The sequence below is a fragment of the Rhinopithecus roxellana genome, chromosome 10 (genome assembly GCF_007565055.1).
Source record: "Rhinopithecus roxellana isolate Shanxi Qingling chromosome 10, ASM756505v1, whole genome shotgun sequence".
Taxonomy (NCBI): domain Eukaryota; kingdom Metazoa; phylum Chordata; class Mammalia; order Primates; family Cercopithecidae; genus Rhinopithecus; species Rhinopithecus roxellana.
Window position 1 is genome coordinate 111,614,667 of NC_044558.1, and position 1,153,433 is coordinate 112,768,099.

General features: G+C 34.8%; 1 protein-coding gene and 1 pseudogene across 5 annotated transcripts; both read right to left on the bottom strand.

Annotated features, from left to right (window-relative positions):
• Positions 1 to 34,560: 34,560 nt before the first annotated feature.
• On the bottom strand, positions 34,561 to 934,846 carry MGAT4C (MGAT4 family member C). 4 transcript variants are annotated; one of them, XM_030939721.1, is made up of 7 exons: positions 934,653 to 934,846; positions 544,311 to 544,419; positions 414,506 to 414,568; positions 98,436 to 98,485; positions 44,381 to 44,533; positions 38,814 to 38,961; positions 34,561 to 35,733 (listed from the first exon to the last, which is right to left on the bottom strand). In XM_030939721.1, the coding sequence occupies exons 5-7, from the start codon at positions 44,525 to 44,527 to the stop codon at positions 34,592 to 34,594; spliced, it is 1,437 nt and encodes a 478-aa protein (XP_030795581.1). In that variant the 5' UTR covers positions 44,528 to 44,533; positions 98,436 to 98,485; positions 414,506 to 414,568; positions 544,311 to 544,419; positions 934,653 to 934,846; the 3' UTR covers positions 34,561 to 34,591. The 4 variants fall into 4 exon arrangements, with proteins under 4 accessions (XP_030795581.1, XP_010353831.1, XP_030795580.1 ...); XM_010355529.1 differs by lacking the exons at positions 414,506 to 414,568; positions 544,311 to 544,419; positions 934,653 to 934,846 and adding exons at positions 55,504 to 56,490; positions 66,672 to 66,779; positions 68,419 to 68,450 and having other exon boundaries at positions 98,436 to 98,499; XM_030939720.1 differs by lacking the exons at positions 414,506 to 414,568; positions 544,311 to 544,419; positions 934,653 to 934,846 and adding exons at positions 75,075 to 75,170; positions 323,362 to 323,435.
• On the bottom strand, positions 434,179 to 434,903 carry LOC104654929 (annotated as a pseudogene). The gene has a single exon (XR_746910.2). The product of XR_746910.2 is annotated as a single-stranded DNA-binding protein, mitochondrial pseudogene (transcript).
• Positions 934,847 to 1,153,433: the final 218,587 nt, after the last annotated feature.

Below are 1,153,433 nucleotides of genomic sequence, written 5' to 3' on the forward strand. Positions count from 1 at the left end.
CATTTAAAAAAAAAAAAAATTATGTGTATATATATATATATATATATATATATATATATATATTTTTTTTTTTTTTTTTTTTTTTTTGAGATGGAGTTTTGCTCTTGTTGCCTAGGCTGGAGTGCAATGGCATGATCTCGGCTCACTACAACTCTGCCTCCTGGGTTCAAGTGTTTCTCCTGCCTCAGCCTCCCAAGTAGCTGGGATTACAAGCATGTGCCACCACACCCAGCTAATTTTTGTATTTTTAGTAGAGACAGGATTTCTCCATGTTAGTCAGGCTGGTCTCAAACTCCTGAACTCAGATGACCTGCCCTCCTCGGCCTCTGAAAGTGCTGGGATTGTAAACATAGGCCACCGCACCCAGCCTATAATTTCAATTTTTATTTTAGACTCAAAGTGTAGATATGGAAGTTTGTTACATGAGTATATTGCATGATGCTGAGCTTTGGGGAATAAATAATCCCATCACCAGCCAGGTAGCAAGCATAGGGACCAACAAGTAATATTCCAGCCCTTGCACCCCTCCCCCTCTTTCCCGTCTAGTAGTTCCCAGTATCTGTTTATCCCATCTTTATATCTATGTGTACTCAGTATTAGCTCACACTTACAAGTGAGAACATGCAGCATTTGGTTTTCTTTTCTCACGTTAATTCATTTAGGAATGGCCTCTAGCTGCATCCATGTTTCTGCAGAGGACATAATTTCATTATTTTTTGTGATTGTGTAGTGTTTCATTGCGTATATGTGCCACATTTTCTTTATTCAATCCACCATTGATAGGCACTTCAGTTGATTACATGCCATTGCTCTTGGGACTAGTGCTGTGATGAACATATGAAAGCCCATGTCTTTGGTGGAACACTTGATTTCCCTTTGGGTATATACTCAGTAATAAGATTGCTGGGTCAAATGGTAGTTCTGTTTTAAGGTCTTTGAGAAATCTTCAAACTGTTTTTCACAGTGGCTGAACTTATTTATAGTCCCACCGGCAGTATATAATCGTTCCCTTATCTCTCCAGCCTTGCCAGAATCTGTTATTTTTTGTCTTTTAAGTAATAGCTATTTTATCTGGTGGGAGATGATATATCACTGTGGCTTTGATTTGTATTTCTCTGATGATTAGTGATGCTGAGCATTTTTTTCATGTTTGGCAGCCACTTGTATGTCTTCTGAGAAGTGTCTATTCATCTCATTTGCCCACTTTCTAAAGAATTTACTTCTTTTTGCTTGTTGAATTGCTTAAGTTATTTATAGATTCTGGATATTTGACCTTTGTTGGATGCACAGTTTGCAAATATTTTCTCCCATTCTGTAGATTTTCATTTACTCTGTTGATAGTTTCTTTTTTTTTTTTTTTTTTTTTGAGACGGAGTCTCGCTCTGTCGCCCAGGCTGGAGTGCAGTGGCCAGATCTCAGCTCACTGCAAGCTCCGCCTCCTGGGTTTATGCCATTCTCCTGCCTCAGCCTCCCGAGTAGCTGGGACTACAGGTGCCCGCCACCTCGCCAGGCTAGTTTTTTGTATTTTTTTAGTAGAGACGGGGTTTCACCGTGTTAGCCAGGATGGTCTCCATCTCCTGACCTCGTAATCTGCCCATCTCGGCCTCCCAAAGTGCTGGGATTGCAGGCTTGAGCCACCGCACCCGGCCATCTCCTTGTAGTTTTAATTTTCATTTCCCTAATGACTAAAGATGTCGAACATGTATTTTATGCACTTATTGAATATTTGCATGTTTTCTTTGGGGAAATGTCTATTCAGATCCTTTGCCCATTCTTAAATTGCATTACTTTTCTACTATTGAGTTATAAGAGTTCTTTATGAACTCTGTATACAAGTTCCTGATCAGATATACGATTTGCAAATATTTTCTCCTATTCTGTGAGGTGTTGCTTCACTTTCTTGATGGTCCCATTTGCAGCACAAACATTTCTAATTTTGATTTAGTACAATTTATCTACTTCTGTTGTGAGTATTGTTTGTACTTTTGGTGCCACATTAAGAAATCACCTCAGCTTAGGTTTGAATGATGAGTAAGAAGGAACAAATTTAGAATAGTGGAACCTTATTCGAGACAGAGATTAGCGAACAAGCAATATAATGCAACCATGATACACTGTGAATTCCTCTTTTGTTTGCCTAGAACAGGGTAGAGTCCCACAGAGCCACACCTAACAGACCAGACTAGACAGGATCAAACCAGACGAAACCAGACCAGACCAGATCAAACCAAACCAGACCAAATCAGACGAAACCAGACGAGACCAGATCAAACCAGAACAGACCAGATCAAACGAGACCAGATCAAACCAGACGAAACCAGACCAGACCAGATCAAACCAGACCAGACCAGATCAAACCAGAGCGGACCAGATCAAACCAGACAAAACCAGACCAGAACAGAACAGACCAGACTAGACAGGATCAAACCAGACAAAACCAGACCAGACCAGATCAAACAAGACCAGACCAGATCAAACCAGACCAGACCAGACTAGACCAGATCAAACCAGACGAGACCAGACCAGACCAGGACAGACCAGACTAGACAGGATCAAACCAGATGAAACCAGACCAGACCAGATCAAAGCAGTCCAGACCAGATCAAACAAGACCATATCAAACCACACGAAACCAGACCAGACCAGATCAAACCAGACCAGAACAAACCAAACGAAACCAGACCAGACCAGATCAAACAAGACCAGACCAGATAAAACAAGACCAGACCAGATAAAACCAGACCGGACCAGACTAGACCAGATCAAACCAGACAAAACGAGAACAGACCAGATCAAACCAGATCGGACTAGATCAAACCAGACTGGACCAGACTAGACCAGATCACACCAGACAAAACCAGACCAGTCTAGATCAAACCAGACTAGAGCAGACAAGACCAGATCAAACCAGACGAGACCTGACCAGACCAGATCAAACCATGCCAGACCAGATCAAACGAGACCAGACCAGATCAAAGCAGACCAGATCAAACCAGATGAAACCAGACCAGACCAGATCAAACCACACCAGACCAGATCAAACCAGACCAGATCAAACCAGATGAAACCAGACCAGACCAGATCAAACCACACCAGACCAGATCAAACCAGACCGGACCAGATCAAACCAGACCGCACCAGATGAAACCAGACCGGACCAGACTAGACCAGATCAAACCAGACGAGACCAGACCAGACCTGATCAAACCAGACTGGACCAGATCAAACCAGACCAGTCCAGATCAAACCAGACCCGATCAAACCAGACAAAACCAGACCAGACCAGATCAAACCAGACCAGACCAGACTAGACCAGACCGGACCAGATCAAACCAGACAAAACCAGACCAGACCAGATCAAACCAGACCAGACCAGACTAGACGAGATCAAACCAGATGAGACCAGAGCAGACCAGAACAGTCCAGACGAGACAGGATCAAACCAGACAAAACCAGACCAGACCAGATCAGATCAAACCAGAGCAGACCAGATCAAACCATACCGGACCAGATCAAACCAGACCAGATCAAACCATACGAAACCAGACCAGACCAAATCAAACCAGACCGGACCAGATCAAACCAGACAAAACCAGACCAGTACAGATCAAACCAGACCAAACCAGACTAGACCAGATCAAACCAGATGAGACCAGACCAGACCAGAACAGACCAGTCTAGACCATATCAAACCAGATGAAACCAGACCAGACCAGATCAAACCACACCGGACCAGATCAAACCAGACCAGACCAGATAAAACAAGACCGGACCAGATCAAACCAGACTGGACCAGATCAAACCAGACCGGACCGGACTATACCAGATCAAACCAGATAAAACCAGACCAGACCAGCTCAAACCAGACCAGACCAGACTAGAGCAGATAAAACCAGACGAGACCAGACCAGACCAGATCAAACCAGACGAAACCAGACCGGACCAGATCAAACCAGACCAGACCAGATCAATCCAGACCGGACCAGATCAAACCAGACCAGACCAGACTAGACCAGATCAAACCAGACGAGACCAGACCAGACCAAAACAGACCAGATTAGACAGGATCAAACCAGATGAAACCAGACCAGACCAGATCAAACCAGACCAGACAGATCAAACCAGACCAGATCAAACCAGACGAAACCAGATCAGACCAGATCAAACCAGACCGGACCAGATCAAACCATACCAGACCAGACTAGACCAGATCAAACCAGACAAAACCAGACCAGACCAGATCAAACCAGACCAGACCAGACTAGACCAGATTAAACCAGACCAGACCAGATCAAACCAGACCAGATCAAACCAGACCAGATCAAACCAGATGAAACCAGACCAGATCAAACCGGATGAAACCAGACCAGACCAGATCAAACCAGACCAGACCAGATCAAACCAGATCGGACCAGATCAAAGCAGACCAGACCAGATCAAACCAGACCGGACCAGACTAGACCAGATCAAACCAGACAAAACCAGACCAGACCAGATCAAACCAGACCAGACCAGACTAGACCAGATCAAACCAGATGAGACCAGACCAGACCAGATCAAACCAGACCAGATCAAACCAGATGAAACCAGACCAGACCAGATCAAACCAGACCGGACCAGATCAAACCAGACCGGTCCAGATCAAACCAGACCGGACCAGACTAGACCAGATCAAACCAGACAAAACCAGACCAGGGCAGATCAAACCAGACCAGACCAGACTAGACCAGATCAAACCAGATGAGACCAGACCAGACCAGTTCAAACCAGACCAGACCAGATCAAACCAGACCAGTCCAGATCAAACCAGACCAGATCAAACCAGACAAAACCAGACCAGACCAGATCAAACCAGACCGGAACAGATCAAACAAGACCGGACCAGATCAAACCAGATCGGACCAGACTTCACCAGATCAAACGAGACAAAACCAGACCAGACCAGATCAAACCAGACCAGACCAGACTAGACCAGATCAAACCAGACGAGACCAGACCAGACCAGATCAAACAAGACCAGACGGAGTCTTGCTCTGTCGCCCAGGCTGGAGTGCAGTGGCCGGATCTCAGCTCACTGTAAGCTCCACCTCCCGGATTTATACCATTCTCCTGCCTCAGCCTGCCGTGTAGCTGCAACTACAGGCGCCCACCACTTCGCCCGGCTAGTTTTTTGTATTTTTTAGTAGAGACGGGATTTCACCATGTTAGCCAGGATGGTCTCGATCTCCTGACCTCGTGATCCGCCCATCTCGGCCTCCGAAAGTGCTGGGATTACAGACTTGAGCCACCGCGCCTGGCCGATAGTTTCTTTTGCTGTGAAAAAGCTGTTTAATTTCATTAGATCCCATTTGTCAATTTTTGTTTTGTTACAAATGTTTTTGAGGATTTAGTCATAAATTATTTGCCAAGGCTGATGCAATGTCCAGAAGGGTATTTTCTAGGTTTTCTTCTAGGATTTTTATAGGTTGAGTTCTTACTTTTAAATTGAGTAAATTTTTGAGTTAACTTTTGTATATGATGGTAGGTAGAAGTCCAATTTTATTCTTATACATGTTGATAGCCAGATAATTCTGACGCCATTTATTGAACAGGGAGCCCTTTCCCCATTGCTTATTTTTGTCAACTTTTTTTGAATATAAGATGGTTGCAGGAGTGTGGCTTTGTTTCTGGATTCTTTCTTCTGTTCCTTCGGTCTATGTGTCTGTTTTTGTACCACTACTATGCTGTTTCACGGGCATCTGTGTGAAGAGACAACCAAACAGGCTTTGTGTGAGCAATAAAGCTTTTTAATCACCTGGGTGCAGGCAGGCTGAGTCCGAAAAGAGAGTCAGTGAAGGGAGATAAGGGTGGGGCCGTTTTATTGGATTTGGATAGGTAGTGGAAAATTACAGTCAAAGGGGGTGTTCTCTGACTTGCAGGGGTGGGGGTCACAAGGGGCTCAGTGGGGGAACTTTTGAGCCAGGATGAGCCAGGAGAAGAAATTTCACAAGATAATATCATCATGTAAGGCAGGAACAGGCCATTTTAACTTCTTTTGTGATTCTTCAGTTACTTCAGGCCATCTGGATGTATACGTGCAGCTCACAAGGGATATGATGGCTTAGTTTGGGCTCAGAGGCCTGACATGCTTTTATGGTTACTGTAGACTCATAGTATAGTTGATATAGGGTAATGGGATGCTTCTGGCTTTATTCTTTTTGCTCAGATTGCTTTGTCTATTTGGACTCCTTTTTGATTCCATATAAATTTAGAATAGTGTTTTCCAGTTCTCTAAAAACTGACATCAGTAGTTTGAAGGAACAGCATGAATCTGTAGATTGCTTTGGTCAATGTGGACATTTTAACAGTATTGACTCCTCCAGTACCTGAGCTTGGAATGTTTTTCCATTTGTTTCATCAATGATTTCTTTGTTTCATCGATGATTTCTTTCACTAGTGTTTGGTAGTTCTCTTTGCAGAGTTCTTTCATCTCCTTGGTGAGATGTATTCCTAAGGTTTTTGTTTGTTTGTTTTTTGCTGGTGACTATTGTAAATGGGAATGGGATTTTGTCATTGATTTGGCTCTCAGCTTGAATGTTATTGGTGTATAGAAATGCAACTGATTTTTTAAATGTTTATTTTGTGTTCTGAAAATTTATTGAAATTGTTTGCCACTTTCTAGGAGCCTTTTGGTGGAGTCTTCAGGGTTTTCTAAGTATAGCATCACAACGTCAGTAAAGAGATAATTTAACTTCTTCTTTTCCTATTTGGATACCTCTTATTTCTTTCTCTTGCCTGAGTGTTCTGGCTTGGACTTCCAGTACTATGTTGAATAGGAGTGGTGAGAGTCGAGTTCTCTCCAATTTCTTAAACATTCTTAAACCCATGGAAATAAGGTTAAAATGAATTCTTAGAAATGTTTGAACAGAAAAGTAAACAAACATAGATAGATTTGAGAAATGTAGGAGAACCAAGGTCACACAAACCTTATTGTATGGGGCAGGGGCGGGGGTAGTGATGGTTATGGAATGAGGAGTTTCAGTAACTCTGGAGATTTTTATTTTCAATTTCCTATAAGAAGAGTCATTGTCCATTCTGTGGTACAAACCCACCTATTCCAGAACACTTGTATCATAACACGTGCCTTTGTAATTAGCAAGAATGAGATTATATTTAGTAGATTTTAAGAAAAGGATATACTTATTGCCTGTTAATTGTGTTGAAAAATAGACTGTAAATGGTAAGTAACTTAATGAAAAATAAATATTCTTATTCTTGAAAATGGTGCAGTAAATAAATTTTGCCATAATTCTAAAACACAGATATATTTCCCCGACTCTTAGGATTATAATATCCATTATTGAAATTAAAAATTACAAATAGTTGATTCCTGTTGTGACAAAGGAGCTTGAAGAGAATTACTTCTAGCAAAAAGAGTTTTTCTAGTTTTTTATATAACCTAATATAAAAACCCCAAAGACTTAATGGGAGTGTAATAAATATGAATAAAATGTGTAAATCAAACACATAAACATTTAAAATATATATTTGTGGGAGAAGAAAGCTAGAAAGATAATAATTCATTGAGTAAAATTAGTACCTTCATGTTTGCCTGGCTTATTATTTGCATTACATTGCCATCTGGTTGATATCAGAAAGTCTGTATAAGATCAGATACATAAATTTACTGCAAGGGATAAGAAAATAACATATGTTGTTATTTTAAGTCCAGGATCCTATAAACAGTATTTTAAGATTGAAAAGAGGATAAACTCCTTGGGCACAAAACAGTGGAGCTACAATTAAGAACCTCAATTAGTCTATCTGGTATTTCAATTTACTGATTCTCTGGTAATGCTTAGTGCTTATTGTGTGTTCACAGGCTGAAAACATGGCAAAGTCACTCTTAGAATGATTAGGAAATGGTTGTGTTAGTCAGGGTTCTCTAGAGAAACTGAACCAACAGAACTTATATATCATATATGGATTCATAAGGTAAGATTTATTATGGGAATTGGCTCACATGATTATGGAGGCCAAGAAGTCCCACAGTATGCTATCTACAAGCTGGAGAGCAAGAAAAGTTGGTAGTGTTATTCAGCCAGAGTCCATAGGCCTAAGAACAGGAGCTGAGGTGGAGGTGGGGGGATTTTTGTGAGTCTTGGAGCCCAAAGGCTCAAAAACCACGAGTTCTGATGTCTGAGGGCAAGATAAAATAGATGTTCCCCTTAAGAAAAAAACAAATTTCCCCTTTGCCTTTTTGTTCCAACTAGGCTCTCAACAGGTTAAATGATGCCCAACCACATTGGTGAGGGTGATGTTCTTTACTCAGTCTGCTGATTCAAATGCTGATCTCTTTTGCAAACAGCATGATGGGCACACCCAGAAATAACGTTTTACCAGCTATCCTGATATCCCTTAATCCAGTCAAGTTGACATAAAATCAATCATCACAATGGTGATTCTATTTTAAGGCTTCATAATTGAGCTAACCCCATGAAATCCCTATTTCTAAAAAAACCAAAACAAAAGAAAAAATTCTTTTTTATATGACTTTTCCAACTTATTGTGCAGTTGCCTAATAACACGAACTCTGCTGGCTATGTTAATAAGAAATAGTTTATTACAGTTAAACTTTGAATAGCCTCCTTTCTTAAGAAAATAATCAAGAAATAAGGCATTTTAATGATCCAAGTCTGTTTTTATGTTAAAACTTGTTTTAGAAAGTAAAATCTTTACATCAGTATGTGAAGACTCAAACATTGATGAGAATGGTAAATTGCCAAATTTTAGTTGGATGGCTACTGGGCAAAAATCATATAATAAATGTTGAATTTTTTTAGAAAAAATATTACTATTAGTAACATATTTGTGTTTTCTTTGCAAAATTTGGAGTGAACGTAAAGGTTTCATTTTGATTAGCAGTTTATTTCATTACTTTTAAGGGCATCACAGAATCATATATCCTTATTTGTAAACATTAGGACATATAGAGGAAGAAAGAAAGGCTGGGATGTATCACAAATTGAAATATTCACAACTAATTTAGGAGCACTAGGATGTATGGTGACCCTAGCAATGGCCCATATTGACAATTTCCTGAATCTCATTTTGGCCACAGGTTAGTTTTTGGAAGTTATGTTAAATATTGTCAATTATTGTACTGAAAAAAGCTAAACGCTTTTTGTGCAGTAGTGCAATTTTTACCAATCCAAATTTATTTTTGGCTTTGTTAATAGGTGGTTCATTTATTGACCGATCAACCATTAGTTAGTAATCACTCTCAGCTCGGCAACATTATTGAGTGTAGAAAATTTTACCCTGGAATACTAAAGCTAGTAGTATTTTCAGTCTCAAGTAGCACATTTAGGTCATGACTAATGACATATATATATATACACACACACACACACACACACACACTCAAATATATATATATATATGAGTATCATACATTCATCAGAACTTTGGATATTACTCTTTTACATTTTTATGTTTTTTTTGTTTGTTTACTTGTTTTGTTCTTGTTACATAAACATCACTTGTGGTATGGAAGAGCAAGAAGACAGCATAAAATCTGAGGGTAAGTGATGAGAGATGTTATTGCTCAGGCATGCTACTTTAAGAGTGTGTGTGTGTGTGTGTGTCTGTGTGTGTGTGTGCCTGTGTTCCATCTTTCCTTTGTTTTTCCCTCTGATTCTCTTAGAGTCAGGTGGCTTTTATTCAATTTGCTAATTCAGTGAAGCAAATGCAGTCCTATGGTGGCCTTAGCAGTGCAGTTGTCCCTCAATATTTTACTAATTTTTCTGGTTGGTTTTGTTTTGTGGACAGAGATTCCTCTGGCTTTATTTAACAAGTCAGACTCCTGAAGACAATATGGGAGCAAGAGGAACAGGTATTCCTAAGATTTAATTTAGGTAGGATTAGAATCATTGGGTCATTTTTTGGGGAACATGCCAAGAAAGAAAATGGAATAAAATTTGAGATTACAAAGAAGTTAAGAAGATTTTTCTGTTAACACTTCATATAAGAATGAATAATTGAAATTTCAAATTGGAAATTTCTTAAACTAGTGGTTCAATTTAACCATCAATTTAAAATTTAAAATAAAAATTCATAAATAAAATAAAAATTTAAAATGAAAATTCAGATTCAATTTTGTCTGCCCCTACACCAATTCAGGGCTATTTCAATTCCAACAAAAACATCCACAGCTTCACAAATGTCTACTTGATGAATCATGAGAAAAGTTAATATGCAGCTTATTCAAATTACTCTTCATTAGGCATAGTTACCTTTATGGAGTTTCATAAACAGTAATATTGATAGCAAACTCCATTCACGTTTTTATTTAAATTTTTAAAATATTGACTACTGTTTTGTGTGACTTTTTTTTTTTTTTTTTTTTTTTTTGACAGAGTTTCCCTCTTGTTGCCCAAACTGGAATGCAGTGGCTTGATCTTGGCTCACTGCAACCTCGACCTCCTAGGTTCAAGCGATTCTCCTACCTTAGCCTCCTGAGTAATTGGGACTACAGATATATATGCCACCACGCCCGGTTAATTTTGTATTATTAGTAGAGACGGAGTTTCTCCATGTTGGTCAGGCTGGTCTCGAACTCCTGACCTCAGGTGATCCACCTGCCCTGGCCTTCCAAAGTTCTGGGGTTACAGGCGTGAGCCACTATGTCCAGCCACACATTCCTTTTTATTTATTTTTTTTCTTTTCTAATACTCTTACAAAGCAAAATGCTAACAATGAAAGTGAAACAAAATTAAAATTTTGATTTATATAATGCTATTGTAATTAATATATTTATGCTTTTCCTTTCTAAAGTAAGTAGTTGGTCATATAATTTGATTTTTTCACACACTTTTATAAAAAATTCAGAACTTCAAAGTATATTCAAAGTAAAATTCACTGGGAAAAAAAATTCTTTGGGGCATTCATATTGGGAAGTGTAAAATTCAACCACTAGATGGTGGAACTAATCCAAGTATCTATAATTAAATAGTCCTCACAAGATCTCTTCCAATTTTCCGTGATTTTATTCTTTTGAGCCAATTTTTACTTTTTATTTAGTATAACATTTAATTCAGCATATTAATCATTTCTGGTTTTGTGGTTTTTCATCTATTTATCACTCATATAGAAATTTTTATTTATATGACCACATGATTTAAAATGAAAGAATAGAATAAATATTTTCCCCCATTTCAAGTGAATCGAAAATTCTCTCATTTATGACCTTTAAAGTTAGCTTAAGACAAATGACATCTTTTTTTTTTTCTTTCGGAGACAAGTACAAGTTCAGAAGATGAAAGCAAATATTTATAAAAGAAACCACAATGCTTTTATGCTGTTTAGCCTTCATAATTTTGAACAATTCTGAATTTGTTGCTTCAAATGAATAATGAATTGCAGACACAGGTATTAAAGCCATCAAACATACTAGTTCACCATGTTGCAGACTTTAAAAAACACAAGACAAAGGTTTACAATAACTATTTGTGCTATCTAATGAAGAAACATCTAGATAATCAGTTTTACATAATTTTTGTATATATACATTTCAATCAGTAAATGTCAACTACAAGATCAGTGCAATTACACTTGTTAGGGCACAGAGAATACTGGTATTTTTGATGAAATTAAGTCCACAAATACATATAGTAAAATGTAGAGGTTTTCAACTGGTTTACAGGAAGCCTGATTTTTTACAAAACTAAATTAATGAAAAATCACAACTGAAATCACTCTTTCAGTAACAAAAGATATATTTGTATGGTAGCTAGTTTTAATTAATTGGATTTGCTTTTCAAATTTGGACATAACCTTCAACATTGTGTGGAACACAGTGGGAAGTATAATAATTTTTCCTGAAAACCCTGTTTTTTACTATGCAAACATGCAGGCATCAGATTTTTAATCAAACCAATTGGCTGCCATCTGTGACACTGGCAGAGAACTGAAAGTGTAGATTTATTTATTACTTGGTTTTGTTGAAAAATCTAGATGAGCCATTTATGCTAACGTGGGAATCTAATTCTCAATAACTTCCGTGTTTTGTTTGTCCTTAGACAATAGAGATAATATATTCATTATGTTTCCATTTTAGTTACCTCAAGGTAAAATTTATAAAACTGTTGGACCAATTGAAAAACTTACTAAAATATGGTTTTGGGACACCTGTTGGGAACATTTACAGATCATTTCTTGGATTACATTTCGTCTTTAGAAAATATTTGATTCAATCAAACAGCATTACTCGGTATGGTGTAGAAAAAACAAAAATGTCATAACAATTTCAGTTTTCAGTCTGATTTGTAAGATTTAACCCAAGCCACAGTGGGAAAACTACATAATTAGTCAATAAATCATGACCCCAAAGTCTGTCTTCAACCAATCTAATCATGCACATATGAAACAATATCAAAGACTAGAGAAGCAATTTATGACATGAGATTGAAGGTGATTCTGAATCAACAGAATTTTATTTTTCTTTTACCATGGCCCAAGTAATATTTGAAGTAAACTTGCTTGGGAAGCTTTGTTGAATTGACACAAACAAGCACAGAAATGCACCAATAAGCACATACCAAAGTCAATTCTGAAATGAGTTACAAAACTGTTCAGTGGTGGTCTTCCCATTGTAAAAGCTGATTTCATGGCTGTGTGGAATCATTGGTTGGACAGGTAAAATGAGAGAATGTAGATGCGAGCCCTTTGCTGCTGGCAAAACTTTAAAAATATGTTATTATTTTGTCATTATCTGTATTTCCTCATAGCAGCTCCTCTTAAAGACGGTTAGTCAGAATTCAGTTGTTTATAAAAGAGGTAGTAATAACATACTACGTGGGCTAGGAGCAGGAAGTTGAAGCATGTTTATGTTTAATTTTTATTTTATTTTTTCATCTGTAAATAAAGTCATATTATTTGTGAAAGACCAAGGCCAAGGATCTTGCATCTCATTCTATAATGAGGTCATCTCATATTATTTATTGTAAAAATCCCATAAATTAATTGTATTTGGGTCTTATTGAAGGGCATGGGCCAGAGATATGCATACAGAAATTGTCCCTCTAGCCTTCCTTTCATGATATGCATGAACTCTAGCAGTGGGTAGAAGGAACTTAATCATTTGGGAGGTTGAGCAACAGACTTTGAGAGTTAATTTTAAGTATCTTACATATATCTGTTAGCTGTGAAGGAAGACAAAAATTGACCTTTATTCTAGTATCCTTCTTCTAACTATGGCTGAAGATAGCTCTGTTGTGTCAAATAAAACCATAGATTTTCTTTTACTGTAGAGCTGAATAAGAAAGAAAAAAAAAAGAAAGAAAGAAAGAAAGAAAGAAAGAAAGAAAGAAAGAAAGAAAGAAAGAAAGAAAGAAAGAAAGAAAGAAAGAAAGAAAGAAAGGCAGGAAGAAATCTATCATTCCTGAAAAGAGTGAATCTAGACAGATCACATGGTAAAAATACAAACTGAAATCCATCAACTAAGGGGTTAATTGGTCAAGTGAGTGTAGGTGGTGCATGCCTTTAATAATAGTTTAAGATATTAAAGAATTAAATGGGTAATAGGAACCACCATTATTTATTGGCTTTTGTTGCTTTTACTCCAAGCAAATTTGGAATGTTTTCACCTGACATAAATTATTTCACTTAGGTTATCTTTATTTGAGTGAGAGACTTGTCATTAACGTACAGCAAAATTTACAAGTCACCATTCTTCCAAATACAAGACTGAATTGTTTAGAGTTTTTTTTTTAAGTGTTTGTGTGTGTGTGTGTTTGTTTGTTTGTTTTCGTTTTGAGACAGAGTCTTGCTCTGTTGTCCAGGCTGGAGTACAGTGGCATAATCTCTGCTTACCGAAACCTCTGACTCCCAGATTCAAGCAATTCACCTGCCTCAGCCTTCTGAGTAGACCTACCACACTCAGATAATTTTTTGTATTCTTAGTAGAGATGGGGTTTCACCATGTTGGTCAGGCTGGTCTTGAGCTCCTGATCTCAGGAGTTCTTGGCCTCCCAAAGTGCTGGGATTACAGGCATGAGCCACAGCGCCCGGCCAGGTTTTACAGTGTTTTATACAGTGTAACTCTAGGCTGTCAGAAATACCTGTATCTCAAATTCATTTAACTTTTCTATGAAGCAATCTTCTTATTTTCTCAGACATAAAAATTATCATAGTACTTTACATTGAGTCTCTACAGTTGACTATATCCTGTGAAGGACATAAATACATGTGAGAAACAATTAATTGATTTTTTTATACTAACTAGAAAGCACCAAGTTATTTGACTGCTAAATAAACAAAGTTAATTTTATATACCTGTTCAGTGAGTGTTGGCAAGTATGAATTAATCTTCAAAAAATTCACTTACAACTAGCAATTTTAAGGACTTAAAGGTTAATTTTATTATTAAAAGGGTATGATTATTTTTACTAAAATTAATAAAAAAGATTAACTGTTATCATTAAATTAAAGCTCCTTCAAAAACTGATAAGTGTATTCTTTAGAGAGTTAAAAAGTAGTAGCAATACATTTTTATTGTAGTTAAGCTTACTTAACTAATGATCAAATAGATTAAGTTGTGTAAAATTGTACAAACTTTATATTTTTGCATACACTTATCTTCCTGGCATTTTTGAAATAAGAAAAGTACAAGTGTGTGGGGCAGAGGAGGCTATTCAGTTACTTCTGCTATGTTATTAAATCTCTGGTAACCACTTAATACAATACAATACAATACAATACAATACAATACAATACAATACAATACAATACCTGTAGATTCAGCATCCAAACTATATTTTATCTTCAAGTTCTACCTGATAAAGTGTTGGAATAAAGATGGTATTTTCCATAACTGTTTAATAATAATCACATGTTTTATACCCATTGCTGTGAAGAAGAAACCTTGAGCAACTAGAAATGTCAATCTGAAAGGCAGAAAAGCTGCAAAAATCTCATGAAGACTAAAAGATTTACGCTCATAAGATCATTTAAATTTAGTTGGGTATGCTAAAAAAATAAGGGGTATAAAATCTAAAGTTTGGTAAATCTTTGCTTTACGGGGCTTCAAGTAATAGAATTTTGTTTCCCTTTCTCTTCCCCTTTCTCTCTCTCTCTCTTTTTTATTTTTTGCCATTTCTTCTCAGGGGCCCCTGCAATTTCAAACCTTGGAATTGAATTGGATTTGAGGAGGAAAATCCATATTCAGCTTTAATCCAAATGAATTTTACTACTTTAGACAAAGGTACAACACTCTATTCAAAAAATTTATTGAAATCACGTCTTTAAATCTGACACATTCACTTGAATAAATAAGTTGTGTTGCAGTTTCTCAGAGCATCTTCCATTCATCTTTCACTCACTTTAACAATTTCTCACTGTTTTCTGCTCTTTTTTTTTTTTCTATTTTCTGCTTGCTGAAATTGAGATCAATATTCATTGTTTTCTTCTGGGTTAACTCTTTTTTATGTTAACTGAATCAATTTTGACTTTGTTTCTTTATGAAATTACTTTTAAATAAAGTATTGATATTGTCATTTATCAATTTTATTGTAAGTCTTTTGCTTATTAAAGGATTAAAATCCACCTCTAAACTTATTTAGATCAAGGTCAGTTTTTTACTCCTCTGTAGAATTGTAAATCTAATATCCTATTCTCCTTTTCTTACAGTTTTATTGCGAAGATCTGTGCAAATTGCTGTATAAGATGCAATTCAGTGTTAAAGAAAATTGTTGCACTGACTACATTGATTAGAGTCTAATTTTTGGAAAGTATACTTCGCTTTTTCAGTAATTTTATTATTCTGTCTGTGGTGGCTGCAGTGTGTCACCAGCCAGCCCTGTGCAGACTTATAAAGGACTACCCACTAAGAACAAAAACCTGATACAACTTGAAGAAATTGTCATCAAACGTCTTTGTCTCATCCCCTTCTTATACAGACAAAGATGACAAGGGCCAACAAGGAAGTGATTTTCTCATTGAATAAGAGAATCTGAACAGCATCGAGGATATCTAATGTTGAGGAGAAAATTGAGAGAAGACAGAATTTCAAGTCTGAATTATGACTTCACTACTGTGTCATCATTGGTAGAATAAGGATAACAATACTTACCACACAGATTTGTGGTCTGAATCATGTGAGAGACATAGATGAAAAATGTAAAACAATAATTAGCATGTGACATGCTCTCAGCAAATCAATTGATCCTTCATTCCTTTTCTCTCCCCTTACTCTTTTGATTTGTAAACTAATATAGATTATGATTATTGGCATGTGTGCCACCCATTATTCACATGTAGAATGGGTTGCACTATCCCCTTCTTGGAAATATCTTTCCAAGTGGGTAATGGGAAAACTACTTTGAAGACTGTGCTGAAGGAATTGATGGCAGGAACAACTCTAGATATTTTTTGTTTATTTGGATATGACATGAATGGGTCCATACCATAAACTCCTATTAAGCTGAATCACCAAAAAAAATTTGATATGAAAGTTATACATTGAAAAAATTCACTCTTACCACTGATTTGATTGATACTGAGCCTGTAAGTATTCATTTATATGATGTTTGGCACTTTATTTTATAAAAGTACCCTTCACTTAAAATAAATCATTTTATTCACATAACTTTTCAGGGCACTATACATTTTTAAACAAGACAATCAACGTACTATTTAAAAAACAAAGTCATAGTCACCTCAATGACTTTCTGACTATAAATTAGAAAACAATATTCTCCTTGTAATATATGTGCCACCAGGGCAAGAATTACAAATTGGGAGCAGGTAAGAAAATGGTTGTTGACTCTCATTAGTATTCTAATTCTCCTTCAGTCAGATTTATAAAGTATGACCTATAGCATCCAACTCCATCATTTTCCAATCATTCTTGAGACTGTCAACTCTATGGGCATTGTTTAGCAGCCTCAAAACACTGAACATTTTACAGTCTTATTAGAGAGAAAAACACATTAAATTATCAATCTTTTATGAGCTCAGAAAAAAATGCCTAACATGAACATTTAAGTATCTTCTGTTTCTGTGATTCCCATTTTTGGAGAGCAAAAATTTAAGAAACAAAGGGAATGTGTCCGGGAATGGTACTAATAATATTGGGATTTTACAATTTATGTTATAATCAAGATAATTATATATATAAAGTATATAATTATATATGGTATAGTTTCAATTTCTAATCTTTTATCATCGTCTACCACATAACTCCTCCTATATTCTCTTTTTCTGACTGTGGCCTAGTACTTCAAGAATATTGCATATGCTTGTCACTATATAAACTTCACCCTAAGGAAATTTCTTTTTTTTTTTTTTTTGAGACGGAGTCTCGCTCTGTCGCCCAGGCTGGAGTGCAGTGGCTGGATCTCAGCTCACTGCAAGCTCCGCCTCCCGGGTTCACGCCATTCTCCCGCCTCAGCCTGCCGAGTAGCTGGGACTACAGGCGCCCGCCACCTCGCCCGGCTAGTTTTTTGTATTTTTTAGTAGAGACGGGGTTTCCCCTTGTTAGCCAGGATGGTCTCGATCTCCTGACCTTGTGATCCGCCCGTCTCGGCCTCCCAAAGTGCTGGGATTACAGGCTTGAGCCACCGTGCCCGGCCCACCCTAAGGAAATTTCTATGTCAGGTACAATAAGGGCAACAGAAGAAAATGTATCAAAACACATTTCCAATTTATTTGAATTTTTTTGGCCTAACTTTGTTTGCAAGAGAGTTCCCACTTTGTATTATACTAGGCAACTTGATATACACTTTTCATTTCTTCTAAATAATAGATTAGTATAGTCAGGAGGTTTGGATTGGCAGCTATTAAATACAATTTGAAACCATGGGGTTTTATTAGGATTCTAAGGTTATTCTGTGATGATGGAACTCATGACGTAAGAGTCGATTACTCATTGTCAAAAATAATTGCCCATCATATCAAAGCAGTGAGACTGTGTGCTGTCTCCAGTTTTATTCATTTCTTTGATGTATCTGAATGGGACGTGTGGTAAACACAACAGTAGAGTATACCTACAGTCCCCTTAGAAACTCTTCAATCTTCAATTTATAAAAGTTATCCAAGACATTAAAAATAACTTAGGAAAGGATAAATTCCAATGTCAATGGGTGAGATGTGCTCTAGCTAGTGTGCACGGAAGAGAATGTGGAGTTAGAATAATTATTGTAGGACTGTAGATTGTTATCTCAAGATCAGTGTCAAATACATTCATTCATGTAGCATTTTCACATGCATTCTGGTCTAAATATCCCACCATATCTTTCGTTTTGAGATCTGCAGAACAAAGTCAATGTCTGAATTTAGAGACTACTTTGACCATTTTGATTCAAATGTGTAAAGGCTAAACGGGAACAATTTACAACATCCAATGAAGTAAAATTATATAATTAATTAGACAATAAAATATTAACAATAATTGAACATTGTTTACTTTTTTATCCTCACAACAACTCAACATGATATATATGATTATTACTAAATGTATTATACAAATCACATTTGTCAAATAAGGAATGGCTGAATTAAATAATTGAATGAAAGAGTGAAACATGTAGATTGTTTAAATACATTCAACTTGTAATGAACTGTAAACTTCACCCATAACATTATTAATATATCAGTGCTATCAACTACATTTTACATAGGATGAAAAAAATCATTATTTTTATTAATCCCAAGATATTTATTTTATTATATAAATGAAATAATTTATCTATTATAAAGACCTTTATTTTTGTTCCACTCATTAAAGAACATGGTATGTTGTGTAATTGACTGGATAGGTAAGTCCAAATGGGTAAATAGCTGTTTATGTTAGTATCTCAGGATAGCTATTTGATAATGAAATATATTTTTCTTACCTACTTTCAAAAAAATTACATAAACAAGTATTTCATAGAATTCAAACACTGATCTTTTTTAGTAGCAAATTGTCCAAAATAATTTAATTAATATAAACTTAATAAATTCACTTAAACAACTATTTACATGCAAAAGTAATATTTTTATTCCCCATTTGGAAAATAGTTTTGCTTTCTGGTTTATAAGGAACTTTAATTGTTTAATTATTTAGGTGCTTTCAAATGTTTTTTGGAGGTTATTACAAAATCACATCCTTATATTTTAAATTGGAAACATTGTAAGAATTGAATTTTTAACTCCTCATAAATATTTTAAAAGTACACATTGTTCCATGGCTTTTGCCTTTAGAATAAATACAACATTTTATGTAGAAAAATATTCTTATAATGTAACTAGCACATAGTCAGTGTTTCTTAACCATTTTGGGGCCCTGAAAGTTTTCGATAGTGATGAAAGCACAGACATGCTATCAAGAAAAGTTTAACCACATGGCAACACACACACATACACGTAGACACACACAGAGTTTGCTTATCAGCTCAGAAAGTTTAAAGATCTGCTGAAGATTATTCTTGGGTTTGCCATAAATAATAAATACCAAGTCAAATACCTTTGAATTTTATTCTTAACAAATCTTTGTGACTGAGAAACCATGAGACCTTGGTATGTCCCCAGAATGTAATTATCAATGAAAAATAGTCATTGAAATACTCTGAACAGATATTATTGAGGCTCAAGATTGTTTAATGGCACAGATAACGTAATTCAAATCATGATCCTAGGGCCGATGAAGCCTTGTTTTAACATGTAAGTGGGATGGGTCATGGGAGAGAGAAAACAAAATAATTATTTATGTTAAATCATACATAAACAGTAAAGCCAACACAATAAGTAAAATAAGAGAAAGTAGAATGCTGTGGAGGTCATATGTTTCAAATGAATGCGTACACAAAAGAGTAAGCAACAGGATACATTAAGAATAAAATGGGAAAAAGTCATATCATATTGGGTAAATAGTATCACCCCAAAGTGATAGCCAAAAGTACCTATGTTTGCCTAGTTCTCAGATTATAACTATGATGATAATTAGATAAATCAAACAAGCAGAAAACAAAACTATAGAAAAAACGTCAAAGTGACATAAAACAATTACTGGTGTTTCACTAGAAAGGAAAGCAACATCAGGATTTATGAAATATATGAAAAATTATGAAAGATTATACAATGCCAATGATCAGATTATGTTATTATAAAGATGCTGTGAAGATATACTAAATGATATTCTTTTCATCTGTGGGTACTGCTAAAAAATTCTTTCACAGAAATTGTTAGATTTTGAAATAGTTTAATTCCAAAATATTTTCTCTATTTTGCAAAATTGTAAGATAAATGTATAGGATATTTTTCTCTGTGGTTACATAAGGATTTATTATCACATTGGCCAAAGAATACACAGAATGCTAGTTTTGAAGAAAATTTTAGAGATTTTAATACCAGGATGAAATAATAGCATCATTCTATTTCGGGTTCTTAAGCAACATTTCTAAGACTAGAACCTTATCTTGAAAAATTATGCTTTTAAACGTAAGGGGATTCAAGTAAAGGAAATTGACTAGGTTAAGGCAAATACATCATGTTTACTGATAAAGTTAACATTATTTAAGGAAGGTAAGATATTCTTATTCTATATATACGCCAGAAAAATTTCTTCTCCTCTGAAAATTACAATTATTTTTGCCCAATATTGTAGCTTAGTTTTAAGTTTTTCTCTACTGTTTCTTCTGACAGTTCTGTGGTAAGGAAGAAATATTATAGGCAGCATTTTCTTTTTTCCTACAGAGTCTGCCATATGGAGAAGTAGAATGAGAGGCCACCTAGGTAACGTGATTTATTAAAACTTCTCCATCCCAAAATAGATATCCCATCTGTGGGCTAATGTCTGAAATTCCTATTATTAAACTCATTTTTATGTAAGATAGTGAGGCCCCAGAGAGTCCTTGAGAAATGCAAATAAAGTATCACTGATCTCCCTTGGATTATGATGAAAACCATGGAGTCTTTCTATTCTCTGTCAAATGTGGAGATCATGGATCCTTCTTGGCACCTAAGGTTAAAACTCGTAGAATGTGCTTTAACTTCTGAGACGTTGAATCTTAAGAGGACACTATTTATAAAATTTATTGCTTGTAAGATTTGTTTGTTGCACTCTTACTATTATGAAAATCATGAACTTGGAAATAAGGACACTGAACAATTGAACGAGACTACACTGAAAGGCAGAGAAGAAGTAATTATGAACAAATTGTGCCTTTCATGAAGTGATCAATTGAATTTGAAACAGAAATTTTCCTAGCTTCTAAATGATTGGAAATTTCAGCTTTGGCTTAACTTAAAAACTTAACATTGTCAATTCTTTCCAAGTCTCTAAGTCATGTACAGAACTCAAATTATTACATCATTTTTTCACTTGTCTGTATTATTTCTCCATTTATAAGTGGACAAATTTTTATACTACATCCTAATAATGATACAAGGTAACTTGTAGGGCTCTGCATAGAAAGAGATGGGCTAGGATACAGAGGACATTCCTTAAACAGTTGCCAAATAAATGGCATTAAAAAATGTATAAAAAGGTATGTTAAGTAATTAAAAGTGTCAGGCATTATTTTCCTATTATGAGACATTTTATATTATGGTTATTCACTGTAATTGCATCCAAAATAATTCATAAAACATTTATTTTTGTATTATTAAAAATCTAAACAATAATAACAAGATGGAGGAAAATGATGCTATCTGACTTAATTATTAACTTGAAGGCCAGTTTCTACAACTTCTTCTCATTTACCTTTGTCTGATTTGGTCACAGTTTCTTATTTTCTCACATTTTGCTAAGCTTGTGGATGAAGCTGCAGGTCTTTTTTTTTTTTAAGCTGGAATATAACTTTGTCACTCTATTTAATTATTACTCATCATCTACCTACTTTGAAACCTTGGAGGTTTTATAAAAATTATGAGTATTTAATCAAAGTTGCCTCTTCATCATTTGTCAGTGAAAATATCAAACCTGACTGTTTTATTCTATTGTGCACTGTAATCACATAACCAAAATCTTTTTTAAAATTCTTAGTTCTTTGAAAATACAGTTTTTTTGAATTCACAAACTTGCAGAATTATGAAAAAATTATTAGATCCTGAAGAAATAACATTGATTTGTCTTTTCTTATTTTATATCAGTTAGTAGTAAAATTGTGACCAAATCTGGTAAATCTTGTGGTGTTGCAGGTTCATAATCTGTTAATTGAGAGTATTCAACTATAAATTGCTTTAATTAAGCAATGTTTGCCTAAGAACAAGTTTCATTTCATCTCATGAAAAAAGTGTTATTTTTTATATTAATCAGTGGAATGTTTAAAGAAAAAAACTGGTTATCTTGAAGCTATCAAATAATTACAAGAAATCTCTACACATTATGCTTTAAAATATATAAAATCCATAAATTTAAGCTTATTAGTTTCCATTTTCAGCAAGGTTTATATGAGAAAATAAGTAATACAAATGAGCTTTCCAGAAAATCTAATTTTATGCAGATCAAATCTGAAAATCGTGAGTCCAAGATGAAACTGATCTCAAATTATTATTTTGATGTGTTTCCATTTGTAAAAAAAAATGCCTCATTTTAGCTAGCAACAATGTATAGAATATTATTTTAAATAAGACAGGGCATTAAAATAATGTATTTATTGATCTCAAAAAGAATAGATGATCAGATTTTTTAAAAGTGATTTTAATTAAATGGACATGTTTCTCTTTAGCCAGATACGACTGAGAAATTTTGAGTTGGAATTGATATGGGAGAATCCTTGGAATTTTGTGTGAATATGTGTGTGTGAATTATGTATGTATATTTACATAATTTACACTATTCACAGTCTTTGCTTTTCTTGACTCTCTTAAGTTTCTCTTAAGTTTTTACACTTTTTAGATATCTGTGTAATTACGTTATTTCCTTTGTGGAAATATATTGAGGCCTATATCAATAACCTCAAACGTTTTAAACACTTAGAGTAAGTCAATGTGCTTGTTCTGTTTCAGCTATCTGAAATTTAAAAATTTGACAAATACATTTTTAAAGTACCCAGTTACTGGAAGAAGAAAAACAAATAAATTGGTGATTTGGATCATATGGACTATGACTAAATGAGACAAGGCATACGTGCTGACATTTGAAGGATTTATGAAAAAAAGCCCACTAAGGAAAACTGATAGTTTTTCTCCTTCTTTCTTGAATACGTTTACTTAATTTTATGGAAAGAGGAAGGTAGTTCAGCTTACAAACAGCAGTGGGTTGAAGGCAATGCTGTTTATATTCTTGAATTTAAATATCTACAAAGATGTCATCATTAGATTTTATGTGTTAGAAAGTGGATTTATAGTCTCTAATTAATAAGGTGCAAATGTCAAGACTCAGGAAAATAGATCACTTACGTAGTTCTCCAAAAATGAGAGTCCCAGATTCAGTAAAAAGGCATGCAGAGTTTCTCTATAAACCCAACAAAGCCATAAAAATTGACTGGAACCTTTATTTTTCAGTACAGCAATAATAGTATTGAAATACCTAAAAAGGGCAGGAAGCAACACAGAATAATCTACACTTGTCATCATGTTTTCTCAATCTATAATCTTTTCAACCTGGATAAATGAGAAGTTTTGCAATTTTACTGTGGTACAGTCTTTCTTAGTTCCTCCATGGTTATCAAATCTGTCTGCACATTAGAATCACTTAGGAAGAATTTTAAAAGTATGCTGATGCCTGGAAACTCCAGAACAATTATGATAACTCTGAGCATGGAGCTCAGGAATGGGTGAAATTCTTCCCCAGAGATGTTAATGAACAGCCAGACTTAAAAACTAGTAATTTAGACAAATGTGAACAGAGGTTAATAATGTTGAGATGAACTGGCCTTAAGATTTTACTAACAAGGTCAGAGTTTTGATGCATCACTTAACTCAAACTTTGAGATTCTTCATCATTGAAGTAGCAGTAATAATAATCATTTCTATTTTAATACTTCACAGACTTGTAAGGATTTAATGCAGTGTTTCTAAAAGGAGTGAATGCACAATCTGCATCAGTGTTAACTAAAATACATTAAAAGTGCCAATTCCTAGATCTATCCTAGATTTACAGGGAAGAATTCAGTAGTCTGAAACACACATTTTAAATACACTGAATAGGTGATTCTTTTGCATAATGACTTGTTATAATCATTACTTTAATAGGTAATGGAAATACCGATTAGGAGAGTACCAAATACATATTAAACACTCAGTACATGTAAGCTATAGGCCAATAAATACAACTTTGGGGTTTGCTGATGTTTTCCAACATTGGAAATAATAGCTGAAATTTAGAAACATAGTTAATCACACAAAAAATGTTGCATACATGTTGTCTAACTACCAATTTGGCGTGTTTGGGGCTGCTGTTATGAAAGACTATTATATGATTAACACAAAGTTATAATTTTTGGAGTCTTTTAGTACACCCAGAGCCCATGAGTTTTAATATTCTTTTTGGAATAACAGAAATTAGGTTGTGTTTCAGTGAAATTACAGAAGCAAGTTTTTTAGATGTTCAAGTTTAAAAAATGAGGAAAAAAGTTTTATATGAAGAAACTACTAATTATTTAAATTCATTTTTCAGCTATTTAATGTTATTTTAATATAGTCATATCTTCCATAAAATCCTATCTTAGACAAATAGGTTTTCAATAAATTATTATTATAGTTATGAGGCAATGTATAATAGTGATAAGGAGCATAGATTTTGAATTACACAAACCTGAAATCCAATCCTCTCTGTTTCATTTATCAGTTATGTGACCTTGGACAAGTTAATAAAATCCTATTTTTCATACTCTCTTTAGCTTTGTTAATAGCTCTTACCTTATATGGTTGTTTATTAAATAAGATAGTGAAATGAACACGAAATCTTCACATAGTGTATCATAGTGTCTCGGTACATATTTATGTAGTAAGTATTGTTCTTGGTGCTGAGCCTACATTAAGTGATCAGTAAATTAGAAGGTATTTGTTATATTTGTTTCCTTTCCTGATTGCTCTAGATGCCTTTTCTCTGCACCTAGATAATTTAGTCTCACTCTGTGGCCTTTACCCTTCAATCAATATGGATTATTAATAAATTTAACTATGTAATTCCTAAGGAAATATTAATTCATAAAGATTAATTGTCAAATGGAACTGAGTATCTTTGCCAAGTCACACAAATTGATTAAATTGGATTCATTTTTCCATTGATTTTGTTTATATAAATAGTATCAAATTATTTATATTCTTATTTATTCTAGTAGATTGACAGGCAGTTTTATTAAGAAATGCATCAAATGGTAAATTTTGAATCATCTGGTAAAAATTGACAAAATTTAGTTTTATCTTGTGGTCTGGAAATATACCCTAAATTATTGTGTCGACTTAGTGAAAGCTGTTAAATTGATTATGAACATAGGCACATTACTTATAAATCCCCTTACACTCCCTTAAAACCTGTGAATGTTTAGTGTTATCCAGCTATAACTCTTCTAAATATGTCTTGTAATTTTTAAGTTTGCATGAAAATAGCTACCATCCTGAGTATACTCATTTCAATAAATTATTTGTCCTGAGCCTATTGTAAGAAATTTAGTAAGGTATTAATTGAATTTACTGCGGTTAGACTATTACAAATTCACTTTACCATTCAGATATCATTTTGCTTTGAAGTCAAATAGAGGAACCTTGAAGAATTTAAATAAAAAGAATTAATGTTTTTATTAAAGCTTATACAGCAAGATAATAAATTCACTAATCTGAAATGTTGATAAAGTATGTACAACTTGTTTCTTAAGTTACTAAAAATGTGTTTTCCTACCTACATAATGTCTATCTCTAATTGCTTCTAACATGTGAGTAGCTAAAATTGCAAACTTAATCACATAAATAGTGAGATTAAAGTTAAAATGAAAAAGTGGCATGAGGACTATTGTTTGTGGTAAGTGAAATTGTACCTTGTAAAATTTCATATTATGAGAGCAATATGTAAATTTCATTGCAACAATAGTTATTCAATTTACTGATGAAAATCAGAAGAATGTTGGAAAATTAGTATATTTGTAAGTTTAATTATTCATAACAAAATTGAACATTTATAGAATATAATACATGTATTCATAGGAATAAAATAGATATCAAAATAATTAAACAAATTTCACTTTCTTCTTATAAAATAAAATAATTTTTAAGGTAACTAATTTTAGTAGTGCATCAAATCAACACTATTGAGCACCCACTTATTTGGTGGTATGCTGAGTGATAATATGTAGCTTTATCTACATTACATTGGTTTGGACAACTGAAAAATTTGCTAGGAAACAAATATTACAAACTATGTTGTTAACTTTTCAAAGATGATCAGTTTAGATTGCTTTAACTTGAAGGACACTTATATTTTGTATCACTTTTATAGCAAACACATGACTCATCATTGCCCAAATCAATTGCCCAAATCAATTCAAACATCTCATTGTAGTTCATCCCATGGCAGAAAATGTATTTATCCATTTAGTAAAATGGATAACACAAGAGCTTCAGGTTTAATTTGAAATTTTTTTTTTTTTTTTTTTTTTTTTTTTTTTTTTTTTTTTTGAGACGGAGTCTTGCTCTGTCGTCCGGGCTGGAGTGCAGTGGCCGGATCTCAGCTCACTGCAAGTTCCCCCTCCCGGGTTTACGCCATTCTCCTGCCTCAGCCTCCGGAGTAGCTGGGACTACAGGCGCCCGCCACTTCGCCCGGCTAGTTTTTGTATTTTTAGTAGAGACGGGGTTTCACCATGTTAGCCAGGATGATCTGGATCTCCTGACCTCGTGATCCGCCCGTCTCGGCCTCCCAAAGTGCTGGGATTACAGGCTTGAGCCACCGCGCCCGGCCTAATTTGAAATATTAACTTCATTAAGAATAAACTTGACCTGTTTGTTCAAGTAAGTAAAAACACTAAATATGTACCGAAATTGTCTTTTGACTCTCGCAGGCAGTCAAATTTTGATTTGCTTGAATACAAGCAAGTCGAGCCATGTTAATTTGCAGTGCTGACAGGAAAGAAGAATTTGCTTGAGGCAAAATCGTGAAGTACAACTTTTCCTTTGCATCCTTTTACCTCATGTTTGTAACATTTCCCCTGTTGTTATTTTTACGCATCTGGATGCTCAGCAAGGCCTACTTACCACAGTAACTGAAAGAAGTACTTTGTCAATAGTCAGAATTGAATGAGAGAGAGGTTGTTGGGAATATTCTGGGTGAATATGTCTTTTCTACTTTGACTCTATTTACGACTGACTACAGTAACTCAGCAGAAAGTTAGAGGGTAGAATACATACATTGGTTTATGGGTTTTTAACTGAAAGTATCCCCAACCATTACATTACAGAAAATTCATATACATGTCTTGAAAATCTTCTTGACAATTTGTGACAAATTTTCTAAATGTTTTTCCAAAAATAGTTGGTTCTTGTAAGTGATTTTGGTCATGACTGATTACCAAATTATGGTGGGTAAAGATGCCACATGCAATTAAAAAAGTGTTTAATTATGTTTGTTTCAGAGCTTAAGAAATGTTAAGAAGAGAAGTTACAACTGCATTAATAGGATTTTAGTTTTTATTCAAAATGGAAAACTTATTATGTACTTCTACATAGAGCTAAGCTTATAGATATTTTCATTTAGAGAAAAACTGTTCATTTTATTAGCAGATATCAAGTGCCCTTTTGAAAATTGAGACTGATTTCTAAATCAAAAAAACGACTTTTTTGGAGGTTTAATTATTTTTAACATGTTGCTTCTCTACTAAAAAGGAAGATATAATCCTTCAATGTCATTCAACAGTATTAGTTGTTAAAGTGTGGGATATAGTTTACATTACCGAGTTTATTTTCTAAGGGTAATGAATAACTCCTGACAACTACTGATATCATGTCACGTGGTCATTTAGTGACCAAAAATGCACAATTGTAAGATTGCAAGTGTTACTTGTATTGAAAACCAGATTGCATTAAAGGATGGACAACTATGATAAAGGATCTGAGATAATTATTCTAACTTTTTGGAACTATACTTTCACTCATTGATAAAGTAAGTAAACAATGTGGAATGACAAAGTTTAAGTGTGGCAGAAAATACATACATATGTTTAAAAGTAGGGAAAATTTTATCAATTGTTAAAGATGGAAAACATAGGACTATGTCAAATAGTTAAACAAATGTGGGGTACTTTCTGGGACAAAAGAGGTATGTACTACTTTAACCATTTTCCAATTGAGAACGTTTTCCAATTGAGTACATGCCAAAAGAGGCATGTACTACTTTAAACATTTTCCAATTGACAGATTATTATTCAATGAGAAACCTGACTCAGATGAAGTTACAATAAAAGTACTTTTTAAATATCTAGTTTCTAATAGAGTTAGAGCTTTGTTGATTGAGATGCGTGGAACTGCCACGTATCTCTGTGCCATACTTTAGGTACCTTCATAATAAATGGTAAAGTGAGGGAAAGGGTGGTAGAGACAAATCTCTATATTTCTTCCAGAATTTGAGTGCACTATAAATTAAATATTTAAAATATTTTTGCAATAGTTAGCTTTCAATTATGACCGCTCTTACCTCTATTGCTTTATATATGCATTGATTTTGGGAATTTTTATACATCAAAACTATAATTATCTGTATTGGGGCAGAATGATTTAGATTACGCCAGCTATTGTGGTTGAAGCTGTAGTAACTTACAGTACATTGAAATTATAGACTAAGCTTCTGAATATTGGTAATTCACTATTGTTGTGTACCCTTAAACAACTCTTAAGGTAATGTAAAGTAAATTAAATTCTTCATATTAAATTTAATGTGTGTGCCTCACGGAAATTTTTATTTTATAGAAAAATATTGAATATCTTATTATTATTTCTTTGGCTCACCTACTTTAAGGAGATGGCTATTTAGGGTACTTTTAAATCCAATATAATGTGAAAATGTGATCATGCTATATTTTTAACGTAATGGTACCTCTATGGTCATATACAATTTACCTATCACTTTATCACATGATCAATTTCACTTTTGGGTAAATCTTCCAAGAGAGCATCTAGACAGAGTGAAATGAAAGCTGAAGCAACAGTAAAATCAAAAACTGCTTTGATCTCAAATCCATGTTTTTCAGAAAAGATATTCAGATCCAGTTATCTGGCAAATGGTCTCAAATATACATTTCAATTTCAATGTTAAAAGTAGGATATTAAACATCTCAGAAAATATTGGGATTATTGAAGCAAATTCTACCCTGGACTTGGAGTAAGCATGTTGAACAGATTAATGAGGTGGAAGGGACTAGAACTTTGGGAAAGTGCAACCTTGTTATCTTAATATTTTTGTAGCTTAGAAAGAGAATGCTTTGCAGCTCATATTTTGATCTTTAATGTTAAGGAATTCAAATAAAAACTATAAACCTGAAACTCTAAAAGACAAATTCTGTTTTGAGAGAGAGAGCCTCCTCTAGTAAACTTTTAAGAAATTTAAAGTATTTAAAAGGATGCACAAAGATCTTTAATGTGCTATGCTTTTCAGAGGATGTTATGTATAAAATATGTGAGTGAGAACATGAAAGCAAAAGCAAGTTCAGAAGAGGAACACAGCCAGGAGGACAGCGTGTCAGAAAAATCCAAGAATAAGTGGAGGTGCAAAGGCTAAAAAATAATGGAAATGGTGCCTATCCTTCTGTCTTTCTCTCACACACACAGACACACTTATACAACACATATACAAATACATACGTGTATACATGCATATATATAATATATACTCACATATTCACATAATATTCAAGTATGTATACATATATACATACATATACATACACATACGTATATATACATACACACAGATTGAGAGATTAACCATATGTAGATACACACATGCACATATGCAATAATGAAAATATTTCAAAGCATGCCAAAAATATAATAAAAGATATATCTTCTGGGATAAAAAAAAAAGTTTAAAAGCAAACAAAAAATAAATGGCAATAACTAATCACATTGATTTTTGTTTTGGTCTTTTTCTTCCTAAAAAGAATAACCCCAATCTGAACAAAGAAATTCAAAGTAATGGAAAACTCAACAATTATACTCAAAGTAGTCTAGGATATAAGATATCTGTTTCAAACATCACTGCCAAGGTAATTTATAGATCAGTGCATTGATAACTTTTGCCAATGATAGAAAAGATGCCAGAGAGCCGGACCCGGACGTTAAAAAAATAAAAATAAAAAAAGTAAAAAGATTCTGAAAACTGCATCTCTGAGCTTAAGGTAGATTCTAAACAAAATCTTAGAAATTAGAAAATGACTTTATGTTTCTTTGTTTTTCAATGTAAATGGATTGAGGTTTCTTAAAATAGAAATGAATATTATTATTTGTAATGAGAGCACTAGGAGCAATTTTGATATTTTTGAAAAGGTTTCTAGAGTGATAAATTAGAATGACAGGAATATATGTTGATTTTAGAAAAGTGTTTATATAATTCCACATGACATTCTTTGGACAAAATATAAAAAGGTAGGCTGAATAACATTTTTAAAGGGCAGTAAATCTTATAATTGTTATTGATTAGGATGAAGGCCTCGGGTAACGTTTTCCAGGGTCATATTCTGTTACATATACATGACATGGATAAAAAGGAAACCAATATTTACTGTGTGCCTAGTTTATGTTATCTCAATTCCACCTCTACAAGGAGCTACAAGATAAAATTGCTACTTTTAAAAACCTATGAGGTAAAATTATTCCTATTCACAGATGTAGAAACTGAGTTTCAAGAAGGTTAAGTAAATTTCCTCATATCTGGAGGCTAGTAATGCAGAACTGGGTGTCAACATCAAGTCTGCATGAACCTTCTGTTTTGTCTCCCATGAAGACAAAAGGCATGCATATAAAATTTGTTGAAACACAAAGCTGGGAAGGTGTAGTAAGACATGGAATGACAGAAGCAAGATCTAGAAAGTTTGAGATCATGAATCAAAAGAAACAGGATAAAATTATCCTAAAATTAATATGAAATCCTACAAGAAACTCCTCCAAATCAGTTGAATTTGTACAAAACAGTAAATCATTTTATCAGTAGATCCAATAATAAATATTATAAAGTTTAAGTGTGAGCTCTGTTACTCAGTAGTATGGTACCATTACTCTATTGATGGATGTATTGCCAAGGAAAATAAAGAGAATTACACACTGTCTCCTTCAATTGTTAGATGACACTGGATGTACTGTTTTCAGTGTTAATCGTGGTATCATGTTCTTTGCCATAAACTTGTTGACAAATTGGCAAATATTGACAGGAAGTATGCTATTAGAGCATCTAAAAATATAGGTGCTTTCCCTACCGCATCATATATTATAATTTGCAAATGTTTGTTTCATTTATATACCATTATTATACAGAAAGAGTTTTCTATGATAGCATTACAAAAATTCCCAGAGAATACTGGCCCAGTAAGAAATGGAATGCCCACAACTCATAGTATAGCTATATGAAAGAAATAGATCTAAACGACACGTTGGTTTCCAAATTATATTTTCATACCTGGAAAATATCTACTTTATAAATAGCACAAGGTTATAGTTTTCAAAGAGTAGAAAAAAGTTCTTGCATTAACATATTTTGTGTATGGTTTTTGTATCCACATTTGTGATTGCTACTAAAATGTGTGTTTTTTAAAAATGTGTATTTTCTGAATTTCATTGTGCTTTTACAAGACACGTTTTTCCTTTGATGTCCATAAATGCTGAAAAGGCTCCCCTAAGGAGAATTTTAAGTGTAAGTAAGGTTGTTGGTCAGTTTAAATTATACAATTCTGAGGCATTATTTAAGGTATATACTGTATTTTTTGTTTGAAATCTGTCAGCATTTTATTTGTATGGCAACTAAATGACTCAACCACTCATGTCTCAAATGTCAGTCTTTTTCAATTGTTATTTTTAACAAAGAAAATTACATACATATATGTGTTATATATGTATATATATAAACTTACAGCAAAAATGTTTAAAAATAGCAAATAGATTGAGTATAGTTAAACCTAATAATTGTATTTTTGTTTCTATGACTCTGAGACAAGATTACTAGACCCTTATTCAAAGTTTCTAAATATAGGAAATAGAACATTGGACCATGCTAAAAAATGGTTCAGATTTTCTTTTGAAAGAGAAGAATTATTTTTCCTCTTGATCCCTAATGAAGAAGCTTTATTTGTCGAGGGGTTTTCCTTAGAAAATTGACCTAGTGTCAACTGTAAAGAAAGCACAAAGGATCCTTGGATGATTGGCCAACTTATCCAACACAGGTTTAGTAAACAGAGGATATTAAGATAAAATGTGAAATGACCTCTCTGAGTCACATTTGTTTACATAATTTCCTAGCAAACATCCAGCTTCACTGCTACCTTCAGCAATCTTTCCTGAAATATTTTTAAGACTTTGATAGACACCAATAGCTGATCTTCAGAAAGTCATCCCCAGAAGAATATGTAAAATGTTACAACTCATTTCAGAGAGTCTGCCTAGCTCTTGATATGATATATCTTTGGCATACAGTTGTGTACATTTTATCATTGACAGTGAAGAAAATAATGCCATTTGTAACTTCTGAGATATACACACAATACTATCAACTAGCCAGTTTAAAAAGATAAGAAAAATAAAGAAAATAGAACATTTTTAGGTGTCTGGCAAGTATCCTCTAAATCAAGGTAAAGGTAATAGTTTAGTGGCAGTGTTCATATTTTCCTATGACTGTTAAGATTTAGATGCCTCACAAAATATTAATATTTAGACTTTTATGAAAGGTTCATTTTTCTTCTAACACTTTAGTAGCTGGATACAAAGAAAATATACAACAGCTGTTTATAAATGAAAGAAAAAAAATCCATTTTTTATCCGAGTTTCTCATTTATTTGCAGAGAATGAAAAAAATAAAAATATCCTAGTGTTATTTGGGCCACAGCTTACCAGTAAATCTTAAGGACTGTGTTTCAGTATGAAAAGGAAGAGCAGGAAGATTTTCTCATTCCTTCTTACTAGCAAAAGTCTAGCCTTCACACACACACCCACACACACACACACACACACACACACAGAGTCATCTATATAAACATGTACTTGAGTTTCTTAAACATACATGAAGCACCTTCCATTTCCTTTTATAATAAATCCCTGTTTTTGCTGTTCATTAAAAAACAAAAAGGATGAAACAAGCTCAGGACAATCTGAAAACCAATGTCTTTAGGACACACTAAGGTGTCCTGAATTACTTTCATGAACACATTATAAAGACACACTCTCCAATCCCTATTAGGAAAAGTTTAGTCAAGTTTGCTTACTATTTGGGTGCATATACCTAAAAAGTATCATTTAGGACATTATTTAGGATAATATTATTTATGCAAGAATTGTACCACCTATTTCCAGATGGTATAACTTATTATCTGAGTGTCACATAGCAAATAGAACACAGAAAGCATAAACTGTGTCAGGAGAAATCATACGAGAAAAAGAGCATTGTCTGGTTATCAGAGTATTAGATCTCTCATTCTGGCCTTGCTAGGAAACAGATCTTTGATTCCGGAAAAGTCAACTAATTTCTATGGTCCTTTATAATATACCCATTTAAATTCCAAAAAAAGTGTATGATAAATCGCAATAATTTTAGTCACATGGATTTTAATACAAAATGTATAAAATCAATTTCCAAAAATTTTCTGCATATACTGAAAATGCCTGTACGAATGAGCTAACTACTATAGGCCTTCCCTAATTTATTCTATTAAATGTGGGTACTTAATGTAACCTGAAAATATTGAGCCTAACTATTCTTTTCTTTCTTTCTTTCTTTTTTTTTTTTTTTTTTTTTTTTTGGCAAAAGGGAAACTAGAAAAAGACTGCTTCCCCCAGAAAATTTATCAACAATAGGTGCTCAATTAAATGTTTTTAAACAATGAACAATGTCCCCTTTCGTATAAATAATCGGGGGAGAGAGATTTTTAAGTCTTTTTTTTCTTTTTCCATAGCCTCACTTACACAAAATATATGTTGTAAAGACACCACTTCTATAAGGAGGTATTCATTGTAGATGTACAGAAGTCAATGGAAACCTAAGTTTGCACAAGAAATAAACCAGATTATCATTCCACCCAACTGTATATTCCCACAGATGCTTAATAAAAGCTATCTGATGATATAATGAATTATCGATTCTTGAGGAAGGATATACAGTTGATGATTAATTTTCAAAAACCATCATCCAACAAACTAATTTGTTGATTTAAAATTTTTCATATTACCCTTTTGACAATCAGTTGAAATTTAAAAACTAAGAGTATTTAAAAATATAAATGAAAATAGCATTAGCTATAGACTTATATTCAACTTCAGACATTAAAATAAATACAAGTGTGTATTAAGAGTAAAATTATGTCAACAATGTATAAATAAAAACTACCAATGTAATTAATATTTCTTTTAACGTATCCCATCCATTGCTTTCCCTCCAAACGACAAAGGTGGCAAAAGAGGAAACAGGAGGACCTGTTTCAGAAACTGAACATATTGATTTAATTGGCTAAGAAGTCCAAATGCTAATACTCCTAATAATTAGCCATTCCTTTTGTGTTTTGGTGACATATATCCTCATACAATGTATATCAAATGGAATTTTTTGATTCACACCTGACATTTCAAAGTTTCCATTTTTGAATTCTCCTAGTCTTAAGTAAGTAGAACATTGTCTCCTTCGTTTGCTAGGCATAACATTTTCCCCAACATCTAGGGCTCCATGATGCAAAATATCATTTTGTCGATCTTCTGTTCCAGTATTTACTTTAATTTTTTTAATTATAATTGGATTTTCAAATACAATCACAAAAACATCTCCTGTTGAAGGTGGTTTCCCCCAAAAGTACTCATCAACACTACTGTAAGCCTTGCTTGCTTCATAATTTTCAAACACATTCATGTTGGTGTACAGACTTGCAGGGGGGTTATCAGGAATGTCAAATGACTCCTCTTCAAAATCATCATCCTTTAGCTTATTCTCTGTCCCTTTGTATGATGAATAATAGCCCATGTGCTGAAAGAGAGATGGTTTAAAACGGATCACATTTTTCTGAGCCAACAGACCCCGGAAATGAGTCAATAGCCAATCACAAGGCATTTCTTGATAAAACATTAATAAAAAATGTGCCAAACGTGGGAGATCATGAGAATGATAGAGTTTACCAATGTAGCCAAGCTTAGAGAATTCAAGAGTTACCCAGTAAGTTCCTTCTAGGGATGCAATGACTTTCTTGATGGCAGTTAAGAAATTTTTTGAACATCGAACATCATCTTCAAGCATTACATAATAGTCAGAAGTATTGGCACAAAAATTAAGCAGAAAAGCATAATCTACATTTTGCTTTGAACGAAATTTGACTCTATCTTCTGGATCATTGTAATTTCTTTTAAGGCCATCCAGGATTGGGTAATACTCCTCTGGGGCATGTATAACCATTAATCTTCCTGCAATAATATGGTGCGCAAATTTCTGTGTAATATCCTGGACCATGGCATCACGCCAGGAAGAATTAAAGTCTGCTAGGTGGACCACCACTGAAATTTCCTTCAGTTCTTCATAACTGGACTGCTCAAAAATTGACTTAATTGTCTCAAGTAAATAGTTTCCTTTTTTTCGCTTTACTGAAGAAAGTCCAATTGTAAGATACCCTGCAAAAAAGAATTCAGAAAGAATACAAATGTGAACTAGAAATACAGAAAAAGAAAAAGAGAGAAGATATTTATTCCTTAGACTTTCTACTTATTATATATTGAGTAAATATAGTAAATGACTATGCACAGAACATTTTATGATTAAAGTAATAAGCTAAATATATAAAGGCTATAAGTGCTTGGTACATAATTTATATTTTCTATGAAAAATATATAGCATCTTAAGCATAATAACGTATGAGTCCTATTACTGTGAACATTTATTGATGGAATTGTAAAAAGAAATGGTTTTAAGTGTTCTGCAGCTTAATACCCTCATATACGCCCATTAGAGAAGGTAGACAGGTATTTAGATAGCATGCAAGTTCCTTTTAAAAATAAAGTAAATAAAATGTTTTTTTCTCTTTTGCAAAAAGAGAAGAGTATTCACAGTTAAGGCTGATAAACTAGTTTCAAATGATACAAAATAAAAATAAGGGTAAGTCTTTCAATCATCTTTAAATTTTTTATAGAACACATCACATATTTTCAGTTTTCTTTTTTCTTTTTTGCTCTCATTATTTTGTACTAGACTTCATAATTGGACTTCACAATTTTATCTTGAAATGTACTTAGTATATTAATTAGAAAGCAAACAATATTATAAGACACATTCAAAAAACTTTAATGCTACATTGTTCCAAGACACAAGCATCACTTAAAAAACTTTTTGAAACACATTTTATAGTAATTTTGCCTGAATAAATTTTATTCAGATATTTAAAATCTAAAATTAGGAATTAGATATGTTTAGAGAATAAAATAAAACCCTGAGAAAAGACAGCTTGCCTCTGAGAAGGGTTAGAGGTCTTTCTATTGAAATATTTTTTAAAGCTCATTCTCATATGAATCAGAATTGAAAAACATTTCTAAGCCACTATTTAGAAAATGGGGAAATCTATATACAACAAGATCATTGTTTTAATACAGGCACCTGTATAATGTGGTTTGTATGATACTGAAAAAAGTCCCATTCAAAAAAAGAATTCTTACTAGTTCATCAGAGAGGTTGTGATTTACACATTTCGTTTAAATACTTTAGCTTACAACTCAGACTTCTATTGAAACACAATATGTTATCCAGTACCATTAAACTTGAAGCCACCAAACTTCATTAATAATTATAGTCAATGCTTATGAATTACTGTCTACATAAGAGGCAGGAGTTTGGGCATTTTATCTGTAATATGCATCTTAAATGTTTAAAATGGTCTTTTGGGATAGGTTTGCTATTACCATCATTCTGCTTTACAGATGAGGACACTAGGTCATGGTGAGATGATGTCACTCATTCAAAGTGGTACACTTAGTAGGTGATGTTGTGTCAGGATTCAAACTGTCCCACTCTTTTATCCTCTGTGTTACATTGCCTCTGGTAGAAAGCAGTTGGCATGCATGCCAATAAACATTGGTAAATTTAGCATGGGAAAGGGGAATCAGTAATGTTCAAGCTAAGCTGGTGTAACAGATGAAAAATGAATGGCAGTCTTAGACAATTAGAAAGAAGCCTAAGAACAGTAGACATTTCAAATGGTAGAATGAAAGGAAATGAGATCTAAAGAAATCTAAATTAATTTAACAATTTCCTCAACCTAGTGATAACAAATACGCTCACATAAACAAGTCTTAAAAGAGAGGCCAATTTTTGTGGTCTCCACATAATTTATTAAGATCATGACAGCACTGTATTTTATTCTAAGAGTCATGGTTTTTGTTTCTGTTTTTCTGAAATGGAGTCTTGCTCTGTTGCCCAGGCTGGAATGCAGTTCCACCTCCCAGGTTCAGGCGATTCTGGTGTTTCGGCCTCCTCAGCCTCCCGAGTAGCTGGAATTACAGATGTACATGACCATGCCCAGCTAATGTTTGTATTTTTAGTAGAGAAGGGGTTTCACCATGTTGGCCAGGCTGGTCTTGAACTCCTGGCCTCAAGTGATTCACTTTCCTTGGCCTCCCAAAGTGCTGGGATTACAGGCATGAGCCACCAAACCCAGCCTAAGATTTATATTTTACGCATTGAAACATTTAAAAATCAGGCTGCATACTGCAATCAATAGCATTATAATTAAAATTGGTAATGCTTATACTTTCTTAGTGGTACGCTGATTAGATAATGGTACTTTTTGTAAGCTATGGTGTCTTAGAAATGCAGTATGTCATTTCTTGGCTCCAAATATATATATATATATATTTTTTTTACCTGATTGTAGTGTGTTCAATAGTTTCCTCCAAAAATTCATGTCTACCTGGAATCTCAGAATATAAATTTATTAGTAAATTTGATCTTTGCAGATATTAGTTAAGGATCTTGAGATGCAATAATTCTGGATTTAGATGTGGACCCTAAATTCAGTAACTTGTGTCTTTATAAAAAGAGGAAAAGACACAGAAAGACAAAGAGAAGGCCACTGATGATGGAGGCAGGAATTGGAGTGATGCTGCAAAGCCAAAGAGTACCAGAAGCGCAGCCACCAGAAGCTGAAAGAGGTGAGGATTCTCCCTTAGAACTTCTGGAGGGAGGAAGTGGGGCCCTGCCAGAACCTTGATTTCAACCTCTGACTTCCAGAACCATGAGAGAATAAATTGGTCTTTTTTTAAAGCCAGTCACTTTGTGGTAATTCGTTATGGCAGACCTAGGAAACTAAAACACTGAGTTTCATTAATTAAAAAGTTGCGGTAAGTCATAAAACCAAACTGTTAGAGGTTAGAAAACGTAGCAATATGAACATAGGAATTTTTAAAAGTTACCTTCTAAATTTTAAAGTAAATCGATTTCTTTTCTAGTCACTCTATAACATCCTACAAGAAAATCTCAAAAGACTCATGATTAGGCATTTTATTTAATTTTTTTGTTATTAAGGGTACTGGGTCAGTGAGTATAGTAGTTGGCAATTTGTGAAGAAACATTGAAGCTTTCTCCAAATAATTTATTATATGAGTAAAGCCCTTAAGCCTTTTTACTATACATGTGAAACAAATTATCATTATTTTAATGCAAAATATTTTTTGTATTCTTTATTTAAATGTTTAAGGATACTTACGCTTTCTTTGTAAAGGTGTGGCAGCTAGGTAGCGATAGGTGACATTTATGGCTCCTGAGAAATTAGATAAATCCTTGAAAGTATGAACATAGCGTTCTGAATTCAGTTGATGTGTGGATGTTTCCCTTATAAGTTGTTTGTCTCCTTCCTAAATGCCAAGAAAGAGGCAAGAAAAATACATAAATAATAGATGGTCATGGATTAAATAAAGTTTCTTTTTTATACAATAAATGTATGACTACAATATATAGTATGCAGGGTTATATAAATCTCAATTATTGACATCATAAGCTATAGCTCATCATCACTCACCTCATTTTTTACCTGGAGGTTCTGCTCCAGTAGCTCGCTCGCCTATTTTACTGTATATACAATTACACTTGTTTTTCTACAGGACACATTAATAATGGCAATCTATTAAAAAAAGAATTTCTACATGAAAACTCCCACTGCCATTATGCTACTTTTCAAATTGTATTTTTGACAATCATTTAGGGATCTCAAAATTGACGGTAATCTATTTTATAGTTTAAGGCTAGTTCCTACCATATTGCCTGATTTACTCTTCCTCAAGCCCTCTCGGATAAAAAGATCACAGTGTCTCCATGATTATGAAACTATAGGAATGATTAGGAAGATGCGATAGTGGACATAATATTTGCATTTTGGATACTTTATTAAATAAGTCACTTATGTGGCTACTATCTAGCTGTTGAGAAGAGCTAGTTATGGGTGATATGGCAGTAATTTTTTTCATATGTCCTAAGGTAACCTCAAATAGGATACATTTGCACCAAATGAAGGTAATATGTAGAGATCTAGGACTAATATTTCTCATGATAGTTAAGTTTGTGTGTGTGTGTGTGTGAGAGAGAGAGAGAGAGAGAGATTCTATTGGATGTAATGCCCAATCCTTTCATAGTTTAGATCCATTTTATTTATTTGGTATTGGATTTTGCATGGCATTAAATCTTCAGGAAGGTTTATAGTCAAGAAAACATATTCGTATTCAGATTAAAATATGTCCTTTACCCATTAATTGCCCTTCTTTGATATAAGCTAAATGGTAAATTTTGATTATCTAATCATCATTTGATCAAGCCTTTATTGGTCATACACTATTTGGAAAATGACTATTTGTTTGACTCATATGTGATTTACTAGAATTGGTAGAATACGTTTGAGAACAACCTAATTAGAAAGAAATGTTTGTCTCTCTCTCTCTCTTTTTTTTTTAAATGTGCACTCTACTATGTGATTTTATTCATTTATTTTAATTAATTTTTTTTTTTGAGATGGAGTCTGGATCTGTTGCCCAGGCTGGAGTGCAGTGGCATGATCCCGACTCACTGCAACCTCCGCCTCCTGGGTTCAAGCCATTCTCCTGCTTCAGTCTCCCAAGTAGCTGGGATTACAGGCACACACCACCATGCCCAGCTAATTTTAGTATTTTTTAGTAGAGACTACGTTTCGCCATGTTGGCCAGGCTGGTCTCAATCTCCTGACCTCGAGTGATCCACTCACCTCGGCCTCCCAAAGTGCTGGGATTATAGGTGTGAGGCAGTGCACCTGGCCTTATGTGGATTTATTTTATTCAGTATAGAAAGTCAAGCTAGGCATGTGCTAGCTATTAAGACTGTAGAGAAAGTAAATGGATTAAATAACCTTGGTCCTGCTATTTTTTTTTTGTGGTCAAAATGTTAATTAAAGCCTTGTTCTAAAAAATTAGACAAAGCTCAGATATAAGTTTTACAACGAAAACATTCAATACTTTGCATCAATATCAAGTGCCAGTGAAAAAGATGACTAACTCAATCTTTCAAATCTATGGCCAGACGCGACTATTCTTAGAATGAAAACTGGAAGTAGGGACTAGAGGCTTCCAATATGGTCCTTACTAAATCAAGATTCATTCTGAATATCTTTTCTGTATATCCAATTATGTTTATAAATCTAAATTTGGTATTTAATAGTGTATTTCTCTATTTTATACTGCTTCTGATAATTTGGACCAAGAAATACTTTAGTCCTTTGTAAGTTCACAATGTGGAAAAGTGTGACTTTGTGTGGCTTTTACACAATGCCGTGGGTAAAAGCCATAAACATTCAAAGTACTTGAGATTAAACCTTAGATTCTAAATTACTTAGAAATATACTAATTGACTATCCACTGAATTCTGATTATTTTAAGTTCTTTATACATAAATATTTTCATTGGTGTCTATCTGCAAACCTATAAAACATCATTAAAGTTTAAAATAAACAAATTTAGAACTGCCAAAAAGTAACTAGTGACTCAGTTTAGTATCAATTATTTTAATATTAATGTAGTAGTGTACATAATTAATAATGCCTGGAAGAAATTTCTATAAAAAGCACAGTATTTACAGCACTAAATTCATTTTACCATTCTATTCTTAATTGATGTTACATCCTAAAGTAGGTGCAGGATATTGAATATCTCTAAAAACTCTATCCTGAACACATAAAATCTAGAAATTTTGTGTTATAAGATGGAGTGCATTCAGCCTGATTTAAGGACATAACAGAATATAAAAATAAATGGAACTTATATGAAATCACTTTATTAAATTCTCAAGAACAAGCTTTTTTACACTTTTCAGCATAAATAAATAATGCAACTTTCACCTGAGTCAGCCTTGTTGGCTGCTTTCCAGAGGCAACTACCTGAACAGTCAGGGTCTCCCTGGATACCTTCTTTCTGTAGCTACTATGCTGTAGTATATTTCTCAGTAATAAGACAAGGCTTTATGACAATCATTTTCTGGAAGGGAATGCAATTCAATGAACTAGCTACAGACTAAATATATACCCTTGTGGCTACTTTGAAGATGTTCACAGCCAAGAGGCTAAGTTCATTGGGCATGCAGTGTCTCTTCTACTTAGTTTGCCTTGTAACGGTGTTTGTCTCTTACACTAAGCACAGCTTCCTTTTTCACTTAAAGACACATATATCTCTAATACATAAGCAAATATGCTAAACTGCTAATATGCCTAGGGTTTCAGGCCACAAATGGATTTTCTAACAAAAAGAGGAGAATAGAATGTGTTAACTAACTCCGGAGACCTTACTAGTTCTAACTATCCACTTGAGATCTCCAAGTTAGAAGTATTATTTCCCAGTATTTAAAAAGGAAGACAAAAAGAAAGATCTACTAATGTGTGTGTTTAGCAAATTGCATACATTGTGATAATCGGGAAGAAAGAAGAAAAATGAGTTCAGATAATTTTATAAAAAAATGAAATAAACACAGGTAAAAAGATCAAAAGGGAGATGTGTTAAAAAGGAATTGCATTATATTCTTGGAGGAGGCCAGTTTCCCATGGATATTATTCATTTGTAGAAGAATAATTGTAGTGCATTTTAATATTAATCATTGAAAAAGTTTTCAATTTATAGCCTTGAAGCAAAATTCAGCCAAAATGCAATTTGGTTAAAAAACATCAGTCAGTAAATAGTAAATTGTTAAATAATAAAAATACTATCATCAAACATAGAACAAGGGATGAGTGCTGGAATTTAGCAATCACTTTAACTGATTTTTTCCAACTTTTGTAAGTATTTTAAAATAATAACTTTTAAAAGCTAAGAACCAATCTGTTTTCTGCACCTGGACTGATTTGCAAATTTGAGTAGATGTATTCCTAATACAATCAGAGAAATTTCATTGAGAAAGTAGCTTTAGTAGAAGAGCTCCTTCATTAAATCATACTATCTACATTTGATGGCTAGGACCAATGTTTAGATAGCACTGTAAAAATTTGCAAAACAGGAAAATAGCATTTTAGTTTCTAATTGACATATACTCTACTACTTCTTACTCATTTTACAGTGAATTTAAACAGGTTCTATTTCAAAAGACACAAGGGCATTTTGCACATTCAATGGTCCTTTGGGTTTGTTGAAAGTGAAAGATTAAAATTGCACTGGAAACTGCGTTTTAAATTCGACGAGTCATTGAACATAGCAAGCCTCCAACCAATAACATGTGTTTGATTTACAAGACTTTATTTGCTTCTACCAGTAGACACAGAATCAACAAATATATTTTTATTATAAAATTGAATCATTAAACAAAAGAATCTCTAGTTAACTTGTGATCTTTCATTATCTTAAGAAAAAAATACCAAGAACACATGGGCCTTGTTCTGTTGTCCTTATTATATCTCATATAACTAATAGGCTTTAAAAATATTCAAAAAAGCATAACGTTAGTATGTTTCTCCTATTTGCTAAGTTTGCATAATGATGCCTACTCAAATCCTGTTTAATCTTTGGTGATTTCAACCATTGTGCATCGAATGTGTAGAGAAACACAAAGGGTCCATAACATCCGAACCGCTATTTGAAGACAAAAAGCCTAGGCAAAGTCAAAATCTAGGATTCTGGCACAATTTCACCATCAAAGAACAGAGCTAAAGGATGTAAGATGTTTTACAGAGGACTTCTTAGGAATATCTGTACCAACTAAAATCATATGGTTGGATCATAGGATATAGCATAGTATCTGGCAAACAATAGTTAATAAATCATCTAAAACTTTTTTTTTTTTTTTTTTTTTTGGGGAAATACTCTGTCTCTTTTAAGACACTAATTTAAACTCTCAGCATTTTTGCATGTGAAAATCACTTTCTAGTTCCTGCTAGTTGTAAAGGTTTTGATTTCTGAAATATGTAAACTGTAATCAGGCTTTGATTTTCTGAAATCTATAAATATTAATAATAACATACAAATTAGGACAGATATTTTAGGCTCCATTAAGATAGAAAAAGTGAATAGCAATAATGACTATATTAATCTCATCACATATGAAATGATGTGACAATAACAATAAGAAAAAAGTCAAAACTAGCACATTAATTTTTCATAATTAGTCATATTAAGCCCTTTTGCATATTATCATATTTTCCCTAAAAGAATCCTATTCATATGTAATCACCTACCAATATTTGGCATCTCATTTAAACTACTGAATAATTTACACATCAATATCTTTATCTCTTGAGATCTTTTCAGTGGGTATAAATATAAAACAGAGTGGCCATCTAGGTCTATTCAAAATCCAAATAAGACGTTATACATTGTAATAAAATATTACTTATACAAATAGCACAATTAAAAAGCATTGTTAATTAGACAACGGAATTTTGAAAATTTCAGTGATAATATAAAAAAGTACAGGAAGCAAGGAGTAATACTTTCTAAGCAGATTTTGTTCATTCTATACATTTCACATGGAAAACCCAAAATCTTAATGGTTCCACATAATATTAATTCTGCATAGTGATGATAGCTAACTTATTTGTAATTATGTGTACACATTTGGAGCACAAAATAAACATCATTAAAATATTGGAAAATAATTCAAAACAAGTGTAATGTTGATGTATGGTTAATACAAAAAATAGACAATATACATGTTTTAATTTTGTTCAAACTAAGTCTTCTCCAATAGCTTGAGACTGAAGTTAGGTTACAGTGGGACTATTTCTTGTTTGACTTATGCCTTATTTTGAAGAAAAGACAATTAACCTCCAAAACTTACCAGAACATAGCTATCTTCAATGTACAAGTTCATAAAAAGGAGAAAAATGACAAGAACTCCCAAGAATGACACTGTAGAACGTTTTCGCAGGCATCTCATTTTATCAAGTATTTCAAAAATATGTTTCATTTGATGAAATTTAAACATTCTCTTCTGTGGAAAAGAGGCACAGAATTACTAGCAGTTGGTTTTGGATGAAAATATTTCTTTATCATATATATAAAAGTCAGGTCCTTGTAAAATCTTATCTTTCAAATGTTTGAATTAAAATTCTGTTCCCAATTTCAAACATAAGGTTGGCACAGATCATTAATTAACATGTAAACATAAGATCAATGCAGTGGTTTATATTAATGTGAGTAAATAAAAATAAAAAGCAAGCCTCATAGTTACCGATGAAAAAAAGATGAACTTTGGTCATAATAATGTAAAAAAACAGGCCTCTGATGAGAAACAGTACAAAAGCCCAATAGAGAAACAGTCAAGTCCACTGTCATCAGTGAGGTATAACTTCAAGGTAACATTTACCTCTCATATTGTAGCATAATGAAAATAAAAGAAAAAAGCAGAATTATGGGCCTAATATTAATGTCAGAGTAGATGTCAACTGAAAATATTTAACTGGGAATCTGAGTGGAGTAAAGAAAAGTGACAAAGAAGTGAAGGCTGTGGAGTAAATCCAAACATATGTTTGAAAGCTTCTGGGTTACAATTGCTTTGCTTATTTTTCCAATGATTCTTGTTAAATCAGGGTGAATCCTATAGTATTATATTAACATTTCCTTGATATCTACTAATTAGTAGTTTAGCTGTTTGAAATAATTCATGTACTACACAAAGGCAAAACGAGAGTCAGAATGATTTGTGAAAACCTAATTTACAAAATTTTACTCTTTTCTATTTTGTGTTATTTTCCAACCAAAGATTCCTTCACATTATTCACTGTTTTATAAAAAAAGTATAAACATATCTGAAGTGCTCAACGAACTAGAAAAATCACAATTTGTCTAAAATCAACACATTGATAACCTGAAAATAGAGCCACTTAGAGTTGTGTAATGAATCTCCTTGGGTTTATCTTTATGATGAAGTATTTATGCGTAAGGAAGACTTTAGAAAGTGAAAAATGTCTGTCCCCTATAATCTTAGAACTATTCCTAGAACATAGCTGGCAAATCTTCTCTTCAATGAATTAATGCAAGGGAGAATTCATGGGTCCTTATAAATTATAGTAAAAATATTAAAAATTAGAAGAAAGTCTTAATATATGTGAAGAACAAAATAATTCTAAAAAATAAAGAATTATGAAAATGTTATACCTATTACTGTCCATTTTCTTTGATCATATTTTTCTTAAGGGTTATTTTACTTATTAATTTGTAGAAATTGTAAATATGTGTATAAATACACAAACATAGATGCACATAAATGTATATCCTGAGGATTTGGGTGATATATAACATTTCAACTAGTATGAGAACTGGTAAATAATGCTTTGGAGGCAATACTGTAGTTCTGTTATGGGATCTTCGGAGTGTTACTTTTCTGATCAGAAACCTCTGTGGCTGGTGGCATCTTGCCAAAGTCCTCATCCTGCATGCAGGAAGAATGAGGTATCCAGACAAGTGGAGGGTGAGCAAGATGAAGAGGAGATTTATTGAGAGTTAGAACCACTCAGGCAGTGGGTAGGTCCTCTCTGTAGACAGGTTGACCTGTCAAGTGTTCAGCACTTAGTAGAGAGGGTAGTTCCTCTCTGTTTCTGGTTGATCCATCCTCTTCTCAGCAGACAAGGTAGCCCTTCTCTGCAGGTGACTACCCCATCATCTCTCCATCCTCTCTGCTCTGGCTGAACCTGGGGCTTTTATGGGCCTCAGACGGGAGGAAGCACATGTCAACTGATCCATGGACAACCATGGGCAGGTTCAGAAAAGGCACCACAAGTTCTCAGTCTGGTCTGCAGGACTGGCAGTCTGGCCCCCAGGCTTCAGGCCTTTACTGGCCTGAAGTTTGGGCTTCACTGGGGACCCACCTTCCTTCCCCCAGAAGTCTGTCTGCCTCCCACTACTGTCCATAGCCTCCAGGCTGCTCACACCAATGGGCACCTGCAGGTCAGTGACAAGACACCCTCAGCACCCTCCTTGACTATCCTTCCCACACTCGTGGGTGCCCAAAGCCTGGACAGTGCTGAGATGACAAGCGGCTGGCATGTCAGCACTGCCCAGAGCTGACATTACAGGCGTGAGTCTGAGATGTTGCACCTTGGTGGAACTCAGTTTCTAGGCATGGTGGCTCATGTCTCAAATCCCAGCTTTTAGGGGGGCAGAGGTAAGAAGATAGCTTGAGCCCAGGAGTATGAGACCTGCTTGGGCAATATAGTGAGACCTCATTCTCCACAAAAAGGAAAAAGTTTACTTCACAGTTTCCAGATGAGATTTCATCAGAGCAGGTCCTGGAAGTTTCCACCATCCTGATGACAATATGGCAGGGGTGGTGACCAGCAAGACATCTTCAGAAGTGGCCCTACCTTTTCAAAGGGCAGACAAAGGCACCACCAGCCACATACGTTTCTGGCCAGAAAAGCAACACCCCAAAGATCCTGTAACATTTTGGGGTCTCATCCAGGGTCTGCAGAAAGGTAAGTAAAAGTGAATCTGCTTTTACTGTCCTTTTTTTGGAGTCTGTAAATTCCACAACAGTCAAAATGAAAGAAAAATACTGGACCTTTGTCAGTCAGTTAAAAGTGACTAGGACAGCTACCAGGACTCAAGACATGGAGAACAGACTTTCTGGGGAGGACATTGTCAATCCTCCATCACCCTCAGGTGTTGAGAATGTTGGCTTTGTTTCAACCAAGTTTCTTTTCATGAATATCTAGCTGTCACATAGGACTGAAAGAAAATCTTGGTGCAACTGAGGGTATCTGGCCAAGGCTACACCTTGTGTTATCCAAAGGCCCCTGGACTAACTCCAGTCCCCGACTGCCCATTAGGGTGTTGGCACTTGGACCTCAGTTTTTCCTATCATTATTTCTTTCTTTCTTTTGTGGTTGTCAAGGTTCCCATCTCTTCTTTATATTCAATGTTAAATGTTAAAGATGTTGTTGCAAACCAGAGATATTACTGGGTGGAATGTGGAATTGGCTTAGTCATCAAAAGTATAAAATGGAAAGTTAAGAACACCACAGACAAAGCAAAGTGTGCATTGGCATCTGCACATAAATTTGTGGCAAACATGTTTTTGTCATTTCCTTTGTTGCCAACTTAGTGTCAAGCACCTTGAAGTACCAAACAGAAACATGACCTCAGGAAGAAATCTGTTCTGTGAATGTGAGGCCAAAATGGTCCAAGGTCCCATATGTGCAGGCCTTCTTTGCCTTGCAGGGCAATTCGGACCTTTGTCAAGATTTTAGGATTAATTAAGCCCTCCTAGTGGCCATCTCAGGAGAGGCTGCAAGAGAAAGTCCCAGGGATATAGTGAAGCAAACCCCAGAGGTGCCTCCAGCAGGGGAATCAACCTCCTTTGCTCTTGCTCTTTCCTATGCGAGTTCTCTCTTAAGCTTGTCCCAGCCTAAAAATCTTCGTTTTAGGCAGGTCACAGTCTCAACCGCTCCAATAACAGATGCCTGGTGAATATGGCACCATTAAGGTCCAGGTTCCCTTTTCAAATTAAAGGGGGTCTTGGCAAGTTTCCAGATGGTCTTGACAGGTATATAGAGGCGTTCTAGAACTTAACCTAAGTGTTTGAGCTCTCCTGGAAGGATTCATATTACTTTTGAGTCAAACCCTAACCACCACTGAGAAGTAGGGAATCATGCAAGTGGCAGAGAATTTTGGAAATGAACTTTATATCTTATATAGGGCCACAGATAGGGAGGAGTTGGAAGAACGGCAGTACCATTGGTGGATCAGTTGGAAGAATGACAGTATCATTGGAGGACCAGATGGAAGAATGGCAGTACCACTGGAGGACCCAAAATGAGCCCACAATGATACAATGAGAGAAAGGAGGAGGAAACACTTTTAGGTTTGCACACTGGAAGGCTTACAAGGGACAGGGTCCAGCCTCTCAATAGAACTGAGCCATCCATGGTAGACCAGGGATTTGATGGGAGTCACACATTTGATGGGAGTTCATCAGGGGGCTGGAGGGGCCTTGGTGAAATGTGATTCTCCATCTCCTGATTTGGTTAAGGGACAGCTGGTCCTAGGGGATGAGTTAATCGCACAGGTGGCCCCTGATGTCAGGAGGGGGCTGCAGAAATGGGTTGTGGGACCAGATGGTACTTTGGAGGGCCTCCTGGGAGTGGCCACTTCAGTATTTCACAGTGGGAACCATGAGGAAATCCAGAAAAGAGAGGGGAGATACAGTAAAAAGGCAGAGGCTTCCAGTAACCACTTTGTGGACTCGCGGACCCCAGAGTCCCCAAGATGCATTTGTTGATTAGTGCAAATGTGGTAGGAGGGACTGTCTAGACAGCAGGAGGAGGCCAGGTAGTGGGGGCAGGCATCACTGAGCCTATGTAGATGGTGGCATGGGGTCCTTTCTGGGTCCCCAAAGGTGCAGATTGCAGAGAAGTCTGGATTCTGCACCTGGGAGGGCAGCTGCAGTGGCTCCTAGGGAAGGCGAGGCTCCTGCCCAAGCAGTGGCATGGGAGGTCTGGGCCAGACTCCCTGCTGCAGCTGGCATCTTGGCAGCAGTCGCTCTTGATGGGCCACTGCTACCATTAGTTCTGTCAGCAATAATGTGAAATAGAACAAAACAACAACAAAACCTCAGGATATAATTCCCAAGAGTTGACAAAGAAATACAGAAGTCCTTAGAGAATAATGATGGTCTTCTAAATTCTAACATCCAAATCCTGCAAATTGATCCTCCCAAATCCATTCACAATACAGTATAGAAATTCACTTTCCATGGTATATATCCCCAGAGTAACTATGATACAGACAATTAGCACAAACTTTAACTTTCATTTAATTGAGAACATTTACACCCAGGGTCATCAGAATAGGCGGAGAAGCCCAAACCAGAGCAAACAAAAGATCAAAAGACAGAACAAAATAAATGTCATTTATTAAGCAAACTATGCTAGACTGCAGGCCATTAAAAGTTAAAGAAGCTAATAAAGTCATTCACACTCCTCCCCCACCTCAAACATAATTATTTTCTACACCTTGGTTCAGGAAAGGTTTTTTAAAAAGTTCCCTCCCATCCCCCCAAAAAAACACTCAGACACCCAAAATCAGACTGACAAAATTACTATGAAAAGGAAAACAAAATAGCTGATTTCAAGTAGGGAGAATGGACTCTGGGATTAAGCCATCTTTTTGTTGTGACATGATGCAAGAAAGCTCTCACGATTAGTGGAGACATATCTAAACGACACAGAAAATGGTTTGAAAAGGCTTCCATTAAGAAATTTTGGGAAAACTGAAGATAAAAAATAATGGGTTATGATTGATAGCAAAATATTGAATAAATATAAATTAATGATGAAATGGTAATTATAAATGGAAAAGAAAGAAAATGTAAGAAACCTCATTTGCTACTACTGAAGGTGAAAACTTTACCATCTTCAGTCACTAGAAATTGGTAATGGAAAGTATTAACATTTTTACCCAGCATTTCTAGAAGAAACTATGTTTTATCCTCAGTTGATGATTTTTTTTCTAATATTGGACAACAGACGGCACAGGGCAATATCCCCAAGTAAAGAAATGAAATAGGTAAGCCCTGTGATTTTTCCTGCTTGCTGTCAAGAGGCAGTTTCCAAAAGGCAGTACAGGGAGAGTGAATCCAAACAGAACCTAGAGAGCCTGCTGATTAGGAGACAGAAATAATAATCTGGGGGAGATAAAGGTACCTAGAATTTGAGGGGCAGAATATTTAAGAGAACAAGTGACAGAAGAGTGACTCAGAATTCTGCAGAGAGCCTCTTCGAATCTTTGAGTTGATACTGATATGTCATGTGTGTCATGAAACTCCATAAGACTAGAGAAAGAACCATAAAAAAGTAGTAGGCCAAACAGTTCCTGAAGCTTATACAGTGTTGGAGAAAGTTTGTGTGTCCATAAGCCAAGTTTGTGTGTCCATCAGCCAGCAGGATAGACCTGGACATTAAAAAAAATACTCCGAGGCCAGCTGCGGTGCCTCACGCCTGTAACCTCAAAACTTTGGAAGGCTGAGGCAGGAGGAAAGCTTGAGCGCAGGACATTGAAACCACCCTGGGCAACATACTGTGACCCAGTCTTTACAAAATATAAGAAAACTAGCCAGATCCAGTGGTGCACACTTGTAGTCCCAACTACTTGGGAGACTGAGGCAGGAGCATTGCTTGAGTCTGGGAGGTCAAGCCTGCATGCAGTGAGCTGTAATTGTGTCACTGCACTCCAGTCTAGGAAACAGAGTAATACCCTGTCTCAAAACAAACAACAACAAAAAGAATACTCAGAAGCAAATTACCTTAGTATTTGGGCCAATACTCTCTAAGCCTGTCCTAAAGAAAGCTTAACAATAAGCATCAATAGCATCAAAAGATTTTGCATAACTTAACTCCATACTAGTATAAAGTACAGCACTTTTTAAGCACATAGGACAATGTCTAGAACTTAAGAACATAAAAATCACAATATCCAGGATCCAGCAAAAATTACCATTTAAATCAAGGACAATATAGTCTATAACTAGGCTGAAACTAATCAGAGAGAAAAAAAATCAAGAAATAATTGAGATGATAGAATTAAAAGAAAAAGGATCCTAAAAAACTATCATAAATATGTCCCATAGGTGCAAAGTAGAAGAACAATGATAATTTTAAGGACAGAAATTAAATATTTCAATAAAAACAAAAACGGAATTTCTAGAGATGAAAATACGTGCAAAATGCAAATACACTGGCTAGTAGATAAGGAATAGCAGGAGAAAAGATGAGCCACCAAAGATACAACAGTAGAAATAATACAAATTAAGCACAGAGAGAGGGACAAACTTCCAGCCAAACTGCTGTCTAAATTATGACTCACAGGAAAAGTGAGATCATAAACGTTTTAAGGCATTAAATTTCAGAGTGTTTTCTTTGGCAACATTAGATAACTGATACAGCTATCTACAGGAAACTCATTTTAATGATAAAGACAAAAATGAGTTAATAATAAAGGGAAGGATAGGGATAAATATTAATCAAAGGAAAGCTGGACCAGATATATTAATATCATACAAAGTAAACATTTAGTAATTGATGAAAGTATTAATTTTTTGAAGGAAGCATAAATGTACATGCACTACATAAGAGTTTCAAAATACCTGAAGCAACATTGACATAAGGCAAAGGAGAAAAAAGGGAATAAATAAAGGAGGAAGGAAAGAAAGAGAATAAATAAATTCATTCATTTTCAATAAATGAATATTGAAGTCCTCTATTTCAATATTCATCCCTCAGTGATTGACTGAACATGCAAATACAAACCAGTAAATATCAAAGATATTTAAAACACTATCAAATAAATTAATCTACTTGGGATTTATGAAACACTCCACCAAACAATAGCAGTCTATAAATCTGTTTTCATACTGCTGATAAAGATATACAGAAGACAGGGCAATTTACAAAAGAAAGAGGTTTAATGGACTTACAGTTCCACATGGCTGGGGAGACCTCACAATCATGGTGGAAGGCAAGAAGGAGCAAGTCACATATTACATGGATGGCAAAGAGAGATTTTGCAGGGGAACTCCTCTTTATAAAACCATCAGATATTGTGAGACTTATTCACTATTATGAGAATAGCACAAGAAAGACCTGCCCCCGTGATTCAATTACCTTCCCCTTGGCCCTTCCCTTGATATGCGGGAATTGTGGGAGTTACAATTCAAGATGAGATTTGGGTGGGGAACCAGTCAAACCATATCATTCTACCTCCCAAATCTCATGTCCTCACATTCCAAAAAAGCTTGCCTTCCCAACAGTCCCTCAAAGTATAAATTCATTTCAGCATTACCTCAAAAGTCCACAAAAGTCTCATCTGAGACAAGGCAAGTACTTTCAGCCTATGAGACTGTAAAATCAAAGCAAGTTAATTACTGCCTAGATACAATGGAGGTACAGGCATTGGGTAAATACAGCCATTCCAAATGGAAGAAACTGGTCAAAACAAAGGGGGTACAGGCCCCATGCATGTCCAAAATCCAGCAAGACAGTCAAATTTAAGGCTCTGAAATTATCTCCATTGACTCAAGGTCTCACATCCAGGTCATGTTGATGCAAAAGGTTGGTTCTCATGGTCTTGGGTGGTCTTGGGTAGCTCTGCCCCAATGGCTTTGCAAGGTACAGCCTCCCTCCTGGCTGCCATCATGGGTTGGCATAAAGTGTCTGTGGCTTTTCCAGGTGCACAGTGCAAGCTGTCAGTGGATCTACCATTCTGGGGTCTGGAGGATCGTGGCCCTCTTCTCACAGCACCACTACATGGTGCCCCAGTAAGGACTCAGTGTGTGGGCTCTGACCCCACATTTCACTTCTGCACTGCCCTAGTGGAGGTTCTCTATGAGGGCCCCACCCCTGCAGCAAACTTCTGCCTGGACATCCAGGCGTTCCATACATCCTCTGAAATCTGTGCAGAGGTTCCCAAACCCCGATTCTTCACTACTGTGCACTCTCAGGCTCAATACCACATGGAAGCTGCCAAGGCTTAGGGCTTACACCCTCTGAAGCCATGGCCCAAACTCTATGTTTGTCCCTTTCAGCCATGACTGGAGCAATAGGGATTCAGGGCACCTAGTTCCTACACTGCACACAGCACTGGGAATCTGGGTTTCACCTGTGAAACCATTTTTTTCCTCCTGGGCCTCCAGGCCTATGATGGAAGGGGCTACCATGAAGACCTCTGACTTGACCTGGAGACATTTTCCCCATTGTCTTGGGGATTAAATTTGGCTCCTCATTACTTATGCAAATTTCTGCAGCCAGCTTGAATTTCCCTCCAGAAAATGGTATTTTCTTTCCTATCGCATTGTCAGGCTGCAAATTTTCTGAACTTTTATGCTTTGCTTCCCTTATAAAACTGAATGCCTTTAACAGCACACAAGTCACCTCTTGAATCCTTTGCTGCTTAGAAATTTCTTCTACTAGATACACTAAATCATCTCTCTCAAGTTCAAAGTTCCATAAATCTCTAGGGCAGGGACAAAATGCTGTTGGTCTCTTTCCTAAAACATAACAAGAGTCACTTTTGCTCCAGTTCCCAACAAGTTTTTTTCAAATGCACATAGAAAATTTATACACACACATATACACATGCACACACAATGGAATACTATTTAGCCATAAAATAGAAGGAAATCTTGTCATTTGCAGCAACACGGATGAACCTAGAGTGCATTATGTTAAGTGAAATAAGCCAGGCACATGAAAACAAAGACTGCATGATCTAACTTATTTGTGAAATCTAAAAAAGTTGAACTCATAAAAGCAGAGAGTAGAATAGTGATTACCAGAGGCTGGAAGGGGAGATAGAAGCTGGTTTGGTAAGAGGCACAGTTAGAATTAGACAGTAAGTATAAGTTATTGCAGTCTATTACACATTAGGGTGTCTACAGCTAATAACAACGCAGTGTATATATCAAGATATCCTGAAGAGAAGATTTAGAATGTTATCACCAAAAAAACTGTTTAAGGTGACAGATATGCTAATTACCTTAATATGACCATTGTACAATGTATACACAATCATTGAAATATCACACTGTACCACAGAAATATGTAAAATTGTGTCAATTATAAATACAAATAATTGTAAAAGAAACTAGAAAAAAAAGGCCAAATTATCCCTAAAGTAAGCTACAAGAGAGCAAATTAGGCAAAAAGTAAACAGACAAAAATGACAAAAGTAAAAGTAAAAATCAATGAATAACAAAAAAATAGAAACAAATGCTGGTCCTTCAAAAAGATCAATAAAATATATATTCCTCTAGCCATATTGATCAAGAAAAAAGAAAAGACATTATTAATATCATGAATGAGACCCATGTCATATCACTAAAGATTCTACAGGATAATTGTATATTTTGAAAAAATATGCTAATAAGTTTATCCATTAAATGAAATGGATAAATTCCTTGCAACACAGAATAATTATTTATGTATTAATAAAATTGAATAAGCAGTTAAAACATCCCTCTCAAAACACTCCATGTCTGTATGGCTTCACTAGTGAATTCTACCAAATATTTTAAGGAAAAAGTACACCTATTCTACACAAGCTACTCCAGAAAATAGAAGAGAAGTAAATAATTTATATTGTCTAGATCTAATAAAACATTTTTATTAAATTTTATTTGATAATATTTTAAGAAATTATATGAATAGTAGGAGTAAAAATGAGTATGTTGGAAACAACTTTATTAGAAATATTGTTAAGCATCTAAACATAGCTAAACGAGATTTTCTAATTTTTCCAATTTTAAAAGTATATGCCTACCAAATGTACAATGCCTCATCAACTGCTCCCCAATCATCATGCCAGAACCTGCAACATATCCTTCTTGTAAGCTGTGATTTCTTATTTCTAGTATATTTCTAACAGGCTCATGCATATCACTACTTTGGATTCTTCTTGCATTTGCACCATCAAGACACTATACTGTTGGGAATTTCAATGGCTCATAATTTTGTTGAAGAGAGGACAATTTGCTTATCCTGTCAAATCAGTTTAGCCAGAATCCCCCATCCTCCATATCCGATCCCTCAATATCTGATCAAATTTCTCACCCACCACTATCCCCCAGCTAATACATGATCACCCTGCCCTGCTATCGGTAAAAATCCTTTTAAGTCAGGTGAGCAAAAAATTATCTATCTTCTTAATGATTTTCAATCTACTAACTTGCATTCTTCTCCTTGGCTATAAATTCCAACTTGTCTTTGTTGTATTCAGCATTGAGAACAATCTCTTTCTTCTACTTCAATACCTCATGGCAGTAGACCCTTGAAATCCCTTGAATAAAGTTTAAATTGCCATCTTTAACAAGTGTTATTATTTTTTCTTTAACAGTTTTTGTTGCTGTGACTGTATAGGATCAAATTCATTATTGGATTCCCACTCTTCTGACCCAGAATCCCAAGCACCTACCTTTGAAGCTATTGTCTTCACTTCTGGTTGACTGATGGATGAGCCCTTGGTGATTTAGACTCCTGAGCCAGTGCTCCAAATGATAGTCTGTTGAAGCACAGTGAGGGCAGAGAGAGTCTGAGTATACTATACAGAGGCTGAGTTAGTCCTGTTTCTTTTTGTTAGAAGTTGGTTTAGTCACAGGCTTCTTTGTTAGGAAGGTACTGGCTGGATTGTAAGTCTTACTTCCTGTTTCTGTCGTTGAGTGGGAATTTACTTCTTGAATCCCTGAGCTGAAATATTTTCCTTGGTTATTTGTGAGGCAACTCTGTTCTATTTGATCCTATTTCTACCACGGTAACTTTTTAATCAACAGAAACCCCCTTCTTAAACCCTTACTGATCGTATACTCCACTTCTTTTCTTGTGGTCATGGTTTTGCTAAGGATAATTTGAGACTTCAGGATCTCTTTGGGAAACTGAAGATTTTCCCGAAGTGAGTCTTCTGAGATCTTTTCTTTCCCATTGTTTCTGCTTCCCATTCATCCTTTTACTACCTTCAATCTACCCTTCAACTTTCTTGAATCTTTTGACATGTGCCTCTTCAGACCTCTTACCTCTGCCTACCTGTCCGCCCAGACGTTTTTCCTTCCTGCTTCAACCATCCAATCACCTGAACTTTAGGTCTCCTATTTCCATCATAACTTTCAAGGGACTCTAGGACCCCAAAAGCAATTGTCTGAGGTTGAAAAAGAAAAAAAAAAAAAGGCTGATTGAAAGATAATTTGGTTATTTTATCCAGATGAGGCTTTGAAGACATCCAGATAGGTGCTTGATGTTCTTTCAGTCTCTTGCCTAAAATGTAGTCACAGCCTCCATAACATTGCATATACGGGCAAAAGAAAATCTTAAATGTGTCTTCTCCACAAATATTGGCTAAAAGCTTTAGCCTTCCTATTGAGAAAGTAACCTTAACTTGTTGCATCTGTCAGAAACACAATGGATAAAACTATAAAGTAGAGGACATAAGAGAGTATTACTGTGTTGTCAACCCCTGGCTAAAGTTTTAGAATAAAACCTTTAAGATCTCTTATAATATGTGTATACATTACATTATATATATGCAATATATATTCATAAATATTATACCTATATGTATAGAATATACACATCCCATTCTATGTATATATAGAATATATTTATATCCCATTCTATAAATCTAGAGAATATATATTACATATATGTATATGCAATATACATGAAAATACATATCATAGTATATATGAGATTTCTCTATGGATGGTATTATCAAATTACTTAGTACTTTCTTTTTGTTTTTAGAGACAGATTCTCACTCTGTCACTCAGGTTGCAGTGCAGTGTTGCAATCACAGCTCACTGCAGACTCAGATTCCTGCATTCAAGGGATACTCCTGCCTCAGCATCCCAAGTAGCTGGGACTACAGGCATGTGCAACCATGCCCAGATAATTTTCAATTATTTTTTTAGAGATGGGGTCTCACCATGTTGTCCAGGCAGGTCTAGAACTCCTGGGTTCAAGCAATCCTCCTACCTTTGTTTCCCAAAGTGTCAGGATTACAGGTGTGAGCCACCATACCTGGCCTAAAATTTCTTAAGTTCTGTTCCAATTTTCAGAGATAAATGTGTGCTTATATAAGGCAAATATTTCTAAAACTCTTAGAAACTAATTCAAATGCTTTTCAAATTCACATGAAATGGATGTATATTTGACAATTAATACAAGCTTCATATTGTTTGTTTCGTAAAAACAACTACATTTTCTGGTATATCAGCATTCAGTATAATACGAACATACATTTTTATTCTACTTAGGCTTACTAGTTGAATCAGGTAATATGTCTTCTAGATATTTAGGAATAAAAACAATTATCAGTTCAACTTTAGAATAAGTATACAAGTAAAGGTGCAGTAAAGAAGAGTTGTTTGATGCCCATTACTTCACATTTCTGAAGACAGCCATAAAACCCAAAACTGCATGTTTAACTTTGTTGGTTTTGCTTTTGTGATGCTTGCCTAACATGATGATGTTAACTGTAAAAACAGTTAACAGGGAAGTAAGTTGAGATTGTGGCTAGCTTTGCCTTGTATTACGATATCGTTGCTGAAAACAGTTTCCAAATTATTTTTGTTAACTTGAAGCTTTAAAGTTTTTCTAAGCTGTATTAAGTAATAAATATTCATTAAATATCTAGGTCATTTCTAAGTAATATGAACTACTGAAATACAAATTGTTAAGCATTAGGTTTAATTTTATAGATTTTTTGGCATTTTATTTTAAAAATGAGACTAAAGATATTTGAACCTGTTAATAAACATGTTATTTTGTCACATAAAAATTGTGCTATGAGGAAGCATGAACATATAAGAAATTTTGAGATGATACATTCATAAAATTTGCTAGTCTGCTACATAATGCAAGACAGACAATTTATAGTCATCTTCTTCCTAGTTTTCTCAGTCAAAAGAAATATTACTAATGGTCAAAAATGATCATCAATATATGTAATTAAAACTACTACAAATAACAACCATGAAGAGAAACATCTTTGTATGTAGAGTATGCAAGGAAAATAAAATATGTTTTCAAGAAAAATAATTCGATGTATGAAGAATGTATTTTTGTTAAGGGAACAGGAGGGTAATTTTGTCCTAAGGTAAAATGATTAGTTTTGCCAGAATCAGAAAAAAAAAAAAAAAAAAAAAAAAAGAGAGAGAGAGAGAAGGACAAAAGCTAAACAGATATAGAAAGTTGTAAAAAGTTCATGGAAGAAAGAATTTTATATGTTTAAGCTGGTAAGATTGAATAGATTTATTTACAAAGTTTTGTAAAAGAAGAGGAAGAAAACAAGACACAGAAAGAGGAGGAGGAGAAGGAGGAGAAGAAGGAGAAGGAGAAGAAGAAAAAGAAGAGAGCCCAATGCTATAATAATGCAAAACTAGATTTTTTTTCTGTTGAAAATGCCCGTTTTCTTGGATTACAGTAAAATATCTTTTTGTTTGTTTTATCTTTTAAGTAATCTTCCTAGGAAGCCAAGATTTTGTGTCTTATCAAGATAGTTTTCTGTGTTTATGTTAACCTTTACCGTTGGCCTTGATTATTTAAGAGAACTGAGAGCTTGCAATTTAAAAGCACTAAAGCATTTTACCTGTTTTACAGTGTTGCCTTTTCAAAACAAATCTTAAGCGAAATCTTGTTCTCAAACTGATCTTGAAATTTCTCGAAGGGACCCTGAATAATTTCAAAAAAATTGTTCTTTCACCTTGTAAAGAGAAATACTAAAAATAGTTTGGTTTATTTAATTGATACATTGCATTGCATGAAAAAACACTTTCAAATAAGATACTTAAACTTTCCCTAAGTTATATTTTTTTATGGACAAACATTAGGCATTTTAGAAATTACATAAAATTCCTAGAAATTTGTCAATGTCCCTTCTGTCCACAATATATCTTGGTATAATATCATCAGTGGTGGCTCTAATTTTTATTTAAAATATTGTATGCCTCAAAAATAGCCAAATTATCTTGTCCTTTGGGTCATTTTTATATTGAACTCTCATTACATGTTAATTTCCATTTTAAATTTTTTGTCATTCACACATATTCTGATTCTTCTCCGAAAATATTTGCAATCAGCTACAAGTCATAATGCTTCATGATGGTGTTGATTAATTTAGAGACCATAGTTTAGTACTGAATTAAGGATTTTCAGAACTAGAGTAGAGAAGCCAATGGGTTTATGAAATTTCTAACCCAAGAGCAAGGAGAACAAGAATTATTTGTTTTGATGGATGATAATGAACTGAAGAAGAGTGATTATGGTTTTGTTTGAAAGTTTGTTGGTTCTTTAATGTTCTACTTTCTGGATATAAGCACTCCTTTCATTTTTCTCATATTTATGGAACCAGAGAACAAGCCCAATCTGGTTCAACTTTGAATAATAAAATGGTGAGTTATTTTTCAGTTGCAATGGATTCTGGGTTGCAATTATGTAAACTGGTTATGTTCAGATGAACCACGTGTAACTGTAGTCAGAAACTAAATTCAGGGACTGTATTAAGAAGGGGCCATCTCATGACATAATCCAATCAGATCAAGTCCTGGCACCACCCCATGGCACAATCCATTCGGATCATGCCTCATGGCATCATCTCATTGTAAGATCCAATCAGCTCACACGTTATTACCCTCTGCCTATAAAACCTGCCCCAGTTCCCAGTCTTCAGAGGCAGATTTGATCACTGCCTTGTGTCTCTTTGCGAATTAACTCACAATAAAACCTTTATTTTCTCAAAGACTTGTGCCACATTGGGCAGAGAAGCCATTGCTTACTCAGTAACATTTACACTTGTAAAAATCAGTAGATTATACTTTTGTAAATATAATATTTTCTCCCCGATCCTTCCAGAATTTGTAAACTATTGAGTATTCTTGTTTTCCTGGCAATATAGTTATTTACCTGTATTTAATAAGAATCTGTTCTCTTTGTAATAGAACACAATTGGAAACATTGGTTATATTTATAAGGCTTTGACTTCAATGTCATATTTGAGAATGATGTGTATAGAATCCGAGTTATGGAACTGAAGTTAGCTTTATAGAACCAATTTTTACAAAGCTATCTTGAAAAAGCTGGCCCAATAATAATTGGCTTCTAGGGTTCCTAGCCTTACAGATGAGTAACGAAGACCACTTCCTGGCAGTCCCAGGGAAGATGGGCTATCTTGAGAACCTCAAGAAGAGAGGAATTCATTCAAATCTATAAGTACCAGAAGTGAAGTCTGATGGCTAGTTCTTGGCTTGACTTATTAGCTTCAAAAGGTTTTTGGAATTATAACCTGAGATTCCTTATGAAAAGTTCCAGCAAAGAAAACTCAAAAAGACCTATGTGGTCATTTACCATTCTTCCTTTCCTTATGTAAATAATCAGGTCAAATCTAATGAGACCAGATTTATTTTGTCTTTTAAAATAGAATAACCTCACTTTAGTTATCTTTGATAAAAAATGAGCGTGATTAGAAAGATCCATTTTATGTTTCAGTGGAAAAATACAGTGCACTCTTGTGAGTTCTCGATTATTCTAGCTTTTTTTTCCAGTATCCATCTACAGCTTCCAATTTTCTCTCACCCTCCTGACTTGGAGTCAATGAGATGTAAAACTGTCTTTTTTTCAAAACTCTGCAAGCTGAAGCTCGACTATGTGATATAAACTTCATGGAAATCACTGTAACAGATTATGAATAGACAGTCTTTGTGCTTGTTGCTGTGTGGGCCATGCAGAATGTTCATGGAAACACTTCATGCTATCACTGAAAACATTCAACCTGCAAACCGAGAAACTTTGTCAGTTTGCCACTGCCATCCCCACTTCACTATCTAAAGATGCTTCAAACTCAAATCAAGATGTCTTCTTGAATGGCGGCCCTGTGGAATCAGAAACTGGATTTCTAACCATTATTTTTTTTTTAAATTTTCACAGAAATTCCCCTCATTAAATTCCTGACTGCTAACCCATCCAGCAAATATACTATACTACCATCTCCCAACAGGTGCTTCAGCTTGTCCTCAATGAGCAAGAGATAACTCAAAAAGAAATGGACTTGTTTTGTTCAATGGAAAAAACAGCATTTCTTTTCTTGAACAAGAGAAGGGACTGACAAAGAATCTTTTCTTGACCAAACTTTAATCCGTCTCCTCTGAGCTGAACTAGGCCCCATGTTGGGCATATCCTCCAAGAGCCTAGTTTTAGCACTTACCCTGTAGAGTCAGCTTAGTCAAAATCCCTTGCTCTCCACATTTCATCCCTCTCAATATCTGATCAAATTTTTTATCCACCACCATCCCTCAAGTAATGACTGATAAATCTATCTTGCATTAAGCAAGAAACTTGCTGGGTCATTTTTGCACAAAATTACTCTACTCTCTTAGTGATTTTTCCATCCACTGACTCACATCCTACTCCTTGGATATAACCTTCTACTTTTTGTATTCAGAGTTTAGCCAAATCTATCTCCCCTATTACAAAATCCATTGCATTAGTCCCCATGAAGTTCCTTGAATAAAGTCTACTTTATGTTTAATAAGGGTCATCATGAATAATTTTCTTTCTTTAACAGCATCTAAGAATCTGATTCATCTAATAATTGTGAATCATATAATTCCTCTAATAATTATGACTAATATAAAGAGTATCTTTCTCTATTTATATTTTTCTCTTTACCGTTATCATAGGAAAATTAAAAATTCTGCATTTTCAATTGTGTTCAATGAATAGTTGAATACACAGATTAAAGGATAATGTCTTTAGAAGTTTACTTACTTACTTGAAAGACTGCAATACTTTGGGCAGCACAATACCAATAGTGAAGAATACTATCCTAAAATGGTTCATTATTTCAACACCGCATCTTCTACTTAGATGAGTCCATCATTCTTCCGTTTTCTAATTATTTCAATCTGTGCTTCAGCACAGTTAGAATAATTTATGTGTGATGAAATACTCTCTATTAATATGAAATAGTAAAATATTTCAAGATATAAAAAATGTAAGATCACCACGATCTGGTAGTATATCATAAGATTTACCAAAAGGTCTAATGGGCTCATATGTTAATTATAATTTATAATAAATGTGCCATTTAAACAAGAATAAGTATTCTCTTTTTTTGTCTGGTAGAATTCCAATGAAGTATAAATATCATCATACATCAAACTTTAAAACAAAAAATGTGTTTAAACAAACAGACAAAAAACCCAATAAAAACAAAAAACTAATTGGTTTCAACAGACTCTGATGATTTATCAAAGGTGAACAGTATTTTTTGATGAGCAGCCATTTTAATGTTGATGATAAAGTCAAGTTCATTAATTTTTTTTTGATATTGCTTTTGTGTATTCTCACCATTGCTTAATTAGTATAATGGAAATATTCTCATATGCTTTCTTCCAGAGGCTTTATAATTTTAGTTTTTACGGTAGGTATAATAACCATCTTAAATTAAGTGTATGATGTGAAGAAGAGGATGAAGTCCCTTTTCTACACTATTTATTCAGTCATATTGGGTGCCTTTGTTGAAAATCAAATGTGTATATATGTGTGGTTATATATTTGAAGTCTCTATTAGGTATATGTCTCTATTTTTCCTTATATCAATATCATACTATCTGGATTACTATCTGAAATATGATGATGTCAGTCATTTGCATTATTATGGAAGTTTTATCATCAATTATTAATTTTGACAAAAACAAACCAGAATTTTAATTAAAAATTTGTTGGGTCTGTAATTTATACCATCCACTTACCAGTTTCTACCAAAAAACTATTTAGAATTTGAGAATTTGCTGGATGTACAAATAAATTATTTGAATCTAAAAATATATTTTTCTCAACATGATATTTATTTACATTTATTCAGGTCATCTTTAATTTGAGCAATGGTTTTATTTTTCAGTGATTCTGACATCTTTCATGGCTTATAAAATTTATTCCTAATAATTTGGTCTTTTTTCTATTATTACAAGTGCTTTTTGCACATATGTTTTCTGCTACTACATAGAAATACAATTTATTTTTGTATATTGATGCCTTGGATCCTGTGACCTTGTTAAATTTAACCATCATGACATTGACAAGCAATAAACAGATTTAATACTTCTTTTCCAATCTCTAAGACTTCAACATTTTGTTGCTGTTATTGCTACCTTATTTCCATGGCAATAAGTAAATAGGCTTCCAGTCACATGTTAAATAGAAGTTATTAAAACAAACTTCTGTGCTTTGTTATGATGTTAGGAAGAAAACATTAAGTATTTCAATATAAGGTAAGAAGATAGCTGTAGTTTTCTTACAGATGCACCTTATCACACTGAGGACATTTCCTTCTATTCCTGGATTGATGAAGTTTGATATTGAGAATAACTGTGGGGTGAATTTTGTCAAATATTTTTTCTCCATCTGTTGAATTTAGGGAGTCTTTTTTCCCCTTTATTGTGCTATATGATGGATTATACTTGCTGATTTTGTAATTTAAACTAAATAGAAGTATACATTAAGTAATTATATAATTATTTTTATGTATTGTTGATTTGCTAATATTCTCTTTCTGCATTTATGTTCTTCAGAAATATTCATATGTAATTTTCTTTTTTATTTTCCAATATCTTTGTCAGCTTTTGCTATTGGAGTGCCAACCTCAGAGAAACCTTCAGTCTAGGGCTAATTTTGCCTTATAGCCAAGGCATACCCTTCTGAGTACTCTAATGACCCACATATTACAAACTTTTTCATTTCAGTTAACAGAAATAAGAGTTAGTCTTTTCTGTGTGTGTTGCAGAAGACATTGCAACTGTTCCTTTCCAGTGATTCTTTAGCAACCTTGAATAGTTTGTTCACACACATGCCATGATAAATGTTCAGACATAAAATAATCCCTTTCTCTCTCTCCCTCTCTGCAGTTGTGTTTTCCATGCAGCTTTCTCCTCTCCAGTATCTGCTTGAGAATTATAGCCACTGCAGAATCCAAGTATCTTAGCTATGTCTCTTCAACTCAGAGAGATCAGTTGTCTCTTTGACTTCACTCTGCTTGTATTGCAACCCAGAAACTGTAGCCAGTAAGCTATGAAAATAACCTCATTTCCACCCTCCACCCATCAGGAATCATTGTCTTGTTCTGCCTATTTTATAATGTCTAAATTTTGTTTTACTTATATTAATTCTGCTTTTTTTTAGTTGTTTAAGGATAGAAGTAACTCTGATCCCTATTTCTCCATCACGGTAAGAAGCATCTTTCTGGTTATAAGATTATTTGCCTACACATTCTTTCCTTTATTTTCTTGAAAAACATTGCTCCATTATTGTCTTGCTTTCTGTGTTAGTGCTGAAAAATCTAATCTTGCCTGCTTTTCTTTCCATTATAAATGACTTATCAAACATAAATGAGTTGGTTGTGTAGCTTAGAGGCTTGCTGAATATTTTATCTTTAAAGTGGAATCATATATGTCTTGTGGTTATCAATTCTTGGTTAAGTACTCAAGAATTACTGAAGAAAATCAGAAAAATCACTCTTGATCACTTGATATGTAATTGTGTATTTAATTCTAAACAGAACATAGGGAATATAGTGTAAGAATAATGCATAAATGTTATACATTCTGATAATGCCAAAAAATACCCAACTAAAAATACAAGGAGATAGAAAGGGGGAAGTAGTATAAACTAATACACCTACACTGTATAGATAACAGGTGTAAGTCATAAACTATTATTTAAAGCAAAACAGACCTCAGAAGCAAAGTTAGAAAACGAGACTAATGAAATAAAGATAATTGTAAAAGCTAACTACTTAAACAAAACTGCAAGAGTTCCTAAATACCAAAATGAATACAAGAAAAATATCTGCAAAACTACTAGTGCTATGGCTTGAATGTCTGTCTCTTTTAAAACCCATGTTGAGGATGGGAGCAGTGGCTCACGCCTATAATCCCAGCACTTTGAAAGGCCGAGGCGGGCAGATCACGAGGTCAGGAGTTCGAGACCAGCCTGGCCAACGTGGTGAAATCCCGCCTCTACTAAAAATACAAAAAGTAGTCAGGGGTGGTTGTGGGTGCCTATAATCCCAGCTACTCAGGAGGCTGAGACAGGAGAATCGCTTGAACCCATGAGGCGGAAGTTGCAGTAAGCCAAGGTTGTGCCATTGCACACCAGCCTGAGCAACACAGCAAGACTCTGTCTCAAACAAACAAACAAAACCCATTTTGAAAGATAATCCCCAGTGTAACAGTATTAAGAGGTGAGGCCCTTAAGAGGTGGTTGGATCATGAGGTTTCTGTCCTTGAGAATGGATTTTTTTTTTTTTTTTTTTTTTGAGACGGAGTCTCGCTCTGTTGCCCAGGCTGGAGTGCAGTGGCCGGATCTCAGCTCACTGCAAGCTCCACCTCCCGGGTTTACGCCATTCTCCTGCCTCAGCCTCCTGAGTAGCTGGGACTGCAGGTGCCCGCCACCTCACCTGGCTAGTTTTTTGTATTTTTTAGTAGAGACGGGGTTTCACCATGTTAGCCAGGATGGTCTCGATCTCCTGACCTGGTGATCCGCCCGTCTCGGCTTCCCAAAGTGCTGGGATTACAGGCTTGAGCCACGCGCCCGGCCCTTGTGAATGGATTAATCTATTCATGGATCAATGGGCTAATGGATTAATGGGTTATCACAGGAGGGGTTAGTTATCACAAGAGTGGGTCTACTATAAAAGTTAGCTTGACTCTCTTGTGCCCTTTTAGCCTTGTGATGGCTTTTGCTATGTTGTGATGTAGCATGAGGCCCTCACCAGAAGCCAACCAGATACTGCTACATGATATTGGACTTCTCAGACTCCAGAACTGTAAAAAATACATTTCTGTCTGTATAAATTACCCACTCTCTGTATTCTGAGATGGCAACAGAAAACACAACAACACAATCACAAAGGGAAATATTAATACAATGAGCAATTTTCTAAATCAGAAACACAGAAGATGCAAGAAGTCAAAATTCCTAATAATAGGGACATTTAATTTTCACAGTTCAATATAGGTCAAGAGGCCAAAAATTGCCAAATATCACCACAGTAAATTGCATGAGCCAAGAAGTTTTAGAGACATAAGCACAAGTTTATGAGTTCAAAAACAGAGTGAAGGAAATTAACATTCTCTCAGAATTTCCTAGTTTGAATAGTTTAAACATTAGCAAAGACAGAGAATATAAAAAATCCAAAGTTATCTTTTAGAATTTTAATTTTGTGTGAGTTTTGGTCAACAAAGCACATATCATAGGTAGAGATTAAAAAATATTTCATGCCTGACCATAAACCAGTATAATTCAGAATATAACAACAGAGGAGAGAACCACATTACATGAGAGAGATGTTGTTGGCTTATAATAGTATAGTAGAAAATGAGATGAGAGAATTGAAGATATTTGGAGACAAGTTAATTCCTAGGTAGTAGGATAGGGCTAATAGGTAGACATTTAAATTTATATTTTAAATCGATAGATGCAGTAAAAACATTAGTAACTTAGGGTACCAGTGTAAAAAAATGTATGTTAACATATTTTGTGAATAATACTGATTACTAGGAATAAACACTACATTGAACGTGGCAGACACAAACTCACCATTCTTTACCAGCTCCAAGTGTTAAAAGAAAGTAAAATTTTGGTCTCAAATTTGTAACCAGGTGAGCACACCTTGATAATATAAACTTCCATGTCACAAGCTACTGCCTGAAAATATCATTCATGCAAATGAAGACTACTTACTTGAGCAGTAGATTTTGGTTCCATGTTCAAATAACATTTTATCTGCTAGAATTTTTTCTTTGTTTTGGAATAATATTACAAAGGACAAGTATGTTTTTCTTTTAAGGTCATGAGTTGATTGTTACAGATTAGGCTCATTTGAAAAGTGGTAACTCATATTATCTTGATTTGAGTGAACTGTTTCTCAGGATGATATATCATCTTTATATATCCTGAATGTTATAGACATTTGCTTGCTAACGCCATATCCCGCAATACCTTCTATTTCTTTCACACCCAATGGGAAATAATGAGGGTATTTTGTTTACTAATTACGTTGCGTTTTCAAAAACAGCTTCATCACAACTTTCTGATCCAAGGCTATTGATTACAGGACACAGTTATGGAAGCAAGGCTGTAACAATATCCTTACTTCTCTGTACCAAATATATTCAGCATTGGCATGTCTGCTTCAATAAGACTTAATCAGTTTTTGTTTGAATCATACGCGTTTTCAAAGAACTGGGGGAGGCCGGGAGCGGTGACTCAAGCCTGTAATCCTAGCAATTTGGGAGGCTGAGGCATGTGGATCACCTGTGGTAAAGAACTTGAGACCAGCCTGGCCAACATGGAAAAACCCCATCTCTACTAAAAATACAAAAAAAAAAAAAAAAAAAAAAAAAAAAAAAAAATTAGCCAGGAGTGGTGGCGGGCACCTATAATCCCAGCTACTCGGGGGCTGAGGCAGGAGAATCGCTTGAACCCGGGAGGCTGAGGTTACAGTGAGCTGAGATCGCACCATTGCACTGCAGCCTGGGCAATAAGAGAGAAACTCCATCTCAAACAACAACAACAACAAAAACAAAAACAAACAAAAAAAAACCTGGGTGGTGGGCCTGCTGCAGTGGCTCATGCTCATAATCCCAGCACTTTGGGAGGGCTGAGTTGGGAGGATTGCTTCAGGACAGGTGTTTGCAATCAGCTTAGGCAACATAGTGAGGCATCATCTCCACAAAAATTAAAAAAAAATTAGTCAGGCTTGGTGGCACATGCCTGTGGTCCTAGCTACTTGGAAGACGGAAAGACTGAGGTGGGAGGATTGCTTGAACCCAGGCAAACAAGGCTGCAAAGAACTATTATCACACTACTGCACAGCCTGGGCAACGAAGAATTAAGACCTTGTCTCTTCAGAAAAAAAAAAAAAAAAAAAAAGTAAAAAGAAACAGATGAATGATGAGTGTTCACTTACATCAAAGTAATATTTCAAAATATAAACATTAAAATTATTTTGAAGTGATACTGTACCAAGTAATTCATTTTTAAAATAGAAATAAATCATTTCACTCTAAAGTTCCCCTCATAAAAGACTATTATATGTGAATATATGGATAAATATACTAACATTCAAAATGCATATTATATATTCATGCATTTACACTTAATTTTGAAATTATACATAATGTGGCATATATTCCTATACATATAAATGCACAATTATACATATATAAATAGAGCTATATTCACTTACAAATCTGTGAGCATGTACTATTCTTCCGCACCATTTAATACCGGTCCTATCTGAATTTTACCTACTGTTTACAAACCACTGACAAAAAGAATATACGGCTTTTCTAGTGTCATGACGGTCCACAGAATCTTGGTTAAAAAACAAACAAAAAAAGACTTTCTTAGTAAACTCTTTTCTCTCCTACTCCCATAAATATTGTCATTTTTCATCATTCTATCCAAGCTTTTCTTCTTTTTCTTTGTTACAGTATTTTTGGTATTACAGGACTTCTCCTGCAGCCATATTTAGAGCTTCAGCTAGGACTCCTTCCTGAATCCCAGTACCAGCTTTTGAATAACGACTATTCTCTTTACCTATTTTTCTGCTGACCAATAAAACACAATGCATCTAAAACTGTAATTTTCCTTTCCTGCCAGCTTCTCCTTCCAGATTCTTATTTTTGGTAGGCTCAGTTTTCTCAGAGCTAATTTTATAGCTTTTATTCTCTCATAATTAGAGACATGCCAAGTCCTCTGGTCCTCAATATCTCACCTGCCACAATGTTTCCTATTTAGTTATCACTGCCGTAATCAAAGTTCCCGTTAATACTTCCTTTAATTTTGGCAACAGCATTACATTACTGATGGTTTTCCCTACCTGTTCATTACAATTTTGAAGCATCAACCTCTAAACCGGAAGTGGGAAACTAGTTTTGGACGTTCCATCCCTAAACCAGAAGAGGGATGATCCGCCCTTGAGGGGAGATTTTGATGCACTCCCAGCCTACGAGCTTTAAGCAGATGCCTGCTTGACGATGTTAATGGGGGAAACGTAACAATCCTGCCTTGCTGTGCTGCGATGTGAATCAAGAAGGCTGCCTGCAAATGATCTCAGTTAACTCAGTAAGAAACAGTCATGGCAACATCATGTGTTAGCGTGAACTTCAGCCAGCCCTGTTCGGAGCTCGAGGGGGAGGTCCTTTCAGGTCAGGGTTTCCCCGGACCTCATAATTTATGCTGTGAAAATTGTGCAGAAGTCGGTCTGTTTTCGCCCTGCTCTTGGCAAGAATTGGGGGAAGAAACCTAATGCCCCCTCGAAAGTATGTATTTATTTTTCAGGGCCTAGAATTTGCTGAGCTTGTATTTGTACTCTGCATTTTATGAAAAAAATGACAATGAGGAGCGCCAAGGAGTACTTGGGAACGTGGAGGGCTTGAACAATTTATTATTATTATTATTATCATCATCATTATTATTTATTTTGAGACAGGATCTCTTGCCGGGTTGGAGGGTTCAAATGATCCTCCCACTTCAGCCTCCTGAGTAGCTGGGACTACTGGCATGCACCACCATGCCAAGCTAATTTTTCTTTATTTTTCATTTTCTTTTTCTTTTTCTTTTTTTTTTTTTTTGGAGAGGCGGGGTTTTGCCATGTTGTCCAGGCTGGTCTTGAACTTCTGAGCACCAGTGATCAGCCTCAGCTTCCTGAAGTGCTGGGATTACAGGTGTGAGCCACCACACCGGGCCTCTGTGACCTACTTCTGTTTTTTCACTTCTGATGTGGAATACACAAAGTTTATTCTGTTTTGTAATAATAAGAGTAGTTATATTAAATAATAGTAAGGCTGGTGCAAAAGTAATTGCGGAAAAAGCGCAATTACTTTTGCACCAACCACCAACGTGTGTGTGTGTGTGTGTGTGTGTGTGTGTGTGTGTGTGTGTATGTGTGTGCGTGCACACGCGCGCATTTTTTTTTTTTTTTCTTCTAGGAAATAAAAAAAAGGAACTGGGGCCCAGTGTCCTGGAAACTGGAGTACTTCTAGCACTGTCTCCCTTTGCTGTCTCCCAACAAGCTGTTTGTGCTATAGTCATGCCAGTCAGCTGGGCTTTGAGGAGGAACTGGAGGACCAACTGTGAATGCACTGTGAGTGAGCATCTCCCATCTTGACTGTATGGAAGGCAGAGGTCTGGCATCCTTTGTGTCAGGACACTGAAATTTATCCAGATTAAGTATAACCTTTGCCCAAATCCACCTGGCTGGAGGAAGCACATTGCACAGTTGCCACCACAGTAAGTCTTGGATTGCTTGAGACAGGAATTTTAGCAATTGCTGCAATAACTGGAGGAAGAAATAAAAATCCTTATCAGCTTCATATAGAGAGTTTCAAGATGGTGACTCAGGATCTGAGCTGTCAACTCCAATGGTTCCCTCTGATTTTTAATGACCTTAAAGTGCTTTCATTTAGTGCCTTACTTGTATATAATCTCACATATTTTGTAAATGCAAAGCAAGTAAGCACATTCAACGGCTATTGATCAATTACTTTTATTTCTTTGAGGTTCTGCACAATTGAACATCCCTGTGTTTTGGACACTTGAAGCTGGTAGGTGAGTGGTAATAAGTATACAATTCCAAATAAATGGGCTACATTCGTTTCTCATGCACAGCACCTAACCTACTATTATTTCACATTGAACACCAGTGGAATCATTCATAATCTTCCAGGTGACTCAAATAGAATAGGCAAGGACTGAGATTTGCTTGTAGGATAAACAGTAAAGAAAGAAATCAAGCATAACTTAAAAGTAATTACCCTTTTTTGGGAATGGAGCCCCAAATCTTTGATGAATTGCCATCACATATCAACTAAATGTACTCAACTGGGACAATTCTTTTTCTAGAAGGAAACACTAATGCAGTTTATTAGGACACTACTCTAAAAGACAAATGTGATGTTCCTGTGTCATCAAGTTTTGTCACAGGGTTGAAATGACCTATCCCAGTGAAATTTCAGAGCCAGAAGATTTTCTGGTGTCTATATGGAACCAGAGGAAGATAGAATGAGCTTGCCAGGACTTGGACTTGTTTGGCAAAAGCCCTGGTTAAAGCCAGACCCAAGCTGTGGAAACTAATATTTTGTGCAGACAGTATAGTTCCAAGGAAGCTGTGCATTTTCCTGATACCAATGTTATCATTCCTGTGCCTGAATGTGTCTCCTGGGAAAATGCAGCAGATATCTAGGAAAGTTCTGTTGGACTAACCTTTGCAATTCAGAATTGAGTGGTAGCAGTCCTGTATTCAAGGTAAGGACACTTAACACAGAAGTAAAAACCAATCTGTATGTTAGTTCTAGATTCCCCACTCCTTATTAGAAAAATTTAGGGATTCAACTACTTAGAAGCATGTAAAGCTGAGAAGGATGTTATTGGTGCAACACAGTGTATATTAATTCTCAAAGGCCTACGCGTAAATTTGTTTTTGGTATGCAGACAGGTTTTTCTACACAATTTCTTTCCACCTTAGGTGTGCTACATTTCTGTGCATTAACTTAAGAACACTAATGTTCTCCACATTTGTCTCTCATTTTAATATTCAGGGATTTGCTCTCTTCTTTGATCAATTATCTCATCGTAAAAGTTAATTTTTAAGTCAGCAAAATGTTACCTTATTACTGAAGATGCCTCTGAAGCCTATTTTCAGTCAGAAGTGGTTGTTCATTTTTTTGAACTCATACTATTTTATCTGTATGTCTCTTAGTTTCCTTAATACTTTCTACTTCTTAGAATTGTTATCTGTATGTCTTATTTACCCTTGGATTCTGATCTTCTTAAATTTGAAAATACTTTAAAAAAACTTTTATTATATCACTTGAGTACATAGGGGAGTGTTTAAAAAGATTATAGCTACCACTCTGGTTTGAGTATGTGTGTTTGTATGAGTGTGTGTGTGTGTTTACATTGCAGGAATCTTGAACTTGGAGCTATATGACAAACTACTAGCCATGAAGATTTGTATTTATTATTTATAGCACAGCACCCCTTGAAAACTTGCTTAAGACTTTCCCTGATATGACCCAGATCTGTAATGTTATTTTGGGGCTCTTTAATTGAAAAATCACAAATGAGCATATCAAACTTAACTTTGTCTACTAAGAAGGCACCATACATTTCTCTTTATTTGTTTATAACTTATTTAAGTGAGAAGTGAGGATAATGTCACTTGTTAAATTACATAATAAATATAAACATCTTTAACTGCTATAAATAAAAATCTTTTAAGATATTAAAAATGTAACAGAAAAAATATTGATGCTGTATACAGTTAGAAGATGAACAGCAAAACTGAGTACTGGGGGAAACTCAGACATGTAATCTAATCTGTCTAATATCAAAATTCATATATCATACAAAGTTTGAGGAGTCTCACAATTTAGGGACAGGTATTTTTGGAATCTGCTGGGCCATCTACTTGTCTTCACTGCCTCATACATATACATATATATGTAGAGAAATAACATTTTTAACTATTCTATTTGTCATTGGAACACAATGAATCTCTATTATTTACCTCTAATCATTGTTCATGAAGGCAGATAAAGTATTAGTTATACAAACGTTATTACATTTCTTCTTGGGAAGATAATATGTGGGAACTTGTTAGTTTTCATCAACTCAAGAAAAATGCTCACTTATTAAGGAATTGATGCTGATACGCAATGACAAGTGAATTATAACACTGTAGAGTGCTTTGCTTAGAATGCATATGACTGTGCATGTAATCACAAATTCCTCAGGTTTCTGGAGTGTTACTTGGACTATATGCGACAAACCACCAAACATTAATGAGCTCAATTCTTTTCCTTCAGCTCTTCAAGGTTGCTCTTCCTCAGTGCAAATTATTCTGTGGCCCTATGTAAAAGTGGGAAAGAAGAAAAACAAAATTCTACCCATCTAAATGAAAGTGGCAACGTTAATCTACCCCAAGGCACTAAACTGTAGTATTTTATTTAATCATTTATTTTAAAATCAACAGAATGCAACAGTAAATTACATTCCTCAAATCATAAGGGCTGGTATTCAACACTTAACCTCAAGTCAGGGAAAACATAAGTGTTGCAGTCAACTCGTCATCTGTCTGACATGGTCCACTGTTATGTATCTGACTTGCTTTGCTTGCTTTTTAAAATGCTTTCCCAATTTGTTTTTCGACTTTGCTTTGTGGAAGGCTGCGTATGCCCTCAGGGCAGTATTCAGTACTTTCTGACAAACAGAAAGAATGTTGCTGACATAGCAAAATCTTCAGAAAGCCAGAAAAATGAAAAGTTTTTCTGAAACATAATTATAATTACATTGTGTACAAAAATCTCAGATATTGATAGGAGCACATGTAATTGTTTCGCTGTTTCATATTTTTTTACAGTCCCAAGTTGTATGTTCATCTATAGTATAGGTGGTAATGCAATAGAAAATATATTATATATATAAGGAGAGAGACAGAGAGAGGCTAGAGTATCCCACAATGATGTCCAGCAAGATTTACATTAAGTTTCACTTTAAGCTTCAACATAAATGGAAAACGTATGGTATTGACAGGATCAAGATTTCCTGCCACTGATTACAGAAATAATAAAAGTTGAGATGAGGATTGGGAAGAGACAGTAAACTCTTCCAATATTAAAATTAATTGAGACAAGTTATGTTGTAACTTATTTACCAACTTCTCTTTTACGCTATCATTCTCTTAAATATTGCTTTCTTTTTTTTTTTTTTTTTCTGCGAGCTAAAAGAAGGCCTGGTTAGAATAGAATCAGTAGTAGCAAACATTGAACTAACTACATTAGCAAGAGAACAGGAATTAACTCGTTCTGAGAAAAGTTATGACTGTGAACACTGTTTTGATTTGTGGTGGGGAAGAGAAGAGTGACAATGATGATGAAAATAACTTAAGTCTTTCAAAGAGCTATAAAACATGCTTTGTTAAATCCTCCATAAAACTCATGAGGTAGGTAAAAATATATTCATGAATATTCTTACACTACAAATACAAACTGAACTAAGATAGTTTTAGTGGTGTGCCCCAGTATAATAGATAGCAAGTATGCTATCATACCTATGTATGATAAATGGCAATTCGGTTTCGACACAGGCCTTTGTAAATAAATCTCTGATGTTTTACACATCTTAGTCTACACAGAGTTTTTCAGAGAGATAACAATTAAGTGCTTCAAAGTCAAATTAAAAATTGGTTAAGCAAATAATATTGAAGAACACTAGCAATCATGTTTCCACCATTAATGTTAACACATAATACTCAAGATGATTATTTTTCCTTAAAGGATGGTATAAGCATTTATGTACAACCACTAGTATAGTATAAAAGGCAATAATATATTGTCTCAATAATATTGTTCCACATTTTCACCGTACATTTTCATATAATAATAGATCAGGTAAACTAACTTGAATTTGGTAGTACCAAATAACAAATTTGGGTAGATTTAATGCATGCATTAATATATTTTTACATTTAAGTAATATGCTCAGATTACAAATTATTTTCCTGTTTAAGTGTTGTTTTTCCTAAGCTTGTTATTAAATTCTAAAAATAATAAGAATTTTGTTACTGATAAATCATTACCATTCATTATTTCACTCAAACATTTAATGAGTTTATACTAGGTACCAGATACCTGTGCTATGCACAATGACTGCAATTTAATATGCATCTTAACTAGAACAGAAAAATATTACAGAGGAAGTACAGTATAAACACATGTTGTGGCTAGAAACGCTTTTAATACTTTCCTGATAGCTGTTATGAAGAATTTTTAAAATCATTTTAAATGGTTACTCAGTCTGTATTACCCAAGACATTAAGTATTGCCTTAATTCTTTCTGCACTTACTGAAGCCCTACTATGCACATGGCATTGTGCTAAAAAGAAAAGTAAATATTAATTTAAAGTCCATGTTCTTTCTGGTCCTGGTGGCTCACCATCTGTAATTTCAGTGTTTTGGGAGGCTGAGGTGGGAGGATGACTTGAGGCCAGGAGCTTGACACCAGCCTGGGCAACATAGTGAGAACTTATCTCTATGAAAAATGATAAAAAAAAATTGCTGCTCATAGTGGTGCACACCTGTAGTCCCAAATACTTGACAGGCTAAGACAGAGGATCACTTGAGCACAAGAGTTCAAGGTTGAGCCATGATTGTGCCATGCACTTCAGCCTGAGTGACAGACTGAGACCCTGTCTCTAAAATAAAATAAGTCCTTGTTCTTGCACTAATGTCTAGTGCAAGGCAAAAGGAAGGTAAATGTGCCCAAAAGTAGATCCATAAATTGTTAGAGAGGTGATGTTACAAAAATGCACAGGTTATAATAGAAACATAAAATAGGGAAATAAGGTACTTTTCTACTGGGGACTTGACTGTTTTCAGAGAATATTACATAGAGGAGATGAAGGCAGACAGGGGGTAAGACAAGAGTGGGAAAGACCCCAGGGTAAGAGTATGGCAAAAAAAAAAAAAAAAAAAAAAAAGCGACATAAGGAGTGTAACATTTCTATATTATAAAGTTGTTGATATTTCCTGTTTTCTTAAAATCCCACCACCATCTAAGTGGAAATAGTATAAATTAATACATTATAGAGCTCATGATAAACAAAATGAACAGCCTGGTTTCAGATTTATATTCTGTAATAACTTTATTAAATGAGAAGATAATAAGAAAATACCTTGAAATTTTTGAAGGGAAATGTTATGTTATTGTTCAATAATTGTAGTTCACAAAAGTTTTCTTTATTTTGCAGAGGCAAAGTAAATTTTTTTTTCTGATATTTAAGGTCTTCAGAAATAAAGTCTTGATTTATTTTCCTCTTTAGAAAATAATTAAAATTTTCACCAAGTCATTTTAGAGATGAATTAAGAACCAAGAATGGAGAGACTATGGTGAAAATTGACTGCAGTTTTTTCTTACTTAATTTTGATTCCAAATTCAAGAAACCAGTAGGATTTAGGTATCCTCATGTTGCTTTTAAAGCTAAGTGGTGAAGCTAGATTTTTATATTAAGTACTAGTTAAGACTTTATATTAAGCTTGGTTCCTGTTTTGTAACTTCGAATTTTGTAGAATCACAAAATATATTATATATATTATATAAATACTTATGTAATTATATATGTTTATATTATATAAATATTTATTATTATATACGTATAATAAAACTGCATCCAAGCTTCAAATAGAACACATAATACTGTTGTTTGTAGCCACTTGAAGCAGTAACTAGCTTTTTTTCCGTTCATGAACTCACTGAAAATGACTATAATATTTGCATAGTTTGTAGTTTATAAGAATGATTACAAAGTGTTTGTTCTTGTTTATCCCATTTAGAAAGTTAGAGCTGAGCTGGGCAATTTAAAGGTCACTTCCATGTCGAGAAACTTGAGAAATGATTTTATTATTTATCTTTAAAATTCTTCCTGAATGAACAAGTATAATATGTATCAAAAAAACTCCACATATTATCTTGCACCTAAGACCTCTAAATGTTCTTACATGTTTAATATGTAAAACTTTAACTATGAAAAAATGTATACAGAGAAAGACTAAAGAACTACAATGACGTATCAATAGTGATAGTATGCATTTTGTACAATTATGGATGGTTGTTACTTTTTTCTTTATACCTTCCTATATTTTGTAATTTTTAAAATATGTATATACCCATTAACCATCCCTTCTTTTCAGCTTCAGGTAATCATCATTCTACTCTGTATATGGGTAAATAATGTTAAACAGGGATACAGAATAGAATAATGGTTTTACTTTTGACACTTCCTTTTGTCTTTTCTCAATTAATAATTTTTTCTATTCAAAAAATATGCATATAGCTTATATTTAGAAAAATGCATTTGAAAAAGCCTAAAATTCTGTATATATTATCAAAATTATGCAAAAAATATAGAGCAAAAATTCTAGAAGGGACTAGATCTAAAGTTAAAAATTGTCTTCTAAGCCTAACAGGGTTTTACTTCTTTCCCTTTGTACTTTATAAAATTACTGCTCTTATACTGATTTTATAGAAGATATAATTTTCATTTATATAAAGACCCTTAAAGCTGAACTCTAACATCTGAATTGACAAATCAGGCCACAGAATTGTACATAATAGTGCATGAATGACAAGTAATTTCCGGTTGACTCAAGTTGGTAATTCAGGTTTAAGAAGAAAGACGTCATTGGCGATAATTCAGATAAAAGAAGAAAAATGTCATTAACTATCTTACAGCCTACTCCCAATGAGATTGAAGGAGTAATTTCCATAGTCAAATGGTCAAATGTGAAGAATAAGTATCTGTGCTCTAAGAACATTTATAGTAATGGTATAATTAACATTTAAAAAATTCATTTTAAAGTGTCAATTCCCATTTTTCAAGTTATTAAATCTTAAACATTTCAAATACCCAAACTAGGTTTTTTTTTTTTTTTTTTTTTCTGTTTTCAGACTCTTAAGTTTAGGATTAAATCTCGTTATATTAACAACTATATAACAATCTTGATTCATTTGGCTTACTTCAGATAAAACCAGAGTTCAAATATTGTCTTTTCCTGTTGGTCACAGATTCCTTAAAGTAAATTATCAAGTGATTTTTATAAAGAAATAACTGAATTTTAAAACAGACATAACCTAGATTTATTACCAGGTCCCTAAACATTACTTTTATACCAACATTTCAGTATATCTTTTTTCTTTAATTTCCCCCATGGTATAAATTATTTTATCGATTAGGAAAGAAGTTATGGTTTGAGACAACAACAAAAATCTGTAATGAAAAACTCTTTTTAGAAAGAAATTAATAATTTCAACAGTGAAAAATCAATTTTCCTATGTTCAATCTTATAATCTATTTTGCATTATTTCCCTTGTGGAATCGAAACATCATTGATTCATGGCATTATGTAGATAATCAACTAAAATGAAAGAATGACATACAATATATTTCTCTATGACCATCCCCTAGCAGTCTCATACTAAAATACTTACATTTCTATATTCAATAACTAAAGATGTCATGAGAGAATTAAAGAGTTTTAAAAATTTATTCATTGTTGAAAAACTCATAAAACAATATTCTTATATGTTGTTTCAAATATTTATAACTTACAAAGATAGGAAAAATAGGCTATTAATAAAAGCTATGAAGAAATACTAAAATTCTAAATTCTAAGGGAACTTATTTTATGATAGGCTGTGGGACTCTCTACATGAATTATCTATTTTAATCCTCCTAGGTCTCCAATTACTAGATATTATCATATCTATTTATTTATCATGGAAAAAACGAGGCTTTAGGGGATGTTTAATGAACTTTTCCAGGATTTCATAACTATTGGGACGAGGTGTATCTGATTCCCCAGACTGTCGTGTTGGACATCATGCTATGTTGTCTCTCTTCAAATAATGAAAGTAATTAATCATCGACTCAATCTTAATGCTTAGGGCTCCTGATATATACGTACATATATGTTTTTAATCTGATAAATGATTCAATATTAGTGAATATACAATGATACATTATGAGTAATACTTATAATACTGTAGATACATCCTGCAGTTATGATGGTGTCATCTGTCCTGAAATTTCATGTTCTTGCTAACACCAAAATTTTTAAAAATACTATGGTAACAAAGTAAGTGTCCAAGTCCTATTCGTAAGAAGTGGGGATATGAAATAAGAATAATTTTACTTTTATTTTTAATTACAAAAGCAATGCAAGAATGTAGAAAAAATAGAAGCAGTTGAATATTCTCCTCTACTCCCATCACTGTAATTCCTACTACTGATTACCATTGCTGCTACAATTTGTTTTTTAGGACCTTTTCTGTGCATTTGTGTGCACATACACACACACACAGATGCACACACAAATACTAAACACACACACACACTTGTTTAAAAATAACACATACGTTGAACCATCTCGTGTTTTTATTTCACTATATCTTGAAAATCTTTCCATATCAGCACAAATAGGTTCACTTTACTCTTTCAAATTGCTGAATAGTCTAGTTGAAACATGTATTTCTTTAACTCACTCACTTAGTTCCAAATATTATCTTACAAAAATGATACAATTAAAATTTATATAAGATATCTTTGTGCCTAATTTTTTGATATAAACATATTAGTAAAATTGATGGGTCAAAAGGTAGTCTCATTTATGAGAGATACTTCCAGCTCCCCTTAGTCTTGTAATATATTCTTGTGTATTGACTGTAACATTACAAGTGGTTCAGAGTTTATTTTCTGCATTTCAACTAGATCTTCCCCCAGTAAATTTAAGCAGATCTGAGATATTGCTGTTGACAGCTTAGTTAAATAAGCTTTCTCAGCTCTTCCAATTTGTGTGTGTATAATTTCTCTAGAGTCCAGAGGATTACTAAAAGGGATACTTTTCAATTAAAGTAGCAACAGTGAAGCATTTGTGTATGATACCATTTATTAAGTGGAAGGTAATCCTTATGAAAAATACACTTGTTGCAATCTATTTGGATTTAATTTCCAAAGTCATTATTAACCAGTTCTCAGTATACTATAAGTAGGTCCATATTCTAAAAGGAAAAACAGTGACAACACATAACTACAATGAATCATTATTAGGAAATCTTCAGGAAATAACGAATTTTTCACTATCACAGTGTACCTCACTTCATAAGCAAACCAAACATAACAGTAACGTAATAGAAGAGGAAAGGGCTACCTGGAGACCTCTGGGAAGCATATTCATGGGGATTTTCCTGGCTGTTGGCTCTTCTGATAACTAAACATTTGCTGTATTCCATGTTTTCTCAAAGACAATGGTTGTGACTAAGTTAAAATATCCTAGCATAAAGCATTATTTAAAGCTAATTAAAAATTTTTATATTTTAAGTAATTTCGTTACATTTTCATTTTGAAAATTGTAATTTTCTGTTTTATTGGCTACTCTAATATTGAATGTTTAATTATTTAGATCAAATATTATAATATGATGTACTATATTTCTGGCCCAGAGAACAGAATAGAAAAAATTTATTTTAAAATATACATGGTTTTTCATGAAATTAATATGATGAAAAACATTAACATAAAGTATAGGTCATTATACACTGCACATTATAACTGTATTTTATCTGATTAAGAATTGTGGTCCAGTTAAAATAGTTTGGTTAACGGGAAATTATCCATTTTAAAGACACATTTTGGAGTTTATGTGAATACATGTAATGCTGAAATATGTTAAGCATAATTTGATATTTCACGGTTTATCAAATAGTTCAAAAGCTTTCAATGCCCCATGGCCCTCATTATAGCTTTTACTATAATTTTCCAGAGATCTGACTAATTTCTAAAGTTCACTTCACTTTGCTAAATTCATCGTTGACATAACAGTGATGATCCATAATCATTTCATTTTTCCTAGAAAAAATACTTTATATATACAGTAATTATCATCAGTATAAAATATTATAGATCATAATAGCTTATCACCATCATATTGTATTTTATACATTTTCCATTGACCTACGTTGTATACATTCTCCAGCCTTTGAAAATCAAGGGCATCAAGTCAAAAAATTATCAAACACATGCTGTTAAATATTCCATCAACTACCTTTTCTAAATAGTATCTTGCATCTTTTGGATCCCTTTGCCACACTCCTCTGCACAGTCTTTCTTAAAACAAATCTGACCATGTCCTTCCCAAGCATGAGACACTCCAAGATTCCATCTGCTGATGGCAAAAAGTGCAAAATCATTTTCATTGTTATTAAAAGCTCTTATTACCTTCTCTTGCCCTAGTAATTGGCAGCATTCCATTGCAACACCATACCCTTTGCTGACATACCCTGAACTCCTCATTGTGGCAGGGCAAGTGATGCTCTCACTATGAAGTACTGCCGATTTCTCTCCTATAGGTAAGAAGTGATCAGTACCTCTTTGGTGTCTGGTGTCTAACTTGCAGCTTGTCCATCACATCACCTTTAACACTTTCTTACCCTTATTTCTGTACACAATATTTTTTTCCTTGATAAACTCTGGGCTCACTGAAGGCAAGAAATTAGGCCCAGGTATACCTCAGAAATGTTCCCTAACAGTTTTGATTAGAATTTTAATTGATAAATTTTACCATTTGAGAACACAGACAAAGCCATTTCTTTAATTAAAATTTGAGAAACCTTTAGTAGAACGTTAAGGAGATTGTTTCTGTCAGTAAGACACTGTGTTGCCATTCTGTCAGCTATGTTGTGTGGAAAAATACAGGTTAGGTTTTGATCCTGGTTCCCAGGGATTATAAATATTGGGGGTAGGATTACCTTATTAAAACAAAAGCACTGAGAAAGAAAATAAGTGGGGGAAATCCATCTTGTAACTGAGAAATGACATAAGATCTCACTTTACATATTCCAATTATCTATATTTTCACTGTACATGTAATTATTGTGCTTACTATTTTATTGTTTTATCATTCAAACTGGGGTAGTATGCACTGTCTTTTCTATTTTCTAATTATTGTTTGCAGTATTTATTATCGAGATGGTCTTATGGCTGACATTTATAAAAGACTGAAATGATTAAAGACAAAACATAGTAAATGCCGGATGCTATTTAACGGACAATAGTATAAGCAGTAAAGCCTGATGATCTCCAGTATTATATATATAACCAGCATATTTAACTTTTAGCATGTGTCAGGCTCTATGTAAGATGTTTACATGCTTCCAATTTTCATTAAAAAACTTGTTGTATGTCAATATCCGATCAAAAAGGACAGAGTCAAAATCCAGAGTGAGTCATGGGAAAGAAAGGAGTACTAAACATCAGTGTGCAGCCAATTTGAGTGTAGGACTGGATCTGCTCTCACTTATGAAAAAAACTATAACAGAAAGGTTGCTGATACCCTACGGACTTTAGTATGCTTTTTAAATAGTACATTTAAATACATATAAACTTATTTAAACTGGTTGGACAGAGATCTAACTTGCTAAAAACCAGCAGAGTAAAATCTTTTACAGTGTGAGAATGAGAATACAAACTTCCCTTTCAGCTTCTTTCCTTAATCACAATTTCCTGCCTTAAAGAAAATGTCAGGAGGCTGGATCTCCCCAAAAAAGTAGAGAGGAGAACCCGCTTAAATATTTCTTGACCATTATAAATTAATTTATTATTTTCTCTATTTTCATTTTCTTCAGCAAGGAGGGAGCCACTCTTCTAATTTAATACTGTTGCCCATGATATGAGTAATGACACTTTATTTATACCTAATGAGGAACTTTACAGGATAGATGTATTGCAATTCGATCCTCTCTCAGGGTTTTCTCTTTATTCATTGATGAATGTGTTTAATTCAAGAACATTAAAAACAACTGTGAAAGTATAATTATTACAGATGAGAAAGTGTCTGGGGATTAATTTTATTACATAAAACCATATTTGGAGGGACAGTATAGAAACATTTAATAATAAACATTAAATTTCTTAACAAGAAGTAGCAATTGACTTGAACAAATGTTTGTTGTGTCTATTAAAAAGAGCACATTAAAAATCAGGTAAAAATTACATCAAGCACATTTTTTTCCCTGTATTGGAAATACCATATTTCATGACAAAGACTTATAAATGAAGGAAGAAAAGAGATGGCAATAGGTGTGAGTTGTGCCATTTTACAAGAGAGACACAGGCGTCTCAGAGATTGAAATAATTTTCCCACGTAGATACAACTGTTAAGTCACAGAATAAAATTTGTACTTAGGTTTGTACATCTTGGAATCTCACGCCAACTGGTTAAAAAAATCCACGTGAACAATTTGTATGATGCTTATGTGTATAGAATGACACTGGAGTTGAAATCAGTATGATTGTGGAATTGAAAAGATGACAGTCTATGCCAGAATTCTTCACTTTATAGACTAAATATGAGATGATGTCTATACTATGACTTAATATTAGTGAGTATGACTACATTTACAGACTGTTACATGAGATAAAACACATTAAATGAAAAGGTTCACTGGTACACTTGTATTAAAGACCAACAATAATAAACAGTGAAAAGGTTTACTGGTATCAAGCACTTGTTGAGAGATCTATTAGTTGTAAAACATTGGATTGGGGCTTTTTAAAGCAAGGTTAAAGAGGCAAGATTGAAATTTGATTAGATGTTATAAATATTTATGCATTGTTTCACAATAGAATATTACTTATATTCTAATCCAGAAGGAAGTGTTTGTAATTTACTCAGTAGTTCAAAGCATATTTTATTAAATTATGAGAAATGGGCTAAAACTGATAATCACAGAATACTCAAGCCAGAAAAAGAGTAAAGATTATTAGTTCAATTATAACTTTGTGCAGAAGAAAAGTTCAATGCCAAAATAATCCAAGTGACCAATTTAATTTGTTATTGATAGGAAAAAAACTAGCCAGAGGTTTCTTGAAGTTTGATGTAGTATATTTGAAAGAATGCAAAATTGTACTTAGAGTCTACGGTAATAGTGTTTCTTGTAACCATTACATTTATTCACCAACAAAAGCATAAAACATGTATAATCAAATATGAGAGTAATAGCATGTTGGTGCCACACTTAATATTGACATTCTTTCTCAAATTAAATCTATCATAGTCAGTGGTTCTCTTCACATTATCCCATATTGGAAGTCATTATTGGTCTCCAGGTATTCATTTTCTTTCTGGTTCAATTTGGGAGGTTATGTCTCTCAGAACTGACCTATTTTTTTTTTTTTTTCAGATTTTCTACCTTGTGTGCATAGAAATGTGCATAGTAGTCTCTGAGGGGTTTTTGTTGTTGGTGTTTTAAATTTTTTTTATTATACTTTAAGTAGTTCTGGAGTACATGTGCAGAAAATGCAGGTCCATTACAGTGGTATACACATGCCATAGGGGTTTGCTACACCCATCAACCTGTCATCTACATTAGGTATTTTTCCTAATGCTATCCCTACCCTAGCCCCTGACACCCTAACAGGCCCCAGTGTGTGATGCTTCCCATCCTGTGTCCATGTGTTCTCATTGTTCAACTCCCACTTTTGTGTGAGAACATACGGTGCATGGTTTTCTGTTCTTGCATTAGTTTGCTGAGAATGATGGTTTCCAGCTTCATCCATGTACCCACAAAGAACCTGAACTCATCCTTTTTTATGACTGCATAGTATTCCATGGTGTATATGTGCCACATTTTCTTCATCTAGTCTATCATTGGTGGGCATTTGGGTTGGTTCCAAGTCCTTGCTATTGTGAACAATGCCACAGTAAACATACGAGTGCATGTGTCTTTATAGTACAATGATTTATAACCCTTTGGGTATATACCCAGTAATGGGATTGCTGGGTCATATGGCATTTCTAGTTCTAGATCCTTCAGAAATTTCCACCATCTCTTCCACAATAGTTGAACTAATTTACACTCCTACCAACAGTGTAACAACATTTCTATTTCTCCACATCCTCTTCAGCATCTGTTGCTTCCTGACTTTTTAATGATCACCATTCTAACTAGCATGAAATGGCATCTTGGTATCTCATTGTGGTTTTGCTTTGCGTTTCTCTAATGAACAATGATGATGAGCATTTTTTCATGTGTCTGTTGGCTGCATAAATGTCTTCTTTTGAGAAGTATCTGTTCATATCCTTTGCCCACTTTTGCTGGAGTTGTTTTTTTTCTTGTAAATTTGTTTGAGTTCTTTGTAAGTTCTGGATATTAGCCCTTTGTCAGATGAGTAGATTGCAAACATTTTCCCCCATTCTGTAGGTTGCCTGTTCACTCTGATGGTAGTTTCTTTTGCTGTGCAGAAGCTCTTTAGTTTAATTAGATCCCATCTGTCAATTTTGGCTTTTGTTGCTGTTGCTTTTGGTGTTTTAGACATGAAGTCCTTGCCCATGCCTATGTTCTGAATGGTATTGCCTAGGTTTTCTTCTAGGGTTTTTATGGTATTAGGTCTAACATTTAAGTCTCTAATCCATCTTGAATTAACTTTCATATAAGGAGTAAGGAAAGGATCCAATTTTCGCTTTCTACTTATGACTAGCCAATTTTCCCAGCACCATTTATTAAATAGGGAATCCTTTCCCCATTTCTTGTTTTTGTCAGGTTTGTCAAAGATCGGATGGCTATAGATGTGTGGTATTTTTTCTGAGGGCTCTGTTCTGTTCCATTGGTCTATATCTCTGTTTTGGTACCAGTACCATGCTGTTTTGTTTACTGTAGCCTTGTAATATAGTTTGAAGTCAGGTAGCATGATGTCTCCAGCTCTTTTGGCTTAGGATTGTCTTGGCAACGTAGGCTCTTTTTTGGTTCCATATGAACTTTAAAGCAGTTTTTTCCAATTCTGTGAAGAAAGTCATTGGTAGCTTAATGGGGATGGCATTGAATCTATAAATTACCTTGGGCAGTGTGGCCATTTTCACAATATTGATTCTTCCTATCCATGAGCATGGTATGTTCTTCCATGTGTTTGTGTCCTCTTTTACTTCACTGAGCAGTGGTTTGTAGTTCTCCTTGAAGAGATCCTTCACATCCCTTGTTAGTTGGATTCCTAGGTATTTTATTCTCTTTGAAGCAATTGTGAATGGGAGTTCATTCATGATTTGGCTCCACATCCCTTTTAAGTTGTGTTCCTAGGTATTTTATTCTCTTCATAGCAATTGTGAATGGGAGTTCACTCATGATTTGGCTCACTGTTTGTCTGTAATTGGTGTATAGGAATGCTAGTAATTTTTGCATATTGATTTTGTATCCTGAGACTTCACTGAAGTTGCTTATCAGCTTAAGGAGATTTTGGGTTGAGACAATGGGGTTTCTAAATATACAATCATGTCATCTGCAAACAGAGACAATTTGACTTCCTCTTTTCCTAATTGAATACCCTTTATTTCTTTCTCTTGCCTGATTGTCCTGGCCAGAACTTCCAATACTAGGTTGAATAGGGGTGGTGAGAGAGGGCGTCCGTGTCTTGTGCTGGTTTTCAAAGGGAATGCTTCCAGTTTTTGCCTCTTCAGTATGATATTGGCTGTGGGTTTGTCACAAATAGCTCTTACTATTTTGAGATACATTCAATAAATACCTAGTTTATTGAGAGTTTTCAGCATGCCTGTTGAGTTTTGACAAAGGCCTTTCCTCATCTATTGATATAATCTTGTGTTTTTTGTCATTGGTTCTGTTTATGTGATAGATTATGTTTATTGATTTGCATATTTTGAAACAGCCTTGCATCCCCAGGATGAAACCAACTTGATTGTGGTGGATAAGTTTTTTGATGTGCTGCTGGATTTGGTTTCCAGTATTTTATTGATTTTTGCATCAATGTTCATCAGTGATACTGGCCTGAAATTTTCTTTATTTGTTTTGTCTCTGCCAGGTTTTGGCATTAGGATGACCCTGGCCTCATAAAATGAGTTAGGGAGGAGTCCCTCTTTTTCTGTTGTTTGGAATAGTTTCAGAAGGAATGGTACAGGCTTCTCTTTGTGACTCTGGTAGAATTTGGCTGTGAAACTGTCTAGTCCTGGACTTTTTTTGGTTGGTAGGCTATTAATTACTGCCTCAATTTCAGAACTTGTTATTGCTCTATTCAGGGATTCAACTTTTTCCCGGTTTAGTATTGGGAGGGTGTATGTGTCCAGGAACTTATCCATTTATTCTGGTTTTCTGGTTTATTTGTCTATAGGTGTTTATAGTATTTTCTAATGGTAGTTTGTATTTCTGTGAGATCAGTGGTGATATTCTCTTGATCATTTATTATTGCATCTATTTGATTCTTGTCTCTTTTCTTCTATATTAGTCTGGCTAGCAGTCTATCTATTTTGCTAATCTTTTAAAAAATCCAACTCCTGGATTCATTGATTTTTTTTGAAGAGTTTTCTATGTTTCTATTTCCTTCAGTTCTGCTCTGATCTTAGTTATTTTTTGCCTTATGCTAGCTTTTGAATTTGTTTTCTCCTGCTCCTCTAGTTCTTTTAAAGGTAATGTTAGGGTTTCAATTTTAGATTTTTCTTGCTTTCTCTTGTTGGCATCTACTGCTATAAATTTCCCTCTATACACTGCTTTAAATGTGTCCCAGGGATTCTAGTATGTTTTGTCTTTGTTCTCATTGGTTTCAAAGAACATCTTTATTTCTACCTTCATTTCATTATTTACCCAGTAGTCATTCAAGAGCAGTTTGTTCAGTTTCCATGTAGTTGTGCAGTTTTGAGTGAGTCTCTTAATCCTGAGTTATAATTTGATTGCACTGTGGTCTGAGAGAGTGCTTGTTATTATTTCCCTTCTTTTGTATTTGCTTAGGAGTGTTTTACTTCCAATTATTTGGTCAATTTTAGAATATGTGGGATGTGGTGCTGAGAAGAATGTATATTCTGTTGATTTGGGGTGGAGAGTTCTGTAGATGTATATTAGATCTGTTTGGTCCAGAGAAGATTTCAAGTCCTGGATATCCTTGTTAATTTTCTGTTTTGTTGATCTGTCTAATATTAACAGTGGGGTATTAAAGTCTTCCACTATTATTATGTGGGAGTCTAAGTGTTGGGGTGATCAGACCCAACACCAGGTCGTGGGGGTTACAAAGTCCGGTGGAGTCAAAGGAATTTGAAGTGACAGTTTGAGAGAGAAAGTGGGCCCAGGGGGCCAATGCGAGTATGCAGGTTGCGAAGGCCCTGAGTTCTGGAAGTCCACACTTTTTATTGGTGATCAAACAAAGAAATAGGTAGTGAGAATGTGGGGGTCAAAAGGGCAAGCATGTGATCTACAGCTGTGATGGTTTAGCATTTCCTTTGAAGCATATGGAACATATTCTGCTACTTGAGATAATGGGGAGCATGTTCTTCTAGTTTAAGCTAGAAGCAAGGAGTCAGCAAGTCTAGACTCATTTCAGAGGTCACAAGGGGTTTTATGTCCTGAGCCCTGGACATTATGCCAGACATGCAAGCCCTGCCTCAGCCTTTTTCTCAACACTATATCTCTTTGTAGGTCTCTAAAAACTTGTTTTATGAATCTCTGTGCTCCTGTGTTGGGTGCATATATATTTAGGATACTTAGCTCTTCTTGTTGCATCAATTCCCTTTACCATTATGTAATGCCCTTCTTTGCCTCTTTTGATCTCTGTTGGCTTAAAGTCTGTTTTATCAGAGACTGATTTCAACTCTTTTTTTTTCTTCTTCTTTCCATTTGCTTGGTAAATATTCCTCCATCCCTTTATTTTGAGCCTATGTGTGTCTTTGCATGTGAGATGGTCTCCTGAGTACAGCACACCGGTGGGTCTTGACTTTATCCAATTTGCAAGTCTTTGTCTTTTAATTGTGGCATTTAGCCCATTTACATTTAAGGTTAATATTGTTATGTGAGTTTGTTCCTGCCATTATAATGCTAGCTGGTTATTTTGCCCATTAGGTGATGCATTTTCTTCATAATGTTGATGGTCTTTGCAATTTGGTATGGTTTTGCAGTAGCTGGTATCAGTTGATCCTTTCCATATTTAATGCTTCCTTCAGGAGCTCTTGTAAGGCAGGCCTGGTGGTGAGAAAAATCTCTCATCATTTGCTTGTCTGTAAAAGATTTTCTTTTCTCCTTCACTTAGTTTGGGTGGATATAAAATTCTGGATTGAAAATTCTTTTCTTTAAGAATATTGAATATTGGTCCCACTTTCTTCTACATTGTTGGGTTTCTGCAGAGAGATCCACTGTTAGTCTGATGGGCTTCCCTTTGTGGGTAACCCAACCTTTCTCTCTGGCTTCCTTAACATTTTTTCCTTCATTTCAACCTTGGTGAATTTGATGATTATGTGTCTTGGGGTTGCTCTTCTCGAGGAATATCTTTATGATGTTCTCTGTATTTCCCAAATTTGAATTTTGGGCTGCCTTGCTAAGTTGGAGAAGTTCTGGATAATATCCTGAAGAGTGTTTTCCAACTTGGTTCCATTCTCCCCGTCACTTTCAGGTACACCAATCAAATGTTGATTTGATATTTTCACATAGTCCCATATTTCTCTGAGGCTTTGTTTGTTTCTTTTCACTCTTTTTTCTCTGATCTTGTCTTCTCACTTTATTTTATTGAGTTGATCTTCAATCTCTGATATCCTTTCTTCCACTTGATCTGTTCAGCTATTGATAATTTTGTATGCTTCACGAAGTTCTCGTGCTGTGTTTTTCAGCTCCATTAAGTCTTTTATGTTCTTCTCTAAACTGTTTATTCTAGTTAACAATTCATCTAACCTTTTTTCAAGGCACTTAGCTTTCTTGTAGTTGGTTAGAACATGCTCCTTTAGCTCAGAAGAGTTTGTTATTACTCACCTTCTGAAGTCTACTTCTGTTAATTCATCAAACTCATTCTCCATCCAATTTTGTTCCCTTGCTAGCAAGGAGTTGTGATCCTTTGAAAGAAAAGAGGAGTCCTAGTTTTTGGAATTTTCAACCTTTTTGCACTGGTTTTTCCCCTTCTTTGTGGATTTATCTACCTTTGGTCTTTGAGATTGGTGACATTCAGTTTTTTTTTTTTTTTTTTTTTTTTTTTTTTTTTTTTAAATGGTTTGTGTGTCCCCAATTCTTTCAGTTCTGATTTTGGTTATTTTTTGTCTTCTCCTAGCTTTGTAGTTGAGATACTTTGCTGTTGTTTCTGCAGTCCCCCGAGGTCTGATGTTATGTTATTAATTTTAAATCTTTGTAATTTTTGATGTGGGTGTTTAGCACCATAAGTTTCCCTCTTAACATTATTTCTGCTTTGTCCCAGAGATTCTGGTATGTTGTATCTTTGTTCTCATAAGTTTCAAAGAATTTATTGATTTCTGCCTTAATCTCACTGTTTACCCACAAGTCGTTCAGGAGTAGGTTGTTTAATTGCCATGTAATTATATAGTTTTGAGTGATTTTCTTAGTATTGACTTAAATTCTTATAGTGCTGTGGTCTGATTCTGTGGTTAGCATGATTTTACTTTTTAGACTTTCCTGAGGATTGCTTTATGGCCAATTGTGCAGTCAATTTCAGAGTATATGCCAGTGCACATGAAAAGAATGTATATTCTCTTGTTTTTGGGTGGAGATTTCTGTAGGTGTCTATTAGGTCCATTTGGTTGAGCTGAGGTCCTGAATGTCTTCATTAGTTTTCTGCTCTGATGATCTCTCTAATGTGCTCAATGGGGTGTTGAAACCTCCCACTGTTATTGTGTGGCTATATTACTCTCTTCATAGGTCTCTAAGCAATTGCTTTATGAATCTGAGTGCTCCTGTGTTGGGTGTATATATTTTCGGGATAATTAAGTCTTCTTGTTGAATTAATTCCTCTACCATTATGTAATATACTTCTTTGCCTTTTTGAAATTTTTTGGTTTAAGGTCTGTTTTGTCTGGAATTAGAATAGCAACGTCTGCTTTTTTGCTTTCATTTCCTTGGCAGATTTTTCTCCATCCATTAACTTTAAGCCTAGGGATGACATTGTATGTGAGACGGATTTCTTGAAGACAGCATATCATTGGGTCTCATTTCTTTATCCAACCTGCCACTGCCTTTTAATTCAGGCCTTTAGCCTGGTTACATTCAAGATTAATACTGATACATGCAGATTTGATCCTGTCATTGTGTTGTTAGCTTGTTTTTATGCAAACTTGTTTGTGTAGTTGCTTTATAGTGTCAATGGTTTCTGTAGTTAAATATGTTTTTGTTGTATCTGGTTGCAGTCTTTCCTATCCATATTTGGCACTACCTTCAGGACCTCTTGTAAGACAGGTCCAATGCAAGGAATTTCCAAAGGATTTGCTTGTCTGGAAAGAATCTTACATGTCCTTTGCTTATGAAGCTAAGTTTAGCTAGATACAAAATTCTTTGTTGGAATTTCATTAAGCATGCTGAATGGGAGGCTGAGGTGGGCAGATCACAGGGTTAGGAGATCGAAACCATCCTGACTAATATGGTGAAACTCCGTCTCTACTAAAAAAAATTACAAAGAATTAGCCAGACATGGTGGCAGGTGTCTGTAGTCACAGCTACTTGGGAGGCTGAGGCAGGAGAATTGTGTGAACCCAGAAGGCAGAGCTTGCAGTGAGCCGAGATCATGCCACTGCACTCCAGCCTGGGATACAGAGAGAGACTCCATCTTAAATAAATAAATAAATAAATACACACACACACACACACACACACACACACACACACACACACACACACATAAATAATGCTGAATATAGGCCCCTGACATTTTCTGGCTTATAGGGTTTCTGTCAAAAAGTCTGCTGTTAGCCTTATGGTGTCCCATTGCAAGTGACCTTCTCTTTAGCTTCATTTAACCTTTTTTTCTTTCATTTCAATCTTAGAGAATCTAATGACTATGAGTCTTGGGGATGGTCATCTTATGTAGTATCTCACAAGGATTCTCTGCATTTTCTGAATTTGAATACTGTGTCCTCTCTAGTGAAGTTGGGGAAATTTTCATGGGTGATATAATCTGTATTAGTCAGGGATCCCTAGAGAGAAAGTACTAATACGATAGATGTATATATAAAAGGGAGTTTATTAAGGAATTTTGACTTACACAATCACAAGGTGAAGTCTCACAATAAGTCATCTGCAAGCTGAGGAGCAAGTCAGTCCAAGTTCAAAACCTCAAAAATAGGAAAACAGTGTAGCCTTCAGTCTGTGGTAGAAGGCCTGAGAGCCCCTGGCAAACCATTGGTGTAGGCCCAAGAGTTTAAAAGCTGAAGAACTTGGAGTCCAATGTTCAAGGGCAGGAAGCATCCAGCAGAGGTAAAAGAAGGATGTCAGAAGACTCACCCAGTCTAGTCCTTCCACATTCTTCTACCTGCTTTTATTCTAGCCACATTGGCAACTGATTAGATTGTGCTCACCCAGATTGAGAATGGGTCTGCCTTTCTCTGTCCACTGACTCAAATATTAATCTCCTTTGGCATCACCCTCACAGACACACACAGGAACAATACTTTACATCCTTCAATCAAATCTAGCAGACACTCGATATTAACCATCACATCCTCCAATATGGTTTTCAGGTTGTTTGCTTTCTCTCCCTCTCTTTCAGGGATGTCAATGAGTCAATAAATTTGGTCTCTTTACATTTTTGCATCTCTTAGAATACTTGAATTGGGTTTTGACTTTCTCCTGAATCTTCTTTCCTGTCCATGATCTGAATTCTATTTTTATCATTTCAGCCATTTCAGCCTTGTTAAGAACCATTGCTGGGGAACCAGTGTGGGTCATTTTGAGGTGAGAGGACATTTTAGTTTTTTGAGTTGCTAGAGTTCTTTCTCTGGTTTTTTCTCATCTGTGTGGGCTGATATTCCTCCAATCTTAGAAGTTGCTATCCTTTGAAAGGGTTTTGTTTTTATCTTGTTTGATGCCCTTGAGGGTTTGATTGTTGTCTAAGGTGGTTTCAGTTGACTGGATTTCTTTCTGGAAGATTTTAGGGGTCTAAGGTTTAGTTCAGCACTCTTGAGCTGTGTGTTCTAACTTTGAGGGAATGATACCAGGCTCCCAGCTTTGTTCTCTGGCCCCTCAAGGTTAGGGATCTGTGGTGCTGGAGGGACTGAGCTGTTTCCAGACAGCAGTCCGTAACAATCCAATAGATAGTACCAGCGAAAGTGCTTTGTCTGAGTGGTGATAGAAGAATTCATGTTTGTTTGCACATGCCAGCAGCAGTGGCAGCATGGTGGGTTACATGTTCATTTGTTGGGCTGGGATGTTGGTGGGTTTGTGGCTGCTAGCCTCTGTGTGCATGTTTGCTCTGAGGGCAGTTGCGTGAGGGGATGCATGCATACACATATTCTGGCAGAGGAAGGGAGACAAGTTCCCCTTGCATGCGTGCACACTGGAAGGACAGTGGGGTGAGTGACAGTGGGCAAGTGAGTGCTGGCAAAGCAGCATGGGGGAGGCTGTGGTTGGGGTAAGGGGCAGGTGAGCTGGTGTGTGTTACCAGGGCTGCTCTGCCAGAGCTCTCTGATGGTCAGGCACAGTCAGCTGATGAAGGAGCTATGATGTGGGCCCCTGGGAAGCACCTTGGTTGACTCTCCATCATTGCACTACAAGTGAGCTCTGCCAGGCTGGGGCCCTGGAACAGACCTAGCTGTGTTTTACTGCAGATGTTCCCACACCATACCCCCTGAGTTCAGCACAGGATAGAGTCCTGCTCCTATCAACTCTCTACACAGCTTTCCCTGCCAGCTCAAGTGTCCATGGGTGTTGTGCTATCTCTGGTTGCCAGGATTCCAGAGGTTCATGGTGAGGGCAGGTTGCTCCTCACCTGTTCAATTCACTCCTTCTCCAAGAGTTGTTAGGGGTCAGGAATAAGTTATAGTGCAAGGTAGCCCTGTTCAGGGTTCCTAGCCTCCTCCTCCTTCAGCCCAGGGTCTGTGTCCTCCCTCTGTCCACCCTCAATGCCTTCCCTCTGAAGATCTGCTCATAGTGCACCAGTTTTCCCTATGTCCCAGTCACTTGGTGGCAGATGTTCCTCCTGAGTGTGTCTAGTCAGGCATCTTTCTGAGACAACCTTCTTTTGTTTTTAAAATCAAAATATGTAGTAATAATGGATTTTCATTCCTACATTGCAGCGATTGACAGGACCTAAGTAAAAACTAATATTATTTATATCAGGAAGGCTTATTCTAGTTGCCTACATTCCTCTCTCTCCACAAGTACTTGACATTTTACTGCTGAACTACGTCACTGATTTACATTACTTGCATGACTCTAGACATTTGAGGAACATGTAACATCTGATCCAGAGGAAAGGGAGCCAAGCTATAAAATTCTGGTATTTCTCCTCTTAATGGTGTGATTATCTTTGAGGTGGAGAGAAATGTAGTATACATGCTTTAAGCATTTTCCATTCTGTTAGAAAAAGAAAACACAAAACCAAAACCCCCAAATTGTTATCATTAAATACAGCTTTCTTAGCTTGATGTTATTAAATTTTTACTTATCTGATCTTCTATTGTCTATTTTGATAATCAGAGAACAGTCTGATTTCTATATTTGTCTATGTGTAAGGAGGAAATACGCTCAACTATTATTTTGTTTATTTCTTGTCTCTGTAAAAGTGAAATAATGACAGCATATTCATAACATTCTTGGTGTTACTTGACTATAGTGAGAGATTTTGCTGATTATTTCCACACAAAATTCCATCTCAAATAATATCTATATTTTTTATTGTGAGTTAAAAAATTAGTAATGTTAATATTGTCATCAGTATCAATTTATCATGTATTTTATTAGTGTGATCCTGTCTCTCAGGGCCTGGTTATATTCAAGGTTATGGTTTTACCTGAGCACTTGCAGTGTAGAGCCCAAACTAATGAATTTTAGGTGACAGCAGTATTATTTATTAACATGTCCCTACAGATTTCTATAGTATCCACGGTGGAGTTAAATCATTTGAAGATGAGGAAAGAAAACTGTTTACCTTGTTTCTGTGTTGAGAATATCAGATGCTGTGGAAGACTGATTGACAAAATGTCTTGTATTGTTCATGCTCTGTATGTACCCCATTTCTGGTATGACTTTGTAACTTCTCCCATCAAGAAGTGAAATCTGTTCCCCACACATGAGTTCAAGCTGACTTTTTAATATGTTTGCACCAAAAGAATGCATTAGAACTGACAGCCTACAATTTTAAGCCTAGGACTGAAGAGTGATTTTATATTTCAATTCTCCCTTGTGAAACCCTTCCCCGACTGCCACAGAAACAGAGCAAGGCACGTTTGGTAGAGGTACAAAGTTCATATGGAGTGAGGTGCTAATCATCTTAGCCAAGATCATTCTAGAGCAGCCAGCTTTAGACAACCCAATAGCTGACTAGAAACATATTAGTAAGCTGTGTGAGATGAGTCAAGTCCAGCCCAGATTGAATTACCAGGTTCAGTAGAATTATCCATGCAACCTATAGACTCATGGGGCAAACTGTTGTAAGCTATTAAGTCAGTAGTTTTCAAAGTGTGATTTAGGGTCTCCTGTGGATCTCCAGCAACTTTTTTTTTTTTTTTTTTTTTTTTTTTTTTGAGACGGAGTCTCGCTCTGTCGCCCAGGCTGGAGTGCAGTGGCCGGATGTCAGCTCACTGCAAGCTCCGCCTCCCGGGTTCACGCCATTCTCCTGCCTCAGCCTCCCGAGTAGCTAGGACTACAGGCGCCCGCCACCTCGCCCGGCTAGGTTTTTGTATTTTTTTAGTAGAGACGGGGTTTCACCGTGTTAGCCAGGATGGTCTCCATCTCCTGACCTCGTGATCCGCCCGTCTCGGCCTCCCAAAGTGCTGGGATTACAGGCTTGAGCCACCGCGCCCGGCCTCCAGCAACTTTTGAAAACAACTGCAATATCAAACCTATTTCCACAATGATACTAAGATATTATTTGTCTTAATTCTCATTCTATCACAATACACAGGGAAGTTTTTCAAAGGCTACGTGATGTTTGGTATCAAAACAGAGTGGATACAGAAGCAGGTACAACACTCCAGCAGTCTTCTATTCAGTTTTCTATTGAATCATACATGAAAGAGATTAGCAAAAATACAAAGCAGTGCTAAACTTCTCATTAACTTTTGTTTTGTTTAAAAAATGCAGTTATTTTTCATAAAAAATATACTATTCCTGTTACAGATAATGGGTTTATTCTTAGTGGTAGAGGAAATAAATATTTTAAAATTTCTATTTTAGTTTACAATACAGCAAATATTAATGGATGAAAATCCTCAAAACAAAGCCGTTTGGAGTCCTTAATAATTCTCAAGAAACTGATATTCTGAAAGCAAAATGTTTAAGAACTGATGAACTTTTTTTCTGCAACATTTCTTTATTCTGAGTATAGCAGTTGTTTATAGAGAAATCACTATAAGCTTTTCTTAATGACTCTCTCCAAAATGTAAAGAATCAAATATTAGCATCTTTAGAAATCAAAAACATTTACTTTTCTGCTTCAAACCTGCATATTGGATCTATCTAACCAGAGTAAAGTTACTGATGAAAAAACAATTAAAATAAAATTACACACACACACATGTGTATGTACATTATAAGAATCTTTGATTTTGCATGAAGGAAAAAAATCTACAAATACTAAGATAACAATAAAAGCAGAAACCCTGAGAGGTGAAGTAATCACCAAAGCTAGCTTCCTGTGTGAAAAATCCTACCAAACTTTAGAATGTTTGAGATTACATTTTGACTGCTTCACGACGAACGGAATGCAGGAGATAAACCTTGTGGCCCATCCAAAGTGGAAAGTATAATAGAAAATGCTATCCCTCATAAAATGAGAAACAAATCTCATGGAGAAAAAGGGTCTGAAAAGAAATATTCATTCCTGAGTGCTGCCTGGAGAAAATAAAACCAAAACGAAGAACTTACAAAAACACATTAATCCTCATTAAAGATCTGAGATCTGAATGAATTCATGCTATTTGTTTGCTCAAAAATCAAAAGCAAAGAAGTTAGCATAAAATTGGTCTTTGGTTGATATTGCTCCTTAGTGACTGGCAGAAGCAAAAAAATTTAAGAGTAGAACTTCAAGTCTCGCCTCAAAGAATTTTCATAAGTAACATTTTATGTGTGTGCAATCATAGTTAAAACAACAGTGAAAACACACACACACGGAAAATAATATTCCATGAGTGTAACTGATCATGAACAACACAGAGTGTAAATAGAATCGCAAATAAAATAGAAAATTGGATTGAACATAAGAACAAGAAAAAACAGATGACTGAATTTTTAAAAGACTCAAACAGAATTTCTTAACACAAATGGAATACTCTGTCACCATAAAAAACAAAAGCACATCCGTTGCAGCAACATGGATGCTGCTGGAGGCCATTATCCTAAGTGAATTAACAAAGGAACAGAAAACAAAATACTCCATGTTTTCAGTTATAAGTGGGGACTAAACATTGAGTACACATGGACATAAAGATATCAGCAACAGACACCAGAGACTACTAGAGCAGAGAGCGTGGTAGGGAGGGAATGAGGGTTAAAAAACTACTACATCAGGTACTATGCTTACTATCTGAGTGAATGTGGTCATTCCTATACCAAACCACAGTGACACACAGTTCACCCATGTAACAGACCTGCATATGTACCTCATGAACCTCAAGTAATATTTCAAAATATACTAATACAAATTAGAATATTAAAAAAGATTAAATGAAAATATATCACCAATGCAGATAAAATAAGTGAACTAGATATAGTTTCAAAGTAATAAATAATGAAATGATGTGAAAAAAGGAAGAGGTATGGAAAATAAAGAAATGGAAGAGGTTACATTAAAGGACATGCTAACAGAGGAGTTCCAGAATTGCTGGAAACATCTACTGACAGTTTCAAGAAGGCTAACACATCTAAAGTGGGATGCATAACATATCCAGTCATATCACAACCAGTTTCAGATCACTAAAGATTAAGAGAAGACTTTAAAAGCAACAAGAAGAAATGCAAATTACCCAGACAGGTGTAACAACTGTCTGAGTTGTTACAATGAAAACAATTGAGTTTTCATTAATAAATGGAATCCAGGAAGCAATATAATAAACTATTCAGTGGTGCAAGCAAAATTACTGACAATCTAGATTCACGATGGGGGAAATTATTTTTCAAGAGTAAGAGTAAAATAAAAATACTTTCAGATAAAGAAAACTTGACAATTCTTTAGTAAAGGAAATGATAAAGTATATACTTTTAGCAGATAGATAAAGTGTAAAGTCCGATAAGAAATGGTAAAAACAGGAGTAAATGTGTGAGTAAATCTCATATGACTATCTTATAATACAATAATAAAAATTTCTAACTCTTGGAATAATAAAGAAGATAGAGCAAAACTACTCATGAACACAACAATCTGGAGGGCTTATGAGAACCGTAAGATTCTAATGGACTTGTATTTTAGGAGAAAGTTACAAATATTAATTACCATCCTCTGTGTGTGTGTGTGTCTGTGTGTGTGTGTTTGTGTATACCTACACAAGTGCGTGCACTCTCTGAGAGATGCCTTAATTGTATTAGTTGTATTAGAATGTTTTGCTGTTGTTCTCTAACTTGATTTTCTTATATGGTTAGCACATTTCCAAGTTTTAATCAAAGTATCAAGTTACATGGCTTGTACTCAGAAATGTCCAAGAAATGTTTAGAGTTTATCATGAAAACAGTACTATTAAGAAATAGAATTATGTACATAAAATTGATGAGAAAATATTTTCAATTTAGGAATGTGTAGCTACTCCAGGACAATTTTACTTATGAAATATTTTTGATAATACATTAAAAAAATGTGTAGTCCCTTAGAAAACTACCATGAATGACATCCAATCTCACCTTAAGGAAGAAGCTGTCATAATCTGTGCTGTACAGAAACCGTTGATACCCTGGAAAAAAGAAAGTCTAATATTACTAACACAACCCACTGGTTTCTTGCTGATAAAAGTAAAATAAAAAGTATTCTCTGTAATAATTTGCTGTTTTCCATCTAACTGCATTATGATCGTATTTATAAAATCTTTCTAACTTGACAGAAAAATGTAGACCAAACATTTTAACGTAAGTTATCCATGTATGCATATCATGAAATAGACATACCTTTGTATTAAGTTAAATTTTTCATTAAAAGTATCAAATTAATTATTTGAATTATATATAGCATAATATAAAGATACATACATGTAAGTCTCTTTTAATATCACCATTGATGTCTGTGTTAGTAAATAAATATATTTTATAATATTCCACTTAAGCATAAAGTTATTTTACTTAAGAATGTATTTCAGTCCATATCACTGAGCTTCACTTCACCAAAAAGGTGCACAGGCTAGTTTGTTACACATTTATCCATGTTATTGATTTTTCCATCACATATAAAGGGTTACAACATTCAAGAGATTGTTCCTGTTACAACAGTATAAATTCATTGCCTGGAACACAGTTTGCTATTGAATGTCTGCCAGACTGTGTTAACAAGGGTATTCAGAAGAAATCTGTGCAGGTATGAGACAATAAGTAAGTGAATAAAATTCTCTAAAGATAACATGCCTCTAAAATTATGTGCATTTTCTTTAAGCAAAGGTAGTTTGAGAAAATAAATATATTCTTATTTTGCATTGCCTTTTTGCACTATACATAAACATATATTTATATTTTTAAAAATTCAGTGCTACTCTGAGGCTATTTAAGTACCTCTGAGTAGAACCAATTATGCTGTTTTTCAAAGTTTGGTGTTATGCAAACATTACTCTTTCAGACAAGAGTCAATTATGAACATTTATATGCTCTTGAGGCACAGATTCCTCCAGCTCTCCTGATATCTCGCCATCAGCATTCCTCTCTCTACTTAAATGTGCTGTGGTCGGCTTCTGTGGTCAACAACACCTTCACTGGAATTTCCACATTTTGTCTTCTTCCGTAGCTTCCACAGACACCAAGAATAGTTACAATTGGAGACTAACATTTTGAAACAGTAGTAGGTATTTTGGGATTCTCATGTCACATAAACTCATTTTGTAACATGAAGTTATCTTCACAGCCAATTAGTTATATCACAGAACACAGAGGTTAGGACCTAAAATCAGATCTCAGTCACTGGCATGGAGCAGAAAGAAAGCAGGACTTAAGGAGACCCAACAATAGCTCTCAAGAAATTTGCTATTCAGAAGGCTATAGCAACAATTGGTTGAATCCCATGCAAGCATTGGGTATTTGGTCACAGCAAGGTGTTTGGTTTATGGAGTTTATGTTTTCAATATTACACATTTGGCACATCAATGAAGAGAATCTAAACATTAGAGATGATCATCAAATGATCAGGCAATCAGGAAAAACAGCATTGATTTTGAAAATATTATAACAATGTTCATGACCAGAAGTGTTGTAATGGGTCTTTTGACTCTATTTACTAGTGATGAGACTTTAAATATAATTCAGAATACATTTTAACAGCGTCTAATTTTTTACAAAGATTTCACGAATTTTGTGAAAGACTGATGAACAAAATGGAATTGCTGATTTATCTTTGTATGGCTATCATCAATTAGAAACTTTAACACACTGTAGGCACAGGACCTTAGAATTCCATTAGTGGTTTATGAAGTTTATATTTGGCTGATAATTTCTCATAGACACTGATGAAAAATATCATGTACCTGAGAAGAGATAATTAGTGAGCCAGATATTCAGTTAAATAAAAAGCAATTCAATTAAATAAAAAGTAATTAAGGAAAGATAATTTCATCTGGTTAAATTATATATTATTTTTAATAAATATTTTGTTATCAAATCAAAATAATTATAAGAATGTGTTCTATTTAGGTAGAAAAAGAGTATGAATCAAAAATAATATTTTATTTTTCTAATTATTAATATTTAACAAATTAGGTAGTATCTTCAATTTGAATGAAATTATGATAGATATAATTTAGTTGATTTTGGATCCATTTTTGTGTGCCTGTCTCCTTTCTGAAGCATTATTGTTAAAATGGTTAGTTTTCTGTACTATCACTCTATAGCATGACGAAAAATATTTTGAGTCATGTTGCAAATAATTGTGCTAGCATAAAATACTTCAAAAAGTTTTTAAAACAATTGGAGATATATTTCATTTAGAATTTTCTATAAATTGGCTAATGGAAGTATTTTATTATTTTCAAGAAATTTCTAACATTCAAATATCTCATAAATACCTACATATGTGTTCCTAAATATATGTAATATAATACAATGAATCAGGTTGCCATAATAAGATAATTATACATTTCTATCATTTTTAGATTTTATAAATGTAAACTTTGTTTCTGTGTAAAAGGAAAATACATGTTTAAAAAATTTCAGATTAATGGTAATTGATTTGCTGCCTCAAAAAGAGGGCCCAGAATTTTTTCCTTAATAAAAAAGGGTAAGTGACCAAGCCTTCTACAGAGAGAGTAACATAAAAATTATTGTTGATTTGTAATGGTTATAAAAAAGTTTTCAAGATAATAAAACCTGACAAGTGAAAGTGAAATTCTTCATTAATATATATTTTTGAATACACATTCAATAAATTTCTAATTTTGAGATAAACAAATTGTTTCAATCATATAAATGTCAGGTATTGCTAAATTGTATGTTCAATTAAATAATAAGAAATGCATACTTCCTGTATTATTCTCATAAAAGCAATTTCCTACATGAGCACATGAACAGCTTCAAGAATCAAATCGACCACACTACATCACTCAGCAAAATGTATTGCAGATTGGGAACACAAAACAAAACATGAAAGAAAATGAAAGACAGAAAGATAAGCTTTCCCTTAAATCTGTGCTCATCTGAATCTTAAATCATGTATTATTTTCCCTTTATATAATTCTTGACGGGAATCTTACAGAAAAAAAAATGAGTTAAACTGACAGTTCTTCACTGTCAAGAGAAACCTATGGTCAGGGATATATATAATTCCCAGAGCTTTCATCATTAATATTTTATGAGTCTTGCTGATCTGTCCCATCTGGAAGAAAAATTTATCTTTCATTTGTGCAAGCAGTGCCTGCCGAGTAATAGATTTCATCTCTATAACCTGAGTGGTGAAATGCAAACGGCAGCAAAGGTACTAGGAGGCAAAGTGTTCACTTTATTTCTTTTACTGGAGTCTGGATGCACTTTACTGGAGTTGCAGAGACAGCCAAGCAAAGCGAAAGATCTTTGGGGAACTACCAGTGTCAATTCCTTGCCAATATACCTCAGCCTACACATGTGAATGCCCACGTGTTCAATCTGACTTTTAAATGAGATGATTAGCCACAGTGACTTTTTCTTTTCTTTTTTTTTTTTTTTTTAACATAAACATATACAAGAAGCTTTGGTGATTGGCACATTGGAAAACCATTAGCTGAGTATTTGACTTTCTGTGTGTGTGTGTGTGTGTGTGTGTGTGTTTGTGTGTTTGTGTGTGTACATGAGATGACTAAGAGACAAATTAGCAATTTTTGAACACTTCTAATTTAAAAGGCAGGATGCTCTGTCCCTTGGTTGAGCATGACTTGCCTTAGCTGAACTAAGAATTTTGTGTAGTTCATCTGTGACGCTGGAGCTGAGTATCTCCTGGGCAGTATTCAAACACAGAAAAGCAAGCAGAGAAAGTGTTATAGAACCCCTTTTCAAAGACATAAACATAGGGACAATCTCTATAATATTGGTCTGGACAATGACTTTTTTGGGGGGGATTAAGACCCCAAAAGCATAGAAAACAAAAGCAAAAAATAGACAAATGGGATTATATCAAATTAGAAAGCTCCAGCAAGAGAAACAATGAACAAAACAAAAACATAGCCTACAAAATGGCAGAAAAAATTGTAACCATGTATCTCATAAGTTAATATTCTAAATGTATAAGGAAGTCAAATAAACTATTAGCAAGAAAACAAATGGCCCAGTTAAAAATGGGCCAAGGACAGGAATAAACATTTCTCAAAAGAAGACATAAAATGACCAACAGGTATATATAAAAAAATGCTCAACATAACTCATTAGCAGAGAAATGCAAGTAAAATTCACAATGAGTTATCACCTGGCCCCTGTTAGAAGGGCTATCACAAAAAAGATGAAAAATAAGTGTTGAGGAGGATATGGAGAAAAAGTGAATGATGGTGGGAATGTAAACTAGTATGGCCACTATGGAAAACAGTATGGTAGTTTCTCAACAATCAGAAAAAAAAAAAAAAAAAAAAAAGAAGTACCTTATGATCTAGCCATCCCACTACTAGATATATAATCAAATGAAATGAAATCAGTATGTCAAAGAGATACCTGCACTCACATGTTTATTGCAGCACTGTTCATAATAGCCAAGATATGGAGTCATCCAGCAATGGATAAATGGATAAAGAAAAACCATTCAGTCTTGAAAACGAGGGAATCCTGTAATTTGCCATATCATGGATGAACCCAAGGATATTTTGCTAAGCGAATTAAGCCCAGCACAGAGACAGGTATCACAGGTTCTCACTAGTGTATGGGAGTTATAAAAAAGCTGAACTCATAAAAGTAAAGGAGAGTAGAATAGTAGTTACCAGGGGCCGGAGTGGAGGTGTGGAGATAGAGAGATGTTCTTCGAAGGTTATACAATTTCAATTAGACAGGAGAAATAAGTTCAAGAGCTCTATTGCACAACACAGTGACTATAGTTAATAACAGCATATTGTATACTTGAAAATTGCTAAGACTGTAAAATGATAAGCATGTGAAGTAATGCGTATGTTAATTAGCTCAATTTAGTCATTTCACAATGTATATATTTTAAAACATCATGTTGTACAAGATAAATATATCCATTTTCATTTATCAGTTAAAAAATAATGATACATTAGCTTAAAAAATAAAACAATAACAACAAAAGCCAGAAATACAGTGAGTTTATCTAGTTCATAGGTCCACCATGAGTGAAGTATGGGTCCCTCATTCGGATGAAAAGAAATTTCTGGAGAAATGTATTTAATGGATAATCAGAAAAAACATATTGGTTTTAGAGGAGAACTTTCCTTCATTAAATAATGTAGAATTTAAAACTCCTTGAAACAGTTTCTCTTTTCTTCAGCAACCTTATTTCAATTTTTAATGAAATATTAAGGAGTGTGATTATTTAACATCTTTCTGATCTTTCAGAACATAAGACCCTTTCTATTTTCTGCAAAATTGTATCCCCAGAGTCTTGCACACTGTTGACAAGAAGTAAATATTCAGTAAGTTTTTGTTGAAAGATTTGCATATTTTTCATTTTTATCAGTAGCTTCCAACATGTTCTAACATAATAAGCCTCAACAAGGCTTGGGGTAAGAGTGATGATTTATTCAAACTACAGCTACTAATCATAAATTTACATAAAGCTCTGTGTTAGAAATTGAGTGATACTAAAATGCCTAAGATTAATTTCTGGGCTTCAGAAAGTTAACCGTCTAGTTGAGGGAATAAGATATATGTATAAAAATAATGCCAAATGTGAAATATTAAGTGACTAGAGAATATATGAGATGAAATTGTACATTAGAGAAAAGAAATGAAAGGGCATTCCTGATAAGGAGAACCACATGAGTAAATACATTAATATCAAAAGTCTCTAAACCATAAATCATATACGTGATGTTGAGGATGATGGAGCTTAGAATCACTGACAAGAGAACACTATCCCTGTCTATAAGAACTATCTACTCCCCACTCTTTAATTGATTTGTCTATTTACTCTTTGTCATAGAAAAGCATGTGATTTCCATGTATGGAAAGGATCAACACTGAATACTCATGTTAGTATAATATTACCACAAACGTATAAGGATTTTTTTTTTTTTTTTTTTCTGACACTCAACTGGCAGCTGGGTGCTTCAAACTTTTTGAATCTTTATTATCCTAAAATGGGTGAGGGTAAAGGGAGAATGGTATCTTGTTTTCATTTGAGCTTTACTTATGATTTAAGTATCTTTTCACGTCTTCATTCTCTCTTTCATCCTCAGCTCTTTTTCCATTCTCCTGTTATCCAATTCATTTGCCTGACTCCTTGGCATCAGATTCCAGGCTATGAAATCACAAGTGGAGCAGATAGTCATTTTCAGGGAAAAGTAGCCATTCATTGATACTCTTTAAGTAAAATGGTTGCTAGTTGTTACTCTTAAATGGCTTGGCTATACCACTAGTTTTAACAAGTTAAAATAAATTATTCCAGGCATTCTTCTGGATAATTTTAATGAGTTCTGCACTCATTAAAGCCCTTATTTTGCCATTAACTTGTTAGCTCTATTATTAGCTAAATTTTGTGCCACTTTGAAAAAAACTATTATTTGAACTTAAAAAGCAGGCCATATGTGAAATGAACGATCTACTTATTTATTTTATTTTGTAAATTATACTTTAAGTTCTAGGGTACATGTGCACAACGTACAGGTTGGTTACATATGTACACATGTGCCATGTTGGTGTGCTGCACCATCAACTCTTCATTTACATTAGGTATTTCTCCTAATGCTATCCCTTCCCCTGCTCCCCACCCCAGGACAGGTCCCAGCGTGTGATGTTCCCCACTCTGTGTCCAAGTGTTCTCATTGTTCATTTCCCACCTATGAGTGAGAACATGCAGTGTTTGGTTTTCTGCCCTTGTGGTAGTTTGCTCAGAATGATGGTTTCCAGCTGCATCCATGTCCCTGCAAAGCACATAAACTTATCCTTTTTTATGGTTGTATAGTATTCTATGGTATATATGTGGCCACATTTTCTTAATCCAGTCTATCATTGATGGGCATATGGGTTAGTTCCAAGTCTTTGCTATTGTGAATGGTGCTGCAATAAACATACGTGTGCATGTGTCCTTATGGTAGCATGATTTGTAATCCTTTGGGTACACACCCAGTAATGGGATCCCTGGATCAAATGATATTTGAGTTCTAGATCCTTGAGGAATTGCCACACTGTCTTCCACAATGGTTGAACTAGTTTACACTCCTACCAATAGTGTAAAAGTGTTCCTATTTCTCTACATCCTCTCCGGCATCTGTTGTTTCCTAACTTTTTAATGAATGAATGATCTATTTAAAGTGATAATATAAAAATTTAAAGTTAAGTAGGAAAATAAACATGCTAATATTGGAGAAAATATTTCTGTATTTCCTTGATTTTAAAATCAAAGTAGTTTTCTTTAAAGCTAATATCAAACTAGTTAACTAGTTGAACTTACATTATTTTTATTTAAAAAAATTCTTTTATATCCTTTAGAACTCAAAAATTTTTGAAATTTGCAGATTCCATAATAATGTATTTCTAAAATTATGTAAACTCTTAGTAATTATTATTATTTTCTTTTTTAGAGACAGGGTCTTGCTCTGTGGTTCAGACTGGAGTGCAGTGGTACAATCATGGCTCACTGTATCCTCAAATTCCTGGGCTGTCATAGTATCTATGCTTTTGGTCTTTTCAGTACATTTCTTTCCAATTATGTAAGTGAATGAAACTCTGCTGCCAAAAGGAAATTCTGGTCAGATCCCTCTTGTTTCTGATCCCTTTACTGGTTTCTTATTGTTTGAATAAATACATTTCTTAGCCATATATTTTACTCCCACCAATAATTCTATCCTGCAACTACACTGAACTACCTGCCATTTTCCAAACACATTTCATGTGAGCTTTCGTGCTTCAGTGACTTTGAACATATATTCCATTTTCCTAGACAATACTTTGATTAACTGTCACCTCTGCAGGAATGGCTGTGACCCTTATAACAATCTTGGTCTCTCTCTCTTCTTGGGACTACAATTAGAGGACTAAGTCCATCTCACTTCAATCTTTGTGTGAATGCCAGTATCTACCCAATGCTATAACCTCAAGGGCAGAAATCATAGCATGCCATTTTTGTGTTTGGAATACAGTAGATCTTCAACAATTGCTTGCTAAATGACTCCTATAATAAATTCATATAACATTTTCCCACTAATTGGAGTTTTTAAGGGAAATACTTTAATTCAACAAGATTTCTATAGCAGACAGATCTTTGACTTCTATACACTGCTATTTAAGAAACTAATTTTGATTTGGCAGTTGTTTCTGGATGTCTCGAATAACGTATTATTATAGACTTACTTAAAAGTAAAGGCTTTTTAAATGTAGATTTTAACCTACATTGCCACACTTCTTTGCTTAATGATTAAATGAACTGTTGCTTAGATTTTTACAAGAGAAAAGAGGCAGTAAATAAAATGCACATTTAATTAACACAGTGAATATTTTTTGTATCTACATATTTTAGTTGTTAATGGGATTTCATGACCTAAATTGACCAGAAAACTGTAATATTATTTTACAACACTCATGCATATAAATGCTATAATAAATCTACTATAAAGAGAGATAATGCAATCAAATTTAAAAGCCTCACCAGAAAGATGACAGTTTTCTTTCTAGTCATTTCTTTGAGTAGTTTGTGTAAGTGGTTTAAATCTCCAAAAATCTATAAAATATTTTACAGTCTGCCAAATAAAATGTTCAAATTCCTCTCATGACTTCTTTCCGCAAGAAAAAATGAACTCAATATTATGCTAATAGTAAAAAATATTTTCCCTAGAAATTTATATAATATTCAAAAAAGTTTAAAATTAATTATGCCTTACAATTTGCCGTTCTTTAAAACTGGGAAATGCTTTAAGCATATTATTTTAATCGACTCATACAATAGTTTTATGAAGCAAGTATAACAATTTGTGATATTAACTTTATCTTTCTCACTGAGAAGTGAAGTCCTAAAAAATTTGGTAACTTATCCAAGGCAACATATATATGACTTCTAGGTTTGCAATGAAATTAACTCATGGTATATAGTGTAGAAAAATGTCTTTCTCTCTTTTGTTGACATGGTGTTTCTATGATTTTAATAAAAAAGTAAAAGTTAATTCAACTCCAACAAAACATGCTTCAACGTCTAATTTAACATTTTATTTATCTTTTAGATGTAAAAATGTCTCATCTTTTTCAAGTTTCACCCTCGAATTCTCTACAATTCCAATCTTACTAATCAATGGTCTTACATGTATGCAATGCATTTACAAAGATATGCACTTTTTTTTTAGGAATATAAGTAGATTTAAAGAATATAACATTTTACACTAACATCTTACTCAATTCATGCCACAACATTCCATTTCCCTGAAAGATCGAACATGTTTTTTTGTTTTTATATGTTTGTTTTGTTTTGTTTTTTGAAACAGAGTCTCACTTTGTCTCCCAGGCTGGACTTCAGTGGCATGATTTTGGCTTATTGCAACCTTCACCTCCCAGGTTCAGGCAATTCTTGTGTGCCTCGGCCAACCCAGTAGCTGGGATTACAGGTGCCTGCCACCACACCTGGCTAATTTTTGCATTTTTAGTAGAGATGGGGTTTCTCCATATTGGCCAGTCTTGAATTCCTGACTTCAAGTGATCCACCTGCCTCTGCCTCCCAAAGTGCTGGGATTACAAGCATGAGCCACCACAGCCAGCCTTAACATGTCTTCTTTTTTTTTTTTTTTTTTTGCTATTTTATTTATTTATTTATTTATTTATTTTATTATTTTTTTTATTATACTTTAAGTTCTAGGGTACATGTGCATAACGTGCAGGTTTGTTACATATGTATACCTATGCCATGTTGGTGTGCTGCACCCATCAACTCGTCAGCACCCATCAATTCATCATCTACATCATGTATAACTCCCCAATGCAATCCCTCCCTCCTCCCCCCTCCCCCCTCCCCACGATAGACCCCAGTGTGTGATGTTCCCCTTCCCGAGTCCAAGTGATCTCATTGTTCAGTTCCCACCTATGAGTGAGAACATGCGGTGTTTGGTTTTCTCTTGGCACATATACACCATGGAATACTATGCAGCCATAAAAAAGGATGAGTTTGCGTCCTTTGTAGGGACATGGATGCAGCTGGAAACCAACATGTCTTCTTAATGTTCACAACAGTCCTTTCTTCATCATTTATTCATCTCTTTGTTTTAATATTTGATTATCCCTTTGTTGTTTTCTTCTCCTCTCAGAAGAAACCATAGTTCTCTGGAGGAGCTGGGCTCAGACCAGTGTTTCCAGTTTCCTTTCTGCTGGTTGGAAACTGACCTGTCTTCTGTGTCCTCTGTAAGATACAGATAGCGCATGCTACCCCTTTTCTCCCTTTTGGAAGATATATCTCCTGCTATCAGGGAAGACTAAGGATATTTAAAGCCTCAATCTAAAGTGGCCTGTATAGTTGACAGAAGCTACGTAGGTTGTAGCAGACAGATCTTTATCCACAACCACAGTGGGAAACTTCAATGTAGCTGATTACAAGGAGCTAAAGTGAGAAGGGTTCTGTCCCTTTGGTTCTTGCTCCTTTCACTTGACCGTCTTTCTGTATCAAGAACACCAGAGCAGCAGCCCCTAACACAGGACTCTAACACTGTGTAAGATAAGTTTTCAACCCAACACTGTCTACCATATACTACAAGTCAGCACACAGAAACTAACGAGAGGAATAAGAGACAAAGATCTGATACAGAACAAGAACAGGAATAAGGCAGAAAGATAAAGAAAAGACAGAAAGCATTTTCTTTCAAGACTTTTTTTCTTTTGTTATTTCTTGGAGGGAGAAAGGGAAACATGCAAATATGGCTATCTACTAGGAATAATTTAGTTAGTTGTAATATCAAATGAGGACTAGAACTTCACTTTTTCCAAAAAAACAAAGGAGAACTTGGGGTATGCCAGATCTATTTGTAGGTCAAGGACTCTACTAAGCTTTCTGACACACAAAGGTAGGCCTCTAGGTAGACTGACCTCTTCTAAATTGTCATTTCATTGAAAGGATAAAGAATTGTTTTCAATTATAGCATTTTCTGAGGCCTCCAAGTCTTTTTTGTTTGTTTATTTAAACAATAAATGTATTTAGGAAAAGTTCAAGCAACTTTTACAATTGTTTTATAAAGAGTTAGGAAAAGAATGGCTTCCACAGTTTAAAAAAATTATCTAGTTGTTTAATTATGCAAATTGCCTATTATAGCTTATGTTTATGGTTGGCTATTTAGTCACATCATGATATAATACTTGCAATAAAATACAACCTAAGGGGTCTAACAAAGTGGAAATAGTTCATTCATACAATCCTAATTAATCAATAATCTTTAATTAGAAAATTATATGCTAGCAATTAAACATTTTTTCAACCCTTGCATTGAGCAAATGTGTATAATCTTTTAATTTATAGTTGTTACAATCAAAGAGAGATAACAAAATGACTGAAAAGAAATAGAAACATTTATTGCTTAGATTCTGTATCTTCAGAGGAAAATTTATCTATAGAATTCAGCCCAAAAGTGGACTCATTTTTTTTTTTCAGGAAGTAGTTGCAAGGAGTGAAATCCTTGGTTTAAAGAAGGATCTTAAGAAAACCCCGTGGTGGCCAGACATTTCTGGTGCTACTGGGGGACTGAACTGGCCAGGATAATTCCATTCTTGAAACTAATAGGGGAAATTTCATATGCTTCTTGGGGGAAGATGTAGGGAGGAAGGAAATCCTGCTCCCATCAACTCACCCAATTTTTTCATTACCAACATGGGCTTTCAAATTGGTAATACGGTAGAGGAAGGAAGCCTCGGTCAGGTGCTTCACTTTCAAGAAAAGAGACGGATACTGTCTTTGGTGGCTGAGTGGGAACAGCTCTGGGCTGCAGCTCCCAGCAAGATCGATCCAGAAGGTGGGTGATTTCTGCATTTCCAACTGATGTAACTGGTTCATCTTATTGGGCTGGTTGGACAGTGGGTGCACCCCAAGGAGGGCAAGCTGAAGCAGGGTGGGGCATCGCCTCACCCGGGAAGTGCAAGAGGTTGGGAAATTCTCTCCCCTACCTAAGGGAAGCCTTGAGGTACTGTGTCTTGAGGAATGGTGCACTCCAGCCCAGATATTGCACTTTTTCCCATGGTTTTCACAACTTGCAGACCAGGAGATTCCCTCAGTGCCTATGCCACCAGGGCCCTGGGTTTCAAGCACAGAACTCGGTAGTAGTTTGGGCAGACACCGAGCTAACTGCAGGAGTCTTTTTTTTTTTTTTTTTTCCCCATGCTCCAGTGGTGCCTGGAACACCAGCTAGAAAGAACTGTTCCCTCCCTTGGAAAGAGGGCTGAAGTCCGGGAGCTAAGTGGATTGGCTTGGCAGGTCTCACCCCCATGGAGCCCAGCAAGCTAAGATCCACTGGCTTGAAATTCTCACTGCTAGCACAGCAGTCTGAGGTCGACCTGGGGTGCTCAAGCTTGGTCGGAGGAGGGGTGTCCACTATTGCTGAGGCTTGAGTAGGCAGTTTTACCTTCACTGTGTAAACAAAATCGCTAGGAAGTTTGAACTGGGTGGAGCCCACCACAGCTCAGCAAGGCCACTGTATTCAGACTGCCTCTCTAGATTTCTCCTCTCTGGGCAGGGCATCTCTGAAATAAAGGCAGCAGCCTCAGTCAGGGACCTATAGATAAAATCCCCACCTCCCCGTGACAGAGCATCTGGGGGAAGGGGCAGCTGTAGGCACAGCTTCAGCAGACTTAAACTTCCCTGCATGACAGCTCTGAAGAGAGCAGTGGATCTCCCAGCACAGCACTCTAGCTCTGCTAAGGAACAGAGGGCCTCGTCAAGGGGGTCCCTGACCCCCATGTATCCTGATTGGGAGACACCACCCAGTAGGAGCCAACAGACACATCATTTAGTAGAGCTCTGGCTGGCACCTGGCAGGTGCCCCATCAAAATTAAAAAGAACTAGAGAAGCAGGAGCAAACAAATTCAAAACCTAGCAGAAGGCAAAAGTTACCTGAGATCAGAGCAAAACTAAAGGAGACAGAGACATGAAATCCCTTCAAAAAATAAATGAATCCAGGAGCTGGTTTTTTGAAAAGATCAACAAAATACACTGCTAACCAGACTAATAAAGAAGAAGAGAGAGAAGAATCAAATAGACGCAATAAAAAGTGATTAAGGGGATATCACCACTGATCTCACAGAAATACAAACTGACATCACAGAATACTATAAACACCTCTATGCAAATAAACCAGAAAATCTAGAAGAAATGGATAAATTCCTGGACACATACACCCTCCCAAGTCTATACTAGGAAGAAGTTGAATCCCTGAATAGATCAATAACAAGTTCTGAAATTGAGACAGTAATTAATAGCCTACCAACCAGAAAAAGTCCAGGACTAGATAGATTCACAGCCACATTCTACCAGAGGTACCAGGAGGAGCTAGTACCATTACTTCTGAAACTATTCCAAACAATAGAAAAAGAAGGGCTCCTCCCTAACACATTTTATGAGGTAAGCATCATCCTAATACCAAAACATGGCAGAGACACAACACATAAAGAAACTTTCAGGCCAATGTTCCTGATAAACATAGATGAAAAAATCCTCAATAAAATACTGGCAAACTGAATCCAGGAGCACATCAAAGCTTATCCACCACCATCAAGTCAGCTTAATACCTGGGATGCAAGGCTGGTTCAACATATACAAATCAATAATCATAATCCATCACATAAACAGAACCAATGACAAAAACCACATGATTATCTCAGTAGATGCAGGAAAGGCCTTCGACAACATTCCACACCCCTTCATGATAAAAACTCTCAATAAACTACATATTGATGGAACATATATCAAAACAATAAGAGCTATTTATGACAAACTGCCAGCCAATATTATACTGAGTGGGCAAAAACTGGAAGCATTCCCTTTGAAAAACGGGAGAAGACAAGGGTGCCCTCTCTCACCACTCTTATTCAACATTGTAATTGGAAATTCTTGTCAGGGCAATCAGGTAAAAGAAAGAAATAAAGGGTATTCAATTAGGAAAAGAGGAAGTCAAATTGTTTCTGTTTGCAGATGACATGATTTTATATGTAGAAAACCCCATCGTCTCAGCCCAAAATCTCCTTAAGTTGCCGAAAAGCATCTTCAGCAATGTCTCACGATACAAAATCAATGTGCAAAAATTACAAGCATTTCTATACACCAATAACAGACAAAGAGCCAAATCATGAGTGAACTCCCATTCACAATTGCTACAAAGAGAATAAAATACCTACAAATCCAACTTACAAGGGATATGAAGGACCTCTTCAAGGAGAACTACAAAGCACTGCCCAAGGAAATAAGAGATGACACAAACAAATGATAAAACATTCCTTGCTCAGGAAGAGGAAGAATCAATATCGTGAAAATGGCCATACTGCCCAAAGTAATTTATAGATTCAATGCTATCCTCATGAAGGTACCATTGACTTTCTTCACAGAATTAGACAAAACTACTTTAAATTTCATATGGAACCAAAAAAGAGCCCACATAGCCAAGATAATCCTAAGCAAAAAGAACAAAGCTGGATACATCATGCTACCTGACCTCAAACTATACTACAAGGCTACAGTAACAAAAACAACGTTGTACTGGTACCAAAACAGATATATAGACCAATGGAACACAACAGAGGCCTTAGAAATAACACCATACATCTACAACCATCTTACCTTTGACAAACCTGAAAAAAAGGCAACGGGGAAAAGATTCCCTATTTAATAAATGGTTTGGGAAAACTGACTAGCCATATGCAGAAAACTGAAACTGGATCCTTTCCTTACATCTTCTACAAAAATTACCTCAAGGCAGATTAAATACTTATATGTATGACCTAAAACCATAAAAATCCTAGAAGAAAACCTAGGCAATACCATTTAGGACATAGGCATGGGCAAAGACTTCATGACTAAAACACCAAAAGAAATGGCAACAAAAGCCAAAATTGACAAATGGGATCTAATTAAACTAAGGAGTTTCTGCATAGCAAAAGAAACTTTTATCAGAGTGGACAGGCAACCTAAAGAATGGGAGAGAATTGTTGCAATCTATCCATCTGACACAGTGCTAATATCCAAAATCCACAAAGAATTTCAACAAATTTACAAGAAAACACACACACACACACACACACACATCAAAAAGTGGGTGAAGGATATGAAGAGACACTTTACAAAAGAAGACATTTATGCAGCCTACAAATATATGAAAAAAAGCTCATCATCACTCGTCATTAGAAAATTGCAAATCAAAACCACAATGAAATACCATCTTCTGCCAGTTAGTATGGTGATCATCAAAAAGTCAGAAAACAATAGATGCTGGACCAGATGTGGAGAAATAGGAATGCTTTTACATTATTTGTGAGAGGGTAAATTAGTTCAGCCATTGTGGAAGACAGTCTGGTGATTCCTCAAGGCTGTAGAACCAGAAATACCATTTGACTCAGCACCTCATTACTAGGTATATACCCAAAGGGTTATAAATCATTCTACTATAAAGATACATGCACACATATGTTTATTATGGCACAGTTCACAATAGCAAAGACTTGGAACCATCCCAAATGCCCAACAATGAAGACTGGATGAAGAAAATGTGTCGGAGGGTGAGCCCAAGATGGCCAAATAGGAAGAGCTCCAGCCTCCAGCTCCCAGCGTGAGCGACACAGAAGATGAGTGATTTCTGCATTTTCAACTGAGGTGCTGGGTTCATCTCACTGGGGCATGTGGAACAGTTGGCACTGGTCTGTGGGTGCAGCCCGACCAGCGAGAGTTGAAGCAGGGCGAGGCATCACCTCACCTGGGAAGTGCAAGGGGGAAGGGAATTCCTTTTCCTAGCCAAAGGAAATTGAGACACACAACAACTGGAAAATCGGGTAACTCCCACCCTAATACTGTGTTTTACCAAGGGTCTTAGCAAACAGCACTCCAGGAGATTATATCCCACACCTGGCCCAGAGGGTCCCACGCCCACAGAGCCAGCCTCCCTCATTGCTAGCACAGCAGTCTGAGATCTAACTGCAAGGTGGCAGTTAGGCTGGGGGAGGGGCGCTCGCCACTGTTGAGGCTTAAGTAGGTAAACAAAGCCATTGGGAAGCTCGAATTGAGTGGAGCCCACCACAGCTCAAGGAGGCTGGTGTGCCTCTGTAGACTCCTCCTCTGAGGACAGGACATAGCTAAACAAAAAGCAGCAGAAACCTCGGCAGAAGTAAATGCCCCTGTCTGACAGCTTTGAAGAGAGCAGTGGATCTCCCAGCATAGAGGTTGAGATCTGAGAATGGACAGACTGCCTACTCAAGTGGGTCCCTGAACCCTGAGTAGCCTAACTGGAAGACATCACTCACTAGGTGCAGATCGACACCTCATACCTCACACGGCAGGGTACACCCCTGAGATGAAGCTTCCAGAGCAAGATTCAGACAGCAACACTCGCTGTTCAGCAATATTCTATCTTCTGCAGCCTCCACTGCTGATATCCAGGCAAACAGCATCTGGAGTGGACCTCAAACAAACTCCAACAGACCTACAGCTGAGGGTCCTGACTGTTAGAAGGAAAACTAACAAACAGGAAGGACACCCACACCAAAACCCCATCAGTACGTCACCATCATCAAAGACCAGAGGCAGATAAAACCACAAAGATGGGGAAAAAGCAGTGCAGAAAACCTGGAAATTCAAAAAATCAGAGCGCTTCTCCCCCTCCAAAGGAACGCAGCTCATTGCCAGCAATGGAAGAAACCTGGACGGATAATGACTTTGACGAGTTGAGAGAAGAAGGCTTCAGTCGATCAAACTTCTCAGAGCTAAAGGAGAAACTACATAACCAGTGCAAAGAAACTAAAAACTTTGAAAAAAGAATGGATGAATGGATAACTAGAATAATCAATGCAGAGAAGACCTTAAAAGAACTGATAGAGATGAAAACCATAACACGAGAACTACATGACAAATGCACAAGCTTCAGCAACCGACTCAATCAACTGGAAGAAAGAGTATCAGCGATCGAAGATCAAATGAATGAAATGAAGTGAGAAGAGAAGTGTAGAGAAAAAAGAGTAAAAATAAATGAACAAAGCCTCCAAGAAATATGGGATTATGTGAAAAACCAAATCTACATCTGATTGGTGTGCCTGAAAGTGATGGGGAAAATGGAACCAAGTTGGAAAACACTCTTCAGGATATCATCCAGGAGAACTTCCCCAACCTAGTAAGGCAGGCCAACATTCAAATTCAGGAAATACAGAGAATGCCACAAAGATACTCCTCGAAAAGAGCAACTCCAAGACACATAATTGTCAGATTCACCAAAGTTGAAATGAAGGAAAAAAATGTCAAGGGCAGCCAGAGAGAAAGGTTGGGTTACACACAAAGGGAAGCCCATCAGACTAACAGCAGGTCTCTCGGCAGAAACTCTCCAAGCCAGAAGAGAGTGGGGGCCAATATTCAACATTCTTACAGAAAAGAATTTTCAACCCAGAATTTCATATTCAGCCAAACTAAGTTTCAGAAGTGAAGGAGAAATAAATCCTTTACAGACAAGCAAATGCTTAGAGATTTTGTCACCACCAGGCCTGCCCTACAAGAGATTCTGAAGGAAGCACTAAACATGGAAAGGAACAACAGGCACCAGCCATTGCAAAAACATGTCAAAATGTAAAGTCTATCAATGCTAGGAAGAAACTGCATCAACTAGCAACCAAAATAACCAGTTAATATCATAATGACAGGATCAAGTTCATACATAACAATAATAACCTTAAATGTAAATGGACTAAATGATCCAATGAAAAGACACAGACTGGCAAAATTGGATAAAGAGTCAAGACCCATCAGTTTGCTGTATTCAGGAGATCCATCTCACATGCAGAGACACACATAGGCTCAAAATAAAGGGATGGAGGAAGATCTACCAAGCAAATGGAAAACAAACAAAAAAAAAGCAAGGGTTGCAATCCTAGTCTCTGATAAAACATACTTTAAACCATCAAAGATCAAAAGAGACAAAGAAGGTCATTACATAATGGTAAAGGGATCAATTCATCAGGAAGAGCTAACTATCATAAATATATATGTACCCAATACAGGAGCACCCAAATTCATAAAGAAAGTCCTTAGAGACTTACAAAGAGACTTAGACTCCCATACAATAATAATGGGAGAATTTAACACCCCACTGTCAACTTTAGACAGATCAACAAGACAGAAAGTTAACAAGGATATCTAGGAATTGAACTTAGCTTTGCATCAAGCGGACCTAATAGACATCTACAGAACTCTCCACCCTAAATCAACAGAATATACATTCTTCTCAGCATCACAGTGCACTTATTCCAAAATTGACCACATAGTTGGAAGTAAAGCACTCCTCAGAAAATGTAAGAGAACAGAAATTATAACAAACTGTCTCTCAGACCACAGTGCAATCAAACTAGAACTCAGGACTAACAAACTCAATCAAAACTGCACAACTACATGGAAACTGAACAACTTGCTCCTGAATGACTACTGGGTACATAATGAAATGAAGGCAGAAATAAAGATGTTCTTTGAAACCAATGAGAACAAAGATACAACATACCAGAATCTCTGGGACACATTTAAAGCAGTGTGTAGAGGGAAATTTATAGCACTAAATGTCCACAAGAGAAAGCAGGAAAGATCTAAAATTGACACCCTAACATCACAATTAAAAGAACTAGAGAAGCAAGAGCAAACATGTTCAAAAGCTAGCAGAAGGCAAGAAATAACTAAGATCAGAGCTGAACTGAAGGAGATAGAGACACAAAAAACCCTTCAAAAAATCAATGAATCCAGGATCTGGATTTTTGAAAAGATCAACAAAATTGATAGACTGCTAGCAAGATGAATAAAGAAGAAAAGAGAGAAGAATCAAATAGATGCAATAAAAAATGATAAAGGGGATATCACCTCCGACCCCACAGAAATACAAACTACCATCAGAGAATAACTATAAACACCTCTATGCAAATAAACTAGAAAACCTAGAAGAAATGGATAATTTCCTGGACACTTACACTCTCCCAAGACTAAACCAGGAAGAAGTTGAATCCCTGAATAGACCAATAGCAGGCTCTGAAATTGAGGCAGTAATTAATAGCCTACCAACCAAAAAACATCCAGGACCAGACAGATTCACAGCTGAATTCTACCAGAGGTACAAGGAGGAGTTGGTACCATTCCTTCTGAAACCATTCCAATCAACAGAAAAAGAGGGAATCCTCCTTAACTCATTTTACGAGGCCAATATCATGCTGATACCAAAGCCTCACAGAGATACAACAAAAAAAAGAGAATTTTAGACAAATATTCATGATGAACATCGATGCCAAAATCCTCATTAAAATACTGGCAAACCGAATCCAGTAGCACATCAAAAAGTTTATCAAAAAGCGTATCCACCGTGATCAAGTTGGTTTCATCCCTGGGATACAAGGCTGATTCAACATACTCAAATCAATAAACGTAATCCAGCATATAAACAGAACCAAAGACAAAAACTGCATGATTATCTCAATAGATGCAGAAAAGACCTTTGACAAAATTCAACAGCCCTTCATGTTAAAAACTTTAAATAAATTCGGTATTGATGGAATGTATCTCAAAATAATAAGAGCTATTTATGACAAACCAACAGCCAATATCATACTGAATGGGCAAAAACTGGAAGCATTCCCTTAGAAAACTGGCACAAGACAGGGCTGCCCTCTCCTGCCACTCCTATTCAACATAGTGTTGGAAGTTCTGGCTAGGGCAATCAGGCAGGAGAAAGAAATAAAGGGTAGTCAGTTAAGAAAAGAAGAAGTCAAATTGTCCCTGTTTGTATATGACATGATTGTATATTTAGAAAACCCCATTGTCTCAGCCCAAAATCTCCTTAGCCAATAAGCAAGTTCAGCAAAGTCTCAGGATACAAAATCAATGTGCAAAAATCAAAAGCATTCTTATACACCAGTAACAGATAATCAGAGAGCCAAATCATGAATGAACTCCCATTCACAATAGCTTCAAAGAGAATAAAATATCTAGGAATCCAACTTACAAGGGATGTAAAGGATCTCTTCAAGGAGAACTACAAACCACTGCTCAGTGAAATAAAAGAGGAAACAGAAATAAATGGAAGAACATACCATGCTCATGGATAGGAAGAATCAATATTGTGAAAATGGCCATCCCCATTAAGCTACCAATGACTTTCTTCACAGAATTGGAAAAAACTGCTTTAAAGTTCATATGGAACCACAAAAGACCCCACATTGCCAAGACAATCCTAAGCCAAAAGAACAAAGCTGGAGACATCACGCTACCTGACTTCAAACTATATTACAAGGCTACAGTAACCAAAACAGGGTGGTACTGGTACCAAAACAGACATATAGACCAATGGAACAGAACAGAGTCCTCAGAAATAATACCACACATCTATAGCCATCTGATCTTTGACAAAACTGACAAAAACAAGAAATGGGGAAAGGATTCCCTATATAATAAATGATGCTGGGGAAATTGGCTAGCCATAAGTAGAAAGCTGAAACTGGATCCTTTCCTTACTCCTTATATGAAAATTAATTCAAGATGAATTGGAGACTTAAATGTTAGACCTAAAACCATAAAAACCCTAGAAGAAAACCTAGTAATACCATTCAGGACATAGGCATGGGCAAGGACTTCATGTCTAAAACACCAAAAGCAACGGCAACAAAAGCCAAAATTGACAGATGGGATCTAATTAAACTAAAGAGCTTCTGCACAGCAAAAGAAACTACCATCAGAGGGAACAGGCAACCTACAGAATGGGAGAAAATTTTTGCAATCTACTCATCTGACAAAGGGCTAATATCCAGAACCTACAAATAACTAAATCAAATTTACAAGAAAGAAACAAACAACCCCATCAAAAAGTGGGCAAAGGATATGAACAGACACTTCTCAAAAGAAGCCATTCATACAGCCAACAGACAAATGAAAAAATGCTCATCATCACTTACCATCAGAGAAATGCAAATCAAAACCCCAATGAGATACCATCTCATACCAGTTAGAATGGCAATCATTAAAAAAATCAGGAAACAACAGGTGCTGGAGAGGATGTGGAGAAATAGGAAGACTTTTACACTGTTGGTGGGACTGTAAATTAGTTCAACCATTGTGGAAAACAGTGTGGCAATTCCTCAAGGATCTAGAACTAGAAATACCATTTGACCCAGCCATCCCATTATTGGGGACATACCCAAAGGATTATAAGTCATGCTGCTATAAAGACACATGCACACGTATGTTTATTGCAGCACTATTCACAATAGCAAAGACTTGGAATCGACCCAAATGTCCATCAGTGGCAGACTGGATTAAGAAAATGTGGCACATATACACTATGGAATACTATGCAGCCATAAAAAAGGATGAGTTTGTGTCCTTTGCAGGGACATGGATGCAGCTGTAAACCATCATTCTCAGCAAACTATCGCAAGAACAGAAAACCAAACACCGCATGTTCTCACTCATAGGTGGGAAATGAACAATGAGATCACTTGGACTTGGGAAGGGGAACATCACACACCGGGGCCTATCATGGGGAGGGTGGTGGGGAGAGGGATAACATCAGGAGATATACCTAATATAAATGACGAGTCAATGGGTGCAGCACACCAACAGGGCACATGTATACATATGTAACAAACCTGCATGTTGTGCACATGTACCGTAGAACTTAAAGTATAATAAAAAAAGAAAATGTGTCACATATACACTATGGAACACTATGTAGCCATAAAAAAGGATTAGTTCATGTTCTCTGCAGGGACATGGATGAAGTTGGAAACCATCATTCTCAGAAAACTAACACAAGAACAGAAAACCAAACACCACATGTTCTCACTCATATGTAGGACCTGAACAATGAGAACACTTGGACAGAGGGATGGGAACATCACACACTGGGACCTGTCAGGGGTTGGGGAGATAGGGGAGGAATAGCATTAGGAGAAATACCTAATGTAGATGATGGGTTGATGGGTGCAGCAAACCACCATGGCACGTGTATACCTATGTAACAAACCTGCACATTCTGCCCATGTACCCCAGAACTTAAAGTATAAAAAAAAGAGACAGTGAAAATAGAAATTGCCAAATGCTTCTTTAGTATTTATTTCATTTTTGATGACATTATTTTTCATCATCAAAAAAAGCATGTAGTTGATAATGAATCTTGCTGGTCTCTGTTGATGATAAGATGCCAAAGCAGGAGTACATTTTCTTGACATGCAGAGCAAGAGCTGGAGCAGAAATTCACGTGTTATCTCATCAACACAGCATGTAGATCCTGGATCCATGAGCCCTGTCAGATGGACTCACTTCTTACCAAAAAATCTGGAAGATCCTCAGGACCTTTTAAGCCTCTGCTAAATGCTGCTCAGATACCTCTCCAAAATTTCAAATTTGACATCCACTTTAGTTAAGTTTGAAATGCTGTGTTTGTGTATGTTCTTTTCTTATACATTACTAAAGTTTCTCTGACCAACCTGGGCTATCAGCCATATATCACATATTTTGTTATCAAGGGCAACAAAGCAGATTTTTAAGGAACAAATAATTCTTTGTTTGTTGTTGTTCTTTTAAACTTTGGCTTGCCTTTTTGGCAGATGTTTTACTCTGTATGTCTTCACCCGCTTTGCAACTATCTCTAAACCATCTTTTCCCTCTATTAGGAAAAGTAGCTAGTTTTGTCATCATCATTGATATTAGTTTTTCATTTATTGTTATAATTCATTCACTATATTACTAATGAAGCTCTTGTATTTCACTTTCAGGGTTTGCATTTTCTGATTCCAAGGATTAATTCTTACTTTTCAGAGTTGATATAAGTCATAACTGCTTTTTTTTCTTCTTTAGAAACATAAATATATAGATAAATATGAATATAAATATATATAAGTATATTTATATATTACATATATAAGGATAACATATATATATTATATGTATATTTATACACACACACACACTTCTAGGAAATGCCTATTCTTTCCTCTGTTTGCTTGTGTGAAGGCTTGTGCCTGTCTAATCTATAGTTGAGTTGGCTCTCTGGGCTTTGGGAGTTATGAGGCATTCTCTTTACTATTCCAGCTTTTTATGCCTCTGAAGATGTCTCTCTACTTTGCTGACCTGCCCCCTTTTACCTGTAGCAGTACAGTCTATGAAAGCCCAGTAAGACTTGGGATGGGGCATTCTCTTCTCTTTGCTGCAATCTTTGAAAGGGTGTGGTCTTGCACTTTGTGAAGTCCCTCTGTAACAGTTGGTTGATAATATAATATTGCTTTATGTGGGAGACTACTTAAAATTCCAATTCACTGTTCCAACCTATATGTGACCATTAATAGTTTGTTAAAAATTGGACTGGTTTGTCCTCATTTCTGTCTAAAGCAGATTGCCTCCTGCTGCTGCGGTGCCCTCAGGGATGAAAACAGTTATGTGATCCCTTTATTCTGATAAGGTGTCTTTATTTCTGGAATTTGGTCATGTAATTTTGTACCTTCAGTTTTCTGAGTTAAAAATTATAGCATTTTAGTGTATCTTGCTTATTCGTAAGTATTCTTTTAATAGGTATCTCCCCACAAAACTCTTCTGTTTATCTTAAATGAGGACAGCACCACCAACAAATACAATAATTCAAGTCAAATCTGAGATAATGTAGATTTACTCCCCAAATGTATTCAGTAGCAATGGTGATCGTTCCATAAGTGACTAGGTTAATAACAACACTCCAAGCTAAAAGTAAATTAAAGTATATGTGTGAGTTTTAGATTTTACATGGGCTATTTATTTGCAACTAATATATGCAGTGGAAAAGTCTCCAATCTTAATATTCTATGCATATTATGGTACTAAGGTGGAAGTGAATAGTGTGAAGTATGGCAGATTAGGTAAGAAAATGAATCTGCACAATGTTCTTATTCTCAATTGATGTCTATCCTTCCAGTTCCCCAGGCCAATTACAGTCATTCTTAACTCCATCTTTAAATCCACACTCAATATATTAGGCAACTGTGCTGGTCCCATATTCAAAATATATCCATAACAATGGCTCACTAAAGTTACTACTAGCATCTTGGTCTCAGCAACTATGATTTCTTACTTGGTTTTAACTAGTATATTTTTAACTCATCTCCATTCTTTTGCTCTGGCAACATTTTTTCCTCCTCTCCCCTCAATGTATTGTAAATAGAACAACTAGAATGACTTTATTAAAATGGAAGTCAGATAATCAAGTTTTTCTACACAAAATCAAATAATACATTCTCATTTATTGCTAAACAAATGTGAATTACAATGGTATAAAAGGCCTTCTTCACCTGGTGCCTTCCTTGAACTCATCTCTTGCATCAGCAGCAGCCACGTTGTCTTCCTTGGTGTCCTGTGAATCATGAGGTCCTGATGTAGGAACTTTGCATTGGATGTTTTTTTTGTTTTGTTTTGTTTGTTTGTTTGTTTGTTTTGTTTTGTTTTTTATCTGGAAATCACTTCTCCTAAATATTCCCATGGTTCTAACACTTACCCTCCTTAAGTCAAATATAATCAACTCAACAAAGTCTATTCTAACCATTAAAATGCAAATTTCTCCCTCCAGACAAGAATTCTAATATACCTGAACTTAACCAATAGATTTTTTTCTCTATAGCATTTATCATTTTTTTAATATGCTATATGACTTGATTACTTATTTTCTGTCTTTTCACATTGATTGCCAAGTTTATAAAAACAGTAATCTTTCTTTTCTCTGATTGTTTGCTAGTCACCTGCTAAATCATTAAAAATTATTTGTTGAAAGAATGAATCAACAGGGAGGTAAAAGCTAGTACACCACTACTAATCCACTTTTTTTGTGTAAATTCAACCAAGATACACAGCAACAAATATTTTTTTCTCAAATTTCAATTTTAATATAAGTTGATGATCTTTAGGAAAAATTCGCTTGGTCATCCGTATCTGTACAGGTAGCAGCAGTTTTTAATGGGTTGTGGCTCTTTCTATTATTTTTAATGAGCTGGGATTTCAAAGTTCTATCTATCTCTAAAGAGATTTCTAGAAGCATGTTCAAATTTTATTAGATAATACAGGGATATACTTACCAGGACAGAGTAGTCACATTTCCAATAGGTCCATGAGCAATCAGATTCACAATCCTAATTTTGCACTGAGTTCTAATAATGTAGTTAATTATTGATTTTAAAAAAATTTGGCCAAGCAAGATAATTCACTATTTTGTCAAAAATAGCACATTCCTAATTTGCCTATGGAAGAGTACGCAATGCTTCTAAATGGGGATGAAATCTACATGATTATGTAGAAGATTGTTCCTTATTCTAAATTGCAGCTAAAGCAGAAATTCAAAGCTTATGAAATAAGACAGATAGTCTCAAGGTAAAACTCCTAAGTAATATTACGTTTAAATGCAGAGGTAGGCAATGGAGAATATGACATGGTAAAGCACAAAAAGAGTAAGGCACTGCACTCAATCTTATTAAATTCACTGTGAAAATACCACAGCCAGAAGCTATTCAATTTTTGGAGAAGATGGGAAAGTACCAAGGTATCATGGGAAAATGCAGACAGGGAAAAAATACAGATTCAAAATGAAATTCAAAGTTAAAAAAGGTAATCCTGTTTAAAGGAAAAAATAAATCACATAGGTACTAGAAACAAAATCCAGAGGATCAGACAAGGCAGAAATGTTTCGTTCAGATAGACCCAATTTTTTTTTGAAGAATAATACAATAATATAAATAATCTACGAAATGTGTTTTGCAGTTGGCTTGTAACGGAATACTTTAGGCCAAAAAATATTTGACGTCTTTACATATGGCTATTAACAAGTAACTATGTTGCTCTTTTATGGTTAACTTTTTTGCTCTTATGAAGGCTGCTAATTTGTGCAACTCCAGGAGCACATTCTATTCACATGTAACATAACACTATTTGAAATATTTCTTTTAGCATCAAGTAATATGGTAGCAATACTGCTTACTACGTATCATAGCTTTACATATTTTAAATCATTTAATCATCTCAATAATTGTATGAGTTAGGAATTCTTATTATCCCATTTTACATATTCAAGAAATAAAGCACAGAGTTAACTAACTTGAACAAGTTGAACAGTTAAACGTGTTAGATCCAGAATTTCAGTACAGGAAATCTGTCTTCCTGATCAGCGTTCTTAACTAGGCTATTATTCTGCCTCTTCAAAAGAATAATTATTGAACACCTTCAGTGTTTTGGGCACCAATTCTTAGTACTAGGAAATGGCGAGAAACATAAAAGCCCATCTCTTGCTCTCATTAGCTTTTATTTCTGTGAAGATACTCAGACCATAAGTAACAGTTAATGCATAGGGTGTGTGTGTGTGTGTGTGTGTGTGTGTGTGTGTTCCAACCACTGTTCAAATCGCTTTGTAAATATTAACACATTCAGTCCTCACAACAGCCATTTGAGATAGTTGCCATGATTATTCCTCTTTTACAGATGATAAAACTGAGGGCAAAAGGGTTAAATGATATGCCCTGAGGTCACAGAACTAGTAAAACACATTTTCCCTACTCTCAAATAGAGGACTGTCACTAAAGTAATTATACAGAAAAGTCTTTCTGAAGAAAGTGAAGTAAGAGCTCTTTTAGAATTTCCTAAATTTTTTAGCTTTTTTTCCCAAAAACACCTTAAAATTCCAGGACAACCCATGGTTTTTTATTACCATCCACATGAAAGAAGAGAAGAAAAAATTACAAGTAACTAATGAAAAATAAAGAGCCAAGTGTGTTTACAAGTATACAACATGCATTTGTATGTATATTTATATCTGTAAGGCTCTTTCTGGATAGAAAGGCACAGACAAGCCAAACACATGCACTTTTTTCCCCTTTTTGTACACCTCATATATTTCACACAATAAAGCAAAGGATGGATGAAAGGATGTTTGGATAGATGAATAGATGGATTGATTAGATGAGTAAGCAGGTAGATGGAGAGGGAAACAGAGTGGGGGAGGATGGAATGAAGAAAGTTGCAGGAGAGAGAGATTTACAGCTTGAACAAAAGAAATATACAACAGAATATAATTGAAAAGTAACTACACCAATATTTTTTACACCCCTTTAATATTGTGATAATAGATTTATGCGAATTACCTAGTTTCTTAGATCCTTACTCAGGTAGCTTTCTTGTTTGGAGAAGAAAAATGTTTGAAATTCATTAATCTTTACCTGATATCTCACATCATTTACAGTATTGTGATTTTGGAACACATGAGATGACTAGGAGTTACATTTCTATTCCTTTATGCAATGCATACTCCAAAACAAGTGATATGCTTTGGCTGTGCCCTCACACAAATCTCATCTTGAATTTTAACTCCCTTAATTCCCACATACTGTGAAAGGGACCTGGTGGGAGACAATTGAATCATGGGAGCACTTTTCCTCACACTGTTCTTGTGGTAGTGAATAAGTCTCACGAGATATGATGGTTTTATAAGGGGAAACCCTTTTCACTTGGCTCTCAATTCTCTCTTGTCTACCGCCACGTAAGACGGCTTTCACCTTCTGCCGTGATTGTCAGGCCTTCTTGGCCATGTGGAACTGTGAGTCCATTAAACATCTTTTTCTTTATAAATTACCCAGTCTTGAGTATGTCTTTATCACCAGCATGAGAACAGACTAATACAGTAAATTGGTACCATAGATTGGGGTGCTGCTCTAAAAATACCTGAAAATGTGGAAGCGACTTTGGAACTGGGTAACAGGTAGAGGTTGGAACAGTTTGAAGAGCCCAGAAGAAGACAGGAAAATGTGGGAAAGTTTGGAGCTTCCTGAAGACTTGTTGAATGGCTTTGAACAAAATGCTGATAGTGATATGGAAAATAAAGTTCAGGCTGAGGTAGTCTCAGATGGAGATCAAAAATTTAGGAACCAGAGATGAAGGTGACTCTTTAAAAATATGGCTATTCCACTGGATTTTGGACTTTCATGGACCCTGTAACTTCTTTGTTTTGGCCAATTTCTCCCATTTGGAATGGCTGTATTTACCTGATACCCATAACCCACATTGTACCTAGGAAGAAACTAGCTTACTTTTGATATTACAGGCTCTTAGGTGGAAGGGAATTACCTTGTCTCAGTTAGGACTATGGACTGTGGACTTTTGGGCTAATGCTGAAATGTGTTAAGACTTTGGGGGACTGTTGGGAAGTCACAGTTGGTTTTGAAATGTGTGAGGACATGAGATTTGGAGGGGCCAGGGGTGAAATGATATTGTTTGGCTATGTCCTCACCCAAATCTCAGTTTGAATTGTATCTCCCAGAATTTTCATGTGTCACGGGAGGGATCAGGGGAGGTAATTGAATGATGGGGATCCATCTTTCCCATGCTATTCTCGTGATAGTGAATAAGTCTCACAAGATCTGATGGGTTTATCAGGGGTTTCCGCTTTTGCATCTTCCTCATTTTACTCTTGCCACTGCCATGTAAGAAGTCCCTTTCACCTCCCACCATGATTCTGAGGCCTCCCCAGCCATATAGAACTGTAAGTCCAATTAAATCTCTTTTTGTTCCCAGTTTCAGGTATGTCTTTATCAGCAGTGTGAAAACGAACTAATACATGGGACCTTGTAATCGTGTGAGTTAATACTTAATAAACATACATATTCCATTACTTCTGTCCCTCTAGAGAACCCTGACTAATACAATCTCCATTACTGAATAGTATATCTTAATAAACATTTGGAGTTTGCATGTTGTAGAATAATCCATATTTTTATAGAAGTGAGTGCAAGTATAATTACATTCTATGTAAATCTCTTCTATGTCTCTTACAGTACTTTAGAGCCCTCAAAAATGGAATCACTGGCTGTTTTTGTTAATTCTTTCATATGGACCTGTATTAGTTTGTTTTCATGTTGTTGATAAAGACATACCCAAGACTGGGTAATTTATAAAGAAAAAGAGGTTTAATGCACTCACAGTTCCACGTGGCTGGGGAGGCCTCACGATCATTACAGAAGGTGAAAGGCACGTCCTACATGGTTTCAAAGCAGAGAGAACTGCGAGCCAAGGAAAATAAGTTTCCCCTTATAAAAGCATCAGATCTCATGAGACTTATCACTACCATAAAAACGGTATGAGGAAAACTGCCCCCATGATTCAATTATCTCCTACCTGATTCCTCCCACAACATGGAATTATGGAAGCTACAATTCAAAATGAGATTTGGGTGGGGACACAGCCAAACCATATCGTTGTGCCCCTGGCCCCACCCAAATCTCATGTCCTCACATTTCAATACCAATCATGCTTTCTCAACAGTCCCCCAGTCTTAACTCATTTCATCATTAAACCAAAAGTCCACAGTCCAAAGTCTCATCTGAAATAAGGCAAGTTGCTTCCACATATGAGCCTGTAATATCAAAAGCAAGCTTGTTACCTGCTAGATACAATGGGGGATACAGGTATTGGGTAAATACAGCCATTCCAAATGGGAGAAATTGGCCAAAGCAAAGGGGTTACAGGACCCATGCAAGTCTGAAATCCAGTAGTGCAGTGAAATTTTAAAGCCCCAAAATGATCTCTCTTGACTCCAGATCTCACATCCAGGTCATACTGATACAAGAGATGGGTTCCCATGGTCTTGGGCAGCTCTGCTCCTATGTCTTTGCAGGGTACAGCCTCCCTCCCCAGCTGCTTTCCCAGGCTGGCATTGAATGTCTGCTGATTTTCCAAGCACATGGATCAAATTCTCAGTGGATCTACCATTCTGGGGTCTTGAGGACAGTAACCCTCTTCTCATAGCTCCACCAGGCTATGCTTCAGTAGGTACTCCATGTGAGGGCTCTGATCCCACACTTCCCTTCTGCACTGCCCTAGCAGAGGTTCTCCATGAGGGCTCCACCCCTGCAGCAAACTTTTGCCTGGAAATCCAGGTGTTTCCATTCATCTTCTGAAATCTAGGCAGAGGTTCTCAAAACTCAATTCTTGACTTCTGTGCATCTGCAGGCTCAGCACCATGTGGAAGCTGCAGGCCTGGGGCTTCCATTCTCTGAAGCCACAGCCCAAGCTCTACGTTGACCCCTTTCAGCCACAGCTGGAGCAGCTGGGACACAGGGCCTTGCCCACAAAACCACCTTTTCCTCCTGGGCCTCTGGATCTGTGATGGGAGGGACTGCCGTGAAGACCTCTGGGCCTCTAGACTTGTGATGGGAGGGACTGCCATGAAGACCTCTGACATGCTCTGGAGACATTTTCCCTATGGTCTTGGTGATTAACATTGGGCTCCTTGCTACTTATGCAAATTTCTGCAGCCAGTTGAATTTCTCCTTGCAAAATGAATTTTTATTTTCTACCATAGAGTCAGGATGCCATGTTTGTGAACTTTTATGTTCTGTTTCCTTTTAAAACTGAATGCCTTTAACAGCACACAAGTCACCACTTGAATGTTTTGCTGCTGAGAAATTTCTTTTGCCAGATAACCTAAATCATCTCTCTGAAGTTCAAAGTTTCACAAATCTCTAGTACAGGGGAAAAATGACACAAGTATCTTTACTAAAACATAAGAAGAGTCACCTTTGCTTCAGTTCCCAACAAGTTCCTCATCTTCACCTGAGACCACCTCAGTCTGAATCTTATTGTTCCTATTGCAATCAATATTTTGGGCAAAGTCGTTCAACAAGTCTCTAGGAAGTTTCAAACTTTTCCACATTTTCCTGTTTTCTTCTGAGCTCTCCAATCTAATTTTACATGCCCGTATGTAATTCGTGCATTACTGCTAGTCAGCATGAATATTATATAGTACTATAAGTGCTTTACTGTCCATAGGACATACAATTACATATTTACTAGCAGTTCTCCCAGGACATGCTTACAAGCAAGGACTCCGTTGGAATAACTCAACTGTAACACATACCATTCAAGTACTCAAATTCTATGACACAGTCCACTCGAATATCAACTAACCCGAGAAATCCATTAGCGTACATAGTACATTCTACTCTTCACCGGACATAGCACATCATAACCGAGCACTCCCAAACTAATCCTTAACAATACGGATATTCCTGTCAGTTGGGTGTCCCTTGATCACCATCCTCCGTGAAATCAATATCCCGCACAAGAGTGCTACGCTCCTTGCCCCGAGCCCATAACTCGTGGGGGTAGCTACAAACCACATCAGGGACATCTGGTTCTTACCTCAGGGCCATGCCATTAAGATCGCCCACACGTTCCTCTTAAATAAGACATCTCGATGGATCACGGGTCTATCACCCTATTAACCAGTCACGGGAGCTCTCCATGCATTTGAATCTGCACGCGACCCCATTGCAGAATGCTGGTCTCGCCACAATCAATCCCGCAGCGCCTGTCTTTGATTCCTAGTCCATGCTATTATTAATCGCACCTACGTTCAATATTCTAGCCCCACATAAACCCTATAAGGTGTTATTTAATTCATGCTTGTAAGACATACAGATAATTAACCACACACAAACATCTACCACACCCCAGTCTTAAACCGCAGTAAACTATACTCAAATCCCCCCTCCACCATCTCCGACCACTCCCATATAATTTGCCTTTGCCAAACCTCAAAAACAAAAGCCTGTCACTTAGTCGAAGCTTACATTTTATCTTTTGGGTGTGCATAACCTCAACTGTCATCCCCTCAACTAATAAAAATTTATTTCATTTACCACCCTTAGCACCTCTATCCTCCCTTTATCAAACCCCCAAGCAACCCCCCAAAGATAGTATCCACAACACCCACCACTCCGTTTATGTAGCTTAACATATCCAAAGCAAGACACTGAAAATGCCTAGACGGGCTCACAGACCCCATAAACAAATAGGTTTGGTCCCGGCCTTTGTATTAACTCCTAGCAAGATTACACATGCAAGCATCCCCATTCCAGTGAAGACACCCTACAAATCATCATGATTAAAAGGAGTAAGTATCAAGCACGCCCAATGCAGCTCAAGACACTTTGCTTAGCCACACCCCCACGAGAAACAGCAGTGACTAACATTTAGCAATAAACGAAAGTTTAACTAAGCTATGCTATTCTAGGGTTGGTCAATTTCGTGCCAGCCACCGCGGCCATACGATTGACCCGAGCTAATAGACATCGGCGTAAAGGGTGTTTTAGATTAATCCAACTAAATAAAGCTAAACTCTTTCTAAACTGTAAAATCCTAGCCAATGTAAAATAAACTACTAAAGTGGCTTTAAAAACTCTGAATACACAATAGCTAAGACTCAAACTGGGATTAGACACCCCACTATGCTTAGCTCTAAACTTTAATAGTTAAAACAACAAAACTACTCGCCAGAACACTAAGAACAACAGCTTAAAACTCAAAGGACTTGGCGGTGCTTAATATCCCCCTAGAGGAGCCTGTTCTATAATCGATAAACCCCGATCCACCCCACCATCTCTCGCTCAGCCTATATACCGCCATCTTCAGCAAACCTCAACAAGAGATATAAAGTAAGCACAAACGCCCACGCAAAAACGTTAGGTCAAGGTGTAGCTTATGAGCTGGAAAAAATGGGCTACATTTTTTACCCCAGAAAACCTACGATAACTCTTATGAAACCTAAGAGTCCAAGGAGGATTTAGTAGTAAACTAAGAATAGAGTGCTTAGTTGAATTAGGCCATGGAGCACGCACACACCACCCGTCGCTCTCCTCAAATATATTTAAGAATTAGCTTAACTAAACACTCTAACATTTATATAGAGGAGATAAGCCGTAACATGGTAAGTGTACTGGAAGGTGCACTTGGATAAATCAAGGCATAGCTCAACACAAAGCATCCAGCTTACACCCGGAAGATATCAATATCACTTGATTGCCTTGAGCCAATACTAGCCCAAAAACCCAATCAATGCTACTACCAAATTTATATATATATATATATATATATATATATATATATATAAAATCATTTACAAATATAAAAGTATAGGTGATAGAAAATTTACTCTGGCGCTATAGATATAGTACCGCAAGGGAAAAATGAAAAAAAAATAATCAAGCACAAAATAGCAAGGACTCACCCCTATACCTTCTGCATAATGAGCTAACTAGAGATTATTTCGCAAAGAGAACTAAAGCCAAACACCCCGAAACCAGACGAGCTACCCAAAAACAGCTAAAAGAGCACACCCGTCTATGTGGCAAAATAGTGGGAAAATTTCTGGGTAGAGGTGATACACCCACCGAGCCTGGCGATAGCTGGTTATCCAAGATAGAATCTTAGTTCAGCCTTAAGCTTACCCACAGAACCACTAATCTCCCTGTAAGCTTAATTGTTAGTCTAAAGAGGGACAGCTCTTTAGACACTAGGAAAAAACCTTATATAGAGAGTAAAAACTCCAACTCCCATAGTTGGCCCAAAAGCAGCCATCAATTAAGAAAGCGTTCAAGCTCAACGTCAATTACTCGAAGAAATCCCAAACATCTTACTGAACTCCTTACATTACATTGGATTAATCTATTATATCATAGAAGCAATAATGCTAGAATCAGCAACATGAATAAATTCTCCTACGCATAAGCCTAAATCAGACCGAAAACTTCACCGATACTTAACAGCCTAATACTAATAATTATAAACAAGCCAGTATTATATATACTGTTAACCCAACACAGGCATGCTCTCAAGGAAAGGTTAAAAAAAGTAAAAGGAACTCGGCAAATGTTCTAAGCTCTGCCTGTTACCCAGTTCCAAAGACGCTTCCACATTTTCAGGTATCTTTTCAGCAATGCCCCACTCTGGTGGTACCAACTTCTGTATTAGTTTGTTTCATGCTGCTGATAAAGACATACCTGAAACTTGGAAGAAAAAGAGGTTTAGTTGGACTTACAGTTCCACATGGCTGGGGATGCCTCATAATCATGGCAGGAGGCAAAAGGCACTTCTTACAGGGCCGTGGCAAGAGAAAAATGAGGCAGAGGCAAAAGTGGAAATCCCTGATAAACCCATCAGATATTGTGAGTCTCATTCACCATCATGAGAATAGCATGGGAAAGACCGACCTCCATGATTCAATTACCTCCCCCTGGGTCACAGAATTCCCCTGGGAATTCTGGGAGATACAATTCAGGTTGAGATTTGGGTGGAAATATAGTTAAACCATATCATCACACAATAAGCCATCTGCAGGCTGAGGAGCAAGGAGAGCCAGTTCGAATTCCCAAACTGAAGAACGTGGAGTCTGATTTTCTAAGGCAGGAAGCATCCAGCGCAGGAGAAAGATATAGGCTGGGAGGCTAGGCCAGTCTCTCTTTCCACCTTTTTTTCTGTCGTCTTACATTCTAGCCCTGCTGGCAACTGATTAGATTGTGCCCACCTAGATTAAGAATGGGTCTGCCTTTCACAACTCACTGATTCAAATGTTAATCTCTTTTGGTAACACTCTCATAGACAAACACAGGATTAGAACTTTGTATCCTTCTATCCAATCAAATTGACACTCAGTATTAACCATCACAAGTCCACCACTTGCCAACTTGAACCCATACACATCTCCTGAGATTATATATAATCTTCAAATAAGGAAAATAATAAGTTCATAATTATACCTGACATAATGCAACTATCCTTCATTCAACCATAAATGCACCATTCCCCAACCCAATTACTATTACAGGAAGTCAAAAATACTTAAATGCTGATGTGAAGTTAATAAATCTTACATTACATGACAAAAAAGGAAATAAAATGAAGATACTTTCTTAGATACATGGCGTAAAGATAGTTTTAACAAAAGGAGTAGGAAAATACTCATGACAATTACAGTCCTCATTTCTGGAATTGCTCCTCGTTTCTGCAGCTGGTCACACGGTCATAGCTGGTATTGATGACTATTTTTTTCTACTCTCCATTCTGAATACCCTTTGCCTTCAGCAAGCACCTCAGCAGGTCATGGATTTTTTCTGGTGGAGTGACCCAAACCTTCACTTCTGAAAGGTCCAAGCCATTTGTAGTCCTACCTGGATTGGACTGTTGTAGTTTCCCATTGACCTTAATCACAGGGCATGGTAATAATACAAGATTCCCAAATGGATCTCCTGTATTCCATGCATACTCTTCCTTACCTCTGTTATGGGGTAGTAGACTGATTTCTTCTTATAAGTCCAGGTCAATCACCCCAGCCAACACTGTATCTCCCATCTTGGCCTGTTGACTTAAATGTAGAAGAAGTCCAAAGTGTCCAGGTAGTAATCTTAACTTCCAGTTTAATGGAATCATTGTTGTGTCTCCTGGTGGCAGCATTCCTCCCTCTGGAACTAAGACCTCTAGGCCAGCAAAACATAAAGTTATGGGAATAGGAAGCAAAAATTTTGCTGGTGCATCACTGGGGGTGATGGTGAGTGGTACCACATACACTTCCACCCCTTGATTCCTGGGCCCATAAATCCTGGCTATGGGAGAAACAGTATTATATATTGGATGCTGATTCAGAGCATCAGCCTTCTAGAGAACTTTGCCTCAGCCCTGCTAAATATTGCCACCTAGTTGGCATTGTAATTGTGACTTCAAAAGGCCATTCCACCATTCTATCAATCAAGCTGCTTCAGGATGAAGGGGCACATGGTAAGACCAGTAAATTCCATGAGCAATGGCCCACTGCTGCACTTCTTTAGTGAGCGCTTTGATCAGAGGCAATGCTGTGTGGAATACCATGATGGTGGATAAGGTATTCCATGAGTCCACAGATGGTAGTCTTGGCAGAAGCATTGCATGCAGGATAGGCAAACCTATATATGGAATAAGTGTTTATTCTAATGAGGACACACCGCTTCCCTTTCCATGATGGAAGAGGTCCAATATAATTAACCTGCCACCAGGTGGTTGGCTTATCACTCCAAGGAATGGTGCAATATTGAAGGCTCAGTGTTGGTCTCTGCTGCTGGCAAATTGGGCACTCAGTAGTGGATGTAGCCAGGTCAGCCTTGGTGAGTGGAAGTTCATGTTGCTGAGCCCATGCATAACCTCTGTCCCTGCCACCATGGCCACTTTGTTCATGGCCCACTGGGTGATGACAGGGGTGGCTGGGGAAAGAGGCTGATTGGTGTCGAGAGAATAGGTCATTCTATCTACCTGATTATTAAAATCCTCCTCTGCTGAGGTCACTTATTGGTGAGCACTCTCATGGGATACAAATATTTTCACATCTGACATGTATGTTCTTAGTGTATTACTTCTTTTATGTATACAAGCTATTTTGTAATACAAGCAAACACTTAAACTCATCGTATTAATATCTTAGTTGAATTCCTTTTTAAAATTAGACCTAGATGAGAACAGAGCTTAGAAGGAAGACCACATAAAGTAGAAAAGGCTTAGTAATAAAAATATGGTGTGGGATGAAAAGGCACTGATTACTTGAGGAAAAAAAAATAATGTTGGTATAGTGGTCAGAGCAGGTGGAATGCCCTGGTTGAAAGGAGTAGCATTTGTATGTTGGGTATGTAGTCAAATCCCAGCATAGATGCAGTACTTAGTTAAATGGGTTTTTAATAAATCAGAATAGAGGGATTTACTCCATGGAATTAAAAAGCACAGAAAACAACCTTAGTATGTCCTAGAGTTTTAAAGGGCCCAGGAGACCTTTCTCCTTTTAATTCATTTAAGAGTTGTACCTGGATATAGCCAACCTCAAGGCAAAGTGAGGAAACCCTAGTGGACTTGCTGAAGGTTTAGGAATCAGCCTCAAATTCTGGACTATGGGATCAAAAGAGCAAGGTCAAACTGTGAGTCCAGAATGGCACATTTGGAAGTCTCCTTAAAATATCTAAGGACACCCAATGGTCATCATTAAGTATCACTACATAGTATGGTCTTGTCTGATGAGAACATAAGGGTTGCAATGAGGGTGGATTCTATGTTCAGCAAGGAAAATAGGAATTTCCAAGGAAAATTACCCCAAAAACATTCCAAAACTCCATACTATAAATGATTTATGTATATAAGTTTAAACAATAATGTGTATGGGTAAATGGATTATTTGTATAAGTGTGTAAAAATAATATATATTATATATATAAATACAAACATATTTTTGAATCTTTAAACACTAGAAATATTCAAACATTAAGAATAAAGTGAAACGGAGACTACTGAGAGCAAATTTACAGCTCTTAACTCATTATCATTCCAGGTCGTGCTCATTGAAATAAATGATTAACTCATTTTGCTAGGTCTCTCTCTCTCTTTTTCTCTGTCACCTTCTTTCCATTTTTCTTTTTTTCTTTATACTTGATCCCCTACACTACTCCTGCCTAGACAGATCTGAAGTTTTCCCTGCTGTGTTCCGTTACACTAGGGGGTCATAGCTAAGATTCCCTCACCAAGCATGACCCATAGTGCCAGTGCTATGCTTCCATGCCACCTGTTTATCTCATTTTCTGTTTTGTTTCTGCCTATTATTTTTCCTTCTCCCTTCCTCTGCATTTTGTCTCCTGTTGTATCTATTAATAAATATTCTGGCTTTAGCTACAGAGATTCCTTTGTCTTACCAAATAAAACATATTTCCTGTGTCTGGGCAAGCAGTTATATTCACTATTCTGGGTAACTTATTTGTGTTATTTTAACCCCTAGTAACTAACTCCAGCTTTTATCACACACTTTTAAAAAATGTTTTCTTTATATTTTTAGCTTTTCTATTCTATCTTGATTACTATAGAAAATAGGCAATACGTATTTTCACACTGGAAATTATCAAATAGAGCATTTACAAAATACCTGAAAACATGTGAAGTGCTACAATAGCAACAATAGAAATAACATAAAGTGTCCCCCCAACTGTTTGTGCTTCAATCTGGTTATAAAAACATGTCAGAGCACATGCACCTGCATACCAAGACATTGCAACCAGAGTTTAATGTCTAGTGCTGTAACAATGGCTGATGATTGGAGCTATGTATTCTACTCAAAATTAACAGGCATGAAAGAAAAGAAAGAAGGAGGGACTTATTAACTGAAGGGAGAATATATTCAAATCAATGTGTTATCCCATGAAGCTATCGTCCCAGTGTGAGCATAATCAAAAACACAATTATGGTTTTACATTATAAAATATTTTTGGGTAACAAAAGTAAACAATTTAATTTTTAGAATAGAAATTATGTGTTCAGCATGAAAATACACTTTCAAAAGAAATTATACATTTAATCAGTCTATAAATAATGCATATGTTTTCTAAGCATTCAACTTAAAGAAAAAAGGTAAAAAGAGAATGGCATTTAGTTGATGTGAATAGGTTACCATTTGTTTCTCTATGATCCAAGGGGAAATAACCAGAGGAAGTATGCGCTTGAATAGTTTTAGCATTATGTGTCTGAGGAAACAAACATGGTTATTGTGGGTAAGAAAATAATAGTAGTGAAATATTAAAAAAAAAAAAAAAAAAAAAAAACTTGAACAGTTCCTGAATAATGAATTTTGCTCCCAAGATGCATCCTGGCACACTATAGATGGTAAGGAACAATAATGAATTGACTTTTATTGTTATCGATTTGTTGCTATGGTGACTTTTTGGGACAACAGAAGTCAGCACAGTCAAAGTGATTCTAATTTGGGAGTCTGTGATCCAAACCAGAGACAAACGAACATTGTACAGAAATTAGGGACCTCGTTTTAGTCTCCTATAGATGCTGTTTGTTATAGTATTACATTTGTTTTGATAGCTTTTGTTTGTTTGTTTTTTGTTTTGTTTTGTTCACAGAAATTTACAAATTCACCATTAATCCATTCTGGAATATTCAAGAGCTAGTGTTCATCTAGCACAACTGATAACACTAGGAAACAACGCCTAAAATAGCTTTTGGAACATAGAATGCAGAATATTTATTACAAGAATTGAATGAAGTCTGGAGGGTGACAACTTAGTGACAATTTGCCCTATTGCTATGCATGAAGCTTGTACATTGAGGCCTTGTTCAGTTGCTCAGCTACAGAAAGGACTGAAAAGAACGTACTGATATATAAAAGAAAAAAGAAAAAAGGTGCTCTAAACAAATAAAGCCAACTATCTGGAAATATCCCCCTGCTGTCCTAAGATATAACATTGCTGAACGTGATAGGCCGTGGTTCCTATCTCATGGGATGTGGTGCAAAGAGTAGACAACGGAAATGCTTGCTTAAAATCTTCATTTAAAAAAGTCCACATTATAAAGCCTCCATGTCACTAGAGAATGGAGACATTAAGTAGCTCATTATAGTTTGTGCAGCATTCTGTCTAGGGACCCCTTGCCCAGTGGGAGCTCTTAGTAGCAGAATCCTTGGCAGGCATTTCTCTGCAGGGAAAGTATTTCTGTTGGAAACATTGTGAATCATGTATAAACACTTTATAAGAACCCCCCTTCAGAAATGTCACAAAATGGACAACGGCACAGTATAAGCAAAAAAAAAACACTAGACTGAGAACCAGAAGGCAGTATTTCTAAGTCTGGCAATGCCATTCATTAAACAATCTAGGTGACCTTAGGTGACCTTAGGTTGGCCTCACTGTCCTCAGTTGCAAAGTGAAGGCTTTGGATTAAACCATCTCTAAGCTCTTTCACCTCAAAAATCTTAACGATTCTTTTCAGCATTGCTGTATGTCTTTCTTTCCCCAGAGAGTGTTTCCTTGGACTAATTGGAAATAAGGTAAAGGTTTATACTGAAAAAGGAATTGGTAGGTGACAATTCATTTGTATTACTATATTTCTTCAGAGACAATCTGGAGCATATCGTTTTTGTCAAATGTGAGATTTACTTAAAAGAGATTTAGTGCAACAGAGATCAACCACAATTTAGCCATCTTCAGGCAAAAGAGAAAATAAACACAGTTGTGAGTAGTAAATGGCATATTGTAAGTTGCAGCACAAAATGATCCAACAGAAAGTCTAATATAGGTATCAAACTATTACATATGATATGATATCAATTTACAACTTTTCTCTCCATAAAATACATTTCTATTGGGGTTTATTCATTATAAAAATTAGTGGTATGGGAAAAAATGGAAGGGTTTTTACAAATCCAAAGTTAATTTGGATTTTTCAATAGTAAAATAATTCTAACATGTTTTATTGACTTATACTTTCTTTTTTTTTTTTTTTTTTTTGCTTTTTACTCTTTGTCAAGAAGAATACCTTTTATTTAAGTTATCAGTGCCAATGGAAAAAGACAAGAAAATTATTTTCAAAGAGTATATCATGTCTTCATGTATCTATAATCACATAAAAACTACAATTGTTTCTTTCAAAGACAACTCAGTCTCAATCTACCCACAAATGAACTCAAATTCTCCTTCCCAATCATCCTCCTCCTTATGTGTCATTACCTACCTGTCATCTAGTCAGAAGCTTCATTTCATCATAAACCTCTCATTTTGCTCCATTGCCATCTAAATAATTTGACAACCTAAGGTCAATTTTAACTCTTTTACAAATTTTTAAGATATCATCTCCTCTTCATTCATAGGCACATTGACTTACTCTAGACATTCATACTCTCTCATCTGAAATAATTAAGGCCTTTACCTAGCTGATGTCTCTGCCCCTGGACTCAACTTTCTCTCATTGATTCTCAATACTGCTACCAGATTGTTTCAAAATAAGAATGATCATGCCACTATTTGGCTTAAAAGTGTCTGATGGCTTACTATTTCCTTCAGGATAAGATTCAGTTTTATAGTACTGTCCGCAGGGTTCTTTATGATCAGAATATTGTCTGCCCCTCTTCACTGTCCTTTCCTCACTTCCAGTCATTTCCTCACAAATATCTGCACTCTAGTTAAAATAATTCAGAAATCCTCATCAGCTTGTGAGTACAAATAAAATCACAGAAACATGATTGAGGATGGGCTGTACTAGATAACAATAATCATTGACGGTTAGAACAGAATGGACTCATACACAGAGTGAATTATATCCGAGCTATATCATAAATCAACATATCCTGGCTTATCACCATAATGTTCCTTGCCAAGTCTTCTTGCTCAGCTACATAGCTGTCTCATTATCTGATTATTAGCTTTCATTCATCTTCAGAAGACTTATTTCTCTGGTAACTTATGAGCAATATGAATCTCTAGAATCTAAGGTTGGCAAGTTGCAAAAAGAGAAGGAATACTCAACACCTGTCCAGGATCTATGTCTTCCCAGAATAATTGAGAGAAGAGATGTTTACCATAGTTAGTAAAAATTCTCCTCATGTTGCACAGAGGTATAGCTCTCCCATGGACCCCAAAAAAGAAGAATGTGAGAGAAAGCTCCCAAGCACATGGCTTAAGCATGGTAGTTTAGTACTGAGGTGATTTTTCATTCAACAACTATTTCTGAACATCAACTACTTATAAAATTTTGTCCTAGGAACTGAGAATAGAAGAAATCCCTGCTCTCAAAAAACTAACATTTCATTTTTGGTGACTAACAGGATAAAAATAAAGCAATAACTATAATGTCAGGTAGTGGTGAGCATTACATGGAAAAATAATTTTGGGCAAGGGGTTAGAACCTGATACGGTAAAAAACAAGGCACTTATTTTGGGGGAGGTGGTTAGAAAATGAAGCGTGAAATTAATTTTCCTGTGGTATATGAAGTATTGTACCAGAGTATTAAAAGATATGTAATATTTTATTGGTAAATCTATCCTTTAAAAGGAATACATTTTAGGATGTCATCATTTTGATGTGAATCATGTAAATGTTTATAATATGCTGTGTATTATACATTTAGTGTTTCAAGAGATTCACTTAATTGCTTTTTTGACATGTATATTATGTGGTCTATTTGCAACTGTTTTTTAAAAAAAAGACATTAAAAGAATAGTTATGTAGAGAAACATTAGTGGATGTTAATTGTCTCCCCACCTATATTTATGGGTGTTAGCGCAACTGCTTTTCCAGTTGCAAAGCTGTATTATCAGAGTAAAAGTGTATTTGTATACTGTATGGGAACTAAAAATTAAGAATAAAACCATTTTCTTATTTTAAAAAAGCAAAAGAAAAAGAATTCTGAGCAAATGAAGTTTGAGCAGATGCCTGAATGAAGTAAGGAAGTCCTATGAGACTATTTGGGGTGGCTAGATTTTGCTTGGAATGAAAAGTAAGTATATGTTTCTGAAACAGAAATTATCTTTGAGTGTTTGAAAGGTGGTTGTAAGGCCAGTGTAACCTGAGTAGAATAGGTTACAGTAAGGAAAATAGTAAGAGAGGTAGTGAGGAACTACGAGATACTGGGTCTGATAGACGTTGGTTAAGATTTTGTGTTTTGTTCCAAGTTATAAGGATGTGTGTGTAATACTTTTTAATATCTGAAAAGCCATGCACTCTCACAATTTCTATTTCAAAATATGTATACATTCTCTCATTAGTTTATTTTTTATTTATTTTTAAATGTTTTCTGTTTTGTTCTTTCTTAAAAAGTTATGGATAGTTTCTTTTACTGTACAGAAGCTCTTCAGTTTAATTAGATCCCATTTGTCAATTTTGGCTTTTGTTGCAATTGCTTTTGGTGTTTTAGTCACGAAGTCTTTGCCTATGCCTATGTCCTGAATGGTATTGCCTAGATTTTCTTCTAGGGTTTTTATGGTTTTAGGTCTTACATTTAAATCTTTAATCCACCTTAAGTTAATTTTTGTATAAGGTGTAAGGAAGGAGTTCAATTTCAGTTTTCTGCATATGGCAAGCCAATTTTCCCAACACCGTTTATTAAATAGGGAATCCTTTCCCCATTGTTTGTTTTTGTCAGGTTTGTCAAAGATCAGATGATTGTAGATGTGTGGTGTTATTTCTGAGGCCTCTTTTCTGTTCCTATATATCTGTTTTGATACCAGTACCATGATATCATCAGACTGAACAGGCAACCTACAGAATGGGAGAAAATTTTTTCAGTCTATCCATTTCACAAAAGGGTAATATCCAGAATCTACAAGGAACTTAAACAAATTTTCAAGAAAAAAACAAAACAACAACAACAAAAACTCCATCAAAAAGTGGGCAAAGTATATGAACAGACACTTTTCAAAAGAAGACATTTATGCAGCCAACAAACATATGAGAAAAAGCTCATAATCACTAGTCATTAGAGAAATCCAAATCAAAACCACAATGAGATATCTCATGCCAGTTAGAATGGTGATCATTAAAAAGTCAGGAAACAACAGATGCTGGAGAGGACATGGAGAAATAGGAATGCTTTTACACTGTTGGTGGGAGCTTAAATTAGTTCAACCATTACGGAAGACGGTGTGGCAATTCCTCAAGGATATAGAACTAGGAATACCATTTGACCCAGCAATTCCATTACTGGGTATATACCCAAAATATTATAAATCATTCCACTATAAAGACACATGCACAAATATGTTTACTGCAGCACTATTCACAATAAAAAGACTTGGACCCAACCCAAATGCCCATCAATGTTAGACTGCATAAAGAAAATGTGGCACATATACACCATGGAATACTATGCAATCATAAAAAAGAATGAGTTCATGTCTTTTGCAAGGACATGGATGAAGCTGGAAACCATCATTCTCAGCAAACTAACACAAGAACAGAAAACCAAACACTGCATGTTCTCGGTCATTAGTGGGAGTTGAACAATGAGAACATATGGGCACAGGGAGAGGAACATCACACACCAGGGCTTTTTGGGGGTGAGGAGCAAGGGAAGAAATAGCATTAGGAGAAATACCTAATATAGATGACAGGTTGAAGGGTGTAGTAAACCCCTGTGGCAGATGTATACCTACGTAACAAACCTGCACGTCTGCACATGTATCCCAGAATTTAAAGTATAATAATAAAAAAGTTATGGATATGTAACAGTTATACATATTTACAGGGTACATGTGAGATTTTGGTACAAGCAGTATATAATAATCCAATTAGTGTAATTGAAGTATCCATTTCCTCAAGCATTTATCATTTCTTTATGTTAGGAACATTCCAATTCCACTCTTTTAGTTTTGTGAAATATACGATAAAATATTTTTAACTATAGTCACTTTAATGTGTTACTGTACACTAGATATTATGTCTATCTAGAAGTATTTTTGTATTCATTTGTCATACCCTCTTTATCCTCCTCTCCCATTATATTTCCAAGTTTCTGGTAACCATCACTCTACTCTCTACTTCCCTGAATTCAGTTTTTCTTTTAGCTCCCACATATGAGAGAGAACATGAGATACTTGTTTTCCTATGTCTGGTTTAATTCACTTTACATAAGGTCCTCCAGTTTCATGTATGTCATTGTTAATGACAGGACTTTATTCTTTCTTATGGATAAATAATATTTTATCGTGTATATGTACCACATTTTCTTTATCCATTGAACCATTGATAGGCACTTAGGTTGATTCCATATCTTGACTATTGTGAATAGTGCTGCAGGAAACATGAGAGTGCAGATATCTGTTCCATATACTGATTTCCTTTCTATTGGATATATACCCAGCAATGGGATTCCTGGGTACTTCTATCTTCAGTGTTTTGAAGAACCTCAATACTGTTCTCCATAGTGGCTATAACTTCATTTTCCAGTTATTTTATATTTCTGTTAAAATTGCATCTTTTTGTATCTTTTAATTTTTTTTCTCATTTCAGTGATTTTGTTGCTTCTGTAAAATATTCTTTGATTTCTTTATCTTACGTTCAATACATTCTAATGCTTATACTATTTCTAGTATTTAATTAATTTATTTTACAATACCACCTTATAGTCTATAAGTAATGGCAAATTAGTCTCTTCTTGATTAGAATTTATCACTTATTTTGACCTGGCTCTCAGCTTGGACATTGTTGGTGTATAGAAATGCTTCTGATTTTTGTACATTGATTTTGTATCCTGAAACTTTGCTGAATTTGTTTATCAGATCTAGGAGCTTTTACGCTGAGACTATGGGGAAACACAGTGGAGTTCACAGCAGGCACAAAAATAATAAAATACCTCGGAATACAGCTAAACAGGGAGGTGAAAGATCTCTACAATGAAAATTACAAAACACTACTCAAAGAAATCAGAGATTTCACAGACAAATGGGAAAACATTCCATGCTTGTGGACAGGAAGAATCAATAATACTGCTCAAAGCAATTTACAGATTTATTGCTATTCCTGTCAAACTAACAATGATACTCTTCACAAAAATAGAAAAAAAGAAAAAAACACTATTTTAAAATTCATATGGAACCAAAAAAGAGCTTGAATAGCCAAGGCAACACTAAGCAAAAAGAACAAAGTTGGAGTCATCACATTATCCAACCTCAAAGTATATTATGAGTGTACAGTAATTAAAACATGGTACTGGCACAGAATCAGTCACATAGACCAACAAAACAGAACAGAACCAAGAAATAAGCCCGAATACCTACAAATATTTGTACTTCTATAAAGTGAACAAAAACAAGCAATGGGGAAAGGTGCTTCAATAAATCGTGCTGGGATAACTGGCTAGCCATATGCAGAAGACTGAAACTAGACGCCTTCCTTATACCACATACAGAAATCAACTCAAGATGAATTAAAGACTTAAATCTAAAACCTAAAACTATAAAAACTCTGGATGATAACCTAGGAATTATCATTCTGGACACAGGCCCTGGCAGATATTTCATAACAAAAGATGCCAAAAGCAATTGCAACAAAAACAAAAATTGACAAGTGGGACCTAACTTGAAGAGCTTCTTCTGCACAGCAAAAGAAACTATCAGCAGAGTAACCGGACAACCTACAGAGTAGTGGAAAATATTATATTTGCAAACTATCTAGCAAAAGTCTAATATCCAGAATCTGTAAGGAACTTAAATGTACAAGCACAAAACAAGAAACTGTATTAAAAAGTGGGCAAAGGACACAAACAGACACTTTTCAAGAGAAGACATATACACAGAGACAACAAGCATATGGAAAAATGCTCAACATCCTTAATCATTAGAGAAATGAAAATCAAAACCACAATGGGATACCATCTCATATTAAAAGGGCCAACTATGTTAATAGGGCTACTATTAAAAGGGCCAACAATAACAGATGCTGGAGATGTTGCAGAGAAAAGGGAACACTTATACACTGCTGGTGGGAGTGTAAATGAGTTCAACCATTGTGGAAAGCACTGTGGTGATTCATCAAGGACCTAAAAGTAGAACTTATTTTGCTGTCTTTTTCTTTTATGGCTTAAAATCTTCAACTTATAGTTTATATTATAGCAATTGTAAGTATCGTTGTCTTGTTCTTATTTTACTGAGGGGCATTTTAGATTTAAGCCATTGCATATGTTTCATATGGTTTGCTGATGGTTTCTAATGCATATTCTTCTTTATGTCAAATATTATAGTAAAAGAGATTAATACTAACATAGATGAATCACAGTTTAGGCATCTTCAGGTGAAAGACAAAGAAACCTCAGCAAAATTATAAATGGTATATTTTAAGTTTAATGCAAAGTTATCAAACAGAAAGTCTAATATAAGTATAAAGCTATTAACATTATATGAAATACATGTAAATGCTTCCATTTCCTCTTTTGTTTATAACTTAAGTAATTGTTGAAGAATATTTTGAAAAGTGTTTCTATTTTATTGTGCTTTTATTAAAAGATGTATCCTCTACCTGTTAATACAGTGAAAATGTATTAAAGTTTTATTTGTGTGCAATTATCTATTCAGATTTTATATCTGTTCTTTAAACATAGTACAATAACATGTACACGCAGTTATAGATTGAGCTTGTTGAGTTTTCCTATAAAAATTGTTCATGTCTTTCTCCTCCTCTATCCCACTGGTTGAATTGTCAGTTCTCAGGAAAACATCTTACAATTTTCTGTTATGTTTATTGATTTAGCAATTTCTCTGTTTATTTCCAAAGTGCTTTGGTTTGTTTATGTCTTGTCCTGATGATCATCTTGATGGGTTGCCCTATTATTAAAATTATTCTTCTTTTTACCATTTAAGCTTTTGTCCTCAAATGACATTATATCAAATTGAAAATTAATAACCATATTTTTGTCTATCATTTATTTTCAAGTCACGTTTTGCCATTTTGCTTTATGTGTGTTTCTCCTTGGCAGATTTTACAGTTTGTATTTGTTTAGTCAAAACTGAATCTTTATCTTTGAATAGCATATTATTTACCCACTCTTTTTCATGGGTGATGTAGTTGATTTCATTTCTTTGATAACAGGCATTTGTTCCCATATTTTAAAATGCACTATAAATATATTATTTATTTTTTCTTCTTTCCTGGAAAAATATTGGCTGATTGATTGGGTTTTCTAAAGTTCTATTTATCTCTACAAATATTGCTGCTCACAAACACAGTATTCTCTTCTATTTGGGATTAACCAAAATTTTGAATATACAATTATAATATAGAATTGTAAGTGTCATTGTCTTGTTCTTAATTTCATTCAGGGGCACTTTAGATTTTAGCCATTTCATAGAATGTTTGCTGATAGTCTCTAAGGAACTATCTGTTTATGTCAAATATTATGTTAAAAGAGATTAGTACTAACATATATGAAGGTACTAAACATATTTCTCATGCCATATTCATAGTTTATGCATATATTAATTTATAAACTTTATAAATTTATATTTCTCGTAAACACTATTTCTTATACTCAGTGTATTCCACCTTGAGATATTTCATCTTATTTTATTTTCATTTGGGTGCGGTTGGTCTTCTAGTAATTATCAACCAGAAAACTCAGGAGTGACATACTTTCTGAATAATTTTACGTTATATTGTACCTACTTTTAGCCCTTAAATATGTATCATACATTGGCTGAGAGTAAATATTAATGTTACAGTACTTTTCTCTCATGTTTCTGTAAATATTCTTTACTTTGTTCTAGATTCTAACACTGCAGTGAGAAATCTAATACCAATCTATGTATTTTTTCCAGAGTGCCAGGTTTAGTTCAAGGCTAGCAATTCTTTTGTGATCATGTATACCTCTAAACAATGACAACTTACACTGTTTCTTAAAAACTCAAAGTCACAATGAGCTTGGACTTATTCTCCAGATTCATTAGTCAAATCACAGTTTAACTACTTTCTTTATACATTTTGTTTGTTTGTTTAGAAGGTAGAAGGATAAAGAATAAGGAGCACATGCTTGGGCTACCTTCCTAGATTCTTTCTAAAGTATATTTTTAAAAATCCTGACAGACAAAACCAATTGTTTAATTTATCATTTAAGAAGAATAATTTAGAGGGAAACAAAAGTCAATTTATTTACTTGTAATGATTTACATAAAAAATCAAACACGTAGTTTTATCTTCCCTTTTCCTGTAAAATGTCACATTACGGACCAAGTGAAATGAGAAAACAATAAAAGCGTTAAAAACTGAAAGGAAAGAATCTAAAATACGTTGAACTACCCACACAAGAAATATTCTAATTCTTAGTGCTTCAGTAGAAATATTTTAAAATAAAAAAATGTTATCTTGGACATTTCTTTAAAAAATGGATTTATTAGGAAGGAAAGCATAAAAGCAGTATGCTTGAACAATAACTTCCTAAGATGTGAGTAAATGAGGCAGAAACACACAACCTCAATGTATAATTGTCAAAATTTCATAACATGAATATTGTGATGGGCTGTTAACCATTTCCCCCCCCCCCACTGGTCTCAGATATTAACATTACCATGAGAATACTTATGATATTTTTTTTTTTGTTTGTGAAGCATGAATGCATTTTGATATCACTAGCCAAATACAGAAAAAAGCAGAGCATAAAGTGGCTAATCGGGCAGGAGGAATTTAAATACCAATGTCAGCATCTAGAGAATATTAGATTTTTGTTCTGAAATGGCTTAAAGTCTTAGGCAAATAATAAACAGCAAACTCAGAGAAATGCTAAGGGATTGAAAGTGATAGCTTTATAATACCTCTTTTATTTTATGCTATTCTATTGAAAAGTGACTTAAATATAGAATTGCAGAAGAAAATAAAATGATGTTCCTTGACACAAAGGTGTGTTTCTGTATATCTCTCAACTCGATGGAGAGCCCTTGAAGTATATCATAACATCTCTGTACTAACACAGAAGCTTCACATAACCTACAAGTTCCTGCCTCTGGCATTCACCAGAGACACAAAGACATTATGAGAGGAAAGCTAGCCTTCCCAATAACAGTTCCCTTGAGAGAATCCCAAAGGCACTAAGGCATGCTCTCTAGTATCACAGGAAGAACCAGAAATTGCTTTTCCTTTTCTTTTTTAACTCCATTCTCTGCAGCAAGAACTAAGTATAGTTTTTCTCTTGTCACCCTAAAGTAACCTTTGGCCCTTCAGTCTTCTCTGATATATGACAGGATAAAAATACCTACAAAAATGTCAAGTGACCTTTTTTTCATTATTGCAGATCAGAATTCTCTCAAATAATCACACAACTACCTCATGCTCGAACAGAAATTAGTGATGGTTAGCTGCAAGCAAAAGTTTTTAAATTGCCAGCTGACATGCAGAAGCAATCATTGCACATAGCATACTTCACTTTCAACATGTTTGATTAAGTAATAATATCTACATATCTTGGAAGGAGCTGGAAGGTGGAGATAAATTACTATTATCCTATTGTTTTATTTATCCTATTTATTTATATAAATTACTATTATCCTATTGTTTTAAATTACTATTATCCTATTGTTATCCGAGGCCCAGAGGGTTTAAGTCATTTATTTCACAAGAACATAGTTATAATTAGTGATCCAAAACACTAAAAAAGATGCTAAAATATTATTTTATTAACATTGGAAATACGAATATGCAAAATACGTGTGCCCCAGGAAAATTTAGTACTTAGATTTAGTGCTAAAATTTCAACTAAGTCTCAATTAACTCTGTTTTTCATTTATTTTAGAGTTCCAAGAGGATGCTGCATCTTAACTTTAACCTTAACCATTATTCTCAAGCGTCTAGACCCATCTTCTTTTTATCATGATATTTAGTTTAACTGACTCTTAAGTGCCTGCAGGGCATAGGCATCTAAAGAGTTATTACAAGAGCACAGTATCTAGGAGGCATATGATGGTTCCTTTAACTCATCATTTAAAGCTATCCCTCCAATCACCCTCTTTTTTTTTTTTTTTTTTTTTAATTATACTTTAAGTTCTAAGGTACATGTGCAGAATTTGCAGGTTTGTTACACAGGTATACATGTGCCATGGTGGTTTGCTTCTCCCATCAACCCGTCATCTACATTAGGTATTTCTCCTAATGCTATCCTTCCCCTAGCCCCCCACCCCTTGACAGACCCCTGTGTGTGATATTCTCCTCTCTGTTCATGTGCCAATCACCCTCTTAATCTCATTGAAACTTTGTCTCTATTCATGCTTTTATCTGTCTACCGTATAATGTCAGAAAGAAATGAATATGTCCTTCTTTCAAAGCTGACCCTAAGCTTTCATCTGTTCCCCTTCAAAACATCACTTCCCTTATTATTAAATCTTCTTTTGAATTTTATCACTATGTTCCTTTCTACTGACTCTTTCCACTCTGACATCATATAGCTAAAGTTCTCATATTTTTTCAAATTATTTTACTTTATTGATTCTGCATAAGCAACTTTCTCTCTTAACTCAGGATTCTGTTTAATACTTTGACAGCATGCCTTCACTAAGCATTCCTAAATGCTTATGTAAGTTATTCACAGCCCTTAAAATGTCCTTTTAAGGCCAGGTGTAGTGGCTCACTCTTGTAATCCCAAAACTTTGGGAGGCCGAGGCAGGTGGATCACCTGAGTTCAGGAGTGAGAGATCAGCTTGGCCAACATGGTGAAACCCTGTCTCTATTAAAACTACAAAATTGGCTGGGTGTGGTGGTACTCGACTGTAGTTCCAGCTACTTGGGAGGCTGAGACAGGAGAATTGCTTGAACCCGGTAGGCGGAGGCTGCAGTGAGCTGTGATCGCACCACTGCACTCTAGCCTGGGCAAGGTAGAGTGAGACTCTGTCTAAAAACAGCAACGACAACAAGGTCCTTTTAAATTGTTCTTATTTACCTGGGAAACGTTTCATGTTTTCTCATTCTACAAATAGGTTACCTCCTTAAACGTAGTCTTAAATTCCTTGGGCAAAGTTAGTTACTACTATTTCTGTGCTTCTTCAATATGCTATATATTTGCTATATATTTTACATTTCTTGCATATTCTTGTAATTATTAGTTTACTTTATGTCTTACTCATAGACATTGAAGTTTCTTCACATGTATTCAACATATTTATTTCAAATTGCAAGGTGAATAGGATACTACCAGCTTTAGAGATTGTGTAAAGTATGTTTAATGAGGGAAACGAAAAAGGGGAAAACGGGTAACATGTTGATGCAAGTGAGAGTTCGATGAAATAATGTGTGAATCATGGAAGGACAGAAGAATTGAGCAATGTTATATGTACAAAACTAAAGGAGAGAGAAAAAAAGGTTGTAAAATTACACTGAAAAAGAGGATCTTGAAGATATTGGCCAACAAAAGGAACTGTAATGTTGGCATGCCATGATTTTTGTTCCAAAAAATTGATAGAAAAGACCAGTAAATAAATGATTTTTAAACATTCTCAAACGGGTGGAAAGGAAGTTGTCATGCATAAGTTATCCCCAATTGAAAGTAAGCTTGATGAAAACTCTGTTGTATCTTTGTAAATGCCATGTATATCTTATAATAATATTGATAGATGTGAATATGTATACACTGCTAAACATTTTATATACTATTTTTAAAAGACAAAAGTATATCCCAGAATTAAGCTATTCACCTAATGCATTGGCAGATATTCTCATCTTTTTTTATCTCTTTTATTACAAAAATAGGATTACACAAAGCCTTCTGCTCAGATGAATTTTATGAAGATATCTTTTTATTAAAAGTATTTTTTAATAAGTATCTGTCTTTCTTTCATTTCTCCTGAGTATGAGGCCTGGAAATTTGTGGTTGCTGTTTTTTTTTTGCTTGGTATCATCTTATGCCCTTTGTCCCTGTGAGGAATGATGTGGATTTATTCTTCTTACAAAGACTCAATTAGCACACTGTCTAACTTTCCTTGAACATTTAGTTATAGATTAAAGGATTACAGAGCCAATTCTTCCTTTAGAAAGAGACAAGAGTAGAGGCCAAGATACCTGCTCACTGTCACAGAATTCACTCAGCAAAAGCTGTGGTGGCAGAGAATATGAGCTATGTTCCCAATATCCATTCTCCCCTTCTTCCTAAGTTTCAGAAATCCAAGTTGAGGAGGTAGTGGCATTGTACTCAGATTTAAGAACAATACATTTTCTAGATTTACATACTGATATAAATGACTAATGAGATATAAGTTGTTGGTTGCACTTTGGGGAAAAACTTTATAAAGAGACTTGATGACTAGTGCATGCTCTTCATAGGAACGATGCTTGGAGATCCAGCAGTTATCTTGAAAGAATGAGGAAAAATGCCCTACTTTAAAGTATATATACTCCTAGGGATGAATACAGTCGAATTAAAATTTTTTAAATAAATTAAAATATTTTTGTCTGGTATGGTTCTGAATGCATATTAAGTATATTTTGTTATCTTTTTTTTTATTTGAAAGGATGCTTTTTAATTGCTTTTAACAATTATGGACAATATTTACCTGGTTTTAGAATCTTAGCTGATATTCTTTGAACATATTTCCTTTTATTGGCAACCACTTTAAAATGTTTGAAATGAGTTTTTAATGCATTATTTAGGCATGATTGCATTTTATTCTAGGGGCTACCTATCTACTCATGCTTTACGCATGCGTTTAGCTTTCCTTTTCTTTTTGAGTAGCGAAGACTATTTTCTTTGTTCTTTTTTTCCTTCTTGTAAGGAATACAGGAATTCGTGGGTAACTTCTTTTTACTACTTCTCTGCCTCTCCATATCATCTAATTTGAAGTAATGTCCTACTCCTATTCAATTCCTCTAAGTCAAACGTTAAGCTTATTCTACTTTTCGTATATTCATCTCCTGTGGTTTTTGTTATTTGTGTTCATTGTGTCAGAATATACAATCATTCCATTTTATGTTGACTATCACTTAGTCTTAAAATATAGACAAATACATATTTAATTATTACCAACACTGCTTACATTGATATTTCTCTAATCATTTGGTTGCCTAAAGGGTAGAGCTCATTAGAACAATATTTCTGAAATTTTCGAAGTTTATAGCAGTTTGCCTGTCACCTCTATACGTAAAGCAACTTTGGCTAGTTATAAAATTCTTGGCTTATATTTTATATCCCTGGTTATCTAAAATATATTACTCCACTGTTCCTGGCAAAAAGAAAAGTTTACTCTCAAAGATTTAGTAGCAGTCTCTGTTTTCCTTATAAGTAGTCTCATCATTTTTGCCTTAATGCCTTTCTAAAAAATTTTCTTAAGTTCAGTAGTTTTACTAGAATTGGTGTTATTTCTGGCCATTATAGGTCACATACATGGCATGACCTGTCAATATGTAGTTTCTTATTTCAGATTTTTAAACTTTTTTTTATTTTATATTTGTTTTGCTCCTTTACTTTAGTATTCTTCTATTACTTGCCTGTCTTCTATATTTTTTACTTCTTCTTGAATTAACTTCCACCCTCTCTTCCCTCCCACCCTCCCTCCCCTCTCCTCCCATTCCCTTCCCTTCCTTTTTTTCTTTCTTTCATATTAAAAAAATCCCTATTCCATCTTCTAATTTTAAGTCATTCTTGTGTTTCTTCAAGTTTTACCTTCACTTGTGAAATATTTTTCTAAAATAAATTTTTTTGAATGACTTTTTTTCTTCAAATCTTTTTTATGATCAATTTATCATTGCGTTTTTCTAATTTGGATTTATGTTGTTCTTTTATATCCTCTATCTCTTTTTACATTTAGTTACTTGAAAAGTAGAGGGTTTTTTTTTTTTTTTTCCTGCTGTTGGGATGCCATTCTGTTCCTTATTCTCTTTTCTTTATAATAATGTCATAGAGAATATGACTAAGATCCTTGCAAAATTATATTACCCTACTTTATCTGTGGAGGGGATTCTTCCACCTAAATCCCATATAATATATTTGTGGTTGTCTCAATCATCTGTTTGAAATGCTGATTTCCTTGTCTTCTTAGACTGTTTGTCTTTTTGTAATATCTCGGACTTAGTTCATTTATTTTGCTACTTTTCCAATTTATATAATATACGTATGCTGTAGATTCATATTTCTTCAGAACTGTATGTCCATGAAGCATACATTCATCTACCAGTCCTTATACAACCAAACTCTGAGCTTTCTTTCAAGTTCAAGTATATTATAATATATTATCTTCAGCTGGCATGTTTGCATACAATCTTGGTCTCAAAATTTCATCACTTGAAATTGTTTTGTCACCAAACAAGTCCTGATTCAACAGTCTATTGCTATAAAGAGTGTTGCAGCTTATTGTGGCTATTTAAGTGTTGTATTGCAAAAGCCATTGATAAGAGGAAAGTTATAAGGAGAAAAATAACATATATTAACTTTTGTAGAAAATAATTTGGCTTGAATTGATCACTTGTTTGCCAGAAAGGCACCACACTGACTTTAGAATAACAAAAAAATTGGCATCCTTGCTATAATCCTGGATACTAAGATAACATGCTGATTAATTACTGGTATCAACATTTCTTCTAGACATTACTCTTTTCAATATGATCTTTTTAGATTGCTTAATATAAATGGTTATGACATAAAAATACTCCATTTGCAAAGTTTTTGGAAGATTTCCATAGAAATATATGCTGGAAATTACCATAAGACTAGAGAGTATATATCTTTGATAACTTGTCATGGATTTAGAAATTTCATTATATTTCAGCATTTGTAATTCATTTAAAATTAGCCTATTATTTGCATTATTACAAGTAATTTTATGAGAAATTTTATTCAAACAAATTTCTACAACAATGGAAAGCCCCAGGTATCTATTAAGTAAGAAATATTCTCTACCTTGAAATGCTTGTGTTATATATTCTATTACTGCATCTTCCCTTGGAAAAACCTTTTAACTTTTCAATCAGCTAGTGTCTCACTTCCAAGATAATTCTAATGAGAATTTTAGTAAAATAGAGGGCAGCAACCTGTCATTTGACACTTACCCTGAAGGAAGGAACTCCTGTCTGAATTATATTTAGTATCAGTTAATAGACTCTTTCTCTACACTTTTCAAATGGCTCTGTGTTTAGAAAAACACTTCCTAAGAGAAGCATTTCCTGTACTCAAGTCATATTATATGTAATACATAAATTATAATTTACAGTGTTCACTAAAAGATGACAATATTCCTATGAAAAAGTTAAAGTCATTACAGTTTATTGTCCTTCTTCCTCCTGTTATGTGGCCCCTCATCAGTTTTTCCTTTTTTAACCTTTAATACTGGAGTATGTGTTTTCAAGGTAATTTGTTATTTTGTTTCTTTTTGCTCAGTTATGAATCTGTCTGAAATGATTTGGCCACATACTATGAAAAAAGTTTTGATGCAACTACCTGTAAATTTACATTTAGTTGGAATCATTGAGGCATGTGTGATTGAGTGCCAATGAGACGTTCTGGCACCGTCATATATTGGCTTCTTTTTGTGTATTGTTTCATTTTGGTTCATCTTGTTTCCACAGTGTGTGAATGGCTAGAAGGTAGAGACTATATATTAGATGCTTTTTGAAATCCTGGTATTTCTGCTACAGCTTTAGGTGACATATTAAGTAGCCCTCCTTCACTTCCTGTCCATCACTAATTTCTCCACAATTAACACAGTTCTTTTAAAAATATAAATGGAATTTACTATGCATATGTGTATGTGTGTACATAAATAAAACATTTTGGTGCTTCCAAACTTATATATTCCATGTATTCTTCTGAATAACTTAAAATTATTGCACATAATGTTTGTGAGAGATGTATGTATATACCAGGCTATTTTTTCTTTCTCAAGTGAATAGCAATTTTCTATAAATTATTTATCTTTTCATAGACAATGTCATGCCAACCTAAGAAAACTCAAATCGTAAAATATTCCATTCAGTTACAGATAACTTTTCTTCTTACTTAAAACTACTTAGAGTAGTTAGAAGAGAATAGTTAGGCATTTATAGAAACTCTATCTTTTTAAAATAAATTATATTATAATTCATTTATAATTTACATGAGTTTATATCAGAATGCTCTAATTTTTTTAAAATGTTTTATATATCTGTGCCAGTAAGTCCTTTATTCATTACATGTCGTGTGTCATATTTTTATGGTTTGTGCTTAGAGAAAATTTATACAGCTTTCCAAATTCCACCAGAAAGTGATTGCTCACCATTTTAAGAATTTTTAATGTCTGTCAGTGCGGATCGGCATTTTCATTTTTATTTTATTTTTTCATATAGGACTTCCATCTTTTCGTTTGAGAATTGTTCCTCGCTGTTTTTTGGTTTGGCTGGATTCCATTGTTATTTGTATTCAAAACTTTTTGATTATTAATTTCTTTTTTTTTCTTTTTGGATGAAAGAAGTTCTTCCCTCCCTCCCTCCCTACCACCCCCCCACCCCGCCTTCCTTTCTTTCTTCCTTCCTTCTTTCTTTCTTTCTTTCATTACACTTTAAGTTCCTGGATACATGTGCAGAACGTGAAGGTTCTACAAAGAACTTAAACAAATTTACAAGAAAAAAAAAAAAAAAAAAAAAAACATTGAAAAGTGGGCAAAGGATATGAACAGAAACTTCTCAAAAGAAGACATTTATGCAGCCAACAGACATATGGCTATTAATTTCTGAAGAAGCTGTTGTATTGACTTTTTTATTTTCTTAAAGTAAGAAATCAGTTAAAAGGAAATTTCCCTTTGAATTTTTATAATGTGTACATTTGTTGGTTATTTTTTTCATAGACTCACATTCCAATTTTTAGTTGTGTTTTTGCCAAAAGATCTGAAAAGTGTGGTTTCTTCAGGATATGTTGCATTTTTTTGTGGCATGAAACATGGCCAATTTTCACGAATATTTTAGGATTTGTTTTTAAAATTGGCACTGTTAGTTAATTTTTTAAGTGTGTTCTTAATCTGATTTAGGGGAAATGTAAGTTTTTCTATTAAACATGAATTATCATTTACCATTTTCTCATTTCATTTATATTAGTGTTTGCTCTCTACATTATGAAACTACATTATAAGTGCACAAAACTTTTTACTGCGTTAGTTTTTTGAATCTTTTATTCTATTAAATTTGAATAGCATTTCTATTTTATTATCTTTATGTTTAATCTGTATTTCACTTTATTTCATGCATGTCTCCAGAAAATAGTGTATGCCAGAAATTTTTTATCCTAACGTAAATTTTCTTATTCAGAGAATTCATTCATATTCAGGTTTATTACTATTACAATGCATTGGACTCAGCAATGACATCCTGTTTCATATCACTTATTCACTCTTTCCTGTTTTTGCTTTCTTTTTTCATTTTGTTTGATTGACCAAGGATTTTGAAGTAGTAACTTATTTTTATTTGAATAATTTAGAATTTCTACAACTAATTTCTGCTCTTCTTAAAGTTACCGTTAAATTATTAAACATAAAATTTTAAAATAGATTTTACATCAACATTCAAAGTTAATGATTATTTACAGGCTAATTCCAAAAAAGACAAGATTTTCCCCTTTTCCCTGCCCCCAATGCCCACCACCAATTCCATGTTGACATCAGCTATAACTTTTGTTAATTTAAAAAATATAATGTTATAGAAATTACTTTGACACATACGGTGGTTTGCTATTTTCATTATTCTTCCCTATTCATTGTGTAGAGTGTATATATTCATAATTGATAAATTTAAATGTGTATAAATTTAAAATTTTTATGTAACTATTCTTATTTTCTATCTCCAGGGTCCAGTTCTAGTTAATGTAAGGAACAATATTGTCACTTCCAGACAAACATAGTCAAATAAAATTTTGGATTTTTTTCCACCTGTTTCTTTACTGACAAATATTCGTAACTGGGGCTAGCACAATAATTGAATGTTATTAGAGAAAAGGGAGGAAAAAGATAGACTATATACTTCTAGATACTTGTGGCATACATAATTGCAAGATTATCTTCATAAGCTATTCATCAAATCTAAACTGCATAAAAATTAAGCCATTCACAGTGATAAAGTGATAACTAATAAGATGCAAGTGTATTTTTCCTGCTGTTTTTTATTCACTCTCAACTGTAATATAGAAATAGATTTCATATTCTTTTTCATTCTTTGCTAAGGAGACACTATTTTTCTTCAGAGATTCATTAAAAATAAACATTTACTGAGGATCTGCAGCATTCATTTTTACTCTGTAAGACATAGTTGCTGCCTTCAAGATACTTAGATTTGGGTCAGCAAGATGAGGGATAAGACTGAAAAGTTAATGAACAAGGGCTTAAGTAATACTTTGGAACATCAATGAAAGAACTCATGTGAACATTCAAAATTTACTGTGACACTGTTAGTTACACAGAGGGTGTCTGTTAGTGGAGTTCAAAAGAGGGCAAGACCATTGACCTTCACAAAGAATAAGTATTAAAGCAAAAACCTTAACTGTTGCTTGAAATACATCAAGGATGGCTGGAGATATTTTTAGATGAGGGAGTTGAGATAGTAAAGATAAAATAATTCACGAGATTAAAAAAATCCATAATTCTCAGTGTAAAATTATCTTTTAAACATGTCTTTCTACATGGATGCAGCTGGAAACCATCATTCTTAGCAAACTGTCACAAGAACAGAAGACCAAACACCGCATGTTCTCACTCATAGGTGGGAAGTGAACAATGAGATCACTTGGACTCGGGAAGGGGAACATCACACACCGGGGCCTATCATGGGGAGGGGGGAGAGGGGAGGGGGAGGGATTGCACTGGGAGTTATACCTGATATAAATGATGAATTGATGGGTGCTGACGAGTTGATGGGTGCAGCACACCAACGTGGCACAAGTATACATATGTAACAAACCTGCACGTTATGCACATGTACCCTAGAACTTAAAGTATAATAATAAAAAACAAACAAACAATGTCTTTCTTTTTTTTTTTTTTTTTTTTTTTTTTGAGACGGAGTCTTGCTCTGCCGCCCAGGCTGGAGTGCAGTGGCCGGCTCTCAGCTCACTGCAAGCTCCGCCTCCCGGGTTCACGCCAGTCTCCTGTCTCAGCCTCCCGAGTAGCTGGGACTACAGGCGCCCGCCTCGTCGCCCGGCTAGTTTTTTGTATTTTTTAGTAGAGACGGGGTTTCATCGTATTAGCCAGGATGGTCTCGATCTCCTGACCTCATGATCCGCCCGTCTCGGCCTCCCAAAGTGCTGGGATTACAGGCTTGAGCCACCGCGCCCGGCCAACAATGTCTTTCTAAACTTAGAGATTGTTAATAATGCATAGTCCTCCTTAGAGACACATAGTATCAACTTGACTGCTCCTGTCTGATTAAAGCACAACAATGTCTTTCTAAACTTAGAGATTGTTAATAATGCATAGTCCTCCTTAGAGACACATAGTATCAACTTGACTGCTCCTGTCTGATTAAAGCACAGTGGATACTTCACAATCATCTATGTAGGTAGCCAAAATGGTAGTACAGTAAAAGCTGAATTTAGTTTAGGGTGGTGCTGGTGTGAGAGAAGTGTAGCAGTGACATGATTTAGTCTAAATACTCAGAAAATTAATGCACCCCTGCTACTCCACCAATTGACTTGGAATTCAATGAAAATGTGTACGCATACAGATTTAAAGGCTATGCATTATGAATTTTTGTCTTTATGAACTAAAATTAATAGAATCAAAGTCTTAAATTCTCAAGTTGAAAACCTCCTACTGAATTTCAGATAACAAACAATATTTTTCCCAATCCTTTTTCTGATGAAAACTTCTCTTTGGAAAGAATAATGTTTGTTATCCAAAATGTAGGCTGACAACTGGCCTAATTAATCACAAATGACAGAGAAGAGAAACAAAATAAATTATAAACGTTTAACGCCTTTTATATCTCATTTGAAAGATTTAACCATCGCACTTCATTAGAATATAAACAGTGGGAGAGGAACCAAATGCTGATGTAAACTTGAATAACTAAAATATAGGATATCAACAAATACCTGCATGTTGATGTAGAAATGAAATGAACACTTTTTGTAATGACAAATCAAACTTCTTTAAAGCTGAAGATAAATTAAAGAGCCAAAGCTTTCCAAAAAATGTAGCATTAGTTGTTCTCCTAGTGATCTTAAATATTTATTTTTACTTAAGACAAATTACTTTTACTGCAGTAATATATGTTATCTAAAGCCATATCATTAATCTTGTAAAAACAAAACAAACAAACAAAAAGCACAGAAAGTATATTTACCTTTATGAGAAATTTTCAAAGCAACTCAAAAGTAACACCTATTGAAGTAAAAATTAATTAATGGAATATGGCATTAAGCTAATAAGTTCATATTAGGACATCAAAGTAATTTAGAAATGAAGTATTTTTAGTTCTCTAATCCATTAGTTTGACAAACGGTTTAATAGCTGAAAAGAGAAATCTCCTGGACAGTATCAGTTAACCCAAAAATCAAATGTAAAATCCTCATAAAGGAGAAAGAGGTGAAAGATATCATTCTAATATAATTATTCTTAGTAGTCTTACCCAACACTAATCAATCTTTAAAAAATAGTATTTTTTATGTTGAAGACTGCATTACAATTCTCACACATCTAATGTTTACCATTTTAACATTTACCAGTTTTTATAGACTTGATTTTTTTTAGAATAGCCCTTTAAATTTAGTAATTCTTAATTTATTTTTGTAACATGCAATAGAGAAACAGGAAAGTTAGCACAAATGTATCAGATATTTTGCATTTGCTTATATTGGTTAAAATGGCAAATATAATAAAGTATTTATAAAAAGAAATAAGTTCCTAATATTATGTATTTTTATTTTAAGAAGAAGAGCTGCATTTCAAATATTTTTAGCATTTTGAAGCAGTGAATATTGCCCGCATTGGCTCCATATTCTGATTGGAGATACAGTTGGTACCTTGACTGACTTAGGTAATAAAGGTTAGCTGGGGAGTTAAATCCCGGTGGGGGCTAAATGGTAGTTAAAAAAATCTATGTTCTAAACCCTGGAAACTAGGAATCTTACCTTATAAGGCAAAAGAATGAATAATATTTTACATGGCAAAAAAATATATATAATTAAATACAATAAAGCAGATTGAGACAAGGGAATTATCCAGTGACCCTAAGTATACTCATGGATTTCTTTTTAAGAGAGAGGCTAAGCAAGCTTTGAGACAAATACACAGAAAAGAACACACACAGAAAAGGAAGAGACAATGTGACTACAGAGCCAGAGACTGGGGTGCAACAAGTCAAGAAATGCCAACTACCAGAAACTGGAAGAGGCAAAGAACAAATGATTCTTCAGAGACTCTGTAGGGAGTGCCACTTTGCTGATGTCTTTATTTTAGACTTCTGATCTTATGCCACCTGGTTTGCACCAATTTGTTATGGCAGCCACAGGAAGCTGACTGATACACATGCTTTTCGTTTTTTTCCTTTGTCTGTCTAAACTAATATCTCCTTGTGTCCTGTGGTTTGAACTCGAGCTGCCACCTTCTCAAGATGGGGAAGGGAGAGGATATCTGACCCAAGCTATACCAATAATAGATTCTTCCCTCGCTAATGCAGGGCATTCCCTCGCTAATAGCCAATTAGGCAACCTGCTTAAATTTGAGATCCTCTAGTATAAGATTCTCACATTATTCATCTTTCATTTATTGTTTCATCTCTAGAACTTAGTTATGCCAGCCATATAGTAGGTATTAAATAAAAATTTGATGAACAAATTGTTTGTCTAAATTAGTTTTTCTTCAGTGTGAATTCTAGCTTTGACAAATTATTGGAAGGTCTTTTAAAAGACCTCAAAAAGTAAACATAGACATTTAAGGAGATCCCAAGTCCAGAGGTCTGAATTTCCTCTGTCTGGGCTCTTTATTTTTTATCAGCTTTATTGGACAAAACAGGACACACTAATCCAATGTTGGAAGTTGGGATAGATCACGTTTTGAAAACATTGTCTCTAAAGCCTGTAATCTCAGCACTTTGGGAGGCTGAGGTGGGCATGGATTGCTTGAGCCCAGGAGATACAGACAAGCCTGGGCAACATGGCAAAACTCCATCTCTACTTAAAAAAAAAATACAAAAAGTTAGGCAGGCATGGTGAGTCAATGCCTGTAGTCCCAGCTCCTCAGGTGGTGGAGGTGCGAGAGTCGACTGAGCCCGGGAGACAGAGGTTACAGTGAGCCGAGATTGTGCCACTGCACTCCAGCCTAGGTGACAGAGCAAGACCCTGTCTCAAGAACAAACAAACAAATAACAACAACAAAAATTGTCTCATAATATTTAATATTATTTTTCTAAAACTCTTGAGTAAGTTGATTTCTGGGGAGCAGGAGATGGACTAAAAGAGGTAACATATAACAAGCTGGAAGAAAAAGATAACTTTTGTTTTCAGTCTTAATATCTTCAGGGTTCAGTTTCACAATGCTCTCAATATCAAACATTCATACTTACCCTTTGCAATTGAAATTGCAATTTTACAGAAAATCAAAGTGAGTCATAGGTATTTGTTGAATAGTTCATATATAAGTGAAGTATGTTTTCTGAATTGAAAATAACCTTGCCATTAATGCAGATTATGTATCATCTTCTAATTTTATACACGTTAGTTATCAGAACACTTAGGTAACATTAAAGTCAAAATTACATGACAAACCTGATTTTTTTTGTTTTGTTTTGTTTTGTTTTTTACAGACTGTGTTCCTGGGTTGATGCATAGTTAATAGACTCCAATACTTTTAACAGGGTTCAGAGTTAGACACTATGTTTTGTTCCATCTATCCTCACCTCACCCATCTGTGGTACTAAATTTAGAACAGAGATGGACTTAATTACAAAGGCCATTACATCTTATTTAAATTTACATTCCTTTTTCATGAAAAATTCATATGTAAAGGTAGGTAAAATGTGATATACTAAATCAATCATATCAAGGCAAATGGTAAAATTACATCATCCACATTTTTCACAACTATTTCATCTTGGACCTAAGAATACATTGTTTAAATATCTGAGGAATGATCGTTTTGAAATTTAGGGAATCTGTTTTCTTCCTCCAATAAGATTTGGCTTTATAAACTCTGGGGTAAAGGGCAGGGGAGTCTGACTGAATATCAGATAATGTCTTAAAAACAAAACATTATGAAACAACAAAACCAAAAACCACATAATCTTCCAAAATCACATTAAGTATATCATCTTATAGGAAAAGTATTATATGTATGATTTTCTAATTTCTCACACAGGCCTCATTAGCATACATGTTATCAAAAACAATAAATTAATAGCAGTAAAATGTTTATCTCAAATAACCTATATTGATTGAGTTACATATATTGTGCAGCATCTATCTCACATTTCCTATAAAGGATAGGGAAGAACAGAATTGTGAGAAATACCAGCAAGCTACATATCAGAAAACGAATTCCATACAGTACTTTTTATTAATGCAAGTACAAATTAAGGAAAAATTATTAGCCACACACAACTCATGCTTTTATCTTCCATGTTAATAACTATTCCTTTATGATTCAATTCAGTGAGTAAATTTTTATAGATTATTTGCCATATAAAGTAATATATTTCTATTCCATTAGGATAATGGTTGGCAAAGAAAGTAAAATATGGTGGAATATTCTATCAACATAAGGGTTCTGCCCCAAACAGTTAAACGCAATAATTATTTTGTACACTTACCTTACAAATGTCTTCTGTCACTTATTTTACACATATTGAGTAAACTACACTGCAATGGGTCTGGGGAGTGGAAGACAACAAAATACTTTTAAAGTCTGAACCTAAACGGTAAATGACAGCTATAATCTGCAACATCATCTTCAGAAAAAAAAAAAAAAAAAGTGCTATATTCTTTCTAGTTTGAACTCCAAACCTTTCACAAATTTCTTTATGCATGGAATATTTACTAATAGTGCTTCCCCAATTGTTTTACTTTCATGCATTGTTTTTCTTTTTCTCACAATTACTGAACTCTGGATGATGCTAATAGGTGAGTTTTATCTTTTTTTTGACTGATTTGCTATCTGATCTGGTGTTTGATATATTTCTCTTCTTTTTTTTTCCATGTAAAGCAGCACTCTTCTTTAGTTTAGTTTAGTTTAGTTTAGTTTAGTTTAGTTTAGTTTAGTTTAGTTTAGTTTAGTTTAGTTTGGTTTAGTTTGGTTTTTGAGATACAGTGTCTGTTGCCCCAGCTGGAGTGCAGTGGCACAATCCTGGCTCACTGCAAACTCCGTTTCTCAGACTCAAGCAGTCCTCTCACATCAGCCTCTCTAGTTACTGAGACTGCATACCCCTGCCAGGATGGCTAGCTAATTTTTTGTATTTATTTGGTAAATACAGGGTTTCCTCATGTTACCTAGGCTGTTCTTGAACTTCTGGGCTCAAGCAATCCTCTCACCTCAGCCTCCTAAACTGTTGGGATTACAGGTGTGAGCCATCACACCTGCCTTTTCTCTTAAAGAGTATTCTCTTGCTTTGAATGTGTCAATGGTCTTTCACTTTTTTTTTTCCTCTAAGTGACTTAATTTTTGCCTTAATCCTTTAGTTATGTCTTTGTTTCTTTCTATATGTGAGGTGTTGACTTAGGAAAGTTTACTGTCATTTCAATGTCTACTAAATTCAATTTCTTCCGTTGGTCATGAGAAGTAATACATCTTCTGCTAAGTAGGACCTTGCTTGATTTTGTATTTGAAGTAGATTGAGAATAATAAGTTTTTCATATTTTCCAAATCCACATTTTCCTTAGAGAAAAAGCAATGAGAATCAATATTCTGTAGAGTTTTTGTGAAGTAGAGCAGTCCTTGGTTTCCCCAGACAGTGGCCTGAGTCTCCATGAATGAAGAGCACTCTTTTGTTAGGTCTATTAAGCCCTCAAGATTCACTTTTGTGGACCTGAAACATAAGTATTTTCCTTAGTAAAATAAAAAAGTTTTAAAAAAAGCTTTTATACTTACAGATTTTGCTTCAGTAAATGTGTATCTTGAAATTGAGAATTTAACAGGGCTGGATAATCTAGCTCGCATCTTCAGGTTAATCTCAAATTAGAAGTTTTAGTTGTATGAGCCTTGTACTTTTAAAATTGTTGTTTCAAATATATTTTAAAATCAAATGCATTGGTAACTGGGGTCATAGGCTGAGTAATAACAGTTTATGAATTCAAAGCCAGTGCTCTTTTTTGAAGTAGAATCCTGAAAATCATTGTGTGTGTGTGTGTGTGTGTGTGCGTTTAAGTTTTAAGGAATAAGATGATAATCCAGATGTAATGTTGACACACACTTCACACTACAGAATAAGTGTAAATCAGTTATATTATTTTGAGCAAACCAAATATAACAGAATAAAATATGAAACGTATATGCTCTGTTTTTCAGTATTCATATTTTCAGCACAGTTGAAACAAAAGATGTCAATATAAAAAGGATTTTCTTAGGCTTGGTAACGAGTCCCTCCATTAATTAGAGAACAAAATGTTGCACAACATCTCATGTGTTTTTGGCTTGGTAGTTGTTACTAATATGCTATATTTTCTGAATTTTATGTAAAATTGTTCTTAGTACATGGATTACCTTTTCTGGTTACTGGCAGAACCAACCGAAGTTGATGACAGATTTTCTTAATGAAGTCATGGATGCAAATTGCATACTAGGAAATTTCCAAAAAATATATTAGAAGTGCTTATTTTAAATGACTAAAAATGTTATATATTTTTTAAAATGTCTTAAGTGTCTTTGGATTTAGGAATTCTCACAAATGCTATTGTGGAAATGTTATTCTGATTGCATTATATTAAATAAATTTATTCTAGGGCAAACCAACATGAAGTTGAATAAAGCAGGGGCAGAATTAATCAACTGATGATGTTTTTTCCCTGTATGGAAAAGTTGAAAAACTTAACCTTCTAGAGCAGCTTTCACATCTCAGGTGGAGAACTGGAAAAATAAACTAAAAATAAAATCTAAACCGTCCCATTCACCAAACAAACCTCCTTGTGGCCAAAGGGACCACAGAAAAGCCTTAAAACTGAATTCTCTGTCATGATGAGATGGGAGGTCAGAAAAGCTCCCTAATACCCTGTTCCTTTGGCATTTAGACACAATGACTGGCCCTCATTAATCTTAAAATAGAGATTATAAGACTGAGAGAAAACACTCTTTGTAGCAATAAGATTCCAAATTATAAACAGGGTGTAAGGCCATGCCAGGCTACGGTTGAGTCACACACTCCTACATTTAAAGAATAAACTATATTCTAACTCCTCAAGGGTTTTCTTTTTTTTCTAGAAGCTAAACAACACTGGCCTCAAGATAAACAATATTAAAATGATTACAACTCATTCAGCTTACAAAGGCTGACCAACTGACCCCCTGTTCTGCCAGCCATAATTACAGACAAGAAACTGATGTTGGTAACTCTCTCCAGATAGGAAGAATACCCACCATGGATTGGTTCTGGCCGGATTTACAGAGGCTGACACTTGAGTGACTCTGTCTCTTGAAAAGACCTTTTGACATATAGGGCCTAATTGTAGTATAGTTAAATGTTAAGCCTCCACTCCACTTAACAAGGATGTATGTTGCATGGCTGTTTCATTCAAAATGCATGCCTCGGGACCACCATCATGAATATTTATAGCTTCCCTTATAACCTGTTCAGCATAAAGCTTCTACCCCAACTCCTCCTCCTTCAAAGTGTCTGTCTTCGGTCTTTACGAGAGACACACTTCCCAGCCTACAAGATGGCCACCTGTAGGCTGTAACCCTTCACAACAAAGAAAAATTCCATTCTCAGTTTATAAATTATTTTCTTAAAGTTAAGAATCACACAGATGACTATATATATATATATGGGAGCAGAGATCCTGTATGGTCAGTAAATCTACAACATGGGATTTAAATCAGCACTATTGATCATCTGCAGATCAGCAGCAGCCATAAATTTGTCAAATACTCTTCCTATCAAATATCCTTCAAAAATATATGTAATTAATTAGACACTAGCACCAAAGTTTTTCTATTTGTGTCTTCCAAGGCAATTTGTAATAACAACAACAGCAGCAACAACAACAACAACAACAAAAATTAATAGGTCACCTCTTTTTGTGGAGAGTTTCCAGAGAAACTGATATATAGCATGGTATTGTAAATTAATATAGCCTTTTGAGAAAGTTATTTGGGGCAATACAAAGATGTCATATTCTTATACTAGCTATTGTTTCTGAGTTTTCTTAAAGAGTTAAACAGAAGAAAACAGAAATCTACATGAATATATTCTTATCAATGCATCTATAAGGTCAGATATTAATGTTTAATTCAAAATTAATGCTTTGAATATCTATATAGATTAGCTTTGTAAATGATGTTATATCAGTATTATTATTATCATCATAGTTATCATCATTATTCTGATTAACTCATTTAAAATGATAACTGTTTACAAACATGGAAGAATATTTATAGTATAATCCTAGGTAGAAAATCCTAGGTAGAAAAAAGGAGAATGCAAATTATATTGACTCATTATTTTGACAAATATTTATTATGTCTACCATGTGGCTAGTCACACACTTTAAAAAAAAAAAGTCATAAGCAAAATGTATGAAATCCCAAGCTTTTACACTTGTGGTGGGTGCATATGAAAAAAAATGACCACATTGAGTTAATCCATTTCAACAGTACTGAGTGGTACTGAGGAAAGAGACAGGACCTCTGAGTGGATGTAACAAGAGAATCTAAATGAGCCTAAGATGAAAAAAAGCTTTTGTGGGAAAGGTGCCTGGAGACTGAATAAGAGTTATTCAGATGAAGAAGTATGGAAAGTGTTCCAAGTAGAAGAAAAGTCATGGGCAAAGGTCTTGTAAAAGTTTTAACTTCAGGAATTTTGAAGGTCAGAAGAAGGCCGAAATGATTGTATAATAGAGAATCAGGGAGGACTGCTGTTACCCCAGGGAAGCACTAGATCAAGCAAGATCTTTTAGGTAACATGTTAGGAGTTTAGTATCTAAATAATAGTAGCAATGGAAGTATCTTAAGCAAGTATATGCATTATGATTCTACCTCTGTAAAACAATAAATGAATATATATTCATTTGAATATATATGAATAAATATGAATAATATGACCATATATATGATTATATATGACTATATATGTATAGTCAAGGGGTTGAAATGAAATTAGTAATGATTCTAAAGGCAAAGGCAGAATTTGGGGGAATTTCTTTTTATAAGAGAAAACTAAACTATTATATATGATGCCATATCAACTCTTTAATTACGTTTAAATTTGAGTGAAAAAAGTATGGTTTTCTAAATGCAAATTAAGTGCTTTTAAAGTTCTTTAATGTCATTTTTAGGACATTAAACATTATGAGAAATTCTAACAATGCATTCTACAAAATAATTCCTAAGCCTCATAATCGATTTCTTCAGTTTTAATAAAACATTTCTATAAAAAATATATATTTATGTTTTTAATATAAAGTATAATCATGAAATATTTGAAAAATCTAAAGGAACTTTGAGACCAAAGCTTTGTTTATAGGATTTATAATACTCAGTTGAGGATAAGAATCACAGTTATATTACTATGTTACTATTGCACAGTTGTATATACTAATACTAATTTATATGATTACATATAACTATGAAAATGTATAACTATTATGCAGTTATATATACTACTGTGAATTTGAGATATGCAGATTGCAGTGAGACTATTTTTTGTTACATTGTGTTCTCTTAAAAATTTAAAGGTGCTAAAGATACTTATTTTTCATGTATTTGAAATGAATTATTTTTATTTCATATAAAAATATAAGCAGTAGAACGTTTTACTTTAACAAATGCTAATTTATTTTATGAATTTAATAAAATGTTGAAGTAACTTTTATAGTTTTTAAACCATAGAAAGTTTCTGGCATTTTAGGGAGACTAATTTTCTCCATATATTTAAAGCAATGATGTTGTCACATCGCACAAGAAACTTTATTATGCAGGTATAAAAATATAAAATGCATCAGTAAACTAACCTAAAAGTTAATGGCATAAGAAAATGAAGATGGGAATTTGTGTAGTGTCTATCAAGCATTTGTCAGGATTTCACAATCAAATAAGAAATGTTGCTATTTGTGGCCGTGCAGATAACATCATGTCTCACTATCCTGTTGCATTTGCAAAATGATATCAGTGTTATATGTGTATACATAATACAATACTATGGAACAAGAATTTGGCTCACTACATTTAAAGTTATATAAATTCAGATTTCATTTCTCAGTTTTCCAGAGAGATGACAATATGCCTAGCAATCCTCTATTTATTTTAGAGAAACAGATTTTAAAAATATTTTAAACAAAAGAACTAAAAATTACTTTTCCTGCACTGTATATATGTGTTTGATTCCCTTTAGGATTAGTGAGAATTATTTGTGCATGTTAAAGGAAGTCTATAACCTAAGCCTCAATTCCAAACCTTTCCTAAAAGCACTTTTGAAAGCTTAACTAGAGTGGCTACATGCTTTTAACCCACACTTATGTTCAAACACTTTCAAGGGGACCACACTTACTTTAAAAACCTAAAATCACAGAATCATGTTACATTAGCCAAGTTAAATAAAAGACAACCACAAATGGAATGCAAAATATCTTTTCGATCTTTCTGTAATCACTTTTGAATGGTAAGACAGCCTTCTGAGGGTGAATGTGTATCACCAGTCATTTGAGTAATGCAATTATTTGAAAAATGTAACTACTGGAAAATGCTGTTGGCATAAAATGCCAAATATGTATGCACATGTGTATATTGTACAAGTATACAAATGTATATAGGTAGAATCCACTATCTCACTACCTATGGGAACAGGTAAGTATAGGCTAAATACAATGGACAAAATGAAGACTGAAGTGCATATCATCTATGTATTATTCATGCTTGAAAAATCTTATAATCAGGGATAATAGTTATTGAAGTGAGATTCAGGTTTATGGCAACATTTAGTTCTCTGTAGATAAAATCTCTATCACCTTGAAAGGGTGGATGACATTTCAATATCCCCTAAGTGGTGCTATGTAATCTCGCCTCTCTTACTTATTTCTAGTCATTTCCCTCCCCACCCACCTTTTTTTGTTGTTGTTGTTACATTGAATGCGATAGACGTACTTAATGTCATTGGAGAGCTCATCTTTCTCTACAGAGACGGTTGGAAAACGCCATGAGTATCTTGGGAAATACCAACAGTGGCAGAGAGTATTACCCCATTCCTTATTCACATTTGCAGGGAAGCTTGATACTGATTAGCGAGATGTTATATATTAAAGCACCTATTATATGCCTCTTATTTTGCTAACTAACCACTGAGAACAACAGAAATAAGAAAAATGGTTTCTACTATCTACTATTTATTTTTAGCAAATGAATGTGCATAAAATAATGACCAATGAAGTATTAGCTGGGTAATAAACAGGATAAATACAAGTTTGACAATTAGGGAGATGACTGTGGGTTGTAGTAGCCATGAAATAATTAATGAACTAGACGTGTCCTCTAAAGTAGCTAGGAGGAAACAGAGTGAGTAAAGGAATGAAGATAGCATTGGTGAGTGACAATGGAGTGATAAGTCTTTTGAAACAAAGCTTATATTGGGGAGCACCATATTATAGGAAACAAAAAGAAAGGTAGGGGCTTGAAATGCAAAGGTGTTTGGGGGAAAATAGGAAGCCAGTGAAATTCTAGGGGGTAGTGATACACATTACTAAGTGTTTTCCTATCATTCATCTAGGAGTGTAAGAGAAAATACAACTGAAGCTGGAAACAAAAAATAAATAAATAAAGAGACCACCATAACAATCTTGGCATGAAACAGTGAGATCCTGACCTCAGGTGGAATTAATGGAAATTGCCAAAATAAGAGAAAAATATAACCTTGATTAGCAGTAACAAAATTGTTTGCCTACATGTTCAGGTCTTACTAAGCAAAATAAACTTTTTCCTTATTTTATTTTTAAACTCTCATTTTGATTCAGAAACATGAGGCTATAAATCCATAGCATTTTATTTGAAAAAAATGTCAAGAACAAATCCTTAAGAATGATCAAGAGTGACTTAAGCAGTATTGATGTAGAGATAATATTGTCACAATTATCAAGAGTGACTTAAGCAGTATTGATGTAGAGATAATATTGTCACAAAATCCAAGTGTTGTGCAATGTCTGCTTTTCTGCCTGAGCTGATTATTAGGCATAAATAATCAAGAGCAAGCTTTTTTTTTTTTTTTTTTTTTTTGGCTAAAGGTGATTTTGGGGGATTTTTTTGTATGGAAGCTAAAAGGTTTATATTCAAGGATGGGAATTCTTTAGGTAAGATAGAAGAAATGTTACAGAATTTTTAAAAAATTAAAGCATAAAAAAGAATGCAAACATGAAAAGGAAAAGGAGAAGTAGAACATTAAAGCCAGTAAAACTATGCAGTTTTTACTAAAATTTGGAGATTTATGGTTTTATGAGAATTTAGAACAGAAAGAAAAGTGAACTAGTAGAAAAACTAGATGCATCCTTGTCTGTATTCGAGAAACTTGGGTGAACAAGGGTAAAAGCAATTGCTCCTTAGTAAATTAAGATGCCTGCGCTAGTTGATTTCTAATTGTCTCATTTTAATTAAGATTTCACACTGCCAGAAACCGAAATGCATCCAGGTTAGTTCAGATAATGGATTGAAAATAACAAAACAAAACAGAAACATTTCCAGGAAAGTAAGAGAGACAAGAAAAGTCTCAAAAGACCTATAGTAGGTTTTATGAGGAAAGGAAAAATCACTCATTTATCTTTTACAATACAACAGGAATCTTAGCAGTCCAAAGCATGCTGTCGCCTCTAAAACCTTTCAGTGGGTTGATAAGATTGTGAGTTCTCTATATCTGCTTCTTTGTCTACTTTTTGCACTTGATTATCAACTAACTTCTCTAAGTATTTTTTCTAGGTGAGGAACTCTGCCTAATTACACATCTCCTCTTATAGCTTCAATTTCCTCGTGATTGATTTTTGTTTATTTTTATTAATATCCTGGTGTGTCGTCCCTTCTCTGGCCTCACGTTCTGGGCTAGCTTCTTCTTTTGGTATTCCTTAAATTGCTTTGTCAGTCATCAAAAAGGACACCTGCTGAAATGTGGTATACCTCAGAAGTCAATAGGTGGTTTATGGGTATGAATTCTTATTACTGTGACCTAAGTAGAGGGACTATGTTCTCCAGAGCATGGCAACCAATCAGTGTTAGCTCTTCAACAGAGGTCTGCACACATGGCATGCAACATGATATTTATTTAAAAAAATAAAATAAAAAAATTATAGTTACAATGAACAAGGTCATGATACGATCTGTTTCCTATGGGCTCTCTTGATTTTTTTCAAAATGAAAAGCAATAGAAATCATCATTAATTAGGCATTTATAATTTTTCTCAGACAGTATGTTAAATGCTTCAATGTATACTATCTGCAATTTTAATAGCAACGCATGCCAATTTAGTTTACTCGTGCTGTATTAGAAATGCAGAAATAGTTTCAGAGTTGTTCTCTGAGGTGCCCCAAGGCAAAATAATTGATGTTAGACAGCTGAGATGTGACAAACCATGTCTCTGACTCTAAAGGTCTACTGTCTCATTTCTCTTCCATGCCCCTCCTTCAGCTTTCCTTTTTTTATTATGGTTTTAAAGATGTTAACTATCACCTACCCTCAGGAAATAATGTGATATTTGGTGACAAGAAAGCTACTGAGATTTATGGAGGTAGTTTGGGGTAACCAGGCATTATAAATCATCTTTGAACCCACACCTGGAAATAGCAGATAACCTAATAGAATTAATCTGTTTTACTGTTTACTGACACCTCTATTTTATGGAGAACATGATACAATCAGAAGATCTCGTATGGGTATTTTTGGTAGTAATCTCAAAGATTTGGGTTATAGGTGGCATTTTGGTACCATTTCTTTGGGTACCAGTTGACAAAGGAAGAGTGCTACATACATTAAGCACATATCTCATTCTTTTAAGACAAAGATAAGATTGTTAATGAGTATGTTAAAAATAATATAAAGACAGGAGAAAAAGCTGAGTATGACAACGTGGAGATAATGATATTTTATGGATAAGAAAGGTTCACTGAGATTAAGAACAAACTGATTCAGGAGTGGAAAACAGAGGAAAAATTCAAGAAGATTTGTTAATCAATTAGGTCAGATACTTAAGATTTGGGGTAGAACTAAGGATAGTTTAATGATATAGTATTAATTTAAATGATACAATATCTTATATTCACATATTTACAAAAACAGTATTAATAGAATAGACTAGAAGAATAGTATTCATTTGTGTGAAAATAAGATGGTAAGGTTTCAATTGATTATAGAGAACATTAACTGTTGTTTTAAGGTAAATACAACTCTAAGTAGTGTTAATTAATCTAGGTCACTATAAATAATTGTCCCAATCTTCTCAGTGACAAAGTCATCTTAGAATAATTCATTATAAGTTTCTTATTTCAAAGGGGAATATAAATGAGATGTCAAGAGTTCTGAAAGAATATGTTAGAAGGAAGATAGAAGAAATTCAAGATGTCTGTTCTGGGGAAGAAGACAAGTAAGTGATATGGTAGGAAGACAGAGCACTGATCTTTTAACACTTATTTATTTAACATCTATCTACCTTGTGATAGGATTTAATGAACAAGGCAGCCAACATTCTGAATTGATTAAGGTCCACCATGATCTCATTTTAACTTAATTGCTTCTTTAAACTTTCTCTCTCCAAAAGCAGCCACATTCTGAGAACCGAGGGTTAGGATTTCAATATATGAATTTTGGGTTGACACAATTCAGCCCATAGCAGTAGCCATATGAAAAATCTGCAATAATATTCCAGAAAGTAAGAACATCCCCACAAAAGGCATATTCTTGATATGTCAAATAATAGCATAAAGGCTGCTCTGGCCTGAGTATAGCAGGAAAAATGACAGATAATGCAGTTGAATTGATAGTCAGGGACCAGATCACATTGGGCCTTAGAGGAAAGAGCCAGCATTTTGCTTTCTTCTCAATGGGAAGCAAGCATAGGGGTAGAAGTCGGGCATAATCTGAATTATGCATTAATGGGCACTCTGATTTCTCTATGAACAATAAAATACAGGAGCAAGTATTATCAGTCAGGAGTTGCTGCAGTAAGTAATCCAGATAGAAAAAGATACAAGGATATTGGCTTGGACTAAGCAGCTGTAAATTTGGTGAGAAGTGGCCAGATTAGAGATTTTTTTTTAGGTGAAACCAACAAGACATATGTTAGATTAGATGTTAAATAGAAGGCTAATGGAAGAAGAGTAATTATTCACATTTGCCTCAGCTCTTAAGTTGGAAAACTGAAGAAAACCCTAGATTACTGTGGAAAATTTAATAAGGACTGGTATGGAACTCATTTGCAAGTAGATCTAATCAGAGTTTAGGAAATTTTTTTAACTCAAATTGTCCAGTATTGGAATGAATTACATCATGGGAAAACAAGCATCTGTCAGTCAAGGTGAGCAAGATGGGGGGTGGGATGAAATCCAACTGTTTTCAATGTTAAGATGTATGGTTGAAAGAAATCTCTCCAGAGATAATACTCATGATAACGTACATGAGCTATCGACATCAATAATTTTGAGACAATTTTCAATGGATAAATATCAATGCAATTGAACATCAGAAGATCAAAATTTTAATTTGTATATAAGAGGAAAATGTTTCCATTAAAACATTGTTAGGTAAATTTGTATTTTCTATCAGTGTAAGGAGGGAAAGTTTATTTGTTAGAGTAATATTAATGGTAAATTATTTATTGAGGATTCTGAGAGTCTATATATGATAGTATCTTATTATACTTTAATCATTGCTAAAAAAAGTTGCACTATGCAACTGCATAGGTTCAATTAATTTCACAAGGGAATGTTTGTTCTACCCAAAGGTATACCTCACTTCTCATTTTCTTCAGACCAAAAAGTAAACCAGGCCATAAGTTATCTTGAGTACAAAATTATATCATGGGCTAAAGAAGAAAACCATATTCATACTGAAAAAAATGCATAACCTTACTAATAATACATACTGAAGTGAACCAGGAAAATATATGTGAGAGTGTATCAGGGATTTTGAGCAGGAAGGAGAATATAAGACAGGACAATTGAAAATGTATTATTTGAAAAAGCACTTTTCCATTTCTTATGCCATAAGGACATCTGGAGCTGGTCTTAATACACCACTGGAATGTTTTTTTGAAGCTTATACCTGACGATGGACTATGGCACATTAAAGAAGATGCATAAAATACCTTGACAAAATGTTAAGGATAGCGTCAGAAAATGCAGAGATACAGGAATGTTAGAATGAATTTATTATGTGAATGGAGAACCACCACTCTACCAAATTTCTCAAGGGCATAAATAAAACTCCTTTCACCAAAACATTAAGGACTGCACTGGTAATGAGACTACTGGCATTGTTGAGAAGGAAAGAGTGAGTGATTTCTAGAAACTGAGGTTAAGAGTAGGAGAAGCTGAGAAGCTTACTATCATTAGGGCTAGTAGGACTCCAGAATGTTCATGATCAAGTGGTACTAATTCATCCATTAGAGATAAAGTAGACTTAATCAACATAATGAGCTTCATGGCCAGAATGGTAGTCAAACTGCCTGGAAATAAAGGAATTTGTGGTGATGACTAATGGGTCATGATGTTCCTAGTGGTAAGAGAGATGAACAGCTGCCTGAATTGATTTTGACTTTCATAACTAGAAAAAAATCACAAACTAGAAAAAAGGCAGACCAGTCATCAAAAAAGAAAATTGCAATTTTTCTTTTTTGATCAAAGTAAGTTCAACTAACTACATTCAAATAACTAGAAGAAAAGGTTGCAAAATTATTTCTAAAATACATGAATAACATTTTCTGATTATTTCCCAAGGGGATTGAATGCCATTTCCTAGTGTAGCTGGACACTGGGCAAGGGAAAAAAAAAAAAAAACACACACAACTATTTTATCAGCCTTTGAAGGAGAAGTAGCCTGAAGAATGGGTACTCAAGACTTCCAGGAAGTTTGCAATGGCTTATCCTATTGTTCAGGGTCGTGCAAGGAACAAGATCTAAATGTTATAGATGACAAAAAATTCTGGGAGGGAGGCATTTTGGTAGGCACAGAGCACATGGGTCTTTGTATTTTATGTTAGTGCCCATTGAAGAGCATCTATCTCAGAAGTGCTGCTTAGTAATAATGTGGGCAACATGAAACATTCTGTGAATGTCAGCCAATTCTTATCCTTGACTATGCAGTACTGTTGCAGTGGGGCCATGAAAAGATTAGCCATGGGAACAGAGACATATGAGAGAGAGGAAGGCCAATACCAGGGATTTCTTCTCATCAAGCCATGGCCAATGCTGAATGCCAAAACTGAGCCATTTTTTATTAGTGAAAAATTATATGTTTATAAACCAAGGGCTTGTGACATTAAATTAGATATGTTGCTATATTAGATTTTTTAAAAGGATGGTTTATACCAACTTTAAAAATAAATAGAGATCACTATGAGCTAATGTAGATAATAAAAATGGAATTATAACAAATAAAATGCATTTATTTTGTATTGATAAAATTACTAAAACAGTAGATGACCAGAAAGCAATATAATTATGTTATAGTCTCTGGGAAGAGTATTTTCATGGTTTTCCTAATATTTTATGTAGATCCAAAATGATAATTTATTAGTCTAAAATGGATGTATAATTTCTTTTTTTTTTTTTTTTTTTTTTTTTTTTTTTTTATTATACTTTAAGTTCTAGGGTACATGTGCATAACGTGCAGGTTTGTTACATATGTATACTTATGCCATGTTGGTGTGCTGCACCCATCAACTCGTCAGCACCCATCAATTCATCATTTATATCATGTATAACTCCCCAATGCAATCCCTCCCTCCTCCCCCCTCCCCCCTCCCCATGATAGACCCCAGTGTGTGATGTTCCCCTTCCCGAGTCCAAGTGATCTCATTGTTCAGTTCCCACCTATGAGTGAGAACATGCGGTGTTTGGTTTTCTCTTCTTGTGATAGTTTGCTAAGAATGATGGTTTCCAGCTGCATCCATGTCCCTACAAAGGACGCAAACTCATCCTTTTTTATGGCTGCATAGTATTCCATGGTGTATATGTGCCACATTTTCTTAATCCAGTCTGTCACAGATGGACATTTGGGTTGATTCCAAGTCTTTGCTATTGTGAATAGTGCCGCAATAAACATACGTGTACATGTGTCTTTGTAGTAGACTAATTTATAATCCTTTGGGTATATACCCAGTAGTGGGATGGCTGGGTCATATGGTACATCTAGTTCTAGATCCTTGAGGAATTGCCATACTGTTTTCCATAATGGTTGAACTAGTTTACAATCCCACCAACAGTGTAAAAGTGTTCCTATTTCTCCACATCCTCTCCAACACCTGTTGTTTCCTGACTTCTTAATGATTGCCATTCTAACTGGTGTGAGATGGTATCTCATTGTGGTTTTGATTTGCATTTCTCTGATGGCCAGTGATGATGAGCATTTTTTCATGTGTCTGTTGGCTGTATGAATATCTTCTTTTGAGAAATGTCTGTTCATATCCTTTCCCCACTTTTTGATGGGGTTGTTTGTTTTTTTCTCGTATATTTGTTTGAGTTCTTTGTAGATTCTGGATATTAGCCCTTTGTCAGATGAGTAGGTTGCAAAAATTTTCTCCCATTCTGTAGGTTGCCTGTTCACTCTGATGGTAGTTTCTTTTGCTGTGCAAAAGCTCTTTAGTTTAATGAGATCCCATTTGTCAATTTTGGCTTTTGCTGCCGTTGCTTTTGGTGTTTTAGACATGAAGTCCTTGCCCATGCCTATGTCCTGAATGGTACTACCTAGATTTTCTTCTAGGGTTTTTATGGTATTAGGTCTAACATTTAAGTCTCTAATCCATCTTGAATTAATCTTCGTATAAGGGGTAAGGAAAGGATCCAGTTTCAGCTTTCTACTTATGGCTAGCCAATTTTCCCAGCACCATTTATTAAATAGGGAATCATTTCCCCATTTCTTGTTTCTCTCAGGTTTGTCAAAGATCAGATGGCTGTAGATGTGCGGTATTATTTCTGAGGACTCTGTTCTGTTCCATTGGTCTATATCTCTGTTTTGGTACCAGTACCATGCTGTTTTGGTTACTGTAGCCTTGTAGTATAGTTTGAAGTCAGGTAGCGTGACGCCTCCAGCTTTGTCCTTTTGACTTAGGATTGTCTTGGCAATGCGGGCTCTTTTTTGGTTCCATATGAACTTTAAAGCAGTTTTTTCCAATTCTGTGAAGAAACTCATTGGTAGCTTGATGGGGATGGCATTGAATCTATAAATAACCTTGGGGAGTATGGCCATTTTCACGATATTGATTCTTCCTATCCATGAGCATGGTATGTTCTTCCATTTGTTTGTGTCCTCTTTGATTTCACTGAGCAGTGGTTTGTAGTTCTCCTTGAAGAGGTCCTTTACATCCCTTGTAAGCTGGATTCCTAGGTATTTTATTCTCTTTGAAGCAATTGTGAATGGAAGTTCATTCCTGATTTGGCTCTCTGCTTGTCTGTTACTGGTGTATAAGAATGCTTGTGATTTTTGCACATTAATTTTGTATCCTGAGACTTTGCTGAAGTTGCTTATCAGCTTAAGGAGATTTTGGGCTGAGACGATGGGGTTTTCTAAATATACAATCATGTCATCTGCAAACAGGGACAATTTGACTTCTTCTTTTCCTAACTGGATACCCTTGATTTCTTTCTCTTGCCTGATTGCCCTAGCCAGAACTTCCAACACTATGTTGAATAGGAGTGGTGAGAGAGGGCATCCCTGTCTTGTGCCAGTTTTCAAAGGGAATTTTTCCAGTTTTTGCCCATTCAGTATGATATTAGCTGTGGGTTTGTCATAAATAGCTCTTATTATTTTGAGGTATGTTCCATCAATACCGAATTTATTGAGCGTTTTTAGCATGAAGGGCTGTTGAATTTTGTCAAAAGCCTTTTCTGCATCTATTGAGACAATCATGTGGTTCTTGTCTTTGGTTCTGTTTATATGCTGGATTACGTTTATTGATTTGCGAATGTTGAACCAGCCTTGCATCCCAGGGATGAAGCCCACTTGATCATGGTGGATAAGCTTTTTGATGTGCTGCTGAATCCGGTTTGCCAGTATTTTATTGAGGATTTTTGCATCAATGTTCATCAGGGATATTGGTCTAAAATTCTCTTTTTTTGTTGTGTCTCTGCCAGGCTTTGGTATCAGGATGATGTTGGCCTCATAAAATGAGTTAGGGAGGATTCCCTCTTTTTCTATTGATTGGAATAGTTTCAGAAGGAATGGTACCAGCTCCTCCTTGTACCTCTGGTAGAATTCAGCTGTGAATCCATCTGGTCCTGGACTTTTTTTGGTGGGTAGGCTATTAATTGTTGCCTCAATTTCAGAGCCTGCTATTGGTCTATTCAGGGATTCAACTTCTTCCTGGTTTAGCCTTGGGAGAGTGTAAGTGTCCAGGAAATTATCCATTTCTTCTAGATTTTCTAGTTGATTTGCGTAGAGGCGTTTATAGTATTCTCTGATGGTAGTTTGTATTTCTGTGGGGTCAGTGGTGATATCCCCTTTATCATTTTTTATTGCATCTATTTGATTCCTCTCTCTTTTTTTCTTTATTAGCCTTGCTAGCGGTCTGTCAATTTTGTTGATCTTTTCAAAAAACCAACTCCTGGATTCATTGATTTTTTGGAGGGTTTTTTGTGTCTCTATCTCCTTCAGTTCTGCTCTGATCTTAGTTATTTCTTGCCTTCTGCTAGCTTTTGAATGTGATTGCTCTTGCCTCTCTAGTTCTTTTAATTGTGATGTTAGAGTGTCAATTTTAGATCTTTCCTGCTTTCTCTTGTGGGCATTTAGTGCTATAAATTTCCCTCTACACACTGCTTTAAATGTGTCCCAGAGATTCTGGTATGTTGTATCTTTGTTCTCATTGGTTTCAAAGAACATCTTTATTTCCGCTTTCATTTCGTTATGTACCCAGTAGTCATTCAGGAGCAGGTTGTTCAGTTTCCATGTAGTTGAGCGGTTTTGATTGAGTTTCTTAGTCCTGAGTTCTAGTTTGATTGCACTGTGGTCTGAGAGACAGTTTGTTATAATTTCTGTTCTTGTACATTTGCTGAGGAGTACTTTACTTCCAATTATGTGGTCAATTTTGGAATAAGTGCGATGTGGTGCTGAGAAGAATGTATATTCTGTTGATTTGGGGTGGAGAGTTCTATAGATGTCTATTAGGTCCGCTTGGTGCAGAGATGAGTTCAATTCCTGGATATCCTTGTTAACTTTCTGTCTCGTTGATCTGTCTAATGTTGACAGCGGAGTGTTGAAGTCTCCCATTATTATTGTATGGGAGTCTAAGTCTCTTTGTAAGTCTCTAAGGACTTGCTTTATGAATCTGGGTGCTCCTGTATTGGGTGCATATATATTTAGGAGAGTTAGCTCTTCCTGTTGAATTGATCCCTTTACCATTATGTAATGGCCTTCTTTGTCTCTTTTGATCTTTGATGGTTTAAAGTCTGTTTTATCAGAGACTAGGATTGCAACCCCTGCTTTTTTTTGTTCTCCATTTGCTTGGTAGATCTTCCTCCATCCCTTTATTTTGAGCCTATGTATGTCTCTGCATGTGAGATGGGTCTCCTGAATACAGCAGACTGATGGGTCTTGACTCTTTATCCAGTTTGCCAGTCTGTGTCTTTTAATTGGAGCATTTAGTCCATTAACATTTAAGGTTAATATTGTTATGTGTGAACTTGATCCTGCCATTATGATATTAACTGGTTATTTTGCTCGTTAGTTGATGCAGTTTCTTCCTAGCCTCAATGGTCTTTACATTTTGCCAAGTTTTTGCGATGGCTGGTACCGGTTGTTCCTTTCCATGTTTAGGGCTTCCTTCAGGGTCTCTTGTAAGGCAGGCCTGGTGGTGACAAAATCTCTAAGCATTTGCTTATCTGTAAAGGATTTTATTTCTCCTTCACTTATGAAACTTAGTTTGGCTGGATATGAAATTCTGGGTTTAAAATTCTTTTCTTTAAGAACGTTGAATATTGGCCCCCACTCTCTTCTGGCTTGTAGAGTTTCTGCCGAGAGATCTGCTGTTAGTCTGATGGGCTTCCCTTTGTGGGTGACCCGACCTTTCTCTCTGGCTGCCCTTAAGATTTTTTCCTTCATTTCAACTTTGGTGAATCTGGCAATTATGTGTCTTGGAGTTGCTCTTCTGGAGGAGTATCTTTGTGGCGTTCTCTGTATTTCCTGAATTTGAATGTTGGCCTGCCCTACTAGGTTGGGGAAGTTCTCCTGGATGATATCCTGAAGAGTGTTTTCCAACTTGGTTCCATTTTCCCCCTCACTTTCAGGCACCCCAATCAGACGTAGATTTGGTCTTTTTACGTAATCCCATACTTCTTGCAGGCTTTGCTCATTTCTTTTTCTTCTTTTTTCTTTTGGTTTCTCTTCTCGCTTCATTTCATTCATTTGATCTTCAATCGCTGATACTCTTTCTTCCAGTTGATCGAGTCGGTTACTGAAGCTTGTGCATTTGTCACGTATTTCTCGTGTCATGGTTTTCATCTCTGTCATTTCGTTTATGATCTTCTCTGCATTAATGAGTCTAGCTGTCAATTCTTCCACTCTTTTTTCAAGATTTTTAGTTTCTTTGCGCTGGGTACGTAATTCCTCCTTTAGCTCTGATAAGTTTGATGGACTGAAGCCTTCTTCTCTCCTCTCGTCCAAGTCATTCTCTGACCAGCTTTGATCCGTTGCTGGTGATGGGCTGCGCTCCTTTGCAGGGGGAGATGCGCTCTTATTTTTTGAATTTCCAGCTTTTCTGCCCTGCTTCTTCCCCATCTTTGTGGTTTTATCTGTCTCTGGTCTTTGATGGTGGTGACGAACTGATGGGGTTTTGGTATAGGTGTCCTTCCTGTTTGATAGTTTTCCTTCTGACAGTCAGAAGGACTCTCTGTTGGTCTGTTGGAGATTGCTTGAGGTCCACTCCAGACCCTGTTTGCCTGGGTATCAGCAGCAGAGGTTGCCGAAGATAGAATATTGCTGAACAGCGAGTGTACCTGTCTGATTCTTCCTTTGGAAGTGTCCTCTCAGGGGTGTACTCCACCCTGTGAGGTGTGGGGTGTCAGACTGCCCCTAGTGGGGGATTTCTCCCAGCTAGGCTACTCAGGGGTCAGGGACACACCTGAGCAGGCAGTCTGTCCGTTCTCAGATCTCAACCTCCGCGTTGGGAGATCCGCGGCTCTCCCCAAAGCTGTCAGACAGAGTCGTTCGCGTCTGCACCGGCTCCCGCTACTTCCCCTGTTGGTCTTCAGCTGTGCGCTGTCCCCAGAGGTGGAGACTACAGAGACAGGCAGGCTTCCTTGAGCTGCTGTGAGCTCCACCCAGTTCGAGCTTCCCAGCGGCTTTGTTTACCTACTTAAGCCTCAGCAATGGCGGGCGCCCCTCCTCCAGCCTCGCTGCTGCCTTGCGGATAGATCGCGGCAGACTGCTGTGTTAGCAGTGAGGGAGGCTTCGTGGGCGTGGGACCCTCCCGGCCAGGTGTGGGATATATTCTCCTGGAATGCCTGTATGCTTACAGCGCAGTATTGGGGTGGGAGTTACCCGATTTTCCAGGTGTTGTGTGTCTCAGTTCCCCTGGCTAGGAAAACGGATCCCCTTCCCCCTTGCGCTTCCAGGTGAGGCGATGCCTCGCCCTGCTTCAGCTCTCGCTGGTCAGGCTGCAGCAGCTGACCAGCACCGATTGTCCGGCACTCCCTAGTGAGATGACCCCAGTACCTCAGTTGAAAATGCAGAAATCACCGGTCTTCTGTGTCGCTCGCGCTGGGAGTTGGAGACTGGAGTTGTTCCTATTCGGCCATCTTGCTCCGCCGGATGTATAATTTCAATAGATGAGCCATGTTCAGTAACAAAATTGGATTCATCATATTCTAAGAGTTGACTATGAAAAATGTGGTGATCACATTAAAAAATCACATTAACAGTAGAACTCAAGAGAGCCTAATTTATACAATGAAAGAATGTTATACAGTTTTACTTTAAGTGATATGATAAAACTTGAGATAAAACAAGGTTTAAAGTATTAAATACAAATTAAGATATCATTTTTAATAAAATGAGCCTAAAATTATCTTCATATTTTAATTTTTACATCAGTATATATTTATACAACAGTAGGAGATGGGGCCTAGGCATCCAGAGGAAAAGACCCACTTCTGGAGCAAAATTCCTAAGAAAATAAGATTATAGGTATATTTTATTTACTAACATCTATTACTAAATTTCATAGATAGCATTTACTCTAAACTCCATATTTTGTGAGGAGTGACAAACTCCCATTTTCATTAAGTATTTTTCTTCCTCTTTTTTTTTTTTTTTTTTGAAACGGAGTCTTGCTCTGTTGCAGTGCAGTGGCATGATCTGCAACCTCCACCTCTTGAGTTTAAGCGATTCTTCTGCCTCAGCTTCCAGAGTAGCTGGGATTACAGATGTCCACCTCCATGCCTGGCTAATTTTTTGTATTTTTAGTAGAGATGAGATTTCACCATTTTGTCCAGGCTGGTCTCAAACTCCTGACCTCAGGTGATCCACCGGCCTCGGCCTCCCAAAGTGCTGGAATTACAGGCGTGAGCCACCGTGCTTGGCCCCCACCTCCCTATCCTTTTTTTTTTTTTTTTTTTTTTAAATAGAAATAGGAGTCTTGCTATATTGCCCAGGCTGAACTCAAACTCCTGTGCTTAAGCAGTCCTCCCATTTCAGCCTCCCAAGTAGCTGGGACTACAGGCATGACCCACTGCATCTGACTTTTCCTTTTAATAATATATTAAAGTGAATAAAACTGGGTTCCAGGAACGTGTCAAAAGGAAATGCCATTTGAATAACGTCACTGTAGTAATATTTCCTTTATTTGGTGTTATATCATGAATTAAACTACTCACATTATTCAAACCTTATATAAAAAAGGTTTGGACATTGCTTTGCTTTTGTTTACAATACTAACAATTCATACAAGTTCAACTTTCCTGGGCCTCAGTCTTGTGATTAAATATATGTTACCTTTACAGAAAAAAGTAGGAAAGAAACATAGGCCATATGTTTGTAACAAGAGAAAATATATACATTAAAAGCAGATCCCTTTTTTAATTATTATTTTTGTTTTTGTTTTTTTTTTATTATACTTTAAGTTCTAGGGTACACGTGCACAGCATGCAGGTTTTGCCTGCCTCTGTAGACTCCACCTCTAGGGGCAGGGCATAGCTGAACAAAAGGCAGCAGAAACTTCTTCAGACTTAAATGTCCCTGTCTTTACAGCTTTGAAGAGAGTAGTAGTTCTCCCAGCACTGAGTTTGAGATCGGAGAACAGACAGACTGCCTCCTCAAGTGGGTCCCTGACTCCCGAGTAGCCTAACTGGGAGACATCTCCCAGTAGAGGCCAACTGACACCTCATACAGCTGAGTTCCCCTCTGAGACGAAGCTTCCAGAGGAAGGATCAGGCGGCAACATTTGCCATTCTGCAATATTTGCTGTTCTGCAGCCTCCACTGGTGATACCCAGGTAAACAGGGTCTGGAGTGGACCTCCAGAAAACTCCAACAGACCTGCAGCTGAGGGTCCTGACTGTTAGATGGAAAACTAACAAACAGAAAGGACATCCACACCAAAACCCCATCCGTATGTCACCATCATCAAAGACCAAAGGTAGATAAAACCACAAAGATGGGGAGAAACCAGAGCAGAAAAGCTGAAAATTCTAAAAATCAGAGCGCCTCTTCTCCTCCAAAGGAATGCAGCTCCTTGCCAGCAATGGAACAAAACTGGATGGAGAATGACTTTGATGAGTTGAAAGAAGATTTCAGATGATCAGTAATAGCAAACTTCTCCAAGCTAAAGGAGGATGTTCGAACCCATCGCAAAGAAGCTAAAAACCTTGAAAAAAGATTAGATAAATGGCTAACTAGAATCAACAGCATAGAGAATACCTTAAATGACCTGATGGAGCTGAAAACCATGGCACGAGAACTACGTGATGCATGCACAAGCTTCTGTAGCTGATTCGATCAAGTGGAAGAAAGGGTATCAGTGATTGAAGATCAAATGAATGAAATGAAGTGAGAAGAGAAGTGTAGAGAAAAAAGAGTAAAAAGAAACAAACAAAGCCTCTAAGAAATATGGGATTATGTGAAAAGACCAAATCTATGGTTGATTGGTGTACCTGAAAGTGATGGGGAGAATGAAACCATGCTGAAAAACACTCTTCAGGACATTATCCAGGAGAACTTCCCCAACCTAGCAAGGCAGGCCAACATTCAAATTCAGGAAATACAGAGAATGCCACAAAGATACTCCTCAAGAAGAGCAACTCCAAGACGCATAATTGTCAGATTCACCAAAGTTGAGATGAAGAAAAAAATGTTAAGAGCAGACAGAGGGAAAGGTCGGGTTACCCACTAAGGGAAGCCCATCAGACTAACAGTGGATCTCTTAGCAGAAACCCGATAAGCCAGAAGAGAGTGGGGGCCAATATTCAACATTCTTAAAGAAAAGAATTTTCAACCCAGAATTTCATATTCAGCCATACTAAGTTTCATAAGCAAAGGAGAAATAAAATCCTTTACAGACAAGCAAATGCTGAGAGATTTTGTCACCACCAGGCCTGCCTAACAAGAGCTCCTGAAGGAAGCACTAAACATGGAAAGGAACAACTGGTACTAGCCACTGTAAAAACATACCAATAGCAGATCACTTTTTAACCTCCTGTGTACATGTAACATATTGTTCCCATTTAATTAAAGAAAGCTTCCTTAGCTTTGGAATAGATTTTTCCCCAAGGGTCATACAGATTATTAATTTTAACAATATTTCACAATTGTGATCATAACAGCTCAAAAGAAAACGAGTAATGCATGTAAAACATTAACACAAGTATATTCTCTTTTAAATATTTGTTGTCTAGTTTTATTGAAATTGCTCAGAAATAACTAAAAATTTGAAAAATAACTGTAGTCATCAAACTCGAAGTGCTATAATTATAAACTGTTGACATACTATGTCATTGTTAACTATTGGAAAATCAATGCCATGTTTCTGAAAAGCCAATATATTTGTAATAATTTAGAAACTCCATTGCATATAAGTTATGATAGAAATAATTAAATGTACTCATTTTTAAAATGTATGCTTTTTTATTAGTAAAAACACACATTCTACCCTTCAGGCACTATAAAAAATGTGCTCTTTTTTGGTTATTACTTTCTTTCAACATCCTAACATGTAAAATCTAATACATTTGTGCCACTCTTATTATTACTGTCTTCTGTATTCTAAAGTATTTTTATGTGTCAACTTCACATTTTCCTTATACACTTTTATTATAATTACAGCTATGCAAAAAGTTATTATAGTTGTAATGTTTAAAATTTATATGACACTTTTCATCTTATCTAAGTTATAATATTAAATAAGTAATTAATCTATAACATATCTAAAGTGGTGTGCAAGCATTTCATCTACGTTAATTATACAAACAATGAAAGTAAACATTATACTACATATATATAAACACTGCAAGATGATCTAGTCAGATGGAAATGGTTCTATTAAGCTTCCAATTAATCTGCTAGGAAATGCTATAAAGTGCATAGAAGAGGAATCAACAAAACAATAAACAGAAACATATGAAAATACTTGAAAGTTCTTTTAATGTGTGTGTATGTGTATATATTCATGTGTGTGTGTGTATATATATATGTATAAGTATGCACAAAATGATAGTATTCTTAATACATCAAAGGTGATACAAATTGTGTCAACACAAATACATTTGTATTTTTACTTATTTCTAAGTAATTAATTTTAAAAAGAAAGAGAGATGCATAATGCATTGATAGCTGCATTAAAATATATATTGGGGAAAGATGGCCAGTAGGATATCACCGCTTTTGGTTGTATCTAGACAAGACAATATTAGTCATGATTAAGTCATTCATTCTACAAATATTTGATGAACTTCTACTCTGTGCTAGGCTCTGCTGTATGTGCTGAATGCAAAGTGCCCACTCTCACATAAATTACTTTCTACGCCACTCAAGATTTCTTTGTGAATGATATTTCTCTTTAAGCCATCTCATAAAAATAACAGATGAAAAAGAAAAGTTGTAGAACCCATAAACGACTGTCAAAGTTTAGTCCTAGATGACTGCAGGGTCCTGAGAGATTTGACAGTATAAGTTCTAGGAGTGATTTGAAACAAAAAGTATATTATTGCTGTTATTAAGAGTATTTTTCATGGGAGATTATGTCAGATGCATGATGGTAGGCTCATGATGGTAGACAATGAAAAAAAATATTATCCTTAGTTATTGGGCTTCAGATATATTCATAATCACCTGAATGTAGCTTGAGCACAGAGAATCTATGACTTCAGCCTTTTTTATCTTACACACATAATACCAAATCTACAACTGTATTTGCTACACTGGAGGACTGTTAGAATTAACAATAATGACAAGAATATCTAACATTTATTACTGAGTGCTTGCTATTTACTAGCTACTGTTTTAAGTACATTTCATGAACTATCTAATTGTATGTTCACATTTCTTTGAAATTCAAGTGTGAGGTTTTTCTTATCTGTAAATGTCTTTATAGTAAAAACCATTTGAATCCTAGACATGGCATCCTTGGTTCAGTTTTCATTCAATTATTTCAGCAACTCATTATCTGGTTCCATATTTGATGCATTTAAGAATTTTGAAATGCCTCGATAAGGTTATTTTATAAAACACTGAGGAAGGATAGGCTTTAATTTCTATTATGAAATTACTAGGAAATACTTGTATGTGTATTTCACTTATTTAATTCAACTATGAAATGAGATGTAGGAAAAAAATAGTCCCATCGTTATCCTTAAATTCCACTTTTAGTCATTCCCCAAATGATTCTACCGCTCTACTGATAGGACAAAATCAAAGCAAAATAAAGCAAAAGAAATAGACGGTGAACCTTTTGTCAGTCCCTGGTGATACTGAGAGTGATTTAAGAATTTTTCAAAGATAACATGGACTGTACACACTTTTCAAAATTATGAGCTAATTTAAAAATACAACCTCTGAATTACATAAAATCTTACTACACTACCTGTGTCATTAGCATCTGCTTCTCTCTAACACAGATTTGTATTCTCCAAACTCACCAGTCTATCATGTACACTTAAAACTAAAGTTACAATAAGCTGTAAAAATATTAATGATAATTTACTAGTAGGATAGACTACTTAAAACATGCCAAGTGTTATGCTGAGTGCAGAACAGAACAAGAAAACACAAAATAATGGAAAGCTATAACAATACTGTAAGTTAGTGAAAGATACATTTCACATTCTAAGAATTTTAAGGAATCTTTGATAGAAGTAGAAATATTAGGAAAAGTGTATATGAAGGTTTTGTTTGTTGGTTGGTTGGTTGGTTTGGGAAGTCCCATCCTGGTAAAACTCACAAAACATCCTAATGTGTAGGACAAGTACTAATGATCAGTGGAGCAGATGTGGCTCATAAAATGTGGGCTGAATATGACTATAATCATCAGTCTTAGAAAACAGTAGCATTCAGATATCTCTGTGGTCTTATACCAGATAGGCTATTCAGAGAGGTGGAAGAGGTTGCTTCAGGCACTAGGAGGGAGTTTTGGGAGACTTACAGTTTCTACCTGGCACAGAGACAGGGTCATACAGTAAATCTGGTGCATTCCTTTTAGTGCTATAATTTTACCAGGCATGGAGAAGATATAATGCTGAAATAAATTTCCCTGTAGAGGTGAGGGCATATTTCTGGGTCTATCCCCAGTCTCTTGTCATTGATAATATTTGTATCAGTCCTAAAAACCAGGAAAAGATGATATCCACATTCTATATACTTAAAGAAAAATAAGATGCTGTACAAGAGTGAGTGGAAATGTGACCAGAATGAAGAAAGAGTTTACACAGCCTATAACTCACCTGTTTGTATCTGACAACTGCTCTTATTAGGAAAGTTGGCCAGATTCTGACTAAGCCTCAATAACTATCTTATTTGGAAGGATGAAGGCTGGATCTGACAGTGTTCCAGTGTGTGTATAGAGAAGAATTGTGGGAGAAATGTGTTTGGTTATAAATCTGAATCTCAACAACACCTCTGGAACACACATCAGCTATTGGAGATCATATCAAGCAGGGATTACTCCATATACACTACACATATATACAGTAGCTATCAAAGAGAACTAGCATTTTACTTATAGTAGTTCTAGGCTGCTACATCCCACACAGGGAAAAAAGGTATAGCAAAAAGTAAATGCTCACTGTTTATGGTACCTTTGGGTCTCATTCATTTTTACATTACTGCGTCTGTGAACTGATGTGGTTCAGCCAGGTAAAATAACTATTCCCATTTTTTCCCTTCTTGACTCATATAATGTTACAGATCATCTCAAGACATCAGATGACCCCATAAACAAAGATGAAGATAAACAACAAATAAGAATGGCAAACAGTAAAATTACTAGGCATATGAAAACAAAGAGACTATATTACGGAAAAAGAATAGTTTCCTTTCAATGAAATAGATTTATTACAAGAAACAGGAGGGCATTTTAGAAAATGTCTAATTTTTCTGAAAATATAATTGGAGAGGATAGAATACCAAGAAATCTCGAGCAAGTTATATGTGATAAACTAAAATCTTGAAACGTGAAAGCCTTAATAGAGACAGAAAAAGTAATATCAAATTTTTTAAATAATAATCCCAAACGGAAGCAATGAGTGACAGCTGCATAAATTAAAAAAGAAGTTTAATATGAGTCTGAAAACTTATACTGGAAATCAGATTTTTTCTCATTTATTCACTAAAAGAAAATATATTCCACATAAAAATAAAAGAAAAAAAAAAGGTGAGAAAATCAAGTTAAAAATCAGAAAACATTAAATTACACAGAAGATTGAATCTACTAGTTATTAGTATACAGGAATCAGTTAAAATTACCTATGAAAAGACAAAGATTTCCAGATTTGATTGCAAAACAAAATTAACTATATATCATTTATTAAAAGTAGAATAAAATGCTTAAAAATTAACTTCAAATAAAGCCTACCTAAAATGCTATATGTAACTGCAGTATTAATATTTAATATTGAATAAAGCTGACTTTAAAAGTAAATGAAAGTGTCTCATATTACTAATAAAGAAAAATAATGGAAGCTATAATGAATTATAAGCCATTAGAGCACAGCAGATAATATTAAAAATAAAAAGAGAATTTAACAAAAGTAAGTACAGTGAAAGACTCTAGTGCATAACTTATTAGTCCTTAAGACATCAACAAAGAAGACAGACTACCTTAATTACACAATTAAAAAAAGCAATTTAACCGTTGTGCTAAATTTAGCATAGAACACACCAAGGATAAACATATTTTCCAAAAACTATTGCACCAAGTCAAATATAGAAACAAGATATCTCAGTTTTTGACATTGTGATAAAGCTGGATAATACGAATTTTAACAAACCAAAACTTCAAATACTGATAAATGCATATCAAAAGTCACTATCTTAAATAATTCAGTTTAAAGATAAACTCCCAACTATGATATGCAGACTAGTTAGAAATAATAGTAGATATATACAGTCATGTGCAGCTTAACAACGGGAATATGTTCTGAGAAAAGGCATTGTTAGGCAATTTTGTCATTATGTGAATGTCATAGTGTGTACTAACATGAATCTAGATGGTATAGCCCAGTGGTCCCCAAAATTTATGGCACCTGGGACCGGTTTTGGGGAAGACAATTTTTCCATGGATGGATGGGGTGGGCAGTGGTGGGGTAGAGAGCGGGGATGGTTTCAGGATGAAACTGTTTCACTTCAGATTATCAGGCATAATAGATTCTTACAGAGAACACACAACCTAGATCTCTCACATGTGCAGTTCACAGTAGGGTTCACGCTCCTGTGAGAATCTAATGCTGCAGGTGATCTGACAGGAGGTGGAGCAGTAAAGCTCACTAGCTGGCAGCTCACCACCTGCTGTGTAACCCAGTTCTGAACAGGCCACTGACTGGTACAGACCAGCAGCACAGGGATTAGGGACCCCCGGTATAGCCCACTACATACCTAGGCTATACAGTATAGCCTATTGCTCCTAGGCTACGAACCTGTATAGTATATTACTGTACTAAATAGTATAGGCAGTTGTAACACAGTGGTAAGTATTTGTGTATCCAAACATATCTAAACACAGAAAAGGTACAATAAATGTATGATATAAAAAATTTAAAAAATGGCTCAGCTGTTTGGGCACTTACCATAAATTAACTTTGTAGGACTGGAAGTTGCTCTAGGTGACTAGTGAGTAAACGTGAAGGCCTAGGATATTACTGTCCACCACTGCAGACTTCATAAGTGCTATACACTTAAGCTATGCTATATTTATAAAAAATAATTTTCTTCCTTCAATAATAGCTAATTACTTCAACTTACTTTATAAACATTTTAATATTTTTAATTTTTTTGCCTCTTTTATAATGACACTTAGCTCAAAACACAACCACATTATGCAGCTTTACAAAAATATTTTCTTTATATTCTTACTCTATAAGCTTTTTTACATTTTTATTTTTTTAAATTTTTACTCTGTAAACATTGTGTTTAAAACTAAGACAAAGACACACAGATTAGCCTAGTATGAAACAGGGTCAGGATCGTCCATGCAGTGTTTTCCAGCTCCACATCTTGCCCCACTGGAAGGTCTTTGGGGCAGTAACACAAATGGAGCTGTCATCTCCTATGGGAACAATTCCTTCTTTTCTTTTCTAATACCTCCTGAAGGATATGCCGGAGACTATTTTACAGTTGGCTTTTAAAAACTTAGTACACTCTAAAATGATGCTTAAAAGTATATTATAATAAATACATAAACCAGTAACATAATTGTTCTTTAGCATTATCAAGTATTCTGCACTATACATAATTTTATGTGCTATATTTTCAAATGACAGGCAGTGCAATATATTTGTTTACACCAGTATCATTGCTGACACGTGAGGAATGCTTGTCATTCTGACAGCTAAGACTTCTTCAGGCGACAGGAATTTTTGAGCTCCATTATAATCTTATTGGATCACTTTCATAAGTGCCATCCTTTGCTGACTGAAATATTATGCAACACATGATAATATGGTTTGGTTCTGTGTCCCCACCCAAATATCACCTTGAATTGTATTCCCGTAATTCCTATGTGCTGTGGGAGGGACCTGGTGAGAAATAATTTGAATTATGGGAGTGGTTTTCCTCGTACTGTTCTCATGGTAGTGAATAAGTCTCATGAGATATGATGGGTTCATCGGGGGTTTCTGCTTTTGCATCTTCCTCATTTTCTCTTGCTGCCACGATGTAAGAAGTGCCTTTCGCCTCCCGCCATGATTCTGAGGTCTCCCCAGCCTTGTGGAACTGTAAGTTCCATTAAACCTCTTTTTCTTCCCAGTCTCAGGTATGTTTTTATCACCAGTGAGAAAACAGACTAATACACATGACTATATATATCCAAATACATGGATATGTGTTCAAAGAATGATAAAGAAGGAAAATGCAGCTCAATAAACTACAGAAGGCCAAAATAACACATTATTTTCTTCAAAATATGAGCCAGAGTTTAGTACTTCTGCTGCATTTAATAAAGTATTATGGGTTTTTTCCAAAGTTATATTTTTAGAATTTTTATAGATTCAGGTCTTAGGTGTAAGCGCTTAATCCATATTGAGTTGATTTTTGTATAAGGTGAGAGATGAGGAACCAGTTTCATTCTCCTACATGTTGGTAGCCAATTACCCAACACCATTTGTTGAAAGGGTGTTCTTTCCCCACTTTAGGTTTTGTGTTTGCTCTGTCAAAGATCAGTTGGCTGTAAGTATTCGGGTTTATTTCTAGGTTCTCTATTCTGTTCCATTGGTCTATGTGCCTACATTCACCTCTGAGCAACAGGTGAATGGGATATGCTGAATAACTTTGCTACAGAATAATTAAGGAATCAGAGGGACTGAGGGGTTGAGGAGGAATTATTTAATTATTTAGGTGCACCGACCCAGTTGGATTAACATCCAAAGGACTGAGCCCCAAACAGTCAAGCTACCTTTTAAGCATTTCGTGGGGTGGGGGGAGTTCTGTGCAGGGGGAAGCGTATTACAGAAGTGAGAAACAAAGACAGTTATTCAATTAAGATATGCATTACATTATTTCTTACTTTTCAAGGAACAAAATGTTTTGCTACTTGAGATTATCTGTCTAGTGACCTTGCAGCTGCACAGCTAGAGAAACAGTCTTCACAATCCCTGGGAAAGGGAGAGATAAGGCTCACTAGCCACAGAGAGAAAAACAGGCAGTTAATTTTAAAGGACTCCAGCCCTTTTCTTTTCCTCAAGGGGAACTGGATTTTCTTACATACAGCTGAGTTTTTGCTTACACAATCTTTAATTTCTTTTAATTTCTGTTCCAACTTAAGCAAGTCAGTCTACTCCTACAACAGAAAGCACATGCACTGTGTGAAAAATGCCTGAGACACTCTGGAATTGGGATACTTTTACTGAGAGATAGAGGGCATTAAATCTGAGGAGTGATGAAAGTTGGTTATGTAGGATGTAATTAAGTTAAAGTTTTTAAACAAGTATCTATGATTGCCTATAGTGATGGAATTATATTCCCCGAAAAGCAGATAAACCATTTTATTTTATTTTTACAGCCCAAACAATAGATGACACCTGAATCTGTGGGTTTTTTAACAAATAATTTTCATAAAAAATGTAAACACTTAAATTTAGTCTTATAAAATATTCAATTATTTGACAATGTTGGTTGGTAATGACTAATAAACATTAAAGAGTGTTATCACAAAAATAAAGAAATCCATACTGAATATGAAATATAAGAAATGTGAGAATGATTGTTTCCATGCCAAATGTAATAAAATGGCTCGCAATACAATTTTAGAAGGATAAGCAACATGTGTTTTGGAATTCTGATTTCTTAGGGTAACTATAAGAAAAATAATATCTGTATTTTATAAAAAGTAGATAATATAAGGCAATGCTTTCCTAATTCAATACATATGACTGACTTGAATGTGATATCCGAATAAGAAAATTATCTAGTTTTGCTTTTCTTCTTTATTAAGAAAAAAAATTTAAAAATGGGTTATGCTACTATCAGGCACAAGAAACCCATGATTAAATTAAAAATTGGAGGATGAAAGATGCTCCTTAAATGTATAAACCCTAATTACAACAAAAAACACATCATATCAAAAAAATATTTCTTTTTCCAAACAAATCTTTTTATAGTGGGGTTGGGGCGGGAGATTCTGCAAGAAGAAATAACTTTAAAACTATAATAGCTAAAATTTTGAAGTGAATATAGATAGTAAGAAATTTATATAGTCCTATAATATTCTTGACATTTAAAATAAATATTGAATCCAGATATCAATATAAATTTTTAAGATTATGTAATGGATGTATTATTATAACTCATACCTATTTTGAAAAAAAATCATTGAAAACATTACTTCTACTGGAGTCTAAATTACTATATTAATCTTATATTTACTCTTTGTACATATGAATTTGTATCTACCAGTCTGGGCAAGTTTGTACATTTTTATTTTCATGATGAAATTAAAAACGAAAATCTCTTTGTCTTGACATTAACGTGAATGTATTCAATGGGTACTCAACAAATACTTTCTGATTTTCTGTCTGAAACATTTGAAATATTTTCTTTATTTGGAAGCAAGTATAACATGTGACTTATAACAGAATGGAATGAGCAGTTACGTGCCAAGGAGAATACGAACTTTCCTTTTTCAATATAAATTGATTCTAAAATTCAACAGCATTTAGATGATTTTTTTGCGTGAATTTTTCTATTGAGCTTATGAGTTAGAATAATTCTTCCTTTCATCACTTTTTCCACAATCTTATGAAATTATAAAACAATTACACTATTTGTAGAAACTTTCTTGTAATTAAAACACAAGTGAAAAACTGACAGTAGTGTTAAATGTTATTATTTCTCAAAAAGATCCCAAATTGATATATCAAATTAAATCACAGTACACATTTACTTCTAAACATGGCACCATTCATTTTTTCATTATATTGATGGATTCAGTTTCTTTACTGAGTCTATATATTTTCTTAGTTCAGAAACAAAGTGACTTGTTCTTTACATTACTCTCCTTGGGAGAAACATCTGCTAACTATTTGAGACAAGTATTTTCCTGTGTCTAGAAGAAGTACCTTTGTTATTGCTTTGCTTCATACCTATGTTTGCATAATTTTGTTTAACAGAAGTATACTTTCTTTTCCAGTTTTACCTATTGGAAAAATTATTAGAAAAATGAGCAGATAATATGTACTTAGAAAGTACACGTTGAGTAATTTGCTCATTTATATTTGATTGGATTGCTCTTTAATTGTATCTGGGAAGGTTTAGAGTGTAGAGTGGGAAACAAATACTTAGCATTGCAGTAGCCTGCCACCCATCAAAATCAAGTCACTTCTTAAATGTCTAGTATCCTTATTTGTAAATGAGGACTTTGTTACTTGTCTTGCCTTATAAGCTTTTGGAAGCATTTTAGAGTAAATGAGTTTATTGATAAAGTACTGCAAATTTAAGATCAGTTTGATAATTTTCTCTAATTTAAATGTACAATAAAAGATGGACAGCTTGTCTTCTATAAAGATTCCTTAAAAGCTCTAAATACAATCAGGGTTACTTCATTGGATTAATAAACAGAATTAAGTCAGTGTTTATTACACTAACTTCCTACATTTATTATAATGCAGATTATTACCTATGGTAACTTCTTTTCTAATAAATTGATTTAAAATCCGTATGTGTAAAGATCCAAGGAGCTGCAATTTACAATGATAAACCATTTTATGCTTAATAAATCTCCTTTAATAAGCATTCAGTTAAATATTAAAATTTTGGTAAAAATATCTGTAAGAAGTTATTCATGACGTTGTTGTACACATTTTGGATGACACATATTCAATTAGGGAAAAACAAGATGAAACAGAAACAAAGTAAACATCTTATTCTGTGAAGAACTTAGAAATAGGAAATTTAGTTGCTAAATTTAGATTTTATTTCAAACTTAGAAGATTTTATTCCTAATTTTAAGTCACTATAACAATAACTAAAAAATACTAAAAAGTTCAAATGCTACATTTGCATTTTTTGTTTTTCTTGAATTCAAGAAGAGAAAGCAGTATATAATTAATCACAGTAATCCCAGTTATGTGTTTTACAATTCTTTATTACTCAAAAATCGTGACCATTTTTGTTTTCAGTTAGGATAGCCTCTTAGACTCAAATGTTTTCTAATATTGCTGTCTAAATAATTCACAAACAGGATCCACAAGTTCCAAAATTTAATATTTTATTTGATTAACTGGCAATTTTTAGTCCTTATTTTTATCTGGACATAACTTTTGTCAAGAATATTATAGGACTATATAAATTTCTTACTATCTATATTCACTTCAAAATTTTAGCTAATATAGATTTAAAGTTATTTTTTCTTGCAGAATCTCCCGCCCTAACCCCACAACAAAAAGGTTTGTTTGGAAAAAGAAATATTTTTTTGATATGATGTGTTTTTTGTTGTAATTAGGGTTTATACATTTAAGGACCATCCTTCATCCTCCAATTTTTAATTTAATCATGGGTTTCTTGTGCCTGATAGTAGCATAACCTATTTTTTAATTTTTTTCTTCCTTTGTCACCCTCACGAATGAAACTGGTAATAGTCCTGAACCCCATGCCGTTTTGTCATGTAGTTACAGCTTGTCCTTTTATAAAAGGAAATTATAAAACTGCTGAGTGTTATAGATATTAATGGTTGTTAGAAAAGCATAATAAAAGCCTCTCTTTCTGGAGCATTGCTAAGCTTTTATGTCATTATTCATGAGTGACTAATGCATTCAAAGAAGAGTGCTGATCTCAAAGGCTGGGATGATGAACAGTGGAGAGGGACAGAATGGCTAAGAGAAAGTCGTTTGTCATATGTGAAGATTTAATAACAGGCTTGCCTACAATGAGATATTTCAGCTGAACTTAGAAAAATAAACTTTTTTATATATGAGGTTATTATTCATGGTATTTCAAATCACCAAAGACAAATCTATAGGATACTTTTGTTTAAATGAATATTTTTCAGGAACACACACAACCCCAAAATCCAGAAAGTAATAGCGTCTTATGAAATGTCATTAAACTATACCTGTTTTATTTCTTTTATCATACCATATCACATACATATTGCTCAATTTGTGGGTAGTTAAAAGAATCATAAATAGAGCATCTGAATTTGTTGGTGTTCTTTGACTGTAAGCAATGAAAACAAACTCAGGGTTTATATAAAACATGAGGTTATTAGAAGGATATAGAGTAGCTTTTGGAATCCTAGGAAAGTCTGAAAATCAAGAAGGACAGGATCAAAGACGTTTCTAGAAGTATGGTAGGAGGAATTAATGGGCAGTCTCATCAGGGTAATGCCATTAGTAAAAATCACCTCCCAACATTTTTGTTTTAAATGTTTTTCAGTTCAAATTTCAAATTCCAAGGACAGACGGCCATATGACTATCAGGGGAGAGTATGTGCATGATCTTATTTGTAAGGTTTCAGGCAAAGGCTGGATGGTGTAATTACACAAGCAAATATTGAGATAGTATTACTTAAAAAAGGAAGGGGGCGGACAAGATAAATGCTGGGAAGATAAAAGGATAGTTATGAACTATACCTGCCTTCTGAATATCTCTCAAGTCTATTTATTTTCTTTTTCTGCAACAAACACAGAATCATACTGACCATTTACATAGTGCCCTAAACTACATGCTTTCCTGTGACACTGATTAGAATCTAGCCCTTAGAGAATGTCAGCATCATCTTTGATTCAGCAGCATCTTAATGTCGTATAGAAGTGTAACAACTTACCAACTGCAGGATAAAATATGTTTTTCAGATTAAGGTGATTAACAATCTCTAATTCCAAACACATTGTTGCTAAATTAAGATGCATGTGAAATCTGGATACAAGTTAACTACTGATTAATTTATTGTGACTCGCTTGGCTTAGGGATACAGTTTAACCATGGAAAGATAATAGAAGAAAACTATTTTGTTCATTTGGACTAAAACTGTAGTTTTGATTTCTTTAGAATAATTCAAGAATTTATATTATTATTGGAGAATTAGTTTTTGCTTCATTTTCTCATAGATCAATAATACATAAAGGGAATTTGATTTTGCAAACATTATTGTTTAAAATGTCAATAAATAGATCTATAAAATAATCACCCTATTAGTCTGCTAGATATATCAGTCATCCATTAATTCAATTAAGCATTATTGAGTCTTTTATGTTCTAAAAAGTGTTCTAAAACCAGGGGTTCTATTTGGTGGGAAAAACAAAAGAAAATAAAATAAAACTCGGTCTTTATGTAGCTTACATTTTACTGGAAATATACAAGATAAATATACCCACGAATATATAATAAAATGCCAGCTAGTTGCATGTGCTGTGAAGAAAAAAGAAAGCATGGAGATGGAGAATAACAGATGTGGGGGTGGTGATATGGAGGACAAATATTTTAGATAGAGTGGTTAGGAAGGGCCTCTATAAGTGTGTCCTTTGAATAGAAATGACAATAAGAAGATTAGACAAGAAATTACATCATGAAGATATTATGCAATGTGAAAGAGTTGGTCAATTCATATCTGATAGGGTTTCATTATTCTTTAAGTGTTATATTACTCAAGATTCCATCAGTTATTTTGTTTCCTACCCTGCAAACATTTCCTACATTCTCTTATCCACTCATATCTTTTTTTGTTTGTTTGTTTTGTTTTTAGGTGCAGTTTTGCTCCTGTTGTCCAGTGCGGAGTACAATGGTGTGATCTTAGCTCACTGCAACCTCTGCCTCCCAGGTTCAAGTGATATCCTGCCTCAGCCTACCAAGTAGCTGGAATTACAGGCGCACGCTACCACGCCTGGCGAACTTTTGTGATTTTAGTAGAGACAAGGTTTCACCATGTTGGCCAGGCTGGTCTTGAACTCCTGACCTCGTGATCCGCCCACCTCGGCCTCCCAAAGTGCTGGGATTACAGGCATGAGCTGTCGTGCCTGGCTCACTCATATTTTTGACCATAAAAATATGATAAGATTATTATATGCAAAATCCTATCTGGTGTCCTAAACTCCATTACAAACTTCAGAATTAAACTGTTTAGTGTCTATCAGGATACCAGAATGTCCCAGAATCACCTTATATACATTCTTTCCAAGTTGAAATGAATTATTTTCAGCATCCCATTCACATTCCTCTCTTAACTCAGTAACCACATACAGAAACCTATAGCCATTTTTGACTTTTTCCTCGTGGAAACATAAGACTCAATTAATTTTGCATCTTAAATATTTCATAAATAAAAAATGCTATGTCTGTTCATTCTGACTACCCTCATCCTTTATCATCGAATACTTGCACTTTTGCAACAGCTTCCCATATATTTTCCTAGGCTTCAATTAAATAGCCTCATCTGTCCTTCCACTGACTTTATTGAGATAATTGTGTATATGACTTTGTCAGGCTTCTTCTTAAAACTATTCAGTGACTCTTATTGCCTAAAGTCCAAGCTCCTTATAAAACATTACTTCTTATATAATCAGTCCTAAGTTTAAACAAGCCCTTTGATTAAATCTAATAAAGTCTTATCAGTTCTTTACTCACCTTATACTCTCAAGAAAGGTATTTAGCAAAATTGACCATGTCTAGGACCTCTCTTTGGATTCTGTGATGCCATATTTTGCAGACATTTGTGGGTAACATGGCCAGATTCTTTCTGATTATTTTGATCATATCTGCATACCTATACTCCCCTCCCATGAAACTTGCTTCTAACTTCCTGCATTTGCAATTAAATTTTAAGGACTACCTACAGGCAACTGCGACCCTTTTTCAGAGAACAGACAGTACGTGGGAGCCAATAACCACATGGAGCTCACTTCGGCAAATACCCTATGAGTGTATAAAAGTTCAGCTCATTTGCATGGAGTTGGGAAAAATTCTGAGGAGCATTTTACCCTTCAGGTCTTGCCTAAGGAAGCAGGCTACAGTTGGGATTTTCCGAATAATCACACACTTACATGATTTCTTCCTCTTCCCAACTCCCTTACCAGTTTCTCCAGGAATACTTTTCTAATAAATCACCAGAATGTGAATCACAATCTGAAAGGCCTGCTTCTGAAGACATGACCTAATACACCACTCTATCCTGTTTCCTTTATTCTGCCTGGCTCCTCTTCCTTGCTCTCCACTACCAGCTTTTCTTTCTTCATCCAACATATAAATTCCTGAGTTCCTCAGCACTCAAACTCAGACTCATTTCTCATTGCACTCTATACCCCCTCCTTAGGCAATTTTGCCCATACCTGTGACTAATGTTACAATTACTTTTTTTTCACTACCCTAGACTTTTCTTCTCAGGGTTAAACAATATACCTAACTGCCTCCTCAGGATTCCCACTTGGATATCAGGCAACTCAAACTCAATGAATCTCAATGATCTGGCTCAACTCCCATTTGTGTGTGTGTGTGTGTGTGTGTGTGTGTGTGTGTATTTATATATATAACAAATTATCTCTATAGTAGGTACTCACACTATGGAGGAAAATTAACAAGAGAACTGCTGGCATAAGCAGGTATTCAGACTTGGAGGAGGAAGGTAGAAAGTTGTTTTGGACTAGTGTCAAGAAGAGAAGTACTTTCCTTATAAATTAGCAGCCACAAATAGCCTGCCTTGTATCAAGAGGGGTGGAAAGGAACAGTTAGACAATAATATCCCATGCAAGAGGATGTGGGGAGGAACAGCTGGAAGATCATGTGTGAAAGGCTACAGTGGAAAATGCTGAGTACTTTAGAGTTTTTGGCAACATCATCTTCCCTGGTCCTCTTAACTTCCCTTCATCTTGTTTGCCTCACCCTAGAGTAATTAACTATATTTCTACAGAATTTTTCTGATAATTTTTAAAACATTTTCTTTGCATCTAATCGTATCCTTCTATGATGTGTTTTACAGTGTTTTATTAAGTATTTAGAAATTATAAAAACATTAAAGGTTATAAAAGATAAGACTAACATGCCAAATGACTGCTTTATCCAGCAGCTTAAGAAACCTCCTGGGTACTTCTCTCTTTCTTCAGGCATGACCATTTTTGTGATTTTTAGTTTCATCAGCCATTCCCTTGATTTCCTTAAAATTTTATCATTTCTGTCTGTATCCCTAAAATATATTGTTTATTTTTCCTATATGTTTAAACTACTTAACTATAAAATAATAATGTATGTATTCTTCTATGACAACTTTTCACTCAAAATTATGTTCCTTATCTTCATATATGTTATATAAATCTTTTGTTTCTTAAAATTTTCACTGGGTTATAATATTTCATTATATATGTAAAATATAACTTGTTTACCCATTCCAATGTTGATGGGTATTTGGGAGCTTTTTGATTTCTAAAGATTAACTTAATAACTCATACAAATCATTAACTAATTTACGTTTTTAAAAAGGCATTTCAATGAAAATTTATATATATGCTTTCTGATATACAAATGTAAGAGTTTCTTCAAACACTTAAGAACAGAAAAAAAATGGTTCTTTGAGGATATGACTTAAACTTTACTAGACAATGCCAAATAATTTTCCACAGCATTTGTATCAACTTTATATTCATAATCCTACCTGCAGTGCATGAGAATTTTAGCTGCTCTGCATTTGCATTAAGACTAATCCATTCCTCATCCAGCAGTTACTATGACCTTTTACAAATACAAATCTGATTAAGTCACCCAAACCTTGCCTAAAAGCCTTTAATGGTTTCTCAATGATCCTAAAATAAATTCTAAAAGTTTAACATTGTTGAAGGATTCTTTTTGCCCTGACCTCTCCCTCATTTAGTATTTTATATCATTCTTCTTGCCTTCTATCTCTATACTGGCTTTAAGTTTCTTTTTTCTGCCCCAAGGGCTTCATATGATAAACTTCTTCCTGGAACTCTTTAATTCTACCTGTTCCTCTGATTAACTTTTCTCCTTTAGTCATATATTAAATGTCATTACAGCAAGGAAGCTTTGCTGGACTCTTTAGAATTGATTAACTCCCCTCATATTGCTGTAATTGTACATTTTCTAAATATAACATTTATCTCAAAAATAATGAAGAAACAATTGTGGTTTAAACTGTGCCCCTATGTCCTTTGCAGGGACATGAATGAAGCTGGAAACCACCATTCTCAGCAAACTAAGAAAGGAACAGAAAACCAAACACCGCTTGTTCTCACTGCATTATCTCCTATAAGTGAGAGTTGAACACTGAGAACATGTGGACACAGGGAGGAGAACATCACACACCGGGGCCTGTCGGGAGGTGGGGTCTAGAGGAGGGATTGCTTTAGGAGAAATACCTAATGTAGATGACGGGTTGATGGGTGCAGCAAACCACCATGGCACGTGTATACCTACGTGCCATGTAACTTGCACTTTCTGCACATGTATCCAAGAACTTAAAGTATAATAAAAATAAAATAAAATAAAACAAAATAATATGTGCCCCCTCCTAACCTTCACATTCAATAGGTTCAGTCATAGTTTCTTGTTCTGTGTTGTTCACAGATTCATTTAAAGCAACTAGAAAGTACTTGATAAATAGTCAATGTTCATTATACATGTTGAATGAGAATGACTAATCTCCTCAACACATACACATTATACTTTATATTAATCTTCATTCTAGAAGAGATACATTTTTATTCAATTCATAGTTATGTTATTCTTTTTTTTTTTTTTTTTTTTTTTTGAGACGGAGTCTCGCTCTGCCACCCAGGCTGGAGTGCAGTGGCCGGCTCTCAGCTCACTGCAAGCTCCGCCTCCCAGGTTCACGCCATTCTCCTGTCTCAGCCTCCCGAGTAGCTGGGACTACAGGCGCCCGCCTCGTCGGCCGGCTAGTTTTTTTGTATTTTTTAGTAGAGACGGGGTTTCACCGTATTAGCCAGGATGGTCTCGATCTCCTGACCTCGTGATCCGCCCGTCTCAGCCTCCCAAAGTGCTGGGATTACAGGCTTGAGCCACCGCGCCCGGCCATGTTATTCTTTTACTTTGAATACCCCCAACTTCCAATTGAGTGGTATGCTTTTCCGTGCCATTGATGCCATGATCTTCTTTGGCCAATGAAACGTGCATGGTATAATGAAATCAGAAAGGTGAAATGTCCTCGTTCTTTTAGGTGTGCCTTATTTCCTTCCACTGGCACCATGAGAGAGGAACATGGTTGAGCTAGCTTGCTGGACTCTGAAAAATAAGTGTCACGTCAAGACACTTATCAAGTGTCTTGTCAAGACATTTGTCAAGACAAATGTAGATAAGCCAAATACCATCTGATTTAGAGGAGGCTGTCATGCAGAAAAAGAGGGAAACTCATAAATAACAATCTATGACAACGTAATCGAGGTATAGATAGCTTGTTATAGGAGAACAAAAGAGTAACTCATTGGCAATAAAGGGAAAATTTATACTTAGGATACTTTTGGGAAAAGTGTAACCTTTCTCACCTGAACAACAGGACTTCAGGTATTTAAGGTTCTTTGCTATTATGAGATTTTTACTTTGGTTTACTTAATCAGCCTTAGTGTGTTAAAGAGAGGGATAAAAAAAAACAATGCAGGATATTCTGATAAAACACAGATACTTGAAAGCTTGAGTGGCAGAAGTTAGAAGTAAGAAGAAAAGAAAGAAGTGAAAAGTGTTTTTAATCAGAAACCCTGAATACTAAACATACTATTTTAGCAGGTTGTAGATATTGTTGAACCCAGCACATGAAGGCAATAGAAACTAATATGTGGAGGGCAGAGAAATAAAAAGAACATAGGCTAGTAAGTGATTTAGGTGCCTCACTTTTATGGCGTTCTTTTCCAGGATGGGAATAATGTTGATTTATCCTTTGTGATGTCAGCCCCTAGCACAGTGCCTAGCACATAATATGTGTTAAGTAAATTCCAGTCATAGGGATGATGCGCACAAGGAAGTCCAAGTATGTGGTTTGCTGAAGAAGGAGCCACTAGGTGACTGGGCATCCAGGAGAGATCACTAGGACAAATGCAAACAGAGAGGACAGAAAAGACCTTTCATGTACTTTACATTTTTTATATAAGCCTAGATATAATTCCTTTATATATCCTGGTCCCATATCAAGCCTTAAAATTAATATTTTTTATTTCAGCTTTAATATGCAGTCACTGTAGACCATGTTAATAAATATTCTTTATTTTAATAAGTAAAATATGTCTTTTACCAGGAAAGCTATAAGCAGTGAAAACGCTGATAGATTCTCCTAATTGAAACTAGATTGCTAGTTATACCCTCAAGTACAGGTCTTTTATCTACTTAGTATAGGATGCTAAGAATCATGACACTATTATTAAAATAGAGACACATTATTCTTCAGGTCAGAAAAAAATTAGTGTGTGTGACCGAGGGGATTATACATTACATTTCATCACAACATTGTCACTCTTATGATACAGTGCAGAACACTAAAAGCTATTGTTTCCATGAATTATAACCCCAAATACTTTCACTCTGCGGATTCATTTTATCAGGATCTCAGTATTATACATCACCACTGTAATGTGTAACATATTTTCAGTACATATCTTTATTGTACATTATAGGCTAAAATAGCGTAATTATCATTACAGTAAGATTTTACAAGAGATTTTATGTTTTAATTTTTATGTTCAAAGTTATTTAAGTAGTCACTGCAAGAAGAATGTTAAAAAATACTCATAAGTTATACTATAAAATCAGTCCTTGGAGATTTTAAATTAATTTCAATTTTTAGGAGGTCTTTTATGAGAAGAAATATTTTATCAATAAGAGAGTAAATATTTTCAATGCATGCTCTTCATTTCACATTGCTTCAGCTTGCACCAAGTGGCTATTTTGGAGGAAAACAAAACAAAACAAAAAAATATTAAAGACTCAACTCTGCTGCACTAAAGTAAATCAAAAGCAACTGCAGAAACAAAAACCTGTTTAAATGCAAAACCTTGCTAAGTTTTCTGTCAGGCTATACAAATTTTAAATGGTGTCTAAATATTTTAAACATAGTAAGAAATAGATCTGTAAAACTTATATCGCTATTCACCTCTAGCTTCTGACATAAATTCTGGCCTGGCTAACCATTAGTAGATAATTAGAAATGAAACAGGAGATCCAACATTCAACATAGACTTTCTTTTTTCTTTTTTTTTTTTTGGCTTAGGAGCCTCCTTTATGCAAATTGGTAGGAGACCATTTTCATGCATTTCTGGCAATCAGTACTTAATTTGTTGATAACCTTAACAGTTGTGGCCAGAGTATAATTGGTATGGGCCCTTGTGCAAAAAAATAAATTGGGTTGTGCACAAAACTAAACAACATAATTACCAACAATTAGACGTTAATTACAAAGCAGCAGATTCTCAAACCTTTCTCCTGAATTTGGCCAAAGCTGCTAGACCTAATTATATTTTAATGTTGTGAAAACATCCATGTGCCTGAGATAATCAGGTGTTCTGAAGATGCCTTCTGTAGATATGGTTTATGTTATGGATTCTCATGTCAGGAAATTAAATATGTTTATATTTGGGCTGATCTAATAATCATGGAAAAGTTGGTGAGGTGGGATTTGTGCTAATTTGGTAGTCATTTATCTACTTTACCTATTTAATTTGATCACTTCTGAAAATACCGACGTAAAAAGGAATGAAAGTTATTTTAGGATCATGAAAAGAAAGAATAGAAAGATTTTGCTCAGGCAAAAATAGAGCTTCTCCAAGTATCCTTCACTATAACAAAGAAACCTTTTCCAATATTAGACCCTAGAGGAACACAGCTACAGTCACAGTCTGCATAACAGGTTTTTACTACTAGATGTGACATGAAAAGTATTTATACCAAAAAATTCGCAGATCAAATATTATATTATAACTATGAACAAAAAAAGTCTAAGACTTTTTGGGGATCACTAAAAATAATTTGCAGACTTTCCTTTTGATCAGAAACATAGAATAATATTATCAAATTTTAACAGCATAGCAATATCTAAGTAAACATTTTCTTACTTCATTTTCTCTGATCTGAAGACCTGAAACCAAGGTCTAAGGGCTATCCTACGAGGGAGTAGTGGTAAAATCCACTTATTTTCTTATACTTATATTCTAATTATGGCTGGCAGCTTATTCTGTGTTAAGCTCACAGGTAAAATTAACATTTTTGCATTCTTGAAGGAATCCACATGTCCCATCGTGTTTTCACTTCAACACACATTTGTTTATTTAATTAGTTAGGAGATGCACACACCATTCTCTGAGGAAAATGAGATACAGTTTTCTTATTTTCTTTTTTATATTAGTCTTCCCGTTTTTTCATCTTCCATTCACTCCCTTGGATTGATAATTGGAAGTTAATTTTAAAAGTATTTTTAGTAGAAGGTTATCTACTGGTTTCTGTTCCATGTTCTCTTATTCTATTTCAATCTCTCTAAGAACTTGCAAGTTACCCCATCTAATAGCCTCTTCAAGGTCTTCATGCTAGACACTGCAGCACTGGATATTTTTGAGATTTTCCTATTTCTTGAAAGCTCCTCTTCCCATGAATTTTGTAATATTATTTTATTAATTAAAAATTTGATGTCTTCTCAATAGTAATCAGCAAAATGTGAAGGTTACCATCATAGAGATTCAAATCCTTTACAACTGGACAACAATCTACCTTATTTGGTACTTGCTTTATACATTCTAATCCTCTCCTTTTTTTTTCCAGATTATAACATGTACTTTCATATTCATTTACCTGTATCCTTGCATTTTCCACACCTGGTAATGTCCTACATATATTAAACTGAACCAACTCTGTAAAGTTTGGAAGTAATTCTACTGCACAACACTCATCAAACAGACTAAATTATCAGACCATCTAAACAACATTGGATGGATTCTTTCTTGTCTTTAGAATGTCTAGAAAAAGATGTGGAACACATACAATTATGAAATGTGTGTGTGTGTGTGTGTGTTTATGATTTTTATTTATTTGTTTTCAGCTAGAAGGGCATGCATGAGGTGGACCCATATATGTCTTAGAAAGGTGGGTTGATGGCCGGGCGCGGTGGCTCAAGCCTGTAATCCCAGCACTTTGGGAGGCCGAGACGGGCGGATCATGAGGTCAGGAGATCGAGACCATCCTGGCTAATACGGTGAAACCCCGTCTCTACTAAAAAATACAAAAAACTAGCCGGGCGATGAGGCGGGCGCCTGTAGTCCCAGCTACTCGGGAGGCTGAGACAGGAGAATGGTGTGAACCCGGGAGGCGGAGCTTGCAGTGAGCTGAGAGCCGGCCACTGCACTCCAGCCTGGAGCAAGACTCCGTCTCAAAAAAAAAAAAAAAAAAAAAAAAAAAAAAGAAAGGTGGGTTGAGTTTTCTAAGACTAGACGAGGTAAAGAGAAGAAATAAGACAGCAGAAATCTATTATTATTATTATTATTATTATTATTATTATTTTTGAGATGGAGTCTCACTGTGTCACCCAGGATGGAGTGCAGTGTCGTGATCTCAGGTCACTGCAAGCTCCACCTCCTGAGTTCACGCCATTCTCCTGCTTCAGTCTCCCAAGTACGTGCCTCCACGCCGGCTAATTTTTTGTATTTCTGGTAGAGATGGGGTTTCACCATCTTAGCCAGGATGGTCTCAATCTCCTGACCTCGTGATTTGCCCATCTCAGCCTCCCAAAGTGCTGGGATTACAGGTGTGAGCCACCGTGTCTGGCCTATTAAATGTTTTAAGAGTACATTTTTATCTATTACTTAGGATAGTTTTTCCTCCTAAATAACATATGTCTGGATGAATTATAATCCTAATTTGAGTGGAGCATTGGAGATATTTACAGAAGGAAAGTTGGCTCTCCTTTAAAGTTGGACAAATTGCTATAGTCTGATGAATTACTAGAGAGGAGGAAAAAATGGAAATCACATTGAAAGTTTTTCTATTTAAGGAAATAAATCAGTAGTATAATTACTTACATTTACACGAATATTAGTAACTTATAAAGAAGACACTGTAGATTATGATATACAGGTAAGGGATCCATTATTTGGCCAGCATAAAAGCACATACAGAAAAATAAAGTGGTCTCTCTAAGACAATATTTGAGAGACAAATCTTAGGCTAAATTTAAAGTCTCTTGATTTCAGAACAAAATATTTACTGGGTTCCAGTGAGAGCAAAACAAAGAAGAAAAAAATTTGAAGAACCAAAACAAAATAATATAAACAGAAACTACACCCATATTGAAGAATTTCATAAAGAACTACTAATTTTGATAATAATAAAGTGAATGACTAATTAAATGGTTCATTTTTAAAAGACTTCTTGCAAACACTTTTTTTGCTGTCACTTAAAATTGGTGCTCCTTGGAGAATGGAAGGAGAGAATGAGGAATCATTAAGCCTAGTACCATAATGAAATACCTGGGTGATGAAATAATCTGTACAACAATCTCTATGATGCAGGTTTACCTGTGTAACAAGCCTGTACTTGTACCCCTGAACTCACAATATCAGTTAAAATATTGTGTGTTTATCATAATATCTTGAAACAAATTGCATATGCAAAATTGTGCCTCTGCATCTGTTAAAATTACCCTGATTGGCCACTCACATTCTTAGAGAGAAGGGCATAGAGCTAACTGACCTTGCCAGAGACCAAGTGTACCTACTGTGTTTTAATTTGGTGTGCAATTCTGTGTGCAAATTTTCTCATGCCAATTATTGCACTTCAAAAAATCTGCATCCTACCAACATCTTTGCAACTGAACAGAAAGAGGAGAGAACATTCTCTAAACAATGCAGTTAGAGCAGTATAGGCAATTAACTTTGCTATTCAGTCAAAAGTAGAGAGCACTAGAGACAAAGTAATAAATATTCACAAACACTTTACCATTATATGGAATTGCAGAATAGACACACATTTTTAATACACAATACAGGCAGTCATATTATTAAACTTAATGACATCTGAGAAATGATGAAACGCTAAGAGCCTTGAGCTTGTAATGAGATAAACTTGTAGCCTGATCAGCTTGCATACAAATCATCTCATCTGAATAAAATTAATGTTTGATTTTTATATCTCTCCTCAAGCACTGCTGTGCCCCCTATTCATTTTATGAACAATTATTGAAAAGAAAATAAAAGTTTAGCCCTGATATGATATATCAGTGGGAGGATCTACAAAACGACATTTTTAAGTTCTTATTTCTGTTGTTGAATGTAAAATTTCTTATAGGTTAAAAATTGAAGAATGAATTATTGATGCTAAATACAATGTGAGAAATATTTTAAAGCTTTTATATGAATACAGAAACTGTTTAGTTTTAATCTTTTTCATAAAAATGTTTACTTTAAAATTTTTTTCATACTCCTAATAACAGCATGCCAGTATTTAATGTTAATTTTTTTAAAATTTTAATTGTGTTTCCATCTAAAAAGTATTTAATTGTGTTTCCATCTGAAAAAAAGCTATTCCCTCTAAATCCTCATTCTAAAATTATAATATTAAAGGAGATAAATGTGACATGGCTGTGTCATTTCAATATCAGTCAAAATAGAAAAATTATGTATTTCATTTTAACTTACATAACTAAAGTTTACATTTTAAGACAAATTGCAAGCATCTCAGGGCAGGATATTGCCCTCTTCTCTCACATTTTGTACAGCGTCTAGTAACATTTAGCATTCCATGGCTATGAAAGAGTGAAAAGCACAAAATCTAAATTTTCACTACAAATCTTAACTGAAAAAGAAAGCTGTAAAGGAATTATCTAAACTAGATACTCCTTGTGGGTTGATATCTTAGAACAAAATTCTTCAACAGGGGTCTCATATTATATTCATCCAAAATATGACTTACAGTTATTTGAAATATCAGTATGAAAATTTATCTTCAAAGACAACATTATGAAGAACTACCATGGTTCTCAATAAAGAGAAAATTTAAGCCATTCATAAATTAAAGAGAGTATTTTAGGAAAAGTAGATAAAAAGGTAAATTAAAAACTCGAATTTCTTTCTTGAAGTATCCTAGTTTACTTTTCGATATTAATTTCACTGTATTTGTACAGACATCTAAGTCAGTGGTCTCCAACTTTTTGTCACCAGGGACTGGTTCCATGGGAGACAATTTTTCCATGAATCGGGTGGTGGATGGGTGGAAGATGGTTTCAGGATGAAACTGCTCCACCTCAGATCATCAGGCATTAGTTAGATTCTCCTAATTAGAAGTACACAATCTAAATCCCTCTCATGGGCAGTTCACAATAGTGTTCTTGCTTCTGTGAGAATCTAACGCCCCCGCTGATCTTGCAAGACATGAACAGATAGTAAAGCTCACTCACTCTCCACTCACCTCTGGCTGTGTGGCCTCGCTCCTAACAGGCCACGGTACCAGTCTGTGGACCAGGGGTTAGGGACCCTTGATCTAAATAACATAATTGAGTATTAAATGGGTTGAAACCTTTCAGGGCATACAATACTGCTTGGCGAATAGTACACGTTCAATAAGTGTTAGTTATTAGTCAAGAAGTGTCCCTGCACGTCCATTCTCTTCAGTACTTTTATGCCCACCAAAAATCACTTGTGTTAGTTTGCATACATAGTTTTTGCAAGATGAACTTTTCCCTTAATTCAAAAATCATAAAATTTGGAAAGAATCTGAGGTCAGATTCCAAGTTCTATTAAGTGTTCCTTCTTCAAAGAAACAAAACCTGGAAATAATGGATGGTGCAGTATGTGGTGGTTTATATAGGAAATTGTGTTGGAGGTCCTGAAGATAACTTCAGGCTCAATAATTTGCTTGAAAATCTCACAGGAGTCAGAAATCTCCTATATTTATGGTTTATCACAGAGAAAATGCAGATTAAAAGCAACAAAGGGAAAAGGTGCAAGGAAGGAAGTCCAAGAGAAACCTGTAGAAGCCACCTCAGGGGTCCTCCCCCAGTGGAGTCTCATGGTGATGCGTTTAATCCTCTCAGCAATGATGTGTTATAATGCACGATAAGTGTTGCTAATCAGAGAAGCTCACTCAAGTTTTGGCATACAGGGTTTTTACTGGGGGTCAGTAATGCAAGCATGCAATGCCGGTGCAATGGAACTCAGCTACTCAGTCTCTCCCCTCCCTCAGAGCAAAAACAGGCATTCACCATAAATCACATTCTTAGCATAACCTTTACTGCTCAAACTGGTAAAGTATGTCCCAAGACCCCAGGTATATAAAAATATTCTTATCAGGTAGTATATTTCAAGTTTTCAGAGATTATTTCCTAAGATTCAGCCAAAAGTCAATACTAAAGACAGACCCTTCTTTGGAATGTGCAGTTTGTGAGCAACCAAGAATGCTGCGTTAACCTTTTTCTGCCTGAAATTATAAAACGGAAGTGAAATCAGTGCCCCAGAACACACAGCAGAAAAAAAAAATCTTGATGCTGTGTGTAAAGATTAGTCAATGAACACATCCATATGTTTTATTAAAATAAAATCTTGTTACCTAATTATAATCTTTTAAAATATCATGTTTTTATTACTTTTCTGACAAACTGAACAATTTCAGGAACCCAGGTGGCTCTTTCAAGATTGAGCATGGCTCACAGTCATGGCTTATGCCCTGGTTTATGCTTTAATGCCCTGGTTCCTAAGGCGGAGCCTTACATTGTTCCTATCACTAAGGCTATTCCATAACCTTGTTTTCTTCAAATTCCTGTATGAAAATTTAAGGCTGTGGGCCAGATGTCCCAGTTTGGTACACTAACTAATGTGATCCAGTCTGTCTTCCTAGTCCTACACCTGACACCATGCTCACATCTATCAAGTTCAGCAGTCCTGTTGGTACAATGACTTGTTGCTGGAACTCCCTGAGACTGCCTTCCTGAGTTGCCACTCTCACTCCAACACATCAGTCCCCGCTGCGTCACTTGACATATGGGGCTCCTTCCAAATCCCTGTAATTTTTCCTCAAGCTTTACCCTACCATGGTAAGTAAGCTTACTGTCTTAGTCTGTTTGTGCTGCTATAACAAAACGTCTGAGACTGAGTAGTGTATAAAGCCAGAAATTTACTTCTCACAATTCTGGAGGCTGGAAGTCTAAGATCAAGGCGCTGGCAGGTTCAGTGACTGGTGAGAACCTGACCTCTGCTTCCAAGATGGCACCTCATTGTGTGTCCACTAGAGGGGCAAATGCTGTGTCCTCACATGGCAGAACAGTGGAGGAAAGCAAAGCCACTCCCTCTAGCCTTTCTATAAGGGCCATTAATTCCATCCCTGAGGATTCTGCTCTCATGACTTAATCACCTTCTAAAGGTCTCACCTCTTAATACTATTGTACTGGTGATTCATTTTCAACATTTCAATTTTGGGGAGCACATTCAAGCCACAGCACCTACTTACTATTTCCATGTCCTCACATGGATCTCACTTTTCCCATCATATATCACACAGGGCTACTCTGTTCTTAGAGAAATCTATCTTTTATTCACGTGACATGCATTCAACAAGTATTTAGTGATTTAGTGAGTGGCCATTACATACCAGGTACTGTTCTACTATTAGGAAATATGGGAATATGTAGTTCTATCCAAGTAATGTCCTTGTTAACATATATGCATTTTTATAAAACACACAAATCCAAATATAAAGTCCAAGTCTTTCCCTTAATAAACACAAAAGGGTCAGAATATAAAAATGACTTCCAAAGTATCCTCTCTCGCTCTTTTTTTTTCCTTTCAGTCATCTGTGGGTCTATCTGTCTATCTATAATGTGTCCAGTACAGTTCAGATCACTTTTGTGTGATCTGATCCTGTAAGTACAAACTTACATTTTCCACTTCACAGATCCCAATCTGCACTACCGATTGTGAAACAAATATTGTTTGTTGCTGAATAACTGTACATGTGGTGGAGAGTACCAAAGGGCCATAGCCTCTCTCACACTAAAAACAAGAATAAAGCAGTGAGTTGCCTTCTCTCAATTCAAACAGCTATAAACCCAACAAGTACATAACCTCTAATTCTCCTACTCCTAGAGGAAATCTCTTGACTGCACTTACATTTAGGCCATTAAGGGGAAAAAAGCTACCCTCATATTAATATATCAGCACACAATAGAAATACAAAACAAAGTAAAATATTTAATAAATTGTTTGAGGTAAATCATGAACGTATAACCCTAAAAACCCCAAAATAGACATAGTATTGAACCTTTTGAAGACTCAATTTATAGTCCATCTCATGTGTTCAGTTATAAGTTACAAAAACAGTTACATCTAAAATATTGTTAAAGAATCAAATGGGTCCATGATACGGTTTGGCTGTGTGTCCCCACCCAAATCTCATCTCACATTGTAATCACCATACGTCCAGGGAGGGACCTGTAACCTGCATGTGTCAAGGGAGGGAAGTGATTGGATTGTAAGGAGGTTTCCCCCATGCTCTTCTTGTGATAATGAGTGAATTCTCATGAGATCCGATAGTTTTATAAATAACACTTTTTCCTGTGCTCTCACTTCTCTCTCCTGCTGCCTTGTGAAGAAGGTGCTTGCTTCTCCCTTTGCCTTCTGCCACGATTGTAAGTTTCCTGACACCTCTTCAGCCATGTGGAGCTGTCAGTCAATTAAACCTCTTTCCTTTATAGACTTCCCAGTTTGGATATGTCTTTACAGTAGTGTGAAAACTAACTAATACACTCCCCATGCTCCATTCTTATTGTGAGCATTTTTTTCTTTATAGCAAAAAATAGATTATGATGTTATAAACACATTTCAGGGATGTAGAACATTATCAATCAAAAGACGCTGAAAAGAGAAAAGGCAAGTTATAGGGATTCATATTGAGACAAAACACATTTATCATCATACAGTAGTACTTCCTTGATATTGTGTACTTTTTGAGTACATTCCAAAGTTCATTATCATGAATCATATTTGAGAAAGTGCAAGGCAGTTCTCTGGGTGACCTTGGACTGACCCAGTTCTACCCCCACCATTTCCTGCTTGTAGTTCTCAAGAATAAGTATAAAATAGGCTAGGAATTCAACATCCTGAGATAAGGGGGAATTGGCCAGAACAGCCTGGGCTTTGTTTCAGTCTACCCTGGAAAAGAGATGTTCATCAATGCTGTAGCCTCTGACGGTAAGGCATTGTCCCTTAGGTGCATAATTGGGAGTGGGCTGCCTTTCAGGATCCCGCAGCTCCAGTGTAAGTCAGGCAAGTGCAGGCAAAATGCCATTCACTGTGGTGAATGAGCCTTGGTGAATTCTATGCTTCTGTTGTCCCTCGCTGTCTATCTGTAAATAATAAACATGCTTATTGTAACTTCTTTTGTGTGTGGATGTTCTCTCTCACTAGGCTGAGATCAGTTGGTAACCTGTGCACAGTGAATCTGCCCAACTGAAATGGATATATTGGTTCTCACATTATACTAAAAAAAAAAGGATAAATAAATGAATTTCGATTTTGGCACACCAACCATTTTCTGCACCAAGAACCTTACTTTTATGCAGGATTAAGCAATATCTAGTACTTCATCTGTATCAGTCATTCATTTTATCTATCATTATGTGTTGAGAGCTTCCCACATGCCTGACCCTGTTCCAGATACTGAGGAGACTGTGCTGAATCAGACAGATAAGACAGCTATGCCCATGGAGCTCATATTGCGGTGGAAATAAGACCAACAAATTAAAAAGTAAGCTAGAAGTGTGTGTGTTCTGAAGAAAATAAAGTGGGATGGCATGACGGAGAGTAATGAGAGAGTGATAATTTAAATTAAGTGGTCAGGGAAGGCCTCTATTAAGAGGTGATATTTAAACAAAGGTACAAGCAGAAGATGATCCTGGATGTGAGAAGTACAGCAAGAGGGAATTAACTATTTATCAGGTGGGGAAGAGCTTGGAGAATTTAGAAATCAAAAATATCAATGTGGCTGTAGTACAGTGAGTATGTAGTAGAAATAATACAAGATGAACTTGGCAAGTTAGTTCAGAGACAGTTCATAGAACCTCGTAGGCAAGGGTAATAATTTTGTATCAAAGTATAATGAATAGCCATTAGGTGGTTTAGACATGTGTGTGGAAAATGGATGGGAAGAAATGAAGTTTGGAAGCTATGGTGCAGCAGTAATATGTGTGAGAGATGGTGGCACCATAGAATAGAAGGTATAGTAATAGAAAAATTACAAAATAGATACATTTGCAATGTGGTCTGGGTGCTCTCAACAGGACATGATTATGGTAGTCTGTGGGTTTAAAGGAAAATAAATAATTAAAGGATCATAGATGATCTTAGATTTGGAGCTTCAGTACATGGAGAGGTGGTGGCATTATTTACTGATATGCAGAGCTATGAAGGAACGGGTTGGTGCATTTGTGTGTTTCAGAAATGTTACAACAGATGACACTGCTAGATTGCCAAATGGAAATATCAAATAGGTGAAAACATTTATATATTCTATATAATTTTGTATTTGTGTGTGCCTCTAAACTTATGCGTGCATGTATATATACACACAAAATATGATGAAAGAAAGGTAACAAAAAATATTCTAAAGTTGGAAATGGGGAAAAGAGACACTTGGTGTTCTTTTAATCCAGTGCTGGCCTTGACTTTCTACTGACTAGGCCATTTTCCAACTCTGTAGGGATGGAGGCTAACTTACACCTTTGCTGTTGCTATTGTGTAATTATGGATATAATTTTAGTTTAGTGAAATAAAAAAAGTTACAGCTTATTGCCCTGGAAAATATTGATCAGTTTTGTCTCCAACCTGGAAACCTTAAAATTTCTTTATTAAATTGTGTATTGTATTAATACATGCATACATGTACATATACATAAACACACATATATAGTTATCTTCTCATATGATCTTTGTGTCAGTTTCAATATCTTGCTATTAATTAATGAGTTAAACGGAATCTTTGGCATGTGTTTATTTCATATTTGCCAGAGATTATTGTGTTTATCTTTTTGAAAATTATAATTAAATAGATATGAAGGTTAATGTATTAATCTGAGAGTCACTGACGTGGATGATAGCTATGAAACTGATGAGATTACTTTTTTTTTTCTTTGAGATGGAGTTCTGCTCTTGTCCAGGCTGGAGTGCAATGGCACAATCCTGGCTCACCACAACCTCCGTGTCCCAGGTTCAAGCGATTCTCCTGCCTCAGCCTCCTGAGTAGCTGGGTTACAGGCATGTGCCACCACGCCTGGCTAATTTTGTATTTTTAGTAGAGATGGGGTTTCTCTGTGTTGGTCAGGCTGGTCTCAAATTCCGGACCTCAGGTGATCCGCCCACCTTGGCCTCCCAAAGTGCTGGGAATACAAGTGTGAGCCACCGCATCTGGCTGAGATTACATTTTTAAAAAATACAGAAAAACATGATTTGTTTTGGTTCCAGAGAATAGAGAACATAAATATGATTTCACTATTTGTTTAGAAAAACTCTGTAAGGTTTTGATATGTTCGTTTTTCTACTGAGCAAATTATGGCTCAGAAAACTTGAGTAGCTCTCTCAGGGCTTCACATAAAAAAAATGTTAGTAAATGTAGCCCTGGTCAGTCTAACTCAAAAATTTATTTATTTTTCCACAAAAGCAAGATAATTCTCCAGAAGAAAATAGCTTAATTTTTTTATAAAGCTAATGGGCAATTTAGGCAATTTCCCTTCTCTTTATTCCCATCCCCCTCCTGGTGTGTGTGATTGCTATAATTTAGGCCCTGGATGCTGCAGAAATATTTCTTAACCTGTATAATCTCACCCAAAAGAGACATTTCAAAATGGTAAGTATAGATCATGTCAGAAATGCAAGTACTATCATGATATAAAGCATTTTGCTTTAGGCAAAATATGAAAAAAAAAAACCAGTTTTCACATGTTGTAATATTTTAAATACATACATTTTTAATTTTTTTAACTGCAAGTGCATTCATGAATGAAGTAGATGATTATGTTTTCCTCTTTTTAGCTTAGGACTTTCCATTATGTCATTATAAGTAAATGCATAATGATCATTGGTCGATCCTGAATCTAAAAGTATAATCAATTATATTCACATGGAATTTAAAATATAATAATTTTAAAATATTATTTAAGTGAAATAATTCATAATGAGATTAAAGGCAATGCATAAAGAACATATTATGTAATGCAGATTAAATGTGTCATTATTACCCTATTATTCACCACATTTTTAGTATGCATGTTCTTGTTATGCAGGTAGATAAAAATCATGTTAAAGAGCATAGAAAAATAATAAATCCTCTGTTATTAGTCAATTTTTACACTGCTATTAACAACTACCTAAGATTGGGTCATTTATAAAGAAAAGAAAAAAAAAAGAAAAGAGATTTAATTGATGTACAATTCCACATGGTTTGGGAGTTCTCAGGAAACTTACAATCATGGAAGAAGGCGAAGGAGAGGAAAGGCACATCTTACATGGTGGCAGGAGAGAGATAGTGGGTGAAGAAGGACGTGCCACACTTTTAAACCACCAGATATCCTGAGAATTTACTATCATGAGAACAGCATGGGGGAAACCGCCCCCATAATCCTATAACTTCCCATCAGGCTCCTCCTCCAACATGTGGGGACTATAATTCCAGATGGGATTTGGGTGGGGACACAGAACCAACCATATCACCCCTCTATGACTTCTACAATTCAGTAATAAAGAATATTAAACAACTGAAAAATATATTTTATTCAAGAAGCAGTAATGATTGAAAGTGATTGAAAATAATAAATCATATTGCCCAAATAAAAGTTTTAAAATATAATACCAATTATATTGAAAATGATACATCTAGCTAGATGTTGGATCATTACTTTACATATACATCTCCTTCTAATAAACCACAACCCTTTGAGGGCAGGCAAGGATCATAATCATATTGAACTGTGAGTTTCCAAAGCACATAAGGAGACTCTCATAAAAATACATGAATGTAGTCTATGTCTTACACATCATAAATCCGTAGCCTAAATCTTACTAGAACTCTAAAAATGTAACATTTATATCAGAATAAAATTCAAATTTTGACCATTTTTTACCTTTCAGAGATGTTTATTAATTATTTGTTAACCATTATGCATTATTAAAATAAAGCAAATCAAGGTTGGAACTTGGCTGCTCTAAACTAGGAATAAAATACTGAAATATAACTGTTAAAGGTATGGAATATATAAATGTTCAATACAACAAATAAGTAAAAATTTAAAAATTGTAACTTTATTTCTTTCTCTTATTTCATGTCTTTTATTTTAAAACAATCAACGACACAGAACTAGATGCTGAGGGTCTATAATGCTTTATTCCCATTTAAGTGAACTGTAAACTATTGCATATAATGTGAAAAATTCAGATTAGGAAATTTTGTAAAAACAATGAAGGTCATATGTAAGTTATACCATTAGAGAAAATTAAATATCCAAAATTTACTGTAATTATTCACAATTTATAATTACATTATATCTCCTTGGTTAGCTATATTCCTAGATATCTCATCTGCATTATGGCTATTGTAAGTGGGATTCCTTTCTTGATTTCACTGTCAGTCTAGATGGTGTTAGTGTATGTAAATGTTAATGATTTTTGTACCCCTATTTTGTATCCTAAAACTTTACTAAAATTGTTTATCAATTCTAGGAGTCTTTAGGTAGAATACAAGATTTTCTAGGTATAGGATCATATCCTCAGCAAAGAGAGACAGTTTGACTTATTTTCCTATTTTAGTGGATTTTATTTATTTTTCTTGCCTAACTGCTCTGGCCTGGACTTTTAGTACTATGTAGAATAGGAGTGGTGAGAGTAGGCATCCTTGTCTTTTTCCAGTTCTCAAGGGAAATGGTTTGAGCTTTTACTCATTTAGTATGTTGTAGTCCGTGGGTTTGTCATGCATAGCTCTTATCATTTTGAGGTATGTTCTTTTGATGCCTAGTTTCTTTAGAGTTTTTATCATGACAGGATGCTGAATTTTATCACATCATTTTCTGAGTATTGAGATGATTATATGGTTTGATTTTTTTACACAGTGAATCACATTTATTGATTTGCATATGTTGAACCTGCCTCACATCTTAGGAATAAAGTCCAGTTGATCATGCTGAATTAACATTTTGATGTGCTGCTGGATTCAATTCGTTAGTTTATTATTATTATTATTATTATTATTATTATTATTATTATTAAGGATTTTTGTGTCTATGTTCATGAGGGATTTTAGTCTGCACTTTTCTTTTCTCACTGTGTCTCTGCCAGATTTTAGTGTCAAGGTGATGCTGCCTTCATAGAAAGGATTAGGGAGGAGCCACTCTTCCTCAACTTTTTGGAATGGTTTTAGTAGAACTGGTATGATTTTTTTTTTTTTTTCTTTTTATACATCTGGTAGAATTTGGCTGTAAATTCACCTCAACCAGGGCTTTCGTTTTGGTTGGCAGATTCTTTAATACTGATTCAATTTCAGAAGTTGATATTGGTCTATTCAAGATTTCAATCTCTTCCTTATTCAATCTTGGGAGATTGTGTGCTTCCAGGTATTGACTCATTTCCTCTAGATATTCTAATTTATGTGCATAGTTCTCCACAGTCATCTCTGAGTATATTTGGGTTCTGAGTATATATTTGTGGGATCATTTGTAATATCACCTTTGTCATTTCTGATTGGGCTTTATTTGGGTCTTCTTTTTCTTTCTCTTTGTTCATATAGCCAGGAGGCATATCAATCTCATTTATTTATTTGGAAAACCAATTCTTGGTTACATTGATCTTTTTATAGATTTTTACATCTCAATTTCTTTAAGTTATTTTCTAATTTTAGTTATTTATTTTCTTTTGCTAGCTTTGGAGTTTATTTGCTCTTTTTTTCTAGTTCCTTTAGGTACAAAGTTACATTGTTAATTTGAGACCTTTCTATCTTCCTGATAAAGGCAGTTAGGACTACGAACTTTCCTCTTAACACTGCTTTTGCTGCATCCAAGAGATTTTGGTGAGTTTTTTCCCCTGTTTTCATATATTTCAAAGAAGTTTTTTATTTCTCCCTTAATTTCAATGTTTTCTCAACAGTTATTTAAGAATAAGCTGTTTAATTTCCATGTATTTGTGTAGTATTGGGAGATGTGTGTAGTATTGGGAGTATTGTGTAGTATTAAGAAATCAATAGGTATTGATTTCTATTTTCATTGCACTGTGGTCTAAGAGTGTACTTGGCATAATTTCAATTTGTTTTGAGTGTATTGGTGCTTGCTTTATGAGTGAGCATGTGATCAATCTTAGAATATGTTCTGTGTGCAGATGAGAAGAATGAGTATTCTGTGGTCATTGGGTGGTGTGTTCTGTAGATGTTTGTTAGGTCTAATTGGTCAAGTGCCAAGATGAAGTCTAGAGTTTCTTTGTTAGTTTTCTGTCTCAATGATCTATTGAACACAGTCAGAGGGGTGTTAAAGTCTCCCACAATTACTGTGTGGTTTATAAGTCTTTATAGGCCAAGAAGAAGTTGTTTTATGAATCTGGGCACTCCAATCTTGGGTGCATATATATTTAGGAGACTTAAGGCTTCTTACTGAATTGCACTCTTTATCATCAATGTCCTTCATTGTCCTTCTTAATTTTTAATGGTTTAAAGTCTGATATATCTGATATAACATTACCAACTCCTGCTTTTTTGTGTGTTTTCTGTATGCACGGTGGATCTTATTCTACTCTTACTTTTAGCCTGTGGGTGTCATTACATGTGAGATGAGTCTCTTGAATACAACAGATGGCAGGGTTAAGACAAATAAATGGGAAAACATTCCATGCTCGTGGATTGGAAAAATCATTATTGTAAATATGGCCATGCTGCCCAAAGCAATTGAAAGATACAATGCTCTTTCTTTCAAACTACCAACATAATTATTCACAGAATTAGAAAAAATGATTCCAAAATTCACATGTCAATAAAAAAGAGCCCAAAAGCCAGAACAATCCTAAACAAAAAGAACAAAACTGGAGCTATCATAGTACTTGACTTCAAACTGCACTGTAAAGCCACAACAACCCTAACAGATTGGTACTGGTACCAAAAACAGACACATAGACCAACAGATCAGAATTTTAAGAACTCAGAAAGTCACATACCTACAACCATTCTTTGACAAAGCTGACCAAAAAAGGCAGTAAGAAAAGGAATCTCTTCAATAGATGGTACTGGGATAACTGGCTAGTCATATGCAGAAGATTGAAGCCGGACCCTGCCTTTCATCATATACAAAAATTAACTCAAAACAGATTAAAGATTTAAATGTTAAAATGTGAAACTATAAAAATCCTGGAAGACAATGTAAGATATACTCTTTTTGACACTGGCCTTGGTAAATAATTTTTTGGCTAAGTTCACAAAATCAATTGCAATAAAAACAAAGAGACAACCGGGACCTAACTAAACTAAAGAGCTTCTGCATAGCAAAATCAACTGTTACCAGAGCAAACAGAAAAGTTACTGAATGGGAGAAGGTATTTGCAAACTAGGCATTCAACAAAGGCCTAATACTCAGAATCTATAGGGGACTTAAATCAACAAGCAAAGAATAATCTCATTAAAAAATGGGCAAAGGACATGAACAGACATTTTGCAAAAGAAGGTATAGAGGTTGCCAAGAAACACATGAAAAAATGTTCAGCATCACCAATCATCAGAGAAATGTAAATCACAACTACAGTGAGATACCATCTCACACCAGTCAGAATGGCTATTAATAAGACATCAAAAAACAAGAGATGCTTGTGAGGTTTCAGAGAAAGGGGAATACTTACACACTGTTTATAGTAATATAAATTGGTCCTGCCACTAGAAAGCAGTCTGGAGATTTCACAAATAACTTAAAACAGAGCTACCTTTTGACTGAGCAATCCTATTACTGGGTGTATGCTCAATGAGAAATAAATCATTCTACCAAAAAGACACACACTCACATGCTTATTGCTGTACTATTCAAAATAGCAAAGACATGAAATCAACCCAGGTGCCCATCAATAATAGATTGGATAAAGAAAATGTGGTATGTGTATACCATGAAACACTATGTAGCCATAATATAGAATGAAATCATGTCTTTGCAGCATCATGGATGGAGCTGGAGGCCATAATCTTAAGCAAATTAATGAAGAAGAGAAATCCAAATACCACATATCCTCACTTATGAGTGGGAGCTAAACATTGGATACACATGGACATAAATATTGGAATAAAAGAGAGTAGTGACAACTGGAGGGTGGAGGGGGAGTGGGTTAAAAAACCACCTATTGAGTACTATGCTCACTATTTGGATGATGGGATTCATACTGCAAACCTCAGCATCATACAGTATTCCCATGTAACAAATCTATACATGTACTATCTGTATCTAAAATGAAGGTTGAAGTAAAAATTATAATATTAATAATAGATTATAAATCCTTTAATATGTCAGGTCAGCAAATAGCTATTGACAGCCAATGCATCTTTAGCAAATGTTGTTAACTAGGAAAGCAATTACTCATTAAAATAAATTAAATTTGCATAGAGACTAAATGACTTGTTTGTTTTAATGGTTTTATCTACAGCCAAAAATAATTGGAAGTTTCTTCTATCACTGATACTTTGTGGGACATTCTACTCAGATTTTCCATAAATGTAGAAAGCAAACCTTATTTCTTATTTCCAAATACTATATACTTAGTTCTTAAGATAAAAGTTGTATAACTATATTAAATTAATGCATGTCTGTTATACACTCATGGAGCCTCTGATATCAGTAAGTCTGGGATGGGCCCTAGAAATCTGCATTTCAGATCTCATGAAAATCTGATCCTAGTACTCTGTGGAGCCTTCTGTGAGCAAAATCACTACAGTCAGTACCTAAATTCTGCCTTTACCAGAAAGCTTCTGCACACTAACTTTCCTCATGATATTGACATTACAGAACAACAATTAGTAATCATCCCCTCCGCACATTTTTTGTTGTTGTTGTTCTTTTTGTGACAGGGTCTCACTCTGCCACCAAGGCTGGAGTGCAGTGAGCAAACCTACCACAGGCTTCCTGGGCTCAAGCAATCATTCTGCCTCTCCAGTAGCTAGGACCATAGGCACACACCACCATGTCAGGTTAATTTAAAAAACTTTTTGGAGAGGCATGTCTTGCTATGTTGCCCAGGCAGGTCTTGAACGACTGTCCTAAGCAATGTTCCCACCTCAGCCTCCAAAACTGCTGGGATGGTAGGAGTGAGCCACTGTGCCTGGACAGTAACCAAAATTCCTTAGAAAAACAGACCTTCTTCATTTCACAAACTTTTATACCTTTAACAATGATCCCTTGCTTAAAACACAACAGATTTTTTTTTTGTTGAAGTATTGAATAAATCCATGTTATCACTAGATCAGTCTTTTAAATAAAATTACTGCTTTAAACAGATCATTCTCTACATAAGAATGCTTAATAAAAAATAAAACTTTGTGAAATTCTAACTTGATAACGTGAAACATTTTTGAACTAGATGGAATAAGACATCACATGAACCACTGAACCCTTATTTGTACCAAGGTTATGTTTCATAATTCCATAATTTCCATCTATCAATCAACTTATATTTTGCAAATCCTTATTAGGAAACTTAACTCGTCATAACCCTTACTCATATGATACTTTTAAAAATCTAATTGTAAAATACATATATGCACATCAAGATATGAAAGTACACAATAGAGTACATAGCAAATTTGCAGTTCTATGTATTTATATATGTGCAGTAGAGGTCAATGAGTATACCTGAGTAGGTTTTAAACGAGAGTTAGAATTAAATAAGCAAAGAGGGAAGAAGAGTTTCACAGACATGGTGAAATATAAGACTGTCAGATGCCTTCGAAAGAGAGTAAATCAACTCAACAAAAACAGAAGGTTTATAGAGAGTTAATGTGTGAAATAAGTTTTAAAGCACAGCTTTTAAAAGGTAGCTGTGTTTTAAGAGACTTATGTCTACCAGGCTGAAAGATCTGAAGTTTAACCGATAGGCTCTGTGTTTCCTTTATGATTTTGGTAAAGGTAAGTTGCCAGTAAAGTGATGTGAATTAGGTGATGTACAACATCTTTAAAATCGAAAATGAAATACTTTGCAAAGCTGAAATGCATGTATTTTACTATTTAATCATACATATTTAATCAATAACTTTTTACTGCATTCTGAGTCTAAGCTGTGCACTCTGCCAACCATTGGGGGTGCAAAGTTGAGCAATAACATGTACATAAGATTTAAAGTCTAATGGGAGAGATAGACATTAATCAACTAGTCACTAAATAGTCAAACTATTCGAACTGGTAGTTTTTCTATGGAAAAGTGAGTGATGTTTTAAGAGCGTATGTTAGGGATGGTTTCTCTGAATAAGTGACTTTGAGTTCAGTTCTGAATAAAGAATTAGGACACAGATAGTTATGGGCAGATGAAGGAGCATGTGCAATTGCTTGATGGGCCACAGAGCATGGTACCCTTGGGGATTTGAAAAAAATGCTAGTGTTGCAGAATGTGAGGGTGAGACAAGTTATGTGGCCAGAGAGGAAGGCAGCAGCCCAATTAGTAGGGCCATTTAGGCCATTTTAATGAGATGGGTCATGAAAAGACCACTGGTGGTGACGATTTATTAAAATCCCTCAGTTCCTGCTAGTAATTAAAGGATTTTAATAAAATGTTGACATTGAACTAAAAAATTCATTTAGGCTAAAATGTAGGAAGGGAATATTGAATGTCTGGGACATCCAGTTGTAAAATGAGTAGTCCATTAAGGTTTAAAATTATACTAAATTTTGAATATAATAATTTGGCAGATAGAAACAAGGAGGCAGATTTAAAGGATGTTTAGAATAAACCTTAGTCACATACTGGCTATTGGAAGTTAGATAAAAAGGGGATTTCAATGATAACAACTAGGTTTTAAGCTAGGATAATTAGATTGATTATGGGCTAATTCATTAAGACAACTAAATACATGTATAAAGTAATTAATGTAGATATAAATAATGCATTTGTTGACAACATCATAAATATACATAGTTAATATACTCTTTAAAAACTAAACATTCCACAGACATATAAATTATGGGTTCTCTTTTTTAATATCACATGCAATCTAAGCATAATTTTAGAACAGTTTATTATTATTTTACATGTATTTTGATAACACATTATCCTACAGTATATTCTTATGAACATCAAAGTCTATCTATGTGCTAAACATTTTGTTTCTTCCAAAGCATTTCCATTTGTTCATACATTCACAAAGGAAACTGTTTAGGTGAAGCTTCACAATATATTCAAGTAGATGGTAGGACACTTCTCTCTTCATTAGTCTCAAATTACTTTTTGCCTTTATAGGTTGGTCTATTATTTAAATCACTTTGAAAATTTTATTGTCAAGTGCTACTAAAATTGCCAATGGAACTTAACTGAAATCAATTTAAAACTATGATATAAATGAGAGATATCTGATATTTTTATATTATATTTCTGAAACTTATTTTGACATGAAAAACACTATAATTAGAAAATGTAATGGTAAACAACTCATATTTGTTATTTAATAAAATACGTAGCTTCATTTGTTTTCCTAAGTGCATAAAATTGTGATACAGACAGAAATTTAGTGGACGTAGTAGAGCTGATCCTGGCTTCATTAATGTCAGCATTTGAAACAGCTAAATGCTTATAGATTATTACATATGTCAAAATCACTAAATTTAAAACTTAAGCGGTGTCTAAATCACACTCTTAATTTTGAAAGTGTACTATGCATGCAAGAAAATAAATGTGCTCTAAGAATCTATATACTACTTTGCTGTCTGCAACTTGTTACTTTTATTATCTTTGAGTCACAGCAAAAATTATCTATATGTATCAAAAATTGAGGAATAAGTAGACCACATATATATAGAATTATAGTCAACTGTAATGGATTTACAATCTTTTGACAGGTTGGAAACCATTTACAAAATTATTAAGGTAATAAAATGCATCTTAAATTTTAAACTATTACTGATTCCAAACATGATGTAGCATTTCCAAGGTTGAATTTTACTTCCAAAAGGGAAACAAACAAACAAACACCAACAACTATGTACTACAATAAAATTTGACTACTAAGACGGGTGTGGTGGCTCACACCTGTAATCCCAGTACCTTGGGAGGCCAAGGCGGGCAGATTGCTTAATGCCAAGAATTCCAGACCAGCCTGGCCAGTATGGCAAAACCCTATCTCTATTAAAATTACAAAAATTAGTCAGCTGTGGTGGCGCAGGCTTGTAATCTCAACTACTAAGGAGACTGAGACACGAGAATCATTTGAAGCCAGGAGGCAGAGGTTGCAGTGAGATGGGATCGTGTCACCGCACTCTAGCCTGGGAGACAGTGAGACGGTCTCAAAAAAAAAAAAAAAAAAAAAAAGTATGTTAAATAGCTATTGTTAGATATTTCTTAATACAGATGTTGTAACAATACGTGAAAATTTAAATAATCCTTGCCTTCCTATCCTTCTATAAGTATAGCTGCAGCAGATGATACAATGTACATAAAAAATTAAATAAAGCAAAATAAATCAAACATGTAAAAACAATAACTCATGAAAATGATGACCAATATTCATATTAATTAACACTATAAAATAAAAGACAGCCAACTTGAAATATTAAACTTATATTTGGCAAGTATGCGTAATTATGAAATAATATATTTAACTTCATTTGCTGACTTGGAATTAAAATTATATACCTCACATTTTGGTAAATTATCTCATATACTTTAGTTCTCTCAACAACTCTGCTTATGAAGAAATGAAGACTACTGAGTTTATGTGAAGTGCTTAAAGTGACACTTCTAGAAAGACACAAATACAAGACCTAAAACTAAGTTTCTTATTCTATCAACAAAACTCATTTACTCAATAATTACTCTATGGCAAGTCTGGGGTTGAAAAATACATTTCCACTAAGAAATGTTAAATTGGAATTACAAAATGTGACAAATGAGACAATAACTCAATAATCATGATAGCTATAGTCATATAAAATTGTACATTTTTCAGGGCAGAAATCGTTTCTTTTTTTCAGTTCACAGTTTTTATTACAAATGTTTTGAGAATCACTGATGTAGATGGTGGGTAATAATTGTTTACTGAATTAGGCAACACAGTGAAACCTCATTAGTTTAAACTAAATAGAGAGCTTCATCTGAATCAGTGAATATCTTAGTCTGTTTCGTGCTGCTATAACAGAATACCACAAACTGGACAATTTATAATGAACACAAATTTATTTGGCTCACAGTTCTTGAGGCTGATAAGTCCAAGATCTATTTATTAAGAGGCTGCATCTGGTGAGGACCATCCCATAGCAGAAGGTATAAAGTCAAGAGAGCAAACACAGTTATATATGAGGGAGAAAGAGAGGGGCAAACTCACTTTTATAACAGGTCCACTCTCTGGAGCCCATTCCTGAGATAACAATATTAATCGATTCATAAAGGCAGAGTCCTCATGACCCAAACACCTGTTGAAGGTCCCTCCTATGAACACTGATGCACTGAAGACTAAATTTCAACACATGAACTTTGGAGGACCCATTCAAACCACAGCAGTGTTCATTTTCAATTTAAGTCTATCTTCTTAAAAGCGTAACTAAGTTCTACTAAAACATTTATTTCAAAAAATCTATGAGCTACCTCTTGAGTCACATAGTGAATAAGGTATGCTGTCTTGTGTCAGTGAGCTCACAACCTAGCTCAAGTATGTTAACTCTTACGATAAAAGTTTTCATAAGAAGGTAGAACAACTAGGATGCCTTTTAATAATAAAACTAATTGGATTTAAATATTCAAAACTCAGCGTTCTCTTTATCAAATACCATTTGTGATAAATTTAGAATTCATTCAAGAAATATTAAAAATATTCAAAATAGCACTGCTTTATAGTTATAAATCCCTTTTGTTCAAGTACACATCTGTATAAATTGTCTCTTTTCATGTGCACATATAGCACAAGTCAAATTAACCCTAGTTTAGTCTCCTTAACTGGGAAACTTAAACTCCCCAACTAAAAAGTTATCATGTTAAATTATTGAATTACTTCTTGAGAAATTATCACCAGTAATGAAACAAATCAAGACATGTGCCTTCCAATATGATGTACAGCATCACTTATTCAGTATTTTTTCTGTTACCATAATTAGAAAATTATTATGAGGTAACATTACCCAAATTCATATTGAGGGATATTGTATAAAGCAGCTATGAACTCTTCAAAAATGTCAGAGCCAGAGATAGAAAACCAAAAACAAACAAACAAAAAAGCAGAAAGACTCAGGAAGTATGTGAGACTGAAAGAAATTACAATAGGATAACTGGCTGCAAAGCATCATTCTGAATTTTCCTGTTCAACAAAGGACATTATCGAGACAAATGGAGAAATAAATAAAATCTGTAGATTAGATGATCATGTTGTGAAGGTATTAATTTTCTAATTCTGATAGTTGTACTGTGATTATGTGCTTTCCACTGTTCCTGCTGCCTAGGAAAAAAGAGTGGATGAAACCATGTGAGAATTTAGTAAATACAGATGACCTGACATACAGTGTCTCAAGTGATATTTTTATAATTACTTCAGAAAAAAGAGAATCTTTTCTTTTGCTGTAGTCCAGTTCCCATGCTATTACAGCTTATTTTCCTTCATGGCTGAGTACAACCTTATGAAATCTAAGTAGCATCAATAACTATGTTATTGATTATTCATTTGTATTGTTTTGTGTAGTTTTTTAAATGAGTTTCATGTTGGAGATAAGATTGTAAAAAAAATATGGGGGAAAACTGCCCCCAAAGCATGTCAACGTTTCTTGATAAATTCAGGCACCAGAAGTTTTCACTGTCTCTTATTATCTGAGTATCTTACTCATTAATAAATAGTGATATTAGCAAAGATAATGCATCACTTTCTTCTGTGGTTTCCACTCCTGAACTATTAAGTTTTGACACCATGAAAGAATGAGGAGACAAGCACAGTAAAGATGAAGGCAAAAAAAACATACAAGGGTTTCTTCATGTCTTGGGTCTTCGTAAGTTTGCCCTTGCCAGACTTCTAGCTCAATTTCTTGTTGAGTCTTACCTTTCTTCTTCTCCTATGCTATATCCGTCCTAAGTCACTTGCATTTGTGTGAACCATCAGAATGTCTTATAGCCACCATCTAGTTATCTCTCAGTATAAATAATCATTTATACTCTTCAAATTTCTTTTAATTGAAGGACAGTTATTCATTTTGCAGCTCAAGTTGAAACATCATCTCAATTTAATCATTTTGTTTTATTTTTCTTGCACAGGCAGATACATATCCAACAATTTATTCTATATTTTGTTTACCTTTTGGTACTCCATTGGTGTAGTTTCATTATTAATTCATCTCTCTACTCCCTACAACCTAACAGAGAGCTAAGCATATAGCAGATGCTTCACGGCTGACTGAATAAATCAGGAGGAGAGGCACAGAACACATAGAGATAAAATACACATCAACAATTCAGACCAACCTCTTCTGATAGACTTTCCTTTTACCTTTGAGGGGAAAACTGGAGTATATTTCACCCTCAAAATCTACCAAAGCCCAGAAAGAGAAAAGATATGGAGAAACCAGAATTTTTAAAAGTTCATGGAATGAAAAGTATATCAAAAAGGAGTTGCATATTTAATGGTATCCTCATTTTACAAATATTTCCCATATCAAAGGTTAGCAAAGGAAATGTAGGCAGCAAAACAAACAAACAAAAAGCATGCTATTTCTTACCAGGCCAGAGGCATTCCGATGTAAATTTAGTTCTTCCAAAAACCAGTATATGATTTAGAAAGGAAGAATTGATTGGGAACTTTTTACTCTCAGATGTGTCGCAGAAAGCAGAAGAGCCAGTATTATTAGTTGTTTGGCTAAAGGTTTCTTATATGCATAGAGTTTTTGAACATTCGTAACCCAGTTTTAATGCTGAGACTGGGACTGTCCTGAGCAAAAAGGGTAGTTGGTCATGCTATGAGAATCCTCATGAAAACTGCTGGACTTAGGAAATTCGAAGTGTTTTTTATAAAAGCTCAAAAATGTTCCTCTCACCTCCTAGATCATGTCATTTGAAACTTGATACTTTCAGAAAGTCTTCTGTCAGAGTTCCTGTTCTATGTTAAAGGGCAGATTTCCTTGGAAATTCTATGTTTTGATGTCATTAACACATTGTTAATAAGTTAATTCTTTTAGTGAATATTTATTGTTTAAATTATCTATGTAGAATATTATGTATTAGTACTGTGTGCCAACTGGTTTGCAAACATTGTTTCATGTCATGTAAAAACCTAATGAAGTAGTCACTAATATTATTTTTGACATGAGCAATGTAAAGTTCAAGAAACTAATTTTCCAAAGATAGCAGACCTAATAAATGATTATTCCTACGTTTAATAATGGTTATATAGGTCGGGCATGGTGGCTCACACCTGTAATCCCAGCACTTTGGGAAGCAGAGGCAGGTGGATTGCTTGAGCTCAGGAGGTCGAGACCAGCCTGGGCAGGCAGCAAGGCAAACCCCTGTCTCTATAAAAAATGGAAAAAAATAGCTGGGCGTGTTGGTGTGCACCTGGAGTCCTAGCCACTAGAGAGGCTGAGGTCGGAGGATTGCTTGAGCCCAGACTGGGTGATAGAGTGAGACCCTGTCTCAAAAAAAAAAAAAAAAAAAAAAAAGAAAAGAAAAGAAAAGAAAAAAAAACGGAATTAAGGAAGGAAGGAAGGAAGGAAGGAAGGAAGGAAGGAAGGAAGGAAGGAAGGAAGGAAGGGGATAGTGGTTATATATTTTAATCATAAAATATCTGAACTTGAATACCCGAACATTCTGTTCTCTGAGGTATATTGTAAGTACGATGCGTCTTGCTGGATACGCTGAGACTTTCCAAGATGCATGATGCTCTGTTCTTAAGATGTGTACTATCTTACGGCCGGGTGCGGTGACTTACGCCTGTAATCCCAGCACTTTGGGAGGCCGAGGCGGGTGGATCACGAGGCCAGGAGTTCAAGACCAGCCTGACCAACATGGAGTAACCACATCTATACTACAAATACAAAATAAACTGGGCGTGGTGGCACTCGCCAATAATCCCAGCTACTTGGGAGGCTGAGGCAGGAGAATCACTTGAACCCGGGAGGCGGAGGTTGCGGTGAGCCGAGATCATGCCATTGCACTCCAGCCTGGGCAACAAGAGTGAAACTCCAGCTCAAAAAAAAAAAAAAAAAAAAAAAAAAAAAAAAAAAAAAAAAAAAATAATAATAATAATAATAATAATATAATAAATAAAAGATGTTTGCTATCTTACATGGGGATCCAACATGCAAATAAATAGCTAAGATATTACTGAAAATTTGCATAGCACTTAGGTGTACCCAACCCCTTCACAAACAGTAAGTCAATTGACTGTTCTAACGGCTCATTAAAACAAGCATAACAGGAGTTTATAACTTCCATTTAGCAGATCAAGAAGCTGAGGTTCAGATAAACTAAATGACTGTTCAATGGCTATTGATATTGTAGCAGGGGTTTAAAATCCAGACGTTTTCCTTATAGACTGATGTTCATTTTACTTTATTGTGTGGCTTCAAATACACATTACCAAGTCATAATTAAATTACAGAAATTTCCCTTTGGCTCATGAATTTCAGCAACCTTTGTGATCTGCAACCCTAGTCACATCATACTTTTGAAACTTCATAAATGTTCGTATTTCCAGATAGTCTCACCCTTAGAATGTATTTTATCCACAATCAGTAACAATTTAGAGAACCACAAAACAATCACCTTATTCATAAACAGAGAGGAACATCTTGAAAAGCTGTAAAGTTGAGTGGCTGAAAAATCTTGAGAGAGACTGGCTTTATAATTGAGCTCTTCAGCTCTCTGCTGTGGTGAGTATGAGGAGGTTACTTACCATAACATTTCTTTTGAACCTTTCCTCAATATCTCCTCTGGTACAATTAGAGTAATATTCTATCTATCTCAGGAGGTTGTTATATGAATTAAATGAAGTAATATGAGTACAAATCTGAGAACAGGATCTGGCACTTAGTATTACATATCTCAGCTACTATTATCATGGACATAATAAGTATTATTTTACTCAGAAACCAGAAAAAAATAATACAGGCCCAGCCACTTGTTTTATCTGGGGAATATTATTTTCACCAAGATAAATTTCTTCATCTACATAATTGGACAATATTCAAATTAATATGCCAAAAACATTTGTTCAGTGTTAACACAATATAATTGTCCAATAAAATTTCTATATTCTTATTTCATTTTAGCAAATATTGAGTAAATACAGTATACCAGGTCATTTGTTAGTCACTTGGGATGGAACAGATTTTAAAACAGATAAAATTCATTTTTTCTTTTATTTTAATGGGGGATACGGACATAATACAGAAATAAACTATTTTCACAAATAAATTACATATACTGAATCTATACTCAGTCAGAACACTTAGAGCTTAAATATGCCACATATAATTTATCATTCATTTAACTTTTGAATTATGGTGTTTACTCAGTTTTCTGTACATCCTATAAGTTTACTAAGAGTATAAATTAGAGTTTCAACCCAGAGCAGAGACCACTTTACAGATAATATGTTTTTTAATGATTAGCACTTAATTTTTTTAGATTAGTGATGATAAAACAAAAATGAGATCACTTTTAATGTTGCTGACAGAGTCCCAAACCCAAGTGGTCTGAGTCAGTGTATTCTATAAATCCTTTTAATAATTAATATTAATGATTAACTTTATTAAAGTTATTAGAGCCATTGATGACTTTTCCAGGTTTAAAATTATAGAGTCATTACATTTTAAAATACAATCATAAAATTATATGCATACAGGGCCATGCATATACAATTTTGAATATGAAACTGTCATAGGGAAAAATGTTAGCTAGCAAAATCTACATTAATGCAAGCATTAACGTTCTGCAAGAGACTTCCAGTTCAGGCTGGGATAAATTGTGATCATAGTGCTAAATCACTTGGCAAGAGACAGAATAACCTAACTGGGATTCATACATTTCTTAGAAGAGCTTCCCATTATCCCTCAACTAATAATGATTTTTATTACTAAGAACACTTAATTTAACTCTGTATCAGCAACTTTCATATTAGGCAACTATATTTATTATAATTGAACACTTATCTATTCTGCAGACTGCTAAAACAATGACTTTCTTGTCAATTATTACATGAAGAGATATATATTTTTAGAAATGCTGATTTAAATGTTGTAATTATTATCATACCTTAAGCAGGAATGCCCATAATAGAACAATTGTTAAAGGATATTTCAATTAACTACTTTATTTTTATTAAAAATGTTGTTTGTTTTAAAAATGATATGCAACAGATCAGCAGGAATTAGTTGCAACGAGCCACAATATTTTTCACAATTATAAATACATCACATTTATTTGCATTTCCAAAAATATACTTTTGCTCAAAAATAGTAATCCAATATTTTAGTTGACTTTCCCCAGTGTTGTTTTCAAACAGTAGAACACTTTGCTATTCATTTGATAGGGCAATATTATATAATTTAACAAAGCTCTACATAAACGTGTGTGTGGGATATGTTATGCTGGGATACATTTTTTTGTAAATAAGAGTCTTAAACTGAAAAAAAAAAGGGATGGGGATTTCATTTATATTTCTTGTGTCTTTTTCCCATTCATGACTTTACACTTCATTTTTGAGAGCTACATAGTTATATCATCTCTAGAATTGCATTGGGTTTTTCCTTCTTCCTCTCTTTTTTATGTCCAAACTTCCTTGTCCTGTGATGCAATTGTGTTGTCTTTAACACCTAATATTGTCATTCTGTGTCCTCTAATGCAATGTTGTCACATTCACATACAGAAAGGAAAATAGCCAGTAGCACAGTATTTAGTAAATGCCCCAGATGCCATGATCTGTGTTTTTTACAGTGAAATTAAAAGTAGGTTATTCTTACCAAAAAAGACACACACACACACACACACACACACACACACACACACACGCAGAGAAAGAGAATAAAAAACTGAATTAAATGCATCTTTGTTTTTTGATATTTCTATTTTCCTTGATTTTATTATTGCACGGAATTTACCTTAGTCTGTATGTACTTCCCTAGTCACTTCTTTTTCTTTCTTTTTTTTTTTTTTTTTTTTTTTTTTTTTGCAAGATAATAACAAATGGTTGTTAAGGATTCAGAAGCAGAAACATTTGTATGCAAACTCCAGTTGTTTTTATCTTGCCAGTTGTGTGAATTGCATAAGTGATGGAAGTCTTAATTTTGTTATGTGCAAAATTTAGATAATAAATATTGCCCCGTAATTAGTGGTTTACTGAAATGTTAAATGTGACAATGCATATGACATTTTCAACAGTTGGTGAGCATCACTAATACATGTATTATCATTGACTTGTGCCCCTCTTCCTGTTGTTGAAATCCAAGCATTATTTAAGGTTCTACCATTTATTGCTCTCTTCTATTTTTATGGCTCTAGTATGCAGCGCCACTCATTGTCAAAACATTAGTAATTCCAATAATCAAAACATTCTCAATGAAGTGATATAAAACAAGCTTTATAAAACTCCATCTTAGGATTAAAGTGGTATCACTGATTTTAAAAGTTTGAGAGGTAAAAATAAATTTGTTATTTTAGAAACAAAAGATAAAGAAGAAAATGTATTGGTACTCACACATATTTATATTTTCTTCAGTAAGCTTAGAACTCATATTAGTTCAGTGACTTTGAAAGAATGTTAATTTAGCATTTAGCCTGCTTGGTATTTGGAATTAATTAATATAAAAATTAATAATCACTTTCATTTGTCTACAAAAATGATTTCAAGATATATCTGCTGATAAATAGAATTGCCATGTATAGCATAAATTTCTATAAATGCGAAACTCAGTAATCACCTAAATTATTGTAGATACATTTGCCTTAAAGAATGTATAGAAATTTATGGTATAATCAAGTTTTTGAAATCCTTGTAAAAAAGAATATGTAAATTGATAATATATACTAATAGTACTTGAGAGTATATATATTAAATAATTGCCTGAATAATATGACAGGTTTACTTAGTTTGCAAGGCTAGAACACTAGAAATCAATTAAAATTCCTTCCTTTACCTTATTCTTCTGTCTGTCTGTTCAAACATAGATTTTACATCCTAAATTTCTCTTAAATCCACTCAATCCTCTATATAAATGTATTTAGTACATTATTTCAGAACCTCATCAGTTCTCACCTGGACTAATGAAATATTATTAAATTCATTATTTTGTTTTTATTTATGTCTTCTTCTGGTGAATCTGCCAAAGGATTATTCTAGAGTTTACATATTCAGGCTTCTCTCTCAGCTTTGTAAGTACGTGGCTTTGTAATGACAGACGTATATTCAAACATTTTAGTGTGGTAGTTCTCAAACTTTAATATGTATCAGGGTCACCTGGAGGGCTTCTTAAAAACAAATAATTGTGGCTGGGCATGGTGGCTCACATCTGTAATCCCAGCACTTTGGGAGGCCGAGGCGGGCAGATCACGAGGTCAGGAGATCGAGACCATCCTGGCTAACATGGTGAAACCCCGTCGCTACTAAAAATACAAAAATTAGCCAGGCATGGTGGTGGGCGCCTGTAGTCCCAGCTGCTTGGGAGGCTGAGGAAAGAGAATGGCGTGAACCCGGGAGGCGGAGCTTGCAGTGAGGCGGGATCGTGCCCCTGCACTCCAGCCTGGGAGACAGAGCGAGACTCAAAACAAACAAACAAACAAACAAACAAACAAACAAAGAAAAAAAACGAATAATTTCCTGTGATTTTTTTCCAGAGTCTCTTATGCAGTAGTTTTGGGTGAACCCTGGGAAGGTGCAATTCTAACAAGTTTCCTGGTGATGCCAATATAGCTGATCCTGTAATCAAACTTTGAAAATCACTGCTTTAATCTGACTTAACACGTTCTCCATGACTTCTCTTGCTTGTTTCTCAAACCTAATTTCTCATCACTTTCTCAAACTTATTCACATTTCATATAGGCAGGCCTAAATAGTGTGAGCTCTAGTACATTTCCACACAGGATCGTATGTTCATTCTTTCTGGAACATCCTTTATTTCACTACTCCATTGCTTTGCAAACATGTTTACCTGGGTTACTGATAATCAAATTCAAGATTCAGCACGAACATAGTTTCAGCTTGGACACCTTCCCAAACTCTTATTTTGTGTAACCTTCTCATACGTAAGGGAGTCCCTGTGCATACATATATCCCAATACTTACCAAAATGCAATTGGCTATTTTTTTTCTGTTTTGCATATAATTTTTGTGAGCTCCTCATCTTATTAATTCCTATATATTCAGAAACATATCTGGCAATTTGACTCTATAGATATTTATCATAAAGTAAAATATGTACATGTCAATCACTGGAAGGAATATTAAAAATAATAAGTAAAAATATATCCATTACAGTAATGGCGTGCTTGTATGTTTTCTCCTTTAATAGTTTAAGGATATTCTGATTTTTTATAAATAAGGATACTTTCCTATATGTTGTGAATTTTAACAATGACATTAAAATATTGATGATATTATATAGTGTGTTCTATATAATCCTTTTTTAGGGTGAGGCCAAATTCTTTTTGCTATTTTATTTTTCTTATCTAGTATGTGTTGAAGTGGTAAGAAGAGATAATATTTCTTATGTATTAAGTGACTGTTCATTAATTTACTAAATTCAGGAATACGTATCAAAAGCTTACTATGTAGCAAGCACCGTTTAAAGTTATGTAATTTCCCCAAACTCAAAGAGATAACAGTAAACAATGAAGCAGCAGGTCAGTATATCTGACCCATTGCCATTTCACTGTCTATTCTTCTCCCTATGCACTCTGGTTGGTAAAATTTGTGTCAGAATACCAGCTTACTAATCAATGAAATTGACCTGCAACTCTCTCAAGAAACATTTATGCTAAGTGTAGGTCCTAGCAGAAGAATACGGCTACTGGGAAATTATCAGCAATAGAGCAGAGGATGCAAGTGAAATGAAAGACAATTGGGCAGCCTAATTGAGAAAGTAATAATGATACTCAGTATAAAAATAGATATTATGATGGAATTACCTTCCCTAGGATATTCTCACACTAATCCATGATATTTCTAAAGATGTATGAAGTGTTTTCACTATCTTTTTTTTTTTTTTTTTTTTTTTTGAGACGGAGTCTCGCTCTGCCACCCAGGCTGGAGTGCAGTGGCCGGATCTCGGCTCACTGCAAGCTCTGCCTCCCGGGTTTACGCCATTCTCCTGCCTCAGCCTCCCGAGTAGCTGGGACTACAGGCGGCCTGCCACCTCGCCCGGCTAGTTTTTTGTATATTTTTTAGTAGAGACGGGGTTTCACCGTATTAGCCAGGATGGTCTCGATCTCCTGACCTCGTGATCCGCCCGTCTCGGCCTCCCAAAGTGCTGGGATTACAGGCTTGAGCCACCGCGCCCGGCCTGTTTTCACTATCTTTAACCATAATTGATGTAGAAAACATTTAATAGAATAACAAGAAAAATTTTCAATGTGTACATAAAAAAAATTTTTGAAAACAAACTCAAAACATTCATAGAAATTTTTTCAAGTAAGCTTGCAAACTAGAACAGAATTATCTTAATAATTATTAGATTTCACCCAATATCTAAGAAATAGAGGTGGGGCATAATCTTTTTATACATCTAGAAATCATAAAATGAGTGATTTATTCTCTATGTCACCAACACCCTATATTTAATACATATGCCAAAAGGATTTATTGAGAAAAAGTAAAGTATTACTCATAAAATAATTACTATGCTGAAAAAGGATTTGCAAAAACAAATCCTATGATTACAGTGTCTAATATAATATATTTTGGATTATATCTCTACTAATCATTTCCATATGAATCTTAGCTTTACATTTCATGCTTATAAGGACAGATTCTTATATTGTGATTAGCCCACAAGACTGGATTTATAATTTAATATTAAATAAAAATTCTAGTCTATTAGGGATAGGCATTCAAATATATATATTCATTTACTACTAATACTTAGAAGTTAGTTTTACTTATTATTGAAAAACAGTTTCACATTTTTTATGATGATGTGAGAATATGAAAATAAAATGAAATTATAGTAAATACATTGATAGAAGATTAATTTGATAATTTGCATAGAGCATGTTGGCTGGGTGGAGCATTTGTAATCTCTATACTCCTTGATTGAGGGCATGGATGTTCACATTTATGCTGAGAATTTAATTATAAGCAGAATGTTGACTTTTTTATGCTCCCTGCTTTTACTATTTTCAGAAGATTAAAATGACATTTCTTGCCCTACCACATTTTGTTTATTCATCACATTTTTATTGTTACTGGATTTATTTGTAGTTAAGTAAGTCTGCAGAAATCTTCCTCCCAAACTCTTCTCCCTTAATCAGAGATGCCTGCTGATCCCATTGTGTTGATTAGTTAAGCTAATGACTGCTTGTCTTTAGATTTGGGTGCAGGGAGAAACACATTTAAAACTCTTGTTATGAAACCATTAAATTAATCTTAAGATACTCATATTAATATAAAAATTAGCTTGTCATCTCATTACCAGTCATGTCTTCAGCTTTTTAATTTTTGGGCCAGTATGTTTCTCAATAATGCCTAGCTTATTTGACTCATAGATCCCTATCTTCTTGACCAATGTCCCCGGACTCTGCTGTGATCTTTATGATTTCACCTTTATAAGATTCTGCTTTCTGATTTTTCTCCTGAATCTTTAGATTCAACCTATTTGCCTGCTATTTGCTTTTTTCAATACGACACTATTCACATTTTCGGATTATACCTGTAATACGGTTTGGCTGTGTCCCTAACCAAATCTCAACTTGAATTGTATCTCCCAGAATTCCCACATGTTGTGGGAGGGACCCACAGGGAGGTAATTAAATCATGGTGGCCGGTCTTTCTTGTGCTATTCTACTTACACTGAATACATCTCATGAGTTCTGATGTGTTTATCAGGGGTTCCTGCTTTTGCTTCTTCCTCATTTTTCTCTTGCCACTGCCAGGTAAGAAGTGCCTTTTGCCTCCCACCATGATTCTGAGGCCTCCCCAGCCATGTGGAACTGTTAAGTCCAATTAAACCTCTTTTGGCTCCCAGTTTTGGATGTGTCTTCATCAGCAGTGTGAAAACAAACTAAAACAGTAAGTTGGTACAAGGGTGGGATGTTACTGAAAAGATAGCTGAAAATGTGGAAGCAACTTTGGAACTGGGTAATAGGCAGAGGTTGGAACAGTTTGGAGGGCTCAGAAGAAGACAGGAAAATGTGGGAAAGTTTGGAACCTCCTAGAGACTTGTTGAATGGCTTTGACAAAAATAGTGATATAAACAATTCCAGGCTGAGATGGTCTCAGATGTAGATGAGGAACTTGTTGGCAACTGGAGCAGAGGTAACTCTTGTTATATTTTAGCAAAGAGACTGGTAGTATTTTGCCCCTGCCCTAGAGATTTGTGGAACTTCGAACTTGACAGAGATGATTTAGGGTACCTGGCAGAAGAAATTTCTAAGGAGTAAAGCCTTCAAAAGTGACTTGGGTGCTGTTAAAAGCATTCAATTTTTAAAGGGAAACAGAGCATAAAATTTCAGAAAATTTGCAGCCTGACAATGCAATAGAAAAGAAAAACTCATTTTTTGAGGAGAAATTCAAGCCATCTGCAGAAATTTGCATAAGTAGCAAAGAGACTAATGTTAATCCTCAAGAGAGTGGGGAAAATGTCTCCAGGCCATGTCAACAACCTTCACGACAGCCCCTCCCATCACAGGCCCAGAGGCCCAGGAGGAAAAAGTGGTTTTGTGGGCCAGCCCAGGGTCCTTGTGCTGTGTGCACCGTAGGGACTTGGTGCCCTGTGTCCCTGCTGCTCCAGCCATGGCTGAATGGGGCCAATGTAGAGCTTGGGCTCTGGCTTTAGAGGGTGGAAGCCCCAAGCCTTGGCAGCTTTCACTTGGTGTTGAGACTGTGGGTGCACAGAAGTAAAGAATTGAAGTTTGGGAACCTCTGCCTTGATTTCAGAAGATGTATGGAAATGCCTGGATGCCCAGGCAAATGTTTGATGCAGAGGTGGGGCCCTCATGGACAACCTCTGCTAGGGCAGTGCAGGGGGAAATATAGACTCAAATCTCCACACAGAGTCCCTCTTGGGGCACTGCCTAATGGAGTTGTGAGAAGAGGCCACCATCCTCCAGACCCCAGAGTGGTAGATACACAGGCAGCTTGCACCGTGCACCTGGAAAAACCTCAGACACTCAATGTCAGCCCATGAAAGCAGCTGGGAGGGAGTCTGTACCCTGTAAAGACACAGGGGCAGAGCTTCCCAAGACTATGGGAACCCACCTCTTACATCAATATGACCTGAATGTGAGACCTGAAGTCAAAGGAGATCATTTTGGAACTCTAAGATTTGACTGCCCTGCCGGATTTCAGACTAGCATGGGCCCTGTTACCCCTTTGTTTTGGCCAATTTCTCCCATTTGGAATGGCTGTATTTACTCAATACCTGTACCCCCATTGTATCTAGGAAATAACTAGCTTGCTTTTGATTTTCAGGCAGAAGGAACTTGCCTTGTCTCAGATGAGACTTTGGACTGTGGACTTTTTAGTTAATGCTTAAATGAGTTAAACCTTTGGGGGACTGTTGAGAAGGCATGATTGGTTTTCAAATGTGAGGACATGAGATTTGGAGGGGCTGGGATGGAATGATATGGTTTGGTTGTGTCCCCACCCAAGTTTCAACTTGAATTGTTTCTCCCAGAACTCCCACGTGTTGTGGAAGGGACCAATGGGGAGGTAATTGAATCATGGGGGCCAGTTTTTCCCATGCTATTCTCATGACAGTTAATAAGTCTTGAGATCTAATTGGTTAATAGAGGTTTCTGCTTTTGCTTCTTCCTCATTTTTCTCTTGCCATTGCCATGTAAGAAGTGCCTTTTGCCTCCTGCCATGATTCTGAGGCCTCCCCAGCTATAAGTCCAATTAAACCTCTTTTTGTTCCCAGTTTTGGGTATGTCATTTTTAGCAGTGTGAAAACAAACTAATAAAACATGTTTCTAGATTAAAGTCTATTTTGATGGTAACTTAACATTTAGCCCAGAGTTGATACTGATGTTGGTATAAAATCTGAAGGAGACATAGAATTTTGGTACAGTTTGGGGTAAGAAGTGGAAGTACTTGGGCAAAATTCAACAGATAAGCAGTCAATTCGCACATTAAGCCATATAGTATATGAAATTATTCATTACATTAATCAATATTACAAACAACTTTTCTAAGGAATCTTTGAAATGATGAATGATCAAGGATCCTAAGCATATGAACCTATACAATGCAAATTTTAACAACTTATGCAAGCAATTCTACGTCTATCTATCATGAGCTGCCATTATACAAAAACATAATTTTTAGTATGAATATCAGGGTCATCTAAACTTTTACAGACAAAGAAATAGATTGTGGAATAAATTTTTTCAACAAAACCAAATGTATATACTTTTGCTCATTTTTTTTTCCAGCAAATAAAAGCAATAGGTCTTTTTTCTTTTCAGCATTCAATTTTTCAATTAATTGTTTTTTGATGTGTTATGGATTATTTTTCTATTAAAATACATATTTTTAAACCCTTCTGAACTTTCCAGTATGCTTTAATATTATTTTATATCAATTATAGTCTCATAATTGAGTTAGATCATTTCCTCTATTGTTTAACCAACCACTGTTTGCATATTTTTTTAAATGCTAACACCACTCTATCTACTGCATTGTACTGCATTTTGCATAATAATTATATATTAAAACACTTTTCTAATATTGATTTTCTAAGTTGATTTTCTAATATCTAATTTCCTAAGTTGACATTTGTCTTCCCCATCCTCTTGGACATTGAATAAAATGATTACTTAGAAGATCAACATTTTATATTCCTTAAATATTTAAAGATAGCCTTCATTTCTCTCTTCTGTCTTTGTTTCCCTGGGCTAACCATTCTCATTTTTTCTCTTCTGTCTTTTGGCTCTCATCATCATTGTCTCCCTTGTGTTGGGGCCTATTTTCAAATAAAGCAGGTTATGTGCAAAATTAAATATACTGTGGTTAACAACTTTCCTAATTTGAACTCTATATTTCAACAAATGCAATGCATTATTAGATTCATGGTAACAAGTTTACATTTGTTTTTAACTAAAATTCCCTGAAGCTTGTTTATGTGTGCTAATGGTAAATCCCACCTTTCCCATTCTGTCTTGTCTATTATATCCCTATCCATTTGTCTTCTTTCCTCTCCCTTCCTACTTGCTTTCCTCTCTCTTCCTCCCTTCTTCTTCTCTCTCTTTCTTCATGTTCTTCCTATTCTCCCTTCCTATTTAGTTATTTTCTTTATTTCTTTCCCCATTTTGTTTTTCCTTTCTTTCTGCATTACCACCCTGTTGACAAAAGTCAGTAATAGCTTAGATTGACCTAAAGACAGCCACAAACAGCAATAGAGTATATCAAACTGCATTTTTATAAAATATGAAGAAGGAAGTTAGTATGGTCATGATATATAACAGTGAGAGCTACAGGATTATCTAAATCCTCACCATCATGTAGACAGTTACTGATTTTATCTGAGTTAGGGATACATAGATCTCCTGGAAAATTATCTCCACAACTTCAGGACCCAGCACTATATATCTGTACATTAGAATGGAACAGTTTTTTAAATGGGGGTGGTTTAGATTTGTGCCAGGGTTATCTCTGGGGTCTATTCTGATTATACAGTACTATAAAAAACTGTACTCTTAACCATTTTTCTTCATCATGTTCAGTTTTGCCAGGCTATACTGCTTGGTAAAAGTAGATTCCTGATTTTCATTCTGTGGAACTCATGCTTTACATGTTTTCACATATATTTTCTTTATACACTTTGAATTTCTCTCTTATGTTTTTCACATTATTGTGTTTGATTTTGATATTTTGCTTGTTCTGGAAAGGATCTGTATCTTTCAATGTACTCAGCATCTGTTTCCATCTTTGGAAGAAACTATTTAGAAAAAATACAGATCTCAACATGCAAGAACTGAGGACAGGCTTTGTTACATATTAGCCCTGTAACTTGAGCTAGTTATTTAATCTCTCCTATGCTTCAGTTTCTTAATCTGAGAAAAGGATAAAAATAATACTAATCTCATGCATTTTTATGATAATTAAAATACATAGTTTATTTCCAGTATCCAGCAAACTATCTGATACAGATACAAAACTTAATAAAAATAGCAATTAGTTTGATCAATTTGCCATTGTTTTAATCAGCTCAGGCTACTATAACAAGAATATCATAAACTGGGTGATGTAAACAACAGAAATTTATTTCCCCAAGTTCTGGAGGCTGGGAATTCCATAATCAAAGGACTGGGCAATTTGGTTCCTGGTGAAGTCTCTTTTCCTGGCTTGCAGGCAGTGGCCTTCTGACTTACATGCTGGCTTGACCTCATCATGGTGTATGCATGCAAAAAGTCAGAAAAATCTCTCTCTCTCTCGTTCTTCTTATAAAGCCATAAATTCTATCAACTTAAGATCCCCCACTCTATGACCTTATTTAAACCTAATTATCTGCTAAGAGCTCTGTCTTCTAATAAAATTACATTGAGAGTTTGGGCTTCAACATATTATTTGGAGGGACAAAATTCCACTTGTATCAGTTAACAAACCATTTCATCAAGCCATTTTAAAAATGTTAAAGAGAACAAGGATTTGGTGGTCTGTGTGTATTCCACATTGATATACACACATAGATCACACTTTCAGACCAACAAATGTGAATTCTCCTCTTTTCAAAATTTGCCAATCACTAGTCAATTTTTATGAGGTATTTTGTTGTAGCATTGATTTTTTTTGGCATTTAGAAAATGATATTCTATTTCTTTTTCTTATTATAATTACTAATCAATTAAAACAAGTTTTTGGTCTCTACTAAAAATAAAAATTAGCTGGTCATGGTGGCAGGTGTACCTATAATCCCAGGTACTTGGGAGGCTGAGGCAGGAGAATTGCTTGCACTTGGGAGGCAGAGGTTGCTGTGAGCTGAGATTGTGCCCTGCACTCCAGCCTGAGTGACAAAGAGAGACTCTGTTTAAAAAAAAAAAAAAAAAAAAAAAAGTTTTTGCTTTTATTTACTATGTGCCAGGACATTATTCTAAGAATTTTCACATGTAACAATTAACTTTTACAGGTTTTATACTCCTTTGCCTTTTTTTCTTGAAATTTTGATAATTTCTGTGTATCATTCTTGGGTCACCTCTTGCTGTGAGGCCATATAGAGGAGTGGAAAGGGTTATTAGTTTTGAAGTCAACTGGCTATACATTACTTAGTTTGTTGAATAAATTATTACATTTTCTTTTTTTTCTCTTTCTTCCATTCTCCTTTCCTTTCTCTTTTTGTTGGTTTCTTTTGTTTTCTTCTTTCCTACACTATTCCTTCCTTACTTCTTTTTCTCCTGTTAAAAAAATTAAAAAAAAAAGAAAACTATGGGAGGCCATTGTTTTGGACCAGCCTCCTGCACTAGGCTCCTGAAGACCAGACCAAACAGAAAGCAGTCATTTGTGCTAAGTACATATAATAAAGCTGAACTTTGAAATGGGCCAGTTCTCAGAAAAAAAAATCTGGATATTCCCATCAACCTATGTTAACATAACAAAATAGTTCCCACTCTGTCTTAACTCTATAAGGAAAGTCACTTTGAAATTACCAATCTACTTTTCGTTTCCTGTTTCTGTCTCTTCAGCCCTTTTCTGCCCATAAAGCCAACTTCCCCTGCTCAGCTCATGGGAACACTCATTCTAATTTATAGAATGTGGTTTTGCCCAACTCTGGAATAAGCAATAAAAGCCAATTAGATCTTTAAACACAATTTGTTATAATTTTGTCTTTTGACACTCCTTTCCTCCTTTTGTGTGACTGTATTCATTGTTATTTCCTTACTTGCTTGTCTTTACTCTTTGTAGATAGTACAGCTTTACTTCTTGTATTTACTATCTTCATTTTGGTAAGTAATTTAATCTTTTCATCATTTTTAAAAATGGGGATAATATATACGGTATACACAAAATATGTCTGATGCATTGTAGGCAATTCTCAAAGTTTATTGAGAAAAGTTTAACACTTGTATTTTAAAATTCTCTCAGTATTTTGAATGAGACTTTTGTGAGTAATCAGCATTTAGCAATTCTTGAGAGCATAGTCTTTCAGATTCTCTGTCGATATACACATAAGCACATGTTCTTTAAAAACAATGAGAACAAACAAAAAAAGAGCACAGTTTCAAACATGATCTAATTCTGCCTGATTCTAATTGTGGATACTCACTGATGACCAAGTATCACTTAAACATATATGTGACATCTTTACTATGACTTGAAATCAGCAATTAATTCCAGACTGAAAAATTTGAATCCATATGCCAACTTAATTTACGTAACTAAATTATCTTAAAGATTCTCTCTAATATTTCTCTATTTTGTTTTATCTTTCTCCATCAAACAACTTTTATTGTAAGAACACAAGTATTTTACAAAATTCAGGACCAAATCAGCAAACACATTTCTTAGGCAAAGAAATGACAGTTGCTCAGGAAAATTTAACAGGAGGTATGTTAAATACAATTTCTCCTCCCCACCCTGAAAAAAAAAAAAAAAAAAAAAAAAAAAAGCATTAAGGAGACTTAGCAGATAATCACTCAGACTTGATATCTATTTTCAACATATAAAATTAGTAAGACAAACCCTGATTGGCTCAACCTAGATGATTTGAAAAGAATGAAATCATTTAGCTATGGCCAGATGGCCAGAGGACTCAGACTTATAGGAGAGAGGAGGATACAGAAAGGTCTCAAATAAGAGGTACCTGTTGGACAGACCAATCAACCTGACACTACTGCCTTCCAACCATAAGACAACAATACCATACCTACTGTGACATATTTGACATGTCACCATATGTGAAATTTCAAGATCCTTTGTTTAAGCAAAAATGCAGATATTATAAACAATGAACTCAAGTCCAAGCTAACACCAATCTCAAAGCCACATCCCCAAAAGACAAATCTGCTCATGTCAATAAATAACTGACATGCTGAGGTCACTCACTGAGTTTAAATCATCCACATGGTGTTTGTGGCTTTCACAGAATTGTTGTGACTCTTTCAGATTCAGAAACCTATGGGCTAAACATTGTATGTAAATGCTGTAGATACAAAACTTTACATACTAATTGAAGAATCAAGCACACCAATTTACCAAGCTGTAAAACACATTGCTCATTACTCCTAATACAGAAATTATTCCCCTTGAGCTCTAAAATCTAAAAACATTTGAGTGAGGAGCACTCATCTTTAATCATGAGAGGCTCAATGCTCAACCGGGACCCCTAGTTGCACAGGAGAAGCATAGGTGCTTAGGTCTTGCCTAAAACCATATTCCACATTCTTTGGGCCAACGACTTGACTGCATAATCTGTAGTTTCAAGCTCATCATGAGTAGAGTCTGCAATAGGCCTTTCCAGCATTCTGTAAGACCAGTTACATCTAACTGGAGGGAAGAATAAGAAAGAGCCCACTGTTGTTCTTTCCTCAAATTAATAAACAGAAGTACAGTAAGTCTTCATGTGAATAAGAAGACACAAGGGAAGCTTAGCAAACCAACTCAAATCTATAGTGTTATCTGGCCAGGTTGGCAGCCATCAATAATCCATATATTGCATTACTGGAGTCAGAACAACGGGCAAAATCCAGACGAATCTAAGGAGATAATTCAAAGTGTATAGGCATGCATACACTCTGCACATTGTTTTCATGCTTTATATGAGGCTTTTACACTAAATTTTTAAAACACAGGATGTGATTCTTGACATTCTATCAACCATTTTATTAGGTGATATGTATCACAAATCATAAAGATCAAATCTCTACTATAACTCTACCACCCTGAATGCACCCAATCTAGTCTAGTATTTCTCTATTTTGATTCCACACAGCTGGAGCCCTCCATTATTATGAGTTTAAAGTTTTGTAAATCTTCCCTTTTTGTTTATTTAGGTAATATTTATATATAGTGAAATTCAGTCCTTTTAAAGTATACGATTTACTGAATCTTGATGAACTTACATAATAGTGTAACCACCACCAAAATCAAAATGAAAAATATTTCCATTGTCCGAAACAGGGTCTTCATTACCCTCTGCAGTCTCTCCTTCTTTCCTACATCACTCCAAGAATGTGGCAACTACTGGTATATTACCTTCCTTTTAGATTTACCTTTTCTAGAATGTCACGTAATAATAAATCTTTCCTTTCTATAGTGACTAGTTCATTGTTACTAACAAAAGGGCCTAAAATGGGCAAATAAGCAGAAAAAAAAATGTTCTAATCAGACGCAGTACTACTAATTGGCAGTTGGCTGTTAGGCATTATGTCTTCCTGCCTTCCAACTGCAAAAAAAAAAAAAAAAAAAAAAAAGTCATTTTTTAGGGCTCTAGGCTTGAATGTATTAAACATTGGTTGTTTATCTAAGGTGCACTTCACTAGTTATCTCAAGATATTCAAAGATATTCTTGAATTGGGAGGAAATTATCTCAACAAATAAAATGGCCACCAAAAGACCATTTTATCTGATGGTTCCTAGATGAAGTGAACAAAGCATTCACATCCAAAGTGTACTGAGAGTGAAGATGAGATATGTGTCCTGCTGAGATAAGAACCTGATGGGCCTTTGCCTGTCTTAAAGTAAATTCTTTTAGTAGAGATTGGCTTTCTCTTTTCTGCTATGATTTTCTGCTCAAGTTATACTAGAAAAGTATTTTTCAAATAGGAGTATAAAACAACTAGCCAGAATGATGATGAGAAATGATTACGAATTCTAGTGATTTTAAGGGAATAGAGTTTATATTACCCACTCAAGCATAGTGATGGTTTTCTAGTGGGAAAAATAGAACTGGAACTGCATATGTTGTGATAGTTTGGTGGCAGGATACAAAAGAAATTCTTTGAAACAGCATTTAAAATTCCCTCAGGAGTATAAACATTATTTCTTCCTTGCCTGTGGGCAGCAGGGTGTAACATATGGGACATACATACAATATGAGAGAAAACTGACAAACAGGAGGGACATGCTCATTCCCTCTCTGTGGTGCCAGTTTGGTCTTTAGATTCTTAGGCACTATTCCCACTCTAGACAAGCTGGAAATAGATTTAGAATACAGAAACATATGTGTTAGAGGAATATCCACAGAACTTTAAGTTCAAAAGAAATAAGAAATTATGTAGCTCCCAATTATTCTGAGAAAAAAAAAATTCTATACATGTTGTATTATGTGATACAAAATATGTGATATTTTGGAAGTTTGAACAATTGATTTGTGCATTTTACTTTATATTTATGACCTTAAGGAAAATTCATTAACTAATAAATTTTGTTAACTCTCTAAACTGCTGATAAAGAGCAAGGGACACTGTGAACTTTCGATTCCTTTGAGTTTATTGGAATGGAAAAAAAGGCACTCAAAATCCATGATAACGAAATTACTAAATGAATATTGAATAACCTATGATAAGTTATTGGTATAAATTTAGTAAATGCTACATTTTAAGTAAATAACATAAATAAGTTTATAAATAATGCCTTTAAGTAAATCATAAAGCATATGCTTTAAAATAAGAGTGGTTAGGGTAACTAGAGAGGTTTTTCTATGTTTTACATGGAGATAGAGGAGTGTATTTTAGAAATTAACCACTTTCTCTATAAAGTTAAGTCAAGAGATTATTTTAACTTTTTCCCTTTATGGTTAAGACTCATAAAATATTGTTTTATTTCTAGAAATAGGGTTGATTTTTACTGTCTTTTCCTTTTGAAAAATAACACTCCAAAGAGAACACTAGATTTCCTGCATCACTTTTCAACTTCTCAACCCATTTTAGAGGATAATTCTGCTAAAACACCTTAAATTTCTCTTAAAATTATTTTTACATTTTGTTGCTAGTCAAATGTCACCTAAAACATTTTCATATAAATTATTTATTAAGGTAACTGGATTCTCAAGGATGTAATATATTCATGTCTAACCTATAGCCCTTCATATTACAGTAGCAGCCTCATCTTGTAAAAAAAACACAATAAGCTGAAAAAAATACAAAAATGAATTAGCATTGTGACAGCAAAAACAAGGAGCACTAGGAAAATCAAGAAATAACATGACACTGAAAAACACTGTATCTTTTTGAATTTTTCTATTGTAGCCCTTCTTAGTAGAAGTTGAAATTAAAGCTACTGATTTCCTAATAGCAAATAAGGGAAACAGTCTAAGAGCACCTGAAAACTGGAAAATCTTTTATTTCTTAAAAGTTCTTTACCTTTGAAAACATCTTCATATGCAAACTTATGAACCCATTTTAAATGACTAATCCAATTATTTGCTTTGAAAGCAAAACCAAAAACAGAAACCAAAGAGAGTACTGAAGTGGAAAAACATGGGTAGTCTTGTATTTCACTCTCTAAGTCCTTTCGTATTCCCTCCAAAGCCATTATTTGTGGTTTCAGATAGAAAATACATTCAGGCAGCCAATCATGCATTCCTTTTGATCATATAACGTGATAATTCTCAAAAGGATCTCAGCTCCCCCATGTTCATATTTATACAATTAACTAGTCCTTTAAATGCTTAATATATCTCACAATAAAGGCTAAATATTTCATTTTCATAGGATTTCATTTGATTGGAATTTTGATTGTGAAGGACATTTGGTGACAACTTTTCTTTTCATGTCAAATTGCAGCTTATCAGTGGGAATTTCCACTTAGCTCTCAACAAATTTGGGGAATAAAGGCCAAAATAAGAAAACATTAAGGAAATGGAAAAGTCCTAACAATATTATAGGGTTGATAGCACCTTTTTTTATTACACCAGGGATTACTGAGAGGCAATGCACTTTTCACCTTTTTCTAAGTCTTTATTTGCTATTACAGTTTAAAAAATCGATTAGAAAGATTATGTCATTCAATAATTATGATCAAAAGTAAAGAGGATAATTCAACTTTTCCAGGTTTGCTTTGATAATCAAATTGGCATAATTAAAGTGTGTTTCTCCTGTTAATTACAATATTCAAGTAATAATAATAATCAATAATGAACAAATTTTCACATTATGGATGGTATAATTTCATCAGATCTCTACATCATTTCTTTAACCATCTCTGGAGTTGTTATCGGCCTTTGCTGACCATTGCTGCGCTGCCCTCTCAGTTGCTTTCCTCACGACAAATATACTATTTCTATGGAAATTTTGACTTGAGTTTGCAATAGCACATGTGACACCTATTTGAATATATAGCCATTTTTGAGCTCCCAATTTTACTTCTAAGTAAATACTCTGTGATGATGAATATTACACATCAATTTGGCTAGAATAAGACAAATAACGTGTCTTTTTTTGGTCAAACCCTAGTCTAGATGTGAAGATATTTTGTAGATAGGACTAATATTTACTTTAAACAACTCTATCTTAACACTTATTTTAAGTTGATTTAAAGCAAAGATATAATCCTCAGTAATTTGGGTGGCCTCATCTAGTCAGTTAAATGTTTTAACAGCAAAAACTGAGGTTTTCCAGATAAGAAGGAATTCTGCCCCAAGACTGTAATTTAGAAATCATTTCCCAGTTTCCAGACTGCCAGTCTGAGCTAAACATCAACTCTTAGCTGAGTTTCCAGCCTGCTGGCCCGCCTCACACATGTTGGATTTTCCAGGCCCTACAATCAAGAGCCAATTTCTTAAAAATCTCTCTCTCTACACACACCACACACACACACACACACACCCCTATAGGTTCTGTTTCTCTAAAGAATGCTGAGTAATACAAATGTTGGTACTGGGAATGGTTCTAGAAAAACAGACTCTTCAGAAAAAAATGTTCTGAATTGATTCTGGGATTTTCTAGAATTGGTGCTCAATCTGGTTAGATACAAAGGTACCAATGGCTCTATTTCTAGTAGTAAAGAGAACACTGATGTTTTGTGGTGCGATGTGGCAAGAAAACTATGCAAAATGTCTCCATTTATTACAACGGAAATATTTTAAAAAATTGAAAATATCTCCTAATCAAATACAAGAGGAAAGGTTCTGAATTATCATGTATTTGATATTTTAGGACATTCTATCAAACTAACAAGTAAAATAAGATTAGCTGATTGCTCCTAATTGTTCTGGACAAAGTGGGTACAGAAAAGGATGAGTTCAGGGTTTCAAATTCTCAGCTCAAGTACCACATACGTGATGTATGTTTCTCTATCCTGAAACATACACACACACACACACACACACACACACACAAATACACACACACACCCTTATCTCCTGTAGCAAACTTAACCCATATTCTCATTCTGTAAGTAGCTGAATTTCAACAAAAATATAATTTCCAAAATCAAAGGGTGTCTGCTTTAATATGAGGGCACTGATGAGGAAGAAATGGAATCCTCAAAATTAGAGTGGGACATATGAGCAGTTTTAATGAAGCTGAGGACACCGAATTCCAAAATTCTGCAGTCATCTTTGGCAGCAGCCCTTCCACACCTGTTTGAGGACATTAAACCTGCTTTAACTGAGGCAATTAAATGGACTTTGAGTTGCCTTGCAAGACTTTGCTAATTCTACTCAGAATCCACTCCCACCACCTACCTTGCTTCTAGATGTCTATCTAGACTCAAATCCTAGATGACCCAAAAATGTGAAGTGCAAAGTGTAGCCCATGAAGAGTTGCACTATATTGCAAAAGAACCACATGATTTTTCTAACTCATACAGAGAAATGTGAGGAATGTGTTTATTACTTAATATGTTTAACATTTTGGGTGATTTTTTTTGTTGTTGATATTGAGGTATCTTCTACATACTTATGTTTTTTGTTGTTTTTCCATCAACACGAACATGATATGTGTTAAAATCTACCATTATTATGGTAAGTTTGTCTATTTTCATTTTTTGTTATTTTCTTTAGGTACTTTATAGATATTCAAATGAATATATATATATATATATATATAAAACCAGAAATATATATAAATAGAAAATAACTATATATATTTTCTTTAGGTACATTCAAACTTAGCATTCTAATCTTTCCCTTGGATAAGTTATTGTAGCACTATGAAATGTGTCATCATCTGATATTATTACTCTATCAAATCTTTCTTGGGGTTGTGGAGCTTATCTTCTATTATTGTTTCCCTTTTCACTTTTGTATATATTTATTTTCAATTGTATCTCCCGTAAGCAGCATCAATCAGGTTTTTTTCTATTAATTATTTTAAACTTCAACTTTTATATGGAGTGCTTAATCTATTCAGATTTAATAAAAATCAGATATATTTGACTTTAAATTTAACACTTTATTTTTTCATTATTTCTATTTTTTGTTCCTTTGATTATCTTTCTTAGAACCCATGAAATCCTTTTTTTTTTATTTTCCCCTTTATTAGCATATTTTTACAATATTTTACTTTTACTTTTAGCCTAAAAATTATAGCATGCTTCCTTGGTTTAATATATTTATATAAATTAGTACATTTTTCACTTTAAACAACAAAAGGACCATAGAACTCCTCTCCCCACTTGTCCCACTATCTATTTTTATTTTTTCCTAAGTTCCTAGCTTCAGTGTTATATTGTCATGCATTTTAATTTTATATTTATCTACCATTATTATTGGTTTTTATTCTTCCTGGTATTTCTGTGTTTTCCGTTGTAATTATTTTCCTTTGCAGGAAAAAAACTCACTTTACTTGAAACAGCTGAAACAAATTATCTCAATTTTAGTTTTGACATAAATTCTTTATTTTCTTTTTATTTGGAGGATGTTTCTTTTAGGTGCAGCATTCTAGTCTGGCAGTTTTATCTTTTTAGCTCTCTAGTAACAGCGTTATATTATCTTCTAGTTTCCATTGCTTATGTTATAAAGTCAGCTATCGATGACATTGTTGCTCTTTCAAAGATAATGTGCCTTTTGTTTAAATAAAAATATTCCCTATATATTTGACTTTCAGCAAATTGAGGTTTCATTTGTATATATTCTGCTTTAGGTACATAGTTCCTTTTAACTTTCAGCTTTCTTGTCTCATTATTTTGGGAAAATTTCTAGCCACTGTTTTCACTTAATGCTTTTGCTTCATTCTTCTCTTACCTCACATCGTATCATCTTACCTAACCTCATTTTCTCTTATTTTTCTGTCTCCTTTTATTTGGGGTATTTAGAAGAGATGCTAAACCTTTTGAAAATGTCTAATACATCTTGTATGCTTTGTAATGTATTTTCAAGGCTTTTTTTCTGTTATCTACTCCATTTTCTGATGACTCATCTTCCTGTTCACTAACTCTTACTCTATGTTATTAATGTTATCAATTACTCTAGAATTACCATGTGATTCATACTATCAATGCAAGAAGTCTGCTGACATTATCATATACCTTGTTGCATACATTAATCATAGTTATTTAAAAATATACTTCTAGAAAGTCCAATAACCCTTGTTCTTGTGTATGTGTGTGTTTTTGTTTTTTGTTTTTTGTTTTTTTTTAATCACTGGGTTTCAGTGACATAGCCTTGCGTCCTTTTAAATCTGCTAGGTTTTGAGAAAATGTTGAATACTGTGTATGAAAGGTAATCTGAGATTTTTAAATGTAGGTATTTTCAGCCATAAGGGATTCTCTTTTGTTTTTAGGAGGTAGGAGAGTAGGAGCAAATCATTTTGTTTGTTTGTTTGTTTGCTCGGTTTTTGAGACAGAGTTTCGCTCTTGTCACCCAGGCTGGAGTGAAATGGCACGATCTTGGCTCACTGCTACCTCCACCTCCTGGGGTTAAGCAATTCTCCTACCTTAGCCTCCCTAGTAGCTGGGATTACAGGAACCTGCCACCATGCCCAGCTAATTGTTGTTGTTGTTGTTGTTGTTGTTTTTTTTTTTTTTGTATTTTTAATAGAGATTGGGTTTCACCATGTTGGCCATGATGATCTCGAACTCCTGACCTTAGGTGATCCATCTGCCTTGGTCTCCCAAAGTGTTGGGATTACAGGCATGAGCCACCACACCCAGTTGAAGCAAATCAATTTTTATCAGCCTGTAATAAGATTGATTCAAAGCTAGATTTTTGCCTTTGCAAATGGGCTTATGTGGGTTTGCTCTAATGCCAGTTGAAAGCCTGAAGTGTTTACTGAAGCCCATCTTCTTTGGCAGGTCTTGAACTAAATGTTTGTCTCTGCTACCCATGAAATTGGCAAACCTCCATTCAGCTTCTTAGCATTTTGGCTAAAATTAAAATATCAGTAAATGTTTAGAAAAGTGCCAAGTGTTAGGCTCCCCTCTTAGCATTCCTCTTGCTTTCTGGGATCTTGATGACTCAAGTTCTGGCTATGTTGGTAAACATCAGTCATTATTTTCACTTTTCTTATCCCAAGGTACTGTCCAAGGGTCTGATTGACTTCTTAGTACCTAGACCCTTTACACAAACAAGCAAGGGAAACGTGGCACAGAAATTTGGGCACTGCTTGGTATAATTCTTCTCTGCAAGTTCTTGGTTCCTCAAAAACCAATTGGTTAAGTAGTTATTTAATATTTGATAATAATTAAAACCATGTTTTAAGTTTTTATAATTGTTCTTCATGATCTGTTTTGTCTTCTGTAGGCTAGTCTTTCCTTATTGGATTATAGTGATTTTATTAAGCTATCAGTAAAGAAAACAAGGTATTTTTTAAAGGAAACATTGAATCACTCTATAAAATACCAAATAAACTCTTTTTTGATTAAAGTCTATGTTTACAAGCTGTCAGTTCTTTGCAAAATCATTATTGTAAAATATGATAATACATATTTGAAAAGGAAAAGGCTAAAATATAAAGATTTATTGGTTCTATCCCCTGAAAAGACAGCATCAATTCTATCACACACAGATACAGGTATCTATCTTCCTATAGATCATACTTAATATTCTCAGAGTTGATAATATATTAGAGAATTATAATGCATATCATATATGTATCTCTCGGCTTACAGAAATTTCAAATGGTGTAGTAAAATTTTCCACAATCTAATTTTTTGTTGACTAATCTGTTTTACTTTCTGATACTACCTTTCCATTTTTTTAGTAACCTTCTCTACAGTTATAAAACATTGCTTCTTTTAGGTGAATTTATAATAAAAATTATTTTGATAAATTTTATGATATATTTTTCTCACATTTTCATTGTTCGCATGCATAGAAATTGCTTCCTATTCCATCAGATCTTCTCATTTTACTGGAGTATTTTTAAGTCAGTTTGAGTAGTTGTTCATAAACTTTTAGTTTTATAAATTGTGACACTCTTGTGGGTAAAATTTACACTTTAATTAAGAATGACAGTTCACTATAGAATGATGCTTTTGTGACAGTTGTGATTTGAGAGCATGTCTCTGTTAACTTTAATTCCATCTCTTTTTTTTTTCCTGTAATGCTCAAAATGCCAGTACATCTTCATTTGCCAGTTGAAAATTCCTGTTCCCAAGGCACCAAGGGTCTACTAAAGAGTATGTCACTAAGAATGTTGCATTTTTGCAAGCTTGGGCATCACATATGGCTCACACTAGACTGAGATAGCTGTGTGGAGCAAATGCTCAAATCTGTGCCAGAATTTGTTCATTTTAACATCACTGGGACTTTCAAAGAACAAATACCATGTATGTGAAATAAAACACTATTAAAGGATTTGATAGTGTTACTCATAATGGTTATCTTAATGATCATGCTGAATTCATCTATTCTGAAATTTATTCCAGATTAAAACATCTTGATAGACTGTTGCTGCTACTGCTGCTGCTGCTGCATCCCTAGATTTTTCTTCATATAGCTATTACTTTTGATATGCCAATAGGAACCATATCAGTGACAGAAGAATAATGCTTGTGGAATCCTCAGGGATAGAAGCAGCAGTGTGTAGCAGCTGGAGTATGAAGGCTTATGGCAGAGGCAGCAGTGAGTGGAGGCAGAGACATAAAGAAAGGATCCAGGGGAGTGCGGGATTAGCAGGAGAGATGATAACGTTAAGGGACAGTTTAAGGGAAAAAGGTAGAATTTTGTTCTAAATAAGCTGCATATTCTGATTTCAGTGCTCAGTCCATTGCATTTTTTTAAGTTTTAAAAATATTCCAAGTTATGTTTTATTTCATCATTCATAATATAATAATAAGCACATATTAATATTTGATGTGTGTTTATTTTATGCCTTAGCTCTGTTGTAGATATTGGAGATAATTGTAAATTAATGAAATATTTTTAAAATGTCTTCCTAATTGAAGTTGGCATTCTGGTCTATGAAATCATATACTATAGAACAAGCATATATATTGTCATAATTAATACAATGAATTTAAAATGCTTAGTGAAATACATAACGTAAATGTTAATCTCTAAATAAATGTAACATTGTTATTTTTGGAAAATGTATATCACTAATGCCATATCAAAGAGCTAAAAACTCAAATATATAAACCACCTGCTAAAACTTACCACTGAATATTTTATGTTTTTGAATTAATGTTAATATTTACATATAATGAAATGCAAAACTCTTAAGTTGTATTAAGATGAGCTTTGACACATGAATGCACAGTGCAAGTAATAACCAAATCAGAATATAGAACATTTCCAACACCAGAGAATTTCCTTATGACCCCTTCCTGTCAAGCTCTTCTCTACCCAAGCCCTCTACTTTTATATTTCTATTATCATAAATAAATCTAGCTTGCTCTGTAACTTCATCACAATGGCACAAATAGTATGCATTTTTTTTTATTTTTTATTTTTTTGAGACAGAGTCTTGATCTGTCACCCAGGCTAGAGTGCCATGGTGGGATCTCGGCTCACTGAAACCTCCTCCTCTTGGGTTCAAGCGATTCTCCTCCCTCAGCCTCCAGAGCAGCTGGGATTACAGGCGCATGCCATCCCAATAGGCTAATTTTTGTATTTTTAGTAGAGATGGGGTTTTGCCATGTTGTCCAGACTGGCCTCAAACTCCTGACCTCAGATGATATCCCTGCCTTGGCCTCCCAAAGTGCTGCAATTACAGGCATGAGCCACCACACCCGACTGGCTCCTTATGCTCACCATAATAGTATTGAGATATATCCATGTTGTTGATTTTATTACTGAATGTATTATTGCATTCCATTTTGTGAATATACTATAATTTTTAAATCCATTATTCTATTAATGAACATTTGGTAGTTTCTAGTCTTTGACTCTTATCTATAAAGCTTTCTAAATATCCTTGTACAAGTAGTTTTATAAACACGTATTTTCACTCTTTAGTAAATACCTAGCTGCATCATGGTGCTTTGTAGGAAACTACCAGATACTGTTCCAAAATGGTTGAAATTTTTATACACTACCAGTATATTAAAAGAGTTTATGTTGCTGCACTTCCTCTACAAATTGAGTTATCAGTTGTTTTAATTTCAAGCCTTCTAGTAGATAAAAGGCCATAGTCACAGCTCACTGTGGTTTCAATTATTTATTTCCCTGGTGCCCTATCAAATAGCACCCTTTGATGTTCTTACTGGGCGTTTGTGTAGATTTTGCTCATTTTTTCACCAGGTTTGATTTTTCTATGCATTTTGCATACAATTTGTCAGAGAGATGGTGTTACGGGCTGAACTGTGTCCCCCAATATCCATATGCTGAAACCTAAAATCCCCAATGTGACTGTATTTAGAAATATTCATAAAGAGGTAATAAAGGTTAAATGAGGTCATGAAAGTCTTAATCTAATAGAACTGGTTTCCTCATAAAAAGAAGAGACACCAGACTTTTCTTTCTCTTTCTGAACAGGCACAGAGAAAAGACCATATGAGGATGCGGTGAGAAGGCAGCCATCTACAAGCCAGGAAGAGAGGCTTAATCAGAAACTGATCCTGGTGGCACTTTGATGTTTGACTTCTAACCTCCAGAACTACAAGAAAATAAATTTCTGTTGTTTGAAATACCCACTCTGTGATATTTTATTACAAAAGCTCTAGCAGACTAATACAGATTTTTAGCAAATACTTTTCTTCTAGGCTATGGCTTATGTTTTCAAGGGTGCAAAGTTATTTCCCTTATTTTTTCTTCTAGAAACTATTATTTTAAGCACTCTGCATGTATGCATGACCCATGCTAAAATATTTTTTATATGATGTGAGATTTTACCATTAAATGATCACAGCAACTTTGTTGAAAGCCAATTAGATTGTGCATCTTTGTAGACTAAGTGTAGACTTCCTACTATGATCCGTTGTTTTACTTGTTCATCATTGTGTCAATAACACCCTGTCTTGATTAATAAAGCTATATTATAAGTTTTATACTATTATTTTATATTTATATTTTAAAATTTATATTTATATATCTAATACATTTTTATATTATTATATTTATATAACATATACTATTTTATTGCATTTTTATATTAACTTTAAAATTTATATTTTATGTAGTGTTATATATTAAATACATAAATATAATTCTTATTATAAGAAATCAGGCAATGTATGTCCTCCAAATTTATGGTTGCTTTTAGTGTTGTTTTGACTATTCTAGGTCCTTTGAATTTCCAGAATATTTGGTTAGTCTACTTGCAACAAATTGGTTGTTGGGATTTTTTTATTGCGGTTTCTTTGAATCTATAGAATAATTTGATAACAAACATTCTAACGGTATTGAATCCTCCAATCCGTGAAAGTGATTTATCTTGCCCTAGACCTTCTTTACTTTCTCCCAGAAATGGTTTTAATGTTTAGTGCAGATACATTGCATGTTGTCCACTGAATTCATTGCTAGGATTTTATTGTTTTTATACCATGGCAAATGGTATTGTGTTTCAATTAAATTTTCCACTTGTTTATTGCTGTTACATACAATTGTTCCTTTATATATTGACCATGTATCCAGTCACTTTGAAAAAAAATTAAATGTTTATTACATTTATTAAATATATTTCTCATGATTCTTCACAAATCCAGTCATTTCATGTATGTGTAAAGAGAGGTTTACTTCCTTTTCAGTCATGATTTTGCTGGATAGCACTGGGAAGACCTCTAATAAAATGTTAAATAAAGCAATGAGAACTCACATCCTTGCCTTATTTGAAATCTTAGTAAGACTGCATCAATATTTTGCTATTACATATGATGTTAGCTCTAGGTTTTTCAAAAAAATCCTTCATCAGATAGAGAACATTTTCATTTATTCTCATTTTACTCTGAGCTATTAACATGACTAGGTATTAAAGATTGTTTAATGATGTACTCATAATATTTCTCTTTTATTAGAGCCGCATTTTGGATTAATTGCTCTTCAAAAGTTAAACCAATCCTGCATTCAATAGATACGTTCCACATGGTAATGGATTATGCTTTATAGTTATTATTGGATTCAATTTGCTAATATTTTCTTTAAAATATTTTTATCTTTGTGTGTTTCACCGAATTTCTAGATGTATAGGTTGATATTTGTCACCAGTTTGACAAGTTTTAAGCCATTATTATTTTCAATATTTTTCTCTATTTTTCTGTCTTCTAGAACCACACTCATTGCCATATTACTTGATATTTTCCTATATATTACTAAATCTTCATTTAATTATTTTATTATTTTGGAATCTTCACTTTAGGTTTCTATTGATCTGTCATCAACTTCACTTTTTCTTTTTTCTCTATTGTCTAATAAGCCATTTAACCCATTCAATGAATTTTCTTTCATTTATTGTACTTTTTTAGTATTTCCATTTTCTTTTTATAGTTTTCATTCTTTTGCAATTTCAAAATTATTCCTTCATATGTCCAAATTTTTATTTACTTTCCTTAAATATATTTTAACAACTGTATTACATCCATTTTGCTAACTCAAAATCGATCTCATCTGGTAATCCACTTTTACTAATTGCTTTTGCTGCTAAGTATATGTCACATTTTCCTTTTTCTTTCTTCTTTTTTTTTTTTACATAGCTGGTCCATTTTTTGAAATTCTGCATATTGTCAATGTTCAATGTTACCTTAAAAGGAGAGATAATTTATTTCTTTATATGGTACTGATTTGTTCTGACAATAAAACCCTAACAGATCTTCTGTATTTTATTAAGCTTTATTTATGATTAGTTAGGATGACTTTATTTTTGTTGTCTTCTTAATTCAAGGGTTATATTCTGATTCAAAGGTGGTGTCCTTATCCCTATAAAACTTTCTGGGTTCTTACATAAATTTCCAACGGTAGGCTAGAACTCTAATGGCTCCAGTACTCTATGACCTCTTATATTTACCAGTCAGATGTGAGCTGAACAGGAGCTACTGTCTACAAGGTAACAAGCAAAGTGCTCAGCATGAACATATGAAGCTCAGTTATTAGGTGAGTGCTCTCAAACATTTCCAGAAAGAACTTTGGAATCCTTCTTTTGCAGAATTATGTATCTTCTGTCTCCCTGATCAAATTCTAGGTGTTTTGGTAGCTCCAAACTAATTTTTTTCTCCGTATCGATGTGCACCAGACAAAATGCCTGATTAAATGTGGAGCTTGTCTGTATGTAGTTTCCTTCTTTCAAGGATATTTCAAGAAATATATATAGCCGGGCGTGGTGGCTCATGCCTGTAATCCCAGCACTTTGGGAGGCTGAAGCGGGTGGATCACCTGAGGTCGGGAGTTCGAGACCAAACTGACCAACATGGTGAAACCCCGTCTGCACTACAAATACAAAATTAGCTGCGCGTGGTGGTGCATGCCTGTAATCCCAGCTACTCGGGAGGCTGAGGCACGAGAATCACTTGAACCCGGGAAGCGGAGGTTGCAGTGAGCGGAGATTGTGCCGTTGTACTCCAGACTGGGCAACAAGAGCAAAAATCCATCTCAAAAAAAAAAAAAAAAAAAAAAAAAAAGAAATATATAAATAAATTAATGCCTTATAGCTAACTTCTAGAGTAACAATGATAAAAAAAATTAGAAGCAGAGGGACAAAGATAAATTTACTTCAAAGAGCCAACAGATGGTAGCAAACTTCTTCACAAAAATATGTTACAAGAAACAGAGTCAGATAAAAAGTGTCCAGACAACCAAAAATTGAGAAATGTTTCCACAAGCAGACATCTCACTCTAAAAACTTTGAAGATGGGATATTTAATTAGAAGAAAAATTTTTCCTGATGAAATTATTGAGATATAAGAAAAAAATTTAAAGAACATTAAAAGGTTATAGTACATGAGTGAATTTAAACAAATATTGATGATATAAAATAATTCTCATTGCATATTTTGGAGTTCAAGAGAAAGAATAAAAGTAAAGTAGAATTAAGATAAAAATAACTGCTACAAAGAAGCTTATAGAGATAAATGATATTAAAATGTTCTAAGATCGTAGATCATGTAAGAGGAGGAAAAACATGGATAAGTATATTATAAAATTAAGCACATATATTTCAATGACTAGAGTAACATCAAAACCATTGGAAACAGCATACAACTTTCAAATAGATAGGAGTTTCCTGTGGATGCTCTTTTGGCTATAATTTATGCTACTTTCTGTTCAAAGTATCTTATTTTCGATATTCTGAGTTACTTTAACTTCAGGCTGATCATTTTCCTTATGATTTTATTTGTACAAACATTTAAGACCCAGGATGATGGTGGGTCCCTACAGGAAAGGTGCGTAAATGTTTCTACCATTTACTTTGGAATTACAAGATATGTCAACACATGTAAAGTGTCAACAAAGTAAATAAATGCCAGATGTGAAAACTTTTAAGTAAAAACATTATTAAAAACTCCAAAGCATATGGATACACACATTTTTTTCAAATAAAACGATGATAATTCAGAGCATAGACTTTTTAAAAATAGTTGTTACATTTGTAAAGTAAGTTATGTGTTAAGAATCACATACAATATAAAATAATTGAAAAAAATTGCATAATGGCACAGACAAAAATGTTGAGCCTTGTACATATTACCAGTACAGTAACTCTATTCTGTATGTATATAAAAATAAAAATGTAAAAATTTGGATTCTAGATATTTACTGGAGCAAAAATATTAATGCTCAGAGCAGAAAGTTAGAAAACTCAGCAGTTTTATAACTCATGAAACATTTTTAATTAAACAGAAATGTAACATTATGAAATCTTGAGATAGTAGAAATGAAGTGTGATTAAACAATTTTAAATTTAGCCAAGATTCATATTCATATAGGCATTGAAAAATTATACCTTTTTCTAAGTTTGATTCTAGAAAATTATAATTAGTTTTAAATATTTATTTTTTCAGTGATTTTGTCACATTTAAAATTCCCCCTTGAAAAACTGCTTTCCTAAAGTGCAATATTTGAATATGGAGTTTGAAGAGTAACAAATAATTTATCTTATAATCAGTTGTAAAACATACATAATTTTCAACATTAGTTTAGCATCTACATGTATTTTAATCCTATAAAAGCAATATTTTTATTGTAACCAGAAATTAGATATTCATAATGCTAACAGATTTTTAAATAATATAGCTATTAGTGTATATAACTTAAATAATATTTCTAATGTTTGAAATTTCCTATAAAACTGGTTCTTAAACCCTTCAACTACTAGAAGACTTTAATGCAGATTGATAAATGTGTACTTTACTTAATCTATAATAAATATGGCATACTAAGTACATTTTCTTGCTTGAGATGGTATTTCCAGAATTTTAATTCAGATTTCCATATGAATCAGAGAATTGCTTACTTTGACCTAAAATTAATTTGAAACTCCCTACAATGGTACTTTGTGAACTTCATGTTTTTAGTTATTTCAGTTTCTGACATTTGTGTATCAATATTTTAAAAGTTAGTTTATTTTCTTACATGTGTTATATTCAGCACACTTCTATCAAAAAAAAAAAAATTAACCAATTATGGCTTTCTTCCATTTAGAAAATGTCAGCAGGTCTGTGGGGTAGTACAGAAGGTATATTTCATCTCAAACATAAACAGGAAGCCAGTGTGTTATGGAATGAATATTTGACCCCTGTGAAACTCATGATGAAACTTAATCCCCAATGTGGCAGTATTGAGAGACGAGGTCTGAATTAATTAATGTAAATTCCAGTAGACTCAACACACTGGCATCAACAAAATGGCAACAATTTTTACGAACTACTTATATTTTCAATACCTGTTATCCTTTTTGAAATAATAAGGACAGAGAATGTAAAAGGAAGTGGAAAAGCACAGTGTGGTTAAGAGATTCATAAAATTGTGTTTGGATTATAAAACACTTTAAAATATTTTCAGACATTTTTGAACCAAAGTTTGTCAGAAATATCTGTACGCATGCAGATAATGACAACTGTAAGTAAGCTAAGACAGGCTGGGCTGAGAAGGTGGTAGCAGGCATTAGGTTTTGGGTGTAGAAGTCTTTGCAGAATGTAGAGTATAATAGGATAGATGGTGTTTCAGTGGAAACCTACTGATTTTTTGTCTTGTTTTCCTGCATTCCTTTCACTTTCCTGTCTGTCACTCTTATTTCTTTCAATCCTCTTTGGACTTTTTTGTTCTTTTCCTTTTATTTCTCCTCTCTTGTTCTCCCACCCTCTCTCTCACACACTCTTCTTCCCACAGTACCTTCATCCCTCTTTTTCCTTTACCCCATCCCTTTCAGAAACCTTTATTGAAGATATATTATGTGAAAGGTATGAGGTATTCACAGTTGAAGACTATATTTTATGTTTCATATTGGCATATGCCATATTCATGTTCAGCCTCTGGCAGCACACTCCTAAAATATATGGTCAAAGCACAAACTGAAGAATAAACAAAATGTTCGCTTCACCTCAGTTTCTTTTTCTTCGTTTTTAATAAACATTTGCCAAATAACTGCCATATGCCAGGTACTTTTCCATGGTACTGAATGTAAAAAGAGAATTACAAATTGAATTTTGAGTATTTAGTAGTAGGGCTAAATAGTAATGTAAAATCTAAAAAAATCTTTACAGTTATAGAAAAAAAGAGGGAAAGAAGAAACCAGCATTTAAAGAGAACTTATGTTGGATTTTTTTTTTTTTTTTTAGCTCACTTAATCCTTGCAACTTAATGAAATAGTTACTATTATCTTCATTTTAGATGTGAAGAGAGGCTCACATAGATTAATTACCTTTACAGTGAGATTTTTCATGCATCAAATGCCAAAGACTATTTCCTTACACTCTGCTTTTTCTTTTTCTTTTTTAAAATTTTACTTTAAGTTCTGGGATACATCTGCTGAACGTGCAGGCTTGTTACATAGGTATAATGTGCCATGGTGGTTTGTTGCACCTATCAACCTGTCATCTAGGTTTTAAGTCCTGCATGCATTCAGTATTTGTCCTAATGCTCTCCCTCCCTTTTCCCTCAACCCCCCAACAGGTCCTCGTGTGTGATGTTCCCCTCCCTCTGTCCATGTGTTCTACACTATGCATTTTGAAGAATGAATACAAGTTTGTCAGGCATAAAATATGATGATGATGATGATTCCAACAATAAAAATACAATAACATTCTAATGAAGAAGGAGAAAGGAAAAAAAACAGCATGAACAAGAATTAAAAAAAAAATAAAGATTTGCTAACACTTATACAGCATATACTATATCCAATTATGAGTACTATAAATACAGCAAATAATTTAATTATCCCAATCCTGCAATAACTTATGTAGGTAATATATAGGATTCAAGGTGGCAGAAATAGATTATGTCTATTTTTTTTTAAAAAAGCAATGCTAAGAACTTTGATCCTTGTTTTCCTGAAAATGAAGAATTAATGAACATTTGCAATTCATGCAAATCACCAGAAAATATTTTAAAATAATATATATGGGATATAAAAATACATATTTAGTAAGAATCATATTATTCAAGTTAATGAAGTATTATGGTCTTCATTGATATTTTCAAAAATAGTAAACTACCTAAGATCAGATCAATGATGAAGTCCATTTTGGATTTTTTACAAAGCTTATAATTTATCAAGACAGCCTTAATGTTTTCCTAAGCTTGAGTAAACTTTAGATAAGCTTCTTCCTGCCTCTAGGTCTCTGACCTCCTTCTCATCCCAACCCTTATAGAATCCAGATGACTTAATCACAGAGGTCTCTTTCCTCTCTTAGACCCTTTACTTTAGAAAACCTGTAAATCCAAGCTGTGTGCAGTGGCTTATGCCTGTGATCCCAGCACTTTGGGAGGCCGAGGTGGGCAGATCACTTGAGGTCAGGAGTTCAAGATCAGCCTGGGCAACATGGCAAAACCCCATCTTTACTAAAATACAAAACAATTAGCAGGGTGTGGTGGCGTGCACCTGTAATCCCAGCTACTCAGGCAACTGAGGCAGGAGAATCACTTGAACCCAAGAGACGGAGGTTGCAGTGAACTGAGATGGCACCATTGCACCCTAGCCTGGGTGACAGAATGAGAGTGTCTCGACAACAACGACAACGAAATGTGTAAATTCTTTGTCCCTTTAAGATGCATTTTTTTTTTTTTTTTTTTTTAAAGCTTCTTGCCAGGTGTACAAATCAGGAATGCCTTTACCAAGAACCTGGGAGATCTCCTTTAGAAACACTCAGCAGGGCTGGGTTGAGACTGCTTTCTTATCTCTTTTCTCTACTGCAGTAGAGCTTTTTCTTGTTTGTTTTGTTTTTTGTTTTTTGTTTTAATTTTTTCCCTTTTTATCTTTGCACCAAGCAATTTTTGTTTTGATATAATTACAATCCTCCAAACTCTGAGGACAGTGACATTTTGAAGAGTAGATATCTAGTTTCAACATAATCCCCAAATTCCAAATTCTAACAGTGTATATAATGCTCTTAAATAATATACTGATTACTCCCAAATTAGATTTACTTAAGTAACTAATAAGAAGCCATGTAAGTACAAAATAAACTCAAAAAGGACCTATACACTCGCTATTTGCTTCTCTAATAACTTTGTCTTAGTTTCAAAAATGATTCTCAATTTTTCATTTGTATGGACCTTTTTGATCCCAATATTGCATTCAAAAATGACTCTACACTTCTCTGATGATAACGTTAGTATCAGTATGCATAAGAACCCTGCATTAATAGATTTTTCTTAGATCCTGTCCACAAATGAAAAAACATGGCTTAACAAAAATGGATGATATTCTGCACATATAATTTTTAGAAGAACTCACATTTCATATCCACCAATATTATACAATATTAAGAGCTTTTCCATTATTTTTTCTCTGAATGTAGCTAGCACTTAACAGTATTTGCAAGAATTACATAATTAAACAATTACATTGTGTTAAAGTCGGATACCACCCTTCTGAAAAAAAAAATCTCCACAATAAAATAAAGGTAATTCTATTTTGTGAGTTCTCATAAGTAATACCTTCAAATCCATAATCTTGTCAGTATTCGTTAGCCTAAGGAATTATTTTCCATTAAGAAAAATATGAATGTAAAAAGTCACAAATTTTGACACAGTTTATTTTTCAATTTGATTCTTATATTGTCAATCATGTTGTCCAAGCTACAATATGTTTAGCAATTTCCAAAATTCTTAATATCCTTAGCATCAGGTTTTGGGACACATGAAATTCTTTTCATCCTCATATTTAATCAAACTAAAGTTAAGCAGATCAATCTACATTTCTCAACATGATTTTAATAAAGGATTCTATATTTTCTACTCATCAGTGGACAGAAGATTCAAAGGCAGGCCTAGTCATTAAAGAGGAAGTGAATGAAGTAAGAGCATCAAAGATCTAGCTTGGCACAAATAAAAAGAAGGTAATTGTTCTCTTCTTCACTATACCATATACTTCCTAGAGTTCTCAGTTCTCTATTCTACAATTATCCAAAAAGAAGGTGAGAAAGAGTTCTAATTATTATTCTGTAAACAAAAACAACCTCTTAGGTAAAAGTTTTGGAATACCATTTCTATGCTTTAAAAATAGAAATTATAATTCCCTCACTCAATTGTCTTTCATTTTTGCCTCTTAATAATTATACAGATTATGCTTCTATTATTCTCTCCAAGATAAGGGCTGCAAATTCAGGCTCAACTGTTTCATTTACCTGTTTCCTGAAACTACTTTTGCTCTCCAATTTATCTTCCGAGCCAATTGATCACCATGACCTATCAATTTCAGAGCATGATTTTTGAAGCGTGGTCTTATTACACACAGATAAATACGCTTAAGATACATACAGTAGTTTTTTTTCCAGCAGATATTCCCTAATCAAGTTGTGGTGTTAGTCACTACCTTAACTATAAATAAAGCCATTTAAAATAAGTGGATTCATCTTGGGGCAGTCACTGGCTTGCAGGTGCAATGTTCAGCACATTTTTGTTTCAGACAGTAATGTCTAGAAATGCAGTAAACAAAAGTGTGCATAATACATTATTTCACTATTAAAACAAACAAACAAAAAAAAAAACTGTGATATGAGATGTAAGTCCTTGCCTTGTTTTTCATTGTTGACAGCTTTTACATCCTGTGATTGGCATCATCTGACATTCACTCCTAAGCTCAGGTTTAGTCCAGAGTTAGAAACACTCTAGATCTTGATCCTCAATGATTTCTTGAGTTCTAGGTTAACGGCTTCCAATTAGAAATCAGTAAAGTTATCTGGAAGCACTTATGAAAAAGTTTCAATATTTCAAAATACTTCATACACAGTCATCACTTACACTTACCTATAAGGCTTCATTTATCTGAGTTAATTAAAGTGCCAAACTTTTTTTGCATTTAATTGGAATTAATATTAACTCCATGTACTTCCATACTACCTCAGGTTTTACTCAAGAGTAACACATATTATTTTGGCTTTGGATGTTTAGTTGATTACTTTGTCTCTCTCAGGATAATAGTGTTAAACCTGGCTCATTTATTTGACAGATAGTTGATAATAGATTTCAGATCTTTGCTAGGCATTGGGGCTAAAGAAATAATAGACTTCACCTTGCTATCAGTCTGTTTCTAACCTGATTGGAGAGGGAGGTAAACCAACAACTATGATAGAAAGTGATAAGTATATTAGCACAGTACTAATCAAACATAGAGGATAGACATCTAACTCAAAATATGCAGAAACTGAAAGCAGCACATGTCAGTATACCTCTTTGCTTCCATTTGTCTATCAAGGAAAAACAGCTTCAAACTGCTTCTGTGGGTCTTTGCCTTTTAACTTTGGTTTTGATGGGCGAAAGTCCTTGTAAGCGTACACCACGCAGTCCAATATACACATATTGGAATATATACATATTGGACTGCATGGCATATGCTAACAAGGGCTTCTGCCTGTTAAAATCAAAGCTTATGGCCGGGCATGATGACTCACGCCTGTAATCCCAGCACTTTGGGAGGTCGAGATGGGCGGATCACGAGGTCAGGAGATCGAGACCATCCTGGCTAACACAGTGAAACCCCTTCTCTACTAAAAATACACAAATACAAAAATAAATAAATAAAATAAAATAAATAAACCAGGCAAGGTGGAGGGCGCCTGTAGTCCCAGCTACTCAGGAGACTGAGGCAGGAGAATGGCATGAACCCGGGAAGCTGAGCTTGCAGTGAGCTGAGATTGCACTACTGCACTCCAGCCTGGGCGACAGAGCGAGACTCTGTCTCAAAAATAAAAAAATAAAATAAAATAAAAAATAAAATAAACAAAACAAAACTTACATAGCTTACAGCTATTTCCAATCTCAACATTGTCTTCTTTTTTTTTCTTTTCTGTTACGGCAGCACTTTTATTTTTCCTTACACAATGACGTGTTGCTGGGGCCTAATGTTCTCACATAACAGTAGAAAACCAAAATTTGTTGTCATCTCTTTAAAGAATTGAGAATTGCTTAAGTTGGTTGTCTCTGCCAGTGCTTTTCAAGTTCCAACCATTTCCTTTGCTGTTAGTACCCGCCTTCCAGAGAAGCTGATCCATACAGGAGTTGTTGTTGTTGTTGTTGTCTGTTGTTTGTTTGTTTTTCTCCTACATGACTTTGTTCTCTCTTTGCAGCTGTTGGAAAGTAAACCCTGCTAATGCGATCTCAGCCATTTTCTTTGTCTACCAAGATAGAATCCTTTCTGATATTATCTTTTACACCATGTTTAGTCCTTTAACTTTGGAGCCGCTGGACAGCTTAGGAGTTGATATTCCAGATGCCTTTTTAGAGATTTGATCTTCTCAGAAAAGAAAAATATCTTATGCTACCTTGTAACGTTTCTATCGAAGAAATACTAACTGACTTTCTAAATCCAAAGAGTATAGCCCTAGAATCATCATCACTTTATGGCTAGTGTAGAGATAAGAAAAAAGAAAAGAATACCCATCTCCTTTACATATCCACTAATCCATTCTTTTCAAGTCAGTATAGGTTTTTCTCTAACCAAAGAGCATCCCGCCAAATTACCTATGAATCAACCCTACTAACATTCTAATCTACTCCACCCAAAGGCAGAGGGTATTACATTGAACTTCTTATAAAATACTTTTATCACAAGTTTTGGACATAAAGAATATATGTATCTTTAAAATACATTATCATTTAAAATAAGTATAGTAATTTTGCATGAAGAGAAGGAAAACATAAGAATGTCACAAAAGTATGCCAGAACCCAAATGTTTTCAAAAACGGAGGCAGCAGAAATTTTAATAACTGTTTTTGTTTATTGGGTTATATTATCACTACACAATTGATATTTCAATATCCATTCTTATTGGAGTCAGTTATATGAAAGCTTTAAATAGTTACCCAAAAAGGAAAGCAAAGGTAACAAAGAACATTCATTAACTGTTAGTGAGATTATTGTCTTTATAAATGGCAGCCAAAGTTACTTTCATGAACAGTGTCTTTAAAAGTAAGCTCTAAGTTGTGTGTTTTGTAGATTCAGCTTGCCATATTTCCCAACGGAATTCAGAATGTGACATTTCCTTTACCAACTCAATAGTTACACTCCTGGAACATTAGCTTTGTCTGCTGAGGGATAAGAGAATTTGTGGCTGGAGGATATGGTTCTAATTTACTTGAGATTTCCTGATAACTTTGCTTTTCTGGCTTTTGGCATCGGTGATCTAAATTGACAGATCAATTTGGGACAGAAACAGGCACTTGTCAAGTTGTTTCCAAAAGTGAATCTGAGACCTAATGCTGCTTCTCAAGAACTGCTGCTGCTCTTCCTATTCCAGGCCACCCCTACTGAGAATCACTGCAATAGATTGATCGGTTCACAGATACGGGGCAAAATGATTGCACAGGGACAAAGTCATGGTGGTATCATATGGTAAGTCAAGGAAACGAATACCTTGACTTAGGCATTGAATAAAATAGTTTTAAACCTCATGGGGAATAGAAATCATGTATAATATCATATTTTTTCACTAATATATGTAATAGTTAACAACCACAATCATAATTGTTTATGTTTAATGGTTCCTTAACAGTAATTATTTTTTTAAAAAGTATACCAATCTGAAAATGCATCAGGATGCTAGTCATTTTTATTTAAAACCTACTCAAGAATGTTTATATATTCCATACACATGTTGGACTGCATGGCATATGCTAACAAAGATGTTTGCCTGTCAAAACTGAAGTTAAAAGGGGATAGACCCATAGAAGCAGTTTGAAATGAGTGTATGGTTATGTGGAGACAGAGAAAGAAAATTTCTAGAGCAAGTTTCAATTTTCTGTATCTTTATGTGACTGCCTGAAATCAAATCCCATCACACCTTTACTTTAAACTGCTTCCTACATCTATTGTATGCCCATATGATTTATTCCACACATGGGAGTCTAAGTGATCTTGTAAACATACAACAGGTCTTACAGCATCCCTCTGTAAGTTATCACTGCATTCTTTAAAGTATACCACTCTTCTATGAACTCCCAGGCTCTATATCATCTTTTCTTGCATCCAATTCTGTGATATTAGCTGTGATTATACTTCCAATTACACTCCACAATCCAAATGCTGTAAATTGAATTTCTCTGTGTTTCTGTACTTCTCCAGGTTTGCCCTCATTTCTGTGTCTTTGTACATCTTGTATCCTCTGCATAGAACCCTTTTCTTCTGGACTATGTGTGTCATTCTCTGCTCAGATCAAAGCATCAGAGATACCTTCCCCTAGTGATACTCAGTTAGGTTACCTATGATAACCAGTCTCTGTGCCAATACCCAATTTCATTTTCTTCAGAATATTTGTCATTATCTGATTTTTACCTACAAACTATAAATACCTCTTGAAGGTTTTATGAGAATAGGGATTTTGTCTGTCTTTGTCTTATTCCATGTGGGCTACTATAACAAAAGGCCATAGACAGGGTGGCATAAACAATAAATGTTAATTTCTCACAGTTCTGGATGCTGAGAAGTCCAAGATCAAGGTGCTCTCTTACTTGCTTTGTGAGAGCTCTCCTCCTGGTTTGCAGGTGGCCAGCCTCTTGCTGTGTCCTCACATGGTAGAAAGAGAGATCCTCTCTATTCTCTTCCTATGAGCGCACTAATTTCATTATTTCTAATTTCACCATCATTACCTGATAACTTCCTAAAGAACACACCTCCAAATACCATCACATTGAGGATTAAGGCTTCCACATATGAATTTTAGAAGACAAAAATATTTAGTCCATATTAGTCTTATTCACTGCTCTTTTTGTCAGTGTCCACAGCAGTACTTGAAACATAATAAACATATACACAATGGATATTTGTTGAATGATGAATGTAAGTAACTTTCATTTGGTACCAATGATCTGATACTAAAGTTACGTTGTATTATATCAGTTGCTTGTAGAATCAATTTTCCAACCTATTCTATTTTCAGATTCTATTTTTCTATGACCTGCACAGGGTCTTCTTGACTTATCTCTATTTCTCAATCCTGGAAAATCCCCACACTAGATTTTCAGTTATGGAGTAGTGATTATTTCCATAAGAATGTTGTAATTAACAAGACCCTCTTACAGTGTTTTCTGGAGCAAGCTAGATTATACATATATTTTAAATTAAAACCCATCCATAGACATATGGAGCCACCTCATCATCTATTTTTCTGTAAGTTGTACATTTTGTATATATAAGTTGTGTGACTTAATTTCTAGGGTTTAAAAAAATAATAATCTCTTGCTTAATTCCATGGCTGCATCCATAATCCAAAGCAAGATCCTTGAATAAGAAATGGGGTATCTTTGCAATTTTCATGTTGTTTTAAAGTGTTAAATTTTATTTGGCTTATAGCTGCCCCCGCACATAACAAACTGCAACTTAATTTAGTATGTAAATGAACTGCAATCTAAATTAAGAGTATACTCTTTTAATAAGTAGCAGAATTTCAGCCAATGATAATAGCCATGTTTTAGCCAATCACAGGTTGCCAACTGATCATACCATGTTCAAATAAAGACAATGATGAGCTGTAACCAATCAAGCTGTTTCTGCATATTTCTTCCTTTTTTCTGTCTCCAAACACTGCCTGTTCACTTTGCTGTGTGTAGCTCTCTGAACTCATTCTAGTTCTGACGTTTTTAGCAACGCATGACTTGTTCTTTTCTCAGATAAACTCTGCTAAATTTATCTAGTTTTTTCTTTTAACAGTTTGTATCAAAAGTGGGATCTAAAGTAGACCTCTAGTGACTCCCAGGAGCAATGAGAGATCAAGCAAAGGTACTGTCAGGCCCATTATGCCCCTTGTTATCTTGCAGCAACTAGGGTCATGGATGAGTTCTCCCTCAGATTTGAGCTCCACAGATTTGCTTTTTGCTCTTCAAATTTATTTGAGCAATTTTTACTTAACTGGAATCTAGGATTGAATTGGATTCCATAATTAACTGGATTGAATCCAGCAAGAGGTCTCAGATACCTTAATGAAAATGGGATTTTTAAATCTAAGGAGTCTGAGCCTCCAGGAGTCTAGACTCCATTTTCTGGGATAGCGGCTAACTTTATGTGCAAAAATTATGAGCCCAGAATTAGTATATTTTTGGAGAAATGGGTTAACCTTACTAATGAAAACACAGAATTATGGTAACAAGTGGGGGGAAGTTTTAACTTAAATGTGTTGGTTTGTGAGGCGAGGTGCCTTAGAAAAAATAGACTGAAAAACACCAAAAAAGCAATAGAGTGAATTCTTTAATTGGTACACAGAGCAATCTAAAAGAATAAAGACTAAAATAATACCACATGAAAAGCTTCCCTACAGAAGGCAAATGAAGAAAATCTTAAGTCTGTTTTACAAATATTATTCAAAAGATGTAGCCCTCTGTGCGGAAAATCTTGTTCCATTTGCCAGTAAAACAGGTTGGATGTAGATATTTTTAAAGAAATTAGTGAGTTTTATAGTATTGACTTTGGTACATAACTAACATTTCTAAATTAAAACGATAAGAGCTATTTATGTTTATATATTTATGTATGTCACTATGTATGATATATATGTGTAATTTTTTCTATCTTTTTATAATATTGCCAAATTAAATTGTAAAAGAGCTCTATCTAATCTTAAAAATAAGTACTTATGTAAATCAGGTATTCTTTGAGAAAAACTAACCCAAATGCTTTTCAAATTTACATGACTTGGCTAATCCTTGGTAAAAAAAAAAAAATATTTTGTGTTGATTAAATCTGGTATATCTTCAAAGTTGTCAGCATTAAATATACTGCAGACATACAACTTTCCTATCTCAGTTTACTGGTGAAATCAGCTAATGTTATCTTTGTATTACACATTTTTCCAGCAAGAAAAATAACTTAAGATGATGACTAGCTGCTTTGTCTTATCTTTATAAGCAATCCAAGCTCAATAGCTAAATATAAGTAAGTTAAATAGCTATAAGATAAAATTCCTATGTGAAAGTTTCCTCCCTATAGCACAAGGTTTTAACATTCTTATCACCAAAAATTGAAAATTGTAGCTGAGAAAAAATCTTTACAAATAATTTAACTCTCAAGCCTAGCAAAGAAACCAAAAGACAGTGATAAAATGTTTTCCCTCTACAGTTTCTTTCTTTCTGTTTTTTTTGTTTTTGTTTTGTTTTGTTTTGGTTTGGTTTTTTTTTTTTTTTTTTTTTTTTTTTTTTGTGAGATAGAGTCTTATTCTGCCACTTAGATTGGAGTGCAGTGACGCAATCTCAGCTTACTGTAACTTCAGCCTCCCAGGCTCAAGCGATTCTCCAGCCTCAGCCTCCTGAGTAGTTGGGATTACAGGTGCGTGCCACTACTGCCTGGGTAATGTTTGTATTGTTAGTAGAGACCGGGTTTCACCATGTTGGCCAGGCTGGTATTGAACTCCTGACCTCAAATGATCCACCTGTCTTGGCCTCCCAAAGTGTCCCCTCTACATAAAGATGTCTGTGACTGTTAGTAAACATGTTTTTTGCCACATTGATAAATTGTACTATGAGAAAGCACATGCTTCTAAATACCACGATTCATAAATTTGCCAATCTACATGTTGCTCTGTGACAGACAGTTTACAATTGCTTGCTTCCCAGTGTTCACTGGAAATGAAGGTTACTAGAGTTAAGAATTCTAATTTACAGATGTTGCTTAATTTTTAAAAAATAACGAGGAAAACAACTCTATATGCAAATATGTAAGGAAGGTAAAATGTGTTCTTGGTAAGAAAAAGCTATCAAGTATGAAGAAATTTTGTTTTAGTCAAGGAAAAAGAAAGTATTTTTAGTCCCAAAGAAGAATGCCTATTGTTTTAAACAAAAGAATACAGAGAAAATAATTGAAGTGATATTAAAAAGTTGTAGAAGTTTGGTGGGAGAAGAATCTTGTGAGAGGAATTTAAAATGCAGTCAAGCTGACTAAGATTATAAGAAGATTATCCAGAATTTTTTTCTAAAATTTAGTATTAATATCAAAATTAAATGGGTAAAAACTAGAATCTGACTTCTCTACTAAAACAAGAAGGTTTTTTTTTTTGGAGCATTAGTCTGCTTTTTATAGGAAATTGTGAAAGGTTTTCTTTACTTTTTAGGTAATTGGAAAAAATAAAAAAAGATTTTGCATTTTACCAAGATAACTTTCTATGTTTTATATTATTAGTTTCTTTTTTTGGGGGGGGGGGTTAACACCTGTTTATTCTATTATTATGTTTTATAATTTACATTAGTATTATATTATTGCCTTATTTATAGTGTGTGCTCAATAAATTTTTATAAAACCCATAATATATACTTTTAATTCATTTAATATTACAATTCAGTAAGATGAAGAAAATATATTCAACATTAATAATATTTTAAAAACAATACTGAATATTATTTATAATTTTTGTCAGATTGTGTGTTGTTTCTTTAGGATACAGTATCTAGAAGTTGACATATTAAATTTGAATATTTTATAGTTTTCTTTACATAAATTGCCAAATATTTACTGAGTAGTTGTTTCAGTATTTTTTTTTAATTTATTTATTTATTTATTTATTATTTTTTATTATACTTTAAGTTCTAGGGTACATGTGCATAACATACAGGTTTGTTACATATGTGTATTTGTGCCATGTTGGTGTGCTGCACCCATCAACTCATCAGCACCCTTCAATTCATCATTTATATCATGTATAACTCCCAATGCAATCCGTCCCCCCTCCCCGCTCCCCATGATAGGCCCCAGTGTGTGATGTCCTCCTTCCCGAGTCCAAGTGATCTCATTGTTCAGTTCCCACCTATGAGTGAGAACATGCGGTGTTTGGTTTTCTCTTCTTGTGATAGTTTGCTAAGAATGATGGTTTCCAGCTGCATCCATGTCCCTACAAAGGACGCAAACTCATCCCTTTTTATGGCTGCATAGTATTCCATGGTGTATATGTGCCACATTTTCTTAATCCAGTCTGTCACAGATGGACATTTGGGTTGATTCCAAGTCTTTGCTATTGTGAAAAGTGCCGCAATAAACATATGTGTGCATCTGTCTTTGTAGTAGAATAATTCATAATCCTTTGGGTATATACCCAGTAGTGGGATGGCTGGGTCATATGGTACATCTAGTTCTAGATCCTTGAGGAATCGCCATACTGTTTTCCATAATGGTTCAACTAGTTTACAATCCCACCAACAGTGTAAAAGTGTTCCTATTTCTCCACATCCTCTCCAACACCTGTTGTTTCCTGACTTTTTAATGATTGCCATTCTAACTGGTGTGAGATGGTATCTCATTGTGGTTTTGATTTGCATTTCTCTGATGGCGAGTGATTATGAGCATTTTTTCATGTGTCTGTTGGCTGTATGAATGTCTTCTTTTGAGAAATGTCTGTTCATATCCTTTGCCCACTTTTTGATGGGGTTGTTTGTTTTTTTCTTGTATATTTGTTTGAGTTCTTTGTAGATTCTGGATATTAGCCCTTTGTCAGATGAGTAGATTGCAAAAATTTTCTCCCATTCTGTAGGTTGCCTGTTCACTCTGGTGGTAGTTTCTTTTGTTGTGCAGAGCTTTTTAGTTTAATGAGATCCCATTTGTCAATTTTGGCTTTTGCTGCCATTGCTTTTGGTGTTTTAGACATGAAGTCCTTGCCCATGCCTATGTCCTGAATGGTACTACCTAGATTTTCTTCTAGGGTTTTTATGGTATTAGGTCTAACATTTAAGTCTCTAATCCACCTTGAATTAATCTTCGTATAAGGAGTAAGGAAAGGATCCAGTTTCAGCTTTCTACTTATGGCTAGCCAATTTTCCCAGCACCATTTATTAAATAGGGAATCCTTTGGCTATTTCTTGTTTCTCTCAGGTTTGTCAAAGATCAGATGGCTGTAGATGTGTGGTATTATTTCTGAGGACTCTGTTCTGTTCCATTGGTCTATATCTCTGTTTTGGTACCAGTACCATGCTGTTTTGGTTACTGTAGCCTTGTAGTATAGTTTGAAGTCAGGTAGCGTGATGCCTCCAGCTTTGTCCTTTTGACTTAGGATTGTCTTGGCAATACGGGCTCTTTTTTGGTTCCATATGAACTTTAAAGCAGTTTTTTCCAATTCTGTGAAGAAACTCATTGGTAGCTTGATGGGGATGGCATTGAATCTATAAATAACCTTGGGCAGTATGGCCATTTTCATGATATTGATTCTTCCTATCCATGAGCATGGTATGTTCTTCCATTTGTTTGTGTCCTCTTTTATTTCACTGAGCAGTGGTTTGTAGTTCTCCTTGAAGAGGTCCTTTACATCCCTTGTAAGTTGGATTCCTAGGTATTTTATTCTCTTTGAAGCAATTGTGAATGGAAGTTCATTCCTGATTTGGCTCTCTGTTTGTCTGTTACTGGTGTATAAGAATGCTTGTGATTTTTGCACATTAATTTTGTATCCTGGGACTTTGCTGAAGTTGCTTATCAGCTTAAGGAGATTTTGGGCTGAGACAATGGGGTTTTCTAAATATACAATCATGTCATCTGCAAACAGGGACAATTTGACTTCTTCTTTTCCTAACTGAATACCCTTGATTTCTTTCTCTTGCCTCATTGCCCTAGCCACAACTTCCAACACTATGTTGAATAGGAGTGGTGAGAGAGGGCATCCCTGTCTTGTGCCAGTTTTCAAAGGGATTTTTTCCAGTTTTTGCCCATTCAGTATGATATTGGCTGTGGGTTTGTCATAAATAGCTCTTATTATTTTGAGGTACGTTCCATCAATACCGAATTTATTGAGCGTTTTTAGCATGAAGGGCTGTTGAATTTTGTCAAAAGCCTTTTCTGCATCTATTGAGATAATCATGTGGTTCTTGTCTTTGGTTCTGTTTATATGCTGGATTACATTTATTGATTTGCGAATGTTGAACCAGCCTTGCATCCCAGGGATGAAGCCCACTTGATCATGGTGGATAAGCTTTTTGATGTGCTGCTGCATCCGGTTTGCCAGTATTTTATTGAGGATTTTTGCATCGATGTTCATCAGGGATATTGGTCTAAAATTCTCTTTTTTTGTTGTGTCTCTGCCAGGCTTTGGTATCAGGATGATGTTGGCCTCATAAAATGAGTTAGGGAGGATTCCCTCTTTTTCTATTGATTGGAATAGTTTCAGAAGGAATGGTACCAGCTCCTCCTTGTACCTCTGGTAGAATTCAGCTGTGAATCCATCTGGTCCTGGACTTTTTTTGGTGGGTAGGCTATTAATTATTGCCTCAATTTCAGAGCCTGCTATTGGTCTATTCAGGGATTCAACTTCTTCCTGGTTTAGTTTTGGGAGAGTGTAAGTGTCCAGAAAATTATCCATTTCTTCTAGATTTTCTAGTTGATTTGCATAGAGGTGTTTATAGTATTCTCTGATGGTAGTTTGTATTTCTGTGGGGTCGATGGTGATATCCCCTTTATCATTTTTTATTGCGCCTATTTGATTCCTCTTTCCTTCTTTATTAGACTTGCTAGGGGTCTGTCAATTTTGTTGATCTTTTCAAAAAACCAACTCCTGGATTCATTGATTTTTTGGAGGGTTTTTTGTGCCTCTATCTCCTTCAGTTCCGCTCTGATCTTAGTTATTTCTTGCCTTCTGCTAGCTTTTGAATGTGTTTGCTCTTGCCTCTCTATTTCTTTTAATTGTGATGTTAGAGTGTCAATTTTAGATCTTTCCTCCTTTCTCTTGTGGGCATTTAGTGCTATAAATTTCCCTCTACACACTGCTTTAAATGTGTCCCAGAGATTCTGGTATGTTGTATCTTTGTTCTCATTGGTTTCAAAGAACATCTTTATTCTGCTTTCATTTCGTTATGTACCCAGTAGTCATTCAGGAGCAGGTTGTTCAGTTTCCATGTAGTTGAGCGGTTTTGATTGAGTTTCTTAGTCCTGAGTTCTAGTTTGATTGCACTGTGGTCTGAGAGACAGTTTGTTATAATTTCTGTTCTTGTACATTTGCTGAGGAGTGCTTTACTTCCAATTATGCTGTCAATTTTGGAATAAGTGCGATGTGGTGCTGAGAAGAATGTATATTCTGTTGATTTGGGGTGGAGAGTTCTATAGATGTCTATTCGGTCCACTTGGTGCAGAGATGAGTTCAATTCCTGGATATCCTTGTTAACTTTCTGTCTCGTTGATCTGTCTAATGTTGACAGTGGAGTGTTGAAGTCTCCCATTATTATTGTATGGGAGTCTAAGTCTTTTTGTAAGTCTCTAAGGACTTGCTTTATGAATCTGGGGGCTCCTGTATTGGGTGCATATATATTTAGGATAGTTAGCTCTTCCTGTTGAATTGATCCCTTTACCATTATGTAATGGCCTTCTTTGTCTCTTTTGATCTTTGATAGTTTAAAGTCTGTTTTATCAGAGACTAGGATTGCAACCCCTGCTTTTTTTTGTTCTCCATTTGCTTGGTAGATCTTCCTCCATCCCTTTATTTTGAGCCTATGTATGTCTCTGCAAGTGAGATGTGTCTCCTGAATACAGCAGACTGATGGGTCTTGACTCTTTATCCAGTTTGCCAGTCTGTGTCTTTTAATTGGAGCATTTAGTCCATTAACATTTAAGGTTAATATTGTTATGTGTGAACTTGATCCTGCCATTATGATATTAACTGGTTATTTTGCTCGTTAGTTGATGCAGTTTCTTCCTAGCCTCAATGGTCTTTACATTTTGGCATGTTTTTGCAATGGCTGGTACCGGTTGTTCCTTTCCATGTTGAGGGCTTCCTTCAGGGTCTCTTGTAAGGCAGGCCTGGTGGTGACAAAATCTCTAAGCATTTGCTTATCTGTAAAGGATTTTATTTCTCCTTTACTTATGAAACTTAGTTTGGCTGGATATGAAATTCTGGGTTTAAAATTCTTTTCTTTAAGAACGTTGAATATTGGCCCCCACTCTCTTCTGGCTTGTAGAGTTTCTGCCAAGAGATCTGCTGTTAGTCTGATGGGCTTCCCTTTGTGGGTAACCCGACCTTTCGCTCTGGCTGCCCTTAAGATTTTTTTTCTTCATTTCAACTTTGATGAATCTGGCAATTATGTGTCTTGGAGTTGCTCTTCTGGAGGAGTATCTTTGTGGCATTCTCTGTATTTCCCGAATTTGAATGTTGGCCTGCCCTACTAGGTTGGGGAAGTTCTCCTGGATGATATCCTGAAGAGTGTTTTCCAACTTGGTTCCATTTTCCCCCTCACTTTCAGGCACCCCAGTCAGACATAGATTTGGTCTTTTTACATAATCCCATACTTCTTGCAGGCTTTGTTCATTTCTTTTTCTTCTTTTTTCTTTTGGTTTCTCTTCTCGCTTCATTTCATTCATTTGATCCTCAGTCGCTGATACTCTTTCTTCCAGTTGATCGAGTCGGTTACTGAAGCTTGTGCATTTGTCACGTATTTCTCGTGTCATGGTTTTCATCTCTGTCATTTCGTTTATGACCTTCTCTGCATTAATGAGTCTAGCTGTCAATTCTTCCACTCTTTTTTCAAGATTTTTAGTTTCTTTGCACTGGGTACGTAATTCCTCCTTTAGCTCTGAGAAGTTTGATGGACTGAAGCCTTCTTCTCTCATCTCGTCAAAGTCATTCTCTGACCAGCTTTGATCCGTTGCTGGCGATGGGCTGAGCTCCTTTGCAGGGGGAGATGCGCTCTTATTTTTTGGATTTCCAGCTTTTCTGCCCTGCTTTTTCCCCATCTTTGTGGTTTTATCTGTCTCTGGTCTTTGGTGATGGTGACGTACTGATGGGGTTTTGGTATAGGTGTCCTTCCTGTTTGATAGTTTTCCTTCTGACAGTCAGGACCCTCAGCTATAGGTCTGTTGGAGATTGCTTGATGTCCACTCCAGACCCTGTTTGCCTGGGTATCAGCAGCAGAGGTTGCAGAAGATAGAATATTGCTGAACAGTGAGTGTACCTGTCTGATTCTTCCTTTGGAAGCTTCCTCTCAGGGGTGTACTCCACCCTGTGAGGTGTGGGGTGTCAGACTGCCCCTAGTGGGGGATGTCTCCCAGTTAGGCTACTCAGGGGTCAGGGACCCACTTGAGCAGGCAGTCTGTCCCTTCTCAGATCTCAACCTCCGTGTTGGGAGATTCACTGCTCTCTTCAAAGCTGTCGGACAGAGATGTTTGCGTCTGCAGAGCTTCTGCTGCCTTTTTTTTTTTTTTTTTTTTTTTTTTTTTAGCTGTGCCCTGTCCCCAGAGGTGGAGTCTACAGAGACAGGCAGGTTTCCTTGAGCTGCTGTGAGCTCCACCCAGTTCGAGCTTCCCAGCGGCTTTGTTTACCTACTTAAGCCTCAGCAATGGCGGGCGCCCCTCCCCCAGCCTCGCTGCTGCCCTTTCGGTTAGATCGCAGACTGCTGTGTTAGCAATGAGGGAGGCTCCGTGGCCGTGGGACCCTCCCGGCCGGGTGTGGTATATATTCTCCTGGTGTGCCCGTTTGCTTAAAGCGCAATATTGGGGTGGGAGTACCCAATTTTCCAGGTGTTGTGTGTCTCGGTTACCCTGGCTAGGAAAAGGGATTCCCTTCCCCCTTGCACTTCCCAGGTGAGGCGATGCCTCTCCCTGCTTCAGCTCTCGCTGGTCGGGCTGCAGCAGCTGCCCAGCACCGATTGTCTGGCACTCCCTAGTGAGATGACCCCAGTACCTCAGTTGAAAATGCAGAAATCACCGGTCTTCTGTGTTGCTCGCGCTGGGAGTTGGAGACTGCAGCTGTTCCTATTGGGCCATCTTGCTCCGCCCCTATCTATATTATTAGTTTCTGTATCACTTAAGAAAATTGAATCCTAATAAAAGAGCTAAGGTTTTTCCACTACCATGTAACTTTCTGTATTTCCTTTGAAGTCTTTGATTTTTCACTGTGGTTAAATGATTTACTATTTTTTCACAGTGATGTGCAATGCTATTTTGATGAACCCTTGATATTTTTGACAAACTTCCCAAAATCAAATTCTAAAATATTTCTTATTGTCCTCAGATTAACTTTGAGATTTTCCAGATGGGTCCTTGCAACACCTCAAAAGGCTCTCTCTCCTTAGATAGAGAAGAGTATTAAATTAATTGAGCTTATTTGATATATTACACTATAAGGAAAACACTGTGAAATAATAAGTAATGCTAAAACTTTTTTGAGTTATTTTGGTATGGAGTGTTATTAATGTGTGTTTGAGAAATTGTATGATGTTCGTAGAAATCTTATCATAACATTTAACTGAGTAAGAATTCCCAGAACTCTAATAAAACAACTGAATGTTTTCATGCTAACCCAATTTCAAGCAGAACAAGAATTATTTGATTACCATGCAACTGCTGCGGCTGGTTTTCATGCTAACTCAGACTATGCTGAATTTGTTAAGATATGCAATTGAAATGAACTCTGTAAGATTGATCCAAGTCAAAACGATCTATGTTAAACTATTTAATGAACAGTGTTATGCACTTGAGTTACAGAAACAAAACTGGTATTTAAAAGTATGTAAATTCAGGCCAGGCGCGTGGCTCACACCTGTAATCCTAGCACTTTGAGAGGCGTAGGTGGGTGGATCACAAGGTCAAGAGATGGAGACCATCCTGGCAACATGGTGAAACCCCATCTCTACTAAAAAACTCAAAAATTAGACGGTGTGGTGGCAGGCGCCTGTAGTCCCAGCTACTCAGGAGACTGAGGCAGGAGAATCACTTGAACCCGGAGGGAGGAGGTTGCAGTGTGCCGAGATTGTGTCACTGCACTACAGCCCGGCGACCAAGTGAGACTCCATCTCAAAAAGAAAAAAAAAAAAAAAAAAAAGAAGTATGTACATTCAGTGTTGAGTATGGACTCATGGAGAGCCTTAAATGGTTGCCTAATCCTTCCTGAGTATTTAAAGGTTCCGTTCTTCAAAGACCTGAATTACATGACTCATCATAAAAGAGAGAAAATAATATGTTATGAAAAAAATGATGAGGTGACTGTTCTAAAATTGCTAAAATGATTCATAGCCTATGTTTGATTTGTTAACCCATAATTCTGATAAGACAATAGAAACTTCAGATGGTACATTTCCTGCACCTGTACATCCTTTGAACACTTACAGAAACATTTCATTCAGTTGCCACCTTCAACGCATGTTTTCTGTTTGTATGGAAGATTTCTCTTACAGGAAGGCCAATATTATAACAGTAGCTAAAAGCTTATTAGTATCCCCTTATAGGGCATTTCTGGAAAAATATCCAGTGATAGAGGTCTTCATTTCACTGGACAAGTTGTAAAACAGTCAAATAAAGTATTACAAACACGATGGCATTAGGTGAAGCAAACTGAATCAATTAGATTTCTTTGGTCAAAGTATTACCAATTGATGGAAGTCAGATTCACTCCTACTGGAAAACATAAATTGTCCACTTATGAAATAGTTACCGGAAGGTCTATCCCCCTAATAATATGAACTTCATGTGATTCATGCTTTTATGAACTCTGACATGGCTCAACATTTTGAGACCTTAATCCAACATGCTAATGTGTATTTTTGCAAGATAAAATAAGGCTTCCATGCCCCACCAACTGAAGACAATCAGACCCTTCATGATCGAGAACCCAGAGATTGGGTTTTTGGAATTAGCACCAGAGAAAGACTGCCCTATAATTTAATTAAAAGGGACTGTAGCAAGTTCTTACCACCTACACATCAGAGCCTCAAGGATTGGCTTCACATTGTCTTAAATGACGAGAACCTAACTGAAGAGAACCTTAACTCCAGAATCTTGGAACTGTACATTAATTAGGGACCTCAAGGAATAATTAACCAAGGGTGTTTCTCCTCAGAAGAAGATGACATCCTAGATGTGGGCAGCTTTCCCAAGATCATGGAACAGGAATTATCTCCTCTATTACCATGAAATCATTGTCCCCTTTCCTTTTTCTCCTGTGTGTTTTCACATATACATGGCAAGATAATATGATCATTAAGATTTCATGATGAATAGCTTTTGCAGAGAACTTAACTGAATGTTAGATATGGCATGTTACTAACAGTAGGCAAAACTTATGGTGAGAATTTTACAGTTAAATTATTCCAGAAATTTAATAAGAAAGATAATTCAGTGGTTTGTAAACAAATTTACCACCCTAATCCCTTAATTGTCAGTAGCCTTCAACCGTGCAACGATTCAATAATTGAGCCTTAGACAAATACCACTAGTGCTTCCCTTCTGTGATTCCTAACGCACAAAGCATCCTACCATCTGTTTTGCCTCTCTAATATATGTTTTTGTCCATGTAGGATTTAGCAACCAACCCTATGTGTGGGCAACTCCCTGTCTCAATAAGTGAAAAATAAGGGGCTACTGTGGACTAAATATTCTGACAGTACCATTATCACTCCATAACCAATTGGAAACTGAACATTGGTCTACACCTCTTAACTTGCACTATCGAATAAAGAGGAATTAGATAGCAGGTAATAAATAACTCTGTTGGTAGGATGCTTTTTCCCTGGCTTAGCATAATGTAAGTGAAGTTATGATTAGAAATCTGTCTCAAATATTAGCTACTATAGCTGACTCTACTACAAAGGCTATATTTGCCCAACAAACCTATTTAAATTCTCCTGCTAAAATTGTTTTAGGTAACAGGATTGCTTTGGACTACCTGTTGACTGAATCGGGGGAATGTGCATGGTAGTTAACACCTCGTGCTAGACTTGGATAAATAAATCTGCTATAGGAGAAACTCAGTTGAACAGAATCAACAGAGAAGCTACTTGGTTAAAACAAGTAGCATCCTCTTCTGGCTCATTGTTGTTATATTTAATTCTGTTTTACTCATGGGGGCTTCTGTTATAGAGTATATTTCAGTCTCTTGGTATTATCTCCCTGATGACTATCATAATAGTTTTCCTGGTGTGACATATCCTATTAAGAGTCTTAAATACTTGTATGTAGCTACCTGTTGTACATCAAGTGGCCTCACAATGGTTAAATGACACAAAAAATGAAGAGAATATAAAGAATCATTCTTTATGTCATCAATTGTGAATTCCATACTGAGGACCAAACAAGCTCATTTAGTGATTGAGAGTAGCATCATGCCCAAGGATTTGGTCAGTCTCTCAAAACTGAGAGACTGACCAAAAGAAGGGAATTGTTAAATTAGTTATGTCCTAAAGCTGTCTCTGTACATAGTGACCTGCAATCTAAGTTAGTGTATATAAACAAGCAGCAAACTGACTTACGAGTATATTCTTGTAACAAGTAGCTGATAACAGCCAAGCTTCAGCCAATTACAGGCTGTCACTGATCAGACCATGTCTATATAAAACAAATACCTAGCTGTAACCAATCAAGCTGTTTCTCTATGTCACTTCCAGTTTCTATCTACAAATACTACCTGCCCACATTGCCATGTGAAGCTGTCTGAATCTCTTCTGGTTCTGAGGGCTGCAGGATTCATGGCTTGTTCTTTGTTCAAATAAACTCTGCTAAATTTAATTTGTCTAAAGTTTTGTTTTCTTTAACAACAGTATATAAATACATATATACAAACATACACACATATAAGAACAGTATTTGTAATAAACTTTGTTCATTAGATAATTATTCAGGATCTTAAATAATTGTTGACTGTATTGATGTTGTGATAAACAATGTGAAAGTCAGAAATAGACATTTTCAAAGAAACTCTGTCCTAGTACATATCATAGACATAATCCACAGTATAAAAACTGAAAATATAAGCTCTTGCTCTCTCTCTGAAAAAGAAAAATATGAGGTCAAAATGCACATTTTTCTTTTAAATCAGAATCATCTCGAAATGAAGGAAAACTACAATACAGATCACAAAGAATTGAAAATGCATTTAAAAATCTGGTGTGGTGCTTTAATGTGTCTCTTTGTGCAGACAGGAAACCAAATTTACAAGCTTTTGAACTAAACAATGAGCTTTAGTTAACTGAAAATCAAATGGAAACAAAGATCTCAAGAAAGACTAAATTTAATTATACTCTGCTCTCCATAGAAAGTGATAGATTTTTCTATTATATTTTCCTGACATTGAATGAAATAAGAAAAAAGTCTCTATTGGCACATTGTCTTATTGAAAAGTCTTTCTATCAACCTAAATTATACCTTTATGTTTATATGGAAGTCAAAGTTTGAATAACATGTTTGAGTTAATTATGGAACACCATAAAAAAAATCTCAGCTAGCTCAGAGATGAACTATTTGTAATTTTAATCTCTTTAGAAATGATCAAATTCAAAATAAACTTTTAAGATTTTGAAACTCTATTATAATATTATTCCTTTTTAACCTCCTAGTTTTTGTTTCTTTTCTAAAATCTATACATATCACAGAGAGATTTTACTTTTGATCTGGTTATTTTAACTTGTGCTCTTTGTAGAAAAGGTTAATGTCAAGAATAAATAAGGAAGAGAGAGAAGAGAAGCAACTCAATTGGCAGGGATTGTCTGGGAGCTGGAAGAAGCTTCTGGATGTGGGGTAATGGCAAAAGAAAGACACCCACAACTCCACACTCCTGCCATACCATTTTACAATCCTAACTATGGGAGAATTCCTCGACTTCTGTGGGCTTCAAGGCTAACATAGGGAGCTGCCTAGAGATTGCACAGAGGCATTGTTTGAGAGAGGGAACACATATGGAGTCCCACAGGCATCCAAACCCTGAGCAGGTGCAATTTGCTACTATTCTGAGATCCAAGTCCCCAAAGGAAGCCAACGCTGCTGTGACTGGGTCAAAAAGATAGAGGAGAAACTGGGAACTTCCATGAACAAATCCCAGCATTGCTGCTGAGGGTTGCTGAGGAACCAAGACATGAGCAAACTGCAATTCCCACAGCTATCTGCCTGTGCTGCTCCAGCTGAAAGGATCGCCATCCTCCCCAGTGGCAAGTCCGTAGGCAGCTCCATTCTGAGCCCAGTTGCCAAAAGTCTATGTCCTGCCCTGGGGCTAGTGCAGATGCTGCCACTGCTACCCCAAGGACAAAGAATGGTAGGGGAGGCCAGGCACTTTCACACACTTCAAGAACAAATTCTACCACAGTAGAATTTGCAGGCTACTGTGATTCCAAGGCACCAGGAAACCACAAGACCCACAGCTACCTCGCTAGCCTGCTTCCACTGTGAGTGCCTTACCCTACCTGGAGGGTGGCCCACTGTACCCACACCTGATTACTTACCCAGCAGCCTGAGAACCAGGCTGCCCTTGCCTAAGATAGCCAGTCCCTGAATTCACTACTGGGAGCCCGAGAACAAGACTGTGGCCTAGTCCTGTTCACCTTGTAATGATGTTCTCACCATCCAGGGACCTAGAAGTTGTCCAGACCATTCTAGCCCTGTCGGTGCCTGAACACTCCTTCTAACGTTCCTTCTAAGGTCTGAGGAATGGCAGACCCAACTTGCCCAGACTATAGCTTGCACTGACCTGTACATACCACCAATGAAATGGGGCCTTGGCCTACCCATTCTATTGCAGTCACTACTATCACCAGCACTACCACTTGTGTTCCAGTGAATTGTCCCACCACTACTACAGCCATTGACCACATCACACCAGATGCCCAGGGTGCTGAGAATCTGCCCAAAACCTGGCCAACAACTGCCACTGTGACCAGCATTTAAGCAAGACAACTGGAGGCCCAAGAATTGGCCCATGTGTACCCACTAACACTATGGCCAGCAAAGCTACCCACTAACACTACGGATCCCAAGACAGGCACACTTGTCCCACCTCTGCCACCAGGAGGGCCTGAAAACTGCCCACCTGGCATCCCAACAGATTATAAGTCAAAAACTGAAAAAAAGACAAAGAAGGTCACTATATAATGATAAAGGTATCAATCAATCAAGAGGATATATCAAACTCTAAATACATATGCACCCAACACTGAAGTACCCAGATTTATAAAGCAAATATTACTAGATCTAAATAAAAAACATAGACTGCATAAAATAACAGTAGGGGACTTCAACACCCCACCTGCATTAGATGGATCATCTAGACAGGAAAATCAATGAAAAAAAAAAAAGGGGATTTTAAACTAGGCTCTAGACATTTAGAAAACATTCTATTCCAAAACTGCAGAATATACAGTAATTAATCAGCACATGCAGTATTATTCAGAGTAAACTATATATTAGACCATAAAACAAGTCTAAATAAATTTTAAGAAATCAAAATGAAGTAAAATACCTTCTCAGACCACAGTGGAGTACAACTAGAAATCAACAACAGGAAGTACTTTGGAAAGTATACAAATATGTGGAAACTAAACATCGTGCTCTTGAATAATCACTGGGTTAATAAAGAAATTAAGCAGAAAATTTAAAAATGCTTGAAACCAATGAAGACACAACATAGCAAAACCTATGGGATACAACAAAAGCAGTACTAAGAGGAAAGTGTATAGCAATATATTCCTCCATCAAAAATGTAGAAATATATCAAATAACAATCTTACTTTGTACATTAAGGAACTCAAAAAGCAGGAACAAAGCAAGCTCAAAACTATCAGAAGGAAAGAAATAGTAAAGATCAGAGCATAAAGAAACCAAAATACAGAATTAAAAAATAATACAAAGATCAATAAAATGAAAAGTTGTTTCTTCAAAAAGATAAAATGGATAAATTACTAGCTAGACTAACCAAGAAAGGAAGATCCAAAAGAAAAGAAAATCAGAAATGAAAAAAAGAGATTTTATAACTGACATGAAATAAATACAAAAGATCATCAGAGAGTATTAGGAACAACTGTTATGTGCTAACAAACTGGAAAACCTAGAGAAAATGGGTAAATTTTTAAAAACACACCACTTATCAAGACTGAATCAGGAAGCGACAGAAAACCTAAACAGATAAACAACAAGCATGGAAATTTAATCAATAATAAAAAAGTCTCCAAACAAAGAAAAGCCCAGGACTGGATGAATTCATAGTGAAATTTGACCAAACAAAGATAAACTAATACCAATCTTCCTGAAACTATTTTAAAAAATTGAAAGAGAGGGGATTCTTCCTCACTCATTCTATGAGGCCAACATCACCCCAAGACTAACCATCAGACAAGGACATAACACAAAAAGAAAACTGCAGTATGATATCCCTGAACATAGATGCAAAACTCCTCCACAAAACATTACCACACCAAATCCATCAGCACATGCAAAAGACAATGCACCATGATAAAGTGGGATATATTTCACAGATACAAGGGTGGTTCAACATGCAAATCAATCAGTGTGATACAGCACATCAATAGATTGAAGGACAAAAATCATATAATTATCTCAGTAGATGCAGAAAAATCATTTGATAAAATTTAATATATTTTTATGATAAAACCTCTCAACAAACTAGGCATTGAAGGAACATACCTTTAAATAATAAAGGCCATATATGACACACCTATAGCTCACATCATATTGAATGGGGAAAAGTTGAAAGCATTTCCTCTGAATATTAGAAAAGACAAGGATGCTATTTGCGACATTTGTATCAAACATAGTAGTGGAAGTCCTAGCCAAAGCAAACAGGCAAGACAAAGAAATAAAAAGCATCCAAATTGGAAAAGAAGTCAATTTTACCTCTTTGCTGGGAGGAAGCATAAAACAAGGCACTTGCATGTAATAACAGATCCATATAATGTCATAATATGCAGTATTTTACCTATAGCTACTGGACATGTAATATCATCATAAAAAAAAATGGGCAGTTGCTGATATAAAGAAAAGTATATGCACTATAATATAATAAGTGATAGGATTGTGGTGATTTTGGGGTTTGCACAGGGAAGCCTTCTTGGAATTTAAATTGAGGTGTGAAGAATGGTTAAAAGTTACATAGCTCCCCTATCAGAATCATGGAATTTGCAAAGTCTTAAAATGTGATGTATATTTTAAAAGTATGAAAAAATCAATAAGGCTGGAATATAGTGAATGAAATGGAGTTCCTTGGAATTTGTATTTACTGGCAAGAAATTCTGTATCAAGTCATTTCTCATTTCCCTTCCTGCTTAACACCTAGAAATAACCCCCCGCTGGTAAAACTTGTGTTTTCATCTTCTTAAACTTCAAACATTTCCTCTCTCTACTCTCTGTCTTATCTGATATTTTTGTTCTTTGTTTTACTGAGAAAATAGGATAAATTAGATAAGGACTTTTAGATTACTGCCCTCATCACAACCCAAATGACGAAATCTACTAACCTACATTCACAGTCAGCTATATATTTTGTCATTTCTCGAATTAAAGTGGAGAAATCATGTTCCTAAGACCAACTCTCCCACTTTATGATCTGATTTCATCTACTTACACACACTCCCAGACATCTCTTTTACAGCTGGACTCCTCCTTTCTTTTCAGTATTGTCAAAAGTTTTTAAATTCTCTCCTCTCTACTATAATGTCCATATCATAATATAGTATTGTATACTGTTTCTCGAAAAAGAACTTCTTTGGACCCCCCAACCTACTCCTACTAGTGCTGTCTTTCTGTGTTCCTCTTTATAGAAACACATGTCCACTCCTCTAAAGTATAGTATATTTATCACTTCACTTTGTCTTTATCTACTCTTTAAACTTCTTTCAGTGAACTTTAAACTTCATTGCAAATTTTGCTGTCAAAGCCATTACTAGAATCCAGGCTGACATATCCAGGGGTCTTTTAATTTTTTTTCCAGACTATCTAAATCAGCTCCTCAGCTTTTGACACATTTCATCACTACATGCTTTTTGTTTTCTTTACTTGGCATCAAAGATGTCATTTTTTTTCCTCTCTTTCTCAATAAATGCTATTTTTAGTCTACTTTTTTGACTTTTCCTCATTTTTAAAACTTCCAAATAATGTGGTGGCCCAGCATCGAATCCTAAATTAGAATCAGTATCTAAACACTACATGTAGAATTCAAGCACTTTCCATTAGCTGTTGTTAAGGTCCTAGTTAAGTCACCATCATCTGTCACCTGACTTACTATTTCTCTCTGTATTTGTTTCACTACATATCCAATGACCTCCTTCAGTTCAGCACTTCAAGGCATTTGTTCTCTGTGCCTATTCTTACCTGGTTGTTTGGATACCACTTCTTTCAAAAGCCATCATGTTAGAGATATCTTCCTTTAACATACTATCTAAAATTAGTCATTTTACTTCCTTATCCTAATTTATTCTCTTCTTAGGACCTGTCATGACCTGGTGAAATTATTTGTTCATTGTTTTCCATATAGAGTCACTAGAACATAAAGCACCCCAAGAGTGTCTTTGTTTTGCTTTCTGATATACCCACAGACTTCAGAACAGTGCTTAGCACAGGGTTGCCACTCAAATATTTGAATGTAACTAATCATAATCTAGGTCTCACACGATGGGATAGAAAGGAACAGAAGATAATTTGGTACTCTAAAAGGGCTGGGAAAGAGAAAAATAAGTAACTGAAAATGAAACAGCCCTTTGCTTCCAACTGAGTTTAGTGTAATCGGATTCTAATGAAACATTCAAACATTAGTAGCTCTTTCTAAGAAAGGTATTGAGTTTCCTTATTTCTTTCTTTTGTTAACGTCGGTTTTCTTCAAACATGACAAGAATGGCTAATGGGACCTTTCTGTGTCTGAAAATAAAACAGATTCCTGATAGTAAAGTGTTTCAGGCATAAAATAACCTCTTGACTACCCATTACTCCAAATACTACCACTTGCCTACACCATCCCAAACCTCTGACATACACACAATATAAATGCCTGAGAATGTTTTGAATCACTTGATGACAAGGTTCATGCACTCACGTTAAATTTTTGCAACATTAATGTCACCAGATGGCCACTGTTTTAAGGAAAGGCCAGCTGCTTAACTCCCTGGGATTTCCAACAGATCAAATTATTTTAGAACTTACATTTAAAAATTTTAAAAGGAATGAATAAAGCCAGTTTAAATATTGTAAAAAGAATCTTTTTTTTTTTTTTTTTTTTTTTTTGGAGCTCAAATACATTTGCTATTAACATGCAAAGAGGGTAGGAGTTCAAGAAGGCATCTAAGAAAGAGTTCCTATGGGACCTCATGGCGTATTTGGTTGTATGGTATGAATTTGACTGTCTAATTCTAGTCATTTTGAATGAAATTGTGCTGTATATGTCAAAGTTATTCCAAATGTTTCTAATTAGCATTTGAAAGCCATCCTGAGTTCAGAAATCACCCTTTAAGACTTGGGATAATTGACCGGGCTCAGTGGCTCACGCCTGTAATCCCAGGACTTTGGGAGGCCGAGATGGGAGGATCACGAGGTCAGGAGATGGAGACCATCCTGGCTAACCACTGTGAAATCCCATCTCTACTAAAAATACAAAAAATTAGCCGGGCATGGTGGCACGTGTCTGTAGTCCCAGCTACTTGGTAGGCTGAGGCAGGAGAATCACTTGAACCCAGCAGGCGGAGGTTGCAGTGTGCAGAGACCACGCCACTGCCCTCCAGTCTGGCCGACAGAGACAGACTCTATCTCAAAAAAAAAAAAAAAAAAAAAAAGACTTGCGATAATGAGATGGAGATACAGAGGTGGTCAGAGCACAGAGCATAAGTTATTTGAATTACGGTAGTTTTGACTAGCTTGATTTGTTTCTTTTAAAATTATATTACAAGTAGGCAGAAGCATTTTTTTTTTTTTTTTTTTTTTTTTGAGACGGCGTCTCGCTCTATCGCCCAGGCTGGAGGGCAGTGGCGTGGTCTTGGCTCCCTGCAAGCTCCGCCTCCCGGGTTCACACCATTCTGCAGCTTCAGCCTCCGGAGTAACTGGGACTACAGGCTCCCGCCAAAATGCCTGGCTAATTTTTTTTGTATTTTTAGTAGAGACAGGGTTTCATCGTGTTAGCCAGGATGGTCTCGATCTCCTGACTTCATGATCCGCTCGCCTCGGCATCCCAAAGTGCTGGGATTACAGGCCTGAGTCACCGCGCCCTACCGGCAGAAGCATTATTTAAATGAGAAAATAAATTTAACTGTAGTACAGACAATTTTCAAAATAAAAAATATATACATGTGGCACCATAATGTAAACAATGCCATTTATTAATTTTGGGCAAATAATTCCAAATTTTATTTTTTTCCTATGTATGTTTAGATATATACAACTTACGTTTCCTTTTATCATGTTGATGTGGAAGTAATATATCAAAATGGCTTTCTCTGGATTACCACAATCTACTCATTTTAATATCTCTAGTCTCCTCGAATCCCTTCCCATCTTGTTTTGCTTTTTCCCAGGAAGTGTCTCTCCTATTCACAAAATAGTCTCCTTGGTTACCATGTGACTTCTATGATTTTCTTCCTCTCCGGGACAGGCTCATAATTTTATCTTCTGAGACTCCCTGTGCCACTGATCTTTCCATTTCTTTGGATTCTGAAGCCTAAGGATGTAATAAAGCTGAGATGCTGCTATGATGCCCACTGAATACATGTCCCCCAGGAACAATCTTCTCTCAGCGCTTAGAAAATGTCCACTTCATATTCCAATGAATATGGGTGGAGATTGTCATGTCTTGTTCAGCAGCACTGCTGTTATATCCTTCTTCTTTTTTTTTTTTTTTTTTTTTTTCTGAGATGGAGTTTCACTCTTGTCGCCCAGGCTGGAGTGCAGTGGCGCGATCTCAGCTCACTACAACTTCCACCTCCTGGGTTCAAGAGAGTCTCCTGACTCAGCCTCCTAAGTAGCTGGGATTACGGGCACCTGCCACCATGCCCGGCTAATTTTTTGTATTTTTAGTAGAGATGGGGTTTCGCCATGTTGGGCAGGCTGGTCTAGAACTCCTAACCTCAGATGATCTGCCCTCCTCGGCCTCCCAAAGTGCTGGAATTACAGGCGTGAACCACCGCGACTGGCCGCTGTCATATTCTTCTAAAGGTTAACATGTGTTCCCAATTACTCACACCCATTCATTTAAAACAGCAGTAAGTTTCTTGAGGATGGAGTAGCTATACTCCAAGTGACTTGGCTCCCATGTAAGTGAATTCTTGACAGGTCCACGGTGGCAATTCTACTATTGTGAATCAAATTTCAGTATTTTAGCACATATATAAAATATATTTTCATATTTAGGTTTTTGCTAAATATAGTTATACTCATAATATATTGCCCTAACTGCCTTTACTTAACATTACATTATTAGTATCTGTCATAACTCCATATTTGAATGTAATTCCAAAATTTTAATATTTCCATAAATATATTTGAGAGGATACAGTGCAAAATTAGAAATATCTCATACCAAGGATTCTCTATCCTGATGTGGAAACATCATTTTGTGTCTATGACGGCAGAAGTGAAGAATATAATAAATATTTTGACACCAGTATTTCCTAATGGAATTAAGTGATGTAGTAGTACAGCTAGAAATATAAACCAGATTCTTTCCCCATTTTAATATCAGGCTAGAGTTTACTGTTCCAAGTTTCTGAATCATGGCTTTTTAATATTCCTCATGTACCCTTTTTTCCAAGTATAATAACATATTGTTTCATTAGATGTTGCCTATGACCTCCTTGTATAGCTTATTCACTTCAATATTTATTGAACTACATTATGTATCAAGTACTGTATCAGATGTTAGGGGTACAAAGGATGAATAAGACATTGTTGCTGCTCTGAGCCACATAGCTACAGTTTTACTTGGAAACTACATGTCCACATTCATCACTTCTATCTCTTGACTTTTCTGTAGACCAAGAAAAAGAAAATAAAAGAGAGAGAGATAGAAAAAAAAAAAAAAAAAAAAAAAAAACACTAATATCTAATAGAAAGAGAAGATAAAACAGAAGGGAATCAGTATTCCTCAGGGAAGATTAGCAGTCTAAAATATTACCTGAGTGCACCTCTATTTTATCTATAGATAATTTTAATTAAATATGTCTTATATCTATATATTTTATAAACAAATCTAAAATGCATACAATAAATGTGTTTGTAGAAATATTTATCTAAGCCAGTGGAATAAATATATTTGGCTTGAACTAAGAAAATACCCTTCAAACACACAAAGAGAGTTTCTGCAGCTTTCAGTGAATCAGAGGAACCTCTTTTGGGGAGGAGAAGGAATCAAGAGAATTCTCACATACACAGGATTTTTCTGCACTGTCATAGAATGAACACTGTATTAGTCTCCCAATATTTTCTGTGTAAGAGAAATAAGGATTTGCCTTTGTGGAAAAAACATTTTTTATGCTGATAAATCCTGTTTTCTTTTTATGTATGTAAAACTCTAATTTCAAACTAAAAAAAATTTAGTCAGCAAGGGACAGTTAGATATATGTCATTATAGTATTTAGATATTCACTACAGCCAAGAGAATTAATTCTTGTTAAGATCAGCAAAGTGAAACTAAACAAATACCGCTTGTCAACTGACTAACTCTTCAGGGAACAAATATCTACTAGCTGGTAAATGTTATCTGGGATTATCAAAGCCATTGTCAAGAAAATATGAACTTGTGGCTTCTTATGTCTAGACAGAGCATGAAATGTGTGCAGATTTGGAAAGAGAAAATAATCAGCTTAATGCTTTTTCTAACTATTACAATGTATAAATTAATGATCAATCTGAATATTAATGACCATAAGGAAGTTCAAATAAATTAGAAGGCAAATGAATAACAAAGTTAAAATAATGAATAATTAATTTTACTATAGCCGTTCTCTCTCAAATAATGATATAGGTGCTTGCATTCACAAAAATACAGCAATCTAAGTAAATTTAGAAATGCTTAATGTCTTAAAACATTGAGTTGCAAGAAAAATGCTTAAATATATTTATATTAATACAATAAATAGCATATTTCAATCTAATGTTTTTTCTTTGTTCTCGTGAAAAATTGTTCAGTTACAGAAATCAGAACCTGTGGTTGTCTGTCTACTATATTGGGAGAATATAGGAAGTGTAAGATATTTATGTGGACAAAGGCATGTGATCCAAAATTATGCTAAAATTCAAATTGGAAATTGGAGACAAAGAATGAGGAATATTGTGTGTGCACGTGTGTATCCTTGCTCTAATTCTTAGTTTACCTTGGTTATATTCCAACTTAATACAGCAAATATCCATTCAGTATAAGCCACGCCCTGTGTTAGGTTCTATGCATAATAGAACAATGACTACAACATAGTTTCTTGCCCATAAGTAGCTTACAATCTAGTAACGGTATAAGGAAGTACATAATTATATACAAGCTAAAAACAAGATGGGCATCTTAAAATGGAATAAACCTGTCAGGGACAGTTAGGAAAAGCTTCGTGGTGAATGTGATAAAGAAGAACTTGGATTATATGGTAGGTACCATTATTTTACTTATATAAGCTTATATATAACTTTCAGCAAAGTACAGTATTAAAAAACACGATATGGAAATGTAGATGTCCTTTCAGTATGAGCAACATGAAATAATGTCTTTATTGCAGGGAGGAGAGAATGCTTCTGTTCTTCCACCACCCTCAAAGTCTGCTGATGTATGCCCTTGCAAATTCCCACAGAAAGAGACATTGTCAATGTAACTAATTAGAATCTGAAATATTGCAATTGCTCCCCAATGGAATGCAAGGTACACAAAAGGCAAGAATTTAGCTGGCTTTATGTATGTGTCTACATCCTATGATAGTGTCTAGTATATAATAGGTACTTTACAAATGTGTGTTGAATGAATAAAAAAACACTAAAAATGGCGGTTATTATTTGTTACTAAGTAGTTGTTTTCCTCTATCAGAATGTGTGCTTTTTGAAGGTAGGAACTACCTCTTACTTAACTATCAGAAACACATAGTTATTCTGAGCACTGTTTAATGTTTTAGAATGAATAGATGCCAGAAAAAATATTAACGAACAGCCCAACACTCTACATGAAAAGGGCAAATGTCTTGGCATTTCAGATAACATAAATATAAGTAAACAAGCTATCAAACATTTAAAGGAAGTCAAATAGGTTTTGACCTTTTCAATTACATCCATCCTTTAACTCAAAGGTATTATTAGCACTTAAATTACAGTGCTGTGTAAACAAATTTCAGTTCAACTAGTCATCTTCTGGAGGAAACAAAATGTGTCCAGGGTAAGTTGATTTAATTATGAAGTAGAAAATCAGAATTTGTCACAAAGGAGAAGCTGATGATGTCAACATATCATTTGCCAGTCTGATCAGGAAAAGGAACACAAAACACAGAAATATATTGCACTTTCATGTGTTTATATGGGAAAGGAAAAACTCCAAAGGGAAAATCCCTGAGCAACACAAAAGGAATTTCACCTCTGCCACTTGGAGGGTAAAACAAAAGATTTCGAATAATGTGTTTCCCCAGATTTGTAGCAAAAATGACTCTGGAAATTTGACCTTTAAGAGATGACTAACTACTTCAAACACTCCCCCTTTTTTTACTTTCTTCCTAATTTATGTGACAAACGGGAAAAGTGATTTCCATTATATTATGAACAGGTCATCCCCTCCCTCACTGCATTTTCCCAGGGTCAACAAAATCATGAGCAGTAATGGATGTCTACTAAAGTTGAGGTGGTAGAAAAGCCAAGTCAAATTGAAATAAAACCCTGACGAAAAATTTATGCCTCGAGTTTTAATATCATCGATGGTCTGGTAATCAGAGATAATGTGTGAGAAATCTGTGGAGATTATAAATCAGATTTTTCTCACTAATAGAAGCTTTCTAAAACATTCCCTTTAGCAAATTATTTTCTTAAGAAGTGGAAGAGATGATATTTTGCACGTGTTTGAAATGAGAACTTTTCTGGTGCAAAGCAATTTTTAAGCTAAAAGAGATAACTTATGCTTAGGCAAGATCCATTAAAAATGTTTTGATTCTTTTTATGAATTCTCAATATACTTGGGGTAGAGCAAAACTCCTACTTATAATATATGTGTACCTAACCAGTGGGTTACACTCTGCCTTTCTAATCATCTGCCTATCTAACTACCCATGTAACATGAACAAAGGATTGGCTTATTGTAAGGCAGAGGGTTTAATGAATCAAAGAAGAATCTAGTTCTAGAAATCAAGTATGTACAATAATCATCACAATCTAAATGTTAATAAATAATGTCTTTATATTGCTAAGTAGAACTGAGGAACCTCAGAACCTATGTATTTGAATTCCTCTGAACATAGAAGTGATATACAGGGTATGTATTCCTCTTTCATTTAAAATTATCTTAGATTCACCCAGCTAATATAGAGTGTAAAATTCTAACATTCATTTTGGTAATATAATAATAGTATACTGCATTTATATAGAAATGCGTTGTTGACAATGAATATGCTAATAATTATATTATTTAATACCAAGTAACAGCCTTCTAACAAAAACAAATGTCATTAGACATAAAATCAAAGCTTAAAGGGGTTAAGTGTGGCTCACGCCTGTCATTCCAGCACTTTGGTAGTCCGAGGCGGGGTGATCACTTGAGGTCAGGAACTTGAGATCAGCCTGGCCAAAATGGTGAAACCCGTTTCTACTAAAAATACAAAAAACATTTATCTGGGCATGGTGGCATGTGCCTGGAATCCCAGCTACTCAGAAGGCTGAGGCAAGAAAATCACTTGAACCCAGGAGGCCGAGTGAGCTGAGACAGCGCCACTGTACTCCAGCCTTGGCGACAGAGCGAGACTCTGTCTCAAAAAAGAAAAAAAAAAAGGCGGGGTGGGGGTGGTTTGGGTTGGCGGTTAAGTAACTTGCTAAAGATTGCCAGTTTCAGCAAGATGATCCATTTTGATTATTTATGTATACGGAAAAATTTTAAAGTTAAAAATCCTACACTTGTTTAACAAATAAATATTAGCCTGTTATCTATTCTCATTTTGGTGATTGGTTAAGATAACATTCACAAAAGAGTTCAAGAAATTTTTTTCTCAAATAAATTAACATAAGATATATTACCAACTACTTCAAATGTTGTCAGATTTGGAAGGAAAAACAGTGTAACAGAGTACTTGAGAACACAAGATCTGAGGCCAGTGTGTTTTGGTTTAAACCCTAACTTGGTCATTCACTCTCTGTTCTTAGACTATTTATTCTCTCTTACCTTCAGTAATTTTTCAGATGAATATGGGGAAAATGAACCTAACTCGGAGGGTTATGCTGCGGTTGAATGAAATAAAACATGAACAGATTTAGAAGAGAGCCAAATACAAGTGTTTCACCTACACATTGCCTGTTTGTTTATTCATACATCACCAAGGAATGCCAAATAAAGAGTTTCCCTTAGCCAGTCTCGTATTGAATCAGTGAGTATGTGTGTACATGTTAATGTGTGTGTCAAGGAGAAAAACAAATAATTGGCAGCTGGATAAGAGGAGAAAATCAATTTCACAAGTTTGAAGTTGAGGATGTGACTGGGAATGTCACCAATTGTTAACACAGAACACCTTTATCTGGACTCTGGGAGATGTTCTGTGGAGAGAAAAACACTCCCTAATCCCATACAGCAGTCAGTACATGGCATTTCCTATAACATTATAAGTAAAATTTTAATAATTTGTAGAATCAACAGCTGTAATCTGCCAGCAGTGGTGAAAAGACTCAATGAGGCAGGTAATCGTGGAGGTGGTCTCTAGGTTATTCTGTTTTAGATATTTTTTAAGTTAGATGTATTCTGTTGTATCACATGTAGTGTTAGGAATTTTGCATGACTACTGCCCTTGTGGTGCAATGTGAATTAAATGGGTTTTAGAAAAGAAAGTGGTATTTTGCAGGAAACAGTTTTCTTCATAAGCAGCTTATGTGCAAGTCTGTTTTCAAAGAAGTAAATTTATATGATGAAGTTTTCGTGCTTACTTGGTAAGCAACTAGGAATTTGGAAGCAACCCAAGGGGCCAGTACTTAACACATTTAAATCAAAACCAATATTATAGGCTAGCAGACACTTTGATGCTAATGACATATTACATTATTCTTCAGATCTTTATTACAAGGACTCCAAAGGTGCAGTCTTTGATAGGTGACAGGCTTGCTGGGTTTCAAGGAGTGAAAACTTTGATTCCTCAGAGTTACTAGGTTTCACAGTTGTAACACCTTGGACTTAATATTTTGTTGGTGAATTCCAGGACAATTTCTTCCTGCTACAAGTACAAAGAAGGGTGAATTAAGCACCCTTGTCAATAGCAAAGCAGAGGAACACAATTTCACTTATAGTTTTTTTTTTTTCTTTTGAATTTGATTAGGAATTCCCTTTCTAAATAGGTATGATATGAGTATCTAAAAATAGTCATAATTTAAAGAAAAACTCATGAAAAAACTATTTTTGAGCTGAATTATCCTTTGTAATGTTTCCTTGTGAAATAAAATTGCAGTAAATATATGTATATATTCATTTTATAACAGTTCTTGCTATCAAAATCAGTTAAAGACAGCTCAGCTCTGTTTGTTTTATTCTATTCTGACTTCAAAAGTTTGTGAGTTATTTTCTACTATATACAAGTTTATAATATGTATTATGTAATGAATTAAATGTTTTTATACAGAACTGGATATTTTATTCTCAAGTGATATTTGACATTAATTTATTTTATGTTTTTCAAATAATATATGCTATCACAGTAGCAATAGTAATAACAATAAAAAGGCATGAAAATGGGTCAGGATGAACATTTCTTGTTTAGTATATACAGTTCAGATTGAAAAAGCCATCTGGTTTAGTTTTTTGTAAAAAAATATGTATGTGTTTCCCTAAAGATGAATTCCAGAGAACATCCAATAATAAGATATTTAAATTGAATTATTTGAAATAGTGATATAACACTATCTTAGACTAATGGAGAGCCAGCATTTGGGGAAAAAATTACAAGTAAAGAAAACAAAGGATTTGAATTGAGTTTTATAAAATGAGAGGTAACTGGAAATTAAGATACTCAGCCCTTTATGTCATGTGGATGTTTATTGAAGAATGACTGTATGCCTAACATTGCACTTTGTATGCACACTTGAGAGAAACTCTCCATCAAGTATGAATCTCTGTGCTGAGTCAGCATGCTGCTGTGGTTTGAGTATCATTCTAAATGCAAAATAGGTACCAATCTGTGTCTGGTAAACAGTGTATGCAAGCATAAGTCCTGGTTTGCACTGACAGTTCTTGGGTACGTAGTCAGAAATCTTGACAACTCATACATCAGTGCAAAGCTCTTGGCCGACACTAGTTGTCCCCTCTACTTAATAACCTCTGTTTTCCCCTTCACATTAGTTGCTTGAGTTTTGTCTCCCCTAATTTACTCTAATTCATTCCTCAACCCTTTCTAATTTGTATTCTTCCCACACTACCCCACTGCAACTGCTATTCCCAAGGTCACCAATGACCTCCTTTTTGCTAAAACCAATCAACATTTCCAGTTTTTGTTTTTGTTTTTTTCCCACACATGAACTGGTACTTCATCTGACACCATTTCCTCCTTCCATCTTCCTGAAATACATTTTTAAATTCTTGTTACATCTCTTTTAGTGTTTTGTCTACTTATTTGAGCTGTCTTGCTTCATTCTGCCTCTTCTTAAATGTTGATATCTTTAAAAGACCTGTGCTTAGCCTTTTATTTTTTTCTTTTACTTATCAAACAAACAAAACCTCTCTTATTCCATTGCTGGGTTAGTTCATCCATCTTCATAGATTTATTTATATTCGTATGGTTCCCAGGGCAGCTTTTTCCCATGAACTCTGGGTCTATAGATTCGGCTGCATAATGCATATTCTTTTTACTCCACTTGCTCAGATTCATCTACTCTTCTTCTTCCCCCCTGCTATCACCTCTGTTTAGGTCACATCTTCTCTTTCCTCAATAAATTTTTAATGTACACTTGACTGATCTTCTGTTTTAAGATTGTCTAGCTTTAGTCCATCAATAATCAAAAAGGATTTTTTATAAAATATAAATGTATTCATGTCACTTTTCTAATAAAACTAAAACTCTCCAGTGATTTCCTCCTTCAAACAGGTTACAACACAAACTACATACTAAAGTGTTACAAGATTTATTTTGTAATAGTTCCTCTCCTTCCTCTCCTCCCCCTTGTTTCCAACCACTGTCACCTAACTCAATGCTATTGTCATACTGACTATTTTCAGGTTGATATGTACTATAAATTGTTCTCTCTGTCTCTGTTTGTATATGCTGTCTGAAATGCTGCATCATTGTACTTGGCTAATCCTGTTCATTGTTTCAGATCTAATCTTAGAAAGTACTCTTCTTGGACTACTTGCTCCACACACTGAAGACTAATTTAAGCACCGTTTCTGTGAATCTCAGTACCTAGCTCAGTACTTGCTTCCTTCATGAAAGCGTGATTCTGGAAGGCCAGTACTGAGTCTTACTTATTGTTATTATCCTTAGAGTTTAGCATAGTGACTGGAATAAAGTTGGTGTTAAATAAATATCTATGGTGTGATTTCAAAACCACTACTACCAACTACTCCAAAAACCTAAGAAGCAAGTCTACATAACAGAAGGTCAGCATACTTTAAGATATACTCTTGGATTAACATAGCATTATGTCACAGCTGTATATAAAAATCTAAATCGTCTTTGCAGCAGACTGAAAGGTCTAATTTATGGCCACTCAAAACGTGAGCACAGATATCCTACTGACATCACTGAAATACATGGTTCATGTGTCACTGAAAGTACATATGTTTTCAATGAAAGTACAAGAAAATAATGAAAGGTACAGTCTAATGTAAAAATTTAAAGGCACAGTGTGTTCAGGGTTGGTTGGTGTAGCATCTCTATAAAACTATCAAAGGCCTGGATTCTTTTCAGCACTCAGCCCTCCCATACTAATTGTCTTGGTTCTCTGGCTACTTATAGTTGGTAAGATATTTGTAGCAGTTCCACAAAAGATATTTCATTTATGTGTCTTAATTTTAGGAGAAAGAATTATCATTTCCACCCTATCCCAGCAGGTTTCTGCCTATACTTTATAAGCAAAAATTAGGTCTCAGTTTTATTTCTAGCAAGGAAGATGGGCTTATAACTATTGTCCTAAATTAATAAAGGGAGAAGTATAAATGGATGCCAAGAAGTTAAACATCATTGCTAATACAAAACCAAGGGTCCAAAATGTTGCCACTATTTAGGGTCTGAATCCAATACCAACACATAGGATGCTTCTTTATTAAGCATATATGTGAACACCATGAATGGAAACAGTGAACAGGGAGTTCTTATATGGTCAGTTAAAATAGTATAATTAAAAGCAGATATATAACTTACTAAATAATTAAAGGACCATCTCCAGTTCAATTAGAAAAAAACACAAAAGTTAATTCTAGAGGTGACAGAGATAATTGAACATAAGCAAAATATTCTGAAGCCAGGAGATTACAAAGCAGAGTTATTTAATGTGATTATCTTGGTAAACAGGTCCTGAAGATGGTTTCAAAAAACATTAGCCGAATTTGTATACCTGGTAAAGGCTTTATCTTAAATAAGAAAAATATATTATATGTCCCGTTAGCTCAGTCTTTAATATATTATATATAAATATCTATACATATATTATATATATATATATATTTATATATTTATATATGTATTCCAGTTCTAAATACATATTTTTAGAGAGGGAAGGTGGGGGAGAGAGAGAAGAAAGAAAGTGGATAAACAGTTTAATATAAACATGATAAGGATATAGAAAACACACACACACCACACATACACACAAACACACACATACAAATGAACAAAATGGCAATCTATCTACTTAATAAAACAGTGTGAATAAAAGTTCTGGATATAGATAACCTACTTATAAGTTGTTTCCTAGCTCTATTATTCACTAGCAGTGTGACTTTCCTAAATAATCCTAGGTTTTCTTATCAATAAAATTGTGATACTTTGCAGTTTAGGATTGTTGGGCAATTAAAGGGGAAAGTGTGTGAGTGTTCAACACAGTGACTAGCATGCTTTAAATCTCACTTGAAAATTAACTATAATAAAAAAATTACAATATTAGAATGCAATAAAGCCACCATAAAATTATAAGCAAAATTTTATTCATAAAAATTTTAAAATTGTCTATTAAAACCTTTTATTTAATCAGGTTCAATGAGCAGACCAAAACCATTGCTGCTATAGGTTTAATTTCTTTCCTTCATTCATATCTCTGTGGAAATTAAGCAGACAGATATGTCATACAGATGAATATTAGAAGAGAAACTTGTGTTGCTTTAAGTTCTTTGAAGCTCACAGTCTACTTACAATAAAGATTTCTGAAAATGTGAATCACAGATATGACATTAGGGAAGACAGAAAACAAGAGACCTACAAGAAAACAGGAAAAAGTGACATAGTATACTTAACTGTAACAATTAACTAGTAGATAATTTTATCTTTCAATATTGAGGGAAAATAATAACTAAAGTCTATCCAAATTTTCTTCCTTTAAAATCTGTGGTCTTGGCATCTCGCACAAATAAGCTTAAAATATCCACACTGGGGTTGTAGAGTCACTTGAAATATATGGAATTATTTTTGCAAAATTTGAATAGATTTTAGTTATCATTTACTGTGAAGTCAACATATTGACATCAATAAGTATAATGAGTTTGTTGAGTCATTTCTCTTTACTTTTTGATAAGCTGTATGAACCTAAAATAAAATTAGGAGGTTAAAAAAGAAAAACATACATTAGTGGTTTTTGTTCTCCAATGGAGTCACTGTTAAGGGGTATGCAAATCCTGCATGTTAGAGTTGACAAAGCTCATCTTCTGCCAGTACATTGCATAGTCGAGTAATACAAAAGACTGAATACATGGAAGATGCTTTGAGCTGTTTGCAAAGAATGACCCATGATAAAAAGAATTTACTTGTCTCGGATGTTACCATATTTTATTTTAATCATTTACGTAATTTTCTTATTATGCTATCTGATGTTTCCTAATACAATCATCAAGTTTACAAAATCATTAAAAAAATCCATTACGGTATAAATGTGGGCACATGCATTCTCCGTCATAGGGTTTATCTGAATTCAGCTTACATGGTTTCAGGGTTAGCAGTTACAAAGCTGTTAGCTGAAGGGGAAGTTCTAATGTACTGGAAAATTTGGACAGCACAGATATAGCTTCATAGTAGATCTAAATTTGTATTGTATGCCATCTTCAAATTCTTGAGCCTTTTTACTCAATAATCAATATTTCATCCAGCACAATAATAAAATATAGAATTATTTATGGTTATAATTAAGGTGTACTTTTTCAGTCACAAGAGGAAAGAAAAAGTGACTGGAGAGGTGATGTGATTTAGTGAAAAGGCCATTGAATAAGCAGCTAAGGCTCTCAAATGAGATAATGAATGTGAAAGGCTTTGAAAAAAAGATAAAGAATTATGCAAGCTCATAGTATTAATATTAAAAGCCTAAAATGTTCATTTCTAGTAGACCTCATGGGTTTTTTGGCTGTCTATCAGAATCACATTAAAAAGTATTCTATAAAAACAGTAATATTTGGTACCATATGAAAATCTAAGACTCATGTTTTAACGTCAAACTTGGAATTTACTGCTTTTATGATATTAAAGGGTGACCCTTAATATCCGTTCATATGTATCATAGCAACTGCATTATTAAAACTAGGTGTGTTCCAAAAAGGCTGTCAGAGACCATGACACACTTTGATTCAATCTCATTTGAGTAACTGCAATGTAATTGCCCCAAAGTCATCACTTTTTGATGTCTCAATAAATCTGGCTTTGATAACATGAAAATTTTTATTTAGGAAAGCTCGTGGAGGAAGGAACATGACTACTTTTGCTGTAAAATGCCAAATTACACAGAAACTTCTGAGGGTCAATGAAAGCCTTAAATTAAGAAGCCAGAAGTGGTCTCTCTCCCTCTCTCTGTTTATCTCTCTCTCTATCTCTCCCTCTCTCTCTGTTTCTACTTCAGCTGACACGTAAATGTGTTTCAAAGAAGCATGTTTTACAATTAAAATGAATACCGATTACAATTAATATGTATTTATTTCATATCCTTTCAGATATCCTTTCCAAGTGAAGTTCAAAAATCTTCATAAAATAATCCCATTAATCCTTAAATCATGCTTATGTGAAAAGTAGAGCAATGTTATTCATCCTTTTATAAAGTGAGAAAAATAAAGTATAAAAGATTTTAGATAAGCTATAAAAATTAAGTCAGTGGGAAATCCAGACATACAACAAAGGTTTTATAATTCTTTTTCTTTTATTTTTCTCTAATAATGGCATTTTTAATTATTTTACTTTTCTTTATTTATTAAAAGATCTTATCCCTCTCTTCTCAAGTAGAACATGTACTCCTGGAAGGCAGGAGATATAAAATATAATTTTAAAATTATATCTCTAATGCCTATTCTAATGTGCAGAAAGCAATTAATAAATATATTTTAAATTGCATTAACTCAAGTGTGCTTTGTTTTTCATTTCAAGGGTACACACACACATACACATATATGTATAATATATATTTTACATATATGTGTTTTGTTTTTATTCAAACATCATAAGAGTCACACAGTGAAAAGCAGGTATCTCTCCTATCTAGATATATACGCCCTGACCCAGAGGCAAATGTCTATCACTTTTTTACATGTCTTGGATGTTACCATATTTTATTTTAATCATTTTCATAAATTTCTTATTATGTTATCTGATGTTTCCTAATACAATCATCAAGTTTACAAAATCATAAAAAATATTCATTATGGTACAAATGTGGGCAGATATATTCTCAGTCATAGGGTTTATCTGAATTCAGCTTATATGGTTTCAGGGTTAGCAGTTACAAAGCTGTTAGCTGAATCTATCTATCTATATAACTTAATGTAAATTAATGACCATGTGTGTCTTTGTGTTTCTATTTATTTTTGAACAATTGGAAGCAAAATGAATATACTGTTCTACATTTGTGGGTTTTTAACAACAATATTTATTGGGTAACTTTTTAAGTAAACTCTTCATTTGGAAATAATTTTAAATTTACAACAAAGTAGCAAAAATTAAAAAAATGAAGAACATTCATCTGCTTTCAACCAAAATTCAGATTCTGCTCTTATAAATATTTTACCTTATTGTTTAATCATTTGTTTAATCTTTTTCTTTCTCCCTCCAGCCCCTCCCCTGGCTCTCTTTCTAAAATCATTTGAGGGAAGTTGTGTACATCATGGTCTTTTACTTCTAAATATTTATATTTTTATTGCCTAGAATGACACTTTTATTGTATATTACCACATTAAAATTATCAATATTATATTTAATATTGATATGATAATTTCACCTAATACATGTTTGCATTTCAACTTTGCCAGTTGAAATGTTTGCATTTTCACCCCTTCAGTATGGGACCAAGTCTAGAATAAGGTGTTACATTTAGTTATTTATTTTTAGCTTTCTTTAACCTGAATTATATCAGAGCCTTTCTTTGTCTTTAATGTCATGGATAATTTTGAAGAATACAATTTCTCCACTCTCTTTTTAATAGATATTCCTCACCTTCAGTTTGTCTGATGTTCATGATTAGTTTTAAATTATGCACTCCTGGCAAATAATAATACACAGGTGATTTTGTTATCTGGGAAAAGAATCTGGGGGTACATAATATCCATCTGTACCTCACTGATAATTTTTTTTATTATACTTTAATTTCTAGGGTACATGTGCAAAATGTGCAGGTTTGTTACATATGTTTACATGTGCCATGTTGGTGTGCTGCACCCATTAACTTGTCATTTACACCAGGTATATCTCCTAATGCTATCCCTCCCCGCTCCCACCTCCCCATAATAGGCCCTGATGTGTGATGATCCCCTTCCTGTGTCCAAGTGATCTCATTGTTCAATTCCCACCTATGAGTGAGAACATGCGGTGTTTGGTTTTCTGTTCTTGCAATAGTTTGCTAAGAATGATGGTTTCCAGCTGCATCCATGACCCTACAAAGGACACGAACTCATCCTTTTTTATGGCTGCATAGTATTCCATGGTGTATATGTGCCACATTTTCTTTTCTTTTCCTTTTTTTTTTTTTTTTTTTTGAGATGGAGTCTCGCTCGGTTGCCCGGGCTGGAGTGCAGTGGCCGGATCTCAGCACACTGCAAGCTCCGCCTCCCGGGTTTACGCCATTCTCCTGCCTCAGCCTCCCGAGTAGCTGGGACTACAGGCACCCGCCACCTCGCCCAGCTAGTTTTTTGTATTTTTTTTTTTTTTAATAGAGACAGGGTTTCACCATGTTAGCCAGGATGGTCTCGATTTCCTGACCTCGTGATCCACCCGTCTCAGCCTCCCAAAGTGCTGGGATTACAGGCTTGAGCCACCGCGCCCGGCCGTGCCACATTTTCTTAATCCAGTCTGTCACTGATGGACATTTGGGTTGAGTCCAAGTCTTTGCTATTGTGAATAGTGCCACAATAAACATATGTGTACATGTGTCTTTATAGCAGCATGATTCATAATCCTTTGGGTATATACTCAGTAATGGGATAGCTGGGTCAAATGGTATTTCTAGTTCTAGATCCTTGAAGAATCACCACACTGTTTTCCACAATGGTTGAACTAGTTTACAGTCCCACCAACAGTGTAAAAGTGTTCCTGTTTCTCCACATCCTCTCCAGCACCTGTTGTTTCCTGACTTTTTAACGATTGTCATTCTAACTGGTGTGAGATGGTATCTTGTTATGGTTTTAATTTGCATTTCTCTGATGGCGAGTGATGATGAGCATTTTTTCATGTGTCTGTTGAAAAAAATGTCTTCTTTTAAGAAGTGTCTGTTCATATCCTTTGCCCACGTTTTGATGTTTGTTTTTTTTTTTTGGTTTTTTTTCTTGTAAATTTGTTTAAGTTCTTTGTAGGTTGTGGATATTAGCCCTTTGTCAGATGAGTAGATAGCAAAAATTTTCTCCCATTCTGTAGGTTACCTGTTCACTCTGATGGTAGTTTCTTTTGCTGTGCAGAAGCTCTTTAGTTTACTTAGATCCCATTTGTCAATTTTGGCTTTTGTTGCCATTGCTTTTGGTGTTTTAGACATGAAGTCCTTGCCCATGCCTATGTCCTGAATGGTATTACCTAGGTTTTCTTCCAGGGTTTTTATGGTTTTTAGGTCTAACATTTAAGTCTCTAATTCATCTTGAATTAATTTTCGTATAAGGAGTAAGGAAAGGATCCAGTTTCAGCTTTCTACTTATGGCTAGCCAATTTTCCCAGCACCATTTATTAAATAGGGAATCCTTTCCCCATTTCTTGTTTTTCTCAGGTTTGTCAAAGATCAGATGGCTGTAGATGTGTGGTATTATTTCTGAGGGCTCTGTTCTCTTCCATTGGTCTATATCTCTGTTTTGGTACCAGTACCATGCTGTTTTGGTTACTGTAGCCTTGTAATATAGTTTGAAGTCAGGTAGCATGATGCCTCCAGCTTTGTTCTTTTGGCTTAGGATTGTCTTGGCAATGAGGGCTCTTTTTTTGTTCCATATGAACTTTAAACCACTGATAATATTAATTTAAAAAATGCAATTAACTATTTTCTGGTTTTCCACAGTAATGATTATTTTTGTTCTTTCTTGTAACTAATAGGAAGTCCTTTGGAAGTCACTTTATGACTATACATGTATCATGCCCCAGAATAAAATTAGTCCCTTGATTCAGCATCCATTGGTGACTCTTTACTGATCTGATCTTTACTACTATGGAAGCAAAACGACAATTTTCCAAGTATCTCTCCCTCTGCATTTCTAATTGGCTGTCTGAATTCTAATGTCAAAAAAGATTATCTCGTCCCCCCTAATTACTATCACTTTATTATTATTATGGGCTGGTAAATTTTATTTTGTTTGACAGCTTGTAATTCATTACTGTTCCAAATTGGATTCTGACATTTTTGTAGATTGGGTCATGACCCCATCCTTGCAAGTCTAGAAGGAGCAGAGTGGTCCCTCCTAAGAGGAAAAAAATAGCTGAGCTCAGTAGAGAGTGCATCAGCAGCAGTTGATTTCAAGCTGGCCTCAGATACCAGACCTGTTTGACTGCTTTATGTGGGAAAGCACTTCATAAAGTGCTTCCTAAAATGCCATGTAACCTCTTCCAACCTTCACTTCAGGTGGTTAACCACATGTCAAACGGCCTGGTCTCACAATGCTGGCAAGCCTTTAGCTTCATACTCACCACCTGTCTGACTTGGCCCAACAAACCACTCTTCCTGAGCCTTACCCGAACCTGCTTTGCCAATCCAACTCTCAAATCATCTGAGACTGGGGGAGGGGAGGACATTGAGAAAATATCACTGTGTTTACCTTTGGTAGCCTCCCAGTGTCTCAGAAGTTATCCTCACTCTACTGGCAACCTCCATCTTTTCACTATATCATCATACTGCCCAGTTGCTTCCCTTTGCTTGGGTCTTTTCATGGCTGAGGCTCTGGGAACATATTTAAGGACTTTGGAGTGATATTTAAATTCTGCCTAGGGCCTCAACCTCAAGTAGAACAAGTTCCCTTTTATGCAGTTATGCAGACATTGGTTATAGAGCTGCACCCATTCAATCTAACTCAAGAGAACATGTTAGAAAAACTCCCCAGTTGCAGGATCCTGCAATGCAAAGACATGTAAAACATTCCCCTTCAGCTCACTGGCTGCAAAGCTGGATTTGGTAAACATAGATACTGCCTCAGGTTCAGTCTATCTTTCCCTTGAATCTGCATCATTTCTTTTATTTAAATGACTTCTCAGATTCCTTTATGTTGATACTTTGTCCATGTGAATAGACATGGACCCTTTAAACAAGTATCTTTTTTGCTATTTCTTCTATAGAATATTTCACATGTAATGACTTCTTTTTAACTCCTGTACTTTCTGTTTATCAAGACACATTGACTTTGGACTAAAGTTTCAAGAGCCTTTACCAATTTTGTTTGATTGTCTGGGGAAGTACTTTAGAGTAGAAAAAAAAAAAAAAATAGGGCATTTCAAGGCAAATAGAAAGAACACAAGAGAAGGAAAAATAGAGGAAGGGGGTTGCTGAAAACCTAGCTCTCCCATTCAAACTTACCTTTATACAATGGCATGAGTAAGGCACTAATCCCCCACTCCCCATCACATATATAATCACACACGTACACATACAACACACACCTCCCAGTTCCTTATGGACTCTAATGGCTCCTCAGAACTTTCAGCGATGCAAGTTAAGGGAACGGACTCTAGCTACTAACAGAGCCCAAGAGATCTTTTAGATATTTTGCATTTTTAAGCACATTAACATTAAGGTGGTCCCAAGTGATAAAATCTGCAATGAGACTCTTGACTTTCCTCCTCTTTGACAATGGGTTGAAAATAGGGGTTTCTAACCGAAAATGCACTCTTTCCAAATAGTCTAATTAGTGGCAAACCCTGCAGCCATTTCTCCAGGTCTCCAAACTCAAAATGAGTACACGAGGGTACAATTTCCTTTTGAGCTCACAGGGTAGGCAGCTGGCCATCTCACCTGGTTCCAATCATCAATTTCTCTTGGTTACTGACAAATTTTTCCAAGCAAAATTACTCTTGTTGGGTGAGCTCTGCTACTTGCAAGTTTAGGGAAATTAATAGAATATCTCTAACAAATGATTCGGCAGTGGCAGCTGACAGTCACTTAAGAGGTCTCTGAGAATGTTCTGTGATTATTCCATGTGGTAGACACACCCTGAGGTGACCCTCAATGATTCACATTCTTGTCTTATTCCCTCCCCTTGAGTGTAGGCAGAACCTGTGACTTACAGCCAATAGAACAAGGCAAATGTGATGGGTCACTCCCATGATTTTATTAGACTACGTAAGATTCCATTTTAGCAGACTTAAGCAAGAGATTCTCCTGCTGGCTTTGAAGAAGTAAGCTTCACTGTTATGAAAAGGCCTGTGAAAGAGCCTCCTGGCAAGGAACTAAGGTGGCCTATAGATTCTGAGGGTGGTACCCTACTGAGCCATCAGGAAAAGAGGGACTTCCATTCTACAGCTGCAAGAAACATAATTCTGCCAAAAACTTGGTCTGAAAATGAACCCTGAACTCCAGAGATAAAAAAAGATTAGTAGACACCTCTATTCAGCCTCTTGAGACTCATGAATAAAAGACTTATCCAAGCTGTGTCTATATTGCTGGCCCGTAGAAACTGCGAGATAATGAACGTCTATTGTCTTCAGCATCTAAATTTGTGGTAATTTGTTACACGGCAATATAAAACAAATACATTTTTTTAAGCAGTGAGAAGAGTCCAGGAGGAGAAAAGACTGTCCACATTAAGCCTGGCCCTGTGACTTTTAAGGCTACAGTGCTGCTGGTGGCGTTTGCCATTTTTCTTACTAAGATAAAAAAGTGAATTAAGATGAAAGAAATGCAAGAGTAATGCTTATAAATACTAAGAACAGCAGCATCTTGCCTAGCTCATACCTACGCCTACATGCACACAAGCAGTGCACATCCTATAGTTTCTAGAATGCTTTGCACTGTTTAATGATCCTGGGCAGACATTTGCTAACTACCCTGTAGGCATATTTTTACCAACTCGATTGGGAAAGCGGGTGACTGCCACAGTAGCTCGGGGGTTGTGTCAGAAACTCTCAGCATGTAAGTTGTTTCTACCAACACTGTTGGGGCAGGAGACAGACGGATATTAGTGAAGGGGTGGATTTCATTGCCACCTTCTAAAAGCAGCTTTTTCTCTCACCTCAGACCTTCTAGTTCTGGTTCTAGAACTAAGTTCTAATCGAGCACCCCAAATTAAACTCTAATAGAGAAATCCTTTCAGATTATGGCTCCCTAAAGGGATCTAAGCCTGGGGTCTCTCATCATACATTCATTTAATCAACATTTAATGAGCTTCTACTCTGCGTTAGCACTGCTGATACAGCAATGGATAAAACTTATAAAATCCCAAAAGACATAGAGCCTACAGGATAATGGGGGATACAGAGAAGGCAATGGTCAATTTAAATACATTATAGGGAAAGTAAAAATGCTCTCTGAGCACAAAAGAGGGACACCTCACCCATCAAAGAGGTTCTAGAAAGAAACCCCAAACATCACAAGTAAAGATGAAAAGGAATTGACATAGCAGACTTCTTTAAACAGAAAGAATATGTGCCAATGCCCAGAGGTGAGTTTCAGGGAGCAGCAGAACTGAAGCATGGGATTTATGGGTGAGTAATAATAATTATAAGGTACAGCATTTATCCAGCATATACTGGGTCAGTGCAGTATTAAATGGATGGTATGCATTATCTCATTTGATCCTCAATCCCTCTGATTAGGCAACTGAGGCAGAGAGAAGTTAAATTCTTTGCTCATAGTCATGACACTGGTTAACTGGGAAGCCAGGAATTAATGCCTAGCCAACTGACCCCTAAGCCCACACTATAATGGCCCAGTCTAAACTCAAAAAAATACACCAGATGGTGGGATCAGCCCTCTACCCTTCACCAATAGAAACACCAACTAAACCTATGGGTACAAATCCACCAAGGTTCTACAACTCCCTGTTCTCAGACATTCTGACCAGTCCTCGAGTTCTCTTACCAAAAACAGAGAGGAATAATTAGGTCTCCTCCAGTTATTGGGTCCCAGGTTAGCATGTCAGTTTTCCAGATTAAGTTTCTGCCCTTCTAGGCTTCCTGGAAATCATAATCTTGTCTCTGAGTTCAGTCTTCTTGCCTAGATTCTCCTATCAGACCTCAGACACCATATTCTGCCTCCTTTTTTTGAACTTCTTTATATTTTGTTCCCATGGGCATCCTCAAATTGTTTTGGGGTCTCTATGCTTCTGTCTGGTTTCTACAGTCTAGTCATCTTCAGTTTAGCCTGAATACAAGAGATTTCTGAATGAATATCTTTGTCACATAGAGGTGACTGTGATCTTTCCTAGGCATAGCATTGTGGCTAACTGTTCCGGTTTCAAAACCCCTTTTGATCTCAATTTCTTGGAAACCACGGTACATCCCAGTGCTCCTTCCATGTTAGCTCCTAGCGTTAGTACTCAAATCCTGTTACTTTGTTTTTCAAACTATTTTGGAAAGAGGTAGAATATAATTTTTCACCTCTCTAGATTATTCAAAAATATCTTGTCCTCTTCCGTAACAAGAACAAATTAATTAAAGTGATTTCTTCTAAGTAAATCAGAAATTTCTTGAGAATAAATCTATAATCATCATAGAGCTACCAGAATAAATAACTCAATGTGTCACCAAATTTTAAAACAAAAGTTTTCATTATATAGTTTTACATATTTAAATTAAAATAATTTGTATATACATACACATTAATTGCACATTCATATTTATATATTAGGATGTAGTAGTATTTTCCAATCCAACAGATTTCTAAGCTGTGTCTAAAGCATACCTTTCTCTCTTTTGGTTTCAGTTAATTTCATCAATGTCTTAGAGTTTAGGAGCTCTTCTATTTAGCAGGCCATGAATATCTTCTAGTGCACCATTGCTTCTTAGAGTATCCTGCAACCTTTTAGAGGGTCTAGGTCTTCATGCCAGAGGTTTCTTTGTTTATTTGCCTATCCACTCATGAACAGTTTAACATCTATAAACATGCTTATAAATGGCTACTGAAAGAGTCATTTTAAAAGAATAAATTAACTGCTGAGTAAATGACTCCCACAATTTTCTATATTTTGGGATATATTGCTACCTTTTGTTCCAACTGTGCTTGAAATTTTTAAATGTAGCTGTATGTTCTATGAACATATAGCTTTATTTATTATAAATATGTTTTGTACAAGTTATGAAGACTAATTTACAAAGATAAATGTTACTTAATAATTCATATATCTGCCCACCAAATAAACTTTTTCCATTCCTGAAAGAGTTATTATTTGACAGTTCTGACCAGCAAGTCTGTATTCCTTTTCAGTTGGAAATTGCTTGAACATGACTTCAATGCCTAAGTATCAATTTCCTCCTGGACTCCTTGCTATCTAATATCTCAAACTAATTTCTTTAAGACCACCAGTGACCTTTCCTGCAATTTAAAGTTTAGTTTTCTTTGTTCTATATTTTGAGACTCTCTGCAGCCTTTCATATGATGGGACATCATATTCTCAATTACATTCTTTCTAGTTTTAGTAGCATCAATTATACCCTGGTACAACTGTTGTACAAACACACTCACATACACACTCAGTTTCTATAAGTCTGTATCTCTTCATATCCTTCAATTATCTGTGTGTTACAAATGACCATTAGGATACCATATTTTTTATTATTCTGTGCATAACTCAAAGGGCACAATCTGTTATCTTACTTAAATACTTACATAATTAGTTATAGGGTTACACACATATTAGTGGGAAGGAGGCTGCAGAGATGGGCAAGTATTTTATTTATGCTCTAAGAAAGTCCACTCAAATTTTATTTCTATGATTAACATTTAGTAGCATCTCAGAACTTTGTTGTTCCCAGGTGTAAGTACACCTTTTGCAATCTTCTGTTTACTCACAACATTTATTTACTTGACCATATTTATCTAGCTGATCTCCTTACTCCAGACACTGGAGATTCAGTGGTGATTTAGAATAGATTCTGGTCATTACTTTCATAAAGATTACAGTCCCATGGGAAGACTAGCATTAACAATTTAATCAACCAAGAAAGCCTATAACGGAAACTTTTGAAAGTGTTAAATACTGTGTTAAGAACCTGTAATAGGGATATCTGGCCTCATCAGGGAGGTCAAGGAGGAATTCCTTAAGGCTGTGCTTCTTTAACTGAGAACTGAATAATAAATTTGAAGTAAACATGTGAAAAATGTTCAGAGGAACCTGCTAGCCAGACAAAATGGCATAAACTAAGGCTCAGTGGTGGAACTGAAGAAGAAATTGTAAGAGAGATGAAAAGAAAGGAAATGTTGCTGGAACACACAGACCATCATTCTGGGCTTTAAGAAGCATACTAGATTTGTTATTATCCTATAAGTAATGGAAGGCCACTGAAGAGTTTTAGGTCACAAGGGAATGGAAGCGAGGTTATGGGGAAGAGAGGGGAAAGGTGTGTCATGTTCAGATTTGTATCTCCTGCATAGAGGTTTCAGAGGATTTTCTACCCTCAGCACCATCTTTTCCTTCCTAGTCTGAAGTTTTAATAGTCTAGATTTAGTTATCATCCTTCTTCAAAGGCTTTTTGATTCTGAGTCTCCTTTGTTTGTTCTTCCTCCTCTTCAGCAGTTTTAAATAGTGGAGTTCCCTAAGGCTTCTTGATAACCAATACCTACGTGTCTTATTTGCTCTTTAGTGGACATCTCAAGCATAGCATGCCTAAACTACACACACACAAAAATAACCTATTTTCCTTCCTTCCTTCCTTCCTTCCTTCCTTCCTTCCTTCCTTCCTTCCTTCCTTCCTTCCTTCCTCCCTCCCTCCCTCCCTCCCTCCCTCCCTCCCTCCCTCCCTCTCTTCCTTCCTTCCTTCCTTCCTTCCTTCCTTCCTTCCTTCCTTCCTTCCTTCCTTCCTTCCTTCCTTCCTTCTCCCAGGCAGCCAGACATTCATTCAGCAAACTGCTGCTGAACACTTTTCTAGGCCATAGGTATTCAGAAAAGAATTAGGGAGAATCTTTGGCCTCAAGAGAGTAAAATACCCTCTATGATTTGTTACTACAACCCTGTCTGTGAATTTTTTTTCTACTTTCCCCCAAATATTTCCCTTTCTATATCTCCACCTCCCTAATGCCTCACAGTTTATCCTATTTTCTACACTCAGGACCATGTTCTCTTTCTCTTGCACACTCTTATGCAAGATTGCTCTGAAAGTTAATATTAAAGATACAGGCAAGTGGGAAGCGATTCCCTTCCAAGTAGATGGGCAACTGTCTTGCCTCTTCTGTCTTGCCTTTTCTGTCCTATTGCCTGTTGTGCTCTGCTATGACACACATTTTCTTGATGCAACACCACCACCATGCTTATGTAACTTCACCACCTATCAGAGTGCATAACGCTATAGATGGGAGAGGTCATACATAAAGCCTAATCCGTTTTGCCCTCTTTGGATACCACGTAAATATATTGGAATTTCACCATGAGGAAATAAGTGAATAAACTTAGAATAAATTTCTGGGAGACAGCTTAAGAGACAGTTGTGAAACTGGCTAGTGTTAATGCTCTGTTCCCATGCTGAGGACCTCTTTCCATCTTCCCCCATTTATTTGTGTTCAGTATAAATCACATGCCACTTGAGAAAATTTTATACCAAGAAAAGAATGACACAATGCTTATTATTTTCTTTTAAAATAATTATTTAATATATAACTTTTATATAATGTTCAGATAACTTAAAAAATGAGTGCAATGAATTGAGTTATTCTGTAAGAAGGGGAGTTCCTTTCCCTGGATCTTCCCACTGACCTCAGCCCAATAGTAAAGCATTTGGTCATTCAGCATCATACAGTTCCTATCCTTAGTTCATGTTTGCTTAAGTTCATAAATAGTGAATAAATACTGATTTCAGAAACTCTTTCCCAAACTCTGGTATTCCTCTCAATTATGTCACGTGTGACCCACTTTTATATTCTTGAGTAATTAATCACCCCGTCTAATATTATCCATTATGTAAAATAAATTAATAGATTGATATACCTAGTAAAGTTAGTGGAAACTAATGAAGTGGAATGTCTTGACCATTCCTGTTCGTTTGATATATCAGACTGCTTTAAATAGTCCCAAATAATCCTGCTTCTTATCTCTTTTAGGAAGCATTCTTCATTTTCTCAAAACCACAGTGATCCATCTCATCACAACCCTTCTAGAGTATTTAAAATTTGAATAACCTAATTTAAACATCCAGCCAAGGATTAAAGTTATGTAGTTATGACAGTTGTCCTTACTGGTTATTTACAACTAGAATCTGTTCTGATACTTTGGTGCAAATTTTTAGCTCTTCCTCACTCCTGCCTTTGCTTATGATAAGAAACTTGACCTTAACCGAACACACTGTGCTTTCTCTTCTCATTTTGACTTTATTCTTAATGAGGTCCCTCTATCTGAAATATACTTCGCCCAACTGTACTTGAAAAGGTCTCTAATTTTCCAAAACTTAGCTAAGTGACCGCTTATTTTTAAAGATTTTCCAGATTTTTACACATAGAATAAATCACTCCTTGTGTGTGTCCCCTGAGCACTCTGTGCATATCTCTAATGTAAAACTTATCACAATGGATTGTAATTATTTATTTCCAACTTTGTGTCGACCACTAGACCATGAACCCCTGGAGAGCAGCGGTGGTGCTCTATTCACTGCTGGCATGCCATAAGTGCTCGGTAATTGAGTGGCTCAACTCTAAATAATTTGTAGAATGAGTCAGAACACTTAAAAGTGAAGGGAAAATACCTTAGGGGAATGAATAGATTTTTAAAAAATGTTTTACACATTCATTAATGCTTTGATTCTACAAGATTATAAACCATGGATAAAAATAACCTAACTTAAACATTGCATTTTTTATGCTTTTCTATTTGTATCTCTCTTGAGGTAATATTAGGTACATGTTAGATGCTTCATTAAAACAAAAGAAACAAGCGACATACACACACACACACACGCACACACACACAAATATAGGGTGAGAGAGGGACTGAGAGAGAGAAAAAGAGAGAGACAAAGAGATTTTTAAAATAAAGACATATTTTGCCTCTAATGAGTAGGTTAAGAATACAGGATGTCATGAGTAAAGAAGAATTGACAAACTTTAACTCAATTCTATACCACTTCATCACCAATATGAGACAATGGACTGTTGAAAAGCAGAGATTGTTGATCTCTACATATATCAGACAAATAAAACTTTTATAACTCCAGGTTTGAAACTCTCTTTGACATCCGAATAATCATAGAATAAAAAGTAGCGAAGTAACATAGAGTGAAAGATAAAAGGTAAAGCTATAAGACTTTCTATTTTATTATGTACTTACATTAGTATATATATATGATATCCCATATTATATCATTTAGAATTGGGAAAAGTTCCTAAAATTTATTTAATTCATTTTTTTACATCTTACAATCGTTAAAATTAAAACATCAGAAATTTTATATGCAGTAAATGATTAACCCATGTCTACTGATAAAATCTACAATCAGCATCTAGTTTCAAAAGTAATTAGCATGATTTGTTCCCAAAATTGTGTGTTTGTACTGTACCAGAGTTTTCATGTTAGTGAATAGCAATTTTTAATGAAACTCCTGAATGAACTGAAAGAAACACCCACACAATACTAAGTAAGTCAGTAACAATGAAAATACTAAAGAGAGGCAATACTAATTGAACATTTACTATATGCAAGGCATCGTTCTCCATGCTTATAAGATCAGTTCATGAAATTTTCACAACAACCTTATGAGGTAGCATCTTTTACTTCCCCCTCCCCCCCCACTTTTTTTTTATTATGAAGGCATGAAGCCTGAAAAGGGTGGAACAAGAAGCGGGGACCAGACTACCTGAATATAATTTGCACACAATTATTGCATATTCTTCCATGCAACAAGTGCATGCAAACAAACAAGAAAGTGTCTTTAAAAGCAACTGCTCTTTTCTTGCTCTGCTGAGCAAAACTGTTTTCTAGCCTGATCATAGCCTCTTCTGTACTTTGAACTGAGAAAAGTTGCTGGAACTTAACTTTACACCTTGCCTCTCATCACAGTAAATTGTGTCTTTTTTCCCCCATATTATTGATTTTACTCAGCTCAATGTTTTATCTGACTGACTGCAGTATCAATATGTATACCCAGTTTTAGGAAAAATACATTTTCCACATTGACCCAAATGTTAGGGTATATCCTTGAGAGTTTTATGGTATGCTATGGCACACAGGTAGAGAGCCACTTACTTGTGAAAATTTACCTAGACAACCTGTATGTTATGCTCAGTTCCATGCCCCTGAGACCAGTACCAAGCACCAAACAACTAACTCTCTGCTTTTGGCAGAATTTAGCATTAAAAAGTACTGTTGTCAGTTTATATTTTCTCATCAAAAATACTATTAAAATTAATTCGTTGATATAAGTAGTTACAAATAGCTAAATTCAAGGCCCAGTTCCTTGTAAAACTCCTTGGAAAAACATCTACTGCTTAATAGCTCTAGATTATATTTTCATTTTATGCAGTTCTAATGTGAACAAGCTTCTCTGTCTCTGACTCTGAAAGAAGCAGAAAAGTCTTTATAATATATTAACCCCTGAAAAGGGCACATTCCTTTGTCATAGCTTCAGAGGCAGAGAGAGAAAGCAGATAAAAAATCACATTCATACTTTCAATTATTGAATTCTAATTTTATTCTCTCATTCTGCATACTTCAAATGGGCATTACTAAAGGGACTAAGTTCACGGGTATTGTTTTATTATTATGCAATAGTACAAGAGTAAAATATTTTGAGCCAAATCAAGTGTGTTCAGCTAACTTTTGTTGTACAATTTATACGTATGTTCACTAGATAGATTCTTCAGTGGCTAATTAAATGATACTATCTAAAAATGGTTTATCTTCAACTGATAGGTTCTATGTACAGATTGATTTTCTCTGAGGAGGTTGTATTTTAGGCTTTTTATTTCTTTTAAGTCACTGAGTATGTGTAAATAAGTTCAATAGGGAATAAATATCACTTTTAGTGCCATTGTCCTAGGAACTACCTTTACTGTCTACCAAGATACTGAAAAAAATTGGCCTTAAAAGGTAGATTATCTCCAGTTTGCTTGTTCAAACACAAACTACTATCATTTGTGAGATATTAAGGTTTTTAATTAAAATAAAAAAATTCTTCATTTTTTTATTCTTTTGCTTAAACTTTAAAGAACCTTATCCAAAGTCAAACAACTGTAAATTTGGCATACTATTACCAGCAAATAATTGATTGTAAAATAGACAATAAAAATAAAGCTAGCTTGCTTCAACATACATTATAAATACAAGATAACTTTGTCCACAAATGCTTGATACTGTTTTTGGGATCCACCACAAACTATTTTATTCTTACAATATTTCAGTGACCACATGCAGAATCAAGTATGAGTTATAAAATATTTGACAGGCTTTTCACAAAACCCAAATATAATGTAAAAATCTATTTTGGATTAAAACATACCTGAGAACTTAGAGACACACAGAAACACTAGAAATGCAAATGAGTTTGTCCTTTAACTCATGTTTCCTATTTCCCATAAAGCTTTTGGTTTTAATTAGCCACACCTTAAAAATATATTCTACATTTGTAGTAATGTAAAGATGAGAATTTTTCAGATAGAAAAAAAATAATATATGCAAGAACAAGAATTGTTTTTCATTGTTCAGTTATAAATGCCAAGTACCTAGAAGAGTGCCTGGCATGGAGTAGATACTCAAGAAAAGTGACTGATTAGATAATCAGCTGTATTAAGGGAGGGAGGGAGAGAGAAAGAGAAAGAAAGTAAGAGAGAGAAATTGATTGATTTGGGGCACTGAAATTTGTAAACCTGTTTCTGGGTCCTAGATCCTCTGTTTACTGACTTACTGACTGGGTGATCTTTGGAAACAAGTTACAAATTATCAGTTTCTGTTTCCTTAGTTGCATAATATCAATTATTTTATCGCATACTAATTGTTAAGAATTAAATATATATGTAAAAATGTTGATAAAAAGACCTTTTAAACTTTAAAATACATAAAACATTACATTTATGTACCTAAAATATACACCTAAATATCCAGACATTCACACAGTAAGTCCAAGTTGTCCAAGATGACATCATAGTTACTATATTTTTTGTCTTAAGCAAAAAGTTGGCCTGGAATGCCCAGAATTTCACACTGTCAAGACAAGCATAGAATTCATGATCATTCAAGTGCTTGAACTGAGAAACTAAAAAACAAGCAGTATCGTGCATTCAATCACTACAAGAAACTAATAAAGGGGCTTACATTAAACTGAAATCTAGAAAAATATTAAAACATACAAAAAGTATTATTTTGCAATAGGTAAAAACATAATTTGAGAAGTAATTTTCAAAAGAAAAAATGTATCACTCCCAGTGTATGGAGTATGCAGAGAACTTCAGAAGAGTTAATAAGAATCTTTTCATGGCTATTTTTTTCCATCTCTTCTTAATATTGGTTACATAAATCAGACAAAGAACATATGTATTTAAAAGGAAGCAGATAACACAGTAGTACATGTAACATCACACACCATTTGTTTATGTCACTCTGTACTGAGAAGCCTTCCTAGGGACTTTGTGGCATAGGAATTTGCTATGATCCCATTGATGTCCTCTCTTACATTAAAAATAATAACAAAAAAACTTCCTGTGAAATGAATGAAGTCCATTAGCTAGGTAGCTCATATCCTGTGTACTTGCATTGCATAAAGTTGTCCAAAGGAAAAGGAGGAGATAAGCACTAAACACACTGCAATCACCATCAACATAGTGCATTTGTGACTAGCAAGGCTAATACTGAAAGAATGAATCATACACAGAAAAAAATACATTTAAATGTCTAGATCATTCACTAGCTGAATAAGATTTTCTTCATTGTTGACAGAATGATATAAATAGATTTTTAGAGAATTAATTATTGGGAGACAAATGCTTTTCCCTTAGTTAAGTTTAATCACCTGTGAAAATGACACAGTCAATACCACTGGGTTTTTCAACTCCACTTTAGAGTACTTAGGGAAAGAAAAAAAAAAAATCATTTCAAAGCAGTGACTCATTACGCTTTCAAGCTCACATTATCAAAACTTTTAGATTTCACTTTAAATTTTGAAATTCACAGAATATACCAACTTAAATTTTCCTGATTAAAAAGTTAACTCTAGATGTGTATTGGAAGCTTTTTGAGGTTTTGTTGATTATATATGGTTGTGGCTGAGACATTAAGTTCACTTGTTTAGATTTCATTAATACACATCTGACACTTTCTATAAACTTAGTTTTGTTCAGACCTGAATTGACGAAAGGAGACAATTCAAACAACAGTAATGTCTAGAGCTGCCAAATAGGACTGGGCTAGCAGAAGATACAGAGTGTGACATAGCTGAGAAACCCCTGCTGTCTTACAGCTCAACTTGAGAATCTCCAAATCCTGATTTTTAATTATCAAAATTACTAGTTTGCAAAGGCAGAAATATTCTATGTTAAAGGCAGAGTAAAAATAAATCTAAAAAGCATAAGCACATCAACGCTGGATGAACAAGCCATTATTCAAAAGTTTTATTACCCTAGGAGGAATGGAGATGCTATTAAAATAAAAGAGCATGTTAAATAAAATAACAGCTAATTATACTTTTCTGTGGCTTTATTTCATAAATAAATGCATTCAACTTTAAAATAACAACCGTGTGCTACTTTCAACCATAATAATAGACAACATTTGAGGGGATACGAATATTTTTGAATTCTTCATTCGTTAGCATGTGAACATTCTCAGTCAATTGAAAGCTTTTAGTGTAGTGACTTTTCAGGTTCTCTGTCACATTCAATCACCTATCCATAGTAATTCAACAGCTCTAAATATATTCGTTTTGCTACAATATAACAAGATCCTCAGGCATAAATGTTACTACTGACAAATGATTAAAGAATATAAAGTACACTTTTAGGATTTAAATATTTTCTGGCTACCTAAAAGATAGTATTTTATTTTGCACTAAAAAGCATAACAAAAATGCAATAAAAGATTTTAATATCCCTTAATTCCAGAAAGAAACCCTTACACACATTCTTAAAATTTTTCATTATTATTATATCCTTAGATTTAAATGGTAAATATGAATGTAAAGTCTTACAACTTTATTTCAGAAGCCAGAGCCTTTGCTCACTTGGTAAATTTTGTTTTCCCTCTATAAATGCAACTTTGCAAAACTGTCCCAAAGAACTGCCATTTAACAATTAGAAACTTTGACTCATTTTAAGTCTACAGCAACACTACTTGGTTGACCATTTCTACCACTATTCTTTAATACTAATAGAAAAATATAGAGAAATGATGCAGAATGATATACATGCACATATACAGCTTTAAAAACACATCCAAAATTGTGGTCTTATAATTGCAGTTACTTTCCTTTTTCTGAAGCAAAGCTAAATTTACCTGCCATTCATTTTCTGCTGCAAATTAGTTTGTCAGGTACACGTTAGCAAGCTCTTTCTTCAATTCATTTTGCTAACTCCATAGTCCTTTAAATAATGATAAACATTCCTGAATAAAAGCTTACCAGATAGTAATCCTCTTTGACCCTTATACCACTTCGTCTGTAAGACACATCTACCTTTATTTTAAAAGAGAAGGTAAAACGGAAGAAGCCCTTACCAGAGACAGAGAAAACAATTCGTTCAGCTAGATCCAACAGTGCTCTGTGCAGCCTGGCAGCATGAGTGATCCTTGGGCCTCACACAAAAGCGAGATAATTGGCTCTCAATGAAGAGATGTAAACATCCATCATAATGGCACTGTGCTGAAACTGAACGCCACCTCAGCTGTTCTATGTACTCCGACTGGAAGATGATGTCACAAACATCAACTGGGTGTACTCTCATTGGCTTCTGTTACCTGGAATCATATCTTAACCCTAAACTGTCAGCTGCAAATTAAAATGCTCATTTCTAACTATAATTTCTGCCTTTAAAAGGAGAGTGAAAGTAATGTTGAGCTCCTGGGGGATCACAAACTGAAAATACTGCCCTATAAATATGATAAGACTGATTTACCTAATTAATTAATCAGAATTAGTGAAAATGTTATTTTTCAAATGTGTTTTGTTAAGTAACAGTGTTTACAAAAGGTATTTGACAGAATGGATATTAAAGGACAAGATGTATGTAATCATAGCATCTGGAATTTTAAATTTTGTAATTACTTTGCATTGATTTTACAGTACTAGCCCCTGAGATTTAAGAAACTCAAATTGAGAAAAATTATAATATAGTCAATTGTAAAGTTTAGTCAATTTTTTCAGAGCAGCCATTTATGTTTTTAAATCTTCTAATAAAAACACAAAAATGTAAATACATTTTATTCTCTGAGTATTAAACACTATCTGCAAAGTATTGTATAATAAACCTTAAAGTATGAGATATTAAAAGCACAACATCACTAACATAATAATGTTAACTATTGATTTTTACAAAGAGTAATTTATAAGTCACTGGAACTTCAGACAATTCCATTTCAGTAACTGAAAGCTACTCTATGAGATAGTGCTGTTCTCTTTGAGCACACACGGGGTATAATTATCTATCTCTTACCTTCTACCTGACAAAAGCCCCAGATTTCTCCCTAGGCTTAAATTCAGTGGGAGAGGAGGATAATGGGCTAAGCTGGTTGCAGCAGCTTGCTGCCAGAGGGACAAAACTACAACCACCTTGAAATATACCCAAGCTTTCCCCACTGAAAGGAGCTGTCAATCGCATAACTGTGAGATGCAAGAATTACCAGAGCTATTCAGTGACCAGTTCCTTCTAAATCTAGCCCAGCCATATCCCAGGGCAAGCCCTTTGAAAGCTGTGCAGCTCAGCATGCAAACAGAACAAGCACCTGGAGAAAGAGCAAGGATTTTCACTTCAACCACCCCAACTTTAGGGCAAGGAAAGCCACCAACAGTGCGCTTGCATGCCTTTATGTTATTTCATTTATTTCTGAATAATGGATTCAGGGCAAATACTGGTTGCATTCCCTCCGCATTTCCAATGACAGAAAATTATTTTTATTCAATGGCCTCAATGAGAGTTCAAAAAGTTGATAATATAAGAAAATACACTTTCATATGTTCATATTTCTTCCCAAGTTCCGACTTTTATGATAGTCAGTTTATTTGATTACTTTGAGTAGCAAGCTAGCACGTGACGTGGGAGCAAGAGTTCTAGACTAGGGTTGAAATGATTTAGGCTCCAGTTCTTGCACCACCACTTACTATCTGTAAAAACTCTGGTAACGTAACATCTTTTATATATAGACTGAGAATGGTAATGCTACATACAGCAAAATAATAATAATAGATATAGGGATCAGATGAGACAATTCATAGAAGCTTGCTATATAAAATAAAACATATTACATAAACATAAGATATAATTAATATTATTGCTGTTATAAAAGCAATCAAATGTGTGCACTATAAAGACACATGGAAGACTTAAAATTTAAAGGTACTTTAGTGCCTTCAAAATAATGTTATAAATATCTTAAACCCTTAAAATTTCAACTCGAAAATAATGTTGCACATTAACTTGATTTATAATACTGACACTGACTCAATGTTTTTTTTTTTGTTTTTTTTTTTTTTTTTTTTTTTTTTTTTTTTTTTTTTTTAAGTTTTTAACCCTCCCAGAATAATTTGGAATTTAATCATATTAGTCGAGTGCAAGATTCTAGACTCAAGAAGACTATTTGTCAAAATGTACTTTGGGCCAACGTGAAAGACACTGTTCATTTAATTCTGCCTAAAAACATGGCAGTTTAGATGAAAATGTGTATAAAAAAAGATTCATTGCCATGCAAAGTGATATAACATTGAATTACAGATCAGAAAGATGAATTTGGACAATGTGAATGTCAACTGTATTTCTGGTAGACGAATGATAAAGCTGAGATATTATAATTGCTAAGAGGATATGGCAAGCAGAAAAAAAATTACACAATAAAATATAATCCTATATTGCATACATAATATAAAATTTTAATGGTATAAATTTTTAATGGCAGAGATAGAAAGCTAGCAAATTAGATCATATCCTGTTGCATGTAGAAAACATGCTGATATATAGATATATATATTCAGTTAATTTTTAAAGACAAATGTATTTTCTGGTGATTTTAGTGCACACAAATCATAACCTCTCTTATTTGTTTTGCATTTGTTTGGGTGACTGAATGCCACATAAAATGTCCCCAGAGAAATACAGCAATATAAAGATTGGGAAACTTAAATACTCCTAGTGCTCTGCAGGCATTTTTGTTTGTTTATTTATTTATTTATCTGTCAATTTCCACAGGTACCAATGTTTAGGCATTTTGTATCAATAACCCACATCTTACACAAAATTTGTTTATAAGTGAATAAGGTACTTAGTAAAGAATGCTGGTTATTGCTGGGCGCGGTGGCTCACGCCTGTAATCCCAGCACTTTGGGAGGCCGAGGCGGGTGGATCACGAAGTCAGGAGATCGAGACCATCCTGCCTAACATGGTGAAACCCCGTCTTTACTAAAAATACAAAAAAAAAAAAAAAAATGCTGGTTATTGTTATTAAAATATGTCAATGAGATTTTTTAAGAATATAGATTTCAATGTTTAAATATTATACAAGATGGAGTCTCTAATCAATTATTTAGTAAAATTTTAAGGAAATACACTTACTACATATGAAAATAATTTCATATTTAAAATTTGAGTTGTTTAGAAACTAATAAAATTATTGGTTTATACTTTAACTCCTAGGAAAATTGATAAGGAAAAAAGATAATGTACTAGAAATACTTCATATTAATGTTGGACTAGAATAATGAATGAATCTTTATCGCATATATTAATGTCAATTTCAAGTTTTGTTTTTATTTATTAGGACAAAATTTATATTTTAGTTTTAAATAATTACATCTATACACCCAGGAATGTTTCAGATAAATATAGGATATAATAGTTCATATATGAATATCAGTTCTATTACTCCAAAGTATGTTTTATACATAAGGACAGAAAAATTTATATACATATATTCTCTTACAGTGGGGAGAAATCATTAGAAAGTAATAATTAGTGGAATTTATAACACTTTTTTGTGATTCTTTAGTGGTGTTTCTTTTGGAAGAGTAGAGATACTAAATTTCAAGACCTTTCAGTAATTTTCAGAATGTCCTTTGGAAAAAAGTCTGATGATACTTGAACATCAGTCTGCATATGTATCTGGGTTACAGTCAAAAATAAGATAGTGTGTATGTGATGTGAATGTTGATAATAAGACATGTAACGATTTTCTACTATACTAAAATAATATTTTTAAGAAATGTAACCTGATTACAAAATGTAAAAAAAAAAAATTCTAAATATAAAAATGTTAAAACATTAAGAAACTACAAGAAAAAATAAAAGGATGGTGTCACTTTTTGAATGTTCTATTTAATATACACATGTAGAAAAGTAAAATGCTGCATATAGCTCTAATTTCATAAAGGAATAGTAACAAACACTGCATTTGAGAATGAATTTACCAACATTCTCATTATTTATTACATTACCCCAAATAAAATGGCCAGCTAGCATTTGTGAGTTCAGAGAATATAAAATATTTTAACTTTAATAGTGTGTAAAAGTTTAATATGGGGGGAAAAACACTCTATAGACATCAATTTAAGCTTCATTCTCAGTAAATGTATATTAGTAATTTTTGTTGTTGTTGTTGTTGTTGTTGTTTTGTTTTTTTGTTTTTTTGTTTTTGTTTTTTGAGACGAAGTCTCGTTCTGTTGCCCAGGCTGGTGTGCAGTTGTGTGATCTCGGCTCACTGCAAGCTCCGCCTCCTGGGTTCATGCCATTCTCCTGCCTCAGCCTCCCGGGTATCTGGACCACTCGCCACCACATCCGGCTAATTTTTTGTATTTTTAGTGCAGATGGGGTTTCACCATGTTAGCCAGGATGGTCTCGATCTCCTGACCTCATGATGTGCCCGCCTCGGCCTCCCAAAGTGCTGGGATCACAGGAGTGAACTACCATGCCCGGTGTAGTAAATGTTTTCTAATATGAATAAATTGAATCAATAAAATTATTTTGACAAATCAAGTTGAAGATGTTTTGTAGATTAAGCCAAGTACATCACAATTTTATTGTGGTACTTACATACTACTATATATTTCCCAGGAGCTGAAATCATTGCAATATTTAATTGCCTGACAATTATTTCTGTTACATCAATTTTGTGGTTAAACTAATTATTTATATTATCAAAACAAATCAGCACTAGAGTCTAATTAAACTAGAGAAACCATCCTCCAATGTTTCCCAACCTACATATTAATAGGGTTTAGTTTATTACTAACTTCAGAAGGAATGAACATGTCCTACAGGTGATAATTTGATAGGCAGAACTTAAGAATTTAAATAAGTTAAAAAATGTTGTGAATATTATTATCTCCTCTTGAGCAGTTGAGCATATATAGGATTTTACTACATCTTGCAAGATTGACTGACCTACTACCTAGTTATCCACAAGATGGCAGCTCGATTTATATGGCCACCAACAACTAATACACTGGTTTATCCTTTTACATTTAACAAAACATAATATGTAAAGCATATAGGTGACTTTTGTGAATGAATGATCACAATTAGGTAATTTTTCAGTTTATAAAGAATAAGCCATGAAAGATGGATATCTATTAAAATCTATTGAAAAGCAGGAGATTTAAAAAGTTCCTGCAGCAATTATTGAAAAAGGCAGAACTTTAAAACACTGAATTTTTACTAACACAAATTCCAACGTGTCATCCCAAATTTATTTCGGAGGTTAGTCTATTTATAATAAATTGCTTTTATTTTGTTTCTACAAAGTCTTATGTTGCTTTTAAAAAATGCAAAGTTAGTCTTCAAAATAACTATGACTACGTAGCAATAACTCACTGTTACAATAAGAGAGATCTAGGAATTGTATTTTCCATCTGGCAAATTCTAGATATAACTAAACCTCATAAGAATATCTATTTATTGGCTTCACTTGAATTCCTTTTCTATACTTAGTCATCTGCACTCTCATTTTTTTTCTCTATGTCTGCCTTAAATCTATTATGTGGCAGCTTCAGTATATTACCTTTATTTCTGTTTTCTGTGCAGATAAAAATTCTGAAAATACTTAGAATTATTAGGCCATATCACCTTTCTTTTCTGAGATTGGATAGCCCCAAGACATTTAACTATGTTTATGTGTCAGTAAATTTTACTCTGGAGAAAGAGAAAATGATTTAGTAAGGATGAAGAAAAGTTTTCCTGCTTCTATGTTAAAGAAATACCAATTCTTAGACATGAAAGTAAGAAGCTATTTCTGTTTTAGTGATTCAGCTTCTTGTTTTTAAATGCAAAGCGAAAACATTATCTTATTAAAGAGACCCCAATTTAACATAAACGTGAGTTTATTTGACTAGGTTTCCTTTGAATGTCATGGTTAACCTTTGTAAAAAATCTAGAGATCAATGAATAGAAGGATTTATTTTTTACCCTGTTCTCTGAACGACGGTGTCTTGTGTTTTCATATTGCTCCTTAACTAAGGACACTTTACTTGCTTTCTTATAAATATATTTTGCTTCATTCTTAATATAAAATCTTACAACTCTATTTGGCACTTTTTTTCATTCACCTCACTTTTCTTGCCTTTTGTCTTATGTAACCCAAATTAGATCAAATCAAGAATGACTGACTCCATCTTGACAAGTTTGGAACAACATTAGTCTCATAGAAACTTAAAATTGAATTCAGATCTTGATGAGGAGCATATGAACGCAACCACTTTGTGTTATACCAAAACGGGGGTTATTCATATAAAATCTGCTGTGCTCAAAACATTGCTTCAGACATGTGAATGTTTACACATGAACGAGAGTGAAAACCAACTGAAATACTAATGATTGTGTGTTATTTCACCTTACTATACCTTTGCAGTAGAATAGTCTTCAAATCCTTCAAATACGCGTTACCATATGGAGAAATGGTATTATTATAATTGTAAAGGAAAAGAAAAAAACATCATCATCATCATCATCATCATCATCATCATCATCATCACCACCACCACCAGTTGTTTGCTGACTTGGTGCTAGGCACTGTGCTCAACATTTTTAACTGGTTACTTAATTCATTTTGTTTTATTTAGTTTGCAACAAATCTATAAGATAAGTTAATGTTAAGATTTTCAAAAGAGCTCTTAAGTACTACAAGCCAGTATTTTCCAACCATATCCGCGTATTTGAATCTCAACTTGAAATTGAAATGTCAAAATACAGGGCCCCATCCAACTACCTGAAACAAAATATTTGAGAATGGGATGTAGGTGAGACTTTTCTATGTTACTCTCCACATGACTTTCTCTGTGGCCAGGTTTAAAAATCACTTCCCAAATCCTCAGGTATGTGAGCCACATGTTTTGATGTGCAACACCAGATTTCACTAAAATAAGTAAATGTGTTCTAAAAAATCTGAAATGAAAACTGTAAAGAAAGTAAAGCACAGTTTTTATGTAAAACAATAGGTCGTAAGGTACATGGAGAAAAATCCAGATTACTCCATCTCACTCAGGTAAAGAGATGGGTGTCAGTGGCATGGTAAGTTCGAGCAAAAACAGTAGATGGAGTCTAATCTTGCAGGAATTCAGTAGGGACAGAGAAAAATAACATGACTAGTAGGAGGGAAACTATATGAACAGGCGCTGATTGAACATGCAGACTGCCCAGTAACATTAGGTTCTAGTACTAGGGAGTCCTATGAAAGCCAGGATATCTACAGTTACAGTTCATCAGCCCCCATGTGAGTGAAGACTCCTCCTGCACACAAGCTAGCACAAGTAATGCCTTTTCTTAACGCAAAACATTATTGAGACTCACCCTAAATGTTCTATACTCTTCTTTTCAAAGACCTAGGATGCATACAAATCCACTGACTCAGAGGATGGTACCTAAATGAATGGTGGTTATGTGGAATGAAAAGGTCACAGCATCTGTATTTGGGTAGGGATGGACCCTGTGAAAACCAACTCTATGACAAGAATAACAGATGAATGCTTCTAAAGAACTCTATGATTCCATAGAATTCTATTCATAAACCAAGCTTTGTCTGCCCTCTGCATTCGCTTTACGTTTCAATTGTACTTGTTCAAATATATACCAGCACTGATATTTCCAGAATTAGTCATTAAGCATCATCTGTAATAAAATATAATACATTTCTGAAGGTGTAAATGAGAATACTGTCCTTGTTATACTCTTTATAATCAAGTACATGTATCTATTAATCTGTAGATATAATTAAATAAATCTTATAAAAAGGTTTTAAATAATCGACAATTAGACAGAAACCAGTTATAGAAATCCTAAAGAATTCTAAGAGTTGCTTTCAATGTCTGGTGCTATACGTGTAACAGGTAGAGTAAGTTTATTTCTCCTTACATTTGAGGATGTTGCAATATATTTATTTTAAAATCAATTGTTTTATTATTGTTTCATGAGAATCTGTCAACAGCAGCTGTAATTCAACTGTTCATTTAAATCTTACATTATTTCAGCTTTTTTTTCAGGACTTCCTTGTTTTCAGCAATATAGGGCTATGATAACTTTCTGTAAATTTGTTATTTTGTCAAACTTTGTTAAATAATCCTCCTTTTGATTTTGTGTAACTTTTTGCTAATTTTGCTATTAGCTGATATTAGGTAATGCGTCTTCCACTACACTTTACCTGCAACAATTCAGTAACAGTGTACTCCTACAACCGTAGGTCACCAAAACAGAAAATGCCTGGATGCTCCTTTAGCCATTTTTTAAGTGGTTAAATTATAGTCACCCTTTCTGAACACTGTAGCCAGGCAACATAAATTAATGATCTTAGACCAGATCTTGATTGACTGTTGTCCAGGAACACATTTTTCACCTTAATACATGAATTCAGCAAAAGTAAATGATTACTCTAATGGCTATGGGAACCTTATGAATTGCCAAGACAAATAACAAGTAGGTACAACTGAAGCCTCTGTGAAATCACTGGCATATTTATCTTTCATCTCTGTCACTCCATGTTTGAAACTGTAGACTTGGAAAATACACTAGCTCTTTCCAGGTTAGATCAGAAAAAAAAAAAAAAAAAATCACTAAGTGGACACTGTGCAAATGTAGGAGATAACAAGAAATTGCTTTCTTCTGCCAGAGGCTATCTGCTCCTTGTATATCTGAAGGTCAAAGTCGTTTGTAGCCTAGACGGAAGATGTTCCTATCTTTTCACCACTCTTGCATTCAAAATCAATTTATATAATGCTGGTTGAAAACAAATGGCCACACATACATCACACTTTTTTTAACTATAGACCTTACTGGAATACACAGTCTGACCTATAGGTACTGTATAACCTTCAGGTGCCTGACCAGGCTCCCAAATGCTCCCCAAATTCCACATCTCAGGATGAGCCAACTGTGGCTCTTGGGACTTTCTGATGTAGAGAGTGGAAGTGGGCTTAGAGTTCATCCTCTTTGTGAAAGGAACTACCCACTTCACCAGGCCTGCTAAATTCTTCTCATGCTCAAACAACTTACTCCTTCCTAAATACTGTCCCTAATATAGAGGCGTCTTTCACTGATTTTAAATTACTCTATTTAAAACCTATATGGTCCTCTGTTTAGTCTTGCTCTGTATAAAAACTGCCTCATGTTGCATTTCATACAAAATATGCTTACAGACCTTAAAATTAAAATCATGATATTGGACAAAAAAAAAAATTCCTTCTTGAGATTCCAGGGACCTCTCTCACAGGATACTTATGGTATTGCTTCACCAGTCAAAAACCTCTGTGGCTGGCAACATTTTCTGCCTGAGTATTGCCTGTGCCTGCTGGATTCATTCTGCCCACTTGACTTGGCAGGCTGCACTCAGCTCATACTAACAGCCTGAATCTCGCACCTGCCAAGGGCAAGCCAGATGCAGAGCGGCAAGGCGTGTATGTACAAGTGATGCGGGGTCTGGCCACTGCATACAGCCAGGCACATCAGCTACTGTGGCAGGGTGAGCAGCTCCACACACCGGCACATGTGCCAGTTCCATGCAAGGCTGTGGCTGGACCAGAGGTATTTACTGCGTAAAACTTCTGCTACAGGCACTCACATCTGGATGAGGGGAGCACGGTGGTGCCCAGAAGCCTGGAGATGCAAGGAACCACAGAGCCACAAAGAGGGTGTTACAGGCCTGACTAGGAGAGCCCCCAGGTCTGGACTCTGAGAAGGGCCGCAGCTCTTCTCTCCTTCTCGTCGCCTGCAATGTGGTGAGTGAGAGGGTGTATTTCAGCACTGTTTGTGTCACAGCAATTTCAGTCCCACCATTTGGTGGGTCACGAGTTCTTGTCCTGTGTCCAGGAAGAATGAGATACAAGGACAACTGCAGAGTGAGCAATGCAGAGAGGAGTTTCATTGAACGACACAACAGCTCTCAGGAGACCCACAATGGGTACCTCCTTTCTGTGGGCAGATCAGTCCAATGAGTTGAGGAGACCTGAAGTGGGTACCTCCTTTCTGCAGCTGGTAGTCCCCACATCTGTCTGAAGCTGGCTAAGTCTGGATTTTTCATGAGTTCAGAAGGGAGGAAGTGCGTCCTGATTGGTTCATGGGCAGCCATGGGTTGGGCCCAGGAAAATCACAAGTTCTCACTCTGAGCCACGACTCCCCTTGGAATGAGCAGCCTGCTCCCAGGCTTCTGGCTGTCCCTGGCTTGAAGGTGGGGTTTCACTGGGGACCCACCCCTTTCATCCCAGGAGCCTGTCTACTTCCTGTCGCAATCAACATGCCATCTATAGCACCCAGGTTGTTTGTGTGGAGGGCTGCAAATAGGCCCACGCTGAGCCACCTTCGGCATCCACTGGTAACATCACTCCCTAAGCTAGTTGCTGCGTAATGTCCAGAGGGGGCCAAGGCAGCAGGGAGCTGGCATGTCAGCGCCTTGCCGAGCTTGCTCACACCCAGCTGGGTTGCAGCAGCACTGGGAATCCGCCTCAACTTTGCTCCGAAATAGGAGCAATCGCCAGGAGCGAGGAGGAGCAGAAACAGGCACTTCCCACCCTGCGGGGACAGGGGGGCTTCCCAGGCCCCAGGAGCACAAGGATGTCCCGATTCGGAGCTAGGGCTGGGCCTGGGAGCGTGGGGCTCCCACACTACCAACTCAGTAGGGGGCAGGCCTCTCACCTTTTTAGGCTGCCCCAGTCATGCCTCCTCCGCTGCAGCCAGTGTCCCCGCATTGGCTGCCCCAAATTGGCCACCACCACCATCACCTCTACCATGATTCTTTCCACAAAGGAAACAAAGTCATTTTTCTGCTATGTATAATTACTAGAGTTAATCTATTACTGGAAGGACACATATTTCTACATTGATGAAACCTATGGAGGCCCTAGCAGAATGAAATAAAAAGACTTGAGATTAAGGGGCATTGTTAAAAAATTTTAAATTACTGGGGATAAAGAGAAGATCCTGCAAGTCTAATGTGAAAAAACAAAACAAAAACGAATCATAAAAATGTTCAGCAGTCAGACCATCACCATTTGCATGTCAGCAAATGGAGGGTGAAGGTATATAGTTTTGTTACTATATTGAAACGGTAGGAGAGACCAAGGACAAAAATACAACATTTGGGATTTTTAAAGATAACTGAGGAATTAAATGTATGGTTTCATATGCTTTTCATATATTCAACAGATACTACATAGAATGCTTGAGGTTAAACCTTGATCCTCTGTTTGCTGAGAAATTACTTAACATTTAGGTGAGTGAATAGTTCTGCTCTCTTCTTCACCAAAATATAGAAATTCTATGACATGCAACGTACAAGGCAGCTAGCATGTAGTAAATGGTCAAGAGATATTAGCTGTAATTTATATTATATTTATATCTATTTCCATATAAATCAGTTATGCAACTCAGGGTAATTCACTTAGCAACTCAGAGAAACAGATTTGCCTCTAGTATCATGACTATTCTAAAACTCAAATTTATTATTGGATTTCTGAATTATAAATGAGTGAATTTAGGTAAAGCAGCTTCAGTATCACAAGATCCTTTCCATAGTTTTCATAACTCAGCACCCTGACTAGTAACATACTAGCCCCATATCATAAAGCATACAACACTAGATATGGAATGTCTTATTTTGTTGAAGGTTCTGAATAAAGCCCAGATTATCTACTATAAAAAACTTCTTTTTTTTCCTTTTTTTTTGAACAACTCTATTACAATTACAACACCTGTAATTCAAGAAAAAAAGTTGTTGAATGTGTTGAGAAAAAGCTAACCAATTCCAATGTAGGCATTTTTCTATTCATTAGCATTATTTTACTACATAGATACATAATTAACAGATAAATAGGGTTTATTGCATTAGGGTACATTAAAGTTAAATCTGCTCAAAAAATGGAAGGACAAGTTGGAGTACCAAATAAAAATTTATATCAAATACTTATTAATATGTTTGCAGAGAATTAGGTGGTAAGAGAATTAAAAATACAAAGACAAAAGAGAAACATACTCTTGTAAAAACGCTTGTTGTCCACAGCTGACTCCCACGCACCTTTTATTGTTTCAACCCCTTGCTCCCACTGAAAGTAAGCATGTATGTGTCCCTTAAAGTACTGTCTTAATTCTCAACTAGTTTCTCAGTTTACCCTGTTTAATGGCTATGTGGTTACTTAGGACCTTTTAAAATTAGAAAATGATGCAGACACAGCCACACCCTGATAGCCAGAAATGGCCAGAAACCTACTACCTTTTATTTTTGAATTTATCAAAGTTGACATTGAATAATTTACAATGCGCTAAATTCCTAATAGAAAGAAACCTTCAAATCAAATTATTTGCATAGTAAGGTGTGTTTCCATAGGAAATGAAGCAGAGTTAGTTATTATCTGCACATACCTTCTCTAGAATCGCTCCATTATTAGAACTGGATCAGAGAATAGAGTGTAAGTCAGAGATTATTCTGTTCAATTATTGACTCTGTATTTTATGCACCATGACAAAGAGCAAGTTATTTACATTCCCTGAACAATGTTGCCTAACTTGTGATCTTTCTCAAAGGCTTCTTGAAGTTATTAAAAACTGTGTCTGAGAGAAGCAGCATCTGAAAACATTTGTGGGGCAGTTATCAGTACTTGTTTAGCACTATCTTGTGCAGAGTAGTAGCTCATTAAACATGTGTTGAATAGATTTGACATTTTAAGAATTGGTGAACCTCTGCAGTAGAACATATTTAAAAACCCAAATTGCATCAACTTCACTTCTATTCATTCAATAGACAAAAATTGAAGACCTTATATAATGCCAGTCATTGCATTAATTGCTATGCTACAAACACGAATACAATTCATACTTTAGTTTCAAGGAATTCTTAGGCAAGGGAGAGCTTGAAACCTTAAATAAAATACACCAGACCAAATTTCTTACTCGTCTGTTAACATAAACATAAGTTTACCTAGAAGGCTGAAATGTCAAATATTTATGTTCCTCACTTGAATAAGCAAAAAAAGATCAGCAAACTATTAGAAGCAATTTCCTGAGAAAAGTAACTTTTAAGATATATAATAATGTCATGACTGATTCAGACCAATATTTTGCAACCCGTGTATCCATAGTACTCTATTGATTTTCAATATGCACAACCAAGACCAAGAGGCATATCAAGGCACTCAAGTACCTTCTGAATCATCTTGAATTGATTAGGTGTAATAGAGTTCATGATTAATTGAGAGCATACCAGAAGTCTGTTGTACCTTAGGGTTTCACTCTGCCTTGCAAGGAAGTAAGAATCACAGTGAAGGGGAAGTAAGAATCACATTACAGAATGTAAATGAAGGAAACTCTTAACATCCCTCCCCCACCACATCCAGCCTTGTTTAAAATCCTTCAGAAGTTCTTGTTTTTCTAAGGAGGAAGGCAATCCCTTTAACCCATTTATGCCTGAGGTTGCAATTTTTTGAATGTTTGCAATCAGACCTTGGCGATGGCATTGAGCGGTAGGATATAAATAACTTCCACATGCTTAGCATTCCAATATTAGAACAGTAGGCATAAATTTAATATAGTTTACAATGTCCTGTATGATGATCACAATCACTCTAGCCTTACCTTCCACTATCCTTCTCATCTCATTGTTGTTTTTTTCTGTTCTCCATCACAAATGACAAGTTTCAGTCCCATTTCTTCCATAATTTATTTTGCTACAGAGCATGTTTATATATCCAGACAGTTGTTTCTACCTGGAATGCTTTCTACCCATTTTTCCTTTCATATTACTCCTTATTCTAACATGTCAAACCATTTGAATCTATAAATCACTCACAATCATATTGCATCTTTCAGCCACAGGTTCTTTGCATATGCTTTCTATTCTAAATAGTCTTCTATGCATGCCATCTTTCTCTTTATCTAGGTGTCTCTACTCATCCCAGATCAGCTATCCCTTTTCAAAAAAGTTATTCTTGCCTAACTTATTAAATCAAATCTCTCTTAAGTGACCTTATATCCTGATAGCTCTCTTTTGTTGCACTTATCATTGCAATAGATTTACTTCTGTGACTTTTAAAATGTTTGTCTCTTCCACTAGGTTCTTGAAAGCAGACATTCTGTCTGCTTTTGCCTACTCTCTTAGGCATATGATTCATTTTTAAGACTAACTCATATATAGATATTCTAGTATACTACATAAAATATGCATATAAGCTTAAAAACTTTGGCATGAAATTGGTATTTATTTTTAATTTTCTAATTTTAAACATCTTTGTATTTTATAAGCCCTTTAAAAGTAATTTCTATCTGAGGTCAGAATCAGAGAAAAGATAAACCATTTTAATATATTTTCTAGCACTTACTAAAATATTTTACTTATTATTTGTACTTCCAAAATTTTTGACTGACTGGATTTCCATATGGAATATTTTTCAACTTGCATCCTAGATATAGTAATGTTGACTGTAAAAACTTTGTTATTTGTTTAAAAGGTTTTATGTTATATATTTTCTATTAAAATAGTGACTTTGTAACCCTACTGTAAGGTGAAAACTTTATTTTTCAAATGTAACTAAAGGTTGTAATCCCATAAATTGGTACATGAAACCAAAGATCAGTGATATAGGTCTAGACTGGGAGAGTCAAATATTCTAAATTTTTATTTGTGTAAATTTATGGGTTGATACAAGTGCAGTTTTGTTACATGCATCCATCACATAGTGGTCAGTTTAGGGCTTTCAGGGTATCTATCACCCAAATACTTTACATTATACCCATTCAGTAATTTCTCCTCACCCACTCCATCCCATCCTGTCACCCTTCCAAGTCACTATTATCTATCATTACACTCTCTATGTCCATGTCTCTACAATTTTTAGTGCTCACTTATGAGTGAGAATATATAATATTTGTCTTTCTGTGTCTGACTTATTTCATTTCAGATAATGTCACCCGGTTTTGTCCATGTTGCTGCAAATGTCATGATTTCATACTTTTTATGGCTGAGTAGTATTCCATCGTGTATGTATACACCAAAGTTTCTTTACCCAAGTTGATTCAATGTCTTTGCTACTGTAAATAGTGCTGCAATAAGCCTATCAGTGTGGATACCTTTTTTATTCATTGATCTTTTTTCTTTTGGGGAGATACCCAAGTAGTGTGACTGCTGTATGAAATTGTAGTTATACTTTTAGTTCTTTGAGAAATCTCCATACTATTGTCCATAAAGCTTGTACTAATTTACATTCCCACCAACAGTATATGAGAGTTCCCTTTTCTCTGAATTCTTACTAAAATCTGGTAATTTTCTTTTTTTGTCTTTCTGATAATAGCCATTCTGACTGGAATAATGTTATATTTCATTGTGCTTTTAATTTGCATTTTTCAGATGCTTGTAATAAAATTTGAAATGCTCAACTAGTGATGTTGAGCATTTTTTTTCATGTATCTATTGGTCATCTGTATGTCTTCTTTTAAGAAGTGCCTATTAATGTCTTTTGCCCACTTTTTAATTGGATTATTTGTTCGGGGGGGGGGGTTGTTGTTGGGTTATTTGAGTTCTTTCTACATCCTGGACATTAGTCCCCTGTCAAATGCATGGTTTGCAAATATTTTCTCCCATTCAACAGGTTATCAGCTCTCTCTGTTGATTGCTTTTTGTTGTTGTTGTTGTTTGGTTTTTTTTGTTTTTTGTTTTTTGTTTTTGCTGCGCAGAAGCTTTTTAGTTTAAGTTCCATTTGTCTATTTTTGTTGCCTGTACTTTTGAAATCTTAGTCATAAATTATTTGCCTAGACCAATATTCAAATGAGTTGTTCTTAGGTTTCCTTCTAGTATTTTTATAGTTTCAAGCCTTATGTTTATGTCTTTGATACATTTTTAATTTATTTTTGTATATGGTGAGAGATAGGGGATAGCGGCTCTGTTTTGTTCATTTGTTTTTATTGTCTGTTTGTTTGTTTTTGAGACGGAGTCTCTCTCTGTCGCCCAGCCTGGAGTGCAATGGTATGATCTTGCCTCATTGCAACCTCTGCCTCCCAGTTCAAGTGATTCTCTTGCTTCAGCCTCCCAAATAGCTGGGATTACGGGCATGCGCCACCACGCCCAGCTAATTTTTGTATTTTTACTAGACACGGGGTTTTGCCACGTTGGCCAGGCGGGTCTCGAATTCCCGACCTCGGGTGATCCACCGACCTCGGCCTCCCAAAGTGCTGAGATTACAGGCGTGAGCCACCGGGCCTGGCACAGCGGCCCGGTTTTGATTGCAGCAGAGGCCTGTCTGGAGCTGCCACTGCGAAGACGCCGGCTGCAGCGAGGGAGGCAGGGCTAGCGCTGCGCACTCCACAAAGCCAAGGGAAGCATGGAAGAGGTGGAAGTCCCGTCCCCTTCCGAGTTGGCTGGGCAGGAGCCTCTTGCTCCCAAGTGAAGCTGCAGCCACCCAGCTGCGTGTGCGGACCCAGGCACTTCTGTGCGCTGGGGGTCCAGGAACAGGTGCCCCGCCCCCTGGGGTGCAGCTACAGCCACCCGAGCCATGGCTACGGACCCGGGCATCTCTGCACTCTCCGCGGCCCGGGAAGCAGCCCCCTACCCCAGCAGGCTAAGTGCCTGCTCTCACTGCCTGGCCTCTCCCGGCGCCCTCACAGATCTGCGAGTAAAGCTGAGGCCGAGCCCAAGTGCTGTCACAAACCCAGTGGACTTTGCCCACTCTTGGGGCAGTGCTGACACATCAGGCCCCTGCCGCCTCAGCCCCTTCTGGACTTTGGGCACTGACAGGCACGGGCTGTGACACCCTCTCTGGGGCTCTGCGCTTCCAGGCATCTACAATCTTCTGGGCGCTACTGCGTTCCCTCGTGCCAGCCATTGAAGCTGCTTGCAGTAAGCCTGATCTAACCGCAGCCTCGCAGGGAGCCGGCACCCGTGCGGGCACCTGGAGCAGCCCATCCCCCTACCTGCAGCCGGCATGCCTGGTTGTGCGCAGTGGCCAGACTCCACTTCGCTCCCTCACACATTCCTCACTGCTCCACGCCTGGCTCACCCATGTCAGGTGTGACACCGAGGCCAGTAGCGCGAGCCAAGCCCAGCCCGCCAGGCCAAAATACGAGCCCAGCAGGCTCCAGCAAAACTCAGGCAAAGGCGTCACCAGCCACAGAGGTTTCCAGCTGGCAAAGCGATACCTCAAGGATCCTTTGCCTGAGTTTTCTCAGGCAAGTTTCATTTTTCTGCATGTGGCCATTCAATCTTCCCACCATCGTTTATTGAAAAGAGTGTCCTTTCCCCAATGCATATTTTTGTTTACTTTGTCAAATATCAGTTGGCTATAAGTATGTGGCTTTATTTCTGGGTTCTCTATTCTGTTCCATTGATTTAAGTGCCTATTGTTTATACCAGTACCGCGTTGTTCTAGTTACCATAGCGTTGTAATAAATTTGGAAGTCAGGCAATGTGATGCCTCCAGCTTTTTTCCTTTTGCTTAGGATCACTTTGGCCATTCAGGTTCTTTTTGGCTTCATATACATGTTAGGTTTGCTTTATCTAACTCTGTGAAAAATGACTTTGGTATTTTGATATAGATTTCACTGAATCTGCAGATTCAATGAAAGTATGGTCATTTTAATGATATTTATGTTTCCAGTTCATAAGCATGGGATATTTTTTATTTGTGTCATCTACAATTTCTTTCATCAGTGTTTCACCAAAGTAAAGATGTTTTACTTCCTTGGTTACATATATTCTTAGGTATTTATATTTATTTTTGTAGCTATTGTAAATGAGATTGCCTTCTTGATTTGGTTCTAAGCTAAGTTGTTGATGTATAGAAATACTGCTGATTTTTGTATTTTTTTTGTATCCTTCAAGTTTACTGAATTCATTTATTAAATTTAAGAGCTTTTTCTAGAATTTTTAGGTTTTTCTACCTGTAAGATTATATCTTAAACAGGCAAAGATAACTTGACTTGCTCTTTTCCAGTTTGTATACATTTTATTTCTTTCTCTTGCCTTGTTACTCTGGCTAGGACTTCTAATACTGTGTTGAATAGGAGTCGTGAAAGTGGGCACTCTTGTCTTGATCCAGTTCTTAGGGGAAGTGCTTTCAACTTTTCCCCATTCCGTATGATACTGGCTATGGGTTTGTCATATATGACCTTTATTATTTTGAGGTATGTTCCTTCAATACCTAGTTAAATGAGGGTTTTATTATGAAAAGATGTTGAATTCTATCAAGTGCTTTTTTTGCATCTATTGAGATGATCATAGGGTTTTTGTCCTTCATTCTGTTTATGTACTGTATCATATTTACTGGTCAGCATATGTTTAATCATCTTTGCATCTCTAGTGTAAAACCCACTTGATTGTGGTGTATTATCTTTTTGATATGCTGTTGTATTTGGTTTGCTAGTATTGTGTTGAGAATTTTGTGTCTATGATTATAAGGGATATTGTTCTGGAGTGTTGTTGTTGTTGTTATTGTGTCCTTGTCTGGTTTTGTTATCAGGCTGATAATGGCCTCCTAGAATGAGTTAGAAAAAAATTCCCTCTTCTTCAATTTTTGAACAGTTTCAGAAGGATTGTTATTAGTTCTTCATACCTTTGGTAGAATTTGGCTGTAAATCCATCAGGCCCTGGGATTGTTTTTGTTGAAAGATTTTTTTTTATTATTATTATTACTGACTCAATCTTGCTGCTTTTTATTGGTCTGCTTGGACTTTTAAATTTTTTCTTGGTTCAATCTTGGGAAGTTGCATGTTTCCAGGAATTTATCTATTTCCTTTAGTCTTTTTAGTTTGTGAGTATATAGTTGTTCATAATATTCTCTAATGGTCTTTTGTATTTCATATCTCCTTTTTCACTTTTGATTCTACTTTTATTGTCTCCTGTCTTATTGGTTAGTTTATCAATTTTGTTTGTCTACTCAAATAATCTAGTTTTGTTTTATCTTTTGTAATTTTTTGTTGGTCTTTTTTCATTTAGATGTTCTCTGATTTTGCTATTTCGTTTCTTCTGCAGTTTTGGTTTGTTTTTGCTTTTCTAGTCTCTTCAAGTGTATTATTAGATTGTTAATTTGTAATCTTTCTACTTTTTTTAATGTAGACATTTAAGCTATAAACTTCTCTCTTAGCACTGCTTTGCTGTATCTCACAGGTTTTGGTAGGCTGTGTTTCCATGCTGAGGGAATTCATCATCACTAGACGGGACCTACAAGCAACATTCAAAGGTGTCTTAACTTGGAAGTGAAAGGTAGATGTTCACCACCATGAAGACACATGAAAGTATACAGATCACTAGTAAAGCAGTTACACAAAGGAAGACGAGAAAGGGATCAAGTGGCACCACTATAAAATTCTACCAAGACACAAAAACAGACAGAAAGAAACAAAGAATTTATAAATTTTAAATAACATTTAGATTTATTAAATCTATATAGTTCAGAGCTGTCTTTTTAATTCACAGCTGTTCTTTCAAATATTTTTATATGCACTAGACTGTAGTAATTAAATAAAGGGGGGACTAAATAAACCATAGAGAGAATGGAAACATAAAAATATCTAAAGTTGTTACAAGCTAGTAAGTAGGCCTAGACTGGAAAACCATTGATTAAATGCAGAGCAAAGATGAACATATTTTTAAAGTAAAAATTTAGACTTCTCTTGGTTTGGAAAGAAGTATTGTTAAGATCTTAGAACCAGATTTTCACTTATAATATGGAATTCATAGAATTATGTAGACATATCGATTGCAAACAAACAATGCAGTTCCTAAATAACTCTAATGTAATTTTTCTTACCGAAATATGACTAAGATAGTGGCAGTAGGACAGAAATAGGTTTTGGTGGCATTAGAATATATTGAAACTCACAGCGACATCCCCAGATTACTGGTGTGAAGTTGGCTTTGAATTAACAAGGGATCTCATTAGAGAAGATGCTTAGAAAGATGATTGCGTATGTCAGCCTTGAATTATAAGTTCTTTTAAGCCATAAGGAGAATGCTTTCATTAGTCTTACAGATTTATGGAGTTGTACAGCTACTGATGGCCTTAGAAATTATTGATCTCACCATCTCATTCAGCCTACACATTTTACAGATGTGAAAAATGAAATTTTTAGTCAACTAGCCCAAAGTCTTTTAGCTAAAGACATGCTTAATTGAAAGCCAGCATTTGGACTCTGGCTGTCAGCTCCCCATCTCTTTGTTACATACTTTTTCATTGTATTAATATATTCAACTGGCCCATCACAAAAGACTTACTAGGTCAAAATTTTGCTCATATAGATTTAAAAACATTGAAAAATACATAATACATAAAGGAGTTGTTTTTTTTTTTCTTCATCTTCTTTACTTCAGTAAATGTATATTGAGATCTTTTATTTTTTCCCTTTTAAACCTACTCTCTACCACACTTTTAGGGACTCACAGATTTTTGAAGGGTCCATTAAAAACATTAGTAAAGAGAAGATACAACCTTAATAAAATATTTTGTTGTACTTATTTAATTGGCTTATTGCTGAAACAAAAGGATATTAACCATATATATACACACACATATATACATACACACATATATATACATACATATATATACACACACACACATGTATTTTTGGGCTCTACCAACAAAAATTTCATTTTTATTGTTTATTTCAGTTTTTATCAATAAATATTATAATTCTGAAAGAAAGTAAAGTGGCACTTTTTTTCTTCTTAGCAATATGCATATACATTTAAAATAAAAAAGAAAGGAATTTTTGTGAGTGTGTGCCTGAAAAACAAGTAGAGAAGATATTACAGTACCCCTCTCAAACACCATCAACCCACCCTCACACACATACACATCTCATTTGCCTTTTGTATATATTCTTTCATACCTACATATATATATATATACTTTTCTTTTAATTCTCACACTATGTGGAGTTTTCACTAACCTCATTATATTTTATTTAATTGTTGTGAGCTCCTCATAGGCCTTCAATAGATATTTATGAGTTCTTCAAAAAATTGTAGAAGACAAAGTTGTTATAATTATATCTATTTGGAAATAACCTGCTTAAGTGTTTTATATCATCAAGTCACTTAGAATAACTTTAGATAGGTCTTACCTCATCTACATATTAGTCTTATAATACTGAGACTTGGGCTCATTTCTACTTATTTCCAATAAATATTTAAGTAAAATTAATTTTTTTTTTCTTTTGGTCATTTATATAAGTGTAGTTCTGCTCCTTAATTCTATTAACATTTCTTGACAGTAGTCAAGAAAATTTCAATTTAACTACAGTCATAAAATGTGATTGTTAGTGTATTCCAGTCCTGTGGTACTTAGGACAAAGACAGTTTTACAGTGGTAACTCAATTATAAACTCTCCAAATCAGTTTTTTTTTTTTTTTTTTTTTTCCTGGTTTCCAGGTGTAGAAGAGATCTCCAGTATATTTTTCACTTTCTCCTCATTTTCTTCTTAGAGAAACTGCCTCGAAATGGCAATATCTTCTTTGTGCTTAATGACCCTAACTTCATGAAGACTCATTGGCGTATAGGTGAGCACTTGAATATTGAAAATAAGAGATTATGAGATTTATACTATATTAATGGAGGAAAGAATGCATAAAAAGTCAATATAGTTATTTTGTTGATATTTTTTATGGTACCCTGGTTCCCAATCTCCTTGAAAATGTTACTTGATTCTTCTTGTATTTCCCATATGAATTGTACTTTTTTATTGTGTAAAATATATATAACATAAAGTTTATTATTTTAAACCATTTTAGTTGTACAGGTCGGTGTTATTAAGTATATTCATGCTGTTGTACAACCATCACCATCATCCTTCTCTAGCACTTACATCTCCCGTAGTGGATCTCTGTTTTTGTTTTGTTTTGTTTTTCTTTTGAGATAGAGTCTTACTCTGTCCTCCAGGCTGGAGTGCAGTGGCATGATCTTGGCTCACTGCAACCTCCGCTTCCTGGGTTCAAGTGATTCTCTGGCCTCAGCCTCCCAAGTAGCTGGGATTACAGGTGCACACCACCACGCCCAGCTAATTTTTGGCACTTTTTTAGTAGAGATGGGGTTTCATCTCTACTAAAAAATGTTGGTTAGGCTCGTCTTGAACTCCTGACCTTGTGATCCGCCCGCCTAGGCCTCCCAAAGTGCTGGGATTACAGGCGTGAGCCACCGAGCTCAGCCCACAGTGGAACTCTGTACCATTAAACAATAACACCCCATACCTTTCTCCTTCCGCCCTTAGCAACCACATTTCTATTTTCTTTCTCTATGAATTTGACTACTCTAGGAATTTCATATAATTAAAATCATACAACGTTTGTTCAGTTTTGTCTGGTTTATTTTACTTACCATATTTTTTTCAAGTTTCATCCATGTTGTGGCATGTGTTAAATTTTCACTTACTTCTAAATTCAGTGCAATCCCTATCAAAATATCAACATCATTCTTCACAAAATTAGCAAAAACAATTTAAAAATTTATATGTAACCAAAAAGGAAAAGTGCAAATAGCGAAAGCAATCCTGAGCTGAAAGGACAAAGCTGAAGGCATCACATCACACTACCTGACTTCAAAATACATTACAAAGGTATAGTAAACGACATGGTATTGGTAAAAATACACACATGGAACAATGAAACAGAATTTAAAAAGCAGAAAAAAAGAGCAAAGTATTTATAAGTAACTAATCTTCAAAAAAGATGACAAGATCTTACATTGAGGAAAGACAACCCTCTTCAATAAATGGTCCTGGAAAAATTGGATAGCCAAATGCAGATGAATAAAACTGGAATGCTATCTTCCACACAAGCAACAATGAACTTACAACAAATTAAAGATTTAAATGTAAGACAAAGAAAATACAAAAAATACTAAAATAAAACATGGGAAAAACTATTTTGGACATTTGCCTAGGCAAAAACTTTATGAAGACCTCAAAAGCACAAGCAACAAAAACAAAAACAGACAAGTGGGGCTATATTAAACTAAACAGCTTCTGCACAGCAGAGGAAACAACAGAGTGAAAACAAAACCTGTTGAATGAGAGAAAATATTTACAAACTCTCTATCCAACAGGGGCCTAATGTCAAGAATATAAAAGGAACAGTTTCAGAAGGAATGGTACCAGCTCCTCCTTGTACCTCTGGTAGAATTCGGCTGCGAATCCATCTGGTCCTAGACTTTTTTTGGTTGGTAGGCTATTAATTATTGCCTCAATTTCAGAGCCTGCTATTGGTCTATTCAGGGATTCAGCTTCTTCCTGGTTTAGTCTTGGGAGAGTGTAAGTATCCAGGAAATTATCCAAGTCTTCTAGATTTTCTAGTTTATTTGCGTAGAGGTGTTTATAGTATTCTCTGATGGTAGTTTGTATTTCTGTGGGGTCAGTGGTGATATCCTCTTTATCATTTTTTATTGCGTCTATTTGATTCTTCTCTCTTTTCTTCTTTATTAGTCTTGTTAGCGGTCTATCAATTTTGTTGATCTTTTCAAAAAACCAACTTCTGGATTCATTGATTTTTTGGAGGGTTTTTTGTGTCTCTATCTCCTTGAGTTCTGCTCTGATCTTAGTTATTTCTTGCCTTCTGCTAGCTTTTGAATGTGTTTGCAGAGAAATGCAAATCAAAACCAAAATGAGATACCATCTCACACCAGTTAGAATGGCAATCATTAAAAAGTCAGGAAACAACAGGTGCTGGAGAGGATGTGGAGAAATAGGAACACTTTTACACTGTTGGTGGAATTGTAAACTTGTTCAACCATTATGGAAAACAGTATGGCGATTCCTCGAGGATCTAGAACTAGAAGTCCCATATGACCCAGCCATCCCATTACTGGGTATATACCCAAAGAATTATAAATCATGCTACTATAAAGACACATGCACACGTATGTTTATTGCAGCACTATTCACAATAGCAAAGACTTGGAATCAACCCAAATGTCCATCAGTGACAGACTGGATTAAGAAAATGTGGCACATATACACCATGGAATACTATGCAGCCATAAAAAAGGATGAGTTTGTGTCCTTTGTAGGGACATGGATGTAGCTGGAAATCATCATTCTCAGCAAACTATCACAAGAACAGAAAACCAAACACCGCATGTTCTCACTCATAGGTGGGAACTGAACAATGAGATCACTTGGACTCGGGAAGGGGAACATCACACACCGGGGCCTATCACGGGGAGGGGGGAGGGGGGAGGGATTGCACTGGGAGTTATACCTGATGTAAATGATGAGTTGATGGGTGCTGACGAGTTGATGGGTGCAGCACACCAACATGGCACAAGTATACATATGTAACAAACCTGCACGTTATGCACATGTACCCTAGAAATTAAAGTATAAAAAAAAATCCATCTGCTAAGCGCCAAAAAAATTTTAAAAAAAAATTTAAAAAAAAGAATATAAAAGGAACTTAAACAACAGGAAAAGACCAACTAATTACAAATAGTCCTATACAAGAGTGAGCAAAGGACATGAATAAGGTATTTCTCAAAAGAAGACACAAATGGCCACAGGTGTATAAAAATGATCAATCAACATCACTAATCGTTACTGATTAAGTTGAAAGCACAATAAGCTACCATTTATACCTGTCAAAATGACTATTATTAAAAAGACAACAGATGTTGATGAAGATGTGGAAAAAAGGGAACACTTACATATTGTTGGTGGGGATGCAAACTATTAAAACCGCTATGTAAAACACTATAGAGATTTTCCAAAAAACTGAAAATAGTATTGCCATTTGATCCAGTAATCTCATTATGTGGGTATCTTTCTGAACAACAAAGAATCATATGTCCAAGGGAAACCTGCACTTGCATGTTTATCGCAGCACTATCCACAATAGCAAATATCTGGAACCAATTAGAGTTCATCAATAGATGATGGTGTAGAGAATATTTGGTATATATATACCATGGACTATTATTCAGTCATTAGAAAAGAATAAAATCCTGTCATTTGCAGCAACAAGGATAGAACTGGGAAGTCATTATCTTAAGTGAAATAAATCAGGCACAAATTGGCAAACATCACATATTCTCACTTACATGTGAGATTAAAAATATTTGATCATGTAGAGATAGACAATGAAACTAAGGAAACTGGGAAAGGTGAGTCAAGGAAGGGAGGAGGATGAAGAGAACTGGTTAAAGGGTATAAACATACAGCAAAATAGAAGGAATAAATTCAATATTTATTTAGGGTAACTAAATAGTAGGGTAACTATACTTAACAAAATATATTGTGGCTCATCTTATGAATATCCTAAATACATTGACTTGATCACTATGCATTATATACCTGTAACACAATTTCCCATGTATCCCATAAATTTGTGTAAATAATTATTTATTTATTCTTCAGACTGAATAATACCTCATTGTCTATACAGACTACATATTGTCTATTTATCCATAAATGGACATTTAGATTGTTTCCACATTTTGGCTAGCGTGAATGGTGCTGTTATGAACATTGGTATACAGATATCTATTTGAGCTTATGCTTTCAATTCTTTGGCTATGTTACTGGAAGTAGAATTGTTTAATTTTTTTTTTTTTTTTTTTTTTTTTTTTTTTTTTTTTTTTTTTTTTTTTTTTATTATACTTTAAGTTCTAGGGTACATGTGCATAATGTGCAGGTTTGTTACATATGTATACTTATGCCATGTTGGTGTGCTGCACCCATCAACTCGTCAGCACCCATCAATTCATCATTTATATCATGTATAACTCCCCAATGCAATCCCTCCCTCCTCCCCCCTCCCCCCTCCCCATGATAGACCCCAGTGTGTGATGTTCCCCTTCCCGAGTCCAAGTGATCTCATTGTTCAGTTCCCACCTATGAGTGAGAACATGCGGTGTTTGGTTTTCTCTTCTTGTGATAGTTTGCTAAGAATGATGGTTTCCAGCTGCATCCATGTCCCTACAAAGGACGCAAACTCATCCTTTTTTATGGCTGCATAGTATTCCATGGTGTATATGTGCCACATTTTCTTAATCCAGTCTGTCACAGATGGACATTTGGGTTGATTCCAAGTCTTTGCTATTGTGAATAGTGCCGCAATAAACAGCCGAGACAGGCGGATCACGAGGTCAGGAGATCGAGACCATCCTGGCTAACATGGTGAAAACCCGTCTCTACTAAAAAATACAAAAAGCTAGCCGGGCGAGGTGGCGGGCGCCTGTAGTCCCAGCTACTCGGGAGGCTGAGGCAGGAGAATGGCGTAAACCTAGGAGGCGGAGCTTGTAGTGAGCTGAGATCCGGCCACTGCACTCCAGCCTGGGCGACAGAGCGAGACTCTGTCTCAAAATAAAATAAAATAAAATAAAATAAAATAAAAAATAAAATAAATCTCTTCCAGGTGCAGCTCATGCCTATAGTTCCACTACTTGGGGAGGCTGGGGTGGGCAGATTGCTTGAGCTCAGGAGTTGGAAACCAGCCTGGGCAACATGGTGAATCCCCAACTCTACAAAGAAATACAAAAAAACAGTCAAGTGTGGTGGCATGCGCCTGTCGCCCCAGTTACTCAGGAGGCTGCACTGGGAGGGTCACATTGAGCCTGGGAGGTCGAAGCTACAATGAGCAGTGATCATGCCACCACACTCCAGCCTGAGTGACAACGTGAGGCCCTGTCTCAAATAAATAAATTAATTGAATAAATTAAATATTTGCATTCATTGTACAGATGGCAGACAGAGGACCTGATCTTCGGTTTACCTGACAATGACCCTCTACATCATAAACAGCAACATAGCTCTTCTTTAATATTAACGACATGTCCATTCATCATTTCCTGTTTCCTTAGAGCAGAAAATAAAAAAAAAAGGAGACTTTTTGGAGTTCTCTAAACTGGAGATATTAGTGGTGTACATAGCTTGTTAGCAAGTAGGATGGAGAAATATTTGGAAAACAAGAGATGGCAAGATCAATTTCCTGGATGAAGCATGGATGTTGATTAAAGAAACCAATTTTTGAGGTTAAATTACTGGATTACAATTCTGACTTCATCATTTACCAACTGTGTGATCTTGGGCAAGTTATTTAATTTTCCTGTTCATAATTTTATAAAATGAAACTAGTAATAATATTTATTTCTTTGGTACTTTATAAGAATTAAATAAACTGAAAGACAAGACTCTAAGACTAATGGAACATAAGAAAAAATATAGACATCTTTGTTAAATATATTTAGAGGAGAAAGATATATTGTTTCCCAAGTTAATGGCAAAATGAATGTTACTATTTATTATGATAAAAACCAACAAAAACGAATATATTCAGGAAGTATGTTTAATTTTAAATCTGCATGCAACATACATAATCTTTAACTTTAAGTGAAAATCAGACTGTACAACTATGAAACTGAGATAAGAGATGGGACTTGGAGTCACAATGTGGAAATTCATCAGTGTACAGATTATATACGATAACATAGGGTCAGTATATAAATAAAACGAGGGTCTTGTAGTGAGACCCCAGTAATCTACAAAACTTAAGCGATTTGCCAGTGTATAGATTGCATATGATAACACAGAGTGAGTATAGAAGTGAGAAGAGGGCCTAGTAATAAAACCCCAATAATTCAACATATCATGAAACCACAAATAGTTTTAATCTAACAGAAACTTTATGCAGCTCTGAAGCTCAAAAACTTTCATGGTAATTGCACCTGGTATTAGACTGTTCTGGCATTACCACAAAAAAAAATACCATGTAATTTATAAAGAAAAGAAGCTTAACTGGCTGACAGTTCCACAGGTGGCACAAAGCATAATGCTGGCATCTGCTCAGCTCCTGGGGATGCCTCAGGAAAATTACAATCGTGGCAGATAATTTGTAGGCTCCCCTAAGGGGCAGCACTTGTCTTACACAGCAGGAGCAGGAGCAACAGAGTGAGGGAAGAGGTGCTACACACTTTTAAATAACCAGATCTCATGACAAGCCACTCATTATCAGGAGAACAGCACCAACTGGATGGTGCTAAACTATGAATGAGAATCACCCCCAAGATCCAATCACTTCCTACCAGGTTCCACTTCCAACATTCGAGATTACAATTTGACATGAGATTTGGTTGGGGACACATATCCAATCTATATCACACTCAAAGACACTCTAGTCTTCAAAAAGTGGATATTGTCTAAATAACCATACAACTATGTATATATAGTAGAGTATATAGTTATATATGTTTCCCATAAATAAAACTGGCATTGTGCTGGAGATTAGATTTTTAAAAATATGAATATGTGTCAACATAATGTAAAGCAATAGAGGTAATCTTCATCAATTTATAGAACAAACTCTTGAAAGTAAATTTGTTGAGTTTTGCAACAGATAATAATGTTAAAAAATGACTGCTAGACAATAAGCAAGAACTCCTGGGCAGATTTACAGATGGAATGTTCCATAATTAAGTTTTCATGGGCCGTATGAAAAGCAAAAATAGCATTTAATATAAGAATGTGTAGCCATCCTCTGTCCACATTATATACCAGGTTTGCTGGAGTCATTCTGTTACATTAAGGTGAAACATAATACTGGGGTCAGTTGTTTGCCTCCAGACTTGCCAGGGCAGAATTCATAAACAGGTTTGAAAGTCAATTTTTGCCTAAAAGTTAACACCATTCTGTGAAAGGAAGAATGTGAGAAAAGTGAACATTTACAGAATAACAAAAGCTCTTCTTGCAGAAAAGCTTCATGTCATCAGACTGCAAAGAGTGGCTGAAGCGTAGTCGAACATATGGTAAGGGGCCCACAGACATTTTAGCATGGCCACTCGGGTTTTGGGAACCTGAAGTTGTTTCAAAAAGTAGATAAGGTTGCTCAAGGAAAACAAAGCTAACCTACAGTCAACAGTTCATTTATCTTGATTTAATTTAATACGACACAATATATACCATTCAGAACAAGTATCAAATGTCACTTGAAAATTAAATGACAACATGAAATTTCACAAATCATCAGATGGATAATACTATCACAAATCAATCTGATAATATTAAAGAGAGTAGATAACATAATGATTAAGAATAAGAGTTCTGGCCGGGCACAGTGGCTCACACCTGTAATCCCAGCACTTTGGGAGGTCGAGGCGGGCGGATCACAAGGTCAGGAGATCGAGACCATCCTGGCTAACTCGGTGAAACCCCGTCTCTACTAAAAATACAAAAAATTAGCCGGGCGTGGTGGTGGGTGCCTGTAGTCCCAGCTACTCCGGAGGCTGCGGCAGGAGAATGGCATGAACTCGGGAGGCGGAGCTTGCAGTGAGCCACTGCACTCCAGCCTGGGTGACAGAGAAAGACTCCGTCTCAAAAAAAAAAAAAAAAAAAGAATAAGAGTTCTGGAGTCATTCAGATAAAGGTTCCTTTTCTCAATCGCTCAACTCACTGTGATCTCATGTGGTCTCATTTATCCTTCTAAACTTGTGTCTTCTGTTGCATAGAGCCTATGTCATAAGGATTTTATGAAAGTAGATGAAAGAATTAATGTTAAGCAATCAGCATTATGTCCAGCTGTTGTAGTCAGATCATGACCCCCAAAGTTGTCCATGTCTTAATCCCTGGAACCTGAGAATATGTTACCTTACTTGGCAAAAGAAAAGTTGCAAATATGATTAAGTCAAAGCTCTTGAGAGGGAGAGATTATATGAATGAACCCAATGTAGTGACAAACATGTTGATAAAAAGGATAAAGAAAAGCCAGAGTCAGAGAAGGAGATTTGAAGATTAAAGCAGAGGGTGGAGTGATGCAAGACCATTTGTCAAATAATTCAGGCAGCCTCAAGGAACTGGGAAAGACAAGCATTCTCTCCTAGAATCTCTAGAAGGAACACAGCAGTACTGACCTGTTTTAGATTTCTAACCTCCAAAACTGTAAGAAAATAAATTTGTGTAGTTTTAAGCCATTAAGTTTGTAGTGACTTTTTACAACAAGAATAGGAAATAAATATACTAACATAATTACTTAAATTAAGCTATTATTATTGAAAAAGATATAGTGCTTTACAAGATGAGAAATCTATTTTTCAGTTTTTAATTTTGTAGGTATATGGTGTCTATATTTAATGAGGTACATGAGATATTTTGATGTAGGCATACGATGTGTAATAATCACAGCAGGGTAAATGGGATATCCATCACCTCAAGTAATTTACCCTTTATGTTACAAACAATCCAATTACACTGTTTTATATTTTAAAATATACAAATAGGTTGTTATTTACTATGGTCTCCCTGTTATGGTATCAAATAGTAGAAAGCATTCATTCATTCTTTTTTTTTTTTTTTTTTTGTACTCATTAACCATACTCAATCCCCTACCTCAACACTTGCACTGCCTTTCACAACTTCTGGTAACCATCGTTCTACTTTCTATCTCCATGAGTTCAATCATTTTAATTTTTACCTCCTACAAATGAGTGAGAATGTGTAAAGTGTGTCTTTCTGTTTCTGGCTTATTTTACTTAACATAATGACCTCCAGTTCCATCCATGCTGTTGCAAATGACAGAATCTCATTCTTGCATATGGCTAAATGGCACTCCATTGTGTATACATACTATGTGTTCTTTATCCATTTGTCTGTTGATGGACATTTAGCTTGCTTCCAAATCTTGGCTATTATAAATAGTGCTGCAATAAACATGGGAGTGCATATCTCTTAAATATACTGATTTCCTTTCTTTTGGGTGCATACCCAACAGTAGCATTGCTGGATCATATGGTAGCTCTATTTTCAGTTTTTTGAGGAACCTCAAAACTGTTCTCCCTAGTGGTTGTACTAATTTATATTCCTGCAAACAATGTATGAGAGTTCCCTTTCTCTATATCCTCTCTAGCATTTCTGGTTGCCTGTCATTTTAACTGGAGCAAGATGTTATCTCATTGTAGTTTTGATTTGCCTTTCTCAATGTTGAGTACATGGTTATATACCTGTTTGCTATTTGTATGTCCCTCTTGAGAAATGTTTATTCAGATCTCTTGATCTTTTGTCCATTTTTAATCAGATTATTAGATTATTTTTCTTATATATTCTGGTTATTAATCCATTGTCAGATGAATACTTTGGAAATATTTTCTCCCATTCATGGGCTGTCTCTTCACTTTGTTGATTATTTTGTTTACTGTGCAAAAAGCTTTTTAAATTGATGTGATCTCCGTTTGGCCATTTTTGTTTTGATTGTCTTTAATCAATTTTGATTTGAATTTTGTACATGACAGAATAGAGTGGGGTAGTTTCATTCTTCTGCATATGGATATCCAGTTTCCCCAGCAGCATTTATTTAAGAGACTATCCTTTCCCCAGTGTGTATTCTTGGCACCTTTGTTGAAAATGAGTTCACTGTAGATTCATGGATTTCTTTCTGAGTTCTCTGTTCTGTTCTATTGGTCTATATGTCTGTTTTTATGTCAGTACCATGCTGTTTTGGTTACTATAGTTCTATAGTATAATTTGAGGTCAGGTAATATGATTCCTCCAATTTTGACTTTGTTGCATAGGATAGCTATGGCTATTCCAGGTTCTTTGGGGGTTCCATGTAAATTTCAGGATTATTTATCTATTTCATTTAAGCATGTCATTGGCATTTTAATAGGGATTGCATTGAATCTGTAGATTGCTTTGAGTAGTATGGACATTTTAACAATATTGATTTGTACAATCCATGGAACTGAAATATATTTCCACTTTTAATGTCCTCTTCAATTTATTTTATCAATATGGTACAGTTTTTATTGCAGAGACTTTTTCACTTCTTTGGTTAATTCCTAGATATTTAATTTTATCTGTAGCTATTGAAATGGGATTAGTTTGTTGATTTCTTTCTTTCTCTCTCTGTCCCCCACCCCCCGTTTCTTTAGATGGAGTTTTGTTCTTGTTGCCCTAGCTGGAGTTCATTGGTGCGGTCTCGGCTCACTGCAACCTCAGCCTCCCGGGTTCAAGTGATTCTCCTGCCTCAGCCCCTCAAATAGCTGGGATTACAGGTGTCTGCCACCATGTCTGGTTGATTTTTGTATTTTTAGTAGAGACGGGGTTTTACCATATTGGGCAGGCTGGTCTTGAACTCCTGACCTCAGGTGATCCACCCTCCTTGGCCTCCCAAAGTGCTGGGATTACAGGCGTAAGCCACCATGCCCAGCTTTGTTGATTTCTTTTTCAGATTTTTCACTGTTGACATACAGGAATGCTACTGATTTTTGTGTGTTGATTTTGTATCTTGCTACTTTACTGAATTTGTTTATCAGTTCTAGTAGTTTCTTGGTGGAGTCTTTAGGTTTTCCAAGACATAAGAGCATATCATCTGCAGACAAATATAATTTGACTTCTTCCTTTCCAATCTGAAACAATTTTTTCTTTCTTTTTTTCTGATTGCTCTAGCTAGGATTTCCAGTACTATATTGAATAACTGTGGTGAAAGTGGGCATCCTTGTAATGCTCCAGATCTTGAGGAAAGCCTTTCTGTTTTCCCCCATTTATGATACTAGCTGTGACTCTGTCATATATGGCTTTTATTGTGTTGAGATGTATAGGGTATATTCCTCCTATACCCAGTTTTTGTAGAGCTTTTATCGTGAAGTAATATTGAATTTTATAAAATTTTTTAGCATCAGTTGAAATTATCATATAGGTTTTGTCCTTCAGTCTGTTGATATGATGTCTCACATTGATTGATTTATGTATGCTGAACCATCCTTGTATCCCTGTGATAAATCTCATGTGGCCATAAGGAATGAATTTTTAATGTGTTCTTGAATTTAGTTTGCTAGTATTCTGTTTTTGCATCAATGTTTATCATGGACATTGGCCTGTAGTTTTCTTTTCTTTTCTATTATTTTAATGTGTCTTTGTCTGATTTTGGTATCAGGATAATACTGGCCTTGTAGAATGAGTTTGGATGTATTCACCCCTTGTCTATTTTTTGGAATAGTTTGAATAGGATTGATATTAGGTCTTCCTCAAATGTTTGCTAGAATTCAGCAGTTAAGCCATCGGGCCGTGGACTTCTCTTTGCTGGGAGATTTTTATTATGACATCGATCTCATTACTTGTTATTGGTCTGTTCCAGTTTTGGATAAGTTGTATGTATCTAGAAATTTATTGATTTCTGTTAGGTTTTGTCACTGATAGGTATACAGTTCCTCATAGTAGCCACAAATGATCCTTTGATTTTCTGTGGTGTCAGTTGTAAGTCTCCTTTTTGTTTTTGATTTTATTTATTTGGGTCTCCTCTCTCGTTTTCTTACTCTGGCTAAAGTTTTATCAATTTTGCTTACCTTTTCAAAAACAAACAACTTTCTGTTTTGTTGATCTTTTTTTCTTGTTTTCTTCATTTTAATTTTATTTATTTCTGCTCTGATCTTTTTTTTTTTTTTCTTCTACTCATTTTGGGTTCCATTTGCTCTTGCTTCCTTATTCTTTAATAAGAATTGGTAGGTTGTTTATTTGAAGATTTTCTACTTTTTGAAATGTAGGTGCTTATAGCTTTAAGCTTCCCTCTTACTACTGCTTTTTCTATATCTCATAGATTTTGGTAAGTTGTGTTCCCATTACCATTTGTTTCAAGACATTTCTCAGTTTCCTTAGTTTCTTTATAGACCCATTCAGCAGCATATTGTTTAATTTCCATATGTTTGTATAGTTTCCAAAATTCCTCTTGTTATTGATCTCCAGTTTTATTTCATTATGGTCAGAGATGATTTATATGATTTCAATGTTCTTGAATGTTTTAAGACTTGCTTTGTGATGTAACATATGGTCCAACATTGAGAATGATCTATGTGCTTAGAAGAATGGGTATTCTGTAGCCCTTGAATGAAATATTCTGTAAATATTTATACGGTCAATATTTATTTGGTCAATTGGTCTATGGTGCAGATTAAGTTCAATTTTTTTTGTTGATTTTCTGCCTGAAAGATTCATCCAATGCTGAAAGTGAGGTGTTAAAGTCTACATGAATTATTATAATGGAGTCTATCTCTCTCTTTAGCTCTAATAATATTTGCTTTATATACCTACGTGCTCCAGTGTTGGGTGCATTTATATTTACAATTATTATATCCTCTCATTACAAGTCTATTTCTTAGGGGAAAGAGTTGTTTTTGTTTTTAACTAAATTTATATTATTAAAAGGTAACTATTTGAAAAATATAAAACCATATGAAATAAATGTAAACTGTCCTTTTGACTCAAGATTCACGGCCTACCATTTAAGACATAAAGCTTCAATAACAGATTAACGCATATCTTTTCAGAAATGTTTCAAAAATTTAGAACCATTTTCATGCTTTATTGCTTTCAAATTTCATTATATAGATTTGTCTATTTATGTCTTATTATTGTGTCCATTATTGCTATTTGTGTTTGGAACCTCTCTTACTAGTTTACACTTTGAATTTCTATCTTTTTTTCTTGAATGAAATAACCCTTTATAACTGTGAAATGATTTTCAAAAATATCTTTGTTAATTTTTGTTTTACCATGAATTTCACTTTTGGTGACTTTATTATAATCACTTTAGCTTTCTTATTGTTTACATTTATAAAGTGCATATTTTATCTTATTACTTTTAACCTTTGTAGTCTTTTATGTTTAGTATGTGCCTCCTGTACAGAGAATATAGTTGATTCCTTCTTTGTTTAATGATTATGGCAATTTTTGTCTTTTAATCAGAGTGTTTAATCCATTTACCAGTAATGTTATTATTGACATGGTTATGTCCATCATCTTGTTATTTATTCTTTGCTTGTCTTGTGAATTTTGTGTTTATTTGTTTTCTATTATCCTATCTTCTTTTTGGTTGCATACATATTTGTTATTTCCTTTTCTGTTGTTTATTGGTTCTTTTTCACTGTGCCCCTCCATTCTTTTGGTAGTTTTTATGACTTACAGTATACATCTTCTATTTATCAGAATAGCTGCTCTTGAAATCGATTTTATTAAAAATTTAAGAAACTTACATTGGCATACTTTCATTTTCCTTGCTAAGCCTCTGTGCAATCGTTGTCACACATATGTTTTCTCTCTTTTCCACTTCCTATCCCCCATTTCCTCCCCCTTTCCTTCCTCTCTCCATCCCTCTTAATATAAAACATATATCCATTTTGCTTCCCTACATACATAGATATGGATGTAGATAGAAATAGAGATATATCTATCTGTATCTCTGTATATGTATCTTCAAAATGTATCATTATTTTTATTAATTATATTTTGTAGAAGTTTTATAAATAATTATTGGAAGACTTCTATATTTAATTTTTAATTTTTCTATTTTTTTAGAGGCAGAAGTCACACTATATTGCCCAGGCTGGTCTCGAACTCCTGGCCTGAAGTCATCCTCCTGCCTCAGTCTTCTGAATTGCTATGATACAGGCATAAGCCATGATGCCTGAGTTATTGTTTTTTTTTTTTTTTTTTTGTATAAATTCCAACTTCTATAATGTATCATTGTATTTTAACTCAGCAAACCTGATTCCGCATTCTTATCATGCAGTACTGTTTGTGGTAGGTTTTCTGAGCTTTTGTTCATAAGAAAATGCTTTTATTTTGCCTTTTTTTGTGAATGCTATTTGAAGAACACTTATTTCTGGAGTATAAATTACATTTCAACAATTATATTTTCCCTTTCTTTAGCCTTTAGTTACATCATTTTATTGTTGTTTTTATTTAAAGTATGAGATCACAGTCATTATTCTTCCCTATGTAAGTAGAATGTTACTCACTTCTGCCTGCTCTTAAAATTTTCTTTATATTTCAACTATCACATTTTGACTATGTTGTGTACATGGGTGGCTTTTTAAATTTTACTTTGCTCAGTATTTGATGTGATTCTTTCATCATCAGACTAGTGTTTTCTTTCAAATTGCAAAAAGATGTTTTGCCATGAAGTACTTATCAGCCTCATACAATTTCTCTTTCCACCTAGAATCCCAATGGCACATAAATTAGATTGCTTAATATTTTCCACAGTTCCCTGTGGCATTCTTATTTTATTTAACACTCTTTTTCTCTGTGGATTACTTTCAATGACTTACATTTCTCTATCTTCAATCTGACCAATAATTTCTTATACAATATTCTATCTGTTGTTAAACCTAATCCAATGCCTTCTTTTTGGTTTTGAATATTGGAGTTTTCAGTTCTAGAATTTCCATTTAGTTCTGTTTTGTAATAGTTGTCATTTTTTCTACTGAGATTTCTTTTTGTTAATTTATTGTGTTTATGTTTTTCTGTAAATACTCATTTATAATAACAAAATAAATATTGAAACAGCTAATCCTGATATACAAGTCATAGCTATTTGTTTCTAATGATGATACTTTTTCCTTGCTTCTTCGGATATCTAGTAAATATTTATTACATATTGTGGATATTATACTGTTGAGAATCTAATTAAGTGTGCTCCTTTAAAGTATTAAATTTGTTCTGGCAATACTTAATCTACTGATATACATACAACCTTGATTATTTCCAGTCCTGTTTTTCAACTTTTTGTTTTGTTTTGTTTTTAGTGTGATTCTAGAATAAAGTTTATTCTAGGACTATTGCAGCCCAAGTACAAAGGCTTTTCTATATTGCATATCTTTTCTGGGCTCTTGATTAAATGATTCGGGTGTTTAGCAAAGCATTTTGTAATATTATACCCAGTGTGTCTTCTAGCACTATGAAACTTTAGATCAAAGCTACTCAGTATTTTTTCTAGGCAAAAACTTTCAATATATCATCTTGGGCATGTGCCACTCAGTGCCTGGTAAAAGACACCAAAGCAACATCATGCAAAGTCCTGGAGCCTTTTGTCTTCATACTTTCCATTTCACCATTGCTGAACTGTCATTTCTGCCTCCTCAGCACAATGAGAGCACTATGCTTTTCTTGGGTTCTACCATTCTGTCTTATATCACAATAATAAAAAAAAATTATTCCAAATAGAAAAGTGATGTAACTGTGAGGTTCACCTCTTGTACTTCTCACATCCCTATTCTGTTTGTTATTCAGATTCTAAACACTGTTGCTTCACCTATTTTGTCTGTTCTTACAGTGTTTTATAGTGCTAGAGCTAGCCTGTCATGGACACAAGTGGAAATTATATATTTATGTTATATCAAGTTATATTACATATAAATAATTTCCACTGTTCTCTTTAGAAATTCTTCTTCTTCTCTCTTAAATGCTGTACATATTTAGAACTTTTAATCTGATCATTTATTCTAAAAAAAAAAAAAAAAAAAAAAGACAGGAAATGAGAGAAGAAAAAAATATTTTAAAAAATCTCCAAAATGGAACAAGTTTAGTTTTTTCTTAACTATTCTAGTTTTTATTAGTATGATTAAATATGAAATCAAAATATAATAACTTAGCATTTCACATGCTTAGGCTAATTCTGATACAGTGACCATGGGTAATATACTGTTTGTTGATTATTTTTAGATTTTCAAAACTCTGAGATGTAAATGTATTCTGTTTTCAACTATCTGCCAAGAGCAGAAATAGTTGAGCTTTAAAATGACACTCGGCTACATCTCTATTTGTCTAAATAAATGTCTGTATATGATATGTTTATAGCTGTTGGAACACTGCTTTTCTTCACCCTGACAGTTCTGTAGAGACACAGTATATCACTACATGGAATTCAAAGCATGTTCAACACTTTGTGCTAAGGCATTGCTGCCTCAAAATGTTTACAATTTGATCCTCTGCTGCATCTATTGAATCTACTACAACCAACATTACATGTTGCGCAGGACTTTATATAGCTGAATAAAAGATAAGCATAAAGTTTTCTAAGACTGTGTTCAGACAAAAATATATTTGTATCATCTAAGCTAAATGCACTGGCTAAAATACCTCCAAACTGTTTTTGTAAATAAAGCATAACATACAAATACACTATCCAGGGTTGGGAAATATAAATCAATAATTCTATAACAGGTTGTTTCATTTAAAAACAATTTTCAAATATAGAATACACAAACAGACTTAATAGTAGGTAAAAATAAAGATGTCCTTTGGTCCTCTGAGATGAATGTTTAAATATATTAATATATATTAAATGAACATTTTTTCCTCTATCTCTTTACTTTGAGAAGATAAAAAGTAACAATGTGGTCCTTACAAAGCTTCTCTGGAGACCCTCTTCTAGAAGTAGTGATTTCACCTATTTCTAAGATCTAGCCCAGGATATATATATATATTTTAATTTATTAGATGCTTATACTGAAGTTTAAACTAGTCAGAAAAAGTCTGCCAAAAAAATACCCACAAAACAAATCATATATCCCTCATGAAAATATTTTCTAATTCCACTCTTATCCCTTATGTTTATTATGACTTAATAATAGTAGAAGCTGTCTTATTATCAAACACTTTGAATAATTGAAACAATGGAATCAAATAAGAAATCATGAAAAATCATATGTCTGCATTAAACATTTGTTTTGACATAAACCACATAAGTGTACACTTTTTTCTAGTTTACATTTAAAACTTCTTGTGGCAATAGTCTGCTGATTAGAGTTCCATGCAGCCTTCTCCCATGCGCAAACAACCATCATGAATATACCATAATCTCCAATTTCTGTTAATTTTAGATGGAAGGAAAATGTAATTCAGAAAATCCTGAGTGCATATGTCATCTTGACAGTCAATTATTTTTTCAGTAATTTTCAACCTTATGTAATAGTATTAATTTTAGCAACTAAACTTTGTTTCTCTAAATATTAGATACCATTTCATAGAAACAAAGTCATATTTCATTTGTGCTCATATTTTTAGTGTATATAATATTCACGAAAGTTCAAAAATACCATAACAGGAACATGTTGGGCAAACAAATTTGAGGTTAAACACATTTAAATCTTAACTGATAAAACAAGTAGAAGAAGCAGAAATGTACATGCTCTCCAGGTACTAGCCTTCCAGTCACAATTGTTGGGCTTCCTATAGATATTAGCCACCATGTTTTGCTGTAGGAATGAAGCGTGTTGATTAAATGAGAGTCAACTATGTAAGGGCCTGTTAAGAGAGCTTAAAGTACCACATTCAATGTTCCTTTTATCGTGTGGAATGTTAAGCTTTATAAGAGCAGGGAACTTGACTATTGTGTTCACCACCGTGTCTCCAGTGTGTAGCATTGTGCTTTGCTCGTAACAAAAATCAATATATATTTAATACAGAAAATTCATTTATACAACACACAACATACACACAAAATGCAAATAGCATACAAGAATATTTAACAATACAGTACGTCAAATAACGATTCTGGCAACTATCCAACTATCTAATTTTAACAAAATGGATTTGTTAAATCCATTTTGTTAAAATTTGTTAAATCAATGGAAAATGATTATTATTGTAATAGAAATGAGGAAGCAACACATTTGTATATTATTGATGGAAGTGTGAATTGATACATTGATTCTGAAAAATGAAATTTTAGAATAATATATGGGCTCAAAAGCCTCAAAAATATAAACATACCCTGATGTCTTTAGAGATGTATGTAAAGATCTGTGTAAGATACTTTTTACAGTTATACTCATGTCCATAAAACATTACAAATTGCCTAAATATCTAACAGAGGATTTATTAAATAAATAAATAACTTACATATGTAATAAAATATTATAATGAAATATGCATATATTTCAATCATGTATTCATAGATTCTTTAATGACATAAAAATGCTTACTAAACATGAGAAACAGAACTCCATATTTATAAAATCACATTGATTATGAGACATACCCACACATTCACAAAAGAAATACAACAAACCAGAAATCATTCTTTATTTTAAGGGTGATAAAGTATTTGCAAATGTTTATTGTTTCTCTCTATTTTTATTTTTTCTATAATAAACATACTGTGTAGAAATCAGGGCAATGCCTTTTAAGTCATTAAAAGGCAATTTTTATTTCTTGTATCTTTTTCTTGTCCTTTGAAATATCACCAGGAAACTGGTCTTGATTATTATATTTAGTGAGTTGGAGAGAGGATATGATGTTTTATACGTATTAAAATGCTAGTCTAGCATGACTTTGGCTTAAATTTGAGTGTGTCACATGTGATAAAATGTTAGCAGCAAAAATAACATTAGAGAGGCCCTAATTAAAATTCCATCTTTAGCAGTAAGTGGCCATGCACTATGTCCACATTAAGCTTTCCATCAAAATGTGTTTCAAAATTGGTAGTGCTTATACTTGTGTGAGAAAGAGAAATTGCAATACAGAAAATAATACAACTAATCAGCCAATATTCTTCAGAATAAGCATGTGCGTTTTAAAATGTGGCCGTAAATGAATATTAATTAGGCATGAAACCTTTACAATTGAATATTCATGACAGTTTGTAGTTTCTAAGTGAAAATTAAATTTTTCTTTTTAAATTTTATTTTAGGTGCAGGGGTACATGTACAGGTTTGCTATACTGGTAAATCGTGTGCTGCAGGGGTTTGATGTACAGATTCTTTTGTCATCCAGGTAATAAGCACAGTTCACAATAGGTCATTTTTCTATTCTCACCCCCCTCACACCCCCGCCCTCAAGTAGATCCTAGTGTCTGTGGTTTTCTATTGTGTGTCCATATGTACTCAATGTTTAGCTCCAACTTATATGTCAGAACATGTGGTATTTGGTATTCTGTTCCCCTGTAAGTTCTCTTAGGATGATGGCCTCCAGCTCCATCTATGTTTCTGCAAAGGACAAGATCTCATTCTTTTCTGTGGATGCATAGTATTCCATGAGGTATATGTAATACATTTGCTTTATCCAGTCTACCATTGGTGGACATGTAAGGGTGATTCCATGTCTTTAGTATTGTGAATAGTGCTGTGATGTTATGGTAGAGTGAGTTATATTCCTTTGGGTATTCAATAATGAGATTGCAGAGTCAAATGGTAGTTCCTCTTTGAGATCTTTGAGAAATCCCCAAACTGTTTCCCAAAGTGGTGAACTAATTTGCATTCCCACCATACATACACCAGGGAAGTGTATAATTATTCCCAATTTTCCCCAATCTCTCCAGATTCTGTTACTTTTTTACTTTTCTAATAATAGCATTTCTGACTGGTGTGAGATGGTATCTCATTCTGGTTTTGATTTCCATTTCTTTTTTTCTTCTTTCTTTCTTTTTTTTTTTTTTTTTTTTTTTTTGAGACGGAGTCTCGCTCTGTCACCCAGGCTGGAGTGCAGTGGCCAGATCTCAGCTCACTGCAAGCTCCGCCTCCCGGGCTCACGCCATTCTCCTGCCTCAGCCTCCCAAGTAGCTGGGACTACAGGCGCCGCCACCTCGCCCGGCTAGTTTTTTGTATTTTTAGTAGAGACGGGGTTTCACTGTGTTAGCCAGGATGGTCTCGATCTCCTGACCTCGTGATCCGCCCGTCTCGGCCTCCCAAAGTGCTGGGATTACAGGCTTGAGCCACCGCGCCCGGCCTCTTCTTTCTTTCTTTATTCTTTTTTCTTTCTAATTATACTTTAAGTTCTGGGATAATGTGCAGAATATACAGGTTTGTTACATAGATGTAAACGTGCCATGGTGGTTTGCTGCACCCATCAACCCATCATCTACATTAGGTATTTCTCCTAATGCTATCCCTCCATTAGCCCCTCCACCCCACCACAGGTCTTGATGTGTGATGTTCCCCTCCCTGTGTCCATGCATTCTCATTGTTCCATTCCTACTTATGAATGAGAACATGCAGTGTTTGATTTTCTGTTCCTGTGTTAGTTTTCTCAGAATGATGGTTTCCAGCTTCATCCACATCCCTGCAAAGGATATGAACTCATTTTTTTTTATGGCTGCATAGTATTCCATGGTTTATATGTACCATATTTTCTTTATCCATTCTAACATTGATGGGAATTGGGGTTGGTTCTAAGTCTTTGCTATCATGAACAGTGCTGCAGTAAACATACGTGTACATGTGTCTTTATAGTAGAATGATTTATAATCCTTTGGGTATATATCCAGTAATGGGATTGCTGAGTCAGATGATATTTCTAGTTCTATATCCTTGAGGAATTGCCACACTGTCTTCCACAATGGTTGAACCAAGTTACACTCCCACCAACAGCGTAAAAGTGTTCTTATTTCTCCACATCCTCTCCAGCATCTGTTGTTTCCTGACTTTTTAATGATCACCATTCTAACTGGTGTGAGATGGTATCTCATTGTGGTTTTGATTTGGATTTCTCGAATGATCAGTGATGAAGAGCTTCTTTTCATATACTTGTTGGCTGTATAAATGTCTTCTTTTGAGAAGTGTCTATTCATAACCTTCACCCACTTTTTGATGGGGTTGTTTGTTTTTTTCTTGTCAATTTGTTTAAGTTCCTTATAGATTCTGGATATTAGCCTTTTGTCAGATAAATAGATTGCAAAAATTTTCTCTCATTCTGTAGGTTGTCTGTTCACTCTGATGTTTATTTTGCTGTGCAGAAGCTCTTTAGTTTAATTAGGTCTCATTTTTCAATTTTTGTTTTCATCACAATTGCTTCTGATGTCTTTGTCATGAAATCTTTTTCAGGGCTTATGTTCAGAATGGTATTGCCTAGGTTGTTTCCCAGTGTTTTTATAGTTTTGGGTTTTGTATTGAAATCATTAAGCCATCTTGATTTTTGTATATGGTGTAAGGAAAGGATCCAGTTTCAATCTTCTGCCTACAGCTAGCCAGTTATACCAGCACCATTTATTGAATAGGAAGTCTTCTCTCCATTTCTTGTTTTTGTCAACTTTGTTGAAGATTAGATGAGGTGTGTGGCATTATTTCTGGGCTCTCTATTCTGTTTCACTAGTCTATGTGTTTGTTTTTGTACCAATACCAGGTTGTTTTGGTTACTGTTGCCTTGTAGTATAGATTGAAGTTTGGTAATTGGATGCCTTGGGCTGTGTTCTTTTTGCTTAAGATTACCTTGGCTATTCGGGCTCTTTTTGTTCCATACGAATTGTAAATTTTTTTTTCAAGTTATCTGAAGAATATCATTGGTAGTTCGATAGGAATAGTAATGAATCTGTAAATTGCTTTGGGCCATATGACCATTTAACAATATTGATTATTTCTATCCATGAACATGGAATGTGTTTCCATTTGTTTGTGTCACTTCTGATGTCTTTCAGCAGTGTTTGGTAGTTCTCCTTATAGAGATCATTCACCTCCCAGGCTAGCTGTATTCCTAGGTATTTTATTCTTTTTCTGGCTATTGTGAGTGGGATTGCATTCTAGACTGGGATCTCAGCTTGGATGTTGTTGGTATATACAAATGCTACTAATTTTTGTACACTGGCTTGGTATCCTGAGACTTTGCTAAAGTGCTATTTTCCTTTACTATTTTTTAATAGTTTAGGTATTTGCTGTTGAGGTAACTGTATTCCCAAATTCATAGTTAATTCATATGTAATAGTTTCCTTTGCATTTGCTTTGAAAATGTATAAAACGTTAATAAAATGTGAACTTATAGGCCCACCCATCAACACTCTTTAGGTTAGCATACATGCTTTATGTTTTCCTTAAAAAAGAGACATCATAGGTCATACTTAAAAGACAACGGAGTTACAAGTAGAAGGATGCTGAATATCCAAATCATTTTTTTTTTTTGAGACAGAGTCTTGCTCTGTCACCCATGATGGAGTGCAGTGCTGTGCAGTCTCTGCTTATGGCAACCTCTGCCTCCCAGGTTCAAGAGATTCTCCTGCCTCAGCCTCTCAAGTAGGTGGGATTACAGGCGTGCACCACTGCGCCCAGCTAATTTTTATATTTTCAGTAGAGACGGGTTTTGCCACATTGGCCAGGCTGGTCTTCAACTCCTGGCCTCAGGTGATCTGACTGCCTCGGCCTACCAAGGTGCTGGGATTACAGGTTTGAGCCACCACATCCAGCCTCTAAAGCACTTTTTAGATAGAAGCTACCCAGGAGAGCAGCAGCACAATCAATAATATCCCAATTCAAATTTGCATGACAAATATCACAGAGGTTTTGAGATTTGCAGTAGCCAGCATTGAGTATACAGACTAACACAAAAACTGGATCCTTAAAGTGAGATACTGCCATAACAAAATTGGAATACATATTATTAACTTAGTAGGGGGCAACAGATTGCAAGAAAATAGGTAAAGTAGGTTGGTCACTTGGTGATTGCAATGAAAACACATTTGAAACCATAACCTGACAAAATCATTTGTACATCAAACCCCAATGACATGCAAATTACTCATGTAGCAAACCTGTATATGTAGCCTCTGAAGCTAAAAGTTGAGGAAAAAATAAATAAATAAGAATAAGTTAAGGTAAACAACAACCGCAAGAAAGCATAACCTGTGGTAACTTGGAAGGCATACCAAGGCTGACTCAGTTTATAGCTCTAAAAGTGTTTGAAAAATACATTCTTGTAGTATGTGTTATTATTATGGATGATTTTAGCAAAGTATTACAAGAAAGAGATGAGCTCAGAAAATAATTAGCAGATTTAAAGTGAAGCGGAAGGGAATAAGGAAGCTCGGAAAAAAGGTTGAAATTTAAAATGTTTTGAACAACCAAGACCCAGAGAAATTGCTCAGCTGAACGGTGTCTCATATTTGTGCCAAAGATCAGATAAAGGGCATGCTCTGCCCATTCAATCTTGATGGCCACAAGCTTATCTGACTTTAAGTTGAGATAGAAATAGGCATGACAGCAAGATAGCGAAGAAATGAAACATAGTTGAGAATAATGTCTGGTGGTTTGAGCTACTTGTACCTGAAACTGACTGGAAGCAAATAGTTTGCCAAGTTCTTAAAAGATTTATATTGCCAAATAGCCACAAGTCCAGGTTAAACAGTATTTGACTCTGCAATCCTAGAAAGAACTCTTGGACGTGAGCATCAACATGAGATGGGTTCTGTAAGCTGGACAGCCAAGAAATAGATATTTTTCATGTCTAATTGAGATAAGGCATAGAGGATGAGAAGAAATAGCGCTCATTAAATTGGGTTTTCTTAACAAGGTAGTTCCTTCCAGGGAAGATGATCAGGTCTAATTGAGAAGCTTTCTTTTTTCACCAGGAAGTGGGTCCTCACAATATGTTCTTAGCTGGATTCCATAAATGCCATGGATCAATGACTTCTGTGTGCCTTCTATTCTCATGTTTTCCAAATAAGGGTTGTTATTGATATTACTGTGTCTCTATCTGTCATTATGGATACATGAAGGATCCAGGGGCAGAATAAATGGATTTTTAATTTGCAGATTACAGAAACATGAACATGCTACTACATGTGGACCTAACATAGGTATTAGGTTGGTGCAAAAGTAATGGTAAAACCACAGTTTTTTTTTTGCACCAACCTAATAACTGCAATTAGTCAAAGATTCCAGAAATAAACTGAATACTGTGATTGAATCGGATTTGGGGGTAATTGGAAAATAAGAAAAATAGCACTAATGAAATATTGGGTGGCCAAAGGGTAGGCTATAACAAAAACACTGCTCTATGTTTATCAAAGCATATCTATCTCCTTTTGGACTCACAACTAAAGCTATGATTTCAGGCCCCATTTCAATTAGCTTGGGATCATATGACTAACTTGGGTCCATACAATTTTATTCTTGATTCTCCACATTCATCTCTTTAGGTAAATACAGAGGCATTAGAAGATGGTAGGAGCCTGTTGTTACTGCTTGGAGGCAAACCACTCAGGAAGGAATTAGCAACAGATGAAGTTTATTAAGCCACTGAGATTTCTGGATGTTTGGTGGTGGTGGTGGGACAGCAATTAGTGTTAATAACTCTGAATAATATAAATACATTTTAGCAAAAATATTGATAATGAAAAATTATAATTTTATAATTAACTATTAAAATATTTTTATTTTTAAAATATATTTTAGATATGTAGATATAACTACTCTTTTAACTTACCACAAAGAGGTTTAAGCTTTTGCTATTTCTTTGCAAAGACATCAAAATTCATAATTTTTCACAGTCTATTATTTAAAGAATAAGAAGAAAAATTCTACTATTTTTTTTTTTTTTTAGTGAAGAGATCAGGAGAGCTATTCCATTTGGCAAACATTGATTTTCAGCAGGGCCTATTTTTCCTCAAATTCAAGGAACACAGAACAAGTTAATTCAGAAATGTGGGTATAGATGACTGTCTAGAAATAATTAATGATAACTTCTGAAGAGCTGTCATAGGTAATATGATGTGTTTAAATTAATAACAGTTTACATCACCCATATTGTTTTCCACGAAAGCTGCTGTTCCATTCTATTTGACCTTAATTGGTATAATTGATAACAGCTACAGCTTGGAGTGTCATTTTAATCATGTCGGTAGAGGTCTCCTGACAGAAGAAAATAAAATCACTGTTGTGAGTTATTTATTATTAGTCGGGAAATAGAAAGGTAAAAGAAATGACTGTTTTATTTTTAACCTGCAACTTTGGGACTTCTAAATTATAACAGGCAATTTACTAATGGGATTAAAGGGTTTGTGCTAATTGCTAAAAAAATTAATGAAAAATAGTTCATAATGTAATTTGACATAATTGAAAAAATGAGAAAATTAGTTGGTTGCAGGTTAGAGATATCAATAAACAATTCAAGATGAAGAGAATATTCTAAAATGTTCTAAATGTTAGTATGACTCCTGGTGAATAAGATTTCTATGACAGATATGCTGTTTAGCGCTGATTATTTACAAGTTTAATTTTTAAATTTGAAGTACAAATTGAAAATTATGCTAGTTATAAATGTGACTATTTCTTGCTGATTTTAATGGGTTATTCAGTGTGTGCATGGTTGCTGTGTGTAACTGGGGTTAAATGTTGAAAAAAATGGATATTGCTAGTTTAACAATCTTTTTGTGATAAAACACAGAGTCAATAGTGAGTCTCCTAAGCCCTTTTTCTACCAAATATTGCTGAATTATTACAAGATAATGAGCTGGTCTTTCCAATAAAATATTTTGTCTTTCACCTTTATCACTACTTTCAGAAATTTGTTTCTGTTTTTTAAAAAATAATAGGAAGGCAAAATTTATTTTAACAATACGAACTCAGGATTTTAATTTTTTGGGCAATTGAAAAATGTGTACTATATCTACCTATTGAAGAAATCTGAATTCTGAGCCATTTCTTATTTCTTGCTTTGTTCTTGTTTTTTAAATTTGAGTAACATTCATACTCTACTTTATGACTTGTAACAATTGAGTCATTATGATACGTTTGTATTTTAGTGTGTGATATGGTTTGGCTCTGTGTCCCTATCCAAATCTCATCTTGAATTGTAATCCCCACATGTCAAGGGAGCACCAAGGTGGAAGTAATTAGATCATGCTGTTCTTGTGATAATGAGCGAGTTCTCACAAGATCTGATGGTTTTATAAGTGTTTGGAAGTTCCTCCTGCATTCACTCACTCCATCCTCCTGACCTGTGAAGAAGGCATCTGCTTGTCCTTTGCCTCCTGCCGTGATTAAAGGTTTCTTGAGGCCTCCCCAGCAATGAAGAACTGTGAGTCAACTGAACCTCTTTCCTTTATGAATTAATCCATAACTCAATACTGTCTCACTTTTCTTCTTTGATTATTCTGCTCTAACTCCTAGCAACAAAATTTCCCATGATGCAGTGTTAACTCCACCAGTGCACACAAAGATCATGACAAATATTACAGGACATAGAATGGTGCCTGGCTCATGGCAGTTCAGAAATTAAAAAACAATATTAAAAAAAAAATCTATGCAGTTCAACTGTAACTTAGACTTCTTTAGAAGCTCTTTTACTTAGCTTACCCATAGCTAGTGAAATCACTACAGCAGTGGACATGTTTGGGGGCCTCCTTTCCCACCCCTGTCCTGGATTGTCTCTAATTCAATTCTTACATGTCTGTATCTTCTTAGCTTTCGTCTATCATGGGGGAAAAAGTGTTATTCACACTCACTAAAGTTCTTTTTTTTTTTTTCTAAATCCTTGCTTTTATCACTTTTCTTATTCCAGAACTTTGCTTCCAAATTTATTATCTTCCTGTCTAGCACCACATGCCTCTTCAATTGCGCTTGTTCCCCTCTGCATGCAAATACACGCAGGGCTTGACTTTTCTGAAAATCAAAGCAAAAAGAGAACAAAGTACTTCATTTTATTCAACTGCACTTTCTCCCAGACAATCTGGTTTTCTCCTTTCTGCAACTGTACAGAGTTACAAGTAATGGGAAATATTCAGTAAAGTTTTATCTCTGGTTTGTAGTCAACACATATTGGGCGAAAAAAAAAAAAAAGTTAAATACTTTTAGTTTTCCAGTTGTCTCAAACCTGTGACCCTTATTTCTTGCCCCAGTATCAGCAGACTATTTGGTTCCTATTTTGCAAATAATAGTATTTATTTATCAGAACTCCTTCAACTCATTACCTCCAAGATTGCAAATTCACCTACATTTGCTCCCACTGTTTTCCCTTCCTTCTCTGTTACAATGAAAGCTTTAACTATATTTCCTCTTGCCTAAGGTAAAATTCACTGGCTACCAGAGTTTTTATATCTCCTCCTACTCTCCCAATTCATCCCTGGCAAAATTTTAATTAACTCAAACCTGTACAATATTTAAAACAAAACAAACAAAATAAGTTAAAAAATAAAACTTTCCCCAGATGCCACATTTGCATGTCATTTTCCTTTACATGATCAGTTTTTAAAAGAATAATATACAACTTTCAATGATTTCAACTTAAACTTTTATTTTCCTGTTCGTGGGTTTTCTTCTACATTTAAAGTTCTTTTTAGTCTTTCACAGGCTTTTCTTTTGTCTTTTTTACCAAGAAACAGTGTTATCCATGCTTGTTTCACAGACCCTGCTCTTTCCTCTCTCAATACTTCCTAGTTAATCTTGTCCATTTCTTCATCCAGATATAGATTCCTTCATTCAAAAAATGTGTTTTAAGTCTAGGCACTACTCTAATTGCTGGTGATATGAAGTAAAGAAACTATAGTATATATGAGTGATGAAAAGTATGTATATGAAGGACGCCAGATATTATCTTCTATAAAGATCAATAATGAAGTAGCAGCTAGGGTAAAAAATCTAAGATATAAGCATTCTATATTCTAAGCCAGAAAGAAACTTCATGTAGTTTGGCTGCAGTGATGGAAGGTAAGAATAACATGAAGTGATGTTGGAAATATAGGCAGCTCTCAGATCATAGAGGAGGTTTTTCTAGAACTCTGGGTAAGAAACAATTGTGGTTTTACTTCCAAATACGTCTAGCTTTCTGCCAGACTTACTTCCTGACTGGTTTGTTAGGAATTTTTAATACAATGCACTTTTACATTCATAAACTTGATACAGCTCAAATAATGAAATTATATAATATTTAATGTAAAAGCTTTCTAATTTACAACTAAACTGTTTTTTATTCAACATATTACACAACAATATAAAAGGTATTTGCTTTGGGACAATATGCCAAATTATATCTTCTATATCGAGCAATAATTACATAAAGGAGTACATTTTACTTATGTGTGCAAACTGAGATAAAATTGTTTAAATATTTAACATTCTGTTTTTATTCTCATTTACCTAAGTAATAAGTACTATGTCAGAAAATCAAGTGGAAGAGGAGACTGGAAATAGGCAAGGAATCTGTAACATAAAATCAATATTTAATAAACTTTGCATTTTAAGAAAAGAACGAGTAAAGGATGAAATATGTCCTATGCAGTAGATTTAACTAAAACTTATCAATTTCAGACCTGAATTTCAATTTGCTGAGCAAACTTTCTCTATTTGGACATGTTTTCTTCTTTTCTGGCTCAGCTTCATCTCTACTGATGCCTAAAGGATTTGTGTGAGTTGGCTTACATTTACAAAGCACCCAGTGTGAAATGGCATTTTATTCTCTGTGCATCCAATTTTTTCTATTCTCTTTCTTTGTTGTTAGTTGGAAATTGACAGGAGTTTCACACTGCAATGCAGGTCATCAAAAATACCTATCATGGAATAAATACATACTTTCTTTGATTAAAAAGTAAATTGTAGCAGAAACTGGTTGTCAGCTTCTGACCATCCAGATGTTGTCACAAAATTTAAAAAATGAAAAGGACTTAGGAAACTCCATCATCACTTAAAGTAAAATAATAAAATTGAACATGGCTATTTAAATCAGTTAATCTGAAATTGATCAAAACCTATCTAGGTATATATAGAGTACGTATTTTAAAATGGAGTGGGAAAGACAGGAAAAAAAAAAAAAAAGAGAGAAAAACAGAGAAGAGTGGTTCCTTCATGACAAGAAGAAATTTGAAGTAATTGTTTTAACCAAGAAGTAATAGCACTACTAAACAACTTCAAGTTACATATATAATCAGTTTGTCAACATTCTGTTGTGAAAAAGCATTAGCTTGCATTGTAGTTTTTAAAAAATATATAACCTGCCATGTATCCAAAGATTCCCCCTACTCTAAATTTTTATGAAATCTGTTTCACTTTCATTTCATAGACTGAGTATAAAATAAAGTTGTACTGCAAAAAAATAGCAAATGAAGTCAATGGGAGCTACTGAGAGATACAAAGTTATGTTAGATATGATCCTTGATTAGGAATATTTATGTCATTTGTTTCAGTCTAAGGAGAGATATCTAAGAACAAGTAAATCAGTTCAAAACAGTGGGGAACTTGCTCTAAATCAGTTATTTATTATGTGCTCTAGAGTCATAGAAGAGAGACTCAAATTCAATCTTGCGGGAGCAGAAGGTAGTAGTAAGAGATGTTAACTCTTTTTAATTCTACTTTTCAATCCTTTACAATTTATCAAGTGGTAGTGCAATGTGTTGGTCCTCTAACTCATTCACACTCAAGGGCTCACTAACAATGAGAAGTGTGACATACAGACAATCTCAAAGGGTTGCTAGAGGAAAGAGATAACATTAAGCTGGTCTTTGTAACTGAAAGAGTCTTGCAATTACTTTCATAGATAAGAACCATTTATCATGAGCTCATTTATTTTTTATCAGTGATGTTTTCAAGCCTTTAAAAGTTTGCTAAACTTGACTCTTAAATATGATAAATAATTTCCTTGTTTACATGACCAATTTGCTTGGAAAATGATTTCTGTTTTATACAACATAGAAAGTCAATTCCAATTCATCATACTATGATTATGCTACTCTAAAATACATTGTACTTGAGTGATATGTTCCTTGGTGTAGAAATATTTCTGCTTTTACATTTGTGTGCTTCTCACCAAATTTATGAAACAGTATTTGTGTGGATGTATCGTCTAGTTGATTTTATTGTTGTTGTTTTGTTTTGAAAGACAAATTATCCTCTATTTTCATCTGACCTCTGTATATTGATGTGTGATATATTTCAGGATGACTGTACAATTCTGTAATAAAGTGTTTCCACTGTAATAAATAAAAAAGCAATGAAACATACTCTAAAATATCGCACTGTATTTCTTCACATATTATAAATAAACCTTAGGAGAATTTGATTGCCTCTATTGTACAAGAATCCATAATTTGTAGGAAATTGACGAGGAGACAGAATAGACAGTTGCAGGGGGTTTTTTTGTTTGTTTGTTTGGTTGGTTGGTTTGGTTTGGTTTGGTTTTCGAGATACAGTCTCACTCTGTCGCCCACGCTGGAATGCAATGGCACAATCTCGGCTCACTGCAACCTCTGACTCCCAGGCTAAAGCTATTCTCTTGCCCCGGCCTGCTGAGTAGGTGGGATTACGGGCACATGCCACCGTGCCCGACTAATTTTTGTATTTTTAGTAGAGACGGGGTTTCACCATGTTCCCCAGGCTGGTCTCAATCTCCTGACCTCAGGTGATCCACCTGCCTTGGCCTCCCAAAGTGCTGGGATTACAGACGTGAGCCACCGCACCAGGCCAGCAGCCTCTTTTATTTGTTGTTGCTATTTACTTACTGATCTCACCCGATTCATTTTCTACCTTAGGAAGATTACAGAACCTGAGACTGCCAGTCAACCAGTGATTTCAACAGTTGACACACTTCTGTTAGATCTATTTGAATTGAGGAACGGTGGTATGAGGGATGAAAGCTAAGGGATCAAGGTTCCAAGAAGCAATGACAAGTTTTACCTTGAAGAAAGGAATTCAGGGTCTAACTCTTGCCGCACATTTTGTGAATCAAATTCTCCTAAGGTTTATTTATAATTTGATGATTTTTTAAAAATTTCAGCTGTTTTAATTTAATTAGATGTTTCAAGGATTACATTTATTTGAATTATGCTACAGAGTCTTTATATCTAACCTATTTCTATTGCCATAAAGTTTGAATTCTTGTGTGCTTACACACTGGAGCAAAACACTGATTCTGAAAAAGAATAATTCTCACGACTGAATATGAAAGCTACTTTGAGGCTAAGATTCAAAAAAATTTATTTAAAAATAGATTTATCCTAGAGTTTCATAAGTGATTGAAATAGATTAATGAAATATTATAGCAATGCAGGACATACATAAATTTCTGTTTAGGAAGTCACAGGAGTTGATGTTGACTTTTCACCTATAGGCAAATATTCTTGTGAATACTGTATGCTATCAATTCTAAGATTCCATCAATATAAGATACATCATAAACCTTGATTGTACATTTTGTCTGCAAAACTGCATCAGTGCATGTAGCAATTTAAGATGGATCTTGATTTGAGAAATATTAAAATGAGAAAAATATTTTAATATGTGAAGAAATACAGTGCGATATTTTAGAGTATGTTTCATTGCTTTTTTATTTATTACAGTGGAAACACTTTATTACAGAATTGTACAGTCATCCTGAAATATATCACACATCAATATACAGAGGTCAGATTGTTGAAAAATAGAAATTGTTTTCAGCTTTCCAAAATGATTTTTGCTGGCAAATAAGCTTTTTTGTTGCAAACTTGTATAAGTTCACTCTTTAAGCTGATTTTTTCAATCAGTAATGTTCTGCTGATTTTGTGAAACAAGTTGTTATTGCTTTTGGCATTTTTTGAGAGAGCTTGAAAGAAACGATCATTTGCATACTCTACTTTCTATCTGATGGTTTCTAAAGCTATTAGATTAAGAGAAGAAGAAAAAAACAGCAAAATCAAAAATGTATACTTATTCCAACTGTCAAAACTTATCTGCATTACCAAATATCCTAATATATTTAAGAAGAAATGACCAAACTTTTAATCATGCCATTGTTTCTTACCTATTCAAAATGGAAAATACATCAAATGTCATGCATCCTATACTATGAATTTAATTGTGATCTTCCAAAAAACTATGTTTAAATTTTGACCCTATGTACCTGTGAAGATGACCTTGCCTGAAAATAAGTCTTTGTAGATTTAATAAGGTTAAGATGAGATCATTACTGTGATCCTTAATCCAATATGACAGGTGTCCTTATAAAAAGAGAAGAGATGCAGACACATGAGAGGAGAATGCCATATGGCAATAGAGCCAGAGATTAGAATGCTGAAGATGCAAGTCAAATGATATTACCAAATGTCAGCAAACCACCAGTAGCTGGGAAGAAGGAAGGAAGAGTTCTCCTCTATAGGTTTCAGGAGCATGGTCCTGCCATCACCTTGATTTCAGACTTGTAGACTTCAAAACTGTGAGACAATAATTTTCTGTTATTTTAAATCACCTAGTTTGTGGTACTTGTTATGGCAGCCATTAGGAAATTGATAGATATCATCTGGTCTTTATCAAAAATAAATGTAGTTTTAATTCTGATTTAAATTAGGTTTGGTTTAAAACTGAATATAATAATGTCCAACACTTCACTTGAATAGTAAGTTAAGAAATGTTGTTAGGCTGGGTATGGTGGCCCATGCCTGTAATCCCAGAACTTTGGGAGGCTGAAGTGGGCAGATCACCTGAGGTCAGGAGTTCAAGATAATCCTGACCAACATGGAGAAACCCCATCTCTACTAAAAATACAAGATTAGCTGGGCATGGTGGTGCATGCCTATAATCCCAGCTACTCGGGAGGCCGAGGCAGGAAAATCGCTTGAACCAAGGAGGCAGATGTTGTAGTAAGCCGGGATTGCACTATTGCACTCCAGCCTGGGCAACAAGAGCAAAACTCCATCTCAAAAAAGAATAAAAAAAGAAAAGAAAAGAAAGAGGAAATGCTGTTATATTTTGATTATGAAAATAAAACCTATATTATTTTTAACAAATGTTTTCAGTGTTCTATGAAGCAATTTTAAATTAAATACCTAAAATAGTATATACACTCATTCCTTGGTGTCCATGTGGTATTGGTTCAAAGACTCCCCATGAACACCAAAATCTGCAAATGTTCAAGTCTTTTATGTTAAGTGGTGTAGTATTTGCATATAATCTATGCATATCCTCCTCTATACTTAAGTTCATCACTAGATTATTTAGAATACCTAATATAAATTATATGTAAATAGTTTCTATGCTGTATTATTACACTTGTAATTTTCATTATTGTATTGTTATCTTTTATTTATTTATTTATTTTCAATCTGTGATTTGTTGAATCCAGGGAGGTGATATCTGTGGATATGGATGGGTGACTGCACTTACTTACTTTTATATAAAGTTGTTCATATTCAGCCTTTATGCATCTTTAAAAGAAATTGTTTTACTTTCAGATGTACATTACATCTTTAATGTATATCTCTCCTCTACCAAGGAAGAAGGAAAGATACATATTGCAAGAAAGGTTGAATTCATATTGATTAGGTAGGAAAGTCGAATTTCTTTTTTCTTTTTTTTTTTTCATTTTTTTATTATACTTTAAGTTCTAGGGTACATGTGCATAACGTGCAGGTTTGTTACATATATATATTTGTGCCATGTTGGTGTGCTGCACCCATCAACTCGTCAGCACCCATCAATTCATCATTTATATCATGTATAACTCCCCAATGCAATCCCTCCCCCCTCCCCCCTCCCCATGATAGGCCCCAGTGTGTGATGTTCCCCTTCCCGAGTCCAAGTGATCTCATTGTTCAGTTCCCACCTATGAGTGAGAACATGCGGTGTTTGGTTTTCTCTTCTTGTGATAGTTTGCTAAGAATGATGGTTTCCAGCTGCATCCATGTCCCTACAAAGGACACAAACTCATCCTTTTTTATGGCTGCATAGTATTCCATGGTGTATATGTGCCACATTTTCTTAATCCAGTCTGTCACAGATGGACATTTGGGTTGATTCCAAGTCTTTGCTATTGTGAATAGTGCCACAATAAACATACTTGTGCATGTGTCTTTGTAGTAGAATAATTTATAATCCTTTGGGTATATACCCAGTAGTGGGATGGCTGGGTCATATGGTACATCTAGTTCTAGATCCTTGAGGAATTGCCATACTGTTTTCCATAATGGTTGAACTAGTTTACAATCCCACCAACAGTGTAAAAGTGTTCCTATTTCTCCACATCCTCTCCAACACCTGTTGTTTCCTGATTTTTTAACGATTGCCATTCTAACTGGTGTGAGATGGTATCTCATTGTGGTTTTGATTTGTATTTCTCTGATGGCGAGTGATGATGAGCATTTTTTCATGTGTCTGTTGGCTGTATGAATGTCTTCTTTTGAGAAATGTCTGTTCATATCCTTTGCCCACTTTTTGATGGGGTTGTTTGTTTTTTTCTTGTATATTTGTTTGAGTTCTTTGTAGATTCTGGATATTAGCCCTTTGTCAGATGAGTAGATTGCAAAAATTTTCTCCCATTCTGTAGGTGGCCTGTTCACTCTGATGGTAGTTTCTTTTGCTGTGCAGAAGCTCTTTAGTTTAATTAGATCCCATTTGTCAATTTTGGCTTTTGCTGCCGTTGCTTTTGGTGTTTTAGACATGAAGTCCTTGCCCATGCCTATGTCCTGAATGGTACTACCTAGATTTTCTTCTAGGGTTTTTATGGTATGAGGTCTAACATTTAAGTCTCTAATCCATCTTGAATTAATTTTCGTATAAGGAGTAAGGAAAGGATCCAGTTTCAGCTTTCTACTTATGGCTAGCCAATTTTCCCAGCACCATTTATTCAATAGGGAATCCTTTCCCCATTTCTTGTTTCTCTCAGGTTTGTCAAAGATCAGATGGCTGTAGATGTGTGGTATTATTTCTGAGGACTCTGTTCTGTTCCATTGGTCTATAGCTCTGTTTTGGTACCAGTACCATGCTGTTTTGGTGACTGTATACTTGTAGTATAGTTTGAAGTCAGGTAGCGTGACGCCTCCAGCTTTGTCCTTTTGACTTAGGATTGTCTTGGCAATGCGGGCTCTTTTTTGGTTCCATATGAACTTTAAAGCAGTTTTTTCCAATTCTGTGAAGAAACTCATTGGTAGCTTGATGGGGATGGCATTGAATCTATAAATAACCTTGGGCAGTATGGCCATTTTCACGATATTGATTTTTCCTATCCATGAGCATGGTATGTTCTTCCATTTGTTTGTGTCCTCTTTGATTTCACTGAGCAGTGGTTTGTAGTTCTCCTTGAAGAGGTCCTTTACATCCCTTGTAAGTTGGATTCCTAGGTATTTTATTCTCTTTGAAGCAATTGTGAATGGAAGTTCATTCCTGAATTGGCTCTCTGCTTGTCTGTTACTGGTGTATAAGAATGCTTGTGATTTTTGCACATTAATTTTGTATCCTGAGACTTTGCTGAAGTTGCTTATCAGCTTAAGGAGATTTTGGGCTGAGATGATGGGGTTTTCTAAATATACAATCATGTCATCTGCAAACAGGGACAATTTGACTTCTTCTTTTCCTAACTGGATACCCTTGATTTCTTTCTCTTGCCTGATTGCCCTAGCCAGAACTTCCAACACTATGTTGAATAGGAGTGGTGGAAAGTCGAATTTCTAAATTAGAACTTGATAAAAGAATACAATTAGAGATTATAATCACTTTGAGAAAAAGATCTGGCAGTGTCCTATAAACCCCAAGATACACCTCTCTTATGACCTTACAGTTCCACGCCTAGGAAATTACTCAAGAGAAACAGAAACATAGGTCTACACACACTTATCAAGAAAGTTAATAGTAGATATAAGCAAAATAGACAAAAACTGAAATCTTCCTAAATTGTTATCATCAGAATGGATAAACAATGTGTAATAATAAAAAACTGTTTAGCAATAAAAATGAAGTAATTATTGATATACACAATAACATGAATTAATCTCATATAAACCATGCTAAATGAAGGAAATCTCATGCAAAAGAATACATGTAGTATACTTTCATTGATAGGAATTTCTAAAAGAGACAAAATTAATAAAAATATTGGTTACCTCTGGGGTTGGGTGGTGAAGTGTTTGACAGTAAAAAAGTATGAAGGTTTTTCCTTTGTGATGATGAAGCATGTTTTGTACCTTGATGGGTGTTGGATTGAATAGGTATATGCAATTGTCAAAATTAATGTAATAATATGCCCAGGATTTGTGCATTTTATTCTGTGGAAGTTTTATTGTAAAGTGAATTGTAAACAAATATTGACCTTTACATATATACATGTATACATGCTAAGGTATGTAGGGGAATAGTGCAGTGATTCTACACATATTTTTTGAAATGTAGAAAATAAGATGATTGAACTATAGATAGGTAAAGGGATACATGATAAAGAAAGTATAGTACAATGTAGCAAAATATTAATTAGGTACATTATAATATTAGTGAGTATAATAGGCACTATGAAATTCTATTTTTCAGTATGTTTGAAAATGTTCATAACCAAACGTTGAAAAATTTTAATAAGAAAAATTTACACAAATATATGCACAAATAATTTTTAGAGTGATTTTTCTAGTAGATACAATGAAAAATGTCACTTCTATGTCCAAAATTCTTCAATCATATTGATCCAGAGTCATTCATGATAATTATTTAAAATAGAGATATTCCTTGAATTCAAATCAGGTAACTGTCACTTAAGATAGTTTGGTTACTAAAAGGTTCTACTAACGTCTGTATTTATTATAATAGTTATATTAGATTTGTCTCATAATAATTATGAGAAATCATTTTTATAGTGTGTGGTAAATGTATAGTTACTAACTAGCAGAATTAGCATGAATTACATAAAATAAATTATTTATTTCTACATTGCTACACTGTTTATAATCTTATTTTAATCTTAATACATGTTTTATATAGTGGATTTTAAATAAATGTTTGTGGAAGAAAAGGATGGAGAGATGCATTCCATTTAAAGTGATAATAAGAATTATCACTCTCTAGCCATGAACTAGAAATAATCAAAAGGGTCTATTCGGATGCAAAAGGGGTGGATAAATGCTGTCTATGCCTGGGCAGCTGCTTTTCTGCAACAATTTTATATTAAATAGAGGAAGATCACGGTTTTCTGTAGAAAATTAGACATCTCGCTCACATTTATTTTGTTTTGAAATATTTTAAAGGCAGTCTTTTTCAGGGGCTTGTTTGGGTACTTTTTTTGTATTATTTTTGTATAATTTTTGTATTTGCATTATCTGTATATTTTTGTATTATTTTGTATTATGTGTATTATTTAGACGTACAATGTTTGACCTCTAAATAAGTATTTGGAAACATAAGTATATTTATGTACATACATTTGCACAGACACACAGACATGTATAATGTATATACAGGACCTTTGAACATCTTTCCTAATGTAATATCTTACTTAAAAAATGTGATGCATTTATTGAATATTTTATTCATTTAGAAAAGAATTTCCAAATGCCTATTTTGTTCCAAGTGCCTATTAGAGAGAAAAATGCAAATAAAACAGCAACCCTATTCCTGCTGTGCTGAGAGTTTTTATATCAGTTTCCTTACAAATATAGATTTCTGAAAAGTTTGAATTTATACAAATCTCTTAATGCTTATGACCAATAACAAATCCAAATTCTCTTTCACTTAAAAGACATCTGAGGGAAAGAAAAATAAAAGGACGTTTTCTTCTGCAAAGGAAAAAAAAAATAGGGATTTAGGCATTTATTTGATTGTTTGTTGTTTTAAGAAATGCTTGATTGGTTGCTTGGTCATGTTACAGCCTAACAGTGATGGTAATAATTTCAGTAAATAGCTTTTTTTTTTTTTTTTAAATGGCAAAATACACAAAAACTGAGAAGGAAAGTTAATACAAAGAAAGACATTCTTTCTTCAATCATATACAGGAGTCCCCAGTAGATAATCATATTTTTTTTCATAGTAATATTTAGTATGAACCCACTGTTGTTGACACACTGTGTTAAGTATTTTAGATACACTATTTCACTAGATGTTTATAACAATTTTTGATGTTAGATTGTGATCTCTGTTTTATAGATTTTTTTTAAAAGAAGACTTTGGGGAAAGGGACTTGTTTGGAGTCACCTGTGAAAGTTTGAATTGATTATCTGTAAACAGAGAGCTATATTTTTTGAAGAGACTATTTAGTGTTAATATTTAACTTAATAAAAAGAAAACTAAAATCTAACCTTTATTAATACCCATTCTGCTTCCATAATAATGATAAGTCTGATTCTATCAAAAAATTCTTATTTTATTGGTTGCTAACATGGTATTCAGATGATTACCACTACCCCAGTCTTCTGGTCTTTAAGTGGCTTGCTGATTCAGAACAAAATCAAATAAGTATTTTGGCCTTTCTTTATAAAGCGCTAAATATTGTGGATCTTCTGATGCACGCATAATTGAGCAAAAACTTGGACTCAAGGCAAGTGTATGCAGCTTACCACCACGAAAAACTTAGTTGTCAGATACAAGTGTCCTAGTCCATTTTGTGTTGCTATAAAAGAACACCATAGACTGGGTAATATATTGTAAAGAAAATACGTTTATTTTTCGTAGTCCAGAGACTATGTGCAGTCTACTATCAAAGTGCAGGCATCTGGCTTGGGCCTTCTTGCTGCATCATAACACACTGGAGGGAAAGTAGGTGAGGATGGGGGGCAAATTCATCCTTTAATCAGGAACCCACTCCAGGAATACCTAACCCACTCCAAGGTAACAGCCTAAATTCATGAGGGTTTTGCCCTTATGACTTAATCATTTTCTAAAGGTTTCATCTCTCTATGCTATTGCATTGAGAATTAAGTGTCCAAGCATGAATTTTTTTGGGATACATGCAAACCATTGCAACAGGTTAGTAAAAGCAAAATATAGATTGTTCTAAATTGGCAGTTGCAATATTATAAACTTCCTCCGAAACAATAAAACCTAGGGGAAAGCATATTAATAAATGGCTGTGTTGCTTATCTTATTTCTCTGATGACCTCCGTATTCATCAATATATTGTCCAGACTCCAACAGATTTTATCTCAAAAGAGTCCAAAATTTTAAAAATAATTTATCTCTCTCATGCCTTCTCTTGCACAATGTGCACAAAAAATAATTTATAAAATAGGCAAGTGTATAATCTGTATTGGTAGGAGAAGGAGAAGGAGGAAAGATAGGATAAAGCAACAAAAAGAGGATTTTATTAATAGAGTACTAGAAGACCCTATTAAAAAATAAATATAATAGAAAAAGAAGATGAAGAATTAAAGGGACAGTATGAAGTAGAGATACCAGTGAGCTAAGGGCAAGATGAGGGAGGAGTCAAAGTGTTAAGCTAGGATCTCAAACTCAATTTTTATTTATTATTTTTTTCCTGAGGTCAGACAGATAATGCAAGTGAGTAAATTGGGCTGATTGTAAGAAGAATGTGACCAGTGTTTCATTTATTTTTGTTTTGCTTTTAAATGAGCTTTCTTTCCTTGCATTTGATAGGGAAATAAACATTTCTTCTTGAAATAATCAATAATAAAAGTGAAATGATTAAAGGTAATGTTCTCGGTCTCTGGAAAACAACAAAGAATGGTGTGGCAAACCAGCATTCATACTGGCCCTGGAAGAGAACCGGTGGTAGGCACCATTCAGCTTTGTCCAGTATTGACACTAATTTTTAATGAGAAGCTGAAATCCAAATTTTAAGATAAATCTGAAATACTGACAACTCATAAAAAAAAAAAATGTTTAAGTGAATGTGAATATTCTCAAAGCCCTTATTGACTCCACCCCTACAGGTTGGGAATTGTGGCCTATAGCTACCAGACTGCATGCTTACTATTAAAAAGTTAAGTGGCCCGGGCACAGTGGCTCACAGATGTAATCCCAGCACTTTCAGGGGCTGAGGCGGACGGATTGCCTGAGGTCAGGAGTTTGAGACCAGCCTGGCCAACATGGTGAAAGCCCGTCTTGGCTAAAAATACAAAAAAATTAGCCAGGTATGGTGGCACGAGCCTGTAATCCCAGCTACTCGGGAGGCTGAGGCAGGGGAATTGCTTGAACCAGGGAGGAGGAGGTTGCGGTGAGATGAGATCGCACCACCACACTCCAGCCTGTGCAACAGAGTGAGACTTTATCTCAAAAAAAACCCAAACAAACAAGTTAAGCAGAAGGGAATAAAATGATATTGTAACTTAACCTCTAGCTATTCTCAAGGCCCGACGGGTCCTGCTGCTTACTCTGCTCTTCTCCAGATGACTTTTCTATAGGTGAGACTAGCACAAAGCTCTCCATCAGTTACAGTCATGCGTCACGTAACAATAGTGACGTGTTCTGAGAAATGTGTCCTCAGGTGGCTTCGTCACTGTGCAAACATCCCACAGTGTACCTGCACAAACCTAAATGGTGTAGCCTACTACACACCTAGGCTATATGGGATAGTCTATTGATCCTTGGCTACAAACCTGTATGGCATGTTACCGTACTAACTCTATAGGCAATTATAACACAGTGTTAAGTATTTATGTACCTAAATACATCTAAACATAGAAAAAGTACAGTAAAAATAAAGTATTATAATCTTATGGGGTCTCTGTTGTATATGCGGTCTGTCACTGACTGAAACGTAATGTGGTGCATAACAGCACTTGATTTTTAAAAGGGTTTTAGGATTTTGCTTTGGTCTAAACTAATTTTTTAATGAGAGCCATACAGTGTTCAATTCTGGCTTATTTGTTGTCATCTATTTTCTAAGATCAAGCCTATTCCAAGGAATAAGTCCTACAAACAGAGCTGGCTTCATGGGTATGGCATCACTGGAGTTGCAAAGGGTTCTGCACTCAGAAAGAATCCCTGTGTTTAGGGTTTAATAAAACTCTGTGAATGTTGTCTTAAAATTATTAGTAATTTTGTTTGTATGTGTTTTAGAAGGTTTGATGGGACATGGATCATGAGCTGGGGCTTAGAGTCTTTGCTCACAGGTTGTCCTGCCTCCTTCTGACCTCCACCATCTCCCCACTTCCCCAGCTTGGGTTCTTGGTTGGCAATGCCCCACTCCTGCAAAGATATCACTGGCACTCTCCATGCCAGCAAGGGCCTGGACACAGGTATTAGGAGAGTTAGGGTATGCATATATATTACAGGGACCAAGTCATGGGGCTTTGCCCAAGGCACCTATAAAGCCCCATGATTGAGGGGTCCCAATATTAAATAGGAAATAAAAAACACCACAGCAATTCAAGAAAGACCACAGGAAAAAAAAAAGTGAGTTTTGTTTTGTTTTGTCATTTTGCTTTTTGAACAATGTGTCCCATATTTTCATTTTATACTGGACTCTCAAAATAACGTAGCCAGCCTTGCTTCTCAGGGTGTTTTATTAGTGCTTACCTACTCTTTCCTTTGCACTCCACAAATCTCTTCTTTGCCTAAAATGTGCAACATCAAAATAAATAGTCCAGCAAAACCTGACAGTCCTTTAAAATGTAGTTAAAAGAAACAGGAGGCAATTCTATTTAGAAGCAGCCTTACACTCTACCCCAAATCCGGAAAGTGTGAAGAGCAAATGCCAGCATAATAGCTATCATTCTTTGTTATTAGCACACCTGCTTGTTCACTTTAGTTTTCTCACACATATAGTGCATATAAGGCAGAGCTGTGATGTACTCAGACAGATCACATTCAAATTCTCATTCTGCCACTTGCTAAGTGATGACCTTCGGCAAGTTGCTTAACCTTCCTTAGCCAGCTTCACTCTTACAAAACAGTTTTAATAATGAATGTTCTCGCAGTGTTGTTCAGGTTGAATCCAAGATGAAACAAATATGTAGCATAATGCCTAGCATATATTACAAGCACATTCTTATGAAATCCTATATATATACAATGTTAATAATAATTTATCTTTTTAGTATTTTAATGCACACAGGGTTAACTCCTTTTTGTGTCAGAGAAAAACAAACCTTTAATTTTAGCTGGAATGATTAGAAGTCATTATATAGCATTTCTAAGGTTGTGACTACTGAGTCTGCATTGGCCCATCAACTGTCATCATGGGGAAGAGATGAGTGGGCCGAGTGCCTTGCAGTAGCAAGCTTAAAGTTAATTTATGGTCTTTGGAAGAAGTGAGCCCTAAGAACAATATTCAAAGTCTTTAATATATCAAAAGGCTTTTTTTCTTAGATAACAAAAATCCCCTCCAGTTTTTTGACATGTGAAATTTTAGTGTGCATGAAATGGAACTCTATATTTGTCAACACTGCATGTTTTAATAGTGTTACAGAGGTGGCTAATGTCTATGATAATCAACAGTTAGCAAAAACATGAATTTGGATATTTTCACATTTATTACACACACATACAAAAACAGTATTTATGTAATCACAGAAGTTTAACACACAATACAATCAAATTCCAAATAAGCCATAATTTTTATCAGGGCACTTTTAAGTATTGTGTGTGAAAACATTGAGGGTACTCACAGATGATGCAACTAATTTGTTCAATCTTAAAATGAAAACTCACAATTCAGGTAAGAGATATGGAGAAACAATTTTTGCAGAGATAAATTTAACTTGTATTAAAATTTTACTATCCTCTTTTCAAAATCATGAAATCAACATATTTAGCCGTAATTCATATGCTGCTTACTAAAAAATTGTGTTGAAGTCAGTTGGTCAGTGAAGTCTATGGATCCATTAAAAACACAGATAGCTATTGATTAACAGAAATCAGCAAAGACCTATAAGGTAGTTAACTAAAAGCAGAACAAAACACATTCTTACAAGTGAGAAAAACCAGGAGAAGAATTTTAATTACTCTCTCACGAACTCATAAAAACAAACAAACAAATATGCAATCAGTAGAAAACAGATGTCTGGCTAGGCACAGTGCCTCGCACCTGTAATCCCAGCACTTTGGGAAGCCGAGGCGGGCGGATCATGAAGTCAGGAGATCGAGACCATCCTGGTTAACACGGTGAAACCCTGTCTAAAAAGTACCAAAAGAAAAAAATTAGCCAGGTGTGATGGTGGGCACCTGTAGCCCCAGCTACTCGGGAGACTGAGGCAGGAGAATTACATGAACCTGGGAGGTGGAGCTTGCAGTGAGCTGATATAGCGCTACTGCACTCCAGCCTGGGGGACAGAGCGATACTCTGTCAAAAAAAAGACAAACAAAACAAAACAAACAAAACAAAAACAAACAAACAAAAAAAACACCAGATGTTTGTCTGTGACTAGTTTAACTAAATTACATCTTAGCAAAGGAGCGAATATGATAAAATACCTAAGGTCTAAATACCAAGATATTTAGAAATAATTGTTTGGCTGGTGACAGATACTAGAATTAAATAGGAAAAACTTATGAATATCTAAAAAAAAATTTCCAAATTATATACAATGTCTGTGGAAAGAGAACTAGTATCATGAAATGAGATGCACAAATGTGAAACAATTTTAAATCATTGCTGAAACTGTAGGGACCTAAGGAGTAGTTGGAATTAATTTCCACTGAAGTAACTACATGAATTACTTCTGCTTCAATGAATTAAACTGAAACATATTTGCTCTAATTTAGGTTTGTGTCATTTCGTTCTGTATCAATGGAAATGGATAAGTGTTTCCTGTATTTATTATTTCAGGAACACAATAAATTCCCTGTCAACTTTCTCAAATGTTGTTTTTCATCTTTTGGCCCCATTCACTCTCCATCTTCTTATAGAGGTTATTTAAAAGCTTAGCACAATGTAATGAAGTTTGTAGGATGCTTTAATATCATATAATTGATATGATAAAAATAGAGAGATGGAGGAGAGAGAAGGGTAAGAGATAGGCTGAGTGTGGTGGTTCACGCCTGTAATCCCAGCATTTTGGGAGGCCCAGGCGGTCGGATCACCAGGTCAAGAAATCGAGACCATCCTAACCAACATGGTGAACTGGAAAAAGACAAGTATGCTCACTCTGAACACTCCTATTCAACATACCACTGGAAGTCCTAGTCCAGGCAATCAGGCAAGAGAAAAAAGTAAAAGTCATCCAAATAGGAAAAGAAGAAGTCAAACTATCTCTCTTTGCTGACAATGTGATTCTATACCTAGAAAACACTAAAGACTCTATCAAAAGACTTTTGGAACTGACGAAGGACTTCAGTAAAGTTTTAGGACACAAAGTCAATGTACAAAAATCAGTAGCATTTCTGCCAATAATCAGTAGCATTTCTGGCAAAAAACAGTAGCACTGCTGCCAATAGCACTTCACCAATAACATTCAAGTTGAAAGCCAAACCAAGAACGCAATCCAATTTACAACAACCCCCAACATTAAAATACATAAGAATACATTTAACTAAGGAGGTGAAAGATCTCTACATGGAGTACTACAAAACACTGCTGCAAGAAATCAGAGATCACTCAAACAAATGGAAAAACATTCCATGCTCATAAATTGGAAGAATCAGTATTGTTAAAATGGCCATACTGCCCAAAGGAATCTACAGATACAACACTATTCCCATCAAACTGCCAATGTCATTTTCCACAGAGTTAGAAAAAGTTATTCTAAAATTCATATAGAACTGAAAAAAACAAGCCTGAATAGCCAAGCAAACCTTAAAAAAAATAAAAATAAAAAACAGAACAAAGCTAGAGGACTCATACTACTTCAAACTATACTATAATGCCTCAGTATCAAAAAGAGCATGATACTGGTGCAAAAATGGACACATAGACCAAGGAAACAGAATGGAGAACCAGAAATAAAGCCACACACCTGCAATAATCGGGTCTTTGACAAAGTTAACAAAAAAATAATAATAAAGGGGAAAGGACTCCTGATTAAATAAATGGTACTTGGATAGCTGGCTAGTCATGTGCAGAAGAATGAAACTGGACACATACCTCTCTCCACATACAAAAATTAACTCAAGATGGAATAAATATTTAAATGTAAGGCCTCAGAGTATCAGAATACAAGAAGAAGGCAGGGCGTGGTGGCTCACGCCTGTAATCCCAGCACTTTGGGAGGCCAAGGTGGGCGGATCATGAGGTCAGGAGATCCAGAGCATCTTGGCTAACAGGGTGAAACCCTGTCTCTACTAAAAATACAAATAAATAAATAAATAAAAAATAAAAAATAAAAAATAAAAAAAATAAAAAATTACAGCCGGGGCCTGTAGTCCTAGCAGCTCTGCAGTCTGAGGCAGAAGAAAAGCGTGAACCCGGGAGGCGGAACTTTCAGTGAGCTGAGATCGCGGCACTGCACTCCAGCCTGGGCGACAGAGCAAGACTCTTCTCAAAAAACAACAACAAGAACAACAACAACAGCAACAACAACGACAACAACAACAAACCTAGGAAACAACATTTTGGACATCAGCCTTGGGAAATAATTTGTGATAAAATCCTCAAAAGCAATGTAGCAAAAACAAAAATTGACAAGTTGTACCTCATTAAACTAAAGAGATTCTGCACAGTAAAAGAAACTATTAACAGAGTACACAGATAATGTAAAGAATGAGAGAAAATATTTGAAACTATGCATCCAACAAAGGTCTAATATCCAGGTCTCTGAGTAAGTTAAACAATTCAACAAGCAGAAAGCAATTAATTCCATTAAAAAGTGGCCAAAAGACATGAATGGAAATTTTTCAAAAGAATATATACAAGCAGCCAAAAAACATATGGAAAAATGATCCACATCACTAATCATCACAGAAATGCAAATGAATACCACAATGAGAGACACCATCTCACCAGTCAGAATGGCTATTACTAAAATGTCAAAAAAAAAAAAAACAGCAATGCTGGTGAGGCTGCAGATAAAAGGGAATGCTTGTACACTGTTGATGGGGATGTAAATTAATTTAGTCACTATGGAAAGCAGTTTAAAGATTTCTCAAAGATCGTAAAACAGAACTACCATTCAGCACAGCAATCCAATTACTGGGTATATATCCAAAAGAAAATAAATTGCTTTACTAAAAGGAAACATGCACTCATATGTTCATCACAGCACTCTTCACAATAGCAAAGGCATGGAATCAATCTAGGTGCCCATCAATGGTGAACTGGATAAAGAAAATGTGGTACACGTACACCATGGGATACTATGCAACCATAAGAAAGAATGAGATCATGTTCTTTGTAGCAACATAGATGCAACTGAAGGCCATTATCCTAAGTTAATTAATGCAGGCACAAAACAACAACAACAAAAAACCCACGTTATAAGTGAAAGATAAACATTGAGTACCAATAGAATTAAAGATGGCAACAAGAGACACTGGGGACTATTGGTGGGGAGGGATGAAGAAAGCGGGGAAGGATGGGAAACTAACTATTGGGTACTATGCTCACTACCTGGGTGATGGAATCAATCACACCATAAACCTCAACATCACGCAATTTCCCCATGTAACAAGCCTGCCTACATACCACTGAATCTAAAATAAACATTGAAATTATAAAAAGTGAGAAGCCCTAAGTCAAAAAAGTAATGAAATGAAGCAAAAAGTTTTAACTGAAAGATTTAAAAATTAGTGCAATGTTTAAAGCAAAATCAAAAAAGGAATAAAGGAAAGAAGAAAGGACAGAAAAAAAGAAAAGACAAAAGAGGAAGGAAGGAAGGAAGGAAGGAAGGAAGGAAGGAAGGAAGGAAGGAAGGAAGGAAGGAAGGAAGGAAGGAAGGAAAGAAGGAAGCTTTAGAAAAACATAATACAAGAAGAAAAATAAAATAGTAATTGGCTCTATTTGAACAAATTTACATAAGGCTAATATTATATACTTTCAACTTTTATAGTCAATCTATTCACAAAAGATGGAAGACAGTATAGTTTCAGAAGAATACCTGAATATTATTAACAAAAAAAGAGCAAAAATGTTACTACAGATGACAGAGGTTGTGTGTTAGAAGGGAAGAGAGAGGTGAAGGAAGATAGGAGATATAATTTTAAAGAGGAAAGCCAAAAAATAATATCATTAGTTGAAGAAATAAGAAATGCAGGTTTGGATTAAAAATAGGGATATACATGTCTGGGATGTGTATAAATTTCTGCTAAGAGAAAGGCAGGTATTCTCTAAAAACTGGTAAATAAATTAGATTCAACAATAGTAACACATTATTGAGACATTTAAATGTGTCAGAAAAAATATAAAAATACACAGGTTTAAAGAAGTAGTGTGTTCTTTTGAGTGTGAGATTGCGAGTGGGAAGGATGTGTGACTGGGATGGTAGTTCTGACTTTGGGCATACTGTATGTAGATAACAAAGCAAACCTCTACTCTTTTGAGAAGTTAGGATATTTAGTCTGAGAAGTTTGAGTGTGGAGTATGAAGCAACTTTGGCTAAAAATACAGAAGGTTTTCTAGTGAATAACACTGGAATAAACCACTTTGTAAAAAAGTGAATTAATAAGATATTTAAGTAAAATTTCATGCATATAAGAGACATTATATTTGAGGTTCTATGGTCTAACATGCCTTTAGTAGAAGGATTTTCAAAGAAATGCTACTAGATGGCAAACTCAAGTTATTTTTTAAATATGATATTTTAACTGAGTTTTTGCAATAAGAAATCTCATAGTTATCCTTTACTTTCTCCATGTTTGTCTTATGTTAAAATAATTCAGCTTTTAGAAATAAAGCAACAAATTTAACTTAAGGCAAAATAAGGCCTCATATTAAATTTTCATGGAAGATAATTTTGATGAAAACCTTTTAGATAAATCAAAGGAAAAAGAAGCTAGAAGTAAGTAGAAATTGGTCCTGTGAGGAGAGATTTATTTGGTTTAATTTTCTTTGGGTAATATAAAATATGTACTCTATTTTATGAAGTTTTTTTGTCATTTTTCATATTCAGTTTGAATTCACACCTGAAAGAACCAGATGAATGTTACTATTTCTTTTGAGCCTGAAATTTCTTTCCAACACTCCTCACAGAAAAACATTAATAATAAGCAGTACTGTCTATGCATGAAGGAGCAGCCATCACGGAGCTAGTTGACACATCACTGCTCCCTGATGTCTGGCAATGTCCAAAATGGAAGCCAGCCCTCTGGAAGCGTTGGTGCTGGCACCTGTCAGCCTACTTCACTCTTCACAACAATTGTTGGAATTGGAACAGCCTTCCTCATATTGAGCCCAATTCTAGACCACATAAATAAAGCATATGGCTTTTCCTTAAAATATTATGTCTTTTCTTGTAGGGTGAATATTTTTTGTACCTTAAACTTACTGTATAGTTGGCTTCCAGATCTAAGTCACCAACAAAAAAGTTCTGACTGTATTATACTATGTTGTATGATGTTGTTTTTATTATATTATATTATATTATATTATATTTATTATATTATATGTAAAGTAAAATACATCCCCTCTCAGTATTCACCCAACCATCCTAATGGCACATCTTTAAGTGGCACAAACTTTCACTGTTTAATTATTTAGGATCATCCCAGGTTTGTTATTAATGGTTTTTAGGCTGCTGTTCTTTATCACTTTCAAGAGGTGAGCCTTCCAGTTTTATCTCTGACTTTTACCTATATGGTCTTATACCTCAGTCATTAAGTGTTAGTGATCAAGACATGTTTTTAAAGTCTATGCTTTTTCCCACTCTTCTTATTTTGCCAGGGATTTTAACATCTATCACCCAAGCTCTATTTCTCAAGATGTGACAAACACCTAACTACCCTCCTACAAGACTCAGGTAAAACGTTTCCTGTGAGAACATGTTTTCTGACAAACCACAGATAACTACCTACTCCTTTCTTCTCCTACTGAAGCCCATAATCATGTCTATGAAGGAATAGCTTATTACAAGAGGCTCCTAGATGACTTCCTATTTCCTCTATACACCAAATCATGCATAATTTCATAATCTCTTCCCATTGCTTTTAGGATAAAATTCTAAAGATTTAACACATTTAGCATGAAATATAAGGCTCTTCATGATGTGATCCCAGACTGCTTCTTTAGATATATTGATATTCCACATACATGCATAAGAAATCTCTCTCATGTCACCCCAGCAACCCATCCCATTTCCACATAGTCCATCAAAGAGGCAGTGAATAATTCCTTCAGGTAATTCAGATCTAAGTTTAAATACCTTACTATATTTATTGGTGCATTTATTGACTCCTGTATAAAATGATCTACCCAATCACTCATATCCCAGTTTTATATCACTTAGCATTTATTTCTGTCAAGAACAGTAATGCTTGTTTGCATTTTTCTCTTCCATTAAAAAGCAAGTGGAATGACACTAGGGATGTTGTCTCATTTTCTGCTGAATTCCTAACACTTAAAATGTTGGTTATTTTTTTTTAAGTGAGAAATGAATGAATGCTGGCTTCATGAAAAATGAAAAGTTTCTTTTCAAGTTACCTAGTAAACACTGTATTAGCATCTTGCATTTCCCCCTTTTCACATCAAGTATCTGAAAGTTGAAACAGGCTGCATTATTACCTCTCCCAAAGTGCCCAATATTTTAGGATTCAATAAATGATAAATTTTTTTAAAAAATTCACTATAATTTGAAAAGAAGAAATGAAATTTTAATTGTCATAAATTAGTAAGAAAATAAATTCATGATGTACTGAGTGAATTCAGTTTTACAGAGAAACTGTTCTGTGGTTCTTATTGTTTCTCCTTTGGAATACTGTAAACTTCAAGGAAGGACAGACTGATATCTGCAGTGCTGCCCTGGGAGCCTCTGACCCAGCCCATACTTCCTGATACTACAAGATCTCCTTCATCACATCTACCTCTAAATCCACTTCTTTTGTATTTTTTTTTTTTACTCTCAGTTCGGTGAAGGAAACTAATCTGATAATCCTGTCTGAGAAAAAAATATATATATAATTGATATCTGATAATGGCTTAATTCATCTTTTACAAAGGTTTGTATGTTTAAACCCAACAGCCAGTAGCCCAAAGGAATGATGAAATAATTTAATCTTTTGATTATAATTCCCAGTAGGGAAGGTGTTATCTTTCTTTCAGCTCCTTGAGTGAAACTATATAAAAAGATGTTCTGCATAAAGGTGATCTAGATTACCAAAGAGGGGCATTTTCTTTTAATATTATTAGTTTATTAACAAAATATTTTTCATGGTAAAAATAGTAATAGTATTAATAATATTAATAATTATGAGAATTAAAATTTATTGAGAATTTGCCATGTACCAAACATTATGCCAAATGCTTTTCAAACAGTGTCTCATTTCACCATCATAAATGTACTATAGAAAATCACTTTTATCCCAAATTTACAGGTAGAAAATGAGACTTCAATAGGTTAAGTAGCATGGTCAAAGTCTCACTGCTGGTCAGTGGCAGGGTTGGGATTTACATTATGATCTGTATAATTCCAAAAATCATGATTTTCTATAGCCTCTCAAGAAAACCCACACGGTTTTAAAATTGGGTTATGTCTTATCTGTCATTAAACCCTAGGCATGAATCCCTTACTAATAACTTTGAGTGGTGGCAAAGCCTTTTCTTTCTGAAAATGAAAAACTAAATGACATCATAAAGTAGCAACTTACTTTTTTATCCAGCTCTAATTGTTACCACATCATTTTTCTTAATGGATCAAAATCTACCAATTATATAATTTGTACTATTTAATCCCATTCTTGATCCTAAACAATTAAGCTAGGAAAAAATAAAAAAGTACCCTAAAAAAGCTTCTAATTTCTTATTTTAAAGATGTATGGAAATATTTTAATAGATAGAAAAAACTAGATAAATCTTAAAACCATCTTTATACATTTTTAAAGTCACTATACCTTTTTTAAAATTAAGGATCTTAACGTATCAATTTTTCAAACTTTCAAATTTATTACCCAACATTCTCTAAAATCTACGTGTGAAAAATTATTTTAAAAACTTGACAATTAAGAGAAAAAAGACATGATGTGAGAATTCTTTAGATAAAAGACCACTTCAGTTACATTAGCAAATATTTTGATTTAACATGTCTGCTAAAGTGTAGCATTCACATCCTTGTATTTCTATCTCTTTATTTTGATTTAATTTGAGATATGTTATGACATAAAATAGATCACTTACACTTGGATGGAGATATAAGAAACCTCTTTTGTTTTCCAGAGTAAACGAAACTTTTCAGTTGATTTCTACTGAGTTTCAGGAAGTATTTTGATAGTTTGGGATTTATTTATTGTTTTAATTTTAAGAGCTAATGAGAAAACTAAGACATGCCATTGAAAACAATACAAGCTGAATGCTTTTAAAATGCTGAAAATGGCCATTAGAAAATATATTTATTCAAATACCTCTATGTTCTTTTTTAAAAATGTCATCAAGTTTTACTTGTTTAAAAATCAGAGAGCTGCTTACATGTTTCATTCTAAACCATTGGTTTAGCTATTGAACTAACTTTGGTTACTATTACTTTTTTACACTTATAATCTTAACAGCTTTGTTTCTTTCCTTATTTTTCTAAAAGAATGAAGCCAATATTATATTAATTTATTGTTTAGAAAAAAATGAATATAGAGATTTCTTAATTTTTTTTATTTAAGGCATCTGCTGGTAGAGCTGTCATTGTTCTTAATTCATTGAAAATGGTCAATGGGAAGGCCAATTTAGTTGCTTTGACTTGAAAATACAAACTATTTTCCCTAAATATTACCTTCTAGCATTTTTACAAGTCCAATAATGTGTTCATATATGAATCATAAAGCATACATTTTTAGATTGCAAAATTATACTAGCATGAGACAAGGTACTTTAGATTTGGATTGTGAAAATATCAGTTTTAAATTTATAGTAATACTTGCTTCAGTTTCTGTATACATTGTCAAGTTTATTGCAGGAAATGAGGAGGAGTTAATTTTATATTTTATTCATTATTCAAATAATTATTAAGATGTTTATAAACTCATCACAAGCGTTGCTCATTTTTACTGGCTTTCAATCCGTGTTTAAAATCCTATTGTAAAACTGCAACACATGAGGTTTGATAGAGAATATAAGTTTAGAGGAATTTGAAAGATTTCACAAAACCCACAGAAATATTCTCTTGGAAGTTTTTTTTTTTTTTTTTTTTTTTTTTTATGTTAACTATACAATGCTCTTTAGTGATATACTGCTGCTGGCAAAAATTATACATATATAATTTTTATATTTCTCATTGCAACTCTAAATAAATACATATATTATTCAAGTTTTCTATACAAATTTAGTGTTTAGTTAATATCACATGAATCTCTCTAAAGTTACATGAAATCAGAGTAAATTATTATAATCACCTGTATTTTAATATTCAACCTGCTTTTTGTATCAGTGGTTAATATGGTAAAGTTTTAATATATTTCGTCTTTATTTCCTAAAATAATATTAAAGGGATAGCAATATGAAAAGAACCACATAGTTATTTAGGATCGTAAAATAAGATATTTTTCAATATGCAGAAGGCAAAGAAAAACACTAAGTATGTAAAAAGATGATAATACAGTTACATAATTTAAGGAAAATACAATATCCAAATCTCATAAGTGTTCTGTTTCAAATAATTACTTAACGGAAATTCGGAGGAGCAAAACAACGTAACTACCGTAGTAAATACATACATATACAAAAATAGACTAAATATAAAATATATCTTATTTTTGTATATTTACTAACACAAATTGTTTTAAAATAACATTATAGGTTTATGCTTCATACCTTCTCATTGAAACATTTTCCAATAAAATTGTTGATGCTTCCAACAATTCCTGTCATAGCAATTTGATATTTAAAATCAAGAACTATCTAAAGCTACTAAATCTTTGCCATTAGCCTTAATGAAGCAATATTCTTCTATTCCCATGAATTATTCAAGTTTATAATATGGTGAAATCAGATGACAAAATATTGTATTTTAATATGGACTATGTATTCTTATATAAACCATTACGAATCAAAAGAAAACTGGAAGTAAAAATGAAACTTCATGGCCGAGCGCGGTGGCTCAAGCTTGTAATCACAACACTTTGGGAGGCCGAGATGGGCAGATCATGAGGTCAGCAGATCGAGACCATCCTGGCTAACACGGTGAAACCCCGTCTCTACTAAAAAGTACAAAAATCTAGCCGGGCGAGGTGGCGGGCGCCTGTAGTCCCAGCTACTCGGGAGGCTGAGGCAGGAGAATGGTGTGAACCCGGGAGGCGGAGCTTGCAGTGAGCTGAGATCCGGCCACTGCACTCCAGCCTGGGCGGCAGAGCGAGACTCTGACTCAAAAAAAACAAAAAAAAATGAAACTTCATTTAGTTGTTTTATTTTCTTTAAATTGATTATCAGAAGCAGAATTTCTTTATTTTTAATTAAATTCAGCAATGTAAATTAAGCATACTGTCACAAACTAATTTATCTTAACTAGTAAGTAAAATCTCCATAGTTAAAAACAATAGCAGTTTCTTCTTCTATGGTTATATATTGCCCCTTTGTTTTAGTTATCTATTTTACAAATTTAGGCAGATTCTCATGGGTGGCAAAAGAGTGGTAGATAGCACCGTTTAATGCATCCTCATAAAAAGCAAATACATATTATGTTGTATTAGGGACCACAAATGAGCTTGGTTTTATTTCATGTTTTGTGTGCATAACTTCCATAATCTTATATTCCTTTAATTATTTTTGTGCATTTTGGTTACTTATTGATTAAACATATTCTACATTAATTTTATTTTGTTTGATTTTGATATATTTACTATTGCTTTTAATTGAATTTAATAGTAGATTTTATTGCTAAACATGTGATTTAAATCCAGGAGTAATTAGAGCGTATTTCATATGCGCCACTTTTTAAAATGTAAATTCTACAGGGAAAATATAACAGTAATTGGTAATTGTACCATTTAGAATATTATAATTTTGTATTAGCAGGTAAAGCAATGAGGATATAGATGCTTTGACAACTAATCCGCAGAGAAATAAGAGGTTTTTTTTCTTCTGCTTGTGCAAAGCAAATTAGAGAAACAATCAATATTTCTTTTCCAGAAGCATTTGCTCTCTGCCCCAGATTTATGTTGGAATGTTCATTTGGTTTGTATCATTCTCAAGAGATGTGGCTTAATATAATTACTTGGATAACAGTCTTAGAAAACTAATGACAATTGTTTGATTTTCCCAAATAACCACTTCCTAACGATTATTATTGAATCTTGCAGTGTTAAAATGACATATTCAGTTTTAGATGAGCATTTACAAATTATTTCAGCTATTCTGCTACTTGCTATAAAATAAATGTCATTTTTTTTTTTTTTTTTTTACCTATCTTAGATGTTAAGAAGCGGTCAATTGTTTTAATATAAATGTTGCATTGTTCACCTAGGCTTCACACAGGGATGAACAACAATTAGAAGCTACTAGATGAATTCTATGCATGTTATTTGCAGTAAGTAGACATTAAAGTACAGACCTTTTTTTTAGATTGGATTGTCTCTTGATATAATTTAATTCATAGTGACTACTAATACTGAGGATTATAAAAAGTTTTGTCTTCCATGTAAACATGTATTGATACTTTTCCAGATTTTTCCATATTAAGTTCTCATTAATCATTGTATATTCCAGCAGCATATCAAAAAATTAATAATTTATTTAGAACTTAGTAGAGCTACACTATGTAGAATGAAAAACAAAACAACACCTTATCCCAATTCACAAATAAGTGTACAATATTATATTGGCACATTTCTAATTTTGCAATAAAAAAGGATTACAGTTCAATTCTTACTTGACTACTTTGTTCTGTGCATGAGCAAATCCAAAGATCTCTATAGTTTATTATCCATAAGGTGGGTAAAAGAGATGTAGCATTAAAACAATAAAAATAGTGCCTGAGGCTGGGCACAGTGGCTCACCCCTGTAATCCCTGCACTTTGGGAGGCTGAGGCAGGTGGATTGCTTAAGCCCAAGAGTTCGAGACCAGCCTGGGCAACATGGCAAAGCCCTATCTCTACAAAAAATAAAAAAATTAGCCTGGTCTGCTGGTGCAGCCTGTCTCAGCTACCCGAGAGGCTGAAGAGGGAGGATCACTTGAGCCCAGGAGGTCGAGGCTACAAAGAGCAGTGATCATGCCACTGCACTCTTGCCTGGGCAACAGACTGAGACCCTGTCTCCAGAAAGAAAAAAATAATAATAATGCTTGACACAGGGCTCCCTATACAGTCATTTTTTATTTTATTACTGTTACATTCTTCATGTCAAAATGGCGTGGTTAATATTGCATGGGCTTTGAAGTTAGAAAGACCATCTTGACTCTGCTAACTATGTAACCGTGAGCAAATTATATTACTAACTGAGCTTGCCTATTATTTAGCATAAGAATAATATTTTATTTTACATAATATTGTTGGAGATTACGTGAGATAAAATAAATATGTATTTTATATTAAGCAGTCAACAAATATTTGTTTTATTTTTTACCCCATCACTCAACTGAAGAAAAAAATATGAGACCTAATGTACAGCTTGGTGATTGTAGTTAATAATGTAGTGTACACTTAAAATTTGCTAAGAGGGTAGATCTGCAGTATTCTCATCACACACACACACACACACACACACACACACACACACACGGTAATTATGTAAGGTGATTTATATGTTAATTAGCTTGATTGTGTTGTTCATTTCACAATGTATACCTATATCAAAACATCACAGTGTACACCATTAATGTGTACAATTTTATTTATCGATTATACCTCAGTAAAGGTGAAAAAAGAAAAAAATGAATTACAAAGAGAAATAAAGGATTATAAGCACTTAAATCTACTAAGCTTTTTAATAAAATAGTAACATTTTTATTGCAGAAAAGGTAGAAGAAATTATTGAAGAGTAAATAACTAGTTTAGATTCTAAATACATGTGGATCATATTTTATGTCAGAAAAGGTAAATTTTGTGTTTGTAAAACAAATGTATCTAATCACTTATAAAATCAAGAAAACCACTTGAGCTTTTACATTTGTCAAAGTGTGCATTGTACCATTTTCTATTTCATACAAAAAAATGTGAACAATCAAAAATGAAAGCAGTTAATAAATAACTAAAGGCAAAATATTTTAACTACAAAAGTCACTTTAAAGGAGCCTTACTCCACTCTTTAAACAATAATAACAAAAATAAGACACTAAGCTAGTTAAGAAGGATGATTCAGACAATTGGCAATTTGTATTTTGAAGTCAGGAAGCCTTTTATATGACTATTTCAAATAGCAGAACACTGGTCAGATGGCTCATCCACCCTTTCTAAAACTTTTTGCTAAAATGACTAGAACCATATCTTTATAATTATGTATGTACTCAAGATACATAATTAGACATGTAAGCTTAATAGACATGTAAGCACGAATGCAAAAAAAAAAAAAAAAACAAAAACGAAAACTGCAAAATATGCTTTTACCATTATCTTATCCTATTTTTCATTTATCTGTCTTTTTACTTTATTTCCCAGGAAGTACCCTCATTTATCCCCCAGCACTATATTGTAGTCCTGTGATAAGCCATATTGGAGCTGAGGCAAAAGGAAAAATCAGTAACATTTATCTTGTGTTTGTTTTAAAATTTATTTTGTTAACTTTGAATTTTTAATTTTTTTATTTTCATTGCATTATATTAAAATATTATTTATTTGGATTGCTGAGTTGATTGATGCATACTCAAACTTTCACTCAAAGTGAGTGCCTCACTTGCTTCAACCTAGTCACCACCCTGCTAACTATTGTTTGGTTTGTACACTTTCTTAAAGCTGGGTAAACCTGGTGTTGTTTGAAAACTTGTTATTTATGAGTTTGCTTGTTAATGCAAACCAAGAACATGACATTTACTGTAGTGGAATTGAAATTATATAAATCAAATTTGTTTAAGTGGAAACAAATTGGAGAAAATTGAGATAAAAAGAAAATGAAATTTCAAAACTGACTAAAACTCTGATTTATATATTTAAAGATACAAAATGATATTGTTGCCAAGAAGGAAATTCCACCTACAAAAAAAATTGAATATGCAGAGAACTGACAGGAATTCTTGGTTTTCAGTGAATCTGTTTGTTTTCTCCACCCTACTCCACCTTTTATAACCTGCACAAAAGGTATCTTTGCTGCAAGTTCCTGAGACTTTGAGGAATTCCATAGCATGGGATCAACGATACTATTTCTTATCTTTCCTCACTGACAGCTTAAGGTTTACTTTTTTTCAAACGTTTATTGTTTACCTCTAGTCCAGAAACTTCCCAGCTAGCAAAATGTTGTTGCATTGTTCTTGACCTCCAACTACCCATTTTGACAGTTTGTGTCTTGAAATGAAAACAAAATACTCTCCAGGGTCATTTTATTGGAGTTCAAGGATGGAAAGTAGATGTAAGTGTTCAATGTGTCACGTTTACCTTAAATTTAACTTTTTAAATGTTTAATGTATCGATAAGATCCTATGACTTTTTCAGTCAAAGAAATACAATGAAATGTAATGAGTCAAAATTGCTACAGTGAGATTCAAGATATTCAAGATATATAAATGAATTCATTTTATTCATTTTTAACAGAAGTTTAAAAGCATCTACTATGTGTCAAGTTCTAATTATACTCTTTATTGAACATACAATCTTTTGCAGAAAATAGACATATAAACTGCATATAAACTGGAATTTTCTATAGATTAATATTTTTATGTTGGAGAAAAATTTAAAGTTGCTACAGTTAAAAGTAGGGGAGTTTGAGTATGGCTCTGTAGTTCGGAGAAGTCTTTTAGAAAAGACTAATACCTAATACCTAAGCTGACTCATTACAGAAATAGGAACTAAGTGGTAAAAGAGGGATGGAGAATGTAAAGATACTATTTCAGCTAAATATAATGGCAATTCATGTGAAATTCTGTGCGAGTGAGAGAACGACAATGAGAGAAGCCTCAAAGTGTTCATTTAGCATATTTAAGGCTCAGAATAAAAGTCAAGAAGAAATAAAAATTGTGATGATACTTCCTTGAAAGAATAAGTCACCTATTCCTAACTTTATAAAGTTAAAAATATCTTTACTGAATAGCACTACAAATTGACTATAGAAGGGTAAACAAGATTTAAATGGAGGAATTTACTACTTGACTTCCAAACAGTATGACAAATCTATAAATTGTAGGTTTATTTAAGAAGACTATAATATGTAATACATACTACTAGTATATATTAGTATAGTATTATTAGCAAAGTATACTAATATTTATTTACTATTAGTATAGTATATATTATATATTGTATTCTTAAATATTAGTATAGTATATATACTAATGTTAGTATATATAATATGCACTCTACAAATATTAGTATAGTATATATTATATATTATACTCTTCTTAAATATATGTATAATATTAGTATATATTAAGTTTGTATAATATATTATATAATTATTGTATTATATATTATATATTAATATATATTAGTATATTAGTATAGTACATATTATGTATTATGCTCTTCTCAAATAACCATATAGTATATATTATATACATTACATATAATATATACTATACTAATATATGCTATACTATACACTATACAAATATATATACTATACTACTCTTCTTATAGGTTTTTAAAAATACTTTTATTGATGATATATGTACTCAATGTGCAAGAAACCTAAAATTATGCAACTCATGAAATAAACATGAAAAACCAATGCCAAAAATACTCTGTTTTATCTTCTGTGGACCTGATGTTAAGATATAATATTGTGTTAGAAAAAACACTGGGGGCATGAGTCAATTCTTGACTTTTCATTAAGATACTCAGGTTAGGATTTTGTCAAAGCTTTTTAATAAAGTCATATGACCTTCTATACCAGTGGGCATATTTCAGTTCCTTAAATGTATTATTATGGAAAAAACAATCAACCAAAGGAATTTGCAGCAAGTAGAATTGTTTAAACGTCTTGGTTTTCAGAAAGTAAAAGTATATTTCCACCTAGGTGCTAAGTGTTTTGCTTCTGTGATTTATTTATAAAATCAAACAAAACAAAATGGCTAAGAGTTCATATTTCTGAAGGTATTAACAGTGTTTTAATTGCCACCTTCCTGGTGCACTGCTAAGAATAGAATTTGAACATAATTGTTTTCTTCCAAGAAATTGTCATGGATATTTCATTATCTATGTATTCATGATTAACCCTTCATTGGTCCCATTTAAACAATTAATAGAATAGAGAGTTTGACATGTACTTTTAAAATAACTAAATGGTACAAAAATCATACTGTAAGGCACTCAAAATAATTATATCTACATTGGGAGTACACATGCAAGGACATGGACAAACAGTTGTATTTTCTTCTGTCTATATAACCATAGAAGTAAGTCTATTCTCTCTAAAGGATATTTTGGTATTAGTTTTAGCATGAATTGTATTTACTCAAGCTATTCTCTTCTCACTTTTCCATTATACAAGTAAACAGTCATTTACTCTTGAAAATATACTATTCATAGAACAGTGCCACTCAAATTGAAATCATACCTTTTTTTCCAAGCTAGAAGAAAACACAAAGAAAGATTTCATTTCCCATTGTGAATATGAGCATTTTTATAGCTGAGAAAAATAATGGAGATTAGGCACTTGGTTAAGGATATTATGATGATGATCATTTCTCTTTTTCCATCATCATTACATTTTTAATACTTCCAGTTACTTAAGTTGTAGATATATTCACAGGACCTTATTCATGAGTGTCAGTAGTTTGTTCAGCAAAGAACCTTGATATTCTAGACCTTAACAATATTTGTATTTGGGACAGTCAGATTTTCACATAATTTTTTCATGTATAAAAGGGCCCATTGAACACCAATGTGCTTATTAGCTGTAAATTCCTATCCATGGATTTTAATTATTTACTCAAGTCTTAAACTCTCTCCTTTAAATGTGTATCATTTTTTTATCTTGTAAAACTGAACATTCCATCCAACAGCAACAGAATACACATTCTTCTCAAGCACACAAAGAACATTCCCCATGATAGATCAAATGCTAGGTCACAAAGAAAAGCTTAAAAAAATTAAGAAGATTGAAAATATTTCAAGTATCTATTCCAACCACAATAAAATGAAACTAGAAATCAATAACAGAAAGAAAATGGTAAAACTCATATACATGGAAATTAAATAACACATTATTGAACAACCACTGGGTCAAATAAGAAATCAAAAAGGAAAAAAAAAAAATTCTGAGACAAATGACAATGAAAATATAACATACCAAATCTTATGGGATGCAGTAAACTAGTACTCAGGAGGAAGTTTTTAGTGATAAAGATCTACATTAAGAAAAAAAGAAGGCCGGGCGCGGTGGCTCAAGCCTGTAATCCCAGCACTTTGGGAGGCCGAGATGGGCGGATCACGAGGTCAGGAGATCGAGACCATCCTGGCTAACACGGTGAAACCCCGTCTCTACTAAAAATACAAAAAATTAGCCGGGCGAGGTGGCGGGCGCCTGTGGTCCCAGCTACTCGGGAGGCTGAGGCAGGAGAATGGCGTGAACCCGGGAGGCGGAGCTTGCAGTGAGCTGAGATCCGGCCACTGCACTCCAGCCTGGGCGACAGAGCAAGACTCCGTCTCAAAAAAAAAAAAAAAAAAAAAAAAAGAAAAAAAAAAAAGAAAAAAAGAAAGATCTCAAATAAAGTCTAATATTACATGTCAAGAAACTTAAAAAGGACATACTAAGCCCAAATTTGGCAGAAGGAAAGAAATAATAAATATTAGGACATCATAAAAAATAAAATAGAAAAACAATAGAAAAAACTTGAAAATAAGAGTTACTAGTTTAGAAAGGTTGACAAAACTCACACACCATTACCTTAACTAAGAAAAAAGAGAGGGTGCTGGGAAAATTAGCTAGCCATAAGTAGAAAGCTGAAACTGGATCCTTTCCTTACTCCTTATACGAAAATTAATTCAAGATGGATTAGAGACTTAAATGTTAGACCTAATACCATAAAAACCCTAGAAGAAAACCTAGGTAGTACCATTCAGGACATAGGCATGGGCAAGGACTTCATGTCTAAAACACAAAAAGCAACAGCAGCAAGAGCCAATATTGACAAATGGGATCTAATTAAACTAAAGAGCTTCTGCACAGCAAAAGAAACTACCATCAGAGTGAACAGGCAACCTACAGAATGGGAGAAAATTTTTGCAATCTACTCATCTGACAAAGGGCTAATATCCAGAACCTACAAAGAACTCAAACAAATTTACAAGAAAAAAACAAACAACCCCACCAAAAAGTGGGCAAAGGATATGAACAGACATTTCTCAAAAGAAGACATTCATATAGCCAACAGACACATGAAAAAATGCTCATTGTCACTCACTATCAGAGAAATGAAAATCAAAACCACAATGAGATACCATCTCACACCAGTTAGAATGACAATCATTAAAAAGTCAAGAAACAACAGGTGCTGGAGAGGATGTGGAGAAATAGGAACACTTTTACACTGTTGGTGGGATTGTAAACTAGTTCAACCATCATGGAAAACAGTATAGCAATTCCTCAAGGATCTGGAACTAGATGTACCATATGACCCAGCCATCCCACTACTGGGTATATACCCAAAGGATTATAAATCATGCTGCTATAAAGACACATGCACACATATGTTTATTGCGGCACTATTCACAATAGCAAAGACTTGGAATCAATCCAAATGTCCATCAGTGACAGACTGGATTAAGAAAATGTGGCACATATACACCATGAAATACTATGCAGCCATAAAAAAGGATGAGTTTGTGTCCTTTGTAGGGACATGGATGCAGCTGGAAACCATCATTCTTAGCAAACTATCACAAGAACAGAAAATCAAACACCGCATGTTCTCACTCATAGGTGGGAACTGAACAATGAGATCACTTGGACTCGGGAAGCGGAACATCACACACCGGGGCCTATCATGGGGAGGGGGGAGCGGGGAGGGATTGCATTGGGAGTTATACCTGATGTAAATGACGAGTTGATGAGTGCTGACGAGTTGATGGGTGCAGCACACCAACATGGCACAAGTATACATATGTAACAAACCTGCACGTTATGCACATGTACCCTAGAACTTAAAGTATAATAATAATAATAAATAAATAAAATTTAAAAACAAAAATGAAAAAAAGAAAAAGAAAAAAGAGAGAAGACTCAGGTAAATAAAGTCAGAAATGAAAAATGAGGTATTATAACTGATGATAAATTTTTTAAATAATCATAAGGAACTATTATGAATATTTATGTGCCAATAAGTTGGACAACAAAGAATGGATGAATTCCTAGAAACCTACAACTTACCAAGATGGAATCAGAAAGAATGAGGAAGCCCGAACAGATGGATAACAAATAAGGAGACTTAATCTTTAATTAAATGTCTCCCAACAATAATAACAACAAAAGCCTGGGACTAGATGGCTTCACAAGTTAATTCTTCTAAAAATGTAAAGAAAAATTAATAACAATAATTCTTCATCTCTTTCAAGAAATAGTAAAAGAGGAAAGATATCCTAAATGATTTTATGAAGCCAGCATCAGCCTGATACCAGGGCTATAAAGACTCTTAAAGAAAAATATAGGGCGGTATACCTGATTAAATGCATGCAAAAATTCAATTCACTATACAGATGAAACAGATGCAAAATTTCAATTCACATTTCTGATGAATTGGATGCCATAATCCTAAGCAACATATTAGCAAGCTGAATTTAAGAGCATATTAAAAGGATCACATCCCGAGCCCAAGGGGGCTTTATATCTGGGACACAAGGATGGTTCAACATAAGAAAATCAATTAACCTTATCACACAAAGAAAAGGAAAGTTAAAATCAGATGATCACCTCAATAGCTAACAAGATAGCATCTGATAATATTCAACACCCTTTCATGCTAAAAACTCTCAACAAATTAGGCATAAAAGAACTTACCTCCGAAAGTAAAAGTTGTATGTGAAAAGCACACAATTACCTTTGTACTCAGTGGTAAAAGGCAGAAACAAATTTTCTAATATTTGTAACTAGGTAAGGATGCTTAGTCTCATCACTTCTATTTATGGTAGTACTAGAAGTCCTACACAGAGCCAATTAGAAAAGATGAAGAAATAAGAAACAGCAAGATTGTAAGGAAACCATAAAATTTATTTTTGTACATGACAATTATTTGCAGAAAACATCCAAACATGTTAAAATTAATAAACAAATTCAGTAAAACTGAATTAATATTGCTTCATTATTAATAAACAAATTCAGTAAAGCTATAATTTGTCTATAGCCATGAAATTAAATTAAAACATTTTTAATGTTTTTAAACATTAAAAATTAATTTCATGGCTATAGACAAATATCAAACCACCCAAAAGTAAATCAAGAAAATAATCACATTTATTACAGGAACAAAAAAGAGTAAAACATTTAGGAATACCTTTAACCATGGAGGTGAAAGACTTAACCATTGAAAACTGTCAAACATTGGTGAAGGAAGCAGCTGATTACACAAATAAATGGAATGGCATCTCATGTTCTTGGATGGAAATAATTAATAGTGTGAAAATGTCCATAGTACCTAAAATAATCTGCAGATCCAATGTAATCCCTATCAAGATTTCTGTGATAATTTTAATTGAAATATAAAAATAATTTTAAAATGTGTATGGAACCACAAATACACCAAATAGCCAAGGCCATTTTGAGCAAGAACAATGTTGGAAGCATCAAAATTTCTGATTTCAAAACATTACTAAACTAAATTATTTAAAACAACATAGCACTGGCATAAAAACAGACATACAGACAAACAGAATAAAATAGACAGCTTAAAAATAAACTCATGCATGTATAGTCAATCATTTGGCAACAATGCCAAGAATACATAATGGGGAAAAAAATAGTCTTTTCAATAAATAATTCTGGGAAAATTGGATATCCACATTAAAAGAAATAAAATAGACTGTTATTTTATAAAATCCATAGAAGCCAACTCCAAATGAATTAAAGACTTAAATGTAAAAGCTACAACTGTAAACCTCCTAAAAGAAAACATAGGGAAAAGCTTCTTGACATTAGGCCTGGCAGTGATTTCATGAATAAAACCTCCACAATCACAGGTAACACAAACAAAAATAGAAAAATGAGATTACATCAAAATTTGTGAGATTCACATTGTGAAGACTACAAACTGCTTCAACGAGAAATAATATAAGACAAATTAAAGAAGAGGCATATCATCTTCACAAACAAGACTTGATGTTTCTTAACATCTTACTTATCTTTGATTTGTTAGCTTTAATGCAATTTTAATCAAAATGTTATAAGAACTTAAAGAAACTCATAAGGTAACTTTAAAATAAAATAGAAAGGGCCAGGCCTAGTGGCTCACACCTGAAATCTCAGCAGTTTGGGAAGCCAAGGTGGGCATATCATGAGGTCAGGAGTTCAAGACCTAGCCTGGCCAACATGGTGAAACTCCATCTCTACTAAAAATATAAAAATTAGCTGAGAGTGGTTGTGGGTGCCTTTAATCTCAGCTGCTTGGGAGACTGAGGCAGGAGAATCACTTGAACCCAGGAGGCAGAGGTTGCAGTGAGCTGAGATCATGCCATTGCACTCCAGCCTGGGCAACAGAGCAAGACTCCATCTCAATAAATAAATAAATAAATAAAGTTAAATAAAATAGAACAAGATCTAGATAGTAAAAATAATCTTGAAAATGAACACAATTGTTAGAGTTACATAACCTCATTCCAAAACTTGCTCTAATGCAACAAAAATAATGGAAAAATTTGGCCGGGCTTGGTGGCTCATGCTTGTAATCCCAGCACTTTAGGATTTACTTTCTATGCTTCTAAGATGAGAGATGGTTCAGTGGACATAGTTACATTCCAGCAGAATCCAAACGCCTTAAGCTAGTATTAATCTTCCACAATCTTGTCCTAATCTACTTTAATATGTAACTTTTATCCATAGCAGCTGTCAAACATAATAGTTTCTATCCTTCTACATTTAGTTGACATGGCTGCCAAAATAAGCAACTAATTCTTACTAAACACCTTCTTCATACCTTTCCTGATTGCATTTCCTATGCCGAAAATCCCTCAGTTTTCTTCAAAACTTAGGTTCAAATCAACATCAGCAATGTACTTTTGCTGCTTCCCTCAGCTGAAAATGAAGTCTCATCCTTTTTATTACTATAAACTTTATAATATACTCTCATATTAAGTAATGCTTAATACCTCTTAATGAATATTGACATTTTAAACTTTCATTTTATAGTTGAAGCTCTGCTGCATTTTTAAGTGTATATTAAATTTCCCTACTATGTATCATTTCAATGGTGTTAGAGTTAAAAAGTTACAATGGTAAATCCCCTGCAGATCTCTGCACAGTTTCATACATAGTTAACCCTCAACAAATACTTGTAAAATAAATTAATGGATGCTTTTAATAATAATAAGTGTTTGTGTGTTTCTTTAAACTATTTCAAAAGATATCCACAGAAATTTTCATAATTTATCCTAGATAATACTAGTTATGTATTCCCTGTGATAGGTCACAGGAAATGTTACCTCCAAATATAGAATTATTGTAGACTGAGTATTTTAAGCTGAAGGAAATTAAGAAAACCATAGAAGTTGAAAGATCTCTCTGACCTTCTCCTGTCCCCTCTTTTGAGGACCCTAATGTGATATGCACTTACTCATATCTATAGGGTAGGAATGTTACACAGAGAGGCCAAAAAGAATCTGAAAAAAGAGGCCTTGCCAAGTTACTCCCCAGTTTATTGCCGCTAGTACATACCATTTTTATCAAATTATTCTTTTACATAACTGCCCATTCTTCATTCCAACCCATGGATAAAAATACATTTTTCACCATTTCTCTGGGTCTTTATTGCTGAAGCCTCCTATGTCATGTAAAACTCTGGATAAATAAATTTGTTATACTTTTCTCTTGTTAATCTGTCAAGCAGTGCCAGCCAGAAATCTTGAGACCAATGAGAAAAATATATTGGCATATATATGGAATTTAATATCTAATAAGTTTTTAGTAGCTTTTGTTGTCTACTGAGGTAAGATGCTTACTAAATTCTCTATTTACAAAGTCTATCTGTAAATATTTTGTTAAATAAACCTGTGATAATATAACTTTTGGATCTGTGTGATAGTCTTATTTATAGAATTATCTGGTTTTCATTATCTGATTTCAGTCAGTCAACAAAATGTTTTGATTACTTATTATATTCCAGGCACTATGCTAGGCACTGTATATAGCATTTAAGTATTATGGGAGAGATATACAAATAAACAATAAACACTTATATATTTTTAAATACTTAATAATTATGGTAAGTGTCATGAAGTGGAAGAATTCTATGAGAGATAATGGCTAGATTGAAATGTTAGGAAAGGCCTTTCCAAAGAGATCTTCAAATTACTTCAGCAGAGACTGAGAAACAGGGAGCTATCATATAGCAATTAATATCCCTATATATATGTGTGTGTGTGTGTGTGTGTGTGTGTGTGTGTGTGTGTGTGTGTATATATATATATACACGTTAGCAGTGGTGAATCCATGTGGGTCTGGGGCAACCTCAACTCTGGTCTTCTTAGAAGAAAGAATTCGACCTAGGGGCAAAAGGCAGAGTGAGAGGCCAAGGCAAGTCTTAGAGCAGGGGTGAAAGTTCATTAAAAGTTATGGAGAAGGAAGGTAAGCAATGAAAGTAAGTAAAGTACACTTGGAAGAGGACCAAGCAGGCAACTTGAGAGATTCAAGTGCGTCGTTTGAGCTTTGACTTGGCGTTTTGTACACTGGCATGTGCCCAAGCTGTTGCATCCCTTCTCCCTTGATTCTCCCCTTGGGGTGGGTTGTCTGCGTGCACAGTGGCTTGCCAGCACTTGGGAGGGGTTGCATGAGCAGTGTGTTTACTGAAGTTATATGCATGTACAATTGTGGCATTTTTCCCTTACAAGTTGAATGTTTAAACTCCACCATTTTGCTCCTTAATGACTTGAGGCATTTTTTCCTTCCCAGTTGAGTATTCCTAGAGGAAGGTCATACACCTGTTAAACTATACCATTCTGCCTCTTAGTGTGCATGCTTGAGCACATTTACTCAACTTCTGAGATCTTATTGTGAAGCTGCTGATCATCAGTTTCTGGTGTTTCTATCTATTGGGAGACTGTTTTTCCCTGGCATGGGCTGCGACCAATAATTCTTTTAGAGAGACAGTTTAACAACTGCCTGATCATAACCTGATCATCGCCTGGCATTCCTGGTGGTTGGTGCGGAGGGGCCTCTCCTGCCTTGCTCATGTCTGCCTGACTATCTAATGTAACATGTAGATCAGAGGAAAATTTACGAAAGATAGAGAGAACTATTTAAAAGTACCACTATAATCTGAGCAGCAAAATGTTTGTGAAATCTTTTAAATGTCTCTAGCAAATACAACCTAATAGGTTGTATATTTATAATGGTATTTATAAAGACATAAAAAAATTAAAGTGTATAGATTTTTTATGCTGTATAGAAAACAAAATTTTAGAATGGAAAGAGCAGGGCAGAAATATGCCTACGTATATGTACCTTGCAGATGGTATAATAGTATTTTTTTCATATTTTATGAACTAGTTTTCTTTCTTTGCCTTTTTTTTCCTTCAGAGAGATGTTTACCAGAAGATTTTGAAGTTCTAAACTAATTTCACTAAAAATATTGATTTCACCCTCCTGTTTATTAGAAAGCCTTACAAGATTTTAAGGTCACAGTCTTAATTTAAGGATTGGGAGATGTGAAGAATATCTCATTTAATTATGGTGAATTATGCATGAAAGGTCTAATAGGTTCCCTACAGTAATGCCCTAATTATGCTTTAATTCATCAATAAGAAAATTCTTGTTTATGTTGAATGTTCCACTTTTAAACAACTGGGACAAAATTAAAAGATTATACCATGTGAATGCAGCACAAAGTCATCATTTGTATCCACTTGAAAGAGTCTTCTTTGCAACTTCATGAAATGATCACATTTGTTTTGGATTGCAATACAGAATATAATGAACAATTTTAAATTAAAAAAAATAGAAAAAAAACAGTTTATGTTGCTCATTTACCCACAGTAAAGACTTTTGTCATGGCATGCTAAAAATATTTTAGAAAGATTTTACTGATTGCTTTAATTTAACTGCCACTTTGCCATTTATTGGCTTAATTTTGCACAGAATGAAGCACACTTAAAACTCAAGGAAAGATATTAGGTTTTAGTTTTACACAGTCCATCATGAAAATAATAAAATGAAGAAAGGACTTTTTTTTTTCTTTTTTTAGTATTTGCCAAGTATTTCTCAAAAAAAAAAAAAAAAAAAAAAAGCCCCAAATCTCTCAAGTCACTCAAGACAATCTAAACACACACAAAAAACCATATTTTCCTTTTATATTCCTCTCAAATTCAAACCAATATCTATCTCATTTTACAAGGCATGCCATTGTCTCTCAAAATATATGAAGTAATCAAGTAAAATTTCCACAGTAAAAAGCCATATCGCAATTGGGAAAAATCTTTATTTTTTAAAGGTTTTTGTTTGTTGGTTAGTTTGGTGAGACTTGCTTCAAAGCAGCTCTCAGTATAAATTAATTTTTTCAGTATAAATTAATGAGCTTAAGTGAATATCCTTTTGTTTAAATAAATAAAGGAGCCGTGAAAGTGCATTCATCAAGATCTAGGTCATTAAATTGAAACATATCTATAACTACTTAATTATCAGAATAAATGACTGTGCTAAAAGAGGACAGGTTGATTAACATTTTTTTGTTACAAACACTTCCATATTAAGTGATAGTCAAGTTTTTGTGAATCCTTTTGCTATTCAAATGTTTCAAGGGATCATCTAACATATGTTCAAGTTACCAGCAGAAAAAGGCTATATGAATCAAGCATACATCATCCAATAGCATGAGTCTTACGACCCCTGAATGTGACCTGCTCCCAGGGGAAACCAATTTAATGCTCTATCACACACAGAGTAGTATGTATGAATCACAAAGCCTCCTGATAAATTAATGACAGGTACACCTGAACAGGATTCCTTCTAAGTCACTTATCTGCAGCCAGGCAAGCTTGTTTCACCCTCACTTTCAAAGATAAAGCCACATGGCATGTTTCCTTGGCAGATTCTCACAAAGCAAACAGCCCCCATTGGCATTATTGGGGAAAAACATCCCCCTTATTATTTCAGGTACTGTGACAGCAAATGGTATAAAGTGCAAACTATCTTCCAGTTGAAAATTCATCATTTACCCATCTCACTCAATTATCAGGCCTTATGTCTTCTCTAACTTTCACAGGCTCTGTGCCTCTTGCTCTTTTACTTTCATTTTTGACAGTTCTGCTATCCCAGAGTCATAGCCATGGCAGGGTTCAAGAACAAAACATCAGGCTATCAAAGACAATTTATCAGAGGCCAAACAGTGAGAAGAGATGGCCACCATTAGCAAGTAGCCAAAAGACAGATCGATGACAGAGCAACGAAAAGTGCACTAAGCTTCATCATTAACTGATAGCTTATTCCATTTGGAAAATCCAAGAGAAAAACTGAGATAATAAATATATGTCCTAAGTATTTAGGCATATTCGTGACAGAGATTTTAAAATTACGTTAAAAAAAAGGCATGGAAAATGTTTATTTGTGAGGGATCTTATTTACACACTTTATCAACCATAAATACATTGGAATATCAAAACCTTAGAAAACCATATGCCTTAAACTGAATATCAGCTAACAGCACAAATACATTATCTTCTTTAGAATTAAGTATCTATTATTCTTTTAAACTAAACAATAAAGGAAACATATCAATTCTCACTTTCCATATTCCTTATAAAAATGCAGAAATTGCACTTAATCAAGACTATCTCATTATATATCTTAAAAATGCCATATCATATCACCATGGTAGTTACATAGCATAGTAAAATTCAGTAACACAAATCAACAGGACTCACGTTTTAGTTTCTGTAGAGATAGCCTTTCTCACGCAGAATCAGGGCTGTGCTTCCAGGGTGAGTCTGTGTTAAATTAAAATGACAAAAATCTTAGTTTCTCATTCCAGTGTCACTTAGAATGCATGCAAATAAACTCCCAGTTAGTCAAGGGGAAAAAAATTGCATTAAAGAGTACTGATTTGTAAATTCGGTCTTTTCAAATGTAGATGATGTTTACCCCTCTCTCTCCCCCAATATCTTTGCAAAATTTCAGCCCAATGAACTCATTACTGTAAAAACTTAACTAAGGCTATGGTCAGTTAATGAAATTCAAGTCTGAGATTAAGCTCCATAAACATGCAAAATGCCTGGGCATCTGGAATTGGGAGAGACGTGGATGATGCTGGAAAGAAAAAGAAATAAGCCATATAATTTAGAGAATGTACAATATGATCAATTTAGCTAAATTATCTGTTGTCCTATACATGAGGTGGTTCACAGTACCCTAAATGTGTAAGAAATAAAAGCAAAATGCTTTGAAAATATTACCAGTACCATATCCAATGACACTTTGTGGGATGTAAATATAGCTACTAAATTTACCTTCTTTAAAATTACACAGGTTTAATTAGATTGGATTTTTTTCTTTATAGCCACAATAATTTAAACAACATTAAACACCATTCAAAATATGAAAGAACTTCAGTTAGTAGGCAACAAAAATTATTATTTCTGGTCTATCTAGCTACTATGTTATAGTGTTACTTGATTTGCAGTGTACTTCAAAGTCACCAGTAATTTCTTAGAAGTTTTAGCAAATGCAGAACTAAGATGTTCAATTAAAACATTAAACTCTACCTGTGAACCTCCATATTATAATAATGTTATTTTATTTGTTATGAGTTAGAAAATGTAAAAATGTATTCAGAAAAATTCATTTGAATATTTAAAATTTTAAATCTTATGCATTATTCCCCAGTTTATTTAAATTATATAAATGCATAGTCACAATAGTTTTTCCATTATTACATGTCAAGAGTTTTATACTGTATTATGGAATGTTTTTGAATTTTCTGGTTAACTATCCATTAACTCAACAAATACAGATCTAGACCAGGAGGCCCTTAACATTCCCTCTGCTTGACTGAACTATAGATCGGTTTCTTTCTGACTCTAGGCCCCTAACCTCTTTTTTCTTAGAGCATTTATTTTGCAACACTTGTTATTGTATTATTTTTCTACCCCTTTGAGATGTAAATCTTGTCTCTGCGCCTTGCTAGTTTTACAACCCAGTAAAGTCTTTCTCTAGGATCTGGGGATACATCCCTTTGAAATGTAAACATAAAGAAAAATAATGACCTGATCCCCCAGTCTCTATGGAAGAATATAAGCCTAACTTAGATGAGCAATATTAGCAAACACAGATGGCCTAATAACATTGGCAAATCTCCTCACTAATATCCTCTGGTAGAGTAGTTTCTTGCGGTTGGTTCCAGGAACCTCACAGATACCAAAATTTGTAGATGCTCAAGTCCCTTAAAAATCATATCTAGATTGAGGAGAGTCAAAATTACCTGGTGACCATCCAAAGGCAAAACTCTTTATCTGAGGAATTCAGAAGTAATTATACTATTATTTAAAGGCCACATCTAGGTTTCTTTGCAAAAAGCATATAGTAACTAGAATTTCTATACATATCTGGATTACATGCCTATCAAAACTCATTGTGCAGACCTTGCTGGCATTAAGGCACCAAAATGTCTACAAATGTAATCATTTATCATGACCTACATGGCTAACATGGTCCAAAATACCCTTAACCTCCCACTTTAAGGTCCATAAATACCTCTAAAGAAAAATCTGCTGTGGCGTGCTCACTCCTCTCTTGCTGAAGCTTCCCACTGCACTCTTCTGCAGTGTTCTTTCTTTCTAATAAAACCTTCCTTTTGTAAACCTATACTGATGTTGATAAATTCTTACCAACCCTTGAGTCAACCACTTTCCGATGCCTGGACTTTACCACCTCCCTGGCATAGATTGCTTAATACAATGTAACTGTTATGAAAATAGTTGCTATCCTGTATTGTCTTTTTTTTTTTAATTTGTATTATTTTTATTGTTGTATTGTTACTTTTTTTTGTTTTCCAAGTATTTTTGATTCACAGTTGGTTGAATCCCATGGATGAGGAACCTGCAGATACAGAGAGACAATTATACTTTCCACTAGTTCATCTAAGTTCTGAACAATTCTACCACCTTGTGTTTCAGTAGAGTTCAGTTCAATGTTTCTCCTTCTTTGTAATAAATTTTGAATACGCTACAAATCTTATACATCTTCCTTACCTGTTTAACTCTAAGTGCAATTTTTCTTTCACATTCTCAGGTGTCTATTATGTGCCAGCAGGCACTCTGGTAATTCACTGCTTACAAGTTAGACACTGTATGCCTTGATAATACCTACAATCCAGTGGAAGACAGAGACAAATAATTTGATATTTAAAGGAGAGTGTCTGGGAAAACAGAAGGGAGGTGCCTGATAAAAGAGGAACAGAGAGAAAAAAAAAAAAAAAAACCATAACAGGAGAAATATCATCAAAGCTAGTCACTTCATGGTATTATCCAGGCAATTTGCAGTAGGGAAAACACTCCAGGAGGACATCCAGCACATATGAAAATCTAGAAAGAAGACGAACATTGCAGTATGAAGACAAGAAAAACTGGCCGGGCGCGGTGGCTCAAGCCCAGCACTTTGGGAGGCCGAGACGGGTGGATCGCGAGGTCAGGAGATCGAGAACATCCTGGCTAACACGATGAAACCCCGTCTCTACTAAAAAATACAAAAAACTAGCCAGGCGAGGTGGCGGCGCCTGTAGTCCCAGCTACTCGGGAGGCTGAGGCAGGAGAATGGCGTGAACCCGGGAGGCGGAGCTTGCAGTGGGCTGAGATCTGGCCACTGCACTCCAGCCTGGGCGACAGAGCGAGACTCCGTCTCAAAAAAAAAAAAAAAAAAAAAAGAAAAATCAGAATGACTACAGTGTATTCAGTGAAATGGGATGGGTGTCAGGAAATGAGGCTAAAACAAAATAAGAGAAAGATAGGGAAGGCACTTATTTTTTTTAATATTTGTATACGAGTTCAGTTTTATTTTAATCAATAGATTAATGAGCAAGACAATATAACTTAATATTCACTCTCAAGGGCTTTGGTGTCAGACTAACAGGTTTTGAAATTTGACTCTCTCTCTCATAAGTTGTGTAGCATTAGGCAAGTTGTCTAACCTCTCTAAACTTCAGCTTTTTCATTTCATACATAAGGATAATACTTGAAGTTTTATGTGGATTAAAGGGAATTGTACCTAAAATGTTAACGTAAGTCTTGGTACACAGAAAATGATCGATGATGATGATGATGTGGTGATGATAATAGAAACCAATCAGTGATACTGATAATGAAGTACACATACTCTATACCGTGTCCTGGGATTTATGAAGTGTCTGAAGAAAACATAAATTGCCGGAGTGTTTTTACAATGGAAATGTACTATCTAATTTACATTTTTGAAATAAAATTCTGATGTTTTTAAAGTTGGGAAGTGGCTGGGCATGGTGGCTCATGTCTGTAATCCTAGCACTTTGAGAGTCCGAGGAAGGTGGATTGCTTGAGCCTAGGAGTTCAAGACCATCCTGGGCAATATGGTGAAACCCTGCCTCCACAAAAATGTAAAAATTAGCCAGTTGTGGTAGTCCCAGCTACTTGAGAGGCTAAGGCAGGAGAATCATTTGAGTCTAGGAGACAGTGGAGATTGCAGTGAGCTGAGATAGTGCCATTGTGCTCCAGTCTGGACAACAGGAATGAAATCCTGCCTCAAAAACAAAAACAAAAACAAAAAAACCTGGGGAAGGGAATGCTGTAATTCACACAAGATACAACAGTGGTGCGAGAACAGGTAGTAGAAGCTAAAACTTTGAGTAAATATTTGCAGATACATTAACTAAAAGTCGATATGTACTGAAATGATGGGTTTATAATAGAATGACCTAATAATAGGATCAATGTACTTCTGCTTTTTAACTGTTGTCTCCATGTAATTATTAATAGCAGAGCCTTCTACTTATAAAAGTATCTTTGTTTGGATGATGAACTATATTGTAGAAGTCTTTGTAGGAATCAGTTCATATGTTTTATAAGAGAGTTGTTTAATCGAGCCAATCAATCGAGTGGATGACATCTTCAAAATATAATATAGCAACAATCATAAGAGAAAGAGCTTTCAGGACCATGTTATAACGGCCCAATGGATTCACCTTGCCTGCACCCTAGACAGAGCTGATTTACCAAAACAGGGCAATTGCAATAAAGAAAGAGTAATTCATGCAGAGCCCACTGTGAGGGATATTAGAGTTTTATTATTACTCAAATCAGTCCCCCCCCCCCGGAACATTCAGGAAGCCAAGTTTTTAAGTACAGCTTAGTGGGTGGGGGTAAGCCAGCAAACTGGGAGTGCTGATTGGTCAGAGATGAAATCAAAGGGAGTCAAAGCTATCTCTTCATGCTGAGTCAAGTTCCTGGGTAGGGGCTACAAGATCACATGGGCCAGTTTATCAATCTGGGTGGTCCCAGCTGATCCATTAAGTGCAAGGTCTGCCAAATATCTCAAGCACTGATCTTGGGAGCAGTTTAGGGAGGGTCAGAATCTTATAGCTGTGGAACTCCTAAACCATAATTTCTAATCTTCTGGCTAATTTCTTTCTTTCTTTTTTTTTTTTTTTTTTTTGAGATGGAGTCTCGCTCTGTCGCCCAGGCTGGAGTGCAGTGGCCGGATCTCAGCTCACTGCAAGCTCCGCCTCCCAGGTTTTTGCCATTCTCCTGCCTCAGCCTCCCGAGTAGCTGGGACTACGAGCACCCGCCACCATGCCTGGCTAGTTTTTTGTATTTTTTTTTTTTTTTTTTTTAGTAGAGACGGGCTGGCTAATTTCTTAGTCTTACAAAGGCTGTCGAATTCTGCGGTAAGAAGGAGGTTTATTTTGGGAAAGAGTTGTTATTGTCTTTGTTTTAAATTATAAACTATAAATTCCTCCCAAAGCTAGTTCAGCCTATGCCCAGTAATGAACAAGGACAGCCTGGAGGTTAGTAGAAAGTTGGAGTTGGTTAGGTTAGATCCCCTTCACTTTGTCAGTCATAATTTTGCAAAGGCAGTTTCAGTGGCTGACACCTTTAATCCCACAACTTTGGGAGGTGCAGGTAGCTGGATCACTTGAATTCAGGAGCTTGAGACCAGCCTGGCCCACATGGTGAAACCTCATCTCTACAAAAATACAAAAATTAGCCAGGCTTGGTGGCACACACCTGTAGTCCCAGCTACTCAGGAGGCTGAGGCATGAGAATCACTTGAACCCAGGTGGCAGAGGTTGCAGTGAGCTGAGATAGCGCCATCGTGCTCCAGGTTGGGTGACAGAGTGAGAGTCCATCTCAAAAAAAAAAAAAAAAAAAGAGAGAGAGAAAGAGCTATTTTTTATTTGAGCACATTTATCTGTCAGATGCTGCTTTTTGCTGATAACATGCATTATATAATTTAATGCTGAAAAAAACCCTATTAAGCATGTGTTATTGTTATCCCTATTGTACAGATGAGAAAATTGGAGGACAAAGAGGTTAAACAATCTGTTCAAGTTACATAGCAAATGAAGGGACGTATATCCAAACCAGAGTGTCTGCCTCCAGAGCCTGTGCATTTAACTCCTATGCAAAAAGTGCCAGAATAGAGTGGTTTTAAGATCAGGCAATGCTCATATAGGTCTACTATTATCTAAGAAGATAGTAAAGAATCAGATGAAGAGCTGTGGGCAATAGTAGAATAAACTATTTCAGCAAGGTAGAAAGCACAAAGACAATAATATCAGAGTAACTTCAACTAGGATATGATATTTCAGATAGATTTTAAAGAATGAAAAGAATATTTGTCTCCTTAAAAGGTCTACTTCAAATGAAAATGTATAAAGATACATGTTTTTCCTTTATTATTCGAAGCAAATTTGATCACTCAATCTTCTGAATGTCTTTGTATTAAACATATATAAAAATATGTTTTCTTACCACAGACAGATCTGAGATCAGCAACATTCTGAGAGACTTCTGTACACTTACATTATTTATACGAAAATTTACAATTGAAACTATCTTAGCCTCTCTGATTAATATTCTGTCCTATAGCATATACCCACACACCTACACATGCACACACAAAGACACACAGAGCAAATTTTAGTATCCAAGACACTCTTGCCACAATAGTTTTTCTTTTCCTCAAACACGCCAAATTTTGGCCTTTTTCCTTTCTCTGTTTAATCTTTTTCAAATCTTAGATTGTCAGCTCTTTTCTGATGTTTCTTCTAGGCTACAGTACATAGAACAGCACTTTGGTTTTATTTTTTAAAATCTTCTGGGGACAAAGCCTTTCTTTGCATATTGCAGCTTCTCCTCTGCTCTATTTCCTGTAAAGACTCTTGTCCCCATTTGAACATTGAATATATTAATAACTGAGTAGATAAATTTGGTTTAATTCTGAAGTTCTTGTCAACTAATATAAGTTACAATCTCCAGATTAGCCTTTATAAATAACAGAAGCGTTCATTTTGCTTCGTGTGCTTTTATTCTTTATCTCAGTCAGATATTAAGTAAATTGTCTTAAAGAACATAACATAATTTATATCTTCAAATTACTTCTATAATTTTTATACACAATGTCTGACACTCAGAAATAATCAAGTAAAAGGGAAGTCAAGACTTGATTAAATACCAAGAGAAAAATAAAATAACCAGGGAAATTAGAAAATGTTTTGTATCAAATGAATGAAAATAAAGCCGAGTTTTAAAAATGTTTAGCTTGAAAGCCTATATTCGACAAAAAAAAAAAAAAAAAATGATTTAAAATAACCAAAGCAGACACATTAAGAAACTAACAAAGAAAGGCTGATCTAATTTCCAAACAAGAAAATACAAGGAAACCACAGAAATTCTATAGAAAAATAATAAAATAGAAACAGAAAAATAAAAATGTAGTAAAATCAATTAAAGCAAAACTTGACTCGCTTTTCAGATAAAAACTTTGATAAATTTTGGTTAAACTGGCAAACAGAGAAGACAGAAGACACAAATTTTAAGAATCCAGAATGAAAGGATATCATTATTGATGACTCTTTGGAAATAATACAGGTTATAAAGACACTGTGGCTTGGAATTAGAAGACCTACACAGTGGAATAACCAAATAGAAGAATCCTGGGTTCCTCATACAGTGAACATGATAGTGTGTGTATACTGGAGAAACATAAAGGAGTTCAGAAGAAGGCTTCACAAGAATACTTTGAGGTTAATCTCTCACCTTACGGCCCAAGTTTAACCTGGTTGATTTTAAGTTCTTTAACAAGAAGTTTCCAAAATATTTAAAAAGGACTTATAAAAGTAAATATTGGGGAATGGCCAAGATTGCTGACTATAAGCAGCTAGTGCTTGTGGCTCTCGCGGAGAGGAGCAAAAGGGGCAAGTAAATGCAACACTTTCAACTGAAACACCCATGTACTCACATTGACATTAATCATAGAAACAACTTGATGCACAGAGAATGAAGCAGAGCAAGATAAGACAATGGCCCACTTGGCAGCCACATGGAATCAGAGGATCCTCCCTAGCCCAGGGAAGTCATGAGTGAAAGAACAACCCCAGGAAACTACACTTCTCCCACAGATATGTGCTACCCTAGGGTCAAAAGATCTCCTTGTGAACCCACTCCACCAGGGCCTTCAATCTTCAGTCTGTCAGACAGAGCTACATGGAGTCTCAGCAAAGCAGCTGCTTAGATGTGCATGGAGACCCTGGAGCCTTAGATACTTTGACTTTCTGGCAAAAGTAGCTGCTGCTCTAGCAAAGTGGGAGGTTAAACTCCTGTACAAACCCCCAGGCAAGAGGCTGAATCCAGGGGGCTGAGCAGCAACAGCCCATAGACTGCATTTCCAGAGCACCTCACAAGATTAGACCCACTTGCTTACAATTACAGTCAGCTACTAGTAGCAGCATTGCACTCGCCTAAGAAGGAGCTCCCAGAAGGAGGGTCAGGCTCCCATCTTTGCTGTTCAGGCGCCTTTGCCATTCCAGCCTTCACGCTTTGGAGAGTCTGAGCTGACCCAGGGCAGATGGGATTCCTACAGACAGCACAGCTGCTCTACCAAAATGTGGCCAGAATGCTGCTTCAAGCAGGCACCCAATCCTGGGCAGGACCTCCCAGTCAAGGCCTTCACACCCACCTGAGCTCTCTACATCAGAGATCTGAATTCCCCTAGGACGGCACTCCTAGAGGAGAAGGTAGGTCGCCATCTTTGCTGTCTGGGTGACAACCATTCGAGCTTTTGAGCATTGGAGTGTCTGAGGTGACAAAGGACTGAAGTGGACCCCCAGTGCAGCAGAGCCGATCTACCAAAATATAGCCAGACTGCTTTTTTTAAGTGGGTCCCTATCTCCTTCCTTCTCTCAGGGTGGGACCTCTCAACTGGGGTCTCTAACCATTTCTTACAGGTGCCTATAGGCTGGCAACAGGTCCGTACCTCCCTGGGTCAAAGCTCCCAGAGGGAGGGACAGGCTGCCATTTTTGCTGTTTTGCAACCTTCACTGGTGATGCCTCCAGGTTCTGGAAAATCAGAGATGACTAGGAATTGGAGCAAGCCCCAAGCATACCATAGCAGTCCTATGGAAAAGTAGACAGAGTGTAATGTGGGTGCCTGTTTCCATGTTTCCTCACCAGGCAGGTCCTTCAGGTCTGGGACTCCAGCCACCCCTGACGGAACTATCCAGACAGTACCAGCTCAGCAACTCCCTGGAAAGAGCCTCCGGGGCAATTCAAAGCCTCTCTGCCACTGCCTATGCAATGGAAGTGCCCTTGCTACTCTTTGACTAACCAAGGAGCAAAGACCCTAACTAAGTGCCTCATCCACACCTCCATCCAGCTGCAGCCAATCTGAGGAGATGAGTCAGTCTCTCTCCCACAAGTCCCACATACCCTCCATGGCTCATCACCAGACAGAAAACCCATAGCTTGGGCCCACAGCACAAACCTTTACTCTTGGACTGACTGTACTGAGTAATTGCTGCATCTCTCTGGGTACAGCCCCCAGGAGCCAAGCAAACAACCCTTGGCAACAACCACCACAAAGATCTCTTCTTCTGTTGCCTCTAAGCTGGGGAAGGGACACACACAGTGAGATCACCCCAGAGCTGCAGTGGGCAGCTCAGGAGTGCCAATTTGTGAACTACAGTCAGCACTCAAGGGAGAGAGGAATCCACACCTTCAAAGCACTGAGAGGAAACATAGCTGCAACTGTGAGGAAACATAAGGGAGCCTCACAACTGAGCAAGAATCTACCAACTGATCAATAAACCCACAAGTCACCTACTGGATCACACCCCAAAGAGTCAAAACTGAAAATGCCTCACTAACACATCCACCTCTGAAACAAGAGACAAGAAATCAGCTTCAAATAAAGACCCTACACAAAGCCTCAGCCTGGTTAAAACAACAGGAAGTTTCATGACTACTCAATATACACTGCAGTTAAAGAAACACCCACACACAGAGATGGGAAAGAAAAAATGTAAGACTTCCAGTACTTCAAATGGCCAGAGTGAAATATGTCCTCTAAAAAACCATACCAGTTCTCCAACAAGAGTTCTTAGACAGGCTGAACTGGCTGGAATGACAGAAATGGAATTTAGAATATGGATAGAACCAAAGATCATTGAAATTCAGGATAATGGCAAACCTAATCCAAGAAAATAAGAATCACAATCAAGTGGTATAGGAGCTGAGGGATGAAACAACCAGTATAAAGAAAAAAACAAAACAAAACTCTAACTGGTATGACAGAGTCAAAAAACACAATACAAGAATTTCACTATGCAATCACAAATATCAACAGCAGAATAAATCAAACTGAGGAAAGAATCTCAGAACTCGAAGAATGGCTCTCTGAAATAAGACAGTCAAACAAACAAACAAACAAAAAACAAACAAACAAAAAAACAGAAGAAGAATAAAAATAAATGAACTAATCCTCCAAGAAGTATAGGATTATGTAAAGAAACCAAATCTATGAATCATTGGCATCCCTGAAAGGCTGAGGGAGAAAGCAAAGGAAACAACTTGGAAAATATATTTTAGGATATCATCCACGAAAATGTCCTCCATTTTGTAGAGAGGCCAATAATCAAATTCTGGAAATACAGAGAACTCCTGCAAGATTCTATACAACAAGATAATCCCAAAGACACATCATCATCAGATTTTCTTTTTCTTTTTTATTATTGTACTTGAAGTTCTGGGATACATGTGCAGAACATGCAGGTTTGTTACATAGGTATACACGTGCCATGGTGGTTTGCTGCACCCATCAACCTGTCATCTACATTGGGTATTTCTCCTAATGCTATCCCTCCCCTAGCCCCCAACCCCCGACAGGCCCCAGTGTGTGATGTTCCCCTTTCTGTTTTTCTAAGGTGGAAAAGAAACAAAGAATGTTAAAGGCAGCTAGAGTGAAAGGGTGGATCACCCACAAAGGGATCCCCATCAGGTTAACAGCAAACCTCTCAGCTAAAACCCTTAAGCCAGAAGATATTGGGGGTCTATATTCGACATTGTTTTTTGAGACACAGTGTCACTCTTTCACACAGGGTGGAATGCAGGGACATGATCTCAGCTCACTGCAACCTCCACCACCCAGGGTTAAGCAATTCTTCTGCTTCAGCTTCTCATGCAGCTGGGATTACAGGTGTGTGACACCATGCCCAGCTAATTTTTGTATTTTTAGTAAAGGTGGGGTTTTGCCATGTTGGCTAGGCTGGTCTTGAACTTCCATCTTTAAATGCTTCACCTGCCTTGGCTTCCCAATGTGCTGGGATTACAGACATGAGCCACCATGCCTGATCCCCCTACACACTATTCTTTTGTTTCCTTGTTTGTTTTTGCCTTTTTTTTTCAAATTTTTGAGACAGAATCCGGCTCTGTTGCCCAGGCTGAAGTGCTGTGGCACAATCGGCTCACTGCAACCTCTGCCTCCCAAATTCAAGCAATTCATCATGCCTCAGCCTCCTGAGTACTTGGAAGTACAGGCACACACCACCTGTTTTTGTTTTTTTTCAAATTTTTGAGACAGAATCCTGCTCTGTTGCCCAGGCTGGAGTGCTGTGGCACAATCGGCTCACTGCAAACTCTGCCTCCCAGGATCAAGCAATTCATCCTGCCTCAGCCTCCTGAGTAATTGGAACTACAGGGAGGCACCACAATGCCTGGATAATTTTTTGTATTTTTAGTAGAGACGGGGTTTCACTATGTTGGCCAGGCTGATCTCAAACTCCTGACCTCAAGTGATCCACCCACCTCAGCCTCCCAAAGTGCTGGGATAACAGGTGCAAGCCACTCTGCCCACCCAGCTTATTCAACATTCTAAAAAAAAAAAAAAAAAAAAGTGAAGAATTTCACATCCAGTCAAACTAAGCTTCGTAAGTAAAGAAAAAATAATATAATTTTCAGATATGCAAATGCTGAGGGACTTCATCACCAACAGAACTGTCTTTCAAGAGATCATGAAAGAAGTACTACATATAGAAAGGAAAGACCACCACCAGCTAATATAAAAACACACTTAAACACGCAGACCAATGTCACTGTAAAGCAACCACACAAGTAAGTCAACATAGTAAGGAGCTAACAGCACAATGACAGGATCAAATCCATACATATCAATACTAACTTTGAATGTAAACAGGCTAAATGTCCCCACTTAAAAGAGGCAAAGAGTGGCAAACTGGGTAAATAAAAAGACCCCAATGTTATGCTGTCTTCAAGAGACCCACTTCATTGGTAATTACACTCTTAGCCTCAAAATAAAGGAATGGAGAAGAATCCACCAAACAAATGGAAACAGAATAATAGCAGAGTTTGCAATCCTAATTTCAGACAAAACAGATTTTAAACCAACAAAGATAAACAAAGACGAGGAAGGGCATTACATAATTAAAAACGGTTTAATTCAACAAGAAGTCCTAACTTTCTTAAATATACATGCACCCAACACAGGAATGCCCAGATTTATAAAGCAAGTTTCTCGAGTCCTATAGACACATAGACTCCCATGCAATAACTGTGGAACACTTCAACATTCCACTGACAGTATTAGACAGATCGTTGAGGCAGAAAAATAACAAAGATAATCAGGGCCTAAACTCAGCATTGGACCAAACGGATATGATAGACATTTACAGAAGTCTCTGGTAGATATGTGGATAAAGTATCTCCTGAATATATACAACTAAATGGAGTAGCAGATCAAACAGTAGAATACACATTCTTCTCATCACTGCATGGCACAGTCTAACATCAACCACATAATTGGACATAAAAAAAATCCTTAACAAACGTAAAAGAACTAAAATCATACCAAATAAACTCTTGGACCAAAGCACAATAAAACTAGAAGTTAACACAACAAAAATTGCTCTGAAGCATACAATTACATGGAAATTAAATAAAATGCTCCTGAATAATTTTTGGGTAAATCATGAAATTAAGGTAGAAATCAAGAAGTTACTTGAAAATAATGAGAACAAAGATACAACATATCAGAATCTCTGTGACACAGGTAAGGCAATGTTAATGGGGAAATTCATAGCGGTAAATGCCCACATCAAAAGGTTCGAATTATCTCAAGTTAACAACCTAACTTCACAACTGAAAAAATTAGAGAGGCAAAAACAAATCAACCCCAAAGCTAGCAGAATATGAGAAATAACAAAAATCAGAGCTGAACTGAAGGAAATTGAGACATGGAAAACCATTCAAAATATCAACAAATCTAGGAGCTTGATTTTGGAAAAAATAAAATAGAAAAGCCACTAGCTAGACTAATTAAGAAGAAAAGAGAGATGTAAATACACATAATTAGAAATGCTGAAGGAAATGTCACTACTTACCTCACAGAAGTAAAACAACCATCTGAAACTACTATGAACATGACAAGGCACACAAACTAGAAAACCTAGAAGAGATGGATAAATTCCTGGACACATACAGTCTCCCACAACTGACCCAGAAAGAAACTGATTCCCTGAACAGACCAATAACAAGCTCTGAAATTGAATCAGCAATAAATACCAACCAAAAAAAGCCAAGGACCTGATGGATTTGCAGCAGAACTCTACCAGATGTATAAGGAAGAACTGGTATCATTTCTACAGAAACGATTCCAATACATTGAAGAAGAGAAACTAATCCTTACCTCATTCTACAAGGCCAGAATCATCTTGATACCAAAATCTGGCAGAGATGCAACAACAAAAAGTGTCAGGCCAATATTCTTGATGAATAAGACCAATGTTCTGGAAGAAAAATCCTCAACAAAATACTTGCAAACCAAATCCAGCAACACAACAAAAAGCTAATCCACCACAATAATGTAGGCTTCATTCCCAGGATGAAGGTTGATTCAACATACAAATATCAATAAATATGATTCATCACATAAACAGAACTAAAGACAAATCCCACATAATTATTTCAACAGATGCAGAAAAGGCTTTTGATAAAATTCAACACACCCTCATGTTAAAAACTCTCAATAAACTAGTATTGAAGAAACATACCTCAAAATAATAAGAGCCATCTATGACAAATGTACAGTCAACATTTTACTGAATGGGCAAAAAGTGGAAGCATTCCCCTTGAAAATGAGCATAAGACAAGGATGCCCTCTCTCATCACTTTTATTCAACATAGTATTGAAAGTTCTAGCCAGAACAATCAGGCAAGAGAAAGAAATAAAGGGCATCCAAATAAAAAGAGAAGAAGTAAAACTATCTGTGTTTATAGATGGCATAATTCTACATCTAGAAAACTTATAGTCTCAGCCCCCAAAGCTCCTTTATCTGATAAACAACTTCAGCAAAGTTGCAGGATACAAAGTCAATGTACAAAAATTGCTAGCATTTCTGTACACAACCAACAACCAAACTAGGAGCCAAATCAGAAAGACAATCCTATTCACAATTGCCATGCACACAAAATAAAATACTGAGGAATACAGCTAACCAGAAAGCTGAAAGATCTCTACAATGAGAATTACAAAACACTGCTTAAAGAAATCAGGGAAGACACATTTTTTTAGAATGTCATGCTCATAGATAGGAGGAATCAAAGTAACTAAAATGGCTAGGCTGCTCAAAAGAGTTTATAGATTCAATGCTATTCCTAATGAACTACTCACAAAATTCTTCATAAAACTGGAACAAATTATTTTAAAATTTATACAGAACCAAAAAAATAGCTCAAAAACCAAGGCAATTTTAAGCACACAAATAAACAAATAAACAAAGCTGGGAGAATCATGATACCCAAGTTTAAATTATACTGCAAGGCAACAGTGACCAAAACAGCACGACAATGACACAAGAACAGGAAAATACACCAATAGAATAGAGAAGAGGGATCCCAGAAATAAGTCTGCACATCTACGACTATCAGATCTTTAAGAAAGCTTACAAAACAAGCAGTGGGGAAAAGACTACCTATTCAATAAATGATGTTAGGATAATTGGCTAGTCACACGCAGAGGATTTAAGTTAGACCATTTCCTTATACTATATACAAAAATCAACCCATGAATAATTAACAACAAATTTGAAACCCCAAATATATATAAAAAAAAAAAAACCTGGAAGACAACCTAGGCAAAACCATCATGGACCTAGGAACAGGCAAAGATTTCATGACAAGGACATCAAAAGTAATTGCAACAAAAGGAAAATTTGACAAATGGGACTTAATTAAACTTAAAACTTCTTCACAGCAAAAGAAACTATAGTCAGAGTAAAAGGACCACCTACAGAATGAGGAAAAATTTTTACAAACTACACATTTGACAAAGTCTAGTATCCAGCATCTATAAGAAACTTAGACAAATTTACAAGAGAGAAAAAAATTTAAAGATGGGCAAAGGACACGAATAGATACTTCTCAAAAGACTTACATGCGGCCAACAAGCATATGAAAAAAAGTTCATCACTAATCATTAGAGAAATGTAAATAAAAACCATTATGAGATGCCATCTTACACCAGTCAGAATGGCTATCATCATTAAAATGTCAAAAAATAACAGATGCTGGTGAGGTTTCAGAGAAAAGGGAACACTTATATACTGTTGGTGGGAATGTAAATTACTTCAGCTATTACAGATAGCAGTATAGCAATTCCTCAAAGGGCTAAAAGCAGAACTACCATTTGATCTATCAATCTCGTTACTGAATATATACCCAGATGAATATAAAGCATTCTACCATAAAGACACACAAATGCAAATGTTCACTGCAGCACTGTTTACAATAGCACAGACAAGGAATCAACCTAATGCCTTTCAATGACAACCGGATAAAGAAAATGTACCTACACCCCATGGAATATTATGCTGCCATAAAAAAGAATGAGATCCCAACTTTTGTGGGAACATTGAGGGAGCTGGGGCTATCATCCTTACCAAACTAACACAAGAACAGGAAACCAAATACTGCATATTCTCACTTGTAAGTGCAAGCTAAATGATAAGCACTTATGGACACAAAGAAAGAAACAACAGACACTGAGGCCTGCTTGACAAAGGAGGGTGGGAGGAGGGAGAGAAGCAGAAATGATAACTATTGGGTATTGAGCCTAATACCTGGGTGATATGATAATATGTACAACAAACTCTGGTGACAAGTGTTTATCCATGTAACAAAAACTTCACTTGTACTTTCAAACCTAAAATAAAAATTAAAAACAGAATAAAGATACTATGAACTGTTTTGATCAATACATATAAATATATATAAAGACCAATACACCTAAAGACACACCTTACCAAAACTGACTTAAGCAGAAATGGAAAATATGAATACCTCAATAGTAAGTAAATAAATTGAATTAATAATATGAAATTATTTTAAATTATTCCACAAAGAAAAGTTCAGACTAAGATGGCTTAAGAATAAATTCTGGCACATACTTAAAGTAGAAATAATACTAAGAATACCAATTCTTCACAAATTTACCAAGAAAATAACAAAAACATAAACATTTCCCAATTCATTCTATCAGGCCAGTATCAACAAATACCAAAGCCAGAAAAAGATACGACAAAAGAAAACAACAGGGCAATATTTCAGTGACAACATATGCAACCCCTTTTCTATTAATTATTTAGTAAATCAAAATCCAGCAACATATATAGAGGATTACGCATCAATATCAAATGGGATTCATCCCAGGAATGAAAGGTTGTTTCAACATTTGAGATTCAATTAATGTACTGCACATAGCAATGCAATAAAGAAGAAAAATCACACCATCAATTAAATAGGCACATAAACACGTACACACACACACACACGCACACACACACACACACACAAAACTTAAATAAAAAACCAAAAAACTAACCTTATGGAAAAAACTCTCAAAAAACTAGGAATAGAAAGTAAATTCCTCCACCTATTAAGGATATTCACAAAAACCTTATTTTAGCATAATCCTTAATAAAGAATCGTAGAATGGTATGCCCCATTAGATTGGGCACAAGACAAGGGTGTTCTCTACTCACCATTGAAAAAAGAAGGCTGAGAAAATTTAAAGAATATTTAAATGAATTGGGATATAGTCTATTTTCATGGATTGGAAATGTGAATAATGTTAACTGGTGGTCTCTTTATAGTTATATATAGATATAATGTAATCCATATGAAAATGCAAACATGCTATTTTTTAATCAATGTCAATGTAAAATATCTACACAAAAACAGAAAAAGCAAAAATAGCTAAAAAGCTATGAAAAACAACAAAGTTGAAGGACTTTCATTTTACGTTTTCAAAACTAACTATAATGTTACGGTAATCATAGCAGTGGATTCCTGGTACAAGGATAGATATATTAATCAATGGTACCAATTTGAGAGTCCAAAAATAAATTGTTTCATTTATATCCAATCGATGTTTCAGAAACATTTCAACACTACTCAGTGGAGAAATGTTATTTTTTAAAAAGATGCTGCTGGGACAGTTGGATTTCTCCATGCAAAAAGGTGAATGTAGATTTTTACTTGTCACCATAAGCAAAAATTAACTCAAATAATAGGCCCCAAAATAATACTCTAAATGATCAGAACTTTAGAAGAAAATACAAGAGAAAATCTTCAGACTTTGTGTTATATAATGTGTTCTTACCTGTAACATAAAAAGCAAAATCCATTTAAGAAATATTAGTTAAATTGGACAGATTTAAAATTATTTTTTCCTTATATTAAATGTAATAGTTTATATATTTACAGGATACACTTGAGTATTTGTTACTTAAATAAAATGTGTAATGATCTGGTCTGGCTATATGAGGTGTCTATCACCTTGAGTATTTATCATTTCTATGTATCGGTAACATTTCAAGTCCTCCCTTCTAGCTACTTTGAAGTATAAAATATTATTGCTGCTAACTATACCCCATTCTGCTATAGGACATTAGCACTGATTTCTTGTAACTGTATGTTTATACTCATTAACCTTTTTTCCATCCACACACACTTCTCAGTCTCTGGTATCCATCATTTGATTCTCCATCTCTATAAGGTCAAATTTTTAGCTCCCACGTGTGAATGAGAACATGCAATATGTGTCTTTCGATGCCTGGCTTATGTTACTTAATATAATGACCTCCAGTTCCGTGTTATTGCAAAGGAAAATATTTTATTTTTAATGGCTGCATAGTATTTCATTGTAAATATATGCTACATTTTCTTCATTCATTCTTACATTGATGGACACAAGTTGATTCCATATCTTTTCTACTGTAAATAGTGTTGCAATAAACATGCGAGTGTAGGTATTCTTTTGATAAATATACATATATGTTTAGATAAATAACCAGTAATGGGAGTGCTGGATTGTATGGTAGTTCTGATTTTAGTTTTTTTAAGAAATCTTTATGTTGTTTTCTACAGTGGTTTTACTAATTTACATTCCCACCCACTCTTAGTGTCTAAGAGTTCCCTTTTCTCGCATCCTCATGAGCATGTGTTATTGTTGTCTTTTTACATAGCTTTCTAACATGCGTAAGATAATATTTCTTTGTGATTTTGATTTGCATTTCCCTGATGATTAGTGATGTTGAGCATTTTTTTTTTTTTTTTTTTTTTGGTATATCTGTGGGCTATGTGTATGAGTTCCTTTGAGAAATGTCTGTTCATGTCTTTTAACCATAATTTCATAGGGTTATTAGATTTTTTTATTGTTGGGTTGTTTGAGTTCCTTTTATTTTTATTCCACTGTCAAAAGAAAAAATTGCAAATATTTCCTCCCATTCAACAAGTTGACTACTTGTTGATTGTTTCCTTTGCTATGCAGAAGCTTTGTCTATTTGTCTATTTTGTTATCATTACCTGTGTTTCTGAGGTCTTAGTCATAAAATATTTACCTAAACAAATATTCTGAAATGTTTTTCTTATTTTTTTCTCATAGTTTTATAGTTTCAGGCTTTATGTTTAAGGTTTTTTTTTTTTTTTTACTAAATATTTTATGTTCTGTGACACATGTGCAGAATGCGCAGGTTTGCTACACAGGTATATACATGCCATGATGGTTTGCTGCACCCATCAACCTGTCATCCACATTATGTATTTCTCCTAAAGTTATCCCTCCCCTCCCCTCCACCCCCAACAGGCCCTGGTGTGTAATGTTTCCTTCCTTGTGTCCATGTGTTCTCATTGTTCAATTTCCACTTATGAGTGAGAACATGTGGTGTTTGGTTTTCTGTTCCTGTTAGTTTGCTGAGAATGATGGTTTCCAGCTTCATCCATGTCCCTGCAAAGGACATGAAGTCCTCCCTTTTTATGGCAGAATAGTATTCCATGGTGTATATGTGACACATTTTCTTTATCCAGTCTATCATTGATGGGCATTTGGGTTGGTTCCGAGTCTTTACTATCGTGAATAGTGCTGCAATGTTTAGGTTTTTAATTCATCGTAGTTGATACCTGTATATGATGAGAGAGAAGGATCTAGTTTCATTCAGGTATATGGTAATCCAGTTTTCCCAGTACCATTTACTGAGAGTGTATCTATGTTATTGATGACCTTGTGGAAGATCAGTTCATTGTAAATATGTGGATTTATTTTGGGGGTCTCTATTCTGTTCAATTGGACCATGTGTCTATTTTTATATCAACACCATGCTGGTTTAGTTATAATAGCCTTGTAATACAGCTTGAAATTAGGCAGTGTGATGCCTGCAACTTTGTTCCTTTTGCTCAGGATTGCTTTGGCTGTTTTGATTCTTTTTTGGTTCTATACGAATTTTAGGACCTTTTTTGAATTCTTTGGAAAATTACATTGATATTTTGATAGATATTTGAGTCTGTAGATTGCTTTTGCTCATATGGTCATGTTAGCCATATTAATTTTTCTGATCCATGAGCATGGGATGTATTTGTATTTATTTGTGTCTTTTTATACTTCTTCCTTCAGTGATTTGTAGTTTTCCTTGCAGAAATTGATTATCTCTTTGGTTTAATTTATTCCTTGGTATTATTTGTAGCTATTTTAATGGGGTTGCCCTCTTCATTTCTTTTTTTTTTTTAATGTAAAAGAGTATTTTAATTCTTGTCCTTGGGAGCGATAAAGATTATACACATGACTTGGAAATGAGACTGTACCCAATGATGGCCAAAGAAGAATCATCCTTTCTACTCCTTCTCTTTCGTCTGGTCACTCAGAAATATAATATTATCAGCTATGATAGTTGTTGCTTGTCGCCTCACATTATTTTTATCCATGTATTCACCATAGTCTATTTTCCCTTCCAAATAAATTCGAGAACCCTTTTTCACATACTGATATGCCACGTCTCTGAGGCCTGGCCGGAATACCGATATTCTGTGCCATGTTGTCTTTTGACTGACATCACCCATTTGGTAAACTTCACTGTCCCCTGATCGCCACATCTCATTAGTTGCTAGAGAAAATATTGTGACTGGAATTTTTCCTTCCACTAGTCTCAAGACAGGGTCCTGACCCACTCGCCCAAGTAACTGCACAGGATTCATGGATCTTTCAAGAACCAAACTGGTAGTTGTTTCGGACTCATGTCTTACAAACTGACGAAGTACCTGTAATACAGGTCTTCGAAACATGGCTTCTATTTTCTTTCCTTACAGTCTAATCTTTAGGCTCTTCAGAAACACTTGCCGACCCACGCAGGATCATGCTCAGTCAAAACATAGGACTCCAGCACTTGCTTAGTGCTTGCTATCCCTTCCTCACCCGACGCTCTAACTCGAGCAGCCGAGCCAACCAGGGGATCACTTCCGGTGCTTCTTGATTTCTTTTTTGTCTGTTTCCTTATCCATTATTGGTGTTTAGAAACACTAATGATTTTTGCATGTTGATTTTGTATCTTACAGCCTTACTGGATTTGGTTATCATTTCTAAGAGGCTTTTTGGAGGGTTTTTCTAAATAGAAGCTAATATTGTCTGCAAAGAGGGACAATTTGACTCCCTCTTTTCCAGTTACAATGCCTTTAATTATTTTCTCTAGCCTGGCTAGCACTTTCAGTACTATGTTAAATAGGAGTGGTGAAAGTGGGCATCCTTTTCTTTTTCCAGATCTCAGAAAAAAGGCTATCAACTTTTCCCCATTTGGGATGATATTAACTGTGGATTTGTCCAATATGGACTTTATTATTTTGAGGTATGTTCCTTCTTTTCCTACTTTGTTAAGAGTTTTTATCATGAGGAAATGTTGAATATTTTCAAGTGCTTCTTCTGTGTCTATTGAGATGGTCATAGAAATTTTGTTCTTCATTTTGTTGATGTGCTGTGTCACATTTATTGATTGCATTTTGACCCATCCTTGCATCTCTGGGCTAAATCTCATTTGATCAAACCAACTGTTGAATTTGACTTGCTAGTATTTTGCTGGGGATTTCTGCATCTATATTCTTCAGGGATGGCCTGTAGTTTTCTTCTGTTGTGTCCTTTTTCTGGTTTTGGTATCAGGGTGATGTTGACCTCACAGAATGAGTTAGAGAAAATTTTCTTTCGTTTTAAATTGTTTGACCAGTTTCAGGAGGATTTGTGTTAGTTCTTTTCTTCATTGACCCTGTAGTCATTCAGGACCATGTTGCTTAATTTCTGTGTATTTGCATACTTTGCAAAGTTCCTGTTAGTATTAACTTCCAGTTTTATTCCATTTTGGTCTGAGAAGATAATTGATATTATTTTGATTTTTAAAAATCTACTGAGACTCGTTTTATGGTCTAACATATGGTTTACCCTGGAGAATGTTCTATGTGCTGATAAGAAGATGTATTCTGCAGTTGTTGAATAAAGTGTTTTATAAATGTCTGTTAGATTCATTTGACCTAAAGTCCTATTTAAATCTAATGTTTCTTTGTTAATTTTGCGTCTAGATAATCTGTTGAATGCTGTGAATAGGGTGGTGAAGTTTGCCACTATTATTGTACCGGAATTTATCTCTCTATTTAGATCTAGTACTATTTGCTTTATTAATCTAACTTCTCCAGAGTTGGGTGCATATATATTGAGATTTGTTATATCCCCTTGCTGGATTGATGCTTTATCATTGTATAATGACCCCCCCTTTTTATTACTGTTTTTGATTTAGAATCTGATTTTTTTCTGATAAATATATAGCTACTCCTGATTGTTTCTGGTTTTTATTTGTGTGGAGTATGTTTATTATAGTGTTCCTTTGAAGGCATTACATTTTCCTGCTTTTTCATGTTTCCTGTGTCCTTATGTTGATATCTATGCATCTAGCATAACTGTCATTTATTCTACTTTTTTTTTCATTTGTTTTTGTAGGAGAGGACATTGTCCTGAAGTTGTATCTATAGTGTTGGTTGGGTAGGGCACATCAGCTTTGATTCCAGGTACATATAGTAGGGTAGTATCTGCATGATTTCTTTAGCTGTAAACAGCCTCTGTGGTGCCTGCAATTTCCTTAGTGGCTTTGGTGCAGTTTTTAGTGGAGGCTATCCTGAAGTTTTACTAGGGGCTGAGATGCCAGGTGGGCCAATGTTTGAGCCCCATTGGTGGCAGTAGTGGACAGAGCATACGAGTGCCCAGGACTGCATATGCTGGCACCAGTGTCAGTGGGTCTAGGTAGGCCAAATATTGGGCCTTCAAGTAGCTTGTTCAGATGCCAGTAGTGGCAAGGGTAGGCTGGGTTGGTGGGCAGGCTCTTGGACCCCTGGGTGGATGGCATGAACTATGGCAATGCCAGTGGCTGGATAACCCTCTGGGTCCTAAACAGTGCTTGCTGGTAATGGTGAGGGCTGTGATTGTTGGTTGGGATAGTCTTCATGCCTGCATGTGGTACATGCAAATAGACACCAGCTGTAGCGGTAGCTGCAGGGTGGGTGGGATCAACCTCAGGCCCCCAGAAAGAGTGCTTAGATGCCAATGGTGGTGGAATTTGCTGGGCAGTCCCTAAGCTTTAGGGCTGTGCACTCTGACATGGAGAGGGTAGCAAAGAAGCCTGCTAGACTTGTCCTCAGAGTCCTCTATGGTGTGTGCACGCACCAGCTATGGTATACAGAGGCAGGACGATCCCCAGGCTTCTGGAAAGATGCTTGGGTGGGAGGTGGTAGGAGCTGCACAGTGGCCCTGCCACTGAGAAGGTTGGGGTTGCCTTCATTGCTTGCAATCTTGGCTGGCTGGTTGGAAATGGGTGTCATGCTTACATTTTAGCTTCAGAGTTGCTTGCTAGCTAGATTCAGTGGTTTTAACCTGTGCCTTGCTCACTTGCACTTCAGGTCCATCTGTGGCATCCCATGACTGACTCATGCTTCAGCCCCAGAAACAAGAGCTCATACTTTGCTCCTATCTCAGCCCCAGTGCTGCTGAGCACCAGGGCAGTGCATAATCTGTTGTGGGTTGGGTTCAAAAATGGTGCCTTGCTGTAGCATCTTAGGACTTAGGATGTGCAAGTGACCCAGCACAAGCTCTCTCTATGAAACAGCACCCTTGCAGAGTCTCCGGCAGTCCCACTTCCTGCAAGGGAGAAACTAGAATCTTCATGCATCACTGATGGCAATGTAAAAGGGTACTGCCATTAAAAAAAAAAAAAATCATTTTGGCAGTTACAAAAATATTAAACACAAATGTAGCACATGACTGTCAACTTCACTCCTTGATATCTACCCAAGAGAAACAAAACCTAGGTCATCTAAAGATTCACATGTGAAGATTCATAGCGGCACTATTTCTATAGCCACATACTGGGAAAAATCCAAATGTTCATTCCTTGTTAAATGAATGAAAAAAAGGGCTATATTCACACAATAAAATAATGTTTAGCAGTAAAGAGCAACAAACTGCTAATACATGTTACAATATGGATGTACCTCAAAAACATTATGCTAAATGTATTAATCCAGATGCAATTGACTACATATTTTTGATTCAATTTACGTAAAATATCTAGGAATGTCAAATGTTTTAAGACAGGAGAGAGGGGGCGGAGCAAGACGGCCGAATAGGAACAGCTCCAGTCTCCAACTCCCAGTGCGAGCGACACAGAAGACCAGTGATTTCTGCATTTTCAACTGAGGTACTGGGGTCATCTCACTCGGGAGTGCCGGACAATCGGTGCTGGTCAGCTGCTGCAGCCCGACCAGAGAGAGCTGAAGCAGGGCGAGGCATCGCCTCACCTGGGAAGCGCAAGGGGGAAGGGAATCCCTTTTCCTAGCCAGGGGAACTGAGACACACAACACCTAGAAAATCAGGTAATTCCCACCCCAATACTGCGCTTTAAGCAAACGGGCACACCAGGGGATTATATCCCACACCTGGCCGGGAAGGTCCCATGGCGACAGAGCCTCCCTCATTGCTAGAACAGCAGTCTGCGATCTAACCGCAAGGCAGCAGTGAGGCTGGGGGAGGGGCGCCCGCCATTGCTGAGGCTTAAGTAGGTAAACAAAGCCGCTGGGCAGCTCGAACTGGGTGGAGCTCACAGAGGCTCAAGGAAACCTGCCTGTCTCTGTAGACTCCATCCCTGGGGAAAGGGCACAGCTAAACAATAACAACAAACAAAGCAGCAGAAACCTCTGCAGACGCAAACGACTTTGTCTGACAGCTTTGAAGAGAGCAGTGGATCTCCCCACATGGAGGTTGAGATCTGAGAAGGGACAGACTGCCTGCTCAAGTGGGTCCCTGACCCCTGAGTAGCCTAACTGGGAGACATCCCCCACTAGGAGCAGTCTGACACCCCACACCTCACAGGGTGGAGTACACCCCTGAGAGGAAGCTTCCAAAGGAAGAATCAGACAGGTACACTCGCTGTTCAGCAATATTCTATCTTCTGCAACCTCTGCTGCTGATACCCAGGCAAACAGGGTCTGGAGTGGACCTCAAGCAATCTCCAACAGACCTGCAGTTGAGGGTCCTGACTGTTAGAAGGAAAACTATCAAACAGGAAGGACACCTATACCAAAACCCCATCAGTATGTCACCATCATCAAAGACCAGAGGCAGATAAAACCACAAAGATGGGGAAAAAGCAGGGCAGAAAAGCTGGAAATTCAAAAAATAAGAGCGCATCTCCCTCTGCAAAGGAGAGCAGCTCATCGCCAGCAACGGATCGAAGCTGGTCAGAGAATGACTTTGACAAGATGAGAGAAGAAGGCTTCAGTCCATCAAACTTATCAGAGCTAAAGGAGGAATTACGTACCCAGCGCAAAGAAACTAAAAATCTTGAAAAAAGAGTGAAAGAATTGATAGCTAGACTAATTAATGCAGAGAAGGTCATAAACGAAATGACAGAGATGAAATACGTGACAAATGCACAAGCTTCAGTAACCGACTCGATCAACTGGAAGAAAGAGTATCAGCGATTGAGGATCAAATGAATAAAACGAAGTGAGAAGAGAAACCAAAGAAAAAAGAAGAAAAAGAAATGAACAAAGCCTGCAAGAAGTATGGGATTATGTAAAAAGACCAAATCTACGTCTGATTGGGGTGCCTGAATGTGAGGGGGAAAATGGAACCAAGTTGGAAAACACTCTTCAGGATATCATCCAGGAGAACTTCCCCAACCTAGTCGGGAAGGCCAACATTCAAATTCAGGAAATACAGAGAACGCCACAAAGATACTCCTCCAGAAGAGCAACTCCAAGACACATAATTGCCAGATTCACCAAAGTTGAAATGAAGGAAAAAATCTTAAGGGCAGCCAGAGAGAAAGGTCGGGTTACCCACAAAGGGAAGCCCATCAGACTAACAGCAGATCTCTCGGCAGAAACTCTACAAGCCAGAAGAGAGTGGGGGCCAATATTCAACGTTCTTAAAGAAAAGAATTTTAAACCCAGAATTTCATATCCAGCCAAACTAAGTTTCATAAGTGAAGGAGAAATAAAATCCTTTACAGATAAGCAAATGCTTAGAGATTTTGTCACCACCAGGCCTGCCTTACAAGAGACCCTGAAGGAAGCCCTAAACATGGAAAGGAACAACCGGTACCAGCCATTGCAAAAACATGCCAAAATGTAAAGACCATTGAGGCTAGAAAGAAACTGCATCAACTAACGAGCAAAATAACCAGTTGATATCATAATGAGAGGATCAAGTTCACGCATAACAATATTACCCTTAAATGTAAATGGACTAAATGCTCCAATTAAAAGACACAGACTGGCAAACTGGATAAAGAGTCAAGACCCATCAGTCTGCTGTATTCAGGAGACCCATCTCACATGCAGAGACAAACATAGGCTCAAAATAAAGGGATGGAGGAAGATCTACCAAGCAAATGGAGAACAAAAAAAGCAGGGGTTGCAATCCTAGTCTCTGATAAAACAGACTTTAAACCATCAAAGATCAAAAGAGACAAAGAAGGCCATTACATAATGGTAAAGGGATCAATTCAACAGGAAGAGCTAACTATCCTAAATATATATGGACCCAATACAGGAGCACCCAGATTCATAAAGCAAGTCCGTAGAGACTTACAAAGAGACTTAGTTTCCCATACAAACAGAAATTATAACAAACTGTCTCTCAGACCACAGTGCAATCAAACTAGAACTCAGGACTAAGAAACTCAATCAAAACCACTCAACTACATGGAAACTGAACAACCTACTCCTGAATGACTACTGGGTACATAACGGAATGAAAGCAGAAATAAAGATGTTCTTTGAAACCAATGAGAACAAAGATACAACTTACCAGAATCTCTGGGACACATTTAAAGCAGTGTGTAGAGGGAAATTTATAGCACTAAATGCCCACAAGAGAAAGCTGGAAAGATCTAAAATTGACACTCTAACATCACAATTAAAAGAACTAGAGAGGCAAGAGCAAACACATTCAAAAACTGGCAGAAGGCAAGAAATAACTAAGATCAGAGCAGAACTGAAGGAGATAGAGACACAAAAAACCCTCCAAAAAATCAATGAATCCAGAAGTTGGATTTTTGAAAAGATCAACAAAATTGACAGACCACTAGCAAGACTAACAAAGAAGAAAAGAGAGGAATCAAATAGACGCAATAAAAAATGATAAAGGGGATATCACCAGCAACCCCACAGAAATACAAACTACCATCAGAGAATACTATAAACACTTCTATGCCAATCAAGTAGAAAATCTAGAAGAAATGGATAATTTCCTGGACACTTACACTCTTCCAAGACTAAACCAGGAAGAAGTTGAATCCCTAAATAGACCAATAGCAGGCTCTGAGATTGAGGCCACAATTAATAGCCTACCAACCAAAAAAAGTCCAGGACCAGATGGATTCACAGCTGAATTCTACAGAGGTACAAGGAGGAGCTGGTACCATTCCTTCTGAAACTATTCCAATCAATAGAAAAAGAGGGAATCCTCCCTAACTCATTTTATGAGGCCAACATCATCCTGATACCAAAGCCTGGCAGAGACACAACAAAAAAAGAGAATTTTAGACCAATATCCCTGATGAACATCGATGAAAAAAATCCTCAACAAAATACTGGCAAACCGGATTCAGCAGCACATCAAAAAGCTTATCCACCATGATCAAGTGGGCTTCATCCCTGGGATGCAAGGCTGGTTCAATATTTGGAAATCAATAAACGTAATTCACCATATAAACAGAACCAAAGACAAGAACCACATGATTATCTCAATAGATGCAGAAAAGGCTTTTGACAAAATTCAACAGCCCTTCATGCTAAAAATGCTCAATAAATTTGGTATTGATGGAACGTACCTCAAAATTATAAGAGCTATTTATGACAAACCCACAGCCAATATCATACTGAATGGGCAAAAACTGGAAAAATTCCCTTTGAAAACTGGCACAAGACAGGGATGCCCTCTGTCACCACTCGTATTCAACATAGTGTTGGTAGTTCTGGCTAGGGCAATCAGGCAAGAGAAAGAAATCAAGGGTATCCAGTTAGGAAAAGAAGAAGTCAAATTGTCCCTGTTTGCAGATGACATGATTGTATAATTAGAAAACCCCATCGTCTCAGCCCAAAATCTCCTTAAGCCGATAAGCAACTTCAGCAAAGTCTCAGGATACAAAATTAATGTGCAAAAATCACAAGCATTCTTATACACCAGTAACAGACAAACAGAGAGCCAAATCATGAGTGAACTCCCATTCACAATTGCTTCAAAGAGAATAAAATACCTAGGAATCCAACTTACAAGGGATGTCAAGGACCTCTTCAAGGAGAACTACAAGCCACTGCTCAGTGAAATAAAAGAGGACACAAACAAATGGAAGAGCATACCATGCTCATGGATAGGAAGAATCAATATCATGAAAATGGCCATACTGCCCAAGGTTATTTAGAGATTCAATGCCATCCCCATCAAGCTACCAAGGAGTTTCTTCACAGAATTGGAAAAAAACTGCTTTAAAGTTCATATGGAACCAAAAAACAACCTGCTTTGCCAAGACAATCCTAAGTCAAAAGGAAAAAGCTGGAGGCATCACGCTACCTGACTTCAAACTATACTACAAGGCTACAGTAAGCAAAACAGCATGGTACTGGTACCAAAACAGAGATATAGACCAATGGAACAGAACAGAGTCCTCAGAAATAATACCACACATCTACTGCCATCTGATCTTTGACAAACTTGACAAAAACAAGAAATGGGGAATGGATTCCCTATTTAATAAATGGTGCTGGGAAAATTGGCTAGCCATAAGTAGAAAGCTGAAACTGGATCCTTTCCTTACTCCTTATACGAAGATTAATTCAAGATGGATTAGAGACTTAAATGTTAGACCTCATACCATAAAAACCCTAGAAGAAAACCTAGGTAGTACCATTCAGGACATAGGCATGGGCAAGGACTTCATGTCTAAAACACCAAAAGCAACGGCAGCAAAAGCCAAAATTGACAAATGGGATCTCATTAAACTAAAGAGCTTCTGCACAGCAAAAGAAACTACCATCAGAGTGAACAGGCAACCTACAGCATGGGAGAAAATTTTTGCAATCTACTCATCTGACAAAGGGCTGATATCCAGAACCTACAAAGAACTCAAACAAATTTACAAGAAAAAAACAAACAACCCCATCAAAAAGTGGGCAAAGGATATGAACAGACATTTCTCAAAAGAAGACATTCATACAGCCAACAGACACATGAAAAAATGCTCATCATCACTGGCCATCAGAGAAATGCAAATCAAAACCACAATTCCATCTCACACCAGTTAGAATGGCAATCATCAAAAAGTCAGGAAACAACAGGTGCTGGAGAGGATGTGGAGAAATAGGAACACTTTTACATTGTTGGTGGGATTGTAAACTAGTTCAACCATTATGGAAAAGAGTATGGCAATTCCTCAAGGATCTAGAACTGGATGTACCATATGACCCAGCCATCTCACTACTGGGTATATACCCAAAGGATTATAAATCATGCTGTTATAAAGACACATGCACACGTATGTTTATTGCAGCACTATTCACAATAGCAAAGACTTGGAATCAACCCAAATGTCCATCTGTGAAAGACTGGATTAAGAAAATGTGGCACATATACACCATGGAATACTATGCAGCCATAAAAAAGGATGAGTTTGCATCCTTTGTAGGGACATGGATGCAGCTGGAAACCATCATTCTTAGCAAACTATCACAAGAAGAGAAAACCAAACACCACAGTTCTCACTCATAGGTGGGAACTGAACAATGAGATCACTTGGACTCGGGAAGGGGAACATCACACACCAGGGCCTATCATGGGGAGGGGGGAGGGGGGAGGGATTGCATTGGGAGTTATACCTGATATAAATGACGAATTGATGGGTGCTGACGAGTTGATGGGTGCAGCTCATCAACATGGCAGAAGTATACATATGTAACAAACCTGCACGTTATGCACATGTACCCTAGAACTTAAAGTATAAAAAAAAAAAAAAAAAAAAAAAAAAAAGCTCACCAGAATGCAGATATTAGTGTTGCTATTATATTTTATTGTTGTTATTATTTATCATAATAAGTGTTTCAGGTTAGTTGTTCTATCATAGAAAAACTATTAGTGGGAACCTAGTTAACCATATCTTCACCCCCATCTACAATACTGATTTTCACATAAAAGTGATTTGCTACAAATTTGGTACACAGGTTTAAAATAAGGAAAGAGCTATATAAGCACTTAGTTTTGAAATTTTTCTGCTCTGTGTCTTGACCCTTTACTCACAAACAAGAGAAAGAGTGTTTCTATCTCCGCTGATGCAGTTTGTAAATGGGAAAGTGTATGTTTCTGCGTTTCAAATTTTGTGTTGCTGTCTTTATGGTTTGAATTACTAAACATGATTTATGACTTAATAAAGCTGCTTTTGAAAAATAAAAAAAAATAAAAAAAGACAGGAGGCAGCTATCATTGCTTAGGGCTGAGAGTGAGAGTGAGGATTTGCAACAGAAAATGACCATGAGAGATCCGTTTAACACAATGGAAATATTTTAAACCTCAGTTGTGCTGATGACTACACAAGTCTATAAATTTGTTACAAATCAAAACAAACATATTCACTCTCTTTATACTTATTTAACATTGTAATGAATATCCAATGACATGGTTTGGCTCTGTGTCCTCTCTCAAATCTCATCTCAAGTTGTAATCCCTACGTGTCTAGGGAAGGACCTGTAATCCTGTATTAATGTGAATTAATACAACAACGTTAGTAAACTTTTGGGCAATATATTAAAATTTGTATACACACACCTATGTTCCATTTCTAGGAATATACTCTCTAAATGCATTCATATATGTGACAAAAGCATCACTATTTATATAAACTCTAAACTGAGGTGAAACCAAATATCCACCAATAACTAAACAAATAAATAACTGCGTATTTACACAATGGAATATCATACAGCAGTGAAGCAAACCAACTAGGGCTGTGAGCAACAACATGGAGGAATCTCATAAATATAATGTTGATCAAAAATTAGTTTGATTAGTCAGATAGAGCATACAGAGAAATTTATTTATAGTAACTTGATAAACAAGCAAAAAGAATCCTTGCTGTTAGAAGTCAGATTAGTCATTAACTGGGGAGAGTGGTAATGGGGTAATTATTTGGAGGTTTGCTCTGAAGTGTTAGCAATGTTTTATTTATCGGCCATGGTTGTTATTATATGTGGTTGGTCATTTTGTTATAATTTGCTGACTCCAATATTTGTAAACTTTTCTGAATATACGTTACATGTCAATAAGACATATTTTTAAGAGTGTTTGAGGTGTTGGTCAGGGATCCGTAAGTCACCTCTGTTACTTTTGTTATTGGGTTTGTTTTGTTATTCTCATCTCATACCAATAATTTTTTTGAACTCCAATAATCCTTGCCACTTATTAGTCTTTACACATATTTTTTCCTGCCTATCTTCTCCTTACCATAAATTCTACTCATCATTCATGCCTACAAAATCAACATTTCCCCAGGGCAACATTCTGTGACCTCCTATACAAGGCCCACGCCTGCCTCCTTTAACAAGTCTTAGTCTGTTTGTGCTTTGTGTAACATAAAACCTGGGTAATTTATAAAGAACAGGAATTTATTTTCTCATAGTTTTGGAGGCTGGGGAGTTCAAGAACAAGTTGCCAGTAGGTTAGGCTATCAAATGAGAGCTACACTCTGCTTCTAAGATGATGGCTTATTGCTGCATCCTCTGTTAGGGAGGGATGCTGTGTCCTCATATGATGAAAGGCAGAACGGCAAGAGATCCTAACACTGCATGAAGCCTCTTGTATAATCCCATTCATCAGGGAGGAGTCCTCATGGCTTAAGCACATTATAAAGGCCCCACCTCTTAATACCATTACACTGGGAATCTGAATTTTGGAGGGGGCACATTTAAACCATAGCAACATGGATCTGATAGTACAGCATCTCTCTCCTTCCTAGCTGGTGTCAAAGTTACCATTTTACATTTGTTTCTATGATTACTGATAAAATTATTACCAGGTACAAGTCCCACAAGGGCAGAAGCCTGCTTTTTTTTTTTTTTTTTTTTTTTTTTTGAGACGAAGTCTCGTCTGTCACCCAGGCTGGAGTGCAGTGGTGCAGTCTCTCAGCTCACTGCAAGCTCCGCTTCCTGTGTTCAAGCCATTCTCCTGCCTCAGCCTCCCAACTAGCTGGGACTGCAGGTGCCCACCATCACACCTGGCTAATTTTTTGTATTTTTAGTAGAGACAGGGTTTCACCTTGTTAGCCAGGATGATCTCGATCTCTTGACCTCATGATCCACCCACCTTGGCCTCCCAAAGTGCTGGGATTACAGGCGTGAGCCACCGTGCCCAGCCATGGTTGTTTTTTATAATGTAATATATTTCCAGTATCTAATGCAATGTCAGCCTCAATAAATATTTGATGAGTGTGACTTGGCAGTTAGCCATGCATTTGCAGTGAATGATTCATAGGAAGCACCCAATGCAAACGATTGATTATAATTACCAAAGAAAGACTGCTGCAAACAGAATGTATTACATGTTATGTTTTCTTCATTATGATGACTGTCTTTACTAGATAGGGTAGAAACATAAGTAATTTTAAAAAACTTCAGTGTAATAAAATGATTCAAATGAGATTGAGATAGAAAGCTCAGGGCTGTTTTGGAAGTTTGTGCTCACTAAGGACTCAGGATTCTTTCTGCTTTGCCACTCTTAGCCAATGGTTTCTACCTTTAAAGTACAGCATTGCTACTTCAGTTACAGGTAAACTATATAGGTTCCAGAAAGCAGAAGAGAGGAAGATATGAGGGCAAAAGAAACATACAAATACTGGTTGAGCATGTCCAATAAAAAGAGCTTTTCTTGACACTGACCCAATAACTTCAGGTTTACATCTTAATGAAAGCACCTTTCAGAAAGGAAATTGAAATGCAGATGTTTTGATAAGTCTATTGTCACCTCAAACAATATACTGATCTGTTAGTAAGGTAGATAGGAGAAATATAAAGCACTTTTCTCCTCCCTTATGAAATGTGTCCATTTTTAGTTATTTGAGCATATCGCATCCTAAAACTGTTTTTTTTTTTTTTCCAAAACCTATTGGAAATATGTCTTGGCAAAATATATTTTTATTGTATATTTTCCCTTAAGCCTTTTGCCCAAAAACTCTAAACAAGGGAAGTTCAGTATTAGAAATGGATTTATGGTTCAAAATATTTAAAAATTGAGAAATATATTGTGTAAAACTCAAAGGCAAACCTCACCTGGATTCCAGATACATACATGAAGATGCAACACTATGTATTACACTGTGTACACTTTGAAATATATCCTCATCAAAAATCGGATGAGCCATCAACATCTTATCTATCGATCTTCCCCAACTACCCTCTTCTCAACTCTTATGAAGCCTCATTCAGTTAATTTTTTTATGTAAAAAACTATTGAAGTTAAGCCATAGCAGCAGGAAAGCTTTTTTCTTTTTTTCTTTTCATTTTTGAATGTGTTTTATATAGATCTATGTGCTTACATATGAGTTCATGCCTGCTGTTTGGCCGTTCTTTCATACCAAACAATGTATCCACACAGAGATGACCTGAATTGGGAGTTTAGCCATGCTGCCATTTCTTCACTCTGCCTCTTTGTTTTACTTTTCTGTCACTAATTCTAAGCTAAAAACAGAATAAATTGCCAGAATAAAGTAAGAATGGTAGATTCTCAAAATTCATACCATCCCCCATCCAGAAAGATAGTCTGATATTTGAATTTCAAAGGAAATTTCTTTAGAAACATTGAATAAATGGGGTTGAAAAACTGAAGGATGCAAACACTTAAGAAAAGTATAGATGACTCAATACTTTAAAAGAAAAACATTCTAAGGATTCAAGAATGAGTTACATTTTGAAATGAAATCATTTTTATATTTCTGCTTACTTTTAACTTTAGGGACTATTCTATCAAAAGGGACTTTGCTTTTAATTGATTAGGTAAGATGCTGAAGAACTAAATAGACGACGCTTTTTATTCCTCGACAGTTTTCTTCAAGAAAGAAAAGCATTCCTGGGCCAAAAGAAAAATGAACCGACTTCTGAAAAATAGCACTTTTAAAATTTTGTCAAACATTGTTAATACAGTTATATGAAATTAAGTTATCTCTCTCTACCGTTTCTTCCTAGTGTGTCAGAAATACTAAGGTTCCAATTGGTTATACCTTACACACATTGCATAGAGACTATACAAAGTGTTTAAAGATTTGTAAGATATAAAAGACTTATTTAAGAAAACTGTCATTTCTGGGGGGCGGAGCAAGATGGCCGAATAGGAACAACTCTAGTCTCCAACTCCCAGCGCGAGCGACACAGAAGACTGGTGATTTCTGCATTTTCAACTGAGGTACTGGGGTCATCTCACTAGAGAGTGCCGGACAATCGGTGCTGGTCAGCTGCTGCAGCCTGACCAGCGAGAGCTGAAGCAGGGCGAGGCATCGCCTCACCTGGAAGTGCAAGGGGGAAGGGAATCCCTTTTCCTAGCCAGGGTAACTGAGACACACAACACCTGGAAAATCGGGTAACTCCCACCCCAATACTGCGCTTTAAGCAAACAGGCACACCAGGAGAATATATCCGACACCTGGCCGGGAGGGTCCCACGACCACGGAGCCTCCCTCACTGCTAACACAGCAGTCTGCGGCGATCTATCCGCAAGGCAGCAGCGAGGCTGGGGGAGGGGGGCCCGCCATTGCTGAGGCTTAAGTAGGTAAACAAAGCCGCTGGGAAGCCCGAACTGGGTGGAGCTCACAGCAGCTCAAGGAAGCCTGCCTATCTCTGTAGACACCACCTCTGGGGACAGCGTACAGCTGAAGACCAACAGGGGAAGCAGCGGGGGCCTGTGCAGACGCGAACAACTCTGTCTGACAGGTTTGGGGAGAGCCGTGGATCTCCCAACGCGGAGGTTGAGATCTGAGAAGGGACAGACTGCCTGCTCAAGTGGGTCCCTGACCCCTGAGTAGCCTAACTGGGAGACATCCCCCACTAGGGGCAGTCTGACACCCCACACCTCACAGGGTGGAGTACACCCCTGAGAGGAAGCTTCCAAAGGAAGAATCAGACAGGTACACTTGCTGTTCAGCAATATTCTATCTTCTGCAACCTCTGCTGCTGATACCCAGGCAAACAGGGTCGGGAGTGGACCTCAAGCAATCTCCAACAGACCTATAGCTGAGGGTCCTGACTGTCAGAAGGAAAACTATCAAACAGGAAGGACACCTATATCAAACCCCATCAGTACGTCACCATCATCAAAGACCAGAGACAGATAAAACCACAAAGATGGGGAAAAAGCAGGGCAGAAAAGCTGGAAATTCAAAAAATAAGAGCGCATCTCCCCCTGCAAAGGAGCTCAGCCCATCGCCAGCAACGGATCAAAGCTGGTCAGAGAATGACTTTGACGAGATGAGAGAAGAAGGCTTCAGTCCATCAAACTTATCAGAGCTAAAGGAGGAATTACGTACCCAGCGCAAAGAAACTAAAAATCTTGAAAAAAGAGTGGAAGAATTGACAGCTAGACTAATTAATGCAGAGAAGGTCATAAACGAAATGACAGAGATGAAAACCATGACACAAGAAACACGTGACAAATGCACAAGCTTCAGTAACCGACTCGATCAACTGGAAGAAAGAGTATCAGCGATTGAAGATCAAATGAATGAAATGAAGTGAGAAGAGAAACCAAAAGAAAAAAAGAAGAAAAAGATATGAACAAAGCCTGCAAGAAGTATGGGATTATGTAAAAAGACCAAATCTACGTCTGATTGGGGTGCCTGAATGTGAGGGGGGAAATGGAACCAAGCTGGAAAACACTCTTCAGGATATCATCCAGGAGAACTTCCCCAACCTAGTCGGGCAGGCCAACATTCAAATTCAGGAAATACAGAGAACGCCACAAAGATACTCCTCCAGAAGAGCAACTCCAAGACACATAATTGCCAGATTCACCAAAGTTGAAATGAAGGAAAAAATCTTAAGGGCAGCCAGAGAGAAAGGTCAGGTTACCCACAAAGGGAAGCCCATCAGACTAACAGCAGATCTCTCGGCAGAAACTCTACAAGCCAGAAGAGAGTGGGGGCCAATATTCAACGTTCTTAAAGAAAAGAATTTTAAACCCAGAATTTCATATCCAGCCAAACTAAGTTTCATAAGTGAAGGAGAAATAAAATCCTTTACAGATAAGCAAATGCTTAGAGATTTTGTCACCATCAGGCCTGCCTTACAAGAGACCCTGAAGGAAGCCCTAAACATGGAAAGGAACAACTGGTACCAGCCATTGCAAAAACATGCCAAAATGTAAAGACCATCGAGGCTAGGAAGAAACTGCATCAACTAACGAGCAAAATAACCAGTTAATATCATAATGGCAGGATCAAGTTCACACATAACAATATTAACCTTAAATGTAAATGGACTAAATGCTCCAATTAAAAGACACAGACTGGCAAACTGGATAAAGAGTCAAGACCCATCAGTCTGCTGTATTCAGGAGACCCATCTCACATGCAGAGACATACATAGGCTCAAAATAAAGGGATGGAGGAAGATCTACCAAGCAAATGGAGAACAAAAAAAAGCAGGGGTTGCAATCCTAGTCTCTGATAAAACAGACTTTAAACCATCAAAGATCAAAAGAGACAAAGAAGGCCATTACATAATGGTAAAGGGATCAATTCAACAGGAAGAGCTAACTATCCTAAATATATATGCACCCAATACAGGAGCACCCAGATTCATAAAGCAAGTCCTTAGAGACTTACAAAGAGACTTAGACTCCCATACAATAATAATGGGAGACTTCAACACTCCACTGTCAACATTAGACAGATCAACGAGACAGAAAGTTAACAAGCATATCCAGGAATTGAACTCATCTCTGCACCAAGTGGACCTAATAGACATCTATAGAACTCTCCACCCTAAATCAACAGAATATACATTCATCTCAGCACCACATCGCACTTATTCCAAAATTGACCACATAATTGGAAGTAAAGCATTCCTCAGCAATTGTACAAGAACAGGAATTATAACAAACTGTCTCTCAGACCACAGTGCAATCAAACTAGAACTCAGGACTAAGAAACTCAATCAAAACCGCTCAACTACATGGAAACTGAACAACCTGCTCCTGAATGACTACTGGGTACATAACGAAATGAAAGCAGAAATAAAGATGTTCTTTGAAACCAATGAGAACAAAGATACAACATACCAGAATCTCTGGGACACATTTAAAGCAGTGTGTAGAGGGAAATTTATAGCACTAAATGCCCACAAGAGAAAGCAGGAAAGATCTACAATTGACACTCTAACATCACAATTAAAATAACTAGAGAGGCAAGAGCAAACACATTCAAAAGCTAGCAGAAGGCAAGAAATAACTAAGATCAGAGCAGAACTGAAGGAGATAGAGACACAAAAAACCCTCCAAAAAATCAATGAATCCAGGAGTTGGTTTTTTGAAAAGATCAACAAAATTGACAGACCACTAGCAAGACTAATAAAGAAGAAAAGAGAGAGGAATCAAATAGACGCAATAAAAAATGTTAAAGGGAATATCACCACCGACCCCACAGAAATACAAACAACCATCAGAGAATACTATAAACGCCTCTACACAAATCAAGTAGAAAATCGAGAAGAAATGGATAATTTCCTGGACACTTACACTCTCCCAAGACTAAACCAGGAAGAAGTTGAATCCCTGAATAGACCAATAGCAGGCTATGAAATTGAGGCAACAATTAATAGCCTACCCACCAAAAAAAGTGCAGGACCAGATGGATTCACAGCTGAATTCTACCAGAGGTACAAGGAGGAGCTGGTACCATTCCTTCTGAAACTATTCCAATCAATAGAAAAAGAGGGAATCCTCCCTAACTCATTTCATGAGGCCAACATCATCCTGATACCAAAGCCTGACAGAGACACAACAAAAAAAGAGAATTTTAGACCAATATCCCTGATGAACATCGATGCAAAAATTCTCAATAAAATACTGGCAAACCGGATTCAGCAGCATATCAAAAAGCTCATCCACCATGATCAAGTGGGCTTCATCCCTGGGATGCAAGGCTGGTTCAACATTCACAAATCAATAAAAGTAATCCAGCATATAAACAGAACCAAAGACAAGAACCACATGATTATCTCAATAGACGCAGAAAAGGCTTTTGACAAAATTCAACAGCCCTTCATGCTAAAAATGCTCAATAAATTTGGTATTGATGGAACGTACCTCAAAATTATAAGAGCTATTTATGACAAACCCACAGCCAATATCATACTGAATGGGCAAAAACTGGAAACATTCCCTTTGAAAACTGGTACAAGACAGGGATGCCCTCTCTCACCACTCCTATTCAACATAGTGTTGGTAGTTCTGGCTAGGGCAATCAGGCAAGAGAAAGAAATCAAGGGTATCCAGTTAGGAAAAGAAGTCAAATTGTCCCTGTTTGCAGATGACATGATTGTATATTTAGAAAACCCCATCGTCTCAGCCCAAAATCTCCTTAAGCTGATAAGCAACTTCAGCAAAGTCTCAGGATACAAAATTAATGTTCAAAAATCACAAGCATTCTTATACACCAGTAACAGACAAGCAGAGAGCCAAATCATGAATGAACTTCCATTCACAATTGCTTCAAAGAGAATAAAATACCTAGGAATCCAACTTACAAGGGATGTCAAGGACCTCTTCAAGGAGAACTACAAACCACTGCTCAGTGAAATCAAAGAGGACACAAACAAATGGAAGAACATACCATGCTCATGGATAGGAAGAATCAATATCATGAAAATGGCCATACTGCCCAAGGTTATTTAGAGATTCAATGCCATCCCCATCAAGCTACCAAGGAGTTTCTTCACAGAATTGGAAAAAACTGCTTTAAAGTTCATATGGAACCAAAAAAGAGCCCGCATTGCCAAGACAATCCTAAGTCAAAAGGACAAAGCTGGAGGCATCACGCTACCTGACTTCAAACTATACTACAAGGCTACAGTAAGCAAAACAGCATGGTACTGGTACCAAAACAGAGATATAGACCAATGGAACAGAACAGAGTCCTCAGAAATAATACCACACATCTACAGCCATCTGATCTTTGACAAACCTGAGAGAAACAAGAAATGGGGAAAGGATTCCCTATTGAATAACTGGTGCTGGGAAAATTGGCTAGCCATAAGTAGAATGCTGAAACTGGATCCTTTCCTTACTCCTTATACGAAGATTAATTCAAGATGGATTAGAGACTTAAATGTTAGACCTAATACCATAAAAACCCTAGAAGAAAACCTAGGTAGTACCATTCAGGACATAGGCATGGGCAAGGACTTCATGTCTAAAACACCAAAAGCAATGGCAACAAAAGCCAAAATTGACAAATGGGATCTCATTAAACTAAAGAGTTTCTGCACAGCAAAAGAAACTACCATCAGAGTGAACAGGCAACCTACAGAATGGGAGAAAATTTTTGCAACCTACTCATCTGACAAAGGGCTAATATCCAGAATCTACAAAGAACTCAAACAAATATACAAGAAAAAAACAAACAACCCCATCCAAAAGTGGGCAAAGGATATGAACAGACATTTCTCAAAAGACGACATTCATACAGCCAACAGACACATGAAAAAATGCTCATCATCACTTGCCATCAGAGAAATGCAAATCAAAACCACAATGAGATACCATCTCACACCAGTTAGAATGGCAATCATTAAGAAGTCAGGAAACAACAGGTGTTGGAGAGGATGTGGAGAAATAGGAACACTTTTACATTGTTGGTGGGATTGTAAACTAGTTCAACCATTATGGAAAACAGTATGGCAATTCCTCAAGGATCTAGAACTAAATGTACCATATGACCCAGCCATCCCAATACTGGGTATATACCCAAAGGATTATAAATTATTCTACTACAAAGACACATGCACACATATGTTTATTGTGGCACTATTCTCAATAGCAAAGACTTGGAGTCAACCCAAATGTCCATCTGTGACAGACTGGATTAAGAAAATGTGGCACATATACACCATGGAATACTATGCAGCCATAAAAAGGGGATGAGTTTGCGTCCTTTGTAGGGACATGGATGCAGCTGGAAACCATCATTCTTAGCAAACTATTACAAGAACAGAAAACCAAACACCACATGTTCTCACTCATAGGTGGGAACTGAAGAATGAGATCACCTGGACTCGGGAAGGGGAACATCACACACTGGGACCTATCATGGGGAGGGGGGAGGAGGGAGGGATTGCAGTGGGGAGTTATACATGATATAAATGATGAATTGATGGGTGCTGACGAGTTGATGGGTGCAGCACACCAACATGGCATAAGTATACATATGTAACAAACCTGCACGTTATGCACATGTACCCTAGAACTTAAAGTATAATAAAAAATAAATAAATAAATAAATAAATAAAAGAAAACTGTCATTTCCTTTAAGTGTTAAACAGGCAGCAATATAGTTCTATCTCTTCTCAGTGTGTGTGTTTGTGTGTGTGTGTTTGTGTGTGTGTGGAGAGGCAAGAGGAGCATACTGAGAGGAAGCACAAGATTTCTCTAGAGGAAGCTGTTGCCCATTGCATTAATACATGTGACATATTGACATATTTGGTCCATCAAACATAAGGCTTGCTTCCGTTTAGTTTGTGACAATTCGAACAACTATGTACAGATAAACACTTTCCTGTTAGCTTTGTATTTTCCATAAACATTCCTAAGGAGAATTAAGATAAAATCACTGAAGAAATATTCCACTATTTATGCATTATGCTTTAATGTGTTCATTTTTTATTTTAAAAATTTAACACAAAATATTTTGAACAGACAAATATGCCACACATTTGATAACCAAGATAATGTAATATACTATAGTTTTAGGAAAATGTTAAGAACATCATACGTAAAGTTGTGATTGACCTTAAGTTTCTAAAGAGGAATCATAGTTGCACTCACATTACTTGTTTACTTACTTTTTATGCTCACTTTCTAAGAATAATATTTCTTACAGAAATAGCAAAAAGGGATTTTAGTGGTTAATTTTATTTCTGAATTTCAATCAAATTTAAATTCTATTTATATATATTATGCCCACTTTTTTAAGTCCTGGCTTGCATTATAATATGCAGCATCAGAAGAAGGCCGCCTATCATCTGCTATACAAACATGAGCTATAATATTGGCTAGTTTTTTTGTTTTTTTGTTTGTTTGTTTTTTGACAGAGTCTCACTCTGTTGCCCTGTCTGGAGCACAGTGGCACAACCTCAGCTCACTGCAACTTCTGCCTCTCAGGTTCAAGTGATTCTCCTGCTTCAACCTCCCAAGTAGCTGGAACTACAGGTGTGTGCCACTATGCCTGGCTAATTTTTATATTTTTAGTATAGATAGAGTGTCACTATGTTGACCAGGCTGGTCTCAAACTCCTGACCTCAAGTGTTCTGCCCACCTCGGCCTCCCAAAGTGCTGGGATTACAGGTGTAAGCCACAGTGCCTCCCCAGTAGTTTGTTCTTTGAAGGTAACAAACCACAATTTGTTTAACTATTCATCTGTTGAATGACATTATTATAAACAATTAATAAAAATGAATTAAAAAATATGCCACTTAAGTAAAATGCTTTCAATTATCACATTGGAGGATAACTGCAACTTTTGTATTATGCCTGGTACGATGGTTAATATTGAGTGTCAACTTGATTAGATTGAAGGTTGAGAAGTATTGTTCCTGGGTGTATCTGTGAGGGTGTTGTCAAAGGAGATTAACATTTGAGTTAGTGGACAGAGATAGGAGACTGATCCTCAATCTGGGTGGGCACCATTCAACCAGCTGCCAGTAGGGCTAGAAAATGTATGTGGAAAAAGGTGGAGTAAGCAGACTTGCTGTGTGTTCTGGCCTTCATCTTTCTCCCACACTGGATGTTTGCTGCCCTTGAACATTAGACTCCAAGTTCTTCGGCTTTCGTACTCTTAGACTTACATCAGTAATTTGCCAGGGGCTCTCGGACCTTTGGCCACAGACTGAAGACTGCACTTTCGGCTTCCCTAGTTTCGAAGTGTTGGTACTTGGACTTATCCACCACTGGCTTATTTGCTTCTCAAATTGCAGATGGCCTATCGTGGGACTTTACCTGTTACCATCTAAGTCAATTCTCCATAATAAACTTCCTTTCATATATACATATATCCTATTAGTTTTATCCCTCCAGAGAACCCTGACTAATACACATGGAATATTTTAAAAACACGGCCACATTAAGACTAATTATGAAATATGTAGTATTTGATCACTGAATTCATGACTTACAGAGAAATATTAAGTATTTAAAAACACATGGCATATTTTTAAAACATGGCCACATTAAGACTAATTACAAAATGTGTAGTATTTGATCACTGAATTAGTGACTTACAGAGAAATACTAAGTATAAAAAAATACTGATACCTTTCAGTTCTTTGCTTAATTAGGAGAGCCAGTCTCTATGCATCTTTGGAACCAGCCCCATTTACCTGAGTTCCAAGAGTATACATTGTCAATTACTCATATCCCTAGGAACTTTACTTGCCAACGCTACCTTAGTTGTCAATAAAATTATAAGACGTTTTCATTCTTAAGTACTTGTCACCTCATATAGACACATATTTACTTCTAGTTCTAGTAGAAAAGTAGCATGACTAACATTTAAATTATGGTTCATTCACTGGGATAGGCCATTTTACAGAGTCAGGAAAATCAGACCATAAGCATAGTCCCTATGTTTCCTAACCAAAAATTCCTGACATTTTTATTACAAAAGCATTAAAGTAAAATTGCTATTTTAAGTCTACCTCTCCTTATTTCCTTTGAACTTTCATGTTCTGTCCTTTTAATTTTAATTCACATCATGTTGATAATAATCATATTTTATTCTGTAACAATGTGCCTTCCTAACTTTTTCTTTAGGCTTATTCTAAGTGTGCATAACCAAACCAATAAACACTTGCATTATTTGGAAGATACACACACATTGTGCAAGTGTTTAGAATGATGTGTGTAAATTATACTTCTTCAAGTTTAGTCCACTGTTAACAAACCCTGAACCAATAAAATATTCCTGACATCTAGATGAATTAAATGATTTTTATTTACACTTACTGTTTGAAATCATTCCACATTTTACTTTACCTCACACTTCAGCAATAAATGTGCTACTTCTAAAAGTTTCCTTGCTTGTTCATAGAGGACTCAAATATTTTTCTTACTATATTAATAATATTATTCACTCCTTAGTCTTTTTCTTCATTTAAAAAAAAGAATTCATTTTTCTATTTAAGATAGTCTTCTTAGATTCCACTGATGTTTTAACTTAAATTCAACTAGCTGGTTTCCAGGCCTGTTACCTAGTTGGGATTTTTTTTTCCAAATAAATCTTCAGAATGTTTTATCATTTCATGTTGCTATGCATTTCTCTTCCTTGGATTTTGCTGAATTATATTCTTAAGTAATTTCCTCACAAAATGATGTATTTCAAAGTAAATTGCATGCATTATTGCTACCTAAAACTACATTTATGTGGCCCGGGCTCTTGAATGATAGCTTGTCTGGGGATAGAATTTCAGAATTTCGAAGTCCTTGGATTACCATCTTTTGAGGATTTTACCCAGTGTTTTAGCTATCTGTGTGAATCTCATTCAATAGTACATGGTCTTTTAGTTGTTTAATTTTTTTAAACATATTTTTCTCTGTGTAAACTTCTGACTCTTTCAGTCATTCATGGTGTTTGGTATATTACAATGATGTGTATTTTATCATTTCTTTGGTACTTGGAAACTTTTTAAAATCTTGTGACCATTTCCTCAATCTGGGAAATTAAAATTGCTCTATTCATAGATTTTATTTTAAATAATTATTATCAACTTCATGGATGTTTCTGTTTTATCACTTTTATTATACTATCACTCAGTTTAAAAAGATGAAACACATCCACTGACTAAAATGAAGCATTTTGTTAGAATTATTCTGTTTGAACTCAATAGCAATAAACAGCTCAATTTGCGGTGGCTCAAGCCTGTAATCCCAGCACTTTGGGAGGCCGTGACGGGCGGATCACGAGGTCAGGAGATCGAGACCATCCTGGCTAATACGGTGAAACCCCGTCTCTACTAAAAAATACAAAAAACTAGCCGGGCGACGAGGCGGGCGCCTGTAGTCCCAGCTACTCGGGAGGCTGAGACAGGAGAATGGCGTGAACTCGGGAGGCGGAGCTTGCAGTGAGCGGAGATCCGGCCACTGCACTCCAGCCCGGACGACAGAGCAAGACTCCGTCTCAAAAAAAAAAAAAAAAAAAAAAAAAAAAAAAAAAAAAAAAAAAAAAAAAAAAAAAAAAAAAGAAACTAAAATTCTTATTGCTTGGGTTTATTTCCACTTTATTTTACAGATATGTGGTAACCATGTCCTTGAAATCTTATTATAAAATAACTTATAAAGAACTGGGATATATTTTCACACATAATGCCAGATGATGGGTGTGGGAAATTAGAACAACACTGTGAATTTATCTTGCTCAGAGAAGCTACTTCCTACCCTTTCTTGGTCAATAAACTAAGGTGATCATTTTAATCCAATAGAGCTTGGAAGCAATTTAAGGCTGGGTTTTGGTCTTTAAAGGGTTCACTATACATCTGGCTCATTTTCACTCCTAGTCGACAGTGTATTGGTATTCCCAACTATGAGCCTGCGCTGTTTACAGAGTCCTCTTCCTTGTAGGTTCCTGAGCTCGAAATATATCTTCCTCACTGTAGCAATGCCAAATCCTCTGCTCTGCTTTCTAGCCACATTCTGCAGAGCCTCTTGTAAACCCTCTGTTTTTGTTTTCTTTGAACCATCTAGGAACCAACTAGTGCTTCAATAAGCTAGGAACTCTGCTCATTCTACACTTTACCAGCGCATTTAGAAAGTACACTTGGCCACTGAAAATTACCAGCTACAAAAATTTCAAGTTTATTACTCTGGATTACATAGCCAGTAAGAAGCAGATTTCATACATTACTCAGTTTCGTTTTAACTCCAACTTCCAGTCCATTTTTACTAAGGATTTACTACATATCTACTGTGACCAATTTCATTTGTTATGAGTTATCTGTTGTCAGTCAATATTATCTGTACTTGTTAAATTTATCAATAAATTCTTTCTAATCTAAAATGTAAATTTAATTTATTCCATAAATTCTTTCTAAAGTAAAATGTAAATACAATTCATTCCAATATAAATATAATATATTCCAAAGAAATATAAATGTTTTAGGAAGTAAGGCAATATAACCAAAAACTTTACCTATGTGGTTTTTTGACCTCTTGTGCTATGTAGTTCTAGAATTTGGCAAATTATTTGGGGAGGAAACTCAAAGTTTAGGGCTTGCTTCTCTTATTCTTTCTTTTCCTAGGGATTATTGCTCTTCTATCTTGGATAATTCAGGAACCTGAGACTTTAACATATTTTTCAAGCTCTATATCATTGCTAACAGCTCTGCAGCCCTTTACTGGTCACCCTCTCTTGCTGCCTAGAATAGCAAATATCCCAAGGAAAAAGGAAGTGGGCTGAATGTTGAACTCACTTTAATGGGTTTCTTTTGCTACTAGATTTGGTCACAAGTTCTGTTTTATTGACTGTTGTATTCTAACTGTGTAGCAGGTCCATGGTACAAGGCAAATATGCAATAAATGCTTAACAAATAACTAAATGAATGATGAATACCTTCAAATTTATTTTACAGAGCAAATGTAAGCCTAAAGACAAAGCAAGAAAAAGGAAACTATTGACTAATGCTCCTTTCTGCTGTAACTATAGTCTAGATGTTATTTAAGATAATGATATCAAATGGAATTCAGTTATGCATAAAATAAAAAAGAACATATGATCATTAGGTTTGTTCCAGAAATGCAAGATTGCTACCTATAAGAATATATGTGCAAACAACATATAGCAAACAGTGGTTTACATATTCAGAAATCAATTTGCATTATCAAAAATCTCTTCAAATATTTGTAATAGCAACAATTAGCAATTTTAAATATATTTTACAATAGACTGAAATGTTTGATATATAATTCTCATAAGATTATGGTGAAACTCACATAATTAGGCATTTCTGGTGGTAATGCAAATTGACACAATCTCTCTTTTTAGGACAACTGTATTTTGTTTATATACTTTGGTAGTTTTTTATTTATCTTTATAGACATGTTGTTTATTTTAATTTTCTTTTTTTCCCACCATATTTTATATATATATATATATATATATATATATATATATATATATATGTAAACTCAGTTTAAATATATGATATTGAATATTAAATACATTGATTGATATTAAATATGTGAATATATGATATGATTTATAAATCCTTCTCTAGTACACAGCAGTAAATAACATGTACTTCAAGTACAACACTTTCATTTCCAAGCAGATCTCTGACCTGAAAAAATGAAGGTTTCTCTAGAAATGTACTAGAAATTGTTTAGTTCCAAACATAGGCCAAATTTGCCTCACACATTTCCTTCTTGTGAGACTGTATTATAAGAAATTTGGTTTAATCATGATATATAACAATAACTGTACTCTTGTCACTCACCGATTTCTGTTACAAAAATAAGTAGAGATGACAGTAGATATATACATGTATTTTATCAAATATTTCTGCAGATGCAGAGATAATGCACAGGAATAATCAAGAACAATGAAACTTGCCTAAAGTAGAACCAAATAAGGGAGAGATTGTCAAATACATTTATAAATTATAACAAAATAAATGGAAATCAAAATTAAAATTAAATCACATGTAATCCTACTATCCTAACATAATTATTGCCAGTAAGATAATTTTGAAAAGTAGTTGATGAAAAACTATCAGGAACTATAAATATAAATATTTTTATTTTATTTTATAATTTCATTTCTGGTAATTAACCCTGAGGAATAAAATCAAATGAAGAATGCTGCTTTGTACATTGACATGTTCAGTTTAACCTTAATTTTAATGGCAAATTGTTAAACAATCTAAATATCTGACTGGGGAAATGGTAAATGATTGCATACCATCTTAATCAGTCCTGAAAATTAAGATCCTAACCATAATAGTTACATGGAAAATGTATTTGATATAATGCAGAAAAAGTCTGTAAAGGCCATCACAGTTAAAAGTAAAACTATTCATTATATGGTTGATAAATGAAAGAGGCTTAACACAGTTTAATGTATGAAAGAGTTACATTAGGATAGCTGGATTGCTGTGAGTTTCTTGTAATTTTGTCTCCCTCTTCTTATAATAAGTGTGCAAAAAATACGTGAAAAATATAGAAAATTGCAGATAAATAAGAAGTGAATTTACTTAAGTAACAACAATTGAATAAAGAGCTTATTGGTACTTATTAATTGATACTTATTTGAAATCACTTCTAATGCATATGAAGTTAAATAAGATTTTATTTTTACTCTCTAGTGCAAAGTCTGTTACAACAAAAACAATGAGAATAGTTGTCTGGCATACTAATAATGTCTTATTTAACTTGACATGCTTTAAAGTCTAAAACAATGGCTTAAACATGGCAAGTTATTGATAAACACTTATTGGTTAAATTTTGAAAAATTTCTTTAAAGTCTAAAACAATGGCTTAAACAGGGCAAATTCTTGATAGATACTTATTGATTAAATTTTGAGACTCTTCAAGGAGAACTACAAACCACTGCTCAATGAAATAAAAGAGGACACAAACAAATGGAAGAACATTCCAGGATCATGGATAGGAAGAATCAATATCATGAAAATGGCCATACTGCCCAAGGTAATTTATAGATTCAATGCCATCCCCATCAAACTATCAATGACTTTCTTCACAGAATTGGAAAAAACTACTTTAAAGTTCACATGGAACCAAAAAAGTGCCCGCATTGCCAAGACAACCCTAAGCGAAAAGAACAAAGCTGGAAGCATCATGCTACCTGACTTCAAACTATACTACAAGGCTACAGTAACCAAAACAGAATGGTACTGGTACCAAAACAGACATATAGACCAATGGAATAGAACAGAGCCATCAGAAATAATACCACACATCTACAACCATCTGTTCTTTGACAAACCTGACAAAAACAAGAAATGAGGAAAGGATTCCCTATTTAATAAATGGTGCTGGGAAAACTGGCTAGCCATATGTAGAAAGCTGAAACTAGATCCCTTCCTTACACCTTATACAAAAATTAATTCAAGGTGGGTTAAAGACTTAAATGTTAGACCTAGAAACATAAAAACCCTAGAAGGAAACCTAGGTAATACCACTTAGGACATAGGCATGGACAAGGACTTCATGACCAAAACACCAAAAGCAATGGCAACAAAAGCCAAAATTGACAAATGGGATCTAATTAAACTAAAGAGCTTCTGCACAGCAAAAGAAACTACCATCAGAGTGAACAAGCAACCTACAGAAAGGGAGAAAATTTTTACAATCTACCCATCTGACAAAGGTCTAATATCCTGTATCTACAAAGAATTTAAACAAATTGGCAAGAAAAAAATCACACAACTGCATCAAAAAGTGGACGAAGGATATGAACAGACACTTCTCAAAAGAAGACATTTATGCAGCCAACAGACACATGAAAAAATGCTCATCATCACTGGTCATCAGAGAAATGCAAATTAAAACCACAATGAGATACCATTTCACACCAGTTAGAGCGGCGATCATTAAAAAGTCAGGAAACAACAGGTGCTGGAGAGGATGTGGAGAAATAGGAACATTTTTACACTGTTTGTGGGACTGTAAACTATTTCAACAATTGTGGAAGACAGTGTGGGGATTCCTAAAGGATCTAGAACTAGAAATACCATTTGACCCAGTCGTCCCATTACTGGGAATATACCCAAAGGATTACAAATCATGCTGCTATAAAGACACATGCACATGTACGTTTACTGCGGCACTATTCACAATACCAAAGACTTGGAACCAACCCAAATGTCCATCAATGACAGACTGGATTAAGAAAACGTGGCACATATACACCATGGAATACTATGCAGCCCTAAAAAAAGGATGAGTTTCATGTCCTTTGTAGGCACATGGATTAAGCTGGAAACCATCATTCTGAGCAAACTATCAGAAGGACAGAAAAACAAACACTGCACGTTCTCACTCATAGGTGGGAACTGAACAATGAGAACACTTGACACAGGGTGGGGAACATCACACATTGGGGCCTGTCGTAGTGTGGCAGGAGGGGGAAGGGATAGCATTAGGAGACATACCTAATGTAAATGATGAGTTAATGGGTGCAGCACACCAACATGGCACATATATACAAATGTAACAAACCTGCACATCGTGCACATGTACTCTAGAACTTAAAGTATAATAAAAAAAATAGGCACACCAATTCAAAAGACAGATATTGTCAGATTGGATTAAAACAAGAATAACAAAAAGATCCAGTCATATATTCTATAAGAAAAATACTTTAAATATAATAGTGCAAAGAAGTCATACTGGTAACAGCAATTAAAAGAATGTGAGGGGGTGAGGTCAGGAGATCGAGACCACCCTGGCTAACATGGTGAAACCCTATCTCTACTATAAAAAAAAAAAAAAAAAAAAAAAAAAAAAAATTAGCCAGGCGTGGTGGTGGGTGCCTGTAGTCCCAGCTACTTGGGAGGCTGAGGCAGGAGAATGGCATGATCCCAGGAGGCAGAGCTTGCAGTGACCCGAGATCACACCACTGCACTCCAGCCTGGGCGACGGAGTGAGACTCCGCCTCAAAAAAAAAAAAAAAAAAAAAAAAGAATGTGAGGGTGAATATAGTAATATTAGTTAAAGTGGATTTCAGAATAAGGAAAATTACCAATGACAAAGCAAACAATATAAAGACCAAAGGGTCAATTCGTTAAGAAGTAATAGTAACATCAAATGTGCATGGTTCTAACAACAGAACTTAAAATTCATGAAGAAAAACCTAATATTACTGCAAAGAGAAATAAAAAAACTCAAAATTGTACCTATTTATCTTAATTAATAAGACAAGCACACAGAAAATAAGCAAGGGTATATAACATATTATCAATATTATCAAACAACTTAAAATATACCCAATAATTGCAGAATACATATTATTTTAAAATGTATGTAAAACATTTGTCAAGATAGGTCCTCCCTTTGTTAACATAACAGATTTAAATTTAGAAGAATTGTAATCAATAATAGAAAATTGTCTATAAAGATCACAAAATATTTGGAAATTAAGCAACATACTTGAAAATAATCTATAAGTCAAAAAGAAGTTTCAAGATAAATTAGTATCTGTTTTAAACTTGATTAATATAAAAATGCCACATAATATGTATAGGATGCAGCTAATTCAGGGTTTGGGGGAAAATTTATAGCACTGAATGCTTTTATTAGGAAAGAAAAAATGTCTCAAATCAATAATTTAAGATCTCACATTAATAAACTAGAAACTAAGAAGAAATGAAAAACAGCACAAACAGGAAAAAATGTGATAATAAAGATTAGGCTTTAAAATAATGAAATTTAAAGGCAGAAAATAATAAAACTAATGGAACCAAAAGTTACTTCTTTGAAAAGTTTGATAATTTGATAATACTGAAAAATCTTTTTCCAGATCAACCAAAGAAAGAAACAGAGGGAAAGCCAGAAAGAGAGAAATAGTGAACAAAAATTATTAATATCAGTAGGAAAGAGGGATATTATTACAAAACCCACCGCTATTCAATATATAATAAAATACAAGAGGATAATAAGAAATATTATGGACAATTTTATGCCTATAAGTTCAACAACTTAGAGTGAATAAACCAATTCATTAGGAAAAAAAATTACCAATTCTCTCTCATTTTTTCTCTCTCTCTCTCTCTCTCTCTCACACACACACACACACACACACACACACACACACACACACACAAAATAGATATCTTCAGTGGTACTCTATTTGTAAAACCAATTGAGGTAGTAGTTAAGTATCCTCCAAGAAAATTACAGGCCCGGGTAATTTTGTTGGTCCTCTAATTCTAAGAATAATTTATGGAGGAAATTACAGTAATCCTACAGAATTTCTTCCAGAAAATTAAAAAAAGAAGAAACATTTCTCAGTTTATTCTTTGAGGCCATCGCTGCTTCAATATTAAAATCAGACAAAGCCACTACAACAAATAAAAAGCACAGAACAACATCCCTCATGAACATAGACACAAATATTTTCAAAAAAATATAGCATATTGTTGCAATTGCTTCTGCGGCTAAGCATAATTTATTTGCCAACACAAGTGCCAAGAATGTTATTTCCCAAGTTTTCTTCTAGGATTTTTAGAGTTCGAGGTCTTACATTTAAATCTTTAATCAATGTTGAGTTAACTTTTTTATATGGTGAGAGATAGGGATCCATCATTTTCATTCTTCTGCGTATGGCTAGTCAATTATCCTAGCACCATTTATTGAATAGGGAATCCTTTCATCCTTTCCCCACTGCTTTTTTTTTTTTTTTTTCTGAAGATCAAATGGTTATAGGTGTGTAGTTTTATTTCTGGGTCCTCTATTATATTCCATTGGTCTTGTTTCTGTTTTTGCACCAGTACCACACTGTTTTGGTTACTGTCACTGGTAATGTGATACCTTGGGCTTTGCTCTTTTTGCTTAGGATTGCTTTGGTTATTCTAGTGCTGTTTCAGTTCCAAATAAATTTTAGAATAGGTTTTTCTAGTTCTGTGGAAAATGCCATTGGTGTTTTGATAGGGATAACATTGAATCTGTAAATTGCTTTGGACAGTATGGCCACTTTAACAATATTGATTCTTCCAATCCATGAACATGAAATGTTTTTTTCACTTTTTTTCTCATCTATGATTTCTTTCAGCAGTGTTTTGTACTTGTCCTTGTAGAGCTGTTTCACATCCTTGGTTAGATGAATTCCTAGGTATTTTATTTTGTGTGTGTGCGGCTATCGTAAATGGGATTATGTTCTTGATTTGGTTGTCAGCTAGAATGTTACTGGTATATAGAAATGTTACTGATTTTGTACATTGATTTTGCATCCTGAAACTTTACTCAATTAGTTTATCAGTTCCAGGAGCAGAGTCTTTAAGGTTTCTATCTAGAGAATCATATCATCATTAAAGAGAGAAATTTTGACTTCTTCTTTTCCTATTTGTATGCCTTTTATTTCTTTCTATTGCCTGATTGCTCCCGCTAGGACTTTTGGTACTATGTTGAAGGAAATGGTTCTGTAGGTCATTATCCTAAGCAAATAAATGCAAGAAGAGAAAACCAAAAACCTATGTTCTCACTTGTAAGTGGGAGCTAAACACTGGGTACTCATGGACATAAAGATGGCAACAATAGACACTGGGGACTACTAGAAGGAGGTGAGTGGAAGGGGGCAAGGATTGAAAAAGTATTTGTTGCATACTGTGCTCACTACCTGGATGATGGTATCATTTATACCCCAAACCTGAGTGTCACGTAATATACGCACCTAACAAATCTGAATATGTATCCTTTAATGTATAATAAAGTTGAATTTTTTTGTTTAAAAATTAACACATTAGATCCAGCAATAATCCAATAATGCAAAGATAATTCATTATTTGAAAATAATTTAATGAAACTTTCCTATTAGCAGACTAAAGGAGAAACAACACATTATCTTAATAATAGATGCAGATAAAGTATTTGAAACAATTAAAAATGTATTCATAAAAATTAACTTCTCAGCAATTTAGGAATATAAATGAACCACTTGAATACAACAAGTAGCATCTACAAAAGTCCTACAGCTGGCATCATATTTGAAAATGTTAAAAGTAATACCACAAAACTACTTTAAAAAATACAGTGAAATTATATTTTTATAACCTTGGTTATAGAGTAACTGACAGAGCAGGAGCACTGTCATCTCAGACAAACACCACCACTTCAAGTTTCAGCTCCCTTTCTAGCCTCATGCATTTCAAGGAAATCACTTCTGTTCTAACTATAAGCCACCAGAAGGGGCAGATAATAAAACACAGGTGAGATAGTTTGAGCACAAAAGAAAGTGGGGGTAAAGTTTCTTGGGTAACTGCCAAACTTCACCTTCATACAGTGGGTCCCAGAAAACAGTGGGCCTTTATAAGCACATTCCTTACCCTTGAGGTCCATTAAGAGAGGAAAGTTAAAAGCAGAATCCGATGTTGGGGGGTATACCAGCAGCTGCAGGAAGATGTTTGGGAGCAAACACACAACTCTCCCTCCCAGATAAGCACAACAAACAGAAAGAGAAGCAGTCCAAGCCTCTGATAAACTCTTCAACCCTTAATCCTTAAAAACTCTTAGTCTGTAAGAGACTGGGCTCTGACATAACATGGTCAGAAGCCCCTCTCATGTTTGTTTTCTCTAAAATAACCTGTCCTTCATTGTTGAACCACCTTTCATGTTTCTTTCCCCTTTCTTTAATTCTTACAGTAACTTTTAAAATGATAATTATTAACTCAAATTATAACATTAAAACCACTGAAATTTGCTAACATAAAAATAAAGTTTTGTTTTCTTGTTGTGTCTTTGTCTTAGAAGATAGAGTTAATATGTGGTAAATTAGGAAAATACTTAAAATGTCTGGAATTATCAAGAATATGATATCTGAAATATGTGATCATATGCATATCAACAATAAAAAGGAAAACTAAAACTAGGCTTACTATTAATTGTTATTCACAGAAAGAAATGCCTGTCTAGCTAGGAAGTGTAAGATGAGTCCCCACTTCACCACTAATCTAAAATACTCAAATTTAAACAAACAAACACTACATTCATCAGATTGGCAATATTAGAATGTCACTTTATACCAAGTATTGTGAACAGATTGAGGGCAAAGCCTATGCAATCAACCTAGAGAGCAATAAGAAATACTTAAGAAAATGATGAGTGCATGCACAAATTAAGACCCAGAAATCCCACTTCATCGTATATGACTCAGGGAAAGAAAATTCTCATGCAGGTTTATGAGAGGATTAATTATTATTATTAAATCTTAAATGAGTGTATAATCTATTATTTAGTGAGATCTTCTTACATTTGCAGATTAAAATTTTTAAATCCATTTACAGTGAGTTTAAACTATTTATATTTGATTACTGTTGAGTTTATCTATACATAAGTATATTTATTTGATTTTTGTTTTCTATACACTATGGTTTCATTTCTTATTTATTTTTAATCCTTTCTATTTAAATAAATTACTCTTTATTGAAATAGCTATTGGAATAATGTCTCTTTTCATTTGCTCTTTATTGATTTGGATCTTTTTTATTATCTTTCTGTTATTTTAGTGCTTATTCCTAAGTTATAATTTGCACACTGGATTCAACTAAGACTAAAGCTAATTCAGTAGCATATTTCAAGAACTAGAGTCCAAAGAGCCATATCTCTCATATTGATTGGTACTAAAGTGACACATTTTTCATTAACCTCCTATTAAACAAAATGATTGTTTTGGTTGTTTTTGCTCTTATTCTTCAAGCAAAATGCTTACTAGTTTATTTGCTCAACATTGCTTTTGATTTCAACTTCATTTTTTCTGGGTTCATTCTCTTTCCAATTGAAGTACAAATTTATCTTCAAGTAAGAGTCAGGACATATTTTTTTAGTACTCTTTTTGAAAATGTATTAATGTTCAAAATAAATTTATTTATTACATTTGTTGAATATATTTGAAAATATATTTGTTTTCCAAAAACTATATATTTGCTCTCACTCTCTTCTCTTTTTCACTTCTCTCATTTCTTCTTCTCTTCAATACTTATTTCCAAGAAGCTACTATGTAGAAGGCATATTGTAGTTCCAGGGGAAGCAGAGGATACAATGGTATACAAACTAAATATACACATAATTTCTTCAAATAGCTTACAGTATGGGTCCCTGCCCCTTGCAAAGAGCTTTTCTGGTACTTAATAAATCCAACTCTGCCTTACTCACGCTCAGGTGTCCATGTGTCTTATTCTTTTTGATCATGGGATAAGAACCCAGGGCTTGCCAATGGTGGAGTCAAAGAGCTGTAACATTCCCTCCTGCTCACCGAACAATAGGAGTTGTTGTAATACTTGCTTCTTACCTACAGAGGCATTTAGAAGGTCCTGTCTGTTACAATTCCATTTCCCCATTCCCTATGTAAACTTAAAAAAAAAAAAAAAACACTACACTATTGGGGTATGACTGACATTCAACAAGGTGTACATATTTAATTTCTTCTCTTCCATGTTTATTTCCAAGAAACTACTATGTATAAGGCACATTCTAGTTCCATGGGAAGCAGATGATACAATGGTACACAAAATAAATAAATCTATCTATCTATCTATCTATCTATCTATCTATCTATCTATCTATCTATCTATCCCTGTCATCTAGCTTTGAGTTTAGCTGGGAAGAGTTTTATATGCTTTTACTCAATTTCCTCCCACTAGGTAGTAAACTGCTATTGGAAAGGAAATTATCTCCTCTCCCTGCTCTCCTGAATACAGAATTCCAGGTTTATAGCCATTTCACTTCAGATATTTGAAGACATTCTAATTATTATTATTATTATTATTATTATTATTATCATTATTATTGTTATTGTTGTTATTATTATTGAGTCACTGCTCTGTTGGCCAGGCTGGAGTACAGTGGCATGATCTCAGCTAACTGCAACCTCTGCCTCCATGGTTCAAGTGATTCTCCTGCCTCAGCATCCCAAGTTGCTGGGATTACAGGTATGTGCCACCACACATGGCTAATTTTTAAATTTTTAATAGAGATGGGGTTTCACCATGTTGGCCAGGCTGATCTCGAACTCCTGACCTCAGGTGGAGGCCCGCCTTGGCCTCCCAAAGTGCTAGGATTACAGGCATGAGCCACCATACCTGCCTAAGACACTCTATCTTAAGGACTTTGTTTCATGTGAGAAGTCAGCTCTTGTTAAAATTCTAATATCATTGTAAAATAAATACCATTATGTCCAGTTTTTATGTTTTGTGTGTTTTTTAGTTTTACTATAAGATGTTTAAATGTGGCTTTACTATGTTTCTTTTCCGGTGAATGCAATATCTGATTCTTCAACCTGAGAATTTATGGCTCACACGTATTCTGGGAAACTGCCATTATAACTTTAAATATTGCATCTCACATATTGTCTGTTTTTAGAAATTCTCTTAGTCATATGTTGGCATTTATAAGCCAATTTTCCATATTTTCTAAACTTTCTTTCATAAATTTCATGTTTAAATTTCTCTATGCTAAATCTTTTGAATTTTCTAAAATTTTTATTATACTTAATTTTTTTCTATTTAAATATGGCTAATCTGCTTAAATAGCAGTTAATTGATAAGTTAAATACTTATCAATTAACGTTTTATTTTATTGACAATATATGGCATTGCTAAAAGTTCTATTTGGCTGTTTTTCAAATGTGCTCTCCCTCTCTTCCAACAAAAATGCTCCGTCTTTTCATGTGCTCTAGTTCTTCCTTTATTTCTTTACACATTTCATTCATTCTTATTTTATAGTCTCTTTCAGACCACTCTGAGATTTTAGACAGCAGAAACTTTATCTATGTTTTTATCTTCTAATTCTCTACTTTGATTTAAAATCTTTTGTTATAAATGTATATTTCATTGGGTTGTGGGAGCTGCATGAACCTTCATGTACCGTATAAGTGGCTCTTCAGATTCATTTTGTATTTGCTTCTTTCCTAGATTCCAAGGGTTTTATTAAATGAGGACCAGTTTGTTGTTGTTATTGCTGTCATTGGTGTTATTGTTTGTGATTGTTGTTGTTGACTTCAAATTCCACATCATACGTGTAATGTAAACTTGAATTATGTACCCTAATATGCTATGAACTCATGTTTTCAGAACATTTGTTTTTCCAATAAAGATCACAGAAAACGGTTCAACTTTCTTGTGAGAGAGGAGAAAGGAAGAAACCAGTCAGGCATGCAGTTAGGGTGGGTCCTCAGCAAAACTCCTTCAAACCAAGAACAACATGAAAATCAAGCTGCCGGTGCCAGAAAAGAAAGAACCTGCATCCTTGAATGAAAATCCTACTCTGTAAACCCAGATGAATGAATTCCACTCCTTATTTGGACACATTTCTCTCTCCATGGCATGCCTTTGTCTCGTTTCATGTGATTCCTCCTGACAGGCCCTTATCTTTCACCTATTTTACATATACCTATCTTTCTGTTATTGGCCGTGGGCCAAATCTTTGTTTGCATAAAGTGTAACATCACTCCAGCCCATGATTGGTTGAAAGTCAAGCCTTCCTCTCTGCCTCCAATTGGTTCTATTCACTATCATGTCTCTTTCTGAGTGGTGCTTTCTGCAAGATGGACTGCAGAACAGGTAGTGTACTCCTCCACCTTCTTTGTCTATAAAAACCTTGAACTTAGGCCCACAGCTGGCAACCCTCTTTTGGGTCCTCACTCCTTTCTGAGAGCTTTTCTCTCACTTAATAAATCCAGCTCTGCCTTACTCACTCTCTGTTGTCTGTGTGCCTTACTCTTTTTGGTTGTGAGACAAGAACCCAGAGCTCTCTGACAGTGGGAGTAAAAGAGCTGTAACATTCCCTCCTGCTCACTGAATAACAGGGGTGAAAAAGCTGCAACACTTGCTTCTTACCTGCAGAGGCACTTGAAGGTCCTGTCTATCACAATTCCATTTCTCTATTTCCTATGTGGACTTTAAATAAACTACTTTATTGTGGTATGATTGACATACAAGAAGGTGTACATACTTAATGTATAAACTTGATGAATTTGGAGATAGCTATATACCAGTGAAACTATCCCCAAAGTCTATACCATAAACATATCCATCACCTTCAAAATTTCCTCCAGATCTCTTTATTATTATTATTGAAAAAAATATTTAATGTAAGATACACCCTTTTAGCAAATTTTTAAATATACAGTACAGTGTTGTTAACTAAAGGCATTAGGCTATACAGTAGATCTCTAGGACTTATTCATCTTGAATAACTGAAATGTTGTACTCTTTGAAAAATACCTCCCCACTTCCTCCTCCTCACTCCAGTCCTGTGCAACCACCATTCCCCTTTCTGCTTCTATGAGCCTGACTCTTTTATGTTAGTCATGTAAGTAGTATCATGTAGTATTTGCCCTTCTTTGTCGGGCTTATTGCACTTAATATCTTCCACATTCATCCATGTCAAAAATGGCAAGATTTCCTTCATTTTAAGGTTGAAAAAAAAAAAAAAAAAATATATATATATATATATATATTTGTTCTTGTTCAAAATTGCTTTGACTATTTGGAGCCATAGTCCCATACACATTTAATTTTCTTTCTATTTTAGTTAAAAGTGCCATGAGGATGGAATCTATAGATTGCCTTGGGTCATATGGACATTTTAACAACAGTAGTTAATTTTTCCAATTCATGAAAAAAGCTTCCTTTGCCCTTTATTTGTGTCTGCTTCAATTTCTTTTGTCAATGTTTTATGGTTTTCTGTTTTCAAGTCTTTCAACTCCTTTATTAAATATATTTCTAAGGATTTTATTATTTTTAATGTTAGTTTAAATAGAGTTGCTTTCTTAACTTCTTTTTCAGATAGTTATTTTTTACTATAGAGATTAACAATTCAATTTTGTATGTTTATTTTGTATCTTGCAGTTTTATAGAATTAGTTGATTCCAATAATTTGTGTGTGTTTGTGTGTGTAATCTTTAGAGTTTTCTACATATAAGGTCATGATATCTGCAGATAGCGATAGTTTTACTTCTTCCTTTCTGATTTGAGTGCCTTTTATTTATTTTTTTCTTAATTAATATTTTTGACTAGCACTTCCAGTACTATGTTGAATACAAGAGGATAAGGCCAGCATCCTGCCTTTTTCAGGATCTTAGAAGAGAAACTTCAAATTTTCATCATTGTTATATAGATATGGGTTTTCATATTTTTTTATTGTGTTGAGGTAAGTTCTTTCTATACCGAATTTGTTGAGAATATTTATCATGGAAGGGTGTTGATTTTTTTTTCAAATTCTTTTCTGCATCATTAAAATGATCAGGTGATATTTTATCCTTCATTCTGTGACTGGTGTGTATCAACTGTGACTTCTTTGCATATGTTGAATCATCCTTGCATCCAACTTGGTTATGACATATAATTTTTTTAATGTTCTGTTAAATTGGGTTTACTAGTAATTTTTGAGGAGTCATGCATCTATTGTTCTTCAAGGATATTGGTATATAATTTTCTTTCCTTGTGGTGTCCTAGTCTGGCTTTGATTTCAGGATGATGCTGACCTCATAAGAAGAGTTGAAAAGTGTTCCATTTTCTACATTTTAGTGGTGTTTAAGAAGTATTGCTATTCATTCTTCTTAAATATTTGGCATAATGCCTGTAAAATAGTCTGGCCTGTTTTTTTTTTTCTTTCTTGGGACATTTTTGATTATTATTGATTTCACATTCTTATTTATTATTGGTCTGTTCAGGTTATTTCTTCTTGTTTCAGTCGAGGTAGGGCATATGTTTTTATAAATTTATCCATTTCTTCTAGGTTGTCAATTTGTAGGAAAATAATTGCACATAATATTTCTTTATGATATTTTAAAATTTCTAGAGCATCAGTTATGGTGCATCTTCTCACTTTTCTGATTTTATTTACTTGAGTTTTCTCTTTTTTTTTTCTAGTTTAGTGATGTTAAACATTTGTTGATTTTTATCTTTCAGTATACTAACTCAGTTTCATTAATTTTTTTCTATTGATTTTCTTTTCTCTATTTTATTTCTGCTTTGATCTTTGCTATTTTCTCACTTCTGTCACATTTAGGCTTGATTTTTCTTTTTTCTATTTGTGTTTCTTTGTGCTATAATTTCAGGTTGTTTATCTGAGGTCTTTTGTCTTTTTTACTGTAAGTGATTATCATTATAAACCTCCATCTTAGCACTGCTTTTGCTACATCTCATAAGATTCAGTGTGCTGTATTTTTTTGATTGTTTATTTCTAGAAATTTTCTAGTTTCCATTATGATTCTTTTTTTGAGCCAATGGTTGTTCAAAGATACGTTATTGCTGTAAATTTGTAAATTAAAAAATCCTTTCTCTTCTTATTGATTTCTAGTTTCATTCCACTGTGCTCAGAAAATGTACTTGGAATGATTTCAATATTCTTAAATTTATTAAAAGTTTTTTTGTGGCTTAGCATGTGATCTATCCTAAAGAATATTTCATGTACTCTTGAAAAGAAAATAGATTCTGCTACTATTGGGTGGAATTTCTATATATGCTCATTTCTTCTATAGTGTTGTTCAAGTTTGCTGTTTCCTTATTGATTTTCTGCCTGATATGTCCATTATTGTAAGTGGGCTATTGAAGTTTCCTACTAGCATTGTATTGTTTATTTATCAATTCAGATGTCAATATTTGCTTTATCTATTGACATACTTTGATGTTGGATGCATACATATTTAGAATATTATATCTTTCTTTTGAATTGTCATTTTTATTATTACATAATATCTTTCACCAACATTTTTTACTTAATGTCTATTTTGTCTGATATAAGTTTAGCCACCCCTTCTCTCATTTGATTTTCCTTTGCATGGAATATCCTTCTCCATCCTTTCCTTTTCAGCCTGTATATTTACTTAAATTTAATGTGAGTCTCTTAAAGACAGCATATAGTTGGATCTTTTTAAAAATTATATCTTTAATTTGTTAGTTTATTTACATTTATGGTAATTATGGAACTGTAAGAACTTACTATTGCCATTTTGTTGTTTTTGTGTCTTCTTGTAATTTTTTCCTCTCTTTTTCTCTTGCTGTCTTCTTTTGTGTTTTGATAATTTTCTGTAGTGATATTCTTTGATTTTTCTTCCTTTATATAATTTTTGCATCTGATATAGGTTTTTCTAGTGTGGTTAGCATGGGGCTTGTATAACATTTTTTATAGTTATAACAGTCTTATCAGCTAATAACAACTTCAATCATATGCAATAATTTTGCACTTTTACTTTTTCCACATACACTTTATGCTATTGAGGTCAGAATGCACTTTTTTAATTGTGCAGCCATTAATCATTTTTATGGTTATTGTTATTATCATGTTTCAACAACACTGACAAACTACAAAATAGAATTACATAATACATTGCTTTTTTTTCTTATTGATTTAAAAAGGTAAAAATGTCTGCCTTTGAATTTCAAGTGTCACCCCTTTTAAATCTGCAATAGACCATTTACATGTATAGTACTTTATGCTGTTTAATTCATTTTGTAAATGCAGATTTAGTATTATTTTCTCTGATTCCAGTTGACTAGATTGTGATTAGGTATTCTAGATTTTACTGAATAGCTTCTTCCTTTTCTATTTTTTTAGTACTAACTTATATATTTTTCGTTCATTATTATTTTGTTTTTTCTTATTTTATATTTAGAAAATAAAAGAGGCATATGCCATATATAAATAACTATTTTATCAGAAAGGAGGTGAATTAGGACATCAACAAGAAAATTTTCTGTTTATTCAAAAGTGATTATTGAGTGCCAACTTTGTAACCTTTACCTCACTAGAAATGAGGTGCAGCTCATAGTCAAAAGTGAAGGACACATAATATAGATGTTAGAGTAAATATACATTATGAAATGGAAAAATAGAGTATTTTATTCAGACAGGGAGTGAAAGGGAAGTTTTCCATCAGGAAGTGATACTTCCATTGAAACTGGAAAGATAAATAGATATCTTCAGCATGAGAAAATAACATGTGCGAAATATCAAGAAGTGAGTAAATATGATGTATGAGAAAAATACAAATATGTTGATATAGCACGTGGTATGGAAAAACTTGCCTGGTGATGAGATTGAATGAGCTTTCAGATATAAGAAGTTACCAGAGCTTGAATATCTTTTTTATTCTACTAAGGAAGTTGGATATCCTTTGGAAAACAGTAGAAAAGTATAGATAAGTGCTAACAAAGGAAACAGCCTGAGTAGATTTACAGATTTAAAAGATTGTTATGAAAGCAAAACTGAATAATGAAGGCAAAATGCTATGAATTATTCTTATCACACAATGAAGTAGCTCTACTGCTCCCTAATAACTCATTTTCCTACTTTCTTTTTTCCTACTTAATACCCAAAAGTTATCTGGGTCAATATGTATGCATAATTTCCCAATTAAAGTAATTTCAATAGTACTGACTGTGTCCTACGATAAGCATTGAAATACTAAGTTAAGCATTATAAATACTACCACAAATAAGACCACATCCTAGCCCTTTAAAGGTTTGCTCCTTTAGTGGGATGGCAGAGGGGTGAGGGGTAGCCCTTTCAATAACATATCAAGATGATTTTATACCATTATGCATAGGTTGTTGTATGTATGGGAGCAGAGACACTGTTAGCTTAGATCAGTTGATTGAGAAAATATTTCTTTCAGGAAATAAAATTTATACTGAGTTTTATAAGATTAATAAAATTAGAAAAGGTGCTCACATGCCTTGGGTCAGTATTAGTTATTGCTCCAACTAGAGAGGACTAAATATTTGAAAATTCCTCTTCCTTTCCTTCTTGCCCTTCATTCCCAGCATCCTATATCTTATTAGTCACCAAGACTTTTTGTCTATTGGTGTGTATTGTGAAGGGAGAAAGCTTTAACTCAGTCATTTCTTTCAAGTTCTGCTCTTCATTTCCTTCCCACTCCTTAGTTCCTCGCCATCTCTCACTTAAACTTTTGTAATTACTTCACCCTAGGACAATCAATATTCCATACTGCTGCTACAGGGATCTTTCCAAAAGATAAATTTGCTCTTATGATTCCCTTGATTAAAAAAATAAAACATCAATGAAAGTGTTTAGCAATCTTCCATTGCCTTCAGGGAGAATCTCAAAACCCTACGCCAGTGGTAGAACACCCCTTACCAGGTGACAGTGACTGGTCTCATCTGTTTTCATGCTGTCTTTTCTTTCACACTCACATACTTTAATTTTTTAAAAAATGTGTTCTTGTTTATAAAGATTCCCTCCCTATCCCATAGGCAGAAGTAGCTAGGACCCTGACTTAGAGCACTTTTCTCTTTGAATGAAATTACTTTTATAATTTCTATACTGTTTTACTTCTAGACTGTGAACATCTGAAGTTGGGAAATGCATTTTATTCATATTTGATTCCTCAATATTTGGCCAAATTCCTGGGTCAGTTCTTATCATATTGAAAGTATGAAATACATTTTAAAGTAAATTAAATAAAAATAAATCAACTAAGAGTTGAGAAAAAGATCTGGAAGTTAGATAATAAAAATGAATAAACACTTTCCTGGAAATTGAAAATGAGGAGAATTTTCCTGGAGAATACTTCTACACTTAAGTATTCAACATTTGCCTTTGGGTACTTCAAAGTTAATCAAGATTTTTTTTTTTCAAGTCCATTAGATGAATTTTAGAAAACAAATTTCAAAAAATACACTATATCAAATAAAATTTTATGTATAGTAATCATATTATTAGGCTTTTAAAAGTGTTGGTTTAATTCAGAGTATTGGATGTTTGGATAGCTAACCATTTATTTGAATTCAGAATATAGCAGTTCATGTGTTCTATTATTTTTAATATGACATCAAGACACTCCAGGGCACATTTTATTATTCCATTTATTCATGCCTAGGGTATATTATGAGCTGCAAACCTAAAGGCTAAGTACTTTAACTACCCAAATCATGTATTAGTGGATCAATAAAGCATACCCTGGAGTATCTTAATTCTATAATATGTCTCCTATTTCTTATTAAAAAGGAAAAAAGCAATTAATCTAGAACAAAACTAATACTTTAAAATCACATCATTCTATTGTTACATATTTTATACAAGGTACAAAGGAAAAACAATGGCAGTTATTTGTTAGGATATTGCTAGGGAAATGATGAATTATGCAGTTCATCTTCTGAAATAATAAAAAGTATTTCTGCTTTAAAAGCTTTTATGGATATACTGGCCAAGTCTATGTGAAGTATTATATATTCAGAACTGGCAACGCTTTATGGTAGTGGCAATCTAAAAACAAAGGAACCAGACAATGGAATATTGCATTTAATTAAATGTATCTGGTAAACTGCAACTTGCCATGTATTTAATACAATTTTATATTCAATTGCAATAGCTTGTATCAGCTACAATTTCTTAGTATAGCTTTTTCAATTGCTCTGTGTTTAGTATTTTGTCTAAACACTTTTGTCACTAGATTTGTCACACCCAAACTATCAACTGGCACACTGTAGATGCTCAACAAGTATACAGTTTAAATAAAAGTATAATTATATTGCTAAACAATATCAAATTCCATTTTGGAAGTAATTGAATTACAAGTGAAATTAATTATAAATACTTACATGTATTATATGAATAATCAATCATAATAAAATTATAATAAAAGGCAAAAGAAGGCAACAATTATTTATATAATTTCTGATATTAACAGTATTTTGATATATTAACTCATTTAATTTTTATAGGTGCACTATAAACAAAGCCTTACTATACTCTCACAAGTGAGAAGTCTGAAGCTAAGAGATATTAAGTGCGTTGCTCATCTTGGTAACTGATAGGGTTAAGATTTAAGAGGAAACAAATCCAGAATCTGTTTGATAACAAACACTATTTTATTTTTACTGTAACATTTCAAAACTAAATATGCTCAGCCCTTTAATCTTTGTTTAGCAAAACTGATCCATCTTGTATCATTCAGAGATCAGTCTTGGGACTGACCCTATTGTAAACATTTATCATGATTGCACAGTACTGTAGACAATGAGAGTATAGCAAAGTGAAATGGTCCAGACAGAATTTATATCATCCTTATAATATATACCTCATATTGTATTTGTCTTGACTTTAGCTTTCCCTAAATACATACAACAAAAATCATTTGTTTAAACTTCAGATAAGCAGACAGTATCCCAGAGCAGATTAAATAAGTAATGTTTAATACTTATGTATATATTTTTTTCAGTCTAAATATTGATTATAGGGAAATGGGAACTGCCATCACAAAAGAAAACAGTGTTGTTGTTGTTGTTTGTTTGTTTTGATGTAGCATAGTTCTCTTTTACTACTGCGTTAACAAACTATAACAGAGCAGATATGAACAGCTGCGAAACATAGCGAAGGGGTCAATAGACAAAAAGCTTGAACTAAGGTTGTTTAGTGGGCAATATCCATTGAACAACACCACCAAAATTGCTACGCTTTCTCATTCTACTTCCTTCTGCCCCACAATCCATTCATCTTCTTTTAACATCTTGCTCTTAATTTATTCAGTGAAGTGCTCACATTAACAACCACTGCTGTATATAGCTGTAACTTTCATTCTTACATTTACCAAATATACTTTGAATGTGTACTAGGTTTCAAGCATTGTGTTAGGTCCTCATGACACAGAAAGTCCTGAGCCCTACCTTGAGAACTTATCTCAAAGTCTAGAGAATCGAGATGATTGTAGATTATTTAGCCTATCTAATGGCTTCTCTGTGGAAAATGGTAGAAAAGTCATCAGCAAAAACAGACATGAAAAAAATAAGAGATGTTTTAGCTGTAGTGCACCTATCATCAGTGTGAGCTGAGAATAAACAATATATTGAAACCAGATTACAGATTATTTAAATTTCAAGCAAAGGATTTCAACAAATGATACTGAAACACTGAAGGAAGTTGATTTCTGAAAAAAAAGTGATAGGTTAGAAAGAATAACTTTGTGACTGCACCCAATGGAAAATATCCAGTACTCAAGTTACTTTTATTTTTTGTACACCTAATAGGTGTCACGCACAGTGCTGCAAAGAGAACAGAGACTTTGCAATCACTGAAGAAACTATTATATTCTTTGTTGAGTTCACATGGTAACACCAACAAGAATTACAATTTATTAAATACTTACTGTGGCAATCAATATATTAAATTTGGCATTGTAAGCATTATATTCCTTATAGGCATCTTATAAGATGTTTACTATTTATTCCATTTTAAAAAATGAGAAAATTAGGTTCAGTTAAGCAATTTGCCAAGCTGAGATCAGAAATGAGGCATTTCTGGATCCACAGTTTGTGCTTCACCATGCCCTTGGCCTTCAAGAAGAAAATGAAGCATTTCTTCTGATTTTGTGGAGGAGTTTCTGCTTAACAGCATATTTATTGAAGGCTTACTGCAATTACTGGAAACATCAATTATTAAGGCTACTAAAGACAAAACTAATTTAGTAGTTTAGGCAAGAACCGGTAAGGCCTGCTTTGCTGGTGTAGTAACATTTCTATTTCAGTCTTTCAGAAAGATGCACTAGATCTAAAGAACAAATAATCTCCAGGACATGATAACTCAGGAGGAAATGATCATATTTTTTTTTGTTTTGTTTTTTGTTTTTTTTGAGTCAGAGTCTCGCTCTGTCGCCCAGGCTGGAGTGCAGTGGCCGGATCTCAGCTCACTGCAAGCTCCGCCTCCCGGGTTTACGCCATTCTCCTGCCTCAGCCTCCCAAGTAGCTGGGACTACAGGCGCCCGCCAACTCGCCCTGCTAGTTTTTTGTATTTTTTAGTAGAGACGGGGTTTCACCGTGTTAGCCAGGATGGTCTCGATCTCCTGACCTCGCGATCCACCCGTCTCGGCCTCCCAAAGTGCTGGGATTACAGGCTTGAGCCACCGCGCCCGGCCAATGATCATATTTTTTAAGGCTAGGAATGATAATCCACTTCCCTCGACCACACTTTCTTATGTTTAGCCCTCCCTACTGTCAGAATATTCCCTCTTACAGTTAAAGTAAATTTGTTTAAGTGTTACTCTTTGTCATTCAATTATGATTTCTCATGAATAGGATTTTTAAAAAGAGTGACTGTTGGCCTATTTAAGAGGAAAAAAAAAAAAAAACAGTATTTCTATGCCCCTTTTTTCAAGCAACTTTGCATCTTGAAAGAGATATAGAAATAGGAAATACAAAAGAATAGTTCACTCAAGGTTTTGTATTCACCACTGGAAATAATAGTAGAGAGAGAATGGAGAAATTACATGGAGATTCTATGCAAAAAATTCTCTGTTGTGTTGTTACTGAACTGTAGGGAAAATCATTTTCAGATCATCTCAAAAAAAAAAAAATGTGAAAAGAAAATAAGGTATGGTTAGACATGCTGTCTACTGATACTAGGTTTATTGTAGTTGGTGCTCATAGCTCAAGGTTTATTATTCTTTTTTCTTTATAGTTAACCTAATCAAATCTGTTTCTTAAAGTTTTGGAATGTTCAGAGAAGGAAAAAGAGGAATTTCCATAAGCATAAATAAATATTTGGCAGATTCTTCCAAATTAGGGTACATCATTTTAGGTAATTAACAGATCCAGATTATTTGTATACCTGCATATAGTTAAATTTTTCTACTTTCAAATATTAATTTTTAGAAGCTAAACAAAATCATAAAATTAGAAGTTTGCAACAATAAATAAACCGTGAAGCAAAAGGAAACTCAAGATTGTCATTAACAATGAGAACTATGCATATCAAAATCTTTGGAATATGTTTTACTAGTAAAATAATAAATACACCTCTAGCAATGCTACTTAAAAATGGAGAGATTATGCAATGCATAATATTTTAAAGTGGGAGAGATAAATATAGATTAATGGAAAATATGGATAGTCAATGATCATAACCATCTATTATAATGTTTGCATTTAAATATTTGCAAATAGATTGAAAGTTAAGGCAAATTGTTTGGAGAGCACTATATAACTGTTTTGGAAATAATTATATGTCTACATTATACTCAAATTTGCAAATGGATAGTTAAATTGAAAAAATGAGGCTGAAGGGTGGCTCATATCTGTAATCCCAGCAATTTGGGAGATCAAGGAGGGCAGATGGCTTGAGTGCAGGAGTTCAAGTCAGCCCAGGAAACAAGGAGAAACCACATGTCTATGAAAAAAAAAAAAAAATTGTTTGAGTTCTTTGTAGGTTCTGGATATTAGCCCTTTGTCAGATGAGTAGATTGCAAAAATTTTCTCCCATTCTGTAGGTTGCCTGTTCACTCTGATGGTAGTTTCTTTTGCTGTGCAGAAGCTCTTTAGTTTAATTAGATCCCATTTGTCAATATTGGCTTTTGCTGCTGTTGCTTTTTGTGTTTTAGACATGAAGTCCTTGCCCATGCCTATGTCCTGAATGGTACTACCTAGGTTTTCTTCTAGGGTTTTTATGGTATTAGGTCTAACATTTAAGTATCTAATCCATCTTGAACTAATTTTCGTATAAGGAGTAAGGAAAGGATCCAGTTTCAACTTTCTACTTATGGCTAGCCAATTTTCCCAGCACCATTTATTAAATAGGGAATCTTTTCCCCATTTCTTGTTTTTCTCAGGTTTGTCAAAGATCAGATGGCTGTAGATGTGTGGTGTTATTTTTGAGGGCTCTGTTCTGTTCCATTGGTCTATATCTCTGTTTTGGTACCAGTATCATGCTGTTTTGGTTACTGTAGCCTTGTAGTATAGTTTGAAGTCAGGTAGTGTGATGCCTCCAGCTTTGTTCTTTTGACTTAGGATTGTCTTGGCAATGCAGGCTCTTTTTTGGTTCCATATGAACTTTAAAACAGTTTTTTCCAATTCTGTGAAGAAACTCATTGGTAGCTTGATGGGGATGGCATTGAATCTATAAATTACCTTGGGCAGTATGGCCATTTTCACAATATTGATTCTACAAAGAACCCAAACAAATTTACAGGAAAAAATCAAACAACCCCATCAAAAAGTGGGCAAAGGATATGAACAGACATTTCTCAAAAGAAGACATTCATACAGCCAACAGACACATGAAAAAATGCTCATCATCACTGGCCATCAGAGAAATGCAAATCAAAACCACAATGAGATACCATCTCACACCAGTTAGAATGACAATCATTAAAAAGTCAAGAAACAACAGGTGCTGGAGAGGATGTGGAGAAATAGGAACACTTTTACACTGTTGGTGGGATTGTAAACTAGTTCAACCATTGTGGAAAACAGTATAACGATTCCTCAAGGACCTAGAACTAGAAATGCCATATGACCCAGCCATCCCATTACTGGGTATATACCAAAAGGATTATAAATCATGCTGCTATAAAGACACATGCACACATATGTTTACTGTGGCACTATTCACAATAGCAAAGACTTGGAATCAACCCAAATGTCCATCAGTGACAGACTGGATTAAGAAAATGTGGCACATATACACCATGGAATACTATGCAGCCATAAAAAGGATGAGTTTGTGTCCTTTGTAGGGACATGGATGCAGCTGGAAACCATCATTCTCAGCAAACTCTCTCAAGAACAGAAAACCAAACACCACATGTTCTCACTCATAGGTGGTAACTGAACAATGAGATCACTTGGACTTGGGAAGGAGAACATAACACACCGGGGCCTATTATGGGGAGGGAAGATGGGGGAGGGATGGCATTGGGAGTTATACCTGATGTAAATGACAAGTTGATGGGTGCTGACGAGTTGATGGGTACAGCACACCAACATGGCACAAGTATACATATGTAATAAACCTCCCCATTGTGCACATGTACCCTAGAACTTAAAGTATAATAAAAAAAAAATAATAATAAGAGCCGGGTATTGTGGTGCACGCCTGTAATACCAGCAGCTACCGAGCAGGCTGAGGTGTGAGGATGGCCTGAGCCTGCAGGCAAAGGTTGCAGTAAGTGAGTTGAGATCCATCCACTGCACTCCAGCCTGGGTAACAGAGTGAGACCTTATCTCAGAAAACCAAAAATAAATAAATTTGAAAAATGAAACAAAAGGATTATTGTTTATATGTATATAATACAATTTTTTTAGTCAGAATGTAAAGACATTTATTTCTGTACATAGCTACGTTTTCCTGTGCCTAGAACAACATATTAGAATCCCAATAAATATGTATTGAATGACTAAATGGAAGAGGCTTTATTACTTATGGTAAATACAAGCAAAAATTAGGTCACATGACAAAACAAAAATAGGAGGAATAAACATAAATTTAGAACCACGAGAACGGCCGGGCGCGGTGGCTCAAGCCTGTAATCCCAGCACTTTGGGAGGCCGAGACGGGCGGATCACGAGGTCAGGAGATCGAGACCATCCTGGCTAACACCGTGAAACCCCGTCTCTACTAAAAAATACAAAAAACTAGCCGGGCGAGGTGGCGGGCGCCTGTAGTCCCAGCTACTCGGGAGGCTGAGGCAGGAGAATGGCGTGAACCCGGGAGGCGGAGCTTGTAGTGAGCTGAGATCGGCCACTGCACTCCAGCCCGGGCGACAGAGCGAGACTCCGTCTCAAAAAAAAAAAAAAAAAAAAAAAAAAAAAAGAACCACGAGAAAACGTAAGTATTTAACAAAATCATCACTAATTCAATAGGAAAAATATAAATAAGCAGGACTTAAGTGGTAAAAGTGATGACACTCTTCCCCATGTATGTACCTACATCAAAGGGAGAGACAGAGAAAGAGAGAGAGAGAGAGGAGAAAAAGAGAAAGAGAACGGTTGAGATTGAGATTGAGGGAGAGACACATCTTTAAGTTGTTGACACTAGTGGAATTAATATACTTTATTCTTCTCTTCAACCTTCATTTTCATATTTTTCTACATTTGATTATATAATTCTTTATGTTAAAAGAAACAAAGATATTATTTGCTGAGGTTTTTACTCAGGCATTTACTTTTTTTTTGACATGGAGTGTCGCTCTTGTTGCCCCGGCTGGAGTACAATGGCGTGATCTCGGCTCACCGCAACCTCCGCCTCCTAGGTTCAAGCGATTCTCTTGCCTCAGACTCTGAGTCGCTGGGATTACAGGCATTTGCCGCCACGCTCGGCTAATTTTGTATTTTTAATAGAGATGGGGTTTCTCCATCGCGGTCAGGCTGGTCTCAAACTGACGACCTCAGGTTATCCGCCCGCCTTCCGCATCCCAAAGTTCTGGGATTACAGGCTTCAGCCACCGTGCCTGGCCGGCATTTACATTATTAACCTCCAAAAAACTGACTGCTTTTTTCCTATTATTTTAAGATGAAATCATAATCAACAGTGATAGCAAGTGGTCTTTAACTCAAAACCAACATGTTTGTGAGAGCATTTACTATTACAAACAGAATAGCAGCATATATGTTGTGTTCAATGCTTTAATCCCAGCAATGAACTGTTAAATAATGACTTGAACTCTTAACAGTTTTAATTTTAACAGTGACACACTTAGAAATATACTTACACTTTTTCATCCCTTTGATTTTTTTAACCAAAGATCAATAATAATTTAATATTTTACTTTTCTACATCTTTTTATTGTTGTACAATATAACAACATAAAATCTGCCATCTTAACAGTTTTTAAGTATGCAATTCAGTGATATGACTACAATCACATTGTTGTGCAAGCATCATCACTACCCATCTTCAGAACTTTTTCAGTTTTCCAAACTGAAATCCTGTACTCATCAAACAGTAACTTTCCATTCTCCCCTTCCCTGGCCCCAAGTCCTTGGCAACCACCATTCTACTTGCTGTCTCTATGAACTTGATTAATACAGATACTTTATATAAGTTGAATCAAATAATATTTGCCCCTTTGTGACTGGTTTATTTCACATTGCATATTATCATCAATGTTCAACCATGTGGTAGTATGTGTCAGAATTTCCTTCCTTTTTAAAGTTGAATGATATTCCACTGTGTGTATATACCACATTTATGCACTCATCTGTTGATAGATATTTTGCTTGCTTCCACCTTTCAACTATCGTGAATAATGTTCTTATGAAAATAGGTGTACAAATAGCTCTTCAAGGTGCCATTTTCAATGATTTAGGGTATACACCCAGAGTGAAATTGTTGGACTATATGGTAATTCTATTTTTAATTTTTTTGAAAAACTACTAAACAAATATTATTATTGTTATCTGGTTATACAAATGACCACAGAGTGTTGATATTTACATGGCACTTGAATTTGGAGTCAAAAAAACAAGGGTGTGATTTTTTGTTCTGCTTTAGCTAATTCACAAGAATCTCTAGACATTTGACTTGTATAATAAGGTGGAACAATATAAGCAATATGACGTTAAGTTTGTAAATTCATGTCTGTGAGTTTTAGATTTGGTGGAGGAAATAAAATAAGAGTAAACACAATGACTTCATTTTAACAACATTATTTTATCCAAGAACTGTGAGCTTAAAGGACTGGGCATAAGCAGTACTCTTAATGTTAATGAGGAAGACATAGAAATAATGACCTACAAAAAGTTTGAATTATAGAGATCCAAATTTGATATGATTTATCCCTGGAAGACAATGTGACGTACAAGATTAGCAAGAAGACGAGTAATTCTATCTCACAATATTAATTTAGGAATAATATGCAGTTACTTGGAACTCAAAGTCATGTTGGCTGATGAAGTCACAAGGTAACAGTCTTAAAATGAAGTCCCAAGAAGTATCTAAGGATCCAGACTAGAGAAGTTTACAAAAGTTACGGTGGGGCCAGAAGGGGTTCTGTATCTTTTGCCTCGTGGCTGTATAGATTTAGAACCAATATTGGTGCTCTTAGAATCAACCTGTTTGATTTGATTCTGAGCTCTTTTGCCAAAAATGTATATCAAAACATAATATTGTATTCCATAAATATATACAATAATTATTTGTCCATTAAAAATACAATTAAAACTATCTTAGGCAAGTAGTATAACCTTACGATTCTCAGTTTATTTTTAAAACATTGCTAATACTCGTATTTACCTTATAAATTTGTGGAAAAGTTAAATGAATAAATATATGTAAAGTGTTTAGAATAATGCCTAGTTGAGAGTGTTGCATAAACATAAACTATCATTACCTGACTAAAATATAGTCATAGTTGTCCTCTCTCCCGTGTGGGCCAAAATGCTACTTTATTACTTTAATCATCATTTTGCTGCTGTGGAATACATTGGCTAAAAATTGAAATTAGGCATTTTATATAATAGAGCCTAAGAATATTTATTCCAAATTCTGCCTTGGTAGGTGAACAGGTTTGTCTCTGAAAACAGCATCCTGCAGTAAGGTTTATATCATTTGCACTAAACAATGTTGCCACCTCTTTCTGGCAAAGGTTATTTGGGAGCAGGGAATATGTCTGACTGATTCATGATTGTGTATCTACTGCTTAGAATGGTACATGGCACACAGCATTAGATAAATATTCGACCAGTGAATGAGCAAAGGAAAAAAAATCTATTTACTCTCAGTATTCTAATTACAATCTATGTAAAATAATACTTTTTTAGAAAAAGTTTAATACAGATAACAGTTAATTAAAATTATACTTTCAGTCATTATAATCTAAGGCTTGGCCCTTTCTATTACAAATTTCAATAATCTTATATCTCCTCTTTTATCTTTTTCCTATTTTGTCATTCTTCAATCCAAAATTCTGTTTTATTCTGAGTTAGAGTAAGGTGTTCTTGTTAAAGGTATTCATCTAACATCTCAAAGTAAACTCATAATCAAATAAGTGATTCACAGCATAAAAATATTTGTGGGGATTCACAAGTGGGTGTTGCATAGGAGGGGCTAATACAGCCATGCATTATTCTAACCTTTCACTCTATGACTTTTAAGTGGTATTGTTTTATGGGCCAAAGACTAGAAATGAGTAGGACTAGTACAACTATGTCTGACATGAGTCATTTTTTATGGTAACATTGACTAATGTGCTGTAACACTGAATATGTTTAAATTGGTTCTGCTTAATAATACTTGATCTACATCACAATACACATTCTTTCTATAGAGTGAAAAGAAATGCTAAGAATCAGAGCCACTACAAAAGGCTTCACTGACATTAAAAATAACACTAAAAAGTTGAAAAAATTCACCAAATTTCTGAAAGACTGTTTTATCCAGCTTATCTTTCTTTTGGTTAAATAGACTTACTCTATTAACAATCCTTAACAGAAAAAAGTGGCATTAAATATTGACTGTAAGCATGCCATATTGTTTGTATGGCAGAAATAAAAAAATAATAATAAGGCTGGAATAAATTAATGATTATGATGACTTCATTTGGTAGAAAGTAAACTAGACAAGGACATAGATTGTTTTAATCAGTGCTCTCTCTTCCATGCCTAAAAGAGTGAATATATGAAAAATCATGATTAGATCAAACGTAAACACTACACAACATACCTACTAAGACCTTTGTGTGTATCATTTCATTTAGTCTTCATGAGAACACAAAAAGGAGGAAGCCAATCATAATCCAGAGAGATATAATCCATAAAACCTACATTTGATTTAAAAATATGAAGTTTTTGAAGATGCTTTAACCGGGAGATTAGCTAACAATCCCAAGCCCATAATCCCAAATGTTGAAATCCCAAAAGATCAAAATGCCTAAAGTCTAAAATCTTGAAAATATAATTCAGGAAAAAATAATGTAAATGTTCTTTAAAGACATGTATTTTCTCTTTTGAATGGGAATTTCTTTGAGAAATACATGAAAATATGAGAAAACACTTCATAGGACAATTTATACGATAAAATAGGCAATAATAACATACATGTTTTTGCAAGCACAAACACTCAGACATAAAAATGGACAGTTTAATAGGTACAACAGTTATGAGCAGGTGAACCATATTCAGAAAGAGAAAGCTCAAGAAGTGAAATATAAAAATGCATACCATTATGGTTGGAATCATGTGCACCCAGCTTTATAATGGTGTTCATTTGTCATGTGGCTGTCAATCTGAGATTTTTGACAAGATAGATTAAAAAAACCACGAGGGGTTACCACAGTATATGCATTTACCCAAAGAACTGACATATCAAGATAAAAGATTCAAATTTAGAGACAGAAACAAACAAACAAACAAACAAAAAACATATCTTCATTTATTGTGAAAGTTCCAATGTTTTCACATTGAGAATCTGGGAAGCTGATGGTGTAACTTTCAGTTTGAGGCTGAAAGCCTTACGACCCAGGGGGGTCTCTGGTATAAGTCCTGGAGTCCAAAGTCCTGTGAGCCTGGGGTTCTGATGTCCAAGGAAGCAGAGGAAAAATCTATCCCAACTCTCAGAGACAGACCAATTCACCTTCTGTAGAGACTGTGCCTGCCAACAGCGAGGGCAGATCTTTCCCGCCTAATACATTCAGACTCACACGCTAATCTCTGGAAACATCTTCACAGACACAAACACAAAAAATGTTTTACCAAGTTTATAGGTATTCCTTAATCCAGTCAAACTGACACAAAAAATTGTTCACAAATCCATTCTTTATCAATTAGTCATCTGATATGGTTTGGCTGTGTCCCCACCCAAATCTCATCTTGAATTCCCATGTGTTGTGGGAGGGACCTGGTGGGAGGTAACTGAATCATGGGAGCAAGTCTTTCCTGTGCTGTTCTCATAATAGTGAATAAGTCTCATGAGATCTCATGGTTTTAAAAATGGGAGTCTCCCTGTACAAGCCATTCTCTCTTGTCTACTACCATGTGTGACATACCTTTCACCTTCTGCCATGATTGTGAGGCCTCCCCAGCCACATGGAACTTTAACTCCATTAAATCTCCTTCTTTTGTAAATTGCCCAATCTTGGGTATGTCTTTATCTCAAAAATGTGGAAGCAACTTTGGAACTGGGTAACAGGCAGAAGTTGGAACAGTTTGGTGGGGTCAGAAGAATACAAGAAAATGTGGGAACGTTTGGAATTCCCTAGAGATTTGTTGAATGGCATGGACCAAAATGTTGATAAAGATACGGACAATGAAATCCAGGCTGAGGTGGTCTCAGATGGAGATGAGAAACTTCTTGGGAACTAGAGCAAAGATGATTCTTATTATATTTTAGCAAAGAGACTGGTGGCATTTTGCCCCTGCACTAGAGAATTTTGGAATCTTGAACTAGAGAAAGATGATTTAGGGTATCTGGCAGAAGAAATTTCTAAGCAGCAAAGCATTCAAGAGGTGACTTGGGTGCTGTTAAATGCATTCAGTTTTAAAAGGGAAGCAGAGCATAAAAGTTCAAAAAATTTGCAGCCTGACAATGCAATAGAAAAGAAAATCAGATTTTCTGAGGAAAAATTCAAGCTGGCTGCAGAAATTTGCATAAGTAATGAGGATGTTAATCATAAAGACAATGGGAAAATGTCTCCAGGGCATGTCAGAGACTTCAACAGCAGCCTCTCCCATTACAGACCCAGCGGTTTAGGAGGAAAAAAAAATGGTTTCATGGACCGGGCCCACGGTCCTCGTGCTGTGTGCAGTCTAGGGACTTGATGCCCTGCATCCTAGCTCCTCCAGTCAGTGCTGAAAAGGGCAGTCAAAGAGCTTGGGCCATGGCTTCAGAAGGTATAAGCCCCAAGCCTTGGAAGTTTCCATGGGATGTTGAGCCTGTGAGTGTACAGAAGTCATGAATTGAGGTTTGGGAGCCTTTGGCTAGATTTCAAATTTATGAAAATGCCTGGATGACCAGGCAGAAGTTTGCTACAGGAGCAGAGCTCTCATGGAGAATCTCTGCTAGGGCAGTGCAAAAGAGAAATGTGGGGTCACAACCCCCACACAGAGTGCCTATTGGGTCACCACCTCTTGGAGGTGTGAGAAGAGGGCCACCATCCTTTAGACCTCAGAATGGTAGATTAACTGACAGCTTGCACTGTGTTTCTGGAAAAGCCACACACACTCAACACCAGCTCGTGAAGCAGCCAAGAGAGGGGCTATACTATGCAAAGTCACAGGGATGGAGCTTCCCAAGGCAGTGGGAACCCCTCCGCCCCCTTGCATCAGCTTGACCTGGAATTGAGACATGAAGTCAAAGATCATTTTGGAGCTTGAAGATTTGACCACGCTTGCCTGGCTGGGCACAATGGTTCATGCCTGTAATCACAGCACTTTGGGAGGCCAAGGCGGGCGGATCACCTGAGGTCAAGAGATCGAGACTATCCTGGCCAACATGGTGAAACCAGTCTCTACTAAAAATAGAAAAATTAGCTGGGTGTGGTGGCACACACCTGTAGTCCTAGCTACTCAGAAGGCTAAGGCAGGAAAATCACTTGAACCTGGGGGCAGAGGTTGCAGCAAGCCAAGATCACGCCACTGCACTCCAGCCTGGTGACAGAGTGACATTCTGTCTCAAAAAAAGAAAAAAAAAAAAGAAAAGAAAAGAAAAGAAAGAAATATTTGACTGCCGTGCTGAATTTTGGATCGCATGAGGCCTGTAGCCCCTTAGTTTTGACCAATTTCTCCCATTTGGAACAACTGTATTTACCTAATGCCTGTACCCTCATTGTATCTAGAAAGTAACTAACTTGGTTTTGATTTTACAGGCTGATAGGCAGAATGGACATGCCTTGTTTCAGATGAAACTGGACTGTGGACTTTTAAGTTAATGCTGAAATGAGTTAAGATTTGGGGGGACTGTTGGGAAGGCATGATTGGTTTTGAAATGTGAGGACATGAGATTTGAGAGGGGCCAGGGGCTGAATGATATTGTTTGGCTGTGTCCCCACCCCAAAATTATCTTGAATTTCCACATGTTGTGGGAGGGACCTGGTGGGAGGTAATTAAATCATGGGGGCAGGTCTTTCCCATGCTGTTCTCATGATAGTGAATAAGTCTCATGAGATCTGATGGTTTTAAAAACAGAAGTCTCCTTCACAAGCTCTCTTCTCTTGTCAGCTGCCATGTGAGAGATGTCTTTCACCTTCTACCATTATTGTGAAATCTCCCCAGCCACGTGGAACTCTAAGTCCATTAAAGCTATTTCTTTTGTAAATTGCCCAGTCTCAGGTATGTTTTTAACAGCAGTGTGAAAACTGACTAATACAGTACACACATGCATCTCCTAAAACTATACTTAATTTCCAAATGAAGGCGATAACAAGGTAATATTTCTGCCTAAGATGAGACAATTATCCTATGATTGTAATCTAAAGGATTTTAGACATTAGGGATTTTAGACAGTGGAAATTTAAACTTTAGAGATTTTCATCTTTAGGCATATTGATTGTTCAGGATTTCAATATTTGGGATAATGGTTTTCAGGATTGTGACTTTGGGATTATGATCCCAAACCCAGTAATGCAGGGCTTATCATTATTAACTTAATGTGAGACTTAAATAAGATAAAATATCTTGCCCAAACTCATTAGTATTTGATACAGCAAGAAAAAAAAAATCTAAATTGTGAAAATATTCATTCTTCCTTTGGGAGAATAACCTTTATTTGTTTTCCTTTATTCAATGTTTGTTAAAAAATAACAAAATATTTATGTATTCTCCTTTTCTTTCTGTATCAGAAACATCAAGATGTTAGCCACATTAATTGAATGATATAGAGCTAGCTTTGTGTTTAATGTCCAGTAATCTGGGCAGGACAGAGTCTAACACTCTATGTAAGTTTGTATCTTCTGCTCCCTCTTCAAATGGCCTCTTTTTGCCATTTGTCACCAGCTACTCCTCTGCTCCCTTGCCACTATGGATACTTGAGCTGTTAATTGTTTTACTTAGGTAGCTGTTCTCTTTAAGATGGTTAAATTCTACTAATTTCTGACCTACTTAATTTCTCCTAACCCCTATCTTTGCCTAGATTCATTCACATAGCAGTTTTTCCCATACTAAGAAAAATATTTTGAAAGTTAATATTACCATTTAAAATACAACTAAAAAAAGAATGATTGAACTCAGTGTAGTTTCCTACAGTATTCCCTAGCATGACATAGTATTCCTTACACAGTAATGGCTCAATAAACACTTGCTGAAACAATAAATTTGATTGAGTCACATAATTTTTAAATCAGCAACTGACATGCTCTCACAAACCAATTAAAACAAGAATAAGATAAAACAATTTATAATAATAAGAATAATATATGTGTGTCATTTCATCTGTGTCTTTTTCATACTAGAATATTTTCCAAGAGGATAAATCCTATTCCTCTTAGCTCTTAAATTGTAGCTTTCAAATCTATATATATACTCTTTTATTATTAAATGTCCTTTATATCAGGCTCTGTTCATGTCATGCCTAATTAGTACAACTCCTCCCCTCCAACTGGATGTCAGAGAAAGAAAAGAAAATATTAGCCTGAAATTTTGTGCTTAATGTCTTTCAATGCCTCCTCAGCTGTCTGTAAGATAAAATCAAATGGCTTATGCACAGCATGTATGACTTTTTGTGGTCCAAGTCTGTCTTGTCAGCCTCATCTCTTGCTACTTACCTCAAAGTGAACTACACTTCAGCCACAGAAAATTACTTAAAATGCACCATGGGGTTGATGAAGTTGAGCCTGTTCAACTGTTGCTCTTCCTGCCAGTATGCTGTGTTGTCTACCAACACCTGTCTCACTGGGTCTTTTCATTCATTTCACTGTTTCCTCCACACTGTTCAAATTACATTCAGATACTACCTCCTCACGGTATCCTTTCTGTCTTCCAGCCGTGACTAAGATGTGCATCTTCTGTGCTCCCTCTCAATCTTATACAAATGTTACCATTATTCTTATTCATCAACAATTATTTTTGAGACTCAACTATGTTCAAGGCACTGTGATAGTCCCAGGGAATGCAGAGGATACAGTGCCAAACAAAACAGATGCCTACATCACCAGTCTTCACAGGGCTCAGAGTCCAGCTGGGAAGAGTAGCGTGTTCACTTACCTCCTCCCATTAGTCAATGAGTACCTAAAAATTGAGACCTGCCTCTGATTTCTATGTTCCTAATCACTGGTACATCATAGATAGGAAGTGCTCACTGATGAATAAGCTTCCCTTGTCTTACATGGAAGAGTCTCAGGTTGTTAATGTTCAGGACTTCACAATCACAGTTGAAACATATTTTATTTTGAAAGATTACCCCAGTGGCACGTTGGAAAACAGAATTGTATACATAGCTTATTTGCCTTCATTTCAATTACATTATTTCTGCCTATTTCAATGCTTGTTTCACATTGTGATCGAAAATAAAATAAGAAATTGTTTACATTCAAACAAGTTAATATTTTGGACTACTACTCTCCATAGAAAAAAAATATTATGGAATAAGGTTGATAATAATTAAAGGATCTCAGTGGACTTCAGTAAAATATTACTGAAAGTTGAATTTCATTTTTATATATACAATGTCTTAATAGAAATTGTCTCTTCTTCTATTTGACTTGCTAACTACATGGCACAAATATATTCATGCAAAGTTCAATTTAGCTATTGTGTTTGCATAGCTTACTAATAACACATATCACTTTAAATAAATTTCCTTTCAGAAGTCTAAGCTACCAATTGAATAAAATTTGAAGCAAGTTGCATAGTTGGAATTTGCTATATTTATTCCTCATTTTCTATAAATTGGCTTAAGTATTGTCATAATCTTATGAATATTACATATCTCATGTCAACATTTCAGACATTGTAATAAGTCTTTCTTCCAACAGACTCCTCCAAATACAAAATGTACATAGTTGTCTGAATTAATTCCTTTATGTCTTCATGAATTTCCCAGTGATCTTGAGCCCACAGCAATGAAAATTTTACTGCATACTTACTTACTAGTCCTAATTTCTCAGAGACAATGATTATGTCACTTTGGGCTTCTAGATTCATGTATAATATTCGATATTGTAAATAATGTCAATATTCATCCTCTGCTTTCTATTACTGCTATATAAATATATACATATATGTTTATATATGTATTTCACAGATGTGTAATATTAGTGTTATTATTATCAATCTAGAATTGAAAACATAATTTTTAAAAAAACATTCATTTCTTCTGTACAAAATATTATGGAAATATATATGCTTGGATTATATGTTTGCAATATTTACTTAAAATAAATTCATAAGCTAATCATGAATAACTGCTGAGGGAGGAAGCATAGTAAAAGTGTATTTAACCAATGTTCAATGGCATTATTTATAAATGTTGTCAATTGGTTATTTTATCTAGAATGTGCAATAAAATGAGAAAATATTAAGTTAATGGATTCAATAACAAGCCCATTATTACTGAAGCTGTAGTGTGACTTCTGCAGCCCTAAAGATTATAGCTGAGCAGCAGAAGGGGAAAAAAGTAGATCATCCATTACATTGAGCAGTTAATGATATTTTATTGCATTATTTATCAAATACTGTGGATGTTATTTGTAGCTGCAAGATTGACCTTAGCTAATCATAATTTGATGAATGTGTATATCTGAAAGGCAGTATGACAAAATACTCTATTGTTTTATGAAGCAGGAACATGAGCTATTATTATGAAATTCAGTAAGTGTGTAGTTTCAAGATATTAATGCTCAGACACTTATACACAAAACAGAATAGATGCTTGTAATTCAGACATGGCTGCTGAAATTTCTTTCTCTTTTAATAATATAAATATTCAAGCTATCTATCTTAAGTGATTCCTGCAAAGTCATTTTATAAATGCAGTAAGAAGACTATAATGATAATATATTATTAATAGAATAGAGTTGTCATTCTATCAGGAAGATGTGAAGAAAATTAGAAGCTTTTCACAATGTTATTTAGGAGTTTGCATTTAGTTGGCTTTCAAATATACATATTTTAGAGAGAAAATATAAAAGTTATAAACAAGTACCAACTGCATAATTTTTAACTTTATCATTCTTCTAGGAAAGGAAATGCATTATAATTTCCAAGATGAGAACAATATTTTATTTTTACAATTTTCTTAAGGTTGGAATGAGAAGCTAGCTCATTAGAACTTCTTTTCATATGTAAAGAAGCATTGATAACAATGAAGAAATATTTTGAACCAATAATATAACTTGTAAAGCATTTCTTGGATATTGAATCATGCAATTTAATTTACACATAGGCCAATTAAATTTTTCACAGAAAGAGATAAATAAACTAAATAAGAACTGCCTCTAAACTAAGAGATTTTCCCACTGAACCAAACTGCCTATCAATAACACTTGATCAATAAACTGTTCTTTTTTTTTTTTTTTTTTTTTGACAGAATCTTTCTCTTGTTGCCCAGACTAGAGTGCAGTGGTATGATCTTGGTTCACTGCAACCTCTGCCTCCTGGGGTCAACCTATTCTTCTGCCTCAGCCTCCTGGGTAGCTGGGATTCCAGGCACCAGCCACCAGGCCTGGCTAAATTTTTTTCGTATTTTTAGTAGAGACATGGTTTCACCATGTTAGCCAGTCTGGTCTTGAACTCCTGACCTCAAGTGATCTGCCCACCTTGGCCTCCCAAAGTGCTGAGATTACAGGTCTGATCCACCACTCCTGGCTGGTTTCATTGTGCATAGTTTTTTTTTTTCTTCTAGTGTATGGAAAGTACTTATAAATTTTATTTTATTTTTTAACTTTTAAGTTCATGGGTGCAAGTGCAGATTTGTTAGATAGGTAAACCTGTCTTGGGGGTTTGTTGTACAGATTATTTCATCACCCAGGTATTAAGACTAGTACCCATTAGTTATTTTTCCTGATATTCTCCATCCTCCCATTCTGCACCCTCTGGAAGGCCCCATTGTTTGTTGTTTTCCTCTATGTGTCCATGTGTTATCATCATTTAGCTCACACTTATAAGTGAGAACGTGCAGTATTTGGTTTTCTGTTCCTGTGTTATTTGCTAAGGAAAATGGCCTCTAGCTCCTTCCATGTCCCTAGAAAGGACATGATGTCATTCTTTTTTATGGCTGCACAGTATTCCATGGTCTATATGTACCACATTTTCTTTATTCATTCTATCATTGATGGGGTATTTAGGTTGATTCCATGTTTTTGCTATTGTGAATTGTGCTCAGTGAACATACATGTGCATGAGTCTTTATGATAGAATGATTTATATTCCTTTGGGTATGCACCCATAATGGAATTGTTGGGTTAAATGGTATTTCTGTCTTTAGGTCTTTGAGGAATTGCCACAGTCTTTCACAATAACTGAACTAATTTACTCTAACAGTGTATAACCAGAACTTGTAAATTATAAGGTGAATCTCACTGAAACTACTGGGTGTAACTATCAAATTATTATATTTTACAATGTGTCTAATGCTGAGGGTTATTTTCCAAATATGGATGTCAACATTTTATATTATTTCAAAATTATTCTATGTGATAAATTGAATTATTGTTTCATGAATGTTCATGTTTTCTTTTCTCTCTCTTGGGGGTGCAGCATATTTCACCATAACAATACCTTTGCATGTGGTTATGATACTTGTTTTGTCTAGATGAAAGAACATAAAAGTATAGAAGTCTTAAGTGTACTTGTGTAATTTGATTTCGGTTATGTGCTGCTGGGATCCTTTCTTAGAGAGCATGCACTTTTTAACAACATTACGTTCAGCCAGGCTCCAGAGTGAAACTCATTATTCAGCTGACCTTGACTCAATTGAGGATTCCAGAAACAAGTCCAGTTGACCCACAGCTTATCACGGAAACACTAAACTGGTTCCAAAAGAGCTCAGAAGAGACACTGTTGACTCACAGCCCTGTGAGTTTTGTTGTAAGCCACAGACTTTGAGGTGGTTTGTTATACAACATTATTGTTGTATAAATCATAAATACACATATGAGTTTCTGGAGTACTGTCATTAAGAAACTCTCTTATTTTGTTACATACCATAATTAAGAAACAAATTTTATTATCATATTAAATTCATATGTTTTCAGGTTAATATTTTGTAAATTACCGTTGAATAGAGAGCTAGTAAATGAAATCTAGTCTGGGAAAATATTTACGGAAAATAAATAAGTCATAGCAGAAATACTTCATATATTTAAAATTCATTCAACATTTTAAAGAAAATAATATAATTCTGTGTACCTATCAATTCACTTTGCAAAAGATAATACATTTGAAAAGAAACTTAAAATCATACTATTCAGACATGTAAATCACATTGATGGAGAAATAGCAAACATTCAGACTGCCAGTTTCAACCCAAAATTTGAATCACAAACAAGTAAAGGCTTTTGAAAAAAATTTGGTGACCAGCAGTCACAACCTTTTCTTTATCATGTTTATAAGTTGATAAAGATAAAATGAACCCTATTCTACACCTTTCAAATTTTATTTACCAGGAACAATAATTCGTAATAGAACAAAGAACTAGAACTTCATATAAGAAATTGAGGCTCAAGAAGATTGATATTAGGCCACAAAATATAGAAATTTACAAGGTGGACGAAGAGTTGACCTAAATTCTTCTAATTCTACAACCCATATCATACACATGCATTAATCTCATGAAATATTTCCTATGAGTAAACATATCTGATTTCAGAAAGAAATTACAGGGTTACAGAATATGGGGTTACTGAGTCACTTAATTTTTTTTTCTTTCTCACTTTGTGGGATGAGGCGTTCAAAATCTGTTTTCTGTATAAAATCTCTTGCAATTTTGCAACTGTCAGCAAAGGTAGTCTTGAGTTTTCAAAGTTTTACTTAAGGAGCTTTTGGATGATATGAAAAGCAGTTAACGAGTGTGAAATAACTACAGTCTAAAAACACATGAATTCAGGGAAAGAAATTTCAATGTACGAGGGAGTATATGTGAGCACTTTGATTTTTAGAGTAAAGGATTTTCTGCTTATCTGACTGGTACTGAGCTCAGAACACAGGACAGTCGTGCAAGGGTTTGTTGCTGTTTTAACAGGATGGGGTTAATCAGAATGTGAAAGGGTAGTGAATTAACATGCAATAATAAACAAATATACATATAAATATACCAGTCTAATTAGAGAAGAAGAAATGTCATTGATTTCTAGATAAAATAGAGGTGTGTGTGCTTCAACTTTGTGGATAAGGTCCAGTTGTAATATTTACCGAGCAACTTGGTAACTTTATTCAATCAAAAAGTTGTCATTTATAAGGAGGCTGGCTGGGAAGCAAAGTTAATTTGAATTCTACTCTAAGTTCTGTTACATGCTAGCAGAATAATAATGAGTCATTTATTATCTTTTAAAATTCTAGTTTATTTACTGATAAATTGAGGATAATAATACCCTGCCTTATAGGATTGTGGTGATGATTTTATATATCTAAATGGTAATTGAATTGTTATGATTATTGGCTAAACTTTACAATGTAACAGTTAGTGTTTGGTACTAGGGATACCAAGGTAAAAGTTATGGTCTTCTAGAAGAAGTGTAAGAATTAGGTAATAATGTCGGCCAGGCACGGTGGTTCAGTCTTGTAATCCCAGCACTTTGGGAGGCCAAGGCAGGCAGATCACCTGAGGTCAGGAGTTCGAGACCAGCCAGGTCAACATGAATAAAACCCATCTCTACTAAAAAATACAAAAGATATCTGGGTGTGGTGGCACGCACCTGTAATCCCAGCTACTTGGGAGGCTGAGGCAAGAGAATCACTTGAACCTGGGAGATGGAGGTTGCAGTGAGCTGAGATTGCACCATTGCACTCCAGCCTGGGCTACAGGAATGAGACTCTGTCAAACAAAAAAAAAAAAAAAAAAAGAAAGAAAGAAAGAAAAGAAAAAAGAAAAAAAGAAAAACAATCAGAAGAATTAGGTACTGTCAATGAGTAATCAGTGTTACAAAAGCCTAAGCAGCACAGGGTGCAACAAAACCAAAAAGGAGGATATTAAATCAAGACAAAGTGGTGAGGGATGACTTTTAGAGCAAGTGATATTTAACTGAGTTTTGAAGAATGTACAGGAATTAAATCTGCAAAACACTGGGTGTTGGGAAATCAAATTCTTCAACAATCTGACATATGCATTGCATATTCAGTAAATATTTGACTGATAAATACATAAGTGAATAGATGTGTAAATACATGTTTGAATGAATTAGTTACCTGCTGACAAAATTTATTTTGCCTATGATAATGGTTGGAAGAAATTCATCATCAATGTGTACACTACAAACAATCATATTATTATTGATCCAAATATTAACAGAATATGATACATAAATTATTGAAATGTTTACAGTTTCACTGTTATTGTGAAGTATTTTAACCTATAATAAACTAAGAAAACAATTTGCATGTTTAAAAGATGTTAAAGTGTACATACATACAAACATGTAAATTAAAACAAAGCTTAGAAGGTCAATTTTTTTTTTTCAGGGAAAATAATATTATCTTTCCAGGTTTTTGAAAAATTACTCTAAAAATACCTATTTAACTTTAGGTTTCTTATAATTACAATTATGTAGAGTTTTCTAAATGTATTTGGTATACGTGAATAAATAAATGTTATTATTTACTCTTCAGAGATATCTTTGCCCAATACACTTTGGTGAAAAAGTACAGAAATACGCACAGAAAAACTATTTTCCTACAGTATTTGATTTGTATCACTTTCTTAATTACAGCATGTCTAATCCACATGATGTAAAAAAATGATGTAAAAATGATTTATACACCTGAAGCTTTTTTATTTCTAGCTTGGAAGGAATACAAAGGATCATACAATCCAGTATTACTATTTTAGATATAGGAAAACTGAAGTTTGGAGAGACAAATTTTTTTCCAATAAAACACATTTAGAAAACTAATTGGGATTAAAGCACTTCCTTCTATATTATCTTCTAAAGAGTGAATATATAAGAAACATAACAAAAATCAGTAACTCAATTGTTTTTAGAGATGTGGCAGACTCCGCTATTCACTTACCCAAGGCAAATCCCATCTGTTCCCTGATAAGTTAAAAAATGAATGTATTCTCTTGGCAAAATATCCAGTGTTGGAGAGTATAGTAATCACTGATTCTCAATGGGTGGCAGTGCTGCTCCCCTCCATCATGTATGGAGAATGATGTCTTTCACAGTGATTAGCTACAGGCATTTAATGCCTAGGAATTATGAGATAGTCCTGCATTATAGAGATCGGTATCATCCAAAATGTCAGTGCTACTAGTTGGAAACACTGGCTTCACTCATCATGCCAATTGTGTCCCTCACTTTGTCAGGATTTAGTGGAGGAATGGGCATGTTAACCAGTTCAGGCCAATGAAACATAAAATGAAATCTGTGATAGATTCCAGTGATTTTTCTTCCTAGTATGAAGGAGGTCAGTGAAGAAAGCTCACCTTTGCTCCTAAACACTTCCTTATGGTTTGTGCCCTCTCCTCCCAGAATAACAATAGCAGATGCTGAGCAGCCACCATGAGACAATGAGGCCATTAGCATAATAAGGTAGGCAAAGGGATGGCAGAGAAGAGGGAAGGATTACTGAATCAACTTGGAGAACGTATGCCTTCTTAATTCTCAATTGATAAACAACATATAGCCATATGGGCTAAACGCTGTCCATCAGAGTATCCATTATGTGCTCTTCAAGACATACTAATGGATGAAATAGATACTTTGGGTAAAATTGGTTGTTGAAAATAAGTTATGTGAATATTTTTTGGCTGTTATTAAGTCATTCTAAAGTGAATGCTTGTTCTAAAGAGGCTGTATGCTCCATTGAAATTAGTCCACCGAATATTATCATTGCTCTGAAATATTATTAAAAATTAGGTTTATATATATATACTTTTTTTTTTTGGAGACAGAGTCTCTGTCTGCTGCAGTGGTATGATCTTGGCTCACTGCAACCTCTGCCTCTCGGGTTCAAGCAATTCTCCTGCCTCAGCCTCCTGAGTAGCTGGGATTACAGAATCACACACCACCATGCCCGGCTAAGTTTTGTAGTTTTAGTAGAGATGGGCTTTCACCATCTCTACTTGGCAGGCTGGTCTTGAACTCTTGACCTCAGGTGATCTGGCCACCTCAGCCTCCCAAAGTGCTGGGAATAGAGGCGTGAGACACCACGCCTGGCCTAATTATGTTTTTTTGAGGAATATTACATGTAACTTGTTTCACTATTTAAATAATATATCAGAAGTACATTTATGAGTCCCCTTTCTCACTTCTGTTCATATCTTCTTGTTAAGAAACTATATGTCTAAGAGCTTTAGAAAAAGAAAAAAGAAAAAAGTATGGTCTTCAATGATAAGTAGGGATATTACATAATTTAGTAAAGTAATGTAAGGTTAAAAAGATGGAACATAATAAATGACTTTAAGAAAGCAGGCAATCTAGCTAATTCAGGTAACAAAAATTTGAGATCTCAGATCTAATCAGTTTCTTTTGCATATATTAGACAATTTTATTGAATTTTAGAGCTGGAAGATATTATCCTTTGCATTATACATAGGTTCTGACTTATTTTAAAAGAATACTTTTATTACTATAATATTATTCATGGTTTACTTATCTTACCATATTAGAGCATTCACAGGGAAAAAAGATTGTAAAAGCTAAACCAATATACATTCAGGACATTTTTAAATTATGCTTTTAAGAAAAGCGCAGAAAATGGAAAATACACTAAGCACCTCAGAACTGTGTATCATCCAACAAGTAAGAGAGAAATGAGGTGAGTTATTAAAGCTTGGATTACACATTTCAAAGTTGTATTCAAGGAAAACTCCTCCAGTAAAAATGTGTTCTTTCTTATGCACATTCAACCAATGTAACTTTTTGATGTGTGGTACTGAGCTCTTGTATTTTAAAAGTGCAGTGGCCTTTTGAATTTACAATTCAGTGCACAGTAGCTATAATAGTGTAATAAGGCCTTGATTTTCTTTCCCTTGAAATCTATAACATAGCTTTAAAGTGAATGTCTTCCCAATACAACTTCATCCGGTTTTTTCTGTGTGCTTGTTGGCAGTGATATATTGTATGGATGTAGAATGGGCTAACATATGCCTCAGAGTTTCACAAAAATAATTTAATTAGTACCAGGAGTTAACAATAAATGCTGCAGAATAATAATATGTGGAAATATAACCATAATTTTACATTTTCTAAACTGGATATTTTTATTTAGTATAATTTCCTTTATCCTGATCTTCTTATGCCCACAATTTAAATGTGCAGTAAATATCATTGTGTTGTGTTTTTTTCTCTTTCACTATAGAGTTTTTTCTCAAGGTAATAGCTATGATTCAACAACAATACTTTGGATTCTGTAAAAAATCTAAAAGTAAAATTAAGAAGTTTAAACTTTTATGTTCAACTGATGGATCTCAAACCTAGATGCATTAGCCTCATTTGGAGTATATTTTAAAATATCAATCCCCAGGCTCCAGTTCAAAAATTCTAAGTTAATGTGAGTTTACTTATTCTGGAGTGAAGCACGTCTCTTAATATTTTTTAAAAACATGCCAAGTGATTCTTATGTATTGCCCAATGTGAGCCTTTTAAAAAATATATTTGTTTATAATAAATACATGCTTAGAATCAAGGAATTTTTGGCACTAAAGGCTTGGAGATTATGAAGCTCTATACATCTTAAAAGATTACTATGCTAACACATCTCTAGGCAAAAATACACTGCTGCGTTTGCCCTACAGCAGGAAATTAATGCTATTGGCAATTATCTGGATGTCCATCCATCATTTGACTACTCATACTTACAGTGGAAATTTTTATTCATGTTTCAAGTATATTTTCTAAAAAACAAAACAAAACAAAAACACAAACGTTGGGGAGCAGGGAGTGAGATAGGATGCAGAAAAGCAGGAAGTGGCAGATAAGATATGGGGCAGGGAGTGACAAAGATTCAATGCATTATGTATTTTACTTTTATATACTTATCGCTTTAGAGTTAATAAAATTAGAAGTAATTGACTCTATTCATGAAAAAAGCACATTTGTAGCTATTATGGTAGCCATAACTATTACAATAAAAATACTTTCAGACACTGTATTCAGGGGATTTTCCAACAATATCTTTGCCTACCTATTTTGTATCATATCTGCTAGTCTTCCTTCTTTTTTCTTAATACAAATGTTCCTCAGCATGTACTTATCTAGCTTTTCTACAGAAGCTTTTTTCAATCTACAATTTTAAGATCACTTGTACACAAACTACCAAAACCTACACATTTCATGACCTCATTGTGACACAGTAAATTTGAATTCTCAAAAATGGAGGCCTGTATTTTATTATTATATTGATTATTATATCCGTAGTATTTGGAACATTTGCCTTTACAGTACTTGCCATACTCTATTGAAAATATTCACATTTCAGCAAAAGAATTTTATAGAGAGCAGCAAATGAGTTTTTTTTTCCTAATGTTCCCAGCAACCCTCAGAGTATTTAGTCCTTTATACTTATTAATATATATGTATGAAGTAAAAGAATGGCTTACCCAAGCAACCATCATCATGCTCATTTACACAGATAACTCAATGTGTCCAAAACTTCCCAAACCCTCTTTTGAATCAACTTGATTTTTTGCCTCCAAAACCCTGTTTTAAACCAATTTGATCTTCACTGGTTTCTCCAAGTATGCTTTTGCCTCATAGCCACACCTTTCTTAGATTTTTTTCCCTTGGGTGTTGGATTATTGAATAAAAGCTTAAAAAGCAGTCTATGAATCAAGCCAAGCACATCCCTATATCTAGTGTAGATATCTTATGTTTATTAGCCCTACTTCCGCTCACCACCTAATCTGCATTCCAAGCAATAAGCAGGAAGAACAGGAAAAGAAAATCATCTACCCCTTTCTTTTAAGAGAATGATCCAAAAGTTACCTACATCAAAATTAGTCAAAGCTTTGTTATGTTTTTACCTGTAAGTAAGGGAAGTTGGGTAATACAGTATTTAGTAAGAATCCTAGTACTATGAAATAAAAAGAAAAGTAATTGTTGGGGACAACTGGAAGGCTATTCATGCCACATTGTAATAGCATGAATAATACCCATAGAAGAAAAAAGACAAATTGTTTCCCCTCTGTTCTCATACTTATAATGGAAAATTTTATTCATGTTTCAAGTATATTTTCTTTTTTTTTTTTTTTTTTTTTTTTTGAGACGGAGTCTCGCTCTGTTGCCCAGGCTGGAGTGCAGTGGCCGGATCTCAGCTCACTGCAAGCTCCGCCTCCCGGGTTCACGCCATTCTCCTGCCTCAGCCTCCCGAGTAGCTGGGACTACAGGTGCCCGCCAGGTCGCCCGGCTAGTTTTTTGTATTTTTAGTAGAGACGGGGTTTCACCATGTTAGCCAGGATGGTCTTGATCTCCTGACCTCGTGATCCACCCGTCTCGGCCTCCCAAAGTGCTGGGATTACAGGCTTGAGCCACCGCGCCTGGCCCAAGTATATTTTCTAAAACAACAATTGTGTAATAATTTGTTTATAAGTTTAGCATCAGAATATTTGGCAGTTTGTATTCTGAGAAACAATTAGCATTATGTAGTTGGGAACAAAAACAAACAGTATTCGGTGTGTATTCGTTTCCTGATGCCACTATAACAAATGACTGTGAACCTGGTGTTTAAAACCATATAAATTTATTTTCTCACAGTGCTGGAAGCCGGAACTTTAAAGTCAGTATCACTAAGCCAGAATGAATGTTTTAGCAGAAGTTTTAGAGAAGAATCGATTTCATGCTTATTCTAGCTTCTGCTGGCTGTTGCTGTTCCTTGATTTGTAGCCACATCACTTCAATCTCTGCCTCCATGGTCACAATACATATAGAACCTACCTGGATAATCCAAGATAATCTGTCCATCTCAAAATGCTTAATTTTATCACAAAAGTGTGTTCCAATTTAATCTGCAAAGACTGTTCCTTCATCTAAGGTAACATTTATAAGTTATAGAGATAAGAACTTGATCATATACTATCATAGTATATTAACATGCATGTATACCATATATACTGTAATATAAACCATATATATACGTATATATATTCTTGCCCACGGCTCCTGACTCATAACTCCCATAGCCCTTTTAATAGTCTTTTGTTATGATGTTTGGGTGCTTTAGGTCTCAGAAGCAGGTCTCAGGAAACAGAATCTCTCTCTCTGATCTTCTCCTGCCCATCTTTTACTTGCTCCTTTTTCTTCCAAGGCAGGTCTTAGAAACTAAAAATATATTCTAAACTTCCACCACCTTTCTGTCTTGGAGTTGGACATAAAAAAATTATCTCCCCTACTTTGTTTGATTGTAGGTCACAGACTCCCATTTTAGAAGGAGTCCTGCCCCATACCAGAGGGAAAGAATGTCTCACAGGGAGGTTAAGAAGAATCTGAACAGGCAGGCCTGGGATTTCAGCTCTCCAGGCCAGGTAATAGATCACACGTTTTTTGTCCAATTACATTTCTTTTTATTTATTTATTTATTTATTTATTTATTTATTTATTTATTTGAGACGGAGTCTCCCTCTGTCATCAGGCTGAAGTGCAGTGGTGTGATCCTGGCTCACTGCAACCTCCTGGATTCAAGCGATTCTCCTGCCTCAGCCTCCCGAGTAGCTGGGACTACAGCCACGTGCCATCACGCTCAGCTAATTTTTTGTATTTTTAGTAGAGACAGGGTTTCACCATATTGGCCAGGATAGTCTCCATCTCTTGACCTCCTGATCTGCCTGCCTTGGGCTCCCAAAGTGCTGGGATTATAGGCGTGAGCCACCGCGTGTGGCCTTTGTCCAATTACATTTCTTTTTCTTTTCTTTTCTTTCTTTTTTTTCTTTTTTGAGACAGAGTCTTGCTCTGTCACCCAGGCTGGAGTGCAGTGGTGCGACCTCGGCTCACTGCAAGCTCCGCCTCCTGGGTTAACGCCATTTTCCTGCCTCAGCCTCCCGAGTAGCTGGGACTACAGGCGCCTGCCACCACACCTGGCTTTTTTTTTTTTTTTTTTTTGTATTTTTAGTAGAGATGGAGTTTCACCATGTTAGCAAGGAGGGTCTCGATCTTCTGGCCTGGTGATCCACCCGCCTTGGACTCCCAAAGTGCTGGGATTACAGGCACGAGCCACGGTGCCCGGCCTGTCCAATTACATTTCTACACGGTTGTCCTTGCTTCAATCATGTCTATCCAATGAAAGGCCCAAGAGGAGAAGGTAAGGTGAGCTTTCTCTATGAAAAGCCAAAGAGGAGAAGGTAAGGTGAGCTTGTGGACAGCTGAACTAGTGGGAGCTTACAGGAAGGTGAACAGGAAGTCATCCACATGCAGGGAGGGTGTTGCTCCCAAACTCCACAGCAACAAAAGTTTCTACACACTCAGGACTCTTTCAGACCTTGCCCTATATATAACTTCATCTGGTTGATTGTTTGTGTCCTTTAAAAAATATCTTTATAATTAACTGGTAACCGTGTTTCTTTGTGTTCTGTGATCCATACAAACAGATTAATCAAATCCAAGGATAGGATTGTGTTGTGAGATCCCCGATTTATAGCTGGTAGGCCAAAAGCGCAGGTAAAGCAATGGGGTTTGTGATTGACACTGGAAGTTCAGGGGAGGCAGTCTTGTGGGACTGAGTCCTGAATCTGTGGGATCTGAGGTTATCTCTAGGTAGATAGTGGAGGACACCCAGCTGGTATCTGCTGCAGAATTGATTGCATGCTTGGTAGGTGAGGACGAAACTCCCCAACCCTTTTGGTCACAGAAGTCTTCTATATTGATGGTTGTGGTGTGAGAACAGAGGGGAAACAATTTGTCTTTTTTCCTCTATGGGTATTATTCACGCTATTACAATGTGGCATGAATAGCCTTCCAGTTGTCCCCAACAATCGCTTTTCTTTTTATTTCATAGTACTAGGATTCTTACTAAATACTGTATTACCCAACTTCCCTTACTTACAGGTAAAAACATAACAAAGCTTTGACTAATTTTGATGTAGGTAACTTTTGGATCATTCTCTTAAAAGAAAGAGGTAGACGATTTTCTTTTCCTATTCTTCCTGCTTATTGGTTGGAATGCAGATTAGGTGGTGAGCCATTTTAGATTGAGCAAATCACACAAGCCTCCAGGAATAGAAAAGGAAAAACTGAGAAGCATTTGTTCCTGGTGCCATCTTTGAACTGAGCTTTCATATAAACTTGAATGTAAACATGAGAAAGTAACATCATGTTTAAATTACACTTTTTTGCATTTTCTGTATATTCTCATTAATGAATATTTCAATTAATATGAAGATGTTTTCAGATGTAGCAGGGAATTTTGTAAGGTTAGTGATGGAGCCTAGGTATACTTTTATGGTCAGCAGGTTAATATAGAGGTAGTCATAATCATAAAAACAGTCAAAGTAGGGTTTTTCTTAAACTGCATACTGCTGCATGACTTGTAAGCAATTTAGCTTCTCTAGGATTCAGGTATTTATCTACATCTAAAGAGTGGTTAAGTGAGATTCTAGCATATGTGTCTTGGAGCCTGTGTAGAATGATCTTACAGAAAATTTTAGTGTTTCCTTTTTCCTCCTTGAATAAACAAACTAGAAGGAGAGACTTTACTAAGGAAAAATTGAACCCCCCATTTATAAAGAAATGGCTGTTTTTTAAAAAAATGATTTTTGAATTTATCTCAGTATTTTAAATTAATTTGGTTAATAATAATGTTTATATAGGTAACAAATATTTTTGAAATCACGGATTTTTTCTTCATTTTTGGGTGTAAAATTCAGTTTATATAAACTTTCAAAGGTCCCATATTTATGAGATTTATTCCTACTAAAGTTATAGATAACATATATATGTGTGTGCATGTGTGTATATATATATATATATATATATTTGTTGTTGTTGCTCACAAATATTTATGAGCCCCTATTAAGTTAATGGCAGAGTAAAAAGCCATAGAATAACAACAGTACATATAATTTTAACAATAACAACAACAAAAAAAAACACTGGATTTTTCAATGTTACCATGTTATATAACTTGAAAAAAGTCAGGTAAGGCAAATGGCAATAATTCATTTTAAATTTTACTTATCTCTTCAAAATTTTGTCAAATTAGACAAAAAAGATAATCTATTCCTAAAACCAGCTGATGTTTATTCACTTTTATGCCTATAAGTTCTAAGAGAAGTTTTTAGTTTTTGGTTCTAATTGATGAGACAAAAGTAGAAAGAAGTCTTCACGTCACATCTTGTGACATATTTCTATCTTCCAGCACATTATAACATTAGGAACATCTCCCTGAGAAATAAAGTTTTTGGATGATAAAATATTATTGCACTTAGTTTTACTAGTTTCAAATATTTGCAACAAAAAATACCATTTTGTTAAGTACATGAAACATGAAAATAGTTAACAGTCAAAATTTAGGCTAAAAATGAACCTACACATGGAAAAGTGACATGGAAGAGTTCTAAGAAACAATTTGATAATTTAGCACTCATAGAAGAACTTACAAACATGTTAATGACTGCTGACTTCTTGAAAATATCATTTTTGTAAAACTGCATGTCCTGTATTAATAGTTAATGTCATATTCTGTATTATTATTAGCAATATTATTGTATTATTATTGTTGAAAAATCTTTGCCCTTTAAGGGTATACTTTAATTTGGTGTAGTCTATTTAAAATACAGTGTAAGCAGAATAATGCTCTTTTCAGTTGAAAACAATAGGCCAGGCACAGTGGCTCACACATGTAATCCCAGCACTTTGAGAGGCTGAGGCAGGCCGATCACTTGAGGTCAGGAGTTCAAGACCAGCCTGGCCAACATGGTGAAACCCCGGTCTCTACTAAAAATACAAAAATGAAGAAGGCATGGTGGTGTGCGCCTATAATCCCAGCTACTTTGGAGGCTGAGGCAGAAGAATTGCTTGAACCCAGGAGGCAGAAGTTGCAGTGAATCAAGATGGTGCCACTGCACTCCATCCAGCCTGGGCAACAGAACGAGACTCCATCTTAAAATAAATAAATAAAACTAAGAGGTTAGAGACAAATCGTTCCATCCTCCATATTCTCAAACACACTATTTATATTTGTAGTAGAAAAATTACGAGGTTTCATTGTATACAATTTGGTATTTTTGGAAGATCGATAGATAGATAGATAGATAGATAGATAGATAGATAGATAGATATCACTACATATCAGTAGATATATTCTTTTTTGTCTTTGTTCTTCTTGACAATAAACAATGTCTGTTATTTACCATGATTTTTTCTATATTTCCAATACTTTTCAACTTATCCTAGACTCTAACATATAGTAGGCACTTGATTTATATACTGACTTTAAAAATTAATTTTATCTGGTTATAAAGACAAATCTAAAAGACTATTTCCTCAAGTATTTTGAGCAATTGCAGCATTACTGATGGAATTTCTTTCTTTTAATGTGATTGTAAATTGCAAACTTTACTGAAGTAAGAAAAAGTGGAATTATTATTTATTGAGCATCTTCTCCCAGCTGACTCTGAACTAGGAACTACACATATAATCTTATTTTATACTCTCACACTAAACTTTTGGGTTTAGGTAATATTAACTAACATGTTTTATGGCGAAGTTGAAGCTGTGACATGTTAAATACCGTGCCTAACTTTATATTGGCCATGACTATCAAATTTGAATTCAACATTTCTTGATTCAATGCCCATCTTATTTCTGCTATACCATTACTGTTATGGTATCTTTGTTTAAAACAGTAATATGTTTTACTGAGTTATCAGTAACACTTTCTTACATAAATGGTAAAGCTTACCTTCCACCATTGACATTGATTATTATTATTTCCCATAACCTGCCCTAGGGAAAGTTTTATTACAGAGAATGATGCTTTAATACATTTAGACAATGGTCTGTAACCACGTAATGCTGATGGAGATCTCTGGAACCATTCCTATAACACATTTTACTAAGGGAAAATATATGCAAACACCCTGTTGGCAGCTTCTTTTCCTTATAGAAAGCAAATAATCTAATAGAATTTTTGTTAGGGCAGAAGTGGCGTACTCACTAGGATTATAGAAATCTCAACCACAAAGAAGGCATAATTCCATATGATAGAAAACTCATTCATTTTAGAAAGTAGGGGTCCCATCTGATGGTTTTTTTTCCTGAATTTTAAAATTTAAATTACGTGCTTCTTTTGGAAATTAGGACCATTTTATGTTTTTGAAATTTTCACTCTTTTAGGAAGAGAGGTAACAGCAACCAACACATGTAATATCTGTGCATTACTTAGGCATACATTTTGGAGGGAAGCAGAGGAAGACTAAAATCACTCAAGCCATATTTTGCCACTGTTGTCCTGAAATAATTTTTATTGTTCTGGAAGAATGAAGATAGTTTGACTCCCAATGAGGAGACATTTTTATGATTGGTTAATCTGAAAGCATTCATATGGCAAGGACAGAATCTTAAATAACCTTTATTAAAAATATTAAGTTAGGCAGGATAATTTTTGGTAATAAAATACTTAAGCAATTGAAATCTGCAAAATTGTGTATACTAGAAGAACTTGGACTGTGTATATGTGATAATGAGATAATCAGATATTACCAGAAATAATAATGAAGACTATACATTAAAACATTTCACTGGACATGGTGGTGTGCACCTGTAGTCTTAGCTACTTGAGAGGATGAGGCAGGAGGATTGCTTGAGCCCAGAAATTTGAGATTGCAGTGAGCTATGATTGTACCACTGCACTCCAGCCTAGGCAACAGAGTGAGAGCCTGTCTCAAAAAAAAAAAAAAAAAAAAAATCATAATCATAGTTTAACGGACTTGGTGCAAGAGCATTTAATAGTATGTCAAAATGACAATAAAAATTATAAGACACCAAATTAATAAAGGCAAGTTTGCTGTATCAGGCTGAACAATGATTTCCAAGTATATCATATCCTAGTCCTAGGCCTGGTATATTTTACTTATATATGTGTTATAAAGAAAAAGGGTTTTTGAATATGTGACTAAGGATCTTGAGATGGTGAGATTATCCTGGATTATACAAGAAAATTCTAAAGATGATTCTTTTAAGAACCCTAAATATATTCTTACAAGAGGGAGGGAGAGGGAGACTTCACACACAGAAAAAGAGTAAGCAATGAGACCATGGAGGCAGAAATTAGAATTTCAAAGGCATAAGAGCTCTTTATAGCCCAGTGGTACTAATTTTAAACTTCTGACCTCCAGAACTGTGATAGAAGGAATTTATATTGTTTCACACACTGAGTTGGTGGTAATTTATAACAGTAGACACAGAAAACTAGTACACCCACATTTTAATACAAAGAAAAGAAAAGTCTGATGTAAAAAACAATTATTGAAAGGAAGATTACCTAATGAGTATGAAAGATGATTGATCATCTATGAAAGACTTATGGACTGCCTTTGAAAGTAAAAATAGATATTTTCTCTTAGGATCATATGCAAACATCAAATTTAATTCAGTCACAAATATAATGTGTAACTAAATGAGAAAGGAAAGTAATAATTTATTTTATGTGATTTGACTTCCTTGGATCTTCCTGGTAGAAAGATAGTAGGTTTAATTTTCCTTTAAAACTATACATTTTGTCTCTCTATCTTTAAAGAGGTGAAATCACATAAAAGAAACAAGAAAAAATGTTTTCAAAAGCTATGAAAGATTCCCCAGAATGCTTTTTATCAATAAAATTAAAGTATTTTAAATGTCAATAGTAACATTTGTACTCCTATTCCAAATGGTGATGGAAGTTCTAGCCAGTACAATAAGGCAAGAAATTAAGGGAGAAATAAAACTGTTCCTATTTGAAGATGCCATGTTTATGTAAAATAATCCCAAGGAATCTAAAAAATGTTCCCAGAACTAATACGTGAGTCCAGAACAGCCAATAAACAGCAGAAGTCAATGATATTTTTATATGCCAGCAATGAACTAGTGGACACCAAAACTAAAAATAAAATACCACTTAGAAACAGTCATAAAATATACTTACGTATAAGAAGGCTCGCACCAAACTTGTATGCTGAAAACTATATAATACTGATAAAAGAAATAACCAAAGATCTAAAAAATGAAGGAGCATATTGGGTTTATGGACTGATTGACTAAACGTAGTAAAGATTTCAACTCTCTGAACTTGAAATATAGTTGTAAAGCAATTCTTATCACAATTTCTGAATTGTTTTTATATAAAATCGATACAGAAAGACAAATAACCAAATGAGCTAAAACAATCTTGAAAAATAATAAACAAATAGGTAGAATCAGTCTAACTGATTTACAGATGCAATATATAGCTGCAGTAATCAAAGTGTGTGTTATTGCTGTAGGGACAGAAAATAGTTTGATGGAACAGAATAGAGAGCCCAGAAATTAATTTACACGGATATATCCAATTGATGTTTAATAGAGTTGCAAAGCAATTCAGTGAGGGAAAGACCATCCTTCAACAAATGGTGCTGAAACAACTGGATGTACATAGGGAATATATATACTTTCTCTATATAAATATATATACACAAATATATATTATATATAAATATATACAAATACATATTATATATACTATTATATATTATTATATATATACTAATTTTTATATATATAAAATTTTGACTTAAGTTTCACCTGGCAAACAAAAATTAACCCTAAATGGATCATAGAATTAAATGTAAAATATAAAGTGTAAGTAAAAATATTTAGCATCTAGAGCTAATCAAAGTGCTTAGATGACACCAAAAGTATGATACAAATTAAAAAATTGATAAAATGGACTTCTGCCAAGTTAAAACCTTTTGTCCTGTGAATTTCCTTATTAAGAGGGTGAAAAGACAAGTTTCAAAGTGTAGAAAAATGCTTGTAAACTGTATATGTAACAAAAAGCTAATATCTAAAATATATGAAGAATTCTCAAAACTCAACAAAAGAAGGCAATCTGATAAAACACAGTTAAAGATATGAAGAGACATTTCACCAAAGATTATATGCAAATGGAAAGTAAGCACATGAAAAGTTGTTCAACATCATTATTAGCAATTTGGAAAATGCAAATTATATCACTACATACCTATATGCATGTTTGTTTTAGCCATTTAGTAGAATGACTAAAAGAAACAAAGGAAAAAACAGTGACAATAACAAATGTTGGTGAGAATTCAGAAAACCTGATCCATTCATACATTGTTGGTGGTAATGTAAAATGGTACAACCACTCTAGAAATCAGTTTGTCAGTTTCCTTAAAAAAAAGAAATGTGCAACTACCATATAATTCAGCACCTGTACTCTGTAAAGGATGAGATAAACTTTTATCTCTCTACTCACACTCAACACGAACACTTCTGTGACCAGACGTGTGAGGGTATTTTACACATGTCAAGTAATACTCCAGCAGACACCAACCAGGTATCTTCCAATTCAATTCAATTCTAATGCTATCTACCTGGAGATATGTCAGATCCATAGGTTGTGAGCTCAGTCCCATATGATTGTCCCCATTTTAGATGCCAGTTGCAAGTAGTAGGTTGGCATCTATACTTCTGACTGAGTGGTTACAAACTTGGCTTCCCATGATCTCCCCTATGGATTGAATTATTTTGCCATGATGTCTCACAGAACTCAGCGACACATTTATTGGCATGATATAAAAGATTTTATAAATAATATAGGTGAATAGCCAGGTGAAAAGGTACATAGGGTGAGATCTGCATGGGTCCAAAATGCAGAAACTTTTGTCCCCATGGTTAGTATTTATCGTTTCTCAACATTGTGCTTTAAAATATACAGTAGAATTTAATATATTTATCAACACTGTTTTCATAGAATATATAATCAAGCATCTTTGCTCAGTATTCTAATTTCTGACATTATATATTAAATTATAATGGAGAATGCAATAGAAGATTATACATGTTGTTAACCTGTAACTGAAAGGTGTAGTGAGGAAAAGATTATATTAGAATAAGCATTCTTATTCTAAAGTCAATGTTATGAGAATATTAGGTATGCAGACCTCACTATTTATGGGGAAAAAAAGAAAGTTGGGGTAAAGTTTTTATTTCCTTAAAAATGCATACTCTATTGTGGTTTAGTAGGATTAATGTCATTCTAAAGTGGAGGTTACTAGAGTAGGATATTACTTTTCTTAAGTTTAATCAGTTTGCTGTGTGATTCAACAATCCCCTCAGGTACAATTTGATTCAGTTTCATAAAACTGTTTATTCTGTATGAATTCGTGAATAAATCATACTCCTCGCTTCTCTGTAAGGTTCATTTACTAAACACTTGGTAGAAAGACAACGTTTTTTCAAGAAGATGAAGACATATTGTAGCCTTATGTCAGCCATAAGGTTTAAACTTGACACAGGAATTTATAGCTGCTTTTTCTTTTTAGAAGCACAGTCTAGTGAAGCATTAAATGTATAGTTAACAGATATCCAATAGTCACAAGAGAGTTGACAACTTAAATCACTTAGTGATAATGAAGATAAATAGCAATCTAAACATGGGTATATATTGCACCCTGCAATGCAATTGACTCTAATGCTGTTGCCAGGCAACTTCCTTAGATAGATTAAACATTCTTCCTATAATTTGATGGTATCAGGACCCACACAAACACACAATTACAGAAATGACCAAAGCTCTTGTGTTTTAAAAAATAGTGTCTCCATAAAATGTGTTTGAATGCATACATGGGTGACATCAAAATAAAATTCTGTTTTGCAGTATGCTTCATTTTGTAAGTCTTTAATAAAAATATTACCCATCATAGATTTTCAATCACTCACAGTACATTTAAGGATTGAAATCAGTTATTTTCTGAGATGAATTGAGTGTTCTTAAGAGATTTATATGTGTGTTTAAGGAGATTTTTTCTGAAGCAAAAATTAATTAGAATGAAGTAACTTTTTTATCATTTATATAACTGGAATAAATTGTTATTACACAGTAAACGCTCTCTCTCTATATATATATGTACATATATGTATATATGTGTGTGTATATATATACTCTGTGTGTGTGTGTGTGTGTGTGTGTGTGTGTGTGTGTATTCTTGTATATTGGGCTCTTTTTAACTTTTCTAATTTCATTTTATATTTTTGAAAGTTTATTTTTTGCTTCCCCAACTGGTTTCCTAGAGTCTCTGTCTCTGAAATTCACATACATAAGTACTATTGAAAGATTTATAATAATTTTTGGTAGGAAGGGACATATTTAAAAATTCTGCAACATTTGTGACTCAGCAAAACAAGCTTGCTAGCCTATGTTTTTCTCTTTGAAGAAACAGATTGATCTCATTATTTGTTATCAAAAAGGAGAGATAGAACTTCAGTCTCCATTTTTCCAGAATAATATGTCCAGCTATTCCCTTGTTCATTTTAATGTCTTCTAAATCATATATAACATTTTATTTAAGTTTTAGAAATGGTTCAAGTCTGTGTAGGTTCAGTCATTCAATGACTTTTTGTGAAGATCAGAAAAAGTTTCTAGACGTTTTCTTTCTGATTTATTTTCTTACGATGCCCCCAGAGTGTGTGTTGGTTGGGTTGTGGTAGTGTAGTAAGGAAACTAAATATCTAAGGCAGAAAGTAATTTTGGGAGAGCAAATTAATCTACTTTATTACACTTCTCCGTGAAGAACTATAAATTCAACAGTCCTCATTCTATTAAGCTACGTTATATCTAGAAATTAGTTAATGAAAATACTAATAAAATTACAATTCAGACATGAATTGTAATTTTACATGTAATTTTACAATTACAATTACATGTAATTGTAATCCTTGGTTACAAAGATCAATAATCAGGGTAATTCCCGTTTGAGGTTGAAAAGGTAGTTGCTGGGTTAAAGTCCTTGTAGAAGTAATTTTATCAAATTTTACCAAATTTTATCAAATAAATGATACGTTTTCGTAATGGTAATAGGTGCTGAAAGTAGTAATAATAACAAAAATAATAGTATTCCATAATTAAAGCACTTAAAGAATTCAATGCCAAGAGAGTAATGATAATATATTGGCATTTATAGAAGGTGTGAAAGTTTTCAGATTCAAAATGTTGTCACTAATATTAAACACAATCAAAAACCTGTGGCAAGTGGAGACAGAGAAGGCCATGAAGTGAGCATTCTCATCTTTGAATGTTTATTAACAAAAACTATTACAAAGGGCTGCCAAAAAAAAAAAAAAAAAAAGTTCGCACAAAGGACATCACAACCTTACAGAAAAATTACTTCTATAAGGACTTCAACCCAGCAACTACCTTTTCAACCTCAAAAAGGAATTACCCTGATTATTGATCTTTGTAGCCAAGGATAATTATTTCTGATATGGTTTAGAATTGTGCCTACACCCAAATCTCATGTCTGAATTGTAGTCCCCAGTGTTGGAGAAGGGGCCTGGTGACAGGTGATTGGATCATGGAGGTGGACTTCTCCCTTGCTATTCTCATGATATTGAGTTATCACAAGGCCTAGTTGTTTAAAAGTGTGTATCACCTCCCACTTTGCTCTCCTCCTCCTGCTCTGGTCATGTAAGACATGTCAGCATCCACTTTACCTTCTGCCATAATTGTAAGTTTCCTGAGGCTTCCCCAACCATGCTTTCTGTATAGCCTGTGGAACTGTTAGCCAATTAAACTTCTTTTATTTATAAATTACATAGTATGAAGTAGTTATTTATATTATGTTGGTGAAAAAATAGCAATGTGAGAATGCACTAATACAAAAAAAAAGGTAGTGAGAGTGGAGATTTGCTATAAAGATACCTTAAAACATGTAAGCAACTTTGGAACTGGGTAACGGACAGACAGTTTGGAGGACTAAGAAGAAGACAAGAAGATAAGGGAAAGTTTGGAAATTCCTAGAGACTTATTAAATAATTATGACCAAAATGCTGATAGTGATATGGACAGTGAAGCATCCTGAGGTGGTCTCAGATGAAAATGAGAAACTTATTAGAAACTGGAGTAAAGACACTCTTACTATGATTTTGAAAAGAGCTTGGCAGCATTGTGCCTCTGAATTAGGGATTTGTGGAATTTTGAAATTTGGAGAGATGATTTAGGGTATCTGGTAGAAGAAATTTCTAAGCAACAAAACATTCAAGATATATCCTGGCTACTTGTAGCAGCCTATGCTTATATTTTTTAGCAAATACATGAACTGGACCTAGAAATTATATTTAAAAGGGAAGCAGACTATAAAAGCGTGGAAAAATTGCAGCCTGGCCATGTAGTAGAAAAGAAAACTCCATTTTCTGGAAAGGAATTAAAACTGGCTGCAGACATTTATATAAGTAAAGAGGAGCTAAATGTTAATAGCCAAGACAATGGGTAAAGAGCCTCAGAGGCGTTCACAGCAGCCCCTCCCATCATAGGCCTGGGGGCCTAGGATGGAAGGATGGTTTTTCAGGCCAGACCCAGGGCCCCACTACTCTGTACAACCTTGGGACACTGCTCCCTGCATACCAGCTGCTCCAGCTTCAGCCATAGCAAAAGGGGCCCTGAAATTTCTCAGACCACTGCTCCAAAGAGTGCCAGCCATAAGGCTTGGTGGCTTCCACATGGTGTTAAGCCTGCAGGTGCACAGAGGTCAAGAATTAAGGCTTGGGAGCCTCCACCTAGATGTCAGAAGATGTATGGAAACACCTGGATGTCTAGTCAGAAGCCTGTAGCAGGGTTGGAGCCCTCATGGAGAACCTCTACTAGAGCAGTGCAGAGGAAAATGTGGGATTGGAGCTCCCCCCAACAGATTCCCCACTGGAGCACTTCCTAGTGGAGCTGTGAGAAAAGGGCCACAATCCTTCAGACACCAGAATGGTATTTCCACCAGCAACTTGCACCATGCACCTGGAAAAGCTGCAGGCACTCAATGTTAGCCCTTGAGAGCAGCCATAAGGGCTGAGCCATGTAGAACGAAAGAGGCAGAGATGCCCAAAGTTTTGGGAGTCCAACCCTTCCTTCAGTGTGGCCTGGATGTCAGATGTGGAGTCAAAGGAGATTATTTTGGAGCTTTGAGATTTAATAATTGCCCTATTGAGGTTTGGATTTGCACAGGGCCCTGTAGCCCCTTTGTTTTGGCTGATTTTTCGTTTCTGGAATGGGAGTATTTGACCAATGCCTGTACCCACATTGTATCTTGGAAGTAACTAAACAATTTTGATTTTACAAGATAGTAGGTGGAAGGGATATGCCTTGTCTCAGGTAAAACTTTGGATTGTGGACTTCTGAGTTAATGCTGAAAGAAATTAAGACTTTAGGGGACTGCTAAGGAAGGACGATAGTATTTTGCAATTTGAGAAGAACATGAGATTTGAGAGGGACCATGGATCAAATTATGTAGTTTGTATTTTTGTCCCTACCCAAATCTCATGTCTGAATCGTAATCCTCAGTCTTGGAGGAGGGGCCTGGTGGAAGGTGATTGGATCATCAGGGTGGATTTCCTCCTTGCTGTTCTCAAGATAATGAGTGAGTTATCACAAGTTATAAGAGTGAGTTATTTGGTTGTTTAAAAGTTTGTAGTACCTCCCCGTTCACTCTCTTCCTCCTGCTTTGGCCACGTAAGGCTGTATTTTTTATATTTATTCCAAGGTATTTGAGTTTTGTGATTGCAAGAAAACAGTGCTTTTTAACCTCTTTGTTCTGATTAAACAAAATTTTATGTTAAATTGTGTGCTTGATAAATAACAACAAAATTGACTTTTGTATACTGAAAAAAAAAGTACTTGGAATAAGAATGGAGGGAAAACAGACCGGCTGTAGACATTTCATAGATAGAACTAAAACTAATGTGGGAAGTACTATCGAGAAAGAGAAGAGTGAAAGATGACTTCACTCTTCTGAGTTTCAGCTAAAAATCTAAGTGAATAGCTAATAAGAGACAAAGAAGCTTGCTCAGAGGAAAATGAATGAAACAAGATGTTGAGCCTTGAGGTAAGATGCCTAATAAACAGAATACTGGACTTTGAAACTCAGGAGAGTCTACAGAGCTAGAATCATAAGTTTGCCAATGAGAAATTGACAGTCATGTTACTAAATTAGGTGAGAAGGGACAAGATCTGTTGCTCAAGATATGCGAATTGTAGATTGGGCCTGTGTGGAAGTTTTCTTCTGAGAGATTGTATTGCTGAAACAGAAAAGGAAGAGGCAGCTGAGAATCAGAAGACATGGGAAGTGTTGGAAATTAGAGCAGAGCAAAGATGTTATAAAGTCAAAGATTTGTTAGAGTAATTTTTCAAGGGGAATAAAGTAGAATGGTAGTGTTACACTAAGAGGGTCTACCTAAATTATTGAACTACCTAAATTATGAGTTGAACTTAAACCTGGTCAGCAAGCGTGTGCAGTTTTATTTTGCCATCTTTAGCTTCGCGAGTATTGGCATACTTAAAACCAGGGCTGGATTTAACATGGTGGGAGTTTGGACACATCTGTGTAATGACAAGGAGTTGGAGGGAGAGCAGAAGTAGGGATAGAGAAAGAGAAGCAGGAGGAGAAGAGAGAATTGTTTTGTTCAGTAACTATTTTTTTAGTAACCAGAATTGTCAGCACATAACATATAGTTAAAACCAAGTTTTGACTGCCTAGAACAAAAAGCATTTCAAGGAAGAAATTGCTCCAGCAAAATGTTACAGCATTTTTTTTTCCTGTAAGTATATGAAGAGTAACTTGAATAAAGAGTTGAGAAGAGAGATAGAAAAAGGTAAAATTAAAATTCATTTGATAGTTTTTATTTATCTAAATTCATATTAAGAATGAAAATCTTGAATTAAATTGACTATTGTGGGACATAAACCTGAAGAAAAAATAAAGAAACATAAAGATTCTAAGAATGGATTTTAATTAGTGTTAAACAAGCTCTCAAACCAGAAAGTCATATGCATTAATCAATATAGTGTAAAGAAAAATAGATTTTTGTTTTTTAATTATTCTCCTCACGGACATAGTGTTTACAATATTATGTGTGGTCAGCAAAATGTAGCAAGTTAATTCTATTCTCATAAGAACAATTTCAAACCCAAGAGTCTCCTTTATAAAATGCAGGGCACGTAATGGTTACTTTTTTATTGATTTAGACAATATATGAGTTGTCAGAAAAATCCCATTTTTAAAATCTACAACATGATTTCCTAACTGTAGGTGTTTTAAAACAATCATTAGTTACTTTTTGGATCCAAAATAAATTCACTTCATGTTGAAGATCTATAATCCTAATCATTGTGTCTTTTCTTGTTTTTCTAACTAGTGTACCTTAATGGCTGACTGCTCAAAAAGAGATTAGATGTTTTGCTACAAGTGTACTTGTTACAGGGCTGTTTCATTTTGAACCAGATGGGGAAGAACTGCTTATTAATTCAAGCCATTTTTTTTTGGACTGACATTTCCCTAATTTCATCAGTAGAAGTAGCAGCTATTTTATGCTGCTGCATTCCATGTTATTAATGATAGTTTATTTTATAGACCAATGTCCCTTCTCCCTGCAAAACAAGTTTAACTCAATGTGTGACTGAGCACTATTTGTACTACAGCAATAAGCATCTGTAACAATGATCTATGTCAAGATGCATCTTGAGTTTCAACTGGTGATACCAGACAAATCTCTCCTTTTTAAACTGCCCCCCCTCCCCGCCCCCCTGCCATTCCAGCAGCAGCGGATAATCCATGGGAAAATTACAGGGGTAGAAAGGAATGAATGAGAGGCAAGGTGACACCTGGACCTCAAGTCTCTCCTGGACTTGTTTATTCTGAATGTCTATCAAAAGAGAATTACCGGCCAGGCACGGTGGCTCACACCTATAATCCCAGCACTTTGTGAGGCTGAGGCGGGCGGATCATGAGGTCAGGAAATTGAGACAATCCTGTCTCACATGGTGAAACCCCGTCTCTACTAAAAATACAAAAAAAATTAGCCAGGCATGGTGGTGGGTACCTGCAGTCTCAGCTACTTGGGAGGCTGAGGCAGGAGAATGGCATGTACCTGGGAGGTGGAGTTGGCAGTGAGCCGAGATCATGCCACTGCACTTCAGCCTGGGTGACAGAGCGAGACCCTGTCTCAAAAAAAAGAGAGAATTACCTCTGTACATCAGCAAACGTGAATTACAGAGAAGAATTTAGTCAATTCCAGGTATTCTAATTGTAGTAAAATTGCAATAAGGCCTGGAATGACATGGATATAAGACTTCCTTTCCTCAACTCTCATGCATTCTACATTTATTTATACTAATGGTATGCTAGACCCTATGTTAATAACTAACATACAAAGATAATTACAACATGGTGCCTGTAAGAGGAGGGAATAATAACTGAGAGAAGAGATAATCAGTCAGTGGGCATATGAACACACAGGAGTATCATGAATATATGAAGAAGTGATCGAGCAAGAGCTTAGTGCAGTAGATGAGGCCTGTATCATTAGGACTTTGAAGCTAATCTAAGTTTGAGGATTTATTTTTTCCTATACACAATGGATTCATCATAAACAATTAAAGATTTGTAAAGCTAGAGAATGATATCTCAGTATTTGAATTTCAGAAAAATCATCCTGGCAAGACTGTGGAAAGGATTAATGAAGATACAAAACCTTGAAATAGGGAACCTATCAAGAAGAATTCAGAGAGGACTTCATAGGACTCTAAGAAAGAACATTTGGCGAGGTTAAAAGGAAACTAACAATGTATCAGAATAATGGGTATGTACATATAACAAATAAAAAACCGATTTTGATTTGTGTTCAACTGTAGCAAATGTTGATCATTAGCAATCTTTGACATGGCAGTTTCAATGGATTACTGGAGGAAAATCTCTAATTACACAAAAAATATTTCAGGAACTACAACCAGGTGAGGATGACTCTAAAAGGAATAATAAGCCTAGAAAGAGAATGTCATGAAATGCTATTTAGAGGGGAAAATAGGCTTATATAAAATGCATTTTGAACATTTTTGTATAGAGGGATATGTGCACACATTTGTATATAATAGACCAAAAATCTAATAGAGACAGAGATTGAAAATGGATCAAAAGAAGAAATATTAGTTAACTAAGTCAAGATAACTAAGAAAGAGTAGACAATATGCTAAATCTGTTGGAAATATTTCTTATTCAAGTGAAGGATCATGTCTTCTGGCTGAGATGGAAAAAAAATGTGATAAGCTTTTCAGGATTAATTAACTGTGGGATGGAAAAATTTATATTCTGAAATAAAAATTTTTCCTTATAAATCAGTATTTGATTTAATTATGAATCAAGTTTATATTAAAGTGGTAAGGGACTTTTAGACAGAATGCTAGAGATTCGTAAATGACTGTCATTTAAAACAGAAGACAGAATAACTGTGACATTAAGAAATATTGACGAGAGGCACTGGTCATCCAGTTCAGGATTGACACTACATCTGGATATTGGCAGCAATCTTATTCATTTCAAAAATGTTTCCAGACTATATGGTCACATTTGGCCACATTTAAGTGCAAGAGAGTAACTAGATTAGACCCTGCAGAATAACAGGAACAAATAAGTAGGAGTATAATGGAAATGGCACTTGATATAGAATTTGTGGGTTTTGGATGAGCACACAAGGAAGTGTAGCCAGGAAGAAGTTGTGAAAAATTAGGAAAAGGACCAAACAAGAAACAGCATGCTCAATGTTATGAGTTGAATCATGTCACTCAAAAGATATGTTGGCATCTTAACCTTTGGTATCTATGGCTATTTGGCATCAGGGTCTTCATTGCAGATGTAATCAAGTTAAGATGATGTCACTGGCCTGGGCCTTAATTTAATATGAATTCAGAAGCCAGAAAATGCAAAGAATGATGATTTTCTACAGGTTTCAAAAGAAACATGGCCCTGCCACCACGTTGATTTCAGACTTTTTTTTGCCTCCAGAACCATGAGACAATAAATTTCTATTTTTTTCAGCCATCTTGTTGCAGGAAGTCATGGATACCAAATGAAGGGACCTGCTGAAGCCATGACAGAATAACATAAATTTTGAAGATTTCATGGACATTTTTTAGTTCTCCAAATTAATACTTTTATAATTTCCTATGCCTGTCTTTAATCTCTTAATCCCATCATCTTCATAAACTGAGGATGTATGTCACCCCAGGACCCTATGAAGATTGTGTTAGCTGCACAAATTATTTGTAAAGCATGTGTGTTTGAACAATACGAAATCTGGGCACCTTAAGAACAGGGTAACAGCGATTTTCAGGGAACAAGGGAGATAACCTTATAGTCTGGCTGCTTGTGGGCTGGGTAAGACAGAGCCATATTTCTCTTATTACCAAAAATGGGTAAAAGAAATATCGCTCAACTCTTTCCCCAGTAAGGAATATTAATAATTAACAGCCCTAAGAAACGAATGCATTCCCAGGGGGACCTCTAAAATGGCTGCTCTGAGGGTGTATGCCTTATGCAGTTGCAGATAAGAGATGAAATATGTCCTGGCCTCCTGCAGCGCCCCCAGGCTTGCTGGGATTAGAAATTCCAGCCTGACGAATTCTAGTAGGACCAGTTCTCTGCTCTTGAACCTTGTTAAAATGTTTATCAATGACATGTGCACAGTAGGACATGGAACTTCATTAGTAATTCTAGTTTCACCCTGACCTTGTGATCTCGCCCTGACCTCCTGCCTTTTGATATTTTGTCGCCCTTGAAGCATGTGATCTCTGTGGCCCACACCCTATTCACAGACTCCCTCCCCTTTGAAAATTGCTTCTAAAAACTTGCTGGTTTGACGGCTCAGGTGGCATCACAGAACCTGCTGACATGTGATGTCTCCCCCAGACACCCAGCTTTAAAATTTCTCTCTTTTGTACTCTTTCCCTTTATTTCTCAGGCCAGCTGACACTTAGAAAATAGAAAAGAACCTACATTGAAATATTGGGGGCTGGCTTCCCCTGATACATCTAATTTATGGTATGATGTTCCTACAACTAGGAAACTAATACAGCCAATAAAAATTATCACCAACAGTCTACATTGGTCAACTGGTTTTTAGAATGCAGAGGCAACTAACTAGTTTAATATTTTATGTTTCTTTTTCAAAATTGGTTGGTTTATGAGATATATGATAAGAATATAGATAAATGGATTGAGCAATCATTTGCACACTCCAATCTTAAATATTTTAATGTTTTATATTAAATAAAATGACCACAATGACCAATAGAATGACCACAGTGTTCTTCAGTGTTGAAAGAGCTTAAATTTTCGATACTCTTTTAGGCTAAAGTATACCTTGTTAAAATAAAGTAAAAACATAAGTAATCATGTTATATGCTTAAATGTTGAAAAATCTATTGATGGAAATTTAATTGCATTTTCTATCCCAAAGTACATACAACTAATAATTCTATTTATCTGCTTTAGTATAATGGTAATTTAATTAAATTAGAATTTATATCCTTTAAACAAAATATATTAGAATTAAACATTCACCCTGTCTGTGAATGTGGGTACCTGAATATATTTTTGACTTATAAATGCTTGACATAAATGGTTGGCTTAATATTTAAATTTTTATACACTTAAATCAATTGAATGAGATGTATTTATAGGCAATATTTACAACAGGAAATTTTATTGCCACCATACATTATATATATTGCAGAGATGAAGAAAAGATAAATACTTTATTTTAATAAGAATATTAATGGTGATGATGATAATAATAAGACCTTGGATTTAATTAGTGCTTATTTTCAGATGCTTTACATGGACTGTCTAATTTAATTATCAAAAGCCAAAAAAACAAGCAAAACTACAAAGTAGCTAAAATTATTATGCTCATTTGCAAATGAAAAAATTGTTGCTTATAAACTGAGTTTCTTGCCCAACATTAGACAACTAAGAAATGGTGGAGACAAGACTGGAGTCCTATCGCATTCCAAAACCTTTATGGCTAATAAGTATATTATTTGAATACATTTTGTAAATACGTATTCAAAGAGTATACATTCTTTGCACAAACTTTTTTCAGCTATTGAAAAATAAAAGTCATTTAAAAGGGCTATTGATAAAATACTCTACAATCTTAACTTTCTCATTTCAAATGCTACTCATGACTAACTGGAGGTAGACTGAATGATAGAGCATATGATTTGTGAATCATTCATATAAACATAAGTCTAGGTTATGCTACAGTGGTTGATGGATGGCCTGAGTTTTTAACACATAAGAGGTAATAGGGGCTAGGCGCAGTGGCTCACGCCTGTAATCCCAACACTTTGAGAGGGCAAATCACCTGAGGTCAGGAGTTTGAAACCAACCTGACTAACATGGTGAAACTCTGTCTCTACTAAAAATACAGGCATGATGGAGCACGCTTGTAATCTCAGCTACTCAGGAGGCTGGGGGAAGGAGAATCTTTTGAACCAGGAGGTGGAGTTTGCAGTGGGCCAAGATCGTGCCACTGCAGTCTAGCCTGGGCAAACAGAGTGAGACTCCATCTAAACAAATAAATAAATAAATAAATAAATAAATAAATAAATAAATAAATAAGAGGTAATGAATAAGTATTCATTTTTGTTGAAAAAGTGAATAAGTGAAAGTATAAATTAGTATTTAGAGAATATTGCAAAGAACTGAGCTCATCAGCAACTGATTGCAAGGAGAACCAATAAGGAGAAACAATGTTTAAAAAGAGTAAAGCATCATGTGAGTAGACGGAAGAAAGAGTATTAAAGAAATTGTAAATATAACTAGCTAGGGAAGGAAAAAAAACTGAAGAAAGTTGATTGGATTTTGCCAAGAAATCACTTATGTCATTGTAAAAATAATGGTGGAAAGTTGAGGTCAAATATTCTGCTGAAATTATTTCCTAGAAAAAAATGCTCGTATTTTTGTTCCACTCACAACTTTCAGACCTTTCTCTAGTTTAAAGAGTTATTATGGTTATTGCAAAAGATTTCTGTTACAGAATAGCAAAACAAAATATTTTCCAAAATTTCATCTATATAGTGTGTTTTAATCAAATGCATTCATGAGGGAAAAATATAACATTATTTCTCCCTCCAACTTTTAAAAGTTCATGATCTGTTATATAATTATTACCTAAATATGAGGTTATTAATATGGAATTTAATAAAATTTTAGAATTTCTCATACTTAAATTAAGATAATTTCTTCAACCTTACAGATCTGTTAAAAATTTCTGCTGAAAGTCCTTTATCCGAAACCCTAATTCCAAGGACTTTAACCAGTAATATTAAAAATGAACAAAGAAACTTAGTTTTATTTCAGCCTCTTTGAGATATACATACATATATATGTACATGGATGTATACATATATAAATTTTAAATTATATATAAATATATATCACATAGATAATTTAAATTTGAAAATTATACAAACTAATATTACCAATTTTGCAACTCAGTGAGTTTTCCAGCTTCCTAAATCAAGGAATAAATTAAGAGGCCTATTCCGAATTCTGAAAGGGGACCAGAAGAATAAAAGCATGACATTTTAGTATTACACAAATCTTCTGAAGGGAGTAAAAAAGAAGTAAAAATAGAGCAATGGATAGTAATATTTTGGTACTCAAGTGGAGATGAATGGACAAGGCCATTTTACTTCCTGAAATTTTCTTGTAGGGGATGGTAATAAAATAAAAATGAGACCTAAACACTCAACGAATCAATGTGTTTGTGATATTATGAAGGGTGTGTTTCATGGTACTACAGAAGGAAGGCTAATATTGACCCTGTGTATTTTTTTTTTTTTTTTTTTTTGAGACGGAGTCTCACTCTGTCGCCCAGGCTGGAGTGCAGTGGCCGGATCTCAGCTCACTGCAAGCTCCGCCTCCCGGGTTCCCGCCATTCTCCTGCCTCAGCCTCCGGAGTAGCTGGGACTACAGGCGCCCGCCACCTCGCCCCGCTAGTTTTTTGTATTTTTTAGTAGAGACGGGGTTTCACCATGTTAGCCAGGATGGTCTCGATCTCCTGACCTCGTGATCCGCCCATCTCGGCCTCCCAAAGTGCTGGGATTACAGGCTTGAGCCACTGCGCCCGGCCGACCCTATGTATTAAGGGAGTTGTACCAGGGCATAGAAAAAAGCATGGGTAGAGGTTATTTTGTATGTTATGTGTTAAGTGCAGCAGCAAATGTGAGGGAAAAAGAGATAGGAAAAAACACTACTTACCCATAGCTTAACTAGTTTAGGAATTGCAGTAAAGCCCTTTTTTTTTTTTTTTTTTTTTTTTTTTTTTTTTTTTTTTTAAGTTAACCAGTTTAAGTAGGATTCTGAACCTCTGAGTTATTCATGTAGACTTTGAAAAAAAGAAATGCTTTTTACAGACCTGGTGTGGTGGCTCATACTCATAATCCCAGCACTTTGGGAGGGTGGGGTGAGGGGATTGTTTGACCCTAGGAGTTTGAGACCACCCTGGGCAACACGGCAAAAACTTTTGTCTCTAAGAAAGATTTTCAAAAATTAGCTTAGCATAGTGGCATGTGCCTGCAGCCCCAGTTACTCTTGAGGCGGAAGTGAGTCCAGGAGTTAAAGGCTGCAGTGAACTATGATCGTGCCACTACACTGCAGTCTGGGCTACAAAGCAAGATCCTGTCTCAAAAAGAAAATTAAAAAAAAAAATTAAACATACATTTTGCAAGTGTTTACTTTAAGCTAATGCATAGGTAGCGAGACTATTCATTGGTTCTCTAAATTTGCAATATTTATAGTACCACAAAATAGCCTGGGCCACGTCTTAGCAGCTCATAATATGAAGTCATTGCTGAGATGAATTGCAAATATTACCAGTTCATCTCCATAAGAAATAAATCGTATAAAATTCATAGTACTTTAAAAACCACATTTTGCTTTGAGATGTATAACAACTTTCATTCCAAGATTCCTAATATTATAGTTTAAAACTTTAGTTTAGAAATATATCCAGTTCCATATAGCTGCTACTTGAACAGTTTGGCCATAAAAAACAAGAATACATATTCTCTCTCTCTCACTCTTTCTGTCTCTCTCTCTCTCTCTCTCTCTCTCTCTCTCTCTCTCTCTCTCTCTCTATATATATATATATATATATATATATATAATATATATAAATAAATATATATATATAATTTTTCTGGTAAAATCTGAATTATAGAAGTTATGCTGCATTCCTTTCAAATTGGTTCACATTTCAAAATTCCTTTTATAGTAATAAAATATAGTGAGACATTGTGAACCAAACCAACTTTTTTTTTTCTTGTTCTTAAATTTTTATTTTTTTTTTATTTTTTTTTTTATTATACTTTAAGTTCTAGGGTACATGTGCATAACGTGCAGGTTTGTTACATATGTATATTTGTGCCATGTTGGTGTGCTGCACCCATCAACTCGTCAGCACCCATCAACTCATCATTTACATCAGGTATAACTCCCAGTGCAATCCCTCCCCCCTCCCCCCTCCCCGTGATAGGCCCCGGTGTGTGATGTTCCCCTTCCCGAGTCCAAGTGATCTCATTGTTCAGTTCCCACCTATGAGTGAGAACATGCGGTGTTTGAACCAAACAAACTTTAATGTGAGGTAGAATTTGAGTAGCTTCTTTGGAAAGTAGAATACATGCCTTTAAACTTGGATCTTCTTTGTCCTGACTTTTGCTGACTTTTGAATATCTCTACAGGGCAGAAGTAAAATTGAGCATTTCTATGTAATAGTATTAATGATCAGATAATAAATTACACACAAAAAAAATGTTTAGGCTATACCTATGGTTCAGATAATTGTTCTACCCCTTGCTGGTAATGTGACATTTAGATTTGCAGAAGTTAGGCGCATGGTACATTCATCAAATTCATTATTCTTTACATATTGATTGATTAAACTGAGGCTCATACCTTTGGTTCTCAAAAATCTGTCTTTTTCCAGAGGTATATTTTTTCCCAAATAACCCTATTTAATGATTTACCAAGCAGCCTATGCTTTTTAAAAGACCTTGGATTCTCCGGGTGCCATGGCTCATGCCTGTAGTCCCAGGACTTTGGGAGGCCAAGGCAGGCGGATTACTTGAGGTCAGGAGTTCAAGATCAGCCTTGTCAACATGGTGAAACTCCCTCTCTACTAAAAATACAAAAATGTGCCAGGCATGGTGGCAGGCGCCTATAATAAAAGCCACTCAGGGAGACTGAGGAAGAAGAATCGCTTAAACCCAGGAGGCAGAAGTTCCAGTGAGCCGAGATCGCCCCACTGCACTCCAGGTTGGGCGACAGGGAGAGACTCTGTCTCAAACAAACAAACAAACAAAACTTTGGATTAAAAACTAAATGTAAAATGTAAAGAGAAAAATGTAAGTTCCACATATCATGTGTATCTAGTATATAATCAAGAAAAAAAGTATATCAATTTGAAGCATAAGCAGAAACTGTAAGTCTTCATTTGTAAGTTCTGAAGAGTCATTCTCAACTTCTTAAATGTATGACAAAATCAGTTTAGGCAGAGAAACTAGGTTACTTACTAGTGGTTTGTTACAAAATACGTTTTCCTTGAATCTAGGCTTAGAAATGGGATTTTATTCAAAGATAAGACACAATGATACAAATTGACAGAATTATGAAAATCAAGGGGGACACAACTCTAAAAAAATGGAGATAGCATTAATATTAAATATTCAACCATCCCAAACCTTTTTACTCAAATCTACCCTTTAACCATTCCTATCCTTCTTTACTCCTTCTCTCACCCTAGCTTAAACACAAGGTTAACTGAAGTACAAAATTCTGTCAGCAAGTATATAGCCACTGTTCAAAACCTTGGAACTATAAGAAGTCCTGGATTGTTGTCTTAATTATTAAAAATATACTTATGAGAAACTAATTTATTTTCAAAATTTACTCACAGATTAGTTAAAATAACTTGAATAACACTGAAACAGTCATGCATTCAGAAAACTATCATTTTTCAACCCTTAACATCTTAAAATTTGCTATAGCTTATAAAAACAAAAGCAGCTGCGTCCATGTCCCTACAAAGGACGCAAACTCATCCTTTTTTATGGCTGCATAGTATTCCATGGTGTATATGTGCCACATTTTCTTAATCCAGTCTGTCACAGATGGACATTTGGGTTGATTCCAAGTCTTTGCTATTGTGAATAGTGCCACAATAAACATACGTGTGCATGTGTCTTTATAGCAGCGTGATTTATAATCCTTTGGGTGGCACAAGTATACGTATGTAACAAACCTACATGTTATGCACATGTACCCTAGAACTTAAAGTATAAAAAAAAAAAAAAAAAAAAAAAAAGCAAACCAATATCTCTGGTTGTAAGAATGTGCTGTAGAATAAATCTGATGGCCAACATGCAACTTCTGTGTCAAAGAAATGACATTTTAAAATCAATTCTCATGCCTATGCGATTTAAATTTAAAAAGAATCTCAAATTAAATTTACAAAGAATTTTAAAAGTATTTAAATTACAATTTAAATTTTAATTTAAAAAGAATCATAACATTTTTTAAAAATCATAAAATTTCTATTTTTTTTCCTTTTTTTTTTTTTTTCCTCCGAGACGGAGTCTCCCTCTGTCACCCAGGCTGGAGTGCAGTGGCGCGATCTCGTCTCGCTGCTAGCTCCGCCTCCTGGGCTCACGCCATTCTCTCGCCTCAGTCTCCCGAGTAGCTGAGACTACGGGAGGGCGGCGCCCGCTACCACGCCTGGGTAATTTTGTTTTTATATTTTTAGTAGAGAGGGGGTTTCACCGTGTTAGCCAGGATAGTCTCTTTCTCCTGACTTCGTGATCCGCCCGCCTCGGCCTCCCAAAGTGCTGGGAATACAGGCGTGAGCCACCGTGCCCGGCCTCTATTTCCTTTTCATAAAATAACATGGGTCAATATTCTGGCTAATGTGACACAATTCAATAAAGATACTGTAGAATAATTTAAAATTTAATTGTACCGGTAATTAGTTTCCATTTCAATATACTCTTCTGAAATTGCTGTATTTTATTCTGGAAAAAAAACAGAGTATCTTGGTTACTATGACAAACCAGTTTTTCTGCACTGTATCTCTCCAGCAAGGGCTTAACATATCTGATATGTCATAGTCAACATTCCTTCTAATCTTTCCCACCAGTGTCAAGTGCTGAGAGCTATCGCCTATTCATTTTGTTGTATAGTAGAGGAAGAAAGATGTAGAATGGGCAGAAAGTAATCTACACAAACATCAGAATAAAATGGGCTTTTTGAGCACAGACACAAAAGAGATGCAAGTAGAATTAGAAAATCAGCTGCTTTCTGAGATTTCTTTTGCAACTCTTTCTTTGCCTGTACTGTTTGCTTGAATGTAAATTATTCTTAATTTTACTATATTACTTAGTTATTGAATGTTATAACACTGAAAAAAATTCTATTTGTATCAAAACTTTATATATTTCACTGCATCATAGAGTCAGGGTGCATTAAATAAAACACTATTAAATATTAAATACTTTGACATCTATGAAGCAATACTATTATTGTCATCTAACATATAATTATGGAAGTTGGAGTTTTAATAATATGTTAGCATGTGAGTACTCTATTTAAATAAAAAAACTAAGAAGTCTCAGAAAACATAAGGTAACAATAGTGTTTACAATTTTACCAACAGTAATGGAATTTTCTATGATAGAACAACTAAAACTTTGACTATCTACTATATAGTTTCTTCTATTGAGTGTGTGCAAATGTTTGCATGTATAGCACATGTACATGTATAAATGTATGTGTGTGTGTACAGGGCATATAGTGTAATAATTGAATTATATTTTAATATAATTTTAGTTTAATGATACTGGAAATGACTCATAGTAGAAAGAATTGAAAATAAAAACCAGAAAAGTCCAAAACTGTGTGTAAAATATCCATTCATAATGTATTGAACATTACATTACATTATTATCCATTCATAATGTCTTGCATGTAAGCAACTATTAGTGTGATTCTTCACATTAGAATTGGCACTCTCTTGGTCAATAATGAGAAAGCAAAAATGAAGATCTTGTTTTAAAAATGTATCTATTTAGAGCCATACACATACAAGATAGATATTTTTAAAAGGAGCCTCAAAGGGGTAGGACATAGGGAAAATAGGTGTGACTATGCTTTCGAGAGATACAAAATCTTCCACTTGGAAATATTTGCAAAACTAAGTTGTTAGTATAGGTTAGCAAATCACACACAGAAAAGGCATGATTATTTGTGTAAGGATGTAAGAATGCAAATTAAAGAGAGATCTCTCTTCATAGCTTAAACTTTGTTAACCAATATATATAATAAAACTTTTGATAAAAGGAAATAAAAATTAGAGGCATTGTGTTTAAAATTAGAAGAACTTAGGTTCCAGAATCATTGCAGCCACTTATTAACATCTTTAAACCTCCATTTTGTCACCTGTAAAAGAAGAATCTTAATAGTGCTGATTGTTGCTGTTAAAAGGTTTAGCCTTTCTCTTTAGATTTTTGTCCCCTACTCTTCCAGTCATCACAGGAAGTGCACTATGCCTCCTCCATTTGGTTAGAACCTCTCTTATGTTTTATTCAGTGTTCTTTTTTTAGCCTGAAATAAAATTTCTTACCTTTCTTTTGATATGAAAAAATGTTGGCTATATACTTCTTAAAAATTATATTTAACTGTTAGGATTCAAGGGTACCATTCCACCAATTCACTCACCAAACTAGTTGCAGAGTCAGATCTGAGCAATGGGTGACTGTTCTAAATAATACCTCCCCAGCCTCTGAAGCAATGAAATCCATTGATTCCCAAGTGGGGATGACTGGGCAGCATGAATAGCATCTGCATTATAAATACTTATATAGAGCTTAATCTCTTATGCCAAACACTATTCTAAGAACATATTGATTAAATCAATTAATTCTTATAACAACCCAATAAAGGAGGTACTATTATATATATATATGTGTGTGTGTGTGTGTGTGTGTGTGTGTGTGTGTGTGTGTGTGTGTGTATACATATGTGTGTGGGTGTATATATATACTTTAGACAGAGTCTCACTCTGACACCCAGGCTGGAGTGCAGTGGTGGGATATCTCGGCTCACTGCAACCTCTGCCTCCCGGGTTCAAGCGATTCTCCTGCCTCACCCTCCCATGTAGCTGGGACTACAGGTGCGTGCCACAACGCCCGGATAATTTTTTTGTATTTTTAGTAGAGACAGGGTTTCACCGTGTTATCCAGGATGATCTTGATCTTCTGACCTCATGATCCACCTGCCTCAGCCTCCCAAACTGCTGGCATAACAGGCATGAGTCACCGTGCCTGACCCTACATTTTAAAATAAGTCTAGCGTGAGATAAAGTACCTTATTCAAATTCCCATACCCATTAAATGATATAATCTGAGTTCAAGCCTAGGCAGCAACGTGGTGGCTCCAGATTTCTTGCTCTGAACATTACACTATGCAGTCTTTCATCATAATTTAAGAAGAATGAGAAATACACTGACTTGACATTTTCAAAACTGTTTAATATGGTTTGACTCTGTGTCCCCACCCAAACTTCATCTCTAATTGTAATCCCCACGTGTTGAGGGAGGGACCTGGTGGGAAGTGATTGGATCATGGGAGGTGTTTACCCCGTGATGTTCCCATGATAGTGAGTGAGTTCTCACGAGATCTGATAGTTTAAAAGTGTAGCACTTCCTCGCTCTTGCTCTCTTGTTCTCTCTCTCCTGCCAACAAGTAGGACGTACCTTTCTACTCCTTCACTTCCTGCCATAATTGTAAGTTTCCTGAGGCCTCTGCAGCCATCCAGAACTGTGAGTCAATTAAACTTGTTTTATTAATAAATTACACAGTCTCCAGTAGTATCTTTATAGCAATGAAAAAACAAATTACTATACTGTTATACATATCATACCTCCATTTGACTACTTGCATCCTAGCACTGTTAAGCTTCAGATAATATTGAGAATATTTTCTAATGCCTTTGGCTCCAAAATCTTGCACCAGTCAAAATCTTGCACCAGCCAGCAAAGGAAATTACATGATGATCCCTTTCCAATGAGAAGACTGAAGTATTGCATGCATATAACTTTATCAATATCTTGGGTATTTCCAAGATGAATGAATGGATATTAACTTATATTTGTATAACTAAAAACACATTCTGATTATTTCTTCTAATTTGCAAATGACTTATTGTCTTTCAATATTTAAAATAGTGTTTTAATAAAATTAATAATTAAAATAATCTATGTCAATATTAATAATCACATACTGCAGTCCAGAGTATGCTCATGATATATTTATCTCAATAAAATAAAAATTAAAAAGTTTTCCTCTTTTTATAATAGAAGCAAACTATGTTAATGCAATATACATATTTAAATATCTGAGTATATTTCATTTAAAAACTATATTAGAAGGATACAACTTATTTTGCAGTCATCCAAATAGGCAGTATACTATGGCATCTGCCCCTTAACAAGTCTCCTCTGAATGTATGGTCCATCAGTCATTGACTCTCTGGGTAAAATCTATTTCAGCAATGTCCTTAGAGTATTAGTGTGTACTTTTAACTCAAGAAAATGGAAAACCTTACACTGCCATTAGTGTACCGATTGGCTCACTAGTTTTCTGCCTTATTACTAGATATTGAGAATAGTAGATGGTGAACTATAAGAGTAAAATTATAATTATCATATACTGATCATTTATAAGGCACAAGACACTATAATAAACACATTTATCTTCTCAGTTATTTTCACATACAAAAAATAATAATCATATGTATAATAAAGTATCATTCACCATATACAAATAAGGAAACAAAGGCTTAGGGATGTGAGGCAATTGCTCAGGCTAATTCAGCTAACCTGTGGCTGAAATGTTTCTGGAACCCAGGTAGACTGATTCAAAGCCTCTGCTCCAAATGCATACTCCATTCAGTGCTATATAAAGGCACGACTACAAGTTCAAGATAAAAAGAGAAATCACATCTAAGTATCCTGCTCAGACACTCTTACACCATTGTCCTATTCAAGTGTCCATTCCTTATTAATGTCAGTCAACAGGGGAAGGAGGTATTGGTGAAAGAAAGGCCATCACAGGTTTGGGATACTATTGTTATAGGTTTGCTCTATATGCTTCCTGGAGGGAAAAGTGTGTGTTTCCCGAAAGGCCTTCTACCTTTAGTGGGCAGCTTTGACGCTTCCATTCTACATTTACACATAAATGGACATATATTTCATATTACTGTTGCTCTGACTTTGACCATCTAATTACTGGAGAGGTAGAGAGTATTATACATTATATTATAATGCTATATTAATAGAGTTTGAAATGTGCTAACAATTTTAATTAAGATAATTATACATATTATAATTATAATATATATTTTCTTTTCACTTTTCATTTTTTCAAAAGAAAAAGTTAATAATATCATGCTTCTGTACTTAATGAATCATAATTTTGATTAAATTATAGAATTATTTCATTCTCCCATCCACCTTACACACACAGACACACACACACTCACACACACATGCACATATGCACACACCCTCTTATCTATTCAGGAAGATAAGCTTTCACATCCTTAGTAGTCACATTCTTAGTTTTCCCAAAAAAGAAACTCTATTCCATTTATACTTGTGGAAATGAAGTATATCATTGCCATATGTTCTCGAAAATGTCATAAAAGGTGAACATTTTCATTCACATGGAATATTTAAAAGCTAATATAGGCTGGGCGCGGTGGCTCATGCCTGTTATCCCAGCACTTTGGGAGGCTGAGGCGGGCGGATCACGAGGTCAGGAGATCGAGACCATCCTGGCTAACACGGTGAAACCCCTTCTCTACTAAAAATACACAAAATTAGCCGGGCGTGGTGTCAGGTGCCTGTAGTCCCAGCTACTCAGGAAGCTGAGGCAGGAGAATCGCTTGAACCCAGAAGGCAGAGGTCGCTGTGAGCTGAGATCGCGCCCCTGCACTCCAGCCTGGGAGACAGAGCAAGATTCCATTTCAAAAACAACAACAACAAAACCACAACAACAACCAAAAAAAAAAAAGAAAACCGCTAAAAACCGCTAATATAGTATAAAATTATTGTCTCAAATTAAAATATCAGGTTACAGGAATAAACAATGCAGATATTACATACATTTTAAAATCGAATTATTTATTTAGATTATTTCATTTAATTATATGAAATAGATGTTATTATCTCCATGCTAAAGATGAGGAAATGCAGAGTGTACAGTCTAATTGCTCAAGTTCCTAACAACTGGCAAGTAATATAAGTAGGGTTTGAACTAAGCCTCTCCGATCCTAATGTACTCATTCTTAACCATGTATCTACAGAGAGCAAGATTGCAGAGCATAATAGAAAAGAATTTCTGAAAAGCAGGGCTCAGTACCTGACACTACAGGCATGTGCCACCATGCCAGGCTAATTTTTGTATTTTTTTTTTTTTTTTTTTTTTTTTTTTAGGAAAGGCTTTTTGTCATGATGCCCAGGCTGATCTTGAACTCCTGGCTTGAGTGATCTGCTTACCTCGGCCTCCAAAAGTGTTGGGATTACAGACATGAGCTACCACTCCTGGTCTCTCTTTGACTTTTTGAAAGCGTTTGAGGATTGGTATCTGCTTTCTTTAAATGTTTGATAGAATTCAGCTGTTAGGGCATAAGGTCCTGGTCTTTTCTTGCTGGGAGACTTTTTTCTTACTTATTATATTCCCTTGTTAATAGTTTGTTCAGATTTTCTGTTTACTAATGATTCAGTACTGGTAGGTTGTATGTGTTTAGGAATTTATCCATTTCTTATACAATATCCAATTTTTTGGCATACAATTGTCAATAGTATTTTCTTATATCCTTTTTATTTCTGTGGTACCTGTTGTAATGTCTACTTTTTCATTTCTGATTTTATTTGAATGTTCTGTCTTTTTTAGTTATTCTAGCTAAAGTTTGACAATTTTGTTTCTTTTCAAAAAATGAGTTACTTTTTTTTATCTCTTACGCTGTTTTTCTAGTCTCTATTTCATTTTCTTTTCTAATTCACTCTTTATTATTTTTTCCCATGTGCTAACTTTGGGCCTAGTGTTTTCTTTTTCTATTAATAGTTCCTTAAGGTATAATATTACTTGGTTTATTTGAGATCTTTTTCTTCTTTTTTGTTGTAGGTACCTACTGCAAGAACTTTGCTATTAGAACTGCTTTTGCTGTATCACATGGATTTAATGTGTTGTGTTTCCATTTGTGTTTGTCTCAAGACTTTTAAAAAATTTTCATTTTAATTGCTTCAATGACCTTTTGGTTGTTCAGGATCACGTTGCTTAATTTCCATATATTTGTGAATTTTCTAAAATTACTTCTGTTATGAATTTTGTTTCAAACAATTGTGTTTAGAAAATATACTTGATATAATTTACATTTTTTAAAAAAAATTTGCTGAGACTTGCTTTGCACCTTAGCATGTGATCTATTCTGAAAAATGTTTTTTTGTGTGTGTGCTTGAGTAGAATGTATATACTGTTGTGGTTGGATGAAATATTTTGTTTTTCTCTGTTAGGTCCATTAAATATAAAATGTTGTTCAAGTCCAATGTTTCCTTACTGATTTTCCATCTGGATGAATAAAATATTTATGGTTGGCATGCTTTTGTTTTTGTTTTTCTCTTTCAGAACTTTGACTACATGATTGCACTCTCTCCTGGCCTGAAGACTTTCTATTGAGATATTATTCTGATAGTATCTGATAGTAATATTCACTCTCTTTCATATATGATGTGTTTCTTATCAGTTGTCCTCAGAATTTTTTCTTGTCTTTGATTTTTCATTGTTTCATTATTATATGCCTAGTTGTACTTCTTTTTGGGTTGAATTTGATTGAAGACCTTCATTCTTTCTGTATCTGGTTATTGGCATCTACCTCAGCAAGAAAAGTTTTTAACCATTATTTCTTTAAATATGTTTTCTTGCCTTTATTATCATTTATCTCTTTCTGGAACTCCTATTATGTGAAAGTTTAATCTCTTGATGGTGTCCCGTAATTACTGTAAACTTTATTCCTTTATCTTTCTGCTCTACTTTTCTATTGAATTTTTCATTTCAGTCACTGTATTCTTCATCTCTAAGATTTCTGTCTGGTTCTTTCCTATTGTTTCTATTTGTCTAGCTTCTTGCAATTTTGTATATTTTTTCAAATTTTACTAAATTTTATATTCATATTTTCTGGTACTTCATGGAACATCTTTTTTAGTATTATTTTGATTTATCTGCTACTGATTTCTAGATCTCTATTTCTTTAGGGTTCATTATTGAAGCTTTATTAGCTTCTTTTGGAGGTGTCATGATTCCTTGATTCTTCATAATCCTGTGTCCTTATCTTGTCTGTACATTTGAGGGAATAGCCCCTCTCTTGGCCTTTACAGGTGTTCTCTGGCAGGGATACACATGCATTATTTAATTTAGCCTCTGATTTTGGAAAAGCTAGCTGGTGACTTCCTTGGGGAGGCAGAGCTTTCCATGAGATCTCTAGTTAGTGCACCATTGACTTTGTTTGGGTGGGGTTGCTCTTTGGACTCTGATGTCCTATGGGAGCACTGGCTTTGTTTGACTATAAAGTGGAGTTGCTGGGTGAGTACTGTGATGGATTTTGAGGTCAGTCACAAGATATGTACACTGGTCAGTCAGTTATGTTACTGGTGACCTGAAGTTGGGCAGGGCTGGAGGCTGGACTCCAAGGTTAGGTGGAGTCACTACTCTGGACAGGTGGATCCAGAGACTATGGTCCTTAGAAATACACAATTAAGGATTTCCTCCCTGTGAATGTGGAGCCATGAAGCGGTTTTTTGGCTATGTTGAGAGGATTTGGGAACTCCCAACATCATCCCTAGCAGATCTAGACACTATAATTTTCTGAGATGCATGAAGACGGAAGTCTTCTTATTTGGATGGACTCCTCGGGAGGGCTTATATGTGGAGTGAAGATACTACATGATTTTCTGGGTTAAGTAGGTTTAGCCCATTTGCTTCTTTAAAATTCACAGAAGTGGGAAGTTCCTTGCCTGGGCAAAGTCACCAGGAGTGTTTCTTGGCTGAGTAAAGCTGCTGCTTGTTAAGTTGCCAAGTTTAGCTGGTCTAGCCCCTTCATTTCTTCAAAAAGGGAGGAGATGGGCATGTCCTTGCTCAGGCAGAATTGTTGGGGTGGTCCCTGAGGTGGGGTGAGTTAAAAAGCATATAGGGACTCAAACTAGGTGAAACTTTTCATCATGCTTTTGAAGACACCTTGCTCTGTACTGCATGTTGGCTATGAGGTTGACTGGTATCTGCAATTGGGCACCACAGCTACCAGGAACACAGAGGTCCCACTATGATCCACTCTTCTCACTATGGTCTCTGCCTCTTTTCTTTGGTTCTATTTGGATCTGAGTGGTTTAGCCATATCATTTTCCTTAGAGTTCCCTGTGAGGTAAGGACAGAGTGGGCTTCCTGGAAAGCATCTTAGAGTGCTAAGAACACATCAAAATAAAAACATGGTGAAACCTAATCAAATATTTTTCCAGGAGAGAGGGTGTTTTCACTGCTTGACCCCAAATCTCCCTTGACAAGTATACTGATGGTCCTCCATTTACAATGGTGTTGTTTTCCAATAAACCCATTATAAGTTAAAAATGTTATAAGTCAAAAATGCACTTAACATACTGAACCAACTGAACATCATAGCTTAGTCTCACCTATCATAAATGTTCTCAGAATGCCTGTGTTAGCCTACAGTTGGGCAAACTTGTCGGGCAACACAGTATACTGTAGAGTATCAATTATTTCCCATCATGATTGAGTGACTGACTGGGAGCTGCAGCTTGCTGCTGCTTCCCTACACTTCAAGAGGGTATCACACCACTTTCTATTGAATACGCAATACCTTTGCACCATTGTACACTCAAAAGTTTCATCTGTATCCATATAGAATCAAGGAATGCATCCAACAATTGATACATGCTATAGGGTTACACTGTAAGATTGCTGATACTTTAAAGAACTATAGAAATAAAGACTATAGAGAGAAGAGGAAAGAGCGAGACAGAGAGAGAGAGAGAGAGAGGAAGTATTAGGTTCACTATTGTGTCCTGAGGAACTCTTAAAAGTGTACTCCACTAGAAGAAAAAGCTACCAAAGAAACAGGAAGAGAAAAGAAAAAAAAAAAAAAAAAAAAAAAAAAAGGAGAGTGTTAAGGAGGTAAAGGGGAAACTATCTCAAAAGGAATTGAATAGTCACCTCTTAAATAGTGGTAGGAAACCAAGAAAACTGGGTGGACTTAGCAACAAGAAAATAATGTAACTACCTCAGAAAATTTGGAAGAATCACGAGGGTTGTGCAAATTTAAAGAAAAATGAAGGCAAAGATATTGAAATGGTATCTGGAAAAAAACCAAAACAACAATAACAAAAAAAATTTTAGATGTTTTTGTGAAGTAGCAGATACATGGATGTTATTTAGAGAGGGTCTGTAGTCCCAGCCAAATATTGGTAGAGATGTGTAGTAAATATCAAGAGGTGTTTTTTTTTATTTTTTTATTTTTTTATTTTTTATTTTTTATTTTTTTTGAGACGGAGTCTGGCTCTGTCGCCCAGGCTGGAGTGCAGTGGCGCAATCTCGGCTCACTGCAAGCTCCGCCTCCCGGGTTCACGCCATTCTCCTGTCTCAGCCTCCTGAGTAGCTGGGACTACAGGCGCCTGCCACCACACCGGGCTAATTTTTTGTATTTTTAGTAGAGACGGGGTTTCACCGTGGTCTCGATCTCCTGACCTTGTGATCTGCCCTCCTCGGTCTCCCAAAGTGCTGGGAAAGAGGTGTTTAATGGGAACAACTTCATGGAGAAAATACAGGTAAATATTTGGAATAAAAATATTTATCAGGCAGAGGAGTATACGTGAGAAGTCACAAGTAGAAGAGATGGAAGTTAGGGTCATGCAAGTTGGGATACTTCTTCCCATTATAAATAAAGAAAAGAAGAGCAGTATGAGGGCAGATTGGGAGGTAAGCTTTGTAGATTTGGAGGCAAAAGAACACAGGAGAACCCATTAAATGATCTGTGTCTTCTCAGTGAAATGGAAAGCAACTTTATCAGCTATAAGAAAAGGAGAATGAATAAAGCAAAGAAAGTTTGGAGAGTAATAAAATTTTTTCTACAAAATATCTCTCTAAAAAGCAGATTTCTTAAAATATGTCTAAAAGGAAAGAAAGTATAACAAAACTGCCTCATTTTGTTTATAATTAGAAAGCAATGAATTTGCATCCTGTTTGTAAACTTTTTGTTTCATAAAATTGAAGTTATAAGAAAATTCCCAAATGAAATAAATCATTTTCCCTGGAGTGGGTATGAGGCTTGATAGGAAGATATCTTCATATAAAGCAGCCTCTAGTCTGAGCCATATAGTTCAGGTAGAACATGGACAAGAGACAGTAGAAAAAGAAGCGCCCTCAAGATGAATAGCAAAAGCAAAGGCATGAAAGTAGAAAATGGTAGGATATCCTGCTGTGCCAAACTCATCAAGGGGGCAGAGATGCTATACTCGCTTCTCTTTCCTATCTTCCAAACTAAAGCATGTGTGTGTGTATGTTAACAATTGTAGTTCCTAAACGTGAATATAAAAATGAAAAGAAAAAAATGACACACACATATATTTATAACTATATATATAATGATATAACTATATATGTGTGTGCATACATACACACACACACACACATATGTATATATACCATTAAATGTGGTTCTTACCCTAGAAGGATTTTTTTTCTGTCTGAGATTCACTTAAAAGTTGGAAAGATATACACTAAGGGAATTGATACTTTATGTTGTTGCTTGCTGCATGTGCCTATAGCAACAAAAGTCTTTAAGAGTGCAGAAACCACAGAAATTTAAAGCAAATACTTTTTTTTTTTTTTTTTTTTTTTTACTACATGGATTCAGGGTAACATAGTTACTGATTTATTTCCCTCAGCTCTCCTTTAAACTAGAATCTCTTTCGGAGGCAAGACTGTCTGTATTTCTTTCAGTGCAAGGTAAACAGGTAAAGATTTCAAATGGCTTGAATTGAATGCATGCATAATTTAAATGAGGGCAGAACAAGGGGAAAATGACATTGCTAAAGTTTTGTAAGCTCGTGCATTAAAGCATAGAATTATTTTTTACATCTGAAAAAATAAGTCTCATTGTATTCATTGTCATTATTGACTCCTCCTGACTCTACTATTCGTCCTTAGCCAAACCTTCACTATGAATTTGTTATTTTTATGCATATATGTTAAATCCTCATTAAATCTCTACAGATGTTATGTTTCATTTAGTTAAGCTACTTATTACCTCTCCTCGAAGCTTTTAGCAATGTACATAATCAATAAATACCTATTGAAGTTATCAGATAAGCATGAATTTTTATTGGCAACCTATTAGACAGACATGGCAAGCTGCTTGTAACTTTGAAGCCTGGAAGGCTATCCTGGTGTAAACTCCTGAAAATAATTGTATTTAAATTTCATAGATGTATAAATTAAATCATGGATGTAACTGAGCAACTTAAAAAGAATAAAATCCGAATCATACAAGTTTATTTAAAAAGTAATGTATCTTCAAATGTAGCTGTTTGGTTATAAAGTCTTTTTGATATTTATGTTATTGTTTTCTGAACCAAAGTTTACCAAGAAAATGAAAAGGAAGGGTCATATAAATGAAAATTAAAAGCTATAAATTTCCATAGGGATTACATTGCTTTAATATGCAAATGTGTAATTATCTAAAATTAATTTTCCTCACGTCAAATGTTACTTATATACATGTACATATTTATATACATGTATATGCTCTCAATATTTATTGTCATTTTAGACTGATATGAGTTCAGATAGAGTTTATAATACATAGAGATTCTCATACAAATGTTGAAGCACATTACAGGCTGAAGAAATTACGTGAAAAACAAAATTTTGTACTTTGTATATATGTGCACAGTTACAGTCTTTAGAGCTAAAGTGAGAAAACTATTCAAATAAACTCATCCAGAATAATCCCCAGCTTTTCCAATTTTAAATATAGAAAGAGATTAGAGTGGTCAAAAAAATATGTAAGTGAATTCAAAGGCCGAGTTTGGTGGTGGTGAGCTCCTGGGAATTAATAACACCATTGGTCAGGGGAAAACTTAAACACAAGATTCACTCTCAGCCATAGTATTAGAATACCAATCTTTCTTCACTTCATGCTGTCCAGGAGATCTACAGTATAAACATAAAATGACCTCACATTTCACTCAACAGAAGAGTAGTTTAAGACTCCCCTATGTCCAATACAAATTTAACATGTGCAATATGACTTAGTGTTTCAGTTTTATCTTGCTATAACATAAAGGCACAAAGCATAGTAAAAAAAATATTTCAAAGAAAAAACATTTTCTGACTTATATAACAAAGTCTCCTCTCCCTGACCACATTATGGCTTAAAAGGATTTCTTATCAAACTCTCACCATAGCAAAGAAAAAGAAAGCTTCTCTTACCAGAGTGGATAAAGCTTCAATCTTGCTATAGCGTTTTCTGCAGCTCTTATTTGAAAGACAGATCCACAGCGGCTTTGTGCATACAAGTGATCTGGCTGATCTCCAGTTCCTGCACAAAAAAAAAACCCAGTATAATTGGCTCTCAAAAAGGTGTTGTAAACATTCATCATGATGGCACTTGCATGTTGAATCTACTGACTGTTACTCTAGTAGACTTTCTCCAAACAGGCCAATTACATTTCTACTTTCAATATAAGCTGTTTGGTTTCTCTGCTCAATACTGAGATTAATAGTTTTAAAGAAAGCATGCATTTGTGAGTATCTGTTCTATTACTATGTCTGAAAGTGTACTCTAAGATTAAAAAATATACACACAGTTATAAATCAAGATGATATTGTCTGGTACATAAATTTACTTAGCCCCTATATGTCTTTATTTTTAAATTTAACAACAATCAGGCCAGTATTTATGTACTAATGAGATATCAGTGTTATTAAGTCTCTTTCATTATTTGATAAAACTCAAATGAACATTCTATATCTCTGCTTTGCAAAACACCCACATCAATAATGCCTCCACATACCCCAGAGTCTGAGACCAACTGCACTGCATTTCTAAGTCCATTAAATATTCCACGGTTTCTTTGCCTAAACCTTCAAAGTGGCCCAGACACAGTCACATCCTTAAATTTTATGGGAGCAATGAAGAGGTCACAAAGCATTGACTTTTTAAAATTTTTACACATTCAATGTTTCTGGAAGCATTAACTCATTATAACTACAAGTGGTATATTCTTGTTATCAAATGAATATGAACACTAGATCAAAAATTAATTCTCAATAAATATAGTCTCAATTTGTGCCACTCTTTATAATGATCTAAGCAATACATTGATCTGACAACTATGTGATCATATAATCTTTGCCTTGCTTCCCATGGGTTTAAAGCCTGGTTAAGTGTTATCAGCAGTACCACAATGAAAAATATGAATTAACTGGATAGAGAGATTTTTTCTTTTTGCATTTTTGTATCTGGCATCTTATTTTTCATCATGTATACAAATTAAGCAAGTGCAACAAACAATTTTGTGCAACAATTTATGATTGTAGAAATCTCAAAAAAATGATAACTTATGACAATATAGTTCAGAGGATTATAGGTTGATATATACTAGTCTTTTAAGACAACAGATTTCATTAACCTAATTATGTTACTTAGGGAGTCAGAGTGTGGGGGGAGAAGACCCATACTGTTTTTCAAAATAGTGTGTATCAGTCAACTATTATCCTTTATTATTATGTAACAATTGTCTTTATAAAATTTTCCACTAACATTTTCATGTTTAGTTATTTTATTAGAACAGTGAAGACAGCATTATTATTCTCCATTATACACATGATATAACTAGGACTCAAAGGATAAGGACTTGAAATTCTTAACTAGAGAATCTTCTGATGTTCAGCTACATCCAAATAACTTTTTCTTTTAAAACAATGTATCTAATATTTTTCTTTAAAAGAGGTTTGTGTGATTTAGCCTGGTGATTTAAATTGGAGAATAGGCATTTAGTGAATTATTATAACATATTCGGAGCTGTGATACATTGAGACCTTTTCCTATGCCTAATTATTTTGGAAATGATCTGCAAATACAGTTCAAAAAGACAATTATATATGATGTTATGTTAAAAATGTTTAAAATTTAAGAATTATCTATTGAATATCTGCTAAGTGACAGGTTCTTTGTTAAGTTCTAATGTTATGGTAGTGAATAACATAAATATCTCCACTTTATATAATTTTCGATGTAGAAATGAAAATAATTAGCCCAAGATACAAATTTGTTTGGAACATTTTAGTGGCAGTGAGTTAATTTATAAATTCACTAATAGAAAAAAAAAAAAACCCCTAAGAGATCAGAATTTTTATGTCTTTATTACAAAAAAATTCTAATCATTATTAAAAACAGTATTGCTGAAACATTGAGCTAGTCATTTTAAAATGATTCTGAAATTCTTAATGCTTATATTTTAGAAGAAGATTGTAGACGTTTTTACTAGTTATTTTCCAATGTACACAATTTGTATTTATAATACATATGTATATTTACATATACAAATAGTCATATTAAGGTCTTGATTAGATAATGAGGTTTGGAACAGTTCAACTATTACATAATATGGTTGTAGGAGTAAATCAATTTTTCCACTAAAAGTTGTTGACGTTCCCCTCTCCAAATGAATATATTAAAAATAAAATCACGAAGGCAAAATAAAATTATCATAAAGTATCATATTAGTTAAATGACTTACAGCATTTATGTGTTCTAGTTATTTTCAATCTCTTTACAAATACAGGAACACATTGTTTTGCTGTGATTTGCTTTATTGCACTTTGTAGATACTGCAGTTTTACAAATTGAACGTTTGTGGTAACTCTGAATTGAATAAATCTATCAGCACCATTTTTCTAATACAAAGTGCTCACTTTGTGTCTCTTTGTCGAACTTTGGTCATTCACACAATATATTATGCTTTTCCATTATTATTCTGTACTTTATCTGTTTTGTTATATCTATGATCATTGATGTTACTCCTGTAATTGTTATGGGGCACCACACACCACAACCATATAAGACAGTAAAATGTTGTGTGTGTTCAGACTACCCCACTGACTAGCTGTTATTCATCTTTCTTCTTCTACTGGAGACTCCCTGTTCCCTGAGACACAAAAATATTGAAATTTAGCTGATTGATAGTCCTACAACGGCCTCTAAGTGTTCAAGTGAAAGGAAGAGTCATAATCTTTCACTTGAAGTCAAATGGTAGAAATGATTAACTTTAGTGAGGAAGGCATATAAAGCCAAGATAGGCTAAAAGCTAGTTAGGCAAGTTGTGAATGCACACAAAAAGTTCTTAAAAGTGCTAGTCCAGTGAAAACATGAATGATAAGAAATCAAAACAACTGTATTACAGATATGGAGATAGGGTTAGTAGTCTGGATAGAATATCAAACCAGCCACAATATCCACTTAAGATAAAGCCTAATCCAGAGCAAGGTGCTAATTATCTTTAATTCTATGAAAGTTGAGAGAGTTGAAGAAGCTGCAGAAGAAAAGTTTGAAGCCAGTAGAGGTTGGTTTATGATATTTAAGATATGATGCCCTTAACAGCAAGAGATGATGCAGAAGCTGAAGCAAGTTATCCTGAAGATCAAGCTAAGACAATTGAGGAAAGTGGTTATGCTAAACAACAAATTTTGGATGTCAATCAAACAGCCTTCCAATAGAAGATGATATCCCTATAAAACAATAAAACAATGAAGAAAAAGTAACTAGGTAACAATCAATATGATGACTGAAACAATATGTCACATCTCATAGTAACTTTGAATGTCAATTATATAAATGCTCCACTTAAATGATACAGATTGTCAGAATGGATACAATAATCACAAACCAAATACTGCTGTCTTCAAGAGACACACCTTACCATGTAAGGATTCTTATAGACTCAAGCTAAAGGGATAGAAAAACATATTCCACACAAATGGAAACCAAGAGCAAGCAGGAGTAGCTATTCCCATATCACATGAAACAGACCCTATAGCAACAAAAGTAAAAAAAAAAACAGACAAAGAAGGTCATTATATAATGATAAATGGATAATCCAACCAGACGATGTTATAATCCTAAATATATATGCACTGGAGCTCCCAGATTCACAAAATTATTACTACTAAACCTACGAAAAGAGGCAAACACCAATACAATGATAGAAGAGATTTCAACACTCCACTGACAGCATTAGACAGATCATTGAAGCAGAAATTCAACAAACAAATGCTGGACTTAAACTGAACTCTAGAGCAAATGAACCTAACAGATATTTATAGCACATTCTAACCAATAACTGCAAAATATACATTATTCTCATCACCCTACAAATCATTCTCCAAGGTAGAACACATAACAGACCACAAAGCAAGTCTCAATAAATTTTAAGACTTGCAACAATATCAAGTATCTTCTCAGACCATAGCAGAATGAAATTAGAAATTAATTCCTAAAGGAACCCTCAAGACTATACAAATACATGGAAATTAAACAACCTACTTCTGAACTATGTTTGGGTTAACAATAAAACCAAGGTGAAAATCTAAAAAGTATTAAAGATATAATATATAGTAGATATAATATATAATAGTATATATATATAATAGTATATATAGTATATATATATATAATATATATATAGTAGATATAATATATAAAGATATAATATATAATAGTGACACAGGTTATCAAAACCTCTGTGATACTGCAAAAGCAATGCCAAGAGGAAAGTCTATAGCACTAAATATTTACATCAAAAAGTCTGAAAGATCACAGATTGACAACCTAACATCACACCTCAAGAAACTAGATAAACAAGAAAAAAACAAACCCAAAGTTAGCAGAAGATAAACAACACCACCACCAACAAAGATCAGAGCAGAACTAAGTGAATTTAAAACCAAAAATCAATACAATAGGTAAATAAAGCAAAAATTTTTTTCTTTGAAAAGATGAACAAAATTGATAGATCACAAGCCAGATTAACCGAGAGAAGGTTCAAAAATAAACTCAATTAGAAATTAAAATGGAGATACTACAACTGACACCACAGAAATAGAAAAGATCCTTCAAGACCATTATAAACACCTCTATACATACAAACTAGAAAGTCTAGAGGAAGTGGATATTCCTGAAAACATACAACTCTCTTAGCCTGAATTAGGAAGAAATAGAAATCCTGAACAGACCAATAACAAGCAGTGTGATTGAATCAGTGACAAAATATTTGTCAACCAACAAAAATTCAGGGTCAGATGGCTTCACAGCCAATTTCTACCAGACATTCAAAGAGGAATTGATACCTATACTACAGGAATGATTTCAAATGATTGAGAAAGAGGGAATATTCCTAACTCATTCTACAAAGCAAGTATCATTCTAATAACAAAGACAGAGAATAATATAACAAAAAAGAAAACTATAGACCAATATTCCTGATGAACATAGATGCAAAAGTCCTCAACAAAATATTAGCAAACCAAATTCAACAGCACATCAAAATGATAATTCACTATGATTATGTGGGTTTCATTCCAGGGATACAGGGATGATTCAACACACACAAGTTGACAAATGTGATTCACCACAAAAACAGAATTAAAAACAAACACCACATGCTAATCTCAATAGACATAGAAAATCATTCAATAAAACCCAGCATTGCTTTATGATCAAAACTCTCAGTAACCTAGGCATAGAAGGAACGTACCTCAAAATAATAAAAACCATGTATTACAAACCCACAGCCAACTCATACTGAATGGGGAAAAGAAGAAAACATTCCTTTTAAGAACTGGAAGAATACAGGGATGCCCATTTTCATCACTTCTATTCAACATAGCACTGAAAGTCCTAGCCAGAGCAATCAGGGAAAAGAAATAAATAAGTACATCCAAACTGGAAAATAGAAACTCAACTTATCTGTTTATAGTTGATATGATCATATACCTAGGAAACCCTAAAGACTCCTTCATCAGACTCCTAGATATGATAAATAAATTTGATAAAGTATTGGGTTACAATATCAATGTACACAAATCAGTTGTACTTCTATACACCAATAACAACCAATTTGAAAACAAATCAACAACTCAATCCCTTTTACAATAACTAAAAAAATTCTGGGAATATGCTTAACCAAACAGATAAAAGAGCTCTAAACCTAGAACTACAAAACACTGCTGAAATAAATAATAGGCAACACAAACACATAGAAATACATCTGATGCTCATGGACTGGAAGGATTAATATCATGAAAATGACTATACTGCCCAAAGCAATCTACAGATCAATGCAATTCCTACCAAAATACCAACATCATTTTCACATAAATAGAAAAAATAATTCAAAAATTTCTTTGGAACCAAGAAAGAGCCTAAATAGTGAAAGCAATTCTAAGCAAAAAGAACAAATCTGGAGCCATGGCATTACCTGACTTCAAATTATACTACTAGGATATAGTAACCAGAATAGTATGGTACTGATATTAAAGTAGATGCATAGACCAATGAAAAAGAATAGAGAATTCACAGATAAAGCCAAATCGACCAACTGATTTTCTACAAAGCATACAAAAACATAAACTGGGGAAAGGACTTTATGTTCAATAAATGGAACTGGGAAAACTGGATAGCCATATGTAGAAGAATTAAACTAGATCCCTATCTCTCACTATACACAAAACTCATCTCAAGTTGGATCAAAAATCTAAATCTAAAATCTGAAAACATAAAAATTCTAGAAGAAAACCTAGGGTAAACTCTTTTAGATATTGGTCTAGGTAAATAGTTTATGATTTACCCCAAAATCAAAAGCAACAAAAATAAAAATAAACAAATGGAATATAATTAAACTAACAATCTTCTGCACAGCAAAATAAATAATCATCAAAGTCAACCCACAAAATATGACCCACAAAAAAGACAATCCACAAAATGGTAGAAACTATTTCCAAACTATGAATCTGACAAATAACTAATATCTAGTATCTGCAAGGAACTCAAATCAGCAAGAAAAAAAAATCACATCAAAAAGTAGGTAAATAATGTAAGCAGACATTTCTTAAAAGAATATACAAATAGCTAACAAACATATGAAAACGTGCTCAACATCACTAATCATCAAGGAAATGAAAATTAAAACCACAGTGGGAAACCACCATACCTTGGCCAGAATGACCATTATTAAAAAGTGAAAAAACAATAAATGTTGGAGTTAATGTAGTAAAAAGGGAAATCTTATACACTGCTTGTGGGAATGTAAGTTAGCATAATCTCTATGGAAAACAGTATGGAGATTTCTTTAAAAATACTATTCAACCCAGCAATTCAACTGCAGGGCATCTACCCAAATGAAAATTAGTAATTATATAAAAAAGACACCTGCATGTGTTTGTTTACTGTGGCACAATTCACAATTGCAAAGATGTGGAACCAACATAACTGCCCATCAATTGATGAGTGGACAAAGAAAATGTGATACATATATATCATAGAGTACTTCTCATCCATAAAAAGAATGAAAAAAATGTCTTTGGCAGCAACTTGGATGGAGCTGGAAGTTGTTATTTTAGGTGAAATAATTCACGAAAACTTTCTACTGATAAGTGAGAGCTAAGCTATGGGTATACAAAGATATACAGAAGGGTGTAGTGGACATGAGAGACTTTGAGGAGGAAACAACATATTGGGTGCAATGTACACTACTCAGGTGACAAATGCACTAAAATCTCAGACTTCATCACTGTACAATTCATTTATGTAACCAAAAACCACTTGTACCTCTAAAGTTATTGATTTTTTTTTAAAAAAGATGTATTTGTTGACTACCATGTGCTCATGAAAATTTGCTATTATATTTTATTAAATCTCCCATTGATCTGGATGCTGAAAAAGGAAAGTGAAAATATTCAGTCACCTGGCAAATAAAATACAATTATGCTATTGAAATATAGTGACATACATATTAAATGAAATATGAATAATTTTGTCAAATTTTTAAAGTGAATTTTGCATCACTAATTGGCCTTATGCAAATAGTACCTTGTGGAGGCCTATAAATGCAGTTTGTCAAAAAATGGTATCATTTACACACCCAGATAGACAGCAATGAGATACTGATGATTTCATTATGATTGACATTAAATGCAAGGCTGAAAGAAAACAAAATAAAAATTTTTCAAGTTCTAACACAAACCAGAAGAAATGCAAATAAATTCTTTCCCTGAAAGAATTTATAAAAAATGAGATCAGAAATAGAAAAATTACTAGACATCTGGGAAGCTTAAGGTGTTGAGTGAGCCATCGTGTACACCTCACCTCTCTGGCTTCTCTAAATATCACTGAAATGAAAGAAGAAAACAGAAAAAAAAAAAAACAAGGTCCACCATTAACATATCAGTTTTTTAAATAGAAGACAGATTTTTTGAAAAAATGGAAGATAGAAATCAGACATGATTGTAATGATACATAAGTAATACAGAGTAAAGCTCAACCAATAACAAACACAGAAGAGGAATGATTCAAATAAGAACCTCTTAAAGGAAATCCCAGATAAACTTTACAGTTGGAATCTACAGGTACAAAAAGTTTCTTTGGGCCTTGGACCAATAACCAGGAAAGCCAGAAATGAAGCTGCTAAGCTCGCTGTCCTCAGGACTAAGCACCCAGAATTCCTCTCTTTTGAATAGCTGAGGGTTTATTCTGGGAGGGTTTCTAATTTGGCTGCTGAGGATAAAGAGAAGAAAAGCATAACTTGAATTTACTGAACCTTCAAGGTGGGTAAAGAGAAGAAAGGATAAAAAAACCAAGCTTCACTCACTAGTGATATCCAAAAAGCACAGACCACAGAAGAAAAAAGAAGGTGCCATCCAGAACTTTCACAGCCAGAGAGAAAAAGTCAATGTCTTGGGTTCAAAGCTTCAAAGGACAGGCTGACGTTCTTGTAGCATCTAATGCAGCTGGTGACCTGAAGGCAACATCCATTTACTATTTTGAAAATAGGGCCCTTGGCCGGGCGCGGTGGCTCAAGCCTGTAATCCCAGCACTTTGGGAGGCTGAGACGGGCGGATCACGAGGTCAGGAGTTCGAGACCATCCTGGCTAACATGGTGAAACCCCGTCTCTACTAAAAAACACAAAAAACTAGCCGGGCGAGGTGGCTGGTGCCTGTAGTCCCAGCTACTCGGGAGGCTGAGGCAGGAGAATGGCGTGAACCCGGGAGGCGGAGCTTGCAGTGAGCTGAGATCCGGCCGCTGCACTCCAGCCTGGGCGACAGAGCGAGACTCCGTCTCAAAAAAAAAAAAAAAAAAAAAAAAAAAAAAAAAAAAAAAAAAAAAAAAAATAATAATAATAATAATAATAATAAGGCCCATAAGAATCCTCTGAATCTATTTTACCTGTGCTTTATAAATTGAACAACAAAGCCTTGATGATCACAATGCTTTGCAAATAAACTTCTAAAAGACATTCTTGTGATTTTAAAAAATTTAATAATTATCTATTGAGTATTTACTAGGTGACAGGCTCCTTACTAAGTTCTGAGATTACAGTGGTGAATAAAAGAAATATCCTCAGTATCTTTATGTAATTTAGAATGCAGAAATACAATAATGAGTCCAAAATACAAGTTTATTTGGAGACTATTAGTGGCCATGCATTATAGTATAAGTTAACTGATAGAAGAAAAGATGCAAAAATTATTAGAATTTTTGTGTCTTTATTACAAAAAATATAGGATGGTTTACCGAATATTTTAAGTCCAATGTTGATACCTACTGCTTAGAAAAAAAGATTTCTTTCTAAATATTACTGCTCTTTGGCAAGTCAACTAAAGTTCTGATGGAGATGTTGTTTTCCATCTATAATGGAGATCAATGTTGTTTCTATGCCTGATCGTACAACATCCACTCTGCAGTCTATGGATCAAGGAGTAATTTTGACTTTCAAGTCTTATCATTTAGAAAATACACTTTGAAAAGGTATAGCAGATGTAGATTTTGATTTCTCTGATGAATCTAGACAAAGTACATTGAAAACCTTGTGGAAAGAATTTACCATTCTAGATACCATTGAGAACACTTGTGAGTCACAGTAAGAGTTTAACATATAAGATTAACAGAAGTTTGGGAGAATTTGACCCTCATTGATGACCTTGAGAGAGCCAAGACTCGAGAGGAGGAAGTAATTGCAGATGTGGTGGAAATAGCAAAATAAGTAAGATTAGGAGTGGAGCCTGAAGATGTGACTGAAATGCTACAATTTCATGATGAAACTTGAAAGGATGAGAAATTGCTTCTTATGCATAAGCAAGGTGTGTTTATAGATAGAAAGAAAGATAGATAGATAGATAGATAGATAGATAGATAGATAGGATCTTATCCTAGGGAAGATGCTATGAAATTATTGAAATGACAACAAATAATTTAGAATACTACATAAACTTCGCTAATAAAGCAGCAGCAGAGTTTGAGAAGAATGACTCCAATTTTGAAGGATGTTCTATTGTGGGTAAAATGCTCTCAAACAGTAGCACATGCTGCAGAGAAGTCTTTTGTGAAATAAAGAATCAGTGGCCAGGAGCAGTGGCTCCCGCCTATAATCCCAGCACTTTGGGAGGCCGAGGCGGGAGGATCACCTGAGGTCAGGAGTTCAAGACCAGCCTGGCCAATATGGTGGAACCCCATCTCTACTAAAAATACAAAAATTAGTCAGGCATGGTGGCAGGCACCTGTAATCCCAGCTACTTGGGAGGGTGAGACAGGAGAATCGTTTGAACCCAGGAGACAGAGGTTGCAGTGAGCTAACATTGTGCCACTGAGCTCCGGACTAGTCAACAAAGAGCAAAGCTCTGTCTCAAAAAAAAAAAAAAAAAAAAAAAAAAAGTAATCAGTCAATGCAACAAACTTAATTGTCGTCTTATTTTCACAAATTGCCATGGTCACTCCAGTCTTCAGCAACCACCACCCTGATCAGTCAACAGCCATTGACATTGAGGTAAGACCCTCCTCCAGCAGAGAGGATTACAGTTGTTAGAGGCTCAGATAATACTTAACAGTTTTTAGCAATAAGGTATTTTTAAATTAAGGTGTGTACATTTTTCTTTAGATATAATTCTATTCCAAGGTTAACATACTACAATATAGCATAAACATAACTATAATATGCACTGGGAAACAACAATTTTGTGGGACTTGCATTACTGCAATATTCATTTTGCAGGTGTCTGGAACCAAACTTGCAATATGTATGAAGTATATTTATATTTCCACTGACATTTTATATATATATGTGTATATACATATATACACATGTACATTTCTGTTAACTCAATACCATAATTATAGTTTCATGCTATTATATAGGTTTCTCAAACATAATTATCCATTAATGTGGATGTTTTCTATTACAGTGATTAAACTGAAATTTCAACCACTCATTTTGTCATAGAAGCATGCTGAATAGACCTGGAGAAAAATTCAAAATACTGACAATTTTATTACTTTAAATTACTGACCATGAAAAACAAATGAACACTTATTACTGCAAAAAATCTTAATTACAACTGATGGAATAGCCATAAATTTCAGTGAGAAAACAATAGCCCCTGTGTAGGAGAGCCCAAATATCAACCATCCCAACTATCTACCAAACTCTTTTTGTTGTTGTTGTTTTGTTTGTTTGTTTTTTTGAGACGGAGTCTGGCTCTGTCACCCAGGCTGGAGTGCAGTGGCGCTATCTTGGCTCACTGCAAGCTCTGCCTCCTGGGTTCACACCATTCTCCTGCCTCAGCCTCCTGAGTAGCTGGGACTACAGGCACCTGCCACCACACCTGGCTAATTTTTTGTATTTTTTAGTAGAGACTGGGTTTCATTGTGTTAGCCAGGGTGGTCTCCATCTCCTGACGTCATGATCTGCCCGCCTCAGCCTCCCAAAGTGCTGGGATTACAGGAGTGAGCCACCATGCCTGGCCTGTCTACCAAACTCTTTTAACAAAGTTTTGCCCAATTTTCTCATGCTAATTCTTCTCATTCATATAAGTTACTCCCTCTGCATTAGTTCATGTTCATCAGTGTTTAATCCTGTTTTAATATTTTCATGCTTCCAAAAATAAACTCCCCTACTACTTTGTCTCTCTAGTAATCATATTTCTACATTGGAAAATATCTCAAAAATATGTATTTTCTCATTTTACAATATCTTCTCAACTCACTTTTATAGTACAACCATATCCCCCAAGGCACTAAAATAGTCCTCATTTTACCTGGTGTTCTAACAATTAACTGATTCCTTCTTGAATCATCCTCTTCTCTTGTCTCTAATGATACCATATTCTCCTTATTTCTTTCATACCATGCAAAGTCTTTCTATCCTAGGCTCATTTGCTAGCTCCTTTTCCTCTTTCTGCATAATAGGTTTGGAGAATTTCTTGACTGATCATGGACCCTTTTTCTTCTCAACCTACAGTTTCCCTGCAGATAATTTTATCCGGTTCCATGGCTTTACATTATAATCTTTCTTGTTGACTACCAAATTCAGATCTGCAACCTGACCTTTTTCCACTGTGCTTTAAATATGATTCTCCATCTGCATACTGATCTCAATTCCTGGCTCTCTAACAAGGATTTTAAAATTCAAACATGGCAAAATAGAACAATTGACTCTACCATATCGTTGCAAACCTGACCTTACTCCAGTCTTCCATATTTTAATATAGAATTCTTTCAGTTAAAATTCTTTGAGTTAAAATCAAAGTCTTAAATTTTTATCTTAATGTTTGATTCTAACAAAAATGCATAACATAAAGTTTACCATATTAACTATTTCTGAGGTACAGTTCTGTAGTATTAAGTATATATTCACCTTGTTGCACAACATCTCCAGAACATTTTCATCTTTCAGAACTGAAACTCTATACCCTTTAACTCCCAAACAGGAAAGATTTATTGACATATGAAACAATACAGATGAATTTCTAAATTATACTGAGTGATAGAAGCTAAACATAAAAGTACATACTATATGACTTCTTTTATATAAAGTTCTAAAAATGCAAACTTATCCATAGTGACAGAAAGCAGATCAGCTGTTGCCTGGGAACAAGAAAGGTGGGGGTGGAAGAATTGGTGTGAGGGATTTCAAAGGATCACAAAATTTTTGTGGGTAACAGATGTGTTCATTATTTTGATTGTCATGATGGTTTCAGTAGTATATACACATGTCTACACTTATCACATCGCACACTTTAAATATGTGTAGTCTAATTTATGCCAATTATATTGCAAATATGACATTTATAATAAGTTCACAAATAAAACTTCTAAAAATTAGAAAGAAAATAATCCAACATGTAAAGGTAAAAATATATGTTCAAAATCTTCACAAAATAAGATATCCAAATGACCAATACCATGTAAGAGAATATTCAATATTATTTCTCATCAAAAATATTCATTCACCATATTGAGTAAAATTTATAAAAATAATCATTTCAAGATTTGAGGGAATGTGAAACTCATATACAACCAAAAGAATCGGAAATTAGCAAAAGCAGTTTGAGAAACTGGCAATACATACTAAAGCTGAAAATATACTCATCTTATGACCCAAGAATTCCACTCCTAGCTTCATATTCAAGAAGTATATGCATATGGCATCAAAAGATGCACATTAGATTGCTCATGACAGCTCTCTTTGCAACAGACAAAAACTGGAAATTATCCAAATGTCCACCAGCAGTAAAACTGATGAATATCTTTTAAAATATTTACATAATAGAATAAAATATATCAATGAGAATGAGCAAACTTTTGCTACACATGATAACATGGGCGAGTCTTAAACCTAATGTTGAGAAACGATGTAATAAACAAATATTATGTCTCATATAATTTTATTTATATAGGCTACAAAAATGGTTAATTTTATTTTGGTAAAAGTAGTCAATCTACTGATTATCTTTGGGGTAGACTGGGTTTAATAACTAGGAAAAGGTACAAAATAATCTTTCAAATATTGGTAGTATTTTATTTCCCGTTAGAGTTATACTTCATTATAGAGATGTATTCACTGTGCAAATGTACTGGGTTGTTCACTTAAGGGTTTGCAATTTCTGGCTATGTGTTATGCTTCAGTAAAACTTTATACGTATGTGTGTGTGTGTGTATGTATATATATGAACACATACAGCTACACATAAAATATATCACAAAAATATAGAATAAAATGTATTGTGATTTATGTTCTTTAGAACATATTATTTTTTATAAATATATAAGTTGAAATACTTTGTGAAAATTTATTGCTAAGACAAAGACCCATTTTTCTCCTGATAATGAAAACAAAACACGTGGATAAGGTGAAAAAGTTCCAGTAAATAAAAAGTCATTTGAATAATTACTCATCCCAGGAAAGCTGTTCCAAATGGCCTTGGTAAAGTACATAATGTATTTATTTTTCTCAAAAGAATACACCATTATAGCACAGATATTTATTTGTATTCATTTCACATTATTTATGAAACTTCTTGAGGCTCTGACTTAGAGAAAGCAACCAGCTGTTTTTGTGATTTGCAAAATCAATGTGTAAAAGAAGAAAAGGCAAAAAGTAGTATTTTATCATTTATATTGTCTTACTGCTTTTTTATTCACTTTCTTAATATAAATACCATGCATTATTTCCTATATTGTCTACTGTTCATATATAATGAAAACTACTATCAGGACTTAAAGTTACATCATGTAACTCATTCTTAAATATATATGGATGTGATTAGCCATGGTGGAAAGAGTATGGATTTCACAACTGTAACAAACAGTTTGAATGTATGTAAATTTGGACAAGTTGCATACTATTGCCATGCCTCTGTTTAATTATCTATGAGAGGGAGATGGTAATACTAAACTTACTGGTATGCAAATGTAAGCATTATATGTAAATATATAAAAATTGTTCTAATCTACACGCTTACCATTACTATGTTATGCACTACTAAGAAGTTTTATTGGGCTATGCATTACTAGTGTTTTACATCAAAAGATAAGTTTGGAATACATTGATTTAAACATTGATAAAAAGATTAACAATACAAAGGCTAAGGGATTGTAGAACAGTGACCCTTCAACAGGAACAGTATCCCAAAGGAGTGCCCTTTCTAAATGAGCAGCATAATTCTGTTTTTTTGTTTGTTTGTTTTGAGATGGAATTTCACTCTTGTTGCCCAGGCTGGAGTGCAATGGTGCGATCTCGGCTCACCACAGCCTCTGCCTTCCAGGTGCAAGCAATTATCCTGCCTCAGCCTCCCGAGTAGCTGGGATTACAGGCATGCGCCACCACTCCCGGCTAATTCTGTATTTTTAGTAGAGACGGGGTTTCTCCATGTTAGTCAGGCTAATCTTGAACTCCTGACTTCAGGTGAAGCACCCACCTTGGCCTCCCAAAGTATCATTCTGTTTTTATAACTGCGACAGAGCACTTTGGCCTGAGTAAAAAAGAATGACTGGAAATAACTTGGCTATCAACATAACAACAATTGTGTCAATAAACTTAGTTTAGAGATATTCACCAGTAAATAAAATATTTACACTTCATGAGTACCAGTATTTTTTTGTTTGTTTTTAAAAGAACAAGTTTAACAGACTTGTTTACAATGAAAAGCCCACATGTTGACTAGAGTCTGATCTCATTGTAAATTGTATTGATGTAAGTTGACTTGATTTATAGTCTCCTTCATATTTACATAGAAAAAACGGATCTTTTTAAATAATGAGAAGATCCTTATTCAAAAAGAGTAAAAGGGGATGATAGGAAAAGAGAGAGTCAGAGAGAAGACGTAAGAAAGATAATTAGAGCAAGAGAGAGCAATAAATAAAATGAACCAAATCATCAATAGGTAAATCTGAATGAGGTTCGTTTTTATTTTTTCCATGACATGCATATGCCATAACATGTTATTATCTCAACTAATTTAGTATTTTCAGAATTTGACTGTATGTGTATAACTAATCATCTCAAATATAATATTCATTTAAAATTGTTTTGTTTCTTTCTAAGAGCAAAACAATTTTTGGCCTTTTTTCAGTATGGTTTATTTTTGAATGACTATATTGTGCCAGAAAGCAGATCAATGATTTGCTGGAGATGGGGCTGGGGCAGAAGTGTTGACTGAAAAAGACACCGTTTAATGTGAGAAAACCATTCCATATTATGATTTGATGGTGGTAACATACTTGCACAAATATATCAATCTGATCAAATTGTACACTTAAAATAGATGCATTTTTTAGTTGTGAATTGTATCGAAATAAAACAAATTAATACTAGAAAATAAATTTACATGGCTGAATCAAGTTGTCAATATAAGTACTTTGTATCTCATATTTTGAATAATTCAGAATCTTCCATTCTGGTGTCACAGTTTTCAATTCAATCGCTCACCATATTAAACTGATTCTGGTTAATACTGTGTTCTTACTACTATTAGGAAAACATTGTGCAGATAACTGTTATTAACAGCTACATAAATAAAACATAAATTCTGTTCTCAACAACTAGCAATCTAGTTTTAAAAAGTAGAGTATGCATAGTAACAAGGAAATGAAAACTATGATGATTTTCGTACTATTATAGTTGGTAAAATGTCTCCCCCATACCGCATTTGGTGTCATTTAGCATAACCATAATGGCAGACTTCAGATAAACATGTTTTTTGTTTGTTTGTTTGTTTTGTCTTTTTTTTCAGGAACTCCAGATAAATATGTATTAAGCCTGCATTTAATTTTTAATTAATTGATTGTTATATTTTTACTCTCTACATAGAGAGTAAAATAAGTTAGAGAGTAAAATAAATAAGAAGAATATATTTAGCTTCTCCTGTACAATAAGAATTGTTCTAATATTTGTATTGGTGAATGAGTATTCCAAAATGATCATGTCAGCCATCCAATATATAGATCAAATACAAATTGAACAATAGTATAGCTATAGATGCAAATACAGATATTGAGGTAGATAGAATGAAGCCTTTTTTTACAAGCAATGTTTGCCTACTTAGGTGTTTTGTACTTGCTGATCTCTCCAAGTATACTCCTCCTCCATATACTGCATAACATTCCCTCTTACCTTTTCCAGGCTTTTGCAAATGTCAGTATGGCAAAGGTTCCCATGCCCTGCCCATTTTCCTTCAGCAATTCTGATTCCCCTACATGTTTGAGATCTTTTGCTGCATGCATCTGAGATGTTGCTTTCGTTGGCCAATGGCACATGACTGACATGCCAGAAGGTAAAATATATTCCCCAAAGCAGCCTTCAGTTAATGAGAGAAGGGAATTAGTGGCCAAGTGCCTCCCATTTCCCTCAAACTTTGGATGATAAGATATGAGACATGGTTCACACAATCTCCCAGAATTCCGTAGAAGAATGGAGCCTGGGTTGCCTGTGGCAGTTTCCTGATCATTTGTACACTTTTTATTGGAATCCTCTCCTTCTCAGCACTTCCCTATTTCCTGCCATGGTTCTTGAGAATCACCACACACAACTTACTTGTACCTAATTTCTTGCTTTAGAGTTAGTTTCCTGGAAATCCTACCTAAGATAGTCACATTCTTAAATGCAAAATTTACTTTCATCACCCTCGGGCGTGGTGGCGGGCGCCTGTAGTCCCAGCTACTCGGGAGGCTGAGGCAGAGGCAGGAGAATGGTGTGAACCCTGGAGGCGGAGCTTCCAGTGAGCCGAGATCGCGCCAAGACTCTGTCTCAAAAAAAAAAAAAAAAAAAAAAAAAAAAAAAAAAAAAAATTGCAACTCCAGCCTAAACCAAGCGTAGTCATCTCCTCTCCTTAGCCTATCTTAATATGCTTCACTGCATTGTTATGAAATGAAAAATTATATCATTTACTCTTTACTTACTACCTGAATCCCTCACTGGAAAGCAAAGCTACAAGAAGAGGAACTTTTGTTTGTTTGGTGTATCTCTAGTACCTATAATTATACCTGCTGAATGGACGGTGCTCAGTGAATTATTTTTGAAGAAATAAATTATTAAAATGAATCTTAGAAAAAAACTAAGCTAACATCAACATTTTCTTCTAAGATTGACAAGGTAGCCTTTGAAATTGGCAAGGAGATAGTATTTAACTCAACTTTATGTGTCTTCCCCAGACAAATCAAAGAAATATGAGTCTAATATAATGAATGCTAAAACATACATTTCATTAAAGCTTTGAGTCTTGCTTAAATGTAATTTTAAACTGTCAAGGAAAGCCAAGAATTGGAACCTTTTATTTTACAACTCAAATAGCTAGGCTTCAGATCTTTATCATTGAGGAGTATATGATTCAAGCAATTATTAAATCTACAGATGTTCAGCTATGAGCTTTACAAGGTCTCTTGTCACTGAAAAGAGAGTAGAGGTATATTGTAGATATAGCAAGAAAAAGTTAATTGGGCTAAGACAAAATGTAACTTAATTTCTATTGTTGGGGGTTACAAAACGTTTAGGTGGTATGTAACAATGTACTGAATAAGAAAAATAATAATTGAGAATACACAATCAATAATTTTCAGTTATAATATTTATGGCAATGCCTGTTTTCTTATATACTGGAGTTTTTTAAGAAAACATAGTGAGCTTTCAGGTATTACTGTGAAAAAATAATAGTATGACATTATGGTGCTTGAAGAAGTTTTAGTTATATAGGTTTTGGTTCAAATTCCAACTCTGCAATTTACTAAAGGTACACTCCTGTATGATTTCAGATTTACCTAATTCTGTTTATATTTCTAGTGGGGTAAAATACATAAGGTAATGTGCATAACTCTTAATTGCATAGTTTGATGTATCTTCAAGAAGCTAACACATTCATTGAGATAGCCATTTAGCAAATCAAATTATAGAATATTTCAAAGATCTCAAAAGCCTGCCTTGTGGGCCCTACCAATTATCACTCTAGCCAACCACTCTCTGGTAACGACTCTTCTCTCTTCTGTCACCATAAAATAACTAAGTCTGTTTTTGAAATTTTTATAGATGCAATAGCACAGTATGTTTTATGTCGAATTTCATTTGCAGAATATTCTATTTATAAGATTTAGTACCATTGTTCCATGTAGTAGCCATTTGATCATTTTCATTTTATGCACCCCCACACTGCGTGACCACTACTAATGGTTTTATGACCACATCTAATTTACCCATTCCAAATTTGATGGAAATGTGAGATATTTTTGTTCATTAATATTTATTTTGCTTTGACTGTTGAATGGGTGCAGAGTTTTCTTTTATGGTAATGAAATGCTTTTGAACTAGATGGAAATGGTGGTCATACAACATTAAGAATGTGTTGGATATCACTGAATTGCAACCTTTAAAATAGTTAATTATATGTAATGTGATTTTGTCCTGAATAAAAAGTATTGTGTTGCTTTGAACATTGTATCTCTTTTTTTGCCCTATTTATACTGTGAAGTATTCATATGTTCAGCTTTAGTAGATACTGCCAAGTTTTCTCTGTGGCAGTGCCAGTTTCCACATTCATCGAGAGTAAATGAGATTTCTAGTCCTCCACATCATTGTCAACAGGATTTGTTTTTTCCCATACTCATTGGTTTTAATCTGTATTTCACTGGTGATGAATGATGTTGAGCACCTCTACATAAGTTGATTATCTTTTTGGATAGTTTGTTAGCGAAGTGCTTAGTTTTTTTATTAGGTTGTCTTTTCTTACTAATCTGTATAAATTTATGTATTCTAAATCATTTTCCTCAGATTAACACATTCCTGACAATTATTCAAATTTTCGAAATATTCTCTCATTCTGTGATTTTGAATTTTACAGTTTTACTCTCCTAAGAGTGAATAGAAGTTCTTACTTTCACCGTAGTTCAATTTTCCAATTTTCCCTTTATACTTAGTGCTTCTTGAGTTTTGTTAACACACATTTAACTATAGCAAAGTATATCTTGTTATTTTCTGGAGTTTTCATTGTATTACTTTTTACATTTGAGTTTAAGATCCTTGGAATTAATTACCTGGTAGTATGTAACCTGGTAATCAAGCCTCTTTCTTTTTTCTATTTTTCCTTCCTTCTTCTTACATACACACACACAGGTTTATCTATATGTATGAATATATAAATGTGACTATATACATATGTACATGATTGTTTACATACACGTTTGTATACACATATGTTTTTATCCATATATGTGCACATGTATACATTTATGTATTCATACTTATGTATATGGGTAGATATATTGCAATAGATATTGTATAAATCATCTTCTACATTATGTGTTGTTTTGTTATTTTTGTCATATATCTGGTAATTATATAAATATGAGTCAATTATATCAGTCTTATTTGGTTCCTTTGAAGGTGACGTGGTTTGGATGTATGTCTCACACAAATCTCATATAGAAATGTAATCGCCATTGTTGGAGGTGGGGCCTAGTAGGAGGTGATTAGATCATGGTGCGGATTTCTCACAAATGGTTTAGCATCATTCCTCTTGGTACTGTCATCATGATAGTGAGGGAGTTCTTGTGAGATCTGGTTGTATAAAAGTGTGTAGCAACTCCCCTCTTGCTCTCTCACTCCTGCTTTTGCCATGTAATATACAAGCTCCTGCTTCACCTTCCTCCATGATCAAAAACTGGGAGAGGCCTTCCCAGAAGAAGAGGCACTGTTTCCTGTACACCTGCAGAATCGCGTGCCAACTAAACATCTTTTCTTATAAATTAGTCAGTCTCGGGTGTTTCTTTATAGCAATGTGAGAACAAACTAACACACAAAGCATTATGCCCTTCCTTTAACCTCCTTTTGAAGATATTTTCTTTTTGTTTTGATTTTCAACAGGTTTACTATGAAGTGGCTAGATTTTTCTTGTACTTGGGATTCTTGTAGCTTCTTCAATTTTTGGTACTATGTCTTTTGTCAGATTTGAAAAATTATTCACAAGTGGCTCTTTGATTTTATGTTTGCCTATTATTTTCTCTCTTTCCAAAACACTGATTATATATAGATCCCATTTTATGGTCTCTGTTCTTCAAGATGGATAGTCTTCGATTAATTCATTCTTTTAAAATAAGACTATACGTTAATCTTCTCTTCTTCAAAGGCAATCTTCTTTTACACCCACCTACTGAATTATTTATTATGGTTATCAAAAATTTCAGTGCTAGGATTTTCACATTACACACACACACACACACACACACAAACACTTTTAATTATAGTTCTCTGTTGAAATTTTAAATATTCTATTTTTCAGCATGTATTAATCATAATTGTTTAAAAGTCTGAATTTCATTTCAGTAAACCTGAATAACTATTCTATTTTTTTTTTTTTTTTTTTTTTTTTTTTTTTCATACGGAGTCTCACTCTGTCGCCGGGGCTGGAGTGCAGTGGCCGGATCTCAGCTCACTGCAAGCTCCGCCTCCCGAGTTCACGCCATTCTCCTGCCTCAGCCTCCCGAGTAGCTGGGACTACAGGCGCCCGCCACCTCGCCTGGCTACTTTTTTGTATTTTTTTAGTAGAGACGGGGTTTCACAGTGTTAGCCAGGATGGTCTCGATATCCTGACCTCGTGATCCGCCCGTCTCGGCCTCCCAAAGTGCTGGGATTACAGGCTTGAGCCACCGCGCCCGGCCATAACTATTCAATTACTTAATTTTCATCTTGGTTTTCAATCATTCGACCCCTATATTCTAGTATAATCAATTATTTTTATTTAATTACTGGCAGATAGACACTCGTGGGCAAATCACCTGATTCAGTTGAGGCTGACCTGTTTCTTGCTTGGTTTTCTATAAGGTAGAGCTCTTCTGGCATCCCCACTGAAAGTGTGCAGTCCTAACTAGGGCCATTCTTGCTTATTAGTACCTGAACTTCAACTGTTGACTTCCTTGTCTTGTGTGACTGCCAGATTCTCTGCTTTGTTTGTAGCGGCTATTTTCTTCTTGATTTATATTTATTTAGTCTATGCATTTGTATTTTAGGGGGTGAAAAATGCCTTAACGTATATTACACATAAAATACTAGGCTCAAATTTCTACATTTTATTTTTCTTCTAGAATATTGATTACCTGAATATAGGGCCAAATTATTGAAAACCAAGAGAAAAATTAAGTAATAGCATCATCACTCAGGCTTAGTAGATTTTGAAATTATCAAACACAGACTTGTAAATAATTATGATTAATACATGCAAAGGTACTGCTTAGTAACTTTGACTCCAGTGTTTGTCTCCCTAGTCCAGTGAGTTTATGGTCAACTGTAGACTGTATTTGTCTATTCAGACTTTATGTCCAAGCCATGGATTAGCAAAAACCATACAGAAGGCGGTGGAAGAGAATGGAGGTAAATGATGGGCTTGCTACAAAGCATATTTTCTCTCTGATCTTGTTCTTCCAATCTTTAATTGCATTGAAATCTTCAGTCATATGAGTTTTGCATGTAAGACTCTTATTGTTGCTCTTAGTGAGGGAATAAGTCTTATATGTATTACTATATTATAGACAGAAATGAAAGTCTGAGGAAGTTATTTAAACTCTCCTGGTTTTTCTTTCTTTAAATGAGAATGAATATACCACTCAAAGTGTATACTTAAATTGTAGTTAAGAAGATTTCTTATGTAGAGTTCACTGCAGAGTACATTGTGAATAATAAATAATAGAGGTTATTATTGTTAGTTTGGTTCATTAATAAACAATAATACTAACTACCATAACAACATTAGAAAGTATACAATACTCAAATATAAAATATATGAAATCATAATACCAAGAAGACGGTTTCAGTTTTCAGTAGAAACACAATCATATTTCTATAGATATTGCTTATTAAGTTGTTCTGTTCCTGAAACATTCTATTTATGTGAATCTTCTGGACTAATAAGGGAAAATGTCACCTAGTTTAAGCAATTTGGTGAGAATTCATTCAGCTATGAGTCAAATAAACTTAAAAGTAGGAAGCATGATTTTTTTCATGCTGCAATATGTCCAGTAGCAGGTAACCTAGACCAGCATGGTGACTCAAAATGACACTTAGAACTTGACTCACTCAATCTTGCAGCTCCACTATTTACACTCTTTGGCTTTTGTCTGCTTTTCATGTTTGCCTCTTGTTGATAGGAGGGACAAGTCTCCTCCAGCATCATGTATGCAGTATAGGCAAGAATGGGGAGTTGACAGCATAATAAGACAATGATTCTTATGTCAGGAAAACACATTCCCAGAGAAATTGTGAGGATTTTTGCTTACTGGATTCTTGCAAGAACTTTAACTACAACTGTAAGGACTGTGGAGATATGTAGCTTTTTAGCTATGTGTATCAACTCTCCATATCAAATTTATCCCACAAATGTACTCACACTTGCCATGCACCAGGATTAGATTCTTATTATGTACTTTATTGTTTCACAAACTACTATGAGCCACAAAAAGAAGATGGCATGACCAAACACATTAGGGCATTACTTACATGACTTACATGATAATGTATTCAAAAAGCCAATAAAAGGCTCAGAAAACTATAGTAGGAAAAAAATAAAAACCTGTTATTTTCCTATAATTTTTTCCAGAAAAGAAACTAAGTTTTGGTAAAATGCCTACAATTAGAGCACAGAGCTACTATTCTTTAGGAGAAACTCAGAAAACTATTGATATGTCATAATTTATATGCAATTATTACATCCTTTTTTTATTATTATTATACTTTAAGTTCTAGGGTACATGTGCACAATGTGCAGGTTTGTTACATATGTATACATGTGCCATGTTGGTGTGCTGCACCCATTAACACGTCACTTACATTAGGTATATCTCCTAATGCTATCCGTCCCTCTTTCCCCCTCCCCACAATAGGACCCATTGTGTGATGTCCCCCTTCCTGTGCCCAAGTGATCTCATTGTTCAATTCCCACCTATGAGTGAGAACATGCGGTATTTGGTTTTCTGTTCTTGCGATAGTTTGCTGAGAATGATGGTTTCCAGCTGCATCCATGTCCCTACAAAGGATACAAACTCATCCTTTTATATGGCTGCATAGTATTCCATGGTGTATGTGTGCCACATTTTCTTAATCCAGTCTGTCACTGATGGACATTTGGGTTGATTCCAAGTCTTTGCTATTGAGAATAGTGCCACAATAAACATACGTGTGCATGTGTCTTTATAGCAGCATGACTTATAATCCTTTGGGTATATCCCCAGTAATGGGATGGCTGGGTCAAATGGTGTTTCTAGTTCTAGATCCTTGAGGAATCGCCACACTGTTTTCCACAATGGTTGAACTAGTTTACAGTTTCACCAACAGTGAAAAAGTGTTCCTATTTCTCTACATCCTCTCCAGCACCTGTTGTTTCCTGATTTTTTCATGATTACCATTCTAACTGGTGTGAGATGGTATCTCATTGTGGTTTTGATTTTCATTTCTCTGATAGTGAGTGACAATGAGCATTTTTTCATGTGTCTGTTGGCTGTATGAATGTCATCTTTTGAGAAGTGTCTGTTCATATCCTTTGCCCACTTTTTGATGCGGTTGTTTGTTTTTTTCTTGTACATTTGATTGAGTTCTTTATAGGTTCTGGATATTAGCCCTTTGTCAGATGAGTAGATTGCAAAAATTTTCTCCCATTCTGTAGGTTGCCTGTTCACTCTGATGGTAGTTTCTTTTGCTGTGCAGAAGCTCTTTAGTTTAATTAGATCCCATTTGTCAATTTTGGCTTTTGTTGCCATTGCTTTTGGTGTTTTAGACATGAAGTCCTTGTCTATGCCTATGTCCTGAATGGTATTACCTAGGTTTTCTTCCAGGGTTTTTATGGTTTTAGGTCTAACATTTAAGTTTCCAATACATCTTGAATTAATTTTCATATTAGGAGTAAGGAAAGGATCCAGTTTCAGCTTTCTACTTATGGCTAGCCTATTTTCCCAGCACCATTTATTAAATAGGGAATCCTTTCCCCATTTCTTGTTTTTCTCAGGTTTGTCAAAGATCAGATGGCTGTAGATGTGTGGTGTTATTTCTGAGGGCTCTGTTCTGTTCCATTGGTCTATATCTCTGTTTTGGTACCAGTACCATGCTGTTTTAGTTACTGTAGCCTTGTAGTATAGTTTGAAGTCAGGTAGTGTGATGTCTCCAGCTTTGTTCTTTTGGCTTAGGATTGTCTTGGCAATGCAGGGTCTTCTTCGGTTCCATACGAACTTTAAAGCAGTTTTTTTTTTTCCCTCACTCCTGTGAAGAAAGTCATTGGTAGCTTAATGGGAATGGCATTGAATCTATAAATTACCATGGGCAGTATGGTCATTTTCACAATATTGATTCTTCCTATCCATGAGCATAGTATGTTCTTCCATTTGTCTGTGTCCTCTTTTATTTCACTGAGCAGTGGTTTGTAGTTCTACTTGAAGAGGTCCTTTACATCACTTGTGAGTTGGATTCCTAGGTATTTTATTCTCTTTGAAGCTATTGTGAATGGGAGTTCATTCATGATTTGGCTCTCTGTTTGTCTGTTACTGGTGTATAAGAATGCTTGTGATTTTTGCACATTGATTTTGTATCCTGAGACTTTGCTGAAGTTGCTCAAGCAGGGTCTCAACCTGTTGTCCAGGCTGGAATGCAGTGGCACGATCACCACTCACTGCAGCCTTGGCTTTCTGGGCTCAAGCAATTCTCCCACCTCAGCCTCTCAAGTAGCTGAACTACAGGTGCAAACTGCTACACCTGATTAATTTTTGTATTTTTTGTAGGGATGGGTTTTGCCGCATTCCCCAGGCTAGTCTTGAACTCCTGAGATCAAGAAATCCACCAGTGTCAGCCTCCCAAAATGCTGAGATTACAAGCATGAGTTGCTGTGCCTGGCCTCATATATATAACTATATAGAAACAAAAAGATTGATAGGTAGATAGACAGACAGACACATTGCTACACAAAAGCCAGAAAGATTGTATTTGCACATCAGTTCACATGTAGATTTTATATATCAGCAATGAAATTAATAAAATAATTATTTAATACCTACTGGTTTGGGCACTGGAGAAGTAAGCAAAGAGCAAATTCAATGACACGGGGAAAAATTTAGTAACAGCAATAGCAGTTTGTTTTTCTAAAATCACAGATTCAGAAATGTATAAACTTTCTGAAATTTGAAGACATTCATATGAAATATATGTAAATTCAAGGTCTGAAATTGAGATATTTAATCCAACAAATTTTATGTTGTTTCTTTCTCTTAACATTATTTTTTCTATTCCTTCTTTTTCCTAATACATTTTTTCTTATATACTACTAGATGAATTAATAATGCAAAGAGGCTGGTGTTGCTTTTAAGTTTATCACTAAGCCATTTTATTACACTAATTTTAGTACATTTTCAAGTTACCTGTTTGCATTGATTATGAATCCTTTTATTCATTATTTAATTTAGGATGCCCTTGTATCATTTTAAAACCTCTATAACTTTAGGAAAAAATACGGGTAGTGGTGTTAGTAAATATGTTTGAATGAAAAGGAATTAGTTTTTGTTCTATTCTAGTATCAAATAATTCAGCAATATATGCAGGACTTCCTTCAAAGGTATGTTACAAGTATTCAACACAATTCTCTGTCTTTCCAAAAGGCAATGGGTGTATATACTAATGAATTAATTAAATCACTCCTTGTGTGGGGAACATCTGTTTAAGGAAAGTTTTTGCTCCTCTAGATGAAGGTGACCCTAGTTCAGTTTCTATTGCCAAATATATATCCTTGTTAATTAACAGGAAGTTTTAATTCTTTCATTTTATGTTATAGAAAAGTGATACTTTTAAAACTTCTTACTATTTCTGAAAATACAGACATTAAAAATGATATAGAAAGGAAACTCCTTCTTCACAGAACCAATGAAGGCTTTCTAAGCATAATTCTCTGCAAGTAAAACTTGAAGAAAAGAACTTCGTGATAAGCAAAACATAGAAGTCCCACACTTACATCTCAATGGACTCTCTTAATATGTGTTCAAATAAAGTTACAGAAACAATAATGTTGTTAAAATAGAAAATATGCAAGTAAAGTCAAATATTCATTTTGCAGGCAAAAATGTGGGATAACTTTGCAAATTATTTCACAAGTAGTATTTTTTAATGTCTACAATTATTAATATCTAGTTTCTAAACATCCAGGTGTATTCCTACCATTATTCGCAAGGTCTGGTATGGTTCTTTCATTCAGAACCCTGTCAAAAAAGAAAATTTTCAAGACAAGATTTATAACAAACTGGATTCTAATGCTCTGAAAAAAATTGATATTACTTGAACTGCTAAATCTTCTTAAATATTAAAGAAAAAGATACATCTATTATTAAACACTAGGAGAATTTAATGTAAGAAAAATATGCTTAAATTATGATTAGCATGAGAAAGTGATTCAATATATCCTTCCTATTCCTCATTCTTCTCATTAAGGCAGTTACAAATAAATGTTTGTTTTATTTAATTTATTGAGAATATATTTCACTAGGCTGGAAGACAAATGCTGAAGCCAAATTAACCAAGCTGCTAGAATGTTGGAGGCCAATATCTATCGTTTTTAACATCATCATCATCATCATCATCATCATCATCATCATCATCATCATCATGTTACAGAGAAATAAGGATAAAATCTGATAAAAAAAATTTGGGAGGGGCGGAAAAGCCACATAATCAATGTTAGTTATTGCATAATCTTTATTAAAATAAGTAATAGAGAACTTAAATAAACTACAGTCATGTGGATAGTAAACGGCAGCCTGGCATTCAGATCTATGTGTTTCAAAAACCATCCTTGTAAACATGATCATATTCTTACGCCCTGGAGCTAAATGATTCAGTTTATCTAAAGGAGGACTTATCAAAATCTGAGTTGGAGAGATCTCCCTTTGGCATTGAGTTCTGGTATTTTAAGAGGGTTTTCAGTATAGAATATAATCTGATAAAGTAAGAGATCATAAACCAGAGGCAGATTTTAATCTATTTTTTAAATTTTGGCTCAGGATATGTGTACTTTAGTGACTTCTCTTTAACCCTTTTAGCAAGGAAAGCCTGAAAAGGGGGCAAATTTATCTATATAACCAGGAGATACTTGAGAAAATTAGGAAACTTGAGAAAATTAGGTTGTCCCAGCTAAAAATGTACATTTTAAAAGATGCATGACATAAAACTTACAGAAATCTTGCATTGTGAACTCTCTATCTTACATCCTGCCAAGAAGGTCTATTAGAACCTTCATCACTACCTGGTAGAATAATGGTTTCCAAAATCAATCTAATGATATGCACTCAAGTAGCTTCGAAAGACAACCCGAGGGAGCATTTTCAAAATCTAGACTCCTGGATCTTCTTCCTGAATAATTGATCTGAAATCTCAGATGGTCCAGGATATCCCTATTTCAAGCAGCTTAAGTGATTGTGACAGTTACCCAGTTGAGAATCCACTGTTCTTGAATATACAAATACTTTTTCTACTATATTATGAATTCAGACAAGATTTATTTTACTTTTTTCCTTTGTGTCATTAAATTTAATATATCATCTTTTTTATTTTAATAGAATTAATTTAATAACTAGTAAACTACTTAACCTGCTATAGTGCTTTCTTACCCCATTCAGGCATATTATTTTTCATTATTTAACTTTCATTACTTGCTTTTCCAAAGCACATAACATACAGAATCAGTGGAAGGCAGAATGAAAATTAATACCCAATCCTATTCACCTAGTACATATAAATGAGGATTAAAACAAAATTTTTAAAATAATATACTTTTAAATTGTCTCAATATAAATGCTTGATTTTATTTATGAATAGATTTATTCAGCTTAGCCATACCATAATCTAGGTGGAAAGATAATGTTATTTCTGGTTTACTGTTGTCTCTTTGCTTTCAGGTCATGACAAAAAGACTATATATGCTGGAGATTTTTTCATATGGGAAGTTATTTTCAATATAGTTTAGCTGAAATGTCATCTTAGTTTTAAGGGAAAGAAAATAGCATGTTAATTTATTGAGCAAGAGAGACTTCTGGTCACAGACTTTAGACTCTAGAGACTGTGGCTTGTAATGAAGCTGTCAGCAGTTGCTACTATGCCTACCCACTAAAGAAATGATGGCATTTCTAGGAAAATCAAAACATATTGCTTTAGTAGAATCTTGTTAAGAAAAACAAAATCATAATAAATAAAATCACAAGTTTTTTTCTTTCACCTCTCTCTAACTTCATGTGCTTCAGTACGGAATAATCCATGTAAATAAATGGGAATTTTTATTTTTATAAAATACTTTTAAAGGCAGTTTTTTTAAAATTTGATAAATTTTAAGAACTCAAGATTACAAATCAGAGAATCATAAATTAAAACTTTTTTGTCAATACAAAACAAAAGGTAAAACTAAAAGACAAATCACTACCAACAGCAAATAATACAAAATAACTCATAAATCTCTGAATCAACTATTACCTTTGAAGGTGACAATATGCCTTTAGCCACCTAAAGTATTTTAGCAACTACTTTAAATTTATTTTAGAAGAAAATAAAAAAAGTACTTACTACTTTTTAAAAAATTTTTTTAAAAATTTTTATGTTGTTCTACATCTCCATCAAGTTGTCTAGCCTTCACTGCCTCAGATGCCTAAGGTGTCTGCATAAGGATTTCCACACCTTCTCTAAAGTTTTCAAAAGTGCAATCAGCCTTTTCTTTGGTAATGTCAGATTCCTACCTGGTTTCTCAGTTCTCAGTATGGTATTATCCTGAATCTACCTCAACAATGTTCCTTTGGACTGTATTTGCATTTAATATTTATTCACAGGGATGGTCATAATTCTCCATTTGGAAAAATGGAACAAGAATGTAGAAAACAATTATATGTTGGGTGCACTATGTGTGTTGGCCACTATATTACATATTGTCACATGAACTCAGTTTACCCCTCACAATTCTGAAAGACCATATTAAGAGAATGAAGAAACATAAGGAGTTATAACCTATGCAGATGGAATGGATATCACAGTTTGCTTTTAAATTGAGTAAATTATTTTTAAATGAGTAAATTGTAATTATCTCACAAAATTATTAATTTCAGCAAGGCTTTTTATCTGTGTTTGAAAAAGGTATTTATATGAACATTTATTATAATGTGTAGTATACTTTTGGGATTCTGAACACCAATGCCAGGTTAATCACATTTGACTCTAATTTTAGAGATAGTAATGCAAGAAAAGGTGAGGTAAGTTTTTGGATGCCATTTCCAATTTATTTTTTTACTTTTCTAAAAGTAATTTTTCATCATTTCCATAGGCTCATCACTACACTCACTTCATAGAGAAGTCTAATGAAAAGGCATTTTGAGAATTTATGCCAATTGTCTTATATGTATATGCTTATGAATCATATAGGTAAAACTGTAGTAATAGAATATGTATAATACATATATGAAATATAAGTTTTCAAAAGACGAGATAAAGTTTAATGTAAAAAAACATTACTAAACATAGCTTTATGCTATCTTTATTAGTATAACATGTTTCTAAAATAGACTCCAAAATTCCCGCTTCTGGTGTGACACACCGTAAAACTCTCTTGAGTGTGGGCAGAATCTGTGAATAGAATGGCAATATCACTCCTGTGATAAGGTTCAAATCAGTTGACTTGAATTTAACCAAGAGGGAGCCTATATTGGGTAGGTGTCAGGGAAACTCCCATCGTTCTAAGGAGGGAGGCATTTGCAGTTTACAACCATGTTGTAAACTGCCTATAGGCCACATAGGAAGGGACTGCAGGTGGCCACTAGTATCTGAGAATCGTCTCACCAATAGCTAGCAAGAAAATTAGAGCCTCACTCATGCAGTCAAGGAAATAAAATCTTCCAACAACCAGTTATCTTAGAAGAGAACCCTAAGTTTCAGATGAGAATTATAAATTATTTATGATCATGGTAATATGCTGAGAAAAGGAGCCCCCCCTCAACCTTCCCCAACCCCCCAACCCACAACTTTTCCTGCCCGCCCCTCACCCACTCACACCCACACACATGAAAGCTACAGGGTTCCTGGATCTGAGCAACATGAGTTAAGGGGAAGTATCCACAATCTTACCTACAGAAACAAACCCCTTTCTTCTTGTCCTCTTTGCTCTACTCTCACCCTAGGACAGCAAAGAAGTTGATGCTTAAAGGGATTAATAATTTCATCTGAATATGAACTATATGACACTAACTCTTATTTGAATAACAACTTATTATTCAATGACTTCCAATGCTAACATTTTTATTTCTTATATTTTATAGTATTCAGACATCTTTAGTAAAGTATCGATGCTGTACTAACTTTGTAGATTTGTAAAGCAAGTTCTTCAAACCTAAAACCATTTTGAGGGGTTGGTGTGATGGTGCACACCCACGCAGACACTTAAAATGCTGAGGTGGGAGGACTGCTTGAGCCCATGAGTTGAATACAGCCTGAGCAACATACTGAGACCCCATCTCTAATGAAAACCTCAAAAAGTACAAAAAAAAGTTGTGAGTGGTAAAACAGCTGAGTTTGTGTGAAACACACCTGGGTTCCAACTACTTAATCCTCCTGGGGAGAAGTCACAGCAGATGATTAGGCAAACTCTGTGCTATTTTAGGATGAGGTAAACACCTTCCTGTGTTAAGAGTATACTGCCTAATTCAATATCTCAACATTTTGTGGTTGTGATTATGAAACTTACGAAAACAAAGTTGGATCCACATGTAGTAGTTACATAAACTGCTATAAGCAAAACACAAATAAAAGATAGTACTTTATGAAGATCACATTAAAACTCATTATTAATAAATGGCAGTTCTTCTGGTTGAATTTCCATGGCCTTTTTCTGAAAGACTTCATATTATTTTAAAGTATTTGCGTCAAATTGCAGGATAGCATGTGTGTCTGTCTGTGTATGCATGTGTGTGTGTGTGTGTGTGTGTCCCTTATCTTTAATAATAAATAATAAATAATATCATCTTAAAGATTATATATATATATATATATATATATAGAGAGAGAGAGAGAGAGAGAGAGAGCTGATTCAAAAGTAAGAATATACTCTGCTAGCTTTTTTCTTCCCTGAGAAATGTATGTCATAAATAGAGTTTGAGAGCCACTAGTCTAATTCACAATAGTTAAATTTAAATTTATTTTCCTTGCCATTTTAAAAAACTTAATACTAAATGTCAATAGTAAACAAGGTTATGGCAGGAATAGCCTACTTTTTAAACTACACTCCTATGGCAATTATGTCTTATTTTATTCTGGAGGTGAGGGAAACATGTTACCTTAACACAATGCAAGAGTTTTAAAGTCTTGTCATATTTTTTATGTCAATTCTTGTTTCCTATACTCCTTAAAATACAAATATTTATTATGCTTCATGTCCTTTTCATGTTACAACTCTCTGAAAAATTGTAGGTCTCAGAGCCATTCAAGTGTTTATCATGGGAAGAGGTATAGATTTGACAAACAGCATAAAATTCCTACTTTATATATTTTTAATTGTTTTTGCAGTGAATTCCAACGTAGGGAAGCCAAGTGAAGCAGATTTTTGAAAAATTTTTGTCTTCTTACCAATAGTTATATAGACACTATAACTGGTCTCAGTCAACAATTCTTTTGGTGGGCTTTTACATTTCAATACAAAAAAAAATCCACAGCAATATTAATAAAGGCTCATAAAGTGCCCTAAGAATTCTAATAGAGACACAAATATTCATTATTTGAGAACTCTACAGAATGTAATAAATTTCTAAAAAAATTAAAATATCATTAACAGACAGTTTAACAAAATGAGGGTGGTCAGAATTTTAGTTTATAAATGAAATTTATACTGGGAAAGTCAGTTTTGTGCTGTGGTGAATATTTGACCTTCCACTGTCCCTAGAATAAGGTCATATAGCATGCAACTCTATGTCAGAGATTAGCAGGCTTTCTCCTTTATTTCTTTTTGTAACATAAGGGAGCCCCATACTAGCTGCATGCAGCATTACTTCAGGAGTGTATAACTGTATTTAAATCATTTATATATTACATTTTACAAATGTAATAGGGAAATGTGTTCTTTTGCATTCGTGGTTAAGAGTTGGAACAGATGGTGAAAAGCTCAGTTTAAACTAATATGGGCATTAAAATAACTGATATTGCATGCATTCCTTGATATAACAGAAGTTTAGTTCACTATAAAATGGGCTTATAACTTTCTAGAATATATTAAACATAATGTTTCTTTAGCAACAGTTTTTTCCACGTTAGGAATTTTGCTATTAGAATGTATCCAGAATAAATTTTCAAAGTTAAAGAATGTAGTAATTCCTTTAACAAGTATTTACTGAGCACTTACTATTTTCAGGTACTGTGCTTAATATTGAGCTGCTTAAAAAGATTAATAAGGCACGGTTCCTGCTTCAAGATAAGAATATCATCCAATGAAGGAGATGGAGACATTACAAAACACTGACAACACATGGAACATTTGAAACACCTTTGTATTTGTCATGGTTCTCTAGACGGGCAGAACTAATAGGATAGATGTATAGATAAGGGGGAGTTTATTAAGGAGTATTGACTCACACAATCACAAGGTGAAGTCCCACAATAATCGGATATCTGCAAGCTGAGGAGCAAGGAAGCAAGTCTGAGTCCCAAAACCCCAAAAGTAGGGAAGCCAACAGTGCAACCTTCAGTCTATAGCTGAAAGCCCGAGAGCCCCTGGCAAGCCACTATTGTAAGTCCAATAATCCAAAAGCTGAAGAACTTAGAGTATGATGTTTAAGTGCAGGAAGCAGCCATTACAGGAGAAAGATGAGACTGGAAGACTCAGCAAGTATGTTCTTTCCATCTTCTTCTGTCTGCTTTATTCCAACTGTTCTGGAAGCTGATTAGACAGTGTCCACCTAGATGGAGAGTGGCTCTGCCTCTCCCAGTCCACTGACTCAAATGTGAATCTCCTTTTTGGTGACACCCTCACAGACGCAACCAAGAACAGTACTTTCCATCCTTCAATCCAATGAAGTTGACACTCAGTGTTAAGCATCACAACCTCTATTTGTAGTGACTGTGTCTGTGGTATTTCCATACCACCCAGAATCTGAGCCTTCAATTCTGGCAATTACAAATTGTCAATGGAGCCTACATCTGGAGCCCAGCCGGGACACTGTGTGCTTTTGTGTAGGGATGGATAGCTGAGAATAAATTAATTTATGACATACATTTGCTATATCCTTTCCATCAAATAACAGAAGAGTTAAAGATTTTTTTTTTTTTAATCACCATTGAGCAATCATTTGAAAATACAAAAAGACCTTTTCACATGATGAACTATTCTACCAGCCACACTATTTTTCTTGGGATCTTATCATGCATGTAATCATGCCCCAAGAAGACTATTTTAGTCATACCTTTGAACAAATTCTTGCAAGGTCCAAATTCTATTAAATTTCTATAGTTCTTACATGCATCTCAAATTTCCCATTCCTCTAGGTTCTTCTAATGTGTTATTGCCCTGGCCAAGGACACCTGCAAAGAATCATTCCTAATATCTTGTGTCCTTTCTCTTTGTAAACTCCTATTCATGCATCAGAACTTGACTTAAAGGTCACTTTTTCACGGTATATCTTCCCTGATGTACAAATTAGGTTAGATTCACCTGAAATATCTTTATTTAAAATTCTTTAAGAGCATTCATTTTTATTTGTTTTAATTCATTGCTTAACACCCATTATGTGCAGCAAGAAAACAAACACAATAATTAGTGCATACTTACAGTAGAGAAAACTCTAATATAATCTTCCTCTTATATTAATAAAACACTTTCTTACTTTGCTATATTTTTCTTATATCCGTTTCTATTGGGGATATTGTCTAAAACGGTGATAGGTGAAAAAGAATGCAAAACTTAAGATTTAAAATGCATACTAAAAATTCTTTATTTAAATGAGTACATTATAGTCTTTCTTGTGATTCACTAGTTATATCTACTTCCTTTTGCTATTTCAGAGATGTTATTACTTAAGAAAGCAGCATCACAGGGTTAATGTATTTTTAATTTAGCCAGATTTCTTTCTGAGTGCTTTTTAAGTTTGGTTGATAAACCAATCTAGTTTCTTCACAGGTGCTGCCATACTGTAAGATAGTACTTCGTGAGGAGTAGTTTTACATTATTTTCTTCCTTGATGCCTCACTGATGATTCCAAATAAAGTTTACTAGGTAATTTGGAGAATATAGGGCAGTTTAACCACACAGAATGTCATACAGGCTGCTGCTGAGTCTTTCGCTAATCTAATGAAGCTCTCTAGAGTTAGAGGCAAATTGTTTACTTAAAACATTAAAGAATCATTTTGCAGTATTTAAGTAAAAAGGAGTAAGCAGTGGGAATAGAGAAAATTGCATCTGCAGTTCTTAAAAAGATTTTATATCAAAATCACTGGATATGAAAGTCATGATCATTCAAACGTGCACACCTGCTTACATTTGATGGTAACATCAGTCTTTCAAATAACCATATTCTCCACATATACCTAATTCACCTGCACTAAAGTTTTGCTTTGATGACTGCACATTAAAATTTCTGCAGATGTTCTTAGAGCATATATTTATGAAAATAACATCCTAAACAGCCTATCATTTAAAATTTACTTGAATGCAATAACTGTATGTAGGCAAATATATTCATTTCTTTACAAATAAGAATTTATTTTGTTTATTCAATTAGATCTTTTACAAAGGGAGTCTAGTCTATAAAATATTAACACTGACTTAATATTCATGAAAACTATATTAGTATTTCTATATTAACTATGAAAGATACATTATATTATGTATTGAACACTAATATCATTTCACTTACTTTTGACAAACAAGTGTATGACTTCCATGTAAGAGTTCATTGTTCATATATGAATAATGCATTATATTTATATGATATACTATAAAACACTTTGATATTCACACTATTTTGTTGGGTTCTTCTAGAAATACTGAACATTAGTAGAAGTACTACTAGCTCTATATTGCAAGTAAGGAAACTGAGGCTCAGATCAGTTAGATAATTTATCAGAATTCAAGTAGCTAGTAAATGATTGGGTCATAGATTAACTCTGGGATTTTTGTTTTCATGGCCTGTACTCTCTCTCCACTGAAAAATATGATTATTCAATAAATGATGCTAAAACAAATGGACATTACATTAAAAAAAATGACTTGAGACATAAGCCATATACCCTTCACAAAGTTAACACAAAATGGATAACAGACCTAAATATAAACTGCAAAACTGTAAAACTCCTAGAACACAGCATAGGTAAAAATTTATATGACCTTAGATATGGTGATGACTTTTTAGATACAATACCAAAGGGAACAATCTATGAAAGAAAGAATAGATATGTTGGACTTCGCTAAAATTAAAACTCCTGCTCTGCAAATAATTCTGCCAAGAAAATGAAATGACAAACCACAGACTGAGAGAAAATATTTGTAAATTTTATATATAATAAAAGACCATATATAATAAAAGACCATTATCCAAAATATTCAATGAAGTCTTAAAACTCAACAATAAAAAGCAAAAAACCTGAGTAAAAAAAAAAAAATAGTATTTGGCCTGAACACACACCTCATCAAAAAGAATACACAGATGACAAAGAGCATATGAAAAGATGCTCCACATATATGTCTTTTGGAAACTGCAAAATTAAAACAACAATCAGATAACCTGCAAGCCTATTAGATGGTCAAAAATTCACAGCACTGGCAACACCAAATGCTAGCAAGGATGTGGAGCAATGGGAACTCTCTTTCATTGGTGGTGGGAATGCAAAATTGTACAGCATTTTGGAAGAGAGTTTGGTAATTTTTGGTAAAAATAAACATTCTCTTATCACATAATCCAATAATCATGCTCCTTGATATCTACCAAAGGAGTTGAAAATATGTCCCATCAAAAACCCAAATGTAGTCCGGGAGCGGTGGCTCATGCCTGTAATCCCAGCTCTTTGGGAGGCCAAGGCAGGCGGATTGCCTGAGGTCGGAAGTTCGAGACCAGCCTGGCCAGCATGAGGAAATCCCATCTCTACTAAAAATACAAAAATCAGTCGGGCATGGTGGCAGGCATCTGTAACCTGAGCTACTCGGGAAGCTGAGGCAGGAGAATTGCTTGAACCCAAGAGGCGGAGATTGCAGTGAGCCGAGATAGTGCCATTGCACTCCAGCCTGGGCAACCGATCGAGACTGTCTCTCGAAATGTGTGGATCTCAAAAAAATGTGGATTTTTACAGCAGTTTTATTCATAATTGCCAAAATTTGAAAACCACCAAGATGACCTTCAGTAGGTTTATGGATAGCTATACTGTGGTACATCCAGTCAACGGAATATTATTCAGCAGTAAAAATAAATGAGCTATCAAGTTATGAAAAGATTTAGAGGAAACTTGAATGTATATTATTAAGTCAGAGTGAATCTGAAAAGGCTACATACTGACTGTGTGAGTCCCACTATTTGACATTCTGATAAAGGAAAGTCTGTGGTGACAGTAAAAATCAGGTGATTGCCAGAGTGTTGTGTGGGAGAGGGATGAATAGGCAGAACACAGAGGAGTTTTAAGGTGGTGAAATTGTTCTATAGAATACTACAATGGTTGAAATATGTCATCATATATTTGTCCCACCCCAGAATACACAACACAAAGACAGAACTCTAATGTAAACTATGGAGTTTGAATTACTATGATGCATTAATGTAGTAGGCTTGTTAGTTTTAACAAATGAAACACTGACTGGGGATGCAGATAATAGAGGAGTCTATGCATGCTTGGGGCAGGGAGAATATGGGAAATTTTCATATTTTCCCTTCAATTTTGCTGTGAATCTAAAACATTTTCTTAAAAATTACTTTTATTTCTACATGATGCTTAATATTTGGAAAGTCATATAATTTCTATAAATTTCTAGGTTGTATAATTTTTACTAATCTGCTGGCATTTATGTGAATCTGCTATATAAAATATGACATTGATTATTTTATATGTTTTATTTTCAAATAAATAAAATGAGGTTTTGCTATAGTTAACGCATCTCAAGATGACATGCAATATAGAAACTAGTAGTTTTCTCTAAAATAATTGATGCAGCTACAGACTATATTACCTATAGTCCTTGAAGCTCGATATGACCAAAGACTAATTTAAGGCCAGGGAAACGTGAATGGAAGCAACATGTTCTACTTCCTGGCCATGTCCTTAAAAGAATCTTACTCTTTCTCCTCTGCAAATTATTAGTATGTACATGTTTGTGAGAGTCAGAGAAGCCATTTTGGACCCAGAGAAATACATTTTTCTCATGAGGATGGCAAAATGACAACAAATTAAACAAAAAATGAAAAACCAAAGTTAAAGAGGCAAAGACCAAGACACTATAGAGTAAGTCCATGTTAGCATTTGGGAATGCCTTTGCACTGTAATATGAAAGGGAAAATTCTATCATTTATAACCAATGTTATAATTGGGCCTTTGTAATAGCATCCAGAGTCTATATTCTAATTATATATACACACACATACACAAAATAACGAGGGTTACAACTAATTCAAGAATTGCTTTTTTATGTGTTATAAATGTTATTATAAATATATATAATTTAGATACATATTTATTGCAAAAATAAATGCAAATTTTTCAGATGGACAATTTAATGAATTGATAACAGCTTTCTCTTTGAGAAATGTTTATCCTTTTTACTCTGTTTAAATGAGCTTTCTCTGAAAGCAGCTTTCTCTTCAATTGAGAAATGTTTATCTTTTTTACTTTCTTTAGATAATGTTTCCAGGATTCTTGACATAAAGGGTAATAGTTTCTACTGATTCCGAGACATCTAAATCTACCATGCCTCTCAAGCCAAAACCAGTTACATGGTAGATTGACAAATATCAAATTAAATGAAAAAAATAAGTGGTCATTTAATCTGAATTAGCTGGTATCTTTTTCTACATCATTAATAATGTTGGAATAATCAATGCTTCTGTCCTCTACCTCTTCTATCCCCTAGTTACACTTCTATTTCTAGCTATACAGTAGCATGTCTCAAATGAATATCCACAGCCAAAAATTATTTCCTTAACTCAAAATTCATATGCCCTACTGTCTACTTGGCTCTTCCACTAAATGTATCTAAGATAAAACTCCTCATTCTTTCCACCTAAAACTAAAGCTTACTACAAACACAACCATCCCAATGTTCATTGACAATAACTCCATCCTTCTAGTTTTTATGTCCAATAACCTTGCAGGCAAAACATGTTTTGTTTTGTTTTGTTTTGTTTTTGTTTATTTCCTTTTCTTTTCATCTTACTACACATCCAGGCTATCATAAAATATTTTTGATCCCAGTTTAAAGGTTGTCCAGAACACAGCCTGTTCTTCATAACTTCATTGCTAGTACTGTGCCCGCATGTCATCTTATCTTCCCAGAGTTGTTTCCGTAGCTTTTCAACTGATCTTTCCGCTCCACCCCTCATCCACCCATAGTGTATCTAAATGCAGAAGTCTGAGGTTTTTCTTTTTAAATATAAGTTGGATTACATAAATCCTCTATTCAAAATCCTGTTACTGCCTATCCCTTTACCTAAAATAAAAGTCTAAAGCTTTTAAATAACCCATAAAGCCTTACATGAACATAACCCTTGTTATTTCTCCAACTTTCTCTTCTACATTTCTCCTTCCTCGGTTCTAACCACAATGAGTTTCTGGCTGTTTCAGACATAGCAAGCATATTCCCATTTTACTGCCTTTACCCCATCTTTTTCTCTGCCTAGTGTGCTTTTCTTCTAGGTATCTATTTCACTAACTGCTTCAGGTCCCATAAGACTTTACTTGAATCTTATATTCTCAATGAACACTGTTGTAAATTACATTTTTAATGCCACAACTTATCTCCAGCTTACCATCTGCTCTTTAGATTCTTTCAGTTTCCTCTAGCCTTTTTTGCTTATCTTTGTATTCATAACATAAATCACCTTTTTACATATTATCTAATTTAATCATTTTGTTTGTCATTCATAGTCTCTCACCTTTCCCCTCATATAAGCAGGGGATTAATGAGGCTTGTTCTTTGATGTATTCTACTGCCCAAAGCACATGATACTTACCGAAAAGTATTTGTTGAAATATACACACCTGCTGTATTTAGTCATACTAATGTATATTTTTAAATATATAATATCAATTAATCCTGTGGTAGGCAAATTCTAGATGGTTTCAACAATCCCTGCTTTCTGATTTTTACCCTGTTGTATAATGCTTCTTGTTGTGTGTGAGCTGTACCTAGAGAATTGCTTTTAATGAATAGAATATGGCAAAAGTGATAGGTTATCACTTCAATGATTGAGTTATGAAAGACTACGACTTCTGTCTTGCTAGCCTCATGTCTTTTGCCAGCACTCTCTCGTCTGCTTCCTTTCTCTCATAAATCAAGCTGTCATGTTGTACTCTCTGGATAGGCACACACAGCAAGGAACTGAAAAAGTCCTCTGGCCCACAGGTCATCAGCAACTGAGGCCTCAGCACAGCCAGCAAGGAAGTGAATCTTGTTAACAGTCATGTGAATCAGGTAGGAGACTGTTAGATTGGTACCAAAGTAAGTGCATTTTTTTCTCCCCTGAAAGTAATGGCAAAGATGGCAATTAACTTTTGCACCAACCTAAATATCTATCTATCTATCTATCTATCTATCTATCTATCTATCTATCTATCTATCTTTTTTTTTTTTCCAGTTGGGACTTCAGATGACTGTGGCCTTGTAAGAGCCCAAGTACCCAGGGAATTAGTACCTAGATTCTTAACTCATAGAAACTGTGAGATAACTGCTATGGTTTTCAGCCACAAATCTTTTGGATTCTTTAGTATGCACCAGTAGATTACCAAAATGATGATCAATATGAAACCATATATTTGCATGAAGACCAAATCCTGCTATAGAAACTGAGGGAACTAATAGTGTTTTTGTTTAGTTTAGTTTAGTTTAGTTTAGTTTAGTTTAGTTTAGTTTAGTTTAGTTTAGTTTTTTCTCAGTGTTTTTATTTCACTTAGCATAATATCCTTTATGGTCATCCATGTTATTGCAAAATGTAGAATTTTCTTTTAAAAGCCTAAATATTATTCCACTGTATGTATAAACCACATTTTATTTGTTTATCTGTTGTTGGAATTTGAGTTTTTTAAAAATATTTTGGCTACTGCAAAACATCTAAATTATCTAAGTTAAGGTTTAAATACTGCTGCTTACAAGCAGAACTCTAATTTTATTTTCTCCAAAAAGTAATGTTGCTACCTAAAGAACTATAATTTACAGTCTTGCTTACTTCTAGAGGTGAAGAAAAGAAGTCTTCCAGGAAAGATACTTATGTATAGCTAAGTCATATGGAAATCGTACCCTTTGGTTCTCTCTGTTCCCCCCCCCCCCCCCTTTTTTTTTTTTTACTTATCTGAAATGAAAATATGAGGACTGAACTTTGCCTCTATCTTGGGTGACAAGGAGAACTGAAGTAGGAAGCAACCCTATGCTAAGGGTAAGAGAGAAATAAGACAGCCCACGCTCCACTGCCTTCCCCCACCACCAAATGTGAACCTATCATTCAACCCACAGCAGACTTTATAAATGAGAGACAAATGAATCTCTAATGTGTTCTTGCAGCTTATTTCCTTTTTTATTTTAGGAACTGAATCTTAATTGTAAACTGATACAGTGTCTCTATTTACTTTGCTTTGGTGTCCTAAGTAGAAACTATAAATACTATTTAGATTTATTGCAATAGGCAAAGGGCATATTTTAAATCATATTATGGATATCTGCAACTTTGTATCTTTTAGTTTTACAGCATGTATTGTCATAGTTATTATTGTAATCACAATGCACTAAAACTTTACATAGTTTTCAACCATATATTAATACTAAAATAACATAAATACATTATATTCTCTTTCTCAGCTCCTCTCCTTATCTATGTATTTACTTCCTTTATATTATTCTTAACTCCTTAGGTGCGGAACAATGGTTTAAATGACCATGGATTTCTTATCAGACATTTATGACAGTCAGAAGACCATGGAACAGCATCTGGAAAGTACTAAAGGAGAACTGCCAAGCCAGAATTCTATAGCTAGCAAAAATATAATTCAGAAATGAAGACAAAATAAGAAAATTATCAGGTGAAGGTAAACCAGAAGTATTTATTGTTGACATATCTAAAAGAAATGTTAAAATAAGTTTTTTAGGCTAGAGGGAAATAATGTCAGGGGGAAATATGAACCTTCAGGAATAAAGAAAGAACAACAGAAATGGTAAATATCTAGATTAACATTTTCATTTAACATTTAACATTACATTTAACAAAAGTAGAAAAGACAATTTTTCTACTGTTAGTTTTTTAAAAATATGTATAACTCTTGAAAGAAAACATTCTTATCTGGTAGAGTTTTCAATGTACATTCATGTAATATACATGACAGCTATAACATGGAAGCCACTAGGGGATAGTAAAGTGATGTATGGGACTATAAGTCTTTCACATCTTACTTGAAATATTACATTTTTAACTCAAGAAAGTGTGATAATTTAGGAACATATATTGTAATCCCTAGAAAAAATACAAAAATATAAAAAAGCCTACAGATTAATTAAACAGTATACTAAATACTTACCAAAAAAGGAAAAAATGAGAAGTAGAGGGACAAAATAAGAGTATGCACTATATAGAATATAGTATTTGAATTACTAGACCATAAGTTCTAGCCCATAAAATTAAATCCGTGATGTGAGAAAATTTTCGCTTAAGAGAAAATGGAGTAAGCCACAGAGTAGAAGATTCAGGGCAGATGAGTGAACCCTTAGAAGCTGAATTGGGTAGACAGTAAATTACAAGAACAAATAGAATATTGCCTTTTGTTTACTATCATTCAAAGTATTATGTTGTATAATATTACTTGAAAATGCTATGAACCATAGAAGTGGATTTTTCCAAATCATAGAATTCACTAATCTAACTTAATTATGGTGTTTATAAATACTATTGATAATATTAGTAAACATTTTTAATACAGTTTTTATCATATAAACATTTTGCTATATGTTATTTATCTTAAGTGTCAATAGTTTTTTGTATTTTAACTACATCTAGCAAAGTATTTTCCTAAAATATTAGAACATTTATCAATGGTGCATACTTTACCTCTTTGTAAAGGTAAGCTAATGTTCTAATTTTTTAAGTTGTTTCCATTAGGACACCAATTGTAGGATGGAGTGGAATAAAATGATAATCTCAGAAACTTTAGCCTCTATACTTTGTCTCCTTCCTATGTGTCTGCCTCCAGTAATTGTAGGACATTTGAAGATCATTGTTGCTGGTATTCTGGTTTCCTAGAAAATGAGACAGATTATAAGGCCTATGAAAAGACTTTGTTTATGTAGAATTTTCATTAAATTTGCTAAAGAGAAGTGCCTAAGGAGGTTTTCTGTCTTTAGCAAATATATTTTTTGGTGACCAGATTCTTTTTTGCCTTACTTTCACAGTTATTTCTCTAACATCTGAGGTTTTGGTAGTCTGATTTTTAGCTAATTCAACTCAAAATCTATATGCATTAAAGAAGGCTTACATTAAGAAAAATGAAGTTCTAATTTATTTTCATCCATCTCTATATATATTATTTTTGTGTTATGTAACTAAAAATCTTACTGTACAGATTTTTTTTCTTCTAGCTTAAAAGTTCTAAGTGTTTTATCTTAGTAATATGATTTATTCTGGAGGAGAGGGATGTTGTAACAAATACTTTCCAGTACAAACTAAGATATTTGCATTTTCAAGTTTTATATTAGAAGCAGTTTTGAGTCTTAGTAGTCATATGAAATTATGATTAAATGACCAACAGTTATAAATTTTGAGTCACAAATATTTAATTATAGTCAGATGAAAAGAAGAAAGAAAAATAATTGGAAAAAGATCTTTCACAGGAAGCATGTCGTATTGTTAGTACAAAAGAGAAATAAAGGAGAAAGAGAAGAAGGGAGGAAGAAGCTAGATATTTATTTATTTATTTATTTATTTATTTAGAGATGGAGTCTCTCTCTGTTACCCAAGCTGGAGTGCAATGGTGCAATCTCGGCTCATTGTATCTTCCGCCTCCCAAGTTGAAGTGATTCTCCTGCCTCAGCCTTCTAAGTACCTGGTATTACAAGCATACGCCACCATGTCTGGCTAATTTTTTGTTGTTTTAGAACTGGCAGCGTTTCACCATGTTGGCCAGGCTAGTCTCGAACTCCTGACGTCAAGTGATCCGCCTGCCTCAGCCTCCCAAAGTGTTGGGATTACAAGTGTGAGCCACTGCACTGGGCCTGATTTTTTTTTTTTTTTTTTTTTTTTTTAATGTAAGTAGGAATGGAGAGCAATAACCAAGAAATCTGAAACGACATCCAGAGAGCAAGTAATGCCAACTCTGACAAACCACTGCTGTGATCAGAGTTTGCATCTCTTTAAGATTTCAGATATTTATTTTTTCTTCAGGCATACTCCCATTAGAACATTCATCACTGATACATATCTCTTTATAGCAAAAGTTTACTCATTCCCAGAGACTGTTGGAGAAAACAATGTTACAATTTAAAAAAAGATCTCGTACCTGTCATAAGAAAAGAGACACCATTTGGAATAAGAAGACCAAGGATCTGCCGTTTACTGCCTTCAAGAGCCTTGAGAAACTGCGTAAAGCAGTCTTACGAGGATGAATTCAAATCATGGCAATATTGCATAATAATGTTATTTTTAAAAGATTAAAAGAAATTCTGCCTACTGCATCATTTATTATTAAACTGTATATTAAGACTTTCTAAATTTGCTTCCCTAAGATAGAATGATGTTCAATCATTTTTGCTTTAATGAATGAAGTCTCTCTTTAACAAGTAATTGCAAGTGGGACAGAATCGGGCCTTTTCATGTCAAATATACTTGAGACATGAGGGTTCACAAAATCTGACTATGGAGAGTTTGAGTAATAGGATTCACTGTGCAACAGAAAGCAGAAATTCCCATCAATGGATAAATTGAAAAGCAAGATTGTGTCACAGGTTTTTTGTTTCTTTGCTGCTATATAATGCCATACTCCCTTCTGACCCTTGTCCAAAGTCTCCCCAAGGTAGACTATACTAATGAGATCCTTTTTCAGCAAAAGAAAATCAGGAACAGAAATGTTAAAACATCCCCCTTGACTAGAAGTAATTAAGTACCTAAACTACAAATACACACCCTTATGTCTGGGGAGGTTAAATTGATTTTATGAATTATATAAATGACAAGGATTCATACTCTGGCTTTTCATGTTTTCTTTTTTTATATAAGAAAGCCCATCATTTAACAGTAAATAGAGGTTTTCTAGTGTGTCAAATGGGGATATAGTCAGATTAATGGAGAATTCAATGCTACGCATGCTTTTACCCTATCTCTTTGTACTTTTGCAAGATGTGGACACTTTTAAATGCATTAGTTTCTTCCTGCATTGTACAAAGCAAATAAATAGATAGGTTCTTTGCATTCCAACCAGTCAATAATTGAAATATATGCATAAAAAGTAGATGTATAAAAGCACATGTAAACTGATCAAGTGTCCTAAAAACACATTTAAAATAAAAATACAAAGTTAAAAGTTTAGCACTTAACTGAATATATGTTAACATGCATTATAAAAATAGTAAACTCATATAACAGAGATAGTATAGCTTGAAAATTAAGGACTAATGTCAGAATGCCCGTTTTCAGCTCCCCAATACTCCTACGTATTTGCAATGTAACTTTTGACAAACTTCTCAAACTCATTAAAACTTAGCTTCTTCAACTGCAAAATGGAAAGAAATTTATCACTAACTCAAACATTGGTTTTAGTGATTAAATAAAATAGAGTAAAAAGTTTTTAGTAGAATACTCAGGATACAAAATTCTATAAATAATTACCAAATAGAATTTGGTTGCAAAATGGTCACAAAGATAATTGCAGAGAATACTGGAAAAATAATTGACAAAAATGTATATATTATTTAAAAGATTCAAGTTTATAATGCAAGCAGAAAAATGCATAAAGTCATTATAAAATTTAGGTGTTAATGTGATTTTTACTACACAAGTTGGAATAACTGCATAATTTCAAATATAATAAATTGTTAGTTATCAATTTGAAAAGATTTATGATAAAAAGCCATGATTTTATGACACAGAATCAATATATTGTTTAGAAAGTATGCATTATATTTCATTTTATTTATAGTCTCTCTTTTCTTGATATACTTAACATTTAAAGTATGTTTTCAAGGGTATATTGTTCAATGTCCCTATAAATAATTTATGTTAATAGAAAAGTAGAAATTAAAAATGTGATAGCCAATATTTTGGGTACAGCAACTTTCATGACAATCATTTATTTTGAATACGTCTGTCATAAATACAAATTGACACAAAGTAATAATGATAAACTGTCATGAATTTTAAACTATTTAATTATCATCATTATAATTGCCAAGAATTACCGTACAGTCGCTATTTACCAAGCATTTTTGTGTTACTTTTTACTTTGTGTGTTAATGTCAATTTTATAGAACTATTTTATTGTGCATATTTAAGGTGTACAGCATGATGTTTTGATATACAAGTAGATAATGAAATGATTACTATAGGTAAACACATTCACACATGCATCACCTTCCATAATAATGTCTCATTGTACATGTGTGCTTGTGCTTGTGTGTCTGTGTGTTAACAGTACCTAAAAATCTACATTTTATCAAATTTTAAATATAAAATATAATATTATGCAATATTCTTTATACATTATGTAAAAATGTAGACCAAGGGTAGATTCTCAAGTTATGCATCTGACAAAGGTTTAATATCTGGGATCTATAAGGAGCTTAAACAATTGAACAAGCAAAATACAAATAACCCCATTAAAAATGGGCACTTCTCAAAAGACACTTCCGAAAAGAAGACATACAAGTGGCCAAGAAACATATGAAACAATGCTCCACGTCATTAACCATCAGAGAAATGCAAATCAAAACCACAATGAAATACCATCCCACACGAGCCAAGTGGCTATTACTAGAAAATAAAAAATAACAGATGTTTGTGAGGCTTTGGATAAAAGGGAAAGCTTATATACTATTGTTGGGAATGTAAATTAGTTCAGTGCCTGTGGAAAGTAGTTTGGAGATGTCTCAAAAAACTTAAAACGAAACTACCATTTGACCCAGCCATCCCACTCCTGGGTTTATATACCTAAAGAGGGGGGGCGGACATTTTATCAAAAAGACACATGCATTTGTGTGTTAAATGCAGAGCTATTCACAATAATAAAGACAGGGATCAACCAAGGTGTCCATCAATGGTGGATTGGACAAAGAAAATATGGTACATATATACCATGGAATACTACAGAGCCATAAAAAGGAAAAAAAGTTATGTCATTTGCAGCAGCATGGATGGAACTGGAGGACACTGTCCTAAGCAAATTAATGGAGGAACAAGAAACAAATATAGCATGTTCTCACATGTAAGTGGGAGCTAAGCCTTGGGCACACATGAACATAAAGATCTTAGCAGTATACACTGAGGGATACTAGACATAGAAATGATGAAGCGGGGTATGGACTGAAAAACTACCTATTGGGTACTATGCTGACCACCTGGCTGATGGAACCATCCATATCACAAACCTCAGCATCATGCAATATACTCATGCAACAACCCTGCACATTTAACCCCAAAATCCAAAATGAAAAACAAACAAATAAATAAATATTTGTACTTATTATAAGTGAAAATATACTTAATATTTTCAGATCCTTTATTGATGGTATTTATAAATACAATTGACTTTTGTACATTAAAAAAATGTTATCTATATACAACATGGTATACTATGCAGCCATTAAAAAAAAAAAGAAAAAAAAAACTTGTTCTTTGCAGTGACATGAATGAAACTAGAGGCCATTATCATGAGATAATTAATGCATAAATAGAAAACCAAACACCACATATTCTCACTTATAAGTGGGAGCTAAACATTGAGTTCTCATGGACATAAAGAGGACCACAATAAAAAGTGGGGACTACTAGAGGAGGAAGAGAGAAAGGGGGACAAGTGATGAAAAGCTAGCTACCTACTGGGTAATAAGATCATTGGTACCCAAGCCTCAGCATCATGCAATATATCCAGGTAACAAACGTGCACATGTACCCCCTGAAGCTGAAATAAAAGTTGAAAGAAAAACGCAGATACAAGGAAATATTTTCTTAAAGCATATTAATGTATAAAACAGTCTTCAAACTAACTTGGAATTACAAATTTACACATTTTCTTTTAAGAGCATTTCACATTTTCTACTTCCAAATTTTCAAGTGAGAAATTTTGTTTATAATTTAATTTTCTGTGGATTTTATAAGGCACTACAAGATCACTGTAGATTAAAAATTAAATATTAAATATTCCCTAACTTCAAGTTGTTCATAATTTATCACAGGCACTGAGGTGGATGCCTAAATGGCATATTCATATATAGGAGAGAGGTCAGAGGCCAGTCTAGCAATTGAATTTTGTGGATTGGTCAGTAAGAATTAGAAAAGCAGTTGCAATGTTTATGACAATAGGGTGAAAGAGAGATGTAAAAGATGTCATGTGGGCCGGGCGCGGTGGCTCACGCCTGTAATCCCAGCACTTTGGGAGGCCGAGGTGGGCGGATCACGAGGTCAGGAGATCGAGACCATCCTGGCTAACACAGTGAAACCCCGTCTCTACTAAAAATACAACAAATTAGCCAGGCGTGGTGGCGGGCGCCTGTAGTCCCAGCTACTCGGGAGGCTAAGGCAGGAGAATGGCGTGAACCCGGGAGGCGGAGCTTGCAGTGAGCCGAGATTACACCAGGGCACTCCAGCCTGGGCGACAGAGCGAGACTCCTTCTCAAAAAAAAAAAAAAGAAAAAAAAAAAAAAAAAAAGATGTCCTGTGAAGACTGAAAATTATTTTCCTTTTTGAGTTAGATATAATAGTACGTATTCTTTTTCAGTCTGTTTTAAAGCCCTTAGGCATGAACAGTAATGTATTCAGGATCTGTGGAACAGGTAGCATTGTGAACTGCCAGAGGGAGAAGAACCAAGAAGTGGAAAAGAGCAGTGAACTCAGTAAATCCTTAGATCCATGTCATCTCAAATTGGCAAATTTGTTCATATTGTGATTACATATCAATAATATCAACAAAAATATTGGTAATTCATCTAAATTTGAAAATTGAGGTTTTTCTGTTTTTTTTTTTTCTTTCTTTCTTTTTTAATATCAAAGTCAGTTCCCCACTTACTGCTCGTGGCAATTCAAATTCCCTGATTAACACTGGAACTTTTTGCAAAATTTGAAAATCTTTCTCAAGATCATAATTTATCCAACCTTTGTTTTTAATTTTTCAACTAATTCAAACCTTACAACCATATTGTGCTATTATTAATACCCATTTTAAAGAAACTGAGGAACGGGGATTGAAATAGCTTCTCAAATCTATCCAACTATTAACATTAAGTAATGTGAAAAAGAATAAAACCCAGAATGTCTAAATTATTTAATATCGATTTTTAAAATAAACCCCTGAATTATTCCAGAGTAAATTATTCTTTAACATAGTCCTAAGATTAAAATTTTTGTTTTGAAATCTCACATACTTGAAGGACATGTGACTTTTTTATACCACATCTTCATACTCTTAGTTTGAGCAGTGGAATTTTGTCTGAATTAATTAGCAAAGGTATTGCAAGCCAAGCCAATAGCATAATAGTGAACACTTCTTCATATCTTCAAAAATCAAATTCTATAGACCCACTAAACTATGAAAAATTTAGATTTGTCATTCAACAAACTTACTCTGTGTCAGTACCTGTTTCATCCATTTAGATACAACAGTATATCAAAACAAAGATTTCTGTTCTTAAAAGTTTACAAAGAGGAAAGCCTGCCAATATAAAAAATGAATATATAAATTTTGAGGTATTCAAGAAATTAATAAATACTATAAAGAAATAGTAGAGCAAGGCAAGTCTTTTTAATACTATCTAGAATGTTCAAATCTTCTTATGGTTTAAAGTATAGTCACGACACTCTGTTGGGTAAAGTGAGTAGGGCTGGTGGGTGCCTGCATGTATGCATATGTGTGTGTGAATAACTGTGTTTTGCTATTTAGAAGAGTTAGGGTGGTCAAACTCTAAATAGATTCACATTGAAATAGTCATCTTCTAAAAGGTCACATGATATATTACCTTAGCAATTTTTTTATACTTGAAATACCTTGGGCAATAACAACTCTTCCCAAATTTGATTTAAATGATAAAAAGAAAGATGAGTGAATGACTATAGTTATAAAAAATGTCTATAACAACTGTCAGCAATCTCCAGCAATTTATGGTACTCTTTGTAAGCGAAATGACTTTATTATAGAGCAAGAGTGGAGGCTTTTCACTTTAAAAGTTACCTACATCTAGCTGCAATTGTTAGTAGGATTAAGCCTCATCAAAAATGAAATTGGGAGTAAGGAAAAATCCTAGAAATCAAAGTTGCAAAACAGAATAGAATAGAAAACTGATCACACTTTGGAGGTTACTCTGACTAAACACTGAAAAACAAAATGCTTTTTTAATACTTATTATTATCATTAACTTTGGAAAGAGAAAGGATCCTAAGTTAATTTAACTGTTAGTCAATTATACAGGAATACATAATACCCTAAATAAATATCTTGTTCATTAGATAAGCATATAGTTTTATGATAAAATTTAAAATCTATGCTTCTATTATGATTCAAATTTACAGACATTTATTTGGAAGACACAGTCATATTATTTTTTTTTTCTATAAAAGTTTTGGAAAAAAATCACTAAAGAAATACTGCATTATAAAAACCACTCTTGCCATTAGAGAACATGTAAGTGTTCTTTCATGTATAAGTAATAAAGAATCAACATTTGCTGCTTTTGAAAACAAAATGAAACATAAGAGGAAATATATCTAGCTTTTAGGGCAATTTGGTAATATTTGAGAAATAAAGCCTGACAACTTAAGGGACATTTTAAAATGTTTATGTATATGTATACATATGCATATATGTGGGTATATGTATATACAACTTTGATAGTTACATGCTACTTATAGTATTTATAAAAACACATATTGCTGTAAGTCTTTATTTCTCCAACTTCAATGCAGCAATTAATACAAAATAGGTGCTAAATGATTTTTATTCCTATTGATGCTCTCTTCCCTTCTCTACAAGAAAACAACCATTTGGATTGTTTTTGTTTCTTTTTTTCTTCTTCCTGAATTTGAATATATGTTCTCTACTTACTTAATCAAATCAGGACATTTTCCACACTCTGAAATACCCAGTCACTTTGAAGTAAAACTAACCCTATATTATTGTGAAAATGTTAGAATATGAGAAATAAAATCTTTCAATATAAAACAAAACATTCCAAAATAAAACATGCCTATAATCCCAGGAGTGATCCTAACAAACATCAAAGAGACAATGGGGGATATCTAAATGTCTTAAAAGTTAAACTTAATAAGCATCTATTGGCTTATAATGTTATAAATTCTAATGATTTGTATAGGAAATATGTATATTTCATTTTCTTTTTAAAATTTTCTTGGTAAACAATGTACAGCTTTCTTTTATAGCTCAGTCTAGAGGGTTATAAAGAAGCCTGAAATAATTGTCTTCTAGACTTAACACCAAGGACCAATGGAATTGTCAAAAATTTTTTTAAGTTACAAAACTTAGTGTGAGGGAAATGATTGCTCTCATATGCTTTTGTTAGCAGTGTGCATTGACACAACCTTCTGGAGTTCAGTCTAACAACATACATTAAGAGACATAAATGTGTGTATTACCCTCCGACGTAGCATTTCCATTTCTAGAATTCATATTTTTTTAAAAGTCAAAGAGATACATGATATTTAGAGGCAAGAATCTTCATAGCAGTATTATTTGCATACACATACATATACATAAAGAATTAGAAGCATCTACATGTCCAGCAATATGTATATGATTATCATTATACACATACACGCAGACACACACACACACACATAATAGAATTCTAGTTAACTATCCAAAATGATTTTGGAGAAAATAAATCACATTGAAAAATATTTAAAGTTTCTTTTTAACTAAAATGGTAACAACATGATATGTATAAATGATATATATTATCTATTTTTAACTTTTTTTTTTAAGAGATGGGGTCTTGTTAGGTTTCACAGGTCTTGAATTCCTGGCCTCAAGCAATCCTCCCACCTCAGCAATTCCAAATTGCTGGAATTATAGGCATGAGCCACCACCTGTATTTAACAATTTGTTCTAAATACAATAATGTATTTTTTTAAATGTATAATATGTATTATTTATTAGGAGAGCATATATTAAAATATTACTGATGGTGATAATTTCTAGGTTGTAAAATATACTTTTTCCTTATTTGAATTTTCTAAATGTGTCACTACACACACACACACACACACATACACAAGCAAGTCTTCTCTTTCAAAGAACAGAATAAATTGATGTAAGTTGTATTTTCACACCAAAGTACTCTTAGACCATTTTCAAATTTGATAAGGATATTTCCACTTCTACATACAAGCATTAGAACAACACTACTCTATTTTTACACAAATTTTTAATCTTCTAAAATAAAAAAAAACTGTGTAAATACACTTGAGAGACAAAATTTATAGATGTTATCCAAATACTGCTATCAATTCTGTCTTTAATTTTCAGCAGATTGACATAGTTATAATGTCTTCTCTAATAATCAACTTGAAAAAGTTTATGCATTTTTACTTCTAATTATATATATACTCTTGGGATAAGGATAATCTTTTTAAAAAATGAAAAATTCAAAGGATTGAAGTTTACATGAGTATGATCTTAGTAATTTACAGTTTCTACCTTCTAAATTTATATGTTGTTGAAGAGAATTCCAACCTTATTTATTCTTGAGAAAGTATTAAAAAATATACTGTTTTCAAATATAGAATTTTTACAAGTGTTTTCTTACTTAAAAGTTTTCAACTTGTTAGACCAAATTTTCTCTAATTTATAAAGTCTATTTTCATGGGTGGAGTTGCAAAGATTGTCAGAGATTAATGAAAAGGTCCAGTGAAATTCTAGTCATATATGATACAATTCATATTTTTGTTTATGTCACAGAATTTACAATTTTATATTTATTTACCAGAGTAAATGTAAATTTTGTAATTTGTTTTATATGACCAATTCTACTTGTTTATACATTCAAATGAGAATAGCTGGGTCTAATGCTAACATTCCATTCATGTATTTATTTACAAATGTATAGTGATACATAAAAGTTTAAGGCATTTGTTTGTCTTAGTCGCTTCTGACTGTTGTAACAAAATATGAGAGACTGGGTGATTGTAAACAACAGAAATTCATTTCTCACAGTTCTGAAGTCTGAGAAGTTCAATATCAAGGATGGTTAGAGCCTTCTTCTTGTTGTGTCCTCACATGGCAGAAGGGGTGAAGGAGCTATCTGGGTTTCTTTTATGAAAACACCAGTCCGGTTCATGAGGTCAGCACCCTCATAAACTAACCACCACCCAGAAGTCCCAGCTCCAGATATCATCACATTGCACATTAGGTGTCAACAAATGAATTTCAGGGAGACATAAACATTCAGTCTACAGCACTGTTTGCTATGAGTGAGCAGGAACAAAAACAAGAGATAATTTCTCCTTACTGGTGGCTATGACTTAATAAATACCATTTTACCCCCCAAAATTATTAGTTTGAAGTATTCTATAAAATATGTAATTAGATGAGTGTGTATTGTTTCTATTCTAAATAGAAAAGTCAAGATTCTTGAAAGAAAATAAAAAAGTTTTATGGAGTATAAATAATTAGAAGTACAATTTATCTAGAAAGGTATGTTGGGTGCAAAAAATGAAAGTTTTGAGGGTAAAGACAGTGAAAATATATCTATTCATTAGACAAAAGGGGCTCCTTTGCAATATGGAGAGTGATTCTATTATTTTCTGAATCAATTCCCTCCAACATATTCTTATGGCACTTACTTATTTTCAGAACTTTAGACTTTAGTAGAGACTGTAAGTCTCCTACTTGGTTTCATTTCTGCCTCACTCATCCATGCCTTTCCAGCCATTCTCCATGGTGTCATTAGAGTGATCTTGATGTTAAGACAAGATGGCCTACTAGATGCAGTCAGGAAGTTCCACTTGCACAGAAAGAGACCAAAATATTAAGTATATCAAGTACACCAACATATTTTAAACAAATATTTAAAGAGAAAACAACAAGAGTTATTAGAGATGCAAGGTAAACACTGTGGCTAAAGAACAAAAAAGCATGAAACCTTGTACAGGGTTGCTGAAAGCCAGGGCTAGTTTCCAGTCCTGAGCAGCTTCTAGGGAAGGTGTGGGAAAGGGATGGAGGTGGATGGACCACTCTCACTGCAGACCTCTGGGATCCCAACTACAAGAGATGCCATGACACTGAAGACATTTGAACTGACAGAGGGATCAGCCCAGAGAGTAAACAGAGACAGAGACCCATCCTGCAGAGCCCAGGAGCTTCTGAGTTCTGAGGGAGCTGCAGTGGAACACGACCACAGGCACCCTTTGCTAGAGGCTTTCTGTCTTTCTCTGAAAAGCTTTATCTAACACCAGCTGGTCACCAGGCCAAGAGAGAGCAGGACCAACTTTCCCGCAGGACTGGGTACATCTTTTCTGTATGTTCCCCTGCCTGCTAGCCTGGCTCAAGATGCCTCCTTGGCTACTTTCACAGAAGCATGTGCACAGTACAGCCTCTGCTGTCCAACCTGGTGCTTTGCCTGTAGTCCCACCTGAGTACTTTCCCAGTGGACTGAGAGTGGTCGAATCCCCCAACACAGTCAGTGTCTGATCCCGAAGGGCAAAAGGATGTAACTGATTGTTGATTCCAATCCTTCAGGGCTGCAGCATGCAGCTTGGGAGGTTCCCTCACACTCAGAAAACTAAGAGGATTGAGACATATGACCGGCGTGGGAGTGGGCTGTGCCTTCCAGGGCTGGTCCAGGAAGAGTGAGACCTGTCACTTAACCTGACAGCCTTTCCTGAGAGAGCTCAAATGCCCAGAACATCTGCCAAAGGAAATGTGGACATGGCACCAGTGATCAGAGGAAGTTCCCCCAACGCTCAAGAGCAGGCCTAGTGAGTGGGATCGGGTCTCCCTCCAGTCCACCAAAAAGCACCACTGTTAATTCAATGAAATACAATATAGCCACACAGCTGATCTGGAGGCTATCTCCTGGCCACTACTCTTAAGTACCATCTACTAGATTACAGTCCAAATTACAACACCAAAAATATTCTGCCAGTATATACCACCTGTGACACCCAGGGCAAGAATTCAGACACAAATAAAAATCCTGTATAAAGCCTTTTCCTTCTAAAGGACTCAGAAACAAAGCTTACTGACTATACTAAACTCACACCACAGTTAAAAGAACAAAAGCTTCTGATGAGAAAGAATCAGCATAAGAACTCTTACAATTCAAAAAGTCAGAATGTCCTCTTACTTCCAAATGAGTATGCTAGTTCCCCAGCAATGTTTCTTAACCAGACTGAAATGACAGACAGATAATTCAGAATCTGGATGACAAATAAGCTTATCGAGATTCAGGAACAAGTTGAAACCCAGTCCAAGAAATCCAAGGAATCCCATAAAATGTTCTAAGAACTGAGAGGAACAAAAAAAAAAAAAAAAATAGCCATTCTAAGAAAGAAACAAACCAGACTTCTGGAATTGAAAAAATCACTACAGGAATTTCATAATACAGCCTGTAGCATAAATAGCGGAATAGACCAAAGTGAGGAATACCAGAAACTGAACATTAGTTCTTCAAATCAACTCAGGAAGTAATAAAGAAAAGAAATTTAATGAACAAAATCTTCAAGAAATATGGGACTATGTAAAGAAATACAAATTTTACTCATTGGCATTCTTGAGAAAGGAGAGAGTAAGCAACTTGGAAAATACATTGGAGGATACAATCCATGAAAATGTCCCCAATCTTTCTAGAGAGGTTGGCACGCAAATTCGAGAAATACAGAGAACCCCTATGAGGTACTATCTAAGACGACAACCTCCAAGACATATAATCATCATATTCACCAACATCAGTGAAAGAAAATAACAGCAGCTAGAGAGAAAAGTTGGGTTACTTACAAAGGGAATCACACCAGGCTAGCAGTGAAAATCTCAGCAGAAACTTTACAAGTCAGAAGAGATTGGGGCCTATTTTTAGTATCCTTAAAGAGAAGAAATTCCAATCATGAATTTTATATCCCACCAAACTAAACTTCATAAAGGAAAGAGAAATAACATCCTTCTCAGACAAGCAAACACTAAGGGAATCCATTATCACTAGACAAGCCTTATAAAAGGTCCTTAAACATGGAAGCAAAAGAATTATACCCACAACCACAAAAACACAAATAAGCACATAGTCCATCTATAAAGCAATTATGTAATCAAGTCTGCAAAACAACTGCCAAACAACGTGATGGCAGGATTGAAATCTCACATATCAATATTACCCTGGAATGTAAATGGGCTAATTGCCCCACTTAAAGAGGATAGAGTAGCAAGCTTTATAAGAATACAGGACCCAACTGTCTGCTCTTTTCAAGAACACCATGTCACGTGTAATGACACGTACAGGTTCAACATAAAAGAATGGAGAAAGATCTATCATGCACATACAAAAAAAACAAAAAAAGAGCATGAGTTGCTATTCATATATAAAACAGACCCACCAACAATCAAGAAGGAAAAAGAAGGGCATTATATAGTGATAAAGTTTCAATTTAATAAGAAGATTTAACTACCCTAAATATATATGCACCCACCACTGGTGTACCCAGATTCATAAAACGAGTTCTTCTTGACCTATGAAAAGTTTTAGAGAACCACACAATAATAGTGGAAGACTTAAATACTTCACTGATGGCATTAGAAAGATTATTGAGGCAAACAACTAACAAAGAAATTCTGGACTTAAGCTGAACACTCACCAAATTGGACCTAATAGACATCTAGAGAATACTCCACACAACAATCACAGTTTATATATTCTTCTCATGTGCCCACAAAATATTCTTATTTTATAAGTTTAAGAGTGTTTTAAAAAAACATCAGTCTGTTGATAGCTAAGCCCAATGAGTAAACACTGGGAGTCTTTGCCTAAAGATCTGGATTCTGCTGAATTAATCAATCATGAAATTTTCAGGCTCAGAAAAGCAGTTTTATCTGAATGCTTAAAATAGATATACCGATCAAGGGAAAGACTGATATTGATTGAATGCTTGCAAGAGACTGGTGTATAAACTGAAGTTCCAATCATTTTAATTTATGATAAGAACTATGACAGAAAAATCAGAGTAATTATGCTATAATGGCCACACCTTTCTCTTCCTGTAAAATAATCAAATGATGATTTCTTAAATAGAAATGGAGTCATTTGGTACCAGTGTTTACAGAGATCATTCCGTGTGAAAGAGATCTATTAATACAAGAGCCAGAACATTCTGACTCCTAACTAGTGCGTATTTAGATACTGATATATAATGCCTTAGAGCTAGTTTTCCAACTTTCCGCTTGATATATGTATTCTTTCCTTGAATTTATCCAGTTAGGAAAAGCCCTGGAAATTGTTTTGCTCCGAAAGGCGATTTTGCAGATCAGACTTATTCTCTGCATTGCTTGAACTCCTGGAAGGGGATCTTCATTTCTTATTCATAAGTTTTGGACTGGCTATTGACTTTTGTTGTCATAAACTTGCCACTGTAGAAAACAGGTGTTTCTGAATTTTGATGTTTATAATTGCGCTCTTTTAGGGGTTCTTGATTTTCTTAGAGCTGAAGAAGTTAGTAAGTATTTGACAAATGTCTGAAGATTTTCTATTTCTAACTACCAATGGTTAAGTTTAAATATATTTACTTAACCATTTACATTTTATAACATTTACATAATATAGCATTTTAAGGCAATTAGACTTTTATGCCATTTGAAATTTCAAATACAATCACAAATAAAGCAACAAAGAAAATTAAGTTTCCAATTTTATTCCAAATACTATTCTTTCCTGAAGGTTTCCCATGAGACTTACTTTACTCGTCAAATTTCTGTAATTTTACTAGCTTTACATAAATTTTAAAACATTGTTTTTATATAAATAAACATTAAGTGTCTAAAATAAACCTTACTTGCTTAACATCATGTTTATAGCAAAATAAAAACAAATACATTGTGAATGTGGAATGTTATTTGTAAGCTAATGAAATCATTTAGGAATAAATTCAGGATTGAACCTATAAGAGCGTTTTAATTCATAACTCACAAGATACAGATTAAGAAAGGTAGTATTGGTTGCCCGAAATCAGTGGTAACTTCAGAGTAATAAAAACACAGTATTCAAAATATTAGCTGGACGTAGTGGCTCATGCCTGTTATCTCAACATCTTTGGGAGGCTGAAGTGATAGGATAGTGTGGAGTTTGAGACCAACCTGAGCAACATAGTGGAACCTTGTTCTCTGCAAAAAAAATATAAAAATTAGCTGGGCATGGTGGCATATGCCTATAGTTCCAGCTACTCCAAGAGGCTCAGGCAAGAGGATCACTTGAGCCTGGGAGATTGAGGCTGCAGTGAGCGGTGATCATGGCATTGTACTCCAGCCTGAGTGCCAGAGTGAGACCCTGTGTCAAAAAAAAAAAAAAAAAAAAAAAAAAAAAAAAGCAAACAAACCCAAAATGAAACAAAACAACATTCAACAATTTATCCAAGGCGAACGCCTACAATTTGCTAGATTTTGTTTTCTCTCTGAGAAACTTACTTACTATCCAGTAAGTAAGCAAATTAGATTTATTCTGTCCTTTATATATTTTGCTTTCAATGAACGGCTTGAAGAGTTTCAGTGGTCTTCAGTTCTCTGATGTTTTCCTAGTGAGAACCTTAATTCTAAAATCTATGAGGAACTATATTATTTCTCAGTTGGACATTATTCTTCTCAACATTGCACCCAAGTGCTTTCAAGCGTAACAGTCCTTCTTAACATTAAGAAATATCAGAGTACATTATATCACATGAATGAAGTTCTATTAGCTGCTGTAAATGGTAGAATAAAATTAATAATACTTTAAAATAAATTTCTATTTCATCAACAAAATAATATATGCAGTTATTTAAAAAAGAGTGATAACAACAGGAGGCAGAGAAATTCTGGGCAGACAGGGGTGGGTCCCTGGCAAAACCCCACTTTCGAGCCAAAAAGCTTGAAATCTATGGCCCAAAGTGAGAACTTCCATCCCTGTGTGCCCACTCTATTCCAACTGGTTCTTTCTGAATAATGCCTTTCTACCAATCAAATGTTGCCTTTTCCAAAACTACCTAGAGCCTGACTAGTGCCTATCTTGTGCCTATAAAGACCCCAGACTTGGCCAGCAGAGGACGGAAGCAGCTGGACATGAGGGAGAAGTGACTTAACTTCAGAGACAGTGGCTGGTTGAGGCAACTTAACTTCAGAAAAGAGAGGCAGAGAGGTGGCTTGACTTCAGGGAAGAGTAACTTAACCTTCCCATCCCCTTTCCAGCTCCCCTCTCCACTGAGAGCTGCTTTCATCACTCAATAAAATTTTCTACATTCATCATCTTTCAATTCATCTGTGTGACCTCAGGACACGTGAGCTCTGCGTGACCTCTGGGCACTGGACAAGAATTCGGGACACACCAAGTGTGGGTACCCTAAAAGGCTGTCACGCTGGCCCTTTCCTGTTGCTGCCAGAGGGCAGCTGCCCAAACTACAAGACAAAGGGCCTGTTGAGCTGATAACACACTGCTGGCTGCAGACAGCAGAGCTAAAAGAGCATTATAACACATTCTCTGGCGCCTTGGGGCCGCAGGCACCCTGACCTGGAAGCTACTGTGGGACCTGCATGAAGTTTACTCCTGCTGGCACTGAAGCTGCTGTCCAGTTCCCATACTGTTTTCTCATACACTCCCTCCTACGAGGGATTGAACCATGTGGGCTGAGTAAATGAGACACCCCTGTCGCGAGTCCTACAAAAGGGTCAAGAAAATATCCTGCATCAATAGCAGCACCTGTGCATATAGAAAACAGTATGTTTAGGCTACAGATGTTTGTGCACATACTGAGAATGTATATTCTTGCAACATCTCTGAAAATGTTCAGATTTTTTTCTCTCTAAGTACCACTTTATTGAGTTACATGTGACATACAATAAAATATCCTATTATAAGTGTACAGTGGAAACATTTTGGTGATTTTGTATAGTCATGTAATCACCACGACAATCAAGATGTAAAACCTTTCATTCACCTTAAAAAGTTCCTTTGTGCCCCTTTATAGTCATTCTCATCCCCTTTTCAGAGTATAGTTTTACAGTATATTCTCCCAGAAAGCTTGCAGTTTTTCCTTCTTGAATATGTCTTTGAAAGATCAAAAGTTGTAATTTTGATGAAGTGAAGTTTATCCAACTTTTTATTTATTGTTACTGTTTATATTACTTAAAAAACAAAAACCTTGCCTAGCCCTCTAAAATTGTTCACCCATATATTTGGAGGCAGCAATCTACAAGATAAAATTCAAATACTTAGCATAGGAAAAATCAACTTTTAGATTTTGTTTCAATTTTATTTTTTTAGTCCCATGTCTTTCTCTCTCTGATATATAGACAACTTCCAGTTTTATCAAACTAAGCATATTATACAAACAATAAATCAAAATAATAAAACAGTGATAATTTAAAAAATTAGACTATTAAAGAAATATATTTTAGTTAGTTATGTGATTTCATGATAGAAAGCCTTGTATAAGTGATTCAAGAAACCCCACAACCCATAGCAATGGTTAAAAAAAAAAAAAATCAGTGCTTTAAAATCTTCTACAGGAAGAAATTAAACGTAGAGATAGGGAAAAAAATTTTAACATAAAATTGTAGTTTCAGAAAACACAAAGTATTTTGGCATTTGACTTTCAAAAAGACAACTCAAATAGAGAAATAGAGAAAACAATAAAAATAGGTAATTAGTTCATAGAAGAAAAAGGGATTGAATTATAAGTAAAACATAACGTATTCTTAGCTTTATGATAACAAAGACATTTAAACGGAAACAGTAATAAGATATGTTTGAATAACCATCAGATGATAAACAACAGTGAGAAAGAATGAAGTTGGGAATATATTTCTAATAAAATTAAAAATAAACACATCTAATAGTCTACTGATTCTACTTCTAAGAATATGCACATCTTATGACCTAGCAATTCCACTTCTAAGAATATAACCAAATTTACTATTAACTACCACTCACTCTAAACATTAGAAACACCCAAATATCCTTATAAACTATGTATTTACATATCAATAGGTATAGAACACAGAAATATTCTCTTGAGAGGATAAATAGGCAGCAGGCCACACCCAACACTTATGTATACCCAACAGTATACCCAACAGTATATAGTAAAATTGGGTGTATACTATATACCTAACAGTATATAGTAAAATTATGGAAATTACTTTTGAAGGCCCCCGTTATCTGCATACAAATACTTATTCGAGGAAGAGGAGGAAAGAAGTAGGACCTAAAGGAAAAACAAAGGGAGTTTGACATTGTCTGTAATATTTGCTTTTATATAAATATTGGAATTATACCTATTAGCAATTTTATGTAATAAACAATCACAACAGCTCAGTGGCAAATGAAAACAAGAATTTATTTCTCACATCTCTAGTGCATAGGATGGCCCTGCCATTCACACCTGCATTATGCCTGTATTTGAAGACTGGCTGGTGTTCTGTGTGTCCAGGCTGGACTCAGCTAGGCACCACCACTTCAAGCTGCAGATCTGCTTGGTTCAATTTTACGGTAAGCGCTTTTAATCTGGATCCCAGACGGAAAGAGTAACAGATACCTACAGGAAGTTTTGGTGGGGATGGTGAAACCGGCCGAATTTTCCCATGGAATTGATGTTTACAGTTGTTTGAATAAACAGAAATTGACTCTCCATGTCTTAAAACTTGAAACTTACTTTTGTATTATGAGTTCCTTCCTCAGTAACTCATAATAGTTTCTTCCTCAAACAAGAAACTAAAACTCACCAGATGACTACATCCAGACAATGAGATGCCAGACCCCTCTCACCCATCATGATTTTCTAACCCCTCCCTAATTACTTTATACCAATTCCTCTTCCTTACCCTTCCCTAATTCCTGTTTTCCTACATGTAGCTATATTCCTGCCCTGCTACATAAACTTCTGAATGTAGTTGGTTGGGGATAGGGAGATGGATTTGAGACTTAACTCCTACCTCCTTCACTACAGCACCCAAACAAGGCCTTCTGCCCTAGCAATACTTACTGTCTCGGTGATTGTCTTTCTATGCGGTGAGCAACAGGACCTAGACAATTGTTCCCCCCTCTAGTGGATGCATTTGATGATGAGACCTATAGAGTGATAAAGACAGAAGTGGGACAGAGCCTGGGTTTTGAGTGGCTCCCTTGCAGAAAACCACATGAGCAAGAAAAGAATTTTGATTGGTTTCCTCTCTCAGATATTTAAGCCTATTTGCTATGCCACTTATTCTAACTAATAGTTGTAGCCTGGTAATTATCTTGTAGAAGCCATTTAATAAGTGAATGAGTATAATAATTATTAGAATGATTTCAGACATGCTAGCTGAAAGAAAAAAATAAGCTCTCACAGGAAAATATTGAGATTAACTTTCTCAGTCTTTTTAGAGAAGGTACATGATTCATAGTTATGAATGTCAATACCTAAAATTATGTGGTAATAAATTTAATAATGTTTCAGAAATGCTTAAAATATCTGTAAAAATGAGATAAATGTGTTTCATTGTTCTTTCAAAATGTGTTGTTTTCAAGAAAGAGAAGCTATATGTTTGAAAAATTGTTAACAAATCTGAGTGCATGGAAAATCATACAATAAATATTTATATATACATAACATTCTATTAAAAGGTAAACACTGACTATGAAAAACACTTCTCTAATTGGCTCAGTGTAATTGAGCTCACCATTCAGCCTTTTATAAAACGTTCATTACTAAATGCTTTTAAATAATGTATGAGTCATGTAATTGCTCTGAGTATTTTTATAATGACTGCAGTTCATGCTAGAAAATGTACCTACGACCATATGGGTCTCCCATAAAATCATATTGATGAAGCTTTTAAAATAACCCTAATAGATATGAATTTGAAAGTAGATATCAGCAGATTTATTCTAAGAAGGAAAATATAATTAAACTTTATCACCTCTATTTACAGTTTCAAATTAAAGGTAAAAAGACATTAAAAATTTAAACACATAATACATAGTTTTTCCAACTTTAGATATTACAAAAATGCAAATGTTTTCAATAAAATCCAGATGCCTACAATTGCTAAGGACTTAGTTAATTAAAATTATTTTTAATTCAAAATGTGTACTTCCTTGTAATTGATTTTAAATTACTTAATTCCTTTCTGCATGGTTTATGTCATTAACAAAACCATGTTGCCACTAAGAAAATAATCCAAAGAATTAACCAGTGATAAGTTAGCCTCTTTGGAGTATGTACCTATGAGCCATGTCATTTCAAAGTTAAAGCAGAATTTTTGATGCTTTGACAAGAAGAAATTAAATACAGAAATTGCCTTTATCGGCCGGGCACGGTGGCTCAAGCCTGTAATCCCAGCACTTTGGGAGGCCGAGACGGGCGGATCACAAGGTCAGGAGATCGAGACCATCCTGGCTAACACGGTGAAACCCCGTCTCTACTAAAAAATACAAAAAAAAAACTAGCCGGGCGAGGTGGCGGGCGCCTGTAGTCCCAGCTAATGTAGTCCCAGCTACTCGGGAGGCTGAGGCAGGAGAATGGCGTAAACCCGGGAGGCGGAGCTTGCAGTGAGCTGAGAACCGGCCACTGCACTCCAGCCTGGGCGACACAACGAGACTCCGTCTCAAAAAAAAAAAAAAAAAAAAAAAAAGAAATTGCCTTTATCAATATTTTAGAGCATAATACTTGAATAATAATGTTAAAAGGAAGGAAATTGTTACTTTTATTGTGCTCATTGATAAACTGATTTAGGGCTAGTGTGTTCAGACCTAATCAAATTCCTCTTTATCAGAAATGGATTTTGAAACCCTTTTCCCAAACATATTGAATGCCTTCATTTCTAGACACTAAAGCTAGAAGCTATAAAATATGTGACCATTTCAGGACACTCTCAGAGTATGCTGGACCCATTCTCATAATACCAGATAACTATATGGAGTTTCCAGGATGCACAGGATGCAAGCTACATTTCCAACATGAAAGTACATGTTTCTTTAACAAATTACTTTTTCATGAAGTTTGACTGTATTGTGCTCCATTATTTCCAATTAGCATGGTGATGGTAATTCTGCTTATTTTACACCTTCAATTGCTATAGCTCTATGCAAATTATTTATCTCAAAAAACTGGCCTTTTCACCTTTACCAGATTTCTAATTTTCTCATGAATTCCTAAGTGTATATATACACACACATACTATATATATAATATATAAATCTATATGTGTTATATAAAAATATATAATATACTTTATATAAAATTATACATGATATAATGTATAACATATATATTATATACGATATACATTATATATAGTATATTATATATGATATACATTATAGCTATGATATAATTATATATATTATAATATTATATAATATGCATTATATAATATATAATAAAATAATTTATATTATATAATAAAATAATTTGTATTATATTTACATTATACATTATAATAATGTATAATATTATATAATATATAATTATATATATTATATATAAATACAGTATATATCAATATGATAGTATATATTATTTTATAATTATATAATATATATTCACACAACATATAAATATAGTATATAATAATATATATTATATATAATCTTTATATATTATATATATAATCTTTTTTGGTTTTTGAATAATCTTTGTTCCACCCTGTGCTTATGAATGTTTTATGTGTCATTACTGTAGCAGATTTTTGTTTGTTTGTATTTTGGTCGTAAGCACATATTCCTCTTTCTGAGTGCAATATCACCACTACTTTCTTTGGGGTATTTGGTTTTCCCTCCTTTTCTCATTTGTGTATTCTATTTGAGACTTATTTTAAAAAGTTCCTGATTATGGCAATTGTCTCAAGTACATATAGCCAATCTAATCAGAAATATACAGTTGACCCTTGAACAACAGAGGTTTTGAACTATGTAGGTTCACTTATATGTATATTTTTTTCCAATAAATCCTTTGGAAAATTTTGTGAAGATTTGCAAAAGTTTAAAAAAAACTCAGGTGAACTGTGTAGCCTACAAATATCAGAAAAATTCAGAAAAAGTAAGGCATGCCATGAAAATATAAAACATGTAAGATTAGTCTATTTTATCATTTAGTACTATCAAATATACACAATATCTATTACAAAAGTAAAAAATTATCAAAACTTACACAAACATTTACAGACCATACCTGGCTGCCATTTGCAATCAAGAGAAATGTAATCAAGTATACAGACGCAGTAATAAATCATAACTTCAGAAAATTAACTGTAGCATACTGTACTTATAGCCAGCTCCTGTTGCTATTGTGGTGAACTCAAGTGTAGCAGGTATCCACTTAAAATGCCTTGTGATGCTAATTATCTCCACATAAGCAGTTTACCTCTTCAGTAAATTGCACTATTACAGGAAAAAGTGATCTCTCATGATTCTCGTGTATTTTTTATTGTGCTTAGCATAAAACTGTAAACATTGAATAACATCATGGGGCGTATAAGAAATCGCTAGTGATGCTAGAAGCACTTCCAAAAAGGGAGAAGTCACATTACAAAAAAAAAAGGTGAATTGCTTGATATGCACTATAGATTGAAGACTGCAGTTGCAGCTGCCCACCATTTCCAAAAAAGAATCCATCTTGTAAATGAACAGTGGAAGTATTGTAAATGTATTTTGTCTTCCTTATAATGTTATTAGAAATGTTTTCTTTTTTATTTTACTTTGTGTTAAGAATACAGTATGTAACATATGAAAATGTTTTAATCAGCTCTTTATGTTATTAGTAAGCCTTCTTTGACAGTGGGCTATTAGTAGTTGTGTTATGGTGGGGTTAAAAGTTACAGGTGGATTTCGGACTGTACAGGAGTTGGGGATGTTAAAGGGTCAACGATATTTATGTGTGTGTATGTATGTATATGTATATTTGGTTATTTATATCTGATTATATATACAGTGTATATACATACTCTATATATAATACACACATGCTTGCACACACATATATACCTATATATATATTTCAACACAGAAGTTACTGAAAGTAAAACTGCTATAGCCATATTGCCTCTATGATGGGAGAACCTGTTCCAAACTGCGCCTAAGTGAGAAAACAAAACAAAACAAAAATACGTCGCTTTTGCTTAAGGCAAAAACAATTGGAATCATTCTCAAGCGTCTCTTTTTTTTAACACCTAAAAATTCTGCCAGACCTATATGAAAAGATATCCATAAACCAACTATTTGTCACTTTTTTACTTAAATTGCTAGTTAATGGTACCTCGATATTTTTGCCTGGACTGGTACAATCACTATCTAATAAATCTCATTTTTCCATTCTAGTTATCACAATACATTTTCATCTGGCAGTCAGAAATTAGAATTTCTGCATTTGACTGTGACGCAGTAGTTTAGATTAAAATATCATACACTCTTGAACAACTAGAGAAGCAAAATAAAAATACTTCTTCAAAAATATTTGATTGTATCAGAGAGTATATACAGCCAAAAATTAAGACTCAAGGATCATGGAGAGAAGGTAAACATATGGAAGGAAGTGGGGCTTTTTCTTCTTTTTGCCCATCAAGGGTTACCCATTTCTATGAAAGGTGGGTCTAGAGACAAAGTAGAAAGCAGCAGCATATGCATTCTTTCAACATATCAAAACATGCAGAGAGCATCCAAAGCTTACGGGCAATATTACAGCCTTCAATGCATCAGAAATAAAAAAGAAAATTGCTGAATTCATTACACATATATCTATGTATGTATGTGTATATATATGTGTGTGTGTATATGGTGAATAGCTATATGCATATATATTTATACATATATGTGTACTTATGTGCACACACACGTATATATTATCTACAAAAAACTTAGAAAACACACCATAAATTAGATCCAAAGAAGTAGAATAAAGTAAATAATAATGATAAGATCAGATTTATTTATGTAAATAATAAACTCCAACAAGATGTACCCAAAGAGAAAGAGAGAGAGGAGAGAGCAAACATGAGAGCACACACTATCAAAATTAGGTATAAAGACAGTATATAAGTAAATATCTTATGGCTGAAATAGATTAAACGTTATGAAAAATTATGCCAATAATTTAAATTTTATAATAAATGAAAAAGTTCTTTTGAAAGGCAAAGTATAATAAAACTGACATAGTAAAATAGAGAATATAGAAATAATCCATTGTTTATTAAATGCATGAATGTATAAACGCAAATCATTCTGCAAAGTAAACTTCAAGTTTAGGTTGCTTTACAGAGAATCTTCTTAAGCATGTAAGGAAGATACAATCCACCAATTTATGCAAACTCTTCGTGACAAAAGAAAATAGGATGTACTGTTTACTTTATCCAATGATGTTTATATAACTTTGTCTCATAACTGGATACAGACATTACAGGAAATAAAAATTACAGGTCAGAATTTTGAATTAATATAAATACAAAAATCTCAAATAAGTATTAGCAAGTTGAATTCAGGAAAATATAAAAATATCACAATCTAAGCAGATTTATTGCTCGAATGCAATCTTAGTTCATCATGTGAAAAGCAGCTTAAGTAATTTATCAAATTGAAAAATGAAATAGATAATAGTATAAAGAAAAAATTAACTTATTGCATACTGCCTTGAGGGGAATTCTGAAACAGGCATATACATTCTCCATATTCATGAGCTAGCTTCCACACGGAAAAAGATGGTCTCTTTAATAATAAAACTTGCTTAATTGTATAGCCACATTGGAAAAAGAATAAATTCTGAACTCTACATTACCTTATACACAAAAATATATTCTGAGTTGATAGTATGGGGTAAAAAAATATATCAAAAAGAGAAGAACAGAAATGTTTCTAGAAGATAACATAGGCAATTATCTTCATTACACTGGAACTTAAAAAATTATTTTTTCTTTGTTTCTTTTCCCCATAGCACATGCATTTTTATTTATTTCATTTTATTTTTAAGTTCTAAAGTGCATGTGCAGGAGTGCAGGTTTGTTACATAGTTAAACGCGTACCATGGTGGTCGCTGTACCTGTCAACCTATCACCTAGGTATTAGCTCTTTTTCCTAATGCTCTTCCCCCATCCACCCTCCCTCAACAGGCCCCGGTGTGTTCTTCCCTTCCCTATGTCGTGTCCATGTGTTCTCATTGTTCAGATCCCACTTATAAGTGAGAACATGCAGTGTTTGGTTTTCTGTTCCTGCATTAGTTTGCTGAGCATAATGGCTTTTAGGTTCATCCATGTCCCTGCAAAGGACATGATCTTGTTCCTCTTTATGGCTTCATAGTATTCCATGGTGTATATAGATACAATTTTATTTTTCCAGTATATCATTGATGGGGGTTTGGGTTGACTCCATGTCTTTGTTATTGTGAATAGTGCTGCAATGAACATACATGTGCATGTATCATTATAATAGAATGATTTATATTCCATGGGTATATACTCAGTAATTGCTGGATCAAATGACATTTCCATTTCTAAATCTTTGAGGAATTGCCACACTGTCTTCCACAATAGTTGAACTAATTTTCATTCCCACCAACAGTGTAAAAGTGTCATAATCAGGAAAAAACACATAATTACCTAGGAAAAGACTGACAAATTGGAGACCTTTAAAATTAAGACTATTGATACGCAGCATTACAATAATGAAACATAATTTACACCAGATGTCCTTCAAAAGGTGAATGAATGAACAGTCTGTTTATCATTTGATGGATATGGAATGTTATTGGGAAGGAATTATTATTGAAAAATTATACCCTACAAGAAAAGTCACAAAAAGTCTTGAGAAAACCTTAAATACCTATTGCTAAGTGAGAGAAGCAAATCCTAAAAGGCTACATATTATATGATTCCAACTCTGTGACATTTTGGAAAAGGCAAAACTATGGAGACAGAAAAGGGATCAGTGGTTGCCAGGGTGTTGGGATGAAGGATGGAAATATCATTAGGTGGAACTCAGGGGATCTTTAGGGCACTGAAACTATTCTATATGCTGCTATAATGGCAGATACATAACATTATACAGTTGTCAAAATCCATAGAACTGCACAATACACAGAGTAAACTGCAATGTAAACTGTGTACTTTAGTCAACAATAACATATTAGTATTGATACACCCATTGTAACAAGCAACAAGCATATGACATATTATTAGTTGTTGGCACAGGGAAAGCAGTGTTTGGAGGGTGATGTGTGTGTATATATATATCTATACACACACACATATATATATATACATGTGTGTATATATATGTATATATATATATATACATGTGTGTATATATATGTGTGTGTGTATATATATATATACATGTGTGTATATACATATATATACATGTGTGTATATATATGTATATATATATACATGTATATATATATATATACATATATATATATGTGTGTGTGTGTATAGATATATACACACACACACACACACACACCAGAGTTCTGATCAATTTTCTGCTCAATTTTGCTATAAACTTAAAGCTTCTCTAAAAAATAAATTTCATTATAAAAATCCACAGTTGGAAAAGACTTCTGAAATTTATATATTCAACAAACAACTTAAGTTTAAAACCTTCCTACAAAATAAGAAAAGTAAAGACAATTGATGATACAAAAGAAATGTGAAAAGGCACTTAAAATGTAGGCTACCAAATGGCCAACAAACCTAAGAAAAAGGTGCTCAAATTCAATAGTCATCAAGTCAATGCACATTACCTTCATGAAGAGATGCCACTGCATATCTTCAGAATGGCAAAAATTAAAAACTTGGTAATATCTAGTGAGGATGTAGAACAATTTTCAGTTTCATGTATTATTGGTATATTTGAATGCTGTCATTATCTGCTGGAGCTGAAAATGCACTATTCTATGACTCAGAAATTCCACACCTGGGCATGTAATCAAAAAAATTGGTACATATGTATGTGAAAAGTCATCTGCAAGAATATTGATAGCAGCAATTATTCATAGTAAAGAAAAACTAGAATCATCCCAAATGTCCATCTACAGTAGAATGTATACATTTGAGTATTAACATGTGATAGAATACTTTATAGAGTAAAAATAAATAAATAAGCTACTGCAGGTACACACACACTTCATAAAATGTTTACTTAAAAACAAAACTAATTCAGATTAGATTGTTCTTCTGCTCAAAACCTTTAAATGAAACTCCAAGCCAATATAAAAGTCCAGTCAATCTAAATTCAGAATCCAATCTCTTAAACATTGGGATACATTGCCCTTCTTTCCAGTAAGGTATGTTAGTTAGTAGGAGGATAACATACACATAGGAAAATAATCTTTTTTTTTTTTTTTTTTTGAGACAGAATCTCACACTGTCACCTAGGCTAGAGTGCAGTGGTGCGATCTCAGCTCACTGCAACCTCTCCCTCCCGGTTCAAGCAATTCTCCTGCCTCAGCCTCCTGAGTAGCTGGGACTACAGGTGCACACCACCATGACCAGCTAATTTTTGTATTTTTAGTAGAGACGTAGTTTCACAATGCTGGTCACAATGGTCTCGATCTCTTAACCTAGTGATCTGCCCGCCTTGGCCTCACAAAGTACTGGGATTACAGGCTGAGCCACCGGTGCCCGGCCAATCTATTTTTTATTAATTAGTTGAAGGATACAATATCTTATTCATACATATGTAATTGCACAGAAGACCTAGCAAGTGGCTCACACTCATTTCAATACGTGGTTTCCTTAGCATCACTGTGGGTCCTCACTATGGGTCAAGTATCTGCCAGTGATAACACCTGGTTAAAAATGAGATTTAAAGTATAATTCTTAGAGAAGCTAATTTGGAACCTTTCTCAGAAGACATTTATGGCTTCATGACTACTCTCAATTGTTTGGAAAAAAAAAATTCCTGGCCAAATGTTTGCTTTCTGGTCTGATGCAAGCAGGTACAAGCCAAAATAAACTACATAAGATACAATTCAGGTAATAGTCTTCCACTTTCATTTTCCTTCTCAATGCAGGAGATGACAAATAAGACTCCAGCACATGATCAAGAAAATTCCATAGATCAGGTTGAATTTAACATCCGATTTCCAAATGTAATTAGGATATGTCAGTTTAGGTGAGGCCAAAGTCAGGCCCACCTAAAATTCTATACTTACATAAACCAGAGTCAGCACAAATGCCATCTTTCAAAGATTAGCACTTCCTAAATAAATTCTTTTTTTATCTGTTTATTTTTCCATGTGGAATATCTATAACAACAAAGAGTATAATAGAAGATGTGAAATGGTTAAGCATACTTTGTAAGTTTTGTAGCTAAGGAAGTTATTTAACACATTTAATAATTTTAAGGAAAATGAGTAAAGGTCTTTGTCTTTATTATGACTTAGGTTCATTTGCATGTACTGGAGATAACCTTGGATTATGCAAGATGGAAATGTATTTCTCTCTCATACTAAAATTTACATATATGTAAATTAGTCCTGGTCAGATATCTCCAACACCTTTACAGACTCTTTACAACTTTCTCTTTCATTATTCTTAGGGAGAAACAAATGACCCAAAATAGGGCCCTTGAAATAAATCTAGATTTTAAACAGAAGAAGACAGAAAAAGGCAAAACAACAGGTCATACCACATCCTATCAATGACACATCCAAGATGTTTGACAAATCACTTACCCCTAAACACAAGCCAGAAATAAGTCAAACTGCCACATCGAACTTTAAGGAAATCTGCTAGATCCAATCTTTAAGCCAGTGGATCATGTATCCAGCAGGAGTTTTGTTAGGAAGAGACGAGAAAACTGTTTCTGTGGGAAATCTAGCAGTCTCTGTCACAGTTGCTATGATGTGATTCAATGAAAATTCATGTTCAAGTCCTACTCCAAATGGAATCACTCTTCCTGTCTAGAGGAGTCTACTGTCAGGTGCTATCCCCAGCTGATACAAATAGAAAGATAACCATTCAAAATCATAGGTAAGCGAAAGTTTTTTTTTTTTTTTTTTTTGCCTTGTCTGTAAATATATAAACAACTATAACTTTTAAAGACTTGGAAATCAAAGAAAACAAGAAATTATTGGCAGATATTGGCAATTTCTGAAAGAGAATCTGATTGAAGTAAAGAATGTCTTGGGACCCACAGACCAAAATCAGTAGATACTGAATGATTCAAAATGTAGAGCATTTCACAAAATTTATTTAGAAAAGACAAAGTAGATACTTCTACAAAATCCCTTACACTGTTATTCATTGAAGATAATTACACATTAATAACGAAAACCCTTTTTTACTTGTGGTTTATTACATATAAATACATTAGATCACAATAATAAAAAGCCCAACTTCCAATAGCTTAACCACATAGATACATCTGATTTTTGTGTATCAAGACATGCAGAATTAGTCTAGTAGCTCCATGATATCATCAAAATCCAGAGTCCTTTTATTTTAGCTTTGAGTATCTTTGGCATGCAGCTTTCAACTTTAGAGTTGAAAGATGGCTGCATGACATTTAAGTTAGATGAAGGCAGAAAGAGGGGTAGGTCTAAGGAAAAAGGTTAAAACCTTCTTCTTAAGTTTTATTCAACAGTTGTTTCAAGCTGGAAGCCCTACTTAGAGATTTTAACCAAAATGTTATTGATCAGAATTGTATAATGTGGCCATCTTAAAAGAATGCTTGGGAGACTGAGAATTAGAAGAAGACAAAGAAAAATGAGGCTGTCTTGATGTCAGGTGGTCAACATACAATATCTGTTACAAGAACTATTTTTAAAGTTATTATGACAAACAACATATTGGCACTAATTTTTAACACAACTTTTAGAAAATACTGAGATAAAAATATCTCTCTGAGTTTTTGTAAGAAAACTATCTGATCCAGTAAACCTCATCTGGAAAATACAGAAAAGATTTTACTCCTGAGAGTGTTTGTAGTCTATTATTACTCATCTAATAGTCACTTCTTAGCCCCATAATACACAGATAACATGCACCTGCATCAGAAGAGTATGTTTTACCTTCCACTAATATTGATCTTTGTTATGTAACCTTTATTTGGCTTCATGCAAGGAAAATGGGCATGTGCTTTGACTTGAGGTTTGAATATTTGAGTTGGTTTGCCCAGTGGGATGTTCATGAATAAGAGGTGACCTAAGCTTTAAATAAGATGAGTGTTCGGGTTTGTTCTCTAGTTTCCTGTCATTAACCCTGTGAAGAATATGCTTCTGCTTGCCACTTGTCCAAAGAAGATTAGAGACACAGAAAGTAAAATGCATTTAACCCCTCATTTGGTGCCAAGACCACCTGAACAGAATGCTGGGGAGCAAGAAAACAGCTCAGTTTCAAATGAGTAAGCAAGATACAAAAGTTTTTGAAAGTCATATAAGTTTTGGGATTTCCCTCTTATGCAATATTATTGTGGCAATAGTTTACTGAATCTTTGAGCAAAACAACTAAAACAGTACTTCTTTAAAATTGAATTTTAATTACTCTAGCTTTAAAATATATTTGGAAATCAGGAAGTGTGATGCCTCAGCCTTATTTTTCTTTTTTAAGATTGTCTTGGCTATTTAGGGTTCTTTGTGGTTCCATACAAATTTCAGGATTGATTTGTCTATTTCTGTAGAAAATGTCATTGATATTGTGATAGAGATTACAATGGATTTGTAGACTGTTTTTGTTAGTATGGATATTTTAACAATATTAAAATGTCTTTCCATTTATGTGTGTCTTTTACATTTATTTCCATTCATGTGTGTCTTTTATATTTCTTTCATCAATGTTTTATTGTTTTCAGTGTATAAGTCTCTCAGCTCGTTAGTTTGATCTATTCCTAAGTATTTTATTATTTTAATGCTATTATAAATTGAACTGTCTTCTTAATTTTCTTCCAGAGTGTCCATTGTTAGTATATAAAAATGTAACTGATATATTTTAAATCTACAGTAATTCAAACAGCATTGTACTAAAATAAAGACAGACATTTATACCAATGGAACAGAATAGAGATCCCAGAAATAAATCCACAAATATACAGTCAACTGATCTTTGATCAGGGCGCTAAGAATATACAACGGGGAAAGAATAGTCTCTTCAACAAATGGTGCTGAGAAAACTGGATATCCACATGGAAAAAAAATGGAATTGTTTCTTGCGCCACACCCAAAAGTCAATGCAAGATGGATTATATTTTTTTTTTTTTTTTTTTTTTTTTGAGACGGAGTCTCGCTCTGTCGCCCAGGCTGGAGTGCAGTGGCCGGATCTCAGCTCACTGCAAGCTCCGCCTCCCGGGTTTACGCCATTCTCCTGCCTCAGCCTCCCAAGTAGCTGGGACTACAGGCACCCGCCAACTCGCCCGGCTAGTTTTTTGTATTTTTTAGTAGAGACGGGGTTTCGCCGTGTTAGCCAGGATGGTCTCGATCTCCTGACCTCGCGATCCACCCGTCTCGGCCTCCCAAAGTGCTGGGATTACAGGCTTGAGCCACCGCGCCCGGCCAAGATGGATTATATTTAAATAAAAGCCTAAAATAACAAAATCCTAGAAAGAGACAAAAGTGGAAAACTTCATGACATTGGTCTTAGCAATAGTTTCTTGGATATAACACTAACAACATTGGCAACAAAAGCAAAAATAAACTAGTGGGGTTACATCAAACTAAAAATCTTTTGCACAGCAAAGGAAACAATAGAGTAAAGAGGCAATTTATGAATTGGGAGAAAATATTTGCAATCCATATATCTGATAAAGGGTTTATATTCAAAATATATAAAAATACCTACAATGCAATTGCAGAAACAAGGAAAAAAGGACAAAAAAAAAAAAATAACACTATCAAAGAAAGAGGAAAAACTCCCATAAGCATTTATCCAAAGAAGACATATGAATGTCAAATAGGTATATAAAAAGATACTTAACATCATTAATTCTCAGGGAAATCCAAATGAAACTCACAATGATATATCACCTTACACCTATTAGGATTACCATTATTAAATAACGGGTTTGGGTAAGAATTTGAAGACATTAAAAGCATTGTACACTATCGGTGGGAAAGTAAACTTGTGCAACTGCTATGGAGAAGAGTATGGAGGTCCCTTAAACATTTGAAAATATAACTGCCATATGATCCAGCATTCTACTTCTGGATATTTATTCAAAATAATTGAAACCAGGATCTTGATTACATATTTGCACTTCTATCTATGAATGATACTTAGAGTATCATTCATAGAGAGCTGACTGGGGATGGTAAACCTGTGACAACATTTGCCACATAATGCTACACACTATTTATATTTACTCTTATTTTCTCAGCAGAATATTAACTTGAGAAAGCTAATTAAAGTTGCAATGTGTATGTATGTATCCCCACAATTCTTATAATACTTTGCATTTTAATAGTTATGAAATAAGATTAACTACAAAACCAAGAAGTAAAATAGCAACTATTACACTTAAAAAATCATGAGATATTCATTTGCAAATTCTTGGATTTTAAATATATTTACAGGAAAATATGGCAAGTAGCAACAAATAGTTACTATCCATTTAATACTACATGACAAAAATTCATGTTAAATATAAGGTTAACGGTAAAGTTCATCCAAAGGACGACAACCAGATGATGTACCTAAAATGATTTCTTCATTTCCGAATGGTTCCAGATGGTCTCCATTTCAGACTTTTCCTGAATGGTCTGAAATTTTCTCTTCTTACATGCTAATAAGTTAGCCTGCTGTAGTTTTAGGGATGCTGGCAGAATAGAGAGTCCAAACATAAAGCCATACATATATAATCAATTCATTTCAATCAATGAACTGAGGAAAGCAATGAAGAAAGGATAGTTTTTTGAACATATTGTGCTAGAACAACTGAATGTTTGTATGGGAAAAAAATGAACCTAGAGTGGTATCAATGGGAATGGTAGAGACTTTCAAGTATCTGTATCTTCACAACAGCAATGATAATACTAGCAAAAATGGCGAAAATCAACTTGTTTGGAACTCTGGAAATGAGCCAAAGTCTTGGAATATTTACTCAAGGAAGACAATAACAGAATCTTTGTTAAGAAAAGTGAGTTCTATGGCATTTTAACTTGCCTTTATCTCCTCTCTTCAGCTCCACATTAGATTTAGAAAACAACAGTTCCACAATCAAGGTAGCTATGAAAATCAGCAGCCTAGCAGTTACTAAAGGGAGCACAAAGGATTTGAAGCCCTCAAAAGCCAAATCCCTAGTGAATTGTCATCATCTGACAAGCAGGAAGTACAAGCAAAAAGTGAAAGCAGAGTTGTCAGTTGCCTAAGTGTTGAATGAAGGCATACACCAACACACACACACACACACGCACACACACACACACATCACCTTAGTAGAGATTTGGATAATTACTGTATAAAAGCATTTTAAGAAATCTCTCCCAATTAGTAGTTTACAATTTAGTTAACTGAGCAGAAATTTCTGTAGACACAGAGGACAACAAATACAGAGTTAACAGAATTAGTTCAATAAAGTCACTAAGGAAACAAGCAGCAACAACAAACCTTGGGGGAGGGGGATCTGTATCATTCTTCTACTGCTGTAATTTAAAAAATGCCACGAACTACGTGGCTTAAAATGACACAAGTTCATTTTATGTCTAAAGGTCAGAGATCTAAAATTGGTCTCATTGGCTAAAATCAAGGTGTCAGTAGGCCTGTATTCCTTCCAGAAACTCTATGGGATAATCTGCACGTTTTCCCTTTTCAGCTTTTAGAGGCCCCCTGCATTGCTTCACTCATAGCCTCATTCTTCCATTACTAAAGCCAGCAAAATATGGTTTAGTTTTTCTCATGCTGCTAAATCTCTCTGACTCTCTATCTTCTGCCTTTCTCTTCCAGATAAAAGGACTCTGTGATTACATTGGACACACTCTGATAATGCTGGATAATCTCTCCATTTCAAGGTTAGCTGATGAGCATTCTTAATTCTATCTGTATCTTTAACTGTCTTTTCTCATGTAACTTAATGTAATCATTGGTTCCAGAGATTACAATGTGAACACTGTTGGAGATCCATTATTGCGTCTATCACATTTAAGAAAATTAAAACCTAATACCTCTTCATAAGCTCTAGTAGTCAGAAGGCAGTGAGATGACATTCAGTGCTGAAAGATTATCAACCAAAAATTCTACTTTCAGCAAAATTATTTTGAAAATATGAAGGAGAAATTAAAACATGCATTAAACAAGAACAGAGAGCATATATTATAACTTGTGCTAAAAGACATACAAAGGAGGTTCTTCGGGCAGACATGAAATGAAATGATGCATATTCACAAGTTCTGGGAACCAGGATGTGGATATTTGGGGACAATTATTCAGCCTCCCACAGCATTATCTTCAACCTCATAAAGGCTATCTACACACATCTGGCAGCTAGCATGATACTTAATGATAAAAGACTGAAAACTTTCCTCCTGAGATTAGCAATAGGACAAAATAATTCATTTCTCCCTCAATTTATTGAACATCATAAAAGAAATTCTAGCCAGAGCCACTTGCAAGAAAATGAGATGAAAAATTGAAAAGGAAGAAGTAAAACTATTTATATTCCCAGAAGACACAATCTGGTATACAAAAAATTCTACAGAATTAAAAAAAAAAAAAAAACACATATAAGAATTTATAAACAAATTCAGCAAGGTTGCACAGTACAAAATAAACTTATAGAAATTAATTGTATTTTTATACACTAGCAAAGAACAATTTAAAAATGAAATTAAGAAAACAATCAATGTAAACAGAATAAAAAATAAAATACTTAGAAATAACTAATGCAAAACTTGTACACTGAAAGCTACAAGACATTGAAAAAGTTAAGGAAGACATAAATAAAGGAAATAGCATTTTATGTTCATAGATAAGAAGATTTAAAAGTGGCAATACTCCTAAATTGTCATAAACATTGAAAGCAATTTATTTATTTATTTATATTTTTATTTATTTATTTATTTATTTATTTATTTATTTATTTATTTTGAGACAGAGTCTCACTCTGTTGCCCAGACTGGAGTGCAGTGGCATGATCTCCTCTCACTGCAAGATCCGTCTCCTGGGTTCACGCAATTCTCCTGCCTCAGCCTCCCGAGTAGCTGGGACTACAGGCGCCCGCCACCACGCCTGGCTAATTTGTTTGTGTTTTTACTAGAGACGGGGTTTCACTGTGTTAGCCAGGATGGTCTTGATCTCCTGACCTCGTGATCCACCCGCCTCGACCTCCCAAAGTGCTGGGACTACAGGCGTGAGCCACCGCTCCCGGCCGACTTTGTGTTTTTTTAAGGTGGTGAGACAGTGGGGCAAAGGGTAGGGCTCCCTCTCATGCCTACTTTGAACTTCCCTGTGTTAAACAAGAAAACATGCAAGCTTTCTTACCAACTTGCAGAGATACGGGGCAAGATGAGAAGAAGTGAATCCTAAAAACTGTCAAATAAACCATTAAAATAATGAGTTGCAGTGCTCATTACATTTGGAATACTTGAAGATTTCTTAGGTAGATCACCAACCGCATAAACAACAACAACAAAAAAATGAATAAATTTGAATTCATAAAACTTAACCACTTTTGTTCTCCAAAAGAAACTACTAAGAAAATACAAAGTGAAGTCACAGGCTAGGATTCTGTATATTTGACCTTTGTACAAAGTATACATATATAATTTGAAAGTAAATAATAAGACAAAGTAAAGAAGCAGGAAAATATTTAAAGTCTCTTTGCAAAATAAGCTATATAAATGATCACTAATCACATGAAAATATGTTCAACCTTATTTCTCATAGATGAAATGCAAATTAGCACATCAGTGAGATACCTCTACCCATTACAACAGCTAAAATCATAAAACTCAATAGCAACTATTGAAGAGGATAGAAAGAAACCGAAATACTTAAATATTGCTGACAGAAATACAAAATGATACAGCCACTCTGGCAAACAGTTTGGGAGTTTTTATAAAGTTTAACATATGCTTATAGTATGACTCACCCTACTCATTCCTAGGCCTTTCCATATGAAAAACAAAAGTATAATTGCTCAAAAAGACTTGCAGACTACTATTCCTATCAGGCATATTCAGTAAAGTCGCCCCTGGAAGCAAACATCTGTCAAACATCTGTCAGGAAGAAAATTCCCAACTCACTGTAGCTTATCTATTCGAAGAAATCCTACTCAGCAATAAAAATTAAAAAAAAAAAAAAAAAACTATTGACACACATAAAATGGATGAGTCAATAAAATAGTGTGCCACTAAAAAGAAATCAAGCATAAAGGAATACACGTTGCATTATTCTACCTTTTGTGCCATTCTAGAAAAGACAAATTTAATTCAGAAAAACACCAGGTGAGTAGCGCCTAGTCCTAAGTCTAGAGGGAAGGCAGAGATTGTCTGAAAGGAAATACAGGGAAATTTTTGGTGAGATCGAAATTTTTTATGACCTAGATTGTGGTAATTGCTCAAGTGCATCAAATTTATCAGCCATTGTCAAAATGTTTACTGAAAATGTGTTTATTTTCACCTAACATAATTATAAAAAGTGTATATTTTATCATATGTGAACTACAGTTCATTAGAGCTGATTAAAGATAACATGACTTCACATAGTATAATTTTATTTCATTTTCTATGAAATATTGTTTCTAGGAGAATAATCCTGCATAAATACATCTGAAAACATTTTAAAATGAAATAATTTATATATTTTTATATAATCAAAAGTAAAGAAGATTATTGTTATGATGTTGTGAGTGAAGTAATTATAATGTTGGTCTCAAGCTTGCATGGCCACAAAATAACTATTAATTTAAAACAGAGATGGCGTCAGTGTACTCACAGTTTCACTCTATTTCTCAGAGAATAAGGGGATTTTATATCTTTTAAGTGTTTTAAAATCCTCATATAAGTTATATGTGCTTTTCTAGAAAACAAAAATATTCAATAGACAGATTTAAATATTATCTTTCTTCTTTCTTCTTCTACTTAGGCCAAATAAAAATATACTGTATATAAATGTAATTTTTCTTTAATATAGAAAGTTAGAAATATATCATAATGCATCCTATTAATATTAAATTGTATATTTTGCTGATGACTGGTAGAAAATTAATTTCATGAACAATATGAACTTACATAAAAATTAAACAAAATGCAAATGTTAATGTGAAAATGTTGTGTTTCCGTTTTAGAAAAATATAATCATTATTCCTTCATTTTTGTGTAAGATATTCTTAATGATTTAAGAATTTAGTATATGATTCAGCCCTTTTGTTCATATATTTATTTTTCTTTCACTCCTCATTTAACTCTTTCCTTTCTTCTGATTGATAATCAGCTTTTGACAGTTGACAACTGAAGCTATCACATCAAAATGATGCAAAAAAAAATTAACACTAAAAAGCCACCGTGGCACACGTTTACCTATGTAACAAACTTGCACATCCTGCACATGTACCCCTGAACTTAAAATAAAAGTTGAAAAAAAAAACACTAAAAGAATATTCAAAGTAAAATACGTTAAAACTCATATCTCCGGTCTGACACAGACAACCAGATAGGTGTTAGGGTAAAAAAAAAAAAAAAAAAAAAGATAGGAATGGCTTTTCTTTTTCTCTTTCTTTAGTATTCTAGCCTTGGTCATGATCCAAAGGGGAAAGTGCATTAACTATACCAAACTTGCGCTTGGCCTATAAAATAATTTTTTTTCATTTCTAGATTATTTGCTTGGTGAGAAGTGTCTCCACTCATAAAGTTAATGTGTAATTGAATAAAGTATACATTTTGAATAAATGTCACTCTTATCTTTGGGTATGAGGCAATTCACTGCACTTGAAGACCATGCCATTATTACAGCAATGTGAGTAAGCACCAGTATGAGCAGTCCACCATCTCTTTTTCTTCTGTGGATACTGTAGGAAACGTAATACACTCTTGAAACTAATTCTTTGTCTATATAAACCACAGACCCAGACATTCAGACTTGCTCCAATGGTAGGCAATTTTTTTTTCTTTAAGGGAAGATTTAAGGAGCTATGAACAAATGGTTTATCATCACTTATTAGGTGCACTGCTAAACTTATTTTAAATATCTCTGTTATAAGTCCCATTGCTGATTTTATTGCCTGCAATCATTTCACCAACTTGCCTCCCAGGTCTAGTAATTTGTTTTGGCTTTTGATTTCCTTTTTTTTTATGTTTCCATAGCAGAAGCTTCCAAAGTAAAGGCTACAGATAATTATTATTATTATTTAGTTTTTTATTTTGTATATAATGTCTAGCATTTTCCATGAGGGATTCATTCCAGGAGTCATTCATGGATATCAAAAATCTGCACATGTTCAAGTCTCATATAAAATGGCATAGTATTTGCATATTGTCTACACACATCCTCTCACATACCTTAAATTATCTCCAGACTACTTAAAATGCCAAATAAGATGTAAATGCTATGTAGATGGTTGTTGTAATGTATTTAAAATTTAAAATTTTATATTATTTCACATTTTCATGTCATTATTTTCTATTTATTTAGTTTTACACATAGTGTCAATCTTCAGTTGGGTGAATATGCAGATGCAGAATCGTGAATACAAATAACTGAATGTATTCACTTATATAGCTGTCTATTAAAATTTATTGTTTACTTAGGACTGGTCATTGTTATGCAATCTCCTTTGTTTGTTTCTTATAACTAGAGTCCTGACTTGAAACCTAAACCCCTTATAATCCCTGGCAGTAGCAACTAGTTCTCACTTTTACCTAATTCTCCAGACTTCTATATATTTGATTTTTTTTTTTTTTTTTTTTTTTTTTTTGCTTATTTTCTCTCAAACACCTAAACTGAATAAATATTTTATCTATCCCCTAGGAAGATAGCCTCTGAATCTTATTTCTATCCCACTTCTTTTCTAGTAGATTCTGCTAACCATTCTCCTTTCCTTAAAGATGAAGCAAAGACATATTATGTACTCCTTAGACATAAATAAAATGAATATATTCCCTGCAAATAAATAGTATGCTTTTAAAAGCAACAGTAACTCTTGCAGGTAACTTAGCAAACTAAATCATACCTTATTTGTTGTACTCTTTAATTTTCTGAGGTCTCCTACCTTTCTAGAAGATTTACATGTTTGATATTTATGTAGTACTTAATGCAGACACACATTAGTTCAACAAAGCACTCATGTTTCAAAAAGCAATAGAGTAGCCTGAACAATTCCATATAACATAAGCAGTTTGTTCAGTATTTCTCAATCAAGAATGCCATCCTAGGAATCCAATGAAAGAAGAAACTGCCCTGCTAAAGGCTTCAGTATAGCTTATTTTCCAATCCATTTGAAGAAATAATACATACTCCATTAGGAATAAGACCATGTCTATTAGGTACCGTGTATATACTATGTACAGTAAATGTTACATACATATATCTGACATAGAAATAGCCAAGTTCAATACATAATTAATACATGAGAAACGGTAAATTTCCAGTCTTTCAAAATAATACACATGCTTAATTGAGGGTAAGAACAGCAGTCCCCTCTATTATTCTAAAAAAGAAAGGGGCACTAGCTAACTACTCATGGATGATGTAAACTTGTTTTAGAAAAAAGAGTAGAGCATTGATAACAAATTTTGTCTTTGTACCGTATCAAATAGCTTATGCAACATTCATTTTTAAAAAATGCATCATAAACAATTTCAGATATGACAGTCTTTGTGTTGCAATTTATGGAATGGTGCCAGTTAGCATGTGATCTGTCCATCATTTCCTCTACTTTTGAAAATCCAAATTAGATTATTCAATTGTGCACTCAAAGAGCTTACCCCTGGAAACCACTTATAGACTTCGTGGGGTACAGAATGGCTTGGTTGCTGATTGGTTTTAGCCTCAAGGAATATCACATCAATGCACAGCAGTCTCCCATGACTACCGATTTGCTTCCCTGTGTGACGCTAGGTATTGCCTGTGGTCATTAAAGCCATGTTTGGTAAAAAGGGCTTCACTTGTTCACTGATTGCCCTTCATTAGCAGTCAAAACAATGAAGACAACAAATTGCAAATTTAAAATTTAACTCTCAAACTTCTCAAGATTACAAGGTTATATTGAAGCCACGTTTTCATTCACACTTTATATCCATTCAGTTATGAAATCACTCTCCACAACACTTCATTTGTAGACTCAAGCCAGATTCAATTTATTTTATTTTAATATTTTATTTCATTTTATGTTTTCAGATATTTTTTAGGTAGCATTATGAACAAAATGCTATATTTACTTTTCATCACTTAATATTTTATTTTAATTACATTTGAACTTAACCATTAATATTTTATTTTGAGGTTGCTCTATAAGTTTTGGTAACAATTTGAACTTTAAAATAAAAAAAAATATTTTTTTAATAAATGTGAAATCCATACTATATTGACATGCTAATTAATGAAACTTAAACAACTGGCTTTACAAACTGGCTAATGGATTAGTCAACTCTATGGAATCACCTAATTGGTAAATTGCAAATTTACACCAATTTTCTAAATACTCAAACTTCTATTTTAAAATAATATATCAGTCAAGTTATCATAGTTCTTTTTATAGATTCTTTAGGAATAGGATAATTTTGGGGGCATTAAAGTAATTGACTAAAATTCCTATACTTTAGATGAGGTTAAGTGGGTTAATAAGCTATAAGCTGTATTTCAGTGAACAGAAGTGTAATTACTCATAGTGATAGCTGTACTATTATTAGACAATCTGTGGATTCATACATATAACACTTATTCAGTTATAAATACCTAATAAGGTTTATCTTTTGATAGGTAACTCAAAATTATTGTTAGATATAGGAAAAATAAACTCAAATAAATTTAGTTATCTATAGTATAAATCTTCCATAATAAAATGCTCTAAGAAATTTTTAACTAAAGACAAAGTAGGGTTTTCTTAATATAGAATAGAAATGGATTTTAACAATGTAGAAAATTTGAACACCACAGTAATTTTTCTGGGAGCATAAATTAATGCAGGTCAAAAGGCCAAAGACAATATTCATGAGTTAAAAGGCAAAAAGGCATTCAAATAATAATTTTGAATAGTCTAATTGTATTTGCCAAGCTGTTACTGCCTCGTGTATTAAATTTAGTTTAATTAGCTGCAAATTTAGGCAATAGTATGGATTTAGAAACAACCTATTAAATATGGTTCTGATAAGATTGCATCATAAAGGCTGGCAATTTGGGGGCAACTACATTTTAATATGAATGCCATTTTATGTATTTATTTTTTGATAGGTAACTTATTGCTCAATATTTTATCATTTTTAGTCATGATATTTTTACACTTTGCTTTCTCATGTTTACTCACGTCGAGATTTGGATAGGGTTAGATTTGGCCTGTCAGGTATACCAAGCTGATAGATTAATAATAATAAAACCCTGACAATTACAGAGACCATTTATTATGTTCTAGGCACTCTGCTAAGTCTTTAACATGCACTATTTTATTTTATCTTCACATTAACCATTTGAAAAAAAATAGCTATTTTCCACATATCAGATAAGAAAACTAAACCTCAGATAGGTTATATAAATTCTATAGATTCATATAATCACAAAATGGCCATGTCAGAATGTAAACAGAGCCACTTTGGATTCCAGAACCCCAACTTTTAGTGATACAGCAATATTTTTTATAGTAGAACAAATGTTTAACCACAAAGTACTCAGCCACAAACCGTTCAGAAACCATCAAATCTAGGAATGAAGGGACCTTGATGAGCCACTCTTACAGTCTAATAGTTCATCTAATGGTTTCCTTTCCATAATCTCAGAAACATTGTCACCCATTTTTCAAACAACTTTCTACTGAAACTCTCAGTAGCTTAAAGTTATTTCTCATAAGGTTGTTTTGAGCCTGCTTGTGCCTTTTTCCCAAGAATTCTAGTTTGGCTCTTCTACTCTGACACTGAAATTTTCCACTATCTCAGATCCTTTTACCAGTCATATTGAATATCTAAAATGTACTAGATCGGTATTTATATGTGTGTGTGTGTGTGTATGTATACACATAATTAATTAAATTATAATTATATATACATACTATATACTACTAAATACACACATTATTGTATATAGATACATTATTGTATATACACACATTAATTAAATTATGTAATTATAACTTTACGTGTATATATATATATAAACAAAAATAAAATTCTAAGCCACACAACTGACCAATGGACCCCCCTTTAGGCCAAGGATATTCCAAAGTACACCTGAGAAATAGTTTAGGTCATGATGGGAAGCACCCCCACCACCCACCCCAAACATGACTCATACATTCTTCCTTGGAATTCAGGCACAACTGACCAGCATAAATGTTAAAACAGAGATCTTAAGACTGACAAAGCAGATTCTTTGTAGCAACAAGATATCAAATTCCAAATTCATTCCGGTATAGTATCTCATGACAGATAGTAGGCCCTGAAGGAAGCTGAAGTATTTTATTTCAAAATATATTTCATTGATACATATATTGAAATGGCCTCACAAAGTCACTTGTGGGTAAAATCTACATCCTGTAGAGAATCTCCTTTCCTTCTCAGGTCCATTCCTGATCCTGGAGACAATTCAGCAAGAGAGTTTGCCACCTTTTTAGGTCTGATAAGAGTTCTGAAGCTTGCTACCTGGAAGCTTCATCTGCATAATCAAAACCTTTGTCTTTACAACCTCTTTTAACCCACACACTTCTTTCTACTGATTTCAGGTCTTTAGATAATAACTTAACTCTTTCAATCACTTGCCAATCAGAAAAGTCTTTGAATCTACCCATGACCTATAAGCTTTGAGTTGTTCTGCCTTTCTGAACTGAACTAATGTATACCTTACATGTATTGATTGATGTCTGCCTATAACTTCTGTCCTCAAAATGTATGAAATCAAACTGTACACCAACCACCTTAGGAACATGTTCTCAGTACTTTCTGGTGTTCATGGTTCACACAGTCAGCTCAGAATAAATCTCTTTAAATATTTTACAATATGTTACCTCATTTAACTCTCACCATGTATTTATGAAGTAGATTTTTGTTATTACCTTTAAATAGGCCAAGAGAAAATGAATAATTTCTCCATAGTTAAAGAACAAATAACCATGGATAGTAACTATGTCTTTTGACTTCAAATTCATTTTGCCCTAGAGAATCAATCTTACAAATTTATAATTCAATGGTTTTTGCTTCATAATAGATGTAATTATAACTCACTTATTTTTCATTTCTGTTTATTCTGCCCCTGTTTTGTTATGAAGTGTAGGAGCTCTGGGTTTTGTACGCTGCTTTATGTTTGCAAATAACTAAAGTAAGGCCTCCCCGACTCCTAGACTGAAATATGCCTATTTAAATAATGGTTCCAATCCAATTGATTCCCTTTCTTCTTATCTTCAAAAGTAAAATACAGAGGTAATATCTAGGAAAAAGGTTTATGCAAAATACTCTAAATATAAGCTCATCTTTAACTAGAAGTTCGTTTGTGAAGACAAAGTAAACATTAAATGAAATATTGTGAATACATAATTGAGAGTGAAAGCATTTTCAGTCTAATTATTGATATCATAGTAATTATGTTGCTTGAAAAGCATCTTAGTTAACTATTATTATTTGCCAATGACCCTTGTATTTCGTGCATAAAATGGGATGACCTAATTTAACTCAATTAAAGCAACATGCAACATTACACATGTTTTACCAACATTAATTTTCACACATCATAATTTTTATTTTATAATTCTTAACTAACAATTAAGATAAACAGGTTATATTTGTCTACAGTTTTTTAAATGAAATTATTTCTTCAGAATAGAGTCATGCAATACCATGTCTGATTTTCAGTATAATCTTAACAATACATTATGTATTAAAGTTTTTTAAACCCTATGTTCACTGTCTATAAGTATAGATAAATCTCATTTAAAGAGAGTTAACAGCTGATTCGCTCAGCTTCCCCTTCCAATTGTTAGGTTTGAGTCCTGTAATTAGACAGCATAACAGCTAACATACTTTTTTATCAACTTGCCAAAGAGGGAGTTTTAGTAAGTGATACATTATATCATGAAAATCCTCCTTCAACAGGACTTTTAAAAAGAACTTGTACAAATCCAAACAATTAATCCTCCTGGAGAATTCTAATGAAATCACTAATAAGGCATCCAGAAATGCAAATACATACATAAATTGTTCCTATGTGAATTTAGAGTTTGGGATTATCACACTTGTTTTTGCCCTATCCTGGAGAACAGTTAGTTTTTTTAGTAATTATTCTCTTTAGGCCTTCATTTGTATAAAGTTTGTATTCAAAAGAGATGTGTAATCAAAACATATATAAAATTATTGTAGATATTTTCATTATGTGTTTTCTTAATCTTGCCAGTATTTTATTGACAAAACACCTATAAGATTATCTACTTAATAAAATGTAATTCATTTGTATATACCTATAATGAAACATTAGAAATTTAAAAGATAATAAGTACAATGCACATAAAATGCAAAAGTTCTATGACTACTTTAAAGAATCATCCATGTTAATACACAATCTTATGGAAATGGCAGCATACACCCCCAGTTAACCTTTAATTTTTTCATTGTTATAGCCTCATCACTGTCTTCCACTAAAGAGACTCTGTTAGACAAAGGAAAAAGAAAACACATATCTGGATACTATAACAGTCAACTATAATCATTATTTACATAATATGAATTCCACAGTTCATAATGGACATAGATTTGGAATCTAACCTTTGGAATTTAAGTGTCATGTATTCCTATTAAAACATGGATCCCTGGTGGAAGCATAGTCATTTGCTAATAGGTAGGTTCTTAATAAAAATTTTGAAAAAAGGAAATAAAAACATATTTTAAGAGGTATGATAATATAAAACTTTGCTAAACTTAAAATAAGTCTTCAGTTAAGGGGATTCATTATATAATCAAACAAAATCCAGAAGTCATGAATAATTTATGCTGAAAATTATAAATAAAATAAAACCTCTTTAAGCATTCAGGCAGCAAAAATTGGTTATCAATAGAGAAACAAAAATCTAGTTGAGGACAATAGGACACTTTCTAGAGACTTTTAAGAAGAAAAGATTGTGATTCAATAATTTTCTTTCCAGCAGAGAGCTGCCATTCACAGACAAATTTGTAGAAAATACACTGCCCATGTGTTCTTTCTTGAGAGTAAAATTAAAATTTTAAAATCAACAGTTAAGGCTTTTTCATATTTGTTAACTTAATAAAAGTAAATGTCTCTCTAACAGTAAATGATACACAGTACTGATAGTAACTCAGTAGATCACCATACATAATTATATGTATTTTCAAACAGAGGAAAAAAAAATGTGAAGAAATAAATACTAATAATGGAGCTTAATTTCAATTTTGCATGCCCTATGAGGGCATGAGTCATTTCTTACTTGATTGTCCTTATATTTCTCCTGCCCAGAACAATTCCTGGCACACAGTAGAACTTTAATTAATATTTGTTGAGTGAACACCTCTAATATGGGGACAAGGAATAAATTCCATTTTATTCTTGACATTGATAATTCTAGAGATATGTATATGAATATACACGCATACTTAAAGATGAACATTGGTTGATAAAAATGATTGTTTGGGGCCAGGTGTGGTGGCTCACGTCTGTAATCCCAACACTTTGGGAGGCCACGGTGGGTGGATCACCTGAGCTCAGGAGTTCAAGACCAGTCTGGCCAATGTGGCAAAACCCTGTCTCTACTAAAAATACAAAAATTAGCCAGGTGTGGTGGTGGGCACCTGTAATCCCAGCTACTCGAGAGGCTGAGGTAGGAGAATCGCTTGACACCTGGGAGGTGGAGGTTGCAGTGAGCCAAGATCATGTCACTGCACTCCAGCCTGGGCAACAGAGCAAGACTCCATCTCAATAAATAAATAAGTAAATAAATAATAAAAAAATAATTTCTTTGTATTTGAAAGTCTAATTTTTAAAGTCTTAAATCAGAGTCTGAGACGAGAAGGCACATGAGGTGATATGAGTAGGGAACTGGCTAATGTACTGTATAGACAGCCAGGATGGTGTTGATTTTTCAGAATTAAGAACAAGACAGGAACTAGATATTCAATAGGAGAAACATAAGCATTTTGAAAGACATTATTCTGAAGTTGGCAGGGATCCAAGGAAAGAATAGCTTCATGAGAGTCTGTGAAGACTGCAGTGACTAGACACCAGGCACTACAGTCCAGAGGAGCTCATGATGGAGTTTACATGGAGGGACTGGATCTTTCAGTAATGCCTGATGAGTTTAAACATATTCTGTTTTGGAACAGGAAAGGAATTATCAGCTGTGGTCACCAGAAGCTGAAATCTAGGGCTTAACTCATATTCTTTTACTGATAAAATGTTTCATATCAACGTTATGGTGTCTGTGCTTAAAGTGGAATACATTTATATAAGGAAATAAATGTTTTGTTTCTAACTACTGTGTATGCATAATATAATAGATTATTTCATTTTACTTATATTTTCACATATTCTAAAAACATATTATTACATTACTATAAAATAGTTTTACTTTCTTGTTTAATTCACTTAAAATTTAAAAACAACAAAAATATAAAAGTATTTATGCTTCTATAACAAAATAGAAGGAAATAACTTTAACATATTTATTAAAATACTTAGTGCTTTGTGAAAATTATCTTGCTAAAGTTCTCTTTGTCTCCATCCTTTCATTTTCCTCTCTTCCTTTTCTTCTTCTTTCTTTCTCACTAACATGAGATAACTTCTTCAATCTCATCATATCCATTTTCTTATGAATTAAAGATATAAGAAAATCTCTAACACCAGGTATAGCACAACTCTCTCACCAGCTGGATACCGACTTTGATATAAATATAAATGACTTGCTATTTAAAAGAAATCAAACTGCAATAATTGAGAGTTGTAACTTCTATTAGAATGTTTTCTTCTATAGATGTGCAATCTCATTATCTAAACATTTAATCAATTAACTTAATTAATCTAAATTTAGAATTTTATTCTGTATATAATTGGATGCACCACAAACAGCTTCCCTGGCAGGCACCAGGAAATGCAGTGGCACCCAGAAGCTTGGAGATGCCAGGAACTGCAGGACCCCCAAAAAGGAGTCACAGCTCTGGTTCAGGGATCTCTCAAGTCTGGGCTCTCTGAAGGGCCATAGCTCTTCTCTCCTTCTCTTCACCTGCAATGTGGCTCCAGCCCTGTTTGTGTTACACCTCTTTAAACCTCACCATTCAGTGGGTCCCAAGTTCTTGTCCCGCAACCAGGAAGAATGAGGTCGGCAGACATGTGAAGGCTGAGCAAGACAAAGAGGAATTTTATTGAGCAATAGAACTGCTCAGTCTCCCTGAGGGGGCAGCTCCTTTCCACAGCCAGAGTGTCCTGACAAGTGTTTAGCACCTAACAGAGAGGAGACCCTGGAGTTGGAAGCTCCTCTCTGCAGACAGGTCATCCTATGGTCTCTGCATCTCTTGGCAGAGAGGAGGCCCTGAATTGCGTTGCTCCTCTCGGCAGGTGGGTCATCCTGTTGTCTCTTCAGCTCTCAGCAGAGAGGAGGCCCTGGAGTGAGTTGCTCCTCTCTGTAGCTGGTCATCCTAATGTCTGCTGCTCTCAGCAGAGAGGAGGCCCTGGAGTGGGTAGTTCCTCTCTGCAGCCAGTTGTCCACCTGTTCAGCTCTGGCTGAGTCCAAGACTTTTACGGGCCTCAGAGGAGAGGAAGTTTGCCCCAGTTGGTTCATGGGCAGACATGGGCAGTCCTAGAAAAGGCACCACAAATTTCCACTGTCGTCCATGGGACTGGCAGCCTGGCCCCCAACCATCAGGCCCTCCCTGGCCAGAAGGTGGAGCCTCACTGGGGACCTGCCCCCTTCTGCCAAGGAACCTGTCTGACTCCTGCTCTTATTCATGGTGCCCAGGCTGTACGTGCCAAGGGGTGCCTGCAGGACAGTGCTTAGGGGCCCTCAGCATCACCTCAGCTTCCCTCCTATGCTCATTGGTACTCAAACTCTGGAGGTGACTGAGGTGGCAGGGGCTGGCATGTCAGCATTGCACCAAGTGTGTGCACACCAGGCCAGGCCACAACAGTGCCTGGGCTCAGCCCTGACTTTGCTCCAAGATCAGAGTCGGTGTCGACAGCAGGGAGAAGCCAGGCAGCAGGAGCAAGCACTTCCAAGCCTCTCAGGGAATGGGGGACTTACTGGGCCCCCAGGAGTGCAGGGATGCCCAGGTCAGCACCCACGGTTTGGGTGACTGCAACTGTGCCTGGGGGATTAGGGCTCCTGCCTGCTCTGTGGAGTGGGAGGTCCAGGTCTGCAGCCATCACTTGGGCAGCTGCAGCTGCTCCCAGTGGGGGCAGGGCTCCCTACCACTCTGTGGAATGAGATGCTTGGCCACCCTCCCAGCTGCAGCAGGAGCGATGGCAGCAGCCATTCCAGACAACCCGCCACTGTGTCACAACTGTCAAACACAAAACCTAGAGAGTTAATAAAATGAAGATTAGAACTACCAAAAATATGAGAAAACTGAAGTTTTAAAACTGATGTTTTACAAAAATCTACATACACATTTGATGGGAACTATAAATGATGATTTACTGTTTGTATAGTGAATTTATCAATTTCACTAAATTAATCTTGGACATTGTGTTGAAAACATAGATTCATATTAAATACAATTGTTTTTAATTATACAGTTAACTTGATTTTCTAGTCCAGAAGACTATAGATAGTTTCATTCATTGAATGTTTGTTAATTGCCTTCCATGTATAAGGTACTATACTAGATGTTTATGTACATCATTTAATCTGGGCACTATGACTCTTTAGGCCCAGTAAATTTTGTTGTTTGTATTAGGATGCTAAGAGAAACAGAACTAATCAGATGTTTATTATAAGGAATTGTCTCATATAACTATGGAGGCTGATAAGTCCCAAGACGTGGAAGGTGAGACAGTAAGCTCAAGACTCAAGGACAGCTGTTGTTTCAGTTGAAATCTGAAGGCAAGAAGTCCAAAGGCCCTGGTTCGAGGGTAATCAGGCAGGAAAAATTCTTTCTTACTCAGGGGATAGTCAGCTTTCTGCCCTATTTATGCCTTCACCTGATTGAATGGGGTCCACTCACATTAAGGAGGACAATCTGCTTTACTAAGTCTACTGAAACAAATAATAGTCTCATCCAAAAATACCCTCAAAAAAACGCACTCAAACTAATGTTTCACCTATCTGGGCATTGTGTGGCTCAGTCAACTATATACATAAAATTAACCCTCACAATGTGGAAGGCTGTCCTATGCATTGGAGAATGTTTAATAGCATTCCTAGATGCTAAATGCTACATACTAGTAGTGTCTCTCTGCTCCAGTTGTGACAACAACTGCAAAATGTTTTCAGATATTGCCAAATGTCCCACGGGTGACAAGATCACTTCTGGCTGATAACAGCTGTCATCCATAATATCTTTAATCCTCACAACAGATTTACTATGGAGCTACTATTATTATCATTATACAAATGAAAAACTGAGGCTCAGAGTTATTAGCAATGTGCCAAATACCACATAGTTAATACAAATGTAGAGCTAGTATTTAGGTTCATGTGTGCCTGACTCCAAACTGCATTCCATTTTCAGTACATCATAGTGTGTCCAGTTGGCAGTTGAACATTGAATTGGCAGCTCAGGAGACAAGTTGGCACAAGAAATACAGATGTGGAGTCAATATGATATACCTAACATAGTTAAAGCCCTTGTTATTAATAAAATGTACTTAGGATAAGCAATATAATTATTAGTCTCAAGAGGAAGAAACACTTCTGAGGGAAAATATGAAATAAAGCTCCCCATGGATTAGGTGGCCCATATAAACCCACCCAATTGAGCAGAATCTAAACAACATTGTGATAATATTCATGGGTCATTGAATCTATACTGATCACCAGAATATCTCCCTTCCTTCCCTTTTATAAATTTGAAATAGTCACAATAAAAATCACAGCCTCCAGAGGGATCTTTTATGTGTGTGTTAGAACTGATAAGATATGAACACAAATTACTATATTAGCCTAATAAAATATTTTCTAACAAAAACAGAGGGTAGAGGAAAAAAGGACATGAAATAAATTTAAGAGTATATAGCAGTCATATGAAAAGCTTTTGTGGGGTAAAATAAGGTAACCCTAAAAAAGCTGTCTTCTTTCTAAACAAAATTAAGTATAATTGATGGGAAAATATGAATTAGTAATATCCCAGTCTTGACTACAAAATTAAGTAAAAGACCTTCCTAGGTTTTTCATTTATTTGTTTGTTTGTTTACTTTATAGACAGAGTCTTGCTCTGTCTCCCAGGCTGGAGTGCAGTGGCGTGATCTCAGCTCACTGAAACCTCCCCCTCCTGGGTTCAGGTGACTCTCCTGCCTCAGCCTCCCAAGTAGCTGGGATTATAGGTGCGGCTATATAACCAAGCCTGGCTAATTTTTGGATTTTTAGTAGAGATAGGGTTTCACTATATTGACCGGGCTGGTCTTGAACTCCTGACCTGAATGACTCACCCACCTTGGCCCAAAGTGCTAGGATTACAGACTTGACCCACCGCACTCGGCCCTGCCTACACTTTGCTTGTAATATTTTGTATCTGTTCTTCAAGAGGGTATCCACTTTTTTTTTTTTTCATTTTTTAAAATTTCAATGGGTTTTGGTAAAACAGGTGGTATTTGGTTACATGAATAAGTTCTTTAGTGGTGATTTCTGAGATTTTGGTGCACCCATCACCGGAGCAGTGCAGCTCCTTTGACCTGTACAATAAATAGGTACTTTTTTTGATTATTATACTTTAAGTTCTAGGGTACATGTGCACAACATGCAGGTTTGTTACATACGTATACATATGCCATGTTGGTGTGCTGCAGCCATTAACTCGTCATTTACATTAGTTATATATCCTAATGCTATCTCTTCCCCCTCCCCCAACCCCAAATAGGTCCCCGTGTGTTTCCCACCCTGTGTCCAAGTGTTCTCATTGTTCAGTTCCCAATTATGAGTGAGAACATGCAGTGTTTGGTTTTCTGTCCTTGCGATAGTTTGCTCAGAATGATGGTTTCCAGCTTCATCCATGTCCCTACAAAGGACATTAACTCATCCTTTTTTATGGCTGCATAGTATTCCATGGTGTATATGTGCAACATTTTCTTAATTCAGTCTATCACTGATGGACATTTGGGTTGGTTCCAAATCTTTGCTATTGTGAATAGCAGCATGATTTATAATCCTTTGGGTATATACCAAGTAATGGGATGGCTGGGTCAAATGGTATTTCTAGTTCTAGATCCTTGAGGAATCGCCACACTGTCTTCCACAATGATTGAACTAGTTTACAGTCCCACCAACAGTGTAAAAGTGTTCCCATTTCTCCACATTCTCTCCAGCACCTGTTGTTTCCTGACTTTTTAATGATCGCCATTCTAACTGGTGTGAGGTGGTATATCATTGTGGTTTTGATTTGCATTTATCTGATGGCCAGTGATGATGAGCATTTTTTTCATGTGTCTGTGGGCTGCATAAATGTCTTCTTTTTAGAAGTGTCTGTTCATATCCTTTGCCCACTTTTTGATGGGTTTTTTTTTTTTTTCTTGTAAATTTGTTTAAGCTCTTTGTAGATACTGGATATTAGCCCTTTGTCAGATGGGTAGATTTTAAAAATTTTCTTCCATTCTGTAGGTTGCCTGTTCACTCTCATGGTAGTTTCTTTTGCTGTGCAGAAGCTCTTTAGTTTAATTAGATCCCATTTGTCAATCTTGGCTTTTGTTGCCGTTGCTTTCAGTGTTTTAATCATGAAGTCCTTGCCCATGCCTATGTCCTGAATGGTATTGCCTAGGTTTTCTTCCAGGGTTTCTATGGTTTTAGGCCTAACATTTAAGCTTTTAATCCATCTTGATGAAGTGTGACTACTGAGGCTAGGTCTTTAAAGTCATGGTGGCTTCCACCATAGTTTCTGCTGGTCTGCTGGATGGCTCATGCTGGAGAAAGCCAGCAACCCTAAAAACAGCTCAAAATGTTGAGAGACTGAGGATTTCTGAAAGCAACTAACAATAATTTCTCAGGCAATTAAATTTGAGCCATGTTGAAAGCAGGTATACCAGCCCAAGTTAAGCCTTAATGTGACTGTATCAGGGTCAACATCTTGGATGAAACCTCATGAAAAATTCTAAGCTTGGCTGGGTGTGGTGGCTCATGCCTGTAGTTCCAGCACTTGGGGAGGCCAAGGCATGTAGATCACGAGGTCAGGAGTTTGAGACCAGCCTGGCCAATATGGTGAAACCCTGTCTCTACTAAAAATACAAAAATTAGCTGGGTGTGGTGGCACAAGCCTGTAGTCCCAGCTACTCAGGAGGCTGAAGCAGAAGAATCTCTTGAACACGGGAGGCGAAGGTTGCAGTGAGTCAAGATCATACCACTGCACTCCAGCCTGGGTGACAGAGCGAGACTCCATCTCCAAAAAAAAAAAAAAAAAAAAAAAAAAAAAAAGAGAGAGAGAGAGAAATTCTAAGCTGAAATCACCCAGTTTGAATTTGGGAATTCATATTTTTAAATTCTGAATGATTTTGAGATAATAAATGTTTGTTTTCCTTTTAAGTCACTGAATTTGAGGCAACTTATTAAGCAGCAATAGATAATGAATAAAACATCCATCTAGGGGTACACAAGGGTGGGTGAAGTATCTTAAATATATAAGCAGTCATATTTTTACTTGGCCTATCCTTACCATACTTACTCAAAGCAAGATTTTCAGATTAAAACAGCAAGGTTTTTTTCAAAGAGTCGATTTTGAAGACATTGTTCATTGAAGTTACCTATGGTAACACTAAAAGTCTAAGTTAAAGGAGCCCATACATAAGATTTTGTAAAGTAAGATAAATATACAACACCTTTCCTATCCTTCACGTTGTTCTCTATAGAAGACATAATCCAACATAGTCTAAGAAGAAAAAATTCTTCCAACAAAATCTTCAATTGTAACATTATTAAATGCATTTTAGCTAGTGCAAATATATTTTGGATATCAAAATTACTTTGTATAAAATCAGACTAAATCTATGAAAGTCAACCCGAAGTCAGAGTAACATATGATTTGTGTACTATGATCTATTGAAAACCTATCGATGACTGGTAAATACTAGATGGTAGATTATGCAAAAGTTCGAAAAACTGATTTAAAAGTTCAAAATGATTTCACCCAAAATGGCATTGACTTCTTATTGATTTAACCCAAAGCAGTCCAAATTTACACACTACCACATTTAAAACTTACAAAATAAGCAGCGGAAAATGGCTAATTAAAGTGCATAAATCAATTGCTTGACAAGTCTAGATTTTATAACTAGAGAATTCTGAAAAACTCGGACAAATTATACAAGTAGGTAATTTTAGAAGTGAAATTATATTTTACGTTAAATGTTACTTAGTCTAAAGCTATTACAAATGATAGGAACTTAATCACTTTTATGCTTTTTTAATGATTTATAAAAATGTTTCAACCATGGATGTCAACATTGATTCATCTCCAACCAGATTTTCACTCCCACCTTAAGCTTAATGTCATCTTTAGGTTTGTATAAGCAAATCAGTACAGGCATGCCAAATAAATGCTATTTCTGTACTCACTTCTGGTTTAGGCTTATGTCAGGTATCCTTTCCTTGTAGTTCACCCAAGTATTTATTAAAATATTCCCAATGACATTGATAAAGAAAAGCAAAATTAATATTCTTTAACAAAAACATGACATTTGAGCCTTTATAAGTGTCTGAGAGGACTTGTCACTAACTAGAACAGTGATTCTCAACTGTGGACTCCGAATGAGCAGCACTAGTAACACCTGAAAACATGTTACACATGAAAACTTGTAGGATCCTACCTTAGACATGCTGAATCTGAAAAACTGGGGAAATAGGGCTCAGTGATCTTTTAAAAAACTCTTTGTGATTCTAAGACATGCTAAAGATTGAGGAACAATTAGAATGTAGAAGAAATTGGACTGATATTCATGATGTGGACTATGCACAACTATTTGCAAAAACAAAACATTTCACATTCAGGAAATAAGTAGCAAGAGGTTCTACTCAGCTCCACCAACAATTTCTAGTTCAGAAATACAGAATCTGTTACTCAACCAAAATAAAAACCAAACCAAAGGAAGTAGCCACTTTTTTACTGTGTACACACCACCATCTGAGGAACTGTGGGAGAGCTATTTTTCTCTCACCTTAACTTTCAATCATTATGTTGTAGGGCATTTAGTTTTTCCTATTTCTTTCATTGCATTTTTATTATTTAATATGTATCTTTTCCTCTCATAGTTCCTTGAGAGTAGTGGCCATGCCTTCTCTTTTTTTGCCATTGAATGTCCAGAAACTATATCAGTACCTAATATGCTATAGAAACCTAACAAATATGCTAAATAAGCATGGAATCAATGGATTAATGAATAAAGTGAATGAATGCTGCACTATAAACTGTCACGTCTGTATCAGTTTTCATTGGATTCTTCTGAACTATTATTGTAACTGGCACAGGGGAAGCACATAATAAATATTTGGTCAATTAATAAATTTACTAATGCATTGAAACTGTTTTCCCAACTTGTGCTTTGCCTTTAAACTTAAAAACATTTTAAACTTACAAATATTTTTTGATTTTATATATTCAAATACAGTTTTTGCCTTCTTTGGGGATTTCCCTCCATAATTCTAATCATTAAAGCTTCTCATTAATATGTTCCTAAGTCTAACTAGACTTATGTTTCTTTTATTTTGCTAATCCCTACTTCTGTTTAAAGAAATTTTATTTCGTTTACTTAGGATTAGTCAATGAAATAAGCAAATAAGTTCTGTTTTATATGATTAAGAGAGTTGATGAGTAAATTTTTCACACACATATACAGAAAAGTTCAAAAGGGATAAAATGATAAAGAAAAATACATGGCATTATTAGTTTTATATTCCCACCTTATTAATAGTATGGTAATTTTTTATATTTACGTTAATAGTATAATAATAATAAATTATTAATTTTATACATCTTATTGGAAAATTCACTAACAAATTTCACATTTCTGTCTTTTTCTTAAACCTTGAAACATTCCAGATTAACATCCAGAAAGGACTGTCTCTGACAGTAAAAATATATAAATTATAAACATTTAAAAAATTCCTTAGATTATTCTGTTTCTCTTTCTTAAGACATGGTATTTAGTTATGTTTGAAGGTGTTTTTTTTGTTGTTTTTTTTTTTTTTTTTTAAATAGAAGTGTTGGAATTATATATCTACTATGTTCCAGGTGTAGTACCAAGTACTTTTTCCATGATTGCATTAATTTATATAGAAAACTTCTAACGTAATTTTTTGCCTCTTTATTTTTTAGAATAGAAAACTTTCAGATAATGCCAGTATTTCTGTAGAGAAACATTACTAGTATTTTACCCAATAATTATACTTAAGTCTATTTGATTTCAATAATATATCTGTCAACTCTTGCTGTGCAAAAGATAATCCAAAATCTAGTGACTTAAAACAATGAATCTTTATTATTTTCTACAATTCTATGGATGACTAATGGTTCTTTTGGTCTATGCTGGTTTAGCTGATCCCTCTGGTCAGGTGGTGGCTTTACTGGGGCCTGACAGTCTGGGAGGTCCTTACTTACATACCAGGCAGTTGGCCCACTCTCAGCCACAGTGCCATATGTTATTTTCTACATGGACTCCTCACCAGGGGAGCTCAGGCTGTTCACACGATGATATCAGGATTCTATAGTCAGCTAGAGAGCGAGCCCCATTTAAGAAGCTGTTTTACACTTCAGAATCATTAGTTGATTCTTCTTGTATATCAATTAATGTCTCAGTGGCCAAACAAGTCACATAGCCAAGCCTAGATTCAAAGAGAGGAGAAGCTTTCCACAATGCAATTTTTAGAATAAGGTCTGAATTGTGTATTTTCCAAATAATCAAAATTGCACATACTTTAGATAAAATCATATTCCTGCACACAAATTTAAGAAGACACTTAATATTCTCATGGAAGGTGACTACAAGTCATGATTATTATTTTTTGGAAAACATATACAATTGCTCAGAAATATGTTTAATTGATTCAATTATATTTTAATAGTAATTTGCAAAGCAATATATATGTTCTTGGTGGATTTATTTGTACCCTCGGTTTATTTGTGTGTAATATTTTGATGTTCATTTCTATAATTATCTAATGTTTCTGAAAGTTAATTTTTGTTGGATAGTGATCAAGAAGTAGAAGCCACTCCAACCTCAAAGGAATTTGTTGATTAAAACTCATGGCCTATACAAACATTTTGGTTACTGATCCTCCATTAACATGCTTTATCTCAAGTGTACACAATGTGCTTTTGCTACAATTAAGAACAGCATACATACAGTTAGAATGTTGTCTATTAAATATAGCATTGCTTGGCCAATCAAATCATTGTACTGTGAAACAGGGAATGGCTTGCTATAAGTAAGAAGGAAAGGCATAGGATAGCATTAAAGAAAAGCAGAGACAAACGCATATTTCCTGGAACTTAGAAATATAGTAACTTATTAGTGAATTGTAGCATGTAGTTAGAAAATTAAATTGTTATACTCAATAGATACATTATTCTCAGAGATATTAAATGAAAAAAGATAACTGAGCCTGCTTTTATATTCAGCATGCAACTCTTTTTAAATTTAAATTTAAATGTTTTATAATCACTGTTAACTTACTTGTTAACATTTTTGTCTTTTTTTTTTTATAAGTGAACCTCCAAAAATTCTATGTCCAAAGTGTGCCTTGAACTCAGAAACATTAACAAATATTTCTCTCTATGGATCTAAAGGGATAAATTGGGTGATGATCATTCAACTTACAAGTCAATTTGTTACAGTATTCCTTCCAACACCCACCCTCTGGCATATTAAAGTCTGAATCAATTTATAAATGATGACGTATACACTTGCTGAGAGAGTAATGCAACTTACATGAAGATTGCTTGTAAAACTTATTAAATATGAATCAATTTTTCCAAAATAGATGCAATAGCAATTAGATAATATAGTACACTTTTTTCTAAAATGCTTAATATGAAATGGTAATTTTGATAATGTCAAGTAGATACTATGTCACAAAATATTTATTTCAAATGGAACAAACTCAGTCTATAGTTCAATATAGGTTGAATAATGTTACATAACCACAGGCTGTGTCTCCTCTAAAGATAGCACATATTTGATATTACATCTTGTTGCCAGATTAGATGACAAGCAATATTCAAATCACAAAATCCTCTTGTATAAACAGGCTGTAACTATAGTGCCAGATTATGATTTTCAATTACCATATGTTTCTAAATGTTTGTTTAGGATTTTAGAAACAGTGTGCTTTTTTCTCCCAAGCAATAAAATAAAATAAGCCTTTATTTTGATAATATTTGAAAGTATAAATAGTGGAAAGAGAAGACAAATTAACTTTAAATCTCGGCTTGATAGAAGGGAATTATGGTATTTTGGCCTAGGGAAAAAAAAAGAAAACTGAAATTAACTCAAAAAATCAGTTAGGCTCACAACACCAAAAAATAAAGGTAGTAAGACTACTGTCATAGAAGCAAAGTTCTATTTTTTTTATGACTGCGTCAGTGAATAGCAACAATACTTGAAGCTTTAAACTGCTATTATAAAACATTTTCAGAAGATTCTATTTTTTCTCATCATGATATAAAATTACCAGAGACACTTTATTTATTTATTTACTATTATACGTTAAGTTCTAGGGTGCATGTGCACAACATGCAGGTTTATTACATATGTATACATATGCCATGTTGGTGTGCTACACCCATTAACTCATCATTTACATTAGGTATATCTCCTAATGCTATCCCTCCCCCACGCCCCCACCCCACGACAGGCCCCGGTGTGTGATGTTCCCCTTCCTGTGTCCAAGTGATCTCATTGTTCAATTCCCACCTGTGAGTGAGAACATGAGGTGTTTGGTTTTTTTGTCCTTGTGATAGTTTGCTGACAATGATGGTTTCCAGCTGCACCCATGTCCCTACAAAGGACACAAACTCATCCTCTTTTATGGCTGCATAGTATTCCATGGTGTATATGTGCCACATTTTCTTAATCCAGTCTGTCACAGATGGACATTTGGGTTGATTCCAAGTCTTTGCTATTGTGAATAGTGCCACAATAAACATACGTGTGCATGTGTCTTTGTAGTAGAATAATTTATAATCCTTTGGGTATATACCCAGTAGTGGGATGGCTGGGTCATATGGTACATCTAGTTCTAGATCCTTGAGGAATTGCCATACTGTTTTCCATAATGGTTGAACTAGTTTACAATCCCACCAACAGTGTAAAAGTGTTCCTATTTCTCCACATCCTCTCCAGCACCTCTTGTTTCCTGACTTTTTAATGATTGCCATTCTAACTGGTAGGAGACGGTATCTCACTGTGGTTTTGATCTGCATTTCTCTGATGGCCAGTGATGATGAGCATTTTTTCATGTGTCTGTTGGCTGCATAAATGTCTTCTTTTGAGAAGTGTCTGTTCATATCCTTTGCCCACTTTTTGATGGGGTTGTTTTTCTTTGTGAGTTTGTTTGAGTTCTTTGTACATTCTGGATATTAGCCCTTTGTCAGATGAGTAGATTGCAAAAATTTTCTCCCATTCTGTAGGTTGCCTGTTCACTCTGATGGTAGTTTTTTTTTTTTTTTTTTGCTCCACAGAAGCGCTTTAGTTTAATTAGATCCCATTTGTCAATTTTGGCTTTTGTTGTCATTGCTTTTGGTGTTTCATACACGAATTCCTTGCCCATGCCTATGTCCTGAATGGTATTACCTAGGTTTTCTTCCAGGGTTTTATGGTTTTAGGTCTAACATTTAACTCTTTAATTCACCTTGAATTAATTTTTTTATAAGGTATAAGGAAGGGATCCAGTTTCAGCTTTCTACATATGGCTAGCCAGCAGAAACATTTTTTAAAGGTTATTTGCTATGTTTCCTACAATGAAATTAACAAAATAAATAGATCCCAATGCTCAAAACATTGATGTTTTTGAATTATGGTCATAGCCTTTTATTTTCATCACATCTGAACTAGATAATTCTGGAAGAGTACAAATCTGTATAACTTAATTATAGACAGTAAGGCCTTAAGCTTGTTTGCATATTTTGCTTTCTTCTTTCATATTGTAGTATCAAACATTCAGAAAACAATTTTCATCATTGATCTTAAAAAACTCTTCACTTTTTCTAGGATTACAAAGTTCTATCTCAATTTATTACTGCATTCAACATTGAAATTTATAAAACGATTAAATAATTATATATTATTTTATATACTAAATAGCCGTCAACATGGGATATGGAAGAAAAAGCAGCTCAGTCTTTCTATTGCATCTCTACATGGACACTTCTGAAACGTGGTAGGTGAAAAACTTAGTAGGAAAAATATTTTCTACTGATTACTAAGGATAAAATGAAACCATATATCTCCAAACATATTTAAATTCACAAAAGCCTTCCTTTATAGGTTTCAAGTAAAACTAAACTTTGACTTAAAGGTCATAACGTTAAGCAGAGGCAAATTTTAAAAATGCCTTTGTTGGAATAGTTTATAGAATTAAATTTTACCTGCTGTGAAAGTATATTTACTCAAACACTTTAAAAATTGTATTTTTTTTTTCTAAGCTGTAAGTACATGGACACAAATAGAAGTACATTTATCTGAAAATATACTGAATTGGGAATCTGAAATGTCATAAAACCCTTCTAAAATAGTGTGTGGAGATAGTCATAACTGAGAAGGCATCCCCCCAAAAACACCACTGTCTATATGCCAGCTAAAAGTGACATGGTAAAAACAGAAATGCTAGAGAAAAATGTAGAAGAAAAACAGGGTGGGTTGAACCTATGGTGTTATTTCTAAAATTTTGACTTTGAGGATATTTTAAATATATTTTAATACATAAAAAGCATTTATTTATTATTATGGCAACATAGATTCATTAGGTAAAAAGTTTGTTTCCAAGGTAAATCAAACAAGATAGTAAAATTTCTTGATTAATGTCCCATATATTGAAGTTGCTTTTAATTTCTCACCTGTTTTATTTTTATTTTGCTATAAGAATTTTCACCAGGGTTAATGTTTGCTTGTAAATTTTAGAATAAAGCTTGACATATTAATACTTTATTTTTTGCTTATGTAAAGTATTAGTATTTGTGACCTTTGCCAAAGTGAAGCTTGTTTCTCTTCTTTTTCTCCTCCCTCTCCTTCCTCGTCCCCTTCTTCTCCCCTTGTTTTCTTTTCCTCCCCCTCTTCCTCTTCCTGCTCTTCCTTTTGTCCCTCCTTCTCTTCTTTCTTTATCCTCTTATCTTCCTTTGTTCTTATTAAGTTCAATATTTATAGTCATTTTTAGCAAATCTAATTGTTTTTAAAAATTATAATATTCATGTAGGCAGGAATTTTTGTCTGTTTATCTCATTGATATCTTACCTGTGCATCTAAAAATGCCTGGCTCATAGCATGTACTCAAAGATACCAAGAGAAATTTTAGTTAACACATATGATGGTGTACAATTTAAACTTGTATCTGTTGGATATTATTTATTCAGAAAATTAAATAAATATTTGGTAAATTTTGTGTATTACTTGGAAGAAAAAGAAAACTAATTTAGAGCAGAGATAAATGATCTGAATATATGATGCAGTCAAAACACCATACACAAAGTGGTGGAATTAAATCATTGGGGTAAAAACATCAAGAAATTTGCTAAGTCTTGTCTGATTAGACAAACCAATCACAAAAAGAGACAGACAAACAGATTCCCTATTTGTGAAGATGCAAAACTTCTGGAAGTTTTCAGAACACATGAATGCACTTTATAGGGTAGGAATGTTTTTCTGCCCTAAAAGCTCCTAGTCAACACTTTGATTGGCTTTTTCTTGTATTTCAGATCTCAGTTCAAATGTCAACTTTGTGAGAATTGTATTCCCATTAGGTTATCTGAAGTTTTCCCACCTCCGATAATTCTCCAGCTCTTAGGATCTTCAGATCATGATACATACATATGCACATGCATAAATATGACTGTATATGTATTTTATAGTTATTTGTCTCCCACATTAGAAGCTACATTCTTGGAAGGTTGAGAACAGGATAATCTTCTGCCTATTCCAGTTGTATACTCAGGATCAATAGGAATATGCATGGCAAAAATAAGTCAAGGTAAGAAACTGAAGATTTTTCCTTGTGTTAAAAGATGATCCACACTGGGAGGGAATTTTTCTTGATTTTTTTAATACTGGGGAAACATGAGGTGCTCATTTAATATTTGAGAACTTAAGATGTCCACAATAGAATAACCTCTCAAGGGTAATGTATTTAATATATTTCCCTTAAGTGAAAATAAGACAGTTAACATACTTCTTAAAAGATGGTCTTTCTCTTTCTCACAGTTCCCTTTAGTTAATTCCCAATTCCCAATTTGCTTTAGCAAATTCCCGTTTATGCAGGTTTGGATCCACAGAATGAATTGTGAACTATCTTAATGGTCTATTGTGTAGTGTACAAAACAAAGGGACATTAGCCAGATGAACATTTTAAACAAAATCTAAGATAAAGAATAGATTAGTGATTAAGAGCACAGAGTCTGCAGACACACTTTGAGTTTGTTTCAAATCCCAGCTCTTTTCATTACTGAGTGTGTGATTTTTGAGAAATGTACATGATTACTAGCCGGCCCATCATCTCTTTATCTGTAAAATGTAATAAAAACTACTTATACACATTTTGTGAAGATTAGATAACTCACTGTATGTGAAGAATTTAGAACTGTGTATAGAATGCTATAATCAATCTGTTTTATATATTATTTTTAAATATATAAGAAGGAAACTTCTTAAAAAGAATGGAAGAAGCCAATTCCAAAGGAGAAGATTGATTTTGTATCCTGACTCTATCGCTTACTGGCTTTATTAATTCCTTCATCTGTGAAGGTTATACTTCCTGCCTACTTCACAGGGTAATACTGCCTGCCTACTTCACAGGGATTTTTTGAGTTACAATATGGAAAATTCTTAAAACCAGGTCAGGTATATGATAGCACTCTACAAAAAGTGAACTATTTTATTTTGTTAATGATTTTAACATTGATTGTGATGATCCTACAAAGGTATCCAAGATACATGCAAAAATATTAAGAGTACTATCTTAAGATTTCTGGCAGCTTTTTAAAAAATTGGTATACATACTTAAAATATATTGTATATAATTTTTAAATAAATAAATACAAGAAATGCTAGTGCTTTTTGAACATGAAGTTCATCTGACTGCCGATGTTTCATCAGAAAGGACTCTATAAAGTAGCTCACTAATGCATATTACCGTATTTCTGTCAAAAGCCTTTAATTATTAAGTCATTTGAAGAGTTTAATTGCCCATTATACCTGTTGACTTACAGTTGGAAATATAGTGTGATTTTCTTTTTAATTTGATGGTGATAATTTACAGACTAGGTTTTTTGCATTTTAGGTTTAATGATGCTTTATTTACTATTGGAGAGACTGTTGTTTCTCATCCCCAAACATTTTAATAATGCTTCTAGTTAAGAGTGTTAAATAAGAAATGACAAGTTTAATATTATTTTGTGGATAGCTGAATAATGTCAGCAAGATGCCTCAGAAGAAATGCTTGATGCTCACTCTCACCACATAATGAACCACGACAACCCATAAACAGCTAAGATTTGACTGGAGGGAGAGTGCTGAAAACAATGGGAAAGTGGAGATGCCCCTGTGGTGATTGGAAGCACAGGAGGACATATGGAGACACTCTCCCCAACTTAGATTGACCCAGAGTCAGGAGCGAGTTCCTGTTGTGGGGACAGGTAAGCAGAGTGATACCATTTGGCTCTGTGTCCCCACACTAATCTCATCTTGAAATGTAATCCCCACGTGTCGAGGGAGGAACCTGTAATCCCCACCTGTCCAGGGAGCAAGGTGATTGGATCATGGAGCAGTTTCCCCAAGCTGTTTTGGTGATAGTGAATGACTTCTCATGAGACCTGATGGTTTTATACGGGGCTCTTCCCCCTTCATTTTCCCTCTCTTTCCTGCTGCCTTGTGAAGAAATAGGTACTTGCTTCTTCTTCACCTTCTGCCATGATTGTAAGTTTCCTGAGGTTTTTCCAGCCATGTGGAACTGTGAGTCAATTAAACCTCTTTCCTCTATAAACTACCCAGTCTCAGGTATTCTTTATAGCAATGTAAGAATGGACTAATATACAGAGAAACCTCACCAGCTCCCATTGCCACTCCAAACACCTACAGTCTGTACTCTAGGGAAATCCCACAGTCCTTGAAAGTCCTGAGGCCACTTTGAATAGCTGCTGGGAATTCACACAGCTGCACTGTCATGCAATAGAAGCACAAGGTGGACAGTTTCCCCCCTTCACCTACTGTGACTAAACTGCTTCAGCACCGTGTCATCTGGAAATGAGCGCCACCTCTGGACTGTGCCCTGCTTTGAGGCCACTAGGCAGTGCACCTCTTCAGCACTGGGGCTTCGTTTGCATTCCACCAAGTCCACAAAGGTGGCTTAACACCACAATATCACTGTGCTAAGCCTTGGCCTAGCATCTGCTATGACCGTGGTCCTGCAGAGCAGGGAAACTAACACCCACGATCAACACTACCATCTGGAGAAATAGTCTGACACTCTCACTCAGTGCAAGCCTGCCGGTAAGCTAGCCAACCCACTGTACACCCCTCCCTAGTGGGAAAAGTCTCTCAGTTACCAAGCAGTTGACATGCACCCTGGCTGGCAGCATAAATACATGCCTATGGCTGGGGCCTGACAAATAGCCCTACAGCCCTACATCGCTTCCCCGCTCTCCATGGACATTTCTCTGCCAGGTGCAATGGTGGGTGCTTATAATCAGGAACGGGGAAACAGCTGTGCCTGTGGGCCACCCCTGGCAGACATGCCCCCTGGCCAGCTGATCAGTCATGTGCCCACATCTTAAGCCCAAGACAGAGCACCAATGGACACTCTTTAGTAGAACACACCCAGGCCTGCTGAGCAGCTTTATGCCTATATCCAGACTTGAGAAATAGCCCCTGGGGCTGCCTTTGGTGAGCATGCCCCCAGGCCAGCCAAGCAGCTATATGCCTATGTTATTGGCCCAAGAAACAACCCTTTAAGGTTCCCCTGGTGGTCAAGCCCCAAGGCTGGCCAAGCAGACATATGACCATATCCCAGTCCTGGTAAACAGTCTTCGTGGCCCGACCTGGCAGGCACATAGCCAAGGCAGCCAAGCAGCCTTGCAAATGTGTCCCGGGCCTTAGAAACAGCCCTGTGGACCATTCCTAGCTGACTTATTTCCAGGTCAGACTAGCAGAAACAGCCTCATGGGACGCCTCTGACAGACATCCCTCCAGGCCAAACAGCTGTGTGTCCATGTTCGAGGCCGCAGAAACAGTTCCATGGGCTGCCCCTCACGGAAACACTCCCACATTGGCCAAGTAGCCTTGTGCCTACATTCAAAGCCTGACAAGCAGCCCTGTGGCTCACTGCCAGCAGACATGAACGCAGGCCAGCTGAGTAACTAGGTGGCTGTTCCCCCACCCAGAGTAACAGCCTTATGGCTCTAACCCCAGTGAAACAGACCTTGTGGCAAACCCACTGTGTGTACACATGTACAACCTGAGAAACAGCCTAATAAGGCAATACCAGGCAAAGCTGCACCACCACTGCCATAAACTCTTTCAACTTAGGCCACTGAGATACTTGCAAATGTCACTGGCATGGATTACACCTGAAGAAACTACACAGAGATTACACTGTTGTGTCCAACTAGAACCAAAGCCAATGTACCCCACCTAATGGATACACCAAGCTCCACCTATACCAATAAGCCTTCCCCTAGAAAACTCTCTTCATAAAATTGGAAGAGGTAGCTGTTTTACCAGATGTGTAGGAACACATCAAACATTTAAACCCCCCCCCCAAAAAAAAGACACCTCTGAAATAACAAAAAATTATCCAGTAATAGACCTCAATCATAAAGAAAAATACAAAATGCAAGGAAAATAAATTATTGTAATAATCTAAAGAACACTCACTGAGGCAGAAGAAAATACAGACAGAAAATTCAACAAAATTATGGAAATAATTCACTATTATTTTTATTATTCACTTAATATAGGACATTATGTTAAGTGAAGTTATTGAGAAATTTAAAGTTAATCAGTGCATGTTCTCACTCACATGTGAAGCAAAAAAAGTTGATTTTCTAGAAGTAAAAAGGAGAACAGAGGATAATACAGGTTAGGAAGGGCAAGGGGAAGAGGAAGACAGAGAGTTTTCAAAGAATATAAAAATATAACTACATAGAAAAAATAAGTTCTAGTGTTCTATGCCATTGTAGATTGACTATAGTTAACAATAATGTATCATATAATTTCAAATAGCTAAAGGGAATATATTAAATTTTCTAAACACAAAGAAATAATAAATGTTTGAGATGATAGTTATTCTAATTACCTTGATCTGATCACTGTACATTATATGTATCAAATATGACTATGTACTTCATAAATATGTAAAATTATTATGTGCCAGTTTAAAAATACACAAAAAAATCAATACATACAAATAAATAAAATTAGATAGGTAGAGAATATGAAAAAACATAAAGAGAGTTATAAATTAATGACTGTGAAATAAGCTATTAATTTTCTGAGGGTAGCTCAGTAACTCTTGTGAAGTAAATTGCATAAATATATCTCTCAATTTTAATGACTTGCATCAAAAATATGTATTAGGCTGATGTAAAAGTAATTGTTGCTTTTCCATTACTTTTAATGCCATTATTTCTAAATTTGCCATTCCTTTTAATGGCAAAATCACATTTACTTTTGCACCAAGCTAATATAAGTACAAGTCACATTCTAGTTTGATATTGGCCATAATATTTTTTCTTAGTGATAAAGAATACAGAAATAATAATCATTTTTTTTTTTTTTTGATATCATACTACCTAGGTAAGTATTTCTTAAAGTAATCTGAGAGCTTGTGTACCAGCACATAATTATCAAGCAAATTACTTAAGGTCAATTTTATATCTAATACATGGCAATAAAGTTGCAGTCCAGTCAGCAAAACCTTGGCATAACCTTTATTCTGTTCAGAAAATTCTATTAATTCCGATTGTTGCTGACTTAATGAAAGTGTGATTCAATATTCTACACTGACCTTGGGTCATTTCTTTTTAGGGGTGGTCATGTCACTAGTAAAGGTATAAGAGTCATTTTTGACTTTAAATATTTAAACTCCCACATACTCTAAATTCTAAGCAAAAGAAAACTGAATAAACAAAATTATCCTGAATCAATAAAGTTTCACAATAAGTTTAACATAGACTTTTAAAGTGTATAATTAAGTAAATTCAGTCTTGTTCATAACTACTTCCTGCCACTCTCCTCACTATTATGTTATCACTCCCATTGAATCGGCTTCATACTGCCCTAGAAACTTGTTCTGTAATCCTTTATCTTTAAATTGCACCCTCCAATCATTTGTTTTACCTGAAAACATGCTTCTTCCTGATGACACTAGTTTACCTGTAGCTTGCTTGAACAGATGACAACATGTTTTATCTCTTTTCATATAACACAAAGACTTTAAGATAACAGTGGCATAAAGCTAGCTCTCTCAAATGCTAAATCATTGCTATTAGGCCCATTTTTAGAAATTCTAATTGGAAGCTTGACTTTTGGTTGTGCCATCCTTTACCACTTCACTCATCTAAGCATAAATATACGAATACTTGCCTCTGAGTTTACAAAGTAATTAAGAAAGTCAGAAATTTCCAGAACTTCTTGGTTTTCTACCCATTTGTAAATGCTTTTAATTTATAACCATGCTTTATCTCTTCTTTCCATTTCATCATATGAAACTCACATCTCCTATTTAATGAAACTCACATCTCAGGGACCTTATGTTTGTTTCTTCCTTTTTTTTTTTTTTTCATAGTTTTCAACCTCTCTTTACCTTCAATATGCCCAAAGTTCTCCTATATTAAAAACACACAACATGTAAACATACACTCTCTCTCTCTCTCTCTCTCTCACACACACACACACACACACACGTGCAGGCATTCTCATGTCCCTTCCTGTTAAATATTTACATTTCTCATATTTCTTAAAAGTGAAAAACACTTGGTCTTCACTACTGATCTTTAATTCACCACTTGACCCACTGCTGGATGCTCTCTATCCTTGACATGCCACTGAAATTTCTCTGAATGAGGTCACTAGTAATCTATTATTAAATAAAATAAACCATCTTCAAACCCTGATTTACTTTTAGGTACACTTGTCATTATTTGCTACTTCCTTCTATTTGAAATTATCTCATTTTTTGCCTGCCACGTTGCCCATCTTTGCAGCTTGTCACTACCATGCTAGTCTTTCTGTGTACCCTTTTCACAAGATCCTCTTCTGTTTCCTCAAGATCCTTCTTCTGTTAATTGTGGATACTTCCAGGACTTCCAGGTGATCCTATTTTGTCTTCAACTTACATATTATTCATAGCAAAGATCTCATCAATACATGTAGTTTCAACAATCACTATGTTATAGTAACCACCAAATCATATCATTAGACACATTTTCTCTTTCTTACTGCCAGATATCTCTATTAGGCCTCCAACTGAAACTCACCATTTCTATATTAGCTTTCTATTGCTGCTATAACAAATTGCCAGAAACTCTGGTTTAAAACAACACAAATTTGTTATCTTACATTTTGGAGATCAGGAGTCCGAAATGAGTCTTACTATGTTGGAAATCTAGGTGTCCACAGGGCTGTATTCCTTCTGGAATACAGTTCTAGGAAGTTCTAGGGAAGAATCCATTTCTTTCCTTTTTCCTGCTTCTAAGGTAGCCTGAATTCCTTAGCTTATGGGCCCCTCCTCTGTCTTCAAAGCCAGCAGCATAACAACTTTAAATCTTTTATTTTTTTTCTTCCTCCCTCTGACCTGTACTCAGATAGTCGTATTTTCATCTGACACTCCGGACTCCTTTTTCTTTTAAGGGGCCTTGTGACTTCATTGGGCCCATATGGATAATACTAGATAAAGACCCCCATTTCAGGATCTTTAATTTTATCATCTCTGCAAAGTACCTTTTGGTATTTAAAGTAACATATTCACAGTTCAGGAGACTAGAATGGGGACATATTTGGTGTAACATTTTTCTGCATATCACAATGTCCAAAAAAAGATAGTAATTGTCCTAAAATGATACTATACTAATTTTAAAGATTGTCATGTCAATCAGTTAGAATTAAATACAAATGAGAGATTTTATATAAATATAAATGGGATATTTGAACTATTGGAACATACATTTCGGCTGAGATATACACAATATCTATGCATGTAATATATAGAACTGACATTTTCTCAAGTCTATAATTCTTTTTGTTACATATAAAGACAACAGATTTGATCCTCAAGAAATTATTATTGCATTTTTATTATTGCATTTTTAAATGTGGACATTGCTCTGCTAACCACTTAATGAGACTTGAGTGACCATTGTTAAATTATTAGACTTTAAAAATACTTAAAGATGAGCGGTAAATATATGTATAGTATTTTTTTAATGAAGGAAAGGTATGATATAAAACTGCAAGAATAAAGCTTGATATTTGTTTTAAGTTAAACATTTATTTATAAAAACTATAGTCTTGCTTCCAAGAATCTTTTCAACATGGAGACCTATAACTTATTTCACATATACTTAACTAAAATATGTTAACGTGTGATTTTATCCGTTACTTGATCTTTCACATTTTTGTTCTACCAAACGAGCTGCAGCAAAGAACAGTATTCAAAAGACTGGAAAGATATTTAGTGTTTAAGGCTTTTGTGTAAAGACTTTTCCAGCATTCCATTGACATTACTAGATGGCATTTTTACTGTTTTTATTTCATCCATACCCAAAATGATGCTCACATTTCTGAATTTTAAAAAGCCATAATGTGTGCATTAGTTATTGCTATTTTTTCCTTCAATACACATTAAGTATGGCATTTTAGTTTGTCATAATTTTAAAATGTTAAATAAACCCATTGTTTTTCATGTACTAGAAATAATATTAATACTCTTAATGAAGATGATGTTTTCTGAAGTACCTGGCCATTTCCTAATAAATGAATACTGCAGAAAAATAAGTAAAGCTCAACTATTCAGTTACAAATGTTGCACATTACATTAATATTATAAGACCATTATATTTCCAAATGTTCAGTTTATTTTATTTGAGTATTTTTTTAAAATAAAACTATTATGTTGATAGATAAAGAGAAAATTGAAGAAAGACTCATGAAAATATAAGAAGAGTGAAAGGAGGAAAAAAATGTAAAAACATCAGTTTTGAGAGATTAAGTAAGAATATTTCCATTAATTTTTAGGCAATTTTCTTTACGTCATAGTTTTCATAGAAATAAGTTATAAACATTTGATATGTATCTATTTTTGTTCTTTAGATATTTCTGAGTAAATTATTTCATGTTAAAAATTCGGAAGGTAGAGTATCTTGCTATAAATATTTTGTAACTAAAAGCAGCAGAGTTTTCCTCAGGATAAATAAATAAATAATAGTTTTGATCCAAGAATTTCTGTTGACCACAATAATAAAATATTTTTAGGAAAGGCCTGCCTCACCCACCAGGTCGCTTGGCATCCTGGGGTTCAACCAACCCTGCCTGTCACCAGTGATGCCTGCACATATCCTCTAGTGGCCTGAGGACAAGACTGCTATTTCCAGGACTTCTGACACCCACGCACATTATCTGGGACCTCTGGATAAGTATGCTGCTACGAATACAACCACCACTGGTGCCTGAGGACTGGCCCACCTGATGCCTTATCCCTAGAAAAGCTTCACCAATCCTTCACTAACAACCACAACCTACGTCATGAGGAAGTCATGGACACCACTGACGCTGATTACCAACAAATAATTATATGGAGACTACATAGCAGTGCTTACTCAGAATCAAAGTCAAAGCACTGTACTCAACAAACACCATAAATATATCTGTATGAAAAAGTGTTTCTCTAAGAAGGCCAATCCATTAAATTGTGAAACAGTGACGATTTCACCATAGATACCAACATAAGAACACAGGAAACATGAAAAAGTAAGGAAACATGACAACTCCAAAGAAACATAATGGTGCTTCAGTAACAGACCCTAATAAAAAGGAAATATATAAATTACCTGAAAAATAATAATTGTATTAAGGAAACTCAGTGAGTTACAAAAGAACACAGATAAACCATACAAAGAAATCAGAAAAAAATGCATAAGCTTAATAAAAAATTAAATAAAGACACAGTTGTAATAAAAAGCAACCAAATAGAAATCCTAGAAATGAAGAATTTAATAAATGAAATTGTAAATATACAATAAAGTGCTACAACAATAAACTAGATCAATCATAAAAAATTTCTGAACTTGAAAACATTTTTTTTTAATAACACAGTCAGACAAAAGAAAATACAAAAAGATGAAGCCTACTTATAGACATATATGGCATCATAAAGTGATAAAATATTTGAATCCTGGGAGTTTCAGAGAGAGGAGATAGGCAAAAACATGAAAAGTTCATTTAACAGAATAATAGCTTAAAAACATTTCAAGTCTTACAAGCGATATTGATATCTAGATATGTGAAGTTTGAAGATTCCCAAATAGATTTAACACAAAAAGTTCATCTCTAAAGCACATTATAGTCAAATTGGCAAAAGTCAAGGACAAAGAAAAAATTCTAATAACAGCAAGAGAAAAGCATAAAGTCACATATAAACAATATAAATGAATTCCCAACACATTAATAGTGGATTGCTCAACAAAATCCTTACAGGCCAGGAGAGAATGGAATGATATATTCAAGGCAGTTTAAGCAAAACACAAACAAGACTAAATTAAATGTCAGCCAAGTGTATTTTACATAGGAAAGCAAAGACATCCTTCAAAAATCAAGAAGAAATAAAGTTTTTCCCAGACAAACAAAAACAGAAAAGTCATCATCACTATAAAAGGTAACAAAACTGGAAATAAAGGAAGTCAAATTGTACTTCTTTGCAGAAAACAAAATCTTATATAAAGATAAACCTAAAAACTCTACTAACACACACACACACACACACACAATTAGAATTGATCAATGAATACAGTAAAGTTTCAGGATACAAAAACAACATACCAAAAATCAGTAGCATTTCTATACACCAATAAGAAAAGTTGCTGAAAAAGAAACTAAAAAAGTACTTTCATTTAAAATAGCTCAAAAATATGCTTATGCATAAATTTAACCAAGGTGAAAGAAATCAGAGACACCTCATGCTCATGAATTGGAAGAATATATATTGTTAAAAAATGTGCTACACAAAACAATCTACAGAGTAAATGAGATTTCTATCAAAATACTAACAACCTTTTTTTCAGAAATAAAAAAAAATTATCCTGAAACTCATATGGAACCACAAAAGACCCTGTGATGGTTAATATTGAGTGTTAACTTGATTGAATTGAAGGATGCAAAGTATTGTTCCTGGGTGTGTCTGTGAGGTTGTTGCCAAAGGAGATTAAAATTGAGTCAATGGACTGAGAGAGGCAGACCCACCCTCAGTGTAATCAGCTGCCAGCATGGGTAAAATAAAGCAGGCAGAAGAAGGTGGAAAGAGCAGACATGCTGAGTTTTCCAGCCTTCATCTTTCTCCCATGCTGGATGTTTCTTGCCCTCGAACATCAGACTCCAAGTTATTTACCTTTTCGACTTTTGAACTTATAGCAGTGGTTTTCCAGGGGCTCTCAGGTCTTCAGGCCCAGACTGAAGGCTATACTCTTAGTTTTCCTAATTTTGATATTTTGGAACTGAGGCAGGCTTCCTTGCTCCTCAGATTGTAGATGGCCTATTGTGGGACTTTGCTTTGTGATCCTGTAAGTCGATGGACCACTAGAAATTTTATTGAGGTAGAAGTTCCCTGAATTTTAGTCAGATTTATTTCCCATCCAATAGCATGCAAATGCATCACCAATAAGTCCAGTGTGTTTGCTACTTCTCACTACTGGATCCAGTCAGCATAATGTCATCAATGTAATGAACCAGTGTGATACCTTGTGGAAGGGAAAAATGACCAAGATCACTCCAAACAAGATTATGACACAAAGCCAGAGAGTTGATATACCCCTGAGATACAACAATGAAGGTATATTGCTGGCCTTGCCAATTGAAGGCAAATTGCTTCTGGTGGGCCTTATAGACAGGAATAGAGAAAAAAAAAGGGATTTGTGAAATCAATGGTTGCATATCAGAAAATGTTTTAATCTGTCCAAAAATGAAACTACATCTGCTACAGCAGCTGCAATTGGAGTTACCACCTGATTAAGCTTACTATAATCCACTGTCATTCTCCAGGATTAGTCTTTCTTCTGCACAGGCCAAAAAAGGAGAGTTGAATGGGGATGTGGCGGGAATCACCACCCCTGAACATTTCAAGTCTTTGATCATGGCACTAATCTCTGCAATCCCTCCCTGGATATGACACTATTTTTGATTTACTATTTTTCTAGGTAGAGGCAGCTCTATTGGCTTCCATTGGCCTTTCCCACCATAATAGTCCTAACTTTACCAGTCAGGAACCAACATGGGGATTCTGCCAACTGCTAAGTATGTCTGTGCCAATTATGCATTCTGGCACTGGGGAAATAACCACAGGATGAGTCCAGGAACCCACTGGACTCACTGTAAGTCAGACTTCAGCTAAAACTCCATTAATTATCTGACCTCCATAAGCCCCTACTTTAACTAGAGGACCACAATAACCTTTTGGGTCCCCTGGAATCAATAACTCAGAGTCAGTGTCCAGTAGTCCCTGAAAGACACGATGATTTCCCTTTCCCCAAAGCACAGTTACCCTGGTAAAAGGCCATAGGTCTCCTTGGGGAAGGATGGGAGAAAGATTAACAGAATAGCTTGTCAGTACTATAATTGGGTCCTTCTGCAAGGGGACCTGGCTTCCCCCTTATTTAAGGGGTTCTGAGCCGGTAAACTGGTTCAAGTTTGAAAATTGATTTAGGAGGCATGATTCTCTATTTTTATATTTCGAATTAGTCTTTGGTCCACTCAACCTGGAAGTTTTCTGCTTATACAAATTATGTAAGAATGCAGTGGACTTCCTATCAGTTTCACTTCTAGGAGCACTGAGATTAATCAGCCAGTGCCGGAGCTCTACACTCTGATTGCTGTTTTGCCTCTGATGTCCATTAGGGTAAGTATGCCCACCTTGCCTTTGACAGTTGAGTGCCACCAGTTGGCTCCTGCCACCTCGGGATCCAATTATTCCCCATTGCGTTTAAATTTTCCAATTGAGTGACTGTGGTTCCCACTGTTAGATCTAGCATGAAGAGAACAGAAATCACAGAAATCTTCAAGGATGCAGGTGCTCCTCTCACAAATCTCTTTCACAAGGTGCTGGTGAAGGGTATGTCTTCTGGACCATCCCAGTTGGGATGAGTAGGTCTAAAGTGACTAATCCTCTCCGGCACCCCAATCTCTCTAAGCCTTTGGATCCCTCCCTCTACCGTAAACCAAGGGATCTCAGGCATTTCTAACTCACTCATAATGGGCCATCTTGTTATCGATGTTTCAGCCAACCAAGTATATAAACTATTAGGATCTTTTTAAACTGCCCTAGCTGCAACATTAAATGCAGAATGCCTGGTTAGGCCGATATCAATAAATTCGGTCTGATCCAACTTTATTTTCTTTCTACCATTATCCCACACCCTTAACTTCCATCCCCATGCGTGTTCTCCAGATTTCTGCTCATATAAGTTAGAAAACTCAAGCAGTTGTTTTGGAGTGTAGCACACCTCCTCATGGGTCACACTCTGAACCTCACCTCTAGGGGCCTGTCAGGACTTTAGTCTAGTTATAGGTCTAGAAGCAAGCAGAGGTGTTGTGGGTGGGTTCTGAGGAGAATCAGTATTGTCTTGCCTGGAAACTGCCTCTGAGAAGGTCATTTGCCTCGGACAGTGCAGGGTTGATCTCCTCAGACAAAAGTGTAAAGGCTGGTGGTAGCATGGGTTGGGGAGGGGATGATGCCACTACTAGGAGTGAGGAGGTTGTTTCCTCTGGCAAAAAAAGGCTTATCAAAATTTAGGAGCTCAGTGCCCCCAGCATCATCAAAGTCTTTCCACGTGTCCCAATTCCAAGTGGCAGGGCCCCATTCTTTTCCAACCAACGCCCTCACTTTAACAGGAGGCATCTGGCAAGGCTGAGAGCATACCTTTCCTTGCAGAACAGCCACTCGCATAAGACCTTGTGTCTGATTTTCTGCAATTTCAATCCTTTGTCTATGGGAGCTAAAATTCTCAGAACAATCTTACAAGATTTGAGATTCAATGTGTGCTGCTGGAACTGAGAGTTAGAATCTCTGAGAGTTTCGTTTTCTTTTATCACTTTGTCCAGTGAACTTAGAGCAACCAACCAATGTCATTATATTCTTTGGTTCTCCACATATGGTGAAAGGTATTATGCAAAGAGTCACTAAACTCCTTGCCTCTCAAGAGCAGTGAATCAGGAGTATCAAATATGTGTTTATTTTGCATACCTCTCTAAACAGTTCATGCCCAGGACTATCAGTGTTCTTTATACTATTAGAAGTAGAGTCCTTAGCATTTTGGGGTCTAATAAGATTAAACAGCCACCTCCAGAAATGCCAAAGCAACTAAAGAAATCCACACTTAAAAGTTGTTCCTCTAGAAACACGCCAGGTACGAAAATCTGTATTAGTCAGGGTTTTCTAGAGGGACAGATCTAATAGGATAGATGTATATATGAAGGAGTCCTTTCACGATCTGCTGAGGTGCTTGCTGAAGGCAATGGGAATACAGTATGGGTAGAAAAAGGTGGTCATCAATACCAGCTACAACCACATGACCAGTTGTAGAAAGGAGGACTGTGATTGTCATGAGTATTTCCTCCTTATTTTGTTAAGAACATGTTTGTGCATGTATACACTTGTACAAGGAAAATATCTTCATTTTATTTCCTTTCTTCTTTCTGATTTATTGATTTCATATCAGCATTTCAGTGTTGTTAACTTTATGTAACAGCACTTAGGTTAAGGACTAGTGTGCTTCTGGTTGTATGAAGGATAGCTGTATTACGTTAGGTGTAATTAAGACCTTATTATTGTCTTTATTTGAAGATTATGCATGATGTCAGGAGATGTGTATGGGTTCACGTTGAAAAGGGGTGGACTTGTAATGATGAATACTGATTGTCAATTTGATTGGATTGAAGAATGCAAAGTATTGTTCCTGGGTTTGTCTGTTAGGGTGTTGCCAAAGGAGACTAATATTTGAGTCAGTGGACAGGCAGAAGGAGACCCACTCTCAATCTGAGTGAGCACCATCTAATCAGCTGCCAGCATGATTAGAATAAAGCTGGGAGAGGAAGGTGGAAAGAGCAGATTTGCTGAGTTTTCTGGCCTTCATCTTTCTCCTGTGCTGGATGCTTCTGCCCTTGAACATTAGACTCCAAGTTATTCCCCTTCTGGGCTCTTGGACTTACACTAGTGGTTTGCCTGCGGTTCTCGAGCCTTCAAGTCACAGAGTGAAGGCTGCCCTGTTGGCTTCCCTACTTTTGAGGTTTTGAGACACAGACTGGCTTCCTTGCTCTTCAGCTTGCAGATGGCCTATTGTGAGACTTTACTTTGTGATGGTGTGAGTCAATATTCTTTAATAAAAAACACTCCTTCAAATATACGTATATCCTGTTAGTTCTCTCCTCCTAGAGAACTCTAATACAGACCCTAAATAGCCAAAGCAATCCTGAATAGAAAGAACAAAGCTCAAGGTATCACAATACTTGACTTCAGAAGATACTACAAAGCTATAGTAACCAAAACAGCATGGTATTGGTATAAAAACCAAAACATAAACCAATGGAAAAGAATAGAGAAACTGCAAATAAATTTACATATATACAGACAACTGATTTTTGACAAAGGCACCAAGAACATTATTGAGAAAAAGACACCCCTTTCAATAAATTGTGCTGGGAAAACTGGAAATCCATATGTGGAAGAATGAACACAGACTCCCAACTCCTCACCTTATACAAAAATCAGATCAAAATGAATTAAAAACTAGCTGAAAAATTAAACTAAAAAGGTGCTTCCATTTAAAATACCTCAAAAATATGTACATGAATAAATGTAACCAAGGAGGTGAAAAAATGGTGATGGGGGGAATAAAACAAATGGAAAGACACCCATTTTTGTGAATTAGAAGAATATATATATTATTTGGGAGAATAGTCTAGGCAAAAGTTTTATGAGTAAGACATCAGATTCACAGGGCAAAAGCCTTCAAATAGAAAAATGACACTATATTATACTGAAAATCTTTGCACAGCAAAAGAAAACATTAAACATATTAAAGAAACAATCTGTTGAATGGGAGAAAATATTTGCAAAGTATTCACCTGGCAAAGAACTAATATCCAAAATTTACAGGGAACTTTAACATCTCCATAGCAGAACACCAAATAATCCCATTAAAAGGTTAGCAAAGGATACCCGTAGAGCTTTCTTTTTTTTTTTTTTTTTTTTTTTTTTTTTTGTATTTTTAGTAGAGACGGGGTTTCACCGTGTTAGCCAGGATGGTCTCGATCTCCTGACCTCGTGATCCGCCCGTCTCAGCCTCCCAAAGTGCTGGGATTACAGGCTTGAGCCACCGCGCCCGGCCTATACCCGTAGAGCTTTCTCAATACAAACTGCCAGCGTGTATATTTAAAAAGTTTGACATAACTTGTCATCAGAGACATGGAAATCAAAACCTTGATGTGATATCATCTCTCCCCAGTTAGAGTGGCTATTATGAAAAAGACAAAGACATTTCAAATTAAATGTTGGTGAAGATGTAAAGGGAACTCTTAGACTCTATTGGTATAAATGCAAATTATCATAGCCATCATGGAAAAACAGTACTGATATTTCTCAAATACTAAAAGTAGAAGTACCATAAAATTGGGTAATTCTACTTCTGGGTATTTACCCAAAGAAAAGAAAACCAGTATATCAAAGAGATATGTGAAGTTCTACTTTTATTGCAGCACTATTTATAATATCCTAAATAGAAAATAAACTTACATGACTGGCAATCGATGAAGGGATTACAAAACAGTGGTGTAAACATACACAACGGAATACTATTCAACTTTAAGAAAGATGGAAATTCTACTATCTAAGACTATCTAAGACAACATGGATAAACCTGGAGGGCATTATGTTTAGTAAAATAAACCAAGTATAAAAAGATAAATACATTATCTCACTTAAATATGGAATCTAAAAACATTGAACTCATTGTAGCAGAGAGCATGATGGTGACTATTAGAAGTTGAGGGTGCAAAGACAGGGGAAAGGCTGATCAAAAGATATAAAATTTCAATGAAACAGGACGAATACATTCAAGAGACCTATTGTAACTAACAATGACAATAGGTAATACATTGTACAATTGAAAATTGCTAAGAGAGTAGATTTTATGTGTTCTCACCACAAAAGACAAGTAGTGAAGCAGTGCATATGTAATTAGCCTTAGTCCATTTGACAATGTATACATATATTTAAATATCATGCAGCACACTACAAATATATAATATTCGTTTGTCAATTAAAAATAAATTTTAAAAATTTCACACATTTTAGACATTCAGAAAGGTATGAAGAGCTTCAAATCTTTTTATATCCAATTTTTTGTCTAATAAGACTTGTTCAAATGTACTATTTCAAATGTACTAAGAATGAACATAGACCCTGACTCCTTACCTTATATAAAAATCAGCTCAAAATTAATTAAAAACTAACTGAAAAAATACACTTAAAAGGTGCTTCCAGTTAAAATAGCTCAAAAAAATGTACATGAATAAATTTAACCAAGGAGGTGAAAAAATGGGGGGAATAAAACAAATGGAAAGACACCCATGTTGGTGAATTAGAAGAAAATATATATATTCTTCAGGACAATGGTCTAGGCAAAAGGGTTTTATGACTAAGACATCAGATTCACAGGGTAAAAGCCCCCAAATACTTAATTCATATACAACTGCTTTAATTATAGCCATATCAATCTATTACCCCCATGTTATTTACTTAACATTTTCTTTTAAATTTATTTATTTATTATTTATTCAGAGAATCTCATTCTGTCACCCAGGTTGGAATGCAGTGGCATGACCTCAGCTCACTGCAACCTCCGACTCCTGGGTTTAAGCGATTCTCATGCCTCAGCCTCCCAAGTACCTGGAATTACAGGCGCATGCCATCATGCCCGGCTAATTCTTGTATTTTTAGTAGAGATGGGGTTTCACCATATTGACCAGGCTGGTTTCAAACTCCTGACCTCAAGTGATCCACCCGCCTTGGCCTCCCAAAGTGCTGGGATTACAAGCGTGAGCTACTGCGCCTGGCCTCTTTTAACTTTAATCACCCTTTTTTAGATTTATTTTAACAATAATGCCCATTTATCCCTGAGTTTTAATGCTCATTGTTTTTTAATAAATTTCTTCTAAAATACTTTTAAGGTAGAAATACATGTTATAGTAGCAATATTTTCTACACTGTTATATTGAGGAAACCAGTTTTGGTGTAAACAATTAATTTACTCTACTAGGCATAAGATAATGTTAAAGACGAATATGAAACATGAAAGCTCTTTTGTCATCAGTATACTACATACAGGAAGAAAGATGTATATATGTGTGTGTATATATATCTAAATATACACACACACACTATGCATTAAAGAAAACCTTGTATAGGTGGCAAAACTGAAATTCAAAGTAATGCAATTATTTCAGTAGTGTTGCTTATACAGTCTCTAAGAAAATCCCTAATAGAGTGGAAATAAGGGGTATACTCTTTATGAATACAGTATGAGTGTGGGGGTGTGTGTGTGTATATTTATATATGTACATGTAGACGTGTGCATTGTATAGATTATAAGCTTTAATCCTACCTTAGCATGGATAATGGAGAGTTAACTGTAAAATATTTTAATTTTATCTGAATAGTAAAACTCAAAGACAATGCCCACCTTGCTGAATGCTAAATGTTCTTCTATGAGTTTAAGGTCAAAGACATGAAATATAGATTAGGCACTGAGATTTCTACCTAAATTTTCAGAAGCCCTTTTAAGAAGGCAGTTCACATTAAATGCATGGTTATAAATCCTGTTTAAAATAACTCACTTCATGTTTTATTTTAGGTCTAGAATTTCTTTTACTTTTATCAATAAAATTATGCCCCTTTCAACAATTTAAAGTGATAAATTGTGGTAGCTTATGATGGCATTTGAATCTTATCTTACCTTTACTCATGTGAACTTAGATATGCATCAGACAAGGATGTGTCATTTGCCATCTTGCTCATGTGAAAATGGAGAGAATTTCTTAACTTGAAGAATTTTTTTTAATATTAGCTTTGTGCACTGGAAGATTAAACTAAAAATTGGAATAAATTTCAAAATAGTATATACATTCTTAGTTTACAAATAAAATGTATAAATCAACACAACAAGGCAGTGTCTGTTCAGAAAATACTTCCACAAATTCTGAGAATAACCTTCATCCCCTTCCTTTCCCTCACATCCTATTCTTTTGTACTGAATCAATCATACAATCCTGTGGTTTCTATAACCAATCTATCTCTCAAATTCTGCTTTACTCCCTTACAATTTTTATTAATATACATAACCCCAATTTTATCACTCCATTGCTCAAAATCTTTTAAGGATGCCATTGAAGGACACACTCTTTACTATATCTGCCTACCTTTGTATCTGCATCACCCACATCTAGCTCACATGGATCCTATGGCTGTGTAGACATACTGAACTACTTACTCTTCTCTAAATGTGTCCTGCTCTTTCATATGACCTTTGTATTTTTATGCGCGGTCCTCTTAATCTATAATAATCTTTTTCTAACTGGTTTGCCTCAATTACACACGATTAAACAAACCAGCTCAAAAATCTGCCCACTCTGTCACATCAACACTGGCTCTCCCAACCTTAATCAGGCAGTGTTCTGTCCTCTTTTTCATGGAGACTGAAGCACATCGTCAATTATCAAATCATCTCTCTCTCTCTCTCTCTCTCTCTGTCTCACTCTGCCCTTCTCTCCTTTCTTCCCTTCCTTCCTCTTTTTCCTAAGAATAGTGGACACCTTGAGGGCAAGGGGCTTTTGTATTTCTTAATCTAACCAATCAAAGCATGATTTTTCAAAATCATAGATACTTGTAACTGCATGCAATCTAGAATGTTAGTTTTGTAAATTTTGTGTAGGTAAAACATGTCTGTTTTCTTCCTCCAGCGTACTTTCAAAACCTATTAAAGCAAAGGCATTCACCTGTTACTTTGACACCTGTTTCCTTTTTAGTGCCTAATAATATCTCACTTTTCAGATTGTTGAAATGTATAAAGAAAAAAACATAAATCCTGTCTCATGATAAGTATACAAGATATTTTAGTCATTTTGCTATTTTTAAAATAATTATTTAAGATTTTACTTGTGATCACAATAACACATGCATTTTAAAACACAGAATACAATTAGAAAATATGAGAAGCAGTTGAACTAAAGGGGTTATCTGAAAGCTGTTTATTCCTCTAATTTTATCTGTAAGAAAATTAAGACAGAGAAGTAAATGATCCTACAGTTCAGTGTTATAAAAGAGAAAGAAATCAAGTCCATTTTATTGACTAATCTTTTCATTTTATAAACTCGCATACATTCAAAACATGCTTACTGTTTGATTTTACTTAGTGACATAATTTTGATGCTGACATGTAACTCATTTTTTTATTGTACTTGTAGAACTTCCCTACCACCACGACCACCACCACTACCACCACCACCACCACCACCACCACCACCACCACCACCATTACCGTTCTAGAATATGGCTCCATGAGGGCAACAATGATGTGAACTTTCTTGACTATTCTGTAAAGAGCTCCTTGGCAATTAGTATGTGTTCACTAAATCTGGTAGAAGCAACATCTGTATTGATTTAGGTGTTCTGGAAAAGAGTTCCTCAAGTGCATGTTTAAACTGTCTTGTTAGAATTTTATTATATAACTTTCTAACAGCTTGACTTTGACATAATTTGTCTCTCAGAATATTAGCTATCATTTTCAAATTCTGGAACTCATTGATTGCATATTCTTCTAAAGTTAATCACATTTCATAAGATACATTTCCTTGAATCTGTAACTTGGACATATATCTTCAAACCAACAAATCTGTCTTAGATAACACTCTTAAGAAACCACACTGACACTAGAATTTATATACGCTTACATAAGGTACTTTGAATCATCTTGGAATAGAAACTATGCTTTAGAAATACTTTCTTTTTTTCATTTCATAAAAAAATGTATGAAAACTAGCATATTTTCTATTCCCCTACCCCCTAAATGTCCCCATTTTCTTTCTTTCTTTTCTCAGCCATAATTATGATATGGGTATCTACGCATTAGGATATTGAGAGACAAACAGAGAGTATGAGTTGGGATCCACCTCCTCAGAAAACTTCTATCAAAGAGCCTTCAGTTCCATATTCAAGTAGGGATGATATTTTCTTCTGCTCACAGTGTCCAGTGAAAACTTCAGGTTCATCACTTTCCATATTAAGATGAAATATTTATATTTTCAGTGTCAACACCTGACATAGGACTCCAGATATCCTAGATACTCAGTAGTTAATTCTTCACCTGAATATTAGAATGCATTTTCTATCCCTAGCACCAATTTCCTAATTTATTTTAAAATTAAGTAATCCTCTCGATCTTATAATAATATTATTTTTAGTCATTATATTTGGAACCAGCTGGATACTTCTCTTGAGCATGTTAAAATGTTTAAGATTAGTGATGTGCATATATGGATGCATGATTAAATATTGTATAATATTTAGTATTCTAGTTATTTGGTTCATAAACAGCAAAGTGAATACAATTAGCAATGTATGCTGCTTACTTGATTAAAAATTATTCCTCATTTAAGCTAGTAATAACTGCCTTCATTGATTGAGCAATTTAGTGTGTGCCAGGCAAGTGTATTTATAAATTATTTGAATCTCTACTATAATATTTTTATTATCCTATTTATATTGGTGATGAATTTGAGCATTAAACAAATTAGATAATATGCATGATATTAACCCCCTGATTTTTATCCTAAAGCTCATATTTGATTAATGCTCTTTTACCAAGTTGATAAAGTGAGTATCTACATCTATCACTGACTGAAATATACCAGTATACTAAATCAGTAAGATCACTTTCTATTTCACTTCAAAATCAAAACCTTAGGTTTTCCAGGTCTATGTTATATTCCCTGTAGGAACATACACACACACAAACCACAGGTACACACTGTAAACATAAACACAAACAATCTTTCTAGACTCTTCTCTTCTTATTTATGCCCTCATTCATTCATGTCACCGAAATTAGCTTCCTTGCCCTTCTCCAAAATTATTTTTCTTAATCCATCCCTTCAAGCATTTTTCCTTTGAGTTACAAACAATCCAATTGCAATCGTTAAGTTATTTTAAAATACACAATTAAGTTATTAATAACTGTAATCATATTGTTGTGCTATCAAATAGTATGATTCATTCTTTTTAATTTTTGGTACCCATTAACCATCACTACTTCCCATCTCCAAACCCCGATACCCTTCATAGCCTCTGATAACCATCCTTCTACTTTCTATGTTAATGAGTTCAATTGTTTTGATTTTTAGATCCCACAAATACATGAGAATATGTGATATTTGTCATTCTGTGCCAGGCTTATTGCAACATAATGAGCTCCAGTTCTATCCATGTTGTTGCAAATGATTGGATTTCATTTTTATAGCTAAATAGTACTCCACTGTGTATATGTACTACATTTTTCTCATTTATTCATCTGTTGATGGACACTTAGGCTACTTCTAAATCTTAGCTATTGTAAACAGTGCTACAAGAAATGCAAGAGTCCAGATATCTCTTCGATATGCTGATTTCCTTTCTTTTGAGTATCAACAGTACCCAGCAGTAGGATTGCTGGATAATATAGTAGCTCAATTTTTAGTTAATTGAGAAACCTGTCAACTATTCTCCCCAGGGATTGTACTAATTTACATTCCCACCAACAATTACAATGTCCCCATTTCTCCACATCCTTGTCATTTGTTATTGACTGTTTTATTTCACCTCTAAACTGTGCTCCATGGTGATTTTACTAATTTATATTCCCACCAACAATGTACAGTGTCCCCATTTACCCACATCCTTGTCATCATTTGTTATTGCCTGTTTTTGTATGTAAGCCATTTTAATTGAGGTGATATGATATCTCATTGTAGCTTTGATTAGCATTTCTCTGATGACCACTGATGTTGAGCATCTTTTTATATACCTGTCTGCCACTTTTACGTCTCCTTTTGAGAAATGACTACTCAATTTTTTGTCTATTTCTTGATTGGATTATTAGATCTTTTTCCTCTAAAGTTGTTTGAGCTTCTTATATATTATCATTATTAATCCCTTGTCAGAGAGGTAGTTTGCAATTTTTTTCTCCCATTTTGTGCGTTGTCTCTTCACTTTATTGATTATATCCTTTGCTGTGCAGAAGTCTTTTAAGCTAGTGTGATCCCATTTGTTCATGTTTGCTTTGGTTTTCTTGTGGGGTACTGCTCAAGAAATCTTTGCCCAGACCAATGTCCTAGAGACTTCCCCCAGTGTTTTCTTGCAGTTGTCAGATACTTTGAGGTCTTAGATTTTAGCCTTTACTCCACTTTAATTTAATTTTTGTACATGATGAGAGAAAGAAGTCTAGTTTCATTCTTTTGCATATGGCTATCAAGTTTTTCCAGCACCACTTACTGAAGAGACTGTCATTTCCCCAGTGTATGTTCTTGCCAGCTTTGTCAAAAATGAGTTCACTGTAGGTGTGTGGATTTGTGTTTGAGTTCTCTATTCTGTTCCATTGGTCTATGTGTCTGTTTTTTCTGCCACTACCATGCTGTTTTGGTTACTATAGCTCTGTAGTATAATTTGAAGTAAGTTAATGTGATTCTTCCAGTTTTGTTCCTTTTTGCATAGAATAGCTTTGACTATTCTGAGTTTTCTTTACTTCCATATACATTTTAGGATTTTTTTTCTATTTCTATAAAGAATATCATTGGTATTTTCATAGGGATTGCATTGAATCTGTAGATTGCTTTGGGTAGTATGGACATTTTAATGATATTGATTCTTCCAATTCATGCACATGGAATATTTTTTTCTATTTTTTGTTGTTCTCTTTAATTTGTTTCATCCGTGTTTTATGATTTTCATTATAGAGCTCTTTCACTTCTTTTGTTATGTTAATTCCTAGTTATTTAATTTTATGTGTGACTAATGTGAATAGGATTGCCTTTTTATTTCTTTTTCACATTTTCACTGTTGGCATATAGAAATGCTACTAATTTTTGTACAATGATTTTGTATCCTAAATATGATAGAAGCAATATCTGTATTAATTTAAGTGTTCTGGAAAAGAGTTCCTCAAGTGCATGTTTAAACTGGCTTGTTAGAATTTTATTATATAACTTTCTAATAGCTTGACTTTGACATGATTGGTCTCTTAGAATATTAGCTATCATTTTCAAATTCTGGAACTCATTGATTGCATATTCTTTTAAAGTTCTCTAAACTTTACTGAATTTATCAGTTCTGATAGTTTTCTTGTGTAGTCTTTAGTTTTTTTCCAAATATAAGATCATATTATCAGCAAATAAGAATAATTTAACTTATGCCTTTCCAATATGTGCATCCTTTGAATATTTATCTTGTCTGATTGTTCTAGCTAGGACTTCTAGTACTATGTTGGGTAACAGTGATTAGCGTGGGCATCCTTGTCATGTTCCAGAACTTAGAGGAAAAATTTTCAGTTGTTCCCCTTTCAGTATAATACTAGTTTTGGGTCAGTCATATATGGCTTTTATTATGTTAAGGTATGTTTTCTTCTATATCCAGTTTTCTGAGAATTTTTATCATAAAGGGACATTCTTCAGCATCAACTGAAAGGATCATATAGTTTTTATCCTTTATTCTATTGATACAATGTTTCATGTATTTTTTAGTATATGTTGACACAACCTTGCATTCCACAGATAAATCTCACTTGGTCATGATTAATGATCTTTCCAATTTTGAATTTTGTAATGTTTGAATTTTGTTTGCTACTATTTTATTGAGGATTTTTGCATAAATATTCATCAGATATATTGACCTGTCATTTTCTTTCTGTTTGGGGACAGTGTTTTAATTTTTATTAAGTTCTCAAAACCACTAATACAATAAGTCTCCAACTTATCTCTTTGAATATGTTTTTTTATTCAGTGTTTAAGCCCAATATATCATATTTTAAATACTCCTTCATTAACATTATTTCATTATTGGTGGGGTCATAAGATACCTCATATAATGGTCACAGTTCTCTTACTGTTCTAAACATGTCTGTGTTTGACGTATTGAGTACCTTTTGCAGGTCAGCCAGGAAACCTGATTACCTGGCTGTAATTCAGCCAGGAAACCTGAAACCTGATTATCTATCTTATAACAATTGATAAGATTGTTATTTCCGTGGCCAGTATGTTTCATTATATCCTCTAAATGGCAAGAGTAGGATGAGGAAGAGCTATCTGTGTGGTAAGGTAGGAAAAGAGAGTCTGGGTACAAGATAGTCGATAGGAGGGTGAATGCTAATGCATAGGCAGAATTGCTCTCACAGGCCTTGGCCCTTGTGCCTCCCTCTCTCCCTCCTCTTCCTTTCTCAGAAATATATGTGGTGATATCAGAAATACAGACATCACCTACCTTCTGTATTACTTATCTGTAGCTACATAACAATCATGTGTCTTTCTCTGGCTTTGGTATCAGGGTAAAACTGGCCTCACAGAATGAATTTGGAAGTACTCCCTTCTCTATTTTTGGAAATTGTTTAAGTAGGATTGGTAGCAGTTCTTTACATGTTTGGTAGAATTCAGAAGTGAAGGCACCAGATCCTGGGCTTTTCTTTCCAGGGAAACTTCTTATTACACCTTTGACCTTGTTACTTGTTATTGGTCTGTTCAGGTTTTAGATTTCTTCCTGATTTAATTTTAGTAGGTTGTATGTATTTAGTAACATTCATTCTAGTTTTTTCAATTTATTGGCAAATTGTTGCTCATAGTAGCCACTAATGATACTTTGAATTTCTGCAGTATCAGTTGTAATGTTTCCTTTTTCATATCTCATTTTATTATTTGGACCTTCCCTCGTTTTTTCTTAATCTGGGTAAAGGTTTGTCAATTTTGTTTAAATTTTCAGAAAACTTTTTGTTTCATTGATCTTTTGTATTTTTTATTTCAATTTTATTTATTTCTGCTCTGATCTTTAATTTTTCTTCTACTATTTTTGGTTTTGGTTTGCTCTTGCTTTTCTAGTTATATAGTGACGTTCTTTGTCTCTTACTATAGTTTTTGTTTTGAAATTTATTTTTTCTGATATCAGTATAGCGATTCCTGCTCTTTACTGGTTTTCATTGGCATTGAATACATTTTTCATATTTTATTTTCAGTCTATGTGTGTCTTTATAGGTGAAGTGTGTTTCTTGTAGGCTACAGATCAATTGTTTATAAAACTATTCAGATAGTCTATGTTTATTGATTGGAGAGTCTATTTACATTCAATGTTATTATTGATAAGTAGGGACTCTGGCCATTTTGTTATTGGTTTTCTGATTGCTTTGTGGTCTTCTCTTCCTCCTTTTTTTTTTCTTCCTGTCTTCTTCTAATGAAGGTGATTTTCTCTGGTGATATAATTCAGGTTTTAGCTTTATATTTTTTATGTATCTATTGTATGTTTCTTGGTTTGTGGTTATTATAAGGCTTGCAAATACTATCTTATAAGCCATCATTTTAACCTAATAAAAATAATATTTGCATAAACAAGCAAAAACAAAACTAATAAAAACTCTACACCTTAATTTTGTCCCCCTGCTTTTTAAATTCTCATTGTTTCTATTTATTGTACCGACTATGTCTTGAAAAGTTGTTGTGGTAATTATTTTTATTGACTTATCATTTAGTCTTTTTACTTAGTATAAGAGTTGTTTACACACCACAGTTACAGTGTTATAATAGTCTGTGTTTTTCTGTGTACTTACTATTAGCTGTGAGTCTTGTACCTTTAGGACTCATTATTGCTCATTAATGTCCCTTTCTTTCTGATTGGAGTCCTCCCTTTAGCACGTCTTGTAGGACAAGTCTGGTATTGATGAAATCTAGCAGCTTTTGTTTGTCTGGGAAAGTATTTCTCCTTCATGTTTGAAGAATATTTTTGCCAGGTATACAATTATAGATTAAAAGATTTTTCCTTCAGCATTTTAAATGTCGTGCCACTCTTTCCTGGCCTGTAAGGTTTCCACTGAAAAGATTGCTGTCAGATGTACTGAAGCCCCATTATCTGTTATTTGTTTTCTTTTGCTGCTTTTAGGATCCTTTCTTAATCCTTGACGTTTGGGAGTTTGATTATTAAATGCCTTGAGGTAGTCTTCTTTGGGCCAAATTGCTTGGTGGTCTATAATCTTCTTGTACTTGGATATTGATATCTTTCTCTAGGTTTGGGATTAAAACTTATTTCTACTCATGGTTTACATTTTCTGTTTTTCTCCTAAGTGCTCTTAATGATAACTTGACCTGTGTGATATCTCCAGTGTAATTTCTATTAATCAGGGACTGCTTAAATTTAAATAGCAACTCTCACCTACATCTCTACCTATCATACCTACATGCTGTATTTTCTCTAGGCACTTTTTAAAAATCATTTAACACATTTTGTCTCTCTTATTTTTATTTGTGATATATGCCATCTCTCTAGAGTGCTAACTTGACAGGGATAAGAATTTTCTCTCTTTGGTCTAACACTATATCTGTCCCTAAGGTATAGATTATAGTCTGGTTTATAGCAGGTACTCAATTAATGGTTGTGGAATATGCTAATGAATGAAAGAATAACACATGAAAAAAATGCCTGAAGTCCATAATAAATTTGACAGAAACATTTATCAGCACAGAATTGATTATAGTTATGAGCTACATAATTAACTACAATTATGTCCTCGATAGTCACACAGGCTTAAATTTAAATTCATCCTTGCTCTCTTATTTACTATGTGATGGGTGTAATTAGCACTTTCTTCAAACCTTGCATCTTTTAATGTAAAATGTTAATAATTTCTTCATAGCTTATTTTGAGTATTGAATAAGAAGACATATACCAGTTAATAACATTTTCTTTATTTTGTTTTCTTTTCTATATCGTGCAGGGTAAGATAAACATACATGAAGGTAAAGTGAATGTGTAATTTATTGCTCAAATCAGAACCCACTTAAGAGCAAAAGAGGGTAATATTTATAATTATATTGGGACAACAGATGCACATCAGGTCTGTCACAAGTAAACAAGAATGTATGGTTAGCCTACCTAATAAGCACACATACATTCAGATATTGAAAAGAATTAAAAGCACACCAGTGTGCTGGAATACTGGGTAGGCACTTAGTATCATTTGCATCATTTTCAGAGGTTGGGTATCTAAAAACAACATTTCTCAAGATGCCCTTGCACAAGTTATTTTACTATGAATTAGGTTTTTCCAGTGTAATACTTAATGTGAGATTCAGAGTGTATAAGTATAGGAAAGGGCACACTTCCTTTGCTTTAGCTGTTGCTGCAGACAAGTACAGTGATGCTGAGATTTTCTGTAATGGAGACTAATGCCTAGCTACTACCTTAGTGGTTGTTGAGAGACAGTTTTGATAGTGGTGGCTTCCTGATGCCTAGATCATAGCCATAGTGGTATTTTCTTGAAGTCTGAAAAAGATAGCAGCTCACTGGCAAGCCAGTTCTTCAGGGAGTGATTCTGAGTGTTAGTCCAAAAGACCTTCAAGTGATTTTTAAGTATCTGTATTCCCATATTAAGTGCTTGCTGCTAGTGATGGTATTGTTTCCTGCAACTGAGAGTTAACAAACATACAAGATGTACTAACAGAGCCTCCTAATTCACAGCACTGCTTCTCCACTTAGTGCTAATATAATCTTTTCATAAGTGAATGAGTAGTCTTGGCCAGTCTGCTTAAACAGCATACTAACAAATTTTGAAATACATCTTCTCTTCAGTCAAGAATATAGAAGAATTATCACTCTTTCTAAGTGGTTGCTTCTCTGGAAGTTTTATCTCAAATATGTCTGGTATGAATCAATATTTCTGGGATAAATTTTCTTGAATTGGATGGAAAAGCCACACATGTTCACTAATACTCTTAACCAATCTCAGTTCTTCTGATACTGAAAATACATAACTACAAATTAAATCAAATTGTTAACAATTAATGAATGTGTTGGCTGTCTAGATAAAACTATGCTCACTTTTTACGATTAATCTTTAATTAGTAGTTAACTTAGGTTGATATCCGCTGGCTCACTCTTCTATGAATAAGAAAAGATACAGTTAGTGTCTTATAGATTTTCTGGGATATTGTGGTGTAAGTATCTATGACAAATACAAGTTTTTGACTACATTCACAAGTTTGTGGGTTGGCATAATGCCCATGAGTTAGGGCATTCTTGTAAGAGTATAAATGTATTAGTATTTATTTCTCTGAGGCTTCCTAGAAAGCCTTATTATTAATGATAGTACAAGATGATCATGTATATACAAAGATCAATGCAATCTTTTCAGATGTTTGTGTTGAGACAACTGTTGCATCTGCTGATAACAACAACAAAGTCTTCAGGAGACTGTTTATAATATTTTTTTAGAATGTTATAACTTTGAATGTGAAATGATGAGTAGTTCCTTTCAATAACTCAGTATTAGAGTAAAATGTTTTAGCCTTACATGAAGCTGAGTCAATGAGAACTTATATGGAGTATATTTAGACCTCATAATTAGAAGAACAAAGCTGTTTAGAGTCAATTTGCTTGAAATTGAATGAAATACAATTGTGCCTACACTGTGATAATAAATATGTAAAATTTATGAATGCAAATGAGTAACAGTTGGAAGGGAACAGAAGTGTTACTGTAATTGATTTGATAGTTTAGTAGGATTTGGAATATTTTAACTTTACTTTCAGGTTATTGGTATGACAAACACATAGAAATATAATGAATTAAATTTCTGTCTAGCATTTTATCCCACAATTTATCATGGTGATATCTGAATCTGATGGACAGTCTGGTCAAGTATCCTGTTAATATCGAATACGCTGATTCAATTATGCTTAAATTAGAAATGGAAAAGCAGAGTCCCAAGGACGTTGGGGCTTATGTCGACCAAGTGACTCCCCGACTGTATCTGATAATGGCAATAAAGGAATGAATCTAACCCTGTCAACATTCAAACTCCTTCAGGTTAACCAAACAAATCTAACAAGATGAGGTATTTAAGAATATAATTTTCTTACAGTAAAGACTACATAAATAAATAAAACATCACTACTTTACCTGGCATATAAACACAGAAAAGAAAATGACACAAACTGGGAAATAATATAAAAGAGAAAATAAGGATAGTAAAATTACATTATATTGCCTCTGGTTTACACAAACTATTTCAAGGATTCAATGACCTCTTTCATATAAAATTTTAGAAAATTAAAATCAGAATATTTTCTCTGTAAGAAGTTTTCAGAAAGTTTGTGTGTTAAATAGCTTTATGCCTTCAGGACTACATATTTCACATAAAATACTAAGAAAGCAGAAAACAAAGTAAAAGACCCCTAGGGATTTCAAATCTCATAGATTTACTTTAAAATGTTTTTTAGAGGAAATGAGTTTCCTATAAAGGGACACTCAGGCTATCAAAACATCTACTGAAAGGAAAGTGAATGAAATATTCAATGACTTTTCTCAAAATGACTATAGTAATAAAGAAAATCATTGGCAACAGTAACCTTTTTTAAGACAAAAGTCCTTTCAGGCTTAGTGCTTTACTTTTCCTCTCTCTATATTTCAGTGGCATTATCTGCCAACAAACAACTGAACTCTATTTATCAGGGTCAACACATCTGCTAAGAAATACCAACATTCGCTTTCAAGTCTTGCATTTCCAAGTATAATACTGTACTTAAACGGTACTAAAAAGTTTAACTATTACTTTATTCCATTTTGAAAATATAAATAAACTATATGTATCACTTCTGTTACAGCTTATTTAAGCAGTCTTCTGGTGAAAATATATTCTATATATAATGAGTTCAATAATCCTTCATTAATAGTTTAAAATGTCAAAAATGAAAATTAAATTATTTGCATAACATTGCAAACTGTCCTTCAGTGTGGGAAATATATTTTAAAGTATTTATTGTATCCCTAAATAAAGTATCTATCTTTCTTAACGTTTTCCAATCTTGAATATTGGGAAATCTTTTTAAAATTATTTGGCAACTAAATTTTAGACTGTCTCTTCCTTTACCTTATACTACTAATAAAATAAGCTACTATAATAGGTTTAATGTGTATTATTTTGATATATTTAAAAATACGAGTCAAACATTATCAGAAGATAACTGGCTCATAGATAAGGAATAACAAGGATGATATATAAAAGTCAAATATTTTATAATTTTTTTCAGTGAGTTTTAAAACTCACTGATAATTCAGTGAATATTCACATATACATTAAGTGTTATGTATATTTCAAACACTGTGAAACATAAATGAGAGATACAGGAATAAAGTTTTGCCTATTAGACAGAAAATTTGTTTTTAAAAAAGATAATGCCACATTGATGAGTTCATAGAGAATTTACAAAGTCTCAAACAAAATTAATTCATAAAATAATAGAATATTTTTAATGGAATTTGATCATATTATCAAACATTAAAATTATGTCCTCATTGACTCACCAGTCTCTAAGGAATTCTTCCTGTGAAGTTAATTACAAGCTTTCCTAAGGAAACAATAATATATGAATATATTATTCTGTAATTTGCTCTTTTAACTTAACAATATATTTTGCTCAACCTAAATATTTATGTTTGATACCAGAGTACTGACTTACCACAACTTACTTAATATTTATTTTACCTTTTTTTGTATTTCAAATAACATATAATAAAAATCCTTTTAGCACAGTATTTCTGTGATGAAACTCAATTTCTATTGGATCAAGGCCTAGAAAATAAGTTGCTCACTCAATGGGTATGTATACTTTAATGTTTAAAAATGCTGCTAAACGAATTTCACAAAGTTTTGAGTGAAGTCCAATTTTATTGGAAAGGTTATGATTGCAACACTGAATATCATCAATCTCAGATTTCTGTCAGCTTGATTGTTTAAATAGCTCTCATTATTTCAATCATGTTCATGATGGCTTGTGAAGTGGAGCTATTTTCATTGATGGTCATTTGCATTTTCTCTTCATTTCATAACATATATAACTTTTTATGTAAAGCAGAAATATTAACTTTTTATCTGTTAAATACCTCATATACCAGGTTGAGCCATGTGTATTTGTCAATTAGTGAAAATTGTTGTCTACACAAATGACATTAGAGTATGGTTCGACCACATATTTTATCTCAGTCTATTATTTGTTATTTGACTTTGCTTATCATTTCTTTAAAAACTAAAATTTTAATTTAATGTAATTTGTACTGTACCTATATTCCTTTATGCTATACTTTAATATTATAGTTTTATAGTTTTGTACATAGCATAAAATGGGACTCTCTTTTCTTTCCAAGTAATAGCTGCTTTTAGTACTTCAAAATTAATTCATTATTAATACATTTCCATTTATTTGTAGAACTGGAAAAATGATTCCCAACGAAAATTCTTACAGGCTTTCAGAGTTAATATAACAGATTAATTATTGTTTAAATATGTATAATGCATTGAACTAGACATTCTTATTTTTTTGTCTATGACTCCTAAATAACGTGAAATGTAAAATGATCAGATTGAATTTAAATTTTACAAAACGATACTATAAAAACATATTACATTAATTAAATATGACAAATTTGGCCTAAAGGTAAAATGCTATTTGCAATGGGGAAATGTTACTGATGGCTATAATTTCTTATAAGATTGACTTATTAATAATTTAATGAACCATATGATGACTTGAAATTCTCAGCCTTTTTGGTTTCTGAAAACTTTGCTATCTACAGGATATTGTAACATCATTTGTCTTCATTTTTCTTTAAGGCATCATGAAGACTATCTCCATACTTTCCCAAATAGGCTGCATGTTTTAAAGCAATATTACTTGGAAGTAAAATGTTCCCAAGCACAAACAAAAGCACAAGGACTAAATCAGATAGATATCCAGTGACTTAAAATATGCTTCTGCATTTCATTATTCAAATAAAACAATACAAAATACAAAACGTAAAAATTATTGTAGAAAACTTCTAGAAGCATAAAATTAAGTCCAGGGAACACTTTGTAGGATGCTGATGGATGCGCCTCGCTCTGTTTCCCTTTAATAAAGGGAGAGGAGTACAGCTGTGCAGATTAAAACAAAACAGAACAAAACAGTAAAAACAGAATACATGCATTTCACACCAGTAAAATACAGACACTTCCCTAGGTGCTCTACAGCCGTGATTCTCGAATAAACCCTGTGTATGAACATTAATCATGACCATTTACCAAGGATGAAATTGAAGCTCAGAGAAAGTTTAAGAATTTCCCTGAACCACACAATTATTAGGCATGAGACTCAGTTTTCATACCTGTGTCTTTTCCAAAGCCCCTGTCTTTCTGCTTTCAACCCTGAAGCAATAACTTTCAGCTGAGTGTCTGCTATTTAACTGGTTCCTGCTCACTACATATGGCTTCATTTCACTGCTCTCATATTTGCTGAAAAATGTTAGAAAAGGCAAACAACTTGACAAAATGAGCCTATGGCAGTCCATTTAATTCAAAAGTGCTTTCAAAATCCTACCAATAATCTTAGCTGCTTTTTCTTTTCTTATATATATATGGCTCCATATTTTCAAAAAATATATTAAAAACATATTTTGTCATAATTAACAGCAATGTGATTATGCAGATGGCCTAAGCTTACACAGGCATACAACAAAATGACATAAATACAGAAACAAAAAAAATTGAGAGATCAGACTGGAATGTTTAATTCCCTGAATTTTAACCTAGATTGAATTCAGTGGTACTTTCAGCAGAACTCCCTCCTGCTTTACACCTGAAAGCAGATGGAGGCAGACTGCATCATGAGTTCAGTCTTTCAAATTACAATAGTTTATGATGCTCATCTGCATTTTAATCAGATACAAAGGATTTATTCCAGAAAGGCATCAAGAAGGCCTATTTTCAGCACTTGGAAATGCATCAGAGAGTTTATGGCCAATCAAGTAAAATATGGTGCACATTTTTACTTTGTATCTGTTTCTTGTGAGTATATAATACTACATGGACAGGGGTGTCAGCCATTTTATTAGTAGCTGTGCATAATCCTTCCAAAATAGGGATTGAGAGGTGGTTTCATACTGAAAAATTATTTTTATTGGAATTAACTCATTTTAAAAGGAGTTGGGTTTTGTCATTCAATTTAATAATCATTTACCTAAAATGTTAGACTTAATAACAAATAATGTAGTTAGCAAATAGTAGCTTCCATCTACTATAGCCCCCTTAAGATCAAATAGGACTTGATCAGCATACATCCAGTCCCTGGAAATTAAGTAGGGCATAAGATCTATGATATTAATAGAATAAGTGAGGAGATTTTAATTTTACTGTTTAGAGGATACTATTTATTCACTTTTACAATTTATGGCAATTATGAAATTAAATCATTTTCAGTATAATACCTCTGCCATGTTGAATAAAATAAATTTTAGTTTTCTACGTAGTATTTGAATGATTACAAATTCTGCAATCTACATTGCTATTTTTTCAATTGATTTTTGCATACTAACTAAAAGGGATGAAAAATGTAATAAATTACTAAGGTCCCCAAACAAATATCAAAAATAAAGAAAATACATAAGAACTCATTATGTTGAAAAGTATGCTTTTATGGAGATGATGTATTTAAACTAACACACATAAACTTGTAATATTTATACCTTTAGTTCAATACATTTTAAGAAATAGATACACAAATATTCCAGAATTTAAATCATCACATGTTATTAATATATTATCCTTTTGCAAATTTAATTATATAAAAATATTAATTATTCAAATGAAATTCAAAGAATCATCTCTTTTTTTGTAGTAATCCAAATTGTTTACTTATCTATAGTTTCTGAAATGGTAATTTACTATATTACCTTTTTACCTGTTTAGATGTTTACTGATCTATTGGTAAAAGCCAGCAAAGACAGAATGTTGTCAATAAATTAACAGTATCTTATTTCTGGAAAAAATTATGAAGTCTTTGTTATTTAAGTCTTTCATTAAATAAGTGTACATATTTTAAAAATGAAATTGTATTCATCAATCTATAGTAGCATGGAAAAGACATGGCAGAAATTCAGTTCTTTAGAGAAGGAATCTTAAGTTAGGAAGCAAATTAATACAATTTCATTTTGTAACTAAAGGTCTAACATTTATTTTATCAGTAGAAGCTGATTGAAGCAAATCAAGTGTACATTTTGCTCTCTGTAGAAAGTAGAACATAGAAGATATCATTAGTGTGATGGAAGCAGTTGTGCTAGAACACAATCCATATATTTTCATTAGAATACCTGAATTTCCTTCCAGTTTATCTACTTACTGTGTGATTTTGGACATGTCATTTAGCCCCATTGAGACTCAGTACTAGAATGAGTATTATCTTTTTCTTCAAAAATGGTTGTGAACGTTTACTTATATAATTTATATAAAAGTGTTATCAAACTGTATAATTGGTAAGCATGTTAAGTTTCACATATTTTCTTTTTAAAAATTATCATCAAATTCCAAAGTCTCTGCACATCTTCCAGAATCCACTTTCTATAGGTTTCTAATCAGATTTGTCAAGGCAAGGCACATGCCCAATTTTAGGCAGCTGAAAGGGATATACCATTAAATCTGTAGGCAGAGGCAGCTATAGCTAGATGTGTGTGCAGAGGTGAAATTCCCAGATAGTGAACCACTCTAGTGAATCACTGGCCTCTGTTCTTTAGACTGGAGTCTTTGTTCATGATCCCTCCAAGTTTAACTAATATCTCCATGTTTTTTCGTTCTCTAAATTTTCCAATTATTGTGTAGTCTCTTTTTATCTAATATTAAATATTTCCACCTAAATATGTATTGAATGACTTCTGTTCTCCTAGCCAAACCCTTAATGATATATCAACATTTACCTTTATTGTCTATATCAACTGTTGGATTGAAGAGTTACATAGCAGTCATTTGTGATCACAAAGAAATCGATAATATCAAGAGGTTTTTAGTTATATAATACCTACTTAAGTAAATATTGGCATTGTTTATAAACTTTTCACTTTGAAGTTACCTTTTACCTTGTTGTCCTTTAATTCCCAACATTTGTGCTTTTTTATTTTCTTTCTAGATTGTGTTTCTCTGGTTTCCTTGATTTTTTTTATAGGAAGTTGTCCATTTCACCAAAGTTGTATAATTTATTGACTTACAACTGTTCATAATAGTTCTTTCTAAAATAATCTCACTTATTTCAGGAAGTTCAGAGCAATGTCCCTTCCTTCTTTTATTTATGATTCTAGGAATTTAAGTCTTTTTTTTTTTTCGTGGTTAATGTAGCTAAATGTTGATTTTGTTCATTGTTTCAAAGAATTGGCTTTTGGTTTCATTGATTTTCTGTGCTGTTTTTCCATTGTCTATTTCATTAATTTCTGCTCTAATTTTCAATATTTTCTACTCTCTGCTAGCTTTAGGATTAATCTGCTCTTTTTTTTCCAATGCCAAGGGTTGAAGTTTAGGTTATGGATTTGAGATCCTTCTTTTTCAATATATGCATCTGCAGCTATAAATTTCCCTCGAAGCACTGCTCTAGCTTCATTCCATAAATTTTGGTATATGTGACTTAATTTTCATTCATTTCAAAACATTTTCTAATTCCTCTGGTGATTTCTTCTTTGAATCACTCCTTACTTAGCAGGATGTTTAGCTTTCATATACTTGTAAGTTTCCTATATTGATTTCTAATTTCATTTCATGATGATTGGAAAATGCACTTTTTATTATTTCTATTCTTTTAAATAGACAGAGAATTTTTTTTTTGGCTGCATATTTATCTACCCTAGTGTTCAGTGAGATACTTCATAGATTTCCATTAAATGTAGTTGGTGGGGATTTGGAGTCTCTCTTCTACATCATGCTTCTTCTCCAGGCAAAATCTTTGAACCATGCCTCTGGTGCTAGGAGTAGGGACAATGTTGTGCTTCTCTCATTGTGACACCTCCACTTTAGGAACTGAAAACCTGATAGATAATGAAGGCAGCAGCTCCAAGGTTCCTTGGCTTGCTTCTCCTAGCATGGAAGCTCTGCCATGAAAGCCATGACAATGGCGGTTATGGTTCCAGTATTCTCAGCAGTACTGTGTCCAAAGTAGATCCTCTGTCTCTTAAGTAGGGAGTGAGCAGAACAAAGGTGCCTCCACTATTGAACTGTCCTCACCAGGAACTCAGCTTCAGCAATATGTAACTAGGAGTAATGTCAGAATTGCTGATAACTTACCCTCCTGAAAGAATACTTCTCTGACTGGGAACTGGAGGGAAAGGGAACCCTATAGAGTGTCTATATCAGTCTGGAGTGCAGTTTCCATTTCATTAAGCTGGCAGGAGTTGTTTATCAATTTTAGTATATTAAAAAATATAAGTGTTTCTTCATTTACTGTATGTTCTCAGGGCCATTGACTTGAAATGGTGGTTACCAATACCAGTTTCACTGGGAGTGAATCCCTAGAGCTCCTCAGGCTATCATGCCAAAAGTGGAATTCTCCTTTCTTGACTTTTAAAATCCACTCGTTACAAAATACAATATGTTTTTATATTAGGTAATTTCTAAGAAAAACTGCTGAGAAGAACAGTACATTCCCATTATTTTGCTACCATTCAAGGAGAGAAATTATTTCACCAATTAAATTCAATGGGGTTTATTTGAGCAATTAAAGGCAAAATCGAACAAAATAAAAATGATTCATGAAGCAGACCACTCTCAGAACCAAATTGGGTTCAGAGAACTCCAGCTAACTCTGTGACCTGACAGCATTTATAGAAAACAGAACTGAGATATAGAGACAACTAAATTGGTTACAGCAAAATTGGTTATTTGGTTACAGAGCTTCCTGCAATTACCTAAAGCTCAGCTACTGTGATTAAACTTTATACTGGTTTGGTCTGTTGGGTCCAGTGCAGGAGTCCAGTCTAAATCTGTGGCCTCCTGCAAAGTGTATTTAATTCCACTGTCTGTCTTTGTCTTTATTTAATTTACTATCTGTCAGAGCCCCATATTATTGGGTCATCATTCAGGTTATTTCCTTATGATTTAGTACATTCTATTCCAGTGCTTCTCAAAGATTAGGTATGCACAACAAACTTGAAGATCTTGTTAAAATAGTTTCTAATTTAGGGAGTCATGCTGGGCCTAAGATTGTTATATTTTTACTAATCTCCATGTGACACTGATGCTGCTGGTCTGTGGATTACTCTCCTAAGTAGCAAGGTTTGGGTCATCCTAAAAAACCTAAATAACCATTCTCTAAAAACTGATCATCTATTGGCCGGGTGTGGTGGCTCACGCCTGTAATCCCAGCACTTTGGAAGTTCGAGACCAGCCTAGCCAACATGCTGAAACCCCGTCTCTACTAAAAATACAAAAATTAGTAGGATATGGTGGCACATGCCTGTAGTCCCACTTACTCAAGAGGCTGAAGCAGGAGAGTTGCTTGAACCCGTGAGACGGAGGTTGCAGTGAGCCAAAATTGCACTATTGCACTCCAGCCTGGGTGACAGAGTGAAACTCTGTCTCAAAAAACAAAAACAAAAACAAAACAAAACAAAAAAAAACACATCTATTACATAAACTCATTCTAAAGTATATGTCATCATTCTTTGACTAAACATCAGTCTATGATAGACTGCATATTAAGAATTTTACATCCATGTAACTTCCTGTATTGCCATCAAATATTTTAATGATCACTCTTGGTTAAATGAATAATAAGTATTTTAACATAGACTGTGATTCTGCTTTGATCAAATTTTTTAAGCCTTTTAACATTTTTGGCAGACATCCTCAAAATCAAATCCTAAATTAAGTTTCTGACTTAGATTTATTGGTGGACCTTATTAAAGCTATACAATTATTCACCACAGAGTTATAAAATATTTTTACAGCTTCTGGTCAGACCATGACCTCCAATATCACCACCTCCAGTCTAATAGTTACATATACCAGGAGAGGCATCAGTTAAAGGACTCTCCGCACCCCCTGCCCCCTTGAAAAGGTCTTTATCAGACGCTATTAACTAATCTTTGTACTATTAATTTACAGGGCTTTGACTCCTGGATACATATATTTCATCTAAAACAAGTACCAACTCTTGCTCAATCATGAATGTTGACACCAGTATCTGACATCAAACTCAAGTTAACCAAAGCCTCATCTTCAGACCCAGAAAAAGATGACAATCAAAATAAACTGCTTTTGTGAGACACAGGGCCAGAAATTAAAACTATACAATCCCTTTAGGCCCAGAGACTATCGTTAAAGAGATGACCACGTGAAATTGTAAGGGCCAGGTTTGAGGGATAAAATTAGTTCAGATCCTCCAAAACAGATGGGCTCACAGATGCCTAAACAGCCGATGGCCCAACACATAGAACGTATAGAAAAATTGATTTTGTAACCTTACTTTTTGTCTTGGTTTGTGGCTCTTTAATTGCTCAAAAGGTTTTTAAGGAATAATGAATGTCTTCCCACCTCCATTCCCACTTGTCCTAGAATGTTTAATTGGCTATAAGTCTTTTGGCTATAAGTCCTTTGGCCATATGGGTCCCATTGAAGAACAGAATATATCTTAGGTAGATAGCCACACCACCTGGCAATAATATGGAATGAAATAAAAGCTTGGCCATTGATGCTACTTTTGGCATATTTTGACCGAAAACGGGGAATGTGAATTAAAGATAAATCCTAAGTCCTCTACTGAACTGACTGAACAGATCCCCTTGTGGCTTAGGAGACCTCAGAAAAGCTTAAAACTAAATTCCTGACCATAACAGCATGGAAAGTCATAAAACTTCTTCCTTTTGGGTCTAGACACAACTGAGCAGCATTAAGGTTAAAACAGATATCATAAGATTGACAGAACAGACTCTTTGTGGCAATAAGATCTTACCAACACCATAAATTTTTCAGTTTATTTTAACAGTACTATTAAAATTTGGGCTCATGATTCTGACAACCGGAATTCTAATCTACACAGTGGACAGCAGCCCTAATATATTCATGCTAACATGCCTGAAATCCCGGACCAGGAACTGGTAAATACTTGTAGGTTACTGCCAGGCAGTTTCATTCCTCTAATTCTGACTCTTACTCTGACTCTTGTCCTTGCCAACAAGAAAAAGCTAGAATGTTCTTCACCCAGTTCCCACTATATTAGCTCTCACCTCCAGATTGACATATAATAAACCCCAGGGGGAACGGAAACCATCCCTGTAAACTTTATAAAATTAATCAGGGAAAAAGGAAGAGGGAGAAAAGAAAATAAACCAAGCTTGCAGCTCATGCAGCACTAATTATTAGATCAGCTTGTTGTCTGACTGGCTTTCCCACAGTTGTGTTGTTGCTATATTGCCTCAGAATCATGTAGACCCTGTTAAAAGATTATAGTTCTCTTTAACTTTTGCACAGATAATAACTTGAACATTATATAATGTTAAGTTTTTCCTTTTTGATGTTCTTTCAGGTCCTGCATACTGATGAAACTACTGACTCAGCTGGTTTGAATGATCCCCACAGATGGCCAGCTGATCTGAAGGACCCCAGAGGAGCTGACTTACCAGAGTGCAATCTCTATATCCTGATGATTTCATCCCCTACTCCCCTACCAATCAATAACCCCAATTTCCCAGCCCCCTTCCATCCACAATCCCTTTAAAAAATCCTGTGGGAGATGGATTTGAGGGACTTCTCCCACCTCCTCCTTTGGCACCCTGTGATAACTAAACTCTTTCTCTGCTGCAAACCCTGTGGTCTCGTTGTAATGGGGCTGTTACCGTCACTGTGGGCATTCGAACTTGTTGGCCCTGTAACACTGACTCACCCAGATCAACTTCAGGTCCTGCAAGCTCCATTCATGGCAAGTGCCTTATACAAGTGTACCATTTTTATCCTTTATGCCATACTTTTACTTTTCTATGTTTATATATGTTTAGATACACAAACACCATTGTGTTACAATTGCCAATTTATACATGTTTGTAGGAAATTATTTTCTTTAAAGATTTTTACTTATTTGTATGCAAGTTATTTGAAGTCTTGTATAACTTATTTAGTAGTGATTCACAATGTATAATTTATATATAATTGTAAAATGATCATAAACTCAAATTATACTTACTCATTTCATTGAAGAACAAAGAAAACATTAGAACCTTCATATATATGTAAGTTTGTGTATAGAGATATGTGTATTTATATATCACATTTAAGTATATAATGATACTTCTTCCATCTATTTAGAAGCAGATTACAGAAACAAATAGTATATTTGGTATAAATTTACTATGAGTTGTGGTTTCTTATAAGATTAGGAAAAGCTAGTCTTTAAAACTTCAAAGGAAAGCTATTCTTCTTTCTAATTGTGTTGATAAAAGTTAGCAAAAATTCCCTTCATCACAAAACCTAAACATGTAGTGTAATTATTTACACATCTGTTTCAACAAACATCATATAAGCTCATCAGGGAAATTCATTGTCTTCAGCTCTCTCTAAACTATCCTAAAAGGTGTTATTATAGTAATTTTTCTAAAACTTAAATCTACTTATATTATTCACAAAACTAAAACACTTCAGTGCCTTCAAAGTACCTAATGGAAAAGGTTTTTTCTTGGAGGCAAAAATCTTTTGCTTACTTCTTTTGCTTTATTTGGTGATATTCACATATATTCACATAGTAAAATAAATAGTAGACATTTTGTCTACACCATTTTGTTCAGCAAGGGAGGACTTTACACACTGAAATAAGTAAATAATACTGAAGCTGACAGAACTAAGGGATTTATGGATGGAGAAGAAAACAGAGATGTTTCCTTTGAGGAATACACAATATACAAAAATAGTATAAGTACACCATTCCTTCTTCACTGCATATAAACTGCTAAAGGTAGAGTGAGGAGAGTGTTATTTCTCCATTTCTGTCTATATGTCTAGTCTTGAAATCCAATTATTATATTTATCAACCCTAGAAACTTAGACAAAACCCATAGATATTGTAAGCCTATTTCTTCATGTGTCAGATATGAATAATAAATGTATATACTGCACAACCTGGTTGATTAAATTAAAAAAGACATACATATTTATTCACATTTTCCTGGCACATTAGATGCATTAAAAATTCCAACCATTATTATCATTTTCATTATGTTATCTGTAAATATTACATTTTAACTTCTAGCTTATTGATGAAAAAATAGCCATTGGCAGAAATAAATACCTGTCTACAAATGCAAGATAACACAACCCAAATAAGATCGACATTTTAAAACATTTTAAACCATTATGAATGTACTTCATTTGATTTAGACTGCAAAACAATTTAATAGTGTTAAGTGAGAAATAAGTATGGTTGCTACTTGTTGCCAAATAATGGAGACTTACATTGTTATAGTGCTTTACAGTTTAAAGTATCACATGTCTGAGCTCATGGCAGGGTGATGGGGTGAACATGTTCCCATTTTACAGCTGAAAAAAAAATGGAGCAAAGGGATGTTAAATTCCTTTCTAAATTCACAGAGGTAGAATATAGTTGTTTATATTGCAGGACATTGTGAAACATTCTTAGAAATACATAATTAAAGGCGTTAAGAGGTAACTTTTGGGAGAAATGAAATGTGTATAGTTTTACATACTGTCTACTATAGTTGTTTATTCAAAAGTATTTATCAAACCTGGACCATGTTCTATGGACTCAGGTACCTCCACGAAGTACACAGACAGTGTTTTGTTTCGTTTTGTGTTCTTAAGCTTACAGTCTAGGGAAGGATATTGAAAGTAAACAACAACAACAACAACAACAAAAAACAGAAACAAATTAAATAATTTCACAAGTGACGAGTTTCATGAAAGTAGCAAACAGGGTGCTAAAAGGAAACACTTTTGGGGTACTTACTCTAAATCTAGAAAGAATGCTAAGGGAACGTCACCCTCTAGAGGTTATATTTACAGTCTAGAAGATATGAAGACTAAAAGTGACAAGCAGGGAAAACATTTCAGACAAAGGACAGTTATGACTAGTGCTTTGTGGTGGGATATAAGTTGGTCAGTTGTGAAAAACTGAAAGCCTATTAGTGTGACTGGAATACAATGAAATAAGAGAGAAAGGCCCAGGTTGAGTCTGTGGGTATAGGTGGGACGTGCATCGGTAGCTGTTCATAAGAACTTAGATTTTGTTTTAAATTAGACGGAGGCCCGTTAATGGTTTAAACAAAGACATGGTGCGATCTCATGATCTCATTTACAGTATAAAAGGTCATTTGGAAGAGAACATATTTGAGTTGTGGAAGAATGTCAGCAAGGATATTAATTAGGATGTCACAAATCTCGTGAGGCATTCACTGGGCTGTGATCTTCAGCAGCCTATCTCTGGAGACTGGGCTCTTAGCCAGTACAAAGTATGGCCCGTCTAAGGAAGCATTTTCATCATAATGATGGCACCAGTGGCCCGGTTGGAGCAGTTGCTGTGAAGACACCAGCTCTCGTGGGGAAGACGCGGCCAGGGCTGTGCACTCTGTGGAACCAGAGGGTGCTAGAAACAGGTGATCCCAGCGGGAGCCCTGTGCCCTACTGAGTTGGTGGTACAGGAGCTTGCATTTCCGCTGCAGCCGCCAAGACATAGCTCTGGACCTGGGCATCCCTGTACTCTCGAGGCCGGGAAAGCCCCTGCCTCCACAGGCTCAGAAGTTCCTGTTCCCACTCCCTGGCCTCTCCCTGCTCCCAGTGCCTGCTCTGCAGTGGAGCAGAGTTGCGGCTGTGTCCCGATAGCCGAGCCCAGGCGCTGTCGCGACCCAGCCAGGTATGTGCACACTCGAGGTAGTGCTGACACGCCAGTTCCCCGCTGCCTCGTCCCCCTCCAGAAACTGCTTCTGAGGCTGAAATGTAGGGTGCTGATGAGCATGGAAGGGAGGCTGGGGACTGACGGTGGCTTGGTGCGGACCTACGGGCACCCCTTGGAGCAGTCAGCCTGGGCGCCATGAACGGCATGTTGATGGCAGCGGGAGCAGACAGGTTCCTAGGTGGGAAGGGGTGTGTACCTGGCAAGGCCTGACCTTCAGGCCTGGCGGCGCGACTGCCAGTTCCGGATGGAGGCCGCAACCGGAAGTGAGAATTTTTTTAATAACTTTTGGCCAATGGAATGGTGCTTTTCCCAAGCCCGCCCATGGCCGCCCATGGCCCAATCAGCACTCAGTTCATCCTACCCATGAACCAATTAGCATGAACTGCCTCCGTTCTGAGCCCATAAAAATCCTGGACTCAAGCAGCTTGGGACTACTGCCTGTGATTAGGAGTTGCCCACCTCCTGTCTCTTCTCCTTTGAGAGCTGTGTGCTCACCTGATAAAGCTCTTCCCCACATTGCTCACCCTCCAAATGTCTGAGTAACCTCATTCTTCCTGAAGCGGGACAGGAACTCAGGACCCCCACACTGCAGGAGCGAAAGAAGCTGTAACATTTCCCTGCTGGCTCACTGAGCTGTGGGCTGGAGTTAAAAGGCCTGTACCACCAATAACCCTCCCACCCTCTGCCAGCGGCCACCCCACCCAACCGAGAAGAAGTGGTGGGGCCGGAGTGGGGCAGAGGTACTGAAAGAGCTGTAACACAAACAGGCTAAACACACACACCCCACCCCCACCCACGTGCTGTGCAGGAAAGGTCTGCAGCCTTTCTGGGAGTCCATGCCTTCAGGCTCTCTGACCCAGGGCTGTCACATGCTGTAACACTCTGGGGCTCTGTGATTCCTGGTGTCTCCGAGCTTTGGGGTGCCACTGCGTTCCCCTCTTCCAGAAGCTGGTGCCCGCAGCGGAAGCCGTGGCACGTCTGGTCCAGTAGCAGCCTCGCATGAAGCCGGAGCCTGTGCGGGCACCTGGAGCTGCCCACCCCAAGGCAGCAGCCAGCATGCCTGGCTGTGCACAGTGGCCGGACCTGTGTTCATTTTCTGCCTTGCTGCTCCTCGCCTGGTTCACCCTTGGCAGGTGTGGGATCTTAGCTGGTAGCATGAGCCGAGCACAGCCTGCCGGGCCAAGTGGGTGAAACAACCCCAGCAGGCACGGACAAAACTCAAGCAGAGGTGCCAGTGACCACAGAGGTTTGGGACTGACGAAGCCACACCCTAAGGATCCTGGGACAGTAAGGTGATACTTCTTGTTAAAGAATGAAAATCGACTTCCTAAAGTGATCATGTATATGCCCAAGGAATGTGGGCTCCACATTTTGAGATATGCCTCTAAGCACTGGAAATAATATCAAAGAGCACAATGACATCCTTTCAAAATTTCCTTTTTCTACATCCATGGATAGAAACCTGGCTTGGAGAGACCGAAATCTAACATAAGAAAATTATTAATAGACCAGTAATGTTATTTTAATATTTATATACCAGTATGTTATATTTACAAATCCGAAAAGCAACTTCCAACCCAGAAGTTATTTAAACTCTGCAAAAATTACTTTTTAAAATGTTTTCTGAACCTCTGATTCGAGGTCTCCCTTACAAATTTTTATTCAAGAGATGTAATTATTTGGTATTATTTTTACCACCTGTAATGATTTTATTTAAGATTACTGAATGGAGGATCCCTAAGAACTTAAAAGTAGAATTACCATATAATGCAACAATCTCGCCACTGGGTATATATGTAAAGCAGATGAAATCAGTATCTCAAACACCTGCCTATCTGCGTGTGTGTGAGAGAGAGAGAGAGTGTGTGTAAAATGTATCATTTAGCCTTAAAAAGAAGGAAATCATGTCATTTGAGACAACACTGATGAACATGAAGCACGTTATGCTAAGTGAAAGAAGCCAGACATGAAAAACAAAATTTGGTACAATGTCACTTATTGGTGGAATCTAAAACAGTGAAATTCATAGAGGCAGACAGTAGGATGGTGGTTTCCGGGATATGAGAGAAATTGGGAGATGTTGGCAAAAAGAAAGTTTTAGTCAGGGAGGGTAAATAATGTATAGCAGGATGATTATACTTAATACTACTATATACTTGAAATTTGTGAAGTAGGTCTTCAGTACTTATGAGACACAGAAAAGATAACTATTTGAGGCCGGGCGTGGTGGCTCAAGCCTTTAATCCCAGCACTTTGGGAGGCCGAGACGGGCGGATCACAAGGTCAGGAGATCGAGACCATCCTGGCTAACACGGTGAAACCCCGTCTCTACAAAAAACTAGCTGGGCGAGGTGGCGGGCGCCTGTAGTCCCAGCTACTCGGGAGGCTGAGGCAGGAGAATGGCGTAAACCCGGGAGGTGGAGCTTGCAGTGAGCTGAGATCTGGCCACTGCACTCCAGCCTGGGCGACAGAGCTAGACTCCATCTCAAAAAAAAAAAAAAAAAAAAAAAAAAAAAAAAAAAAAAAACTATTTGAGGTGTTGATAACTTAATTAACCTGATATAGTTACATTTAACAGTGTACACATATATCAGAACATGATATTATACATTATAAATATTACAAACATATATAATTCTTTGTCAATTAAACTTCAATAAAGCTGAAGGAAAGAAGATTTGCTGTAGTTGTGAACAGAAGGGGCTTCTGCCTAACTAAATTTCAAAGAGACTTTAATCAACAGATAGCCTGGTTGTTCACAGGATGCCAAGAACAGCTAAGAAAATATGCTCCACCTGGGAGAATGGAAATGATGACAGCTAAAGAAACTACAGAAATTGGGCTTGGGAGAACTTCTTTTGAAATGACTTTATCAAAGTTCAGTGCTAGTGATTTTTATTTTCTAGATCTCTCTATTCTAGGCTGAAATTCCCAGGAAGGACGATCTGATGACCCAGCTTTGATTTACCTCTGGATCAATCAGCTGGAGCTGCAGATGTAAGACCCCCAAAAGGACTCAGTTTTATTTAACTGAAGACTTTCCAGGGAACAGAAAATTTCTGTATGTCAGAAGCTAAACCAAAATGGCATATTTTAGACTCTGCCTTATGGCTGTTTTCAGTCACACACATGCAGAGACATTTAGATACACATAAACTTATTTCCCTCTATCCAAATTTACCTAACATGATCAACATATACTAGACACTCATTCTTTTTTCACAAAAGAAAAAACTGGAAGTCACTTTCAGATGTTTTAGTCCATGTTCTTTAGAGTGTTCAATACTGACAATTGTTTTATAATTCCATCTCAATATTCAAATACTTTAGAAACAAATGAAAATTTAATGCCTTGTCTATATTATATAGTGAAGAAAAAAGAAACACATAAAATATATACTTAAAAATAGAATAAAAATAGAAAATTATTCCATGCAACAAACAAGAAAAAAGCTTTGGTTCTCATATTTGAAGGTCATAAGACTCTAGGGAGCATGTACCATGTCTCTTCTCAACTTCTTTGCCTTCACCTTTTATTCTAGCTGACTGGGGCAGAAGAATTCTCCTTTGGGAATTCCTTTCAAAGACCACAGAGTACAGGAAGTGAATATTCATGGACTATTAAGTGGGGTACGGAGAAATATTACTACATAATTCTCATCTATTTGTCGTGATTAAGGGACATTGCTTCAGAGAATATTTTGAATCCTGAAAAATGCCTGTCAATCCTCATGTTGTGTGGTCTCATTATAACTGACCATATAACTGAATATTTAATATGACAGTATTTTGTTTTATGTGGCTAGGTGCTTTGGGATATAAAGGTACTTTTCAAGAAGGGTAAATTCTTGTATAATTGATTCCTCATTATTTTTGGCAGATGTGTGTGTGTGTGTGTGTGTGTGCGTGTGTGTGTGTGTGTGTGTGTGTGTGTATCTTGGTCAGTTTCAGGGATGGGAGTTTCATGCTGTTCCATGAATTTCCTTCATGTTTGGAATTACGATCATTGTTCTTTCACCTGTTTAATGAGCAGATTTTTTGATGAGTAAACATGACCATTGGCATATGTAGATCAACTCAACAGCCTGTTCAGAATAGCAATGATAGAAGTGCTGATAGTAATGATAATTTTCTGGTAATCAATCAAAAATATTTCTAGTCTCCATATTTTTCTGAGAGGTCCATTTTCATAGCTGACTCCCAATTTTCTATCTGAATAACCTCATTATCTAAGTCATTTACTATTTTAACAATCATTACTTTGGAAGTGGTATCGATCTTTCATTAAGGCTATCCATTCAGGAAAACTCTGCAATGTTGAATACTTCTGGAAGCTCTGACAACTTGGGAGATTTCCATTTTAAGTGAAACTCTATAGCATTCCATTACCAGAAAGTGCTGGTATTAACATAGGGAATCATTGTCAATCTCAAGCAAGTTATTTTTTTCACCTTTGTTGGCCAGGTAGTATCCCCTGAGATCACAGTCGATAGGCTAAGAGAAAGTGCAAATGTAGCAGGCATAGGTAAGTGTATTAGTCAGTTATCATACTGTTATAAAGAACTGCCCGACACTGGGTAATTTGTAAAGGAAACAGGTTTAATTGACTCACTGTTCAGCATGGCTGGGGAGGCCTCAGAAAACTTACAGTCATGTCAGAAGGCAAAGGGTAAGCAAGACACCTTCTTTACAAGGCTGCAGGAAGGAGAGGTGCTAAGTGAAGGGGAAAGAGCCTCTTATAAAACCATTAGATCGTGAAAACTCACTATCATGAGAACAGCATGGGGGAAACTGCCCCATGATTCAATTACCTTCACCTGGTCTATTCCTGGACACATGGAGATTATGGGAATTACAATTCATGATGAGATTTGGATGCAAAGCATAAGCATATCAGCAACTATATACTAAATGTAGACACTAGTGAAATATGAACTCTGACAAAGGTTATGTAACCTATTTCATATATTTCTACACCACCAAAATGTTATTGCGATGTGGACATGGAGAATTTTTTTTTTTTTTTTTGAGACGGAGTCTCGCTCTGTTGCCCAGGCTGGAGTGCAGTGGCGCGATCTCGGCTCACTGCAAGCTCCGCCTCCCGGGTTCACGCCATTCTCTTGCCTCAGCCTCCCCAGTAGCTGGGACTACAGGCGCCCACCACCGCGCCAGGCTAATTTTTTGTATTTTTAGTAGAGACAGGGTTTCACTGTGGTCTCGATCTCCTGACCTTGTGATCCGCCTGCCTCGGCCTCCCAAAGTGCTGGGATTACAGGCGTGAGCCACCGCGCCCAGCCGAGAAATTTTTTTAATGTAAGTAATTATTTCGCTTTCATATCCTCTTAAATGCCATCTGGCATACAAATATGTAAAATAACAAAAATACAGATCACCATATTCTTCTATCACTACTCTGTAATTAGCAATGAACTACACAAAGTACCAGACATTTGGGATGTCATTTAGCTTGTGTGACTCCCTTCGTGAGCTAGAGCAGAGAATAAGCAGCTTGCTCTGCTGATTGAGAATTTCATAGCCCTAGTTCCTGTTAACTCACTCAGAAAACACAGCTGTGCATGTTACCTCTGAATGTCCACCTCAAAAAGATGCATTTTTAACAGTCATTGTCCTCATTCAAATTCAGTGTTATGTGATAAAAGCAAACAACTACCGAGACTGCTGGATAGAAAAAAGTCCTCATTATTACAGATAAAACAAATATTTTGTCCCTAAATCTCTACTCTCTTGGAGACCACTTGAATGTTTGGTTTTTGTTCAGATTATCTCAACATTAAATGGCAGAGTGACAAATTAGATTTAGGATATTTCTTAATTTGAAATATACCTATTAGTATTTAGATGGTTAAATAATTCATAAAATGATTCAACAGTAAACACACCAAATATTTTAACATTATTCCTGTGCATAAAATGTATCTTCTATTTTTTGGAAAGTATATGATGAACTATAACTGAAAATGTGCTAAATTTTTCCATAAGAATGATTTAAAAAGAGTAAGTAATACTTGAGAAAAAAAAGAAATTCTCATTTTTTAAAATCTTTTCATTAGAAACACATGCTATTTAGCTCTTCTAGAAAGGAAAAAAACACTGAAATTAAAATTCCTACCACTCATAATCTATATATTGGTTTTTGAAAAATGGAAGAAGCTAATATTTTTAAATTACATTTATTATTAACTTGTTAAAACTAATAGACCCAAAAGAGTTAGGCAATGATTGTAAAAATAAGTATAAAAATAGTGCTCAATGTTAGTACTTGTATTTTCTTATCTCATCATTAAAAGTTCTTTCCAATGTACATACAACATAATGGAATTAAAGTTACTCCTGTATAAAAATATATAGTAAGTATGTCTTGTGTCCCTTTGGTGTTTGTATCCATTTTTGTTTTGTCAATAACAAAATTTTTACTAACATGTGACATTATTCTCCATCCCAAGACTGTTTATTTGCATAATTTTGTTTTAAATTCACAGAAAACAATGTGAACAGTGATCTCTTGTGTTATGCTGCATGGGTTATCATCATCTATACTCTCTGTTACACAAACAATACATTTAAAAAAGGTGAAATCATAGATAGGTTTATCCTTTAAAAATCTTAAGTCAGTTTTTAAAAAATAATTTGTCATGATCTATCATTTGCACTTTGTTTGAATGCTCCTTCTCAACCCATGAGGTTTGCCTGATTTGTAAAATTTAGTAAAACAAATTAAGAGTCATGGCACCTGGTGGGGGCGGGGGGAAAACACATGTTACCTGTTGCATATCTTTATGCCATCATTATTTGGTTGATTGATTGAGACAGGATTTCACTATCTTTATGCCATCATTATCTGATTGATTGGTTGGTTGATTGATTGAGACAGGATTTCACTATGTTGCCAGGTCTTGTCTCAAATTCCTGGGCTCAAGTGATCCTTCTCCCTCAGTCTTCCAAAAAGCTGAGAACCATCAAAATTTTAATATGCACTCTATACTCACTTTAATAAGTATTAATTTGAGGTTAATATGCTCCCATAATTTACTATGACAAAAACTGAAATATATAATACAAAATAATACATAGTTCCTGCCTTCAAGAAGTTAGTAATCTGATAAGAAAAGACAAATATATAAACCTCATTATCATACCATATGATAAAGTCCATAATGGAAATAGCTCAAAATAGATGTATCACATAAAGCATGAAAGAATTCTCCACAAAATATCTTATATCACAGGAAAAATGATAAGATGTGGCCAGCATGGTGACTCACACCTATAATCCCAGAATTTTAAGAGGCTTAGGAAGGGAGACCACTTAAAGCCAGAAGTTGGAGACCAGCCTGGGCAACATAGCAAGACTCCATCTCTTCAAAAAATTAAGAAAAAAATAATAAGGCATGGTGGTGCACATCTGTAGTCACCTCTCAGGAGGCTGATTTGGAAGAATCGCTTGAGCCCAGGAGTTCATGGTGAGCCATGATCGTGGGACTGTACTCCAGCTTGGGTGCCAGAGTGAGATGCTGTCTCTAATAACGACCTATTTCAATGTGCTAGTACTTTATAATACATACATATTTCTCAAAACCCTTGACTGAATTTCATGTAGAAAAAAATTGACTTATTTTCATAAAATGTATTGCAATATTTTAAATAAACCAGTGTGTGAAAAAAGGAAACAACTTGATCTACATCTCCCATTATAAATGGAAGACTTTTGTACATGGAAACCACTTGAAATGTGCATAAGGTGTCTATGTATGATGTTGACAGAAAGAAGAAAGGCATCACAATATTATGCATGGTATTAGATTTTACTGGTCTTTCTAATCTTGTCTCAAACACTTTTCCCCAGTGTATTTTATATGTGTCTCATGCTTTTGCATACTATTCTATAAGTCAAGAAACAGTTGAAAATCTTTTGAAGAAAATGTAGAGATGAAAGCACAGAAAAAAATAATAATAGAGTAAAACTACGATATTTTGACAAAAAAAGAGCACGCCAAAGAAATTGGAGGCATGCTAAAAATGCATTATTAGGGTATATCTTGCAATTTTAAATAGTAAAATAAATAAATTTATAAATTAACATTCCTATGCACTATGTGACAATAATTCAGCATTATTTGCTAAAAACACATGCGAAATTTTGGGAAAATAAATGGAAAGACAGGATAATCAAAGACTCAGATTATTTACCAAATTGACTCAGAATAATGAAATAACAGTGTTTGCAAAGTTAAATGTGAAGACCATGAGAGAGGGAAAGGAGTTATCAATGAAGTTGTCTTTCAAAGCAAGCCTTAGAAATTCAATGGAATCAATATTTTTATACTTATATCATCAAAATAACCATAGGAGCTGCATTTACTCTTCATGAGAAGATGGTTACTTTTCTGTCCTAAGTATTAAAAAAACAAAGTAGAAAACAAAAGAAAAAAAGAAGACTATACTGATAAGCAAAATTGATTGTAGATAAGATAGGGTTGAGAAGCAGATATTGTCCTATGGGTTTATTCCTCAAAAGAATGAAGTGTCTGGTTATGAAGTTAACAGGTTAATTTTACTGATCTTTGTACTTGGGCTAAAAATATTATGTTAAAATCCAAACTAATCTATCATTCTGAAAACTCTATTTACTTAAAGGAATGTCCAAAGGAAATTACTAGCTGTGTGGAGGCCCTCAAAGCCTACTTAAAAGTAAGATTTTTTTTTTTTTTAAGAAATATGTACAGTTTTACCTCCTACTCTAAATAAGGCAGTACCAGAAAAAAAAAAAAAAAAAAAAAAAAAGACAACTTGCAAACAAGGCCCTAGACATTTTTGATCCCTTGACATTTAACCAGGGATGTAGAATATACCCCTAACATCCAGGTGATTGTCTTCCCTCTAACTTTGACATTGCTTTTGCAATCCATGAACCATGATTTTATAGTTCATGAGGTTATCACAGTTGTCATGACTTATTATTCTCAATTACTTATTCAAAACCTGGTCATGGTCTAGGTTTGTCAAGCAAGAAGCTTTACTAAAATTTTTTTGAGCTATTTGACATTTAGAAAGGCTTTGGAATTCACTGACCATGTGTGGCAATTTTTTTTTCTCCATCAACATCAAGGGATATATAATAAAGAACAAATGTCACAATTTGTGATTGATTTAAAAGGTTTTGTAAAGGTGGTCGAGGATAGAGTAAAAATTTTTCTTGAGAGGGATGTTAACTTTGAAGAGGTTAATTTAAAAATGCTAAAGAGTTCTTGAACTCCCTTGCTGATAAATTAACTACTAAGCTTGCTCAGGAGGATATGTAACCCTGGCTTGAAGGAGATGGAGATAGCTATAAGAGATGCGCAGTCAAACCACAGGTGCCATCTACTTTGAAGGAATGTTTGGACCATGCAAATATAAAGCTAAACATTATTCTCCCATGTGCCAGCCATCTTATGAAAAGCCCTCATTTTAATATTGCCTGATGAATCTCATTGTGACATTCTCCTGGAAGCAGACACCAAGAAATACATAAAAGGGCAACAGTTTTATTGAGAAAAACACCTGTAAAAGTAAATGAGAATGGAGAGGAGTACTTGGGGTCCACCCTCAGACCACAATGCAGGTCTGATATCAGTGAATGAAGAGAGGAGAAAGAAGAAAGAATGCAGAGCCTCGGGCTATGAGAAAACCTTGGAAATTCAGAGCAGAGATTTCCCATTAGAGGAATTACATGTGGGTCAGAAATGGCTGTCTCTGGTAAGTTCTCTTGCTGTGCTTAGTCATAGGCTGGAGACAACCAGAAGGTGTATGGTCTCTGTGTGAACATAGATCTTGAATGTATAGCACTTGGAGGCTGTCAGCTAACTACTCCTTGGAAGTATTCTCTGATGAAGGGAGGTCTGAGGGATACATTTCCATGGCTGCCAAATTTAAAGAACCATACACAAATTTTTAAGGATAGAAACAGTGTTAATTGAAACAAATTGAAATATTTTGAAATAATTGTTATTCTAAAATTTTGTGCATCTTCCCTGAAGCCTGCTGTTCTGGAATCTCTACAGCAGATACACAAAGACGTGCAGACATACACACACAAACACACACACACATGTATGACAGATAGGCAGACAGACAAACAGATAGAGGTCCCATAGATAGGTACATAGGTAGGTAGGTAGATAGATAGATAGATAGATAGATAGATAGATAGATAGATAGTTAGACAGATATATATGTTTGTATGACAGTTTCTCTGGATAGTTTACCTGAAGTTATCCTTCATCACTGAACAACTCCTCTGCATGTCACCTTCAGCAATTTGTGATACTGCTTTTGCACTCCTTACCTCCTTGCATCTCAGTTTTCTTCAACGTCAATTTAATTATACTTGGTGAAATAGTAATAGTTCAATATAGAAAACTGCTTTGTTTTTAATTGCATTTTTCTAAATATTTTATAACAAATTTATTTATTGTTATACTTTATTTATGGTGCTTATTTTCAATGTGAAATTTATGTCACAGCAGGCAATGTGTATATTTTACCATTTGGAATGCAACTGTTTCTTAGCCACCATGTTAACTGTTTAGTGATCAGGAAGTAATATTTTAAGTACTTTATATTTTATTGTAATAGTTTTATGCATATAAATATGTTTTAACATTTTAAATACAATTTAAGAATTTAATTTGAGATTTGAATTTATGTGGAAACATCAGGAAAAAAACACAAGTGACTATTTGTTTGAAGGTTTATCACAACTGGGAGGATCTCTAAGTTTAATCAATCTCTAGGTTTAGAATATAATTCAAACTTTTGAGCATCTCATCCTGGGACCTCTACCTATTTGTCCAACCAGCCTCATCTTCCACTATTCCACACCTCACACTTTATACTCTAATGACAATGAAGTACTTGTATGCATTATACTTGAATACATTATGCTACTTGAGATTTGCACTTATTTTAATATTTTCTATTAGTGAATGATCCTCATATACTTATCCTTCTCAACCTACTAAAATCATATGCATGCTTGAAGTCTTGGACTATCGTTTCTGCTAGCTGGCTGTACATCTTCCTCTATTCTTCATCCTCCATAGATGCCTGTTATACATTCATCTTATCACATAGATTTTCAGGTCAAGAATGAGGGTTTACTCATCTTTTAAAGAAGAACAAGACAATTTAAAAAGTAGATATGGGCCAGGCGTGGTGACTCAAGCCTGTAATCTCAGCACTTTGGGAGGCCAAGGCAGGTGGATCATCTGAGGTCAGGAGTTTGAGACCAGCCTGGCCAACATGGTGAAAACCTGTCTCTACAAAAAATACAAAAAAAAAAAAAAATTAACCGGGAGTGGTGGTGGGCATCTTTAGTGTCAGCTCTTGGAAGGCTGAGGCAAGAGAATCACTTGAATCTGGGAGGCAGAGGCTGCAGTGAGCAGAGATCGTGGATCATGCCCCTGCACTCTAGCCTGGGCAACAGAGTAAGACTCTGTCTCAGGAAAAAAAAAAAAAGAAAAGAAAAGAAGAGTAGATGTTACATAGCCCCCACACACACACCAAATTAAGCTGTTTTTCAGAAATAAAACTTTCATTGTAAAATAAATTCTTCCTACATAATTTACTGTCTTGTGTTATCATTCTGAAAAGCTCTCATGTAACTACAAAACTGCTGCAATTAATGTTCTACTTTCTAATCGAAAGTGTTCATCAGAAGAATTAGAACATGTGAATCGATGGCATTTGCATCCTTTTGATGATAACATGTCCAAATTTATTACTGAATAATTGTATCTAAAATTCATTTTTCTCTAAAAGGATTAATTACATCATCTATTTTCCTGTAAATTATATGTAAGTTAATTATTTAAACTTCTACAATTATACATCTAAAGTAAAAGACCAATTTAAGGCTAACTGAAAACTTTTAAATTAATATATGAGGATGATTCTACTAATTTTTATGAAATCTCTGTTATCTACCACAACTGTCAATAAAGAAAAAATTTTTAAAAATAGCAAAGTGTCTTATGAGCTTAAAATTACTTAACATTAATTTTCTCTATATAGGTCTCTCAACATGTAATTACAAGAAAAAATACACTTGTATTATTCAAAATACCTGCTTTTGTTTTATGTATTTAATCTGTTTATCTCAACTTTTAGATAAAGTGGCTATCAATCTGACAAAGCAAGTATTGGGACTTAATTAGTCAGGAAGCATGGGATGTCCTGAGGCTGTTGTATACATGTCAGAATTGGCAAAATATCCACTTTCTACAAGCAAGAGGAAGTCATATTTCACAGTTATGATGCAATTACATTGTTATTTCACAGCTGTCAAAAAGCATAGTCTTGAAATATGACTTTTTAAAGTATGTACTTAAAAACTTTCTCAACGTTTTAACTAATAATATTTTAGGATCCTAGGAATACTATAACTGTAAGCACCCTAAATAGAAGGCAATAAACCAAAATATATTTTATATTATTTTCAACATAATAAAAATTGTATATTTTAGGTTTAATGTATACCATACAGCTTTTCATATATGTCAAATGGAACACAGAAAGTAAGATTACAAAATTATAAAAAAGACAAATCTAAGGGTTGAACAAAATAGGAAATAAATATAAAACACATTTTATTTATTTTTCTTTTCTAGCTGTCACATAGTTTATACATAAATTGAAGGACATAGAATCACACTATCAAAAGACACATGAGGAAATGGGGACAAAGAGATATACGAGTAGAGCAATCAATGGGAATCAAGCTCATTTTAGTACAAAAAATTTGTGCCACAACATCCTCTATAATTGCTAAAAATGGAAGGTAAATTGGACTTTGGACTTCTTAATGAAGAGTATAAAGAAAAGTAATTAGATAATATATTTACTGTGTCCATGATATAAAATGTAGACCAGATTATTGGAAGTCAGGCAATAACTTCTATCCAGTGTGTTATTATGATAGGCTGCTCTGTAACAACCAGATTGCATCCTCCAGAGAATACCTAAAATAAATATCATGTGAGTTTCAGAAGAGTATAGAATCATCGAAGGCTGTGCAACATGACATTTGGTTCAATAGAAGAACATAGCACTTTGAGAGGTGAAAGCAGGGCATTTTCAAACTGTGTCCTCTGACAATGTAGTAAGTGTGGGAAAAAAACAGAATAATTAAAGAGATTATGGATAATTATGCTTTAAGTAATCTCTGCAAATGATAATGTTTAAAAATCATTCTTAGTTATATATCATTTAGTTTAAAATTGTGTGGTAACGTGTCAATTTTATAAATATAATATTAAGTGGGGAGGGGGAAGCAAATAACAGAAAACTGTATAAATTTAAAAACCATTTTTAATCTTTGACTACCTGAAAACAAGTAAAGTTAAACAATGTATTTGCAAAATGTTTAAATTATAAAGTTAATTAGGAAAAGGTAAACAAAAATTTTCACTCTAAAGAAAAACCCTGGGGCTCATTAAACAGTATTGATGCAGTCCATTTGTCCATAGGTAGATTCACCGTGGCATTTATGAACTTCCTCACTTGTATCATTTCCTTCAAGTTCTTTCTATCTAATTTAATTTTGGAAATTGTGTACACTTTTCCTTAGAAAATTTCCCCTAAGCTGTATAAGAGTTAGACCCATCAAAACTTGTAATCTTATGAAGTAATATTCTATTTATTTTGGTATTAGGATTATGGGTATTATTTTATTACTTAGATTCATAAGGTGTATTAGATTAGAGTATGTAATCTTGTTTATATAAAATGTATCTAAAAAGAAAAAAACAATTGGCAGTATTATTGAAATTTTTGCATCTAGAATATAGGTATTATATATGGTTAATTGAGGACAGATCCATTATTTTGACAGTCCAGTGAGCAAAAAGAAGGATTTACTTTCTCTCATTACAGTGAACAGTATACTAGGGCAATACACTGAAAAAGATAATCAAGTCACTTCCAATTGATATATCACTCAAAAAAATTGATTGGGATTCTGAAGCAGCAACATATCCCAGAACTGTGTACTAAAAGGCTATGAAAACACTTGACTGAAAAAATATTAAAGCAGGTTACCGTAGTTTAAGGGGTTGGAGGGTGCTTAAGAAAACAGGTACATTAGTGATTTATTGTTGTGTAATAAATTGTCCTAAAACTTAGCACCTGGAAACAGCAAATATCTCTGAAGTGATAAAAGTAACTAACAATGGAAGACCACTATCAAACTCAATTGCTCATTTTCTTCCAAGTTTTCCAAGAAGTGTAGCCTCATATTTTGTTAAGAAAAAAATAGTTTGATATGCCTGAATATGGGAGGAATGGCTAATAAACTAATATTTGGGAGAAATAAGGTTAATTCTTTTAAACAGAGCTGGAGCATCATTGACCAAAATGCATTCCAAAGAACACCAATCCTGTGAGATATTCTGCAATCTGGGAACATGAAAAAAACTGGAGAATAACAAGTCACATCAAATCCATGGCTCTGTGAAATCCTGGAGAGATGATATTTTAGTATTTTCTCAAACTTATCTAATCTCAACATTTTCTCCATAAATTTATGGACACACTCTAGTCAAAACTAAAATAGATCAGGCTCAGTCTGGTCAGATATCACAGCAAGAAAATTAATGAATGATGAAACCCACTATTATGAGAGACTCTTGCAAAACTGGAGAAGCATTTATTACCAATAGAGTATTTAATTTAACTTGGACTTTTAAGCAAGACTCCAGTAGGAAAGTTGTAGAAAGTCTACAAAATTCTATTCAGTTGTAGTATTCAAGCTCATAAACTTTATTTACTTCCAGAATAGAGCTATGTACACAATGTCTTGAGTGGTGATTATTTACTTCTGCAACCAGTATTCATTGAGAACATAAGTAAGGATCTGATATCATTTAGAGTATAGCGTCCATATTTGTTGTTAGCAGCTTTGGAAACTTACGAAGCTTACAATTTCTACATCTAGTTATAAAACCCCTGCTGTACTTGCAATAATGGCTTCTTTCCCTTTATACTTGTGATTGCTGAGTAGATATCTGTGCTTTGCAAAAAGAATACTTCTAGATTAGACAAATTCATAATTAACTAGAACAACCCTTAAATCAATCTTTCGTTAAAAGTAATAGCAGAATAAGCATAAGTAAAGATAGGTAACTATAAATAACATTAAATTAAAACTCTTGTAAGAATGAGAGCAAGAAGAATGGGCAATAGTGAACGTTGACATTTGTGAGGATATTTCACAACTGTAGTTCATGTAAGAGTTGCTATTTCATGAACAGAAAATGTATCATGTCAGTTTTGATTTTCTTGAAATACTGAAAACAATATAAACCTTCTTCAAAAACATCAAGATTTTACACAGCACATTCTACTCATTTATTTCTGTATGCTGTATGCTGTTTGAATACAGTGACTTTCATCAGCGTTAACAGAGGTTCTTTTTTTTTTTTTTTTTCCTCTCCAAGTTCAATGAAAACAGTTTTCTCTCAAAATGTTTGTCACAACCTTTGGACAAACAAAAGCCCAGAGAGAGAAAAGTAAACATATGTATCCACATATCTATCAAACTTTAGGGAATAAATGTTTAGAAGAGTAACAGAGGGACAGAAGCCTTTCACTTTTAGGTCACCTACACAAACCTTACTTCTCAAAAACCTGTTATTTGTTGTGTTTGACTAACAGGAACATGACACTGGAGATCAATGCAGGAATCCAAGGAGTATAGGAAGCAAAAGTCTTCGGGGAAGAGTACTAGTGATGATAAGCCTGTATAGAGAGCTCTGTAGTCAAGCAGAGGGTTTCCTCAAGTCACTACTAATTTCAGAGTAACCCATCTATTTGAGGAAGCTACACTAGGTCATAGAAAGTCTCACGTGAAATATTTAGGTTGAAAAAATCCTAAGAGTTCACACAAGTCTGGAAATAATTTATTTGCCATCAATAATAATTTTTTAAAAATGATAACTGAGGGAATACCAGGTAAAACACTAATTTTTAAAAAATGATAACTGACCTCATCAGTCGATAATTAGAAAAAATATTGCACGTGCGCACACACACACACATTCTGGAATACTATTCAGCCATAAAAATAATGAAACCATGTCTTTTGCAACAAGATGAATGGAATTGGAGGCCATTATCTTAGAAGAAATAATTCAGAAACTGATGACCAAATACTGCATGTTCTTACTTATTAGATGGAAATAAACAATGTGTACACATGGACATGGAAAATGGAATAAGAAACATTGGAGATTCTATAAGGTGGGAGGGGGATGGTGGTTAAAAATCATCTATTGGGTACAATATTCACTAGGTGTATGATGGATAACACTAAAAGCCCATACTTCACCACTACACAGTACATCCATTGAATTCTAATCCCCAGTGTTGAAGGAGGAGTCTTGTGGGAGATGATTGAATCATGGAGGCCGACTTTTCCCTTACTCTTCTTGTGATAATGAATGAGTCTTCATGAGATTGATTGTATAAAAGTGTACAGAAACTCCCCCTTCTCTCTCTCTTCCTCCTGCTCCCACCATGTAAGACATGCTTGCTTCCCCTTCGGCTTCTACCATGACTGTAAGTTTCCAGAGGCTTCCCCAGAAGCAAAAGCCTGTACAGACTGCAGAATCATGAGGCAATTAAATACAGTTTCTTTATAAATTACCCAGTCTCAGGTACGGTATGTCTTTGTATCAATGTGAGAATGAATGAATACATCCATGTAACAATACTACATTATACCTCTAAATCCACAAAAATAAAATTTAAAAAATTATACTTTTATGTAGTACCCAATACTTTTTCAATGGTATTAATTCATGAAATAAAAATATTATTAGATGGGTAGTACGCATTCAAATTTTTCAAATTAAAAAGTAGATAGAAATATAAATACAATGAAGAGATGTTTGCTTCTGGACAAAGTGGTATAACATAGAGTGAATTTATCCTCCTACTTGAAACAAATAGAAATCTGGACAAAATATTTGAAATAATTATTTTTGCATATTGAAACAATAGGCTGCACAGGACACTGATTCCTGAGAGAGTGGAAATAAAAGAGATGAACTCTATGTGTGACCACACTTACTATATTGAGAGTATAGATGGTTCCTGAATTATAATGTTTGCTTTTTGTTTGTTTGATTGGTTGGTTGGTTGGGTTTGAGATAGAGTCTCACTCTGTTGCCCAGGCTGGAGTGCAGTGGCATGATCAAAGCTCATTGCATTCTTGACTTCTTGGACTCATGTGATTCTCCCACTTCAGCATACTGAGTAGCTGGGACTACAGGTGCACACCACCATACCTGGCTAACTTTTTATAGTTTTGTACAGACAGGGTCTCACTATGTTGCCCAGGCTGCTCTTGAACTCCTTGGCTCAAGTGACCCTCCCACCTCAGCCTCCAAACATGTGAGGATTCCAGGCACGAGCCACTGTGCCCACCTGCAATTTATGATAAGTTGACTTAACAGTTTTTGCAATGATGGAAAAGCAATATGCATTTTAGAAACCACATTTTAAATTGTGAATTTTTTTTTTATTATACTTTAAGTTCTAGGGTACATGTGCACAGAGTGCAGGTTTGTTACGTATGTATACATGTGCCATGTTGGTGTGTTGCACCCATTAACTCATCATTTACATTAGGTATATCTCCTAACGCTATCCCTCCCTACTCCCCCCTCCCCACAATAGGACACAGTGTGTGATGTTCCCCTTCTTGTGTCCAAGTGATCTCATTGTTCAATTCCCACCTATGAGTGAGAACATGCAGGAACTGGTTTTCTGTTCTTGTGATAGTGTGCTGAGAATAATGGTTTCCAGCTGCATCCATGTCCCTACAAAGGACACAAACTCATCATTTTTTATGGCTGCATAGTATTCCATGGTGTGTATGTGCCACATTTTCTTAATCCAGTCTGTCACTGATGGGCATTTGGGTTGATTCCAGGTCTTTGCTATTGTGAATAGTGACACAATAAACATACGTGTGCATGTGTCTTTATAGCAGCATGATTTATAATCCTTTGGGTATATACCCAGTAATGGGATGGCTGGGTCAAATGGTATTTCTAGTTCTAGATCCTTGAGGAATCACCGCACTGTCTTCCACAATGGTTGAACTAGTTTACAGTCCCACTAACAGTGTAAAAGTGTTCCTATTTCTCCACATCCTTTCCAGCACCTGTTGTTTCCTAATTTTTTAATGATTGCCATTCCAACTGGTGTGAGATGGTATCTCATTGTGGTTTTGATTTGCATTTCTCTGATGGCAAGTGATGATGAGCATGTTTTCATGTGTCTGTTGGCTGTATGACTGTCTTCTTTTGAGAAGTGTCTGTTCATATCCTTTGCCCACTTTTTCATGGGGTTGTTGTTGTTGTTGTTGTTGTTTTTCTTGTAAATTTGATTGAGTTCTTTATAGGTTCTGGATATTAGCCCTTTGTTAGATGAGTAGATTGCAAAAATGTTCTCCCATTCTGTGGGTTGCTTGTTCACTCTGATTGTAGTTTCTTTAGCTGTGCAGAAGCTCTTTAGTTTAATTAGATCCCATTTGTCAATTTTGGCTTTTGTTGCCATTGCTTTTGGTGTTTTAGACATGAAGTGCTTGCCCATGCCTATGTCCTGAATGGTATTACCTAGGTTTTCTTCTAGGATTTTTATGGTTTTAGGTCTAACATTTAAGTCTCTAATCCATCTTGAATTAATTTTCATATAAGGACTAAGGATAGGATCCAGTTTCAGCTTTCTATAAATTTTGAATTTTGATTTTTTTCTCAGGCTGGTGATATGCAGTGTGATAGTTTCTTGCAATGTTTGGCAGTGGTAGCAGGATGCAGCTCACAGTCAGCCATGTGATCACAAAGGTAAACTACTAACACTCTACAGATTCTAAAGTGTACTGTGTTGCCATGTGATTTTACTCAACTGTAGGCTAACGTAAGTGTTCTGTATGCTTTTAAGGTAGGATAGGCTTAGCTGCAATGTTTGACAGTTTAGGTGTATTAAATACATTTTGATTTTATGTTTTCAACTTATGAGTGGTTTATTGTGATGTAATATATAGACCAAAATTCAGAGAAAATGAAATAAGGCCAAGACATGGACTAAGGTTAAGAAATCAATGCAGGAATCCAAGGAGTATAGGAAGCAAAAGTCTTCAGGGAAGAGTACTAGTGATGATAAGCCTGTATAGAGAGCTCTGTAGTCAAGCAGAGGGTTTCCTCAAGTCACTACTAATTTCAGAGTAACCCATCTATTTGAGGAAACTACACTAGGTCATAGAAAGTCTCACGTGAAATATTTAGATTGAAAAAATCCTAAGAGTTCACACAAGTCTGGAAATAATTTATTTGCCATCAATAATAATTTTTAAAAAATGATAACTGAGGGAATACCAGTCATGGACAAAATTAGTCCATGACTAAAAGCTGTACCACTGCCATGTAACAAGCCTTAAAAGCAAGACTCACAATAATAAAAATGTTTAAAATAATTTAACAATATTCCAGGACAAAGCTCAAGAATATTAATGAGAATACAAAACATGTAGCATAAACAAATTTAAAAAATTACAGTATCTTACAATAAAAAGTTTCTAAAAATCTAAGAAACAATAAAATACAACTACAATGATAAGAAGAATTAATAGAAACATATATAAAAAATGACAGGAGTGAGAGAATTAGTAGACAAGTATATTAAACCAGCTATTATTATTATATTTCACTTCATCAAAAACTGACAGAAAAGAATGAGAAAATTAAACACAAACAAGAAAGGTATAAAAAACAATACTCCCAGAGCCAAAATTACAATGTCCCAAGTAAAAACTAGTTTTGATAGGATTAACAACAAATTAGACACTTCAGAACAAAAGATTAGTGAACCTGGCTCATAGCAATAAAAGCTATGAAAGAGCGTAAGTGAACTCCATGGAACAACTTCAATTGGCCTAATAATTGTGTAGAGTCTCTGAAGAAAGGGAAAACACAAAAATATATATATTTAAGAAAATAACCAAATCTGTTCAAAATTCATAATAATATGAATATAAACATTATAGATCAAGACCAAGAGCATGAATCTGCAGTAATCCAAGCCAGAGTTTCTATTTCTGCTATGCAATGTCTTTGTTTAGGAAAATTACTAGAATTTCCTACTTTTTCTGAGGTCTGAAACAAACTCAAGCATAGGTAACATAAAGAATAGTAAACTAACAACGTGATCATCTGACTTAAAACTGGTTATATTTACAGTAGACATTAAAAGTTACCAGTTTTTTAAAAAAACATATCAATGAGCAAAGGTAAAATTGACAGTAGACTTCTTAATGGAAACAATGCAAGTCAAAAAGACAATGGACCAATATTTTAAAGTACTGACAGAAAACTACTAGTATTAATTTTTTAAAGAATGTCATCTAGAATTCTGTATCAAGTCAAAAATATCTTTCAAACATAAATATGGACAGAAATGCTTACACAATGACAGACTGTGATCATCTGAAAATTTGTTTTCTCCATAAAGCAAGAAGAACATTGACAAAATCTTTGCAAGCCAGCTATTTCAGAACTCTAGAAGTTAACACCACTCTGAGAATGATGTATGAAATATTTATCAAACAAAATTATATTAATATATTTAGGAATATTGAACTTTGTGGTATTTTAATTTAGCCTTTATCCATCCATGTCTCCCCAGCTATGTGAAACCTTGAAAACCAGCAGCCTTTCAATCATTGTAGCTTTGAATACAAGCAACCTAGCAGAAAATGGAGGCATCCAAGTAAGATTCAAGTTCTACTAAAATTCTTGTCACCAGAGAATTTTCAGTATTTGAACTGTCTGTTAGTTCCCTAGAAATGTCCCATTTATGGGATTTCACTCAGAGCTCACTCAGGGTAAAAACCACCAGACATATGTTGGTGTTTGGACATATGTCAGATATATGTTGAAAATAATTAGTGGTAATTGTTTAAAATGGCAATTATCTGGAGGCAGTGATACCAACTGAGGCAAGTGCCTAGCCACAAATTTTAAATGACATTTTACAAAATGAGATGTCCAAAGGGAACTCTGAGTACCCCAACATATACCAGGGAATCTAAAGTTTACACACACAGGCAACATTGTGTGTACCCAGAAAAATAACCTGAAAACCCCTATTCTTTCAATTCTGGTTGATCCTGGGGTTTTTCACAAGCAGGAAGTCAATCGTTAAGGCAGAATTCTAAACTGTCCAAGTGTTGAAAACTTGCCCCAACATACAAACAGAGACCCTTAACAGAGAACGAGAGGCTTATTGGCTTAAAGCATTTAAGAGAATCTTTGTTGAATCATTAGCTGACCACTAACCTAATGAAGTGGAAACTTCAAACTTCAATGGCCACACACAACACAAAACAGTGACTTTAAGAAATTAGGCTATGAAAGTTCCTACACAATCAAATAGCAGCAGCAACAGCAAAGATAACAGCAAAATAAATCCTGGACAGAGGAGGAAGAAGGGGAAGGGAGGAATCTTGAGTTTCCCCACATAGAGGTGCCACATAATCTTATTTTAAATATGCAGTTTTCAGCAGCAACAATTATAAGAAAAGGAAAGACAGAGAAAGGTATGGTCCATGTATGAAAAAAAAAGCACTTAATAAAAGCTGTCCATTAAGAAAAATGTGTTAATTTTTAGAATAATGTAAAGCAGCTATTATAAATATTTTCAAGGAACTAAAGAAAACCAAGGGATGTGACCTGGTTCCATGTTTTCACACCCTAATCTAATCTAAAATTGTAATCCCAATAATCCTCACATGTAGAAGGAGGGATCTGGTGGGAGGTGATTGGATCATGAGGGCAGTTTTCCCCATGCTAGTCTCGTGATAGTGAATAATGAGTTCTCATGTGATCTAATTATAAAGGGGTCTTCATAAGGAGCCCTTTATAAGGGGCTTTTAAGGGGGCTGTTCACAAGTGGCTCTTTTTAAAGGAATTTTTATAAGGGACTTTTCCCTCTTTTCTCTCTCTGCTCTCTCTCCTGCTACCTTGTGAAGAAGGTGCTGGTTCCTTTTCCACCATGATTGTAAGTTTCCTGAAGTATCCCCAGCCATACAGAACTGTAAGTCAATTAAACCTCCTTTGCTTATAAATTACCCAGACTTGAGTAGTATATTTTTTGCAGTGTGACAGTGGACTAATACACTAAGTATAATTACAGGAATATATGAGAACAATATTGTGCACATTAGAAAATATCAATAGAGATACAGAAGTTGTTAAAAACAATAAAGTAAAAATGCTGTATTTGAAAAGGAACATAACAGAAATTAAAAATTCACTAGAGGGGATCAACAATAGCTATGAACTGGTAGAAGAAAGAATCAGCAAACCCTAAGATAGGACAGTTGAGATGATTTAATCAAAGGAACATAAGAAAATGAATAAAGAAAATGAACACATCCTCAAGACCTCTGGAGCACTGAGAAGCATACTAACAGATATATTTGGAGTCCTATTAGAAGACTAGTAAAAATTACTCTAAGTTGACTATACTAAGATAAATATATATTTTATAAGACCTAAAACAAACCCTAAAAATAAAACAATGAATTATATCTACTGAGAAATAGAAAAAGTAAAATGAAATTATATAAAAAAACCTCAATCTAAAAATGGATAAAAACAGAAAAGAAATGAGAAATATAGGAAACTAATAGAAAGTATTTATTATTATTATTATAGTAAATATATCCATACAATAATGACATCAAATGTAAATGGATCAAATGCCTCAATTAAGAGACAGAGAGTGTTAGACTGAATAAAAAACAAAGGCCCATCTAGATGCTGCCTTCAATAAACATACTTTAAATTTAAAATATGAATAATTAAAAACAAAATAATGAAAAGGATGCAAATGTGAATTAAAATAATGGGGGAGTGGCTATATTAATGCAGGCCAGACTCTATGCTAAAGTTTTGAATTAAAATTTTTACACAATTCTTGCAAAGAAGAATTTTTTTCCAGCTAGGGATATAAAAATTGAATAAGTACACAAGAATCATACACAAAAGAGAAGACTGTATTCAATCTGTGCATATAAAACAGATTACCTAATTCTCTTCTTGAACTGCATGAAATTTAAAACAAACAGTAGAATCTTATTTTAAAGTATTTTTGTTGATAAAAATAATTATAACCTACTGGATGAAATGAAATTGAACAAAGTACTTTTTATTCTCTCCAAATCAGACAACCTTAATATGTTCTGATTTTATTAAACAACTTGTGCTATTGTGGTTATAGTTGTTTTTAACCTATCAAAGAGAAAGTTACTCTATAAGGCAGTACAGATTATGATAAAAGAGAATGGATCTGAAGTAATCCAAACCAGATTATGAATTTCTGCTATAAAATATATTTATTTAGGAAATAACTTTCTATTATTTTCTAGTATTATTATAAAGATTATGGAGACTAAATAACTAGCAAAGTACTTGAGAAATATTACTAAATAAATGGTAATAGAATTACCCCTACAACATTGGAAATTGGTCCATTCCAAGATGGTCAAAAAGGAACAGCTCCAGTCTGCAGCTCCTAATGTGATCAATGCTGAAGACAGGTGATTTCTGCATTTCCAACTGAAGCACCTGGTTCATCTCATTAGGACTGGTCAGACAGGGGGTGCAGCCCACGGAGGATGAGCCAAAGCAGGGTGGGGCATTACCTCACCTGGGAAGCACAAGCGTTTGGGTGATTTCCCTTTCCTAGCCAAGGGAAGCTGTGACAGACTGTACCAGGAATGTTGGGACACCGCCACCTAAATACTACACTTTTCCAATGGTCTTAGCAAACGACACACCAGGAGATTGTATCCCACACCTGGCTTAGTGGGTCCCACACGCACGGAGCCTTGCTGATTGCTAGCTCAGCAGTCCAAGATCCAACTGTGAGTCAGCAAGCCTGACTGGGGAATGGGTGTCCATCACTGCTGAGGCTTCAGTAGGTAAAAAAAGCAGCCAGGAATCTTGAACTGGGTGGAGCCCACTGCAGCTCAATGAGGCCCACCTGCCTCTGTAGACTCCACCTCTGGGGGCAGAGCATAGCTGAACAAAAGGCAGCAAAACTTCTGCAGACTTAAATATCCCTGTCTGACAGCTCTGAAGAGAGCAGTGGTTCTCCCAGCATGGTGTTTGAGCTCTGAGAACAGACAGACTGCCTCCTCAAATGGGTCCCTGACCCTGTGTAGCCTAACTTGGAGACACCTCCAAGTAGGGACCAACTGACACCTCATACAGCTGGGTGCTCCTCTAAGATGAAGCTACCTGAGGAAGGATCAGGCAGCAATATTTGCTGTTCTGCAATATTTGCTGTTCTGCAGCCTCTGCTGGTGATACCCAAGCAAACAGGGTCTGGAGTGGACCTCCAGAAAACTCCAACAGACCTGCAGCTGAGAGTCCTGACTATTAGAAGGAAAACTAACAAATAGAAAGGAATACCATCAATATCAACAAAAAGGACATCTACACCAAAACCCTATCTGTAGGTCACCATAATCAAATACCAAAAGTAGATAAAACCACAAAGATGGGGAGAAACTAGAGAAGAAAAGCTGAAAATTCTAAAAATCAAAGCATCCCTTCTACTCCAAAGGATCGCAGCTCCTTGCCAGCAATGGAACAAAGCTGGATGGAGAATGACTGTGATGGGTTGACAGAAGTAGGCTTCAGAAAGTCGGTAATAACAAACTTCTCCAAGCTAAAGGAGGATGTTCAAATCCATTGCAATGAAGCTAAAAACCTTGAAAAAAAGACTAGATGAATGACTAAGTAGAATAAACAGTGTAGAGAAGACTTTAAATGACCTGATGGAGCTGAAAACCATGGCACAAGAACTACGTGCCCCATGCACAAGCGTCAGTAGCCGATTTGATCAAGTGGAAGAAACGGTATCAGTGATTGAAGATGAAATGAATGAAATGAAGTGAGAAGTTTAGAGGAAAAAGAGTAAAAAGAAACAAACAAAGCCTCCAAGAAATAGGGGACTATGTGAAAAGGCCAAATCTACATCTGATTGGTGTACCTGAATGTGATGGGGAGAGTAGAACCAAGCTGGAAAACACTCTTCAGGATATTATCCAGGAGAACATCCCCAACCTAGCAAGGCAGGCAAACATTCAAATACGGGAAATACAGAGAACATCACAAAGATAATCCTCGAAAATAGCAACCCCAAGACACATAATTGTCAGGTTAACCAAGGTGGAAATGAAGGAAAAATATTAAGGACAAAGAGAAAGGTCGGGTTACCCACAAAGGGAAGCCCATTAGACTAATGGCAGATCTTTCAGCAGAAACTCTACAAGTCAGAAAAGAGTGGGGGCCAGTATTCAACATTCTTAAAGAAAAGAATTTTCAACCCAGAATTTCATATCCAGCCAAACTAAGCTTCATAAGTGAAGGAGAAATAAAATCCTTTACAGACAAGCAAATGCTGAGAGATTTTGTCACCAACAGACCTGCCTTACAAGAGCTCCTAAAGGAAGCACTAAACACAGAAAGGAAAAACTGGTACAAGCCACTGCAATAACCTGCCAAATTGTAAAGGCCATTGATGTTAGGAAGAAACTGCATCAACTAACGGACAAAATAACCAGCTAACATCATAATGACAGGATCAAATTCACACATAACAATATTAACCCTAAATGTAAATGGGCTAAATGCCACAATTAAAAGACACAGACTGGCAAATCGGATAAAGAGTCAAGACCAATCATTGTGCTGTATTCAGGAGACCCATCTCATGTGCAGAGACACACACAGGCTCAAAATTAAAGAATGGAGGAAGACCTACCAAACAAATGGAAAGAAAGAAAAAGAAAGCAGGGGTTGCAATCCTAGTCTCTGATAAAACAGATTAAACCAACAAAGATCAAAAGAGACAAAGAAGGGCATTACAAAGACCTAGCTATTCTAAATATATATACCCCCAATACAGGAACACCCAGATTCATAAAGCAAGTCCTTAGAGACCTACAAAGAGACTTAGACTCCCACACCATAATAATGGGAGACTTTAATACCTCAGTGTCAATATTAGACAGATCAAGACAGAAGGTTAACAAGGATATCCAGGACTTGAACTTAGCTCTTCAACAAGCAGACCTAATAGACATTCTCAGAACTCTCCACTCCAAATCAACAGAATATACGTTCTTCTCAGCACCACATTGCACTTATTCTAAAATCGACCACATAGTTGGAAGTAAAGCATTCCTCAGCAAATGTAAAATAATAGAAATCACAACAAACTGTCACGCAGACCACATTGCAATCAAATTAGAACTCAGGATTAAGAAACTCACTCAAAACTGCACAACTACATGGAAACTGAACAACCTGCTCCTGAATGACGATTGGGTAAATAATGTAATGAAGGCAGAAATAAAGATGTTCATTTAAACCAATGAGAACAAAGACACAACATACCAAAAGCCCTGGGACACATTTAAAGCAGTGTGTAGAGGGAAATTTATAGCACTAAATGCCCACAAGAGAAAGCAGGAAAGATCTAAAATCAACACCCTAACATCACAATTAAAAGAACTAGAGAAGCAAGAGCAAACACATTCGAAAGCTAGCAGAAGACAAGAAATAACTAAGATTAGAGTAGAACTGAAGGAGACAAAGACAGAAAAAAACCCTCCAAAAAATCAATGAATCCAGGAGCCAGGTTTCTGAAAATATCAACAATATTGATAGACTGCTACAAGACTAATAAAGACGAAAAGAGAAGAATCAAATAGATGCAATAAAAAATGATAAAGAGGATATCACCACTGATCCCACAGAAGTACAAACTACCATCAAAGAATACTATAAAAACCTCTATGCAAATAAACTAGAAAATTTAGAAGAAATTGATAAGTTCTTGGACACATACACCCTCCCAAGACTAAATCAGGAAGAAGCTGAATCCCTGAATAGACTAATAACAGGCTCTGAAATTGAGGCAATAATTAATAGCCTACCATCCAAAAAAAGTCCAGGACCAGAAGGATTCACAGGCGAATTCTACGAGTGGTACAAAGAGGAGTTGGTACCATTCCTTCTGAAACTATTCCAATCAATACAAAAAGATGGAATCATCCCTAACTCATTTTATGAGGCCAGCATTATCCTGATAACAAAGCCTGGCAGAGACAACAAAAAAAGAGAATTTTAGACCAGTATTCCTGATGAATATCTATGTGGAAATCCTCAATAAAATACTGGCAAATCGAATGCAGCAGCATATTAAAAATCTTATCCACCAAGATCAAGTTGGCTTCATCCCTGGGACGTAAGGCTGGTTCAGCATACACAAATCAGTAAAGGTAATCCATCACATGAACAGAACCAAAGACGAAAACCACATAATTATCTCAATAGATGCAGAAAATGCCTTCAACAAAATTCAACAGTCCTTCATGCTAAAAACTCTCAATAAACTAGGTATTGATGGTATGTATCTCAAAATAATAAGAGCTATTTATGACAAACCCACAGTCAGTATCATACTGAATGGGCAAAAACTGGAAACATTTCCTTTGAAAACTGTCACAAGACAGGGATGCCCTCTTTCACCATTCCTATTCAACATAGTGTTGGAAGTTCTGGCCAGGACAATCAGACAAAATAAAGAAATAAAGGGTAGGATATTCAATTAGGAAAAGAGGATATCAAATTGTCCCTTTTTGCAAATGACATGATTGTATATTTAGAAAACCCCATCATGTCAGCCCAAAATCTCCTAAGCTGATAAGCAACTTCAGCAAAGACTCAGGATTCAAAACCAATGTGCAAAAACCACAAGCATTCTTATATATCAATAACAGACAAATATAGAGCCAAATAATGAGTGAACTCCCATTCATGATTGCTACAAAGAGAATAAAATACCTAGGAATCCAACTTACAGGGGATGTGATGGACCTCTTCAAGGAGAACTACAATCCACTGCTCAATGAAATAAAAGAGGACACAAACAAATGGAAGAACATTCCATGATCATAGATGGGAAGAATCAATATCACGAAAATGGCCATATTGCCCTAGGTAATCTACAGATTCAATGCCATCCCATTCAAGCTACCAATGATTTTCTTCACAGAATTGGAAAAACTATTTTAAAATTCATATGAAACCAAAACAAGAGCCCGCATTGCCAAGACAATCCTAAGCCAAAAGAATAAAGCTGGAGGCATCATGCTAGCCGACTTCAAACTGTACTACATGGCTACAGTAACCAAAACAGTATGGTACTGGTACCAAAACGGAGATATAGACCAATGGAATGGAACAGAGGCCTCAGAAATAACACCACACATCTACAACCATCTGATCTTTGAGAAACCTGACAAAAACAAGAAATGGGGAAAGGATTCCCTATTTAATAAATGTTGCTGGGAAAACTGGCTAGCCATATGTAGAAAGCTGAAACTGGATCCCTTCCTTAAACCTTATACAAAAATTAATTCAAGATGGATTAGAGACTTAAATGCTAGACCTAAAGCCATAAAAACCCTAGAAGAAAACCTAGGTAGTAGCATTCAGGACATAGGCATAGGCAAATCTTCATAAAAAAAACACCAAAAGCAATGAGAATAAAAGTCAAAATAGACAAATGGGATCTAATTAAACTAAAGAGCTTCTGCACAGCTAAAGAAACAACCATCAGAGTGAACAGGCAACCTACAGAATGGGAGAACATTTTTGCAATCTACCTGTCTGACAAAGGGCTAATATCTAGCATCTACAAATAACATAAACAAATTTTTAAGAAAAAATCAAACAACCCCACCAAAAAGTGGGCAAAGGATATGAACAGACACTTCTCAAAACAAGACATTTATGCAGCCAACAGACACATGAAAAAATGCTCATCATCACTGGGCATCAGAGAAATGCAAATCAAAATCACAATGAGATATGATCTCACACCAGTTAGAATGGCGATCATTCAAAAGTCAGGAAACAACCCGTGCTGGAGAGGATGTGGAGAAATAGGAACACTTTTACACTACTGGTGGGACTGTAAACTAGTCCAACCATTGTGGAAGACAGTGTGGTGATTCCTCAAGGATCTAGAACTAGAAATACCATTTGACTCAGTGATCCCACTACTGGGTATATACCCAAAGGATTATAAATCATGCTACTATAATGATACATGCACACATATGTTTATTGCAACAATACTACAATAGCAAAGACTTGGAACCAACTGAATTGTCCCTCAATGATAGACTAGATTAAGAAAATGTGGCATATATACACCATGGAATACTATGCAGCCATAAAAAAAAGGATGAATTCGTGTCCTTTGTAGGGACATGGATGAAGCTGGAAACCATCATTCTGAGCAAACTGTTGCAAGGACAGAAAACCAAACACTGCATGATCTTACTCATAAGTGGAATTGAACAGTGAGAATACTTGGACACAGGAAGGGGAACATCACACACTGTGGCCTGTTGTGGGGTGGGGGAATGGGGGAGGGATAGCATTAGGAGAAATACCTAATGTAAATGATGAGTTAATGGGTGCAGCACACCAACATGGCACACGTATACGTATGTAACAAACCTGCATGTTGTGCACATGTACCCTAGAACTTAAAGCAAAAAAAAAAAAAAAAAAAAAAAATTGAAAATTTATGTGGGAGAAATAATTACTGGGATTCAATGTTGAAGGTACAATATTTACACATAAAAGCTTTTATAGTGGATACTATATTGCACAGCATATGTGTGTTTTCTTATTTTATACATATATACCAAATATGTATTATATATTTAAAGGGAACTTGCATATATTGCAGATCATATTTTATTTTATATTCTGAAACATATGACCATAACTGAAGTAATAAATACCTTTTAAAATAATCTATTATTGCAAGTTTTAAGCCAGGAGGCTGAGAACATAATAGAAGATTAGAGATAAAATACGTCATTATTTCCATTCTAATCTATATTATTATTTTAAAATATTTTTAGTTGTATGTGACAAAGATATTATAATATTAGCTAATTATAAAACACATAATTAGGCTATATTTACATCTCTTTTTGTCATTTAAGTATCATAGATCATTTAAAAATTAATCGTGAAAAACTGCCTTTTTTTTTAGACTTACAGTAATGCTAAAATATTATCCCCCAACATCTTTTATATCTCAAACTTGGTGGCATACTTTGCAGGCCATAGTAACAGACTGTGACAACCATCTTTTCCAATACTCATTACTAAGAAAATAATACAATTTAATCTGACTTTACCTATTAGGATGCAAATACATGCCAGTAATCTCAAAAATAATTAGATGCAGTAAATTATGGCAAAATCCCTAACATTTCAGCTTTGCAACTGCAGAAAAATGTGTCAGTTTAGTCACATTTAAAATATTCAATTTGATCTCTAAAACTGAAATAATTTGTTGTCATTCCTGTTGCACTTAATGGTAAAATGTTTGCTTTATGTAAAACCTAATGGGTAAACTAGACGATAGGTTTAATCATATTTTGTTATTTAGTCATAATTCTAGGAGTTCGTCTGAGAAACTCAGGTATGAAATGAGATTCTTAGATCATTAATTTGCCTCCTCCATACTTGTATATAAATTGTGTAAATTCCTTTACTTTGCTCGAGATGTTTTTTATCATAGCACTGGGTAACAGGTGAAACATAAATATACCTTCTCATGGGTGTTTCTAACTCTGATGTGAAGAAAACAACAGGGAAACAGAAACATGCTCTGGTTAATATAATTAAATGGAGCTTATTTTAAGTATATACTGATGATATGAGGATATAAAAATTAAAACTTCCTCAACAGATTTGTTGAAAATTAGACAATAATTCACAGTCCATTAGAGAACATACAGATTAGTAGACTAAAAGCAGTTCTGATTATTTAACAGTGAATTTTATAATTTTCTGTACTTGAAATCACGACTGCAGAAAGTCATCCCCTTTTAATCCGCCAGATGTTACCTGGATTCAGATCCTAGTTCAAACATTTACCAATTGTGTCAACTTCATGAGGTTATTTAATCCATCTATACCTCAGTTACCACATTTAGATTAATAGCACTGAATTTATGGAGTTGTTCTCAGGTGTGTTGATTATCTATTGTTTTGTAACAAATTGCCACAAGTTTAGCTGGTTAAAACAAGATACAATTATTACAGTTCCTGTGAGTCAGGAGTCTGGGCACAGTTTATCAAGATCTGCTCAGAGTTTCACAAGGCAGTTGTTTTGGTTGCATTCCTTTCGGGGCTCACAGCTCTCTTTGAAGCTCATGTGATCGTTAGCTGAATTCAGTGTCTTGTTTTTGTGTGACTGTTTTGTTTTTGTGTGACTGTAGTCCCTATTTTCTTGCTGGCTACCATCCTGGAGCTGCTCTCATCAACAACAACAAAAATAATTCCTTGCCATGAAGCTTTCTCAAAGGCCATCTCACGGTTCTTCTATTAATATGACAACTTACTCTTCAAGACTAGCTGGAGACTGTCTTATTCCTGCCTGCAAAATGGAATCTTACATAAGCTAAAGTGGTCTTGACAGTGATTTCCATATTCTTTACCATATTCTCTTGACTAGCAGCAAGTCATAGGTTCAACCTTCATGAAAAGGAGATCATGTAAACATGTGACTCATTGGTCTGCTCAGCGTGTGTTCCACATACAAAGATTAAATCAACAAATCCAGGTAAAACATTTATAATTCTGTTGGCAGAAACACATCCTCAGTAATTGTAGCTCTTACCTCTTACTGTGCTTTTTACCTAGAAAAATTTTCTAGTCTCTTTATGCCTCCTATTGCTTTATGAATTCAGTTGCTCCACTGTTAGACCGCCTTACAAGTTTCCTTACAGTATTTTCTCTCTTTCTTTTTCTGCACCACTGATCACAGCCTCTGTCTTTATGAATCTAAACTGCCAAGTTAGGGATGTGATTCTCTGGTTTTTGCATCCTCAGAAAGTCAAATGCCAATTTTATTACCTCATGAAGGTGAAGAACCAGTCAGGTTCTTTGGTTGCTGGAGTAGGAATAGTTTAACCTGTGACTACTCTCAAACAAGTAAGGGCATAAAGAAATTCTGGCTGATGTTGGCCTGCTCAGTTAGTGCAATAAGTTCTCAGTCATGCATCAATTGCATAATATAGAAACCAGTACTAGCACCATTATTAGCAGATATTATTGTAGGCCAGGTGTATTGTGGGTGAGTGCCCGAATGATTCTCCCCAGTGTTCTTTCATAAGTAGAATTACGTCTCATTCTCTCCTGAAATACGATATAATCATGTGTCACATAATTATGTTTCAGTAAAAAATGGACCACATATACCATGGTAGTTCTAAAAGATTATAATACCACATTTTTACTGTACCTTTTCTATATTGTGTGTGTACATGTGTGTGTGTATGTTAAGACAGGATCTTACACTTTTGCCTAGGCTGGAGTTCCATGGTACAATCATAGCTCACTGTAATCTTGAACTCCTGGGCTACAGGGATGCTCCCACCTTGGTCTCCTGAGTAGCTAGGGCTACTCAGCATGCAAGCATGCTCAGGTAATTTTTTTTTTTTAATCTTTAGTAGAGACGAGATTTCACTGTTTCCCAGGCTGGTCTTGAACTCCTGGGCTCAAGAGATCTTCCTGTCTCTGCCTCCCAATATGCTGAGATTACAGGAGTGAGCCACCATACTCTGTTCCTTTTCTATATTTAGATACATGTAGATACAAAAATACTTGCCATTGTGTTACAATTGTCTACAGTATTCAGTACAATAACCTGCTGCACAGTTTTGTAGCCTAGAAGCAGTAGGCTATCCCATATAGACTTGGTGTGTAGTAGGCTAGTACTAGTAGACCAGCTAGCTTTGTGTAACTATACTCTATAATGCCCCTTTATTAAGCAACACATGACGATACTGAAATACACTTCTTGGCTTGTCATAACTCATTAGCTTTTTTAAAAATTATAAACCTTCCACAGTAGTGATTATATCCCCAATAACATCCCTCAAAATATTTTAGTACTATGTTAATAGTACTCTTGAATGTTTGTGCTCTATTCAAATTCACGTTTTGAAGTTCTATCTACCTATATGATAGTATTTGGAGATTGGGCTTTGGGGATGTAATTAGGATAAGATGAGGTAGTAAAGTCAGGACCATCACTATGGGATTAGTACCTTTATAAGAAAAGAAACGAGAGCTTGCTTTTTCTCTCTATGCTTTTCATATATTATTGTCATCAAATAATTCAAATATACAAAGGGTTAACTGGATTGAGAAAGATATTATCAGGCAAGTAAATGATAGTTTTCCATATTCCAGAGAGAAAGTTTCAAGTTGTTTAACAACTGAATAACCTTTATAAAAGAATATATTACTTTTAGCAAGTAGACTGAATTGATAATTTGTGACTTTATTGTCAATCTTGTGTAAATTGGGCAGTTGTTTTATGTATTTTAAAGAGTACTAGAGATTGTCTTTTTAAGTTATCAATGTAAATTATTTACATGGTCAATATTATAAAAATATTTATTCCACATTTATTTGCTGTGCCCCATAATAATTCCATAGTTACACCTTTATCAGCATAATTCAATATAGTAATTTGTTCGTACTAAATGTTGGTCATTATTAAGGATATTCCTTCCCAGACATATCCCGTTTCTTGATCCCTGTAGTAGGTAGAAAGAGGATTACACATCAGTTTTAGTGCTTATATTCCAAATTTTTCTGAGGTCATAGCCATTGACTGATTATAAAAGGACAATTCTGTACAGAAATGAGTTCCAAAGTAGTATTCATTGATTACAGTTTATTGATAGCCCATGGCAATAGCCTTTAATCTTCTACTATCTGGATCATTCCCACTGATTATATATTGAATATAAATATTTATTCATGGTAATAGGCAGCTAGGAAGCTGTGCTATAAGCCACATTTTCATTTTATATATTCAGGTACTCGGAGTTGCATATCTTTTCCACAATTTTTTAAAATTTTAGCTTGGTATTCTAGGATTTCAGACTACACAATTCTGATTCCATTTCCTTTAATGTAACAAAATTATCTCCCTGAGTGAATACCCAGGATTATTTTAATGTTTGAGTTTTAGATTAGTAGCCAAATATGTTAAGGTTATAATAAGGCCAGATTTATAAAGCTTCTCCTCCAGTTTATGGAATTTCTGTCCGTAACTTTATTTCTGAAGTAAAAACTCTTCCAGTGCTTCTCTTTGACTTAGGAAGATACTCTCACTTCCTACTACTTCTTTTCAAATATACTAGGTATAACTTGTTAAAGGTTCTCAGGCCAGTTAAAATGGCACCAAGATTTCATTTCCTATGATTATCTGGTCAGTGCATTTTAAATCTCATTTTCTTCCATGAATCATATAAACTCAGAATCTCTTCAAAATATTTCAACCAGTAGCACTACTTTCTTTAGGAGCAGACAGCTCATACCCAAGTTATCTACATACATCTTAGTTTGACAGGACTATACAATTTTTCGTAATTCTTCTATCTATATCATGGGGCTTTATATAATGCATTCTTTTTATGTACAGCTATTTTTGCTGAAACCAAGTTACTCAGACATTGTGTACTATTCGTGCATGATTATTTTAATATCAGAGAACACGCTCAACCAGCATGTAGTTAGACTCTGTATGCGGACTTCCTCCTTGTTAAATTATTTTGTGCCCTCTTTGTCTTTAAAAATTATTGTATTAATGTTATCCACAAAAAATTTACCTTTTAATTTTAATCTAACAAAAAAATCAAATGTTGGACTTACTGCATATACCATGGCAGAAATTAAATCTCTAAGGGAGCTAGAACTGTGTTCTTAGTACATGTAGTAGACTTATTCTTTGCCCCCAATATCTTTCTGAAGATACCAATTCAATTTAATTGTTTTTGAGGATATTTGCTGAGCAGGGACTTTCCTGTGAGAAAGCCTTTTAGACATTACCCTGGACAGCTGACCACAAAGTGATAAATGAGCACATCTAGAGGCCCTGTTATGGACTGAATGTCTGTGCTCTATTCAAATTCGCATTTTGAAGTTCTATCTACCTATATGATAGTATTTGGAAATAGGGCTTTGGGGATGTAATTAGGATGAGATGAGGTAATAAATATGGGACCTTCATGATGGGATTAGTACCTTTATAAGAAACCAACCAGAGTTTGCTTTTACTCTCTATGCTTTTTATACATTATTGTAATCAATAGCCACAATTCTCTGAGTTAAGTAAAATTTGGGTCTCCATGTTTCAGATAAAAGTACTGCCAAGTTTAACTACTTGTACCAGGTAACAGCTCTGAAAGACTAGTGACTAATATACAAGAAATGTGAGCATAGAAGCTAAAGGTGAACATGAACAGTATTTTATTATAAATAAATACTCTGACCATATTAATTTTTCCTCAAACAGCTGTGTACTATGAAACTCTGCTTTCTTCTCAGGCCTGAAACCCATTATCCACTTTATTTCTGCACTGCTGTGAAACTTTTATAATAGCATTCATTACATGGAATTCAATTATTGGTTTCTATTTCAAGTTCTTCATAGTAAACTTGAGAGTCCTAATATCTTTCCATTACAGTGCAATATGATGTAAAAAGTCATTTTTTAAAATAATATTTCTATCTTATTGGTTTAGAGATATAAATATTATCTTGAAAAATAACAATTTGAAAATCTCAATAATCACTTTGGCCCTTTTTATACTCAGTTTAAATTCCAGTCTCTTCACTTTTTGGGATACTCTGCTCTCTCTTGTACAATGTAATTTACCAAAATTATTTCGCTTTACCCTGGACACAATGATATTTTTTTTTCTTATAAAAATCCATCTGATAATGAAGATACATTTCAAAACAAAGTAGACTTATTTGTCTCTATGTATTGATTTACATTTTACATCAAGCAATCTATTCTTCAGTTTAATACTAATGTTATTTCATCACATATTCTCAGTCATCTGAAGCAGTCTATCGATAAGAGAACTTTATATAAGTATTTTCTATTATTGGTTTTTGGGACATTCTTGATGAACAGAAAAGATATATATTTTGCCTGAATTACAAGGTAAATGTAGGTGAAACAAAAAGTGAGGAAATGCAAAGTTAACCTATCAAATATTTAGAAGAATACAAATGGAGGCAGCCAGAACCATATGAAAAAAATACATTTATTTGATTTTATTAAATAAAATATTAAAAACAATCTAAGTTCTTTGATCCTCAAGAATAGTTTATACCTATATTAGTTGAGCAAAATCATCATTTTACAATTATCTGACATATTGGTTGCTCATAATGTATCTTATATGTCAAATAAAAGCTCCCAATATGAATGAAGAAAATCATTTAAATGCTATATAATAGATATATATTGATATTTTCAACTGTTTAATTTTAGTTTTGACTGGAATCAACAACTCAAATCTCCCAAATCTGAAACAGAAAATTTAACAACATCAAGATTATAAGGTTTCTTTGATTACTTTCCTCCTCTGATTGGCTTCCTGTGCTGGCTACTCGATCAGCTAGTGACAGGACCAATCAGATATAAATTTTCTAAAATTCTAAATTATGAAATATCAGATACTTATACTTATTTTTTCAAATAAATGTGATTTTAAACCAACCTCTTATTTCTGCTCTACTTTGTCTTATTTTCTAATTGTTCAAAAAGATGACTTTTAACAAATTAATATAAACATAAACCTCACATTGTACCCCATAAATATATTTGAGAAGAAATATTTTAGAATAAAAACAAGTTAACATATTAATTTAAAAGATAGCTTTACCCACCATATATAAGTATTTTACATTCTAGGAGAACTGTTTTGAATAACCACTACTGTGTTTACTATTTATTCTCAAGTTAAATGCTACAATAGTATAGTTAGCTATGGTCATAAATACTTGAGTTATTTTGATTGAATAAAGTTTAGATAGAAATATGTCAAATTTTTAAAAGTAGAACTCCTAACACAAATGGACAGTTATTTCAACCTGTCCATAAGTTTTAAGAATTCTAAGGAGAGGTACTGATCCCTGATAAGAATGAATGAGGAGAGAAGGTGACAGTGCCGATTTTGATTGCTTTTCTCCAGCTTACTGAACAAACAGAATGAAGAATTACTTTAGAGATATATAAGCAACTATGTTTAGCTGAAATAGGATTGCTGTGATAACAGCAAATTAACAGAGAACGTCTGATGAAAGCATAGGAAAACATAATCTCCACAATAAAGGAGAATAATATACAATTCAAAGATAGTCCTGATGGGGAAGGAACATTAGTATTTAACTAAAGATAAATCATTAAGTTAAATAATGTATGGAGAAAGAAACATGTCAATTTTTCTATAAATGCCCATGTTTGCTTGGAAATATATTACCTGTTTTACCTGAGAAATAATTTTGATGAAGTGTTATGTATTCAATTAGTAAAATATTTTGTCAACAGGACCATGTTTGAGTCAAGAAGACCATATCTTATTTTACATGCTACTTAAAAATGCAAGAACGAAATAGGAAGGACAAATAGAAAGAGAGTGTGTAACTGTGGCATTATTGTGACAACAAATTGGATGAGTGATATGGAGACAAGAAGGAATTAATGCTGTGAGCAGAGACTGAGATTATATAGACAAGAATTTGAGATACGGGTAAAAACACATTTGTTCAACCTATTAGCTAAAGAATATCTTGGTAGTTTCTCTCTCTTGCCATTTATCCTGCTAGTATGTTCCTGATGAGTTTAAATGACCAAGTGAGCATGAATCTACATGACTTTTCATTCTTTTCCATTGGCAACACTTCATGGAAAGAAACTATACAGGAGAGGGTTAGAACAAGTTATGAACAAGTTAGGAGAATTCATAATCCATCAATATTGAAATGTTTTTGGTTAGTATAACATAATAGAATATCATTTGTTATGTTATATATGATAGAATACTATTATTAATGTTGCTGAGTATAGGGCTTCAAGCTCCAGCATTTGCCAAAAGACTGAGAGGATTTTGCAAATTAAATTTGAATTAATAGTGTCCTGGGAGGAGCATGTAAAGCAGTCACAAGACTTGGTTATGCCAGATACTAAAAATTTGACATTAGGGAAGTCATTCAAACTCATTGGACATTCACCTGTATGGTTTTGTCTTTATTTCTTCCATTTTCCTGATTAGATTACATTGCTCATTATATTAACATGTTTTGGGAATATTAATTATTTTAATGTTTTTTGATATATTTTATATGTATTCTGTGTGATACCAAATATACATTAGGAAACCTAAAATAAAAAAGACAGGAGATAAGTCTTGATGAGGTTATGGCAAAAATAAAACCTTCATAGATGATTTTGGGGATGTAAAATGATGCAACTGCTTAGAAAAATGCCTTAACAGTCTTCAAAAAATTAACCTTAGAGTTACCATACTACCTACCAATTCCACTGTTAGGCATATACCTTTCTGAGTCTGTACTGTGTTGTTATAGCAGAATACTATATACTAGGTAATTTATAAAGACAATAAAATCATCTCACAGTGGAACACAGAAGGGCAAAAGAGCTTGAAAAAGAGCAAGGGAGAAAGACAGGGTCAAACTCACTTTTATAACAAGCCCACTCTTGTGATAATGAACCCACAATAACAGCACAATAATTTATTCATGAGGGCAGAGCCGCCATGACCTTTACACCTGCCATTGCGTCCCACTTCTCAACACTATTGCGTTGGCGATTAAGATTCCAACAAATGAACTTTGCAGTACACATTAAAATCACAGCAGTACTCAAGACAATTGAAAACATGCAAACACAAAACATTTTCATGAATAGTCATAACCACATTGTTCATAATAGCCAAAAGTGGAAATAGACTAAATATTCATTAATTGATACACAATAAACAAAATGTGGCATACTCACTCAAAGGAGTAATATTGATCTATAAAAATGAATGAAATATTGATACATGCTACAACATAGGTGAATCTTAAAATCATTAGACTAAATGAAAGAAGCTACACACAAAAGGCTAATCATTTTATGATTATATTTTTATGAAATGTCCAAAATTGACAAATTCATAGAAACAGAAAGTAGGTTTACAAGGAGGGCTTGAAGGGAAAATGAGGTGTGACTGCTAATGGGTATCTAGTTTATTTTGGGTTAATGAAGATATTCTGAAATTAGAGTGATTATTGTAAAACTTTATGAATATACTATAATACACTAAATTGTGTACTTTAAAAGGTGAATTTGTTTTGTGAATTAATCTCAATAGGAATAGAGTGATTATTGTAAAAGTGTATGAATATAGTAAAACACACTAAATTGCATACTTTAAAAGGTGAATTTGTTGTTTTGTGAATTAATCTCAATAAGAATAATGAAATTTAATATATTATAGGTGGAATTTAAGGTTCACTGTAAAACATAATTCAGGTTCTACATTTTGAAAGTTTTATTTATGACTTTTTACTAGAAAGTTAACTTAGAACAACAAATTTACTATTTCTTAAGCTTTTTATAATCACTTTGATTATGTTAGAGTTATAATGCTTTATTAATTAAAATAGACTGTGTGTGAATGGAAAATAATTTCAAGTGTGGAAAAACATACAACTGACAAAGAGTTTATATTCAGAATACACTAAACCTCACTTAAATCAATAAGAATAAACTAAGAATCTTATTTAAAATTGATAAACATACTTGAACAGGAATTCTCAAAGAGGATATTCAAATGTCAGATATATTTTTAAATGGTCAGTCTCCTTAGAAAATGCTCATTTATCTTTAGCAAGTTAAGATGAAAACTATGTATTACTGTATACAAATCAGAATAAATAGAATGTTAAGAATAGTAATAACAAGTGTTGGCAACAATGTAAGCTATTAGTATATACACCAAATTGCTGATGGAAGTTCAAATTTGTACTATTGTATTGGAAAACTCTTAGGTACTATCTACTGAAAATAGACACATACATACCCTGTAACCTAGCAATTCTACTCCGAAGGTATCAATCAGCAAAATGCAAAATGCCTGCATTGCTCTTTTAGCCCAAAGTCTGTCAATTGTAGATTGATGACTAGATCAATGAATAGATTATATTAGATTTTCATTAACAATGGAAATATATGAATAGCATATAAAAACAAAATTTAATTTTACCTATATGATATAACCAGACACACTATTAATTTAATTAAAAATATATGCAAACCTAATATATGGTATAAAATTCATGATTTTGATTAAGTTTAGGAAGACAAGAGCATTTATTTATTAGAAGAGAACATAGGAACTTCTAACATGCTGGTAATGTTCTGTATTTTGAGTTAGATGTGGTTACACAATCACTGAGCAGACCCACTGGGATTTCTGTGTTCTTTTGTATATTGTGCTTCCATACAAATATTATTTAAAATTCAAGTTCACAACTAATATACATATGTGATCTCATATATATGAATACTTCTGTATAAAATCATATCTGTACATTATAAAATATATTATATTTAAAATAGTTCATAGCTGATAAATGCATTACATGTATGTGATATAACAAATATAACAGATATAGCATTTATAAATACAAAGGAAAAGTTCTAATTGAATGAAACACAACCTTTAGCAGTGCATATTTCTGGATATTGGCCTGGGATGGAAGAGGCTAGCAGGGACACTCAGTATTCACTTCTGAAAAATTAAAATTTTATTCTACTGAGATAACTCATGTATTACATATATGAATTTTAATGCAAAATGATAAGTAACATTAAATACATGTTTTCTCATTAATGTTTTAAGAATTATAAAATTTAAATCATCTCAGTATAGTGTGGGACCATTATTGAAGAAATGCTCGGTGGTAAAAATCAGTCACCTGTATCAAGGCATTTTCAAACATGGAACAATATTCAGCAGGGAATAAAGTAAAATCTTGGCAATAATTACTGTTCCTATACTCTACGGTTTCTTAAATCTGCAAAATTTAAAATCTCAGCAAGTTTTTAAGGTATTCAGGGCAGTGGAATTATGTGGAAGTATTTATCTCATAAATCTGCTTTAAAATTTTACAATTAAATATTTTATGATCCTATGCCAAATCTATATGGCAGATACTTTCGGCATTTCATTCTTCCTGACAGTAGTGGCCTTTTACACTTGTTTTCAAAAGTAAAATGTAACCACACCAGAAAGTTAAAAACAGCATTATTTAGTGAGATTCTAGTTATTATTTTTCTACTCAATATAGGTAATGCCTATACTTAACATGCTCCTTGGCACTATTCTGTAATTATTGAAGTTTCCCACCCCCCATAAAAAAAGAAAACTTTTATTTCATCTATATATTTAGTCATGTTCCAATCAGTTATATTTAAAGCAACATGAGAAAAATAATGTTTTGAAGTCTCAAGTGATAAATTTAGAAGCAATATTGAAGGAGGAAAGAAGTATTTCTTTTGATTAAGTGCAGCATATTTCTAAGAGTTGTCTGTAAAATAATTGGAATAATAGAAAAAAATTCATCAAGTCTGTCAAAATGACTGCTAATTTTTTAAAAAGTGAGGATGGGCAACATTTATATAAAATCTATTAGCTAAGTAGCATTGGTTAGCAAGGTGGTAAAATGGCTATATTTAAAGATCAGGATAAGTAGCTTGTCTTATAAACAAATTATTGTTTTCAAGTTCTTGCATATTGCCAAGCATAAAAATTTACCTAATTTATTCAATAAATATTCATTGAACGTATTACTATATTCTAGATACAAAATAGTTGTGAAAATAAGATGTATAATGTATGTCTGCTTGTACTATGAGAACATTGTTGTGAAACTTAGTTTCTAGGAGAGTTCAAAAATCCAGAAACACTATTATAATTCAATCTGAGTATAGACTACAAGTTCTCTTGAGTAAAGAATGGCCATTTTATTTTCTACTTTATTTTTCTCTCTGTAAATATTTTCTTGTGTTCACTTCTGTTAAAAGTTCACTTCTGTCACAAGTTCACTTCTCTCTAAAGCCTCATTTTAGTATATGGCCAAAATGATTACATGTTTCTCTCATCGCAGTGTGTACATTCTTCACGATATGACTCCTGCAATCAAGAGGTGGAATTCATATCTCTATGTCTCAAATTTATTTATATATTGTTTTATTTTATTTTTAACCGACATACAATAATTGCATATATGTGTGGAGTAGAATGTGATGTTTTGATACATGTATGTATAGTGGAATGATTGAGCCAGGCTAAATTTAATCTGTACCATGCAAATTGTTCTGGCCAAAGCGACATTAGCCAGGGTGACACAGCAGAGGCATTCAAAGTGTTTGCTAATTAGTGCTTGGCCAGTCTTGCTGTTGACAACGTCAGACTACCATGTAATGAAGCCCAAAACCGCCTCATGGAAGATGAGAGACATGGAAACACCAGCCCGACTGAGCTAAGCTTCCCACCTATTCCAAGAGAGACTGGTCCCCTGTTGACCTATAAGCTGACTGCAGTCCCATGAGTTATCCCACATGAGAGCAGAGAGGAAATATATAGCCACTCAAAGAATCATGAGGAAGTATGTATTGTTCTTGTTTTGAGCCATTACATTTGGCATGGATTTTAGGCAGAAAAAATAATACAATTACATTGATTATTGCATGTATCATCAATTAGGATTTTTCTTTTGCATTCAAAATAACTCAAAGCTAAGCCAAACTTGCTCAAGAAGTGAGAAAATATTTTGCTTCACCTAAGTCTGAAATCTAGAGTCACAGTTTCAGGTGTTTATGTAAGTTGATCAAGATTTCAAATGATACTAATGAAGAGAATCTGATTTTTCTCTTTTCTCGGTTCTGCACTCTGCATTATATATTGCTTTTGAATCAAATCATTGTCTGTCTTAAAATGGGTGTATTTTCATGATTCCTAGGAAATTCTTCTTGGGTTTTATTGACCTGAAATACACTAATTATCTTTAGTCTAGATCACATGTTATAATTCTTAGCTGACTTACTGCCTGCATCTGATATATACCATTACTCAGAATGATAAAAAGTATTTTGTGGAATTAAGGGTGACTAAATTCTAGGTGTCAAGAACACCAGATGTTCAGTATATGATAAGTTAGTTGACTCCCTAATGAACATTTATCAGCATTATGATAAACTACATGAATATCTGAATTTTAGTGTCATTTTCTCCCAGGAGTCTTCCTAATTCCCTGTAACAGGTTTAGGGCCTTAAGTTATATATTCCTGTTTCTTTTAATGTTTGTTTGTTTAAATAAACTTAGTCAATTTTTTTTTGGTCCATTGACAGTAAGATCCATGAAGACAAAGGTCATATTTTTCTTGCTTACTATTGTGACCTCAGGATCCAGCAATGTGATTGCCAAATAAATCCTTATTCAATGAATAAAGGTTAAATTTAACTGTTTCCAAATTTCAGACTCTATTGAACACAAGAAGGTTCAATTTAGGCTTATGTTTAGTGTTATTTATTCAATTATTTTTATTATATTAAAATATGTAAATTTAGTCTAGAAACATAAAGTTCATAAGTTATTGTGGAGAAAAAAATATTGTTTTGAATTCAACATTGTCATTGAGTATTCATTTGAATACTCCAATTTCCTATCAACTTCACTTGACAATGTTAATATTTTAATGTTATAATTCACATAATTTTGATGTGGTTTTGTGGTCAGAAAATATGGTGAGCTTATTCATTTGTTGAAACCTAGTCTACAATCGAATATTATTTGATGATGGGGCCTTTGGGAGGTTATCAGAGTAAGATTAGGTCATGAGGGTGGGGCTTTCTTGTGAAATTAATACCCTTGTAAAAAAGAGGAGGAGTCACAAGATCTGCATCTCTCATTCCCAGTGTAGGCACCAAGGAAAGGCTATGTGAGAAAATAATGAGAAGATAACCAACTACAAACCAAGAAGAGGACCCTCACCAAAAATTGAAACTCACTGAGGGAGTTGAATAGATAGGCACCTTGATCTTGAACATCCCGGACTCCGGAACTGTGATAAATAAATGCTTGCTGTTTAAGCCACCCAGTTTATGGTATTTTGTCATAGTGGCTAGAACTGGCTAAGACAACATTTTAATCTAATCATGATCATATTGTAGTGTACAAAGTAAATTGTTTATATAATTGTTAAACTAGCTTTGGTAGTGATGAATGTCACTCCTCAAAATTCATATGTAATTGTAAGTAATACTAATTTCTTGCGTTTTAAGATTGTTCTCTCTGCAGATTTTTTTTCCTATGTTTACTGTGAAATTTGGAGTTCTTAATTTCAATGCATTTCTTGTTGTTTGTTTATTTTAATCCATTATAACAATTTTATTTAGGGGCTTCATATAGTAAGTCCTGCTTTATTTATTCGGGAATTTAAACACATGTAATTTTTTTCAATGACTATAGTAATAACAATAGGTGACTTTTTCCAGGTATCTGTTTACCCTCATATATTAATATTTACACCTAAGCATTTTTTGAGAACCTACAAAAATGTTACTTCTTCCAAAAATCTCTGTACTTCAGACCACTCTGAATGTCCTTCCCTGAATCTATAAGCTTCAGGGTATTTCATTATTATAATAGTTTTATACTCATTGAAATGATCTATATACAGGTTCTCTTCACTCAGTAGGCTATAAGCTCCTTCACGAGTGAGGCAAAATATTGTTGAGCTTTTTTATATCTAGTTATTAACCCAGGATCTTTAATGTAGTAGATGTTTAAGGAATACTTTAAACTCGATCAGCTTTAGATATTTGACAATAATTTCTAATTTATAATATGAGAAATAATTTAAAATCTCAATAGGATAAGGATTATACAGAGATACAGATATACATTCTTTATGTGGATATAAAAGCCAAATATTATTCTGTTATAAGAAGAGAGAAAAGCAGGTCAAAGCTGTTGTGAACCCACTTGACAACATGTACTTTTTATATAAAACTAAGTTGGGTGGTTTTAAACTGACATGGCCTTCAATTAAATCTAAGGGCCATTATTTTATGTATTCTTTTCAAACTTTGAACCAAAAATCCTGTAAAATATCAAGATCTTAATAATATATCTGTAAGGTATTGATAATTTGCACCATCAAAACTTCTGCCGAGTAGATTTTGAATCATATATTTAAAATACCAATACTATTTTATAAATTAGAACATTTCAAACATTTGAAAATATTAAAAATGTTAAAAAGATTTTCAAAGTTAGTAGGACAATCCTTGCTAGACTTTCCCTCCTGCAATGCACCATCAGTCTGTAAAATTGAAAAAAGTCAAGGTTTGCTGAATAGCTGCTGCAGATCACAATTCTTAATTAAGTCATGCTTTTGGAGTTATAAACTTTAATATACTTTTTCATGGCATTCTATATTTTACAATAGCTGCTCCTCTCAGAATATATATCCTCTGACAACATTGGGTATACTAGTCACTAATACACAGCTTCGTATTTGGAAAAAGAAAAACAATTCTAAGGAAAATCTCCACATATCCTACAACAAAGGGTTACATCAGAGAGCAGGTTCATACTCATAATAAGCTTAGAGTTCTACCAAGTATATTTCTTACGTGCCTTCAAATATAGTTGTGCTTCTGCATCAGTAGAATTGTATGCTAGAAACACTGTTATGGACTCAAAGAGGAACCCCATTATTACAAAAGGAGTTTTATAGGCAAAACTAACATATTGCAAGGCAACCCTGTCTACAGCGCCAGAAATGTGTGTTGAGAGCTCCATTAAGTGCACAGGAACACAACAGTGACACATTTAAATACTAAATGCTGCAGAGAAGTGCCACTAGCTTTTCCAAGGCACTGAAATTGGGTGGCCTAGATTTAAACTGTGGTTTTAATTTGACTTATGATTATTTTGCCCTATAGTGGGCCTAGAAGTTGAAAATACGTGTCTGTATCATTATATATTATCTGTGATTCTTGTAGAGAGTGAACGGAAGAACAAAAATCCTTAGACATCAGTCCCTGTAAAGCCCTCATTGACTTAAGAGGAATTTATCAATGTAAAGGGATCGGTTTATTATTGTTTTAAACCCCTCATGCATCACAAAGGGATTTACTAAATACTTTCACAGGGACTGCCTGTGTGTTGCCAAGAGGTTTCAGAAATGCACTGAACCTTTTGGTGATTGAAATGTACAGTCCTGCGGCAATGAATTAACATAATTGGAATCAGGACTAGATGTTTTTTTATAGGAGCTGATTATGTGCAGTTCCAAAAGTATCATTACTTTAGCCTGTCTTATCCTTGAGGGCATAAGAACACTTAAAAAGGGGCTTTAAATATGATGGCTGCTCAGTAGGTGAGCAAGTCTTTGGTGAGAGGTGCATTAACTGTAATTTATAAAGTGTAGTTGGTGGCATTTAACATTCTAATTATATGTAATATTAAGATTAGTTAAGTGGTAATATATTACATGTGCTATCCACCTTTTAAAAAAGTTCTAATCCATTTTTGCTACTGCGATCTATTGGAGAAGCACAAATTCTTCTTCATGGTATATTAACCATGTGAAATATTAAGGTAATTGAAGCCTGAATCCAGGTAACTGTAAATCTATTCATTGAAAAAAATCATTGATATGCCTGGCATGAACAAACAGCTAAATATCTCAGGTAGCCACAGAGCACCAAGTTATGTAAATTTTAAAATGCAACAATTTAAGTTTCAAATTAGAAGTTTTGTCATTAATGTTCTCATAGAATTATTTTGTGTTAAAGTTCCGTGTAATACCTAACTCCATTCATATTTTGAGTATTATTTTTTAATTGGCAATCTAGAATTCATCTTAAATATGAGTTTGCTTATTAATTACAAGTAGATACAATAACTAAAATATACAATTCTGCTATGACCTAATGATCATTTTTCTTCCCCACAAGATGCCTAACATTTTAAACTTTTGAAAATAGCCCATAAATAAATCTTTCTATCCTAGCTTCTAACAATTGTATTTTCTAATAATATCACTTTTTAAAAAAAGATGGATGGGTGATTAAAATAAATGAAATCACTAACACTATATGAGTAGATGAATGCTTGCTTATGAAACAGGATGTTAAAACAGGTTAATAATTTAGATTCATAGACAACTACGATAATTACAGAAATATGTTAAGGATTTTTTAAAAGTAGAAACAATAAATCAAGTCAAAGTTTACAAGATATTGTCTGCTTGAGACTGTGACTTAATGACTGGGTGAAAACAGCTGAAGATATGTTTTTTACAGACACCAAACCAGACCAGTCTCTGTTTGAAGACACACATGATTACTTCTGAAATGTTTTTAGGTAGTCATAACTTCATAATGAGTAGTTTTCTTGCAACTTACTTGCATTGTTTATGTTTATAGCAACCACTATGTCCTCCTCCAGAACATTATCTTTCAAACTTAAAATAATCATAATCATAATTAATATAATGACGATGGATGTAGGAGAAATACAAACCTAATTTTTATTCTCAACGATGATTATGGATAGAATAATCAAGCCAACATGTGTACTATTTTGTCCCATAGACATATTTAACACATTGGACACCTAAAGTCCAACTAAAAAAAGTAATTGCCTACATCTCCTATGATGGAAATCCAAAATATATAATAAACGCACAATTTTTAAATTTCCATTTAATTTGTTGCTGGGTATCTCAGTTACTCTCTTTCTTGTTAACATATCCACACCCAACCTCCAATACAACTTTTTACATGAAGCAAGAGATTGGGAAGACTGAGAATGAATACCTGATTATAGCTGGACAAATAATTTTGTGTTTCTTTGAGGAGTTTGGAATGTTGACAGACTGAACTAGGTAGACATATACAAGAGTTTTAAGTGTCCATATGTTTGGCACTATTATTACTGACAATGACAGCTAAAACAATGATCAAATAAAAATTCTGAAAAACAAAACAATGAAATACCATGCCTAAGTAGTCACTCTTCAGAGAGGAAGATTTAAATGTAGAGAGAGATGAGAAATCTTGCAACCCTGCAAATAAATGAAGATACTCTGCAAATGTACATTCTAATGTGGCCATATTATATTTCTTGCAATTAATTCCTTCATACTTTTTATTCCTATTTCACTTAAACCCATTTGAATGGGCATTATTTTATAATAAAAACATCCTTGATTATGATTCTGTATTAACAAAGATACTAACGTTTGTCATTTGTTTAGTATGCATAGCAGAATTATTATTTTCTAGAGAAATTACAGCTATAGGGGCTTTTTACTTTCAACATTAGTAAACCAATATATTTTTTTAAATTGTAAATGAGAAGTTAATTGATATTTTGCTTGTGGAGTATACTGTAGAATTATTTTGGTACAATAAACTATTATGATGTTTAATTTTGTCATTTGCAATATAATTATATTCATTTGTATAATTGAGTTTTCAATCTAGTCAGATTAAGTAATATAGAAGTTTATTTCTCTCACATACAATTTTCCAAGTAGACAAGTGGTCCAGGGCAGCTCTACTTTATGTCTTTATCCAGATACTCGGGTTGGCAATAACTTCCACTCGCTTCAAGAAGCTTTTTTCTACTCTTTGTCCAATGTAGTAGTTACAAAACTGTCCATTCCACAACCAGTAAAAAGGAATAAAAGGGAAATTAATGACAGAGCTTTATTTTATGTAAATATCATGAAGTTGCATGCATCCCTTCTGATCATATTGCTATAGTAGGGCTTTATCCCAATGGTCATACCTAGCTGTATAAGAAGTTTTTTGCTTTAGCCATCAGATCTGGTAAAATTTGGATATGGAGGGTTTATTACTAAAAGGAAGAAAGACATAACTATTGGTAAGAAGTTAGAATCTCTGCCAATGAACAATCCTCTCTTTCACTTATTTTGTATATATCTTTCCTATATAACAATAATACTTAGAAATCATAGGTTGATGGAAGCAAAGACTTTGTCAATCATCAATGGAATGAGTTTTCACTCATTTAAATATTCTATTCCTGATATATATATTTAAATATATATGCATAAAACTTATTTAGAAGTACAAATATATTTTAATGCAAGATATGTAGTATTAAAATTAAATGTGCATTAAATTAAATACCATTAATTTTAAAGGACATCTTTCTCATTACACAGTTTTTCTTATTAGAAATAACTTATTAGAAATATTGCAAGTGCTAATAAAAAATTGAATAAGAAATGTGGTTTCAGAAGGAAAAAATAAAAACAAACAAATGTTACACAAAGGAGAATGCACTGTCTTTTTTGCCATAATGTTGTAAGAAAAATTGTGATGAGCTGAGAAAGCACTAAAAAAAGTCTGTATTTTTAAAATCACTACAATTCTACAATTTTAACCACTGATGAACAAGCCTTATGGCTTAGGAGAAACTGGAGAAAGTGAAAATGACATGGTATTTCCTGGATTAGAAAGGTATTGACCTTTTGATTCTCCATTTAATTTACACTGATTGCATCAGACACGGAGGGTAAAGTCTACAAATTGTAACTAATGTGAGAAAGTTAGAAATATAGAAGGTAGAAACTAGTGGAAAATAAGTTTGTGAGTTTTTTTTTTTTTTCCTGACACAATCAAAATCAGCTTTCTTATCAAAGTGGTAGAGAAACAGAATGATATAAAAGACATTAACATAGGAAAATACGCACAATCAGCAACCACGTCTTCTTTCATTCCAAGGAAAAGTTTTACTTCAAAACATCAGAGGTTTAAAAGAAAGATAAATTTTTCCACGTGGATTTTCAGGACAATATCCAAGCAGAATTACCTCTTCAAATTATTGTGGTTAATATCCATTCAACCTGGCCTCTTTATGGGATTTTCTTTAGTTTAGCTATAAGAATATAGGATTAGAATCAAAAGTCCCAGAATCTCAGCTAACAATGTAATAGTTATATGACTTACGGCAAGGCCTACTTTTCCCTGTATCTTTTTTTTCTCTTTAAGTTATATATGAAAACTCTGAATTTTTCTCTGGGACACTTATTAAAGAAACTGCTTCATATTGGTCTGAATATTGCGGTGAAGATAGGAAAATGCCAGGGATAAACAGGAAGCATCTTTCAAGATCATCAAATACTAGAACTTTTTGTGGAAGGAAGGACTATTATTGATACATGAAAACATATAAATTATAGAATATGAGTAAAAATTTGCATTAAGGTGAGGTAATAAATATGTGATTGTGTTGATTTTTGAATATTTTGTTCTTGACTTATACATGTCTTGAATACCATGCAGTTCTTCTTTTATATACTTTTAACTTCTAGGGTACATGTGCACAAAAGTGCAGGTTTGTTGCATAGGTGTATATGTGCCATGTTGGTTTGCTGCACCCATCAACTGTATTTCTCCTAATGCTATCCCTCCCCCAGTCCCCCAGCCCCCCAGCCCCCGACCGGCCCTAGTGTGTGATGTTCCCTGTCCTGTTGTGGAAGACAGTGTGGCGATTCCTCAAGGATCTAGAACTAGAAAGATTATACAGTTATTAATTGCTTCTTTTCCCTATTCCCCTCAACTCCATTCAACTCTGAAAACTTTGTCGAATAATGTGTGTTTCACTGTACATTTTGTGCAGAGAGAAAAATCACTGGACACTACAAGTATTTTGATATCTCTTTTTGCCTTCTAATTTTCTCCCTCATCAATGTATTTCACCAGCACTCAGTCCTTGGCTTTCTTGTCATTCTTCCCCTCACACAAATACTATACAGCACAATTTAGCTTTATTTCCACAACTTGAATGCCATATTCAATGAAACAACATTTTATTTGTCCAGCCAAATGTATTTTTTGTCTATTATTCCTCAAGCATGCTGCCATTGAAGTAAAAGAATATATGGCTCAGTTCATCCTAACACAAGTAAAATATTACATAACCTGTTTTTAATAAACTATGTATGCTTACATTCTCCCTCTGCATTTAAAAATATTGGCTATTAGAACAAATCCTAGAACCATGCTTCTTCGTTTCAAATCCTGTCTGTCACTTATCATTACACAGTGGAGTAAAATAAGTGTCCTCTGTTATTATTGGTACTTGAATTAAAAAGTTTTAGAAGTGGAGAACAGCAGAAAAGCTCACACAAGGAGAGATGAATTTGAATTCTGGCTCTGATTCTCATTAGTTGTGTGAGTTGGTTGAGTTTGCCTGATAAGTTTATCTAGAATCCATACTGATGGGACAGGCAAATCATTAATTTGCTTGATAAGTTTATCAAATTAATTGACTAGCAAATTAATAAATTATCAAATTAATTGACTTTCTCACAAGTAGAACCTCAGTATAGGTTTAGGACCACATTTGAAATTAGGTTTTTTAATTTTAGCTACCTAAAAATATGTTAGAAAAATTTAGTACCGGCCGGGCGCGGTGGCTCAAGCCTGTAATCCCAGCACTTTGGGAGGCCGAGATGGGCGGATCACGAGGTCAGGAGATCGAGACCATCCTGGCTAACACGGTGAAACCCCGTCTCTACTAAAAAATATAAAAAACTACCCGGGCAAGGTGGCGGGCACCTGTAGTCCCAGCTACTCAGGAGGCTGAGGCAGGAGAATGGCATAAACCCGGGAGGCAGAGCTTGCAGTGAGCTGAGATCCGGCCACTGCACTCCAGCCTGGGCGACAGAGCGAGACTCTGTCTCAAAAAAAAAAGAAAAGAAAAATTTAGTACCATAATAAAAAGTAATAATTAATCTTTCTGTGGTAAATCATAGCATATTATGTTACTGATAAGTTTATTTGTATGTATATATGTATATATACTTTTAGAAATAAGTTGAAAGAGTATTTCAACATGAAGAAAAAGAGTATATTTAAAAATAAAAGCACTTGGAAAAAAAAAAAAAACAAGTGTATGCTTAATTTATGTATTTTAGAGGGTTTAGGCTCGATACCAGAAAATGACAAATCAGCTTGTCAACAAAGAAGAGATACTGGAGGCATGAGATGCTAACAAGTGTGACTCCACTTCTCAAACCCCTATGCTTTATTTCTGAATCAATATTCTTGGCTGACTCAGAAAAGGTACTAAAACAATCCATAAGAGGACCAGGTTTCTGAACTGAAATATTTCAAACATGTGTGCTGGAACTTTTCACAGCATTTACCATTTCCTTGATTTACTCTCCAAAACTGATATAACAGTTGCAGAAAACATCTTAGGGAGTACACTGAGTGTGAAAAATTCTTCGTGAGCTGGAAATATTCTGAAACCTTGTGTATTTTTGTGGAGTTATAGAATACAAACATCTTTTGGTACTCAGATAAATACGCTCTGAGACAAGTGTGTCTTTGCTTTTGAAATCTGATACCGGACAATTTAACTAACACATTTCTAATTAATTGACTTCCTCATAAATAGAGCTTCAGCAGAGGTTTAGCATTACATTTGAAATTATGTTTTTTTTAAAATTGTTGTTTAAATGTAGCTGCTTGAAATATGTTCAAACATTTTGATTCTAACCATTCTGAAAGCCCATAATACCAGAAATGTCACTTATATGGGTATCCTAGAATTATGTATACATTTTGTTTATATGTGAATTGACTTCTAAGAAGAATCACATCGACCAGCTTTTACATCCTAAAAGTGAGAAGCAGAAAGTTAGAATTAACTTGCCACATCTTCCATTGTGTTCTTATTTCAAAAAATTGCCAGAAAAGGGGGCAAGCAAAGATTAAATACAAGCAAAATCTGGCATACAAGTCAGTAAGTGGAAAAGTCTAAAAGGAATCTGTAAGAAACAAAATTATAAAGCTTTGAGTAAAAACAATGTAAGTGGGGCAGAAAGTAATGGGCTCTTTCTTGTATCATAATTCTTATGCTGAAATCCTTGATTATAGAGTGTCCTCATGACCATAGGGAGAAATGCTCTTTCTTCAGTAGGATATATTTTTAAAAAAGGAAGTAAAGAAGGGAATGAAAGAAGTAAAAAATGCCTTAAGAGTCTTAGATAACACTCTCAAGAATTTAACTTCAGAATATAGAAAAAAAGAGAAAACCAAGAAAATTAGAAAAGTAAAAGCAGAAATTAGGTGATAAGAAAACTGGATAACTATAGCATTGAAAAGTAACATTGTTTTATTTCATTAAAATATATTGAATTCATAAATTTCTGGCAAGTCTAATCAACAGAGAAAAAAGTTAAAGAAATTTGGAATGAAAACAATTATAACTAGCATGGGAGCAATTAAAAACATGAGCATGTTATGAACAATGCTATACTAGTAAATATGCTTGATGATTTTATGAAAAATGTGGCTGAAAAGCATAAATCTTAGAAGCATTCTAATGCTTAAACTAGCAAAGCAAATTAAAATACAGAGAAATATTTTCACTGAAGAGGCATCATATTCAAGATGTTCTTTGAAAATCAAAGCACACAATAACTAAAAAACAGCAGCTCCCCAGGCTTATAGATTACTATGATTGCAGAATTTTATAAATTATTCAGTACTTCTTAAATATTCTATAAAGAACATAGTCTACTTTAATAACCATGAAGAAAGCTTATTAAGAATTATTTCTGCCTTTAAAAGTTGGAAAGTAACATATTTAGGTAAATTAATGATCACAGCTATTAATGCAAACTAAGTTAAATGTTATTAGGTCAAATACGAGATATATGTATGCAGGTAGATATAGCTAACTTTTATGAAGGCATTTATATGAAATGTACTGTTAGCATCAGGTGTTAAATCAAATATAACTTGTACCAATTCATAAATTCAGTCTCTACATGCTCAGAAAAAAATTATTTTATAAAGCAATCAATTGAATAACAGAGGTTTAAGTAACAATTTCTCAATGGCAACATGAGATGGATCTGACAAAGTGTTTCACAAAATATATCTTTGAAGATACTTTGTTTAAAACACAAAACTTCCATTAAGTTTCAAGAGAGACAAGCATTTAAGGACATTCTTATCCTCTTGTCTATTTGAATCATTATTTACTAGAATAATCATTACTAGGAAATATGCCTGATTCATTTTATTCACATGCTAACTATATGAGGCCTGTCATATCACAGTAATTACTGTCAAGAGAATTACTACGAAAAGAATTATTTTCTCTGTAAAGTGTTTTCACTTAAAACAAAAGGAACAAAAGTAGTCATTAAGTGCCTATTATGGAATGATCTGCTCTTAAATAGCCTCACAAACTTTCTCTTCTACTTTGTGGTCTTCAGATTTCCCTGATCAAATGTCATTTTTTTCAAAAATTATTTTTTTTAACACTTGTGTTAAATTGTATTGTTCTGGGAAAATTATGCTCTCTTGTCCAGTTTACTTTAGGTTTGGCCATGTGACTTTCTTTTTCCAATAGCATGTGATGCAAAGGCACTGGAGTTCTTCTATGCATAAGCCTTAAGCGTCTTCACATTGTTGCCGAGTTCACATTTTCCCTCTGCCAGGATGCCTTCTAATATTCTGAATAAAAGCTGTCCTGCCAACCTGAACCCCAGAGGGAAGACAACATGGAAAAGTGCCATGCTTGACCTATGATTAATATGTAATATAGCCATAATTAAATATTTATTGTCTTAAACCTCTGAGATTTGGGGTTTGATTGTTATAGTATAACCTACCTTATTTTCAGGGATTATTACCTCATATAAAACAGCAGATACACTTCCTCTAATGTGCTTCGTTTTTATAGCACTTTTTTTCACTTAACGTGTATATTTATATATTTATTATCTTTCTTCATCCATGGGAATCTAAGCTCCATATTTTCATTTGTGAATCCCCAGTGTCTAATACAGTTATTCTAGTAATTATCATTCAGATGGAAGCTGCATGAGAGGAGGAAGATCATCTCAAACTAAGGTAGAAATTCTCCCAAAATGCCAGAGAAGAGATACAAGCTGGTGAATTAGATCAACTTCAATTAATTTTTTTTTAGCTGGAGGAAAAAGAAATGAACCAAAATGGGAAGGACAGGAAATTGGAGGACTAGCTTAGTGCACTTATCTGTGTAGTCTTGATCCAATCAGGACAGAGAAACTATATAGTAATTCTAACAGGGCAAGTTTAACATATAGAAACATTAAATATTACATAGGGTTGGAGTAATGAGGGGTAGGATAGTAAGAAGAAAACTAAATAACCAATGTAAGAAGCAGGCATAAGTATAAAACAATGACAAAAATAAGTAGGGCTGAGACAGAAAGATCTCTTTGAAGTGACTTAAAAAAAGAGACTTTAAGAGACTTAACTCCTCTTTTTCCCCATCCATGGCTGACATTCAGAATTCGTTGGAGGTTATGGCTCTGACTTCCTGCATGGCAGAGAAGTCACTGTGGTCTGCACCTGTGGAACTTTCTGAAAATATGTCCTTTAACAGAAATATGTTGACTAAATAGTGTCTTACTATGACATTCTACTACAAAACCATCCAAGAAGGTTTGTTGGGGGAATTAAATGCTGGTCTCTATAAACTATAAGAGTAGGATGATTAAAAAAAAAAGCTACCCACATTAGCATGTGAGAACGAGGAAGCAAAAACTCCTTCCTCTTGCAATGTCTGTCCAGCACCCTCTATTTACAAAGCTTAAAGTCATGCTAACAAAATAAAATAACTTGTAGATCTTAGATTTACTTTAACAGATCAGACAATACACTATGAAGTTGGAGCCAAAAGGCACTAAATTGATAAGTGACATGCCAGACAAGAGACTTGATGGTTATTCCAAAAATGTGAAAAGGGAGTGTAATACTTTTGATAGATGTAGAGCCATTAACAAAGTAGATTGACAGGATTTGATAACAGATTGTGTATGTGATCGAAGAAGAAGGAGAAGTCAAGAACCCCTAGATTGCACTGTGGATGGTTGATGCCTTGGAATGTGGAATTCAGAAAGAAAGTAATCTCCTTCTTTGATACTACAAAAAAAGAAAAAAAGATTCAAAGAGATTTTCAGGGAATGAAGTTAGTGAGTTACATTTAATTAAATACACCAAATTAAAGCTATGCATTAACTATCTATATGGAAATGTCCTCTGAGTAATTGAATATAAAGATCTGGAGTTCAGGAAAGAGATCTAACTGGGATATAGATTTTTACATTTTCTACCAAATAATTGTTAAATATTTCATATAGATACTAGCAGAGAAATGCTAGGTAACATAATAGAAACTGGATGATATTAGCAAAAGAGAAAAGAGAAGGCTGCTAAGGTCAGGTACCCTAGAGGACACTAATATTTAACAGTACCCTTTTATTCCCTTGGCATCTGTCAGTTAGAATGCTTAATACCACTTGTACTCTTAGCAGGATCAGCCCTTATGTAGCACAGGGAGGATTTATTCCTAGTTGGGACATTCTATATACCATCTTTTTCTGATTTATAGCAAACCATAACATGCATACCTTATCCATATGTAGACCATGAATTTTAAAAGCAATTTCTCATACAATGAGTGAATGATGTAAGCTGGCAGGAAGCAACATCATCTCAATAAATCAAGAGTGACATCTGCATGGTGATTTATAGCCTTGAGTAGAATAGACTGGCTCTCCAAGGGTGAAGTTTCTTGGGTAAACATTCTTAAATGAGTTAGCATACCCTCTGGGGAAGTCAGAGAGCTGTGGTTAAAAAGTTAATGGGTAGAAAGACCCACACAGTCTCCCCTTGATGGCTTGGGTTCTTTCCATATTACCATCATTGTATTCACAGTTGGGTTGATAAATATAAAGGCAAAAAAATGTAGAGTAAAGAAAACAAGAAGAAAGGAAAAGGAAAAAGACAAATTAAAAAAAAATGAGTATAAAAAAGATTAGATTAAAAAATCACAATTTTCAAAGTAAAATAAAAAAGAAATATTAAGGCAAATAGTTTTGTAAGAGTAAGCAAATAGAAATAAAAATATATAATCCAAGATAAAAGTTAAAGCAATGAGATTTAAAGTAAATATTACAATAAATAAGATGCATATTCAAAATATAAAAATACCTTAATATCCTAAGGTAAAATATAAATATGAACCCATCAAATTAATAACTAAATAACTACAAAATATAAAACTGTTTTTTAAAACTAGTAAAGCATAAAATTTATTTTTTAGTGAGAATAGAAAAAGCCAATTGATGAAATAAATACTAAGGACAAAGAAGGTAGTCCAAGGGTAGTTAATATAGTATCTTTGAATGGGACATTGTCAGGGTACAACTGAAGCAATCAAACATAAGCAGGTACTGGGCATGGTGCTCATGCCTGTAATCCCAGCATTTTGAGAGGCCGAGGTTGGTGAATCAGTTGAGGTAAGGAGTTTGAGAGCCGCCAACATGGTGAAACCTCATCTCTACTAAAAATACAAAAATTAGCCAGGCATGGTGGCGTGTGCCGGTAGTTTCAGCTACTCGGAAGGCTGAGGCACAAGAACTACTTGAACCTGGGAGGTGGAGGTTATAGTGAGCCGAGATCATGCCACTGAACTCCAACCTGGGCGACAGAGCAAGACTCCATCTCAAAAAATACTAATAATAAATAAATAAGCCCAAAACAGAAGCAGGGCAGGGATATGTACTCTTCTGTATATTTAGTTTCTCATGTTCAGTCCACCACCTTGCACTAACCTCGCCTAATTACACTGAAGAACGGCATCTAATCTACTTTTAATTCTAGCCTTCATTTTGAGTCAGGAAGACATGAAGACCCCTACTCCCAGTGACCTACTAATACTTAGGCATTAATAAGCCCAAGGCTCTCAGAAACCTCAGCATGCTCAGAAAATCAGAGCAACAAGAGATTAACTCATGTATCCCGTAAGTCATTGTTTCATATTGAATACAATCACAAACTTATTTCTGGAGGGAAAAAAGTTAAAACTTGAATTTAAAATCTAAAATCCTAGCACATAGTCTTGACATAGCTTGTGGTAAAAAATTCATATGTGTTTATTATAAATTTATCTCAGAAAAACTTGAAGAATACTCTCCCTATGAAGATTATAGACACGGAAGTTTAGTCAATGACCTATGTGTGTTATCAACCCTTGGTTCATGTTTCTGCCATTACTTAGTAAATCCTAGGAGTATTTGTAATACAGAACAAAACAAATATTTTTGTAATTACAAAGGTGCGTGTTTGAACCTCAGTTCTATTCCTTGCTTATTGTGATTTTTTTCATGTCTTGGATCCTCAGACCTCTAATAGGTAAATGACAACAGGCTGCAACTTGTAGGGCTATTCTGAAGATTAAAAATGGATAGAAACCATCTGGCATAGTGTATGACAGAGTGGATGGTAGCTCTCGTTTGTGTTGTTATACTTGGAGCTGCTGAGTTTTCACTGCTCTAAATCAGCATTAATCTTTAATCATAAACTATTTTGATCACTAGAAAGGTTTTGAAAGTCCACAAGTAAGCCAATTAACTTCATTAATTCGTGTCAAAAAATGAACACTACTACTCTTTCTAGAAATTTCAGTTACTTTCCCTTCGAATCGTGTGAAAGTCATTAGTTAATAAAATACATATTTTTTTATTGCAGTTAAAGTAATTTCCATGCTGACTAACCCATTAATCCAGGTGTCTTTGACATTAGTAAATTCTTATTCAGTAGCTAGTTTTGTCAGAATTAATTGATTAGATGACTATTCACTTAAAAATAAGGACCAGGAACTGTGGCTTACTGTTGCAATCTCAGCACTTTGGAAGAAAGTAGACGGTGGATTGCTTGAGCCCAGGAGTGACCAGCCTAGACAACATGGCAAAACTCTTGCCTCTACAGAAAATACAAAAAATTAGCTGGACACAGTGGTGCATTCCTGTAGTCCCAGATACTTGGGAGGGTGAGGTGGGAGGATTACCTGAGCCCTGGAGTTACAGGCTGCAGTGAGCAGTGATCTTGCCACTGCACACTAGCCTGAGTGAAAAAGTGATACTTAATCTGTCTCAAAAAAAAAAAAAAAGAAAAAGAAAGAAAGAAAGAAAGAAAGAAAGAAAGAAAGAAAGAAAGAAAGAAAGAAAGAAAGAAAGAAAGAAAGAAAGAAAGAAAGAAGAAAGAAAGAAAGAAAGGGGAGATGGTAACTCAAACGTGACAGTGTCAGAGTATGTGTGAAACTTAGTCATTTACCACAATAGAATTTGCCTCTAAGGTAAGAAAAGTTGTTTTAAGTGTTATTGATTTTTACTTGAAAAAGGTGTCCTATTGATTTTTTGCCATCTAGACCCTTAACTATGGCTTTTAGTAAATTATTCTTGTCTATAAAGACAACCATGGAAAACTCATGGACAGAAACGGAACAGTCACTGGTGGAGAAAAGGGGAAGTGAGATTTCAAAAAATACTACCTAATGGCCCCCTCCCCTATGCACCATATGTGAATTATTTCAGTTCTACTTACTTCTGATGGGAAAATACAAGGTTCTTAGTTTTTTGAGTGAAGCTGTGTGGTGAGCTAAAACAACAACAACAAAAAAACTATGCAAGTAAATTTGCTGTTTCAAAGCTCCTATGCTTGCGGGCAAAGAATTCTTGGATTTCTGCCAACAGTGAAGTTCAAATTATTTGGAGGGGTTGGTTGTTTGAGTTTCTGTATTTCTTTTAATCAGGCTTTGTTTTTCACAGCTGTCATTAGTCAGTTCTATTTTATTACCTATTGGGACTTGGTATTCAAAAATTTGGAAATGCATTTATTCAGTCAGTATAAAAACCAAACAATAACAACAAACTCTTGGGATTCTGAACACTGTTAATCATCTGGCATTGCAGTCATTTTTTTTTTTTTTTTTTTTTTTTTTTTTTTTTGTACTTCAGTGAACTACTCCTACACTGCTACCCAGGTATAACATCTGGAAATAATGCCTTTATTTCCCTTTCTCATTTTTTCTTTCCACACATCTTTCCTGCTTTTCTCTTTTGTACTACTTTCTCTCTCACTCTATCCTCCCCTTCCTTTCTTCTTCCTTGCTCTCTCCTTTCTTTTCCTTTCCTTCTTCCTCTTTGCAGAATTCCTTCTGTCTCTTTTCATTTAAATTTGAAAACTCAAAAAATGATTTAATTTGAAATTTCAATATTTGTGCAAAAGAGATTTGTCAGAAAATAGAATTTATTATTTTATTTGTGTCAGATCTTGAGCAAAACAAAGTGAAATTGCAAAGACAATTCTGTAAACGTGTGAATATATAGTATTGTGTGGAAGCATCATAAGTCGGGGACCATCTGTAGTTAAGAATGCTACATTGATACTTTTTTTGGCTCCATATAAAAATTTGACTTCCAGACATTGTTTACTACCTGAAAGAAGAAAAGGTTAAAGAGACCAAAAAAAGTGTCTATTAGCTAGACAAGTTATTATTAACCTAAAGAAGATTAAAATTTTTTATTATTCAAATTACTAAAAATCTGTAGTTACGTGTTCTAAGGAATCCCATTAAATATATTTACTATAGAAAAAAAAAAAAACAATTCCCGTTTCTGCTTTGACATTTTAGTTAACTGTAAATGCCAACGTTAATATAAACTAACTTTTTTGGATAGAATCAGACACATTATTCAGCTATCATAGGTCATCTAATTAGTTGTGTTCTAATATCTGAATAAGGTTATTACATCCTTTCATATATCAGTATCCCTCATTTTATGTTTGATTGTCATTGAAGCAATGTAAGTTTCCTTCAGTCACGTAGAGTAGAATAATCTAGCCCCCTCACCCCTCCGCCTTGTTCTATCTGGTCCATGTTGTACTTTAACTTTATTAAAATTAGAAGAACTGTCTTTAAGAAGATGACATTTCAATTAACACTCAAGCAGTGAAGTTAATAATAGGATCAGTCCACAGCGTAAGCAGTATAATTGACTTAGGGGATACAGTATTCAGTGGAAAGCCAGCCCCAAGTGAGGTGGCAAAACATTAATGGGTTTGAAAAGCAGTCTTCTTCTCTAAAATTTTCTTCTGACTGATTCTGGGAAAATGATGAAACAATTGAAACCCATTATAGACAAATGATTGTTTTTGGAAAAGTCATACAAGTTTTTTTTAATTTTTTTTTTTTTTTTAATTTTCTTATGATGGAGTCTCGCTCTCTCGCCCAGGCAGGAGTGCAGTGGCGCGATCTCGGCTCACTTCAAGCTCTGCCTCCCGGGTTCACGCCATTCTCCTGCCTCAGCTCCCCAGCAGCTGGGACTACAGGCGCCCACCACAACGCCCAGCTAATTTTTTTGTATTTTTAGTAGAGATGGGGTTCCACTGTGTTAACCAGGATGGTCTCGAACTCCCGACCTGGTGATCTGCCTGCCTCGGCCTCTCAAAGTGCTGAGATTACAGGCGTGAGTCACCACTCCCAGCCGGAAAAGTTATACAACTTTTATACAAAATTTACAATATTTTAAAATTATATAATTTTCTGCAATTTCAATTTTTCTTGTTTGGAATCATAATGAAGAGAGGACTTAAGATTGTCAAAAAGAATGATGTTAAAGAAACATCATTCCTCAGGCAGAATCGGAGATGACTAATTATACTGCCGAAGGTTGAGCCTATTTTTGCTTGCATCTTTAAAAGAAAACAATTGGAAATAGTTTCAAGAAGCACAAAAATAACAGAAAAATAAAACATTATATATATGGGACTTTTTAAGCCTTCCAAATTTCAATTCAAGGAAACAACTACATTTTTAAAGGCATATTGTTCAAAATGGTCTTCCTTTTTCAATTGGCCAACGAAACTGGAAAAGTAGTAATCAAAACTGCTATTCTTAAAACAAGCATGACACAATCTTGATTAAAGCACTTACAAAAATACAAGGTTTGCTTCCTCACATTGTCCTCTATTTTTGCAGACAATATCACAAAGGTATCATTAGTTTCATAGCTGGTTACGAACCTCTAATTTTTAGCTATTCGACTTAAGACCTGCACTCTGGCACCGTTACCCTAACGCTTTTCTATAGCTCTAAGATCACCATTGTCATTTAAATTAACATAACACACTCGAATATGATATAAGATTTCTCTTGTGAAAGCCTCATAACTACGAACGGACCTTTGTTTAATCCTCAACCACATAATTCCCCTTCTAATGTAATCCAGTCCTCCATTCAGCCTTAAAATATTGTTGATGTGTCATTAACAAAAAAATGTTCACATTGGAAAAAAAAAATTCTATGTGTTCACAACACTCTCTCCTTAACATCTTCTGGCATTCCATCACTTGCTCTTTTGGAAAAAAAAAAAAAAAAAAAAAAGCAGAAAAATAGGATCTAACTTTGCTGAGAATTATTACTTTATTAATCTTTATTTTACACAAAATATCTGCTGTGATGTGATTTACAAAAAAATTATTTCATGAAAACAACAAGAATCATAACAAAGAATTCCCTTGTTTCCCCACAAATGTTTTGGCAATTAGAAACATGAAGATAACTTTGTGCTTTAAGAATACCTTTGAGAAAAATATTTCAAGGGTTTTTTTTTTTTTTTTTTCCTGAGGTGTTATGAGTTTAGCACACCAACCAATCTTTCTGACATACTTCAAATCAGATGTCCTTAAGAAGTGAAGTAGCAGTTTTTCCCTAAAACTGATATTTGGTAAACATTTATCAATCTAATAAATGGTAAACAGAGCATATTACTAAGTACATAGTTCTTGAAAACATGTTTATTCAAATTTACTTTTACAGTACTGAAGGTCAACATCATTTCTCCCAGAAGACACAGCTGTCATCAGAATCAATAGGAACTTGTGCTGAATATTTGGTTACTTAGTTGGAAGGGATATGCAAAGCATGTATTTTACAAGCACTTTGACCATGTGACATGCATAAATTGCTCTATACCACTGCTGCTGTCTGTTTCTTATATGAAACTTTCATGGTACAAAACAGTCCAGGGCATTTCATATAGTCTATAAAATATCCAAGAAGAATTTTTGTTGCAAAATGTAAGGTAAAATATTAAGAGGAGAGGAAGTGTGAAGACTGAGAATAAAATCAGGTGGATTCGCTAAGAATGAAATCACTGTGAAGACACAGAGAAGTCTTGTAGTAGGAGAAGAGGATTTGGAACATGCTAGTCATCTAGCAGACGCATGCTAGATTAGGCAGAATTCACACATTAGCCCAGTACAAATCCAGGCTAACATGTAAACCTTTCAGTTTTAATTTCGAGAAGCTAGGACAAATGGTCAGAAATACAGACCTAGATGGAAAATCCTACAAATCGCTAGAATTCATACTCTTATTATCTGAACAAGCAAGCAAATCAGATTGTGACTTAAGCTAAGAAAAGATTTCACTAAGGAAAGATTTCAATGTGTAAATAGCATCAATTTCTTTTTTTTTTTTTTTTTTTTTTTTTTTTTTTTTTTTTTTTTTTTTTACCATTAAACTTTTTATTGACATACACCATACATACAGAGATGTACGTATGTCATGCTCATATAGCTCACTGAATTTTCTTTTTTTTTTTTTTTTTTTTTTTTTTTTTTTTTTTTTTTATTATACTTTAAGTTCTAGGGTACATGTGCATAACGTGCAGGTTTGTTACATATGTATACTTATGCCATGTTGGTGTGCTGCACCCATCAACTCGTCAGCACCCATCAATTCATCATTTATATCTTGTATAACTCCCCAATGCAATCCCTCCCTCCTCCCCCCTCCCCCCCCCCATGATAGACCCCAGTGTGTGATGTTCCCCTTCCCGAGTCCAAGTGATCTCATTGTTCAGTTCCCACCTATGAGTGAGAACATGCGGTGTTTGGTTTTCTCTTCTTGTGATAGTTTGCTAAGAATGATGGTTTCCAGCTGCATCCATGTCCCTACAAAGGACGCAAACTCATCCTTTTTTATGGCTGCATAGTATTCCATGGTGTATATGTGCCACATTTTCTTAATCCAGTCTGTCACAGATGGACATTTGGGTTGATTCCAAGTCTTTGCTATTGTGAATAGTGCCGCAATAAACATACGTGTACATGTGTCTTTGTAGTAGACTAATTTATAATCCTTTGGGTATATACCCAGTAGTGGGATGGCTGGGTCATATGGTACATCTAGTTCTAGATCCTTGAGGAATTGCCATACTGTTTTCCATAATGGTTGAACTAGTTTACAATCCCACCAACAGTGTAAAAGTGTTCCTATTTCTCCACATCCTCTCCAACACCTGTTGTTTCCTGACTTCTTAATGATTGCCATTCTAACTGGTGTGAGATGGTATCTCATTGTGGTTTTGATTTGCATTTCTCTGATGGCCAGTGATGATGAGCATTTTTTCATGTGTCTGTTGGCTGTATGAATATCTTCTTTTGAGAAATGTCTGTTCATATCCTTTCCCCACTTTTTGATGGGGTTGTTTGTTTTTTTCTCGTATATTTGTTTGAGTTCTTTGTAGATTCTGGATATTAGCCCTTTGTCAGATGAGTAGGTTGCAAAAATTTTCTCCCATTCTGTAGGTTGCCTGTTCACTCTGATGGTAGTTTCTTTTGCTGTGCAAAAGCTCTTTAGTTTAATTAGATCCCATTTGTCAATTTTGGCTTTTGCTGCCGTTGCTTTTGGTGTTTTAGACATGAAGTCCTTGCCCATGCCTATGTCCTGAATGGTACTACCTAGATTTTCTTCTAGGGTTTTGATGGTATTAGGTCTAACATTTAAGTCTCTAATCCATCTTGAATTAATCTTCGTATAAGGGGTAAGGAAAGGATCCAGTTTCAGCTTTCTACTTATGGCTAGCCAATTTTCCCAGCACCATTTATTAAATAGGGAATCCTTTCCCCATTTCTTGTTTCTCTCAGGTTTGTCAAAGATCAGATGGCTGTAGATGTGCGGTATTATTTCTGAGGACTCTGTTCTGTTCCATTGGTCTATATCTCTGTTTTGGTACCAGTACCATGCTGTTTTGGTTACTGTAGCCTTGTAGTATAGTTTGAAGTCAGGTAGCGTGACGCCTCCAGCTTTGTCCTTTTGACTTAGGATTGTCTTGGCAATGCGGGCTCTTTTTTGGTTCCATATGAACTTTAAAGCAGTTTTTTCCAATTCTGTGAAGAAAGTCATTGGTAGCTTGATGGGGATGGCATTGAATCTATAAATAACCTTGGGGAGTATGGCCATTTTCACGATATTGATTCTTCCTATCCATGAGCATGGTATGTTCTTCCATTTGTTTGTGTCCTCTTTGATTTCACTGAGCAGTGGTTTGTAGTTCTCCTTGAAGAGGTCCTTTACATCCCTTGTAAGCTGGATTCCTAGGTATTTTATTCTCTTTGAAGCAATTGTGAATGGAAGTTCATTCCTGATTTGGCTCTCTGCTTGTCTGTTGCTGGTGTATAAGAATGCTTGTGATTTTTGCACATTAATTTTGTATCCTGAGACTTTGCTGAAGTTGCTTATCAGCTTAAGGAGATTTTGGGCTGAGACGATGGGGTTTTCTAAATATACAATCATGTCATCTGCAAACAGGGACAATTTGACTTCTTCTTTTCCTAACTGGATACCCTTGATTTCTTTCTCTTGCCTGATTGCCCTAGCCAGAACTTCCAACACTATGTTGAATAGGAGTGGTGAGAGAGGGCATCCCTGTCTTGTGCCAGTTTTCAAAGGGAATTTTTCCAGTTTTTGCCCATTCAGTATGATATTAGCTGTGGGTTTGTCATAAATAGCTCTTATTATTTTGAGGTACGTTCCATCAATACCGAATTTATTGAGCGTTTTTAGCATGAAGGGCTGTTGAATTTTGTCAAAAGCCTTTTCTGCATCTATTGAGACAATCATGTGGTTCTTGTCTTTGGTTCTGTTTATATGCTGGATTACGTTTATTGATTTGCGAATGTTGAACCAGCCTTGCATCCCAGGGATGAAGCCCACTTGATCATGGTGGATAAGCTTTTTGATGTGCTGCTGAATCCGGTTTGCCAGTATTTTATTGAGGATTTTTGCATCAATGTTCATCAGGGATATTGGTCTAAAATTCTCTTTTTTTGTTGTGTCTCTGCCAGGCTTTGGTATGAGGATGATGTTGGCCTCATAAAATGAGTTAGGGAGGATTCCCTCTTTTTCTATTGATTGGAATAGTTTCAGAAGGAATGGTACCAGCTCCTCCTTGTACCTCTGGTAGAATTCAGCTGTGAATCCATCTGGTCCTGGACTTTTTTTGGTGGGTAGGCTATTAATTGTTGCCTCAATTTCAGAGCCTGCTATTGGTCTATTCAGGGATTCAACTTCTTCCTGGTTTAGCCTTGGGAGAGTGTAAGTGTCCAGGAAATTATCCATTTCTTCTAGATTTTCTAGTTGATTTGCGTAGAGGCGTTTATAGTATTCTCTGATGGTAGTTTGTATTTCTGTGGGGTCAGTGGTGATATCCCCTTTATCATTTTTTATTGCATCTATTTGATTCCTCTCTCTTTTTTTCTTTATTAGCCTTGCTAGCGGTCTGTCAATTTTGTTGATCTTTTCAAAAAACCAACTCCTGGATTCATTGATTTTTTGGAGGGTTTTTTGTGTCTCTATCTCCTTCAGTTCTGCTCTGATCTTAGTTATTTCTTGCCTTCTGCTAGCTTTTGAATGTGATTGCTCTTGCCTCTCTAGTTCTTTTAATTGTGATGTTAGAGTGTCAATTTTAGATCTTTCCTGCTTTCTCTTGTGGGCATTTAGTGCTATAAATTTCCCTCTACACACTGCTTTAAATGTGTCCCAGAGATTCTGGTATGTTGTATCTTTGTTCTCATTGGTTTCAAAGAACATCTTTATTTCCGCTTTCATTTCGTTATGTACCCAGTAGTCATTCAGGAGCAGGTTGTTCAGTTTCCATGTAGTTGAGCGGTTTTGATTGAGTTTCTTAGTCCTGAGTTCTAGTTTGATTGCACTGTGGTCTGAGAGACAGTTTGTTATAATTTCTGTTCTTTTACATTTGCTGAGGAGTACTTTACTTCCAATTATGTGGTCAATTTTGGAATAAGTGCGATGTGGTGCTGAGAAGAATGTATATTCTGTTGATTTGGGGTGGAGAGTTCTATAGATGTCTATTAGGTCCGCTTGGTGCAGAGATGAGTTCAATTCCTGGATATCCTTGTTAACTTTCTGTCTCGTTGATCTGTCTAATGTTGACAGCGGAGTGTTGAAGTCTCCCATTATTATTGTATGGGAGTCTAAGTCTCTTTGTAAGTCTCTAAGGACTTGCTTTATGAATCTGGGTGCTCCTGTATTGGGTGCATATATATTTAGGAGAGTTAGCTCTTCCTGTTGAATTGATCCCTTTACCATTATGTAATGGCCTTCTTTGTCTCTTTTGATCTTTGATGGTTTAAAGTCTGTTTTATCAGAGACTAGGATTGCAACCCCTGCTTTTTTTTGTTCTCCATTTGCTTGGTAGATCTTCCTCCATCCCTTTATTTTGAGCCTATGTATGTCTCTGCATGTGAGATGGGTCTCCTGAATACAGCAGACTGATGGGTCTTGACTCTTTATCCAGTTTGCCAGTCTGTGTCTTTTAATTGGAGCATTTAATCCATTAACATTTAAGGTTAATATTGTTATGTGTGAACTTGATCCTGCCATTATGATATTAACTGGTTATTTTGCTCGTTAGTTGATGCAGTTTCTTCCTAGCCTCGATGGTCTTTACATTTTGCCAAGTTTTTGCGATGGCTGGTACCGGTTGTTCCTTTCCATGTTTAGGGCTTCCTTCAGGGTCTCTTGTAAGGCAGGCCTGGTGGTGACAAAATCTCTAAGCATTTGCTTATCTGTAAAGGATTTTATTTCTCCTTCACTTATGAAACTTAGTTTGGCTGGATATGAAATTCTGGGTTTAAAATTCTTTTCTTTAAGAACGTTGAATATTGGCCCCCACTCTCTTCTGGCTTGTAGAGTTTCTGCCGAGAGATCTGCTGTTAGTCTGATGGGCTTCCCTTTGTGGGTGACCCGACCTTTCTCTCTGGCTGCCCTTAAGATTTTTTCCTTCATTTCAACTTTGGTGAATCTGGCAATTATGTGTCTTGGAGTTGCTCTTCTGGAGGAGTATCTTTGTGGCGTTCTCTGTATTTCCTGAATTTGAATGTTGGCCTGCCCTACTAGGTTGGGGAAGTTCTCCTGGATGATATCCTGAAGAGTGTTTTCCAACTTGGTTCCATTTTCCCCCTCACTTTCAGGCACCCCAATCAGACGTAGATTTGGTCTTTTTACGTAATCCCATACTTCTTGCAGGCTTTGCTCATTTCTTTTTCTTCTTTTTTCTTTTGGTTTCTCTTCTCGCTTCATTTCATTCATTTGATCTTCAATCGCTGATACTCTTTCTTCCAGTTGATCGAGTCGGTTACTGAAGCTTGTGCATTTGTCACGTATTTCTCGTGTCATGGTTTTCATCTCTGTCATTTCGTTTATGATCTTCTCTGCATTAATGAGTCTAGCTGTCAATTCTTCCACTCTTTTTTCAAGATTTTTAGTTTCTTTGCGCTGGGTACGTAATTCCTCCTTTAGCTCTGATAAGTTTGATGGACTGAAGCCTTCTTCTCTCCTCTCGTCCAAGTCATTCTCTGACCAGCTTTGATCCGTTGCTGGTGATGGGCTGCGCTCCTTTGCAGGGGGAGATGCGCTCTTATTTTTTGAATTTCCAGCTTTTCTGCCCTGCTTCTTCCCCATCTTTGTGGTTTTATCTGTCTCTGGTCTTTGATGGTGGTGACGAACTGATGGGGTTTTGGTATAGGTGTCCTTCCTGTTTGATAGTTTTCCTTCTGACAGTCAGAAGGACTCTCTGTTGGTCTGTTGGAGATTGCTTGAGGTCCACTCCAGACCCTGTTTGCCTGGGTATCAGCAGCAGAGGTTGCCGAAGATAGAATATTGCTGAACAGCGAGTGTACCTGTCTGATTCTTCCTTTGGAAGTGTCCTCTCAGGGGTGTACTCCACCCTGTGAGGTGTGGGGTGTCAGACTGCCCCTAGTGGGGGATTTCTCCCAGCTAGGCTACTCAGGGGTCAGGGACACACCTGAGCAGGCAGTCTGTCCGTTCTCAGATCTCAACCTCCGCGTTGGGAGATCCGCGGCTCTCCCCAAAGCTGTCAGACAGAGTCGTTCGCGTCTGCACCGGCTCCCGCTACTTCCCCTGTTGGTCTTCAGCTGTGCGCTGTCCCCAGAGGTGGAGACTACAGAGACAGGCAGGCTTCCTTGAGCTGCTGTGAGCTCCACCCAGTTCGAGCTTCCCAGCGGCTTTGTTTACCTACTTAAGCCTCAGCAATGGCGGGCGCCCCTCCCCCAGCCTCGCTGCTGCCTTGCGGATAGATCGCGGCAGACTGCTGTGTTAGCAGTGAGGGAGGCTTCGTGGGCGTGGGACCCTCCCGGCCAGGTGTGGGATATATTCTCCTGGAATGCCTGTATGCTTACAGCGCAGTATTGGGGTGGGAGTTACCCGATTTTCCAGGTGTTGTGTGTCTCAGTTCCCCTGGCTAGGAAAACGGATCCCCTTCCCCCTTGCGCTTCCAGGTGAGGCGATGCCTCGCCCTGCTTCAGCTCTCGCTGGTCAGGCTGCAGCAGCTGACCAGCACCGATTGTCCGGCACTCCCTAGTGAGATGACCCCAGTACCTCAGTTGAAAATGCAGAAATCACCGGTCTTCTGTGTCGCTCGCGCTGGGAGTTGGAGACTGGAGTTGTTCCTATTCGGCCATCTTGCTCCGCCCCCCCCAGCATCAATTTCATAAGCCATTCATTCTCTGTTACTATTAAACATAATGGCAAAAACTGAACTTACTTTCACACTGACTTAATACTATCAAATATTTTCTTGCAATGGGAATGAAACCATAGACTATATGTAAACAACTGAGTATGGCTATATTCCAAACAAATGTATTTATGAATGCTAAAATTTGAATTTTTGCATGATCCAAAATATGATTTTCTTCTGATTATATTTCCAACATTTAAAAACTATGTAAAAGTCTTTCTTCGTTTGCAGGTTGGACAAAAAAAATATGAGTTGACTTTGACCTGTGGATTGTAGTTTAGTGACACATAGTCTAAAATATAAAATATGTGTAATAAGTGAGACTGCTTCTCTGATGCTAGAAATATGTGGAAGCAAGGTTGATTGCTTGTACAGGGATTTTCTGGTCTGAAATTTGTTTCTAAGAATAAATAGCATCAGCAACTTGCAATATTCTAATTCAATTCTTTTGACACAGTAGTCTATGCCTTAATTTAGTGACAAATAAAAGAGCTTAAATTACATTGATTGATAAATGGTGCATAATATTACTTCTATTTATTTGTATCATGATCCAAGTACTATTATAATGCTATCTTAATTTTGTTTGCAAGATGGCAGATGGGGGGCTTTTAACATGCCTCAGCCACTTGGAAATAGCAAGATAGTGCACAAAGATCAACTCTGCGAGCTTTAATTCCAGAAGGAAATCAGGAATCTACCAGAATCATGATGGACACCCCAGATCTCAGGAAGGAAGATGCTGGCAAACAGCCCCTGTGATGGTATCTGGCAGATAAAAGGTAGTGAAGTCCCAGTACATGAGAGAGGAAGACAGCATTCCTCTGTGACTCACCTTTTCACCTGGGAGTCGGGTAATCCACAAGGAGGGAGAACTCTTTGTTTCTCCCAAGCCCTGAAGGTAACCTGGGGAAAGGCATGGAGACATTATAAGGGAAAGACACTGGGAACAGCTGCAGACATTTTCCCAGACCCGGGACAGCAGCACACCATTTTTAATCTGTGCACATCCACTGTCAGCCATTATTGTGTGTGACCCGGAAGAGTGACTGCACAGGCATTTTAGTTTCAAGTCAGAGATTAGAGTGCCTGCTCTGGAGCAGGGTAGGGGCCTCCACAGCCAGAACTGTGAAAAGTGCCTCAGCACTAGATGGTAGAATTGTGGTCTCCCCCGTCACAAGCCTGGAGCAGGAGAAAAGCTGCTAAAGTTGCAGTTTCTCCTGGGTGGTGGACTTGCAGCCAGATCCAGCTTGGCGAATTAGAACTAGTCAGTGTATGCCATTGCTTGGTGCTCGAAGCTACTCTCCTTAAATTGTGTTTAAGCAGGGTCCTCTCTGCTCCACTCCCAGACAGAAACCCAGGCATTTAGAGCACCTACTTTTCTGAACCAGCAGCCTAAGCTGCCTCACCATTTCTAACATAGATCACGGTACAGAAGTACTGTCTCCACTTCACACACAGGCAGAACTCCAGGTATTTGGAGCATCTGCTTGCCTGGACCAGCAACCCAAGTCACACCACATTTCCTGTGCAGAGATTGTGGTGCAGGAAGACACTTTCTGCTCTATGCCCAGGTAGATCTCCAGGCATTCAGAAAACCCGTTCATCTGGTTCAGCCACTTGAGCTGCCCCACCCTTCCTGGACCCAGATCTTACTGCAACACGGTCTTCTCTGCTCTATGCCCAGGAAGATTCTCAGGCATTTGAAGCACTTACTCACCTGGAACAGCAGGATAAGCAGTCCCACCTTTCCTGTGCAGAGATCCAGATGCAAGGGGCCCTCTCTGCCATAAGCCCAGTCATATCTCCAGGCATTCAGAGCACCTGCTTGCCTCGTTCAGCAGCCTGAGTTGCCATCCATCTCCTGTGCAGAAATGTTGCTGCAGGGTCCCTCCCTGCTCCATATCCAGGCAGAGCTCCAGGCATTTGAAGGATCTACTCTCTTGGAAGGGTTTTAGGCTGTCCCCCAACCTCATGCAGATAATTGGGCCAGGGAGTTTTTCCAGCTCCATGACTAAGCACAGCTTTGGGCACTTAGTGGCCACCCACTGGATTATTGGAGCTGGTGCTCATGTCTGCCACTGGGGGACCTGTAGGCAGACCTGGCCTGATTGACCCTGCCTATCTTTGACCCAGCACCTGCTTCCTGGGTTGAGGGAAGGGGAGGGGGCAAGCAGAGAGATAAGACCACTATGCACTCTACAGAGTAGCCCATTGCCTAGGCAGCAAAGAACTGCTTCCAGTAAACAAAGATCAAGAATATACCCAGCCACGTTGGACGCACCTGGCTCTTACCTGTAAGTTTCATCTATTGGTTTGTAGGCTGAACTACACTGCCTAATACAAAATTTGGTGTCAGATGTGCATAAAGACATGAAATCAAAGCCAGAAAGCCCTGCCCAGCATTACCTAGGGTGACAACCCCTAAGGAAGGGAGTGGATAAGGGAAAAGGAAAGAAAAAAGAAAATCAATAAAATTATTGGGAAAAAAAGAAAAAGAAAAAGAACCTACCAGAAAGAAAATAATACAAAAACTAGAAGTGCTAGTGTTTCCAAATGAGAATGAACCACCCCAAGAATTGTCACCATTAAAAACCTGAGTGTAGTGACATCACCAAAGGATGGTCCTAGCTCTCCAGTAACGGTCCCTAACCAAAATGGAAAATCAGAAATTAAAGATGAAAAATTCAACAAATGGATTTCAAGGAAGCTCAGTGAATTCCAACATAAGTTTGAAAACCAACACACAGAAAGTTTTAAAGCAATCCAGGAAATGAAGGAGATACACATCCTAAGAAGAAAACAATCAGACCTTCTGGAATTTAAAACAAACAAACAACAACAACAACACATTTAAGTAATTTCAAAATAAAATTGAAAGTTTTATCAATAGACTAAACCAAGCAAAAGAAAGAATTTCAGAGCTTGAGGCCCTGCATCTCAAACCAGTCAGACAAAAATAAAGAAAAACATAATTTAAAAAAATGGACAAGTCTTTGAGAAATACGGGATTAGATATGCCACCAATCCTATAAGTTATTCACATTTGTGAGAGAGAACCTAGAAAACTATTTGAGGGAATAATTAAAAAAAAAAAATGTATCTAATCTTGCTAGAGACTTAAGTATCCAGATAAAAGAAATTCAGAGAACACCTGCAAGATACTATACGAAATGAACATCACCAAGGCGTGTAGTCACCAGACTGTCTAAGGCCAATGCTAAAGAAAAAATCTTAACCTTTTCCCATTTGCCCAAAGAGTGCTCGCCGGCAGCACTTGGAACTGCAGCCTTTGGCCCTAGATAACTTTGCCACAAAATATCTTGCTTTTATGTTTATTTTTGCATCACTCTAGTATATCAACTTCAGAAACAAAATACTTCATTCTATTTATACCATTCTATTTTTAGTATTGGTATTTACATTTACAAAATACAGTAATTCTCAATTGCTGAAAATGTCAAATGCTAGAAAATGTAACATTTCTACATATGATTTTAACATCGTTCTTGAACAGTTCTTGGACAAAGATTTATTTGATGGGTTTTCTGAAATAGGCGATTCTGATGATTCAGTCAATTCTGACGTTAGTTCTATTTAGAAATAAACTGTTCTCCAAGAACAGTTTTTATATTCTATGTTCACATTTAAAATCAGTCAGATTTGCTTCAGCCTCAGAGTCTGTTTATATAAAATTAAATGAGTGCTGGCAGTGAGCTGCACTTTTTTTCTAAATGGGAAAAGGGTTAAAGGCAGCTGGAGAAAAAGGTCAAATCACATACAAAGGGAACCCCATGAAGCTTATAATGAATTTCTCAGCAGAAATCGTATATGCCAGGAGAGATTTGGGGCCTATTTTCAGCATTCTTAATGAACGAATATTTCAACCAAGAATTTCAAGATAACACAGAGAAGAAAAATGAGGCCCAATTATCTGTTGCCTATAAGAAACACATTTCATCTATAAAAATATCTATAGACTAAAAACAATGGGATGAAAAAAGATAGCCTATACTAAGGGAGACCAAAAAATAGCAGGAGTAGCTATATTTATATCAGACAAAACACATTTTGTGAAAAAACTGTAAGAAGAGACAAAGAAGGTCATTATAAAATTATGAATTGGTGAACTCAGCAAGAGGATGTGACAATTGTAAATACATATGCACTCAAAAACGGAGCACCAAGACATATGAAAGAAATATTACTGGAGATAAAGAAAGAGCTAAATCTCAATACAATAAAAGCTGGAGACTTCAACACCCCACTTTCAGTATTGGACAGATTGTGTAGACAGAATATCAACCAAAAAAATGGAAATTAGCTTGTATAATAAATAATAAATATTTCAAGAACATTTCATCCAATGGTTGCAGAATACACATTTTTCTAGTGAGCACATGGCTCATTTTCCAGAATAGATCATATGTTAGGTGGCAAAAGAGTGTTAAAACATTCAGAACCTTGAAATAATATCAAGAAACTTCTCTGACCACAATGGAACAAAACTAGAAATTAAAAACACAAAGAATTTTGAAAACTATACAAGTATATGGAAATTAAACAATATGCTCTTGAATGACCAGTGGGTCAATGAAGAAATTAGGAAGAAAACTGAGAACTTTTTTGAAACAAATCACAATGGAAACACAGCATACCAAAACCAGTAGGATACAGAGAAAGCAGTATTAACAGGGAAATTTAGGGCTATACGTGTCTACAACAAAAAAGAAGGAAAAACTTCTACTAAAACACCTAACAATGCATCATCCTAAAGAATGAGAAAATCAAACCCCAAATTAGTAGAGTAAACGAATTAATTGAACATCAGAGCACCAAAAAAATGAAATTGAAGTGACGAAAACAATGCAAAATACCAACAAAATGAAATTCGTTTTTTTGAAAAGGTAAAGGAAATTGACAAACCTTTACCCATACTATGAAAAAACGAGAGGATCCAAATAAACAAAATCACAGATGAAAAAGGAGACATTACTTCTGATACCACAGAAATTCAAAGGACCATTAGTGGGTACTATGAGCAACTATATACCAATAAATTGGAAAATCCAGAGGAAACGAATAACTTCCTAGACACATAATACATACCAATATGGAATCACAAAGGAATTCAAAACCTGAACATGCCAATAAGCAACAAGATTGAAGTTGTAATAAGAAGTCTCCCAGTAAAGTCCAGGACCCAATGGCTTCACTGATGAATTCTACCTTTTAAAGAACTCATACTAATCCTACTTTAAGTATTCCAAAAAATAAAGGAGAAGGGAATGCTTCCAAAGTCATTTTCTGAGGTCAATACTATCCTGATCCAAAAGTAGACAAAGACACATCAAGAAAGTAATAAACAAGCTAACATCTCTGATTAATACTGTTGCAAAAATCCTTAACAAAATAATACAAACTAAATTCTTCAATACAGTGAAAAGATCATTCATTGTGACCAAGTTCTATTTATTCCAGATGCAAGGATGACTCAATATATGCAAATCAATGACTGTGATACATTATATCAACAAAATGAAGAATTAAAAACCATATGATTATTTTAACTATGCTGAAAAAGCATTTGACAAATGTCAGCATCCCTTAATGATAATAACCCTGAAAATACTGGATTCAGAAGGAACATACCTCAACATAATAAAGGGCATATATGACAGACTCACAGCTAGTATTATACTGAATGAGGAAAAACTGAAAGCCTTTTCTCTAACATCTGGAGCAAGACAAAGGTGCCTACTTCACCACTGTTATCAACCTAGGACTAGAGGTCCTAGCTTGGGTAATCAGTCAAGAGATAGACATAAAGGGCATCCAAATCGGAAAGGAAGAAATCAAGTTATTCTTGTTTGCACTTGATAATGCTTTTATATTTGTAAAAACCTACTCCACCAAAAGACTCTCAGAACTGATAATTTCAATAAAGTTGCAGGATACAAAATCAATGTACAAAAATTAGTAGCATTTCTCTATGCAAACAGTGAATGCTCTGAAAAATAAAAAGTAATCTATTTGCAATGATCACAAATAAAATTAAAATCTATGAACTAATGTAGCCAAATAATTGAAAGATCTCTACAATGAAAATTATAAAACTGAATAGAGAAGTTGAAGAGGACACTCAAAAAAAAAAAAAAAAAAAAGGAAAGATATTCCATGTTCATGGGTTGGAAGAATCAATATTGTTAAAATTTCCATACTGCCTGAAGAAATCTACAGACTCAATACAATTTCTATCGAAATTCCAATAACATTCTTCACAGAAATAGAAAAAAACAAACTAAAACTTATATGAAACCACAAAAGACCCAGAATAGCCAAAGCTATTCTGGACAAAAAGAAGAAAACTCAAGGAATCATTTTTCCTGACTTCAAATTAAACTGCAGTGCTATAGTAACCAAGAGCGTATGATACTGGCATAAAAAACATGCACACACACCAGTAGAACATAATAGAGAACACAAAGACAAATCCACAAGCGTACAGTAAACTCATTTTCGACGTACATTGGGGAAAGCATAATCTCTTCGTTAAATGGTTCTGGGAAAACTGGATATCTATATAAAGAAGAGTAAAACTAGATCCTTGTTTCTTGCCATATACAAAAATAAATTCAAAATGGATTAAAGACTGAAATAATAATACCTCAAACTATGAAACTACCACAGAAAATATTAAGGCTGCTCTCTGGCTCATTAATCTAAGCAGAGATTTCTTGAGTAATACCCTACAAACAAAGAACACCAAAGCAAAATTGGTCAAATGGGATTATATCAATTTAAAAGCTTCTAAGCTGCAAAGGAAACAATCGAGAAAGTGAAGAGACAACTCACAGAATGGGAAAAAATTTGCAATCTACCCATCTGACAAGGGATTAATAACCAGAATATATAAGCAGCTCAAACAACTCCATTAGAAAAAATATAAAAATCCAATTTAAAAAATGGGCAAAATATTTGAATAGATATTTCTCAAAAAATATACAAATTGCAAATTGGCATATAAAAAGGTGCTTATTGATTATCAGAGAAATGCAAATAAAAACTACAATGAGATACCCTCTCACTTCAGTTCAAATGTCTTTTATCCGAAAGACAGGCAATAATAAATGCTGGAGGGAATGTAGAGAGGAAAGGAAATACCCACACACTTTGGGGGAAAATATAAATTAGTGCAAACATTGTGGAGAACATTTTGGAAGTTCCTCAAGAAACTAAAAATAGAGCCACCATATGATCTACCAATCCCACTGCTAGGAATATTCCCAAAAGAAAAATATCTGGATATGGAAGTGATGTCTGCACTCCCATGTTTATTGCAGCACTATTCACAATAACCAAGATTTGGAAGCAATTTAAGTGTTGAATAACTTAGGTTATCTAATAGAAAAAGAAAAGGTGGTACATGTATACAATGGAGTACTATTAAGCCATACAAAAGAATGTCACCTTGTTATTTGCAACATGGATGGAACTGGAGATCCTATGTTAAGTGAAATAAGCAGGCGTAGAAAGACAAACTTCATATGTTCTCACTTATTTGTGGCAGCTAAAATTAAAACATTTGAACTAATGGAGATAGACAATAGAAGAATGGCTACCAGAGGTGGTTACCGGAGGCTGGGGAGGGTGCCAGAATGGGTGAGTAGAAGTTGGATGGCTATGGGGCACAATAAAGTAGTTAGAAAGAATGAACATAACCTAGTCTTTGATAGTATAACAGGGTGATGGTAGTCAATAATAAATTATTTATTTTTAAATACATAAAAGAGTATAATTGAATTGCTTTTACCTTAAATGATAAATTCCTTAGGGGTAGATACCACATTTACCATGATGTGATCGTTAGACATTGCATACCTGTATCAAATACATACATACACCTGTGTACCCACAAAAATATATTTTTTAAAATGTCAAGAAATAATGGATGCTGGTGAGGCTGTAGAGAAAAGGATATGTTATGCACTGTTGGTGGGAATGTAAATTAGCTCAGCCACTATCAAAAGCAGTTTAAAGATTTCTCATATAACTTAGAACTACCATTCAATCCAACAATCCCATTACTGGGTATATATCCCAAAGGAAATAAATCATTCTACCAGAAGACACTTGCACTCACATGTTCATTGCTGCACTATTCACAATAGAAAAGAATAAACTTAGGTGTCCATCAGTGGTGGATTGGACAGAGAAAATGTGGTACATATACATCGTGAAATACTACCCAGCCATAAGAAAGAATGAAATCATGTCCTTTGTAGCAATATGAATGCAGTTGGAGACCATTATCAGATAACTAAGTGAATTAATGCAGGGACAGAAAACCAAATACTGCTTGTTCTCATGTGTAAGTGTAAACTAAACATTGGGTACTTGGGGACATAAAAATGGCAACAATAGAAACTAGAAAGTAAGAGATGGGGGAGGTTGGCAGGCAGGGAAAATGTTGAAAAACTGTTAAATACTATGCTCACTACCTAGGTAATGGAGCCAGTTTTACCCCAAACTTTAGCATCATGCAATATACCTGGTAACAAACCTATACATGTACCCTCTGAATCTAAAAGTTGAAAAATATTAAAAATAAAAATACTATTTAGATTTAAAAAGAAAAATAAAGCCATCTTAGGTACTTAGGGGATATATTAAAATAATTAGTTTTTTTATCTAAAAGACATATAGATGTAATATATATCTAAATATAGCAACATGTGTAATTTATCTTATAATAGTTACTTAAATTTCAGGATTCAGTGCCAAAGTGATAATTATGATATCTAATTTTAAAAATTACGTTCACATTTTCGAGGTACTATTGACAGGGCTTACAGAACCATTCTACAGAAAAACGCTGTCTGGAGACAAATCAGAGTGTTGGTACTGATTACTGTATAATTTTGGGCAAGTTACCTAAACCCTCAGTTTATTCATCTTTAAAATGGAGATATTCCATAGGGTAACTCTGAGTTAAGCTATGTAAATTAAATACTTAGAATATATACTAACACAAAGTAAGCCTTTTAGAGTTGTTTTGTTTATTACCATTGTGAGAAAGCACCCATATCATATATCATTCCTTCATTCTCACAAACTCCCTGAGTAAGCATAACACACATGCACAAGTGCACACACACACACATGCACACATACATACAACCACACACACAACCACATAATTGAAGAAATAATAAGAAAATGCATAGTAATACGCATTTTAATATACTCATAACTAATATAATAATATTTTATTATAATAACCAATCACATAATTTTGCTACTCATGATGTTAGGGGATTAATATAAACTTGCTTTAGATAAACTTTAACATGTCTTGATCAACTTTCAATATATTCAATATGTTCAATAACTTATTTCCTAGTTATTCTCATTTCAAACATAAAATATATCTTATTTCAAAATACACAGTAATATTTAATCATTAACAAGTACAAGAAGAGGTAAAGTTTTGTCTTACACTAAATAGATACTTAAATGACTACTTGACGTATATGGATTTGAGGAAAAAGAACTATCAATTAGCTACCTTTAATTATATGAAACTTTTTTCTGAAGGGAATAAAATAATGGTATTCAGTTGAAAAGTTACTCTTCATCTTATTTAAATCACTCTGTACCTCTAAATGAACATCACGTGCACTTCTAATTTTAGTGCAATGTTTGTGTTCACTCTACATGGAAATTCAATAAGAGAGGTTATTTAAGCATCTGCAACTGCTACTCAAATCTCATATTTGTAAATTAGTCTTAGATTCATGTATTTTAATGATTTGTTTACAGTTTGTAACTTAAAATATTTATATATTATAAATGATGGCATTGCACTAAAGTGTAATGGATTCTATCTCCTTGCCTTTATTACTTTTAAAAAATAAATTATGAAATAAACGTTTACAAGTTTAGCATCATAAAAACCCCAAATTTTGAGACAATTAAGTAACTTGCAAAATCAAAACTACAGTCAACTATCCAGATAGATTATGTATAAAAGGCTAAATATTCAAATACAAACATTGGTGAGCTGTTAATTTTTTAATTTTTCACTTTTATATCAAAATATGTACTTTTTCAATGGTCTAGATTATATTTTTTAATATTATCAAATCATGCATGGCTTATGATTTTCAAAACTTTTTATAACATTTTTCTACCAGAAATTATTGGGCAAAGATAAAATATGTTTCAAATTTTTACTATGCATTTTCTTCTTATTTACATATGCACCAGAAGATAGTTTTTTGGTAAATCAATATAGAGTTTTTCAGGGATCATATCATGCCTATAATCCCAGCACTTTGGGAGGGCGAGATGGGACAGTTCATCCCACCAGAGGTGGACAGTTCAAGACCAGCCTGGCCAGTATGGTGAAACCCCATCTCTAGTAAAAATACAAAAAACTAGCCAGGTGTGGTGGTGGGCGCCTGTAATCCCAGGCACTTGTGAGGCTGGGGCAGGAGAAACACTTGAACCCGGGAGGCAGAGTTGCAGTGAGCTGAGATCATGCCATTGCACTCCAGCCTGGGCAACAAGAGCTCAACTCTGTCTCAAAATAATAATAATAATAATAATAATAATTTTAAAGCTAAATATAATTCTGGTCTAGTCATCCAATGCAAGTAGGACACACATGTTTATTTTATATATTTTAATAAAGAGTAATTAAGACTAGTAAATAGTAACCACTTTTATTTGAACATAAAATATACACTGAATATTACTAAATCTCTTGTTTATTCAATTCTTGTAAGTTGAAGTATTTGCTCTGCACATGTTTTGGTCCAGGCTCTTTGCATTCTTTTTAAGACAAGGATATATATATATATATATATATATATATATATATATATATATATATATTTGCCCAAACACAATTAACCTCATTTTATCTTCACTATAACATATACTTCATTAGTTTTTTTGTCTTTAAGTGAGAGAACTTACAACACTCAGAAAAATTATATCACGCCTTCAAGATTGTGCTGCAAATACATGTCATCGTCAAAATTTAAATGCAGGTTTTTAATGCTAGTCCAGTTCTCTTCCTAGTACCCAGGAGATGACCCCTAGTAAAGGGGAATGCACTTACTGATTGTTCCAAAAGTGGAAACTGACTTTTGGTCCCATGGAAACATTTATTTTAATCATATGTTGATAGAAATCTTCCAGAAGACTACTCTCTCTTTGTAAAAAGAGGTCACTACAGGGAATTGACTCTTATCTTGATGACTCCCAGCCTTCATCGTGAACATCCATTTTCACAGCCTGTGGTGATGCAGTGCCTGTCAAGCTGTCAGCTGTCATGTCTGTGATCATCCTGCTTGCCTCTAACAGCCTTCTGCTCTGATTCCTCTCAATCACTCAGGGTCAGGGAACCAGATGACCAAGGTTTTTAAAGATTGTATGTAAAGATTCTCTGTTTTCTCAACTGTAAAATGAGGTTGCTATACCAGACCAGTGGTTGCATGTTTGAAGCACTGTGCTCACACACCGTTCTAGGATATAATTGGTCTGAAATGGAGCTTTGCCATTGATCTTTTTTTAAATGATGCTGAAGTGTTTTGCTTTTCATTTTCACTGATACAAAATAGATGTACATATTTTGGGGATGCATGTAATGTTTTTATACATTCATATAATATGTCATAATGAGATGAAAATAATGGAAATATGCATCACCTTAACGGTGTATCTTTTGTTTATACTGGGAAAATTTGAATTATTTGAATCTAGCTAACGTGAAATATACAATAGACTATTTTAAAATATAGTCACCCTAACCGATCTATCAAACTAGGTCTTAGTTCTTCTATCTAACTTTATTTTTCCACTCAATCACAAAGATGAAAAAAGCAAGAAAATAACATTCATTTTAATGAAGTTTATAGATAAATATGAAAAAATTAACAACTGAACAGACAGTTGTAACCCATATGATAGAGACATAGTAAATTCATTCTTACAGCAGCACAGATAGGGGCAACAAAACCAACCTGTGGGTGAAGGTGATTTGATTTCTAGAGGAAGCAAGGATTGAGTTGTCTTGAAAACTCCTCTAGGTGAAAGAGTAAAGAATATCAATCAGGAGAAAATATATTCAAAGTTAAAAAGATGTAACAATGTAGGATATTTAGGGAAATTTCAACTATGCAGTTCAATATGAGTGTCCTGTAGAGAACATGGTGGAAAGTTTAATTTTAAATAATTAGCTTCGAGCAAATTCATGGGTAAACCTTTATTTCCTGCCAAGGATTTTACATTTTTTCTCCAAAGGCAATAGGTAGGAATTAAATAATCTGAATGAGCAAAACAAAAACATACACATAATCTACATTCCACACTCAGGATAGAAACATTAGAACATAATTGTCCTTTAGCAACGCAGATATTTGTGGATTTTAAGGAGATACTGATGCTATATCTTGTTTGGAGATGAGCAGTCAGTTGAGAAGTCACTGCAATAATTAAGAGTAATCAGTAATTAGCTATCTTTTTAGGTAACCTGTGTAGATGAGTATGTCATTCACAAACGCTAATGCGTGGAGTTAGGAGGATTAGAAAAGTAACTATCATTTTTACTTGTCAGTGCTATGGTAACCAGGAGACAGTTAACTGAGCATACTCTATATATACATAAGAAAGATCTGAGCCCAGAAGAGAACAAGGCAGAGCATATAAGTATGGTGAAATAAATTTATAAGATATTTAAAACTAGGATTCATAAAATGATGATAGAAACTGAGATTCAAAAACAGAACTCTCAGAAACAAATATTTAAGAGGTAGATGGAAAAACAGCCATCAGCCTTTTACATATTTCTAGACATCCTTCTATTGAAGGACCTGTGTAGTAAGGAGTGTACAGTGTGGTAGAACTGCGAAGGGACTGTTCACATTCAAGTGGTGGAGGTTAGAAGCCAGATTGCAGTGTCGAGATGTGAGGAGGTATTTTTCTTCTTTTAAAAAAAAAATCCCTACATGCACCTAGTTGCAAGTTTTTTAACCAATACTTAATTACCTAATTTATTATTTTAGAAACCATGTGGGAAATCATAAAGACCTTCCTGAATTAAGTAAAATGTTACCTTATTTCATATGAATTAACTCCATCCCTCCTCAGTTACAGAAATTTCAACCATATTTCATGTTCTTTCACCAATCTCCTGATGGTTATTAGACTGCAAATTCCCAAATTAGGAGTTAGTACTAACTTCATCTTTCACTTTGCTAACATTTCAACCAGTGGCTATAGAGCTATGTACACAATGGCTATTCAAAAATGTGCTGGCTAGATTTACTCTTCTGCTTAGTTAAGCAATCAAGGAATGAGGTCACATCTTAATTTCATGTCATTCAGAATCACTATATTAAACATCATTGATAATGTAAGCATTTGGAAAAAGAAACTTTTAAAACATCAGTATTTTTCTTTACAGATAATTTGCTGAGGAATGTTGAAGGTTAATATAAATCTCAGTATTCAAAGGGAATAGAAAAATAAATATTATTTAATTAATTATTTTTAAATAATAAATCTTCTATAAATATACCATGGTAAAACAAGTTAATAGGTTTCACATAAAATCCATTTGAGACTAACTAGCTGAGATAAATGTTGGTCAAATGTAAAAATACAAAATGGAATAGGTGCAATATAAATACAGTTATTAATTTAGCCATGTTAACTTTCAATTAACCTTTCTTCATACTTCAGAAAGCAAATGACTAAAACTGTTAAACGAAAGATCATTGGTCTTCTTTTTCCTAACCTCTAAAGATAGTCGTTCTCTAGTGTTCAGCTCTTGGATCTATTTCTTCTATCTTTACACTCACTTTCTAGAAAATAACATCCAGTCCCATGGCTTTAAACACCAAATGCATGCTGATGAGTCTCAAATTTATATTGCCAGTTTTGAATGCACCCTGATTTCTAGATTTTCTGATACGACCGTCAACTTCATTTCTTTATTTGGATATCTCTGATGAGAATCTCTAATATCCAAAGCTGAACCCCTAATTTTCACCCCTCAATGAAGTGGAGAGCAAAGCAAAACAATAAAAAAGCTGTTCCACCATTTAGTTTAGTCATTTCAGTCAATGGCCCCACTATCCTACGTGAGTCTAAGACTTTATTCCTCAGCTTACCTTATTCCACCCCTACATGTGATGGCTCAGTAGGCCTTTTGATTTATCATTTCTACCTTCATTTCCTATTTTGGTTGCACTATTCATAACGTACCTACTGTAAGAACTTCCAGACCACTCTGTTTCCTCTTTTGTTTTTCTTAATGTTTTTCTTAACACACTAACCATCAAGATCTTCTTTAAGATACAGACCAGATCACAGATCATGTCTTCTTGTTCAAAATCCCATAGTGGTTTCCTGTCACATTTAGCATCAAAGGCAAACTCTTAACCATGACCTACATTGTACTATTTTATGGCCTTTTCATGGTTCTTGAAATATGACAAAATTATTCTTTCTTTATAGACTGCAATAGTTTGAATGTTTGTGCACCCCAAAATTTATATGTTAAAATCCTATCCCCCAAGATGATAATGTTAGGAGGTGGGGCCATTGGGAGGTGATTAAGTCATGAGCAGAGCCTTCAGGAATGTGATTAGTGCCCTTATAAAAGAGATCTCAGAGAGCTATCTAGCCCCTTCTACCATGTTAGGACACAGCAAAAAGCCACTTTTCTGTTATATAAACCAAGAAGTGGAACCTCTGAAGATGTCAAATTAGCTGGAATCTTGATTTTGATCTTCCCAGCCTCCACAACTGTGAGGAATACATTTTCTGTTCATAAGCTACCGATTTAGAGTATTTTGTCATCGTAGCCAGAAAGGTCCAAGGCTAGTTTGGATCTGCCATATAAAGAGAAGTCAGTACCTGTTCTCTAGGATGGTCTTTGGCAATTAATGTTTCCTTGCCTTAGAGTATCGTCACCTCATTCACAGCCTTGATAAAATGTCACTGATCACACAGGTCTTCCCTTTTGCTACCTCTTTCTATCCCCTTTTCTGGTTGTGTAATTTCCTTGTGTATGTTTATTTCCCCTCCTAAAACATAGTCTCCAATAAGCAGAGAATTTGGCCAAATCTCCACTATGTTAAAGATTATTTGACACACAGTAGATGATCTATTCATATTATGAGATGAATGAACCCATAATTTTAAATGCACACAGACACTCTATTTGAAGATTGCTAATCTACTTTTAGGAACATCTAGGTGGTTGAATTATAGTATGTAAACTAACTGAAAATTTTACAATTTATTGTTTTTTACATTCACAGGTTATCTCATAAGATTATCATAATCTAGGCAGATTTAAGTATCCTCGCTTTACAAATGAGGAGAATGGGGCTAAGACAGAAAACAACAAATGACTTTTCCCAGGTCCCACATATACTGAATTGTTAGAGTCTGGGGGGATCCCAGATCTGATGGACTTCTTACTACATAGCTAAGCTTCAGGAGTAATATGTAGTTGTTTTGTTTAATGTAGTCTAAAAAGATACATAGAGCATACATTCTGGCCATAGGGTTACATAGTTTCACAGACATGACTGCATTTTAAAAAAGTAAATTCTTCAAATAAATTATCTTCTAAGTAAACAAGGGCTTAGACATAAAATAGCAATTAACCTATCTAATCTTCCTGGTGTGGAAGAAATTGCATTTTTTTGTTACAGTGGTCCTAAGGTAAATCCATAACAATGTACTTGAGCCAAAATAAGATTGATATTACTGAATGTGATAGGAAAATCATTATATATAATTTACAAATTTTAGGCTTCTATATTGTGGTTCTTCTCATTTCTTCTTTCTATAGTTGTGAATTCAGAGCTGTTTGAATCCAATAATCAGGAAGAAACAAAAGAAAACAATCTCATTTATTATAAATTTGCAAGCATTTTTTCCTGGTGTGTGATACATCATGCTCATGGGACTATTGTGCATTCTGTTTCCAAGATGATGGTAATTTATTTCAAAGCCTCCTTAGCATACTTACTTAAATAAAAATTATGAGAAAGGATCTATTACTCATGGAAAATAAAATATATATTACTTAGTAATTTCTGTTATATATGTGATTCTATGTACAGATACTATATTTATTATCTATGTAATCCTCTAGCATCATATATTTAAGAATTTAGATTTTGTTATGAATTCAATAGAAATAGCCTCTGAAGTAACCCTGTTAGGACTAGCCAATTTGCCGATGAGGTGATTTTTAAAAATACACACTATATATAAGAAATTATAAAACCTTATTTAAAGGAGGCTGGTCTCTTACGACAATTACTGTATAGGCTATGACATTTGCATTCATGGTGGACTATGAGATTTTCCCGTTTCATGGTATATTTGTATTGAAAGCTGACCTACATTGTGCCTTCACAACTCAATTAATCTGATTTTCTTTTAATTATAAATGATGGTTAAAGATAATGTCAATAAATTTCATCCACCCACTCACTCAGTTATTCATCAAGCAGTTTTATAGTTATTGAGTACTATGTTAGTTGCTCAGAGCAAAAAAAAAAAAAAAAAAGAGAATAGGAAATTTTCCATCTTCTAAAGAAATCTATGTCCTAATGACACAAGCAAACAAATTAGCAATTATCATATAGTTTTCCATACACCTAACAGCTACTGGTGTTGGAGTTATATTCCAGTTCATTTTTATTTGAATTTTTATTATAAATTAATACATTGCAGTTCTGATATATATAGAAAATGTTGGCCGGGCGCGGTGGCTCAAGCCTGTAATCCCAGCACTTTGGGAGGCCGAGACGGGTGGATCACGAGGTCAGGAGATCGAGACCATCCTGGCTAACACGGTGAAACCCCGTCTCTACTAAAAAATACAAAAAAACTAGCCGGGCGAGGTGGCGGGCGTCTGTAGTCCCAGCTACTCGGGAGGCTGAGGCAGGAGAATGGCGTAAACCTGGGAGGCGGAGCTTGCAGTGAGCTGAGATCCGGCCACTGCACTCCAGCCCGGGCGACAGAGCGAGACTCCGTCTCAAAAAAAAAAAAAAAAAAAAAAAAAAAAAAAAAAAAAAAAAAAAAAAAAAAAAAGAATGTTGTATATTGGTCCCCACTCTCTTCTAGCTTCTAGGGTTTCTGCAGAGAGATCCACTGTTAGTCTACTGGGCTTCACTTTGTGGGCAATCTGACCTTTCTCTCTGGCTGCCCTGAACATTTTTTCCTTCATTTCAACCTTGGTGAATCTGACAATTATGTGTCTTGTGCTTATTCTTCTCGAGGGTATCTTAGTGGTGTTCTCTATATTTCCTGAATTTGAAGGTTGGCCTGTATTGCTAGGTTGGGGAAGTTCTCCTGGATAATACCCTGAAGTGTGTTTTCCAACTTGGTTCCATTCTCCCCGTCACTTTCAGGTACACCAATCAAACACAGGTTCGGTCTTTTCATATAGTTCCGTATTTTTTGGTGGCTTTGTTCATTCTTTTTCATTTTTCTTTGATCTTGTCTTCTCACTTTATTTCATTAAGTTGATCTTCAATCTCTGATATCCTTTATTTTGCTTGATTGATTCAGTTATTGTGTGTATGCTTCAAGAAGTTCTTGTGCTGTGTTTTTCAGCTCCATCAGGTCATTTATGTTCTTCTCTCAACTGGTTATTCTAGTTAGCAGTTCCTGTAACCTTTTGTCAAGGTCTTTAGCTTCCTTGCCCTGGGTTAGTACAAGCTCCTTTAGCTCAGAGGAGTTTGTTATTACCTACCTTCTGAAGCCTACTCTGTCAATTCATCAAACTCATTCTCCATCCAATTTTGTTCCCTTGCTGGTGAAGAGTTGTTACCTTTTGGAGAAGAGGTATTCTTGCTTTTGGAATTTTCAGCATTTTTGCACTGGTTTTTCCTCATCTATGTGTATTTATCTACCTTTGATATTTGAGGATGATGACCTTAGGATGGGATTTTTGCATGGGCGTCCTTTTTGTTGATGTTGATATTATTGCTTTCTGTTTGTTAGTTTTCTTTCTAACAGTCAGGCTTCTCTTCTGCAAGTCTGCTGGAGTTTGCTGGATGTCCATTCCAGACCCTGTTTGCTTGGGTATCACCAACAGGGGCTGCAGAACAGCAAAGATTGCTGCCTGCTTCTTCCTCTGGTAGCTTTGTCCTGGAGGGGAAGATGCCAGCCGGAGCTCTCCTGTAGGAGGTGCCTGTCGATACTGGCTGGAATGTGTCTCCCAGTCAGGAGGCACAGGGGTCAGGGACCCACTTGAGGGGGCATTCTGTCCCATAGCAGAGCTTGACCACTATGCTGGGAGATCCACTGCTCTCTTCAGAGCTGGTAGGCAGGAATGTTTAAGTCTGCTTCCCCCAGGTGCTCTGTCCCAGGGAGATGGGAATTTTATCTCCAAGCCCCTGATTGGGGCTGTTGTCTTTATTTCAGAGACACCATGCTCAGAGAAGAGGACTCCAGAGAGGCAGTTTGGCTACAGCAGCTTTGCCTTGCTGTGGTAGGTTCCACCCACTTTGAACTTCCCAGTGGCTTTGTTTACACTGTTAAGGAAAAACCACCTATTCAAGCCTCAGTAATGGCTGACGCCCCTCCCCCTACCAAGCTCCAGAGTCCCAGGATGACTTCAGACTGCTGTGCTGGCAGCGAAGCTTCAGCCCTCCTTCCAGGGCAGTGAATTGTTCTGTATCACTGGCATTCCCGGTGCCATTGGGAAAAAAATAAAAAATAAAAAATAAAAAAATAACTCCTGCAGCTGGATGTCTGACCAAAAAGCTGCCCAGTTTTGTGCTTGAAACCCAGGGCCCTGGTGGTGTAAGCACCTGAGAGAATCTCCTGGTCTGCTGGTTGCAAAAACCATGGGAAAAGTGTAGTGTCTGGGTCAGATAGCACCGTCCTTCAAGGCACAGTCCCTCAAGCCTTCCCTTTGCTAGGGGAGGGAGTTCTCCACCCCCTTGCACTTCCTGGGTGAGGTGACACCCCACCCTGCTTCTGCTCCGCCTCTGTGGGCTGCAGAAGTCCCAGTGAGATGAGCTGGGTACCTTAGTTGGAAATGCAGAAATCACTCACCTTCTGTGCTGGTCTCACTGGGAGCTGCAGACCAGAGCTTCTCCTATTTGGCCATCTTGCCCTGAAAAGATCAGTCTCAACTTTTAATGTTGATGTTCTCAGGACTCAGTATTTTCATCACTTTCCTTTTCTGTCTTTAATGGTCCGTCATCTTATCTAATGCAATAGCTTTATATTACAGTTTAGACTAATGACCTTGAAATTCATATTTTTAAACCTAGTTTGCATAAGTTTTAGACTTCTATATTTCTGTCCACATATTTCAAATTCGATACTCTTTACCATAAACTTTCATCTCATCAACTTCTGTACCTGCTCTTTGTTTACTATTTTCACTGGAATAAATGGCAAGACATTTTACTCAGTTTTTGAGCCTTCCTTGATATTTCTCCTATGATCTGTCTATATTCAATCCATCTTATTTATTTATTTATTTATTTATTTATTTATTTATTTATTTAAACAATCTCACTCTGTCGCTCAGACTGGAGTGCAGTGGCACGATTTTGGCTCACTGTAAGCTCCGTCTCCTGGGTTCAAGCCAGGCTCCTGCCTCAGCCTCCTGAGTAGCTGGGACTACAGACACCTGCCACCATGCCTGGCTAAGTTTTTGTATTTTTAGTAAAGACGGGGTTTCACCATGTTAGCCAGGATGATCTCGATCTCCTGACCTTGTGATCTGCCCGCCTCGGTATTCAATCCATCTTTAAGTCTTACTAGGTCCATTTAATGTCAATAAATGACTAGCATGTTTTGGAACAATTATCTTGAGAACAGCTAGAATATTTGATAAAATGATATATATTTAAAGCATAGTGGAGCTACTATGGCAGTAAGAATTCACAGAGTGAAGATTAGGTAGAGGAGAGAAGCCAAAAGCAATATCCCAAGAGAAATAATTTCAGAGTATAAAAGTTCTTTTCCCTTTGAGCTGTGGATTCCAAAAGCACTAGGTGATGTTTTGATATGTATGAACAGAGCTTGAGCAATGTCACTAAGCTGAAGACACAAAAATTGTTGATGAGATAGAGAGAAGAAAAAGACACCTGGTAAATATCTTAAACTTTGAATTGGAAACCCAAAGGGCTATACTCTACAAATGTGAGCGAAATGGAATAGCCAGTTCACACTGAGACTGAAGCCCAGTTACCAATCAGCTTGATTATAAATTGAATTAAGATGGACATTTTATATACTAGCTATCACCCAGATGTAAAATAGGTCATCTCTTAGGAAATATAATACTATACACATTTTAAAATTATTTCCACTTTTCATATATGTTTATCTGGCATTCAGTATAATATATAAGACATATAACATATCCAAACACACACCCATGTATAAATACATACTTACAGGAAATCTAAATGATAGAAATATATTTATAGGAAATCTAGATAATAGAGTTATTATATATATATTTAAATATCTGCATTAAAGTATTTAAAAGACAAAATGAAATTTCAATTGATAGTTCTACTTCTGAGTACATACAGATAATTATGTGACAATTAAGAGCTGATAAATATAATTACTTAAATTAAGATATTGGTGAACTAGTTTAATATCATGTTAGTCACAGTTGAGGAGGGAATTCTTATACTGAGTGATGAGTCAGATCAAAAGATTTTAACAAAAGCATGAAAAGAAAATTTTTAACAAACGAAAATGCAGAAAAGATTATTAAAGGTATGTGGTCATGGTAGCAAGGTGAACCATATTTGCATGTGCAGTTTCCAAGAAAAAAGGAAAGGGAGAATGGGACATAAGCAATACTTAAAGACAGACTATTTGAGAATCTTTAAATGTGAAAAACACATTAAGCCAATGATGCAAACAGCATAATTACAAAAAATATTGCAATACATACATAATATAATTACACGTTATCTCTCACACACACACACATATATATATAAAATTATATTTGAAATTATCAAAACCACCAACTACTTAGAAAGAAATCTAATATAAAATGTACAAGGTCTCTACTCAAAAAACAATCATTATTGATAAATATTAAACACATAAATAAATGGAAAAATATAGACTCAAAGACTCAATTTTGTAGTTTATTTCTCTCCAATTTGTTTAAAATTCAACACAGTGCTAATAAAACTCAAGCTCAACTTGAGGGGAAATTTACCACTTACGGAGATGAAAATATAGAAGCATATGACCATACTGAAGAAGAATAAAATGAGATTACCATTCTATATACTAAGATTTACTATTAAGCCACAATAATAAAGAGAATAATAGTGGCACAAGGATTTTTAAAAGTAGAATAGAGTATGCAGAATCAGATCCACCTATATAGTCTTGATTTATGAAAAGGTAGCCCTACTTGACACTGAGAAGAGGATACTCTTTTTGATAAAAAGTGCTGGATTGGTTGTCTGCCTGAGACGAGTGTACCACACAAAGTGTTTGTTATGGAGTGTGCTTGGGATCAACATGTATGGCACGGAAGAACATCAAGCAGAGGGAAGTATGAAGTTGTGATTCAGGCCCAGCGACATTTTGAATGATCCCATGGACCTTCTGCAACTAGAGTGGCCTGACAAAGTGGTCCTTCACTGGGCTAAGCTAGCCAAACCTCTTCACTACTGATTGGATCAGCCGTCAGATATGAGCCACCCTTGGGAGAGAGAGATAATTTAGGGTGAGTTGGCACTCTTCAGCTGAGTTAATATCTGAAGAGATTGATAGCTGAAGGCCATATTCAGATAACACTTTCAGCAGGTGCAGCAGTTTCTGAAGGCAGACCTGGCAGGTGCGTCAGAGTATCTACTTCACTCTGTTTTATTTTTAAAATACGATTTATTATTATCTGTCATGTATACACTGATTAATTCATTCATTGACCAGTAAACTTAATAGTGGCGAGGAATTAATCTCTTGGTTATTTTTTCTCTTATAACATATTTTACAAAAACTAGTTTTCCATAAATATTTTTAAACTAATGAGGGTGGAAAATTAGAGGCCAAACTATGAAGTGTGTTGTAATTATTGTAAAAAAAATATGTCAGTATCTGGTTAATTCTGATATTTTTGATATCAGGCCTATTTAAATTTAATATCCAGCTCTGATAAGTATTAGCTAATTAGCTTTGGGCTCATAAGTTATTCTTTTTTGGTGAAAATACTTCGTTTGGTATACAGATAGACAATAAATGAGTTATTCTTGAAAAACAATTAGATGATAGTTGTAAATTTTAGAAGCAAAGAAAATGTAATAATTAAGATTAGAGAGGCCGGGCACAGTGGCTCAAGCCTGTAATCCCAGCACTTTGGGAGGCCGAGACGGGTGGATCACGAGGTCAGGAGATCGAGACCACCCTGGCTAACACGGTGAAACCCCGTCTCTACTAAAAATACAAAAACTAGCCGGGCGAGGTGGCGGGCACCTGTAGTCCCAGCTACTCGGGAGGCTGAGGCAGGAGAATGGCGTAAACCCGGGAGGCGGAGCTTGCAGTGAGCTGAGATCTGGCCACTGCACCCCAGTCCGGGTGACAGAGCGAGACTCCGCCTCAAAAAAAAAAAAAAAAAAAAAAAAAGATTAGAGAAATGTAATCAGTTTTATTTTACTGTCATCTTCTAGGTGGTCATATTTAACTAAAAATTCTAAGTAATGGAGAGAAATTCTCAATTTTGGATTGTTTCAATCATAAAATATTTTTATTTATGTCTCATTAGGAGATATAATTGTACGCCTCATGTCTGGCATAAAATCCCTAGAAGTCTTCTTCATTCTGTTTTTAAATCTCATCAGTTAGTTTTTGTTTTGCCAACAAATACTAATGTCTAAATGTCTGAGAGCTTTAGACAATAATGACATTCATTACCTGTCAGCTTCTTTCCAGCTCTTTTTTAGTGAATCTTAACTCAAATATTTCAGATCTTCTTTTCTCTGCCCTGTTTACCACCTCTACATCAGTTACCCTTGGTAACCTAGTCATTTTTCTTTTTTCTACTGTATTTTTTATAAATGGCTTTTTTATATGTCCAAAATAAATTCTAAACATGACAAAACATGGAGGCTCTCATTAAATCTGTTTCCCTTAATATAACTTTTAAAATAATTTTGTGATTATTATGTCTATCTTGACATTAGAGAACCAGAGCTGCAAAAATATTTAGAGTGAGCTATTAGAGAATAGGAATTGAATTTTCTTGTAACAATTGCAGAATTAGTACATTACTAGTATTTGCATAATTTGATGTATTTTTTCCTTGATTGATGTAATTCAAATGAGATATATCTTTCAAAATTATTTGAAAATGCTAAAAATATGTCATGTCAGGGTCACGTTAGAAGTGATTGTAATCTTCCCATTCCAATAGTATTTGAATGATCAAAGTTATTTACACATAAGAAAGGAATTGTTGTATATAAGCAGAATAATGAGACAAGACTCCTGCCTTTCACCATATACAAAAATCAAATAGAAATGGATTGAAGATTAAAGACTGAAATCTAAGACCTCAGACTTTGAAACTACCACAAGAAAACATCTGGGCAGCTCCCTGGAACATTGGTCTGGGCAAAATATTTCCCAAGTAATGCCTCCAAATCACAGGCAATCAAGGCAAAAATGAACAAATGGGAACGCATCAAATTAAAAGGCTTCTAAGCAGCAAAGGAGACAATTAACAAAGTGAAGAGGCAACTCACAGAATGGGGGGGGGGGGATATTTGCAATCTGACAAAGGATTAATAAACAGAATATATAAGCAGCTCAAACAACTCTATAGGAAAATATCTAGTAGTCTGATTAAAAACTGGACAGAAGATTTGAACAGACATTTATCAAAAGAAGACATGCAAATGGCAAACATACGTATGAAAAGGTGTTTAACATCATTGATTATCAGCAAAATCTAAACCAAAACCATAATAAGATATCATCTCATCCCGGTTAAAATGGCTTTTGTCCAAAAGACAGGCAATAAAAAATGCTGGTGAGGAAGTAGATAAAAAGGAACCCTTGTAAACTGTTGGTAAAAAGGTAAATTATTACAACAACTATAGAGAACCATTTGGAGATTCCTCAAAATCTAAAAGTAGAGCTACCATATGATCCAGCAATCCCACTGCTGAGTATATACTCCAAATAAGGGAAGTCAGAATATGGAGAGATATCTGTACCCCAATATTTGTTGTTGTGCTGTTCACAATAGCAAAAATTTCAAAGTATCCTAAATGTCCATCAATGTATGAATAAATAAAGAAGATGTGGTGCATATATGCAATGGAGTACTATCCATCCACAAGAAAGAATGAGATTGTGTCATTTGCAACAACATGGATGAAACTGAGAATCATTATGTTAAATGAAAAGGCCAGGCACAGAAAGACAAACATCACATATTCTCACTTATTTGTGGGATCTAAAAATCAAAACAATCGAACTTATCAACATAGAGAGTAGAATGATGGTTACCAGAGGCTAAGACGGGTAGTTAGGGGGTGGGAGAGTGAAGGTGGGTATAGTTAATAGGTACAAAAAAATAGAAAAAAATGAATAAAATCTAGTATTTGAATAGAACAACAGGGTGACTATCATCAACAAGAATTTAATTGTACATTTTAAAATAGCTGAAAGACTACAGGCCAAGCGTGGGGGCTTACACTTGTAATCCCAGCACTTTAGGAGGCTGAAGTGGGCAGATCATGAGGTCAGGAGATCGAGATCATCCTAGCCAACATGGTGAAACCTCGTCTCTATTAAAAATGCAAAAACATTAGCTAGGCATGGTGGTGCGCACCTGTAGTCCGAACTACTCAGGAGGCTGAGGCAGGAGAATTGCTTGAAATCAGAAGGCAGAGGTTGCAGTGAGCCAAGATCATACCACTGCACTCCAGCCTTCCAGCCTGGCAACAGAGTGAGACTCAAAATAAATAAATAAATAAATAAAAGTGTAATTGGATTGTTTGTAGCACAAAGAATAAATACCTGAGGTAATGGATACCCCATTTTACCTAATATAATTATTACACGTTGCATGCTTATATCAAAATATCTCATGAACACCTACCACATACCCACAAAAATTAAAAACTAAAAAATATGGGTTAGTCAAAAGATGAGAATAGCTAACCAATTTCTTTATAATAAATAAATAATTAAGTAAAAGCCAGAACAGTCATCTCAAGCACTATTTCACCGTAAGTAAGCTTTAAGCAAAGGCCTTTGAAAAATATGATTCTGTTAGCATGTCCATCCCTTTTTGGAGGTGGATGCAAAATATTCATTGAACGAATTCTGCAAATGCCGGTGCCATTTTTTATGACCATCTCATTTGAAGGAAAGGAATGAAACAGGTTATTTTAGTTTCTGCATTAATCTTAAATTTACTTTCTATATTCCAAAGCTGTGATATTCGTACAAGCTTCGGATTTTGATTTAGCTTCCCTTGTGTGTCTGTCTAGATCAAAATAACACTGGTCATGTGGCATTATGATTAGTTAGCACCATTCTCATGAGTTGTTTTTTTTTTTTTTTTTTTTTAATGAGCCCACTAAACAAAAATAAATCTGCTTTTAGTGTGAAGACAAAATCAAATTTCAAATCTATAAGTAAGAAAGCTATATTCTGAACTATGGAAAATCACCAGACAAATAAATATTAGAAGACAACCTGTTCCTAACAAGTGCTCTCCCTCTGTCTTTCGCTCTCTGATTCGTTATCTAACTTCCTCAAATTTTAGAGTGTGTAGTTGATAAACCCTTATTTTATGGAATTGAAATTATGCAGAGATAAATGTAGTCAATCCTATATCTGAGAAGGAATATTTCCTTTGGTTGTCAATTCAACCAGTCCTTTCAGATGCTTCATGAGTTCTACATAGGTGATTGGGTAACCCAAAGATCATGACCTTATGTATAATATAGGTTAAAATTTCCTAAATGTATTTGCTAAAGTAGAGATTACATGCAATATTTCTCCCTATTTGTAGTCTCAAAAACTCATGCAGTTTTGCTTTTTGATCTGGCCGTTTTACCATTTGTACATGCTGAGTGTTTCTACAATCTTGACTAATTGATGATATTAAAGTGGAACAGCCAGGAAATCATAGATAGCTGAATACAGTGGTAACCTAAAGTTTTCTAAGTCTAAATTTTTCATTTTATATGTACAGTATGATTGGGACTCTTGAAAATAAAATATTTCCATGACAAAAGAAAAAGTCACACCCAGAAAAATCAGAATATAAATTTATCCAAGGTGTTATACAAAATGTAATCACCCAAAGTGTCTCCCACTCACTCTTCCCCTTTAGAACTTATTGCTATTTCAGATCTTTTTCTTTGCAAGAACTAAAACTAGAAAAGTTACATGATAAATTATATTTAAATATAAATTTGTTACTAAAAGCTAAATAAGAATAATTCTGTACTTGAATAATGATGACCACAATGACAACTGCAATAATTATGTTGATAATGATGATAATGATGATGACAGTGACGAAGGTAATGCAAGTAGATTGTAATAAATTTTTAAAAATATTGAAGGCTATATAATGAAACATAAAACTCTCATTCCTGCCCCTAATGTCTACTTATCACCTAAAATCCCTTTTCAGAATTGTCTGTCTCCTATAATGTATCTTGTATATCACAAATAGATCTGCTTCATCCTTTCTGATAACCTCATATTCTCTTAAATAGATGTATTATATTTAACCAATCAGTACTCTGTTCACCCTATTTGTGTGAATTATAGTTCCTAGCATGTGGCAATAATGCAATAAAACATAGTTTTATAAACCTGCGTATTTGTTATATCATTTTTTTTGGAGTAGTATGTCTGTGTCATAGCTAAATCTTGAGAAATATTTGCAACACATATGACAAGAGACTCAATACTTTAAATGGGAATAAAGTGCTACAAAGAATAAAGAAAATGAAAAAAAAAAACTCAACTGAAAGATTGTAAAGGAGTATGAATAGATTCACCAAAAAATCCTAAATAAATGACCAATATACAAGTAAAAAATACTTAGCTTTTCTCATCCTTAAATAAGTACAAATTTCTAAAAAGATTGTCTTTGTGTGTGTGTGTGTGTGTGTGTGTGTATGTATGTGTGTGAACTTAACAGATTGGCAAATACAAAAACATTTGTTGCCAACCAGAATTAGTAAAGTTTTGTTACAGCAGCTCTGTTACATCTCTAATGTTGGAGGGCAGGCAATGTAATGCAATCTCTTTACATGACAGCAATATCTATATGAAATTACAATTAGCACATTTATATTAAACTTTACTGGGATTTTAAATATGCTTTTTGGAGGATTAGGACAAAAAACTGTCAAAAATTGCTAGAATATGAAACTCATAAGTATGTACAGCTGAGCTGTGTGTGGGGGTTATTCTGTTGATTTATGTATGAGTGACACATAAGTTCATTTCAATCACATTTAGTTTATTCACTTGATTTCATTCTGAAGGAATGAATTCATTCTGATCATTTTGTCTGTGGTTGAGAAAATTGAGCTCTAACAGATTGCAGTCCCAGAAGAAATTGCCTAGTGTTAGAGCTGCAAGTAATTGCTAAACTCCCACGTGCCTCAGGGGAGAAAGTATGTCCTTGATTAGAAAAACATGCAAGGAAAAAGAGGCAGTAAGCTCATAGTTAATGGGCAAGATAGCATTCTGTGTTAAGTGCTTTAGAGCAACAAGGCATATTCGTCTCCATTTTTTACTAACTAGAGAATTAATTTATATTCCAAAAGAAATGTTAAAATTCTAATCATTCCTCATCATTAAATAGGAATTCTCATTACCCTACAGAAGGACAGTTTAATTCAAATGAGGTAGATTAATAAATAAATCCAAGGGACTTATTTAAATTCATTTAATATATAATTCTAAATTACATACTTCTGACAACACTGCCGCAAATTAAACAGGATACTTTACTATCCAATTATGATGAATCCTACAGTCAGAAAATCAATATGCTTTAGCAATATAAGCACTTAGATTGTTTCTGCTGTGCAAGAGACAATTAGTTCCATTTCTTTCAAGAAGAAAAAATATATATATATAGATTTATTCACATACTTTTAGATTAGATTTTGATGATAAACCGATACATAACTTTTGTCAGTTTAGGTCATCAGAGTGTATATATTAATTTGAAGTCACTTATGTATGACCAGAACAGAGTTAAGATTGTGTGTGTGTGTGTGTGTGTGTGCACGTGCGTGCAATTGACCTTGAACAACATGGGGTAGGAGCTCTTAATCCCAGCGCAGCCAAAAAATCTGCACCTAACTTTTGATACTCCCATAAACTTAATTATTAATAGCCTCCTGTTGATTGGATGCCTGATATCATAGAAAATGGATTAACTCATATTTTATGTTATGTTATATACCATATTCTTACAATAAAGTAAGGCAGGGGAAAAAAATGACATTAAGGAAATAAAGAAAATTATTTACCATGTGGAAGTGGATCATCATAAAGGTATTCATCCTCATTGTCTTCACATTGAGTAGACTGAAGAGGAGGAGAAAAAAGAGGTCTTTATGTGTCACGGGTGGCAGAGGCTAAAGAGGTGGAGGAGGTGGAATGGGAGGCAAGAGAGGCAGGTGCACTTGATGTAATTGTTATTGAAAAAAAGATGTGTGTAATTGGGCCTATGCAGTTCAAATCTATGTTGTTCAAGGGTCAAATGTAGATAGATAGATAGATAGATAGACAGATAGATAGTTAGATAGGTAGATGATCATGATAGATGGATAGATAGACAGATAGATATTTATATTAGGCTTTATCATAAACTGATGCATAATTTTTATGGCAGTTTAGGTCATCAAAGCATACATATTGGTTGGAAGTCACTTAATATATTGACTAGAACAGAGTTAATTTTAGAGATAGAGACTGTGTGTGTGTGTGTGTGTCTGTGTGTGTGTGTGTGTTTGAGCTCAGACATAAACATACAGAAGTGAAATTGTTCACAAAATTACTACCTGCCCCTTGATACACTAAAATGTAAGGTACATATACAGTTAGACTTCATGTAAAGGAAATTAAGCTTTTCACAGCCTTGTGATTGTGCCTTAATCTAATACCTCTCAAAGGAACTAGTGGATATAATTTAAATGAAGTACCCTTCTAACAGTATTATTTTTCAGTAAAGTCAAGAAAAGGTTGCATATGAATAATAATGGGTGCCTGCAGAGTTACATCTATATCTACTGAAGCAGAAACAAAATAGATGTTTTGATTAAATTGGAGACTAAATGACCATAACTTTCCTGTGGAATACCTCAATAATTAAAACTAAGACTTCTTTGTTATTCTAAGTATTGATCCTTGCAAATATTTTTATCAAAAAGACTAATATTGTTTAGTACATTGTATATAATGCTTCATGTGATTCGTTCCAAAAACAAATACACCAGGAAGAAAATAGTATTATATTTCTTTTTCACAGTAAGAAAATTAAGCTTTATTGATAGTAGAGAGTTTCCTCAATCTTGTAGAACTGGCAAATGAGAAAGTGAATTTTATCAAAATATAAGCAAAGTTTTCCAAGAAATATAAATGCAATAAGAAAAAATATATTAAAAAGTTAACAACAGGAAATAAGACTACTCTATTGTTTCAAGATCTTAAACAGAAACCTAGCCTTGAGATAGTATTCTTTCATGTCTGCTATCCACTTTGAGAATCATGGAAATATTAAATGCTTTAAAATATAAAATTGATACATTCAACTAATGATTAAATAAACCCAAGGGTTTCTAGTATAGGCATACATAATTTTACCATACTTCACTTCCTTGCATTTTGTAGATGTTAGATTATTTTACAAATCGAAGGGCTTGTTGCAGCCCTGCATTGAACAACTCTATGATGCCGTTTTTCCAACAGCATGTGCTCACTTTATGTCCCTGTTACATTTTGGTAATTCTCACAATCTTTCCAACTTTTTTGTTATTATTATATCTGTTATAGTGATCTCTGATCAACAATCTTTGATCTTTGATGTTATTATTGTAATCGTTTTAGTGTGCCATGAGCCATACCCATATAAGACAGTCAACTTTGAGAACAAGTAAAACTTTATTAATATTTGTTCTCACTGTTCCACCAACCAGTTGTTTCCTAATCTCTCTTTCTCTTGGGCTTCCCTAGTACTTGATATACAACAATATTGAAATTAAACCATTTAGTAACCCTACAATGATCTCTAAGGGTTGAAGTGAAAAAAAGATTTTCACGTCTCTCACTTTAAGTCAAAGCTAGACATGAGTAAGCTTAAAAGGAAAACATGTCAAAACCCCAAACAGGCGGAAAGGCAGGCCTCTTGTGCCAAATAGCCAATATGTGAATACAAGGGAAAACTTTTTGAAGGAAATGAAAAGGGCTACTCCAACGAATGCATGAATAATAAGAATGTTAAACAGCCTTATTGGTGATATGGAGAAAGTTTTAGTGGTCTGGGTTAGAGGCTGGTTCACGAAGTTTAAGAAAAAGTCATCTCTATAACATAAAATTGAAAGTTAAATCAGCAAGTTCTGATGTAGAAGCTGCAGCTAGTTATCCGGAAGATCTAGCTAAGATTATTGATGAAGATAGCTACACTCAACAACATATTTTTTTTTCTCTCAAATAAGGTATTTCTCTGTTGCTCAGGGAAGAGTACAGTGGCATGACCACAGCTCGTACAGCCTCAACTCCCTGGGCTTAAGAGATCCTCTCACCTCAGTCTCTCAGTCGCTCAAGTAGCTAGCTGAGTCTTGCAAGTGCATGACACCACACACACACATATATATATATATATATTCTTTTGAAATGTGGCCTTACTATTTTGCCCAGGCTGGTCTTGAATTTCTTTGTTCAAGCAATCCTCCCACTTTGGCCTCCCAAAATGCTGGGATTATGGGTGTGAACTACCAGGCCTGGTCCAGATTTTCAATGTAGAAGAAATAGCCTTATCTTAAAAGAAGATGCCATCTAGTACTGTCATATCTGTGAAGGAAAAATCAATGCCCGAATTCAAAGCTTCAAAGGTCAGCCTGGGCTGACTCTCTTGTTAAAGGCTAATGATTTTAAGTTTAAGCCAATGCTCATTTACCATTCTGGAAATCCTACAGCTCTTAAAAATAATGCTAAATCTACTCTGCATGTGCTGTATAAATGGAAAACAAAGCCTGGATAATGACACACATGTTTAGAGTATGGTTTATTGAATATTTAAAGTCCACTATTGAGACCTACTGCTCGGAAAAAGAGATTCTTTTCAAAATATTACCACTCATTGACAGTGTTCATGGTCACCCAAGAGCTCTGATGGTGATGTACAAAGAGATTAATGTTTTTAATCTCAGCATGCTTGCTGACACATTCACTCTGCAGCTCATGGATGAAGACTTTCAAGTCTTATTATTTAAGGAATATATTTTTAAGACTATATATTCCATAGAGAGATAATCCTCTGATAGATCCAGGCAAAGCATATTGAAAACCTTCTAGAAAGAATTCACTTTTATAAATGAATTTATAAATTCAGTAAGAACATTTATGATTTATGGATGGAGGTCAAGATATCAGTATTAACAGGAGTTTGAAATAAGTTGATTCCAACCCTCATAGACAATTTTCAGACGTTCAAGCCTGCAGTGGAGGAAGTAATTGCAGATGTGGTAACAATGGCAAGAGAACTAGAGCTAGAAGAATATGTGACTGAATTGTTGAAATCTCATGATTACACGTAAATAGATAAAGAGGTGCTTCTTATGGATGAACAAAGAAAGTGCTTTTTTGAGACAGAACAAACTGCTGGAAAAAATACTATGAACAGTTTCGAATTGACAACAAAAAATTTAGAATAAACATAAATAATAAAGCTGTGGCAGGATTGGAGAGGATTGGTTCCAATTTTGAAAGTTCTATTGTGGGTAAAATGCTATATTACACAATCACATGCTATAGAGACATCTTCTGTAAAAGGAAGAGCAAATAGATGTGGCAAACTTAATTGTTTTTTTTGGTTTTAAGAAATTACTATAGCCACTCCAGCTTTCAGCAACCACCACCCTGATCAGTCAGCAGACATCGTCTTTGAGGCAAGTCCTTCCAAAAACAAAAAAAATTCAACTCACTGAAGGCCCAAATGATTGCTAGCATTTTTTAGCAATACAGTATTTTTTAATTAAAGTAGGTATATTGGTTTTTTAAATGTAATGCTATTGCACACATAATAGACAACAATATAGTAGAAAACATAACTTTTATATACACTGGAAAATTAAAAAATGTGTAGTTATCTTTATTTTGATATTCACTTTATTGCTGCTGTCTGGAGCCTAACCCACATTATCTCCTATGCATATCTCTACTTAAAATCTCAAAGACAAACTTATTTCACATTTTTAATCACTTAGAGATTTTGGTATATAAGCAATAGGTTCTAACTCTGGCTAACTTCATCAAAAGGGCTTAAATATTGGGAATCTATCATAAGTTCTCAAAATTTATAGGAGACAGAACAAACAGGTACCAAGGAAGCTCCAGAAGCCACTGTCTTACTTTTATTGTTACTTTCTTTCTGTATAAACACAACTGCTTTAGACCACAATTTGCTTAAAGTAACCAAGGACAGTATGACTTTTACAGAAATTATGTAATAGTAATAATTAGGACAAGGAAATAATCAAATTAATAAGAGCTAATTATAATTATATTTTACTACATTCAAGACTCTAAGTACTCTCTGTGAAATATTTCATTTACTTTTTAAAGAATGTATGAAAAAGTTATTATCCCATTGAATAAATTATCTGTATTTTTGGGTATCAAGTTTTACCACCTTGGAAGAAAAATGTTACTCCTAATTTAAGCTATGGGTCAGCCTTTGGCTATGCTTGGATAGAGAATGATAGACACAGTCCTCTCTGGCTTCTGTTATGTGACACAGCCCTTACCTTTGACCAAAACACAAAATGGGATGAGTAAATACTATTGGAAAGGGGTTTTTGTATGATGGGAAAAAAAAACAAAAACAAAAAAACAAATACATGTTTACTATAATTAACGTTCAAGTTATTTTATAATTTTTATTAATAAATCTATTGATCAGAAAGTAGAGGAAATATCTCGGTTAACTTTATGTGCTCATCATTGTATTAATAAATATCAATAGAAAAACATATGAGGGAGAAAGAAGGATAAAAATTCAAGGTCTTGAAACACCTATTATTTACACAGGGCACTGAAGGTGTTTCCTTCAGTTATAACAATCACCTTATATGGCAAATTTTATTATCCAACATTTGTTGAGAGTAAACATGATTGGCAACATGTAGTAAAATTAATTTTCTTGCCTCAAGTCACTATGGAGCAGAATTTTGAATCCAGCATGTCTGTGTGAAAGAGTGTAACACATGATAAATTACCACTAAGACTTAAATGCTTCTTGGAATAACAAAAAAGACACACCTGCAATGTCAGCCATGTCACTGTCATAAATATTTTTCATATCTTGTTCTTCATTAACATTAAGCAGTAGCTTGTTTTTGTTAACTTTCCATATTTGTCTCCCACCTTTTCAAATTATAAAGAATTCATCTTTGTAACCTTTTCTTGGAAAAAGGTGGAGGCATGTTATCCAGGCCCCATCTATCATATTCAAATAAGTGAGACCGTTGTTTTGATTCTGGGATTTGTTCAGGGCAAGTAAGTATTGCCTTTTCCAGAATAGCCTCAATATTTTTAAAGCATTGTCCCTGTCAGCATAGACTTCAAAACAGACACTTTGGTCTTCCAAGGTTTTCTAAACTCCCTAATTACCTACCTATCTGTCTATTTATCTATCTATCTATCTATCTATCCATCTATCTATCTATCTATCTATCTATCTAATTTATCCACCTATCCATTTCCCCCAAATATTTAAATGAAATACAATTGGTTGTGATATTTGCCACTAAGAGGCTGGATTAGTCAAGGGAAAGCACATAATTGAGTGCTAAACTTCATGATGCACACTACAAAGAATTGTTAAACCTGAAGGGAAAGTGAAATGTTATGGGAGATTTCACAATAGAATTGAAAATCTACTGGATCTCTGAAAAACTGGTGGAGTTTAGGATGGATTTAGGAGAATAAAAATTGGATCCCAGGTAAAGAAAATATTATGAAAGGCAAAAATGTAAAATTTTTATAAGTAATGTATGAACAAATGTGCCTAAATAAAAATTATAAGGATCAGGGTAAAGTATAATCTAGAATTAAGCTTAATAAATGAAATATCAACAAATTTGGGAGACTCTAGGAAAGAAAATTTAGCATTGATATTTAAGAAGCACAAAGTTACTTTAGAGAGCTTGACAAAATATAAGAGGAGATACAATGTAATATAACAAATAATTAATGGGGATTGGGAGCTTTTAAGACAATACTATTACAGAAGTCATAAGACAGTAGTTCCACTGATGTGAGCTACTATATCCTTATCTGAGAAAAGAGGATGTCATGTAACACAATCTAGAATTCCTTTTCAATGTATGATGCTTTGATTGAAGTTCTCTTAAAGGAAGATTAGTACAGTAGAATAAATGGATATAAGTAGAGGCAAGAATCATTCAATTCATCTCTTTGCTTGTTGTAATGATCCTACAACAAGGTACACAAAATAGGCCTTACTTCCATCAATACACAAAATGAGAAGGCTAAATACTCTTAGAAAGAGGTTTTGTATGATGAAAAACAAAACAAATATGTTCTTGCTGTGATGATCTTAGACAAGGATAGATGCAGAAGAATTAAGAAGGTAATGTAGGGCAGGAGGAGCAAGATGGCCGGATAGGAATAGTTCCAGTCTCCAGCTCCCAGAGCAAGCAACACAGAAGACAGGTGATTTCTGCATTTTCAAATGAGGTACTGGGTTCATCTCACTAGAGAGTGCTAAACAATCAGTGCTGGTCAGCTGCTGCAGCCCAACCAGCAAGAGCTGAAGCAGGGCGAGGCATCGCCTCACCTGGGAAGTGCAAGGGGGAAGGGAATCCCTTTTCCTAGCCAGGGGAACTGACACACACAACACCTGGAAAACCAGGTAACTCCCACCCCAATACTGTGCTTTACCAAGGGTCTTAGCAAAGGGGCACACCAGGAGATTATATCCCACACCTGGCTGGGAGGGTCCCAGGCCCAAGGAGGCTCCCTCACTTCTAGTACAGCAGTCTGTGATCTAACAGCAAGGCAGCAGCGAGGCTGGGGGAGGGGCGCCCGCCCTTGCTGAGGCTTAAGTAGGTAAACAAGGCCCCTGGGAAGCTCGAACTGGGTGGAGCTCACAGCAGCACAAGGAGGCCTGCCTGTCTCTGTAGACTCCACCTCAGGGGACAGGGCACAGCTAAACACCACCACCACCACCACCACCACCAGCAACAACAAAAGCAGCAGAAACCTCTGCAGACAGAAACGATTCTGTCTGACGGCTTTGAAGAGAGCAGTAGATCTCCCAACATGGAGGTTGAGATCTGAGAATGGACTGACTGCCTGATCAAGTGGGTCCCTGACACCTGAGTAGCCTAACTGGGAGACATCCCCTACTAGGGGCAGACCGACACCCCACACCTCACACGGTGGAGTACACCCCTGAGAGGAAGCTTCCAAAGTAAGAATCAGACAGGTACACTCACTGTTCAGCAATATTCTATCTTCTGCAGCCTCTGCTGCTGATACCCAGGCAAATAGGGTCTGGAGTGGACCTCAAGCAATCTCCAACAGACCTACAGCTAAGGGTGCTGACTGTTAGAAGGAAAACTATCAAAGAGGAAGGACACCCACACCAAAACCTCATCAGTACGTCACCATCATCAAAGACCAGAGGCAGATAAAACCACAAAGATGGGGAAGAAGCAGGGCAGAAAAGCTGCAAATTCAAGAAATAAGAGCGCATCTCCCTCTCCAAAGGAATGCAGCTCATTGCCAGCAAAGGAGCAAAGCTGGATGGAGAATGACTTCGACAAGATGAGGGAAGGCTTCAGTCCATCAAACTTCACAGAGCTAAAGGAGGAATTACATACCCAGCACACAGAAACTAAAAATCTTGAAAAAAGAGTGGAAGAATTGATAACTAGAATAATTAATGCAGAGAAGGCCATAAACGAACTGACAGAGGTGAAAACCATGACACGAGAAATACATGACAAATGCACAAGCTTCAGTAACTGACTAAATCAACTGGAAGAAAGAGCATCAGCGACTGAGAATCAAATGAATGAAATGAAGCAAGAAGAGAAATCTAAAGAAAAAAGAAGAAAAAGAAATGAACAAAGCCTGCAAGAAGTATGGGATTATGTAACAAGACCAAATCTATGTCTGATTGGGGTGCCTGAAAGTGAGGGGGAAAATGGAACCAAGTTGGAAAACAGTCTTCAGGATATCATCAAGGAGAACTTCCCCAACCTAGTCGGGAAGGCCAACATTCAAATTCAGGAAATACAGAAAATGCCACAAAGATACTCCTAGAGAAGAGCAACTGCAAGACACATAATTGCCAGATTCACCAAAGTTGAAATGAAGGAAAAAATCTTAAGGGCAGCCAGAGAGAAAGGTCGGGTTACCCACAAAGGGAAGCCCATCAGACTAACAGCAGACCTCTCGGCAGAAACTCTACAAGCCAGAAGAGAGTGGGGGCCAATATTCAACATTCTTTTTTTTTTTTTTTTTTTTGAGATGGAGTCTCGCTCTGTCACCCAGGCTGGAGTGCAGTGGCCGGACTTCAGCTCACTGCAAGCTCCGCCTCCCGGGTTCACGCCATTCTCCTGCCTCAGCCTCCCGAGTAGCTGGGACTACAGGCGCCCGCCACCTCGCCCGGCTAATTTTGTTTTTTATTTTTTAGTAGAGACGGGGTTTCACCGGGTTAGCCAGGATGGTCTCGATCTCCTGACCTCGTGATCCACCCGTCTCGGCCTCCCAAAGTGCTGGGAATACAGGCTTGAGCCACCGCGCCCGGCCTCAACATTCTTAAAGAAAAGAATTTTCAACCCAGAATTTAATAACCAGCCAAACTAAGTTTCATAAATGAAGGAGAAATAAAATCCTTTACAGATAAGCAAATGCTTAGAGATTTTGTCACCACTAGGCCTGCCTTACAAGAGACCCTGAAGGAAGCCCTAAACATGGAAAGGAACAACAGGTACCAGCCATTGCAAAAACATGCCAAAATGTAAAACCATCGAGGCTAGGAAGAAACTGCATCAACTAACAAGCAAAATAACCAGTTAATATCATAATGGCAGGATCAAGCTCATACATAACAATATTAATCTTAAATGTAAATGGACTAAATGGTCCAATTGAAAGACACAGACTGGCAAACTGGATAAAGAGTTAAGACCCATCAGTTTGCTGTATTCAGGAGACCCATCTCACATGCAGAGACATACATAGGCTCAATATAAAGGGATGGAGGAATATTTACCAAGCAAAGGGAAGGCAAAAAAAGCAGGGGTTGCAATCCTAGTCTCTGATAAAACAGATTTTAAACCATCAAAGATGAAAAGAGACAAAGAAGGTCATTACATAATGGTAAAGGGATCAATTCAACAGGAAGAGCTAACTATCCTAAATATATATGCACCCAATACAGGAGCACCCAGATTCATAAAGCAAGTCCTAAGAGACTTACAAAGAGACTTAGACTCCCATACAATAATAATAGGAGACTTCAACACCCGAATGTCAACATTAGACAGATCAATGAGACATAAAGTTAACAAGGATATCCAGGAACTGAACTCATCTCTCGAGCAAGCAGACCTAATAGACATCTACAGAACTCTCCACCCCAAATCAACAGAATATACATTCTTCTCAGCACCACATCACATTCATTCCAAAACTAACCACATAATTGGAAGTAAAGCACTCCTCAGCAAATGTAAAAGAACAGAAATTATAACAAACTGTCTCTCAGACCACAGTGCAATCAAACTAGAACTCAGGACTAAGAAACTCAATCAAAACCACTCAACTACATGGAAACTGAATAACCTGCTCCTGAATGATTACTGGGTACATAACGAAATGAAGGCAGAAATAAAGATGTTCTTTGAAACCAATGAGAACAAAGATACAACATACCAGAATCTCTGGGACACATTTAAAGCAGTGTGTAGAGGGAAATTTATAGCACTAAATGCCCACAAGAGAAAGCTGGAAAGATCTAAAATTGACACCCTAACATCACAATTAAAAGAACTAGAGAAGCAAGAGCAAACACATTCGAAAGCTAGCAGAAGGCAAGAAATAACTAAGATCAGAGCACAACTCAAGGAGATAGAGATGTAAAAAACACTCCAAAAAATCAATGAATCCAGGAGTTGGTTTTTTGAAAAGATCAACACAATTGATATACCGCTAGCAAGACTAATAAAGAAGAAAAGAGAGAAGAATCAAATAGACACAATAAAAAATGATAAAGGAGACATCACCACCGACCCCACAGAAATACAAACTACCATCAGAGAATACTATAAACACCTCTGTGCAAATCAACTAGAAAATCTAGAAGAAATGGATAATTTCCTGGGCACTTACACTCTTCCAAGACTAAACCATGAAGAAGCTGAATCCCTGAATAGACCAATAGCAGGCTCTGAAATTGAGGCAATAATTAATAGCCTACCAACCAAAAAAAGTCCAGGACCAGATGGATTCACAGCTGAATTCTACCAGAGGTACAAGGAGGTGCTGGTACCATTCCTTCTGAAATTACTCCGATCAATAGAAAAAGAGGGAATCCTCCCTAACTCATTTTATGAGGCCAACATCATCCTCATACCAAAGCCTGGCAGAGACACAACAAAAAAAAAGAGAATTTTAGACCGATATCCCTGATGAACATCGATGCAAAAATTCTCGATAAAATACTGGCAAACCAGATCCAGCAGCACATCAAAAAGCTTATCCACCATGATTAAGTGGGCTTCATCCCTGGGATGCGAGGCTGTTTCAACAAATGCAAATCAATAAACGTAATCCAGCATATAAACAGAACCAAAGACAAGAACCACATGATTATCTCAATAGATGCAGAAAAGGCCTTTGAGAATATTCAACAGCCCTTCATGCTAAAAGCTCTCAATAAATTCGGTATTGATGGAACATATCTCAAAATAATAAGAGCTATTTATGACAAACCCACAGCCAATATCATACTGAATGGGCAAAAACTGGAAACATTCCCTTTGAAAACTGGCACAAGACAGGGATGCCCTCTCTCACCACTCCTATTCAACATAGTGTTGGAAGTTCTGGCTAGGGCAATCAGGCAAGAGAAAGAAATAAAGGATACTCGGTTAGGAAAAGAAGAAGTCAAATTGTCCCTGTTTTCAGATGACATGATTGTATATTCAGAAAACCCCATTGTCTCAGCCTAAAATCTCCTTAAGCTGATAAGCAACTTCAGCAAAGTCTCAGGATACAAAATTAATGTGCAAAAATCACAAGCATTCTTATACACCAGTAACAGACAAACAGAGAGCCAAATCATGAATGAACTACCATTCACAATTGCTTCAAAGAGAATAAAATACCTAGGAATCCAACTTACAAGGGATGTCAAGGACCTCTTCAAGGAGAACTACAAACCACTGCTCAGTGAAATCAAACAGGACACAAACAAATGGAAGAACATACCATGCTCGTGGATAGGAAGAATCAATATCGTGAAAATGGCCATACTGCCTATGGTAATTTATGGATTCAATGCCATCCCCATCAAGCTACCAATGAGTTTCTTCACAGAATTGGAAAAAATTGCTTTAAAGTTCGTATGGAACCAAAAAAGAGCCCACATTGCCAAGACAATCCTAAGTCAAAAGAACAAAGCTGGAGGCATCACGCTACCTGACTTCAAACTATACTACAAGGCTACAGTAATCAAAATAGCATGGTACTGGTACCAAAACAGAGATATAGACCAATGGAACAGAACAGAGTCCTCAGAAATAATACCACACATCTAGAGCCATCTGATCTTTGACAAACCTGAGAGAAACAAGAAATGGGGAAAGGATTCCCTATTTAATAAATGGTGCTGGGAAAATTGGCTAGCCATAAGTAGAAAGCTGAAACTGGATCCTTTCCTTACTCCTTATACAAAAATTAATTGAAGATGGATTAGAGACTTAAATGTTAGACCTAATACCATAAAAACCCTAGAAGAAAACCTAGGTAATACCATTCACACATAGGCATGGGCAAGGACTTCATGTCTAAAACACCAAAAGCAATGGCAGCAAAAGCCAAAATTGACAAATGGGATCTAATTAAACTAAAGAGCTTCTGCACAGCAAAAGAAACTACCATCAGAGTGAACAGGCAACCTGCAGAATGGGAGAAAATTTTTGCAATCTACTCATCTGACAAAGGGCTAATATCCAGAACCTACAAGGAACTCAAACAAATTTACAAGAAAAAAACAAACAACCCCATCAAAAAGTGGGCAAAGGATATGAACAAACATTTCTCGAAAGAAGACATGCATACAGCCAACAGACCTACGAAAGAATGCTTGTCATCACTGGCCATCAGAGAAATGCAAATCAAAACCACAATGAGATACCATCTCACACCAGTTAGAATGGCAATCATTCAAAAGTCAGGAAACAACAGGTGCTGGAGAGGATATGGAGAAATAGGAACACTTTTACACTGTTGGTGGGATGTAAACTAGTTCAACCATTATGGAAAACAGTATGGCGATTCCTCAAGGATCTAGAACTAGAAGTATCATATGACCCAGCCATCCCATTACTGGGTATATACCCAAAGGATTATAAATCATGCTACTATCAAGACACATGCACACGTATGTTTATTGTGGCACTATTCACAATAGCAAAGACTTGGAATCAACCCAAATGTCCATCAGTGACAGACTGGATTAAGAAAATGTGGCACATATACACCATGGAATACTATGCGGCCATGAAAAAGGATGAGTTTGTGTCCTTTGTAGGGACATGGATGCAGCCGTAAACCATTATTCTCAGCAAACCATCGCAAGAACAGAAAACCAAACACCACATGTTCTCACTCATAGATAGGAACTGAACAATGAGATCACTTGGACTTGAGAAGGGGAACATCACACACCGGGGGCTATTATGGGGAGGGGGAAGAGGGGAGGGATTGCATTAGGAATTATACCTGATGTAAATGATGAGTTGATGGGTGCTGACGAGTTGATGGGTGCAGCACACCAACATGGCACAAGTATACATACGTAACAAACCTGCACGTTATGCACACGTACCCTAGAACTTAAAGTATAATTAAAAAAAAGAAAAAACAATAAGAAAATCTTCGTACAGTTTGTGTAAGTCAACAGGAGAAACTCAAAATACCTGAGGAAATAAATATGCTGGGCTGTGTTTTATCAGCACAGGAGCAATGAGTCATTTAGGGGATGCTGGAATCTCTTGAGTAAGATCCACTTGACAAAGCTTTTGTGCCATCTGATGTTACTGTGACTCATGACAAAACTATTATTTTGGAAAACTGGCTTTTTTTTAAAGCATGAATCACTAACTTGAGTTTTTAAAATATATTCATCTTTTAGCCACAGCAGAAACAAAATTAATTTTGAAGAAGGTGAGAATTGAGTAGTCAGGGTGCTTATAGTCTCAAGTCAGGTTCTAGGAAGGAAAAGCTCCATTGAGTTCACACAAAACATGTAGCTGCCAGTTGTAGACAATTTTGCCTCCTCCGGTTCTATTCCCTAACAGAGTCTTTATTTTTCCATCACCTAATACATATCGATTTATAGACATTAAGCCAGAAAACAAAAAGCCATCCTTCCCCTATAAGACTAATAATAAGCATTGATAAAATCATTTCATGGATAGAAATTTTGTTAAAAGTTTACCATTGTGACATTTTAGTCCATCTGTAATTGTCTACTATTTATTCTGAAAGTGTCTGTAGACCCAGTTTTGATTCTACTTAATCTTTATGGAATTGTTCCACTCAAATACATAAGGCTGCACACATGCATGCACACGCACACGCACACACACACACACCATGCTCTTTGTACGATTACATTAAGTAATTCTACTTACGTTGAAAATAACAGTGTTACTGTTAACTTGTGTCTTCTTATGTACAACAGATGGTTTAAATGTTGCTTTTTTAAGAGTAGATTTGATATTAAGGTAGCTGTGAGACTGTACAACTCCCTCTGTGAGTATTGTTGATTTTGATGAATTAGTTCTTTTTTCTCCCAAATGACAATATGTTCAAACAGCTGTTGAACGTTCAGCCAACAACTATTAGGGTGACCCTATGCTCTGAAGATGTATCATCTTATCCTGAAAATATTCATTCATCTTTTTGGGTTCTCACATCATAATGCATGCATCTGTTACAAATTATTATTATAAAATTAATATTTGCGGAATTATAAGGTCTTGTATCTCTATAGTAAAGATGTGTTTTTTTTTTTTTTTTTTTTTTAACTTTTAGAAGACCATATGTTACAAGAAAGGGTAGTTTTATAAAAATATTGAGTAAAGTTTTGAAATGAATAGTTATGAAATGCAAATATTAGCTAAACTATTTTCTGAACTTTTACAATGTATTAGTAGTTTCATATGTATGAGTTCATTTTATTTTCTTAAAAAGTTCTATGAAGTCAGCACCGCTGATATCTCTATTTTAAGGATGAGGAATCTGAGGCTTGAATAATTTTAGTAACTCTTTCAAAGTCCCATAGCTTGAAAGTGAAGGAGCAAAGACTTGACTTTAGGCTCCAGTGACTACAGACTTATGTATTACACTATTGTGGATTTTAGAGGCCCCTTTAGTTATTAATTCACATTTTAAACATTTATTAAATTATTGATCTGTGATGTAGACAGGTAAGCTAAAAGCATATTAGAAAATGGTTTACACATAGTATGTTTTATTGCATCATGTGAGTCCTCATGAGCATTGCAGAAATTTCATATAGTATGCAACAGCACTACATTTTATTATTGTGTTAACAAAAATTTAACTCTAAATTTTTGTTAGAAAGTACAAAAATTTAGACATCTATTCCAGTTATGGAAATCAAGGGACAAAATAAAGACAGAGAGAAAACACTTCAGTATTTTTACCAAAATGCAGGTTAGCAGTTCACTTTTCTGTTGGCTTAAGTCTCTTCTACCTCTTTATATGGGTTGCACTTTGAAGACAAGTATACTAATGTTCTCGTGTTATGTTCTCAGTGTCTACCTCAGTATTTGACATGTGATTAATTCACAGTAAATAAATACAAAGCAGGGAGGCAGAGAGTGATATCGTTTGGCTGTGTCCCCACCCAAATCTCATCTTGAATTGTAGCTCCCTTAATTCCCATGTGTTGTGGGAGGGACCTAGTGGGAGATAATTGACTCGTGGGGGTGGTTTCCTCCATACTGTTACTGTGGTAGTGAATAAGTCTCACAAAATCTGATTATTTTATAAGGGGAAACTCCTTTCACTTGGCTCTTCATTGGCTCTTTGCCTGCCGCCATGTAAGACATACCTGTCATCTTCCACCATGATTGTGAGGCCTTCCCAGCCACGTAGAGCTGTGAGTCCATTAAAGCTCTTTTTCTTTATAAATTACCCAGTCTCTGGTATGTCTTTATCAGTAGTGTGAAAATGGAGTAATACAGAGAAGGAGTGAGGAAAGAGGTGAAAGCGAAAAAGGAAGGAAGGAAAGAAGGAAGGAAGGAAGGAAGGAAGGAAGGAAGGAAGGAAGGAAGGAAGGAAGGAAGGAAGGAAGGAAGGAAGGAAGTGAGGGAGGGAGGGAGAGTAGAAGAAAGATGTAAAGAGAATAAGAAATTTTTTAAGAAGATATTAAAACAATAACAGCTATTATATGAGGAGTTAGAAAAAGAAGGCTTTAACCATGAACGAACAGAAACTTTTCTTAAGTGCACTTCATAACATATAGCATATTTGAGAAATAATTAGAAGTTGTGATAATTTCGCCATGTCACAAGGAAACTTATCTCATTATGTTTAAATCAAACTTTGTGTGATTATATATGATAATTCCTAAACAGCCCTTTACTTTTAAAAGCGGGTAATGATATAACAATAACACTAATTTATTCAGACATGTTTACTCCCACACACAATCTTTTAAACAAGGTTTCAAGAATCTGAATTTCAATTATAACAGCTGTCTTTTCCATTATATAAACATACTTTATTCTATATTTTTTTTCTTAAACTACCATACCAAGAAAACAAAAAAAGAAAAAACAAGCATACTAATTTGTCCACTTAGAAATTAAAGTAGAGGCTATTCTTGGAGAGGGAGTGGCAGTAGCTGGTGGGTGAGGAGCATAAAGGAAGATTCTGGCTGTTGGTTATGCTCTGTTTCTTCATCTGGGTGCTGATTACATTATTGTTTGGTGTTTGTGCAAACCACCAAGCTGTATGTTTTTCTGTGTGTATATTATACTCGAATAAAAAGTTTAAACTTTTAGAGAGTCAATCTTTCTCCATGTTGTGGTTTGTGCAAACATCAAGGCATAATCACAGAACAAAAAAATTTCAGACCTAAGCTTCAATCTCTAATCTGACAGATTTCTACACTTAGGCTATTAAGCATTATTCTTGTGCTCTTTTCTTTTCCTAAACAATATTTATTGTACACATATCTAAGGAAGTCTACTCCTTTTACTCTGTCACTACAATATACTTTAGCTAGACTTATTTGATGTCTTAGATCAGCATCAGTTTTAGATTATTATTCTGTGTATGAATGGTTAAAGTTGAGTAATCATGTTAACTAAATTTCAAAAGGGAAAATATTGGTCTTTTACAAAAATGTACTTTTAAATCAAGTAGTTTTGTTGTGTTTCTGAAAAGGAAGGAACAAACAAAACTATAAATTGTGTTATTATTTGCTTCAATTTAGCTACTTGAAATTAATCTACTTACAATGTAAGATCTATTGTTTCAGGTGGATACCTATATAATATGTTGGTATGCTGTAATTTGTTTGTTACTATTGTGAAAAATAGTCCCAGTGGTTTTCCAAAAGATACAGTAAACTACCCGCTAATTGCCAAAGGTGTTTATAAACCATCAGTCATCCCATAAAGGAGGAACGTATAAACATTAAACAGGACAAACTATTAATTTTCTATTAATTAAAACTATTGAATTTGTGCCAAATTAATTCAAATAAACATAAAAATTAAGAAATAAACCATTTTTTTGGACAACAGTGCAATTTTACTTTATATATTAACTACTGCCTCTGCTTCGTAAGTTGGCTCTACTTCATATTATCTTTTTTTATTCATTTTGGTGGTGTTCATTAATCTTTGAAACCTAACATGGCAAAATATAAATCATCTCATCTTATTTAGTATCTTGCCCTTACAAAAAAGATAGTAATATTAAAATGAAAAGCAGTAAAAGGGTAAATGTACTGGCATGCTGTATCTATTCAGCTCTTTGATTCCTTTCCCTTCTGAAAAATGAAGTGGGTAAACTCATCTAGAAGTTATTCATAGTTTACCAATTGATTCATATGCCATTGCCCTATACAAAGTTTGTAGAAAGGAGGAAAATGGATTTAATCTATTTGAATGCTCTATGCAACAAATGTCCTATTGCTCCGATAAGTGTTAGCCGTCAATTGATGACAGTTACATGCCTTATAATAGGGAGATGTCAGTTACCAAGTGAAAGATAATGTTTCATATATTTGAAAGTTAAGTTGAGACTAGGATAAGACACTAGTTCACCTGGACTTCCACTGTAAACAAAAGTGTGCTAGTTTGGGGAGGGTTCCGGTATTTCCTGCCCTTTAAATATGCAGTTGATTCTTCTCTCCTCCTAGCACTATATGCTGTACTGTAAGCTGTTGTCATCGTAGTAGTGATAGATTTGCTTTAATAATGAAAATGAATTTGCTTTGACACAATCATGGTTTCTCATGGTTTGTGACAACCAGCAGTTGAAACTGATGTCAGAATGGGAAAAAATAATCAAATGTTGCTCTCTCTTTTTGGCCAATGAACTTCCCTTAGAATTGCCTTACAGCACAATTTTTTTTTTTAAAAAAAGAGACATAAGAAGAAAACTTGTAATTATAATTATTAAAAAATTGCTCAGAAAGACAAATTTGAAGCAAATATGACAAATCACAACAAACTGCACACAGTTCATTCTTAAACATCTTACATAAGAATATAAATTCAATAAAATTTGGAAAAACAGAATAATCATGTCAATAATTTAAAACATTGATATTACAAGAGAAAGTATGAATTTTGTATTAAAACTTAGTGTTCCTTCACCTTTAATCCTAACCTCTTTGTTCCTTTTCCATGACTAACAGTTCTAATATTATTTCCTTTCTGAATTGTAGGTGACCTTGCAATTATCTTCAAAATTTTGAAGAAGTAAATTATGCTGTCAGAAATACATAGCATATTTTCTTAGTCTCAATTAGTGATTGTTTCCTGATAAGTATTTCGGAAGCCTAAAATGCTAAGTTGTGAGGTTTTCTGAGAGAAAATAAAATCTCATCTCTTGGAAAGTCATTAATTTATAAAATTATTTTTATTGAAACAATGGAAGATAACATAAAAAATCAGCTGAAACATGATATAAGAGGAAAAAAGTGCAAGAAATAAACACTCAAGGTGAGCCTCAACAAATCCATAACTTAATGGAGACCTAATTTTGCATACTTATATATGTACGAGTAGCGTGAATATTTTGTTGATTTTGCAAATAGCATCTAATTCTAGAACATTCTTGTTTCAACACTGTTTCTACTTCACAGTTTATTATTAGGCAATTTGATATAAATTTTTGGCTAATTAGGTTAGAAAGTTTTATACTCTTCCTGGTTTCTTTTTCCTTACTATCCTTTCTGCAAATTTATGTTAACCAGTTATTTTAATCAGGAGGAATTTCGTCCCCAGAAGACATTTGGCAGTGTCTGTAGACATTTTTCTTGGTCATAATTGGGGATGGGAAGGTTGTATTCTCTATTGATACAAGCCAATGATGCTGTTAAACTGCCTACAATGCACAGGCAAGCCCCCCACAACAAAATTACCTGGCTTTAAATGCCAATACACCATTGTTGAGAAACCCTGATCTAAACCATGATGGTAAAATAAACTCTATAACTGACCCATTGTTTATGTTTTTTCTAAACAATCAAACAAACAAATGTTCTCAATATTTCAATAGCTCTTGTGTTGGTTACCTATTGTGGTATAAAGGCCCCAAACAGTAGCTTAAAATGGTAGCCATCAATTATTTTGTTCATGAACTCAGCAGTTGAGTTGGCTCAGCAAGTCAGTGTTTGTCTCTCATGCAGCAGCAGTCACATAATGTCTGAGGATGGGGTTATCTTAAAAGCCCTATCACTTGCATAGCCGGGGCCTGGGCTAGAAAGAATTAAACAACTAGTGCTGAATCAGTACGGGCTGCATGGACATCTCCTCTCTGTATATGGTTTCTTTATCTGATCTCTCTAAATCAGGGGTCCCCATCCCCTGACTATGGACCAGTACTGGTCTGTGGTCTGCTAGGGACCAGGCTGCACAGCAGCAGGTGAGCAGCAGGCAAGGGAGCATTACCACCTAAGCTTCACCTCCTGTCAGATCAGCGGGGACATTAGATTCTTATAGGAGCAAGAACGAGAACCCTATTGTGAACTGTGCAGGTAAGGGACCTAGGTTGCATGCTCCTTATGAGTGTCTAACTAACACTTGTTTATCTAACATGGGACAGTTTCATCCCCAAACCCATCCCACCCCCTCCATTGAACATCTTTTTCTATGGAACTAGTCCCTGGTGTCAGAAAGTTTGAGGACCACTGCTCTACATGGTGGCCTCAGGGTAGCTGGGTTTCTTAACATGATGGTTACTTTCTTAAAGACACAATGTCCTCAGAAAGACTGACACAAGCTGAATAAATGTTTCTCTACAGTTACACAGTATTTTTTCTACCATATTCTGTTTTTCAAGTTAGTCACAATGTCCTGTCCAGCTCCAAGGAAAGTTAACATAGCCCCTACCTCTCAAATGAATGAAGATTGTCAAAGGACTTGAGGGCACATTCCACCTTAGTATCACAAGTACTTATACTTTTACCACATGCAAAACACACTCCCTCTCAAGACTTTCAAATGTCTCATATATTGCAATATCACACTCAGGTTTGAGGTTTTAGTATCCCGTTATCTAAATTAGATCCATGCACATAAGAAGCTCTGTGCTTGTGGTTGTTTCAGTACAGCTCCTTCAGTGTTGTTCCTCTCAACCCGTAGATCTATGATCTAAAGAGACAAGTTATCTGCCCACCATATAGCTAACATACAATGATGGCTCACATGTAGAAGAATTGATACAATTCCATTCAAAATAGGTAAAATGGGAGGCAATCAGAGTCACTGATTCATAGCAATTCAAAATCCAGCTGAGTACATGTTGCCAGTTTCTTGATGATGGCTCAGTCTTATTGCCTGAGAATGATTTATCATACCCCTTTGGTCTGCCTTCAGGATCTTGGTTCTGTTGTCTGAATCATCCTTCCTCTTACATAAGAAATGATTGGTGTTTGCAGCTGAGTGTTCTCAGCTAGCTTTCTGCTCACAGAAATCCTGACATCTAACTTCCTTTTAAATGTTATACTGTCCCTATTCTTGCATTCCCACCGGACAAAATTTCTTTAAAACTATGAGGGTTTTTAATGAATTAATGTGTAGTTCCTTCTATTAAAAAAAAATACACACTCACAGATTTCAAGGATGTTGTAGGGAAAGTCTTTGAAGTTATTAGATCTCCTGTTATTTTACAGAGATTATCTGTGAGGGACAACCTTCTTAAGACTTCTTGACTCTTTGAGAGAGTCTACAAAACTTAACCTTAGTTCTTTTGGGATCCTTAACAGAGGCCCATCTTGAATTTGATCTTTCATTATAAAATATGTCTTAATTTAAAAATATTTTGCAAACGAGAGAGCCTTGGACTGAGAAATATTATGGAGGTGGATAGGTAGGGGAAAAGAACAAAGAAAACCCTGATTTCTTTCCATTTTCTCTAAATATGACTTAGGATTAAATATAAACTTTTCCAACTTTCTTGCTTTATTATCCTTCTACATGGCATTCTCGGAGTTGCTGGATTTCTTGGTAACTAAAGTCTCCTAAATCAAGTGTTCCAAGAGAGACCTACAGAAGCTGCATGACCTTTTATAATCTAGCCTCAAAGTTATGCAATATCTACTGTTCTGCAATGTATTTATTGAGACACTCCCACAAAGCCCTGAGGTTCAAGGTGGTGGAAACAGACTTGACTTCCTGACAGGAAGGAGAGTCAAAGAACTGGTGACATTTAAAACTATTGCAATGTTCTGTATGGTATGTTTATTTTAAAGTACTACCCCAATTAGGTCCTATTAATATTTACATCTATGTCGTCTGTCCATGATTCAAGTTTTTCCCATAATGATCTAACTCCTTACTCCCCTATATCTCTTTTTAAAGTCTGACTCAATCATCCATCCAAAATTATTAATGATGGCTTACCTGTGTCAGGAGCAATAAGAAAAAAAATTAAATACAGGACATGATTTATGACCATAAGGCACTCATAAGTTAGTTGAGGAAAATTCTAAAATATGAAACACAATTCTAGAATATCAACTGATATAATAGCATGTTAAAAATGAAATTTGGATTTAGTTATTATAAAATAGAGGGATTGTTTATAGAAATTCAAGAAGGTAATTAAAATGAATCCTCTCACTCACATCAAAGATACATGGTGGTTGAGAGTTGGAAAATAATAAGCCATAATATTTAAGGAAGATTAGCTAAGCAATAAGTTGTATACGCTGCCCTTCCTCATACTCCCACTTATATACTAACATCAAAAAATTGAGTGTAAAATTAATCCCAAGTTGGTGAGAGAAACTTTGACCAATCAAAGATCTGATATGTGTTTGCTGATGGGTATGGGGCCAGTGTAGAATGGTTATTGACTCATGCTTGAAAAACCAAAGGGGAAACAGAGAAGGTGGCAAGTGCAAAGTAATCAGTTTTTGCCAAACGTGCAAGAATGTGATGCACCATGTGTGGACCTAGCAGGAAGCACACTGGCCTGTAATCGTTTATAAAAGAATCTTGTCAAAAAGAATGACCTTGCAGGACCTTGCAGGACCTGAAGATTTTAGCTAAGACTGTAGGTGCATTATGTCAACATTGAGGATTAACTGGAAGAAACATAATTAAGAGAGGCCCTGCCTACACCAAGGGAGACAGAATCTGAGAAATTTGAGACAACCATAGAAATGCACCATAAGAAAAAAAAAAAAAAAAAAAGTAGCCTAGACCAATTCATCTGGCTCGGAAGGCTTGTATTCACCTTTAAAATGTTCTTATCCACTTTCCTCTCTTCTCTCCGTTACCTTGACCATAGATTTAGAAGAATCTTGGCTAGCAAGTTTAGTTTAGATTGGGGAACTAGGGAAGAGTGAAGAATCATTTAATTAAGAGTGAAGAATCATTGTAATGTCTTACATTACAAAGTCCCTTATTGAGGAAGAGGAAAACACTTCAAATCAGGTTCAAAATTTGATTATTCTATGGGGTGATTTATTCAAATTTTACTGAATTGGGACTGCTTTTGCCTTAAAGTGACCATAAGGCTTTATATAATATAATATTGAACAAAAGAACACATGAGGTTTGCCAGAGGGTTCAAACTGGGTCCCTGATTGTTTAAGTCTCTTTATGTAGCACGCCATGCTTCAATGAAATCTAATACTGTATATTTTAAAGGAATATATTCAAATCTGTGATTGTGATATTTGATGTGAGTAGAATGGTTAGCCCAGGTATTATTAATCTCATGTCATTCAATGATAGAACTGTGGATAATATTTATTTCCCTGGTGTTGCTAAATCACCCCATATGTCAAACTCTTACATCCTAGATTAAGCAAATATCAACATAAATAACAAGGACAGTAAATAGAAGAATGCCATGGCTGGGTGAGCACTTTAGCACTTTCCAGTCATCTTTTAGTAATGGTTCTGTTCTCCCACCAGTGAGCTCAAGAACTAGAGAAATAAGGATGACAGCAGGAGGGAGGGCACTGTTAACTGTGCATGACAGGAAGAAAGCAGGGAGCAAACTGAAAGAGGGAACTGTAGCATTGCTACAGGCCAGAGAAAACTCTGAACATGCATCTTTTTCCAAAGATCCTAAAGGACAGAGTAAAACAGAGCCAGTGTCCTTACAGCAGTTAAGCATCCAATGTTGAGGTCCATCCCATAGATGCCAACAAAAGACTGAAAAAGTATAATTCTGCTGTGGGGCCTTTTCTTGATAATGAACCAACTTGCTGAAAAAGTAAACACGCAAACATTGTTAAAAAAAAAAAAAAAATATATATATATATATATATATATGTATATATAAATGCTTTATTTTCCCCTAGCTCAATACATTTTGTGAACACATAGCACACTATCAAAACCACCTCAAAGAATGACCTGAAGATCCCAAAGTAACACATCCTGCCAAGTCAATAGTTTTTAAGAGATTTATCAAGAGTCAATCATAAAATAATAACAGAGCTTTTGTTAAAGCAGAATATATATTGGTTGTTGTTACTAAAAGACTCTACATCTCTATTCATATCTCAGCATTGCTTTACTCTGCTCCCTCGGAGTAACAAATGAAAACAGAAGACCTAATTTGGTTTATTCACACACTTCAAAAATTAACTCTAGGTCAAATGTCCATTCCTCATTCTGGTTTTGGAGGTTATAAAGGGATGGAAACTGGGTCCTTACTAACTGGTATATATAAAATTATCTGAGATATTTTAGTAGGAAGCATATGGTATTCATATGGAAAATATAAGTCCACCACATTCTGATGCTAAACCTAGGTATTGTCCTGCTAATTATTTGTGTTTCCTGAGAATATAGAGACATATGTGCAATACTGGGGTTGAATTCATGTTCAAATCTGTACAACTATTTTATACTCTGATAGCCATATCACACAACATTAATTCAGTAATTTTATATCAATTGACTACCAACGTTGTCTCTTACTACTCTGAATTTTAAGAATATCGAACAACTAGGAAACCAAACACAGCATGTTCTCACTCATAGGTGGGAATCGAACAATGAGAACACTTGGACACAGGGTGGGGAACATCACACACGGGGACCTGCAGTAGGGTGGGGGGAGGGGGGAGGGATAGCATTAGGAGATATACCTAATGTAAATGACGAGTTAACAGGTGCAGCACACCAACATGGCACATTATATACATATGTAACAAACCTGCATGTTGTGCACATGTACCCTAGAACTTAAAGTATAATAATGATAATAAAAGAATATCAAACAACTAATGTTGCTAGTTTCATCACTGTTCCTTAGAAATTTATAAGTAAATAATTACACTGTATGACTTCCTACATAAATTCCCTAAGCCACTGTGGATGTTATGGAAATGAAACGTCTATCTTAGGCAATAAACATTTGTTAAGATAATTCATTAGTTTTCTAGGGCTGCCAAAAAAGTGCCACAAACAGATTGGCTAAAAACATCCGAAATTTATTGTCTCACAATTCTGGAGGACAGAAGTTTGAAATCAAGATGTCCCTTTGAAGGCTGCAGGAAAGGATCTATTTCAGGTCTGTCTTCCGGTTTTGATAGACTCAGGGGCTCCTTGGCTATAGTTGGCCATCTTCTTGCTGTGTTTCTTCACGTTGTCTTCTCTCTGTGTGAGTCTGTATCTCCGAATTTCCCCTTTTAATAAGTACGTATTATATTGAACAAGGGCTCATTCTAGTGACCTCATTTTAACTCAAATACCTCTGTAAAGACACTATTTCCCAATAAGGTTACATTCTACGGCACTGGGGAACTAAATACATGAGTTTGGGGGGACACGAGTCAACCCATGAAAGAGAGTCTCCTTTTCTTTATAATTTTTTCTAAAAGTTTAATTTTTAAAATATTTCAATTAAAATGTTAAAATGCCATTGTAACGTTTTTCAGTTATCTGGAAGTTGCAATACAAATAAAATGTAACAACTGCCTTAAATTTCATTGGTAAATATGCAAAAAGCATGTAATTAAATTGTTCCTCTCTGAAAAGGTTTCTGAAATTGTGTGTTTGCAAATTGTGCATGTGTAAGTCTTTTCTTGTTTAGATAACAATTAAAACAGGAAAGCAAAGTTTTTCCTTAATTTGAACATGTATTTGTTCGATACAAGGTTCAAAATAGTTTATGGCAAATGAGCACTCCAACACTCAGTCATTGTTTTAAATTCTTGACTTCAGGATGCATACACCTATTTAGTGACCTCCTCAGCACTGTTGTTTCTCCCCAAATTGTAATGCTTTAATGATGCCATTGGTCTTTGATAAAATTATAGGCATCTCTAATAATTTTCTGAAACTGATTTTTGCTCAATAACAAGTGCTTCAAAAACCGGGTCATCCAATGCTTTAAATTTGTTGTTATTACTTGCAGAGCCACCTTTTGGGACCCCCACCTCCTCTGGCCTACCATAATATATGGGGTATTTAAACAGCAGCATTATATATAGCTTGATTATGATATTTTTCCACTAAAAATAACTATTAATAACTACCTGAGCTTCTACATAATACATGCAGTAGCTGGAGTGACATATTAGTTCGTTCATGTGATGTTCAAAATGAAAATAAGATGTGCTACATATGAAAGATAGCCTTTGATATTGGTGAAATGTCATGTTATAATGTCAACATAAGTTATTTGTTAATTTACGGAAAGCTTAAAAATCAACATTATCTCTTGAACTTATTCTTCCTATCTAACTCTAACTTTTCATCCTTTGACCAACATTTTCCCAACATCACTGCACCCCAACCAGGCCAGCCTTTAGTAACCACCATGCTACTCTGTACTTCTGCGCTGAAAGCAGATGTTAAGTGTTCTTACAACAAAAATGATAACTATATGAGGAAATGCTTTTTTTTTTTAACTAGCTAGATTCAACCATTTCACAATGTATAAGTACTTTGAAACATCATGTTTTACACAATACATAAAACTTTATCTGTCTGTTTAAAATAAATAATCAACATCACCCGAATTTAATAAGATCTTCCACAGTGATTAATAGCTTAACATACAGTGTTTTAAAAGTTGAAATATCTGAATACCATGGAATTGCCTAGCACTTTATTTGCTTTATTATATGCTGTAAAAGAAAAGACTTAAACTGAGGAATTGACTTCCTTAGAAGCTAGAGTACACCAGATTTTCCTCCTTTTCCCCAATTTTTAATGACTAAGGAGCTGTGTGACAATTGTTACTTAATTGGTTCTCTGTTAGCTACGGATTTGTGGCAGTTCTCTGAATCTCAGTGAAGAATATCACATCCTTATCCTTAAACGACTTGGGTGTAAGTGACAATAATTTTGAGTCAGACCAGACAAGACTAGAGGATTCCACAAAAACTGGATAAATATGGAGGCTAAAATCATCAGCGCACCCCGCCATTTTTTTTTTTTTTCTTTCTTTTCTTTTCTTTTTTTTTCCTATGTAGAGACGGAGTGCTCTTCTGTCACCCAGGCGGGAGTATAGTGGGTGATCTCGACTCACTGAAACCTCCGCCTCCCAGGTTCAAGCAATTCTCCTGCCTCACCCTCCTGAGTATCTGGGATTACAGGCACACTCTACCTCACCTGGCTAATTTCTTTTATATTTCAGTAGAGCCGGGGTTTCACCGTGTTGTCTAGGCTGGTCTCGAACTCTTGAGCTCAGGCAATCTGCCCGCCTTGGCCTCTCAAAGTGCTAGGATTACAGGGGTGAGACACCGCACGTAGCCCAGCACCCCCTTTTTATTCTGTATACAGCCATGCTGTTGTCACATTTGTGGTTGAAATACGGCAAACGCAAATTACGACTTTATAGTAAGATGCTGAAGAATTCTGGCTTTTCAAACAACCTTTCCAAATGTGGAAAAGATTCTAAGTTGCATTACAGTTGCATTTTTCCTAGACTTTTAGGAATTAACTGCTTTATCTCTAAAATAAATATAATAGAATACTTATGAATATTAGAGAAAATATATAACCACACTTCAAATCCTTCACAGAAGAATGTTCAGTGTCTAAAGATTATGGATCATTTCCAATTGAAACCGGAGCTCCTTCAAATGCTCATCTCAAAAAATGAGATGATTACAACAGAAACATTCTCTATCATTTGACAAAAGACAGTTTAAAACATTGGAAATTTGAGCAAGATAATGTCCAAAATATAGCTACATCTTCCTCTTAACATTTAAGGAAAAAAATTTTAAACTACATCATAAAGAAGTTACATGAATCCACATTATCTTTATTTCCTACAACAAATGCTTCTCTAACTTAAGGCATAAATTTATAGAGTTGGAATGTCGATATGCAGGTGACAGATCCGAGAGAGATCCAAAAATGTAAATTGCCCATTTGAAAAACATTGCTGTGTAAATCTGTGGTTGACAATACGATAGTACTTAATATATTTTATATGCCTAAACTCCTTCTTATCCACTGGCATGAAGAAATGTGTCTATTCACATTAAGCAAAAATGGTTGATTTGTTTTACTGGACACAGGGAACTGTACAATCTAAATGTTTCTCCTTTTTTTGTCATACATTCTAGCAACACAACATTGTTTAGAGTTCAACTGTAATGAATTATTAATTGGGTGTTTGTTAATATGTGTACATTCCTTTCTAATATTTTTTGCCCTGTTCTTATTGTTTGTGTTTAATATGCATGCAACATCAAATCAAATTTTACTGTAATTAAATAAAATGTAGTAGTTACATATAAAGATAAATAAGCATCACCTGTATTGGTGATTATAGCTAATTATTGACAATTTAAAATTAATTTGAAAACATAGAGGTATTATTCACAAAGGTGTAAATTTTTAGATATTATAGCAAAAATATTTCTTCTGTACAGAAGTATTTGGATATACCTAAGAGTCTGCAGAGGACTTAAAAGTGTATTTTCCATTTTAAGTAAAATCCTATGGCCTTTATCAACTAAGATCTGTTATATTTTAACCCACCCTAAGTTAAACATATTGAAAGGCTCTATTGTAATAACATCTTCAAATGTATGTTATCTTCATTCTCATCTATGTTGAACCCTTAACAATAATTTTTACCTTTTATATTGTTAAATCCAAATTATTCCACCTTAGTTGACACTAAGTGTTTAAAGCAAATACAGACTCGACATGTAAAACTTGATGTGTAGTTTTAAAATCGTATATAGTACTTACGCATCCAAGTAGAATGTAACAGCAGCTGAGAAGCTGTCAAGGAGAAAAATGCCAGAAGGATTAATAAATCATATTGCTATAACATGATGATGAGAATTATAAACAGCCATGTAAAAATTAGGTCACTAGCAGTCGGCTGACTTGGCTTCTTTTAGTGGTGGTAGTAGAAGAGTGTATATTTATCTTTTGTTATGCCCTGGTAAGTAGCTGGCAAGCTTGCAATATATAAATATTATTTAAAGATGTTATGATTGGCTTGAAACCAGGAAATGTTCTCAGATTTATCATTAGCTATCAGAGATCTTTTTTTTTTTTTTTTTGAGACAGAGGCTTGCTCTGTTGCCCGGGCTGGAATGCAGTGGCCGGATCTCAGCTCACTGCAAGCTCTGCCTCCCGGGTTTACGCCATTCTCCTGCCTCAGCCTCCCGAGTAGCTGGGACTACAGGCGCCCGCCACCTCGCCCGGCTAGTTTTTTTTGTATTTTTTAGTAGAGACGGGGTTTCACCATGTTAGCCAGGATGGTCTCGATCTCCTGACCTCGTGATCCGCCCATCACGGCCTCCCAAAGTGCTGGGATTACAGGCTTGAGCCACCGCGCCCAGCCTGCTATCAGAGATCTTAAATATTGCTAGAGAGGATTGAAGAGGCAAAGAAAAGCCACAAGCTAAAAAAAAGATATTAATAGTAAAACACTTGAGAGGATTATTAGGAAATAAAGTATGCATACTTAATGATACAAAAATTTAAAAACAATAGAATCTACATGTTCACATAGTTCATAAGAAAGAGTGATTATTAAAGCATGTTATTGAAACAAAGGAAGAAGTGATCTAAAACAAGGGCTTACAGAATATTTTTAAAGACTTTTTAATATTTTCATTATTTCATATATATGGAAATTATTGTTCATAATGTACTTCTATAATATTATATATGAAAAGATCTATGTTGTTATTCACTACCATTACTTACAACTTTACACAAAAGTAGTGATATGACCATCGGAAAAAAAAAAACAAACAAACAAAACTCACTTAATTCTCAATCCTCATGCAATTTAACTGAAGAAGCTTTGAAAAGGCCAAATAATAACTTAGTTGTGATGTACCAGATTTACTTTGGTGATTTAACAATGCTCATGCAATTAAGGCTGTTTATTGATAAATAAATTTTATTCAGATAAAAGTTAACTATATTTATAAAATCATATTTCCACAGAAAAAGTCTATGAGGAGATGTGTTTATGCAATAAATGAGAAAAGTTTTTTAATATCCACTAAAATGATTCTACTTTTTATTACATAAATTAATAACCCTTGTTATGAACATAGATTTTAAAATATAGTCAAGAAGTAAGAAAATCAAGGTCATTTATAATTCTACCTCGTGGAGTTATTCATTATTAATATTTGAGTCTACATGCCTGTCTTCTTCCCATGTCTTATTGTAGAAATGTTGGCTATTAAAGAAAAACACAAAGATGTGTAAGATACAAAGATGTAAAAAATGAATATTTGTCTGGTCGTGGTGGCACACGCCTGTAATCCCAGAACTTTGGGAGTCCGAGGCTGGTGAATTACCTGAGGTCAGGGGTTTGAGACCAGCCTGGCCAAGATGGCAAAACCTCATCTCTACTGAAAATACAAAAATTAGCCTGGAATGGTGGTGAGCACCTGTAGTCCCAACTGCTTGGGAAGCTGAGGCAGGAGAATCGCTTGAACCCAGAAGGCGGAGGTTGCAGTGAGCCAAGATCTCATCACTGCCCTCCAGTCTGGGTGACAGAATGAAACTCTGTCTCAAAAGAAATGAATATTTATTATACTCCCATTCACTACTATTGAGTTTGCTGCATATTATGCCATACTTTTTTCTATTTACATACCAATGTGTTTTAACATTATCTAGTGTACATATATGTATAGATACCACTACATAATTATGAAAATACAGTGTTTTCTAACTTACTTTTTGTCTTAGCATTATATCCTAGATGCCTTTCAATATCAATTCAAATGCATCTACTTATTTAATGATTATAAGCTTATAATAAAAGACTAAGAATAATTAATTCACATGTAACTTTCTAGTAATAGAATAATTCTGCACTTAACTATAACTCTTGACTATTAAATAAGGTTTTACAGTTAAAACATAACAAGGCTAAAGTGATTTTGCAAGAAAACACATAAAAGATGGTAGGGAGAATTGATGTTCCATGAGAATTTCAATGATAGATGCTATTACATTTGCTAGCAAAACAGGGTAAGTATAGTCAAAAATCATTTAATAGTACATTTAAAATAAGTAGAAGAGTGTCATTGAATTGTTTGTAACACAAAGGATAAATGCTTGAGGTGATGGATACCCCAGTTACCCTGGTATGATTATTATGCATTGCCTGCCTGTATCAAAATATCTCATGTAACCCACAAAGATATATACCTCCTATGTATCCACAAAAAATTTAAAAAAATAAAAATTTAAAAAAAGGAAATAAACTTTTATAACTAATAAAGCCAAGCACTTCCTTCACTGAAGGCAGGTGTAAAAGATTTGATTCTGAATAGAATAATGAATAATGAATGAATTACTGGGAGATTAATTCTGAAGATTTTCCTAGGTTGATGCTAAGAACTGCTATAAGTTATTTCCCAAAATTGAGAGGGCATTTGAAATTTAGGAGCTATTTAAATGTTGTTTAATTTTTATTTCAACTAACTTATTTTTGTCACATTTATATGCATATATATTAAATGTAAAAAAAAAAAAAAAACAGTGGAAACAATCATGTGTTAAAAGGATGATATGCATTTGAAGAATGGACACATTCTCATAACAAAAGCCCTGAAAAAATGTTGTACAACACTTCAGCTAATATCTATGAAATCATTCCCCAAGATGGGAGTAGAGCATCTGTTCCAATTTTTTCTAAGGTGTTGACTTTTTAATGGGAGATTTAAAATGTTTATACAAACTTCGATTGCTATTGTTCCTAATAGGCACCATCAGAAATAACATGCTTTATACTGTTCAAGACAAATTTGTAAAAATAAATCACTTCTCATTTTTTTGATATTAATCATGGTATAGTTTCTTTTTAAAATCTTAGGTGATGGAAAAATAAATCATGTGCTGTAAATACCCTTTGAACCACAAGCATTGCAAATTGACATTACAGCAGAGATTTTTCTTCTTGACAGCTTATCGTAGGAGCCAAATAGCCCTAGATTTTCATTAAAGAAGAACCGAATAAATCTGGTCAAACATAAATGAAACAAAGTATTTGTTTATCACTGTAAAGAAATCAGCTTGTAGATTGAATTCCATATAATATTTATGCCAACTGCTACTTGATAGATTAAAGTTAGCAGTAATTTTGCTGTTTTCAAAGGGCCAGAGAAAAGGGAATTTATTAAATTAAGAAACTGCACCTCGATTTGTTCTAAGGGTAGGAAATAAAAAGTAAACACAGGGATAAAGTCATATCATCTTTTTCAAGGCACAGATGAAAAAACATGTACAAACATGCTACAGAGTTATTTGATTAACAGCAAATGCTTCTGCCAATACAAATCTCAATGCTATAAGCTGTTGTTTTGTCAGTGTATTTGTAGGATAAAAGGAATCAGCTTGAAAGTATTCTAAAATACCCCAGAAATAGTGTCTCTGTCTAAACATGTGATATATTGACATGAAAAGATCAGATGAGCAATTTTTAATACCATAAATTCATACTAAGAGCCAGAAAAAGAGCCAAGGATCTCCTACTATTGCATAATTCATAGATATCATTAAACATAAATTTTCAGTAAAATACTGTTGTGTTTTTGGAGTAGGAATTAAGTTCTGCACATGACTGCGGGTTAAAGAGGATATCAAAGTAAATATAAGACAATTTAAGGCAGAATCTAAATGAAGGATTATGATCTTCCTCTTCCATTTTAAAAATATTTTTATTATAACAGCTATTAACAAACTATTGTTATATAATAGATGTGCTTACTCTTCAGATGTGCTCCCTTTCTTTAATCCTCCACAGTACTTCTATGAAGCAGCTATCATTAATGCCACTCTAGACATGAAAAAACTGGTCACAGAGAGACAGTAATTTGCTTTTGGTCAACTAGCTAGTGAGTGTCAAAGGCAGTAGTGAAGTAAGATTATCTGATTCCAGTGGCTGTTCTTTTGATTCCTGTGTAGATGTCAAAATAACCCATTTGTATAGAACTTTTAGAGTTCTTAAAGAAATTTTAAGCCTGTTATCTCATTTTTCCCTTGTAACTATTATATTCAGTCTGTGGGGTGGTAGCTGTTCTGTGAAATAGAGACACTTAAAATATGTCTGGTTTTTAGTAGTAGTTTTAGGAGTGATTAACTTCAGAGCTTATGATATTATCAACTGAAGACTCTATTGCAATTCTATCTCCCTTGCCTTCTGCCCAATCCGGCTTTTCTTACTCCCTTCACAGTAGTTTTCTCTGATAATATACCCAAATAAATTTCTTGCATGTTAATCCATATTTAAGAGTCTATTTCCAGGGACACTGACCTAAAATAGTAATTTTCAATATCAAGCCATTCTCTTGAGTCTTTCGTTGAATCATCTTAGTCTCTTTAAAATTATTTTGCTCTATTCTTAAATTTTTTCAGTACCTTCGTTTATTGTTGTAACCTGCGAAGTATATTTGCTTTTTAGTTACGTTATTCTGTTCCCATATTTGGAGGCTCCAGCTTGTGGCACTTTGTTTCCTTAGGTATTTTGTGATTTTTCTTTAGTATAAATTTATACTTCTAAATTTTTACTTGTGATAATTGCTTGTGGTGACTGAAGACAAGTTCTTCTGGAAAAAATAATTGCAATTGTTTTGCTAGGTGCCTGGGGGCTATACCAACCTAGATGCACTTTAAACTGTAGTATTGCATTAAAGTTTTCACATCACACAATTTGAGGAAATTCAGGCTGCCATCCAACATAGAGGCTTTTTTTTTAGCTAGAAGCATTATTTTTTTCCCCTTCATTTAGGACTAGAAGTCAAGATAGGTATAGCTCCTTATAAAACCCTGAATGAGTGGACATTTATTCCTGTTTTACACTTACACGGAGGGGCTAGGCCATTTACAGGGCCCAGGTTTATGCTGGGATTATGTTTTTGATTTTCTATTTTCAGTCATCACTGGACACTTTCTCCCTTTACCCTGTGCTTTGAAAATCTATGAAAACCAAAACTCAAGTTTACTAGAATGTGCGATGGCTTTCAAGGTGGAAACCAGTATTAGCAATCTGCTTGTCACTTTCATTTTATCCTTTAATTTATTTATGTCTTGGAATACTCTTTACTTTCTATTTAGTTCATCAATGCATTTGAATATTTTACTACAACAGTACCCAACCTTTTTGGCACCAGGGACTGGTTTCGTGGAAAACAATTTTTTCACAGACCAGGGGTGGAGGCATATGGTTTCAGGATGTTTCAAGTGCGTTACATTTGCTGCACACTTTCTTTCTATTATTATCACATTGTAATGCATAATGAAATAATTATGTAACTTACCATAATGTAGAATCAGTGGGAGCCCTGAGCTTCTTTCCCTGCAACTAGATAGTTCCATGTAGGGGTGCTGGGAGACAGTGACAGATCATCAGGCATTAGATTCTCATAAGGCGTGTGCAACCTATATCACTTGCGTATGCAATTCACAAGAGTTTGGATTCCTGAGAATCTAATGCCAAGGCTGATCTCACAGGAGGCGGGGCTCAGATGGTAATGCACTGATGGGGAGCAGCTGTAAATACAGATAAAGTTTCTCTTGCTCTCTGGCCACTCAGGTCCTGTTGTGGGGCCTGGCTCCTAACCGGCCATGGACCAGTATTGATCTGTGGTCCAGGGTTTGGAGACCCCTGTTTTAACATATTCAGCATTTATGTTTTGTTTATTTTCTCCAGGAAAAAAAAAAAAAAAAAAAGATGAGGAGATTAACCATTCTGCCATACTGCAGAAAGGTAAGTTTCTCCCACTAATTGTTATCAAATAGTTTAATTTTTAGTATGTGGTCCTTTTCCCCCAGTGTAGCCAGCTGTAATTAAGTGAAAGTACAGAGCAGAGATGTGAACACTCTTGCTTTTTTTTTTTTTTTTTTTTTTTCATTTTAGTAAAAGCTCTGTTACTGACATAATAGACAAAAATTTGGAAGAATGAAAAATTAAATCACTCTTCCCTCTCATTATAACTAAAGGATAATTACTCTATCCAGTATAGAGAAAGGTTGAAAAATGCATTAGAGAGCAATATTTAAAAGCTGATGGGATCTAAGAAGAGGCCCTTTTCATTGTATTTTCTGCTATCATTGAGAAGTACATGAGATTTTGACAGAACCCACAGAATAGTTTGGAAATCTAAAAATAACGCATTTGCCCTTAATTATTTTTGGAACAGTGTAAAGAATTACACTTTTAGAATTCCCCTATAACCCAATGAAAAGGGTTAAGATGTATTTTTGTTGCTAAAGAAGGGGAAGGCACAAGGCAGCCAATAGCAAGTATCCTATGATCCCAGAGTAACAAGAGACAGAGGAAAAAAATTGTGGCTGAGAGAAAGCAAGCAGATGTTGAAATGGTCTGTGGTTGTCATAAGAAGACATTATAACAAAGAGTAGTGTAAAACGTGTGTCAAGAAACCAGTTGGAAATACAGAAACCTCAACAGATGCCAATGTGGTGGGTATGTGAGACATGATTGTACATCACAGTAGATGTCAGTATAGGACAATGGAAGGCTGATTCCCAGATGCCACACCATCTAATATAATTGTACCGTGTGAACTTTCCAGAAGTTAAACCAATCCAAAAACCAAGGAAGAAAGAGGGGAGAGAATTTTTATTTTACTGAATTAAAACCCGAAATACCTGAGAGCCCTCTAAAGCCTCTGAATTTACTTGGAATTGATTCAGTTAACTTTTTCTGCCTCCAAGCAAAATGAGAATGCAGTTAGAAGACAATTCTTGTTATGAAAAATCAAATGAAATTAAAATAAAGAGAATTAGATATTGTGTTCACCTGAATTTTACGAAATATGTATCCACTACCCGTGGAGATCAAGAGGCTAGTCTCTCAAGAAAAATGTTGTGGTCAATTCTGTAAAATACTGCTGACAGCTAAGGTAGGATGGGAATACGTAGGATCTGACAACAAATTAATAATTGGTGACATAGAATCAGAACTGTAGTGTGGCAAAATTAAATGAAAGTTGAGGAAATTTAAGTTGTATTTATAAAAAAGAAAATAAAACCTATTGTTAAAAGCTGGTTATGAAGGGAGATTGAAATAAAAAGACAAATTAAAAATAATAGCTAACAAGAGATATGAGGTCAAGACAAAGCATGCTATGTTTTATTTAAGATTAGGGATACTCTTCCTGATTTGCAGATAGTGGTCTTCTTTTGTATCCTCATGTGGTACAGGGCAGAGAGAGGGTCATAATTGATCAGAAGGAGACAGTGACAGAAATTAAGATGTTGAAGACTTGGGAACAAAAACAGCTAAAAACAATGGGAGTAGAGGGGAATGTATGTGCAGGGGCTGAACTTGAATTGGAGCAGTGTGTCCTTTATTGTAATGGAAAGGGGCATAGTATGAGCTAAATATTTGTGCCTTCTCTCAAAATTCATGTATACAAATCCTAAGCCCCAATGCAATGGCAGTAGGAGATAGAGCCTTTGATAAGTAATTATGTCATCAGGTGGTGCCCACTAGAGTAAGATTAATAACCCCCATACAAAGAGACCCAAGAGAGTTTGCTTCCCCTCTCTCTGCCCTGTACCACATGAGGATACAAAAGAAGACCACTATCTGCAAATCAGGAAGAGTGTCCTCACCACAAACCAGATCTGTCAGAGCCTTGATCTTGGACTTTCCAGTCCCTGGAATTGCGAGAAATAAATGATTGTTGTTGAAGTCACCAAATATGTAGTATTTTATTAACCTGTAGCCTGACCTGATGAGACAGAGAAGCAGCAGGTCAGTTCTTACATATGGTAGCAAAAAGATTATGTGGTTACCATCTGCTGTATTTGTTCTGGTAAGAAGTGAAATAATCTACTGAGATTAATAGAGGGAGGAAAGGAGTAGGAAAACATTTAAATAGTGTGTATAAGATGTTATTTAATTGTGGAATTTGGTCGAATAAACTTGCTGAAGAAACATTATTTTTTGTGTGTATTTTGGAAAGCCCAATTGAGATTGAGATTGGTGAACATGAACTATAGAGAATCCAATCTACTGGAGGATGCTTTTGCTATTCAAGGATTTTATCCAGGGTTTCCGTCTTGCCTGATGAATGTGAGATTAGAAAAAGGGAGTCAAGAATATTTTAAACACAGTAATAGTAAATATTATGCAAAAATGAAGAGAAGCTGTGTGTGAAGAAAGAGTGTGAAAGTGTTAGGGAGATGACTAATCCTGAGAGAGAAGTTCAGTGAGTTGGGCCCTTCCTTGTAGAAATTGTTTGTGATGATGGTAGCTGTTAAGGTGATGATTTCAGTTGATGAAACCTCAATGAGTTGAAAGAAGTAACTGGAAAATTTGTAAACACTCCACATCAGAAAGGAAATGGGGAGGTAGGCATGGAAGCCAGACAGTTCAAATCTGACGGTTAAAGCTGAGCAGAAATAATTGCCTGGGAGGAGCGCAAGGAAGCAAGGGAGAATCATAATCATGAAGAATATGTGATGGATAGATTTCTGTTTCATTTTGGGGTCAATGGAAGTATTTGTAAACATGGAAAAATGTGTCATTTCTTTGAATGGGCTGCCTTGTAAGAAGGCAGTCACAGGAAATATATTCAAATAAAGACAAAATATTAGTTATATTGCAAAGAAGTTATTTTGCATCTTGAGATACAAAAGATTAGATCATATAATCTTTGAAATCTCATCCTACTCCAAGATCTCTTCTGAAACTGACTTTTCATCCTCTCACCACCTACATGTTTTTCTCTTAAGTTCAGTTATTAGCAAAAACAACTACATCCTTAATCTCTTCCTTGAATGTCTGTCACACTGACTTGCTCTAACTTAAACCTGGCTGTTTTCCAATGATAGCCTTTCTTCTGCATAATTTATATGTTTTTACCCAAAGTGGAGTAAGTGTCTTTTTGTATTCATCACCCTGAAGAGATATTCATACAATTATCTTTACCTTTTCTATAAAAAAGTCTCTCTCTGTTGCTGTTATCAAAAGTCTCTTTGCTTTGTTTTTTGATAATCTTAGCTCTTGACTTACTGTAACTCTCTCCAAAACTACTTCTGTGATAATGAATTCAAAGTTCAAGACCTAACTTCTCCATTCTTCTTCTCAGTCATCTTGGTCCCCATTTTAAATCCAAAACTAACTTCTGTCATCATACCCATGACTTTACAGTAAGCCACACCGTTGGCTTACTAACAATTACTATTATCCTAACACCCAATTTCAAACATGTATTATCATTTTCTATTTTTTCAGCTCAGTCCCTCTTAGAACCAAACTCCAAGAATCTTTTGAAGCCACTGAACCCGTACCACTTTTCTTTATGTCTCCTTCCTCACCTAACATTCATACTTCCCTTATTATCCGGCTTAAATTTTATTGCTAATCACTATAAAATCACTTCCTTAATGCAACATTGTTTCCTATCATATTTGTATAGTATATTAACTAAATCACCCCAACCATAATTGAAAACAGTTCTCCACATACTATTCATCTGTACCTCCACCAGTGAACAACCCTGCAGGGAAAACCAAACAACCGGGACTGACTCTACTTTAAGATCATGAGCACTAACTCACATTGTATTATTCTAGTTCATTCACTTTTTTACTGTACCTATTAGAACTCTTTTGTACTATGGCCTCTTGCCTCAAAATTATCCACTCCCTGCTGTGACCACTCTACTTCACAGAAGAGAGAAAATCATTTAAAAGACAAATTCTACAAACTGTCCCTTCACATGCACTTTCCCACATTTATACTTGAATATTCTAATTTATTTTATTAGCATGGACTGGACCCTAAGTAAATACAGTCCTTCTATTGTGTACATAACCTTATCCCTTTCCTTCTCATGGGCATTGCTCTAGTAATTTTCCCATTTCTCTCTTGAACCATGAAATATTGCCCATCAACTGGATCATACCCATCAACATCACGCTAGCTTGCAATTTTATAAAAATAAAAAAAAAACTGCCCATTTTATAAAGACAAATTATCTTGTCCACTTTCTCTTCCAGCTATTATCTCATTTCTCTTCTATTTACAAAGTAAAACTCATTGAAATGGCTGCTAAGTTTGATTCCTTAAATATTTTTCTTCCTATTTTCTTTTGGGCCAACTATCATCAAATTTTTATCCCCACAGCTCCAGCATAACTGCTCATTTTGTTGTTAAGATTAGTTTCTACAGTATTAAGTCCGATGGTCAATTTTCAGTGATCATCTTTTTTGGCCTATCGAAAGCAATTGGCACCATTGATGAGTCTAGCCAACTAAAGTATCTTTTTTTTTTTTTTTTTTTTTTTTTTTTTTTTTTTTTTTTAAACTTGGCCTCTTTCCTAATAACACACAGGCCTGGTTTTCCTTCTATTTTGCTGACTACTTTTCCTCAATCTACTTTTTTCTTAAATCATCTAGAAAACCCCTAAATTGTAAGCTACCTCAAGATTTAATCTTTGAACCATATCTCTATATTGATTCCCCAAGTGATTTCATCCAGTTTCAAAGACAAATTCCTTGCCAGTCCTGTTGCCTTTCAAATTTATGTCTCCAGCTCCTAATCCTTTCTGAACTCCAAACTTACTTGTACAAGTACATGAGCTAGTTATATAAAATTTAATAAGTCAAAAACAGAGAACTTCATATCCACCCCTAAAATTTCCTGTTTTGTCTTCATCAACACAGTCAATAACAATTATTTCCTTCCAGTTGCCCAGTTTAAAAAAAATGAGCCTGAGAATAGTGTAGTAACTTGAACATTTGCAAATAATCTGCATACACTCACTACCTTATGGTGAAATTCCATCAGCTTGCCCCTTTCAAGAGGAAATTATCATACTGTCAAAACGCTCCACCAGCTTGCATTGTTTTCCCCCTTAGCAAGTACCACGCTGAAGACTTCACCAGACCACATCCGTCTCTGATGGTAACTGCTTCAGCTGTCACATACTTGATCCTCACATCTTATTAAAATATACAGCAAGAAAGAGCAAAGTTTGTGCTAGTCTTTATTTCTGAGCAGATTGAGTTTCACATCAAATATTTAATCTCCTTCCAATCTATAAGCCAACCTCTTCCAAAAATCCATTACTATTTTCATTGTATATTCATGCATTGTAAGAAATATAAAAATAATAATAAAACTGAAAAAAAATGAGCCTTCCTTTAGTCTTTTATTTTTCTCTCACATACACAACTTCAGTAAATACTACTAGTACTTCTTTCAAAATATATCTCACCTATTCTTGCTTGTACACTAGTCCAAGTCTTTACTGACTCTTACCCAATTTTTAGAATAGACTTCTACCTATTTCTCTGTTTTTTCCTTGATTTTTCTTTTGCTTTTTAGTCTATTTTATAAAGAAGTCACAGTGACCCTGATTAAACTTAGGACAGATCACAATACCACTCTACTGAAAAGTCTTTAATTGATCACTATTTTCCTTTTCAAAGTGAATGCTAGAGTATTCTATTTGTTCTGTAAACTTACTTATAATCTGACTTTCTGCTCCTCGTGGACCTCATCTACCACAACATTTGTCCTCAGTCATTGCCTACTCTGCCTTTATAATTTCAAAGCTGCATTAAGATCACACACCACCTGAAGGTCTTTGCTCTGGTTGTTCCCTTTTTCTGAATTCTCTTCTCACACATATTTGTATTTCTTTGATATCTTAATTTTTTTAACTTTAAGTTCCAGGGCACATGTGCACAACGTGCAGGTTTGTTACATACGTATACATGTGCCATGTTGGTGTGCTGCACCCATTAACTCGTCATTTAAATTAGGTATTTCTCCTAATGCTATCCCTCCCCCTTCCCCCACCACAAAACAGGCCCCGGTGTGTGACGTTCCCCATCCTGTGTCCAAGCATTCTCATTGTTCAGTTCCCACCTGTGAGTGAGAACATGTGGTGTTTGGTTTTCTGTCCTTGTGATAGTTTGCTCAGAATGATGGTTTCCAGCTTCATCCATGTCCCTATAAAGGATATGAACTCATGCTTTATAGGGACATACTATGGCTGCATAGTATTCCATGGTGTATATGTGCCACATTTTCTTAATTCAGTCTATCATTGATGGACATTTGGGTTGGTTCCAAGTGTTTGCTATTGTGAATAGTGCCACAATAAACATATGTGTGTGTGTGTCTTTATAGCCACATGATTTATAATCCTTTGGGTATATACCCAGTAATGGGATTGCTAGGTCAAATGGCATTTCTAGTTCTAGATCCTTGAGGAATCAAGACACTGTCTTCCACAATGGTTGAACTAGTTTACAGTCCCACCAACAGTGTAAAAGTGTTCCTATTTCTCCACATCCTCTCCAGCACCTGTTGTTTTCTGACTTTTTAATGATCGCCATTCTAACTGGTGTGAGATGGTATCTCCTTGTGGTTTTGATTTGCATTTCTTTGATGGCCAGTGATGATGAGCATTTTTTCATGTATCTGTTGGCTGCATGAATGTCTTCTTTTGAGAAGTGTCTGTTCATGTCCTTTGTCCACTTTTTGATGGGATTGTTTGATTTTTTTCTTGCAAATTTGTTTAAGTTCTTTGTAGATTCTGGTTATTAGCCCTTTGTCAGATGGGTAGATTATAAAAATTTTCTCCCATTCCGTAGGTTGCCTGTTCACTCTTTTCTTTTGCTGTTCAGAGGCTCTTTAGTTTAATTAGATACCATTTGTCAATTTTGCCCAAAATCTCCTTCAGCTGATAAGCAACTTCAGCAAAGTCTCAGGATACAAAATCAATGTGCAAAAATCACAAGCATTTCTATACACAAATAACAGACAAACAGAGAACCAAATCATGGGTGAACTCCCATTCACAATTGCTCCAAAGAGAATAAAATACCTAGAAATCCAACTTATAAGGGATGTGAAAGACTTCTTCAAGGAGAACTACAAATCACTGCTCAATGAAATAAAAGAGGACACAAATAAATGGAATAACATTCCATGCTAATGGATAGGAAGAATGAATATCATGAAAATAGCCATACTGCCCAAGGTAATTTATAGATCCAATGCCATTCCCATCAAGCTATCAATGACTTTCTTCACAGAATTGGATAAAACTACTTTAAAGTTCATATGAAACCAAAAAAAAAAAAAAAAAAAAAAAAGAGCTCTCAATGCCAAGACAATCCTAAGCAAAAAGAACAAAGCTGGAAGCATCACTCTACCTGACTTCAAGCTATATTATAAGGCTACAGTAACCAAAACTGCATGGTACTGGTACCAAAACAGAGATATAGACCAATGCAACAGAACAGAACCCTCAGAAATAATACCACATATCTACAACCATCTGATCTTTGACAAACCTGACAAAAACAAGAAATGGGGAAAGGATTCCCTATTTAATACTTGTTGCTGGCAAGACTGGCTAGCCATATGAAGAAAGCCAAAACTGGATCCCTTCCTTATACCTTACACAAAAATTAATTCAAGATAGATTAAAGACTTAAATGTTAGACCTAAAACCATAAAAACCCTAGAAAAAAACATAGACAATACCATTCAGGACATAGGCATGGGCAAGAACTTCATGACTAAAACAGCAAAAGCAATGGCAACAAAAGCCATATCTTAACGTTTTAAATAATGTTTTTAGAGAGGTATTCCAGCCTAACTATCCCAATTAAAAATTTTATTTTAATTCTTAGACTTAACATTTCCTTAACTTTTTAAAAAATGTTATCACTTGCTGCTATTCAATATATTGCATACTTTATGTAGTTCCTTGGTTAATTTGTTTTCCTTCTAGAATAAATATCTTCAAAAAGGTGAGGATTTTTGCCTGCTTTGTTCAATAATGGATCCGCAAAGCCAATACACAGAGCAGGTACTCAATTAATATTTGTTAAATGAATCATGCCATTCATTCCATTTTATAGTCAGTTTCAAGTATGAAATTCAATTTACATTCATCCAACTCTTATGAGGAGTATGTTACATATTGTTCAATTTTATTACTGCTTTTAGAAGTTGGCCTCTGTATCAATATAATTTCAGGATTGATTATTAACAGAAAATGTTAAGAATATGACACATATGTCTATGCATTTCAGTTGTAAAAATAAAGTCCAAGACTGAGCTTATTAATTAGGACTTTGGAGTTGAATTTCCAAACTTGCCACAAAATTAGCTGGTCCTATGAATCTCTAAAACTGAAGAGGTTGGCATAAAGGCCCTTTTATCTTTTTTTATGGTGTCCATGCTATTACTTGGAAAAAGCTCTTTTATCTTAAAATTTTATTAAATACCTATTCATAACTATAGCAGAAAGGGACAAAAGGAAGATTTTTAGTGTAGTAAGCATTGAATAAATGCCATCAAATCATTGTTGTTAGGGTGTCCACTTTTATTTATTGTTGTCATTCTAATTTTTGTCTTATTACTCTCCTTAAGATGTGTAAAGCAGATTTTTAATTCAGCTATACTTCCCTGTGGAAAAAGATAATAAATAAAATCTATGTTGTAATTGAGACAAAAACCTTTTGGAAAGCAAACAAATAAGCTACAAATGATATAAACTTAAGTATAAAGCAAACATTTTTCAATTTTTGTAGTACCTGCCCTAAGGATATGCTGTTATAATTACAAGTCTGTATTTTATTCCCAGTTAAAGAGTAAACTTCCAAATTCAAATACATTTTTATTCAATTTTAAATTAAAATTTATATATTCAGATATAAATTAATTTTATTCATTTACTCTTTTAATAATATTCAAATTAAATAAGGCATGCATTTTCACTTAGGAAGAATATGTATATACAGCTAGCCCTCCATATACATGGGTTCTACAATCGTGGGTTCAACCAACTGCTGATGTAACATATTCGGGGGAAAAAAGGATGATTGCATTTGCACTGAACATGCACAGACTTTTCTTATCATTATTCTCCAAACAAACAATACACAATAATAACAGTTTACATAGTATTTACATTGGATAGATATTGTAAGTAATCTAGAGATTATTTAAACTATAAATGAGGATATGCACAGGTTATATACAAATGCTACACTATTTTATATAAGGAACTTGAGCATCTATGGATTTTGGTATCTGCCTGGTTGTCCTGGAACAAATCCCCCTTGGATACTGAGGAACAACTATTTTTGTGTGTGTGCATGTGTATGTATATATATTTATTTATGTATGCACACACACACATACACACACACACACATAAGTCCTAAGGCATATATATATATACAGAATATATATACACACATATATATACACAGAATATATATACACATATGTTTCTGTAAATTGAGAGCATTTATTTATAATATAATATTCCTTATGAGCTATTCATAGCTAAAAAGCTTCTCTAAGCATGCTGAGTACTCCATTTTTATCCCCAAGTCCGTAGCTGTTGCTGATTCACAATCATTATTTTTGAAATTACAAAGATACTTGAAGCAAAATGTTCATTTTCATTTTAGCAAGAACCCTTCATTATTTCAATCCTTTTCCAAATTGTTTGCAGACAATGTTGAAAGCTATGTTCTCTTTTTATGAGGACAATACACTTAATTTTATTTCAGATTATTACGAGAAAGTGTGGAGTTTTAGAGTCTTTTTTTCTTTGAAAAAATACTACTATTGTGATACTTCAAAAGTTGTAAAAATAATCATGGTCATAAAGATAGGATTCATTAAATTTTTATAATGCTTTTGCTTTCTTTTGCAGATTTTGCTTAGTAGAAAATTTTAAAGCCAAATTGAAGAAAATAATTTTGTAGAAGTATGTTTACAACACTGAAAAAAATTTGAAAGACTAAATGTAAGCTTTTATTAACCAACAAGATAACTGATGATGCATTTAATTAGAATATTAAATTAGAACAAATAAAAATAAGTATTTTTGAAATTTAATGCCACTTCTGATTTTGTTGTTTTTATGCATAAAACCATTTTTGCACAGTGCATCTTTTAGAGTTGTTTGTACAGTAGAATGTCAATGTATGTTTTAATAACACTTCTATATTAGGTTTCTCAGTGTTCATAGGATTTCAGAAAAGCCTCAAAGTCTCCATGGCCTTCAAAAGAGCAATTCTTCTTGTAAAAGAAATATCAATCTGGTCTTATTCTTAATGACATTAAGTCTAAACAAGTAATTTAGACACAAATGCTAGGGATTTGTTATGTGAATGCACACAGCTTTTTAGTAAAAATTATTATATCTAATTTTTAAAAAGTAGTTTTAACTTTTATATACAGAGAGTACATTTGCAGGTTTGTTACATGGGTATATGGTGTGATGCTGAGGTTTGGAATACAAATTCCGTCACCCAGGTAGTGAACATAGTATCTCATAGGTAATTTTTGAACACACAGCCACCTCTCTTCCTCCCCTATCTAGTAGTCTGCACTGTCTATTGCTCTCATTGTTATGTTCACGTGTACTCAATGTTTAGCTCCCGCTTATAAGTGAGAACATGTAGTACTTGGTTTTCTGTTCCTGGTTTATTCACTTAGGATTATGTTCTCCATACTCAGAAGAAAATAAATTGTTTTACCAAAAAGACACATACACTCATATGTTCATCACAGTACTATTCACAATAGCAAAGACCTAAGTGCCCATCATTGGTGGATGGGATAAAAACAATTTAAAATAAAAGACATTTAAAATGGTTTTAGATTATGTTTTAAATTATTTGATTTTATTTTAGGTTGTTCCAAGTTATTAAACACAGAAATTGTTATATAATGTTTTTTATATGATTCTCTTTTGTCTTTTGAAGTTATAATGCATATTATTATGTTAAAATAGCACACTGAATGTAGTAATTTGTCACATTTTGCATAACAGTAACTAAACAAAAAAGTGGCTTAGAAATATTAATTTAAAAATTGGAAAACCAACATGTTTTGTTTGGTGGCATTTTATTTATCTGAAGTGTAAGTAATGCTTGAAAATTGTTTTGTGTAACTGGCAAGAGGCAAAATAAAATTTACTTTTAACTCAGAATACAAAATGACTACCCAGAATTAGTCTCTGACACTACACATAGAAAGCACCCCCAAAGATTTCATAAATGTAATGTAAGAATAGTTTTGATTGTGCACAATGATTCATCTTCCTCTTATTCCTTCCCAACTGCCTGAGATTTTCATGTCATCCAAGGACTCTTCCAATCCTGAGATTCTACTTTTGAATAGGATCTCCCTTTAGAATACTAAATACAATAAAGAACTATCATGAACAGTGGAGTTTAATTTTTCCATAGTTTTAGACTATATATTTAAAAGTAAACAACTAAAACAGCTTACAAAATTGTTTTCTGTATTGTATTTAAACAACATTATTTTCACATATTTGATTGTTTATCTTTAATTTGTAAGGTTTATTTATTTAGACATTGAAAATTAATAAGGTGGAGTTAGTCTATGGTTCTTTGTAGTCAATTTATATATTTATTCTTATTTCTGTGGTTTCTTGGGTCACCTTCTTGGCTTAGGGTTATCAAGGATTCATGTTTCATATATTTTTTACCTCACACTGTACACTCCCTGATACAAGTTTCTGAAGACTACAAAAGCATAGTGAATATTTGCTGATTAACTACAACTAACTGAGAATAAGTGTCTCTTTGCACTCCCTATTTGATATATTGCATTGTTTGTAAAAATTCTTCCTTTTTTTCCAGTGCATGCTCCATGTTCAGTATTTGTAGAGTATACTTCCTTAATTGATTAATATTAGGCATGGCTCTTTGACTTGCTTTAATCATTAAAGAAAGGGCAGATGAAACTTCAGAATTAACAAAAAGTTGCATTTATGTGTTTCTGCTTAATAGTGCCTTAAGAAATGTTGCACTTATGTGTTTCTGCTTCCACCTTGCTCCATGAGTATGACATGACTCAGTTTGCCATTTTTGCTGTAGTCAGATTACCAGAATGAATACACATGAACCAAACCCTGTGATCCAGTTTAGTCTGTTTAGCCTAAATGAGATTAGTGGAACTGAAGACTACTGAGATTAAATGAATAATTATTGAGCCATTGAGTTTCTGGAGATTTGTTTATGGTAGAAAAATGGCAAACACTCCTTAGCATAGTAAATTAATATATATACAGTCTTTTAATAGAATTGTAAATAAATATGAAAAGATAGGAACAACCTTAACATGTTATCAATAATAACAAAAGAATACTAACATATCTTAAATCTTCCATCTTGATTAGTGTTCACAGGTGATTTGTTATTCCCAAACTAAAGCTATTACGCAGTATGGACATTTGCATAATATTTCAAACAGCAAAATATGTAACACTTTCATTATTCCAAGAAAAACGTCTGTATGTATATATGTGTGTGTATGTGTGCGTATGTGTGTATGTGTATGTTTACATGTATGTATGTGTGTGTATGCATGTGTGTATGTATGTATATGTGTATATGCATGTATGTGTGTATGTGTGTATGTATGTGTATGTGTGTATGCGTGTATGTGTGTATATGTGTATGCATGTGTATATGTGTATGTGTGTGTCTGTGTGTGTGTGTGTGTGTGTGTATAGAAGTATCATTTTGGCCGGGCGCGGTGGCTCAAGCCTGTAATCCCAGCACTTTGGGAGGCTGAGACGGGCGGATCACGAGGTCAGGAGATCGAGACCATCCTGGCTAACACGGTGAAACCCCGTCTCTACTAAAAAATACAAAAAAAAGAAACTAGCCGGGCGAGGTGGCAGCGCCTGTAGTCCCAGCTACCCGGGAGGCTGAGACAGGAGAATGGGGTGAACCCGGGAGGCGGAGCTTGATCCGGCCACAGCACTCCAGCCCGGGTGACAGAGCGAGACTCCGTCTAAAAAAAAAAAAAAAAAAAAAAAAAGTATCATTTCGGAGTCAGTCTCAGGTCACTCTTTGGCTTCCATTCATACACAATAAGTACTGCAGAGTTAATATAAGCATTTCTTCACAAAGAACTAGGGAAATAGCCATACTGTGTAACTTAAAAAATTTTTTAACATTAGAGATAGGTTATATACAAAGAAAATATATTCTCAATTATATATTGTTGAAAATAGCAATGCATACTTCAATGATTTAATAACCTATGGCACATATACATTTTATATTTTAAGAGATGATGCATCCCAGGGGAAAATCAGCTTTCTCTTGAAGAGATTATTTTACATTTGATGTAAAAGTTTAGAAAGTATTGGCACAAAATAAGACATTTCAGCTTTCACATAAGTTTTCTGGCTATGATAGATTTCTGGGTCACTTAAGTTCCTGCTTTGCTAATTAGCCGGAGAGTATGAAATAAAGACTCACAGGGATGAAAGCACAGAGAAAATAATGAATGCATTTCCTTAATTTTATAGATTGTTAAATGAAGCTCAGATTTTTCCAGGTTCATAAATTTTATTAAACTGCAAATCAATATCCATCCCAGATACCTCACTAGTCTTCCATCTCTATAGGATTACCGCTCAGACAGCTGACTCCTGAAACACTAGTCAGGCATTTGAAATTTGACAGGTGTAAAATTAAATTTACTTGTATTTTTCACAGTTAACTGTGGCTATCTTTTGTTCTTACTCAATTAAATTATTATTAAGTATTAAGTAGTATGAATGTTGGCATCAGCAGGAAAAAATAGCACACTCAAAATGTAGTGATTTAGGGGACTTTAATGCAAGGGCAGTTTCAAAGTATGAGGGCAAGTTCAAAGAAACCAACAAGGCATATGGAAGCACCCTGAGCTGAGCAACAGCAGGAGATAGGAATATTACTTGGCTTGAGGCAGTGGGAAGGAACACGTACTGAAATTTACAGCGGGCTGAAGCTGGTGCTGTCGCTACAACTACAGTAGAGTACTGCTCCACAAGGGCTTTACAATTTGGTAGAGAAGCTCAGCAAGGGCTGATTTACGGCCAGTCAGGGAGACAACCATGGAACTAAATAACTCAACTTCTTTCTGCTCTACCATATTCTCCCCTGATGATAGCTTCCATTACCCAGACTCAATAGGATGCTAAGGAAAAAAAATATATATATGTGATTCATAAAGACAGAAAAGGTTGGTCTTCTGGTGCCAAAGCAGGGTGGGGAAGAATAAATGGGAAACCTGGAAAGGTAAACAGAGTATATATAGCACACTTGTACAGTGTTTCAAGAAAGAAACAGAAGAATATTTCAAAATCTCTCCCCTTTCACTCCATCCAAGTTCATGGTACATTTTGGTTCATCTAAAACTCCAGTGGAACTCTGCCTCTCCGTGGATTGGTTTAATGGATTGAAGCAACCACTGGTGATAAATGCCAGCTCTCAGCACTTCTAATAATGAGGTAAAAAAAAATCACAAGTGATTTAGATTCTCCATTATTCATTATTCACTATTTCAAGGTGCTTTATTATGAAACCCAGGACATTCTTAGCATAACAAATCCAGAGTTAGGAGTCTGTGAGTACAGATGTGGGTGTGTCTTTGTGGAACACACTCTGAGATTCTGTGTGGTAAAACTCTCCTTCATGTGTGTAACTTTAAAAATAGCTACACCATATCTGAGGCCCCTCCACCACAGTATGAATAATTTTGTGACAATGATCCAAACTCAACAATTAAAAAAACTGAAACGTAATAAGCTTAAAATGTGTATTGGTTCTGGGGGAGAAGCTGAAGTGGCTTGTGGAAGAAGAACCATGATGCAAATCCATTCTGCATGCATCAGCCTGCAATTTCCTTAAGTACTCCTGGACAGTGAAGAGAATGTACCTGAAGATAATTACTGAGCTGGAGAAATAATAAGGCTGTTCACCCAACCTTCTCTTCCCTAGAGGGTAGTTAGAGCTACACCCTATGGGGCAGAGAGGAAAGGGTGTACCACCTGTGTTACACCTGTGTAAAATAAAGTTGTTTTTTTTAAATTAGACTCTTCACCATCTATTGAAAGACATTTCATCTTTTAAAGTTACATGGAAGGTCTGGAATAACTAAATGGTACCAAGAAAGGAATATATATTTAGATTCAAAATGGTCATGTAAATGAAGGATTTTGCATCTGGAGAATGAACAAATTTTTGTGTAATCAAAGTATTTTTTACTTTGAAGAACTAAAGACACATTTGGTATAAATGAAGTACCAATTTCAGAAGATATTTGCATACTTCTATGAATATAATTTTGACTTTGCATTTCTACTTCTTATTTTGGAGTCCAAACTTTACAATATAGTAGGCATGGGTTTTTACAGTGTGGTTAAGTTTCAAAGGAAGTTAAACAGCAACATAACAGTAACCCTTAGAAATAGAGGGAAAAATACATGAATGCTAGAAACATTGGCCTAGAAAACCAAACTTTTAGCATGATTTGTATCTGTTGAACGCTTAACTCAATGCCTATAATAATTATGTTTAGATTAATGGTGCATGAATGAATGAATGAGTAAATCTGACTCCGTTAAAGTATCTTCTTTTTCATAAGACTACAAAAACTTAAACTGAGAGTCCCTGTCTCTGGTAAGAATTTGTCAGAATCAAGATATGGAGTGACTAAATACCCCCATATGAATCAATAAAGATTTCTTTCAGTTGTAGAAATAGAAATTCAGCTTCAGGAACTTAAACCAAACAAAGATGTGAGGCATTTGTTTTAATAAGGCAGAATTATAGAGCTGTCTATTTCTAAAAAAAGGAACATCACCATTCTCTGAAGTGGTTTTTGCTCCAGCTTCGGTGAGGATTATTGCTGGAGTTTGTTCTTCTAGCCCATTTCATCCCCTCTCATTCACTCTGCTCACAGAAAGCTGGCATCTACATTTTCCAGTGGGTAGTCAAGGCAATGAAATTCTCTTAGTGCTGGCCAAATCTCTCTTGCTCTCTTAGACTTTCCTATTCAAGGCAGAACAAGCACTTGTGGTATTGTTTGTCGATTTTCATTTCTTCTAACCCATTCTCCACAAGGCAGTTAGAAGGATCCTTTTAAAGCAGAAATGTTGTTGCGTTAAATCTCTGTTTAAAACCCTTTAGGGGCCCAAGGACCTTAAAACCCTTTAAATGCCTCTGAAGACAGCTCAAATGTCCTGATTTATCCTCCAAGGCTTTTGGTGATCTGTTATTTATGTTGCTCAGGAGCAACATAAATTATAATTTATGCTATTTATGTTGCTCAGAAGATCACAATTATAATTTAAGGGTGGGAAAATTACCCACTGTACTGGACTACCCCTGTAATGAAATCTTCACACTCACTAAATCTTGGTAATACCGCTTCTGTGTCATTCTGACATAAAAACATCTCCAGAAACCCCCAAATGTTCCTGAGAAGGCTGGAGAACCTGTTCAGTTAGGACTATTTCTCACTGAAATACTGAACTTCAAATACAGTGAATTACTCACAGTTCACTTAACAAACAGCAATAATCATTTTCTCTTACCTCTGATCCTTTTACATGCTCCTCACTCTTTTCTTCTGGAACAGTTCTTCATCTCCATAGGCCTGACTAATTACAGGAAGATCAACAAATATCATCTTAGGTATCTTCTCTGTGCCCCCTCCAAATATAGGTAATGACTCCTTCTGAGTTGCTGTAGAGACACCTTATACTCACCCTGGATGTGATAATTTAACAAAATACCATGATCTAATTACTGGTTTGTTTCACTTGCCACATTTAAAGCCATTTGAAAGCAAAAATACTGTCCTATTCAGAATTGTGTTCTCAGTTTCCATCCTCTGATGTACTTACCAGGTAATGACTCATACTAGGTGCTTAAATATAAATGAAGTGATGAGGGTGGCACTAAACTTGGAACCTGATGAACTGAGTTTGAATCTGTACTTCAATACTGCTTGTGTAATCTTGGACAAATCTCTGATAAACTCAGAGCATCCTCTGGTTCTCCTTATCCTGCAGGATTTCAGTAAGGATTAAATGAGTTAATGTATGTAAAATCTCTTTAAACACTGATTTACACTTAAAATCATTTCCAATTCAAACTATAATTTTCTAAATGTTAGTAGAAATGCCATTGAGCCATAAGTTGCATTTTCCTAAATGGCTTACAAACTTTCTGGACTGTGCAACTTGTTAGAGAATTTAAATGGCTGTCCAACTAGGTGTATATTTCAAAACAATTACTCAATTCAACTATTTAATCAGCCTGTACTTGTGTGAAGGTTGTTTTAATTCATATTAAACTAACTACTCACGAATAATTTCACAATTATTTCCCTTTAAAATTGTATTCTCTCTAAGTCCTCTAAAATTTTGTCATAAATTAGATGAAACATAGCTAAATTATGAAAAACACAATAGCTTATGGACAGCTATATGCTAACAAAGGTTTTAGGGCAATGCTCTTTTTCTTTTTCAGAGCAAATTTCACTATAATTTTCTCTTAATATAATTGATAACAGCTATATAGATATCTGGCATTCTAAAGATGCAGATATGTCTTTTGCTATCTAAAGTAAAATTAAAAACTGCCAGTAGTCTTTTATGTTCATTGGTAGCTGGAAGGAAATTAAAAAAAAAAAGCTAGTAATAACTTGCTGATATGTTCAATTTGAAAGACTATAGACCTGAGGTGTGCATATGAGGAAGGAATAACACAAAGTACTGTGACAAATGCAGAAGAGAAACTATCCACACAATGAATGTGGGATGCTTTAACAGCTCTGTAGCACATAAGTTACCCATCACAATTAATGCCAAGAGAGTTAATTTTATTAGCATCAATACTAAATTTATAAGCAAATAGGAACCAAGCCCTGTATTACTCACTGCATTATTATTTATCAATTTATCAGTGGATATTTGATTAGAAAGATGTAAATATGTGCAAAATTCCTTTGACCAAGCCATGTGTAGCTCAAAGAAAAGGTGCTAAGCTTTGACCTATTAATAGGCTAAAGAGTCATACTAAGTAATTGACTACTAGGCACACTAATCTAGTCACTAGGACAGTGTCAACTCATTTTCATATAATATCGACAAGAACCGTAACAAACAGTCTAATTGTATAATTACTTTAAAATCTGCCTCTGGCCTCTGAATAATATCAAGAATTTATGATTATAGGAACTGGAAGCCTGTCAAAGAAACAGAAATTAAACATTTTATTTCCAAGTCTACTCCTCAATGAAAGTTGAATCTCTAAGAATTTTGGCTCGTGTACCTAACACGCCAACCTATTCAAGGATAATTGACTTTAACATTTAGGAATTACATGATAAAAATACTACATGAGGTCAAGAGCTATGTATAAGAAGAGGATGGGGAGCCCCAAGAACAAAACTGGAGGCCATGCTGAATTTTGGAAATCAGAGTAGGAGAATGAGTAGTCAGGGTCAGAAATACAGAGTGTGTAATATCATGTAAAGCAAAGAAACATACCAGAGGTAGATGGTAATCAATAATGACTATCTATAGAGACTTTAACTGGTATAAGATGTGAATTTGACTATCTTGCTAGAGTTGGATATTTTTTAAACATTTATAAAGTCATATCTTAACAAAATTATCAAGAAATAAAGAAAATTTCAAAATGTAGTTATTAGTAGATAATTCAGCCAAAGAAGCTAGTAGTGTTCACAATAGTTATTAATATTTAAAAGTGTTGAGTGCTTAATTTTAAATTTAAGCTGAAAGGAATATGTTTTCCTTTAACCCTTTTTTTTTTTTTCAATTACATCCAAGCTTATTTAAAAATTAGCTGACACGTTGTTTTCTTTTTTTCTACCCACTCATTCTGGTACTCACCCCATCTCGTTTACATATCGCAAACCTGCCTAAACTACTCTTATTTCAGCAATAATCTTCTAGTCAGCAAAAATAGCTGCAAACAAACAAGTTTAAAGTAATGTTAAGAGTAATCAGACATATTTGAATAGTGGTTTTTCTCAGTAGTCAAATATTTATTTGCTAACTTTCCATTCTTCTAAATAATATATGTACTTTAAATATTTTATTTAATATTTAGTATTATATAGAAATAAATTAAGACAATATGCAACCTCTAGAGTACTTTAACAGATGATCAGTTCTGTGCCTTGTTAATTGTACTATATTGAATTAATTTACATAAAATACATAGAAACTTTCACTTCTGTTGGATTTCTAATGTAAACCCTATACTTTCATTCAATTATTTTATAAAGAAATAGTATCTTTCATTGAATGTAATGCACTACCTCTTACTTTGATATGAATTTTCCTTTTAAAAGACAATTCATTGCCCTCAAAAAATTATAAAATTGGTAACAAAGAGAAAGAAAACCAAACAATGTATCAGATTTTAAAACGTTCTCTTAATTTTTAAAAATGTCACTTTTACAACTTTCCTCCCCCAATAAATAATTAAAGATAAATCTGGCTTTTATATTAAACACCTTAGTTCTAAGTAGATGAAAAACATTGCATCATATGGCAAAGAATGCTGCCAGTTTCGGAGATTGCGCAATGCAAAAATAAAAACGTATGACTATCACTGCATAAATTTTAATGACTTCTACCTATTTGAAGGAAGGATTTTCTTCAGTAATAATAGAGTCCCATTTAGCTGTGGCACATATTCTAATTGATATCAGTAGCCGAGTTACATGTATGTTAATAGGCACTGAGAATATAGATTTGCCCGGGTTGAATGGTGAGGATTAAGGTTTATTCAGTTTGATTATAGGAGCAACTTTGGTCATCTTGAATCTCAAAAAGAATATCTCGCATATGGTTTGAGCATAGTAGGAATCAATGTATTTATTGGATTGTTGATTTCATCTTCTTAGTTCCCATGTGAGTAAACTGAAATGAGGTGTATGTTGTTAAAATTTAGACAAATGGGAAGTAGGCTTCTTGAGAAGAGTCTATTGAGAGAGAGAAGAAGTAATTTGGTTTAAGTTAGCCTCTAGTAACTTTATTCAAATATGGCCAATCTTTTCACAAGAGCTAAAGTGGAATATCAAAGGCAGGAACATATGTCCAAGGAAGGTTATAGCTCAGCTGAAAAAGCTAAAACCACCAATCACTCTTATCAGAAAAGTCCCTACATAGATGAGGCTGAATTCAGCCTGAAGACTTGTTATTGTTTGTACTGTATGGTGTCTTAAAAGTGAACTTGAATACCATTAGTCACGAGCTATGCTTTCTACCCACTATTCCCAATTATTTTGAACTAGATCTGCTTTACTTTTATTGTTTTTTGACTGACCTCCAAGGCATTTGAGTGTGAGATGCTTGCCTAGGCAAACAAACAAATAAAAATGCAACCAAACAAACTTGTCCATGGTAGTCTTTCAGTTTTACCCAGAAAAAGATCGCAGATAACAATTCAAGTAAAAATATTATATTTGGGAAGACATTATAGTAAAGTCTACTAAGGAAATAAGAAAGAAATACAAGAGAAAAAGACAGATAATACAAGTTGTGTTGTTATGCTAGTTACTAATGTAGGTAACTTGACCTCAATTCTCTGGGGAGCTTTGCAAGTAGATGTAGAACAAGGACATCCAAACCTAAGGATAAAAGAGGTGGTATATATTTTTTCACCAACTCTAGTCAACAACTGTTGAAGGCTAATAGGGCAAGGTTGGGAGGAATTAATTTTCAGAAACTTCAGGCCAGACATGTATGCTAGATTTTAACAGTTAGAAATGCACCTCAGTGGTAAACTTTAAGAAATATGGCCTGGCCAGTCAGCATCTATGAGAGCTTGTGTTTGTTTAAAGTGCTGTGAGAGGGTTGTAAGTTATCTCAATAGTTCATACCATAAGAACTTCGCACATCAAAAACCAAGGGGATGAGAACACAGTAGGCAGATCTTACTGATTAGGAACTTAGAACACCAGCGCCAGGAGAGGAACCAATGGAAGGAATAGGTTCATCACTGGTTTGAAAAATAGTTCCAACAAAATCCACTGGTATGCAAAATGTCCAGGTAGACAACCTACTAGAGAATATTCACTGAGGGACATTCTAGAAACTTAAGTTATTGCAGTGTTTCAGTTACAACACACTAAAGCGATCCAAAAAAATAGAGTCATGTGGTTGTAGAGATTTTCTTGTACTCTACATTTTTTCTTGATTTCTTATGTCTATAAATTTGTGAGAATACTGCTGTACTTTTAATGAATATTAACCAGGTAAGTGTGCAGATGTAGAAAAATCCAATATCCTATGAAGATGTAAAATTAGAACAAAATCGAAGAAGATTAAGAATAGGTAAAAACTATTGAAATTTTGGCTTTTCCTTCCCACTCTCTGAATCCAGCCCCTGAACTCAGCTAAGTAATGGACATCTCAAGACAGACTAGCTTTGAATTTAAAGTGACTTATATTTATATCCTGAGTTTCTTATTTCTACCACTCTAATTAATAGCTTTAGCATAACTGCTATTTTCCATGAACTTTTTTATAGAAATACAAATTACAGATGGTGGTGTCTTAGAAAATTCAAAGCACATTGCTTAATTTATTGATGATTTGTAGTAAATTATACCATGTCAATAAGCAAATTAAGGCCTTAATAAAGACAAAATATCAACACAAGCCTATCCTCCTTCAGATTTTGTTATGTAAATTGCTATAAAATGTGAGAATACTATTATAATAAGGAAATAGAGTATATTGCAAAATTAGGCTTATAAAATCTCAAAAGTTTTCTTAGGACCAGGTTTAATTCAGCATTTAACTGATGTAAACCATATATTCAATACATGTTTTAAGATATGAAGAATAAATGTTCTTTATTTTATTTTCATATGTCTTGGAGCAAAATGAGACACAGAGACTTATAAAAGCATATCAAATATAATAATGATATATCACCAGATTGAATGAGATAATTAAATTATAATGATCGCCAAGTAAAAGCCATTATGTATTTTATATAGAAAAGTTACTTTGTACTCTAAAGAGATATTTTTGGCCTGTTGGACTTATAATTTGTCTCTGTGAGATAAAGCTTACATTGTTGAGTTAATTCAATCCTGTGTCTAGTGTTCAATCATTCAGTTAGTGACATTTAGTCTCATGAATGTTTCACAGTTTAGTAGATTAGGAATTTTAAACATAAAATTTCATAAAAAGTGAATACATACACAAATACCACACTCTCTTGATTATTTCAGTTTTAAAATGGCTTAAAATAAGATAACACTAATCCTCTAGTGTTGTCTAGAGTAGTCAAAGCAAACAAGTTGCCACTAATAACTGCGTTGGCTATTCTAGGTCTTTCAGATTTTCATTAATAGTTTTAGAATTAGCTTGTCAATTTCCATAAAATTCCTTTGTGAGAACTGTGATTAGAACACATGAATGAATTTATAGATTCATTTAGTGAATATCAATATTTTAACAATATTTAATCTTCCAACACATCAACATAGGCTATCTCTCAATTTATTTAGTTTTTCTTTAATTTTTTTCAGCATTCATGATAGACAAATAGTTAAGATAGAATGACCATTAAAGATAACAGAATAGAAAGTCCAGAAGTAGACCCACGCATATCTAGACAACAGATTTTTGACAAAGGTATGAAGGCACTTCATTGAACAAATATACCCTTTTTAAATATCTTGCTGGAAAAATTAATTGCCTATCCATATGCAAAAAGTAAAACTTAATTTCATACTTCTCACCATACACAAAAATTTATTTCAAATGGATCATAGAACTAAATGTCAAACTGAAACAATAAAACTTCTAGAGGAAATACGGGAAAGAACTTCTATAACCTTGAGTTAGACAAAGATTTCATAAATACATTGCCAGAAGCATGATTTACAAAGACCAAATTTATAAACTAGACTTCTTTAATATTAAAATTTTTGACTTACAAAAGACAATGTTGAGAGACTGAAAAGTCACGGAATGGGAGACTATTTCGAAGGATATATCTGATAAAGGACTTGTGAAATATATAGATATAAAGGACTTTCAAACTTCAATATTAAGAGAAAACCTCAATTTAAAAGGTAGGCAAAGGGTTGAACACTTTAGAAAAAGATATGAATAGAAAATAGGTGGATGAAAAGACGCTTGATATCATTAGTCATTAAGAAAATTGCAAATTAAACCACAAAGAGAAAGTACTATAAACTTAGACTGCCTAAGATTTGAAAAGATTGACCATTTTAAGTGTTGGAAAGAATTGAAGTGTTGAAGCAACTGGACCATCATATACTGTTAGTGTGGATGTAAAAATCACACAACTTTGGAGAATAATTTGACAGTTTAAAAAATGTAAACAAATAATTACCACTCCTAAATATTTACTAGAGGGCATTGAAAGCATATTCATATAGAGAGACTTGTATGTAAGCATTCATAGTAGCTCTTCTTATAATAGCCCTGAACCAAAACAACCAAAATATGCATTAACAGATGAATGAATAAAGAATTTGTGATATTTCCATGCAATGGAATTTGACTCCTCAGTAAAATATAATAGATTCTTGTTTTATGCAATAGCATAAATAAATCTCAAAATAATTGTATTCAGTAAAAAAGACGGATCAAAAGAGCATGTACTCGATAATGTCATATAAAAATTCTAGAAAAGCCAAATTGATCTTTAGACAAACAGCTGATAAGTGGTTGCTAGCAAGCAGGAGTAAAGGGAGAGAAAGATTGCACAGGGGCATTACAAATAGGGGTGAGATACATATTCATTATCTTGATTGTGATGTTAGTTTTATGGGTGTATACATATGGCAAAACTAATCAAATTGTAGACTTTAAATATGTGTAGCAATATTATAGCTCAATTATACCTCAATAAAGCTGTTTAAAAGATGAATGCACACAATCAGAATGGCAATTTTGTAAAGGGACATGAAAAATAAAACTGCCACATGGATTGCAGCCTGAGAAGTAGATATTTTTTCCCTGAAAATAATCTATTTAGGAAACCAAATAACTATATTTATTGTAGCGTAAGAAGTTAGAACAAGAAAAGATAGACAAATTGACTGTATAATGGAATTATGCTATGTATTATCGATATATCCATCTGTGTTTTAAGGTAGACTTCCACAGATATTAAAAAAATAGTGATGTTTTGATCAAACTTTCTGTCCCCTGGACACTGCTGAGAAGAGCTTCGTCAACATTTTCCTCTGTGACTCACCTTCTTTTTGCTTCCATGATGGTCTGAAAAATAATGGTCATTTTTTTCCTTTACCTATGTTAATGTATCCAATAAGACTTTAGTTTTTCATTCATGGTGAGTCTCTCAAATAATTTCTATACAACACAGTGATGACTATATATATATAACTAGTTTTTTATTTATATACACACACACACACACACACACACACACACCTGGTTATGCTATAGTAGTCAATAATTTAATAAAATACTAATCTGCAAGTTGCTGTGAAGGCATTGTGCAGATGTGGTGAAAACCTACAATCAGTTGACTTTAAAATTGTTTTAGTAAAGCAGATTACTTTCAATAATGTGGATGGCCTCATGCAATCACTGAAAGCCTGAAGAGTAAATATGGGTTTGTCAGACAATTAATTCTGCCTCAAATCTATAACGCCCTTCCTGCATGAGGTTTCTGCTGAATGTCTTGCCTCACAAATTTTGGAGTTGTTAGCCCCACAACCATATGAGCCGCCTCCTTACAATCAATATTGTAATATGTCTATATCTACATGAACATTTCTATATATCTGTATTATATTGATTATGGTTTTCTGGAGAATCCTGACTGATAACATTAGTAATATAATATGCACTGATTTCACAGATTTACTATGCAGAGAAATATCATTCCTTATTTCCTGAAGTGTGACACTCTAATTTTCTCACCCCAAAGCGATAACATGGAAGGAAAGAGTGTGCCTTACGGAAGGCAGGAAGGCACGGAAGGAGTTGCAAGGAACTGAAAAGGAAGGACGGGTAGGGAGGGGGGCAGGTGAGGTTGTGTGCGGGCTGGCTGGGTGAGGGAGGGGGGGGATGGGGGGGCGGGAGGGGGCAGGTATGGAGGTAGATGGATGGGGGAGTGGGCGAGGGGGGGGTGAGGGCGGGAGGGGGCGTTGGATGGGAGCTGAGGAGGACGTGAAGAACGGCAGGAGTTGAACCATGACTTCAAGGACTTCGGAAGGCAGTAATTCGGCGGGTAGCTGAGGGCGGGAGGGTGGGAGCTTTTTTGAGCATGCGTTGATCTTTCGGTCAGGTATGTTTTTCTTTTCTGTCTCTCTCTCTTTGCGATTGATTTATATCTAGCGATGTCAATCCTTACTTCCTTTCCCTCCTTCCTTCCTTCCTCTTCCTTCCCTTCCCTAACTCCCCTCCCTCCCTCCCCTCCCTCCCTCCCCTCCCCCTCCCTCCCTCCCTCCTCCTCCCTCCCTCCTTCCTTCCTTCCTTCTTCCTTCCTTCCTTCCTTCCTTCCTTCCTTTTTTTATCAGGGTCTCACTCTGGTTACCCAGGCTAGAGTGCAGTGGTGCCATCACTGATCACAACAGCCTCAACCTCCCTGGCTCAGGTGACTCTCTGGCCACAGCCTCTGAGTAGCTGGGACTAAGGGCATGTGCCACCATGCCCTGCTAGGCTTTTTGTAGTTTTTGTAGAGATGGGGTTTCATCATGTTGCCCAGTTTGGTCACAAACTTCTGGACTCAAGCAATTGGCCAGCTTTGGGCTCCCAAAGTGTTGGAGTTACAGACGTGAGCCACTGTGCCAGGTCTAGTAAACTATTTTCGCAATTATTTTAAGATAATCATAATCAGTAATATTTTAAAATATATTTATAATTTTAATTGTTTTTAATGTTTTATTTCATTTTATCTTAAAATATATGTATTAGTCAGTTTGGGTTGCCATAATACAATATCATAGTCTGGGCAGTTTAAACACAGAAATTTATTTCTCACAGTTCCAGAGGCCAGAAGTCAAAGATCAAGGCTGGCCATTGTTTCAAAGTGTTCTCGTTGGAGTTTATGAAGAGTCACCTTCTTTCTGTGTGTTCACAAGGTTTTTCCTTGGTGAGTTCACAGAGAGAGACAGCAGGATCAAGCTCTCTGGTATCCCTTCTTATAAAGGAACCGATCCCATCATGTGAGTCCCGCCTACATGACCTCATCTAACCATAGTTACCAACCAAAGGCCTCTGTCTTCTAGTATCATTGCATGGCGAATTAGGCCTACAACATACGATTTTCTTTTTGAGCTGGGGGCATAATTCAATCCACAGCGATATGCTCCCCTCTATATAACACTAATAACTGATTTTTCTTGGAATTCTACGTTTCTTAAAATAGTCTTGCATATTTTGTCTCATTTAATTTTAACAGCCGCTATATCAAGTATAAACTGAATAGCATATCACTATATTTCATAGGAGGGAAATAAACTAAAACTAAAAAGTTAAATGACTTCCAGTACAACTGTCATAGCAGAAACAGGAACTATTTCTTTCTAAGTTGATGCACTATTCTTATTTTGCCACACCACATTCCCTAACAACATCTTCAAATTCATAAAATGATGATATATCTATATGGAGTACAGAGTATAAGGGCAGGTGCAACATAAGGTCCTTGGTTCTGGCATGTCTACTGAATTTGCCCTCAAAACCCTGAAAGATAACTTCCTAAATCTAAGCAGCAGCTAGGTTTCCAATGGGAGAAAAAGTTACTTTACTTCAAATGTATAACATAATCATAATAAGCCTTTCTCAAATCAAATTAAATTATATTAAAATTGTTACTGTTTATTTAAAAGTTATAGTTAGAATATATCTTTAAAATTCTATATAAATTACAGCCATAAAAAAACAATGAGTCCATGTCCTTTGCAGGGACATGGATGAAGCTGGAAACCATCATTCTCAGCAAACTATCACAAGAACAGAAAACCAAACACTGCATGTTCTCATGCATAAGTGGGAGTAGAACAATGAGAACACATAGACAAAGGGAGGGGAATGTCACACACTGGGGCCTATTGGGAGTTGGGAGACTAGGGGACGGATAACATTGGGAGAAAGACCTAATGTAGGTGATAGGTTGATGGGTACAGCAAAACATCATGCCACATGTATACCTATGTAACAAAACTGCACGTTCTGCACATGTACTCCAGAATTGAAAGTATAATACAAAAAATTCTATATCAATTACTATATTAAAAATAGCTGAAAATGTACTTTGCACATTGAATTAAGTAGCATATATTTTTTCACCTAAAGTAAAGACAATACTGTAAAGCAGAAATGTGTGTGTGTGTAAATGCTGGGGTCTGGATTTGTATTCACTTCATCCATTTCTCCCTGAGACATCCCCATGGAAAGCTTAGTTTTTTCATGCTACTTGAGTGATTTGAAAATGTTTGTTCCAGGTGATACCTGCATAGAGTTTAATATTTTCAATATGTGGATTTTTGTTCTTCTTAGAATAGATATTTATGCTTAAAAATGTAAAGGGTTGTCACAATGGGACTGTACGCCTACCACAGTAGAGACAGCTCCCAACAATACAGAACCCTAGATTCGTGCCTTCCCACTGACTTTAACCTCAAGGCACTGAAAGATAACCATTTTGTCTAACAGTAAGTAGTAATTCAGTTTCCAGTTCAGCTAAAACCGTAGCCTCACCTCAATTTTAACAGTTGAAATTCTTATGTCCTCTGTGGATCGCATCTGATCACTTTTAAAACCTCTTAAATTCAGTTACCATGGAACCAATGGATATCACATATAATATCCCGAGGGTGAGCTGAAAAAGTAAGTCAGAAAATGTCTTTCTCTAACAGATTCTTTTCAAAATTGTCCAAAGAACATATTATATTGAGCACAATCCATGGAACTTTTACATTTTTCTTATGATAGGTGACAGAGCTGTTGATTGAGATATCATGAGCTTCTACTGAAACTCAACAAACTGCGTTTCAATTACCCAAAGTTGTTTGGTCTCACACTGGTGTCACAAAAACAAATTGCTATAAAACTTTGCAATCATATACTACTAAAGGTTTTACTAGACCAAGCTGGCAGGTTATCACAGAAGCACATATTTGGATAAAGATGAATCAAAGGAATTTTGATAAGCTGCAAAATGTTAGAAAATAAAGCTAGGGAGCATATTTTTATGTCTGAATCTTTGAAAAGAAAACCCTGACATTGTTTAGTTTTTACTCAGCACAGTTCTTAGGTACAATTCTTATTACTGTATGTTTTTATTAACTCATTAAGTCCCTGCCTAACTTTTTGAGAAAAATACATTTATGACCTTTCTCTCCCCTTTATAGATAAGAACACTAAGGCACAAAACACTTAGTAAATTTCTTATATTACTCAGGTAAGTGCCAAAATCAAAATTCAAACACAGTCACTTTGGCTTCATAGGTTTCCACATGTAACCACATTCATATTGAAATGAATATAGTGAGTCATGAATGAAAAAGTTGAATTATATTAAAATTTGTATATGGTGGTTATTTTATTATACAAAATTGGTAACTCTAAGGAACACCTCACAAACGTCCACAAACACATATATGGAGTAAAACATGCTGTTTTGATACATGGATGCATTGTGTAATGATCGAATTGCATCAATTAGAGTATTCATAACCTTGAACATTTGTCATTTATTTATCCTAGAACATTAAAAACCTCTCTTCTGCCTATTTTGAAATATATACTGCATTATTGTTAACTCTACTCATCCTACTATTCAACAGAACATCATAGGCTATTCTTCCTATCTAACTATAGCTTTGATTTGTAAAATGTTTTAGTTTTATGGAATCTCATATGTGAATATATACTTTTGTTTGCTGGAATCCAATGGAACCACAAAAGACCCCAAATAGCCAAAACAATGTTGAGCAAAAATAACAAAACTGATGGAACTACACCACCTATCTTCATGGTACTGGAATAAAAACAGATACTTACACTAGGAGTAATATAAAGACCACAAATAAACTCACACATCTATAGTCAATCAATTTTGACGAAGGTACCCAAGTATTCACAATGGGGAAAAGACAGCCTCTTCAAAAAACGGTGCTGGGAAAACTGTATATACTCATGCAGAAGAAAGAAAGTAGATCCTTATGTCTCACCATATGCAAAAATTAACTCAGAATGTATTAAAGATCTCAATGTAAGTCTTAAAAGTATCAAATCACTAGAAAAAACTGGAAGAAAGCTCCATGACATTAACTTAGGCATGGATTTGTTGTTGTTGTTGTTGTTGTTTTTGGTTTCTTTTTTGGATAAGTAGCTTTTCCAAGTAGCAAATACCAAATGTAAAATGAGTGATTCAAATTCTATGAGAATGCAGAACCGTTTGAGGCTTCCACTTCCACTCAAGATGGAGTAATATATGATTTTATTGCCTGAAACAACTGAAGAAAAGAACAAAAAAACAAAAAATATATACACAATATGTAATGAAACAACTTTAAGGGCACTGGGCAAGAAAGGATAGTGATCCTAGAGAAATAAGAAACAATATGGTGAGTCCCACAGTGTCCCAGCTCACTGCCTTGGTAGAATGTCCAGGGAATAGAAAAGAAAAGCGGTATTCAATTGAAGTTCTAAAAATGCCCTTAGATAAAAAGACTTTGCTGAGAGTAATCTCAGGTCAGGGGAGAGAACTGCACCTACAACAACACAAATGAATCTCAAAGTAATTATATGGAATGAAAGAAGCCAGATAAAAAGTGTATGTGGTGTATAATTTCACTTATGTAAAGCTAGAAAATGCAAATTCATTTATATTGATAACATATCAGTGATCACATTGTGGGAAGGATTTGTAGGAGGAGATAACTCAAAGATACAAGGTAACTTTTGGAGGTGATGAGTATGTTCACTATCTTAATTTTGTTCAGTTTCACAGGTGTATAAATGTGCCAAAACATATAATGTATACTTGAAATATGTATATTTTATAGAATTCAATTATATCTCAATAAAATCAAGAAATTGCTGATTTAGGCATAACGTTTTGGAAAGTTGAGTTTTGTGATTGTCCTCCATGGAATGGTAGCATTTAGTAAAAGAAAATGAAATAAAAGGCCAGCCTTTCTTTGATGAATACTCCAAATACCAGGCAAGTAAGCTAAGGGTTATGGGAGGACTGTAACTTGATGCCTTTGGCTTGAATATTGGTTAATTTGGGTCATTGTGAAAGTACTGAGGTAGTTTGAAGCTAAATATTTTTATGGGTTGAGTGTAATTATTGACAAGACATTGTATTTTTTTCCATATTGCCACAAAAGAGGTGGAATAATACAATACAAATTTATTATTTTGTGGTTTCCATAGATCAGGAGTCCAGGTACGGGTGTATTAATTTCCTATTACGACTGTAACAAATAACCACAAACTTAGTTGCTTAAAACAACACAGATCTATCCTCTTATATTTCTGGAGATTAGAAGTCTAAAATTAGTTTTATTAAGTTGAATTAAATATATCAGTAGCCAGGCTGGTCAGGAGAAGGCTGGTTCCTTTCGGATGCTCTCACGAGATAATTCATTTTCTTGCCTCTTTAGTGGCAACTTTTAGTGGCCACCTGTATTCCTTGGCTTGTGGCTGCTTCCTCCGTCTTTAGAGTGCATCCCTGCAACCTCTGCTTCCATCTTCATGCTGATGGCTATTCTCTTGAACTTTTTGCTTCTCTTTCTTAAGGACCTTTGTGATAGAATCTAGTGCCCCACAAAATAATTCAAAATAATATATCTTCTTAAAATTCTTAAAACACCTCTGCAAAGTCTCTTTGGCATATAGAATAATATTCATAGTTTTTCGGGATTAGGACATGATATCTTTGTTGGGAGGGCATTATTTAGCCTACAACAACTGGTTAGCTGAGTCCTCTGCTCAGGGTCTTAGCAGGCTGAAATAATGCTGAGGGCTAAGACTGCACTTTTTGTGTTGTTTTTCTTATATAGGGTCTTTCTTTGTTGCCCAGGCTGGAGTGCAGTGGCATGATCATGGCTCACTGCAGCTGTAACCCATGGAGTTTAAGCATTCCTCCCAGTTCAGTCTCCTGAGTAGCTGGGACTACAGGCATGAGCCACCACACCTGCTAATTTTTGTATTTTTTGTAGACATGGGGTTTCACTATGTTTCCCAGGCTTGTATCATACTCCTGAACTCAAGCAATCTGCTTGCCTCAGCCTCCCAACGCTCTGGGATTACAGGAGTGAGCCACCTTGCCTGTCCCTAAGGCTACACTCTTATATGGGGCTTAAGGTCCTTTCCCAAACTCATTCAGGTAGTTGACAGAATTAAGACTATGCAACTGAGGTCTCATTTCTTATTGGCTGTCGGGTGAGAGAGCCACTGTTTATTGTTAAAAGCTGCCTTCAGGACTGAGTAATATGGCTCTCTCACATAGCCACTTAAACTTTCTTTCTTTTTTTTTTTGAGATGGAGTCTCGTTCCGTCGCCCAGGCTGGAGTGCAGTGGCGCAATCTCGGCTCACTGCAAGCTCAGCCTCCCGGCTTCATGCCATTCTCCTGCCTCAGCCTCCCGAATAGCTGGGACTACAGGCACCCGCCACCGCGCCCGGCTAATTTTTTTGTATACTTAGTAGAGACGGGGTTTCACCGTGGTCTCAATCTCCTGACCTTGTGATCTGACCGCCTCGGCCTCCCAAAGTGCTGGGATTACAGGTGTGAGCCACCATGCCCGGCCCGCTGCTTAAACTTTCTTTTTTTTTTTTTTTTATTTAAGACATTTTTAATTGGAGAAACATCCAAAAATACCTAGTTACAGAGACATTCAGTAAAATACACTCAAATGTGAGGGGGTGTGCATATACTCATGCATATGTGTGTATATTTCTTTGATAGGCCTTAGTTATTCTCCCACCACTCCTATGTTTCAAACAGCTCTAACAATTCAGAGGTCCAGTCCAGTTCTGATATCTATAGATAATTTTAAATGGGCTTTACTTTATAAAATTTATAAAATTTTTTTTTTTTTTTTTTTTTTTATTATACTTTAAGTTCTAGGGTACATGTGCATAACGTGCAGGTTTGTTACATATGTATACTTATGCCATGTTGGTGTGCTGCACCCATCAACTCGTCAGCACCCATCAATTCATCATTCATATCATGTATAACTCCCCAATGCAATCCCTCCCTCCTCCCCCCTCCCCCCTCCCCATGATAGGCCCCAGTGCGTGATGTTCCCCTTCCCGAGTCCAAGTGATCTCATTGTTCAGTTCCCACCTATGAGTGAGAACATGCGGTGTTTGGTTTTCTCTTCTTGTGATAGTTTGCTAAGAATGATGGTTTCCAGCTGCATCCATGTCCCTACAAAGGACGCAAACTCATCCTTTTTTATGGCTGCATAGTATTCCATGGTGTATATGTGCCACATTTTCTTAATCCAGTCTGTCACAGATGGACATTTGGGTTGATTCCAAGTCTTTGCTATTGTGAATAGTGCCGCAATAAACATACGTGTGCATGTGTCTTTGTAGTAGAATAATTTATAATCCTTTGGGTATATACCCAGTAGTGGGATGGCTGGGTCATATGGTACATCTAGTTCTAGATCCTTGAGGAATTGCCATACTGTTTTCCATAATGGTTGAACTAGTTTACAATCCCACCAACAGTGTAAAAGTGTTCCTATTTAATTTCTTGCATCATTGTGCTGGTATCTTAAATAACCTTAGTTCTGTGTCCCTCAACATTTTCCCCTGGTTAAGTAAGTAATGAAAAACACATTGAATATTTTCTTTACATGTTTTAAGAAAAAGCAGAAGCCCTTTGAATATATTTTTGACATTTAAAAACATTTTGTCCTATTTTAAAAGCTCTACTTATCACTTGTTAACAAATAAGCAATAAACACATTTTCAAAGTAGAGAAACATGTCATCATAAAGCAGTAGCAGGTTCAAAACAGACAAATAAAAGAGCCACATTGATGATGCTCAATGCTCCTTTCTGCCATTTTCAAATGAAAAGCAAATACAAGAAACTCTAGTCTGCAGGTGTTCAATATAAATCAGATACCACGTTATGACATATGTTTCTGTTCTCCATGGGATTTATGCTTCTTGAAGACATTTTGTTACACAATGTACCTTATTGATTTTCTGATATTTTGAGAAGGAACAAAATCTAACACAATAAGCATATCTTAGGGCTTTGTCGTTGGTGTAGAAAGAACATAATGAAGCAAAACTTCATGTTCCTGTTTTATTTTACTTGAAATCATAAAGATAAATTATCAAGAGAAAAATGTTAAGTGTGACTCAAAACAAATTGTATGTAAGTGACAAGGGGAATGGCAAAAGTTTGAATTATCTCTCTGGCTTATAAACAAAATTATGAATCTATTCTGCTATTCTTTATTCACTTTGTCTTTACAAAGGTATATTGAAAACTAGATAGGGTAAAACTTCCCCACTTTACTCCTTTCAGATCTGCATTCATATGCAGTATTTTTTTCATGTTACTGCAACTGTACCTAAACCTATGTATACTGTGGAATACAGTGCTCATTTGATATCATATTAATGTGTTTCACTGGATTTTAATTAGTTTTCTTCATTTATATTATGTACTCAATTTATAAACAACTAGAAAGCAGAAATCATTTTATACATATTTGTATCATCAATGTCCATATCTATGCTTTGAATACTATCCAAAAATAATTCATAATGATTCTGTAGACAATTTCAATAAAACCAATCACAATACTGAAGATTATTTTGAGCATTTTGTAATCTTTGGATTAATTTTTTATTGGTATAGGGATCAACATACACAACTGAACTCAATAACACATACATAAATGTGTGTGTGTGTGTGGGTGTATGTGTGTGTCATGTATGGTGTAACTGCAGAATTCCTGACACATAATAGTTGCCCTATAATTGGTAGTTAAAATTACACTTACAGATCATTTCACCTAGGATTTAGCTGAGCTCTCTATATCTAGAATGCAGTTAAGAATGACATTATTAGCTTTATTTTATTAAAAATTTTGTAATCTAAGGCTTAGTATTTGATGTCAATTCTTATGATATGATAAGGATGATTTAGCCTATATTCAGAAACAGAGACTATTTTTTTTTTTCATAGAAGGTTAGTATTCTATGAACAGTTAGGTGGAAACAGCAGTTTTAATATAAATATCAATTTATGGTGACAGCAATAGTGTAGATATGGTGCAGTAACTGTAATTATATACCTGGTATATCAAATTTCTATGAACGTAGACTTTAAACTGTTTGAAAATATATGTATTATTTATATGAATTAATCTTTTTATTTCCCAGTATTAGAACAATACTAGAGAGTAGTGAGTATTAAATAATATCTAATCAATACCATTCTGTTGTTTGTATTTTGTTAAATAATCAAATGTTTCAAGAAATATTGTACAATGGTTTCCCATTATTTCTGCTTTACATATATTTTAGGCCTCTCAAAACGTACCGAAAATTACACATGATCCATATAACTGGAATTGCAGAAGGAAGTTATAAGACAATTTAAAAATAATTGTTGGCTGTGTTTTTACATAGATAATGCAGTAATCATAGGAAATGGCAATGAATTTCAGATGATTCTGGAATATATGTTAAACACCATAAGGATTAATTTATGTATGAGTTATTTCAACATGAGGACCAAAGTTTTATTCTCGAATATAGTTAATAATCTTAATCTTCCCTATTTGAAATTTAGGTGTCAAATTAGAGAAAGGGAAAAAATAATAATTTTGGAATTGAGTGTATAAATTTTAAGTTATTTTTCTAGAAATCTTTAGTTATAAGATATATGATTATAAATATGACATGAGCTTGAAGGAAGGTGTTGTGGGTTGAATTGTGTCTCCTTCCCCAAACTCATATGTTGAATTCACAACTATCAATACTTCAGAATGTAATTGTATTTTGAGATAGCGTTTTTACAGAGATTGCTAATTTAATATGAGGTCATTAGGGTGAGTCCTAATTCAATATGACTGCTGTCCTTATAAGAAGAGGTAATTTAGGCACAGTTCTATAGAGAGATGATATGAAGACCTAGAGAAAAGACAGCCATCTTCAAGCTAAGGAAAGAGGCCTGGAACATGTCCTTTCCTCATGGGCCTCTGAATAAACCATTCCTGTCACCACCATGATCTCAGACTCCTAGCCTACAGAATTGTACACAAATTTCTGATGCTTAAGCCATTCATTCTGAGGCACTTTGTCAAAGCAACCCTAAACAAAATAATACAGCTTTTGGTACTGAGAAGTGGGGTGCTACTATAACACACATTGAAAAATATGAAAGTGGGTTTGGAATTAGGTTTTGTGTGGAGGCTGGAAGAGTTGTAAAATGTATGTTAGAAAGAGTCTAGATTTCTTTGGAAAGATTCATGGTAGAAATATGATCACTGAAGGAATCTCTGGTAAGGACTCAGAAAAACAAGAGTGCTGTAGAAAAAGTCTCTATCCTCTTAGAAAATACAAATATCACTGTGTACAGAATGTAAGTAAAGATGGGCATGGTGGTTGATGCCTGTAATCCCAGACTTTGGGAGGCCAAGGTGGGAGGATTACTTGAAGCCAGGAGTTTGAGACTAACTTGTTTATGTACAAAAAAAAAAAAAAAAAATGTGTATATATGTGTGTGTGTGTGTGTGCGTATATATATATGTGTGTGTGTATATATATGTGTATATATGTGTGCTTATATATGTGTGTGTATACATGTGTGTGTATACATATATATATGTATGAATGTTGGTAGAATGTCAAAGATGCTTTGGTAAGATATTAGAGAGAAAACAGAAACATTACTGAACTGGAGGAAAAATGACCTTTGTTATACAGTAATGCAGAGTTTAGCCAAATTGTGTTCTAGCGTTTTGTGGAAAATAGAACTTTTATAAATTTGGATATTTAGCTGAGAAGATTTGTATTTTTTATAAAAAAAGTATTGATAGTATTCCTTCTTCTTTTTGCTTGTGGCAAAATACTAATGGAGAGAGATAAATGGAAGAAAGAATTGCTAAACAAAAAGGAACCAGTATTTGAAGATACGGAAAATCCTCAGCCTATCCATATTGCAAAAAATCAGAAAGCCTGTTCTGGAGGAAACATCAAGGTTGTCGCTGAATGACCATTTGCTAAAGAGACTATATGTGGCTCATGGGTCTATTCAATCATCTCACCAGAAGCTGGGAGTGAAGATGTGGTTATCCAGGAAAGACCTGTGAGGGATCCTCTTGGACTGTCCTTATGTTTGACGGCTTGAACCACAGTGAACTGCATGGTAGGCCAGAAAAGATTTTTGAGAATTTGATACATGCTGAAACACACCCATCTTGTACTGAAAAAAATAGATGTGGAACAAAATAAATGGATGGAACAAAATTCTACAGGATGGAAAAATAGATTAATTGGCTGTAAATGTGCATTATCCTTTAATAAAAAAGATTGAATGACCTTGCAGGCAGTGCGGAAGTTGGCATTTCTGCCACTACAACAGGCCTACGAGTAAGTCTGTCTCCTCCTTGGTTCTAAATGGCAAGGCCTCCTTTAAAGTTTCAAAAGAAGAGGCCACTGCCACCTAAGGCCGAGGAGATGAGGCTGCCACCCTGGGAGGCCCCAAAGAATCGGACTGCTACCATGATGGGCCCGGAGTATATAATATTTGGCTCCAGAGGAGTCAAAGAGGATAACTTTTAAGATTTAAAATCTGATAGAATTTTCCCTACTAGGTTTTGGACTTGCTTGAGATGCATAACCCTTTTGTTTCTATTTTCTTCCTTTTGACATTGGAATGTACGTCCAATTACTATCCCACCACTGTATTTTGAAAGAAGATAACTTGTCTGGTTTCACAAGTTCATAGCTGGAGAGGAATTTTGCCTCAGGATGAATCATACCTGGAGTCTCACCCACACCTGGCATTTAAATGAGATTTGTGACTTAGAGCTGATTCTGGAATGAGTTAAGACTAGGGGCTGCTGTGATGGGGTGAAAGTATTTTGCATGTGAGAAAGGCATACATTTATGGAGGGCAGAGCACAACGTGCTGTAGGCTGAATTATTGCCCCTTCCAATTAATATGTTACAGCCTTAATCTCTATTACCCCAGAATGTGACTCTATTTGATATCACTGTACAGATATAATTAAGTTAAAATGAGTTATTTGGGGTAGGTCCTAATCCAACATGACCGATGTCTCAAAATAAGCTCATTAAGGTAGGACCTAGTCCACTATGACTGGTGTCCTTATTAAAAGAGTAAATGTAGACATAACAACATCTACAGAGGGAAGATGATACGAAAACACAGGGAGAAGACAGCCATCTGTAAGCCAGGGAAAAAGCCTTCCCTTTTGGCCCTCAGAAAGAACTTACCCTGTTGACACCTTGATCTTGAACTTACAACCCTCAAAATGTGAGAAAATAAATTTATACTTTTTAAGCCACTGGTCTGTAGTACTTTGTTATGGCAACCCTAGCAAACTAATACAGAAGGCAACTGACACAAAGAAACAAAAAACTTCTCAATATTTTCCTACTGAGGAATTAATATTTTCCTGTCTTCCTATTTTCCTACTGCTGACTAGGAAGGAAATAGAAAATTTGACATTTATAGGCACTACAGGGCATATAATTCCACTGTATAATAAATCTAATAATTTATATTCATATATCTTAACCAATTATTTATAAAATAACTGGTATATGTATGTGTGTGTGCATGCGTGTGTGTATATTTGTGTACTTTTAATTTTGAGCTCTTTCATGGATAGGGTATTTTTAAACTCTTCCTTGTACTTATATATAATGTTGTGTATTATGTAAAGTTTCCACATTGTATAAGTTTATATAAAATACTTACGTATAGATTATTTTACATTAATTCTATTTAGCCAAAACAAACACGTCAGTTTAACAGGTTCACATTTTTTAAAAGTATCTTTTTTTTTTTTTTTTTGAGTGGGAGTCTCATTTTGTTACCCAGGCTGAAATGCAGTGGCATGACCTGGGCTTACTGCAACCTCTGCCTTTTCGGTTCAAGCAATCCTTTTGCCTCAGAGTCCCAAGCAGCTGGGACTACGGGTGTGCACCATCATGCTCTGTTATTTTTTGTAGTTTTAGTAGACATCAGATTTCACTCTGTTGGCCAGGCTGGTCTTGAACTCCTGACCTCGAGTGATCTGTCCACCTTGGCCCCCTAAAGTGCTGGAATTACAGGTGTGAGCCACCATGCCCAGTCAGCCTTAAAAAGTAACTTCTAAGGTTCTTTCTTTCTCTCTCTCCCTGCTCTCCCTTCCTTCCTGTCTTCCATCATTCCCTCCTTCCCTCCCGCCCTCCCTTCCCTCCTTTCTCTCTCTCTCTCTTTCTTTCTTTCTCTCTCTTTTCTTTCTTTCTTTCCTTCCTTCCTTCCTTCTTTCTTTCTTTCTGTCTTTCTTTCTCTCTTTCTTTTCCTTCCTTCCTTCCTTCCTTCCTTCCTTCCTTCCTTCCTTCCTTCCTTCCTTCCTTCCTCTTTCTCTCTTTCTCTCTTTCCTTCTTTCTATCTTTTATTTCTTTTTTTCCTGTTAACCATGCGCCTAAACATAGGTGAAAGGAAATCAGTTAATATGGGTATATTTGATATATTTATTTGAAAAGTTATCTGTCTCACTCTTTGGCTTGGCTGCATTCTCAAAGGACTATAATTATCCTATTCTCATATTTTTCTCCTGTAGAAAAGAAACCATGTTTGCATCAGTGCAGTTTGTATATAAAATAATTCACTGCATTTATCCATTTAATTACAATTAGCTTTCCTTAACCTGTAAATATGATTCTTTATTACTATAAAAGATTTTAATTTACCATTCAAAAGGATTTTAAATATTTTAAAAAGCATTTTGAAGAAAGCAGCAATTCAGGCAGTTTCATACTTCATCTTAATAAGAGCACTAATTTAATGATTGAAAATAGAGTTGGTTCTATAATGAGGTCTCATGAGTACTTCATTATATGACAAAGTAACACACAAAGGCAACCAATTCTTGGAAATTTAAAAAAGAACTATTTGAGAGAAAAGAATCAATGTAATAGATTATCTGTAGGTCAAGTATTATTAAGCAGAAATAATTGTTTAGTGGCTAATTTGGTAAATATACCAAAGTCTTGTCTTTTAAAAATATATACATTGCGTAATAAAAAGTGGCAGGCCTTTACTAAATGGATTTTCCTATTTAGTAAAAAGAGCCGTGAAATGGACATTGCAACTGATTCTTTAAAATGCTTTGCACACAGGCACAGACACAATATCTCAGTCTCCTGTGGATTAGCAAACTGGTGAGTCACTTCTCTGTGTCTTTAACTTGGACATGTTTACAAAGTATTTACCATCCTGCTGAACGTAGTATAAAACTCTAAAACTTAACATAAAGCTATGTAGATAAACATAAGCACATCCATCCATTTTTAAAATCATATATATATTTAACATAGATAACAATGCTATGTATTATACAAGCAATGCATATATGATGTATAATGATATAATATATAATTAAAATATTTATAAATAAATGCATATATAATTATTTAAGTATTTAAAAATTATGTTTGCTAAGTATCTAGTACAAAGGCATTGTCCTGACTTGCCAGGAGGTGAAGGTCTCATGCAGATGTCAGACATATGAGCAAATAAATAAACTAAAGTTTTATAAATGCTATCAAAATGGTATGTGAAAGTGCTACAGGAAGGAGGAAGGGGAAGTTAACATTTTTGAAGGGAGTTAAGAGAAAGGTCTCACAGAATCACTGGTATTTATTTACCACATGGACAGTAACCTTTGAAAGAAAAAGGATATTGGTGCTCAAATGCACAATCTTATCATTTGCTAGACCAAATAATTTACTATTTCTGAATCTTCACTTATTTCTATTTTCTAAACTTTTAAAGTTTTGATTGTTTTTTCTTTATTACCCTGAAATTTACATATATTTGTAATTACTTGAGTCATTATCAACCATGAGATTTTATTTTTTTCCTTTATATTGCACAATAGTTTTGTTTGCAAAACATTTCAAGAGAATAATCCATAAAAATTTGACTGAATGAGTAACTTAGGACTCTTAAAAGTTCAGAACTTTGCATATAAAATCAATGGCACTTTGTTTATTTGTTCAAGTGTTTATTTTATAAATACCTGAACTAAAGTGGTGAGAGTGAGAATCTGGGACTAATATAAAGATATTAATAGAATAAAATCTATAGAGCTTGATGATTGAGTAGATGTGGGAGTTGGCTAAAATAAGCCAGTATAAGATTAAATGTGTTTTGGCTCAGGGACCATTGACAATGGAAATACTTGCCATGGTAGGACATTTTGAAAGAGTCTGTTTCAGAGAGCAGAAATGGGAATGATAAAAAAAAATAGTTTTGAATATATTGCATTTGAGTGTTTATTTATAAAACATTGTATTAATTTAATGTTACTAAAAGTTAAAGGTGAATTAGAACACTTACAACAGTTTTTATTTTTCTTTTTGGCTTAAATTTGTATAAACATTTCCATGTATGAGGTTCATTGTAAGTTGATATGAAGAATAAATTTAAGATATCATGTTCCCTTCAACTTTTTTATAACTTAACAGGGGAAGTAAAACTTATGCAAATACAACTAAATAGCCTTTGAGCAGATGAATACCCTGTTTTCTAAGTGATCATTTAAAGCAATATCTTTCTAAAAGTTTTGTATAGGCTGGTGGAGAATTCAAATTACTGTACTAAATAGAATTATACTTATCTTCTGATTTATGACCTTGTATGTTAAAAATCCTCAGTTTTACTATCTATAAAATATACATAATGTTTTGCAAAATTATCATGAGTACTAATTGGCTAAAATGTATGAAACTATCTAGTATATCATTTTATATATGTTAGATTACTTCCTTCTCACATTTTGAATACATTCAAATCAAATGAGACATAAATATCAGAATTTTTAAAGGATGATTACTAAAACATATCTATAAACAAATTATTAAGCAATTCAATTTTTTTGACTGGCTGTTATCAATACAACATAAAAGTATATTTAAAAATCACCTATTTGACTAATTTAAAAATAGAGCCAATTAAAACTATACCTAGTAGCCATTGAAGAGCTACCTACTTCTTCATGAAATAAATTTAGAGGCTTAACTTATCTAATTTGGCGACTAATATATAAAATTCAATGGTAAATTGCCAAATCACAACAGCATGTTCTATTTAGTGATATAGCCCACTCTTAATTTTTTTAAATTTATTTTTTTAATCAGCAGATAAAACTGTAGGTATTTATATTTCACAACATGATGTTTTGAAGTATATATTCATTGTGCAATGACTATTAAATCCAAATACAAGCTTGACAAAATGCTGGAAGAATGATTTAATATATTTACCATGGTTACAAAATAATTTTTCTGATATATTCTGCTGAAACATGTTATGAATTCTGTCACCTCTGCTTGGTTACAGTATTGACACTTCCTTGCTGTAAGAATATCTAATTTGTTTGCAGATAATTTATCAGAATTGGACTGGTTTACCTCCTTCACAAGTTGTTTTGGCAAATTAAAAAGTGTCCTGGCCTGGTCTCTGTTTGGCTTGAGTCACCCATGGGTATGTTGGCAATACTAAATTAGAGGCAGCCAGACCCTCTGAATCTTGTGGTTGGAAATATCCCAAGTAGTCTTTGGCACAGATTTTCTCTTATTCAAGGGTGTTAGTTTTGGAAAACTAGAGAGCTGAGATAGAGGAACATGAGAACTGAAATATACAGTGAAGGAAACATGCATTTCAGCCCAGGATGAAATACAAGGATTTAAGTTGATTGGCTACTATGGCTGTCTTCAGAGATTCTTTGAAACATGTGTTCAAATGCTTTCTGCATATTTGGAATAGAAGGACTACCTTAAGTCTTAAAAGAAACATTGATAAAATTAGGAAAAAGTAGCTCTACAGGGATGTCTGTCTCCTATATATGTGTAAACTAATTATCTATATAGAACTCAAAACTTTGAATTTTGAATACTACTGTTCAGTCTCTATTATAATAATAAATATATTTTTAAATCATTGAATTAACATATTTTCCTTATTCCTTTTTCTCTAGAAAGGAGATAAATACAGTCTAGAGATACAGATGAACTATGATTCAAATCTCACCTCCATAGCTTACTAATTGCTTGGCCTGCATCAAGGCCTTTTCCTTTCAAAGCAGCTTTCTATCATATAAAAATGAGGATAATACTCTCGTAAGAGAGATGAAAGATAAGGATAATGTATTTAGAACATCAAGATCAATTTCAGAGGTCCTGCCACTGAAGAGAGTTTGTAGTTTTTAATCTTCATTCAAGTGTGTGGAGCAGGGAGAGAGAAAGAAAACTGAGACAACAAAAAAGGAAGAATAAGCTGCATAAATAAAGAGAAGATGTATCATTTTAGACAACTTGTATAGAGACATTGTACAAAAGACACACAAGTACACACTTCTTGAGAATTTTTGTTTCCTTTCTTACGAAAACCTATCTGTACATAATTTAAAACAGTAGACCTGGCAACCTGAAAAGAGTTAATTTGACAATCATATAAGGAAAAAGGCATCTACTATATTCAAAATGAGCAAAGATGGCCTAGTTTCTTACACTTGTCTCCAACATCCTCACCACTCCTAAGCTTGCTAGTGAGAAATAACAATGAAAAGGTCACAGTCTTATGTGATTTGACTCATCCCTGTTTTGAAATTGCATATATACCAATATTAAGAACGGGATCTCTAGGACGTAGCTTTTCTACCAACACATAACTTTGATTTTTATGTTTTCAAAACCTTTCAAATTCCCCTGCATAGAATGCAGTGAGTTCTATTACTTACAGAGACTTACATTAGTTACTCTAGTTTTCCTGTCAAGAAATTCTAAATTGCTTTTAATATAATACAAAGACAAATACTTAAATGTTTAAATAACTAGTTCGATATAAAACAACACAAAACTACTGCAAAACAAAACAAACAAAATCTCTACTAAAAGAATATAATGAGAGCCATTTTATGGTGCCTGGTATTTTAAATTATATAATATAAATATATACATATTATACATACAATTTCACTAAAAAAAATCACTGTTTTTTTCTGGAAGGGAAAACAAAGGATATATAAATTGCCAGAAAATGCACAGCTGGTAAGCAGCTTAGCTGTCAGGAATTACAATGTGGAGGTAGATGTGCTTAATTCTAAACTTAGGACTCTTCCCTTACATCATTCTCATTCTAATTACTCCATATAAAAGACAAAATATAAATTGGTAAAAGGCAGAGTAAAAAAATCCTAAACAATTCAGGTATGGCCCAGGTTTTTCTTGAGAATTTTGTGAAAACTATTTATTATCTGTCAATAGAGATCATCAAGGAAGGGCACAGTGGCTCACATCCCTAAACCCAGCATTTTGGGAGGCCAGCGTGGGAGGATCACTTGAGCCCAGGAGTTTGAGACCAGCCTGAGCAGCACAGTGAGACTCCACCTCTACAAAAAATAATTGAAAAAAAAAAGAAAAAAAAAAATTATTCAGGCTTGGTGGTCTACGCCTGTAGTCCCAGATACTTGGGAGGTGGAGGTGAGAGGGTTGCCTGAGCCCAAAAGTTTGAGGCTGCTGTGAGCCACAATGGCGGCACTGCACTACAGCCTGGGCACCAGAACAAGAACTTGTCTCAAAATAATAATAATAATATAAGGCCAGGCTCAGTGGTCACGCCTGTAATCCCAACACTTTGGGAGGCCGAGGTGGGCGGATCACGAGGTCAGGAGATCCAGACCATCCTAACTAACACAGTGAAACCCAGTCTCTACTAAAAATACCAAAAATTAGCCGGACGTGGTGGCGGGTGCCTGTAGTCCCATCTACTCAGGAAGCTGAGGAAGGAGAATAGCGTGAACCCAGGAGGCGGAGCTTTCAGTGAGCAGAGACTGCTCCTTTGCACTCCAGCCTGGGTGACAGTGTGAGATTCCATCTCAAAAATAAAATAATAATAATAATAATAGTAATATAAAATTAAAAAGATACACTTGTAGTAAATAGTAATATCTACTTTTGAAGGTTGACCAAAATTAATGCAATACAGCTTTCCTACAAAATGAAATAAATAATTGCAAATTCCCCATTTATTTTTTAATTGTAGACATATATTCAACCTCAAAACTTGAAAGAATGTTTATAATAACTGATTTGCTCCAGACGACCACCAGAGTAAGTGCCGGAGAATAGGCAAGTAAGCAGGTAAAAGAAAACTTTATTAACTTGCCAATATGAAGGAATGCGGGGCGAGGTTAACCGGTCTCCGGCGGTGGAGGCCAACGAAGTCGCTCTGGCGTTCTCCGGTGAGGTTCCTACGTCCGCACATTGGCAAGGGCCAAGGAACTTGGCGCAGCGCTTGCTGGCGCAGCTTTTATGTCCTGGGCCCAGGAGTGGGAGGGCAGTGGGCGGGACATAGGCGGGTCAGGGGCAGGACATAGGCGGGTTGGGGGCGGGGCAGTAGGCGTGGCTAGGTAGGTTTCAATTTTCTTCGTCAGACTGCGCCTGCGCAGTCGACCTGTGTCTTTCCCGGGCACGGGAAAGTTGACAATGAAGAACCCGGAAATGCGCCATTTTAGTCGCTTTGTTCTTTTGTTCCCTCCCTCCCTCCGTCCAGACAGTCCAACCTTTTATTGATTATAGTGATAGGGGGTGTCGTTGTCTGTCTAGCTGCTTCCTGCTGTTAGGGGGCGTTGTTATGAGGGTCTATGGTTGGCACCTGGACATAGGGATGTAGGATCTTGAACTTTGGCTTGGAGAAATTTGATTAAAACAGGAGCGACATATATTCAACCTCAAAACTTGAAAAATGTTTATAATAACACACACACATATATATATATATATATATATTTGTTGTTTAACACTTTAACCTTAACTTTAACATTGAATTTAGGCTGCATTAATTATATAATTTGAATTCTCTAACTTGAAAATCATGAGTCTTAGATCTTTGGTCAACATTAGAAGTTTTTTTATTTGTATAAATTTAAGGGGTGCCGGGCGCGGTGGCTAAAGCCTTTAATCCCAGCACTTTGGGAGGCCGAGACGGGCGGATCATGAGGTCAGGAGATCGAGACCATCCTGGCTAACATGGTGAAACCCCATCTCTACTAAAAAATACAAAAAACTAGCCGGTGAGGTGGCAGGCGCCTGTAGTCCCAGCTTACTCCGGAGGCTGCGGCAGGAGAATGGCGTAAACCCTGGAGGCAGAGCTTGCAGTGAGCTGAGATCCGGCCACTACACTCCAGCCTGGGCGACAGAGCGAGACTCCGTCTCAAAAAAAAAAAAAAAAAAAAAAAAATTAAGGGGTACAAATGTGATCTCATTACATGAGTAATATAAATCCCATTTGTTATATATTGCATAGCAGTGAAGTCTGGGCTGAGATGGTTTGGCTCTGTGTTCCCACGCAAATCTAGTAGAATTTGTCTTCAGTGTTAGAGGAGGGGCTGGTGGGAGGTGATTGGATCATGGGGGCAGATTTCTCCCTTGTTGTTCTCGTGATAGTGAGTGAGTTCTCATGAGATCTGATTGCTTAAAAGTGAGTAGCACTTCCCCTTTACTCTCTTTCTCCTGCTCCACCTGTAAGATCTGCATGGATTCCCTTTGCCTTCCGCCATGATTGCTAAGTTTCCTGAGCCTCTCAGCCATGCTTCTTGTACAGCCTACAGTTCCCTGAGTCAGTTAAAACGGTTTTCTTCATACATTACCCAGTATCAGATAGTTCAGTATAGCAGTGTGAGAAAGAACTAATACATGGGTTTTTAGTGTAGACATCACCCGAATAATGCACATTGTACCCACCACATAATTTCTCATCCCTCACTCCCCTCTCACTCTCCTACCTTTCTGAGTCTCCAGTGTCTATTATTCCAGACTCTACATATCCATACATTGTTTAGCTTTCACTGATAAGTGAGAACATGCGATATTTGACTTTCTGTTTCTGAATTATTACACTTAAGGTAATGGCCTCCAATTCCATTCATGTTGCCGCAAAAGATACGATTTCATTCCTTTTTATGGCTGAGTATTGTGTGTGTGTGTGTGTGTGTGTGTGTGCGTCACAGTTCCTTTTTCCTATCATCTGTTAATAGACACTTAGTTTTATGCCATATAATAGTGCTGCAATAAACATACAAGCACAAGGCTTTTATTTTATATTTATGTATATAATATATATAATATATTATACACATAAAATATATAAAAATTATTTTATATATATATAAAATAATTTATTTCACATTGGGTAGATTCCCAGTAATGGGATTCCTGGATCAAATGGTAGTTCTATTTTTAGTTCTTTGAGAACTCTTCATGCTGTTTTCCCTAGAGCTTATAATAATTTACATTCCCTCTAACAGTCTGTAATCATTCTTTTTTCTCCTCACCCTCATCAGCAACTTTTTTTTTTTGACTTTCATAATAGCCATTTTGACTGGTATAAACTGTAGATGTAAGTATTGAGATAACTCAGCACTCTTGACTTAGAACAAAAGAAAATGATAGTATAAAAGATTCTACCAAAAACTGTATAGATTCTCAAAACCACATCTCTCTTTACGTTATGGTATTATAGTTAAGATTCAGGTGAATTTTGAAGTGCCATAAGAAATGAAGCTAATATGAGTAAATGATATTAAAATCTATTCACTGAGAAACACTTTTAAAATACTTATTTTGGACAAGGCACTTTTCCAGTCACTCAGGGTGGCCAGAAAAAAAAAAAAAAACAAAAAAACAAAAAAAAGACAACATCCCTGTCCTCATAGTAATTCCATTCAGTGATACCATTTTAGACAATAATCTAAATATTCAGCATTTTCCGTCATAAATCTCTTACTTCCTATATATAAAAAGTCTAGAATTTGACATAAATTATCCAAAAATTAATTTGAAAGCTGGATAATTTCCATAGTTGTGGATGCTTTAACATAAACTTGTGCGTGTTTGTATAGAATTGTTTGCTTGCTGTCTAGCACTCTTAAGGTGTTTTTATACAAAAATTAAAAACAGAATTGGTTTTCTATTTTATCTAACTTAATTTTGAAAAAAAACTCCACATTTTTTATTAAAGTTTAGTCATAGATTTTTTTTTTTTTTTTTTTTTTTTTTTTTTTTTTTTTTTTGAGTTGGAGTCTCGCTATGTCACCCATGTTGGAGTGCAGTGGCACAATCCCGGCTCACTGCAAACTCCTCCTCCCAGGTTCACACCATTCTCCTGCCTCAGCCTCCCAAGTCGCTGGGACTACAGGCTCTAACCACCACGCCTGGCTAAATGTTTTTTGTATTTTTAGTAGAGACGGGGTTTCACCGTGTTAGCCAGGATGGTCTCAATCTCCTGACCTCGTGATCCTCCCACCTCGGCCTCCCAAAGTGCTGGGATTACAGGCGTGAGCCACTGAGCCTGGCCCTAGTCATAGACAATTGGAATTTATTAGGAATAGGGTTAATATAAATATCTCACGAATGTTGTTATTAGTAGTGTAAACGAGTTTTTTAAAATATTGCAAGATTTCTATTTTGAACTGAATCATATTCCCTCAAAGTTTATTTGTTAAGGCCCTAACCCCCAATGTGACTGTTTTTGGACATAGGGCCTTTAAGGAGATAATTATGCTTAATGGGATCATAAGAATGGGAACTTAACCCAGTAGAACAGGTATCATTTAAAAAAAGAAAGAGATATCAATGATCTCTTGCCCAGAGGAAAAGCTATGTGAAGACACAGTTAGAAATTGGATATCTGCATATGTACAAGCCAGAAGAAGGTTTCAGAAACCAACCCCACCAGCATCTTAATCTTGGGGACTTCCAACTTCTAGAACTGAGAAAAAATACATTTCTGTTGTTTAATCCAAACCAGTCTCTAGTATTTTGTTATCGCAGCTCCAGCAGAGTAATATCATTTATAACAGACCTAGTAAGGAAGTGTTTTTTTATATTATTTCCTTCTAAATTATCTCATAGCTTAATTACACCTTGTAAAGACGTCAGTTATAATTTTAAGAAAAATGATAATATATTAATAATTCAGATAGCCGAAAAATGTGTGATTCCATGATCGTCTTCACTTTTTCTACAAAACTGAGAACACTGGTTTGAGGATTCTGATGTCATAGTAATAATATATACAAATTTAATGTGTAAAGACTGAAAGGCTATAAGAATTAAATGAAAAATTAAACCCAGAAGGAGTTACATAATTAAAGAAAGTTTGATTGACAAAGGGAAATACTTATTAGTATGAATGTCATATATTTACATAGTTCAATGTAATTAAGAAGTTATTTCACATGCATCATTTCAATTATCTCTCACAACCCAGAAGAAGATCAGAACAGGAGGACAGGAAAATATTATGTACTTATAGAGCTTCTTATCTATCTTCCCTTCAAGAAAATGACCACAATTACAATTTTATATTTATTTGTGTAATTCTTTGGCTATTGTTTGTCTCTCACACTAGACTATAAGATCCATATTTATTTTCTCTTTTCATTATATGTACAGTGCCTGATGTAATTGTTTTGAACTTTTAAAAATTGAAATTAGATGCAAATCTCCAAAATGACTAAAAGCACTTTCTACCTTGATCCTGACGTTTTGTATTTTCGAGAACCAACTAAAAAGCCTCACTCATTTTATTTTTATTAAAACGAAAGTAGGACCAAATTTGATATACCCTAATCATTTCCATGAACAAAATTTTTGGTACACTTACAATCTCAAACAATATATAATATAAAGGAAATCAATTTAGTCTTCAAACTGGCAAGGAATAAATTCATAGTACTGGCCGACTATTTCTTTTGGGCATCAAAGACTGCTTACAAAGGGTGGAAGGCATTATCAATCTTCCTTATAATAGAGAAAGAAAAATTCACATGCCCTAAAACATTCATTGAGGTGATTCTACAACTTAAATTTGAGGGCATTGTGGTGATAAGGTGACCAGAGTTAAGTACATGTATATTACGGTCTTGAACTTTTGGTCTGCTATGACTCCACCTCCACCTCCATTACCATATTCATCTACAATATTCCTGATGGTGCCTAACTGATTATCCAGTATATTCATTGCAATTAAATAATGCTATCATTCCCCTAGTATGTAATTAGGAAGGGAAATATGCTGCAACAATTCTTCCAACCAAGGACTGCCAACCCTGTCTTTACAGAAGTTTCAACAGGAGATGGAAAAAGAGATGTGGAGTGTTGCATAATTTCTGTGACTACATTAGAAAGCCTTCTCTCATAACCAGTAAACTTAGCATGTGGACCACCAAAACATTCATTCTTTCTTTCATTATTCTTCTAAACATATTTGTAATTTTTTTTCCCTATGAATTGACTATTGGGCTTAGCATAGAGAATACAAAATTGGCAAGCAAAAAAAAATGTAATGTATTATTTCATAAATTTTACAATCGAACCAGAAAAACAAAAACTGATCACATACTTGAAAAAGGTAATTAGAGGATTAGGACTCCATCCTTGTGATTTCATTAACACTAATTACCTCTCTCAGATAAGTGAAGTTAAAATCATGACAAGAGATACAATAGAGGCAGAACATAGGCAAAAACTTTCATTAAATGAATTAATGAATGAATGAGTATCACAGTAGGAAAAAGAAAAAAAAAATAGAGGCTAGATTAGCTGGAGCAGAGAGTAGCCCCTGCAGGAAGCAAAGACTGATCACATAACATAGAGCCTAGCTAATTTTAATCTTAGAGAAATAAAAAGACATTGAAGGTCAGTGTCTTTGCCCATACCCATTACTTAAAGGGTAAGGATTATTAGAGGAAGGAAAATATCACATGTAGTTCTGAAAAAGTAACTCAAGCAATACAGAAAAAGGGAAATGATTGTAGGGAGCCTTGGATTGATATGGGAAACCAGTAATTATGCTCTTGGAATTAGACAGATTTGGACCTTCTGATCAATGCATGATATAAACTTGGACGAATGGACATTTGTTAACTGCTAAAAAATATCCTTCTTTGTATTATCTTCACATGGTTGCATCAAATGAAAGGCAGCATTAGCTGCCAGGAATAACTCTATAAATACAGTTGCTAAATTATAGAGCTATTTCATGCACTATTTATCATTCAAATATGAGAAAACTAAGCTATCACAAATGTCTGCCTCTATTTGCTGGAAAAATGAGTTCAGTATATTGATTCCAAGATAATGAACAGCAATATTCCCTTGCTCTGACACTGAAATATCTATTCTTTATTTTGTCCATTTTTTTCTTAACTTCTAAGTTGAACAAATATTTCAGTATTTCAAAAAGGAAAACATGAAAAATATCAATACAATTAAAGTATAAGCACAATTTAGTAAATTCTTCCTGAAAATTAAATACTTTTAGAAATTAAATTCCTATCTTGAAGGAAAAGTGAAATTCCATGCAGAAATGTGCAAATGTTATGAAAATTATATTTGGGTTAGATAAACCTCACAAAGTACAATTTTTTGGAATATGGAGCAACAAATTAAAACCAGTTTATTTTATTTTTATGTTTTAATAAAAAAATTGTATTCAATAAAAAATAACAGAATAGTCAATAAAATACACTTTCAGTATGATAATGTTAACTAAAAGGTATTATTTCAGTGTTTTAATGTTAAAGTTAGCTATTAAAGCAGGAAGAATACTGTATATATGTGTATATGTATAATATAATGTAATATAATATAATGTAAGATAATAATCTTAGGAAAAAAGCTCAGAAATTTTTAGGTACCCCAAATTTTCCCATTTTCTCTGTTGATTTAGAGTTTATTACAAAATGTCCAAAGAGACATTCCAAGTAAAAAAACAGTGTGTAACTTAAATTTTCATTTATTCATTCTTCTTGAGTCGTTAAGCAAAACTTCCCCAAATGTGACACAACTTTGCTCCCCTGCTTTGTCTACAACACTATAATTCCCCCTTACAGCAATTCTATGTTTACAATCATTCAACATTCCCTCCTGCTATATGGCAGATAAGTGTTACATGTTAGGAGAACAAAGAGAACTAAAACATTATTATTGAATTCTAAAAACTAAAAAAAGCAGCAGGTGAAGTCTGACAGATAAACAGCTGACAAAAATGCAATGTGGTAAATACTATGAACATTTATGCATAAAATGCTTTGTGAACACAGATAACGAAGTGGCTGAATCTGTAGGTTTCTAACAAAAGAAATAGTAGAAATTGGACTTTGAAAGATAAGTATATATTAACCAATGACGTCAGTAAAGTATTTTTTTTTTCTTTTTCTTTTTCTTTTTTTTTTTTTTTTGCTTGAGAAAAAAGCAAGAACAAAGCAAAGATGTCAGGAAATTAAATACGTTGGTGAGATTCTAACAACCTGTCTCAGTTGGTCAGGGGTTTCATTTTTCACAGAATATCCTAGGTTTGCTTTTAACTTCAAACCTCTGCTCAAACTTCTTTTTTTCTGGGATACTATTTATTATCTTTGATAAATATCTGTGTCAAGGAAAACTACAATGGCTGAAAATATATCTTGGCCTGGCCTGGTGCCCTTTTGAAGACATCTCTTCTTGTCTGAACTCAATTGCTCTATCTCTGAAGTTTTAAAGGAATAATCTTCCGCATTACTTATATCAATCCTGTTCACATACTGCTGAGCTTATTCTCTGTATTCCCTCCTTAATTAGGTGGTAAACATTTTCACAGGAAATTTTCTCCAACAGTATTTTAATTTTGTTTATAATCTTTTGCACAACTTTCAAAATAAATATTTATTGTATTGAACTGAATTAAATCTTCTTTGGTAATCAGTAAGTTCACCCTTTAATTATGCCCCTCAATCGTAAGCTTCAGACCCATCAAACAATCTGTATTTTGTATTTTTTACTTGTATAGGTTTATTGGGCACAAGTAAAGTTTGGTTACATGGATATATTATGTAGTGGTAAAGTTTGGGCTTTCAGTGCAAGCATCACCAAAATAATGCACATTGTTTTATGCATTATTATGCACAAAATACATTATGAAATACCTTATGTAATTTCTCATCCCTTACCCCGTTCCCACCCTCCCACTAGTCTGAGTCTTCACTCTCTATGTTCATGTGTACACATTATTTAGCTCTCACTTATAAGTGAGAACATACGGTATTTGACATTCTGTTTCTGACTTATTTCACTTAAGATAATGACCTCAAGTTCCATCCACGTTGCCTAAAAAGACGTGATTTCATTATTTTTGTGATTGAGTAGTATTCAGTTTTATGTATGTGTATGTATAGTCTGCAATTAAGTCGATTCCATATTTTTTCTATTGTGAATAGTGCTGCAATAAACATACAAGCATGGTTATTTTTTACATGAAAATTCATTTTCTTTTGGCTAGATACCCAGTAGTGAGATTGCTGGATTCAATGAAAAAAAAAGTCTGACATCACTAGTCATCAGAGACATGCAAATTAAAACCACAATGAGATACCATCTCATACCAGTCAGAATGACTATTATTAAAAAGTCAAAAAACAACAGCTATTGACAAGGATGTGTAGAAAAGGGATTGCTCATACACTGTTGGTGGGAAGGCAATTTAGTGCAACCTCTTTGGGAAACAGTATAGAGATTTCTATAAAGAAGTCATAGTAGAATGATGTACTTTGTACATTGTTTTTCAGGACAGGATGTCACTCTATTGCCCAGGCTGGAGTGCAATGGCATAATCACAGCTCACTGCAGCCTCCACTTCCTGGGCTCAAGCCATCCTCCCACCTCAGCCTTCTGAGTAGCCTTAGTAAAGAGAGAGGACTACCCTTGGCCAAGGAAGAGTAAAAGACACTGCAGTTAGGAAAGTGTGGACTGTGTTTAGATTTTTAAAAACTTTGAAGTTTGACTAGAGAATAGGTCATGGATAGATAACAGAAGAAGAGACATGATAAAATGATCAGATTCATGAGGTAGAGAGATTTTCATGTATATGTGTGTATATATATATAAATTTATGGGTGCCATATATATGTATATACACACACACATACATGAAATAGGGAGGGAGATTTGGATATCTGGATATCACATTAAGGGGTTTAGATTAAGGATTATAGTGTGTATCTGTTTTTAGTTAGCCTGCATCTTTTACATGCTTTCATTTTATTCATTATTGGGTTTTTTTTTTAATTTTTTGTAAAACATCCTGAATTATCTTTGAAATACCCCTTGACACTGCAAATCATGTTGATCTTGTTTCTCAGAAATTTGAACCTTAATCACTGATTCAAGGAGAAAAAAATGGAAGGAGCTGAAGCACCAGTTACAATGACATCGACAGATTTCTTTCTCATTTCTACAAACTTCTCCACTTCCTGTCCTATACAAGGACTGATTATTTTTCTTTTCCTTTAAATCTAGGAGTTGCCATGGATCCTTTCAAAAAATTCCTTTTGTTTCCCATAATTTGGCCAGAGTCAATTTATGTTGCTTAAAACCAAAGTACTTTATTCATAAACCAACAGAATTACATTCTATGACATTTTCACATAGGTGTTAGGAGTCAGAATAAAGCAAGATTCTATTTCTTACGTGTAGTTTTCAAAGATGGAATAAAAATTCAAAAGATCTGTCCATTGGAAAATGTTAGTATAGAATAGATGTTATTTCAAAACATCATTCTGTAGAAAATGCTGTGCTATCTTTTGAAGGAAATTTTGTCAATGTACAAAGTAACTGTGCTTGGAAAGGATTCTTGGAAAGAATAAGTTTCTCATACTTTTGTAGCCAATGTATGAAATAAACAATTTACATTGAGAAAACAAGGATTAGATTATTTTTGGAGAGCATGAAGAAGATATTTTCAATTACTTGAAAATGTGTAGCTGGCAAGATGTGTATTCATATTCAACTAATTTTCCTGCAATAGTATAAAAGGTTAAGAGTAAATTAAAAGTAGGAAGGACTCAGAATACAAACAATATCAAGCAAAGAACTTATTTTTATGATTTAAAATGTCAACTGACTTGTATGTTAGATATTCACCACACTTCTTGCTAACATTAAACACTAACTTTGCAACTAATAATAATAGTTGAAATATATTTAGAACTAAGTGCCAAATCCTGTGCTGAACACTGTGTAGATTATCTCATTCAATCTTAACTAGACTACTATATGAACAGGCCATGTAATTCTTAGGACTCTTTTATCACACAAGAACAGCAAGCCTGATCTATATTTGCTTCAGCAAATAGGAAATTTATGGGCTCACATAAATAAAACTTCTTGGAAGAGGGTTGTCTTAAAGCGCAGTTTAATGCATGGGCTTACTTAAAACATGTAAACAATATTTACAGTTTCAAGTCCCTACCTTGAATCCCCTTTCTTTAATGAATCATCAATACCTAACTCCTCACAATCACAGGATGGCTATTTCAGCCCAGCTGAACACTCAACTAACTCTAGATACAGAGGAAAGAGAAATAAATGTTTTTTCTGTGAACATGGTAAAGTCTTGGCTTCATTCTCCTTGACTGAATTGAATGGTACTCATTTCTATAATAATTGAGATGACATGTGTTAAAGGATTTGCACTATTTATAACAATATAATTGTGTGCATAGTAGTCATAAAGATGATAAGCATAATGAAAGCAGTGAACACTTGCAGCACTTACTTCCATAATTCTAAAAACTTTGAATAGATTAACTTATAACTTTACAATAACTGCAACACATAATATAATACTACTATTTACATTATATTGATGAGAAAACGTACACACAGAGAGGTTAATTCACTTGACCTTGTTCAACCATCTGTTAAGCTGCAGAATTTGGTTCCATCAGAAATTATCTGGCCCTAAAGGGTACAAACTAACCATTACAATTTGCTGTGCTTTTCCCCAGAAAATAAAGAAACTGAGGCACAAGAATTAAGTAGCTACTCTGAACTAATAAACTAGTGAATGGCTAAGGTAGAATACTACCTGTTTGACTGTAGAACTGGAATTCCTAGCTACTAGAATATATGAATGCATATAATGACTGTTATTGGATATATTTGAAAACAAACACGGTAGCCACAATTGAATTTGGCTGTGAACCTAAGGAGAAGAGGGAGGGCAAATGTTACATGGAATAAAATAAACTCGATTTAAGTTTCAATGAGTAGTTTTATTTTGGGTTTTGCTTCTTTCTTAAATGCATACCAAAAAGAAATCATCTTAAAACTCAGACTTAGCATGAAATAGATATGAGAATCTATTTTCTATTAGCTTCTGTTCACATATCTGGAGCCAATCCTGGTTGTCTAAATCACAGATAATATCCCCTAGTTTTAAAGGTATATCTCTGAAACCATTATTGCTGAGCTACAGAAAGAAAGAAGTTGCATACAATACTGAGAAACCTAAGCCACAGAGAAATAGAAATTGGCAAGCTCAAGACTGTCAGTACAAAGGCCCCATTATAGACTAATAAAATTGAATCTCTGCATTCAGAGAGTCAATGTTAATGTTCAAATTTTCTGACCCTAACCCTAAAACTAAGTTCTGTTATAAAAAAACGGAATCTAGGGCCTGGGCATCCCTATTTTTAAACAACTATCCAGTGTTTTTAATGTTCAGACAATGTTGAAAAATACTGCTCCAGAAAAAAAAAAAAAAAAAAAAAAAGCACTGTGTAACTAATTCTACCATTGTGTAGGCAACAGCATCACTGGGTTATTGGGAACTTGCCAGAAAACTAAGCCTGAAGAAGCTCTTCTGACTCCCCTAACCCTAAATATAAAAAACAATGAATTCAGAAATTTCTGTGTGCTCTAGTAAGGGGACATGCAGGTGCTGAGAGGTTCAAGGGTGACGGTTAAGACCAAGAGATCTTTATATTTTGGGGCTTTATACATGAGAAATATGACCAAGACCACATATGCCAAAAACAGGTGCCAAAAATTCTATCTGAAAAGTCAGAAAGAACAAGTATCCAGTCACCAATGCAGGCTCAAAAACAAAGGAGCTACTCGACAACAACTAGAATATCATATGTATTTGAGGTTCCCATGTTATATCCAAACACCATCTTGGAAAGGACCAGATGTCTTACAGGTTTGGTATTTGAGAGTTCACACGGAAGAAAAATATTTTTAACTGAAAGAAACTATGCTACTTTAAACTTTTTTTTTTTTTTTAATCCTCTTAACCCACATCAGGATAAAGAGTGAGGGCAGGTTGTGGGACTTAAGAGCAAAAGTACATAAATTACACAGAATAAAAAGCTTTATTTCCTTTGCATATTTATGTGGTAGTATGCCCATTTTTGACATACGAATTCTAATTTCACAGATACTATTTTATTCTCCCTACATTTTTTGACCTTTTTCTTCTCTCATTCTAACAGCAATTACTCTGCATCTTTGCTTCTGGACAGGTTTGTGACTGGAAATAAGGCATTTGCCTAGAACCATCCCTTTATCAGCATTAGTTCCAGAAATCTAAACTCATTGAGGACATTTTACAGAGTGCTGTGAGGAAGCTATAAGCAAAGAGAAAGAACTCTGAAAAGAAACATCCAGATGGAATTTGCCTAATAGCAAGAGAAGAACCCAACTTCATGGCTGGGAAAAGTGCAGTGATTGTGAGCCTGGAAGGAGGAGAGACACAGGTATAGTGGGTCCTCAGCAGCATGGGGCGAGGGGGCAAAACTCCTAAATGAAATCACCATATGTGCAACTAACTTTTTCTTTATTAACAATAACAGTTGATAACAATTTGTACTTACAGGTGTACAACATTGACAGAAAAATAGCATAATGCTTTCAAACCTAACGAAGGCACTACAAACAACTAAGGCAGTACTTTCTTACAGTCAGGTAAAATCAAGAATCCAGTCAAAAATTAGGTCAATTTAAAGAAAAATAACGTCAAATTTATTGTACTCCTAAATACACTATTTATACTTACTACCCAAAAGATAGTTTGGAATTGATATATTAAATTTACAAACATTCAATAATTAAGACACTCAATAATCAATACTTTTTTTTTTTTTTTTTTGAGATGGAGTCTCGCTCTGTCGCCCAGGCTGGAGTGTAGTGGCTCGGTCTCAGCTCACTGCAACCTCCGCCTCCCGGGTTCACGCCATTCTCCTGCCTCAGCCTCCCAAGTAGCTGGGACTACAGGCGCCCGCCACCATGCCCGGCTAATTTTTTGTGTTTTTAGTAGAGATGGGGTTTCACCGTGTTAGCCAGGATGGTCTCGATCTCCTGACCTCGTGATCCACCCACCTAGGCCTCCCAAAGTGTTGGGATTACAGGCGTGAGCCACTGCGCCCGGCCCAATAACCAGTACTTTTTTAAAAATATTAAATATAGAAGAAAATGTTTCCTTGAGCCAAAATTTGAGGCTGAAGGAAATGCGACAGTTGCCTAGAAAGATGAGCCAATACACCTTAGCCTTTACCCAGGTAAAGAAAGCACTGCTATCACGGATTTTATCAGAAAAGAGAAAATCTCCTGGTATATCCAGCTAACATACACTCCTAGTATATCCACATAAACACATATTACCCCAAAAACATAAATATCTGGAATTCAAGTCATTGATAGAATGCTAAGGCTCCAATTAAAAAAAATAAATAAATAAAATATTGAGTAAATACATGGACTCATACACAGTAGTGCAAGCTTGTGCATTTTAAAAACTGGTTGTGGCTGGGCACAGTGGCACACACCTGTAATCCCAACACTTTGGCAGGCCGAGGCGGGTGGATCACCTGAGGTCTTGAGATTGAGACTAGCCCGACCAACATGGTGAACCCCATTTCCATTAAAAATACAAAAATTAGCTGGACTTGGTGGCAGGCACCTCTAATCCCAACTACTAGGGAGGCTGAGGCAGGAGAATCGCTTGAACCTGGAAGGCAGAGGTTGCAGTGAGCTGAGATCGTGCCATTGCACTCCAGCCTGGACGACAAAGTGAAAAATAAAAAACAAAACAAAACAAAACAAAAAACTGGTTGAAATAACATCTTTATGGCTAAAATTTAATTACCCAGGAAATCTAATTAATATACATTTTGAGAATATTCTATTCCTCAAATACTACAGTTTCTTCACACCTTACAATATGCTATAGCTTATTTGCTAGAAAATACTATTGTCTCACATTTTGTCTTTATATTTTGTTCATTTACATCTGGCATTTAATTGGATAGTGATTTTTTTATTTGATTAGCACTTATTTTAAAGGTAATTATGCAGGGATTCATTTTTTTTTTTAAGTTTATTCTTTCTTAGTGCTATCTAAAGATGCAACTTTTGTTCACAGGAAGGCATCATTACTCAGAAAAGAAGTGATTTATGGAGTAATTAAAGCAAACTAAATCTTCAGTAACTAAATGTAAATTATAAGTGAATACTCACTTGGTCTGACCTCTCTACTCTTTTTAAACATAAAATATTTATATTATTGCCATTAGTATGTTAATAATCCTGGGTTTTAGAAGTAGTTTTATTTAATTTTGACTTTGTTTATATTTGCTTTTTCTAAGTCAAAGATACTAAAATGAATGGGCATTTTTACTAAAACTAGGAATAGTGCCAGATGAAAGCTAGATGATTTTAAAACTATGAATAAAATAGGGTTACAATTACACACATATACTCACACTCTCATTTGTTTTCAGTTAAACATTTCTGAGTACACATATATGTACCTGTCAATATTTCCTATCTAAGAGTGTATTTGTTTTTATATAGCACATAAGAATTCTCTCAAAATTATTAATGTATTCATTAAATTTGCTTATTTATTGTTCAAAAATTATTCATTAAATTGTGAACAATAAATGGTTAGAGATTCCCCTGCCACCAACCACAATCTGTAACTCTTAGTTGGTGACAATTATATTTTTTAGATTAAACTGAATTGAAAAACTAAAACACTGATATTGGTAAATGTTGCAAAAATTTGAAGAACTCTTCCACATATTGCTGTTAAAAAATGTGAACAAATAAATAGGCCAAGAATTTGGAAAGCAAGTAAGAGATGAATGAATGTTTGGGTTAATATTTTTATATAAATACAGCACTCTAAATCCAAACATACATAAAGAAGTACATATACATTTTTACAGATAAGTAACTAGAAGTTATGACTATATGGTGTATAATACAATGATGAATTAATATATTTACATCACCAATGATTTATTCAATATTTAGAGTTATAATTGATTTTATAAAAATATATTCATATATCATAACATTTTTATTAAAATGTTTATATTGTGGGTGACTATATGTTCTTTTTGACATTTTATTAAAAATAGATGCTTATTTAAAATATGCTTAATAATCTTGCTCAAATAAACTAGAAATTAGTTTATACATTCATGGATATCATCAGAAATTTTAATAAAACTTTTAGTAATATTTTATTTTATTTATGTTTTTTTCTATGGAAAAGTAAAAGTGATGAGATTAACTCATTTCCACAACAGATTTCATGGTTCAGTTACAATCTGTTTTCTAAAAATGGGAAGTCGACTCAATATGAATGTTTAGCATGCAGTTAATATCTAGAATATATTACTATGATACTGATCATTTTTACTCCCCTTAAAATACTGCTGTTAAGAAAAGAAATCAAGAAAGAAAAATGTTCTTAATATAACACAGCACAAAGAGGAATCATATTGTTATCTGAGAAATTCCTCATAAATACATGTTTAGAAGTATTCTCGGAGGGAACTTGGTACACTTCTTTCACTTTCCTAGAGCATAATGTGATTTGTTCAGAAATTAAACCACAATTAACTGTGTAAAATCAGAAATCAAGTGTATCATTTTTGTTTTAGCCACACAAAAGCCAATACCATTGTGAAAATCAGCAGTATTCCATAAAAGTGGAACCGCTGCACCCCATTCTACTTGAATACTTGGTCCAAAAAGATATTTGACCTGATAATTACTTTACGACAAATTATAGAAACAGTATTTAAAATTTTATAATGTTCAATTTAAAAACTAATTATAAAAATTTTCATGGTTAACAGCATTTAATATATTAGTTTTAAAACTACATAAATCATTTAATTTTTAAGTCTGTGTTTTCCTTTATTACTAAAGACAAAATTATTTTCTCCTAGAAAGTCTACATTTATTATATTCTAATTACAATCTTATTATTCTGGTTCTTGTGTAATAATAATGGAGAAATAACAAATTTGTCCCATGTCATACAAAGAGTGGAGAAAAATAACCTGTGTGCCTTTGATGAGATAAACTGCTGTACTTACACTCGTGAAATTTCAAGACAGTAGCTCTCAATGACATTCCAGTTATTTCTGCCCATATCGCCATTCCCAAATACCCTAGTGATATCTATATTAGGCATATTGTAGCAAAACTTCTTTCATTTGTCTTTAGCATTTCATTGTCTTTAACCCCCACAAGTGACATCAGTTTTTAAAATTCAACTTTGTTTATTTATTTAAATGTACTCAAGCTTAAAAATGGCATTGAAATCAATGTATTTGAGAATATGGAACATGAGAGACAGAGACGGGTTTGGAGGAGGAGAGAGAGAGAGAGAAATATGGAGGGAGAGTTACAGAAAGAAGAAGAGAGATGAATACATCTAAGCTGTTTCTGATTGTTTTCATTTATTGCTTGATTTAAACCTTCTTCTATCCATCTACTTCCCCACAAACCTGTTTCAGAAATTATTTGTCTAGAAAAACTTGCTGTCTACTTGCTCTGAAATGTTTGACTCTCCAGGATGGCGCAGTTGTTAATGTATTAGTAGATTTTAAATCCTACTGCTTTCTGCAGATCTTTTTATGAATGCTTGTAAGGCATGTCAGCACTAGGTTTGAAAGCAAAATCATATGTTACCATATGGAAAATCAGAAAGAGAGCAGTTCAAGTCTGGTGATTTTTAAGAGAATGGAAATACATATTTTCACATGAACTTCAAAAAATTTACATGCTATCTTAAATATCCTTCTCTGAGCTGAACCTGAGCATTAAAAAAAAAGGAAGGTTCAAGTTGAATTGATATTAGGTAACCAGTACAATAATTCTGATATAGAAAATGTTTCTAGCACCTGAACTTGACCTAAGCTGACTTGTATTTTTTTTCACGTCTGCTGTCTCACACTTGATGTGTCACCAGTCACACTATACTACTTCTGCACATACCAGGTTGTGTGTTGCTGGTTGCTTGAATTATGTTCTTTACTCCTTCCTTTTCCATTTCTTTACTAACACTTCTTGAGCACCTACTAAGTGTCAGACTTTGTGCTACATATACAGTGAGAAATAACATACAACACGCCCTCACAGTGTTTGCCAAAGCAAGATGCATATTCTAAAGAAGAAAGTCTCGTCATTTTTGCCAACGTGGATGAATCTGTAGGACATTATGTTAAGTGAAATAAGTCAGAAATGGAAAGACATATACACATCACTTCACTCCTTTGTGAAGTCTCATGGAAGTAGAGTGGACTGATGACTTCCAGGGGCTGGAAAGATATTGGTCAAAGAATACAAAATTTCAGTTATGTAGAAGGAAGAATTTTAAGAGAGCTATTGTATAACATGATGACTATAGTTACCAATATATAGCATTCTTGAAAAATGCTAAGAGAATGGATGTACCAGTTCTCACCACAAAAATGGTAACAATGTGAGGAAATGCATATGTTAATTACCTAGATTTAGTCATTCCACAATGTATATATACTTCAAAACATCATGGATGTAAATGTTCTCACCACAAAATGGTAACTATTTGAGGAAATGCATATGTTAATTACTTAGATTTAGTCATTCCACAATGTAAATATGCTTCAAAACATCATGTCATCCTTAGTACAACACATACAATTGTATCTGTCCATTAAAATATTTAAAATTTTTTAAAAGAACATGATAAGGAAATGAAAAGTTGCTCTGCTTCCAGGTGGTAGAGATGGATGGCTTATCTTTTTGACTAATACACTGAGTGAATATCTCATCCAGAATGAGTATGATTATTTAATTTCCATCTTCCCAATACAAGGGGAATTAAGAGCAGCTGGAGAAAAATTACAGCCATTAAAACTGCTGCTTTTCTTTCTCCATCATTCATATAAATTCTGCTGTACCTTTATCTCCTCTGTTCTATAATTTTTATCCCTTTTATTTTGGCCTCTCTCCACAAGTCATAAGCAATTTCAAGCGCCTTTCAATTATAAAAAAATAAATAACAATAAAAGCCATCCCCATGATCCTACAACCCCTGGAGATATTATTCAATGTTATTCTTCTATTTTTCTTTCAAGTCTTTTTTTTTTTTTTTTTTTTTTACTTTTTATTGCTATTTCTACTTCCTCACATTCAACTGAACTATCATTTCAATACCACTGGTTTCTGTATCCACCACATGACTATATATACACATGTGAAAGTCAATAATTGCCAAATGTCACAGATAAGTTTTTTCAGTTCAACTATTAAAAATACCCCAGAAGGATTTGCCATGTTTTTACTATCTGTTTGTAGACCCACTGCAACCATGGAGACCACAGGCTGCTGTTATTTCTTGCTCTATCTGCATCTCTTTAATTATGTTTTATCTTCATTTCCTTGCCGTTATGTCCTTTATGTAGCCATCTTCTAATTATTTGGGTAATTTAAACAGTTCTTCTGATTTCAGCTAATGAAAATAAATCCTGTAACTTGTCCTGAAATAGCAGAGGGTGCTTTATTGATAATATGTTCAAGTCTGAACTCTTTGATATTTGAACCTCTCCTCTTCTGATATTCTTTATTGTACTTACTAACATGATACCAGCATCTTAGAAATCACTGTTAAAGTCTGCCTTTCTTTAATCTTACAATTCATTGATTGATTGTTAAATTCATATGAATTTCTGTTTGTATCCTCCTGAGTTGATTTCCTAATCTTTATGTTTATAATCATGTCAGTAACTTAACTTGTGTTCGCTTTATATCCTAACTGTGTACACCTACTTATGTAGCTTACCTATAACTATCCATAAGCATCTTTCCAGTTGCTGTCAAGGTGTATATCACACAATATATTTTCCCTACATACAACCGTTTATTGACTTCCCCTGTGTGTGAGATTAACTGACCAGATCCTTTCCATGACACTTAAAGCCATCACAGGTTGTATACCCATGAAGCCAGCCTTGTCACGTTACGATCAAACTACATATACTGCTTACATTCACCATAGTTTACACATTTTGTTTAGTATTTTTAAATTTTATTTATAATTCACATTGCAGTTAATCATTTTCTTAGTTTTTTTTGTCTCCTCTGCCAGGAATGTTCTTTCCATCTTCCTCTTTAATGAACCTACTTTCAACTTAATATTCTAGATTAATTTCTGGATGAGTGTTATTACCTCAGGAATAATTTCATGTCCCCGCCCTGCACATGCACAGTGTATAAACCTGGATATCTACAAGTTTCATTATGTGCATCTTTCTTTTGTATTCACTTCACAATTTTATAACAATCAGATTATAGGAGAGTCTTCTGTAATATATTCCAAACTCCTTTGGGGGCAGTAATTCCATATTATTTATCAGTCTTTGTCTTTGTATACAATTTTGCAGGTGCTCAATACGTATAGGCTTCTAATTCCAAACAATATATGTGAAAAATGAATGAAATGTGCCATTGTAATAAAGCTTGAATGCTGGGAGTTTAGAATACTAGCTGTTTATTGTTGTTTAAAAAATGGAATAATTGTTTTCCACTCCAATTGGTTATCATGAAAAAAGTGTATGTAAGGTCTTGAAGAAATACTAACATGAATAAAATAAAATATATTGCAAAAATCAAGGTAAATATAACATCTTTTGTTATTCTATAAGAAGCAAATGATGTAAGAGTTGCCATGTCTTAAAAAATAAGTTTCATTCAGGAACAAAAGCTACTAAACCAGGGGCACTTTATAGAAAGGATCTTTGCTTAAATAATTTAATTTGCCTTGTATCATCTGGCCACCAGTTAAAAGAACGAGTTATAAATTAGCAAAGTCTGTTATTTGTTAAGGTGAAATTCAACATACAAAAATCAATATGAACAGAAGGATCTGATTTTCATAAATTTAACCTAATTATTTGAGATAATTATTCTTCCCAACATTTTCTTACCTTATTTTGCCCTCATCAGCAAAATCACCAAGACTCTTACTCTTTACATATTTTTCCAGTGGTTTCTGCTTGTTATAAACTACACTGACATTGTGAGCTCTCAAAATATTGCTTAATTAGGTAAGGCATAATTTTCTATTTTTTATAGGTTTTCATGTTGAAAATTGCTTTGAACACTAACAGAAAAAAATTATCAGGGTTAAATAGTGCTTTAAAACCTCATTTTTAGGAATAATATTCTCTGAAAAGCATTACTTCCTATGTGGATACTGCAAAGGTTTAAGTTACAAATACTGTCGATCTCACAGCTGTTCTCCTTTAAGCTATCATTATGTCAATTTTCTTTTAAACCGTTATTTATGATGCACAAATAGCTTTTATATTTCAAAAAAGGATTTTTTCAGAAGCGAGAACAATACTAGAAGCTACTTAATAGTAAATCATATCTCATATTTTGTTCTATGTGACCTTTTTTATGGCCTTTAATGTTTGACCCTAATGTAGATATGTGATTGTCAATGATTTATTTTCCTTTTCTTTTCTCTTACTATTTTTATGTGGATTGCTGTTAGTGTTTATCTTTGTAGTTTATGTTACAGTTCATCAGACTATTAAGAACCATATCTGTACCTAATGGAGAGGACTATATATTGCCTGTAGATAGTGACATGAGGTAGACACTATGACCTAATGGATTTTGTGTCTCTTTTGATTTGAGAGTGAGAGCATCTTCCTTTGTGTTGTATATAATTGTTTTATGTTAGGCAGATGCATTGAGTTGTTTAAATATGAGTCAAAACGTGAAAATGTGTGCTGAGTGACAAATATGTGAAATCTTTACTTCAGTACCCATTTGCCCTCAGATGCAGCCATTGACTTTTCCATCCTTCCTACTATTTACTTCAGGGTAATTAACCTTGGAAGATGTGTTCCTTAGACTCCCATTTCAGCTGACTTATGGTTTGGTTCAACCAGTCACTGATAAAGGAAGAAAGCAGTGTATTTCTCCTTTTCCTGAGCCTCTGGCAGCATTTTTGACAGTGTTAGTTTACATATATGGCTCCAATTCTCACTAGAGAAACCCCCTCATGAAACCAGGTTCCACTGAGTGATTTTGGCTCCTGATGTCTTTCATCACAAAAGTAAGGCAGCTTCTTTCATTTGTGCCTCCGTCTGGTCATAGCCTCCAGCTCTTGGTAATCTCTGGGCTGATTTGTGATCTGCTTGCCTTCTCCATCACTTTATAATCAATACTTGAATTAAATAACATCTATTTTAAGTACCCAGAATGGCTTCTGTTTTCCTATTGAACTCTGGTAGGTATAGGAAAAGACAACAAAATACCAGGATCAGTGGATATAGATCCTGCTGGTGCAGATGAATTGTTGGAGTTAGGGAGCAGAGGGAGTAAACCAGAGGAGAGGAACTGGTCAGAAAATAGGATATTTGAAATGGCTATTGCATTTGCAATTATTAATAATAACTAAGTGTAACCATAGAAATTAATGTCCGAGATACTTGGAGGAAAGTTCCATTGTAAGAGAAAACAAATTGGAACTGAGAGGTCAGAGGACTGAAAAGAACCTGACAAAGATTTTCTCCATGACCAAAATTTTGTCAGGCTCTTCTGAGTAATTTTCTCTCCTAGGTCCCAACCTCTGGATTTCTGTATCTGTATTTGCCTTACCCAATTTTAGGAAGAAATTCTGCTGAGTCAGTTTTAGCCAGAATCCCCACGTTCTATATCTAATTGTCCACAATATCTGAGTAAAAGCCTCATCACCTACCATCCTTCAGGTGATATCTCATTACCCTGGCCTGCCTTCAGCAAAAATCCTCTTAGGTCTGTTTAACTAGAACCTTGACCCCCAGTCTTGATGTTTTCTGTTTCTCATTCACTGACTTTATGGCTGCAACGTAAGTGTGTGGTGTAAAGGTATTTGATTTAAAATTAGGGAGAACATTGTTTAGGAAAGAGGAGAATGGTCTAGAAAAGGCAATGGAGAGGACGGAAGATAGTTCTCCTTGTCTAAATTTCTTAGACTTGCAGGAAAGAAAACAACCCCAACTTGAGAGAGCTTCAAGAAAAGCAGTGTCCTTAAGGGAGAACACTTTTTAAGTAATAAAAAAGGGAAGAAAATACCAGAGAGTGTGTTGAGAATGTGTGGGATTTTACCAACATATGAACTAAATCCCCAAGGACTCAGTGGAAGGGATTCAAAATGTAGGAACAGTAATAAATGTGAGCGAGAAAAGCAGATATATAGATATATAGAAAATATAATCCAGGGAATAGGAGATCAACAGCAAGTTCTGAGTTTGTTGAAGGCAGGTAGGGATTTTTGTCTGTTGGTTACAAAGCAGATGATGGTATTGTGTCTTGGAGTGATAATGAGGGATAAGGTGAAGGGGAGTATACAGAGGCAGTTGATGACTAAGAACTCCTGGACTGTTACTCCTGTTTATAAAGTTGGAAAGAATCATTCTTTTCCTCTCAATTTCCAAGTGTTTCACTGGTTGTGATCTGACATGTATTACCTTTCGAATAGAATTATTTTCCCATTCCCATACAGGATCAATTTCTTAATACTTACAAGTTATCCAGAAAAGCCAGAAATGTCCATCATACCTAACCCTTATTCTTCCAGAAATAGGTGATACAAAATGTTAAGGGAAATATTTGTATTTTATCACCTGATGGAGTATCAGAGATTTTAGTAATTTGCCACTGGAATTTTTTAAAAATCTTATGTGAATATCAAACTGGCCCATTGTTTTCTACCACCCACTAACCACAATAATTTTTCTTATTTCTTTGCATGTCTAAATGCTGCCAGCCACTCTTAGGGACTTGTCATCCTGAAATTCAGGACTGGCACTGGATCTTGGTCAATAGTCATTATCTAAAGTATAATGGACCCTCTGTAAACCTATAATTAGCTTTATAAAACACAAGATGCCACATATTTAGAATTGTTGAAAGATTAGTTAAGAGTATTTTAATAACCTTAAATTTGCCAGACTTTTGTCAGTACCTGGGTTAAAAAGAGTATCTGCAGATTTGCTACTCAGGTATGGTTTTGTTTGATTCATTTAATTCAGTCTGTGATTATTGAATGCATACTGTGCTAGATACTCAAAATCCAAAAAAGATAACTAAATATTCTATTCCTTTTGAGGTGCTTTAGTTATGGTTTTTAAAGCTTTTAAAATTCTTTACATAGTATTGTATTAGGCCGACAGTTTGAAAAAGATCATTCATGAATTTATTCACTAATTATTTCAAACATTTTGTGTCCTTAGCAAGGTAGCAGAATACATAATACATCAAAAATGATAATGTTACTCTATATCTTAAAAAATATTTTTCTTTTATGATTTTAGCTACATCATTTTATTTTGTTTGGCTATTTCTCATTATAAGTGCTATATTGTAATTGAAATAAGTCTTTGTCAGTAACAAAATATAGTATTAAATATCCACACATATATTCTTCAATTATATATGTATAATATTTCATAAGTATTTTTCATTGACAAGACAATGCTGATTTCAACTAAATTTATTTACAGTAATTTCTAAGTCAAATACTTAAGTGACAGATTCCTAAATTATCTAAGCCATCAAAGAAATTTGCAATTTATCAACAGTTCAACTGTTTCACCTGTATAAAAAGGCAAATTTACGGCACATTTTTAAAGAGAAATTGTGAGAATAAATTCAAAAGATTTACTTCCTTTAGAAAACCTATGCTTGACAAAATTTGGTAAGTAACGCAGGAGCTGGCATACTAAGTTTTGGATGTGATCAAAATTTTGGTTAAGCATTTAACTGATAGATGTGTAAACTTCACTTTGCGAAGTAAGATTACTGGAATTTATGATACACACATTTCAACACTCATAGGAGTTGCCGAATTTCTCTACAAAGTGATTGTTGCGAATTATATTATTACCAGAAATTCATATTTGTCCTTTGTGTATCCATATTAATATTGTTTATGAATACTAGTTTTTAATGACTGTGATATGAAATGATATTGTTTATTTAATTTTAATTGTCTTGATTACTCGTGGGATTGAACAACTATTTCTTTCTTTTTTGTTGTTGTTTTTTACTCTTATTTTAGATTCAGCAGTTATGTGTGCATATTTGTTACCTGGGTATCATGTGTGATGCTTAGGTTTGGAATATGAGTGATCATATCACCCAGGTACTGAGCATAGTACACGATAGGTATTCAACCCTAGCCCCCTACCCTCCTTAATCCCTCTAGTAGTCTCTAGTTTGTATTCTTGCCACCTTTATGTTCATGAGTACCCAGTGTTTAGCTCCCATTTACGAGTGAAAACACATGGTATTTGGTTTTCTATTTCTGCATAAGTTTGCTTAAGCTAAGGGTTCTCCGGCATCATTAATGTCGCTGCAAAGGGCATAATTTTGTCCATTTTTATGGCTGCATAGAATTCCATGGTGTATATGTGCTACATAGAATTCCATGGTGTATATGTGTTACATTTTCTTTATCTAATCAACTATTATTAGCACCTAGGTTGATTTTATGTCTCTGTTTTTGTGAATAGTGTTTTGCCTCAATGAACATGTGAGTACATACATGTTTTTGACAGAATGATTTATTTTCTTTTGGATAGATATCAAGTAATGGGATTGCCAGATCAAGTGGTAGTTATGGTTTAAATTATTTAAGAAATCTCTGATGAGCATTTTTTCATGTGTCTGTTGGCTGTATTAATGTCTTCTTTTGAGAAATGTCTGTTCATATCCTTTGCCCACTTTTTGATGGGGTTGTTTGTTTTTTCCTTGTATATTTGTTTGAGTTCTTCGTAGATTCTGGATATTAGCCCTTTGTCAGATGAGTAGATTGCAAAAATTTTCTCCCATTCTGTAGGTTGCCTATTCACTCTGATGGTAGTTTATTTTGCTGTGCAGAAGCTCCTTAGTTTAATTAGATCCCATTTGTCAATTTTTGCTTTTGTTGCCATTGCTTTTGGTGTTTTAGACATGCTCATCATCACTCGCCATCAAAGAAATGCAAATCAAAACCACAATGAGATACCATCTCACACCAGTTAGAATGGCAATCATTAAAAAGTCAGGAAACAACAGGTGTTGGAGAGGATGTGGAGAAATAGGAACACTTTTACACTGTTGGTGGGATTGTAAACTAGTTCAACCATTATGGAAAACAGTATGGCAATTCCTCAAGGATCTAGAACTAGATGTACCATATGACCCAGCCATCCCACTACTGGGTATATACCCAAAGGATTATAAATCATGCTGCTATAAAGACACATGCACACGTATGTTTATTGCGGCATTATTCACAATAGCAAAGACTTGGAATCAACCCAAATGTCCATCAGTGACAGACTGGATTAAGAAAATGTGGCACATATACACCATGGAATACTATGCAGCCATAAAAAAGGATGAGTTTGTGTCCTTTGTAGGGACATGGATGCAGCTGGAAACCATCATTCTTAGCCAACTATCACAAGAACAGAAAAGCAAACACCGCATGTTCTCACTCATAGGTGGGAACTGAACAATGAGATCACTTGGACTCGGGAAGGGGAACATCACACACCGGGGCCTATCATGGGGAGGGAGGAGGGGGGAGGGACTGCATTGGGAGTTATACCTGATATAAATGATGAATTGATGGGTGCTGACGAGTTGATGGGTGCAGCACACCCACATGGCACAAGTATACATATGTAACAAACCTGCACGTTATGCACATGTGCCCTAGAACTTAAAGTATAATAATAAAAAAAAATAAATAAAAAAAAAAAAAGAAATCTCTGAACTGATTTCCACAGTGGCTTAACTAATTTACCTTTCCCCCAACAGTGTATAAGCATTCCCTTTTCCCTGCAGCCTTGCCAGCGTTTTTTATTTTTACTTTTTAATAATAGCATTATGACTGATGTGAGATTGTATCTCATTATGGTTTTAATTTGCATTCTCTGATGATTTAGAGATGTTAAACATTTTTCATAAGTTTATTGGCCGCTTGTATCTCTTCTTTTAAGAAGTGTCTTGAACAACTTTTGCTTTATCAGTCGAGAATCTTGGTTTCTACCACCTGAGTTGTCCATAAAATTATTTTTGTAAAAAGAAGCTTTTTATTCATTTTTAATTTTTATTTATCAATGTATAGAATATATATATATATTCTCTATATTAATGCTTTGTTGCAAATATATGGGTCACAAATATGATTTTGTTGCATTTCATCATGTATACTTTTATTAGAATTTTAATCAAGAACATTGTAGTTTCAAATGCTACTATAAGAAATAATACAGAGAAGACCTGTGTACACTTTTTCCAGTTTCTCACAATGGTAAAATTTTGCAAACCATATTATAAAATAACTAACATATTGGTGTTTGTACAATTCATGGATCTTACTCAGATTTATCCAGCTTTATTTACATCTGTGTGTGTATGCGTGCGTGTGTATGTGTATGAAAGAGAGAGAGAGAGTATATGTGTGTTTATTTAGTTCTATATAACTGTACCACATGTGTAAGTTCACATATACACCACCACACTCAGGATATACTGAACAGTTCCATTACCAAAAGAATCCCTCCTGTCGCCTTTATATTGCCACCCCCATCTCTTCCTAACAATTCTCTGCTACTGGTCACCTCCACTTCAGTCCCTGTCCCTAACCACTAGCATGCACTAACCTGTTTTCATTTCTAAAATGTTGTCATTTGAAAATGTCTTATATATGAAACAATATAGTTGCTCACCTTTTGAATGTGGATATTATTTAGTTTTTATTTTAATTCTGGTGTACATGTGCAGGATGTGCAAGTCTATTACATAGGTAAACATGTGTCACGGTGGTTTGCTGCACCTATCAAAACATTGCCTAAGAATTAAGCTCAAGATGCATTAGCTATTTTTCTTAATGCTCTCTTTTCCCCAACTCCACCCTCTGACAGGCCCCAATGTGTGTTGCGCCCCAGTGTGTGTCCATGTGTTCTCATTGTTTAGCTCCCACTTATAAGTGAGAACATGCGGTGTTTGGTTTTCTATTCCTACATTGGTTTGCTGAGGATAATGGCTCCATCTCCATCTATGTCCCTGCAAGGACATGATTTTATTCCTTTTTTTGTGTGTGTGACTGCATAGTATTCCATAGTGTAGACGTACCACATTTTTTTTTTTTATCCAGTCTATCATTGATGGACATTTGGAAGGATTCCATGAATTTGCTACTGTGAATAGTGCTGCAATGAAAGTACGTGCGCATGTATCTTTGTAAAGAATGATTTACATTCCTTTGGGTTTATACCCACTAATGGGATTGCTTGGTCAAATGATATTTCTGGTTCTAGATCTTTGGGGAATCCCCACACTGTCGTCCACAATGGTTGAACTAATTTACATTCTCACCAACAGTATTAAACCATTTTCCTATTTCTCTGCAACCTTCCCAACATCTCTGTTGCTTCCTGACTTTTTAATAATTGCCATTCTGACTGGCATGATACGGTACCTCATTGTGATTTTGATTTGCATTTCTCTAATGATCAGTGATGTTGAGCTTTTTTTCCATATGTTTGCTGGCTACATGAATTCTTCTTCTGAGAAGTATCTGTTAATGTCCCTAGCCCACTTTTTAATGTTTTTTTTTTGATATAAATTTGTTTAATTTCCTTGTAGATTCTGGATATTAGACCTTTTGTGATGAATGGCTAAATTCCTGGACACATACACCCTCCCAAGGCTGAAGTAAGAATAAGTTAAAACCCTGAATAGACCAATAACAAGTTTTGAAATTGAGGCAGTAATAGCCTACCAAGCAAATAAAAGACCAGAATCAGATGGACTTACAGCTGAATTCTACCAGAAATACAAAGAGGAGTAGACACCCTTCCTTCTGAAACTATTCCAAGCAAGTGAAAGGAGAGACTTCTCCCTAACTCATTCTATGAGGCTAGCATCATCCTAATACCAAAATATGGCAGAGATACAACAAAAAAGGAAAACTTCAGGCCAATATCCCTGACAAACATTAGTGTAGAAATTCTCAATAAAATTCTGGAAAGCCAAATCCAGCAGCCCATCAAAAAACTTACCCACCACAATCCAGTTGGCTTCATCCCCGGGATGCAAGGCTGATTCAACATACAAAAATCAATAAATATAATTCATCACATAAACAGAACTAAAGACAAGAAACACATGATTATTTAATTAGATGCAGAAAAGGACTTCAATAGAATTCAACATTTCTTCATCTTGAACTCTCATAACTTCATGAATTCTCATAAACTAGGTATTTAAGAAACATACCTCAATATAATAGCCATTTATGACAAACCCACAGCCAATACCATACTTAATAGGCAAAAACTGGAAGCATTCCTCTTGAAAATGAGCACAAGACAAGGATGCCCTCTCTCACCACTCCTACTCAACATAGTATTGGAAGGTTTGTCCAGCAGAATCAAGCAATAGAAAGAAATAAAAATTCCTCTCTTCAAATAGGAAAAGAGGAAGTCAAATTCTCTTTGTTTACAGATATCCTGATCCTATATCTAGGAAACCTCATTGTCTCAGTCCAGAAGCTTCTTAAGCTGGTAAGCACCTTCACCAGAGTCTCAGGATACAAAATCAAAATGCAAAAGTCACAAGCATTCCAATACACCAACAACTAGCAAGCCAAGAGCCAAATAATGACTGAGCTGCCATTCACAATTGCTACAAAAAGAATACAATACCTAGGAAAACAGCTAAAAAGGGATGTGAAGGACCTCTTCAAAGAGAACTACAAACCACTGCTCAAGTAAATCAAAGAGGACACAAAGAAATGGAAAATCGTCCCATGTTCATGGATAGGATGAATGTGGATTTTTAATTAGCATAATCCTTTCAAGATTCATCTGAGTTATTGAATGCGTATACAGTTTTTTCTTTTCCATTCAGAATAGTATTCCATTCTGTGTATATATACAGTTTAGTCATTCACCTGTTGGATATCTGAGCTATTTCCAGTTTGAGCTCTAATCATTAAAACTACCATGAATATTTTTGTTCAAGTTTTTTTGGGAAGATAAGTTTTCAAATGATAGTTTAGTTTGTATAATAATTATATCTTTACTTTTGCAAGAAACTGACAAATTTGTTCCCAGAGTATATGCACCATTTTACCTTCCCACCAGCAATATATGATTGACCTAGTTTCTTTGCATCTTCATCTGCATTTGGTGTCCTATTTTTTTAAAAAACATGTATTTCAGCCATTCTGGTGTAGTGATATTGTGGTTTTGATTTATATTTTCTTGCTGCATAATAATGTTGAATAGCTTTTCATGTGCTTATTTGCCATTTTTATATCCTCTTCATAACTTTGACCATTTTATATTAGACTTTTTGTTTGTTTGGCTGTTGAATTTTGATTTTTCTTTTTGTGTATTCTAGACACAAGACTTTGTAGGATAGGAGTTTGGCAAATCTTTTTGCCTTGTCTGGTGTTGATCTTTTTATTTTCTTCATAGGTCTTTGGCAGAGCCCATATATTTCCATTTAAATTATGGAATTATCTTGTCTATGTCTATGAAAATTATTTCTGGCACCTTTACTAAAATTGCATTAAATAGCTTTAGATAATTCTGCAGACAAATGTCATCCCTACTATATTGATTCTTTCAATTCATGAACAAAAGTTATGTATCTTCATTAATTTAAGCCTACTTGATTTTCTTCATCAGCATGTAGTAACTTTAATTGTACAAATCCATACAGAGTCTTTTAAGTGTTTACCTAAGGATTGCAAATTATTTGGAGTGATTGTACATAGTATTGTGTTTTCATTAAATTTCTGCATTTTCATTTTTTTATATTGAAATGTGTGTGTGTGTGTGTGTGTGTGTGTTTAATTGATCCTGAGTCTTAAAACATTTAGGCATTTTGGGGGTCCGAATTGTTGGAATTTCTTATGTAATAAGAAATAATCATGTAGTCTACAATTGGTGAATTTTGTCTTTTTCAATCTGTATTTCTCTATCTTGCCTTATTACATTGAATAGAATTTTTAGTACTATGTTGAATAAGAGTGGAGTGAACAGATGTGCTGTCCTTATTTCCAATCTCATATAGGAGAGAATTCAGTCTTTCACCATAAAGAATTACATCAGCTATAAGCTTAGAGTTATGTTAATTTTCAAGTTGAGGTAATTCCCCTCTATTTCTAACTTTTTAAGAGCTTCTATCATGAATGGTTAATGGACTTTGTTAAATGCTCTTGTGTCAATGGATATGATCAACTGATTTTTCTTCATTAGTTAGTGGATATGGTAGATTACATTATTGATTTTTGAGTGTTGAACCAGTCTTGCACCGAGAAATAAATCCTACTTGATCATGGTCTACAATTATTTTCATATATATTGTAGTTGATCTTCTAATATTTTGAGATTCCTTATATATCAACTTTTTTACATGCAAAATTGTGAGCGATATCTGTCTATAGTTTTCTTTGATTTTGTTCTATCTTTGTCAATTTTGGTATTAGGGTAATACTAGCCTAGTGAAATGATTTAATGAATATTCCCCCTTCTAAAATTGCCAATTCTTTGAATGTTATGATTCTCTAGTGAAACAATTGTAGATTGGTGATTTCTTTTCTGGGAGCTTTTGTATTAATAATTTCATTTTTAAATTATTGATTATAAGGCATTATGTTTGAGTTTCACTAATTTGTGCTTTCGGAAGAACTGTTCCATTTTTTTTTTTTATTAATGTTCCCCAAGGCATTTAGAGTATTCTTTTTTTTTTTTTTTTTTTTTTGTCTTGAGACAGTCTCACTGTGTCACCCAGGCTGGAGTGTAGTGTCATGATCTCTGCTCACTGCAATCACCTCCTAGGTTAAGCAGCTTTCCTGCCTCAGCCTCCAGAGTAATTGGGATTACAGGCACCTGACACCACACCCAGCTAATTGTTGTATTTTTAGTAAAGACTGGGTTTCACCACGTTGGCCAGGCTGGTCTTGAACTCTTGTCCTCAAGTGATCTATCTGCCTCAGCCTCCCAAAGTGCTGAGATTACAGGCATGACCCACCGTGCCCAGTCAGTATTCTATTATTAATGGCTGTAAAATTTATATTATATCCCCGATTTCATTTCTCATATTGACAATTTGTGTTTTCTCTTTTATTTTTGCTAGTCTTACTAATTTTATTTTGAAGAACCAGTATTCATCAGTGTTCTCTATCATTTTCCAATTTTCAATTTTATTGATTTTTGCTCCGAGTATTTCCTTCCTGCTTTTTGCTCTGAGTTTAATTTGCTCTTCTATTTTCCAGTTTCTTGATGTAGAAACTTTGAGTTTTGATTTGAGACTAGTCCTTGTTTGTAATGTAAGCACTTCATGCTATAAATTTTTCTCTCAGCATTGCTTTAGCTGCATCTCTTGCATTTTTTTTATACTCCATATGTACTTTCATTCTGGTCTACATTTTTTTTAAGACTTTATATTTGACTTACAAACTATTTAAAAGTGTGCTGTTTAATTTTCATGTGTTTAGAGATTTTTCTGTGGTCATTCTATTATTGATTTCTACTTCAATGTCATTGTTGGCAGAGAACACATTCTGTCTGATTTCATTTATTTTAAATTTATTGAGATTTATTTTATGAATTAGCATACAGACTATTTCAATTAATATTCTGTTGATTTTTGAAAAATGTGTATTTTGCTGTTGTTTGGTGAGGGGTTCTATAAATGTCAGTTAGATCCTGCTGGTGTATTGTGCTGTTCAGATTTTCTGTATCCTTTGTGATTTCCTATCTAGTAATTCTCTCAGTTGCTAAGTGGGAGATACAGTTTCCAGTTATATTTTTGGATTTGTTTTTTACTTTTTCAGTTCTAGATATTTTTGCTTCATGAATTTTGAAGGATTCTTGTTTACTCAGGACACAGTTGGGATTGTTAGGTCATCTTGTTAAATGGATCTTCTGCTATTATTAAATTTCTTTCTGTCTCTAATAGCTTTCTTGGATTTGATATCTAGTTTATTAGGCCATATATATTATATATGAATAAAGTCACACATGCTCTGTGTGTTCATCCTAAATGTTTTAAACAGCATTTCCCTTTCCATCCTTTAACTATCATCCTATCTATGTTGTTGAATATGAAGTGTATGTCTTCACTTTGCTTAGGGGAAGACTCTCAGGTCCACTAAGAAGGACTCTTGTGTCTGGGTCTCTCTTGTTGGTTCTGCCCATCTTTATTGGGCTATCCCAGTGGAGTAAGGGAATATTAGACCTAAATGGGATGGTCAGAAGAATGACCACTAACTGATGCCAGAATTTCTGATCATTCATTTGCCATTGGTGTTTCACTCACCTGATATTAGAGGGTATTCATTTCAACATGGTGAAAAAATTAGCCTACATAGGATGCCTTGTTTTACCAGGTTTCAGGTTAAGAAATGCCTGCAAGGCTTCTTCTGTTGTGTGGGCATATGTAAGACGCATACTGCTGATGCAATGTTCTCAAATCCAGGGTTCCAAACCAGTTATCAGCATTGTCTTTTTCTTGCCTCTTGAGAAATTTATAGAGTTTATAGTTGTGCTTAGCAGGGAGAAGCAAGAAGAAATAGTTCTACATCATATCCAGACTGGAAAGGATGCTGGGTTTGGACATTTTGAATATAGCAACTTTAGAGCTGTCAATTTTATCATTATTTTTCCTTATGATTTATACATTTTAAGTCTTGTTCAAGTATTTTTCCCTACACTGATGTCACATGATATTATATATTTTCTATCAAAATACATGTGTTTTTACCTTTAGACGTTAAGATATTTAATCCACCTGATTTAATCTACTTTAAAGAAACAATCTAATTTTGAAATTTTCTCATAGTCTAGTGAATTTTCCTGGTAACATATGCTTAAAAGTTTCCTGCTTTTAAAACACATTTTTTCATATATGTTTCAATGTATATACAATGTGTATGTGTTTCTAGGCTATAATTTTATGGCAATATATTTATATTTCACACTGTTAATATGACAATATGACAATATTTTTATAACCATAATAATTCATTTTTAATTGATACAGTGAGTCACTACATATTTCTGAAAAATTGTCTTAGGTTTTAACACTTTCCACTTTTATAAAATCACCTTGTTCAGTTTCATCAAAAACTATGTTGTGTATTTGAATGAAATTACATTTACTTTACAGGTTAATCTGGGCAGATTTTCCAAGTTTGCAAATCTTCTCTTCCATAAAATTTATTTCTCCATTTATTTAAACATTCTATTCCTACAGAATCTTAAAATTTTATCTGTAAATGTTTTGCAGAATTTTTATATATGTATTTCTTTTTCTTTCTTTTTTAGGAGGGAAGGTGAGGAACAGAGTCTCGCTCTGTCACCTAAGCTGGAGTGCAGTGGCGCGATCTTGGCTTACTGTAACCTCCACCTCCCGGGTTCAAGCAATTCTCCTGCCTCAGCCTCCCGATTAGCTGGGACTACAGGTGTATGCTGCCATGCCTGGCTAATTTTTTTGTATTTTAGTAGAGACAGGGTTTCACTGTGTTGCCCAGGCTGGTCACAAACTCCTGATCTCAGGCTGACAGATACATTTCTAGGCACTGTTATCTCCCATGGCCTTTGCAAATTATTTATTCTTTAAGCTTTTATTATCAAATTATTTGCCATATGATATATCATATATGAAAGGGATGTTCTTTCATCAAATAAAATTACTAAATTATCTTATAATTACATTAATTCCAATTCTCTTATAATTATATTAATTCCAAAGAAGATTACTTAGATATTTTCTGTAATCATTTTTATGGTCTGAATGTTTGTGTTACCCTAAATTCATGTGTTGAAATCTAATCACAATGTGATGATATTCCAAGGTCGAGCCTTTGGGAAGTGATTAAGCAATGAGGAAGAAGCCCTCTTGAATGGGATGAGTGGCCTTATAAAAGAGGTCCCAGAAAGCCACCTTACCTATTCCACCATTTGGAGAACAGGGAAAAGGTGCCTGCTATGAACCAGGAAATAAGCCCTCATTAGGCACTGAATCTGCTGCTTATCTTGAACTTGATCTTGGACTTTCCAGCTCACAGAACAGTGAGAAATAAACTTTTATTGTTTATAAAGTACCTAGTCTGTGGTATTTTATTATAGCATCCTGAGTAGATTAAGAGATTAATCATAAAATGGAAAAAATGAGACTTTAAAATTTTTGTCAGATGTACATTTCTAGGAACTTTCTGAAGAAGACCTTAGGATTTTCAAGGTAGCGATCATATTGCCAGCAAATAGATACAGTTTGACTTCCTCCAGAATCTATAATGAACTCAAACAAATCAGTAAGACAAAAACAAACCATCCCATCAAAAAGTGTGCTAAAGACATAAAAAGACAATTCTCAAAAGAAGATAGACAAATTGCCAACAAACATGAAAAAATGCGCAACATCACTAATGATCAGGGAAATGCAAATCAAAACCACAATGCAATACTGCCTTCTTCCTGTAAGAATGACCATAATCAAAAAATCAAAAAAACTAGACAGTGGCATGGATGTGTGCACAGGGAACACTTCTACACTGCTGGTGAGAATATAAAGTAATACAGCCACTATGGAAAACAGTGTGGCAATTCCTTAAAGAACTAAAAGTAGAACTACCATTTGATCCAGCAATCCCAATACTGGATATCTACCCAGAAGACAGTAAGTCATTATTCAAAAAAAAAAAAAAAAAAGAATACATGTACACATATGCTTATAGTTACACAATTCACAATAGCAAAATCGTGGAACCAACTCAATCACCAAGTGGAAAGATATATAATTTATATTATATGATGGAATACTATGCAGCCATAAAAAGGAATGAATTAATAGCATTTGCAGTGATCTGGATGGGATTGGAGACTATTATTCTAAGTTAAGTAACTCGAGAATGGAAAACCAAACATCGTATGTTCTCACTGATTTGTGAGAGCTAAGCTATGAGAACACAAAGGCATAAGAATTATACAATGAACTTGGGGGGAAGAGCCAGGGGGGCGGGGGAAAAAGAATACAAATATGGTGCAGAATATGCTGCTCAGGTGATGAGTGCAGCAAAATCTCACCAATCACCATTTAAGAACTCACTCATGTGGAGGGGCAGAGCAAGATGGCCGATTAGGAACAGTTCCAGTCTCCAACTCCCAGCGCGAGCGACACAGAAGACCGGTGATTTCTGCATTTTCAACTGAGACTCCACCTCTGGGGACAGGGCACAGCTAAACAACAAAAGGGGAAGCAGCAGAGGCCTGTGCAGACGCAAACGACTCTGTCTGACAGCTTTGAAGAGAGCAGTGGATCTCCCCACACGGAGGTTGAGATCTGAGAACAGACAGACTGCCTGCTCAAGTGGGTCCCTGACCCCTGAGTAGCCTAACTGGGACACATCCCCCACTAGGGGCAGTCTGACACCCCACACCTCACAGGGTGGAGTACACCCCTGAGAGGAAGCTTCCAAAGTAAGAATCAGACAGGTACACTAGCTGTTCAGCAATATTCTATCTTCTGCAACCTCTGCTGCTGATACCCAGGCAAACAGGGTCTGGAGTGGACCTCAAGCAATCTCGAAACAGACCTACAGCTGAGGGTCCTGACTATTAGAAGGAAAACAATCAAACAGGATGAACACCTATACCAAAACCCCATCAGTACGTCACTATCATCAAAGACCAGAGGCAGATAAAACCACAAAGATGGGGAAGAAGCAGGGCAGAAAAGCTGCAAATTCAAAAAATAAGAGCACATCTCCCCCTGTAAAGGAGCGCAGCTCATCGCCAGCAACGGATCAAAGCTGGTCAGAGAATGACTTTGACGAAATGAGAGAAGAAGGCTTCAGTCCATCAAACTTCTCAGAGCTAAAGGAGGAATTACGTACCCAGCGCAAAGAAACTAAAAATCTTGAAAAAAGAGTGGAAGAATTGATAGCCAGAATAATTAATGCAGAGAAGGTCATAAATGAAATGACAGAGATGAAAACCATGACACGAGAAATACATGACAAATGCACAAGCTTCAGTAACCGACTCGATCAACTGGAAGAAAGAGTATCAGCGATTGAGGATCAAATGAATGAAATGAAGTGAGAAGAGAAACCAAAAGAAAAAAGAAGAAAAAGAAATGAACAAAGCCTGCAAGAAGTATGGGATTATGTAAAAAGACCAAATCTACGTCTGATTGGGGTGCCTGAAAGTGAGGAGGAAAATGGAACCAAGTTGGAAAACACTCTTCAGGATATCATCCAGGAGAACTTCCCCAACCTAGTTGGGCAGGCCAACATTCAAATTCAGGAAATACAGAGAACACCACAAAGATACTCCTCCAGAAGAGCAACTCCAAGACACATAATTGCCAGATTGACCAAAGTTGAAATGAAGGAAAAAATCTTAAGGGCAGCCAGAGAGAAAGGTCAGGTTACCCACAAAGGGAAGCCCATCAGACTAACAGCAGACCTCTCGGCAGAAACTCTACAAGCCAGAAGAGAGTGGGGGCCAATATTCAACATTCTTAAAGAAAAGAATTTTAAACCCAGAATTTCATATCCAGACAAACTAAGTTTCATAAGTGAAGGAGAAATAAAATCCTGTAAGATAAGCAAATGCTTAGAGATTTTGTCACCACCAGGCCTGCCTTACAAGAGACCCTGAAGGAAGCCCTAAACATGGAAAGGAACGACCGGTAGCAGCCATTGCAAAAACATGCCAAAATGTAAAACCATCAAGGCTAGGAAGAAACTGCATCAACTAACAAGCAAAATAACCAGTTAATATCATAATGGCAGGATCAAGTTCACACATAACAATATTAACCTTAAATGTTAATGGACTAAATGCTCCAATTAAAAGACACAGACTGGCAAACTGGATAAAGAGTCAAGACCCATCAGTCTGCTGTATTCAGAAGACCCATCTCACATGCAGAGACATACATAAGCTCAAAATAAAGGGATGGAGGAAGATCTACCAAGCAAATGGAGAACAAAAAAAAAGCAGGGGTTGCAATCCTAGCCTCTGATAAAACAGACTTTAAACCATCAAAGATCAAAAGAGATAAAGAAGGCCATTACATAATGGTAAAGGGATCAATTCATCAGGAAGAGCTAACTATCCTAAATATATATGCACCCAATACAGGAGCACCCAGATTCATAAAGCAAGTCCTTAGAGACTTACAAAGAGACTTAGACTCCCATACAGTAATAATGGGAGACTTCAACACTCCACTGTCAACATTAGACAGATCAACGAGACAGAAAGTTAACAAGGATATCCAGGAATTGAACTCATCTCTGCACCAAGCGGAACTAATAGACATCTATAGAACTCTCCACCCCAAAGCAACAGAATATACATTCTTCTCAGCACCACATTGCACTTATTCCAAAATTGACCACATAATTGGAAGTAAAGGACTCCTCAGCAAATGTAAAAGAACAGAAATTATAACAAACTGTCTCTCAGACCACAGTGCAATCAAACTAGAACTCAGGACTAAGAAACTCAATCAAAACCACTCAACTACATGGAAACTGAACAACCTGCTCCTGAATGATTACTGGGTACATAACGAAATGAAGGCAGAAATAAAGATGTTCTTTGAAACCAATGAGAACAAAGATACAACATACCAGAATCTCTGGGACACATTTAAAGCAGTGTGTAGAGGGAAATTCATAGCACTAAATGCCTACAAGAGAAAGCTGGAAAGATCTAAAATCGACACTCTAACATCACAATTAAAAGAACTGGAGAAGCAAGAGCAAACACATTCAAAAGCTAGCAGAAGGCAAGAAATAACTAAGATCAGAGCAGAACTGAAGGAGATAGAGACATAAAAAACCCTCCAAAAAATCAATGAATCCAGGAGTTGGTTTTTTGAAAAGATCAACAAAATTGACAGACCGCTAGCAAGACTAATAAAGAAGAAAAGAGAGAGGAATCAAATAGACGCAATAAAAAATGATAAAGGGGATATCACCACCGACCCCACAGAAATACAAACTACCGTCAGAGAATACCATAAACACCTCTACGAAAATCAACTAGAAAATCTAGAAGAAATGGATAATTTCCTGGACACTTACACTCTCCGAAGACTAAACCAGGAAGAAGTTGAATCCCTGAATAGACCAATAGCAGGCTCTGAAATTGAGGCAATAATTAATAGCCTACCAATCAAAAAAAGTCCAGGACCAGATGGATTCACAGCTGAATTCTACCAGAGGTACAAGGAGGAGCTGGTACCATTCCTTCTGAAACGATTCCAATCAATAGAAAAAGAGGGAATCCTCCCTAACTCATTTTATGAGGCAAACATCATCCTGATACCAAAGCCTGGCAGAGACACAACAAAAAAAGAAAATTTTAGACCAATATCCCTGATGAACATCGATGCAAAAATTCTCAATAAAATACTGGCAAACCGGATTCAGCAGCACATCAAAAAGCTTATCCACCATGATCAAGTGGGCTTCATCCCTGGGATGCAAGGCTGTTTCAACAAATGCAAATCAATAAACATAATCCAGCATATAAACAGAACCAAAGACAAGAACCATATGATTATCTCAATAGATGCAGAAAAGGCTTTTGACAAAATTCAACAGCCCTTCATGCTAAAAATGCTCAATAAATTCGGTATTGATGGAACATATCTCAAAATAATAAGAGCTATTTATGACAAACCCACAGCCAATATCATACTGAATGGGCAAAAACTGGAAACATTCCCTTTGAAAACTGGCACAAGACAGGGATGCCCTCTGTCACCACTCGTATTCAACATAGTGTTGGAAGTTCTGGCTAGGGCAATCAGGCAAGAGAAAGAAATAAAGGGTATCCAGTTAGGAAAGGAAGAAGTCAAATTGTCCCTGTTTGCAGATGACATGATTGTATATTTAGAAAACCCCATTGTCTCAGCCCAAAATCTCCTTAAGCTGATAAGCAACGTCAGCAAAGTCTCAGGATACAAAATTAATGTGCAAAAATCACAAGCATTCTTATACACCAGTAACAGACAGAGAGCCAAATCAGGAATGAACTTCCATTCACAATTGCTTCAAAGAGAATAAAATACCTAGGAAGCCAACTTACAAGGGATGTAAAGGACCTCTTCAAGGAGAACTACAAACCACTGCTCAGTGAAATAAAAGAGGACACTAACAAATGGAAGAACATACCATGCTCATGGATAGGAAGAATCAATATCGTGAAAATGGCCATACTGCCCAAGGTTATTTATAGATTCAATGCCATCCCCATCAAGCTACCAATGAGTTTCTTCACAGAACTGGAAAAAACGGCTTTAAAGTTCGTATGGAACCAAAAAAGAGCCCGCATTGCCAAGACAATCCTAAGTCATAAGAGCAAAGCTGGAGGCATCACGCTACCTGACTTCAAACTATACTACAAGGCTACAGTAACCAAAACAGCATGGTACTGGTACCAAAACAGAGCTATAGACCAATGGAACAGAACAGAGTCCTCAGAAATAATACCACACATCTACAGCCATCTGATCTTTGACAAACCTGAGAGAAACAAGAAATGGGGAAAGGATTCCCTATTTAATAAATGGTGCTGGGAAAATTGGCTAGCCATAAGTAGAAAGCTGAAACTGGATCCTTTCCTTACTCCTTATACGAAAATTAATTCAAGATGGATTAGAGACTTAAATGTTAGACCTAATACCATAAAAAACCTAGAAGAAAACCTAGGTAATGCCATTCAGGACATAGGCATGGGCAAGGACTTCATGTCTAAAACACCAAAAGCAATGGCAGCAAAAGCCAAAATTGACAAATGGGATCTAATTAAACTAAAGAGCTTCTGCACAGCCAAAGAAACTACCATCAGAAAGAACAGGCAACCTACAGAATGGGAGAAAATTGTTGCAATCTACTCATCTGACAAAGGACTAATATCCAGAACCTACAAAGAACTCAAACAAATTTACAAGAAAAAAACAACCCCGTCAAAAAGTGGGCAAAGGATATGAACAGACATTTCTCAAAAGAAGACATTCATACAGCCAACAGACACATGAAAAAATGCTCATCATCACTGGCCATCAGAGAAATGCAAATCAAAAGCACAATGAGATACCATCTCACACCAGTTAGAATGGCAATCATTAAAAAGTCAGGAAACAACAGGAGCTGGAGAGGATGTGGAGAAATAGGAACACTTTTACACTGTTGGTGGGATTGTAAACTAGTTCAACCTTTATGGAAAACAGTATGGAAATTCCTCAAGGATCTAGAACTAGATGTACCATATGACCCAGCCATCCCACTACTGGGTATATACCCAAAGGATTATAAATCATGCTGCTATAAAGACACATACACACGTATGTTTATTGCGGCACTATTCACAATAGCAAAGACTTGGAATCAACCCAAATGTCTATCTGTGACAGACTGGATTAAGAAAATGTGACACATATACACCATGGAATATTATGCAGCCATTAAAAAGGATGAGTTTGCATCCTTTGTAGGGACATGGATGCAGCTGGATACCATCATTCTTAGCAAACTATCACAAGAACAGACAACCAAACACCGCATGTTCTCACTCATAGGAGGGAACTGAACAATGACATCACTTGGACTCAGGAAGGGGAACATCACACATCGGGGCCTATCATGGGGGGGGGAGGGATTGCATTGGGAGTTATACCTGATATAAATGACGAATTGATGGGTGCTGACGAGTTGATGGGTGCAGCACACCAACATGGCACAAGTATACATATGTAACAAACCTGCACGTTATGCACATGTACCCTAGAACTTAAAGTATAATAATAATAATAAGAAGAAGAACTTACTCATATGTAACCAAATACCACTTGTATGCTAATACCTTATTAAAAAAAACATAAGGATGAGAAAAAAGAAACAAAATAAAAATTTAAATTCAATGTTATTGTTTCTCTGATCTTTATTCTTTATTTTGTTTTCCTGAACATGTCCCCCAATACAATTTTGAATAGAAAATTTGTTGATCTTAATTTTAAAGGGCCTGCTTCTAAGATTGTATGATGAAACATGATATATTTTTGCAGATTTTTGTTAGATGTTCTTATCAGGTAAATGAATTTGTCTTTCATATCTCTTCTATCTGTAAGTTACAAAGAACTGATTTCTATGTTTTTATTTTCTTTTTATAATTTTGTGTCAATATTGACCAAATAAACTTTGTGCATCTGCTTATAACTTTCTAAAAATATGTTACAAGCTTGTTTAAATTAGTAGATGGTAAACTATCCCTTAATTTCTGAGAAAACATATATTTTATCACAATGTTTTATTTTTATGTATACATTGCTGGTATAGGTTTCAAATTTTTTTAATGTTTGAAAATGTCATTAACCTTCAATCTTTCTCACACTGACCTAAACAAGTTTTGATATGAAGGTTATATACCAGCAAAATTAAGTGTTCTAGAAATTTATCATTTTTAGTACATTCTCGTTAAAAAAATTTTTAGATAAGAAAAAAATAGCTGGGCGCGGTGGCTCAAGCCTGTAATCCCAGCACTTTGGGAGGCCGAGAAGGGCGGATCATGAGGGCAGGAGATCGAGACCATCCTGGCTAACCCGGTGAAACCCCGTCTCTACTAAAAAAATACAAAAAACTAGCCGGGCGAGGTGGTGGGCGCCTGTAGTCCCAGCTACCCGGGAGGCTGAGGCAGGAGAATGACGGGAACCCGGGAGGCGGAGCTTGCAGTGATCTGAGATCCGGCCACCGCACTCCAGCCTGAGCGACAGAGCAAGACTCCGTCTCAAAAAAAAAAAAAAAAAAAAAAAAAAAAAGAAAGAAAAGAAAAGAAAAAAATTATCTTTTATATGAGAGTTTGCTAACATGTGCCACTAAAAATTTTTCTAGAACAGCAGTGGGTTTTGTATTTTTTTGTGTGTGTTAATGTGTGTGTGTGTGTATATCGAGTGGATGTGCCCCTCCAGTATCTGTTGTTAGCAATCATTTTTCACTTTTGTTTTAGTACCAAACATTTTGTCTTGGTGGAACTAATCAGGGGTTATCATTTATTTTGCTTATTTTTATTTTTAATTCTTTTATTATTTCTCACCATGTTATTATTGTATAATCAAATATCACCAATAATTTGATATGACTTTATTTCTTATTTTGTTACACTTATTTTAATGTATAATATACTGCTTTCATTTTTGGTTTCTTGATTTTTCTTTTACATTCTCATGCATCTTTTTTTCTTTCTTTCAGTGTATTCAGTTGCCTTCCTATTATTAACGCATTGAATTATACATTTTACATTAATATTCAAGCATTCTTATTTTCAAACATTCTTTTTTCATATGTCAAATATAGAATATACATTTTAATTTATACAGTATTCATACAACACAATTGTTGAATTTAATACTTTTGTCATTCAGTTCTACATATTTTTAATTCATGTTTACTTCACTTTTGATAGATATATTTAAATTGTTAATTATTTTAACATAATCCAAAATTTTTTTTAAATTGTGTTTTTTCATTGTTTCTTTTTGTATTTTCATTGTCTCTTTTTACATTTTATTTTATTTATCTTGATATCTTTAGTAATGTGGAGACTTGCTTTGGTTCCTCCTATTTGGATGAATGTTCCATGTGTATTCTTCTACATCTGTTGGGTACAGACAAAAGTCTATTAAATCAAGCTTATACATCAATTTATTTCACTTATTTTTTTTCTATGGTTTTAAAAATTGTTCTTTCTGGTTAATCTAGCATTTATTGAGAAATAGGCATACTAGTTTGGTCAATATTTTGAAGCTTTGTTGTTATAAATATTAAAGTTCAGAATCATTTTATATTCACAGTGAATTTCTCCTTCCATAATTTATAAATGTCCATTTTTATCCTTGACAATGATTTCTTTTCCAAAGTTTGCCTGCTCAGAAAATTAATAGAAATATTTCTGTGGCAGAGATAAAGCCCATACTGAAAATCACAGTAGTACCTGTTGCAAAGATTTTGAGAGAGGAAATATATCTTAATATGCCATTGGCTTTGATTTTAATCTGTACAGTAGGATACAGTGTGGCCCTTTTAAACTGTCTAAAGCAGGAATTTGAACTGGCCCCTCCCAAAAGTGGCCCCGCAATAATTCTTCTTTTAAAAAACAAGCAAGACAATAAATAAATATAACTTACCTGAAGAATTATAAACCTAGTACCCTACTCACAGAAGGTGAGAAATGAATATTAACAACAAAAGCTCTAATAAATAAATTAATGTAAAACTACTTTGACCAGATATTGCCACAACTGCAACCGAATGAAATTTATGCAGGGGAGAAATGTGCCAATAAAAATGCACTCTTTAAGTTATGCAACATAAGACATAATTTCCATCACGAATTCAAAACGCACTAGAATTAGCATTTCCAAGACCGATAACAGAATATTACTCATCAAGAACATTAAAAAATATGTCTTAAAAATAAGCAAATTTATAAAATAACAAATCAGAACAAATATAACGAAAAGTTAGATAACATGAAGAAATTAAAAAGACATTAAAAATCAGTGAACGGGTGAAACCATTCTTTTACACAGATTAAAAGATAATTTGTGAACTAGTCAATAATTATAAAGAAGCAGAGAGGAATAAGGTAATAGAAAATCAGAGTGAATTGTTAGAAGCATGGAAACTGTAGTAAGATGTCTAACAATAAAGAATTAGACAAAGTGGAGAGAGTTAAATAGATAATGAAGGTGATTCTAGAATTGATAGAATTTTTGTCTATTCAAGTTCAAGAAGCACAACAGCTCTGGTGTGGAATAAATCCACAGGTAGACATTCAATAGGGAAAAAATAAACTCAAATAAAACATTTTGAAGCTTCTAAACAAAAAATGACAATAGTACTTTCTTTTATATGTATATGTATATATGTTAGGTAACAGTCTTTATTAAGGAAACACTTCATGTTATTCTTACTCTTGAGTTCTAAGACTTCATTACTGAAGTTCTTTATCATATGTGTTTCTGTTCTAGCTCTTGAGATGACAAGGGAAATCCAATTGTCCTTGCTCTCTTAAGAAAGTACTATTACCCACAGTTTCTGGTCCCTTGCTTGACAATAGTACTTTCTTAAGAGCAAGGACAATTGGATTTCCTTGGTCGTCTCAAGTGCTAGAACAGAAACACATATGATAAAGAACTTCAGTAATGAACTTTTAGAACTCAAGAATAACATGAAGTCAAACAACATTCTTAATGAATGGACAAAATATTTAAATAACCACTTCACTAGAATAGTTATATGAATGGTAAATAAGCAAATGAATAAATTCTGACTACCAAAATGCAAATTTAAATCACAACTATATACCCACTAGCAAGGTGACAACTTAAAAATCTTAAAGTCAGAGATGGGTATATGATCTCACACATTCCTTTTGCAAATGCAAAATGGTATAACCACTGTGAAAAACAAAAATGCAAGATTTATAGTAATTTTCTTTTTTCTAAATAGATAAGGAAATTGCATGTTTTTATTTAGTACTTTCCACATGGCAGTCATTGAAATAAGAGATTTACATTAAAGAAGTCAATTATTGTATTTCAGTTTCTTAAGTATCATCATCAGTTATTTAAAATGAGAAATAAAAAAACCGAAGCTAAAATAACTTGCCTAAGCCCTCACAGCTAGTAAGTGGTTCATATGATATGAATCTTACTTTTTGCTAAACTGTGTTGTAGTATAGGTTGGTATATGTAATCAAATTCCTGCCAACTGCATAGATTTTCAGTCTTCTAAGGACCCAAATGCAAAAAAGAAAAAACTATACTGCAAATTGTACATAATTTATTCTTTCTCTAGAAACCTATAATAGTAGATTTTTCCTAAATTATTCAATGCAAAATAGTAGTTTCAGAGGCAGTCAATAAGTGGTGTGTGATAAATATATACTGTGGTCAAATACATTTAGGAAAAATTAAGATAAAAAGCATAAAAGTTATTTCTTTATTGGAAAATTTTTATGATACCTACAAAAACAATAAATATTTAGGCATAAATTTAATATGTATTATATTAGTGTCAATAATATTGATAATATTAATTTCTTTATACATAAATTTAATGAATTTATTTCATTAAGAAGCTGAAAGACTTGCATACTGAAAATTGCAACACATTGATGACAGAATCTATAGCAAGTGCAAACAAATGAAAAGACTACCATGTTCATTAATTGGCAGACAGTATTTTTTTGAATGTTTGTACCACCCTAAAGTGATATACAGATTTAATGCAATCCCTATTAAAATCCCAATGGCATTTTTTACAGATATGAAAAGATAGTATACAAATTATATGGAACCACACAATTATGAATAGGCAAATCAATCTTGAATACAAGCGCAAAGCTGGAAGCATTCTATTTCCTGATTCAAAATATTTTACAAAGCTATGGTAATCAAAACAGTATATTACTGGCATAAAGACAGGCCCATATATCAATGAAATAGAATTGAGAGTGCAAAAATAAATCTACACATATACTATCAACAGGTCATTTGCAGGGTTGCCAAGAATATAAAGTGAGAGAAGGACAGTCTCTCCAACAAATGGTATTGGGACAACTGGATATTCACATGTAAAATAATAAAATTTGGCCTGTATTATACAGTATTAAAGATTTAAATGTGAGGCATGAAACAATAAAACTCTTAAATAAAATGTACAGGATGGTTTTATGACTTTAGTCTTGGCAACTATTTTATGGATATGACACTAAAAGCACAGGCAGAAAAATAAAAATAAACAAGTGGGACTACATTTTTAAAAAGTCTCCATATGGTAAAGGAAACAATCAATGAAGTGAAAAAGCAACCTACACAATGGGAGAAAATATGTTTTAAATCACATATTTGATAAGGGATTAATTTCCAACATATATAGAAATGCCTACAATTCAGTAGCAAAAAAATTAAAACCCAAATAGAAAGGAGCTAAGCACTTAAATGGACATATCTCTAAACGCAATATAGAAATGTCCAATGTCACTCAATATTAATGGCCAAAGACTCAATGTCACTAATCATCAGGCAACTACAAATAAAGACCCCAATGAGACATCACTTCACACCTTTAAGGATGGCTATTATTAAAAAAAAAAAAAAAAAAAAAAAAAAAAAAAAAAAAAAAAAGAGACAAGTGTTGATGAGGATGTGTAGTTGGAACCCTTCAAAACTCTTAGTGAAAATGCAAATGGCACAACTGCTATGAAAAAATAGTATAGAGGTTACCCCCAAAATTAAAAATATGACTATTACATGATCCAGCAGTCCCACTTTGGGGAAGTTACTGAAAAAAAATTGAAATAAGGATCTGAAAGAGATATTAGGACTCACATGTTAATTAAAGCACTATTCACAGTAGCCAAGATGTGAAAAATAAATATTCATCAACAGATAAGTGGAGAAAATGTGATGTAGACAGACCAAAATATTATTCAGCCTTAAAAAGGAATTTATACAGTATGTGGCAACATGGATGACTCTTCAGTACACTATGCGAAGTGCAGTAAGCCAATCACATCAAGACAAGTGCTGCATGATTGTATTTACATGAGGTATCTAAAAGTGTCAAATTCATAAAATTAAGGGTTAAATAGTGATTGCCGGGGACTATTGGGAAGGGGAAATGGGGAGTTACTAATCAATGGATTAAGAGAGATGTATCAGTTCCATATATCAGATGCACAACATTGTACTTACAGTCGATAATACTGTGTTGGATGCTTAAAAAAATACTGTGTTCGATGCTTAAAAATCTAAAATATAATAAAAATGTTAAAAGAAGATTTAAAATGTAAAATTAGATATTTCTTAGTGAAAAAATACCTTGTATTAAACTTAACCTATGGTATATAAATTTTAAACTATATCTTAGTAAGAAATGTCAATGTTTTGAGCATGTCATATTTTTAGTTTACATTGCCTTCAATGTTACTTGATGAAAAAATTAATTCAACTTTCTTGGTAGTATTTACCATAAAGCAAATTTCAAGACATTTTAATATTAGTTATTTGAACACTAATGAAGAAATTTTAAAAATACTATAATATGCAATGATATGTTCTTATTCACCTTTTATGATATGCTCATTTGCATGAAATTTTCACAGCCGCAAAATAATGTGTAAGAAAATTATAAAACAAATATAATATTCCTATCTTACAAATGAATTAAAATAAGAAATAAATAAGAAAATTAGATTACTTATTCACTTATAGTAAAAAGATTAGAATTTGACTCTCTTTAAGTATGCAATTTTTTAGATCACTTTGGCAAAATTGAAATCCTTTTCTCATAATGTTGGCAATAGAATTCAGTGTTTCTAGAAAATTATTACAATTATTTTAGATCTGCCTTATTAATAAGTTTTAATTAAGTTATAAAATAAAAGTCTCTATTTATATAAATTTACCTGTAATTATTAGCAAGGATTTCAATGTTCTTTAACATACTGCTTTTAGTTACTTGGATGAGTGTTAGAGAATTCTTTGTGTTTTTTAAAGGATTATTCTTAAGCATTTGATAACTGTTTTGGATTTGAGCCAATCAATAAAACTTGAAAAATGTCACTACAACAAAAGAGAATTAAAAAATAATCAGAAATTACAGGACATAGAGGGGCAGCATTTTATTGTTAGTCCACTTTACATAATTGGTGTCTCACATACTATTATGTGATCTGCTGTTTTCTCCCAACAAAATGATGGAAAATATTCCCCTTTAATAAATATAGGCTTAAATCATCAGCTTTCATTACTGCATATTATTCAAGATGTATTAAGTACATAATGTATTTAACTTTCATTATACTAGTAAAAATGCAGTTGATTACAAAGCTTTTGTTAAAGTGTATCAATAAAGCTACTTAGACATATATCTTTTTGTATCTGTGTATCTTCTTAGATTGAAACTTTAGAAGTGAGGTTGCTATTTCAAAGAAATATGGCACAAGCTCACCATTATCTATACAAGGAAACTTCCCTTAAGCCACTCTCCTAAAGGCTGAGTTGTTTTCCTGACCGTGTGTTCCATTTGTGCCGATGCTTATTTATATGTCTGTACTACCAAATATTTTTCAATTATCTTCTTATATGTCTAGCTCCTTCCAGAAAGGCTGAGATTATCCTATTTTATATGTTTAAAGGCTTAGTATGTATTAAATATTTGTTGATTTGAATTAGTTTTACTAAAAGCATAAAGAAATCATTTAGATTCATAAACATTGGAATCATTACAAACACTCTTAAATTACAGAATGGTTGTGAGATATCCCAAGTTTCTAGAAGTTCTCTGGAGTACCTGAGATGAAGCTGCTTCATCCTGCAAGATTTTAACTGCTATGTCTAACAGACATGAATAATTAATGAAGTAAATAACTAGTATCATCCACAATTAAGTAGTACAAATAACGTAACTAAATTGTCTCTATAGTCATCATTTGTATGTAATTTCTAGTATGAAATTGTAATCTACAGATAGAAACACAGATGCAATTGAGCCTCTTACAATATACGCATATATTTATTATTCAATAGGTTTTGATTGCCTTTCTTGAAACTCCTGTATCCAGTTCAAATTTGGGAAAATAATTAATTGAGATAAATCTTCACACTCACCCTTGTACCTAAGAAAACACAATATATGTCTTTTGGTGGATGTTTAATAATTAAAAATAAAGGTAAGCTCTTAGGATATAGAATCTCTATTTTATAAGAAGGTGGGTTAGATTCATAAATTATAAATGTATATCTTAAGTTATAAAGTATAAGTTTATAACTTATAAATATGTAAGTCCTCCATATTTCCTCCATATTTATGTAGAAACAATAGATACCAAACACTAGATAAGTTACAAAGTGGTACCTATAAAACACACTTCTCTGAAATGAAGAGGTTTAAATACAATAAGGTAATGTAATAAATTGTATTAATTGAATGAATAAAATATTTGTTAAGCACTTATTACCATTAGGCTGTTTGCTAAACATACAACCCAGCCAATTAGAACTTATAATTTAATGGGAAGACAGACATAATTACAAAATAAAACCATAACTGTAATTTGTATATGATGAGGTAAAAGGATAACAGACAGATTGGGTGTGATCTAAAGTGGAGCATCAGGAGAGCTCTTTCTGAGGAAGATATAATGAATACCGTTAGCATAATACACAGTTAAATGACATAAGTAACATAAACGAGGTACAAAAAGTGTGATAAAATTGTAAGGGATGAAAAATAATGTTTTTGTAAATTTGATGAACGCTGTAATATTTGACAAGAATCTTGAGTTATGCGTACAACTTTAGTAAGATGGAAGGAAGAATATTCTAAAAGAATGGATCTTTATAAACAAAAATACTTCACTGGAAAAAGGTAGAATATATGTAAAAGACATCATGCTGTTTTAACATCATTCCTGCAAACGAGTAATGGAATGGCTGGTAAGTCCAGACCAGATTGCTAAGAACCTGGTACATCATGATGCAACTTTGGAAATACAGTTTAGAAGATCAGTGTCAACCACAACTGACTTCTCCCTTCAGCCCCTCATACCAATAGGTCCTAGTTGAGTCGGTCCACTTGTCTTTCACACTTACCCACTCCCCCGATAAGTCTGACTTCTAACCATAGAAGGCTCAAACCACAACTCAGGCTCAAACTAGAATCCCTTTGCCTCAACATAGCTTTCACTTGGCATTTCTCCCTCTCACTCGCTTGTTTTTCTTTTTTTTTTTTTTTTTCAAATAAATTATCCAAAACCATTAATTAAGAAAAGAAATCAAGAACAAAATTACATTTGTATTAAAACTAAGTTAGGGCATAGCTCACTTCAATCTTGAACTCCTGGGCTCAAGCGGTTCACCTGCTTCAGCCTCCAGAGTAGCTAGAATTACAGGTGTATGCTACCAGTGTGGGCTTTTATTTTATTTTTTTTTATTTTTAATTTTTTTTAACATTTTTTGTAGAGACAGAGTCTCACTATCTTGCTCATGCTGGTCTCAAACTTCTGACCTCAAGCGATCCTCCTGCCTTAGCCTCCTGAGTTGCTGGAATTGGAGGCAGGAGCCACCTCTCCAGGCCCCTCAAAAGTAAATTTCTGCCTAGCCTGGGACACAGTCCTGGACACTCACCTACAGGACTTACTTGCAACTTAATAATTTAGGGTATCTAAATGTCTATAAAATAAGTAAAAATCAACACAAATGCAATCTATAATTTTTAAAAAGAGAAGGGAAACTATAGCAAAAGAATAGCTAAAGAAAATAAGTAAACCACACTACGCAATTTTTGCCTCAGAGTGGGTAACCAAACAATTTCCATTAATTTCGTGTAATTATCTGTTAATTTTTACTGAAAATTTTAATTTTACAGAAAAAAAAAAACCAGACAATTATGTCTATAGGGCATAAACACAAATCAGAATGTCACCATCTCTTGGAACACATAAGAAAACAACGACGATAATTGTCATATTGTCTGGCAAAGCTCAGGGAAAGAGTAAAATACAATCATAAAAGTATCAAAAAAAGATATCCAGGAGAGAAAATGGGCAAAAATAAAAAATACGATTTTTAAAGAGAGTTAAAAGGGATTAAGGAGAAAATGATAGACATAAAAAAAAAAAAACAGAGAAGCAAAAAAATAATCAAAAGGAACACAGAAAAAAAATACAGGTTAAAGAAAGAAAACATTTTATCTATTTTTTTTAAAAAGGTTAATAAGTGATATGGAGAAAACAGTAGAAGTGAAACAGATAAGGAGAGCTAACATTTGTGTAAGTGCATTCTCAGGGAATAAAATGTAAATAATAAAACAAAACTAATAGTATTAAAAAGTTTATATAGTAATCCTCACTTACGCGGGGTTTCAGTTGCTCATGGTCAACCACGGTTTGAAAATATTAAATAGAAATTTCCAGAAATAAACAATGTGTAAGTTTTAAATTGCCTATGTTTTAAGTAGCATGATGAAATCTTCCACTGTCCTGCTCCATCCTACCCAGAACATGAATCATCTCTTAGTTCAAGGTACCCATGCTCACCTGCCCATTAGTCTCTGAGTGGCTGTCTCAGATCATCTCAGTGGCAGTCAAATCTTATCAGATTGATCCTGGCATATTGTAGTGCATGTGTTCAAGTAAATCTCACTTGGTTTAAAAATAGCCCCAAAGCACAAAAGTAGAGATGCTGGTAATTTGACTATGCCAAAAGGAAGCTGCAAAGTGATTTTTAAAGGGAAAAAGTCAAAGTTTTCTACGTTATAAGAAAAAAGTAAATTGCATGTTTAGATTGCTAAGATCTAGGTTAAGAATGAATCCTCCATTTGTAGATTGTGAATAAGGAAAAATAAATTTGTACTAGTTTTCTTAAACTGCAAAAGTTATGGCTACAGTACATGATAGTTAAGATGGAAAAGGTGTGTATATAGATGGAAAACTATCTACTGTTTAAGCATCTACTGGGGGTCTTGGAAAGGAAAGTAACCCCTGCAGATGAGATGCAACTACCGTAATCCAATAAAAATAAAAATAAAAATAAAAATAAAAATAAAAAGGCTTGAATCTGCACCTTGAAAAGAAGTGTCATGTCCCAGAGGGGGGGAAAAAAAGGTCCCACGCTGTCAACACTGAACGTATCTCAGTAAGTTTGTGTGATATCAAACATGAATTCTAATTCAGAAAATGCTTTAGACAGCCAGGCAAAAAAAAAAAAAGAGAGAGAGAGAGAGAGAGAAGAAAATAGAAAATACAAGTTTTTAATACTGAAATTAACAAGAGGGAAAAAATCCAATCTTGGAATTCTTTTGTAGAGCCTTTACTGCTAGATTAAAATGGAAAAATACCTTCAAAATGCTCAAGGGAATGAACTATGACCCAAGGAATTTATATTGAGTTAAATAATCTTTTAAGAATAAAAGCAATAAAAGATTTTGAATACACAAGAAATATTTTCATAAACTGTTTCTGATCTAAGTAGCAAAGATCAACATGAGTCAATCAAAAACGACTAGAAAAACCTCTAGAGTAGGAAGGAATTTATACATTTATCTATAGCTGCAAGATTCAAACTAATGTGAGGTTTTGGGTGAAGTAATAGAAGGTATGTACTTAATGCCTAAATATAGAAGTGATGTAAACACCAAGGTTTGAGGAAAGAGGGTAAGAAATCAGGAAGTATGTGGAATACTGACTTTTCTAATTATTACCAATATCCAAAATAGATGGAGCTCATGAACATTTCTCAAATTCGTAAATGTGAGTCAGTAAGATAATTTTTAAAGAAAAAACTTTTCAGATATCACAAAGCCATCCTAAATCTTTGCTATATATAAGATAAACCTGATGCAAAGTGATTCATATAATTTTTTAATGTGCAGAGATATAGACAATTTAAAAGTAAAGAAGCAGAGTTCGCTGTATCAATAACAACCAAGTATATATTTAGGCCGAAACTATTAACTGAGACAAATCAGAGCCCGTTATAACATTAATGGATACCAGCAACATTGAAGATAAAACGGTAATGACTATATATCACATAAGAGCTTCAGTATACACAGACACATTTGTAGGAAATACACGGAAAAATGAAAACACCATCATGAAGAATATTTAATTTTACTTATCTGGGTCATTGACAGAATATTTAAAGACATAAAATACGTCGTTCTAGTAAATGATGGAGCTCGATTTAAAGTTATCATCACTGGCTCTAGAAACTGAGCTTTTTACAAGCTTACAACAGTGTGATACTACAGTGCCCCTTGGCTGATGCAAGTGAACAAAAGTTTATATATTCGGAGGTGAAATAAAAAATGTCTCCTCGAACTAAAACAAACAAAGAAAAAAAAAGCATGAAAATAAGGGGTCTTGGAGATTAAAAAGGAAAGAAAATAAAATAATTTTCTCCAAAAGAGACTGTAGTATGAGGACAGTTACCGTGATTGGCAATAGTGCTAAGAGCCTACTTCAGATCAATTGAGGTGACACCAGAATACTAGATGTCTCCCAGAATCCAGCAGAAAGCGAGTGTATCCAGGACCCAGCAAGCTCCTCACACTCTTACTGCATCTCCCTTACAGCTTCGTAATTGTGGGATACCTCATCAACCTCTTTCTTGAACTTCCCTCTACTCTATTGCTCTCTTTAAACTGTTTTGCCCTGCCTCATTTGCACATAGGCCATTAATGGCTACCGACTTCCTGCGTTACATGACTCCCCAGCATAGGCATCCAAAACTGATTAGAGTTTTCATGATGCTACTCCAGATTCCAGGGCTTAGTTTAAGTCATGAGATCACATTTATTTCATGCTGATCTGGTGAGAGACAGAGAAGGATTAGGTTATACAAACTGGCTGCAATTGAGGACTCTCAAAAGTCTAGTGTAGGTGTTGACCCCATTTTACAAATATGGCAATTTAAATCATTATTAAAGTTAATTTAAAAATTCTACCCAAAGTATTATTGATACGTCCATGTTTCAATGATGCCGTCATAATCTTTTTGTTTAAAGGCACCTTGCAAAACAAAAACTGAGAGCAAATGTTCTTTTACTCAAAACAGTTCATTGAAATTTTTATCCATGAGAATGTAACAGTTATAATTTAAAAAATTCAACAGGAATCATGGTTCATTGAGGGTAGGCATGACTGGGAATGAGAGAGTTCATGTACGTGAGTGCATATGATTCTCCTTAGGCCGATATATTACAGCACTCTTCGAGTCCTCCTGGGAATTAGCGATCCAGTTAAACTGAAACACAAGGGAAATGGGGGGAGGTTCCACTAAATCTTCTGAAGTATAATGTTATACTTGTGCTTTCATAATTTTAGCCTATGTATATTTGTCTAAAATACAAAGAAAAATAAATTTTTTTTGTTCAAAAAGAGTGATTGTAAAGTCAATTAAAGAAGCTTTCTAGACATCTCTGCTACTAATCCCCCATTCTTCTAACATAACAGAAATAATATGGTACTTAATTTTCCTTAGGAAAATCAATTCATATATTAATAGACACACAGAAAAAATTGAATGATATCACTTATAAGATCACAACAAAAACATTTCAGACACGAGATATTTATTTCTATTTATTGCAAAACTGCTTTAGTATGAGATCTCCTACCTACAATCATTTTAATTGAACCGAGTAAAGCCTGGCCATATTAGCAGCAGGGAGAGATCACGTTGATTTTATGGCATCCATGAGAACAAAGATAGGAGATGGAGCATTTAATTAGAATGCAAAATCTTTTTGTTTCTGGTGCAACAATGCACATGGTCAAAAACCTTATAAAATGGACAAATATTAGTATTCTCTCAACAAACAAAGGAGACACTACTTTTTCTTTACACTTTCCTGAATATTTCCTACTGAGTTTTTCTCAGTAGTATTTTCCTGTAAACACAATATCTGTTGGATATTGAACAATAACTACCAGGTCAGAATCAAAGGGAAAAAGTCATGAGTGTAGTTGTAGATTTAGATGAAGTCGAAAATGTGACAATGAATGAAACTGTCCTGATAGAGCAAATATAGAAAAATAAAAACAAACAATGACACTTAGAGAAATGTATACTTAAGAGTTCAACAAAAGAAAAATGCCTTGGAAAGACATGCATTTATCACACTTAAACAAATAGAAAGAAAGTGTTGTAGTAAATCATATGTTTGATTGTCTGATATAGATAAAAAACGTGGCAGAAAAAAATTCATTTAAAAGTCAAATAAGTTTTGCTTTATATACAAGTTGACAATTTCAAAGTCAAATATGTATAAAGGCATCATACCATGTTAATTAATCACAAGTAAATAAATAAGCAGAAAAATTATCATGAAGTATAAACTTGAAAAAAGTTAGTATGCTTTCTGGGAAACCAGTAACTTAAAACATGATAGAAACCCTATCAATAAGTAGGCTAACTTATAATTAGCCTCAGCTGTCTACATGATTTGGAAATATATACCCATTTTTTTCCATTAGATTAGGGATCTCTAAAGATAAAAATTTAGAAGACTAACTTGAGCTTTCACTTAGTAATTAATGGTAGTAGGAAAAATTAAATGTAGAAAATTTGTAGAAATAGAATCAAATGCATTTAAAATGGAAAATCTGTTATGAATAAAATATGGTAAAGCTAATTATCTGTAGATTTTTATATGTCTATAATAGCTTATTCAATCAGAAAACATCACATTTTTAAGAGAAAATAACTTTTTCATTTTAAACAGGAAACAAGCAAAATAATAAATAATTTTACCTAGATTTTATGTTTATCATTTATATTTTTACTCTGAGATATGTTAAACAAGTAAGGTAATTTATATCTAAAATAGGCAATCTTATCTTACCAGGCTAGAATATAACATTATGCATAATCTTAATATATTTTCCTAACAAACTTTTAAAAATTTGTTTTGTGTGCTTTATTCTTAACTTTTAAAAATGACTTTCACAAATATCGACACAGAGTAAATTAACTTGAACATTAGTTGGTTTTCAAACACACATTCAGGTTAATAGAAATTCTAGGAAAATAAGTACCATCTTCACTCCTTGAGAGTGCACAATCACAGAAAGTAGCCCCCCAAAACAAACCATATGTACATGAACTAGTTAATGGATGAAGAAAATTTGGCATGTACAAAGAATGGGATGCTATTGGGAGATGAAATGATGCTACAGTATGATGATCCTAAAAACATTATGCTAAGCAAAAGAAGCAAGACACAGAAGACTACATGTTGTATGATTCTATTTACGTGAAACGTCCAAAAAAGCAAAGATAGAGAGACTAAAAGTAGACTGGCAGTTGCCTTGGGTGAGAAATGAGAGGACTGTAAGTGGATATGTGGATTCTTTCTGGGATTATGAAAATATTCTAAACCTGGATTGCAGTGATAGTTGTACACAATATAAATTTGCCAAAAGTTGTTGACTTATATGTTTAAAAAATTCTATGGTATGTAAATTATACCTCAACAGAGCTATTTAAAGGGAGGTATATTATATACACATTTATACTTTTTAGATATTAATAAAAAATGGAAACTTTTGTCTGTTGCCTCACCCAAGAGTAACTTCATAGCAAAACACAAATCCCAATTCTTAGTTTGCCTTAATTTCAAGTATCATATGTAATACACAATAGTAGATTTTACATAATATGAGAAATTGTTTTATACTGGCTGATTATGTTCACCTGTCATTGAAAAGAAAGGATGGTTACAAATTCCATGTAGTTACTCCCCGCAATATATTTTCTAATGATATTATTTAACATATGCATTTAATTATATAGTCTATACATCCTTCCAAATCTCTAAAAGTAGCTCCTAAACAACTACTAGGCTTTATCATCCTATAAATATTCTTATAATTGTAAAACATTTGAAAGACTGAGTAACTATTTCAAGTAAATCCAAAGTTAAATATAATGCAATAGTTAAAATTTTCTACAAAATTTAAGGTCCAATATATATTCATTCAAGCTTTAAAATTTCATGCAATCTTGGGAGTATTCTGTATTTCTCTGTTTTCCTCATCTTATTTTAAACAAAAAATATCAAGTGTATTCATAACTTAGAAATGATTTCAGTGACCTATAGCAAAAAGACTAAGAACTGCAATAATGGTTTTGACATTAATAATGTTTTGGAGGCACAAGTGTTTTGTTCTTTTGTTTGTTTTATAATTGTCGTTGCTTATACTGGAGAAAGAAAATTGATCAATTTCTTTTCTGACTTGTCTCTTACATTACAGAGCTTGAAAAGACCTTATGGTAACATTTCAACAGCAAACTTACAATAACTTGACTATTTTATTTGTTTTTCTTACCCAAAGACAGCAGTACTAGATAAAATGAAGGGAAATTACAAGGCATGTTTACATACATACAGATTTTTTTTTACATTTATATAATAAAAAAATGCATTGCTGGATATACTTTAGAAGTATCCTTAATAAACGAAGAAAATGGTTTATTACTGAATTTTACCTCATGAACATATAGGGTAAAATTCCTGTGAAAGAATAATGCAAGTATATACACATATGCCCATGTCTATATCTATGTTGGGTTGCCTATTAATTACTGAACCTATCTGCCCATATTTGAACTTGAGCCTGAGTCTCACTGTCCCTCTTGTCAGTCCATCCATCTCTTTCTGCCCCTGTATGCCCATTTGTGCTTGTCTACCTGTCTATCCATCCATCTCTCTCTGTGGTATGTTTCACACTGTCTTTTAGTTTGCTTGCCCCTGTTATGGGGTCTGACTATTCCTATCCCATTTTTAATTTCTATCTGTTATTCTGTCACCACATGTGTTTATCAGCCTGTCTCTGTTTGGGTACCCATAAGGCTGTATGTATTGGTCTCTAAGTATGTATGTATCTAAGTGTCTGTCTATCCATGACTCTATCTATGTGTACATATGGGCAGATTTTTCCTTTAATGCAGATTTAGTGAATACTATCTTTAAAAATAATCATTGTTTCCTAAGAGATTAGTGTGTATAGTGTTGTTTGTGTCTGTATGTATCTCCCAAGTCCCTGCCAACTCTATAGGCCCAAACTACAGAATGGTTAGACCTAGAGATTACTCATGTTTTATGAAAGCCAGCTTCTCTTAGCCTATGTAAGACCATGCTCTATTGCATTCTGCCTCTATATTACAAGATGGCTCCTAATGAAACAAACAAACTTGTGACAGGTAGACGCGGATATCTACACCTCAGGCCTCTGCTTTCTAGTTACCCTCCTAAAGAGGAGCTGTGAAGGTTTTGTGTGCAATTGCAGCCCCACTCTACGTTTCCATAGAACCTCTACCTCATGCCCTATGTGGGTATTTACTAAAGGTTTAAAGATAATTAGAAGGAGTTTTAAAATAAAAACAAGACTTGAAACTAATGCTAAATACAAATGATCTCAAGGTCAAAGGAGACTATATAATAACTCAAATGCTCAGAAAGATTTTTAATGGGCATTTCTCCCATTCCAACTTGATTTTCAAGATCCAGCGCCCCCCCCCCACCCCTGCCGACCCTCATTGGCAACCCATGAAGAGTATGCCTTTTTCAATAATTTGCCATGTTAATCTTCATTTCTACATGTAAATTCTACCTATTCTCATAAAGATATCCATTTTCCGTCAGTATTCTCAACCTTGAACCCACAATAATAATCGAAAAGAAGAAAGAAAAATCCGTGGTAGATAATTTTCTAAAGCTCGAATCATTTTGTGAGGAACAATACTATGTAGAGGGAGGATGTCAGAGATAAACCACAGGGCATCTAATGTTCCAGATTCTATACACTTCAGGGTCTATTTGTGATGGGATAAGAAGATACTTCTCAATATTCTTCCTGTAGACTAAAAATCTACTTTTCAATCTCCTGTGAGTAAGGCTTGGAAAAAACACAAACACGCATGACACCGATGTGTATATAAACACCCTCACACATACACATTTACATCTCTACTCACATGAACACAAAATCGTTCTAGAGATAGTAAATCTAAATTCATATTAAATAAAAATAATTTCATTGCAATTTAATGTACATAGTTATCCACGTGTCCAAATAAAAATAGCTAAAGAAATATTGCTTTGGTGTTGTTCTCCTGTGTCCAGGAGCCTACTAAGGACTAATATAACAGGATTTATTAAAACAGTTTTCTAAACAATAACAGAGTTTTATTAAGTTTCTACATATGCACAGGCATATATCTTAATGGCATGATAGATATTACAATTAAAATCTGGAATTATTAAGACTGTTTATTTACATTGCTTGATTTGGGCAGGTGATTGACAATCCTTCTCTTTATGATGATTATATTTCTTGTATTGGATATGGGAATCTGACAATATCACAAAGATTCTATTGTGAAAATGAGGTGACAGAAAAATAATTTATGAAGTAGATCAACTGTACTTATATTGCATGGGGGTGCTGGCCTACTTTTCAAAGATGTTCTAACAAATTCAAATTTGGCAATAAAATAAAACTCAGTTCTACAAAAAATACTGTAGGCACATCAGATGCATCACTGAACTTAAAAAGGAAAACCCAGGAATTTACACAACATCATATGCTTCTTCAAATCAAAGCAGAATTACCACCTGGCAAAGATTTCCCTCAGACATGTCCCTCCACAAAACCATTCAAGTCTACTCCCTGTATATTAGAATATTTATAACTACTTGTCCGTTTGGCCTATTCACTATTTCTTTACATAACGTGAGCTATTAAACTACATATGAACTTATTTACTTGCAAAATTAAATACAAAATTTTTGTAACTTTCAAATTATACCATTTTATTCTTTAGATATTCTATGATAAGTCTGACTTATTTATCTATACTCATTCACCAAAATATTTTGAAGAAAAAAGGTACTAAAAAGATAAATCACATACTCTATGAGAAAAGACAAACAGAAATCATATAATTAACTAGAGTGGCATCATTCCTGTGATTTACCTAAACATGTAAATGAGATTAAAATAAGCACCATATTATCTCCCCTGTTTTTCACTTACAGTGCTATGTGATACATATTTTTCTACATTTTTATAGCTTTTCTTACAGTAAACATAAAACTCTGCCATGGTTTGAGAGCCATTATAGTATATTGGTTAAATGTGAGATTGTGGGACAAAGATTCTGACCCAAACCTTAGCTAACCACATAATCTACTTATGCGAAGTAATCATGGACAGTTGCCTCATCTTTCTTGATTTCCACATCAGTAAAATGATTATAATAGGAAGTACTCTGGAAGGTTGCTAGTAGAATAAACATGAGAAAACACATGTTTAGTAACAGTATTTACTTCACAGAATGTATTCAACATAAAAATACGTTATGATGTTTTTTTTCCATATATCATTTTAACACTGAAACTTTTAAGTGTACATTAACAGTGAACTTAAAATCCTGAGGTACATATTTACATCAAATTGAGATTGTTGGAGGTACATTGATAGAAGAAATAGGTCTAGTTACATTTTTTAGGCTAAAAATAATTGCTGCCATTTGTATATTAGACTATCTTGTGTCATAATATGGAAGTTTAGAAAATTTAGAAAACACCTTACCAAAGTAGGAAATTTGATCAAACTTTGAAAGGCTTTGAAAGTCCCTGAATATCCTAGGAGAGGATAACTTATGCTCTTTGGCCAAATTTGGTCTAAGACTAACTTTTACATTTTTAAGAGTGAAAGAGAGGGAGGAGAAAGAGAACACAGAATAATATGCAACAGAATCTTATGTGGCCTACAAAGTCAAAACATTTATTGTATTACTTTGCTAGGACCGCCATAACAAAGTACTACAGACTGGGTGGTTTAAATAACAGAAGTTTATTTCTTAAAATTGAAAGGCTACAAGTCTGAAATCAAGGTGTCAGCAGGGTTGTAGTCTTCTCAGGCCTCGCTTCTTGGCTTGTAGATGTCCATCTTCTTCCTGTGTCTTCACATGTTCTTTCCTCTGTGTAAGTCTGTGTCCACAATCCCTCTTCTTAGGATACCAGTCCTATTGGATGAGGGCCTACTTGACTTCGTTTCAATTTAATTCCCTTATTAATGAACCTATCTGCAAATATAGTCACATTCTGAGATACTGGAGGTTAAGTCTTCAATATATGAAATTTAGGGAGACACAATTCAAACCACCTTTTCTGCCTGTTTTGTTTTGTTTGTTTGTTTGTTTTTGCAAAAAGTAGTTAGCAGCCTGTGTTCTGGAAGCCTGAGGAAGGTACACCTGATAAGTGAACCAGTATTTTCCTAGTGCCTCCTTTACCATTTGTTTGATACTATACATAAATTGAGAGAATCACTCAATTTAGAGATTTGCTTTCCCATTACAAATTTGTTTGGCTTAATTTACTTAGCATAATGTCCTCAGGTTCATCCATATTGTCACAAATGACCGAATTTCTTTCTTTTTTAATGCTGAATAGTATTTCACTGTGTTTATATAACACATTTTCTTTATCCATTCATCCAACGATGGATACCTAGGTTGCTTCCAGATCTTAAAATTTAAATATATCTCTATCTATCTATCTATATACTTATAGATATATCTATAGATAGAGATAGATAGATATAGATATAGATATGTCAATAGATAGATAGACAGATAGATAGATAGATAGATAGATAGATAGATAGATAGATAGATAATTTCCTGAGGGAAAAATGGCTCAAGGGATTAGTGGCCAAGCCAAAGCATTTAATTCTAACTTTGGGTCAAAGGGGTACAGTTTAACATTATGGAAATATTTGCCTGCAGTTAGCCATGGACAGAAGAAGAAAGTAGGTGAGCACAAATCTGTGACCACAAGCAAAGTCTGAAAATCAAACTAAATAACAGCAAACTCAACATCGGGGTGGACCTGGATCTGGTGATGTTATGATAGAAGCAATAACCATTGCTATTTTTTTACTGCTTTACAAGGCCATATAATAGTATTTTGTGACATTTTGTCATTTGATCAATATCACCACATGAATATGATGATCACCTACCGTCTGCTTCCCCCAACCACCACACACACACATGCACACCTTTACAGATTAGGAAACACAGCTGAAATTATAACATAGGCTTTAATCTCCTTAAGCATTGGGTCAAAATATCCAAAAATAATATAAAAACTTCAAGAATCTTTTTAGAAGTGAAGTCAGATGCCTAAAATGTCTCTTTATTGGTGTGTAGGTGGGTATTTGTAGGTTTAAGGCAGGATTGGCACTGTCAACAGACACTGACTCTAAAGAAAATAAAAACAAACTCAAATTGTTCATCAGCAGGTACTTGCTTTTGTGTCCACATTTTGCCCTAGCTAGGATATGCTAGATACTTCCCTGTAATGCACTTTCAAAACAATTAGTTGGTGGTTCCCTTTTGTACAGAGATAAATTCAACATAACACATGTCTGTCTTTACTTTTTGTATTGATATTTGGAAACATGCACAAAATTTTATTTCCAAAATTGTCCAAATATCAATGTGTTTCCAAATATCAATACAAAAATTAAAGACAGACATGTGTTGTGTTTAATTTATCTTCCCATATAACTCAGAATCTTAAGGAATTTTTCTGTATATTTTTAACTTAATATGAGATGCATCTGAGAAATTCAGATGTAGAATTTTTCAATAGTCTTGAGACCCAATAAAAACAGTTTCTATAGCATGGATACTATTTTGGTAAAGATTTACATTCACAGTTAAGGTCAACATCTCGCTGAATTGAACATTCACATTTGACAGTTTTACTCTCATTAAAAAATGTTTAGCATTTTTTCAAAGCAGAAGCTGTCTCTTATTTTAATAAGGGTCTTCATATATTTGCTTTGTTCCTTGAGGGATGGATTGGTATGCTTGAACTGCTCTGTGCAGTTAGAATCTAAGGCCATATCACTAGATAAGCCACTGTATCAAAATAAAATGCAAATGAAAAGGGCAAATGGCACAGCATAATGAGCAACAGGATTTATTGTCTTGTCTTCTATTTTCATATCCTTTGGGGAAATGTAAAAGTAGGAAATGAGGAATAGTTCTCTCTCCTTTCTCTGGCAAATTATGGTTGATAATTTAGCTATTAGATAACCATATAGAACATGCCAAGTGATTTCCCAAACTAGTCACTTTTCAATTTTATCTATGTATAACTATCCATAGGTTCTTTAATTGCAAACAGTACCCACATGCTCAATGCATTATTTTTATTACTGAAACTGCTAAATAGACATGTGATAATACACATGTACACAGCCAAAATCCCCCTCCACACACACACATACACACACACACACAAACACACACACACACAATCACACACACATCATTAAAGAGTCAAATTAATTTCAAATAGAACATCCTTATGGGAAAATATGTGAAAAAATATATTCAAAAATATGTACCATTTATTGAGCATATGCTATGCACAAACTATGTATTTGTTATTTAATGTATGTGATCCCCACTACCCACAAGCATGTAAAAGGAAGATACCACTGGTGGCATTATACACATAATGAGACAGAGGTGTATAGAGATCAATTAAACAAACTAGCTTAACAGATTTAAACTTAGTTTGTCTTATCATCAATCCTATTTTCTGTCGACTATAACACTTTGATATATGAAATATAGTTAAAGGAGAATTTGAAAACAACTTGATGATCAGTCTGGAATCCTCTGTAAAGATGAATGCAAGTCATTGACTGAATATAGGATATTTCATGCCTCACATGCACATAAGCAGCAACTAAAGAGTCAGGCTTCATTTCCTCCCTCTGTGTGTACCAATTAGAGGTCCTGAAATATTAATAAACTTGCTGATTTGGGAGAGAATACCATTACATATTTTTTTCCTACATGTTGCTTGGAAGCAACAAACATATCATGGGCACTCAATAAATGTTATTTAACAGCAACTAATAAAATGAAATTATGGTAATATATTTGGTAATAAACTCACAATAAGATGAGGCAAAGTAAGTTTTAGTACTAAACCTGGAAGGTGAGCAGATTTCAATGGCTGGGTAGGTGAATGAATCCTATGGGGAGGCAAGAGACACTAACACTATTGTGATAGAAAATGTTAATAAGAGGTCAGATATATAAAATATTTTATTGCACTTTGACAACTGGAGCTTCCCCTCCTGATTTTCAGCTTTGTTATATTCATCTAACATTCAAAAGGCAAATTAAACAATATATTGCTAAACTTCTATTCTAACTCCTCCATACCCATGAAGTGACTCTATTTCATTATCCATTGGTATCATCATTGGTATGATTTTAAAAGAACATGAAATATGTTCCCTGAAATGCTTTCTTTTATTCCTACTTGTGCCTCTTTTAGCACATTGGTTGAGATTTTCAGAGAAGTCAATTGTAGTTTTTAAAAAAAGAAAAGAGAGAGAGAGGATGTGAAGTCACTGTATCCTCTGAAAGTCATAAGCCATGGAATTGTAAAACTCTAAGACATTCAGGAGTGTATGTAGTTTCAGAGAGTGCACTTCTGTAGATTTAAATTAGAGCTGCAAGTTATTGGGGGAGAAACCAAACTGGGAGCAATCTCACTTTTTTTATGTTTTAAAGTGAGTGGAGGGAAAAGGTTCCACAAAGGAGAGAAAGCTTGCCAAATGGAGGAATCCGTAGGGAAACTTTAATTTAAGGCTGTGTTCCTCAATTCCTGTAAAGTTCATGAAAAAAGAAGCACTTAAAAGTACTCTTTGAGGACTCTATACTCTTTTCTCTTTTCCATTTTTTGCCTTTTACAATCCCTGTGAGGAAAGAGAAAATGCACTTAAAGTTACGATTTGGGTGACTCAATCCTTCTCTCTTTCCTTATTCTTCTAATAGTCTTTCTAATGCTCCAAAGAAATTAGAACAGACTTAACAAGTGCTCTTGTGAAGCTTGCCACCACTTCCTCTCTTGAGCCTGTTATTAACCCACTGAAGGGACCACAAACTTTGTGTTCCAGTCCAAATACAGCAGCAGGTACACCATGCTCCAGGTCAAATATACCTGCTATTCTAACCATTTTTATAGTCATTTTTAACACGGAAAAACAGCAACAATATGATAGAGTTCACTGAGACTATTCACACAATAATAAAACATTAAAAAAGCTCAAAAGCCCTAATGCTACATGTTTATAAGCTAACTGTGGTTACTAGATGCTTCTTTTCTATTCTACACTCCCATTCTGTCTCTGATACAGAACATACACACACGCCTTTAACTTTTCAGAAACAAACACAGAGTCACGTTTGCTGTTCTAAGATATCATAAGTATAATAGGATAAATTTCAGCTTAGCATAAGGCTTTCTACCCTTTTTTTGGCTCTGTTGATATTCAGAAGTTTTTCAGCTTTTAACATTTTGCTTTGCTAAACAGTTCTTATACTTCTGTGAAAGGCATTGAGGTTTTCACTAACAGAACAAAGTTAAATAATAATTTTGTAGCATAAATAACAAACTGTAGCAATCAATTTTAGTAAAATCCTTTCAAACTCAAAAATAAACATCTGTAAGGCAACAAAGTATATCTACATAATATTATCAAAAATACTTCTGCTGAAGTTTCTTTAAATTAAATACTTTCATCATTCAAATATTTATATATCATACACATCCATGGTACCAAAATAAACACAAGCATTTGAGACAAAGTTTGTATTTGGGAAAATATAGAGAAAATACTATGATAGCTTTAAAAGATTCAAAAATATGTATGGGTAAGTGAGTTTCCAAAGTACATATTTTTCTTCACTATATGTTGCAGCTACAAAAGGAAAATCCTCAAGAGAATTAATATGAACTTATGATAATGCAGCCTGCAGCACGGTTTTGTTGTGATTTTTTCTGTTTTTGCTGACAATGCAATTCAAACTATATTCTACTAATCTTTAGTAAAGGAAGCTGATTATTTCACCTATAAACATGCAGCAATAAAGTGTCATTCTTCAGTCAATACTGACTACTTAACATCTTTCTCTTTTTACAGGTTTGGATCCCTAGCTCATTAGATTATTACCTGATAAAGAAGAGAGGGTAATGAATTGAGAAAATAACTACGTACCTTCAAAGAAAACCTGCCCGATAACAATAATCCATTAGAAAACTGGCAATATCCTCTGATCTATTGCCCGCAAAGCCATGACTTGATGGAGAGTTTCATTCCCTGGGCTCAGTTCTCCAGAAGAAAATCAGCACAATTTAAATATTTCTTGGAATGTAACAGCTCTCTAGATCCCGGGTTGCATTCTGTTCCCCAGGGATGGCAATCTGGTGTTCCTGTGTGCATAGAGCAGTGAAGATGAATTGAAAACGCTTGAGATAAATTAGGAATGGCTAAGTTAAAATTGTCTCTGCTCCAGACTCTCTCATCTGCAGTCTGCAAGCCTGTTTTTCTGTGAAAAAGCTAGATGGCAGGCTGCCTCAGTAAGTTCTTCTTAAGCGACTGAGAGCATTTTCAATGAAGAAAAATTCTCCCATTATCTAAGCTAATGTGACTGCTGCTAAATCTAGTTTTTAAAGCGTCTGCTGGCATGAAATTCATTTTCACTATTGCTTTTTTTCAAAGTAGTCTAGAATCCACACTATCAGGCTATATACACTTCTATCTGACAGAAATATTTGAAGTTTTCTCTTTGCAAATTAAATCGTATCTCTTTTGTTCAGTTTATCAATCATTTATGTATAGGAAATTTTCTCTTTGGGTCCAAAAGACAGTTTGTTGTAATTTATATTATGCAGAAGGTTTTAAGTTGCAGTGTCTCAATATGAATACTTGCATTTTTATTAACAATCACTTATTTTAAGGCAGATTCACAGAGAAGTGTTATCATTTTTAGATGTCAGTCAAAATGCAGAAGTTATATAGAAATAGAAAAGACGAATTTCTAATTGTAATATGTGACCACGGAAGTGAATATTGACTCTTTGAATATCCTCCTCAAGAAAATAAGATATTCCAGAAAAAACCAAGGTTCATAAATCATTTCTCTTCTAAATAAAAATGAGCCATTTTGAATTCTGTTGATTTCATTTCAGTGACATGTTGTGATATGATAGTTTTTTTCTCTAAGTTAGAAAACTCTTTTAGAATTTTCATAATATTCTGGATTTGAGATACAACACAAATACACTGTAGTAGGTGTATTGGCAATACACAAACACTGAAAGTTTAGCAAAATGTTTTGTTCTACTTCTTTACTTGTATTTGTTATACAAAACAATTTCTACATAATCAAAAAGCACACTTAAAAGCATCATAGTCCATGAGAATATGTACATTAAAAAATCCCTGATGACTATAAAAACAATCTCATGCTTGCCATAGCTTTCAACATGATGATCTGTAACACTCTACGGCTATTTGACATGTAAGCAAATTGTTGCTTCCATGACAAAAATGGGGTTTCCACACTGTGAGAGAAACAAAAACAATATAATCACCTGACAGTCAACATAAAAGTAAATAAAAATTTTCCTTTTTTCTCTACCCACCCTATAAGTGTAGCTGACCACTTCATTCAGGGAGGCAGAGAGGAAAAGAAAATGGAGAAACAAAATGAAACGCCACAGCAAGATGCCTCCAACCCTTTTACCTCTTGAGAAGTAGCATCATTGTAGCTATTTTTGAATAAACACAAGGAGATTGGAAAGAAGCAGCTTCAGTATTTCAGTTGGAAACTAAAATTATCCAGCATATTTTAAAAGACCATTAAATAAAGAAAGGAAGCAAGCAAGCAAAACTATTTATTGGCCTCAATTGCTGTTTCTAAAATGACCATGATGTTCAGTGCCTATGATATTAAAAACACAAATGTAAAAAGATAAAAGTCTATTTAATAATTGACAGTTGACTGAATATCTAACTGCATTGCACTAATGTGCATTGAGTACCTCAAGCTACAGCAGTAAATGAGTTTTTTGTTTGTTTGTTTGTTTGTTTGTTTTTTAATCTCAGATGTCTATCTCCACCTAGAATCTACCAATTGTGCTAACGCTATATTGCAAAGATGACTACCCATTGGTGAATTCAGGACCACATGCAATTACATTACAGTGATAGGTAAACTATTATTGGAGCATTAAAAATTGTTTTTGTAGGAAGTAACTTTTTAAAATAGACCAAGTAAGACTAATTAAAAGAATGAGAAATATTTCTAGGCAGTGGGAACAACATCCCAAGGGAAATACACATATTACATTTGCGTAAGTGAAAGTAGCTTGGTATGGCTTGATTGCAGAATGAGGTATGAAGGACATGGAAAGAGATGAGTCTGGGGAGAAAATGAATCTTTTATACTTTATTAATGAGACTGGGCTTTATCTTTGAATTGGAGATCCTTGAGAGCTCTTAAATAGAGAAGTAATCAGATTTGCATTTTCGAAAGATCAATTTTTATGCCACGCTCTCCAGTTAAAAAGCATCACCACGTACCCAGTTAGCCAAGCCAGATGCCTAGTAGATATACTATTTCTCTCATTATTCTAGCTTTCGTCATCTCTTACCTACTATAGGATGGCCAGAGTTTTTTATTTCATCTTTCTATTTTGAGTCATTTTCTCCATCAATTCTTACATAGCTGCCAGTTTTCTCTCTAAAATATGCATAATCATGCTCTTGCTCACAACAGTTTATTTAGTCATTATCACCTGGAGATTAATGCCCCTTAAATATATCCTTAAAATGATCTGCAAGATCTGACTGTATAACTTTTAAAATTGATATTTCATAAGAAAACAAAACTAGTAAGTCACATTATTAAATTTTACCATAAATTTATAGAACATTTTTCATTCTGCTTCCTTTTTTTTTTTACTCCACCTATGTGCTATCTTTCCCCCAAAAGATCATAAAACTATCTTACTAACTTTTAGAAAAACACTTCAAAATTTCATCAATTAATGCACGTTCCCATTTCATATTCTCTTCAATTAACCTGATGCAAGGTCTAAGTTGTAAAAAGGGATTGCATTTCATTTTCGTTGTGTAGTTGTGATATAGGTCCATATATATATATATATATATATATATATATATATAGATCTCTGTAAGTTCTACTGTAAAATAAGTTTTCAAATTGCAGTTTCCACTAAAATATTGAAAGTCTTAATAGTACAACACAATTTCATCACTCAATTTAAAAAGCAGTAATAAGAAATACAATTTCCTTATTTGGATATATATATAATTTTAGAAAATTATTTACTCTTGGGGTGATTTTATAGTAGCTGTGGCAGCACGAGAATTTGGCTTACTTTGTAACAAAATCACTTTATCACGTATAATTTCTTTTATTTTTAATAACATTGTCTTTAAAAATTATTAGGGAGACTAATTTTACTACATAAGGAGTAATTGCAATGTTGTCAAGTTAAGAAATAATAAGACAAACCGGCATGACATCCTGCTCATAAATAAACTGATGTAAGTCTAGAAGATATGAAATATTTATGACAGTTTTAATAAAAGGTAGTTTGTGTAGAACATTTTTGTAAACTGAAAGTATTGCATGAAGAGAGTATAGACTTACATTAAATTTAAGAATATACTTAATCAAGGAGTTGAAAGACTTGTATGTTGAAAACTACAAAATGTTACCGAAATAATTTTTAAAAGACACAATACATGGAAAGATACCCCATGTACATGGATACCAAAACTTGATGTTGCTAAGATATTAGTACTAAACAAAGCAATCCACAGATTCAATGCAACCACTATCAAAATCCCACTGGTGCTTTTAGCATAAATAAAAAAAAAAAATCATACAGATTCTTAAGGGATCTCAAATAGCTGAAACTTAAGAAAATGTGGCACATATACACCATGGAATACTATGCAGCCATAAAAAAGGATGAGTTTGCGTCCTTTGTAGGGACATGGATGCAGCTGGAAACCATCATTCTTAGCAAACTATCACAAGAACAGAAAACCTAACACCGCATGTTCTCACTCATAGGTGGGAACTGAACAATGAGATCACTTGGACTCGGGAAGGGGAACATCACACACTGGGGCCTATCATGGGGAGGGGGGAGGGGGGAGGGATTGCAATGGGAGTTATACATGATATAAATGATGAATTGATGGGTGCTGACGAGTTGATGGGTGCAGCACACCAACATGGCACAAGTATACGTATGTAACAAACCTGCACGTTATGCACATGTACCCTAGAACTTAAAGTATAATAAAAAAATATATATTCAAAGTTGGAGATCTCACACTTCCTCGTTTAAAACATTAATACAATTCTACAGCAATCAAAACTGTGTGATACTGGCATAAATACTGACATGTAAACCAATGGGATAGAATAGAGAGACCGCAAAAAAGACCCTTCCATACAGATACTCCTCAACTTATGATGGGGTTACATCTCAATAAATCTATTGTTAAGTTGAAAATACTGTAAGCAAAAAAATGCACCCTATTGAACATCATAGCTTAGCCTACCATAACATCCTCAGAACACTTATCAAAATCCCAATGCTCGAGACACTTACATTAGCATAGAGTTAAACAAAGTCATCTAACTCAAAGCCTATTTATAATAAAGTGTTTAGTATCTCATGCAATTTATTAAACACTATACTGAAATTGAAAAACCAATAGTTGGGAACTCAAAGTACAGTTTCTCTTGAATGCATATTGATTTTGTACCTTCACAGAGTCACAAAATTGTAAGTGTGAACATTGTAAGTCAGGGGTAATTTGTATATGGTCAAATGATTTTCAACAAGAATACCAAGACTTCAACCAAGAAAGGACAGTCTTTTCAAAAATTGTGTTGAGAGAACTGGATATTCGCATCCAAAAGAACGAAGTTGGACATCATATCATATATAAAAGTTTACTCAAAATGCATCAAAGACATAAGAGCTACAACTATAAAACTCTTAGAGAAAAACAGGAAAAAATTTTCCTGAAATTTGATTTGACAATGATTTCTTGGATATGATACCAAAATTATATTCAAGAAAAAAAGATAAATTGAATTACATCAAACTAAAAAACTTCTTTGCATAGAAGGACACAATCAATAGAGTAAAAAAGGCAACTCAGAATTGGAGAAAACATTGCAAATATTGTCTCTGATAAGAGGTTAATATTCAGAATATATGAACTCAACGCCAAAAACAAAACAACCAGATTAAGAAATGAGCAAAGGACTTTGGATATTTCTCCAGATACACAAATGGCTAATAAGCACATTAAAAAATGGTCTCTATTACTAATTATTAGGGAAATGAAAATCAAAACCACCATGAGATGTTGTTGCACATACATTAGGATGAGTACAATCAGCTTAGCAAAACATAGCAAGTTTTGGCAAAAATGTAGAGAGTTTTGAATCCTTGTGCAGTGTTGGTGGGAATGCTAAATATTACATGTGCTATGAAAAAATGTTATGGCAGTTCCTCAAAATATTAAAAATAAAGTCAACATATGATTCAGAAATTCCACTTTTGGGTATATACCCCAATGAATGGAATGCAATGGAATGGGAATCAGACAGATACTTGTGCACCCATTTTCATAGCTGGATTATTCACAATAGCTAAAAGGTGGAAGCAACACAAATGCCCATCAAATAACAAATGGTGACATATATGTACGATGGAATGTTATTCAACATTAAAAAATAAAGAAATTCCCGACATGTCCTACAACACAGATGGTCCTTGAAGACCATTATGCTAAGTGAAATAGGCCAGTCACAAAAAGACAAATACGGCATCATGATGCTTAAATGAGGGACCTAAAATAATCGTATTTACAGAGAAAGGAAGTAGAGTGGTGGCTTCCAGGGATTTACAGAGGAAAGAATGCGCTATTGTTTAACGGGTATGAAGTTTCAGTTGGGAAGCTGAAAAACAGCTCTAAAGATGAATGGTGGTGATGATTGCCCAACAATATTGGGCAATCATACTTAATGCCACTGAAGTGTACACTTAACATGATTAAAATGATAATTTCTATATTATGTATATTTTACTAAAATAAATTATCTCCAAAAGTAAATATTAAATCATTACTAATCTTTGCTGAAAGAAAATAAAGAAGTAAAACATTCTAAGTATTTTCTTAAGTGTAAGGCAAATTATTGTTAAAATCAAAGCACTGAACATACATGTTGTTATTCTATATGACATAGTAAATGCTCTGTAAAATCTGTTTTTTTAATGAGATACCTGCTGTTATTTCTTATCCTTTCATCTAAAAATAATGACATTAAAAAGTAAGTTCTTTGAGTTACGAATGCAGATGTCTAAGCAAAGAAAATAAGTGTATTGTTTCTTTTAACAAAAAGGATTATATATTATTATAGAGCAATCCGAAAACAAAGGTTAAAGAGAAGGATAAAAGGCATAAATTTCACTGGCATCAACACTGTTAGGAATATATCCCTCCCTTGAGTTCATGTTCTTTGTAGGGACATAGATGAAGCTGGAAACCATCATTCTGAGCAAATTATCACAAGGACAGAAAACCAGACACCACATTTTCTCACTCATAGGTGGGAATTGAATAATGAGAACACTTGGACACAGGGTGGGGAACATCACACACAGGGGCCTGTCCTGGGGTGGGAGGAGAGGGGGAGGGATAGCATTAGGAGAAATACCTAATGTAAATGATGAGTTAATGGGTGCAGCAAACCAACATGGCACATGTATACATATGTAGCAAATCTGCACGTTTTGCACGTGTACCCTAGAACTTAATGTATAATAAAAAATATATATCTAAAATAAATACAATAAAAAAGAATATATCCCTCCTCTTCTCTCTCTGTCTATTCTTCTCTGTATATGTGTGTTTATATGTACCTCACAAATACACCTTTTATGTAACCACAAAAAACACAAAATATATGTGTTCACATTTGTACATATATATCATATGCATAAACACAAAGAATTTCATATATGTGTGTGTGTGTATATATACATATGTGTGTGTGTGTATGTGTGTGTGTGTGTATATATATGTGTATATATATATATAGAGAGAGAATCAGTATTGCAAGATGAAAAGAGTTCTGGCTGAGTGCAGTGGCTCCTATCTGTAATTCCAGCACTTTGGGAGGCCAAGGTAGACGATCACTTGAGGTCAGGAGTTCCAGTCCAGACTGACCAACATGGTGAAGCCCTGTCTCTACTCAAAAAAAAAAAAAAAAAAAGAAAAGAAAAGAAAAAGAAAAAAAAAAAAATTAGCTAGGCATGCTGGTGTGTGCCTGAAGTCCCAGCTCCTTGGGAGCTCATTCTTGAATGGCAAGGCAGAATGTAACAGAAGTCGTTATAGATGTAAACAACCAAGCAATTTTGTTTCACACTTAAAAAGATAATGTACTAGTTAATAAGGATTCCCCATGCCTAGTCCCCCCAAATAAAAAAGAAAATTCACTATAACATGAAAAGCAAGTGAAAAGCAATGATTGAACTCAAATAGCATTCTACTCTCTATTTTTTTTGTGTGTGTGTGTCTTATTGCATTCTACACTTTAAAGAAATTTTGGGCGAATGGTCTGCTGGTGGGCCCTCGAGACTTAAGTGGAATATGGGGCCTAGTGCCTTGAAATAGCCATATTTTTGGAGAATGAAACTAAGAAGTAATTGCCAATGACGGCACTTAGTGGAATAATGGATTTGCACTAAAGAAAAAGAGAATTTCAGCAGAACAAAATGAGAAGACTGGATTAAGATGTAAAGAGGAGTTTCCAAGTGGACAGAAATGCTAGCCTGCAGCAATTTCTTCTTATACTCTTGCCTGCCACCTCCACCTTGAATGTATATAAGTTTTAAAGGAATTGAAAAGGAGTAAACATAAACTAATCCTTACTCATTTTTCCACACTCATTCTGAAGCAGCTGCATAATAATCTTTAAATCCTTGACATTACTTGATTATGCAGTTTAATTAGCACACCACTCATCACTGAATATTAGAGGTTTTTCATCTCACATCTCATACCACTTTTAAAAATCACATCTCTGAAGGCCAAAACTTTTAATAACAATTAATTAAGCATAATGCTCACTTACATTGAGAAATATCATGTCTTTATTTTTAAAAGTGTATTAAGTTTCTTGAAATATATTTTCACTGGAATCCTTGTTCAAAATTTGACACTGTGATGCTCATAAAAAAGACATTTGTTCAAAGTAAAAATAAAACTACCATATAATCCAGCAATCCCACTACTAACTATATATCCAAAGGTAAGGAAATTAGTATGTTGAAGGTATATCTGCCCTCCCATGTTTATCGCAGCACTATTCACAATAGCCAAGATAGGGAATCAACCAATGTGTCCATCATCAGATAAATGGATAAAGTAAACTTGCTGTATGTGCATAATGGAATATCATTTAGCCTTAATCATGAGGAAATGATGTTAAGTGAAATAAGTCAGGCACAGAAAGATGCATATCATATGTTCTCATTCATATGTGGAGGCTAAAAAAGTTGATCTCATAGAAGTAGAGAGCAGAATAGCGATTACTAGAGGCTAAGAAGGGTAGGAGGATAGGGAGAGATTGGTTAATGTATACAATATTACAGCTAGATAGGAGGAATGAGCTCTAGTGTTCTATAGCACTGTGGGGTAACTACAGTAAACACTAATTTATTTTAATTTTTTGAACAGTTAGAAGAGTGGTTTTTCAATGTTACCCAACACAAGAGTTGGAGATGATGGGTATGCTAGTAGCTCTGATTGCAACACATGATTTCTAATCATGTTTTTTACTATCATGCTTATAGCCACATTGAAGGGCTTTACTTCCACATGTGAATAAAGCTAATTCTGAGTGTGTTACTTCAGAGATGCATTGTGAGCTGTTTTATTACAGTGAATTGAACTGTTTACCAATCAGTGAATTTTCCAGGCAAGTTTTTAGGACGTATTTTAAAGGATGATACTTAGCATTGTGTTCATAGCCTCTTTGTGAAGGGTTTACATACATACTTTGTAAAGCTAAATCTCAGCATGTTACTTCAGAGATGTATTATGAAGTGCTTTATTACAGTGAAGTGAAATGTTTACCCACAGTGAACTCTATACTCAGCTGTTTAGGATTGCTTTTTAACAAAGTTCCTTTCATTACACATTGTGTATATGTCTCAAAATATCACACTGTACTCCATAAATATGTACAATTACTATGTGTCATTTAAATATGCATATTTTAAAAATATTTTTGATAAAATATATGTGAGCATATCAAGTTTAGTTTTATAGGATTATAACTTTATATAAAAATTTTCACAGCTCACAGGATTATGAAATTTCTTGTTAAGTTTTACGGTTACATTCTAGATAATAATTATAATTGTACTAAGTAATACATTTTACTTATAAAAAGTTTGTGTTGTATAGAATTGTATATTACTTGCATGAAGGGTAGTAACTATAAATATGTGTATACAGATGGGTATACACATACCCCTCACATGTGTATGTGTGGACTATCAAATACACATACATATACATATGTGTAGATATGTACATATACACATACATAATTATGTAATCAATTGAAATTGGCCTTTGACTTCAGTATTCACCCCGACTATGTTTTTAATGAATTCAAAAGAAATTCTGTGTTTTAAGTGGGTAAATGTTCTGTTTTTTAAGTGGGTAAATGTTTTCAAGCGTTTTTATGTTCTCATAAACATCAGATTAACACCAAAAATTATTTTTGTCTTCCATACTCCAGGTTTCTTAAAGGAACTTTCCTCAGAGACTGTGTTACTTTTTCATCATTAATTTGAACTTGTTTTTAATCACTATACTCATGCCAAACCAATCGTTACTATGATGTGTATGTATGTTTACTCTGCATTTTACCAAGTATATCTCTGTTGCTAAACTACGTGTGTGTGTAACTTATATACATTTTTACGACCCATTTCATTAACGTTCAAAGGATAGGTGCATCTAATACACCCTGTACTGCCACACTTTATAAATTATAGAGCTTTCTCCCTTAGAGCAACTCTTAGTAAAACCATTATAAAATATAAAAGTGTATGCTGGCGGGTAGGGGGAAGGTCCGTTTGTTTGTTTGTTTGTTGTTTTTTAATTCTTTTGTACTTAATTCTGAGTTTTGGTGACATTATTCCACCTCCCACTTACGAGCCAAGGCAGATTTGACAACTTCTCCACTTAGTCTGTATATACCAAGTGCAATGAGTACTTTTCGCTAGTAGGGCTACTAAAGGCTTAGAGGCACATTAAAGAGCAAGAAATGGAAAGAGTGGTACTTTAAATTAGGATTCACAGAGTAACAGAATATGCTTCTACATGATGTTAAAAGCTTCTTTAAACAAGTTGCACCCACTGAAAATACTTACTTATTAAACGTGGTTACATAGCAATTATATAAATTTTCACAACCAAAAGCATTGGCAATGACAGCAAAATGGTAAATTTAGTCACCCAAATCCTATTACTATACTGTACATGCTTATTGTAAGCACGATTCTGCTATTGATATGTGAAGAAACAGCCACACAGATGGGAGCCAGGATAGAGTGATATAGCTTTATTTTTAACGTTTTGAAAGTTTTCTCATATGGCACTGCAGATATAGAGCATATATGTTTTCAGAAATTCTAATTCATGCATCTTTCTAAGGAAATAACACTGAAAGAAGGACTGTGTGAGTGTGTGTGTATGTGCTGCTATGCTCAATAATTTTTTATAGTCAAGTCACATTAACATACCCAGAAGGATTCCTTAACACTTGCAGAACAATTTTATTGGTAGAATATGTAATATTTTGAAAATTGTTTCCTCTCTCCACCCACCACAACTGTCATCCACAAAGCCCAGCTTATTTCTTTAGAGAAAGTCAGCGTGACATATTTTTTGTGGGAGTTCACATAGCAGCTTCCTCAAATAATGTGTTGGTCCATCTGATTTATCCTGTTTCCATTTCTAGTAATTTCTTTACAGCCCACGTCAGACTTCTAGCCCCAAATCTATTCATTTTTTATAGAGCATTTTCAGCCAAGCCTACATCTCTCAGGCTACCGAACTGAAAAATAAAAAAGTGAATGTTAGGAGATTTTCTACTAGATATCTATAATCAACATATATGAATGAGAAAAATCACATGTTTCAAAAATACAATGAGTAATTGTATACAATTAAAACTCTAATATCTCTTGAAGTTAAAATATATTTCCTTGTCTAAAGGAAAATTATGGACATAAATCTCAATTTAATAGTAATGATAATTATTAGTGTTAAAAGTGCTTTTTATTCTAATGCTCTTATAAACTAAATGTATCCAATTATTTACAATTTTGAATTTTGAGGCAAGCATTTTACATTTGCAGTTGTATCTTACACTGCATGTTATGTGCCTATATATTAATATACAACAATAGTCGGTGTGCTCATAGGCAAGAAATAGCTAGAAGTTAACTATAGATGTAAAGATGGTATGTATATGAATTTTTTAATTTATATTAATTTTATTTATAACTACTTATTTGATGTTATTTAAGTATATGTATCAAACTTTATGTGAAATTACATATTAATATATAAATTCATATGCTACGTGCTAATATATATTTCTATGCAAATATTCCACAGTATGTATATGCAAGTAGGTAAAATATGTCCTTTTGAATCTTTGAAAAAAATGTATTTCTATTATGTTTCAGAAAAATTGCACAGATGAGTAAAATTTTTAAAGAGAAAATGAGACTATAATATTTACATAAGGGACTTAAAATTATAAGACAGTGCGATAAACATACTACCTCTAGAAATTTGAGAATTTCTACAAATTAAATAACAATATAATTTATCTTGGCATCCGCAGCAAGGAAATTATGGCTTATTGTAATACTAGAAATGTGTGCTGCTATGATTTTTATATTACTATATTACTGTACTTTGAGTTTGCTTAAAAATAGTCTATAAGATTTTATCTACAGGTACACACAGAATAATCATTTGTGAGGATCTTATGTGTATCTCTGGTACTCCAAAATATATTTTTCTCAGTGATATGAAAATTAAAATTTAAAATGTTTTCTTTTATATGAACCACCTGATTTACCAGTGCAGAACCTTATTTGTTGTGTGATGAGCAGAAAAGTACACTAAAAAGTTATAGATATAAGAATATCAATTTGTTTTCTGAAACATAATTGGAATTATTAATTTCTATAGACAAATCAAATGCATCCTAACTATATAGTTATTTTTATGATGCATTTTTATTTCCCCTTATCAGCTGTAAGTCATACTGAATGATTACTCCCAAAATATATAATATCATAGCATTTTTCTTAACTTATAAAATCTCACACTAACTCTAAAAACACCCCTGAAATACAGCTTATCAATTGTATAGCTAAAATAATATATATGAGGTTAACTGAGAAATATTAAGACTTAAAATAAATTCATTACAAATTTATTGATCTAGTCATAATAAATTATAATTATCTGAATACAATAGTCTTCCCTTATCCACAGGATATACATTGTAAGACTTCCCAGTGGATGCCTAAAACCTCAGGTAGTACTGAACCCTGCATTTATTAATACTATGGTTTTCCCTATACATACACACCTACAAAAAAGCTTAATTTATAAATTAAGCACAGTATGAGATTGACAACAAATAATCCTAAAATAGAACAATTATAACAATTCTCAAAACAAGGTGCAACTTAAAACTTATAAATTGTTTATTTCTGGTATTTATTTAATATTTTCAGGCTACGGTTGACCAAAGATAACTAAAATCACGGAAAGCTAAATTGCAGGTAAGGGGGGAGTACTGTAATACTGTCTCCCCAGGCTCCATCCATTTCTACAACCAGTCTATTCCATTCTTTCCTTAAATAAGAGGGAAAAAACACACTTTCATCATATGCATCCCAATAACAAAAAAGTAAATTTAGCATGTTATATATTTAGTACCACATTATGAAACTTTATAATGATTAAGTAATTCTTCATTATACTCCTCCTTACACTTGTCAACACTGGCAGATAGACGTATGCTTTGAGCAAACAGAAAAATCTTGAACAGAAAAAACCCTACAGGAAGCTTTGAGTCACAAAATTTAGTCATAGCAGCAACTTCAGCGATGAATAAGCTAGATTCCCGTATTTTATAAGAAGAATCTGAGGCAAAAACAAATAAAACTACTCCCCAGAAAAGACGTTGAAAAGTTTGCAGATCACAAGACAAACTGCTGACAGAATTAAATAAGTAAAAAAAGACAACAAGGACGATAAAGAAGAAAGAGAAACAGGAAGAGAAGGAGAAGAAAAATGAAACCCAGATCTACACCTGAGACTGCCTGGTTACCAAACTCTTAATAATGCCGCGGAAGTAAAATGTCAGACTCTGTTCTTCTGAGTCTTAGGGCTTTTTGCGGGTATCAAAAGGCCACATGGACACAAATTCCACTTAACCAGAACCACTTGCTTCATTTATTGTAAATATCAGAATTCTACCCAATACATCATTTCATTTGTAGGTTTTTGGCTTGGAACCATTATGGGTAGAGAATGGAATGCACATATTGTACATAACTATTTGCTCCCGAAAGCTTAAAACTTCCAGGTAAAAATGATTGTGTACACACACACACACACACACACACACGCACGCGCACACACGCACCAGAAATATGTACTTTATTGCTATATTTTATTTATTTATTTGTTTGTTTATTTTTTTGAGACAGAATCTCGCTGTGTCGCCCAGGCTGGAGTGCAGTGGCACGATCTCGGCTCACTGAAATCTCTGCCTCTTGGGTTCAAGCGATTCTTCTGCTACAGCCTCCCAAGTAGCTAGGACTACAGGTGCCCATCACCTCGCCCAGCTAATTTGTTTTGTATTTTTAGTAGAGATGGGGTTTCACTATGTTGGTCAGGCTGGTCTTGAACTCCTGACCTCGTGATACGCCCGCCTCGGCCCCCCAGAGTGCTGTGATTACAGGCGTGAAACACTGCGCCTGGCCTATAATTTTTATATTACTGTATTACCATACAGTACTATGAAATACATATGTTTATGTGTATATAATGCACATATATTTATAGGTGTATATATACGCCTATAAGATGTGTGTATATATACACACATCATACATATACCTTATATATATGGTGTAAGGAGATATATAGTGTATATACACATATACACATACACATATATATCCATTTACAGACTATATATATATACACACACACACATATAATGGATATAAATGGATATAGATGTGGATATATATACACACATATATACACATACATATATTTATGTGCATTTGTATTACGGAAATATATACACATATATATCCACTTACAGACATATACACATATATATCAATTTACAGACAATCTCAAACTTCTGATTTTTCAATTTTATGATGAGTTTATTGGGTTATGAAATGCATTTCAACTTCAGATATTTTTGCCTTGTGAAAGGTTTATCAAAACATTTAACCACAGCTTAAGTTGAGGAGCATGCGTATCTGAAACCATTTTCGAACTGGAGAAAATGTAAAAAATCAACGGTTTCTTTTCATGAGAGCTAGGCCCCTAAATTCTCATTCATAAAATTAGTAATTAAATGAAAAAGTAAGCGTTTGCTTTGGTTGTCTTATTTTATAAACCTAGCCGATTCCTTACAGAGCAACTTAAGTGAATCAATGTAGAAAAGAGTAGAATAGCCATTTTGCCATCCCAAATAAAGTGATTTTTCCAGCCTATAAAAATCAATGAATATGAAGATGATGAGAAACTTTTAAATGGTATTATCATGTCATCTCTTGAGCCCACGGTTGACTCCTAACTTGGCCATGATTGAGATGCTATGCAGCCTCCTGATGTGATACACTATAAAGCACAGGGTACTTCCTGTGCGGTACTCTTGAGGGTAAGTTAAGTCAAAATCTAATCGAGACTTTAGATTTAACTTGCCATTTGCAGTGAGTCCAGGAGACAGGTGAATATGCTGACACCACAAGGAAAAACATTAAACAAACCAGAGCATAAGGCAATCTACTAGACAAAAGATAAAATTTCTTCAAGTAAAGAACACATAGAAGAGAAAATGTCAGGGATAGGAAGAGAGGACAGTTTATTGTTGTTGTTGTTGTTGCTTTTGAGACGGAGGCTCGCTCCGTTGCCCAGGAGTTGGGGTGCAGTGGCACGACATCGGCTCACTGCAACCTCCGCCTCCCGGGTTCACGCCCTTCTCCCGCCTCAGCCTCCTTAGTAGCTGGGACTGCTGGTGCCCATCACCACGCCCAGCTAATTTTGTTTTTGTATTTTTAGTAGAGACGGGGCTTCACCATCTTAGCCAGGATGGTCTCCAACTCCTGACCGCGTGGTCTGCCCGCCTTGGCCTCCCAAAGTGCTGGGATTACAGGCCTGACAAAGAGAAGACAGTCTTAATTTGAAAGAAACATAACAAAAATTAATGGTGCATATATCACTGACAAATCATCGAACTGAACCAAAATTAAGTTTTCATTAAATTCTCTATTTGTAGGTTTTTAGCATGATTCAGTTACCGTGTTATCTGTTTTACTCTTTTGAAAGACACCATATAATGGCTACACAGCTCATTCATATAATGTTCTAGAAAGTCATATTTCAGGGTAAGTGATCCTACACAATTAGCATGCCTCCTGACACTGTAGATATCTGGGTCTTTTATATGAGGCTGTCTAAATTCATAAAAATCTTAAAGGAATTTAAAAGTTAATCCATGTGTATATGCTAGCCAATAAAAGAAAAACAAAAATTTGAATTACTGTAGATTTAGCTAACCTCTACCATTGAGAAAACTTTACAGTATTTATTCCTGAAGCATCTTATCCCTGTTATTTCTGTCATGTATTATTGTGTTAGCAATACATGATCTTCTACTAATATCTTCTGCAGCCCAATTTATGTGTCCAGTACTTAATGGTCATAAACACAATGTCTCATCATAGCCGGTACCTGACAATATCCAAAAGTCCTATCTTGATTCTAATTTTTCTTTTAATATTATTTGACACTATTAACCAATTCTATGTAAAACTCTTTTTTTTTTTCTAGACCAACACTTTCTTGCTTGTCTTCCATTTGTCCTGTTTCTTAAATAATACATTTTTCTCAACCCCCTATAGGTGTCTTTATCCAGGGCTCAAGTTGAGATTTTCATCTTTTCCTTTCTTAGATTTGAATTGCCAGCTGTTTATGTTCAAATTTATTTGCCAACTACTGAACTCAGTGCACATGATTCAGATTTAAGTGATAGTATTAAATTTAATCCTTTAATCTTTAGTAGTTAGTTCATAGTAGAAACTCAGCAACTTCTCACTAACAAATATGAAGCTATTAATATCAGTGTTACAAAATTAGTATAAATTAAAATGCATCGTCTTCTATTACTTTAAAAATTGTATTATTTTCCCCTATTTTAAAACCAAGATATCACATCTCAAAATTTACTTGAAGAATTCAGCTTCAATTTACACACAAGCTTAACATTACCAACTCCCTTTAGCTAATATCATCTTCACTAGTATATGAAATAGAGGTATAAAACTTTATACAATGACAAAAATGGCATATAAAACATGTTCCTTTAGATATTAATTTAAGTTGTCACATTTTAAGAAAGCAGTCTCATGTAAAACATAACTGGAACAGATATAAAATAAATTAGGGGAGAGTTAAGATTTAAATGGAAAAAATGCTATGTCTATTTGTAAATGACTATTATACATATACTGAAATTTGATTTGAATACTTAGGAATTAAAATCAAGTATTCACATTCTGTATTCATATAAGCTTTTAAAGGGTAATTATCTGTATTATTATCTAATTAGAAATTTAAAGATATTTCACTTCATAATATAGTTGAATATATTACAGCCAAATGAGTTCTCATTAAACCCAAGAATGATCAAAGTCTTTTAAATTCTGGACATAGTTAAATGAATATTGTATTAATTATTTCTTCAAATAAAATGCCAAGACTCTAAATATCTTTTTGTTCTCCATTATCCACTCAAAACTTGGAAAATGTTTCACATTTAGTCACATACTACCAAATTATAAGCTACTCTTTAGAATTCAACATGATAAGAAGTTCTAACTTGGAAGGATTTTGTTAATTGTAAAGGCATTTATTAATTACTAAGCCACAGTACTAAGATATTTGACTTCCTAAAGTTCCAAAGAAGGTCATGTTTAAGTCTACATTTTTGTCCTTTAACAATATTCTTAATAATAATAACAGCAGCAAAACCAACAGTAACAGTTATGGCAAAAATGGATCAACTGCTGCACTATGAGAGACATTTATAAAATCTACATATATTATCTAACATATCATCATTCTGCTTCTACAGATTATAATCCAAGGCATGTAGTATTTCATCCAAGTTTACAAAGCTTGTTAGTGCTAATGCAGCATTCAAACTCAGGCAGTCCGATTGTAGAATCTTCTTTATTGACCAATGCATTCTATGCATTTGAATTCATTGCATTCAGTTTTTCAAATAGGACCTCAGACATAGTATAAACGAAGAACTAAAAAACAATAATGCTTTTATGCAGTTCAGAATGACTTATAATTAAGGTGGGCCATTCTTACGGCAATATAAGTAACTCTCATCTATCATTAATATTCACTGCCTGCCTATTTCTAGATGAGAAGAAAAATGCCTTCTGAACTTTGTTGTGACTATTTAATAGAAAAATCACTTTTCCATTTTTATATACTTGAACTTTAACACCCTCTATGACTTCCCATCTTCTTGATTATTACATTCTCTTCACCATTATATTGTGGGGGTCAATATCCACTGTGACTTGCCCAAAGTCATAAAGCTAACAAATGAGAAAGTAGGACCAAACGTGAGCTCCTATAATAAATCCCATGCTCCTTCCACTCAACCACACCGACTCTTTCAAGTGTGTAAATTAGTCATGTCTATGGTTCATTTCAGGCCCAGAAACTTGAGTTAATGATTTTTAAAAGTGAGAAAATTGCACAGAAGATAATGTAAAATTAGTAACATAATAAAGCCAAGTCACGAAACATTTAAATCAAAAGGGGACAGAGAAGAAAAGCGTAATCTAAATAACTTCAAAGCATTGGAAGATAGAGACTTTTAGATATAATGATTATGTTTAAACTAATATAAAAATCCAAATTGGTGACTCTAACAACAACTCTCTAAATAATCCAACACAATAGTCAACATAATTTCAACTGTATTCAAGCATATTGTATTTTTGTGTGTGTCTGTGTGTGTGCAACTAGAATGCAAATATATATCATATTAATTAGAAAAATATTCACCTATCAAATCCTCTAAGATACACTGCAGAGGTGCATTTTTATGTTATAAAACATAAAAATTACAATCTTCCAGACATTCATACACCATCTAGCAATTTAACTCTCAACAGACTTTATTTGTCAAATTTGTGAAGGTCCTCTGAGGCTATTTTAGTCCAGTTATATGATACATACTCTTTTTTGGTATGTTAAACTGTGGCTTAGGTTTATCAGGATTTTAGCAAAAATGATATGCCTTCATTAGTATAAAAGAAGAATATCCTCATATGGCAATAAAAATCCCGTATTAGTATATGGATGAGGTCAGCCTTCAAGAATTTTAAATGCAAAGCCATGTTCATTTGGACACCACTTTCTTTTGAATGAAAAAAAAAATCCAGTAAAAGTATAGAACTTACAAACTTTTCCCAGTTTTATTTTTTTGTTGTTGCTAGCTAACTGCAAGCGGAGAGATTTTTTTTTTCCTGCTCTACATCAATTTAAACCTTTAAATGACACACAATTAATAAGTGTCTCTGATTCTGTGTCACCTTACTTACCACCTTGCTATTTTCAATTCCATCCCAGTCTTGTATCCTTTATGGAATAACTCATATTAAAATTTTCAAACACTACATGTAATTATGTATTTTAATGTGTTTCCCCAAGTAGAAAAGAGAAAGGTAGTACTCATGTATACGTTAATATGCTTGGTGTAGGGTACATATTTCCATACATATTTTGAAAGAATAAATTCATTCAGTTTAATATTTCCCTTTACCTGTAAAATATTATTTAGGAGGGTAGCAAACTCTACCACATGGTTACACATTGACAGAAGCTCATGATGCTTTAGAACAATGTGAATAAAGGAACCAAAGCAACTGGGAAGATCTTGGCTTTGCCTTCACCTAAGATAGGACCCCACAGACAGCAAAATATTTTCTCCACACGCATTTAGGAAAGTCGTCCTTGTTATGTTAATGAGGATGGCTAAGATACACAAGTTGCGTAATAGTTTGGCAGCCTAGAAACTTGAGTCCCCTATATTCTAGTGGGAAGGTATTCAAGTCTTCAAAACAAACTCAATTCATTTCACTGGATTTGTTCCAATAATAGTTAAAATCAATTTGAAAAACAGACGGCTGATAGATTGACATCTAGAAGCATAATCTTTAAAAAGTATTAATAATTTTAACATAGTTAGGCTGCCTTCATTCTTAAAACCAAGCTTCACTGTTTTTCTTCTTTAAAAGATTGAACTATTCAATAAAAACCTAATCACCATTAAAATGAATTTAAATTAAATTGTTCTTATAATGACTTAAAAAATATGTAGTATTCAATTAGAATTCAATCAATTCTGTGTGTGTTACCAGTTTGAATCCATTCTATTTTTCAAGCAAGAGTGAACAGAATTATATAGGTATTGAGGAACAAGAATTTTTCCATAAACTTCTGTGGAAATTGAGCCACTGCCTTCAGCTAAAATAGTTTCAGAAGGGCAGCTTGAGACTAGCCTAATATTAGATATTTTGTGTATAACATATTTTCTGCTTAAATACCCTTAATAACATTTTCTCTACTTTCTACATAAAACAGTTAAAAACAATTGTGTTTATAGGCATTAATCCTATTTTCATTAATTTTTGTCTGCAAAATAAAACATATTAAATGGATGATAATTTAATGACTGTAACTTAGCTATGTTAATTGAATTGTAAAAAAATGCAAGTGATACAGAAGAGTACTCTATTAGTCAATTTTCACAGTGCTATGAAGAAAACACAAGATTTGATAATTTATAAAGAAAAAGAGGTTTAATGGACTCACAGTTCCACATGGCTGGGGAGGCCTCACAATCATGGCAGAAGGCAAGGAGGAGCAAAAGCATGTCTTACACAGCGGCAGGCAAGAGAGATTGCACAGAGGAACCCCCATTATAAAACCATGGGATCTCGTGAGCTTTATTCACTACCATGAGAACAGTATGGGGGAAAGCACTCCCATGATTTGGTTATCTCCACCTGGCCCCACCTTTGACATGTGGGGATTATTACAATTCAAGGTGAGATTTGGGAGGGGACACAGCTACATCACATCAAGTACTACAATGGGACTTATATTTTAATTTTCTATCAATATAAACTTACATATGTTAACTACAAAATAAATTCCATCTATGGGGTAGTGAGGAAAAAAAATTATTTGACTCTCTTAGTGCTTCTATCTGAAATGAGTATCTTCAAAAAGTGTGCAATACTTTTACATGTTTGTTTTGCAAGGAAGAACTAGGGAGAGGAAAAATGAGAAATACTTTTCTGATCTTTTTCTCTTGGGCTACATTATTTCTTAATTTTCTCTTTATGAGAGAAGTTGGAGTTTTAAAAGGAGCACATATTAGCCATCATAAGTGTGACCAAAAGGTGATTTAAGAGAAGATGCTTCACGGTCAGTCTGGAGGGATGCTATGGTATGTCTCTACTTCCTCTTCCTCTCATTACCAGTCCTCTATTATCTTCTTTCTTCACCCTCATCCTACTCCATCTCAGTCGATGAATTATTGTATATATTACAACAGAAATTTTCTGGAAGCATAATCAGAGAGTAAAGTCAAATTGAGACTCTAAAATCTATGTGCTTTTCTTTCTTTAAAGAAGGCCATCCAGCATTACATTTTTATTTTATTTTATTTTACTTTTTGTCTATTTTAATACCTCACAGAGGAATAACTTCGTAGTTTGCTGATGAACTTTTCACTGAATTCCAAGATAGCCTACAAAATTCATCAAGGCTTAATTTAAGAGACAAAAAAATACTTTGGCTATCACACACAAATAAAAATATTGATTTATTTATAGCACTATATATATCTGCTCAGCGATAAAAGTCCAGCTGTTGTGATTCATTATTCATTGATAGTAGAATTCTTTCTCTTTAGAGATGTAAATGAGAACAAATGAGTTACAGTTCTGGAGCAAGTTTTATGCACCTGAATTACTAAAGTCAGTAAAAATGAACACACATATTAACCCCTAAGTGGATTTTAAAGAAATAGTTTGTTTTTTGTTCTCAGTTTACTCTAATTTGCATAATCAGAGAACAAGATTAATTAAGGCAGTGTACTGTAGTAAAAACAGATTGGGATCTGAACCCTATGATGCTACCCTTGTCATCACATTCAATATGTTCACTCTTTTGAATGAAATTAGCAGGAGGCCACTGGCTTGAGGCTGTCTCTGTCTCTGTACTTGTAGTTCCCATGTAACAAACTGCAGTGTAACCTAGTACGTAAATAAAGGAAACCTAATATGGAGTCTAATATTTGTAACACATAGCCTAGTCACAGCCAATCAAAAGCAGGCTTCAGCCAATCGCCCTCTGTCAACCGATCAGACCGTGTTCAAATGAGGAGAACAGCTTAACAGTAAACAATCAAGCTATTTCTGTAGTTTATTTCTATATTCTGTCTATAAATACTGCTCATGGTGCTGAGTGTAGCTCTTGGAACCTCTTCTAATTCTGAGGGCTACTGATTCATGATTTTTTTTTTTTTTCATTTTGCTCAAACTCTGTTAAATTTGTCAAAAGATTTTCTTTAAAACAACTCCTTTCTCACTCACTTGTTTAAATATTTATTCAACAAATATTTGTACCAATTACTTATCGATGCTGTTCTTGCCAAGGAGGAAAAAGTATAATAAGGAGGCAAGAAGATTCAAGGCTTTGTAGAGCTTACAAATTCTGAGAAATAAAATAGACAATTTAAAAAGCATTTTTATAACTAGATATAAGAACAGGGCAAAATAAAATGACACAACGGGGGAAAGTAATGATCTAAGGATTCCGGAAATTTTTCAGGAAGAAGTAGTATCTAATACGTGTTAAAATCAGTTAGTACTAGATAAGAAGTAAAGATAAAAGGCCTACAGAAATAAAAAGACAACAAATGCTGAACTCTGCAAGTGAATAGAAGCATGGTCTATGCAGGAAATTAAAATAAGTGCTGTTAGCTCCACAAGGTAGAAACCCTCACAATGAGCTTATCCAAAAATCTGACTTTTACTCTATTATGCCTAGTCTACTAAGCACATTTAAATAATCTTCTGAGTTCAGTGTTTTACATTTTGGTTGAAGAAGTTTATATGGACAATTTAATATGCTTTTGTGTTTTTAGAATTAAGATATGCATCCTAAAATGAATGGAGTAGTAGAGTACTCAAATAGTAAATGGGAAGAATTCCTTGACTTATTAAAAAATATAATTGCCAATAATTGTGAATGAGTAGGCATTCTTTTATCCTTAATTTTTTTCTGTTTTCTGAAGATTATCTATTCAGAAGCTATAATCTCGTAGCCGGTTAGTAAATCCTTTCCCAGCAATGGACCTTTGAAGTATTTCTTTGTTTCTCATAAGTAAGGGTGGCAAACTCCCAAATGTGTATCTTAACTTTTATTTTCTATGACAGTGACACATAGATTGTGAGGAGCTTTGAAGCATTTTAATAATTAAGAACAGAGCCAACAATTCAAAAAAAAGAGAAAGATACCGAATTTCAAGAAGAGCTGTTTAAGATCAGGGAAGAGTGAAGACCATCTGAAATATTCTGACTCAATTTAGAAAAAAATATTTAGCATGTATCTCACTGAATTTCAGTGAAGACTGGACATATGAAGAAGAGAAATAGAAAAAGATCGGATTAAATACTTATTTTCATCCCAGAAACACAATGGAAAATGAGATACACAGATAGAAATAAGTTGTTAGTAAAAGTGGATTGTAATCTATATGGCACCAAAGTGTTTAAGCTGATTAAATCAACTGAATATCTTTGCATAAAGTATAAGTTGCTGAAGCTAATTTTAATAGTAACTGCATTAATGGCTATCATATTAGACCACTCATCAGACATTCTACATGGTCAATGTGATTTGAAGCATGTTAGTTACAAGAGAAAAAAACAAAACTGCTAACTCAAATTTAGCCACAACAGGTACAACTACTATTGCCTTTTTTTATTTTTAATTTTTAGGGGAGTGTACATTTATGGGGCACATGATGCATTTTGAAATGGTCATACAACCCATAATTATCACATCAGGGTAAACGGAATATCTATCCCCTCAAAGCATTTATTTCCTTATATTATAGACATTCCAGATATGCTCTTTAGTTATTTTTAAATGTATAAGAAATTTTTATTATGGTATCAAATACTAGATCTTATTCATTATTCATTTTATAAAAATATATTTTTGTATCCATTAACCATCCTCACATCCCCCATCCACTATTCATCACAGCCTCTGATAACCATCATTCTACCATCTGTCTCCATGAATCCAACTGTTTTAACTTTTAGCTCCCACAAATGAGTAAAAATTTGTGAAGTTTGTTTTTCTGTACTTCGATTATTTAACTTAACATGATGTCCTCCAGTTTCATCTAATGTTGTCGACAGGGTCTTACTCTTTTTGATGGATGAAGAGTACGCCATTGTATTTATATACTGTGTTTCCATTCATCTGTTCATGAACATTATGTTGCTTCCTAATCCTCCCTATTGTAAGCAATGCTGCAATAAACATGGGAGTGCATATATCTCTTTGATATATTGGTTTATGTTCTTGTTGTATACCTAACATTGGGATTGCAGAGTCATACGGTAGTTCTATTTTCAGTTTTTTGAGAATCTCCATACTCTTCTCCATAATGATTGTACTAATTTACATCCCCACCAACAGTTTAAAAGGGTTCCCTTTACTCCACATCCTTGTTGACATTTGTTATCACCTGTCTTTTGCATAAAGGTCATTTTAACTGGAGTAAGATGATATCTCATTATAGCATTAATTTGCATTTCTCTGATGATTAATGATGCTGAGCACCTTTTCATATGCCTATTAGCAATTTATTGTTTGAGAAATGTCTATTTAGATATTTTGCTCATTTTTAAGGGATTATTATATTTTTTCCTACAGACTTGTTTGAGATACTTATGTATTCTGATTATTAATCTCTTGGGAGATTGACAGTTTGCAAATATTTTTCCTATTCTGTGGATTGTCTCTTAACTGTGTTGATTGTACCATTAGCTGTGCATAAGCTTTTTAACTTGATGTGATCCTATTGTCCATTTCTGCTTCAGGTGCCTATACTTTGGGGGTATAACTCAAGAAATCTTTGTCCAAAATAGTATCCTGGAGACCTAATCCAATGTTTTCCCTTAGTATCTTCATAGTTTGAAGTTTTGGATTTAAGTGTTTAATAAATTTTGATTGATTTTTGTATATGGCAAGAGGTAGGGGTCTAGTTTCATTCTTCTGCATGTGAATATTTAGTCTAACACCATTTATTGAAGAGACTGTCCTGTCCTCAATGTATATTCTTGACAACGTTGTCAAAAATAAGTTCACTGTAGATGTATAGCTTTCTTTCTGCATTATATATTCTGTTTCCTTATTTTATGTGTATGTTTACCACTACCATGCTGTTTGGGCTATATATCTTTGTGGTATAATTTGAAGTCTAGTTATGTGAGCCTTCCAGTTTTGTACTTTTGGCTCAGGATGGCTTTGGCTATTCTGGATCTTTTGTGGTTGCATACAAATTTCAGGATTATTTTCTCTATTTTTGTGAAGAATATGACTGATATTTTTATAGGGGTTACATTGAATCTCTAAATAGCTTTGGGTAATATGAACATTTTAACAATATTGATTCTTCCAACTCATGAACATGGAATGCCTTTCCATCTTTTGTGTGTGTCCTGTAAAATGATTTGCATCAATGTTTTAAATTTTTCACTGTAGAAATGTTTAACTTCTTTGGTTAAGTTTATTCCCAGGCCAGTTATCTGTAAATGGGATTATTTTATTGATTTCTTTAAAAAATTTTTCACTATTGCCATATAGAAATGCTACTGAATTTTATATGTTGATTTTGTGTCCTGCAACTTTACTGAATTTTCTTATCAGTTCACATAGTTTTTTTTTTTTTTTTTTTTTTTTTTTTTTTAATGGAGTTTGTAGGCTTTTATGTTACACCTTTATTTATTTATTTATTTATTTATTTATTTATTTATTTATTTATTTATTTTGTACTATATGTTCTAGGGTACATGTGCACAACATGTAGGTTTGTTACATATGTTTACATGTGCCATGTTGGTGTGCTGCACCCATTAACTCGTCATTTACATTAGGTATTTCTGCCTATGCCACCCCTCCCCCCTTCTCCCATCCCACAACAGGCCCCAGTGTGTGATGTTCCCCTTCCTGTGTCCACGTGATCTCATTGTTCAATTCCCACCTATGAGTGAGAACATGTGGTGTTTGGTTTTCTGTTCTTGCTACAGTTTGCTGAGAGTGATGGTTTCCAGCTTCATCCATGTCCCAGCAAAGGACATGAACTCATCCTTTTTTATGGTTGCATAGAATTCTATGGTGTATATATGCCACATTTTCTTAATCCAGTCTATCATTGCTGGACATTTGAGTTGTTTCCAAGTCTTTGCTATTGTGAATAGTGCCGCAATAAACATACCTGTGCATGTGCCTTTATAGTGGCATGATTTATAATCCTTTGGGTATATACCCAGTAATGAGATGGCTGGGTCAAATGGCATTTCTAGTTCTAGATCCTTGAGGAGTCACCACACTGTCTTGCATAATGTTTGAACTAGTTTATACTACCACCAACAGTGTAAAAGTGTTCCTATTTCTCCACATCCTCTCCAGCATCTGTTTTTCCCTGACTTTTTAATGATCACCATTCTAACTGGTGTGAGATGGTATCTTATTGTGCTTTTGATTTGCATTTCTCTGGTGACCAGTGATGATGAGCATTTTTTCATGTGTCTGTGTTGGCTGCATAAATGTCTTCTTTTGAGAAGTGTCTGTTCATATCCTTTGCCCACTTTTTGATGGGGTTGTTTCTTTTTTTCTTGTATATTTGTTTAAGTTCTTTGTAGATTCTGGATATTAACCCTTTGTCAGATGAGTAGATTGCAAAAATTTTCTCCCATTCTGTAGTTGCCTGTTCACTCTGATGGTAGTTGCTTTTGCTGTGCAGAAGCTCTTTAGTTTAATTAGATCCTATTTGTCAGTTTTGGCTTTTGTTGCCATTGCTTTTGGTGTTGTAGACATGAAGTCCTTGCCCATGCCTATGTCCTGAATGGTATTGTCTAGGTTTCCTTCCAGGGTTTTTATGGTTTTAGGTCTAACATTTAAGTCTCTAATCCATCTTGAATTAATTTTTGTATAAGGAGTAAGGAAAGGATCCAGTTTCAGCTTTCTACTTATGGCAAGCCAGCTTTCCCAGCACCATTTATTAAATATGGAATCCATTCCCCATTTCTTGTTTTTGTCAGCTTTGTCAAAGATCAGATGGTTGTAGATGTGTGGTATTATTTCTGAGGACTCTGTTCTGTTCCATTGGTCTATATCTCTGTTTTGGTACCAGTAACATGCTGTTTTGGTTACTGTAGCCTTGTAGTATAGTTTGAAGGCAGGTTGCGTGATGACTCCAGCTTTGTTCTTTTGACTTAGGATTGTCTTGGCAATGAGGGCTCTTTTTTGGTTCCATATGAACTTTAAAGTAGTTTTTTACCCCAATTCTGTGAAGAAAGTAATTGGTAGCTTGATGGGGATGGCATTGAATCCATAAACTACCTTGGACAATATGACCATTTTCACGATATTGATTCTTCCTATCCATGAGCATGGAATGTTCTTCCATTTGTTTGTGTCTTCTTTTATTTCATTGAACAGTGGTTTGTAGTTCTTCTGGAAGAGGTCCTTCACATCCTTTTAAGTTGGATTCCTAGGTATTTTATTCTCTTTGAAGCAATTGTGAATGGGAGTTCATTCATGATTTGACTCTCTGTTTGTCTGTTATTGGTGTATAAGAATGCTTATGATTTTTGCACATTGACTTTGTATCCTGAGACTTTGCTGAAGTTGCTTATCAGCTTAAGGAGATTTTGGGCTGAGACAATGGGGTTTTCTAAATATACAATCATGTCATCTGCAAACAGGGACAATTTGACTTCTTCTTTTGCTAATTGAATACCCTTTATTTTTATTCTCTTGCTTGATTGCCCTGGCCAGAACTTCCAACACTATGTTGAATAGGAGTGGTGAGAGAGGGCATCCCTGTCTTGTGCTAGTTTTTAAGGGGAATGCTTCCAGTTTTTGTCCATTCAGTAGGATATTGGCTGTGGGTTTGTCATAAATAGCTTTTATTATTTTGATGTATGTTCCATCAATAGCAAATTTATTGAGAGTTTTTAGCATGAAGGCTGCTGAATTTTTTCGAAGGTCTTTTCAGCATCTATTGAGCTAATCATTTGATTTTTATTTTTGATTCTGTTTATATGCTACATTACATTTATTGATTTGCATATGTTGAACCAGCCTTGCATCACAGGGGTGAAGCCCACTTGATCATGGTGGATAGGCTTTTTGATGTGCTGCTGGATTCGGTTTGCCAGTATTTTATTGAGGATTTTTGCATCAATGTTCATCAGAGATATTGGTTTAAAATTCTCTTTTATTGTTGTGTCTCTGCCAGGCTTTGGTATCAGGATGATGTTGGCCTCATAAAACGAATTAGGGAGGATTTCCCTCTTTTTCTATTGATTGGAATAGTTTCAGAAGGAATGGTACCAGCTCCTCCTTGTACCTCTGGTAGAATTCAGCTGTGAATCAGTCTGGTCCTGGATTTTTTTTGGTTGGTAGGCTATTAATTATTGCATCAATTTCAGAACCTGCTATTGGTCTATTCAGGGATTCAACTTCTTCCTGGTTTAGTCTTGGGAGAGTGTATGTGTCCTGGAATTTGTCCATTTCTTCTAGGTTTTCTAGTTTATTTGCATAGAGATGTTTATAGTATTCTCTGATGCTAGTTTGTATTTCTGTGGGGTCAGTGGTGATATCTCCTTTATCATTTTTATTGCATCTATTTGATTCTTCTCTCTTTTCTTCTTTATTAGTCTTGCTAGCAGTCTATCAATTTTGTTGATCTTTTCCAACAACCAACTCCTGGATTCATTGATTTTTTGAAGGGTTTTTGTGTCTCTATCTCCTTCAGTTCTGCTCTGATCTTAGTTATTTCTTGCCTTCTGCTAGCTTTGATATGATATTAAAACAAGGTACTGTGATTCCTTATCTGTATTTTTCTTTGTTCTTATGAATATGCTTTCTTGTTTGGATAGTTATTCAATTTGCTCTTCCTGCAGGCAGACAATTGCTAGAGATTTCTACTTGGCCATCTTGCTCCATTTCCTCCACTATTGCAACTTAACATGAAATTGCTTAGACTTAAAAAGCTTGTCTCCTGCTTCCTAAACATAAGAAATCAGGCCGGGCGCGGTGGCTCAAGCCTGTAATCCCAGCACTTTGGGAGGCCGAGACGGGCGGATCACGAGGTCAGGAGATCGAGACCATCCTGGCTAACACGGTGAAACCACGTCTCTACTAAAAAAAGAAAACAAAAAATTAGCCGGGCGAGATGGCGGGCGCCTGTAGTCCCAGCTACTCGGGAGGCTGAGGCGAGAAAATGGCATAAACCCAGGAGGTGGAGCTTGCAGTGAGCTGAGATCCAACCACTGCACTCCAGCCTGGGCAACAGAGCGAGACTCCGTCTCAAAAAAAAAAAAAAAAAAAAAAAAAGAAATCTTACCTGCAGCTATAACTGTGGTCAGTATTTTTGCCATGTGATCTCTCAAACATTGGCTTTTCATAGATTTTACACTTTAAGAGTAAAATAGCAGGTATTTGTTCTAAATTGTTTTACTACAATCAAGAAATAATTCCTAAGTACTATCTTTCTTTGCATTCTCCTGATACTATTAGAAAACATCCGCTGATTGCACAACACTTAAACATGCTTCTTAAATTAGTCTACTTAAATTGTTTGTTAAATTGAGAGCATTATCTGGTACCATCATTCCTTTTCATTTCCCATTACTTTTTGACCCCAATACTTGAATTACCCGATTTTCTCTAAATTCAGTCTTACAAGCTCCCTATAGTGAGAGATATTACACCAATGAGTCCTGTGTTTGTCTAAAGAATTGACTGTTAAAGAAAATTTTAATCATTGTAAACCTCTATTTTAGCATATGATGGGATGTGAAGAAGTAACAGTCTATCTGAGAGCAGGTGATAAGGACATGCAAAGGCAGGAGATAATGTATAAATATAATAAAATTAGGTAAAAGTTCTATATTTTTATTATCTCCATGATCCAAAAACATTTAAACAATGTCAGTAATAAAAATTCTCTCACCTAAGAAACGTTTACCTATTGTAAAGTTCCAAAAATTTGCTTTTAGCTTTAAATTTAAAAAAATATATATATATGTATGCATTCAATTTACATTTTCTTGATATGTGTCCCTTATTAGATATTGTATACTACATGGAAGTTAATTCGGAGAATTCTCAGTTATATCATAGGCCCCTGAAACAAGCAGACTCAGTTGTAGTCATTGTTTCCTGAAGTAGGTTTGTAATGGCTTGTAATCATTTGAATTCCCTTAAAGTACAATGTTTGTCTTAGCCAATATGATATGGTAGGACATATTACTTTTTTTCAATGGTAAATACAAAATAAACAATGATAGTATAATTGTATAGATGATAAAATGGAACTTAAATTATTTCCATCATGTCATTCTATGTGATCACTGAAAATTGTGCTTGTATTTTAAAACTTAATACAGTAAAATAATATGTGAACTCTCAAGTGTACAGTTCCTATTTGATAAGTTAAAATTAATTAACCTATCATTGATTTGAACTTACATGTAAAATTAGATTTTTTATTTCATTTTATTGTTTTTTCTGTTTAAAAACGGAAAATATTTCCTTTGTCATTTCTAATAGGGCTGGGAAAAATGGCTAGCCATAATGCAGAAGATAAAAACTGGAGCCCTTTCTTACATTATATATAAAACTCAACTCAATATGGGTTAAATACTTAAATGTAAAACACAAAACTATAAAACAAAAATTCTACACGATAACCTAGTCAATACAATTCTGGACATAAGAATGGGCAACGATTCCATGACAAAGACAATAAAAGCAATTGCAACAAAAGCAAAAATTGACAAACGGGATTTAATTAACCTAAAGAGCTTCTGTACAGCAAAATAAATTATCCACAGAGTAAAAACCTACAGAATGGTTTTTACTCTTGGTTTGCAAAATATGCATCTGAAAAAGAACTTATATCCAGCATCTATATGGAAATTAAACAAATTTACAATAAAAAACAAACAACACTATTTAACAGTGGGAAAAGGACATCAACAGACACTTCTAAATAAGACATACCTGCCATCAGGAAGCTTATGAAAAAAAAAAAAAAAGCTCAACCACACTCATCATCAGAGAAATTTAAATCCAAACCACAATTAGATACCGTCTCACACTAGCCAGAATGGCTATTATTAAAAAGTAAAAAAACAAACAAGCAAACAAAAAAATACAATCTGGTGATGTGGCAAAGGAAAAGGAACACTTATACACTGTTGGTGGGAGTGTAAATTAGTTCAGCCATTGTGGAAAGCAGTGTGATTCCTCAAAGACATAAAAACAAAACTATCGTTCGACCCAGCAATCCTATTAATAGGTATATACTCAAATATATATTTTATATATATATAGTTCTATCATAAAGGCACATAAACATGTATATTCATTGCCATACTATTCACAATAGCAAACACATAGAGTCAACCAAAATGCCCATCAATGATAGACTGGATAAAGAAAATGTGGTGCATATACACCACGGAATACTATGCAGTCATAACAAAGAAGAAGATCACGTCCTTCACAGAAACATGGATGAAGCTGGATGCCATTATCCTTAGCAAACTAATGCAGGAACAGAAAACCAAATAGCACATGTTCTCACTTATAAAGCTATATGATGATAACACATGGACACATAGAGGGGAGCAACAGACACTGGGGCCTACCAGATGGTGGTGAGTGAGAGGAGAAAGAGGACCAGGAAAAATAACCAATTGGTACTAGGCGTATTACCTGCATGACAAAATAATCTGTACAACAAACCCCCATGACACGAGTTTACCTATATAATGTATTCCTAAACATAAAATAAAACTTTTAAAAAATTATAAAATTAAATGTCACATCAGTGGAGCAATTCAGTACTGTAGTTACCCAAATTGAGCACTTTATGTTTTGGCTTTAATACAATGTACCCAATTAACTTACAAAAATAATTTAAATAATATATTTTTATATCACACTATACTCAAAGAGTAAAAGTTCACAATATTCACTAAACATAAAACTAATGATTACATAATTGTGCTTTTGTTGTTTTCTTTCTGAAAGTATTTGAAGAAGCCTGGATTATTAACTAGCTCATAATTATTCTAGGTTTTATAAAGAATTTTCAGTGAGATATCCACATCAATTTAAAATGCTATTATTTCAAATGAAGGATGAAATCAATCCATTGCACTCCAATAAAGGGTAAAAGAAGTAAAAAATGAGAGGTTTTGAATTATTACCTGAGTATATTTTGGAAGGCGTAATATTTTCCAAATGAAATAAAGTTTAGTTCATAAAAATTGGAACATTGCACATTCAAAGTATCCATACAAAAAAAAAGGATGATACATAATGATACAACTAAAAGATGACAATAAATTGTTTTCTCTAATTTCTGATAATGTTGAAGAGAAAATGAGTGTTATCAAGAACAAATAAATATTAATAGTAATAATAATGATAATAGAAGAAAGTGATGATTGCAACTGCCAACAGCAAGACGTAAATGAAGACACAACAGGTGAGATGATAAAAATTTTAATGCCACTAATTGATCAATAAGGGTTCTAGGTAATTGTAAGATAATCTCATTAAAAAGAGTCAACTACTTCATAATGGACATTGTTATGCAGGTGAGTGAGAATAAGAAAAATACAAAAAAAGTCAACTTTTTTCAACTTTACAATTTCATATTTATCATACAGTGGAAAAGTGTGGGAAATTTACATTTTTCTTAGAGTATTATTTATTTTATCTGTCTGCAGATAATTAGACAAAAGCTAGAACATTCAACTTTACAAATGTGACTGTACACCTGGAAAAAAAAAAAAAAATCCCTGAACTTGAATATCTACATGATAACTCTCATAAAACAGAAGATTTTGGCTACAGAACTAAAAATCATTTCTGTTTTTAAACTGAAAAATCAGCATTTTATTTTTCATTTTATGTATATATGTATGCAAAAAGAAAAAAAAAGTATGGTTACATCATATTTTGGACTTAATTACACTTTCAACCACACAAAATCTTCCTTTCCCTGGTCTCAAAAACATTTTATTATCAACAAATGAAGGACATCATATTCAAATTGAGGATATTACTTTCAAATAATATCCAAAATTTGAAAAAATATTTTGTAAAAGTTAATATGCTATTTTTTTCTGAAAAGAGATTGATACAAATAATTACAATCACCTTTTGGGACATAATGTTGAAAACTGATAGTTATAAATATTATAAATGTGAAATAGTTTAAAATTCTTGACAGCATTTTAAGACTTTTATCATACTGCACAATAGTCAAGGATACACCACCACTACAACTGATGGTGTTGAGGCTAAAGGTCATATAAGCCTCTTTTAGTAGAATTTCCTCAATGTAATGTACTGTGAAAATTGTTTTTTTAAAAAATAATTTTTTACCGTCTTACCTCATCAATGGAAAATGCTACTAAAATAAGCATAGCCATATAAAGGCTATCTAAATAGATGGAACACTCATTATGAGTCTCTAGGCAGAGGAATGACAATTTTTGGACGTTAATTCCAAACTATGAAGTACTGAGTCATCCAAAGGAAAATGTGGATACAGGAGGATCAGCTCAGATGTTGCTCTCTGTTGCATGTTGCTTTTCTATGTTACCTTTTGTTTAAAGGTAAAATTACAATATAAATATTAACCAAACAGAAAAACATTTGCAGCCAGAATAAGACTTGAATAAGTTATAGTGAAACATCAAGCTCTTAAATTAATCCATGAATATTAAAAAAGAAATAATGAAGAAAGTTATTAATTTTGCAAAAAAATTGTATAGAAAGGACACAATTTAGAATAAAAAATTAAAAATAAATTATAAAGTATGGCGATGCTCCATTGTCAGAAGAAATCAAAAGGACAATGTTTGAAGGTCTCAACTGATTTTACTAACAGCTGAACAACCATTCTAAATCAATAGATCAAATGAAGTCAATATATACAAACATTTAGTAATTTTTCTTTGAAGAAAACATCAAACGTATTTTTATCAAATGTGATAGAAATGCATAATGAATTGTTTGTTGAAGATATTTTTTGACTTTAGAAATATTGAAAATCTGTTAGAACAAAGTCTGAATAAAATCATAAACAAAATGAGATTTTTATTGCAAAATTTATTTTTATGACTCTCTCTCAAAGTAATTATTATATTTAAGAACTTTCCTTTAAGATAACTTGTGTCAGTTAAGTAGAGTAAAAAAAAAAATATTTGAAATTAAAAATTTATTTTAAAAGTTTTTTACCAATCACTTATGAAGATAAATTGAACAAGTAGGCCATACCATTTATTGAACACTAATATGTAAAATAAAAAAAGATTTTTAAAATATTTTTCAAGTTTATAGATGCTAAAATTCAAAACCAAATTGTACTGTTATCACTCATTACTGAAATAAACCAGAATTTAGGTATAAAATTTTTATGTTTACCTTTTATCAAAATATAAATTTGTATTTGTGTTTTAATTATTGACTTTGTTTTTTTCCTTTATACACTGCAATATTTATTTTATAGTATTTTACTGGCAAGATTATAAATACCAAATTCTATAAAAAAATTCACTATCTGCTTTTCTTTTTTGGCCATTATCATTATAAATTAAATTTCATTATTATTCTTAAACATAATTTTATTATGTAAAGGATAAGGGTCTTTAAAAGCAGTTAGTTTTTGGAATCAAATATACTACTATTCCACTGTTTTAGAAACATTAAAATAATTAAATCTCCCTCTATAATTGTCTATGAGACAACATCTAAGCCCTACCTAGATTCAACACATTATTATTATTCCTGCTAACTACACTTTGTTTTGAGCACACCTTGCAAACTACTTAAACATCCCCTGGTCATGTAAACTTCAACCAGCTTTTAAAAATGTAATTTTATAGCACTTTGCCTCAGGTTGGGAATCTTATGGTGTGATTCCTGTCCTGGAGCTTCTCTGAGACCCATATAAAGAATGTTAGCCAATCGGACTTCTTTGGAAACCTGGAAGTACAAGAGATTTATGTCAACAGGGCCACCCTGGGCCAATGAGAACAGAGGGATGTTTGATAAATATTTTTGTTTTGTCTTGGAGTGAACAACTGCACACTGTATAAGGCTCCTCTGGAGGTCCAAGTGGAAACAACTCAGCTGCTTAGAGGACATCCAACTTAATAATACATTCTTACATTGACTTTTTTCTCCTTCCCTGTTGCACTCTCTTTGCCCTGGATTCCACCTCTTACCTGAGGTCACATTCTGAAATAGACTAGCCTCACAGGAGCTTTGACTCAGGTTTTACTTTCAGGGTGGACCCTGGGCTGAGGAACATTTAATGTGTAATCTTGGTTGTGCCTTCCCTTAGAAGTTAAATTGCATTTTTGTCAGATATATTTCATGAAGAAACAGAAAATACCCATGTTTCTACCTGGAGTAAGTGTTCATCTTAAAAGTCACACAATAGTTTTTAAGGTTTTTACATTGATCTGTCCAGTTTTCCACTTTAAATTCTGCCCAAATTTTCTGTGACAATTCAATTCAGTCATCACAGTATCTAAGTGATTAGTCCTCAATTGCTGTTGTGACTGGCTCTCAATCTACTGCTTTAAAAGGTCGCATCTTAATTTTCCACTGGATCTTAGCTCCTCATGAAGAAGTTATTACATTTTTCTTTCTGATCTCATGTGTCCTCACCATTAGATATTGTTGCACTATTTACCATATCCAAATTGGAAACGATTTTGATGGACAGAAGAATCTGAATGATGAATATTAAATATTATCTTCATTATGCATATGGGTGAGTTTGGAGGGTGGAGGGATGACGTGTTATAATAATGAGTTTCCTAGTAATGCACCCAGTGAAAATATTCAGTGGAAAAACTCATATAAACAAGAATGCAAGAAAAAAGCAGCTCAACAAACAGTATAAACAGACATCAATTCAGTTTGAAGAAAATGAAAAGTAATTATTTTAAATTTATACATATCATTGCCACTTTTTTCTCATTTTGAATAATTATACCTTGGAAATGGAAGTTGATTGTTTATAGAGATCTAATTTTGTCATATGCAACAAAATGGTTTATAAATCTGAAAGTGTATTTCAATAAGAACTTTTATTTTCCGGATAAACCTTTGAGAATGACAGGCTTTGGCAAATCTTTTTTTTTTTTTTTTTTTTTTTTTTATATTTTAAGTTCTAGGGTACATGTGCATAACGTGCAGGTTTGTTACATATGTAAACTTATGCCATGTTGGTGTGCTGCACCCATCAACTCGTCAGCACCCATCAACTCATCATTTATATCATGTATAACTCCCCAATGCACTCCCTCCCTCCTCCCCCCTCCCCATAATAGGCCCCAGTGCGTGATGTTCCCCTTCCCGAGTCCAAGTGATCTCATTGTTCAGTTCCCACCTATGAGTGAGAACATGCGGTGTTTGGTTTTCTCTTCTTGTGATAGTTTGCTAAGAATGATGGTTTCCAGCTGCATCCATGTCCCTACAAAGGACGCAAACTCATCCTTTTTTATGGCTGCATAGTATTCCATGGTGTATATGTGCCACATTTTCTTAATCCAGTCTGTTACAGATGGACATTTGGGTTGATTCCAAGACTTTGCTATTGTGAATAGTGCCGCAATAAACATACGTGTGCATGTGTCTTTGTAGTAGAATAATTTATAATCCTTTGGGTATATACCCAGTAGTGGGATGGCTGGGTCATATGGTACATCTAGTTCTAGATCCTTGAGGAATTGCCATACTGTTTTCCATAATGGTTGAACTAGTTTACAATCCCACCAACAGTGTAAAAGTGTTCCTATTTCTCCACATCCTCTCCAACAACTGTTGTTTCCTGACTTCTTTTTTTTTTTTTTTTTTTTTTTTTTTTTTTGAGACGGAGTCTCGCTCTGTCGCCCGGGCTGGAGTGCAGTGGCCGGATCTCAGCTCACTGCAAGCTCCGCCTCCCGGGTTTACGCCATTCTCCTGCCTCAGCCTCCCGAGTAGCTGGGACTACAGGCGCCCGCCACCTCACCCGGCTAGTTTTTTGTATTTTTTAGTAGAGACGGGGTTTCACCATGTTAGCCAGGATGGTCTCGATCTTCTGACCTCGTGATCCGCCCGTCTCGGCCTCCCAAAGCGCTGGGATTACAGGCTTGAGCCACCGCGCCCGGCCTTCCTGACTTCTTAATGATTGCCATTCTAACTGGTGCGAGATGGTATCTCATTGTGGTTTTGGTTTGCATTTCTCTGGTGACCAGTGATGATGAGCATTTTTTCATGTGTCTGTTGGCTGTATGAATGTCTTCTTTTGAGAAATGTCTGTTCATATCCTTTGCCCACTTTTTGATGGGGTTGTTTGTTTTTTTCCCGTATATTTGTTTGAGTTCTTTGTAGATTCTGGATATTAGCCCTTTGTCAGATGAGTAGGTTGCAAAAATTTTCTCCCATTCTGTAGGTTGCCTGTTCACTCTGATGGTAGTTTCTTTTGCTGTGCAAAAGCTCTTTAGTTTAATTAGATCCCATTTGTCAATTTTGGCTTTTGCTGCCGTTGCTTTTAAGGACTTCATGTCTAAAACACCAAAAGCTTTGGCAAATCTTATTGGAAAATAAGACTTTTGTTTTCTCAAGTGGTTTCTTTCTTATTCCTTCTCTTGAACTTCATCCTAATCTTGATGACTCTTTTTGCTTATAAATCAACACTTGTCTATGAGGAATTAGGCTTTCTTTTTATTTTTTATTTTTTTGAGACGGAGTTTCACTCTTGTGGCCCAGGCTGGAATGCAAAGGCATGATCTTGGCTCACTGCAGTCTCCGCCTCCCAGATTCAAACATTTCTCCTGCTGCAGTCTCTAGAATAGCTGAGATTACTGGCGCCTGCTATCATGCCCTGCTAATTTTTTGTATTTTTAGTAGAGACATAATTTTGCCATCTTGGCCAGGTCGGTCTCGAAATCCTGGCTTCAGGTGATCCACCTGCCTTGGCCTCCCAAAGTGCTGGGATTACAGTACGTGAGCCACCATGCCCAGCCTTATGCAACTTTTGATTTTTAAAAAATTAGATACATACAGAAAGAAAATAGGGAAGGAAATAAAAGTAATACTTGAAGACACAAATGAATTTTCAGCCATCTGCAAATTGTGAATTACGGTAGTTGCCTTTAAAATAACACTCAATCAAGCATTTTTTAAGAAAAATAAGCATCTATATATACTTACAAGAACAGTTTTATGTTAGGAATTTTTTCCCCATTGTCCTAAACTCAAGAGAGAGATATTCCATTTTCATATAAAGATGACTTCATCTTTTTATTCATTCCTAGTGTTCTGCAAACAGTTTTTCCTGTGTGTTCAACATTTTTTGGTTTATTTTTCTCTACATATATTTTTATCTTAAATAAGTCATTTCCTTGCAAAGTATGGTCAATGTTTTATTTCCTCATTAGGTATATTTTACTCTTCTTCTCATCCTTGTATTCAAGATGTAAATCTAGTCTACTAAAAACGAGTGCACCCCTCCCATTCTCATCACGAGTTTAGTTTCATATACAAGTAATGGAAGGCATTGGCTAAAGGTCATTTGTTTTGAGAACCAACATAATTTATACCCACACAGCTAAAAATCCATATTAGCATGACTTCACTAATCTTATCTTTGCTGCTCCAGAAAACCCTTTCTCAGGAAGATAAAAGATGCAAATAACATTATTTCTTCTTTCAGGAACTACTGAAAACCTTTTTTAGGTGAACATCACAGTGCTGCACTTTCAATAGATAGCACTCACTTAGAATCTTTCCCTCAAAACCTTAGCCTTGCCCTGCCCAAACATTCTAAACTATTATTTCATTAAGTAGTCCTCATTGAGCCCTCACATTGAAATACATGCTTTAAATTATACCTCCAAAACCTCATAAATATTCCAACTTTCCCCTCCTCTCTCTAAAACACTATTAAGACATTCTCAGTAAGTGATATTTTTTGCCATGTCTAATGAATACGTTATTTTGGTGAAATTCAGTACCCTGAATCCTTTAAAATGACCATAAATCCAATAATCAATTTTATGTTATATTAGAAGGGTCAAAGTTTTCATTATTCTACTTTTGGAAGACAATTCTCTATAATTTTTTTTTGCCTATTTCTCTGAGATACACACACACACACACAATGTTTTATCATGTCAGACATCACAGTGAGTCCAGCTCCCCTCCCAGGGAGCCCACACTTGGCCTCAGGCTTCTTTCGACCCAGCACTGCAGGCACCATGGATCCACCGAGAATGGTAAGAAGGAGAAGCCTGCCCAGCAGCCTTGACCAGGGAGGTCCAGAGCCACTGGACATTCGTGGTGCAGCCCCTAATGGGCTCCAGAAGCCAAGAAGACGGAAGGTGGAACAGGACCTCAGCTTACCCTGCAGACCACATGGGGCTTTGTCATCCCCACACAAAGGCAACCGCTTCCTAGGGCTCTCTGCCACCACAGTACCCAATCTTGAGCTGCCCAGTGTTCTGCCACATAACTAATTCCGCATAAGGATAAATGCCCCCGGGATGCATGCAGCCCCTAGCTCACACTGGGTACGTCTGGAGGAGCACCCCAGGTCTAGTCCATGTTCCCAGAGCCTCTTCCTGACTCATGGCAGCTGCAGTGCCTGCAGCCTGATCCAGAAGTTAGTGCTGTCACCCCAAATGCCACCTTTGCTCTCACCAGTCACCCCAGTACAGTCCCCCTTGACCCATTAATGCCAGGCTCATCTGGGTTCAAGGAAGGGGTAAAATGCTTGGGGCCAAAGTCCAGGAAGGCCCGGGGTTACTCTTTGTGCTGGTTCAGCTCCATCGCCAGCTACACTAACCTGAGAAACCACTCCTGTCATCCACCAGGGGAAATGTGTTTTGAGATCACACAACTGACTTTTGAATCCCATACACCTGCGAGTCCCAGGCAGCCCATCCAAGCTTTCCAGAGCCAAGGATCATTGCTAGTCTAGGGGTCCAGAGTCCAGGGCCTCTGCAGACAAGCAGCTCACCAAAGCAGCCGCTCACCCACTAAACGCATACTGAGCGCCCAGTGCTGTTGGGTTGTTGGGGAAAGAATGCAGAAATGGCCGGGCGTGGTGGCTCACACCTGTAATCCCAGCACTTTGGGAGGCCACGGCGGGTGGATCATGAGGTCGGAGATTGAGCCCATCCTGGCTAACATGATGAAACCCCATCTCTACTAAAATACAAAAAATTAGCCAGGCATGGAAGGTGCATGCCAGCTACTTGGGAGGCTGAGGCAGGGGAATCACTTGAACCTGGGAGGCAGAGGTTGCAGTGAGCCGAGATCATGCCACTGCACTTCAGCCTGGTGACAGAGCAAGGCTCCATCTCAGAAAAAAAAGAAAAAAAAAAAGAATGCAGAAGCAAACAGGCCCTGTGCAGTGGAGCCCGTGCCTTGTGGGGCGACAGAAGATGATCTCTGATGACCTCCCCAAAGCATCCAAGGTGGCCTGATCTTGCTCTACCAGCCCCACCCTGATCATCTCCCAGCTGGGCTGCTCAGGTTCTTCCCCTGCTGGGAGGTGGAAGTTCCTTAGAAGGGCACTGGCCACACGGAGAAACAGTGGCTAAAGAGGCGAAGGTAGACCCAGGCAACACTGACCCACAAAGCCCAGGTTCAGCTGTGTGACCCTGCGCCAGTGTCTCAGGTTTTCTGGGCATCTGTGTTCTCCCTTGTCCAATGGGAATAAGAAGACCTTCCATGGAGGGCTGGTGTGAGGACCTGCAGTAACGCGGGATGGCAACTGGAGAAGCAGCGAGAGAAGTAGCAGCATTATTGGCCCAGGAATACAGGACAAAAGCCGGCTCCTCCTCCATCCTAGAGCCCAAGGTCAAGCTCTTGACATCCCCCCTCCCACTTCCCTCCCCAAAGGAGGTGAGGGGAAGAGAGAGCCAAGCAGCTGCCACCCCGCAGCTCCATGCAGGAGAAATGCACTTTCTCAGCTGACTTCCGCTACTCAGACAGCCCGATTGCTTTGTTTACTGCCAATTTGCACCCCACCTGTCAGATCTCGTGTTCCGGCCTATTTACTCTGGACTCTGGCAGGACTGTTACTTTTCAAAGGAGAGTCAGCTGGTGCTATTTTAGCACAAATAACTGGTGAGCTTCCTCCATCTAGTTGCCTACTCTGTGCTCTTAGTTTTGGGTCAACCGAAATTTTGGCCCCCTGATGGGATATCTGCATCCCCACCCAGCCTCCTAGGAGCAGCAGAGGAGCAACAGTTTGCCTAGTCCTCAGGCTCCTGCCCCCAGGACCCCACAACCAATCTGCCATCTGACAGATTCGGCAGGTGTCTGTGCGCACATTTGCAAGGGTCCAGCCTTGGGATGGGCCCACCTGTGCTGCTCTGTGGCTGTGCCTGGCACATAGGAGGCACTCTGGAAACATGTGCTAAAGAACAGATGTGTGACAACCCTCAGCACAGCCCTGTGGCCAAGGATCTATCTCCCTCATGAGGCAGGTCCCAGCCTTGGACATTTCTCTAGGCCCCCCAGGCCAGGGGATTTCATTTTGGGAAAGAATCTTGGAAACTCAGGTAGGAAGAGACAAAGTTGGCTTTGCTTCTTGTTCATTAGGTAGCTTCACATTCAGAAGGCTGGAATGGGGTTCCAAGGAGGGTGCAGAACAAAGACCCATGGGAGCCAGGCACAGTGGCTCACACCTGTAATCCCAGCACTTTGGGAGGCCAAGGTGGGTGGATCACTTGAAGTCAGGAGTTCGAGACTAGCCTGGCCAACATGGTGAAACCTTGTCTCTACTAAAAATACAAAAATTAGCCGCGTGTGGTGGCACACACCTGTAGACCCAGCTACTTGAGAGGCTGAGGCAGAAGAATCGCTCGAACCCAGGAGGTGGAGGTTGCAGTGAGCTGAGGTTGTGCCATTGCACTCCAGCCTGGGCAACTGAGCAAGACATTGTCTCAAAAAAGAAAGAAAGAAAAAAAAAAAAAGATCCATGGGAAGTCGATTTGGCTCAATCTAAGGTAAAACCTCCCAGTATGTTTAGAAATCACTTGCACTGACTGAGCACATTCCCTGTGCTGGGCAGGGCACTGGGTGCTTTCATGTGCTCCCTCGTTCACAGCCACCCAACTCGAGGATGGCCTGCCTTAGGATCACTCCAGAGCACTGCCCAGCCTGCCTCATTCATATCCCAGCTCTATCACTTGGCTCATGTGTCATCTTGGCCAAGCTACATAACCTCCGTGGGTCTATTTCCTCATGTGCAAAGTGAGACAACAAAAGTACCTACTTCATAGGCTTGGCTGGAGAATCAACTGAATACATACAAAGCATCTAGAACAGTGAATGGAAGGTGGTAAGTGCTCAATGATGTTAGCTTTCAGAAGAAGGGGAAAATGGAGAAAGAGGAAGAAGAGGAGAAGGTGGCAGAAGCCGAGGCGGGATAACCACCCACGGGAGATAATAGAAGCTCAGGTAGGATGTCAAATGCAATGATCTCGAGAGCCTTCAAGAAAAAGATTCTAGGATTCATTTAACCTCCCTAGGCTGCATTCAGTTTTCCCAGCAATACAACAGCCTATATCATTACCTGACAAATGCTGCTTTCTTCCGTGTGATATTCTCTACCTTGGGAAGAGCAGGCATTCCCAGGGACCACTGCCTCTACCATCGCACAAACTGGAAGGAACAGGGTGGCAGACGCAGCCCTGGGCAAGGGGTGGGAGTCCAATCAAATAACTATGTGGCTTTTGGCTAGTTACTGAAATTCCGAGAGTCTGGGACAATAATTTTAACCACCCTTCTGTCTCTCAGATTTCTGATCCTGTGAGCACTTTGCGGGAGTGGGTACAAATCACCAAGATTTGTACGCACTAATAAGCCTTTGCATATGTGACTACCATCAGAAAGTGGCATTGTGGGCCAGGTGTGGTGGCACACACCTGTAATCCCAGCACTTTTGGAGGCCAAGAGGAGGGATCACTTGAGCTCAGAAGTTTGAGTCTAGCCTGGATAACACAGTGAGATTCTGTGTTATCCTACAGAATATCAAAATATTCTCTACAAAAGATCAAAATATTTGCCAGGCGTGGTGGTGCATGCTTGTACTCCCAAGCTATGGGGAGGATCAGTTGAACCCAGGAGGTTCAAGCTACAGTGAGCGGTAATCATGCCAGACCAGACCAGACCAGACTAGACAAGACCAGACCAGACCAGACCATACCAGACTAGACTAGACCAGACCAAACCCGACTAGATCTGACCAGATCAAACAAGATCAGACCAGACCCGACCAGACTAGGCCAGATCAGACCAGATCAGATCAAACCAGACCAAACTAGACCAGACCAGATCAAACCAGACCAGAACAGATCAAAACAGACCAGACCAGACCAGATCAAAACAGACCATACCAGATCAAACCAGACCAGAAGAGATCAGACCAGATCAAACCAGACCAGACCAGATCAAACCAGATCAAACCAGACCAGACCAGATCAAACCAGACCATACCAGACCAGACCAGACCAGATCAAACCAGACCAGACCAGATAACACCAGACCAGACCAGATCAAACCAGATCAAACCAGACAAGACCAGATCAAACCAGACCAGACCAGATCAAACCAGATCAAAACCAGACCAGACCGGAACAGACTGGATCAAACCAGAACAGACCGGAACAAACCAGATCAGACCAGATCAAACCGGATCAGACCAGACGACACCGGATCAAACCGGAACAAATCAGATCACACCAGATCAAACCAGATCAAACTGGAACAGACCGGAACAAACCAGATCAGACGAGATCAAACTGGATCAGACCAGATGACATCGGATCAAACCGGATCAAATCAGATCATACCGGATCAAACCAGATCAGACCGGATCAAACCGGATCAGACCGGATCAAACCAGATCAAACCTGATCAAACCTGATCAAACCGGAACAAAACAGACCAGACCGGATCAAACCGGATCAAACCAGACCGGTCAAACCAGATCAAACCAGATCAAACCGGATCAAACCAGACTAGACCGGATCAAACCGGATCAGATCAGACCAGACCGGATCAAACCGGATCAGATCAGACCAGACCGGATCTAACCGGATGTAACTAGATCAAACTGGATCCAACCGGTTTCAAACCAGACCAGACGAGATCAAACCAGACCAGACCAGATCAAACCAGATCAGACAAGAGCAGCCCTGATCAATCCGGATCAAACCGGATCAAACCGGACCAAACCAGACCAAACCGGATCAAACCAGATCAAACCGGATCAAACCAGACCAAACCGGATCAAACCGGATCTGACCAGACCAGACCTGAACGAACCGGATCAAACCAGACCTGACCGGATCAAACCGGAACAGACCAGACCAGAACAGATCAATGCGGATCAAACCGGACCAAAACGGATCAAACCGGTTCAAACCAGACCAGACCGGATCAAACCGGATCAGAGCAGACCAGACCGGATCAAACCGGATCAAACCAGACCTGACCGGATCAAACCGGAACAGACCAGACCAGAACAGATCAATGCGGATCAAACCGGACCAAAACGGATCAAACCGGTTCAAACCAGACCAGACCGGATCAAACCGGATCAGAGCAGACCAGACCGGATCAAACCAGATCAGACCAGACCAGACCAGACCGGATCAAACCGGATCAAACCAGACCTGACCGGATCAAACCGGAACAGACCAGACCAGAACAGATCAATGCGGATCAAACCGGACCAAAACGGATCAAACCGGATCAAACCAGAGCAGACCGGATCAAACCGGATCAGACCAGAACAGACCGGATCAAACCAGATCAAACCGGATCAAACCAGATCAAACCAGACCAAACCAGATCAAACCGGATCAAACCGGATCAAACCGCATCAAACCGGATCAAACCAGATCAAACCGGATCAAACCAGATCAACCCAGACCAAACCGGATCAAACCGGATCAGACCGGATCAAACCAGATCAAACCTGATCAAACTGGATCAAACCAGACCAGACCAGATCAAACCGGATCAATCCAGACGGATCAAACTGGATCAGACCAGACCAGACCGGTCAAACCAGATCAAACCAGATCAAACCGGATCAAACCAGACTAGACCGGATCAAACCGGATCAGATCAGACCAGACCGGATCAAACCGGATCAGATCAGACCAGACCGGATCTAACCGGATGTAACTAGATCAAACTGGATCCAACCGGTTTCAAACCAGACCAGACGAGATCAAACCAGACCAGACCAGATCAAACCGGATCAGACAAGAGCAGCCCTGATCAATCCGGATCAAACCGGATCAAACCGGACCAAACCAGACCAAACCGGATCAAACCAGATCAAACCGGATCAAACCAGACCAAACCGGATCAAACCGGATCTGACCAGACCAGACCTGATCGAACTGGATCAAACCAGATCACACCGGTTCAAAACAGACCAGACCGGATCAAACCGAATCAGAGCAGACCAGACCGGATCAAACCAGATCAGACCAGACCAGACCAGACCTGATCTAACCGGATCAAACCAGACCTGACCGGATCAAACCACATCAGACCAGACCAGACCGGATCAAACCGGATCAAACCGGATCAGACCGAATCAAAGCAGACCAAACTGGATGAAAACAGATGAAACCGGATCAAATCAGATCAAATCAGAGCAGACCGGATCAAACCGGATCAAACTGGACCAGACCGGAACAAACCGGGTCAGACCAGACCAAACCGGATGAAACCGGATCAAACCAGACCAGACCGGATCAAAGCGGATCAAACCGGACCAGACCGGATCAAACCAGACCAGACCGGATCAAACCAGACCAATCCGGATCGAACCAGATCAAACCAGAGCAGAACGGATCAAACCGGATCAAACTGGACCAGACCGGAACAAACCGGATCAGACCGGACCAGACCGGATCAAACCCGACCAGACCGGATCAAACCGGACCAGACCAGATCAAACCAGATCAAAACCAGACCAGACCGGAACAGACTGGATCAAACCGGAACAGACCAGAACAAACCAGATCAGACCAGATGAAACCGGATCAGACCAGACGACACCAGATCAAACCGGATCAAATCAGATCACACCGGATCAAACCAGATCAAACGAGAACAGACCGTAACAAACCAGATCAGACCAGATCAAACCGGATCAAACCAGACGACATCGGATCAAACCGGATCAAATCAGATCACACCGGATCAAATCAGACCTGACCGGATCAAACCGGATCAGACCGGATCAAACCAGATCAAACCTGATCAAACTGGATCAAACCAGACCAGACCGGATCAAACCGGATCAATCCAGACGGATCAAACTGGATCAGATCAGACCAGACCGGATCTAACCGGATGTAACTAGATCAAACTGGATCAAACGTGTTTCAAAGCAGAACAGACGAGATCAAACCAGACCAGACCAGATCAAACCGGATCAGACAAGACCAGACCGGATCAATCCAGATCAAACCGGACCAAACCAGACCAAACCGGATCAAACCAGATCAAACCGGATCAAACCAGACCAAACCGGATCAAACCGGATCTGACCAGACCAGACCTGATCGAACCGGATCAAACCAGATCACACCGGTTCAAACCAGACCAGACCGGATCAAACCGGATCAGAGCAGACCAGACCGGATCAAACCAGATCAGACGATCTAACCGGATCAAACCAGACCTGAACGGATCAAACCGGAACAGACCAGACAAGAACAGATCAATGCGGATCAAACCGGACCAAAATGGATCAAACCGGATCAAACCAGAGGAGACCGGATCAAACCGGATCAGACCAGAACAGACCGGATCAAACCAGATCAAACCGGATCAAACCAGATCAAACCGGATCAAACCGGATCAAACCAGATCAAACCGGATCAAACCAGATCAAACCAGACCAAACCGGATCAAACCAGATCAAACCGGATCAAACCAGATCAAACCAGAGCAGACTGGAACAAACCGGATCAAACCAGACCAGACCGGATCAAACCGGATCAGACAAGACCAGACCGGATCAATCTGGATCAAACCGGATCAAACCGGACCAAAACAGACCAAACCGAATCAGACCAGATCAAATCAGATCAAACCAGACCAGAAGGGATCAAACCGGATCAAACCAGAACAGACCGGATCAAACCAGATCAGACCAGACCAGACCGGATCTAACCGGATCAACCTAGATCCAACTGGATCAAACCGGTTTCAAACCAGACCAGACCAGATCAACAGACCAGACAGGATCAGACCGGATCACACCAGACCAGACCGGATCAAACCGGACCAGACCGGATCAAACCAGACCAGACCGGATCAGACCGGATCAAACCAGACCAGACCGGATCAGGCCGGATCAAACCAGATCAAACCTGACCAAACCGGATCAAACCAGGTCAAACCGGATCAAACCAGATCAAACCAGAGCAGACCGGATCAAAGTGGATCAAACTGGACCATACTGGATCAAACCGGATCAAGCCAGACCAAACCAGATCAAACCAGATCAAACCGGATCAAACCGGATCAGACCAGAACAGACCGGATCAAACCAGATCAGACCAGACCAGACCAGACCGGATCTAACCGGATCAACCTAGATCCAACTGGATCAAACCGGTTTCAAACCAGACCAGACCAGATCAAACCAGACTTGACCGGATCAAACCGGATTAGACCAGACCAGACCAGACCAGAACAATCCAGAACAAACCGGATCAAACCGGATCAAACCAGACCAGACCGGATCAAAGCGGATCAAACTGGACCAGACCGGATCAATCCAGACCAGACCGGATGAAACCAGACCAATCCGGATCAAACCAGATCAAACCAGAGCAGAACGGATCAAACCGGATCAAACTGGACCAGACCGGAACAAACCGGATCAGACCGGACGAGATCGGATCAAACCCGACCAGACCGGATCAAACCAGACCAGACCGGATCAAGCCAGACCAGACCGGATCAGGCCGGATCAAACCAGATCAAACCTGACCAAACTGGATCAAACCAGATCAAACCGGACCAAACCAGATCAAACCGGATCAAACCAGATCAAACCAGAGCAGACCGGACCAAAGCGGATCAAACTGGACCATACTGGATCAAACCAGATCAAGCCAGACCAGACCGGATCAAACCAGATCAAACCGGATCGGACCGGATGAAACTGGACCAGACCGGATCAAACCGGACCAGACGGGATCAAACCAGATGAAACCGGATCTGACCGGATCAAACCAGACCAGACCGGATCAGACCGGATCAAACCTGACCAGACCGGATCAAGCCAGATCAAATCGGATCGGACCGGATGAAACCGGACCAGACCGGAACAAACCGGACCAGACCGGATCAATCCAGAACAGACCGGATCAAACCGGATCAGACCAGACCAAACCGGATCAAACCTGATCAGATCAAACCAGACCAGACCGGATGAAACCGGATCAGACCGCAAAAAACCGGACCAAAACGGAACAAACCAGATTAAAGCAGACCAGACTGGAACAAATCGGATCAGAGCAGACCAGACCGGATCAAACCCGACCAGAACCGGATCAGACCAGACCAGACCGGATCAAACCAGACCAGACCGGACGAAAAGACTGGACCAAACCAGAACAAACCAGATCAAAGCAGACCAGACCGGATCAAACCGGATCAGACCAGACCAGACCGGATCAAACGAGACCAGACCGGATCAAACCGGATCAAACCGGATCAAACCGGATCAAACCAGACCAAACCGGATCAGACCGGACCAAACCGGAGAAAACCAGATCAAACGAGACCAGACCGGATCAAAGCGGATCAGACCGGACCAGACCGGATCAAAACAGATCATGCCAGATAGAATCAGACCAGACTGGATCAGACCAGACCAGACCGGATCAAACATGTTCAATCCAGACCAGACCGGATCAAACCAGAGCAGACCGGATCAAACCGGATCAAACCAGAGCAGACCGGAACAACCGGATCAGACCGAATGAAACCAGACCAAACCAGATCAGACCGAATCAAACCAGATCAAACCAGAGCAGACCGTATCAAACCGGATCAAAGTGGACCAGACCGGATCAAACCGGATCAGACCAGACCAAACTGGATCAAACCCAACCAGACCAGATCAAACCGGACCAGACCGGATATCAAACCGGATCAAACCAGATCAAACCGGATCGGACCAGATCAAATCGGATCAAAGCAGACCAGACCGGATCAAACCGGAACAAACCAAACCGGACCAGATCAAACCGGATCAGACCAGACCAGACCGGATCAATCCGGGTCAAACCGAATCACACTGGATGAAACCAGACCACACCAGATCAAACCGGATCAGACCAGACCAGACTGGAACAAACCGGATCAAACCGGATCAAACCAGACCAAACCGGATTGGACCGGATCAAACCAGATTGGACTAGATCAAACCAGATCACACCGGATCAAACTAGACTAGACCGGATCAAACCGGATCAAACCAGACCAGACTGGATGAAACCGGATCAGACCAGACCAGACCGGATCAAACTGGATCAAACCGGATCACACCAGACCAGACCGGATCAAACCCGATCAAACCAGACCAGACCGTATCAAACCAGATCAGACCGAATCAAACCAGATCAAACCAAATCAAACCAGAGCAGACCGCATCAAACCGGATCAAACTGGACCAGACTGGATCAAACCGGATGAGACCAGACCAGACCGGATCAAACCGGACCAGACCGGATCAAACCGGATCAAACCAGATCAAACCAGATCAAACTGGAAGGGACCGGTCAAACCGGATCAGACTAGACCAGACCAGATCAGACCAGACCAAACCGGATCAAACCGGATCTGACCGGATCAAACCAGACCAAACCGGATCAAACCGGATCAAACCAGACCAGACCGGATCAAACCGGAACAAACCAAACCGGACCAGATCAAACCGGATCAGACCAGACCAGACCGGATCAATCCGGGTCAAACCGAATCACACTGGATGAAAGCAGACCACACAGGATCAAACCGGATCAAATCAGACCAGACCGGATCAAACCGGATCAAACCAGACCAGACCGGATCAAACCGATAAAACCAGATCAAACCAGACCAGACCGGATCAAACCAGATCAGACCGGATGATACCGTATCAAAACAGACCAGACCGGATCAAACCAGACCAGAACTGGTTCATAGCAGACCAGATCAAACCAGACCAGACCGGATCAAACCGGATCAGACCACATCAGACCAGTTAAGACCAGACCAACCCGCATCAAACCAGATCAAACCAGACCAGACTGATACCGTATCAAAACAGACCAGACCGGATCAAACCAGACCAGAACTGGTTCATAGCAGACCAGATCAAACCAGACCAGACCGGATCAAATCGAATCAGACCGCATCAGACCGGTTAAGACCAGACCAACCCGGATCAAACCAGATCAAACCAGACCAGACTGATACCGTATCAAAACAGACCAGACCGGATCAAACCAGACCAGAACTGGTTCATAGCAGACCAGATCAAACCAGACCAGACCGGATCAAACCGGATCAGACCGCATCAGACCGGTTAAGACCAGACCAACCCGGATCAAACCAGATCAAACCAGACCAGACTGGATCAAACCTGATCAGACCAGATCAGACCGGATCAAACCAGACCAAACCGGATCAAACCAGATCAAAACAGACCAGACCGGATCAGACCAGACCAGACCGGATCAAACCAGTCCAGAACCGGATCAGACCAGACCAGATCAAACCAGACCAGACCGTATCAAACCGGATCAGACCGGATCAGACCAGACAAAACCAGATCAAACCAGATCAAACCAGACCAGACCAGATCAAACCGGATCAGACCGAATCAAACCAGACCAAACCAGATCAGACCAGAGCAGACCATATCAAACCGGATCAAACTGGACCAGACCGGATCAAAATGGATCAGACCAGACCAGCCCGGATCAAACCGCATCAAACCGGATCAAACCAGATCAAACCGGATGGGACCGGATCAAACCGGATCAGACCAGACCAGACCGGATCAGACCAGACCAGACCGGATCAAACTGGATCAAACCAGACCAGACCGGATCAAACTAGACCAGAGCAGATCAAACCGGATCAGACCAGATCAAACCAGACCAAACCGGATCAAACCAGATCAAACCAGACCAGAACGGATCAAACCGGATCAGACCGGATACGACCAGACCAAACCGGATCAGACCATACCAGACCGGATCAAACCCAACCAGACCGGATCAGCCCGGATCAAACCGGACCAGACCGGATCAAACCGGATCAAACCAGATCAAACCGGATGGGTCCGGATCAAACCGGATCAGACCAGACCAGACCAAACCGGACCAAACCAGACCAGACCGGATCGAACCGGATCAAGCCAGATCACACCGCATCAAACCAGACCAGACCGGATCAAACCAGACCAGACCGGATCAGGCCGAATCAAACCGATCAAACCGGATCAAACCAGATCAAACCAGACCAAACCGGATCAAACCGGATCAAACCAGACCAGACCGGATCAAACCGGATCAAACCAGATCACACCGGATCAAACCAGACCAGATATAATATAGGTATACAGGTATTATATATATATTAAAAATTATATTTCAAAGATGCTTATAAACAACCTTGAAATTAGAATGCCTTTTTCTAGAGCAGTGGGCGTATTGGTTTGCTGTGTATGTTACCAGTGACAATGTCTCTCTTTAGTCCAAATGTTGGGCAGGTTTGCTAGCAGCCTTCTTACGAAAAGACTGGGGATTCCTAAGCTTGGAGTTTTCCCCTGTAACACAACTCATTGTATGAACGGTCATCACTTGGACTTTATCATATCACCCTGTAGGAATTAGGACTTAGGAAACTGGTGCAAGTGATGGAATGTTGACTATTGTTGCTGTAAGTAATAAGCTGCCTTTTGTCTCTTATGCAGGAATCTGGTTTCTTTTCTCAATATCCATAAATTTGTGACAGGTTATCTTTTTTGCTTACATGTAGTGTAAACTCTCAGACCTTTCATAGTTCTTGACATCTGCATGAAGAATGGCAGATATAAAATTAAATTCTTTGTACTAGCACGCTTAAAAGTAAAATCTATTTTAGAAGCTTCATTTAATATTAGTCATGAACCACTCCATCCTTCCATGAAGATTATTTTGATAGATTAACTAATTGCAACTACAATTAAATAACAGTTATCTATGGGTCTGGCACTTTAAAATATACTTCAGAGATCTGAGGTAATTTTATTTTCACAGCAAAAAAGTGTGGTATGTTTAGTTATTCCAGATATAAATATTTGGAAACAGATATCTGAAAATTAAGTAACAAGTTCCAAGTCACACAGGTGGTAATTGACAGAGCCAGATTAGTAATCAATCTGGTACTAGGACTAACAGTAAAACCCAAATTCCTCCCAGTATTCTATACTGTAACTCAGGGTCTCAGTTGAAATTTGGCATGGATATTGCCTAAAGAATCAAAGAATAACTGACATTTATAGTTTCCTACATGTATAACATGTTCAACTTGCTATTATTTACTAAGAAAAGGACCCAAAAGCCAACTTCACTGGGTTGGAAAGAAGCAGTCTATAATTGAGCAAAATTAAACAAATACCAGTTACTTTTATGCTATTTATAAGTATCCTTCCTTTATTATTTCTAAAATGTCATCAGCCTGACATTACAGTTACAGCTATTGAAGACAAATATATGTAAACACGTGAAGAATTTTAAAATCCAACGGAAGACATGAAAACATCTTTAGAATTGTGGCCAAGCCAGAGGAGAAGACATTAAAATGTCTTTAGAACTGTAGCCAAAGAGGATTATGGGAACAAAGAAGAATTCAATTAGGCAGTAAGTACGAGTGAGAAATTCTACTTACCAATTCAGGCAGTTTTAAAAAATAGTTCTGCTGTCCAATAAGTACCTGGGCAGACTCTAGGACATATAACAAGTTCCTGTAAAGTGGCTTCAAATTTATGAATGATAAATAAACATCAATAATTACAGCAAATTACTATAGCAAACAGCACAATGGTTTTTGATTTTCTACCAAGTTACCCTAGCATGCCCCTTAGAAATTAGCTGAGATAATGAAGTTAAGACATAATAAGAGGAATCAGGTATAGATCACGAATACTTCAGTATAAGTTTAGAATAATCAGTGTTCTTTTTTATTGAGCATTCTTACTACATTTAGAAGAATGTGGCATATTTGATACTTTATTTTGAGCTAAAATGTCTAACATGATTTGATTTTTCTGTTGCCAGTATTAGACTATACAATTTATTTTATAAATTTGCTTGTATTTATAAAAATTACTTTAAAAGTTTTGGGAGAATTTTTTTACAGTTGTGAGTTTCCTCTGTTATGCTTGTGAAATGCCTAAATATATTTAATTTGCATATGCAAATTTTTATATATTTAATTTGTATATATATACACAAATTATATATATTTAATTTATAAATACAGGAAAAACTATTTTAGAAAATTTTATTAATTAAAATTATATGCAGAGTGTTTATTTTAGGATTTTTTTCCAATTTGATTTAATTTATATTATTCAAAGGGCTTGCTAGAAATATTTATCTACTACATATAAAAACAGTAAAGCCAATTTAAAGGGTTTTCCTTAAAGATTTAAGTAATACTATATTTATAAATTAATGAACTGTGTATAAATTTCAAACACAGTTGTTATAGTTTCCCATAAACATTTAAAAAATATGTTGTTATTAAAATACTAGTAATTTTATAAACATTTTGATATACATAATTAATTGTATGACTTTTTGATAAAATATTTGAAGATATAAAGCCATGTCTATGTTATTGAATGCATATAATTTTAACATTAGCATACTTCTCTGGAGACTTTTTATAAAGTAATTGGTGACCCTCTTTATTCGTGATAATCTTGTGCCTCAAAATCCTTCTGATAATTAATGAGAACTTTCAGACCATCTATTACATTTAGTTAGTTTGCATTTATTAATTACTGATATATTTATTTTACTAACTTATTTTTGGTTTTTCATTTATATTAATTTGTACACTGTTTTCCTCTTCTATTTTTCTTTTTTTTTTTTTGATGGTTCCATCAATGAAATATTTTATAGTGTTATTTTTCCATTGCACTTTATTTACAATTTTTAAATTTATTTTTTGGCACACAAAAAGCAGTACATAAATATTGTAAGCAACTTCATGAGCTTGGAGATAAGTATACATTAGTGAAACCATCACTACCATGCCATACACTTATCCATCACCTCCAAAACTTTTCTTCTGCTTTCTTTTTTTTTTTTTTTTTTTGAGACGGAGTCTCGCTCTTTTGCCCAGGCTGGAGTGCAGTGGCCAGATCTCAGCTCACTGCAAGCTCCGCCTCCCGGGTTCACGCCATTCTCCTGCCTCAGCCTCCCCAGTAGCTGGGACTACAGGCGCCTGCCACCTCGCCCGGCTAGTTTTTTGTATTTTTTAGTAGAGACAGGGTTTCACCGTGTTAGCCAGGATGGTCTCGATCTCCTGACCTCGTGATCCACCCGTCTCGGCCTCCCAAAGTGCTGGGATTACAGGCTTGAGCCACCGCGCCCGGCCTGCTTTCTTATTTATAGCCACTATTATTATTTTTGTGATAAGAACACTTATCGTAAGATCTGCCTTCTCAGCAAGTTTTTAAGTATACATTATTATTAGCTATAAGCACTATACTGTACAGTAGATCTCTAGAACTTATTTATTGCTAATAGTCAGAACACTATATTATGATTAATACCTCCAGTTTTGCCCTCCCTGTTAACTACCATTTTACTCTCTGCTTCTATGAATGTGATGATTTTAAACTTAACATATAAGTGCACTTATGTAGTCTCATGCAGTATTATGTAGTATTAGTCTTTTTGTGTCTTTTTTTTTTCTTTTTCACTTAGCATTATGATCTCCAGGTTTATCCATGTTGATGGCAAATGGCAGGATTTCCATCTTTTTAAGGCTGAATAGTACTTCATTATGTATATATGCCAAATTTTCTTTATCCACTTATTAAACAATTGACATTTAGCATGCTTCCAGATCTTGGCTATTGTGAATAATGCTGTAATGAACACAGTAGTGCAGATATCTCCTTAAGAACTTGATTATAATTCCTTTGGATATATACCAATAAGTGAGGAGTCTGGATCATAAGTTAGATCTATTTTTAATTTTCTGATGAATCTCCATTCTGTTTTCCATACTGGTTATACCAATTTTTCAAATTTTGTACCTTGACCTACAATGCACAAATGTTTCCTTTTCTCCATATTTGTTATCTATAATCTTTCTGGAAACACAAAATAGCTGTACATATTTATGAAATACCTGTGATAATTTGATAAAAGCATACAATGTGTAATGATCAAATCTGAGTAATCAGCATATCCATCACGTCAAACTTAATCATTCCTTTGTGTTGGTAACGTTCAAAATTCTCTTTTAATTATTTGAAAAAAGTCAAGAGATTATTGTTTACTATAGTTATCTAACAATGTTATAGAAGACTAGAATTTGTTGATAGGAATAGAGTTTTATTCTTCACATAGATATTCTGTTTTTTCAGGACAATTTATTAATGAGACTGTGCTTTTCTCAATGTATATTCTCAGTACCTATTTTAAAAACGATTTGGTTGAAAATGCATGGATTTATTTCTGGGTTCTTTATTCTGTTCCATTGCTCTATTTGTCAGTTTTTATGTCCACACTATGTTTCTTTGGTTACTATGACTTTGTAGTGTATTTTGAAGTCATGCAATGTGCTCCAGCTATGTCCCTTCTTTTGTCCTTAGGATTGTTTTGGCTATTTTGGGTCTTCTGTAGTTCCAAACAAATTTTATGATTGTGTTTTTATTTCTGTAAATAAGTCATTTGTATTTTCATGAATTATATTAAACTTATAGATCAGTTTGGGTAATATGGACATTTTGACAATATTAATTTCTCCAATTCATGAACATAGAATATCTTTCTTTTTTGTTTCTTTTTCAATTTATTTCATCAGTGTTTTATGGTTTCCATTGTACAGATATCTTACAACTATTTAATTTTTGCTACTGGCCTTTTCAGGCTATCTATTTCTCCTTGATTGATTCTTGGTAAGTTGTACATTTCTAAGTATTTATGCATTTTTTCTATGTTGTCCAGTTTTCTGCTGTATATTTGAGCTACTCATAATAGTTATTTGTGTGTGTGTGTGTTTCAATTTGTGTGACAGTGGTTTTAATGTTTTCTCTTCTATTTCTGATTTTATTTGCATCTTTTTTCTTAGGTAATGGTCTATCAATTTTAGTTTTTCAAAGAACCATATTTTATTTTACTGATTTTTCTATTCTTTATTTCATTTATTTCTGCTCTTTCATTTCCTTTCTTCTGTTAACTTGGTTTAGTTTGTTCTTTTGTTCTAGTTCCTCATGTTATTATATTAGGTTATTAATTTAACGTTCTTCTTCATTTTTAATGTAGTAATTAAATTCTAGAATCAAGAAGATAGGTTCAAGATGGCTGACTAACAGCAGCTAGTGTGTACCATTCTCATGGAGAGGAAACAAAGTGGCAAGTAGATACTAGCTCTTCAACTGGATCTTCTAAAAGACCATGTCAGGATTCACTAAGGAAGGGGATGCACAGAGAACAGAGAGGTGTGAAGCCAGGAAATCACCTCTCTGGGACTGACGTGGAGCCAAGTGATGTTCCCTAACATGGGGAAAGGGTGAGTGAGAGTCCCCAGAGGATTCATATTTTCCACACAGATCTTTGCTATCCTAGGCAGGAGAGAACACCCATAACTCCCCCAGACCTCTAGAGAGTTGCCTGGAGTTTTTACAGAGGCACTATTCAAACCCACATGGAGCCCTGCAGGCCCTGGATCTCTTTGTAGACTGGCACCAGCTGTTGTAGCCCTGGTAGAGGAAGCAGTCATGGTGAAGAGGAGTGACCAGACTGCCCCACTCTTCTTCACCATGTAAGGCTCAACTCTGGCATCTAGTGCAGTGACTCTGCCCCCACCTGGGCTCTGTGGGAAGGCATAGCTCCATACTCCCTGAGGAACCCTCTGGATGTCAGACCATGTGACCTTTTTCTCCCACTGCTCCTAGCCAAGCAAGGCTTGCCAACTTGGGTTTCCAATGCAGCAATCCAGTCCCTGCCTGAACTCTGTCTGCAGGTATAGTTCTGTATTTCCCTGGGAATCACACAGGATGAAGACCGTGAAATCCCCTGCCCCTGCTGCTTCTAGTTAGGTAAAGCTCATTGGTTTGGGCTTCTGGTACAACAATCTTACCCTGACCTGACCACTATGGTTGGTTGTGACGCTGTGTTCCTCTGGAGTAAAACTCCCAGAGGTAACAATGCTTGGCACCTCTGCATGCTCCCAACAGTTAACCTCAACATTGCTTCGATGGAAGGGAAGTGTGAGTGTGCCATATGGTCCACAGCTGTCAATCTCCATTGCCCAGTTGAGGAGACCTGTATTTCCCAGTAAAAGCCCCACAGCACAGCTGTCCTGCCCCCACCAAATCATTCCACTTGTGGTTCAGAGTTCCTCTGAAAACTCAACCCCAAAAGATCTGTGACATTCCCTCAGGTTCCCATCACCTAAGTGTACTGTCTGCCCCTGCCTGAGAATCTGGCCAGTGTCCTAGGGATCAGCCTGCCCATCCCACTCAAAGCCAGCACCTGGACTAGCTTGACTGAAATGCAGCCCTGCCAGGACTTATGCAAGCTGCCCAGTGTGCCATTTAGGGGTTTGGGAACTGGAAAACAACCTGCCCCATTCCAGCTCTATTGGCACCTGACCACTTCCTCTAGGGCCTGAGGTTGGGCTAACCCAATCAACTGATACCACCACAACCAACACACATGAGCATGGGATCAAATGTGGAGACCTTTTACAAGAGGAAGTAGTACTGCCACATCAGAGAATAGGCAAGTATTAAAGCTATCTGTGTCAGGTTGTAGGATGAGGTTATGCTTTGCAACCACTCCCATGGAGAGTAGCAAAACAGATGTTCCCTGTGGCTCTCAATCCCACTGTGGTCTGGAGATAGACTATAGTCTGCCTCTGAACTAGGAGTCATGAGCCATGGAACAGGGTGTGACAGGTAAAAATAAAAAATCCTGGCTATCTAGGACAGGGAGCAGCGCAGGTCCCTTACCAACCACTGGCCTAACAAAAACCTCAGTGGTCTACACCAGGAGCTCCTCCCAGCCAGTCTCATTAGGGCTGGTGCCTGCATTTGCCATCAGGATATTCGTGAGTAATCCAGGGGCTCCAGCACTGCCCAACTGTATCCTGCCCTCTCATAGGAAAGGAAGCTCAGGGAACTAGACATCCCACTAGCCCATCACCAGAAACAACAGGACAGCACCTCACAATAACAGAGATCAGGTCCAAACCCAGCTGCTTGTGTGGCAGCTGGCTCTCACCTGCAAATGCCATCCACTGGCCTGCAGGTCAAACTGCACAGCCTAATATAAAATCTTCCATCAAAAGTTCATAGGACTATAGAGACCAAGACAAAAGATACTACCCAAAACAACCTCCAGATGAGATAGAACCAGCATAATAATTCTGCCATAATGAAAAATCTGAATGTTGTGATACCACCAAAGGCTCACTCTAGGTCTCTAGCAATCTAAGTCTGTAGTTGAAATGGAGGCAAAGAGATGACTGATGGATTGCAGAAAATTCCAACAAGATCCAAGATGAGGCTGAAAATCAATACTAAAGAACCTCTAAAGCAATCCAGGAAATAAAGAAAGAGGTAAACATCTTAAAAAGAAACGAATCAGAGCTACTAGAACTGAAAACCTCACTTAAGAAATTTTAAAATACAACTAAAAGATTTATCCATAGTCTAGACCAAGCAGGAGAAAGAATTGTAGAGCCTAAAGGCCAGTCTTTTTAACTAACCCAGTCAGACCAAAAAAAAAAAAAAAAAAAAAAAAAAAAAAAAGAAAGAAAGAAAAAAATTTAAATGAACAAAGTCTCTGAGAAATATAAGATTATGTAAAGCAACCAAAACTATGAATTGTTGACATTCCTGAGAGAGGAGACAAAGTAAACAACCTGAGAAATGTATTTGAGGAAATAATCCAAGCATATTTTTCTAACCTTGCTAGAGAAGTAGACATTCAAGACAGCAATTCCAGAGAACGCTTGCCAGATGCTATACAAAATGAACATCACCAAGGCATGTGATCACCAGAATGTCTAAGGCGAACACTAAAGAAAAAATATCTTAAAGGCAGCTAGAGAAAAAGGCCAGATTGCACACAAAGGAAACCTGCCAGGTTAACAACAGACATCTCAATAGAACTCCTATAAACCAGAAGAGACTGGGGGCCTATTTTCAGCATTCTCAAAGAAAGGGAACGACAGCCAAGGATTTTCATACCTTGCCAAACAAAGCTTTACGAATGAAGGAGAAATAAAACATTTTTCAGATAAGCAAGTGCTAAGGAAATTCATTACCACTAGGGCAGCTTTACAAAAGTTTATAAAGGAAGTTCTAATCACAGAAACAAAAGAACGATACCCGTTACCACAAAACTACACCTAGGTACATAACCCACAGACCCTTGAAAGGAACTACACAGTAGAAGCAGTCAAACGAACAGCTAACAACTTTACAATGAAATCGAAACCTCAGATAACAAAATTAACTCTGAATGAAAATAATTCTCATGCACCATCACCCCCACGCCTGACCTTTTTTTCTTTTTTGAGACAGAGTCTCACTCTGTCGCCCAGGCTGGAGTGCAGTGATGCAACCTCAACTCACTGCAATCTCTGCCTCCCGGGTTCAAAGGATTCTCAAGCCTCAGCCTCCTGAGTAGCTGAGAATACTGGCACCCAACACCACACCTGGCAATTTTTTGTATTTTTAACAGAGATAGGGTTTCACTGTGCTGGTCAGACTGGTGTCGAACTCCCAAACTCAGATGATCCGCCTGCCTTGGCCTCCCAAAGTGCTGGGATTACAGGTGTGAGCTACTGCACCTGGCCCTAATGCCCCCCCTTAAAAGGCACCAAGTGGCATGTTGGGGAAAAAAAAAAAAAAAGACCAGGCCGGGTGCAGTGGCTCACGTCTATAATCCCAGCACTTTGGGAGGCCAAGACGGGTGTATTACCTGAGGTCAGCGAATTCCAGGGCAGCCTGGCCAACATGGTGAAACCCCATCTCCACTAAAAATACAAAAGTTAGCTGGGTGTGGTGGCGCATGCCGGTAATCCCAGCTACTTGGGAGACTGAGGTGGGAGAATCGCTTGAACCTGGAAGCCTGAGGTTGCAGTGAGCTGAAATTGTGCCGCTGCACTTCAGCCTGGGTGACAGAGTGAGATTCCATCTCAAAAAACACAAACAAAAACAAAACAAGACCAGCGGGGCGAGATGGCTCAGGCCTGTAGTCCCAGAACTTTGGGAGCCTGAGGCAGGCAGATCATTTGAGACCAGGAGTTTGAGACCAGCCTGACCAACATGGTGAAACTCTGTCTCTACCAAAAATACAAAAAATTAGCTGGGTGTAGTGATGCATGCCTGTAATCTCAGCTACTGGAAGGATGAGACAGGAGAATCGCTTGAACCTGGGAGGCGAAGGTTGTAGTTAGCTGAGATCATGCCACTGCATTCCAGTCTGGGCGACAGAGCAAGACTTTGTCTCAAACAACAACAACAACAACAACAACAACAACAACGAAATACACATTCATCTGCTGACTTCAAGAGACCCATCTCAACCATAACACTCATAGACTTAAGGTAAGGAGTTGGAGAAAGATCTATTATACAAACGGAAAACAAAAAAGAACAGAGTTGCTATTCTTATATTTTATATCAGCTATTTCATATCAGCTCTAACCAATTACAGTAAAAAAGGACAAAGAAGGCCATTACACAATGATAAAGGGTTCAATCCAATAAGATGACTTAACTATCCTAAATATATATGCACCTAACATTGGAGCAGTCAGATCCATAAAACACATACTTTTGAACATACAAAAAGACTTAACCACACAATAATAATGAGAGACTTCGACACACCACTGACAGTGATAGAGAGATCATCAAGGCAGAAAACTAACAAAGAAATTATGTACTTAAATTTGACCCTTGATCAATTGGACCTACTAGACATCTACAGAGCAGTCCACCCATCATAAAAATCATACCAGTTATACTCTCAGGTCACTTTAGAATAAAAATATAAATCAATTTCAAGAATATCTCTCAAAAGCACACAATTGCATGGAATTAAAACAACTTGCTCTTGAATGACCCTTGGGTAAACTATGAAATTAAGGCAAAAGCTAAAAAAAATATTAGAAGTAAATGAAAACAGAGACACAACATACCAAAATCTCTGGTATGCAGTGAACATAATGTTAAGTGAAAAGTTTATAGCACTAAATGCCTACATTAAGAAATTAGAAACATCTGAAACTAAAAATCTAACATCACATCTGGAGGAAGTTGAAAAACAAGAACAAATTAACCCCAAAGACAGTAGAAGAAAAGAAATAACTAAAATCAGAGCCAACTGAATAAAGTTGCGACCTAAAAAACCATACAAAGGATGAACAAAACCAAATGTTTTTCTTTGAAAGGCTAAACAAGATGGATAGATCACTAGCTAGATTAATGAAGGAAAGAAGATAGAGGATCCAAACAAGTGTAATCAGAAACGACAAGAGTTGCATTACAGCTGATCCCACAGTGAATACCTCTATGCACAGAAACTAGAAAATCTAGAGACAATGGATACATTTCTGGAAACATACAAACTCCAAAGACTGAGTAGAGTCAGTCAAAGGAAGAAATAGAAACTTAAAATAGACAAATATCCATTTCCAAAACTGAATCAGTAATGAAAAATATCTACCAACTAAAACAAGCCCTGGAACAGATGGATTCACAGCTGACTTCTACCAGACATACAAAGAAGAGCCGGTAACAATCCTATGGAAACAGCTCCAAAAAATTGAGGAGGAGGGATTCCTCCCTAACTCATACTACAAAGTCAGTGTCACTCTGATACCAAAATCTGGCAAAGACACAACAGAAGAAGAAAACTACAGGCCAATAACTCTGATGAGCACACACACACAAAATTCTCAACAAAATACTAGCAAATCGAATCTCATAGCATATCAAAAAGTTAACTTACCATGATCAAGTAGTCTTTATTCCAGGGATGTGGGGCTGGTTCAACATATGCAAATCAATAAATGCAATTCACTACACACACACACACACACACACACACACACACACAAACAGAATTAAAAACAAAAGTCATATAAGTCATATGATCATCTCAATAGATGCAGAGGAAACTTTTCATACAATCCAGTGTTCAGTGTCCCTTTGTGATGGAAATTCTCAACAAATTAACCATGAAAGGAACATACTTCAAAATAACCATAGCCATCTATGACAGACTTATACCCAGCATCATACTGAATAGCCAAAAGCTAGAAGTATTCCCCTTCAGAACTACAGCAGGACACTTACCACTCCTGTCTAATGTGGTATTGGGGGTCCTTGCCAGAAAATCACACAAGTAGAAGAAAATAAAAGGCATCCATATAGAAAAAGAATAAGTCAAGTTGTCCCTGTTTGCTAATAATATGAATATATACCTAGAGAACCCTGGGGATTCTGCTTAAAGGCTCCTAGAACTGATAAACTACTTCAGTGAGGTTTCAGAATGTGGAATAAATGCACAACAATTGGTAATATTTCTATACACTAATATTATATTTTGTTAGTGATGTATACCAGTGTTGGTGACTTCTATACGTTGATTTGGTATCTAGCAAGTCTGCTGAATTTATTTGTTCTAGCAGTATTTTGTTGGCATTTTTAGGGTTTTCTATATGTAAGATTACATCATCTGCAAACAAAGACAGTTTGACTTCCTCCTTTCCAATCTAGATGCCTTTGATTTTGTTCTTTAATTGCTCTGGCTTGACCATTCAGTGCTGTGTTGAGTGGGAGTTATGGGGCTGGGCATCTTTGTTTTGTTCCATCTCTTAGAGAAAAATCCTACATTGTTTTTCTGGTTTAACGTGATATTGGCTGTATGTTTGTCATACAGGGCCTTTGTTGGGTTGAGGTGCATTTGTTCTACCTAGTTTGTTGAGAGTGTCATGAAGAAATACTGAATTTTGTCCTGTCCTTTTTCTGCATCTATTTAAATGTTATAGTGGTCCTTGAGTCTGTCATCCTAGTCAAAATCTGGGAGGATGCCTCCTTACCTAGAGGAGGCCGTGAGGGCATCACATCTCACATTCTGTAGACATGACCTGATTATGATGTGTATTGCGAGTATCTGACTCCCCAAATAGAACTGAGGCCCAGGGATTATCACTTGGTTTATTCAATAAATTATGTCAGTTGTCTGGAAAAGTGACTGTAGAAATTAACTACTTAATATATGTGTGGTAAATTAATCTCAACCAGAAAAAAAAAAGTATAGATTCCCCTCTTTGTACTGCTTTTGGTACATCCTAGAAATTGTTTTAATATTGTGTTTTTATTTCTCTCTCTCTCTCTCTCTAAATATATATATATATATATATATATATATATATATATATATATATATATATGTCTGTGTGTGTGTGTATAAATTATATATACATAAATTTTCGCTTTTCTTCTTTGACCCAATAGTTGTTCAAGAATACATAGTTTAAATTCCACATATTTTTAATTTTTTTAAGTTCACTCTTCCTGGTTTATTCCATTGTTGTTGAAAATGTTACTTGAGATGACTTTAATCTTAAATTTGTTAAGACTTGTTTTGTGACCTACCATGTGACCTATTCTAGAGAATGTTCCATGTACATTTGAAAAGCATGTGAGAACCCAGATGCTGTTGGGTAGAATTTTCTGTATGTATCTGTCAGGTTCATTTGGTCTATAGTGTAATTAGAGTGTGCTATTTTCTTATTGATAAATGCAGTATAAAGAATTTGACAATCACTACATTGCTGTCTACTTCTCTCTTCACATTTTGTCAATATTTGCTTTACACATTTTAGGTGCACTGATGTTGAGTGTATGTACATCAGTTATTGTTATATATGCCTGTTGAATTTATACTTTTATTATTATGTAATGGCCTTATTCATCTGGCACTTGGGTGGGTCTGGAGTCTCGATCTACAGGGACTGACTCCTCTGTTTTTCTTTTTTCCCAAGTATTCACTTGATTGAGATTTCTAGATATTACGATTTCCCTCTTTTCTTTGCTTATTTATTCTAAAATACTAATTAATAAATACTAAAATAATCATACTATTAATCATTATCTTTAGTATTTCTAAACAAATGCTTAACATAAAATCCAAAACAAACTGAGGCCTTTCCCCATACTCATGAACAATTCAGAAAATTTATAGGTTTTAAAACTCTACTGGACCTTTTCAGGTTGCAGGTTGTCGTCTCTTAAGTTTTCTGTCTTGTTCCTGTAGATCAGTTCTACATCTTGTTCCTGTAGACAGTTTAGATGGGAATATGTTTTAGGTTGACTATTATTTTCTCTCAGCCTTTTAAATTACATTGTATTGTCACTGTTGCTTTTAAGAAGAATGTTATAAATTAAATTATTCTTCTCTTCTACCTGAATGCTTTTACAAACTTCATATTTGACATTATTCTTGTTCAGTCTCATTCAATTTTCCAATCTCATAACTAGATATGGATTTATACACAATCTCACCAATACTTGTCACTGACAGACTTGATCATTCTCCCAAATTTTTTAAATAGATAACAATATCTTATTATGTTTTTTATTTGCATTTTCCTGATAATTAAAATCAGAAACTTTTCATATGTTTATAAATGCCATTTGGTTATCCTTTCTTGTGAAGTGTTTGTGCATATTTCTTTGCCATTTTGCAAATGGGTTGTCATTACTTTTTCCAATTAAATTTTCATTAGCCCAGTAAAATTTATTTAAATGGATATTCTTGCACCTCGCCTTTGCCATAAGTCCAGTAAATATATAAATGTGAGCTTATTCCTGGACTTGTTACCTTTCGGTTCTTCTCAAAGTGTTATATCCAGACCAGCAGCAATAGCTTTACCAAAGAATTCAGTGTAAATGGAACCTCCTCCCCTATTTCCACCGAATCTTTCTTCAGATGATTATGATCTACAATAAAGTCTGGGAACCACTGTCCTATTCTGTTTCATTGGTCTACTAACATATATTTGCATAATACCAACTATGTTAATTATCGTAGCCCTATATCAGCTTTTCATTTGTCATTTTAGACACACACACATTTGTTGGGATATAAATCTGCTTCATTTTTTTCTCAATAATGTTTTGTAGCTTTCTGTTTAGTGGTCTTGCACATCATTTATTAGATACATTCTAAAAGAAATTACATTGTTAGAAATAGTATTCAATTATACTTCAATTTGTTTATTGGTGATGTAAAAAATGTTGCATTTTATCTTGTATTCTGTTATCTTTTAATTCACTTTTTAATTTTAATAATATAAATGTAGACTCCACGATTATCTAAGAAACTAATTAGACAGTCTTATAGCAACAGTTTAACTTCCTCTGTCCCAATCTTTATTTTTTTCTTAGTCTATTAGCTTGAAATTTCAGCATACTTTTTAATATTGTAGTTTTTGGCTGGTGCCACCATCTTTTCTTCACCTCAGGAATAAAGCTTTTAATATTTTGCTATTATCCACATTTTGCTGTGCAATTTTAAACTGAGGTATTTTCTAGTCTTTTATTCCCTTTGAAAAAGCTGAACTGAAGTTTTATCTTTTCAGCTCTATGAAAATTATAAAAACTTGCCTCTGCTTTTAAGAGACTCCCTTTGTGGTTTTTGAGGCTACTGCCCTGGTCAACTTAATCACTTGGTAAATACATAGTTGCTGATTGTCCTGGTCATTTCTCTGAACTCTTCTTCTCTTCCAAATATTGTCCTCAAATTTTACTTCCTTTGAAAATCAGAATTCTAAATTGCATATCCTATATACTTTGAAATCTATATTATCTTTATTGACTCTTCTGTAACTAAATGAATATTATTTTCACGGGCTTCCCTTCACAATTTTTGAATATGCTTATCTTATACTCTCTATTTCATAATTTTATCATTTGAAGTTTTTGTGGATCAGATACTCCTTTCTATTTTTTTTCCTGAGATCACTGTTTAATGGTTGAACTTGCAATCGTGTGGCTTTTAAATTCAGATTCTGAGCATAATTCTAATGATGTTTTTATTTAATCTCTGCAAATACTGCTTAATGTTGGATTAAAGTGCATATATCCAACTAAATTTTAATTTTGCCTTTACTGGACACCCAATAGATCACTCACTAGGGAATATTATGTTAATATTTCGTTTTCAATTTTAAACACTCAATATGTTATGTAACTTAAGTAGCTAAACTTGCTTGACAGTGGAACATTGTAATAAGTGGACTCTTTTTTTGTTTTGTCAAAGCACAGGCCAATTTCTAAACTTTTCCTGACATACTCTTATCTCCTTTTATTGGTGATTAAATTTTATTTCCAGTTCTTCTTTTTACAAATTCTGTTCTTCAGGTTATAGCCTTTATAGAAACCTGACTATATGGAGAGTCCTCTCTCCAATTTTTTTTTTTTTATACAAACTCTTTGTCAAGGCACTGTTTTTCATCTATGCATGAACAACGACATAGAAATCTTAATCTCATCTACCCCTCAATATATACCTAACCTGAGACATCTGCAAAATTGTTTTATTTAATAATGTTCTTTTATCTTTAGTTAACTGCTGCTCAATAATTTACTAACTGGCTATTTATTTTTGGTTCTCTATTTTCTGATACTTGAAGTGCAGATATACATTAAAATTTTGTTTTTGATATTTTATTCTTTAGGTGTTTGAAGCAGGAGAGTATCCAGGTGCCTACAAAATACCAGGAATGGATGTTCTAAGGTGATGCCTATTCACACATTAAATAAATGGTTGATAGAATAACTAATCCATTCATTTATCATGCTAAAAATACTTGCAGATGTAGAGTACTATGCCATCACATAGACTGAAATAATTGTTGTCAATCTTACAGAATTTGAAATGAATGAATCAACACATTACAAGTCAGACTACCTGCATAATAACTTGGGAACTAAAAATCTCTACATTTAAATGATATATGCTCAGTTAAATCAAGTATATAAATAGTAATTTATCCCTTACAAAACTGCAGCAGTCAGCAACTTCCTTTGCTGCTTAAATTAGAATTAAATATCTAGTTCATATTAAACAAGTACAATAAGTTAAAATATTGAAGTGACAACCATTAGGATGGCAAGTACAATTTTAGAAGAATGTCAAGCATCAGGAAAAGCAGTTTTCAAATGAATGTTGGAGTAAGAGAGAGTTCTTTCTATAGCAGAGTAGAGTCAGCAAGCCTGCCCATAACTGAACTTTATCACAGAACACAGACTTGCATGGCTGAAAAAGATAGTGTTTCCATGCCAAATAGAAAGTGTGTAGTGAGCTTGGCAGCACAAGCAAGCACTTTCAGTAAGAAAGCAGACGAGGAGTGTGGCAGACCATTCACTTTCATAGGGAATGGATAAATAGCTAGGAGAATAAAAATAGACAACGCCATGTTTTCTATTAATTGAGAATAAAATGATGCTTCTCTTTCCACTTCCTTTTGATGAATATTAATCACTTCATGCTATTTTAAAATTGTGAGCTGCACTAAAATATCTGTGGTACACTAGGAAACAAGGCCATAATTTTCTACATTTGCATTACTTAAAACATGAGTTGCAAAATATTTTCATATTTTTATATACCTTGTGTCATTCTAAATCAGTTTGTCTAAGTACATACATGTAAATGCACCCATGAAGTAATTATTTTGTGTATATTTCAGTTGTTAAAATTATGACACAGTCTAAAATCTGCAATTTTAAAATATAATTATATCAAGATAGTTATTTAGACATATATGCCATTGGAAAAAAAATCTAAATGGATTTTACTAAGAAAGCAATTCTATTGTAAATATTGCCAATTATTTGTTTTTAATAAGTTTATTCATATCTTCTGATGAAATATCACATAAAAATAATAATCAGTATAGTAATAATATTAGATGCACTTGACTTATTTCAGCATCGTGCTTCAAGTTCTTATATAAGAAGAAATACATTTCCAGGAACTTTAATAGGTTGTAAAGAAGGTGATTTAAAAAGAATCATTTTAGTATCTTTAAAGTGTTTATGATTGTTTCAATAATACTTTTCTATAAGCATAGAGTGAAAGAATAGTGACTAAAATAAATGATAACAAATCATATTATAATGCTAGAAATTTTATTTAGTATATCCTGAAAAGATGATACGAATTGAAATGATTATCTTTTCATGGTACAAGTTTCTCCAATGTATTTCCAAAACACTCTAATTTATAAGGACCAAAAAACAAAATCTCAGGACAAGGAATATTAGATTTTATTTTACTAGTATTGAAAAAATGATTGTAACATTTTAGCTCCATATTTATCAGTATTAAAATTTCTACCCAGGGACACATGGTTACAAGCTAAAAAATTAAAATATGAGCTTGAATCGTGTAATGTTTTTACTGCCCCACAACAAAATAATAAACATCTAGAATCTGATTTGTGTTAAACAAAAACTGATCATAATTGTAGTTTCGTTTCCTATTTCCAAAGTTCTTAGTTATTTGATTAAACCTCAGAGTTGTTTTGACTATTATTTGGCCAGAAACAGCTCATATTAAAATGGTTTGCTCAGAGTCTCTCCAAAGAGAATCATTTAGTTTCTTTTTTTTTGTATAAATGATCATTTAATATTAATACTGTAACTCATGAAACAATTGGAAAGTAAACATTAGTATTACAAAAAATCTGTGAAAATATTTTCAAACAATAAATACAGTATAATTAAAATATTTTAAAGTAGTCAAAACTGCATAAAGTTACCATAGAATATGGAGCAGAAAGGAAGCATGTTCAAACAAACTATGGATGCTCAATACAATGCTTACATGAAACATAAATGAAATTGGATTGAAATCAGGTGTTGACTTAATTTAACTTAGTCATGACGTGTTCTGGGTTATGTTTCAGTCATTCAGTATTTGCATTTACATACAGTAATCAAGACAGAGAAAGCAACAGGGAGACTAGATTCTACATTCTAATTCTCAAAGGACAGAACACACAAAACTTTCATCAATTAGTCTTCTGATTTTACTGTATGTGAGTTGGCTAATTAATGTGAGAGTTTTCTAGATAAAGTATAAAAGGAAGAATCTTTGCTGTTAAAATTTCCCGGCCAAGGGATACCTTAAAGTTGGAATAAATATCCAGGATTTTGTTTATATCTCAAGAATTTAATTATTTATAAGAAGACTGTCTGTCAAAAATAAATGGGATGGAGGACAATAATATAACAAGAGCAAACGCGGCTCTGATCCAAAGGATCAATACAACAGAGCCTTGCGATTCAAGCTGTGTTGGCAAAGCAGCAGCAATGGCAGCAGTTTGGAGCTTGTTAGAAATGCAGAATCTGAGGTTCCGCTGAATAAGATTCCACAGTCTAGCCAGATCCCCGGTGATCCCTGTGACCACTAAAATCAGAATCTGGAGTCCCGCTGAATAAAATTCCACAGTCTAGCCAGATCCCCAGGTGATCCCTATGACCACTAAAATCAGCAAAGTATGAATGCACAATGAGGTTCCAGTGAGCTTTCAAAGCTGTAGTAGAGACCTTTGTGTTGGTTTTTATAATTAATTGAAAGAACATAAGTCTTGAAGAAACGTGTAAAAAAAAAAAAAAAAAAGATGGAAAATGTTTTTTAAAAGGAGAATTGAATAAGTAATTAATGTTAACAATTCAGTCTGAAATATAGATAGGTGAATAGATATAAATACAGATATTTATCTGATATGAAGAGTTGAAATAAATAATGGACAGCTAGAAGTAGTTGTAGTCGGCTACTAAGTGCCTGAGATATTGGCTGGCACATGGTAGCCATTCAATATCAATATTAATTGACTAAATAAACTTTACACATATCACTTTATCATTTAATTTTGCATACATTATTTCACTTTGAGCCTCACAACATTCCAGAGAAGTAGGTGGAATGGGTAGTTGGCATCCTTAGACAAATGCTTTCAACTTGTCTACTTTGTAATAACTCTTGAAATCAACAGGTCTGACAAAACCTTTTAATGCATGATTGATGTTAAGAATGTTCATGTCAGAATATACACTTCACGTTCTTACCTATGATTCGAAAAAGTTGTTTATTCTCGGAACTTGAACATTCATAACAGCCTCTTATTGATGCTTATTATTTTAAAGAACACACTTTATTACAGAGGCTATACAGTGCTTAAATGGGCAAGTGTGTCGCACTGAGGAAAAAGAGCTGCAGAATATGGTTGCTGGTTCCCTGGGTTACCTGTATTATGTTTGTTTGTTTGTTTGTTTGTTTGTTTGTTTGTTTTATGAGACGGAGTCTCGCTCTGTGGCCAGGCTGGAGTGAGCGGCGCCATCTTGACTCACTGCAAGCTCCGCCCCCCGGGTTCCCGCCATTCTCCTGCCTCAGCCTCCCGAGGAGCTGGGACCACAGGCGCTGCCACCTCGCCCAGCTAGTTTTTTGTATTTTTAGTAGAGACGAGGTTTCACCGTATTAGCCAGGATGGTCTCGATCTCCTGACCTCGTGATCTGCCCGTCTCGGCCTCCCAAAGTGCTGGGATTACAGGCTTGAGTTACCACGCCCGGCCTTATTTTCGTTTATATTTCAATGATGACAAAGTGTAACATTTCCCCAACCTATTTCGTTTGTATTGTAAGGAGCATTGTTAATGATGCCTGCTTGAAATCCTTTATGTTTCAATTTACAATATAAATTGGTAAATTAATTAAGCTAATAAAATTCAGTTTAAGTAAAAGTTAATTCAAAAGTTAGTAGGCATTTCCATAGCAGCTAACTATCTTAGTCTTTGTTAAACAAAGGCAATAGCATGTAAAAATTAATTTCCTTAGAAGACAATTGAAAATACTATCTTTAATGCATGAACATTCTTAACATCATTTAGTTTCATTGTGGCTTTGCTGAAGAAAAGTTCTGCTTCAATATCTAGTGGTCTGAGTAACAAATGTACTCAATTTCTGTTCTTGCTATGATATTGTTTACTTGTATCCTCTTATCTACAACTGACCATTTACCTGAACTAGAGCTGCATAGGATTAAGTTGGCAAGACATAAGGGAAAAGATACTAGAAAGCAAAGAGGCAAATATATCTTTATAACTTGTAAGCCATTTCATTAATATCTGATTTGCCTTTCAGGTCAAAGAGACACTTTCTCCTCCTGCTAAACACGTTTATCTAGGGTGGATTTTGGGGTATCACATAACTATGATAGTTTGTGATTGATCTCTGTCTCTGCATAGAGAATGGACAGATTGATGATGATGATAATAAATACACAAACTTGACTGAGAACCAAAATGTAAAAGATCAAAGCAAATAATCAAAATAGGTAGAACATGGGCTAGTTACATCATTGTATTAATATTTAAATATAATAATTGCTACTTACATTCTTACATTTTCAAGTTGAAGAAACTGAGAATTTGAGCTTTTTTTTAATTTTATTTTTTATTTATTTATTTATTTATTTTATTTTTTTGAGACGGAGTCTTGCTCTGTCGCCCGGGCTGGAGTGCAGTGGCCGGATCTCAGCTCACTGCAAGCTCCGGCTCCCGGGTTTACGCCATTCTCCTGCCTCAGCCTCCCGAGTAGCTGGGACTACAGACGCCCGCCACCTCACCCGGCTATTTTTTTGTATTTTTTAGTAGAGACGGGGTTTCACCGTGTTAGCCAGGATGGTCTCGATCTCCTGACCTCGTGATCCGCCCGCCTCGGCCTCCCAAAGTGCTGGGATTACAGGCTTGAGCCACCGAGCCCGGCCAATTTGAGCTTTTCATTACACTGCCCAGTGTCATACAGCGGTAGAGCTACAACTGAAATTTAGATATCCTGAGCTAGTTGGCATTTTTTACTCTATGTCGTACTGGTGGTTGGGTGGCTGGCTATTTAGTGCAGTTTTAGAGAAATACACAATTTAACAAGGGCTGGGTCATGCTACTCAGAGGTGATAAAATGCTTGTCATAGGTATAAGTAGTGGATCTGACAACTCGTAAAGAATAAGGCCTCCCACAACACAAGCCACAGCATTATAAAGCAATTAAGCAATAGACATGAGCGTGATTAAGTTGAGGGATTTGGGTTGAGATCTCTAAAAATTAGAAAGAAATCCATGATTTAAAGAGCTTACCAGGGCTGAATAAAAGCAGGTACAACCAAATTGCTCTCATAAGATTAGTGAGGGCAACAGAAGCTCAAAAAATGAAGGCTCTTTAAACATTCAAGACCACCCTCTTAGGTGTTAAGAATAATGTATATAAAAAAAGATCAACATCATAATCACTAGCTTAAAATAAAATTTTATATTTATACTGCTTAAGGTCTTTACATTCTTCAGTTATGTTCAATGTGTTATATTTAAACATAATCCATAGGTTTATTTAGAGAGTAATAATATTGTCTATCTGAATTTATAAGAAAAAAGTTGAAGAAGAAATAATTTTCTTATAAATATTGCAATTATCTTCTAAATCATTGTTGTTGTTTTTTAATAAGGCAAATAAGCTAAAATTGCTAATAGTGCAATTTAATTATCCCTAATTAAGATGTGGCATGTTACCAAATGTAATTACAGTGTTTTCTTTTTTCTGTGAGGTTACATTTCATAATGCATTAAATGTTATTATTGGTTGTGGGCATTTTATCCTTAGTAAGTAAGCTGATACTTATTTATGGTTATTTTTCTGGGATAAATTAAACAACTACTAAATTTTTCTCTAATATAATTTATTTGCATAGGTTTAAAATTTTTTTATATGATACAGTATTTCCGATAGTGAAAATATCATGTGAAAATAAATGTTATTAGAGGGAATCACGTTTGTTTCTGGAATAATTGCATCATCTAAACACTTGAGAATCTTGTAGCTTTTCCAAATCTAATCTAAACTTACAAATATTAGTTATTTTATAACTTGTCACCACCACCACTCCCCAAGGAATACTTAAGTGTATATAGTAGGCCAGAAGAGATTGAACAGTTCTTAGAAATTTTAGAATTCCCTGAACTAAATTACTGTTGTATTTTTGGATCAAACAATATTTGATTTTATTTTACAATATTGTTGCACTGTTATAAATTCTTCACAAAGTTTGACAATAGGCTTAGCTGTCACTTGTTTACAATCTATGTGATAAGAAGTGTTGTTTTATAGCTAAGAAAACCAAGAATAATTCAAATTTTAAATAAGGAGGGAAAATATTACTTTGACAAAATCATTGTACCTAATGACCAATTATTCTACTTTATATGATAATTTAAGCTAAGCCATTGACATTTCTAGTTAAAATGCAAATGTCTTTTGGATAAAAGACTTAATAATAGTAATAACAACACCTTTTGACTGGTCCAATATTAGCACTTTGCTAGTGCAGGTATCACTATTTACTTATAGTAGACTAGAAAGCTAATGCTAAATTTTATATGGCACGTAAGAAATGAAACTTCATGCAATGTGGACATGCTGCACAAGTAAGATATGTGTATATTATGCTGTCCTGCACAATTTAATGATGTTAATAAGCACTGTGTATTAGCAATAGTTGCAAATAGAGAGATTCAAATACAGACGTCCAGTTCAATTCAGTACAGATCTACAGATGCACATTAAGTATCTTCTCTTAACCTGTGATTTCATTTTAGGCATCTAGAAGAATCTGGCCTTCAGTGGGACAATGTTTAATAGGAGTGATAAAAATAAAACCAAAGCTTACCACAGACATTTAAAAATGTAATAAAAGGAATATGCAATAAGCAAAGTGGGTGCATAGAGAAGGAAGTAATTAACTTATCTTAAGGGTGGGGTCAAGAAAGTCTTTAAAGTTCAATTTTAGAGAGTAAATAAAATTCAAATAAAGGACGGTAAACTATGCACAAATAGGAAACATTTATGATCAGAAGGGAATAGTACACAGTATTGATTGATAGAAATGAGTAAAGGGTAGGCAAGAATCTGTTAGAGCATAACATGCTGCCAAGAGGGCAGCCTCACGTATTATGATATGGGCAAATGATGGTCCATAGTCCAATTTCAGTTTGTAACCTGTTTTTGAATTGGCACATCAACTAAGAATAATTATATTTTTAAAGGCTGTCAAAAAATTAAATAACAGATATTTACAAAACCATAATTATCTTATCCACCATTGACTCCAAAACCATAATCATCCTCCAGTGTCTGTGGCCTATAATGTCTAAAATATTTATTCTCTGACCTTTACAGAAAAAGTTTGCCAACCCAACATTACTATAAGCATAAAGGCATCAAAGGAATCAGTGAGAAAATTTAAAAGATTAAAATGTCAAGGAAGAAAACAGTAAATGCAGTAAAAGTGTCTCAGTGATGCTAAGGACAACTTTAAATTATTTCAAAATTGTGTCCTACATAGAATGGATGAAAAGAATCAAAAAGAGATTTAAATATTATCACACTAAAAGAGAGATTCTAAAGAGGCTAAAATAAATTGTAAAGCCTAAAATAAATGATGTTATGTATTTTTGAATCAAAGCTTTACTTATCAATTTTGCCAATAATTCTTAAAATATTATATCCATTTCTCACCTTAGCTGAAGAAATACATAGTCAATAGTGCATTTCACATTTCCACTAAGAATACCTATTCCATATATACAAAACCATAATTATGCTATCCATCATTCACTCCAAAACCATAATAATCCTCCAGCGTTATGCTCAGTGGCTGGTGCAACTTTTCAAATATTTAAATTAAAATACTCTTAACAATTATTTCTCCCCCTTTCTCACATTCTCAGTCACCAAATTTTATTGAGTTTTACCTATTAAAATTCTTCAAATCAATTCCTGTCTCTTAACCTCCCCAACTATTTATTTTAGACTAGCAGGAGATAATTTTCTTATCTTGACCACTCTATTCATTTCTTAGTTCGATTTCCGTTTCCACTTGTGCATCCTCCACTCCATCCTAATCAGTGTAGTATAAACGACATCCAAAGCAATATTTTCAAAGGCATATAATAGCATACAATAGTTAATCTGTCTTGTGAAAATTCCTCAACCACTTGAAGAACATCTATGGAAAATTTAATATTATGCTTAATGATGAAAGACAATGTTTTCCTCTAAAAAAAAAAAAAAGGAAAAGGTGCCTGCTGTCACTATTTTTATTGAACATTTTATTAGATACCCAATGTAATAACATGAGGAAAAGAGGTAATGGTGATAATTATTAGAAATTAAGAATTAATTTGATTTTATTTCAAGATGGCCACAGAAACTGATATGTAAATTTAGGAAGTTTACAGGTTACCAGGTCAATATATAGGAGTTAATTTTATACATAACGACACTGAACATTAGCAAACAAATTAAGCCAGCAGGCAAGCAAACAATCCACTTACAATAGTATAAAAAAAACTAATAAATAAATTTAACCAAAATTTTCAAAAAAAAAAACCTACAAAACCTCACAAAGACATTTTTAATAAAGCCAAAATCAATTGAATAATATACCACGTTCATCAATTGAAACACTCACTATTGTTAGGATCACAATTTTACTCAGATCGTTCTGTAGGTTGTATGCACTCCAAATCAAAATTCCAGCAAGATTTTTTTGGAGTAAATTGGGAAGCTGCCTTTAAAATCTATAGGCAAAGGCAATGGATTCTGAAGAAGAAAAAGAACTTTTTAAAGAAAAGCAATTTTGGAATACTAACACCATCTAATTTCAAGTCTTTAAAGGTACATTGATATTAGAAAGAATATAGATTCAAGGAACACAATAGAGAATACACATATAGACCCACACTTCATTGGTTAGTTGATGTGACAAACTGCCATGATAATTCAGTTAGATAACAACTCTCTATTAACAACTTCGTATATCTGGAAAAACAAATCTCAATACATATTTTATATGATAAGAAATTCAAAGTAGACATTGACCTAAGTGTATGAATCAAAATTACGGCACTTAAAGAAGAACATATAGAAGAAAATCATTGTGAATTTGGGTTAGGCAAAGATTTTCAAACACTATATAAAAAAGAACAATCTTGCAAAGAAAAAAAATTATTGATTTTAATTAAGATTAAAAACTTTTACTCTTTGAAAAAAATGAAGAGGCAAGCTAGACTGCAAAAACATTTGAAAAACACCAATCTGATAACCGACATTTCAAGAATACATAAAGATACCTTAAAAATCAATAATAAGGACAAAATCTAATTTTAAATGGATAAATTATTTAAATAAGCACTTTAAAAATTACAAGGCCGGCAAATAAGCACATGAAATGATGGTCAATATCACTAGTCATTAATGATATTCAAATTAAAATTACAATTACAAATGACAATACATCCAATACAGTAAAGATAAAATTCCTGATATGACTTAATGTTTGCAAGAATAAAGTTCAGCTGTAAATATCATGTAGGTGTTGCTGTAGAAATTCAAGACAATATGGGACACCAACTTCTGAAAAGTTGGTATGGCAGTATTGTATAAGGTTAACAATTACCTTTTACAAAACCTAGTAATCTCACTTCTAGGTGTTTTTCTACGTGAAGTACGTTCACACATGAATATACATGTACATGTCAATAGTGGTATTATTTTATGTTAACCATAATATGGAAGACTACCTAAATGTTTATCCAGTTGAAAACTAATAATAATAATAAATAATAATAAATAATAACCTTCCAGTGTGACTGTATTGTAGATGTGGTCTTTAAAGAGGTAATTAAGATGGACTCTGGTCCATCTTAATTAAACATGTGTTATATTTATCCTATAGAAAATTCATCAGCCATAAAAGAAAATGAATAAATAAAATGCAAATACATGTAATAAGATAGATGAGTTTCAAAACATTATAAGTGAAAACAGTTAAATGCAAAATGTTACATACTGTGTGATATCATTTATATAAAATTCGGAAAAGTCAAAATTATGAAACCTGGTGGATGACTGATTACTTGATCTTAAGGATGAGGATAGATGTATTAGTTTGCTAGGGCTGTTATAACAAAGTACCACAGACTGAATGGCTTAAATAACAGAAATGCATATTCTCATTGTTGTTGTACCTAGAAGTCCAAGATCAAGGCGTTGGCAGGGTGGATTTCTTCTTAGGCTTCTCTCCTTGGCTCGTAGATAACTATCTTCTCCCTCTGCCTTTATATGGTCATTCCTCTGGTGTGTGTCTGTGTCTTTATGTCTTTTGATAAGGATACCAGTTAAAAATTAGAACCCACATGTGTGACCACAGTCCATCTTAATTACCTCTTTAAAGACCACATCTCCAATACAGTCACACTGGAAGGTACTCAGGGATAGGAATTCAACATATGTGTTTTGAGGAGCACAGTTTGGCCCATAACAGTGGGCCATGAATTTTACAGGGAAGCAAGAAAACCTTTTAGAATGATGTCATGTCTATAACATGTTTGCAGTGGAGATTACATGATTGAATACAATTATCAGCACCAAATTGTATCGTTGGAAAGAGTGAATTTTATTTTATGTAATGTTTACATCTGAAAGTTAAAAAAGTAAGAAATCAACTTCCAAAGTTATTGTAGTTTGGGTTAGCTTTACTCTTTATTAAAATAAAGGTGCTTCTGAAAAAATTTACAAATTAAATGAAAATAAAATTGTGGTATTTTAACTAGCATATACTATATACTATTTTCACTCCCCATTCTACAAAGTTTATTATAGCAACTTTCATTCAGATAATGGTAATGCACTCTATAGCTATGTATTGACAGGTTATATGAACCTCTTTGTTAAGCTGACACTCACTGATATGTGACTACCTAGGACTCTATGTGGCAGGTCACTGGCTTTAAAGAGTCATCAGTTTGTTTAGAAAACTCTGATAGTTCTCTCATTTACCTCCAGATATTTCTGTCATTGTAAAAAAAAAGTATCATATAGAAAATTTTTTAAAAGAATAAAAGAGTTAATAAAATCTAACTTAAAAAATTACATGAAAGTCAAGGAAGTCAAAGGAGATGATTCCCACTCTTACCATATTTGGCTAAAAGAATTAAAAATAAAGTGTTCTAAAAGTTCAATGAGTAGCTTTTTAAAAAGGTGTAAAGAGTTTTGTTTGTTTGTTTTTTGCTAATAAGAATGTGATTATATTTAAACAGAAACTACATTTTGTTTTAATTCTCCTTTAAAAATATTACCTTTTCCTGTCTATCTTTTTTGAAAAAAGAAAAATGAGAGAAAGGAAGACAAAAAGTGACATGGTTTGGCTCTGTGTTCCCACTCAAATCTCATCTTGAATTGTAATCTCCACATGTCGAGGGAGGGACTTGTAATACTGACGTGTTGAGGGAAAGAGGTGATTGGATCATGGGGACATTTTCCCACCTGTGGTTCTTGTGACACTAAGTGAGTTCTCATGTGAGCTGATTGTTTTTAGAAGGGACTCTTCTGCCTTTGCTCACACTCTGTCTCTCCTGCCGCCGTGTGAAGAAGGTGCCTACATCCCCTTAACCTTCCACCATGACAGTAAGTTTCTTCAGGCCTCCCCAGCCATGTGGAATTGTGAGTCAACTCAACCTCTTTTCATTATACATTACCCAGTCTCAGGTATTTATAACAGCTTGAAAACAGACTAATACACTAGAGTGATACCATGGACAATAGAGTACAGCTATAAAGATAACCTGAAAATGTGGAAGCGACATTGGAACTGGGTAACAGGCAGAGGCTGGAATAGGTGGCAATAAGTTCAGAAGAAGACAGGAAGATGTGGGAAAATTTGGAACTTCCTAGAGGCTTGTTGAGTGGTTTTGATCAAAATGTTGCTAGTGATGTAAACAATTAAGTCCAGGCTGAGTTGGTCTCACATGGAGATGAGAAACTTATTGGGAATTGGAGCAAAGATCACTCTTTCTACGCTTTAACAAAGAGACTGGCAGAATTATGCTGCTGCCCTAGAGATTTGTGAAATTTTGAACCTGAGAGAGATGATTTAGGGTATCTAGTGGAAGAAATTTCTAAGCAGCAAAGCATTCAAGAGGTGACAGAGCACAAAAGTTTGGAAAATTTGCATCCTAACCATGTGGTAGAAAAGAAAAATCTATTTTCCAGGGCTACATTCAAGCCAGCTACAGAAATTTTTATATATAACGAGGAGTCTAATGTTAATCACCAAGATAATGGCAAAATATCTCTAGGGCATGTCAGAGACCTTCACAACAGCCCATCCCATCACAGGACTGGAGGTATAGAAGGGAAAAATAGTTTCATGGGCCAGGCCCAGGGCCCTGCTACTGCTGTGTGCAGCCTCAGGACTTGGTGCTCTGTGTCCCAGTGACTCTAGCTCCAGTCATGGCTAAAAGAGGCCACGGTCCAGCTCAGGCTGTTGTTTCATAGGGTTTATGCCCCCAGCCTTTGTGACTTCCCCATGATGTTGGGCCTGTGGGTGCACAGAAGTCAAAAATTGAGGTTTGGAAACCTCTGCCTAGATTTCAGAGGATTTGTGGAAATGCCTGGATGCTCAGGCAGAAGTCTGCTGCAGGAGCAGAGCCCTCATGGAGAACCTCTGTTTAGGCAATGTGGGAGGGAAATGTGGGGTTGTAGCCCCCACACAGAGCCCTCACTGAGACACTGCGTAGTGGAGCTGTGGGAAGAGGGCCACCATCCTCCAAACCCCAGAATTTTACATCCACCAACAGTTTGTACCGTGTTCCTGGTAAAGCTGCAGGTACTCAATGCCAGCCCATGAGGGAACTGCCCAAGGCTGTGAGAGCCCATCCCTTGCATCAGTGTGCCCCAGGTATGAAACATGCTGTCAAAGAAGATTTGGGGGCTTTAAGATTTAACGACTGTCGCACTGGATTTCAGACTTGCAAGGGGCCTGTAGCACCTTTGCTTTGATCAATTTATCCCATCTGGAATGGGAGCATTTACCCAATGCCTGTACTTCCACTGTATTTAGGAAGTAACTAACTTGCTTTTGATTTTACAGTTTTATAGGTGGAAGGGACTTACCTTGTCTCAGATGAGACTTTGCACTGTGGACTTTTGAGTTAGTGCTGAAATGAGTTAAGATTTTGTGGGACTGTTGGGAAGGCGTGATTGGTTTTGAAATGTGAAAACACATGAGACTTTGGAGCAGTTGGGGGTGGAATGATATAGCTTGGCTCTGTGTCCCGCCCAAACTTAATCTCAAATTGCAATACCTACGTGTCAAGGGAGGGACCTGTAAACCCTGTGTGTCAAGGCAGGAAGGTGATTGGATTATGGGGGCAGTTTTCCCCATGCTGTTCTCATGACAGTGGGTGAGTTCTCAGGATATCTGATGGTTTCATAAGTGGTTCTTCTTCCCTCTTCACTCACACTCTCTTTCTCTGCCTGCCTTGTAAAGAAGGTGCTTGCTCCCTTTCATCTTCCACCATGATCATATGTTTCCTCAGGCCTCCCCAGTCATGCAGAACTGTGAGTCAATTAAACCTCTTTCCTTTATAAATTACCCAGTCTCAGCTATTTCTTTATAGTAGTGCAAAAATAAACTAATACAAGAAGGAAGAAAAAAGTATTTGTTTTGTTAAATATTTTTATTTCAACATTACAGAAATAAATACTAATTTGAATATGAATGAGGCCTTCTTAAGTCATACTTTGCAAGTATCTGGATCTTTTGGGCAAAGATTCCATACTAAAAGAGATAAATCAATTAAAAATAAATGGAATTGACTTTTATCAGAAAGCTCTAGACTTCCTTCCATTTTGCTTCACCACCCAGTCCTCTTTGTATTTAATTCCAGTTAACATAAACAAAAGAAAGACACTTAGAAATGCTTAGTATAGGCTGGGTGTGGTGGCTTATACCTGTTATCCCAGCACTTTGGGAAGCAGAGGCAGGCAGATCACTTGAGGTCAGGAGTTCAAGACCAGCCTGACCAACATGGTGAACTCCTGTCTCTACTAAAAATACAAAAATTAGCTGGACATGGTGGCACATGCCTGTAGTCTCAGCTTCTCACGAGGCTGAGGCAGGAGAAACACTTGAACTCGGGAGGCAGAGGTTGCAGTGAGCTGAGATAGTGCCACTGTACTCCAGCCTGGATGACAGAACGAGACTCCATCTCAAAATAAATAAATAAATACATAAATAAGAAAGAAATGCTTAGTACACACAGACTGAATGATCAAATAAAATTAGCCACTTGAAACAGGTGCTTCTGGGAGTACCAGTTTGGGATATAATTTGGTAACAAAACAAATCAAAAATTAATTTCTCTACACTTTTTTAGATCGTCATTCACTTTCATAAAATTAGGAACTACATATCCAACCAAATTAGTTCTGGAATTTCAGAGCAAGGTGAGAATGGCTGGCATGTTTCTCAAGCCCATCTCCTGTATGTTACTAAATACCATCAGCCTTCTAGGTCATGAGACTCAGATCATTCAAACACTGGCTATGAATTAAGGAAAATCCTCAGGCCATTCATTTATCAGTCCATGTCTAGTCATGATGGAAATCTTTGAGTCAAAATTCCACTATTAACGTTTCCCTGGCTTTTTCAATTTTGAGACACAATTACTATAATTCCTCTAGCGTTCTATTTAGCTGAGGGTCATACTTTGATTTTTAATTTTGGTAGACATTGAATTTTTATCTGCATCATGAGTGGAGTATGGTAATAGTATTTTGCTCAGCTTTACGAGGTATACAAATCTCTATTTCCTGGTAACATGTCCTACATTCCTAGAAGCATGGATTGTGTTATTTTTTTCAATTATTTGTAAATTTTGAATCAACAAATAAAAATTGTATATATTTAGCATGCACACCATGTTATTGTGAAATATGTATACATTGTAGAGTGGCTAAATTGAGCTAATTAACAGGTGTATTTCTTAGATTCTCTTTTTTAACATTGGAGCTGTTCTTCCACTATCTTCCTCTCTCTCTATGACATAGCACCCCCTACTGCATGGTCCCTCAACTAGGTACATTTCTTCACACTTTGGTAATAGTCTGCTTATGGGTTTCTTGCAAAATTCAAGGAGTGGGGCTGTCACAACAGAAGCTTACAGCTTAGTAAACATTAGGATGGGTCAGGTAGTAATTAGATCTGTTAATAAGCATGAGACAGGTACTTATACACAATATATGACCACATTTCAAGAGAAAGTTTATACATAAGGTAGAGCCCAGCATGCAGTCAGTATACTTACATATAATTGAGATACATCAAAGCAGGTGTTTATGTCTTAACGAAATACGAATTTATAATGAAGAAGATTCTAATAACTGGGAATGAACATGGTGGACTATTAAAGAAAAACTAGAATAAAATGCCATACAGAAATCCAGACTGATATAGCATCAGAGTCCTGTCTTGAGGAAGGCCATGTAACTGGATAGGATTTAAGAAAAAACTCTGCCTGCAAATATTACTGAAAGGAAAGCAAAACCCCTCATTTCATAGAAGCCAGGAAGCTAGGAAGATTAATTTAACCTCCTCAGTTACCCTCACCTACACATTCTAAGATAGATAATTTAAACTGTTTTAATAGAATAGGAGTGTACTGTAATAGTTTCTTAAAATATCTGGATCACCTTTATTCAGATAATTTTAAAGTCTTTTAAGGACGTTCTTTCAAATATCCTAATAAAATTTCCACTATGGGAGTCATACATTTATGTTAAGTAAGTTTCCAAGGGGTTTCTATTTAGATAATATCTTGAAATACAATTACACACTGAACTTAATGCAGCTAAATAACTCAACATTTAAACTCTTCAAAGTTATATCCCCCACATCCTCTTACAAAAGGTTTAAAAAGATAGAAAAATGGTCATTGTCAATGGAAAAATGACTACTCAGGATTATCATGTGTATATGTACATATGTTTCTGTGCACTTCTGTATGTGTTTATGATTCATTTTGCTAAATGTTTTTCTATGAATAGACAATGTTAAGATGTATCAAATCTGCTTGCTTTTAAAGTCATTTTTTTCTCATCTAAAATAAAAGCTGTTTCTAAAATAAAACCTAATAATGTTTGTAAGAGAAATATATTGAGGAAATAATGAAAATACTCACGTGCAGATATTTTCTATTTCCTAGTCCCTGGAGAGAAAAATTAAAGGAACAATTTGTGTATGTGAAGCTGTGTATTACTTTGTTGTTTGTGCAACTATTTTTTTGCACAGTTTGTATGTATACATAGAGCATTCCTCCCCCCCAAAAAATTTCCACAACTTTTAAGGATAGCTTTCCAAATAATACAAAATCAAAAGTTTCTAGGTTTTAGTTTCTTTACCTAAAAACTACAGGAAGCTGAATTCGAATTATCCAGAAATATAAAATTTTGACTCTTTATAGTTACTTGTTAGTTATTTGAATCAAACATGTTAAAATCTGAGTAAATTATTTGCAAATGTTTTTAAAATGTTATTCTGAAATATGAAAGTTACCTAGAACTTTACACAAATATGGCTTATTTTCTTAAAAAGTGCTCAAATTGAAATATTCTCAGGCCAAAAACAATGTCAGCGCCTTAATTATAGATTATTATTTATACAATTGTTGAAAGACAGAATATCATTCATATAACTTTATACTGTAGCTACAATTTACATTTTTTAAAATTTTAAATTATATTTTATATAAAATATAATCAGGTTTAATTTTTACTATTTATAGGTACCTTATTTAGAAGGACTAAAATTTTAGATGAGGTGACTTTATGTAATTTTGTTAACACAAAATTTTTATACACTGTGTCAATCCCTTATTGTTCTTAAAGCTTAGTAACAAATACTTGCTGTATTCTCCAGCTACACAAACGGAACAGAGTTTGTAAGAGTTGGGGTGGGAACTCACAGGTAATTTACATTTGCCAATTAACTTTACCCCCAAAAAAGTCAACTTTCCACTATCTTCCTGACAGGATATAGTTTTACAAGGCACCTGGTGAAGTTAGACTCCTACTTTCCCACAGAATCTGAGAGATACGGGTGCTTTCTTCCTTGATGATTACATTTCAGAGGTGATTCCCAGGTCCTTAAGAAACACATTCCTGGGTTATTACAGGGGTAATAGGCTTTTATAATAATTTACATCTCAAAGGGGCATGGGAAGTACTTACAATTACACATTTTCTAATGTAAATTCACTGAGAAAAATAAAGTCAGGTCAGGAATAAGACTTCTTGAGTCCAGGCCAGGCTCCGTGCCTCACGCCTGTACTCCCAGCCCTTTGGGAGGCTGAGACAGACAGATCACCAAGTCAGGAGATCAAGAGCATCATGGCTAACACGTTGAAACCCCTTCTCTACTAAAAATACAAACAAAATTAGCTGGGCGTGGTGGCACGTGCCTGTAGTCCCAGCTACTTGGGAGGCTGAGGCAGAAGAATTGCTTGAACCCAGGAGGTGGAGGTTGCAGTGAGCTGAGATTGCATCACTACACTCCAGCCTGGGCGATACAGTGAAACTCCTTCTAAAAAAAAAAAAAAAAAAAAAAAAAAAAAAAAAATTCTTGAGTTCAATCAAATTGAAGTGGAACTTCAAGGCTTTCTTGGTCATCTCTAAAAAATAAAGTTTATGCTTCAGCATGGCTCATTACAATTTGTGTGGAACTTTTGTTTAGAAATTATTTTTTAGTACGGTCGAAAGTTAGTTTAATTGAATTGCTTCAAGACATAAACAAAATTTTAATTTCTGACATACACTTGCTTAATTTAAAACAAATAACGTAAATCAAAGTATAAACTGGAAACCATTATTAAAAGTTTTATTTTTAAAATTATTCTAAACTCCATAAAATATTTTTGTGAGAGCAACATTGATAAAAGTATTACTTTACGAACACTGGAGAGGTATAATGAGACATGTTAGACAGCCACTTCCCATTATGGCCTGAACCAGCCCTAAATGAGGAGAAAGTTCATTCAGATGGTTGGGGGCCCTTGGAATTTTATTTTTGGTTTACGAAGATAACCAAACCCAGATTTGGCTTCTCACCAATCAAAAACCAAACTCAAAAGACAAGAATTAGTGGGAAGAAAAGCAAGTTTATTCAGAGAACCAACCAAGAAGATTGTGAAAGTACCATAATAAGTTAGTACAAAGTTAATACAAATATCAGACACTTTTTATGTTAACAGCAGGAGGAAGAAAGGTTGCAATCAAGTGACCCATGTCCTCAAAACACCTGAGCGCCAGTGAGGATCCTAGGACACAGGGAATGTATATGTCTTTGGTGAGGCCACAGTGCTCCTGTACATTTTTAACAAAACATAGTTAGTCATTTACATACTTCTCCTTCAATCCCAGAGTTAATTTCAAAAGCTAGAAGATTGCTGGTTTTGCATTTTATCTAAGTGCTCTAAAATTATCCTACTCTACAGATAGGAGTGGATAAAGGCCCCTTAAACCAAAATGGAGTGAGTTACATTCATTTTTTCACTGTTTGTTTCACTGTCACATTGGTCAGTTGCAATGGCTCTTACCTGTAATCCCAGCTCTTCATGAGGCCAAGTTAAGAGGATAGTTTGAAGCCAGAGGATTGAGACCAGCCTGAGAAACAGAGTGAGACCCGATCTCTACAAAAACTTTAAAAAATTAGTGGGGTGTGGTGATATGTGCTCATAATTCTATCTACTCAGGAGGCTGAGGCAGGAGGATAACTTGAGCCCAGGAGTTCTAGACTTCAGTGAACGATGATCACACCATAGCACTCCAGCCTGAGCAATGGAGATAAAGACCCTGCCTCTAAACAAACAAACAAAAAAGAAATTAGACATGATGTAAATGACCATTAAAGATAAGAGAAAATCCCTGATGAATATCGATGCAAAAATCCTCCATAAAATACTGGCAAAGTGAATCCAGCAGCACATCAAAAGCTTATCCACCATGATCAAGTGGGCTTCATCCCTGGGATACAAGGCTGGTTCAACATATGCAAATCAATAAATGTAATCCAGCATATAAACAGAACCAAAGACAAAAACCACATGATTGTTTCAATAGATGCAGAAAAGGCTTTTGACAAAATTCAACAGCCCTTCATGCTAAAAACTCATAATAAATTTGGTATCATGGAACGTATCTCAGAATAATAAGAGCTATTTATGATAAACCCACAGCCAATATCATACTGAATGGACAAAAACTGGAAACATTCCCTTTGAAAATTGGCACAAGACAGGGATGACCTCTCTCACCGCTCCTATTCAACATAGTGTTGGAAGTTCTGGCTAGGGCAATCAGGCAAGAGAAAGAAATCAAGGGTATTCAGTTAGGAAAAGAAGAAGTCAAATTGTCCCTGTTTGCAGATGACATGATTGTATATTTAGAAAACCCCATTGTCTCAGCCCCAAATCTCCTTAAGCTGATAAGCAACTTCAATAAAGTCTCAGGATACAAAATCAATGTGAAAAAATCACAAGCATTCTTATACACCAGTAACAGACAGAGAGCCAAATCATGAATAAACTCCCATTCACAATAGCTTCAAAAAGAATAAAATACCTAGGAAACCAACTTACAGGGGATGTAAAGGACCTCTTCAAGGAGAACTACAAACCACTGCTCAGTGAAACAAAAGAGGACACAAACAAATGGAAGAATATATCATGCTCATGGATAGGAAGAATCAATATTGTGAAAATGGCCATACTGTCCAAGGTTATTTATAGATTCCATGCCATCCCCATTAAGCTACCAATGACTTTCTTCACAGAACTGGGAAAAAAACTGCTTTAAAGTTCATATGGAACCAAAAAAGACCCTGCATTACCAAGACAATCCTAAGCCAAAAGAACAAAGCTGGAGGCATCATGCTACCTGACTTCAAACTATACTACAGGGCTGCAGTAACCAAAACAGCATGGTACTGGTAACAAAACAGAGATATAGACCAATGGAACAGAACAGAGCCTTCAGAAATAATACCACACATCTACAGCCATTTGATCCTTGACAAACCTGAGAAAAATAAGAAAGGGGGAAAAGATTCCCTATTTAATAAATGGTGCTGGGGAAATTGGCTAGTCATAAGGAGAAAGCTGAAACTGGATCATTTCCTTACTCCTTATATGAAAATTATTTCAAGATGGATTAGAGACTTAAATGTTAGACTTAAACCATAAAAACTCTAGAAGAAAACCTAGGTAATACCATTCAGGACATAGGCATGGGCAAGGACTTCATGTCTAAAACACCAAAAGCAATGGCAACAAAAGCCAAAACTGACAAATGGGATCTAATTACACTAAAGAGCTTCTGCACAGCCAAAGAAACTACCATCAGAGTGAATAGGCAACCTACAGAATGGGAGAAAATTTTTGCAATCTACTCATCTGACAAAGGGCTAATATCCTGAACCTACAAAGAACTCAAACAAATTTACAAGAAAAAAACAAACAACCCCATCAAAAAGTGGGCAAAGGGTATGAACAGACATTTCTCAAAAGAAGACATTCATACAGCCAACAGACACATGAAAAAATGCTCATCATCACTGGCCATCAGAGAAATGCAAATCAAAAGCACAATGAGATACCATCTCACACCAGTTAGAATGGCAATCATTAAAAAGTCAGGAAACAACAGGTGCTAGAGAGGATGTGGAGAAATAGGAACACTTTTACACTGTTGGTGGGACTGTAAACTAGTTCAACCATTGTGGAAAACAGTGTGGCGATTCCTCAAGGATCTAGAACTAGAAATACCATTTGACTCAGCCATCCCATTACTGGGGATATACCCAAAGGATTATAAATCATGCTGCTATAAAGACACATGCACACGTATGTTTATTGTGGCACTATTCACAATAGCAAAGACTTGGAATCAACCCAAATGTCCATCAGTGACAGACTGCATTAAGAAAATGTGGCATATATACACCATGGAATACTACGCAGCCATGAAAAAGGATGAGTTCGTGTCCTTTGTAGGGACATGGGTGCAGCTGGAAACCATCATTCTCAGCATACTATCGCAAGAACAGAAAACCAAACACTGCATGTTCTCACTCATAGGTGGGAACTGAACAATGAGATCATGTGGACACAGGAAGGGGAACATGACACACCGAGTCCTATTGTGGGGAGGGGGTGGAGGGAGGGATAGCATTAGGAGATATACCTAATGTAAATGCCGAGTTAATGGGTGCAGCACACCAACATGGCACATGTATACATATGTAACAAACCTGCATGCTGTGCACACATGTACCCTAGAACTTAAAGTATATATATATATAAAAAAAAAGATAAGAGAAAAAGAGATAACAGGTGTTGGCAAGGGTGAAAAGGAAACCTTTGCAAACTATTAGTGGGAGCGTAGAGTGACACAAGTATTATGGAAAACAGTATAGAGATTTCTAAAACAACTAAAAATAGAATTCTCACATGACGCAGCAATCTCTCCTCTAGGTATATACCCAAAGGAAATGAAATTATCACTTTGTAAAGATATTTGTAACCTCATATTCATGGCCATACTATTCACAATGGCCAAGATATGGAAACAGCCTGTGTTTGTTAATGGATGAATGGATTTAAAAAACTGGGGTGTGTGTGTGCGTGCGTGTGTGTGTGTGTGTGTACCATAGTTTCAAAAATCAATTCATGTAGTATGTGTATATACAGACACACACACAGACACACATACACAATGGATTATTCTGCTTCTAAAAATAAGGATATCTGTCATTTACCACAACATGGATGAATCTGGAGGACATTTTGCTAACTAATATAAGCCAGACACAGAAAGAAATACATTGTATGATCTCACTTATACATGGAATCTAACAAAGTGGAAATTAAATGAACAGTGATAGAGAATAAAACAGTGGTTACCATCAGCTCAGTGGAGAAGAAAGAATTAGGGAGATTTAAGTCAAATGATTCAAAGTAGCAGAAGAAAAGCTCTAAAGATGTAATTTAGGGCCGGGCGCGGTGGCTCAAGCCTGTAATCCCAGCACTTTGGGAGGCCGAGACGGGCGGATCACGAGGTCAGGAGATCGAGACCATCCTGGCTAACACGGTGAAACCCCGTCTCTACTAAAAATACAAAAACTAGCCGGGCGAGGTGGCGGGAGCCTGTAGTCCCAGCTACTTGGGAGGCTGAGGCAGGAGAATGGCGTAAATCCGGGAGGCGGAGCTTGCAGTGAGCTGAGATCCGGCCACTGCACTCCAGTCCGGGCGACAGAGTGAGACTCCGCCTCAAAAAAAAAAAAAAAAAAAAAAAAAGAAGATGTAATTTAGACCATGAAGACTAAAGTTAACAATAATGCATTGTATTTAGGATTTCTGCTTAATGAATAGATTACAGGTGCCCTTACTCAGTGTAGGGAGGGCTGGAATGAGTAACTATATGAGATGATGTGATGATTTAAATATATATAAATATATATATAATTTATAATTATAAATTATATAATTATATATTATAATTATAAATGATGATGCAATCATTTAAATATATATATATAATTTATATACTTTACATATACACATATATAGTAAAACATGTTGTATACCTTAAATATTCACAATAAAATTTATTTAAAAAATAAATTTGCATCAAAAGGTAAATTACTAATGAAAGATGATATATTGAAATGCTGATGTGATACAGTCATCAGCATTATTAAAGATGTGTGTGATTTTAGATATTATGAGCGTGTGTATATGTTTATGTGTGTGTGGAGAGAGAAAACGAGATAGAAAAATTGCATAAAATATCTATTATATATATTCGTTATCAGTTGTCAAATTCTGTATGTAGCATGTAAGAAAACTAGGCTATCCCTGGAGATTATCTCTGGAGGTAACGGCTAATATTTTAAAAAGCACAAAGTCTTGTGTAGAAACGCAAAATTATTCTCCTAGTTCTCCTGACAGTGACTGCAGTTCTTTCTTATTCAGAATACAGTGACAACTCCTATGCCCCAAAAGAAATTCAAATATTAAAAATTTTACAGAAATGTATTGCTGTTTGTTTTATCTAGACACAGAGCCACTCCAAACATTGTCAGATATGTTGAATGCTATTAACAGCTCTCTTCTCTAGCTCTCTACCATACAGATTAACTTACTAATAATCACAACCACTTTTTGATTTCTGCATTGTCTTATCTATGTGTCTTTCTTGGCATCATTTCACTGAGTTTTCCTATTTTTGTCTTTTATTTAAATTTCTGCAGTGTTCTTAGCATCATTTCACTGAGTTTTCTTATTTGCCTCTTTTATTTAAATTTCTCCAGAGAAAGTATCTGATGGAGTTGAGAATCACCATCTAGCCTATTGCTTTCATATTATATCCCATCATGATGTAATGATTAGACAAAAAATCCCTGACTTCCATTAAAATTTTGAGTTTCCATGGCCGGGCGCGGTGGCTCAAGCCTGTAATCCCAGCACTTTGGGAGGCCGAGACGGGCGGATCACGAGGTCAGGAGATCGAGACCATCCTGGCTAACACGGTGAAACCCCGTCTCTACTAAAAATACAAAAAAACTAGCCGGGCGAGGTGGCGGGCGCCTGTAGTCCCAGCTACTCGGGAGGCTGAGGCAGGAGAATGGCGTAAACCCGGGAGGCGGAGCTTGCAGTGAGCTGAGATCTGGCCACTGCACTCCAGTCCGGGCGACAGAGCGAGACTCCGCCTCAAAAAAAAAAAAAAAAAAAAAAAAAAAAAAAAAAAAAAAAATTTTGAGTTTCCGTTAAAACTTTGTCCCTAAGAGTTGTTTACAAACAGTAAGTCTCCCCCCCGGAAGTATTCAGAGCAGATACTTTGTATTTCTTCTATTTTCTTTCTTTAAAAATATTCTGCTCTTGAATAAATTGTTTTTTCCAGAATCTTAATAGAAAATTCTAAATTACTTAAATCAAAAAGTGTTTCCTTGAGTTATAAATATTCTTATATGCATTCTGGTACATTACTCAAAACAGTAAACCTTTTTTGTTTATCTCCCCTTACCTTGTGCAGGTTAAAGAAGAAGAAATCACTGGAGTCTTTATTCTTTCTTCCTCTCCTCATTTACCACTCATTAGCAGCTGTTTCCAACCCCTCCAGGACCAGAGTAAAAGAAAAGAAAGATGAAGGATACAGAAAATTTCCTACTTGATGGTTACTCTCTTAAAAGAGCTTAGCAGATTCTGGATTTTGCTAATATTTAAAGCTTACTGTTGCTCTCACGGATCCATTTTGGGCCCATCAGCTAAAACTCCCCTGACGATGTTTATTTTGATGCTCCTTCAGCCAACAACTTTTTTTTTTTTTTCCAGAGTTTGACTTTGCAGCAGTTCACTCCACACAAATACTATATACTCCCTGAAGATAATCCTCTAAGCTTGGACGGAACATAACTCCATCATGGCTCTCGCCAGATGGAGTTTATTTTGTAGAAATGAATGTGCCGCTGTTCCAGCACAATTGGTTATAAAGAGTAGTCTGTCTCATTAAATTACTAAGACACATTTGTTTGGTATCAACTTAGTGTAAGTGTGCATCCATTTCTCTTTTCTGTTCCATTGATTCTTATGTCTATCTTTATATCAATACCACGTTTTCTTGATTACTGTAGTTTTATAGTATTCCAGTTAAATAGATAGTGTTAGTTCTCTAAATTTGTTATTTGTTTTCAACATTGCTTTGACCATACTATGTTCTTAGAATGTCCATATACATTTTGGAATAATCTTGTCTATTTCTACAGAAGTTTGCTGGAATTTTGATCGGCATTGAAAGTAATCTGTAGATTGACTTGAGGAGAAAGTTGACTATACTATTTTCTTAGAATTTCCATATACATTTTGGAATAATCTTGTCTATTTCTAAAGAAGTTTGCTGGGATTTTGATTGGCATTGAAAGTAATCTATAGATTGACTTGAGGAGAAAGTATGTGTTAACCACATCAAATCTTCCAATTCAATAACAAGATATATCTCTTGGTTTATTTTGGTATTTGTTACTTTCTCACAGCAATATTTTGTGGTTTTTCATTTCATAGATCTTGTACATATATAGTAAAATGTATTTATAAATATTTCATATTATTTAAATTTTAGACTTAAAAATATATTTCCAATTGCTTATACTACATGCAATTGATTTTTGTACACTGACCTAGCATCTTAGAACTTGCTAAGATTATATTAGATTTGAGCTTGGCAAATCTACTATTTGGTAGGTTCCTTAGGATTTTCTGCATACTCAATCATATCCTCAAATCAAATAAAGGAGGTTTATTGTTTTGTTTCAATCTGCATGCTCTCTCTCTTTCTCTGACTCTGTCTCTCCCATTGCATTGTCTAGGATCACAGTATACCATTAAGTAGAAATGAGAAGAAATTAAGATGTTCTTAATTTTCAGAGAAAAGCATTTTATATTGATCGTTAAATATAATATTAACTCTAGATTCTTTGCTTGTTTCATTTAAGCTCCTTTTTAGGGGATTAAGGGAATTCTTTCCTTGTCCTAGTTTGAAGAAAACTTTTATCTAGATAATGTTGGATTTTATTAGGTGATTTATTTTCATTTACAGAAATGATAACTTTTTCTCACCTATTTGGTTAATATGATGGATTGAATTGATTGATTTTCAAAGTTAAATTGCTATTGAATTTATGCGATAAAGTCTACTTGGTCGTGGTGTGCTATCATTTTTATACATTGGTGAATCCTAACTATATTTTTAAAAAAGTTTATACATGCAGTGTGTACATATATAGATACATATAAATATACACACATATGAAAAATTCATATTAGACTGTAGTTTTCTTGTAATATCATAATCTGGTTTTGTTATTTTAGTTAATAAAGACAGTACTATCAAATCCCCAAATGTGATTATTAGAAATAAGAAATTTCTAATAATTTCTTCTTTGAGTTTTGTCAGTTTTTGTCTTACTTATTTTGAAACTTTTTTCAAAAAATACTAAATACTTTAAAAAGGCATTTATAAATTTATTATATGATACTGCTACATATATCACAAGCTAGCCTACACACTTTTAAGTTTAATATTTATAATTAATAGGTTTTTAGTTACATAGTAGTGAGAAACTAGAAAAATCACTTCATAATACCCTTCCATCAAACGTAAAATATGTTTATTAAAGTTATACTGAAGTAAAAGACATAGTTCGTCACCACAATTCTTTAGAGTATTTTCTATAAAAATAAATAAGCCATTTGGTAGGTGAAAGTCACAGATATCCTGGTATGGGAGTAATAGAAAAACAGCATGGGGTTGAGTTTAGGTGAAATTGAAATTAATTTTCACAGTTTAGTTGCTGGGTGGTCTCAGATGACATGGCTATTTAATCTTAGCTTGTAAAGGTGTGAAAGTCATAATATAAAAACTGACACATTCAAATAGAAAAAGAGACAATATTATAATTAGGTTTCATGTTCATAGTAAAGTGTGAAAGTAAAAGATTTTTTTTTTTTTTTTACAAAACTCTCTGAATTGTAAGAAAAACCTATTTTTTTGGAAGATAAATAAGGATATTATATAGTTTTTATTCTCTGTATTACTTGTGGCAGAAGATTTTCTTGGCTGATGTTTATGTTCAAGAATGATCATTTTACCAGTGCCTGAGATCAATTTTTAGAACCATTCTACTGATGGAAATATGCCTAATTGCATGGTGCAAGATCCAGTTTTTTTTTTTTTTTTTTTTTTTTTTTTTTTTTTTTTTTTTTTTTTTTTCCTCTGGAGAGCTATTTTTAAATTAGACCACAGTATCTGTTTCCCTTCCTAATTAAGACACAATCCCATTTGCCCTGATTGCCACAAAGTTGGCTGTGAAATATATCTGACAAGAACTTTGGATATCATTACAAGTAAATTTCAACGTATCATATTTATAATTTGTAACATATATAAAGCAATATTTTATATGTTAGACAAAACAAATATGACTGAGTAGATTATACTGCCTTTAGTGAACATTTATACCATTATGGCCTGGAGTAGATTTACATCTATATTGGTATTTTATTTTTGAGCAAAGTAACATTATAAAATTGGAAATATCTTTTATTCCATATATGACAATTACAATTACAGAATCGTGATGACTAAAAATTACATTTATAAACCTTCTGGAAAAGAGAAACCCTATTGAAATGACTAGTGCTTTACTACCATTAAAACCATTTTCTCATCTACATATGATTAATCTACACATACAATGTATTACAATCTTATTATTTTTCACAGCAAAGACCTATATTATATTATATTATATATAACAAATTTTAAAATTTCTTAAATTTAGTCTCTGTAAATGGTATTTTAAGAATAAATGATACTTGATTTGGTAATGAGACTCATCTATAGCATGTATAGCAATTGTGTAGGCTAAATCTCTTTTTGTAGGCTAAATCTATAATACTATAGACTCACATATAGTACTTTTGCAGGCTAAAGATAACATTCACGTGACTAAAATAATTATAATTCCTTATTACTGAACATGTTAAATTTTTAAAATGCACCAAAAGTGTTTCCAAGGCTATATCTTATACTTTAATTAAATTATTTAAAATTATGTAAGAGTAAGTTTTATATTTCCTCTGTATTTTACATAATCCTCAAAATGACTTCTCTGTTAGCTAAGATATAAGCAGAACAGCAAACTCAATATGTGTTTACCTATGAGTTATCATACTTACGGAGAGTGGTCGATCAAAGCAAAATTTCTGCATAACATGTCTGTAAAACAAGCACCGACAACACTGATTGTAAGCTAACACGTTTTTGGGGGTTATGGTATTAAATAAAATATATTAACAAAAATTAAATGTTTTTACTCTCACTTTTCTTAAAATATTAAATTATTAAATTTCAATTTCAATCACGTCTCTTAAACACACAGAATTACATTCTATTACACTGTATATAATATCTTAGGTAAATTAAACAAGATTATAGGCTTCGGGTGTAAAAGGCTAGCTACTGGATCAAGAAATAAATAAGATTTTAACACTGGAGGTTGATTAGTCGCTCATATCACAATTCAATAATCTTCTGTAGCTCATCTCCTTCGCATGAGGCCCAAGAGGTTGTAGCCCATGAGGGAAAAAGGGGAAATGAAGGATGGCGTGAGAAAGATATCACAATCCAAATTTGGTTTTACCGTATATCCATTCTTCTCATATTTTATTAAGCAGAAATTTGTCAGACATCTCCACCTAACTGCATGAAAAGAAATAATAGATGCTGGAAAATATAATGTTTCTGTGTGCCTAGGAAAGAAAAATAGATTTAGGAAAAATCTGTTATTTCTTTTTTCCATAAACACCAAAAAAAAAAAAAAAAAAAAAAGGGAAAAAGAAGAAAAAGAGAGCTCAAAACCATATGCATAAAATATGCATTACATTTTTTCTGGGATTTCTAAGGCAGGAGTGCTGTGACAAACACTGGATAAAGTTGCCAAAAACAACAGAGTAATGTAATTGATAAACCACAAATGCACTATTCATTTATACTTTTCTAATTTCAGAAGACCAAAATTAGATTCTCAAAGAGTAGACTGTGAGAGCTTCTTCTGCATTTAAAAATGGTGTTAAATATTCATTATTACTATAAAGTGACATGCGTTGGTGGAATACTTTTTTCTTTTTTACTGAATTGGTTTGATTTTTCTTCAATGAACAAATTATATTTGTAAATTAAAAATATATTTGTCTCTTACTCTGGAGAAAAATCAGAGAAAAAATGTTTGTAATAAAAAGGTAGTGTTCTAATAAGTTATCGCTAAACAGTATCAGTTACAGACACTATGTTAAGCAGTTTGCCTATGTATTGTTTAATTTTTATGAGATTTTACACTAACATAGATTTTTATTATTAAAGAACCCAAATGGTTAATTTGAACTTAATGGTATCTCACTGTATGAGCTGATTCTGTGTCACGGACTACAAAAATAAAATAATACTTATTTGTTATTATAAGCATATATTCTACTCTGTAGTTAATTTGCTATCACTGATCCTGTTGACATTGCTTCCTTGGCTCAGGGTAGCTAGGTCTTGCTTCATTGCTATTTTTTAATTTTCCATTCAACATTCTACAGTAAGACAATATTTTTGACATTATTATTTCATTTACTGTTTCAATTTTATAAAATCTTGAAACAAAAAGGTACTAAAATTTACTGAGTTTACTCATACTATGTATTGCTATCATTGGGAGTATTTACACAAAATGATTTATGAGATACTTATCAGAATGATACATTTTTTTATATTTCCTAGCATCAAAGTAGAAATATCATCTCCCAAAACCAAATGTAAGCTAGAATTTCAGAGATGGAGTTGAATATTTTTGAAATGTACTTTCAACCTACCGAAAATAGATAGAAAGTAAAATAGAATACTTATTTGTTAAAGTTTTCTTCCATATTCATTTTTTGGTTACCAAAAACTTCAAATTTTCTGGATATTTTATGGGAAAGATTACATTGCATTTCAAGTTGTATCAGAATATAAAAAAAAATACATATTTTTGAAAAAACAATTATCTGACAATTTCTGTCTACTTCTATAATTCTTAGCTTTATAGATAAAACAGGAAATTTTTCCAATTATATGTCTGCAAAATATAGCTTAAAAAATAAACAACAACAAACTATCAGATTCTAAGAAAAATGAAAATGGATACAAAAGTGATTATTTTATAGAGCAAGGAGCTTTCATTGCTATGAATAGCTACTAACTTGTGACCATATTCTGCATTTCCTTTTCTCAGTTATCTTGAAAAATATGTTCATCCTCTGATTTAAAAAAAAAATTAGAAAAATTCAGAAATGCCTGAGAATCACACCTAACTTTATTTCACTGCAAGTACATTTTATGCATTCAGTACTGAATTTTAAAGGTGATAACTAATTTTAAATTCATCACTTCATTACATATCACTAAAAATAAATTCTATAAATAAGCTTATTAGAAATATTTTTCCTATTTTATTAAAAATTGTATTTCTTTATGGAAATAAATAATCAAAGCAATACTTTGAGGTTAGGCAAGGAAACTTGGATACATCGAATGTTCTTACTAGTAAACCAAGAGAAAAAAAGTCATTTAAAAAACTTAAATCACACTTATACATTCCATAGTATTAAGAAATAAGGTGGTTTGTAGATGTTTGATGTTGCTGGATAGAGTGGTGAGATGACTAAGATCATTTAAAAGTGTATCATCATGTTAGTACATAGTCAAGTTGTTAAGTACTGAGACAAGTTGTTAAGCTACTCAAATCCTTAGAGACTTCCAAAGGAAATATATATATATATATCCAATACACTTCTCACTTCTTCATAATCATGTTAGTTCAACATGATAATAGCAAAGTATTTGGGGATTATAGCTTATGCATAAATAAAATGAAAGATATCAATTTTATAAAAGATGCAAGGGAGGAACTGGAAATACTTCTGTAAGTAACTGTGCTACCAGTGAAATATTATAGTGCTATTTGAACCTAGATTTATTAGTTGTAATCCACCTTTTATGTTCTAGGGCAAGCATTAAATGTTTATTTTTAAAATAAGTATAATGATATGCTAAGAAGGGAGGATAAATAGAATCCTGTAGAAAAAAAAAGAAAGTGGAAGAAGAAAAATCGAAAAAAGTGAATGATCAGAAATAGTTAAAATAAGGTATAACAAACCAACTATGCCTGTTAGTAATCTTATAAACTGTGAATGGTTTAAGTATTCCAAATAAAAGACAAAGACTATAATAATGAATTTTTAAAAATAACAAAATGGTGTGTATATATACACAGTGAAATACTATTTATTCTCAAAACATAAGGAAATTCTGTGATTTGTGACGATGTGGATGAACTTAGAGGACATTATGCTAAGTGAAATAAGTCAAGTACAAAAACACAAATACTTCATGATCTCACTTACTCATGGAATCTAAAAAAGTTGAACTCACAGAAGTAGAGAGTAGAATGATAATTACCAAAATATGTTAATTAGCTTGATTTAATCATTATGCGATGTATACATATATCAAAATAGCACATTATACTGCGTAATATATGTAGTTATTATTTCTTAATTAAAAATAAAAAATCAAGATCCAACTAGTCCTTCTCTTTTTATTTTCTTTCAACAGGGTCTCACTTTGGGTCTCACAATGTCACCCAGGCTGGAGTGCAGTGGCACAATCACTGCTCACTGCACCCTGGATCTCTCAGGCTTAAGAGATCTTCCTCAGCTAAAACCACAGGCACAAAAGGTTCACCACGCAAGTTAATTTTTGCACTTTTTGTAGAGATGAGGTTTCACCCTGTTGCCCAGCCCGGTCTCAAACTCTTGGACTAAAGCAATCCACCTGACTCAGCCTCCCAAAGTGCTAGGATTACAGGTGTGAGCTACCATGCCTAGCAGAAGAAACATGCTTTAAATATAAGGACACACAGATCGAAAGTAAAGAAAGATACAATATGCTAAGATTGGCCAGTAGAAAACTGGATTAGTTAAATTCATTTCAGACAAAAGCTAGCCTACAGCAAAAGAAATGATCAGAGATGGAAAGGAGCACTACATTTTGATAAAGGAGTCAAATCTAGAGGAAGACATAATGATCCTTAATGTATATGTACCTAAGAAGAGAGTCTCAAAATATGTGAAGTAAACATCGTGTAAGTTTAAGGAGAAATCCGCTATGATAGTGGGAAATTTCAACACGAACCTATCCGTAATTCAGCAGTCAGTAGATCAGGAGGGATGTAAATGAAATGGACAACACTATCATCAATTGGGTCTAATTACCATTTCTTGACCACTTCATCCAACAACAGCAAGTTACACTTTCATCTCAAGGTCACATGAAACTTTCACAAAGATAGTTTAAATTTGGGGCCATAAAACACAACTAACAAATGTTTAAAAATTAAAATCATACAAAGTTTAACCTCGGATCACAATAAAAGTAAACTAGATTGGAAAAAAGACCAAAATTATGTATAAGATAAAATTGCATTTTTTTTTTTTTTTTTTTTTTTTTTTTTTAATTTTGCAGAGACAGAGGAGTCTTGCTTTGTTACCCAGGCTGGAGTGCAGAGGCACAATTACAGCTCAGTATAACCTGGAACTCCTTGGCTGAGGCAATCTTCCTGCTTCAGGTTCTCCAGTAGCCAGGACTAGAGGCATATGTCACTATGCACAGCTAATTATTTTAAATTATTTTTTGGAAATACGATGTCTCACTATGTTGCCCAGGCTGGTCTTGAATTCCTGGCCCCAAGCAATCCTCTCTCCTTGACCTCCCAAAGTTTTGCGATTACATGCAGCATCCACTGTGCCCAGTCTAAAAATCGCACTTCTAAATAATGTATGGTTAAAATAGTTTGAACTAAATGAAAATAAAATCAAAATGTCAACATTTGTGGGATGCAGTAAAAACAGTACTTAGAGGAAATTTTATAGCATTGAATGTGTTTATTTGAAAAGAAGAAAAACTTGTTTTTATCTTACAAAACTAGAAAGAAATAAAATTAAATCCAAAGTAAGCAGAAGAAAATAATTTATAAATTAGACTAGAAATCAATTAAATTAAAAACAGATAACCAATAGAAACAGATTAAACCTGTGTCTTTGAAAAAATAATAAAGTTGATAATCCTTTAGTCAGGCTACCCCTACAAAAAAAGAGAGACTATATAAATTTTTATCAGAAATGAATCTGCTAAAACTCACACAAAAACAAATAGATAATAGGGGAAGTTGAGCCAATGTTTAATAACCAAATCAGAAAAAGCCAGGTCTTGATGGCTTCGCTGGTACATTTTAGGCAAGAAATAATACTGATTCTCCACAATCTCTTGCAGAAAATAGAAGCAAATGAAATATCTCCTAACTCATACTATGAAGCCAATGTTACCTTAATATTAAAACCTGACAAGAACCTTATAAGAAATATGTTTTACAGACCAATATTTCTCATACACATAGATGTAAATATTCTTAACAAAATGTAAGTATTGTGCATTCAGCAATTGTAAAAGCATTATGCACTATGAACAATTGAGATTTATGTCAGTATGCAAGACTGGTTCAGTTTTTCAAAAATCCATTTATGTAATTCACCATATCAACAGGCTAAAGGAAAAAAAAAAACATGCAATCCCATGCTATTATATTAATAGATGTAGAAGAAGGATCTGACAAAATCGAATAACCGTTTATGATAAACTCTTAATGAACAAGGAACAGAGCGGAGATTCTTTGGCATGAAAACAAACCAAAAAATGTACAGCTAACATCGTCCTTAGTGGTGAGAAACGAAATGCTTTCACATAGATCAGAATCAAGCATGAATGTCCTCTCTCATTACTACTATTCAACATTCTACTGGAAGTCCTAGATAATGCAGAAGATCATGAAAAGAAAATACAAAATATATCAATTAAAAGGAGGGATAAACATCTTTGTTCACACATGATATAATTATGTATGTAAGAATTGCCAAAGAATTAAAAAAAAACTACTGAAACTAATAAGTAATTCTGGCAAAGTTTCAAGGTGCAAGGTTAATATACACAAGTCAATTGCCTTCCTGTTTATCAGTAAGAAAAAAATTAACTTTGAAATTAAAAACATATCATTAAAATTAGTACCCAAAATACAAACGCTGAGGTATTAATCTGACAAAATACGTATACGATCTATATAAGGAAAACTACATAACTCTGATGAAAGAAATAAAAGAAGATTTCAATAAATGAAGATGTTTCAAGCTCGTGAACAGAAAGACTCAATGTTGTTAATATGTCAGGTTTTCCCAACGTAGCCTAAAGATACAATGCAATATCAAGAAAGATCTTAACAAATTATTTTATGGATATCGACAATGTGATTCTGAAGTTTACATTAAAGGGAAATGATTCAGAAGAGCCAACACAACAGCAAAGGACAGTCAGAGAACTGATGCTAAGCAAATTTAAGACTCACATGAGGCTATGATAAAAAAGATATGCTGTTATTGGTGAAATAATAAATCAGTCAGTGGAACAGAATAAAATGCCCAAAAATCAACCCTCACATACATAGTCAAATGATTTTTGATTAATAAAGTGAGACAAACCAATGGAAAAAAAATGCTGAAAGGAAAAATAATGCTGGAACAACTAGACACGCACGTGATTTTTTTTTTAAAGGAAACTAGAAACAGACCTTACACATATCAAATTATCTCAAAATGAACCATATGCCTAAATTTGAAATGCAAAATTATAAAATTTCTAGATGATAGCATAGAGAAAATCTAGGTAATCTTGAGTTCAGAGATGACATTTTATGTCTATAACACCAAAACACTATACATGAAAAAAATCAGGTAATTTGGACACTATCAAAATAACATCTTCCACTCTCCTAATGACAGTGTTTAGGGAATGCAAAGTCAAGCAACAGGCTGGGAGAAAATAATTGCAAAACACATATCTAATAAAGAGCTTTTATCCAAATATACAAATAACTCTTTAAACTCAACAGTAAGAAAAACATTTTAATTAAAAAAATAGGCAAAATTCAGGGCCAGACATTTTACCAAAGAAGATCTATAAATAGCAAATCAGTATATGATAAGGGAAATGAATTGCAAATTAAAACCACAAAAAGATATCACTACACACCTATTAGAATGGCTAAAATCCAAAATGCTGACACCACCAATTGCTGTCCAGGTTGTGGAGCAACAGGAACTCTCATTCATTGCTTGTGCAAATACAAAATGGTACAGCTACTTTTAAAGACAGTCTAGCAGTTTCTTATGAAGCTAAAGAGTCTTACCATATGTTCCAGTAATCACACTCTTTGGTATTTTCTCAAATGAGTTGAAAACTTGTGTCCACACAAAAAAAACTGCACCCAAATGTTTAAAGCAGCTTTATTCCTAATTGCTAAAACTTAGAAGCAACCAAAATGTCCTTCAAAAGGTGAATGAATAAACAAATTGTGGTGCATCTATAGGATAGATGTTATTTAGCAAAAGAAAGAAATCTATCCATGAAATAAATTAAGGAAACTTTAAATGCATATTGCTATGTGAAAAAACCTTATTTGAAAAGCCTACATACTATGTAATTCCAACTATATGACATTCTGGAAAGGGCAAAACTAAAGAGACAGTAAAAACATTAGTAGTTGCCAATATCTTGAGCAGAGAAAGGAAAGAACAGGCAGAACACAGAGGATTTTGGGGGGCAGTGAAATCATTTGTATGACAGTGTAATGACAGATAAAAGTCATTATGTATTGGGGAAAACCCACAGAACTCTACAAATGAAGGTGCAAACCACAAAATAAACTCTACATTTTCCTTATTAATGATGTATCGATATTGCTTGATCAATTACAACGAATGTTCCACAGTAATGGAAGATGTTAATAATCAGGAAAATCAGAGGGGGCATTTGGTAACCCTTTACTTTTTGTTAATTTTTTTCTGTAAACTTAAAACTGCTCTAAAATTGAATTATATTAATTTAAAAAACAAGATGAGTTTTTTTAGTTGTAGTTTACCAATAATTATTTTATAAATAATAAAATAGCCTAATAACTAGAACAACATATAGATGAATATTAATCTAAAATAAAAATGCAAGGGGTTTATAAGCAGAAAAGTTATGTAAGGAATTATAAAGAAAAATAGCAAAAACTTTGATGTAAAAATTAACTGTATAAAAAAGAAAATATTAAATATTCAATTAAAATGAGAAAAAGACAAATGAGAATAAGTATTTGTGAGATATTAGAAAATAAGGGTCAATATCTTAAAGCAGCATGATTTAGTCCATTCTGTAACAGAAATTAGTACTTATGACTGGGGTACTGCCTCAAAAACTAAAATCAAATATTTGTAGCATTGTTTTAGGGGTTCAGCAGTAGGTAGTGAGAAAAATATATATATTATCAGGGTATGAGACAGTATCCAAATTTTGTAGTGCAAAATATTTAGTGCAATACACCAGCAAATAATTGGAAAACATATGATGCACCTAATTTACCCAGGATTGGTGGGTAATGGGAGTTTAAAAACAGCTTGTTGGTAGCACATAATTTTTGCTCTTTGCTGTGTTTGACAAGGCATTATAAGACGCTTATAGCTAAGCAAAGCATTAGCCAGTTTGCAAGCAAGAATAAAAGGGAATAGAAAAGAGTAAATAAATTTAGGCATCAGGATGGAAAAAACAAACTGATAGCTTGTCAATATTAAATGATAAGAATGAATGTATTTTAGAAAAGAAGACCTTGAAATATAACTAACCCTGCTACAAGAACTAAAACAATGCCATCATGAGACCCAGTGTTCATAACTAGAAATGAATTAAGGTGATGCCTGAGAATTCCTCTTTATTATACCCTTGTTTGGCTCTGTTCTTACATAAAGATCATATTAACAAAGCATTGTTCAAAAATGAGTACACATTATAGGAAATTACTCAAAAACCCAGTACTAGCAATATATAAACTCTGGTTTAGAAGAAGTAAAAACATACTGCTGATATGAGAATATGCTATATTTCATTTATTATAATAGATGTGGTAATAAGCTGTACAGATCTACACAGCTAATCTACTTGATACAATTTTTCAGTTTTGAGAAACACAAATTGTTTTGCTGATCAGTTCAATTTCTAATCTACTTTTAAATTCATTATATAAAATTCATGAATTTATACCAGAATTCTAAGCAAACAGAGTTTGTGGCATTGGAAAAAAAAAAAATCTGTGATCGTCAAAGTGAATTATGTTATAACTACAGAGAAGATAAAATATTTAAAAAACATATTTTCTAATATATATATATATTTTATATATATATATACATATTTTTCCCTCCCTTATTTTCTGAACCTTTTTTTGACTGAACCTTTCCATAGTAGAGAAATATCATGCAAAAAAGTTCATTCTCAGTCAAGATTTAAAATAATTTTCTTAAACAGAAAATCCACCTAATATTCATCTGAATTTCTTTCCATATAGAAGATTTTTGGATATACAGAGTATAATTACACTATATCATTCAAAGCTACACTGTAAATGAATGAGATATGTAGTAAAAGAAAATGTGCTTTAGATCCTTTACATATTATTGAAGCAAAGTAATAAGATCATATTTTCTGTTAGGAGTATTATCAAGATAGTGCCTTCTCTCCTATATTATTATTATTATTAGTCTGTTCCAATATTAGGTTACTTTAATAATATAGTGGAGGAGAGTTAGCCATATCAATGTAAAATAACATTATACAGCACAGACAAAAATAAAAACTTTGAATTTAAGAATTTTATACTAAAATTAAAATGATTTAACACAAAATTCTTCAAAAATCCTACAAGTCATTTCCATTTTTTGATTTAGAGGTCATTTTTATTTGAAATAACAATGCGTTCACTCTATTGCTGAAATGATAGTTTATTCTAGGCAAAAATAAATTAATTTAAGAGGTTTTTAACTTTTTCCTCTCCAAGTTCTTTATACTTTACTTCTTATTTCTTTTTTTAACTGATACCCTTGCTTGTTGATATCACAGCCTCACAACCTTATTCACCTCAGCAGGGAGCATCACATAAAAGAGATGCTTGAAAGGGTAATGGCATTCACTGCATTGCTAATCTATTCTTTCAACCACTGATTAGCATTGAAATTGATTTTGAACTCCTTGTGACTAAAATGACATTAATTTAGCATTTGCTGTTAGAAACATAGCACTTATTTCATGTTAGCAGGTGATGACACTTGATTAATTTGATAACTTGATGGTTCCAACTCTTTACTAGCATCAAAAATGTTAGCCGAAAAGAACTCTGAAAGAGAAAGTAATTGTAAATGTCTTCGAATACTAAAGACCGAAAGGTCCTCCTTCTGTGGAAAGTATTTGGACTAGGTAGTTTCTGTGTATGCTGTGTATGCATTCAACACTGGAATTCACTTCAGTATCTTCTTTGTGATAACTCAGAGGTTCTCAATTCTAGCTGAGTATTAGAATCACCTAAAGAACTTAAAAAATATTGGCACCTTGAGCCCAACCCCAGAGGTCCCGATTTATTTGGTGAGGTAGAGTGTCAAGTCACATCAACACATGCCTTGACACCAAAACTCACCAAATAAATACATACAGTGGTATACCATATATAACATACAGTGTACAACATGATGTTTTGAAATATACCTACACTGTGAAATGACTCAATCAAGCTAATTAACGTACACATTACCTCATGTACTTATTCTTTGTCGTTAGAAAACCAAAATCTCTCTTAGCAATTTTCAGATTAAAATACATTATTACTAACTATAGTCACCATGTTGTACCATAGATGTGTAGAGTTTATTTCTCCCATCTAACTGAAATTTTGCATATTTTAACCAACATCTTCCCAACTTCTCATCCTCTAAGCTGCTGGAAACCATTCTACTCTCTTCTTCTATGAGTTCAACATTTTCTACCTAGAAGTCACTGATGAGAAGCAGTGATTAAATATTTTGTTTAAATTTCAACTATTATTGTAGATACAATGAGTACATATGTAGGTTTGTTACATAAAAACACTTTGTGATAATGGTGTTTGGGGGTACACAGCCATAAAAAATGAAATAGTGTCTTTTGCATCAACGTGGTTGGAACTGGAGGCCATAATCCTTAATGAGAACCAATTTTAACTCAGTCTTTAAGTACCCACACTGATGTATGCCTCTTGTCATGGAATTACTCATGTATGTTCCAAAACTGTCTATAAATAGTAAGTATAAATATTAAGTATTTTTTTCTGACTCTCATACAGGAATTTGTGCAAGTGAAAAGGACAGTAATATTTCCCTCATAATATATGTAAAACAAATCGTGCTTCATTTTAATGTCAAACATTTTCAACACTTTTCAGTAAAATAATTTTAATCACATAGGTAAAATATTAGTATAATTTATTTTTAAATCTCCAAAATACTGTTAGAGGATAGAACCATATTAAAAATAAAATTTAAAATATAAACTCTCTTAGTCGATGTGTTAGAATGAAATATTCATTCCCACTATTTCATCCGATTGCTCTTTACAATTATTCATTTTTTGTTAGAAATAATAAAATATTCAACAGAAAAAAAGTCACTCCAAAAACAAACAAACAAACGCTATCTTTCTAAAAAATATTGGCCTAGATAGAGGATCAGGATTCTAGGCATGACTCTGCAGCTCACTTGCTGTAAGATTTAGGTAAACTTTTAATCCTGCTTCTCTTCACTTTCATAAAACGTTAGGCTTGCAATAAGCTAATTCTAATATTCTTTTGAGGCATTTACTCCCCCCAAATTAATTCCTCATACTACAGGAAAATTAAACTACTCACTTTGGATCTGTTTCCAAACCACATTTAGTTTGATTGGTACTACAAAGGCACTGCAAAAATACTTGTGAAATAAATGAATGACTGTTTCCCTCACTTTACTGAATATTTTACTTTAAATTCTACATATTTTTCAAAAAATAAGGTTTTATCTGTAGCTTCTGCAATATTGCTTTGCAGGATCCTTAATCAAACCTTAGTTCACAAATATTATTTCATTAATACCACTATCAAACTACTTTTTATTTATATTACTAATTAATAACAACAATGTTGATTTTTCCTTACATAGAACTTGATACTTTTAGCATGCATTCACGTGTATATATCTTGCCATGATTATTACTTGGTGTGGTGTTCAAGGGCAGTATCGTGATCTCATGTAACAGATGAGGAAACGGCATTTTTCTTTGGAAGCTGAAAAGTGATAGAACATTTCATTTAAAGCTGTATTTCTCTTAATTATATTGCCAGCATTTTAATGCAGATATTGTGCACAAATTCTAAAATGGATCCCAATGATAGGCCTTTGTGTAACCTGCTTCATTTCTGTGTACACCAGATCTACCGATTTGCTTCTAATAAACAGAATAACACAAATGTAATGTCACTTCGGAAATTGGGTGATAAACAACTGTGACCTACCTCACTTTCTTTCTATTTTTTTTTTTTTTCTTTCTCTCACTTCTCTCAGGACTTGCTCTGATAAAGCAAGCCACCGTGCTGTGAGCTACATTATGAAGAGTATCACTTGGCAAGAAATGAAAGGCGATCACTGGCCAAAAGCCTCATGGAATTGAAGCCCTCCTTGCTAAAGCACGTGAGCTGAATCCTGCCGACAATCAGGTGAATGAGTTTGGAAGCAGATCCTTCCTCAGCCAAGACTCTAGATGATGCAGCCCCAGCTGACACCTTAATTGAAGCCTGTGAGAACAATAAGAAGACTAAGCCATGCCCAGATATGTGAAAAAAAGGAACTGAGATAACACATATTACTGTTTTATGGCACTGGGTTTTGGAATAATTTTTGACACTTTCAACACTGCTTCAAAGTAGTAGAAACCAGTAATAATTAAGAGAATTAAGTGATTGTACAAAGAATCCCTAACAAAGTCCAAGTACATCACTTATCTGTTTGTTAGACAAGTCCTAACTCCTCAGTTTTCTCACATGCAAAACTCACTGACATATCTGCTTTTGTAATATCAAAGAGATATTTTGATGACTAAGTAAAAGAATAATGCATGTGAATTGCTATACTAAAATAGTTGTAAGCTTGACCAGGTAAAACAAATAATAAATACGAATGAATACATAGCATCTGTGCATTATTTTAAAACAAATTAAATTCATAACTCCCAAATGGAAATAAAAATACATCTACATCTATCTCACTTCAAGAACATCACTCTGTATTCAATCCTACAAGTCTTCTTTCTATACTACAAACAACTGCCCTCATTACTACCTCAGGGTTTTGTTCTTTTTCTTCCTTCTGCTAAAATGCTCTTCGATCTGACTGGATGTAGCTCTTTGCATGAACATTTACCCTTTGTCCATCTGGAGCTAGCTTCTCTTTAAAGAGGACTTTCCTGACTATTCTTAATACAGCATGAGCTTATCCCACCCCCATCACTCTCTCTCCCTTTATCCTACCTTATGTTATTATATAGCACTTAACTCCATTGTTTACTATGTTACTTGTTGTTTACTTTATTCTTTTTCCTCCACAAAGGAAAAGTTAACCTTAAGGGAATAATGACTTTGTCTATTATACTTAATGAGCATTGGATCAAAAAATACAGAGACCACCATATGCATAATGATGCTGAAAGAATACATAGTAATGAAATGAACAACCACATGTATCCAAAGATAAATGGTTGGTAAAGTATATGCTATCTCTAACTATCAAGTTTCTCTGAACTTTGAAAGTCAAAAGCTTAGAGTAGAATTTGTGTAGCAATTAGTAGCTAAAAATGGGGAACAAAAAATCAAAATAATCTTTTCAATTTTATGTTGAAATAATCTGATAAATTTCAAACAAAGAAAATCAGAAGTTAAGATAATGTTATCAATCAACAGATAAACTGTCAGGAAGAATATAGATCCACTGTAGTTAACATAAGACAGAATTTAAAGGAACATAATACATCGGTGAGCAAGAGGGTACAGAAGGCAACAGGACCCAACAGCTATCTAAAGAAACAAAAGGGACTTCATCAAGCAACTGTCAAAAGACAAAAGCAAAAGTGAAGGACACATTGCAAGAGAAGAAAAGCCATTGTTATCAGGTCAAATGTATTTACCTTTGGCAGCTACTGAAATAAATAAATTCCTATCTCACAGTAACTCAACTACATCTGGTATGGTTTGACACCCCGAACACCATGTTAATTGATTTTGATGCTATTTTATTTAAACCAATCAATTTTTTCCATTTAATGCCTGTCTGATCAAAGGCACTTTTGGCCCTTCCTTATCTCCAGTTATTGACAACGTCTGGCATATTGTATATGTTTAATAAATGTGGGTTTCCTGATGGATAAACACAACCTATTTTTCACTTCTAATGCTAAAGAAATTTCACTTTTCTTCTACAAATCTACGTAAGTATTGTTAAAAATGTAAAAAAGATGAATACCGTTAATAGAATAAAAATGTACTACAGATTTACCTCTTTTTAGAAATAAAAGAATTCAAGACATTTCTTTCCTAATAACTGTTAGAACAGTTTAATATTATTTGATTAAATGGCACATTTTATGTTTTTTAATCTTCTACTGTAATCCGGAAAATGAAGATCAATAGGTGTTGATCTTACAAATAAAATTAAGAAGACTAAAATGTTACCTTACCATAAAATGATTATTCTGACAATGCTTTTGCCACATTCAAGGTGAAAATCATGACAAGGGTCTATGGCACTGCCATTTTAAAAAGTAAACTAGTAAAAAAAAAAAAGAATGAATCTCACAGAACAACTTGAGGATAACAAAAATAAAAATGTGACGATTAAAGTCTCAGGAAGATAAACACATAAGATATGTTTCACTGAAATCAAAGAAAAATAAAATTCAAGAAAAATCTCTAAGGTATGGCATGATTTTTAAAAGCTGCTGTAAAAGAGAGAAATAAACAAAACAAGTGCATGTGCCATTAAATATTTGGTTCTTCTTCAAAAAGTCTTTGTGTGTGCGTGTGTCTGTGTGTGTGTAAATAAATATATACCAGCAAATAGCCTTCCACTTGCCCACAGTGCGGTGCAGTACACAGTACACCACAGCAGGAGTTTGTCATGGTACTTCTATGATTTGAAACTTTATCATAAAAACACATGACTGATGTAGAACTTACAGTTAAATCTGTCATTCTATAAATAGCAATAAACATTGCTTCCTGGTGAAGAGTTTATACACTAAGCCCAAATGACATGTTTGGGATACTGAGAGCCTTGTTTAGTATATGGAACATAAAGTATATAAACACGTTAGTTGAATGAAAGAAAAAAAAAATTTCTCCAATAGCAGATGCACTGATATGTATCTTGATCATGTCACAGAGTTTGGCCCTAAAGAGCTGTGATCTTAACCTTCTTGTCTATAATGACTCAGTATAAATTCCTGCATTACCGTCTTTTTAAAACATCAAAAACATCACGCGAAAAATTTCAAACTAAGAGAAAAAGATGGAAGAGAGGAAATTATAGTCTATAAAACATATATTTTCTTGATATGGGGTGAGATTAATGAAACTGTAGAAATATTTCCAAAATACTTGGGGTGAAATGTGGATGAGCTTAATGGAATATTTCAAAAATATTAGAAGAAATAAATATTGAAAGATGAATACATGAAAGTTGTGTGAATGCTGAACTTAAAGACTATTAATAACACTATAAATACAAATAAAACAATTCAATATTAGATTATGAAAGCAAGAGGTATCTATGAAAACAAAGATAACTGGTGAACACTGAGACTAGAGAGAACCTGGGAGGTCCCTAAGCTTTAATCCCTAAGCAAACACTCCCTTAAGAGCTTAACTTTGTTCAAGTGTTATCATTTCATTAAAATCTTGAATAATCTTTCCATTTGATTTGAGATTCTGGAAAATAAAATTTTAATATTATTTTTTCCTGTGATGTTTTTGCCAAGTATTTTTTAACATAAAATTGAACTTATATATTTACATATTTCCTATTTTTGTTGGACTTTTAGTCCTGATAGAGAAGCTTCCTTACTCCCTAGAGAGAAATTCACCCACAGTTTCTTTTAATAGCTTTTTTTGTTTGTTTGTTTTACTTGGTATATTTACATAATTAATCCAAAAAGATAAATTTGGAAGTTAACTCATTGCATGTGGCAGGATAAATCTTCTCTTTTAGTATTTCTTCTTCACTTTTTAGTTTTCTGTTTGTATCAATGAATGTTATTTTAGTGTGTTGATTGTGGGATCAGCCACTTTCTTGTTTGGATTGTGAAAGTGATTTTTGGGAAGATTTCCAATGTATATTCAGGTTATATGTAAATAAAGTTTATGTTATGTTTTTCTTTCCAATTTCAATGATTTTGTCTCACCTAATTGATGTGGTTAATATTTCCAAATTGTTGTGGTTAAAGTGACAAAGGGTCTGATATTTTACCTACTTGCCAACTAATAAATTAGAATGCCACAGTTCCAACTTTGCTAATAGACAGCATGAGACTTCTGGGTCAAATACAAAGGATTTTGTTATTTACACCAAAGCAAACAGAAGGGGCTTCATATTTCTATTGGTTCTTGTTCTCCAAGTTCCACACGGGTGAATTGGAGCAACCTACAATGTTCCACATGGGTGATTTGGAGCAGACCCAATGGTTTGTGTCACAAATGATGAACTCCTGACTTAGGACATCTCTAATCTTACAGGAAGAAAACAAACAAATCTGTCCAACCTTTATTCCAGGATAAAAAATATATATATATTATCTTTATTATCCTGGTCAGTGAACATGTCTACCCTCTGCTCTGTAGGGTGATATTATTCCTGCTTCCAAACTATTTATCATAAAAACACACTTGAGAATATATTCTGGAAAAAAAATTGATACAGACCTTTAGAGATACCATGAAGAATTTTCTCCCAACATAATGTTAAGTAGTAATGAAGATAAGATAAATCCCTTTTTGTTTGTTGGTTTCTGATCAGGTGGAAAAACTCTCAGCATTATGCATTAAGTTAGTGTCTGGCTTTAGTGCTGAGATATATTAATTCTAACATGCTAAGAATATATTAAATAATACTAAATTATTGACTGTCTTTTTAACAGAATTGGGGTAATATTTTGTCAAACATCTTTTAAGAATCTACAGAAATAATCATATGCTAATTTTATCTGCCTAGATTAATGTACAATAATGGATAAATTAGGGGCTAAATGAAGATAATAATAGATTTATTATTGTATGTCTATTATGATAAATTAGAGAAATAAGTCTAAGATAATTCCTAAAGACCTGTATCCATGTTTAATTCCTAAAGACCTGTATCCATGTTTAATAACTTGACTGTAGGAATGACCGATAACTTTGTTTTAGAATATAGCAAAGGGAAGGTAATATTATTCCCATTATTACATTAAGCATCATAATATGACAAGAATAAAGAGATACCGAAGATACATTTAAGGTTCCTAGTTTACTTTTAAGTTAATCAAAAAAGAAATTGTACTGGATGAGTTTGATGTAATCAGATTAGCCATTTAGAAGAGGGTCTAGGGATCAGACAGTAGAAATCTGAGACTAGAAGCAGCAGAAATGTTCTTCTGGACATGAATAAGCAAACAGCCTGGTTTGAACTCTCAGTGGACAGAGGCAACTTCGTGAAACTGGGAACCTCGAGTCTACAACTAAAGGAAGTGAATAACGCCAACAACCCTGTGATCTTGGGAGGGCATCCAAGACCAAATGAGTCACCTTGATTGCTGCCTTGGAAGACCCTGCCAGAAGAATCGGTTAAGGTATGCTTGAACTTCTGAGCTGTAAAACTGTGAGATAAAGAAGTAAATTGTTTCAAGATGCTAAGCTTGAGATAATTTGTTATGCAGCAATATAAATCAATACATTTTGTAGTAAATGCACTAGATTTATTAATGCATATAATGCATTTCAATGAATTCTGAGATAAACCTTATTTTAAACTATTTTTAAAGGTGTTATTGCCTTTGGTTTGGTAATATTTTATTTAAGGCTTTTATATTCATAAGTGAATTTGGGATGTAGTGCTTTTTAGTCATGCAGCATTCTTGTATTTTAGATGACTACAGCTCACAATAAACTTGATAAGCATTTTATGTTAAAAATATATTCATTCTACCCTGACACTTGACTGTTCATTTAGTCATTGACATCTAGGGTTCAAAATTAGTAAGAAGGCAGGTGGAGGTATTTTTTCTGTTTTCTTTATGAATGTATTTGAAGAAACTGGGACCACGATTAAAAAATTATGGTTGGTCCATTACATTTCTTGATGAATGAAAAAGTAATTATTTTGTCATTGCTTTTTGTAGGTCAGTATTGTGCATGAGTTGGCTATAGCTAACTTTATTCCCATACTTTCATAGATTCTCCACTTATCATGTATGCATGTATATACATATTTGCTCATTCATTTGTTGATTTTTATTATTATTTGTTGCTGTTGGCATTGAAATGTTTAGAGTTGTATGCCTGGGTCTTTATACTCATCCTGTTCGTTACTTGGATGGTACAATCTAGATATCTTATTTACTTATATCTGTTTTCACCTCTGGAAAAAGATTTTTTATTGTTTCTTGGGTAACATTTTTTCTTTTGTTCTTATTGCAGCTTATCTTTATATCTTCTATTTTAACCTTCCTTTCTTATTTTTCTGTTTCATTGTCTTGCATTTACTACTTTTTAGGAAAAAAAGAGACAACAAAATTTAGGTTTCTAGCTTATTATTTCTAACGTATTAATTCTGCTATTCAGCCTTTCTATTTAGTTTTGTTACTATAATTGTTACACATATTTCAAGGAATTCTAATTGCCTTATTTTATCTTTGGTTTTAACCATTTTAGTTTTTAAGATGAGTTATCCACCACATACATAAATGCCATCTATAAATATTAATTCAACAATATAGTTTAGTACATTGCATTTTAGACTTTTCTATACCTTGAAGCTACTGAATTTCACTAGAAAAAATACCTAATCATTGCATTATGCAGTTTAGTTTTGTGTGGGAATTTTTTTAAAATGAAAGAAATCATGTGAGAGTGTGTGTGTGTGTGTGTGTGTGTGTGATATGTTTGAAAGGGGATGTTAAATTACTAAATGGTAATAAAAAAATAGAGCAGGTTAAGGAGATAGGGACTACAGTGGGCAGTAGGGGGTGCAACCTTATACAGAATGGTCAGAAAAGTCTTTGATTAGGTGACCCTTAAAAAGAGATGAGAGGAAGTGAAAGGGTGAAAGAGCAAGTCATGCAGAAACTAAAGAAGAAAGTTTGGGGGAGGAAAAATGGCTCTTTTATGAAAAGGCTCTTTCAGTGTATACAAGCATTAATGTTTACAAAAACATACTCCTATATCTTCTACAGAAAATGTTATAGATTTTTTTTATTTGTGTATCAGTTAGCTATTTCTGAGTAACAATTTACTCTAATATAAAATGGCTTAAAATATCAGGTGTTTATTATTCTCACGAGTCTGTGTGTTAGCCAGGTTGGTCTACTGAAGTGGATGAAGCTCAGCTTATCTCTCCTAGACTTACGTGTTTGAAATGAGCAGGTGGGTTAGCTGGAGGCCTGTTACCCTAAGAGAGCTGTTACCCTAATTGGGATGCTCCACCATGTAATTTATTGTCCTCCTCCAGTTTATCCTGTCTGGTTCTCAGGGCAGTGGAAGGTTCTGAAAAGAGAGAGTGAAAATGTGCAAATAATTTTCAAGATTTTGCTTGTATTAAAATTGGTACAGTCTCATTATGCAAGGCAGGTTATACAGTTTAACAAAAAGTCAGAGTGAAATCTGACTACAAAGTTATAAAATAAAGGACATATACAGTGGGAACACTTAAATGGGGTCATTAGTGCAATCAATCAATATTGATTTAACATAAATCAATAATTACTCTGAGAATTTGAATTATGTTCAATTAGCATTTATTTGACGGTTGTAGGCTTTGTATCTCAAAGCATCTGTTCACTCATATGTAGCTGCTATTTCTGTATATCATAGTCAAACTCAGTTAATTGTAGAGAAAGCATGCTGCCTTGTAATATAAATCAATTATACATCTTAAATGTTTAATTTTTTTTATTTTTGTGGGTACATAGTAGTTGTATATGTTCATGAAGTACATGAGGTATTTTGATGCAGACATGCATTATATAATAATTACATCATGGAAATGAGATGCCTGTCTCCTCAAGCATTTATCCTTTCTGTTACAAACAATCCAATTATACTCTTTTATTTTAAATGGTACAATTAAATTATTATTGACTATAGTCACCGTGTAGTGCTGTCAAATACTAAATCTTATTTACTCTTTCTATTTTCTGTACCCAGTAACTATCCTCAGCTCCTCCCACTCCCCACACTCACCCATCCCAGCCTCTGCTAACCATCCTTCTACTGTCTATCTCCATGAGTTCAATTGTTTTGATTTTTAGATCCCACAAATAAGTGAGAACATGTGATGTTTGTTGCTTTCTTCTTGGCTTATTTTACTTAACATAATAGCCTCCAGTTCCATCCATGTTGTTGCACATGAAAGGATCTCATTCTTTTTATGGCTGAAGAGTACTCCATTGTTTATATGTACCACCTTTTCTTTATCCGTTCATCTGTTGATGGACACTTAGGCTGGTTACTTATAAGTCTTCACTATTGTGAAGAGTGCTGCAATAAACACAGGAGTGCAGATATCTCTTTGATATACTGATTTCCTTTCTTTTGGATATATACCCAGCAGTGGGATTGCTGGATCATATGGTACCTCTATTTTTAGTTTTATGAGAACCTCCAGATTGCTCTGCATAGTGGTCGTACTAATTCACATTCACATCAACAATATAGGAAGTTTCTCTTTTCTCCATATCCTCTCCAGCATTTGTTATTGCCTGTTGTTTGCGTGTAAACTATTTTAACTGGGGTGAGATGGTATCTCGTGGGAATTTTGATTTGCATTTCTCTGATGGCCAGTGATATAGAGCACCTTTCATATACCTGTTTGTCACTTGTATGTCTTTTTTTTGAGAAATCTCTACTCAGATCTTTTGCCCATTTTTAATCAGATCATGATATTTCTTTCCTGGAGAGTTGTTAGAGCTCCTTATATATTCTGGTTATTAATTATTTGTCAGATGAGTAGTTTGCAAATATTTTCTCTCATTCTGTGAGCTGTCTCTTCACTTTATTTACTGTTTCCTTTACTGTGCAGAAGCTTTTGACTTGATCTGATTCCATTTGTCCATTTTTGCTTCGGTTGCCTTGTGCTTGTGGCATATTACTCAAGAAATCTCTGTCCAGTCCAATGTTCTGGAGAGTTTCCCCCAATGTTTTCCTGTAGTAGTTTCATAATTTGAGGTCTTAGATTTAAGCCTTTAATTCATTCTAACTTGATTTTTTATATGGCTAGAGATAGGAGTTTAGTTTCATTCTTCTGCATATGGCTATTCAGTTTTCCCAGTACCATTTGTTGATGATACTGTATTTTCCCCAATGTATGTTCTTGGCACCTTGTTGAAAATGAGTTCACTATAGGTGTGTGAATTTGTTTCTGGGTTCTCTATTCTGTTTCCTTGGTCTATGTGTCTGTTTTTATGCCAGTACTATGCTGCTTTTGGTTATTATACCTTTGTAGCATAATTTGAAGTAAGGTAATGTGATTCTTCCAGTTTTGTACATTTTGCTTATAAGAGCTTTGGCTATTCTGGGTCTTTTCTAGTTCCATATAAATTTTAGGAATTGTTTTTCCATGTCTGTTAAGAATGCCATTGGCATTTTGATAGGAATTACATTAAATCTGTAGATTACCTTGGCTAGTATGGATATTTTAACAATATTGATTCTTCCAACACATGAACATGAAATATTTTTCATTTTCTTGTTTCTTCTTCAATTTATTTCTTCAATGTTTTATAGTTTTCATTGTAGAGATCCTTCACTTCTTTGGTTAAGTTGATTCCTAGGTACTTAGTTTTTTGTGACTATTGAAAATGAGATTACTTTCTTTATCTTCAACTTTTATTTTTAAGTTCAGTGGTACATACCTGTGCATGATGTGCAGGTTTGTTACATAGGTAAAATGTGCCATGGTGGTTTGTTGTGCAGATCATCCCACCACCTATGTATTAAGCTTTGCATTCATTAGCTGTTCTTCCTGATGCCCTCCTTTCTCACATCACCCCTGCCAGCAGGACCTTGTATGTGTTGTTCTCCCCTACAATGTCATTCCTTTTTAAATTTCATTTTCAGATTGTTCACTGTTGGCATATAGAAACACAACTGATTTTTGTATGTTGATTTTGTATCCTGCCACTGAATTTGTTATCACTTCTAATAGTTTTCTTTGGTGGAGTCTTTAGGTTTTCCCCAAAAGAATATCATATCATCTGCAAACATGTAATTTGACTCCTCCCTTTTCAATTTGGATGACTTTTTAAAATTTATTTTGTCTGATTGCCCTAGCTAGGACTTCCAGTACTATCTTGAATAACATTATCGAAAGTGGGCATTCTTATTGCATTCCAGATCTAGAGGAAAGGCTTTCAGAATTTTCCTATTTAGTATGATACTAGCTGTAGGTCTTTTATTATGGTGAGGTATGTTCCTTTGATACTAAGATTTTTTTAAGGCTTTTTTCACAAAGGGATGTTGAATTTTACCAAATGCTTTTTTAGCACCAATTGAAATGGTCATATGGTTTTTGTTCTTTACTCTGGTGGTATGAGGTATCACACTGATTGATTTGTGTATGTCCAACCATCTTTGTGTCCCTAGGATAAACTCCAAGGTTATTTATTTGAACCTCATTTGGCCAAGATGAATAATCTCTTTAATGTATTGTTGAATTTCATTTGCTAGTATTTTGTTGAGAATTTTTATATCAATATTCATCAGAGATATTGGTCTGTAGTTTTCTTTGGTTGACGTGCCTTTGGTTTTAGTATCAGGCTAATACTAACCTCATAGAATGAGACTGGAAGTATTGTGAACTTCTATTTTTGGAATACTTTGAGTAGGATTGATACTAGTTCTTCTTCAAACGTTTGATAGAATTCAGCAGTGAAGCCACTGGGTCCCAAGATATTGTTTACTGGGAGAGCTTTCATTATAGCTTCAATCTCATTACTCTTTACTGGTCTGTTCATGTTTTGGATTTCTTATTGGTTCATCTTGGTAGGTTATATGTTTATAGGAATTTATCGATTTCATCTGGATTTACCAATTCATAGGCATATAATTGCTCAGAGTAGTCACTAATGATCATTTTAATACCTGAAGTATCAGTTTTAAGATCTCCTTTTTCATCTCTGATTTTAATTACTTGAGTCTTCTCTTTTTTTCATTGTTAGTCTGTATAGAGTTTTGTCAGTTCTGTTTATCTTTTCAAAAAAGCATCTTATAATTCTCTTTGTATGGTGTTTTTCATTTCAGTTTCATTTATTTTGCTCCGATCTTCATTATTTATTTTCTTCTGCTAATATTGGGTTGAGTTTGCTCTTGTTTTTTCAGTTTTTAAGATGCATCATTAGATTATGTATTTGAACATTTTCTTCTTTTGATGTAGGCACTTATAGCTATAAAATTCCAGTTAGTACTGCTTTCACTATATCCCATATGTTTTGTTATGTTGTGTGTTCATTAATACTTATCTCAAGTCATTTTTCAACTTTCTTCTTAATTTTTTCATTGTCCCACTAGTCATTCAGGAGCATATTGGTTAATTTCTATGTGTTCATATAGTTTTCAAAACTCCTTTTGCTATTGATTTTGAGTTTTCTTTCATTGTGGTCAGATAGTATGTTTGATATTATTTTAGTTTTTTAATGTTTTAGGACTTATTTTGTGAACTAACATATGGTATATCCTTAAGAATGATTTATGGTCTGAGGAGAAAAACATGTATTGTGCAGCCATTAGATAAAATGTTATATAAATATCTATTAGTTCCATTTGTTCTACAATGCAGATTAAGTTCATTTTTCTTTATTGATTTTCTACCTGGGAGATCTGTCCAATGATGACAATGAGGTGTTGAAGTCTTCAGCTATTATTGTATTGAGGTATTGAGGTGAGTCTCTCTCTTTATTTCTAATAATATTTGCTTTATATGCTCCAGTGTTGAATATATATATATATTCATATTCATATGAATATATATATATTTACAATCATTATATCCTCTTTCTGAATTGACTGTTTTATCATTATATAATGACTGTTTTTGTTTCTTCTTACATTTTTTGTCTTGAAACATCTTTTGTCTGACATAAGTATAACTACCTCTGCTCTTTTTTTGTTTCCATTTGAATGGTATATCTTTTTCCAATCCTTTAATTTCAGCATTCATGAATCTTACAGATGAACTGTTTCTTGTAAGTAATGGATCATTGGGTCTTGTTTTTTCATCCATTCAGCCATTCTCTATCTTTTTATTGGATAGGTTAGTCCACTTACATTCAATGGTATTATTAATAAGCAGGACTTCCTCCTGCCATTTTGTTATTTGTTTTCTGGTTGTTTTGAGGTCTTCTTTTCCTTGTTTCCTTCTTCCATTTTTTCCTGTCTTCCTTTTAGTGGAGGTGATTTTCCCTGGTGGTATGATTTATTGTCATTAATAATTTATTGCTTTTTATTTTTTGTATATCTATTGTATTTTTTCAATTTCAGAATAATGTCTTGTAACCCATTATTTTATACTGATGACAACTTGACACTGATGGTATAAACAAAAAACTAATAAACAGGCAAAAATAAAACTAATAAAATCTCTACACTTTAACTTTCTGTCCCTGCTTCTTAATTTATTGTTGTTTCTCTTTGTGTCTTATTGTACTGTCTATGCCTTAAAAAGTTGTTGTAATTTTTTTTTATTAGTTAATCAGTTAGTCTTTCTACTTAAGATATGAGCACCTTACATAACACAATTACAGTGTTATAATAACCTGTTTTTCTTTGTGCTTACTATTAGCAGTGAGTTTTGTATCTTCGGATGATTTCCTCTTGCCTATTAATATTGTTTTCTTTCAGATTGAAGAATCCTTTTAGTATGTCTTGTAGGACAGGTCTGATGACAATGAAGTCTCTCAACCTTTATTTGTCTGGGAAGGTCTTCATTTTTATTCCATCTGTGAAGGTTATTTTTGCTGGATATACTATTCTAGGGTAAGAACCTTTTTTTTTCCTTCAGCACTTTAAATATATTATGTTACTCCTGGCCTGTAAGGTTTCCACTTGAAAGTCTGCTGCTAGATGTATGGGAGCTCAATTGTGGTGTTACTGTTTCACCGCTCTTGCTGCTTTTAGAATCCTTTGTCCTTGACCATTGGGAGTTTTATTACTAAATGCCTTGAGATAGTCTTCTTTTGGTTAAATCTGCTTAGTGTTTTATAACCTTCTTGTGCTTGAATGTTGGTATCTTTATCTAGGTTTGGGAAATTATCTGATATTTTTCATTGAATACATTTTATACCCCTGTCTCTTTCTCTACTTCCTCTTTAAGACCAATAACTCTTATATTTGTTATCTTAAGGTTATTTTCTAGATCTTGTATGTGTGCTTTTTTTTTTGTCTCCTCTCACAGTATATTTTCAAATAGCCTGTCTTCAAGTTCACTAATTCTTACTTCTGCTTGATGAATTCTGCTATTAAGAGTTAAATTTATCTGATAAAATTCTGAATTACTATTCTGTATTATCTTGAATCTCTTTGAGTTTCCTCAAAATGACCATTTTAAATTCTCTCTCTGAAAGAATACATATCTCTGTTTCTCCAGGATTGGTCTTTGGAGTCTTATTTAGTTCACTTTGTGAGGTCATATTTTCCTGGATGGTGCTGATACTTGCAGATGTGTGCCTGTGTCTGGACATTGAAGAGTTGGGTATTTATTATAGTCCTCTTAGTCTAGGCTTGTTTGTGCCTGTACTTATAGGGAAGGCTTTACAAGCGTTTGAAGGAACTTGGGCCCTAAGCCCAATAATGTTGTGGTTTTTGCAGACTTGTAGAGGTACCACCTTGGTGGTCTTGGATAAAATCTGGAAAAAATCTCTGGATTATGAGGTAGAGATTCTTGTTCTTTTCCCTTACTTTCTTCCAAACAAGAGGAGTCTCTCTGTCTGTGCTGAGTCACCTAGAACTGGGGGTGTGGTGATACAAGCACCCCTGTGGCCACTGCCACGGGACTCTGCTGAGACAGATATGAAGCCAGTACTGCACTGAGTCTCACACAAGGCTCTCAGTAATCATTACTGGCTACCACCTATATTCACCCAAGGTTGTAGGGTTCTAAGACCAGCAGTTGGTAAAGCCAGTAAGGTTTGTATCCTTCTCTTTAGGGTGTTGAGTTACCATGGGCTATAGGCGGATCCAGAGATACTGTCTGGGAGCCAGGGATTGGAGTCAAACACGATACATATTTACCTGATGTTCTATTCTATTGCAGCTAAGTTGTCACTCAAACCACAATACGAAGTCCTCCCCACTTCTCCCTCCCCTTTCTACAGGCAAAGGAGCCTCTCCTTGTGCTTACACCACTGCCAGTCCATGGGGTTTGTTCTAGGCCACCGCCAATGTGCACTTAAAGCCCAAGGGCTCTTGAGTCAGCTTGTGGTAAATGATGGCAGGCCTGGGACTCACCCTTCATGGCAGTAGGCTCCTTTCTAGCCCAAGGTAAGTCTAGAAATGCTGTCCAAGAACCTAGGCCTCTTTGATCTCCTCTCCTTAAGCAAAATGAAGGAGTCACTTTCATTTCTGTGAGCTGATCTGCCTGAGGAGGGGTGACACAAATTCTCCCTTAGCCATCCTGGAAGTGTCTCCCTAGGTCACAAGATGAAGTCCACTGGCTCTAAGCCCAGCCGAACACCAGGATTTGCCTAAAACTTGCAGTCCTTGTGTCCTAGAATATCTTTCAAGTGTATCTAGGACCACAGAGCACTTTGGCTCAGGGTAGCAAGGTTTACTCAGACAATCAAATTCTAACCTCTGGGACAGGCAGTTCCCTTTTCTAGGGCTGGTCCAAATGCTCCCTCCATGTGTGGGCACTGACTGGGCCCAGCATGGCTTTTCACTCCTCTCTGCTGTGACAGAACAGCACTGAGTTAAATGTAAAGTCCCCCAATTGCTGTGTTCTCCCTCCCTCAAGTGCACGGACTCTCTTTGTTGCATGGCTGAAGATGGAGGAGGGGTGAGATTGGCAATTCAAGACTAACTCTTCTATTCTCTTCAATGCCTTTTCAGTGATATGAAGTCAAAAACAGGTACAGTGATTGCTCACCTGATTTTTGGTTCTTGTGGTGGTGCTTTTCTGTGTGCAGATAGATGTTAAAAGTTGACATTCTCACGGCAGGAGAGACAAATGCTGTAGGCTTCTATTCTGCCATCTTGCTCTGCCTCCCTTGAGTTAATTTTTAAAATTAATTTTCTTTTCTAAGACTTTCAGTTTCAGCAAAAATAGATTAGTTTATTTTGGACTGACTTTTTTGCTGCAAACAACTGTAAATGTGAGACAATATATATATGAAATTTTGGAGAATAACCAATAGAGGAAGGATATGAGCATAGACGATCATTGAGAATTATTAAGTATATAAGATAAGCTATATACGCATCTTATGTTTTCTCAGAGGATTTTTTTCTTAGTTTTTTTATAGAAATAGAGTATAAGATGAAAGCAGTAGTATTACTAGCTTGAGGAAACAGATGTTGGAGCTTGATGTAGTTTAAACAGCTTTGTAGAATGCAGGATCATTTCTAAAAGTAAGAGTCACAGCACAGAAGCTATAGCTATACCGTGTAAGTGTAAGCAAAACTAAAATAAACTAGACCCAGCCAACCCTTGAGAATGAAAATGTTTCCCATAAATTTAAGCAAAAACTGATTATTCTGTAGCCATGGTTATAAGTAGCCATCAAAATCTGAGTTTCATTGATCAGTGGCAACTCAGTGAACACATTTTTACAAGTCAATAAATCAATGCAAATCTCTCATTTATGATAGTCAGCTAATCATAAACAGATTATTCCAATAAATATGCATCTATATGCTTGATAACTGATAAACAGCCTATTTTCAAATAACAACCTATGTGGTTGATGTCAGCTCACTCATGCTTCTCAAAGTCTACCAATCCATGAATTCTGCCCTCACCAAAATCCCTCTGGAAGATGAGTTCTCAGCTCTATTTGGAAATTATACGTCCAATAGAAACAATTCTCCCTTAATATAGTAAGAAATAGTTTCAATTTTTAAAAAATTGTAGACCTCAATTTTGGTTTCATCATCCAATGATAATCTAAAACCAGCCCAATATAGTATCAAAGAGATCCACTGGTACTCTATTTACCTGGCAAGAGAAAAATAAATCCTATGTAAAACGTCATATCACCTAGCCCGTCTAAAATGTTTTCATCTACAATAATATGGGTTCTATTGAAAATTCAGAAACTTGAAATAAAATATGACCAGATGATCAAAAAGGAATAAAAACCGACCGTGAAAACAGACCTACAGATGATTCCTATAAGAGTTGCCAAAGTTGCTTTAAAATACTGAGAATATGTTCAAGAAAATATGAATTATGATAAATTAAGAAAGGACACTACTCAGCAACAAAAAAGACTGAGCTACTGCTAGGTATGACAAAATGAATAAATATCACAAATATCTGAAAGAAAACAGAAGCTGAGTACATGCAGTATGATTTTATTTATATATGATTCAAAACAGGCAGAATTAATCTATGGTAGAAAAACTGTGTACTTAAAAAGGAAAAAATTGAGTCACATCACTGCTGCTAAATCCTTCACATCTTCAATTCGGATGGAACACACATCTATTTCTTCTTGCACAAAAGAAGGAGGCAAAAGCAGTTATTAAAAAAAAGAAAAAGAAAAAGAAAAATATAGGTACAAACAAGAAACTATCCTTTTCACTGCACTTTAATTTTGTTAGTGCTTGACCTCTCCCAACACCTAGAATCCAACCAAGTAAGTAAGGATTTAAAGATACAACCTAAGTATAATATTTTGGTTAGGAAAAAAAATCTACTTTTGAATTTCATTTTGCATGTTTCAGAATATAATACAATAATGTTTGAGTAGTGTTAGGTTTTATTCCTTGAAATGAATTCTCTGCCAATAGTGTTTAAGAAATCTGATAACACACTGTGACCTAATTCTGAATACCTGAGAAAGAGGTGATATCTCAGGTGGCCATCTCAAAGGCACAGAAAATGAATCAGCTGTTTCTCATTATCACCCACCTTTGAAGTACATCAGCAACATTTCTTCACTTTTGCAAAGGTCTAAGGTGGTAATTATGTCTGCATTCTACTTTTATGATAGACATTGCAGTCTACAAAAAGCATTAATTCAACCTTGTTGATTACATTACTTCTAGTTACAAAGTGGCAAATTGTTTATTTTCTGAAATGACTTATTACACATCTGGCTTTAGTAGATTAACAAAAATATAAGCTCATTCGAATTTGCATGCATAAACTGGAACTGTTGATAGATGAGACTGTAGCATTAAAATGTTTTATGTTAATTTTTTTCTATGACAACAGTTTTATAAAACCACATACTTTAAATGAATGCCAACCCAAACTGGCATTAGAATCGTTGGCATTCCAGTACAATCACTCTGAATATAATAATATTTAAATGAAAATATTTGAGGTTTTACATTTTACATAATTTCAGTGAGAATGCAGTGAAACAACAGGAGAAGTATTATAAAATTTTCCGTATAGTGTGCTAAAAATTAAGAAAATAAATATCTCTTTTATCTCATCACTTTTATATATAAAAAGAGTACAAAATCAAACATTTTTAAAAACTGAAAAATAATTCTAAATTTTTCCCTCTACATATAATATTTTACTCAAATATTTTGAACCAATAGAATGACATTTGGGGGTATTTTGATTGTGCTCCTGTGACTGTGTGTGGATGTGCATTATACTTTAATTTTAATTTTTATAGTTACAAAATAGTTGTACATATTTATATATTATATGATCAAACAATGTACTTATTGGATGATGAATAAAGAGGTTGTCATTATAGATTTATATGAATTTAAAAAATGGAGCATCAAAACAACTAATGCTTTTCTAAAGAATCATTTCCAGTGAGAAGATAACCTCTTGCTTTATGAATCTGTTAAAGGAAATGTATATTAATTGATGATGATTGATGATGATTCCCTTCCTTTACTTGCAAAGATTTTTCTGGTGTGTGTGTGTGTGTGTGTGTGTGTGTGTGTGTGTGTGTGTGTGTTTAAATTTCCACTTAATAGTTTTTTTGTGCTCAATATAATTTTTTTTTATTTTTTTGTTATTTTTTTTTAAGACAGAGTCTCTGTCACTCAGGCTTGAGTGCAGTGGCATGATCAGGGCTCACTGCAACCTCTGCCACCCGGGTTCAAACGATTCTCCCGCCTCAGCCTCCCAAGTAGCTGAGATTACAGACACCTGCCACAAATTTTTGTATTTGTAGCAGAGATGGGGTTTCACCATATTGGTCAGGCTGGTCTGGAACTCCTGACCTCATGATCCACCCACCTCGGCCTCCCAAAGTGCTGAGATTACAAGCATGAGCCACTGCACCTGGCCGTGCTCAATAGAATTTAAATGTTATGTTTGGTTTGGTAGATATACTGTAACCCCAAGCTTGAAAAAGAAATATTTTCAAGAGAAAAGTCTCTCTATCCATAGATCAAATTTATAGGTAAAATTTCAATTAAGCTCACAGTATACTGAATATTCAATACTAAAATGTATTATAAGTCATTTTCAAACAAAGATATTGAAGTGTAAGAGGTAATAGCCCAAGACTGATCATCTGCCAAATGACCTGCTCTCTCTCTCCCTATATATACATATATATGTATATGTTATATATATTATACATGCATTTAATATATGTGTGTGTGTATATATGAAAAGTATTTTGTCTTTCTCAAAATGTTACAGAAACTGGCTTAGGTTAGGTTTAGAAAACTCTACCTCATCAGTTGTAATGTTTGGATACTAAGACTCTATCTTCGGCTCTGTCATTAAAGGAAAGATTGATGCTTCACTAAACACAAAGACTCATGTGGTAAAGTCTGTCATTGAATTGCTCAGCCATGTAGTTGCAACCATAAGGATTAAACTCCAGCCCTGTAATAATACCATAAAAATGCTGGTTCTTCCACTAACCATCAATGCTGAACCATCAGGATGGGGCTGTAGCCAAGATTTTGACAAGTCACATTACTGTCATATCCTGGCTCCTGATCACATTAATCAGGCAGCTCAAAGCTCCTCAGCTCACAGGTTAGTCTTGTACTTCAAAACAAGGAGTACAATGATCAACCTTGATTTTTACTGTCCCCTCTCCATGATATATCACATATATGGACACTAAAATGCATTAGAAGTTCCTTATGTAAGTAGGTTTGCAAAAATAATGTCATGACCTCCTAAACCTGAAGGAATACATTCAAGGAAAAATAATGAGGTTAAGCAATAACATGTCAAATGGTAAATATATTTAAAACTGGTTTATCAATTTTAATTAATTTGAATATAATTTTAATGATAAACCTGTGCTACTTAAATGTCCTATTGTTCTGTCAATCGATCTTAAAAAGAGATATGTATGTATATGTAATATAGGTTTCTGTTTATATTTACATATAATATATACTATTTTACAATGATTCTTCTTTCTCTTTATAAACAAAGTAAACAGTTTCTGCTGGGCTTAGTCAGATATTTCCCGATCACCTAACTAAGAGAAGAAAAATAAAATAGATTTTTCCAGCCCAGGATTGTTTCATTATTCCAGACAACACTTTATATTGATCCTTCTCTATTTATTTCTAATTTTGTTGCCACTGATTGAGTTGAGCTCTAAATCTTGTGATGGCTTACATGCTGTTAGGATGCTGCACTGCTACCAGAAGCACCAGGTAGCAATGTTCTCATTTTAAACTCTAATTTGGTCTTATTTGCAGCAAATTAAGTTGTCTGATGTAGCACCTTAGCACCCAAAATGCATTATTTTATGTCTTTCATAACTCAGTCTCAAAGAAAATATGTTGTATGTGGTCATTACGAGTTTGTATATTAGATATCCGGAATAAGAACTGTGAATCGGATAAATAAACATAGAAATTGCCCCACAATCCACCAAAAATGTATTGAATCGTTATATTTCCAATTTCTTTGTTTAAAACTTGCCAGAGAAGCAAAATGTTACATGAAAAGGGTTTGAAAGTATACCTATTTTAAGGATTCTTCCCTATTACAGAGCCTGAATCCTGACATTTGGATAAGGTTTTGTTTTGAAGAGATGTCTCAATGAAGGATTATATATGTAGTACATTTACTCATGGACATACAATAAGAACTACTGATTACTCACATCAACAATTTTTTGAAATACGAAAATTAAGGCAGTGTAATTTATGAAAAGAATAAATGAATGAGAAGGATGACGAGTCTGGAAAAATGGCCCAAATTTGGGCGACTGCCATTTCTATTTAGGTAAGGCTCCATCCTGAAACACAGTATAGGTATTTAGTAAGAGAAGAACACACAATAAGAAGAGAAAAATTAATGTAAACTTTTACAATTATAGAAAATATAGCTAAATGTATATTTTGAAACACAGATATTCATTTTACATTTTGTCATTTTTATTTACATTTTACATATTGTGGAAAAAAAGGCTGCACTAATTGCTTTTTAACATCACTTCTTTCTTTCATTTTGGATGGATTTATTTGTCTTTTTTATGGTCTTTTCACACTTTATTTTTTTCACTGAGGCCATGGGTCATACCTCATTCATTTCATCCTTAAAACTGGACAAATCATTATTGGACCAAATTTACCACACTTGATAATAAAATGGTTTACTAGTCTTTATTTTTAAGAAAACACCATAAGTTTGGTAAAATTTCTATAGTTACATTTACTACATTTCTCAAGCTATCATTGATTAGCAAATTATGCCACAAAAGATAATGTATTACATAAAGCTTGAAGCTACCTAGAGTTTTGTGTGGCCTTCATTATAGCTTTAGGCACCACATCATATTATAGTTGTGGGGAATTAAGTTTAGAGAGGTCTAAACTGAAACGAATTGACCTTTGTCTTTCTATCACCCTTATTTTTATCTCTAAACATTAGATCCACTTCCATTACCATGGAAGTATTTGCAGTCCCCTTCTGGCTGATGTGGGTTCGTCAAAACCTCTGGTGAATTTTCTCACCAATTAGCATCCCCTGGGAAGAGAGGTAGACAAAACATAGACTTTCAAGCATGTTATGTGATTATATTGGGCCAGGTTCTAAATACAGTTAAAAACTCGACTATAGTCATTGTCAACATGAGTAACGTGGCTGAAAGTTTTGCAAAATTTCTAAGTGATACAAGACATTGTAAACTGAGCAGAAGTTTTCTGGTTGTTCTTCATCCACTGTGCAATAAATTAAAAAACTGGTTTTACAAGATATGATATGAAGTAGCATTATGAGACCATTTACATTTTGTATGTATCTTATATTTTAAATTAAGAGAGAGTGCAAGAACTCATTAAACAGTGAATACTTCTTGGCTATGACCTTTCGATGTTGTTGTTTGTGCTAGTTATAGCTTCTGAAAATTTAGTCAAAAGATATAAGCATTTAATGTAGGAAATAAATGAATGCTCAAACATAGCAATATGACTACCCAATTTTGCATTTGCAACTGAGACACATTGATAGACTTTCGTTTAAAAGACTTTCCAGAACATGTGTTTTCCTAAGCAAAGCAAGCATTCATGTAATTTTTTATTCGTACAACATGTGTGTATATTCACTAATATTAAAAGTTCAATTTTTGGTACAGATATACTTCTGTCAAGAGTAGTAGAAGTAAAATCAGTAAAAAACTTAAGTTGTTTTTTTCCATATTGACTTCTATTAATCTTGGAAAGATTTATGTTATTTTATAAAAGGGGTAAGTAATTTATTATTTTGCTTTAATTCATTTTCAAGTTCAACAGCCTCAATTTTTAAACACAATACAGTATGTTTTATACGATAAAATAATATAGAACAGCTTAATTTTCATGTAAAATAACTTTAATTTTGTCTTCAGAAATATAGGATTAAATAAGGTTGAAAGAGCATGAAATCCACTCGCTTTTCTGGTACATAGGCCAAATGTGGACTCAGGCTACTCCTTAAGGGACATGACAAATTTGAGCACCACAGCCTTTCTTGAGATGTACCCAGTAACCAAAATAACATACATAATTCTTTAAATTAAAGAAGTATGACTTGAAAATGATATTTTTCATGGAAAACTTTTAGACTTACCCATATTTACAGTTGAACAACTGATTAAATGATATGAAGAGAACATTTGGATTTGTTTAGAAAATCCAAATTTCAAAATAAAACCAAACGTTCAAAATAAAATAGAATACCATGTTAATTCATATGAATCACACTTACAAAAAGCAAAAGAACGATAAGATCTATTTATTGCAAGACTTTAGAGGTCATAGTCAATAGAAATGTGAATTGATGTAATTTGTCTGGAAAAATACCTTGTGAACCTCAGTCATTCTCCTCGATATATCCCATGGAAATCAAAATAAGTGAATACTTCCAGGATTTGTATTGCGGTATTGGATGTTGGACTAACATAAAAAAATACTATGCATGTTCATAATTTAAAAAATTCAAAGATGATGGTACATTCATATCATGTACTCTCATTTGGGTATTAAGAATACATTTGAGGGATACCACTCAATTGAATCTGCATGGTCTTATTGAAGAAAAAGCCATGACTCAAAATAGTATAGTATGATCCCATAAATGTTTGATTATAATTACACAAGCATAGATATGAAAACATATTCCATCAGTAAACAGGAGTGGTCAGAGTAGTAATATCAATTGAGAAAAAACAAAAAGGTCAAGTGAGAAAGACAACAAAAGAGGAAAATTTAAAAAGTAAACCAAACATTATGCACTGTGTAACCTAACCACATTTATAAGATGTTTAAAAACACAACATAATGAATTAAATATAATTTAAATTGTCATTTTTAAGTAGTCTAAAATTAAAAATATGAAACATCATATTTTATAATATGATATTGAAAACAAGACTAATTTTTCAAGTAAACTACTTTCATATGTGTGTATGTGTGTCTGTGTGTGTGTGGTGGGTGGAGAAGCTTAAGGCAAGTTAATACGTAAGACAATTTATGAATGCAATCTTGTAAAACAAAGAAAATAAAAATAATTCTTAATTCTTTTACTAATCATAGAACAAATGCTGCCTTTATAAAGTGAAAAGTGTAGTTACCTGAATGCCTATTATTTTCCTGACATTATTTATTCAATAAATATTTGTTGAGTTTCTACCATGTGCCAAGTTCAGTGGGAAGCATATAGGATATAGCAGTAAAGTGAAACAGCATGGTCTCTATTTTTCAGGCTAATATAAGACATAGGATATAAAATAAATCAAAATAAGTAACATAATCCCAATGCAAAGGCAGTAATCATTGTTGCTGGGAAAGATAGTGAGTGTAAAAGCCATATTATATACAGCAGTTATGAAAGACCTACCTAGGCCTGCAGTCTGCAGATACATGAAAAGCAAGGTTAAGTGTTCCATGCAATGTGTTAAGGAGTTGTGATGATCAGTTATATGAGTGGACCTCAAGAATTTTGAGAAAAAGTTCAATAAAGGGATAGAAATTAAAAATATAAACTTTATTTCTCAGCATAATCTCCATCACATTCAAAACACTTTTGTAAGTGATGATACCAGCCATTTAGTGCATCCCTAAAGAACTGAGGGTCCTGAGAATTTAACCATGTCAATGCAGTCTTTTTTACATGATTAACTGAAGGAAAATGGGTGCCCTTTCCAGATTTTTCTTTTTTTTTTTTTATTTTTGAATAGGAAGCATAAAGAAATCAAACATAGCTGAATCAAGAGTAAAAGGTGGACACCTAATGACTTCCTACCAAAGCTCTTGCAACATTTCCCTTGCTTGATGAAAGGAATGAATGGGAGCATTGTTATGGTGGAGAAGGACTCTCTGGTGAAGCTCTTTCAGGCATTTTTCTGCTATAACTCTGGCTAACTTTATCAAACCTCATAATAAGCAGATGTTATCATTCTTTGGCCCTCCAGAAAGTCAATAAGCAAAATGCTCCAAGATCCCGAAAAGCTATTACTATGGCCTTTCCTCTTCACTGGTCCACTTTGGTTTGAAGAGATAACTTCCACCTCTGAGAAGCCATGGCAATGATTGTGATTTGTGTTTAGGACCATATTGGTAAAGTCGTTTCATCTCCTGTTACAATTCTTTGAAGGAATGCTTTAGGATTTTTATCTCACTTGTTTAACTCAAAGGATTTTCTGTATTGATGGAAATGTTTTATATTTGTCCTGTCCAATACAATATCCACTAGCCACTATTGAGCACTAGAAATGTGACTATCACATCTAGAGAGCTGAGTTCTAAATGTTATTTAATTGGAATTAATTTAAATTTTAATTTAACACCCAGAAGTGCTTACTGACCACTGTATTAGGCAGCACAGATCTTGACTGATGTTACTATACATATACTGTTCCAACCTTAATTGGGCTTTCAATTAAGTCCAGAAATCTTGGTGATTTTTTTCTTAACTTTCTCTCTCTATCTTCACTATTTTAGATAAGAGTCAGGATTTTCCAAATTCTTTAATCTTATTCTCTAACTTCTTCCTCACTTTCATTAAATGACTTTAACATCTTAACACAAAAAAATACTCCATTAAGCTGCTGTCACAAACACCGTGAACTTACTTCAAACACACCAATCATTTTCTCTTATCATCCAATCACAATGAATAAAATGTCACTAATCTCAAAAAAAATTATTATCCCGGCTGGGCACAGTGGCTTACGCCTGTAATCCCAAGACTTTGGGAGGCCAAGGCAGGCGGATCACAAGGTCAGGAGTTTGAGACTAGTCTGGGCAATATGGGAAAACCCCGTCTCTACTAAAAATACAAAAATTAGCCAGTCGTGGTGGCACATGCCTGTAGTTCCAGCGATGCAGGAGGCTGAGGCAAGAGAATCACTTGAACCCGGGAGGTTGCAGTGAGCTGAGATTGCGCCATTGCACTCCAGCCTGGGCGACAGAGAGAGACTCTGTCTCAAAAATCAATCAATCAATCAATCAATCAATCACTAATAAATAATTATTATTTCATATGTGGTCTGGGGGTGTTTGAATATTTGTTATTATTCGTTAGTCCCCTTCTCCCTATATCTTTAATTTATTCTTTTATTCTAGATCCTTTCTCTAATATTTTAATATGCCCAATTTTCTTGAAAATTTTTTTCTCACTCCACCTCACATTGCACACTAACATTCATTCTCGTATTAAAACACACAGTCAAAACCTACAAGATAAATCACCTGTTAATAAAAATCAGTATTTTTCAATCTTCATCCTATAAATGTGACATTTTTGACATAATACCAGAACTTTCCCCACCTTCTGGTCTTCTTCTCAATCTGCTTTTCATAATCTCTTTCCTATGTTTATCCATTAAATATTCCTCAGGAAACTTTATTGACTCTCGCCTCCTCACATCCTTAGCCATCTCCCTGAGCTTCAAATAATGATTTCCAGCTCGTGGCAGACAGATGCACTGTACAAATTTCTTTCCACAGACAGACTTATGCCCCACCTTTGGGGAAGGAACTTGTGAGTTAGCTTTCAGCACTCAGCACCTTCAGGGTCTATATCAGCTGCAGAGAACCAGCTCCCCTGATGTTATGTCATGGGCAATCTTTGCTGCAGTACTCCATACTAAGTAGGCTGAAGCCTCCTTAGGCCTGCGTAACAGTTCAGCTGTTTTTTCTGTCCAGTTCTAATTTTTCCACATACACAAATATAGGTGGGTGCAAAAGTAGCTGCGATTTTTGCAATGACTTTTTTTTTTTTTTTTTTTTTTTTTTTTTTTTTTTTTTGAGACATAATCTCACTCTGTCACTCAGGCTAGAGTTCAGTGGCATGATCTCGGCTCAGTGCAAGCTTGGCATCCCAGGTTCACACCATTCTCCTGCCTCAGCCTCCTGAGTAGCTGGGACTACAGGCACCTGCCACCACGCACAGCTGTTTTATTTTATTTTATTTTATGTTTTGTTTTGTTTTGTTTTGTTTTATTTTATTTTATTTTATTTTATTTTATTTTATTTTATTTTATTTTATTTTATTTGTATTTTTAGTAAGACAGGGTTTCACTGAGTTAGCCAGGATGGCCTCGACCTCCTGACCTTGTGATCCGCCTGCCTCGGCCTCCCAAACTTCTGGGATGACAGGCGTGAGCCACCACACCTGGCCTGAAATTACTTTTAATGGGGAAACCGCAATTACTTTTGCCTAATAGATACAAGATGCAATGGAAGAGAAAAACAATTTAAAAGAGTAAGAAAAATATAAAATTCTGGGGAATTGATTTTTTTAAATCAACATCTGTATGAAAAGAAAAGAAAGCTACTTAAAGGAATGCAAATATATTTGAACAAATGGAAAGCCATTTTTTGTTCATGGATAACTTACACGATATCATGAAGGTGTAAAGATGCCTAGCTAATCTGCTTTTCTGATACACAGACACACACACGTATGTATGTGTTTATATGTATATATATATCCATCCTAATAAAATAAAATACAGTATATTTAAGGAACTATGATAAGAACCTATCAAAATCAACACAATCTCAATGCACAAGTCTCTTGCCTTACTAATGTACTTTTATACATGATGCAACCCAAATACAATTGTTAACAAGCTATTATTCATTTTTATCTGAAACAACAAATATTAATAATGAAGTTCCTATTGAAAGTTAAAACTAAGAAAGAACTTTTAAAAATCTCTTGAAAAGTGGAGTCATAGGAGATACCAGACAAGCTAGACATTAAAATACATTGTTAATGTCTGCATAGCAACATGGCTAAACTGTTGACTTGAATATTAACTTTGTATTCCTGCTTAACATATTTAAACACATTGACTCTTTGTCAAGTCTTTGAGATTTTCTATATAGAAAAACAAGTTTTGGGTAAGTAGATTCATTTTTATTTTTCTCCTTTAAAATTCATATGCATTTTATTTTTTTTCTTTTATTGCATTGACTGGAAATTCCACTGTGATGCTGAACAGCACTAGTGAGAGTGAGAGTGGACTTTCTTGGCCTCTTCCTGAACTTAGAGAGAAAGAAGGCACTTTATTAAGGTGGGATCATTAATATAGTTTTGCTCTGTGTCCCCATCTAAATCTCATCTCAAATTGTAATCTCCTATGTCAAGGAAAGGACCTGGTGGGAGGTGGTTAGATTATGGAGACAGTTTCCCCCATGCTGTTCTAGTGAAAGTAAGTTCTCAAGAGATCTGATCATTTAAAAGTGTGGCACTTCCTCTTTGCTTACCCTCTGTCTCTCTTTCCTGCTGCCTTGTAACGTGTGCTTTGCTTCCCCTTCACCTTCCGCCATGATTGTAAGTTTTCTGAGGCCTCCCCAGCCAGACAAAGCTGTCAGTTGATTAAAGCTCTTTTGCTTATAAATTACCCAGTGCTAGGGACAATCTTTATAGCAGTGTGAAAGCGGAGTAATACAGTGATTATCTTCTATTTATTATTTGCTAAGAATATTTATCATGAATTGATGTTGAATTTTGTCAAATGCTCTTTCTGTGTCAATTGAGAAGATTATATTGTATTTTTCCTTTAGTATATTAATCTGGTGATTTACATTGTGTTTTGTTTATTTGTTTTATGTTTGAAGCAGTTTGTGCATTCCTAGGATGAACCAAACTTAGTGGTGAGATATTACCTCATATATATTGCTGAATTTAATATGCTAATGTTTTGTTGGGGAGCTTTCCATCTACTTTAACAAGGTATATTGGCCTCTAGTTTCCTTCTTTTAATTGCTTTGTTAATTAAAAGCAATTAAAGCAATATCATCTTTATATGATGAGGTGAGAAGTGTTTACTTCCCTTCTATTTTAAAAATATATCGTTTATAATTGTATAATTTCTTTCCTTCCATCATCTGCAATGGCTTTCCAATGGTGCCTTAAGGAGGCAATTTTTATTTTGCTTTCTCTTGGCTGCTTAAACATTTTATTCTGAGTGAAAGATAGAGGAGGTGTGATCTAGGTACAGTTTCAGGAGTGAATGGCATTCCATTTTCCCTGCCAGCAGCAGGATTGAGCTTTCTTGGACAGTTCAGACTTTTTTCTGTGATCTCCTGATTGGGTTCAAACAGGGAAAGTCTGCAGACAGAAAGTCTGTGGAAGGTTGTGATGCCCTCATGTCTACAGCACCTAAGGGTTTCCCACACTCACCTAGTCCATTCTTGGTCTTTAGTCATGTGTTCAAAACTTTTACCCATATTTCTTATCTACTCCAGAAATAAGAAAAAAAAAAAAAGGTTCTTGTTTCTTGCAGGTCTTCTCTAATTCAGGTTATTCAATTGCACTGTAACCTCACTTTGGGTGATGGGTTCAGGAAAAATAATTAATGTGTAGTTTGTGCAGGTTTATGAATGTTGTACGAATGAGAGTGATCCTCTTTTCAGTTCTCTACATCTCAAAGCTGAAACCAAACTCCTTTTAAAGAGCAGAAATCTGGCCTTTAAAATTATCTTCACAATTTAAGGAAACGTGTTAAGAACCTGTCAAAATCATCAACACAATTTTCATGCAAAAATCTTTTGCTTATCTGATTAAGCAAATATGGTTTTACAATATCTCAAAAACAAAATTTCTCCCAACATTAAAATATGCTTATTTAAACTATTAATTTTCAAGTTAGCTGAAAGAATGGAGTTTTAAGACATGGTTTTAAAAATTTTTTTGATTATGTTTAATGCTTGCATTTAATACAAGACACATGTATAGCATACAACTCAAATTCAAAAACGCTGAATGTTAAAACCTGATTATGAATATTGGAACATGTTTAGTTTTGTAGAAACAGGAAGCCTCCACTAAATATGTCTTTTGTGACTTTTACTCATTTACTATCTTAAATGTTCTCGAAAGTTCATTTAATTATAAAAATTGAGAATAACTAATAAGACATGTAATAGAATGTTTTAATTCATCTATCTTCATCTAGTGGGAGCAATATTTTGAGTCATTAATTAGTTATTCATTTTTATCTATATCATATCCTATTGCATTATAGTATATTAGCATTTTTCTTCCCTCAAATTGAGAATGTAGATGATATGATAAAAAGCAGAAACTACTTGTGGCTTTCCCTAGATTTTGTTTCCAAAAGCCAAAATTTATGTCTAGGAAAATGAGCTTGAGTAGGAAATAGTATCTGTAGCTGTATCCATATCTACGTCTATCTGTCAGTCAGCCTTCCTGTCTATCACCAGGAACAGGCATAGCAGGTGTAGGTTCAACCCTGGATAGGAAAAAGATTCCCTCGTGCGAGTTTGGGAAGGGCAAGAAAGTTCTGAAGCTAGCAAACACTCATATGGGTTAGAAAGAAGGGTGAAAAGAAAGTGAATATTGCTTCCCAGATGTACTAAGTCCATATAGCAAGACTCTTCAGTCATCTGATGAGATGGATTTTCATAATGCCAATGTATCAACACAGTGCAAACAGAAATGTTGCATGCTATATAACTAGACAGAATTACAGGTGGTCTGTGACATTTCCCCTATTCCCACCTAAAACAGAGGCCTCAGACAGGTGCTGGATCAGAGAGTTCATGGTGACTGTGCTGATGGTCTTAAATGACATCCTCTATGGACAAATGATCTCTGCCATTGTCTTAGGTTTTGAAGTGTTTCTCTGACTTTGATGACAGCGTGCCGGAGAAACCTCAAAACCGTGAGGTTATGCAGCAGGGTAGGTTTTCAAAAATATATATTAATTGGCATTTTATAAAATACAGGTTTTACATGAAGATTCACTCTGGCCCACATGAGATGGCTCATTCTGGACCATGCTCCAGATGTTTTTTATTGACTCCAGCCTATAAACAGTGTGAGAAATCTTCACCAATGACTAAGGTCGTACTTCTCCCAAGCTTGGAAAGATGGGAACCCAAATTAAAATTAATTTGTTTTAGAAAATTAAGCTGTAGTTCCTGCTCCTCTGAAAAATATTGCTTACTAAAATAAAACATTATTATTTTGGTTTATATTTTCCAGTTAATTCACTCTTCTATTTTTTTCTGTAGGCTTTCTGTTTTCTATGTTTACTCCATAATATCGCTTTAAGAGAACTTGGACGGAATGCAAGAAAAATTGAATGTCTGTCATATTTTCAACAGTATTGTCAAGTTTCTCATTATTCATATTACTCTACTGAAAAATTTAAACATTTTCTAAACTACTTTCAGTGACAGAAATTTTTTTATGGCTGCCATTACTTCTCCTAATATAGATTGATAGCAATATTTGTATTAATTTTCATGTTTTTTTATGAGCATTTTATTTTTTATACTTTGAAGTATATGAACCTTAACTGGCAGTTTGAAAATATTAATGTTAATAAATGGTGGCTGATTTGCACTTTCTAGCGCTTAGCTGAATGAGCGCTAGAAATTATGTAACTTAAGCATACATTTAAAATAATCTTTAAAATTTTGATTTCAAACAAAATAATATAAATCCAGGCTATTGCTTGAAGAGGCATTTTCATTTATGTGAAATATTTTGTTTTCATATATTAAAAAGTCTTGAAGCAAACAGGACAAAATGTTAAAAGTTGTTAATTATGGTGTTGGGAACATAAAGCTTTACTTATTTTTCTTTGAAATGTTCTGCATTTTAAAAATATCTCAACATTGAAGAGGGCACAATAAACTAACGAGGAAACATATTTGGATGTTGTGTGGCATGTATTTTCTAAAGGATACAACTATTTGTTCTATTATCAGGTCATGCACCAAACTGTTTTCCTCCAGTTAGTTTTTTGTTTGTTTGTTTTGGTTTTGGTTTTTTGGTTTTATTTATTGATTTTTTTGAGACAGAGTTTTGCTCTTTTTGCCCAGGATTCAGTGTAATGGCATGATCTTGGCTCACTGCAACCTCTGCCTCCTGGGTTCAAGCAATTCTCCAGCCTCAAATTCCCGACTAGCCAAGATTACAGGCATGCACCACCATGCCTGATAAATTTTATATTTTTAGTAGAGACGGGAGTTCACCATGTCGGCCAGGCTGGTCTCGAACTCCTGACCTTGTGATCCATCCTCCTAGGCCTCCCAAAGTGCTGGGATTACAGACGTGAGCCACTGCACCTGGCCTCTTTCTCCCAGTTTTTAATAATGACTTTTTTTGGAGATATAATTTATATACTCTAAAATTCACCCTTTTAAATCCAGTGTTTTAAAAATATATATTCACAGAGTTATGCAACCATCACCTCCATTTAATTTTGGAACTTTTAAAAATTACTCCCTTCTCCAGGGAACCACTAATTTACTTGTGGTCTGCATACAATATGTGGCCTTCTGTGATTGGTTTTTTTAAAATTGGCATAATGTTTTCCAGATAATTCATGTTATAGCAGGTACCAATACTTCGCCCTACTTCCTATTGATTTAGGATTATGGCCCGAGTATAGGCACTCAAATTAGGCATAGCCAATTGTATTGAGCACGTTTATCTTCAGCATCTGAAGCAAAGGACCACGAAAATGTAGTCATAAGGACTACTCATTACTTAAATGAGACTGGCACTCATTTTTACTTTAGTCTTCTCATTTTTGGGAAACTGTTGTGGTTTCTTGAATTTCCTTCATTTATATTATTTTAATAGTATTCATCTGTTAACCCGATCTCTTCTCTGGATATTATGGAATGTGTATTAAAATGTGTTCAAATCCATGTTCTCTAGTCTACCAATGTTATAGTTTCGTTTATCACTTGCTCATCTTCACTTTAGACTTCTCTATTTGTAGTATTGCTTTGTATAATGATTCTACTCATACTAGAACTTGCTCTTATTCCAAAATGAAATGGAGTTTGCATTCATTCTTTAAACTTGTACAATAAGTCCTCACTTAATGTCACATTCAGATTCTTGTAAACTTCAACTTTAAATATAAGGATGTATAATAAACTGATTTTACTACAGGTGGATTGATATAAACAAGATTTCGGTTCCAATGGCCTATTTCTGGTCACAAAACTATCACCAAACTTCTAAATAAAGATCCAATATTAAACATTGAAATAAATTTTAACTATACATACATTTAAGACAGATTAATAAAAATAAATAAGATTATTTATCTAATATTTGGTAATCAAAGAGTGACAGTCCTAGTAGTGATGAGTTAATAAATGTTCACAAAGCAAATATTTTTAAGGAGCACTTCCTACCATCACATGGTGCAAAACCAAACAATCACAAATACAGCCTGCTTGCTGACCACTTTGATACCACACTATTTATTGTTATGTATTATAATGGTTACTCTAGATTTTATGAGTTTTTCTTTGACAATGTTTTGTATTCATTTCTTTATTCATTTTCTAACTGGCTTACTCCAGTTCAGGGTCATAGTTGACCGAAACCTATTCCCAGCAGCTCAGCACACGAGGCAGGAACCCACCCTATACAGGATGTCATTCCCTCCCAAGACACACTCATACATACACTTGTACTCACTCATTAGGACTGTGACTATTTAGACACATCGCCAATTCACCTAACGTGCACAGCTTTGGGATGTGGGAGGAAAAATTGATTACTTGCAGAAAACCCCACTGACATTGGGAAAACATGCAAAATGCACACAGAGAGTCACTCTGGACAAAAATTTGTTTTGTGTTATTTTCATCACATTGTAAGAAAACAGTCATTAAACAAAACGACATTATTCAAAGACCTGTTTTATTATATGTCAACTATGTGCCAAATACTGAGGGAAATTCTGGAGATAGCATGGTGAATGAAACATAGTGTGTGATCTTCTCAAAACCATAGTTTGCTAAAGGAGATGGATATGTTAACTAATCATTTTCACATTGAGATTATTACCATAATGAATGATTGACCATGATATGATCAGAGATCATTTTCAAAGAATATACTGAATTACATCTTGAAGCATTTGTATAATTTTACTAAACGAATCCGTGTGATAGGAATAAAGTCAATTTTTAGAGAAAGAAGAAAGCACCTGGATGCAATGAGAAAATGTATTCTAAGAACTTGAATTCCCTATGTCCAAATTATGACCCAAACTCCTAGCAGAGAGACACTGTACTCAGGAGAGAATGTTAGAGAAAGAAGACAATCCTATTAAATTTGTGCTAAAACACACTCAGGGTCATATTCATTAAATTGGCTCCTTTGCTTTTCCAGCCTTGATTAAAGTAGAAGCAACTATAGTTCTTTTCTTCTAGCATCCCTGGCCCCCTTACATAGTTATTCATGAACTTTTTCTTTACATCTGTCTTTGGCATTTTTTAAAGGCTGTTCTCCACTGTATCAACCTGTTTCTTTTGTTAAGTACTAAATGCACACACTGTGCCACGCTCTGTAATAATTATTTTACAGTCATTATTTCAGTCACCTCTTGGTCTGGTGCTGAACTGACTGCACCAGATCAGTATGAAATTAGGAAAACAGAACTGTTTTTCTTTTTTTTCCTTCATTGCATAGATTATTTCATCTATGTTCTTAATCCAATTCACTCTTTTGGAACTTTCTACTCATACTTCAGGTGTGAGTAGTCTAAAACCTTGAAGTATATTATCATCAACCCTCAGTAACACTGGGCTGAAATTAAAGGTGTCAATGGGACCACTGCCCTGGATGTTGCAGAGAATAATCAATTCCCTGACTCTTTCAGCTTCTGGTAGCTGTGGTCATTCCTTGAGTTTTGGTTACATCAGTCCAGTCTTCAAGGCCAACATTTTACAATCTCTTTCTGCTCCATCTTAACATATTTTTTCTCCTCTGTTTATATAAATATCCCCTTGACTTTCTATTACAAAGATACATCTGATTGTGATTGCATTTAGGGACCATTTGGATATCTCTCCATCTCAGGATCCTGAACATAATCACATCTACAAATACATGTTTTTTGTTTTGTTTTGTTTTATTTTTTTGCCATGTAAGGTAACTCATAGCTCCCCTCAAATCAGGATACAATATCTTTTGTGGGTCGCTTTTCAGTCTACCACACATGACATTGATATCTTTTAATGTGATGTATAATGTATAAACTCTTTCTAATTATGTGATGCACAAAACATTTTATTTATTAAACATGTTCAAGGCATGATATTTTGTATTGAGAAATATTTGAAGCTACAAATAACCTACAGAGTCCTATATATTGACTTAATTTTACAATAAGTAAATACAGAATCCTGTATAAATACAGAGTCCTATATATTGACTTAGTTTTACACTAAGTGCTTATTGCATTTTGTCTTATTAAAATACAATTTAAAATAGCTAATATTTCCCTCTATACCTTTCAATCTCAATACTTTCTTACAGTCCTCTCTTGAAAAGGTAGTGAAACTGTTAGCTTGTGGTAAAGATTAAATAATGCAATAAACATATCTGATACCTGGCATGTCATTTTAATGTATAGTAACTCTTATTAATAATTATTCAATTATCATATAATTACTACAATATAATTATTGTTATGATGGTGATAGTTTACATCTTAATTCCAGTGTTCTCCAAAGACAATTTTCTCCATTATTGTTATTTTCTAGGGCATCTCTATCAGTCTTCATCCTGATAATTACTGACAGAGAGCCTAAGATGACAGGATTGACAAAAAAATGAGAAAAATAAAATAGTTTACAATATTGATACATGTTCTTATACAAGAGGAGACATTTGTTACTGTGAGTGACTGAAAAAGTAATTGAAAGTTGTCACTTCCTGTTATTGGTGGCTCTGCTTCTTTTTTTCTTTCCAAAACATCCAAAGATGAAAACATTTGACATTAGAGTCTACAGACTATAACATAGACACTGATCACATGATCCTTTCACTTCTGTTAGAAGCTCTGTACCTGTATATCCTGATAAAAAAGTTATTGAAAACTACACTATGGGATATGTAAAGATAGGTGAGAAAAAATTGTAAATATTTAAGAACTTCATAAACAAGGGAATGTGAGTCTCTGTGTATAAGTCTCTTTGCTACTATATTGTCCACACTGGAGTCAGCATGATCAAATATTAGTAAAGCTGGAACACAGTGAGTAGCTTAAAGCCGAAGGACCTCATTCATTTGCTGCTCTCTAAAAACGAGCATATTTCTGGCATATGTTAAGTGATATTTAAGATTACAGTTTTTCTCCTACTGCCTTTGTTATTCTTTCCTTGTTGGCTCATGTCATTATGGTCATCCTAGCCACTTCATTAATTACAAATGTTTTATATAGATATAGCCAACTTAATTATGAGGAACTACTTTTGTCTTAGCAGTTCATGTATTCAGCACCTAGTATAATGTCATATTGTATTGACATTCAATAAAAGATTTGTCATTTTGGCATCTCAGAAAATAAAAAAGTAACTATGAGAACAGGAAGAGCTATATTTCTGGAATACTTTTTATTATATCCATGTCCACAACAAAAGTTAATTTAAAATATCCAACTCAATAATGGCAGAACTATTGACACCCAGACCTTTGGAAATGTGAGTTTGAGCAAGCTAGTCAGCTAAAGACTTCTGAAAAGAAAAAGTGCAAGTTGAGAAAAAGGAGACACGAAATGGGTAATGGAAGAAAGCAGTGATAACTTAATCTACTCCTTTTGGAAAGCTGTATTAGACCATTATTTGTTTTTACCTTCTATACTTGTCCTAACATTTTATTTACAGAACAGTGACAGTTAACTTTTAAACTTACTTTAAGGTTACAGAATTTCCAGATATGAATGTGACTACAAAAGATGAGGAATTAAGATTTCTGTGTGATTTTAATATTTACTATGTTTCTACTTTCTGTAAACTTGATGCTTTAACATCTGTACTACAAGCAGATGCCAGACACACCTTCTTCTGAACAACCTGATAATATGCCTGTATCACTGTACCTTGGCCTCTGGTGTCCCTCATGCCTTTCTCTCCATTCCTCAGGAAGTGTGGTCCCCCTGGGGCATACTTTTCAAATACAGACCAACCAATCTGAAGTCCACACTCTCACCCACCTGCCTTACTGGGATTTTACTCTGTCAGCCACTGCACATCTCTCCTAGTCACCCTAGAGTCAGGTACCAGACAACTAGTGACAGTTACTATGCTGCAGAGCCTGAAACTAGCCAATTGTAACCTTGCTTACCATGTGTCACCCTTTGCCTCCTATGAAAATCATGATAAAGGCTCTGTCCCACAGTTTCCTTCTCTCTAACTGCTTTGTGATCAGCTCTTGTTCTTCCCTGTCTGATGCCAGTGGCACAACATGCCTTTCCTTTGGCACTGTGAGTAATAAGCCATGAGTTCAATGGCAATTGTCTCCTTATCTCTTGGGCTTGATATACCTCACATTTTCTATTAATACACTATACTTGAAAACATATATATTGGAGGATAGTCAAATATCTGTCGGATATATCATATGATGAAGAAGATGATGCTATTGTCATTAATGTTTAAATATGAGAATACAAGAGAGAAGGAATACTGAAAAGCCAAAGCAGTAACCCATCATTTTTCTGTTTGTTTTTGGATTACCCTTATATTCTTCCAGGCTAATTTGTTTGTAGACTAGCCTTATAAATTAAGAAAAAAAGAAAAGAAAAGTACAAGTTGAAAAAAACATAGTTGTTTATGATCTATTTGACATCTTTTGGAGCACTGGAGATAGCAGATAAAAGTATAATTTATGTTTTGGATAACTTCCTTTTTAAATCAAAAGTTGAAGCAATATGACAATTAAAGTCACAGAAACTGCAAATATTAAAATATAGTTTTCAAAACTGATAGCAAGAAATTGGCTGCGCAAAATAAAATTTTCTTTTTTTGTAAATTATTCATTTCTTTCATGATGATATAGAGGAACTATCTTCAAACCATTACAAATATTTCATAAATAATTCCTTTTGAACAGTACCCATATCTTTGATGTCTGCAATATCATCTTTCTTATAGATTCACATATATATGGATGAAGGAGCAGCTCCATGTTTACTAAAAGGCCTAGGGAACATATATCGCATGCCTCTTCTCTTTCCTTTTGTGGTGGTCGTTTTGGTGAATTACTGGAAGACGGTGGTTCCAGCCAAAAGTTAAATAAAAATTTCTTAAAATACTTTTAGATAGTCAACATGAAAGTAATATAAATATTAACTAATTTACAAATATTAACTCAGTAATTCTCATAATAAACCTATTATTCCTGTAGTGAGGAAGCCAAGGCAGAGAGATGTTAAATAATTTGCCCTAAATTAATCGTCTACAATATGTTACATCTTACATCCTTTAAAAGGTATTTATTTCCTAAAATATTTATAAACAATATCTAATTGCATTATTTTTCATCAAGTAATCACTCCATTTAATGGTAATTTTCAAAACTGCCAAAGGTACAGTGTATTAGTCTGTTCCCAAACTGCTACAAAGACATACCTGAAACTGGATAATTTATAAAGAAAAGAGATTTAATCAGCTCACGGTTCTGTGGCTATACAGACTTCTGCTTCTGGAAAGATCTCAGGAAATTTACAATCATGGCAGAAGACAAAGGGGAAGCAGGCACATTTTCACATGGTTGACAGGAAAGGGAAAGATTAAGGGGAGGTGTTGCACACTTTCAAACAACTAGATCTCCTGAGAACTCACTGTTATGAGAACAGCAAGGGGGAAGCCCAATCCTACGATTCAGTCACCTCCTACCAAGCCCCTCCTCCAACATTGAGAATTACAATTCGACATGAGATTTGGGTGGGGTACAGAACCAAAGCATATCCTACAATACAAAGCACAATTTCACATATTATAATATCAACATTGCCTTCTTATATCCTAATAATTTATGTGGCACTATTGTTTTTCTTTTCACAAATTAACAAGATTTTATTATTTAATGGTCCTAATGGTTTCATTAATGATATAGTAACTATTTAAATTTTTTTGAACCTTTCATGGAATACAGTATTTGTATCATTTCTATCATAAAAATACTGTATTCATTTTAACTACTCATATCACTTTAATATAATTTAAGTAATTCTTTTTTAATCATTTCCCCCCTTAATATGGATCTGATAGGCTACTTTACATTTTTGATACTAGAATGTTACCTGCTATGCATGACTTTTACTCCCTATATGAAAATATTCTTACAATTGCTGCAATAAATCATCGAATATTTAAAGTAATATTTTTGAATCACCCTGTTAGAAAGGTTGTAGCTGCATCCAAATATACACATTTTCTGAAATATAAAACAAATTGCTTGAATATATACAGGTGTTTTAAAATAAGAAATTATTGATTCATGACAGATTGATTTAAAGGAAAATTACATGCTTTTTTGAGTCTATGAGTATAGATATTTCTTTTTCTTTTTCTCTGATTTTTTTCTTTTTTTGAGCAAAGGTCTCATTCTGTTGCCCAGGCTGGAGTGGTGTGGTGCAATCATTGCAGCTTCAACTTCCCAAGCTCAGGTGATATTCCCATCTCAACCTCCCAGGTAGCTAGCTGGAACTACAGGCACATGCTACCTTGCCCAGATAATTTTTTGCACTTTTAGTAGAGTTGAGGTCTCCCTGTGTTGCCCAGGCTGGTCTCAAATTCCTGGGCTCAAGCAAGTCCACCTGCCTCATCCTCCTAAACTGGTGGGATTGCAGGCATGAGCCACCAAACCTGGCCTTTCTCTGATTTTCACTGGAAGAAGAATCCCAGGAAAAAAAATAATAACAGGAAAACAGGTCAACAGGAAAATAGAATACCATGCATGTGTCACAAACATACAGGAATTTTTGTTACAATCAGATTATACCAGACTGAAAGGCATTTCAGAATAACATGTATTCAGGATTTAGGAAAAGTACTACTTCTGAAAAAATGACATAGATCCAGAAAAAAAGTCTCCATCAACAATCAACAACTTTTTATTCAGAGACCTGAAGATAGACTAGAAGCATGTAAGTAAAGATAAATTGTTTCTCTGATATGTGACTTCCTTCTGGAATGAGCAGTGAAATTGTCTGAAGTTAATGTAGCAAGGATTTCTCTAGGGCTACTTTAGTAGGAAAAGTCTGGAGGCAGAGTTTCAAAAGGGATGAAAGAAGCCTAGAACACCAGGTTACAAGACTTGCCTCTGACAGAAATTAGAGGCAATGGCATAGCTGGGAAAAGATACTCGGGTCACAAGAGAAGGACTATCCTGAAAATATCAAAACAAAGCTTCTTTTTTCTGATATATATTTATTGTAATTTATCTTTCCTGACCTTCTGAATTTTAGGCTCTCTCTCTCTTTTCTTTTTCTTCAAACACTGTTTTATTTCTTGAAACTAACCTGTGTATTCTTAACTGCAGGCATACCATAAAATGAATATGGAAACTAGAAAAAGCATTTTCAAATGTTTAAAGCAAATGGACACTTCTATGACATTATTGTAATGATTGTGATGAGTAGAATTGTGTGTCCATAAACTCATAAGTCTTAACCCCCAGTAACTCATAATGTGACCTCATCTGGAAATTGTTTTTTTGCAGATGTAATTAGTTAAGGTAAGGTTATTAGGGTGAGCCTCTCAATCCTACATGACTGGTGTCCTTATTCAAAAGGGGAAATTTGGGCAGAGAGGCAAACACACAGGGAGAATGCCATGTGAAGAGGAAGGCAGATACCTGGCTGTGCTTCTCTACACCAAGAAACACGAAAGACTGCCAGGAGGCTACATAAAGCTAGGGGAGAGATATGGAACAGATTCTTCCTCACAGCCCTCATAGAAGGAACCAACCGTATTGACACTTTCCTCTTGGATTTCTAGAATTTCAGAAATGTGAAACAATAAATTTATGCTGTTTAAGCTACTCAGTGCATGGTACCTTGCTATGACAGACCTAGAAAACAAATTCACTTATGTAAGTGTCAAGCCGCAACGTGTTGTTTTAAATATATATTTTAAATTATTATATAGTTTATTATATATAATAGATCACATATTATTTATACATATATTTTATTTGCATATATATTTATTTAATATACATTAATTTATATATAGTTTATTATATGCAATATGTTACATATTATTTATTTAAATATACATTTACTTAAATGTATATTTAAATCAGCACTTTGAGATATATATATATAACAAAATAAACAAAATATATATATAAATACATAACCAAAATATATATCTATATATATAAAACACAAAATAAAGCCTGGTCCTTCACCACAAATATTTTGATACGGATTATTGTAAAGTGTACTGCATTCACAAATCAAATGAATTTGAGTTCCCCAAAGCCAAGTCCTAAGCTTACCTATTGTTTTGGATCTTTTATGAGGGTTGAAAGCTGAAATGTCTTCAGGAGACATGCAGGTAATATAATTGAGTGAGGGCACTAGTGATAAAATACAGTAAGTAGGGTGAAACCTGCCTAAATGGAGAATATGCATCTTACCTAAAATCACACGTGCTGATTTTTAAAATACTACTTTGGCCAAATAAAATACTGCTCCTACTTTTGAGATCACTGCTCTCTCTTGTGTGTGTGTGTGTGTGTGTGTGTGTGTGTGTGTGTGTGTGTGTTGTTTTTGAGACAGAGTCTCACTCTGTTGCCAGGCTGCGTGCAATGGCGTGATCTTAGCTCACTGGAACTTCCACGTCCCAGGTTCAAGTGATTCTCCTGCCTCAGCTTCCCGAGTAGCTGGGACTACAGGCATGCGCCAGCTACCACTCCTGGGTAATTTTTGTACTTTTAGTAGAGACGAAGTTTCACCGTGTTGGCCAGGATGGTCTCGATCACTCGACCCTGTGATCTACCTGCCTTGGCCTCCCAAAGTGCTGGGATTACAGGAGTGAGCCACTGCACCCAACCACTCTCTCTTTTTTTATTCGGTTACCTCAACCAAAGCCATTGTTTAATTTACTATCTATTGTTCTCAAATATTTACCATAGTAGAGCTATTTTCTGAACTACAGTCCTACGTATCTCCACTAGTGTATTCAACATGACCCAAAGGAAATTGTTGTTCAACTTCATAAATTCAATTGATTCTTACTTCTACCAGTGACTAATACTCAATGTGGAAGCCATGAAGCTAATCATCATATTTGATAACCCTCTTTCTCTTGGTAGGCAATATCAAATTCAGTATTATGCTGTGCTTGATATATATATATATGCGTATATATATATATATATAGAGTAGGTCATTGGTTAAGAGTAGTGTTTATTTCTGTGTGAAAGATGCATACCAATTTCGTTCTTTCTAATCTTTTTAACTTAAAAGACATCCGATTTATGTAGTTACAGATTACTTATTGCATTCAGGCTATTAGATATTTATAGTTAATTCTATCTTTAGTAAATATGAAATTACCTTATTTTCGCATGTAATGCTTACTGCAATAGTGTCATATTTTCTCCTGTTTGACATTCCTACTCCTCATTTTATTGTGTGAATGTGTTTAATACAGCTTTGCTGATTACTTTGCTTATAGAATTTCTCTGGTATGTTACTTTATGGTCCATTATAAAGAAGCAGTGCAGTATAATTTAGTGATAAAAGTTCCCAGTCTCTGGAGCTAGAGTTGTTGCATCCCTGCAGAAAGTTGCAACAAAAATAACAAAATAGCCAAAGATTATTAAATAATAAATACACATTTAAGAAATGTAGAACATAAATTGCAATCAATGTTACAACATTTAATATAATTCAAATCCTGACATATTAAGTTACAAATGAAAAAAAAAAAAAAAGGCCCCTGGTGCTCACAAGAATTATTTTAAAAAATTGATCTTGTAATTACTAGGGCAAGTATTAAATTAAACTTTTCTTGATGCTGATTTATCAACATATGTCAACTTCTCATATGCTTTGACAGATAATTCTTTTGACAATTTCTCTACTTTGAAAATAATTAGGAATTCCCAGGAAGGCTTAGATTCTATTTTTATTGTGATTTTATTTATAAAAACAAGATATGTAAAATATTTTAGTCATTAAATTATCCCATATTATGGAAAAACAGTGCTTACTTTAAATATTTTACTTAGCCTATTAAATGCTTAAAAAACTTATGAGTCATTGTGTTTCCTATATCAAAATCACAATTCTAGGTCCCCAACCTATGTTTTTATAGAATTCCCTATTTTCCTGGAGGGTTTCCTTTAGCAAATGCTTATAAGAATCCTGAGGGAATGATTTAGTCTTGGTTATTCTTGGGCATGCCAGTACTAGGGGCAAGAAAAGAAATACCAATATGATAATGGGTATTTTCGATGGGTTTTAAATGTATCGGAGCTTATTATTTAGCTTATATTATTTTGCATATTTCATAATCACTTAAATTGATTACAATTTCTAATATCAGAATTAAACTCATGCTATTAAAAAGTATGGTTAAGTAGATGTACCAGACAAATTTCATTTTTGTATATGCATCTATTTCATAAAACTGGTTACATTTACATAGATGTTTGTCAATTTATTTTTTTGTGTAACTTTTCCCTTTACATTCTATTAGATGACCTGAAATTAATGGTGCAAGAAAGGACAATCATTGTGTGACAGATACTTGGTTTCTGCAAGATTCTTGTTTGAATGGATCTGCCCTTATTATAAGGAGAAAGCTCAACTCTCAACTCTGACATTAATGAGAACTAATCATGTTAAATTTTTCAGCCTACTGAAGCTTAACACTGACTTGTTTTATCAAAGGGATGGCTGTAAACAGACATCAAAGCATGAATAACATACTGGAATTCCATGCACTATTATCTCCCATTGAATGAGAAATTGGAAGATACTTATGTAGGTTTTTAATCTTAACAAAAAGTCATTTAAAACAACATATATGAAACGTGTTTGCTTATTTAATAAGACTTTAATAATAGTTCAATGATCAATAACCACTTGTATTCAGGGGAAGGTCTATTTATTTATAGAATTATAATTTAACAAAATAACATCAAAAGTTGTATAATACATTGTGCTTGTGAATATGTGTTTTCTATCATGGACAGAATAATACAACTTTTGACCTTGACAAGTGCCAAAATTATTGAAGATGTGTATGGCAAAAATAAAGTGAAAATGAGCATAGTGACTGTCACAACATATATTTTACTATAATACCATATTGATTTGTTAATTTAACTCAACAAAAATTTATTCAGTGATTATTGTGTACCTGGCTATGCTAGGGGTTATGGGACACATCCAAAGGAGAAAGACAAAAATTGTCCTAGCTCTATAGAAGCTACTATTCTGGGGAGGAACATTGCAAGACAAAATGAATTCAGAATATATACATTACCTATACACTCTTATAAGTTATTAGAAATGAACAGAGTGCATAAGCAGGAAATGAAGAGTGGCCTACTCTCAATAATCTGGCCAGTCACAGCTTGTTTGAACAGATAATAAGTAAGCTAAAAATCCTAGAGAAGGACAGAAACAAGTGGGGAAAGAACACACTAGGTCAAGTGGACACTGGATATTGCAAATCTGATGGAGAAAATAGCTCTGTCTTCATATAAACCAGAGATATGTGTCTATGGCTCACATGCATTTCTAACAGTCTCCAAAGGAGATGCAAGGTGACAGCTTTAGCAACACATGCTCTCCACAAGTCAGAGTTTCATAATTACTGGAAAATATTTCAAAACCATTCAAAGTCTATTTTCATTATTGCTAGAAATATTAGCATGATATATTTGCCCATAAAAAAGCAATAGCTCTGAAGTTTTAAAAATAAAGCATCAAGCTCTGCCCTTTAGAACTTCCTAGCCAAGCTTCACACTCTCTCTGTCCTGAAAGTTCAAAGACAAATATGAAGAGACTCAAACCATGTGCCTGAATTCAGCCACTTCCGTTCAGCAGGACTTTGTTTCTTAAGCCTAGTGGATTGCAGAACATTTCGGTCTGCATTTCAGAACATTTTCCTTAACTCCCCAGATTCCCACATAGTCCCAGAGCTTGGAAAGCACCCTTTAGAGAGAATTGGTAAAGCATTTAAGGCCTCACAGCTTTCTGTCTTGTTATTCTAGCATTGCATGTCAACTAAAAGCTTTACGGGTTCTCTTTCTGCCAGCAGAATCTCTCCACTTGAGCTAAACCAGATCCATAGCCTGTGCCCAGAGGCAGCAAATGTCCTCAGGGGTCTAAAAAAAGACTACAGTTTATCAGCTCACTCAGGAAAAGTTATCCTCTCCCTGTAATTTTTGTTTATCTAAATTTCATTTCTTCCATAGGATCCCATGCCTTTGAAAATATGCTTTTTGTAATTTATACAAATTTCCCTGTTTTTTTTTTGCAGTAGGAACATTGGCCTGTTTCTACCTACTAGAACCTACCTGAAAGCAGTTTTTAGTACTGTTTTAATTTACTATTTTGGTATGGGAGGGTGAGAGTCCATTGTCTGGCTCTTGATCATCCTTCAATAGCTCCTAAAATGGTTTGATAGTCAATGTAGGTATTGTGTTTTTGTCACATATTTCTGTTCCAACTAATCTCCCTAGAACTGGAAAAAGAACCAAAGTGTGTTTGTTTTGAAACATTCTCTTAGACTGAAATAGACCAGAAGAACTATACTACCTTTTTGACTTAACAGGGATTTCTGATAGATCAGGCCTAGCATTCTACAATCCATGAATGACTAGGCATTTTCCTTTCTCTACTGCACCATTATTCTGTTTAATGTGTATGAGCTCCTTTTGGGGAGATAAAGAGAAAAATATACACTGTATTTCTGCAGGTTATGATAGATCTCCCTGAATGTATTAGCCCTATACTCAATGAAGAGACTTAAGCTCTTTTAACTGACCCATGTCTTGGAATTTATCAAAGATCTATAACTGCAGGTGACTCAGTTTTGCCTCTATTGGGCATATTGGATATGTTGTATTTGTAATTACTGTTGATCATGATAATGTTGTTTCAGGGGTATAGTCCAAGCAAAGCCTTAATTTGTGATCTGTTATGAAATGATTGTTTCTGTTCCCCCCTCAAGTTCATATGTTGAATCTCTAACTCCCAATGTGATGTTTTTGGGAGATGAGGCCTTTAGGAGGTGGTTAGATTTAGATGAGGTTATCAGGGTAGAACTCTCATGAAGGGATTAGTTACCTTACAGAAAATGGAAGAGACACCAGAGCTTTCTCTCTTTGCCATGTGAGGACACAGTGAGAAGGGGACTATCTGCCAGCTAAGAAGAGGGCCATCACCAGATTCCAACCATGATCGCACCTTGATTTCAGATTTTGAGCCAAAAAGTATAGAAATACACTTCTATTGTTTAAGCCACACAGGCTATAGTGTTTTGTATAGCAGTCCAGGTTGACTAAGGCATGTCCTGTTCATTTTATTCCTGGAGACCTCACAATTAATTAGATACAGTTATAAGCAAGATCTGTGCTGGGCAAACCATTTAGATTACCAGGATTGACAGAATGTTGCTGTAAAAGGGTGATCAGCTTGTTGTGTCAGCAGAAGAGAAAGATCAAGAGCAATGGTCATTAAACAGAGTGAATGCTGTGCCAGCTACAGATGTGAGGTTGTAAACACATATGGAGAGAGAACAATCTGTATACTTTTCTAACTTGCAAGTGGGAAGATAATTAAAAATTTTATTGTCTGTGGGAATTGTAAGATCAGTTACATTTCATGAGTACTCCCAGACTCTGTCATCTACCCTTGGAAAGGCAAGAGGGTCTAACCCAAAGGTAATATAGAAGACCAAGGTCAGATCTATTTCAGATTATCTCTATTAGGCTTTCCAGAATCTGGGTACCAGTCTTTCTTTGGAAATTTAGAGAAGGAAGATGGAAAAGACAATTTGCCCTGACTCTGCCTTTAAGGGAAAGTAGAATGATTTGTTGAGGTAAGTGCTAGAAGATTAAAGAAATAATTAAGCAAGAGTAAGCAAATAATTATAAAAAATGTGAACAGGAAAGAGACTATTAGCAAAAATGAGACAATCTATGTCATCACTGACCTTCCTCAAAAGAGTGCCCAAGGGAGAAACTGGTTCTAAACTAAAGTTTATAACTGTGAGTAAATCTGGTTTAAAATCTGTGCTGTATTTTGTCTATTTGCAGGCAGAATTAACCTTGAGTTTCCTCTATTTGTGTATATATATTAAGAACAAATTGCATTAAAATAGTGTTCAAAGGTTAAAGAGTTTATGGAAGTGATAACAGAATATTTCCATTGGTGAATTGGTAAGCAATTTATTCATATTTCAAATTATAACAGGTTTATAAGTTTGAAGCCTGGCTTATATATTTTTTTAAAAGCTAAGTTTGATTATTATGAAAATTTTATAATTTTTTAGTTAACCAAATTAAAATCAATTTATGGCAATTAATGTAAAAATTACTAGAAATTTAGTGATATTATTGTGATAGATTGCAATATGGTTCCCAATATTTTATGCCTCTGTGCATTCATGTTCTTTATCACAGGAATTATTGTTCTGAAGGGGATTTTATGAGATGTGATAGAAAAGGAGAGCCTGAGTGTGTCTAAGTAGACAGACTTGCCTCCTAGCATTTCTGCCTGGGCCCAATTCATAGTGAAGAGCTAAGCCCCTCCAGATCCACAGTTTGAAATACAGCCTCCAACCAAGTTCAGCCTAGATCTGTTGATTCACAACAGAGCTGCAGACCTATGAAAACGAAAATAAATAATTATTGTTACCTTGTGTTACTAAGGTTTGGAGTATATAGTTACTAAGCATTATTGAGTTAATAGCTAACAAATCAAGATATTGGAATCTAGAAGTGGAGTGCTGCCATAACAATAATGTAAAATATGTGGCATGGGCTTTCAGATTGTGTATTAGGAGTTGAGAAAACCATTATAGAGGTTTAGGGAGAAAAAAAAAGACTGGCTAGTTTACAAGCAAAATTAAAAAAGAATTATGGAGAGCTTAGAAATGCTAGGACATGCTAGATTTGAAAATACAATTGATCCTTAAACAATGCAGAGATTAAGGGAAACAATCTGAAGCCTTACCAATAACAAACAATTAACAAACACTTTGTATATTATGTGTATTATATGCTGTATTTTTTTTTTTGTTTTGTTTTCCGATGGAGTTTTAATCTTGTTGCCCAGGCTGGAGTGCAGTGGCGTGATCTCTGCTTACTGGAACCTCCTCCTCCTGGGTTCAAGCAATTCTCCTGCCTCAGCCTCCCGAGTAGCTGGGATTACAGACACCCGTCACCATGCCTGGTTTACCAGGGGAAACCCTGCCCCCGATATTTATCGTGGGTTATTTTCTATTTCCTAGGTGTCTGAGCTGGTATGAGAAGTAAAGGGAAAGAGCACAAGAGAGAGAAATTTAAAGCTGGGTGTCCAAGGGAGACATCACATGTTCTGTGATGTTCCCCAAGCCGTAAAACCAGCAAGTTTTTATTAGGGATTTTCAAAAGCAGAGGGAGTGACCGAGTAGGGTGTGGGTCACAGAGGTCACATACTTCACGAGGTAATAAAATATCACAAAACAAATGGAGGCAGGGTGAGATCACAGGACCACAAGATGGGGCAAAATTAAAATTGCTAATGAAGTTTCGGGCACCCATTGTCATTGACAACATCTTACCAGGAAACAGGCTTTGAGAGCAGAAAACCTGTCTGATCAAAATTTATTAGGTAGGAATTTCCTCATCTTAATAAGCCTGGGAGCACTACAGGAGACCAAGGCTTATTTCATCCCTTCAGCTTCGACCCTAAAAGGTGGCTGCCTTAAGGAGGCCATCTATAGACCTACCCTCAGGGCGCATTCTCTTTCTCAGGAATGTTCCTTGAGAAAAAGAATTCAGTGATATTTCTCCTATTTGCATTTGAAAGAAGAGAAATATGGCTCTGTTCTGCCTGGCTCACCGGCAGTCAGGCTCCAAGTCTTATCTCCCTTGTTCCCTGAGGATTGCTATTATCCTGTTCTTTCTTCAAGGTGCCCAGATTTCATATTATTCAAACACATATGCTCTACAAGCAATTTGTGCAGTTAATGTAATCGTCACAGGGTCTTGAGGTGACATTCATCCTCCTCAGTTTATGAAGATGATGGGATTAAGAGATTAAAGTAAAGACAGGCATAGGAAATCACAAGGGTATTGATGGGAGAAGTGATAAGTGTCCATGAAATCTTCACGATTTATGTTCTTCTGCCATGGCTTCAGCCGGTCCCTCTGTCCGGGGTCCCTGACTTCCTGCAACACTAGTTAATTTTTTTTTTTCTTTTTTTTCTCTTTTTTTTTTTTTTCTTGAGATGGAGTCTTGCTCTGCCATCCAGGCTGGAGTGCAGTGGCACCATCTCGGCTCACTGCAAGCTCTGCCTCCTGGGCTCACGCCATTCTTCCACTGCAGCCTCCCAAGTAGCTGGGACTACAGGCGCCTGCCACCACGCCGGCTAATTTTTTGTATTTTTAGTAGAGACAGGATTTCAACATGTTGGCCAGGCTGGTCTGGAATGCCTGACCTAAGGTGATCCACCCTCCTTGGCCTCCCAAAGTGCTGTGATTACAGAAGTGAGCCACTGCACCTGGGCTATATACTATACTCTTACAATAAAGTAAGCTAGAGAAAAAATGTTATTAAGAAAATCATAAGGAAGAGAAAACATATTTATGATTCATTAGATGGAAGTGAATCATCATAAAGGTCTTCATCTTCATTATCTTTGTATTGAATAGACTGAGGAGAAAGCAGAAGAGGAGTGGTTGGTATTGATGTCTCAAGGTGTGACAGAAGCAGAAGAAAGTTCAAGTGTAAGTGGACCCACACAGATCCAACCTATGTTGTTCAAGGGTCAACTGCAATATTGTCTTTAATCTTCATCCTCTCCAATCAGTAAACATTCCCAAGCAAAAATCAAAAACAAAACAAAAAGTCCTTGGGGCAAAGCTCAAAAAAACTACCAGATCCTTAAAATATTTTCTTATAGAAATAAATAAACAAAACCAAGGTCTTGACAGCTATGCCATTTTTAAGTCTTCTGAGATAAGTAAAGTGGCACTTACTAGATTCTTATACCAGAATAAACAGACTCCTAATATGATGAAGTAATTGGTCTCTCAAAAGCTTGATAAAAATAATGTCTCCAAAAGATTTAATGAGGCTACAGGTACCTGTAGTTGACTGTAATTGAATAAATTAAAACAAAAATTGAGAGTTCTGTATTTGTAAGAATGTTGCTAGTTTTTAAAGATGTTAAAAAAGATTTTCAGTCCGCCACTTACTATAGGCAGGGAACAAATTAAATGTGCCAATGAGGCAAATGAAAAGGTCTGTAGAGTAGAACCTCTCTCAGAAAGTCGAAACCAGTGTCTGGCTAAGAAAATTTTCTACCTTAACATAAGGAGGACATGATATTTGCCCAGAAGGAGTTAGGAACTCCTGGGGATCAGTGGCTTCAGTATATTTCCCATTTATTCTGTTTTTAAATCAGAGTGTTTATTGCACTTATTCTACTCCTATTCTACAATCATGTGTAGGCATATGGATAGAGAATAATTTGTATTTTTGGCTACTAGGCCCGTATATAAAAATAACTGATTCCAGGCCCAATGTAGATCATCAGATCCTGGGTACCAGTTGGTAAATCTTTGGGAAGAGGCAGATGAATTTTGTGTGGGAAAGAATCATGTATAACTGTAACTAAGAGAGTGGACAAGTGATATATTTAATTACATTTTTGTAATTCTTAACCTCTACGTGAATAGATGTCCTGTGCCATGTGACTTGCTTTGACCAATTAGATATTAACAGGCATGATAGAATGGTGGGTTAAAATATGCTTATGTGAGTGGCCTTTCTTGCTTGCTTTACTGGTTCTCCTTCAGCTGATATCAACACATGCAAAGTAGATTTAATTAAACATGTAGTAAAAGCCAAGCACCATTGATCTGTGTCTGCAGAGGAGATTCACAACTGACCCTTCCCTAAATGTGATGACTTATAGCTCCATTTAGAACTGTAAACATGGGAATAGATGCATGTTGATGTATTATTCTGAGTTTTGGAGTGTATTTTATGCAACATTGTTATGGTAGTAGCTGACTGAACAATTATAAGCCATAAATTTTGTACTGGAGGGAATAACTGCTTTTAGAGAAAGATGAACTTTCTTGGCTTAAACTAATAAAGGAGGATACTTCTTGTTAATAAAACCAAGCATGGTAATCAAAAGGTTTTTGATCAAAAATCATCATTTTGAAAAAAACAAATTATTCATCTTGATTATTTCAGAAAAATAGCTTTAGACTATGAAAGAGAAGGAGAGCTCAGAGAATCTATCTTTCCATTAAAACTTCATAAAGCAAAGTTTAACTATGGAACTGTATGCTATTTATAAAATTGAAGACCTTAACAATAACTTAGTTCTTTGATTTTTCTTACCTGACACTAATTTGAAATGAAAAAAAACAAATTTATATAATAGGTTATTATGATAATTTCAAATTTTTTAAGTTGGCTTAGTATTCTAAATTTCATGTATTTGAAATTACCTGAGAAAGCAAAACTCATCATAATCATCATATCATTATTATCGTATATTCCTCTTAAAACTTTCTATATTTTTTTCTGTATTCGTGTCGTCCATACAAAAGACATAAGATTATTAATTTTTGTACTTTGAGGAGGTGTTATCTAAATACAATGTGGAATGAGAGTGAAAATGTTATATGTTGTAATCCAATTGTGCTCTTTTGTTTCAAGGGTTTGATATTTTAAACACTATCAATATTGTATATGTTTTATTAAATTATTCTCTAAATGCTCTCTTGTTATAATTTTTAGGTTTGGATTATCCCATATATTTCTCTCATAATTTTATATATGATTTTGGTGTAATTTCCTGGTATCTCTGATTGGTTTAATAGACTTAAAAGTATACAAGCCAGGCGTGGTGGCTCACACCTGTAATTTGAGCACTTTAGAAGGCCAAGGTGGGCCAACAGCTTGAGCTCAGGAGTTCCAGACCAGCCGGGGCAACATGGTGAAACCCTGCCTCTGCAAAAAAAATAAAAAACAAAAACTAAAAACAATTAGCTGGATATGGTATTGCACACCTATAGTCTTAGCTACTCAGGAGACTGTGGTAAAACGATTGCTTGAGTCCAGGAGTTCAAAGCTGCAGTGAGTCATGATGTCACCACTGCACTCCAGCCTAGGCAACAAAGTGAAACCCTGTCCAAAAGAGAAAGAAAAAAAAACTATACAACATATACAACATACATTTTTATAGACATATTCATAGGGCTTCAAAATTGCCTAAAAATTATAAACAAGGATATTAGCAAAGATAAAACATAAACCTTATATTCTATATTTTATATATTCTATATTTATTAAATATATTCTATATTTTCTAAATATTATCTATATATTTAGAAATATATTTCTAAATATATATTCTATATTTAGGTCTAGAAAAAGAATGCTCAAAAATTATCTTTTAACAGTCTCTCATTTTTTAAATGTATTTTTAAAGCATACTATGATTTTATTCATTGCATTTTTCATAATTATTGTTGTTGAAGAAACTGGGTTCAATTTAATAGTGTTTTCAATGGTCTGACTTTTCCAGATTACATTCTCACAATGTATAGTAACATGTTTTTATGTCCTCTGTATTTTCTATAAATTGGTAGTAGCATATACAGAATATTAGATTCAGGTTATATAATATATTTTTTAAAAGAGTACTTTATAGGGGGACTTATGATCTTATATTCGGAGGGACATAATGGCTGATTCTGTTTTTTATTTTGTAATATTAGACATTGATTGATGATGCCTAAATTCATTAATATATGAGTGGTTTCAAAATGGTGGTATTTTTTATCACACAGATTCTTTGTATTTTAAACCAAAATATTACTCCAAAATGAAAATTTATCTTATTAAATATTTAGTAATAACTATTAAGAAACAAAGGATAAATGGTTAAGGCTTTTATTCCTCACTTTTTTACTTTTTTGTTTTTATTTATTTTTTATTTCAAAAAGTTTTTGAAGAACAGGTGGTGTTTGGTTACATGAATAACTTATTTTTTTTTTTTTTTTTTTTTTTTTTGAGACTAAGTTGCTGTGTCGCCCAGACTGGAGTGCAGTGGCATGATCTTGGCTCACTGCAAGCTCTGCCTCCTGGGTTCACACCATTCTCCCTTCCTAGCCTCCTAAGTAGCTGGGACTACAGGCTCCCACCATCATGCCCGGCTTTGTTTTGTATTTTTAGTAGAGACAGGGTTTCACTGTGTTAGCCAGGAAGGCCTCGATCTCCTGACCTTGTGATCCACCCACTTCAGCCTCCCATGTGCTGGGATTACAGGCATGAGCCACTGCACTCGGCTCATGAATAATTTCTTTAGTATTGATTTCTGAGATTTTGGTGCACCTATCACCAAAGCACTATACACTGTACCCAATGTCTAGTGTTTTATCCCTCATCAACCCTGCACCCTTTCCCTTGAGTCCCTAAAGTCCATTCTACCATTCTTGTGCATTTGCATCCTCATAGCTTAGCTCCAACTTATGAGTGAGAACACATGGTTTGGTTTTCCATTCCTGAGTTACATCACTTAGAATACTGTTCTCCAATTCCATCCAGGTTGCTATGAGTGTCATTATTTCATTCCTCTTTATGACTGAGTATTCCATGTTTTATGTACATATACTACAATTTCTTTATCCACTTGTTGATTGATGGGTATTTGCGCTGGTTCCATATTTTTGCAATTTAAAATTGTGGTACTATAAATATGCATGTGCAAGTATCTTTTTCATATAATGATTTATTTTCCTCTGGGTAGATACCCAGAAGTGGGATTGCTGGATCAAATGGTAGTTCTATCATGGTTGTACTAGTTTACATATCCCCAACCGTGTAAAAGTATTCCCTTTGTACCACATCTATGCCAACATCTATTATTTTTTAATTTTTTGATTATGGCCATTCTTGCAGGAGTAAGGTGGTATTGCACCGTGGTTTTGATATTTCATTTCTCTGATCATTAGTGATACTGAGTATCTTTTCATATATTTGTTGGCCTTTTGTATATCTTCTTTTGAGAAGTGTCTATTCATGTTCTTAGCCCACTTTTTAAGGGTCTTGTTTGTTTTTTTCTTGCAGATTTGTTTGTCCTCCTTATAGATTCTGGATGTCATTTATCGAATGTATACATTGCAAACATTTTCTCCTATACTATGGGTTGTCTGTTTGCTCTGCTGATGGTTTCTTTTGCTGTACAGAAGGTTTTTAGTTTAATTAAGTACCATCTATTTATCTTTGTCTTTGTTGCATTTGCTTTTGGGTTCTTGGTCATGAAGTCTTTGCCTAAGCCAATGTCTAGAAGGGTTTTATTCCAATACTGTCTTCTAGAATTTTTATGGTTTTGGGTCTTAGATTTAATTCTTTGATCCAACTTGAGTTGATTTTTGTATAAGGTGAGAAGTGAGGATCCAATTTCATTCTTCTACATGTGGCTTTCCAATTATTACAGCACCATATGTTGAATAGGGTGTACTTTCCCCAAATAATGAATTTATTCACTATGACTAGTTTTTATATATTTTATCTTTAGAAATTCATAAATGTAAATGAGTTTTAAATGTGCTAATCAAGTGCAATAATAATTCTTACTAACACTCATTTAACTCATCTTTTATTTGTGATAGCCTCTTCAAGTTGGATTAAGTGTTTAATCCTATCCTAGTAGTATGATTAGTTTACTCTCTATCTCATATGAAAATATATCATTGATTTTTCTTCAAAATTTTTAAATAAATAAATCATAAATCTTCATAATTTTTAAGACTATTGATGATTTTAGGGAATTATGGTACAATTCTATTTGCATATTTTTAATTAATGAAATGCTAAAAGGAGTTGAACATGAAGTGAAAACTGGACAGAATATCAGAAGACAGCTATGAGAAGAGGTTTGGCTTTTAAAAGTAATAGAGAAACTTTTGGTTTAAGATCCAACATGTGAAGAGTTTAGAAGTTGGCCCTCCCTTCTGTAGGAGCAAGAGAAAGGTGAACAGGCCAGGTGCAGTGGCTCATGCCTGTAATCCCAGCACTTTGAGAGATGGAGGAGGGCAGATCACTTGAGCCCAGGAGTTTGAGACCAGCCTGCACAATATGGTGAAACCCGATCTACAAAAAATACAGTAATATGCTGGGCATGGTGGTGTGTGCCTATAGTCCCTATGGCTTGGGAGGCTGATCTGGGGATTGATCATGGCACTGCACTCCAGCCTGGTCAACAGAGCCAGATCCTGTCTCAAAAGAAAAGAAAAAGGTAAATGAGGTGGATTGGCTCTGTGTCCCCACCCAAATCTCATCTCAAATAGTAATCCCCACATGTTGAGGGAGGAACCTGGTGGGAGGTAATTGGATCATGGGGGCAGTTTCCCTCATGCTGTTCTCATGATTGTGAGGGAGTTCTCATGAGATCTGAGGGTTTAAAAGTGGCAGTTTTCCTGCTTTCCATTCTCTTTCCTGCCACTTTGTGAAGAAGACGCTTGCTTCCCCTTCACCTTTCATTACAATAGCAAGATTCCTGAGGCCTTTGTAACCATGCAGAACTGTGAGTCAACTAAACCTCTTTCCTTTGCAAATTACCCAGTATCAGGTAGTATCTTTATGGCAGTGTGAAAATGGGAAATGGTACCAGCAGAGTCTGCTGCTGCTTATAAATATAACCTGAAAAACAGGAAACAACTTTGGAACTGGGTAATAGGCAGAGGTTGGAACAGTTTGGAGTGCTCAGAGGAAGACAGGAAGATGTTGGAAAGTTTGGGACTTCCCAGAGACTTGTTGAATGGTTTCAACTAAAATGCTGATAGTGATATGGACAATAAAGTCCAGGCTGTGGTGGTCTCAGATGGAGACGTGGAACTTACTGGGGACTGAAGCAAAGGTCACTCTTTCTATGCTTTAGCAAAGAGACTGACAACATTCTGCTCCTGCCCTAGAGATCTTCGAAGCTGTGAGAGATAATTTAGAGTATCTGACAGAAGAAATTTCAAAGCAGCAAAGCATTTGAGATGTGACCTCGCTTGTTCTTAAAGCCTTCAGTTATATGTGTTCACAAAGAGATGGTTTAAAATTGGAACTTATATTTAAAAGGGTAGCCGAATGTAAATGTTTGGAAAATGTGTAGTGTGATCATGTGGTAGAAATACCCATTTTTCTAGGGAGAAATTCAAGCTGCAGAAATTTGCATGAATAATGAGAAACTGCATGCTAATAGCCACGGCAATGGGGAAATGTCTCCAGGGCATGTCAGAGATCTTTATGGCAGCTCCGCCCATCACAAGCCCTGAGGCCTAGGAGGGAAAAATTCTTTCGTGGGTTGAGCCCAGGCCCTGCTGCTCTGTGCAGCCTCAGAACAATAGTGCCCTCCACCCCAGCCACTCCAGCTCCAGTTGTGGCTAAAAAGGGCCAAGCTACACCTCCAACCATTGCTTCAGATGGCACAAGCCCTAAGCCTTGGCAGTTTTCATATGGTGTTGGGCCTGCATGTGCACAGAAGTCAGGAGTTGAGCTTTGGGAATCTCCACCTAGATTTCAGATGATGTATGGAAACACCTGGATGTCCAGGCAGAAGTCTGCTAGAGGAGTGGAGCCCTCATGGAGAATCTCTGTGAGGGCCGTACAAAAGGGAAATGTGAGGTTGGAGCTCCCACATAGAGTCCCCAAGGGGACACTGCCTAGTGGAGCTGTGAGAAGAAGACCACAGTCCCCCAGAACCCAGAAAAGTATATTCACCAACAGCTTGCATCATGCACCTGGAAAAGTCACAGGCACTCAATGACTCCCTGTGAAAGCAACCACAGTAGCTGTACCCTGCAGAGCCACAGGGATGGAGATGCTCAAGGCTGTAGGAGCCCATTCCTTGCATCAGCATGGCTTGGATGTGAGATGCAGTGTTAAATAAGATTTGGGAGCTTAAAGATTTAATGACTGTCTGGCAAAGTTTCAGACTTGCATGGGGCCTATGACCCCTTGTTTTGGCCAATTTCTTTCATTTGGAGTGGAAAAATTAACCCAATGTTTGTACCCCCATGTATCTTGGAAGTAACTAACTTGCTTTTGATATTACAGGCTCATAGGCAGAAAGGACTTGTCTCAGATGAGACTTTGGACTTGAACTTGTAAGTTAGTGCTGGAATTAATTAATGCTTTGGGGGACTGTTGGGAAGACATGATTGGTTTTGAAATGTGAAACGGATATGAGATTTGAGAGGGGCCTGGGGTAGAATGATATGGTTAGGCTTTGTGTCTCCACCCAAATCTTATCTTGAATTATGATCAATCCCCACGTGTTAAGGGAGGAACCTCATGGGAGGTAATTGGATTATGGTGATGGTTTCCTCCATGCTGTTCTCCTGATAGTGAAAGAGTTCTCAGGAGATTTGACGGTTTTATAAGGGGCTCTTCCCCATTCACTCTCTCTCCTGCTACCTTGTAAAGAAGGTTTCTGCTTCCCCCTCACCTTCTGCCATGATTGTAAGTTTCCTGAGGCCTCCCCAGCCATGTGGTGCTGAGTTAATTAAACCTCTTTTAAAAATAAAATTACCCAATCTCAGCAAGTATCTATATAGCCATGTGAAAACAGACTAATACAGTGAACAATCTGAAAACTAATGACATCTGATTACCTGAAGCAAACCCACTGGAGCCATAAACTGGTAGATACTTTTAAATGGTCATTTTGATGAATTTTTAGAGATGAGTGTACGTACACTAGCTTGAGAGTGAGTAATTCCTGAGGGCCACAGTCTTAGAAGAGGGCAGCTTTCATGGGTGTTACCTCCAGAAACCCATCCAAGTTCACATAGTGAAAAACAAAGAAAGATCCCATTAAGGGTTTGACAAGAGTAGAGAAAGAAAACAAAAAAACACTTTGAAATAAACACAGAGTGTTCTTCTAATTAAAAGCATACTCTACAGGGGAAAAGACTACCAGAATCTTAGCCTACTAAACAAAAGGACACTTTTCCTACTCCAGATCCCATTAGACTTCCTATATCACTTAAGGAGTTAAAAAAAAAAATTGCTTAAGACACATTCATGAAGATTTGAAGATTAAAGCCCAAAGGCAAGGGTCTACTGAAAAAAAAATCAAGAATTAGTCACAAGATAAGGAAACTGCTTTTCTTTCTCCCCACCGAATGATCACACCAGTAGGACTCCAGTATAATAATAATGATTACAACTGAAAAAGCATTAAGATTCACACTCTATCTGATGTGGCACTTATGAACCCCAAAGACAACAGGGGAAACAGAAACATGGACACAAGTGGAATGGAAATCCTCTGGCATCTTTCACTGCAACATTAATGGCAGTCCATCCCCTAGCCAGATTAACACAAAACTTCACATAAAAGTTCTGATTAACTCAGTTGGTATTATCTGACACATCAAGTCCTGTTTTCAAAAAAAGTCAAGCTAAGCTCAAAGAAAAGAAATAATAATCTGAAGGGAAATAGTTAGACCCAGATATCTAGGTGCACCATATCTAGACACATACATGGTAGGAATATTAGAATTATCAGGCTGGTAATGTAAAACAACTATAATGAATATGTCATTGACTCAAAAGAAAAAATAAGATAACATGCAAGAACAGTCTGAGATCATTCTGTCCTTCTAAAACAGAATACGTAATACTGGGTTATTTATAAATGAAAGATGTTTATTCTATTATGGTTCTGGAAACTAAAAACACCCAAGATCAGGGTGCCAGAATCTGGTATTGACCTTCTTTCTGGGTCCACACATGACAAAAGAGAAGTGAAACCACACCTACAAGCCTTTTTTTTTTTTTTTTTTTTTTGAAACGGAGTTTCGCTCTTGTCTCCCTGTCTGGAGTGCAATGGCTTGATCTCAGCTCACAGCAACCTCCACTTCCTAGGTTTAAGCAATTCTTCTGTGTCAGCCTCACAAGTAGCTGAGATTACAGGTGCCTGCCACCACACCTCGCTAATTTTTGTATTTTTTAGTAGAGATGCTGTTTCACCACATTGGCAAGGCTGGTCCTGAACTCCTGACCTCAGGTAACCTACCCGCCTCAGCCTCCCTCCCAAAGTGCTAGGATTACAGGTGTGAGCCACCACGCCTGGCCACGAGCCTTTTTTTTAATAGTGGCATTAATCCAACAATGAGGGAGGATCCCTCATGAGTTAAATACCTGTCATTAGGTCCCAACTCTCAACACTGTTGCACTGGTAATTAAGCTTCCAACACATGGATTTTGGCGGGTGCAAAAACATTTAAACCATAAGAAACACATAGGTAATTTAAGCAGAAAGATGGCAATTCAAAAGGAGAATTAAAAGGAAATGGTAGAAATAAAAAACATGTAACAGAAATGAAAATTTCTAATGGCGTCATACTGGGTGTGGACAAATAAATAATCAATGAGTTTAAATATGGGTTGGTACTAACTTTTAACACTGAAGGACAAAAAGTATAATAAAAACATCCAAAGTTGAAAGGACAATATCAAAGTATATAATACACATATAATTACTAGAATATAAAAAGAATAAGACAGAGAGAAGAAAGAATTGAAGTTATAATGGCTCAGAACTTTCAAAAATTACTGAAATACATCAAGTCAGAGATCCAGGAACCTAAGAGAACAAAATACTAATTAGAGAGCAAAAAAGCAAAACTGAAAAATCTGTAAAAACCTACACCAAAATATGTCATATACAAACTACAGAAAACCAAACACAATGAGATATTCTTGAAAGAAGTCAAAATGAAAACTAACAAACTTTACTTCTAATGGAATGAGGATAAAAATTAGAAGAAGCTGCTTGATAGAAATTGTGAAAACAGAAAGAGTATAGACTAAAATATTTAAAGTGCTAAAATTTTTACAGAATTTTAAATACTCAACAATGTAAAATTCTTTATCCAGGAAAATTATACTTCAAAAGAAAAAGATAAAGACTATTTCAAACAAAAAAAGACATAATTTATTACCAACAGAATGACCTTGAAAAAATGTTCAAAATACAAAGTTTGTCAGTCAAGAAGGAACATAATGTTGGCCAGTAGAATGAGTTGAATAGTTGCCCCAAAAGGGTATGTCCAAATATTAACCCCTAGTACTTGTCAATGTGACCTTATTGGGAAATGTGATCTTTGCTGATATGATTAAGAATGTCCCCAGTTAAAGATGAGGAGTATAGCCAATGATCCCTGTACTTAAATGGAAAAGGAGAAGAAAATTTGAAATACAGAGACACAGTGGAGAGTCATGTAAAGACAGAGTCAGAGATTGGATTGATGTATCGACAAGGCAAGGTACACCAAGACTTGATATCAGCCACTGGAATGTGAGAGAGACAGACATGGGAAAGATGGTCCCTCAGAACCTCCAGAAGGGATCCGCCCTCCTGACACCTTGATTTGGGATTTCTGATCTCCAAAATTGTTAGAGAATATTTTTTTTCCACCAAGCTTGTGTTAATTCATTACAGCTTCCCTAGGAAACTAAGACAGATTCTGGCACTATTAAGTAAAGTAACAAATACATACTTCTAAATTTGGAAATTGTGTTAGAATTGAATAATGGGGAGAGACTGTAAGAACTTAGATGCACATGATACATGATAGCATGACAGAAAAGCCTAAATTAACTTGAAGAGATGGTAGATATATGAATGTTAAAGGTCACTCTCATGAGAATTCAGGACAAAATCAGAAAGCTGTTATTGGAGACTGGAGGAATGGTAGTCCTTGTCATAATGTGGCATAAACTCGACTGAATTTTTTTTTTTTTTTTTTTTTTTTTAACCATTGGCTGTAAAGCAGAATTTGTAAGAGACTAAACTGGATATTTAGTTGAGGATATTTCTAAGCAGTTGTTGAAGCTTCAGCTTGTTTTTCTTTTTCTGCTACTTTTAATGAAACTTGAGGGGAAATAAATAAATTACAAGATGAATTCCTAAGCAAAAACGAGAAAACATTCAATAATTTGGGAAGTTCCTGGTAGAGCCAGATTGCAAAGGAATCTAAAATTTTAAAACTTTACCTTTGGAAAAGCATGTTCTGGAGAGTAGACCAAGGGTTAGGCTAGAACAATTTTGACTGACAAGAGTAAGTCTGAAATGCAGCAATTTAATTAACCATCTTAGCAGGTGCCAGGAATAAAGATGAATTTATCTAGGAAGGATTTCTGGAGAACTTTATTCTAAAATCCTTATGAATTGCACAAGAGACCAACATGTTTTCTTGGAATGTTATACCAGCAGAAACACTGCCAAAAAGGGACGTAGGCTGTACAACAAAGCGGGTTGTCAGGCAAAACTATGGAGACGTAAAGTTACAGTGATCCTCTTACCATTGTAAGTCAGTTTCAATCATTTTCCTGCTCAAAATCATCAAATGCTATAACTTTATAACACTTGGCTTCTGATAGTATAATTACATATTTTTCTTCTTCGATATTTCCCTATTTTTATTTACTTTTCAATATAATTTTAGAAAGATCATGTCAATTTTTACTGTATACAAATGTGTATATGATTATCAGAAGGGTGGCACTTTTGGCAACTTTGAAAAAATTGTTTAGGAGAATTTTATGAAAATTGGAAAGATTTTATATACTTCAGACTTGGTTTTAAAGAAAATTATTATGCAGTTCCATTCTGTATGACTGAGAAAATATGGATAGCCTTCTACTTCTCTGTGATAGACTGAATAAGTTTACTGGTCACAAGAAATAAGTAATATGACCTTTCCATATACTTTTTATTCTCTATAGAAGATAATTTCTATCAAATATAAATTAAAATAATCAGGATAAGTGTTCATTTTACATACCTGTTCATTTTCCATCATTATGGTACAAGTAAGGGATTATATGAAGATTCATTTTTATTTTAATTTAAATGGGTTTTACTTGTAAAGTGAATTTTGTTATGGTTCATGGGATATATTTCATAGCAAACTGAATTGTCTACCTTTACAAATTGATGTGGATCAGGAGGGAAACTTTATTTCCTGCAAAAATTTTAATATATAGAAAGAAATATGAAATTTACTCTTGTAATCATCTGTGGTTTTACTGCATTAAGAATTCTATTTATTTAAACAAATGAAATAGCTTGCATTTAGGAATATCCCTCTGTGCTTCTCTACAGTATTACATGTTAATATGTTTAATATATTCAATATCTTCAGATGCTTTATACATAATCACATGCATTTATGCTAGGATTTGGATTTAATAACTGTAATGAATTTGATCTATCAGCAAAGACTCTATGAGCTTTCACCTAGTAACACACACAGAATCAAAACCATAAACATTGTAATCTTGGGAAATTTTCATTTTCAGCTCTAAATAATTAATATTTTTTCTTCATGTTAAATGCATACCACATTTTAAGAACTTTTAATTGTTTTGAATTTTAAGTTACTATTATGTTGTAAAATCTCTAGCCCTTTTTACATTTAAAATGATGTTTCACTGTTAGAAATTATACTTCCACATTGATTAAAATTAATATGACATTAACATTAGCTAGATTTAAAAGAATACAAATGATAATATACAAACACAAATTATACTTACTCAAAATATTTTTGAGTGAATGTTGATACTACATTTACTCAGAAATTAGTAGTCAACTCTTCTGCAGTAATTTATATTACTATCTGCTCATTACAAAAACGCAAATTATTTCTTTCCCCACTCCCTGACAAAGTGCTAGTTGATTGAAAGCAGTTTGAGGCACTATTTGTTGGCTAAAAATTTGTCTTCCTCAGTTTATGAAACCAAATTTTGTTCAAGCAGAAATATGCTTAATTAACATAAGCCTCTTCATCACACCCCAGAGATGGATTATTATTTGTCTAAAACAATCTTAGTCATGTTATATCCTCTATAAGTTCCTACTACGGAGTGAAAGTGTGACCTGATTCTGATCCGTGAGTCAAAAATGTCTGATAGGTGGGATATTGGGGAGGCTTCTCACTCCTGATTAAAAATAAATAAAGAGAATATTCCCTTTTCTTCTTCTTGCTTAAATGCAGTTTTTGTGAAGTCGTGATAATTGAAGTTTTAGCAGCCATCTTTAGGCTATGAAATGACAAACTTAAAAACAAAAAGCTAGCATCATTTATTAGAAGTATAGTAAAAGCCTGATTACTAACCAAAGAGTTATTTCATACTTATTGGAAATATTTATATCTAGATTACTTGTTAGATAAAGTAACAAAATGTTTCTATTTAAGGTTTTGTTCCCGGGCTATGCAGTCATCTTAATTGATATAGGTTCTTCTATTATTTCAAAGTTTAAATTCCAAATAAATAAACATAGTTAACAATGACAAACAAAACAAAACAAAAACAATGAAGACTATGCTGGGTAATAAACATAACAACTAATATTAATTATATAGTAAGTAGTACAAAATACAGTGGGAACTTTACACTTTGTTATAAATTTATATTACTGTCATCACTTACAATGTATATACTAGATATTTCACTTCAATGAAAGTAGTGCTGGTATGGACTTATAAAAAATATTTCTTTTTTTTTTTTCTTTTTTTTTTGAGATGCAGTCTCACTCTGTCCCCAGGCTGGAGTGTAATGGCAACTTCTCAGCTTACTGCAACCTCCGCCTCCTGGGTTCCAACCAGTCTCCTGCCTCAGCCTCCCGAGTAGCTGGACTACAGGTGTGCGCCACCATGCTCTGCTAATTTTTGTATTTTTAGTAGAGACGGGGTTTCACCATGTTGACCAGGATGGTCTCGATCTCCTGACCTCATGATCTGCCCATCTCGGCCTCCCAAAGTGCTGGAATTACAGGAGTGAGTCACCATGCCTGGCCTTCTTTGTATGTGTGTGTGTGTGTGTGTGTGTTTTCATGCAACTTTTGTTTGTAATCCAGTATTACTTTTCCAAACAGGTGACACATCATCTTTACTCTTTATTCTTTTCATGACACATATTAATAGGTATTATAAAAACATTAGAATTGCTACTCATCAAACTACTTAAATAACGTTGAACCTGTGGTTCAACACAACTCCAGACCCCAGTTTTTCAAGAGTCATGTCATAATAATAACAAATTTTATTCACATTTTGGAATCATAAGAAATGTTGGTCATGATTTAGGTTCCATAGCCTATATCCCAAACCACATTTCATATTTAACTTCACAATGGTTGGGTGAGATTAGAATTTATTTTTTTTCTTAACATCCTATTTCTCAGGATATCATATCATAGAAAAAAATATGTGAGTCATGTTCCTTATCCTTCAGAATGTATAGAAGTATCAAAGACAGCTCATTCTTAAAACCATGGAATGATTTTTGTATAATCTCCCTAGATCATTCTGCTGTGATATATAACCCTGAAATTTTGATTTGGGGATCTTATATCTATAATGTCATAAACAACCCTCATCCCCTTTTTTTCAAATCCCCTAATTTGTGCATCTTACTTTTTTGTTTTTAGAGTTCTGTCCCTTGATCCGTTGGGTAATTACACATTGATATGATAATTCCATATAGACAGAAGCCATGCAATGTAATAAATCATGAAACATATAAAATACTATAACTTAAGTCCATTTTACTTAGTAATGTGCAGTATCTTCTACTTTTTGAACAAATTAAATAATAGTATAATTCCTACATTATCCCTGTCATGTGACTGAGTTTTTTCATGCATATTTCTGATTGTTTTCCACATATATTAAAAATAAGTGTTTTTACCACCTCCATCAAAATTAATTACACATTTTTATTTTTAACTATAATTGTGTGGCCACAATAGTTCTGATTTGAAAGAAGTTTTAAATTATCTGTGTTTGCATATAATACATAGAATTTTCATTTATACAGAGCATTGTTATTTTAAGAGAATTGTTTGCATAATATATGATAGCTCAAAAATGATGGGGGAAATGTCTATGCTTTTTGGACTGCACAGCATTGTATCTATGGTCAACATAAACATTTCAGGCCTGTTGCTTAGCAACCAGCATGCAAGAAAAAATATTTGCATCAGTCCTTACAGAAGAAGGACTTATGATGTTTGTTATTTGGTATTACATGTATTAGTCTTCAGCGAGTTAACCAACAATATTGACTTGATTGACTTTCCAATTTCCTTTGTCACTTTAAGTTTACTTAAGAGCTTTTACATGGAAGCACAATGAGAAAAAATACTCCTAAAACCTGAGAGAGAGAAGAAAGAAGGAAGGGATGAAAAAGGAAGGAAGGAAGGGAGAGAGGGAGGGAGGGAGGAAGGGAGGGAGGGAAAAAGACAAATAATTTTATATTCAGATGTAAACAGCCATTTATTACCCTTTAGGAAAAACAAACTCTGGTCCTAATAACTGTGAAGATCCTATTTCCCCCTCATATTCTGGGACAAATATTACTATATTTTTGTAACTTTTGTCTTTAGTGAGTTTGATATAGGATAATTCAAATGAAAAAGACAAAAATAGAAACCTACAACCACATTTTGTGAATATTGGCTCTTTCTGCATCATTGATTATATCACTCCCTTACTTAAAATTTAGGAAAGATCTGTGATCTGCACAGAAAAGTCAGAAACTCTTAGTATAACATAACACATGATTCCAAGTGTATCCTCTGCTTGCCTTATCTTCACATTCATTCCCAAATTTCTCCTCCATTACATGCTATACTCAAACAGTGTTGAGAGACACATAATGTTCTAAATGTGCTGAGGTTTTTTTCTCTACATTGATTTAAACATATGCTCCCCATGCATATAATCTCTTTCTCTTACTTCTTTGAAAACAATTAATTCTTAACTATCAAACTCACCACTGCTCCCCATCAAAAGTTTCTGTTTAACTCTCCTTCCCAGTAGAGTTGATTATTCCTTCATCCATATTAACACTGGAGCCAATATATACTTCTGTTACTATGTCACATTATATTCATTTACCACTCAGCATCATTTATGTGATTAGCAGATTTTTATATACAACTTTTTTTGCCTTAGGGCTATATTAATATCTCTCAAGCTTCAGAATCCAATATATATTCAGTTGCTTAATAATGTAATATTGAAAAAATAATCCATCTATTAAAATAATGATTAAAACAGTAAAATGAATTTTAAAAGGTAAGATTTATGGAGAAATTTGATTTCTTAAACACTTGACAGTTGTTTTTCAGTGAAAAGAACAGTTAAATGAGATTCCTTGAATTAGAGCCAAGATTTGTCACTTAGCTTCTTTACTCAACAAATATTTATTGGCCACAAATTATATATCCTACACAAAATTAAAATGACTTCTACCACTAACATATTTATAGTACCTTAGATAATGGTTTATGATAGAAGTTGGGTTGATATTAGCCATTATAAATCTGTTTATAAGACTGCAAAGAGAGACGCTTAACGTAGTCTTGCAGAATCTAAGCATGAATCAAGGAAAAGTTGTAACCTAAACTATGTTTAAAGAATAAACGAGATTGAATTAAATAAGAAAGGAGAAGAAGAGCATTTCATGGAGAGGAAACATTAGGAGCAAAGGCTTGGAGGTAAAAATAATAATAATAATAATATTTGCTGGGAATTGCATGCATCTAATATGTAGTTAGGTTTTTCCCCTTTGCAAGGAAGTTACAGACGCAGGCTAATTTAGGTGACAAGAGTTGTTATAAGAACGTATACAGAAGCTAAAAATTATTAACTCATTCATTAAATGTTTACTGAGAACCGTGCTAAGTTTTAGAAATATAATGTTGATCACAACAGTAATTAACCTCTAGTGTATGGGCTTATATTCTAGTGGTTATATATTTTATCGTTCCACAAATAGTTAACACTGTTGTGACAGAACAGAACAGGATAGGATTAACATATAAATGAAGGAAACTGATGCCTGAGAAACTCTTCTAGAAGTTAAAAAGCGAAACTTCTTGGAGACCTGAAATTCATAGAATTTAACAACAATAGATTATGTTGAAATTCTAGAATATGAGGAAAGACAAAGAATAAGTAACTGAGTTTAGAGCCAAAGATAATGAACTCAAATTGCTTGTAGGATCATCCGAGATGACAATCTAATGTGAGAAATTAGCTGACGTTATTTTTTCACCAAGATTTAGATGGCAGAAGAGAATGTAGGTATGGATGAAGAAAGAAGTAAAACACCTTAAATATATATTAGCAAATAATATCCAATGACTGGCTTCCATTGCTTCTGTTGAGAATCATTTGTCAGTATTTTTGTTATTCTTGTTAAGATAAATATTCTCTTCCCTTCTTTTGCTACTTTTAGAATTGTCTCATTCCAATGTCTCTCTTCACAGGTTTACTATAATGCGCTACTGTATGTGGTTCTTTATAATTTCCCTTGCCAGAGGTCTAAATCCTCCTTGAATCTATAGATTTATATTTTTAATAATTTTTAACAATATGGCTACTAACTTTTTTAACATTACTATTGCCACACTTTCATAGGACTTTACATTTTATGGAGCATCAATTATACATGAGGAAGACCTTTCATTTATATTCTTATCTGTATGTTTCTATCTTTTCTTCTCTGTGTACCTCTATTTGAATATTGTCTATTTACATGACTTATAATTCTATAACCTTATCTTACTTTGTTTTTTCTTCTCTTAAAACCAAATATTAATTTCTTATTTTTAGTTTTTATGGTTTTCAGATGTAGAATATCCATTTTTCTCTTATGTATTTTGTCTATTTTCCCCTATTTTTTTCAACAGTTAATAACTCTTACTTTACATTTGTTGGCAGGAGGCTTCAATGAATAGACACTGGGGTGTCTGTTGTTGCTGTATATCTGTCTTCAAGTTGTGTCACATTCAGTAATGTTTAAAACTGGTTTATAACCATTTGAAAGACAGTAATGATCATCTCTTCCTAATTTTGCATTAAGTGAACTCATGTTCATAACATTAAATCAGTTAAAGTAAAATTACATACACTACAGAATTTAGCAAACTTCACATATCAGGACTCTCTGTCTCTCAAAACTGTTGTATATGGTGCAGTATTTTAGCAAGGCTAGTAATTTTTTTCTTTTTTACTGAATGCAAAACACGGTCTATAAGATAATTACAGAAACTCCAGATAACGTTACTGTTATTTTCCTTCAGAGAAGCTCAGTCTTTCCTCTGCTAGGACAATAGAATGTTGGCTGGTAATTTCAATATAACTGGGCTCCCAGCTGAGTGGTGGGTGCATTCAACTTTTTAGCAATCTGTCTACTCAACCACCAACACTTCGAACTCAGAGTTACTCCCCTGAACTCTCAGCCTTCTTGCCTCAGCAAACTCAGAGAGACAAAACTCCTTTATGCTTTATAATGGCTGTTTACGCTCACCCCTTTTAGCCTCTGACTCCTGGCAGCTTCACACTTCATACATGTCGACGGGAGAATTGTCTGTATGTCAGTCCAAGTTCTGTGCCCTTCCCTTCTCATTGGAATCTTGACCCTCAATTTTCCAACTCTGTTTTCTTCTATTTCATGATACTTGTTTTGGCTCCATGGTTTCTCTATCCTCCAGTAGTATCCGCCTGCCTAAATAACATATAGAATTTTCTTTTTTTTACATGCTTCTTCTGTGCCTCAAAGTGACAAAGATCGTAAGAAAAATTATAGCAGAAATTGTGAGCTCACATCTCTGTGGTTTTCTCTCCCCTTCAGAATCTGGATGCCTTCAATCTTTGTTGATTCAGCATCTCTCTAATGACCTTAGATTTTAAAAATATTTATATTTTATTGTTAATCAAGATTTTCTAATTGTCTTTTATAGGTACATGAGACTATCATAAGTCACTTCCTCTTATGCAGAAGACCTGCCCTACTAGGCTAAGAATTGCTTAAAATTAATTTAATGTTTCAGTCTCTTCGTATCTTTGAGATTTAAAATGTGGCTGACACATAAAAAGTGACAGACAGTTAAGATATTTTGCATTTGTGTACAAAATACTCTTTCACAGTGATGCAAATTATATTACCTAATGTCTTCTAATCTTCCTGGTGTTCCTTTTCTCATGTATGTATCTATAGTACATACCCAGATCTTTCACTTTTATTTATCTTAACAATTGCTTTCTGTTCTTGACTTAATTAAAAATTTATTTATATTTATTCTTGACATTACTGTAATCTATGTATAGATAGATATCACATAATTCTTAATAAATTGAACTTTAACAAATAGAATTCAATATTTTAAATAAATACATGTACACTATTTTAAAAATAAAACAATGTGGAATAAACAAGAAAAATAAGAAAATAAAAATTAGTCCTATGTCACAAGAATAATTATTAAATTAAATAAATTAAAATTTTAGAACTGAAATTAAAATTTAATTTAAAAAATTAATTGAAAATGTATTTAAATCTTAAATTTTAGTCCTATACCACAGAATGAGGTGGGGGCAGCTTGTTACGCTTTTCAGAAAGGGGTCCTGATGCAGACTCTAACAGAGGGTTCTTGGATCTCGCACAAGAAATAATTTGCGGCAAGTTCATACCGTAAAGTGAAAACAAGTTTATTAAAAAGGTAAAGGAATAAAAGAATTACTACTCCACAGGCAGAGCAGCCTCTAGGGCTGCTGCTTGCCCATTTTTATAGTTATTTCTTGATGATATGCTAAACAAGGGGTAAACTATTCATATATCCCCTTTTTAGACCATATAGGGTAACTTCCTGATGCTGCCATGACATTTGTAAACTGTCATGGTACTGGTGGGAGTGTAGTGGTGAGGATGACCAGCGGTCACTCTTGTCCATCTTAGTTTCTGTGGGTTTGGACCTGCTTCTTTACTACAATGTGTTTTATCACAAAGTCTTCCTGACCTGTATCTTGTGCCAACCTTCCCTCTTATTCTATGACTTACAATGTCTAATCTTTTAGGAATGCCACCCAGCATGTCTCAGCCTTATTTTACCAAGCCCATATTCAAGATGGAATTGCTCAGGGTCAAAAACCTCTGACATTATCACTCAGTAAGTTCTATATATAATGTCTTCCTAGTCATTATTTTGTTTTTCTAAAAATAATTCACTCTATGTAATCATTAAATTAAAATATTTATTTATTTAATTTTATGTAAAACTTATGGAGGAAACAGCATTATGAAATGGAAGGAATAACTGAATTTAGAATCTATCTTCTTTAATACATTTTAACATGTGAATCAATCCTGTAATTTTAGGAATATATAAAACATCAATAGTTAAAACAATTTTTAAAATTTTATTCTTTAATTTTAGACAGAGCATACAGACATTTTCTAATGACACATTATCCCATTTACTCTTTTTTCTAATTTTGTTCTAATTCCCTCCTCATCCTTGTTATATATATACATTTATATGTATACTATATATTTAAATTTCTGCATTTATGACAACAAAATATACATTTACTTAGTAAAGACTAAAAGCATGTCTTTCATTTACAGGAAATGATATCTGTTCATTTATTCTTAAACAATTTTAAACCAAATGTAATTAATAATAATATTTTATTTTTAATTTTTTTCACCAGGACATAATTGGGGTAGATTTCAGGTAGAAATGAACCTTAATGTACCATGACATTTGATATGGTTTGGCTCTGTGTCCCCACCCAAATCTCATCTTGAATTGTAATCTCCACGTGTCAAGGGAGAGACCTGGAGGGAGGTGATTAAATCATGAGGGCAGTTGCCCCCATGCTATTCTCGAGATAGTAAGGGATTTCTCATGATTTCTGATGATTTAAAAGTGATAGTTTCCCCTGTGCGCTCTCTCTCTCTTTTTCTTGCCACCATGTGAAGAGGTACTTGTTTCTTCTTTACCTTCCACCATGTTTGTAAGTTTCCTGAGACCTCCCAGCCATAAGGAACTATGAGTCAATTAAAACTCTTTCCTTTGTAAATTACCCAGTCTCAGTTTTTTGATAGCAGTGTGAAAACAAACTCATAGAGTATTTATACAGTAATTTTATTACTAAGACTTTAAAATGTTTGGTGAAAGAGATGTGCTTACATTTCAATCATTTACTAATCTTTTCAGTGCAATTTTAAAGGAGTTTCAATGAGGCATAAACTGTATCTCATTATTAGATACTAGTTATTAATACTTTTTGACAAAATTCTCTGAAATACTCCAAATTTGCTGCTTAGGATATTATACCATAATTATATAATAATATATTATAAACATCAGATTTCTGAGAGAAAGTGTTTGAATTTTTCCCTTGCGTGTAACATTATCAAAGATAAACAACCCATCACATATGTCATTATTAATCAACATTTAAATGCACATATTAAAAATGTCCTTAAACTATTTTGATCTTATATACTCATGGAATTTTAATAAAATCAATATTTACAGAGAGCATTTAGAATGTATTTTAGTCAGTCTGAGAGTAACATATTTTCTCTGTGCTTAGTAGACTTCTTATGTTAATACAAAAATAGCAGATAAAACTAGTTCACATAAATGACAATTGGAATGTAAAATGACTCATTAAACATGAAAGTTGCTTTTTCCTTGAAGAACACAATGTCAACTTAATAATGGATCAAATACTTTCTTCCCTTTAGCTGATAACAAAGCAAAAATATATTTAGTTACAAAGAAGCAGAGCTGCATATTTCTAAACATATAATTTGCCCGTTGTAGAAAATAATCGGTTTTAAATTTATAACCAAACATTGCAAATAGATTAAGAAATTCATCAAGATATTGAAATAAAAATAAACTACTCCTCTCTTTAAGAACAAAGTGTGACTTATTTCTGTGTACAACCTTTTAAATGCCTACTTACCTGTGTTCCTTGCACATAGTAGGTGATGGCTACTGATGTGATAATAATAGTTTCTAGGATTTTTATACAAAACAAAATGGTAACACTTTGTTTTGGGAGAGACATTATTCTCATAATGTTATTTTATTATTTTAAATAAATAATTTTATTATTTTTATTAACTAGTCTTGTAAAACAGTGTTAGATCAGTTATAATGAACTATTATGAGTATACAGAAAAGACAGAACATTTATATTTTAATAATTCAACTTTTGTAGAGATAAATTGACTCCATAAATTAATGTACTCATCATTGCTCTTTACAAACTTGTATTTCTACAGTTTTGTATGACTGTGTGTGACAAATGCCTATTATGTGTGCTTGACTTAGAATACCTTATAGTTAATGAAGTACTTATTATTCTCCATGGGAAGCTAGGTATTACACTTTTCAAAACTTTTTTAAAACTTTGACTTTCAAAATAACTGAAAGAACAACACATTAAATTTTGAGTAATCTTCATCTAGATTCAATAGTTACTAACTTTTGCCATATTTATTTCCTCTCTCTCTCTCTCTCTATATATATATATATACACACACACATATGTATATATGTACATATATTGTAGGTAAACATTTATTTTTCTTTGTTAGGATCATTTGAAGTGAGTTCCACTGATCATATTTACTTCTATTTATTTTAGTTTTTATTTAATAAAAACAAAGCCAGTCTTCTGCATAACTAATAAATGATTTAATATACAGGAAAATTCAAATTGATAAAATACACAATAAAAATATCTACATGTAAATTTCCTCAGTTAACCCTATAATTCATACAGAACTGGATTTTTTAAAAGACAATCTTGTATAATCATATATTATGCAAGGATATAGTGGGTGCATCTCTGTGGAAACCTACAATCATTGCAGGAAAGGCAGAACATTATCTCCCATTCAAGATGAACCACAAATGTAAGGTAATATATTCTTTTCATGGTACAAGAAGCAGAAATGCTGAGAAAGATAAACTTTTAACTCTCAGGGGCACAGACTTTATTCCACATGAAGTTGGGACCAATGGAACCAAAAAACCTTCCTATGTGCATCAAGAGACTGATGCCAAATAACAAACAACAGCAACCTTCTGCAGGAGGAGCAAAAGCACAGACACTTCTCACCTGGGGACTCACCTGGGGAAGGTTTGTAGGTTCTGCTGAAAGCTGAAGATGGAACAGAAACCCTGGAAAAAAAAAAAAAAAGCCTTTTGATATTCCTTGAATCACTTTACACTCAAGATAACAGGAGCCTCCCACCCAAGAAATTTAAAACTATGTATTCCGATATAGGTAATAATAAAATGCTATATGATTCCATCTATGGAATAAATTGATATAAACCCTATCACTATCACTACATGCCAGAAAAAAAAATAATAAAGTGGCATACTTATTTCTTAGCTCAAATCCTATTTACCATATTTTCTGTGATTCTTTTTCACACTCAGCATAAAACATTATAAAAATACCGAAGGAAAAAAAAAAAAAAACAAGAAGGAAAAGAAAATGAAGAAACAATCTAAGAAATAAACAGCTATGAGAAAACAAAACCTAGAATGATACAGACATCAGAACTCTAAATTAGGAATGAAAATAACAACAAATAACATTTTGGAAAATCTAGTAGGAAATGTGGAGAATGTGCCTGAACAAATGACGAATTTAGTAAACATTTAAAAGTATAAAAATAAGAGCCTCAGGAAATGATACAAGTGAAAACACACATCAGAGGTTAAAAATTCCTTTGAAGGGTTAGCACAAGATAAGACATAGCAGTTAAATTAAATGCAAATTATTTCAAATTATTCCAATTGATATGTAAAGAACAGAAAAGGAGGGAAAAATAAGAGAGAATATGAGCTTTTGGCCAAGATTCATAGCATGTACTATATTTACCAACCTTTCTGATGCAACTAAAAAAATACAAAATATATGGAACAAGGGTTTTCAGATCTCAAAGTCAGTCCATGACAGTATGGCTAAAAAAGGGAAAACAAATGAGCTTAGCCCCATAATGTACCCACTGTACTTCCTGAAAAAACCCCATGTCGCAGAGCAGTGGTCCCCAACCTTTTTGGCACCAGGAACTGGTTTCATGAAAGACAATTTTTCCCTGGACAAGGCTGTGATGGGGGATGGTTTCAGGATGAAACTCTTCCACCTTAGATCATCAGGCATTAATTTGACTCTCATAAGTAGCACTGCAACCTAGATCCCTCGCATGTGCAGTTCACAGTAGGGTTCCTGCTCCTATGAGAAACTAATGACACAGCTGATCTGACTGGAGGCAGAGTTTAAGCAGTAATGCTCACTTGCCCACCGCTCGCCTCCTGTTGTGAAGCAGTTCCCAACAGGCGGCAGGTAGGTACTGTGTCCGCAGCCTGGAGTTTAGGGACTCCTGCATTGGAGCGTGAAGGTGCGAACAAAGCAGAGCCCAGTGGTTTTCCTGCGTGGGGAGACAGAACTCAGATTCTAGCGAAGCTAAGGCAGCTACAGAGTGCGAGACAGAGTACCAAAGAGGAGAGAATTGCAAGGAAAGAGAGCTCTCTCCATCTGCACAAGCTTTATCATGTATCTTCAGTTGAGCAAAACCACAGCAATGTGTATAAAGAATTACCCAAGGCTTGGGGGAAAAAAAAAAAAAAACAGGAGGCAGAAGGAACTATCGGTTGAACTTTCAAAAGGCCAGGAATAGTTTATGTTTTTATACGCCACAATGAAAAAAATCTCTTAATTTATAAGGCATGAGGTATTGTATTCAGAAGATATTCAATAATAGGACAAAACTAGTCTTAAAAAGACTAGCTCTGTCTGAAACAGTTTAAAGGAAAACTCAAATAGGCAAAACTGATTTGATTCCAAATAACAATAAAAATTAGTGCACAGATCAAGGCTATTTAAAAGAATAAAAAATACATAAGATAAAACTTGTCATGTTTAGCATATGATCAAAAATTGGCACATATACAAGAAGTTAGGAAAAAAAGCAATATGTAGGAGATGATTGAAACAGATCACAAAATGATGTTGTTACCAGCAGCAAATTTATATGAGAATCTGCAACAACCTCAATTCTTGCTTCCTCAGATGAAAAAATTCGACCGAAGGGGCATAAGGCAGAGTAAGAGACTGAAACAAGTTTTAGAACAAAAGTGAATATTTATTAACAAGTTTTAGACAAAGAACCAAAGGAAGTAAAGTACACTTGGAAGATGGCCAAGTCAGTAATTTGAAAGATTCACATGTGTGGTCTGACCTTTGAATGAGGGTTGTATGTGTTTGCGTGCTCCAGAGGGTTGCATCTCTTCTCCCCTGATTCTTCTGTTGGGGTGGGCTATCTGTCTGCACAGTGGCCTGCCAGCACTTGGGAGAGGCAGCATGTACAGTGTGTTTACTGAAGTTGCATGTATTCTCACTTGAGGCGTTTTTCCCTTACCAGTTGAGTGTTCCTAGAGGAAGCTCATATAGCAGTTAAATTCCACCATTTAGCCTGATAGTGCTCATGCTTAAGCCCACTCGCCCAACTCCTGAGATCTTATTGGGAAGCTGCTGATCACTAGGTTCTGGTGTTTCTTTCTGTTGGGAGACTGCTTTTTCATAGCAATGGTTGCAACCAATTATTATTCTAGAAAGGCAGTTTAACAACCAACTGACCATCACCTGATGGTCTCCTGACTTTCCTGAAGGTGGAGTCCTTGCCTGCCCTGCTCATGTCTTGTTACTGCTTATTAGTGTAACAATATCAATGATAAACTTAATAGACAAGGACAGTATCACAGTCATTATAACCATATCCTATAAAAAAAAAAAAAAAAAAAACTAAAGAAAAGCTTGGGCATATTAACTACCGAATAGGGAGCTATAAAAAAGTCCCCCATTGAATCTCTAGAGGTGAAAAAGTTGTAAACAACTTCTAAGATGGAACATGCATTGAATGGGATTAATAGCAGAGCAGATACTATAGAAGATAAAATTTCTGAACTTGATTAAAATTATAGATAGCCCATGATATGCAATTTACCCATGTAACAAACCTGAACATGTACCCCTTGAACCAAAAGAAAAGCTGGAAAAAAATTATAAATGAATATATCCAAAGAGCTCAACTCCAAGCACTATGAACACACAGAAAACTACCCTATGACTCACCATCATAATAATCTACTTTACATAGTGTACTGATTCAAATATTAATCTCATCCAGAAACACACTCACAGATATTCAGAATACTGCTTAACCAAATAGTTGGGTACCTCTGGACTGAAAGAAGAAAAAAAAATAAAACCAAAACCTAAAATTCATTAGCCCAAAAATGTCTTTTAAAAATGAAGAAAAAATCAGAACTCTCTTAGATATATCAAACCTTTAAAAAAGCTATTACCAATATATATATGCACTGCAAAACATGTTAAAAGAGGTATTTCAAGAATATGGAAAATAAAACTAGATGGAAATCTATACAAAGAAATGAAGAACACCAGAAATGGTAAACATATGTATTTATACATATATTTATAAAGTCTCTGTAAATAACAATAGCTAAAAGAAAAATGATAATAATGTAGTGTAGAGTTTAAACCATATAGAAGTAAGTTGTATGAATAATAAAACAGGGTGAGAGGGAAAATGGTACTGTACTGCAGTAAATGGCTTATAGGTAAAATAGCAATTTGCTGAACTCAGAAATGGAAAATAGAGAAATAGAAATATAACATTTGAAAGCTAAGAACTGGACTGGGACTCATTCATAGTCAGGCCTGAAAACACACACAATAAAGATAAACATTGTCCAAACAACAAAAATTATTTAACATCTTAGTCTAGTTAATATCAATAACTACTGTTTCTTCACCAATTTACATCTTTAAACTTTACTTAATTTCTTATTCCTTAAATGTGAAGTTAAGATACCCAAGCATAGAATTCCCCCATACTGATTTTGGGAAGGATTTACTTAAGCTGGGATTTGCTATGGATTGAAGCTTCCATAGCTTTATGGAATTGCAACCCATAGCAAATCCCAGCTTTAGTAAGTCTTTCCCAAAATCAATTAATACAAGCTCAAATTATGTGATAAATTCTTTCTAATACCCTCTTAGGATGCTCCATTGTTCCCCCTGATGTGTTTTGTTTGTTTGTTTGTTTTTCCATTGGTGAAATAAGGGGTTCTACTATGTTGGTTAGTGTTCTCCAGAGAAACATTTACTCACACAATTATGAAGGCTAAGAACCCACAGTCTGGTATCTCCAAGAGCCAGTAGTGTAGTTACAGTCTAAGACTTAAGGTCTCAGAACCAGGACAGCTGATGGTATATGCCAATCCAAGTTCAGAGAAGACTAATATTTCAGCTCAAAGACATTCAGCAGAAAGCAAATTCTTCTTTCATTACTTTTCTTCTCTTCAGACCTTCAACAGATTGGATGAGGCTTATCTATATTGGTGAGGGGTATCTGCTTCACTCAGTCTACCAATTCAAATGTTAGTATCACCCAGAAGCACTAGGTGATATTACTGGTTGAATCACAGAAGAAAAATATTGTTTCTTTCTCCGTACTTTGTGTCCCAGTCAAGTTGACACATAAAATTAACCATCACAAGTGTGTTTCTGGTGGTCTTTAGCTGGAGAACATTAATATAATATGAGTCACAAACACACACAATAATAAAGCAATATGTTATACTAATACAAATGACAACATGGAATCATAAAATTACCCAAATAATCCAAAGTGAGGCAGCAAAAGATTTAAAAAAGAAAACAAATAAGAGACAAATAGAAAACTAGTAGCAAGATAGTAGGTTTAAAAATAGTCAAAACATCTCAATAATATATATTTTCAGATTGGGGGACAAAAAGGCAAGGTTCAAACACATGTTATCTACACAGGACCAATTCAAATATAAAGACAATTAGGCTAAAATAAAAGTTTATGCATAGATAAGCCATATTTACACTCATCAAAAGAAATTCATATTGGCTGTATTAATAACAGAAGAAGGATATTTCCAACCAAAAATATTATCAGGGTTAAAGAAGATAAATGTATGCTGATAAATGTGACAATCACCAAAAAGACATTACAATGTTAAACTTTTATGCACATAATAAACTACTTCAAAAACCAGGAAACCTGAGAAGGGAAATAGAAAAATTCACAGTTAAACTCGGAGATATCAATAACACCTTCTCAATAACTGGCAGAATAAGAAGAAAGAAACAGTGTAAGTATATGGAAGACATAATCAACATCGTCAACCAACTTGACCTGGTTGATATCTATAAAACACTACCTAATAGCAGCAGAATATGCATCTTTTTTTCTGGTACACATGGAACATTTACAAATGTAAGTCTTACTTTAGGACTTAGAACTAGTATAAATAAATTTTAAAAGTTTTAAATCATATAAAAGAAGGAAGTATGGTTTCAGATAACAAGTGAATTATATGATAACCAGTAACAAATATATTTTTAGAAATTCCTCAAATATTTGGAAATTACATAATTTCTTAATAATTCCTGTGTCTAAAAGGAAATCAAGAAAGGGATAGAAACTATATTGAATTTAGTGAAAATGAAAACAGTGTATCAAATTTTGTAGCAAACAGATAAAGTAGTGCTTTGAAAAATATTCATGGCACTATACACTTACTTTAGAAAAAAAGAGAGGTCTCAAATAAATGAGTTTATCTTCCCTTTAAAAAACATGAAAAAGAGCAAATTAATCTTTAAGACAACAAAAAAATAATAATTTTTGTAACAAAAAAATTACTGAAATAAAAACAATACATGAATAGAGAAAATCAATGAACCCCAAAATGTATTATTTTAAATCATCAGTAAAATTGATAACTATCTAGTCAGAGTAATCAGGAAAAATACTCAGTATCAGAAACGAGATCAGAAATAATTATTTATGTTATGCATAATAAAAATGTCATAAAGGCTATTATTGAAAAAATTGTACCAATGCATTTTACAACTTACATGAAATTGACAAACTCCATGAAAAAAATATCTATTGGTGACCACTCAGGAAGATATACATGACCATAATACTAATTACCAAATACTTTTTATGAGAATAGCATTATCTTGATACCAAAAACACTCACGTTACAAGAAAAGAAAGAACAAAATACATTATGAAATAGGTGTAAAAACTCTACTTACATTTTAAATAATCGGATACAACAATGTATAAAAGGGATACTTTATAAAAAGATAATATATCAATTCAACATCTGAAAAACATCAATGTTAATCACCATAATTTTAGAGTTTAAAAGAACTTTATCATTTTATCAACTAGTGCAATTTTTTGTTTTGTTTGCTTGTTTGCTTTACAAAACCCAGAATCTGTAGTAATCTCAGTAAACAAATATAAAAATATTTTCTTAAACTGGTAAAGGGCATCCATGAAATATCTACATATATAATTGTATTAATAGTGAAAGACTATCTGCTTTCCTTTTAAGATTAGGGAAAAGGAAAGCATATCAATTGCTACCATTTTTATTCAACAATTTATTGCAGATTATATCCAAGGAAAAATTAAAATAAATAAGCTTCAAACAAATTAAAAAGAAAAAAACTAAAACTTTTTTATTTGAAAATAACATCATCATCAATGTAAAAACCCCTTAAAACTTATAAAAAGCTACTATATAAGTAATAAAATAATTCGGAAAATTTGCAGAATATGTTGCCAATATACAAATATCAATTAAATGTCTATATAGTAGCAATAAATCAGAACTAGACATTTTTAAAATAACATGTTCAAGACCATCAAAAATATGACACTAACAAAATATGTGCAATATTTGGACAGTTAACAGTTCAAAACACGACTGGAAAAAGTAAATATTATAAATAAAGAAGAATACTATCTTCATTGATTAGAAGACAATATTTTATTCAAATACTAATTCATATATTGAATGCATCCAAAATATCTCAAGAGCCTTATTTTTACAGAAATAGACAAGCTTATTCTAAAATTTATATGAAAATATAAATTAGAATTACTAAAATAATATTGCAAAATTAATTAGAGCAGTGTTTTATTGAAATAAAGGCATACAGATCTATGAAACAGAGCAGAAAAACAAAAAAATAGATGCAGACATATATCATCGATTTATTTTTTCAAAATTACAAGTAGGCAATTTAATAGTGAAAGAATGATTTTTTTTCTACAAATGGTGCTGAAAAAAATGGATATACATAAAAAAAGAAAGGAAGGATGGAAGGAGAGGGAGAGAGGCGGGAAAAGAAGAAAACAAATACAAAACAAAATTTATTTCACAACAAAATTAACTTGCAATAGAACATTCCTAAAAATGTAAATGTCAACAATCTTAGTTACCTTAACTGTGCAAATATTTCTCGGTGAAAACACAAAAAGAAGACCCTTTTTCATAATCAGTAAATTGAACATTATAAAATTTTAAAATTTACTTTTTAATGACACTGCTATGAAAGTGAAAATGTAGACAACAGGTTTGGAAAAATATCATGAGTAGACAATCAACTCAATAAAAACTGAGAAAATATTTTGAACAGCTGACTTACGAAGGAAGAGTATGTGGGTGGCAAATGGGCATTTTAAAGAATGCTCAATGCTGCTCATCAAGGTGGAATGCAAAAGCTCTCTAGAATGGCTGTTTTTTGTAAAAGTTGAAAATACAAAATGTTGGTTATTATGTGGATCAAGTGAAACTTTCCTACACCAAAGGATGGCAAATGTTCCAAACATGAACCGATTGGCATTATTTTAAGCAAAACCTACCATAAAAAACAGGCATTCCAATCCTTGAAATTTAACTAAGGAACCTAAAATGTGTGTCTACAAAATGACATGCATATAAATATTCATAGCAGCTTTATTAGCAATAGTTCTAAATTTGAAACAACCCTAATGATCATCAACATTAATAATGAAACAAATTAACAACCAAGCAAATTATAGTGTATCTATATAATGGAATGATATATAGCACTAACTATACACAGCCATATGGATAAATAGTAAAATAATTACAGAGTGAAAGAGAGCTAGAAAAGATAATATTGTGCATGAATCCATTTATATAACACTCTAGAAAATACAAACTAATCTATAGTGACAGAAAACAGATAAGTTGTTGCTTGGAAAGGCAGAATGATGAATTTGCAGATGAGGAAGAGGAGATTAAATAGCAGCATGGTAAAAGTCTTGGGAGTGACAGATGTTTATTATCTTGATTTTAGTGATGTTTCCATGAGTTCATACATATGTCAAAATCACCAATTGTACATTTTAAATATATACATATATTTAAATACATATTTAATACATTACTTATACATTATTGGTCATACATATTTACATATAAGACATACACGGAAAAATTGTATGTATGATCAAGTATAAAAATACCTGGAAACTGGAGTGGCTATATTCATATTAGACACTTCAGAATTTAGAGCAAGTAAGTACCTCATGGATAAAAAGGAATCTTGAATAAGAAAATAGAGCAATTAAGCAAGAAGATATAGCCATCCTAATTTTATATGGACTTAAAGGCAGTCTGTCAAAATACATAAAGCAAAAGCTGGTAGAACTGAATCAGATATTTCAACACCACTGTCTCAGAAAATGAAATAACTTACATACAGACCAGAAAACTTTACATAAGAAACAGATACACACTATCAAACTACTTCCTTAATTGATATAGAAGACTCCAATAAACAAGATAAAATTGAACTTTCTTTTCAAATGCATGAGGAATATTTATGAAGATGTATAATGTACCAGACCACAAAAAAATGATTCATTTAAGGAAATTGAAATATTACAAGGTATTTTCTCTGTACATTCATGTTTATAGCAGCACAATTCCCAATTGCAAAAATGTGAAATCAGCCTAAATGCCCATCGATCAACTAAAACATACAGTATATATATACACACATACACACACATACACACACACACCCCATGGAATACTACTCAGCCATAAAAAGAAACCAAATAATGACATTTACTGCAACCTGAATGGAATTAGAGAATATTATCCTGTTAAGTGATGTAAGTCCGGAATGGAAATTCTGTTAAGTGATGTAAGCCAGGAATGGAAAACCAAATATCATGTGGGAGCTAAGTTATGAGGACATAAAGGTGTAAGAATGATACAATGTGCTTTGGGGACTTGGGGGAAAAGTTGGGAGTCGGGTGAAGGATAAAATTACAGTGTACACTGTTGGGGTGATGGGTGCACCAGACTCTTAGAAATCACCACTTAAGAACTTGTTTACATACAAAAATAAATAAATACATACATGCATATTAAAAAAGGAAACAACCTGAAATACCTGGAAGTAAATTAAACACAACAGTAAACTCTCCAAAAGTTGATCCTCATTATTTGCAGATTTCGTACTTGCAAATTTGCCTTCTTGCTAAAATTTATTTGTAAATCTCAAATCAATACTGCCAGCATTTGACCAGGCATCTGTTAACACAGAGCTCTGAAAATTTGAGCCCCTGATGCACACATTCCTAGCTGAGAATGATGAGGTAATACTCTGTCTTTTTGTTTGGGCTCTTTGAAGAAACGCTAGATTTGTCTCTGGGGCCATTTGGACAAGGTTTGAATCCCAGCTCTAGTACCTGTCTCAACCTGATTGACTCTTTAAAAAAAAAAAAAAAAAAAAATACAGAAGCAGGCATTTGGATGCTCTCCAAGATGGCCGAATAGGAATAGCTGCAGTCTGCAGCTCCCAGTGTGAGTGATGCAGAAGATGGGTGATTTCTGCATTTCCAACTGAGGTACCGGGTTCATCTCACAGGGGCTTGTCAGGCAGTGGGTGCAACCCAAGGAGCAGGGTCGGGTATCGCCTCACCCAGGAAGCACAAGGGATCGGAAATTCCCTTTCCTAGCAAAGGGAACTTGACAGAGGGTACCTGGAAAATTAGGACACTCCCACCCTAATACTGTGCCTTTCCAATGGCCTTAGCAAAGGGCACACCGGATTATATTCCATGCCTGGCTTGGGGGTCCCACTTCCATGGAGCCTCCCTCATTGCTAGCACAGCAGTCTGAGATCAAACTGTGAGGCGGCAGCGAGGCTGGGGGAGGGGTGTCCTCATTTGCTGAGACTTGAGGAGGTAAACAAAGCTGCCTGAAAGCTCGAACTGGGTGGAGCCCACCACAGCTCAAGGAGGCCTGCCTGCCTCTGTAGACTCCACCTCTGGGGACAGGACATAGCTGAACAAAAGGAAGCAGAAACTTCTGCAGACTTAAACATCCCTGTCTGACAGCTTTGAAGAGAGCAGTGGTTCTTCCAGCATGGAGTTTGAGGTCTGAAAACGGACAGACTGCCTCCTCAAGTGGGTCCCTGACCCCGGAGTAGCCTAACTGGGAGACATCTCCCAGTAGGGGGTGACTGACACCTCATATGGCCAGATGCCCCTCTGAGAGGAAGCTTCCAGAGAAAGGATCAGGCAGCAACATCTGCCATTCTGCAGCCTCCGCTGGTGATACCCAGGCAAACAGGGTCTGGAGTGAAACCCCAGCAAACTCCAACAGAGCTGCAGCTGAGGGTCCTGACTATTAGAAGGAAAACCAACAAACAGAAAGGTCATCCACACCCAAACCCCATCGTCATCAAAGATCAAAGGTAGATAAAACCACAAAGATGGGGAGAAGCCAGAGCAGAAAAGCTGAAAATTCTACAAAGCAGGGCACCTCTTCTCCTCCGAAGGAACGCAGCTCCTCACCAGCAACAGAACAAAGCTGGATGGATAATGACTTTGACAGTTGAGAGAAGGTTTCAGACGATCAGTAATAACAAACATCTCTCAGCTAAAGGAGGATGTTTGAACCCATCGCAAATAAGCTAAAAAACCTTGAAAAAAAGATTAGACAAATGGCTAACTAAAATAACCAGTGTAGAGAAGTCCTTAAATGACCTGATGGAGCTGAAAACCATGGCACGAGAACTATGTGATCCATGCAGAAGCTTCAGTAGCTGATTTGACCAAGTGGAAGAAAGGGTATCAGTGACTGAAGATCAGATGAATGAAATGAAGCGAGAAGAGAAGTTTAGAGAAAAAAGAGTAAAAACAAATGAACAAAGCCTCCAAGAAATATGGGACTATGTGAAAAGACCAAATTGAAGTCTGATTGGTGTACCTGAAAGTAACAGGGAGAATGGAACCAAGTTGGAAAACACTCTGCAGGATATTACCCAGGAGAACGTCCCCAACCTAGCAAGGCAGGCCAACATTCAAATTCAGGAAATACAGAGAACGCCACAAAGATACTCCTCGAGAAGAGCACCTCCAAGACACATAATTGCCAGATTCACCAAAGTTGAAATGAAGGAAAAAATGTTAAGGGCAGCCAGAGAGAAAGGTCGGGTTATCCATGAAGGGAAGCCCATCAGACTAACAGTGGGTCTCTCGGCAGAAACTCTACAAGCCAGAAGAGAGTGGGGGCCAATACTCAACATTATTAAAGAAAATAATTTTCAACCCAGAATTTCATATCCAGCCAAACTAAGCTTCATAAAGGAAGGAGAAATAAAAACCCTCACAGACAAACAAATGCTGAGAGATTTTGTCACCACCAAGTCTGCCTTAAAACAGCTTCTGAAGGAAGCACTAAGCATGGAAAGGAACAACTGGTACCAGCCACTGCAAAAACATCCCAAATTGTAAAGACCATTGATGCTAGGAAGAAAGTGCATCAACTAACGAGCAAAATAACCAGCTAACATTATAATAACAGGATCAAATTCACACATAACAATATTCCCACTACTACTCTTAAACATTGCCCTAGCCAATACAAGAAGACAATAAAGGAAAAAAAAAATTCTTCAAATTGAAAAGAAACAAAACTCTCTTTATTTGCAGAAAGGATGAAAATCTACATAGAACATACCAAATTACCAACAACAGGAAAAGCTACTAGCACTAAATAAGTGAGTTTACCAATGTGGCAAGATACTTGGTTAATATGCCTGGGCAAAAGATTTGAACAGATATTCACCAAAAGAAATATGGCAAATGATCACATTAAGATATGCTCAAATCATAGTCAATAAGGTAACCTAAATTAGAATCATAGTGAGATACTACCAGATTCTTAACACAGTGGTTCAAGTTTAAAATGTATAGTACTATTGGTGATAATGTGGGACAACTGAAACTGTTGTGAATGCTCGGTAATATATTAAAATATTTTGAAAATGAGTTTTCCCTTTTCTTAAGTATTCAACATGCTTTTTGCTATATAACCCAATACTCGAATTGCCAGTTATCAGTTAAGAGAAATGGAAACATGTATTCACGAAACTGTGAATGTGCATAGTAACATTATTAATAATATTTCAAATATAGGAATCATATCAAATTTAAGTTTGGATGGATACATAGGAACACAAGGATGAGTAAAATAGAATACTCTACTCTGTACTAAAAAAAAGAATGAATTATTGCTACCGGCAAACTCCTGGTTAAATTTCAAAAGCATTTTATTATGTGAGAAAAACCAGGTACCAAAAGCTAGGTACTATATTATTCTATTTATATGATAGTATGAAAAAGGTTTAACTATAGGGTCAAATATCAAATCAGTCATGGCCAGAGGCTGTTGCCTGGGATGAGGGAAGTGATAGTAAAGGGCATGAGGGGACTTCATTATGACAATGGAATTGTTTCGTATTTTCATTTTGATGATGGTTATATGACTTCATACATTTGCCATAAGTCATTGAGCAATATAGTTTTAAATACTGTTATTTTATCCAGTTTAGACCTCAATAAGCCTGATTTTATTGTTTTGGGAAATTAAAAAATTACACTGTTTCTCCAAGACAAACAACTAGCCTGCACGAGACATATATTATCTAAAGATAGTCTCCCATTTTTATTAAGTAAATGACTTTACATTTATATTGTTTTTCTGTAATTTATTTTCCTTTTAATGTTTCTTTTATAAAAGTTTATTTCTTTCTCACATTTATATTTATTTCCAAATCATTTGCGTGTTCCTGTCTGTCAATCAAAAATAAATGGGTTAATTTATAAATTATACAGTTACTAAGATTTAGTCAAAAGTGATTTCTGTGCAGTCACAAAAACTAAAACATTAGTTTAGGAGTATGAAATTGAAAATATCTTGATTATTAATTGCACAAAATATTTTATACACACACATCTCTTGTTCAGAAATAATTTACTATTATGTTAAAAGATTCATTAGAGCAGCATAAAGTACATTAAACTATACAAGAAAATTTAAATAAAAATACAAAGACTTAGGGAATAAGGTTAGTATATCCTTAAATTCTAGTTTTTTATGTAGAGGCCAAAAAACTTCCCTCCAAACTTTGTAGCGAAGACAAAATTCGCACTGTGCATGAGGTGAATAGAAATCTGATGTTCTAGAAAAGCACAAATAATATAAGTAAAGAGACAATTGTTATTTGCTTTTGCCGCCATAAAGAATATATTCTGAGCAATATTTTAACCACAAGCTAAGGATAAACATAGATTGTTATATCCCTCAACAGAGATTAAGGTACTCACATCAAATAACTTTTTTTTAAGTAATTACATGAAAAGGAGTGATTCAAATATCTGATTCTCAGGTAGCCTATCTTAATCCAAGGGATGTTTGATATCATGCAGAGAAATGAACAAGTCTATACCGATTTGATAATTTTAATAAATATATTTTATCTCTGAACACTTCTTTTTAACTACTAAATCTTCTGCCCCAAACCCTAGGAATAAAAATGTTCTTTTTCCTCTTGAGGAGGTTTCTTTCTTCATCTTCCTTTGTCTTTAAAATTGTAAGATCTAGAGGTCCAAATTGGGGTGAAGACCTACAGGAAATGGGTCAAAGAAGCCACTCAACTTAATTTTATTTTCTGCCAGGGATTGGAGATCCAAATTAAACTCTGTGATTCACATATAGTCACCATTTCAGGCAACTAAATGGAGTTTGGGCCAAAGCTCAGCTTGTGATCAAGTTAATACATTTGACAGGTGCAGATGCATCTGCCTTCCTCAGGAACCTAAAACAGTGCCTACTGGAAGCAGATGAGTTTTATTTTACTTTGTATCCATTATTCTTTTTCTAGTAGACATGGCTGAACAAAAAAAATTTATCCGCATTAACCTGTAGTTTAATTTCTGGCCAATACTTTGTTTTTCCTGAAAACTAGTAGCTTAGGTTCTCACCTCTTTTACTAACAGCTTCACTCATGACTCTTCCACAGGAGTGGCATAGTTATTTTAGTGTTGCTAACATCCAAGGGTTTTTCTTAAAATGAAAGTGAGCTTTTATAAAGCAATTAGCTCATTTCAAAATAAGCCAAATGAATTATTTGATCCTTTCTATCAGGACACTAAAATGAATTCAAACTGAAAAGTTTTACCCTGAATGCATTTTGATCATTGCTATTTCCTGAACAATATTCTAAAGCAATACTCATTTCAGTGAGGATATCATGTAACTAAGTCCAGAGAAGATGACTTTCTTTCAGAGCAATCTACTTCAAAATTGTATCATCATAACTGTACTCTAAATGGACCTACCAGTCTTTGAAATGTTTTAAAAATAAAGTTTTCCAACACCAGTTCTAATTTTACATAGAAGTCTTTTAAAATAGGGTGAAAAATATGCTACCTATTTTTTACAGTGAGAAAAGGAGGTGACATAAAAACTAAATAAATTGCACATTTCTTTGTGGTGTAACATTTATCCATGTTCCATCTTAACCCCGAGCAGGCAAATTTACTTTCCTCGAAACCAAGAACATCAAATTGAATTAGCTTCTTATTCAATAAGATTGTTTATGAAACTGAGCAATTATGGTAAGTTGGTTCATCCCTATTCTTCTCAGTTCTACATATATAACACTGATTGAGTTAAAAACTCCAATTTACATATTACAATTAGTGGTTGACTAAACTGTCATATTTTTCAATTTTGAGGTAACAGTACTTAAGAGAAATGAAAAATTCATCCAAGAGATGAGCCTAGAAAAGCCTTACTTTTTAATATATTTATATGCAGAAAAAGTACATATAATTGTACTCTTCTCAGGAGTAGCTGAGTTGTTGAAGTAATGACAAGAATGCTTGTGCTTTACCCATGCTGGATTTGGAAGGGTTTGAAGTACACCACTGGTGGATACTTGTAATCAGCAAATCTTATACAACAAAATACAAATTAGCTATCTATATTTTAATCTTGATAGTTGCTCTTACCTCTAAAACAATAATACTCCTCCCAAAATGAAAAATATTGTAGTTCTGATTATAATATTAATACATCTGATACAATAGTATCCTTTGGAATACATCTGTAACAATTTTCTGAACAAGTTTCTCCTTGTTTAGAGTTACAACATTTTTTTCCAGCTTTTAATATATTTTTATAAACAAACAATTACCTATGTTTTGCTATTAAAAACATTGCCCACAAGATATAATAAATAATTTAGCTTAAATTGGAAATATTTTATGTTCTAGGCACAATGGCACATACTGGGGACTTAGGAATAAGGCATAGTCTCTGTACTCAGTAAGGGAGTCAGAGATATAAGTAAACATCAACAGTTCAGCATGATAAATGCAAAGTAAGAAAAGCATACAGATATTGAACAGAAAGTGAGTGATTATTGCAACTTAAGGGAGTCAGGGAAGACTTCTCAAAGAAAGTGATATGTGATTTGGGACTTAAGAATGAATAAAATATTCATCAGGTGGATAAAAAGGCATTTTCAATAATGAAACTTAGATGTCCAAAGAAATAAAAATAGGAATTTATTATTCTTTTATAAACAAAATTCAACCACTTTTCATAACAGAATCCATGCTAATATCACTAGTGAGATATTCACATCCTCATTCAGGTTTATTTTACCACTATTCAAAGCTCCCATATCAGCTGTGTTTTATGGTACTTCTTAAGTATTTCATTAAGCACTCAGATTCTCCTTCTGGTTACATAGTAGAATTGTATTTTCCCTCCTAATTTAATGGTAGTTCTGAAGAAGTGACTTTATTTGATCAATGAAATAAGGGTGGAAGTAGTGTCTGCTATATCTAGGTAAATGGTTTAAGATCTGTTGTATTATTTGACACATTTTATTCCATCTGTCATGGTGACCATGAATACTCACATTGAGAATGAGCCTTTATGAGCCTGCATTCCTGAGTGACAATAAGCAGATTCCAACCTGCTCCTTGATGGACATTTAATGTGAAGAAATAATAAATGTTTAGTCTCATGTATCAGTAAGATATTGATTTGTTTACTACCATAGCATAGCCTAGCTCATCCTGACTGCTGATGGTTTTAAACATTTGGATATTAATCCTTTGGTACCAAAAGGGAGTGGTTAAATGAAAGAGATGTTGCCTCTATACACAAAATGTATATTATTGTATATTATATCTAAGTATTATAGTGATTTTCCTCAGAACCGGCACTGCACAGCTTATACACTGGACATACATAGCTATAATTATTTCCCCCAGCTTTAAAGTGCTCTCCTAACACTCTCAACTTTGTTTTCATAGCATGTATCAATTTACAATTGTGAAATTACTGCTGTGATTATTTCATTACTGTTGCTGCCTCCATATATTGTGATTTCCAAGTAGAGAGTTTCATCTCCATATACCCCAGTGAATAGCAAAGACACTGAATCAGAGTGAATATTTAATAAGTAAGTGAAGATTAAAAAATAAGTGAACGGATATGTGAGCATATAAATGTATGGTAAATTGAGAGCACTAAATGCATATTTATTAATTTGACTACTCCTTAAAGACTTAGATAAGGAGAAAAGATAACTTGTACAAGTTGTTGTAAGTACGTTTTACTAATCAGGATTTAAAATAATAAACAAAATCTAAAATTATTGATATAAGAGTTAAGGGATTATTTGCAATAACTTAATGCCTTTGGGGTTTTTTCTTTTTTTTTTTTTTTTTTTTTTTTTGGCATTTCATAGCTTAGAAAACTGAAATATAGACAGATTTGTGATTTACCAGTAGTGACACAGTGGGTCAATGGCATTGCTTTCAATTTCATGATAATAATGATGCTTTTCCTTCTTAGAATGATGTTTCCACAAATTAATAAAGACTCAAAACTAATAACTGCCATTTGACAGCTGCATCATCTTGAACAAATATTTCAACCTTTGAGACTTCAGTGTTCTCATCTCTAAAACATGAATATCGATATTATCTACCACAATGGTTTGTTATGAGGACTAAAAAGTTAATGCATTCTTAATACATAAGAAGAATTTCTGCATACTATATATGTATGTATATATATGTACAGATATATACATAAACAACAATTTACACACATACACTTGGTATGACAATGGTGACGATGATGGTGATAAGCATATGTCACAAATTGTGGAATCTTTAAAAGTTTCAGAACTTTAATTTTTCTTAACATATATTTTAAGTCTTTGAAAACAGCCATGAAATTAGATAAAATTTCTAACTCTAAGGAATTTTATGATATAGGGTGAGAAAATTACAAGCGTGTTTAAAAGGAAAGTAAGACTATATGAAGATCAACAATTTGTCAAAATAGTAAGCCAGATAACTGCTAAGTTTAGAAAGAAAGTAGATTAATAAAATTTAAATGCTAAAAAACAAATATTAGGCTTCAAAACCAATGTAATTAAAAAATGTAATTAAAACTTTTTAGAACAGGTTAACTACAATATCCGGTTGTACAGAGATCAACTGTTTAACTATTTTGTTTGTGATGTGGACTTCAATCTCAAGGTTTCCAAGGGGCTTGCCTAAGTTTGCATAGTGTCTCAGCGGTGATAATGATTCTGAATCTGCACTCCCCAATTCTTGGTCTAATTACAAGATATTTATATTAGTATGTATTTTACAGTATTTGTAATACAGGCTTATTAATTCAGACTTCCACGAGAAAATGAATGTGTGGTATTCTTGCAGGTGATCATCTACCCCCACTAGGTGAGAGTATGCTAGATTTTTCCCATTTATTTTAGAGTCCATTTTTATTCCATACTTTTGCCTTTCTCAGAGTAGTGCTCATGCCACAGTCAATCTAAGATATAATGAAAATCTATCATAAGATTCTAAAAAACTTTAAGGTTACTGTTAGAAAGGTTGCAGATAACTTGAAAAAATGTAGATACTAAAGATGGTTTATGCTCCAGTGAGATAAATTATTGCATCCATGCAGATGAGTGAATATGCATGTTAATATCTAACCCACCTAGGCAGAACAAAATTGGTTAAAGTAGAATCCTGTAAAGGAAACCACTTTCTGCTAATTTTATATGAAAATGAAAATTGAGAATCTTTTAAGTCAGGACTTTATCAAAGTTTGTAAAGGAATTGTTGAGAATTATTAAATATATATTCTTCAACAAAAGCATTATGTATAATATATATGTATATGTACACACATGCACACACAAATATATACTTCTATGTATCTATGCATATGTGCCACATACATATGCTATGCAACTTTCTATTTTTGTGTGCAAGTATGTGTATATATGTGTATGTATATCCTATTGTAGTTAATTTTGGCATACTATATAAAACTATAGTGTTGAAAATGTGAAAACATAGAATTCTAATGTGTAAATGTAATATTCCTTATAAAGAAGGCACTGGTAAAACAAAGAAAGTTTACAAAAATAAACCTTAACTTTGTCTTAAAGTATAGTCTCTGTTCTTAGTACTTTCTGTTTCCTTGTAATCCTTTATGATTATTCTTGCAAGACTGCTTTTTACCATAGGATTCTTAGAAATCATAATCCTTGTGTGAGGAAAATTATTTCTTTTGCAGAAAATTTTAAGCCTTTGTACATGACCTTAACTTTCACTTGAAGCAGACGTTTGTCAACATTTTGACTGAAGAATCTTTATGTCTCTCTAAAAGTATTTCACAAGGAGTCCTGAATCCAATTACTGTTATATAGAAAGAGCAATTCTACTTGCATCCTAGTTCTGAAGAGTCCCTAGTGTCTCAAAAATTTAAGACAATATATGGCAAATGTTCTTATAACTAGACCCTTGTGATAACCACAGATTAGAGGTGGGATGTCAGCATTCATTTTTCAAACCTGAAAGTATTGAACCAAGCAATGTTATCTTTGTGTAATTTGATATTGTCTCTTTCCCAGTTAACTTTTGGAGGGAAATGTTCAATGCTTGAGAAAACATAAAATCTGTTTTCAATTTAAAAGTTTCTAATTATCAGAATTTTGATTTAAAAATATATTCACTATGGTTTGATTTACAAACCTTGATTGGAATATTTACAGGTAACAGCATTTTTAACATCTGTATCTTTAAACACAGCATTTTAGTTTTCCAAAAATAACATTTAATAAAATAAAAGTTAGAATGCTCATTACATGTTTTAAAATTGGCATAATTCAAGATTAATGCATCCAAAGGAATGAAAATAAATTTAGGGTAATGCATTTTTAGAGATTATAAATCTATAATGAATGCAGTTGCCTTTACTCTATAATACTGTTCTTTAATTTTTCATCATCATCAATAGTATTTTATTGAAAGGCCCTTTGTAAATAATCTATATACCTTATTGTAGTTATGAGGCTTTTTAATAAGTTATGTTCACATTTTTTTGCCTTTTAGGTGCATTCTTTTCCTTTACCTCTAGCAGCAGTGGCACCATCATCACATAATGAGTGCTTGGATAATATTCATTTTCCTCTGTCTCTGTTTCCTTGTTTTCCTGTCCTATTTTTTGTATGCTAATAACAGAATCTGCTGAAATAATGAGGTGACAGCTCCTTTGAAAAGTGTATATGTATATATAAAGCATTGTTACCTTATTCCATTTTGTGCTGCTATAACAAAATATCAAAAGCTGGGAAATTCATAAAGAACAGAAATGTATTCTCTCACAGTCCTGGAAGCTTAGAGTTCCAAGATAAAGGCTATTGAACATTTGTTGTCTGGTGAGGGCTGTTCACTGATTCCAAGATGTTTTATTCGTCCATTTTCATGCTACTGATAAAGACCTTATTGAGACTGGGCAATTTATAAAAGAAAGAGGTTTAATGGACTTACAGTTCCACGTGGCTGGGGGGACCTCACAATCATGGCAGAAGACAATGAGGAACAAGTCTATAGAAAGTTTCTATTGACGTGAACCCCATTAAATAATTTTAATGGCACAAAGCTGCCACTCACTCCTTTTGGGATGTTCTGTTTTCTTGTGGAGTTTCAAGAGTCATAGGCAAATTCTTCTTAGGTCTAAAGCTCTGTTTTCCTGTTTTGCATGACCTGACTTTTTTGGCCGTGGAGGTACCAGAGATTACCTCATACTGTGAGAGGATTTGACCTTGGTATGTGTAATGGCAGACAAGAGCTACAAACTAGGGGTGACTGAGCACAGTTTACAAGAAGAAGTCTTAGCTGTTTAGTAGTCGTCGTCGTCGTCGTCATCCTCTCCTAGGAAGTTGTTTAAGGATCCTAATTCTAATTCAGAGATGCATTCTAAGGGGTATTCAGTATTGCTTTTTCTCCCAAAATTAATCTCAATTTGGGTTGTCTGTGAACATTTGCATTTCGAACTGAATGAACTATTGTTTTCATAGGTAAAATACTGAGTTTTCTCAGCTCCAGAGAGAAAGGACATTTGTTCCTCCTAGCTGAAAGGTGCCTCTGGGTGACTGGGGGCCTCATGGGAGTGTCTGCAAGGTTGATCCCCCAAAACGAGTATGGCCGCACAGGGAAATTTCCAACAAAAATTAATTTTTTAAAAAAGACTCATCCAGGAAATGCATATAAGGGCTGATCACCCAGCGTTTTGAGCTCTCTCAGAGGTTATAGACCTTTGAAGAGATAAACTGATACAGATAAGAGGACGGATACAACACAGTGGTGACACACTGTGGAGTCATGCCCACAAGCAGCACACATCAATCCACCACACAAAAACCCTAGGCAACAGCTCAGTTTCTCCTTTAAAAAAAAAAAAAAAAAAAAAAAAAAAAAGTGGGAAACAAGTAATTTAGGTATGAGGAGAAAACAATGAGAATTACCTTTATCAAGCACCTGTTAGATTTTATGACACCTCTACTCACCAGAGTTTATATAAAATGGAAGTAATGTGGTCTTTGTGCACATTTACATTAAGGAAAAAGAGTCCTAAGGTCAACCTGCAAACTATAGAGTTCTAAGTTTTCTTTTTTTCTCTTGTTCTTTTCTGTCTGCTTTAAATCTGCTGTTATTTTTCTATTAAGATAAAAACCACTGTTTGGATCCAACGGGTTCTTTTTGCAAACCAGTGAATTTGTATATATCTCATGGTTAAGGTTCTGAAATAAAAGCTATAGGATCTTTGTGTGTGTGTGTGTGTGTGTGTTTGTGTGTGCATTTAAAAGGCCAAGGCCTTTATAATTTCTATAATGTAATGTTTAATTGGTAATTAAGTCCATTTTAATTCCTTTCTAGCACACTAGGCATTTATTTTTTTTCTCTGTACCTTATGATGTAGATTTTGCTATTTGATTTTCACCTGAGTTGTTTCCTTTAATATGCAAATTTAAGGCTATTTAGCTGACAATTGCGTAGGGTAGCAAAACAGGTTATCAAAAAATTTAAAGTGTAAGGTAGAAAAAAATGGTTTTTATGAATCTATAAGATGCATTTTTATCATCATACCTAATATGTCTATCTATGTATGTGTTGTGTACAGAATGTTTCACTACTGAAAATATATAAAAGAGCTCCAATTAATTGGCTTAAGAAAATAAAAGTACTGGAGTCAAATACGTCATCAGAAAGAAAGAAGACTAGTCAAATGCTCTTTCAAGTTTATGTAAATTAAGTAAAATCTTTAATAAATAAGCTACCTTTAAAATTACTGGTCAACTAATTTTAGAAATGTCTTAAAACTGCCAGCATTCATTTTAGTTTCCATTTATTAATCAAGGAGTTTCATACTTGTCCCTGCCAAATACTACAAGGTATATGCCAAATGTGGCATAGGGGTTACAAAACCATAAGCCCAGCCCAAAACAGAATGATCTTTGCTTATGTAATCTTTAACAAATAAGACATTGATATTGGTTTAATAAAAATGCTACATCTTTAAATTAGTAAGGTTACCATAACTTCCAATCTTGTAGCTTTAGATAGTCTAGTCCATAGGCTATAAGATTTGTTTTGGAAAGGGACTCTTATCATCTTTGATTTAAAGGCAAACTCTAAACTAAGTTCCTCCCAGTTAGTTCAGAATATGCCCAGGACTGAACAAGGACAGCTTGGAGGTTAGAAGAGAGATGAAATCATTTAGGTCAGATCTTTTTCACTGTCTGTTATAATTTTGCCATGATGGTTCCATAACTTTAAATGACAACTGTATTAGTCTGTTTTCATGCCGCTGATAAAGACATACCCAAGAGTGGGCAATTTACAAAAGAAAAGAGGTTTAATTGGACTTATAGTTCCATGTGGCTGGGGAAGCCTCACAATCATGGTGGAAGGCAAAGAGGAGCAAGTCATGTCTTACATGGATGGCAGCAGGCAAAGAGAGAGCCTGTGCAGAAACGCCCCCACCCTTATAATAACCATCAGATCTCATGAGACTTACTGTCACAAGAACAGCACAGAAAGGTCCACCCCCACGATTCCATGATTCAATTACCTTCCACTGGGTCCCTCCCACAACATATGAGAATTTAAGACGAGTATGGATGAGGACACAGCCAAACTACATCATTCCACCCCTGGCCTCTCCCAAATCTCATGTCCTCACATTTAAAAACCAATCATGCCTTCCAACCAGTCACCCAAAGTCTTAACTCATTTCAGCATTAACTCAAAATTCCACAGTCCCAAGTCTCATCTGAGACAAGGCCAGTCCTTCTGCCTATGAACCTGTAAAATCAAAAGCAAGATAGTTACTTCCTAAATACAATGGGGATACAGGCATTAGGCAAATACAGCCATTCCAAATGGGAGAAATTGTAAAAAACAAAGGAGCTACAGGCCCCACGCAAGTCTGAAATCCAACAGGTCAGTCAAACCTTTAAGCTCCAAAATAATCTCCTTGGACTCCTTGTCTGACATGCAGGTCGTTCTGATGCAAAAGGTTGGGTTCCTATGGTCTTGGGCAGCTCTGCCCCTCTGGCTTTGCAGGGTACAGCCTCCTTCCCAGCTGCTTTCATGGGCTTGTTTGTGTGTCTGTGGCTTTTCCAGGAACAGGGTGCAAGCTGTTGGTGGATCTATCATTCTGGGGTCTGGAGACCAGTGGCCCTCTTCTCATATCTCCACTAGGTGATACCCCAGTACGGACTCTGTGTGAGGGCTTTCACCTCACATTTTCCTTCTGCATGCCCTAGCAGAGGTTTTCCATGAGTTCCCCACTGGTAGAGCAAACTTCTGCCTGGGCATCCAGTCATTTCCATACATCTTCTGAAATCTTGGCAAAGGCTCCCAAACCATGATTCTAGACTTCTGTGCACTCATAGGCTCAACAACACGTGGAGGCTGCCAAGGCTTGAAGCTTGCACTGTCTCAAGCTACAGACCAAAATCTACATTGGCCTCCTTTAACAAGGGCCAGGGTGGCTGGGATGCAGGTTCTAAGTCCCTAGACTGCACATAGCACAGGGACCTGCACCCAGCCGAGGAAACCACTTTTTTCTTCTAGGCCTCTGGGTCTGTGATGAGAGGGGCTGCCATAAAGACCTGTGACATGCCCTGGAGACACTTTCCCCATTGTCTTGGGAATTAACATTTGGCTCCCCATTACTTGTGCAAATTTAGGCAGTTGGCTTGAATTTCTCCTCAGAAAAATTGGATTTTCTTTTCTGTCACATTGTCAGGCTGTAAATTTTCCAAACGTGTATGCTCTGTTTCCCTTTTAAAACTGAATGCCTTTAACAGTGCCCAAGTTACCTCCTGAATGCTTTGCTGCTTAGAAATTTATTCTGCCAGACACCCTAAGTCATCTCTCTCAAGTTCAAATTGGCACAAATTTCTAGGGCAGGGGCAAAATGCCACCAGTCTCATCACTGAAACGTGAGAAGGCTCACCTTACTCCAGTTCCCAACAAGTTCATCATTTCCATCTGAGACCACTTCTGACTAGATTTCATTGTCCATATCATTATCAGAATTTTGGTCAAAGTCATTCAGCAAATCTCTAGGGAGTTCCAGATTCTCCCACATTTGAGGGGTTCTTGTGAGCCTTCAAAATTGTTCCAACCTTTGCCTGTTACCCAGTTACAAAGTAGCTTCCACATTTTCACGTATCTTTTCAGCAGCCTTCCATTCCACTGGTGTCAATTAACTGTATTAGTCTGTTTTCACACTGCTGATAAAGACATACCCAAGACTGGGCACTTTACAAAAGAATGAGGTACTTATCCATTTTTCTTTCTGCTGCAACTGATTTTGGAGTCCAGGCCAAAAATTCACTGCCAAAGCCAATATCAGAAAGGCTCCTTTTGTAAATTTTCTTTCAGGATGTTTATAGTGTTAGGTTTTACATTTAAATCTTCAATGCACCTTGAGCTAATTTTTGTATATGATGAAACACAGGAGCCTAGTTTCATTCTTTTGCATATTCCAGTTTTCCCAGCAGCAATTATTGACTAAATAGTCCTTTCTCCACTGCTTGTTTTTGTCAGCTTTGTTAATGATCAGATGGGTATATGTGTGTGGCTTTATTTCTGGGTTATCTCTTCTGTACCACTGGCCTGTGTTTCTGTTCTTGTACCTGTTCCATGCTACCATGCTGTTTTGTTTACTGCAGACCTGCAATATAGTTTGAAGTCAGGTAACATGGCTCTTTTGGTTTTGTTTGGTTTGCTTATGATTGTTTTGGCTATTCAGGATCTTTTTTGATTCTATATGAATTTAAAAATAGTTTTTCTAGTTCTGTGAAAAAATCTTGGTTGTTGGATAGGGAAAACATTGAATCAGCAAATTACTTTCTGAAGCATAGCCATTTTAATGATATTGGTTTATCCAATTTAGGAGCTTGGAATGTTTTTCCATTTATTTGCATCACTTCTACTTTATTTCAGAGTGTTTTATGGTTTCATAGCAGAGATCTTTCACTTCCTTAGCTGTAGTCCAGTGTGCTCTTAATTTGACTCTCAGCTTGGACATTCCTGATGTACAGAAATGCTTTTTTTTTTTTTTTTTTTTTTTTTTTTTTTTTTACATTGATTTTGAATACTGAAAATTTACTAAAGTCATTTATCAGTTCTAGGAGCCAGTTGGTAGAATCTTTAGGGTTTTCTAAACATATAATTATATTATCAGTGAAGAGAGATAATTTGACATCTCCTATTTGGATGCTTTATACTTTTTTCTCTTGCCTTATTGTTCGAGCTAGGACTTTCAGTACTATGCTAAACAGGAGTGGTGAATGGGCATTCTCGTCTTGTTCCAGTTCTCAAGCAGCATGTTTGCTGTTTTTGTACTTTGAGTATGATATTGGCTGTATTTTTGTCTTACACGGATTTTATTATTTTCAGTATATTGCTTCAATGCCTAGTCTGTTGAGGGTTTTTATCATAAAGCGATGTTGGATCTCACCCAAAGCATTTTCTGTATTCATTGATACAATTTTGGATTTTGCTTTTAATTCTGTTTATGTGGTGCATCACATTTATTGATTTGCATATGTTGAACAAAGTTTGCCTCCAAAGAATAAAGCCTACAAGATCGTGGTATATTAACTTTTTGATGTGCTGCTGGGTTTCAGTTTGCTGGCATTTTCTTGAGGATTATTCTGTCTTGTTCATCAAGAATATTGACCTGTAGTTCCTGTTTTGTTGATGTGTCTCTGCCAGATTTTGGTATTATGCTGATGCTGGCTTTGTAGAATGAGTTTGGGAGGATTCCCTCTCCCTCAAGTTTTTGGAATAGTTTCAGTGAAATTGGTACCAATTCCTAGATAGATAGATAGATAGATAGATAGATAGATAGATAGATAGAATCTATCTATCTATCTATCTATCTATCTATCTATCTATCTATCTATCTATATATATATACTATCTTGTAGAATTCTACTGTGAAGCTATCTGATCCAGGACATTTTTTTTGGTTGGTTGGCTTTTTGTTACTGATTCAGTTTCAGACCCTGTTGTTTGTTTGCTCTAGTTTTCATTTCCTTACTGGTTCATTACTGGGAACTGTGTATTTCCAGGAAATTATCAATCTCCTCCAGTTTTTCTAATTTATGTGGATAAAGTTGTTCATAATAGTCTCTGAAGAACTTGTCTATTTTGGAGGCCTTAGTTGTAATGTCATCTTTGTCATTTCTGATTGTATTTCTTAGATCTTCTCTTTTTTGTTTTTAATCTAACTAGTGGTTTATTAATCCTATTTATTATTTTAAATAACTAATTTTTGGTTTATTGAACTTTTGTATAGATATTTTACAATTTAATTTCATTCATTTTTTCTAAGGTTAGTTATTTCTTTGATTCCTGCTAGTTTTACAACTGTTTTGCTCTTCTCCCTCTATCTTTTTTCATTTTCTCTAAGTGCAACATTATATTGCTAATTGAAATCATTCTAACTTCTTTATGAAGGAGCACTATAAACTACTTTTGCTGCATCTCAAAAGTTTTGGTAGGTTTTGTCCCTATTTTCATTCATTTCAATTTCATTTTTTTTTTTTTTTTTTTTTTTTTTTTTTTTTTTTTTTTTGAGACAGAGTCTCACTCTGTCATCCAGGCTGGAACGCACTAGTGTGATCTTGCTCACTGCCATCTCCACCTCCCAAGTTCAAGTGATTCTCATGCCTCAGCTTCCTGAGTAGTTGGACTACAGGCACAGGTTACTGTGCTCAGCTAATTTTTGCATTTTTAGTAGATATGGGGTTTTGCCATATTGGCCAGGCTGCTCTCAATCTCTTGACCTCAAGTGACCGGTCTGTTGCATCCTCCCAAAGTGTTGATATTAAGGCATGAGCTACCACACCCAGCTCAAATAATTTTTTGATGTCTGCCTTAATTTTGCTGTTTACTCAGGAATTATTCAGGAGCAAGCTATGTAGTTTCATATATCTGTGTAGTTTTGAGAGATCTTCTTGATATCGATTCCTATTTTTAATGCACTGTGGTCCAAGAATGTGGTGGGTAGTATTTCAATTTTTTTTTTAATTTATTGAGACTTACCTTATTATTGAGCCTATAGTCCATCTTAGATTATGTTCCATGTGCAGATGATAAGATTGTATATTATGTAGATGTCTGTAGATTGAATATGCTATAGATGTCAATTAAATTTGTCAAGTGTCAAGTTTATCTGCAAAATTTCTTTGTTAGTTTTCTATGTCAATGGTCTATCTAATGCTGTAGTTTTCTATGTCAATGGTCTATATAATGGCGGGGGAGGTTAAAATCTCCCGCAATTGGGTGCCTGTAATCCCAGCTTCACGGGAAGCTGAGGCAGGAGAATCGCTGGAACCGAGGATGTGGAGGTTGCAGTGAGCCAAGATCACGCCACTGCACTCCAGCCTGGGCGACAGAGGAAGACTCAAAAAACAAACAAACAAACAAAAAACTCCTGTTACTATTGTGTGGTTGTGTTTTGGAGGTAAACAAGGACTTGTTTTATAAATTTGGGTGCTCCAATGATGGGTATGTATATATTTAGGATAGCTAATTTTTCTTGTTGACTTGAATCCTTTATTATAATGTAGTGCCCATCTTTGCAGTTCTTGATTTTAAAGTCTTTTACCTGACATAAGTAAACAATTCCTGATTCCTTTTTTTTTTTTTTTTCTGCTTACATGGTAGACCTTTCTCCATCCAGTAACTCCGAGCCTGTGGGTGTCATTACATATGAGATAGGCTTCTTGAAGATAGCAGACAGTTCGACTTTTTTTTTTTTTTCCAACTTGCCACTCTGTGCCTTTTAAAGATGTGTTTAGAACATTTATATTCAGTGTTAGTGTTGATATATGAAATTTTGATGCTGTCATTGTGTTGTTAACTGATTGTTTTTTATACTTGATTATGTAGTTGCTTTATAGGATTGGTGGGGTAACTGTTTTATTTCTCTAGTAGCAGGTGTCATTCATTCTTTTCCACATTTACTGCTTCCTTAAGAACCTCTTGTAAAGCTTGTCTAGTTGTAACAAATACTATCAGCATTTGGTGTCTGAACAGGATCTTATTTCTCCTTCACTTACTAGGCTTAGTGATATGGTTTGTCCCCACCCAAATCTCATCTTGAATTGTAGTTCCCATAATCCCCATCTGTTGTGTAAGGGACCCAGTGGGAGGTAACTGAATCATGGGGGCAGTTACCCCCACACTGCTGTTCTTATTATACTGTGTTCCTATGAGATCTGATGGTTTTATAAGGATTATCAGGGGCATTTATCTCTTTGATGGGCACTTCTCTTCCTGCCACCATGTCAAGAAGGATGTGTTTGCTTCCCCTTCTGCCATGACTGTAAGTTTCCTGAGGTCTTCCCAGCCATGTTGCACTGTAGGTCAATTAAACCTCTTTTCTCTATAAATTAGTCAGTCTCAGATATGCCTTTATTAGCAGCACAAGAATGGGCTAATACACGTAGTTTGAAAGGAAATGAAATTCTTGATTGGAATTTCTTTTCTTAAATTATGCTGAAAATAGGCCCCCAATCTCTCCCAGCTTGTAATATTTCTGCTGAGAGGTTCACTGCCAGCCTGATCAGGGTCCCTTTTGAATGTGGTCTGATGGTTCTCTCTAGTTGAATTTAATATTTTTTTCTTTCACATTGGCCTTGGTGCATATCATGACTATGTGCCTTGGTGATTATCATCTTGAAGGGTATTTAGACAGGGTTCTCTGTATTTCTTAAATTTGCATGTCAACCTCTAGAGAGATTAGGGAAATTTTATGGAGTATATCATGATATATAATTTCCAAGTTGTTTATTTTGTCTGCTTCTCTCAGGAATACCAGTGAAATGTAAGTGTGGTCTCTTTACATAATCCTATATTTTCAGAAGTTTGTTCATTTCATAATTGTTTTTTATCTGACTGAGTTGATTCAAAGAACCAGTCTTTGAACTCTAATATTCTTTTCTCAGCTTGGTCTCTTCTGTTAGGATTAACATAATCTTTAAGTGTGAGACTGATGAATGAGTACACACGTCTTAAAACCAGAATACATATTTTAGAAATGAACTCAATACATATGAAAATTTAGTATATAATAAACATGGCATAACAAATTTTGGAGAAAACATATTATTTATTCAAGGGTGATGAAACAATTTCTATAAAAAAATTTATATAGTCAATGATTAAAAGTAAAATAAGTAAATATATAAAGTAAAATATAAACATAAGAAAACAAACAAAACTTTTAATAAGTTATATGGGAAGGAACAGAATAAGTAGAATGTTATATGCTATTTGAACAAACTAGTAAAACAATTACTGGGTAAAATATCTTAAAGATTAAAATAATACATGGAATATTGCAAAGTAACATGTAGTTGTTAAACGGAGATTAAAAACATCCTGTCTTTTGTTAGTGTAAATGTAATTAGTACAATTTGGAATGCCATTTGGCCACATCTATCAAAATTTTAAATGTCTATACCTGTTCAATCAGCTCTGACTTCCAGGAATTTTTCTTTCAAATACATTTTCAAGTGTGCTCAATGACAAACTGAATAAACAATGTTGCGTTGAGATGTCACCACATATTATATAACCTAAAAGATGTTTTGTTATATTAGAGAAACAAGACCTAGCTAATAGTAGGGGGATATTGGTGGCCATAGTCAACAAGAGGCCATCAAATTTGTGTCAGACAAAAAAGAGAAAAAAATAAAAAGAACTTTATGTTAAAATAATAGAAAAAAATTATAAAGTCTTACTAATAATCCCATGAGTTTGAAGGGCATATCAAGACAAACACAGGAAAGATTTTTCCTTATTATCTTTGATTTCCATACCTTTTAATTTCTATGCTGAAATCTGTAGACAGAAAAGCTACTGAAAGTGACTACTTATATTTAAGGAAGAAAATTTAGTTTTAACTTTAATTTGATGTAATGTGTGTGTGCATGTGTGTGTGTTGGGGGGGGGAGGTCAAAGAACTATAGATTGAGATTCCCCCAAGAAGTCAGAAGTCTATTACAAATAAAATAAAGGCACTGGTATGAAAAAAAAAAATGGAAAAATATTTATGCTTCTCTGTGCCAAAAATAAAATGTTTAGAAGAAAATATTTAAGCTTTTCCTTGTCCTCACATTCTACTTTCATTTGTCTTTGTTACAAGAAGTCTAAGGAAGGGAATCTTTTAAAATTCTGTCATCTAGCCTCAGTCCCCAGATGAGAATTTTTGACTGAATACCTATTGAACATTGGTATAGCAATCTTGTTTGAAAATTTCAGAGCAAAAGGCACTTTATTTACCAGGCATCAAGAATAAACACTTTGAACTCTTTAGCAATATAATACTTATCTGCAAAAGTCAAAGTCTTGTTTCCAAACTCTCTTTGCTCCTAAAATGATGAGAAGTTACAATATGCACAAATGACCTTCTCCCTGAGCCACATTAGTAGCTTATTCAGCATAGTGACCTTCCCCCTCCACAGATGTTACTGTAAATCAATGATGAAGATGTCAGATCCCAGTTCAGGGTGCAGTATCATCATTTTCTCTTTTTAATGAAAGAGCCTAAACACTGTGTTATGAAGCTTTCCATCAAATTGAGTATCCCTGCTGTCTTCTGCAATAAAATGTATTTTTGTTCCTTTCTAAATTTATTGTTATAGCTGATACTTGCCCTCTCTTAAACACTGAGAAAGGACAGTGATTCTCTTTCCTTTCCATGTCTCTCTACTTCACATTAATACATGTTTTAAAACATAGATTGTATTTTAAATTAATACATCCTGGATAGGGGGAGGAGGTGAAAAAAGATGAGGGCTTCCAAGTATATTAAGATATTTGAGAATAAGGTAAATTAGTCATGGTGGATTTAATTTACTTTAATGTAGTCACTTTTTATCCATCACTGACTAATAAATGCTGAAATTTAGGAATGACTTTTACCTTTATAAGGAAGAATTTGACCCTCAAGGCAAATAAAAGGTCTTAATAATTAAGACAAGGGAAAAATTTCATGTTTGCATCCCATCCTCTTACAATGATTATAAAGTAGGATCCAATAAATGACTAGCTCATTAATGACTTTCTAAATATTTCCCATCTTTGTAAGGAGGAAGGTGTGTTAGTGTAATTCAACAGCCTTAATTTGCATGGGATTAGAAGTTGGCAGGCAAAGTGCTCAAACATATATAGTTCCTGCAAAATTATTGTTCGAATTTTTTAGCTCCTTAATTATTTCAAAGCCTTCTAGTGTTATACTGTAAATGTAAAATAATGTTATTTTTAATATTTTGATGGTCACTAGATAAGACTAAATGAATAAACAGTAGATAAGTAGAGGAAGTATGTTATATGAAAGATGCACTTACAGACACTGTGATGAACAGATATATATAACTATCAATGGAACAAACATTTTCTTAAATATTTTCCCTAAATGTCATTATCCTCATGCGATTTATTACCATGTAGTCATGTACTGCAAAATACCCTTTCAGTCAACAATGGACTGCATATAAGACAGTGGTCCCATAGGATTACAGTGAAGCTAAAAATGTAATATTGCCAGTGACTTCATAGCTATTGATAGACTCAGTCATTGTAGCGCAACACTATCCATTATCTTTTCTATGTTTATATATATTTAGATACGTAAATATTTACCACTGTAGTACAATTGCCTATAGTATTCAATGCAATAACATGTTGTACAGATTTGAAGCTTTGGAGAGCAATAGGCTATACCATATATTTTATGTGTCTAGTTGGGTATACTATCTAGGTATATTCATGTACATTCTGATATTAATATTTGCACAACAACAGAATTGGCTATGAGAGTTTCAGAAGGTATCATCATTGTTAAGTGATGAATAATTGTACTTTATTACTGTCAGTTTTAAAAGCTATTATTTTCTGGTATCATAATTATCCTTTTATTTTTAATTGCTTTAAATTTTCTATATCTCTTAAAATATAATTTATGTTCTCTTTTTAAATTTTGAAAGTAATATATCATCATTATAAACAGTTTTTAAAATATAGAGTGGTGCATATGAAAAAAATGCACTCATAATCCCAATGCCTTGAGGAAATGACTATCCACATGATAAATATCTCTTTCTAATATTTGTTACTACACAAATATCCATACACTTACCTTTTGCAATGAAATGGGATCAAACAATTTTTTTAACATTAACGTCTTACATGATCATTTTACTGAAGTATTTGAGTCTGAAACACTATTTTAATTGCCACAAAATATACATTATAAGTATTGTTATACCTTGATTTACTTACCCATTCTTCTAGCTTTTGTTAGATACTTTAAAAAATGGGTTCTTGTATTTGAAAATCAATGTTTTATTAATTATGCTGCTGGAAGTGGTTTCTCAAACTATTCTCTAGAAATATTTACTAATATTATGTCCACCATTTATGTATTAGGGTGCATCTCTTACTGTAGCTTGCATTATTTTTAAAACAAATCTCTGCTGATCTGATATGTGGAACCGTGGTATCTTACTTTTAATACAGATTACAAGCTTTAGCTCCATAATTTTCACCTGTGACATTTACACATGTACGCATACATTTGATGAAGTCATTGGGGAGACAAGTCTTTAATAGTCTATCTGCAGGGCAACACGCATGCAGAAGATTCTTCTTAGGAAAAAAGGAAACTTGAGAAAAAACAAAATGACAAGAAAAGCGCATGCCATTCTCTAATATTGTTTTGGGGCATAACATAATGAACCCTTAAAGGGGTAATGCATATATATATAATTGATGATACTTTGGAAGAGTTGGAAATTTGGGGCCAATGCAGTACTATTTTTAGGCCCAGGATATAAAGAATGGTAAATTGACGGGAAAATATGCTTCTGACTTTTAAGAACATGTAAACTTGTGGTATATCTTCATGGAACACCACAATTTAAATATATGATCTCCTCATATGAGTTATGTGTTCGACATTGTTTGTTCATTGGTTTACTAGTTTTTTAAATCAATCTATTCTTAAGGCAATACAAGCTGCCATTAAATAGCTTTCTATATATTTTTTAATGTGTAAGATATCGTCACATATTTATCCTTCCAAATGAACTTCCTAAACATTAGTTTTTAAAGTAACATAGTAAGAAAAAAAAATTAAATGAATTTGTATGTTAACAAGTATTTCTCTATATATAGTAACATGCAATATATAAAAACTTAACAAGTTTATATATTAACAAGTAATTCTGTTTCTTTACCTACCTCAGGCCTTTCTTCTCTTCACAGGAGATGAGATTTTGTTCTCTTATATGTCCTTCCTTAAATATTTTATGTATATGCAAGCAAATATATGTTTGTAATCATATGTATGTATCTTTATGTACAAATATTGATATAGATATTTTTAACAACTGTAATTTTTCTACCTTCTTCTTCCCATTTACTAGTTCAGCATAAAATATTAACATTAATTTCCTTTTCGACTTATAGTTTTGGTAAATATAGCTAAATATTTGGCTATAAATATTTTTCTGATAACGATTTAGGTTTTTTAAAATCTACTACATATTGCTAAAACACTATCAGAGAAATCTCAACACTAAATTCATATCAATATAAATGAACTTTCTCTAGATTTACAAATAGTAATGGTGAAGAAGATACTTTTAATGCCTATCTGAATTCTGTTCTCTCATTATTTTGGGTACAGTGGAATTTAAATCCTCACTACCTGTTCATAAAAGAGTTAGGCCAGGTGCGGTGGCTCACGCCTGTAATCTCAGCAGTTTAGGAGGTCAAGGAGGGTGGATCACGAGGTCAGGAGAACGAGACCATGTTGGCTAATACAGTTAAAACCCGTTGCTACTAAAGATACAAAAAATCAGGTGGGCTTGGTGACGGGCATCTATAGTCCCAGCTACTTGGGAGGCTGAGGCAGGAGAACGGCGTGAACCCGGGAGGTGGAGCTTGCAGTGAGCCGAGATGGCGCCACTGCACTCCAGCCTGGGCGTCAGAGTGAGACTACAAAAAAAAAAAAAAAAAAAGAAAAGAAAAAGAAAAAAGAAAAAAAAAAAAGTTAACATAGCTGTGCTGTGATTATTAACTTTAGAACAACCTGCTTGCAAGATTGGACCTTGGCTGGCATCTTGGAACTTGACTCTGAGTTTTCCTAGTCAACAATTGACCAATAACGGCAGTTTGCTGTGTCTAGGCTGCTTATAATTTAGACTGAACACCTGCTATTCTTTTGTGAATCTGAAATTTGGTATTTTCTAGGCAGAGGGTACCCACATGCTCAACACCCAGTAAAATCTCTTGGGCACTGAATCTCTAATAAGTTTCCCTGGCAGACAATGCTTGACGTGTATTCCAATACAGCTAATTGCTGATGGAATTAAGCATGTCTATGTGACTCCACTGGGGAAAACAAAAACAAACACAAAACAAAACAAAACAAAAACAAACAAACAAAAACTCTTAGAAACGTGTACCTGGCTTCTTATTGATTTCAACCCATGTATCTTTTTTTCTTTTCTTAATTTTGCTTTGTATCTTTTTACTATAAAAAATCTTAGTCATGAGTACAGTGATATGCTGAGTTCTATGAGTGCTCTTAGGGACTACTAGAAGTGGTCTTACAGACATCAGCATATTCTCCCTTGCAATTGGGCAGGGCCATATAGTTACTAGACATTCTGTTTTTGGTGGGAGTGATATGCCTCATTCTGTGCTGGCGCATTAAATTGTGAATGTGAGGTCTTTTATTGTTTCTTTGTCTTTGAGATGGTAAAAAAAAATACATATATATATGTGTGTGTGTGTATATATATATATATATTCAAGAGAGTGAAAACTTAAAAGGATGGGGCTGACAGTCAGAATGATGTGGAACAAAGCACTGGGCTGAGCCAAGATGGAATTTATATTGTAAGAAGTGAACTTTTAATTTTCTTAGCCATTGAAATTTTAAGGTGTTATGCTATTGTAGCATAAGCAAGGCAATATTGACTTACATAAATATTATATTTTGCTATGCTGAAAATCAGTTCATATTGCATGAAGGGTATTTATATCACAGATTAATAATGATAATTACTTAGCATGCATGGAAAGTTGCATTACCCGTCACTTATACTTAAAATTTTAATGGTCCTATTTTATTAGTACATAATATAGGCTACTGCATGGTTTTTGTTTTTTTCTTACAAATAATATTGACAGCCTTGACAAGTTATTACAAAGAATATGAAGTAAATCAAAATATTCAATAACTTATGAGAAAATATTTTCATAAGCTTTTCTGAGAGTTGATTATATGTGTAAGAATCATCATTTGAGAATATTTTCGAAATTAGGGGGTTGGTAGATATTAAAAATCAGTTACTGAATAAAAAGATGATGTAATTAAAATGGCATGAGTGGATGGCCTTTCCCTCCACTTTTTATTAACATTGGATTATGTGTTGATTACATACTACAGGACATGACTTATTGCTAAGCTTAGCAACAGAAGTGTCAGAACAAAACTGAAGCTGGATGCAGCTCAACATGACAAGCTAATATCATTTAGTCAAAGTAATAAAAATATCCAAGAAACTAAAGAAATATTCAAATGTCTCAAAAATGTACTTTATTGCAGTGGAAATTTATGGATCCAAGTTATCTTTTTTCTTAGAGATTTTCAATTGGAATGTGGATATCTTTGCTGTTATGGTCATAGAACAAAAATGAGAGATAAATATTTTAATAATTTTTATTTTCTAATTTTTTAAAAATATTTCCCTTAAAAAGAGATTATGATAAAGCTTAATTTTCCAGTGAAATCTTAGAAAGTCAAGGCCTAAATATTGAAGCTATTTCCTGATATTATAGCTATTATGAATTTAAAAATATACAATAAAGTGAAATATGCTGTATAAATTTTCTTTTGGTTTTGCCAAAGACTAAACCTATTTTCTCCCAATAATTTCTACTACTAATTTATATTCTGTTTTAAAGTGTAATAAATAAAATAAAAACTTTTGCTATAAATATTTTCAAATTTTTATATAAATGCTGGTGCCTAGGATATGTTTGAATAATTTTATGATTGTATAGTTGATAAACACAGCCTTTCCTAATTGCTACTTATGTGACTTACTGTTTTTATGTTTTCTGATTTGGTGGGAAAATCTGTTGAATGTCAGGGTCTTTGCATTCTATAGTTTCCTATATAGGCTTAATCTAAAATTAACATAACCATAATACCTTCTTTCTATTTTATATCCTAGCTAGATCATAGTTTTGTTAATGCTAGAGTTATAGGGAAATGTATTTAATGAACTTAGTATTTTTAAAATAAATGTTATTTTAGAATCTAAGTTTTAGATTTACAGAAAATGTTTGAAGATAGAACAGAAAGAATGTTGCCTATATATATCCAATTTCCTCTATTATTGACATCTAACATTAGCATGGTACATTTGGTATAATTAATGAACTGATATTAATACATTATTGTTAACTAAAATGTCTACAATATATTCAAATTTCTTAATTTTTATCTAATATTCTTCTGTGCCCATATCCCATTAAAAGTATCATATCACTTTTTTTAGTCTCAGGATTCTTAAGCAATGACAGTAGCTCTGAATTTCTTTATGTAAATGACCTCAACAGTCTAGGGGACTTTCTGGTCAGGTGTTTCATAAAATGTCAGTAAATCTTTAATGAGTTTTACATTATTAGACTGGGTTTATATTTTGCTTTATTTTGTAATTTATAGAGTGGGTGGAGAAGACCATAAAGGTAAAGTACCATTTTCATCACATATATGGGCATATATATGAACATAACTTAACATTGCTGATATTAACAGTTGGCTAAGGTTGTGTTTCATCAGTTTTCTCTACTGGAAAGTTATGCCTTTTATCCCTATGCCTACTCTATCTACCCTTTAGAATGACATCATTATGTGCAGCCACACTTGAGTGTGGATATATGCTTCACTTTCTTGATGTCAGAATAACTGCACAAACAATTAAATGATATTTTAGGTACTCTATAGTACTTCTGGAAAAATGCCTTAGAAAACCTTGTTTGTAGCCATCACACACTGAAATGATTTCTGTAAACAAATCATGAAAGTGAGAGTCTGTGAGTAACTGTACACATTCTTATTATTGAAAATGTTTTTTCCACTAACTGAAATCAAACCCAGAGTTTACTATACCAGATCTTATCAAACTTATGTACATAAAAATCATAAGTTCAGATGTGATCTCCTAAATATGATAAAAGATTTTGATGCATCGTACATTTAGAAACAATGTACAAGATACCATATATCCAACTATGTATCTACTGCCTTATATATTTCATGCTAATCAGATTCCCAAATTTTATAGATTAAATATTTTTCTTACATATTTCTCACAGGAAGAGTGGTACGCTATAAAACCTATGTTCCCTCATTCCCTACGCAGTTATTTCTTTAGTGTCTCATATGAAAACTTGTTTTGCTTTGTTGAGTACCAACTTGATTTTGAAATATGGTACATTAATTCAAAACCTCCCGGTATTAGTTAGCATTCTCCAGAGGAACATAATAGGATGGAGCTGCACACACACACACACACACACACACACACACACAGGCATATATATGTATCTACACATATATGTTTGCATTCTTGGGTCTCCCTAGACCAAAGAAAGCAAAGAGGTAGAAATATAACAAGCCTACTTCCAGCAGCTGTCTCCTCATGATCACAGGGTGCAGTATGAATGAAAGTGCACTCATTTGTCTCAGGGTTTCTCTTAGTCTTAGTGCAGAGAGTGTAAAAGTTGAACATCCACTCACAGCTTCAACATGAGTATAGAAAGACCTGGAATAAATATCTGACAACTGACCTTTCCAGCAACATCTAAAGCATATGTATTCTACCTTACCTATTTTGGGGAACCAGCACAGTGTAGTACATTCTAATCTGGGACCAACAAAAATAGAAGCAGGGGTTTAAACAATCACAAATATTTGAGGGGTATGCCAAACTTTCTGACTGGACAAATTGGTGAGATCCTTCTCTCACATGAGGCCAGTCTGACAAAACTGGGAGAGGCCATTGTCTTCCATAATGTACAGGAAGCAACAGACATTCATGAGAAATGAAGAAGCAAGAAATACATTAGAAATAAAAGAATAAGATAAATTATCAGAAACTGACCCTAGTGAAATAAAAGTATGTGATTCACCCAGCAGAAGATTAAAAATAATGGTCATAAGGATACCTATCAAGATCAAGAGAGAAATATAAGAGCAAATTGAAAATTTCAACAAAAAAAAGAAGGTATAAAAAAGCACCAAATGTAAACCATAGAGCTAAAGAATATTATAACTGAGCTAAAATTAAATAGAAGATATCAGCAGTAAACCAGATCAAGAAGAAAAAGAATCTGTGAATTCAAATACAGGTCACTGGAAACGATCCAATCTGAGGAGAAAATGAAATTAAAAAGGAACAAAAGTACTTTAAGGGATTTATAGAATATTAACAATCACAACAATATGCATTATCAGAATTGAAGGAAACAAAGAGAGAAAGAAAGAAAGTGTAAACATGTTTATGCAAATAAAAGCACAAAACTTTCTAAGGCTGGGGAAGAAAACAGAAATCTAGAATCAGGAATCTCAGAACAGCAGATAAGATATCCATAGAGACACAACATAATTAAGTGGTCAGAAGTAAAGACAAAGAAAGAATTTTGGAAAACAGCAAGGGAAATGCTACTTGTCACATACAAGAAAAATCCATAAAACTATCAGCAAAGAAACCTTGCACATTAGAATGGAGTGAGATAATATATTCGATATCCTGAAATAAGAAAACTGCCAGCAAAAATAGGATGTCAGCAATCCTGTTTTCCAAATATAAATGGGAGATAAAGACTTTCTCAGACAAACAAAAGTTGACGAAGTTTATCACGACGAGACCTGCCTTTCAAAACAGTCTAATGTTATAAATCAATATGTAAATCAATTATGACTCTAGTAAAACCTTAAAAGACAAAACTATTAAATCAACTATGGCCATAATAGTTTGTTAATGGATATAAATTATAAAAGATGCATATAATATATAAAGATGTATGTGAGGAATACATATAGTCTGAAAGTGAAGGAATAAAAAGGTATTCTATGTAAATAATAGCCAAAGAAAGCACAAGTGATTATGATTCCACAAAATAGATTTAAATAAAAAACTATCTTTAGGGATAAAGTTCTTTATCCAATGATGAGACAGTCAATTTAACTAGAAGATATAATAATTATAAGCATATATGTACCCAGTATCAAAGCACCTGAATATATAAACAAATATTAGCAGATATAAAGAGAGAAATTGATAGCAGTATATTAATAGTAGGATACTACAATATTCCACTTTCAATAATCAATGGAATATCCATACCGCTGACTTGAACACTGTTACAGAGCAAAAGGAACTAATAGACATATTTATAACTTTCCAACAGCAGATTACACATTCTTTTCAAGAGCACACAGACAATTCACCTGAACAGATTACATGTTAACTACAAAACAAGTCTTGAGAAACTGAAGAATATAAAAATCATTCCAAGTACCTTTTCAGAACACAGTGAAACGAAACTAGAAATCAGTAACAGTAAGAAAATTGGAAAATTAACATGTTCGTAAAAACTAAAGCACACATCTTTGGGTAATCATTGGATCAATGAATAAAATCAAAAGGTAATTTTAAAAATATATTCAGACAAAACAAAATGAAAATACAACATAATGAAGCTTATTTTGTGCATGAAAAGCAGTACTAAGACAAAAGTTTATAGTAATAAATGCCTACATTAAAAATTC

What these genes read in the sequence shown, in the direction of transcription:
- MGAT4C (XM_030939720.1), bottom strand. Translation starts at nt 75,155, where the DNA reads ATGTTGCCCAGGCTGGTGTCAAGCTCCTGGCCTCAAGTCATCCTCCCA. An exon ending in AAACACTGAAATTACAGATG is followed by an intron (nt 44,534 to 75,074) that starts GTGAGCCACCAG and finishes TCTTTTCCACAG; the next exon opens with AAGAGAATGTTTAAATTTCA. An exon ending in TTGAAGATAGCTATGTTCTG is followed by an intron (nt 38,962 to 44,380) that starts GTAAGTTTTGGA and finishes CTTGGCATTTAG; the next exon opens with GAAGGAGACAAACAACTTAT.